This window comes from Lissotriton vulgaris, chromosome 10, assembly GCF_964263255.1.
Source record: "Lissotriton vulgaris chromosome 10, aLisVul1.2, whole genome shotgun sequence".
Classification (NCBI taxonomy): domain Eukaryota; kingdom Metazoa; phylum Chordata; class Amphibia; order Caudata; family Salamandridae; genus Lissotriton; species Lissotriton vulgaris.
The window spans coordinates 851,426,682-852,580,114 of record NC_141698.1 but is presented as its reverse complement, the minus strand read 5'-3'; the positions used below and the strand labels follow the sequence as shown (position 1 = coordinate 852,580,114).

Genomic DNA, 1,153,433 nt, shown 5'->3' with positions numbered 1-1,153,433 from the left:
TCAGTGATCCACAACAGTAATAAAACGTTGCACCGTGCCGCAATCGGTAAAGAGGGCTGTAAATCTCACTGTTAAGACCGGGCCGGTCTTACCTTGCCTCACGGTGCAGCACTCAATGCCAGGGGAAGGACAGAAATCAGCCTTAGCAGCACTGCTTCACACCTCCTGCAGCCACACCACAATACGTCCTCTTCAGCCGAAGGATCTGGACTAGTGAGCGCCGAGATATGTGCTCACGCGGACTCATGCAGTCAGTATTCAAAATGGCCGCTGCTTTAGACTTCTGGGACATGTAGTCCCCTTGAGGAAAAATAGGAAAAAAAACACACAAGGTCTACAAGGAAAAAACAAAGAGGCAACCATAAACACAGAGGAGGCACCAACGCCTATATCTCTTACCACAGAACAAATCTTTTACAACAGCAAGGAATACATTTAGGTAAAAACCATTCAGTGCACAGTGCAGCGTCACCATCAGCGGGACAGCAGGGCAGAGAAATGGGGCTTGCCACAAGGCAAGCGAGAGAATTGACGCCGAGAACATGACCACCATTTAGTTGTAGCGCCAGAGGGTGGGGTGGGCCCTGGACCGTGCACCGCCACGTTAACAACAATTCTGAAATTGCCAGTTTTAGAAACTTGTCATTTTCTTGTCCCAACCATTTGGTGCCTGTATCCTGGATAACATGACCTAGTTAGCAGTTGGTCTTTGTATATTGTTCCCAGACAGTGAGACAAAAGGGGAACAGGTGTTGGACCATGAGCCATCTCTTACTTAATAGGAGGGTGAAGCTGTCAACCACCACACTTGCATATCTCAAGGCCTTAGAAAACTCATAAAGGGTTTCACATTAGTCTTTTATACCCCAAGCTGGAGCCAGGGCAGGGAGGCAGGAAATTCCAAACCCCTCTGAGGGTTGGAATCCTCAAGAAAGTTCAACTGCTTCATCGCTGGCACCAGGTATAAATTGTGGACCCTCAGACCCAACTCTTCAGTACATATCTGGACCTGTGGAAGACTCCCAAGAAGGACTGCTTTCTACTCTTTTGCAAGATGGACTGCTTCTAAGCTGCTCTTCTGTCCTTCTGCACTGCTACCTGAGTGAGAAGAACCTAACCTGCATCTTAAACACAGGACTACCAGAGTGATTCCAAGGGCTAGTTGGCTGGACTCAGAGATAGGAAAGGCTCCTCCCACCTTCAACCCTGCACCTGGACGCTGCCTACTGTGAGTCTTGTCCTACAGGTAGTGCCATCCCACTCCTAGACCCTTGGAAGTGGGCCTGAAGGTTTCTGCAAGCCCAGCTTTGGTATTTTAGGCAGAACTGACACAGCAGTGCATTTCCTCACAGCCCCATATTGGAACCGCTGCTCCATGATGCAACCTCAACTCTGTACACATCAGTTCTTTGGAACCACTGGTGTGCAACAGCTCTTCACTGCAGGACCTCACATCACAGCCCCACAACTCATCGTACCGCCACTGTACACATATCGTGATATGGAGTAACACAATTATTGAAAGCATATTTTTTATATTATATTTAATTTATTATGTTAAATATTTTAAATGTAGTACTATGACAACTATTTTTAAATATATATTTTTAAATAAAACACTAATACAAAAAACATATAAAATTAAAAATGTAAACAAATTAAAATACAAAATATTTGAAACTAATATTAGCAAAAGTATTGGAGTCTGTAAATATTAGATATACTATTCCCACTCCAGTTTTAGTAACAGTAGGGGAATTGTTGGACTTCAAAGGGGTTTCCGTTATTATTCCTCTCCAAACAGTGCAACAGAAGGGTAAGTGTTGGATTTAGTAGGGGATAGATTTACTATTCCCACTCCAAACAGTCTAACAGTAGGGAAAGTGTTGGATTTTGGATTGGTTTCATTTTACTATTCCCACTCAAGTCTAAGCAACAGCAGGGAAAATGTTGAACTTTGGAGTGTTAAATTTCCTTTTCTCACTGTGTAAGCAACACTAGGGAAGGCATTAGATTTTGGACCGGTTGTATTTATTATTCCCACTCCAGTCAGCGTGACAGTTGGGAAAGTGGGGGACTTTGGAGGGGTAACATTTACTATTCCCACTCCCATCTGTGAAAAAGTAAGGAAAGTGTCGGACTTCTGAGAGTTAAGATTTACTATTTGCAACTTGACATTGTGTTCCAACACCTGCATTGCAGCCCGCAGCTCAGCAGAACCGTTGCTTTGTGATGCATCCTCAAAGCGGGATCTTGCATTGCTCCGCAACCAGGACTTTGTTCAGCTGGCCTAACTTGGTCCCTGTATCCGGCCTGTACTCCATTATGGTCGGTCTGAACTTGTGACTTAAGCACTAGTCTTACAAAAATCTTTAAAATGCATATCTGCTGTTCTGCTTAATTGATTTTTGTCATTTTGTTCTCAAATAATTTATTACATGTTACTCTATCTTTCTAAATTGTTGTGGGATTTTTATTGATTTGTGTTCCACTTTATTACTGTTTGAAGTGCTGCATAAATACTTTACACATTGCCGGTAAGTTAAGCCTAACTGTTTTTGTGCCAAACTATCAGAGATTTGAGTGCATGTTAATTTGGTGTTTGCTTGTGTTCGACCCTGACACAAATTGTGGTTTCAGTTCATCTTGGTGAATACAAATTCTCACATGAGTTGCTGTTTTTACCGTCTCTTCCCTGTTTTCCTGTTTGGTTCTGAGTTTTGTTTTTTAATTGAGGCACTGGCTTAATTTGCGTTCACAGGCTTCTGCTCCCAGCAGTGATTTCAGTTTAGACAAATGGATTTGCCCACTAGGGCTTGACATTGATGGGCGTTAACAATTTATAGTTTTGTTTGAATTATATGATTTTGGGAAGAAATATGAGATGGATCATTTTTTATATTATAAAGTATTTGTTATAATGATTTGCCCACTTATATAAATATTCTAAATCTGCACTCATAAATTTACTTTTACCCATGAATTTCATTGAGAAGGGTATTTCCAGACTCACTAAATATTTACATTGAATTTCTTGTTCAATTTTATTTACTGTAGAGACGCTGAAAGAAATGTATATTTGAAAAAAATAATGTGAAATACTCTATATTTTGTTCTTGTTTGATATATTGGACAAAAGAAAATATTTGCGATCTGTTTTTCATAGTATGTTGTTTATTTCTATAGTAGTACAGGTATTGTAAATGTGTCTTTTCTCGTTTTTTTGGGATTTAAGTATGTTAAGTTAGCTGAAATGCATTCTCTGTACTGCGGTCATGAATGAAGGGGATTTGCTAACTTGCTGTTTTGGAGTGTGGTGTCTTCCTTGATGGCACACACAGTAGGTTGGTGTTTAACCTATTTACATGACACTGATACTCTGTAATGTACCCTTTGTTGAGGCGAAACAGCCATTATTGTTAAAGGTTATAGCATAAAGTTACTTTATTGTTAAATTACAATGCCAGTTAAAATGTAGCATTTTAAACTCAAGAAACCATAGAAATTCAACAGTTATAGTTAACTCAAGTAATTATAACTTGCGCCCTCACCGTAAACAGTGATGTAATCAATGGTGTAATTTCAGTTGTCATCGGTGATGTTATTACTGATGCCATAGAACATGTCATGAATTTTGTGATATGTGAGTTCAAAAGCAGTGCATAGAAAGGGTGCAAGTTATAGTTACTTGAGTTATCTATAACTGGTGAGGTCAGTGATTTTTGAGTTTAAAATGGTATTTTTCAACTGATATTTTCACCTAACTACAATATCACTCTAACCTTTTTTTAGTGAATTTCTGAGTTATCTTTAAGGTGAAATAACATATTATTTTCATAATTATCTATAACATCACTTTAATCATTGGTTTTCTTCAGTAAAATTCCAGGGTTTTGTAACGCAATGTAAGATTTTATTACCATACCTAAGTTTGACACCTCCACCATCCACGACCCTCTGCCCACTCCCACGCGGACTGCCAAACCTCTGTTTACAGCAGGGGGTTGGCTGTAAGATAGTCTGTGGCCAGGCCATGCACCCATCACTTCTGGAGTGGCCAATGGCCCCAATGCCAACATACACTAACCTCTCCTTCTTTTTTTCCAGATCCTGTGGGACTTTTGTTAGAGCTAGGGGGCTGTTATGGTACTTGAAGGACTCCTTTGGCCGGTGCTGGCTCCCATAGGACTCCTGCATGATCATAGGACCTCCCCAAAAATGTTTGTTAAAACATTTGATCACAGCTGTGGTCCTTCTGCACCACAAGGTCCAGTGGGTCACGCTACCCCTACCCTAACCCCTTGTAGTGGATTTTATATTTATTTTCAGAACAGTCCCCGAGTCCTGTAATTGCAGGCACATTGTTTTTGTTCAGATTGCAGTCCCCGAGTCCTGTAATCTCAGGCGCACCATTTTTTTCTGATTACAGCCAGACAATCAGACGGCAAATTCCAGCTGGACTCAGAGTGAGGCAGGGATAAAAGCCCTCTCTCACCACTCAGTTTTTTTGAAGTTGCATGTCTGCTGGTCTATTGTGGCATGTCCATGATCCCAGCATCCCAGATATAAATAATTTGTTTACCTTAATTTCTTTAAAACTTCTTGACAAATCACAAGAAGCTCACTTTCTGCATAAAGTTCTAGCTTTTCACCAAATTTGGTGAAACTCTGTTCACCTGTTTTAGCTGTAACACTGTAAAAAAAACTTATGGAAATTGCATGCAGGATGCGATTTTTTTTAACTTCCCCATCCCCCTTTCTCTCAGCCTTCGGTTGATGGATCAACCCAAAACCTTCCAGGAAGGAACTGAGATGGATGCATTTTTGTTTGGAACGTTTTACGAAATTTTGTCAAACAATGCTAAAGATATTCCCTAAACAACATTTTCTTTTCTTATTGGTCCTAACTATATTTACTCTGTGGCGAATTCTAGTGGCTTCATTTACAGTACAGAAGAGTGGTCTCTTAGAGTATTGATGTAGAGTGTAGAGTGAAGTAGAGTGTTGTACAGTGGAGTGGAGTGCAGGGTTGTAAAGTGTGGTGTACTGCACAATACTTAATCCTACTCAATGCCATTGTATGATACTCTACTCTACACCGCTCCATTCTACCACACTTTACTCCACTCTGCAAAACTCCATTGCATAAGACTCTACTACACTCTGAGCTGCTATACCACACTCTGCTCCACTCTATGGCCCTACACTACACTAGAAAGTGTAGCAAAGAAGAGAGTTAGAAGTGAGAGCTCATTCACCTTCCCAGATCAATATCACTAATCAAGAAGGAATGAGTAAGCTACCAAGGGGAATATTTACAAAGAAGTGACAGAGCTCGGCGTTAGCCTTCTTGACTTAACGCCGTGCTCCGCCACTTCTGAAATGCAGGGCTGCACTGTATTTACAACAATAAGATGCAGCCCTGCATTTCCCCCTGCGCTGGAGCTAAATGTAGCTGCCTAGAGCCAATACATGCACCCTTGCACCATAGTGTAAGGGTGCCTGCGTTATGGGGAATGATATTTTATGTTCAGGAAAGTATCCCTTCCTGCAAATACACAATCTTAAATGGTGATTTGTAACTTCTATGTGTGCTGCTTTGTGCAGCACACATAAAGGTTGCAACTCGTCATTTTTAAAATGATTGTTTAGCGCAGGAAGGGAAACCTTCCTGCACATAAACAATCATGCATGACATTTTGCTGTTGTTATGTGAAAAAAAGAAAACATGTTATGTTATGTTATGTTACTGCCATTTGTATAGCGCAACACCTGCCCCAGCAAAGGGGCGTCCCAGAGCTGTCAGCAAAGCAACTAACAAGGAGGGAGAGGCAGAGACTACACAATGGGGAATAGATATGTTTTTTATGGCCTTCCTAAAAGCCAAATAATTAGTATGGCTTCGAAAGTGAGTGGGCAGTGAATTCCAAAGGCTGGATGCCTCCTGCCCGCACTCTCCGGAACCTTGGGACCCTCACCAGGTGCTGGCCAAGTGAATGGAGCTGGCGAGTGGGGACGTAGGAAAAGACTAGGTTGGCCAAAATACTAGGAGTGTTGAACCTTAGGGCCTTAAAAGTGATGCAAAGGGCCTTGAATTCAATTCTCCTAGCCACCTGCAGCAGTAACAAGGTGAGAGCGTGATTGGAGCGTGAGCCGGAAGTAAAATTTCTTCCTCTAGTACGTGACCGTCCCTCCACACAAACCAAAAAATCGTCTGTGGACCAGGGACTCCATGCAGGTAGGCAGTGTATAATGTAATTAAAAGCAAATAACAGCATTTTCAGGAGATCGGGTGAGAAATACAGTGCGCAAGTTTCCAATTTTAAAAAAGTGATACTGACAAAATGGCACAGACTGGTGAAAACAGGAGCCCTTTCCCAGGCGCTCCTCTCAATCAAAGTGTCTGTGTCTGCCTCTATCGCTCATTTCTCCTCGTTGTGCCCTGTTAAGCCCAGGTTTTCCCAGGTTTTTATTTTGGCGCTTTCCCATATTTACATCACTCATGTAAATATGGTGCAGTGGCCAAATCAATAGGTGTTGCGGCCGAATGCCCAACGCAACACCCATTGCCCACCCCTTTCACGCTAAGTACAGCGGTAAAGGATGCCTTATTTACAAGGCAGCGTTAAGCCACATTAAGCTGCTTAACAATGCCTTGTAAATAAGGCAAAGCCTGTATCGCCACCAAAAAAAATACGTTCTGGTCAGGATACAGGCTTGTAAATATGTCCCGAACTTCCTTAAAGATGTCTCTCACACAGAGTGTAAAAAATGTCTTTAGATTTTTTTTAAAGACCCCTTACCCACCAACCTGGTTGGTGGCATGCTTCATGATTGGTGTACCACCCGAGACACCTAGAGGCCGTGGGTGTGCTTCGCCTGATTAAAGTGGAGCTGGGTTTTTATGGGGGTGTTTTTTTACCTCAATTGAGATGAGGGAGTAAATTAAAATTGTCTTCTGGGTTGCCCACCACTTTGGTGTGTTTTTTAAAAAATAATTGTACCCTTAGAGAAGGATTAAAATCAGTGGTGGATTTGTGGTGAGGAATATGTAACCTCTCACATCCTTCATAAAGTTTGAATTGTTTCACCCATAATGTCTATGCTGCCCCAGGGAGTCAGTATGTCTTTCCTCAGGACCAAGATTGTATGTGCAGTAAGGCGTGCAATATTTTAACAGTGTGTCACTTACGGAATTCTGAATTACTCCATTTGAGTTTCTGTGCAAAATAAATGGAGAGAGGCACATCATTTTTTACTTTAGTAAACAATACAAACAAGCGTCAAAGGATACAAACTCTCTGTGTGCTGATGCCATCATGCAAATGGTCCCATTAAAAATGGAACCAACGGGGGGAGGAGCCTAGCACAGAACCAAGATGGCTGCGTGAGCAACCGGCTCCGTCAACCCCTTCCTCCAGCAGAAGCATCCTGATGCATATCCTGACTTCAGACACCACCACCTGATGGCTAAGTGGTAGGGGTGTCTCCCCTGTGACCCCTGTCCGCCTGTGACATTCAGGGCCGAAGTTACGCCGTCCGGAGATACGCGGCCTCCGCACACCTGAAGCCGGGAGCTAGAGTGAGAGCAGGACCCCCTGCCTGCGCCGCTGAGTACTGCGCCTTGGTAATCGCTGCATGGCCCTACAAAGAGGGGGTTATAAATTGGTAGAGCACACTGGATTTACCGCGGGGTTGGTATCTTGGTGAAAAATTATTTTCCCCTCAGCATTCAGGCCACGTGGTTGGACCAGAGAGGCAGCTACATCGGTATATCGGGTCAGTGGGAGGGGAGGACAGTTACTTTTATGTCCATTTATGTCCCGCCCGGCCTACAATCTGACACCTTTAGAAACCTGGGCACAATTTTCCTTACACTGCCATTGTGTCTCCTTGTGATAGGGGGTGACTTTAATGCAGGAGGGAATGGTGAGGTTGACAGACATCCGGTCCAAACGCTGTGACCGCCACAGAGGTGGCTCCCCGAATTCTTAGAAACAACAGGACTTGTCGATGGCTGGAGGATCAGTAACCCAAGTGGGGTACACTATACACATGTGTCCACCGCACACCACAGCCTGTCCAGAATAGACTATGTACTGTTACCGGGAGCTCAGGCTGCGACAGTTTGGGAGGTGCGACACCTGGAAAGGGGAATCTTCGACCACTCTCCTATTTGGCTATAGTTGGAAACCAGTCAAACGGATGTAGGTAGGATAGCCCTAATTAACGCATGGCGTTTGAAGAACCCCGCCACCAAGAAGGAAATTATTAAGATCTCGGAAAGATATTTCCAAGAAAACAGGGAAACTGTGGATTCAGCATAAACCCTGTGGGAGGCATAAAAAACTGTTATGCGGGGGGAGCTTTTGTTCCTGGTCGCGGGGAAAAAGAAGAAACGACAGGCAGAAATGGAGAGGGCAGAGGCGAAAGTAACGAGGTTAGAGGCAGATGTATCTAGGGCAGCTACTCCACAAGGTATACACCGGCTAAAGTTGTACCAGGACGAATATAGAGACCTCACTATAAACAGGGCTACAGGTCAGAACAATGAGACTCAAAGCAGGATTTATGAGCATGGAGGTAAAGCCGGCAAACTAATCTTGTGGCTTGAAAAGGGAGATTGGGCGTTGCGGCTGGTCCCGGAGTTGTAGGGAGAAAACTTCAACATGATCAAGGACCCGCAGGCCGTGGCGGATAAATTCTCGGATGGCGGGCACTTCCGCTCTCACTTATGGGTAGAGCAGTGCTTTTCAAGAGGATGGCCCTTCTCTGGTTCTTATACGCACTCCAGAACGCGATGGACCCTGTACCGGCATTCTATTTTAGGGAAATAGAGGCCCTCCAGAGACAGCTTCTTTGGGACGGCAAACCCCGTATAGCTTTCTCCAAGCTTACTCTCCCATGGTATGATGGAGGGATTGGGTTGCCGGACCTACGGAAATATTATTGGGCCTCACAGTTGGCGGCGGTGAATCACGTCATATACGGGCCCCCTATGGACCCGAGGTATGTGATGGACGGCTGGCAGGTGCCCGGGGGAGACTTCACTAAGGCACTATACGCCAGACCTCGTCGGTTTCCCCTGGCGGGACCTACGGCTCACGCAGTATTGTTGTGGCACACGGCCAATAGACATATCAAATGAAAAGTAAGGCTCACGCTCGCCACCCCATGAGGGAGCTCGGAGAGGCTGGGAAGTTTGTGGAAATCTAGGGGGTTCGACAAGTGGGAACTCATCGGGATCACGCAGATCAAAGATATCTGGGGAAAGTACACAATTCACACAATACCACCTTCATGACAGGAAGCACTACCGTTATCTTCAAATCAGACACGCTCTGCTCACACACATCCCTAGGAACACGACGCTCCCTGGTGCTTTCCCCCCTTGAAGACCGGGTGCTAGACGGTCACCTCCCAGAGAAGACGATCTCATTAATATATAAAAAACTCATTAATAATATGGAGGACCCGCTGGTAAATATTATGACACAATGGAGAGTAGATGGAGTGGAAATATATGACGAGGACTGGCAGGAGGTGGTCTCCTCTCCACGGGTGGTGGCATTACAGATGAGGCTCAGATAAGTGCAGCTAAAGATTCTCCATAGATTGCATGTCACTGGGCCTCGCCTGGTTTGACTGGGTAGAGCAGAGAGTGGGGGGTGCCGTAGGGGGTGCGGAGAACTTGGAACTTTCATGCATATCTTGTGGCAGTGTACGGAGGTGCAGGATTATTGGGTAAAGATACATGATGGCTTGCGGGATGTCCTGGGGGTGGAGTTACGGCCGGAGGCCCGCGGATGTATTTTAAATGTTTGGGAAGCCTACGGATTTGTGTGTGTATAAGAAACAAGGGGTAACGTTAGCATGTATGGTAGCCAAGCGTAATATCGCTCAGTTATGGGGAGCTAGACAGCCACCCCGGGTTGAAAAGTGGGCAGAGTATATGGATTGGTGCATGTTCAGAGAGAGGTCAGTTTATAGCACTAGAGGTAGTCCCCAAAAGTGGGGCAAGGTCTGGGTGGATTGGAACAGATACCGTGGAGACATCTGTACCCCCCCCCCCCCCCCCCCCCCGAGAGGCCTGAAAGAACTAGAGGCAGACGAGTCCCTGTGATCTCTTTATCAATATTTTGTATGTATCATTCTGAAGTACGGAAATGTATATGTGACAAATGTGTGATCGGTTGAAGTCACCTGATGGTCTTTTTTGTTGATTGGTTAATAAAAAGAATTAAAATGGAACCACTGTGCCATTGAATTAAATTGGCAGCATGCTGCTGTATGTTGTTCTGTATTACCTCTCAAGCAGACTATTCAAATGTGCAGGTAGTATCATACAAACTGAAACTTTCTGTGCAGTGCCTGGTGACTCAACATGCACTGCTATATGTCGGCAGGCGCGATGTCTATGGCATGCACAGCTTATAATAGCAAGGCTCATAAATAGAAATTAAACAGTGATGTACGCACACAATGCAGCATTGATTGGATCATGCATCATGTTATTTTTGCTTAGTGGCAGGTTAAAACAACATACACTGATATGTATCAGCAGGGCGATGTTTGTGGACTTTTAGTAATAAAGCTTGTGATGAATGTTTTTACAGTGACAATCACATACAATGCAATATATTCTAAAAACTGTGTTAACATACTTGTCGATAGGTGGACTCTTACTACCTGGATGCTCTGGAGGGGTGAGCCTGTGGCCACACACTGGATTAAAACACTGACTAGTGATCTCAATCAACGTTGAGGTATGGCCAGAAAAAAGATACTCCTGCTTAGCCCCCTCCATCACCGGTACTTACTTTGTCCTGCGTGTTCGCCTGTGTACAAACCTACATTGGTGACTCCAGAGGTCTGCATCTCACCTCGGCCCGCAGTTGCTGCCGACTATATAGTTGGAGTGCTGTGGCTTAGCCTCTCGTGTGCGTGGGCATGTCGGCAGCGTCCAGGAAGGCACCTGTTGGCATGTTTCACATGCATAGCGGCATGGCTATGGTTCGGTTGATGGCAGTGCCATGGAAAGAGAAAAATTCCCTACACTACACCATACAACCTTCTACTCTACTTTGTGCCTTTACACTCTATTGTACAACACTCCAATCCACTCTACAACACTTTCAAACACTCTATCACTAAAAATGACACTTAACCAACTCCAGTTTATGACAGTTTACTCGAGTCTATGTAGTGCCTCTCCACTCTACTGCACTACACGCCACTGTACTGTAGCACATGCCATTCCACTCAATGACACTTTACTCCATTGCATGCTGTGCTACTCCACTCTACTCCAGTCCACTCCACAACAATCTGTGACTCTACACTGTACAACACTCTCCTTCACTCCACTTAATGACACTCCACTCAATGACACTGGACTCCACGATCTGCAACACTTTTTTGTTAGACCAAAATATCATTAAAATGCAATTACATTTTTTAAACTGTAGTTATAGTTAGGAAAACGTTATTTATTCTTAGGTACAAACCAAACTTACATTTTACAAGCACTAGAAATTCTTAAGTTATAGTTATACCTTAAATTTATTATTAACACACCACACACCACCTTTAAATGATTATAACTTAATCCTATCCTATCCTATCCATACACAGTGTATTGAAATCGCAAGCCACACTACATTAACTAAATCTCGTGACTCTGCCATGCACTTTGCTCTCACAAATAAAAGTTATAGTATTGTGGCTACCGAGTTCAAATGTTTAAATGCACTGTCTTTCGAGGTGCTCTAGTTTGAATCATTTGAAAGTGTTGCGTAAATTAGAAAAAAGCTAAAGTCTTGTTTGTATAGTAAAGGTAAAGTTTCAAAGAAAGTTATGTTATGTCTCGTCTCTGGCAGCAACACAACGCTTGCACTCCAGGATGTGTTTAAACAGAGCTTTATTTGGCAACGCATTTCAACCGTGCTGTCTTTAGCACGGCCAACAACCAATTCTCATACACCGTCACCCTTAAGAGACATATAGTAAATCTTAGACATAGGAATCATGCTCCTGTGGCCTTTTGACTGGGTTTGAGTGTTTGATTGATTCAGATGCTCCGTCCATCACCACCCCCTTTTGTACCACTTTTGGCCGCCATAAGTGTGGCAGGGTATGCTCAGACGTGAGTCCCTTGCTCACTTTGCCACTGGATTCAAGCAAGCTGGGCTGAAGACGGCTGGAATGCCAGAAACCGGTCCTCGGAAGCTTGTTTCCGGTCCAGGGAAGACATGGCTTGGCAGTTCAGACTGATTTGCATATAGCCATGTCTGAACTGGGGTGGCAGAGTGGGCTAAAGAACGGTGATGGATTAAACCCAGATCTTTTGACTGGGTGTGAGTGTTTGATTGATTCAGATGCTCCTTCTGCTTTTACATTTTCTACAGTTACTTTCAGTTTAAATGCCATTACATTCACAATGGAAGGAAACAAAGAGATACAAGTTATATTCCCTGTTTATCACCACATTCAAGTACAATAGTAATTTACAAATATATATATATATATATATATATATATATATATATATATATATATATATATATATATATATATATATATATAATGAAATATGAACACAGTGACTTTTCTATTTTTAACCTCCTGAAAATGCTGCAATAATTTCCCAAAAATGATAACAGTGGTACAGGCCCTATAGCTTTGTAATTACAGAACAAAATACAATTAAATAATTGAAATATCAAAAATTATGTATTGCATAAAATGTAAAATAATAATGGTAATAGCAGCCAAGTGCCTGTTCCTTCGGTGACATCACAAACTAGCAACATAAAACAGACCACACATATCCTATGCATACACCCTCTATTACAGCCAAAAGGGTTCAAAAGTTTACACAAATATTCAAAGGTCATCCAATTAACCCTCAGAGTTGCACTAATGAAAGTATTTAAAAGATACATGCAAACAATCAGAAATTCACGTAAAAAGTCCATATCATCGTGCATCCAACAGTTCAAAGAAGTAACATCAATGATGTGTTAATCAATCAAATAATTGAAAACTTGCTGTTCTGTTTCGGATGCAATTCGGAGCCAATAGAGAACGTATTAATCTACAGAACTTGAAAAACAAAGAAGACATGAGAGAGTAGCTAAAAAGCAAAAAGAGAAAAGAAAGGGAAAAGGGAAGAGTGTGTAAAACTAAAAGTGGAGTTTTTTTTACAGAAAAGCAGACATTTGAGGTGAGAAACTTTAGAGTGTCGCTGGTGTTGAAGGTGCTCTATACAGGAGCTGCCTTCCACCTAAACTTGGGAATTCCCACAGTTCTCTCTTTCTTTTTTGCATAATTTATGCATCATTCTATGCCTGCAAGGTTATTGTTTTGACTTATACCGGGTAATCTCTTGTGTCTGGACAAAGCTAAACCTCTCTGAAGAGCTGTAATGCTGACTCCCGCCCTGCCATAGCAAACCCTGCTTTACTTCATTGACGCGAGAGCAGGAAAACCTGCTCTTGCTTCAATGAAGCAAAGCAGGATTGCTTTTGGGAAAGGGGAGCTGCATGTTAGCAGTTCCCCTTGCCCAAAAGCAATGCCGGTTCCCGCAGGAGGCGTGGAGCCAGGGCACCGTGGGGCATTGGGGCTCCCCCCACGGTCCCCGATGAAGAGGCCAGACCATGGAGGATGTAAATGTAAATGTGTAAATGTATGAAGCTTATATAGCGCATGACTTACCCTGGGGCATCTCCGCGCTTGCTTAGGGAACCCGTCCTGGTATTCCCCTGTGAGATAACCCTGGCAGGGTATCCACAAGGTGAAAGCCAGGCATCCCACCGCGAGGGGCCGATGTGGAGATTAAGCAAGCTATTGCCCAGAGTCGCAGAGTGTGAACCCGTGAGTCGAGAAGGCACAGGAGCGAGAATTATCGAGTCGGTGGAATTATTGAGCCCAAGACCCGCCGAGGCGGGGAATTGAACCCTGGTCCAGGGCCAAACTCAAGCTCCAGGTCTGCCGCCTCTAACCCCTGAGCCACACTTCTCCACTTGGATGGAGGTCCCCGGGGCCAGAAGTGGACAAGCGAAGATGATTAATAAAAACATTCAAGAATTGGGCATGCCCCGGGGGATGGATTCTTCGGGGCGAATATAAATTATTGGAAGTGGAACTTTTTTTTTTAGAATAGTTTGGAGTGGCGATCCTAACGCGGCGCTCAGCATGGCCCCCTAGTGTGAATGCACTAGGTGAGTGCCTCTTTAAAAGACCATTTGCATGGTAATTAGGCTTTGTTGTGTTTTCACCCCTTCTTAGAGCTCCTGCATGTCCACTCTGCCTCTGACTGGAAGAATTAGCCCCCCCAAAACTTTTATCAGCCTTCCTTGAAATTTGGCTCTAGTTGCGCTCCTGACTGGCATATGCCTGCTCTGCCACTCCGCTTACAGAATTCCGTACATTCTATCCACCATATGTCAATGATCCAGCTGTGGGGCTGGGAATATCTTGCAGACAGGATTCTGGGCCTTTTATTACAGGTGCTCCATGGACCGAGCAGCTCACTTTAGGGGATCTAGTGGAAGGGACTCTGGGGATCCAACAGTCAGAATTCCTTGATCCAGAGATCAATGACCTGGGAGGGTATCCGCTGAATGAGAATGCAGTATACCACAATGAGAATTCCAAGCTCCTGGGCTCGGTTTTCCAGGCATCCATGCGGTATTTACCCTAGCCAGTGGCCAGATTTTAGTGGGCAGGAGCCCAGGGTACTAGAGCAAAGGCTGTGGGGATCCTGTAGCAAAGAAGTCGGGTGCCTCAGGAACCGGGTCGGTGCCTACTCATGCTCCTTGGGTAGCGTCGCCTCTCGGGAGGCTTGGTTTGCAATCCTGATGCTCCGCTGGGATTGCCACTGGTTGGCAGCCAATTAGAGCCAAGCTTGTGCTCGGGGTTAGGCTCCGCTAGCACACGTACTTATCCAATCACTCCACCAACCCCCAAGCACTTATAAATTATCCATACACATTCTTCTTGCTGTACTCTAATCATCCAGTCTCTACCCATGTACTCATAGAATGACCCAGACAAAGCTACATAACCGAGGTCTTCCCCCCTGCCAGAGGCAACATGGTTGTGTGCGCAATCAACAGCACGATGTAATGTGGTAGGGCCCAGGGCCATCATGCATTCATAATGAACACACAGGCACAGTTGGATAGATAGTGGAACTTGCTACGAGCATGTGCACTCAGCCTCTTTTTATTACCAGGGTCACATGTCCAGTAACGTGTGTGCTGGATGTGTGTGGGGTGAGTGTAAGCCAGCCCTCTGGGAATGGTTGGTGCTGGAAACAACTAAATCAGTGGTCATCGGATCATACACAGACATTCAATCATAAAGGGTCCATGACTTGTTGTGCACTAAAGTTGGGGCACGAGATTTGAAATAACACACAAAAGATTCTATCATTAAGGGGCCATGACTTGTGGTGCACTGAGGTAGGGGCAGCAGATCTGAAATCATACACAAAAGATTCTATCATAAAGGGTCCTTGAGTTGTGGTGCATTGAGGTAGAGGCACCAGAGATGACCGTGCTCATGTGAAGAAATTGTTAATGCCTCTTCGAAATATTCCTGTTGCCTGAGGTGACATTGTTGCGCCCAGTGTCTACAGCACGAATCACAAAGGGTCCATGAGTTGTTATGTACAGAGATAGTGGCACCTGAAGAGCTTGGCGTGTGCACAGCCAGCGATGATGGCATGTCGTTGCAGGACAGGATTGGACTGGATATGTGTGAGACCTGTTGACCGCAGTGTATGCCGGAGGCAGCGGTCAGCAAGGGCCCTCAGCCATGTGGTGTTGACTTGTGGTGCACTGAGTTAGTGGCAACAGCGGCACTCAGCGTGTGCGCAGCCAGCGATGATCCGTGGTTCCGGCAGGCCGCACTGGAAGCAATGTCTTTTGCCTAGTGAATTCTGCCTCGATAAGGCCACGTGGTGGTGCATTGTGGTGCGCTGAGTTAGTGGCATCAGAAGCATTCAGCATGTGCGCAGCCAGCGATGATGCGTGGTGTAGGCGGCCGCATGGGAGCAATGACTATTGCCTACTGGACTGCGTCATCTGCAATTGCGACTTGATCTGAATTGTGAGCCCTGCTGCTCGCAGTCTAGATCGAAGGCAGTAGTCAGCACAGACATCGCGGAATGCTTTTTGTCACTTCCTCTTGACAAAAACCCGAGGACATAGAGTACAATTCACTCTGCAAATAATAAATCAAGACTGAATTTGAATTGTGAGCCCTGCTGACCGCAGTGTAGGTATATGGAACAAAAGATTAAATATGTGTGGAGTACATTGTCGAAATATGTAGGTTTCAGGGATGCTATAGTTAGCTGCCTACTGGTCTCTGAAATGAATGAATCAAGATTAAATTTGAATTGTTAGCCCTGCTGACCACAGTGTATGCCGTGGCTGCGGTCAGCAAGGGCCCACAGGCACGTGGCATTGAGCTGAGCTGCACAGTTAGTGGCACCTGAAGCAGTCAGCATGTGCGCAGCCAGCGAAGATGCGTGGTCCGGGCTGGCCGTACTGAGAGCAATGTCTTTTGCATAATAAATTCTGCCTTAATAAGGCTACGTGGTACAAAAGTGGGGTGGTGATGGACGGAGCATCTGAATCAATCAAACACTCACACCCAGTCAAAAGATCTGGGTTTAATCCATCACCGTTCTTTAGCCCACTCTGCCACACCAGTTCAGACATGGCTATATGCAAATTAGTCTGACCCTGTGCCTCATGGGAACAGTCTAGCCCGAACTGCCAAGCCATGTCTTCCCTGGACCGGAAACAAGCTTCCGAGGACCAGTTTCTGGCATTCCAGCCGTCTTCAGCCCGGCTTGCTTGAATCCAGTGGCAAAGTGAGCAAGGGACTCACGTCTGAGCATACCCTGCCACACTTATGGTGGCCAAAAGTGGTACAAAAGGGGGTGGTGATGGACGGAGCATCTGAATCAATCAAACACCCACACCAAGTCAAAAGATCTGGGTTTAATCCATCACCATTCTTTAGCCCACTCTGCCACCCCAGTTCAGACATGGCTATATGCAAATCAGTCTGACCCTGTGCCTCATGGGAACAGTCCAGCCCGAACTGCCAAGCCATGTCTTCCCTGGACCGGAAACAAGCTTCCGAGGACCGGTTTCTGGCATTCCAGCCGTCTTCAGCCCGGCTTGCTTGAATCCAGTGGCAAAGTGAGCAAGGGACTCACGTCTGAGCATACCCTGCCACACTTATGGCGGCCAAAAGTGGTACAAAAGGGGGTGGTGATTGACGGAGCATCTGAATCAATCAAACACTCATACCCAGTCAAAAGATCTGGGTTTAATCCATCACCGTTCTTTAGCCCACTCTGCCACCCCAGTTCAGACATGGCTATATGCAAATCAGTCTGACCCTGTGCCTCATGGGAACAGTCCAGCCCGAACTGCCAAGCCATGTCTTCCCTGAACCGGAAACAAATTTCCGAGGACCGGTTTCTGGCATTCCAGCCGTCTTCAGCCTGGCTTGCTTGAATCCAGTGGCAAAGTGAGCAAGGGACTCACGTCTGAGCATACCCTGCCACACTTATGGCGGCCAAAAGTGGTACAAAAGGGGGTGGTGATGGACGGAGCATCTGAATCAATAAAACACTCACACCCAGTCAAAAGATATGGGTTTTATCCATCACCGTTCTTTAGCCCACTCTGCCACCCCAGTTCAGACATGGCTATATGCAAATCAGTCTGACCCTGTGCCTCATGGGAACAGTCCAGCCCGAACTGCCAAGCCATGTCTTCCCTGGACTGGAAACAAGCTTCCGAGGACCGGTTTCTGGCATTCCAGTCGTCTTCAGCCCGGCTTGCTTGAATCCAGTGGCAAAGTGAGCAAGGGACTCACATCTGAGCATACCCTGCCACACTTATGGCGGCCAAAAGTGGTACAAAAGGGGGTGATGATGGACAGAGCATCTGAATCAATCAAACACTCACACCCAGTCAAAAGATCTGGGTTTAATCCATCACCGATCTTTAGCCGACTCTGCCACCCCAGTTCAGAAATGGCTATATGCAAATCAGTCTGACCCTGTGCCTCATGGGAACAGTCCAGCCCGAACTGCCAAGCCATGTCTTCCCTGGACCGGAAACAAGCTTCTGAGGACCGGTTTCTGGCATTCCAGCCGTCTTCAGCCCGGCTTGCTTGAATCCAGTGGCAAAGTCAGCAAGGGACTCACGTCTGAGCATACCCTGCCACACTTATGGCAGACAAAAGTGGTACAAAAGGGGGTGGTGATGGACGGAGCATCTGAATCAATCAAACACTCACACCCAGTCAAAAGATCTGGGTTTAATCCATCACCGTTCTTTAGCCCACTCTGCCACCCCAGTTCAGACATGGCTATATGCAAATCAGTCTGAACCTGTGCCTCATGGGAACAGTCCAGCCCAAACTGCCAAGCCATGTCTTCCCTGGACCGGAAACAAGCTTCCGAGGACCGGTTTCTGGCATTCCAGCCGTCTTCAGCCCGGCTTGCCTGAATCCAGTGGCAAAGTGAGCAAGGGACTCACGTCTGAGCATACCCTGCCACACTTATGGCGGCCAAAATTGGTACAAAAGGGGGTGGTGATGGACGGAGCATCTGAATCAATCAAACACTCACACCCAGTCAAAAGATCAGGGTTTAATCCATCACCGTTCTTTAGCCCACTCTGTCACCCCAGTTCAGACACGGCTATATGCAAATCTGTCTGACCCTGTGCCTCATGGGAACAGTCCAGCCCGAACTGCCAAGCCATGTCTTCCCTGGACTGGAAACAAGCTTCCGAGGACCGTTTTCTGGCATTCCAGCCGTCTTCAGCCCAGCTTGCTTGAATCCAGTGGCAAAGTGAGCAAGGGAATCACTTCTGAGCATACCCTGCCACACTTATGGCGGCCAAAAGTGGTACAAAAGGGGGTGGTGATGGACGGAGCATCTGAATCAATCAAACACTCTCACCCAGTCAAAAGATCTGGGTTTAATCCATCACCATTCTTTAGCCCACTCTGCCACCCCAGTTCAGACATGGCTATATGCAAATCAGTCTGACCCTGTGCCTCATGGGAACAGTCCAGCCCGAACTCCCAAGCCATGTCTTCCCTGGACCGGAAACAAGCTTCCGAGGACCGGTTTCTGGCATTCCAGCCGTCTTCAGCCCGGGTTGCTTGAATCCAGTGGCAAAGTGAGCAAGGGACTCACGTCTGAGCATACCCTGCCACACTTATGGCGGCCAAAAGTGGTACAAAAGGAAAGGGGGTGGTGATGGACGCAGCATCAAGACATGGCTTCGCAGTTCGGGCTGGACTGTTCCGATGAGGCACAGGGTCAGACTGATTTGCATATAGCCATGTCTGAACTGGGGTGGCAGAGTGGGCTAAAGAACGGTGATGGATTAAACCCAGCTCTTTTGACTGGGTGTGAGTGTTTGATTGATTCAGATGCTCCGTCCATCACCACCCCCTTTTGTACCGTTAATAGGGCTACGTGGCAGTGACTTGTGGTGCACTGAGTTAGTGGTACTTGAAGCACTCAGCGTGTGCACAGTGAGCGATGATGCTTGGTCCGGGCGGGCCGCACTGGTAGCAATGTCTGTTGCCTACTGGAATGTGTCAACTGCAATTGCGACTCGATTTGAATTGTGAGCCCTGCGGTCCGCAGTGTAGCCCGGAGGCAGTGGTCATCAAGGTTCCACAGCCACACGGTGTTTAGTTGAGCTGCACAGTTAGTTGCACCAGAAGCATTTGGCGTTTGTGCAGTCTGCAATGATGCGTGGTCCGGGCGGGCCACACTGGTAGCAATGTCTGTTGCCTACTGGACTGTGTCATCTGCAATCGTGACTCGATCTGAAATGTGAGCCCTGCTGTCCGCAGTGTACATAGAAGGCAGTAGTCTGTACAGACATAACTCTGCAGTGCTGTGCCGCTGGGGGGTTCACAGGGGACCTGGGTCGAGGAGGCAGGTGGTCACGGCGGCGGCCTCACGGCAGGGTGAGGGCCGCCGCTCTGGCAGACGTGTTGGCCTTTTTAGAAGTGAACCACGCCCAGAGCCCCTGCCTATTTATTCACACTCCTACGCTGAAGTAGCGTACTTTAGACCAGCCCACTCCGCTTCCAATTCTGCTTACAGAGGGGAGACACAGCTACATGACCGAGATCTTCCCCACTGCCTGAGGTAACATGGTTGCATCCACTGTCCACAACACTACAATCACCAGCAGTATATGTCCACATGGAGAGGTGTGTGCTCTGCAAAGTTAGGTCAGTCCAGGACATCACTGCTACATTCGGCATTGTGTGCATTCTTATTAATGGGTGACTTGCCTCCTTCGCACATACTTGTTCCCACCTCTACCAAGATTCAGCTATTCAGTGGCTTAGGGGCCATGCCGTTTTCAGAAGGTCTGCTGTCCTGTTCTGCGCTGCCTCAGTGGTAGCAGGGGATTGTCGGGTGGGTCCTGGGGGGGTTGTGGTGGGTGTTGTGGCCTTCTTGGGTGTCGGAGCTGCATAATCAGTAGCTCTATAACATGGGTTGGTCTTCAGATGTGGCTCTAGGCTGGGCTCCCTCTCATAATGTAGGTAGTCGTCCTGCTTTACACCAGTGAAAGGCAGATGTTAAATTCTTATTGCTAACGCAGCTTATCGCTTGTTTTTGGATCGCACCGCAGATTTGGCAGGTCGTTGAAAATATTGGGAAGTGGTGTTTTCGTGTTTTTTTTTACAGGAACGCCTACTCTGCATATCTTTATCGTTAGTAGTCGCTCTCATTCGTGACAGTTTTTTTTGCGGAAGCTATCGCTGGAAAACTGGCGATATCGGCAGTTTGCACCAGGTTGAGAATGAGATGATAATTCTTTTGCCACTTTTGCTCCGCTAAAGTGCTGATAACTCGGCGATAAGTCCTTGAGAATATGCCCCATCGTTTAAAAAAAAAATTGTCTGGATTCTCGCACCCAGCCACTTAAAAAAAATTATATTATTTTTTGGCCCTGGGGGGTTTTGTGGGATCCCCTGAGGAGGCCTAGGGAATCAGGGTGTTTGTACCCTGCCAACTTTTCTTGTTTTTTCATCTTTTGTCTTGTGATTTGCATGTAGCAACTACAAAGTCCTAATAAACACATGGGCTCATTTTAGAGTCCCCCTATAACCCAACTGTGGGGACTTATTTCTGAGTTATCGGCACTTAGCACTGCAAAATTGCTGAAAGAATTATCGCCCCATTCTCAAGTTGGTGCACACTGCCTCATTGCCTACAGGCTGACAGTACCAACATAGCAGACAATCAACATTCTTCTGCAGACAAAGCTACTTGCTGTGCTGTAGCTGGTACTTTCTAACTAACAACTGCCAGAGTCGGAGGAGTCACTCAGCCAGCCCTAAAAAAACTTCCTCACACGTCTTTGATGCACGTCCACAAAAGCAACATAGGGCCCCTGTATCCGCACCACCCGCTTGTCCTAATTCGTAGTATTCCTGCACAACCAAACCCAACTCCAGCGGTAGCTTGATGCCTCTGTGCTCCAGATCCAATATTGTAGTCACTGAAAAGGGGGTGCGCCAGGTCATGAAGTCTAGTAGTCAACAGTAGTGGAAAAACAGTACTTTATTAGAAAAACATAAATTAAGAATACAAAAACATCAAACAACGATTGACATTCCTAACGGGGAACATCATCAGGGCAACTTGTGGATCGAAATAACTGTAGATTGTCCTGGAAATTCCAAAACTCCGTATTCAGAAACCTGTTAGATAAATGAAGACAATGGTCAAGCATTAGTATGGTCACAAATTTAATATGGTACAATGTATTGCACTTGGACAAACCGGAATGCTTACAGGTATGATCAATCCTGCACAAAATGACTGTAACAGAAGTTCGTGTGGCCGTAACCTTCGTAGGAAAGAAAAGGAACATTACAACCACACAAACTTCTGTTACGGTCTCATTATGCAGGATTTATCATACCTGTAAGCATCACGGTTCTTTTCAGCTTGATACACCTGCATGTTAACTTCACCCACACTGCGCAGGAACAGCTGGAGACTAAGCAAGGTAACCACGCCATAGCAGGCTTCCGGCATGTGTTGGGGCAATTGACTGCACACATGTACTACTTGTGCCCTCTGCTGATACTGCACATGATCACCGCAACAGAAACCACACGCATTCCAACAATGTGCAGGCAAAATTGGATCACCGGGGCCTGTACACTAATGTTGTTGCAAACTTCTCAGAAAGTGTGCATGATTCCTACATCATTCGCAAGTATACCAGCCCTGGTCCGCAGACCAGTCCGCCAGGGCAGTGATGACTGCCCGACCCTGCGCACTCAGACCTCAATGCTAACCTGCCGCCACCGGCATGTCTCCAAGAGAGCCCACCATGTGCCAGAGCAACCTCCTCAGCTGCCGCTGGATTCCGTGGCACAGGCCCCCAATCCATCCTGCTGCACCGCGCCGAGGAGTCATGTCTGTACAGCCAGCTGCCTTTGGCATACACGTGGTCCAGCCGAGCTCACAATTCAAATTGGGTCTTGATTGCCAGGATGGTGTATCAAGGCCTACACTTCATCGCAGGCTGCAGACGCGCTCAGCTCTGGTGGTAGCAACTCAGTGCAGCTAAAGTCATCGCCCAGTGATGGGAGCCCCAATCGGTAAAAGTGCCATGGCTGCCATCCACTCTGTGTACCTCAAGTCATGGGCCCTTTATGATTGAATATCGTGGTACGGATGCTATCATGTTACCTCCGGCAGTGGGGAATATGACGAGGTAGGTCCCTAGGCCCTCATACATAAACAATAACCATATGGATACACCCAGATAGAGAGTGGAAATGGTGTTGAGCATGTGCGCCAGGCCCTTTTTATTGGCAGGGTTACATGTCCTGTGACACCTGTGCTGGATGGGTGTGGTGTGGTTGTAAACCAGCCCTAAGGGAGTGGCTGTGGCATGCTGACAACTAGACCTGTGATCAGCAGACCACTACCGGGAAGACCTGGGACATGTAGCGTTGTAGTTCCCTCCCTGTAAGCGTAATCAGAGTGGGCTGGCTGAAACATGCATTCTTCACTACTTTACCAATATGGTGGTTTGAATCGGCGCACCTACTGAGATAGGTGCAAGATGGGTGTGCGACTCCACTTTTTTCTCCAAAAAAACATATATATATTTTAATGTTTTAGAAAACAGAAAACATTATATTATTTTAATAACAAAAAAAATGTAAAAAACTATTTTTAGGATATTGAAGTTACAAAATATCACCCCAAAAAATCAAAATGACTGAAAAAAACATAGGTTTAATGACCATTATAATTCAAAATTAGCATTTAAAAAAGATTTGAAACTCTCCCAAAAAATATTGATATTGATATTCACAGGCACCTTATAGTTAGAAATTAGCATTTAAAAAACCATTGAAATTCACTGAAAAAAACATAGGTTTCAGGCATGGTATAGTTAGTTGGACATTTCACTTGTACAAAACCAGTGAAATTCGGCTGTTATAGTTAGCTGAGCTAACTATAACTTGCGCCCCTCAATGCACTGCTATTGACGTCACGTATTACATCATTCATAACATGGTCAGTGACATCACTGATGACATCACTGATGACATTTCAAATGAAATCAACAATGACATTTCAAATGACATCACTGATTACATTATCCAAGTGATAATCTGATGCACCTCCTTATACCCTAATATAACCTTTCATACGCCCACTCTAAAATACAGACTACATTTCCTGAAAATATAGACACACAAAAACGAGTTACTACATACCCACTCACTGATTCCTAGGTCTACACACAAACATCCACTCATTCACCCATTCAGTCACTCATACATGCAGTCATTCATCAATACAGCACTATCATATGCACTCATACACCTATACAGACACTCACACTGCCACTCATCCATAGAGTTACTCACACACCTAGTCAGTCACGCAAAGAATCAATCACACTTCCATTTACTCACCTATACAGTTATACACTCACACCACCTCACTTATTCATACAGATACTAAAATAAACTTACTCTCCTGTACAAGCACTGATACAAGCACGCACTCACCCATACAGCCACTCTTACAATCACTCACTCTCACAAATAGTCATGTACATACTCCAACACTCACATATACTGCCTTTCACATACGTAGTTATTCACACATGTACAACTAAGAGATCCATTTGCTCACCAACATACCCATACACACACTCACCCAGCCATACAGCCCGTCACACATGCAGTCTTGAACACATACACCTAGTGAATTACCCACTCATATATCTCTGCACACTGTCACACACTCCCCACCCACACAGACACTCAGGCACCCATACAGAGACTCAGAAAACCAATCAATAACCCATATAGACACTCATGTGGCTACTCACCAACCCATGCAGCCGCTTACACACCAACTAACAGACTGATGCAGACATTCACACAGTTTAGTCACTAATCCACGCATTTAGTAAGACACGTTTAATCACTCAATTATACAGTCAGTCACACATCTACTAAATCATCTATTCAGACACTCATACACCCACTCATTCTTCAATACAATTTGGCATATGTATAAAACATATTTAAACTTTAAAGAAACACACAGTCACTGGATAATGTCATTAGTGATGTCATTTGAGATGTCATGTCATCAGTAATGTCGCAAACATGTTATGAATGATGTAATATGTGATATCATCACCAGTGCATTGCGGGGGTGCGAGTTATAGTTAGCTCAGCTACCTATAACAGCCGAATTGCACTTGTTTTGTACGAGTGAAATGTCCAACTAACTACGAGATGCCTGAAACCAAAGCGCCTTGAGACCCTCCGGTTAAGTAGTGCGCTTTATAAATGTCTTTGATTGATTGATTGATTGGTATTTTCAGTGAATTTCAAAGGTTTTTTAAATGATAATTTCTAACTATAACGTGTCTGAACCTATGGTTTTTTCACTGAAAAAAACATAGGTTTCAGACACGTTATAGTCAGGAATTAGCATTTAATAAACCTTAGAAATTCAATAAAAAAACATAGGTTTCAGGGGCGTTACAGTAAGCTGGGCATTTCACTTGTACAAAACCATTGAAATTCCCAGCTAACTAAAACCTGCGTGCCCGCATTGCACTGCTGATGACGCCACATATTACATCACTCATGACATGGTCAGTGACATCACTCATGACATCTCAAATGACATCACTGATGACATCATCCAGTGAATGTGTGTTTTTCTGAAAATTAAATATGTTATATATGTACATCCGAAGGTCGATGGAAAAATAAATGGGTATATAAGTATCCAAATGGATGTTTTTTTTTGTAAAATTGATTGTATAACTGACTGATTAACTGCATCTTAGTGAATTCATGGGTTAGCGAGTAATGTTTAAATATGTAAATATCTGTATCAGTCTCTCACTTTTTGAATAAGTGGCTCATATGGGTTATTAGTTTGTTTTTCGAGTACCAGTATGAGTGTCTGAGTGTCTGTATGGTTCAATGGGGTATTACTTAGTGCATAGATGCATGAATGAGTGAGTCACTGTTTGTATGTGTTGAAGACAGTATGTGTGCAGGACTGTATGGGTGGATGAGTGTGTGTATGGGTGTGTTAGTGAGTGAAGGCCAGTCTCAATAGTGTCTTTATAAGTAACTCCATATATTTTAAACTAGTATATGTGATTATTGGTGTATAAAAGTAAGTATATGCGAGAGTGAGAGAGTGGAAGTGTTCCTCTATGAATAAGTATGTGTTTCTATAAGTGATTGTTTAAAAGAGTAAGTATGTGTAAGTTTCTGTAGAAGTAAGTGTGGTGGTGTGTGTTTAACTGTATATGCAAGTAAATGGATGTTTGATTCTTTATTAGCATGAGTGACTGTGGGTGAGTACCTCTAATGATGAGTGGCGGTGAGTGACAGGATATATAGGTATATGAGTACATATGATGAGTGAGTACGTGTATTAGTGACTATATAGGACTGTTGGTGAATGAGTGGATATGCATGTAGATCTTGGAATTACTGAATAGGTTGTTGTAACTGGTATTGGTATGTCCATTGGTTTAAAAATTTTAGTTTCTATTTTTGAATGTGTGTATCAACGGTTATATTAGGGTAAGAGCAGGTCTGCCACTCTATCACAAGGATGATGTCATCATTGATGTCATTTGAGATGTCATCAGTGATGTCATGAGTGATGGAATATGTGACGTCACCAGCAGTGCATTGCGGGCGCGCAAGTTATAGTTAGCGGAACTAACTATAACAGGGGAATTTCAATGGTTTTGTATGAGTTAAATGTCCAGCTAGCTATAACGCCCCTGAAACCTATGTTTTTTTCAGTTAATTTCAAAGGTTTTTTAAATAATAATTTCTAACTTTAACGTGACTGAAAGCTATGTTTTTGTAAGTGAATTTCAAAGATTTTTTAACCACTCCCATGCTCATGACAAGCTCAGCTCGTTGTGAGCCAATTTGGCCGTGTGCTCATGACGAGCTGAGCTCCTCATGACGAGCTGAGCTCGTCATGACCGTAGCACCGCACCCACGTGGTTATAATTCCCCTGCAGTGCTGGACGTTCCATTGGAACAGGGGTGGTCGTGATGAGCTCAGCTCGTGAAGAGCACTGGGGCGCTGTGTGCGACACCCTCCCCCAGCACAGCGGGGGAATTAGCCTCGCAGGCAAGGGGTTAAATGCTAGTTTCTAACTATGCCTACAGAGGTAGGACATGTGAAGAAAGAAGAAAAAAAATGCACAGAAAGAAAAAAAAGAAATGCAGAAAGAAGCAACTGAAGTTCTCAAAGACAAAGAAAAGTGTAGGAAGAAGGAAGATGTGCAGAAAGAACAAACAGAGGAGCAGAAAGAAGCCTTGTTGCAAAATCATCCTGTACCCTCAACTTTTTCAGACGGGTACTGGTGGTAACTGAGTCTGACCAACCAGTCCTAGAGCAGTGTTATGTTAAGAGACATTTAGAATACAGTTAAAACACCTACATACACTAGGGACACTATGCGTTGGGGTCCCCCTGTGATTAGCATGACCTCCTAAGTAAGTCCCTAGTATATAATAGGGCAGGGGGATTAAAACAACCTCTTAAAATTTGCCACGGGGTGCGTTTGCACACTGGTGAAGGGAGGGGGTCCTGAGATGATAGGTGTGCAAACAAGACCTGTGGGCGTTTTAAGTTGCGGAATAAAGTCCCCTTGAATCCTGAGGGTCCCTAGGGTCCAAGTAGCCCACTAGGTACCTCCAGTAAGCATCACAGAGCTGCGTTGCAGAGAGGCATAAAAAGGGGCACGGCCTGGACCACCTCTCTGAAAAGCAGCACAGTGGTGCTTACTGGAAGCACCTGGTACGCTAGTTGGTCCCCAGCGGCCCTCAGGATTGAAGGGGAATTATTTCCCCAACTTAAAACGCGCCTCAGGGCATGTTTGCACACGTCACCTTAGGCCCCATCCCCTCCCTTCACCACTGTGTAAACCTGCCCTGTGGCCCTTTTAGGTTGGAGATTAAGTCCCCTTGAATCCTGAGGGTACCTAGGGTCAAAGTAGCCCACTAGGTACCTCCAGTAAGCGCCACAGAGCTGCATTGCAGAGAGGTGTAAAAAGGGGCGTGACCTTTGAACACATCTCTGCAACGGAGCTCCCTGGCGCATACTGGTGGTACCTGGTGGGCTAGTTGGCCCCCAGGGACCCTCAGTATTGAAGGGGAATTAATTCCCCAACTTACATATTGCCAGGGGGTGTGTTTGCAAAGTGGTGAACGAAGAAGCGGCCCATTTCACCACTATTCAAATGCACCCTGTGGCTGGTTTAAGTTGGGAGATTAAGTCCCCTTGAATCCTGAGGTTTCTTAGGGTCCAACTAGCCCACTAGGTACCTCCAGTTAGCGCCACAGAGCTGCTTTGCAGAGAGGTGTAAAAAGGGGTACGGCCTGGACCACCTCTCTGCTACGCAGCACAATGGTGCTTACTGGACGCACCTGGTGGGCTAGTTGGCCCCCAGGGGCTCTCAGGATTGAAGGGGAATTATTTCCCCAACTTAAAACGCGCCACAGAGCGTGTTTGCACACGTCACCTCAGGCCCCGTCGACACTGTGTAAACGCACCCTGTGTCCGTTTTTAAGTTGGGAAATTAAGCCCCCTTAAATCCTAAGGGTCCCTAGGGTCAAACTAGCCCACTAGGTACCTCCATTAAGCGCCACAGAGCTGCGTTGCAGAGAGGTGTAAAAAGGGGCGTGGCCTCAGAACATCTCTGCAGCGCAGCTCCATAGTGCATACTGGAGGTACCTGGTGGGCTAGTTGGCCCTCACAAACCCTCAGTATTGAAGAGGAATTAATTCCCCAACTTACAACTCACCAGGGGGCACTTTTGCACGATGGTGAAGGAAGGGGGCGGGGCCTGAGGTGACATGTATGCAAATACGCCCTGTGGCGCGTTTTAAGTTGAGGAATTAATTCCTCTTCAATCCTGAGGGTCCCTGGGGGCCAACTAGCCCACCAGGTACCTCCAGTATGCGCCAGAGAGCTGCATTGCAGAGAGATGTTCAGAGGCCATGGCCCTTTTTACAACACTCTGCAAAGCAGTTCTGTGGCACTTACTGGAGGTATCTAGTGGGCCATGAGGGGGCGGGCCTTCAGCGCCATGCCGGGCTTTTTTAAGTTTTATTTTCAAGAAGGGGGGCTGTTGGCCCCTCCTTCTTTTCCTAATTTTTTTGCCCTGAGGACCCCATCCCCCAGGGCCTGCCGCCTAATTTATTTATTTAAAAAAAAATTTGGATGGGGGCCTTATTTGGCCCCAGGGACCCCATCCCCCGGGGTATGGCCTTTTTTTGTTGTTTTGGAGGGGAGCTGAGTTGCCCCCCTCCTCCGGTCACTTATGGCCCCGGGGACCCCATCTCCTGGGGCTGGCCTTTGATTTTGTGTTTTGAAATAACATTTTTGGAGAGAGGGCCGTGTGGCCCCCCTCCCGGGCCACTTGTAGCCCCAGGGACCCCATCCCCCGGGGCTGGCCCTCACCATTGGGAACCGTGGGGGGGGTCCCCAATCCCCCTACAGTCCCCCAGGCTGCCCACGTCTCTCGGGAGCCGGCATTGCTATTTCACATGGGGAGCTGCTAGGATGCAGCTCCCCGTATGGCAAACCGAAGCAGTTTGCTATGGCAGGGCGGGAGCCGCGAGGCTCCCACCCTGCCATAGCAAACAGCAGTGTCCTGGGGTTGGGCTCCCCGGGACGCTGCCGGAGCCGGCCCTGGAGTGTGCCGGTCCCCAGGACCATGACAGGGCTCCAGGAAGGGGGGCGCGCGGCCCCCCTCCCAACATTTCCATAGCCCCGAGGAGGTGGTGGTCCCTGGGGCTGGGTGGTCTGTCATGGACCCCGTATTTTAATATTTAGAGCCCCAGGGAGGTAGCGGTCCCCGGGGCATGCGGGGGCTCAAGCCCCCCACACAGATTTTTCCCAAAATTCTTTTTAAATACAAGCCCAGGGGGTGGCGGTCTCGGGGCTGCAGGGGGGCCATGAGCCCCCTGCAAATATATTCTTAAAGCCACGGGGGCCTTTGAGCCCCCCACCCATTTCTTCTTCAAGCCCCGGGGGTGGCGGTCCCTGGGGCTAGGGGGCTGTGAGCCCCCCGATTAATGTTATAAAGCCCTGGGGTGGCAGTCCCCAGGGCTTGGGGGGGGGGGCTTTTGAGCCCCCGCACATATTTTTTGAAAGCCCTGCGGGGTGGCAGTCCCCGGGATTCTGCCCACCCGGGGGCTAATTAATAACAAAGCGCAGGAGCCCGTGCTCCTTTTTTTTCTCTGCCAGATCTGCGCACCCTGAGCAGATTTTAAAAAAAAAGAAAAATGATATGTTGTGAATGTGATTAAATGGGTTAGTGGATGTATGGGAACCAATCTGTGCAACAGTGCATGTGTGTATGAGTGAATAGATACATCACTATATGAATATGTATCAGTGACTGATTGGAGGAATGCATTTCATTTATAGGTAAGTGATTGGGTGTATGAGTACATGTATGGATAAGTGCATGTATGGATTTCTGAATGGGTATACGATTGTGTGTATGGTTTAGTGTTTGAGTGCATCCTTGCATGTTTGGTTGAGTGAGTGACTAGATGAATATGTATATGGGAGGGTCATTGACTGCTTCACTACATGTATGTAAGACTAAATGGATGAATGATTGCATGTATGTGAGAGAGTGCGTACGTTAGTGTATGTATGTTTACGTAAATGATGCATGATTGCACGTATGTATTTTAATGGGTTGATACTTGCATGTATGTGTGACTGAATAGGTCCATCAGTGCATGTATTTCTCTGTAAATGGGTGCATAATTAAATGTATGGGACAGTGAATTGATGAATGATTGCATGTATGTGTGTTTAAATGAGTGGATGATTGTGTGTATGTATGCGTAAATGGGTGTAATTGTGTATGTATGGCTTAGTGAATGGGTGTGTGACTGTATGGATCGGTAACTGTATGGGTAGATGATTTTGTATTTCTCAGTTAAAAGGTGTGGATGATTGCATGTATGGGTGAGCGAATGAGTGCTTGAGTACATGTACTAGTGAGTGTATAGGTGGGTGATTATATGTATGTGTTTCTAAATGGGTGAATGATTCTATATATATATATGCATAAAATGGTGCATTAGTGAGATTATGGCCTAGGTGAATAGAAGAGTGTGTATGAAGTACCTGGGTGATTGGATATGTGTTTAAGTAGTGTTTTAGTGATTGGATGACTGCATTACTAATACCTGGATGATTACATGAGATCATAAGTTTTGCCTGAGTGAATGGATGGGTGCATCAGTAGTATTTGTGTGATTAAATGAGTATAACAGTAGTGTAAAGGAGACTGCATGAGAAGCTGAGTAGTGTCTATGTGACTGCATGAGTCCATAAGTAGTGCGTGGGTGCTTGAATGAGTGCATGAAAAGTATCTGAATGGTTGAATGAGTTCATGCGAAGTCCCACTCTTATTGTCTCAATGCATGAATACAGCTTTGGTGATTGCATGAGGGTATGGGTAGTACCTGAGTGATTGTATGAGTGCCTGAGTACTGCATGGGGAATTGGTGTCTGAGTAGTACCTTTTGATTGCATGAGTAGTGTGTGCATGCTTGGATGAGTTTATAAGTACTGCCTGGGTGGTTGGGTGAGTGCATATGTAGTCTATGCGTGAATGGAAGAGTGCATAGTTAGTGTCTGGGTGATTGGATGAGTGTGGTAGTAGTGTCTGGGTTATTGCATGAGTGGTGCTTGGCTGATTGGGTGAGTATATGAGTAGTGCTTGAGAAGTATTGTCTTAGTGATTGAATGAGTACTTGAGTATTGCCTGATTCACTGGTTGAGTGCATGAGTATTTATATAATTTATTTATTTATTTAGAAGTTTTGTATAGCGCTAGCTGGCCCTGAGGGTATCAGAGCGCTTCACATGATGTACAATTATGAGCATTATCAGCATAAACAGAATCCACAACTTACACCACCCCCTTTTGTACCACTTTGTTTGCCATAAGTTGGCAGGGTATGCACAGACTTGCTCACTTTGCCACGGGATTCAAGCAAGCCTGGCTGAAGACGGCTGAAATGCCAGAAGCCGCTCCTAGGAAGCTTGTTTCCGGTCCAGGGAAGGCATGGCTTGGCAGTTCGGGCTGGACTGTTCCCATGAGGCACAGGGTCAGACTGATTTATATATGGCCATGTCTGAACTGGGGTGGCAGAGTGGGCTAAAGAAGGGTGATGGATTAAACCCAGATCTGGTGACTGGGTGTGAGTGTTTGATTGGTTCAGATGCTCTGTCCATCACCACCCCCTTTTGTACCACTTTGTTCGCCATAAGTTGGCAGGATATGCTCAGACGTGAGTTCCTTGCTCACTTTGCCACTGGATTCAAGCAAGCCTGGCTGAAGATGGCTGAAATGCCAGAAACCTGTCCTAGGAAGCTTGTCTCCGGTCCAGGGAAGGCATGGCTTGGCAGTTCGGGCTGGACTGTTCCGATGAGGCACAGGGTCAGACTGATTTGCATATGGCCATGTCTGAACTGGGGTGGCAGAGTGGGCTAAAGAACGGTGATGGATTAAACCCAGATCTGTTGACTGGGTGTGAGTGTTTGATTGGTTCAGATGCTCCGTCCATAACCACTCCCTTTGTACCACACTTATTAGTATCATCATCTCTCCAGAGACCTCAATGAGTGCGTCAGTGCCTTTTAGGGGGTAAGATGACACATGTAAAGTAGCCTATAGGCACTAGACTAGCTCTATATCAGACTGCATGCTCCGTAAATATATGTAGAAGAAGTTGCATAGATGACTTTCTGCTTATTATACAGGGCAGAGGGGTATGAAGCTTTGTGTTTTAATGCTTTCATGAGGCCTGCTTAGAAAAGAGAGGTGGGGTTCTAGGACTGAAAGGTGAAGTATCTCTGTCACTATTTGCCCAGGGGTATGATGGACTGTTTAGTTGTCAAGTTAGGATCATCAGCTCACATTTATATACTAGTTTGATTAGAGAGACAGAGCTCGCAGTTCCAGGTCTCACCCAAAATGAAAGACTGTCTCTTATCATGTCACTGTTGTTAGTGACAGCATGTTTCCAAAAACTTGAATGACTATGTCAGTGCCTTTTAGTGGTGAGATGGCACATGTAAAGTAGCTTGTACCTACTACATCAGCCAGGAATGAAGCTGTGTGTTCAAGTCCTTCTTTGACATCTGCCTTGCTAAGACAGATGCATTTTGAGGAGTGAATGGTGAAGTACCTCTGACTATCATACTCTAGCGATATGACTGAATGTATAGTTTTTAAGTTAGAGTCATCAGCTGCACCACACGTCAGATCTTGTAGAAGTACAGACATTTCTGAGACATGGTATCAGTCAGATATTCAGATTTGACAGAATATTCTTTCAGTTTCAAAGACACATATCACTATCTACAGCTTACTTGGCAGAGATTAATACAATTAAGGAACATGTTTTAAACATCATATTTCTCTTTCAGTTTGTTTACAGAGACAGAACTCACAATGCCAGAGCTAAGCAAATTGAAAGGTTGTCTTTTTTGACGTGGCACTATTATTAGTTTCAGCATCTTTCCAGAAACCTTAATGATTGTGTTAGTGACTTTTAGGGGTGAGATGAGAGATCTAAAGTAGTTTGTAGTCACTAGACTACCTTTGTATCACAACGTATGGTCTTTAAATATATACACAAGAACCTGTATGGATCACTTGTTTATTATTCAGGGCAGTGGGGAATGAATCTGTATGCTCAAGTGCTTCCATGAAACCTTCTTAGCAAAGAGATTAGTAATTTTGAGATTGAATGATGAACTAGCTCTAACAGTATTTTTCTAGGGTAGGATAGACCATGTCGTTTTTGTGTTATGGTCATCAGTCACACCACATGTGTTAAACTACTTGTAAAATGACAAACATATCTGACACATGGTCCCAGCCGTATATTCAAACATGACAGAATACATTTTAATTTTCAAGCACACACATCACTATATGTGGCCCACTTGCAGTGTACCATTGCAAATAGTTATATGCCTAGGATTTAGGTAAACACACTTAGTAATATCTTTTAAAACTCCCATTTCTCTACCAGTTTCATTAAAGAGGTACAGCTTGCAGTAGGAGACATAACACAAAATGAAAGGCCAACTCCTATTGTTTTACTCTTATTAGTGTTAGCATCTTTCTGAAAACCTTAATGAGTATGTCAGTGTCTTTTAGGGGTGAGTTGACAAATATAAAGTAGCTTTTAGGTACTAGAGTACTTTTCTTTCACACTGATGAAAAGTCTGTACATGTTGAAGGTTGCCCAGTAGATGTGAAACATATTTCTAATAAATATAAAGTTAATTGCCAACAGTAGATCCTATATTTGTACCTTTCAAATAATTTGGATAGACAATCTAGTAAAGATATTTTTGGAATAGTATTGTCATAAACAAAACTAAAGTATTTTTCTATTTTGAAGTATACCTGTTATTTAGAAGAAAAACAAATAAGTACATTATGTTAAAAAAACATTAACATTACATTTTATTTTAAGACACATTGTATTATAATTAAATACCATTATCTGTTTCCCTTTTTTACTGTTCTCAGATTTCATATAACTTCTCCATACATGGTGGTTTGAACGTAGCATCATCATTGAACAGTGGGGAAAAAACAACCAAATGGATTATATTTTTTTTTAAAGTGCATAGTACATCATTATGAATATGTGTAACTATGCTTTATACTCCCTACAACTTCTTTATCACTTTTTTCATCTATATTAACTCTATTACTTACTTAACATAAATAGATTTTAAAACATAAACTATTACTATTATACCTGGTACTTTACTGACAATAAATATATATTCTACTTGCTTTTTAAAGTTAATCTTCAAAGATTTTTGCCCATTAGGCACAATAATAATGAAAACACTTATTTTGAATACTGGTAAAATTCAATCCATTGTTTTTAACTACATAATCCCCTATAGGCCAAATGAGGGGCATATTACCAACAACTAGCGATAATTATTGCTATGTTGGCTTAGCGGGAATATTCCTATCGCCGCCCTTCACCTTTTTTTATCGCTGAGATACCTTGCTATTATCAAGGTTTGTCTCAGAAGCGATAAAAAACGTGTGAAATGCGTGAATATCGCTGTCAAAACAGCGATATTCAGGCATTACCGTGACAATGCTCTTAGCCTTGTTATCCACCTCTCATTGGATAACATGGCTAAGAACTGGTCAGGGCAGGCGTTAGCTTTTGGAGATATTCGCGCATAGCGCGAATATTTCCAAAACTACGCCTGTGTTGATCATAGGCGATAGCGATTGCAGCGACTGTTTTCAGTCGCTGACATTTTTGCATGCCCACTTTGCATGTCATTAGCGATAATTATCGCTGACATGCAAAGCGGGGACCAAAATGCCCGCTATCGCCTACAAGCTGTCGCTAACTGGTGTTAGCGACAGCTTGGTAATAGGGCGATAAAATTATCGCCGCTTTAGCGGGAAAAAGTCCTGCTAAAGCGGCGATAATGGCCCTTGGTAATATGCCCCGATATTCTTAGTACTTTGGCTGCAGATGTAACATATAAGAATTAACTAGCTGAGAAGGCAATCTAGCTTTGAATTTCAGGTTGGTATCATTGCAATGTGTCCATCCGCTGACTCATTTTAAAAATCTTCAAAGATTTTTGCCCATTAGGCAAAACACTAATTTTGAATACTGGTAGAATTCAATCCATTCTGTTTTTAAACTACATAATCCCCTATAGGCCAAATGATATTCTTAGTACTTTGGCTGCAGACATAACATATAAGAATTAACTAGCTGAGAAGGCAATCTAGCTTTGAATTTCAGGTTGGTATCATTGCAATGTGTCCATCCGCTGACTCATTTTAAAAACACAGTATAGTGTCCAGATGGTATATTAGCTTCTTCATGAAAAAAATAGTCAGTATTGTGTACATTTTTCATGAAATAGATATTTGACCTGCTTTGAAGTTTGCAATTCCTGTTTGTAATTTTGTTCCATCTGATCTACAATGCTGTAACATTAAAATTTGATATTTTCCAAATCTTTGTATGTGCAATGTAGGCAAAATGTCTGATCTACAATATGAATAGGTCACATTTTGATTTGCTGTTATAATCAATTTGTTAAAAGGCCCTGTTTTGCAATCGATTCAGTGGTAGAAGTGAATAAACAATCTTCACACTTATGGTGGAGAAGTGTGGCTCAATGGTTAGAGCGGCAGACCCTGATGCAGAGGTCTGGCCCGGACCAAGGTTCAATTCCCGACGTGGCAGGGTCTTGGGCTCAATGTCCACGGACTCGATAATTCTCGCCTCGGTGCCTACTCTAATCATGGGTCCCCACTCTGCAACTCTGAGCAATAGCTTGCTTAATCGTCACAACGGCCCTAAAGCACTGGGATGCCTGGTTTCACCTTGGGGGTGCCCAGTAGGGATCATCTCACAGGGAAAGCAGGACGGGTTCCACAGCGGTATACAGCACCAAGATGCCTGTCAGGTGATAGTGCGCTTTACAAGTATACATACATTTACATACACATGGTCCGATTTGTAACTTAGTCCAAATAAGTTATCAATTTTTATTCCTTTGCCTTCTAATACTCCAAGCATGACCATTATAAAATCTTGTGCATTTTGGTGTATGCTGAGAGTAAGTATCACTGATCCACTAGATATATCCAAAAGATGTTGAATGCCAGATGCAATGTGTATTTTTTATCTCTCAGTAAGCAACTGTTGAAGTAAATGATGTAGTGCAGAACAGAATCTTTTTTCACGGTTTTCCATGATTTTATTAAGAAGACGTTGTAAATGAAAGATAACATTCAGAAACACATTAGCATAACAGTTGATACCTGAACAGTTTTCTAACTGGTTTCCATTTTTTTCTTTACGCCTTCAACTTTCTCGTCAATGTTTTTCTTGTCTTGAACTTCAGTTGAATGTTTCATATATTTTCGTTTTGGGCTAGTATACGTTTCTCATATTTAGGGTATTTGCCTAAATGTGGAGCATAAAGTCTTCTTAAGCGTTGTATTTCCTGCACAACTTGCATCAGCATTAAATTTTTTGGCTTAAGATTCTATCAAGTACAAATCGGACAATGTTCTTACTTGATAAAATGCAAAGTATGCAATTCCATCTTTAAGCACAGTACTTCCAATATTTACAAAAGCTCTGTCTATACCTAAACCTTGAGATTTTTGAATAGTTACTGCATATGCTAGAGACATACAATACTGTTGTCTTCGAACATACAAGTCCATTACAAGTGTAAAACGTACAACACAACACCCAATCTGTTTTACTTCAGTAATTTCACAAGCAAAAATTCTATTGCATCTCTATTTTGAAAATTTACAAAATCAACAACTTTTCCTATAGCCCCATTTACTAATCCTTCCTCTACATTCAAATTATGATGTAAAGTTACACAACAGTTTTTACATACATCTAAACATTCTTCTAATCCTGCTGTTTTAGATACAGACTTTTCCAAAGAATCCAATTTAGCTTGTAGTTCTTCAATTAGTAGAATTGTTACTCCCTGGTGTTCCATTTTGTCAATAGCTTTAATTTCCAGAAAGTGTTGTTTTTCCAGTTTCAGTAGTTGTTCATTAAAGTTAGAGCACACTTATACATTTGTTTTCTACGAGCATATTCTACACTAGTTCTGCTGGTGTTTTTTCAGATGTAAACAAATTCCTTATTAGCTGACTTTTTTAAGCTTGTTTACCATGTTTTGTCAACAGACAATTCTTATGTCTTTAAGAATATTTCTATATTCTTCATCAGCTGCTTATCGCATCATTTTAACAAGTTCTTTATAATAAAAGTTTAACTAAATATTTACATTTCCAATACTTCTCAAAGATTTCCTTGTCTCATCATGGGGAAGCTTTTTAAAAACGGGTTGTCCTTTAACAGGAGTAAGTTGTAGTAGATCTCCAAATACAATTAAATGCTTTCCTCCAAACAGCACATCATACTCTGTTTTTAAAATCTGTTGCATTCTTAAGTATACAACCTCAAGCATTAAGTTTGAGACCATTCTCACCTCATCAATGATTAAAAGTTTCAGTTTCTTCAGTACTCCTGAGACTTTATAATAAGCTTCTCCAAGTCGCTTCTGATATACAGTTTATTTTCATGTTCAACAAGAAGCATACGTAGTCGATGTAAAGTAATACCTTTAATGTTGTGCGTAGGAAGCCATGTTCTATTTGTTGTTTCACTTGCAAATATATTAATATTAAGTTGTTCTTCTAACTATTCAAAGTTAAAAATATCCAGTTGTGCTTGCTCCTTTGCAGTTTCTACCTCATTAATGGCTATTGCTGCTTCATTTTCAATAATTGGTTGTCCTAGTCAATGGATCAGAACTTTGAATGCTTTGTGAACTTTCTCTAGCAATTTCAGCGGCAGTCATTCCTTCTTGTTCAAGCTCCTCATTTATCATTTTTAAATCAGTAGGAAATACTATACACTGAATCGTATCCACTGGTGCATTGAACAAATCTTTGTAGCAGTCAAAATCTCCAAGTAATTCTGTTTCACTATGTCAAGGCTTGAACAGTTGCAGGAGTGCTAAATAGCAAGATTCTCTCTTAGGTGGAGTTTCGCAACTGAGTTTTTTGTGCTTAATAACATTTCCTTTGGCATGTTTCAATAAATATCCATCGCATTCAATTACTGCATATTTTTCTTCTTTTATATTTTCTGTTACATTCGTTTTAAACGTGTAGTGTTCAAATATTTCACACGAACATACGCTTTCGAGATGTGGATTCTTTTTTGGATAGTATGTATCCAACATATTGCTTTTGACAATATCAGTACTTTCTAGCTGATACTCTGCTAAGTATTGGATTTCGGGAAAAGATTTCAATACTCTGTTACATGTGGAGGATAGGCCTAGGCTTACCCAAACAATTCCTCTTGACTTTGAACACAATTGGCTGAGCTCAACTAATCCGAACATTTATAAGATCCAATCTCTCTATGGGAAAGCATCTTCAAGCTAAAGCTGTACAATTTCTTGCTGAGACTATTTTCTGCAGAGATTTCTTTCATTTTTGACTTCTCAGATTTTGTAATATACGTTGTCATATCACGAGCAACAGCAAATGAGTTGTCTGCAACTGCACGCACTAATGTGTTCTCTTGAAAATAGCTTTCTTCATTAAAGAAAGGCTCAGTACTGAAAGTGTGTTTCCATTCACCTGTAAAAGTTTTTACAAAACTTAGTTCTATTAACCAGCCTTTTTTATTGCTTTTTTCCTTCAAGAACACCACTGTTTTATCCAGTGTTTCAATATTAAGTTAAATAATTTCCATTTCAACTCAAAGGCTTTATCTACTGCATTTTCAATCTGTTGCTTTTGTTTATAAGTTGCTGACCTTCTCTTATATGGATTTAATTTTTTTAGTAAATGTTGAATGACTCTACTTCTAACATTCTTCTTCATGTACCTTTATAATGTTTCTGCCTTCTTTTTTTAATATATTTCTTTTTATTAAGTGAAGGCATCAATGATAAACGCATAGTACAGAGGAGACACTCTCCCACATAACATTACATCTTCCAGGAGGAGAGGGGGGACAGGGAACAAGGTACATAGTTGTCAAGAACTCACGGGGAAGAGGGAATATCAAACATAGAGTCTCCAGGAGGCATACAGATCTCCCCCCTATACCAGTTCCAAGGCCCCCATACTGATGCCCACTTTCGAGGCTGGCCTCTCGCCATATAAACAGTCTTTTCACGAAACATACATCAATCCATGTACTCTTTCCATCCCCTTAAGAGTAGGAGGCCACTCGGATCCTCACTGCTGAGCAATATTCCTTTTCGCTATCATATCACCAAGTGTTGTCCATTTAGTCTGTGCTAAATTAAGATCAGTAGGCTCTCAAATATTAAGGAGGCATCTCCTCGCCTCCGGCAACACCGTCACCCCCAAAACCTCTTTCATAGTATCATGCATCTTACACCAATATTCAATAATATACCGACATTCCCAAAGGATATGGAGGAACGTACCCACAAGACCACACTTCCGTATGCACAAACCTGTTTCAGATAGCCCCATCCGAACTAGGCGGGGCCCTGTGACTTAAACCCTGTGTAATATTTTCAACTGAACAAGCCTCAATCGTGCTGGGTTCGCAACTTCCTTCGGTGAGGACACAGCCGATTGCCAGTCCTCCTCGTCTAGTTCAATGCCGTCTCGCGTCCATTTATCCGTCTGCAAGGAGATCCGCTCTATGATTAATCAATTTTTTATAGATCAGATAGATAGTCTTCTCAGGCAAATGACCATCTAAAATTCTATCCTCAAGGGGTGAGGCCTCGGGTAGGTCTGCCTCCGCAGGCAGAGCCGTCTTCAACGCATGTCGGACCTGCGCATAGCGAAAATACTCAGTTCTCCTCAACTCAAATTCGTCCTGCAGTTCTTAACATAGGCTCCTATGGGGAAATGGGGTGTGTGTGTAAAACCATTCACCCTGCCGTGGGTACCCCAGGATGCCTGCCATACAGTCCAGAGATTTAGCGGGGGGCCCCTTAGGTACCTCCTTGGCCCCAACCTGGAGGCCACATGATGAAGGGGCCCTGATAGGGGCCCCCAAAGTTACTTTCTGCCACCTTTTCATGTCAGACAGGCCGACGTGGAAAGGCTTTTGGAAATCGACATCGTAATCCCGAGGAAGGAAATGCTGTCTATAGGGGTGTACAATGCGGTTCCGACTGACACAAATACTCCAAGAGCCGGTCGGAACCAATTCAGAACGAGCGTGAACATCATAATCGGGTGGGCAGATTATTTATTTTTTTGAGTTTTATATAACGCTGGCTAGACCCGGAGGTATCTGAGCGCTTTACATAAGGTTCCACAGAATTACAAAATTACATCAGTTAAAAGTTACATCAGTTACTAGAAAAATATTTCAAGAGCGTAGAAAACAAAAAAAATGGAGCTTAGAAGGGTAAAGGGGTGGGGTAAAGGGGTAGGAGGGAAATAGGTTGGATAGACAAAGGAGAGTCTGCCCAAAGTCCGGCTGGGTAGGTGATGGCTGAGGGGGAAGTCACAGCCTATCTCCTTGATAGCTATCAGGTAGCGCCAGCGGGCATCAGCCAAACAGCTAGGTCTCAACGGGAAAACAATTAAAGAGCAAAGAGGAGGGATAAATGGATCGTAAAGGGGAAAGTGGGTGGAGTTAAGCGGTAGGAGGGAGAATATGATGAGAATACGATGGAGAGACGAAGTAAGGTCTGCCCAAAGTCCAGCTGGGTAGGTGACGGCCAAAGGGGTAGTTGAAAAATGGATTGTAAACAGACAGAGGTGGTCGGATGGGCTCTGACACGGTCTAGGAGATTCCAACTGTCGGGTGGAGGCTTTCCACCCGACATCGTAATTGGCTCCTGAGTTCAGAAGGCCACCATTCAGGTGACCAAAGCTGCTGGGCCTTGCCAAACAGCATTTTTTCAGTTTTGGTTGGCATTTAGTTGGGGACAGTTCTCTGTAACCCAAGATGCAATAGCTATCAAACCTGCTGAGAAACAATCTTTAACATTATTATAACTTGATCTTGGTCCAGAGTTAATGTCAGCTGTTTGTCCTGAGGCACCCCTTTATCCAATTTCATGGTATGTGATTTATAAGCTCCAAAAGTAATAGTTTGAGTGCTGCCAATTAAAAAGGGAAACAGCCTTTACAACAAGGTTTTTACTTCATTGTGCCTTTACCAGGGATTTTTTTAAAAGTCTTTTTATTCAAAACATAGGCTCCTTTGACAATGACACAGTGCTTAACAATTGATGGCAGGTGGATATACAGGCGGCAAATAAATACATACAAGTCAATGTGAACCTCATGATTCTGCACAATCAAACCACAGTCCTTACTTAGCATTATATCAGCATCGAGGCAGTCTGGGTATCCATCACCTCCCCTCTGTAGCTTCTCCACGCGCCCCATATATTTTCCCATTTCCTAGGGCATCCCCTACTCTTGTATATCACTCTTTCAGCCCTTTGACACCAGTCCAGGTCGTGTTCCCATTCTTCCTCATTCGGCAGGATATCACTACCCCACAATCGGGCTATGTTTCGCTTGGCGACCATACTTGCTAATGCCAACCAGATCTTATCCCACTTAGGCCAGGTGGTGTCATTTGTCACTCCCAGGATATGCCACCGGGCCTCCATTGGCACCTCCGCCCCAATCACCTCAGACGTAATGGTTGCCAGGTTGGACCAGTACTCTCGGATCCTGGCACAGTCCCACAAAATATGGAAGAAGGAACCCTTCTCACCACAGCCTCGCAGACAGAATCGTGTGTCAGCATACCCAATACGATATTGTGTTGTACGGGGGTGTAGGAGCGGTGTAGGATGCGCAATTGAACCAACCTAAACCGTACGCGGATTGGCACCTCCCGGGGACTCTGCATTGCCTCCCGCCAGTCATCCTCCTCCAGTAGCCCCACATCAGACTCCCATTTTTCTCAGAGGGGCTCCAGGGGATCAGGGAGGTTGTTGATAAGTTTTTTATATGTGAGGGACATGGCCTTGTCTATCATCGGGTCCAACAACAATCTATGTTCTAACGGGGCACATTCCGGTAGCTGATCCCCCTTCTGGAGATGTCGGAGGACGGCATGCCGGACCTGCTGGAAGCGGAGAAACTCCCCCACCCCACCTGGAAGTCCTTTTGCAGAGTAGAGAACTCTAGCACATCCCCTCTTTTTCATAAATCCCCCAGTACATCAATGCCGATCAGACTCCACTTGTTAAGGCCCTTCAGTTTCGTCACTTCAGGAAGGTAGTCCCGGGCCCACAGTGGGGTTTGGGCCGTGAGTTTCGCCTTCCACCCCAATAGTTTTGTCGCCTTTTTCCGCGCTCCCATGACAGCTGACGTCTGGGGCAACAGAGGTGGGCCACGCCTGCCCTTGCGATAGAGCGCATCTAAGTAGGTGCCACCTCCCAAGACCATAGGGTCCACTCTAAAAGCTGGTTCGTCCATCGGAGCGAAAAACCATCCTTTATCAGGCATTTTTAAGCACGCATATTTTTACCACATGCCTGCCTTTACAATGCATGCCTTTACCATGCATTTAAGGTAAGTTGGGGGTCCCCCCTAACAAATACATTGTTTCTGTATATAAAAACAATGTGTGGTAATGACATGCGTTGTAAAAGCTTATTTGTGGTAAAAACATGCATGGTAAGAAATGCATGGTAAAGACATCCGATTTATTTACCTGGGTTGTACCACCGTACAAACATTAAAAAGTCCTTGAACCAAGATAATGCAATCCCATAAATTCCTTCCTCCTGCAATCTTAGCACCATTCTAGAATGAGAAACTGTATTGATTCAGCAGAGAGTTAGTATGATCCGTAGGAGATAAATTAGGCTTTTATTGGATGGAGGTAACTAATGCTGCTTTCCATGCTGAGAGAAATTTGACTGAGGAGATTAATAGATAATGAGCAAATGGCGGGGGCAAGCTGAATGGTCAGTGGTCATGTAAAATGGACAAATATCCAACGGAGGCCCTGATTAGTCATTGCTGATGCTTTTAGGATAGACTTCACCAGTAACTGACTTGAATTACTTTTAAAATGGGACAGTTGGTAATGAACAGGGAACAAAGCTCTGGTACTTCCTTTGACTCTTTAGGAATTAGTCAAACATGTCTACAGTACCCTCAGCAGCCAGTCCCCAGAGGCCCAGTTCCTGTATTACTCACTCCAGCAGTATGGCAGTGTTCAGCAGTGAAGCGAGTACCCTCTCCTCAGGTGCTCAGGAATCCGGATCATGTACACAAATTTAGGCCACTCAGAATGAACATAGTCGCACCCGACAGCGTAGGGCCTCTCTGTCAACCAGCACTGCCGGGTCGCTACAGTGATCGGAGCTGCTCCTGCTCAGCAGACACAAAGGTACGTTTCTCTTCCCCCTAGCAGAAAGAAGGGGGTAGCTGGTGTGATCTGTCGTGTACAGAGCACAGCGTGCAGGTTTGACCTGCTGGTCACAGCAGTATTCCCTCAGCCTGGGCGATGACCCAAACCCTTAGCCAAAGTGTTACCAGCAGCGCGTCCCAGTATACGGGGTTACTGCGTTACTCATGATCCGGGTGCAGACCCTCCTTATTCAATTGCTCACTTCAGCAGCCCGTTCTGGCATACAGGGTTGTCGGTTTCAGTGGTTACACATCCCACACTGCTGGACAAATCCAGTTCACCTGTGACCTCCTCAGGCATACAGGGTCATTGTGGCACAGTGGTGTGGCCAGGTGCTTCCCACACTGTGATTAAGATACAGCTCAGAACAAAATGCATTTGTGCAAAATATTGATTTAGAAATGTCAAGCTACGTAAATATTGAATTTTAAATATTGTGACATAAATATCGTGATGCAGAAATATCATTGACAAAAATATCTATTTATTTAGGTACTATCATTTTCAGGAACATCTGTGTTGTAATATTGTTTTCATTAATATAGTTGTAAAAAATACTGCTTTTTAATTATCTTTATTTGTTTTAGATCATATATTAGTTTTATATGGGAAATATTTTTTGTACAATTGTTCACAATATTTTTTAATAGAGTTTGACATGTCAAGTGATTTATAATGTTTGATTTAATTATTAGCAGTAGTTAATAGTGTCATAGTGGGTTGTGAGGTTTGTAGGGGGACTGGGTGGTAGGTTGATTAAGTATAATTAATAAATATTTATTTTTTATTTATTATTATTTATTTGATAATATGTCAATTGTGTAATTATATTTTTTACGTTATATTTTAGGCATGTGTTTGGTTTTAGGGATATAGGGTGAGAAGTTAATTAAGTAATAATTAATTGCTAATGTATTATCAATTATTTAATTCATTGTTAATTATGTAAATTGTGTAATTATATTTTTTAGGTTATATTTTGGGTGCAGGTTAGGTTTGTAGGGGTATAGGATTGAAAGTTTATTAAGTAATAATTGATTAATAACTAAATATTAGTTTATTATTAATTATTACATTTATTGTTGCCCACGTAAGTTGTGTAATTATTATATTTTTTAAGTTATATTTGAGGTGCAGATTCTTTGGTGTGTAGGTTTGTAGGGTGGCAAGGTAAGTAATAATTAATTAATTAATAATTATGAACATTGTTTCAGAAGAATATTTTTTACATTATATATTAAGTGTGGGCTGCTGTGTTTGTAGGAGCATAGGGTAGGACGTTATTTGAGTAATAATTAATTAATTAATAGTGAATTATTCCTGTATTCATAATTATTTGACTTATTATTAAATATGTTAATTGTGTAAAATTTCTTTACTTTAGGTATATTTTAAGTGTGGCCTGCTAGGTTTGTGGGGACGTTATTAAATGATAAAATAAAATAAAAATTATACTTTCGAATTGAAGTATTAAAATGTTTAACAATCGTGTAAATTGCTTAATTGTTTTTTTATTTTTTTAATATCATTTTCATATTAAACCTTTTATATTTCTGGTCAACTAATAGGGTTATTAAAATATGTTATGTGTTTGAAGTGAAGTACTTTCCATACTGCTGCACAGACTGGAGTTGGAATAGTACATTTTACCACTTGTGATAATAGATAACACATGACCTGCTTGCAGACTCACAAAGATGTTGGGATGATATAGGAAAGAGCAGCCTCTGTAGTCAGATCGGGGATAGCTCAGTGGGTTGGAACTATACGATTGAGATACAGATGTATACATATATTTTTCTTGAAGCCTAAAAAATGCCACAGTACAGATTGTAAACTTTAAGTTGTAACTTTTGACAGAAAGCGGCTAAAAGGGTAGTTAACGACTATTTTTCATATCTACAATGCAGCCCCAGTTATCCCTTGCCTATCAGACGTGAGTGCCGAACATCGCATCTGCATGGTCGCTATCATCCCCTGCAGATCAGCTACCCTCCATAACAGAAGTGTGATTAGAAGCAATCTAGTGCGTATACACCTGTCTGCCCTGACTCCTGACACTCCTTCCGACCCCTTCCTGAGTGGTCTATTAATTAACTGCCGATCGGCAGTAAAACATGCCGCCGATGTTGCTACTCTCATCCTGAACAAAAATTTTGACTTAGCAATTCTAACAGAATCATGGCTAAATGATTCCTCATCCCCATGCCTAGACCACTTAGTCCCTCCCAACTATAACATTGCTAGGCTGGACAGACAACATAGCAAGAAAGGAGGTGGCATCGCCTGCATCTATCGCTCTAACCTTTTGTCACGGAACTTCTGGCGGATACCACCGACTCCTGCGAATACCTCGCCCTCTCTATTTGCAGTAACTCCACCCAACTGTGCAACCTGCACACCTTTTACCACCCCCCTGGCATGAATGACTCCTTCACCTCAAGGAAATTCTCACAGCAAAGAGTTCCTCCAATGCTAAAAACATTTTCCTTAGCGATTTCAACCTGCACTGGAACGATCCCAAGGATCCTCATGTCAACGCCATTAAAAACCTTCTGGACGATCATGCCCTGACCCAATCTTGTTCAATCCCAACTCACTCGAAAGGGGCCACTCTTGACTGGATCATCTCTAAGGAAGCAACCGTCAAGCTTATCTCTATAGACCCCTGTGACTGGTCGGACCACCACACCATTGCCTTCCTACTACCTGGCACCCACAAGACAAGGGCACCACATCCGATGTTTTCTAAACCCTGGGTCAGAGACACCAAGAACCTGGACCACAAAGAACTCGAGGCTCGGTACAAATCTCACCTCCCCCCGGCATATCACAAAGGTCAGCGACCTCAACGACCACTATTCTGCAACTATGTCAAACATTCTGGATGAGCTAGCCCCACTAAGACTAAAAAGAACTCAAATCAAAGATAGAAACCCCTGGTTAACTGGATCCCTCACCAATGAGAGGAGATCTCTCCAGCAAGCCGAAAGAATCTAGAGAGAGCACCCCTCTGCCGCTCACCTAAAACTTCTCAGCCAGGCCAGAAATACATACAACAGGAACATCCTAAACTCCAAACAAGAATTCTTCAGATTGGAACTGGGGAACGCCCAGAACAGACCCCGCAAACTCATCGAACTGGTCAAACACAATTCCAACAAACTGGCCAAAAAATCTAAAGAAAACCCCAAGTCTCTAATATCATCCGAGGTATTCTCCTAGTTTTTTGCAGACAAAATCAAAGCCTTCCGCCTGATACTCTCCACCTCCCCTGACCTGCCGCCTCCCTCCATGCCACCCCAACAGGCTTCACCTAAGAATCAAGCACACTGGACAGACTTCACACTCTACGACGAAGACTCTGTCTCCAAAATCCTATCTACCTTAAACACGAACTACCATTTCAACGATCCACTCCACTCTAACTGCCTAGCTGCCATCGGCCAATCCATTATTCCTAGCTGGACTGCAATATTTAACACCTCTCTCCGGCAGGAATAAGTTCCTGACTCTCTGAAAGTGGGCCACGTCCTCCCCATTCTGAAAAAGCTGTCGCTGGATCCAGCCTCCCCTGACAACTTCCGACCTATTTCCAAAATCCCTCTCTTAGTTAAAGTGCTGGAGAAGTGTGTGCAACTGCAGCTAAGTCATCACATCAACAACTTCCACCTACTTGATGACTTCCAATCTGGATTCAGACCGGGACACAGCACTAAAACCACCATGCACCGCATCGTTGATGATGCCCTCCAAGCCCTTGACCAAGGCAAAACTTGTCTCCTAATCCTCCTAGATCTATCCTCTGCCTTCAACACGGTCAACCATGGGAAGCAACTCAAATGCCTAAAACTCAGGATGGTATTAGATGGTTCTGTCCTAGAATGGAATGGATCCTTCCTCCAAAACCGATCTCAGAGATTCCTAATTAATAGCAACCTGTCCGCTCCCCCTTCGGTCACGGTTGGAGTCCCTCAAGGATCAACGTTGTCCCCCACCCTCTTCAACCTTTATTGAGAACCGCTTGCCAAAGTCCTATGCACCGCAAATATCTTCTACCATATGTATGCTGCAACACTCAGATCCACATCAAAATCTCATCTCTCGAGGAGATTCTCTCCCTGAATGAGGCCCTGAAGCTCTCCTCCAATCAACTCAAACTCAACGCAAAGAAAACAGAAGTCTTTCTAATTTCCCCTCCAAAAACCGACCCTGAGATTCAGATATGGATTAAGGCCATTAATGTCCACCGACCATTGTGGACTCGGCCAAATCACTGGGAATAACTTTGGATTGCAACTTGAATATGCAGGACCACATCAACTCAATGGCCAAATCAGCCAGATTTCACCTGAGCTACCAATGGAAACTGAAACCCTTCCTTGACGCTCCCAACCTAAAACTAGCAGTCCAAGCACTAGTCATTTCTAGACTGGAATATGACTGTTCCACCTTCTCTGGTTTACCCAAGATCTTCCTAGCACCTTTAAAAGCCTGCATTAATGCGGCAGCCAGACTATTTACCGGCACAAGGAAATTTGATCACATTTCCCCACACCTGAAAGCGCTGAACTGGCTTCCTCTCGAGGCCTGAATACAGCTTAAGCTGGCATGCATCACACACAAGGCCTTATACTCAAACTCCCCTGCTTGTCTTGCACAGAAACCTGTGGTATCCGGAGGAATCACAAACTCACGGTCTGCCAGAGATCTCCTACTCCAGCCTGCATGCTTTAGAGAAAAAAAACGTATAATCGGGTGTTCGCTGGGGCTGCACCAAGAATATGGAGCTCCCTCCCACCCGCATCAGAAGAACCCGCTCTCTTGCACAAAGGAGGCCAAATACTTCCTTATGGGTAAATTCCTCCTCTAAACCCTTATCTTCAACTGCCACAGAGACCCTGATCAATTCACGGTTATTGCCTCCCTCCAATGACCTTACACCCCACCAAGAAACCTGGGGGCCTGTCTTCAGCAACTGTAATGTAAACCGTACATTCTATCCCTCCATCCCTCTTGTACTCAGCACCCGCCCCCCCCCCCCAATTTATGATATACTCTCATGATTCCATGCCTCTTGTACAACTATATGTCTCTGTAAAGCGCTCTGATACCCTAACAGGTCAAGCTCGCGCTCAGTTGGTGAGTAGCTCCATCAGTGTCTATATGGGTTATTAATTGGCCTTTTGAGTATCAGTATGAGTGTCTGTATGGTTCGGTTGGGGGTATTACATAGTGAACACATGCATGAATGAGTGACTCACTGTTTGTATGTGTCGAAGACAGCATGTGTGCTGGACTGTATGGGTGGATGAGTGTGTGTATGGGTGTGTTAGTGAGTGAATGACTGTCTCAGTAGTGTCTTTATGAGTTACTACATATGTTTTAAACTAGTATATGTGAGTATTGGTGTATATAAGTGAGTATATGTGAGAGTGAGAGATTTGAAAAGTTCCTGTATAAATTAGTATGTGTTTCTATAAGTGATAGCTTAAGTGAGTAAGTATGTGTACGTTTCTGTAGCAGTAAGTGTGGTGGTGTGCGTATAACTGTATATGCAATTTAATGGATGTTTGATACTCTGCATGTGTGACTATGTGTGTGAGTAACTCTATGGATGAGTGTCAGTGTGTAACAGGATGTATAGGTGTATGAGTACATATGATGAGTGAGTACATGTATGAGTGACTGTATAGGACTGTTGGTGAATGAGTGGATGTGTGTGTAGATCTTGGAATTACAGAATAGGTGTGTTGTAAGTGGTATTGGTGTGTCCATTGTTTTGAAAATGTTAGTTTCTATTTTTGAGTGTGTGTATGAAAGGTTATATTAGGGTGAGAGGAGGTCTGTCACTCTATCACAAGGATGATGTCATCAGTGATGTCATGTGTGATGTCACTGACCATGTAATGAGTAATGTAATATGTGACGTCATCAGCAGTGCATTGCGTGCATGCAAGTTATAGTTAGCTGAACTAACTATAACGGGGGAATTTCTATGGTTTTGTACGAGTTAAATGTCTAACTAACTATAACGCCCCTGAAATGTATGTTTTTTTCAGTGAATTTCTAAGGTTTTTTAAATGCTAATTCGTAACAATAACGTGCCTGAAACCTATGGTTTTTTCAGTTAATTTCAAAGGTACCCTCAACTTTTTCAGATGGGTACTGGTGGTAACTGACTCTGACTAACCAGTCCTAGAGCCAGTGCTTTGCTAAAAGACACTTAGAATACAGTTAAAACACCTACATATACTAGGGAACACTATGCATTGGGGCACCCCTGTGATTACCATGGCCTTTTCTGTAAGTCCCTAGTACATAATAGGGCAGGGGGATTGAAACTACCTCTTAAAACGCGCCACAGGGTGCGTTTGCACAATGGTGAAGTGAGGGGGTGGGGGGGCTGAGCTGATATGTGCAAACATGCCCTGTGGCCGTTTTAATTTGGGGAATAAAGTCCCCTTGAATCCTGAGTGTCCCTTGGATACATCTAGCCCACCATGTTAAAGATTGCAGGGATTTGTTAGGCTGAGCTGAAAGCCATTTTGTATTTCTGGCAGCCATCTTGTTTGCCATGTGCTGCTACGTGCTCGCCATGTGCTCTGTCCTCCCTCAGTGTTGACTGCTCTTGTAATCTGCCTTGAAACAAACTATATTTAGCATCTTCCACCTTTGCACATGCTCAGTTGAGCTTGCAGCTGTTCCTAGTCTGTAAATGTCAGGATGTGTTCATCAGAATTAGCAACTGTTAGCTCCTCCCACTTTGTTGAGCAAGCAGATCTTGTATACCCATATTAGGCATTTTGCATGCGTGCATGTGCCAGGACTGCCCCTTGGTCTTATGCTGACTATGTAACCCTAAGCATATATAGGGCCTCTGTTTTCTGTACTCCTTGGACTGCCTCATTCAGTTGCTAAGGCTTCTGTGTGATGTAGTCTCCCTCATCTGAGGTGAATAAATGCATTCCTTTTATATTTCAGCTTCTGTGCCAATATCTTCTTTGTTGGTTTAAAAGGACCAAGTATCAGTTAGACCCCTGAGAAGGTTTCTATGTTCTTCAACCAGGTATCTCCATTTAGCGCCATAGAGCTGCGTTGCAGAGAGGTGTAAAAAGGGGCACAGCCTGGACCATCTCTCTGCAACGCAGCGCAGTGGCGCTTTCTGGAAGCACCTGGTGGACTAGTTGGCCCCCAGTGGCCCTCAGGATTGAAGGGGAATTATTTCCCCATCTTAAAACAAGCCACATGGTGTGTTTGCACACGTCACCTCAGGCCCCATCCCCTCCCTTCACCACTGTGTACACGAACTCTGTAGCCGTTTTAATTTGTGAGATTAAGCCCCCTTGAATCCTGAGGGTCCCTAGGACCCAAGTAGCCCGCTAGGTACCTCCAGTAAGCTCCACAGTGCTGCGTTGCAGATAGGTATAAAAAGGGGCGTGGCCTCTGAACACATCTCTGCAACGCAGCTCCCTGTCGCATACTGGAGGTACCTGGTGGGCTAGTTGGCCCTCAGGGACCCTCAGTATTGAAGGGGAATTGATTCCCCAAATTACAACTCCCCAGGGGGTGTGTTTGCACAGTAGTGAATAAAGGGGGCGGGGCCTGAGGTGACATGTGTGCAAACAAGCCCTGTGGCACGTTTTAAGTTGGGGAATTAATTAATCTTCAATCCTGAGGGTCCCTGGGAGCCAAAGAGCCCACCAGGTACCTCCAGTATGCGCCAGGGAGCTGTGTTGTAGAGAGGTGTTCAGAGGCCAGGCCCCTTTTTACAACAATCTGCAACGCAGCTCTGTAGTGCTTATTAGAGTTACCTGGTGGGCTAGTTGGCCCCCAGAGGACCTCAGGATTGAAGAGGAATTAATTCCCCAACTTAAAACGGGCCACAGTGTGTGTTTGCACACGTCACGTCAGGCCCCTCCCCCTCTCTTCACTACTGTGCAAACATGCCCGTGGTGAGTTTTAAGTTAGGGGATTAAGTCCCCTTGAATCCTGAACGTCCCTGGGGTCCAACTAGCCTACCAGGTACCTCCAGTAAGTGCCAACGTAGCCCTGTAGCGCTTACTGGAGGTACCTGATGGGCTAGTTGGCCTCCAGGGACCCCTGTATTGAAGGGGAATTAATTCCTCAATTTGAAATGCGCCACAGGGCGCGTTTTCATAGTGGTGAAGGGAGGGGGCGGGCCTGACACACGATCGGGTCTTTTTTTATTTTTTGCTTTTTTAGAAGGGGGCTGTGTGGCCCCCCTTCTTTTTTCCTTTTTTGGGACTTGGGGACCCCCCCAGGGCCTGACCCCATTTTTAATAAATCTAAAAAAAAATTATGGGAAGGGGGCCGCGTGGCCACCCTCCCGTGGCTGATTCCGGTCCTGGGGAACCCGTCTCCCGAGGTATGGCTTTTTTTTTCATTTTTTAATGGAGGGGGCTGCATGGCCCCCCTCCACAGGCCTCTATTGGCCCGGGGACCCCATCCCCCGGGGCCGGCCTTTATTTATTTATTTATTTATTAAAAACATTTTGGGGGGCATGTGGCCCTCCTCCCGGGCCACTCCTGGCCCCGGGGACTCCATCCCCCCGGGGCCTGGCCACTCATTGGGGATCATGGGCGGAGTCCCAATGCCCCCACGGTCCCTGCCAGGTCCCCGCCTCCGGCAGAAGCCGGCATTGCTTTTCCACATGGGGAGCTGCTAACATGCAGCTCCCCGTGTGGAAAAGCAATCTGCTTTGGATTTTGGAAGAGAGAGCAGGTTTCCTGCTCTCTCTTCCAAAATCCAAAGCAAGTTTGCTATGGCAGGGAGCCTCGCGGCTCCCGTCCTGCCATAGCAAACAGCAGTGTCCTGGGGGTGGGCACCCCGAGACACTGCAGGAAAAGGCCCGGGGCTGGTGTTCGCCAGGGCCATCAAGGGCTCCAGGAGGGGGCCGTGTGGCCCCCTCCCTTCAATTTTACAAAACCCCAGGGAGGTGGTGGTCCCCGGGGCTCAGGGGTTCGTAACGGACCCCCGCATTTACATTCTTAGTGTCCCAGGGAGGTGGGGGTCCCTGGGACATGTGTGGGGGCTCGAGCCCCCCCACCCAGGTTTTTTTTTTTAAAGCACCTGGGGGTGGTTGTCCCCGGGGCTGCAGGGGGACCGTGTGCCCCCTACAAAAATTAAAGGAAAGCCCCCAGGGTGGCGGTCCCCAGAGCTTGGGGGAGGCCTAGGAGGCTCCCCCCACTCATTAAAAAGAAAGCCCAGGGGGTGGTGGTCCCCGGGACTGCAGGAGGACTGAGTGCCCTCCTGCACATTAATAATTGAAAGCCCCGGGGGTGGCGGTGCCCGGGGCTGCGAGGGTTCCTGCAGGCCCTCGCAAATATTTTTACCAATGACCCACCCGGGGGCTAAATATTGACAAAGGGCTGGAGCACGCGCTTCGCTGCGCGGATGCGTTGCGCATTTTGCCGTTTTAAAAGAAAATCTTTTTTGGGCCCTGGGGGTCCTCGTGGGACCTCCTAAGTAGGATTAGGGGGTTAGGGTGTTTATACCCTGCCCCCTTTTCTTTTATTTGGCGTTCGTTTTCCTGATTTCTTGTGCCTCGGTTCTAGCGAGACACAAGATGGCTGCCAACACTTCCTGATTTGGAGTGTTGACAGCCAATTAGAATAAAGCTCTTGCTCGGGAGGGTCCGCGGATCCTCCGTGCCTCTAAGTATCGAAACTTTTTTAATTTTGATTTTCTCAGCGACTTCTGAACAGATTTACACCATTTAGCAAAAAGGGATCTTTCTGAACCAAGGAATAAACATGGGGAAACATGTTTTGGGACCCCCCTTTTTTCTCTGCCCCCCCCCCCTCTTGATGAATCACCCTGAAATTTTCAAGATAGGAGCGTATCGGAGCGCCCCACGAGTTTTGAAAATTTCCCGAAGATTCGTCAACCGGCGCAAAAGTTATTGGGAATAGAATGTGCGATTTTCCTATGGATAATAGGTTCTAACTATAACTACCTACTGGCAACTGCCAGTAGGTAATAAATACATGTATATTAAACTCCAGTCCACCGGGATGCGCAATCAGCACTCTGGAACGGGTTGGGCTTGTAGCGTGGTAGCGGGTCCCCAAATAAATATCAGCTTGTACTTCTAAATGGAAGAAAAAGAAGATGCCAGACTCACAGGTGAATTCATCCAATTATTATAAGACAAAAGCGGGACGCGTTTCAGCTAACACCTTCCTCGACCACAATGTTTACCGGAAACATAGTGCCACTTTATTATACATTCACGCATGCGCATATGCATTTTTCATGATAATAGACAGCAGACTTAACTGTATTTAGCATAGACTGATGATGAGCGCCATTTTGGAGTGGGTTTTACATCAAATTCCACTCAGCGTCAATAAACACAAACAAAATTCATTTGTGAATTAAAATAATATCCAATCACATTGTCATGCATCATTTTACAAAATTAAATTAAATTTACGAGTACTGTAGCTGTCTAAATTCCATGGCTACTGTCGCATTCTATGTAATCTCGCTCTAAATGAGCATTCAATGTACATATGTGGCAACATGCAGTATGTAGCAAGTAATTACAACTCCTAACGATATATCTGCACACAACTAATTCTGCTCTGGATGAGCAATTATCCTAGATTCATTAGCAGTATCACAATCTCGCTCTGTATGAGATTACATTACTTCAACGTCACATATGTACCTATATGCTATATACAGCTTAAAATTACGCCTCATAACTACATATCTGATCTCATCATAATCTTGTCCTGAATGAGCAATTTACTAGAGCAAAACACATAACTAAAAGATGATTACAAATCTCAAATCATATTTATAAACTCAAGGATAGTGCCACTTACAGTATATCTTCCGTTCATGATTAATAACAGGCTTAAGGGAGGTTCTCAACTTACATGAATGGCCAGTTCTTCCTCTGTATTCAAACCCTGTGTGAACCTTGTCTGCAATTCAATGGTATATCTTGATTCTAATCTACGTAGGTGGAGTTCTCTATTTCCCCCTCTTTCATTATGTGGGACATGATCAATACAAAAGAATCGTAGGAGGTTCCTATTACTGGAGTGCGATTGGGAAAAAATGCCTTGCAATGGGATTCGTCGGACCCTTTCTCTCTATGGCTCGAGCATGTTCTAGAATGCGTTTCTTGGTGGAGTGGATTGTACTTCCTATATATAGGAGATTATATGGGCAAGATAGGAAATATACACAGTATGGAGTATTACAAGTGAGAAATGTATTTATTTTTCTCTCATTGTTAGACCCTGGTACTTTATGAGCTACTGTTTTGCTGCTATGTTTGCACGCCTTACATTTTGTACATGGGTAAAATCCAGTCAGATCACTTATACTTGGATTCTTTTTACAGCTATCCAGGTGACTTTGGGTTAGACTATCTCACAGTGATCTGCTTCTCCAAAATGTAATTTTAGGATAGTTAGACAGATTCTTCCCTATTACTGAGTCAGTTTTCAAAATATGCCAATTGCGTTTCACAATTTTGGAAATGTTTTGAACCTCATTAGTAAAAGTCATGATTAGTCTAAACTCTGGGTTGTCTGGATTAATTGAATCCCGTTTTCTGTCCTTCAATAGTAGCTTTCTAGGAATTCTATCAACTCTTTTCAGGGCTGATTGTAATGTGTTCCCTAAGTATCCTCGTTTTCTAAATCTTTGTAAAGCTTCTGATGCTTAATAAAGAGGGTCTATTTTCATATTCAGAACTATCTTATAAAGTGCATTGTAGTTTTAAAATATTAAGAGTATAATGCTAAATACTTTTTGGACTCCTGTTGATATTTTTGAATCCGCCGCAAAGTTACACACGGGTCCACACTGGGAGTCATAACGGATTTGGGAATCTTCCCCAAACACTACCTGATGGGGCTTCTTTACAGAAGTCCAATAAAGGTTAAGAAACACTGACCAATGAGAAGTGAAATAACAAAAGTAAACTATGAAGTGGATTTGCTAACCGTGTCAGTATCACTGAAAGCAAATTTGAAAAGGTTGCTATTAATGGTTGCTTTGGGTGAGATTGGGGTACCATTCTTATGGTAATATTTCACATTTTCTGTGGGGATAGGGTAGCTGATATTATCTAAAAAATATACAACCAACAAACTAATTTAACAAGTAAGTCAATAAGAGTGTAGTTTAAAAAATTAAGTTATTGAAAAGGTATGTGTGTGTACATGAGGTAGACGAAAGTTGTATGATGTAACCAAAAGTATTTAGAGTGTATATCGGGAACTGTGTTTTTCTAGGTTTGTGAACAGGTGTGTCAGCGTATCTGTGGGTCTGTGAGTGGGTGTATCAGTGTCTCTCTGGGTCTGAGAGTAGCTGAGTGAGTAGTCTTTTGAACATGTGTTGGGCCTGCAACTGTAGAGCCTGTGTGTGTGTTCCAGTTCTACTGTTTAATACAAAAAGAGCTGCTCCTCATATAATGACCTAAGTGCTAAGGTGTAATAGTAAGCAGAAACAATTCCCAACAGGTATCATGTATGCAATTTGAATTACAAACAAGGAAAAACAAGGAGTCACTGGAATTTTCATGTGACAACCCAGTGGCACTTGGTGCGAGGTGCTATATACAAATGGTGATAGTTAAGGTGCAAGTGCTAAAGTGAACAGCATGATCGGCGCATAAACTCAAGTATATACATCAAATAATGGCTCCACAAAAACAAGTTGTAATCACTTAAAACATGATCTGTTCTGTACAGTGCTGTTTAACTGTATTGCCATGTGAAAGACCTCTCCCTGTGTTCATTGGTGAATAATACTGCCTTTTTCAAAAAATTCCAGTGACTCCTTGTTTTCCTTGTTTGTAATGCAAATTGCATACATTATTTAAATTGCCCTTACATGATACCTGTTGGGAATTGTTTCTGCTTACATGACACACCCATCCCAACGTGGTTTATGGGTCCTCTCCTGTTGTTCTTACACAAGGTGTAATAGGGTTAGTTTGTGAGTGCAGGCATCTCACAAAAAGTGATCGACTGGTCTCACACACCACCTGGTGCCATGCTTCATCATTGACCAGTCCTCGCCCTCTAAAAACTTGGGGGGTCATTAGGAACGCTGTTTTCCCGCATCCTCCAGGCCGGCGTAAGCCACCGCCGGCCCGGAGGATGCGGGAAAGCCGCTGCTGAGCCACAAAAGACCCACCGCCATATTAGGATGGCGGTGGGTCTTGAAATCTGTCCGCAGCTCTTCCGCTGCGGTCGCCTTCTGACCGCGGCGGAAAAGCCTTAACATGGCTGGCAGTGTCTATCAGACACCGCCAGCCATATTAGGACGGTGTAGAATGTATGATTTTCCGCTGCGGCTTCTCCGCTGTGGAAAACCATACGGACCTTCACTTTGGGGGCCCGTTGCGGGCCCCCTGGGTGAAGGGGGGCTAGGGGGGTGCGCATTGGGGGTACCCATGGTACCCCCCTGCATTTGCGTGAACAAAGCAGCAGGCACCGCGCGGTGCCTGCCGCTTTGTGCACGCAAATGCGGTGCATGCATTTTTAACATTGCAGCGGGTGCAGCTTGAAAAAGATAGAGGATGTGACCGCCACCCTGGCGGTCACATCCTAATCTTCACGGAGGGAACGCCGTAGCCCATGCGGACGTTCCCTCCTACTCAAGAGTCGTGGACGGACTCAAGTGGAGAAGTGGAGAAGTGTGGCTCACGGGTTAGAGGAGGCATACCCTGAAGCAGAGGTCAGACCCGGGACCAGGGTTCAATTCTCAAAGCGGCAGGGTCTTGAGCCCAATTGTCCACGGACTCGATAATTCTCGCTTTGGTGCCCACTCTAATCATGGGTTCACACTCTGCAACTCTGGGCATTAGCTTGCTTAATCTCCACAAAGGCCCCCCCGCGGCGGGATGCCTGGCTTTCACCTTGGGGATGCCCAGTACGGGTTATCTCACAGGGAAAAGCCAGGACGGGTTCCAAAGGCAAGCGCCGAGATGCCCTAGGGTAAGTCGAGCGCTATATAAGAACACACATACATACATACATACATACATACTCAAGTCCGTCCGCGATCCTAATCGACCCCTTGGTTTGATAGAGGGTGGGCATACACCTGGAGACAGGGATGCATTTCTAAAGCTAAGTGGGGGCCCTTACAAAAAGTGAGGTTAAAAGGCCATTACAGATGCCATACTTTTTTTATGTAACTGGCAACTGTATGGTGTTTAAAATAAATGGTTGGTGTGTTGGGTATTTTATTGTCCCCCCACCGTGCTATAAGTGTTCAACATGTTTCTGCCTGCTGGCCCCTGGGGGGTCGTGGCATTCACCAGGTCCTATACTGCAAAAACGGGCTCCGCCCTTTCCGTGCTAAGCTGGTGAGGGTTCCACTAGGTGGGGTGAACACTTTCACACGCCACTGTGTGTGCGGCTAAAGTTAACGCCCTAACTGATGGGACCTACTAGCCCCATTGGAGAGTAAGGAGGGGAGACCCCTTTGGTCAAGCGTGTGAATGGAGAGTGCTCCCGCCTCTGCACCTACAACCGATCTCCTTGCTTCCTTGCTGTAGTTCTACTGCCAGGTCAAGTTGGGATTTAAAACTGCTTTCCAAGCTTTAAACTTCCTTTTTGCTATATACTAATGACCCCTCATATAGGGTGTAGGTAAGCCTTCGCGTGTTGTGCTCTGTGCTTAGAAGGTAAGACATGCATTTGAAGTCTCAGTGAGTCACATGTGTACTTGCAGACCCATAGGTACAGTTAAACATCAAAACTCCCATCCGTACTGCAACTCAGATATATATTTACAAAAGCAGTCATTCACCTAGCCAGTCAGAAAGACACAGAGGTATTTAGACATTCATTGACATGCTCATACAGTACTTATGTATCCAGCCGTAACAGAGCCAGTTGCATATACAGTTAGAAAACCAACACCTAATTATTCAATCAATGATTTGTAGAGCGCTGCTTATTACCCTTGAGGGTATCTAGACACTGTGCGAGGGGGGGGGGGTTACTGCTGAGAGTTGTCAGTCAAACATCAAGGTTTTTAGGCCATCTCTGAACTTCTGTACAGTGGATACAGTCCAGTGGTGGAGGTGAAGGCCATTCCAGGTTTTCGTGGCCAGGAAAGAGATGGTGTGGCTGCCGCTCCTTCTTTTGTGGAAGAGGAGTGTGTGGAAAAGGGAGAGGGAGGCAGAGATTAGTTGTCTGGCGAGTTGGTGGAAGTTCAGTCTGTGGTTTAGGTATGCTGGTCCTTTGTTGTGCAGAGCCTTGTAGGTGTGGGTCAGCAGTTTGAACTGGAGCCTTATTTGGATGGGTAGCCAATGGAGCGCTCCGAGGTGGGGGGTGTAGTGGGCTCTTCTCTGGATGTTGAGGATGAGCCTGGCTGCAGCATTTTTGATGGTTTGCAGTCTGCTCTGTAGTTGTGAGGTGATGCCCCCATAGAGAGAGTTTCCGTACTCCTGTTGGCTGGTGATTGTCACGCTCCCTGAGGCTTTCCTGTGGCCCATAAGAAAATCCTTCAGAGATGATATGAATCCCCTTACCCGTTCCTCTCCTTTTATCTGCTCAAGTGAATCTACAGAAACAAGAAAAACGTCTGGGGCCCGGGAGAGGAGATCCTGAATATCTGTAAACAGTATAATCCACATTTGACCTACAGGACAAAGAACAGGTCAGAACCTGAAGGAAATTACATAAGGGCCCACTCTTAGTCCCCAGGGTTACTACAAACACCTTAGAAGGTGTATCCTGTGCATGATAAACAAATACAAACCAGCACTCCTGCACATGGTAAACAAGTGTGAATGAGCGCTCCTGCATGCAATAACAAGTGTGAACAAGTACTCCTGTGCGTGGCAAACAAATGGAAACGCTCTTGTGCTTCATGAACAAATGGAAACAAGCGCTCGTGTGCTTCATGATCAAATGGAAACAAGCGTTTCTGCATGTGGTAAGCAAGAGTAAGCAAGCGCTCCTGCTCGTGGCAAACAAATGGAACAAGAGCTCCTATGCTTGATGAACAAATGGAAACAAGCGCTCCCGCGCGTGGCAAACAAATGGGAACAAGTGCTCCTCTGCTTAGTAAACAAGAGTAAACAAGCACTCCTGCACGTGGCAAGCAAGTGGGAACAAATGCTCCGTACATTTTGCTTGATACTGAATGTCCCTTCCTCACTCAGAATCTTTGAGAAGGAACGACACAGGATCAATGGGCTTCATTGAGAACGCAGAGCAGTAGAGAACGAGTATACTGACTGCACAAATGTCTGACATGAAGACATCCTTGCAATGTAGATGAAGATGTAGCGGCTTCCAAAATGCCGCCCGAGACTAAATAGACGTTCGTGTAATTAGGTGTAATACAAAGCAGGATCCGCTTCATAGTACGCTAGTGTAGTATCCTCTAATCCGGAAGTCCTAATTGATGCAGTATGAGGGAAAGACTAGACTGTTGACTCTCCTGAGGATATTCACACCATCATTCATACTGTACTTAGGAAGCGGCTGCGTTTGTACGCTGAACGACAGCAAGGTACCTGACAGTGATGAGGGCTTGGATTACTGTGCAGCTGGTATTGATAGGGAGCCATGGAGCATGCGGAGGGTGAGGAAGCAGGCTGAGGAAACAGCATTTGGTTCTTCATAGTGAGCTTGTTGTCGAGTATATTGCAGAGGTTTCTGGCGTGGTCCATGGGAGTGGGCTATGGGCCCAGTTCTGCTGCCCACCAGGAGTTGTCCCATGGGGAGGTGTTACTCCAGAAGATGAGAACCTGTGTTTTGTCAGTGTTGAGTTTGAGGCATTTATTTTGCATCCAGCTGGCTATGCTGGTCATTCACCTGTGGAAATTGGTTTTGGTGTTATTGGGTTTTGAGGATAGGGAGAGGACGATCTGAGTGTCGTCGGCATTTGATATCATGTTCATACCATTGCAATTGACTAGCATAGCCGGGAGCATGTATGTGTTGAACAGGTTTAGGCTCGGTGAGGACCCTTGGCGAACACCACAGATGATGTTCTTTGGGCCTGAGGTGTAAGGCGGGAGGAGGACACTCTGAGTTCTTCCAGTGAGAAAGGAAGCAGTCCATTTAAGGGCATTTCTTTGGATCCCCATCTGATGGAGTCCATGTAGGAGGGTGCAGTGTGACACAGTGTTGAAGGCTGGGGAGAGGTCAAGGAGGATTAGGGCTTTGGTCTCTCCTTGGTCTAGGAGAGATCAGATGTCATCTGTGGCTGCAATTAGGATGGTTTCTGTGCTGTGATTAGCACGGAATCCCAATTGGGATGGATCCAGGAGGTTGTTGATCTCTGGGTGGTTGGAGAGTTGTCTGTTTATTGCTGTCTTCAGGACTCCCAGCTGGAATTGACAGCAGGAAGATGGGCTGGTAGGTCTTGAGCTTCTCTGGGTCAGCTGTAGTTTTTTTTTTTTAAATCAGACTTTGCTTCTGCATATTTCCAGCCTACTTGGAAGGAGGCAGCATTATAGTTCCTTACACAACCAGTGACACACTCATAGAGGGACTGATACCCTTACTTAGGTATGTACTAAAGTACTGGTACTCCTAGTCAGCCATTCAGACTTGAAGTCCTTTAAACATGTGCTGGACCTGCTACTGCAGAGCCTGTGTGTGCAGTTTTACTGGCAGGTTGAGTTGGCATTTAACACTCCTTGTCAGGTTTAAATTTCCTAATACTACATACAAGTCTCCCTTAAGGTAGAGTCAGGCACGGCCGTTACAGGTAAGAGTGGTGACAGACAACGGAATATGGAAATGAAAAAAAAAAATCAATAAAACTACGTACTTTGCGCTCGCCACACCGCTGAGTTTTTAAAAATGTTTTATTTTCCCTATTCCGTTGTCTGGTGACTTTTTCTCCCCACCTCGCCCTGCCCCCCTGCTCTTACTTGTACCGTCCGCGCCTGGGTACAGTATATGTACGACATATGCTGGGTGTTTAAAAGGTAAGATATGTACTTTGAAGTTTTAGTGAGTTACACTTGCACTTTCAAATCCATTTGCGCAGTTATGCATCCAGTCTTCCACCTATACTGCGACTCAGATACCTCTTTGCAAAAGGACAGAGTCGCTGATACACCCAGTCAGACAGCAACAGAGGCACTTAGACATCCACCACCCTCTCACTCATCACTTATGTATCCAGCAGTAACAGAGCCAGTTACATGCCCCAACACTCACTAACAGTCAGTAAGCTATACATACAGCCACTTGCATACAGATGTACAGACCCATAGAGTTACTAAGAGAGCCACTCATATACCGATATAGCTACTTAGACATACAGTGACACATCCTTAGACGGACTGATACACCTACTCAGATATGTACTCGGGTACTGACAGAAGCAAGTCACCCATCCAGACAACTGCCCTACTACTGCAGAGCCTGTGTGTGCAGTTTTACTGCCAGGTTGAATTCCTATTTAAAACTGTTTCCTAAACTCCCCATTTTCTAGAAATAAGTCACCCCTATGGTAGGCCATAGTTAGTCCATAGGACAGGGTGCTATGTCCTTAAAAGGTAAGACATGTACTTTGAATAAAGTTTCAGTGAGCTTCACACTCACTTACAGATCCATACGCGTAGTTATACATCTAGTCTCTCCCCCATACTGCAACTCATACCTATTTACAAAAGGATGGAGCCATTCACACACCCAGACAGGCAGCAACAGAGGCATTTAGACATTCATTCACACACAACTAATGTATCCAGCAGTATAGGAGCCAGTTCTACAGACAGCTGCATACACCTACAGTCACTAATACACACATTAAGCAGCAATCCATGCAGCCAGTTTCATATACATACACAGATCCATAGAGATACTAAGCCAGCCAGTGACTAACATACATAGTTACTTACAGATCCAGTGACACACCTAAAGAGGGACTAATACACTTATTTAGGTATGAACTCAAGTAGTGACACTCTAAGTCAACTATATGGACAGGTAACCATTTAAACATGTCTCAGGCCTGCTGCTGCACAGCCTGGGGTGCCGTTTTACTGCCAGGTCAAGTAAACAGTTAAAATCACTTACAGCCTTAAACCCCATTTTTGTACATATAAGTCACTGCTAATATAGGGCGCGGGTAGACATACACTGATGCATAGACTGACACACCAAAATATACACTTGTGTATACACTGACATACCTAGGAACACACACATGCATACACTAACACAAACAGGGACACATTCATGCATACACTGATACACTCGGGCCCACTTTCATGCATACTCTAACAGAGGCAAGCACACACTAATGCATACACTAACACACCCATACACAGTCTAACCCATATACTGACACACCCAGGCACAAACCTATGCATATGCTGCCACTGAGACATTTACTGATGTACACACTAACACACCTGGTGACACACTGACCCATTCAGTAACTGCCACGCCATGGTAGACAGTGATGCCACACCCAGATACACTCTCATGCATACAGTAGTACATCGAGGCACACACTGATATAGACACATGCACACCTAAGAACACAATGATGGGTACACTGACATACTCAGGGACCTACTCATGCATACACTAACACACCTAATGGCACACTTATGCATAAACTCCCACACCCAGTCACACACTGATCCATACATTAATACTCCCAGGCACTCTCTCATGCATACAAAAACACAGCCACACACGGATGCATATGCTGAGACAGCCAGGTACACACTGATTTAAACATGATAAAAGGTAGCAGTCTTAAGGCCAGATATAAAACCGTTTTTTTGAGGTCGCAAACAAGAAATTGGTTCATCTGCAACCTCAAAATAGGTCTGTGTGATGTAAAAATCGGTATACAGGCATAATATCGACCACAAAAATATCGAGGTAGTTAAATATCGAGTTGAAAATATCGTGTAGACAGAATATCGATAAGACAAAATATAGACTACAAAAATATTGAATAGAAGGACAATAATATCGAATCAAAAATATAGAATGGACAGAATATCGAATGGACAGAATATAGACAACAGAAATATCGAGGGACAGAATATTGACAACAAAAATATCGAGGGACAGAATATAGACAACAAAAATATCGAATTTTAGGTAAGTAACTAAGTCAATTTATGGTATTTAATTTTTGCGTAATATAATTCTGGAGCGGGTTGTTGGTTTATAGGGGAGTAGGGTGGGAAGTAATTTAATTATAATTGTTTAAATATTTTGATTTATTGGTATTTATGTACAATTAAATGTTATTTAATTATTAATTGGCAATTAATTAAAATATAATTGGTAATTAATTTTTATTTATTGATTAATTGATAATTATGTGAATTTTATTTATTTTCTGGAGCGGGTTGTGGGTTTATAGGGGAATAGGGTGGGAAGTAATTTAATTATAATTAATTAAATATTTTAAATTATTGGTATTTATGTACAATTAATTGTTAATTAATTATTGATTGGAAGTTAATTAAAATATAATTGGTAATACATTAATTAAATATTTAAATTATTGGTATTTATGTACAATTAATTGTTAATTATTATTGATTGGAAATTAATTAAAATATAATTGGTAATTTAATTAATTATTGATTGGAAGTTAATTAAAATATAATTGGTAATTAATTTTTATTAATTGATTAATTGATAAATATGTGAATTGTATTTATTTATTTTCTGGAGCGGGTTGTGGGTTTATAGAGGAATAGGGTGGGAAGTAATTTAATTATATTTAATTAAATATTTTAATTTATTGGTATTGATGTACAATTAATTGTTAATTAATTATTGATTGACAATGAATTAAAAAATAATTGGTTATTAATTTGTAATAATTGATTATTTGATAATTATGTGAATTTTATTTATTTATTTTCTGGAGCGGGTTGTGGGTTTATAGGGGAATAGGGTGGAAAGTAATTTAATTATATTTAAATAAATATTTTAATTTATTGGTATTGATGTACAATTAATTGTTAATTAATCATTGATTGGCAATTAATTAAAAAATAATTGGTTATTATTTTGTATTAATTGATTATTTGAAAATTATGTGAATGTTATTTATTTATTTTCTGGAGCAGGTTGTGGGTTTATAGGGGAATAGGGTGGAAAGTAATTTAATTATAATTAAATAAATATATTAATTTGTGTTTATTTACAATTATTGTTTATTATTTTTAAATTGGCAATTAATTAAAATATAATTGGTAATTCATTTTTATTATTGATAATTATGTCAATTTTATTCATTTATTTTCTGGAGTGGGTTGTGGGTTTATAGGGGAATGGGGTGGGAAGTAATTTAATTATAAATAATGTAATATTTTTTTGTATTGGTATTTATTTAGATTTAATTACAATTTATTTTGTACTTAGTACTTATTTAATTTTAATTGGTAATTAATTTATATTAATTGATTAATTGATAATTATGTTAATTTTATGTATTTAATGTTTGTAGTGGGTTGTGGGTTTATAGGGGAATTGGGTGGGACGTCATTTAATTTAATATAATTGGTAATGAATTTTTATTATTTGATTAATTGATAAATATGTGAATTGTATTTATTTATTTTCTAGAGCGGGTTGTGGGTTTATAGGGGAATAGGGTAGGAAGTAATTTAATTATATTTAATTAAATATTTTAATTTATTGGTAACGATGTACAATTAATTGTTAATTACTATTGATTGGCAATTAATTAAACAATAATTGGTAATTAATTTGTATTAATTGATTATTTGATAATTATGTGAATTTTATTAATTTATTTTCTGGAGCGGGTTGCGGGTTTATAGGGTGGAAAGTAATTCAATTATAATTAAATAAATATATTAATTTATTTGTGTTTATTTACAATTATTGTTTATTATTTTTAAATTGGCAATTAATTAAAATATAATTGGTAATTCATTTTTATTATTGATAATTATGTCAATTTTATTCATTTATTTTCTGGAGTGGGTTGTGGGTTTATAGGGGAATGGGGTGGGAAGTAATTTCATTATAAATAATTTAATATTTTTTTGTATTGGTATTTATTTAGATTTTATTGCAATTTAATTTGTACTTGGTACTTATTTATTTGTAATTGGTAATTCATTTATATTAATTGATTAATTGATAATTATGTTAATTTTATGTATTTAATGTTTGTAGTGGGTTGTGGGTTTATAGGGGAATTGGGTGGGACATCATTTAATTGTAATTAATTAAATGTATTAATATATAAATTGGTTGTTAATTTAAATTAATTGTTAAATCTTTTTAAATGTTTTAAATATTTTGTATTAATAGGTAATTATTTTTTAGTAATTAAATAAATGTTATTGTTTTAAATTGAATAATTATTATAATATCTTAAATTGGGAATTAATTTTAATGAATTTGTAATTGGTATTAATATTTAATTTATTTTCAAATATATATGAAGTATTTACTTTCCCTACTGTTGCACTCACTGGAGTGGGAATAGTAATTTTTTCCCCTACACTATCCAACGCTTACTCTACTGTTGCACTCTCTGGAGTGGGAATAGTAATTTTAACTCCTACGCTTTCCAACGCTTTCTTTACTGTTGCACTCTCTGGAGTGGGAATAGTAATTTTTACCTCTATTCTATCCAACGCTTTGAATACTGTTGCACTCACTGAAGTGGGAATAGTAATTTTAATTTCTATGCTATCCAACGCTTTCCCTACTGTTACACTCTCTGGAGTGGGAATAGTAATTTTTACCCTCCCACTATCCAACGCTTTCCCTACTGTTGCACTCTCTGGAGTGGGAATAGTAATTTTTACCCTCCCACTATCCAACGCTTTCCCTACTGTTGCACTTTCTGGAGTTGGAATAGTAATTTTTACCTCTATGCTATCCAACGTTTTCCCTACCGTTGCACTCACTGGAGTGGGAATAGTCATTTTTACCCCTACGCTATCCAATGTTTTCCCTACTGTTGCACTCTCTGGAGTGAGAATAGTAAGTTTTACCCCTACGCTATCCAACGTTTTCCCTACTGTTGCACTCACTGGAGTGGGAATAGTAATTTCTACCCCAACGCTATCCAACGCTTTCCCTACTGTTGCACTCACTGGAGTTGGAATAGTAATTTTTACCCCTACGCTATCCAACGCTTTCCCTACTGTTGCATTCACTGGAGTGAGAATAGTAATTTTTACCTCTACGCTATCCAACGCTTTCCCTACAGTTGCACTCACTGGAGTGGGAATAGTAATTTTTACCCCTACGCTATCCAACACTTTCCCTACTGTTGCACTCTCTTGAGTGGGAATAGTAATATTTACCCTCCCACTATCCAATGCTTTCTCTACTGTTGCACTCTCTGGAGTTGGAATAGTAATTTTAACCCCTACGCTATCCAACACTTTCCCTACTGTTGCACTCACTGGAGTGGGAATAGTAATTTTTACGCCTACGGTATCTAACACTTTCCCTACTGTTGCACTCACTGGAGTGGGAATATTAATTTTTACCCCTACGCTATCCAACGCTTTCCCTACTGTTGCACTCTTTGGAGTGGGAATAGTAAATTTTACCCCTACGCTATCCCATGTTTTCCCTACTGTTGCGCTCTTTGGAGTTGGAATAGTAATTTTTACCTCCGCGCTATCCAATGTTTTCCCTACTGTTGCACTCACTGGAGTGGTTATATTAAATTTAACCCTCTCGCTATCCTACGGTAAAAATATTGTATATGTTTTGTTAATAATATGTCTATATAAATATATATATATATGTATTAAATTTTTTTGGTATTTTAAAGTTACATTAATTATTTAATAATTTTACATTTATTTAATGATTTCAAGTATGTTTAAATTAATTATATTTATTATTATATTACTTTTAAATTAATTTTAAGACATTTAAAAAATTCGATATTTTGACAGTCTATATTTTTTACAATTGATTTTTAGGAGTCGATATTTTTGTACTTACCTGTTTGTAGATAGGCAGTCGATATTCTGACATTCTACATTTTTACCTCAATATTTTGATAGGTCGAAATTTTGTCTGTCGATATTATGTCAGTGATCCGTAAAAACCTTATTTTGTGAGTTGTAACCAATTCAAAACTTGCAAAATAGGGTTTGCGACTCACTATTAGGAAGGAGCGTGCCAAGTGCGTCCCTTCCTAGTAGCACACCACACTTCTATGTACGATTGTTTTGCGACCGCAACACTCACAGTTTCCCATCTACTTCAAAAAGGTAATAAGTCACTTGCATACAGGAGCTCTTCCCCTTTGTGACTGTCAGCAAAAATATTTTTTAAGAGCAGTGGACCACTGCCTACTCTTAAACAAGCATTGGCATAGCCAATAGGTCTCGCCTTTGGGCCCTTATAAGTGTTTTGTTGTATGGCGTTTTAGATTCCGAATGGATTTTCCCGATTTGTGCCCTTATATAGGTACAATTCACGTTGCCCTTATATAGGCATCGAAATCAAGCCCTTATTTAGGCATAGCCTATGCTACCCAAATACAGGCATGGCTACATCCATCCTTTCACCAAACGTCACAACGATTTCTTGGAAAACCAGCTTAAGCCGTTAGGGAATTCCCCTTTATTGAATATTGATTTCTCCAAGAACTCAGTACACTTTACAATGAACAACTATTCCCCAGGGGTTCATTCATGACGTTCATATGCCCGACTTAACGTCAAACTATGGCATTCCTAAACACCTTCAAGGTATAAATATACCTTCACTTGCTATTGCAAATCCTAGACCCATCTAGTCTAATTCTATGTAAAAACATTTTCAATAGACCTTTCCAGTGTTCCTTTTATGAGGGCTAGAATATCAATTAATTTGTTCAAGGAAAGGGCAAAGTAACATTGCTAACAAAAAGAATTTCTTGGGAAATTGAAGCCGCTGTACAACCAGCCAGAGGGGGGTCTTCTCCCTGTGTCTGTTTGAGCCTCACAGGCAGGCTCTTGTTGTTTCCACAGTGAAGCTGCAAAACTCGCAACTGAGGAATCACTGCCCTGTTTGAGAAGAAAAAGTCTTTCAACGATCCTGTCCAGTGTCTCAGGCAGTACACCAGTTTTCTTCACTTCAATCTAACAGGCACCAGAGACACAGCACCTGTACCCTAAACTCAAGTCCTTCCCTAACTCCTGTATTGCTCTGCAGGCACACTTCTCTTTTGTTGGGGCCACTTATTGTATCCACTGTGCCCAGGAATCTCTTGATGAACAAACAAAGGTGCAAACTTTCATTCACTTTGGGACCAGGATTCAAAGGCCTGATGCTGGGATCTCTGAAGCAACCCTCGTTTCAAAAGGGGTCACCTCAAGCAAAAGCCTCCTTGCCGTTCTGGTCGGTCTGTGACTCTCAGCTGGGCATCAAAAACGTGATCCACGACTTCTCTTTTCTGATTTGTGATCCCGTCTTTCGCCCAAGACAGTGGCAGGGATACACACTTCACATCCCAGAGCTTCCGGTTTCACTGAGGTCCTAGTTTCCAGCAACGCCTGTGCTGGTTACCTTCACCTTGGCTTCCAGCTGGACTGGTGCTGACTCCCCAGGCTGGATCTGATGTTCGGGCCCCTCTGGCAATGGTTGTAAGGCAGCAAATATCTATTGGTGGACAGAACAAAAGGTCTTTAGACAAGGCACAGAAATAATTTATCAACAGAGAGGATAGTCTCAGAATACTTCCTAGTCTCGGGACGTCCCATATTTTAGCAAGGCCCCCAAGGCCCCCAAGAACCACTTCATATATCTGAGAATAAAAAAACTGGACCTATTACACTATTTGAAGCAGCTAAGGAAGTCTGTGTTCATTTACTAAATTCTGAGGAAAAGAGAAAAATAATACAGACATACTCTAAATCCTTAAATTTGTGTATTACTATATATATATATATACTATATATATTATTCATCTGAAGAACCTCAAGAAAAAAGGAAATGTTCTACACTTTTACTCATAGACTTTACATTACTTGTACAGGACTGCAGACACTTCTAACATTTTTTTTTCATAAAAGCACCTACATTGTACTCTTAGGACCATGCTCTCATATTATAGGTGCAGCAGGAAAATCTAAAAGCGCTAATTTAATAGGAATTCTTATTACATAAAGAACTACAAAAAAACTTCAACAGAGTGGGTACATACATTTCTCCAGCAAAACATGTTGTGACAAATTCCTATAAAACAATATTTTCTTCAAAAATGTTTGCTGAGGATCACATGGGCGTCTTTCCTGCATTCTACTTTTCACAATCCAGACTATGCAACATCAGCTCCAATAAGGACTGTCAGCTTATTTACACAGACTAGCTAACAATAATGGTGTTATCGCCTAAGAATTTTAAAACAAAAACTACCCACATCTAGGTCAAAAAAGGGAACAGAAATCTAGACCACTCATCCTTTCATAATGTTGTAAACGTATCTAGGGCTCTAGTGTAATTTTCCCGATTCATGCCCTCATATAGGTATAACTTATCATATCCTTATATAGGCATAAGAATCATAACCATATTTAGACACAGCCAATGTAGTCCAAATACGGCATGGCTACTTCCACTAAGCTCCTAGAGTACAACGAGTTCTTGAAGACAACCAGCCTTCAGCAGTACGGGACTTCTCCCTGCTTCAGTATTGATTTGTCCCAGAACTCCTGGAGTGTGTAAAAAACTTCAAGTTCTTAGTGACGTTATTATGTCCACCCTTACGTCAAACTCGGCACCATCCAGGTATAAATATGACCACATCTGCCCTAGCAAACACACAGTGGTTTGGAGCAGATCGACTAACTACTTGCCCGACGCCCTGCTGTGGCGAGTGCCCAAGGAAGCCGACCCTCCAGCTGACGCACTGATAAAGACGCTGTCTTTTCTCCTGCCGAGAAATCCAGCTCCAGTGTTTCCCTTCTACCCTTGCGGGTTACTGGGAGATCGAGTCCTGAGAGAGAGATACAAGAGCTCCTTCATTCTATAACCAAGGTAAGGAGCTGATTAGACCCTTAGAGAATTCTTGGATAGATTCTTGGCAGAAACTATTTAACTCAAGCTACACCTCACTTACTTCTTCCCTTGTACTAGACTTAGGTTAGGTACACCGGGGTAGGCGTATTTTAGATGCACCAGTTGAGTACTTTTAGTCATCATTTATCATTGTATGTATTTTATCTATTTTATGTATTTTATGGCTTAGAAACCATATAATGCTTTTACAGTATTATTTCATAATACTTATTTTACTGTACGCACTTTACTTCATAGCAAGTATTACGATTGTTGCAATTAACTTCTCTTGCATGAGAAAGAAGACTGCTCAATAAATTAAATTTTTATTGAAAATGCCCGTCCCTCTATTTCTCAGCAAAAACCCTGGTGAAACGAAGCATTCACGATTGACTGAGTGAAATAGCCATCTATTGTTTCCGCAACTCTGAAGATATATTTCTTATTCTTGGGGAACAAAGTGGTCATGTTATATCGTTGTCAGAAACTAATTCCTTCTTGTTTATTCAAGAAAGTTTCTAGTGACCTCTGAACCAGCTGGCATTCACAATTAAGTCTAACATATTCAATAGAGACCCAGTCGACCTAAGTCCTACGTCTAAACTATTGTTTATGTTATTCCAATACGCAGAGCCTATTGGGAATATAGGAACTACACTACAATAATTTCATCAGACAGGATGGGCAGTAACAAAGTATATTTATTTATTAATTTTATTAATGGTAATAATTTTTAAAACAGTAATACTGAATAGCCAATTAAATGTCCCATGCCTGTTTCCCAGACAGCTTAGACTGGCTCATACGAGAGTGAAAAAAAGAGAGAGAAAACATACATTTGCCTACCCTTAATTTGCAGAGGAGCTAACCTCCTTCCCCCATTTCGACAGTAGGAAACCTGAAACAGGTTTCACTTCTGTCGACACTATCTAACCCTATTTGTGGCAGTTGGGCACACATACTCTTGTAGGAAGTAAATATCACATGTAACTAGCTAGAAAACATTAATAAGCAACTACCAATTCCTTTAGCAATTGTAGTAGTTGTAACATGAGGGCGTATGAATACAAACTAAATCCCATGGCCTCCTTATCTCAGCCCTTGCACAGTAATCTTTAAGCTAAAAACCATTATTTGTATAGACATGGAAGAGCTATGCTCTTAATTAGAGCCCACAGATACCACTATATTTCCTTCTGTTCCTATGAGTGCACAAAAACTTGCTTTTGCCAAAAATAGTAAGCAAAACTCTTTCTCTATCTGCGCTGTAATCTTGTCTTTCAAAAATGTTCAGAAGTCGAAGTGTCAAAGCAAACCTTGCTCTGAGCCCTGCTAGGCTGCTAAATGCAGAACTCGACTTTTAACCCTTACCAGCTGTCCTATTTTGTGCAAGGCGTTTTCATGCAGCTTTACCAATTCAAAGCAACTATGACGATTCACAGCTGAAAGGCAGTCCTGTTCCGTCTGCTTGCCAATAATTGAAAGGTAGGGGGGCAAGATGGCGGCCGTGACCATGGCCGAGTGAGCAGGCTCCTGCTCTCTCCCTGCTTTACCTCTCCCCGTGTAGCGTGTTAAGAGAGCAGAAGTGTCCTCACAGCGTCTGCACAAGCGTGGATGATTTGGCTGTCCTGGTCTTGGCTCTGGGGAGTCCCACTCCCTTTTTGTCTGGCGGATCGTAAAACTTTCACGTCAAAGCAGCGATGCCTCCTAAAGCTGTCATTAAGGGTGGAAAGGCGCTGGGGCGCCGGCAATTCCAGGGAGTCCCCGCAAAACGGAACATGCAGGGGTTAGTCCTGACCCTGTGGGGCCCGCTCCGGGAAGGTGGCAGCGGGCGGGTTACAAGGGTCGGGCGACCCACTGAAAAAAAAAAGAGTGTTTTCACTCGCGGGAGGCAGACGGTCCCCGCGCTATTTAAAATACAGACTTGCAAGAACATGACTGTGCGAGACCCGGCAGCAGGAGACCAACCGAACGGGAAAACTGCAGCCCCCCACCGATCCCGGAGGCTCAAAATAAATCTTTAACTGCCACTTTCTCTGCAGACGAGCCTCTGCAAAGTAAGGCGTTAGGTCAGGTGGATAATGGGACAGAGCACAGGTCTGACTCAGGAGTGGCTGGGAATGGGAATCTTGTCATTGTTGATGTCAGCGGGGATAGTGGGATTCCTCAGTCGCTGAGTGTTTCAGATTCCGTAGTGATGGAGAATCTGGTTCCAGTGCAGAAACAAAGCATTGTGGGAAATGGAGTTTCCTCAACCCATGGCTAGCCAAAGGATGTAACTGAAGTGACTTCTCAGGAATCTGCCAGTCTGGAACCCACTTCCTTAATGTCTAAGGAAGAGGAGTCTGTGGACAATTTCTTTTCTCTATCAGACTATTCTAGCCTGTCGGGCAATGACAGTAATGGCAAAGACTGGGCCATTACTAGTGATGCTAGTAGTTTGCAATGGGAGAAGGAAGGCAGTGATATGGCTCAGACAATCAGACAAATACAGTTCGCAAAGCAAAAAGTACCAGACCCTTTCCCAGAGCAAGGTGAAGCCGGATCGTTCACTTGGGATTATTCTTTTTCAACCGAGCTGAATGGTAATGCCAACGAGGCAGTCTCAGGCGAGGTACTGACAACTATCAAGGATAGTAATCTTAATGGCTCTGCAGAAATCACGCTGTCAACAATATATCAGAGCATCATGGCTCAACGTGCAGAAACCAGAGCAGAGAGCTTTCGGACACAGAGGGCGTGTTGTGAACTGCAGAATTCGATGCGCCGGATGGCGAAGACATGCTCTGATTTTGCGGTAAGAATCAGAGAGGCTGAGACAAGGATTTCGCAATTAGAGGATGACCTAGCTGCACAGAAAGACCTGACGGAATCTATTCGAGCAGTGAAAGATGATACAGTCTGGAAATTAACGGACTTGGAAAATAGATCAAGGAGGAACAACCTACGGTTCCTGGGCATTCCCGAAGGCAAAGAAGCAGAAGATCCCCGGCAGTTTGTGATCGAACTGTTTGAAGAGGCATTTTCTGAGTTACAACAGTGGGATTCAAAAGTGAAAATTCAGAGGGCTATCCGATTTCCTTTTAACCAGCGTAAAAAAGCCGGTCAGGCAGATAATACGCCGCGGGCTATCCTTATTTGCCTGAATAATTTTCTGGCTAGGGAGGCTCTGTATGACTTGACGAGGCCTGACCGAAAACGAGCTGTGAAAGGCTGTGATTTCTTTGTAAGGCCTGACTTCTGTCAGGCCACTGTGGAACAGTGGTGGCTTCTGAGACAACTAATATCAGCCTTTCAGGCAAAGGGGGCACAAGCCTTTCTTCTTAATCCTGACAAATTAAAGGTGGTCTATCAGGGGCAGACCCATTATTTCTTGTCTGAGAATCTAGCAGAGGAATTGTTGCTTTCATTATAAGGTTGCAAGGACTTATACTTATATGATTTAAGTGAGGGTGTCTTTTCTTCTAGCAAGTCCTCTTTTTTTGTCAGTGTCTAATAGGCTATTACCAAAACTAGGGAATTTGTTGCAGAGTAGACAAACAGGACTAATAGCCTAGGAAGGAGGGAGAGGGGGCTAGTTCAGCAGGGAGGGTGGAGGTTCAGCTCAGCATCACTAGGGACTTCTAGTCCCCATGCCCTATGTGGTGGGTGGTGGGGGGAGCTCAAGGGAAGAGGGCGGTGTGGGGAGGGCTGGGCTTGTGTGAGGGGTGGTGGTGTAATGTTGTTGTTGGTTTCACTTCTGTCTATGTTCTCTCATGAGTATATCTGCTTAATGAAACTGGTAGCTATTGGCACGATTTGAAACCATGGTTTGCCTCTAATGTCTAGGCCTGATGAAGAATTTGATTCTCTACTAAAATGACAGGTAGCAGGAGAGGAATATCACTATGCTCATGGAATATTTGTGGATTAAATGACAGGAGAAAAGGGTTTTTTTTAGGTAAATGTGCACAGCTCATTCAGATAAATATTTTTAGTTTACAGAAAACCCACATTCATTGCAGTAAAAGTGGTTGGCTGAAGGAATTTGGGTTAGATCTTGTTGCATATACATGGCAAAGCACTACTATTAGGGGTGTGGCTGTATTCGCACAACCTTGTGTAAGAATATTTCAGAGAGTTAAGGAGGACCAATTTGGTCGCTGGGGGATTGTCGAATTTATAATCAATAGTGTCCCCTAATAGTGTCCCCTTTACAATCTGTTCAGCGTATAGATCTAATATGGACGATCCTGACATATTAAACTTCTTGAGTATGGAACTTGCACTGTGGCCACACCCATTAATTCTTTGCTGGGATTTTAATATTCATTTGGATAGTAATTTTGATCGGTTGAGCGACTCTCTATATCATGGACGGGAAACTCAGACTTTTATGGCCTTACGGGGTTGGTCAAAGAGCATGGGTTAGTCGGTCTATGGTACAGACATAAACTGATGGACATTGGGTATACTTTCTATTCTGCCCCCCACAACAAGATGGTCCGTTTGGATTATTTTTTCGTCTCACGTCAAAGAGCAGAGGAAATTAACATTAGTGTATCCCCCAGGATTATTTCAGACTATAATCCTGTAATGGTGGAACTTCCGTCTAGTGGGTTTATGGTGACTCCACGCCCCTGGACTTTTGAACGTAAACTACTGTTGGATCAGGCTTACTGTGACCATATGGCCAAGTTGGTGGGTGAATTCTTTGATTTCAACAGGAATTCAGCTTCAGGAATCGTGGTCTGGGATGCCTTTAAGGCGGGTCTGCATGGAGAGACCCGTAATTAATCTGGGTATCATCGGAAGGCACTTAAGAAACAGCTGAGTTGTTGAGCTGAACATCTTAGGCTGGTAGAGGTGCAATTGATGCTGAGGATTCGTGCTGGTCAGAATATCGAGGAATGCCAGCAGTCAGTTGATATCATCAAGGCTAAGATACACCAGCACTTCAGTGAGGAACTTGCCCTTAAGTACATCCAATATAGAACTGAGGCATATGAACTGGGGGAAAATACGGGAAGGGTTCTGGCTAAGCGATTACGGCAGAGGGAGGTCTCAAATAGAGTTGACAGAATACAAGATCAGTCTGGTAGAATTTATGATTCCTCAATAGGGGTCTTGAAAGTGTTTCACAACTTTTATCAACAACTGTATAATGAAGAAGTCAGGGGAGGAGAAGCGGGAAGTGGACAGCAGCCTTTAGAGGAGTTTTTTGAGGATCTTCAAACTTCTATAGTCACTTTAGACCAAAACACGTCTCTTGCGGCCCCAATTACATAGGACGAGATTGAGGCAGCTATAACCTCTCTTGCCACTCGTAAGGCTGGATTTTGGCATCCAGATTAGGCAGTGTCATCAAACCCTTGGTCTCTCCATGACAGCACGGGTTTATCCCGGGGATCGACATGACTGACCACGTTAGGATAGCTATCTCCCTTCTTGACTGGGCGCGGGCCACGGGGTCTCCGCTTGGGATGATCCTGTTGGACGCTGAGAAAGCGTTAGACAGGGTCTCCTGGCGGTTCCTGTGGTCCGTTCTCCGCTGGAAGGGGATGGCTAAGGAATTTATCCAGGCAATCCAGGTCCTTTATGTGTCACCGGTGGCGGGGGTTTGGATTTCAGGACAGGAGTCTGATGGGATTAATATTAGCAGGGGCACTAGGTAAGGTCGCCCTTGCTCTCCCCTTTTGTTTTCGTTATGTATCGACCCCTTTCTGCTGAAACTTGAACAATGTTGTGATATTCAGCCCATAAGGGTTAATGGTTTTGAATATAAGACATTGGCTTATGCCCATGATGTCGCCATGTCCACATCCGACATAAAATCGGCATACGCTGCAGTTATAGATCAGGCTGAGCACTATGGCATCCACGCAGGGTACAAGCTAAATACCGGTAAAACTCAGATTTTGTATTCCGGCATGGAGTCTTTTACGGATCTGCCGATTGTGCCAGCAGTGACTTATCTGGGGATTAAGCTTACTGTAGAGGTGTACCAAATTCCAGACATAAATATCGGTCCCATAATTGATACAACTAACCAGACGCTGGAAAGTTTAGATCATTTACATCTGTCTATGCATGGGCGTAGTAATGTCATTAAAATGATGGTATTGCCAAGAATATTATGCCTTTTCAGGACCATTCCTCTGGTGTTCCTGCTCCATGGTTTAAAAAGATCGAAAGGATGTGTTCCAGATTCATGTGGATCTATCACAGATCAAGGAAAGCGGCCAAGTGGCTGATATTCCCTAAAAAGCGCGGGATGGGGCCATCCCTAATTTTCTGTTTTATTACTGGCCGTGTATACTGCAACATATGGGGATACTTTTGGTTGGAGATAGGAGTCGGTGCTCAGAGGCATTTGCCCAACTATTTTTGAAATTGGTTTGGGGGGGCCTGGTCAAAATCCTAGAACCTAGTTATTACTAAAATAATTGATTTAAAATTCTGCAGGCGGCCTATATGGTTAGGTGGAAGGTGCGTAACAGTTTTAAAATTAACAATATTAATAGCTACACACCCTTTTCGGCTTCTAGGGTTTTACCTGTAATTTTCCAAGATCAAATCATACAAAGATGGAGCAACCTTGCGATTAGCACGGTGGGGGATCTGGGCCAGGAAGACCAATTAGCTTCTTTTTCTTTTTTGCAAGGGAAGTATTGACTTGATAAGCTGGATTTTAAAAAATATTTACAGATCTGTAGTTTCTTAGATAGCAAAAAACAATCCATGAATGGAGAATATGGGAAGATATTATTAGTGGAATCAATTTGTAGGAAATCCTGGATAAGGGGATATATCAGAGTCTGCTTGAATCCCTTCCTGATGATCTAGTTAATCAGAATGATAAATGGGAATGGAAATTTGGGAAGGAGGGAATCAGCATCGAAGAGTCACTTGAAGTAGCTAATCAGACTTTATCATCGGGTAGTCTCCGATGTCAAAATTTTTGTCTATTTTCCATTTGTATTATAAAACCGGCAAAGATAGCCAAATGGGGTGGGAGTGTGGGCGGCTCCTGTAATAGGTGCGGGCTGGTATTAACAGATACAGTTCACATGTATTTTTCTTGTCCAAGGTTAATGATATTTTATTGGTATCTGGAGTCCTTCCTGGTCCAAGTTTTAGGGCTCCCCATCTCTATCTCTCCAGACATGGTTATTATGGGGGTAGGGGTGAACAGGAGCTGCCTGCACGCTGTTACTGGGCTTGTCTTTATGGCAATAGCTGTAGCTAGATTCTGTATCACTTCTAACTGGATCAGCCCTGATACGCCTACTTTCTGTAATTGGCGCTCATAATTCTTAGGCATATATAATTTAGAGAGCTCAGTGTATTGATTAAAAGGACGAAGTAGACGAGAAAAGGGACACAAATTGTGGGCTCCTATAACAGACTGGCTTCGGTAATATGGGTATGTAAATATTTCAAATGGCCGAAATTCCTTTGATTTCAAAATGTAAATTGGTGAATATATCATAATTCCTTTTCTTTTTGCTGATCGAAGTCTCGCCGGATTATGTTTATCTGCTGGGTACTTTAGATATCTGTCTATGTGTTCAAATGCTGATCTACTTGAGATAATGTCAGGGCAGAATACTCCTTCTTTTGTGTATATATTAAGGAACCAGGCACAACAGGCCAATTTGTAATGAAATATGGATTTGGCAACTGGTTTTTAGTGCTTTTCTAGAAAAGAGTTACAATGTGTCACTCCGTAATGTGTTTTTTCTTTGGTATTTCTTTTTTCCATGTATGTAAACAACAACAACAATAAAATAAAAAATAAAAAAATAAATAATTGACAGGTAGGATAATAACTTCTGCTGTTTTTTTGATACTTAGTTTCATTCAGTTTCGTGCCCATGTGGGTTAAGATACATAGGGATGACAACGAGAAAAATAAAACTGCGCGTCCAGGAACATAAGAGCACGATTCGACGCAGTAAACAAGCCACTCGGCTTACATCCCACTTTCTCCAGGCCAAACACCAGGCAGACGACCTTGAGTGGGTTATCCTGGAACAACCACACATACCTAAACACATAACGGACTTCTCCCAGTTTTTACTCAGAAGGGAACAGAGATGGGTGTTCAAACTGAAGAGTGATACGGAGGGGCTTAATGATGAAATCCCGTGGTTACAACTCTAAGTACCATGTCTTTAGTTTTTCACCTCTGCAACACTACACATGGAATTCTTTAATTCTTTAGTCCTGGATACTTCAATGTAAAAAATTGTTCCTGTGTCCCAAATAAGAAAATAGAGAGTGAACCTACTCTGCTCTTTGCTCTTTGTACTCAGTTGGCCTCCACACCTCTGCTATATAAAATATGGTCTACACAGATTGATAATTGATGGGGTCTGTGTGGCGTTGTGAACACTTGAATATTCACATGTTTGCTCTGATTGTTGAGCATTTTGCTTTTAAACAACACCCAGGGAGCTTTCACATAACCAGCCGTTTACCGTTAGTACTAAACGGACACACAGTAGTTTTTATGACCGATCAGGCATGTGCCCTATTGAGCACTGTCCGGTATGTTTACGATTGATCTGGCGCTTTATGTCACTAATGCGACTTCACGTCTGATTGACCGGGAAGGTGCACAAAATGACCGTTTCCAACATACAGATCGACCAATTGAAAATCTACATCAGACGGTCCGATCACCGCAGGGATCAACACATGGGTAGGCTACATGTATTGAATACAGCGGTATCTGACGAACTCGTGGTTGCTTATATATTCGATACTGCCACACATGCTTAGGGTGTTGTTGTTAGTAAAATATATAAACAATGAATCCCGCCATTCTGACTGGCCCACTGTTATCGAATGGGTTTGGTGCTCTGACCCAGTCACCCAATCAGGGTGCAGCTATGTTCACAATGGCCACGGAAGGCGTTCGGTCCTCGTATAGCATAGGGTTTTCCCTCTACACAACATCAGTTGCATCATATGAGTAGGAAACGTACAACCGATCAGTCTGAGTGTGTCGGAATCCGCATGTTGGTGTGACCCGACGTTAATATTTGAGACAATACACGCAAACAAAACAATCGCGTCAATCCGATTGGCCCCATGCTAACCAATAGCGGTGCTCCTTGTATCAGGGCATCCAATCAGGGCTCAGTTCTTTCTATGGATGGTTACAGAAGCCAGCTGGGCTTTCTTCTTTTGTACTGCATTCCCTTATTGGACGCTATGGGAACGAACGGTTCTCTTTCACGTCCGCAGCCACGGTACTTCTTCCTGCTTGACACACGCTGTCCTCACCTCCCCCTCGGCTCACTATCCAGAGCGAGGCAACGACGGAGAGGTGAGGACACTGGTCTCTCGCTTGCTTTCCCCGTTTTTCCCTGATTCCCAATGGTTAAGAGGAGGCATAGCAACTAGGCAGTTCAGGACTCTGCCCTTTCTTTGCTGACAATCTGGACACCAGGGAGTCTCTTTGAGAATTGTGTTCTTTGCTTCACATCCTTGCAATTTATTTTTAAGGAAGCTCTGATCTGGGTGCAGGCGCTGGCCTTAAATCGCTGAGTGGGTGTCCTGATGGGAGGCACTGACCACATGGGTCCTTGTTCACAAGTGGGCAGATAAGGTGTTTGTTACTTGCCCTGTAATACATGTCTTGCCCTTATGAATAGAATAGGGTGCCCTCATGTCAAGGTGTGTTATCGCTATCCTTTACCCCCTGTTATTGCTACACTGTAGTGGCCATTATAGGCCAAACTTTTTCACAAGGATTACCGCAAGTCCTTTTTTTGATCTTTAAAATGAAACGTATGTTCCCTACCCCCTCTTTTCTTCTTTTCTTTTTAGTGCGTGGCCTCCTTCACTGTGAGCCAGTGCCAGGTGAGGTGAGGTTATTCCTCCCTACAATTTGGGTGAGTGGATTAACATAGGACTAATCAGTGTACTGTACACTTGATAGCTCCTTTAGTAATAGCAATAATGATTGCCATTTGTATCTTTTCAATTCTTTACATGCAGGAGAAGACACCCAACTCCCTAATATTGAGGAGTTGAAACCACTTATTAGTTTCCTTGACACAGTAAGTTGATGTTGCAGTAGTGCATCATAGGTCCTGAAGAAAGCCTATCTAGGCTGAAACATGTCGACCTAATAAGATTCATGGTGAATAGCAATTCCTTGCATGCTATTTTTCACTCTGCTTTTAACCATACCACCTTGATGGTCAGACCCAATAAAGTTTTTCCAATGACATCAAGGTAGGTATTTTTAGAACACTTGGATTTAAAGTTTTGTTTCCTTTCCTTTTTCACAACTTTCTGAGCACTGCAACTTAACCCTTTCAGTCTGCATCTCTGTTGGTTGAGGGTCAACATGATGGTCCAAGTTTTGCTAGCCTTAGGTTGTTCCTAAGGAAGGGCACACTGGATACCACAATTGTCAACCATACTACCCAGATGACGATGCTCCGCTACTGAGCGGGCTGATGGGGATTTTTCTAGCACCTTTGAGGCTATCCTTCTAATCTTTCATTTTCCTCTTCTCCTGCGGTTACACATCAATTAAAATTGTTATGACCTAAACATTAACCTGTTGGTTTTGTTTTACAGAGTGAACACTATTTAGGTTCCTGTATGCAGACTTCTGGTATCTCTCGTGTTGTTTATGGCATTTCAAGACAGTCAAAATCTATTGTTTTGATAATGTCGTGTTTAGTTCAGCAACAACCAATTCCCTCAGATGACATGAATGCCTTTTAATATCTAATACAATGTATCTAAGGAAAATGCTGTAACATTTTGTATTTTAGTCATAGTTATTGCAAAGCACACACTTTCGTTTTTCTTCCTCTGTATGAGGTGTATGTAAATCCTATTGAATCTGAATTCTAATTTTATCTGTAGCATTGTGGCAATTTGCACATATCTATAGCATATGTTACATAATTAATTTCTGGATTTTTTTTATTTAATATGTAATTAATTAAATGACATTTTGCATAACCAAATGATGACAAAAAAAACACATTGAGCTCATTCCCAAAATTTTCAGAAGGAGGTCATACAGTCAGAATACACTATACAGCGCGCTTAAGGCTAGCCATTCTCACACAAAAAGCGCAATCGCTACTTACTCACACAAGTACCACCGGTGTCAAATCATAAACCACATAGACATTTAAACACATAATTAACCCACAACTCAACACTTAGGACAGAACCAAGAGACAGCTCACAGACTGTACTGGAACCACACCATTTGTAAATATTAGTTGTAAGTCATATTTACAAGAAAAGCTCTCAAAAATAGCCCAAAAGACTGCACAAACACAGACCAAAGACTGTTCCATGTTCAAGAAGCCAAAATACACCAAATTCGCTAGTTTTGGCTGGCAGAACACCCCAAAGAAAACGCTCTGCATATCACCACTTTTACAAGTTAAAGTGCACAAATCAAGATCCTTTTTTATGCACAAATTTTAATTCCATGGGGTACTTAGTCAGGAAGGAAGAAATACATTTTTATACCTAAACCTATTTAGGTATCCCCTCTAGGGGAACCAGATGAGTTCAGTCAAGATTCACAATGGTACCTCCAAGAAAGCATCACATTCTACGATGTGTGCTAAGAACAGTCATGCCAAGAATATTGCAGCATATACAATATTATTCACCAAGTGGCACTTTACCTAATGTGTGCCGTTCTAGTTTTCACAATTTAGAGAAAAATCTCTTCATTACCTGCCTACATAAATTGCAATTTACATATAATCACACAAGTCACGATAATCACATTATTGGCCAATACAAGTCAAGCACATGTCAACGACCTTTCCAAGCACAAATCTTCAACCTCTCACTTAGAATACTCATGCCAAAAAGGTTCTCAGTCAGAAGCGGCTACCTCCTGGAGCGCCAGATCAGGGAAGACCAGAAATATACTGGGCTGTAGAGACAGAGAATCTCAGTGCGCAGGGTACCTCCTTAGTTGAGTCCTGTCCTCCTCAGTAGATTCCTGTCTCCTGTCAAGACCACTCCGTTGGATAGCCACTTTTCTGATGAGGTCCACGTTTCGGGCGCCATTTGAAGAAATACAAATCTTATAAGGGGTTCACTGATACACCAGGTCCTTTTAAACCAACAAAGAAGAAATTGGCATGGAAGCTGTAATATAAAAACAATGCATTTATTAACGTCAGATGAGGGAGATTGCGTCACACAGTACCCCCAGGCCATTGTAGGAGGCATTCTAAAGAGTACAGAGAACAGGGGCCTTATATATGCATAGGTTACATAGTCAGCATAAAACCAAGTGGAGGTCCTGGCACCTACAAGCATGGTTACTGACTAATATGGCTATTCAAAATGTGCTTGCTCATCAAAGTGGGAGGAGAGATAATCAGCAAGAATAACCTGACAGTTCTATACTAGAAGCAGGTGCATTCTATTAGCTAGGCCTTTCTGAGTATATGCAAGGCTCTAAAAGAGAGAGAAAGCACATGGCAAGCACATGGCTAACTAAAATGGCTGGCAAATACTAAATTGCTCATGCTAACAGCGATTCCTGCAATCTTTAACAAGCGCTAAATGATGTGCTAACAAGCACATTCACTGAAGTAAAGCGGCAACAAAATGTGCAGAAGAGCGTGCGTGCTCTCGTTACCAGGCGGCAGCAGAGACACATACACGCGGTGCACCACATGTTGATTCACACAGTGGGCCCTTCATCCTCCAATCCTGGTGTGCAGGTCCTATTCGCCCTCCAACCACTCCAGGCGTGTTCGACACAACACACATAATTGCCTGATACCCTCCCAGCGAGTGAGATCACCTTTGTAAAGAACAAGATCATACCTACGCGACATGCAGTCAAGCAGAAACGTCATGTTGAAAACAAACAAAAAAAACAGAAAAGAAAGGGGAGTCAGGAGCGAAGGGTTAAAGTCCTACAAATGTATCTCCTTTACAGCTACAGAGGGAAAGAAATGTGCGCTCAGAAGTCTTTATTCAGTCAGATGAAAGAGTGCTGTGCCTCCAAACCAGACAGGAGACCTGGCAAAGACTCCCTTCAAAGGGATTGTATTGTGTGAAGCTATTAAAACCTTTTAAAACCTATCTCTTCCCTCTTGTAAGAGACAGGGAGCTAGAGAAAGAGAGAGAGCGGGAGTGCTGCATGCGTGCGCGCAGTCTGCTCATTTTCAAGCACACACTCGAGCTTGTGGCGTGCCCCTGCTCGCTCCCTCAAGGTGGATGCTGCCACAAGCACGAGTGTGTGCTTGAAAATGACCAGAGCGATGGCTAAAGGTCTTCCTATGCAGGACATGCACACTGCATAGGCGAGACCTAAAAATGAAACAGAAACATTTCATTTTTAAATGCAGCCTGTTTGCCTTTAAGGAAAATAGGTTGCTTTAAAAAAAAAATATTTAAAAAGCAGTCACAGACATTGTGGTCTGCTGAACCCAGGGAGTCACCATCCATGTGAGTGCTGACCATTCCCGATAGGGTCGGAAATTGCGACCTGCCTCATGAATATTAATGGGATAAGTCATTTGCGACCACATTGAGAATTGCAAACAGTGTCTGAGACACTGTTGTTAATTCCATTTTGCGAGTGACAAATTGTGAGTCGCAAAACAACAGAATTTGTGACTCACAAAATGGAAGGCTCATACATCTGGCACCAAGAGTTGCTAAAAGATAGTAACATAACTGTTTATGTTGGTAATTAAATGGTTAAAATATGTAATTCAATAATATATAATGAAAAGCAAAATGTATTGATTTGTTTTTTTCTTTCCAGACAACATCTACTTCTACTTAGAAACAGAGAGTTATAATGCCGGTGAAGAAAGAAACAGAGGAAAGGATACTATCTTCTTACAACAGAGAAAGAAAAGGGACAATGTGGACAGTGTGCTTAAAGAGAAGAGAGCTGCTGATAAGATAACTAAAAAGTTTCTAAAAATAGTATGTGGAAAAATGCACAGTGAGCAAAACCATGCAAATAAAAAGCAAGGTTTCAAATCGGCTACGAAAGGAGATAAACTAAGTGACTTGAAGAGTAATACATTGTATAAGAAAGCAGATAGTTTAACAAAAAGACAGAGGGAATTTAAGGAAGTAATAGTCAGAATGATTCATAGAAAGGTAATTCAGAATTTGGTACAAACTATGTAAATGTAAATTGATACTTGTATAGCGCACTACTCACCCACCAGGGTCTCAAGGTGCTTGTACGAATACCGCTGTGGAACCCATCCTGGCTTTCCCTGCGAGGCGTCCACTCCTGGGCACCCGCAAGGTGGAGGCCAGGCATCCTTAGCGTTGTGGGGGCCATTGTGGAGATTAAGCAAGCTATTGCCCAGAGTTGCAGAGTGGGACTCCATGATTGGAATAGGCACCCAGGCGAGAATTATCAGGTCCGCGGAATTTTGAGCCCAAGACCCGCCGAGGTGGGGAATTGAACCCTGGTCCTGGGCTAGACCTCTGCATCAGGGTCTGCCGCTCTAACCATTGAGCCACACTTCTCCACCTACGAACCTACCCACCTACAAACTATGAGACAGTATAAAAGGAGAAGAGAATTAGTGAAACAAAAAAAAATATTGAGGTAGTAGTTGATAAGGCATTTGCTCCGACGATGAGACTGTTTATTTTGATTCTGAACAGTATGAGAAAACTGGCTAAAACTGTGATGCGTATGAAGAGAATAAGCCAAAAAAAGACTTGTAAAAAGAAGCAATTTTCTACAATTTTTAGAAGTGTATTAGTGCGTGCAGTTGAAATAACTGGTCAATGGTATGAAGTTAAAGATGGTAGTCCCATTGCAAAAAAGATATGGTTCTTAGGAATGTAGAGGAAGTTATAGCTCAGGAGGTACAATGAAGGCATAGACAGGCCTCTGCATACAAATGGAAGTGTAGCAGTATCTTCTGTGTTCAACAGGAATCATTTGACATATTAAGATTTTTCTTTATGTCAATTTCCAGGTAGAAGTGTCAAATGGAAAATTGAAATTTTGCAAGGATTAAATCCATGCCAACTGACTAATTTACAGAGACATTCACTGTCATGTCTGTCAATGAAAGTGTGCAGACGCACCTTTCATCACTTTAGAATGTTCGGTGTGTATCACTTTAAAATGCAAAATTTAGTTAGGAGACTTTACTTTGTAAAAACTCCTGCATTATGTTTAGTAGAAATTAATAGAGCTCTCTTTCATGGTACAGTAGCAGAGGTAGAAAAGGTTTGTGAAGATGTTCAGTTTTGTTTCTTTGGTCATGAATAGGAGGCTAGGGAAAAAGAGGAGTTGGTATGTGCAGCTGTAGAGCAACAAGACACAGGTATTACTGTTGATAACTTGGCACAAGAGATTGGAAAGTTCAACACAGTTTCTTCAGAGGACCCGAACTGTGTTTGCATTTGTTGTTGACACACTCACTACAAACGTCAAACTTGCAATATCCTTTTGTTCTCAAAAACTGAACAAGAGAACATAGATAAGTTGCAAGAATTTGCTGGATATTTATTTGTAGAGGAACCCTTTGATTTGTCAGCATGGAAAATTGTATGTAAGTATTGCTATAATAAGTTAGAAGATAACAAAATGCCAGCTAGAGCAATACATGACCCGTTAGAATTGGTATCAATTTCAGAACAACTTTGAACAATTAAATGTTTATGAATCAATTCTCATACAATATATACACCCATTCGAAAGCAATAGTTTGTATGGAGTCAAAGACCGGGAAGCTGCCACCAACAGAGCTACAGAAAGGCCTTTGAAGGAAGAGATATCTACTTACCTTTAGATTTTAAATGGAATATTGAAACTGTAGGGGTAGATATTGATGAACCTCTTAGCGTTCTAGTAAATGGTGTCCCTACAAAGAACAAAAACATCTGTCAGGAGTTAGTGGATGTTAATAAAGTAAACAAAGCAACATTTTACCTGGCAGAAAATAGTATTTATTATAACAATGTTGATGTTGTTTGAGATTTAACTCATATGGAAGATGAAACATTACCATCAAGTGGATAGATTGAAAAAGTGGATATATCCAAATCAGGAGAAATTTAAGAACACTATAGCATCCATCCATTTCATTGTAAAGAAGTTATTGATAATGCTATTGATTCCTTTTAAACGAAACAAGCAAAAGGAGCTCCCATGAGTGTGTGGGAGAAGGGTTTAGAGGCTTGCTGTTTTCACAACTTTTTCCCACTGGAGCAGATGGCCGGTATGATGACCGCCCCATACAAATACCTGCAGCTGAATGAAGATCAACCAGATTATATTCAGAAGATTCTAGATTTCACCAGTTTATTCCATACAAATTCCATCTTCTATTTGACAGTGACTTATCTGGACTATCAGATGCTGTAAACTTCATACTGAAGACAGGAGCTAACCAACAAAATCTTTCTGCAAAGGAATGTGTTGACAAAGTTCATGGGAAGTATGAGATATTGGAATATAACTTGGTTAATTTGATGGCATGCCGACGTGGCACCAATCAGTATTGAAATCGCTGTCATGGAGAATTGAAAAGTATGTTGCGAAACCTAGGTGCACTTACTTGGTTTGTGACATTGAGTTGTGCAGAGTATAAATGCAATTGAACTGACACTACAGAAGTGATTGCATTTTAGACTGTGTGGTTTACTGCGAAGTTTACATAGTAATAGGCCTGTAATACATTTTGCTTATGGCATTCAAGATCTAGTAGATATATGTAGTGGATAAGTACTATTTACTCACAACAGTCAACATGATGCACAGGAATGTATAGTGGTCATCCTTGGAGTTTTAGTAGAAGAAGAAATGAATATAGAGGACTTATTTGGACTGAGTTACACATGGAACCATGAGTGTGAAGATTGCTCTTTTATGTCTACCAATCAAATCAATTCTGAGCGATTTCTGTACTTAACACTTCCAGATTGCAAAACTCTATCTTTTGACAGATTGATCAGAATGGCTAATCAAAATGCAACCTGCCCAATTTGTAGATCAGATGTTATGTCTACATTGCATATATGAAGAAGTGGAAAATACAGTATGTTAATGCTACAGTGAGGCAGAGCCTTTGGATCTAAATTGGAAACATAAATTGGAAACTTCAAAGATTGACAAACATCAATTTCTGGAAGACGTTATATTACTTTGGCTATCGTCTTTCACAAAGGACTTAATATAACATCTGGACAATATTGTGTCTATTTAAAGAGTGAAACTGGATGGATGGAATGCAGTGACAGAAACCTTAAGTTTAAGCACAAACGTCTTTCAAACGACCAAATAATTACCTTTTGTTTCTTCAACCAAAGTTCGAAGGGGTCTTACTGTTTAAAAAGTAGTGCATGGTATTTTTTCTAAGTAGATTGTCAGTGTTTAAGACATTGTTCGGTCTACTATGGATGATGTTTTCAAAAGGGTATGCAAAACTCAAGTGTGATTTATATCTATTAATAGTAACGTACCACTTCTAATACTGATAGAGGTATTTTAAAGATATGTTTGTTGAGATTAGTTCAGTAACTGTAAGTGAAACAATGTATTCAAATATTGTAGTAAGTGAAATGCATAGTGTCACATATTTGTGATAATATATTGTGCAGTTCTGTTTTTTTCTACAATCTTTCTGATAGTTTTTTCCCCACTGTTCAAGGATGAACATTTATACAGCACATTATTTATGGAGTACAATTATAAAAGCTGATAACAGAAAAAGGGAAAATAAAATGCTTTACTATAATGTGAAATGATATTATTGCTGGATTTTTTTTATGTAATACTAACTTATATTTATGTTATTTTTTAACAGATGAATGACACCATCTATTGGAGTAAAGTAAATTCCGAATTATTCTTTCTGTGCAGTTCAAAAAATTCATTATCATGGTGTATGCCAAGGGAGAGACTCATACAGTCACCCACTCACTCAATCATACAGTCAGTAACACACCAACTCACTTACCAATACAGCTGCTACCACTCATACTCACTTACCCATAAAGATGCTCACACATCCACTTACTTATTCATTTAGATAGTAAAACACACATTCACACACCTATACAGTCACTGACACAAGCACTCACTGACCCTTACAAAAACTCATACAACCAATCTTTCATGTATACAATCACTTACACACCCAATCACTCTAGCATGAAACCACGGATACACCCAATTATTCACCCATGCAGCTGATTACACAGTTATTCACACACCTATACATTCACTGACACAGCCACTGACTCACCTACACAGACACCAACACAACCATTCTGTCACCTATACAGCTACTGGCACACACACCCAGTCTACAATACAGTCTCTGACACAGCCACTCACCCATCCATACAGGTACTCATATATATAGTCACTTACCCAAACAGCTACTCATACACTCACTCTCTCACCAGCACTAACTCTTACAGAGACACTCACTCATCCATTCAGCACTCATGCTGCAACTCACTCACCCATACATCTACTCATGTACCCCCTTACTCACTGATACAGACACTCACTAACTCACCCATATGCCTACTCACATACACTGACTCACCCATGCAGCCACTCACACAAGCACTCACTCACCCATATACCTAGTCACACATTGACTCACTCACCTATGTATCAACTTACATGTCCACTCACTCACTCATACATCTAGTGGAATCAAGTCAAAGATAAGTGTATTTTGACCATTTGGCCTTTAAACTATAAAAACATTGTATCGCAGAGTAAAAAATACAATTATTAAAATTCATAGAAGCCTAAAAACCAATTTCATAATATTTTCATAACATATTTTGTAATAACACATTATAAATCACGGTGAAAAAATTAAAAAAATAGCAATATAAAAGGATTAAAAACATGCAATTCTATCAATTTTTCATCCCTTAGACCACCCAATTTTAAATCATTGTTCCAACAGATATCTTTTGGCTGCTTGTAAAAATTTTGCCAAGGCGATTCAACTCTCTAAGGTCTGCATATCCGTAAGTAGCTCAATTGCTTGCAGCCTTGTTCTTAATCTATATTTTAAAAAGAGCGGTCTTAATATCAAGCACCGTGCTGATATCAATTTTGGACAATCCACTAAGAAATGGAGACTAGTATATTTAAAATTTGAGCCACACGTACAATTACCACAGTTGTCCAGTAGCATGTTTTTCCCTTTCTCATTTGTACGGGCGGGATTGATGCCTATTCTCACTTTTAATAATTCTAATCTCATCCTGTGGTCCTGGACAGTATCTAAGTATGGATACGAATTGTCATTATACCAGGTTTTGATCATAAATTGCACAGACTTTTTTTGCTTCAGATACTCCATATTTTTCATTTCCCAGATTTTTAAGGCACTCTTCCCTTCATCAATGCACAATAATTCTTGCTTCCAGGGTTTCACGAATGGAGTACAGTTTATTTCTAGTGGCTATTGCCCACTTCAATTCACTTTGTTGGATCTCCCTGCGACACCAGCTCGACACTTTCTCTCATACATCTAGTAACCCATGCACTCACTTATCTATATACCCACTGACACACCTACTCACTCACTCATACAGCAACTCACAGTCTTTCACTCACCCATACGCATACTGATACAATGACTTACTCACCCATACAGCCACTGACACACTCAGTCACTCACCCATTGAGCCACTCAGTCAACCACTTACTCACTCATGTTCCCACTCACCAACTAACACAGTAATGCACATACTCATATTCTTTACTTACACACACACACACTTACAGTTTATCTTTCGTTAAACCAAGAAAGGTGGTTTTAACTTGGACCTTTGTTTTTAGTGATTTGTCAGAACTTTATTTGAATTTTTTAACATTTTGCATTTTTTTGGTATTTTTTTACAAATAAAATGGCAACTAGAAAAGGTTTTAAAACAAAAAACATTAAAACTGGGGAAACAAGTGTCATTAAAAAAATGAAATTGAAATGGACACTTGTGTACTTTTGCTGCCTCCAAAACTATAGCAAAAGTTTTCCTCCTACATTTAGAACTTTCTTGCAGTCCAAACAAAAAGTGCTATTTCTTTGGAGTTCGGATTACTTCTCCGGAAGCCGTTGCTGGACCTCAGATAGAAGAGGGTCCCCAGGAGCAAATAGTGTTGCAGTTGAGCTAGATGGGTCCCCTGCGCTGCACTGCCTTTCTGCTTTGGCAAAGTAGTTAGAGTGGTTTGAGCATACTCATTGTCCCTTACGAATACTTCTAAGACATACCTTTGGAGACAGTATTGCCACATAAAGGAAACTTAACATGCTTTGCCACCACTTTCTTTTCCCCGGAGGGAAAGGTGAATAACTCCCAAGCAATTGATTGGCACTTTGCCGAGGGTTTCTCCTCCGAAGAACTGTGTTCATCAGGGTGTGGCTGCTGATCCTCACTGCCACCAAATGCCATTTTATTTGGAAATAAGTTTAAAAAAATCACCAAAATGAATTTCCAATATGAAAAGACCAGGTGCTTAAATGATAACCTTCAATCTCAGCATTGGAATTCTAAATAAAAGAAAAGGAGTTGGGGTCTTCCTTTCTAGAATAATGTAAAGTGTTTTATCCAATGAGATCCCTTTAGTCCGTAGTCATGTGATGGTCGCAAACATCAGCATATTTGCAACCGCCAAAGCATTCGCGATTTCTGGAAATTGAATAAAACCGTGTTGAACCATAAAATTACTTATGAAATTCAAACTTTATATTTTATATTAGTAAACTACTGACCACAAACATTAATTATAATATGTGTATATACGGTTTTTAGACTTTCTAAAAACACAATGATTTTATGAATAACCGTGCTACCGGAATATGCGTATTATGGCATTTTGCAAAGAATTTGGGGAAAAAATTAAACATAAAGAATTTGATAAAAAGGCCATCTGGGCACATCTGTTTCTTCCAAGATAGAAGATTCTAACTTCTTCGGCTTGGTGAGGCAAAGTAAGAGTTTTTTCTTGCAAAGGATGGATGTGAATACATCATTGACCTATCAGAGTGCAAAATGTTTTAACTCTGATGAGTAGGTTCTTTTTGGTTGTCTCCTTATGAGAGGAGAATACATGGTTCTCCCTTGTTTGTTTACAAGTATGCAAATATGGAAAATCCCCATAAAGCATTGTCCGCTTGTCCCTGCCCTGTTCATCGTAGTAGTATGGAAACATCTTCCCACTTTATGCCAGGATGATGTACTGCTAAGCAAGCAGCTCCTCAGTACATTTTCTTAATATTCTTTTGATGCCGATTTGATGACGACAACTCCTCCAAAAAAAGATGCACTTACTTTATGTAGTTGAGGGGAAGTACCTTTATTTGGGACGAAACACCTCCTTCTACTCTTGTTGTCTTCTCTTTAGGAGAATTCATGCAATCACATATTTCAGGATAAAGATGTATGTAGCACAGTCGCATTGCTGAAACACAAACAAGGTCTCAGCAGACATTTTATCCTGTTCCATTACACAGCTGTACACTAGAATATGCACTACACATTTACCCAAACAGGTAGCACTTCCTAATTAACCAGTAGAAAGTACTCCAGTTGGGTAGACATTTTGTGCAAAATTGTGGACTGATGTTGTAAAATGGAACAGGTAAGCTTCAATTCGTGCACAATCACTCATAAAGTTACCAATACACTTACACAGACACTGATACAGCCACTTGTATACCCATTCTGACACTGTCACATCTACTCACAGACCCACACAGCCACTCACAAACTCACTCAGCTACCCATACAGCCACCCACAAACCTACTGTTATAGGTTATAGTTGGAAACTAAAACTTAAACACCTTAAAAAATCACATAAAAAACAGAGGTTACAGGGACATAACATTTAGGAAATAGAATTAAAAAAAAACTTAGAAATAAACTGAAAAAAACAAAAGTTACAGGGACGCTATAGTTAGGAAAAATAACTAGAAAAACAGTAGAGTTTCATTGACAAAAAGCAAAGGTTACAGGGAGTTGAGCAAGAAAATTATTTTTTTTTAAACTTGAAATTCACTGAAAGAAATGACATCATATTTACGCTCCGATTGCACTCATATAAAACAAATGAAATTCAGCAGATACAGTTACCTGAGCTAATTATAACTTATGCCGGCAATGCACTGCTTATGACCTCATATATTACATCACTCATGACATGATCATAAGCTTAACTATAATGTCCCTGTACCAGTGTGTGTATATATATATATAAATATATATATACACATATTCATAATTCCAGTCATTGCCCTCCCATCCCAAAGAACCGTACTGCTCAAAACAGAATGTATTTATTCACTGACGTCTCTTCCATATGACACGTTTCAGCCATTACAAGCATCCTTAATCAAAAATGATTGCAGGCCATTTTCTTCCCCTTATATACAGTGCACAGCGCACTTGATTCATAAACATAAAAGAAATTCTGTGAATTACATTTTTTCCCTCAAATTCATTCCATGTTGTGCAGTAAATAATCAAATCGCAGTTCTAAGAAAATCTTTTGTTTTCCTCAATTCATGATTAACTATTTTGTGCCCAGTCTACATTCAACATGTCTTATTTTGACAAACCCATAAATTTGCAATTAATCATAGTTTAATTATAGCTTACCAGTCCATAGGACACACACAAAAGTACAAGCTCATTTAATTTCCTTGGATGTTAGTAATTACTACACAAACTGTAACTGTTACAATCATTCATACCCCTGTTGGCGAACCTAAATACGGTGCCAGTTCATTAACCTTACTATCAGGGGCTGATGGTTTGTAATCAAAATAATACTGTGAAAATTATAAAAATGTGTATGACTCTTTATCGACATTTAGACCTTTCGGAAACATGCTGTCAAGATTACGGAAATATTTATTTACAAGGAGGTAATAATTATGTTTTTTATGTTTTCAGTGAAAACCATAACTTTCAGTGCTTTTGAGAATTGCATTTATCTTCTAAGTACTTTTGTATTACTCATCTTTCAAATAATCAATGATTTTGTAGTGTTGTATGACCCAGTGTATGGCCTTCATTTCCACCCATTCAAACTATGACCAGGCCCTGCATTATGCAACGCTCCACTACACCAGTTGCAAATAACTTTGAGCCATGCACAGCAGGCTATGTGCCAGAGTCTATGGCCATCAACCACTTTACCCCAACCTGCTATGTTCAGCCTTTCGCTAGGCACAGCATGCTCTGGGCACAGAGTTGGATCTCTGGCAAGTCTCTGTTCCCATACCCTAACCCAAGCAAACCAGCTATACACAGGGTTGGGTTAGGCAGAGCAGGCTTTTAGCACAGGGCATAGTCTTTGGCAAGGTCTTGTGTCCTGGTCCCTTCACACTTACTCAAATACTCATGGCCTTTGACAGTGTATCATAAGTTCAACTCACACCAACTAAAACCTGGAGAGTGCCCGACTGTGAGCACCTCCAGAAACTGATACTGAGGAGAAGACAAACAATGGGAAATGGAGGAAAGCAACAAATGTTTAGGATAAGAGGCCAGGTGTGAACTTGGATGACAGTGAAACACCAGAGACACCTAGGGCAGGTTCCACCTACTATGATTCTATCTTGAAATTTTTGTATACTGCTTCTCACCCGGTAAGGCCTTTGTAGCAACCTTTAAGTGACATTGCTTTTGACTTTTGGAATGACCATGTATGCAGTTCTTATCCTTGCAATGCAATCTACATCTTCCCATTTATCCGAATTGACAAGTTCTTTCTCTAGGAAGACAAGTTGTGTGTATTACTCACTGCATATGGGCCCTGACAGCCCTCCCTCCCAAAAGTCCCCTTCCAAATTAGAAACATTTAGAACCAGGTTTATGAAGATGTCTGTGATGAAACGTGGCCACAAACAGAGGCACATGTGCAAATCAACAAATTCCCAGGATTGTCTTGGAGATATTTTACTCTTTCCAGGCTGCTAAATATTGAAGTTTACTGTGTTGTATACAGGAGTCAAGGTTGGACTCTACCTCATGCTGCTGGGGTCTGTTTAGAATCACATAAGAATGACGTTAATCAATGGACCCGGACAGAGCTGGTTTTACTATGGATTCATGCACCATTGCATGTACTCTCCAATGAGGTAGAAGGAGAGTCATAGAACTGAGGAATCCACCCATTTGAGAATTTTAAAGGGACTCTCCAACTTGGGACTAGACGTAGATGTTGAAACAGTTATGGACAGGCAGTTTGTGGAAAGCCAGACTTTGTCTCCAATCTTGTAAATAGGAATAGGTGAGTGATGCCTGTTAGTGAAATGTTTGTACCCTGCCTTGGCATGATGTAGGGGATGTTGATGGGCTGAGTGCCGAGCTAGTTTGATTCTGTCACAGTAGATATAGTTTAAATAGAAATAGATATGACTTGTGGCAAAATACATGGATGAAAGGCAATGTGCGGAACAAAAGTGAACAGCCGAAAGAGCTATGCAAGGAACTGTTGTATGCAAATTGAACTAGGGCTGCCCACAATGCTCAGTCTTCTTGAGTATATGCCTTAATAGAACCTTTCCATCTGCTATCCATGTATGTATAACAACTTGTTGATTTATATTTTACAATTCATATACTTCCTAAATAAATGTTTCGAAAATAGGTTGTAAACTGACTACCTCTTTCTGTGAATATTATTTGCAGGGGACTTTGGAGTTAAAATATATTGTCCCAAAAAAATCATGCAAGTTTAGGGGTTGTGGGAATCTTTCAGAGGGGTATGAAATGACCTAACTTTGTGTTATAATCTACTGCAGCTAACTACATATCATACCCTTGAGCATTTGGTAGAAATACATAGAATTAATGTTACACAGCTTTTGGGGCATTGGTAAAGTTTGTTAATGACCTGTAGGTTTCATGTGTTCTGACTTCACTTTGGCACAGACGTGCAATGTGATCTATAGCTTTTGATTTGTTATTGTATCTGGGCCATCAAATGTAATGATTTAAGAGTTTGCTCATCTTCTTGTTTCTATAATGGCCTGCCATAGGAGAAATGTGACAACACCATAATGTATTTAGTTTTAGCAATAGAACACAATGGTTCAGCACCCCACAAAAAACACAATGACAATAATAATCAGAACAATTATCAAGAAAATAAATTCAGTAGGATTTAAAGTTTTCTTTCTTGCTTTTATTCAAAATCTTCATGCAAAGCGTAGCCATGCATTTCGTCCGAAGGACTTCTTCAGGGTGAAAGATATTGAAGACGTTTGACGGTAGTTTTTCTCTCAAGACTTTTTTGTTCAGAGCTTCAAGTGTGCCTGACATTAATAGCCTTATTATAAAGGAAAATAGTCAATTCCTCCTATTCAGTGTACATCGTGGTAGATAGGCCATAAGAATGGTGCCATTAGTCACAACCGGTTCGTATGGTGTCCGTAATTATCTTGGTTTCGATCTGCACGACGTGTTTGTTCTCCCTCGGTCCCAGTCTCGAGTTTGTAGTTCCTATAATGTATTTAGTTTTAGCTCCTGTATAGAGATGAATGGAGCTCTGATGTGATAGAGAAGAGATCCTTATTTACTTCCGTCCATCGGCTTTACACTGATAAATACACTGGATTCTAATGTGGTTTGAGCTTCTGCTATCAATGGCAGAAATTGTTGTATTTCTTCTGATTGTGTTTATACAGTGCTGAGAATGTATGGGGATGTATAAGAGCTTACAGAGCCTTCCCATTATCTTGAATGAGCATCAACTCTTGTCATGTTGATGGTCTGACCGATAGGTCATGTTATATTTAAATCTTGTGAAAAATAAGGTCAATCTGGTGTGACAAGAATTTACACACTTCTTGGAGTGTAGTAAAAGTAGGTTTTTATGATCTGTCCAAACTGTGAACAGATTCTTGGTTCCCTCTGTTTTATGATGCTAAGGGAGAAGCCTTCTTCGATTGCTAGTTTAATTACTTTATGTAACCGATAATGTCCTTGAATAATATGGCATAGGGTGGAATGCCTAAATATTTGGATACCTTTTTTGACAAAATAACCAATCGTAGCACCAGAAGATGCATTTGTAAGGACTACTTTCAGTGACTGGAAATCCTTCTCTTGATCAACAGTCTGATGACATCTGACCTCATTCTTAGTTAGATGGACAATATGGTAGATAATCTATGGTGAGTCCTGCATAAAATGGTGATAAAAGTCAGAGAAGTCATCAAAGTATATTTACTTGAAATTGGTAGGTTAGGGCCTGTTTCACACTACCTTAACTTTTTCTCACCAACGTTGATACCAGCTGCATAAATATTGAAGACCAAAAATGTGATACTGGAAGTCTTATTTTTCAGCCTTATCTTATTACAATTGTTGTAGTATTTTTCAAACTTTCCTGTAGTGTTGCAGGTCTTCAGAACAAATCAAGATATCATTAAGTACAAAATTTACATAAAAGTATAGTAGATCCTGTAAAACTTTATTTAAATAGTCCTGAAAAGCTGTGGAAGCTTTACATTTTAAAAGGCATCGCCAGTAATTAAAAGCTGCAATATATTTTACTCAATGCAATATTCCTCTCATGACCCTCTGTAGAGGTTTATGGAGTTATTTATTTTTCGAAAGTTTTATAAATAGCAAACATGACCTTAAATTTACCAAGAGATTAGTTGAGCCACATTGCTTGGCTACAGCTATTATAGCAGATTCAGGATTGCTATGGTAGTCCATAAATGCTCTCTTTATACAGCCAGAAAAGTAAGTTCATTGAGTATCTTTCAAGCAGTAGTGCGTTCATGTTCTTCTTGAAAACTAGATCGAAGGGGTTTGTGCATTTATCCAGTGACAGAGTTCGATATCCAGGGTGTGCTACTAGAAAAGGAGTGACAGTAGGATCTTTCTTTCTTAATTTTGTACGGCTTTAGGAGTAGAGAGTTTGGGTTTCTCAGTGAGTGCCTGCCTTAGGATATTTCTGGGGTTCCATGGTGCAATGCTTTATGTATGATACAAGCTATTCTTAGGAACCAGCGTGCTTTGAAAAGTAGCTACTTGAGGGTGATAAGACATTGGGTGATGTTTATTAACAGGTGATCACATTTTGATTAGTGTCACGTACACCCTATTATGAAGAGATGTTATGATAAAGTTGTGTGTCATCTGTGTAAAGATGATATGCAGTGCTAGCCTAGTGAAAAATGAAAGTTATGGGTTCCATGTAGATTGAAGAGCATCAGACCTAGCATCGTGCACCAAGGGAACCCTTGATTGAATGGGGCAGGATTATATAGGAAGTGATGAGTGTACCAACCAGTCCAATCTCTGATTTAGGGAGCAAAATGTTGTGATTGACTGTATCAAAGGCCATGGAAAGTTCAAGGAGTATAATCAGACAGAATTCCCCTTTATCCAAAATGATTAAGGCATTGTCCATGATGTTGAGAATGAACCTTTCAAGAATGCAGACAGTTTTGAAAACTGATTAGAAATTGTCTAGGAGGTGGTGGTCCACAATATGTTTGTTAAGTTGTGACAGCACACAGTTTTCGAGGACTCTGGGCAGGTATGGCAGGTAGGTTACAGGCCACTGGGCGGAATTTGTTCATATCTTCTGGATCGGCGCTGCATTTTTTGAGTAGGGGTTGAACTTGACCTGTTTTCAGGCAGTCTATGACTACCCCTAGTAGTGATGCTTTGATTATTGTGGTCCAGAGGGGTGGATGATGGTAAGTCCAGAACTCTTGATTAAGGCTGCTAGTATGGAGTCCATAACATGTGTAGTAGGCTTTGTGTTTGCTGCAATTTGGATGCATTTGTCTTCTTTTAGAGGCCTAAAATTGTTCCAGGAGGCATTGTTTTAGGGTCATTTCTGTACAGAATCAACTATGTTCCTAGAACTGCCTCCAGGAATGGTTTTAACAAGTGTGGATGGGCAAGGAGGGTTATCCAAGTGCACGTTAGTCGGAGAAAGTTCTATCTTTTATAACTTGCCTATGAAGAAGTTGGTGAATTTCTCACAACTTTCTGTTAAGTAGACCGTGTCTTTTTCAGTTTTATGGGAAATCTGTTGCGTAAAGATAACAAAGTGTTTGCTGATTTTGCTACATCTAGACTTTGACTTTAATTGCATTCAGTTCTTGGTAGTCAACATATGGGTAGTAGTATTGATGAGGTTTAGTAACATAAAAATGTTTGTGTTATGATTTGATACCAGTAGCAATCACAGGGCTGATGTGGATGTAAATTGTCTGCTCCTCTCTTGCTAAAGACATATTCATATTCCTTGTATATCTGGGGTAAGAAGTAATTTTCAGATGATATTGATGTAGCCGTATATATTAAGAAGCACTTCAATTCTTGCATTTACTGGCTATACCAAGGGGAACCCAGGAATTCAAACAGCATTGTGAGAGTGACTGTATTTGCTGTTGACTGTCTTAGACATTTTTTTATTATAATATTCTCTCTAAATTGATAGCAAATGCTAGAGCATAACTTGCATCCAAGGCATTCTTTTCCACATGACCTGAAGCAGTTGCCATAACCTAAGGGTTTGTAGCCCACCATCAGTCTCCAGAGGTCAAATGTATTCGAGTGATTAATTTGATAACCTCAGGAGTAAACTATCTTTGGAATGCTGTATCCATAATGCATACTAAGGCTTAGGAATCAACTAACGCTAAAATATGAAATTCCCAATTCCTGGTGGTTAGAATTACTAGCAATTGAATTTTTTTTAAAACACTTTCCATATCCTTAGGGCCAAGCCTACATCTTTTGTGACAAGAGGAGGAGCTGCCTGTGTCCTCCCGCCCCAAGGACTTTTGGGCACCTGTTACGTCCTATTTGATGTCTAACCCTGATGTACTTTGAACGTCACATATCATGATCTAGGTTTTTCCTATCATCTTTGGATTGCCCCTGTATGGGAATGCGTTCTGTAACTGGCCTCCCTCTGGCAGGCGGACATTAAGACAATTTTTCTTGGGGCCTGCCTCTCTGTTATTGATCAGTGCTTTGGCATACAGACCACGTGCAGCTATGTTTAAGGGCAGAAGTGGCTCTATTACGGATAATGGCTGGGAGAGGGTTGGAGGTGGGGCGGGATGTTGGGTTTCTTTGGGACTGTAGGTACTGATTATGCAAATGTACTGTCTAAACGTCTACCATGTATGACCTGTTTGAAACCAATTAATAGATTTAAAAATAACATCTTTTGTGACAAATTTGGACAGTAATGAACAATCTGGCACCCCGTACAGCAATCCAAACAGCCGTCATTTGTGTCATCTTTACTTCCTTCCTTAGTGAGGGCTCTCTTTTCATTCAATCGGTGGGTGCGTGATATAAAAGGGGGAGGTAAACTTACATGAGCAGTCAGGTGATTCAAGGCGCAACACAGCTGTGTTGTCAGTGGAGCATAATTAATTAAGTCCTTCCATTTGAAAAGTCGCCTAAAGAGGAAAGGGTAGCCATCAGAGTTGCTGAAGGGCACCAAGCTGGGAGAGAAGGAATCTGTGGCAAGCTGAGGATTTACTTGGTGGAGAGACTGCCGGAGTCAGTCTAAAAAGGGAGGAGCTGGCTATGTTCCTTGCGTCCGTGAGAGGCGACTGAATGGAGACAGCTGAGTTAACGAGTACAATGTGCTATTAATAGGAACGCCGGCGCGTACGTGAGCATGCAGCAGCTCAGTGAAGCGAGGGTGTGAATAATTGGGTACGTGGGGACCTCGCTGGCTGCTGCAGGGTATTAACCCTTTAATAGTGTTATGGCATTCTTAGTAAGTTTAGGAAAAAAGAGGACAGGTTTGAGGAATTGAAGAGGACAGATCTAAGGAAATTGAAGAAGCAGATCTATGGGATGATATATTTGATTATTAGAACAAAAACACTTATGCCTAAAAGTACATTGTAAAAATAATAAAAAATGTAGGGATAATATTCTCAATATTTTTATATTGAAGGAATTCTATAAACTAACAATAATAATAAGCTGGTTAAATACAACGGAATAGTCTTAATCCCTTCGCTGCGGGGGTAATTCCCCTGCTGTGCTGGGGGCGGGGGGTGCGCACAGCGCCCCCATGCTCATGACGAGCTCAGCGCTCCTGTGCTCATGACGAGCTCAGCGCTCCTCTGCTCATGACGAGCTGAGCTCGTCACGGCTGCACCTGTTTTCGTGGAACGTGCAGCACAGCTGGGGAATTATCCCTGCGTGTGAGCGTTCCACGGCTCATGACGAGCTCAGCTCATCATGAGCACAGGAGCACCGTGCCTCATGACGAGCTGAGCTCGTCATGAGCATGCAAGGTGTTAATACTCAGCAAAACTACCAGTGATACAATGAGTGGCGTCCTAATTAGGCTATTATATACAAGGTGAGGGAGGCTATTTTGGTAAATAAACTTGTTAGCAGAGGCTGGTTTGGAGATATCTGTTATGTATCTCATATATATCCAGTGATTAAATGAAAGCATTCCATTCATCCATTGAGTTGAGTCCATGCTCAATGGTCCGGCAGTTGAAGATCCATTTACATTTCAGTCTATTGAGAACCTGTTGAAGATTACCGCCTCTGCAGTTGGGGCGTACACTTTCAATCATTAGCCATTTAAACTCCAGTTCAGAGTGTCCTTTTTCCAGGAAATATTCAACAAGAGGTGCTGTTGTAATCCTGCAGCAAATCTGGCTCTTGTGTTGCGAAATCCTGACTCTTATCTTCTGGGTGGTCTGTCCAATATATAGCATTTTACAAGGTAATTCAATGCAATAAATCACATTTTGTGAATTACAGTTGGAAAACAACTTTAGTGTGTGTTTTAATCCTCCATACTCAAACACGTTGGTGTTCATAGTGAAATCACATGCCAAACAGTTGTTAAATTTGTAGTGACCTTGCACAGGGGTAATTTAAGGTAGGATGGGAGAGAGTTGTGCTTATGTGTAGGTTTGTGAGCCCTAATCAAGTGATCTTTAATGTTACGGCCCCTTTTACAGGAAAATATGGGAGTTCCTGTTGTCAATTCAAGCGGTGCATGTACTGACCAGTGTTTTTTTTTATCATTTTGGTCAGTTTATTGCTCACTGGACAATATGTGGTGACACATGTGATTTTGAAGAGGGGTGTCTTTTATTTTGTTGGTGAAATATTCTCGGTGCGAGTACCATGCTCGTTTCATGTAGCGTTTGACTAAGCGTCTGGGGTAGCCCCTCTCAGTCAGTTTCTTACAGAGTATCTCTGCTTCTCTAAATAAATCTTCTTTGAATTTACAATTCATCCTGATTCTGAAAAACTGGCAATAAGATAGACCATCACTGAGTGCTCAGGGGTGTGAGCTACTGTACTGAAGTAGGGTATTGTGTTCAGTTGGCTTTCTGAACAGGGTTGTATATAGTGTTCCGTCTATACTTTTTACGGTAACGTCCAGATAGTCAATTTGGGTGTTATTGTGATTGTATGTGAATCTAAGGTGTGGCTAACTGCTATTGAGCTAAGAGCAGAAGTCTTGTAATTCTGTGCTGTCACCTACCCAAATTTGTGTGGGTATGGGTTGACTATGTTGAGAATAGTAGAGGTCTCTAAGTTATCAACAAACTGATTCGCAAAATTAGGGGCAAAAACAGCACCCATAGATGTACCTTTGCACTGCCTATATTATTTATCCTGGAAGAGGAAATATTTTTTAGCCAGAGCTATTACAAGAAGTGAGATAATGGAGTCTGTGGGAACTTGGTGAGGTGACTGACGTTGGTTAAGGTGATTTCTGATAACCTCAATCCCCTTGCCTTGGGGGTATTGGTGTATATAGATTCGATGTCAAAGGTAACCAGGAGTTCAGTCTGTGGGTCGAAAGGTTCTGATTCAATCAGATTTATGAAGTGTGTCGTATCCTTCACATATGTAGTAGGAGTCTGTACCAGGTCCCGTATGAAGTTGTCAATGTATTTGCCTAGGGATTCTAGGATAGAGCCACACCTTGATAGATAGGATGGGCCTGCCTGGTGGTATTTCCAAATTGTCATGTATTTTTTGGTAGCCTGTATAGAGCAGGGGTGCGTGGGGACTTATTGTTGAGAAATAGGAATTCACTTTTACTGATAAAACCCTCTTCTTCAGCTTTTTTAGTGACATTCAAGAAGAGGACACTAATCTCTTGGAGAAGGTTGCACGTGAGGTGCTCATAATGCTTGTGTTGTTTAGCGGACGGAAAATCTCATTGTCATAGGCTGTTTTATCCTGTATGGCTATCCCACCACCTTTGTCAGAGGGTTTTATAACAATTTCATCAAGGTCTATTAAGACTCTGTTTTTCTATCAGGCTGACATTTTATGGGGTAAACTTGTACACTTTTTGTATTTTGTCCAGGTCTTTAAGGACTAGATGTTCGAAGGTAAGTATTTCAGAGGGCATGGAACCACTCGGGGGTTGAATGTAGATTTGGGATGTAATCTGGTAGTGTCTGTGTTGTTCGAAGGTTCTTTATTGTGGAAGAAAGCATTTAGTCCCACTTTTCTAAAGGACTGGAAGATTTCAGTTGGGTTTCTCCGTTATCACAAAAGATAGGCCTCTGCTCAGTAGAGCAAAGTCCATAGATGCCAACTAGTGTTGGGACAGGTTAAAAATTGGGATTTCTTCTTCATTAGGTGTGGGTGTTAAAGGCAAAAGGTCTAGTGTCGGTACCCGCCTTGGTAGAACTTGTGTCTTGTTTGACGCTCCCCTGGTGGGAAGTTGTACCTGATTTTTCCCCTGCCTCTAACTCTTTCTCCTTCAAAGTGTAGGCCTCTCCCTAAAAAGTTAGGGTTGTTAGTTGAGGTGCTTGGACCTGCTCCGGGGTCAGAAACGTCAAAGTCCGCAGAGGAGTCAGAAAAATGTACGGGTTGTCTATTTTTAAATCTACCCCAAGTTCCCGCAGGGTTTTTCTGCTGTTCTTAGGTGGGTGTTGTGAAAAAATCTTCCTGTAAGTAAGGATAGGCTTTCTCCTCACTATAGTTTTTTTATGTCTTTAGACACTTTAATGGATTTTTTTTTATGCTCAAAGCTCTGGAAATCAAGTATGGAGCTCTCTAGTTTATCTAGGACTGTGTTTGCATCTGCCAGACTGTCTCGTTCTAGGATTGCCTTTTCTAGCTCAAGAATTTCTTCCAATTCTTTTTTGATGTGTTCAAGTGCGTTGTTAATAGCGAGCACCATCCAATGGCAGGAACACGTAGTTCCAATGTGTGAGAAACCGTTCCTAAATTTTTTATCCTATTGGGAAAATATCTGCTTACTAATACTCTGCAAGCATGCGCGCATGTAGTCTGTCCGTATGTGTTTCCTTTTCAGTATTTCTAGGACAGTCAATTTTTCAGTGGCCAAGTCCGTTGAGGTGGTGGTGTTAACAATGTAATCCTCAGTGTATGTTGGAATAACGGGTGCAGACATTATGTGTGTAAGAGGCCAGAATGAGTTTGGAATTAAAAAAGTGAGGAACAAAGATTAAACACATAAAGGATTCTTTAGAAAATAATTAAGAAAGTGGAAACCCTTGCTGTGTAGCCACTGGGTGTAAGACGTAGGGGAAAAACAAGGGTAACCCAATGTTAGAACCTGGGGGGGGGAATAATGTTTATGAAAACAATGGTTCAAAAAAATGGTGCAAGGCAGACGCAGGGGTTGCGCCAGAATGGGCAACAGTGCAACTAAGTAAGGGGAAGCAATTCATTCTGGAGAAATCATGGAAATGTGTGACCAGAGACACATTATGATCAGAGTAACAGTAGTTGTTTTTTTTCAATAGTATACAAGAAATAATACTAGTTCAGGTGCTAGTGACAACAAGCGTGAGGTGCTCAGTGAGGGTGACTTTTAAATATATACATTGCATTAACAACATACAAGTGAACTCCTTAGGAAATAATATATATAGAATATATGGAGTTCTCGTTGTAGGGGGTTGATGGTGTTTTGATCTCCGTTATTAAGAGATCATCTTCAGGACATAGCATATGTGAGCAATCCAAATCTATAAGATATGTCTACATAGTATTAGGGTGAAGTCCTGGTCATAGAATATTAATACAACATACTAGAGTAGGAATAGAAGTAGGGCTCCCCGAGAAACAGAAAATTACATTGGTTTACTTGTATGTTGACCTCTTGGTCAGAGACCTGCTCTCCCTGCAGCTCTGCCGTAACGTGCCACTGCTCCGATTTGCTGCTCTCTGTCGCTTTTGTGCCCGTTTCTGCCATGCGCCTGTTGCTGCTCTCTGTCTATCTTGTGCCCATGTCTGTCCTGTGCCTCTTTGCTGCTTTCTTTCTCTTTTTGTACCCATGTCTGCCCTTGTGCCTCTTGCTGCCTTCTGTCTATTTCTGCCCGTGTCTGCCCTTGTGCCTCTTTGCCGTTTTTGGCTCTGTTGGTGGCTCGATCTGCCCCTAATCCACCCTTCTGCTTTTCTGCCTTTTCTGTGCCTGCTCTGTCTCTGTTGCCTTTTTTCCTGTGTTTCCTCCCCCTTATGCCTGTTTTCTGCCCCCTCTCCTATTCCCCGCCACATCTGCCCCTGCGTCCCCTCCCCCTGCCTGTTCCCACTTCCCACCACCCAGCTGCGTTTCCCTCCCCCTCTCCTACCTAATGGCGGCCGCTGCAAAGCTGGACCCTGGTTCTTCGGCCATTCACCGCCACGACTCAGCTGCCCTCTTCGCACTCAAGCCCAGAAAGAACAACAACTGCCAGAGATCGATGCTGAACACCACCCATGGCCAGTTCTCCTGCCTACACTGCTGACAATCCTTCCCCATCAACAGCCCCCCACGACAACAGAACCCACGCTGGACTCCCGCACCACCGAAGCCTTGACGTGCATCCTCCTCAATGTGCGCTCCCTCCACAGACACGCCATGGAGATCTGGGACCTGCTTGACACCCTCTAACGAGACATTGCCTTTTTCACAGAAATGTGGACCAACACCACCTCTGCCCCCTACATCGCCACCGCCATCTTCGACGGATACAAGATCCAAAGAAAGGACCCCCACCAGCCAGGAGGAAGACTCGCCATTGCACACAAGAGCTCCCTCTGACTCTCCACCTCCGGCACGTGCAACCGCCTCTCCAACACAGAGCACCTCCACTTTCAGATCCAAACCAGCTCCAGAACCGCGCCATGCAGAACCCTCATCTACAGACCCCCCGGGCCTCGCGCCTCTTCAGCCACCACCATTGCCGACCTCGTTGCACCCCACGCCATTGCCTCCACGGACTACATTCTCATCAAAGACCTGAACTTCCACCTCGACAACCGCAGCGACCCCGACTCTTCCACCCTCCTTGACAACATCGCCAACCTCGGACTGAAATAGCTTATCACCACCTCCACCCACAGAGCTGGATAAACCCTCGACCCCATCTTCACAGGAGGTACAAACATCCACACCACGCAGCCCCTCTGGACATACCACCACTGTGTACACTTCACCTTCAACACCAATACTGCAACCAAACCTGCCCTCCGCACGCCACAAAGGAACTGGGGCAAGATCACAGAGGAACACCTTAACACCACCCTCCTCCATGACCCCCTCCATCGCCACGACCGACGCCAACTCTGCAGCCAAAGAACTAAACCGCTGGCTCTTCAGCTACGCTGACAAGCTCACACCACTCCATCACCCTGTCAAACAACGCAACTGGAAGGCCGCCTGGTTCACCATCAACCTCCAAGAAGCCAGGCACTCCTGCAGACGCCTCGAGAAACTCTGGCTAAACAGGAAAACCACTGCAGAACAGAACAACTACAGGAATGCCATGAATGAATACCACCAGCGCATAAGAGCCACCAAGCAAACCTTCATCAAGGACAAAATCCACACCAACGCAAGTAACGCTAAAGAACTCTTCAACGTCATACAGCAGTTCACCAAGCCCCCAAGCGAATCCACGGACATCACACGTTCCCAGGACCTCTGCAACCAGCTCAGCTCCTACTACATCTACCGGAAAATCAGGGCCCTCTATGACAACTTCAGCGTACAGACTCCGTACACCTCTCCCCCCCACTACTGACAACCAGCCAACAATCACCACCTGGAAACCTGCTCCTACCGAAGACACCACCACGACCATGAAGAACACCCACTCAGAAGCATCAACGGACCCCTGCCCACCACACATCTACCACAGAGCTGCCGCTGACATTGCACCCGAACTAGGCCAGACCATCAATGCCTCCCTCGAATCCGGCATCTTCCCCAACCACTGAAAGCGAGCTGAGGTCAAGCCCCTCCTCAAGAAACCCTCGGACGACCCGACAGACCTGAATAACTACGGCCCATCTCTCTCCTTCCCTAAGTCACAGAAAGATTCAACAACGCCCAGCTGACCACCTTCATCGAAGAGAACGTCATCCTCGACTCCTACCAGTCTGGATTTCTCAGCAACCACAGCACCGAGACCGTCCTCCTCGCTGCCACGATGACATCCGCATGCTACTCGACCAGAGCCACACTGCGGCCCTCATCCTACTAGACCTCTCCACAACCTTCATCACCATCTCATACTGCACTCTTGCAGCCAGACTCCATGACACCGCTATACGAGTAACCACGCTCGACTGGATCTGCTCCTTTCTCTCCGGCAGAACCCAAAGGATCAGACTCGTCCCCTTCTCTGCGAACCTACAGAGATCAACTGTGGAGTACCCCAAGGATCCTCGCTCAGCCCCACACTCTTAAACATCTACATCGCCCCCCTCGCCACCATCGTCAGCTAGCATGGGCTCAGCATAGTATCTTGCGCCAAAGACACCCACTCATCCTCTCCCTCATGAAGAACCCCGAAGACACAAGACTCAGCTGCTGCAAAGGAATGAAAGATGTCGCAGCATAGATGAGCAGCAGTTGCCAAAACTGAACTCGGAGAAGACTGAGGTCCTTGTCCTTGGACCCTCCCCCACTGCATGGGACAGCTCCTGGTGGCCCACTGCCCTTGGAACCCCACCCACCCCGACAGACCATACTCGGCACCTTGGCATCATTCAGACTCCTCCCTCACCATGACCCACCAGACCAATGCCGTCACCTCCACCTGCTTCAACTCCCTCTGCATCCTCTGCAAAACCTTCAAGTGGATCCCTCTGAATGCAGAAAGATCATCACCACACACTCATAACCAGCAGACTAGACTACTGTAACGCCCTCTAAGCCAGAATCAACAAAACCCTGCTACACAAGCTCCAAACCACCCAGAACACCGCAGACAGACTCGTCCTCAGAACCCCACGACACAAGCACATGACCCATCACCTACGAGACCTCCAATGGCTTGCAGTTGAAAAGAGAGTAACCTTCAAGCTACTCACCCATGCCTACAAATCCCTCCACAACATCAGACCCAATATCTGAACGAAAGGATCTCCTTCCACATTTCCAAAAGGAACCAGGGCACCCACAAACCACAAGTCACGGGGGTAGCTCCAAGATCTCCGTGGCCCCAGCTGGCTCCCCGCATGGTGACCAGCTGTCTTTGAATGCTCTATCTGGGTGTGAACAATATCAGTTTCTCAGCCCAGGAGAGTGTAGGCACCTGACTGGGTTCACTGGGTGCATAGCAGACATGTTTGTACCTCCTGTTTTCTCCCATCTAGTCGGATATTTAAAAATGCTCCTGCTGGGGTAGCAAACATATATTTTCCTGCCAGCGTTGGTGGGTGCAAGGAAACTACTGTGTCCCGGTGCTGAGTTTCCCAGGGCACAGTAACTGAATCAGCCCTAGTGTCCCTGAGGCCTTTAGAGGCTCAAGGAAGGAGACTGCGGAGACCCCTCCTTTTAAAGTTATGTTGCGGCCCATAGGGAAGGGGTCCTTGGACCTTTTTAAGACTCTCAGAGAGTGTCCCCCTCTCCTTTTTTCTCAATTGAGCACCAGGGGATAGGATCACCAGAGCCGCCATCGGTAAGGGAGGCCAACATGCCCCTCCCCTAAGTTAATATACCTGACCCCAGGGAAAGGGGAGCCCAGGGCCCAAAAGGGGCTCGGCGAGGGGCACTCGTCCCAAACATTTATACAAAAATGGTGGGCCACCATTTTCTTTTTTTTTGCTGCAATCCTGCAGGAGCCCCACTAAGTTGTGGCAAAAACAGATGATTTAGAAACAATTGGGCCCTTGAAGGGTCCCTCTGGGGCCCCCCATAGGACCTAGGGGGGCAGGTATCCCTATGCTGAAATAAAAAAAACAAAAATCAAATATGACAACAATGAAAATGAAAGTATGAATATATATGTAAATGATTGGTGACAAAGGAAGCTCCAATCAATAGATACAATTGACTCACTCAAGGGTTGTAAATTAAGAGCAATAATGAAATAAAAATATAAAAATGATGACTACAATGCCCAGAATTCCAGACAATTGCCCTCCGGGGGTATGATAAATAAACATAGAATTCAAAAGATCTAAATATCAGGAAATGTTTATTGAAAACAATAAGGATCATCTAGGATGAGCTTGAGACTGAATACTAATCAATTGAAACCTATCGAAGGGTGGTAAAGATACACTATTGAACAATGATTTTAAAAACAAGACTACAATACCCAGAATTCAGTGTGAGCACCTACTGAATGACACACCACAGAAACTAAAAAATGGAGTGAACCCAAGTAGTAACAAATGATTATTTTGAATCATGATAACTTTCTGGGAGATATTCCATCACTGAATGTCAGTTATCTGAAATAAATCATACAAGACTGAAGAGGACCATAAATTTGAATGAACCCGATCTATCATTTTATTTTGTGATGTTGCTATGTGCGCCATAAGTTGCTAAGGGTATGCCCAGATGTGGGTTCTTTGCTCGCTGCACCACTGGGTTCAAGCAAGCCTGGCTGATGAGGAGTAATACCGAAACCTGTCCCAGGATGCTTGTTTCCGGTCCAGGGAACACCTGGCTTGGCAGTTTGGGATGCCTTTGGGGAGCAGGATCAAGACTGATTTGCATATGGCTGGGTCCAAACTGGTGTGACGTGGTGAGCAAAATAGCTATGGATTAAACCCAGATCTGTGATTGGAGGCGAGTGTTTACAATTTTCAACACTCGTCCATCATTTTATTTTTGTGATCATGCTATCTGCGACCTAAAAGCATGCCCGGAGAGGGGGTTCCTTGCTTGCTGCACCACTGGATTCAAGCTAGCCCGGCTGATGAGGAGAGATACCCTGAAACCGGTCCCCAGATTCTTGTTCCAGTCCAGGGAGGGCCTGGCTTGGAAAGTCGGGCTGGACTGTTCCCATGGGGAGAAGGGTCAAGACTGATTTTCATGTGGCTGGGTCCAAACTGGGTTGACGTGGTGAGCAAAATAACAATGGATTACACCCAAATCTTTGACAGGGGGGGAGTGTTGCAATACTCTGTCCATCACTTTATTTAGTGGTGTTGATAACATGATCCAAACAGCATTACATCGCAAGAAAACTCCCACTGGCACAATACTCCATGGGAACAGTTTCCACAATAAAGTTTAAAATGGAGCATTCACTATGGGGAATTTTTAGGAATCAAGAGAATTTGCTACCTGGAAAAAGAAATGGCAAACCATAGCAGTGAAACTGTGAAAAGATTTCAAACTAGAAAATACCCAAAACAGGTGATCAGCGCAAAACTGGCCAAGACAAAACATCTGAACAGAGCACAAATGCTAGAAAGGTAAACAAAAATCAAAAGATGAGGGTCCCATACACTTATAACAACATACTCAGCTGAAGCAGAACAAATAGGCCAAATTCTAAGAAAACATTGGGGTCTATTGCAATGAGACCCGACAGCGGCAGAAATAATGTGAAACCAACCGAATATAACATTCAGGAGAGCGAGAAATCTTATAGACACACTTTTACATTCTCATTTTTTTTTAAAACAAGTCACATTGGCTCACACGACTAGGGTTTTGGAAATGCAATCAATTCAAGGTCTGTTAGATTGCAGTATAAAAACAAAAATTCACCACAGCAAATAAACAAAAATTGAAAAACAGACAAAACATTACATGCAAAAATCAGTATGGTGCATGCGTAATAGAGTGTCCCTGCGGTTTGAAATTTATAGGAGGTACTATCTGTGAATTAAAGAAACAAATACTGGAACATGATAGAGCCACTAGCCTCCCTGGACCGTAAATAAGCCTCCCAGAACCGGTTTGGGGGTTTTACCCCTCATCAGCCAGGCTAGCTTGATTCCAGTGGGGCAGTGAGCAAGGGACCCACATCTTGGCATACCCTTTTCCACTTAGTACGCACATAGCAACATCACTGTTAGAAATGGGGGTCTCTAGTTGGCAGAGGTATGCTCCTTTGTCAAAGTAGGTACCCTTCCTTCTAGTCAGGGTAAGGGAGTTACACACTTTAGATAGCCCCTGCTCACCCCCTAGGTAGCCTGTATTTGTATTTATTATTTATTAAGCGCAGCATTCATCCCAAGGGACATCACGGCTCTAGGAAAGCGTTATCCTGATATGGAAGTGATGATTATCTGGACAATTTAAAGGAGTGGAACCCCAGCCAAGATGACAGTGGGAATCTTTGGCTATGTTTTGGGGAACAGCCATGTTTTCATTTTCTTCCTGAAGGAAAAATATTTGTCTGTTAGGCGAGGGTCTAAGGGTAGTTCATTCCAGTGAACAGCCACCAGAATATAGAAGGCTCGACCTCCTCCTCTAACCTTCTTGATCCGTTTGTTTTTTGGCCATGGCATGATAGTGAGATCTCAGATTTCGTGTGGGTGTATAGAGTTCAATTTTATCTCTCAAAATTCGGGGGCCACTCTTACGTAGCGCTCTATGAGCATAACACAGGAGCTTGAGCTTGACCCTTTGGCATATGGGAAACCAATGCAGTTCCCTCAGACTTTCAGATGCCGAGCTGTATTTGCTTTTATTGCAGACCAGTTTAGCAGCAGCATTCTGGACCCCCTACAGTCGGGGAAAAAAGATACTCTGGCGTGCCCACTTAGAGCGCATTCCCACAGTCAAGTCTGCTAGAAAGTAGTGCCTGGGTAATAGCTTTCTACAGTTTAAGGGGATGCATGAAAAAAGTATTCGTAGTAGTTTCATCATATTGAGGCTTTTCCCGCACAGCACTCAAACTCGGTCTTGCATTTCTAGTGTATTATCAATGAGTATGCTCAAGTTTTTTGCAACTCACTTGGGTTCTTGGGCAGCTCCTAGCACCCAGGGCCACCAGGTATTGTCCCAGACTAGGTGTGCTCCACTGAAAAGCAGGATCTCAGACTTTTCAGCATTCAATTTCAAGCAGTGTTCAGTCATCCAGGTTGCTGTTTCTAAGAGACAGTTAATTAGATTATTTTTGGTATTCTCATGCCTTTCTTCAAAGGCAATTAGCAGCAGCGTATCATCTGCATAGGAGCAGATAATGAAGCCCCATTTCCAGCTAATCTCTGCTGGGGAGGAGACATAAGCATTAAACAGGTTGGGGCTCAGGGAGGCCCCCTACCGTACTCCGTATTTGATAGAAATTGAAGTGGAAGAGAAAGGGTCTATTTGGAATTTTTGTATTCTGTTGAATAGAAAAGAGGTGAACCACTGAAGAGCTTTCAAATGTATTCCTTTTTCATGTAAAATACGTAGCTGGTTGTCGTGGGAAGCAGTATCAAAAGCTGCTGTAAATACCAAAAAGATCAGTGCAGCAGTTTTACCTTGGTTCACCAAGGATCTGATGTTGTCTGATATTGCAAGTAAGGTGGCTTCTGTATTGTTATCAGCTCTAAAACCGGTCTGAGAAGGATCTAAAAGTTCATTTGTTTCTAGGAAATTGATCAGTTGTTTATTGACCAGTTTCTCCAATACTTTAAACAAGTATGGTAATTGAGAGATTGGTCGGTAGTTTGCAGAGTTATAGATTTCCAAGCATACTTGTTGTAATAGTGGAAATACCATGGTTTCCTTCCAGATACCTGGGAATGATGTCAAATCTAGAGGTTTACTGAAGAGACAAGTAACATGCGGGCTTAGGACCGATAGAAGCCGTGAGAAGATAAAGTGAGGGAAGAGTTTGAGCGGAGATCCTGTCATAGCTTTTGCAACCTGTTCTTCCAATATTGGGGCCAGGTTGCTTAAGTAAGCATGTGCTTTAAGGTGTGGTGCTAAGGTCTCCCAGTCTAATTTGTTAACAGTGGGTTGGCTATTGAAGGAGGAGTATATTTTAGAGACTTTATTAGTGGAGAAGTTTTTAATTAGCTCACAGTTGTCAGTAGAAGGAGTCATAGTATTGGACATACTAGTTGGTTTGCAGAGTTTCTTCACTATGCTATATATTTCTTTAGATGAATTACAGTTGTCTTCAATTCGTTTTGCATAGTAGTGTTTTTTTCTGCACTTTTGAGGGCATTGTGGTAGATTTTCAGATCCTCTTTGCAGATCTGTCTCTCATTGCTTTCTTTGGATAGCCTCCACTTATGTTCCAGGGATTTACATCTACTTTTTAATAGTTTTAATTCTAATGAATACCATTTCTCTGATTGTGACCTCCTGTTAGATTTACTTTCTAGTCATGGGGAGCACTGATTCAGTGCATTAGTGATCTCATTATGCAAGACCTCAGCCTCTGCCTGAGCAGAGAGCGTTCTGGCAATTCTTGGGTCATATGGGGAGAAGGGGGAAGCGAACAGATCTGGGTTGATAAGATTCAATGGTCTTTTTAACGTTGTTGATGGTGTGGTCACATGGGTTCACTTGATTGGTAGGTTAAGAGAAAAGGAGATTAAGGAGTGGTCAGTCCAGGACAGAGGTGTAAACTCTGAAGCGCTGATAGCCTCTATGTTGGAGAAACGAAGGTCCAGTGTATGCCCAGCCACGTGGATTGGCCCTTTGATCCATTGTTTTAGTTGCAGTATCTGCATATCACTTTCTACGTTTTTTACCACCGGGTCCATGGAGTGTTGAAAATGAACATTAAAATCGCTAATAACTAGAAAGTCTTTGTGTTTGAGGCAAGAGGGCAATAGTTGGGACAACAATTTGGTGGTAAAATCTGGCTTGTATCCAGGAGGATTGTAAATTACTGCTCCCCAGAGTAGTTTTTGCTCACCATTGGACACTGAAAAAGCCAAGATCTCATGTTCACCCAATGGGGCCTCAGGAACACAGATAAAGCTGTCGTTGAATAGGTTAGCTATACCCCTCCCTTCCGTCCCTTCCCATCCCGTTATGATAGCTTATATCCAACCGGTAGGGTGGTAGTAATATCAGGGGAATTGTTATCATCTAGCCAAGTTTCTGTATAAATGCTAGGTCGCGTTTTGTGTCGGGTAAGATGTTACAGATCTCGAGGCAATGTTTAAGCATTGACCTGGAGTTAAAACGAATGCAGATCATTAGAAGGCCATCCAAGCTGATAGCTTTCTTAGTATGCTGTTCAGATATTGCTTGGAAGACCCATTTACAGTGGAGGCATGAGAATGGACCGTTCGGGTCCCCAGGAGATGTTTTAACACAAGGTTCCATGTTATCATGCTACGGTTTGGCCAGTTTCAAAAGCAACTCTCTGGAACATTGGTGGTGAATCCTAGGTTTTCCTATAAAAGGGACAGGGTCCCCGGCCTCTGGTCCCGTTCGGGTGAAGACAGGCGCAGACTGGCTAGCCTTTGGGGCACCGTGCCACTGTCCCATTTTTGTTGGTCCCTGTGTTAAAACAACTAGAATGCTGCCCCTCCTCCAGCGCTACTTCCGGTAACTTTCGGTTTGCACTGAGGCTTGACTGTGCTTTTGCACCCTCCTAATTGTCCGAAATTCTGGCAAGCTCAATCAGATTCAATTTAGTTCAATTTTAAAAAAATACAATCACAGCCTTAAATTCTAAATCAATTTTAAAATGCAATAATGTGGGGAAATCAAGTGCTAGTCTATTGCTCTGTGGAAATGCAGAGTACAATTAAAGTGTAAGTGGGTTATTGGTGTACAAAGAAAAGGCAATCCTTATGGGTTCCGCGCCGCTGCCCCATTTTTGTAGTCCCCTGCATTATAGCAACTACAATGCTGCCCCTCCTCCAGCGATATCTCCGGTAACTTCCGGTTTGCGCTAATGCTTGACTGCGATTTCATGCCCTCCTAATCGTTCGAAATGCAGGTAAACTCAATCAGATTAAATTTAGTTCAATTAAAAAAATATATAATCAAAGCCTAAAATTAAAAAACGTTTTTTAAATGCAATAATGCGGGGAAAGCAGGTGCTAGCCTAAAGCTCAGAGGAAATGCAGAGCACAATTAAAGTGTAAGCGGGTTATTTGCGCACAAAGAATAGGCAATCCTATTGTCATGACCAGACAGGCCTATCCCAAAGGCAATGTGTAAAGTATTTGTACCCAAACCCACACTAACACAGTAAAATCACCACAAATAGACAACACATCAGCTTAGAAAAATAAAGTATCTTTATCTAAACCAAGCAAGACCATAATGACAAAAATACAACAAACATGTATCAAGATATCACTTTTAAAATGGTTACTCCAAAAATAGAAATCATAGCAACAAATAGTTCCACCTGGGGCTATTATGACGTTGTGACAGGCACAAATCCAGAGGACAGCGCCGACCACGAGGTGAACGGGTCTGGTACGTAGTCACACGGTCCCCCAAACAGCAGTTCCTTGGAAACAGAATCTATGGCCGATGCACGGCATTGTGGAGATGAGGCGTCAGTTGTTTAGGTGAATCTGGCTTCTTTCTGCCGTGAGAAGGCGAGACACCGAGTCCTGAGAAGGTGAGGCATCAAGTCCAGGCCTTGGTGCAGGTTTTCGGCATCACTGACAGTGGGGATGAGGGTGTCAGAGTTGTTCTTCTTGCTTTGCAGCACCAACCACACAATTCTCAGGGCCCAGGAACTGGAACTGACACGCTTTGCAATTCAGAAGTCCAAAGAGGAGTTCAGGTGCTGGTCAGTGGTTTGGTGTGAAGTCTTTGTGGCCCTGATACTTCAGAACAGGAGGCAGGCACACACAAACCCTTGGAGATTCTTCTCAAGCAGGTTCACAGCAATTTCCAGTCTTTGTTCTCTGTTTGACAGAAGCAGCAAATGCAGGCCAACCCAGCAAAGCAACACAGCAAAGGGGCAGTACTTCTTCTTTCAGCTCTCCAGCTCTTCTCCTTGGTAGAGGTTCCTCTTGAATCCAGAAGTAAAATAATACTCTGTGGTTTAAGGTCCAATACTTATACTGCATTTACTCTTTGTTCTCCTTGTGGCAAGGGTGTCTAAGCCCAGTCCAAACCAGTTTTGTCCTCACTGGCCCAGCTTCCCTACAGAAGGTGGAGACAGCCTTGTGCAAAGGAGACCCAGCCTATTCAGGTGGCCCTCGAGTTGCTTTCAACGTTCAACTGGACCTTTCACACATTATGTTTGCCTGGCCTTTTGATGATGAGGGTTGAAGTAGTGAATTGGTATAGGTATCATATGGTGAGCCTTATTGTAGATGGGAAGAGGTCAGAAAGACTAGAGTTACTGTCACAGGGCACACATGGAGGTCAACCGATATTTATTTATTTATTTATTTATTGTATTTAGGTTCTTGTATAGCGCAGGAATCGACCCAGAGGGTATCTCCGCGCTTATGGCCTTCCAAGATGCCAGATCGGAAATATAATCATAAGGAGGCCAAGATCTTATATGGCTGCAAACAGATGAGTTTTTAAAGCTTTCTTAAAGGCCTGTATGTTAGTAATTTGTCTTAAGGCAAAGGGCAGATTGTTCCACAGAATGGGGCCCTTATAGGACAGGGCACGGCCCCCTTGTCTTGCCTTCTTGATCCGAGGGACTTGTAACAATGATAGGTTACTAGAACGCAATGAACGAGTAGGGATATACAGCTGAAATAGTTCAGCCAGATATTTAGGGCCGAGTCCCTGAAGGCATCTATGAATTATACAGCACACTTTAAACTCGATTCGCTGGTGAATGGGCAACCAGTGTATACAAAAGAGGGCGTGAAGAGGACCTAGCCCTGTCATCTCACAAATCACATTATCCCAGGCACAACCCTCATGACAATACTATGTTTATTACACTGTTGTCTCACATGTATGCCTTGAAGCTTTGTAAGTCAAGACTAAATCCCACCACTCATGAGCTGCTACCAGTCTTTAGACTAGGCTTAAACTCCCATTGTGGTGCAAAACATCACTCTGCCATGACAAAATATTATTCTATCTTATGGCAGCCTTTGTGTTTTGCTTTTGAGTTGAACATCTATGAAACGTTTTTTAATAAAGTAAAAGGTCAACTTAAAACATGGCCACAGATACACGAGCAAGAAATGTCATAAGGCAGAGTCAATTGGAATTAGGGTTAACAATTTAAAGTTTAACATTTTGATAGTAGTTTACTCACTGTCACAATTTTTGTCGTTTTAGGTTTTTCAAAGGATGGAACCTGTATGCAGCAGACTGTACCTTCAGCTGCTCTTCATACTGATGGTGGTCATGGTTTACGGCCGATCTGGGTACCAAAAGGAAGCTCAAGCAAACTCGCATTTGGGCAGTTTAAGTGAAATTAATAACGAGTGTTGGGAGGCCGCTTCTCTGAAACTGGTTGAAGTGAAGAAACTCAGAATAGCAGAAACGGTTGATGGACTCTGGGACTTCATGATCTTTCTCAAAGATTCTAACAACCCCAAACACAATGACCTATTTGATGGACTAGCTCAACATTTCTGGGATATATATGTGCACTGTGTCCTTTCAAGAGCGCACGGACTGGGTCGAAGACAATTGATGCTGCCCAAAATTTCTTTTACATATTTCCCTAAGGCATCATCAGGTAAATGGCTAAAGAATAGAAAACATGCACTGAGAGTTTCATATCCTTTTCCACTGATCTAAACGATTCCATGCGTTAATTTCAATTTCGGTGGTTTAATATGCTTATAGTTAATGAGCATTTCTTTTTAAATAATTGTATATTTTAATATTTTCTCTTTATTTAATTTTGGTGCGTGCCACCAAGTATGAGCACGCTTCTTTGTACAAAAAAACAACAGAGAGAGTTAGGGCCAGATGTAGGTAGGCGTTTACCGGGTGGTAACGGCCGAATTCGGCCGTTACCGACCGGTAAAAGCAATTTGACATGTAGGTCCCTGTATTTTACAGACTCGGTAAATTTACCGATAGGTATATTTACCGAGTCTGTAAAATACCGAGTCGGTATTTTAACGGAATAGGGAAAATTGACATGTAGGTGGGACTCTTCTGAGTCCCACAAGCATTAAAAAATCGGTATTTTACCATCAAATACTACTTGATGGTAAAATACCGTTTCAGGTGTGCATGCACATGTGTGCATGCACACCTATGCCATATGACAGGCAGACCTGCCCTTAGGGCAGGTATGCCTGCCACATGGCACCCGAGCCTCTTTTGGGGGTGCCAGAGGGTGTCAAAGTGACACCCCCTGCACCCTTGTGGCTATCGGTATTTACCGATGTGGTAAATACCGACCGGTAAATGCCCGTTCATTCCTATGGGCTTCAAAGCCCATAGGAATGCATGGGCATTAACTGGTCGGTATTTACCGCATCGGTAAATACCGACTGTTTCCGATTCGGTAATTGCACATCTGCATTTACCTACATCTCGGTACTTTTATTTTCCGACCTCTGAAATACCGAGTCGGTATGACTCGGTATTTAAGAGGTCGGAAAATAAAATTTACCTACATCTGGCCCTTAGTGCGTACGTTCGTGTGTGTGTGTCTTAGGGGCATATTTAGCACAGAATGGAGAGGCGTGGCGTTAAGCAAACATTGCTAAAGCCAGACTTCTCCATTCTGAAAACACAGGCACGCGCCACATTCACAAGAATGCGGCGCACCCCTGAGTTCAGCTGCATAGCGCCAACGCAGGCACCCTTGCACCTTAGTTCAAGGGTGTCTGCGTTGGGAGAAATGAATGTTAATGTGCAGGAAGTTCTCCCTTCCTGCACATAAACAATCATTCATGGCGTTTTGTAACTAAATGCAGCACACATAGAACTTGCAAAACGTAATTTTTCTTTTTTTGTTTGTTTATGTGCAGGAAGGGTCACCTTCCTGCACACAAACAAACAAAGGCAATTTGCTGTTTCTATGTGTGCTGCACAAGACAGCAGACATGGAAACAGCAAAAACGAGGAGAAATGAAGCATTTTGCCTCGTTTTGTCTGTTTAAGGACCAGGTTTTCCCTGGTCTTAAATTTGGCCTTAATTTTGGCGCTGCATCCTATTTGTGCAACCCTTGTAAATAGGGGGCAACGTCAACATGAATGGGTGTTGTGGTGAAGCGCGCACCACAACCCCCATTGCTCTTCCTTTTCATGCTAAGTACAGCGTGAAAGGGGGCCTTATTTACAAGGCAGCGTTAAGCCACATTAACCCGTTGACCGCAGCGTGGCGCGTATTCGACCATGGTGCGGGCATTTTAATCAATGGGCGGGGTTGGGACAGCCCCGGCCGTCCTCCGCACACACCCACCGTCACGTGGGACAGCCTGGGTCTGTCCGCAGAACCGAACGGGTTAAGTGGCATAACTCTGCCTTGTAAATAAGGCAAAGCCCCTATCACCAACACAACGTCACTAAAACAGACATTGTATTGGCGATAGGGGCTTGTAAATATGCCCCTTTCTCTTTATTAGAGATTGCTTCAAAATCTAATCAATGACTTCAATATTTTCGTTCATTCCTTTGTCATGCTTTTTTTTCAGTGAACAAGCAAATAGAAATATAAAACATTGTTTACCTTTAAAAACATTATATTTGTGTTCAACCAGTCCTAAAGCTTGCGAAAAGTGCTATTGTTATGTGTCTTTTGTGCAATTCCATAAGGTAAAACAGGCTGTAAAATAATCTTGCCTTGCAAGGGTCGTACGTATACATGAATAAATCACAAAACGATATTGGTAGATTTTCTGTTGCTTTTGGTCAAAATCACAATATGTTTTTAACAGTTTCCCTGTTTCTTTTTAAAGGCTTTGAATTCACAAAACATCAGTTTTAAGGAGCCATCAAGACATCCTCAGGAAGTTAATATCCAGAGACAGGAAGGCTGCCAGCTTTTATAATGAACATTGCTTTCTGGACTTGTTTACGGAAACGATTCTATCCAACATTTATACCTTGTGAAGTAGTCCATAAACTGTGATAAGTTCAATAGTTATTACCTTTCCTCAAATGCATACCGAGGTTGCCTTTTTCACTGCAATTGTGATCCTATTTTGTGCATCTAATTTGAGTCAACATCAGTGTTCCTCAGGTAATTCTGTGACTTTGAATTGGAAACAAAAGATGGAATAATTTCTAGATAATGAAACCAACAGCTTAGACGTTGCAATCAATGATAGAAATCAGGCCTCTTTTATATTTCAAATATGAAATTCAGAAAGAATATTTTGGATGATGAGAACTTGCATATTGAACTTCTGTTGACAGTTCTGTGAACAAGTGCTAATGTCATCACATAGAGATGTTAATGTTGCATGAAAAACAACATTGTGCAATTTTTAATGTCTGTGTTTACCACTGCTTACTCTTGGTTATATAGCAATTAAAATATTTTTTCTATTGAAGGAAATAAATGTGTAGTATAATGGTTACAAATTCCACTTCATAATTCAGATTACCACTCGTACTTTGTATTAATAATTACATCATTCATGAGAAATAGGCATCTTTATCAAATTTATTTTGTTTTTTATTTTTTCTCCAAAGATTCGAATTATGGTCCTTGTCTGGGTGAACATTTATTGTTAGTCTTAACTGACTAAATGAGTTTGTTTATCAATTCTACAGGGACATGTGAAATATTATGCAAAAGCAAAAAAAGTGGTTGTCTGGTTCCGTATTCTTATAATGGCCACTTAAGAAACCTGCATGTAATACGTCAGTGAGTATAACAATTGAAAATTACTACCTGCACAAGACTACTATAGCGTACCATGAAGTAATTGCCATCGCAAAAAGCGCTCATCGGGCCTGATTCGCAAAGCCATTTAGAGCCTGCTAAACTTATGACAGCCAAAAATATCTCCATTTATGCCTGAGTGCTATCCACAAAAGGCACACATAGTTTTACTGCTACGATACTAATTTCCATGTAAGGAGTGAGGGGTGCAAGGCGTAGTTTGCCTTGAAAATTTGTGAACGCACACAAACTCATGAGCTTGGTGAAATACATAACCTCCTCTCCCATCTCTTTCCCATCCTGGGAACGGTCAGAGATTTACTGAGAGGTCATGAGGAATTCTCCTTCTAGGGTAGAGAGGGGAAGACAGTGTAAGGGAAGAGTTTTCTCCCTAGTGGAAAAAAAATGTATGCACATCAGGTGCCTTTCCCCAGTGTGGACGTAAGCCTGACATATATCTCTGAGTTGAGGAAACTCCAACAATATGCCTGGAAATCTTTGCTGAGCATAGATTTCCAGGAACACTAAAGGAAGACTCATTCTTGCAAATGATGGTGGTTACTAATTTGCCAAAAGAATATTAGTGTTAGGCAGGTGGTCAGATTATGTGAAAGGATGTATGTATTTTTGCAAAAAGTTGATTCATTACTATGGGTGGCTATGCCTTCATTTCCTTCAAGCGGTGCCCACCTATGCCGACAGTTTGGTTAGTAGCCGCACATGACATCTCACCATTGGGCCAAACGTCCAATGCATAGTTGGGGATCTTACCTTCTTTGAACAACCCTCTGATTTTTTTAAACTTTATAGTTGTGAGGAGACTGTCGCTGTCCATGTCACGGTCCTTGAGATTATTACATCTTATACACATCACAGGTCAACAAAAGTGGTCGATGTGACTAACTAGTATTTCAGACTAGTGAAATATTTTCTAACAAAGCATGATCGTTCTCAAAGGCATATTCCCATAGTAGCATGGAGACCAGTCTTGTGGACATGTGCAATTATTTTCCCACAATTTTGCTCCATCCACATTAGGACCTGCGGGTCTGAATTAACTACATCTACTATAGCCCTGATATCAGGAAAGCCCAGAATAAAAGCACCCAAAACTTTTTATCATATCATATGACTGTGCCCTTGATTAAAAGTTAAATATGCCAATTAGGGTTGGACAATCCTTTCATCATGTTTAGAAGGTAAGAGGAATTACAAACGTGGTTTATATGATAAAAAAGGCTATTTGTCTTTGTGATAGACTTACATTTGTAGGTAGTGAAGCATGTATCATATATTTTTTCTTATAAACCTGCATAAATATATAAATTATACAGAACAACTGTGTTTCTTCTAGTAAACACGAGCATAAGCCTGCCCCTCAACATTCATTGAAAACAATATATAGATTAAAAGTGGGGGTTTCCAATACAGTTCATAACATCCCAGTCCCAAGCCCATTTTTCGAAATCCCTCTGAAAAATATGTTTTTACTGTGTCCTTTCATCCCCATCTGTTCCCACCAACTAATTATATCGAAATCAAAAATCTCTTACACAAGTATTCTAACATCTCAAAAGTATTCTAAAATCTAGCAGAAGTACCCTGCATTCATAAGCCTAAAACACTAATTGCTTGTAGACAAATTATATATTCTCTCTGCATACTGACACTAGAGGTGAAGAGAGAAAGACGGAGAGAAAAGTGTGTGTGCGTGTGTGCGTCTTCTTGCAGGTAGCCTTTCACTTGACTTACTTTAGTTGTAACACTTTTGGTTCTAGTGCATAATTGTGTGGCTTTTTTTTCAAACTAGTGAAATTTAGCTCTGTTTACACCACCCCAGAAAACACCCTGGTATGCCTGCACTGGTAATGTATGCCAGCCACACAGTTGAAACAGCGATGGGAGAGGCCACATTTTACAACACATTCCTAGGATAAAATTCGCTTCTGCTTTTGACTCTAGAGTTGTATGTGAATTTGAACGTGGTACTTTGATGGGAGAGTCCAAACTAAACAAATTGTGATAGTACATTCTCTTTATTTGATTTCACGCTGGTATTATAGCTCAGTGCAGTAATGTGCCTGCTGCATAACTCTGTCTGTATTCTGCAACTTACTGACCTGATTGCTGGCTGAGCATTCTCTTGGCCATCATGAATGGCACCAGGTCTTGCCTTCATTGGTCCTCCAAGGGCATAAGGGGGCCAGCACCATTGACCATAGGGAGATCCATCCAGTGCTTAATCTGTAAAATATCAAGTTCAGGTGCTCAAATGTTTGTCGGAGGCTACACCTACTCATCTCCAGCTCCACCAATTTCTGCCACTGGTTCCACCCACTTACTCTATTAGCTCCACCCACATCCTCAACTGGCAATTTTAAAAGTCAGATGTAATACCCAATCGGAATTTAAGCAAGGGAGCCTTCCTCATAATAAGGTTTGGATCACACTAGTGGAATATTTTTTCTACTGAGCAAAATAGAGTACATTTTCACTATAACCTTGGCCTACAAATTACAAGCATCGCTCAAAGGTGTTGAGCAATCACAGACGTATAAAGCCCTGCTTGGGAGCATAATGTAGTGGATGCTATAATAAAGGGCGAGGATTCAGCTCAAAACGTATGATTTAGACAATCTTGATGCACAAATGGGTGCAATGTATGACACTTCTATGTTTCTAATCTCTCATCTTCATTGCCTGATTTTGCTCACTAGAAAGTGTCATTCATAGTCATTGATATGTCACTAATAATTACACTGAATTTACGGAAATTATGAAAATGACACTGATAGCAATCCGAAACCTTGGCAGCTATGCAGCGCTGTCAGTGTCACTGGGTGAAGGGTGCACTGCACTGCAACAAGAGCAGAAGACTTCACTACCTGGCAAATGAAACTCTCCACTGTGAGCCCTGCTGCCAAGAGAAGACCCAACACTTCCTTCCAGGCCTGGCTGTTCCCCATTTACTCATCCAGCATCTGCCTGCGAGGGAACCAAGCTGCTTCCTGCACCAGAGATTGCATCTTGCTACCAATGTCTATACTTGCTGTTAAAGGCCCCCTACCCGAGTTAAGGGCCCAACTCAAAGCCCTATAAGGGATAAAGGGCAACCCTTTAATAAGTGGTATTGACACATACATACACAGAAGGTTAATAAGCTGTTAGCATTTTGCCCAGTATTAATATGATATTCTAAACTGGAGCTAAAAGTCTTCCAAGGCAGTGCAAGCAGGCACCTCAATCCATCGGCCTATGGTATGGGCCCCAGGCATGCATAGGTAAATGCAGAGAATAAATTATTCGGCTGTAGCCAGAAAGTGGCTGTCTGTTGATGCCAAACTACACTCAACTGCTAAAGCCCCCAGGACCCTGCTATCTACAGAAACCTAAAGAAATGCCTCCATGCAAATGAGGAAAACCTTTTTTCTCTGTGCACCCTCTCTACGCAACTGCATGGAGATATCAGCGCAGGGCAAAGGAGCAGGCAGGGGCCACACTGTGTGCCTCATATGAGTTGGCGCACTAACTGTGGCCACCCCTTGAAACGGGAAAAAAGGAGGTACTGTGGATGCCCTAGACATACCTCTCCAGGAAGGTGTAGTGACAACAGGCCATGTTACCATTGCATTTTGAAAAGTGAAATAGCTACTTTAGTCAGCTGGTCAATTTTGTTCACTAATGTGCTGTCTCCATAGCAGTTTCAGTCAAGTGAGGTAGGGTATCAATCTTCTGAGGTGGAGGGTCCGACAGTGAGGGGAAAGTTTTGGCCCATTCATTTAAGGGTCTCTCAGGCTAACAGAAAGGAGTCTAAGAGACCAGTAAAACAAGAATGAAGCTGAATGAAGAGGTCGTTGACCATTATTAAGGCAGGTATTTAAGGCTAGTGGCATGCTAGTATCAGTCAAGTGAGTGTGGTGGAGGTCTCACAGGTGGCAGGAGGTGTATCAGTCTATTTAGGAGGGTTGCTCACTGTGACGATGAAAGAGACTGTCAGACCAATGTGAGTAGGTATTTTTTAGTAAAATGGTGTTTTAGACTAAAGGCCTGATGTCTTGGTTCACATAGTTACTTGGGGGGCTCACAACAAGTGACATACGATGCAAATACATTGCGGAATGGACTCAGAGGCTTTGTGTGTAATCTTAGAGTTGTGGATTAGATGAAGCTAGGTGGAGATCTCATAATATTGAGTTTCGAGTCCTATCTAGTCTGCAATTATGGAGAAATCACACCCCTTCAGGTTACGTGGCATCAGCCATGGCATTAGGACCCGGGTCTCCTTTGGGGCCGGGCTCACATCCTACCTTGCTCGCTCTCATGATTCTTTGGCCGGGGAATACATGAGGCACTTTATATGTCTGTGATACTGATAGGTGACTGACTTACAGTCCATTGAAATACTTCTAGACTCCTCAAACTTTCGCCGCTGTTGTAAGACCAACAGCAGAGGAACAGCTTTAAAACAAGCACGTAGGCAGGAAAATGTCATTCTGATGTTCATTATATCCGATATGGCCACTCCAAATCCTACATACAAATGAAAATGGAGCCGGTTGCACACAGTTTGGCGCCACACCCTTGTGGACTGAAGGCATAACACATTGATCAGTCTTTGTATCTGGTACTCGGTAGCATGTCATCGATATGGTAGCATTGGTAACCAAATGAGTATTAATTGGAGGCTGACAGAGGCTCATATGAGGAAATAGATGCATGTGATTTAGAGCTTCTTCACAGTAGACACAATTACCTTTCATTCAGCAGTCATGCCACTATTTAATTCTGGCACAGTTTCACTACTGGAACTTAATCTATACTCACATGGATGGTCAAGTAGTCATACAATAACTGCAAGAAGTGATGGTGAGCCAAGCATAGAGGGAGACCTCCACGGCCAGGAAAACCATATTCCGAGTACACCCTGGTACCCCTTGAATCGTAGTGAGTGGAGTACATAATACATTGAATCTCCTACACTCTTGCACAATGAACGAGTAAAGACTCGGGAATACGGGTTGGACTTCCAGCTCCTTGTCGCGCAAGTGCGGGCTGGGGGCGGATGGCCGAATGGTGACTGCGCAAGCTGCCTGTGCGAGGTGCGTGTCACTCCCGGTGTTGCAATGGTAAGTGGCAGCCCGCATTGGATTGGCCTTTCCGACTAGGCCATCGCACCATCATGACTGGAACTGCTGTTACGCCCACAAGAATTGCTTCAATAATACAGATCCATTTTGCCGTTTTGTGCGCTAGGGCCTAGGGCGATTGATAACGCATTCTCAGTGGGGTGGACACTGGACTTCGTGTGTCTATTTACTTTGGAGCAGCCCTAAGGGACCAGAATAGGACCACATTTCAGTGATTGCTCTTTATTTACTGATAATCATCCATTCCAATTTCAGTACATGAACTAGCGCCATCAAATTATGTTTTTGTAACGGCGTAAGAAAATTGTAATTTAAACAGAGTCACGAAGCTCGATAGCCCTGTACACAGACGCTGGTACAGTGCCACACCCAGTGGTCGAAGTGGGGGGAAAAAAGTAGGGGAACTGTGGGTGGAGAATCAGAGGGTGGGAATAACCCAAGGATTGGATCTGTGGGTGGAGCCAGAGGTGTGGCCAGAATGCGCAAACATCTCAATTATTAGTATCTGTTTGGCATTTTACTGCACATTTTAATCAACCAATGGATACACATGATTATTTAAGGTTATAATGAGTTATTGAAATTAAAATACATTCACAAAGTGGGATATGCTTCTAATCACAGAATGTCCCAAATACGATAAAATGTGAAAGCACAAGACATTTGTCTCCGAGCCATGGAGTTTCTGTCATCAGCACTTCTCCTTTTTCCACAACAGCATTTCAAACATGAATGGCAAAATATCCTAGTTTGCAAATGTATTCTATATAATTATGGCTCTGCCATATTTGCCTCATAATGCAATATCTGCTACATGATCTGACCATTTAAACTAATAAATTGTTTGTACCTCAAATGTATCAAAAGTTAATAAAAAAGGTGACGTGTTGCTGTGGAGTGGATGGCCTATGGCAAAGGATGACTGATAACCTTTCTCACTGCTGCATTTGTATGTTACACTGGTACTAATAGGGAAAAATCTTTCCAGCGACTGTTAGCATGAGTACACATGTCAAAATAATAAAATATCAGAAAATATACTGCATTAAGCTGCAGCCCTTTTTTATAGATAATTTAGTCAACAATGTGGCACAATTCTGTCCTCCTTTGCTGCATAATTAATTCCAGTGGACCGCAGGCAACACATGTTCAAAGCGCTTGTGAATGAAGTAGAGAGACTGTGAAGTTTGCGAACTTAGGCCCAGATGCATCAAGCTAAAATCCGCTCGCAAAGGGGCAGATTCTCAGAATCTGCCCCTTTGCGACCGGTATTTTTGCATTTGGGATTAATCATCCCAAATGCAAAAATCGCAATTTAAGAAATCGCAAAATTGCGATTACTTGCATTTAAGGAATCTCAAATTGAGATTCCTTAAATGCAATGCATTAAAGTTAAAAAAATAGCGATGGGAGGGTGGCCAAGATGGCGGAGTGAGTGGTCGCACTCTCTGCGAGCTCCCGTGATCCCGAACCCCTTTACTGCCTTTATTTGCAGATCACCCCCCAAAAGACGGGAGATATGTTGAGAGGTTGCGAGATCTCCCTGCGAGGACTCCAGTGGTGCTGTTAGCTCTCAGGGCTGCTGTCCTAGAGCTCGAGGAGTCTGCCCGGAGGTCGAGCCGGCGCTACGAGAAGACTGCAGGCCGCGACCACGAGGCCCGCACCGGCCCAGAGACGTCCTGTGGTGGAACAGCCAGCTGGGGTATTGAGGCAGGACTCGCTTCGGCGGATTCCAGCACCGCACGGAGGGGTGCATGTACCCGGTGCTCGGTAGCGATAGGCTGATACCCGGGGGACCCCGGGGCGGATCATCACGCAACACCAGGGACGAGGCCCAGCGGTAGGCCCTCCTGAAGCGAATTTTCACCGGTGGCAGAGATGCACTGGAGGTCCGGAGTGGGAGCCCCTGTGGCTGGCCGCGGCTTTGAGCGGTTGAGCACAGATGCCCGATGCCCAGAGGTGTGAGACGGGGACCCGGAGCGCTGACGCAGGATACTACGCGAGGCCGGGGATGAGGCCTAGCGGTGAACGTTTTTGAAACGAACTTCTTCCGGAGGCGGAGGTTGTCGCGGAGCTGGAGCGGAATCCCCGGCGGCAGGATACAGCGCCCGGTGGTGAAGCGCAGAGGCCCGGCGCCCAGAGGTGGGAGACCAGAACCCGGAGTGCCGCCGCAGACCACTACATGAGGCCGGGTTTGGGGCCTAGCGGCTGGCTCCTTTGAGGCAGACTCCCTCCGACGGCGGCAGCTGACCGAAAGACTGGAGTTGGAACTCTCGTAGCTGACTGCCGCGCCGACTGGGGAGGTGAGACCCGGGGGTAAGAGACCTGGCCCGGGTGTGCTGGCGTAGATCGCTATGCGAAGTCGGGGGTGAGGCCTAGCGGAGACCGCCCTTGTAGAGACCCCCTTCCAGCTTCGACGGCCCGTCGGAGGAACAGAGCAGATTCCAACACTGGTTGGAGGGACCGTGTGCCTGGCGTTCGGACGCGGCGGACCTTGGTACGGAGCACCGGCGCAGCCCCATACGCAATATTAAGGTTGCGGACTTGCTGCGGGCCGTGTTTGCGGCGCCCGGGGACCGGAGCAAGGATACCTACGGAGCTTGGAAGGCGACAGTGCGCTTCCTTGGGGTCCTCACCGGCGGCATGGACGGCAACAGAGGGAACAAGAAAGGGGACCGGACACTGCCTGAAATGTTGAACAGAGGCCCAGCGAGGCAGGATAGGGGGCAACAATCACCGGGCCACTCGAGCGGCTCCCAAGGGGCAGCAGGGGGGGAACCCCCAGTGACTAGATCTTTCCTCGAATCCCTCTTCGCTCAGGGAATATTTCCAAACACTAAAGCAGGTAGTCACAGGGGAAGTCCGGGAGGTGCGGAGAGAGGTCGATGGTCTTGGTGAGAGGGTGGCCACTATGGAGGAAGCGGGTTACTCCTGGGACGAAGAGATTGCACAACTGCAGCAGGAGGTGCTGCGTCTACGGGATCAGCAAATCGACCTCCAATAGCATAACGAAGACCCCGAAAACCGGACCCGTCGCAACAACATACGGGTCTGGGGAATTCCATGCGGAGACGAGGGCGAGGACGTTGCTGGGTATCTCAGAGAACTCTTCAGAGAGATACTGGGAGAGCGGGATGATTTCATCATCAGAATAGACAGGGCTCACAGGGTGGGCCCGGCTTGCAGGGCCTCTGCGCCCCCCTGACATCTTGGCTTTCCTGCCGGACTATCCCCTGAAGGAGCGGATTATTCGTGAGGCACGTCAGCAGCAGTCCCTGCGCTTCTGGGGGCACCAGGTTGCTCTATTCCAAGATCTTTCGATAATAACTCTCCAGAAGCGTAAGGGATTCAAAATCGCTACGGACTTCCTGAGGGAACACAACATGCAGTACTCATGGGGCCATCCTTTCCGCCTGATTTTTCGATGGAACGGGACTTTGCATCAGCTTCGCTCACTCCAAGACACCTGCGGGGACAGACAACGCGGCCCCCACCCCCCGCCGACGGCATGCTACCAGAGACGGTTGGCAGTCGATCCCAGCACGCAGATCTTCTGCTTCTTCTGCCCGTCCGGACTCACCCACTATCCGAGCAGACATGGCCAATGCAGTTCAAGAAGTGGCTAGAGACACAGCGCCTACTGAAGTCGCCCTGACGGCCTGAATCTACTCCGGGGGGAGATCGACATAGCCATTCAGACATTGCAGGTTTGGGGGATCGAGGCGGGGGGGGGGTGGCGGGGGTTTGGGCAGTGGCTGGACGTCCACTTGAGTAACTTTCCGCAGACTTGTCCGCTGAGGGCCGGACTGGGACAATGGAATCTTGGGAACAGTTTGGGAAACAGGGGAAGAGGGGAAGGGGTTGTTGGGGTAGTTCCAGTTGCGGGTTGGTGCTGGGGTCAATTGGGCAGTTGGGACGGAGGGAAGAGGGGAAGGAGGGACGGGGAAGGAATGGGGTGGGGTGGGTAGTTTGGGGGTTGTTTCTGGGAGGTGGAGGGGCTTGGGAATTGGGATGGGGAGGGGAGGGGATCCGAGAGTTGGGAAGGGGGGGAGGGTCGTCCAGTGCACTGTGCGGCTACTAGATATTCTGGCAATATTCATACAGCTTAGTTTGCCCGGACGGGGAGACTGCGCGATCACCTGCACTTTCTTCTCTGCCTTGCAGCTTCTGGTAATGTCATGGGCGCTCATACACTCCGCCTCATCCGAACGGGGCCTTCACGCTTTCTTCCACATCTTTCTCTATGCCTCCTGCAACTTTTAAGGTAGTGACCCTGAATGTCAGGGGTTTGAATAATCCGGTCAAGCGGCGGGCAGTGCTTTCTCTCCTGGAGAATACACGTGCGGACATATGTCTCCTTCAGGAGACGCACTTGCTCCCACAGGACACACACAGGCTGCGCTCCCATAAGTTCCTGTCCCAATTCTTCTCTTCCTGTGCCACTAAGACGGCGGGGGTGGCGATACTGGTGGCCAGACACTTTAAAGGAGAAATCCTCCACAAGTTCACTGAACAGAAAGGCAGACTGTTAGCATACCGGTTTAGGATTGGGGGTCTTACTTTTACGATCGGGTCCGTGTATAGCCCTAATGAACGGCAGGAACGTTTCCTGCAAGAGGTGATTGAAGATATTACCGTCTCACAAGATAGACACATTATTCTCGGGGGGATCTTAACATGGTTTTTGATTCTGCTATGGATAGGTCGGCGCAGCGCTCCCCGCAGGTCGGGGAGTTTTCGGCCAGCTGTAGGACGCAGCTGTCGGAGGTGGACCTCCTTGATCTTTGGCGACACATGCATCCCACAGACAGGGGGTATTCGTATTATTCCCACGTACACAAAACGTACCCGAGGCTAGACCACCTTGTGGTCACGTCTCCGGTGCAAGCGCTGGCCTCGGGGTCGGATATGGGAGTGTTGTCTCTGTCGGATCACGCCCCAGTCGATGCTACGTTGTGTCTGCCTCCGGCAGCTCATCCCCCAGAAAATGGCGCCTCCGCGACACCCTGCTGCACAGGAAGGTAGTGGTGGACCGCATCGAGGACGAGATCCGGGAATATCTGGCTCACAACGACAACTCTGATACCGCCCGGGCCACACAGTGGGCGGCCTTGAAAGCAGTCCTCCGGGGGAATTTCTGGCGATCTCCTCTGCCGAAAATAAAGAACGACAGGCCAAGAGGGAAGAACTCACCGACAGGGTCCGCGAGCTTGAACAGATACATCGCAGGAGAGGGGCCCCCAGAATTTGGCGGCAGCTCAAGGAAGCGAGGAAGCTCCTGGCGGCCCTGGACTTGGACCGAGCGGAATACGCTGCACTCCGGCTGCGCCATACCTTTTACACAGGGGGGACAGATGTGGCAAATTGCTGGCCAATAGGCTCCGAGTAGCGCGCCAGAGTCAGCTGGTGAAGGAGATCGCTGACCCTTCGGGGACGGTGGAGACGGAAGACGCTCAAATAGCAGACATATTCCGCAGGTTTTACGCAGACCTATATACTAGTGAGCCACCGGATGAGACGGCCATGGCCGCCTATTTGGATTCGGTCACCCTGCCCTCCCTGGATCCCTTGCAGGCGGAGCACTTAAATCGGGATATCAGGATAGAGGAGGTGATTTCTGCCATTGCCAGGCTTAAACATGGCAAAGCGCCAGGCCCGGATGGGTACACCACGCTCTTTTACAAAACGTTCTGCACGTCGCTGGCCCCTATCCTTACTCGTCTTTTCAACTCGTTTGCTGAACCGGGGGCAATCCCGCCGGATCTTCTCCAGGCCTCCATTACAGTTATCCCCAAGCCTGGGAAGGACCGGAAGCACTGCGGATCTTACAGACCGATATCTCCTGAATGTCGACTTAAAACTGTACACGGGGATCCTAGTCGCCCGACTAGCCCCTCACTTACCCGGTCTTATAGATCCTGATCAGGCTGGTTTTGTTCCGGGGAGGCAGACAGTTGACAACACGAAACGGATCGTCCACCTGCTAGAGAAGGCCTCCCGGATCCCAGGGGAAAGAATGATGCTGGCGGTGGACGCGGAGAAGGCGTTCGACCGGGTGCACTGGCCTTACCTGGAGCGAGTTCTGGTGATGGCAGGCATAGGGGATAAGTTCCACTCCATGATCCTTAATTGCTACAGTCGGCCAACTGCTGTGGTTCGTGTGAATGGGTATAATTCCAGAGACTTTAACATTGAGAGAGGTACTAGGCAGGGCTGCCCGCTATCACCCTTGCTCTTCGCCCTTTATATGGAGCCGTTTGCCCAACGGGTCCGCGACAATCCGGCGGTGACGGGGGTGCGGATGGGAGGTTTCACGCACGCTATAAGCCTCTACGCGGACGATGTCATCTTATCGCTTGATGAGCCCTGGACGGCCCTGCCGGCCTGCATTGAGGAGCTGGCTTCCTTTGGTGCGGTCGCGGGTTTTAAAATGAACATGGGAAAGTCGGTGGCTCTGAATATCTCCCTTGAGCCGGCCACCAGGGCCCACCTACAAAACCAATTCCCCATGCTTTGGTCATCAGAGGCGGTTCCTTACATGGGGATTCAGATAGCTCCCACTTTACCGGCCATGGTATCGGCCAACTACACAGCCCTGGGTATAAAGATCAAGGAAGAATTGAGCCGATGGAACCGCGGCACCCTCTCCTGGTTGGGTAGGATAGCCGCCGTCAAAATGACGGTCCTGCCTCAGGTGCTTTACTTGTTCCGGGCCCTACCGCTCCAGCCACCGGTCGGGTAGATCCCGCAACTACAGACGGACGTCTTGTGCTTTATCTGGCAGGAGAAAAAACCCAGAATGCGCAGGGCCCTCTCACTGTTGGCCCCGGGGCGGGAGGATTGGGAATACCTGACTTCCGTAAGTATTTCCAAGCAGCGCAGTTGCGTTACCTCGTGGAATGGAGTAGGTGGGAGTCCGACAAGCACTGGCTTTTCCAGGATCAGGCGGTGGCAGGCAGACCCCTGCAGGAAATCCCATTCCTGCGCCGGATTCACCGGCCCAAGAATTTGTACGCCACCTTTGTTACAAGAGTGCCCCTGCGGGTCTGGGACGCCGTTAACATCACGTACGGCCTCACCTCGTTCCCGTCGCCACTCACTCCGTTGGTGGATAATCCAGACTTTTCCCCGGGAATGGAAAGGGGAGCATTCACGCACTGGAGGCAGGCGGGGTGTAGAGCCCTGTGTCACATGTTCGCCAGGAATTTTCACTCCCTGAAACCGAGAGGCACCGCTACATGCAGGCTTGCCACTGGGCTCTTCAACCACAGGTGAGGGAAATGGCCGATAGGCACTTCCTACCGTACGAAAAATGGCTTCTGTCGCGTACGTCGGATTCGAAATTGATTACGGATCTTTATAGGTTACTACAACCGCCTTCTACGCACCTCTATAACCCGGGGAGAGAACGCTGGGAACGGGAGTTGGGTAGGACATTGAGTCCTAAAGAATGGGAGCACATATCCTATAGAGCGAGGCATTCTGCATACCACATGGGCCTCACTGACACACTGACTAAGGTCTCGACCTATTGGTACTACACACCGGAGCGGGTTCACGAATTGGACCGTAGCAGGGAGGATACATGTTGGCGGGGGTGCGGGCACCGGGGTACACTGACACACATTCTATGGGATTGCCCACTCCTGGAAACCTATTAGAGGGAAGTGCTAGATGAAATTGATTCCCATTTTGGCATTGAACTACCACGCTTTCCCGCATACACCCTGCTGGGGCTCCCGAATGGACTGATGTACCCACTTAGATCTCGTAAAGGTAGGCAGATAGCCATTGCAATAGAATCAGTGGTCCAAAACATCCTGAAACATTGGCGCACCGCCACGACACCCTCTATCACAGGCTGGCTCCATAGATTGTGGCATGTGTTGGGCATGGAGAAATTGTTGCTCACAGTGGCGGGGGATATAGAGCAATTTACTGAGATTTGTCAACCATTTCATTCCTTACTGCTCACAGAATTTAAAGAACTCACCTGTCCCAAATACCTCCGCCTACTGCGGCTCACGGCCCCAGCAGCGCCAGCCCTGTGAATTGATGAGAGATTCACTTTCCCTGTAAGAAGCGGCTTTGGTGAATACTTAGGATAAGGTCTGTGCACTGGACGAAGGGTGGGGAGGGGGAGGGGGGGTCAGGATCGGGGAGTTGGGAAGTTGGGGTTTTGGGGGGGTGTTTGCAATAGAAATGTCATTTCATACTGCGACAATGCATATCACTCCCTGCTGTGATGGACTAGCACACACGAACTGCACCTGATGGATCTTCGCCGGGGTTGAGGCTTTGCCCGCCCTAACAAGACGCTTCATGACGATGTATGTTTTTCCCTGTATGTTGTGCTGAATAAAATACTTTAAACCTAAAAAAATAGCGATTTCGCTAATAGGGGTCGCAAATTACCATGAAGTTGAACTTCATGGTAATTTGCAAAAACTTTGAAAGATGCACTAAAGTCCATTTTTCAAAGTTCCATTTTACGCACAAACATGCTCTTAGGGCATGTGTGTGTGCAAGATGTACCCATATGCAGATTTCAGGGGTGCAACAGGGTGTCCTTTTGACACCCTGGCACCCTAGAAATTGCAGTCTCAATTTGCGATTCACTAATTGAGAATCACAAATTGAGATTGTCTTCCCATTCATTCCTATGGGCCTTTCGGCCCATAGGAATGAATAGGGAGGTATTCCTTAATTGCGACCCGCAATTTGCGAGTCGCAATTAAGGAATTTAAAAAAATCGGATCACTGACATAATATCGAGGGACAAAATACAGACTGCTAAAAATATCGATGCCAAAATATCGACACACAAAATATCGAAATCCTATCTACAAACAGGTAAGTACAAAAATATCGACTCCAAAATATCATTTAAAAATATACACTTTGTAAAAATATCGAATTTCTTAAAAATAATGTCAAATTAAAGTTTTTTTTTTAAATAAATAGCTAAAATATACTTAATAATACTTAAATAACCTTAAAATTATTAAATAAAATAATTTAAGTTATAAAAAAAATAACATTTTATTTGTTAAAACATATATATATATATATATATATATATATATATATATATATATATATATATATATATATATATATATATATATATATATATATATATATATATATATATATATATATATATATATATATATATATATATATATATATTAACATAATATTATTTAAAAATATACAATATTATTACCGTAGGATAGCGGGAGTGTAAAAATTACTATTCCCACTCCAGAAAGTGCAACAGTAGGGAAAGCATTGGATAGTGTCGGGGTAAAAATTACTATTCCCACTCCAGTGAGTGCAACAGTAGGGAAATCGTTGGATAGCGTAGGGGTGAAAATTACTATTCCCACTCCAGTGAGTGCAACAGTAGGGAAAGCGTTGGATAGCGTAGGGGTAAAAATTAGTATTCCCACTCCAGAGAGTGCAACAGTAGCGAAAGCGTTGGATAGCGTAGGGGTAAAAATTACTATTCCTACTCCAGAGAGTGCAACAGTAGGGAAAGCGTTGGATAGCGTAGGGGTAAAAATTGCTATTCCCACTCCAGTGAGTGCAACAGTAGGAAAAGCAAATACTACATATATTATTTAAAAATATATAATATAATATCTATAACAAATTAATTAGTTACCTATTAATAATTAATCACAAATTAACAATTAATTAATTAGCAATTAAAAATTGATTAACAAATAATTCAAAATAAATACAAATAAATAAATTAAATTATTTAATTAATTATAATTAAATTACTTCCCACCCTATTCCTCTATAAACCCACAACCCGCTACATAAAGTAAATTAGTAAAAATTAACATAATTATCAATTACTCAATTAAATAAAATTAATTGGCAATTAAAATGTTATTGATTACCAAATAAAAATTAATTAACAATTAATTTAAAAAAATACCAATAAATACATTTACGTATTTAATTAATTATAATTAAATTACTTCCCACCCTATTCCCCTATAAACCCACAACCCGCTACAGAAAATAAATTAGTAAAATTAACATAATTATCAATTAATCAATTAAATAAAATTAATTGGCAATTAAAATGTAATTAATTACCAAATAAAAATTAATTAACAATTAATTCAAAATAAATACCAATAAATAAATTTACATATATTTAAGTAATTATAATTAAATTACTTCCCACCCTATTCCCCTATAAACCCACAACCCGCTACAGAATTAAATTACGCAAAAATTAAATAACATAAAATTCATTAATTAAAATAAATGATAACATAAATTAACACTTTTCACACATATAACATAAAAAACACTATAAAAAATTTGATATTATTAAAAATTCGATAATTTTAATAACCTATATTATATACTTCGATATTTTGACTTTCTATATTTTTTAAATTCAATATTACATTACTTACCTTAAAAACGATATTTTTGATGACTATATTCTGTCCATTCGATATTTTGTCCATTCTACATTTTGAAGCCGATATTTTGTCCATTCGATATTTTGAAGTCGATATTTTGTCTGTTTTCCTAAGAAATCTCTATTTTTTTAGTGATTTCTACATGCATAGCATTTTGTTATTCCTTATTAGCGAATCCTTATTTTTCGCTAATAAGGAATCGCAAAACGGATGCTTGATGCATCTCGGGGTTAGTTTGGTGTGCCTGCAAATCCTGCATTGCCAAACCCTGGTGAGTTGCAGCTACTACTGCTGAAACAAGGCCAATGGAGGTACCTATGTGTGAGGCAGACTGGCCTCAAGGGCTGGGCCTGCCTTAGCACTGGTGATGCCCTGTGCATTAATGTTTGTTAGTGCCCTCCAATGACCACCTCTGCCATGGATTCCCTCACTACCACCCTTCAACAGTGCCCCTTAAGCCTCCATAAGCACACTTTCTCTCAGATGCATTTAGTTTGATGTACAGTGCCACTCATATCATTGTAGGGTGTCAGAGCACTTTAAATCACACACATTGCATAGAGACAATCAATATGTGTGTAAATCACTGTATAGAAAATGTTACATAAGACTAAGGACTACAAGGTGTAGGAGTCACATGACAACCATATTAGTAGGCTGCATCGTTTAATAGCGATTGGTCTGGAGAAACGGAAAATCAGAATTTAAAACATAATACCATGGTTTGGGATTCTCTTTAATAATCAGAATTGATATCTGTCCAAAAGAACACTTTTTGCAACATTAGGATAATCAAAGACTGGGGGGACATAAAGCACTAATTTGTACCTTGCAGTTTGTATGCAGCTCTTAGATGACAGTTAATAGCTCACTGTTCTATGTTAGGATTTTAACTTATAAACTGCAAGTAACAAAAGGATCTCTCTAACAAAAGCAGTAGCCCACTGACCTATTTACATTATGTGCACTTTGTGATCTGCATGGCACACGTTCTTTGCAGCAGGCACATTAACCCTCTGAGCTACCTTTCCATGAGTCAAAACTACCACTAGACAAAATTCCAATCTCTCTATAGGAAGAGCATTAATCACCAGCGTCATCATGACATTTTTATTGTTGCCCAAAATTGCTGGAGGGCAGGAAGGAGGCATCAAGCTCTTTTAAAACCATAATATACCTGCAAACATAATGCCTCCACCCAAAGTCAGCACCCGCTGCCGTCACACTGGTTGCACCACCCTAGAGCTGGCTCTTCTCAAGGGTCCTGTGACCTCAGGGACAGAGTCACTGTTGTTCTAGGGTGTGCTGCTTCATAGGCCTGCCCGCAAGACTGGAGGGTTACTTCAGTATGGATTGTGGTGGACAAGCCTTGAAGGTTAACCTACACTTGTCATGCTAGGGTCCACCTGCTGGTGCTAAGACACCAGGGCTTCTAAGGTCTTACGGGCCCTTCTAAGGTCTAGCATGGGAATCTGCTCACTCAGAAGAGTGGACTGGTCATTAAGGCTGAACCTGGTTCCCCAGTTTCAAATTAAGCAGCTCTGGCCATAGTGCCACATCCTCTCCCCAACTGAACACCATACTGCCCCACTGAGAAAAACTCACACTGTATTTAACTACAACCCAATGGTTGCCGGCTATAAACACCTGGATGCAGCTCAATTTAAATTACGCACTAGACAAGAGCAATATGTGGCCTAGAAAAAAAATTAACAACATCCTGGAAAAAGCAAACACTCATAAGGAATGCAAAATGTAGCAAACCATGTAAAATGTAAGCAAGAACAACAAGGTTACCTTAAAAGTTAAGGACATGACTACAGGGCCCTGAATTGACCCAATTCAATGTCCATTACTTATATACTTACAAAACATAAGCAGTATGGTAAAAAAAAAAGCACATCCCTGGATGCAGAGCCGCAGTACACATTTTGTTTTCCATTCCACACATTACAGTACCTCCAGGATTGATGCACTAGTTGCAAGCCCAGGGAAAACAAAGACAAGAAAACAAAATTAGCGCTTCACTGGCAAACTCTGTACAAGTGGCGCCAATATGTTTGGGTGGGAATAAAATCAATCTGGCCAGTTTTCTACCACTCTGTCTTACTTTATTTAGTTATTTTTCATATCTTTAACCTTTTATTACCGATGCTGCACTTTGGAATTAAAATGTCAAAAAAATGCAACATTTCCTCCAAAGTGTTTTTCTCTTTTGGATCCATTTCACAGGGAAGCAAATAAAAGAAAGGAGAGAAAAGAGAGTGAGAACCGTGTCTTGAAGTCACGGTTTTCAGTAACAGAACAACTGCTAGACAGAAATAGCGGGAAGAAGGGGAGAACTAAAGGTTTGGGGGAAGGGGCAGCTGAAGCGGAAGTGGACACTGTTTTTGTCTTCTCTGGGCAAGAATAAAAATCAGAGTCCTGTTACTTCTCTGTCGCCCCGCCAAGAGGCTCATTCAGCAGCCCAAGCTATGCCACAGACTGGGGGCGAACAGTAACGATGACGCGTTTATGGCTACTACTGACTGCTTACTGTTAAATGAATACTGCTATTTAATAGTACTTACGGTTACGTATTGGACTGGGCCGGGCACACTGCCTTAGAGCCATAATGATAAAACCGGCCTGGGCTCTCTAGTGCTACTGGCTGCCGCCTACCCTCAACGTCGTCTTTCATTGTCTTGTGAGGCCCTCCCCCAACACTATTATATTCTACATGTTAATCGGCCACCAGGGAAAGTGGGAGGTGGAGTAGCCGCCATCATCCACAAGGACCACATATTTACCTCTATGTCACCTTTAAATCTCCCTGCTGCAGACAACATGATTGCCAAGCTTGACTCCTGCACAGGGCCATTGATCTGCATCCTGATATACAGACTTCCACAACACATGCCATCATTCCCTGTCTCACTGAGTGAGCAGCTGGCCAACCTGGCCACAGAATATGCAAAAATACTCTTAATAGGTGACCTCAACTACTGGCATAATGATGAACTCGGCGGACCCCATTCCACTGAGCTGACGGAATTACTCTCTAACCTTAATTTCACCCACCATATTTCCTCAGCTACACATATCAAAAGTCACATTTTGGACCAGGTATGGACAACTAATCTTGCGGTCTCTACACACATAATATCACCATGTATCAGATCCACCCACCATTTAATAACATTTCCAGTCTCAATTCCCATGGGCAGTAAGACCCCAGCAACCAAGGGGGGGCTTGATCAGGAAATGGAGCACCCTTAATAAACAAGATTTATTGGACAGCCTTATGAGCTCCACCCCTGCATCCAACCCAGACATGGATCTTGCTGAAGGCAACATCTCAGACTGGCTACTAGCAGCCAGCAACAAACATGCTCCTCTCAAAAAACTTAAACTCGCTCGCCGCTCTGAAACCCAGAAATGGTTTTCCCCTGACCTCAGAGCTCAAAAATTAGATCTACGTCAAAAAGAGAGGAAATGGAGACTCGAGTACCCCCGGGAAGGGAAACTCAGCTACCTAGCTGCCCGCAAAGACTACTAAAAAGCCATCATCTTAGCCAAATCCACGTATTTCTCGGCCAGAATCACAAATTCCAATAATAAGTCAAAGGATATCTTCACCATAGTGAATGAGCTATCCAATGCAGAAAGAACTCTACCTAAGCCTGTTGCGACCCAAGACTTATGCAATTCCCTAAACAATTATTTCCTAGATAAAATTGTTAGATCCAAAGCCAGTATCCCTAGCCCCTGTCCTTAGGAGGACCCACTGGCCTTTGTATCTAACTCCCACACCCTAGACATTTATAGATGCTCAGTCCTTGCAGGTCCCTAGCCAGGGTAAAATCTGGTTCGCCCAGGGACTGCTGTCCCCCGCACATCCTAAAGGACGTCTTCTCTCTTCTTCCTGTCCCCATCCTGACCTTCCTCAACAAATCTATGTCTCAGGGTAGGGTCCCTAAAGCTTTCAAGGATGCAGTTGTGGTCCCCCTTTTAAAAAAACCTGGAGCGGACCCCCAGAATCTCTCCAACTACAAGCCCATCTCCCTGCTCCCGTATCTGGCCAAGTTCCTCGAAGTTCATGTAACTACTTGTCTGTCTAACTTCATCGAGTAATCTGACCACTTGAACCCTCAACAAGCAGTGTTCCCCCCTGCCCACTCCACTGAGACTGTAATCTTTGCAGTACTGGACACCATGCGAGGAAATGCTGATAAAGGAATTCCTCAGGCCCTGGTCCTTCTGGACCTCTCTGCTGCGTTCAACACGGTGGATTATGCCATCTTAATGGACCATGTCGAACAGGCTGGCATCTGTGGCTCAGCCCGCAGTTGGATTGAGCCCTTCCTTAGCGGCCACACCCAAGCGGAACGCCTAGCCCCCTTCACTGCCTCTAAACTATCCACAACTTGTGGGGTCCCTCAGGGATCCTCACTCTCCCCCTTGTTGTTCAATCTGTATCTGCTACCCCTGATTCAGTCCCTGAAGGCACATAAAACTACCAGGTTCAATTATAAAATAACATGTAAATTGATACTTGTATAGCGCACTACTCACCCGCAAGGGTCTCAAGGCGCTTGTACGAATACCGCTGTGGAACCCATCCTGGCTTTCCCTGTGAGGCGTCCACTCCTGGGCACTCCCAAGGTGGAGGCCAGGCATCCTTAGCGTTGTGGGGGCCGTTGTGGAGATTAAGCAAGCTATTGCCCAGAGTTGCAAAGTGGGACTCCATGATTGGAATAGGCACCGAGGCGAAAATTATCAGGTCCGTGGAATCTTGAGCTCAAGACCCGCCGAGGCGGGGAATTGAACCCTGGTCCCGGGCTAGACCTCTGCATCAGGGTCTGCCGCTCTAATCACTGAGCCACACTTCTCCAGAATTATGCTGATGATCTCCAGCTGATCTTCACGATAGACAACTCCCCTGAGTCTATCCAGCAATTCCAGGGCACCATGCTTCATATCCGTCAGTGGATGGACCAAAACCATCTGAAGCTTAACCCCGGTAAGACCAAGATAATTCTGAATGGGAACAGCCAAACCCTCTGGGGGCAACACTACTGGCCCACAGAACTTGGTTCTCCCCCTACTCCATCTTCCTCTGTAAAAAGACTAGGGGTGACCATTAACGATGATCTATCCTTGGAAACCCAAGTAGGCACAGTAGTATCCACCTGCTTCTTCCAGCTGCGCAGGATTAGGAAGATCAGTTGCATGCTCACCCACTCGGCCCTGATTCAGGTTGTGATAGCCTTAGTACTATCTCACCTGGATTATGCAAACTCAATCTACCTGGGCCTACCACTCTTTCTCTGCAAACGCCTTCAGCTAGCCCAGAACCAGGCGGCTAGAATAATCCAACAGCAACCAAGATAGCTATCCGCCAGACCCCTGCTGAAAAAACTTCACTGGCTCCCCATCCCCCAACACACAGCATTCAAGACGGCCTGCATCATTTCAAGTTTTTTCACGATCGCAGTCCCAAATTCATCAAACGCCTTCTACCTAGGTACACCTCCTCCCGCACTCTTCGTTCCACCACTCTCCAACTCTTGGTCACCCCGTCTTTCACGCTACAACGGCAGGACGGTTGCAGGTTTGCAACTCTGGCCCCCAGACTTTGGAACTCCCTTCCATTAGAAATCTGATTCTGCAACAACCTCCTGAGCTTTAGGAAAATGCTCAAAACATGGCTGTTTGCACAGGCCCATGTGTAAGCCTTCCTAGGACCGGGAACACGCAAAAGCTAGCGCCAAGAAACCTCCCGGTGAACTTGTGCTCTACAAGAAATTATTTACATAACATAACATGATGGGGATGACTGCGGGTGTTCAGGGGCGTGGCAATGTTAATGAAATCTGAGCACATTGCCGCGCACACAGCTCCTACCCCTGAACAACCAAATACAGCCCAATGCCTCAATCTCAATGTCCTGCCCACCTGCAACAGCAACACTGAATTAAAGGCTGAGGCTGCCAATGCCATGATGTCATCATATTTGAATCTTCTGTTCTTGGCCGAATCAATGGCTCAGGCTCTCTCAGCCGCCGCAGCACTCTCTTCTTCACCAGAACTGTGGAGCAGAGTCGGACTCGGAAGCTATCAAAATACACTGCGCCGAGACAGTGAGTTATCTAATATTTATATATGTCACATCATCTGAGTTATACTTTTATGTGATATATATATGTGAATAATACTGCGTGCAGTAGACGCATAGACATGGCCCTGATCAATAAGTGCCGGTGCTAAGCACCGGAAAACACCGGCACAAATTAAGCACTGGATCCATCTATTCCTGGGGTGTCAAGTGCAGGCAAGGTCTTTAGTCCATTAGGTGGCTTCTTCAGCTGTCTGTGATTCTGGTATTGTCGCTGTCCGGGTCAAGAGTCTTGCTCTCTGTGTCTCACTATTGCACATGTTTACAAGTGGGGGTGGAAAGGTATGGGTGCAACATCATCTATCCAACCCTGTGTCAACCCTCCTGGACAGCAATGGTAACCTATTTAAAGGGCCTTTTGCTCAATAGGTACACACAATTTGATTTCACCATCAAATTGGATTTTGAAGACCTATAAAAATAAGTCATTGAGTTATTTCTCTAGCTGCTACCATTACAAATTTAGCATTTATTAAAACTACCAACATAGCCCAGCGTTTCCCTGTGGAAGCAGCCAGCTTTGCTACAGTACAAGTAGCTTTTGGGGATATTTTACTGAAAGGACATGTTCAACGTTGATTTCTATATGCCACAGTTTTAAATATCATGCACCCATCCTTCATGGGAGATAAGGTCTACCTAAAGGTGATTTGTTAATTTTAAAAGGAAGGTTTGGCCTTTCAAAAGGGGTTATTGTGGTAGGTCAAATTGAAGTTTAAATTCTGCACAGACAGGCTACAGTGGTAAACCTGAAGTCATGTTTAAAATGCCACTGCAGTAGATGTTACAATAGGTCCTGCAGTCCATTGGTGGCTGTTAGCATACAGGCCCTGGGTACACCATGCACCATATACAAGAGTTTTATAGCTAAGTTAAATATGCAAGTTAGGGATATGCTAATTTAACCGTGTTAAAAGGGGGGATCATTGGCAGTTTACTACTGGTTAGCAGGGGTAAAGTGTACAGAGTTCTACAGCCAGCAAGAACAGATAGGTTAAAATCAGGAGGTAGACCTCACAAAAGATGGCAATGTCCTACAGTGTTCATGTTGGTCTATTGAGTAATTGGTGTGTTAAGTGAGATGCAATACAGGTATTAGGACAGCTAGCCCTTGGAAGTGAGTTTTAGTAGGAGAGAACTGGAGATTGTGGTTGGATTGTGGTTTGCAAATTCTGTGTCATCTCATTCATATGGCCAAGCTTCAGCTTGATGTCAAGCAGTTTAATTTGGCGAATGAATAATAAATGTGTACTCCAGTCAGTAGTAAATGGATGCAATAGAGTGGAAGAACTGTCATTACACCTTTCAAGTGAATCATATCCATGGGTGGTCAAGTCCTTCTGTGGAGAGTCAGTTCATGAGATGATATTTCTGAGCATATTTACTAACATTTCATGCAATGCAGCACAGCAAGTGAAAGTTGCTAAGACGATACAGAGCAGAACAGCACCATATTTTCAAAGAAATGGCCCAGTTCTGCTCTCTCCTAGTACTGGAAAACCTTCTTCTGCCTAATGCCAAAGCAGGCACCTTTGCTTCATGGCACAAGGGTGCCTGCTTTGTGGTCAGGGTAGTGTTTTAGCAGGAAGGCTTATCTCTCTGCAAAAAAATAAAACTATCCTTTTAAGCTATTTCCTGTTCTGTATGTGTGCTACAGAATATTGCAGAATATGCCCCCACAATGACTAGGACCTAAAAGCTATTTTTGCTGTCACAAGGCTGACTGTCCCATAGAGACACACTGGGAAGGAATATTACATTTACGAATTCTATCTGTAACTTGGAAACACCTAGAAAGTTCATTCTTGGACTCTTTGTAATATTTATGAAAAGCCCAATTCACCAATAAAGTTGGGCGTTAATAAATAATACAGAAAAACTTACTTTTATAAAGTTATATTTTCTGTGCCTAAAGCTTCTGTAAGCTCTTGTACATTAGATTCCAACTGCAGCCCTGAATGAGCTGTGAAAACTATATCTGGAGGGTGGACAGAGACCTGGGTGTGGGGGAGGTATTTCTGTTTCCCCGGCAGGATAACCATTTGGGCGGTGTCCAGGAACATATTTAACTTCAGTGCCCCCGTCACATGCATATGTCAGATGTCATCTGCAGATGCCCCTTTTTTGTCCCCCTGTTAGCCAGCCAGGGAGTGGGATGCCCCAGAACTGGTTTAACAAGACCACAGAAGAGGGGTTGCTCATTTCACTGTACACACCTCTGGGGTGGGCACAAAGGGAGACGGGCATCACCAGCTTGGATTTAGGGAGAGAAGGGCACTGTGTGATTGTTTGCAGTAGGGCATACAGGAAATGCTGCAAACATGGCTAGGGTAACCCCCAAGAGCAGCCAGGAGACACCTCCAACCCACAAGTTGGCGCCAGGCATACATTTGGCATCCCAAGCACCTTCTTCAGAACACTACTGGACCTAAGGAAGTTCAGCATTGAAAGACTGTACTTTCTATCTCTTGTACCCATAACACAGAAGTGGACTCCAAGAGTCATAAAGCCAACCTCCTGTTTAAGCTAAAGAAACACAACAAGCTACAGGAGGCATTTCCTGCAACTGCCCAGCTGACCACTTCCAACTGGACCATACTGTCGGCCTCTGCTGGAATGAGTCTTGACCAGTTTGTGCTGTTCCTGGTATTATGGAACCCTTGGCTGGTCCTGGATGGATTTTCCTAGCACCCCTGAAAATCTAGGACTTAGAAACCTTTTAGCTCCAAAGACCTCTGGAGGACTGGGACAAACCCTCCAAGCGGATCCAATGATGGAGTGTTGCTGCAGTGCTGTTGATTCAGGTTTCTGTTGCTCTGAGCTTTTCTGCTATATCAAATCTTATTCAGCAGGACCCCACAGAGACAATATCTATCCTCGTGGAGTCCTCTTTGGCACCTGCAGTTTTGCCCCACTGGAGGAATTGGAGCGACAAAGGCGGGTTGCTGCAGTGCTGGTGATTCAGGTTTCTGTTACTCAGAGCTTTTCTGCTACAGCAAATCTTATTCAGCAGGACCCCACAGAGACAATATCTATCCTCGTGAAGCTCTCTTCGGCACCTGCAGGTTGGCCCACTGGAGGAATCGGAGCTCAGAAAAAGTTACTGTGTGACCAAATAAATCTTGACTTGGCGAAGGTGTCAGAAGTATCCAGCTGGCGAGGGACCTTCCTTGGGCGCAAAATTGTATTTTTTTCCGCTTGGAGCTTTCCCTCCAAAAACCATCAACTTCAATGGAACCTTGTGCAATGGCTATCTGACATCACTAAGCCTCTCTCGGCAACAGCCTGCTGCCTTGTCCCGATGAAGAGTTTGGACTTCCATTTTTGAGACTATGTCCAAAGGTAAACCTTCAAATCGGGTTGAACCTTGTTTATGCATCCGATTTACTTAGCGCATAATGCTGTTTTTTTTACTTTAAAAAATCATATCCCCAATTCCTCTTATTGGATTCCTGTCAATTTGGTGTCATTTTATTGAATAAAAGTTACTCTATTTTTCTAATCCAGTTTGGGATTTTTATTGTACTGTGTTTTGACTTTATTTTGGTGCTATAAAAGAACTTTACGCGATGCATCTAAATTAAGCCTGAACCCTCTGTGCCTTAACTACCAGGAGGTTAAGATCAAGTTAACATAGTGATTTTAGTGGTTTAACCTGATAAGGGTTGTGCTCGTTGTTTAAGGTGAGTAGTCAACCCCTTTAACTAGCAACCCAATTTCTTAAACACACCAACCCCAATTCTTTCAGGCATTCCTCCTTGCATGTTACCAATAACACACCCCAGAACTCTGATTCCAGACCCAGCACTGCCTCCTATTATAATAAACTCCAGAGCTCGATATTCTATTTACAACCAAACATTAATCTGCCCAAGCATCCTCAGAAGAATCAACTCCTCAACCTAATGGTGCATCACCTATACACACTGAATTGTCGGTCTGCAGTCATTAAGGCAAATTTCATATCTTCCATCCTCCAAACCACTATCCTACCAGTTGAAGACAAAATCGGCAACTTTGAGAGAATAGATAAAAAAAACTTTGGGACTGCATTTGTTCACCAAAAATGCCTTAAATGCAATTTGACTAACTGTCAATCAGACCTCTGCCGTTCCCCAAGGGGCTCGTTGTCGTCCTCCCTTCACCAAGCCCGGCCTCCAAGAGCTTGGTGCAGTGACTAATTGGCAGAAACTCGAGTTCACTACAAAATAAAACAATAAGCATACAAGCGTGCTTTAAAAACTTCAAAAATCCTATTCTAATAACCATATTTTCCAATCTGCAAATGTAGCAAAGTAACTATTCAGGATTGTTGCAGACTCTACCAATCCTAGGTATCTGCAGATTTCACTGACAGAAAACATGTTTTGTTCCCAGGGGCTTTCTCCCTCCTTCTTCACCATTAGTATCCATCCCCTTGTTAGGCCTATTTGACCATATGACTCCACAGGAATTCTTTGTACTTTGGCCTCATCAGGGCCTTTGGGCTATCCTTTGGACACCTCTGCCATCACAATTTTTTTTCCAGTGTATAGTGCAAACTTGACCCGAAAGTATTGGAGCGTTTTACATGAACAGCACTTACACTACACAAGGAACCATTCTTTTTTTAAGGCACGGGGAGATTAAGTGATTCGTCCAGAATCACAGGATGTTGTGCCTTTACACTTAGTAAAGTCTGTGGGAGTTATAGTATCCCCTCTCCTGACGCCTTTAAAAAGTGCTCTAAAGTTTGGAGCAGATCCCCTTGGGCTGGAAACTGCAGTTATTACAATTTTGCTAAAAGGTGAAGGCAAATTTTAGACTAATATCACTTCTTAACTTTTTAAGAAACAAAAACCCAGATTCAGTGGCAGGCACCACACAACAAAAGGGGGGCGACGGTGGGACAGGGAATTGAGGGTAAAAATAATATTAAAAAAAATAAATCTTACCTCTTGCTTGCCCGACGCTGACGGCCGACTCAGTGCTTCAGTCACAGCACTCTCTCTGATGCACAGGCTCCCCCCCCCCCAATCCAGAGACTGCTTTCATGCTATGAGAGCAGCACCAGGATTGGTATGAGCAGCCTGGCCTGCCGCTCAGAGACTCCCTGGGAGCCTGCAGCTTTTCTCCAACTCGGCTGTGAACATAACTGGGTTGGAGAAATAGAAGCGTGCATGTCTGTTTGGCCGCCCTGAGTCCACTGGCCAAACTTACATGCGTACTTCTAAGTGCCGGCCACTCCTGCCTTTCATGGCCTGACCCCACCCCGCACGAAAGCACCGTCAACCAGAGCCCATCACAGAAAAATACAATATTATTGTTTTAATATAATTTATTTATTTATTTTATTATCTTAGTCATAAATATGATACATCAATACCAAAACACATGAGAGCACAGATGATTAAACATAAATTGCACGAAAGAAACAGAGAATCGGATAGAAGCACAAAGCATCACTAATTACAGTTGCCACACGTAAAACAGAAAAAGCTAATTACATAAATATAAACACAAACACAGTTATCATGGGTGCAGCAAGTTATTAATCCCACTGTAAAGTAGACCACACCCTTTTAAATGTTAACCAAGAGCGCGGGCCTCTAGCTTTAGCTAGTGCTAGTTCCATTTCATAAGTTTCTCTCATTAAGACCCAAAATTCATTAATAGTCGGGCTCGCCCTTTGGATCCATGCTTGGACAATACATAAACTGGCACACACTATAATCATTGAAACGATTGCTCTTGAAATATACCGTGATCTATCATTACCCCTAATACTATTTCCTTCTCTGTGATCTGGTTATCATAAGCGACCAATGTTGTAAGCACCTGGGTTATATCAGTCCAAAATCGGCTCAACCTAGGACAAGTGACAAACATATGATGCAGGTCAACAGCATATTCTTGACATTTCGGGCAGTATGACCTAACAGACGATTGAATCATAGCCCACTTAGAAAAAACCTCTGTGTAATAAAGCATAAACGTAAAATTATATTGCTGAAGTTTCAGATTAACTGACGTCACTGCAGCATCTATAGTCTCCAAAGAATCCTGTACATCCTCCTTTGTTACGTCAAAAAAAACACAGAAAAAACACAGATAGTACCTCAGAGGGACTCGGCATGTCTAGTAAGCCTTGACCACGTATGAAATAGTCCCTTAATTGCAAATACTTAAAAAACATATTCTGTAACAACCCAAACTCTTCGTTTAAGGCTAGACACGATCAAAATACTTGTCCGTCATGCAGCTGACCAAGTTGTACTATGCCCTTACGCTGCCACCCTCTCCCAGCGTGATCATGAAATATACCGGGCACTATAGGATTCCCCCACAGCATTATGTATCTGTGCAACTCTGGCAATGTATACACTTTACAAATATCATGCCATATCCTGGTAATATCTTTAATTACCTTAAACCAGACCCGCTTGTAGTAATTGGGGTCAGCTGTTTTATACAATAAGAACCCCCGCAACTGGTTCTCAGTCTAGTTGCTACAATAGCCACACTGTGCCTGTGTCAGACCCTTTAGGTAAACTTTGAATTCGACCTACAAATACAGCCCAAAAATACAATTTAAAGTCTGGAAGCTTAGAGCCACCTTGTTTATGTGGTAATTTAATATACTGAATAGCTTTCCTTGCGCACCGATAGCCCCATATAAAGCTGCCTACGACACCATCTAAACGTTTCAAAAACATCCATTTCACCCTTAGTGGGATAGTGTGATATAAATAAAGACATTTTGGAAGAATATTCATTTTTACGACATTGCACCTCCCAAATATACTAAGTGGAAGCTGGTGCCAACTATGCAATTTCGCCACCACCTTTTTTAACAATGGTTCGTAGTTTAATGTGACAACATCATCAACTTGGCTGCTAAGGCAAACTCCAAGATATGTTGCCGTTTTAGTAATCCCTAATGTTGCTGGGGCTACTACTGGTTGAAAATTTAGAATTGTGTGGGTCTTGTTCAAATTTAATTTGTAGCCAGAAAAAGAGCCAAATCGCTGAGCTCTTGCGTATTTCTACTATAGCTTTCACTGGTTTGGAGGAGAAGATAGCAATATCGTCTGCATATGCAATTAGTTTTAATTCCAGACCATTAAAAGACACATGGAAAATCTAGCATTCGGCAGCAAGTGCTTTATAAAGGGCTCAATATAAAGAGCAAATATTAATGGGGACAGTGGACACCCCTGCCGCGTAACCCTTTGAACATTAAAGTAAGATGAAGAGAGACCATTGAGTTTAACTGCCTCTGTTGGGTTGCTATAAAGCTTCTGGACCGCCAAGATAAACCTTTGGCCGAGACCGATTGACGACATTGTCAGACATAGTGCTCCACATGGCACACGGTCAAAGGGCTTCTCGGTGTCCAACATTAACATCCCAATTTTCTGGTTTAATTGACTAGAGACATCGCATGCAGCTATAGCTGTATTATTGTGGGCAGCCGTGTCTCTACTAGGGACAAATCCATGTTGTTGCTCCGAGACTAAAAGATGAAAAACTGGAGCCAAACAGGAGGTGAGTATTTTTGAGAAAATCTTTGCGTCCGCATTAATCAGCGATATAGGCCAATATGAGCTCATTTCCTCTACAGACTTCCTCTTTTTTGGAAGACTATAATATTAGTAATATTCCATGAGAAAGGAGCATCCTCCGCTTGAAAGATTTTTTACATAATACAAGAAAGACAGTTGCCAATTCTTCTTTAAAGATTTTATAAAATTCCAACGGAATGGTGACTTCATCAATAGCCTTACCTGTTGGCAAAGCACTAACTGCTTCCTCAACTTCCCCGAGATCTACATCCTTTTGCAAAGGCTCTGAAAGCAATAGTTCAAGACTGGCATTGCAATTTCTTGTATACAGTCCGAAGCATTTTGCTGACAAAATGGTGTTAAATCGACATATAAGTTAGCATAAAAGAGCCTAAATTGTTCCACTATATCTATTGATCGAGTATAGTCTATACCGTCTACTCCCTTAATTAATTTTATATGTGATCTAGCCCTATGGTCAGCAATCTGACTAGCCAACAAACGACCAACCCTTTCCCCATATTCATATTGCTTGGATTTATACTTGTGATAGTTATTGGCTCCCTTGTCCCTCAACCTTCTCTTCGATTTGGCTCTTACTTCAATAACCTGTTGATAAATCTGTTGTTCACCTATGTCCCTTAATGCAATGGCTCTAGCATGTTGTTGCTCCAAATCTAAATAAAGCCTATGTTCCTGCTCCACCAGTTGAGCATCCTTCCGATTTTGTTTAATGAAATATTGCAACGTAGCCCCTCTTACATAAGCCTTCAAACAATCCCAAATTGCCGCAATAGATGCTCTCCCCCAATTAACCTCTATGTACTCCCCTAATGTTCTTCGCATAAATTCCACATAGTCTGAATTACTGAGGAGATGTCTAGGAAAAGAGAATTCCCTGACTGCTTCTTTAACCCCGGGTAGGAGCTGCACTGTTAACATCACTGGGTTATGAGCCGATGTAATTTTCGGACATACCTCTATGGATGCTTTTTCAAACGTAGTATTTTTAGTAAAAATCATGTCTAGTCTAGAATACTGTTTATGCGGTGACAAATAAAAAGTGTATCCTGGTACCGTTGGATATATTCTCCTCCAAGCATCCTCCAATTGATGCAGATAAAGAAGTTCTAAAATTGTCTGACCTAGTTCTACCCATTCTGACACGGGTTGAGGGACCAGTGGTGTTAATCTTCTTATATAAAATAAAAATTAAAGTTTCCCATGACAATTAGCTACCCTGCCCACTCCATTAATTCAGAACATAAGTAGTTAATAACCTCAGGGCAGTCAGTGTTGGGACCGTATACCATACATATCGTAGCCATATGCCCATAGATCAGCAGTTGGGCTATTGCCCACCTCCCTTTAGGGTCTGTCATGGTTCGAGACACAGTAACTATACAATTCCTAGACTTAAGTATAGCCACCCCTCGAACAGAGATCGACTGTGAAGTACTTACAAGTATGTCAAAGCCAAGCTGTTTTAACTGGGCTCTATCCTTATGAGCTAAATGAGTTTCATCAAGCCCTAATATATGAGGTTTAAACATATGCAGTTCCTCTATTAATAGCCAATGCTTCCCAGCCTGATTGAGCGCTGATACATTCCAGCACATATGCTTAAAGTCTGGCATTTAACAATACTTGTAAACTCAATACACTCACTTCCCCCTCATTACATGCCCCTTTCCCTTGTGCTCTACTAGTGTTAATTTAACTAAACTATAGCTATTTAAACCCCACCTTCCTTCCATTCTGCCCGCTTGACCAACAATGGAGGCCGACTACCATTCTCTGACCCTCCCCCTCCCTCCCAAACCCCCCCCCCAGTGCCTACGTAAAGGAATCGCCCCCTTTCCGGCTGTCCCAAAAAGACAGCTTATTGAAGACACTACCTTTACCCCTACGAGTCTCAAGACCCCACCACAACCCACCACTTCCTCACTAAGTATTTATACAGTAATAACAGAACAAAATATGAGCCAAAAATACAAAAGTATTTTTTGAAACCACTTTCCGTGGCTCCTCTCTACTGTCCTAAAAGTACAACATTTAAACAATACATCATTTTTTAACGGTAGACTGCCACTTTGATAGAGCTTGTTTAGCATACCTCTCATTAAAAAAAATGTAGACGGCTGTCGCTAATAATTTTTAAGCGAGCTGGCTCTTGCAAAAACACTTGTGAGCAAACATCTTTCAGAGGATCAGTTAATTGGTGCAGCCTCCAGCGCTTGTCCATACTTGATTTACATAAATCAGAGCGCGCAAATACAGACAAAGTATCCACCTTGACAAGGGCTGATGGGGCAATCCCGAGAGGAGGCAAGATGGCCGCCGAGACGCTGTAGAGGAAAGTCACGCCTGGCTCTTCACCTGATGGTGGTGTAATCGGTCTATACGGTGCTCAGCCCTTGGCTTGCTTTTTCATCTTATCAGCTCCATCTACCACAGTCAGTGCTCTAATGGATTATTAGACTAAATTGAGCCAAGCCGACATAGGGACAACACCGGAGAAAATACACAGGAGAGCTGACAGCTGTTGGACATTGGCTGCTGAACGTGATGTTTGGAGTGTCTACCTTTTGGCCTGTACAAGTAGAGGATTTTACTCAGCCAAAGGAAAAGACCCTATTTAAGATCATCTCCTCCTTAATAGTACGGTCTCTGCGGTCTGGACGGGCTCATTGGAGGAATCTGTTGAGGGTAATGGCTCCCAAGCTCTTGCGGTCCCCTAGGAAAACTCGCTAACGTGATGGATGGGGTAATGAAGAGGAGGAAGCACCCACAGATGATCCCGGTGCCCCCGCCTCTAACCTGAGAGGCAAAGCAAGGTCAAAAGCGCAGCAGAGACGGGAGGCTGTAAAGGAGATTAAAATGCGGAAGATTCGTGAAAAAGATGCGGAGAAGAAAAAGACGACGGCTTTGGTAAAGAAAAGTAACGAGGTGCAGACTGTTGCTGGTGAGGTGGCAGGGAGAGAGATAGCACTTCGACAAACCACAATAGTGGAGACATTCTCACCTGTACCGAGTGTCCAGCCAGCTCCGCATCTAGTGTTCTTGGTTCCAACATTGGCATCCCTGTGGGGAGAGAAGCGGCGTGGTACACTCACAGAAGTGGCTGAACCAACTGGAGTAACTGAGGGAGTGAACCGCGTGGTGGAGCTCGTCAATCAAACTGAAGTTACAGAGCCCTCGGGATCACCAGGCTTTTCTACAGCCATGGTAAGGGGTGGGCTGAGCAATTAAAGGAGAAAGAACTACTTAACAATGAAATCATAGTTAAAGAGACAAAGGCACCTTTTGAACTAGCCAGTGCCTGCGCTGACACAGACGTGAGTGATTTGAAAGGGCATTTTAATGTAAGATCAGCGCCAGAACTGATTCAAGAGAACGTAGTTGACGAAGAGACAGCCCTCGACCTAGTGAAATCAGGGGTCAAGAATCCTGTAAATGCAAATGCAAACGCAAATCATAGATCTGGCAAGAAAGTACCAGCTGGTTTAGGATCTATTCTGGCTTCCCCCAGCGAGGATGTTTTTTTCACAGGCAATGATGAGGCAGATGACGAGGATGAGAGCGAGAATAGTAGCTTGGACCTGGAGTCAGTCTCAAACTCAGAATTAGGAACATCAGCAGGCTCTGCAGTGGATACTGATTCAGAAATTACTGTGTCTGAATCAGATAGTACTTCAAGTTCCTCGGATAGCGATACAGAGCCTATTGAGTTGGCGCAGGAGACAGTCCAGAAGGCCACAAAAACGAGATTAAAGACCGCTGCCATAGAGATGAATAAAACAGTGGTGAACAGCAGACCCAAATGTAAGAGCAAAGTTAAAAATAATCCTAGACGTAAGACCCTGGCTAGAGCATCTCGGGGAGCTCCTGTGAAATCAGTTGTAAAGAAGCTTGACTGAGACAACACACTGGAGAGCTGTGCACCGTCTATGGGGGGGCCTGAGAACACAGATACGGGTACCCACAAGGCTAACTCTCAGGGGCCTTAGGGGGGTGCCTCTAACTTTGAAGTCCTTTTCTCTACCTTAAAGCAAATACAGGGTGAGGCTCGCGCTGAGAGTCAAAGGTGGGAATTGGGAAGTATAATGCATATACTAGACTTAAAAATAACCCTTCCTTACCTAGTGAGGTTTTCTCAGGAGCTGTATTTCGAGAATGGGAGAGGCGGGGGATAAGAAAGTTTGGAGATATGTTGTTCGGTCATGGTATATTACAATTTATGGAACTGCAAAATAGGCATACCTTGGACACAAAACATTTCTTTAAATACCTCCAAAGAAGAAGCTGTATATTGAATAAAAAAGGGGGATCATTGGGCTTTGAAAGAACTATAATGATGGACCTTATAGAAGGTGGCTTTGATTGTACTATCAAGAGGTTCTATTTAGAAATGACAAAACTAAAGAAAGATGATCTGGAGAAATGGATAGATAAATGGTCTATCGGTTTAGATATAGCCAGGGATATCTTTACTGAGTCACTAGAAATGGGGAGCAAAATGCTGTGTTCATCGTCTCTTCAGGCCCAACATTATAAGATATTATACCATTTATACTATACACCTGCAAAAATCGCTCAGTGGGGGGGCATATCTGGCACTACCTGTTTTAGATGTGGCAGCACAGATGCGGATCTGATACATATCTTTTCGGTCTGTCCCCATCCGGACAAGACGAAACAGGATATTGTGAATTTTTTCCAGAATGCATTATTAACAACAATAGAGTTAACCCCAGCTGTTATGTTGTTGGGGGTTAGTCCTGATGGACAGTTAAACTGTAAAAACGTTATATTTGTAGCAATGGCGATCTTCAGATTGTTAGTGGCTTCGGCTTGGCTTGATCCAAACCCTCCATCATACCATCAATGGCTGGGTAAAGTATTATCAATACAAAAACTGGAAACTGCCATATATGCTAGGAAGGGAAAAAAGGGTAAGAAACTGGGTATGCAAATCTGGGGTCCTTTTATTCGCTGGAAGTCAGGAACTGATTGTTGAAAGATGAAGAACTTGTCTAGTTGAATATTGGAATATGTATGTATGATTTTATGTTCTATGGTTTTGTATTTTACTGTGCCCTGCTCATGTTATAAAGAAAATGGGGGAAACATTTTTCAATAAAAATATTTTAAAAGACAAGGGCTGATGGACATGCTTTTAAATAAATTGCTTGGCGTAACAAATAATTACCCAGGTACACCAGATTGGGCGTGCAAAATAATACCTAGCTTGGTTGCCCGGCAAGGTGGACAAAGGCAATCTGTGCGCGCACTGAGCCTGGATGTCCATATCCCAATCCGCTAAGTCAGGAAAACCTTTCTGAAATTGACTGACAATGGAGGCCCTCGAGTCCGAACTTTCCCTTCCTTTCGGAATACCAAAAACCATAAGATTCTGACGCCGCTGCGGATTCTCGAGGTCTTCGATCTTGGCTTGCATAAACATTATTTGTGAGTCCTGCATTTTTGCAAAGTTTGCTGCATGCGTGTTAGCCTTTTCCACCGCTGCAGCACATCGTTGTAGGTCCATGACCTTCCAAGAAAGCTGAGTGACCTTAAGTGTGACATCTGTCAATGCTTGGTTAATCTCCCTACTGTCAGCCTTAGCCTGCTGATAGTACTCTTGGGCTTCTGCTCGCTAAACAGTTAGCACTTGCATAATGCTATCGAGGCCTTTGACGGTTGCTTGGCGGCCTTCTCTTCCACCCCTAACTATTTTCTCTACTGATGAGGGAAGTTATCCCGAAACCCGAGCCATGTCTCGGACGATATCCAAAAACCCGGGACATGTATCGGGTCTAGAGATCATCAGTTCAACAAGTACCTACTTGCACCCACTGGGGTGAACCACTCAAGAACTCCATGTACCAGAGTCCCTAGGGGCGATCCGGAGTAGGGGCTAGCGGTGTGCGGTCCATTGCGATTGTGTCTACAAATTGGCTCCCTTGAGCCGACGGGCTCCTGGACGACGCACCTGCCTGCCGGTTCGGGCATCGAGGCCTTTGACGGTTGCTTGGCGGCCTTCTCTTCCACCCCTAACTATTTTCTCTACTGATGAGGGAAGTTATCCCAAAACCCGAGCCATGTCTCGGGCGATATCCAAAAACCCGGGTCATGTATTGGGTCTAGAGATCATGAGTTCAACAAGTACCTACTTGCACCCACTGGGGTGAACCACTCAAGAACTCCATGTACCGGAGGAGGGGCTAGCAGTGTGCCGTCCATTGCGATTGTGTCTATAATGCTATACAATGACTGTTCTTCACTGTCAGCCAATTGCTGGTCTTTAGCAGAGATCCCTGATTCAGTCTTTGCAGTACTTGCCGTCGCCTCCTTTAGCCATCCCAGTGCATTGGCAACTTTCAGCTTAACTCCGCCACCTCGACCCTTACCTCCTTTGCCTGCCCCAGTAGCTTTAGGGCCTTTCACTTTAGCACCTTTCCCCCCAGTGGAGCATTAAATATAATTTTATTTTTATGTGGCTGAATGACAAATGGAGCGACGCTCATCCCCATTACAGAATAGCCGCCCCTGCCCAGATTCTCAAAACTGTCACAGAACTCAGCGCAGCACCCAGCACTGCGTTCCGGGACAGGGAGCGAGCAGGAGAGCGCCATATTCACAGAGATATGGCATCTCCTTTCCTCTCCCTATCACCGGCACTGATTGTTATTCTTTTAACATCTGCTTTACAGCTGCATTCATTATTGGTACTAAACCATTGCTACTAATGTTAGTAGATAGGGTTTAGCACAAAAAGCATGGGTGGTTGCATGGGAGCATCCATGTACACCCATGTAATACCCCTTGAAGCAAATTAATGCAAAGTAGTGTATTGCGCTGCTTTGTGTTTTTTTTCTATACAAACCAACGCTAATACCAATTAGTGTTGGCTTGTTAATCCCCAAATAGGTTCAGCGTCGGGTAAGCGTTAAAAAAGTAACATTAACCCGCTGCTAAACTTTTTTGAATCTGGCCCAAAGTGTTGTAGAAACACAGAACATTGTGAATCCTGACAAAGCTGGCGTTCATAAGGGTAACTAACCATGTAGTTGAGCCTGGGTGATTTAAAAATGATGGTGATTGTGGCGGTATAGGGCTACTGATTTTGCTTGAACCTTTGGTAGCTCATGACGCCATCACCTCCTTACCCAGTGACTGTACAGAATTAGTTGCTGTGGTAAAGCTTTATGGTGACTAACATTGGCCATGTCAAATAAAATGCAAATTGTCACATTGCCCAATTCTTCTTTATCATTCGTACAAAAACAGGGTGTTCCTCAACTAGCCATTCCATCACTGTTGTTTTTCAACATCTCCATGCAAACCCTTGTGTCTTCTGCACACTGTTGGTGTGCAGGTTTACATGTGTGCCAACAACAAGCAGTTACTGTTTAGTTTGTCTCATCGGAACTTCTCTAACCAAATCTTTGAACAGTCACTTCGCATAAGCTCTTTTTTGTGTGCTGGGCACTGGTAGATATCTGTTGACTTGTTCTGAGTTAGTACCAACTGTACTAACACTTACACTGATTGCGTGCAATCAGTAATTGATTAGTGGCACACTCAATGAAAACAAGAAGCCATCAGTTTAGCAACATTTGTTAGCAATCAAAAATAGTGATGGTAGAATAAAATGTGCAATTAAAATAAGTCAACACATAAATTATGCAAATAATAGCATTGACAAAACAAATGTAAAAAAATTGATACTTTCTCATCTTCCTGTGTCAGAAAGTTCTTGCAGCTTGAAGACCTGCACAGATGCCGGACGGGGATAGCAGGGAAAGTGACAAAGTGTTCGGTGCATGCTTCTGTCAAGTCTCAAACAAATGTGCATGAAACCAACTCTTATTAGAACAACTTGGCAGCTGTCCCTTTGAGAGCATTCAAGCCCTTTTATATGTAACACAGTCCATGTAGTCAGTGGCAGCAGGTGCTAATTGACAGTGGTGCGGTTTAAAGGTTTGTGTTGGAGTGCACAGTGGCAAACGAACGTAGCGAGCAAGCCCGAAAAACCTAGGGAGTTTTGGGGGTGTTCTCCCCCCTGGAAACATTTGAAAAAAGAGTGGGTAAATGGCACATTTTCAAGAAAATATGAGAAAGCAAGAATGTTAATAAAGGAATAGTGAAAGTGTAGCTATTACATTAATAAAGTGATGTCATGTAATAACAAAGGTAGTTGCTTATTCAGTATAGCCACTGAGCTTCATAACAGACTTCGAGATAACAATGCTGAGTACCTCATGGATTTTTTTATTTAATAAATAACTAAAAGGGTCACAAACTAGCAGCATTCAAGAAGAAATGTTAGAATTAACATATTGTACACTTTTTGTAGACAAAATCAGCATGTCTGTCTTTAATAGCTGCAAACTTCTCAACTGCAACTATTATGTAAGTGGTACAGACATAACGCAATCAGTGGTGTTTATTCCTGTGGTACAATAATAACATTTCTGATGGTAGGCTGGCATGCATATCTGAGAACCAAAAGCATACATCCTATGTGCCAATGCTCTTAGCTTCAGAAACATTTCTATCTAAAAGATAGAAATGTATGTTTTTGAAGCTAGGCCCTGCTGGCACGCATCACGGGGACATCTTAAGGGTTTTGGGGGCACTGGGCCAACCGTATTTAGGGGCCCTCGTCCACTGTCAGGAACAACTTTGAATATATGATCCAGTTTCTGCTGTTTCATGCCTTCTTTGACCAGGTCAGTGACATTGCACAGCCACCGGTCCAAAATTCTAAATGTGTTTACATCTGTAATATTCATGGAGAGTGATAACATGAGTTTTCAAAACATCAAGACAACAACAGCAACACAACAGCAGCTCACTGATATTAATGCAAACAATCTCTGTGACGCCCTCCCATTTCTTACATGTATGACGTACTCTTTTCATATAAAAGTAACTTTTTTAAGGATGTTATATGAAACGTAAATTAAACAACATTTATCTGCAAAATTTCTGTAAGCCTAGTCTCACAGATCACCCACTTTAACCCCTTCCATGCTGGCCCGATTCCGCCCCCGTGCGGTAAACAAACGAACAGGGGCGGGTCATGACGAACCCCAGCCGTCATCAGCACACGAGCACCGTAGTGCATGACGGCTGGGGTTCGTCACCAGCATGGAAGGGGTTAAAAATAAATGACAGGTAAATATTCAGGAAAAAATCTGTTTAAGTATCATTGAAGGACACGAGGGCAAGACTACAGAACTGAGCTCTCTGCGCACTTCGGAGAAGCTGAGGCATACAGGCTGCGTGCCAGCAGGGCCTTGAGTCAGAAACATTTCGATCTACAAGGAATGTTATGTTTCTGACGCTAGACCCTGCTGGCATGCAGCGTGTATACTTCTCAAATGCCAATTCCTGGTTGCATTTCAATCAAAAGCACAACAAACAACAAAAGTGCTACCACCATGGAACAATGATAAACTCCCCAGGTAAGGGCTTACTGCTTTTGCAACCTCTTTTACCACCAGCCTTACAAATTAGACCTTAATAAACTGGCTTGCAGATAGGCTCAAGGATCTGCTCATGCCTCCAGGCCCTCAGTCTGTTGTCGACCTCGCAGGTGGAAGACTGGTGCGGACCGAAATGTTTCTGAAGCTAGGCCCTGTCATGCACCTCTGAGCAGTATACACGCTGCTTGACAGCAGGGCATAGCGTCAGAAACATTTCTATTGTTATGTTTCTGGAGCTAGGCCCTGCTGGCACACAGGCTCATAAAGATTCATGTCTGCACCAGGTTGCCATCCCGGCGCCCTCTCTATAAACACTACCACTCTTTGAAGTGCACAGTCACTCTGCACTTCAAAGAGTGTTATTGTTTATTGAGCAGGAACGTGACCCAAAGGAAATTAAGAGCGCGGCCGTGGCTGGCATCACATGAGCGCGCTAGTTAGTACAGAGGACAAAGCACATCCTCATAGCAGGAGAACCAGGGTCGAGTCTCAGTATTGTTGAGAAAGTATATTAGGTTAGGAGTGGAACAGTGCTCTTTTTGCTACATGATGGAAAACCATCCTGCCCTTTCAGCCATTACATGCCCCATGTATGCAGGGAGTTTGCAACCTAGCTCAGTTTCAGGGTCATTTTTCTGCTCCGACACGCGACACCTGGTTTATTATTGTGGTTTAGTTTAAATACGATATAAGCCACCATTGAGCACACTTAATCGCCCGATTAATGTTGAGCCATTGGCGCTGAGTCGCCGGCGGTCTAGGCCGACCCCAGGAGACTCAGTGTCGATGGCTCAACATTTATCGTGCGACGTAGTCTGTGCAGTGCAGTCATGGCCGTAATGGCCAGAGCGGAGCTGCTGACTTTGGAGACACCAAAGTCAGCAGCACTGCTCTGGCCATTACAGCCATGACTGCACTGCTCATGCATGATATACATCATGATACAATGGCATTACAACAATGCAATAATGATGATATATGTTGGACTTGGCCCTTCTTGGCTAAAGTTCCCTAAACTTTTTGCCTTCTCCCGAGACCTTTTTTCTAACATGGTGTTGCCAACTTAGATACTTTGGGCACTTTGCCACTGCTGATCAGTGTCAAAGTGCAAGTGCTCCCTATATAAAGTGTAATGGTAATTGTTTGCTCATAATTGGTATATTTGTTTAACTAGTAAAGTGCAATATGTGTGCCAGGGCTAGTAATGCAAATGCAAATGCTTCTAGTGCGCCTGCAGCACTAATTGTGCCACCCACACAAGTAGCCTTAAAGAGAGAACACAGGCCTGCCACTGCAGTGCCTGTGTGCAGTTTGTTAAACTGCCTTGTTGTCTCCTGACAAGAGTGCCCACTTGCCAGGCCTTACCCTTCCCTTTTTATGCACATCAGACACCTCTATTATAGGTCCAGGGTACCCCCTGGACAGGGTGCAGTGTATGTGAAAGGTAGGACATGTACCGAGGTGTGTATCATGTCCTGACAGTGAAATACTCTCAATTTCGTTTTTCTCTGTTGAAAGAAAATTTTGCCCATAGAACAGAATGGGGAGGCTGTGTAATATGTTTCCAGCCTATCTTCCCATGGGCTTAAGATGGAGAGGTGAAGTTTAGTATGCCTGAACTCACAATTTAATACCCCATCTTTTTGTGATGGTGTTTTTTGCATTGTGTGTTTAGAAACCACACTTTTAGAAGGGTCTGTTTTTTGTGTTCTAACGTTTCTGTGTGTCTCTGCCTGGTTGTGGATTGACTGTCTGGATGTTAATGTGATAGGCTTTGGGGAATATCTTGACCCAGGGGAAGAGGTGAGACAGCAACAGGCTGGCCTGCATCTGGAGTGTAGGGGGGATGAGTAGCCCCTGGAGGATAAGAGGGCTGGGCTGTCGCCATAAAACAATGGCTCCATCTCCTGCTTAGTGATTGATGATCCAGACCCCCACTATCAATGGAAGAAGGTATCACTGGCAGGGAGACACCCAGAACTGGTTTGGACAGGGGGCAGTGAACCCCTGAACACAAAGACTTCAAAGACATTTAGGGGTATAACTATGAGAGCTGAAATCCCTGGACTTTGGACTGCTCAAGACTGAAAAAATTGAAACTACTTTGTGGTCAAGAGGAACCTCTCCCAAGGAAGAAACAGCTGGAGAGACTGAAGGAAAGGACTGACCATTGCTGTGTGTTCCGGGGCTGGCCTGCAGTTTGCTGATTTAGCCAAGGAGAGGCTAAGGGACTTTGCTTTCTGCTGGGTCCACGTGCTTGAAAGGACTTTGCTGTGTGCTGTGTCCTGAAGTAACGTGTCCCCAAGGGCCCGAGGAGAGCCGGCTCCCTGTTGTGGAAACTCAGGAACATAAAAGTTTCTAGAGGTGTCTCAGCAACGCTGTGTGCGCGTGCTTCGTACAGCCTGAGAATTTCGTGAGGATTGCCCTGTGATCATGTACACCCAGAGTCCAAGTGAGTCTCAGCGATGCTGTGTGCATATGCTTTGTGCAGCCTGAGACCTTCATGAGGTTTGCCTTGTGATCGTGGGTCCCCGGAGTCCAAGTGAGTCTCAGTGACACTGTGTGCGTGTGCTTTGTGCAGCCTGAGACCTTGGTGAGGATTGCCCTGTGATAGTGGGCACCCCGGAGCTTAAGTGGGTCTCAGGGACGCTGTGTGCGTGTGCCCTGTTGCAGCCTGAGATTTTTCTCATTGCCATCGGCCCGGACCGGCATCCCCAGAGGAGCTGTGCTTCTGGTCGAAGCCTGTCTTTGGTAAGGAGGGACCTCAAACCATCCCCATGTGGGGGGTCATGTTCCACTGCCCAAGATCAGCGAAGTCGCATCAGAGGCCCAAGTCGTGAGGAGAGGAGAGTGAGATTGCACCCCCCCCCAGGTAACGCTCAGCGAGCGTGCGTGTGTCGTGCCTGGGGTGAGGTGCGGGCTACGAGAGAAACGATCTGAGCCTTTTCTAATTTTGCAGCGCGAGCCTCCTCTGAAGTATTTATTGCAGCCAGTACTTGCCGAAGAGTGGTAGTACCGGGGCTGGAGTGTGAAGCTACACTTTGTTTTACACCGTACCCATGTTGGGGGCATATTTTGGCAGTAGCTGACCGCAAGTCAGCAGGAGTGGCATAGGGACCGTCCCGAGCACCGTGATCGGTGCCGGAACACATTATTTTGGTATTACGAACTGCCTGATTGTTGCATTACGCTTTGTATTATTTTGGTATAACAAACTGCCCGATTGTTGCATTACGCATTGCATTATTGTTGCATAACGAACAGCATTATTTTTACATCACGAAGTGCCTGATTCTTGCATTATGAACTGCATAGTATTGCATTAAGATTACAGTGGATCATCTAGAATAGCTCATTAATACTGCAAGACCTACAAGGGCTTGCTGGGCTAATAACCCGCCAGGTGAAATATTACACATATGCATATGTTGGATTTTTATCGTGTGGTCTCAACGTATATCTTTTTATATAAACATATACTTGTTTTTTTATGAAACTTCGTGTGGAGTCCATTTGTGGTGTCATCATTGGGTTACTGAGAGCGGGGTTGCAAATACTTTACACATATGCCTTGGAGATAAGCCTGGCTGCTCGTGCCAAGCAACCGTGGGGGTTAGCAGGGGCTATCTGAGAAGGTGTCCTTCCTTTCCCTGACTTAGAAGCAAGGGTCCCTATTTGGTCTAAGGTACCTACCTCAGCCAACTAGAGACCCCCAGTTCCAACAATATACAATACAACTAGTAGTCAGTTCTCACTCTGAATCCTCTTTTCCGAGTCCGACTACTCTAGAAGTCAATGCTCAGCCGTCATTAATATCAGGTTCAAGAAGACAGCAGCTCACATTGCCTGCAGGGCAGGCTACCAATAAAGTAGTGTGTGTGCAAGGCCTCTCAGGGCAACGAGGTCAGGTGAGGCGGAGCACTCTGGCTCTGAATGCGCCAGACTCTCTGTCTCACTCTCTTCATTGGGTGCAATCAGCAATGGCGGGCCCGCACGGAGGGGAGAGGGAGGAGAGAGATGCTGAGCTAGGGCAGCAATGACAAATCACAGCACAGCTTCACATAAAGCCATGCAGTGATTGGTGAATATGCTCCCCATGATCCTGGACATACCCAGTCACAGGCTCTGCGTTCTCTGGCTCTGCCTAGAGATGCTAATGCAGCCAATACAGGCTTGGATTGGCCCGAGCAGGAGAAATCTCCTCTCTTTAGGCGACCGGGGGTCTGCGGCTTCGATCCCGCCTCGGCTCCTACATTGTATAGGCAAGAGTGACGCAAACCCTGAAGACTACGCATGTCGGGCTGGCCAGGGAAAGGCACCCGGCCAGCCCGACATGGGCATTGCTGCTCTTGCTGAGTGCCTGAGTCCTGCTCCTCACCCTGGCAGGCAGGCAGACTACAGTGAGTGATGTCACTATGCCCACGGCTCAGACAGCTGACTCCTGCGGGCTGATATTTTATTAGGTAAGTTCTGTTGTTAGAATTGGGGGTCTCTGGTTGGCACAGGTAGGTACTTGTGACAAGCAGGGACCCTCTCCTCTAGTCAGGGCAAGGGAATTACCCTCTCAAAATAACCCCTGCTCAGCCTCTACGCGGTGTAGCACGCGCAGTCAAGGCTAGTTCAGAGGCGATGTAAGTTAAGCATTTGTGACCACATACAGTAATCCAGTGACAACACTACAAATGGACACCACCCAAGGTTTTATATAAAAAATAAGTATACTTTATATAGAAATATCACAAGACCAATAAACGACAAAAAGAATCCACAGTACTATTAAATTTCAAGAGTTCTGGTTAAAAAGGTGTAAATCAAAGTTCTGTGCGAGTCGGTAGCCTTGTCCGGCTACGACGTGCTGAAAGAACACACAGCCTGATTCATCAACGGGCCGTTTTGCGAGCCCCTAATAGCGAATCATAGCGATTCGCTATTAAGGACTAGCAAAATAGTAATCATGTAGGAATTGCATAATAAAATAAGATTCCTACTGATTCCTTATTTGTGATTAGCAAATTGCTAATCGCAAATAAGGAATAACTCGCCATTCATTCCTATGGGCCAAAAGGCCCATAGGAATGAATGGGGAGTATTCCTTATTTGCGAATAGCAATTAGCTAATCGCAAATAAGATTGCGATTTGAAGGGTGCCAGGGGTGTCCACAGGACACCCTGTAGCACCCCTCAAATGAAATTTCACACAGGTGTTGCACACACACATGTCCAAAGGACATGTGTGTGTGTAACATGCAACTCAGAAAAATGCATTTAAATGCATTTTTCTGAGTTTTAGCAATTTACCGCGAGGTCTGACCTCGCGGTAAATTGCGGCAAGAAATTGCGAATTCGCAAATTTAAATTGGATGTTGAATTGCATTTAAGGAATCTCTAATAGAGATTCCTTAAATGTAATTCCTCGCACATTTGCGACATCGCAATTAGCGATTTTTGCATTTGGGATGCTGAATCCCAAATGCAAAAATCGCTCTTGCAAAGGGCCGGATTCTCAGAATCCGGCCCCTTGCGAGCGCAATTTAGGTTCATGAATCGGGCGGACAGAGTCTAACAAATGCAGCGGATCACGACGGTCCGGGCCCACTCAAATGTCGACAGACTCAAACACAGTACCTTGTTCTTGATGTGCGAGCCGGTTCCGGGGATCATTGTGGTGTCCAAAAAGAAAGCGTTGCAGGTCACGGTGTCCCTTCCGTCGCGGTGCAGGCTACGGCTCATTGACGGTGTCGGTGAGCTCAGGGCGGACGTTGCTCGCTGCGGTGCTTCCAGCTTTACAGTGCGGCGTTCGAGCCGGAGTTCGGGAGCTGGCGTTGGTCAGTCCGGACAACGGTGCGAGTCGGGTGGTGCGTCACGAAGTGTGCGAGGCGGTGCCCAACTCTGATGGGGTCACAGGACTCGAAGTCCGCAGCAGTGATGCGTCGGGCAGACCAGTTCGAGTTGGTTTAGCGAGGCGTTGCACGTTGCGGTGTCCTTCCAGTCACGGTGCAGGCTACGGCTCGTTGACGGCATTGAGACAGAGTCGGTGAGCGCAGAGCTTGCGTTGTTCGAGGCGGACGCTGCTCAGTGCGGTGCCAACAGGACACCGGGCCGGTCGTGAGAGTCGGTCACAGCTCCCTGCCTCTGTAACTACTGGAACAGCAGCAATTCACAAATGCTGGTGAAGTCCACTGGTCCTGAGACTTCGGTCAGGGGGCAAGATCTCTTCCAAGCCCTTGGAGATCTTTTTTAGCACAAGTTGAAAGCAAAGGTAAAATCCACAAAGTCCTTTCTCCTCCCTAGGCAGCCAGGCAACCACTGCAGGCCAATCCCCCAAGCAGCATTTCAGCTTGGGAATAGTCTCTCCTCAGTTTCTTCAGGTTCCTTCTCCTCAGCAGAGGTTTCTTCTTGTTAGTTCCAGGAGTGATCTAATTTCATTGGATCAGGGTCCCAATACTTATACCCCAAAATCCTTTGTTCTCTGAGGGGAGAGGGGCCTGTGCCCAGTTCAAGCCAGTTCTGAAGCACTCTGTTTACCAGACTTCTCCTTCCCTTTCACAGCACAGGGCAGGCACATCAGACGCCCCACAGGAGGTGGAGCCAGCATTGTGGAATGCAAGTACAGTCCAGGAGCACTTTGTTGACAGTCTTCCTTCTCTTCTTTCAGTGTGCAGGGCAGAGACATCAGACGCACCACAGGGGGTGGAGCCAGCACTGTGGGGGGAGGGCACAGTCCTATTCAGGTCCTAGGTGCAACTCCTCCCTCCCATCTGGTTGCAGATCTCACTATTCACCACCGGGCTGCCCCAGCCTGTCTCCTCGAATTCCCCGGTCCTGTCACACCCAAACCCAGACAAGGAATACACAACCTAGCAGAGGCGGGCTCAAATGGTTAGGCAAGCAAATACCTACTTTCTAAAAGTGGTATTTGCAAACACAGAATATTAAAATAAACTTTACTAAAAGATGTATTTTATTATTCTGAGTCCAGGCATACTAAACTCGAATTTCTACCATGTTCTCTGAGTCTGCTAGGATTACAAACATGTAACAATCCAGCAGCCCATTCTCGCCTATGGAGAACAGGTAGCCTTGCAATAGTGAAAAACGAAAATGGCTGTAATTCACTATTAGGACATGCCACACACATCAGGGCTTGTCCTCCCTTATACTTACAATGCACCCTGCCCTTGGGCCTACCATAGTGGTGACTAATATGAAGAAAAGGGAAGGTTTAGAGACTGGCAAGTGGGTGCACTTGCCCAGTCAGCATGACAGTACCAGACTGCACGCAGGCTCTGCAATGGCAGACCTTAGACACTTTTTACAAGGCCGCTTCTGTGGGTGGCATAACCAGTGCTGCAAGCCCACTAGCAGCATTTGGATTTACACACCCTGGGCACACTCAGTGACCTGTACTAGGGTCTGACAAGTAAACCAAATATCCAATCATCAATTTACAGTAGTGAGCACTCGCACTGTGGCACTGGACAGCAGTGGCACTGTGCCCAAAGCATCTAACACCGTAAAAACACATGAGGCAACAGCAAAAATGGAAGGGAGACCCACGCCAATGGTGCCAGGTCTAACAGCTGCCAACACTTTACTTTTTCTTGTTCACACCATGGTGGACCCTGGGGCAAAATAATCTGTGGGGCGAGGCCCCACGCCCATATAAAGGAACTGCCAGGGCATGTAGGTGTTCACGAATATCCACTTTCTCAAGTATTCTCTCTAGCTAGGTTGTGACTGGCCCTTCCCAGGACTACATTATTCTGCAAATACAGACATGTTTTGGCTTCATGTTGTATGAGCAATGCCAGCATGTAGTATTTAAAGTGGATATTATGTAGCCACTAAGTTTCTTATCGAGGTTATGTTGTACCTCGTAAGTTGCTAAAAATGGGCGTCTTCGGGGGCTGTAGGTATCTTGACCTCAGGCCGCATTTGGAGTCGTCTCCGCTACTGGTGCTGGCTCTGCCCCTGGGGCGATTCCAAATGCCGCCTGAGGTCAAGATACCTACAACCCCGGAAGACGCCTATTTTTAGCAACTTACGAGGTACAACATAACCTCAATAAGAAACTTAGTGGCTACATAATATCCACTTTAAATACTACACAAATGGTGTAAGTATATCTATCTTTTATGTAGTCCTGACGAATGCTCCGTAGACCCGGCTGGGCAAGGAAGGGCGGAAACATGTTGACTGATGTTCATAAGTGGTATAATAAGATCTAGTTACACGATCCATAAGTATACCCAATCTTTTTACTAACAAGCTTCACCCCATTTATATTAAAATCCGTATCTAATGTAAGCTTGTTTTTTACTCTTACTTTTGTGGGCACTGATTTATCTCTGGACACTACTGCGCTGGCCAGAGGTTGCCTCAGGCTTGAGGCAGGCATACAGCACACTTAAGAAACCCGATGACGATGCCAGAACGCGAGTGAGGGCCGGAAAAAAGATACACCGCTTGAACAATCATACCACCGCGTTTATGAGGGTTTCTTAAGTAACTGAGGTAACACAGTTACAAGTGTCCATTCTATTTTTTGATTCTTTGTATACTGACAAGGGGAACTGAATGGACAGATATTCCTCCTCCCTACCTGTTGATTGTCATTATCATTCTTCTTCCTAGCAATAACTAAAGGAGATAACCATAAAGAAGACTCAATGGGTTCTATCACACCTTTGTTACACATCTTCTTAAGAATCTTTGCTAAGTCTTCACGTACACTAAAAGGTACATTCCTCAACTTGTGTTTCACGGGTGTGACATTACTCTGTACTTTATCTTGTGCTTGAACCCTATAATTCTACCCAGATGGTCATCAAATTCTGTGGGAAATACGCCAATCCACTTTAAACTATTTTCAACATTTTCATGTGAACTTTTATTTTCTTCACAATCAGTTACCAAAGAAACCTGAACATCTTTACCAGGTCTGCGAGCCATGCCGAAAAGTCCTTGATGGTACCACCCAAGGATGTTAAGACATTTTTTAGCAACATGCACTTTCCCGAAAATGGTTTGAGTTTTAAACTTGAGTTGACATTGAAAATACCCAGACAGTTCGATCTTTCTACCCTCATAAGTTAGAGGATTCCTGTCTGGTGGGAATAATTCTCTTTTTCCCCAGATTTCAGCAAACAACTAATCAGTCATCATTTTCATTCTGGCACCAGAATCAATAAGAAGTCTTAAAATGTTACGATCTACTTCAATGTCCTCATAAGGATCAACACAATTAGACTTATCATCCTGTACAACAACAACCATATTTCTCACTCCTCTCATACAACTTTTTTCTTCATCTGAACTATCCCACAAATCTCCATCTGGGGGTGTGTTGACTTTATCTCTGGGGGACTGGCAAACCTTTGTAAAATGCCCAATTTTCCCACATAACTTGCACTTTACATTTTTTGCTTGACAAGGCCGACCATTTGACCCATGATTAGGATAGCCACACCTAAAACAAATGGTTTTCTGTGAAAAAAAAAACATTTGTACTCTTTCTTTTTAGTATTTTTTTAAAACTATTTGTTTTGAAACTGTGTTCTCATTCACTACAGACACACCATTAGTGTCTTTTCGAGTAAGCTCCTTTAAAGCCTTTTGTGAAACTTCAATTCCTTTGACTATGTCAATAGTTTCTAATAAATTAGGATTTCTCATAGTGAGAAGTTTTTCCTGTATGTTCTTGTCCCAACAACGTACTGATTTGATCACAAATAAGTTGATCTGTAAAATTCTCAAATTCACATTCTGCAGCTAGCATACGTAAAAGAGCAACATAAGTATCAATAGTCTCAAAAAAATGCAGTACTTGATAAACCTTTCCTGTACCCTTTGTTTAAATAAACTTTACTTTAAAACACTTCTTTGGACTTCTTCGTTAAACAAATGAGTTGGCGTTCTAGTTGTTTTTCTTGCCTCCTTCATAGACACGTCAATAACATATGAAAACATGCTGGCAGAAAACTTAATGAACCCAGAGTGACGCCTGTAGAACGAAGGCGCTGAAAGGCTTTGCTGGGCTGTGCTGCCGTTAAATAGGGAGAACCCGAATGCAAGTCATAAGGTAAATTTTACTGGAATACAAACGCTTGACTATTTGTACTTCCGCGTTGTATTAATTCACTGCAGGGTGTCACACGAGCGAAGACAAACATAGTGTGCTCCCGCCTCATGTTCGTTTCTTTACTGTGCGGAGACATGCAGTGTTTCAGAATCTCCCACGAGCGGAGACACGCGCAATGCGCTCGGGCGTTGGTTATAAGGCAATAAGGCACGCGCAACCCTTTGAAATGCGATCAGAGAAAATCTTGTCAGTTTAAAATATTTCTTTATTATGGAAATATTTCACACATTTACCGCGATAACAAAATGACAGAATCTCTCCACACCAAAAGTTTTGCGTGTCAGTTTGCCATTTTCTCTTAACAGGCTCAGCTCCCGTAACCTTAAAATAGAAATGTGATAACATACATTGCCTCTTGCCCAATATCCCGAACTGCTTAGAGCAAAAGACCACTTGCAGCGCCACACTTTAAAAAGATAAATACTGGCCTTATCTTCGTGACAAACACGGTGTGTCTTTTTTTCTCTCCGTTGCTCATTAAAAAGTAGATAACTGATTGAGGATCTTTTGAAGCGTGAGCAGGACCCTGTGAGAATGCACGAGAGCATCCAACACGGCTACTACCCAACCGTTTCAGGTGTTGTTGACGCCATCAACAAAGCCATAGGTACCATCGAAACATATACAAATACTCATCTGTCGCTAGATAACGTCAGAAGGAAGGTGTTTCTTAAAACCCCAAGCCGCACCACAACGTTTAACTGCTCCGGTAAATTAAGAAGAGTTTTTGGACCAATACAGAATGCGAAAAGTCAGGTCGAGCAGGATCACATGTGCCCTGATTTTAACGGGGGGTTCTACATGCTCTATGTGTATAGCGATATTCTAGAGGCACAGTGGATCGGAGATAGTTCCTCGCTGTTGTTAAGATGGGTTCATGTACAGGGCGAAAATAATACAATGGTCAATATTCAATTCAACAAACCCGACTACGTAGCAGTTTCTAAAAATCATTTTGACACTATTTCAATTATGATCTTCGACGATCAGTCGCAGCCTGTGTCCTTTATATACAGGAAAGTTATTGTTCAGCTTCATTTAAGACCTTGACGCGCCAGAGGTTATTAAGCAGACGTCATGGTGGTGGTGAAAATATAGGGGGACCCTTCAATGTAGAGGGACTATTACCGAAACCAGGCTGGCTATGGCGGCCCCCGTACTTTCAAGGGTCATCGGTTATGTATGGGGCTGGTCTAGGAGGTTTCTTCCGCAGTCTGTTTAGAAGAGCTATGTCATTCTTGGGAAAAGGCTAAGAAATTGTAAAACCTCATGTTAAGGCGGCGGCTTCGAACATTGCCCATGATGTTGTTGGCTCTGTTACTTCAGTGGTTGCCGAACGCATGAACAAACAACCCCAACAAGGCGCTGGCTTAGTGTACAAGCCACGCACGAGTGTTAAAAGGAAGCACCGTGCATTGAGACGCAGAGGACCGCCGGCCCCCTATAAAAAAAAAGAGGAGTCCTTCAAAGCACGCTCAGAAAAGAAAAACCACAAGGCGGAAGAGAGCTTTGAAGAAGAAGAGATTCGCCTCTAAAGTAAATATTTTTTAAAGCGGCGCAAACTAAAGCATGGTCTTCATACATTGTGCATCGGGCGAGTGCGCCAAATCCGAGTTACACTTGTTTACTCTAAAGCCTACGCAGACAAGCATCGAAAACAGCTTCTTCATGGAGGTATCGCCTTTAGCCGCTTTGACGCCGTTGGCCCCTATAGAGTTTTATTTATTAGGGTCCACGGATATATATCTGGATCTCAACAACATGCTACTCCATCTTATGTGTAAAATTGTAAAAGCTGATGGGTCCGACATAGCAGCAGACGCTAAAGTGGCTAAGATAGCTTAACCCCTAGCAACCTTGTTTAATCAGACGGACATCACCCTGGGCGACCGTCTCATTACACAGAACGATAACATGTACGCCTACAGAGCCTACCTCAAGAGCATTCTAAATTACAGTAGCGCCGCCCTCGAGACACGCAGCTTTCATCTGGGCTCTTCTACAAGGACACATGCGAAAATTTTGAAGTCAAGGAGTTGGACGGTGAAAATCACGGCTTTGTTAAAAGAGCCAGTTTGGCGTCTTGCAGTCGCCAGTTTGTCCTCCTGGGCCGCATACATTCAGGCCTCTTCTTCCAAGATAAACTGCTCATCAACTGAAATGATCTTAAGATCAAGCTCACTGTTAACAAGGATTCATTCTATCTATTCAACGGGGATGCGGACCAGAACAAGTTGGACATACTGTCAGCAAGTCTGTTTGTAAAGGGGGTAAAAATGTCCCCGAGCGTCAGACTAGCTCACGCCGACGCTTTGCAAATATCAAACACGAAGTACGCTGTGGAAAGAGTGGCTCTGAAGGTATTCAGCATCCCTGCAGGTACATGGTTAACGCAGCAACAGAATTTATTTCTGGGACAACTACCCAAGCTTATCATCATCGGATTTGTGGACAATACCGCTTTTAGCAGCGTCTACGTCTCAAATCCCTTCAATTTTAAGCACTACAACATCAACTACGCTGCGCTGGTCCACGAGGGCACCGTGATCCTGAAAAACCCTACACACCCAGTTTTATAAACTCCAACTACATCAGGCAATACCAGGGGTTGGTTTTGATAACCGGGAAGCATCTACGGGACTGTGGGGTAGCCGTGACAAGAGAAGGCTATGGGACCGGTTACACGCTGTTCGCATTCGACCTGATTCCCGACATGGAAGACGTGATCACTACAACCTGGTCAAAAACGGAAATCTAAAAGCGGAAATATGATTTAGTAATCCCCTACCTACGAATGTGAACATGATCGTATTCTCTGTATTTGACAGCATCATTCAGATCAACCACGCCAGACAGACTTTGTTTGACTATCTTTAAACGTTTGTGAAATGGACACTGTGCAGATACAGGACTTTTTAGGCAGGCACAAATACGCTAGGAAATATTTTTTAGGTATTTTCCCTAGAGATGGGCTACCTGACGAAATAGGGTCGGAAAGACCACGCATTCTAGTCTTTAACACATATCTTCATTACAAGGGTGGAACACACTGGGTTGCCGTGTTTATAGATAGTGACAAGGTTACGGTGTTTGACAGTTCCCCGAACACAGTATCTATACACAACCCATATTCAAGTTTGTGAAAAAAGCAGCGGCAGGATAGAGTATACCAAGCTAAGGGTCCAGGATTCGCTAGCCATCACATGCGGGGAACACTGTATTTATTTTATCAGTAAAATGTCGGAGGGTACGTCGTTTAGAAATTTCTTAAATCTATATTCGAGTGACCTTGTTAACAATGACAGTATAGTTGTGAAATATGTAAAAGAAAACACAAGGGTCTCGGTCCGGCCTGTGAAAACAGAATATAGCGTCTGTCAAAATTGTAAGGGAATGTAATACCTGTATCTTTAATGGTGAACGTTTAAAATAAAGAAATGTTTTAAAACACACATTCATACTCTGTATTTCTATGCTGCCCCATACACCATAATTAAAATGTTTTAAAAAGATGAGCGAGAAGGGTTGAAAATTCATAAAAGTGTTTATTACAAACAGTTATGTAGGTTACAAATTACATTGACATCCATTACTAAAGAAATATATGAAGAAAAATCAGTTATACACGTAACGTAGGCACAGTTATTAAAAAAATCTGTAGAAACATTAAGGAATAATCCACGTATGGGTTTTGGACATGTGTCTTTTTTTGCCATACAGACGGCGCAAGTGGGTTGCTCCAAGAGGGGGATAGTAGTGGGACGTCAGAGGCGGCAGGCGATGGCGGGAGGGGCGTCTTTAAACTTTCAAGCATACGGCGGTGATCGTTATTAACAACGAGTGTGGAAGGGATGTTGAGTTCAGCAGCCGCTTGTAGAAACTGCTCCCAACCTCTAGGAGCATTTTGATGCATTAGGATCTTGGGGTGAGTGAGACCTTTGACCAGATCGTACATGTGTGATCCAACAACCGGCTGTCCCTTGTAGAGAAATTCACCTCATTCATTCCACGCTGTTAGGTCTTTAGAAGCGGCTAGTTTACTCATCAACATTTGCACTTCCCCCCTATGCCTCTGACTTATATTTTTTAGGGGGTCGTCAACAAAAATATCAGAGGGAGGGGTCTGGGTAGGCTGCGGCTGTTGGGGCTGCGTAGCATGCGGAGGCGTTACTGGCTGTTCAGAGTCCGCGGCATATAAAGTTAACTTGTTATTTTCGGTATCCCACTGTTTGTAGTAGCTTAGAAAAATGTTAAGGGTGCTGGTGTAAAGGGTAGCTTTGTCGTAAGGGTTTAGATCCGTCCGGTTCAAGATGCCTTTAATTTCAGCATCCAGTCGTAGAGTCTAATTTCGCCATATATCCCAGGCATTGCCCGCAGTAGAGCCCAGTTTCTCCAACTGTTGTCTAGGAACCAAATACATCTTCGAGGCATGCTCCAACACAGCCCTGAGAGGAGGCTTGTAATTACTGGTATAGCTATGCCCAGCAATGAGCCTATAAACCCCCCAGACTGTTTCACCAGCTTCTTGGTGATGAGTGAGGCCCTTTTAATACTGAGCTTCCTAATAAGGTGTTGCTTCTTCTTCAACACTTGTAACTGGCTCTTTGATATAGGGATGCTGCCTTTTAGGGTGTTTAGGGCTATTTCTAAAATGGCTGCCACTAAATCGTCAGAAGCAGCGCAGAGGAGGGCCTTTCTGTGCTGGGGACTGGCTGTTACCAACATTTTCAGGAGGGCCAAATTGCGACGTAAGCGGTCAGACATGGTCAACACCTGTGGGTTATAAGGCCTGGCTACAAATGTCTCTATAGGTCTTCAGTGCTGCTTTTTATAGGTTCGGGACTTAGTCTTTGGGGTGTAAGTGCCTGGGAGATCAGGAGGGAAAATATCAGCCCTTAGTCTGTAGTCTTCTAGAGTGTTATTTTATAAGTTGACCAGCAGGTAGCCATGGGGTTTTGATGTAGCGTCGTTAAAGGCCTCCATGAAGAAGTGTGTGTTTCCAGGGTACATCTGCTTAGCTATGACGGATATTTGTCATTTGTCACTGGGATTTTTAAATAAAACAAGGTATGAGGCGTTGAGTGCTATAGAGTGACTGTTCTTACCCTTTAAAACAAGTTCTGCACAATGTAGCATATGCTTAGATTTCGGTGATGTGAATATTGAATAAAAGCTCGCTCTAGCTTAGGATGGTCACCACCACGCATAAGGTCATCAACAATTACCATGTTTACAAGGGTCGGGGATAGAAGCTCATCATCGTTGAGATTCTCAGGTATACCTTCTATAAATCTGATATGAGGGAAGCTGCGGGACAGGTCGGTATAAAGATCTTGTCAGCACGAATAAAGCCACACGATGTTATTTGGTGTTTGGGATAAAGCACCTGCAGCATTTTCTAAGAGCTTTTTTATAAAGTAGATTTTACAGCAGTTTGAGGGTCCTGCTACACACAGGAGAACGGGTGCTGAAATCTGGTGTCCATTGTGCTGGTGGTGTCCTCTCTAATGCTCCTAATATCCTAATGGCAGTGTTTTATAGTCAGTTGTCAGGACCCTTTTGTCAAAAACAACGCGTAAGGTTTTATGTAAGGGCTGGGTTGTAATTTCCCACTTCTTTTTGGATCGGACTATGCAGGGCTGGTTACCAAGGATGTATGACGTTACAACGCATACCATCACAACGCATTTTTTACAACGCAACATCCATTACAACGCATTCCATTACAACGCATGCCATTACAACGAATTTTTAAAAACTACCTTTACAACGCATTTCATTTCAACGCATACTACCTTTACAACGCATACCATTACAACGCATACCATTACATTGCATGTATGGTAAGTATTGGATAGTGTAGGGATACAAATTACTATTCTACAGTTCTGCAGTTCATACGTCTTTATTTCGATATATTTCATCATAAAAGACATCATAAAACACTGTGTTCTAACCAGTTACAGCATATACCATAAAAAGTACATAAAAACTTAGTTGACCATTAATTCCAGAACACATCTCCTGGCAGGAATAAATTACACATTTAAAAAAAGACAAGAAAATTAATTGATTAAAATACATAAAACAGGATTAAATTGGCAATTAAAGATGTACCAACAAATGCATTACTATTAAAACTAAAACAATTCTAACTCCAGGGGGGTGCAACAGAAGGGTAAGTGTTGGATAGTGTAGGGGTAAAAATTACTATTCTAACTCCAGGTGGTGCAACAGTAGGGTAAGTGTTGGATAGTTTAGGGGTAAAAATTACTATTCTAATTCCAGGAGGTGCAACAGTAGGGTAAGTGTTGGATAGTGTAAGGGTACTATGCGATGTAATGGTATGCGTTGTAATGACTGCGTTGTAATGACATGCGTTGTAGTGGTATGCGTTGTAGTGTCATGCGTTGTAATGGTTGTGTTGTAATGTCATGCATTGTAATGGATGTTGCATTGTAAAAGTTTTGTTGTAATGGTAGTGCATTGTAAAAGTTGCGTTGTAAAGGTTGTTTCCCGTTACCAACTATGGTTTTATCATTTTCATGATCGGCCGCTGCAGAGTATTCATGCACCAGATCCTTCAGACTATCAAAATTAATTTTTATGGTGTTGCTGACGTTTAATGTTATACCTTTGATCTTCATAAACACTTTGTTGGTGTTCGTTTTGTACGAGTATGTCTTAGGCCCAGCTAAGGTATATTCTATTATGTGCTCATCCTTATCGAGTTTGCTGGTCAAATTACCTACATAATCCCCAAGAGGAGGATCTTCATCCCCTGGTTTACTCAGAAAAATCACAGAGTCTGTATCATGATACAGACCGCGGTCCTGGAGTTTATCCATAACACCGTAAAGCTCTAGACGGGCATGTGCAGTTGTGAAGCATGCTATGAAGATGTTTATGCTGTTACACGTTGTGGGATACTCTTTTGTGTATTTCCAGCACACAGCAGCGGTCTCGTCATCGATAAACTCGCAGCTGGACACCTCGTAACAAGGGGAAAAAAGGTACTTAAACAGTTTGTCAGGATCTGTTATTAAGGTCGTATTTGACATGTTTGTACGCTGTGCGAATTTTCCCCATACGGAGTTGAGACAGAGTTTGGCTAACTGTCGGCGGGCAGGGTTGACCTCTATCAAATGGGGCTGTAAACGTACACCCTCATGCGTGTAGTAGTCATCGATGTATTTCTGCTTTGCATCTTGACTAGTACACCAATCGGGATATCCAGAGGCCTCCTGTTTGTCTCTGAGAAACAAATTAATGTAGCATGAAAAGAGACGTGTCGTGGTCCTCTTAAAATGCCACACGTCTTGTACTCTGCCGCGTCTGTAGCCTTTGTCTAAGTCAGCTTGGACCTCGATGGGACAGCAGGTCCCTGTGAGCATCCTTTGTTCTTCGGTGTGACTGCAACCACCAACCTCTTTAAACACAGAGGATGTTCGACAGAGGGGGAACATCAGCTTACCATCAACTCTGTATGGTAACACTGGAAAGTAAATCTGCCTTGGAGGATAGATTTCACATTTGAATAGCCCAAAGTATTCGGAAAGGGGCTTAAAGTCTCTATATATGATGGTAGGGTGTTCTAAGGGGTATACCTTCATTTTGGTTACAAATGGGTACAGACTGGTGAAATCACAATAGTGTATTTTCTCACCTGCACCGGCGGCCCTGTACAGCTGTATGGCATTTGTACGCCCCCCGAACAAGGCATCGCGGGGTTCAAGAGGTTGTGGTAAATCACAACTCTGAAAGGAAGAGCAGAGCTTGGTGTTGGTTGTTAGCATATCTAACCACTCGTGCTCCCATAGGACCCACGGAGCCAAGCCACATTTTTTAACATACTGGGCCCTTATCAGAGTACATCTGTGTAAGTGTCTAAATTTGGCCCCATCAGTCTGTTAAACTCGTGGGGTTTGTAACACTGAGGACAGCCGTGGTAAAAACAGCCATTGTATTAAAAGGCCGTCGGCACTCCCTTAATTACAGCGTACCCATCCAGGTAATAGGGACCCAGGCGGTATTCACCACCCTGTAAGGCATGCTGAATATCTATGTCTTTCTTCTCAGAGACGTACATGAGCCATTGGATAGAAGGGGTTGAATAACATTTCTGTTTACTGTTATAGAGGTCTGGCGGCACTAGAGCGATACTTTCTGGTCTTAAAAACATGTGTTTGTAGATGTACATACACATGGAGGCCAATGTGATGTTTTGAAAAGGGTCTATGTTTCAACCGACTTTGTCATTTGAAGCGTCTTGGGTTTCAAGACGCTGACTTTCTTAGTCATTTGAGGCGTCTTGGGTTTCAAGACCTTGACTTTCTTAGACATAGACACCACAACATCTTTGAAGAGGTTGCAGGCCTGTCACAGGATCATTACATCGGCCTTGCAATAGGCTTTCAACTCGGTTTGAAAATAAAACTCCTTTTCACGGTTTTCAGAGTACCACTGTAGAAAGCTCTCTTTCTCAGCAGGCATCATATAATCAACCCCATAGCTGTCTGGAGGAGGCATGGGCCTCACATAATTCTGGTTTGCCCAGGTGTTAAAAAAGTGTAGAAAAAAACATTTACACCCTGGGAAACCAAAGGCTTTTGGCAGCTTGCTCAATTTCATGGGTAGGAAATTCAGGGTGTCTATGAATCTTATTTGTAACTGACCAGCCATTAACAACATCAGCTTGGAACCTTGAATGATGAGTTCTACTTGCACCTTTTCACCAATCATATTCTGTAAAATAAAGAATGAGTCATATGTTTTTGAGTTTTGGGCCAGCATGGTATACCCTTTGAATTTGGACTGAATGAATGTATTAAGGAAATCACCAACGCACGTTCGCCCCTCAAACTCCGAGCAGTCACCGGAAGTTAGATGGTGGGCGTAAATATAGTTAGGTTGGTGTACCTCCGTCTCTTTTGTGCACTCTATATCAAAAACAATGTAATCTTCGGTTTTGGTCTGTTGTCTGCCTTTAACCATGTAACAATGGTGTACAAATCCCGCCCTACATGGAATCTGACACCTTGGACATTTCATGCCTTTGCATTTGTGATATGTCGACACATACCAGCCTCACTCTTCGCAATCCATTTCAGGGCTGCATTTAACAGCTTTGCGGTGTATGCGCAAGCTGTCTTGCAAGCGACAAAACATCTTAATGTTGCGACACAACACCTTCAGGGCGTCGTCTACAATGCATCCATCCCTCTTTCACATCTTACAATGTATTTCACACTGATGATGTGCCTTAGTGTTGTATATATGGTCGCAATGTGTGCACACGCACTTGACTCCCAAAAAACTTTTAAGGTTCACGATACCGTAAAAGTGATTCTCATAGTGAAGGACATATACGGTCTTGTTTTTCACACGATCCCGGTTGTAAAGTACTTCCAAGAACCGTTGTGATAAAGAACTTTCACTGTAACGGCGAAATAGTTCTCGAAAAGACCTATGTCGCCAAATCTGACCATGCGGTATTTCAAGAACCTCATGGGCTTCAGCCGCTCTAGACATGATGACAGCGTCGGTGGTGTTGCAACTCATCAGCAACCCCACGATGCTGGCCGCAGAACAGGTGTTGGCTGCTCCGTTGTTAAAGTTGAGCAGCCAACGTTGTTTCTTACCAATGATCTTACTATATAGGACGCTCTTTAAAGGCCTGGAAACACCCTCCTCACAACCCCGTACAATGAAGGCTATGACTCTGAAAGTGCCATAGGCGACTAGTTCAGCCTTACTCTGTAAAAGCTTCAACAGGTTTTCCAAAAATTCCACAGCATCAATCACATCAAGGGCCCTTCGTTTGGTGAACAAAGGACTGTCAAGAGCCTGCCCCTGGAAGCGTAGCTGGAAAAAATCATTAGGACCCACATTGTGTTTCAACCTTTCAATGAGTGATTGCACAGCCTGCTGTATGACTAAAAGCCCATGCGTGGAGGACTTTATCTGGTGTAGGTTAATAAACCTAAACTCCTCGTAGTGTTCTGTAGCGTTAAATCTCTCTACAGTACGACTGTAGGTTCTGACGCTCTCTAAGAACACTGTCTCTGAATCCTCATCTTGAGGAATCTGACTTGCGGGGGAGTTTGCTGCTGTATCATTTTGCGTGGTGGTGACCATCCTGAGCTAGAGCGAGCTTTTATTCAATATTCACATCACCGAAATCTAAGCATATGCTACATTGTGCAGAACTTGTTTTAAAGGGTAAGAACAGTCACTCTATAGCACTCAACGCCTCATACCTTGTTTTATTTAAAAATCCCAGTGACAAACGGCAAATATCTGTCATAGCTAAGCTCTGGGGTCCTTTTAAGACGCCGTGAAGCGCATATTCTGGCTTTCTTTAATTTACTTATTAAAAGCCAGCGTTGCTTAGCGCTATTAGCCCACTTTTGTTTTTTGCGGGACCATATTTTTCTAGGCAGCCTACCCCCTCCTACCTGAACAGTATGGTTTGTGCCTGTAAGTGATGTGCTCATAGAGGCCTTTGCTACAGACCCAGCCCCCGGAACCTCTGTGTGTTCCTGGTATTGTCGTGTTGGTGCTTTACCCCGAGATCTCTCCAATTGCACCCCTGAGGTCTGTCCTCACCTGAACTTGTGTAATGATTGGTGCATTGTACCGGTGTATGTGATTCAGGCGGTGCTTGTGAAAATGTATGATCATGCTTGAGGGGTTCCATGTCCTTTTTACGTTTGAGGAAGCATAAGAAGCGCTGGGACTTTGTCAGAACCGTGTGGACCCTGCTGCTGTAGTTAGATTCACGCTTACTTTTATTAATACCCAAGGCTTGTTGGTTCTTTAAGGGCCTACGTCGGCAAAATCATGAGGGGATACTCCAAATGTCAGCCACTGTTGTTTGGCATGTTTGTATGATCACCCTTTAACACTGGTCAACCATTTGTAGTATCTTTCGCTGCGTCTCTAGCCCCGATTTGTCGCCGCTACCGCACACCCCTAGTTTTAAGGTTGCAGTGTTCACTTGTCATTTTAACATTCTGACCGCCAACTGTATGTCTTTCACATGGGCCCCTAGTACCTCTTTTGGGTTTACAGAATCGTATTGCGGCGGATTAGGGATGAATACAGTGCCCAGTTGTACACCTGTCTGCAACACCCCTGGACCCTCACTCGCCCCATCAGCAGCAACACCATTCTGTAACTGAGGGACAGGCGGGGTCATAGAAACAAGGTCCCAGTACGAACACCCCGGGGCGGCCATGAAAGGGTCCTCACTAAATACATCATCTAAACCCTGATTTGACCAGTCGTACCAACCCGTACTATTATCGCTGCATATTGTTGGTGGTGATGTGTGGTTTACAACGGACGCGGGGCTGGTTGGGTCATACGCTCCCAGAGGGGTGATAGGTGACATAAGGGTTGGGGAGTTTAAACGGCCATCAATACAATCGAGGTCCCTGTCGGCTAAGGAATTGTCGTGGTTGTGGGCGGGTTAGTGTCTAACAGCCATATACAAATCCCCATTGTGAGTGTTAGAAGGACCATTTTGCGCTGCTTCTGAGGGGCTATCAAGTTTGGCAACCATCCCTATCAAGGCCTTGAGTCCCCCACGGCTGCCTTTATAAGGGGGTCCTTAAGGCTGAGCATCAGACTCTGAGTTGCTAAGCCCAGCAGGCATGATTATAGCAGGTTTTAGGGTTTGGTCTAGGGGGGGCCCCTCTACAGACGCATCTAGTTTATTTAAAACTATAGAGGGCTTCAATGTATGGGTAGTGACCTGCGCTGTAAAGGGCTTGATTAAGCGATCTGCCTGCGCCCCTGGTTCTTCTTAAGATAGGATCTTGAGAGGCGACTCGCTTTAGGGGTTTGGGGCTGTACCAGATCTTCTACATCTGCCGACACAGCCGCTGGCCCCTTCAAGATCAAGGGTGTTGAGGTCTCATTCACAGATGTCACAATATTTTTTTAATGAAAAATCTAAAGGCATAGTTTGGGGTTCAAGGACCACTGGTTTCTTCTTGAGGTCTAAAGCCTCTGTTTGGGTCTCTGGGACCATAGGCATATTCTTGAGGTTTGAAGGCCCTGGTTGGGGTTCCTGGTCCCTCGGCTTCTTGTTAAGGGAGGATTTGTTTGAGAGTGGGCTCCCTTTTGAGGCATTGAGAGGGTTCGGATACGACGCATCGCTTTTACACTGAACAGGTGTAATGTTGTCTGGGCTTGTAAGAAGGTCTTCGCTGTTGTCGCCCTCCCGGTGTAGAATAGACATTCCTGTGGGATTGTTCAACATGTTGGAGGAGGGCTTAATCTGGCATTTCACAGCAGTGCCGGTTCTCTGTTGTATGTGCGTGTAGTATGTGCAGAGCTTGTCCTGGCGTACACGCCTACTCACACCTTTTGCTGCAGGCTCTGCATTCTGAACGGTCATTATGTCCCTTAACGGCTTCGCAGACCTCTTGACCTTACACGTATTTTCAGCGGTGTTCTTTTGAACGGCTCCTAGAATGTAAGATAAAAAATATATATTAGAAAAAATAAAGAACATGTATAAAGATGCTTACACTACCCATAGACACCCCCACCACAATAATTTCTACACGGCCCCTTTATACAATCCCTACTACACGACGGCAGCCCCCTCCTACCTGCTAGAATAAAACCCAGTGATCAGACAGAATGAATCCTTGTTACGCATGAGCTTGATCTTAAGATCAATTCCGTTGATGAGCAGTTTATCTTGGAAGAAGAGGTCTGAATGTATGCGGCCCAGGAGGTCAAACTGGGCCTGCCAGATGCAAAACTGGCTCTTTTCCCAAAGCCCTGATTTGACTTCAAAATGTTCGCATGTGTCCTTGTAGAAGAGCCCAGATGAAAGCTGCGTGTCGAGGGTGTCGCTACTGTAATCTAAAATTCTCTTGAGGTAGGCTCTGCAGTAAGCATGGGCGAATTTTGCGAATCTCGCGTTCGCGAATTTTGCGGATTTGCAAATTCGCAATCCGCAAAATCCGCGAATTCTCGCGAATTTGCGGATTTTTTTTTTTTGTGTTCGCAAGTGTTTCTGCCAGTTCGCGAGGATTTGGTACTAGTTCGCAATTGCGAACTTACTTGTCGGCTCGCAACGGTCGCAACTATGTTGTTTCTACGTCTGGTTCATCATCACAGCCTCCCAGCACCCTCTGTTTCACCACTGGCACCCTCTCTTTGACCCATGCCACCCTCTGTTACATCAATGCCACCCTCTGGTTCATCATCACTGTAGAAGATGGGGGGGAAAAGCAAGCCCACCTGCCCTGCTTGAACTGACATGAATTAATTTGGGGTTAGTTTATTAACAACACCTGCCCTGCCCCAACTGACAATAATGAATTAGGGGCTAATTAATGTGTCACTGAAAGAATTTGAAGTTCCAGCCTGGCACCTGCGTGTCTGCTCCTTTAGCTGTAAATCAGGACCTTTGTGGCATACAGTTAAGGTCAGAGCAGGGTCACACAATAGTTGCAAGCAGGCAACCGAATTCTGGAGGGCCCCCTCAGGAAGCACTACAGGGAATCGTTACAAATCATGAGGTTGACCTTTTGCACCTGCTCATTGCTTTTGCTTTTGCTAAAATGGTTTTTCGGTTTTTTCGCGCTATTCGCGGGGCGCGGCGTCGTGCAAAACCGACCGCGGAAGCCGCCAATTCGTGCGAATGAGCTTTTTATTTTTTTGCGGCTTGTTGTTTCGCAAGTTTTTTTGCAGTATTCGCGAGCCGCTTGCAGCGCAACATGCGAATTTACCCCAAGGTCGAGTACGGGCGCGGCCATTTTGTTTGCGTGACGTATTTCCGTTTCCGCCCGCTATGTATAATCTCGCGCAGTAGAGGTTCGCACGAGATCGCGAGGGAAATCTAGAGGGAAATCTAGAGGTTCGCACGAGATCGCGAGGGAAATCTCGCGCGAACTTACTTTCGCGCTCGTGAACGGGCGCCGGCCATCTTGTTTTTCATTCATTTCCTGTGTCTGGGCATGGTGTTTAATCCTCTTGGTATCTTTGCCATCCTTTGCTTGTTTTCAGGTTTTTTTACGATTTTGCTTCTTATCTATCCCTCTCTTTTCCTAGCTGTATATTTTTGTCTTTTCTGCTATTTTTCTTTACTTTTAAAGTACTTTTTTAAACTCTTTTCTTTTCTTCTTCCCTATCCTATTCTTTCTTAATTTTCTACTTCTTCCTACCTTACCTGCCCAGACCATGGTCAAGCCAGGCGCCGTGAAGCTGCCCAGGCACTTGAGGGCCGCAGCGGCGGCGGTGAGTAGTCCTGGACCCAGTGTCAGGACAACATGCGGGAGATTGAGGGGGGAGCAGGTGACACGACGGGAGATATTCAGCCCGGAGGAAGTGGGTGCGCTGGTCTACTTCGTCCAGCGCCGCCTGCCCAGGACCATCGCGGGAGGCGGCAGGATCGCGGCCGGCGGCTACAACATGCGGGAGCGCCGGAAGCGGTGGCAGAAGGTGTGCTGGGCCATATCCCACCTCTACGGGGTCCAGCGCACCTACAGCCAGGTCACCCATCGCTGGACGGACCTCCTGGACCGGGAGCGCGACCTGCTGGACCAGCTCGGCTTGGAGATCCCCGGGCTTGGTGAGTAGTAGTAGCCATTTCATCACTCACTACTATGATGTTTTCTCCTGCTCTGTGTTGTTGTATTGCAAATATTTGTTTTTTACATGGAGCAAGCCAATAATGCCGCTGATGACGATTACATTGTCGTTAAATTATATTTCAAAATCTTCTGTGCATTTCAGGTGCACTGCTCTCCTTCTCAGTGGCGTTGCTACTATGCTTATTTGTTTTCTATTTCGTGGTCTCATTGGCCTGAGTAACTATTATGTATGAGTGTACTTTACAGAACTGCGTAATGCTAGACACTAGGGGGCAGATTACATTTACAAGCCCCTTGCGCCACGTTTACGTTGCCTTGCGTGACGCAACAGCGGCGTAAACGTGCCGCATCCCTGCGAGTCATTTACAGCATGACGCATCTAGGGAGATGCGTCACGTTATACAGCCATGGGCCTGCACCACAATGGGTGCGTTCCTAGTACGCAGGGTGGGCGGTCCGGCGGCTGTGCGCCTCGCAAAATTGCCTGCGTGAAATCTACAAGATTTAACGCAGGCACTTCTGCGACGCTGCTACGTCAATTCAATTCCTTATGCCTGCTTGAAGCAGGCGAAAGGACTGACACAGCATGTTAAGTATTGGGTGGCCCTGAGCATTACTGGAGTTGCATTGCGTTGGCGACGTGACTCCAGCGATGCGCCGCTCTTACGTGACGAGATGCGTCACGCAAGTGCCTACCCTTGCGCCAGGGCGCGCCACATTGTAAATGAGGCGCATCTGCCGTGTCGCAAGGGATGTTTTGCGTGACGCATTTGATCTGGCGCATCTCTGGAGATGCGCCAGAACGCGTAAGTAAGTATGCCCCTAAGGGGCAGAATTGCAATTACCGTCGCATCCCTGCAAAGTAGCAGGGATGCGCCATTAATTGTGCGGCCCGCTACCACCACCAAACATGGTGCGCCGTATTTGCAATGCGGCGCACCATGGGCCCAAAACGTCACCGAAGCTTTACTGCTGGAGTTGCGTCGCAACGATGGCGCAGCTCTAGCAATGCTCTGGGGTACCCTATCTCCCCAATGCTGGGTCAAGCCGTACGTCTGCTTCAAGCAGGTGCAGGGTTTGTGTGACGCATCATTGTCCTAAAGGTGACTGATTGAAATTTTGTAGATTTCCCTCAGCCACTTTTAGGATGTGTTCCAGCGCAGGAATGCCCTCCCTTGCGCCGGAACGCCCCATGATGGCGCAGGGCTTTATAACGGGATGCATCTCCCAAATGCGTCACGTTGTTATATTATTATACGCCGCACCATGGCGCCCTTTTTTGTTTAGCTGCTGCGTCACAAAAGTCACGCAAGAACGGAGCAAAAGAGCCGCAAGGGGCTTAAATCTGCCCCTTCCTTTGTACCCCTGACAATAAGAAAAATAGTGGCGGTGGATTGATAGTTTGACTATTTAAATGACTGGTAATGTAGCAGGCAACTGTTAGTGTTGTCACTGATCTGACTGAAATCACAATGGAGTTTGTCTGTCACTTTGCGTCTTGCCTGCGGACTGCTGCCTGCCAGTCCTAGGTGAACCTTTCAGTACTTTGTTTAGTGAGTTACGTGACTTTCGAAGTCACAGGTCCGCAAATAAATGAAAACTAACCCTAATCAATATAATTTCGCGGAAATATTTTGTTATTGTTCTTTTGAAATGTTTGAGTTGGTTGACATTGACAAGCAACAATCATCCATGTTTTCTGTTCTTTCTTTCATGTTGTACGTCAGCTCCCCCCAGGGGCGAGAGGAGGACACAGGAGCAGCAGGCGGCGGATGCTGTTCAATAGGGCCAGGATCGGGCATGCGAGGGCTCCTTTGCTGGCCCCAGTAAGTTTTCATTTTAGACTAGTACCTATTTTTCCTAGCGTTCCTCATTTGACTTTTTTCAAAATTGTCTTTGATCTTCTTGTAGACTGTATCTAAATTCTTATCCTGCCTCTACTATGACTCCCTGTGGTATTACTAGATTATTCTTATTGGTCTGTCTGTGTAGCTAACTAAGATTGCACGGTTGGCGAAACTCCCATGATTCTAGTCATCAATAGCTCTATCAACTTAGTGCAGTCCTCTGGGATTGTCCATAATGTCTTTTGAAGTGTTCTATCTGGACTCATGCTTGCAAAAATTGCAAAACCTTTCGCTCAGTCACTCTAGTCTGGACCAAAAAACACAGATTGTATTTAAGTTTAAAAGCTTTATTAAAAGTAAACACATTTATTAAAATGAAGTCATAATAAAACTAAACGTTTAACTGATAATGGAAAAGTGGTTAGTGCTGACGATTAATTGAAGACATTTCTTGTGGTCGAGCCGAGCGCTCACCTGGTTTCAACTTGATCTTGTTGTTAGAAGTCCATCTTCTGTCTGTGTGGAGAAAAATGGTGCGTGTTAAAAAACCAGCCTTCGTCAGTTGTGCCAAAAAGTGCAGCAAGACAACCTTCCCTGGAAAAAGGGACATTTTTTTTAACTTTAAAGTAGACAGTCACAAATTACATTGTTTTCACATGTCTTCATTCCTAGACCAAAGACTAGTGAGTGCTTTATTCTAACATTCTTAAATGTACTTTGTAGGTGGAACATCTGGTGGCGGGGCCAGCGTGGAGGTGGTGGTGCTCGACACGGAGGCGGAGGGCAATTCTTCAGGGGAGGAGGCGGCGGCTGTGAGAGTTGAGACGGTGGTGGTGGCGGCCAGAGGTAAGCTCTTATATATTCCTTACTTATTGAGATTGAAGACTAGCTGGGAAGGCAAGAATATGAGATGCATGGCTGGGTGAATGATGAAGCAATGATGGGTGGAAGGACAACAGCCTGGGTGGGTGACACAGAACCTGTATGTGTCCATATACCCGGATCATGCTACTATCTGACTCTTAGATAGCATATGTGTATCTAGAGCAGGGGTACTCATAGTACGGCCCGCGGGCCGGTGGTGGCCCGGCAAGCCTTCCTTGGCGGTGCGCAGACCTTGCAGACAATCACTGCTCCCCCGGCCCCCACAGAGCAGAGGCTTTTTTGTATTTCACCTGTTAGCGCCCCTGCATCTCCACTCTGACAATCACTGCTCCCCCGGCCCCCACAGAGCAGAGTGGAGATGCAAGGCCACAAAGAGGTGAAATAGAACAAAGCCTCTGCTCTGTGGGGCCGGGCAAGCAGTGATTGTCAGGGTGGAGATGCAGGGGCGCTACAACAAACAAAGCCTCAATAATATGTTAATGGTCTTTTAAAGACCTGTTAAGTACTTTGGTGTTGTTGTCTGTGTGTGCGCGTTGAGGAAGCAGTCTCAACCCGGGCTGAAGGCTGACACAGATAGACACACACACAGTGAGATGACAGAGGGGGAGGGAGAGGGAGGGCAGGAGGGAGAGAGAGATGGAGAGGGAGGGCAGGAGGGAGAGCAGGAGGGAGAGAGATGTATGTAAATGCTGGGTCTGGTGGCTCAGTGGATGAAGGCATCTGCTGCAGGGACCTGTGTGCAACCTCATGGTCACAAGTTTTCGTTTTGCTTTAGCCCCGCCCCCTCTGACTCCGCCCCCACCAGTGTGGCCCTCGGCCACAAACTACACTGTAAATTTAGCCCCTGAGAGAAAGTTTGTGAGTACCCATGATCTAGAGAGAGTAGACGGTCAGTGGATGAACTAAGTGTAACTTTGAAGAGCATGTAACACTGCACCCGCACGTCCGTTCCAGTATAGGAAAGGCAAGGAAAAGAAGTTTTAATTTTGTCCAAATACTACCATCAATAGTAGCAGTAGTTTGTATTGCAAGCACAGCATAGATCCGGTTATTACGGTGGCCACTCCCTACCTCTCTTAATAAGTTTAGTAGTACTCAGTCATTCATGTTTGGATGTATCACTGGTCACTCAATAAAAAGCAAAGCACCTAAAGTCATCCCATATATAAGCAAAAACATCCCATGTGAAGTGATAGATAATCAGATTATTTCTCTTCTTCAATTTTCCATTTCTAGTACTCATTTCCACTGTAGGGTGAAAATTAAATTAATTAAGCAGTAGCCCTTGAGTTGTAACAGAGTATTCTCAGTGCCACCCGTAATAGAAAAGTAAGAGCTTCACCACCTGCATGTACTGGACGGGTACAGTAACGCAACGCAAGTCTAGGTCACTCCTCATGGCGTGCGTCTCTTTTTCTCGGGTGCAAGTTTACTGCGCTGGCATTATGCCGGCTTGCAGAAGATAACGTACCAATTTTCCTAAACAAGAGACAAGAAGAAGAATAAGACTGGTGTACTTTCATAGTCGACTCCAATGGAAGTCCATAGTGCTCGTAGAATTTGTTCCTTAAACTCCCACTAATGTTAGAGCAAGGATGAAGAAGTGTGAGGTTAGATAGATACTGGCCTCAATAGTTATGTAATGCGCTTGCAAGTTGCTAGTTGTAGTGCAACACAAATTTCTGCTGAATGATTGAGTTAATCTTAAAGAGCATTGGTTACAGACTATGTCTTTCTTTCTTCATATAGGTTCTCCTTCCAAACGAACAAGGAGGAAGGAGCTGGCTAGAGCGGCCCGGCAACGGAGGATCGATGCCACTGTGGCCGAATATCGGCGGCTGGTGGCCCTGGAGGACGAAGAAAGTGTGCAGTCGACCACAACAACTACGTCGTCTGCATCGGCCTCCGTGCCCCCACGGGCTGCCAGTGCCACCCAGCACAGTGGTCCACCCAGACTGAGCCGGGCTGCCAAAGCCAAACGCCACCGCCGAGTAGCAAGGACAACAGCTTCCTCTCACAGCCGTTGCACCTGCAAGGCATTGAAGGCACGCCTGCGCCGCAGTACCCTGATGGTGTCCCGCCTCCAGCAGGAGCTCCACCACTTTTCAAACGAGTTGGAGGGGCTCCGCGTAGAGCACACCTTGCTCCGCCAGGAGCATGATGCCCTGGCCCAAAAAGTAGACAGCATCCACCCATAGTGTCCCTTGCCCCTTTTTTTAGAGACTTTTGGGGGGTGGGAATTGGGAGTTGGGTTTTTGGGGACTTTTGAAGGACAATCGTTGGGGTTAGGGAGGGTCTTGCGGGAGATTATTTTGTTAGGGATATAAATATACTTTTTCAAACTTTATCTGAGCCCGTTTCTTACTGCTTGCCTGGTGGGTGGGGGTTTAACAGTGACTTTGTTTTCCTGAAAGTTTAGTTCCATTTTCTTCCTTTAAGTGTAAATGCCCAAATGTTTTCAACACTAAGTGCCTCTCACAGAGTAAGTGAAGTGAATCCAAGAGTCCTAGGACTTTAGTAGTACTACCGTCAGTCTCTCGTCTCTCCTACTAATAATCCATTATACCCCCAAACCACCAAACGCTTATCTTACCTGTAATTTGTGTTTGAAAGTAGGGCTAGACCCACGGCTGGCTCCACGGGAAACAGCGAATAAGGTTGGCAATCTTGGTCGGATAAAATTTCCTCATAGCGGTGGTACTAGTGGTGTGACACAGTGGCAGTTGCATGCCTATGAAAGAAAAGAAAATGAAATCTGGTTTGTCCTCCTGAGCAATTCAACGGTACAACTGAGAATATAGCAGGTGACAGAAGTACACTAGAACAGTGCCACATTGTAGCCTAACAAATGGTAAAGTATAACTACTAATTCGGTTGAAGTTCTTTGACATTAGCCATGGGTCTTTGTCAAGCAGAGTAAGAATATATCCTCGGATTTCTTCACCAGCCTGTTGCTATCACCTTATCCTCCCCAGCAAGTGTGTGGATTTATTGCTGTAATTTAGTCACACATCAATCAAAACCACACAGCCCGGGGGAAGAGGGTTAGGGTTTGAAAAATGGATGGGTACGGGGGTTTTTGGGAAAGGTTTTGGGAGACAAGAAAAAAAGCACAGCATGGACAAACAATTGTGAACATAAACAAATCTTTGGGTACAAACCTATCCATCAATCTTTGAAAGTGCATAAGGTCTCTGTAGCCAGATACCTGAGAGCCTTGCTGGTCACTATAAATCCATTCACAACAACACTCAATGGGGTTGGTCTGGAAGGTATAGTAGATAGAAAAGGAGAAATTGCTTTTTTTCTAGGTGTCCCCTCACTCACCAGGGTTGCCCCTTGGTGACATGCTTCATCATTGGGGCCATCCCAGTCCTCTACGGCCTGGGGCGTGCTGCGACTTGCGAATTACGTAGGAGCACTTACAAATGACTATGTGTGGTGCAGATGTGATAGTGGAGTGGACTAAGTGGTGTGTTAAGGGATCAATTTAGAAGCAGAGAGAGATCCAAGAAATGCAGTCACAGTCAGAGAAAAAGGCAAGGGATACTGTATCTATGTGGTTGTAGTTGTCCTGTTGGAAGTGGTAAGTAAGTTGCCTGCAGAAAAAAAATCCTCTTATTAGCGGCACTCCTCCATTGCAGCCGATGCTTCGTCCATCGATGTTGGTCACCAGAAGACACCCTGTAAAAAAAGCACAGCATAGACAAACAATTGAACATAAACAATTCTTTGGGTACAAACCTATCCATCAATCTTTGAAAGTGCATGCACTACTGCATGCATGTCAGTGAAAAGTAAGTAGTACTTTCGACAACTGCGGAAGAAAGAATGCGACAGTACAGGGCCTGTGTGGAATTATTGATAACGATATTCAACATAAGGTCTCTGTAGCCAGATACCCGAGAGCCTTGCTGGTCACTATAAATCCATTCACAACAACACTCAATGGGGTTGGTCTGGAAGGTATAGTAGATAGAAAAGGAGAAATTGCTTTTTTTCTATGTGTCCCCTCACTCACCAGGGTTGCCCCTTGGTGACATGCTTCATCATTGGGGCCATCCCAGTCCTCTACGGCCTGGGGCGTGCTGTGACTTGCGAATTACGTAGGAGCACTTACAAATGATTGTGTGTGGTGCAGATGTGATAGTGGAGTGGACTAAGTGATGTGTTAAGGGATCAATTTAGAAGCAGAGAGAGATCCAAGAAATGCAGTCACAGTCAGAGAAAAAGGCAAGGGATACTGTATCTATGTGGTTGTAGTTGTCCTGTTGGAAGTGGTAAGTAAGTTGCCTGCAGAAAAAAAATCCTCTTATTAGCGGCACTCTTCCATTGCAGCCGACGCTTCGTCCATCGATGTTGGTCACCAGAAGACACCCTGTAAAAAAAGCACAGCATAGACAAACAATTGAACATAAACAATTCTTTGGGTACAAACCTATCCATCAATCTTTGAAAGTGCATGCACTACTGCATGCATGTCAGTAAAAAGTAAGTAGTACTTTCGACAACTGTGGAAGAAAGAATGCGACAGTACAGGGCCTGTGTGGAATTATTGATAACGATATTCAACATAAGGTCTCTGTAGCCAGATACCCGAGAGCCTTGCTGGTCACTATAAATCCATTCACAACAACACTCAATGGGGTTGGTCTGGAAGGGTTAGTAGATAGAAAAGGAGAAATTGCTTTTTTTCTAGGTGTCCCCTCACTCACCAGGGTTGCCCCTTGGTGACATGCTTCATCATTGGGGCCATCCCAGTCCTCTACGGCCTGGGGCGTGCTGCGACTTGCGAATTACGTAGGAGCACTTACAAATGACTATTAGTGGTGCAGATGTGATAGTGGAGTGGACTAAGTGATGTGTTAAGGGATCAATTTAGAAGCAGAGAGAGATCCAATAAATGCAGTCACAGTCAGAGAAAAAGGCAAGGGATATTGTATCTATGTGGTTGTAGTTGTCCTGTTGGAAGTGGTAAGTAAGTTGCCTGCAGAAAAAAAATCCTCTTATTAGCGGCACTCCTCCATTGCAGCCGACGCTTCGTCCATCGATGTTGGTCACCAGAAGACACCCTGTCCACTGCCTGCCTGATGCTGAATTGTGGCTCGCTACTATGAAGCCTGACTCCATCCTTTTTTCCCCATTGCAGAGACTGAAACCCGGCCTGTAATTATGCAACGAAAAACAGGAAGTGATATAATATTACAACACCACTGATAAATAAATATAAGGTATGTAGGCTGTGGAGTGCAAAAAGTCACAATTTGATTTTCCTAGTAGACAGTACAATATTTTTGAAAGTGCGTACTCTGTCTGAGTCACCTTTTAAAGGATAAATAAGTATGGGCAAATTAATGTAGCGGATCTTTCCCCTCAAGCTAGGTGTACTGTAAACTGTGTTTTAGAACAAAATTAGATCTTCCTAGCAGTGCTCCCACCCAGACCCTTACTAAAGCCAGTCGCAAAAATTTAGAAGACCCCCAATCAAATCTCAAAAAACGAGGCCTAGCAGAAAACTGGTGACAAAACTTACTTTGAAAGTAAAAGTAGGCCGAAGTACCCCCTTCCTAATTACCCCTTACCCACCGTGGATTGCATTCAAACCACTTGCAAGCAACCAAGCAAAAGTAGCCATAGCCAGCATCGCTCCAAGACTCGAAATCCCCCCCACTCAAACACATGCAATAGAAATACTGCTAACCCTAACGAACCCTAAGTTAAGAATAGTGGCAAAGGCTTTCTTTAACTATGCCAAATCCCCCCTTTGCCACCATGGATTTTCTTCAAATGACTTGCAACCAAAATTACACATTCTCACGAGTGCTCTAAGACCCCAGAACTCAGTTGCAAAAATCTAGAACACCCCGAAACACATGCAATCCTGCTGCTAGGGCTAACCCTAACGAACCCTAAGTTACAAAAAGTGCCAAAAGGCTTTTCCGCGAGGATTTTGTCCCAACCACTTCTACCCGGTATTGGACCTTCCCAGGAATGCCCCAAGACCCGCCAACCCAACCCACTCGCCAAGAAGCATAACACCCCCAAACAGGCCAAAAGCAAAATCTCATACTTGCAATATTTCTCGGCCTTCGGTCCAAACGCGCTGCGTAGCTAGGCCATAAGTCGGGGTTGCCACGACGGATTTCCTGAAAAGCAAATGCAATCAAGATTAGAGTGTCCCAGCAGTGCTCCCAGACCACGAAACTCACCCACAAACAGACGGAACCCCCCCTAAGAGCACCTCAAAGGCAAGAAAGTCATCAAAAACACAAAAAAATTCCGCCTGGGATTTGGTCCAAAACACTTTTATCCGGTATTAGAGCTTCCCAGCAATGGCCCCAGAGCCGTCAACCCAGGAGAAAACGAGTAGAAGACCCCCAAACAGCCAAAGAGCAAAAGTACAAAAATGGGGACTTAGTCAATTTTTCACAAATTTCCCAAATCACTCCGCGCGCGCTCTGCAGCTAGGCCCTAACTCCCCTCTGCCACCATGGATTTGCTTCAAACCTCTTGCAAAGTAAAGTATATATAGCCAGCAGTGCGCCCAGACCCCGAAACCCACCCACAAACACCAGGAAGCCCCCCAAACAGGCCCCCGAAAACGCTACATTGAGCAAAATATCAGAAATAGCCAAAAATAAATCGGCCTGGATTTTGTCCCAACCACTTCTACCCGGTATTAGACCTTCCCAGGAATGCCCCAAGACCCGCCAACCCACCCGCCAAGAAGCATAACACCCCCAAACAGGCCAAAAGCAAAATCTCATACTTGCAATATTTCTCGGCCTTCGGTCCAAACGCGCTGCGTAGCTAGGCCATAAGTCGGGGTTGCCACGACGGATTTCCTGAAAAGCAAATGCAATCAAGATTAGAGTGTCCCAGCAGTGCTCCCAGACCCCGAAACTCACCCACAAACACCAGGAAGCCCCCCAAACAGGCCCCCGAAAACGCTACATTGAGCAAAATGTCAGAAATAGCCCAAAAAAAATCGGCCTGGATTTTGTCCCAACCACTTCTACCCGGTATTAGACCTTCCCAGGAATGCCCCAAGACACGCCAACCCACCCGCCAAGAAGCATAACACCCCCAAACAGGCCAAAAGCAAAATCTCATACTTGCAATATTTCTCGGCCTTCGGTCCAAACGCGCTGCGTAGCTAGGCCATAAGTCGGGGTTGCCACGACGGAACTCCTGAAAAGCAAATGCAATCAAGATTAGAGTGTCCCAGCAGTGCTCCCAGACCACGAAACTCACCCACAAACAGACGGAACCCCCCCAAAGAGCACCTCAAAGGCAAGCAAGTCATCAAAAACACAAAAAAATTTCCGCCTGGGATTTGGTCCAAAACACTTTTATCCGGTATTAGAGCTTCCCAGCAATGGCCCCAGAGCCGTCAACCCAGGAGAAAACGAGTAGAAGACCCCCAAACAGCCAAAGAGCAAAAGTACAAAAATGGGGACTTAGTCAATTTTTCACAAATTTCCCAAATCACTCCGCGCGCACTCTGCAGCTAGGCCCTAACTCCCCTCTGCCACCATGGATTTGCTTCAAACCTCTTGCAAAGTAAAGTATATATAGCCAGCAGTGCGCCCAGACCCCGAAACCCACCCACAAACACCAGGAAGCCCCCCAAACAGGCCCCCGAAAACGCTACATTGAGCAAAATGTCAGAAATAGCCAAAAAATAAATCGGCCTGGATTTTGTCCCAACCACTTCTACCCGGTATTAGACCTTCCCAGGAATGCCCCAAGACCCGCCAACCCACCTGCCAAGAAGCATAACACCCCCAAACAGGCCAAAAGCAAAATCTCATACTTGCAATATTTCTCGGCCTTCGGTCCAAACGCGCTGCGTAGCTAGGCCATAAGTCGGGGTTGCCACGACGGATTTCCTGAAAAGCAAATGCAATCAAGATTAGAGTGTCCCAGCAGTGCGCCCAGACCCCGAAACCCACCCACAAACACCAGGAAGCCCCCCAAACAGGCCCCCGAAAACGCTACATTGAGCAAAATGTCAGAAATAGCCAAACAAAAATCGGCCTGGATTTTGTCCCAACCACTTCTACCCGGTATTAGACCTTCCCAGAAATGCCCCAAGACACGCCAACCCACCCGCCAAGAAGCATAACACCCCCAAACAGGCCAAAAGCAAAATCTCATACTTGCAATATTTCTCGGCCTTCGGTCCAAACGCGCTGCGTAGCTACGCCATAAGTCGGGGTTGCCACGACGGATTTCCTGATGCAATCAAGATTAGAGTGTCCCAGCAGTGCTCCCAGACCCCGAAACTCACCCACAAACACCAGGAAGCCCCCCAAACAGGCCCCCGAAAACGCTACATTGAGCAAAATGTCAGAAATAGCCAAAAAAAAAAATCGGCCTGGATTTTGTCCCAACCACTTCTACCCGGTATTAGGCCTTCCCAGGAATGCCCCAAGACACGCCAACCCACCCGCCAAGAAGCATAACACCCCCAAACAGGCCAAAAGCAAAATCTCATACTTGCAATATTTCTCGGCCTTCGGTCCAAACGCGCTGCGTAGCTAGGCCATAAGTCGGGGTTGCCGCGACGGATTTCCTGAAAAGCAAATGCAATCAAGATTAGAGTGTCCCAGCAGTGCTCCCAGACCACGAAACTCACCCACAAACAGACGGAACCCCCCTAAGAGCACCTCAAAGGCAAGCAAGTCATCAAAAACACAAAAAAATTTCCGCCTGGGATTTGGTCCAAAACACTTTTATCCGGTATTAGAGCTTCCCAGCAATGGCCCCAGAGCCGTCAACTCACCTGCAAATAGGTACAACAACACCCCCACAAGTGCTAAGTCTTTCTTCATTGGGCGTAAACCAGCCCTCTGGTTTGATGGAAATAGGAGTCTGGAGGAGGAGGATAGAGGAGCATGTTCTTCTGAACTTGTGAACCTGAGGAATGCAGACTGCGGCAACTTCAAATCAATTAGCAAACCAGTGAAGACAGTTCTGCTGATGGGCTTGATTTTGTGATTATCTGATTAAAGTTTGAAATATATTAACTGTGCACAACAAAGAAAGACAGACACACAGGAATAAAAGTGAATAAGGACGAAAAAGAAAGTTATTGATTCGTTGTCTCATTTTCAGGGCTCGGTATCACGGTCCAGGAATAAGAATAAGGCTTCGTCATCATACTCTGCGAATTCAGGCAGGGTGAGCTCAGTGTCACCTGACAGAGTAGAAATTCCCTCATCTATGTTGCTGGCCACCTCCTCTTCATCCGGCACGCTTTCTCGTACTCTGAAATCTGGTGGTATGAGGTGCTGATTCATCTTGATCATTGTTAACCTCTCCACATTTTTGGACGAGAGGCGGCTCCGTTTGGGAGTTACAATGCCACCAGCAGCACTGAAAACCCGTTCAGAAGACACGCTTGCGAGTGGGCAAGACAAGTAGTTTAAAGCCAGGTTGGTGACCTGTGGCCACAATTCTTTTTTCCCATGCCAATACGCCAATGGGTCAGAATTAACATAGACCTCTGTTGAGTCATTCAGATAGTCCTTCACCATCGACTCAAGGTCCTCATCCAAGGTTCCTCCACTTTGCTTAGCTCTTGCTGTGCCTCTGACCTTTTGAGAACCAAACCCACGCAGAGCTAGCCAATCCTCTTCAGCCTCCAATGTTTCTGTTGTGTCTCGTGCAGATGATCCGGTTGCCGGTGTCTTTAACGGCTGAGAGGTCACTTGTGCCACAGCCACAGGTGCAGAAGTGGATTGTTTTGACTGGGGATGGCCTGCTGATGTACTGCCATTTCCTTCAATTTCCAGCCGTTCTCTTTCAAACCTCTTGGCTGACAAGGCTAGCCAACGTTTGTACTTTGGAACATGTTGATCATCAAAAGGAAAGAATGCTTGGCCTGCCAGCGCCTTTTTGTAGCGTGGATCCAGAATAGTAGCACAAATGTAATGCTCTTCTGAGTGGATCTTTTTAAGACGTTCATCACCTTGTAGGAGCTCTAATAATTTCTCAGCCAGAAGCAAAGAGTCTTGGTTTTTGTCATCTTTTTCAAACACAGAACACACCTCCTTCAGTTGGTCTTCCAGCATGTACAACAATGGGATAGCTTTTCCCAAATTAGAGTCCTCCTTGCTGACTGCACGCGTGAAGAACTCAAAAGGACGAAGCATGCGTGTCAGGCTTTGAACTATGTTCCATTGCGCCGCACCCATCCTCAGCTCCTCTGTACCCTCTGTAAGGAAATATTGATCGAGTTCCGTATACTGCTCATACAGACGCTGAAGCATGTAGAAGGTTGAGTTCCAACGTGTTACCACCTCCTGGATGAGTGCTTTCACTGGCATTTTACGTTGATATAGCAGGCTCCTCAGCTGCTTCCGGGCCTTAAAGAATGGCTGAAATGCTTGCACATTTTTCGGCAGGTGTCCAATACACTGTACGCTGCACTGCCTTTATTTCCCAAGAATTTTTGGACAACCAGGTTTATACAGTGCGCCAAACACGGCACTCTGAAATAGTAACCGTCCCTCATGGCCTTAACTATATTGGCGCCATTGTCCGTGGAAACAAAACAAACCTGGCGTTTTAGTGGGGACAGCCAGTTAAGGACCTTTGTGTTAAAGACATCCAAAATGTTTTCTGCTGTGTGACGTTTCTCCAAACCAAACATGGCTAGTGTTGCATGTTTCCGAGCAGCTTTAAAAACAATGTCCGCGTCAACACCTGCGTTTAGCTTTGCTTTAGCCCCTGAAAAAGAGACCCAGTGTGCAGTGATGCACATGTAATCAGCGCCTGCGCCACTGGTCCACATGTCTGTTGTCAGATGTATAGTGTGAACAGCACTCTTCTGCAAAGCTGCCCCAATCACCTTCAGAACATCTTCATGTAGTGCTGGAACCGCAACTCGGGCAAAATAGAACCGGCTAGGAACCTTCCATTTAGGGCAGAGCGCTGCCACTAATTCTATAAAACCAACCCCTTCTACAAAAGAAAAAGGGAGAAGGTCCAGAGCTAGCATTTTAGCCAGCTTAGTGTTATACAGACGCGTCAGTGGGTGGTTGCGTTCATATTGCGCTTCTGTAAACAACATCTTTTTAATGTTGCCCTGGACCAAGGATTTACGGGATGATGATGATATCTTCGACCCAGTTACGCTCGCTGATGAACTTTTCCGCATTGATGTCTCACTCTCTCCCACACTCTTAGTGTGCCTCACATGGGGTGTGCTGCTGACAGGGGTACTGGGTGTAAGTGAAGTGTTTGAATCGTCTTCTTCCTCCTCGTCATCATCAGAAGAAAAATCAACGTTTTCATTACGTGCTATTCCGGCTTGCTTAAACGCCTCTAGGTGCGGAAACCATTGGACAGGGTGCGCTCTCTTAAGATGACCTCTCTGGCCTCCGGTACCATAGTTAGAACCAAGCTTACCACGACCAACTCGAACCTTACAAATGCTACAAATGGCTATGTTTTCCATTTTTGGGCAAACACTAAAGAAGTCCCAAACTGGAGACTTGAAATGTCTTTGGGGGCCGGAGGAGGCGGCGATACTGGTGGTGGTGGTCCTGCTGCTAATGCCAGATGAAGTGGAGGATGTGGATTGCCGAACTTCAGTACGTTTTGCACTTTCACCACCACGAATTGAGGTCGAGGTGGGTACCTTCTTGCGAGGAAGAAATATGGAAGCGGTAGGTTTTGGTGTACTACTTAACTCCAAATCTAATGATTCCATTTCCATTGCCTCCTCGTCGACATCATCATCACGCTCAGCAGCTTCTCGGGATAGGGTCAAAATGTCTCTTTGCTGCATGCCCGGTGGAGCTGCAGTGACCTTTGTGATGACTGGCTCGTCGTCATCGTGAGAGGCTTCATCACCAGCAGTATCTGTCACTTCTTGTTGAGCCTCATCACACTCCATAGCTATGAGTTTTTCGACGACCTTCCTTTTACGCTTAGGTACCTTTGTCAGATCATGGTGTGCCTCACTCTCAGGCTGCGTTGATGGTACCCAATCGTCATCCAGATCATCAGTAGGAGGTGGGCTTGAAGAAGATGTAGACACCCCCCTTGATCTTTTCCTTGCTGGGGATATGGAATACAGTGAATGATCATCAGGAGGAGTGGCTTCCAATGATACCTCGGCTTCATTGTCGATTTCCTGATGTGCCCCTACTTCGGGAGGAACAACTATTGTGGGCACTTGTGAACCTCCATGCACCTTTGCTTGCGCATCTCCTTTTGCTGCCTCTCCTTCCACATGTACTTGGGCGTGTACTTGCACATGGTGTTGTTGTTGCGGCTGTGGTTGTTCAACACTTGTCAGATGAGTTACAACAACCTGTGTTGATTCAGGGACATTGCTGCTACTTTCTTGCGATGAGCCAACATCACTGGTCGATGGTGATTGGAGAAGTACACTGACTGCCTCTGAAGCACTCAAGGGCTTTGACTTAAGTTGGCGTGGTGGTGGAGGCACTGAACCCAATGGAGCAGGGGTGCTGCTCCCAGCTTGGTCCCCAGCAGATCCTGCTGCTGCAGGCGTACTTTTTTTTTTGCTCCCAAAAAACGTGGTGGGTGGCACACCAGCCTCCTTGGTAACTTGCTTCTTCTGCTCCTTACTAGCAACTTTCTTGCTAGAGGAGCTACGGAGACCTTTTTTTGGGGCCATCTTCTTCAGAGCAGGTCAGACAGCAGGCCGCAGTTGCACGAATTGTAGAGTTGTCTGAGGCCAGACGTGACGTCGCGTGACGTTATGCTGCACACACACACCGCTGCAGGACTTCTTCCTGGCACTGGTGGTTCTCTTGAGTCTTGTGCACCTAAAAACAATGGAAGACAGAGGAACATCAGTTCAGTTATACAGCACAAAAAAAATCGAAAAACACTGCAAAATCAGCACAATCCCATTCCATCCATGCCCTCCGTGATGTTTAAGTTCAAGACAACCCACAGAAAGACTAGGCCCATGCAAGACTCACTACCCCTGGGCATAAATGAAGGTTGAAAAGTAGGCAAAATGGTTGCAGGCCTAACAACAAAGCCTGCATTCAAAATGGCCACTTGCCTGCCAGCACATGGCCAGTGCCTGTAGCTGCACTCAAAATGGCCACCAGCCACATGGCCTGTCCCTCCCCATGAACACCCCCAAAAATCGAAAAACACTGCAAAATCAGCACAATCCCAATCCATCCATGCCCTCCATGATGTTTAAATTCAAGACAACCCACAGAAAGACTAGGCCCATGCAAGACTCACTACCCCTGGGCATAAATAAAGGTTGAAAAGTAGGCAAAATGGTTGTAGGCCTAACAACAAAAGTTAAAACAGAAAGATTCCCTTGGGTTGTGTATAGAAAAAGCTGGGAATTAGCTATAACACAGTGAAGTTTATATCACACACATGAAAAATATGAACAAAATTAAAATTTAAGAATGCATAGCAATTTATTGAAACATTAAAATAGCATACGGTACACTTCTAAATAGTATTCAAAAAGCAATTAAAAACAAATTTATAATTTTGTGACCTGCACAAAAATATAAGACAGACAAAACTAATTTGTAAAACAAAGGACTTGAATTTTACAGACCGTACATTCACCGTCAAGATTTCAAACGACCCTGGTGTTATAACCTTACAATCTTATATACATCGGGGAGGAGGACGTGAATTGTACATAAACTTGCGTCGACGCGTTTCGGTGGTTGTATGTTTACTGCCACCTTTATCAAGACTGTTATTTTCGTTGTCTGTCATACAGATGGATCTTCATCGGTCTCCTAAGATAAATATACATGAAATTAGTTCTCTAATCTTCAAAAACGAGGTAACTCTATTTCGTTGGCTGTTAATACTTGTTCTGTCATCTAATCAAAAAATACTCTGTGGCGAATGGTTATGTACACGCCTAATTTCTATAAATTCTTAAAAAAAAAAAAAAAAAAAAAAAAAAAAAGGCCTAACAACAAAGCCTGCATTCAAAATGGCCACTTGCCTGCCAGCACATGGCCAGTGCCTGTAGCTGCACTCAAAATGGCTACCAGCCACATGGCCTGTCCCTCCCCATGAACACCCCCAAAAATCGAAAAACACTGCAAAATCAGCACAATCCCATTCCATCCATGCCCTCCATGATGTTTAAGTTCAAGCCAGCCCACAGAAAGACTAGGCCCATGCTAGACTCAAATACCCCTGGTGGAAAGGCCACAAGTACAGGCCCAAAAAACGAAAATCACTGAAAAATCAGCACAATCCCAATCCATCCATGCCCTCCATGATGTTTAAATTCAAGACAACCCACAGAAAGACTAGGCCCATGCAAGACTCACTACCCCTGGGCATAAATAAAGGTTGAAAAGTAGGCAAAATGGTTGCAGGCCTAACAACAAAGCCTGCATTCAAAATGGCCACTTGCCTGCCAGCACATGGCCAGTGCCTGTAGCTGCACTCAAAATGGCCACCAGCCACATGGCCTGTCCCTCCCCATGAACACCCCCAAAAATCGAAAAACACTGCAAAATCAGCACAATCCCATTCCATCCATGCCCTCCATGATGTTTAAGTTCAAGACAGCCCACAGAGTGACTAGGCCCATGCTAGACTCAAATACCCCTGGTGAAAAGGCCACAAGTACAGGCCCAAAAAACGAAAATCACTGAAAAATCAGCACAATCCCAATCCATCCATGCCCTCCATGATGTTTAAATTCAAGACAACCCACAGAAAGACTAGGCCCATGCAAGACTCACTACCCCTGGGCATAAATAAATGTTGAAAAGTAGGCAAAATGGTTGCAGGCCTAACAACAAAGCCTGCATTCAAAATGGCCACTTGCCTGCCAGCACATGGCCAGTGCCTGTAGCTGCACTCAAAATGGCCACCAGCCACATGGCCTGTCCCTCCCCATGAACACCCCCAAAAATCGAAAAACACTGCAAAATCAGCACAATCCCATTCCATCCATGCCCTCCATGATGTTTAAGTTCAAGACAGCCCACAGAAAGACTAGGCCCATGCTAGACTCAAATACCCCTGGTGAAAAGGCCACAAGTACAGGTCCAAAAAACGAAAATCACTGAGAAATCTGCACAATCCCATTCCATCCATGCCCTCCATGATGTTTAAGTTCAAGACAGCCCACAGAAAGACTAGGCCCATGCTAGACTCAAATACCCCTGGTGAAAAGGCCACAAGTACAGGCCCAAAAAACGAAAATCACTGAGAAATCTGCACAATCCCAATCCATCCATGCCCTCCATGATGTTTAAATTCAAGACAACCCACAGAAAGACTATGCCCATGCAAGACTCACTACCCCTGGGCATAAATAAAGGTTGAAAAGTAGGCAAAATGGTTGCAGGCCTAACAACAAAGCCTGCATTCAAAATGGCCACTTGCCTGCCAGCACATGGCCAGTGCCTGTAGCTGCACTCAAAATGGCCACCAGCCACATGGCCTGTCCCTCCCCATGAACACCCCCAAAAATCGAAAAACACTGCAAAATCAGCACAATCCCATTCCATCCATGCCCTCCATGACGTTTAAGTTCAAGACAGCCCACAGAAAGACTAGGCCCATGCTAGACTCAAATACCCCTGGTGAAAAGGCCACAAGTACAGGCCCAAAAAACGAAAATGACTGAAAAATCAGCACAATCCCAATCCATCCATGCCCTCCATGATGTTTAAATTCAAGACAACCTACAGAAAGACTAGGCCCATGCTAGACTCAAATACCCCTGGTGAAAAGGCCACAAGTACAGCCCCAAAAAACGAAAATCACTGAAAAATCAGCACAATCCCAATCCATCCATGGCCTCCATGATGTTTAAGTTCAAGACAACCCACAGAAAGACTCAGTCCACCCACCACTGAGTACCCCTGGGCAAAAGGCCCCAAAACAGCCCAAAAATCGAAAATTCCAAAATTTTAGTTGCAGCAACTGTAATGCCCCAATCAAACTTACTTGTAAAATTTCTAATCCAACAGTGATCCAAAGAAAGTCAAAAAGGCCTCAAATCCAAATATCCAGCAGCATCCACAAAAAGTTATCCTTCCAGCTCCAGATCCAAATGAAAAGTGACCAGGAGATGGACAAAGCACTGGGAGGAGCCTGCTGAACAGGAACAGGAAGTTGAAGACTGTGGGGCACTTCCTTCCTCCCACCCCCCTCCCCAAAATGGACTCCTCGCTAAAAAAGTGCAGGCAAATGTCAACCTAAGGAGTTATTCAGATAAAAAATCATCATTTCAAGAAGGTTTATGCTGCTTGCTGGTGGATTTCTTGTGCAGAATTGCAAATTTTATATTTTCGCTTGTGCGAGATTCTTGCTGCTCGCCGCATCTCAAATCTCGCAATTGCGAAGTACCGCGAGACGTGATCTCGCCATACTCGCGTTGACAAACTATCGCTGGCAAGCCGCGATGACGTAATCGCGCTCGCCAATTCCCGCGGGATCACACAGCAAGATCCAAAATGGCGCAGCACTCGCAAACTATCGAGAAAAACAACCCGGCAAACGATGATAAACGCCGCGCGCCGCAAAAATTGTATCACCAACGCCGCGCGCCTCAAAAAAAATCCGCTGCGTGCGAATTTGCGGATTTTGCGGGAAATTCGCAAATCTCGCGGATTGCAGATTTCCCGAAAATCCGCAAAATCCGCGAGCGTAACGGATTTTCCGCCCATGCTTACTCTGCAGGCGTACATGTTATCGTTCTGTGTGATGAGACGGTCGCCAACGGTGATGTCCACCTGATTAAACAAGGTTGCTAGGGGGTAAGCTATCGTAGCCACTTTAGCGTCTGCTGCTATGTCGGAACCATCAGCTTTTACAATTTTACACATAAGATGGAGTAGCGTGTTGTTGAGATCCAGATACATATCCGTGGACCCTGAGGCTAAAGAGGCTGAAGAGGCTAAAGATGATACCTCCATGAAGAAGCTGTTTTCGATGCGTGTCTGCGTGGGCTTTAGAGTAAACAAGTCTAACTCAGATTTGGCGCACTCGCCCGATGCACAATGTACGAAGGCCATGCTTTAGTGTGCGCCGCTTTAAAAAATATTTACTTTAGAGGCGGATCTCTTCTTCTTCGAAGCTCTCTTCCGCCTTGGGCTTTTTCTTTTCTGAGCGCGCTTTGAAGAACTCCTCTTTTTTTTTTATAGGGGGGCTGGCGGTCCTCTGCTTCTTGATGCACGGCGTTTCCTTTTAACACTCGTGCACGGCTTGTACACTAAGTCAGCGCCTTCTTGCGGTTGTTTGTTCATGCGTTAGGCAACCGCCGAAGTAACAGAGCCAACAACATCATGGGCAATGTTCGAAGCCGCCGCCTTAACATGCGGTTTTACAATTTCAAGAATGGCATAGCTCTTCTAAACATACTGCGGAAGAAACCTCCTAGACCAGCCCCCTACATGACCGGTGACCCTTGAAAGTACGGTGGGCCGCCATAGCCAGCCTGGTTTCGGTAATAGTCCCTGTACATTGAAGGGTCCCCGTATGTTTTCACCACCACCATGACGTCTGCTTAATAACCTCTGGCGCGTCTCGGTCTTAAATGAAGCTTAACAATAACTTTCCCATATTTAAAGGACACATGCTGCGACTGATAGTCGAAGATCATAATTGAAATAGTGTCAAAATGATTTTTAGAAACTACTACGTAGTCGGGTATGTTGAATTGAATATTGACCATTGTATTATTTTCGCCCTGTACATGAACCCATCTTAACAACAGCGAGGAACTATCTCCGATCCACTGTGCCTCTACAATATCGCTATACACATAGAGCATGTAGAACCCCCTGTTAATATCAGGGCACATGTGATCCGGCCCGACCTGACTTTTCACATTCTGTACTGTTCTTAAAATTCTTCCTAATTTACCGGAGCAGTTCAACGTTTTGGTGCGGCTTGGGATTTTAAGAAACACCTTCCTTCTGACGTTATCTAGCGACAGATGAGTATTTGTATATGTTTCGATGGTACCTATGGCTTTGTTGATGGCGTCGACAACACTTGAAACGGTTAGGTAGTAGCCGTATGGGATGCTCTTGTGCATGCTCACAGGGTCCTGCTCACCCTTTATGTAAAACTTAGCCTCAGTCTGTGTAAATGTGTTCCAGGTTCTAGGGTATTGGATCTCGATAAGGGATACCTCCCAATCACCTTTCAGGCCCACAAGCTTAGCCAATTTCACTGTATAATTAGAAATTTGGTTGTCGGGGAACATGTCTTTAGAAGCGCTGGACGGCAGGGTGATATAAAAGGGCGCTGTCTCCATCTTAACAGCAGCTTTTTAGACAATCCTCAGCTCACACACCCTTCAGGGAGATAGCCAGCACCCAACTGTTAACTTTCTCCGGCCAGCCCCTCCATTTGACATATGCCTGACTATTAGCACCTCTACCTTTCCTTTTCAGAATCTTTTCCACCTTATACACCCTGTGCGGATCGTCGGGTATCCTTTGTAACTCTTCCTTGTAAAATACCCCAGACACCATTTCCCCATCGTAGTCCTTTAACCTGTAGATATACAAACCCTCTATAAGTTCCACACTTTCCACTATAAATATTTCATCGCTAAAAGTCTGTTGGTAACCCTTCGCGAAGACCCCTTTCAATTTTGAAATTCTTATGTGATCACCTTTTTTAAAAAGAGGCTTCTTCACCTTTGTAGCGAATTTACGCCTGTACACAGTTCTCCAAACAGTTAACGAATTAGTATGAGTTACCTCTACAGGTGCTTTGTTGATGGTCCGGTGATGACTGGCATTATATACAGCTAAAAATGCCTGTAGGTGTTGTGGGCCGTAAAATACCTCCACATCTTAGACTTTAAAGTTCTGTTAAACCGCTCTACAACAGCTGCTTTTACCTCTGTGTGTGTTACAAAATGTTGAAATCCGTGGTGCTTTAATAATTTCTAAAATGTATTGTTTAAGAATTCTTTACCGGCGTCTGTTTGTAGTTTTTGAGGAATTCGCCCCTTCTCGAAGATGGCTTTAAAAGCGGCTGTGATGCTAGCCCCAGTTTTATTGCGTAAAGCTTCTGCGTAGGCGTACTTGGACAGCACATCTATAACAGTTAAAATATAATGAGCTCCATTGTTATGTTTTGCTAAATCTTGAAGGCTGATGATGTCCGCCTGCCATTGGTAATCTAATTGCGCATTAACGATTTTAGGATGTCTCTTAAAACGTCTTCTGGCTGGTTTATGTAGGGAATATGCCTCCTCTCCTGATAACCAGTTTTTCACCAGGTCTCTGCTTACAGGTTCGTTTTCATCTACAGCTCTTCTATTTAGAGCTTCAGTGCTTCCCAAGCTGTCATCTCCCCTTGTATCATAATAAAGCTTTCTTAACAGGGCCCCCAACATGTTATCATCCGCTACACACCAGACAATGAATGACATTTGTTTTACATAGGTATCTTTTATTAAAAGTAAAGAAAAATTTTAACAAATCATAAACAGAGTATACTTTACATTTTCACAGTAAGAGGCGTAAGGACTTTTAACAGAGAGCCCCCTTGAGGTGTAACATTCTATTAATTTGTTCTAAATACACGCTATCATATAACGTTAAATAGGACATTGTTTACAACAGTTTTCCAGGGCCAAAGACCCTATTTTTCTATTTTTTTTATACAGATTACATATGCCTTGCTATAAGTCTTTCTATCATCTTTCTATTAAAAGCGGTGCCCATCCCCTGCATTCCCGGTAGTTTTAAGCTCGGGTCATATGTGTATCGGATCTCATTGAGTGCCGATGTCAAGATTCTCAACATATCAGGGTGGACAACTTTCTTTTCAGTATACAACCCGTACACCATCCTTAGCAGTTTATACACCTTGTATGGGTCTAACAAACTACAAATATATTGTATTGTTCTTGTTCTGTATGATTCACACAAATATTCGTGAGCCTCCTGCTGAGGATCGCTGATTTGATGGCTGTTACAAAGGCTGTAATACTTACGCTTGATACAGTTTAGTACCACCGATGCGGCGAAAGCCTTAACTTCCTGCCTTTCATAGTAGGACAAGCCGTCCTCTTCCTTTTCACACATGTCAGAGCCATCACGGTTTTGGCATATGGAACTTTCAGCCTGTTTTGAGCACAACAGAAATTACATTGTTCGCTTTTGCAGACCGCCATTCTGTCGCAAGCCTTTTTGGGGTTTCTCTCTAGGGTTCAAAAGAAGAAAGAATTACAATCCGTAAGTTGAAGAAAAAAAATACGTCTTTATGTAGCTGACTGTGCATAATATCTTCTTACTAACCTCCGCATTTTCGCCACTCTCTTCGGCGGCTCTGAAATCTTGAGAGTCGCTAATGTCCTGCGATGCCCCATCATCTTCGATGCTGTACCCAGCTGTTGCGACCTTCTCAGCAGCAGTATACTCCTGAAGGTCCATGTCTTCATAGACGGGTGTGTTAGGAGGTGCTACAGCTTTTTTAACATAGTTTATGAAGTAGGTGCATCCAACTGTTGTTGCTCTCTAGGGTCAAAAAGAAGAAAATATTGACAGTTCGTTAGTTTAACCTCTTCCGTGCTCATGACGAGCTCAGCTCGTCATGAGGCACGGTGCTTGTGTGCTCATGACGAGCTGAGCTCGTCATGAACAAGTCCACTAACATTAGGGCCCAGCACAGCAGGATAATCTCCCTAGCATCCAAGGTGTTAAGAAATAAAATAAACCATTATGTAATTGCCTGCTCATAACATTTTCTTTTTAAAAATGTTACTAACCTTCGCATTTCCATCGCCTTCTGCAGCAGCTCTGAAATCTTGAGAGTCGCTAATGTCCTGCAATGCACCATCATCTTCGACGCTTGTAGCCGGCTGTTGCAGAACGACCTTCTCAGCAGCCTTATCCTCCTGAAGGTCCATGTCTTCATAGATGGGCGTATTAGGAGGCGCTACAGCTTCTTCAGCTTCCTCCAGGTCCATTGAACTGAGGCCAGCAAGCACGCTGCCACTACATGAGCCCTCACTTTCGCTGCTGTCGCCCTTAATCGGGCATATGCAATCCTTGAGACTGAGTTCTTCCATAGGCCTACATATGCCGTTGCCAAAACCAGTAACGTTGCAACCCCTATCCTTAGGGGTTTCTTGTTTAGCATCCTCGTCCATTACCAGGGGTGTTAAACTGCAGTGATATCTATTAATAGTGGGCTGGGAGCCACCCATCACTGGTCTTTTCACAAACGGACTGTATCTCTTCATTTTGGCTGTGGGCACCTTTTCGTATTCAGACGTCTGCTTGCTGTACAACTCTTAAGGGTGCCTCATATGTATCCTTAACAGCCTCTAAAAGGGGCGTACACCTCTACACCATAACAGTGGCATACAGGCGTCATAGGACTCTGGTTCGCCCATGGCCACCAAAACAGCCCCACCCTTTGGCAGACCAACCCTTGGGTCAAATGGGCCCCTACATGCATCATAGGGGTTTGAGACCTGTCACTTTTAAGGACACATCTATGGGGCGTGGCACCTGTCACTTTTAAGGACACTGCAGGTGGGCGTGGCACCATGTCACTTTTTGTGACACAGACCTTTCACTTTTGGTGACACACACAGACCTGTCACTTTTGAGGACACAGACCAGTCACTTTTGGTGACACACACAGACCTTTCACTTTTGGGGACACAGACCTGTCACTTTTGGTGACACACACAGACCTGTCACTTTTGGGGACACGCATGACGAGTAAAGGTACCTGCTACTCCAGTGCATCACATTGTGTGACGCACCAGTGGCGCAGCCAGCTGAGTGATTTTTACAAGCACAGGTAAAGTCACCCTGCATGACTTTACCTATGCTTCTAAATATCACCCCTTTTCACACAACACTTTGTGTGTTAGCGGTGTGACATGGGTGCTGCTGTGGGTGTTCCCACGCAACACCCATGTCCACTGATGCATTTCCAGATTTACAAGAAATTAGCTACAGTGACAAAAAGAAAAGCATATCAATTTCACATATGAAATGTTAATATAATTTGTCACATAATAGGAGTCGACTTGTAATCAAATATTCCAAACACAAATCCAGCAAGAAATGAATTGAAATGAAATGGACTTATTTTCTGGTTTTCCCCCAATATATTTTACAGGAGATCTAACATAATTAAGATGAGCAATGTGTGCAAGCTCTTGGAGATTTTAACTATGCAGTCTCCTAAACTACGATAGTTCTATTACAAAAAGTGGTACTTAGAAGCACGTTTTCACTGGATACTTTACTTCGTTAAGTTGATAACAACATGAACAACTGAGGCTTTAGTTCAGCAGGCAGGACTGAAATCCAGTTATCCATTCGATGAAACTGTAGGTAAGTACCCAGATTCAGTACTGCCTTTATAGTAGGTGAACCAGATTTCGATGCCGGATGCATCTTGTTACTTAACTCCCTTTTAGGTCTAGCTAGAGAAAGCTTTAGCTGTACATGGAACTTATACTCAGCCTTAAGTTGTTGTGTCATTAGCTTTTGATCATCCCACATTACAGCTGTCGTATGGATTTTATTTTTGGTTGCAAATGCCAGGAGAGGTGGGACTCACTGAAGAGGATTTGGTGTTCACAGATGGCCCTGGTCCTTTTGTTGGCGGTGGCTTCTCGTTTCTCCCATTGCTCAGTTAACCAGTGGAGGCTGCCTTTCCATCCCTATCGCTGTGCGCAGTCATATAAGCAGGGCCGGCTTTAGCACTGGTGGCGCCCTGTGCAACATTGTCTCATGGCACCCCCCCCAATCAATCAATCAATCAATCATAGGCATTTATAGAGCGCTCTACTTACCCGGAGGGTCTCAAGGCGCTAACCTTGAGACCCCCAATGACCCCCTCTGCCATGGATTCCCTCACTAGCACCCTTTAAAATTGCCCCTCTAGTCTCCATAACCACTGTCTCAGTTTCAGATTAATTTAGTTTTATATCACCACTCATACCAGTGTGAGGTGTCGGAGCACCTTACATCACATGCACATTACAAAGAGACAATTAATCATGCACGTGTAAATCGGTGTGTAGGAAATGTTACATTAGACAGGACTTCAAGGTGTAGTGTAGGAGTGACATGCCATCAATACTGGTCGGCAATATAGTTTGAGTCCTTATTTAGGAAAAGCACAAATTCATAATTTAAAACGTAACATCATTGTTAGAGGTTCTCTTTAACAATAATTATTGTTTTCTACCCAAATTAACTGTTTTCACAAGATTAGGATGATGAAAGACTGAGCAAAAAAACATAAAGCTCTAACATACTTCGCAATTTGCATGCAACTCTTTGATGACACTTAATAACTCAATGTTCTATATTAGGATTTTGACTTATAAATGACAATTAACAAAAGGAGCTTTCTTTCAGAAGCAGTAACCCACTGACCTTTTTACATTATATGCATTTTTATCTGCATGGTACACGTAATTAGCAGCAGGCATTTTAACCCTCTAGGCTACCTTAGGACGAGTCAAAACTTCCACTAGGCAAACCTCTGGTCTCTTTCCAGCAAGACGATTCATCACCAGAGGCTCTTGACATTTTAATTGATGCCTGAAAATTGCTCGAGACCAGGAACGCTGCAGCAGGTGCTTCTAAAATAAGATACTTGAAAAAATGACAACTCCACCCCAAGTCAGCGCCCGGTGCGATGGCACCGATCGCACCGCCCTAGAGCCGACCCTTCACATAAGATAAGCATTGTTCTGGTAGCCCTACAACCAGCGCTAGTGCTACTGAGGAGCGTTGCTCCAGCTCCTGTACACAACTAGCTGAGGATACCTGCTGCAGCACTCTCAGAGGGGTGAAGGCAGCAGTGAGGCATAGGGAGGCACAAGCCACCTGGAGGAATGCAGGTCATCCAGCGTCGGACTAGGACAGAAAATAGACCCTTGGCACCACAAAAAAAGTTCCCCCAAGTAGTGAATTAGATAGTTAAACAAGCATTTGCAATGCAATAGGTCTCGCATTTTAGATACTTTGACCTATTGGTATTTTAATTGCAATGCCTTTTATTATTGCAGGTTTTTTAACACATACATAAATGGCATTGTCATTTTCAATGCCAATAGGGAATTAATAGAATGAATTGATATAATAGCAGTATTACTTGTTTACAGGAGTTCTGACAACTTTTGGGCCTGGTGCCACTGCGCCTGCTGCACCATTGCAGTTATACCCTAGTGGCTGTCTGTTTAGTAGTAAAATATAGCAATATTTGGTGTTTAGAGGAGTTATTATAACTGTTGGCCCCAGTGCTACTGCACCTGCTGCACCATTAAAATCATGTCCATGTTGCCTGTAAGGTAACTGCACTTGTGACTGCCTGTTTAGTAGCAACATATTGCAATATTTGGTGGTAAGAGGGGTTCCCAGAGCTTTGGGCCCCAGTGTCACTGCACCTGCTGCACCATTTAACTAATGCCTCTTTCAACTGCAAGGTAACTGCAATTTTGACTGCCTGTTTATTAGTAAAATATAGCAATATTAGGTGTTTATGTTACATATAATATATCTTGAAGATTCATAACTATGTAAAAACAAGTGCGATCATTACCCCGTTTAACAGTACACAATTAATCAACCTGAGAAAGATTAAAGGCGGAGATGGCCCACCAGATTTTGAATTTGCTTTCTGAAAAAGGAATGCTAATAATGGTGCTCAACTCACTGAGTCATTCTTGTAGTGAAAGTGCAAGAAACAACTACAAGAATCATGCACTGCACCACAGACCCACAATGGCAATTGCTTGTTCTCACCTGATTGCAATACAAATGATCCAAGCACTGGGTAGGTAAATGCACTCTCACTGGATAGCACAGACTGCAACCACCCTGAGTCAGAAAGCAAGCTAACTTTGTGTATAGTCAGTGGAAGAGTGGGGAGTGACCTCACAAGGAGCCTCGATGTATCTGCCTTAAAAAAAAGTTCAAAAGTTAAACAAGCATTGGCAAAGCCAAACAAATCTGAGTTTAATCATCAATCAATCACAACACTTGTAAAGCGCACTACTCATCCGTGGGTTTCTCAGGGCGCTCAAGTTTAATGTGCATACACATGTAACAGTATTTGTACATGCCTGCATTTGCTAGATTATTAAAGCCTGACATATTGGCTTTGGCAAAGTTATTTTGTGTGAAAAAAGGGGAAAGAAACATGGGGAAGATTTCATACAATTGCAAATTAGAGAATTAACATAGATGGAAATGTAATAGGAAGGGCACAAAGGGAAAGAACACTTAAGAGGAAAGAAAGGGAAAACCCAAGCACACTCCTGACTAATACATTACTGGAAGTCTAATGCACGAAAGAAAATACATATTTTTAGCATGCAATGCATGTATGATGTAAAACATTTAATGTATGATGATTCAGTGTACCTTTGAAATGTGGAATAGTCCCTCATGCATTACAAGACCAACGCTACATCGGAGGTGGAATACTAAACCGAACAACCAATAACATGAGGTGAGATGAAAATAGACCACACTACACATAAAGAATTATTATCAATTGTCTTATCAATTATTATAACTGCCCTATCAATGTAACCCAAAAAGGGATCAAGAAAGCGCCAGAAAGCACATTTTCCAAACATATTGACTAAAAACCTTCTGTATCCAAACCATGTAAAATGAGGTTCCATGACAAAATCAAGAAATTACTTATTTAAATTTGCCTCAGTATTCAACAACATACTTTTTCTGCAGCATGAAATACATGAGGCGTTTAACAGCATGAATTAGTAACACTGGATTAAACGTATTTACGTCACGTGAGAAGTGCGCCTATCAGTCACATCAGCTCCTTATGTAGGTATTTCTGGAGTGGGATTGTGCACAAAAGAGCCAAACCTAATAATAAAATCACAGAATGTGAAACACTTTTAAACAGGTACAGTACAGACAGGAAGTGGCGACCGAATTAATGTGTCTTGACTCAGGTTGGAGAAGGGTGCAGGCAGCATCTTCCCAGATAGGAGTGGGGGGACGGGGGGGGGGGAGCTGACGGAGACCAGGTTTACAGGGCACTACTAACTCAGATAAGAATTCAGTTGTGTGCCTCTGTCAGCTGAGTATTATTCTGAAGTCATTATTTCCAACATAATACTACAGTGTCTGGGCGGAGGGGAGGCAACAACGGCACTGGCCTAGTAGTAACGTTTGTTTACCATGTTGGAATTACCCTTAACCCCTTCGCTGCGGCGGGAATTCCGCCGCAGCGCTAAGGGGGCGGGCGGAAGAGCGGCGCTCGCATGCTCCGTCACGAGCCGCGGTTGAGCTGTGCTCGTGACGGAGCGGTTCCGTCATGGCCCGCCCCGCTCAATGGAACGTCCAGCGCAGGCGCGGAATTCGCGTCGAGCAGGCGCGCCGAGCGGGCCATGACGGAACCGCTCCGTCATGAGCACAGCTCAACCGAGGCTCATGACGGAGCGGCTCCGTCATGAGCATAGAACGGGTTAATTTCCACAACACAGGGAAAATCCATATATGTAAATTATAGATGCAAATCAATCAATCAATCAATCAATGCATTTGTAAAGTGCACTACATACCCGTGAGGATCTGAAGGCGCTAAGGGAGGGGGCGGTGGCGGGGGGGGGGGAATGCTGCTACTGTTCGAAGAGCCAGGTCTTGAGGAGTCTTCTGAAGGTCAGTAGGTCTTGGGTCTGCCGTAGGCGGATGGGGAGGGTGTTCCATGTCTTGGTGGCGAGGTGGGAGAATGATCTGCTGCCGGTGGTCACTCTACAGATGCGGGGGACAGTGGCGAGGGCGCGGTCTGTGGAGCAGAGCTGGCGGGTGGGGGTGTAGAAGCTGAGTCGGCTGTTGAGGTACGCTGGTCCGGTGTTGTGGAGTGTCTTGTGTGCTTGGGTGAGGAGTTTGAAGGTTATCCTCTTGTTGACAGGTAGCCAGTGCAGGTCTCTTAGGTGGGGTGTGATATGGCTGCAGCAAGGGATGTCAAGGATCAGGTGTGTGGAGGCGTTCTGGATACGTTGGAGCCGTTTCAGGAGCTTGGCTGAGGCTCCTGCGTAGAGGGCGTGTCCGTAGTCCAGCCTGCTGCTGACAAGGGCTTGGGTGACAGTCCTTCTTGTTTCGGTGGGGATCCACTTGTAGATCCTGCGGAGCATGCAGAGGGTGTTGAAGCAGGAGGAAGAGACGGTGTTGACCTGCTTCGTCATGGAGAGGGTGGAGTCGAGGATGACCCCTAGGTTGCATGCATGGTCGGTGGGTGTTAGGGCTATCCCTAGTGCAGTCGGCCACCAGGAGTCGTCCCAGGCTGAGGGCGTGAATCCGAGGATGAGGACCTCCGTCTTCTCCAAGTTCAGCTTCAGTCGGCTGTTCCTCATCCAATTGGCGACGGCCTTCATTCCGTCGTGGAGGTTGGTTTTGGCGTTGTGGAGGTCCTTGGTGAGGGAAAGGATCAGCTGGGTGTCGTCGGCGTAGGAGATGATGTTGTGCAGTCGGGCGATGAGGACAAGTGGTGCCATGTAGATGTTGAACAGCATTGGGCTGAGGGATGAGACCTGGGGTACGCCGCAGATGATCACGGTGGCTTCGGAGCGAAAGGGGGGGAGGCGGACGCTCTGTGTTCTTCCGGAGAGATAGGAGGTGGTCCAGTCCAGGGCCTTCTCTTGGATTCCGGCATTGTAGAGGCGTGTTCTTAGTGTGCGGTGACAGACATTGTCGAAGGCGGCTGATAGGTCCAGGAGGATGAGGGCCGCGGTTTTGCAGTTGTCCAGCAGGGTCCTATGTCATCGTTGGAGGCAATGAGGGCAGTTTCGGTTCTGTGGTTGCTGCGAAACCCGGACTGGGAAGGGTCAAGGATGCTGTTCTCCTCGAGGAAGCTGGTCAGTTGTTTGTTGGTGGCCTTCTCTATGACTTTCGCCGGGAACGAGAGCAGGGAGATGGCTGGAAGTTCTTGAGGTCCTTGGGGTCCGACTTGGGATTCTTGAGTAAGGCGTTGATCTTGGCTTGCTTCCAGCTCTCCGGGAAGGTCGCTATCTCAAAGGAGATGTTGATGGCTTTCCGGAGATGGGGTGCAATGGTGGTGCTGGCTTTGTTGAAGATGTGGTGTGGGCAAGGGTCTGACCCGGATCCGGAGTGGACGGTGTTCATGCTCTTGATGGTGTCATCTTCGTTGATGTTGGTCCAGGAGAGCAGGCGGTTGGTGCGGCTGGTGGGGGCAGGGGTCTCAGTGGCTGCCGGGGCAAATAAACCGTTTTAGTAGAAAACATGTTTTTGGAGCAATCAGTCCCAGACTGGCAAGCAACCTCAGCTGTAGCAAACTCTTGCACACCCTCTTCCAGATCATGAGGCATGACACTGTGCAGGGCCGGCCCTAGGCATGTGCAAAGTGTGCACCTGCACAGGGCCGCCAAACCCCAGGGGCCGCCACGACGAGGATCGGAAGGATCACTGGTGGCCCCCTGGCAGGATTTGGCAGCCTCCGGGCAATCAGCAATGGCAGCGTGAGCATTGTTGTTTTCAGACTAGTTTCACTTGCCCAGCCAGCCAGCAGTTGGGGTCCCAGGGCCGTCAATCTTAGCCCTACTAATTACCAATGACGTGACGGCCCTGGCCTGGGACAGCCCCCGCGCGCTGTGCGCAGTGCGCAACTGTGCACCTGCTGCTCTTAGCCGCTCAGTGACGCGTCACGGTGGTCACGCTCCCACCAGGGAGAGTACGTGACGTGAGTGAGCGGTGCGCCGTCATCGTGTGAGATTCATTGAGAATAAAGAACAATACCAACGCCACCCGATACTCAGACAGAGAACACCTGTCCGTCACTCCGGCACTATCTCGACTCTTCCCCGAGTCCGACCCTTCAAATTTGGAACGGTGAGAGTGCGGGAAGCAATAGCATAGAGAAAACATGGCGCAGAATCTAAGGACAACATTATGGCACCTGCTGCCTATCCTGCTTCTTTGCCACTGCGGAGGCGGGCAGAAGAAAAAAGAGGTAGACTGGAAATCACCAGCTGATTCTTTTTTTTTACATACATGCTCACGGCACAGTGTATAATGCATGGCACGTTTCCAAGTCGAACAGGCAGCTATAAGGATATATTGTAGGGGTGCTATTAATTTAAGCCGTAGATTTTATCAAGCAACTGTTATTTCATACCACATCCCAACATTGCATCTTGTATGATTAAACAAATTACTCATTTGATCACATAGTCATTCGTTTATCATACTAATGTCTGGGTCCAAGGAGTTTGCACACCAATTGCACATGGTTTCCTAGCATCCTGTTTCTCAAAATATATGGGTTGTTATTAGTTTGTTTCAACGTAGGGCTGTCAAATGAAAACTTGAGATTCACGGCGTATGTCCTGTATATGGCTTGCACAGTATTCTTCAAATATGTTAAGCAGTTTGCAAACACGATTTTGCATATCTCTTTGTTGTCACTTGTTGCCACTCACTCAGTCTAGTCCTGGTGTTTCATTTTTAAAGCTGCGCCCCGTTATATACATTTCGAACTATATTTTAATTTATTCTTCAAACATTGGAATGTGTAGACTACACACTGATGGAATGTATAAAACAATGACAATTGTGCATGAACATTTTGATTGTGTATACAGTACCTGGGTGTTGCCACATTCATTCTACAGGTGGCTAGAAAGAATCTTTTGTTTGGTTTGCTTCGTTATTGTGGGATAAGATTTCATGATTCATGAGAGCAAGCTATGTGTTTGCTATTTTATTAAGTCGACGATGGCTTGCTTGTCTTTCCTAGTCCTAGGCCAGTGCTCACATAAATCTGAAATTCTTTCATGTTGGATGCGAGTAGTTTTTCCTGTACTGTATTGTTTTCTTTGCATCGTACAAATTATGTTTTTGTTTTTTCATTCAATCAGTACTTCTCTTTCGAATTGAAAATATTATAAAAATAAAGGCACACACATTGTCTTTAATGATCTATAAACCCTGTGCCCGAATCACTAAGGTATTTTAGGCTACAGACACAATGTATCTCTGTAAATACCACCACATACACCTGCCAGAAACTCGCAAATGGGTTCTTGTCAGGCGCACATGGATTTACTGCAGTCGATTTCTGTACCACAAGTGCAGAGGAATCTGTAGTAGTAAAGCCCCGGCAAGGGGCAGGAAATAGGTATGGCAAAGCGCACCATGCCTTCTAAGTTCCAGAACACATATACACTTCTACAATTGTGGGCATTCACAAACTCAAGTCTGACACACACAGTTGGAATTTTAACACATGATGGCATACTGCAAATCTGTGTAAGATGAGATATTTACATCTTTATTTGAGATCTTTGAATGAAATGAGGGACTAGCGTAATTGTTGAATTCTGTGCTTTCCTAATGTAGCGCCGAAACATAGAGGTAATGAAAGAAGTCACTTGTCTATAACATTTTAATGACACTCAATGTTTTCAAATGAACAAATATGTACTTTCATGGATTACGTAGCAGGAGCGGCCTTAGGCATGTGCAAGCTGTACAGGGCCACCAAACCCCAGGGGCCACCACGCCAATATATATCCTTAATATAATAATCCTCTGAGGATGGATACATATTTGCGTGGCGGCCCCTGGCAGGGATTTGGCGGCCTCCGGCTCTGTTCCACTTCCAAACACCCTGCCCCCCTCCCCCCCCCTCTTCATTGGCCTCCGTGCTCCGCCCCGCCCGGACGCCCTCTTCCGGGGCCTCCTACCTATGCTCCCTGCCCAGGGCCACCACGAGCCCAGAGCCGCCCCTGCACTGTGCCACATTATGAATAAATTACCATTTTTTGTGCTTTACTAATACTGAAAACTAAGGTGATTATATGCACATTTTCATATTTTGCCATTTAAGGATACTGTGGTACAGAAGGAAAAGAGATCTACCTCAGAGAACACAACTTGGTCAAAAGCAGAGAGCCGGGATTCCAAGCCATATTTGCTTGTGTCAAAGTCTGCTAAGCAATAAGCGTCTTTTTAGTTCCTCGTTTGTGTTTGCTCCACAACAAACTCTTTGTCCTCTGATGAACATGTGCTTCTTGAACTTCCTTACTTCAGAGTCTGATGAAGGGGTGCCAATAGTTTAAACAGACTTACCCTTGTGCAGTGAGCCCGATGTCGACGTCCGTAGGGTCAAATAATGCATGTGAAGCATGCAGACCATTTTTATGAGTGTAATATAAGACAGGCTCTGCAAAATTTTAACTGAGGACGTCCTGTGAACCAGGAAGGGGTTGTTTACTTAAATTGTGATGCTGAGCCTTCAAACCATCCGCACCAGCCCTTCCTCCACCTTTCCACCTCTCTCCTACCTTCTCACACTGTCGGGCAGTCTGAGAGACAGTGGTGTAACAAAACGTTAAGGGACTCCCCATATACAATCACCCTAGCAGTCGCACATGCAGGCATAAGGATACTTCCTTGGGGTTGGTATGACAAAGCTGGCGACCTCTGAATGACCTTCTTTCAGCTTTCTCCCAAGATCAGATGGAAATTAATGAGGGTTTCAGACCATTCCCAGTATTGTAAACACCAACGTATGTGGTGTTAGCTGGTGTCCGTATGGCGTGCAGCTTCTGCTAGTGTGACATTATGGCGTTGTTGCTTTGTCCATGTTTGAGCGGGTACATACATGTATGATTCCAGTGTGTTGGTGGAAGTTTTCCTACGTAGCAATGTGCAAAGTTTACTTCCAAGGTAGATAGATGGTGGAGATCTTTGTTGAGCAGCACAATTCAAATAGATGTGAAGGGTCCCAAAGGTCACTTTCAGAAAACGTTATGAACATCCTGTGATTCTGGGCAAAACAACTAATATCCCCGGGTCTAAAAATTTTTCAAAAGAACATATCCTTGCAATGTACCTGGTGCTCGTCAGGGGCGTAACAAACGCCCCTGCAGCCCCCGCGGTGCGGGGGGGGGGGGGGGGGGCACTCTCTTCAGTAAATAAAGGGGGCCGGGCCCCCTCAGCTCTTCTGAGAGCTGTGAGAGAGGCTTGTGCCAAAGCAAGCCTCTCTCTCTCCAAAGCAGGTGCAGGCTGTCTGCAGCCTGCTCTGAGCCCCTCCCGCTGACTGAAGAAAAACAATGTAACAAGTTAACATTGTTTCTCTTCAGTCAGAGCAGAAAGAGGATGGGGTGGGGGCCCCAGAGAGGAGGAGGCAGCACAGACCACTGCTCAGAAGAACCCTGACAAGGGTGGGAGTGGAGGCCCCCAGCGAGAGCATTCTCCAGGGAAAAGCTCATATATGAGAAGGGATGAGGCAGCAAAATGGTGTCCTCAGGTAAGCACTCTTGTTAGAACGCACCATGGGCGTCCGCAGGGGGTGGGGGGGGGGGGGGGCCGAGAAGGGTGCAAGGCAGAGGGGAGAAGGGTGCAAGGTAGAGAAGATGCAAGGTAGAGAGGAGAAGGGTGCAGAGAAGAGAGGAGAAGGATGCAACGCGGAAGGGAGAAGGGTGCAAGGCGGAGGGAAGAATCGTGCAGGGGGAGGGGAGAATGGTGCAAGGGGGAGGGGAGAAGGGTGCAAGGTAGAAAGGAGAAGGGTGCAAGGTGGAGGGGAGAAGGGTGCAAGGCAGAGGGGAGAAGGGTGCAAGGCAGAGGGGAGAAGGGTACAAGGCAGAGAGGAGAATGGTGCAAGACGGAGGGGAAAAGGGTGCAAGGCAGAGAGGAGAAGGGTGCAAGGCAGAGAGGAGATGGGTGCAAGGCGTAAGGGAGAAGGGTGCAAGGCAGAGGGGAGAAGGGTGCAAGTTAGAGGGGAGAAGGGTGCAAGGTAGAGGGGAGAAGGGTGCAAGGCGGAGAGGAGAAGGATGCAAGGTAGAGAGGAGAAGGGTGCAAGGCAGAGGGAAGAAGGGTGCAAGGTAGAGGGGAGAAGGGTGCAAGGTAGAGGGGAGAAGGGTGCAAGGTAGAGGGGAGAAGGGTGCAAGGTAGAGGGGAGAAGGGCGCAAGGGAGAGAGGAGAAGGGTGCAAGGTAGAGGGGAGAAGGTTGGAAGGCAGAGAGGAGAAGGGTGCAAGGCGGAGGGGAGAAGGGCGCAAGGTAGAGGGGAGAAGGGCACAAGGTAGAGAGGGGAAGGGCGCAAGGTAGAGAGGAGAAGGGTGCAAGGCAGAGAGGAGATGGGTGCAAGGCAGAGAGGAGATGGGTGCAAGGCAGAGAGGAGATGGGTGGAAGGCAGAGAGGAGATGGGTGCAAGGCAGAGGGGAGAATGGTGCAAGGCAGAGGGGAGAATGATGCAAGGTAGAAAAGGGTGCAAGGCGGAAGGGGAGAAGGGTGCAGGTGGGAGGGGGAGAAGGATGTAAGGGGGATGGTGATGAAGTTAGAAATGTGCCCCCCCTTGATACATTTCTGCGGACGCCCATGACAACGCACACTACTTTGTGAGAGAGAGTCGGACAGAGTAGAGTGAGAGAGAGAGTGGAGTGAGAGAGAGAGTGGAGAGAGAGAGAGTGGAGAGAGAGAGAGAGAGTGGAGAGAGACAGTGGAGAGAGAGAGTAGAGAGAGAGAGTAGAGAGAGAGGGTGGAGAGAGTGGAGAAAGAGAAAGTGGAGGGAGAGTGGAGAGAGGGAGTGGAGGGAGATAGTGGAGAGAGAGAGTGAAGAGAGAGTGAAGAGAGAGTGGAGAGAGAGTGGAGGGAGAGAGTGGAGGGAGAGAGAGGAGGGAGAGTGGAGAGAGAGTAGAGAGAGAGTGGAGAGAGAGTGAGAGAGAGTGAGAGAGAGAGTGGAGGGAGAGTAGAGAAAGTGGAGAGAGTGGAGAGACAGTGGAGAGAGACAGTGGAGAGAGATAGTGGAGAGAGAGGAGATAGACAGTGGAGAGAGAGAGAGTGGAGAGAGTTTGGTGAGACAGTGGAGAGAGTGAGCGAGAGAGAGTGGAGAGAGAGAGAGTGGAGAGAGAGAGTGGAGAGAGAGTGGGGAGAGAGTGTAGAGAGAGAGAGTGGAGAGAGAGAGTGGGGAGAGAGAGTAGAGAGAGTGGAGCGAGAGTGGAGAGAGTGGAGAGAGAGTGGAGAGAGAGTGAAGAGAGAGAGGAGAGAGAGAGAGGAGAGAGAGAGGAGAGAGAGTGGAGAGAGAGAGTGAAGAGAGAGTGGAGAGAGAGAGAGAGAGAGAGTGGAGAGAGAGTAGAGAGAGAGAGAGTGGAGAGAGAGAGGAGAGAGAGTGGAGGAAGAGTGGAGGAAGAGTGGAGAGAGAGAGATAGAGAGTGGAGAGAGAGAGAGTGGAGAGAGAGTGGAGGGAGACAGTGGAGAGAGAGAGACAGTGGAGAGAGAGTGGAGAGAGTAGAGAGAGAGAGAGAGAGAGTAGAGAGAGAGAGAGAGAGAGAGAGAGAGAGAGAGAGAGAGAGAGGGAGAGAGAGACAGTGGAGAGAGAGACGTTGGAGAGAGAGTGGAGAGAGAGACAGTGGAGATAGAGTGGACAGAGTTGAGAGAGAGAATGGGGAGATATAGTGGAGAGAGAGTAGAGACTGACTGACTCAGAGACTGAATATTGACTGACCCAGAGACTGACTGGCTGAGAAACTGACTGAGAGAGAGAGAGAGAGAGAGAGAGTCTGACTGACTGAGAGAGACTGACAGACTTACAGAAAGAGAGAGATAGAGAGACTGACAGAGAGAGAGAGACCAACTGACTGACAGAGAGAGACTGACTGACTGAGAGAGACTGAATGACAGAGAGAGAGAGCGACCGACTGACTGAGAGAGAGAGAGAGAGAGAGAGAGAGAGAGAGAGAGAGAGAGAGAGAGAGAGACTGTGATGGAATTGGGGTCAAAGTGTGTATGAAGCTATGCAATGCCTCTAAAGATTTCTATTGTCTACTAATAAAAATGTATTATCAAAATGTGCTCTTTGTAGTTACATCTGCTTTTGAAATACAGCATTGTCTAATGTTTTATCACGGAAACGAGAAGGAGCAGTGGATGCACTTTTGTCAAAACTGAACGTTGAGTGGGCCCGATGTTGTATATCATGATAGGAGTATGCATCAGGAAACCCACCTAAACTTGGGCAAACTTCCCCGGCCTACTGATGGCAGGGACGCTGTAATGAATGGACCACCACCTATGATAGCCTGCTGGCAGACTAAGCCCAACCTTTGACTCCACCATCCAGTGTTACTTATAAAGGCTGGATTGGTGACAGTGGCGTAACAATTGCTCCTGCATTCCCTGCAGTATGGCGGTTCGCTGGCCTGAGAGCTCTAGACTGGCACAGAGGATGGGAGGGGGGCACCCTCCATGTAGTTTACAGGGGGGCCCCTCAAGTTTTGTTACGCCACTGGTGCTCGTGTAAAGTGTTCCAATGGAATCAGGTCTATGGCAGAATGGGGAGAGACAGGGAAAACACAACAGAAGATTGTCTGTGCTTGGCCCACTCGGAAACAGGAAGGGAAACAAGAAGGGAGAGCAAATTGATTCAAGGCTTTGTGGATGGTGGGGCATAGGGCTGAAAGCGAGGCTTTGAGCACGATGTGTTTCAAGCCTCATTTCATAATAAATGAAAGAAAAAAATGCATATTTGTGCATGCATGGCCAAGGACTTAGGTGCTCTTTAACAAATTCTTGCCATGTGAGACAGAATGTTTGAAACCAGTTAAAGTATTTATTGATATGAAAGTAAAATGTGTAATATTCACACTGATGCCCTCTATAAAATATAGATTGCGTAGTCACCAGCAGGGGGTAACTCATTACTACGCAACACAAGCGCAGCAAGACGTGTGCGCCTCGGAAATCAATCCCACAGCCAGGACCCTGCAAAAAAATTCCGCTAACATACATGCCAACATCTTAGGACAGGGACGTGGGGGAGTTAAAATAAAAAATGGGGAGAATGACAATTCCCCTTTAACTTCTATTGTAGAAAATGCAATTTCAGGCGGGAGACAGCTAAAAAAAGCCATTTTTGGCTTGAAAAATCAGTAGTATCCGGGTCTATTGGCATGTATGGCCGCTAACTCTGCGATTTCAAATGTAGAAAACCGCGCACATGCTATTCTCAGTTTGATGCTAAATTTGCAGGAATACCAGTATTGTCGGTTTTGGCAATGCAATTACCGAATCTAGTATTACTGCACCTAATCAGGCCTTTTGTAAATCTGAACACAGGTGTTGCAATCACCACAAGCCCGATCCTCCTTAAAGCAAAGCCCAAAACCAACCTAACATCCTACTAAAACATAGCCCAAATGTCATTCAACATCAATAATTGCTAAAAACTTCAAAAATATAACCAACAAAGTGGGAGGCATGGCGCAAGACATACCCCAAATACAACGGTGGCATTAAGAGTAGGTGGGAGGGAGGAAAACTGTATTTAAATATAATCAGCTATGATGCCAAAACAATACATAGGCAAACAGAAACAGAGCAGACCAAGAAAGAAGTTGTCCCTCAGACAACAGATAAAGAACTGTAGTGTGATGAGACAGTACTTAGTCCCTGTTGCATGGGTAGAAAGGAAGAGAAAAAGGAGGGATAAAGAGGCAGGACTGACCACTGGGAAGCAAGGATTTTTGAAGGACACTGACATAGACAAATGAAAAACAAAAGCAAGCAATGGGTGGAGTTGGAACTCCACAAAGCAACTACCACAGATTGCTAAGCAACAGCGCAAGCGCTGCCTAGGCTCAACCTAAAAAATGGCTCATGGTAGCAAACTGCGGCAGTTTTAAATTTGCAAAGAAATACTGCATATGAGTTTTGCAAGGTTTGGAACACTGCATGCGTTTGTGTTTGCTGCAGGCAATGAGCGTGGTAATATAAGGGAAGACAACAGGGAAAAACTGCCAAGCAGATCAGAAATAGGTCCACAGATAAAAAACCTGCTCACAAACTGACTTGTGAAACCAGCCCTTCGGCATAGCCTGATCTTCCTATAGGCCAGTCCGACTCAGAGTACATACCAGCAACAGCGCTGTCATAGAGTCCTCAGTCCCCAAGTTCCAAAAGCATGCCACTGATTCCACCGACATAATCATACACAAAAACAAGTAATGGCAAAGCCAATAGGTCTCGCCTTTATGAGTGCCAAGCTGTTGGCTTTGCCATTGTTTGTTTGTAAAGGATTGTTTAAAACATGCATTGGCTAGTCCAAAAAGTCTGGCACTGGCTCCCGTTGTTTGACTTTACCATTGAAGACTTGAGAGACACCAGTGGCTCGGTGGCAATGTTAGGAGAGGTACTGGTTCCTCATCAAATTAAACAAGCATTGTCTAAAATATATATATTTTTTTACTGTAAAAGCAGACATTGGCACAAATAGTCACTGGCATTCAAGACGACTACTTATTTACAGATGTGCACACTGTGCAAGAGCAGAATGAGGTAAGCCAATAGCTTACTTGGTCTGACCCTGTGCCCTGCTGTATGCTGTGTTGGGTGGAAACAAAACGTGAATGATACTGTTGCAGACCATGGGTTGAAGAGGGCTGACTGAAAGCACTTGTGAGTATGTTTAGTATACATATTCCAATAAAAAAGGTCTCAGCTCTCACCAGACCTAAATGCAAAGACATTATGGAAATAAATCCTGTGTGTGGTAGAAATAAACAAACCCAGTCTTCATTGTATGGCAACAAAGGACAGGGTTTTAGGTGTGAGGGAAATACTGGGCAAACTGCTCAGGTTAACGCACAGGAGAAATGCTGTAAAGCAAAAGGTGCATGCAGGTAAGGGGCAATTCCCTGTAACCCCTCAAAGTGTGCTTTGTGGACACACTACGATAAAATAGAAACAAAACCTGCTGCACACTTGTGTAAATGTTCAAGCAAAACAGATGTCTCAATGGACATAAAGTTCATTTATCATGGGCGAAGGATTGGACCACCAGTGTTTCAGTTCTTCTTTTATTGATCATAGAGAGCCAGCCGACACGTGTTTCGTCGCAAGAAAACACACTGTTTCCGCGACTCCTCAGGGCTGTAGGTAATAGATGTATAACCACAGGTCGCGGTGCCGGTGATAATTCCGACCCGGCTCCGCTCGAGACCGGGTTTTCAGTATCAGTCTGAATAAGACTTGTAGTTTCAAAAGTAATTTTCTCCAACTGGTATGCGGGGATTCTTTAATAAGTAGTAACGTTCAGTATTGAAATCCTCAGGGTGAGAAACACGGGAGAGTGTCTATGTCCGCGTGTTTAGACCGCGGGAAGTGTGGAAATTTTCACAGCAAAAAAGGGGTCCCCGTAGTGCGGGGAGTCAGTCAGCGCTGGTATCGCTCGGGTTCGCGTTCTGGTTCCGGGTGCAGTCTTCATTGTTGCTACTAAAACACAGGCAGCCTATTGAATATCACAGATTATTCAATTTTGCCATGAAGTTAGCAAAAAAAAGAACTGATTAATTAAACACATCATCCTGAAATTATGTAAAAACTAAATGTAGTAAGCATGTCACTAATGAATTAAGTATGTGTCAGAATATGCTATTCAATTAATCAATATATTCGGATTTATAGAGTGCAGTTAATCACCAGTGAGGGTATCCTGGCGCTGGGTTCTTGCTGGGCTAAGTCAAAAAGCAATGTCTTCAGTCCCTTCAGTTCCTTAAGAGATGATGCTGTTCGGAGGTGAAGGAAAAGGGTCATTCCAAGACTTGGTGAAATGGGAAGATGATCGTCCTCAACTGTAGCTTTAGCGGATGCGGGAAATGTGTGCAAGGGCGAGGGAGGCAGAGCGCAGGCATCTGGAGGCTTGGTGAAAGTTCCGGCGGTGATTGATGTATGCTCGTCCTTGGTTGTGGAGGGCTTTGTAAGCGTGTCATTATCTTGCAGTGGCGTCTTTTCTGGATAGGGAGCCAGTGGAGGTTCCTGAGGTGGGGAGGTGATGTGGGCCACTTTGCGGAGGTCGAGAATGAAGCTAGAGGCTGCGTTCTGGATCGTCTGTAGTTTCTTCAGCAGTTGGGTGGGTTCTTCCTTTATAGAGCGTGTTAATGTAGTCCCGCCACATGTTAAGGGTGTGGAAGCAGGTGGAGGTGGAGGTGCAGGTGCAGGTGCAGGTGCGTTGAACTGGCATTTCCTGGTGAGTTTGCTGTCCAGGATGATGCCGTGGTTCGGCCATGGTCTATCGTTGTGGGTCCTAGTTGATTCCACAGAGAGGGTTGTTCTCAAAGATCAGAACATCTGTCTTGTCCATGTTGAGTTTCAGGCAATTGGTCTTCATCCAGTTGGTGACATGCGTCATGCTGTTGTGGAAGATGGTCCTAGTGGTAGTGGGGTTGTCTCAGAGCATGAGGATGAGCTGGGTGTCATCTGCATAAGATACAATGTTGAGGCTATGGGTTCTGACGATGTTGGCTAGGGGCATTATGTAAGTGTTGAACAGTGTGGGGCTGAGGGAGGACTCTTCAAGGACGCTGTAGATGGTGCTCTTGGGTTCCGAGATGAAGAGTGGTAGGCAGATTCTCTGGGTTCGACCTGTGAGGAAGGATGCGATCCATTTGAGGGTGTCTCCCTGGATCCCCGATGTGGTGGAATCTCTCGATGAGTGTGTGGTGGGATACAGTGTCGAACACTGCTGAGAGGTGAAGGAGGATCAGGGCAGCTTTTTACCCCCGGTCAAGGAGAATTCTGATGTTGTCAGTGGCAGCGATCAGGACAGTCTTCATGCTGTGGTTGGAGTGGAAACCGGATTGGGAGGTGTCCAGCAGGTTGTTTGTCCCCAGGTGTTCGGTGAGTTGGCAGTTGATGGCCATCTTGAGGACTTTGGCGGGGAAGGGGAGCAGAGAGATAGGGTGGCAGTTTCAAGTTCACTGGGATCAGCAGAGAGTTTTTTTGAGGAGGGGTAGATGTCTGCGTGCTTCCATCCGTCGGGAAAGGTGGCCATGGTTATGGATGTGTTTCGAATGGCGGTGAGTTCACCACTGATTTCCTTGCGCCCGATGTTGAAGAAGTGGTGCCTGGCTGGGGTCAGTCGGTGCTCCAGAGTTTATGGAGGTCATAGTGGCTCTGGTGTTCTGGGTGGTGAGCTGCTCCCATGCGGTGAGCGGGTGGTTGTGCATGGCGTCAGTTGGTGTGAGAGGGTTGTAGAGGTCGTGGGGTTGGAGTTCGAAGTTACTGTAGATGGGTGATATCTTGTTGTGGTTGTAGTCCCCCAGGGTGTTGCAGAGTTTGCTACTTAATGTCAAGTCTAATAATCTTTATTCCGTTAATATTTCAAAACCATACAAGGTGACCTAAAACAATAAATAAAAACACCTATTAAAATTTTTCAATCAGGTATACTTTGCATACATATCAGGCAGAGTTTTCCGAATCCTCAAGGCACTATTTACAAAACTTAGCAAAAGCAAAACAAATAGGTATAGTTTGCAGGGATTGTAAGTATAAAAGATCAAATCTATATTGTTTAAAATGCATTACAAATTGTTTTAAAAACGGGCTCTAGGTAGATTATAAATCTTAAAAGCAAAAAAGCAAATGTGAATTTGTTTGTGCAGCTACCTTATTACACAGGCACAATCTATTGTCTTTAAACTGGCCTGATGTGGAATGTGCTACTATAAAACGTATTGTACCAAGACGAAAATTTATTTATTTATTTATTTATAGTGTTTTGTATAGCGCGAACAAGACCCGTGGGTATCAGAGCGCTTAACAAGGAGAGAATAACATATAGACATTATAAAAGCAGTACTGACAACAAGAGAATAATGAGGTAGAAAGCAATATACTGTATGGACGAGATTAAATAGATATATTCATAATGACTGTGCAATAAGCATTAAGTGGCGAGCAAGGTATGGTGTGTGTCATAGTAACATACCATGCTCGTTGAGGTAGGGTTGGTTATGAGGCGTCCCAGTGCATATCAAGGATAATAAGTATAAATAAATCAGGTGCGGTAAAAGATATAAAGTATGATTGTGACATATAGTTAAAGGTTTCACATATATGGCTAAATAAATCAAGTGAGAAAGAAGTTCTGTAGTGTGACTGTGAGATATAGTTAAAGTTCACACATATATGAGGTAGCAGCAAAGTGTCAAGTCTCGGTTTGTGCACGGCATCATTTCCTTATCCGCTAATGATCTTCCAAATTTTCCACGAAGAGGGCGATCCTTAGTTAGCTGAATTGCACATCCCAGTGATCGGTAGGTTTCTCTAAGTAGGGTATTTACTCATCAAGTGGCTCTTCAGTTCTCGTTTGAATGTAGCCGTCTTTTGAATCTTCCTGATGTTTGGAGGGAGTGAATTCCAGATTCTGGGGGCAGCTCCGGAGAATGCTCGGTTGTAGGTCTTTTTCTTGTGGAAAAAGGCTGGTCGTAATAGCAAATCTTTTGCGCTTCTAGTTGATCTGTTACCTCCTGAGAGCTTAAGTTTCTTGGCTAGGTATCTAGGCGTGTTGTAATGTACAGCTTTATGCGTAATACAGGCCATCTTCATTTGAATTCTAGCCTCGTAAGGTAGCCAGTTTAGTGCTTTCAGGTGAGGAGATATGTGATCGAATTTCGTCGTTCCCGTAATGAGTCTCACCGCTGCGTTGAGGCAGGCTTTTAGCGGTGCTGTGGATGATTTTGGCAAGCCCGCTAATGTGGTGCAGCCGTATTCAATCCTCGAGATGACTAGTGATTGGATAGCCAGTTTTAGGTCTGTCTCAGAGATAAAAGGTTTCAGTTTTCTTAAGTAATTCAAGTGGAAGCGGGCGCTCTTGGCCAACGAGTTAATATGGTTTTTCATGTTGAGATTCTTATCTAGTGTAATTCCTAGTGATTTGGCTGAATCAACTAGGGTCGGGGTGCAGTTTAGCGCTGTCACCAATTTAGTCCACTCTTTAACTTCAGATTGGCTCCTTGTTGGTGAGATTAGTAGGAATTCTGTTTTCTGGGCGTTTAGTTTCAGATGGTTCAATGTTAACCATCGCAAAGCGCTCTTTAGTGTCTTGTTCATTAAGTCAATGTCCTCAAGGGAGGCGATCTTTAAGTATAATTGCGTGTCATCCGCATACATGTGATAGGATACCTGAGATTTTTGGAGGATCTCCGTGAGAGGTTCTACATATAAGTTGAATAGATCTGGTGATAGCGTTGAGCCTTGTGGGACCCCGACTGCGTTGGGGCACGGGGACGAGATTGCTTGGTTAACCAGGAATCGCTGAGACCTGTTCTGTAGGAAAGAGTTGAACCATTTCAGCACGTTTCCAGACAGACCCATCCTGTCATGTAGTCTGGTCATTAGCATTTCGTGCTTTACCGTATCAAATGCTGATGATAGGTCTAGGAGGATCAGTAGGCAAGATTGATTTCGGTCTAGGGCTTGAAGGGCGTCATCGACAATGTGCAGGATCGCAGTTTCAGTACTGTGCCCTGTTCTGAAGCCTGATTGGCAATCATCTAGAAGCGAGAATTTAGCAATGTGTTGAAATGGGTTAAAATACAGCATTGGTGGTTATTTAGAACATGCAAAATATAAAACTGCAAGACATGTCTTGAAGAGATTAGAGTATAGGCTGCCACTGAGCTCCTAAAACCTTCACATTGTTCTCTAGCCTCGGGGTCCAGGTTTTCAGATTCTGCTTGAGTTCAAGTTTTGAAAGTTTGATAACAATAGGAAGAATACTCTCGTCAGTAGTGCCCAAAGTAAAAAAAACTAATAATTCCTGTGTTGGTCTAATAAGTTCCAACAAAGCAATTTTATGTGAGAAGTCAAGGGACAAACAGAAACCAATTAAGGCCCAATTCAAATTTAATTCTGGTTTTAGCCAAATTGAATCAATTAATCAATCAGTGAACTTGTAAAGCACGCTACTTACCCGTGAGGGTTCCATGACGCTGAGGGGGTGTGCTGCTACTGCTCGAAGAGCCAGGTCTTGAGGAGCCTTCTGAAGGTGAGCATGGCTTGGGTCTGCCACAGATGGGTGGGGAGAATGTTCCAGGTCTTGGTGGTGAGCAAGGAGAAGGATCTGTCGCTGAGGTTGTTCGTTAGATGCACTGGACGGCAGCAAGAGCGAGGCTGGTGGAGCGGAGCTGGCGGGTGGGGGTGTAAAAGTTGAGTCTGTTGTTCAGGTAGGCTGGTCCGGTGTTGTGGAGTGCTTTGTGTGCGTAGGTGAGGAGCTTGAAGGTGATCCTCTTGCTGACGGGGAACCAGTGCAGGTCTCTTAGGTGGGAGGTGATGTGGGTGCCGCGGGGGACGTGAGGATCAGTCAGGCGGAGGCGTTTTGGATGCGTTGTAGTCGTCGTAGGTGTTTGGCCGGGATTCCTGCGTAGAGTGCGTTGCCATAGTCCAACCTGCTGCTGACGAGGGCTTGGGTCACTGTTCTTCTTGTTTCGGTCGGAATCCACTTGTAGATCCTGCAAAGCATGCGGAGGGTGTTGTAGCAGGAGGAGGAGATGGCGTTGACCTGCTTTGACATGGAGAGGGAGGAATCGAGGGTGAATCCTAGGTTGCGTGCGTGGTCCGTGGGTGTTGGAGCTGTTTCCAGTGTGGATGTTAGAAAAAAGGTTGGAGTCCCTGTCTTTACCGTGGCAGACTAGAATTGCTGAACCATTTCTCTTAGGCGGGGTTTAAGTTCGGAAGTAAGAGTAATTCTCCCTACCTTTATAACAAATGCATAACACAAGCAAGGCAGAGTAGACAACTAGCACATAAACAATTCAACTCAAAAACAAATTAAGCAAGCAATTTTTATCAATTAAAAGTAATCATAAAATGTATTCTTCACCTTCCGATCAGGGTTACATTCTAAAACATAATAAAAACCACTTTTAAAAAATACCACCAACGGTGGTACAACAATAGATATATGTACAGTCAAAAGTGAAACAGTCGACGCGGCGTTTCGGTGCTTTTTCGATCTTGACACCTTCTTCAGGACATTTACAACATTTGACTCGGTATCTAAGAAATTAAAATAAAAGTATTTTAACACTTATTATCTACTCTTATTAATTTATGTTACACCTGCCTTGCTTTTTCTTTTATGTATCTACGATCTAGACATTGTTCGATATGTTAAACCCCTTAGTGTCAAAACAACAATCAAATCCACCATTAGAAAGCTAAACACAGTCGCTACAGAGGGTCTCATTAAATATTGAGATGAATACCTCCTTCCATTCCAAGAGTCTACTTGCTATATGAGTTCAGCACTCTATGTATGTAAATAAATTCTTAGTCATACCCGTGTTACTAATGGGGAGAGTATTTCAATTTCTTTCCACTGTATTATGGACTTCTCAGGAATATACTATTTCTCGGGCTATATAAAGATAAGCACATGATGTTTTTTAGTAGTCTATTATCCTATTGTAGTACCCTCTTAATAACTGTGGCCAATATCGTGTTTTTATTGGTTACCTTCAATGTAAATAGTAAGATATTCTGTGCGCACGAGGGGCCACCGTTGATAGTAGGAATAACTTCTCAGACTTTTTGAACCTAAATATACAAGAATTTGTCTGAGCCACATGCGTGTGTATTTTAAGAATTGATGCTTGTTGTCAACAAGTCACAGACATAATCTACTAACCTGCTATGATATCAGGTGAGTCTTATTAATTTGTAGATTTGATGAACTTTGATGATTCAAAACTTCTCTTAATAAATTGAAGAGGAAATCTGTGGATATATAACAAAGAATATGGAAAACACCCTCGAAAGATGTATCTTTATTTTAACGATGATTAATACAAGTCTATATACTCGTATATCATTTAGTATTATGAATCAAGATAATGTTTTGGTTAGCGACCTTTATCTAGAGAGCAATTTAACGAAGATTTATGAATGGAAAAGCTCGGGGTATGTCCATTACTGGAGCGATCATTGATTATTTATAAAATAGCTACTCCTCCCTTGGGGGCAATATTATAAAACTCTCACCGAAAATGTGTTCAATTCATTCAAATGTGTCAGGTCATGTACAGCACTAATCAGTAATAAAGTAAAAGTGCCTGCCCAAAGTCCATACTGCGGGGTCCTCGCCTACCTTTTGATGAAAATGCGGCCTCCCTGCTCCTCCGTGCTCTCGGCTTCGTGAAAATTCGAGGTCTATCATTCGTGCTTTGGGACAGCGTCTTTATACTGACGCTTCCCGAGATGACCCGGAAGTGGCAGATCACAGTTATATCTCCGAGCTTCACGCTACAACTTCTGATATTCAATATATACATCCATTTTTCGATGTTATTAAACATTGTGTTTCAGTGGTACATAAAGCGTATAAAAATTCGCTTTGTATAAAAAAACACTCTGCGTGACCCGGAAGTGAATAATATGGGTACGAAGCTCCGCAAATTCGGTGCTGGCGGTATATTATAATCTAAATGTTTTGTATGCCGCTTGATATCGATTAACAAATCAGGGTCTCTCTATTGTGATTACTGAAAACACGATTAGTTATACAATGTTAAAACAATACTGTTTGTCGTGTCGGCCATCTTGGATTGGGATGAATAAGAATCCTAGTAATATGAAATGAGCATTGTGTTACTGTGAGTGACCGAGTCGAATAGTTAATAACGCGGTCTATAGCGAGGCTACAGTTTATACCGAATCACGTTGCTTCCTCGCCATCATTTGGCTATATTGTGTGTCTGGTGGACATATATATATATTTTTTTTAAAACAACACATATACTCCCTAAAGGTTTAAACCATATACGTACATATTTGATTTAGAACAAAAATGCTGGCTGTCTCGTTCTGCGAGATTATGTTGATCTATATTTCCAATCCTTTATAATTGTTTCACACTTTGAAAAATTTCTGCTCATAACAGTACGTTATATGCATGATCAAACCTTACTATTTGCAATACGTCATTAAATATAAATATCAAATAATGCAGGGTCACAAACCACAATATTCATGAATTTCGAATAATACAGGTACAAAGATAACAACATTTTTAGTATAACTATAAGTTCCGACCAGGCAGAAAAACTTAACAATTCCTATATATTTTAATAACATCGGGAATTTAAACCTCAATGCATGTTGTGGTGGTTTCTCACATGCCTAGGGATGAACCTTACTGCAGAGATATGGCCAGGAAATGACTGGATCTTGTGTCTGAGTAGACAGGGCGTAACAGTTTTATATTGTGATCGGGCTAAAAAAGGATTAGAAGAACTCTGGGAAAAAAAAATATTTACAGTTGGTTTCCAGCTGGCAATGCCAACTATAGAATTAATCTTTCCCATTCTTCTCTATTGTTTAAACCTGTCCGAAAAGTATTAAATAAGGACATGTAAAACTGTTCTCTTTTCTATCTTTTGCTGTTCCAATTTCCACCTCTGGTACTATGTGATATTGCCTCGACCACACACCACTTAAGATCTTCTAGTTTGTGGTTGTGTGCTATCCAATGTTCTACTAGTGGGGCTGATTTCTTTTGTGTTCTGATAGCAGACTTATGTTCTGTTATCCTCGTTTTCACCTCTCTAGCTGTTTCTCCGATATATGCTTTGTTGCAGGGGCATTTTATCATATAAATCAGATCTTTGGTTTTACAGTTTACAAAATTCTTTATCTTATGTTCTATTCCATTATACGATATTGAGTTTCCTTTAATCATTGATGAGCAATTAGAGCACATATTGCAAGTAAAATTCCCCATAGGGAGAGGAGTCTTATTAATTGTGCCCAGGTTGTTACGGGTCTTTTCTTTAAAGGTATGGACCAGGCAGTTTTTGATTGTTCTATTTCGTCGAAAACTAAACATAGGTTTAGGGATATTTTCTCCTGGTCTGCTGTTCAGTAACGACCAATTGCGGTTTATGATGTTTTTTATTTTGTTGCTCGCTGCACTAAAGTTGGTTACAAAAATTAGTCTATTATTGGTTCTGTCATCTTTTGCTTTATCTTTTTCTTCAAAGAATGCATCTCTGTTATAATATTTTGCACGTTTGTACGCTCTTTTGATTAGTTTGTTAGGATATCCTCGATTTCTTAGTTTCTTTGATAAGGCATCTGCGTGTTTATTAAAATCTTGCATGTTGGTACAATTACGTCTAATACGCAAATATTGACCAAAAGGTATATAATCCTTTTGACTATTAGGGTGATTGCTTGTATAGTGTAACAGTGTATTCCGATCAGTTGGTTTGGTATAAAGATCAACACCTAAGGCTGCATTGTCTACTCTGAATCTGATGTCTAGGAATTCAATTGCTTCTTTATTATAATTGGAAGTGAATTTAAGGTTTTTATCCCCTAGGTTTAACCAGAGAATAAATTCATTAAGTAACTCTAAGGTGCCCATTCCAAATAAAAAAAATGTCGTCGATGTATCTCGACCAACATGTGATGTTTTCACTGAATGGTGCTATACTGTTAAAAATATGTTTGTCCTCAAAGGCTGCTACATATAAGCAGGCCAGACTAGGGGCACAGGTTGCCCCCATGCTGGTCCCTTTTATCTGTTTGAAAAAATCATTTTTAAATAAAAAAATATTATTTTTCAAAATAATTTCCGCACACTCCAGAATGAACGTTGCGTGTTGGTTTAAATCTTCAGCTCCATTTTTAAGTGTGGATGGCCACCAGGAGTCATCCCACACAAAGGGGGTGGGGCCTAGGATGAGGACCTCCGTCTTGCCCGAGTTCAGTTTCAGACGGCTGCTTCTCATCCACTCGGCGACGGCCTTCATTCCCTCGTGGAGGTTTGTTTTGGCGGTGTGCGGGTCCTTGGTGAGGGAGAGGATGAGCTGGGTGTTGTCGGCGTAGAAGATGATGTTCAGGTCGTGCTGGCGGGCCACTTGTGCGAGGGGGGCCATGTATACGTTGAGCAGGGTTGGGCTGAGGGATGAGCCCTGGGGTACGCCGCAGATGATGTGGGTGGCTTCGGATCGGAAGGGCGGGAGGCAGACTCTCTGGGTTCTACCGGAGAGGAAGGACTTGGTCCAGTCCAGGGCCTTCTTCTGGATTCTGGATTCTTGGAGGCGTGTTCTTAGTGTGCGGTGGCAGACTGTGTCGAAAGCGGCTGACAGGTCAATGAGGATGAGGGCTGAAGTTTCGCTGTTGTCTAGTTGGCGCCTGATGTCGTCTGTGGCGGCGATGAGGGCAATCTCTGTACTGTGGTTGTGTCTGAATCCGGACTGGGATGGGTCTAGGATGTTGTTGTCCTCGAGGTGGCAGGTCAGCTGTATGTTGGCGATTTTCTCAATGACTTTTGCCGGGAAGGGGAGCAGGGAGATGGGCCGGAAGTTCTCGAGGTCTTTGGTGTCCGCCTTGGGATTCTTGAGGAGAGCGTTGATTTTGGCGTGCTTCCAGCTTTCCGGAAATGTCCCTGTGTCGAAGGAGATGTTGATGACCTTCCGTAGTTAGGGTGCGATGGTTGCGTCAGCTTTGTTGAAAACGTGGTTGTGTAGGGGTCTGACAGAGATCCTGAGTGGATGGAGTTCATGACCTTGCGTGTCTCTTCGTCGTTGATGTGGGACCAGGAGGTCAGCTGGTTGGTGCAGATGGCGTTTGGGGTGGGGTCAGTTGCGGTTGGGGAGGATGAGGAGGTGAAGCTGTCGTGGATGTCGGCGATCTTACGATGGAAGAAGGTGGCCAGAGAGTCGCACAGATCTTGCGAGGGTGGGATGTCGTTGGTGTTGGCGCTGGGGTTGGAGAGTTCCTTCACAAAGTTCAAAAGTTCTTTGCTGTCGTGAGCGTTGTTGTCCAGTAGGGCTTTGAAGGACAATCTCTTGGCTGTCCTGATGAGGTGGTGATGTCAGGGGATGGCATCCTTGTGGGCTGCGTGGCTGTCTGGTGTACGGTTGTGGAGCCATTTCTTCTCCAGCTTCCGGCATGTGCGATTGGAGGTCCAGAGTTCTTCGGTGACCCAGGCAACTTTCTTGCTGGGGTGGTTGCTGGAGGGTTTCTTGATCGGGGCGAGGATGTTGGCTCAGTCGTCGATCCACTGTCTGAAGTTTCAGGCGGCGGCGTCTGTGTCGGTGGGGTCGATAGGGTGGGTTCTGGGCGAGGGTGGAGGTCAGCTGGTATTTGGTGACTTTGCTCCAGCAGCGGCGAGGCAACAGTTGGGTGCGATGGTGCGTGGTTGGTTTCTTGAAGGTGAAGTGGATGCATTGGTGGTTGGTCCAATGGAGTTCGGTGGTGTGGTTGAAGGTGATGTGGGTGCATGTGGAGAAGATGGGGTTGAGCGTGTTGCAGGTGGCGTGGGTGGGTTCGGTGACGAGTTGTCGGAGGCGGAGGTTGGCGAGTTTATCGATCAGTGTGGCGGAGTTGGCGTCGTTGTTGTTCTCGAGGTGGAAGTTCAGGTCCCCGAGGAGGGTGTAGTCCGTGGAGGCGAGTGCGTGGGAGCTGGCGAGGTCGGCGATGGAGTCGCTGAAGACGGCCCAGATTCCAGGGGGTCTGTAGAGGAGTGTTCCTCTGAGGGTGGTGTTGGGGTCGGTGTGGATCCGGAAGTGAAGGTGTTCGTGGGAGTTGAGGGAGTCGTCTGCGAAGGTGTGGACCGGAAGGGTGGACTTGTGAACGATTGCTATTCCTCCTCCAGTTCCGTTGGTGCGGTCTCTGCAGGAGATTTTGTAGCCGTCCGGGATGGCTATGGCGATGTCAGGTGCCGAGGAGTCATTCCACCAAGTCTCGGTCAGGAAGGCAACGTCTGGTGTGGTGGTGTCGAGCAGGTCCCTGAGCTCGATGGTGTGTTTGTGCACGGAGTTGGTGTTGAGGAGTATGCAGCGGAGGTGGTTGAGTCCGGTCCTTGGAGGTTTGGTGGTTCTGTTGCATGTGAAGTTGCAGGTCTCGGAGGAGAAGGGTCCGTGGGTGCGTTTCGGTGCGGACTGGAAGCAGCGGTGGTCTCGGCTGGTGTTGAGAGCATGGAGGATGTTGGCGTCGTATCGGAGTCTGGCATCGTGGCATGTGCGGAGTCTAGGGGTTCTGGCACTAAGCGAGGTCCAGGCGTGGACGGGCGCAGACGGGCTTGCCTTCGGCGTGCCTTGCGCGCGCCAGCAGCCGCCATTTAAGGCGGGGAGGGAGGGAGGAGCAGCTGGGAGGCGGGAGCAGGGTGGCGAGGGGGTGTGGCCTCAGGGGCAGTGGCGGAAAAAAGAGCGGGGTACAGAGGGCAAAGGGAGTGTGGGGGGGACGAGCAGAGCAAAAGGGTCTGAAAAATGGCACAAATAAGTACAGAGAGCACACAAAAATCAGGAGACAAGAATCAAATACAGATCTGACCCAAGGTCACGGCGGTGATCAGCGGCAGACAGCGGGCGTGAACTCGCGCACAGGAACAGGAGCAGTCAGACAACTGGTGGAGCTGTTCGGCAGCAGGGGGTGACCTGGCCTGCAAGCAGGGCAGAGGTCACTCCTGCTGTCGAGCAGCAGCCGCCATTTAAGGCAGGGAGGGAGAGAGGAGCAGCTGGGAGGCGGGAGTGAGGCGGCAAGGGGGCAAGGCCTCAGGGGCAGTGGCAGAAGAAAGAGCGGGTACAGAGGGCAAAGACTGGTTGAGGGGGGGACAAGCAGAGCAAAAAAGTCTGAAAAATGGCACAAATAAGTACAGAGAGCACAGAAAATCAGGAGACAAGAATCAAACACAGATCTGACCCAAGGTCACAGCGGTGATCAGCGGCGACAGCATTGTCCCATGCCTCTTCCCTAATAGTATGCTTGCACATTTTTAGGTCTCGGCTAGGCAGCGCAGTCGCGGTCTCATCGAGAGATGCTGTATACACTATAGTGGGGGAAGCTCCACCCACTTTCCGCCCATATTTTTGATTGGCTTTAATCATAAATGCTGCATTGTGATTGGTGTTTGACTTGTAAGTCCCTCCTCCTGATGCCTAAGTCGTCATTTTGCTCCTTCCGAGGCTATCAGCCCCTTTTCCTTAAAAAACGAATTTGTTCCTGTGGCTCACCCCCTCCACTTTCGCAGTACGTAACTTCTTGGGCTAACACCACCCCCCCTCGCACTCCCATTTGTGACTTTTTGCCCGCCTGCACTCCCATTTGAAATGCAAAGGAACTTGCGTAAATGCGATCTCTATTGCATTGCAAATGCTTGTTTTAAAAGTAGTGCGCGATGCCTTACATCATACGCATGCGCGCCACATGAACACTTTTCTGGTGCCCACTAGTTAAAAAGTGTACGTCAAGACAATTCAGTTAATTAAGCCAACTTTTTAGTTTACCGGACTTCAACACGCGACAGGTTAAAACATACATTTTTATTTCTGAAGTGGATGCCTTCATCGATGAGCCACCGGCTCCTCAGGCAGGCTGTAATGCTCGGAAGGGACGCGTCCCAGGCGGTTTAAGAATTCCGCCTATGAGCCAGGACGCAGCATCTCAACCAAGCGGAGAACGGCGTGCGCTGAAGCGATGCTACATTTAATGTAGACACCTGTACATGATGCCCGGATGTATGTTCGATGCCTCAGGTGGGCTGTTTGTCACCAGTGATAGATGCCAGGGGTGAAGGGTGGCCTGAGGCCATTGTGAGCGAGAGGGAAGGGCGTCGGTGACAGAAAATGCAGCGATTACAGATGCCAGCTCTGTGTCGGAGGGTCATGCAGCTCAGGGCGGGCCCGGGGATAGTATGTTGGAGCCCGTCAGCGCACAGAGGCCTTCATGTAATGATCTATCCATGGGAGAGGGACCCCACCCAGCTTGGGACATTGGACTAAACACCGGTGTATGGGCCATACACCGGTGTTTAGATCAGTGGTCGAAGTGGGGAATAAAAAGTAGGGGAATTGTGGGTGGAGAATCAGGGGGGGGAATAACCGAAGATTGGATCAGTGGGCGGAGTCAGGGGTGTGGCTAGAAATCACAAAAGATACCAATTTTTTATACATTTAGCATTTCACTGACCAGTTACCGCTTATAACGTTATTTAATTCAAACAACGGATAAACATGTTTTTTTGAGGTTTCATTCAGGAAAAAGCAAATACTCATAGGGAATACAGGGTTATGTAAAGCATGCGAAATATAAGCAGGAACAATGGCATGGGCGTAAATTCAGGATGGTGAGTGTAACATTCAGGACAAGGGATCAAAATTTAGGACAAGAATTCAGGACAGGAGGTCAAAATTCAGGACAAAAATTCGGGTAACAGGTATGCTTTGCAGACACATCAGTGGATGTCATGCAATAGTATATAAATAAATAGGCAATAAATAGGCAAGGAACATAAGTACATGTCACTTTTCCTACCCCGTCACCTCTCCTGCCCGGTCACCTCTCCTGCCCAGTCACCTCTCCTTTCCTGTTGCCTCTCCTGCCCAGTCACCTCTCCTTTCCTGTTGCCTCTCCTGCCCCGTCACTGCTCCTGCCCCGTTTCTGCTCCTGCCCGTTCACTACTCTTGCCCTGTCACTGCTCCTGTCCGGTCAGCACTCCTGCCCGATCACCGCTCCTGCCCCATTCACCGCTCAAGCCTCATTCACCGCGTTTGGCCGATCACTGCTCCTGCCCGATCACCGCTCCTGCCTCGTTCACCGCTCCTACCCATTCACTTCTCCTGCCTGTAACTGCTCCTGTCCCGTCACTGCTCCTTCCCCGTCACTTTTCCTGCCCCGTCACTTTTCCTGCCCCGTCACTTCTCCTGCCTGTTACTTCCCCTGCCCGGTCACCTCTCCTGCCTCGTCAGCTCTCCATCCCTGTTGCCTATCCTTCCCTGACACTTCTACCTGCCCCCTTCACTTCCCCTGCCCTGTCACTTCTCCTGCCCTATCACTTCTCCTGTCCTGTCACTTCTCCTGCCCCATCACTTCTCCTGGCCGGTCACCTTTCCTTCCCTGTCTCCTCTTCTGTCCCTTCATTGCTCCTGCCCAGTTGACTCTGTGTATAACATTGACAAATTTCACATGGTCGTAAGTTCCCCACAGTACTCTGTCTGGGGAAAGCACCTCTGTAATCACTAACTCAGCATGATATGCTATAGGCAGAAGGCAGTGAATTGTCTTTCGAAAAGGGATAATCAGCCTCAATCGGAATGGCAATGGGCGTGCCCACAGTCTGTGAGATCTCAGGGAGGGGCTGTTGCAGCCTCTGGAGTTCATCAGAGAAGTACAAGCTGCCCCTGGAAGCTGAAAGAAAAAGTTATCGTTTTTAAATTGGACTATTCTTGCCGTCCCGGGACGATTTTTTGAAAGAAAGAAGTAGGGGAACGGACTGAAATAATTTTTAAAAGTAGGGGCACGCCGTGCCCTTCCGATCCCGCCCACTTCTACCACTGGTTTAGATAAGAACATTCGTAGTCAGCCTGCTTCCTTTTGAGAAGCGCCGCACCATGAACGAATACACCCGCAGAGCACAGCTCTCCTAAATGTCCCACTGCGACCCTAGAAGCAGCGGTGAGAAATACAGTTACTATAAACGAACAAATGAATGAATGGCATTGTAGATCACAGCTCACTGTTACTTGGAATGAATGATCGAATGAATAGACCAGTAGAGGGCAGCTCTGCAAACTATCCTATTTCATGTATAGAAGAACTAATACGAGTTACTGCTACTTTGAATAGATGAATGAATGAATGGCTGAAGGAAGAGACTTGAAGAGCACAGCACTGCGAATATAGAGGCACTACTGACAAATACTGCTACTTTGAATGAATGAATGACTGAAGGAATGGATGGATGGAGATAGCTGTACAGCTCAACCCTGCCCAATGTCCCTAAGGAAGTATAAGACACCACTAAGAAGCACTACTATTTAAATGAATGAATGGATGCATGATTGATTGAAGGAATGAGTGACCGAAAGACTGGCCTGCCCCGTTGAACAGGTCGCAGTATTGCCGAAAATGTTGATACTGTGACTTAAGGAAGGGTTGAGTGATTGGAAGAATGAATGAATGTGACAATTACTGCAGGGCAGCCCTTCAGGCTGATTCCTTGCACGCACAGGTGCATTGCCAAGAAGTGTTTCTCCTCTACTGAATGGATGCCTCAGTGAATGGACGGCCGCTGTAGAGGCCTGTCACCTCGCAGCCCTAGTGAGAGGTGTAGCACTACCAATAAATGAATGAATGAACGAATGGGCTTGTACATCACATCTGCTTCATTTGCAAAATAGCAGAATTGTTCGAAAGTAGTGGCGCAGAGAATGAAAAAACTTGTATAGCACACCCCTATAAACCGTGGAACAGAAAGATCTATTTAAACATCTGTGGAGAACCCGTCGCCGCACTTTTTAACAGTGACCTGCAGACTGGAAGGAGAGCCTGCCATCTTTCACCAGGACCCAAACCTCCCCCACCCCCACCCCGGGCTGAGCTCTTCCCACGGGAGCCTGACAGGCTTTTAACACGGACGGGCTCATTTGTACCGGTGTCACTCGTTCAACACTGCGCTTTGATATTAGACGACCTGGCAAGGTATGACCGAAATGAAGCCAAGGATTTTATTGTAATGTTAATGGTTAACTATAGAAATATCACATTCTAATAGGCCGCGTGATAGATTTATGATTCATTCCTGATTGAAAGTGATGAAGTACATTGTCATGGAGCCAAGTGCGGCTTGAACTCGCTGGAGAATTAATTCTTCCAAAATGTATAGGTTTTAACTCTGGAAAGGTTCCAATCTTTTACTGAATGGTTCAGTATGTTGGTGTTTCTGTGTTTTTTCGCCAGCATATCCGTGTAAAAAATGACCACATGTATTCCGTCATACAGACGTCTTAAAGTGTTGTGCTGTTCAGTTTTTTCAGCAACGTGAAACATTTTCCTTTCCCCCCCTGCCTTAAAGCTCCGCTCGCTGCGTGTCTGTGCCACTAGACAATGCCTAACGAAATGCCTGCAGACTTTCGCAAGTATGGCGCCCTTTTGAGGCAGAAAAAGAAATAGAAGAGTGCACGCTGTCTTTCCAAAAACAATTCAATGTTTGTACATGTCAAGCATTGGAGAACTGGTGAGGGGACTGAATTGCAACCTCGAGCTTTAACAAGCATTGATAATGCAATAGGTCTCGCCTTTCATTTAGTTAAAGCCATTTCTTTGCTAATGGTATTGTATAGCAAAGCAAATGGCTTTAACTCAATGAAAGACGAGACCCATTGTATTTCTAATGCTTGTTAATACATGTATGTGATCTCATCTACATTGGATAATTGCTGTATGATCTTTCGGGTGGCCTTTAAATGTCTTCGTTAGTTTTTACTGTGCCTTCATACGTGTGGCGTCAAACCAACCCTTTATGCGATTACCCTTTAGAGTTGAGGCTGAATCAGTTTTACATTACTAGCAGAACAAATGGCCTCAAATGAATGTACTCCCTCACTTGGACAAGTCATCTGCTAAACAAATATAAAAGCTTCCCTTATTCTCTGCGATCAAATTAGAGAGATATTCCTTAGGATCAATTCCCGCCCATTTAATAAGAACCCCATTTGATCTAGATGCAATCACGTTGCTTACTATATGGAGATGAGTTTTCCCAGGGGTCCCCAAATTGAACAGCAGTTCAACTATAGTCTGGCTGTTCACACATACAGACGTAACGCCTGTTCTTGTGCCAGCACTTATTGCAGTATTATACCTCAAATTATACTCTGTTTTCTCTTATAACTGCACACTTGTCACTTTTCCTCTTGTGCACTTTTGACTACCTCATGTATTTTTGGTTGTTCACAATTTTTACTACCTCAAGTATTTTGTTTGCTCACAATTTTCACTATTACCTTTACTACCTCATGTATTTTTGGTTGCTCAGAATTTTTACTACCTCAAGTATTTTGTTTGCTCACAATTGTCATTATTACCTTTATTACCTCATGTATTTTTGGTTGCTCACAATTTTTACTACCTCATGTTTTTTTTGTTTGCTCACAATTGTCACTATTACCTTATGCAAGTAACGTATGTTTTAGTAATCTGCTCTTTTGTAATGTTTCTCATTATGTTTCATTTCTGTTCCTAATGTGAAGCGCTCTGACGCCTTCGGGTAAAGTCCGCGCTATATAAAAATGCATAAATAAATAAATAAATAAATAAATAAAAAGTGCGGCTTGAACCTCGTTGGAGAATAAATTCTTCCAAAATGTATACGTTTTAACTCTGGAAAGGTTCCAATCTTTTACTGAATGGTTCAGTATGTTGGTGTTTCTGTGTTTTTTCGCCAGCATATCCGTGTAAAAAATGACCACATGTATTCCGTCATACAGACGTCTTAAAGTGTTGTGCTGTTCAGTTTTTTCAGCAACGTGAAAACATTTTCCTTTCCCCCCCTGCCTTAAAGCTCCGCTCGCTGCGTGTCTGTGCCACTAGACAATGTCTAACGAAATGCTTGCAGACTTTCGCAAGTATGGCGCCCTTTTGAGGCAGAAAAAGAAATAGAAGAGTGCACGCTGTCTTTCCAAAAACAATTTAATTTTTGTACATGTCAAGCATTGGAGAACTGGTGAGGGGACTGAATTGCAACCTCGAGCTTTAACAAGCATTGATAATGCAATAGGTCTCGCCTTTCATTTAGTTAAAGCCATTTGCTTTGCTAATGGTATTGTATAGCAAAGCAAATGGCTTTAACTCAATGAAAGACGAGACCTATTGTATTTCTAATGCTTGTTAATACATGTATGTGATCTCATCTACATTGGATAATTGCTGTATGATCTTTCGGGTGGCCTTTAAATGTCTTCGTTAGTTTTTACTGTGCCTTTATACGTTATGTTATGTTATGTTATAAAATATTTTATTACGCGCTCTGCTACTACAGAGTATCCTGGCGCGATCGCGAGCGCGATACGTGTGGCGTCAAACCAACCCTTTATGCGATTACCCTTTAGAGTTGAGGCTGAATCAGTTTTACATTACTAGCAGAACAAATGGCTTCAAATGAATGTACTCCCTCACTTGGACAAGTCATCTGCTAAACAAATATAAAAGCTTCCCTTATTCTCTGCGATCAAATTAGAGAGATATTCCTTAGGATCAATTCCCGCCCATTTAATAAGAACCCCATTTGATCTAGATGCAATCACGTTGCTTACTATATGGAGATGAGTTTTCCCAGGGGTCCCCAAATTGAACAGCAGTTCAACTATATTCTGGCTGTTCACACATACAGACGTGACCTTAAAGTATCTTAAGAATGGTATTAGATTTTATGAAATGAATATATGGTCTACAACGCTTGTAGCTCCCATTCCTGTAAAAGTTAGTAGAGTCATCTCAGAGTTAGGACAAAAATCTCTATCAAACCTCAGATTAATAGTAAATAGTAGGGCAGTTAAAGCATCTCCATAAGATGGGTGAGAGAAATGAGTTTGTCCGTCTCCCATATCGTCTACAAAGCCACACAATGCCTTAGAATCCTTGGGGCGCAGGCGAGCATTAAAATCCCCAACCCAAAGAAGGAGCGTGGTATGCTTACTTGGAGCAATGTGTTTCACAAAAGCGGAATCTAAGGCATCCAACACATCCGCATTATTTTGATCAAAACAGTTATTATTATAATAATTAATATTAAATCATTTCCTGGAGTAATTTCTAAATAAAACAGATGAAAATGAGGAGTGTCATTAATACACCACCTTAGTTTTATTGCTAGGAGACTATAGAATAAAGTAACTCGTCCACCTTTGGCTCGTACACCTCTAGGAGGTTCAGCAGGCGTAAAATACATAGTGTACCCATTCACATGAAAGGTGTCAAAGGCCCACGTCTCCTGAAAGCAGATCATATTAAAAAGTGAACTAACAGCCAGCCAGTCAGGATTAGTTTGTTTAGTATATATTCCTGCCACATTCCAAGTAGCTGAATTAATGATGCCATCCTGAGTGCAGAAGTTATTATTGAGATGCCAATCCAGATCTGTAGCTTTAGCAAGTGGAGCAAAACGGTTAAACGGAGGAATCCGAGCTATTGGGTTTGTTGTCACCGATGGGGCCCCTAATGAAGGAAAGCATACCAGAGCTCTTAGGCATTAGAATCAGATGCTGACACAAGAACCTCAAGTGAAGAGGCAGGATAGAAGACTGGGACAAAAGGCCAGTACTGGCCGAATCTAATAAACAGGTCGACACCTGAGGGTGCCTACAGTTAACTAACGCACAGTCTTCACAATATGCCTTACGTCGTGGACCAACCCAAACTGATCTCCTGACTATTATCAACATGAGGGGCTCCTCGGCAGATTGAGCAATGGGTATAAAGTTTGATGCTGACAAAGATACTCCTTGTAAGCGTGAGTCACTAAGCCCAGTTTGAAATGTCACCAATTTATTACCCAGGCTTCTGAGCGCCACATCAGTGGCCCCTAAGCGTTCATATAATGATTGTCGAGTCTCTTCCAAAAGCGAGTTAATTCTCCACATAGCAGGTCTGTTCAAGCGTTTATATCAAACGAGAGCAACAGTGACACATCCTCTGGTGGCTGGGGTAAAGGATCTTGGGGCTTTCTGGCAGTAGCTTCCCTGAATTTTCTGCCGCTTTGGAGCAGCCGCAGAGTTTGAAGTAGAGGTCCCAAGCAGAGAACGGGGTTAATGGATGCCTTAGAGGGGCAACCACCCTGGATCTCAACTTCAGTAGTTAAGACATGAGGAGCAACTGAGACGGGAAGCACTCAAATTGATTGCGGTGGGGGGGGAATCAGTTGACAAAGACAGATGCCTTTCTATTTCTTTTGAAGTCACCCCAACAGCACAGTTTCCAAATCCCTCAATCGTTATATGTTTTATCTGATTTATATGCCTCCAGGAATCTTCCTTTTTGCCATTGAAGCTATGGGTAATTTTGAGACCAACAAGGGGAATCCAGCCCAGCCTAGTCTGCCCGCGGACAGGTGCAGACAGGCCTGATCTTGGCCTGGTCTTTGCTTGAGCCATCCTTGGGGGCGCTTCCTGTGCCGCGGGAGAAGTCAGAGCCCTATAAGTGCTGGAGCCGTGTTCCTCCTCCTCCTGCCCCCCACCACCAGCAGCAGTGAGCTGTGCGCCTTGTGATCCTTGGCTGCACAACACCCACAGGAGAAGTCAGAGTGCTCTAATCGCTGACTCAGGCCCTGTTGCTCCTCCTCCTGCCACCAGAAGCAGCGAGTTGTGGTCCTTTTTAGGTCTCGGCCTAGTGTACACTAGATGTGGCAATCATTCTGGGAGCAGATTCGTGGGCGTTTGTGTTTTTTTTAAGCCCCACCCCCTTTGTTTCGTCATTCAGAGGTGGGCCATTGTGGGCGTTTCCTTTTTTTTTTTTTTACACAGATGTTTTTACGTCAGTCTGTGCCAGCTCGGTCCAGGTCCCGGTCCCCTCTGAAGCCTCTCCTTTACATGTCATGTTTTTGTGACTCTGCTCTTTGACTGTTGAACCCTGCCAGGCCCCTGGATCCGTCTTCCAGGCTCGCCGTGGAGGCATTACTGTGTTTTGAACATATTCTCTTGCCTGTCTGCGCCTGCCTGTCTTCCAGGCTCGCCGTGCAGGCATTACTGTGTTTTGCACATGGCCTCTCACTTACATATTATATATCTAGGCTATTATTATAATTTTTAGAAAACTCAAGCGTCAATCTTAATTGGAACAACTTGAAATGTGTATACACGTTCGGCATTTTGACAAACACAGCGCTATCATGTAGTCCTTCTTTTATGCCCATGCTGGGGCCTTTTGCTCTCCCCTGAGAACTTCCTACACATAGAGCCGTTCACTGTAGACCAATCGATGCTCTTGTTCATTCGTCCACCGTCGGCGTCCAATGGATTCGCGTCTTGCTGAGCAGCCGTCCCCGTTAGCCGCACCCTGCAGTCTGGGCGGGGCTGTGTAAGATCAGAGGGGCGGGGTATGCGCGGGATCAGTGAGAGGCAGCGATGCAGCATCCCAGGTAGGGAGCCCCCGAAGACGGGCAGGTGTTGCCGAGGAGGACAGCTGCAGCCCCACGCCTCGGCCCACAGTGAGTGCTGTGTTACTCACGTGTTCACGCTGCCCTGGGTACTGCATGGCCACGGAGGGACGCTGCTGGTGCCATAGTTCCCTGGTGTGCATGGGGAGGCGGCGCCCGCTGCAGACACTGCGCCTTGTGCGTGTTTACGGGATGCTCCGCTGTGGATGGGGCACACAGTGCCAAAGCAGTGGCAAACGTGGGAGTGCTTCAGTAAAACCTCTTTCCTCCTTGGATTTGCTACGTAGGAGTGTGTTTATCAAACCGTTCATCCCTAAATGTGTCAGCACTGTATTTTTGCAGAAATACCGCAGCTGCGACCCTGTGAAAGAAACATGCCTTAGCTGGGCTTTCAAACCTGCCTTCATAGTCGAACAGTCCTGCTTATCTAAAGTACCCTTCTGTACCAGTTCACTTGGCTCTGTATAGGACCGTTTACTATGCCTATCTGCTTGTCAGACCTCCTCTAAGCAGGCCTGCTTATTTACTAACGTGGTCTTCTGTACATGTCTCCTACCTGATGCCTATGAATCTTCCTGACAAATCCTGATGCCTTATTGCCTGGGAGCCGGTGCTATGCTTGCAGTAATCTCCATTAAGTTTATATCTACATGGTGTTGTGATGGCTGCCTTTTCTATCAACTCAGCCTTTTTTCTCGTACCGCCGTCGCATGCAAAATAGTTCCTTGCTCCACCCTCCACTTCCTTGGACCTCCTCTGTCCCTCCCGTCCTAATTCTTCATGCCCTCTGTGTCACTGCCCCCTTCCGTTGGCTCTCCCTCCTCCCATCCAGTAATCCTGCCTGCCCTCTATGGCCTCGCCTCTCCTCCTCAGCCCCTCCTTCTCTGTGCCTCTTCAGACTGGGCCGTGCTGGCGCTGGTCCGGCCCCGGCTAGGGGTGTCCCTCTGCCCCCTGCCACAGCCTGGCCTCTTCCTTTTCTCAAACCTACCGCAGAGCGACACGTTTCCTGGTTATTGTGTGCTGGAGAGGTGAGCGGCGGGCGGGGCAGGAGAGTTGCCGAAGTTCGGGCAGGCTGGCCCTGGTTCCGAGGGAGGATAGCGGACAGTCTGTCGAGGCGGGTGACCGCCTGCGTTGAAGGATTGGCTCCGGCGTGAGGTACTGCAATCTGTAGTGTGATCCGGAGCTCCAGGTGAATGTATGACTGTACTGGAGTCTCGATATGCTCTGGAGTTAGACGAGTCTCAGAGAGGCGCCAACAAACTACTACTATCTGAAGTGTAAGTCTGCCTCGATGTGAAGTGTAGGTCTGCGTGTGCCCCTGTCTCTATGTCCCTTTTTTTTTTAAGGTCTGCGTGTGCCCCTGTCTATTTGAAGGTCTGCGTGTGCACCTGTCTATTTAAAGGTCTGCGTGTGACCCTGTCTGTGAAGTGGAGGTCTGCGTGTGCCCCTGTCTGTGAAGTGGAGGTCTGCGTTTGCCCCTGTCTGTGAAGTGGAGGTCTGCGTGTGCCCCTGTCTGTGAAGTGGAGGTCTGCGTGTGCCCCTGTCTGTGAAGTGGAGGTCTGCGTGTGCCCCTGTCTATTTGAAGGTCTGCGTGTGCCCCTGTCTGTGAAGTGTAGGTCTGCATGTGCCCCTGTCTCTATGTCCCTTTTTATTTGAAAGTCTGCGTGTGTCCCTTTCTATTTGAAGGTCTGTGTGTGCCCCTGTCTATTTGAAGGTCTGCGTGTGCCCCTGTTTATTTAAAGGTCTGCGTGTGCCCCTATCTGTGAAGTGGAGGTCTGCGTGTGCCCCTGTCTGTGAAGTGGAGGTCTGCGTGTGCCTCTGTCTGTGAAGTGGAGGTCTGCGTGTGTCCCTGTCTGTGAAGTTGAGGTCTGCATGTGCCCCTGTCCATTTGAAGGTCTGCATGTGCCCCTGTCTATTTGAAGGTCTGCGCTTGCCCCTGTCTATTTGAAGGTCTGCGTGTGCCCCTGTCTGTGAAGTGTAGGTCTGCGTGTGCCCCTGTCTCAATGTCCCTTTTTATTTGAAAGTCTGCGTGTGCCCTTTCTATTTGAAGGTCTGCCTGTGCCCCTGTCTATTTGAAGGTCTGCGTGTGCCCCTGTCTATTTAAGGGTCTGCGTGTGCCCCTGTCTGTGAAGTTGAGGTCTGCGTGTGCCCTTTCTATTTGAAGGTCTGCCTGTGCCCCTGTCTATTTGAAGGTCTGCGTGTGCCCCTGTCTATTTAAGGGTCTGCGTGTGCCCCTGTCTGTGAAGTGGAGGTCTGCGTGTGCCCCTGTCTGTGAAGTGGAGGTCTGCGTGTGCCCCTGTCTGTGAAGTGGAGGTCTGCGTGTGCCCCTGTCTGTGAAGTGGAGGTCTGTGTGTGCCCCTGTCTGTGAAGTGGAGGTCTGCATTGTGCCCCTGTCTGTGAAGTGGAGGTCTGCGTGCGCCCCTGTCTATTTGAAGGTCTGTGTGTGCCCCTGTCTGTGAGGTGGAGGTCTGCGTCCGTCCCGGAAGCACATTTTTGGGTGTTCTTTTTGCATTGTGAGGTGGAAACCATTTTTCTGTGTGTGTGTGCTCTGTGTGTGTGCGGTTCACGAATTGGCGTATTCACGAATTCGCAATCTGCAAAATCCGCGAACTGTCGTGAATTTGTGGATTTTTTCTTTTTTTTGTGTTCGCAAGGGTTTCTGCCAGTTCGCAAGGGTTTTGTACCAGTTCGCAATTGCGAACTTACTTGTCTGCAACGGTCGCGACTATGTTGTTTCTACGTCTGGTTCATCATCACAGGTTCACAGCACCCTCTGTTTCACCACTGCCACCCTCTGGTTCACCCATGCCACCCTCTGGTACATCACTGCCACCATCTGGTTCATCACTGTAGATTATGGGGGGGAAAAGCAAGCACACTTGCCCTGCTTCAACTGATATGAATTAATTTGGGGTTGATTAATGTGTCACTGAATTTAAACTTCCAGTCTGGCACCTGCTTCCTTATCTGTAATTTGCTTTCTGTTGCAGTGCAATTTTTTTTCACAGGACCTTTGTGGCCTACTTGTAGCTATTCTATGAGCCTGCTGTGAGGGTCAGAGCAGGGTCATAGAATAGTTGCAAGTAGGCAACTGAACTCTGGAGGGGCCCCTCGGGAAGCACTACAGGGAATGGTTACTAATGATGAGTTTGAACTTTTGCACCTGCTGAGTGCTTTCAGTTTTGCAAAACTCGTTTTTTTGCAATTTCGCGGGATTCATGGGGAGCGAATTTGCGCAAGAACGAATTCCGAAGCCGCGAACTTGTGCGAATATGCGATTTGTTTTTTTGCGGCGTGTTAGTTTGCAAGGTTTTGTGCGTTTTAGCGAGCCGCTTGTAGCGCAACGGCGCGAAGTTACCCTCACGGTCGTTCACGGGCGCGGCCATCTTGTTTGCATGACGTATTTCCATTTCCGGGTGCTATGTGTAATCTCGCAAAGTGCGCGGCTCGCTAGTACAAGTTCGCGTGTGATCGCGAGGGAAATCTCGCACGAACTTACCCACGCGGTCGTGAACGGGCACAGCCATCTTCTTTCTCATTCATTGCTATGGTTCTGGGCATGCTTTCTGTATCCTCTCTGAATCTCTGCCATCCTTTGCTTGTTTGAAGTTTTTTTTGATCTATTTTACTTATTATCTATCCCTCTATTTTTCTAGCTCTATATTTTTGTGTTTTCTGCTACTTTTGGTTCATTTTAAACTACTTTTTTAAACTCTTTTCTTTTCTTCTTCCCTATTCTATTTCTTATTTCTTATTTACCTTCCTTTCTGCCCAGACCATGGTAAAGGGAGCCGGGAAGCATCCTGAGAAGGGTCCCGCACCCCGTGCCCGGCTCCCTTGCGGCCTTTTTAGGGGGGAGACAGTCACAGCCCGGGAGATCTTCAGCGCGGAGGAGGTGGCCGCACTAGTTTTTTATGTTCAGCGCCGCCTCCCCAGGACCATCATGGCAGGTGGCAAGATCGCTAGTGGGTACGGGATCCGGGAGCGCCGGAAGCGGTGGGAGAAGGTGTCCGGGCCATGTACCAACACTCTCGGGTCCGGCGCATCTACAACCAGGCCACCCACCGTTGGACGGATCTCCTGGACCGGAAATGCGACTTGATCGACCTGCTCGGCCTCGAGATCCCCGGGCTTGGTGAGTAGAAGTAGCTATTTCTGCACTACTCTGTTTTCTCCTGCTCTGTGTGTTATTATATTGCAAATTGTTGTTTTTTACCAAGAGCAATACTGCTGCTGATTACATTGTAGGTAAATTATATTTCAAAATCTTCTGTGCATTTCAGGTGCACTGCTCTCCTTCTCAGTAGCGTTGCTACTATGCTTATTTGTTTTCATTTTGTGTTCATTTCATTGGCCTGAGAAATTATGTATGAGTGTAGTTTAAAGAACTGCGTAATGCTATACACTAAGGGTCAGATTTTTAAATACCGGCGCATCCCTGCAAAGTAGCAGGGATGCGCCAGTAATTGTGCGCCACGCCACCACCACCCAGGGTCCGCCGTATTTACAATGTTGCGCACCATGGGCCCAAAACGTCACCGAAGCATTACGCATCTGTGACGTATAGGCGGTGCATTGCTGGAGTTGCGTCGCAACGATGGCGCAGCTCCAGCAATGCTCTGGGGTGCCCTATCTCCCCAATGCTGCGTCAAGCCGTACGTCTGCTTCAAGCAGGCGCATGGTTTGAGTCACGCATCATTGACCTAAAAGTGACTGATTGAAATCTTGTAGATTTCCCTCAGCCACTTTTAGTATGCGTTCCTGCGCAGGAACGCCCCCTGATGGCGCAGGGCTTTACAACGTGATGCATCTCCCATATGCGTCACGTTGTTAATATACGCCGCACCATGGCGCCTCTTTTGTTCTGCCACTGCATCACAAAAGTCACGCAACAAGGGAGCAAAAGAGCCTCAAGGGGCTTCTAAATCTGCCCCTACAGACTCCAGTCCAGTCCTTCCTTTGTACACCTGGCAATAAGAAGAAATAGTGGTGGTGGATTGATAGTTTGAGTATTTTAATGACTGGTTAATGTAGTAGGAAACTTTTTAGTGTTGTCGCTGATCTGCAATCACGATGGACTTTGTCTGTCACTTCGCGTGCTGCGGACTGCTGCCTGCCAGTCCTAGGCGAACCTTTTTAGTAGTTTGTTTAGTGAGTTACATAACTTTCCAAGTCGACGGTCCGCAAATCAAGCAATACTAATATCGTAGTAGACCACATGAGATAGGTCAATATATCCTGTGGAATAGTTGTCTATTTGCTATTTCGCCAAAATATTTTGTTATTGTTCTTTTGAAATATTTGATTTGGTTGACAAATATCATCCATGTTTTCTGGTCTTTATTTCTTTCATGTTGTACATCAGCTCCCACCAGGGGCAAGAGGACATTGGAGGAGGCTGCTGCTGCTGCTGAACAAGGCCAGGATCGGTCAGGCAAGGGCTCCTTTGCTGGCCCCGGTAAGTTTTAATTTTAATATGGAGTACCTATTTTTTCCTAGCGTTCCTCATTCGATTTTCTCTAAATCGTCTTTGATCTTCTTGTAGACTGTATCTAAATTCTTATCCTGCCTCGACTATGACTCCCTGTGGTATTACTAGATTATTTTTATTAGTCTGTCTGTGTAACTAACTAAGATTGCACATTTGGCAAAAGGTGTAAAACGAAACTCCCATTCTAGTCAGCAATAGCTCTATGCACTGAGTGCAGTCCTCTGGGATTGTCCATAATGTCTTTTCAAGTCTTCTAAATGTTTATGCTTCTTTGACAATTACCAACAATAAAAAGGTGAATGACCACCAAGAAAGAATAAGATACTAGTACTTTACTTTTGGTTTGGATAGGAGGACAATCCATACTACTACTGTTGCAGGGACAAATCTGCACAAACAGAACTATGGACACTAAATAGTGCATTGTTTATCAATTATAATAGGCGCAGGTAGACTTTCCACATACCTCAGTGATATCAGTCTTTAAAGAACCCCCAATCTCCTTACTGACTAGATAGTGTGGCAGAGTCATTTAGCTCCCGAATTCATAGATGATTGATCCCCAATGATGATTATCCAACGCAGGACAAGAGTACGGAGTCAGAGTCCAGAATTGTCAGAGGCACGGACTCATGTTTGCAAATTGCAAAACCTTTTGCTCATTCACTCTTGACCAAAAACCACAGAGTCTATTTAAGTTTTAAAGCTTTATTAAAAGTACAAATATTTATTAAAATCAAGCTTGTCATAAAACATAAAGTACGGTTGATTAAAAATTGAAAAGTGCTTATAGTGATTTATTTCACACATTTATTGTGGGCGAGCCGAGCCCTCACCTGGTTTGAACTTCTTTTTGGTGCTAAATCGTTGGTCCCTCTGTCCTAGTGGTGATGATGAAGATTTCTTCTTAGAAGTGAAGCTTCTGTCTGTTATGAGAAAAATGGTGTGTGTTAAAAAGCAAGCATTCATCAGTTGTGCCAAAAAGTGCAGCAAGATAACACCCTTCCCTGGAAAAAGGGACATTTTTACTTTAGAGTAGACAGTCACAAATTATTAGATTGGTTTCTGTATTCACATTTCTTCATTCCTAGACAAAATACTAGTGAGAGGTGTATGTCTATGACATCTAACATTCTTACATGTACTTTGTAGGTGGAACATCTGGTGCTGGGCCCAGCGCGAAGGTGGAGGAGGAAAGCTTTGGGGAGGAGGCGGTGCAAGTGCCGGAACAAACTGCTGTACGGGTTGCCACGGTAGTGGCGGGCAGTGGTAAGCTCTTATATTCCTTACTTATTGAGATTGCAGACTGCATAGTGTGCTCCCCGTGAGAAAACATAAGGTTTGTCCAGATGAGAGACATGAAGAAGAATGATTGACATATAGTTTGAATGGATGGATGCCTGGATCATGGTACTATCTGACTCTTAGATAGCATATGTGTATCTAGAGAGAGTAGACGGTCACTGGATGAACTAAGTGTTACTTTGAAGAGCATGTAACCCCGCACCCGCACGTCCGTCCCAGTGTAGGAAAGGCAAGGAAAAGAAGTTGTAATTTTGTCCGAATACTACCATGAATAGTAGCAGTAGTTTGTATTGCAAGCACAGCATATATCTGGCTATTATGATGGCCACTCACTACCTCTGTTAATAAGTTTAGTAGAACTCGGTCATTCATGTGTGGATGTATCACTGTTCACTCAATAAAAAGCAAAGCACCTAAAGTCATCCCATATGTAAGCAAATACATACCATGTGCAGTGATAGATAATCAGATTATTTATCTTCTTCATTTTCCTTTTCTAGTATTCATTGGCACTGTAGGGTGAAAGTTAAATTAATTAAGCAGTAGCCCTTGTAACAGAGTATTATCAGTGCCACCCATAATAGAAAAGTAAGAGCATCACCAACTGCATGTACTGGACTGGTACAGTAACGCAAGTCTGTCTCATTCATCATGGCGGGCATCTGTTTTTCTCGGGTGCAAGTTGACTGCGCTGGCATTATGCCGGCTTGCAGAAGTTAACGTACCAATTTTGCTAAACAAGAGAGAAGAATAAGAATAAGACTGGTGTACTGTCATAGTCGACTCTAATGGAGTGAGTCCATAGTGCTCGTAGAATTGATTCCTTAAACTCCCACTAATGTTAGAGCAAGGATGAAGAAGTGGGAGGTTAGATAGATACTGGCCACAATAGTTATGTACTGCACTTGCAAGTTGCTAGTTCTACTGTGACACAACTTTCTGCTGCATTGGTTACAGACTATGGGGCCAGATGTAGGAGCCCTAATACCGGTCGGTAACGGCCGAATTCGGCCGTTACCGACCGGTATTAGGGTTTCCAGATGTAGGGGGCCTATATTTTACCGATTCTGTAAATTTACAGAATCGGTAAATTTACAGAATCGGTAAAATACCGATTCTGTATATTTACCGATTCGGAATATCCACATGTAGGTGGCACTCCTAAGAGTGCCACAGGCCCTTAAGAATCGGTATTTTACCACCCAATCCTATTGGGTGGTAAAATACAGAATTCAGGTGTGCATGCATGCACCTGTGCAATGTGACACACAGACATGCCCTTAGGGCATGTCTGTGTGCCACATGGCACACAAGTCCGGAATTGGGGTGCTAGAGGGTGTCAAAGTAACACCCCCTGCACCCTTGCAGGATTCGGTATTTACCGAATCCGTAAATACCGAATCTGTATTTCCCATTGATTCCTATGGGCTTCAAGGCCCATAGGAATCAATGGGAAATACAGAATCAGTATTTACAGAATCGGTAATTTTTTACCTACATCTGCCTCCTTCCAATTTACCAACTCTTAAATACCGAATCGGTATGAGTCGGTATTTAAGAGTCGGTAAATCGGATTTACCTACATCTGGCCCTGTGTCTTTTTCTTTCTTCATATAGATGCTCCTTCCAAACCAACACGGAAGGAGCTGGCTAGACGGGCCCGGCAACATAGACTGGAGGCCACTGTTGCCGAATATCGGCGGCTGGTGGCCCAGGAGGAGGAGGACACTCAGAGCACATCTACAATATCTACGGCGACACCTGCATCCTCCTCCGCGCTCCTTGGGTCAGCCAGTCAGCGCAGCAGGTCTCCAGCGGTACGGAGCCGGGGTACCGCAGCCACCCGCCACCGCCGAGCAGCAAAGAAATCAGCTGCCCCCCACAGCAGTTACAAAAAAAGGATGCACCGCCTTTCCCTGAGGGTTTCCTACCTCGAGCAGGAGCTCCTCAACACAAAAACCCTGCTCGAGACCCTCCGCAAGGAGCATGCCGACCTGGCCCGAAAAGTCAACAGCAGCCAGCAGTAGGAGGAGACTGTCCCTTGCCCCTTTTTTAAAGACTTCTGGGGGGTGGGATTTGGGAGTTGGGTTTTCTGGACTTTTCACGGACATTCGTTGGGGTTAGGGAGTGGGGGTGGGTTGGGTCTTGCGGGAGATTATTTTTGTTAGGGATATAAATATACTTTAAACTTTATCTTAGCATACGTGTTTTTTTTACTGCTTTTGAGGCTGGTGGGTGGGGGATTAACAGTAAGTTTGTTTTCCTGAAACTTAAGTGGCATCTTGATTCAAGTTGTGTAATTAATAGCCCAAAAGTTTTCAAAACTAAGTGCCTCTCATAGAGTAAGTGAATTCAATCAATAGTCCTAGGACTTTACTAGTACTAGCGTCAGTCTCTCGTCTCTCCTAATACTACATTATACTTCCTCCCCCCAAACGCTTATCTTACCTGTAATTTGTGTTTGGAAATAGGGTTAGGCACAGGGATGGCTGCACGGCAAATGGCGATTAAGGTTGGCAATCCTGGGCAGATGAAATGTCATCATTGCGGTGGTACTAGTGGTGTTACACAGTGGCAGTTGCAGCATCTGAAAAAAAAGAAAATGAAACCTTGTTTGTCCTTACCGTAGCATTAGAACGGTACAATCGAGAATATAGCAGCTGACAGTACACAGTGCCACAATGTGGCCTAACAAATGGTAAAGTATTGAAAGTATAACTAGTACTTGCGTTGAATTTCTTTGACATTGGCTACTACTACAAGAAATAGTACCGAAGGTGAAGGACACAGCAGCGTAATAATTTGCCACGTCTGGGAGGAGGATGTTCTTGATGACCAATCAAGTTGATGGCGCACATGAAAATCTGCTTTCATTTGCCAATAGTGACTCAGTGTCAAGCTGAGTAAGAATAGAATATATCCTCGGATTCCTTCACCAGCCTGTTGCTATGACCTTATCCTCCCCAGCAAGTGTGTGGAATTATTGCTGTCATTTAGTCACACATCAATCAAAACCACACAGCCCGGGGGAAGAGGGTTAGGGTTTGGAAAATGGATGGGAATGGGGGATTTTGGGAAAGTTTTGTTGGGAAAAGAAAAAAAAAGCACAGCATGGACAAACAATAATTGAAGATAAAGAAATCTTTGGGTACAAAGCTAACCATAAATCTTTTAAGCGTCATAAAGGAAGTGCATGCACTACTGCATGCATGGTTACTGAAAAGTAAGTAGTACTTTCGACAACCGTGAATGAAAGAATGCGACAGTACAGGGCTGCAGCGTTTTCACTGGCCTATCTCTGCACTCAGAGAAACACTTCTTATATTAAATTAGGTTTGAAAAATAGAATGAATTTAGAAGCAGAGATCAAAGAAATGCAGAGTCACACTCATAGAAGTTCACAGCAATAACATTACTTAAAAGATAATTAGAAAAGAACGGATGCTGTATCTGTATGTTGTTGTAGTCGTCCTGTTGAATTTGGTAAGTTGCATGCATCAAACCATTCCTCTTATTAGCGGGACTCCTCCATTCCAGCTGACGCTCCGTCCATCAATGTTGGTGACCAGAAGACACCCTGTCCACTGCCTGCCTGGCGGATGCTGAATTGCGGCTCGCTAATGTGAAGCCTGACTTCATCCTTTTTTTCCCATTGCACAGACCGAAACCCGGCCTGTAATTATTGATGGAAAAACAGAAAGTGATATTAGAACACCACTGACAAATAAATATAAGGTATGTACGCTGTGTAGTGCAAAAAGTCACACTTTGAGTTTCCTAATAGACAGTACAATATTTTTGAAAGTGCGTACTCGATCTCCTTTTGATGGATAAATAAGTATGGGCGAATTAATTTAGCAAATCTTTCCCCTCAAGCTAGGTGTACTGTAAACTGTGTTTTAGCACAAAATTAGACCTTCCCAGTAGTGCTCCCAGCCCCCTACTAAACCCAGTCGCAAAAATGTAGAAGACCCCCAATCAGATCTCAAAAAACGAGGCCTAGTAGAAAAATGGTGACAAAACGTACTTTGAAAGTAAAGTAGGCCAAAATCCCCCCTTACCCACCGTGGATTGTATTCAAACCACTTGCAAGCAAGCAAAAGTATCCATACCCAGCATCGCTCCAAGACTCGCAAACCCCCCCACAAACAGCCCCCCGCCCAAACACATGCAATACAATACCGCTAACCCTAACGAGCCCTAAGTTAAGAATAGTGGCAAACGCTTTCTTTAACTAGGCCAAATCCCCCCTTTCCCACCATGGATTTTCTTCAAATCACTTGCAACCAAAATTACACATTCTCATGAGTGCTCTAAGACCCCAGAACTCAGTTGCAAAAATCTAGAACACCCCAAAACACATGCAATCCTGCTGCTAGTGCTAACCCTAATGAACCCTAAGTTACAAAAAGTGCCAAAAGGCTTTTTAGCATAGTTTTCTCCAAACCACTTTTATCCGGTATTAGACCTTCCCAGCAATGCCCCAAGACCCGCCAACCCACCCGTAAAAAAAGCACAACATCCCCAAACAGGCAAAAAGCAAAAATGGAAAATCTCATACTTACAATATTTTTCGGCCTTCTGTCCAAACGCGCTGTGCAGCTAGGCCCTAACTCCCCTTTTCCACCATGGATTTCCTGAAAAACAAATGCAATCAAAATTAGACTGTGCCAGCAGTGCTCCAAGACCCCAAAACCCACCCACAAACACCCAGAACCCCCCAAACAGCACCTCAAAGACAAGCAAGTCAGCAAAAACGCAAAAAGAAATTCGCCTCCGATTTTGTCCAAACCACTTTTATCCGGTATTAGACCTTCCCAGCAATGGCCCCAGAGCCGTCAACCCAGGCAAAAAGAAGTAGAAGACCCCCAAACAGCCAAAAAGCAAAACTACAAAAATGGGGACAGTAATTTTCAGGCAAATTTCCAAAATCACTCAGCGCGCGCTCTGCAGCTAGGCCCTAACTCCCTTTTGCCACCATGGATTTGCTTCAAACCTCTTGCAATCAAAAGTATCCATACCCAGCAGTGCTCCCAGACCCCGAAACCCACCCACAACCACCAGGAAGCCCCCCAAACAGGCCCCCGAAAACGCTGAATTAAGCCAAATGTCAGAAAAAGCAAAAACGTTTTCCTCATGGATTTTGTCCAAACCACTTTTATCCGGTATTAGACCTTCCCAGCAATGGCCCCAGAGCCGTCAACCCAGGCAAAAACAAGTAGAAGATCCCCAAACAGCCAAAAAGCAAAACTACAAAAATGGGGACTTAGTAATTTTCAGGTAAATTTCCAAAATCACTCTGCGCGCGCTCTGCAGCTAGGCCCTAACTCCCCTTTGCCACCATGGATGTGCTTCAAACCACTTGCAATCAAAAGTATCCATACCCAGCGTTGCCCCAAGACCCCGAAACCCACCCACAAACACCAGGAAGCCCCCCAAACAGGCCCATGAAAACATGATAGTGAGCAAAAAGGCAAAAACTTTTTCAAGTCTGATTTTCGCCAAACCACTTTTATCCGGTATTAGATCTTCCCAGCAATGCCCCAAGACCCGCCAACCCACCCGCAAAAAAGCACAACACCCCCAAACAGGCAAAAAGCAAAAATGGAAAATCTCATACTTACAATATTTTTCGGCCTTCTGTCCAAACGCGCTGTGCAGCTAGGCCCTAACTCCCCTTTTCCACCATGGATTTCCTGAAAAACAAATGCAATCAAAATTAGACTGTGCCAGCAGTGCTCCCAGACCCCAAAACCCACCCACAAACACCCGGAACCTCCCCAAACAGAACCTCAAAGACAAGCAAGTCAGCAAAAACGCAAAAAAAAAATCGCCTCCGATTTTGCCCAAACCACCTTTATCTGGTATTAGACCTTCCCAGCAATGGCCCCAGAGCCAACAACCCAGGCGAAAACAAGTAGAAGACGACCCCAAAACAGCCAAAAAGCAAAACTACAAAAATGGGAACTTGGTAATTTTCAGGCAAATTTCCAAAATCACTCTGCAGCTACGCCCTAACTCCCCTTTGCCACCATGGATGTGCTTCAAACCACTTGCAATCAAAAGTATCTATACCCAGCATTGCTCCCAGACCCCCAAACCTACCCCCAAACACCAGGAACCCACCCAAAAAGGCCCCAGAAAACATGATAGTGAGCAAAAAGGCAAAAACTTTTTCAACTCTGATTTTCTCCAAACCACTTTTATCCGGTATTAGACCTTCCCAGCAATGCCCCCAGAGCCGTCAACTCACCCGCAAAGAAGTAGAACACCCCCACAAGTGCAGAGTCTTTCTTCATTGGGCGTAATCCAGCCATCTGCTTTGAGGGAAATAGGAGTCTGGAGGAGGAGGATAGAGGAGCATGTTTCCTCGTGAACTTGTGAACCTGAGGAATGCAGACTGCGGCACCTTCAAATCAATAAGCAAATAAGTGAAGACAGTTCTGCTGATGGGCTTGTTTTTGTGATTAGGTGATTAAAGTTTTTATTTATATTGACTTTGCAAAACAAAGAAAGACAGACACACAGGAATAAAAGTGAATAAGGACGAAAAATAAAGTTATTGATTCATTGGCTCATTTTCAGGGCTCGGTGTCAGGGAACAAGAGTTCGTCCTCATACTCTGCGAATTCAGGCGGGAGTAGGTCACCTAACAGAGAAGAAATTCCCTCATCTAAGTTGGTGTCCTCCTCGTTTTCTTTCGGCGTGTATTCTCGTACTTTGTAATCTGGTGGTATGAGGTGCTGATTCATCTTGATAATTGTTAACCTCTCCACATTTTTGGGCGAGAGGCGGGTCCTTTTGCAAGTTACAATGCCACCAGCAGCACTGAAAACACGTTCAGAAGACACGCTTGCGAGTGGGCAAAACAAGTAATTTATAGCCAGGTTGGAGATCTCTGGCCACAATTCTTTTTTCCCATGCCAATACGCCAATGGGTCATCATGAACATAGACCTCTGTTGAGTCATTCAGATAGTCCAGCACCATCGACTCAAGGTTCTCCATGGTTCCTCCACTTTGCTTACTTTTTGCTGGGACCTTTTTAGAAGCAAACCCAAGCTAAGTCAGCCAATCCTCTTCTTCACACAATGTTACTGTTGTGTCTGGTGCAGATGATCCGGTTGCTGGAGTCTTTAACGGCTGAGAGGGAAAATAACTCACTTCTGCCACAGGCACAGCCACAGGTGCAGAAGTGGATTCTTTTGACTCCGGATGGCCTGCTGATGCTGATGTACTGCCTTTTCCTTCAATTTCCTGCCGTTCTCTTTCAAACCTCATGGCTGACATAGCTGGCCAACGTTTGTACTTTGAAACTTCTGCGTCACCAAAAGGAAAGAATGCTCTGCCTGCCAGAGCCTTTTTGTAGCGTGGATCCAGAATAGTAGCACAAATGTAATGCTGTTCTGTGTGGATCTTTTGAAGACGTTCATCGCAAAGTAGGCGCTGTAATAATTTCTCTGCCAAATCAAAAGCTTCTTGCTTTTCTTCATCTTTTTCAAACGTAGAAGACACCGCCTTCAGTTGGTCCTCTAGCATGCACAACAATGGGTTAGCTTTTCCCAAATTACAGTCCTCCCTGCTGACTGCACGCGTGAAGACCTCAAAAGGACGAAGCATGTCTGTCAGGCTTTTAACTAGCTTCCATTGCTCCGCATGTATCCTCAGGTCCTTCATAGCTGTACCCTGTGTAAAGAAATACTGATCGACTACTGCACACTGCTCATACAGACGCTCAAGCATGTAGAAGGTTGAGTTCCAACGTGTTGCCACCTCCTGGATGAGAGCTTTCACTGGCAGTCGACCTTGATGTAGCAGGCCCCTCAGATGCTTCCGGGCCTTAAAAGAATGGCTGAAATGTGTGCACATTCTTCAGCAGGTGGTCAGTAACTCGCACACTGGAATTTCTTCACTCAATAATTTTTTAACAACCAGGTTTATACAGTGCGCCAAACACGGCACTCTGAAATAGTTACCCAGATCCATGGCCTTAACTACATTGGCACCATTATCCGTGGAAACATAACCAATCTTGCGTTTTATTGGGGACAGCCATTGAAAGACCTTTGTGTTAAACTCCTTCAAAATGTTTTCTCCTGTATGACTTGACTCCATGCCAAACATGGCTAGTGTTGCATCTTTCCGAGCAGCTTTAAAAATGTTGTCCGGGTCAACACCTGCCCTTAGCTTTGCTGTAACTCCTGAAAAAGAGACCCATTGTGCAGTGATGCACATGTAATCAGTGCCTGCGCCACTGGCCCACATGTCTGTTGTCAGATGTATAGTGTGAACAGCACTCTTCTGAAAAGCTGCCCCAATCACCTTCAGCACATCTTCATGTAGTGCTGGAACCGCAACTCTGGCAAAATAGAACCGGCTAGGAACCTTCCATTTAGGGCAGAGCCTTGCCACTAATTCAAGAAAACCAACCCCTTCCACAAAAGAAAAAGGGAGAAGGTCCAGAGCTAGCATTTTAGGCAGCTTAGTGTTATACAGACGCGTCATTGGGTGGTTGCGTTCAAATGGCGCATCTGAAAACAACATGCTTCTAATGTTGGGCTGGACCATGATTTTACGGGATGATGATGACTTCTTCGACCCAGTTACGCTCGGTGATGATGAACTTTTTCGCATTGGTGTCTCACTCTCTCCCACACTCTTAGTGTGGCTCACAGGGGGTGTGCTGCTGACAGGGGTACTGGGTGTAAGTGAAGTGTGTGACGCTTCTTCCTCCTCGTCATCATCAGATGAAAGATCAACTGATGCAGTTTGTTGACTTGCAATTCCGGCTTCCTTGATCTCCTTTAGGTGCGCATGCCATTTGACAGTGTGCTGTCTCTCAAGATGACCTCTCTGGCCTCCGGTACCATAGTTGGTATCAAGCTTACCACGACTAACTCCAAGCTTACAAAGGCTACAAATGGCTATGTTTTCCCTTGTTGTGCTAACACTAAAGAAGTCCCAAACTGCGGACTTCAAATGTCTGTGGGGGGCGGAGGAGACGATACTGGTCATGCTAATGCCAGATGAAGTGGAGGATGTGTGTTGCCGAACTTTACTACGTTGTGCACTTGCAGCACCACTAATTGAGGAAATGGAGGTCGAGGTGGATGGAGGTCCCTTCTGGCGAGAAAATATGGAAGCGGTAGGTGGTGGTGTACTAGTTAACTGTGGTGGTCCCATTGACTCGTCGTCAACATCACGCTCAGCAGCTTCTCGGGCTAGGGTCAAAATGTCTGTTTGCTGCATGCCCGCTGGGGCTACAGTGACGTTTATGATGACTGCGTCGTCGTCGTGAGAGTCTTCATCAGCAGGAGTATACGCGACTTCTTGTTCAGCGTTATCATCACACCCAATTGGTACGAGACTTCCGGGGACCTTCCTTTTACGCTTAGCTACCTTTGTCAGATCATGGTGTGCCTCACTCTCAGAAGACTGTGGTGGTTCCCAAGTAAGATCCATATCATCAGAAGGAAGGGGGCTTGAAGAAGATGTAGACACCATCCTTGATCTTTTCCTTGCTAGGGATGTGGAAGACAATGAATGATCAGGAGGAGTGGCTTCCTCAAATGATACCTCGGCTTGAATGTCGATTTCCTGATGTGCCCCTACTTCGGGAGGAACAACTATTGTGGGCACGTGTGCCACTCCATGCACCTCTGCTTGCGCATCTCCTTGCGCTGCCTCTCCTTTCCACATGTACTTGGGCTTGTACATGCACATGTGGTTGTTGTTGCGACTGTGGTTGTTGAACACTCGTCAGATCAGTTACAACAACCTGTGTTGATTGAGGGACATTGCTGCTACTTTCTTGCAATGAGCCAACATCACTGGTCGATGGTGATTGAACTATACTGGCGGCCTCTAAAGCACTCAAGGGCTTGGACTTAAGTTGCCGTGGTGGTGGTGGCACTGAGCCCAATGGAGCGGGGGTGCTGCTCCCGGCAGCTTGGTCCCCAGCAGACCCCGCTGCTGCTGCAGGCGTACTTATTCTTTTCCCAAAAAATGTGGCTGTCGGCACACCAGTCTTCTTGGTAAGTGGCGCCACTTGCTTCTTCTGCTCCTTACCCGCAACTTTCTTGCTAGAGGAGCTACGGGGAACATTTTTGGGGCCATCTTCTTCAGATGTCAGAACAGCAGGCCGCAGTTGCACGAGTTGCAGATTTGTCTTGTCTGTGGCCACATGTGACGTCGCGTGACGTTATGCTGCACACACCGCTGCAGGACTTCTTCCTGGCACTGGTGGTTCTCTTGTGCACCTAAAAGCAATGGAAGACAGAGGAACATCAGTTATGCAGCCAAAAATATCGAAAAACACACAAAAATCAGCACAATCCCATGCCATCCATGCCCACCATGATGTTTAAATTCAAGACACCCCACAGAAAGACTAGGCCCAATGGATGAAAGCTAGGCAAAATGGGTGCAGGCCTGAGAACACTGCCCCTTGCCCCCCAGCACATGGCCAGGGCCTGCCTGTACCAGCACTCACAATGGCCTCCAGCCACATGGCCAGTCCCCATCAACACCCCAAAAAATCGAAAAACACACAAAAATTAGCACAACCCCATGCCATCCATGCCCTCAATGATGTTTAAATTCAAGACACCCCACAGAAAGACTAGGCCCATGCACCACTCACTACCCCTGGCCAAAAGGCCCCAATAGCAGCCAAAAAAATCGAAAAACACACAAAAATCAGCACAATCCCATGCCATCTATGCCCTCAATGATGTTTAAATTCAAGACACCCCACAGAAAGACTAGGCCCATGCACCACTCACTACCCCTGGGCATAATGGATGAAAGCTAGGCAAAATGGGTGCAGGCCTGAGAACACTGCCTGCATTCAAAATGGCCCCTTGCCCCCCAGCACATGGCCAGGGCCTGCCTGTACCAGCACTCAAAATGGCCCCCACCCACATGGCCAGTCCCCATCAACACCCCAAAAAATCAAAAAACACACCAAAATCACCACAATCCAATGCCATCCATTCCCTCCATGATGTTTACATTAAAGGGACCCCACAGAAAGACTAGGCCCATGCACCACTTACTACCCCTGGGCAAAAGGCCCCAATAGCAGCCAAAAAAAAAAATCGAAAAACACACAAAAATCAGCACAATCCCATGCCATCCATGATGTTTAAATTCAAGACACCCCACAGAAAGACTAGGCCCATGCACCACTCACTACCCCTGGGCATAATGGATGAAAGTTAGGCAAAATGGTTGCAGGCCTGAGAACACTGCCTGCATTCAAAATGGCCCCTTGCCCCCCAGCACATGGCCAGGGCCTGCCTGTACCAGCACTCAAAATGGCCCGCACCCACATGGCCAGTCCCGATCAACACCCCAAAAAATCGAAAAACACACAAAAATCACCACAATCCAATGCCATCCATGCCCTCCATGATGTTTACATCAAAGAGACCCCACAGAAAGACTCAGTCCATGCACCACTCACTACCCCTGGCCAAAAGGCCCCAACAGCAGCCAAAAAAATCGAAAAACACATAAAAATCAGCACAATCCCATGCCATCCATGCCCTCCATGATGTTTACATTAAAGAGACCCCACAGAAAGACTCAGTCCATCCACCACTGAGTGCCCCTGGGCAAAAGGCCCCAACAACAGCCCAAAAATCGAAAATTCCAAAATTGTAGTTGCAGCAACGGTAATGCCCCAAACAAACTTACTTGTGAAATTTCTAATCCAAAAGTGAGCCAAAGAAAGTAAAAAACGCCTCAAATCCAAATATCCAGCAGCATCCACAAAAAGTAATCCTTCCAGGGTCAAGATCCAAATGAAAGTGACCAGCACATGAAGAAAGTACTGGGAGGAGCCTGCTGGACAGGAACAGGAAGTGCGAGAATGTGGGGCACTTCCTTCCTCCCCCCCACCCCCCAAAATGGACTCCTTGCAAAAAAAAGTGCAGGAAAATGTCAACCTGAGGAGTTATTCTGATAAAAATCCTCATTTTCAGAAGGTTTATGCTGCTTGCTGGTGGATTTCTTGTGCAGAATTGCAAATTTTGCAATTTCGCGAGTGCGAGATTGTTGCTGCCCGCTGCATCTACGTGGTTGCATTTGCGAGCTCTCGCGATGCGTGCTGTGCAAGGTGGCAAGCCGCGATGACGTAATCGCGGTCACCAAACTCCCGCGGGATCCCGCTGCAAGATCCAAAATGGCACAGCACACGCAAAATATGGAGAAAAACAACTCTGCAAACGCTGAATGACGGTAAGTGAACGCCGTGCGCCGCAATATTGTATCACCAAGCAAAAAAATCCGCTGCGTGCGAATTTGAGAATTTTCGGCAAATTTGCGAGAGTTCACGGATTGCGAATTTGCGGAAAATCTGCAAATTCCGCGAGTGGAACGGATTTTACGCCCACGCTTACTGTTGGTGCACACGCTCCTGGCTCATCCTATATGCCGCAGAGGAGGATGTCTACAGGAGGCAGAGGTTCCAAGGGCGCCCCTTAGGCGCAATTGGCCAAATTCACCTGGACCAAGGGAGGTGACGAAGGAGACTCACCAAGAATGAACAAAGATAACGCTGCGGTGTCACCATCCCCGATCAAGGAGCCCAAGCTCCATGACGTAATGGCGGCCATAGGAGGCATGCGCACGCCAATGGAGTCTGTCACAACTGAGGTTTCCCTGGTTCGTGCAGACTTCAAACAAAAAAGTGAAGGAACTCAAGGTGGTAACGGCGGCACTACAGGAGGATACTTCTGAACTGCAGCGACAGGTGTCTGACTTGGAGAAGAAACAGACCCGCATGGCGCAGCAGTTGAATGATTACGAAGGGAGAGCCTGTCGGAACAACATACGAATCCTCGGGGTTCCGGAAAAAACAGAGGGGCCTGCGGCGGACCTCTTTGTGGAAAGCTGTTCACGAAACATTTGAAACCGAAGGCTCTCTCCACTTATTTCTCCATTGAGCGAGCCCATAGAGTGCCCGGCGGTCGACCCAAGCCAGGGGCTCCACCTAGACCCCTAATTGCAAGAGTTTTTAATTTTCGAGACAGGGACGACATCTTACAGGCATCCAGAGCGGGTCCTCCGCTGAAGATAGACAACTATGAGGTCACCTTCTTTCCTGATTTTACAGCACGGGTTCAGGCACAGAGGCGCAGCTTCCAGGCGGTGAAACGGGAGCTCCGCAGCTGAGAGCTCTTCCCGGCCAAATTAAGAGTAGAAAGGGACGTTAAAACCCTGTTTTTTTGACTCTCCAGAAGCAACCTGGGAATGGCTGGAAGGGTGGACAAGGGTCGGCGACATGAGTGGTACCCGCCACGACAAGGCAGACCGGAAAAGAACCTGGTGACGCAGCAACTGAGAATGTGTTGGAGAACAGTGCACTGGACGAGCAGGAATGAGTGACATTAGTCATCGCCAGAAGGGTCCACTCCTGATGACACTCGCAAGTAATGGCCGGGGGGAGGAGCTGAAGGGTCGGGCGGGATCAGATGGGGGGCATATAATTTTAGGGGTGCCAGAACCCAGTGTTCCAGTAATGTAACAGGTCAGATTTATGGTTTAAACCCTTGCATGCTCGTGACGAGCTCAGATCGTCATGAGCTACAGTGCTCCGGTGCTCATGATGAGCTGAGCTCGTCATGGCCATTAGAACGCTCGCACGCTGAGATAATTCCCCTGCTGTGCTGAACGTTCTATTGAAACGGGTGTGGCCGTGACGAGCTCAGCTCGTCATGAGCACAGGAGCACTGTAGCTCATGACGAGCTGAGCTCGTCATGGGCACCGGGGCGCTGTGCGCGCCCCCCGCCCCCCAGCACAGCAGGAAAATTACCCCAGCAGCCAAGGGGTTAACTTAGACATGTTATGATAATGTTCTAAAGGCTGTGTCTTACAATACTAAGCACTGTTTTACTGAAGTCACTGTAGGTGCCACGGGTCCGGTGAGCGCGCTTCACCTCTGCAAGTTTAGCACGGGTAGGGAACATAAAGGCACTCTGCCATGTTCGGGGGTGGGCAGTTCGAGGTCCACGGGCAGGGGAGCAGGGTGGGGGGTGGAGGGGAGTTGGAAAGGGGTTTTTTAGGCAAAGCAATTTGATGTTACTGACTACTGTGAAAATGTACGAATTCAGATTACAGTGTTGGAGGGGGGAAGGGCTGGTTACACTTTGTTCTGAGCTTTAGTTCTGGGCTGTATTTCAAGGTTACGGACGTGCAAATGCGTGATAGTGTTGGGCTTTCGAGGATGTTTTGAAAGTGATGGCAAACGAGGTCTTGGGTGACAAGATAACAGATGATACCACCCCGGTCTTGGCCCCGGTGTCCCCTTTTACCCTGGTTACCTGGAATGTACGCAGTTTGGGAGATAAAATTAAGAGGGGATTGGTGTTGCAACATGTGCGTAGGGCAGCCCCAGCATTGGTATTGCTTCAAGAGACGCACTTGGTGGGGTCGACATGCAGGGCTCTGAATCGGTGGGGATACGCAATGGCAGTGCATTCTGAGTTTTCCTCTGGCTCCAGGAGGGTGGGAATCCTGATACGTAGACGCTTTCCTGTGATAGTACAGCAGGTATGGAAAGATGCACAAGGACAGTTTGCAGCTATTTCCTGCTTGTGGGAAGGAAAGAGGTTCAATGTGGTATCAGTGTACATTCCACCTGCCCTTCATTCAGTCGCCCTCCCCGCCCTCAGTGCTTTTCTACTGACGCTGACGGAGGGCGAGCTCATACTGGGTGGAGATTTTAATGCGGTTCTAGACGATGGACTTGACCGTCATCCCGGCAGGATGACAGGGCTGCATAAATCACGGCTGACTGGTTATGTAGAGGCTATGGGTCTTACGGATGAGTGGAGGTTTAAACACCCCGGGGATCGAGGCTATACCTTCTACTCCGGGGTACACAATAGTCTCTCACGTATTGATTATTTCTTTGTCTCTGCAGATAGCCTGTCCCATATAACTGAGGTAACGATAGGCCCGAGAGGTATCTCAGATCACTCTCCAGTCTCCATGGTATATTCCTCTTATGTGAAAGCCTGGAGGCGCATTTTCCCGATTTCGCCTCATTATTTACAAATTCCACAAATTAGAAAAGACCTGGTCACGGCTACGAAATGCTACTTCCAGGAAAATACCACTTCCATTGATTCGTCAGGGGTCCTGTGGGAGGCATACAAAACGGTGCTAAGGGGCCAGGCAATAGCCTTCATAATGGGTCATAAACGGACTGTGCAAGAAGACCTCAGAGTACTCGAGTACGACCTGGACGTTTTACAATCCAGACATGATCTTGATCCTACTGAGGAGGCTGCGCGCCAGTTGCGCCTCAAACAGGCTGAATTTACGGAGTACCAGCGGGTGCAGGTTAGACAGCGGCTTATGCGCACCCAACATATTATATACGAGGTTGGCGATAAGGCAGGGAGACTTTTGGCGTGGCTGGAAAAGAAAGACAGGGCCGAAAGGACGATAGCGCAGCTTCGCAATGCCGATGGTGAGGTAATCCCTATCCCTATGGATATAGTAGACACCTTGGCCAATTATTACGAGGCGGTTTACACCCCCTCCTCCTGTATGTCATCTGAAGAGGCACAGACTTACATTAAGGATATCCAAATGCCCTCCCTCTCGGACTCTGACGCCAAACTGTTGGAGTCGGACTTTATGACAGATGAGGTCCTGGGTGCAATTCATTCTTTGCAGTCAGGTAAGGCCGTGGGGCCGAACGGGGTCCCCATAGAACTCTACAAGCGCGTCTCTGATCTTACGGCTCCTCACCTGCTGCAAATGTTTGAAGGCAGCTTGGCTAAGGGGAAATTGCCCCAAGATCAATGGACGGCTACGATTATAGCCATACAAAACCTGGTAAGCCTCCGGACGAATGTACATCATATCGTCCTATTTCATTATTAAATGTGGAGGCGAAAATACTGCCCAAAATGAAAGCAGTACGATTAACCCCACACTTAGAGACGCTTATCCACCCGTATTAATCCGGATTTATGCCGAACAGGAACACTGCTCTCAATTTAAGACGAGTCCACGCAGTATTGGCGCAGATCCCGGCTCTGTCGGAACCGGCGGTGATCCTTTCTTTAGATGCACGAATGGCCTTCGACATGGTCGAGTGGCCGTATCTATTTGCGGACATTTAGGCTTTGGACCAAAGTTCTGTGCTTGGGTGAAACTCTTGTATACAAATCTGCTTGCACATGTTAAAGCCAACGGCCATATATCCAGGGACTTCCGGCTGGGCCGTGGTATGCGTCAGGGATGCCCCTTATCGCCACTACTTTTTACACTGATCTTGGAGCCGTTGGCAGCATGGATACAGTGAGAACTCATGATAAGGGGTCTCAGCTGGACCGAGTCCTGGGAGGACCGCATATCGCTATATGCCGATGACATCCTTCTTTACTTAACTCTTCTTAGGCGGTCACTCATATTTCTTCTTAACATTTGTGAGATTTTCGGGCGAGCCTCAGGATATACAATCAACTGGCCCAAGTCGGTGTTGTTTGTCCGTGACTTCCGGACGGTTGCCCCCTGGTGATCACTGATGGACCCTTTAAATATTTAGGGGTGTGGGTGACACCTAATCAGGAGATCTTTTATCACCGCAATCTACTGCCCCCACTTGAGCGATTCCGCACGGATGTGAGGCATTGGCACACCCTACCACTGCCCCTTTTAGGAAATGCGGCGCTATTTAAAATGATGACCTTACCGCGACTAGTGTATATCCTGGAAAATACTCCATTTCTCGTGCCTCCAAAATATTTTACGTCCATATACGCACTGATCTCTGGTCTCCTTTGGGGGGACAAACCGGCGCTTTTCCCGGCAAAAGTTGGTTCGGGGATGGTTCGATGGAGGCATAGCGCTCCCAGATATCCAATTGTATTATTGGGCAGCCCAACTAAAGACTATAAATCACTGGCTCCACGCTCCGCAGACTGAGCCAGCGTCAAGGCGGATAGATACGACCTAGGGGCGGAGGAGTGATAGCTGCGCTCTATGACACCAGAGGTGCGGCGGCCCTGCTGGGCCCTACGGCACACACAGTGAAGTTATGGTTCCTGGCTTCTGCTCGCCTTAAATGTAAGGACCAGATCACGCAGATGACTCCACTCTGGGCGTCGCGGCGCCTCGGCTGTCTCTGTAATAGTAAGGGATTTGAGGCCTAGGACCGGATAGGCATATCGACGGTTGGAGACCTCTACAGGCAGGGTGCCATCCTCACCTTTGACCAGCTAGCGGCCCAATTCAACTTGGTACAGGCGGAACGTTTCCGCTACCTACAAATCAGTCATGCCCTCAAGTCTGTGCTCCCGATTGATGGAAAGCTGCCAGAATCCACTCCTTTTAGAAGATAGACTGCTTACGGAGCATATGCTGAAAAAGGCGACCTCGTTAGTCTACCGTGAATTAGTCAACAATATGCCTGACCCCACGGTGAGACTAAGAGCGGCCTGGACAGCGGAGGTAGGTGAATTTGATGAGTCAGACTGGCAGGCCGCGCTCTCCTCTCGTCAGGAGGTTGCTGTGCCGTCGCGGCTCAGATTGATACAATTAAAAGTTCTACATCGAGTATATTATACTAGGGTCACACTACCCAGGATAGGAAGAATCACACATCAGTATTGTTTGAGAGGCTGTGGTGAGGTGGGGACATTTTACCATACTATCTGGGATTACCCACTGATTGTTTGTTTCTGGTCCAAGGTTATGCGGACTGTGTAGGAGAGTAGGGTCTGCTATCCTATGGTCACCCCAAATTTTTGCTTTTTGCTTCACTGGTTTATGACTTAATGTGGCTGTGGGCCTGCTAATCAGACCCACAGCCTGCTGTTCTCTCTCTAAATTACTGCCAATGCACTTTAGCTGCATTACGAATTGGAACTGGTTCACCTTATTGGCCCCTGTAAGAGTGTACACTAGGTACCCAGGGCATAGGTGTTTCCAAGGCCTACCAGGGGCTGCAGCACGTATTGTGCCACCCCTGGCCTGGCCTCCATATTTGACACAACTGGCTGATCACTCAGCTGGGGTAAGTTGGTGTAATCACCTCTTACTTAGGTACAGTATGCCTGTGCCTAACCCTAAACTGGACACATATGTTCCTATCAGCCACTCCTATGGAAGGCCTCATCAATCCTAGAGGCAGAGTGCTTGGAAATATGTGAGATGGTGCTCTAGCATGAGCTGAGCCTGTCTGCAGCTGTCGGGAACCACTCCCTAAGCTGTTCCGGGATATTGCCATACCATATACTCTTAAGTGCATTATAATCCTCGCGGTTAAATGCTATCTTTGGTTTGGCTTTATCAAAACATGTTGAGTAAGGTGTCATACGAATTGGAATACTATCCCCTCGACAGTTCTGTCGACGGGGATAGCATTCCACCCTTCTAGAGGGACACGACATGTGTGTAGCCTTAACCCCGGTTAAGGTTAACCAGAGCCTCAGCATCACAAAATGGATGCTGCCACCACAGACACAAGTCTGGCCTCCTGCTGCTGACCGAAACTCGGCAGATGGTGGCCTGGACAAAGGGTTTCCTGCCTTGGGAGGTGCGAGCACCACCCCAGACAGGGTTTTGTGTATTGGGTAGGACAGGGCTGAATAGAATCAGACATGCCCGGGGCACACAAGGTGTCCCCGTGCATAGGCCAGTCCAAACCGGTCCTGGGACTTTCCAGACCCAGGCCTGGCGAGGAGCTGGACAAAGGAAAGGGGGTGTAACCGCCCCCCTTCCTGGTTCCTCCCAGAGGAGGGACCTAGTAGGTGATCCACCCCTCAGATTGGGAATAAGAGTGGGAGCAGTGCCATTGCACAGCAGATCATCCTGAATCAACTTTAAACAAAGAAGAAGACTGGACTTCGACATTCTGCTGCTCAGAAGACTGAAGAGAATCTCCCTTGTGGCCTAGGTGTGGCCACCCTGTGAACACAGGCACCAACCAGCATCTCGACGTCTGCTTTGCCGCCGCCTCCCGCCGGAGCCTGAGCCCAGAGCCCAACAAGACTCAGACTCCCAGACCTCTCAGAGCCCGATCCACAGTCCCTGCAAAGAAGGGACCCGTGGAGGCACCGAGTGACGTGGGACCGGACATCTTGGAAGACACTCGAAAAGCTGACTGCGCAGCATCTGAGGCATCCTCGACATTGTGCTTTGGGGACTGAGAACCCCCACCATTGAGCAGCCCTTGCACCGAAGATCAGCCCCCCAGCATCTCCACGATCTGCGTGGGGCCCTTTTGCATTGTGCCACTCGACGCGCCATCCCGGCCACTAGCCACGTGGTCAGCGGCCATCTTGGCGACAAAACCGACAAACTACACAGCGGGTCTGGTTGCTCCAGACTTGCCCAAGCTCCTGTGAAAAGGAGCACTCACTCTGACCTTGCTGGTCCGAGTGTTAAGCATCTTTTGATTCCTGCATGGCTTGCATTAGCCAAGGCCTGTTTGCTCCGATCAGGTCGCCGACACCGCCAATAGCGAGAAGCCTGCGTGGGACAGCTCGTGACCGACTCCTGGACGTCCTCGACCCCCGGTGTCCATGTGGCTGCAGAGAGAAGCTACCTGACAACGCCTGTTTGCACCCGACATCGCCTGGTTCCAATCTGGTTCCACGGTAGTCACTGGCTAGTGACTTTGAACATTGTCCCCTCTGCTTTCAGGTCTTCACATCTTCAGATCCACCCTTGGATCCACCGGAACTCTTCACATCGAGCCGCCTGCAGCATCTTCAGCTCCAAGCACCATCGACCAGCGTGACGAAACCCGACACTACTTCGACCCTGTGCACCCGCTTCCTGTGGGTGAGGTAACTCAGCTCCGCCGGTGTTCCTACACTGGTACACATCTCAAGGGCCTGTGTCTTAAGTTTCAGCGTTCTAGGTCACTCGGAAGGTTCCTAACTATCTAACTTTGTACTTTTTACGCACCATAGACTTTACATTGGAAAGTGCGTGCACTTTGAACACTGCACCCGAGTCCCGCGGGCCTTTCCCGACTTAGTCACTGCTAGTCTCGAATAGCTCCAGCGATTCCCAAGGCCCTAGGCCTGTTCCCATTCCGATTGGTATCTCTTATACCACTTTCTTAGTATATGGTTTAGGTGGCCCCTAGGGCTCATCCATATTGTGCAACTTTTGTGTATTTTAAACTGTCTTGTGATTTAACGCTTGTGCTTCTGTGCTCATAAAGAGTCCAGGGGATTTTATAGTTAATAAATCAATATATATTTTCAATATATATCTGTGTGGTGTCCCTTTCATTTGGTATTCAAGCGGGTTGTGTATGGTATTACAGCTGGCTTCACATGCCTTTCAGAGTTTAGCCTAAGACTGCTTTGTCCACGTTACCCCTAGGATAACTGGTCTACAAGGTTGAATTACAACCAATCATCATAAGGGTTGCTTGGCATGGTACAAAGTGATCACTAGAATTAGTGAGCATTATATACCAGGCCAACTTCTCACATTGGTGAGCAGCGGATTGGGATCTGAGCTTGCTGTTGTTTTACCATTACAATCTTTGAGATTATCATTTGAAAGATCATACAGGTACCTGCTAGGTACATATAAAACAAGACTAGTATACATAAGTTCTACTGAACTTAGTTGTTGTAGAGCAAAGGGAGTAGCACACCCTGACTACAAATACTAGATAGGTTTAGTAGGTAAACACCAGTGTAGGTAGATTGCAACACATCCACCCACACTAGAGCAATGTCTGGAGCAGAGGGTTCCACTGGGAACATCCCTGTTGAGAGTGACCCTCCAAGGGCACCATCCAAATTTGCTATTTTTTCCTTTAAGGAATTAAGACAGCTTTGTGTCTTAAGGGGTCTGAGGACAGGGCCTTCCCCTACCACAGACCACCTTAGAGAGATCTTGGATCAGTCTGAGACTCTAAAGACCTCTAAGGCAGACCCCACAGGGAATGCTGAAGGAGGCCATCCTTCAGAGGATGACACTGTAGACACCCCTGCCCCTATCATCCTGGTAGATGAGGAAGCCCCCATCACTGGAGCTCCTCAAGTAGATGAGGAGGAAGAGGAAGAGGAAGAAGAGGAAGAGGGGGGAAGCAGTGAGTCAGATGATGACAGCAATAGTCAGGTGCTGGTCAGTAGACTGAACCAGGCTAACTTAAGCCTATTTGGGACTGAATCAGGTAACAACCCATTCAGAACCCCAGGTGGACTTAACCAGAAGCCTAGGAGGAGAAGGACTCACTCAGGTGACTCTAACAACTCCCATGCTTCTAGAGGTTCTCATGGTCACTCCAGAAGGGAGATGACTAGCCCTCAGAGAAGGGAACATGAGTCCAAAATGAGAGAGGCTGAGCTTAGGATCCAGAGACAAGAGTTAGAGGTTGCCCTGGCCCAAGAGAAACTTGCTAGAGCAAGACAGCCTAGAGAGAGTGGGGTAATAGAACCCACTGGTGGCAGCAATATCCACAAGGATAAAGACAGGTCTTTTGATAACAGAAACCTGAGTAAGATTGTGCCCCCCTACAAAGCTGGGGATGACATCCATAAATGGATAACTGCAATTAAGAGAGCCTGCAGAGTACATCAGATCCCTCAAGAGCAGTGGGCAGCAATCTTGTGGCTCTCCTTTGAAGGTAGAGGCCGAGACAGACTCCTCACAGTTAGTGATGGGGATTCTAGAAACTACCTGCTCCTGAAGAGTGCTCTGATTGATGGGTTAGGCTTAACCACTGAACAGTACAGGTTAATGTTCAGAGATACCCAGAAGACACAGACTCAGGACTGGTCTGAATTTGTTGAGTGTGCCACTAAGGCTCTGGAGGGATGGTTGCTGGGAAGCAAGGTTACAGACTATGAAGGATTGTATAATTTGCTGATGAGAGAACAAATTTTAAATAATTGTCAGAACCAGCAGTTGCATCAACATTTGGTTGACTCAGATTTCACCTCTCCCCAAGAATTGGGAAAGAGGGCAGATAAATGGGTAAGAACCAGAGTTAAGCAAAAGAAACAGAACCAGAACCAGGGTGGTGACCAGAAGAAAACAGACCAGAAGGGTGGGGAACAGAAAGCTAAAGACCAGAAGTCTTCAACAGGGCCCCAAAATGATACAGAGGGTGGGTCCCAAACTTCCAAGAAGAAGAAGAAAGAAGGTCAGAAGGAACCCTGGTGTAAAACTTGTAAAAACACCTCTCACTGGACAAGTGAGTGTAAAAAGGGTGGAGCCCCCAGCACTGCAGCCCCTAAGGCAACTGCACCCACTAGTACAGCTAGCAGTGCTGGTCCACAAACCAAGGGGGTAGTGGGTATCACCTTGGGAACTGAAGGAGATTCTGACCTAGTCAGAACCCTTACACAGGCTGTTCTGATTTGTGAAGGGGACATAGATTTGACCCCTGACATAAGTCCCAGTAACCTGGGCAAATACAGACAGACGCCTTTGATTAATAACAAAGTGGCTCAAGCTTACAGGGACACATGTGCCAGTGTCACAATGGTGACACCTAACTTTGTGGACCCTGGACAGTACATGCCAGGTGATAATTACCTGGTGACCAATGCCAGCAATGTCACTACTACACATAGTGTGGCACTTGTTAACTTTTCCTGGGGAGGGGTAACTGGCCTAAAAGAGTTGTGGTTAGTGCTGATCTCCCAGTGGAATGTTTGTTGGGCAATGACCTGGAGAACTCTCTATGGTCAGAAGTTGAGCACAGGACTCATGCAGAGATGTTAGGGATATCATCACATGTCCTTCCTGTGACCAGGTCACAGGCCAAAAAGTGCCTCTCTGAACCTCAGGTCTTGGATCCTGGAACAATGGACCAAGCACCTTCCAAGAAGAGGAACAGGAGGGTTAAGGCTGTGCCTTACCAACTGCCTGCAAGTGAGGATCAAGCTTCACAGGAAGTTGGTCTTGAGACCCCTGAAGGAACTGCCTCTGAAGAACTTGAACCTGATCAGGTTGAGTTTCTGGGGACAGGGGGACCTTCTAGGGCAGACTTGGGGCAGGCTCAGTTAACCTGTCCTTCTCTTGAACCCCTCAGACAGCAGGCTGCTGCTGAGGCTGCTGGGAATGCTCAAGGTGCCCATAAAGTGTATTGGGATGAAGGACTCCTTTACACAGAGGGTAGAGACCCCAAGCCTGGTGCCACCAGGAGGTTGGTTATACCTCTGCAATTTAGGGGTTTCCTTCTCACCTTAGCCCATGATACTCCTTTAGCAGGACACTTAGGCCAGAATAAGACCTGGGACAGGCTTGTCCCTCACTTTCACTGGCCCCACATGTCTGAAGACACCAAGGAGTTTTGTCGCTCCTGTGAAACCTGCCAAGCCAGTGGTAAAGCAGGTGGAACAACAAAGGCCCCCCTAATACCACTACCTGTGGTGGGGGTTCCCTTTGAAAGAGTGGGGATTGATATTGTAGGTCCAATGGATCCCCCTACAGCATCTGGGCACAGATTCATACTGGTGGTAGTGGATCATGCCACCAGGTACCCAGAGGCAATTCCACTTAGGACCACAACAGCTCCTGTTGTGGCCAGGGCCTTACTTGGAGTTTTCTCCAGAGTGGGGTTTCCTAAGGAGGTAATATCTGATAGAGGTGCCAACTTCATGTCAGGATATTTGACAGCTATGTGGAAGGAATGTGGTGTCAACTACAAGTTCACCACCCCTTATCATCCACAATGTAATGGGCTTGTTGAGAGATTTAACAAGACCCTAAAGGGCATGATTAAAGGATTACCTGAAAAGCTCAGGCGAAGATGGGACATCCTACTGCCCTGCCTTTTGTTTGCTTACAGAGAGGTCCCTCAAAAGGGGGTTGGCTTCAGCCCCTTTGAATTGTTGTTTGGGCACCCTGTAAGAGGACCCCTGTGTCTGGTGAAGGAAGGATGGGAGTTACCTCTCAAAAAGCCTAAGCAAGACATAGTGGACTATGTACTTGGTCTCCGCTCCAGGATGGCAGAGTACATGGAAAAGGCATCCAAAAACCTTGAGGCTAGCCAAGAATTACAGAAAGCTTGGCATGACCAAAAGGCTGTCCTTGTTGAGTTTCAGCCTGGACAGAAGGTATGGGTGTTGGACCCAGTGGCCCCAGCAGCACTCCAAGACAAATGGTCTGGACCCCATACAATTCTGGAGAAGAAGGGAGAGGTTACCTACTTGGTGGACCTAGGAACTCCCAGGAGCCCCCACAGGGTGCCCCATGTCAACAGATTGAAGGCATATGTCGACAGGGAAGACATGGGCTTGCTCATGGCTACAGATGAGGGACAGGAGGAAGAGAGTGACCCTCTCCCAGACCTGCTCACTCAGAACCCTGAGGATGGCTCAGTTGATGGTGTGGCCTTAGGTGGCAGCCTCACTGAACATCAGCAACATGACTGCAGACAAGTTCTACAGGCATACAGGCATATGTTCTCATTGGCACCCAGTCAGACTAACTGGTGTACCCATGTGGTGGACACTGGTGACAGTCTTCCTGTAAAGAGCAAGATTTACAGGCAACCTGACCACGTCAGGGACTGTATAAAGACTGAGGTGCAAAAGATGCTGGAATTAGGTGTTATTGAGCCTTCAGAGAGCCCCTGGGCTAGCCCAGTGGTTCTGGTCCCCAAACCTCACCCCAAAGATGGCAAGAGAGAGATGAGGTTCTGTGTGGATTACAGAGGACTCAATGCTGTCACCAGGACAGATGCACACCCTATTCCAAGGGCAGATGAGCTCATTGACAAGTTGGCTTCTGCCAAATATTTGAGCACATTTGACTTGACAGCTGGCTACTGGCAAATCAGGTTAGCTGAGGAGTCTAAAGCCAAGACAGCATTTTCTACCCCTAGTGGGCATTATCAATTTGTGGTAATGCCCTTTGGTTTGAAAAATGCACCTGCCACCTTCCAAAGGTTGGTGAATCAAGTCCTTACTGGGTTGGATGACTTTTGTGCAGCTTATCTGGATGATATTGCTGTCTTTAGCTCCACCTGGGAGGATCACCTGGTCCACCTGAAGGAAGTGCTTGAGGCTCTGCAAAAGGCAGGCCTCACTATCAAGGCAACAAAGTGCCATATAGGGCAGAGCAAGGTTGTATACCTGGGCCACCTTGTAGGTGGAGGCCAAGTTCAACCACTGGAGAGTAAGATCCAGACCATCAAGGACTGGTCCCCTCCAACTACCCAGACTCAGGTCAGAGCTTTCTTGGGCCTGACTGGGTACTACAGGAAGTTTGTTAAGAACTATGGGTCCATTGTGACTCCTCCTAATGATCTGACATCTAAGAAGATGCCCAAAAAGGTTCAGTGGACAGAAAACTGTCAAAAGGCATTTGATGACCTGAAGAAGGCCATGTGCTCTGCACCTATCCTGAAGAGTCCTGACTACTCAAGGGAGTTCATTGTCCAAACAGATGCTTCTGAGTTGGGAGTGGGAGCAGTGCTTTCACAGCTTAATGTAGATGGCCAGGACCAGCCCAATGCTTTTATTAGCAGAAGGCTGACCCCCAGAGAGAAACGTTGGTCAGCTATTGAGAGGGAGGCCTTTGCTGTGGTGTGGGCCCTGAAGAAGTTGAGACCATACTTATTTGGCACTCACTTCAAGATTCAGACCGACCATAAGCCCCTCTTATGGCTTAATCAGATGAAGGGTGAAAACCCCAAACTACTCAGGTGGTCCATTTCCCTACAGGGGAAGGACTTTACAGTGGAGCACCGCCCAGGGACTGACCATGGCAACGCAGAAGGTCTCTCCAGGTACTTCCACTTAGAACATGAAGACACAACTGGTCAAGGTTAGTCTAATGTCCCTGCGTTTGGGGGGGGGGGGGTTGTGTAGGAGAGTAGGGTCTGCTATCCTATGGTCACCCCAAATTTTTGCTTTTTGCTTCACTGGTTTATGACTTAATGTGGCTGTGGGCCTGCTAATCAGACCCACAGCCTGCTGTTCTCTCTCTAAATTACTGCCAATGCACTTTAGCTGCATTACGAATTGGAACTGGTTCACCTTATTGGCCCCTGTAAGAGTGTACCCTAGGTACCCAGGGCTTAGGTGTTTCCAAGGCCTACCAGGGGCTGCAGCACGTATTGTGCCACCCCTGGCCTGGCCTCCATATTTGACACAACTGGCTGATCACTCAGCTGGGGTAAGTTGGTGTAATCACCTCTTACTTAGGTACAGTATGCCTGTGCCTAACCCTAAACTGGACACATATGTTCCTATCAGCCACTCCTATGGAAGGCCTCATCAATCCTGGAGGCAGAGTGCTTGGAAATATGTGAGATGGTGCTCTAGCATGAGCTGAGCCTGTCTGCAGCTGTCGGGAACCACTCACTAAGCTGTTCCGGGATATTGCCATACCATATACTCTTAAGTGCATTATAATCCTCGCGGTTAAATGCTATCTTTGGTTTGGCTTTATCAAAACATGTCGAGTAAGGTGTCATACGAATTGGAATACTATCCCCTCGACAGTTCTGTCGACAGGGATAGCATTCCACCCTTCTAGAGGGTCACGACATGTGTGTAGCCTTAACCCCGGTTAAAGTTAACCAGAGCCTCAGCATCACAAAATGGATGCTGCCACCACAGACACGAGTCTGGCCTCCTGCTGCGGACCGAAACTTGGCAGATGGTGGCCTGGACAAAGGGTTTCCTGCCTTGGGAGGTGCGAGCACCACCCCAGACAGGGTTTTGTGTATTGGGTAGGACAGGGCTGAATAGAATCAGACATGCCGGGGCACACAAGGTGTCCCCGTGCATAGGCCAGTCCAAACCGGTCCTGGGACTTTCCATACCCAGGCCTGGCGAGGAGCTGGACAAAGGAAAGGGGGTGTAACCGCCCCCCTTCCTGGTTCCTCCCAGAGGAGGGACCTAGTAGGTGATCCACCCCTCAGATTGGGAATAAGAGTGGGAGCAGTGCCATTGCACAGCAGATCATCCTGAATCAACTTTAAACAAAGAAGAAGACTGGACTTCGACATTCTGCTGCTCAGAAGACTGAAGAGAATCTCCCTTGTGGCCTAGGAGTGGCCACCCTGTGAACACAGGCACCAACCAGCAACTCGACGTCTGCTTTGCCGCCGCCTCCCGCCGGAGCCGGAGCCCAGAGCCCGACAAGACCCAGACTCCCAGACCTCTCAGAGCCCGATCCACAGTCCCTGCAAAGAAGGGACCCGTGGAGGCACCGAGTGACGTGGGACCGGACATCTTGGAAGACACTCGAAAAGCTGACTGCGCAGCATCTGAGGCATCCTCGACGTTGTGCTTTGGGGACTGAGAACCCCCACCATCGAGCAGCCCTTGCACCGAAGATCAGCCCCCCCAGCATCTCCACGATCTGCGTGGGGCCCTTTTGCATTGTGCCACTCGACGCGCCATCCCGGCCACTAGCCACGTGGTCAGCGGCCATCTTGGCGACAAAACCGACAAACTACACAGCGGGTCTGGTTGCTCCAGACTTGCCCAAGCTACTGTGAAAAGGAGCACTCACTCTGACCTTGCTGGTCCGAGTGTTAAGCATCTTTTGATTCCTGCATGGCTTGCATTAGCCAAGGCCTGTTTGCTCCGATCAGGTCGCCGACACCGCCAACAGCGAGAAGCCTGCGTGGGACAGCTCGTGACCGACTCCTGGACGTCCTCGACCCCCGGTGTCCATGTGGCTGCAGAGAGAAGCTACCTGACAACGCCTGTTTGCACCCGACATCGCCTGGTTCCAATCTGGTTCCACGGTAGTCACTGGCTAGTGACTTTGAGCATTGTCCCCTCTGCTTTCAGGTCTTCACATCTTCAGATCCACCCTTGGATCCACCGGAACTCTTTACATCGAGCCGCCTGCAGCATCTTCAGCTCCAAGCACCATCGACCAGCGTGAGGAAACCCGACACTACTTCGACCCTATGCACCCGCTTCCTGTGGGTGAGGTAACTCAGCTCCGCCGGTGTTCCTACACTGGTACACATCTCAAGGGCCTGTGTCTTAAGTTTCAGCGTTCTAGGTCACTCGGAAGGTTCCTAACTATCTAACTTTGTACTTTTTACGCACCATAGACTTTACATTGGAAAGTGCGTGCACTTTGAACACTGCACCCGAGTCCCGCGGGCCTTTCCCGACTTAGTCACTGCTAGTCTCGAATAGCTCCAGCGATTCCCAAGGCCCTAGGCCTGTTCCCATTCCGATTGGTATCTCTTATACCACTTTCTTAGTATATGGTTTAGGTGGCCCCTAGGGCTCATCCATATTGTGCAACTTTTGTGTATTTTAAACTGTCTTGTGATTTAACGCTTGTGCTTCTGTGCTCATAAAGAGTCCAGGGGATTTTATAGTTAATAAATCAATATATATTTTCAATATATATCTGTGTGGTGTCCCTTTCATTTGGTATTCAAGGGGGTTGTGTATGGTATTACAGCTGGCTTTACATGCCTTTCAGAGTTTAGCCTAAGACTGCTTTGTCCACGTTACCACTAGGATAACTGGTCTACAAGGTTGAATTACAACCAATCATCATAAGGGTTGCTTGGCATGGTACAAAGTGATCACTAGAATTAGTGAGCATTATATACCAGGCCAACTTCTCACAGACTGTTTCACAAGTTGTTCACGTTTCGCTACTCCCTGAACCACGTCGCTGTTTGTTGAACATTTGGGAGCCTAATGATCTTAGTAACCCCCTACAATACTGGGCCACGCTTGGTATTATGTACGTTAAACGGAATGTGGCTAGGGCCTGGGGGTCTCCCGTGTTACCAGCGCTTAGTGCTTGGAGTACAGATCAGGATTCAGCGATGGTTGCCGAAAAGGCGGTATATCTGAATCGGAAGTGTCCGCGAAAGTGGGACAAAATTTGGGGAGCTTGGAATTAATATAGAGGGCATATTTGTGAACCACCTCAGATGGATAGTGATACTGATTCGGAATGAAGAGGAGAGAGGATGGGGTAGTCAGGAAGCGGGTTGTATATACTGAACTGATGTCATGACTGTATTACTGATATCTCTTTGACATAATATGCTGTGTCCACTATGTTTCGCATTTCTAATCCTGTATTACTGATGTATGCAATGAAAGCCTTGGAAATGTCCATTGTTTACTTTTACAACAATAAAAATTGTTATATAAAAAATAATAATAATAGAATCCACGAAAAGCTAACACTTCAAGAAAAAAGGGTTGTCGATACCCTCGTCCGGGCATAGTCAGGTCACACAATTGAGTAAACTGTGTGTTCAAATGAAAGTGGCAGCAAAAGTTCGGCATAGCACCTTAGCTTTTCGTGGATTCTATTTTGAACATCTATTTTATTTCTAAATGCGCCGCTTGGGACTGGTAGTCATTGGTGTTCCCAGTATCTCAATACATGTTTTGCCCTGATGAAATCTGTATGCATATACTGCTACTTAGACGAAACACGTGTTGGCTAGAACTCAAAAGGATGCTGTTTTGAATATTAAAAAAGAAGATTAACACCTATTTGGATTGTAATGTTTCATCTGGACTCGTAATTTGTACAATACGATTGTTCTAATCTGCTCGGGATACAACGTGTATATACATATCTTACGTTGTCTCAAAAATATTGAATTCCATATTTCAAGCTCTATAATAAGCATGGTTTGTTAGTCAATTAAGTTTCAAGCAGGATACTCTGCATATAATTAAAACGCTTGTTGCAAGTGATCTAGCTTAAAACTAACGAAGAGGGTAAGTGCACTCATTGAATAGACCATAACTGTCTTTTGCCTTCAGTAATTATTTTCCATTCAACTCCGAACTGAAACTGCCTTTTCACTTCTTTGCTGCATCCCAGGGAGCAGATATTCGACCTCCGGGAGAAGAGGTATCTCCTTTTTAGAGGTGAGTGCTGCAGCCACCCCTTGCCACGGCCATAAAGGCTGCCTTAGTCCTGCGTTTCGATGCCACATAGGGAACAAAGGACAAAAAAACAAACCCATCCTGATAAAGTCAGCTCTTATGTCAAACCGCTGCAAGTATATTAGCATTTCTGTGCTTTTACAGGCAACCTGAAAGAGGGTGCAACAACAAGTGCGTGGGGGAGGGGTTTGGATGTGAGGGGAGAAGCTGCTCTTGTGGTAGCTAGAGAGCCTCAAAACATATCCTCCCACAGAGTGCTGAAAGAAAAAGGGGGGGAAAAGTACAGAATTGTGCGAAACTATTTGTCTTCTCTCTGGCACTGGCAGGTACAGTTACCTATCTTAAAATATCTGTTTGCAGCTTGTAAAACTGAGGATTCATATTGTTAGAACGTGGGTTTTTGGGAGGGGTAGTGTTGGACTTGGCCCTTTCTGCAGGGTCTTCCCAGAATTTGTTGCCTTCCTCCTGTATTTTTTCTGACCTGTTGGTTTTAAAGCTCTGGGCACTTTATCACTGCCGATCAGTGGTAAAGTGCATGTGCTCGCTCTTGTAAACTTGGTAAGGTTGGTCTACACCTGTTTGGCATACTTAATTTACCTGTATGTCTCTTGTACAGTGGTATCCCATATACCCAGGGCCTGTAGATTAAATGCTACTGGTGGGCTTGCAGCGCTGTTTGCACCACCTACCGAAGTAGCCTTTCAAACCTGTCTCAGGCCTCTGCCACTGCAGGGCCTGCGTGCAGTTTACTGCCGCCAAGATGTGGCATATAAAGTGGTTGACACGTCTGCAACTCCCCTTTTACTACATATAAGTTACCCTAAGGTAACCCTAGATAGCCCGATGGGCAGGGTGCTGTATAGGTAAAAGGTAGGACATGTGCCTTAACTGTGTAGCATGTCCAGGTAGTGACAAACAGCCTATTTGGTTTCTCACTGTTGTGAGGCTGTCCCCTCGTAGGTTTGCATTGGGGATATCCTGATATGTGCTTCAGTGGTAATTCCTACGATGCTTGTTTCCAGTCCAGGGAGGACCTGGCCTAGTAGCATGGGCTGGACTGATGCCATTGGGCGCAGGGTCAAGACTGATTTGCAAATGGCTGGGTTCAAACTGGAATGGCATTGGGAGCAGTAAAAAACGATGGATTCATGCCCAGATCTCTGTACTGGGGTGAATGTATGACATTGTTCTGCATTTTGCCCATCAGTTATTCTTTTTGCAATTTTCAGTGGTATTTCCTGATATGAGAGGGGTAGCATGACCATGTTTGGTATGTTTGGAGTAGTAGCGAAAAATCCTGTTTATTGGTAAGAGCAGATTTATTATTACTATTTTAGAAATTCCACTTTTGGAAGTAAGCATTTCTATGTGCTTATGTGTCCTTGTGACCTGCCTGGATGTGTATTGACTGTCTGGTTCTGACTGACAGGGGAGAGGGGATGTGCATTCACTCCAGCCAGTCATAAGGGGGGTTGAGTTGTGGCCTGCCTTTCCTGGGTGACTCAGCGCTAGGCTGAACAGACATTGCGTGAATGTAGAGTAGCGGGAGGAGTTTTCCCTTGCACCTGAATAGGCTTGGTCCGCATTTGGAGTGGTGGGAGGAGTAGCATATGAATAGGGCTGTGCCTGTCTTCCACAATGCTGGCTCCACCCCCACCCCCCTGTAGTGTGTCTGGGGCCTTGGCTTTCAATGTGAATGGGGCTTTTGTGCACTTCAATGTAGTGTTTGATAAATACAGGGGCTGCTACCCCAGGATAGGAGGAAAAAGACACTGCATGGTCTGCTGTGTGCCAGGAGGAACCGCATTGCGACTAAACTATTCTGGGGGTGGGGTGATCTGCTGCCTGGAATAAAGACTCTCACTTCGCACCCGGGACCCTTGTGCTGGCCTGCCTGTCTGCACCTTGCTGGTGGACCCCAGTGCTCTCCTAGGGGGAATATAAGGCCCCTAATCCTTGAAAGGGAATAGTACGTGGTGAGCGCTTTTCAAATTGACAGTGCCCAAGTTCAAAGAGTGAGCTCACCCTGCCCTGAAACGAGGACAGGGTGCTGTGTGCTGCTGTGCAGCGTGCATTGGGCTTCAATTCCCTGGTGATGGAGCTGCGGGAGGGGAGAGCTACCCCAGGAGAGGCGTCCTCCCTCTTGCGATGTGTTGCTTGCATCTTTTCCGGGGTCCTGCAGCCGGGGCTCTGTTACATGGCCTGGGCAGCCCAGTAGCATAGAGACTGCATGGAATCCTGGGCTGGGAAGTCCTCTGCGTTGCCCGGTAACCTCAAGCGTTATTGGGGGTGGGGCCAGCTGAGGTGGAAGGCATCTCAGCTTCTGCATACCGGACGAGAAAGAAGCCTCCACGGAGGTCTCCGTCCGGCTGAGGCTGTTGGAAACACCAGACAGATGGTGTTGGGACGCAAGGCCCTGGGTGCTGGTATTTACTGCCATGGCAAAGTGAACTACTTCCTCGTATGCCCTGTGGATATCATGTAGTTGATGTTAGACTGTCAGGGCTGCACCCTATGTACCGTGATGATGATTTTCTAATGTGTGCCCTCTGCAAGTGTGTACCATAGTGCACTGCTGAGGTTGTTTATGTATAGTGTTATGCTAGGTAATCCTACCAGTAGCTACTGGGTTGTGCTAACTGTGATGTTTATGACCGTGGCCCGATTGGCCAAGTGATTTATGTAATCCCTGTGAAGTCATGACAAGTGCCTAGTGGCACAGTAATATATGTGATTGTGATCTAATGTGTTTTTATGGGATGTATGACATTACAACGCATGCTTTTACCACGCATGCCTTTACATCGCAACTTTTACAACGCATGCCTTTACAACTCATAGTGTTGAGGGGTGCTGGATAGTGAATAGTTTAATTTACTATTCCAACTCCAGTCCCCGTGGATAGTGGGGAGGTGTTGGATAGTAATTTAAATCTATTCCCTATCCTAGAGCACCCTCCAGCGCAATGCGTTGTAATGGTTTGTGTTGTAATAGTTGCGTCATAAAGGCACTGCGTGGTAAAAGTTGCCTTGTAAAGGATGTTTCCCGTTTTTATGGATAATACAAAGGATATTTTTATATAACCTTATTTGGCGTGCCTAGTGACTAGAGTGGTGGGTTGTGCCTGGTTAGGTGCATACCCTGGTCAACCAGAAACCCTATTTCTAACAGGTAGGTAGTTACCTAACACCAGCAATAGGCCACCAACACGGTACTGGGTTCTAAATAGGGTCTCTAAAAATGAGTCCCTTGCTCAACCCTTGTAGCTGACACCGATCAATAAGGCTTAACTTAGGAGACAGGCATGTAAAGCATTTAAACATACCATTACAGTTAATAAGTAGGATTCCACACACAATAAAAATTCCACACCAATTTATAACAATTGTGTAGGACTTGGCCTTTTTGGCTTAAGTTCCCTAAACTTTTTGCTTTCCCCCCAGACCATTTGCCTGACATAGAGTTGCCAATTTAGATGCTTTTGGTACTTTGCCACTGCTGATCAGTGTCAAAGTACAAGTGTTCCCTATATAAAATGGTTAGGTAATTGGTTGGCCATGATTGGTATGTTTGCCTTATTAGTAAAGTCCCTAGTGATGTGCACTGTGTGTGCCAGGGCTAGTAATGCAAGGTGCGCGGAGAAGGGAACTCAGGCCTGCAGTGTAGAGCCTGCGCACAGAATGCTAAGTTAGCATGTTGTCCTTACAAGTGCAACCACTTGTCAGGCCTGACTTTCCCTTTTACATACACATTGGGCACCCATTTGCTAGGTCCCAGGTAATCCCTGAGCAGGGTGCAGTGTAGGTAAAAGGCAGGACATATCGTAAGGTGTGTGTTATGTTCTGACAGTGAAAAACACTCCATTTTGTTTTTCACTGCAGAAAGGCCATCCTGACCGTAGGACAGAATGGGGAAGGTTGGGTGTTGTGTTTGTTAGCCTAGTTTCCCTGTAGGCTTATAATGGAGAGGTGAAGTTTAGTATGTATGAACTCACACTGTCATAACACATCTTTCTGTGAAGGTGGTTTTGTCACTGTGTTCAGAAACCACTCTTTTAGAAAGTGGCTGAGTTTTGTGTTCTAGGCATTTATGTGTGTCTTGAAATGTGGATTGTCTGCCTGGATCTGAAAGGTAAGAGGAGCTGGGAGAGGTCTTGACACAGGGAGGGGTTGAGATGGCACCAGGCTTCCCTGCATCTGGAGAGTAGCGGGAGGAGAAGCCCGGGAAGTGAAAAGGCCTGGGCTGTTGCTATAAACCAATAGACCCATATCCTGCTGAGTGATTAAGGATCCAGACCCCAGTATCAAAGGGAGAGAGGTTACACTGGGAGGGAGAGACCCAGAACTGATTTAGGGAGGGGTCAGGGACCCCTGAGCACGAACGAACTTCAAAGACATTAAGGGGTATAACTATGAGAGCTGAAACCCCTGCATGTTGGGAATGAAACAGAAATGGATTAAGACTGAAAAGGCTTGGACCCATTCTTTGGTCAAGAGGAACCTCTGCTAAAGAAGGAGCAACTGAAGAGACTGCTGGGGGAAGACCAATCCTTGCTTTGTGATCTGGGGCTGGTCTGCAGTTTGCTGTTCTAAATAAGGGAGGGGCTGTTGGGACTGTGCTTGGAGGCGCTGGGTTCACCAGCTTTAAGAAGATTGCGCTTTGTGCTGTGTCTTGTAACCCCAAGGGCCTGAGGTGAGCTGGCTCCCTGTTTCGAAATACAGGATCATAAAAGTTTCCAGTGAAGTCCCAAGCAAAGCGGCGTGCATGTGCTTTTGCAGCTTGAGACCCTCAGAAGTTGTGCCGTGTGATCGTGGGCACCCAGGAGTAAGATGAGTCTCAGACACGCAGTGTGCATGTCGTGGTGCAGGCCAAGGTATTGGTGAGGACCGCCTGGTCGTGGTGTGCACGGGGATATGAAGTAAGACTTGAACGCGCAGGGTGCATGTTGTGGTGCAGGCCAGGGCGTTGGTGAGGAGCGCCTGGTCGTTGTGTGCACCAAAAGAAGATGTGAGTCTCAGACGCGCAGCATGCATGTTGTGGTGCAGCCAGGGTGTTGGTTAGGAGCGATTGGCCATCTTGTGCACCGGGAGAAGAGGTGAGACTCGTACGCGCAGAGTGCGTGTCGTGGTTCAGCCAGGGCGTTGGTAAGGAGTGCCTGGTCATCGTGTGCACTGGTAGAAGAGGTGAGACTCGGACGTACGGAGTGAGTGTCGTGGTGCAGCAAGGGCGTTAGTGAAGAGCACCTGGACATCGTGTGCAACGAAAGACGAAGTGAGTCTCGGACCTGCAGCGTGCGTGTCGAGCTGCAGCCAGGGCGTTGGTGAGGCGGCCTGGTCATCGTGTGTACCGGGAGAAGAGGTGAGACTCTGATGCGTGGAGTGCGTGTTGTGGTGCAGCCAGGGCATTGGTGAGGAGCGCCTGGACATTGTGGGCATCGGGAGAAGAGGAGAGGTGCAAGCAGAGGCGCTGGTGAAGAGCGACGGGTCATCATGAGCACCACAGAAGAGTCGAGTCTCAGATGCGCAGTGTGCATGTCGGGGTGCAACCTGAGGCGCTGGTGGGGAGTGCTTGGGTCGGGTGTGCACCGCATTTGAAGTAAGATCTCCACAGTGCTAAGGGCGGGTCTCGGTGTTCCCTGAGAGCGCCAGAAGGAGGGCCAAGTCATTGGGCCTTCGGAGGAAAACAGCAGCGGCCCGGACCTGCAGCCTGGGAGGAGTTGAGCCGCTGGCCCAAGCTCGCCGCACCCCGTGATGGAGTTCTGGATCAAGGGCCAAGTGGCTGACGTCGGAGAGGAGAGTGGGGTCACACCCCCCCAGGTAATGTGGATCACCACCTGCGGTGGGGTGCGGGCCTGGAGGGACACTTTTTCGGCCTCTCGCTTCTGTCAGCTGCGCAAGCCTGTTGCTCCGGCTCGAGTCTTGGTCCGTGCTGACCCAAGGAGGGCCAGTATTGGGGCGGGAGTGGGAAGCAGTACTTTTGTATCATTATTGATCCATATTGGGGCACTGTAATGGAGCACCTAAACTGTTGTATTACACTTTGCATTATTGCTGCTAACGAACTATCGAACTGTCGTATGACGCCTGACCCCATTTGTGCCTGACGAACTACATGCTTGGTGCGCCACGCACTGCATTATTTTTATCCTTTGCAGATTACCTGATTGTAACGTGGCGCATTGCATTAATTCTTCATCGCACAGTATCTGATTATAACGTGGTGCAGTGCATTATTTCTTCATTGCACAGTACAGAATTGTATCGTGACGCATTACTTTGTTTCTTCATGGTACAGGGCATACTGGTAGTGATATGCATTGCATTATTCCTTCTATTGCAAAGTACATGACTGTGGCACTACGTATGGCATTGTTTCTCTGTTGCACAGAACAAGAGAATATTGTTACGCATTGCAGTATTGGATTTCTTTAGCAATGTGTGAGATTTTAGCAATACGACTGGCATAACCTTTTGGAAACAGTTAGAAGTGATCTTAACTGTTGGTTATAAGCGGTGGTTGGGATTAGAACCTACTAACACACCGGAAAGAATACTATCCATTCTTGTATGTTGATTTTGTAGCGTGTTGTCATACCGTATAACCTCTTATATAAAGTTTATACTAATTTTATAAAAAAACTTGTGTGGAGTCTATTTGTGGTGACCTCGTTGGATTGCTGTGAGCGTGGTTGTACATACTGTACACTCAATCTTTTGGAGATATCCCTGTCTGCTCTTACCAAGCTACTAATGCGATGAGCATGGCCATCTCAGACGGTGTCTATACTTAGCCTAACCTTGAAGCGAGGGATCGGGGGCTCCCGCCTCCCGCATTTGGTGGAAGCGGTAAGCGATAAGGACCCCCACTTCCAACAAATAGGAAATATTTTTCTCTTTAGAAAGACACCAAAATCCAAATGTAGGAAACCAGCATTAGGAATTTTTAAAGAATAAACACGTTCTAGTTCTTAGAAACCTATTGCTCCACTTCTGGACATCTGGTCCCGCTTGACCGGGAAAAAGTCAAAGTTTGAGGCCAACCGCTATGGGGCCCTGCTCGGATACCCCACACCGTAGGCCCCGGTCAAAATTTTACCTTACGACTTAGAAACTTTTCTGGACCTTTTTCTACCGGGACCCTTGATGCTCTTCACCAGTACGGATTTGGTGAGGGTTTGCTGGCTTGACTTTCCTGCGAGCTCCCAGTCAAACCATGGAAGTCGAACCTCCTGGGCTCTTCAGCAAGACAAACCTGGAATCCGGGCCAGGTCGCAGTTGAAGGTGGCTTGGCCCTTGCAGTCTAGTCAGTCCCCTTAGGGAGCTTTTCCCAAAAGTTTTCCACACTTCTGGAGGTCCTTCCAGAAGGTCTCCTGGTGAGTTCCAAGTGTCCAAAACACAAATCCAAGGGTCTAGAATCTCCTAGATGGTCCTTGGCAGGCCTGGACTTCAATTCCCACAATACACGTGGTCAACCCCTTAAACCTCCACTGGACGCACTCCAGGAGGGGGACTCTGGCTGGAGAAGGATCATTTAAGCTCTCTTAACCTGCCGCTGTAGGGAGTCCACTCCTTACCCCTTCTTGAAGCAAGGCAAAAGTCCTCAGAGCTGCAGTCCTAGACAGTGTAGCAGGCACAGTCTCCATCAGGCAGGCCCATAAGTGCAGATGAGGATTCCAGCAAGACAATCTTCTTTCTTATTTTAGCTTCAAGTAGCAGAACTGACAGGCTCTGCACCTATCACATATTTATTCAGTGTTCTCTGGGGTCAAGCGGGAGAGCACTCCTGTCCAATGAGGTGCAGGGCAACACCCCAAAGCATGACAACTTCCTCCAAAATGTGGCATTGTCTTGCCCCAGAAACTACCATTCTCTCAAAATTCACCATGGCTGAAATTCCAACAGAGCAGCAAGAGCTAACTAAACCAAACTCTGAGTATGGCTTAATTCCATAAATTCTCCCACTCGCATCTGTGAATTCCTTCTTTACGCCTCCCATCTGGCAGGGAGAGGCGGTGGCCCTGGCTGATAAGCTGGCTTGATCTGTTCTTCCTTTGATACTGATGCTTTAAGGCCCAGCCCCCTGCTCTGGCATTCCTTGTCTCCAAAGAGCTCCCTCCATCAGATAGCCTCTGCCTTGCCAGGCCACTTATCACCTAATCAAGGCAGCTTGGCTAATCCTCTCAGGGCTGACCAATCAGGGAAGAGGGCTAGAGGCTGGATTTTGGCTTACAGAAAAGAAAGTCTTATAACTTATTTTCTGTAGAAGTTATGATAAATTGAACAATGCCAAGTTACTGGATTTATCAATACCATTCTGTTCAATCCTTGAATGATAGTTCATACTTTCCTAGCAATAGATATGCATCCATAAAATAGTGCCATGTTAGCCTATGAGGCCAACTATCTTCAATGGGGGGAAATGAAATGTGCAATTTCATCCTCACAAGGGGTTTATTAAGCCTCTTTTATGAAACACCTAGGGAGCCCTAGAGGGTTCCCAATAGGCAAAAATATTTTTGTTATTACTTCAGAGTGCCCACAGCACCAAAGTTGACTTTGTCGTGAATTTCCTACACTGGGGGAAAATATAAAGGGCAGATTTCACTCACCAGGGGTAATAAAACATCTTTTATAGGGACCCTGCTTATAGTTACATGACCCCCACCCCTGGAACATCTAGGGGAGACTGATGGTACCCAATATGTAAAAATAAGGTAGATTATCACTTTTAAAGTGCCGTTACCACATACAAGTCGAGTGTGCAGTAAATTTACTTTTAAAAACAGTGCTGCAACATAGGGCTGAGTTTAAAATGAACTCAGACTCCCAGCAGTGCACACATACAAATGCAACAAAGGCTGCTGGCCTCTAAACTGCCTTGCCCTATTATCTACTAGGGTAGGTCATGCCAATTATAAGTGTACCTCATTTTATGTTTTTGTGATTAACATAGCACTGGCCCTGGGCCTGACTAGCAGAGCCCATTGCACAGTCAGATCCAACTACCACCAGTGTCAGTCAGCACAAAAAATGGGGGTGAACAGGCCAAAAATTGTTACTTCATAACACATATACACTGCAATATCCTGCCATTTAATCTTTGGCTCGGAAAATGTAAAGTTGTTTTTCTTCAAAGAAGTGCTTTCAGTTTTGAGATGACTAATAATACCTCACTGAGACCCACAAGGAATTCGGACAGAGACCCCACCTCATACTTTGTTTTTCACAATGGAGAAAGTGTGTATATTGATGTGCGATGCAAGAGAACATCTGTGTATTGCGCATGAACTAGTGTATCATGGAAGTGCAGGTGTAAGGACAAAAAAATGAGTGAAATAATTATTTTGTATTTATTTATTATCATTTTCAAAACAATACACAAGCGCAACAGCATGTGCCCATCAACAGTACTCTTACAGCATGCAAGAATCGAGTCGCTTAACACATCCATGTATGTCATATACAGTTATAGACCACAGTACCTGGGTTCCAATTATAAACTATTGAATTACACATTTCTGATTTATTCTTGATTCATGTCTGTTATCTGTATTTCAGTCCTCTAAGACCGGAGGTGTAATATGTTGATGGCTCAATGTCCTAATGTATCTGTACCCTCAGTAATCGTGGGGATTCTTTCGTTCTGCTCTCTAGGTGTAGCATGCTATCCGCCTAGTACATCTGGGTTTGTTAGCAAGTAGGTACGTAGAGGGTCTCAGACGTCTTGTGGCCTAGAGGATATGGGGAGTAGCTCCATGTAGGTTAATGTTTGTTCCTGCCAGAAGAGTAATGCGTGTACCCATTCCTTAAATTTAGGGAGGATAATCCTTTTCATCAGGGATATTTTCCCTGCGATGGAGAGGAGCAGAGCAATCCATCTAGTAACTGATTTTGCTAAGCATTCTATTGTTCTTCCATAGTTATCCCAAAGCAGTTCCCCTCTATCTCTAGAGACCATTATGCCCAGGTATTTAACCTCGTCAGAGCACCATTCAATGGGGTAGTCCAGGGAGTAGGGTTGCATCACGTTAGTGAGTGGAAAGATCTGGGACTTCTTCCAGTTGATTTTGACCCCGGATAGCACATCAAAGGTAATGAATTCCCTCAATATAGGATTGAGACTAGTCTGGGGTTCCTGTACATAGAGTGTAATATCATTGGCATATAGAGAAATCCAAATCTGTCTGGTGGGATATCGGAGGGCCCACTCCTGGTGGTGCAGCCTGAGCCTGGCTGCCAGCGACTCAATGGCCAGTGCGAATAACAAAGGAGAGAGTGGACACCCTTGTCTAGTGCCTCTTGTGATGGAGAAGAGGGCAGAGCGGACTCCATTTACTAACACTCTAACACGCTGATATAGAAGCCGTATCTAGGACAAAAAGCTTTGTGGCATTCCTATACTTTGGAGTATTTCAAAGAGGTAGCCCCATTCCACCGACTCAAAGGCCTTGGATGCATCTAGGAATACCGCAACAGCTGCAAGTTCAGGGTCAATGTCTTGTATAAATGTGACTAGAGTTCGGAGATTGTGGGAGGTGACCCGGCGAGGCACAAAGCCACCCTGATCAGGCAGCACTAGAGGACCCAGAAGGAGGCTGAGTCTGCTGGAAAGGTTTTTTTGCTAATATTTTCACACCGCAATTTATCATGGAAAGCGTATGGTAGGATTTGCAATTATTGGCTGTCTTACTGGGTTTAAGCATGTAGATAATGGCTGCTTCGCGCACCGTGGGAGGGAGGGACCCTTCCTCCAAAGCCGATTCGTATACTTTTTTAGGGATGGGAGTTAAATGTCGTACATAAATACAGGAGCCTTGCCTGATCTGAGCTGCATGATGGCGGCGCAAATGTTATCTTCCTCAATCTTTGCAGAGAGGAACTCTCTCTGCGTGTCTCCCAGCCAGTCAAGAGTGACTTGCTCCAAGTAATGCTGCAGTATGAGCGGGTGTTGTCTCTTGGTGGTATAAAGTGAGGCATAAAATGTCTGGAATGCGTGGAGGATCTCCGGAGTATCCCTAGCCACCTCCCCTCCCAGTGACTGGATTTCTAATATATAGTTTGAAAAACAGAGTTTACGGATCTGCTCGGCCAGCGCTGTACCAGCTCTCTCCCTCTCCATACATACGAGCTTAAAAATATTTACAGCTGAATAATAGGCACTCCCTATCTGCTGTTTCTCTATATTCAGTTATCTTATCCCTGAGTGTTGTTCGGGTGATTGTGGACAGCGAGTGGTCCATTTCTTCCTCCAGTTGCTTTATCTCTCTCTCTCCAGACGAGCATTGATCGTATGTCCTTCAGAGCCCCAGCCCCTTTAGCAATGTATATCCCTCTAATGGTGGTTTTGAACGCATCCCAGACTGTCGTCATTCGCTCGACCGTACCCAAATTGCATTGGAAATAGTTGTGGATTTCTTGGTCTGTTTTGGTACGGAATACTGAATGCAATAACATATCAGGATTTAAACGCCATGCCACATGCGGGGCTCAGTCCACTGGTGGGGTGAGTCACAGCACCACGGGAGAGTGGTCAGCGTAAGTGCCCGCAAGGTGTTCCATGTGTGTTAGCCATGTACCCAGCCCTCTGGAGACCACCCAGTAGTCCAGCCTCAACCATGTGACATGTGGCACTGTATAGCATGTACCTACGACCCCATTCTGGGTGCAAAAAGTGCCATGTGTCGATTAGGCAGTTCTCAGTGAAAATGTCCTGTACTAGACGATGGGCTTTGATATAGTGGTGTGGCTGTGATCTGACTAATGCTGGTTTGAGCATTATGTCAAAGTCTCCTCCCCAAATGACGTAGGTGGAACCAATGGAAATTATCTTGAGCCATAAGGTGGCAAAGAACAGCGGATCATCAATGTTGGGTGAGTAACAGTTGACTAATGTCACAGAGTGAGAAGCCATTTTACCCGACATAATGCAGAAACGTCCTTGAGGGTCTTGAAGTGCTCCCATATGTACATATGGTGTGTTCTTTTTAACTAGGATCACTGTGCCACGAGAGTAGGTAGAGAAGGACGCAAAGTATCTATGCTCTACCCACCTGGCAGCGAATCTCTGGGTCCATCTAGGATCAAGATGTGTTTCTTGCAGCATCGCTACATGTATGCCATGCCTATCTAGGTATGCCAGTATTAGATTAAATTTACGTGGGTTCCCTAGCCCCCTTACGTTCCAGGTCATGGATTTTGTCTTAATTTTTAAAAAAGGGGATAGAAACTACCTTAATTGTTACAGTATCATATCACTACTGGATAGCACTTTTAAGATGTTTGGTAGAATTTTAGTCTCTAAGCTGGGGAATTGGGCAGCTGAGTGCCAGTCTCAGTCAGAATTATAACTTGGGTTACGGGTAGGAGTAGGCACAGTTGAACAGAGCCTCAACCTTTACCTCATAGTTAGGAAGTATGTCAAACCCAGAGAGGTTTCATTCCTACTGCCTTCATAGACCTCTCTTGTGCATTTGACACAGTTCATCATCCCAAACTATGGAATATTATGAAAGGGATGGGGGCTGACACGACACAGATTGATTGATTTGCTGCAAAGAATGTATATGGATTCCTCAGCTCAGATCCACTATGGCACTAAGGGGGAATTTCCTCGAGTATTAGATTTAGTAGAGTATTCCACCAGGGATGTGTGTTGGCCCCCTTTTTTTGTTTTTATTGTACATAAATGGCCTAGATGGATAGCTGTGTGAAGTTGGCAAGTACTTACCCTATCTCAGCACCTGCGCAATGTCAGTTCTTTGATATACAGATGATGCGTCTTAAACCCCCCCTGCTGATGACGGAACCACTCAGTCATCAGCTGCGGTCACGCTGTGCTGATGACGGAGAGGTTCCGTCACGGCCCGCTCGGAACGCCTGCGCGGCGCGGATTCCGCGCCTGCGCTGAACGTTCCATTGAGCGGGGGGGCCGTGACAGAACCGCTCCGTCATGAGCACAGCGCAACCGCGGCTGGTGACAGAGCGGTTCCGTCACCAGCATGCGCCCGCCGCGCGGCCCCTCCGCCCCCTTAGCACTGCGGCGGAATAGCCGCCGCAGTGAAGGGGTTAAAAGCAAGGTGGGCCAATGGGCTTCAACTTTTACTTGATGCTTTTAGCTCTTTTATTACCAATTTAGGCTTACAAGAAACTAAGAAAAAAAATTGTAATGAGCTGCGGCCCAAAGAACTAGAAAACCAAGAACTTTTTATTAAATAGGGTTGAAGTAAAATATGTGCACAAGTTTACCTTGGTATCTCATTCTATTTTGCAATACATTGGGATCCACTTGGTAAAAGTAGGGTTCTCTATATGCAGAGATCTATTGAACCACCTTCCAATTTGCAAATATATAAGGCAGTGCCGGCTCGTTGTGTAGTACTTATTATTACTTAACAAAGGTCCTAGGCTTTAATAATGCTTTGCAGGAATAATTATCACAGGCTTGAAATAAGGACTGTGTGTTTTTCTTCTTCAGTGTCCAGCCGGACATAGAAGTATTTATTTTGAATGTAAAATAAGGTTATACATAGAATAAGGTGAAACAAGTCACACATTAATAACTGGGCACAAGCCTGTACCAAGTCAAGGAAAAACAATACATAGGGGAAAAAATAGTAAAGGAGAAAATAACAGGCAAAAGAGGAGAGAAGGGTGGCTTATAGTACAATAGAAACTTTAAATAAGCTCAAAACCCACAGTAACTGCAATAGAGAATACAAATCATTGAAAGAGCAGTACTGTACAAACAGTCGACGAGCGTTTCGATCCCTATCTCCAAAGATATAGTGGGATCATCTTCAGGACTATAATGAAGAATTGCCTGATTGGTCGATTTAAGCCTGTAGAATTTACACAGGAGGGGATCAAGGAGGGGAAACAAAAAGAAGAAAGGTTTCTCATGAATTATTTACATAGTTAAAAAGCTAGTCAGTAGCAACTCTGCACATACAGAGTGCAACGGGTGCACATGCAGTTATTTACTCCAAAGGGCACGGGTGGCAGTGTGCTCATATTTGGAGGGGAAGTGTGTGGACTTGCTGGCATTATGGTGCGTACCGCATTGTGCACAAGGATAACCGAATTTTACGATTGTGCTCAGTGACGAGGGGAGCAGTGCGTGTGCCAAGGCGTGATAAGGAAGTGTTAGGCAGATCCAATCGTGAACAATGGCTGTGAACTAACCGTGACGCTTGAATCGCGTTCCGGTTTCAAAGGACGGTGCGCCGTTGGCAAGAAGAGGAGTTGCACCGTAGCTGTCACGCATCAATTTGCGTTCAGGTTTCAATTAAACGATGCAGCTTATATTAGTTCCTATAAGGAAAGGAATCAGGATGTGAAAAATGGAAGCAGCCGATTACTTGGTGAAAGGAATTACAGGGTGTTAAGTTTACCGTAAAAGCCTAGCATTATTGCGTAGGCATCTTGAGCGATTATTGACACGGACACTCGGTTGGTCCTAACTAACCTGTAAAGAATTAAAGTGGAAGTTAAGTCATAGGTGGTGGAGCGTGAGCAAGAGTGAGGGCGGCGAGTGCGAGCTAATTATTACTGTGAAAGCCTGGCGTTATTGAGTAGACTTCATCGGCGAATGCTGGCAAGGACGCATGATTGGTCCTAATTACAATGAACCTGTGAAAAATCACAGTAGAAATTAGGTCATAGGTGGTGGTACGTGAGGGAGAGTGAAGGCGGCGAGTGCGAGTCTATTGTTACCTTAAAGTGATACTTATGGTATGGGCAGGACGCTAGATAGCGTGAACCTTTTCTGTGCGAGCCAGTAACAAGAAAGTGAGGGGCTTGCATGAGTCCTAAAAATTGTTATCAGACCCTTGCTGCACAAAGTCGGGCGAGTGAGCCGGGATAAGACTTACCGCAAGGTGCTCGTAGTGGGGCCGAAATTGGGTCCCGTCTGGAGGCGTGATGGCCGATTACACGGTGCCGGCGTGCAAAGCTGCCTGACGGCGCACCGTCCTTTGAAACCGGAACGCGATTCAAGCGTCACGGTTAGTTCACAGCCATTGTTCACGATCGGATCTGCCCAACACTTCCTTATCACGCCTTGGCACACGCACTGCTCCCCTCGTCACTGAGCACAATCGCAAAATTCGGTTATCCTTGTGCACAATGCGGTACGCACCATAATGCCAGCAAGTCCACACACTTCCCCTTCAAATATGAGCACACTGCCACCCGTGCCCTTTGGAGTAAATAACTGCATGTGCACCCGTTGCACTCTACATGTACAGAGTTGCTACTGACTAGCTTTTTAACTATGTAAATAATTCATGAGAAACCTTTCTTCTTTTTGTTTCCCTTCCTTGATCCACTCCTGTGTAAATTCTACAGGCTTAAATCGACCAATCAGGCAATTCTTCATTATAGTCCTGAAGATGATCCCACTATATCTTTGGAGATAGGGATCGAAACGTTCGTCGACTGTTTGTACAGTACTGCTCTTTCCATGATTTGTGTTCTCTATTGCAGTTACTGTGGGCTTTGAGCTTATTTAAAGTTTCTATTGTACTATAAGCCACCCTTCTCTCCTCTTTTGCCTGTTATTTTCTCCTTTACTATTTTTTCCCCCATGTATTGTTTTTCCTTGACTTGGTACAGGCTTGTGCCCAGTTATTAATGTGTGACTTGTTTCACCTTATTCTATGTATAACCTTATTTTAAATTCAAAATAAATACTTCTATGTCCGGCTGGACACTGAAGAAGAAAAACACACAGTCCTTATTTCAAGCCTGTGATAATTATTCCTGCAAAGCATTATTAAAGCCTAGGACCTTTGTTAAATAATAATAAGTACTACCCGTGATCCTTAGCCACCCTTACGGGTTCCCTTGTCACTTGATACCTACCCGGCTCGTTGTGTAGGGCGTTCCACCGGGAGGTGATGTGGGGCGGTGGAGGGGCAGGTTGGTGGGGTGTAAAATATGAGAAATGGACGATTACAGGTAAGTAACGTAAAAAATAAATAAAACAAATTTTGTTGCGCATGCTGCATCGAATTTGGCATTGCAGCGAGGGCAACGAAATTCGTTTTATTTATTTTTTACGTTACTTACCTGTAATCGTCCGTTTCCCGTATTTTACACCTCCCCACCCTGTCCCTCCCCCGCCCTACGCCACTGCCCGGTGGAACGCCCTACACTAGCCAGTACTGATATTAGGCCATAAAGATAGTAGGGAAATTCTTCACATTTATAATTCTAAATGTTTGGCAATTTGATACTGTAGTGCAGGGATGTAGGGGTACATCAGTGCCGAACAGTTGCAAAGGGTGGAAAACAAATTCCTGTGCAGGATGCTTGTGGTCTCTCAATACACCTCTAATGTACTGTGTCATTTGGAGGGTGGGCTGAAGCATCTGGAAGATAAAATCAAGTTCAGACCTCTCCTTTCATGGCTGAAGATTGGGCGAACACCAGAAGCAAGGCTCTCAAGAATGTTTATTTCTGACTGCTTAACATTAGATAATTTGGCTGCTATACCATTGCTGGCATATGTAAAGACAGCTTTTAGCAGCCTGGTACATTCAGAGTTCTTGTATAACCCTGAAAGCTTAAGGAATTAATCCAAGGCTGTGCTTAAGGAAGCTGTTATACAAGGCTCTTGTTTGATAGCGTTACCAAAATGTCCTTGTGATAATTTTTCAAAAAAGTCAATTTTATGCTTTATGCAATGCATAGGTCTTTTCGGCAACGCTTTTTAGTACCTATTTTTCAGGATGCAAATATTGCACACTGTCAGCCGCGCTTGTGTTCTAGCAGCAACTGAGTACACACAGGGTATATCAGGCGACACAGAACTTTATTAGATGAGCATTATCTGTTACAAAGAACAATGGATTAGTAAACAGAATCTAAATAGTCTTTTAACACCTTGGGTGCTAAGGGTTTTCCCGCTGGGTGCTGGATCTTCTCATTTCCCATTGTTCATGACAAAGCCAGCTCGTCATAAGCACAGCGCAGGTAATGCCCATGACGAGCAGGCTTTGTCATCAGCACTGAAGGGGTTAAAGGTTGTTTTAATTTTCACCCTAGTATATAGAATGATACTGTATGTAGGAAGGTAGATACCTGACTATGGTTACCCCCAACTTTTTTCCTGGTGTTTTGTTGGTTTTCCGACTTAGTTGGCCTGGGACCCTGCCAATCAGGACCCCAGGCCTACTGCTCTCTCTCTAAAATGGATTCCATGTACCTTAGGTACATTTCCAATTGGTACTGGGCCACCTTATCAGACCCTGTAACTCAGGGCATAGGTGTACCCAGGGCCTACCAGGGGCTGAAGCAGGTATTATGCCACTGATACATAGTGATCACTAGAATAGTGAGCACTGCATATCAGACCAACTTCTCACACTGTACTCCTTTTAACTGTAAAACTTGTATTGTGTATGATATTTATAAACTGTGTGTGCTTGTATGGTTTGTTTTTAAGCCGAATAAAGCTGATTTTCACTTGACATTTGCTTCTTCTTGGCGCTATTCCTACTTAAAACTTAAAAAATACATATCTCCAGTTCCCTTTATTGAATTTTTATCATTTTGCTTATTACATTTTAGGCTATTTTCTAATTCGTTTTGGGATTTTTATTGTTTTGCATTTCAATTTTATTATTGTTTTGGTACTCCATAAATACTTTACACATTGCCCTAAGTTAAGCCTGCCTGCTCTGTGCCACGGCTTCCAGGGGGTTGAGATCGGGTTAATTTAGTGACCTAGAGGGTTCACCCTGACTAGGATTGTCATTATTACTTGAGGTGGTGTAAGAAATTGGGTTACTGACTGAGAAGGTGGAGCCCTACTCAAGCAGGAACCACAATACTTGTCAGGGTGAAATCACAAGCATACCCCAAGTTAACCTGTGCTCAACCTTCTGGTAGCTTGGCACAGAGCAATAAGGCTTAACATATATGCAATGTGTAAAGTATTTATGAAGAACTTCAAAGACTAATAAAGTGAAAAACACAACACAAGACAAATCCCACACCAATTTCGTAAAATAGAGTACATTGTAATAAATTAAACAAGTCAAAAACGACAAAAATTCAATCAGTATACCCGTGAACATGCAAATTTTAAAGATTTAAGTAAAAATAGTGACAGAATGCACAAAGCGCCAACTGTGGATATCTGGTCGGGCTTGACCGGGACAAAGTCGCAAGTTCAGGCTGACTCCGATGGAGTGTGGGCCAGCTACAGGGACCCAGTTGGTCCCACTGAACAAGAGTACCTTAAATTGTGGTTGAGGAGCGTTGATAAGTCCCATGCTGAAGATGGGTATCGCTCCAGAAATTCCTAGGAGCTGCATAGCTGCAATGCGGGGTCCTTTGTCATCAGGGGTGTTGTAGATGGAGGGCTTGTGGTGTGAAGGCTTGTGTTGAGGAAATCCATGCAGCAGAGGCGATGCGTTGCTTGTGCTTGGGGTTGCACTGCGCCGCAGAGGAGATGCGTCGCATCAGCTGAAACCATAGCTAGGCTGCCAGAACATCTTCAGGCCCACTTCTACGTTTCCAGGACTGGAGTGGCACCACATAGCAGGGTAGGATGCACAGATTGCAGAGTCCAGGTGCTGAATTCAAGGTTCTAGTCAAGAGGCCAGCCAACTAGCCCTTGGAGTCACTCTAGGGTCCTGGGTTCAACAGATGCAGGTCAAGTCCTTCTCACACAGGCAAGAGGGCAGCAGGCCGCAGGTCAGCACAGCAGACCTTCAGAGCAGCATCCAGCAGAGTGGGCGTCCTTCCAGCAGCACAGCAGTCCTTTTTCCTGGCAGAGTCCACAGGTCCAGAAGTGTACTGATGAGTTGGGGTCTTAGGTCCAACGTTTATTTCTGGTTCTCACTTTGAAGTGGAGGAAGCATCTAGAGGTTTCCATACGTACTGAAGTGTCAGGCATCCCCTTCCTTCCCGTCCTGGCCCCAGCTTGCCTGGAGTCACGCTAGACCAGTGTCAAACCCTTTGTGAGAGTGCTCAGGCAGAGCCTTTGTGATGTACAAGTGTTGGAGGTGATAGATTCTCCCCCTTGTTAACTCCGAGTGTCTCATCCTGCCAACGCCTACCTTTCTCACAGTCTTGGAGCAATACACAAAGACCAACTGCCAGCTAAACCTAGTCTTGTGATCCAGGATCAGGCTGCAGGCACAAAATGGTTTGGACAAGAAAATTCCATCTTTATAAAAGTGGCATTTTCAGAAGTTTGATTAAAAATCCGACATAGCCATTAAAGAACGCTTTTAATTACAATTCTTTTTACACCAAACTCGACGTCTACCTACTCCCAATTGAAAGTTACAGCTTACTACATGTCATTGGCTAACTCAAATGGCGTTTTCACTACCAGGGCTTGTAAAGTTAAAAACACATGTCCTACATTTTAAATACACTGCACCCTGTCCTCTTGGCTGTTCAAGGCCTACCCAAGGTGTGAGTTATATGTATTAAAAAGGGAGGTTTAGGCCTGGGAAAATGCTTGCCAGGTCGAAATGGCAGTTTAAAACTGCACACACAGGTTGCAATGGCAGGCCTGAGACATGTTTAAAGAGCTACTTCAGTAGGTGGCACAACCAGTGCTGCAGGTCCACTACTAGCATTTAACTTACAGGTCCTGGGTACAGGCAGTACCACTTTACTAGGGACTTGCAAGTAAAGTAACTGTGCCAATTGGGTGTAAGCTAATTCTACCATGTTTTAAAGAGATAACACAAGCACGTTACCGCTGGTTAGCAGTGGTAACATGTGCAGAGTCCTAAAGCTAGCTAAACTGGAGGATTGAAGGTAAAAAGTTAGGGGAGAACCAGGTCTAACAGGTAGATATTTACCCCCCCCCCCCCCCAACAACTAATCCTCCAATTTCTTATATGTGGATGGATGCTGGACATTTTATAATCACCTACCTAAGTCACGTCTCATAAGCTTCATAATTTTATACTCCCCTCCAATATGGTCAAAATATTCTATCACATTCGGAAACTATCCCAACAACTAGTTATTCTTTGACCTACATGATAATTCCTTTTAAAATTACTACTTTCTACGTCCTTAAATCAGACTGTAGAGACTGCGATACACGACAGATGATTACCCCAGAACTTGACTGCAGCAACAATACTTACTCTGAATAAAACACAAGGTAAGCTCTCAATTAGACCTGTTACTCGTAGACGTGTGGTGTCAATGATGAACGAACTGCCCACTTCTCACTTTCCTTCTTTCACTCAACAGGCTTAATCTTCCTATTTGACAACACTTTACTTGGACCCGATCCTCTACAAGAGGTAAGCATAATTAGAAACTGCTCCAGGCCTCGGGGTAGTGCCACTCATGGCTGTACTGTCCATTTAAACACTAATTATTGTTTGCACAGTTTATACTTGCTCTCATGTTTTATCATCATTGCCCTCTCCTTTTCCGTCATCTCCCAGACCACAAACAAACTTGAGGTAGGCCCAATTTGTTCTAAGGACCAGCTTACTTTATTACTGTTATCACTAAGACCGACATTGAACCATCATTTATCTATATTTATCACCAGATTACCTGGATCTATTTACCACTAGGGGAAAGAGTTCTTGGTTATGTCTGACCTTGCCCTCTGGTTACAAAAGACACCCTTTTATGGATTTTATGCACTTGATAATTTCTCTATTTTTTTTCCATTACTTGTCTTATAGCAATGCAAACATAGAACCAAGCCAACACCTCCAAACTAGGAACCTCACAGGATGTTTTTAGTTTCAATTTTCGAGCTTCTACCTTTGACTGATAAGAATGGTGTACCAGGTAGGCAAGTAGTCCCTGGCCCTTTCTCTTTCTCCGCTGTACTACAGACTCTTTTTTTCCACTGACATATGCTTCTTCTTGACTCATGGAAACTCAGCTTAATATATTTGCGCTATATCAGCTATAATTGTAACTATCAATATTTGGAGACTCAATCACATAATCTCTATGTAATATTCTGCACATTATGTATACCCACCACAAACTCTCTACAGCATTCTATCACTAGGGAAATTTCCCCTGATTATCTTGGAAACCTATTTCTCAAAGGCCTCCACCCATGAAACTTCTGAATCTAAAACAACATATTCTAATCCATCGTAGGCTCAAAGACACTTCTAGATACCTATTCATCTTTAAATTGGATCCACCTTTTATACACAATGGACAATGAGCACAGTTTTGCAGTGTAGACTGCACAGAGTGAACAACACTTAGATTTTAAAAAATGATCACAGAATATTTTGGGAGATTTCACTAATTTGTTTGTTCATTACGTTTTCTTGTTCTTATGTCTCTACTTTCAATTACTGTTTTTATTTTCCCAATTTTCTGTATGCCTGATTTACTTGTTGTTCAAATTAATTGTTTGTTGCTACAAATAATCACACAGCCTTGAAAAAGTCCCAGGCATGTGCCCTGCATAAGGGGCGAAACACATATTGGCTGGCAGAATCTTCCATAAATAAAGTTTACCTAAATAAACCATTGAGCTAACAATGCAAAATATGAGCCTAACTGTGTTATTGAATACTGAAGATTTATCTACTTTGGAAACATTTCCCCATATATAATGTGCTGTCCGCCCTATTCCCCCGCAACTTAATCAATACCAGATAGTAAACTCAATCTCATTTTAAATTTCTGAAACATAATAATAAAACTTGTAGACTATGTGGATATCATAATAAATCCCTATGCCACATGATGTGTGTCTGTCCTACTGTCAGCAAAGCAAGAATAACGCTTCTAAAACCAATCTTAAAAGTCCTTAACATGCATACTTGTAGGCAGACTATTACTCGCTGGGCGGGGGGTAATCAAATATTCTAATTTGTCGAGGAGTAAAGTTTTTAATTTCCATTGACACACTCTTATGAAAAGCGGATTTTGATCCTGTGAATTTGGCTATTAATGAGTTGAAAAATCCTGCACATATCGAGATATAATGACATACTTTATTGTGAACCTGCGAACTTGATTGTTAATGAGTTGGACATTTTTTTATACATATCCTGACATAATGATGCACTTTATCGTGAAATTGTTTTAACTTACATTTGAACCTGTGAACATGATTAATAATGAGTTGGAAACATTTTTGTACATATTCTGACATAAGGATGCACTTTATCGTGAATTTGTTTTAACTTTACATTTTTAATAATTTTAAGTGTTTTATTTTATGGTTGTAAAAAACCTAATAAATAAAGAATTCTTCTTCTTACTATAATAATAATATTGACATTTTAATAGTTCAAATGTTTACTCCTCACATATTAAAGGCTGTTATGAAATTTAAGCATAAATACTAACCAGTGATCCTTACCTTTCCATCAGTGTCTCAATGTAGGTTCCTGAAGTGCTAGAACCAAAAAGGTACCTGGAATCCAAATCAGGTTAGAAAATGGCACACAGACTTAATTTCTTTATAAACAAATATCTCATGAATCACTGACTTGTTTGCTTATTCAGTGCATAATTATAAATAAAAAATGTCTGTACACTCATAATAAATTCAAATGTTTATTTCTGCAAACGTATAATAGGTGATTCAAAAAAAGAACGGTATATACAAAAATATAGGAGGAAGGTCTACAATACAATGCTTGCACATTGTGAACCAATGCTTTTACAAAGCACTCAGAATACTCTTTGTAAATTACTCTAAATGGATTAAGTGATTGCTATTTGTTGATACTTACAGCTTTGTTGTATATTCATCATAGTTTGCATTTTTTCATTTTAAAAATTAAAAAAAGATTTTCCATTCATCATAGTTCACATATTTCATTTAAAAAATAAAAAACATTTCTCATTTTTAATCTGTAGATAAATGACATCCCTTTGTAAAGAAGAAGTAAATATACAATCTTTCTAAACTCTGTGTTCTGGTTTCGGGGTAAGGCTTGCATAAAAGTTTCAACGTTCTGTTGGCCATGGATACAATAGTTCCCGTCGAAGTGAGGATATGTATGATCGATGCTAGTAGTATATTTATAAAGCAGTTAGGCCTTGCAGACTTCTAAAGATGCCCCTTAGCTGAACTGCTACAAATATGGCGTGTGTGGAATGTGTGTGCCAAGCGGGATAAATAATAGGGTGGAGAGAGGGTTACCATGTAAAAACTTTAGAAAACATATGAGAACTGCGTCTTTAGGTTACCTTAGGTGTGTCTGCTCACCTGTGCACTTGCAAAAACTGCCCTCGGACTATCGAATTTTGTTCAGGAGCTTTTTATAGCATTCAGGGAGAGGCAGTAGGAATCTGGAAGGTATCTGTCTTAAAACATCATTTTAAATGCAACTTCAATCTAAGCGCCAGCTTTGACTTCTTCTTGCCACTCCCTCGGCCCTCCCCCAAAGTCCAAACATCTATTTTGCACTTGGTGATTCCAACTGAATATTTAATCAAACCAGTTCATTTAAATCTAAAGACAGGTTAAGGTCCCGAAAGGGGGGTTGGTGTCTCTAGGTTCCAACATGTAATGATTACATTGCAATCAGTAGTGATCTTCCAAACAAGTCTATGCAGAGTGCACATCTCAATCATTTTTTCGTGGATTATCTCCCCTCCACCACCATCCCCCTCAGATGTACTACATTGTTTTTTAAACTAAAAAGACAGTTGTTTCCACTCACAATATGTTTTTTTTGTTTAAAGTTTAACGTTTTCATAATGTAAGATGTCTACAGAAACCGCGATCATGGAATTTGGAAAAGGCAATGCACCATGCCTTGAATATTAATAATGCCATTCCCTGTGTACGCAATACAAGGAATATTTCTATTTGAACCTCATTTTGAATTATTTACTCAGTAGAAAGGGGTATATTGAAATTCTTAAATGAAGAAAGGGGTACACCTTACTAAAGGAATCTTAGTTTGACATGCAGCATTTTTACAAATCTTATCTGAATATCTCCAGCAAAATGTCAAAATTTCCAACATCAAAAGTTAAAGGGGTTGGAGTGCTTAGGGGTTACTGTTGCATGTGTTGGTAGGTTTCCCAAGAGAGAACATTTCCACAAATCCTATACGTTTTAATTATATTTAAATACTAACGTGTAGAATCACATATCTCAATTGTATCCACCTCTAGTCATCAATTAATTATACAGCTATTTACAAATAAACTCCATTTATTTTACACAAACATGATCTACTTTAGTATGATTTGACATTTTAATGCCTTTAACATTTTGAAGCGCTCCTCCTCGAATAGGAACTCTCTTGAGAGCGAGTGTTGTGTCTGCCAGAGGTCCACCGGTGATTTCAGAAGGTGTGCTTTTAACAGTCACTCGCCGGCCATAAGCAATCTACAAAACAAAACAAATATGCATAGTTACCGTTCCACAATGGTTGTGCTGTGTGAATAAGAAGCATGCTTGAACCCAGTTTCGACAGATGGAGCAGGTATTTTGAGCGTTGTTTCAGGAATTCTATAGCTAACACGAAAACTAAATTCAAATATTTTTGATTGTGATGGATATGAGCGTAAGTTCAAAGGCAGAATATTTAAAAAAGGCATTGTTTTGAGAAACAACATGGTGGTGGCCAGATGTTGTGTGAGTACTACGTACGGGGGAGTGGGCTGTTGATTGCGCCAGTTTACCAGTAAACAGGGATGGGTTACATATGCAGGTAGGACAGAGCAGAGGAAGCTGTCTTCTTGCCTTTCTGCACACATCTAACGAATGAGTATAGGGGCAAAAACCTGATTGATACAATATGAACTGTCTAGAATTGGACAAAGCACTTGGGTGAGACTACTAACATATATGCGCAGCAAAAAGATGGCATAACACCTATAGTGACACTGGGACCTGGAAAGATATGCAAAAGCACAATCATAAAAAAAATAATCTAGTGTTCCATCAGGAAGCACAGTAGTGTGTAAAAACCACCCATACAAGTTTCAAAGTTGTGGGCATATAAACCATGTTACGGCACTAGACGAACAAGTTACCCTCTGTAAAACTTCTTTCTGGTAGGGACTCTTTCTAGCTACAGATTCCACACCTTCTGAATAACCCCAGGTGTCAGTCTGGCCCAGAACTTTTTCAACAATACCTGTGCATGCTGGTAGGTGGTGCCATGTGGCTCCACACCGATACTGTCCCGCTCCAGAATTGATGTGCAGAGGGTATAAGACACCATTTCCTCCTCCGTACTGACATCAATTGCTTTCGAGACTGTACATGTCCCCAGACGCAGAACACCAAAGCAAATTGGTGTGACCAGTGTGCAGACTCCTAGACTTGGGATCTTATTCATTGATTGCGGCCAGCCACAGAACAGGGAAGATGGGAGGGTAAATGAGGAATTTGCGTCTAGAGTATCTACCAGAAAGAACGTTGCTGAAGATAAGTAACTTATTCTTCTGATAGAGACTTCTAGCTCAGATTTATCACCTTTTGAATAGTTGCCAAAGCAGTACCTAATGGGAGGTGGGTTATGAATGTGCTCAAACTAGAAAGTCACGTAGAACTGAGTGGACAAAATCCCCTTCTCCACAGACCTGAATGTCCAGACAACAGTGCTTCATCAACATATGGAGGGGTGTCCATATAGCCACCTGGCAAATGTCTAGGACAGAGACTCTGCATACCAGCACAGTGGCAGCAGCTTTAGCCCCTGCAGAATGAGCATGTAATCTTTACAGAGTATGCTTTTTAGCCAATGCGTAGCAGGTCTTAATGCAGAGCATGATCCAGCAGGAGATGGTTCCCTTCTGCACAGCTCTGCCTTTTTTTGCTCCCATGAACCCCAAGAAAAGCTGATCATCTACCCTATGGTCTTTAATACAATCAATGTAGAAACTCAATGCTCTCCTGGGGTCCAAGCGATGGAGTCCGTCCTCCTTGTAAGAGCAGGGAGGGAGGTGGAGCATAGCAAGCCAGCAGGGTGATGCTTGTAGAAATAAAGCTAGAATCAGCAGAACCAGCTTTTGTGGGAAGAAACAGGTGGACACGGATAGCTTGAAGTTCCCCTACATGCTGGGCCAATGTTATGGTGATGAGAAATTCTCTTGAGGGTGAGGAGTAAGCATGAGCGGATTTTGCGGATTGGCAATCCGCGAATTTGCGGATTTGCAAACTCGCAATCCGCAAAATCCGCGAATTCCCGCGAATTTGCGGATTTTTTTTTTTTTTTGTGTTCGCCCGTGTTTCTGCCAGTTCGCGAGGGTTTTTACAATTTCGCAATTTGCGAACTTACCTGTCGGGTCGCAAGTTTTGCGAACTTGTTGTTTCTACGTGTCCAACCTGTTTGGGACACTCTTCTTCATCACTGCCACTCTCTGTCACCACTGCCACTCTCTGACTACTCATGCCACCCTCTGGCCCACCCATGCCACCCTCTGTTTCATCACCACACCCTCTGGTTGTCCAGTGTACATTATTTTTGGCAAAGCAAAGCACACCTTCCCTGCCTCAAGTGACCTGAATTAATTTGGGGCTGATTAATGTGTCACAGAATATTTTTTTAGCTGGCACCTGCTTCCTTAGTGCGCCCTGATTAGTGATCTTTTGCACTTGCTAAGTGCTTTCATTGTTGCAAAATTAGTTACAACACCTGCCCTGCCCCAACTGACAATAATGAATTAGGGGCTGATTAATGGATTTTAACTTCCAGCCTGGCTCCTGCTTGTCTCCCTTAGCTGTAATTCAGGACCTTTGTGGCATATGTGTAACTATTCTGAGGTTCAGAGCAGGGTCACATAATAGTTGCAACTGGCAACTGAACTCTGGAGGGGCCCCTCAGGAAGCACTACAGGAAATGGCTACTAATGATGAGCCTGAACTTTTGAACCTGGTAAGTAGTTACTTTCAGTTTTGCTAAAATCGTATTTCTGCAATTTCGCACTTATTCGCGGGGCGCGAACTCACGCGAACAGTGCGAGCAGTGCGAGCAAAATCCGCTGCTCGCGGATTTGCGGATTTTTCAGGAAATTCGCAAATCTCGCGGATTGCGGATTTCCCGAAAATCCGCAAAATCCGCGAGCGGAACGGATTTTCCGCCCATGCCTAGTGAGGAGCTGCTGTGAAGTGGCTCAAATAGAGTGCACGTTGGAAAGGTGAGGATCAAGCTAAGGTTCCCCATGGCATAATGAAAGGACCAGGAGGAAGCAAATGCTGCAACCATTTAAAAAGTCACATAACAACAAGAGACTTGAACAAAAAATGCTGATTCAGCATTTGCAAAAATGGTGAAAGAGCTGAAAGAAGCCCTTTAACTGTACCCAGAGTTAGAGACAAAACATACAATAAAATGCCAGCTAACATGGCCTGAAGGGGGTCAACTTACCAACTCGTGCACCAAGCTAGAAACAGATCCAAAGGACAGATGCAGCCAAGAGTCTCCTGGCTGCCAAGATAACATCAATTACTTGCGGAGGAAGGTCAAAGGTGTTCAGCTGTCGCACCTCAATCTCATGTGTGAAGGTGGGATTTCCGAAGGGTTGAGTGCAGAACTCTGCCCTGCTGCTGCAAAAGCAGGTCATCCCGAAGGGCCAGCCTAATCAGAAGACAGATGCACTAGCCCAGGAGTTCTGGATAACATACTCTCTGTGCCTAATCAGGGCCACTAGGATTATTTGGGCCCGGTCAGGTCTCATCTTCTCAAGGAATCAGTGGTATCGATGAGAAGGAATAGGAGGAGTCCCGAGTTGCAGGTCTCCGCATCTCCAAGCGAGAGACACCCCTTGGAAACTCCACTGTGCAGGAGTGCTGACATAGCGCAATCTTGGCGGTGGCAAACAGATCGAGCCAAGGTTTCCCTCACTTGCGCATGAGACCTTGTATGAGCCACTAGGCGCCAATTGCTGAGCTTGTCCACCCTGGCAGTCAATGATTCTGCTAGGTGAATCACCACAAAGAAGATTACTTGGTTGGCCAGCATTTCCATAAGCACAAGACATCCTGGCAGAGAGTTGGTGGCCCCACCCCACCGTTTGTTGCAGTACCACATGGCGGTGGTGTTGTCTGTGAGCATCTGTACTAGTTTCCCATTGATGGATGGAAGGAATGCTGAAAGCTTGAAATGGCGCTAGGACTACGGCTGAGACCAGAGACCTCTAACCTTCACCTCTCCCTGAAGACCACCTCTACCTAGAAGTGATGCATCGGTCATCACACTGGTTGGAGAAGGAATAAGGGTATGCAGCTGACCCAACCGCAGTCCAGTAAACACCAATGCAGATCTTTTGCAGTCCCCTTTAAAATCTGACGAGGTCAGAAAGGTCCCTCGGACGCTGGGCCTACTGAGGCTTCAGATCCCACTGCAGAGCCCGCATATGCCACCTGGAGTGATCAACCAGCAGGATACAGGAGGCCATCACTCCCAGCAGCCTCAGAGTCGACCTCCCTGAAATCCAGTTAATCCACTGTAATCCAGGACCAAGACTGATAGCAGTGGATTCTCTTCCCCAAGGGAAAGGCACGAAACCAAAATGTGACCAGGTGGCTCTGATGAAGAAGAGCATCTGAAAAGGATTTAGGTGTGACTTCTGCAAGTTGATAGGTAACGCCCAAGGATGACAGGAGGTTTGCCGTAGTCTGAAAGTGGTTGACAACTGCCAGGGACGAGCCTGCTTTCAACAGCTAGTCTTCAAGGTAGGGGAAGCCTGGCATGCCGAGCTCCAAAGATGTCCTTCCATCACCAGCATCACTTTTGTGAACACCTGAGTGGCGCTGGTGAGTGCAAAAAGGAGCACAGCAAACTAAAACCTGTCTCACCGTGAACTGCAGGTAACGCCGGTGGGCCGGTAGGATGGGTATATGAAAAGAGACATCCTGCAAGTCCAACGCTATAATCCAGTCTCCACAGTTTACGGTAGAGAAGTCCAGGGCCAATGTGAGCATCTTGAATTTTTCCTTCCAGAGAAATGTATTGAGAGGGTGCAGATCTAGGGCAGGCTAGAGACCGCCGTCCCGCTTAGGCACCACGAAGTAGCAGGAATAGCAACCACGTCCTAGTCGTGGAGCACATTTGCTTTCAATAGCCCTTTTGGCCAACAAGGCTTACCCGTCCTGTCGCAAAATAGAAGGAGAGTCCTCCATCATTCGCTTGGGAGATGGTGGAAAGTGCAGTAGTGTAGAAAGGAAGGGGAGGGCATAGCCCTTCCAAACAATTTGCAGGACCCACCTGTCTGATGTTATGGCCTGCAAGAGTAATTGGATCCTGCCTCCCACCGGATGGCTGTGCTCCACTAAGGGCACGCTAAAGGAGTTTTGATGGTGGGACTGCGGAGGGGGGGGTGAATTAACTGGTTGTATGTCGCACCTCTGCTGAAACCACAAAAGGAACTGGTGCAGCTGACGAGGTTGGGCAGATAAGCCCAGGGAGAATGCTGTAGCTCTGTTCTCTTTGAACTACTCGAGAGCAGAGTCCCTTAACAGGTGTGTCCCATTGAACGGCATGCCACGAGGGATGACTGGACATTGCCTGAGAAAACAGTGGCTCATAGCCAGGCCGGGTGGCAAACAAAAACACTGGTGCCAATGGCCTGCTCAATGAAACTGATGGTGTCAAAGCAAAATTGAATCATTAAGCATCTCAACTGTCCTGAATAGTCTGGGCAAGGATAGGTCAGAGATGTTTGGAGACACCTGGGAGTACTTAAGACACAGAGTTCAAAAGGGTTTGGGAATAGAGCTCAGCAGGGGGCTAGTGGATGAAAATACTCATTTGCAAAAGGTTTCAACCTGTTTTGACTCTCTGTCTGGGGAAGTAGTTGGGAATGTTGTTAATGTCTTACTTGCGTCAGAGACAGTCCGGACTTGGGACAGAGACATTGTAACAGACTTGGAGGGTCCAGCTGGCGCAGAGGTTGAACTCACCAGCATTATTCCAGGTGGAGGGCCTTTCAGCTGCCTGGGGCTTAAAGACGCATCAGAGGGAGTCGGCAACATGGCTGCACAAACTCTTTGATCTGTTGTACAGTGGTAGATGGCCCAGGAAACTCGGGTTGTGCTGAGACCAGTTGCGGAGCCAGCTCGGTAGTCAGTCGACTCCGGGAGCGAGATCTAGATACATGGTGCCAGCCCCCTGCCCTGCCGACTCAGGTAAATGTGAGTGGTGAGAAGGCACCGACTCCAACTTTTATTTCTCATGTTTATTTTTTTAACTTACCGGACGACTTGGATCGCAATGAAGTCCACCTAGTGAGCTGCTTTGGTGACTCCTGCAGCGGAAATGGGACCGGGACCAAACCTTGGACCGCAGCTGAGAGCGGTCTTAGCAAAGAGTCTTTTTTATGCTTGGAGATGTAAAGTTTCACCTCGCGGTCCCAGATGGCCTTCGGGCTCATCAACACAAGTCACTGCAGGTCTTGGAGTTGTGGCCCAACCCCAGACACCACAGGCACACATGATGGAGATCTGTCATAGACATGTGATTGCAACAGTTCCGACAGGGGATAAAACATTTCATTTTAGGAGGAGGCAAGCCTTGCATACTTTTGGAAATTTGGAAAAAATAAAATATCACTGAAAGTTCAGAGAAAACTCTGGATCTGCATCATGAGGTGCGGAAAGAAAGGAACTCATCTCAGTATGCAGGAGTGGTGCCTATATTGGCTCCGCACGTCATTTCCAGAGCGGATCAGTGTTGTTGGAGAGCCACACGGCTTCACCTACTGGCCTGCTGGGGTACTGCTGGAAAATTTCCAGCTCCAGTCTGAGGCCTAGGAGATAGTCAAACGGTGAGGACTCTGTGGCTAGAAGTCTCTATCATAACTGTCTATTGATAATCCAAAATTAATGAGTCCAAGTTATGAGTAGAATGCATTCACATATTAATGGCAATATCCAAGCTTTTGGCTTTGCTAATGTTTTTTGGTGATGCTGTTCTGTTTGAAGCAAAAAGAAAAAAGTGCTTGTTTGCCGATGGGTTACTACACATGCATGCATATGCATCATGAAGCCTTTATTTTACTTTTAATTTCGAGTTCCAACATGCAGGAAACCAAGCTACACAATCTGCCAGGTAGCAAACAGCAGTGATGGTCTTGCCCAAAAAGTTTTTAAAAATCGATATTTCTTTCAAAAACAAGACAAGTAGGAGTTGGGAGGTACAGAAGAGTGGGTGGTGAGTGAAAGCCAATGGCACGCATGAGCAAGAAGGCTGAGGGCTTCGGAGCAAGGGAGGAGCCAGGGGAGATTAAAAAAATAACAAAAAAGCAAAAAAATTAAAATACAGGGCAGGGAACGCAATCGACTATCTAAGGGCAGGGGGAGCAACACAGAAAGCATAGTATGGGAAGTTGCACATGGAGGAGAGAGCCAGACAACGCATGCTTGCCCATGGAGAGATTATAACAAAACAAAGAAATTGTCTCCTGTTGTGAAGTGTTGCAAGGTTACAAGTCTCCTGTTCAAAAGGTGGGTAATGAAGCTGTGTTCCAAGGATAGGACAAATGCATGAATAGGAAAGCAAATCATTGAGTAAGATGAAAGCAAAAAAAAAACAGACTGAAAAGAACAGGACTTTACAATAGACCGCTGAAAGCTACAATCTTTCTGTAGTGAAACCTAAATCTAAGTGTTAGAAATTGAGGTTTCTGTTTGGCAGAGTATACAACATGCCCAAGCACGAACCACAGTCGTAGTCAGGGTAAGCCACATACACAAGCTAAATTAACCTGTGCTCACCCTTTGGTAGCGTGCCACAAATCAGTCAGGCTTAACTTAAGAGGCAATATGTAAAGTGTTTGTGCACACCTTAATTACCATAACATGATGAAAACACCACAAAAAGACTCCACACCAGTTTAGCAAAATAGAGACTATTTATCGGATTAAAACTAGACCAAAGCGACAAAACTCTAATTAATAGGACTCGAGATATGAATTTTTAAAAATTAAAGCCAGAAAAAAGTGATTAGAAGTCACTAGCAGTCAAAAGTTAACTTTTGGTCACGAGGGACGGGTGCAAATCCAAAGTATAGGGTGACTGTGATGGACGGCAGGACGGCTACAGAATCTACGCAGGGCCAGCTGAAAAAGTATCTCATATGGAGGAAAGCACTGAATTTGAAGACTCGATCCGTCATTTCCGATCCATACAGTAGGGCCACTGTGTCGACGCCGAGCCTTGCAGATGGTGTCAAAGGATCGGTGCTGCATTGTAGTTCAGCCATGCAGGGATGTCCTCAGATCGGTGCTGTGTCGTCATTGAGTCTCGCAGTTGGGACCAATTTCATTGTCGATTCGGCACTTCATCAGCGTCGAAGAGTGATGCGCTGATTTTTCTCAGGCTGTTGGGTCGATGCACCACATTTAAAAAAAAAACTTCTGCCTAACCCACTTCCGATCCCTAGGACTGGAGGGGGGCACCTCAGCAAGGGTAGGACTCATAGATTGCAGAGTACAGCAGCATCAGCAGAGTTAAAAGAAATATTTTTGTACCTGAGATTTCACAAAACAAGAGGCACGCCAGTAAGCCCTAGGAAATGGGATGTAGAGAGCAGGTACTGTCCTTCTCACAGGTAAGAAGCAGCAGGTACCAGGACAACACACCAGAGCAAGTTGCAAAGGGGCAGTCCGACCTAAAGCACAGCAATCAATAGGCAGCTGGCAAGCACAGCAGAGCAAGTAGCAAAGTGGCAGTCCCCCCCTACAGCACAACAGCTCTGCTTCCAGGCAGCATTTCCTTGGTTCCAGTGCAGTTTTCATTTGGTGGTGTCAGAGTTCCAGTACTTATACCCAAATGTGCCTTTGAATTGGAAGAGACATCAAAGAGACCTTTGAAAATCACAAGGTCCATGCTTTTCCTGCCCTGGCACCAGACATAGTACAGGGAGGGTATGCAGCTCTTTGTGTGGGGACAGGCACTGCAATAGTCAGATGAAGGTGTCAGCTCCTTCCTCACACTCTACCTCACGAAGGCCCATCTGCCCTGGATGGGCTATCAGGATGAAAATGTCACACACCTTCTCCCTTTGTGTGACTGTCTATAGGGAATGCACAAGAGGCCTGCTGCCACTCAACCCAGACGTGTATTCAGAGACAGGCAGAGGCACGCAAAGGCACAGAATGGTTAAACTAAGAAAATGCCAATTTTCTAAAGGTGTAATTTTCAGACATACAACTTAACCCCTTCCCTGCTCCGCAAATTTCGCCACGGGGGTCTAGGGGTGGGCGTAGCGCTCCTGTACTTATGACGGCTCCCGGCGTCATGACCCCACCCACTCAATAATTCACCCGCACCGGCGGGGAATTAGTGCCACGTTGTTGGAGTGGCAGCGGCATGACGGCTCCACATCGTCATGAGCACACGCCGCCTGTGACTCATGACGGCGTGGAGCCGTCATGAGCACCCAACGGGTTAAAATCCGACTTCACCATTAATTGTGATTTTAAATTGTAAGTCCAGAGACACCAAACTCTAAATTTCGATCTGCTCCCAATTGGAAATTACACATAATAGCTGTTTAAGGCAATCTCAATGTTATCCAATGGGGAAGATAGGCCTTACAGTCGGATTTAAAAGTATTTCACTACCAGAACATGTACAAATTAAAAGTACATGTCCTACTAGTGAAGTGGTGTGGCTCACTGGTTAGAGGCGGCAGACCAGAGAGCAGAGGACGGCCCGGGACCAGGGTTCGATTCCCGGCGGGGCAGGTTTCTGGATCAGGGTCAGCGGACTCGATAATTCTCTCGCCTCGGTGCCCACTCTGATCAGCGATCACACTCGGCAACTCTGGGCATTAGCTTGCCTCATCTTCACTAACGGCCCCACCAGACTGCCGGGGATGCCTGGTCTCACCCTGGAGATACCCATTAAGGGACCATCTCTCAGGGAAGCCAGGAAGGGTTTCGCAGCGGTCGAAGCGCCTGGGACCCTACGGGTAAGTAGTGCGCTATATAAATGCCAATACACTTTTTAAATATACTGCACCCTTCCCATGGGCCTATCTAGGGCTTACTTTAGGGGTGACTTACATGAAATAAAAAGGAAGGTTTCGTCCCTGCAAGTGGGTTAACTTACCAGGTCCAAATGGCAGTTTAAAAAGGCACAGACAGGTCCTGCAATGGCAGACCTGCCTAAGCAATGTTTAAAGGGCTACTGAGTGGGTGTCACAATCAGTGCTTCAAGCCCACTGGCAGCATTTAATTTACAGGCCCTGGCTACATATAGCGCACTTTACCAGGGACTTATAGGTAAATTAAATATGCCAATTATGGATAAGCCAATTTTACCATGTTTAAAGTACAGGGCATATGTATAGTATTGGTAAAGTGTCCAGAATCTTAAAGCCAGCAAAAATGAAATCAGCAAAACAGGAGGTCAGGCAGCAAAAAGTCTGGGGAAACGACACCAAGGATGCCAGGTCTAACAGTAAGATAGAGCGAAAAGAAAGAAAGAAAAAAAATTGTGATAGAGAATGGAGGTATGTTGAGAAAAACAAAGGTTACTCATCAATACAACACAAGGGATTAATTAATTTGTTACCTCATAATGTCGCTCTCCAGCAGATGTAGATTTGCCCTAGAGTGAAATACTTTTTAGATTATTTCCCATCATCAGGATGAGAATTCCCATGCCTGCATTTCTTTTTACTTTTTACTTTTTGTACTGCTGGCAGTACATTAGCACATAACTTGTACCTATATTCACGTCACTTATCTATATCCTTTCCAGTTTTTTGTTCTTAAGTGAATCAGCGTCAACTGACTTTTAAGGCTGTTTGTGAATCTTTCTCCATATGGCTTCTTAACATCCAGAATCACATTTCTCATCACTGGAGGTTTTTTTAATAAATCCACATGCATTTGTTTCAAACCATGGAGAGGCTCTGGGCATTATGGCACCAGGGACATCAGTAGGTTCCTGATGGACTGGGGGACTTTTGCATCTGATTATGCACTTCTGTACAAGCAGCTGATTTTCTTGAGGGTGTGCACATTCATTTTCTTTGTTGCTCCGCAGAACACTTGTAAAGAGTATCTGCAAATTGAACTCTTGTGGTTACTATTCCTTTCGCAGAATAAGTGAGTCTTTGCCCAGCAACGACCTATTGGCTAGGGTTAAACCAAACTTTATTTAAAATCTGCTATCGCCAAGTTCATTGCTGAAATATTGCTTGGCTGTCATTGATGCACTTCTCTGTAAAGAGCCAAAGTTATTTATTGAGTCTAAGTTGTGCCTGGGCTATAATTACATATTGGGTTCACTGTCTCTTAGGTGCCCTTTCTGCGGACTGAGGCAGCGCACCAGATTACACACAGAAAGGTACTGTCAACAGAGCAGGTGCGTTTTTGCACTAAGAAGAGCGCATTAGTATAAGACAGGGCAACCACAGGCCTGTGTTTTTGTGGTGGCCAACAGGCCTCATATTGGAGGGGGAGAAGGGATCCCCACCAGTCAATCCACTCTCCTACAGGGGAATACCTGGCAGGTAGGTACTTGTGTATCCCTTCTCTCATAGCACCCCAATGGGGCATACTGACAGTGTGCCACCTTTGAGTGGCACAAATAAGTGTGCCCCATGATGACTTCCTCGCCATGGTGCCCGCAGGGGTAACACAGCCTGGGTGCATCATCAAAGGATTCCTTCATGACCACCCTGGCGCAAAATGTGCACCAGCAAGATCCAAATTATAAAAGGGGCAGCACAAGCATCTGTCACCCCTTCAAAAATACGAAAGAGCCGCAAAACACAGATGCAAACGCCCGTTGCATCAATGGAGCTTTCTGCTGAATGATTTAGATTTGAGAAAAAAACTGGTCTGTGATCAGTATGAATGACTCCTGAATTCACTCACTCTTCCGGCTAACATGATTGCGCCAGGATTCCACCTTTCAAGACTTCTAGATGCAGGAACGCACCAGATCAAAGGGTCTGCTCATTAGTCTCGACAGCACTACATTGACGTTTCAATTAGGAATCACTTCCTTACAGATGGAATCCTCCGTAATTACTTTTTTAATTGACTTTGACAACAGGAAAAAATAAGCATCTCCCCCTCTCCTTTTGTACTTCGCTATTCTCATGAAGGGAACTGAGGTAAAAGTAAGTTGCCGACTGGACCTCACTTCATGCATGATGTGAGGTCAGATGTCTTTCGGTGACCAATCAATTGTGGCATCTGATGTTAAACCTCTCCAATTTCTTCTGCTAGCACTTTGGTGTTTAACTACTCCATGCTTGGCATTATTCAGGGTTAAATTGAGACTGGGTTTCCAAACTGCAATTCTTCAGCAGCCAGCATGCAATGTTCCCTAGCTGAAGCCAGCCTGAATGGAAGGACTGGAAATGTTGCAGCTGAACCAAAAACAAACACATGTTATTTACTGTGGCACATCTGACTGGAGAATGAAAACGTGTCATGTAAATCTACAGACACGAGCCACCTTCTAAAGCACGCAATTCTGTACGACTTCATCAGATATTTGATGGACAGTTGCCTTGTTGTTGTTTTTTGTATTTAATGGCATATTAAATCAAGAAACAGAGATCCGGATTTCGTTTTAATCCTCACCCGTTGTTGGGAAATGGGAATTATGTTCAGTAGCATCATTTATCTATTTCCGTTTCTGGCACCCTTGCAACAACATACTTGAACAGTAGATTCTCCCCTGTCATCAAGATGTTTCCTTAGAGTTCAAGGGTGGGTTCGGAGCGGCAAGGTGGGCGCCGGCTGGAGAATGTAAATGTAAATGTGTGTCTCTTGTAAAGCGCACTGCTACCCGGAGGCGTCCTGGCGCTATAGACCGCTGGGGAACCCGTCCTGGCTTTCCCTGTGAGATGTTCCCTCCTGGGTATCTCCAAGGTGAAACCAGGCATTCCCGGCGTTTGTGGGGGGCCGTTGTGGAGATGAGGAAAGCTAATGCCCAGAGTTGCCGAGTGTGATCCCTGGTTAGAGTAGGCACCGAGGCGAGAATTATCGAGTCCGCTGACCCTGGTTCACGAGCCTGCCGCGTCGGTAATTGAACCCTGGTCCCGGGCCGTCCTCTGCTTCCAGGCCTGCCGCCTCTAACCAGTGAGTCACACCACTCCACTATGTAATGTAAGAGGGAAACTACTCAAGATTTTATGGCAAGGTACGGAGGCCAATTTAATGCAATCCTCCCATACTGGTCCAAAGTGATCTCCTCCTACTCCACACAACTGCAGGTCAGTTATATGGCTAATGCTGCTTTTCTCGAAGATCTTTTAAAAATAAATCTTAATAACGAGGAAACTGCCTTCATTCCCAAATCTGCACTGCTCTATTAATGGGCCTGGTCACTGAATCAGCCATGGGCAAACCCGTTTCTAAAATGTGATTCAAAGCATCTTTTCTGACATCTACAAGCTAAGCAAAGGGCTCCATCACACAGGCATCAAGTTAGCTTTCAACCAAATGCGTGTGTCTGACATTTGCTGATGTTATAGCATTAAGCTTCTTCAAAGCTACCAAAAATGGCTCTAGCACTGCTTCATTAACCTTTACTAATGGATCGGTAATAATTCCTGAGGGCAGCAATGTTTTTTGAGGTGTTGTTGATTCACTTCATTTTGTCAATTGCAGTTTTAAATTCTCCACAGTACATTTTTTAATGTTTCAGCATTTGTTATACTGTTCGAGTGAGGAAATCACCCACTCGCAATTCATCTAGATCACTTTCATTCTGTAAATCTATTGACAGGACCATCTGAACACAATCTTTTCTCCTGTTTGAAAAGCTGAGTGAAAACCAAAATTCCTTAAGGCTTGGAAATGTCTGAGAGACTGATCAATTCTCAGCAAGTGGCTCATTATATAGAGGGTGGAATCCTTTCCTTTACCAACTCACAAAATGAGGCCATCCACTGCACGTTTCACAAGTCTGTAAGAAATTGGGTTGTTGGTTGACTGGGGTGTAAGTCCTGGTCCTGGTCAAGCAACAACCACTGTTGCAAGGATTTTGCTCAGGAACAGAACTATGCTCGGGACCATAGAACATCGGCATGCAGGGTCTGACTCACCATATCACCTCAGTATCCATAAGCCTGAGTACGACCAGCCATGGTGCCTCACTTGCCCCCTTACCCATACTAGAGAAGCAAGGGGAATTGGCACCCCAGAACACAACTCTCTCAAATTTCTCAGGGATCGCAGTAACAGGACACACCTTTTTGCTCACTCACTCATACCTGTCCATAATAAGATAACCAAGAGACACGAAGGAGGTTTAGAATATACATTTTAACTTTCGTGTCCTAAAATGCAGTATTCGTACCACAATTAGAAAACAAATGTATACAAACATACTGTTAGCATGGTCAATAAACCACATATCATAAAAAGCCCTGTCATGTTATAAAACAGAGTAGCCTAAACCCCTCTCTCCTTCTACCAAAAGAACATGTTACTTACCTTCGGTAACAATACATTTGTAAGAGACATATATTAGTTATAGATTCCTTACCTTAGAATTAAGACCAGGCGTCAGACTGGATCGGAATTTTTTTTTTCAGCAGTACTCCTGTGCGTTGGTAGGTGGCGTTGGTCGACTCCGCGTTCGCCGCCAGTGTTGTGATCGCCGGGATGACATCACAGTATCTACTTAGATGCCGCCCCTGCGCGCTGACGTCAGTTCTTTAACACGACATTCCAAGGCAGAAACGCAAGATACTGACCACTGGTGCACAAAATTGGGCCCTGCAAGGGAGTCCCTAGCCCTAGAAGTCAGTTTGTAGAATGGGGAGAATGGGTGGTGCAGTAAGGAATCTATAACTAATTTATGTCTCTTACAGATATATCATTACCGAAGGTAAGTAACTTGTTCATCTGAAAGAGGCTAGTTATAGATTCCATACCTTAGAATACATACCCCAGCAATACCAACCCCGGGGAGGGTCTGTGAACTAAGTTCACACCAGAAAGTCATGCAGAACTGAACGGACAAAGAAGCCGTCTCTTCGGACTTGACTATCCAGGAAGTAATGCTTAGTGAACGTGTGCAGTGACGCCCATGCGGCTGCCTGGCAGATGTCACTGAGGGGGACTCCACGTCCCAAAGCAGTAGTGGCTGCCTTCGCCCCGGGGGAATGGGCATGCAGTCCTATCGGAGGATCCTTTTTTGCCAAGGAATAACAAATTTTAATGCACAGAACGACCCATCAAGAGATGGTCTGTTTTTGCACGGCCCGACCTTTCTTGGTGCCCACATAGCCAACAAAGAGCTGATTGTCTACCCGGAATTGTTTTGTGCGATCTAGATAAAATAATAATGCATGTTTTGGATCCAAACGGTGGAGTCTTTCCTCCTCCTTGGAAGGATGCAGGGGCAGGAAGAAGGTTGGCGAAGTGATGCTCTGTCCTATGTGGAAAGAGGTAACCACTTTGGGTAGAAAAGAAGGCCGAGTTTGAAGGACAACCTTGTCCGGATGGATAGAAAGGAAAGGAGGTTTAGAAGATAGCACCTGAAGCTTACTCACCCTGCGAGCAGAAGTGATGGCAACCAGAAAAGCAGTTTTAAGAGTCAAGAGTATGAGAGGACAAATATTTAGCACCTCAAAAGGAGCGCACATAAGGTAAGTTAAGATAAAATGTAAGTCCCGCTGGGGCATTACTAAAGGAATAGGAGGAAAAAGGTGAGTAATGACCTTAAGAAAGCCATTTACAATAGGAGATTTTAAAAGAGAAGGCTGATCAGGGTAGCGAAGAAAGGTAGAAATGTCCAAAAGATAGCCTTAAAGGGTGCCCAGAGAGAGCCCTGCTGGGCCAAAGAAAAAATTAAGAGGAGAACCTCTGAAAGAGGGGCAGAAAGGGGATCCGCAGCCTTTGCTGTGCACTATGCCACAAATTTGTTCCATCTACAGGCGCATACTGTTTTAGTTGAAGGACGCCTGGCTTACAAGATGACATTACAAACTTTGGGAGAGAGGTTGGAAGCTTTCAATTAACACCGCTCAATCTCCACACAAGGAGGTGGAGGCTGGACAGGTTTGGGTGGAGAACCGCCCACTGCTTCTGCGACAGAAGATCCTCCAGAAGAGGCAGTCTGATCGGAGGATTGATGGCATTGTTCAAGAGCTTGGGATACCAGTCTCTTCATGCCCAGTCCGGAGCCACAAGAATAACTTGGGCCCGGTCGCGATTGATCTTCTTCAGCACTCTGGGCAGAAGTGGTATAGGTGGAAAGGGGTATAGTAGACCGAAATTCCACTCACGAAGAAATGAGTTGCAGAGCAAGTGGCACATGGAAATTCCAATGTGCAGAACCGCTGACATTGCGTGTTCTCTTCGGTGGCAAACAGATCTAACCAAGAGCCTCCCTACTGTGGAAAGAGATCTTGCACCACCCCTGAGTGAAGACGCCATTCGTGAACCATCATGCACTGGCGGCAGAGTTCGTCCACCCTGGCGTTCAGAGACCCTACCAGGGCCATGCCCTGATGTTTGAACCATGTCCAAAGGCGAAGAACCTCTTGACATAGGGTCCATGACCCCACCCGGTTTGTTGCAGTACCACATGGCGGTGGTGTTGTCCGTGAACACCTGCACTACTCTTCCTCTCATGGAAGGAATGCCTTCAGTGCAAGACGAATCGCCCGTAGCTCCAGAAGGTTGATGTGGAGCCCGGACTCTGCCAGAGAACAAAGGCCTCTGATTTCCACCTCTCCCATGTGGCCGCCCCATCCCAGGAGTGATGCATCTGTCACCACTGTGAACTCTGGTTGAGGAAGGGAAAAGGATCTGCCATTTACCCAATTCTGATCCATTAGCCACCACTGCAATTGGTGTGCAGTGCCCTCCGGGATCTAGACGCATTCAGAAAGATTGCCCTAATGCTGCGCCCACTGGAACTTCAGGTCCCACTGCACAGCCTGCATATGCCACCTGGCATGATCCACCAGCAGGATGCAGGAGGCCATGAGGCCCAGCAGCCTCAGGGTCATTCTCCCGAAAATCAGGGATAGAGGCTGAACCATCTGTATCATAACCCGAATATCCAGCACTCGCTGCTCGGGAGGATAGACCCGAAACAATGCTGTGTCAAGAATTGCTCCTATGAATAAGAGTTCCTGAGAGGGAATCAGGTACGACTTCGGCAGGTTGATTGTTAACCCCAGTGAATGCAGGAGGTCTGCCATAGTCCAGAGGTGGGAGACGATAGCCTGGGGTGAGTCCGCCTTCAACAGCCAGTCGTCGAGTTAGGGAAGACTGGAACCCCCTGATCTGCGCAAATGAGCTGCGACCACTGCCATCACTTTTGTAAACACCCAAGGGTTGCTGGTAAGGCCAAAGGGGAGCATGGTAAACTGAAAACGCTTGTGGCTTACTATGAACCGCAGGTAGCGGCGGTGGGCAGGCAAGACGGGCTTGTGAAAATAAGCGTCCTGCAAGTCAAATGCTACCATCCAGTCTCCAGGGTCGAGGGCAGACAGGACCTGAGCCAATGTCAACATTTTGACTTCTCCTTCCGGAGGAAGCGGATGACGTCCCTGAGATCCAAGACAGGATGCAGGCCTTTGTCCTTCTTGGGTACCTGGAAGTGGTGGGAATAACAACCACGACCTACTTCTGGCACAGGGACTCGCTCAATGACTCCCTTGGCCAAGAGAGCCGTAACTTCCTGACAGAGAAGGGCCAAGTGATCCTCAACACATGCGATGGAGTGTTGGTGGCATGGAGGGAGGGATAGTCTTGAAGGTGAGGGAGTAGCTCCTTCTGACTACTATCTGCATAATCCACCTGTCCAACGTGATGTTTTGCCAGTGGGGGAGGTGATGGCAGGTACTCCCGCACACTGGCGACTGGTGGCCCTGAAAAGTCGGACTAGGAAGGTTTGGAGGCAGCTGTATGTGGGGGGATATTGGTGGACTGACCCGCCTACTGGCCCCCGGACCCACGACGCTGGGTCCCACGTCCCCGGCCACAAAGAGTCTGGGTGGCCTGTGTGGCCCTGTGGCTCCGGGTGGAACTTGGTGGGGCACCATTTCAATGGCTATGAAAGGGGCAAAAGGCTGGCTGCATGGGCGAGAAGTTGCTGCAAGGCCAAAGGACCTCGCCGTATCCCTAGAGTCCTTGAAGCGCGCGAGCGCATTATCTGACTTGTCACCAAACAGCCGACGGACATCAAAAAGCATGTCCAAAAGAGTAGATTGGATATCCCCGAAAATCCATAGGTCCTCAGCCAGGCGTAGCACCTCAGGGCTACCGATGTGGAAATCATCCTGCCCAGCGATTTGGCGGTATCCAGCCCACACCGGATGGTGAACTTCGCTGCGTCTTGACCCTCAGCAAAAGTGCGGGCGAGCACGGCCCGGGCCTCCTCCGGGCACTGTGGCAGCACTCTCGCAACCGTGTCCCACACCGAATGAGTGTAACGGCTCAAGAGTCATGCGTTGTTCACCGACCACAGTCCTACGCTGGCGGAAGAAAACATCTTCTTCCCAAATTGGCCCAGCTTCTTGGATTCCCTATCTTGAGGAGCTGTAGGGATAGTGCTTCCTTTGGAGGATGAGGCTTGGACCACCAGGCTCTCGGGGATAGGGTGTTGGGAGAGGACAAGCGGGTCACCCTGGGCCTGGTGGTGGCGTCAGGCAATCATCCTATCCACAGGAGCCCCTGTGCTGGGCTTGAACCAGGAGCCCAGAAGGACATCAGTGAGGGCCTCATTGAAAGGCAGCAATGGCTCCGAAGAGGCTGCTGCCGGCTGAAGCACGTTAGTCAGGAGGTTAGTCCTGACTGCCAATGTAGGGAGCTCAAGGCCCAAGGCCTCAGCCGTCCAACACAACACCACAGTGTAGGAGACTCCCTCCTCCGTGGCCACAGTAGGGGGAGAAAGAAAACCAAGGTATGGGGAGGTATCCAGCCCAGTGGTCTCACCCAACTCCTCTCTCCAGTCCAGCTCTTCAAGCTGGTCCTCCTGTGCTCCCCCCCAGCTGCACACAGCGCTGTTGTGTAGGCCTCGGTAGCGCCCCCCCCCCGATAACTCACCAAAAATGGCACTGGGAGTTCAGTCCTTAACCCATGTATCTCCCTGACAGGTCCGCCAGCAGGCGCCCGCCGCTGCGTGGCAGTCACAGTGGTCTGATATCAGACTAGCTTCTCAGGTGCAGTCTCCAGCAATGAGGGGCAACAGTGCCTCCACCCAAGAGTTGGCAGGTGTAGATAGGGAAGTCTTGGTCAGTGCTGCTGGCTCCTCACGACGCCAGCACAGCCCAGCCCTCACACAGCCCGGTCTTGATCAGAGTAAGGCTTTACCTTCCCTCCGGGCCCAGCGCCCTGCTTCCAACTCTCTCCTCAGCTCCAGGGAAGCGAGGCACCATGGCAGACAGATTCAGGTCAGTCCCATGAAGTGCCAACCACGTCTCGCCTCTAGTGATGTCGTTCACAAGGATAGCGCTGCTCCGACTCTCTCCTATATCCTCACTCAGGCCGCCATCTTGCGAGGCCTGCTGTATCTCAGCAGCAGCGTGTACAGGGCCCCAGCGAGTATCTGTTTATTGGCGGTGCCATTGCTCTCCTGCTGTCACGTTTCAGCAGCAGAGCACTCCAGGCATAACCAGGTAGCAAATTTGGGTTACGATCGTCCCATCCAGGCCACACTCAAGTGTGTCCATCTTGCTAGCCAGCTCTCTGGTCCCCCCAGTAGCTGGATCATTCACTCACAATCTTCTTTTCAACATACTGCAAATCACAGTCCTCACAATAAGGTAGAACCTAATCCCAGTTCAAGAAGACAATATTACAAAACAAGGGAGTAAAAGTTTGAATGGATCTGTAGAATGAAAACGGATAAGCAGCTTTTTCGGTTACTTTAAGGGTTCTGCCTCAGCCCTCCTTGTTTAAATCACCTACTGTGAAGAGATTTCTTAAAGAATTACAGCATATGTTTCCATTGAAGCTCTTTGTGATGCCACATTGGGAGTTAAATTTCGTTCTCACTTTTTCAATGTGCAAGCCTTCTGAGCCAATGCACGGTTATCCACGTCATCTGTTGACCCTGAAAATACTCAAACCTAAAATCTGTAATCCTGCTATTCTCATAACTGTAACCAAGCTTTCAACAGAGCATAGCCAGTTTGATCACATATGAAATGGAGCAACTCAAAACTTTGGGCCAAATATCATTGAGAGGGCACAATCTGGAATATCACTTGAGCAAATCAAAGAGGTACACTAAGCCATACCCCACAAAATGCATCAATAAGGCATCAAATCTAGCAAGCAGTTATTTAATATCTGAAGCCAAGCCTTGCATCCCACATGAAAGAATTCTTCCCTTAGCTAATATCTACCTCTAAAACATATTAAACATGTCTCTTTCAAAGGGAACTGTTCATGGAACCTGTAAAATAAAACTATCACATATCTCTGGAACAAACTAACTGCAAAACCATAAGGTATAGTGATTCACCATCTGATCTCCGGCAAAATCTTGGAAAGAGGTGGTTAGTCCAACATGTGGAACAAAACGAACTTCTACATGATATAAATGTTCTTGCAACCATCATAGATCTTTTTATCATCCTAAGTGAAGGAAACAAGGTACTCCTCAAACAATATATGCGTATCAATCATTCAATCAGGGTTGTTGAAGTGGAACTACTCACCCGTGAGGGTCTCAAGGCACTGGGGTGGCAGCTCAATTGAGGGTCATCCGAAGAGCCAGGTCATGAGGTCCTAATGGATGGGGACCAGCCAAAAAGCCAGGTCTTGAGGTCCTTCCTGAACTGAGACAGTGTGGGTGCTTGTCGGAGGTGGAGGGAGAGGTCGTTCAAGGCCTTTGTTTCGAGGTAGGTGAAGGACTTTCTTCCTGTTCTGGTCCTGTGGATGCGAGGGATGTTGGCCAGCGAGAGGTTGGCTGATCGGAGGTGTCTTTTGGGTGAGTGGAAAAAGAGGCGGCTGTTCAGGTATATTGGTCCGGGGTTGTGCGGGGCCTTGAATGAGTGGATGAGGAGTTTGAAGGTTATTCTTCTTTCGACTGGGAGCCAGTGGAGATCGCGGAGGTGTTGGGTGATGTGGCTGCGGCAGGGGATGTTGAGGATTAGTCTGGCTGCGGCGTTCTGGACAGTCTGGAATTTGCGCAGGGAATTCTTATTGATTCCGGCATAGAGCGCGTTGCCGTAGTCAAGTCTGCTACTGATGAGCGCGTGCATGATGGTTTTTGGGGATTCGGGTGGGATCCATCTGAAAGTCTTTCGAAGCATGCGGAGGGTGTTGAAGCAGGACTAACATAAAGCAATGATTTGGTGGTTCATTTTGAACGATGTGTACAGTATTATGGTGAGGTTTTGTGCGTGGTCCGTCGTGGTAGGGGGATTTCCTAGGCTGGGGGCCACCAGGAGTCGTCCCATGTGGTGGGGGTGGAACCCCGTCCCATGCGAAGCAGGTGGAGCCAAGGATGATGACTTCTGTTTTCGCGGAAGTGGGTTTCAGGCATGTGTTCTTCATCCAGGTGGCGACAGCTTTCATCCCTTCTTGGAAGTTGAGTTTGGTGATGTTGGGTTCATTGGTGAGAGAGAGGATGATCTGGGTGTTCTCGGCGTCGGTGATGATGCTGAGCCTGTGGTTTCGGACAATGGTTGCGAGTGGTGCCATGTAGATGTTGAAATGGGGGAGCCCTGGGGCACTCCACAGTTGGTCTCTGTCAGTTCCGAGAGGTAGGGTGGGAGTCTGACTCACTGGGTTCAGCTGGTGAGGTATGAGAATATCAAGTCAAGGGCCTTGTGTTTAATGCCGGGGTCTCGGAGTCTGGTGGCTAGGTTGCAGTGGGAGACAGTGTTGAAAGCAGCCGAGAGGTCCAGGAGGATGAGGGCTGCTGTTTTGCCCCGGTCGAGGAGGGAGGGGATGTTGTCGGTGGGTGCGACTATAGCGGTCTCAGTGCAGTGGTTGCTGCGGAATCTGGATTGGAAAATATCCAGGACATTGTTAGTTTCAATAAAATTTGCTAGCTGGGTGTTGCCTGCCTTATGGACCCCAATATAAATTTAGACAAATGGTATGCACTGCCCCCAACGGCACAAAATGTGGGAAGACTGCTTAGGTAGGGGCAGGGTTAACAGCATAACTGAATGTTACACCCAGTGCCAAGTATCCGCTAAGCATGGCTCCACACTCTGGAGATAGAGGATCCTGGACAAGGGATCTAATGCCTCTGCCCTCAAAGACCACGTGAAAAGGGCTTTGATCATGTACAGTGGGAGCTCAGGACACGGTGTATAGCTTTTGTCCACACTGTACACCCTGTCTCCTTGGTCTCAGTGTCAACATGGAAATGCACTATATCTATTATTTTATTTTTCAAAGTTCTTAAATTGTTTGGTGGAACGCCAGTAAAGGAACTCATTATATTTTTTGTGAATCATTTTGGGTTGTGCTCATTTTGTTAGCACCTTTCCTAATTCACAGCCCGTCCATTCACAGCTCATCAACCTCATACTGTCATCCAAGAATTAAGCATACTATTCTCTCCCTTATTTCCAAAGGGGTCAAAGTGTGCTCTCCCGGCCACTATGTGTGCTCCATAATGTTTTTGTCTTGACACAGGGTTCCTGAACCACTGACATCAGAAGATGAAACAAAACTTCCAATCTGAAACAGCCAGTCAGATTTTTGCTGTCTGTGACGTATGTAATCACTAACGTGGCCAGAAGGAAAACAATGTCTCCGCCAACTAGATTCATAAAAATGTTTAATTTGTGTTTCACAAACCAGAAGTTTGCATACAAGATAACTACTAAAAATATTTTAAAGAGGCGTGACTCAGCACCCACTCATTGTCATGGTTTCTAGTAAAAAGCAAGTCAATACAACGTATGCAGTTTAATCACATAATGCACAGACTCAAACATTAATGTTTTTAATAAAAATGTGGGTTGAGTGTGCGCTATATGATTCAGTTGTGATTGAACTGCATACTTTGAATTGACATGCATATTACTAGAACCGTGATAATGAGTGGGTGCTGAGTCACGCTTCTTTCAAATGTTGATGGAGTTTCTCCTGTTTGACAGAGTAAGATGACGGATCTTCCAGACTCGTGAACCCCGATATTTGAATACAACCATAACCTACTATAGAGATACGTGGGATTTCACTTTGCCTCAGTCTCTCCTTTGTAAATCACTATTGAAAATAGTTTGAAGCTCCATATATCGTGTAGAGCCATTACCCACAAATTCCTATCACTGAATGTTTTAGGCACACTGTCCCTGCCGTCCCAAAACACCAATGCTTCTCAGTTGATATCTGCTGGTTTTGTCTGCTGACCTACCCTCCTAGTGCTTACCTCAGACTAGTTACATCTGCATGCCCCACACCACCATTGCCTTTCTCACCAACACTGCAATACACACAGCACTACTGCCACAAACACAAGGCGCTATGTACACCCATCACAACACAGATCGCATACAGCAATTTATAGCTCAGACCTATTTGCTTTGCCAATGATTGTTCCTAAATTTCATGTAGTCACTTTCTTGTGAATTGCTATTTAAATGTTTAAACCATACTTACTGTTGTACGTAGACCTGGAATTTGAGTTGAATGGAATACTCCATTTCTGGGTCTGGCCTTGGGCCTAGACGATTCTATGGATTTCTCCTGAAGTCTTTTTGCCTTCTATTGAATAAAAGAGGAACACAATTACACTTTGAGATGAGTAGAGGGCATTAACAAATATGAAAAATATATTATTATGAAATTTATCCTATATGTGGCCATCCAAAACCCTTGCACATAGGTGCATACAGGCTCATGCAATATATTTACAAGGTTAAAATAACAGATATCATATCATCAAATAATCAATGCACGTATCACTTCACCTAGTTACTTAGATGTGCACACGAAAGGACCCTGAGGAGATGGGAAGTATTTCACAATTACTTGCAACAACACAGTTTTATGTACTATACATAGTTACCATTCACTCACTTTAGACATACCATCAACAGTTAAAACAGATGAACAAGTATGTCTAGAATACTAAACAAACAACATAATGCAGAAGCTCCAGATATGTTGAGGACCCCCTGAAGGTTTCAACACTGATTATGTTACTCAGGTTTTCTGTGGGACATAATCTGCTGGTAATTATTTACCAGACGTGGTACTAGTTTGCAGTAACTGACATCTTTATTTACATTTATCAGATATCAAACTTACAAATCTGAGGACATTTGGGTAAAATTATGCTGGACGGGGTGACATTTACACCCTGCAAGTGTCTTCTAATTGTGAATTTTGTGTAACCCTTCAATGTGTGACATAATTGGTAACTATTTGATGTATCACCCCCCTCGGGGTCTTTGAAACGTAAAACCTCAATAAAAAGATTTAAACAAAAACATTTGTTATTTACATTTATATCTGTTCACCCTGTTACGTACATACCAGGTATGATAGAACTTGCTAATCTGTTGTTTTTTTTTTATTAAGGAGGCTTCTGAACATTTATTCATCGTTTGACATTGCTAATACATTTTCACCTTCACCTTTTAGCTAGTTTAATATTCTCATTTCACATTTCAATATGGCCGCTGCCTTTGACACTAAATCACTTGTACCTTGTATTAGTCCTATTTCGTTTTCTTATCACAAGTCTCGCTCCACTGCGTTTATTTCTAATTGGCACTGGGAGCATGCCACACTAGAGAATTGAACACTTATGCAGAGAGACACGTTTTGCACGGTGTACGAGTAAGTATTGGAATATGGGATATGCCGAACGCCGGGCATGCCCTTCTCGCGTGCCTTGAGGCACCATTTGTTTTTCCACTTTGCTCCGGTTTACCATTAACGGGCACTCTTAAGTTTGTTTTTAGGTCTTGCCTGTGGTTGCAGCGCAAATCGCTGCTTGCTATGCGAGGGCTTCTTGTAATCGATACAATTTCAGAAGGGGACTTAAGCCACGCCATTCTTTTCCATTGGCTTGCGTCAGTGATTTTGTTAAACGCCGGCGCGCGATTGCCAATCGGGCTTTTGGGTTACCGCCTTGTCCACTTTTAGGACGGCCCATTTGGACAGCCCAACGCCATCTTTGTTCCTGTGACATATGAGGGTCGCGCGCGCTTGTTAACATATACGTCTATTTTCATTTGGTAGATACAGAGCAGCGCTGGGCTCACTCATAAAGCACACCGTTCACAGGAGGTATTGGAGGCCTGAGGGGGGAGCGGGCACCTTTGCCAGTGGACCCCGGCGGACTTGGGCGCACTGCTCTCCTCCCCTCATGCTGCATATGTTTGCTCACACTCTGTCCCCGTAGCTAGCCTTGTAGCCTGACGTGAGGCCGAACCAGAGCTCCATGTGGCGTGCACTGGGGTGGCGAGGGCTTTGCTGTTTGTAGCTGGGCCGGACTGTTGGATGTTTGTAGCTGGGGGGTGGGGGTGGGGTGGGGGGGGGATATTGCCGCTTCCGTCCCATCCAGCACCGTTGAACAGGTTAGTGACAGTGATGTGGTGTTGTGTGAGGGTGAGTGTGGCCGGAGGGCTGATTGTACCATATTATGCATCTCCTCGGCTGGCACTGGTGTCCAATGCCTGCCATATGCCTGTGTGGTGAGTAGCTGGTGCCAGCGACGGCTCTCGAGTTCCATCTTAGGTTGGGCAGGTTCTGTCCTGATGTGAGCTCTTGTAACACGCTGTGTACGTTTTCGTGGATATGGCTCTTGTCAGCATTACCCTACTTCTCAAGTATGTTGCCTGTCTGTGCTATGTCGGATGTGTATGTAGTGTTGTGCCTCATGTGTGCCCTTCAGGTTATGCATGTGGTGTGCAGTAGGCAATGCTTACATGCTACTGTGCTGGGCATGTGTGTGATTAGCATGACCATTCGTGTAGTGCTGGTCAAAAACTACATTTTCTGTTGATAAGTGTTTTTATCGTCCACTCAATGGCATTCATGTTAAAAGTCTGGGAAGGATGAAAGGCTGTGCTGGCCCCGTGTTATCGGAATCTTTGAGCTGGATGTCACACAGTGCCCTGCAGCAGATGCTCAACCCACTGAGCTGCATCACCAGCCTGTCAGCACTGTGCATTCGAGAGGCCCTCCTTGAGCCAACTTTTATGTAGTATCACAAAATCAATTGTCGAAAATATAAACACATCTTTTTATAAGTACGCTGGGCCTCAAAATGATAGGTGCGTTCCAAACTGCCCCAATGTTTACAGCTAAAACAGCGGATTCACAGACGGAGTTAAACCGTTGAAGATCAGAGAGTTGGGTGAAGGGCGAAATCTGGAGTTTTTGTCTCAGAGGCTTAAACAGCAGAGCGCACCCGACCCCCTACCCTCCAAGCATTTTATCCAGTCCAAATGACCACATTTCATCAAAGCGCCAGTAGTTAAAATGGGCGCCTCAGACATAATGTGGTGTTGACTCAAAATGGCTCACCTCCAATGAATATTCAGGACAGTGGAGACCAATTGGAAACAACTTTTCAAAAGAAGTGGTAATCAGTAGAACAGGAATACAAAAGATTATTTGTGGTTGCAAAACATATTCAAAGGATGTTATTGTTGTTGGCGTTCTTTACTTGCATGAGTAACATTATATAACATATATTACACAGAGACAATGCCCTATCTCATGGGTAGGAAAGCACTTTAAAAATATAACAATGCATTGAAGAGGTGTGGTGCAGCAGCCAGGCGACTGACGCCGGATGCTGGGGATCACGGTTCGATCCCCGGCACCGGCGGCAGTAGGGTGACCAACCGTCCGTAAATTTCACGGACAGTCCGTAATTTCGGCCGTCTGTCCATTGTCCGTGAAGCATTCTTTAACGGACGCCATTTGTCCGTAATTTTACCCTCGGGGACCGGTCGCACTACCTTTAAGCCGAACCGGCTCACCTTCCAAACACCTCCCTTCTTGACACTGATGCAAAGCTCAGATACCCCGCAGCATAGGAGAGGATCAGCGGGATGGCAACCCTCACACCTTCAGCCCTTGATGACCCGTTAAGAGGTGCTTGAAGGTGACTGAGAGGGAGGGGCTGCAGCTTCAGGAGCAGGGGCATCTATTCAGATGCAAACAGCCCTGAGTGCACCATGTTTCTGCGATTTAGGAGGGCTTCACACATTTCATTTCTGCCCAGGGCCCCAAACATCCTAGAACCGGCCCTGATTACACTGTGCAGCACTGGTTCTCTTCACAGAGCTTAATTACTGTCACTAAATTGTAATTAAACCTGGTTCTTCTAACATGCAGTCTTAAAGTAATAAAATTAGGTAATGGCACAATCGCACCCACACTAATTAACAAAGTATGGAGGACAATCAGTTCTCTTGGAGCATCTCCTGTAAGTACTGTACATCACAGCGGGGGTTGGGAAAACTAACATTTTGGAAAGAGCATGTCTTCTCGTTGTCTTGTCCAGGAGGGGGTGAGGAGCCCCCCCCACTGGAAGAGACCAAGATTATACTACAATACTGCATGCCCACCCCTGTGCCCACCCTGGTGGATCCTGTTCCCCCTCCTGTGATGGCTCCTGCCCCGCCCCAGTGATGGCTCCTGTGCCCCCACCTGCCCTCCACCTGTGGTGGCTCCTGTCCCCCCCACCTCCCGCCTGTGATGGCTCCTATCCCCCTCCTGTGGTGGATCCTGTCTCTGCCCTGGGTGGCTTCTGTCCCAGTCCTGGAATGGCTCCTGCAGCGAGGGTGAAGTTCTTGATGGGCCTCTTGTCAAAAAGGCTCTTCTCAAAATTAATATGAAAAGGTGGGCGAGTGAGTAAGTGAAGGGATGAGTCGATGGCTGGATGAATTAGTGAAAGGGTGAATGGATGAATGAAAGATTGAATAGATGGATAATGAGAGATGATGGATGGATTGATGAGTGAGTGGAAGGATGGAAGAGAGAAAAGGTAAATGGCTGGATGCATGGGTGGAAGGGTAGCTGGATGAGTAAAAGGGTGGATGGATGAGTGGAAGGATAGATGAGTTAAAAAATAGTGGATGATGAGTGAGTGAGTGGGTGGATGGATAAGTGAAATGATGGATGGATTGATGAATTGATAAATGCAAGGTTGAATGGATGGACAAATGAGTGAAAGTGTGAATGTAAGGATGGATGAGTGAGTGATAGGGAGGGTAGATGGACAAAAGGATGAATAGATGAGTGAAGGAGTGAAAGGATAAATGGATGAGTGAAAGTATGGATGAGTGATAGGGTCAATGGATGGATTCATGAGTGGATTAGTAGATGGATGGGTGGGTGGATGGATGGAAGTAAGGATTGCTAAGTGAAAGGGTCGATTGAGAGAGAAAGGGAGGATGGATGGATGACTGATAGAGTGGAAGGGTGGAAGGATGAGTGACTAGGTGGATGGATGAGTAAGTGAAAGGATGGCTGGATGGGTGAAAGAATAAATGGCTGGATGGATGAGTGAATGGATGGATGGATGGGGAGAAGAGTGGATGGATGAGTGTACAGATGGATAGGGTGAAAGGGCGGATGGATGGATAATGGATGGATGAGTGAAAGGATGGATGAGGGGATGGATGAGTGAAATGATAGATGGAAGGATACATGATGGATAGGTTTGCAAATTGTTGAATATGTTTGGATATGGCTGGGCATACTTCTATAATATTGCGCGACCTCTGATGTGTATGTAAAACGTATCCAATTGTCCTGAAGTTTTGTCCTGAATTTTGACCTCCTGTCCTGAATTTGTGTCCTGAATTTCGACCCTTTGTCCTGAATTTTTACACTCCCCGTCCTGAATTTGCACCAATGCCAGTTGGTCACCCTAGGCGGCAGGGGTCTGCCCAGCACCATGTGACTCTGGGCAATAGCTTGCTTAATCTTCCCAACGGCCCCCAGCGCCGGAAAACCTACTACGGGTAGCTGTGCGCTTTACAAATACAGGATTATTATTATATTATATTTAATCTAAATATTATGGATGCTGCCATGTTATAAATAAGAAAATCATATTTGTAAAGCGTACGTGCACAGCTAGATAATACTTATTTTATCAACTATGGAGGGGAAGGAGGCAGAGGCACAACAAGAGCCAAATTTCGGGGAGGGGGCTCATAAAAATTTTGAGGGGGCGGGCTGATTCTTCCAGCAATATGCAGAGTAGAGATGCAGGGGCTCTAAGAAGGGGTGTAAACATAACAAAGCCTTGTTAACGAGTAAATGGTCTTTTAAAGACATGTGAAGTACTCATATGTGTATGCCGGGGAAGCTGTCTCAGCCGGGCTGACACACACAACGGGGGGGGGGGGGGGTTGAAGCCCTTTGAGCCCAATGGGCGTTGCGCGCCTGGAAGGAGGAAAGGCCGAGTGGACACCCCCCACTCAAACTCGTGAGCAGGCGGTCAAACCCAGATCTCATCAGATTGCTGAGCAACCAGACCTTAAAGTGGGTTGTAAACGAGAAAGCATTTGCGTTTCTGATGAGAAAAGTGTGACTGCACACCACGTGCACATAATCAAAGTGAATTGGTAAGGTATTAACTTCTAAAGGAGCCAAGGAGAAGGTGTTATAAATGAAAATACATGTTTAGCTTTAGTTACAACCAAAACTGAAGCTGATATTTATTCATTATGCAAATTGATGTAAATACAAAATACCGTGAGAAAAAAATAAAAATCCTGCAATTGTTCGGAATTTTTTGGGGGGCTTGCAAAAGAAATTTGCATAATTACTGGAATTGCAGATTTAGACATTAGAATTTAAAAGGGGGTCTAAACATTTAACGCACAGTTGGGGTCTGGATCACAGCTGTCACAGAGGGGCACTGTGGGCACAACCAGTGTGGGGCTTGGGGGTCATGAACCTTTCAATACTTCTTATGTTCTGCTCCACATTTTAACCTCTGTATTCAGCAAGCAGCGACAAGCAAAGGCTAGCAACTTATGCAGGGGTTTAAATGGGCTGGGACTTGCAGTATTATAAAGCAGGTGCCGAACCGTGTCTCTATCGGGCTCTCCATTTTTGCCCTCAAGGTGAAAATAAAATCTTACCTCTGCAGCAGTGCCACCCTTCACTGCCTTTGATGTAACTTCAAAGAGACTCGTTAAAGTCCTACATTTGCATTTTGATACATGTAAAGTTGTTTTCCTATTGAAATGCAGAAACTTTATTAGCAAACAACTGAATTTACGAACTACGGCACTGGGGAAAATGACCCAGGTAAAAAAAAAAACAGAAACCAAATAAAACCTACAGTCTTGGAGCAGTGCACACAAAGGGGCAGTTCATATCAGGCCTTGCATCCTCCTTTCTATGAGGTTCTGACAGCTGCTCATAGTCATACACAATGCTCAGCATGTCACAAGAGTTAACACAACCAATAGTACTGCGCTCTAAGGTCTAGGAATCTTTTGTTTCCATAGGGCCCCATAATCTGTAATATTCTCTATCAGGGTGCTGACAGCATGAACATGAGCACGGTGTACACCTGTCGTGAGTCTGGAAGGGTCGGCCTCCTAATCCCAAAAGTGATGCATCTGTGACCGCTGTCAGCTCTGGATGCGGAAGATGAGGAGTCTGCCACTGACCCATTGCAATCTAGCAGCCAGCGCTGCAGATCTTTTACAGTCTCCTCCAAAACCTGTATGGAACCTAACAGGCTACCCTGTGGGCGCATGCAGGTGCGGGTGTTGTAATCTGGCATTGCCCATATGCCCACTCCTAAAGGGACAAACTAGTCTTCCTGCCCCACCCCCAGGGGAAGGCAGGGGAGTTTGCCTCCAATTTACCTCTGTGGGGGGCAAAAGCCCACTAGACACCAGGGAGCTCAACATGGCACCAAATCAAAGAAAAGAAGGGGCTCAGCCTACCCTGACATCGAGGCAGAAGTGGCAATAGTATCTTTTTTCCCCCTTCTAGGGCAGATAGAAAGTTTGTCCCATTTGGGAAGATTTCCCCAAATCTGCCCCCGGTAGAAAGCCCACCAGATAACAGGTATCTTGCCTTTGAGGCAAAAGAAAGGGGTATAGGGAGTGCACTCAGGCATTGTCCTCAACCCAAAAGGGAGAAATCAGTCTCCTCCAAGCCCCCCCCCCCAGAGGCAGACAGGGGTTTTCCCCTCAATTAGCCCCTGTGGGGAGTGGGGGGGGGGGGGGACGTCACACTCTGACATTAGGCCACACTCCCACCCCATAGGGCAAAAACCAGTCATTTGTTTCGGCCTCCCATGAGGGCAGATTAGGATTTTGCCCCCCATTTCCCTCCCAGTGGAGGAGTAGAAAGCTCACTGGAAGACAGGACTTTTTATTTTTAAGAAAATAATGGGGTGTGTCTGGCCCATCCTGACATTAGGCCCTACCCTGACCCCTAAAGCCTCACCAGTTTTTCTGCTCCCCTGTGGACAAAAAGACAGGCACGCAAGAGAACATGTGATTCTTTTTGGTGTTGTTTTTACATTTATCCAGGAGAGTGGAGCTTAATCCTAATATCATCCCACTTGCCATGGTGAATGGCTGCACTTTTGCCAGTGGCAAGAGCTGCTGACTCCGGAGCGCGGGACTCACGGTTCAATCCTCAGCGCCAGCAGCAGCTCAGCATCATGTGACTCTAGGCAATAGCTTACTTAATCTCCCCGACGGCTCCCAGTGCCTGGATAAGCTTAAGGGTGATAAGTTGCGCTTAACAAATATGGAATTATTAGTTGAGCTTGGGTAGGCAGCTACATGGAGAAAACTACCAGACCCACACATTTTAAAAACATCGTGGGGAGCTCAGCGTGGTATGCCTTGCAGGGTCCCATAATGTTTTCTTACCCACAATATTCTGCATGCCTCAAATACTGCCTAAAATCATGTATTTTCCTTTCATTTTTGAGATGTAAATTTCCAGAATACACAGGGATCTACAAAATTCCTACTGTCCAGCATTTCCTCATTTGCTCCGATAAAAACACTATCCTTCTTGTATGGGTGTACCTACAGTCTGCAATGGGAAAAGACCTAAAATGTAATGTGGAAACATTTCCTGTCCAAAAACTAACCTGCTCTGGCGATGGGGCTAGCTGCGTTTAATGGGCTTAGGCTTGGCCACCGCCTAGGGAAATCTACCAAACCCACATATTTCTGAGCTAGACATCTGGGGAAGTTGAGGGTGACGTATTTCATGTGGATCCCATGACCGTTTCTTCCCTCAATCCCCTGCAAACCTCAAACTTTGCCTAAGTAACATATTTCCTTGGAGCAAATCTTGGATTGACAGTGGGACCTTCTCACTACCAGCACCTAACCTACTATTAATCCAATAATAATTCCCCTTCCGTCTTTATAGGGGTTTGTGTGCACACCGAACAGCACCCACCGTCACAGTGCTGGTTCCCTCAGGAACTCGACAATTCAAACACAAAAGCACAGGTGCACCACACCACAACACACAATTCAAAATGGAACGATTATAAGTCCAAATCCAGTAAATAACGAAAGGAAGGTTCCTCAGTTTGATCTATTCCATTACGTAGTAGGGAAAACAGTACAGCCGACGTGTTTCGTCCCAGTATGGGACTTTTTCAGGGCTGTTAAATACAAACATATAGACATACATATATAAAAACCTCTACCACAATCCAAGACATCATGTACAAACATACAAAAGAAGACAGGATTTTTTGTGTTTATAAAAGTGATTAAAAAAGTTCCTAATGGACAGTTCCATTTGTTTACTATAATACATGAACAGACGGCTCGACACCTAGACATTTGTGATTTTTTATGATTTTTTATCTCAGTTTATCTATTTTTCAGTGTTGAGGCCCACAATTAGGAATGTGCATATGTAAATGTAAATGTAGTTGTACTTGTAAAGTGCACGGCTGCCTCAGCAACGGGGCGTCCCAGCGCTGCACTCATACCGCTGTGGAACCCTTCCTGGCTTTCCTGTGAGATGTCCACTCCTGGGCACCCCCAAGGTGAAGCCAGGCATCTAAGCGCTGCTGGGGCCGTTGTGGAGATTAAGCAAGCTATTGCCCAGAGTTACAGAGTGGGACCCATGATTAGACAAGGCACCGAGGCGAGAATTATCTGGTCCGGGGAAATTGAGTCCAAGAGCCACCGAGGCGGGAATTGAACCTGGTCCCGGGCCAGACCTCTGCATCAGGGTCTGCTGCTCTAACCATTGAGCCACACTTCTCCACTATCGAGGGGGCCATAGCCCCATGTAGCTTTTGGAAATACATGATCCCATTATCACATTTTGTATTACAGCTTTGTAATTCTCTTTATACTCCCTACACTAGAGGGAGGCTAGGGGTGAGTGTAAAACTATTTACAGTGTTTTCAAAAGAGGGGAAAGCAAGAGTATAGTTTATATACATAGCTAATGCGGAGAAAAGAAGAAACTTGTGTTAGTCGGAAGAGGAATGATACAAGTAGAGCGATGAGAGAGGAAATCAAGTTAGAGCCTAAATCTACCATATTGCCCAGGGCTCTCACAGGTGGGCAGCGGACATATTAAGAACCCCTTCTTAATATAATTCATACATTATGATAACCTAATTTATATCTAAGGTTTGCATAACAAAGAAAACGTGCATAAAATAACGCACAATTGTCCATCAGATTTGTACCTACCGATATATAAGGAATTCGATGCATCTGCATAAGTAAAGGAGGCTATGAGCAGTGCGCAGCGCAAAGGGTAGTAGAAACGTCTATCAAAATCTAGAATAAAAGTAGTCAGTTTGTCTCACAAGGATCCAAAATACTAAATATAATAGGTACTGGTGCAAGGTCCTATTTCTCCACACTTACATGTCAACGACGATATGAAGGCCCTCTAGAATGGAGTCACAGCTAGTCACAGAGGGTATGACACCCAACCTTCAGATATATGGTCAGGGCGAGATTTCCTCTACATGCTACACAAGAAAAGGTTCCAATCTATAAGAAAGATGATATGGGCCCGTTAGCTAGTCCCCAATAAGATGTAGCATTCAGAGAAAATTTAAATAAACAGTTAGAATCCACTCCTTGAGATTAAGGGTGTCTCCTCCACAGTGGGGAACACCTTTATGTTTTTAGGTCCCCTCACACACCAACAGGCCCCTTGGTGTCATGCTTCATCATCGGGGTCATCGTCGGGGTACGGCGTGCTGCGACCTACCGAGACGTGGGAGCACTTGTTAGACTATGTGTGGTGTTGGTGAGGGGATATTTTGAATAAATGTGAGTGTATTGTGGGGTTTGGGAAATAGTGATAGTTAAAATGAACCTGGCTCGTGGGGTGACTAAAAATTATTTAATAAGCCCCCGGGCTGGTGCTGTTACAAATGAGGGTGGGAGGTCACTACGCTGACAATGTGCGTTACCTCCTTTTTGTGTGCGTCGACATGTTTCGGTGCCAGAAGCACCTTCTTCAGGACGGGGTGCAGAAATCCCCACCTTACTCACGTTTCTCTAACTAATACCAGAATTTTCTAATAAAAGTGAGGAAAAATTACAGTGCAGGTAAAAGTAATGTACCTAGCAAAAAAAGACGTTGTCTATTGATCAACCTGTAAAGGAAAGAAGACACAACATTTTTTCTGGTGGTCTCTCTCTCCATATCCATAGGTAAAATGTCCAGTGGTTACAGGTGACATACTATAGCTGTATTCCAGTGCTTATAGTGGGCTAAACATATTTTACAAAAAACACACTAGACTCACTGACACACAACATAGAGCACACACACTTAATGAGGACATTTTTGATCAGATGTTTTCAAATCATTTCCTGGTCGTAACACTATTGTTGGTAAAGAGGGAAAGGACAAAGTTTGTGTTATATCCCTGCAAAGTGAGGTGGAAAAAATGTCAATTTCATGTCATTACATATTTACAACATACTGTTTTGGAGTTGTAGATAAACCTCATGAGCCAAAACGTCAGGATCTGGTGTGCTAACTAGCACCTGTTTGAGAAAGAAAGGCATATTCAGGTCTTGGTTTAACTTACATTCATGAAGTGGTGGCAGTGCTCACAATCATCAGACCTTTCTACTCACGATTTCTACGAGGAAATACCTCCTGATCGATCCCTACGTGGCTCCGGTGATAATGCCAGAAGGAATTTTGAAACCGGGGTTTTATACCTTTTCCCGGGTTGGAGTTAATTAGTTAATTGCATGACAAAGGTTTCCTTATGGCCATATATGGTCATTGTCGGCTTTAGTTAGTTAATTGCATGATTGTGGTTTCCTTATGGCCATATAAGGTCATTGTCGGTTTTAGTTAATTACATGATTGTGGTTTCCTTATGGCCATATATGGTCATTGTCGGTTCCTTGCTCGCGGTCATTGTTTTCTCACGTCTTTCCTTCACGCATGCGTCCATGCGGTGTGTTTTGTCCTGCTGCGCATGCGCTGTTATGGGTGTCTTTGTTACCCGTTATGTGCATGCGCTATCCTGCGCTTGTCTCATATCTCATGATGGTTAGTTATGGCAATACGAATGATGTTTTTCCTCCTAACGGACACAATGTGCATGGCGTTTCGTTGGAAAAAACGCCCACTTTGTTCATAATACTGCGTTTCATTGTTTCCTTGTTTTCTTTTGCCAAGGGGCAGAGAATACATATTACCAGGATGAGTGGATATATATTCTAGGGATGAATGAAAGATGCAGACCCCCGGGCATATTATGGTTCGTCTGGTAGATGCTCATGTGGGGAAAGTCTGGAAATCTTCATGAGACACTCTGTTTACATAAATTGTATTTACGCCGCGTTGAAGAGGACATTCATCTGGGCATCATCTAAGTTAACTGACCCCAGGGGATATTGTCATTTAGACCTGTAGTGTTAGTCCCCAGTCTAAAAACCCATCTTTGCTCTTTCTCAAAGAGTCCTTGTTCAGATGGGAGTTGTTCAACTACTGCCCACCTGATGTCATTCACACAATGTCCATTCTCAATGAAATGTGTGGCCATTTTTGTCGTCCTCTTCTTACAATTTACATTTGGCGAGGACGAAATTGATGAAATTCTGGCGGCAGCTAACGCCTTTGAAGGCCTCAGCAATACAGATCCAGGACCAAGCGTGGCAGACTGGGACGAGATGATGAATCTCAGAAAAACCCAGATAAGAGCAGCCCTTCATGGTCTCCTAATGACGGAATATCTGAGAAACAAAATTGCGCCACAGGGGCTTCTAGTTAAGAACAAACCTTTCATTTTCCAGACGGACAAAGTCTTTAAAAAGGAGTGGTCACTAATCTCGTGGCACTGTACACAGGATTGGTTAGTCCTAATCATAAAGACAGCAAAACGAATCACACAGGAACTAAAAATAGATATCCAAAAGATTGAGATTCAATTGAAAACCTACAGAAAACCTACTGAACTAAAGAAAAGTCTTGAGGAATTGAACCAAGAAATGTCGGATTTCGAAGCAACACTTAAACAGAGTAAGTTCAAAAAAATAGGGAAAGATAAAGACTGCTTTACTCCAGAAACTGCGTACCCCTATACGAAGGCTGACTATGTCGCCCGGAACGTCAACAGCGATGTTGACAGTGAAGGTTCAGACAGTGGATCGTCGGGATCAAGTACCGGCAGTAACCCCAAACACAGGGGCACACAAAGGTCATGAGGCCTAAATTACCCAAGACAAAGAGGATGGAGGGGTTACCAACCACAACCTTTCTACTCATAGTACGGGGGCCTGCTCCGTTTCCACCTTTTGCCTACGGCCCTCCACCTTCACCTAACCAAATGTACCAACAGTGGGGTAATGAATATGACAATGGTTTCTTTCAGAACCAGTCTTTCTTTCTCAAACAGGTGCTAGTTAGCTAACCCAGATCCTGACGTTTTGGCTCATGAGGTTTATCTACAACTCCAAAACAGTATGTTGTAAATATGTAATGGCATGCAATTGACATTTTTTCCTCCTCACTTTGCAGGGATATAACACAAACTTTGTCCTTTCCCTCTTTACCAACAATAGTGTTACGACCAGGAAATGATTTGAAAACATCTGATCAAAAATTTCCTCATTAAGTGTGTGTGCTCTATGTTGTGTGCCAGTGAGTCTAGTGTGTTTTTTGTAAAATATTTTTATCCCACTATAAGCACTGGAATACAGCTATAGTATGTCACCTGTAACCACTGGACATTTTACCTATGGATATGGAGAGAGAGACCACCAGAAACATTTTTTTTGTCTTCTTTCCTTTACAGGTTGATCAATAGACAACGTCTTTTTTGCTAGGTACATTACTTTTACGTGCACTGTAATTTTTCCTCACTTTTATTAGAAAATGCTGGTATTAGTTAGAGAAACGTGAGTAAGGTGGGGATTTGTGCACCCCGTCCTGAAGCAGGTGCTTCTGGCACCGAAACATGTCGACGCACACAAAAAGGAGGTAACGCACATTGTCAGCCTAGTGACCTCCCACCCTCATTTTTAACAGCACCAGCCCGGGGGCTTATTAAATAATTTTTAGTCACCCCACGAGCCAGGTTCTTTTTAACCATCACTATTTCCCAAACCCCACAATACACTCACATTTATTCAAAATACCCCCTCACCAACACCACACATAGTCTAACAAGTGCTCCCACGTCTCCATAGGTCGCAGCACGCCGTACCCCGTAGCGGGGTATGATGAACCCGATGATGAAGCATGACACCCAGGGGCCTGTTGGTGTGTGAGGGGACCTAAAAACATAAAGGTGTTCCCCACTCTGGAGGAGACACCCTTAATCTCAAGGAGTGGATTCTAACTTTTTGTTTAAATATGCCCAGGGAGAATGAATCCATTCTCATTTCTCTCTCTCCCCCCTCTGATTGTTAAAAGCATTCCGAGAAAAACCTATCATAATTGCATAGGGGTAGTTACTGCTAAAGCCAGGGGCAGAAGGGTAGTAGTAGTACAAGTTGATGGATGTCCCGTTGCCACACACTTACAATTAAAAAGTGTAAATAGGGTTCGTTACTGCTAAAGCCAGGGGCAGAAGGATAGCAGTAACACAAGTTGATAGAGGTCCCGTCGCTCCACACTTACAATTTAAAAAGCGTAAATGAAGTCGTCCAGTTTGAATTCACGGCTAGTTCCAAGGAGTATGATGATCGACGCACAGATATGAGGTTCAAAGGTGATATTGACTACGTTTTGTGGGAAGTTCAATTCCAATCTATAAGTAAAAAATATATATATATTTGAACCTATGAGCAAGGCACCATTAGGATATGTCACTTAATAAAATATGATTATATAAAGACTGTGGCTGCTCGTCATCTATTTGTCAGGAAAAGCCCTCACTTCTATTAAGACTATGCCATCTTACCTATAAACTGTTACAAATGATAGTTGCAATCCATCAATACGTTATTATTATTTATAGACTGTCGCTGCTCTTTATCTATCTGGAAATTGCGTCAGAAAAACTCTCGCTTCTATTATGACTGTGCCATCTTACCTAAAAACTGTTACAAATGGTAGGTGAAATCCATCAATACGTAGCTTTTTAAACAAGGCCCGATAATGTGAGGGAACTAGGATCTGTAAAAAGGAAAGGTGCCTTTGTCAGCAGACATCTCTAGGTATAAACGTCCAGTGTTAACACCTCCTAGACAGAACTTATGAGAAAACCTTTTTGTCCCTTCCAATTATAAAGTAAGGGAAAATAGGAGATTGTCATTTCAACCTAACCCCAACATTGAATACAGCGAAATTATGGACAGTGACACGATGTATCCATATTGTGCAAATTTATAAAGGATAATCCCCAACTCACACCCCTCCTACAGAGAGCATGTGATCGGTAAGTGCCGTCACATCCTACGTATTACAAAACGATCTCTCCCATTATTATTATTATTATCATATTCTTATATAGCGCCAGAATCGACCCCCGAAGGGGTATCTCCGCGCTTGCCTTGGGAACCTGTCCTGGTTTTTCCCTGTGAGATAGCCCCTACAGGGCATCCCCAAGGTGAAAGCCAGGCATCCCGCCGCGGGGGGGCCGTTGTGGAGATTAAGCAAGCTTAATGCCCAGAGTTGCAGAGTGTGAACACATGATTAGGTCAGGCACCGAAGCGAGAATTATCGAGTCCATGGACATTTGAGCTCAAGACCCTGCCGCGTCGGGAATTGAACCCTGGTCCCGGGTCTGACCTCTGCTTTAGGGTCTGCCTGCTCTAACCAGTGAGCCACACTTCTCCACTGAAGTCCAAGATCGAACAATTAACCCAGCGAACACTCAGGTGACCAAGGTATATAACCTCGGCGTATGTGCCATGCAGGGGGTTACGATAAAGATCAGATAGGCCACATAAGAACAACTAGGTTCAAAAGACGCGAAGAGTTGCATCCTGATGTCTCACTTACCGCAATGTAATAGTCACGATCGGCAAACAACGTCCAGATCTGTCACAACCACGGGACTCCTTCCACCACCGAGTAACCCCAGTTTCAACATTTGGGTTTAAATACCACGTGGGAGGCAGAAAAACTTGAACACCTGTGCAAAACAAGCGTGGTGTCCAAGTCATGTGACTCTTGCCACAAATTTGGCGGCCATCTTGTAATGTTTGGCATGCGAGTATTTGTCTAGAGATCTGGTATCTAGTACAATAGTACATCCTCCCATGTATGAATATGTGATGGTCCCATATGGGTAAAGAAATTGGGTACATTGCGAGGAGGTCGTAAAACGTCCGGGTCCTAGTAAAGTATGCAAGCTTCATACTTATAATGCCTTGATTCCCAAAGCGTCTAGAAGCCCGACAGTGCGATACAGAAAAAACCCCAGTTACTCCGAATATGCGACTGATGCTTCAATAAGACTTAGAAACAATAAAGGACACTCTGTAAAAATAATTGCCTCACAGCCCGCACGGTCTTTCAAAAATGGTAGAGCCGTGGCGGCCATCTTAACCTAGTCTGATGCCGAGTTTGAGCGTACTCCATATGTGGACAATGTAGACTAGACCAGTCATAGCCATAACAGCTAAATAGCTGACGGGGCTTGTGAAGTTTCAGGATCCCATGTGACAATGTACTTAACCACAGTACTAAGTATTCCTGGGCTCTTCTTAGGAATTTCTGTCCCATTCTGTTAATGCTTCATCCATTTGGAAAGTCCATCCGCTAGAAAAAGCAACATCATTAATCCAACGTTTGTATATTTAAGGGTAGATTTTAGTAAAGCTCTAATACATGACTGTCGGAACCCCACAAGTCTTACCTCTGCTTGTGTAGTGATTCCGCAGAGACAACAGGAGCCACCGTCCCTGTACCCACCTGACCCGCACGGGCAGTACCACCCTGTATGGATGAGATGGGATCAGGGAAGGAAGCCAGAAAGGAACGAAACGGCCAGGTCTGTGTGGAGCTTGGGTAGGGTCTTGGCGCCAACTGGAAGATAAAGAACATTACATCAGGGAAAGGCTACCCCTCCCACTTTCATTGCTGACAACTAAACACATACAGTAAGCCTGTTCCCCCACGAACTCACCAGCGTACTGCAGACCGATGTACCCAGGAACACATGGACGCTCCACGGGCAGATAACCATGGAATAGCGCTTCTGTGCGTAGGACAAAGTCAACTGGAGAACACAAAGAAGAGGTGTTCCTTCCGGGCTTCAGAAAAAAGAAAACAGCGCTCCTGCGCGATTAGCATATTAATGGAAAGTACTTAGGTTCACAATTAGAAATGAATCCTTCCAACGCTCTCAGTCCTGCAAGCGTGGATGGTTGATCACTGTACCCCAGCACGGTTATGGCGTTGCAACAATTAGCGCTCCAGCGCAGCGAGGGTCTAAAGAACTGCAGCGCTACCAGCGCGGCAGATGTGAATGATAACCAACGTTGCTGCGGGAACAGGCGAACACAACCAGAGAAGCGCTCCAGCGCGACGAAGGGTCAAAGGGCAGAATAGCGCTCACAGCGCGGCTTCGAGAAACAAGGAAAATGTCCAGACAAGCGCTCCAGCGCGGTGTGCTGTTAGGGATATGTCTGCGCTTCCAGCGCGGGTGTACAGAAAAGAAATACCAGCAGCGCTCCTGCGCTATCCGCACACTCCGTAGATTCTGCTTGAATCCGAAGCTCGGATCCGGCGGGAGAACGCGGAGATATGCGTTTTCCCCCGGAAGTGCTCTATCATGGCCTGTGCAACAAAGACTAGACCGGGACTCAACTTCCGCCGGAAGTGAGTATCCCGGTCTCCTGTATGTGTGTAGCGCCCCAAGGAAACGGGAATCGCCACAACACGACAATGACAATAGAGTTAATTCATAAGATATAGAATAGTGAGATGAACATGGAAAATAATAACAAAAAGTGGGAAGGGGCTCAAGATAGAAACAGTTGAAATAGGTTCATAATGTATAAATGATGTGAGAAAAGTACAGAAAATAATAATGGCATAATAGATGAAATGTAAGCCAGTATGTGAAGCATTGTAGTCTTGAAACACAGAGCAGGGATATGAAGGTAAATTTCGGCATCAGGAGGACATTGACAAGCTGGACCTATAAGGGGCGCAAGACCAGGACTTATAGAGCTCTTAGGGAATTAGTATTAGGGAATAGGCTGATTGATGTGTGGAATAGACTTCGACCTTGTGATCCTGGATTTACTTTTTTTTCTGTCCCGCATCAAAAGTTTGTGCGTTTAGACTATTTTTTTATCTCTTCAGATCTTATAGAGAAAGCTAACATTGACAAAATGCCACAAATCGTGTCGCACCATAACCCTGTTGTATTAGAAATACAATTACTCTCCCAAAATAAAGGTCTTAATAGACAATGGACGTTTCAAAGGAATTTACTGACAGACGAGGATTATTTGTCACATATGGTTAAAATCATCAACGAGTTTTTTTTATGCAATAATGAGACGGCGTCTGTCCAAATAGTCTGGGATACTTTTAAGTCTATTATAAGAGGAGAAACGATTAGTTATTCCAATTTTCAGCAGAAGAACAAACGGAATAAATTTAAGAAAGAATTGGATAAAGTGATGAAGGCAGAGTTAAAATATGCTGCCAGCATTAAATCTGGTCAAGATATTGAAGAAGCCCAACGCGCTTTAACTATAGAGCGTGCTGTAGCTTACTCCTATTAAGCTGATCAGGTAGCACTTAAATACCAACAGTATAAGACTGAATGCTTCAACAAAATCAGGGGCTGTCTGCAAGACGTGGCCAAATGGATGAATACCAACAAACTCAAAATGAACGCGAGCAAAACGGAGGTGCTATTCTTTGGAAACTCCAAACATCCCCCTCCGGATCTGTGGTGGCCAACGGAAATGGGCCCTGCCCCATCTCCCAGCTCCCATGCAAAAAATGTAGGAGTAAAATGGGATGAGAATTTGTCTTTCTTGCCGCATATACAACAGCTCACCGCAGGCTGCCTGCATAAACTAAAAAATTTGCGGAAATTTCTGCCTCTGCTACCTGTCGAGTGCCGGAAAACGGTTGTTCATGCAACAATCACTTCCCGACTCGATTACTCTAACGGCCTCTATCTTGGTCTACCTAAATATGCGGTGCAACGCCTACAAATCGTGCAGAATGCGGCTGCGAGATTAATAAAACGGATCCCTTTCAGGCAGCACATCTCTCCGCATCTGCACGAGCTGCATTGGCTACCAGTGGCAAGCAGAATTAAGTTCAAAGTGTTAACCCTGGCTTTTAGAGCGCTAAAAGGCACGTGTCCAAACTATCTGAAACTCCGACTCCCCCGCTACCACCAAAAACGTGAGCTGCGCTCCAACTCCCTACTCAAGCTAATTGTACCGCACGTAAGGAAAGCTAGACTTGGAGACAGGTCCTTTTCGGCCGGCACGGCGAAACTCTGGAATACCCTGCCCCCTGCCATCCAATCTGCCACGTCAGAAGCAAGCTTTAGGAAACTCCTAAAAACCTGGCTTTTTACGCAATAACTCTGCCCCCCCTCCTGACTACTTACTCTTGCTGTGGGACTCGTTAGCGCCGGGACACCTCCCCAGAGGTAGCTGTTCGCGCTCAATAAGTTTCTGTATTATTAATGCTACGAATTAAACGAACAAACTGGTAGGATGTTAGCACAAAGACTAAGACAGAAAGCTACTGTTATGTTATGTTATGAGTTTGTTGAAGCGCGACAGCTGCCCCAGAGTTTTGCTCCCAAGACTCTGAAGGAGCGACCCCCGACACTGCAAAGTTTCGTGCGGGGAACCACTACCAGATGTTGACCTAGGGAGCGCAGATTGCGCTGGGGGGTGTAGGGTAGTAGAAGCGGACGCAAGAGTACAGAGCCATCTGTTTTGAGGATTTTGAAGGCAGTGGTGAGGGCCTTAAATTGGATTCTAGCTTCACTGGGAGTCAGTGGAGTCTTTGTATGGTGGCTCTAGCAGAGCATCTTCTTGGAAGGCCGACTATGCCCCTGGCCGCAGAATTCTGAATTCGTTGAAGCCTTGTTGTCTCAGTTTTGTTAGCGCCTAACAGTAGGACGCTAGCATAGTCCAACCGGGAGAGAATGAGAGATTGGACTATGAGCTGACGTGTTTTGGGATCGAAGAAGCCGAGAATAGGGTTGAGGCTTCTCAGCAGGCCCACACACGTAGCTCCCACTCTTTTGGTGTGGGTTTGGTAGCTCAACGAGGAGTCCAGCCAAACTCCCAGGTTTTTTACCAAGGTTTTAGGGGGAGGGATGGGGCCCAGCAAGGAAGGCCACCAATGGTCGCTCCAACAGCTGGGGTTCTTACCAAGGAGCAGCACCTCAGTTTTTCCTGCGTTCAGTTGTAAGCAGTTACCCGTCATCCAATGGGCGACTGCGGCCAGTCCATCCCTGAATCTCGTGGCAGAGGTTGAGGGGGCCTCAGTGAGGGTAATCACCAGCTGTTACTGTTAATGATATTATAAAAGTTACTGATCAGGAAGGGGTAACCTAGGAATCTAAAGCTGGGATACTAAAGGCGTTCCGTGATTTTTATCAGACACTATATAATAAGTCAAATGATGGTACCAGTGTAATAAGTGATGCGTCAGAATATTTGTTAAACCTTAGTAATTCTGTACTCTCGGAAATGCATAAGGCTGTATTAGCCGCTCCCATTACATGGGAAGAGATCGAATCAGCTATTTTAGGTCTTGCCCTAGGGAAAGCGATGGCACCAGACAATATACCATTGGAATTTTATTGTACCTTTCGCCACATCCTTAAACCAGAATTACTTAAGATGTACCAGCAGGCATTTCTGGGGCACCCACCTGACTCCTGGTCCCTGGCTACAATAATTGTGTTTAAAAAAAAAAGGAAAGGATGGTTCCGAGCTAGGGTCATACAGACCAATTTCGCTCATAACTGCTGATAGCAAGATCTTTTCTAAGATTCTTGCTAATAGATTGAACGACCTTATGCCTGGCTTGGTCTCTAAGACTCAACATGGTTTTATTAAAAAAAGGGACACAACTGACCATGTTAGACGAATTATTACACTGCTAGACTGGGCGCAGGCCATGGGATCCCCGGTCGGGGTTGCCCTGTTGGATGCAGAAAAAGCATTCAACAGGGTCGACTGGAGGTTCCTGTGGTCTGTGTTGGCCTGGAAGGGGTTTCCTATAGAATACTTAAATGCCATACGGGCGCTATATATTAACCCCAAAGCTGCAATCCGGATTGCTAATGAGACCTCCGACCCCTTACCAATAACAAGGGGGACGAGACAAGGGTGTCCCTGTTCCCCCTTGCTGTTCGCACTATATATTGAGCCCTATTTGAATCACTTAGTAAAAGAAGTTGGTATTCCCCCCGTTAAGATTCATCAAATAGAACATAAAGTCCTTGCATATGCCGACGATGTTGCTGTGGTCACTTTTGACATCAAATCTGCACTACCTAAAATTATAAAACTAGCTCAGGAATTTGGTGAGCTGTCGGGATATAAACTCAATATTTTAAAAACTCAGCTAATCTATTCGACTGAGGGTAGACCGGATGGTATGGTGTTCTCGCCCGAAGCCACATAACTTGGTGTAACATTATCTGCCAAAGTAGAGGACATCGTGAGGCTTAACACAGACCCCATGCTAGACTCAGGTAATAGGACTTTGAAGAGACTGAACAACTTACATTTATCCCTGTATGGCCGTACTAACGTATTGAAAATGATAATATTCCCCAAATTCTTTTATTTGTTTCGTACTATACCTTTGTTGTTCCCTTCTATTTTTGTTTAGCAAATAGGACAGAATTGCCTCTAGGTTTCTCTGGGGTTACCGGAGAGCTAGAAGATCCCTTACATGGTGTACTCTACCTAGGATTAGGGGAGGCTGGGGGGTGCCGAATTTTCGACTATATTATTGGGCAGTCTCACTAAGATGTATGGGAATTTTAATCTTTCGAGGCTTTATAATGGATGAATCAATTAGCCTATCAATTTACGAAATGGCTCTGGGGGAGGAAGCACGACAATGTTTGATGAGAATAATAGAACCCAGTTATTATTATTATAGCCGCGTTTCAAATCTGGAATCATTTTAAAAAGAGATTTAATTGGTGCATAGATCTCAATTATTATACACCTCTCTTGAATAACCCAGTTTTGCCTGAAATTTTTAGAGGCCACATTATCCAGAGATGGCATCGCTCCAGAATACGTTTATTAGGTGACCTTTACCAGGATGGGCAATGTGCTACTTATTCTTATCCACAGCAAAAATGTAACCTTTTGAGAATAGATTTTTTAAAGTATTTGCAAATTCAGAGCTTTTTGGAGGCGAAAAATCTGTTAAAGTCAAATAAGATTGAAATGATTAGTGTGTTGGAATGCTGCAGGAAGAACAGTAGAACTGGTGTAATATATCACTTGATGCTAAATGGAGTGCAGGATGATTTAAATGTGTATACAGACAAATGGCAAAGAATAATAATAATAATAATAAAGCATTTATTGAGCGCCTGGCTACACAGAACTGTGTGTCCCCGCGCTAACTGCAAAATGCAAACCCATCGAGAGGAACTTGGTCCATAAGATGACAAAGGTTAGTGTTTAGGGAAGAGGTGGGTTTTTAGTTTGGCTCTGAATCTCATTTCGGAGGGCTCCATCCGCAAGTGGATTGGCAGAGCATTCCAGAACTTAGTGACCAGATAGCGGAAGGACTTTCCTCCCATTTTAGCTTTTGTGATGCGAGAGACTTTAAATAGCATCATGCCCGACGATCTCAGATCTCTCATTGGACGGTGAATGGCGATGAGACCTTTCAGATAGCTGGGGCCTTTATTTTGGGCAATGCGATGAGCATAGCAGAGAGTCTTAAATATAATTCTCTCTTTAATAGGGAGCCAGTGGAGTTTAGCAAGTGCGTTTTTAGTAGATGTTTTCCGAGGGAGACCGAGCACCAGTCGTGCTGCTGAATTCTGTATACATTGTAATTGGTGCAGTCCCTTCTGATTCAGGCCTAACAAGAGAACATTACCATAGTCCAAGTGAGGGGATATTAAAGCATGAACTATGGTTTTTCTCGCTTCGGTCGGCAAGAGGTCAAGTACTTTGCGAAGTACTTTTAAAGTGCCAAAGCATTTGCTTGTCACCTTATTCACATGGGCTTTGCCTGAGAGGTCGGAGTCCAGCATGACGCCTAGATTTTTCACCTTCTCCACGGGCGTGGGTAATTCCCCTAGTTCGCTAGGCCACCAAGCATGAGACCAAGCAGAGACAGCTTTTCCTACTATCAGTACCTCTGTTTTGTCTCCGTTTAAACGGAGGCAGTTAGTATTCATCCAAGTCGCTATCGCTGACATACAGTTAGAGAAGTTGGTAGCTAAATCTCTGCTGTCTGGAGTTAGTTTGAACACCAACTGAGTGTCGTCAGTGTAGCTGACAATGCCCACCCCAAATTCCTCCGCAATGTGTGCCAGGGGTTCCATATAGATGTTAAATAAAGTTGGGCTCAAACTAGAGCCCTGTGGAACCCCATGGCTAAGACTGCGAGGCGATGATTTAAAGGGTGGGCAATGAAGTTGGAACGTTCTGTCAGTAAGGTAGGACTGGAACCAGGTGAGAGCTAGGCCTTTTACTCCCATGTCTGAGAGTCGAGACAGCAGCGTTGAGTGCAGCACGGTATCAAACGCTGCACTTAGGTCCAGTAGGACCAACGCTGCTGTCTCTCCCACATCCACCATCTTCCGGATCGGTTCGGTTGAATACAAAACTGCTGATTCGGTTGAATGGCCTGATCTAAACCCTGACTGAGAGGGATGGAGGAGAGATTCTTTCTCCAGAAACTCCATGAGTTGTAGATTAGCCACCTTTTCTATGATTTTGGCACAGAAAGGGAGAAGCGAGATCGGCCTTAAATTTTGGAGCTGAGAGATTGGGATATTTGGTTTCAAAGAAGACTTGGAATTGAGAATGTTGATCTAGTTAGATCAATAGAGCTGGCTAGTAGGGTATTATTTAATGGACCACTTAAAAGCCAACACTTTATGTCTATCTTTGAGTTATATTATACCCCATCGAAGTTGGCTAAATGGAAAGCCAAAAATGGAGATAAGTGCAGCCGGTGTAACTACTTTACTGCAGATTCTATTCATGTGTTTTTTGCTTGTCCTAAATTAGCCCAATTTAGTATGGACGTACAATGTTTTTTAAATAAAATCTTAGGAACACCTATTGCATTATCTGCAGAATTGGTCATATTTGGAACCCAATCAGATCAAGTAGGCACAAAACCGATTGAAGAAGGCTTTCTGTTTATTTGCATGTCTGTATATCGATACTGTATAACCTCCCGCTGGCTAGATGTAGATCCTCCAGCTTTCCATCACTGGCAGTCCAAATTAATAAATATCTATCAACTTGAAAAGGCTGTTCATAAACTAAAGGGGCTGAAAAGAAAATCCTTTGGCCAAAAACTTTGGGCTCCAATTTGTAACTGGATGTAATTATATCATATCAATTTATATTATATTCTCGCTCTCTTGTTTTTTTTTCTGAATATATTGTTTCTGTTTTATTGATGAAACGATGCTCTGCTGGTGCTGTATACCTCTATTCATGATGAATTGTATTATGTATAACTATCTGCTGTCATGAAACTAATTTAAAAAAAGGAGGACATTGTACAAATATGAGCCCATATTTGTTAGCGCGGGGAGGAGAGGGGTGGGGTCATCGATATTTTTTTCATTACACAGTTCACAACTGATGAGGTAGGCTGAAGACAATGGTATTACTAATTATTTGGTTACAAACAAGTTAGCCATCCTTAAGTTACACATTGCATAGCTATTAGGTGCACTATACAGACATGATCCGACGTTCACCTAATTTCTTCTTAGCAGAGTATCCATATGAGCCAAAGTTGGGAAGGAAGCAACAGATTTCATAAGCAGATAAGAACACACACATTTGACCTGGTCAGATTATTGCAAGAAATAGTGCATTTCATTGTCACTATTGTGACCCAGTTCAACACTTCACAATCTACATATCCAACCTGCTTCTTTTCTTCTCAAGGTCAGTTCCCTATTCCCACCCCTTGGGTGGGCAGGTACATAATCTATTTCCATAAACCAGAAATCCTCATCCGCCGTGTGGTTTTCCTGCATATGAAAAGGAAGGGGGTATCTGAGGTCCCCATTGCGCCGTGCTCGTACATGCTCTTGTATTATCTTTAGAGCTCTTTTAGTGCTGCCCACATAGATTTTATCACATAGGTAGCCTAATATATACGTCACATATTTAGTATTGCAGTTTATTAGATGCTCAATAGAATATCTGCGTTTGGTGTTAAAACAGAAGTCTTTGGTTTTATTTCTACCTAGTTTGCACACATTGCACTCTCGGCATGTGTAAAATCCTGATGTTGTAGGGGTTACCCAGGTTGATTTTTTTGGGGTCCTGACATAACTGGGACACAACATGTTTCTTAAATTTTGGCCCCTTCTGTATATCTTAATCAAAATACGCATCATGTTGAAGGAGGCATTCCGGAGGTTTCCCTCCCAGTCCTCCAGTTGGTCTTATACAAAATGTGATAATGGGACCATGTCTTTCCAAAATCTATATGGGACTATGACTCCCTCGATATCCACATTCCTAATTGTGGGCCTGAACCCTGAAAAATAGATAAACTGAGATTAAAAAAATCATACAAAATCACAAATGTCTAGCTGTTTGTTCATGTATTATAGTAAACAAATAGGACTGTCCATTAGGAACTTTTTTAATCACTTTTATAAACAAAAAAATATCTGTCTTCTTTTGTATGTTTGTACATGATGTCTTGGATTGTGGTAGATGTTTTTATATATGTATGTCTATATGTTTGTATTTAACAGCCCTGAAGAAGGCCCATACTGGGACGAAACGCATTGGCTGTACTGTTTTCCCTACTACGTAATGGAGATCAAACTGAGGAACCTTCCTTTTGTTATTTACTGGATTTGGACTTATAATCGCTCCATTTCGAATTGTGTGTTGTGGTGAGGTTCACCCGTGCTTTTGTGTTTGAACATATTTCATTGCATTTCTGTGATGGAAACGTACAGATTAAGGAGGGATCCATAAACTTCCTACAACCTACCATTACCCCACTTGTCCCGATAAAAACTCTACCCCGGTTGTGTGACTGGACCTACTGACCGCAAAAGGAATGGATCAAACCAGGGTCAATGGAAGTCTCACACAGGAACTTCAATTGACGTAAGGAAAAAGCTTGTGGGATTCACCCAAGTAACACAACCTTGGAATCCCCTGGTTGTCTGGTTTTCATAAATGTCTATGATTGGTAGGTTTCCATGGGTGGAGGCCCAGCACGGCCCCAAATACAGCAGCTACCACTATCGCTGACCTCTCTACGTAGAGCTTTAGTGCCTTTTGTGTAGTGGTCCCTTGGCCCACCACACAAGTGGGTGTACCATTGTTATCTGGAAATGTGTTGGAACTCTGAGTGGTGAAAAATGTGTGGATCACCACAGATTCCGGACCTTACCTGCATTGATATGTGTTTTTTAAGTCAATGTTTGTGGTTTGCAAGGGATTTGGGGTAAAAGAAACTTGGTTAGAGCCACAAAAGTCACCCCTCCGTGGATTCCCCCAGGTGTCTAGTTTTCATAAATTTGCAGGCTTGCTAGGCATCCTATGTGCCAGCTGAGCTAGGGAACAAAATCCACAGCCACCCACTTTGCAAAAAAAAGAGTCAGTTTGAGTGGAAAATGTGATGTGTCAATGTTGCGTTTTGGGCCCTTTCCCATCGCAGGCACTAGGCCTACCCACATAAGTGAGGTACCATTTTTATTATGAGACTCGGGGTAATGCTGAGTGGAAGAACATTTGTGTTTCCTCGCAGATTCCAGAACTTCCATCACAGAAATGTGAGCAAAAATGTGTCTTTTTAGTCAAAGTTTGAGGTGTTCAAGGAATTCTGGGTAAGAAAACCTGGTGAGAGCCGGCTAAGCTGGGGGTCCTAAATTCAGAGCTACTGACACTACAAACAAAGGACATTTTTCAGTAGAAAATATGATGTGTCCATGTTGCATTTTAGCCCCTTTCCTGTTCCGGGCCTTATGCCTATATAGCCCGCTGTAGCCGGCTGTAGCCGGCTATACCGATTATTAGAACATTGGATTGTTGGGAGCTCCACTGCAGACTGCTTCTAAGGCCCGGCAAAGGCCCGCAGAGCAACATTCCAATGTTCTACAAAGGCTTCTCGAAGTTCGAGGGGATTTATATCCCCTCGAGCTTCGAGAACCCTTTGTTTAATTTGTTAGAACATTCTGCCCTCTAGTGGCAGAATGTTCTAATAGCCTTATAGCCCTTCGTAGCAGGGCTATACGGCTATTAAAGTCCCGCTGTTTCGTTAAAGTCCCTCGCCTTCGGCTCAGCCTTTAACAATTCAGCGGGCCTTTAATAGCCGGTATAGCCCGCTATGGCGGGCTATAAGGCTATATTAAAGGCCCGCTCCAGCTTGAACAAGGGAGCTGGACTTTATTAGTCGGTATAGCCCAGCTATGAAGGGCTATAAGAACATTCTGCCACTAGAGGGGAGAATGTTCTAACAAATAAAACAAAGGCCTCAGGGAGCGCGAGGGGATTGAAATCCCCTCAGGTTCCCTGAAGCCTTTGTACACTGCCATAGCTGTGAACAACGAAACATTGGAATGTTGGAGCTCCAGGTTTATACCAGCCATTATATGCCCGGATCTATTCAATTTTTTCAATGGAGCTACCAACATTCCAATGTTCTAATAGAACATTTGTTATTACCAATTGGATTTTGCTGCATTTGTGCCTTCCAAATGTAAGACAGTGTGTAAGAAAAAAGCATTTTGAAAAATGCCTTCTGAATCACGTTAGTATGGGTGCCAACAGATTCAGAGATGTACATATATCCGCTGTTCCTAAACTCCATATCTTGTGCCCATTTCAGAAATACATAGGTTTTCTTGATACCCATTTTTCTCTCTACATAGTTCACCATAGTAACTGGTCAGTACTCCGTACACAATGAAAAAACATTGTATGATGCAGCTCAGTTGTTGACTCTGGGCACCGTGAATTCTCGGAGAAGCTACAAACCCTATAAATTCCCACAGCTTGAAGGTTCTTGCAGATGTAATGCGATATTGCTTTCGTAAATGGACCATTGTGACAAAAGGCTACAGATGAAAACGTTATCACAAATGTATGTTTTTATCTACTAATTTTCAATATTTCTTTATTTCAATAGCTAGTTTATTTGAGAAAACCTTGAGGGATCTACACATATGACCCCTTGCTGAATTCAGAAATGTGTCTGCTTTTTAGAAATCAATAGCGTTCCTGGATCACCCATTGGTTACACACCGGTTTACCCTATAAACTGGAAGTAGGTTGAAAGCACAAAAATAGAAAAAATGCCAAAACTGTAGTAAAAAAGTTATTTTTTCAATCAGCGCTGCATGTTCTTGAAAGCAGGAAAGATCGTTACTTAAGAACAGCAAACGTATGTATGTAAATGTATTGCGATTTATATAGCGCACGTATCACCCGAAGGCATCAAGGCGCTTGCTTAGGGAACACGTCCTGGTATTCCCCTGTGAGATAGCCCGGAAGGGTATCCGCAAGGTGAAAGCCAGGCATCCCACCACGAGGGGCCGTTGTGGAGATTAAGCAAGCTATTGCCCAGAGTCGCAGAGTGTGAACCCGTGAATCGAGTAGGCACCGGAGCGAGAATTGTCGAGTTCATGGACATTTTAGGACTCAAGACCCCACCGAGCCGGGAATTGAACCCTGGTCCCGGGCTGACCTCTGCTTCCAGGTCTGCCTCCTCTAACCAGTGAGCCACACTTCTCCACACTTCTCCACTTCAAACTTTTCATTGATGCCATTTTTAGTGAAAAAAACACAGACACACTTTTGCAGTGCACTTTTTTCCTATTTTCCCAGAAAACTAAAAATGTTGCTATATTTTGCCCATTATCTCAGGGAATCCACAAATCGTGTGTGCCTTTAAACCCCCCCAGGATGTTGCAAAAATAGGATGTAAATTTGGCGCGGTTACCTTCTGTGGAAAAAAAGTTATGGAGCTCTAAGTGCGAAAGACCTTAACAGTGAAAAACGGATCAGCACTGGGGGTGGGGCAGCTCCAGCTGTTCAAGGGTTAATATTGTATTTGCCCTGTTGACTTATGTTAGGCTAGTAGGCACAAAACTCTTCAACAGATATTGGATGCACTCACTGATGCAGTGTCAGCCAAGCCAAGGCTTTTAGCCAACAACTTCTTTCCTTTGAGGGCCTGCAGTTTTGAGTTTCCCGTTATTTCCCAGTATTGACACTTGGTAACCGTGCACCTGAGGAAATAGAAATTTTCAGGTAGCCAATATGTCCCCCACTCGCACCCTATCCATGCACCCATGTTCCATGTATGTCGTGTAACTTCTGTTCTGTACATGCTAGACAGACGCAAATACATTTGCGTCCATCCTTAACATGTTAGCTATCCAGTCATGCAAAGAAATCCCGTTAATTAGACTTCTAGGCATACGGTGCCAACGTCGTTACATGATGCACTTCTGAATTTCGCACACGTTTTTCTCCATGTTTCCTGGCCCAGTCGAACAAGGCCCTTAAACGAGGCTTCTTTGCCTCATCTCTCCTGTCTCCGAAGCTGTGTGCATCCCTGACCCTTGCCTTACTTCCTGCCAGCGCAGCGGTGCCCGGCTCGGCCTGGACTACCTGCCAAATTCATGTTTTGCCTACAGATATCTGCTCAGCCTCCCCGAAAACACATTCCAGTCTAGTGAAATAGGTAAACATATTCCCGGCTACAGAGCAAAGGGCCCGGCCTTCCTGTCCTCCTTGCAAGTGATTTACTGAACCCGTTACCATGGTAGGCCCTTGGCTCCGCACATTGCACCAAGACACGTATGCACGCACCAGCATTCAGTATTGTACGGCCTCTGCCCGAGAGACCTTTTACTTCAGACACTACATCCTCTAAACATGAGATACCAGATATGCTATAGGTACAGGTTGCCCTGACACTCCAGACACCAGTCTCCTCCACTAGTGCTAAAGTCAAAGCCCCCAGTTGCACGTCATGCTAGTTGCGCGCGCATCCAGGTTAAGGGTTTCTGCTGATCCTGCAATTTTCCCTATGCATCCACCCACATGTGACGTTTCTTGTTACGTTTCTCTGACATGTACAGTGCACGCCCATGTGTACGCCTTTTTACACGCCTCCTATTACGCACATGTGTTCTTATCTCTCTCTTTTCACCTGTTACGCCTACTGTATTGGATTCAATTGTGCTACTTTACTATATATAATGTGTAATGCTAATAAACGTTGAATGTCCCTTCCCGAACCTTAGTGGTGACGGAACATGATATCCATCCTCGAGGATCATTGTCCATTAAAACCCGTATGACTCAGATACCACGGACTCTGCCTCTCATTTTAATGAGCTGTCTTGTATTGATAATTATACGGTAAAAATGCATAGGTAAATTTATTTACCACATAATTTGGCGCCCGAACAGGAACCCCCCCTTCCTCACTCGCCGGTGAAGTCACGCGGCCTTTGACCCCCTTCTACTGCCCCAACGGAAACCGTGCACGTTTGCGGGTTTTTCCTGCTATTCTTCCCTCGGGCCAACGAGGGAGACTGCGGTCCGGCGTCCAGACGAGGCGGTGAGGAATGTGGAGGATCCCGACCAGAGCCCTAGTCGAGAGAGCAAGGTCCGAGGTGTCCGGAGGCCCACCTGTTCCGAAGCGCATGCGTGGTAGCGTGATGCGTGTCAGTCAGATGTCGTAGCAGTCCAGTCCAGTCCAGTCCAGTTTCCGAGGCCTTCAGTTTCTTGCTTCCCGGTGAGTACCGTTGTTGGGAACGCATCTAGACGGGTTCATTAATTTGTGCCCGGTAAAGACAGATTTGGGTACACAGATCTGGTCCTGACGTGTTCACTTAGGTGGATACGGCCCGACGTGTCTCTTTATGAGACCGGTCTGTACTGTTTTAGCAGTGCATCCAGTTATTTCAGTCTTAATACCGAGAGTTTTTCAAATTATGTGTTTTCTATGTTCCAGGTAATTACAGTCCGACATGTTTTAATGTGTTTCAATGTTGTGGGGTGAATGATTGTTTACTGTTTATTACTGTGTTTATTGTGTCCACGTCCGAATCACTCTAGTCATGCCGCTGTTTTCAAAATTACGTCAGATAGGTACTAGAAAAGGGATACTCGAAGAAGCAGTTCCAGTCCCGCCTAGGGACACTCCAGGATATTTTATGTACCACAAACATGGCTTAGATGCTGTGTTGTATTTAGACTTATGGGTGGATTACACTAAGAATCTGGAAGAGAAGTTTAGATGGCCTGTCTCAGGGACATGGGATGCAGAATGCATCATGAGAGTAGAAGAAGCGTTATGGAAAAAGAAAGACAGACAATCTCAGAAAGATGCCATAGAATTGTGGCGTAAAGAATCGCATAGCAGAACAGAAAAAGCAATCAGAAAAGCAGAGAAGAGTAGAGATGAATCCGAAAAAGCTAAAGAAAAAGAGTTACTAGAAGAAGGAGAACAGGTCAGATTAGAACAATTAGACCGTCAAAGAAATGCACTCATTACAGGCATGTATCCAGTTCTTGCCGAGGGCCTGCCCAAAGCGACCCCGGAAGTACCCCGTAACTTGCCACCACCATTGGTTACGACTAAACTCCGTCACAAAAAGACCGCAGCAGACATTTTCCTTTCTTCCTATTTAGATGACGTAGCTCCAGCATACACCAATGTACCCGTAGTGCCCGTTAATAATGTACCACAGCATGTTCCGGCTGATCAAGCCACGACCCCTGCACGCCAAGACTCGCTTCCCGCACCTGTTGTCACTTCCCCTACTGATGCTGCTACTGGTCCCCCTATTATTGGTCCTCACAATCCTTTTGCGTCAGGTACAACCCAGAGTCAGTCCCCGTTACATGTACCTTTCCCACCCGCCATGACGTCAGGTCAAGCCCAAGCTTCTGTTTCAGGAGGTGCTTCAGGAGGTCACTTTCACACCCCGCCACAGTTACATAGAGTGACAATGAGAGAATTAGCAACACAGCGTACCACGAAAGCAATGACATATGAAACGCTTAAACAGTATCTTACAGATTGTAGATATGATCCAGTACCCGGTAAGAGAGGAGACATGATGTTAGCCTCGTTACGTCTACGACGTGTTACAGATTATTTGGTGATGTTACCAGGAATGACAGACTATCTAGACAGAATATATCATTTTGTTATGACAGGGGAAAAACCTGAATGTGTTCGTGAAGCCATGGCATATCAGAAAGTGGAGACACAGGGTCTACTATTACGATTCTTAATTAATTGTTTGATAAGGGAACAAGATCAGCCAGGTGTTGTTCAAGAAGAGATGGATGCCTTGATAAAATGGGGTCAAAATATTGCAGATGGCAAACATGATAAACAGAATTGTATAGATGCCATGTCCAGAAAGATCCGTAAAGAAATAGTAGCGATACATAACAGACGGAAAGCCGAAAAAGAAGCCGAGTGAGACAAGAATGACTCCTCGGAGGAGGAGGAAGAAGTAGAAACTTCAGCCGAGCCAGAGGATAAAATAGCGTAAGTAGGTAGAGTGAAACTCCCTAAACAGTATTCTCTTGATAGACCTTTTGACAGACCCATTCGTCTGGAGAACAAGAAACGTTTCCTTTCCCCGATACCAGAGCTATGTTCTCTTGAACATATATTCCAAGTCACTGATAAAATACTGAAAGAAAGAATAGGTTATCATGAACTTAATACCTTACGTGATCAAGAACTAGCCCGGTCAGCAGTCCAATGGGCCGGGGATGACAGTATATATAAAGATGATTTAGTAGTGCAAACATTTTTGAGCCTTACTCCAGAAGAACAGCGACTAGCTGGTATATACATGACCCAACATCTCATTACATTATATGAAAACCAGCAATCCGATCCAGGTCCGTTGTATAATTTATTGCAAGACTTACTCCTGAGAAGATGGAGAGGCCTAGGTACCGATTTAATTGACATCATTCTGGAACAACGTCACAAATACAGAACCTTCCTAACTCCACATCTTGTTTCCGTTCCACCCCCAGTAAGACAGCCATATCACCTAGACAGACAGAATCCCTTACGAGAAGTTCACCCAGTTATGGGTACAGGAGGTACGCTTGAACGCGTATTCGTATACACTCCTTTGACTAAAATGGAATTATTGGAAATGAAGAAAATTGTACCTTGTCACGATAAAGATCCTGCAGGGTTCCACCGTGAATTAAAAGACATGTTACTCATGGGCGATTACACGTATTCAGACATTCTTAAAATGCTAAAAGTATTGTTGCCAGCAGGGATTTACGAAAAACTGAAAGAAAAAGAATGGGAGGTGGGAGATAAAAAGATTATTTGGACTGAATTAGAAGACGAGGAAAATAGACGTACCCCAGGTATAGGTCTTGGGGAGAAAACGAAAGCATTACCAGGATTATTAGTACAGGTTTTGCCCAGATTATTGACAGTTAAAAAGGAAGACTGGGATGCAATCTCAGCCTGCAAACAGAAACAAGACGAAGACACTAGTGATTTTTATTCCCGATTTGAGAAATGTTTTATAATTAATAGTGGCCTGAAAACAAGTAGCGAATCATATCCACATCTTTTTGTGACTAAATTAGTTGAGAATTCCTTACCACAAGTTAAGAATAGAGTATTGAAAGTTGAAAGTACATGGCAAGCTAATACGCCTTCCCAAATGTTACAGATGTTACAGTACCACCAGAACAGAATTAGAGAGGAACACGATCATGAACTGAGACGTATGAAAGACACGAAAATGAAAGTACTAGTTGCCCAGTCTGTTCCAGCAGATGGTCAGAAGAGGGGTAACACACAGAACTCACAGACTAATCATTCTGCAGCTCCTGTTAAAGGGAATTGCAATTACTGCAAGCAGCCAGGTCACTTTATAAATGAATGTGCCGTTCTCAGACACAATATTGCTACAGGCAAAACGAAAGAAAGACCACGTCCGCCTAGAACAGAACACGTTCAACAGAATATTCCACAGAATCCGCAACCTCCTCCACAGCATGCACAGCAACAGACAGTAGCTGTACCCCAGCCCCAACCCATTGCCGCAACACAACACGTCACACAGCAAATGTACCAGTATGCGCAGTCTGATTATCCCGATTATCAGCAGTACACATGAAACAGCCTAGAGAGGGAGGTTGGCTTGCCCCTTATCGAGGTTCCTGTAGATCAAGATGGTCCCTATGTACATACTCAGGTATTAGGGAAAGACAGAAAATTTTTGATTGACACGGGGGCGAGCAGAACTACCATTCGTCATGACGAGGTCCCAGGGGCACCCCTCTCAGGCTCACAGAATGTTTCCCTTGGATTTTCAGGAAAGCCTATTGTTAACGAAGTATCAAAGCCAGTTCCCCTAGCAGTTGGTCCATTATCCCGTACTACAGATTTATTGCTTACAAAATCATGTCCTGAAAACTTGCTTGGTATCAAAACACTGAAAGCTCTAGGAGCTGTTATATGTTGTTCTCCGGAAGGAGTGAGATTATTCCTTCGTGACTTTAAGGGTCATTATGTGTTGAGAGATTTTGATGTAAGATTGAAAAATGTTCCACAACATTTATGGGCGCAAGGTCCAACTGATGTAGGTTGTATGCACATTACTCCTTATCGTGTCACACTCAAGCAAGGTGTTGTACTGCCCCGAATCCGACAATACAAATTGCTCCCCGAGGCTGTAGCAGCCTTACTGAAAATTATTGACGAACTCATTGCCCAGGGAGTGGTTGTAGAAACTGACTCCAATGTATGTAATTCTCCTATCATTCCGATTCTTAAACGAACTGACCCAAATGCCCCTCCAGTTTATCGTTTGGTGATCGATCTTCGAGAGCTGAACAAATGCATTGTACCACAGTACCCAGTGGTCCCAGACATTTCATCCCTATTGACTGCCATTGATTCCGAAGCTGCGTTCTTTACTGTAATTGATCTTAAGAACGCCTTCTTTAGCGTCCCCATTCATCCTGATAGCCAATACCTTTTCGGATTCTGTTTAAATGGCCGAAGCTTCAAATTTGCACGTGCGCCTCAGGGGTTCACGGAAAGTCCTAGTATTTACAGCCAAGCACTGAAAAGACAACTAGACAGTATTCACATGCCTACTGACACCACTCTGCTCCAGTATGTTGATGATCTACTGATCACAGCACGGACCGAACGTGACTGCGAGCGCGCGTCGCTGACAGTCTTGTATTTCCTAGCCGAAAAAGGGCACAAAGTGTCCCCTTCGAAGCTCCAATTCTGTGCCCAGCAAGTGGTATACCTTGGGCACTTGCTGTCCAAGAGGAGTAGACAGTTGACACCGGATCGTATCCAGTTAATTGCACATCTGCCACAACCCAAGACACAAAAGGAAGTACGGGCCTTCATTGGCCTCACTTCGTACTGCAGACAATGGATTCCCCAGTATGCATTTCTAGCCAAGCCACTCATACAGTTAACAACACAGGAGGCAGCGACTTCGACTGTCCTCCCTTGGACTCAGGAACATACACAAGCTTTTAATGACTTGAAGAAAGCATTATGCCAAGCACCAGTTTTAGCGACACCATGTTACAGCAAATCTTTTACACTTTTCGTCACAGAACGTGATGGCACTGCATTATCTGTTCTCACACAAGATCAAGCAGGACACCATAAGCCTTGTGCTTATTTTTCTAGTACATTGGATCCTGTAGCCCAGGCCTTGCCTGCGTGCTTGAAATCGGTTGCAGCCACAGCCCTAGCTATTAGACAAAGCGATTCAATAGTGTTAGGACATCCCTTGACAGTACAGGTTCCACATTCCGTGGAAGCTCTTCTAAACCGCACCCAGACTCAGCACTTGACCATAGCACGACTGACAGGTTATGAACTGACACTGTTCCAGCCACACATAGAAATCAGACGCTGCAACATACTTAATCCTGCCACATTGTTACCCTCGAGTACCCCAGATCCGACACCACATGACTGTGTTGAAGTCATTGATACAGTAACGAAGCCCCGACAAGACTTGACAGACATTGCATTGACCGACCCAGACCTGACACTTTATGTGGATGGTTCATGTATGAGAACAAGTACAGGAGAGTTACTGGCCGCCTACGCAGTGACCACTGAAACTGAAGTCATAGAAACACACCGTATTGACACACTATCTGCTCAAGCTGCAGAGCTTATTGCTCTGACCCAAGCCTGTATACTAGCCAAGAACAAGAAAGTTAACATATACACAGATTCACAGTATGCATTCGGAGTCGTTCACGACTTCGGAGTCCTTTGGGAAGAGAGAGGTTTCTTAACTTCCCACGGTACCAAGATCCAGCATGGCCCCCTCATTCAAGCCCTGTTAGAAGCAATACACTTGCCTATAGCCATAGCCATCATGAAGTGCAAAGCACATACCAAAGTCACTGACAGTATTTCCCAGGGTAACGACCTGGCAGATCGTACAGCCAAATTCACAGCTCAGACAGACATTCCGACTGACATTACAAAGGTTGACACACTTACACCGACACATTGCCTGACAGTTAAGGTTCCCATTCTAGATGTACTCGACATACAGACACATGCAACACCAGACGAAATCAAGAAATGGACTGAACAAGGAGGGATCCAGACAGATCAGGGATGGATGACGAAGGGACGAGCCACATGGTTCCTCTCCGACTCTATGGTTCAGGTCATTATCAACACAGCACATAGTCCAGCACACTTAGGAGAGAAAGCTATGTTAGACAGTTTACAGAATCTCTTGTATAACAAACATTTACGAGCAGCCGCAAAACAGAAAGTGCGTACTTGCATGATCTGTTGTCAGTTCAATCCAGGAAAAGGTGTCCCCGTGGAACAGGGTGGATTTCATCCTCCTGACCATCCTTTTGAAGTCCTCCAGATGGATTATATCCAGATGGACAGATGCCGAGGATTTAAGTATGTCCTCGTAGTCGTATGTGCTCTTTCCCGATGGACAGAAGCATATCCAGTCCCCGATTACACTGCTGTAACCACTGCCAAACAGCTGGTACGTGAGTTTTTCCCGTGGTACGGTTTGCCTCGTGTCGTGTACTCCGATAATGGTCAGCCATTCTCGTCCGAGCTCATGAAGCAGGTATCACTCCTGTTAGGTTACCAATGGAAGTTCAACTGTGTCCGACATCCCGAGGCAGCTGGTCTCGTGGAGAGACACAATCAGACTCTGAAAACCCGTCTTGCTAAAGTGTGTGCAGATAAAGGTGTAGATTGGATGGTAGCTTTGCCAGTTGCCCTCTTTTACATGCGAATGGTAGCTCATTCTAGGACAGGGCTATCCCCGTATGAGGTGGTCTTCGGTAGGCCTCCTAATATGTGGGGGACGCCTATGCCCCGTAAAATCACAGATGTTGACAGTTCTATGCTAACAGATTACTTGGCCGCATTGATGTCTGCACTACAATCTTGTCGTTCACAGGTCGCGGCAGCCTTCCCAGACAACACCGAGGTGAAACCGCATGAACTTGTTCCCGGTGACATCGTCGTGGTCCGCAATTTCGACAGATCAAGCCCTTTGGAGCCCCGCTGGAAGGAGCCCAAAATCGTTCTGATGACCACAAGGACCGCTATAAAAGTCGAAGGAAGGAAGGGCTGGCTCCATTCGAGCCACGTGAAGAAATTTTATGGACTTCCGCCAAAAACTGTTTCCCAGGACTGCCGCATTCCAGACATTGATATTAAACTCCCCCTGTTAGAGAAAACTCCTCAAGAAGAGTATAAATTAAAGTTGAGGTCTAGTAAGTCAGACAGTTTAATTGTTTAAGTCCCCCTCGGGTGAAGCGGTTAGACAGGTTTCTGACATGTATAGAATAGACCCCAGTAGTCAGAGAGATAGGCGTATCAAGAAAAGACAACAGTATTGTAACTCACAGACTAATCATTCTGCAGCTCCTGTTAAAGGGAATTGCAATTACTGCAAGCAGCCAGGTCACTTTATAAATGAATGTGCCGTTCTCAGACACAATATTGCTACAGGCAAAACGAAAGAAAGACCACGTCCGCCTAGAACAGAACACGTTCAACAGAATATTCCACAGAATCCGCAACCTCCTCCACAGCATGCACAGCAACAGACAGTAGCTGTACCCCAGCCCCAACCCATTGCCGCAACACAACACGTCACACAGCAAATGTACCAGTATGCGCAGTCTGATTATCCCGATTATCAGCAGTACACATGAAACAGCCTAGAGAGGGAGGTTGGCTTGCCCCTTATCGAGGTTCCTGTAGATCAAGATGGTCCCTATGTACATAGTCAGGTATTAGGGAAAGACAGAAAATTTTTGATTGACACGGGGGCGAGCAGAACTACCATTAGTCATGACGAGGTCCTAGGGGCACCCCTCTCAGGCTCACAGAATGTTTCCCTTGGATTTTCAGGAAAGCCTATTGTTAACGAAGTATCAAAGCCAGTTCCCCTTGCAGTTGGTCCATTATCCCGTACTACAGATTTATTGCTTACAAAATCATGTCCTGAAAACTTGCTTGGTATCAAAACACTGAAAGCTCTAGGAGCTGTTATATGTTGTTCTCCGGAAGGAGTGAGATTATTCCTTCGTGACTTTAAGGGTCATTGTGTGTTGAGAGATTTTGATGTAAGATTGAAAAATGTTCCACAACATTTATGGGCGCAAGGTCCAACTGATGTAGGTTGTATGCACATTACTCCTTATCGTGTCACACTCAAGCAAGGTGTTGTACTGCCCCGAATCCGACAATACAAATTGCCCCCCGAGGCTGTAGCAGCCTTACAGAAAATTATTGACGAACTCATTGCCCAGGGAGTGGTTGTAGAAACTGACTCCAATGTATGTAATTCTCCGATCATTCCGATTTTTAAACGAACTGACCCAAATGCCCCTCCAGTTTATCGTTTGGTGATCGATCTTCGAGAGCTGAACAAATGCATTGTACCACAGTACCCAGTGGTCCCAGACATTTCATCCCTATTGACTGCCATTGATTCCGAAGCTGCGTTCTTTACTGTAATTGATCTTAAGAACGCCTTCTTTAGCGTCCCCATTCATCCTGATAGCCAATACCTTTTCGGATTCTGTTTAAATGGCCGAAGCTTCAAATTTGCACGTGCGCCTCAGGGGTTCACGGAAAGTCCTAGTATTTACAGCCAAGCACTGAAAAGACAACTAGACAGTATTCCCATGCCTACTGACACCGCTCTGCTCCAGTATATTGATGATCTACTGATCACAGCACGGACCGAACGTGACTGCGAGCGCGCGTCGCTGACAGTCTTGTATTTCCTAGCCGAAAAAGGGCACAAAGTGTCCCCTTCGAAGCTCCAATTCTGTGCCCAGCAAGTGGTATACCTTGGGCACTTGCTGTCCAAGAGGACTAGACAGTTGACACCGGATCGTATCCAGTTAATTGCACATCTGCCACAACCCAAGACACAAAAGGAAGTACGGGCCTTCATTGGCCTCACTTCGTACTGCAGACAATGGATTCCCTAGTATGCATTTCTAGCCAAGCCACTCATACAGTTAACAACACAGGAGGCAGCGACTTCGACTGTCCTCCCTTGGACTCAGGAACATACACAAGCTTTTAATGACTTGAAGAAAGCATTATGCCAAGCACCAGTTTTAGCGACACCATGTTACAGCAAATCTTTTACACTTTTCGTCACAGAACGTGATGGCACTGCATTATCTGTTCTCACACAAGATCAAGCAGGACACCATAAGCCTTGTGCTTATTTTTCTAGTACATTGGATCCTGTAGCCCAGGCCTTGCCTGCGTGCTTGAAATCGGTTGCAGCCACAGCCCTAGCTATTAGACAAAGCGATTCAATAGTGTTAGGACATCCCTTGACAGTACAGGTTCCACATTCCGTGGAAGCTCTTCTAAACCGCACCCAGACTCAGCACTTGACCATAGCACGACTGACAGGTTATGAACTGACACTGTTCCAGCCACACATAGAAATCAGACGCTGCAACATACTTAATCCTGCCACATTGTTACCCTCGAGTACCCCAGATCCGACACCACATGACTGTGTTGAAGTCATTGATACAGTAACGAAGCCCCGACAAGACTTGACAGACATTGCATTGACCGACCCAGACCTGACACTTTATGTGGATGGTTCATGTATGAGAACAAGTACAGGAGAGTTACTGGCCGCCTACGCAGTGACCACTGAAACTGAAGTCATAGAAACACACCGTATTGACACACTATCTGCTCAAGCTGCAGAGCTTATTGCTCTGACCCAAGCCTGTATACTAGCCAAGAACAAGAAAGTTAACATATACACAGATTCACAGTATGCATTCGGAGTCGTTCAAGACTTCGGAGTCCTTTGGGAAGAGAGAGGTTTCTTAACTTCCCACGGTACCAAGATCCAGCATGGCCCCCTCATTCAAGCCCTGTTAGAAGCAATACACTTGCCTATAGCCATAGCCATCATGAAGTGCAAAGCACATACCAAAGTCACTGACAGTATTTCCCAGGGTAACGACCTGGCAGATCGTACAGCCAAATTCACAGCTCAGACAGACATTCCGACTGACATTACAAAGGTTGACACACTTACACCGACACATTGCCTGACAGTTAAGGTTCCCATTCTAGATGTACTCGACATACAGACACATGCAACACCAGACGAAATCAAGAAATGGACTGAACAAGGAGGGATCCAGACAGATCAGGGATGGATGACGAAGGGACGAGCCACATGGTTCCTCTCCGACTCTATGGTTCAGGTCATTATCAACACAGCACATAGTCCAGCACACTTAGGAGAGAAAGCTATGTTAGACAGTTTACAGAATCTCTGGTATAACAAACATTTACGAGCAGCCGCAAAACAGAAAGTGCGTACTTGCATGATCTGTTGTCAGTTCAATCCAGGAAAAGGTGTCCCCGTGGAACAGGGTGGATTTCATCCTCCTGACCATCCTTTTGAAGTCCTCCAGATGGATTATATCCAGATGGACAGATGCCGAGGATTTAAGTATGTCCTCGTAGTCGTATGTGCTCTTTCCCGATGGACAGAAGCATATCCAGTCCCCGATTACACTGCTGTAACCACTGCCAAACAGCTGGTACGTGAGTTTTTCCCGTGGTACGGTTTGCCTCGTGTCGTGTACTCCGATAATGGTCAGCCATTCTCGTCCGAGCTCATGAAGCAGGTATCACTCCTGTTAGGTTACCAATGGAAGTTCAACTGTGTCCGACATCCCGAGGCAGCTGGTCTCGTGGAGAGACACAATCAGACTCTGAAAACCCGTCTTGCTAAAGTGTGTGCAGATAAAGGTGTAGATTGGATGGTAGCTTTGCCAGTTGCCCTCTTTTACATGCGAATGGTAGCTCATTCTAGGACAGGGCTATCCCCGTATGAGGTGGTCTTCGGTAGGCCTCCTAATATGTGGGGGACGCCTATGCCCCGTAAAATCACAGATGTTGACAGTTCTATGCTAACAGATTACTTGGCCGCATTGATGTCTGCACTACAATCTTGTCGTTCACAGGTCGCGGCAGCCTTCCCAGACAACACCGAGGTGAAACCGCATGAACTTGTTCCCGGTGACATCGTCGTGGTCCGCAATTTCGACAGATCAAGCCCTTTGGAGCCCCGCTGGAAGGAGCCCAAAATCGTTCTGATGACCACAAGGACCGCTATAAAAGTCGAAGGAAGGAAGGGCTGGCTCCATTCGAGCCACGTGAAGAAATTTTATGGACTTCCGCCAAAAACTGTTTCCCAGGACTGCCGCATTCCAGACATTGATATTAAACTCCCCCTGTTAGAGAAAACTCCTCAAGAAGAGTATAAATTAAAGTTGAGGTCTAGTAAGTCAGACAGTTTAATTGTTTAAGTCCCCCTCGGGTGAAGCGGTTAGACAGGTTTCTGACATGTATAGAATAGACCCCAGTAGTCAGAGAGATAGGCGTATCAAGAAAAGACAACAGTATTGTAACTCACAGACTAATCATTCTGCAGCTCCTGTTAAAGGGAATTGCAATTACTGCAAGCAGCCAGGTCACTTTATAAATGAATGTGCCGTTCTCAGACACAATATTGCTACAGGCAAAACGAAAGAAAGACCACGTCCGCCTAGAACAGAACACGTTCAACAGAATATTCCACAGAATCCGCAACCTCCTCCACAGCATGCACAGCAACAGACAGTAGCTGTACCCCAGCCCCAACCCATTGCCGCAACACAACACGTCACACAGCAAATGTACCAGTATGCGCAGTCTGAATATCCCGATTATCAGCAGTACACATGAAACAGCCTAGAGAGGGAGGTTGGCTTGCCCCTTATCGAGGTTCCTGTAGATCAAGATGGTCCCTATGTACATAGTCAGGTATTAGGGAAAGACAGAAAATTTTTGATTGACACGGGGGCGAGCAGAACTACCATTAGTCATGACGAGGTCCCAGGGGCACCCCTCTCAGGCTCACAGAATGTTTCCCTTGGATTTTCAGGAAAGCCTATTGTTAACGAAGTATCAAAGCCAGTTCCCCTTGCAGTTGGTCCATTATCCCGTACTACAGATTTATTGCTTACAAAATCATGTCCTGAAAACTTGCTTGGTATCAAAACACTGAAAGCTCTAGGAGCTGTTATATGTTGTTCTCCGGAAGGAGTGAGATTATTCCTTCGTGACTTTAAGGGTCATTATGTGTTGAGAGATTTTGATGTAAGATTGAAAAATGTTCCACAACATTTATGGGCGCAAGGTCCAACTGATGTAGGTTGTATGCACATTACTCCTTATCGTGTCACACTCAAGCAAGGTGTTGTACTGCCCCGAATCCGACAATACAAATTGCCCCCCCGAGGCTGTAGCAGCCTTACAGAAAATTATTGACGAACTCATTGCCCAGGGAGTGGTTGTAGAAACTGACTCCAATGTATGTAATTCTCCGATCATTCCGATTCTTAAACGAACTGACCCAAATGCCCCTCCAGTTTATCGTTTGGTGATCGATCTTCGAGAGCTGAACAAATGCATTGTACCACAGTACCCAGTGGTCCCAGACATTTCATCCCTATTGACTGCCATTGATTCCGAAGCTGCGTTCTTTACTGTAATTGATCTTAAGAACGCCTTCTTTAGCGTCCCCATTCATCCTGATAGCCAATACCTTTTCGGATTCTGTTTAAATGGCCGAAGCTTCAAATTTGCACGTGCGCCTCAGGGGTTCACGGAAAGTCCTAGTATTTACAGCCAAGCACTGAAAAGACAACTAGACAGTATTCACATGCCTACTGACACCGCTCTGCTCCAGTATGTTGATGATCTACTGATCACAGCACGGACCGAACGTGACTGCGAGCGCGCGTCGCTGACAGTCTTGTATTTCCTAGCCGAAAAAGGGCACAAAGTGTCCCCTTCGAAGCTCCAATTCTGTGCCCAGCAAGTGGTATACCTTGGGCACTTGCTGTCCAAGAGGACTAGACAGTTGACACCGGATCGTATCCAGTTAATTGAACATCTGCCACAACCCAAGACACAAAAGGAAGTACGGGCCTTCATTGGCCTCACTTCGTACTGCAGACAATGGATTCCCCAGTATGCATTTCTAGCCAAGCCACTCATACAGTTAACAACACAGGAGGCAGCGACTTCGACTGTCCTCCCTTGGACTCAGAAACATACACAAGCTTTTAATGACTTGAAGAAAGCATTATGCCAAGCACCAGTTATAGCGACACCATGTTACAGCAAATCTTTTACACTTTTCGTCACAGAACGTGATGGCACTGCATTATCTGTTCTCACACAAGATCAAGCAGGACACCATAAGCCTTGTGCTTATTTTTCTAGTACATTGGATCCTGTAGCCCAGGCCTTGCCTGCGTGCTTGAAATCGGTTGCAGCCACAGCCCTAGCTATTAGACAAAGCGATTCAATAGTGGTAGGACATCCCTTGACAGTACAGGTTCCACATTCCGTGGAAGCTCTTCTAAACCGCACCCAGACTCAGCACTTGACCATAGCACGACTGACAGGTTATGAACTGACACTGTTCCAGCCACACATAGAAATCAGACGCTGCAACATACTTAATCCTGCCACATTGTTACCCTCGAGTACCCCAGATCCGACACCACATGACTGTGTTGAAGTCATTGATACAGTAACGAAGCCCCGACAAGACTTGACAGACATTGCATTGACCGACCCAGACCTGACACTTTATGTGGATGGTTCATGTATGAGAACAAGTACAGGAGAGTTAGTGGCCGCCTACGCAGTGACCACTGAAACTGAAGTCATAGAAACACACCGTATTGACACACTATCTGCTCAAGCTGCAGAGCTTATTGCTCTGACCCAAGCCTGTATACTAGCCAAGAACAAGAAAGTTAACATATACACAGATTCACAGCATGCATTCGGAGTCGTTCACGACTTCGGAGTCCTTTGGGAAGAGAGAGGTTTCTTAACTTCCCACGGTACCAAGATCCAGCATGGCCCCCTCATTCAAGCCCTGTTAGAAGCAATACACTTGCCTATAGCCATAGCCATCATGAAGTGCAAAGCACATACCAAAGTCACTGACAGTATTTCCCAGGGTAACGACCTGGCAGATCGTACAGCCAAATTCACAGCTCAGACAGACATTCCGACTGACATTACAAAGGTTGACACACTTACACCGACACATTGCCTGACAGTTAAGGTTCCCATTTTAGATGTACTCGACATACAGACACATGCAACACCAGACGAAATCAAGAAATGGACTGAACAAGGAGGGATCCAGACAGATCAGGGATGGATGACGAAGGGACGAGCCACATGGTTCCTCCCCGACTCTATGGTTCAGGTCATTATCAACACAGCACATAGTCCAGCACACTTAGGAGAGAAAGCTATGTTAGACAGTTTACAGAATCTCTGGTATAACAAACATTTACGAGCAGCCGCAAAACAGAAAGTGCATACTTGCATGATCTGTTGTCAGTTCAATCCAGGAAAAGGTGTCCCCGTGGAACAGGGTGGATTTCATCCTCCTGACCATCCTTTTGAAGTCCTCCAGATGGATTATATCCAGATGGACAGATGCCGAGGATTTAAGTATGTCCTCGTAGTCGTATGTGCTCTTTCCCGATGGACAGAAGCATATCCAGTCCCCGATTACACTGCTGTAACCACTGCCAAACAGCTGGTACGTGAGTTTTTCCCGTGGTACGGTTTGCCCCGTGTCGTGTACTCCGATAATGGTCAGCCATTCTCGTCCGAGCTCATGAAGCAGGTATCACTCCTGTTAGGTTACCAATGGAAGTTCCACTGTGTCCGACATCCCGAGGCAGCTGGTCTCGTGGAGAGACACAATCAGACTCTGAAAACCCGTCTTGCTAAAGTGTGTGCAGATAAAGGTGTAGATTGGATGGTAGCTTTACCAGTTGCCCTCTTTTACATGCGAATGGTAGCTCATTCTAGGACAGGGCTATCCCCGTATGAGGTGGTCTTCGGTAGGCCTCCTAATATGTGGGGGATGCCTATGCCCCGTAAAATCACAGATGTTGACAGTTCTATGCTAACAGATTACTTGGCCGCATTGATGTCTGCACTACAATCTTGTCGTTCACAGGTCGCGGCAGCCTTCCCAGACAACACCGAGGTGAAACCGCATGAACTTGTTCCCGGTGACATTGTCGTGGTCCGCAATTTCGACAGATCAAGCCCTTTGGAGCCCCGCTGGAAGGAGCCCAAAATCGTTCTGATGACCACAAGGACCGCTATAAAAGTCGAAGGAAGGAAGGGCTGGCTCCATTCGAGCCACGTGAAGAAATTTTATGGACTTCCGCCAAAAACTGTTTCCCAGGACTGCCGCATTCCAGACATTGATATTAAACTCCCCCTGTTAGAGAAAACGCTGCAAGAAGAGTATAAATTAAAGTTGAGGTCTAGTAAGTCAGACAGTTTAATTGTTTAAGTCCCCCTCGGGTGAAGCGTTTAGACAGGTTTCTGACATGTATAGAATAGACCCCAGTAGTCAGAGAGATAGGCGTATCAAGAAAAGACAACAGTATTGTAAAGTCTTGCACAGTAGATGCATAATTGCCTTGATCTCAATGTTTCTTCTGAGTCTTACGATTATATGCATTAGCCTAATGTTACACATTTTCTTTCCTCTTGATTCACTTGCACATGCTTCTTCTAATGACACTGTGGAGCACACTTTTAGTGACCTGCCCCCACATGAATTATCCTATCGTTTAGCCATGCGCAACAATACATTCATCCGTATGTTACATCATTCACATCAGACCAGCAATGCCACTAATTGCTGGGTATGTGGCCGACTCCCTCCCTATCAGAAATACAAGGGAGCTCTGCCCCTCTTTCCTTATCCGTTCTCACATAATGGTTCGTGTGGTGCATGGTTTACTTTCGTGTCTTCCCTAGTTAGTAAGTCCAAGGTTTCCCAAAGCAGTTGGATATGGGGGAACCTGAATACAGTCATGAATAAAATATGTTTCCCAGACCAAGAAGGTCTTCCCCAAAGGACAGGGACTGATCTAGAAAATGAAGTGTATGGATTAGGTAATTTTACGCTTAACCTCATGATCTTGAACGTGCAGTCTGAGACTAATTCGGATTTGCCGTCTATTACAGTTTTACCAGTAAGAGGTGAATTATGTGTCAGAAAGAATGGTTCAGTACATCTAGGACACAGTAATTGTAATACTGTTGTCGAATTCAGTGATAAAGGAAAGTCTACTTTCAAAGCTTCCCGCCATTCTTATTTCATATGTGGTCAGACAGCCTATGTACGTCTGCCTTTGGATTGGGATGGGACGTGCTATATTGCGTTCCTATTGCCACCTGTTTTTCTAGCCCCACCTGATTATCACAGAAATCCACATCTTGTACATGTAAGACATAGAAGGGAGATCAAGACTCCGATTGTCGACCAAACCGAAACTACATGGGAACAATATACAGATTTCAACAAAGGATTCTTTTTCTTTGTAGGTCCTGTCCAGAATAGTAAACTGATACGCAACTTAACTAGAACCTTGGAAGCAGTAGTGAACGAGACTGCATCTGCTTTAGGAAACCTGACCGAGGAACAGTCTGCTATGAGACTTGTTGTTCTTCAAAATCGCCTTGTCCTTGACGTCATCCTGGCCGATAGGGGCGGGGCTTGTAGAGTCATCGGATCCAGTTGTTGCGTGTTTATTCCAAATAACGCGTCATCCGTGTATAAGGCCATAACTCGGCTTCATGAAATAGCTCACCTGATACACCAGAATCCAGGCTCCTGGACTTGGTCCGGTTGGTTCTGGAGTGTAGTATCTGCCTGGGGATGGAAGTTGTTGTCATTCCTAGGAATAATATTGGTTATAGTATTCAGTTGTTGTCTCTGTCTGCAATGTGGGCCGGCGATTTGCGGCTTATGCGCCACAGCTTGTATTCCCCGTCCAAGTACACGTTCCCGTTCCCGAATCAAGAAAGATGAACAAATGATGCTTTATGAACAGATAGATGGTCTCATGAATATAGATATATCCTAAAGGGTGTAGTAGGGTCCAAGGAGGGAATGAGGAAATAGAAATTTTCAGGTAGCCAATATGTCCCCCACTCGCACCCTATCCATGCACCCATGTTCCATGTATGTCGTGTAACTTCTGTTCTGTACATGCTAGACAGACGCAAATACATTTGCGTCCATCCTTAACATGTTAGCTATCCAGTCATGCAAAGAAATCCCGTTAATTAGACTTCTAGGCATACGGTGCCAACGTCGTTACATGATGCACTTCTGAATTTCGCACACGTTTTTCTCCATGTTTCCTGGCCCAGTCGAACAAGGCCCTTAAACGAGGCTTCTTTGCCTCATCTCTCCTGTCTCCGAAGCTGTGTGCATCCCTGACCCTTGCCTTACTTCCTGCCAGCGCAGCGGTGCCCGGCTCGGCCTGGACTACCTGCCAAATTCATGTTTTGCCTACAGATATCTGCTCAGCCTCCCCGAAAACACATTCCAGTCTAGTGAAATAGGTAAACATATTCCCGGCTACAGAGCAAAGGGCCCGGCCTTCCTGTCCTCCTTGCAAGTGATTTACTGAACCCGTTACCATGGTAGGCCCTTGGCTCCGCACATTGCACCAAGACACGTATGCACGCACCAGCATTCAGTATTGTACGGCCTCTGCCCGAGAGACCTTTTACTTCAGACACTACATCCTCTAAACATGAGATACCAGATATGCTATAGGTACAGGTTGCCCTGACACTCCAGACACCAGTCTCCTCCACTAGTGCTAAAGTCAAAGCCCCCAGTTGCACGTCATGCTAGTTGCGCGCGCATCCAGGTTAAGGGTTTCTGCTGATCCTGCAATTTTCCCTATGCATCCACCCACATGTGACGTTTCTTGTTACGTTTCTCTGACATGTACAGTGCACGCCCATGTGTACGCCTTTTTACACGCCTCCTATTACGCACATGTGTTCTTATCTCTCTCTTTTCACCTGTTACGCCTACTGTATTGGATTCAATTGTGCTACTTTACTATATATAATGTGTAATGCTAATAAACGTTGAATGTCCCTTCCCGAACCTTAGTGGTGACGGAACATGATATCCATCCTCGAGGATCATTGTCCATTAAAACCCGTATGACTCAGATACCACGGACTCTGCCTCTCATTTTAATGAGCTGTCTTGTATTGATAATTATACGGTAAAAATGCATAGGTAAATTTATTTACCACACACCATACGGGGTGGGCATATACAATACTCTGTATGGAGGTGGGACGGTGGGGGGGGCACAAAGTGGGCGTGTGTGTTTGAAGTTTACTGTGTTTTCGATAAAGTCTTACATTTTGTCATTGGGTGTGAGCCACTGTAAGGAGAGGTATGTGGAATGTTATGGAGGTAGGTGCTGTGTATAAGCGTGGATACCAAGTGCTTACTCTGTGTAAATTAGGCTTTCTGGTGAAAAGTAAAGCATGTGGAAGATTGTTTTTCAGAGGTTCTGTACTTAAACTACAAACTTGAGATGGCCTATCTTTCTGTTGGGTCAATCACCAGGAGCTGGTTTCGGGTCACTGGAAGCAATGCCCAGCACGTACGCTAACGATGGCAGGTTTTCAACCCATATGTAGTAATGGACTGTTTTAAATGTCCCCAGATTGTTAACCTGCAAAGTAATGCTCATAAAGTGTATGTTAAATCGCAAAATCGAGGTATTCAAGAAGTATTCAAGCGATTAAATGTATGTACTCTGGTAAAGAAAAGAGTCTCACCTTTAAAACTTCAAAATTGGATGTTCTGGCTAAGAAATCCTCCCAAGATTTAACAGTCAATTCATTTTGTTTATGGTTAGCTTGCATCTGCAGGATGAAAGTGATATGTCTTATTGTCAGCTCAATAAAAGCCAAAAGTGAAAACAAAATGAAATAGGAAGCATACTAAACAATTACAATGCGAATTGAGATATTGAATGCAGTTTCAAATATGTGCATTGGTCCGTACCACAAGTACAATACCCCATTAATTGAAATCAGAACTTTAATTCAGTCAATCATCACAAATATCTTCCAATAAATGATTAATAAATTATTACTTAATTCTTTCATTGGCAGTTTCTCCATGTGCTCCATACCTAGATGGTTGACCATATTCACAATGATGTTGTTTAATCATGTTTTAGCTTCTTTGGTCCTCAACTAAGAGCACCCAGTAATTTCACATGGGTCTAGTAATGGGAACTATTGTGCCTGTCAGAATAATAATCATTTCGGGGCGGGGGAATTACCGGGATTTTAAAGGGCGTCATATAAAGAGAACTTTGTTTTGTAAAATAACCGGACACCAAGACACTGAACATTTCAAACTCTCACAGCATCAGAACTCTACAAACACACAAAAAATCAGGTCACTCACAGCATCACAACAGTCACATTATGCAGACATGTACAACATGAGGTAAATCACAGCACTGTCAACTCATAATATGCGGACTTTACAACAAATTAGTGCTTAATTGAAGCCTATGGCTGCAGGTGGGGCCCACTAGAACTCATTTGCTCATCAGACTTTTACATAGAGGAAGAGAGAGAAACACAAAAAGGGGGAAGATGGAGGTAGAGAAAAAGGTAAAACAAGAGGAAAAGAGAAAAACAAGTGAGTATAAGAACCCACAAGCGTGAGATAAAGGGGCAGGGAGTGCCTGGTGGTGTAGTTGAAGGAGGCATGTGGTGGAATCATGACTACGCAGCCCTGGCATTACGCATCCCAAACATTTAACAGCATCTTTTATAGCTGTCTGAGCAACATTTTGGGGCCGGCACTAATTATTTTACAAATTAAGCACTGATACTAGTCCATCTACAACATCAAATTCAGTGGGAGAAACAAAAAATTCTTAAACTCCAGTTTCAAACATCCCACCCCTTCACAAGTGTCATATTTGTAAGCACTTTTAAAACCTCTACTTGTAAGTTCTGACTCACTGTAATCTTTCACGACCTTTCAAAACGTCAACTTTGCAATAGGAAAGTTTACAAATAACTAAAAGTGTTGTATTCCACACCAAGCATGTCTCCTCCCAGTGTATTTAAGAAGTTATTCCAACATTGTTTTATATATATTGAAATGTGCCATTCTTTCTGTAAAATTAGTTTTCAGATGTGAAATTATTTTTTTAGCTGTTCCAGTTACATCAAATAACATTTTTGTAACGGCCACTTTAATATCACAGGGTCTGTAACAGAGCTGGTGCTTACATGTATTAGTAAAGATGGCACCCATGAAAGCACACAAGTCTCCCAATACGAGTTCAATTCTGCGCACTGGAATTTAGTTATTTCAAGTACTCGACATTTAACCGACTCCTAACTAAAAATCAAACAGCTAAAATGCGAGTCAATGGCATTCTGCCATACAAAGACAAACATGAATAGAGTACACACTCTCTCCCTTACTGTTGGCTTTGGTAATTGAGCCACTAAGGACTTGGATGAAAAAGGACACACTGGTTCAGGGCTTGGTTTGGGGCAACAGAACTGGGGACAAAGTGTCCTTACACACAAAAAATGCTCTACTGTTCATCTGACACCGTGGTAACTCAGGGAGAAGACTGATAACATTTTTTTAGGTCGAGCCTAAACAGCACTTGCGCTGTTCGCCAATCTGTTGTCTGTACCTTGTGGGGTCTGACTCCTCCCACACTTTGGATTGGCTTTTATGTGTGTAGTTTAAAGATCGTAACCTCCAAATGGCAGGTGCATGTCCCCCCTTTTCTGGCAAGTACACTCCCATGGAGTATCGCCTCGAGAGCGAGCAGGGATGCACACGCTGCATGTCACGGCAAGAGGGCTTTATTTTTTATTTTATTTTTTTACAGCCCTGCATAATATGCTTTTATTTTAGTTGTGTGGACGTGCCGCAGCACCAGGCCAGAAGTGCACTATAGATCGGGCTGACACAGGGGCAGGTCCCAGAGTCCGAGGAATCAGCACAGAACAAATCAGATACCCTATGTGTAACGTTGTTCAACATCCTGTGATTCTGGGCCAATCACGTAATCTCCCCGTGCCTAACAAAAAAAGAATGTGTTCTTGTGTAATGCAACTGGTTCTCATGTAAAGCCCTCTGATACCTTCGGGTCAAGTTCGCGCTAAATAAAACTCCGAAAAATAAAAAATAAAAAAATTGCAGTAACGAAACCACCCTCAATGGCATTCGTTTCGTTTTCACTAGCGCGCCTGTCATCAGATTTCAGATGTCTCACGATATCTAATATCCATACCCCGTTCACCATCGACTTCAAAGGGCGCTCTCACCCACTTCCCAAAGAAAAGTTTAGTTACTTCATTTGCAGCACGCTCAGAGCAGGCTGCTGGCTGTTTTGTACCTGCAAAAGCACGCGATTCTGGGCAAAAGAGCCCCACGCGCTTCTTATAACCAAGCACAAAACTTCACAGACCAGGCTGCAGCTGCCAAAAAAACATATCAGAAGTCGCTAAAGTCCATTCCCCCTATTCCTCCTTCTGTGAAGGCTGCAGGGTTATTATACCGCTACTTCTAATTCAGAATTAACATTGGCACTTGTGCTTCAATTGATTAAGTGTGATGTGAAGAAAAAAAACGCACAGTCTGCCAATATTGACCCGAATACATTGCCACCTTCTTTGCCATCACCTGGATAGCGTACCCTGTCTGCCCTCATGTCCAGTTTGGTTTACTGGTTTAAAGTGATTCCTTGCACGCATTATGTTTTAGATTTACCAGCTCACGGCTGATGGGCTCCTGCCAAAAAAAGGGTTTGTAAAGTGCTCCACTGCTCTCTGGAACTAGGCTCGTGGTAAATTAAATAACAGAATACAATGACTCTACATTTAATAATTTAGGAGTGAAAATGACCACATGGTATACAAAGTTATAACAAGTGTATCTTTGGAGATCAAATGGCAAACACAGTGGAAAAAGTTATCGAAATGTTTCGGTCATATTAGTGTAACTGAAAGAGAAGGCTCTCACAGCTCAATAACATCAACTGCATTGCAATTAATTTAAATCTGAAAGAAGAGGATGTGACCTGAATGTCAGAAGAAGAGAATTTAAAGTCTGACTAACTGGGTAGGTAAACGTGACCAAGTCCTTTTACTAAACCTGTCTACAGTGTCTGTCACTACCGACCAACAGCAGGCCTTGTTGAATGTCAAATATAATGTCTGCAATGGTGGCATTGGTTCAAGGCTTTCCTCTAAGAGCCTTTGACATTTCTAGTGTAGTTTTGCATCAACATATCCGTGTTTGAAATAATGCACTGCCATTTGCACCAACACATGAACAGACCAATGGCAAGATCTCACGTTTGCACTGGTCAGACAGTGCAAATGCCATTTTGTCCCTTGCCACAAAGTGCAAACCTACACGTTAAATTACATCAGCAGTGGTGCAATCAAGATCATCCAGCCCCCTAAACTTTAAGGGCTAGGGTTGCTGCCAGTCTTGTAGAAAATCCCTCTTAAAATATATTTTGAATTTCTATGATAAAAAATTGCTGACGGCAAAATCCTCTTGTTTCCTCCACGTGGTAGCAGTGACGCAAGACTGTTTCATGTCAACAGGACACAATGTTTACAGCCCTGGGATAACTTGTCACAACTCATTGCAGGCTAATCCAATTAGTTCCAAAGACTGCAACTCTGAGTGCATCAGGTTCTTAAATGCAACCCCAGCACTGAATGCATGGTGCTGTATCAACATGGGGCAATTTGGCAACTCCACCCAGTGGCGTGGTCAGCATTTTCATCACGTCTCCGCATGCCTTTGATGGGGCTGAAGCTATTAAGACTCGTGAGCGCTCTCCAGGAACGTCACTGGTCTTGTGGATGATTGCCAAGAAGTCCGCCTGAATGCTGCACAGAGGTGTGCAAAGTTCAAATATGATAATGGAGTATAAGTGCGAGGAGCGAAGCAAAGGAACTGAGCCAGACGGAGAGAAACCACTGTTTACGAGGTGATGTGTGGCGTGCTGGTGAAACCCCATTGTCACCAGAGTCTAATAGCTATAGTGCCATTTTAAAAAAACATTACGCATGTGGCCCTGGGAGCGCCCTTGCAAGCTGATGGGAAAATCTTTATTACTTTTGGCAATGTTTGTGTCCCCTGACCCTGCTTGCTACCCTACACACACTACTGTGACTGGCACCGGTTGCATGTTTCCTCACCATCGCCAGCACTCTAATCTTAATTCACTGCTGCTCACTGTAAAAAAAATGTTAAAAAGTCATTTTTAGGTTTTGCCTGGCCGTAGCACTGCGAAGCAGTGCTCGCCCAGGCGAAATCTTATGATCCTACAGCAGAGGTCTTCAAACTTTTGGATGCCGAGACCCCTGTCAACATTTTCAAGCGTAAGGACCCCCTCCTGACAAAAATTTCTAAACCCTGTGTGGGTGAGAAGAGCACCCAAGTGACTGCACGGTGAGCGATGCAACAGTGTGAGAGTAGGGTAAAAGGAGTGACTGCCGGGTGAGTGAGGTGACCATACGAATTTGGGTTCGGCTGGAAGTGCAGAGTGGGACGAATTAATGCATGGTTAGTGATGGCCTTGTTTGAGTGAGCTACAGATTGAGCAGTGAGGGGGGACAGGTGAGTGAAGTGTCACATGAGTGCAGGGTGAGTAGTGTGCTCATGTGACTGCAGGGTGAGGTAAAGGGTGAACAGTGCAAGCGCATTGTTAGTGCAGAGTGATCACAGTGAGTGCAGGGTGAGCCAGTGAATGTTGTGAGTGCATGGTGATCAGTGTGAGTGCATTGTGATCACTGTGAGTGCAGGGTGAGCGGGTGAATGGTGTGAGTGCATGGTGATCAGTATGAGTGCATTGTGATCACTGTTAGTGCATTTTGATCACTGTGAGTGCAGGGTGAGCATGTGATCGGTGTGAGTGCATGGTGATCAGTGGGAGTGCATGGTGATTAGTGTGAGTGCATTGTGATTGCTGTGAGTGCATGGTGATCAGTGTGAGTGCATTGTGATCAGTGTGAGTGCATTGTGATCACTGTGAGTGCAGGGTGAGCGTGTGATCGGTGTGAGTGCATTGTGATCAGTGTGAGTGCATTGTGATCACTGTGACTGCAGGGTGAGCGAGTGATCGGTGTGAGAGCATGGTGATCAGTGGGAGTGCATGGTGATCAGTGTGAGTGCATTGTGATTGCTGTGAGTGCATGGTGATCAGTGTGAGTGCATTGTGATCAGTGTGAGTGCATTGTGATCGCTGTGAGTGCAGGATGAGAGTGAAAGTGAAGGCAAGAATGAGGAGTGAGTTGTCTGAATGCAGGGCGTATTCCCAGAAACTTGAAGCGTAGGATTTCAGATATCAGTTAAACTATGTCTATAATGGCATGAATCAGGGATCGAGGGTGGAGGAAATAAATAATGTGCTGATACAGCTCATTATTTTGATGGCCCAGAAATAAGCAGTCACCTAAAGCTGTATTTTTAGCACTTATCTGTGAATACTTAGAACAGCAAATATAAATAGAAAGCACTTTTATTTGTGTTCTAGGGCTACCTCAATGATCCATGACTGATAATTAAAGAGAACAAAGACAGAAAAGTCACATAGCTAATTAATACATACTTTTTTATTTATAACTCTATTTAGTGTCAAGAGCAGGTCTCTGCAGGCTCTTTAAACAACACATGGCAGGAATTTTTCTTTTGGCTACCCAACTTTATATTTCTTTTCATTAAATGCATTCTCACACTACAGCAGTAAGTGTGAAAATACAAATGTAAGGAATAGGCAGAGTGGGGGACCAGGGGGTACTGGAACCATTAAAAAAACTAATCCTAGGTAACCAGTTAACAAGGCATGTAAATATGCAAATGGTCTTTAAAGACCTGTGAAAAGCTGGCTGGAGATAAGACTCCAGACACCTCCCAGCCGAGCCCCCAGCAGCGTGAGCTGCACTGCAGCAGCCCGGGCTGAGAGACACTACGGGGAAGGAGGGGGCTGAAGCTATGGGCCTTGGCATAAGTGTGAAGGGAATGCGCGACCCCCTTCCTATCACTTCATGGCCCCCCTGGGGGTCGCGCCCCACAGTTTGAAGACCCCTGTCCTACAGTATGGGGCTTTGTCCCGCCTCTGTCTTCCATTGGCTAGCTCCATAAATGGAGACTAGCCATTGGAAGACATTGGTTGTCAATCACTCTTTCTCTGTCCCGACGCAATTCGGGGGGGTTTCCGGGTCTTTTTTTAAGTCCCGCCCCTTTTTTCGTCATGCCGCATGCTCCCGCCCCCCCCCTCCTGCTGTCCGTGACTCCGTAGATGTTTTATGTTTGAGCAGCTCGTTTTTTTAATCTTCCACTTTGCATATTTAAAATGTTAGCATGTATACACCTGCTACCCAAACAACCCTACACCCAAACTCGCCGATCACCGAAAAGCTATTCAACTGGAAAACATATTGGTTGGTTTTACCAATACGTGTTTTCTAAAAAACATCACCGGTCACGTCTTGCTGCCTAAATTCCTCTTCTACTCCCATGTGTCTTCTCCCTTCAGCTACAGCGATCAAATGACAGTCCTCTTTCGATGTCTATGTCGCCCCCCCAAGGTTACCAGCTTGACATCACAATGTTGCCACAGCTGACGTTCCCTCTGTCGGTATGGCAACCACGTGACGTAGCTTTGAGTGACAGCTCTGGAACCGGTGTCTCCCTATCGGGAGTCAGTCAGTCTGCGTTCTGGAGCGGCTGGTACGCATTCCCTCCTCTTTTTCACGCTATGGCCGGAGAGTGGTGCCCAGACGCGGCTCCAGTTAGGTGCGCGCTCTCTCAGCGACTTCATCGAGCTCGCCACGTTTCGCTGGCTCCGCGGTGGCGGTTGCTAGACCCGAGCGCAGCAGCCAATCAGGTAAGCCGACCGGGGAGAGGTGCGAGGAGGAGTGCGCATGTGCGCTCGAACCGGCATTCTGCGGGTCACCACAGTTCGGGATCGGGAAGGGCGTTTGATATATAAAAGCCTTCGTTTTTTATTAGAAGTGGAAAACTCTTAAGATTTCATCCAAAATGCCAGCACTGTGCTTACCCAAGCAAATGATTAAACACCTATTTACTAATGGATTTAACAAGATGGGCAAAAGTAGATTTGCCCATGTAATGTTTTGAACATGATCTCGCTACATCTCCCAAACCTGTGCTCCTTCCTAAGAATCTGGGGCCAACTTGAGAAGGTCAGGATGTTAAATCTAGTTTTTTTTTTATTTCCTTACCGGCCAACCTCACGGCTCCCATTGGCAGTTTGGCCCCTCCCAGGAAGTTCAAAAAAGTAAAAGAAAAAAAAAGGCTGAAAGTAAAGAGGGAGGAGGGAAAAGTGTAGTTTTTAGGCCTAAAGCTCTTTTAGGGGTGAAGGGAGAATCATTATGAAGTTCACGCTTCTCCCTTTGCCTCCCCCCCCCCCTTCGAAATTATTACCCTCTTTCTAGCCCTGTGAAGTTGGCGGAGGCAAGAGGAGCCTGGAAAGGGACAGACGGGGGCGCCCCTACCCCCACCATGACGGTCTGTGTCTCTCATTTTACTTTCTCTTGTAAGAGCACCACTCTCCCAAAGCCAGGTAAACCAATCAAAAACTCCCCGTGGCCTACCTGCCCCATCCGGACTGCCCCCTCCAGGATCAGGTACAGTATACTGCACTCACTTGGTCTCCAGCTTTACCCTGAGCCGCCCAGCCGATCCTCTCTCTGCCTCTACTTCAGAGCTCCCAAGTTTATTTACGACCCTTTTTTTCTTTACCCGTTTCAAAAAGCACACTTCTCAATGTTGTGTTTTAGCTATGCAATTATGTTTAAATCCGGGGTCTTCAACCTGTTTGTGATAAGAGATAGTTATGTGAGAAGGAAATCATCAGTTTTCAAATAGTGACCACATCAGACTAGATTACATTGGTAGCCACCATATAAAAATCACTAGCAATGATCACACCAGTGAGTCGAGCAGGGTTGCCAGCAGTAACGTTAAAAAATATTTTGTCCATTTGTAAAGTTACTATATGGGCAACACATAACAACCATAGCTGCATTGCTCTGGCACAAACCTAATAGTTATGAGTCTCCCAAGTGCCATCATGTATCACTTTTAAATATATTTTGGAAATGTTGCAATTTTTCTTCAACCATTATCTTATGAGTTCTGAAAATACACATATTTGCCCTTCCAAATCACCACTTCTAAGTTTGGTATACATATTATTTCAACTAAGTAACAGCTTCTATTTTAGTAGGGTAGGCTGCACGCAGAATATCTACTAACAGGCTGCGGGAGAGCTTCCAGTAGCTAGCGAGTTACTCGTTGGAGAAGCCTAGATTAAAATATTAATCTAGCTTTCTACTGAGTCAGCTCTATGCTGTCTCTTTTCATCAACAGTGGATAGATACATTGCCCGTTAGAAAGACGGACTATTGCGATGTTTCCTCATTTAGTGTTTCTTGCCCCCTTTCTCTCAGTACTCACTGACTCTTGCCCGCCCCATCCCTTAATCATTTGCATCTCACATTCTTTTTTTCTCATATAACCTGCCTTTCCTTACATTCTGTTCAAATAACTTGTTCTCCTCCTACAACCTCCTGGCATTCCTTTTAACCCCCTCGTTTTCTCCTCTTCCTTTCCTACATATCACTTTTTTCCTCCCTATCCCATGTAGTATGTATTATTTCACCCCTCCTCTTCTATTGTAAATGTAGTAGTATTTGTATAGCGCCCGAAACGACCCCTGAAGGGGTATCTCAGGCGCTTGTAAGCATACCGCTGTGGAACCCTTCCTGGCTTTTCCCTGTGAAGTGCCCACTCCTGGGCACCCCCAAGGTGAAACCAGGCATCCTAGCGTTGTTGGGGCCGTTGTGGAGATTAAGCAAGCTATTGCCCAGAGTTGCAGAGTGGGGCCCATGATTAGAATAGGCACAGAGGCGAGAATTATCAGGTCCGCGGAAATTGAGCCCAAGACCCGCCGAGGCGGGAATTGAACCCTGGTCCCGGGCTAGACCTCTGCATTAGGGTCTTCCACTCTAACCATTGAGCCACACGTCTCAATTCGTATACCTTCTATAATCTACAGGCATTTATATAGGGGCTAACTGAACTAGATCGCTTCTTGGTGCTTGTATGATCTGTTCAGGTGCTCCAGTGACAGGTGAATAGATGGTTGGGTTTTGTGGCTTACCGTTTGCAATATTGAAGTTGCTGTGCTTTATATCTAGGGCCACTGCGTTAGACTTGGCTAAATTGTGCAGCTAGGAAAAACAAGTTATGATGCACATCTTTCCATCAAAATCAGCTCTACGGAACAGTGTAGTACATGTAATATTGGATATATAAACTACTCACTAGAATGTACATTAGCATTGAGCACATGTGACCTCAAGACATTTCTGAGTCTTTTGAAGACAGAGCCCTGGTTGGAATCACATCATCTTTGGGTATACTGTCTGCAATGTGATTAAGAATTTGTATTTGCTGGTTTTGAAAAACAATCAAGGCAGACAATAGTACTGCCTGCCCTGTTTGAATTGCATTTAACATTTTACAGTTTTTGTTTATTTCTGAAAATAAAAGCCAGTACATTAAGTAGGGGTGCTCGCACATGTGGTCAACATATTCACCTCTTAGACTGGCTAATTATTAGTAGGTTAAAGGTGACACATTCACATTTGTAAAGTGACTGGCGTGGCATTGTTTTACTAACTTTTGATTTGCTGGAGCTAGAAACGTTTTTGTCAAGATGTGGCAAGTATGCAACTGAAATATGTGGCAAGTTCATGTTTGTGTAGTCAGGACATAATGTTTCTACTTCTGAGGTTTCATTTAGCTATTTAAGGTATTCTGGAAGTTGTGTTCGTTTGAGTGACAGGCCGGATACCAATGGTTTGTTCAGAATAGCCAAGCACTGGAAACATGGCTGTGCTTGCTTTCCTGCCCCCTGGCTGTGCTTGCTTCCCTGCCCCCTGGCTGTGCTTGCTTCCCTGCCCCCTGGCTGTTCCTGCTTCCCTGCCCGTGCTTGCTTCCTTGCTCCCTGGCTGTGCTTGCTTCCCCGTCCCCTGGCTGTGCTTGCTCCCCCGCCCCCTGGTTCCCCTTCCCCTGGCTGTGCTTGCTCCCCTGCAACCTGGCTGTGCTTGCTTCCCTGCCACCTGGCTGTGCTTGCTTCCCTGCCCCCTCGCTGTGCTTGCTTCCCTGCATCCTCGCTGTGCTTGCTTCCCTGCCCCCTCGCTGTGCTTGCTTCCCTCCCCCCTGGCTGTGCTTGCTCCCCCGCCCCCTGGTTCCCCTTCCCCTGGCTGTGCTTGCTCCCCTGCAACCCGGCTGTGCTTGCTTCCCTGCCACCTGGCTGTGCTTGCTTCCCTGCCCCCTCGCTGTGCTTGCTTCCCTGCCCCCTCGCTGTGCTTGCTTCCCTGCCCCCTCGCTGTGCTTGCTTCCCTGCCCCCTCGCAGTGCTTGCTTCCCTGCCCCCTTGCTGTGCTTGCTTCCCTGCCCCCTCGCTGTACTTGCTTCCCTGCCCCCTCGCTGTGCTTGCTTCCCTGCCCCCTCGCTGTGCTTGCTTCCCTGCCCCCTCGCTGTGCTTGCTCTCCTGAGTGTGTGTGTGGCTCTGGGTGGGTGTGTGTGGCTCTGGGTGGGTGTGTGTGGCTCTAGGTGGGTGTGTGTGGCTCTGGGTGTGTGTGTGGCTCTGTGTGTGTGTGTGGCTCTGTGTGTGTGTGTGGCTCTGGGTGTGTGTGGCTCTGGGTGTGTGTGGCTCTGGGTGTGTGTGTGTGTGTGTGTGTGGCTCTGTGTGTGTGTGTGTGGCTGGCTCTGGGTGTGTGTGGCTGGCTCTGGGTGTGTGTGTGTGGCTCTGGGTGTGTGTGTGTGGTAGTAATTGCTGTCTGCTGAGCTCGTCCGTAGGGTACAGTAGGTCTCACATTTGCGAGAGATTAAGCTAATGGCAATGTAAATGACAATGCTATTTATTTATCTGTTTTCAAAACCAACACATAAATACAAATGTTGTCATTTATAATGCCAATAGCTCTAACTTTTCCAAAGACGAAACCGTTGCATTGTAAATGCTTGTTTTAAATGGAAGTATAACATTTTCCGCAAACACACTGTAAAATCGCTCTCTATATCTAGATTTTCTCATGAAAAACTAAATTTCTCATGTTATGCTCACGGTGCATGTGAATTCCCGTAACACAAATAATTTCTCTGTTGCACAGCAGTATCGCAGTCCAACAGTCTATTCTTTTTGTCGTGATTTGTGACTTCAGGACACAAGGCTAATGGCCTTCTTGGACTGATTTGAAACTCCCAGTTCTGTGTTGCAAATGGGTGGGGGAGGGGTGCATTTTCTCATTTCTACTCCATTTCACTAATCCCCCAGTTTTGCTAGCTTCAGAAGAAACTGTAAATATTATACTCCCATGAGTAACATGATACCGCAGGTCTTTAACTCTTTATGTTAAACATTACAATTTTTTTATTTTTAATAGAAGAAAAGCTTATTGCAACCCTAAAGGGAGAGCTACTATGTCTTTCAACTTTTACTATAAGCAATCTCAGGACTGCACTTGTCCTATGTTCTGAAAGGTGTTGTGACACGTTTGACTCCTATGTTCTTTTTTGGTGCATTGTGACTTAAGAGTGATGCCTTCCTGCACCCATCTGGGTGTCTGTGTCCAGTTGACTTATTTTCCTTGTGAATGCAATAGTACCTCTTCATTTCCTCCAGGACTCTTCTGCCAGTTCTCCTAGTTGCACGAGTTTGTGCGGCAGAAGTTATATAGCTGCATTTCTGCTGCCAGTTTACTGGCCTGTACTTAACATTGCTCACACGTTTCAGCAGTATCTGAGTGCTGAAGCTTTGTCTTTGTTCCCAGTGGTAATTCCTCATTCTTAGTCCTCTAGACAGTGCTGCAGCTGCTTCTCTGGTCCCAGTGGTAATTCCCTATTATTAGTCCTCTAGACAGTGCTACAGCTGCTTCTCTGGTCCCAGTGCTAATTCCTCATTCTTAGCCTTCTAGACAGTGCTACAGCTGCTTCTCTGGTGTCAGTGGTAGTTCCTCATTCTGAAGCCTCTAGACAGTGCTGCAACTGCTTCTCTGACTCCGTCGTTAATTCCTCATTCTAATAAGATCTCCAGACAGTGCAGCAGCTGTGTCTCTGTTCATACATCCACTGCACTCCAAACCAAAAGACATAGGCAAAAGACATTATCTTTACAACGCCAATAGCTCTGACTCTAAAACATGTAAGACCTATTGGATTGCAAATGCTTGTGTTACCTATGAGGAGGCATGTGGTCAACCGATCAAATGGGACAAATCCACTTTACTCCCTATCCAGGACGAAAGCAGGTAACAGCATGGCAATCTAAACCCAGGGTCCTGCTCATTGCTCCAAATACTTGGGTCTTTAGATCACGTTTCATCCCTTATTATTCTGGGTGCTCAGCATCACATCTCAGACTGCAAAATTATGGAAAGACTTCCAAAGATGGACTGCTTTGGCGATCAGTTTGATGGGCAGACTAGATCTATTCAAGATTACAGAATTACATAGACTGCTTCTGTATTTCTAAAAAGAATCCTCCATGGTGATCTCATAATAGCTCTCCAGTGACCTCCGAGATATCACCCGAACCTTCATTTGGGAAAACAAACTTTGCAGACTGGCATTTGATAAAAGCACCCAATTGGTTTACAATGGAGAATTGGCCATGGCAGACATCTGCATGTACAACCTGGTGGCCGACGTAACAGACACTGGCTATTCAGAGACAAGGGAACCTGCATTCTGACTTGGGCTAGCTCTCTTTAATGAATACGACCTCCTAAGCCTATTGTATCACTGACTGACTTTACCTATTAACAAAACAGCATTAAATTGATGGCACACAACATTAAAACACATTAATTAGACCGGTAGGCTAACTCAGAAAACCCAGCCTGAAATAAAGACACTACCTATCTTTAAATCATTGAAATTAATAGGAATCTCTAAATTCAGTGATATGTGGGAATCTACCCAAATTAAATCTTTTGCACAACACAGTAACCAATAAGACTCACACAAATCTCATTCCTATTGTTATTTATAGCTCAGACATGCATTAGTTACATTATATTGACTTGACTAAACATCCGGATTACAGCTTCTTTGATGACAAATTACCCATAGAAAGACTGGAACAGTGAGGATTTTCTCAAATATATCACCACCTTATAATGAACACCTCTTGCCATTTCAACCATCTACCACTAAAAGGTAAACCAGATGTATGACAATGAGATGTGGAATGGGCATAAGAAAAAACGGCGCAGTGAGAACTGACGATACTAGCCAAACTATGCTTGATATCACTCACATATTTTAATTTACGTTACGCCCCACAAAGACTCTGGAGCATGGACAAGCTCCCTGCACCAAAATGCGGCAGATGTGAGGAGATAGGAAGCTGTTTCATTCACTTATTCTGGGAATACCATATAATTCATAAATATTAAGGAAAAGTGACACACACTTTAGAAAAATGAATCCAGAGAGGAACAGAAATATCCCCCAAATCAATTCTACGAGGAATAATGGACAATGTAGACACTGCCGACCTACCGAGAAGTTGATAGGACTGGAAATCCAAATAGCTAAAAGGGACATTGCCAAATATTGGAGATCTAGAAAAAGCCCTCAATATCAGAATGGATGAGGGCCCATGGGTAAACCACTTCAATACCCCTTCTACATAAAGATATCCGCTTTAGCCCAATGTCACACTCCATAAACAGCCAGCACTACTGCTTAATTACCTTAACACATTACATATGATAAAGTCACAATCCATCCATTTAGAAGTTTTGTTTTTCCATCCTCAAATGACACATCATTAAGACACCAACAGCCATATTAATGTATTTTATCAATGATTGTGATCTGTTGTGTATATTGTGTTTATTCAAAGAAAAAAGCTAATAAAGTTTATATTTTGTAAACAATGTCGTTCTATTCCCAATTGTCATTCTATTCTCAATATCAGCAGATTTTCTCTCCAGTGCAGTGAATTATCCTGGAAGTCAAGTTCACAAATTTATTAATTCGGAGTCCGTTAGGGCCTGGCATCATTAGGATACCTACTTTATCACTTTATGGATAAACTTAATTGAATTGTTGCTACATGCATATGTTAGAAATGGGGGTCTCTAGTTAGCAATGGTTTGCACCGTTGTCCAAGTAGGGAACCTTCTTCCTAGTCATGGCAAGGGGGGTAAACTTCTAAAATAACCCCTGCACACCCCCTTGGTAGCTTGGCACAAGCAGACAGGCTTATCTCAGAGACAGTGTGTAAAGAACAAGTTATTTACCTTCGGTAACGCTTTTTCTGGTGGATAAAGTATCTGCCTGTGGATTCCTCACCTTATGATTATCATAAGGTGAGGAATCCACAAGGTGAGGAATCCACAGGCAGATGTTTCCATCAGAAGGAAAGCATATACGATAGTCCTGTAATAAATCCTAAAGGTCTTGTACCAAAGCAACAGGAAGGTGGACCATAGGTTCAGTAACTGATTCCACATATTGAATTTTTGCATGAGGAGGGTGATATTCTTGTCGATAATATCGCTCATATTCGTCTTCATCTTCATCTTCCTCTTCCTCTTGATATTTGACATGCAATTGGGAAGGACTATCAGCAGGCCCAAACATCTTATCATCATCAGATTCCTCCAAGAATGTTGAAGAAGGTAAAGGTGATACAATTGCTGGATTCTGCAAAATTTGCCTCGTTACAGGTGTCGTCGACAAGAACGTTGTTGATGGATATACCGGCGTAAGCTCTAAGGTAGATGGACGCCTACCACCAGGCGTGGGATATAGTGTCGTGAGCTACATCGACGGTAACGGCGTCTGCGTCGTTGACGAGGACATGATAGGAATGACTGCCAACCACAAACCAACCTAACGACGTGCTTGGAGGAGGTTAAGAGCTGGATGACAATGTCCTGCCTGAAACTCAACGATGATAAAACGGAGCTCATGCTCCTAGGCCCTGCAGCCCCCACCACCTTGGAGCTGTTATGGCCTCCGAGCATGGGTGCTCCCCCCACTCCCAGAGATAACATAAAAAGTCTGGGAGTGTGGCTGGACAAATCGTTGACTTTTAATACCCAGGCAACCAAGGTATCGGCAGTCTGCTTTGGCCTCCTTAGGACGATCAAAAAAATCCTTCCTCTTCTCCCTTTTGAGGCCAAGCAGATAGTGATTCAAGGCTTAATTCAATCTCGCCTGGACTTCAGCAACTCCCTGTACCTCGGGGCCCCGGAGTACAGTCTGCAAAAACTACAGCGGACACAAAACTGTGCAGCCCGCACATTGCTGGGACTCCCACGTAGAGTCTCGATTAGGCCTGGCCTAAGGACCCTACATTGGCTCCCTATTAGGGATAGAATTAAGTTTAAGACACTGTGTATTGCTCACCAAGCCTTTTGGAAAACTGGTCCAGAGATCAATCACGCCCTGATTCTATCCTATCAGCCTAATAAATCACTCCGCTCATCAAATGCCTTTTTGGCTAAAGTCCCTAGGATCTATAGAGCTAGATCAGGAGGCCGTTCTTTTGCCTATAACGCTTCCAGTTTATGGAATACTCTTCCATGTCATCTGAGAAGCAATTCCAATCTGGCGAGTTTTCGTAAACAGCTCAAGACCTTTCTGTTTAACTAACTCTGACCCTCCCTGGAAGACACTGTTCTAGTCCTAGCGCCTGGATGCCTCAGGGCAACTGTAGCGCTCAATAAAAACGCTTTTCATTTCATTTCATTTCATTTCATTTCATTTCAGGTAGCAATCGTCGTCACTGGAAATGTCGTTGACGGGACCATCGTCTAGTCCGTCGTCAATGATGTCGATTATTTCGACGATGAGGAAGTAGAAACTTACTTAGAAGATGGTGTTTGCATCGACGGTGATCCAGAAGTTAATTCCGTTGATGGTACAAGCTTATTTGAGACAAAAATGTTTATGGATTAGATAGAAGAATATTTTTCTTTCTTATGGCTTTTTTCCTCAGTAGGAAATGGAAGCTTTCCTTCTTGTGAGGTGCCTTCCTCTTCATGACGAGACCTTTTTGAAGTTTTGTTCTTTGAAACTTCAGGAGATTCAAGAGATCTCTCTCTCCTTTTGGGTGCTTCCTTAGAAGCCAGTCAGGTGGAGCTCTCCTCATCCTCAGAGAAAACGTCAGATTTTGATTTAAGTTTCTGTAACCAAATCAATATCCTTGAGGGTTTTTGTAGAGAAGGTTCTACAGATATTGCAGTCTTTTACCTTATGTTGAGGGTAAAGGCAGTAGATGCAGCTCTTATGTGGATCCTCAGCATGCAGCCTCTTCTTTCCACATGATCCACAGAACCTAAAGAGTCCTTTCTTTTAAGATTCCAACATATTTGATGAGAAAAGTGCTAGAAAGCTGGATAACAAGAGAAACCTGAGCAGAGGTCAGGGAGACTCCCTTTCACACAACGTGCAGTAGAAAATCTGAGGAACCTAGCCTCTCTTGGGATTGTTCTAGAGGGTGCAGTCGCCTTATTGGCTGTTGATTAAGTGCGGTTCGGATAGGCTATTGCATTGACTCTTTATAGCATGGTAGCCTATCACAGTTCTATCTAACATATATATATATATATATATATATATATATATATATATATATATATATATATATATATTATATATATATATATATATATATATATATATGTATATATATATATCACAACACGAGCTGTCTGTGCAGAGGGAGCACCTCAGAGTTGGTGCCAGAGTCGAGACCAGGACAGGGTCTCGTAAATATTCCACTCAAAGAAAAAATGTTCTGGCACTCCGCTTGGTAAATTGTATTAGTTTATTCCACACACTGTGATGGCCAAAGCTTGTGAGTCTATGAAAGATCCAATACTGGAGAGCAGTCAGATAAATGATTGGGTTGCTTGGGATAAATATCACTGGATGGTAGAGCACATAAGAAAGTCTAGAATGGTTTCTCAGACTGTGAAATAGTAAAGCATAAAATAGGTTAGCAAAGTATGGAAGAGGGCAGAATAAAAACATTCAGTGTAGGAGAGCAAAGGGTAAGGAGAGCACAAAACAGTAAAGTAGAACACTGAATGGGAGAGAATGTTTAAATCACGGGACAGAAGAGTGAGGGTGCAAAATCACTCAATGGAAGACCACTGGAGATCACTAGACTTAAGAGAGCATAGGCATGGGAATAGCGCATGACAGTAAAGCACAGAACTACAGAACATAGGATGCAGAGAGTAGGGGATGGGACTTGCTTTGTATATGTAATTATAGGATGAAGGGTGCAGTGTTTGGGAGCGAAGGCTGGCTGGGAAAGCAGTTGGTGAACACTAGATGGAGCAAAATGGGAGAAACCTTTGTATGAAATGCAAAATCAAAACAGATGGGCAATCACAGACACGTTCACAAAAGCAGGCACATACACCTAAAAAGCACCCCGACTTCATTTTGAACTGTGGAATCTTGTCTGTCCATTGTCCATACCCAGATGCAGCCCCCTCATTCTCAAACTCACTGTATGTTCTGGAATCTACAGTTGGTAAAAGCACAAGGCAGATAGGAACAACACACTAGCTTTTCTCCTGGTAGGCAGGCCCCAGAAAAGACAGTGTGACTGGCAGCGGTATATGTCCTGAAAACATTGATCTATTGTTATGCAGTGTATTACTAGAACTCCCATTCAGTACGGATCTTACATTATAGTGCTTTTGTTTACTAATTTATTGCTGCATGGTTACCCACTAATATATTGTAGGAAAATTACTGAATACTTGACAGTGACAGTGCTTTCATGCAGGACCATTGATGACTATCTACAGACTTCAGATGTCCCAGGTGTTGCAACAACTTAGGGTTATACACTGGATCTGAGCAATGGTCCACTGAGTATAAGGAAGGAGTTTGTCCTTGGGAGCAGCAGGCTGTGGCGACCACTGTCAGTACTGGAAAGAGCCCGCCTCAGAAGCCTTTTGGATGTCAGACGTGAACTATGGCACAGAAATGCCTACCTGAGCTTGATCTGTCTATAGAGACTAACGTGCAGCAGTGAAGGTGTTCAGCACCAAAGATGGCCTCAGATGCTGCTCTTGAGCTGTCATAATAAGTGCTGCTATGAAAGTCACTCTCCATATGCCGGAGCAAAGGAGTTTACTACTGTTTCCTGTGCATAGCCGTCACTGCATACAACTGCTCCCTGCAGTGCAAGTGTGCGGCACACAGATAAGGCATGCAGTAGCAGTCTTTTTTGTCTGTCCCATGTCGACTCAGAAGTAAACAGGCCAAATAACTTTACTCACACCACCTGACCAAACAGCTGTCCAGTGTGCTCATCCAAACTAAGTGACACCTGACAGAAGGCCAGTGATTGAAGAGGACTAACCCATTCCTCCATTTCTATGTTAGATGTTTGGTGGGCAGATCCACAATGCCAATTCAGTCCAAGTAAGCACTGTCTGATGAGGGTTGACGTTTAAGCTCAGCTATATATACTTACTACTATTATGTATTTTGTTTTGCAATTACGAAAGCCTGTTAGATATCTAAAGCTGTCACACTAGACCTAAAAAGACAATTGCATTCACCAAATAGGAATAGAGACAGCTACTGATGAAATGATGTAGAACATCTCAATCAACTTGAGTGGCCCATAAACGTTTGGGAACCAAAAGGGTTTATGCCCAACAAAAATTGACATGTTCACGGTGATAAGAAGAATTGCACACCTTAATTTAAAAGCTCTCTGGGCTGCTGGTTATGTTGAAACATTTTGTAAGGCTCACCTCAGCATATATTTGCTGTTCTTCTTGAAGATCCTGTTGTCGTTTGTTTTCAAGTATCATTGCTTGATGGGATGCTACCATCTTCCCACTATTTTCAAAGGCCTTCCCAATGACTTCCAAGGCTTCTTCATCTGGAGTAACAGGACGGAAACCTTCTTCCGCCAGTTCTGCACTTATTTCACTCCAAATTTCTCCAACCTTTGTGTACATTGAAAAATAAAATTCAACTCGTAAAGCTTGAAACACTCATTTATAAATATATGACAATTGCTTATTAAACTGTGAATCATTTATCTTCACGTTTATTTTTGTTATGGTATCTATAGACTTATATGAAAGCAGGTGGAAAAATTCAAAAGGATACTAGAATTTTTATCTTTGGAAATCCCAACAGCTGCCAGGCTGTGCCCCCAGGAACTGTCTTCTACATGGAATGTAACAACATCCTAGAACATAAGTGATTTTGCCATGCATGTGTCAAACGGGTCCCTTTACTGTGCTATAGGCTTTGATACCCCATAGTGCAAGCAGTGACGTATATTTAAATCGGTGTAGACTTTTTTGACCAACTTTTCAAACAGAATAAGCGAAACACCTTTAGGTTTAATATTATGACAGACTCCCTAGGGTTTTGTATGTAACAGACTCCCATTAATTTGTCATGTAGTCACCATAGGTCAATCATGATAGTGAACTGCCATGCAGGTCTATGATGCCTATCCACTAGTGGTATTGGCCGACAGTGAAAGTGGAGTTAGTCGAACAAGAAGCCACAATAGCCACATACAGGGCCGCTAATGTGGATTACAATGCTTTGGAAAGTTTATTTAGTGATATTGGTTTCAATATGGCGGGCAAAGGCAACATTCTGTCGTTGTGTTCTACCAAGTGATAAGTTTGGGTAATCAGTACCAGGGGCTTCGTCTGAAGACTGTTAAGGCATAAAGGGGGGGTTTAAATTGTTTAAAAATCAGCATTTTTGATGTATTAGAGTAAAGCAAAGTCATTTGTGTGAGTACACGGTTGAGCCAGTTATTTCAATTGAAATTAATAAAACAACAAAAGTTCAGTTAAGGGATGTTCTATATCTACTAAAATTCATTTGAGTACATCATTGCAAAAACAAAAGTGACTGAGAGCCAAAACATTAGTTGTCTTTGCTTTTTCCCCTAGATTATAGAGAGATATTTTATGGGGAATAAATCAGTAATTGGCTAGTGCCTAAATGCAACATTCAGGTTGAGAGACATTTATTAACCATTATGTTACCATTGGAGAATTGATAAAAAGGTTAAACAGAACTATTAATTGTGATAATGAAATTATACCAGTAAAAGGTATAATTACAAAATCTTGTGCGACTGATTAAGATTTTACCTGTAGCACCAAAGGTGAGCTGAAAAAGACCCAAAATAATAGAAGTATGGTAGCAAGGTTAAATGATAAAGAAGAGTTAAAAAGTATAAACATTCAGATTTACCCAATCAAGTGCAGAAAATATATTTTAATATAGTTTATTCGGATCTTCCTACAAAATATCTAGACTTGGAAGGAAAACATTATTGTAGAATGTGAGATTCACTAGTCTCATAGAACCGACCTTGGCGAAACCATATGAATCTAAACTGCAAAGTATATGTATAAACTTAACACAATCATACATTAGACAATTTATTTTCCGACAAGCAGCAGCGAAAAGTGGACAAAGACTGAATTTTTTTTTTCAAAACCATTTTTATTATGAGTTCAAGCAAGTTTCAGTACAGCCCTCCACAGTCAGGAGGAGACTGTCAACGACAGAAATGAAAAGACACAGCATTGACACAGCATTGAACCCAGCGTTATAGAACGAGATATTTCTAACTGCCCCTGCCCACCCAACCCCAAGAACACCAACCAACTCCTCCCGCAGCTACCCACCCCTTATCCCACCCTAACCCGGTGCACGTGATCACAGTTCAGCAACATGAGATGGCATACAAAGGTGGAGCCGGCCAGCAGCCTAAGGTGCGGGATCCACATCCAGCGGCAGTGCATCATCAACGTCCATGGGGGGGTCGAGGGACAGACCCCTGTAGTCCGCCCACCGTTTCCAAATTTTGTAATGTTTGCGGGGACACCCCCGGGCCTCGAAAACAGGCTGCTCCAGACCCATGAGGAAGTCCAGGCCCGCCTTCCAGGCACCGAGTGGGGGGGGCGCGCTCGCTCTTCCAGGCCTGCACCAGATCTCTCTTTGCTATCACAAGCCCCAGCAACAACAGATGGCGTTTGTAAATGTTGCCCCCAACGTTTTCTAGAACATGAAGTAGGCCCAACCTAGGGGTACGAGGCAGGTCCCACCCCAACACCTCGGACAAGCAGTCCCAAACCCCCGCCCAGAATCGAGTCAGTCTCTCACAGGACCACACAGTATGAACAAGCATTTACAATGCAATGGTTTTGCCTTTGTTAAAGTTAGAGCTATTGGCATTGCTCTTGACATTATTTTTATTTATGTTTTTTTAACATAAATAAATGGCATTGTCATTTACAATGCCAATAGCTTAATCTCTCGCAAATGCCACACACAAACACCCACAGAGAGCCCACCCCCACTCACACACAGCGCCCCCCCACACACACCCACACAGAGCCCTCCACACATACACCCACACAGAGCCCCCCCACACAGAGCCCCCCCACACAGAGAAGAAGTATGCTACATTTAATGCGAGTCACAGGGCTTCCTACAACATCATTGATGAGCCGTGAGACAGTAGTGACATTATAACACTCTGGCTTTAGATCTCATCCACAGAGGATACCAGACCCTTCTGGTGTGCATTAGTTATCATTCTGTGCAGTCTGTATTCGATCCATCAATCTCGGCGTCACTGGAGAGCGCGAGATACCCGGAAAAATAAACTGCGCGCGCATGACGCAGCCCCCACCTCCCAATCCTGACAGGAGCCGTTCAACACCCCCCTCGTACGCTGCGCGAGCCTCCGCAAGAGGCTGATGTGGCGTAAAACAATGCAGCATTGCAGCTCTGGTGACCCATAATAACCTCCTGGCTTGCAGGCTAGCGAGGCAGCTCAGCGGGTCAATGCGCCCACTTAAAAGAGGTCGGCGCAACCGGCATGCGAAAAATTCCAGGCCCAAGGGCCGACTCACTCATTATTTTTAATGTAGATGAAATAAGTAAACGCCCGATCAGTTTTACTGCTCGAGAGTTTGATTTTGGACTTGCTTTACAAAACCGGGGAAAGTGCGTCTATATTTATGATCGCTATTTATTGGGCGAAAAATTTTGTTTTGCTAATAAATCTGAAGCCATTTGACAGAAATATATAATTTTACAACAAACACAACCAAACTGTTGTTGTATACGCAGTCAAAGCGACCACGAGTAAGGTTACTACGCTTCAGAGCGCTGTGGAGGCAGGGTCAGAGACAAGGACCAAAAAAACCAAACAATTGAGTTAAATAGTATATTTTCTTGGTCTTTCTCTTAAACGTAACAGCATACAAAATAGAACACAAACACCATACGCGAGACAGGAATGTATGTTAAAGTAATCTGTGCGGATGTACTACTGTTCTAGTGGTAAAGCTTATTTGGTTAATGCGATCACTACAGAAGTCTGTCTGTGCAAACAGAGATTCACATCTTTATCTTGGTTTGTGTATATGTGTATTTATAGTGCTAGGATGTGCTAGGATGTCCCACCCTGCGCTAGAAAGCACAGTGAATATGCAAGTCAGAATTTAAAAAACGCATTACACAAAAAGATTCCATGTTAAAGTCAAAACAAGTGCTGTCAAATGTTTATTTAGTAAAAGGCAATCGTGCTGCAGCAAGTGCACACCTTTTTCATACGTTCCAATGGAAGGGTGCACTCCAGAAATGAGCTGCAACGTCTATACAGTGCTCTAAACAGAGTAACTGTCACCATGAAGCTTTAAGTGACTCCATCAATTAAAGCTCCTGCTGGCTCCCAAGCAGCCTTCAGATCTACTGATTGCTGAACCAATTGCACACATTTGCATTTCTTTCAGGTAGCAGGCACCATGGAGAGAGAAGGGCCTGCCTGGTCCTTAGCTGTCTGTCTACCTCATCTCCCTTTTCAGTACAAAAGAATCTCTCCTTTCCTTCTAGCCAGATGCAACTCAAGGCGGACATTGGCTAATAACCAAGATAAAAAAATCTTGGGAACGGTGGTTCATATAAATCCCACCCACTATACCCTCTGCTTGTTACGTACTGGTAAACATTTGTAGCTGGCTAAAGCATGCATGAAGTGTGCAATACCAAAAAAAACGTTCTCGCCTTAAATTCAAGACAGAAATATGGCTGCACAACATATCAACTGAGATAAAATTCCCAAATTTTAAAATGAATGGTTTGGGGAGGAAAATGGTAAAACTATCAATAAGCAGGTCACTGCCAACTCTGGTATTACCCACGGATGTACTTAAGCTTCCTATTTCCCACCCTTTGACAGAAGTGAACATCACTATACGCTTATGGTTTCTTCTTAACCACCTTTTAACAGAAGTGACCGTCACTATTGAATTAGTCCCTACACTGGATCTCTGTCGACCTCGCCATCTAAAAGATGTAATCTGGAGTCTGCCTCCTCACAGCTTGGTCACAACCATCCCTGGCATATATAAAAATAGTTCACATTTTCCAACTCAATCCACAGGTTACATTGGCTCATGCTACAATTGCCTGTGGGCGCTGGAACACTCAGTGGCACCTTTGCACTTCTACTTAATATAGACAACAACTCAGTGCTAGATAATATAAGCTTCATTGCTTTACTCTTCCAACAGACTACCGTATCAACATTTTGACTAGAGACTAGCCATCTTTCCAGCTGCAATAAAACATTAGCTGCTGTGGCACATCTTCCATACATCTGTAATGTTCAAGTCGGAAACCACAGAAAGTAAACATACTACAAGAATTTCTGCCATGGTGTGATGTGTTATGGACAATTTATTGTGTTCTAGGCTACAAACATCTATTCTTACACAATGACAGAGTTTGGATGCAGCTAGAGTGTCTTGGGCGGTACCATGTGCTGAACAGCTGGGGACCAGCAATAAATAACACTTTGTACATACATTAAAAAATAACGAATTAAAAAAGAGTTTCCATTTTTTGATTGACAGGCTTTAAGAACTTCAGGGCAGATCTATTTTTTCCCCTACATGTTAGATCTGAGTGATGGGGTAAAGAAGGTGCTAAGAATCCCGGGTCCTGAATACCTTTCCAAAGTATTGGCTGCATATGCTGTTTCTTTGCTAGTTAATTACCTATCCATCTTACAGTAGTGGGACAGCTTGCAGCACGGGATATAAATCATCATCCGTTGCATGAATTGTGTAAACAAATGTAACAATTATTGTACTTGACTTCATTATAATAACGGATTGTTTTCTTAGACGAAGAATACATTTTCAAGTTCCATAGTCAGTACAAAAATAACCATAATAAAACATTTTGCTACAAACCTCACATGTGATCTTACGCTTACAATCATATAACACTCACTGATTAAAACCAGACAGCTGTCCCCAAATAACATATTCCATACTACAGTCATGTTCTTAGTCTAGTGAATGAATGAATGAATGTAACATTTGTAAAGCATTCTGCACCAGAACATGGCAACCTGGCACAGAAAAACTAAAAAGTGATAGCAAATGGTCGTCATAGCGAAGTGGGTTTAAATGGAAGAGAATATGTGAGATTTTAGGTAAGTCAAGAAAAAAAAGTTATGATTTGCTGGCTGGGCAGCAAGAAGGGACGGCAATCTAAGCAGCAACAACAGAAGAAGGTCAGGCAACCAGAGTGTGATCGTTTCAATCTTGGTTAGTCAAAGGAGATGATTATTCATAGACTGAACAGCAAATTCAGAAATATAGAGAGTAAAAAGTCTCTATAGATTGGAGCATGGCTGTGAACAGCATTGCGGCAGCGACACAATGAGTTGAAGAGGAGTTTGTGAACAGGCTGCCAATGAAAAGCTTTCTTGTGAGGAGTAATGCGGGGACGGTGTCTTAGGCCATGTATCAGCCTGGCTGCTAGGTCTTGGATGCATTCGAGCCTAGATATGGCGTGCCTAGGAAGTTGCTTCAATGCCACCCTAGGTTCACAATGTCAGCAGCAGCAGTCATGTGTACTGTGACTAACCAATGAATCTATATGATCAGACATAACGCCATCCTCTCCAGTACAATACAACAAATTCCAGGCAGCAGAGATCAGTGGCGGCCGGCATAACTCGCGGGTGGCAAGGTAGGCGTGGGGTGGGGCGTCACACGGGGGGGAGGGTCGCACATGTTCAGAATAAAAAAAAAAAAGTACCTTGATGCAGGGTTTCGCATCTTCTCTGCTCCCATGTCTTCTCAGCTCCTGCTCTCTGGCCTCCGGATCCGACAGGAACGGAATAAGGCAGCCAGGCTCCCTCCTGCAACTCCGGCAGCCGAGGCAGCGGTAGGGGGGCGGGAACGGGGTCAAAGACACAGAGAGCGAGGCAGCGGTAGGGGGGCGGGAACGGGAGCCGAGGCAGCGGTAGGGGGGCGGGAACGGGGCCGGGGAGACACGGAGAGCGAGGCAGCGGTAGGGGGGAGGCGGGAACGGGGTCAGAGACACAGAGAGCGAGGCAGCGGTAGGGGGGCGGGAACGGGGTCAAAGACACAGAGAGCGAGGCAGCGGTAGGGGGGCGGGAACGGTAGCCGAGGCAGCGGTAGGGGGGCGGGAACAGGGCCGGGGAGACACGGAGAGCGGGAGGGGGTGGGAACAGGCAAAAAAAAAAAGCAAGCACTCACCTGGACTTCTAAATTCATACGGGTTGAACCTGTTGACTTCCACCACATGCTAATCTTCTACTAGCAAAAAGGCAGCAGCTTTCGCCGTGTTGCTTTCAGCGATAAGAACCCGAATGCATAATTGTGGGGAGAGTGTATTTTAATTCTATTGCAGGAAGTACATCTCATCTCAGAAATAAAGGCACAGTCTGAGGCCATGTGAAAGAAGGTTGCACCCAACACCAGTTGACATGTATCTGTAATGTTTGGTTTATATCTGGGTAACTTTGCGGGGTAAGTATGTCCTGTGCATGTAATTCATTTGTTTGTATTTGAACCTTGCATTTCTAGACACATTCATTTTGAGCTTTGCAAAGAAGCAATTTGAATCATGCTGGCACACCTTTTTAATCATTACATACTTTTAGTTTCAATTGGGATATGGAAAAATCTAAAAGCAGATAAGAGGTACTTCCCAATTTTTGACATTTATTCAGACATCGTTTGCATGTAAGCCACAGCTCTCCCAGAAATACTAAAGAGACATTGATGGTGGCAATAAATCAATCAATTTTCTTGTAAAGAACGACTACTCCACCGTTGGGGTCTCAAGGCAAGAAGACTGTTAGGGAGCCTTTAACAGAAGGGCGACCCAAAGTCTTTGAGGCTTGCTCCTATAGGCTAATAGAAGTTCCTTAATTTTTAAGTAGGTGCTAATTTTCTTAGCTTTCATAGGAGACAGAGGAAAATATTTCCTCTAAAAATTACAAGAAGAAGAACGGTCAAAAGCCTAGCTCTACTACCAAGATAACCATAGTTTCTAGTTCACGTTTCAGCGGGGTGGACGGGTACACCAAATTAATTAGGCCCCACATGTGGCCATACGGTTAGATCTGTACAATTTCGAAAGATTTGCAAGTGAACTTTTGGTGGTCAAGGTATGTCAGAATATCGAATACAGAAATACTGCCATCCGAGAATTATGACCTAAAAAACGTTTACAAAGAAAATGTCTCACTGGATGTACATTTTCCATTAACAGCTCCCTCAAGGCGATATTTTGGCAGACCATACTTTGGACATCATCATTTATGTCCGATGATATTCTGGTACCACCTGTATACCAGAACAGCAAGGGAAACCAAGCAGGCATTCACCCTCGATTGCGCTGGAATAGCACCAGCCCAGGGGGAGTTTGACATTTGGCTGCACTGTATTTATTTTTAATGCCCATTAATGAACACAAAACTCCTGACAGTTAAGACCAGTCCTTTCATCTCGGTGTCTTGTCGGAAGTCATATTAAAAGGCTCTAGGATTATCGCTATCATTTCCAGGTAGGGAAGGTGTGTTTTTTCAGCTTTACCACCAGACACTCAACAGGGAAAATAGAAATCCTAATGGAATAGTTCTCCCCTATTTGAATTCGTTGTAAGGGAAATCTGTCCTATATATAACAGTGCCAACATAGTGTCAATGCTTACTATGAATAAGATTGGAACAAAACCCATAGGTACCTCACTCTGGCGGGGGCTCCTTGCGACGGCGGCAATCTCCGGTCAATCTCCGGTCTCCCTCTTCGGCATGGGAGACCGGCAACACTCTGGCGGGGGCTCCTTGCGACGGCGGCGATCTCCGGTCTCCCTCTTCGGCATGGGAGACCGGCAACACTCTGGCGGGGGCTCCTTGCGACGGCGGCAATCTCCGGTCTCCCTCTTCTGCATGGGAGACCGGCAACGTCCTCTGCTTCTCCCGGGGCTCCCTCCAGGCCACGGGAGCCCCGAGTGGGCCGCCATACTTCTCCTGGGCTGCCGTCTTCCTTCTTCCCCCGGGCTGCAGGGGGGTGGGCACTTCCGGCCGGCCGCGCTAGGATTGGCCGGCCGGCTAGTCACTTCTGGGTCGCCGCGGGCAGCGCGGCGGCCCGTCTCTAGCTCAGGCAGGCGGGCGGCGAAGTTTTCCCGAGGAGTGGGCTCCCTCGCGGACCAGCAGTGACGTCCACGCAGCTTCACCAATCAGGAGCAGGAAGGCAGGTGCCGGCAATGCAGGACCAGATTCGGGGGCGTTCCCGGCTTTTGGCTGACGTCGCGTGACGTCGCCAAAAGCCAAAAAATCTCGGGAACGCCCCCGAATCTGGTCCGGCATTGACGGACAGGCCCATCGTCCAATGGCTAGGCTCCATTTATGGAGCTAGCCAATAAATGACGGGGGCCGTTCCTAACTCCACTACACTACTCAAGAGGTTTTCGCCTGCGCGAAAAAGATGCGCAGAAGCGCATCTTTTCGCCAGGCAAAACCTAAAAAGGGTGCCCCTTTCGGAACCACATCTCAGGCACTCCGGAGTTGCAATAAGGCCCGCCCACCATAGACGGTCTCTAGTGTAATAAGCTCGGTGGAGGTATTTGAACTGGATGAAGCGGAGGCGGACAGCTATAGCAGCAACACGGGGAGATTCAAGGGCCTCGCGCCAGTCGTCTTCATCCAGGGGACCAACATCATTCTCCCATGAGGCCTTCAGTGTCGAGAGTGAAGGGGAGCAGTGTGTGACCAGAGAACGGTATATCTGAGAGACCTTCTTGTCACCCAGGTCTCCCACAAAAAGTTTTGCCTCGATGGGACTGAAGTCAGGGAGTTGCTCCAAGCCCACCAGGCTAGGAGTAAGAGCGTGGCGAAATTGGAGGTAACGGAAGAACTGGGACCTGGGCATGCTAAATTCAGAACTGAGGTCCTGAAAGGACTTAAGGGTAGTACCAGAGAGGACATGGCCGAGAGACGAGATCCCGATCGCGTCCCAGCCGTCGAACCCGGACAAAGACGCCAACGCCGGTAGCAGGCCATTACGCCATAACGGAGTCTCAGCCGTCAGCCTACCCCACCAACCCATACGGTGCAGGGCCCGCCGCCAGACCGCGAAAACCACCTGGGTAACCCGTGGAAGCAGTCGCCTCCACCTGGCTGAATACAGCAAGGTGTGTAGGGAGGCGCGACCCATCAGAGAGTGCTCCAGGGCATAGGCCGGATCACTACGGTCCCCATACCACCACTCGTTAAGCACAAGGAGATGGGAGGCCTGATAGTAAGACAAAATATCCGCGGTCGCCAAGCCGCCGCAGTATGTAGAGAGGAAGCATGTGCGTAGTGCCACCATGGAGGCACCCCCAGCCCACAGAAACCGGCCCAGCACAGAGTCAACACTACGGAACCACTGCGGGTCAATCTTAAAGGGATGATTCTGCAGTTGGTAGAGGAGACGGGGCAAGGCCACCATCTTAAAGATGGCCGACCGGCCGTAGATGTTAAGAGGCATACGCGTCCATGTCTTGACGTCCATCTGGACCCGATCCCACACTGGCTGGATGTTCCGATCCCACGCCACTGTGGGCGAAGCAGAGAGGAAAACACCTAGGTACTTCACACCCTCCACAGCCACCTGAAGGGATGCAGCCCAAGGACAGTCCACCGCGCCACCCCCCAGTACCCATAGGGTCGACTTGCGCGGGTTAAGGAAGAGCCCCGACGCCCGACCAAACTCCTGCATCAGTTCTAGGACACGAGGGCCCATACGCTGCAGGTCGGTCATGAAGAACAGCACATCATCCGCATATAGAGCTATGCGGTCCGAATGATCCGCACCCCACACGAAGCCACGAAAGAGCACATCATGGCGTACCCTGGCGGCCAGCGGCTCCATGGCCAGCGCGAAGAGGTAAGGGGAGAGCAGACACCCTTGACACGTGCCCCTGGTCACCGGGAACCGAGCCGAAGCTGCCCCCGAGATACGCACCGAGGCAGTGACCTCGGTATAAAGCAGCCTGACATAGGAGATGAAGACCGGGCCGAGGTTCAAAAGCGGTAAAAGGGTAAAGAGAAAGGTCCAGCTGACCGAATCAAAGGCACTGTCGATATCGGCCATCAGTAGCGCCGCCTGATCCTCCGAAGACCCGATCGCTTCTATCGCAGCCTGTGCCCGCCGAATATTGTGCCTCGTTGCCCGGCGCGGCAGAAAACCTGCCTGATCTGAGTGAACAAGGGCTGAAATGTGTGGAAGCAAGCGGTTCGCGAGCACCTTGGCCAGGAGTTTGCCTTCGAAGTTAATAAGGGATATAGGGCGATAAGATTCATGGCGATCCGGGGGCCTACCCGGCTTCTGGAACACCACGATTTCGGCATGGCACCAATCCGGTGGGAGGCGGCCATGTTCTCGCGCCTGCTCCAGGGCCTGCAAGTAATGCGGCCCGAGCTGCAGATGGAATTTCTTATAGAATTCGCTGGGGAATCCGCTCGGCCCCGGCGCTTTGCCCACATTCAGTTGACCCAGCGCGTCACCCAGCTCCTCCGCCGTCAGGGGAAGGTCCAGGGCATCGCGCACCTCATCGGACACAGCAGATGGGGGAACCGACGCGAGATAATCCGCGATATCGGCAGGGGAGAGAGTCTCCCGGGAGGCATATTGACGCCCATAATAGTGCGCAAAGCCCGTTGCAAGAGTTGCCGGGTCCGTGATCGCCACTCCTGCGCCATCAACAAGTCCCGGCAGTGTAAGAGGCTGCAAATTCTGTTGGCAAAGCCTATGGACCATAGTGCAAGACTTGTCGCCCCACTGGTACACCCGGCTACGGGTGGCCAACCACGCCTGGCGAGCCTCGTCTAATAAGACCGAGGAGTAAGACTGCTGCGCCTGCAGGAGCAGCCGCAGCGCGACATCATCAGCTGCCTCTCTGTGGCGAGCCTCAAGTTCTTCTACCCGCGCTGCAGCAGCAACAATGCTTTCCAGCCGAGTCCGGCGAGCAGATGCACACCAAGCAATATCTATTCCCCGCAGGGTGGGCTTCATGGCCTCCCAGACTGTCACCGCGTCCATCCCCCCGGTAAGGTTGTCCTGCCAATAGTGGGCGATCGCGCCACGAAGATGCTGGGAGTAATCAGGGCGCTGCAGGTGCCACGTGGACATCCGCCATCTGAAAGGTTGGCGTGCTTTGCACAAATCAATTTGAACTGCCACAGGGGAATGATCAGATAGCCCGCGAGGCCGAATCGCCGCCCCCTTCACTCTATCAAGGAAGGCCCTCGGAACAAACACATAATCCAGGCGCGAAAGGGAGCCATGGACAGCCGAAACATAGGTGTACTCTCGCCGCTCCGCATGCAGGTGCCTCCACACATCTACCCAACCCAGACCATCAATCATAGCCCCCAACCGTGTAGGGGAGGGCACAAGCGCCACTCCGGGCCTCCTCTGCCGGTCCAAAGCCACGTCCACTACATCGTTCCAGTCACCACCAATCACAGCCAAGGAGTGGGGGAGTTCAGTCCATAAGGCAAACAACCGTTCAGCTAAAGTCCACTGCAGGGGGGGGGGGGGCATACACACAGCCAAACACCACAGGCTCCGCACCAACCTTCCCTTGAACAAATACAAAACGTCCCTGGGGGTCGAGCCATTGACGCTCGTGAGTGTACGCCAGCCGTCTATGAATAAGAATGGCCACCCCCCTGTAGCCCCTAGTAAACCCGGCATGGAACACTTGATGAAAGCCAAAGCGCTGCAGACTCAGGGCCTTAGTACCTAGCATGTGTGTTTCTTGAAGAAGGAGCACATCCGCCAGGTCCCTCTTAGCCCAGCGAAGCACCGCCCCCGTTTAATCTTGTCCAAAAGTCCCCGGACATTCCAGCTAAGAACATGCATGGAAGCGCCAGAAGGCGCTAAGTGAGGGACATCAGCCATTATCACGATGCACCCAGCCCCACAATCCCCGGCTCCCGGCCCAGGCCCCAGACCCCACAGTTGCAAAATTCACGAAGACCACGTGCACCCCAGAAAACAGGACCCCAAAACCCACAACCCCCGAAAAGCAGACCCCCCCCAACTAGCCACCCAACAGCCCAAGACCCCCTTCCCCCACCCCAATACCTCAAGAAACAATGAAGTGGATTGGTGTCACTACAACGCATGCTTTTACATCGCATGCCTTTACAACGCGGTTTTTACCACGCAGTCCATTACAACGCATAATGCTTTTAGGCGCTGGATAGTGAATTATTTAATTTACTATTCCAACTCCAGTCCCCGTGGATAGCAGGGAAGGTGTTGGATAGTAAATTAAATATATTCCCTATCCTAGAGCGCCCCCCAGCGCAATGCATTGTAATGGTTTGCGTTGTAATGGTTGCGATGTAATGGTAGTGCGTTGTAAAAAATGCGTTGTAAGTGATGTTCCCCAATGAAGTATCTGTCGCGGCATATGGTACTTCAGGCCCAAAACATAGCGCCGAAAGTCAGACATGCCAATGGATCCCAAACAACCCCCCTACCACCAACCAAGCACACTCCCAAAACCACCCAACAGGAGGAGGCAGCCCTTAGAACATGCCCCAACCCCCCCCCCCAGCATAAGGCACAATCAAAAACAGTGCATGATAAAGAGCATCAGATCACATGAGTCCCAAATAAAAGCCAAAGAGCCAGGTAATACTGCACCAAGTTATGTTCGTACCGCCGACTGGCAGGCGGTCGCCGCAGCGGACGGCCACAGAAGAAAAGCAGGGAGCAAAAAGTCGGTGAACAGTAGTCAGGGTCCCTTGCCAGAATGATCCGTCTCCGGCTGTGTGTCCCCCAAGAGGGGGTCTCGGGACAAGGACCTCCGCCTCGAGCGAGACTTGCGATGCCGCTTCCCATTGTTCGGTCGGTCGCTCCGTTCCTGAGAAGAAGTGCGTGAGGAACCGGAGTGCAGCCCCGGCTGGACATGTGGTCGAAGCCTGACTGTCTCGTCAGTCCAGGCGAAGACGGCCTCCGGGGAATCGAAAAAGTGGGTCTTCGAGTTGAAGATCACGCGGAGGCGGGCCGGGTAGAGCAGCGAGTATTGGATCTTCAGGCCCCGTAGCTTGGCCTTGGCCGCCAGAAAGGAATGTCTCTGCTGCTGGACCAGCTTGGTATAGTCCGGAAAGATCATAATTTTACAGTTATCAAACAGCAGGGTGTCTTTGAGCCGGGCCTCCCGGAGGATGACGTCCCTATCATGGTAGTTGAGGATCCGAGCAATGATCGGGCGAGGCCGCTCCCCAGCCGGCGGCTTTTGTGTCAAGGCGCGGTGGGCGCGCTCCACCACGAAGCAACGTGACAGGGCGTCCGGGGGTAGCCAGCTCTCCAGCCATCGGGATAGGAAAATATCCATAGGCCCCTTCTCGCAGTCCTCCGGAAAGCCGACAAAACGCAGATTGTTCCGCCGTGCCCGTCCTTCAGCATCCTCCACACGGAGCGCCAGGCCCTGCTGCGTCTGCTCCAGGTCGGCGACTCTCTTCTTCAGGGCGCCGACGTCGCCCTCCACCGTCGTGACCCTTGTCTCTGCCTCTGTGATGCGAGCGACCGCGTTGCGAAGGTCCTGGCGCAGCAGCATCACATTGGCGCCCACCGCGCCAATCTTCGCATCCAGCATATCACGAGATTGTGTGATGGCCGTCAGCAGTGCTGCATTGTCCGGGCCAGCAGTTTGACCCCCTCCGGCCGCCCCGGCACCACCCCCAGGGCCGGTGAACTTGTCGATGGGCCCCGTCGTGGCGGCAGTATGACCACCCCTGCCTCTTGTCATGGCCACCGCCGGGTTAGCCCGGTGATATGTACCCGCTACGGGGTCACCCCATGCGAATGGTCAGCGAGCAGGGTCCGGGGCATCCGCAGCACACCAATCCCTCGGGATCCGGTCGCCCCCAGCCCGTCAGGACACAGGCCAGAGCCACGGGAAAGGCACTCCACCAAGGCGCGGGTATCACAAGGCAGGGGTCCAGGGCGGAACCGCCGGATTGGCGCCTCCCGTCCGTCCGCCTCAGTTAGCACAGCAGATCCCTCGAGTTCGTTAGGGTAGGCCGACCAGGATAAACTTCGGGTCCGCACAGCCGATTCGTCGGGACACCACTCCGCGGGATGCGGCCAACGGGCCCTCCGTCCCACAGCTCCGGTGACTCCGCTCCAGCCTTGCGGCCTGAGACGTACGACGCCCGGCCGGCGTCCACGGTTATCCGGCGGGCGGGACAAAAATCGAGGTCCCGGCTCACCACGCGGCAAGTAGGCCCAACAGGCACGGTCTCCAATGGCCGCGTCGGCGGAGGTCCGAAGCTCCAACAACCACACCACCGTGTTCCGCCGGACTCCAGCAAACTCCTGCACCAGTAGAGACGAGGGAAGAGGGTTTAGGGCAAGGATAAATTAGCGGATAAGGATCGGGCCGGCAGGAGCTCTACAGAGCCGCGTCCGCCATCTTCGCCCTCGAAGCCACGCCCCAAGACTGAATTTTAATTAGTACAATATATCTACCACAACTGCCCAAACAGATGGAAAGTGAAAGCATGTTTTCTTAAATACCATCTGACAAACAAGGGTTTCTCAAACAGCAGTCAAAATTACAAATTATGAAGGGAATGACTGCACTAAGGAAGAAGGGGAAAGATATCCTGCCTAACAATACAAAAGTGGATGGAGAAGGAGAGTGGAATAAGTTTATATAGTTTAAAAAATGAATAATAAAGAGTAATAAACAATACTGATGGCATCTATCCCTTCTTGCGACAACCAGGAATAAGCAGCGCACATACTGGGAAAGGAGGGAGAGGGGCTAAAAGGTGTTGGATGATCGAGATGTAAAGAGAACTACAAACACACTGACCACCCATGGGACTGAAAGATGAGTATGGGCCTGCTGTAGCTAAACTTTGTTTGAAGACTGGTAATCTGTGTGTGTGGGTAGAAGTTAAGGATCCAGTGTGATGGGCAAGCCTTTATGATGCCCTCTTAGGGAACAGAATTCTGAAGTGTGGAAGGGGCGTGGTGAAACTTTACTTGAAATGGTGCCGTATAGACCACAGGAGAAGGTAATTATGCCTTGCAAGCGCTTTGTCTTAAATTACCTCCAGCATACTATCAAACTTCACCAAATAGTTAAGAACCGTTACCAGAGAACATGCAACATAGGGAATCATTGTTTAATAAAATAGATCTGTGACACATTCATCTAGTCCTTTGGCAATGAAAACTTGACAGAGGTCCTATATTGAGTAGGAACTCGCACAGCGTGGATAATCAATTGTGAAATTATAGTACTGATTTGTAGCGTGCAGTCGGATGATACACTGTCTAGCCCAACAGTGAATGCACGAGGCTAATGAATTGGGAGGTCCCCCTTCCGGGAGGAGAACAATCCGATGCACAGCGTAGAGACCGTGGTCTTATTCAATGAACCAAATAATCAAGAGTCTGTGAGTGTGTATTAACACTTTTAATCTTCAACAAGTGAATATTCAAGCATATTCAGCTATGTATCAACCAATCCAAAGTCTGTCATTCAAACATGGTAATCCATTAACACAAAATCCCCGATGCATTTCGGGCATAAGCCCTTTTTCAAGGGAATGCTCTACAAGAAAGCCACTGTCCGTGCAGTGCTTACAATAAAGAATACACACCTAAAATAAGCCAGACATTTAGGTTTTGCCAGTGTTTCTTTATTAAGCATTTAAGAGCCTCTTTACGATGTCAGATGCACCATAGCGGTCTGGAACGGCCCGACCATAAGTCAGTGGTTCCGACCTCACAATTTTGCGACCGTCCATAGGGCGGGCGGAAACCTCCATTTTACTATGGCATTTTGTGTGGCGGGCGGAATAGGCCTACAGAACAAGCTGCCACCGCAAAATGAATGTTTGGAAACATCCCTGCACTGTGTGACATGCACCTCATGGTGCGTGCCACATGGTGCAGGGATGTTTAGAGGGTAGGTGCCCCCCAGGCCCATAGAAGAGGCCCGAGGGATAAGGGGCCCTGCCAGGGGCCCCAAAGATACCTTCCACCTGTCTTTTCATGGCGGGGGGGACCGCCATGGAAGGGTAGGTGGAAACTGCCATCATAATTCTAACGGCAGAGCTGAGCATGGCTCTGCCGTCATTAGTGCATTATGGTGTCTTCCGACTGGCTCCTTGAGCCCGGCGGTAGTGCATTGCAGGTTTCACTCAGATAGTGGTAATTCTAATACGGCTGTTGTACTGAAACCTACGATGTCGGGCGGAATGCCTCAGACAGCTGGTCAGAGACTTTCCGCCCAACATCGTAATTTGGCCCAAATTGGAAAGAAGGACCCCAGTTGGCGTCTATTTCTGTAGAAATACACGTCATTCTCTTTTTTTCAGTGGCAAATTTGATTTTATGTTTTTTTCAGAAAGTACAAAATGCTTTTTATTGACATTGCACTCCCAGGGAAATCTTAAATGGTATAATATGGAGTGAATTTGGGCTTATGCATCACACTTTCACAGCCTCTACTATGAAAGTCAGACCTTTTCTTGAGTAACGGTGATAGGTTTGATCCAAGAGTGTACTTTAGTCCTTCAGGTTCAAGCCCTCCATTTGATTTTTCAAAGCAGCGCGAGCTTTTAACATATGAATATGAGATTTGCTTAAGATCTTTTCATTTCGGGATTAAAGGCTAGGTCAAATTACCTTGCCAAAACGAACATGGTGTACAAATCTGCTATTACTGAAATGAGCTCAGTTTAAAGAAGAGCATTACAATATATTTGCCTTGTGCCCCAATTAATGTGACACTAAATAACCGCCTTTGAGAACCGGTTTAAATGTTCTTAACCCTTATATTTCGAATGAGTACCAATACTGTAATTGGAGCAGTTTGTGATGTAACCATCACCCATTCATTAGTGCCTAGCCTTGTAAAGAAATAAAGAAAAGCAACCTGCTATCTGCTATCGGAGTTGAGGACATGGAGTCGTGGACCCGCCATATTGATAGATAATAAGCATGTCCTCCATTACAGAATGTAGTTCAAGACACCTGATTTCCACCTCAATAGATCTCTAGGGAATTCATCAAACGGCTATGGATTCCTTATCTTGTTCCGATACAGGTGCTCCACACATCACAACCTTGAAGAGCTCCTGCTCTGTATGCAAGTTTTCTCTGACCCAGAATAAGTATCAGGAAAGTAGCAGTGCAATGCTAGTGTCCTTGTGGTGAAAAACCATACCACAGGGAAGCAGAACGCCAAACGACTTAGGAAGAGGAATGCTCTAGTATGAGCTTAGGGTGGATGAGGAAAGGAAGAGTGCATTGGTAGAAAGGATCTGACAAGCAATTGGTCAATGGCTCAACTGAAGTTGCCCCCCTTTAGGTGCGGGATGCTTGTGCTGGTGGCAGACTGCTGTGGTAGAGTGGAAGAACCAGTGTCATCCATATATGGTGCATACAAAATTGTCCTACATAGTGGGCCCAAGTGGAAGATCATGCTTCGTTATGGAGACAGTGGATGATGAATGGATTCATAACCACATCGCTGCTGTGGTTATTTTTCCCCTGTGCTGAAAATTGCCAATTTGCTAGTGTCATGACGAGCTCAGCTCGTCATCAGCACAGCTCAACTGTGCCTCATGACGAGCTGAGCTCGTCATGAGCATGGAAGGGGATAAAGGGCACCTTTTTAATTGTGCTCATCTCAATATTTTTTATTCCATTGGGTGACCTCACTTTAGCAGATCTAAAATATAGTGAAACTCACATCTGTAGTTATATAGTACAGTTTCAAATGTTGCCAACTCAGCAGACAAGTTCTTCTACGTGACAGAAAGGTAATCAAAAGAGTATACACACAATAACACATAATTCAAGTATTTCTGTTTGTTGGAGCCAACAACATTAGTCCCACCAGCCTATGTTAGAGTTAACATGGGATGGCACATATAAACTGCTCTTTTAATTGATTGACAGAAATACATTTTGATGAATATAAACGTGTTATTTAGCCAGAATTGCAAAGGTCAAGTAGCATTGTTGTAGCAGATTCAAGGATTGTGGTTATTAAAAACATCCACATGCTTCCGGCAACTGTTCACAGAGCTGAAACAGTATGGAGCCCATGCGGGGTATCGGATAAACTGGCATAAGTCGGTCCTATACGACCCTCGGGGGCAGGAACAATGGACGGACCTGCCTGAGAGGCTGCAGACAACCAGTGAGGGATTTACGTACCTCGGAGTATATGTGACGCTGGATAGCGGCAGATCCTATGAACGGAATATGAAGCGGATAGTGCATAACTTTATAGAAGATGCGAACCGGTGGCGGCTGCTCCCTCTTGCTATCATAGGACGTTTAAAATGATAACGCTACCAAGGTTCCTGTACGCACTTCAAAACGAGTACTACCCCCTTCCCCGAAGAGTATTTGCGGAAATAAACACGGAACTGAGAACTTTTCTGTGGCTGGGGAAACAGCATTGACAACACTACAACGTCATCAGTATAGCAGAGGGATTTCACTCCCAAATATTGAGGCCTACTTTTTGGCAGAACACCTGGTCCCCGTTAACGACTGGCTCCACACCCCAGATGGCCACCCCACGTACGCCCTCGAGCGGTATGGCATGGCCACTCGACCCTGCACTTACTATATATATGGTGGGAGGGGGAGGGGGAGATTAGTCCCGGCTACTAGGCTTACCCTGGCGACGTGGAACAGAGCGACCAAGAGTATTGGTTGGGAGAAAAAGCCTACTGGGCAGACTCTGCTGTAGCACTGTGCCTGGCTGACAGAAGTGAGTAAATTAAGGGGGTTCCAGCAATGGGACGACATAGGGATTCAACACTGGGGGACGTGCTTGCCAAGGGGGAACTGAAGTCCTTCCAAGCACTGAGGAAGGAATTTGGTCTGCATCACACGCACTATTTTAAATATGCACAACTGCGACATGCGTGGCAGGCGGAAATGATCCAAATGGAAACACTTCCAGAATACGCGCCTCTGGAGGGCCGGCTTCTATAGGAACAAATCCCGGAAAGGGCGGTATCACTCACGTATAGAACATTCATGAATAACATAGCTGATGATCTGGGTATCCTCAGAAGGAAGTGGGAGAGCGAGGTGGGGGAAATGGATAATGTAGATTGGGATACAGTACTAATGCATCCAAGAGAGGTAGCTATTAAATCCAGGTTGAGACTTATCCAATACAATGTCCTTCATAGGACATACTACGACAGGGTACGGCTACACAAAATGGGCAGGGCTGAGGACACGAGCTGTTTGAGGTGTGGCCGTGCCGAAGGTGATTTCTACCATATCATCTGGTCCTGCCCGACAATTCAGATCTACTGGGAGGAGGTTTTATGTGAACTGTAAGAGGTGCTGGAGACCCCCCTGCAGTTAGACCCTAAACTAGTGCTGCTGGGTATGACAAACAATGTGGGTCTCACACGCCCCCTACTGATCTTCCTGGTCTTGGCCCTGATAGTAGCTAAGAGAGACGTGGCCAGGAAATGGGAGGGGTGGCCACACCGCCGCAGTTGGAAGAATGGAGAAGAGGGCTGGGTATTTACATGCCAGCTGAAAGGGTTACTTATAAGGCAAGAGGATGTCCTAAGAAATTCGGTAGAGTCTGGGGCAAATGGCGTCGATATCATGGACTAGATGGGGGGGCTCTGAAAGGGGACACAAGGGAAAGGTAGAGCCGTGGGAACAAGTGCATCGAATCGGGGGACGTCTGGGAAACAAATACTCGAGCCCAGGAAGAGCTCTAACGAGGCTATTTGTGTTGAAGGAGAGGGATTGGATTTTAATAGTGATGCTGGGTGAGTGGGGGTGGAAGGGATGGGTGTGATGACCGAAGATGACGTGATTGTAATGTTGTTCTATAACAAACTGGAAATAAAAATATTTTCAAAAAAATAATAATAATATTGACATGCATTGATACTTTGTTTATGGATGATCCTTGCATACAATTAAGTCACATCCATAATGACAAGTAGGTATCTGGTTTGCCTTTGAAGATTATATAATCTTGTCAGGTCCAGTGTGACTAGTTTGTATGCAATTGTCTCTAATTTAGGGATTCAAATTCGTCATCAGGGGAGCCCAATGTATCACCCTGTGGTGCAGGAATATATGAACGAATCAGGCAGTTACATTGGAGAATTTGTAAAACACGTGTGGATCTTCAGGAGGAAGTATTGAGATGGAGATACTGAATGCTCTTCACTGAGGAAACAATATTATCTTATTTTATTCTTCATCTCATCTTCCTTACTTGAGATATATTTATTTGTCTTTTATTGTTGTAGGTTTCTCTTCCTAATTTTCAAGACACATTTCCATTTTTTTTCAGGGTCAATATCAATACTGATCTTAGTTGGTAACCTTGGTCAAAACGTTGGTTTTCTCTTAATTCCTCGTGTAGTAGTGGAACTGATGGCTACGTCTGTTTCCATTGATACCCATTGGTTGTTCTCACTGTTAGTCTCATTATATGCAAGCAATGTCTTTATTTATATTAAGGACCCAAGGGAGACTATACCAACCATGCAGGAATCAAAAGTAAACTGTGGAATAGAGACACACCAAACAAGTTACCAGGACAACTCAGGTATTTGGCTTGCGGTGAGTTGCAGGGGTTACCCTTTGCATGAGATTCCAGCGTTTGGCATTCTGGGGAAGACTCTGTTACTTTACTAGTTAAGCATATAATTCCATTACTCCGCAGCAGATACCTACAGGCATTGTTATGCAAATTCAAAAGAACTCTGCTGAATTATGGTTGGGACTGATGCTATCACTTATGGGTAACATAGCCTCGCGCAGCAGCACTTTTTTTCGTAACGTTTTTTCTTTATTATCTCTCTTTCCAAATCGTAAATCATCTGGTGAGTGGACTGACTTTACCACATTAAAAACCATACATTAGCCATAACAACTCTTCATTTTTCTAGCTAGGGGAATGGAAGGCGGGTAAACGTCATTACTTACTGACTCATTGGAACATATCAAGATTCTGCATTAGAATGAGATGAGGGAAGAGACACACCATTTATTAAGACCGTGAAAGTGCGCCAACAATTATAAAACAGAGGTAAAATTGAACTGAAGCATCAAGGTACATGTTCTCCTCAATTCCCATCTGGACAGAGAAAGAGTTCCCACATTAGCCCAACAGGGGGACGTCTAGAGCTGAAAATAGGCAACATGAGGCACACTAGAGCTTTACTTTTGGAATACGCAGAATGCAGTAAATCAATTGCCAACCACACAAGAAATGCCATTAGTAGGTGTAGCTGGGAAATTACCCTGACCTTTCCTCAGGCAGCTTAAATGTTTCTGCCGATGACAGTTAAGCTAGATGGCACACAGAAAGCAGTCTCTACATGGTATCTGGCTAGAATGATAGCTAAACCCACAAGGGAGTTGGATATTAGAAACGTATGTGTCATTGACATAAGCTGTAATACGGATGCTCTAATGTTGGCAAGGACAACATATCAGAGAAGTTACATTTAAAAAAGGCTTTTCAATAAAAAAAAGAAATGACACGTCAGGCTGCTTGGAATGAACCATGACCATTCCTATGCTGCCATACATTTCTGTTCCCAAGCAAATTCTGTATAATTCGGTTCAAGTGTACCCACCAATCATAGAATATTGGCTTGACAATATTAAAGTACTGACTGGAATTATAAATCAGGGTGTGGAATGCAGTCCTGAGAAATGTCTTCTGGTTTCACATATCAATGAATAGCCACTGATAAGGAACTGTCAAATGCACTCACCGTCTTGTAACGCAAAGCACACAATACGAAACAGGGAGAGTTAACGTTAGCAACATAACTGTGGTAGTTAGAAGGTGTGTTGCAAGCTGAAGCTTTATTGTAAGCAATGAACCTAACTTTCATTGTGGTTACTGAGTTCATGTTTTGTACGGTTACTCAATAAGTACATAGTTTCTACCCTTCATTTTTTAATGAAAGTTGTAATAACTCTAAAGGCATGATGTAATATTTATGGTGCAGCATCCACTAGATCCAATCACATGAACGTTTTATAGAGTTTATTTCTCTAAGAAATGATATTCCTTATTAAATATAAACACACATATTGATTAAAACTAAATGAAGAAAATACTCACTTTAAAGTCAAGGTATCTACTTATGACGGAAAGTGTGACATAATCCTTGGCCTCCAACCCCGGCAAGTCTTCAAAACCTGTTTGCAAAGGTAATGAACAACAACAGAGGAGTGACTAAGTGAAAAGCTAATTAAACAAAATGTGCTCAAAAGAATTTATATTGTGGTGTCTATTTTTGTGTCTCTATACTGTACATATAAATGTGTGCACAAAACGTCATACACACACCCACATGCACAAGCATGAAGTACTTTGTCTCTATCTCCCCTTAAGGAACCAAAACCCCCTTTGAGGAGGACACCTCCCAAGGGAACTAATATCCCAAGTATTTTGCAGGAGGGAAGGAAAAATCTTTCTTTTTTATGAAGGACCCTCACTCATCACTAGTTGGTGACATGCTTCATCATTGGGTCCCCGCTGGGGTGGCCGAATACCCCCCCAGCATGCTACATCGCCTGATTACAGCGGAGCGGGATGTGGTGAGTGCAACAGTGCCCAAATTAGAATGTGAGTATAACTGTGTGCAGAATTTAAAAAATGCGAGATTGTAGCCTTTACAAAAGTCTTTAATAATGGCCAACCTGCATTGGATTAAAAACATAGTGGACGGACTACCAAGGTTCTGTGCTAGGGAACCTGAGTCCTTTAAATATAAAAAATGGTCAACATGTTTCTGCTGGTTTTAATGCAATTGCTCAGCATTCGTCAGGACATATCAAAAAAGTCCTCCGGTGGTGTACGTGTGCTAAGGCGCACCCTCCCGTGAGGCTCTACATGTGAAAAAATATCTTATTTGATGGTTTCACGGTCAGTAGCCGTGGTTATTCACTGCAATTTGCAGGAATATACAAAAAAATTAACGGGTGAAATAGACTCGCCCCTTCGGTGAGGACAGCGCGGGTTCACTTCACGTGGTGTCTCTTTAAGCACTTGCGACTCCCCGTGGTATACCTGCTCTCTCGACTGCTGTCTCCCAGAAAAGGTAATTCATCAATTGACAATAAAGCGATGAGTGAAAAGGAAAACACATAGGTATATACAAGCACCTTTGAAGTTGTATTCCGTGTTTTATAAAAATACATATTATTTTTCTTGTTTCTAAACAGACAAAGAAAACAGTAACTGTATAGTAGTGATGAATCATCTGACTCTGGCCTTTACAAGCACAAGGTCACCTATCATATAGCATGTCCTATCCAGTGGATACATATTATCCTATACATTGCTGATGTGAACATTTCCTTGTGCCAGAGTGGACCTGGAAAATGTAGGCAGTAGTACCTATCACGGGCATCATATCTGAGTTATGACTTTGGGCGTGGATGAGTGAGACTTTACTGTTGGTGAATATTCTTATTATAGAATAATTTTAAGGCATCGTTGTCATTTGGTCCACAAAGATAAATGACCAAACGGAAATACGTACACTACCGCCTAAAGTCATTCAAACAAGGCAGGCGGAAGGGAAAAAAATTACCAAAGACAAGTTTCTTGTTCTTCTCATGAATACGTCTGTACCACTCTTACAGCGGTTACTAAGAGGAGAAAGGCTGAGGAGAAAGAATAGCTTACAAACACAAGGAAGATTGTGGATATCCCAACAGGATTGTTCTGAGATGGAGTGTCAGAAAGTCAGGTAGCAGCTTGACTAATAACCTTCATGGGAACTTCTTTCAACAGGGCAGAAGTAGAAGCCTTCCCTCAAGCATAGCGAGCTATGAGCACTATCAGAGGCTCTTCAGAAGATATCTTGTAACCAGTTTTATCTACCACAACATCCACCATGATACTGTTTGTTTCCTGACCATTTAGACTGCACCTGGCTCTTCACAGATCTCTCTGCAGCCCCTCCCCCAGAAAACTTGAATAACATGATAGTGGTGCCCCTGGCCACATTAGGGCACCATCATGAACCAAAATATTTTCGAGTTAGCCCATGAAGTGCATTATGGGGCGCTCCTTCACAGTAACAGTGATTAACAATTGAGCAGCTCTAGCTGCTCATTTATTATTCTTTCAATTTTTTGGGGGGTGATTATGTTTTTTGTGGGTGTCCTAGTCGCATTAGGGACACTCAATGCTGCTTTTTGTTAGGGGGCACTGGCAAAGCCCCAGTCTGCCGTCAGCGCCCTGCATGCAGCCCCCAAGGTATGGGGCTGCTGCAGGAGCCAGCCACACATTTTGTTTGTGAGCGGGCGCCCCGTTTTTCAGTAATTGACTGCTGGAGAGGGGGGCACATGGCCAGCACCCATCCCAGGTGCCAGTGGGTATCGGTTCCATTGGTTTGCTCCCGCCCGACTGGAGCAGCTTTTGTTTCTGCTACCGCTAGGCGAGAGCAAAGCTATGTTACCCACCCGAGAGTGTGCCGGCAGAGATTTAGATATATACTTCCTGCCTGCACTCCCTTTTACAAGGAACAAGTCAGTATCCCGGGAGATGTGGTCACTGGGACACTAGCTCTCTTAGGGCCATATGGGATGGGATCCATGAGGCTGTCTTATGTCTCTTGTAGGGGCGGCCCAAGCCCACCTCACCAACTTACACATCAGGCCCCAGGGGATGGGGTCCCCAGGGCCATTTGATGACTCAGATAAGGGGTCACTATGCCCTCTCCCTAAAATAATGATATTAGCAGAGGGAGATGGGGACCCCAAGGACCTTTAAATGGCTAAGGGAATGGGGCTGCACACCCCTGCCCCAAAATAATGAAAGCAGCACTGGGGGTTAGGGTCCACTGGACCTTTTAATGGATTTCAAAATAAAAGTGTGAGAGCCCACCCTTTTAAAAAAAATATTTAAACAGTAATGTTTAAAAAAAATGTTTTAGCCCCCCTGGGTTCCCCTACCAAGCCTAAGGGGTCCCTACCTTGCACCCCACAGTTTTTTCTATTTCTTCAGGACATGCGGACTAAAATCCCTGAGTGCTAAAATGCCTGCCACAACATATTTGCTGATGATGTGGCAGCCAATCATGTCCTTATCTTTTAACCTGCCTTTTCTGTATTGCTGTTCAATTTTACCAAAGTACATGGGGAAAACACATTTTGGGATCTCCCTTGTTCTTGGCCCTTGCTTGATGGATAAGGCCAAAACTTTCCAGGAAGGAGCTGAGGTAGATGAATCTGTTTTTGAAAAGTCTCATTAAGATTTGTCAAACAGCGCCACAGAATACCTGGGAAACTTGGAGAGAGTCTACTCTCTTGACATTTGAGGCACTACATGGAGTATAGCCTGGCAAATGTAGAGCGGTACTGCTATCTACAGGTGGTACATACCCTTAGGGTACATGTATCAGGGGAGAAGCAACTAGCGGAGCCATCACAGTTAGAGGATATACTTTTTCTAGATCCTATGACGGATAAAGCCATCTCCCTTACAAAAAGATAATGAACAACGCACCTGACACTCTGGGCACCTTAAGAGACAAGTGGATGACTGACCTGGGAGAGCTAGAATATGATGAGTGGGGAGAGGCCCTGCAGGGCCAATGTGTCCTTGCAATACGAGTAGGGGTTTGAATTGATAGAATTCACTTTTCGATGCCCTAATTACCCTATGATGATGTGCGAGTTAGCATCATATGACTAACTAATGCAGTTCGTATATGCACTTATGCTGAATTTCTATTCTCACTCATTGCTTATATTCAAATGTATGTGTGACCATATTAGTTTCTTAGCTTAGCCTGTGTGCCACCATTTTGTGTAAACCCTCTGTGCCTGCGGGCCCTGCTCGCTCATATGCCCCTCCCGCAGGAATACAGAAATGTACTAAGACAGCAGTTTTCGTTTCTCAGCTTACTGTGGCCGAAACTAACAAGTCTCTTTATCAGTAATGTTCTCATGCCCAGAGACGCCGAAGCCTAGCTCCATGGCCTTGAGTAGAGATAATAATGTATCCCTTGCAGGTGCAGATGCCTGCTGTATGAGAGCATTGTACACTGGTCTGAGGCTCGGTGATTTTCCACAAGGGGCGTACCCCTCGTTACTGTATTGCATTATAATGTATTGCTGTGAGGCAGAGAGACAGTCCTCTCGTTCGCACTCCTAGGAGTGAGGTCGGACAGGGCCCTCTCATATGAGTGTTGTTTGGCCTAATAAAGACTTTTGTTTATTCTTCTCCACTGTCCGGCTGACTTCCTATATGGTAATTATAGGTGAGTGCGGTAAGTCACTCGGGTGGATTTGAGCCACGCTTATCAGATGGCGCCCGAATAGGGACCCCGCGATAAGGATCTTTCTCACCCGTAAGTGGGTAGCAGAAGACCGGGGACCCGCTGGTCGGCACGGTGGGCCCGGGTACCCATCTGATGCCGAGCTTGGTTCTCGCAGCGCTGCCCCACCCTGCTGATCGGGAGAGGTCCCGGTTCGGATCTTACGCCGGGGTCCAGAAGGCGGAACTTGAAGCTGACCGTGTTGGTCTTGGCAGCCGGAGGTGGAGAACGGTAGAGGTCGGTGCCGCCTACGGAAGGTGAGTGGTCCACCTGTGATTGTTGCAAGAACGGGAGTGTTCCGGGAGACTAGAGTGTCTCCGATGGTTTGAGGAGCCGGTGTGCTCCTGGGGCTAGTGTGCTCCGGGGAACTCAGAGTACGAGTTGGTGCTCTGACAGACTTGACGAGGTTGGGGATGCATTTAGAGGTAATTGTTTGTAGCGATCCGACCGAATGGTACTGTGGTGAAGGCGTGGCTCATTGTGGGTAGACTCCGGTACTTACCCTGAACTCCTAGTGTGGTGGTTCAGTGGAGGTGAGATCTGGGTTTCCCGCGGTAAAGCGCGCAGTGATCCATAGTGCCGCATGGGTGGCGGATCTGTTCCCCGTCCTCAGAACAGTTAGCGTACTGTTCGGTCTGCGGTAGAGTCCAGGTTCCCCAGGACTTGGTCGACGGGCCTTTTCCCATTTGGTAACACGTGTTTGAAGATATTGTATTTGTGTATGTGTGGGTTTTTCCGATGTATGTCTAGATGTGTGTGTGAACGAGCTCGAGTTTTGTGATTCAAGGTAACGTAGTTTGTGGAGAAGTGCTACTTTTACATCAAAGTAAAGATGCCGTGTTTTAGCAAGTTACGATGTTTTGGATGCTGTTGTCGACCCTCAGATACTAGACTGGCCGAGAGCCAACCTGCACCCCCTGAAGGGACACCGAGTTTTGATATGTATGTCAAACATGGACTGGTCCCGATTTTGTTTGGTACTTTGTGGCATCGGTACACTGCTGATAATGTGGATCTACAATGGCCTTTGACGGGTTCTTTTGATGAAGCTAAGTTGGATTATTTGCAAGACAAACTGTTTGCTAGGCGTAGCCGTCAGAGTATGTTTGATTCTTTGCGAGTGTGGCAGAAAGAGGCCAGGAAGCGCAAGCTGAGAGATGAGAAAGAGGCTTATAAAAAATCCACCCAGACTATGGCGCAGAAGGCGAGGGAACAGGTGGGGAATGAGAATGCGCTACGTATGGAGCGCGCAGATAGACTTTGTAGGTTGAAAGAAAATAAAAGTTATGTAGTGCGAGAGGACGACCCAGATGAGATGGAGGACATTTTGAATACCCGACCCCCTCCCCCTTATGCCCCACAGCCCTTGTACCCCTCTTTGCCACTTTCGGCCCCTAGTAGTGCCGTTCCGGGTCCTTCAGCAAGTGCCCCCCAACTATCCTCGCCCTCGACACCCCTCGTTTCTCTACTCCAGACCACTTCACCTGCACCCTCACCATTTTCTTTAGCACTCCCTACTGTTTCAGCTAGTACCACCCCCAGTCAGGAGATGCTAACGCCGAGTCGAGGCGCAGGTAGCGGATTACTCTCGCAGGTACGGAAGTTGCTTACGCGTTCTACGGTTGGTTTAGATGAAAAGAGTATGGTGGCTAATCAGGCATGTCAGTGGGCCAGGAATAATATTTATTCGTTCGAAGATATTTGGTCCACTATGAAAGATTTTGAGCCCTTGATGCAGCAGCACGCTTTGTGGCACATGTCCAATGTATTGATACCGCTATGGGAGCAGGGATATGGAGGTGTGGCTCCGGCGGTTTTACGGGATATACAGGCTGGAGCATATAGAACGAACACAGGGGTGAAAGAAGTGATGAGTAGTCTGCGTACGCTATTGCAATACAGGAATGAATTACCCTCTGCTGGTACACCCCACTTCCCAGGTCTCCACCCAATGCGCGAGGTGCACCCTATTTTTCACCCCGAGGTCCCCGAGTTGTTAGACCCGGTAACGAAGGCTGTTACCAGGAACAGAATTGATGCACATTTTCAGGAGCAATGGGTGTATACACCATGGAAGAGAAGTGAGGTGTTGTCATTGAAGGCCCAGCTACCGGATTCTAGAAAGAATCCGACTGCCTATTACAAAGAGCTTACGGAAGCGGCGTCTTCTACTGTGATGACGTTGGCTGATGTTGAATTGTTTTTCGGGCTTTTGGTCCCGGTTGATGTGTGGCGGCAAGTGAAAGGTGCGGATCATACGGAGGAGCTGGGAGGTACATGGCAGGAGTTGCAGGATTGGGATAAGGAGCGTAAGCCAGGAGAGAAGCCGAAGGCTGAAATATTAGCTTTGCCAGGGCGCATAATAAAGTATATGCACTCCCTCATCCCCCCGAAAAAGGTAGATTGGGACAAGTTGACGGCTTGTAAGCAGAAAAAGGATGAAGCGGTCTCAGATTTCTTTACGAGGTTTGAGGAGACGTTTATGGATTACAGTGGACAGGATGTGTCACAAGATGGCGGATTGCGGCTTTTTGTTAATAGGTTTGTTACAAACTTATTGCCCGAAATATCCGCTAGATTGCAAGCGTCGGAGAGTACATGGACAACGTCCTCTCCTTCAGGTATCCTCAGTATGGCACAGTATTATGAACACAGGGAAAATGAGAGTAAGGACAAGCAGGAAAAGAAGGCTAAGGATTTGAAGACGAGAGTTTTGTTACAGCAAGTGGCTAGAGGAAGGGGGAGAGGTGCAGCGCCGAGTCGGGGGGGCGGCTTTGGGAAAGGTGAGAGTAGGGAAAGGCTGGGACCGAATCAGTGCGCCAAGTGTAAGCAGGAAGGGCATTGGTGGCGAGATTGCCCACTGCTCCAGTCAGGTGCCGGCCCCGGACGAGGACGAGGACGAGGTAGTAGTGATTTTGGGAGACAGGCTGCGCGATCAGAAGGAGGCGGGAGACCGGGAGGCAATTACTTTGACAACGGGGCAGACAGACAACAGTCGCAGAGGGGCGGTGGTCAGTACTACAACGAGGATTACTCAGTGGACGATTTGACAGGGTTCTCCCACAACTAGGACAGCGTAGGACAGAGCATGGGACCAGTACTTATGGAAGTTGATCAGAGGGGACCTTATGTCGAAGCTGACTTAATGGGGTCTCAACAGAAATTTCTAGTGGATACGGGTGCAATGAAAAGTTCAGTGGCTCGTTCTCGGGTCCCAGGGGCGGCTCTGTCTGGCAAGAATAACATCTCCATGGGTTTTGCAGGAACTCCGGTGATTAGCCCCATTTCTAAACCTCTCACGTTGACGATTGGCCCTTTTACTGTTGATTCACCGTTTCTATTGACATCCAATTGTGGGGAAAATTTGTTGGGCCTAGATTTATTAAAAAGGTTGCACGCCACCATCTATTGTTCTCCAGACGGCGTGTACCTTACTCTGGGCCCGAACGTTGCTCGTCCATTCCAGTGTTTTTCGAAAGACGATCCATTACCACCTGAATTCCAAGGTATACCCGACAGCCTGTGGGCTGTCAATGATACGGAAGTAGGTAAAATGGACATTGCTCCGGTGACAATAAGAGTGAAGGTGGGAGCGAAATTGCCCCGAGTTCCACAGTACAGGATTCCTAGGGAGGGGGAGAAGGCCCTGTTGCAAATAATACAAGATTTAATACGGTCTGGTGTAGTGGAAGAGACTGATTCGAATATATGCAACAGCCCTATTTTACCTATCCTCAAAAGACGGTCACCCGAAGCTACTGATAATATTCCTGATGTTTATAGATTTGTGATTGATTTGCGACATGTAAATAGGGTAGTGGAGCCACAGTACCCGGTGGTCTCGGACATTACAACAATATTGACAATGATACCCCCTTCGGCTAAATATTTCTCTGTCCTAGATTTGAAAAATGCTTTCTTCAGTATACCAGTACATGAAGAGAGCAGATACCTCTTCGGATTCTCATTGGCTGGCCGAAGCTTCCGCTTTAAAAGAATTCCTCAGGGGTACACTGAGAGTCCGAGTATCTATAGTCAAGCGCTGAAGGCACAATTGGATGAGCTGGAACTTCCACCTGGCAACGTCATGTTGCAGTATGTGGATGATATCCTAATAGCATCGGATGACGAACAGGGTTGTCGGGATGCTACTGTGAAATTACTCCATCATTTGGCTGCGAGGGGGCATAAAGTGTCCCTTCCAAAATTTCAATACTGTCGAACGGAGGTCACCTATCTCGGTCACCTCCTTTCGAAAGTGGGGAGGAGATTGACGCCAGAGCGCATAAAGGCGATCACTAACATGCAGGTCCCTAACACGCAGCGAGAGGTGCGCGCGTTCTTAGGCATAACATCGTATTGTCGTCAGTGGATACCTAACTATGCGTTACTAACAAAACCCCTATTGTATCTGACTACCAAAGAAGTGCGCGAGCCCCTACCCTGGACCCCTGCATGTCAAGAAGCGTTTGAGTCACTAAAAACGTCTTTGTGTTCTGCGCCAGTTCTTGGAACACCTGATTACCAGAAGCCTTTTGTTCTTTACGTGCACGAGGCGGAAGGTTGCGCGTTGTCTGTCTTAACTCAGTGTTTTGGGGGGAAGCAGAGACCGTGTGCGTACTTCTCTGCAATGCTCGATAATGTGGCAAGAGCGCTGCCGAGCTGTCTGAGAGCCACGGCGGCTGCTGCGGTCTCTATAAGACAATCGGCAGGGCTCGTGCTGGGATCAGACCTCACAGTAATGGTACCGCATGCTGTGGACATTTTGCTGAACAGGACACAGACGCAGCATTTAACAAGTGCTCGTCTGACGGGTTACGAGATGACTCTTTTTGCACCCCATGTAACGATTAAAAGGTGTGCTACACTGAACCCCGCCACCTTGTTACCTATCCCTACAGACACAGATACAAAAGACGATGACATACATGACTGTCTGTACAGGACTGAAGAGGAGACAAAGGGGAGGGTGGATCTGACAGACAGGCCCTTGGAGGAACCAGATGGGGAATTGTATGTTGATGGATCCTGTTTTAAATTACCAGACGGTACATCGACAGCAGCATATGCAATAACAACATTACAGACGGTGGTGGAGACTTCTAGAATACCTTACAATTCTGCCCAGGCTGCTGAGATTATTGCCTTACTGAGAGCATGTGAGTTGAGTGAGGGGCTAGATGTGAACATTTACACTGATAGCCAATACGCCTTTGGCGTGGCTCATAATTATGGGCGACTTTGGGCAGAACGGGGATTTTTGACTTCCCATGGCCAACGAATACAACATGGTCCACTGATATTACGACTGCTAACGGCACTGACACTACCTAAAAGACTCGCTGTGATAAAATGTAGCGCACACAAGACAATAGTGGATGATGTGGGAAGAGGCAATGCTTTTGCTGATGAGACAGCAAAGGAAACTGCTAGAGAAAAATTACCACGGATGTTTGTGGCAGGGCCAGCTAGATGGGTCCCAGATGTTCATATGTTTGCAGACACTGTACAGAGTGTCAAGAACATACAAGGAAAAGCGACAGACGAGGAATTGAGAGCATGGAAGGATGGGCAGGGACGACTGGATGCGGATGAATGTTGGACAGACACGACAGACAAGAGACGATGGTTGCTACCGAATGCGTATGTTCTTCCAGTAGTGACGATGGCGCATGGGCCTGCCCATGTGAGCGCCAAGGGCATCTGTAAGCTGTTAGACCCGGTGTGGAGTAATAAAAATATCTCTAAAATGGCCATTAATTTGGTTCGTCAGTGCATGGTGTGTTTGAGACATAATCCTGGAAAAGGTACTCCCGTCCCAACTGGAAATTTCGCACCCCCCTCTTTCCCTTTCGAGGTGATCCAGATGGATTACATCGAAATGGAAAGGGTCAATAACTTGAAGTACGTCCTGGTAGTCGTATGTGCTTTTAGTAGGTGGGTGGAGGCGTACGCTACGAAGGATTGTACAGCCATTTCTACTGCTAAAATGTTGATAAAAGAGTATTTCTCCTGTAGGAGAGTAGGGTCTGCAATCCCATGATCACCCAGATTTTTTGCTTTTGTTTCACTGGTTTACGACTTTCTCTGGCTGTGGGCCTGCCAATCAGACCCACAGCCTGGCTGTTCTCTTTCTAAATTACGACATGTACCCTAGGTGCATTTACCAATTGGTACTGGGCCACCTTATCAGACCCCGTAACGCAGGGCATAGGTGTACCCAGGGCCGCCAGGGGCTGCAGCATGTATTATGCCACCACTGGCTGGCCTCCTAAATTTGACACAACTGGCTGCATGACAGCTGGGGCAAAGCCGTGTAACCACCCTTTGCTTTAGGTATAGTAGCCCTATATCTAACCGTACAATGGACGCCCGAGTTCCTATCAGTCACTCCTATGGCAGGCCTTGACAATCCTGAAGGCAGAGTGCGTGGGCTCGTGTGAACTAGGTTCTGGCCCGAGCCGAGCCCGGTTGCAGCTTGCGGAACAAAGATCCAATGGCTGTTCCATGATAACGTGTACCACATCGGTAACTTCGGTGTCGCGTTATCAAGACATGTCGAGTAAGGTGTCATACGAATCGGGATGCTGCCCCCTCACCAATTCTGGCGACGAGGTTAGCATTCCGCCCTTCTAGAGGGACACGACATGTACGTAACTGTGAACCCCGGTTAAAGTTAACTAAAGCCTCAGCTCCACAAAATGGACGCTGCCACCACAGACACGAGTCTGACCTCCTGCTGCTGGGAGTCCTTCCAGCGAGGAGCGCTTGGACAAAGGGTTTCCTGTCAAGGGCGGTGTTCGCACCGTCCCAGACAGGGTTTGTGTATTCTGGGTAGGTAGGGCTTTTGCGAGAAGGTGACTGCGGAGTGGCACCCCGGTGCTCACTACGCATCTGCCGGTCAGAACCAGTTCCAGGGGCGCCAGCCCTGGCCTGGGGAAAGTCCGGCAGGGGAGAGGGGTGTAACTACCCCCCTTCCTGGTCCCACCCTTAGGGCAGGACCTAGTCATGTACCCACCCCTTTCTTTAGGATAAAGGCCGGAGCGGGGACCCTTCCAAATTAGATCATCTTTGAATCAAGAACTACTTTCTACGAAAGGACATTCGAGACTCTTCTCAAGATTTCTCCCTTGTGACTAAGGAGTAGTCACCCTGCATCAGCGGGCACCATCTAAGAACTCTGCGGTTTGCTGCAAGTCCTTCCTCAAGGAATCCGACGGCCCAGCTCGACGAGAACCGGCTTCCCTGGCACCTCTGACCTCTACCCACGTCATCAGCCCAGCTGTGATCTGTGGGTGCGACGAAACCTCGAGGGACCGGCCATCATCAAAACCTGCACGCTCTTAACCAGCACGACCATCGAAGTAATTCCCTGGTGAGTGCTCTGGGGTCCGAGAAGCCCCGACCCTGAGCCGCTCCAGCACCGAAGTGCAGTCTCCCAGCATCTCCACGATCTGCGTGGGGCCCTTCTGCTCGCTGCTCAACACGTTGTCCGGTCACTAGCCGCTGGCTTGTGCCCTCCTGTGACGACATCCGACAACCAACGCTGCTGGTCTGGTTGCTCCAGACTGGCCTTTGCTTCTATCTTTGAGAGAAGCACCCCGGACCCTCCTGGTCCCCTCAAGACGCCATTTTAGGCCCACCACGCGGCCCTGAAATCTGCCAAGGCTTGTTGCCCCAATCCTGGGCCCAGCGACGCCGACAGCATCATCCTTCGTGGGACAGCTCGCACCTCCATCCGGGTCGCCGACAACGCCTCCTGGTCCGTGAGACTGCAGAGCCTAGCGTCGCCCACTCACCTAGTCGAGGTGAAGGCCAACCGGTGCCCTCCTGGTACCCTCTGACTACTGGCTAGTAGTACGAACTTGGTCCCCTCTGCTTTCAGGTGTCAACGATCTCTGATCCAGGCTTGGATCTCTACGAACTATTCATCACTGGTCGCCGGCCAGCAACTCCTTTTCTTCCGGCTCCTGGCTCGTCAGCGAAGACCCCGACGCCTGTAAGACTTGTGCAGCCGCAGCCCTCGTGGCTAGGTAACTCGGCATTTCGGTGCCTGCATAGCCTCTTTACTCTAGGGTCCTGAGTCCCTCGCTTCCGACTTGCCTTATCGGGTCCGCCCGAGACCTCTAAACTTTCCGTGTCCTCGGACACTTGTTTTAATTGTGCACTTGAAGTATTTTCCTAAGAGATTTGGTTTGTGCTTAGTACCCTGTCCTCATAAAGAGTACAGGGCTGTTGTGAATCTTAATAAATATCCTGTTTATTTTCATAACACTTGTGTGGTGTCCTTTCACTTGGTGTTCAAGGGGTACATGTGTGGTAAACAGCTGGCTTAACACGCCCTCTCGAGTCTTTAGCCTTAGACTGCTCGTATCCACGCTACTAGGATAGCTGGTCTATAGGTTGACTTACAACCAATCATCATAAGGGTCGTTTGGAACGATACATAGCGGTCGCTAGAATAGCGAACGCTGCATATCGGGCCAACTTCTCACATCTCCCGTTTCGGATTACCTAGGGTGATCTGGAGTGATAATGGTACGTCTTTTAATGCTGAATTAGTGAAACAAATATGCAAAGGGTTGCACATTTCGCAGAAGTTCCACTCAGCCTTGCATCCTCAGGCAGCAGGACTGGTGGAACGGTTTAACGGCACGCTCAAGCTAAAAATGGCCAAGATATGCGAGAGTACAGGTCTCCGTTGGCCAGACGCACTTCCCTTAGCTTTGCTTTCAACGAGAGTCACTGTAAATGCAAAGATGGGCGTCTCCCCCCATGAGGTGGTATTCGGCCGTCCGGCCAATATCTGGGGAGTGCCCAGACCTAAATGTTTCTCTGAAGTACCATACCCTCTGTTGACAGATTATCTGTATGCTTTGACTAAAGATCTTCGTTCTATTCATCAGCAGGTAGCAGACACTCTGAAGCCGTTGCCGGAGGGGCCTGGACACACCATCCACCCAGGGGACTGGGTTGTGGTGCGACGATACCAGCGGAAGTCTTGCCTGGAGCCAAGGTGGTCAGAGCCGCGTCAGGTGCTCCTCACCACGCGCACGGCGCTTCGGATCGACGGCAGGAAAGCGTGGACACACGCCTCACATGTAAAGCGAGTCCCGCTTCCGTTACCCTTTGACAAATGGGTCCAGGATGGCATCGCTGATCAAGAGCACGAGTCTATACCGAGGTATGCTCCTTTCTCGGATGCTTCACTGATTGGAGAAGAGCGTAGCGGAATAGAGAATTCAGTGAGCTCTACTACTCCCCTTGCTACTAGTGAAGAGACATCAGAAAGTCCAGCGTTTGCCACAGATACACCTGTTTTGTTCACGGATCCTGAAGTGCCAGGGAGCACTCGCTATAATTTGAGGCCCCGAACAAGAAATAACAAATAACAGTGCTGAAAATGATGGACTAGACATCGGAAGAAGGGCTTAGTGGATTTCCTGAATAAGAAGATTTAGTGGTAGGGATGGACTTATAAGAGCCCTGGTGTTTAGCCGAAGATTGTGTTCTCTGAGACTATAGAGTGGTGCGGGGCCCGAATTAAGTGCTCCCCTTGTTTCTGAATTGTTGAACAACATCGGTGGAATAAGGTATGGACGGTAAAAGCCTGCCTGTGAGGCTTTGAAGGACACAGGGAGAAGATCCCTTTTTAAGGGTTGAAGAACCCCTCTGGCCGGTTGAGGATTGTCTGGGACTATTTTTTTTAGTAGTAGTGTGATTTTTTATTTTTGATTTTTGGTACTAAGATTATTCAGAATGTATCCCTTTGGGCGGCCCATTCCTGATGAGGAGCAGCCCTTTGCAGCTCCCCCGAGACCTGAGCCTGATTCCCCCTGGTTGGCCCTTCCCCGAAAGGGAAAGATAGTGGTTATAATTATCATTCTGATTGCCTTTCTAGTGACTCTTGGAATATTGTTTTTCCTAGATAAAGCTTATCCCGTTCATGTATTCGCACCCACACCCACCGCTGTTCCAGAACATAATATGATTACTGTTGATTATGGTGAAAGAATGATGCGGAAAAATTACAAGGACAATGTTTTTATTAAGACTTTGCACCATGCACACGCCACTACCAACTTGACAGATTGTTGGGTTTGCGGGCTTTTACCTTCTGCTGCCTATAAGAAAGATAGATTCCTCGCTCTCCCTTTGACGCCAGTGAATAGTTGTGTGGGGTGGTATACTCTTATAGGTCTTGTTAAATATTTTCAGCAGCCAGATTCCCTGACTCCCCGCCTGCAGAATAGGGGGTGGAAAATGACAATGCGAGTACGCCCTCTGCCTTCATCTTCCCTTGGACGAATATATACTGATGGACGTTTTGATCAAACTTTTATAGAGACCTGTGAGAAAAAGTTGGGTCGATTCCTGACACCAAATGATACTGACAGACAGAGGGATAGTTTCCTGAAATTGAATGCCACTTTGTCCTACAGACACCCTCCGAAGAGTAACAACAGTTCCAAGTCTCTGATACCCTTGGCTGTGGTGGGTCCTTCTCCATTTTTCTGTATAGAGGGAAGGGGTCCCATAAAAGTTGGTAATAGCTCCTGCAATGTGACTGCTTCAATACGCTTGCCCGTTAGTCCCTCTTTGATTGCCCCACCCAGTATCTATTTCATTTGCGGTGATAGTGGATACTTATGGTTGCCTGAGGGTTGGGGTGGGGTGTGCTACCTGGCCTATATGATTCCCCCTGTGTATGTGGCTCCCTCCGATTACCACAAAACTCATCGTCGATTTCCCAGTCCTCAGGAGCAGCCACAAGAGCAGCGAAAAAGGAGGGAACTTCAGGTAGATGACGTCGATCAGACAGACACTTCGTACCAACAATGGACTGATTTTTCTAAGGGTTTGCTTCCTTTCTGGGGTCCGATATTTAACAGCAGGGCTATTAGACGACTGTCTAGGGTAATGGAAAAGGTGGTTCTGACTGAAGCCGACATTACGACTAATATATCTGTTGAAATTCAGGCTATGAGATTATTTACGATCCAGAACAGGATGGTTCTTGACGTCATACTGGCTGATAGGGGTGGGGCCTGTCGCGTCATCGGGACGTCTTGCTGTGTTTATATACCTGACTCCGCCCCGACTGTTAATTTGGCAGTACAGAAATTACATAGATTGGCGACTGAACTACATCAGGATAATGGGACATGGTCCCTACAAGGGTGGCTCTGGGGTGCCTTCTCTTCCTGGGGTTGGAAAATATTGATGGGTTTGGTCGGAGTGGTGAGTGTAATTCTGACTTGCTGCCTTTGCATATATTGCCTCCCTCCATGTTGTTCAATGTGTGCTGCAAATATGCGTCCTAAAAAGAAGTTACCTGGTCAATATACCACTTCTATGATTACTGAAATTCCTGCTGATGCAAGTTGGTTAATGTTTATTGCAGAAGATGTTCTAGACTAAAGATATAAAGTCCTGCCCCTAGAATGGATGTCGGCACTACCTTTTGCAAATAAATGAGGCTATAGTTAGCCAATGATGCTAAAAGGAGGGTCTGATAGAATTCACTTTTCGATGCCCTAATTACCCTATGATGATGTGCGAGTTAGCATCATATGACTAACTAATGCAGTTCGTATATGCACTTATGCTGAATTTCTATTCTCACTCATTGCTTATATTCAAATGTATGTGTGACCATATTAGTTTCTTAGCTTAGCCTGTGTGCCACCATTTTGTGTAAACCCTCTGTGCCTGCGGGCCCTGCTCGCTCATATGCCCCTCCCGCAGGAATACAGAAATGTACTAAGACAGCAGTTTTCGTTTCTCAGCTTACTGTGGCCGAAACTAACAAGTCTCTTTATCAGTAATGTTCTCATGGCCAGAGACGCCTAAGCCTAGCTCCATGGCCTTGAGTAGATATAATAATGTATCCCTTGCAGGTGCAGATGCCTGCTGTATGAGAGCATTGTACACTGGTCTGAGGCTCGGTGATTTTCCACAAGGGGCGTACCCCTCGTTACTGTATTGCATTATAATGTATTGCTGTGAGGCAGAGAGTCAGTCCTCTCGTTCGCACTCCTAGGAGTGAGGTCGGACAGGGCCCTCTCATATGAGTGTTGTTTGGCCTAATAAAGACTTTTGTTTATTCTTCTCCACTGTCCGGCTGACTTCCTATATGGTAATTATAGGTGAGTGCGGTAAGTCACTCGGGTGGATTTGAGCCACGCTTATCAGAATGGTACAGCTCTGTATATATTAGACAGATCCTATTACTCAAGAACACTGTTTTACATAATTGGGAGGAGAAACTTCTGTCACTACTTGAGATGATACGGGCAGGAGGACATCATTATTCACATTCAATGGACCTGCCCAGTTATCCAGAACTACTGGGAGGGAGTAACAAGAGTAATGCCCAGGGTCCTGAACATACACATGGAGCTTAGCTGGGCCAAATACTCAAAGTTATGGTTGGAGGTGGGGGCTAGGACGGCTAAACAGAATGTGGCATGAGCATGGGGTTACCCTGTACCTCCTGGGATTTCCGACTGGGAGAAGGACATAGGCGAGCGTCAACAGGCCGAGAAAGTGGTGCACCCGAGCAGGGGGTGCCCGTGAAAATGGCAGAATATCCTAGGTAGCCGGAGTGCCTTTCACAGACATGGATGCCACTAGACCCACATTGGACGGGGTTGTCATGATTGTTGCCCATGGTGAAATGGGGGGGGGGGCAACGAATATTTGTCTCTTCAGCTCCAGTTTCCTATAGAACGCTACTCTGAACTCATGTATGCATTTCATTATGCCTCTCTCCTGTAACTGACTGTAGTGTTCCGAAAAGGAATAAAAGCCTATTTAAAAAAGAAAATACTCCTTGTGAGCAGCCGGCACTCCGGCAACTGTTGAAATATTAAGATAATAGTTCCACTTTACAAAAATATTTTGAATATGTTGCAAATCAGTAGTATACTTCGAGAAGCAAATAAATAGTGATTGAGAAAAAAAGCATATAATTATATTTCATCGCTCTGTTGAATTCAGTATAACACATAATTGAATATAGCATATGGTGTAGTCAGGAAACGTGCAGTGACAAACTGCTAATTTAGAAGAGTATAAATCGGTGAGAATGCAAATATATATTTGTTGAATAGAATAATGAACTACAAAGAAAAATTATGAGGGGAAAATTTTACTCAGGGGTCAGAGCCAAAATAGTTCCTGATTTTTTGGGATTCATAGAGATGAATGCAGGGCCAGTATCAGGAAAGGAGTGGGATTTAATGCATCTGAGTAATCCTACAGCAGGTCAAATCAATGTCCTGTAAAAAATTGTAAAAGCTGATTACACTGTATGTTGCAGAGTGATCCCTTATTTGGTAGTCATCCCAATGTTTCACTTTTTGTTTTGGACTCACTTGCTAACAATCTTGAGCTCTAACACAGAGGCACTGCTATTCAGTGTCCCGTGTATGTGCTCTGACTTCTAAAACATATTGAAATTAGCTTAAAACCGGATTGGCACTTTTAACTTTCATATAAAGTCATTGTTTATGGTGCATGAATACAACCAAATATGGAAAATTAAATACCACGTGTGGAATGCAGCACACATTGGGCAGTCAACTACAGTGGCACTGAAAACATGGCTCCAGTCCTACCCTGGAGTACAATCTGCCAAAATAACAATTTTGGTAGGTAACAATCTCTCTTTTAAATACTAGTAAGACACCTCATAAGAACCTTGTAGATCACAAGGCAGGAGGCCTGGCATTTAAAGTGGACAATGCAGAACATTAGTGCTACCATATCTCTATAGTAACAAAGCCCCAAATGCCATTTTCAATGTGGCAGGCCTAGCAATCCTGTGTAGTAAACCCGAGTACAAATAATACTAGTAATAGTGCTACCAGAGAAACAGGACCAGCTGGAAAAACAATTAGGCTACTATTTTTAATGAACATAAAAAATATAATACAACGGTACAGTGAGATTTTAATAAATATTAAAGACAACTAACTTTTAGAAAGTTACCTTTTCCCTGTCTGAGCCTTCTGAGGGGAATTAAAATTACCCTCGGACAGCTCGCCAGCCTGTATTTAGTTAGCAGCAGGTGTGACAGAAGTGTGAACTTCCTCCCAGGAATTACACAATAGGTGGGTTTGATTGACAAGTCGACTTGAATGAGCAGCAATGACTCCTCTGAGCTCAGCAGAATATTCAGGGTGAGTGGATGTGGCAGATTTGTTGGCACAGCATTATCAAATCTTGACTGACATGTCTGTCTGATGCACATGTAAAACATGTGTACTCTTGAGAGGGTTGGACCACAAAGAGCTAACAATTATTGTGCATCTCTTGTCTGGTCACTGAGGAACCCTGTTTTCTTTTACTAGACTTGTCTCTTGTTTTGTCGCGGTCCCAGGGCCTGCTTCAAACTGGTTATTTCCCTATGAAACTTCCATACACACCCCAGCCCCCAGAGCCCAGGTTTACTGTGGCCGAAGACTTAGCCATCTTGGCATTGCCCTGGCCCATGGCATGTTGGGTCTGTCTGCGGTAAGGCAAACAGGTGCTATTGAAACATTGGGTAGGGTTTTCCCCAGGAACTTTTCATTTCAAATGATTTCATTAGGTATTTTCAATAGGAAAAAGCACAAAGAAGCAGCATAAAGTGTACAAAAATATAAAATTGATGTAATACATCAGCTGGAAAGATACATAACAGCTTCAACAGAATAATGAACAGGAAGTATTTTCACCAGTGGTATATTAAGAAGCGTACGATACAATGTACTAGATGATACAAGATACTGTACACTGATGGATAATCTTCGAATAAACTATGAAATAAAGAGGAGAGAAAAATAAGAGATGAGAGATATCCTCCAGGAATTTTTAATCCAATGGTTAGGGAGAACCCAGGAATAACCCGCACCCACTGCTACTGCCAGTCATAAATGTGACACCACAAGGCAACATCCTTAGAACAGTTGTTTGACCTGCAGAATATCAGAAAAGGACTAGACATACTGTCTGTGACATGAGATGAGCCCTGAAGGACTGCACATGCTCCTTCTTGTACCTGAAGTAGGCTGGCCTGCTCCCATTGGAGCAGGGTCAAGACTGATTTGCATATGGATGTGTCCAAACTGAGGTGGCATGGTGTGGAAAATAATGATGGACTGGGATGTGGGCCCGCGTAATTACCAGTGGCTGAGATTAATTCAAGCATTCCATCCATCACTTTTTGCATGTTTTTAGATATTGGTGGAAGCAAGAGTCACGTTTATGACATATTCTTTATCTTGTCCCTTATTGCTGACTTCAAAGTTTCATTAGCCATTACTACTATGAAGGAATCCAATGCTAGTTTGAGCTCTGGATAATGGAGAAACTTTCCCAGAGCCTATAGGTTGCCTGCAGCCCAGACATACAGGTCAGGTTGCTGAATCCCAATATGGCCGAACACTTGTTTCTGCTTTTGCAGTCCCGCCATGAGAAAGTATTGTTCTGACTGTCATTCTTGAATGTTGAATAGCAATATCTCTAGTTATTCCCACAAAAGAAGTGCCAAGTCAGAGGACTAGTGTGACAAAGGTGGGAATTGCTATAAACAACCCATAGGTAAGTCAATAAAATGATCAGTGCAATACGTTTTTATTTTAGTCAGCTATAAACAACCCATAAGTAAGTCAATAAAATTATCAGCGTAATACGCTTTTATTATAGTCTGCTCATTCAAACTGGGTGGAGTAACAGGTCTGTGAATGAAAGAGAAACCTGTCTTGGCAGGTTTGTCTGATGATTTAGTACAAAATCAGGTACTGTAACACATTCTAAATCCTTAGCTGTGTTTAGCTTCAAAAGATGTATTCTTGTATGTGCAACATCCATATGAGATTGTATGTAGCCATATCAATTGCTTTGCTTGGAAGAATGAGACTTACACCAGACAGCATACTCACCAAGTTATAACTATGGGAAGCCAGCACTAATTTAAAACCCTTTACTATAACCAACCAAGCCAGGTTCAGCATAATGTCACTCAGACTTCAAAGCACTCGATTTGTACTGGCCTTTGCAGTATCCGGTTAGTTGACAGCATTCCCAGATACTACGTGTGTTTTTTAATCTATTGAATTACAGAGCTGATTATTGTTCCTGAAATGTAGGTCGCATAAAGTGAAAGAATTGAAGCAGAACCCAACACCTCTGAATAGCTTAGAATGTTCTTCAGAATGACTTGCATAGTGTGGGCTCATATACCTAGATTGATCTCTACATCTTCCAGTGCTGTACATTATTATCCAATAGTAGTCACCAAATATAATGAAGAGGAGTCCCACTCCCAACAGAAAAAGGAACTAAGAAAGGGGCAACAGTACCTAGTGCCTCGATTAACTGGAAAGTGTGAGGTAAATAAATTACTTACCATTACACTATAAGGCTCCAGTGTTGCTGTACCTCACATATTCACATACTTGAAAAATCTCCTAACGATAAACTGTGAATTCCTAGTACATTTTAGACAACATTAGTACTACCTTGCATGCTTGCATGGTAGTAATACTAGCAGCACCACTAATAGGTCAACTTCCTGTAAAAGAGGTGGTGTGCCCTGCTATCTACTCCACCCACAGCTACTGAACTTAAGATTTTTATTGCATTACAGTATACAAAGCATAGAAGGAGCATGTAATAAAGAAGTGGGAGGGTTGGCTTCAGCCAATAAAAATGTCAATGTTGAAGACACAAAACTAAAAAAAGTAAATTTTTTGCTGTATTGAAACTTTCATAAGATCACATACTTGAATCATGAATAGAAAGCTGGAAAAGTTCAGCTCTGAAGGTGGAAAGTGGCTCGCCACATTGAACCTTGATTGACTATTCAAAGTGTACTGCTTGGAGAACCTATGTCCCATTCTCCACATTGCCTCTCACCAGCCTAAAGAAAGCTCCATCCTTTGCTAAATTTAAACATGGTCAAAAACAACTCCTGCTAGGCTCTGGAAACTAGTCAGCACAACTTGTTTAAACTCCAAAAGTAAGTCACTGAGATTAACTCAAGTTCTATACAAACTAAGCCTGCCCTTAGACTGTCACATCTCTCAAATACACCACACTATGCTACGTTTCCTACTTAATTCGCTGTATTGCAAATCGGATTTTACCTTGTTCGCATACATGGTACTGTTTTTCCTACTATGTGATCTATGCTTTTCTTCACATTCACTGCACACTTGCATAATGCAAAACAAAACTATGACACCCTGCACATTGGGTTCAGAAGTGTTATACGAGAAATCACAATGAAAAAAAGAAAATACATTCTGACAAAAGTGTTGCCGTTGCCGCCACCATCATTGTGAAGTGTACTGCCGCTCTTCCTGGAATGCGCTGAATGTACAGACATGGCAGTAACACACACAAGCAGATATTAATGTGCAGCACTCTGATTTGATTGTTCCAAAGCTGCAAATGACTGCCCTCTCTTCATAAATAGTCTTGTCCTGGACAAGTATAATGTTAACCATTTACTGATATTGAGAGAATATGAGATACTCTCCACAGCCAAATTTAGGATGTTTAAATCTTTAGGCAGGACAACATGATTACTGAGCTGGAAATCAGAAAGAACATTTGGAATAAGCTTTGGGTTAGGCTTTAGTTTATTTATTTTTAATAAACTGAGGTCTCGCTCTTTAATAGAGAATACATGAATCTCTCCCATTCATGTGGATAAGCATGTTCCTATAAATACTGAGTCTTGCATCAGAGCTAATTGTCGGAAAACCGATACTCCGCAGTATATTAACCTTTTTTGTACTCTTCAGTTCATTTCATTTGGTTCTTTATTCAGCATTTTCAGTTAACACCATAAAAGAACATTAAAAAAGTGCAGATATAAACAATTAAGAAAAAACAAAAAAACAACAAGAATAATTACATTGGGGGAAAAACAAGACCTGTTAAGTACACAATCCATATATAATACAGGTACTCGCCCCACCTTCATTCTGTCAGAGTGGCGGTGTATGCTCAGCAAATTCCTCTCGTGTCCCTCAATTTAACCGATTGTCTTAAAAAATTTGTCACAGCAAATAGAGTCAGATGATCTCTGGCCATTTGTAAGTATAAAAGAGCTTCTGTTGCATGTCTAAAATTGGCCTTTTTGAGCAGGTTTATTAAAAAACGACTCCTGGGAATTACATAAAATGAGCATAACAATACAAAGTGAAGGGTGTCCAGCGGAAATCGTTGATCGCAGCCGCAGGGACCCTTTGACTCAACTGAGTGATTTAGTAAAACCTGCCGGCTCAGCGAGCTGGTGATGTAAAAAGTTGAGCCTAAAACGCGTTAATAAAAATCTATCATGGGCATTGTGTATAAGGGCCAGGTAAGGCTCCATTCATATGCAGGACCTTACAAGGGCATGTGCCATCACTGATTGTTTGTTACTATCCCTCACTTCACGTGCAGTGTTTTTTTTGTGAAAAACATCTTCTTTACTCTAACCTGGTCCTGTTTTGTTATACAGGACGGTGTCAGAAACAGTTCCTTACACCCGATGCTTTTCAAACCTTCCTTGACGTATTCGAGCCAAGGCATAGTCATTCCCTTCTCCCTTCCCATACTGTCTGTAATAATCTGTTTCGTCAGACTGGCTTCTGGGTTGACCCAAATCTTTAACCATGCAATCAGTGGCCTACTCCCCACACTATCTACTAAAAAATCACAGCCCAGTTCATCATGGATAATAAGAGAGGAAACACACTGGGGGATTTTGAGGAGCCTTCTCATATATTTGTTTTCCTCGATTTGGAGTTTGGACACATCCACCATCCCCCACAGTTCCGCCCCATAGGCCACTTTTGAGTAACAGATCGAATTGTATAAAACCATCATCTCCTCTGGCGACTATTGCCCCAATCTAAGGCCAAAATTCACTATAGCCCCTGAGCTAGAGACTAGTTTGTTACATCGTTCCTCAATCAGTGGTTTAAAATGTAAGCCCTTATCAAATAAAATTCCCAGGTAAGAGAAGGTCTGAACCTTCGCTAAACTAAAAGTACCTATTTTATAGTTAAAAACTTTCCCCCCACTTTTTGGGCCCACTTCCATAACATACGATTTACACAGATTTGCAGTTAAGTCTAAACCGTTCATAAAGACCACAAACCCATCAATGAGACGCTGCAGTCAGAGTGGTGTGCGCGCCAGCAGGACCGCATCGTCTGCATAGAGCAGGACAGGGATCGCTCTGCTTCCTATTCTGGGTGAGTCCACATTTAATTTCGTTAGGGATCGTTCTAGGCCGTTAATGGACAGGGAAAACAAGAAAGGGGCCAGGATACACCCCTGTCTGACCCCACTAGTACAATGAAAAGGCTCGGTGTTATCTCCTTCCAAATTGTACCTCACTTTAGCCGATGTATTCCTGTGTAGGGCTCTCAAGATGTTAATCAGGTCAGTGTCTACCCCTAAATTGAACATTATGGCCCACAGCTTCTCCTGATTCACACAGTCGAAATTCGCGGCCATGTCCATAAATCCATACTAATATAATAAAGAGAGAGCCCAAACCTTTGAGGCGGGTAATCTCAGGAACCACAGCACCAATCACAACACCCAATACAGCGTTGGAAAGGGCAGTTGCAGCAGAAGGACATAGGCTATACAGACGCCCACCATATACATTTAAAAGGTAAAAGAACCGTGCCAGCAAAGTAGTCCCTTGTGGGCGTGTCTGCGTTGTGCTGTGGGCGTGTGCTGGGGGCGTGACAAACGCTGGGGGCGTGTGGTACGTTCCGCCCTTCATGCCATGTCTCATATTGTGTGCTAATCCCACCCTGCTCCCTTTAAATACCCCTGAACCCCATAATCATAACCCACCCTTACTCCTTAAAATATCCCAACACCCTTAAACACTAATCCATCTTAATCCTATAAATATACCCTGTACCCCAAAACCCAAACCTATCCCTAAACCCTAAAAATACCCCTATACCCCAAAACCCAAACCTAGCCCTAAAAATACCACTGTACCCCAAAATCCAAACCTACCCCTGAAACCTAAAATACCCCTGTACCCCGTAACCTAGCCCTGAACCCTTAAAATACCCCTGTACCCCCAAACCTACCCCTGAAACCTAAAAATACCCCTGTACCCCAAAACCCAAACCTAGCCCTGAACCCTAAAAATACCCCTGTACCCCAAAACCCATACCTATCCCTAAACCTACCCCTGTACCCCATAACCCAAAACTATATCTGAACCCTTAAAATACCCAAACACCCCAAAACATATACCTCAGTACCCCAAAGTAGTGAAGTAGTGTGGCTCACTGGTTAGAGGCGGCAGACCCGAGAGCAGAGGACGGCCCGGGACCAGGGTTCGATTCCCGGCGCGGCAGGTTTCTGGACCAGGGTCAGCGGACTCGATAATTCTCTCGCCTCGGTGCCCACTCTGATCAGCGATCATACTCGGCAACTCTGGGCATTAGCTTGCCTCATCTTCACTAACGGCCCCACCAGACCGCCGGGGATGCCTGGTCTCACCCTGGAGATACCCATTAAGGGACCATCTCTCAGGGAAGCCAGGAAGGGTTTCGCAGCGGTCGAAGCGCCTTGGGACCCTACGGGTAAGTAGTGCGCTATATAAATGCCTATACATTTACATACATTTACATATACATTTACATACAAAACATATATACCCATACGTACCATATCCAAACATAAAAAAACATGCTTTTACCATTCATGCATTTACAACAAATTTCGTTGTAAATGTATGCGTGGTAAAAGCATATAAAATGTAATGCCATGCGTTATAATGGCATTGTGGAGTCATGGTACTTTCGTAATGAAAGTATGCGGAGTGATGGTATGCGAAAAGAAAGTTGCGGAATAATGGGTGTTTACCCTCCCCCGGTAAGTACATTGGTGGCACGGCGGCCCACATCTCCAGCAACATACTTTTCACCACCCATTTGAAGAATGCACAGGTCTCTCTCATTGATGGCCAGCACCGACATACACTTTTAGATACACCTCCCGCCACAAGTTCTAGAATTGCGAACTTTAGAGCTGGGGAGCTACGTTCGAATCTCTGCATCAGCTCAACATACTGTGATTCCAGGCAAATCGCTTTGTCTCCCCGTGCCTACCACAAATGAATGTGTTCTTCTGTAATGAAATTGTGCTCATGCCATGTTGTCGAGTTCGCGCTATATAAAATTGCAAAGAAAAAATAAAGTAGGGAAACTCGAGTTTACACACTACTGAACGCGCACTCTTAAGTGCATCAGCAGTGCACTGTGAATCGGAGCGTTTCACAGGCCTGTCACAGATAAGAAATGCTATCAAAACGAAATCCTACAAAACAATATACTACTGGCCGGCAGCAATTCATACCCGGACAACGTCGGGACGGGCTGCTAGTTCTAAATAAACCTTTTCCTTGTTGGCCACGTGTATTTTGTCACCAGCAAGTATAGGTTCAGGCATTGATCAGTTGTAGATCTACAGGCCCGAAACCCATACTGTACTCCAGTGACTATGTGGTGTTCCTCTTCCCAGCTCATAAGGCGATTCAAAACTGCTCTGCCCAACAATACATGGTACTGTTTTTCCTACTATATGATCTGTGCTTTTCTTCACATTCACTGCACACTTGCATAATGCAAAAAAAAACTATGACACCCTGCACATTGGGTTCAGAAGTGTTATACGAGAAATCACAATGAAAAAAAGAAAATACATTCTGATAAAAGTGTTGCCGTTGCCGCCACCATCATTGTAAAGTGTACTGCCGCTCTTCCTGGAATGCGCCTGAATGTACAGTCATGGCAGTAACACACACAAGCAGATATTAATGTACAGCACTCTGATTTGCTTGTTCCAAAGCTGCAAATGACTGCTCTCTCTTCATAAATAGTCTTGTCCTGGACAAGTATAATGTTAACCATTTACTGATCTTGAGAGAATATGAGATACTCTCCACAGCCAAATTTAGGATGTTTAAATCTTTAGGCAGGACAACATGATTACTGAGCTGGAAATCAGAAAGCACATTTGGAATAAGCTTTGGGTTAGGCTTTAGTTTATTTATTTTTAATAAACTGAGGTCTCGCTCTTTAATAGAGAATACATGAATATCTCCCATTCATGTGGATAAGCATGTTCCTATAAATACTGAGTCTTGCATCAGAGCTAAGGAATACTATTCATTGTCGGAAAACCCGATACTCGGCTGTATATTGACTTTTTTTGTACTCTTCAGTTGTTAACCGAGTACACCATATTACTTTGTCAGCTGACTGGGTGTCGGCTTTTTTTAGCATATTGCTCATTAAGGGACCTCTTCAAGAAATGCACTACCTTGCTGCTTGCATTGGCTATATCAGTAATTTCCATAGAAGAGATATTTTTATTTACTATTTGCTCACAAGAGGAATAAAGTCTGCAGGTCAACAGAAAAGCCAAGGACCATGTTGTGTACATGTAAAGCTTGAAGCTTTTTAGATAATTATTCACGTTTGCCAGATACACTGGCGTAACGAAACTTGAGGGGGCCTGTTGCAAAGTACATGGAGAGACACCCATCCGTACTCACTCAGGAGCTCTCCGCCAGGGTACTGTGCTGAGGGGCCCCCCTGAAGCTCGGGGGCCCCCTGCACATCGGGAGTGTGGGGCCTTTGTTACGCCACTGGCAAGATAGCGTTTATCAGTCCTACAGCATGTTCAGAATTTCTCTTGATTATTGGGATGAAAATAAACCCTCCTAATCCAATCGTATTAATGGCTTACTGCAACTCTGCAGATTTGCAAGAAACCAGACACTAGAATGTACATGGCTGTGTCAATCTAGCTCTTAGTCCCCTTGTATCATTTCCATAAATGAATGCCTACTTGACCCACTTCCAGATGTAGACACAACAGCCTGGCGATTGTATCCTCTAGGGTGCAGCACTACGTCCCTTCTCGGGATCTTAGGTCTTCCCATCTGAATCTCCTAGTCATACCATCCTTTGAAGGCAAGAAAGATTTGTGGTCTTGGCCCCTCAATTCTGGAATTCTCTCCCTTCATCAGTTCACTGACCTCTTACGTTCAGTTCAGGAAACTTCTAAAGACCTGGCTCTTCCACCAGGCTTTTGTCTACATCACTTAAGCTGTAGTGTCCCTTGGACTCCAGGCCATGAAACCGTCTGGTGTACGTGTGCCTTAGAAGTTCCTTTAACATAACATAACAGACACTAATCGAGGCTGGCAAGATGACGACTGCTGAGCTCATTCACTCAGATGTTGAAATATGCTACTAGATGACATGCCAACAAAGAGAACTTGGTGAGCCCAAGCCTGTAAGAAAACCTCAGTGCTTCCACAAAGAGTGTGTGGGCATGTGCCAACCAGTGTAGTACTACACAGTGGTTGTGTTGTCAGTGAGAACCCGATTTGACTTGCCCCTCATCTATGGCAGAAACACCTTCAGGGCAAACTTTATGGTATGTAGTGCCAACAAATTTATTTTGTGCAGCTGCTTCAGATCTATACTTTCTGAGCCTGGGGATGATTCATTGGGTACCTCCATTACTACTGGTGGAGGAAAGAAGAAGGGCCTGCCACAAGTCAGATTACTGCCAGCCAACCACCTTTGTAGATCCCAAGAAGCTTCCTAGGAGATGGAGATCTTGTCTGAAAGATCCCATTGCTGTGCCCGTTTACAGCCTCAAGTGCCAATGGAAAGCCGGCATGTATCACCGAGTGATGACTACCAGTAGGACAGGGGAGGTTAATAGGCTAGAAGCCTCTAAATGATTGTTATTGTAAGAATAGCTGGCACCAAAACATTGAGATCATAGTATGAAATTCCTGAGCTCATTCAAGGTGTGGGACGGCTTTCACAATGATCATTGTTAGAACCGGCTGTCTCTAGTTGGCAGAGGTATGCACTTCTGACAAATAGGGACACTCCTTTTCTAGTCAGGGCAAGGGGATCAAACCCTTTGATAACCCCTGCTCACCCCCTTGGTAGCTTGGCAGAGCAGACAGGCTTATCTCAGAGGCTGTGTGTTAAGCATTTATGACCACATACAGTAATAAAGTGAATACACTACAAATGGACACGACACAGTAGTATTATAAAAATAATTATTTTTATATAAGGCTTAGCACAAGACCAAATAACGACAAAAATATACCACAATCTCAATAAATACTCTTGGAAGGAAAAATAATAGTTCAAGCGTAGTTTCTTCTTAGCACAAAGTCTTTAGTATCAAAAGCAACTCTTCTTCTTTAGAACACAGTTCTTGGCAACAATGTAACCCACACGGGAGTTACACGACGTCGAGGTAAAGTTAATCCAAAGGTTCGGCGTCGACCGCGAGGAGCGCTACGTCGAGCCCGGAGTCACACGGACCCCCAACAACACAGTATCTTAGGAAAATGAAGCACACGATGATCAGCGGCGTCGAGCAATCCGGCGTCGCAGCGTCGGTGTCGATCAGGCCTCAGTAGTCGTCAATGTCGATGATGCTGTTGCAAGAGTGAGCAGCGCTCACGGCGTCGAGAGGGCACGAAGTCGATGCGATCAGCAGCGGTGCAGACACGAGGTCCCTTGGAGCTGGAGCCAAAATCACTACTCACTGGCGTTGCTGCTGGCGTCGATCGGGCCCGGCGTCCGGCGTCGAGGAAGCGGGACACTAGAGCCGTTACTCACTATGTCGAGCTGGATTCGGCGACGTCCGTCGGCGTCGAGATTGCTGGTTCTTTCAGAGGTGCTGGTTTCACAGGTTCCAGCAAATAGCACTTGTAGCAGATGAAGTCCTTTAGCCCTGTGACTTCAGCAGGAGACTGGCACTCTTCAAGTCCTTGGAGATTTTCTTAGCAAGCGTGAGAGTACACACACAGTTCCTCTCTCCTGGTTCCTTGGAAAAAATAAAGAAGCACTGCAGGATTCCCCCCAGCAAACAGCACACTGGCAGAAGGGGTAGGCAAGTCCTTGGATCAGCAGGCTTCATGTCCTTGGTTTCAGGGTTCCTTGTCAGAAGTGATCTCAATTCTTGGTTCAGGGGTCCTTCTCTTATACCCCTTTTCGGCTTTGATCCCTTTGTCCATGCAGGGGAATTTCCCAACATCCTGGGTCTGTTGTGGGGGAAGCCAGGTAGAGGCACCTGGCCTATTCACTGAGCAGGGCTGGGTCCTCAGATGCCCAGCAGGAGGTGGAGCCAGCATTGTCACTGGCAGGAGCAGAGCTATCGGCCTCCTGGTAGGAGGTGGGTCTAGGATCGTCCATGGCAGGCACAGAGCCATCAGCCGCTTGGCAGGAGGTGGAGCCAGCACTGTATCAGGCAGGGCAGGCTATCAGCAACTACTCTCCCCCTACTCTCAACGCAAATGTCCCACTCATCCCACACTGACTCCTTCAGACCTCTGGAGCCACCCAGCTCCTGTCACACACACGCAAAACCAGCAGAAACCAGAAATGGTTAGACAAGAAAATAGACACTTTCTAAAAGTGCTATTTTCAAACCCAGAGTCCAAAAACCATCCACACCAACGGATGCGTAATTAAACCCCGAGTTCAGGGATACCAAACTCGACATTGCACCATGCTCCCCGAGCCAGCTAGGATCATAGCATTAATAATCCCAGCGGCCCATGCTAACTAATGGAGAGCAGGTTACCTCGCAATAGTGAAAAACGAAGATGGCTGTAATTCACTATTAGGACATGCCAACTTGGTCAGGCGTGTCCTACCTTATACTTACAACGCACCCTGCCCGTGGGCCTACCATAGGGGTGACTAACATGAAGTTAAGGGAAGGTTTAGGGACTGGCAAGTAGGTGTACTTGCGCAGTCAGCGTGACAGTACCAGACTGCATGTAGGTCTCGCAATGGCAGACCTTCAGACATACTTTTACGAGGCCGCTCTTGTGGGTGGCACAACACGTGCTGCAAGCCCACGAGCAGCATTTGTATTTACAAGCCCTGGCACTCCTGGTGCACTAGACTAGGGACTGACAGTAAACCAAATAAGCCAAACATGGAATTCAATTGATACATCAATTTTTACATAGGGAGCACTTGCACTGTGGCACTGATCAGCAGTGGCACAGCGCCCAAAGCATATACCAGCAAAACATCGTAAAACAGTGGAGGCAAACAGAAAAAATGGAGGAGAGACTCAAGCCAATGATGTCAGGTCTAACACGTGTCCCCTCCAGCTGAAATGTGGGGAGAACTACCCTTGACCTAGGGAGTCCTCATCACTAAGGCGGAAAAATCTGGACAGACCATCAGCATTGGCGTGATCTGTACCAGGGCGGTGTTCCACCGTAAAGTCCATCCCCTGTAGGGAAATGGACCACCTCAACAGTTTCGGATTCTCACCCCTCATTTGCATCAACCATCTGAGGGGCCTGTAGTCTGTCTGAACCCGGAAGTGAGTCCGAAACAGGTAGGGTCTTAGCTTCTTCAGCGCCCAAACGACAGCAAATGCTTGTCTCTCTATCGCACTCCACCTCGTTTCCCTGGGAAGTAACCTCCGACTGATGAAGGCTACAGGCAAGTCTCGGCCCTCTTCATTCACCTGAGCTAGAACAGCTCCCACGCCATGCTCTGAAGCGTCCGTCTGGACAATAAATTCCTTAGAAAAGTCGGGTGCCTGGAGTATAGGTGCTGTACACATTGCAGTTTTCAGGGTGTCGAAGGCCGTTTGACAGGCATCAGTCCAGATCACATTCCGTGGCTGCTTCCTGGAAGTCAGCGAAGTCAAGGGGTGCACAATGTTACCGTAGTCCTTGACAAACCTCCTGTAGTAACCCGTGGGACCTAAGAAGGCTCTCACCTGCGTTTGGGTTTTGGGCGGTGCCCAAGCCAGGATGGTCTCAATCTTGGGTTGCAGGGGGGCAACCTTGCCGCTCCCTACTTGGTGCCCCAAGTACACCACAGAACCCTGCCCAATCTGGCACTTACTGGCTTTGATTGTGAGGCCTGCTCTGCGCAGGGCCAACAACACTTCCTGGAGGTGGCGCAAGTGTTCCTCCCAGCGGGCGCTGAACACTGCGATGTCGTCCAGGTAGGCGGCACTGAAATCCTCCAGTCCAGCCAAGACCCGGTTGACTAACCTCTGGAAGGTGGCAGGGGCATTCGTCATCCCAAAGGGCATCACCCGGAACTGGTAGAGCCCATCTGGTGTGGAGAATGCGGACCTCTCCTTTGCCCCATCAGTTAAAGCGATCTGCCAGTACCCAGACGTCAGATCAAACGTGCTAAGGTACCGTGCAGCCCCCAACCGATCGATGAGCTCATCAGCTCTGGGGATGGGGTGCGCGTCAGTCTTGGTGACTGAATTGAGTCCTCGGTAATCAACGCAGAACCTAAGTTCTGGTGAAGCACCAGGCGCTGCAGCCTTCGGGACCAAGACCACTGGGCTGGCCCAAGGACTGCTAGAGGACTCAACCACCCCCAAGGCAAACATTTTGGAGACCTCCTCCTTAATGTACGCTCTGACCTTGTCAGTCACCCTGTAAGCCTTGTGCTTCACAGGAGGGCTGTCTCCGGTGTCAACATTATGGACACACCAATGAGTGACACCCGGAACCAAGGAAAACAGATCAGGAAATTGTCTCAACAGGTGGCGACAATCCTGCTTCTGCTCAAGGGTCAGTGTGTCAGAGAGGACAACACCATCCACTGACCCATCTTGCTCTTTAGCACACAGGAGGTCAGGAAGAGGCTCACTCTCCTCCTCCATTCCAGCATCTGTAGCTAGGAGCATGCCCACTTCGGACCTTTCTAAGTGGGGCTTCAAACGGTTGACATGCAGGACCCTCAAGGGGTTCCTGGGAGATTTCACGTCCACCAAGTAGGTGACATCGCTCTTCTTCTCCACAACCTTAAATGGTCCAGTCCACCTGTCCTTGAGCGCACAAGGTTCCACAGGGGACATGACCCAAACTTCCTGACCAGGCTGAAGCTCTACCAGAGTGGCATTCCGGTCATACCAACGCTTCATCTCCTCCTGGCTGGCCTCCAGATTTGCCTGAGCAAGATCTCTGAAGCGCCGAGTCTGGTTCCTAAAGGCCAGCATGTAACTGTATACATCCTGGGGAGGTTTCCTGGGAGATTGCTCCCAGCCTTCTTTGACCAGACTCAAAGGTCCTCTTACCGGGTGACCATACAAAAGCTCAAAGGGGCTGAACCCTAGAGACTTTTGCGGCACCTCTCGGTAAGCAAACAACAGGCATGGCAAGAGGACGTCCCATTTCCGCCTCATTGGTTCTTCAAGACCCATGATCATGCCTTTAAGGGTCCGGTTGCATCTCTCAACCAGCCCGTTACCTTGAGGGTGGTAAGGAGTGGTGAACTTTTACGTTACCCCACACTCCTTCCACAGAGACTTCATGTAATTGGAAATGAAGTTGGTGCCCCGGTCTGACACCACCTCTCTGGGGAACCCCATTCGGGAGAAAACACTCATCAGTGCCCGTCCCACCACGGGGGCCGTCACTGTTCGGAGAGGGATGGCTTCCGGGTACCGTGTGGCATGGTCCACCAAGACCAGGATAAACCTGTTGCCCAGGGCTGTCTTGGGGTCCAGGGGCCCAACAATGTCAATCCCCACCCGGTCAAAGGGGGTACTGACCACTGGAAAAGGTTGGAGGGGAGCCTTCTGCTTCCTTCCGCTTTTCCCACTTGCCTGGCAAGTGTGACAAGTCTTACAATGGATGTCTACATCCCTTCGCATCTGAGGCCAATAGAAATGGGTGACAAGCCTGTCATAGGTCTTGTCCTGCCCCAGATGTCCAGCTAACGGAACGTCATGAGCCAAACCCAGTAGGAAGGCTCTGAAGCGCTGGGGTACCACCAGCACACGGGCTGACCCAGGCTCAGCAGCCTTAGGCTCGCTATACAGGAGGTCGTTCTCCCAGTAAACAAAATGTGACCCTGACTGATCACCTGAGGTTTGGGCTGAGGCCTGCTGCCTCATACCCACAAGAGAAGGGCACACTTTCTGTTCGGCACAGAATTCTTCTCTGGAGGGACCACCATCCTGCTGCCAATGGGTCAGCTCGGGCAGGTCTCCCAATTCAGCAATTTGTTCCCCTGTGGGCTCCAGGGCATCCCCCTCAGGGTCTACCTCCTCCTGGACCACGGGAACTACGGGGGCCGGTTTCCCGCGCCTCCTGCCTCTTCTCTTTACAGCTGGGTCCTGGGCCGTACTTTCAGGCTCCGGGACCCCATCAACACCCTTACTCGCTGTCATCGATCGAGTGGTTGCACACACCCACTCTGGCACACCCAACATCCTCAAATGTGTCTCCCTCTCCACCTTAGCCCAAGGGGAGTCTTCCAAATCATTGCCCAGGAGACAATCGACAGGCATGGCGGGCCTAACAGCAACCTGAAGAGTACCTGAAACTCCCCCCCATTCAAAGGAAACTTGAGCTACCTCACACTCTTTCTGGGAGTTGTCAGCAGCTATCACGGGGTAGAATGCGTGGGAAACCACCTGCTCTCTGGACACCAAGTGACACCTGACAGCTGTCACACTCGCTCCGGTGTCTCTGAGAGCTTCCACTCTATGGCCATTAATGGTCACCCACTGCCTATATTTACTAATGTTACTAGGCAGAGTGGGTGGAGGAACCATTTGCATGTCTCCTAGCGAGACCAGGGACATTTCTGCGGGACCCCTCCCACCAGGGACAACCATCTCCTCCCCTCCCAGGGCTACACTCGCCAACTGACGGGGGGTGCACGCGGCGGTGCATTCGAATTCTTCATGGGACACTGGGGGTCATAATACCGGTGTCCCACCTGCCCACAAACGTAGCAGGTCAGGGGGCCCCTATGAACAGGTTTACCCGTCGGGGCCCCTGGCTTCTTTTCAGGGGGAGGCTGGGAACCCTTCCCTTGGTTCCCTTGGGGATTACTTTGGGGCCCTTTCTGGGACTCCTTCTGTTTACCCTTGTCCCCCCCCACTCTTCTGCTGGGGACCCTGCCCACCCTTGGCTGAGTCTCCCACTGGACCCTTGTGTACCCTGGTACTGACCCAGCGGTCCGCCTCCTCAGCAAGTTTTCTAGGGTTAGATATCTTGCTATCAATAAGGTGCTGGCGCAGCTCTGGAAAACAGTTATTAGACAAATGCTCCCAAGCAAACAAATCATAAAGAGCTTCATAACTTTCCACTTTGCTGCCCTTTACCCAACCATCCATGGCTCTGCAAAAATAAGACACATATTCAACCCACGTCATACCAGGCAACTTCTTACATTCTCTAAAAGCTTGTCTGTACTTCTCGGGGGTTAGGCCATACCGCAACATTAAAGCATCTTTCATATGAGCATACAACATCCTATCCTCAACAGGCATGTCTAACAGGGTATCTCTTCCCTCATTCACAAAGCGACCCCACAACCCCGCTCCCCAATCCTTCTCAGGGACCCGGTGGGCCAACAATGCTAACTCATATGCTTTAAACCATTGACCAATATCTTCATTCCTATGATAATCTTTGATGACATCTTTGGGAAAATAAAACCTACTTTCTGCAGGCCCAGATGGGTTGCTGCCACCAGAGGGATTCAATTCTAACTTCTTAGCTTGGATGTCCAACTCCCTCAACTTGGTATCACGCTCCAAAGCTAAATTCTCTCTTTCAAAATCCAACCTTTTGGTCTCCAAATCAGCTTCTCTCCTACCTCTTGCATTTTCTAACTCCAACTGCCCATTTATCTTTAGTCTTGCCATTTCCATGTTGTATGCTCGCTCTTTCGCCCTTTCTTCTCTTTCTTCAGGGGAAAGACCTTTGGAGGAAACACTGCTACCGGGAGAGGACACAGGCCCATTCACTGGCGCCTCCTCATCCCCTTCCCCTGGCGGTACCACCACCGCATCAGAGGGATCTCTGGACTCCAACCAGGCCTCCAGTGCTTTGAAAAATCCATCCTTTCTTGAGATGCCGGTGGTAGGAACTTTAAACTGCTTGCAAAAGTATTGCAGCTGCTTTTTCCCGTATCCCTTCATCTTCTCTCTATCAAATTCCTCCACAACAACGACAGGGGTAGTGACTCCGGTGTCACTCATGGTCAAAACTGGCAGTGTTCAAAAAATCAAGCTTCAGAAAAGCGGAGAACCAAAAATAGGATCCTACCAAGTAGATTGTGGCTGCGCTATGGTCTGCTTTCACTATGTAGTGCACACTAATCACTGCACATGGGTCATAAATGCAAGGTTCAAATCCTCATCGCTGCGTCCAATGTTAGAACCGGCTGTCTCTAGTTGGCAGAGGTATGCACTTCTGACAAATAGGGACACTCCTTTTCTAGTCGCGGCAAGGGGATCACACCCTTTGATAACCCCTGCTCAGCCCCTTGGTAGCTTGGGAGAGCAGACAGGCTTATCTCAGAGGCTGTGTGTTAAGCATTTATGACCACATACAGTAATAAAGTGAATACACTACAAATGGACACGACACAGTAGTATTATAAAAATAAGTATTTTTATATAAGGCTTAGCACAAGACCAAATAACGACAAAAATATACCACAATCTCAATAAATACTCTTGGAAGGAAAAATAATAGTTCAAGCGTAGTTTCTTCTTAGAACAAAGTCTTTAGTATCAAAAGCAACTCTTCATCTTTAGAACACAGTTCTTGGCAACAATGTAACCCACACAGGAGTTACACGACGTCGAGGTAAAGTTAATCCAAAGGTTTGGCGTCGACCGCGAGGAGCGCTACGTCGAGCCCGGAGTCACACGGACCCCCAACAACACAGTACCTTAGGAAAATGAAGCATACGATGATCAGCGGCGTCGAGCAATCCGGCGTCGCGTCGTCGGTGTCGATCAGGCCTCAGTAGTCGTCAATGTCGATGATGCTGTTGCAAGAGTGAGCAGCGCTCACGGCGTCGAGAGGGCACGAAATCGATGCGATCAGCAGCGGTGCAGACACGAGGTCCCTTGGAGCTGGAGCCGAACTCACTACTCACTGGCGTTGCTGCTGGCGTCGATCGGGCCCGGCGGCCGGCGGCGAGGAAGCGGGACACTGGAGCCGTTACTCACTATGTCGAGCTGGATTCGGCGACGTCCGTGGGCGTCGAGATTGCTGGTTCTTTCAGAGGTGCTGGTTTCACAGGTTCCAGCAAATAGCACTTGTAGCAGATGAAGTCCTTTAGCCCTGTGACTTCAGCAGGAGACTGGCACTCTTCCAGTCCTTGGAGATTTTCTTAGCAAGCGTGAGAGTACACACACAGTTCCTCTCTCCTGGTTCCTTGGCAAAAATAAAGAAGCACTGCAGGATTCCCCCCAGCAAACAGCACACTGGCAGAAGGGGTAGGCAAGTCCTTGGATCAGCAGGCTTCTTGTCCTTGGTTTCAGGGTTCCTTGTCAGAAGTGATCTCAATTCTTGGTTCAGGGGTCCTTCTCTTATACCCCTTTTCGGCTTTGATCCCTTTGTCCATGCAGGGGAATTTCCCAACATCCTGGGTCTGTTGTGGGTGGAGCCAGGTAGAGGCACCTGGCCTATTCACTGAGCAGGGCTGGGTCCTCAGACACCCAGCAGGAGGTGGAGCTAGCATTGTCACTGGCAGTAGCAGAGCTATCGGCCTCCTGGTAGGAGGTGGGGCTAGGATCGTCCATGGCAGGCACAGAGCCATCAGCCGCTTGGCAGGAGGTGGAGCCAGCATTGTATCAGGCAGGGCAGGCTATCAGCAACTACTCTCCCCCTACTCTCAACGCAAATGTCCCACTCATCCCACACTGACTCCTTCAGACCTCTGGAGCCACCCAGCTCCTGTCACACACACGCAAAACCAGCAGAAACCAGAAATGGTTAGACAAGAAAATAGACACTTTCTAAAAGTGCTATTTTCAAACCCAGAGTCCAAAAACCATCCACACCAACGGATGCGTAATTAAACCCCGAGTTCAGGGATACCAAACTCGACATTGCACCATGCTCCCCGAGCCAGCTAGGATCATAGCATTAATAATCCTGGCGGCCCATGCTAACTAATCGAGAGCAGGTTACCTTGCAATAGTGAAAACGAAGATGGCTGTAATTCACTATTAGGACATGCCAACTTGGTCAGGCGTGTCCTACCTTATACTTACAACACACCCTGCCCGTGGGCCTATCATAGGGGTGACTAACATGAAGTTAAGGGAAGGTTTAGGGACTGGCAAGAAGGTGTACTTGCGCAGTCAGCGTGACAGTACCAGACTGCACGTAGGTCTCGCAATGGCAGACCTTCAGACATACTTTTACGAGGCCGCTCTTGTGGGTGGCACAACATGTGCTGCAAGCCCACGAGCAGCATTTGTATTTACAAGCCCTGGCACTCCTGGTGCACTAGACTAGGGACTGACAGTAAACCAAATAAGCCAAACATGGAATTCAATTGATACATCAATTTTTACATAGGGAGCACTTGCACTGTGGCACTGATCAGCAGTGGCACCGTGCCCAAAGCATTGTCCAGCAAAACATCGTAAACAGTGGAGGCAAACAGAAAAAATGGAGGAGAGACTCAAGCCAATGATGTCAGGTCTAACAATCATATCCAAAGTGGCCCCAGCACTGGATTGTCTCTGCTTGGGTTAGAGGGGACTAGGTCCCCGATGGAGCATCCCAGGTTGAACCACAGTGCTCTGCAGATGACCAAAAATAGCTGAGATATGCCTACCTTTAAATGCCAATTGTCAAGATACAGAAACACATGCCCACAGCTGGCTAAGATTGGTTGCAACTACCATCAAGAACTTCATTAAGACCCGAGCGGTGGATGTAAGGACTGCAAATTGGTAGTGGGTCCACCCACTACAACATGCAGGTATTTCCTGTGGGACTATAGGAGCTGCACATGAAAGTGTGTGTCCTGCTAGTTCAAAGAATCCTCCAATCCTCACTATTCTAGCCCAACAAGACTTGAGCAAATTGCAATATTTTAATTTCTCCTTCAGGCGAACTAAGTTCAACACCCTTAGTTCTAGAAGCAGCCACAGACCCTGGCCCTTCTTGGGGCCTAATAAGTAACAGGCAACAGTACCCCTGTTCATATTCCGTCTCAGATACAAATTTGGTGTGCTTTTGGCAAGCAACGTCAATGCCTCTCATGAATCAGTGTGTACTCCACAAAGACCTCTTGAGGGATATGGGGAGGAACATCTTGAAAATGTAGTGCATAACCAAATTGAACATCCTGCTGAATCTAATTAACATAAGTAATCAAATTTAAGTGTAAGTGCTGGGTTTGACCTCCCACTGGACACCCATGCTTGCACAAGGACAAACTGAGGAGGATTTGGCTCAGTGCAAGGAGAGGAGGCCCGAAAGGTCTGCATGGGTGGTCCGATAAGCTGTGATGGTTATTGTTGAAGGAAAGGAAGGTCCCTGGATTAGCCTCAACACTTTCAATACTGATGGTGGGAATTGTCACTTCAAGAATCAGGTCATAATTTACCTATTCTTTCACTTAATTCACAACTTTCACCCCCTGGTCCTGAAGAAAGCTATTTGACCAAATAGTCTATCACAGCTGAAACATGTCGACCATTTTATTAGACCCTTAAGTGCGCTTGAATTCATAAACAGATTTCATAGCAGCACGAACTTTCTTTTAATAAAAGCTGGAATCCAGATTGAATAAACTTCCTAGCTCTGAGAGTCCAGACTTTTTTATCAAATCACTCATCACCACCTTGATCACTCCATTTCCACGATCACTACTGCCTTAAAACTTAAGGTAAAACCTCCTGGTGGAGGGTGCACACGAATGAACTGACCCTGTGATTACGCACGCACGTGTGATATAAGCGGGGACACCTCATATACCGCTAACGCAAGCAAGCCAAAAAACACACGTGTATGAGGGTCATTTTATTGGGAGACACCCAGTTACCAACCTGCAGACCTAAGTTTTTCGCAGGACAAGTGATCCTTTCCCCCATTGATGAAAAGCAATTTAACAGGAGTTTGAAAGGATCCTATCTCTTTCTCCCCACCCCAATTGATTACCTGTTTCAAGCAGCGCACAGCTGTAGGAGTTCAAAACAAAGAATTGAATACATTTTTCAATTTCTAAACAATCTTCCCTGCCTTGAGAATCCATCATGGCTGGAAGCTTCGGACTCAGTTACACCTCTGAAGACTTTAACGAGATACTTGCCAGACCACCACTACTCATGGAAGGTGACCTCACCCAGACTATCTTCAACAGCAGAATGGGATGAACTAAGTGAAGCCAAAAAAGAACAAGTACGCACGGCCGTGCATGGGATTATAATGACTGAATACCTTCGGGTTAATGCAGCACCTAGAGGACTCTGGGTAACAAATGCACCACGGATCTTTCTTAAAGATCTTGCTTTCAGGACAGACTGGTCCGCCATTTCCTGGAAATGTACCAGAGACTATCTAGTCCTAATAATAAAAACAGCCACAAGATTAACAAACGAATTGACTGTTAAAATCGAAATCCTTGAGACAAAACTAAACAATACTATAAACATAACCATTTACAAAACTCGTCTAGAGGAGATTAACAAAGAGATGAAGGAGAGCCAAGAATACCTAATCCAAACAAAATTACAAAAGCTAGCGAAAGAACTCAAACACTTTTCGCTGGAAAGAATCCACCCTTACAGCAGTAAGGATTATAAACCAAACGAACACACTTCAAATCTGGATTCGAGCAGTGCCTCATCCAATGACAGTTCAGACCAAAGTGGAGATGAACAGTCCAATCGAGGCAGAAACAATTTCCGAAACAAAAGAGGCCACAGAAGAGGCTACAACACCTCAGGACGCCCTCCATACTACCAGAACAGTGGACAAGGGATGCCCTTCCATCCATTCAATCCCATGTTCCAAGGATGGCCCAATCCTTATTTCCAGCTACCTCTAAACCACCAAATGCAGCCACAAAGTGGACACAATTTTCAACCAAGGATTCCTTTTTTAGGGAATGGCCGGAACAACCGTCGACCAAAACAAAAAGGAGTAACCTGGTCCGACCAGACCAGACAGGTCGAGACCAGGAGCGTAACCAAGGCGAAAACAGGTCCCAATCCAACGACCTCATCGTCAACCTGACCAGCAAAACCCTTACAAATGACCAAATAAATGTTCTCAACAAGGGTCTTGGATACGTACCGACCCCAAAGACAGATATCTTCAAAACAAAATGCGAAATAGCCAATTTCTGTCGTACTCTCAAACTGAAAGCTTTCTTCAAAGATGAAGCACCACCACCACAAGAAGGAGATACTACCCTCAGAAACAAATCCAATTTCTGTCCCTTGAATTCTCAAGTCCCCATCGAAATCTGCACCTTCGAACAGGCAATAATGAAAGAGCTTGACGATCTAAACCAACAACCACAGAAGGTTTTCCAAAACATCACAAAAGCGGAACAGATAGCTCTAACAGAACTAAGAAATGATAAAGAACTAGTGATCAAACCGGCAGATAAAGGGGGAGGGATAGTACTCCTCACCTCAGAGGGATATGACAAACAATGCACTGATTTACTGGCCGATACAAAATTCTATGAAATTCTTGATTCAGATCCCACTGCACGCCTACAAAGAACAATATCCCTAATGATTGAGGAAGCTGAGGCCAACAATTGGCTATCAAAAAAAGAAGCAGACTACCTAATCACCAAATTACCAACAATACCTTACTTCTACTCCCTCCCCAAGACTCACAAAGGGAGGATAGCACCCCCAGGACGACCAATCGTCTCAGGAATCAATTCACTCCTGGAGCCCCTGTCAGGATTTGCTGATCAATTTCTAAGACCCTTAGTCCAAAAAACCCCGACATATCTTAAAGATACAAGAGACCTTCTGAATTTACTCAAATCATTTGAATATTCTGAATATACTATGCTCTTGGTGGGGTTAGACGTAGAGAGCCTCTATACGAGCCTCCCTCAGCAAAAAACTCTGAACATTCTAGAAGATATTCTTTTCAGCATAGAGTGGTCTCATAAAACCCCGAGACACTTTGTGCTAGAATGTTGCAGACTGGCCTTAATGGAGAATTTTTTTATGTACAAAGACACTCTCTTTGTCCAACGCCATGGGACTTCGATGGGCAGCACATTTGCCCCCAGCGTGGCTGGATTGTACGTGAGCCACTTTGAGAACAGGTTCATCCAAAACACAACCAACCCTTTCCTGAAAAATATTGCCTTTTGGAAAAGGTATATAGACGATATCATACTGATCTGGAAAGGAGATGAACAGACCCTTAACTATTTTCATCGATGGCTAAATGAACAAGATGATTGCCTACAATTCACGTACACTGCCAATAAAAGAACACTAGACTTCCTGGACATAACCATCTTTGCGAAGAACAACTCCCTCCATACCAAAACTTTTTTCAAGCCAACAGCGAAAAACAGCTTACTCTCTTTCAAAAGCTTCCACCCACGACCCCTAAGGGAAAATCTCCCTTATAGCCAATTTCTTCGCCTCAGAAGAAACTGCAGTATCAAGAGTGACTACAAGGACCAAGCAAATGATCTTTGTGAAAAACTGTCAGTTCGCGAATATCCTAAGAAAATAATCCTCTCTTGCAAGAAACGTGCACAAAACCAACCGAGAGACGCATTATTGGAAACAAAAGAAGCAGGAACCTCAAAGATTTACTAGTACATACTAGACCGCCACCGAAAAAGAAAAAAGAACAACCGGGCTTATGGAACACTACCCCCATAACAGGACATTATCCCTGTGGCACCTGCCTAGCCTGCGAAACCACGAAACCTACAAAGGATCTACAGTTGCTACCAGATCTACTTTGGAAACTCAAAAGACACACCAACTGCAATACGAGTCATGTGATATACATGATAACATGTCCATGCCAGAAGAAGTACATAGGCATGACCTGTCGCAAGGCCAAACAACGGATGTATGAACATCACAGCAACGTGAACTGCAAAAGGACAACAACAAAAATGTCAACACATTTCAAAGAACTGGGACATACAGTCAAAGATCTGCAGTGGGTCATCTTAGAAACCCTAGAAACCATAGACAGAAATGCCTCAAAAATACTGTTCGAAAAGGAACAACGCTGGGTGCACAGACTCAGAACTGACACCCAAGGACTGAATGACTCTATCCCATGGCTCGCTCTTAACTAAATGAGTTTATCCCTTGGCTTGCTCCTAGCTAAATTCAAGTTCATTAACTTGGGTCACTACCCCACTCTTAATTCCCGGTCTATCAATCAGCTACTAGCTACACAATACCACTTTGTGACATTTGAAAATATCGATAGCCCATCTAGGCTGCTAACTTACATGGCACCATAAGCTCTACAAATTCCCCAACAATTTTTTAAAAAACACACATACCATTTTTATAACAATTTATAATTGGCAAAAACACACCTTTGGGAATCATAATAACTATCGCAATACCGAGTATTTCCTCTATTTCTACATCACTGCCCTTAAAAACATCCGCCTCGCCAACCGCCACCATTTCCGGGTGGACGGAGGCAGAGACAGCACATGCTGCGAGCGAGGACGCGATTGCAGAAGGTACCAGACGGAAGCTTCGACTCCTCGCCAGACGCAAAGCGCAAGTAAAACCCTTCCATACTAACAATTATTTCCCTCCTTCTAGCGCTACCGTCCAGTTCAAAAACCTCCCTCCCCTGATGAAGCTAATAGCTTTGAACCAAGAGGTAGGCACAATCCGATATTTAGTATAGCCACCCACGCCCACCCCTGACTACCAAGCCATAACAAACACGCCAAATACCGCGTGATAATGATGTCGCAATCACAAACGGCACCAAGAAACCTTTGACAATGTCACATCAGTAGCACCTCAGTGCCGAGCTACCAGCATGCCATATCACCATATGAGAGCTATTTATATACACCAATGACCGGCAAGAACTAAGAGCACCACAAAACAGTATAGCACAGTCACCTCACGCCGTTTTTTGATATGAGAATGGGTGAGTTGACGCCTGATATGAGAGTGATTCTGTGCGAAGTATTGCCATTTTACAGTTACTTAATTCAAAATCATTTGGTTTTGAATGTGTACAAATTTGTACTTTATCCATTTCCTTTAACCCCCCCCCCCCTTTTGTCTCCCCATTTGCCTTTTTTTTGTGTGCTTTCTTTTACAGGTACAATGAGACCTCTCATCACTTCAAGAATCAGGTCATAATTTACCTATTCTTTCACTTAATTCACAACTTTCACCCCCTGGTCCTGAAGAAAGCTATTTGACCAAATAGTCTATCACAGCTGAAACATGTCGACCATTTTATTAGACCCTTAAGTGCGCTTGAATTCATAAACAGATTCCATAGCAGCACAAACTTTCTTTTAATAAAAGCTGGAATCCAGATTGAATAAACTTCCTAGCTCTGAGAGTCCAGACTTTTTTATCAAATCACTCATCACCACCTTGATCACTCCATTTCCACGATCACTACTGCCTTAAAACTTAAGGTAAAACCTCCTGGTGGAGGGTGCACACGAATGAACTGACCCTGTGATTACGCACGCACGTGTGATATAAGCGGGGACACCTCATATACCGCTAATGCAAGCAAGCCAAAAAACACACGTGTATGAGGGTCATTTTATTGGGAGACACCCAGTTACCAACCTGCAGACCTAAGTTTTTCGCAGGACAAGTGATCCTTTCCCCCATTGATGAAAAGCAATTTAACAGGAGTTTGAAAGGATCCTATCTCTTTCTCCCCACCCCAATTGATTACCTGGGAATTGTCAGATGCCAATGATGGAATTTGAACCATGTACCTTTTAATCTTTAGGTAATTAGTTAAAACTTTCTCAGAGCTACATGCACTATTCATGAGTTATGCTATGTAACTGGCTACAGTATATCACACTCTCTTACTAGAGATGGAATTATACTCCTATTGGAAGTTCAGAAGGATAGTTTGGATCTTTATGTTTTGTGAAATGATATACTGATTCCTACCTTTAGCAATTTCGGTTTCTAGAGAGCACATTTTAACCTTATATCCCTATTATTCTCTTGTGCAATCGTAGAAATAGTGATGCTGCTAACACATAACTAAAATGCATCTCAGTTGTTGCATACAGTTGTGTTGGCAAGCTTGAAATATGTAAAGGTTTAGTAATCTCTGAACAAACTTTACTATTAAATGCCGGTCCCTTAATTTCTTTATGTTAACATGCAAACATTTTAATCAGTATGACTATGACAGCAAAAACTAAGGCTCAAACTAGTTACGTCTCTGTTTATAATATATATTCTTAAACAACTGAGAGGACAAAAATAGGCATTCTAATACTGAAAGTAAATGATGTGGTTTGGACTAAAAGTTGAACTCCTACCTAGTAGGATATTTGACAACTTAGTTCCTGATTGCAAAATGAGAAGACTGCAGGTGACTGAAATTTCAATTTCCGTCAGGCATATCCACATATATTTCCTCTTAATACAAGTTAAACCTAATGGAATAAGGAATAATGGAGTGGGCATGGTTTTCCATCCATAATGTAGCTTGTAACTCCCAGTTTTGTTTCATATAAGGGACGTATTACCAATCTGCTCTCTGTAGGTGATATATGTGTGCAAGAGGCAGGGGTGGGAGGTGGGAGAGGGACAGGTGGAGCTTGGGAGAGGGAAGGGAACGATGTTGCTTGGGAGGGGCGAAGCACACCATGTTCCACAAAGCCTTAGAAATGCACTAAGCTGGACCAGGGATAGGTGCCAGGCTTCATTGCAGCCCATTCTAAAAACAATTTTTACTGGCTGTCTTTTTTGGCTGGTAAAATCTGTTCCGGTATCCGACACCCAGGAAATACTGGTCCAGGAAAACCAGCCCAATTATTACTGAATGGCCAGGCATTCTACTTGCAATTGGGGCGTTCTTTGTAAACTGCTCTACTAATGACTTGTGCTTTAGGCATAGAGTAAACATGTGACAGTTACCCCCAATGACAATGTCGGTCATACCAGTAATGAGAACTTGCTAAGTGAGTGTTTTCCAAACTTTAGGGTTAGTAGCAATTAGATCATTTGTGTTAGTTAGACCAGTCAGCCTTAGGAAGGTCTTACCCCAAACATTTTCTCTTTACCCTCTGAGTTTGTTTTTACTGGCATTAGGACTCAGTGCACTTTACCACTGCTAGCCAGTGCTAAAGTGATTGTGATACCTTCCTAAAACATGGTAAAACTGGCTTACACCCGATTGACAGCTTAAATTCATTATAAATCCCTATTAATATGGTCTATCATATACCCAGGGCCTGTAAATTACATGCTACTAATAGACCTGCAGCACTTATTGTGCCACCAATTTATGTAGCCCTTTAAAATATGTCCCAGTCTGCCACTGCAGCCTAGATGCAGTTTTGAAGTACCAATTCAACTTGGTAAAATAACCCCCTTGCGAAGCCTTTAACTCCCCAATTATTACATATAAGTCACCCCAAAGGTAAGGTTAGGTAGCCCAAAGGGCAGGGTATACTCTAGCTAAAAGTTTGAGCATGTACTTTTTAGTTTTACATGTCATAGTAGTGAAAAAACTTTACATTTGTTTTTCACTACTGTGAGGCCTACCTTTCTAATATGATAACATTGGGTTGCCTTATTACATTTAATAAGTTCTAACGTTTGGTTTGGAACAGGTAAACATTTCATGTTTGGTGTCTGAAAAAATGTAATCTAAAACCGCCTATCATGGTAAAGTTGCATTTTAAGTTACAATTTAGAAAATGCCTCTTTTAGAAAGTTTTTACTCAATAAACTGGGTAACCCAATAAACAGTTGGCGGCTTGGACAACAAGAAATAAGTACCAGGTAACAATGCATTCAAGGGATTTCATTTAACATATTAAACTAAATGTATTCAAAACGAATTATAAGACCCCAAATTAATGGCCTCAGATGTACGAATTGTTGAAATCAATTAAAAAAATCAAATCACACACAAATGCATCAGAAAGAAAAGCAAAGAGAGAAAGGTGAGCAGCATGAAAGAGGTTAAGAGAAACAATCACAAAGAAGAGAAAAGGGAATGAGAGTAGGCAGAATAACAGAGAAAGAACGAGCATAGATAAAAAGAAAGGAAGAAAAAAAACATCTAAACAAATTAAAAAGAATAAATACAGTAGAAAAGGAGTACATGAAACAAACAGAGGAAGAAGTGAAAGCAGAGGAGGATACAGAAAAATGAAAGACAGAAAAAGATGAGACTGAAACAAGGAAAGAGGAAGTTGGAAATAAAAAAGAGCAAACTAAGAAAAAAAGGAGAGCAAGTGGAGCACAAATCAAGAAGAAAAGAGGTACAAAAAAGTGACTCAAGAAAGAAAATGAATAGTGAACGAAAAGGAAAAACAGAAAATGAGGGTAAGGAAAAAAAGAAGAAGAATGAAAGAGGGAAAGAAAAAGAAAGCAACAAAAAAGGAATGAGAGAAAATGGAGAGAACAAGAAAGAATAGAAGGAAGGAAAAAAAATTGAAAGAAATTTAAAAGAGAGATGAAATAAAAAGAAAGGAGACAAGGAAGAGAAATCGAGAAAAAAGTTGAGAAAGAAAGAAAAAATAAGAGGAAAAGAGAAAAAGTAGGGCGAAATTCAAAAGAAAAAGTGAGAAATTAGATTGAAAGAAAGCAGAAGAAAAACGAAGGAACTAATGAACCATACAAAGATGGACAGAAGAAAAGGAGAAAACGTAGCGGAAGAAGGAAAACAGTGAAGTAGCGAAAGAAAATGAAAGAAACCAGAAAGTGGTGTACTATTTTAAAGTGCATGCAATTATCATGTGCTAGCTACTCAGATATAGACTGGGAGCTACTGGTAGCTCATAATCGACCTGTTGGAAAAGCCATGAATTGTGTTTAGGAATGCAACTGTGTCCTTACCCAGCGCCGTAAAGTCTTGCATCTGCAGCGCCAATGCATCTGGCAAGAATGGAGCTTGTGCCATTGGCACTGGAAGGAAGGTGTCAAAGCCTGTGGAGACAGTTCCAGGGTCGGGTTTGGATGAGATACAGGCAAAGAGTCACCAGAAGTGAAATCAAATGGCTCCACCCTGCTCAGGGAGACTTGCATCTTTCAGAGCGTTTATTATGCTTCAGTTTTTTTGCTCTGGATGAATGCGAGGAAGAAGATCTGAACGGGGTCTCAAGCATCGAGGACTCCATCTGTCTTCACGGGCCTTGGCCCTAAACAACTTGAATTCATTTTCCTTGATGGCCTTAGGATAAAGACTGTAGCAGGTGTCGCAGGAACAGGAATCATGGTCTGATCACAAGCACCAGAAGCATACTGAGTGGGTATCTGTGATGGACATCTGTTTCTCGCAATCCTTAAAAGGCCAAAGGCCTAAACTTTAATGAGGTGACAAACAAGTTACTTACACCAGTAGGGTATTATCTGGTAGAGACAATATCTAGCTGCAGATTCCTTAACTTTGAATTTCCCAGGCATCAGACTGGATCCGGCAACTTTTGCGTGAGCAGTAACCCTACGCACCGTCGGGTGGCTCCGTTCGGCTGCGCGCCGCATTATCAGTACCTGATGTGACGTCGCTGTCACCTATATAGGCATCTGCCGGCGCACGGATGTCAGTTACTTTTCACTTTTGCCATGCCAGAAGCGCAGAGCCATGAAGCGTATCAAAGTAGGGCCCTGTAAAGGGAGCAACCCTATCCCTATAAATGAGTCCGCAGAGCAGGGAGGTTTGGGTGGGTGTTTAAGGAATCTGCATCTAGATTTTGTCTCTACCAGATAATGCGTTACCAAAGGTAAGTAACTTGTTCATCTAATAGTCTTATAGCTGCAGATTCCTTACCTTTGAATAGATACCTAAGCTATACTTCCTGGCAGTGGGCTGCAGACAAATTACTAGACTACACAGTGCTGCAGGACCGAACAGGCAAAATCCCCGTCCCTGCGGAATGGACAGTCCAGACAGTAGTGTTTAGCAAACCTGTCCACGAAGCCCACATTGCAGCCTGGCAGATGTCCAGGACTGGCATTCCACGAGCCAATGGCGAAGTCGCAGCCTTCCCACTGGTGGATTGGGCTCGTAAGCCCTCAGGAGGCTGCTTCTTAGCCAGGGCGTAGCAGATCTTAATACAGATAATGACCCAGCGCAAAATGGTTTGTTTCTGAACCGCCAGACCTTTTTTAGCTCCCACATAACCCACAAAGAGTTGGTCACCCACCCGGAACTCTTTTGTACGGTCAAGGTAGAAAGACAATGCTCTTTTTGGGTAGAGACAATGGAGACACTCCTCTTCTTTAGAGGGATGTGGAGGTGCAAAAAATGTGGGCAGTGTGACTGACTGACCCAGATGGAATGGGGTGGCATGGTGAGCAAAAGAAAGATGGATTTACCCCAGATCTCTTGACTGGGGGAGAATGTTTGATTTGTTCCGCGTTCTGTCCATCATTTGTGTGTCTTTTGCTTTCTCACTCTAAGTGCACCAGGCAATGCTGACGTGGGTCCTGGGCTCACTGTACCACTGGATTCAAGCTAGCCTAGCTGATGAGGGATTATACCCCAAACCAGCCCCAGGATTCTTGTTTTTGGTCCAGGGAGGACCTGGCATGGCAGTTCGGGCTGGACTGTTCCCATGAGGAGCACGGTGAAGACAGATTTGCATATGGCTGGGTCTAAACTGAGGTGGCATGGTGAGCAAAACAACTGTGAATTTAATCCAAATCTCTTGACTAGCGGTGAATGTTTGATTTGTTCCGCATTCTGTTCCTCATTTGTGTGTGTCTTTAGCCAGATGGAATGGGGTCACCACTTTACGAAGGAATGAGGCCAGGTTGCGAAGCACCACCTTATATCTGGGAATGTCATGAGATAGTGAGGCTTGCATGATAAAGCCTGCAGCTCACTCATCCTCCTGCCAGATGAAATAGCCACTAGGAAGGCTGTTTTAATTTGAAGCAACCAGAGGGGACAGTTATGTAGTGGCTAATTGGGAGCACACATGAAGAAAGTGAGAACTATGTGAGATCCCACAGGGGCATAATGCAGGGTGTAGGGTGAAACATATGTACAAGCCCATTCAGAAACCTATTTACACTAGGGGACTTGAATAACGAGAGTTGGTCAGGCAGCTGCAGGATAGTGGACCCTTGAGAGAGCCCAGAGCATAGCCCTGCTTTGCAAGGATAAGAATAAAGAGTAGAATACCAGCAAGAGAGGCAGAAAGAGGGTCAAAAGAACTTTCTGTACAATATCGTAGACATTTTTGACAATGGCAGGGGTATACTGTCTTGGTGGAGGGCCACCTGGCTGCCACGATAACCTTACAGACTTTGGGAGAAAGGCTGAAGCTATCAACTGTCACCGCTCAATCTCCACTCAAGTAGGCGGAGAGTTGACAGGTTTGTGTGGAGGACCCTCCCCTGCTTCTGCGACAGAAGATCCTCCCAAAGGGGCAGCCTGATCAGAGGATCGATGCTCATTCGAAGATTCTTGGGGAACAAGACTCTCCGTGCCCAGACTGAAGCAGCAAGAATGACTTGGGCTAGGTTGTTCTAGACCTACTTGAGAACTCTAGGAAGAAGTGGTATGGGCGGAAAGTCGTCCAGGAGGCCTGAGCACCACTTGCAATGAAAAGGGTCACCGAGCTGCCTTGAAAACACCAACACGCAATACTGCTGACACTGAGCATTCTCTTTGAAGGTGAAAATATGTAACGAAGGCTCTCCCCACTGTTGAAAGTGACTGAGCGCCATCTCCGACTGGAGGCACCATTCGTGATCCGCTGGGCATCGACAGCTGAGTTTGTCTGCACTGATGTCCAGAGAACATGCCAGATGTTGAACCATCAGGGCCATGCCCTACTCTTCCAGCCATGCCCAGAGGTGTACAGCCTCTTGATAAAGGGTCCAGGACCCTCCACCTGCCTGCTATTTACAGTACCACAGGGTGGTCATGTTGTCTGTGAACACTTGCACCAACTTCCCCTTGACAGAGGGAAGAAATGCTTTAAATGCTAGTAGGATCACCCGAAACTACAACAAGTAAATGTGGAGCCCGACTCCGCCAGAGACCAGAGTCCTCTGATCTCCACTTCTCCCATATGGCCTCACCATTCCAGGAGGGTGGCATCTGGTTGGGGAAGGGAGGGTGACCTGCCTCTGAGCCAATATCGGTTCATTAGCCACCACCACATGTCTTTTGCAGTTCCCTCCAAGATATGAACCATATCGGAGAGATTCCCTTTATGCTGTGCTCAATGGAACTTCAGGTCCCGATGCATGCCTTCTGGCGTGAATTACCAATAGGATGCAGAAGGCCATGAGTCCCGGCAGCCTCATTAATTTTCACCAAAATCCAAAATAGAGGCTGAAACATCAATATCATAACCTGACTATCATGGCCGCAACCACAGCCATCCCCTTGGTAAACACCCGAGGGGTGCTGGTAAGGCCAAAGGGGAGCAGGGTAAACTCGTGGCCTACTCTGAACTGCAGGTAACGCCTGTGGGCCGGAAGGATGGGAATGTGAAAATAAGCATCCGTCAAGTTCAACACTACCAGCCTTTCTCCTTGGTCTAGGGCAGACAAGACCTGGCCAATTTGAGCATCTTGAATTTCTCCTTTTTGAAGAAGGGATTGACGGTTTGAAGGTCTAGAATAGGACAAAGATCCTTGTTCTTTTTGGGTATCAGAATGTAGAAAGAATAATAATCACTGCCTGCTTCTGCCTCTCTATGGCTCACTCGACCAGGAGAGCCGTAACTTCCTCTCTTAGTAGAACAAGATGATCCTCCACAAGTCTTTCTTGAGATGGGGTAAAGGAGTAGGAAAAGATAGAAAGGGAAGGAAGTAACCATCCCAAATGATCTGCAAGACCCATTTGTCCGATGTTATGGACTACCAGTGAAGGAGACAATGTTGAATTCTCCCTCCAACTGGATATCCATGGCCTTCCAGAACCAAATCATGAAGGCTTTGAGCTTGTAGCTGCCGGGGTTGGTTGGCAGATGACTTCTGGCTACCATTCCCACGAGGTCGGAATGTACCATGTCCATGTCCTCGCACAATTTGGGAAGCCTGTGCAGGACGCTGGCTGGGATTTGGTTGATGCAGTTGAAAACCCCTTCCATTGCCATGAAAGGGGAAACAGACAGACTAGGGATGAGTTGTCACTGAGAAGCCCAAGGACCTGGCCGTAGCCCATGAATCCTTGAAATGCTCCAGCACTGAGTCTGTCTTCTCTCTGAAGAAATAATTCCCATTGAAGGGCATGTCCATGAGGTTGGCCTGGACATCCCCAGTGAAAGCCAGATGGTCTCAGCCAGGTGTGGCACTGCAAGGCCACCGACAACTAAATCGCTCTACCCAGCGAGTCAATCGTATCAAAAGCACACCTAATGGTGAACTTTGCTGTTTATCTCCCAACTTTCACTGCTTGGGAGAGCACGGCCTGTGCCTCCTCCAGGACCTGGGGCAGCACGTGCACATTTCCCAAAGGGTGTGCAAGAAATGGCCCAAAAGTCATGCTGTGTTCACCGACCATAATGCCAGGCTAGAGGAAGAAAGCATCTTCTTCCCAAGTGTTTCCAACCTCTTTTATTCCCTGTCCAGGGGGACGGAAGGGAATCCGCTGTGGAACATTGAGGCTTGGACCACCAATCTCTCGTGAGTAGGATGTTGACTGAGTAAACCTGGATCACCGGGTGCAGGGAGAAGGCAACTTGCTAAAATTCCTGTTCACAGGAGCCCCTGTGCTAGGCTTGGATCATGAATCTAGAAGGTCACTGCTAGTGCCTCATTAAAGGGCAAAATGGTTTTGGATGAGGAACCTTTAGGCTGACGAACTTCAGTCAAGAGATTAGTCGTGACTGGCACTGAAAGCAGCCCCTGGCCAAGGGCCTCTGCCCCCTTCTTTACCATCATGGCATAAGAAGCCCCCTCCTCCATAGTCATAGTAGGTGAAGAGAGTATACCCGTATCTGGAGAAGTGTCCAGACCACTGGCTTCCTCAAGCTCCTCATACAGTCCAATTTCTCACAAGGATTGTCTAACTATTGTTCTAAAGGGTCCTGAGACCCCCCTCCTACTCCTCTCCCATGCCTTAAACCTCTTCAAAATGTACAGACAGTGATCCATAGCCTGTAGGCTCAATCGTCAAAAATGTCAATCTGACTCCAAGTGGTCAGTTATCAGAATGGGTCTAGCGCTGCCAGTGAGCCCAGCAGTGCCGGGAGCATCGAATACAGAACAGGCTCCAGGGATGGTCGCGTTGGCAACACCACAGCCGATCTGGATCTGGGATCAGATCTATGGGACCTTACCGGCGCAGATGCCAGAGCCGTCTTTGTGGAAAAGGATGGGGCCTCCTTTCAATCCTGTCCGGTGCCAATGTCGTGCCACATGGAGCTGAACAAAGTCAACTGACGGCACCCAAGTGTACTGCTGACGCTAACATTTCCGGATCCAGTGTGACGCCGGGAAAATTCAAATGTAAGAAATCTGCTGCTAGAAACCTCTATCAGATATAGCACTGCACCACAGCAAGTACACATTTTTGTGAGGAAAGCCTAAGACTCCCACAAGGTATGGATCCACAACAGAGGAATGTAAAAAGGGAACTGATGTCATTGATCCATGGTGGGCACTCTATGGCTTCAGTGACGTCATCTGAATGTCACTTCCAGGGTCAAGACGAAGCCAGCGCTCTCTACCAGCATCGTAAGAGCTTTGAAGTTTCCAGATCCAGTCTGACACCTAAGAATATTCTGCAGAAGTATCCATCGAAGGCTGTACTTCATTAAGTTGTGGGAGTGATTTTATTTGTTTTCTGTATTATGTTTATCAGGAAGATTTGATGTAATTCTATGAATTTATCAAATTCATTTAATGAATGTCAACTCCTTACAGTAAAAATATTAGAAAATATCACTCCATGCAAGAATCTTCAGCATTTTTCTATATTTGACAATCTCAAATTATCACAGAAGGAAAGTAGATCGAGTTGATATGGACAGATTATTGTTGGTACTACATTCTGCTATAAACCCAAGGTTACCACAATGAAAGGTCTTACCATGGAAGCCATAAAGTAATACTCTATTTATGGAATTTTACCACTCAATAATTCATTACTTAATATGTGACACACATTACTTGTGATAATAGCAATTGAAACAATAACCCACTTACCTAATTTGCAAAATACAGAATATATTTTCGCCCTCATGTTTTCAGCAACATCCATGATAGCACTGCTTGGGCAATTTGCAGGCATTGGAATTACTCCCTGTTCATCTTGGAGAATGCCAACTAAAGGTTTCTTTGCATCTGCGCAAAAACATAAAATAAGGACTTTATTTCATAACACTTTGTTTCAACCAAAAAGATGAAGACTACATTTTAAATGTATTGTAAATTAAAGTACTTAAGCAAAGAACGGCCTACATAATCCTTGAACCCCACAATTATCACTTGTCAAAATATCATGACGTTTAAGATGTTCCATATGATATGCAAACAACATTATAAACAGTAGAGCAATTGATAAGGAAGCACAGTTCTAATGAAGCATTCTAACAGCTCCCTGAGTTAAGTTTAGTCACTGAAGGGTATTGTGAGAATTACATGAAATGAATGAGAGTGCAACGACCTCTCTTCCGGGTCTTCTTCCTGAAGTGAAGGAGGTGGTTTATGTATAACCGATGCTGGTGACCCAATAAGCTTTATCTCCAGTTAAGTTGTGGACGATGCCTGGGTCATAGCCTCGTTCCACTCAAGATGATAAGCTGGTACATACCTGTGCTTGCCCTAGGTTCTGGAAGGACCTATTGGTTTCTGTTTACAAGAGAACTTGTGATAACATATCAGTGCAACTTACAGTATTTTACATGGCAGAGAATTAATGTGCCTAAAATATGCAACCAATATGCCAATGAACAATGCACGGATCTCCGTTAGAGACCACATTTCCACTTCTGGGTTAGTGTTAAGAAACATATTTCTCCACAGAAAGCAGTAAATAAACTATTAGTTGAATCCCCACCCATTGCAGCTACTGCATTGAACATAATGGAGTGCTTCTTCCTACTAAATCTCACTTAATATAAACTTATCAATGAGCTTTGGACCTTTGTCAGAGAAGTTGAGTTTGAGAGGTCAATACCAGGGGTTAATGCTATATGCACACAGGCATTTCCCTCTGGTATAAGGTAGCCCCACATAAACCTACAAAAATAATGTTATTTGGTGAATAAAATTGTGAGGCAATGCACTGAGGATTGGTAAATTAATTCATAGATAAAGTTTTATGATTTGGATAAGGTAAAGCATGTAAGTGTTGTAAAACACAAAGGAAATACCACTGAAAGCATAAATTGGAGGAATCATGAAAAAAATCATAACAATTCTAACTAGTACTTTATGTTTGGAAAACTCACCTATAATCCTATTTTCATTGTGACGAACACCTAATAAATCCTCTTCTTGTCTCCAAAGTTGAACTAAAAGGTTGGCTGTAGTCTGGTTTTTATTTCCTCGCCAGGTGTTGAGGTGGGAAATTGTTTTTGGGTTGTCACAAAATTCTACCAGTATCCCAAGAATTACATTGTTCATGTTACTCTGGTTTAGCTTTGAAAGAAATAACAAAAAGAGAATTTTGTTAGCGGATCATTTGCCCTAATGGCCCTTTGTGAAATTTACAACAAAGAATCTTGAGAGATTTTTGTTAATCCGTAGCATTTCCATTTACCTAGAGATTCCAGATTTTGCCTGACATCTGTGGTTAATTATGCACGGGCTGTAATGGTGCTCTACGTTACCTGACAGCTGTTCAAAGCAACACATATGAATCGTGATTACAAATTTACATTGCTGCTAAAGTCTTTAGCTGAGTTTGAACAGATAAAACCAATATAAAGTAACAACCACTTGAATATTTTTAACTGGCAGTGACAGCTTTGAAGAGTGACTTGATTTTTGTGGCCATTCAATGAAACAAATCTACTCTTGTACATTCAAAGTGTATGTTTTTCATTAGTGTTAATACTATTGGTTTGGTTTCACATGATTTCTTGTTGTTTTGCGTTTGCTGTCTCTAATTTCTTGGGAGTACCAGGGTGTGAATGGCTCTGTTTTGTGAAGCACAGCTTAATTGATGTAAATGCATCCGGCCAGGCAGGTTTCCAGCCGGCTCATTCTATTGAAACTGTCATTGTGGCAGTACTAGATGCTCTCCGAGACCATGCTGATAGGGGTTCTCCCCGGGTATTGGTACTTTTAGATCTATCCGCCGCTTTTGACACAGTTGACCATGCAATCTTGGTCGATCGTGTCGAACTTGTGGGTGTCCGGCGGGCGGCCGCCTGCTGGCTCTCTTCCTTTTTGAATGATAGGTTTCAGGCGGTTCGTCAAGGGCCGTATCTCCCTCCCCCTAATAAAATCCCATGTGGGGTCCCGCAGGGTTCGGCACTGTCACCCCACTTATTTAACATCTATATTTTCCCTTTGATTTGATCTCTGAAGGAGAGAAATGTGACAGTTTTCAATTATGCAGATGACCTGCAGTTGGTCTTCGAGATAGATGGCTCTGATTGCTCAGTGGCGAATTTTCAGGGAACACTGTTGTATATACAACAGTGGATGGATTGCAATCATCTGAAACTGAACTCGGGAAAGACAGAGCTTGTCCTGACCGGGGACAGCCATAGATTTTGGGGTTCACATTATTGGCCTGTGGAGCTGGGTCCATCTCCTCTCCCATCCAGTTCGGCCAAAACTCTGGGATTTTCCCTTGATAAGGAACTCACATTGAAATCCCAGGTGGGCAATGTGATCTCGAAGTGCTTCCTTCAGATGCGCAAGATCAGGAAGATCCATCGTTTCTTCACTCAGGATGCTCTGATCCGGATTATAACTGCCACTGTTACATCTCATCTGGACTATGCGAACTCTGTGTACCTGGGTATGCCACTCTATCTGTTCAAGCGTTTGCAGTTGGTACATAATCAGGCAGCTCGGCTGGTTATTCGACAACCCAGATGGCAACCTATTAGACCTGCGCTCGAGAAACTACACTGGCTTCCTATTTCTCAGCGATGTGTTTTTAAAACAGGTTGCCTTGTGTTCAAGGCACTGTATGCTAAAAGCCCTGCATTTATTATTGATCTACTACCTAGATATGTTCCCAATCGGGCTCTTCGCTCAGCCCATCTTTTCCTGCTATCTGTTCCTAATTTCAAACGTCTCCGTCAAGGTGGCCGCCGCTTTGCGGTCCTGGCGCCAAAACTCTGGAACTCTTTTCCCTTGGCAATTCAGTCTTGTACTGACACCATGCAGTTTAGGAAGCTTCTCAGGACATGGTTGTTCCAGCAAGCATATAACATGGGATAGTGGATAGCTTGCGGTCTGTTCAGTCTGCTCTTAGCTTGCTCTGTTTTCTGGTCAGCGCCATGAAGCCACTCGGTGAAAGTGCACTCAATAAATAACCACTAACATTAACATGTTGGCTTTCAGGGCGGTGTTGAGTACATTTACGATTGTGTTGTCATTGGTTGTGGATTTGGTCGTAGTTGCAAAGATACATCATCAGTTTGTGATGAGTGTCAATAGAGAAAGATTTGATGTAGTAAAAATGTTTTTCACATTTATGTTTGCCCACAGTAGATGTGTTGTGTACGATGGAGGAAAATGTTGTTTGTTAAGTGGTCAGTCCACAGTGGAAGTGGGCAAGGCAATGGAATGAGAGCATGGAGAAGACCAGGTTTAAGGTGGTTTCTTGGGTGAGGGTTGGTCAGCTGATATGTTTATTAACGCTCAAGGTACTAAAGAAGGCACTGAACATTATGTTAATTTTATCAGTGGACGATTCACTGGGAAGGTAAAAGTCACCAAAAAAGATGTTGCTGTTACAAATGAAGAACTGATGATGGAGAAGTGTGTGAAGATTTTGATAAGCTCCAGTGGACTGTAGCTAAAATTGTATGTGACTATCTCAGAAGGTGGAGGGGGAAACAAGAGATGAGGAGGTCCTGGGAGGTAAGAGTTGTAGATTCCCAGCCATTGTAAAGCCAGGGAGCCATATGAGAGTTAAAGGTTAGTTCCTTTGACAGAGGTGCATGATTCCAGTATGTGTTGATGGTGTAGGTCAGCAGTGTACTGAATATTTTTATGAGGGCCTTGTATAGCACAAATCATCCCAAACAAGAGGTCACATAATGTTGTTAAATCTTAACTGTTATCTTGCATCTTGGACTGGACTCATTTAATGCTTTTTTTTGTGTCATAATTTAATGCTTTTAATATTGCAGGTACGCTGAGAACAGTAAAGTGTTCAGTGCCTTCCTAAGTTGTAAGTTATATTAAAATAACAGCTTTCCAGTGCTTGGTAACAGAAACAGATACATACCTGAACTTCACTTATCCGTTAAAATATTGTGTAGTCTGTTGATTTTAGACACTGTACACCTACCAACAGTAAATCCAGAAGGATGAAAATGCCTTCTTTTTCCAGAAAGTAGTCTTCTGCAGTGTAGCATCCTATAACACAGCACCTTCAAAAATAAACATGCTGTTACTATTCTGAAACAATATCGATAACTTCTTTATAAAGGACAACTCTAAGGTTTAGTGAGCATTGGCTTATCATTATGGGGCCGTATTACATAAAGTGCCCCAGGGGCGCAAGAGGGGTTTGTGCCCCTTTTGCGTGCCCCTGGGCACTTTGGTATTAGAGGAGGCTGCAGGCGCTTGTGCAGCCCCTTCTGTAATAGCTATAGAGCTGGCGCACATAAAGCACCAGCGCTATCTTCAAGGGGGCGTTCCCTCATTTGCATGGGGGCGTGCCCCACACAAACGAGGGAATCCCTTTGCCTCTGCGCCTGCGCCGTATTATTGATGTGGGCGCAGAGGCAAAGAAGCCCTCAGGAGGCGCACTGAGAGTGTGCCATCTATAGGGTGGCATACTGTCAGTGCTCCCCCTGATGGCAGCCCTCTAGTGAGGGGAAAGGAAGTCCCATGGACGCCCCTGATAACTGTGGAAATACGGAGCGTCTGTAAAGCAGCCGGTCTGTTTTTCACAGGAATGCGCTGCCCCCAGGGCAGCATGAGTTGGCGGCGGCCCTAGGGGTAGCGCATTCATGGTAGTAAGGAGCATTTTCACTATTTGCACCGGGAGCACCTTTTTCAAGATGCTCCAGGCGGAAACACTGAAATTGAGCATTTATCATAATACGGCCCATGGTTTCTTTCATGTGTATACTTTTTCAACATCACTGAAAGGGACTTCAGAATTGCTGTTAAAGCTCTCCTGTCCTCCTGCATCTGGATCGTGCAATGCCCTACTACAAGGCCTCCCACATTCCACAATGGCCTGACGAACGAGCATCATCCATGCCACAGCACATCTCATCAAGGGAATGAAGTAATGTGACCAAATTACCCCACTCTAATGGAGCGTAACTGACTCGCATGGTCACCCTGCGCCATCTTCAAAACCAGCTTCATTATCCCCTGCCTTTCTGGAGGACATGTTCACCACCTCCCAGATCTCAGCACAAAAGCAGCCAGGACACCATCACACTGTAGGTCAAGTACAAAAAAACACTTCTCAATTTGTGCATCCAGGATCTGGAACAAAATCGCTATCCATCAGACCCTCCAAAATCCTGCTCCAATTAAGGAATATGATGAGGGCACACCTCTTTAAGAACACTACATCACGAAAAGGTAATAATTCCTCTCCACTCTCAGAACAAGCTTTGCTGACAGTAATTCATTAGCTGTATTACTGCCCCTGGCCCTGTACACCTTCAGTGCCTCTTGGCTAAGTGTGTGCTATACAAACTCTTCATAGATAACCATTTACTGTCAGACATTGCAAGCTGATGGAATAACTGTGCCTCACAGTCCAACATGCAAAAGCAATAGTTGATGGACAGAATGCAGATCAATGTCATACATTCACCCCAGTACAGAGATCTGGGCCTAAATCCATCGTTTTTTTGCTCACCATGCCGTTCTAGTTTGAACCCAGCCATATGCAAATCAGTCTTGACCCTGTGCTCCATGTCAAACATTGCAAGCTGATGGAATAACTGTGCTTCACAGTCCAACATAGCACAGACATAATCCACGAGATGTTGGGGGGCATTTAGACAGTCCATCCAGGCCACTAGTTAAGCCTCCTCTGCTGCTTGCCCCTGTACACACATTCTTCAGTTCTCTATGCGAGACTGCTGGGCCGATTTGTAACGATTTTAAAATTTCCATTATCAGAGTTAATGCACTTCCTAAGAAAAACGGATGCATACATGCTGCTACCTTGCGTTAGAGGATGACGTTTAAAATGTTACTTTGTAGAGAAGGGGCGTCTTTCAAACATTAGGATCATATGCAATGCTTTGCCATCAATTTTAGGCTGAAATGAGAGCTACAGTACAAACACTGCACTGCGCTCATGAAAGATTCCAAGCGTTTTGCGTTTAGTTAAAATCTCCAATAATTTAGTAATTCACAAAATAAATCCCAGGGTAAAACGTACACACATCAAACCAGTGGATTTGAATGTTTAAGAACACAGCACATATAATGTATTCATTAAGAAATGTGGACACTTCCCAAACACTATCCAGAGTGTTGGGAAGAATACTTGCCAAACACTATCCAGAGTGAGAGTGCTGAGAATGTGGACACTTCCCAAACACTATCCAGAGTGTTGGGAAGAATACTTGCCAAACACTATCCAGAGTGAGAGTGCTGAGAATGTGGACACTTCCCAAACACTATCCAGAGTGTTGGGAAGAATACTTGCCAAACACTATCCAGAGTGAGAGTGCTGAGAATGTGGACACTTCCCAAACACTATCCAGAGTGTTGGGAAGAATACTTGCCAAACACTATCCAGAGTGAGAGTGCTGAGAATGTGGACACTTCCCAAACACTATCCAGAGTGTTGGGAAGAATACTTGCCAAACACTATCCAGAGTGAGAGTGCTGAGAATGTGGACACTTCCCAAACACTATCCAGAGTGTTGGGAAGAATACTTGCCAAACACTATCCAGAGTGAGAGTGCTGAGAATGTGGGCACTTGCCAAACACTATCCAAAGTGCCCAGAACGAGGACACTTGCCAAACACTATCCACAGTGCCGAGAATGAGGACTCTTACCAAACACAATCCAGAGTGTTGGGAAGAACACTTACCAAACACTATCCAGAGTGAGAGTGTTGAGAATGTGGACACTTGCCAAACACTATCCAGAGTGCCGAGAACGAGGACACTTGCCAAACGCTATCCAGAGTGCCGAGAACATGGACACTTTCCAAACACTATCCAGAGTGCTGAGAATGAGGACACTTTCCAAACACTATTCAGAGTGCTGAGAAGGATTAGTTACTTACCTGTAATCCTAGTTCTCTTCCAGGGGTATACTCATCAAAGTCATAAGCACTGAATAGTCCCGCCCTCGTGCGGGACCCCGGAGCAATAGCCAATAATATGCATATATCTACATATATATATATATATATATATACATACATATAAATACACAAATAATAACTATATATATATATATAGATAATATGCATTATACATATGCAGCCCAAAATAACCATACTAGGCTCAAAAGACTGCCCCCAAATGCCTGAAACAAATCTTTACATTTGTTAAATAAAGACATATAAATGACCTTATATGAAAATGCAAAGAAGAAAGCACTGCCTTTGTTGTCTTTGAAACACACCACCTTTATTTTCAAAGGTAAAACAGGTAGGACCATAGAGGCAGCTTTAGCCTAGATAGGCTGCATTGTAACAATAGGAAAAAAACTGGTGCCGTGCCTTTAAGACCTCTATGAGCCTCCAGGCTCCCATCATGCACCACAGGTGACAATTAGGTCAGTTTTTTTTGGACGGCGTATAACAGTGTAAACACAGCATGGGTAATGCGTAAAATAGCCAGTTCTGGTATTCGTCCGGGGAGGAGGGTGGGTGTGCTTATGACTTTGATGAGTATACCCCTGGAAGAGAACTAGGATTACAGGTAAGTAACTAATCCTTCTCTTCCAGGGGATACTCATCAGTAGTCATAAGCACTGAATAGAGTAGCAAGCCCATCCCATACCCTGCGGACGAACACCAGACCTTCTAGACAGCACACTCTTATGTGAATTACCCAAACAAATTTGTCAGTGACGCCTGACCAACTTGGGCATCAGCCTGAGCATCAGAATCAAGGCAGTAATGGCGGGCAAATGTGTGAACCGACCGCCACGTAGCTGCCTTACAAATTTCATGTACAGGAACATTTTTAAGCATTGCTATAGTAGCAGCCTTTCCTCTAGTGGAATGAGCTCTAGGTCTACCCGGGAGGTGCTTTCGTGACAACTGATAACATAACAAAATGCATGACACAATCCATCTAGAAATGGACCTCTTAGTAGCAGGAAAACCCGTATTTAGAGGACCGTAGTTCACAAATAGATGATCAGTCTTTCTGACACTCTTAGTTTTATCAAGGTAAAACTTCAAAACTCTTTTCAAATCCAAAGAGTGCAGAAGAGCTCGGAGTAGCAAAAAACGTAGGTAGTGTCACTGATTGATTTATGTGAAAATCCGAGATTACTTTAGGGAGAAATCTCGGATGAGTCCGAAGTACCACTCTATTCGCATGGAAAACGAAATAGGGTTCTGTTGCACAAAACGCCTGAATCTCGCTCACCCTGAGCGCAGAAGTGATAGCTACAAGGAAAGACACCTTCCACGACAGATGTTGAAGAGAAGCTTTATGTATAGGTTCGAATGGGGGACCCATCAATTTAGACAAAACCACATTAAGCTCCCAAGGGAGGATACACCTTCCTGAGACCCTCCAGGAAATCCTTCACAACTGGCATTTGAAAGAAAGAAACCTGAGTAGGGGACTTTCGATAAGCTGTTATTGCTGCCAGATGGACCTTAATAGATGAATACTGTAAACCTGCTTTGGCCAAAGAAAGTAAGTATGGTAACAGTACCTGTTCCTGACCTCGAATGGGGTCATGACCTTCAGCGGCACACCGCGTGAAAAATCGCTTCCACTTGAAAGCATATGTCTTTCGTGTAGAAGCTCTCCTTGCCTCCTTTAAGATGAACATACAGTCCTGAGAGAGACCTAGGTGACCATACTGGACGAACTCAGGTACCATACTGCTAGCTTCAGGGACGGCAGGTTGGGGTGGAACACCCTGCCGTTCTCTCTCGTCAGCAGATCCGGAAAGCAAGGAAGTCTCTTGTGCGGTATCTTGGAGAGATGCAGGAGATCCGGGTACCACCATTGGCGAGGCCAATCCGGAGCCACCAGACTCATGTCTGTCTTGGAATTGTACAGTTTCTTGATCACCAAGGGAATGAGTGGAATCGGTGGAAAAGCGTAGAGTAACGTCTCTGTCCAGTCTATCCACAGAGCATTCCCCTTGGATCCTCGTTGTGGGTACCTGGATGCGAAGACGCTGCATTTTGCGTTTTCGGCGTCTGCAAAGAGATCGATCTCTGGTAACCCCCATGTTTGAAAGACGTCTCTTATTACTTCGTCTTTTAAGACCCAGTCGTGCGCTTCTGCGAAGTGTCTGCTTAGTTCGTCTGCTTGTACGTTGAGGACACCGGGCAGATGGACAGCTGAAATTTTCATACCCCGAGCCAGAAGCCATTCCAGATTGCTTGCGCTTCCAGCGACAGAGGTCTGGATCTCGGTCCGCCCTGCTTGTTCAGATAGTACATTGTTGTTGTATTGTCCGTCTAAACAAGCAGAGAGGATGTCTTGAGCACAGGAAAGAAAGCCTTGAGAGCTAGATGGACAGCTCTGAGCTCCAACATGTTGATGTGATACAACTTTTCTTTCTCCGACCACACTCCTTGAACTTGAAGTGACTCTAGATGAGCGCCCCAACCCTGCAGGGACGCATCTGTCACCAGGGATCGTTTGGGCATGTGCTCCTGAAAAGGTACTCCCACAACCAGATGATTCCGCTGCATCCACCATTGAATGGAGATTCGCACCGACAGAGGCAATGATAGTTTGTCTTCCCATCGGTTTGAAAACTAGGACCACTGATCCTCCAGCGACTGTTGCAGAGGTCTCATGTGTAGCCTGGCATTTGGAACAAGGAAAATGCAAGACGCCATGGATCCTAGCAGAGACGAGATCTGTCTGGCCGTTGGTCGAAGAGTCTTTAACATTGTTTGGCACTTGAGGAGAATGGATGATAGTCTCTCCTCCGAAGGATACGCTTTTGCGTCCTTTGAATCCAGAAGTGCGCCCAGATAGTGGATCCTCTGTGTGGGATTGAGGATAGACTTCTTGAAGTTCACGTGCAGACCTAGTCTTCGCAGCTGATGAATACAGAACGTGAGATGTTGCTGAAGTAGAACTGGAGAGGCACTCTTTATCAGCCAATCGTCTAGATAGGGATAGACGAAAATATGCCTCTTTCTTAGGAAAGCCGCTACGAGTGCCATGCACTTTGAAAAGGTGCGAGGAGCTGACTTTAGCCGAAGGGCAAGACTGCGAACTGGTAATGATTGGTTTGAATGCAGAACCTTAGAAACTTCCGATGTTTTGGGGCAACGGGGATGTGAAAATACGCATCTTGAAGATCTATGGAGCACATCCAGTCCTTTTGATGCAAGAGTGGAATTATTTGGTGTAACGCCAGCATTCTGAACTTTTCTCGCCGAATGAACTGATTGAGGCGCCTGAGATCTAGTATGGGCCTGAACTCCCTGCTTGGACCTTTCTTTTGAACTAGAAAGTAACGGGAGTAAATTCCTTTTCGACGTTGTGTCCTTGGGACCTCTTCGATGGCTTTCTTTAGGAGTAACACTGACACTTCCTTTTTTAAAAGGTGAAGACGATGGAATACAGTCTTTTGAGGAAGAATTGAAGGTGGAGGAAACTTGAACCTGATTGCATATCCATTTTGCACAATATTCAGCACCCATGCGTCGTTTGTGATGTTTTTCCACTCCTCCAGGTAAAAAACGCACACTTCCCCCCACCGGAGTGGTCAACGGGCTCAGGGGAAGCAAACACTCACTGCTTTTGCTGTTGCTGCTTGTTTCCAGGAGCAGTCTGTCTGGAAATTCCGCCTCTTCCTCTACCAAGACGACGCTGAGAGAACTGAGATCTTCCTTGATTCTGTTGTGAAGACCATTGAGGGGTTTGAACCCTCTGCTGGCCCTGTCTCCGATCATAAGGACGGTATTTTTTCTTAAAATTGTCCTTCCTCTTTTCGAGACCTACAGCTCTCACAGTATCCAGCTCTGTCTTCATTTTTGACATTTCGTCGTCAGCATGAGACTCAAAGAGCGTTTTCCCATTAAAAGGCAGGTTTAAAATGCGGTGCTGGGCTTCAGGTTTAAGACCCGTAAGTCTTAGCCAAGCTGAACGTCTCGCGCAAAGACCATGAGCATAGCCATGCGTGGATAGATCGGAAGCATCCGCAGCTGCGCTAATCACCTGATTAGACACTAGCCCACCTTCATGAAGTATTTCCAGGAAGTCATTCTTGTCTTCTTTGGGAAGTTTTTCAGCGAACCGGGATAAGGAATCCCAAAGAGAACGGTCATAGCGACCCAACAAAGCGGAGGCGCTGGCAACCTTCATGTAGGAAGCAGAAGTGGCACACATTTTCTTTCCTACCGAATCCATAGTCTTGCTGTCCTTGTCTGGGGGAACAGACGAGGACGTCGATCCATTCTGATTTTTACGTGCCGCTGAGACGATGACCGAATCAGGTTGCGGCTCTGCTCTTAAAAATAACGGGTCAATGTCCGGAGCCCTGTACTTCTTTGCGATCCGTGAGGTAACCGCTCGCAAAGAAGCCGGTGTCAAGAACTTATGTTCGGCAGGCTCCAAGAGACCTGGAACCAGAGGAAGTAAAGGTCTCGATGAGAATCTTTGATGTAAAGTTTCGAAGATAACTGTAGTCTTCGCAGTAGAGACAGGCATCTCTATATTAAGTTTCGCTGCTCCCCGGCGAAGAACCTCATTAAAAGTGATTACGTCATCAATCGGCGATATCCTGCTTGGAGGAGTCGAAGATAACGTCGGTGAGTAATATCTCTTCGAATTCGTAGATCTTGTCGAGGGTCTCGTATCACGTCTCTTGGATGATCGGTGATGTGAAGACCTTGGAGAAGGTGAAGTCCGCCTTCTCATGGATGGAGACTTCCTCTGCGGAGTACGCTGCCGCCTTCCAGGAGACTGGGTCACTCGTAAAAGAGGTGACCTTGATCTTGACACGGGTCATTCCGACACCGGCGACCTGGACCTAGACTTTGGAAGATTGATTCTCCTTATCTTCCAGTCTCTAAGTTCTCCCAACCATCGTGGGGAGATGTTAGCCCCTGTAGGCGATGGCGCTCTTGAAGGCTCTGGAGAGATCTGTACTATATTCAGCCCAGGGAATGAAGATGAACTCCCAGAAACAGCCACAGAAACCTGAGATCGATCTTTAGAAACCGTTCTAGGTCGTTTAGCTGCAGGAGACGTGGAGCGTGGTCTCTTCGACGTCGATCTTTCCAAAGGTGATCTTCTCGGCGTCGACCTCTTCGGCGTCGACCTCTTCGGCGGCGTCCTCCTCGGCAGCGTCCTCCTCGGCAGCGTCCTCCTCGGCGGCGACCTCCTCGGCGGCGTCCTCCTCGGCGGCGAACTCCTCGGCGTCGACTTTCTCGACGGCGGTCTCCTCGACGTCGAGTGTCTCTTAGGTGATGGAGTCAAGCGCCTCGACGACAACGCTTTTTTTAGGTGTCGTGTGCCTTGACGCCAACTGGTCAGGGCTCTTCGACGTCGAAACCTCCAATGCCCGGTTCGACGTCGGTGTCATAGCGCCTCTCGATGGCGGCCTTGACTGTTCTTTTGAGCCTCTCGACGGTGAACGTCGACGTCGATGAGACGATGTTGAGTCCCGTCCTCTCGTAGTCGTAGGGGAGCCAGACTTGGATCGCCTACACTCATGACGTCTCTCACCTCTCATCGACGGCGAATCCTTCTTCGACGGCGACTTCGACGTCGACGGAAGACGTGACGCTGATTTCGACGATTTCGAACATACCGGAACTCTAGAAGAAGATCTGTCCCTCGAAGTCGACGGGGAACGATGTTTTCTCTTCTCCCCTCTTTCCTTATGTTCTTTCCGCTGAGAAGAAGGTTTCCTGGAGTGAAGTTCTTCTCTTCCACTCACGGTTTCACCTCTGTCATGCAGGAACTGAAGCCTGCTCTTCTCCCTCTCTCTTAAAGTTCTGTTTGTTAACTTGCTGCAATGGTAGCAAAGTTCTGGCTTGTGTGTAGATGGAAGACAAGCCACACAGACCGAATGAGGGTCTGATTTGGCCATTTTTTTTCCACAGGCCGGGCACTTACTAAATAAGGCAGGCATTGTGACTGGAAAAAAAAAGGTCAAAAAACCACAAAAATTGTTGAATTAGTCAGATAAAGACTAAAGATGTCGAGTAAAGACAAAAAATTGAAAGAACTACCAGAAAAAAGTGAAATAAAATCACCAACTGGCGAGCTCAATGCTCCAGGATCCTCACAGAAGGAGCCGGAAAAAAGAACTGACCTAACTATCACCTGTGGTGCATGATGGGAGCCTGGAGGCTCATAGAGGTCTTAAAGGCACGGCGCCAGTTTTTTTCCTATTGTTACAATGCAGCCTATCTAGGCTAAAGCTGCCTCTATGGTCCTGCCTGTTTTACCTTTGAAAATAAAGGTGCTGTGTTTCAAAGACAACAAAGGCAGTGCTTTCTTCTTTGCATTTTCATATAAGGTCATTTATATGTCTTTATTTAACAAATGTAAAGATTTGTTTCAGGCATTTGGGGGCAGTCTTTTGAGCCTAGTATGGTTATTTTGGGCTGCATATGTATAATGCATATTATCTATATATATATATAGTTATTATATGTGTATTTATATGTATGTATATATATATATATATATATATATGTAGATATATGCATATTATTGGCTATTGCTCCGGGGTCCCGCACGAGGCCGGGACTATTCAGTGCTTATGACTATTGATGAGTATCCCCTGGAAGAGAATGAGGACACTTTCCAAACACTATTCAGAGTGCCGAGAACGAGGACACTTGCCAAACACTATCCAGAGTGCCGAGAACAAGGACACTTGCCAAACACTATCCAAAGTGCCGAGAACGAGGACACTTGCCAAACACTATCCACAGTGCCGAGAACAAGGACACTTGCCGAACACTATCCAGAGTGCCGAGAACATGGACACTTTCCAAACACTATCCAGAGTGCTGAGAATGAGGACACTTTCCAAACACTATTCAGAGTGCCCAGAATGAGGACACTTGCCAAACACTATCCAGCATGTTGAGAAGGACACTTGCCAAACACTATCTAGAGTGAGAGCGCTGAGAATGTGGGCACTTGCCAAACACTATCCTGAGTTCCCAGAATGAGGACACTTGCAAAACACTATCCGGAGTGCCCAGAATGAGGACACTTTCCAAACACTATGCAGCATACCAATAATGAGGACACTTGCCAAACACTATCCAGAGTGCCGAGAATGAGGACACTTTCCAAACACTATCCAGCATACCAATAATGAGGACACTTGCCAAACACTATCCGGAGTGCCCAGAATGAGGACACTTTCCAAACACTATCTGGAGTGCCCAGAATGAGGACACTTGCCAAACACTATCCAGAGTGCCCAGAATGAGGACACTTGCCAAACACTATCCAGAGTGCCCAGAATGAGGACACTTTCCAAACACTATCCGGAGTGCCCAGAATGAGGACACTCGCCAAACACTATCCAGAGTGCCCAGAATGAGGACACTTGCCAAACACTATCCGGAGTGCCCAGAATGAGGACACTTTCCAAACACTATCCAGCATACCAATAATGAGGACACTTTCCAAACACTATCCAGAGTGCCTAGAAAGAAAGACACTTGTCAAACACTATCCAGAGTGCCGATAATGAGGTCACTTGCCAAACACAATCCAGCGTGCCGAGAAGTAGGACACTTACCAAACACTATCCATAGTTTCGAGAATGAGGACACTTGTCAAACACTATCCAGCATGCAGAGAACGAGGACACTTGTCAAACAATTTCCAGAGTGCTGATAATGAGGACACTTGCCAAACACTATCCAGCGTGCCGAGAACGAGGACACTTACCAAACACTATCCATAGTTTCGAGAATGAGGACACTTGCCAAACACTATCCAGCATGCAGAGAACGAGGACACTTGTCAAACAATTTCCAGAGTGCTGATAATGAGGCTACTTACCTAACACTATCCAGAGTGCCCAGAATGAGGACACCCCCCCCAAACACTTTGATAATGAGGACACTTCCCAAACACAAGCCAGAGTGCTGAGAATGAGGACACTTACCAAACACAATCCAGAGTGCTGCAAATGAGGACACTTCCCAAACACTACCCAGTGTGCTGATAATGAAGACACTTACCAAACACAATCCAGAGTGCTGAGAATGAGGACACTTACCAAACACTATCCAGAGTGCTGAGAATGAGTCTATTATGACCGATTCCGCTGTAGAACTTGTTGGGGTCCATCCTCAATAGCAGAAGAAGCAGGTCTACTCCTTCAGTACCAAATAGCTCCTATAGAGGAATACATGTTTTTGCATAACTCATTGTGGGGAGAAATTGCATTTAAAACTTACAGACATAAAACCACTGGTATCAAAACACATAAGTTATACCTTCAAACACTTAGGGCCTCATTGCAAGGTTCTCGGATTTGGGTTGTTCACTCTTTCCACACAATCCTAACACTGGATTTACCGTTAAGATTACTGGCCCACTAAAAGTAGATGACTACTCAAAATGGGGGCTATAACCTACTTGCAAGAAACATTCATCTGACAAGATGTTCAATTCAGCTTTAGAAAATGTGCGTATCATGGCGCACAAGTTCCACAAGAAGGGATTTCGATAGACTGGTGACTAATAAAAAAAGACTTGCTTCACTTTGTCTTTCACTAAAGAGAGGAAGAAGAACAAGGGTTCCTCCTGTACACCAAATACACATTTTCTAAAGAAAATCAAGTGAAGTACTAAATAGAATTTTGTGAGTCAGGGAGAGTACTTTAAACTGATTTTTTGTCCATTTACATAATAATCTCGTTTTTATTTTCTCAGTGGTTGGTAGATCGTAGATAAACCCCTCAATCTGCCCCTGAAACAGAGCTGGATCATGCACGTGCCCAAAGGAGACGGGTGGGGCCTCAGGGCTGGCACGGCAGGTTCCCCGCTCCATTTATATTTTCAAATGAAAGTTAAATTATCTCTGGTGCCTAGAAGGGGGTTACACCTAACCTGTTGGGCAGAATGAATGTAAACATGCCATCTTCCTTCCCAAGGGGCTGAAAGGACCGTTTCATTGTTCCCAGTTGATGGTTCAGCTTGTGCCGGGGAGGGAGAAACGCCCCCCATTCAAAAACACCCTGTTGATTTATTGTTTGATTCCTGCTCTGGGATGGTCTCCTCTAGCAATCCATGGGCAGGAATCCATTGAGGAGAAATAATGCTGAAAAGGTGAGCATCTCCCATTTCCAATGACACCTTATGCTTTGGGGGGGAAGACACCCCGTCCCATTAGCTAAGCTGTTACGTGCGGAGTCTGAGTCGATTGTAATTACTATATCTAAATTTGTATACTCAAGCTGGTGTAAAACAGCAAATATTATGAGTGAAATGTAATGGGATTGGTTGGAATGTCTTGTGATGTGCCCTGAATATACGCGTATACGGCTTACATTGTCTCTTGGTTTATTTAACCCCCTGGTTATTTGTGTTTTCCAGTAGGGGGTGCCACCTTGAATATATATATTACAGGCCACCTTGCTTTTTGGTCTAACACCCTTGCTCACTTTGACTACTTCTAGATGATGTTACTAATTAAGGCTCCCAACGTCTTAAGTACCTCCTGAAGTGCTATGTATTTTATTTTCTGCATTTTATTCAATAGTACTGTGTGTGTGTGCTTTATGGTCCCGTACTATGTACCAAAACTAGTCTTAAGGTGTATTGTGGTTAACGAATCTTTTTTTATGTATTATGTGTTGAACAGCTACATCTTATATCTGATTGGTTTTATGTGTGCTTTCATTGTTTATACCGAAATCAAGCTTATGGATTGATTGTTTTGGGGGCTGTGCTCTTATCAGATCCAATAATGCACTTAAATTACTCTGGTGGCTTCCACTATCACTGCCATTAATGCCAGTGGGCTATGCGTGCTGTGCATAATTGCTGAAAAAATACCAGTAGTCTAGCTTTGAGGGATGGAACAGAATTATGTCCCTGCTGTCTGCTGGCATTATCGTCTCACAACCAAACGACGACTTGTTATAGCAGAGTACCAATTATATTTTATTATTAAAAATGGTGATGCCAAAATGAGATCGCAATAGGAAAATTAGGAGCAGGATTTTATACAGCTGTAATAAATGGCACAGGAAGGCTTGTGAAACCCTGGTAAACCACACAGTTTATATCACAGTTATAAATATAAGAAATACCCAGCTGTAAGAGACATATGCAAATTATGGACACTTACAGCTCAACTTTGTAATGGAGCTCAATAGAGCCCTAGGGGGTGATAATGTCAGCTTGTAGCTTTACAGGGAACTATAGAAGTGCAGGTACTCCCTATTAAGAGTACCTGTTTGCTCCTGAGAAGTGCTGGTATTAACCTATTAAGTGTTTTGCCGCACTGCTGAGGAGTGTCGGTACTCTCCCTTTCAAATTAAAGCGCAGGTACTCTGTACCGGGCAGTACGTGCCCATTTAAAGAACTGCTTGTAGACACAACTATGCTGAATGAGACCATCCTGGATTTAAAGTGTCCTTATTATATTGGGCCCTACATTTTTAATAAATAGCAAATGCTGTTTAGATGAACTTTGCAACTACACCAAGTTATGTAAATATGTATTTTTCTTAAACCACCCGTGTAAAAAAACAAAAGGATACTTAAGTCTGTGCAGCAAACTGCACATTTGAATAAAAAATTGCTGCCATTTACATCAACTTCAACCCACAACTGGACCCGATAGTCCTCTCCAAGCCCCTTCCTATCTTATCCAAAAATCTAAAGCTATTTACATTACCCGTCATCACCTCAGAATAAACCACCACCACCATGAAGTCCATCCACTCAGAAGCTTCATGGGACACCTGCCCCCACCTGCATACTCCAGAGGACTGCAACCCATCAGCACCATGCTCACATTCATTCTGACTGCCTCCACCTCTTCTGTGGCCTTAGAAACATGCAACTGTGCTCCTTTTGATGAATACATCCTCTGCGGGCCCTTCCATGCTTGCCAACTACAGACTAATCTCCCTGCTACTATTCCCGGCCAAGATCTTAAAGAAAAACATCAAAACACACCTCACTGAATACCACAACAACCAGTAAATCCTCAACATCATTCAGTATGGTTTCAGATCCAATCACAGGTGGTAACCGTGGCAACTTATCGTTGCCACAGATGACATTCGCATGACTCAGAACGTAGGAGACATGGATGCTCTCATCCTCCTGGACCTCACCTCAGCATTGGACAGTCTTCCATCCCATTATCATTCAGCCCCTACATGATTGGAATCCAAGCGCAGGCACTTTCATAAATCTGCTCCTTCCTGACTGGAAAGACCCAGTCAGTTAGACAGCAAGCTCATCTATAGAGTTCTGCAAGGATTCTCCATGAGCCCAACCCTCTTTAACTCATGCATGATCCTCTAGCAAGCGTCATTCACTCTCATGACATCAACATCCTCTCCCACACTGAAGACACACAACTTATTCTCTCCCTCACAGGCCCAGTACCAGGATCAAGTTCAATGCCTGCATGAATAAAATCACCAACTTCATGAAGCACAACTGTCTAAAGCTGAACACTGACAAGACCAATATCAAGATCTTTGGTAAGAGCTCCGTGGGACTCCACCTGGTAACCAACAGAGTTAGGATTGGCACCCACGCCCACCACCCAAGCCAAGAAGCTCAGGATTATAATTGACAACAAACTCAATATGAGCACCCAATTCAACACCGTCACCGCCTCATGCTTCCATACTCCAAAAATGGTGAGGAATATTTTCAAATGGCTCCCAAACAGCATCCGGAAAACTGCCACACATGCCCATGTCACAAGCAACCAGGACAACGGCAATGCCCTCTATGCCAGGATCAACAAAAAAGCCAACAGAAGGCTGCAGACCATTCAGAATGTGCCGGCTGGAATCACCATCAACCTCCCACACTGCACTCATATCAAATCACACCTGAAGGAGCTCCAATGGCTCCCCGTAACACAAATGAGCACAATTCAAACTCCTGACCCACACTTTCAAGGCACTACATAACACAGTACCAGTATACCTCAACAATCTCATCTGCTTTCACAACTTTCCACACACCTCCAAAAGTCCGGATTACTACTTGCACACATCCAAGGCATACAGAAAACCAGAGGCGGGTATCAAGCCTTCTCCTACATTGCTTGTAAAGGGTCCTGCTGCTACACAAGGGCATCTTTCTAGGCTCACATCTTCTCAGGGCTAGGATACCCTCCAGAGTAAAAGAGTTCTCTACAAATCTGCATAGCATAACAAACAGCTCAATTAGCATGTTATACCTGGCCTCCTTGGTGTGGTTCCCCTAACCTTTTGCATTAAGACCTCCTGTTTTTGCTGACTTCCCTTTTGTTGGCCTTAGAATTCTGTGCACTTTAGAACTGCTAGCCAGTGCTAAAGGGTCTGTGCTCTTTCCCTACAAGATGGTAGAATTGGCTTAACCCCCCATTGGCACATTTAATGTACTTATAAGTCTGTAGTAAAGTGCACTACAGGTGCCCAGGGCCTGTAAATTAAATGCTACTAGTGCCCCTGAGGCACTGATTGTGCCACCCAAAATCGCCCTGTAAACATGTCTCAGGCCTGCCATTGCATAGCCTGAGTGAGCAGTTTTAAACTGCCATGCCGAGCTGCTTTTAATACATATAAGTCACCCATAGCGTAGACCCTGTACAGCCCAGAGAGGCTGGGTGCAATGCATTTAAAAAGCAGGACCGTGTACTTTTCAGTTTTACATGCCCTGGCAGTGAAAAACTCCTAAATTCATTTTTCTCTACTTCCAGGCCTATCTTTCCTATAGGATAACATTTGGATTGCCTTATAACATTTTATAAGTATAATTCCCAAATGGGAAGATTTAGGTGTATCATGTTTGGTGTCTCTTGAATCTTAATTTAAAATCTTAACTTATGGTGGAGTTTGAATTTTGAATTGCAATTCTGAAAATGCCTCTTTAAGAAAGTTGACACAAGGAAGTGATGGATGGAGCGCTGAAACTTTTCAGACACTCACCCCCAGTCACAGATCTGAGTTGAATCCATCATCGTTCTTTAGCTCACTTCGCCACCCCAGTTCATACACAGCTAAATGCAAGTCAGTCTTGACCCTGTGCCTCATGTAAATTGATACTTGTATAGCGCACTACTCACCCGCAAGGGTCTCAAGGCGCTTGTATGAATACCGCTGTGGAACCCATCCAGGCTTTTCCTGTGAGGCGTCCACTCCTGGGCACCCCCAAGGTGGAGGTCAGGCATCCTTAGCGTTGTGGGGGCCGTTGTGGAGATTAAGCAAGCTATTGCCCAGAGTTGCAGAGTGGGACTCCATGACTGGAATAGGCACCGAGGCGAGAATTATCAGGTCTGTGGAATTTTGAGCCCAAGACCCACCGAGGCGGGAATTGAACCCTGGTCCTGGACCAGACCTCCGCATCAGGGTCGGCCACTCTAACCATTGAGCCACACTTCTCCTCATGGGAACAGTCCAGCCTGAACTACCAAGCCATGTCTTCACTAGACCGGAAACAAGCATCCTGGGACAGGTTTCGGGCTAACACCCCTCATCAGCCAGGCTAGCTTGAATCCAGTGGCAAAGTGAGCAAGGGATACACGACTGGGTATACCCTGCCAAATTAGGGCGAAAAGAGCAAACACAAGGAGATGATGGATGGAGCGCTGAAACATTTCAGACACTCGCCCCAGTCACAAATCTGTGTTGAATCCATCATCGCTCTTTAGCTCACTTCGCCACTCAGGATGCTTGTTTCCTGTTCAGGGAAGACCTGGCTTGGCAGTTCAAGCTGAACTGCTTGTGTTTGCTTTGTTCGCTCCAAGTTGGCAGGGTATGCCCAGACGTGAGTCCCTTGCTCACTTTGCCACTGGATTCAAGCTAGCCTGGCTGATGACGGGTGTTGCCCAGAAACCAGTCCGAGGGTGCTTGTTTCCGTTTCAGGGAAGACCAGGCTTGGCAGTTCGGACTGGACTGTTCCCATGAGGCACAGGGTCAAGACTGACTTGCATATAGCTGGGTCTGAGCTGAGGAAGCGAAGTGAGCTAAAGAATGATGATGGATTCAACTCAGATCTGTGGCTGGGGGTGAGTGTCTGAAAAGTTTCAGCACTCCGTCCATCATCTCCTTGTGTTTACTTTCAGAAAGTTGTCATTTTATTGCCATAGGGCCTCATTATGAGTTTGGCGGTGTGAAAGTGGGACCGCCAAACCCATGTAAAAACTCCCCTGCTAGATTAGGATTTTTCTCCTGTCTGGTGGGTGGTTCTTTGGCGTTCCCAGGTCGGGGCTTATCAAATAGGCACTGCAATGGGAATCTCAATGGCAGTATCTCCACGGCAAGGACTGCTGCAGTCCTTGCCGTGGAAATACTGATGTGAATGCACACGGGGGGCACATGTTGTGCCCCCCTGTGTGTATCCATGTGGTATGAGGCACAAAAAGGCCCGGTAGGGCACCCTTTGTTTCCTCACCACCACACTTTTCAAACTGGGGTGGCGTGGGGAGGACAAGAATGATGGATTAAACCCAGATGTTTGTGACATGGGGTGAATATTTGTATTGTTCAGCATTCCGTTCATCATTTGTTCCTCACACTTTTCATGGTGGTCACAGCGCAATGAAAAGTGTGGCAGTCAGGAAACTTGTAATATGCTTTGCAGGGAAGCAGCGGCCCGCCAAGTATATTGCAGCCTCAATACCCCCGAACCGCCGCCAGGAATCTCTGTTCCCTGGCAGGTGCAGTGATCCTAGGATGGCCCGACCGCCCTGGTCATAATGGGGCAGTTGGAAGACCACCACCACTAAGCCCCTGCAAGTCTGGCAGAGTGTGGAACGCCAGACTCGCAATAAAGTGCATAGCCATTTGGTGTCTGCTGCCTGTCTCAGATCACATGACTGGGTATAGTTAGCAGATGGGCTTTGTGTATTCCACCTAGATAGCACCCCACAATGGGAGCTTAGGTGTGACTTGATGGGCCATCCTGGCAGAATGGGAGGGAGGAGTTAGGCCTCGCCTCATACCTGAATAGGCAGTCCACACACAAAGGGCTGCATAACCCCCTGTAGTGAGTGTGGAGCAAGGGCAGGAAGAGAGGACATCTATGCACTTCAAAGGCATGTCTTTAAATTCTCCCCCACATCAATGACACAACTGATATAATTACTGGACCTCAGACACCATCACGTCAGCACACTTCTGGACCTGTGGACACTCTGCAGGAAGAAAAACTACTGTGCTGGTGAAAGGACTGCCACTCTGCTGCGCTGCTACTCTGCTGGCCTCTTACTTTGCTGTACCGGCCTGCTACTTACTGGCCTCTTGCCTAGGTGAGAAGGACTGGACCTGCAGCTCATGAACCCAAAGTGACTCCAAGGACTAGTCAGCTGGCCTCCTGCTCTGAAGCTTCAGGGACATAATAGGCTTCCAAAATCCTTGCATCAGCACCAAACGCTGCTATCTGTGAGTCTACCAGGCCAAGTGGTTACACCCCAGCATTGGACCCTTAGAAGTAGGCCTACGGTGCTTACCAGCCAAACTGGTGCATTCCCTTTGCTTAGTAGTACATCCTCTAGCCAACCAATGTAACTCCTTGGCTGAGCGGCACATTCTCTGGCAGAAATGACGCATCACCACAGGTGCATGGATTAGATCTGGGGCAGAAGCCCGCTTCATCCCTGCAGCCCTAGAAACCAACCCATCGGTGACGGCACATCTTTGACCCAGGTCCTTGCATCTCTCGTAAATGGCAGCTCGATGATGCCAGCCTCCGCATCGGAGCCTTGCAGTTCTTTGGAACCGACACATTGCCAGCTGCATGTTGCATCCTCGATGCCCGGACATCGCATTGCAAGCCCCGTCAACGGGATCTTCGACATCGATGCAACAGGACCTCGCACCACAGCCTGGTCTCATCTTGGAACTGAAGCTTAGCTTTGACTGTGCGTCGCCTCGGATCCACACAATGCTCTGCAACTAGGATTAAAGTACTTTGTTTAGCTGGCCTTACTGGGTCCTTGTAGCCGGCCTGTACTCAATTGCAGTTCGCCTTAACGTGTGACTTTGTTCCTGTCCGGTGCGACCAGGTATTCCTTGTTGGCGCTTTGTGCTTTTTGGTGCTATTTTAACTTAAAACTCTAAAACACAATCTCTCCTTTTTTACTGACTGGAGTTTTGCCATTGTGTTATGCCTTGTGTCATTTATTAGAAATCACTTGGTATTCAGTATTCAAAGAATCTTTATTCGGTGATTAAAAAACACCATAAAAGCACACACATATATACATAGTAAAAAAGTCATTAAACATTTTCTAGATCCTTTGTACCGAGGGTTAACAAAACATAAAATACAAACAGTGAAACCGTGTATAACACTTAAAAGGGATAAAATTAGAAACATTTCAGTCTTCTCCCCTAGTGAGCCTTAAACGGACCGCTACCTTAATAAAATTCATGATACTACACTGTATTAAGGGTTCCGAAGCTTTCTGTAAAAATACTAGTGCCTCCCTAGCGTGAGCCAATTTGGCTTTTTTTAAGAGGTTTACAAGGAATCTGCGCCTGGGCATTGAGTAAAAGGGGCAGAGTAAGACAAAGTGAAGGGAGTCCTGCGGAGACCTGTTGTCGCAGCCGCAGGGCCCCTTCTGTTCAATTGATGTAGCAAATCCTGCTGGTGTTGCCAACATAAATGGGAGTAGGTTCTGTCTGAAACGGCACATCAAGAACCTATCCTGTGCGTTATACATGAGGTACAAGTATGGCTCCATACCCTCCACACTCTTCACTAGTAAATGGGCCCTCACTGTCTTTTTGCACCCTTCAGCCTCAGCTCTGCATAGGTTTTTCCGCTCTAGAAAAATTTTCCCTTCTTGCAGCTTATTCTGGGCTACGATAGTTGCAGGGTAAGTGAAGAGGTTCCCAAAGCCTAGCTCCTCTAGGGTGTTCTTCACATAATGGAGCCAGGGGATGCGCATACACTTGTCCCTCTCTAAACAATCCGATAAGATTTCTCTACTAAGAGTCGCATCAGGATTGACCCAGATTTTTAACCAGGCTACAATGGGCCTCAGTTTTACCAGGTCTTCTATATATGGCCTCCCTAACTCCCTGTGGGCAATCAATCCAGCAGTATTTTGGGGTGCCCTCAGAATAGATTTCAGATATTTGTTTTCTTCCCGTTGGATTCTGGTGGTATTAACAAAGCCCCATACTTCTGCCCCATAAATTACCTTGGAGCATGATACAGAGCTATACAAGTTCATCACCTGTTCCGGGGACCATCTTCCTAGCCTCCTGCCATAGCTAGCTATTGCCCCATTAGATGCAATCATTTTACCACAACGCTCCTCCACCAGGGAATCAAACTGTAAGGCACCATCAAATGTTACACCAAGATAGGGAAACGTTTTGACCTCTTCTACAATGTGACTCCCTATTGTATATGTGAATTTGGAGGTAGTTTTTTTCCCACCAGGAGCACATAGGATTTACCTAAATTAACAGAGAGGTCCAGGGCACCCATGAACTTAACAAATCCATCAATCAAGATTTGTAAGCTCCTGGGTGTACGTGCAATCAGTACCACGTCATCTGCATAAAGCAGAACAGGAATATGACACGACCCGACCCTTGGGCAATCTGCCTTCAGACCTAACAGAAACTGCTCCAAATTATTAATATAAAGGGAAAACAAAAAAGGAGCGAGAATGCAGCCTTGTCGGACTCCACTCATACAGGGAAAAGAGTTAGTCAGTCCCCCCTCCCTATTGAATCGGACCTTAGCCGTGGTGTCGCTGTGCAATTCCCTCAATATGTTAATTAGGCCACTCTCTATCCCCATACTAGACATCATGCCCCACAATTTCTCCCTATTGACGTGATCAAATGCCGCTGCGAAATCCATGAAACCCATGTAAATGGATTCATCACTAGCCATGGTGTATTTGGCAGTCAGCATATAAAGGTTCAGGCATTGGTCACTAGTGGACCTCCCTGTCCTAAATCCATATTGGGTGTCCGAGAAGATGTTATTTTCATCGGTCCACTCGGACAGTCTGTTAAGAATTGCCCTTCCCAGGAGTTTTGCTGACACGTCGATCAGGGAAATCGGGCGGTAGCACTTGGGGTCGACCCTGTTGCCCTTCTTAAAAATCGGCACAATTACCGCTTTGGACCAAGACGGGGGCAGGCCGCAGGTAATAGCAGTGTTAATGACCCTTGTCATTAGAGGAGCCCAAAGTTCAATGTTACTCAGAAACAGATCTGGGGGAATTCCGTCGGGCCCCGGGGCTTTATTATTTGTCAGGCCCTCAATCCCTGCAGTGATCTCCTTGATGGTGAATTCTACCGATGGAGCCTCAGTTGGAATAGCCGATAACTCTACAGTATTGCCAGGCTCATGGTTATACAGGCTCCTGTAGTGAGTAACCCACTGCTCTGGGAGGATATTAGCCCCTATATCCGGAGTGTCTTTTTCCTGGAAAGTTGGGTTATTAATTATTCTCCAGAAGCCCGCTAGATCCTTTCTTTCCCCTGCTTCTCTTAAATCTGCCCATGCTTCTGCCTGCAAGGCAAATTTCCTCCTCTTAATCTCTTTTTTATAATTTTCTCTGCACACCTTGACTTTATGGGGGACCCTTGGTTTGGATTTAAGGCAGCTTTTCAGCTCCCTCAGAGCTTTGGAGCAGTCTTTGTCGAACGATCGAGGGTTCCCGTGGTTCTTTAGTGGCACGCTAGTCTTTAATAGACCGTCGATCAGATTGGCGATCTGATCGAATGCTTCCAGTAGCCTCAATCCGTGGACTTCTGTGTCTAAACAGTCATTGATGGCCAGTTTGCCGGCGTCCACCAGGTCCTTGTAAAACTTTTCCCCATCAATTTTGGCCCACTTTAGTCTCCTGCCTTGATCTGTTGCCCTCTCAGTGATTGTGCGTTGGACTCTATTACTTGAGCCCACCCTGTACAGCAACTCCAAGACAAGAGGGTTATGGTCACTGAAACCACTCCATTCAATCCCTGCACTAGTTATCTTATTTATCAGAGATCTTGAGACCAGGATATAATCTATGAAGGATGAGCATCCTCTACCCTTAAATGTGGGAGGGAGTGTACCATCCTCCTGCGTCCCCATCATGTTAATAGTGTGTTCAAGGTCATACTTGAGTCGGAGCGTACTAAAAGCTAACCCTGTCGGCGTATGGGAAAAGTGCGGCCCCTTCTCCATGGGGCATTGGGACCAGTCTGTATTTATTTGGACCAGTGCCGGGCACAGATGGCAATTATAGTCTCCCATAACCAACAGCGCGTGTGGCTGCCCCTTTTTTTGGCCCGTTATTTCCTGGCCCAACCTGTGATCCAATTCAGCAGCAAGAGGGGTGTGGGTTCCCGCTGTCTCATTGTTGTAGATATTAACAACAACAAATCTAAGCCCCTTCCCAGAGAACCTAACTGCCTGGATCCTATGGGAGTTCCAGTCGAGGCAAATGCAACTGCCCGGAAGGCCCAGGTCTATATAAATAGATAATCCTCCCATGTCTCTCCCTGATCTTGATTTTTGGGCGGGTACAAAGAAACTCTTATACCCTTGCAAGTGGAAGTTATTCTCCGAAGCCCAGGTCTCCTGCAGACAAATTACATGGAATTTCCTAATATAGTCGAGCCACTCTTTGTTATTACATTTTCCAGCCAGACCAGCTATATTCCATGAAATAATTCTCAGTGCCTCACCCCCCTGCTCCACTCCCCCCTGGTGCCCCCTGTGTAACACACACCCTGGCTTTTCCGTGTCCGGCCCATGTGCCCCTCCTATACATACAATGTCTACAGCCATAGGTTCGTCCAGCACAGGCATCATGCCACAGCTCAGTGGCATTTGCTTTGCCGCAGGACTGTGCTCCTCCGGCTCTTCTTTCAAAACCCCTTTACCCCCTACTCCCCGTGCACCATTACCTATTTGTCAATCTACCCCCTCTAGGCTATCCAGACAATGAAACCGGTTAAATGTATGGAGGGGTGGCTCTGGGCGGCTGAATACTGGCCTGAGGTTAAACTTGTGACGGTCGCCCCTCCGACCAACCCAATCCCAGTTATCATAGGTTCGAGTCGTGCGTACAGGGGCAGGGATGGGGGGAAAGAAGAAAGACACATGGAGGGTTTGGATGGTTGACACCTGCGATCTATTCTTTCCCTGACATATGTGAGAGACAGTTCCAGCGTCCCTGAAGCTCACCAATATGCAATCCCCTATAATGGATTTGCGTGTTCTCCCCACCCAGGGCACCCTTCTAACCATTATGATTTCGTTACTTAAGTGTACTGGTAAGGGTCTATTCAGGTTTAGCCACTTAATAACCCTGCTTTTTAAGGCACAGAAATCCTCAGCTTCACCCACCTCTAGCGGGGGAACACCCGCCATGACGACAGTAAAATCATTTGCCTCTGGTGGTAAATTAGGTCTACGTGGCCTGGGGGGAAGCTTCATTAGTGGTGTTGGTGCGGCACTATCTATGAGCTGTGCTGGAGGAGCAGAGTTTACAGGGGGGGTAGGCCCTGCAGGATTAGATGACTTCTTTGGGGCAGGGTTATTCCTCTGGGATTGTGGTGGGGCAGCCGCAATCGCAACCTGTGACGGGGCTAGATGCGTAACGCTTTTTGGGGGCTGTTTCTGGGCTGTTGGAGTGGCAATGGGCTCAGTGGGCCTTCCTTGAGGGTTGACCGGGATTTTCATGCTGCTTAGTGTAGCCTCAAGAATGGTTAATCTAATTTCCACCTTTTTGATGCTTTCACTAATTGATAACAGTAGTGACCTAAGCAGGAATTCCAAGTTACCTAGCGGGGCGACAGAGAGGGGGGCATTAGCAATGTTATTTGCAGTCTCTTTAATCAAAGCGGGGGCCAGACCGTCCTGTGCAGCAGGTTTAGGATGTGAATCATCCACTGTTGTCACAGTCGGTATGGGGGGTTTAAATGACTTCCCAAACTCAGAATGGGGGGTTTTAGGTTTATTTTTTCCCTGGGCACACCTCGTCTTCCTCCTACGTTTGTTTGGGGGAGGCCCAAATACTCCTTGTACTGCAGCTGGCTTAGGTTTAGCTTTCCTAGGTTTCGGGGCTGGGGGAGGTTGAGAAATTAGATCAATGGTCACCCTACTTGGGCTTATGCAACTCACAGGGGTTAAGCTCGTGGGTGACGCTGAGGGGGTTTTTGTACAATCCCTCAGCAGAATTGGGACATCTTCTATTAGGGTCAACTCTTCGCTAGGCGTGGAGGGATATTCTGCAAGAGGTCTGTTTTTCAGGTTATCTATAGAGCGTCTCCGCTCAGCCCTGAGCCGGTTTAGAGTGCTCTCCTTGTCCACATCCCCCACGGCCCGAGGAAAGTAATTCTCTAAGGTCTTATTTTTAACTCCTCCCTGCCTCGTGGGGGTACTTTCCCTTGCCGGGGACGGCATGGCGTCTTAGGGTGTAATGATAACTATGGGGCACTTTATCAGTGTAATGGACCAGAAGCCTGATGACAAATGACAGAACCAAGAGAGTAGGCCCAGCCCAGCCTACTCCGGCCTATGACGGCCTTGGACGGTCCCGCCCTTGTCCCGGGCTTCTCCCGGCGCGCTCCCGCGAAGCGGCAACCCTAAGGACTGTTATGCGCTATGCAATTCTGTGATAGGCTGATAGGCGGGGGGCGTGGCCAGTGGGGAGAGCAGCCCAGGTGTTACGAGTTGGGCGCGCAGGGACTCCTGGAGACTGGAGTCCCTGCCAGAAAGCTTGCAGCCCCGCCGACACACTTGCCTGCCCCGCCCTTCCCTCAGCAATGTTCACACCACTCGGCAGCAATCCAGGGAGTTTCTCGAGCGCTGCGGGACCCGCGAAGCGGGTCTGGCGAGGCGCTAGGCGGCTCATTGACGAGCAGGACACAGCAATCCACGGTCCTCTATTGGGCAGAGGCAGAGGTTAGTTCCACGCAGTCCAAAAGGGTCCCAGTCAGCAATGGGACGAGTCCGCTTTTACTCCGTTGGCGGGGGGCGTGGCCAGCGGGGAGAGCAGCCCAGGTGTTACGAGTTGGGCGCCCAGGGACTCCTGGACACTGGAGTCCCTGCCAGAAAGCTTGCAGCCCCGCCGACACACTTGCCTGCCCTGCGCTTCCCTCAGCAATGTTCACACCACTCGGCAGCAATCCAGGGAGTTTCTCGAGTGCTGCGGGACCCGCGAAGCGGGTCCGGCGAGGCGCTAGGCAGCTCCTTGACGAGCAGGACACAGCAATCCACGGTCCTCTATTGGGCAGAGGCAGAGGTTAGTTCCACGCAGTCCACAAGGGTCCCAGTCAGCAATGGGACGAGTCCGCTTTTACTCCGTTGGCGGGGGGCGTGGCCAGCGGGGAGAGCAGCCCAGGTGTTACGAGTTGGGCGCGCAGGGACTCCTGGACACTGGAGTCCCTGCCAGAAAGCTCGCAGCCCCGCCGACACAATTGCCTGCCCCGCGCTTCCCTCAGCAATGTTCACACCACTCGGCAGCAATCCAGGGAGTTTCACGAGCGCTGCGGGACCCGCGAAGCGGGTCCGGCGAGGCGCTAGGCGGCTCCTTGACGAGCAGGACACAGCAATCCACGGTCCTCTATTGGGCAGAGACAGAGGTTAGTTCCACGCAGTCCAAAAGGGTCCCAGTCAGCAATGGGACGAGTCCGCTTTTACTCCGTTGGCGGGGGGAGTGGCCAGCGGGGAGAGCAGCCCAGGTGTTACGAGTTGGGCGCGCAGGGACTCCTGGACACTGGAGTCCCTGTCAGAAAGCTCGCAGCCCCGCCGACACACTTGCCTGCCCCGCGCTTCCCTCCGCAATGTTCACACCACTCGGCAGCAATCCAGGGAGTTTCTCGAGCGCTGCGGGACCCGCGAAGCGGGTCCGGCGAGGCGCTAGGCGGCTCCTTGACGAGCAGGACACAGCAATCCACGGTCCTCTATTGGGCAGAGGCAGAGGTTAGTTCCACACAGTCCAAAAGGGTCCCAGTCAGCAATGGGACGAGTCCGCTTTTACTCCGTTGGCGGGGGCGTGGCCAGCGGGGAGAGCAGCCCAGGTGTTACGAGTTGGGCGCGCAGGGACTCCTGGACACTGGAGTCCCTGCCAGAAAGCTCGCAGCCCCGCCGACACACTTGCCTGCCCCGCGCTTCCCTCAGCAATGTTCACACCACTCGGCAGCAATCCAGGGAGTTTCTCGAGCGCTGCGGGACCCGCGAAGCGGGTCCGGCGAGGCGCTAGGCGGCTCCTTGACGAGCAGGACACAGCAATCCACGGTCCTCTATTGGGCAGAGGCAGAGGTTAGTTCCACGCAGTCCAAAAGGGTCCCTTTCACTCTATTTTTGTAAATTTGGTGTGGGATGTCTTTGTGTGGTGTTGTCACTATTTTACTGTTTAAAATGTTGCACAAATACTTTACACATTGCCTCTAAGTTAAGCCTGACTGCTCTGTGCCAAGCTACCAGAGGGTTAATTTGAGGTTTGCTTGTGTCTTACCCTGACTAGGATTGTGGGCGTTGCTCGAACCGGGCTCACACCCCAGTCAAACAGTAACCCAATTTCTAACAGAGCCACTCATAAAATACGGACCAAACCACATAAAGAGCTATTCAGTATCCACAACAAGTGTAAGGAAAACAACAAAGGAGGATAGTGCATTACTCACCGTTTGCCGCAGAAATATGTGAGCAGTGCTCACTTTAGCTTTCCTTAGCCTCCTTCTACAATAGCTCCTTTGCTCACAGGTCTTGTGAGATTTATTTTTCTCTTGGATCCAAATGACCACTTTGATTGGCACAGGCATTTAAACCACACCAAGTCAAACAGGTGCACTTGCTAACAAGGCAGGTCCTCCCACTACAGGGAACCGCCATCTGCTGAGGCAGCAGATGTTTCCCTTTCCTCTTTCCCCATCTGCCTTTACTGTCATTTCAGAAGCCGGAGGAATTCCCAACACGCTGAGGTGGATCTGACTATGGCTTCATGGAGCTGCTGAAGCAGTTAACATGTACCTGACACCCTGCTTGGCATGTCTCACTTCTTCACAAAATGCACATAGGCCTTGTTGGCGCTAAGGCATGCCTTGGACGTCATGTTAGCTAATGCTAGAAGCAGGCTTTCTAACATATGCAAAGAATTTCATTTGAACTGGGGTTGCTGCAGCTTTGACCTAAAGCAGTTCAGAAATGCAGTGGCTGCTCTGATGCCATTTTCTACAGTCACTCGTGGATGGTGTAAGTCAGCAACTAATCACACGTTATGTGAGTTGCAACTGGTGTCATTTCTACACCACGTTAATGAGGCCTTATTTGAAAGTCAGGAATGCCAATTAGGGATAGCAAATTATTTGCATTGTTTGCGGGCCAGAATGAATTGCCTTCTCACTGTGGACTCCTAGAACCCAGAGTCAAACTATGCCAGCAAATGTAGCCCTATAAAAGTTTAATTGCTTTAGAGATCAATTAGAAAGTTGAATTTTCCTACATATTAAACCCCTTGACCCATCTACTTCAGTTTTTTTTTTGCTTGTTAACTACTCAAGTGCAGTGCATGAACCCTTCACGTCCACCACACTATCTCTCCGCACTGTGGAGCAGGTGAACAATTCATCCAATGCAGAGTGGGAATACATCTTTCTAGTGCAAGTATCAGAAGGTTTTACTTTAAAAAAGATATATAAATTCAGAGTAGCAAGCAAAGTTTTTCCTTTATGTCAAAGTCTTTTTTTGTGTTTCTGATTACAGTCACGCACAGTGTGCAGATATCACATGTAGAAGCTGAAAGCAGTCTGAGTAATGTCTCTGTGTTCTGTTTAGGGCCTTTACTTTCGCAGGCGATAGACTCAGCCACATGAGAGGGGAAACGTTTTTATCAGAAGTGTGGAAATGCTTGGTGTAGGAATTTAGCATATCCCTCCAGACTACAGAATTTGTCCTCATAGAAATTTGAGGATAATGCATGATTTTTTACCAAGGTTTGAGGTTTGGAAGGCATTCAGGGTAAGAAAAGATAGTGCTGTCCAACTCTCGGTGGCAACTGAGCACAGGTCCAAATACCGCACTTACCCAGAGCACCAGAAGAGGTCAATTCTTGAGTCGAAATTCTAATTTATGCATGTTGCATCTTGGGGAGTTTCCTGCTGCGGGCTATAAGCCCAGTCACACAAGTGAGGAATTGTTTTTATTGGGAGAAGAGTGGAAACACACAATAGGAGAACATTTGTTATTATCAAAGGAATTTGTCTCCCATTTTAAATTCCAAATATAAGTCAGTGTGCATGGTACACATTTTGCAATATACTCTCTGAATCACTTCATAGTATGGATAACTGCATATTCAGAGTTGTACAAAAACACTATTCCTTAACTCATTATCTAGGGCACAATTAAAAATGGACAGGCTTCCCTCATATCCATTCTTCAATCATTAGATTTTACCATATGAATTGATGCACGGTCAGTTCACAATGAAAAATCATTATAAGCTGCAGCTCAATTTTTGGCTCTGTGTATTGCAGATTTTTGGACAACAAATGAACAATTTATATCCCTGCAGCCAGAAGGGTCTGTTCGACGCAATTATATTTTACATTTGTAAATTGACCATTGGGGCAAAAAATGATAGATTAAAAGTTCTGACCTATTTTATTTTTTTCAGGGTTTTTTTCATTCTTTTTTAATTTTAACAATTCGTTTCTTTGTGAAAATAATGAGCAATCCACACACAACATGCCTTGCTGAATTTTGATTGTTTCAGTTTTCCAAAAAGATATAGCTTGCATCTGTTTCTTTCACAAACTCTCAGAAAATTAAAAAAATATGGTAAAAAATCAACAGTTTACTTTACAGCTTTGCTTGCTCCTAAAAGTTGGTAAAATGTTGGTCGATCTTAGCATAGGAAGCCTTTTGTTGGTGCCATTTTTTTGCCCAGCATTACCCCCCTCCCCCCACCCCCCCGAACCTCCTACCCTCCTCCAAACAAATCCCAAATGTTGCTATATTTTGGTTATATTCACGGTTCCCGCCAGGGAATCCAAACCCCTCAGTACTTTTAGAATCACCGACATGTGTGAAAAATGATTCAAATTTAGACAAAGTTACATAGGCATCTGCAATGGGTTGTAAAAGCATCAGCAGCTAAGCAGCTACATGTGTCTATTTTACTTCAATTGGGTGATTACGTTTATCTTTTTAATATTTCTTTAACTGTAACTGCATTTGGTTCTACAGCTACATATTACACCTAACACATCTGCTTGTGGGCTGCCTTGCTGCGTCATTTTAATCCATCCTAATGAAACTTGTTTACCCTTATGCGCCCGTCTGTAAGGCAAGCTCGGCGCTGAATCATAGGATCGAAACTGTGACCTCTTTTCCCCAAAGACTGTCAGGCTAGTTTGTCAGCCACTGAACTGGAGCTACTTGCAAAATCCAAACACCATAGTTAATCTATAAAGAAACCAATATGTTTCCCCTTTTTTAATGCGATGCATTGAAGACATGCTTGTAAATCAAATTATTTATGAACGTATAAAGGCGACCCTTTAAAGAAACCACTTTAACATATATTCCCAAGTACTGTGATAATTTTGACCTAATGAAGTAATTAGACAGGTAAGGATATACCCGCCTGGGGAATTGCTACGCACCGTGTATGTTACAAAGCACAAGGATTAGTTGCTCAGTGACTCAATCACAGGAGAAAACAATCCTTCCGGAAAGATGGTACCTCAAGATTCTAGTATTTAATTATTAGCCATATTATCAGCACAAGAGACTAACGTGTTTTATGTAATAGGAGCATGCATCTGGTACAAATCTGTTCGTAAACAAGGCTTCTGCACAAGGGTCCCTAAGCACTAATTTGTAGCATTTCTTGTGAGGTACATTTCTCCAGGATCTTATTAAACACATATGTTGTCCAATATATAAAACAACATGTGAATGTAAAAGATAATCCACTCCTCTATATTAAGATGAAGTATGGAAGATTTTGAAGTAAAGCTCTCTGAGGTTTGTTATTTACATTAAGTGACTTCTAATGAATGCAAGCATGTATTTCACAATGCTGCAGTTTTAATGTCTGTAGGTACTCAACAAACACTCTTGCTACAATGACATAATAAATGCATGTTAACAATGTAACCGAAATGAACAGTAGTCCATATCAGTATGACTTAAATAACCAAGTCTGACCTAAAACCACATACCTATTCTAGTAAACAAACGATTGCAATTTGCTGTTAAATATACTGGATAAAGTACCAAAAGCAATACACAAAAAGGATATTATAATTCAATGATATCTTTTCAGTGACCATACACTCTCAGAGAACACTTGAAAGGTCATAGAACAATAGCGGGACTTGCCAGATCTCTATTATTTATAGGACATGGGTGTATATTCCGCGGACCAGAAGATTCCTGCCAGAGAACGCACTATTGCACTAAAGTAGAGACATTGTGGAGCGACATCGGCGCTAACTGAGGAAAAGCAGAATGGAGTGACATAAAAGTTGTTTTTGTTATTGTATGTTGGTACAAAACTTCGTGCTTGTACGAAATTAACATTTTAAGTCCGTTTGCACCGTGGTCGATACTTATTTAGTTGGGAATTGAGCAAATGGCCTTTTCAACAGTGCAAACCATGGAGAAAAGAGGAATCTCACCTTGTAAAAAATTATTAGCACACAAGTCATTGTTATATGATTAGCAATACACCAACAAACCAATACTTAAAGAATTGCAAGGGTGCAAGTCTCTAGATTCTTTGGTTCTGTCTCATGGTGTGGGAAAAATAATTTTCCTTAATTCGGAATTACATATCAATTAAAATTGGCAAAATTGATTTATTATATTTTATTGCACATGTGGAAAGCTTCTGTACTGTGGATTGGGCCATTTTTTTGCGAAGGAGCTGCAAATAAATGGGGCCGTATTATATGAATACATCAAACCATCCCTGTCCGAACCAGATGCACCCTTATTGGTTGCACCAACTGCAGTCCGGGACAGTGTACGATCTTACAAAACAAGCATTGGCAAAGCCAATACATTTAGTCTCTGCAAAATCTATTGCTTTTCACAATGTTTTTTAGGCATGGTACACAACAGTTGTGCAGCATGTCTTAAAGTTAAATTAGAAAAGCACAATGACTTGGTCATCACTGTCAACGTCAATACTCGAAGCAATGTTGTACAGCAGACGCTGTTCAACATGTCTTCAAAAAACTTGATAAAACCAATAGATTTTGCAGAGACCATAAAAAGACTCTACACCAGTTTAGAATAATAGATACTATTTATCTGAGTAAAACAAAACCAAAATGCCAAAAATCCAATAAGTAGAACTTGAGATATGATTTTTTAGAGATTACATCCAAAAACAGTGCTTAGAAGTCAATAGCGCCAAAAGATTACTTGAGGTTGTGCCAGACTTGGGTAAATCCAAATTTCCAGGCCAACCACGATGGGGGCAGGCTGGCAACAGGACCCACCCTGGGCCCGCTGAATAGGTACCTTTGGATGAAGCAGGCATCGACGACTCAATGCACCGGTTCCTATTTGCTCAGTCGGGTCGATGCGTTGACATGGAGCCTCACAGTCGGCATCTCAGGATTAGCACTGGGTTGTCATAGAACCTTGCTGTCGGGACTTGAGTTGTCATCGAATCGGCACTGAGTCGGAGGGTACTGCGTCAGTTCCTAATGGCGCAACAGCGTCACAGCATCGATTTTTGCAGAGATAAGCTGCAGAACCTACTTCTGAGGCCCTTAATGGGAGGGCACACCCCAAACAAGGGTAGGCCTCAAAGATTGCAGCATCAGCAGAGTTGCAAGAAGTCTTTTGTGACCCTGAGGCTTCAGAGAAGAGGAGGCAAGCCAAAAAGCCCTTGGAAAAACATAGGTTCAACGATGTAGAGACCACGTCCAGTCCTTCTCATTCCTAGGCAAGAAGCAGTAGGCCAACACAGCAATGCAATTAGCAAAGTGGCAGTCTCTCCTACAGCACAGCAGCTCTTCTTCTAAGCAAAATGTCCTTGGCTCCAGCTTTAATTTGGTGGTGTAAGGGATCCAGTATGTATATCCAAATGTGCCTTTGAAGTTGGGAGACTTCAAAAAGGCCTTTGAAGATCACATGGCCCCTGCCTTTCCTGCCCTGGCTCCAGACTCACTACAGGGGAATAAGCAGCTCTTTGTTTGGAGACAGGCACAGACATATTCAGGTGCAAGTGTCAGCCCCCCTCCCTTTTAATCTACCTCAGGAAGGCCCATCAGCCTAGTGATGGGTCATCAGGATGCAAAAGTCCCACCTCAGCCCGCTTTGTGTGACAGTCTAGAGGGAATCCACAAAGCCAAGGAGTCACCCAACCCGACATGTGTTCAGAGACAGCCAGAGGCACAGAATGGTTAAAGTAAGAAAATGGCAACTTTCTAAAAGTGGCATTTTAAGACTTACAATTTTTACAATTACACCATAAGTTGTGATTTTAAATTGTGAGTCCATAGACACCGGACTCAAAATCTCCATCTTTTCCCAATTTGAAATTATACTCAAAGGATGTTGTAAGCCAATACAATGTTAAACTATGGGAGAGATAGGCATTGCAGCAGTGAAAAAACGAATTTAGCATTTTTCACTACCAGGACACGTGGAACTCAAAAGTACATTTCACCCTGCCAATAGGGTTGCTTAGGGTCTACCTTAGGATCTTCCATATGGGTGACTCATATGTAATAAGAGGGAAGGTTTGGGCCTGGCAATTAGGTCGAAATGGCAGTTTAAAACTGCACACACAGGCTCTGCAGTGGCAGGCCTGAGCCATGTTTAAAGGGCTACTAAGTGGGCGGCAAAATCAGACCTGCATGCCCACTAACAGCATTTAATCTACAGGCCCTGGGCTTATATAGTGCACATTACTAGGGACTTATAAGTAAATTAAATATGCCAATTGTGGATAAGCCAATGGTATCATTTTGAGTACAGAGCACATGCACTTTAGCACTGGTTAGCAGTGGTAAAGTGCCCAGAATCCAAAAGCCAGCAAAAAGGAAGTCCGCAAAACAGGAGGTCAGACGGCAAAAAGTCAGGGGAACCATGCCAAGGATGGCAGTTCTAACAGTGCCTGTAATGAGTGTGCTGCTTTGGAATACAACTGATGCACATGGTGCAAAGCCCTTTGATTCTTGCAGTCGAGCTCGCTCTATAAAAAACTTCAAAAATGATACTCAGCAAAAAATTTGCACTGTTTCTCAGCCATTAAAAAGAAATGTGTTTGGTTTTCTTCAGCAAAATAAAGTAATTGTAGTTTGTATTCATTAATAAAAAGGTAATTGTTTTCGTTTCGTTTCATAAGTCTTTATTTCGGTAAAATTAACCATAAAAGACATTACAAAATAAAACACACAGTTTAAAACACACAATATAGCATTAAAACCAACATAATTCATGATTTACATGATACATGGTGCTTCACTGACTATTCAATAATAAAAGTGATATAGATAATAATATTAATAGACTGTTAAACTAACTAGTGCTGTGCATATATTTCACTCTAATTAACCAGGACCAGCCTAAAAATTTGGCTACAGATATGGCCACCGGGAGAGTTGTTACCGTCCCTAGCAACCTTAGAGCTTCCCCTGCCCTTCTCGTCTTTTGCTTCCGACAAATCGGTTTTAGCCATTTATTCTGTGGGCTAACATATGCAGGGCATACAAAGAAGAAATGGCTCACAGTTTCCTTCTGTGCTTGACACCATGGACATGAATCCCCTGTACCCCCCATCCATTTCTGTGTAAACGACCTCAAGGGTAACGTTCCTGCTCTAAATTGATGGAAGAGTTTCCTGCCACTGCTCTTTGTTATAGCATCCCAATAATTCTCCAAGCTTGTATCCACTTTATGTCTCAATAATCTGCCAGAGAGGGTTATTGAGCTATGTTCCATGACCAGTCTGTTTCTATAAGCGGCCCAAAACTGGTCTTTGAGATCCTTCTTTCCAGGAAACACGCTGATCCTGGGATCGGACCATAGCTGAATAAGACCCATATCTACCAAAGTGGTTCTGACCGCTCTGAACCAAAGGAGATTGCCACTTCCTACTATTCGTCTGAGTTCTTCTATACCCTCAGCAAAGGAAGCCAATTCAGGGGTTACCCAAATTCTCCTCCATAGTAGGATTATTCTCAGTTTGGCTATTTCCTCTATTGGATAACAACCCAAGTCCAACATAAGAGGAAGCATGGGGGTCGATTGAGGGAGACCCACCAAGTTACGTAAACATTTATTTTGTATTTTCTCAAGTTGGGACAAATTAGCGTAACCCCATAGGTCCACTCCATAGGTAATTGCCGATCTAATCTTAATGTTGTAAATTTTGAGTGCTGGGCTCACTCTTTTAGTTAACGAAGATCTCTGCTCCTTAACCAGTGTCCCACTCAGCTGTGAAAATTTTAGTGACAATACGTCTAGCTGAGCAGACCATCTTAATCTGTGGTCCAAAACCACCCCCAGGTAAGTGTTCTCATATACCTGTTCTAAATTTACACCATTAAGACTAACTTGTCCTGTCATATAGCTACTTCTTTTCTATATATTGTGTTAAGTTAGCATGAGCTTATTAAATGTTTGCACGCCACTTTTCATTCTTGCTTCACTTTTGCACACAACACATAATTGCTGTTTTAGCTTTCAACCCAGTAGAGCTTCGTGATTTACTAGAGAAATAATATGTTATTGCTCTGATATCAGTTTTGTTCTGCACTCTGTCTGCACACCGAGTGCTGAAGGCTACACGGATAACTTAACCCTGTGTTATTGTAAGGTCTGATCTTCGCACCCTTATAGACATAATACACATGCTGTTGCCAAAATCGGGCTCTAGGTGAGTTTTATATTGTGATGCTGCACGCACAAAAACACACTTGATATGCTTCGCATGCAGAGAGCTGGTGGGAGGTGATGTGATCGTCCTGCCACTGAGATTTTCAGGTATGGGCCCGCCCTGCTAAAACCCAAATGAGACCTTCATAGATATATTATACTATGCTAAATAGGGAGAGTGTGAATTAGACATTGTTAATTTCTATTCATTTCAGCATAATTAGTATGCTCTCACCATTCGCCTTTTATGGACTGATAACTATGCTGATAACTTTGTTGCTTATACTATGTTTGTTAGTATTATACAAGATACTGCGTTTGAGAACCTTGCATTAGTAAATAAATATTTCAAACGTGCACGTGTCCTCTTTTACTCCTCGTTCTGGTTTGTGATGATTATATAACGAAAGAGTGTTCATGTGTTCCACGATTCCTGAGGTACTCTAAGTTCATGTTCTGGTCTGTCTAAGCATTGGGAGTTTGTTATGACCAATGAGACACTGTAGCTAGCTCGGTAAGGGGATTTTGGATACTGAGGTGAGTTTTGGGCCATCCTAATTCACAGAGTTTCCAGATCTCTATGCACAGTTCTGTAGGAGAACGGAATTCCTGCTACATGGCGCCCATACGTTGTTGGCCTTATATCATGACACTCGAGTAGTATATCATTCAATCCTTAACCCCTTCACTAACGTTTCCGGTAAACGGTAGTGTCGGAAAAACCTACCTATTTTTGAAATAGGTCTTTTCAAGCTTGAATCTTTCTAAAAACGGTTTCCTTGAATTACTACCCAGTTGTGCTACAAAGTTTACTTTGTTTTTTCTCTTTCCTGTGCTATCATGGCTGCCGTGGACATTACGCTGCATAGTCGCATTGCTGTGCGAGATCATTTGCGGGCCTACAATGTTCCGCTTGAAGGCTTGGCTGTGATTATGGTGGTGAGTGCGGAACACGCTTACCGGTACGAACTCTTTTATTCATGGGTGACATTTCCGGCAGTGGACGCAAATTCAGGCGTATTCCACACATACACTCCCACGGTTGTACCTAATGAGTATACTCCGTACAGAGCACAGGAAGTACCTATTGATGTTTGGCAGCATGGAGTTTGGTTTAGTGGCGCCCTACCCCATTCTTTAACGGCTCCGAGGTTAGGTCCTTTGTCCATTCCAGGCGCTAGTTGGCCTGTTTTGGCTGGATTTACTCCTCATCCTCTACACGGCAATTGTAATTTGGATGAGATCAGACGACTACATGTAGTCGCGATTGCTGTGATTAGAGCCTTAGTGCATTACACAAGTCGCAATCTTCCGGGTGGAGCCCTGGGGAGTGCGGCTCTTCCGGCAGGGCAGGGTGGTTTGAAAATCAGCCCCGTCATTATCAATGCCGTAATGGGCAGGAAGCCCCAGGAAAAGAATGATTTTCCTTTCTGGCTTGCCGAGAAATTTGACCAGCTGGAAGCTGTATTTCCTAATACGACTCCTGGTGAAAAACACCGGATTCTTACACTTAGTTTGCCGAAGGATTTGGCCCCTGAACTTGTTGACTGTGAGACATGGAGAAAGACTTTTGCGGCGGTCTATGGGCTGTGCTACGGCGCCCCGTCTATGTCCGTGCTGTCTTCGGTCCTTAAACGTGTTCAGGATGATCACGGACCGGAATCTGCAGTCGAGTTGGGTATGCGCCTGTGTGGCACCTTTGACGTAGTTTGCGATCTAATCCTTGCTAATGTCAAGGGAGATGCAGTGAACTTTCAGGTTGCTAACACGTTAGCGGCGCTTCCCGAGGCCGAGAAACCCCGACAGTTAGCGAGAATTATTGTGGCGGCTTACAAAACCGTGGGTCGATATTGTAAGGGCGTTAAGCCTTTTTCTGTTAAACATAAAAAGCAGCCCCAGGGACAAACTTCGGAGACGGAAGTTCAGCCCAAGTCCAAAAAACAAAATTGGCCTAAAAAACAACAGAAACAGGGAAAGCAACCGCAACAACAACAAACACAGGTTTCTCGCCTTCGTCTCCGTTACCTACGCAGTCGGAACGTGTATATGACTTGTGCGACCGCGCGACGATTAACACTCCTGATCGATTTCAGGCTTCTGACCAACGCTCTCCTCGTTTCTTTCAGGAATCATCGGCTCCGACGACCGGTGGTGGAGGGGGTGGCAGGGGGCGGGGTGGTCAGCAAGGACGTGATCAGCCCCGCCCGAGGAACGGTGCAGAAAAGCAGGAAGGCTCTACGCCTAGGAGACCACAGTTTGCCAAGAAGAAAGTCGCAGCCTTAACAGCGCATCGATATGCCCCAGATAGTGAGAACGCGGCTTCGGAATCTGACGTGGGCTCTGACCTTGCTGGACAGTGCGGCGGCGATTACCATAGTGAGAGAGGCGCTCCGTCCACTACTGAAGGTGACAGCGACTGATACTTATGTTGTCATTGAAACAGCTGACACAAGAGTTGCTCCCCCTGATAGACTTTTTGAAATTGTCCTGTTAATTGAAGGTGACATACAACGAACCATAAAAGGGGTATTTTGGGAAAATCTTTCGTCTACATATGACATTTTGCTTTCGGAAGCGAAGGCTTCCGTCGCGGCAATCCTTGAACAATTGGAATATCAAGGTGTAATTGAATCGTGTGTGTCACCAGTGAATAACCCTCTTTTTACTGTGAACAAGCCTGACGGTTCGTATCGTTTGGTTTTGGATTACCGGCATTTGAACTCGCATTGCCGTAACTGTGCAGTACAGAATACTCACGGCTCTGCTCTTGTTAATAGTCTTGTGCGTAAGCGGTTTAAGACCACGCTTGACATTTCTAATGGTTTCTATGCCCACCAATTGGATACTATGAGTTCCCAATGGACCAGTTTTACATGCGGCGGTGTCAAAAAACACTTTCGGCGTTTGCCTATGGGCTATAAGTATAGTCCTGGGATTTTCCCGCACGCATAGTCTCCCTTTTGGAGCAAATCGACCCGGATGCTTGTTCGTATGTGGATGATATACATCTCACAGACGACGAACTTTAGGAGCATCTGTGTTGAGTAAACGGAATTATTTGTACCTTTGCAAACTTAGGTTACAAGTTCAACTTTGCAAAATCGCACATTGCTGAGTATACAGTGTTGTTTCTGGGTTACGAGCTTAACAATGAAGGAAAGGGATTGTCTCCTCACTTCCTGGAAGAAATGCGCACAATTGCGCGCTCCAACAACACTGAAAAAATTACAATCTTTACTGGGCTTTTTGAATTTCGGGAGGACTTACATTCCGGAATATGCCCAGCGTATCAAGCCTTTGTATGCTTTGATACAACCATCTTTTTCCAAATCATGCTGGCTGCCTGAGCATTCGGCTATACTGCAGTCTTTGCAGGCTGATCTGCTCGCTTCTAAATTCATACTGACTCATGATAATCAGACCAACCTGGTGATAAGAATTATCCCTGGGACGGTAGGTTTCACGTACCTGACTTTTGATGAAGGAGACACAGTACCTATTGCTTACAACTCCCACTTGTACACTTTGGCTGAATTGCGCTTTTCCACTGTGGAGAAAGTTTTGACGGCTGTGCAGATGGCTATTCTTAGGGAATGTGCCCTGTCACAGGGAAAACGCATGTTGGTTGTTACCCCGTGTCCTGCCTTGGAGGCAGTCACAAAAGCCAGTGTACCTAATTCTAAAGCTTTGCACCCTCGGTGGATTCAATGGGCAGCGTCCTTGTCATCTCAGGATGTCACGTTTATTTTTTACGCCACTTTACGGTCGCAGGAGTACTTACAGTATGAATTTGTTCATCCAGCTCCTTTAGCAATGCGACCCCTGGAGGATTTCCATTGCATCATTTACACCGATGGTTCGGCGCAGGTTGCGCATGGCTCTAAACACGTCTACGTTTCCGCATGCGCCAATGTGGTCGGTGCCATGGTGAACGATGAGCTCAAGTCCAGTGTCGTGCACACGCAGACACTCGGAGACTGCACTGCACAATTGGCAGAGCTTCGTGCTTCAATGCTTGCATTGGAGTACGCAGATCCTAGGGTTACTACTCTTATCGTAAGTGATTCTTACTACTGTGTCCAGTCCTACAATGAGAACTTAATCTATTGGATTCAGAATGAATTTCGTGATTCCAGGGGTAGTACAATAAAACATAAAATTATCTGGGTCCTAGTGGCTGAGCTTAAAGAGCAGTTGCCACTTGTGTTTGTGATTCATACTCTCGGCCATCAGCGCGTGGGAGTCCACGCTGTCGGTAATTCGCTTGCTGATGATGCAGCGAAATCAGCAGTATCCAAATATTTAGTTACAGCAGTTACACGGTCCAAAAGCAAAATAGATGATGACATCTTGGCGGCTGTTGCTGCCACTGAGAAGGGAGGTAAATATCCTGCGGGGTTCCCTTCGAAGTACACATACCATTTAAGTCCCGATAAGGTTCCTTACGTGAAAATTCCTGATGTTGGCGAACGTTTAGTTCCCAACTCGGATCGCAGAGCTACTTTGGTTACAGCTGCTCATGAAGGTGCGGCGTCTGCGCGTGCGGGCGTCTCAGCCACTGTAACTCAGCTACAACAGAGGTTCTGGTGGCGGGGACTGTACAAACAGACGCGTGATTATGTCCTTCAATGTGGCATTTGCCAGCAGATCAAACGTTCGATTGCTGCGCGTCCGCCACAGACATAGTTGTACATTTCTAATAAACCACTAGGATGCGTTTATTTGGATCACTGCGGTCCTTTTTCTTCTGATACTGCGTATAAGTACATCTTAGTAGCAGTTGATTCATGCACACGCTTTGTGTGGGTTTGGCCCCATCGCAGCGCTGATTCACGGACTGTCATAAGAGATTTGCGTGTCTTTGTAGGGATTTTTGCCTGTGGTACCTTCCATTCGGATCAGGGTCCGGCTTTCGCCTCTAAGGCGTATAAGGATGCTATGGTTTCGTTGGAGGTCCAAGTCAAGTTTTCATCTCTGTACAGACCTGAGGGTAACAGTGTAGTGGAACGAATGAACCGTGACTTAAAGCAATCTTTGACAGCTCGAGTTATAGGCACTGGCAGAAACTGGCTGGCCCACCTCAATGGCATGCAGCGTGCTCTTAATAATCTCCCTAGAAGGTCTCTGGGTGGGCAGACCCCGTACGAAATGCTCTTTGGTATCAAGATGTACGTCCCTGACCTCGACGGTCTAGACTGCGTGGCTCAAGCCACGGCCTTTGACGTAGATGAACATTGTGCTGTTTTACAGGACATACAAAAGACCAGAGACAGTCTTGCAAAAGAACATTTGCCCTCCACATCGGATGATGCCTTGCAGATCCCGGTAGTTGGCTGGCTACCCAAAGTTGGTGAACTGGTTCGAGAGAAGATCGATAACAAGAAAGAATTTGGTCCTTCCTATCGAGCACCGGTCCCCGTTCTTGGAGTGAAGGGCACAAGAACAGTCATTTTACCACCACTTCCAGGTCGTAAGGAAAACAGGTTTATCTCATTTGACAATGTCAAGATACACAGGGTGGCCGATTCTTCATAGTATGACACCGGCTGTCTCATGTCCTTCGATTGGGAGAAATTCTGTTTCGGCCATTACTGCAGCTGCTGAGCCAGAAGTGGCCTCAGAGATGCCTGTCATTTCAAATCCTTTGCTAAACAATTTCCCAGTTAATAACAATGATGACCTCCATTATTCCTTTCCTGCTGATTTATCGATGCCTGATCTACAAACACGTTTGGCCACAGAATCTAGATTCTCATTTGACTCTGCTTCAGTGACTTCGACAAAACCCTCCAGTTGTGCAATCTATGTATCTTTATTCAAAAAACATTTTTTTGTTCCCCCTTGGACATATATTTGGCTAATGCTTTTTTCAGTATACCTTTTTATGTCATTTGGTTTTGTGTTTTATTTTTTTTGACTCATGGATGGACATTATGTTGAGGAGAGAACATGCATTCGGCATCTTAATGGAACGTTGGCCCCCTTATCCTCTTCAAATTCTGCACACAGACTGAAAAGAGACTTGAACTTTGTTAACATCACAGCATGGCCGGTTCCTGATGGGATTGTGTGGGATGCAGTTAAATTTCAAATTCATGGCCCAACTGAAGTGGTTAATGTCCCAAATGTACTTAGAGTGAACATGGGGGATGTGGTTAAACAAAACATACGTTCTAATGATTGGAATGTTCAGGCCGTAGAATCATTATTCACTGATTTAAAATATTATGCTGCCTTTGATGCTGAGGATTTATATTTAGAATCTGCTAATTATGGTGACTTATTTTGCTTTCAACATTATGGTAATCATTTTCTGCATAAATTAAATTCTAGAAGGAGTACTGTTAATTACACACAATGGGAACATTGCCCTGCACCATTACAAGGCAGCTCCAATACATTTTTGAAGAAGTACACATACTTTACCGACTTTAGTCAATCAAGTCCTGAGTCCTTTTATTTTAAGATGACACAGAAGCCCATGTCCAAAGTTAGACTTAACGATACTAAATTGTTGTATTCGAAGTCCTTCCTAGACAAGTTAGCTGTAGAAGGCTATGAGCTATGGAAGGAAACCATTGACCTTAAATCGGTTTGGGGTTCTAAAAGTTGGCAGGTACAAGGCACTGAGGCTTTGCACCGTGTATGTCTCCTCCCGAATCATATGTTGTTTTTGAATTCTACTATTTCTCAGACAACGTGCTTTGGATTGGCTACTTTAAAAAAGGTAAATACTCCTACTGTCCCTGATTTGGAAGAATATCCTGGTTGAGATAATTACACAAAATGTTCCATTAGAGAATTGCAGACATTACTAGGTAATGCATCATTTAATGTGTCAAGTTTTGATCCAAAGGGTTGGCTGCTATGGCACAGAGGTTCTGACTCTTGCCAGCATCGCTTTCTGGGTTTAACTGAAGGTTTTACACGAATCAGGCCTGATCCATGTTTTTATCCTGACCACTCTGTTACAACATATTCAGTTGGCAAATTATGTCAAAATTGTTTACAATATTCTACATTAGCTGCTGTTAAATTACATCTATCTAAGCTGACTGATGAGGTGGATATTAATGATTTCATTAAAGGCCCGGCAAGTGGTAGATCTAAACGTTGGATTTATGCTGCTTACAATGAAATTTGGAAGCTATCACAGATTGAAGCTAGTTAGCGCCTGAGAGCAATTGATCAAGCAAATTTAGAAAAGGTGCTTGCAGTTGTCAATAACAGTATTAACATGCTTTCTTCCCGCATATACATGTTGAACAACATTGTTTCTTCTGTAGTTGATATTGTAAATGATGAGGTGTCTGTTTTATACCATGGCCAAAATCAACTGCGTTCTGTGATGCAGTTTGCATGGACTCTGCAGACTCTCAAATCTGGCCGCGTGCCATGGAATTACATGAACGTTTCCTCCCTCTTTGCCCCATTTAATTTAACTGACAAACAGCGCATGCTTTCAATGCGAGATGCATCATTTTCCATGTTACACATTGAGAGGTTGGAATCTTTACCATTCTCTATTGCTGAGGCCGCTGATGCAACGTGGCTTTTCCACGGATTAATTACATTACCATTCGCGTTGTACAAATTCACTAGTTGTATGCGACATGTGGAAATAGGACGTTATGAACCGTTAGGAAGTGCCTTCCTCCATGAAGCATGGTCTCTTCCCTTCACATATAGGTGCCTGAAAGACGGCAAAGAAGTTTGTCTGAATGGAGAAGAATGCACAGAGTCCCCTGACCATTCATTAATATGCAGACACATTCAATTGCATGGTTCCTGCAACCAGGAGCGACCTAATCTGGCCTGTATTTTGAAAGGGACTCCTGTACCCGCAATAGTTCCCACGTTTACACTTTTGGCAAATGGTAGTTATTTGCTGTTGAATAACGAGGAGTGTTGTGGTCTTATTGTCGGTATCGCTTATGTGGTAACTGTATCTGAGCGTGTGGTGTGCTGCAAAAATGTAATGTATCCCCCTACGCATGGGAATTCAGATGTTTCCATCTGGCCGCGCATCCCAACCTTGAAAGCAGAGTTCAATGGTATGACTAGAATAAGAGCCCTTTTGTCTCAGAAAGAGGTTTCCCTGAGTTCGGCCCGAGAAACATTCGTCCTTCACATAGCTAACACACGCACAGAAGTGCAAGCGCTTTTAAATACTGATTTACCGTTACATTTCAGTGAGTTGGTTCATCAAATCTTTAATGCCTCCTCCACTTCCGGCCTGGCTCACTTTTTTAAATTAGTTTGCAGTGGTCTCGTGACTTCATTCGAAAAAATATTTGGGGTCATCCCTGCCTTTTTTCATTCTATTTTTTCGAGCTTGTTCCGAGGATTCCCTGTCTTGCTGGCTTTAGCTGCAGGCGTTTGTGATATTTTGCTTCATTACAAATGGCTGCCCATCCTGCATTAGGAGCAGAGGAGCCCCTCCTGTCACTGCTGCGCAACCGGATGCTTGATTACTATGGCACCCTGCCGCTTGCGACCTTAAGCACGGATTTTGGATTATCGTTTTGATTTTCCACTTTTCTCATGTGTCCAGCCTGTGTTTCATTGCCTGAGCTGCGATTTCCACTGGGCCCTTGATTTGTGTCTCTGCTTGGAGGTGTCTCCTGAAGTCGACTTTAATCATCTGATGAGCCCCGTAGTTGCTCACGAGTTGGTTTGTACTGGCGAAAGGATTATGGCCTTAGCAGCGATGCATGGACTAATGGGTCGTTGGGATATAATCGCAGCAGCGCATGAGTTCTTGGCAAGGAGCTTTCTTGAGAACCCACTGAGTTGTCCTCTGAGGCTAATAGAGGATCCAGTGACGGAGCAGCACGTATGTTCCTTCCCACTAATTAATTGGATGGCTGAACTGTTTTCGGATGATGACAGTGATTTCTTATTGGAGGCTGTGGCTGCATATTCGATACGATCGTAAGATGCCATGGAGTTTATTCTACATTTTCGGCAAGTGCTTTTTATATTTTTGGACAGTGCCACTCAATCATTGTGTGAACAATTTTTATATACGTCCCTGACCTATTGACTTATATTTTCAAAGGTTGGATCACTTACATTTGGCCACTATAGGCCTGCATTTATAAGTATGGAGAATAGATTGGTTCATTATTATTGAACTCTGTTTTCAGGTTAAGCCCCTTCCAGGTTCTGCCTTTAGATGATTTTTGACAGTGCTCTGATCATTGGGGGGGTGTCATATAGCTACTTCTTTTCTATATATTGTGTTAAGTTAGCATGAGCTTATTAAATGTTTGCATGCCGTTTTTCATTCTTGCTTCACTTTTGCACACAACACATAATTGTTGTTTTAGCTTTCAACCCAGTAGAGCTTCGTGATTTACTAGAGAAATAATATGTTATTGCTCTGATATCAGTTTTGTTCTGCACTCTGTCTGCACACCGAGTGCTGAAGGCTACGCGGATAACTTAACCCAGTGTTATTGTAAGGTCTGATCTTCGCACCCTTATAGACATAATACACATGCTGTTGCCAAAATCAGGCTCTAGGCGAGTTTTATATTGTGATGCTGCACGCACAAAAACACACTTGATATGCTTCGCATGCAGAGAGCTGGTGGGAGGTGATGTGATCGTCCTGTCACTGAGATTTTCAGGTATGGGCCCGCCCTGCTAAAACCCAAATGAGACCTTCATAGATATAATATACTATGCTAAATAGGGAGAGTGTGAATTAGACCTTGTTCATTTCTATTCATTTCAGCATAATTAGTATGCTCTCACCATTCGCCTTTTATGGACTGATAACTATGCTGATAACTTTGTTGCTTATAATATGTTTGTTAGTATTATACAAGATACTGCGTTTGAGAACCTTGCATTAGTAAATAAATATTTCAAACATGCATGTGTCCTCTTTTACTCCTCGTTCTGGTTTGTGATGATTATATATCAATTCAATTCAAATTCTTTTATTCGGTTAGACAATTAGTTAACCATAAAAAGTACATCATAATTTTAAAAATACATATTCACATAAGTAAGAAACAAATAATGTTATTACAATATTATAATACGATTTGAAAAAGCCTAAAACGTTACAGAAAGAATAACAGAAGGGAAAAATACACTTTCAGTCAACTACCTAGCACAATGTTTCAATGTGTTAGATCCTCATTCCTTATTGTTTTACGTGTTATTATACATGATTTCAGATACATTGCCAGGCTTTTAGCCTCGTGTTGTGAATTTGGCTGTTGCAATGCAAGAAGCGCTGGTCGACAGGTCCTCAACCCCATCTGACGCACCTTGCATTAGTAAATAAATATTTCAAACGTGCACGTGTCCTCTTTTACTCCTCGTTCTGGTTTGTGATGATTATATAACAAAAGAGTGTTCATGTGTTCCACGATTCCTGAGGTACTCTAAGTTCATGTTCTGGTCTGTCTAAGCATTGGGAGTTTGTTATGACCAATGAGACACTGTAGCTAGCTCGGTAAGGGGATTTTGGATACTGAGGTGAGTTTTAGGCCATCCTAATTCACCGAGGTTCCAGGTCTCTATGCACAGTTCTGTAGGAGAACGGAATTCCCGCTACAGTCCCAATCTTGGTCTATTTTTTGTAAAAACCATAAACTTGGTTTTGCTTGTATTTACTTGTAGGTCGTTAGCGTCACAAAATTCCACGAATTTACTGAGTGCCGATTGTAACCCTTTGGGGTTTTTGAGAGTAGAAGCGTATCATCCGCAAAAATTAAGAGCAGGACCTTCATACCTCCCAAACTAGGTGCGTCTGTAGGGGTATGCGAAAAATAATCAACAACTCTATTGATAAAGAGGAGAAAAAGGGTGGGGGCGAGGACACATCCTTCACGGACTCCTCGGGTCACTGGAAACTGTTTGGTGACTTGGCCCTGCATGCCCCAGCGGACCTGTGGATAATTCCTCTCGTGGAGTCTTACAATTAAATCCAACAGACCCATAGGCAGACCCATTTGTGCGAAAGCCTCCCACAATTTGGTTTTTGGTACCAAGTCGAAGGCGGACTTAAGGTCCACAAAGGCCGCATAAATCACGCCTTCATTTAGGACCACCACCTTCCAATAGATTAATAAGAATCTTAGGATCTGGTCTATTGTACTTACGCAAGGCCTAAAGCCAGCCTGCAGTGGTGATAGAATAGACTTTTCGTCCATCCACGCTATGATCTTAAATAGCACCATCCGAGAGATGATTTTTTGGATGGCGTCTATGAGACTGATTGGACGATAATTTATGGGTAGGGAGCGATCCCCCTTTTTAAAAATTGGAATGATTTCTGCCCCCTGCCAAGAGTCTGGTATCGGAGCTCCACCTGCCACCGCATTGGCAATTTTCAATATGTATGGGACCCAGGCTGCCTGATCTGATTTAAAGAGATCAGAGGGAATGCAATCTTTGCCGGGAGCTTTCCCACCTTTAGTCTGGTTTAAGGCCAACTCTACTTCTAAGCGGTCAAAGAGGGGGTCATGACTCAGGGTTCTGGGTAGGCCTCCCGTAAGCTTACAACAGAATCTACTTGAGGACCAGGATTGCTAAATTGTGCCCCAAAATGTGCAACCCATCCGTCTTCAGCTACATGGTTGGAGGGAAGCTGAGATTCATAAGAATTCCAGCACTTAAGGACATACCAGAACTTCAATTGATTGGAGGATTGGCTCGCCTCATAGAGATCCTGCCAGTGTTTGTCATCCCAGGCCGACTTGGCCTCTTTCAGGCAACTTTTATATTCTTGCCTGAATTTTCGTATGCCAGCACTATCTCGCGATTTAAGTGCAGCAAGTAAATCATTATGGGCTTTGCGACAGGATTGGTTGTACCACTTACCCCCTCCCAAGATTGTTCGGGTTTTTTTCCCAGAGTTGTTATTTGTTTTTGTAAACAACGATTTCAAAAAGAGGAAGAGGTTATCGTGTAGCCCGCATATTTCGGCTGTCTCAGTCGTTGACTCCATGGCGTTCAATACCTCCACCACTTTCCGTGAGATCAAGCTTAAAGTTACGGGTTCCTCAACAACTCTACTCCACTGTACCCTTCTGTATTCCACCTTGATAAGAAAGAAGTCAATCCTACTCGTCCTGTGTCCGTTATCAAAGGTGTGCTTCCCCTGTTTATCAGACGCAGTTCGCCCATTTACTTCTCTCAATCCCCGTTCAAGGCAGAATCCCAGCCAATGAAGGGCTGCTTCTGTCCCTTTCTTAATAGGAGGTAATTCTAAGGGCGGGATCTTCCATAGTTTGTCCTCTTCTGCCTGGAAGTCCATCTTTCTAGCCAAAAAAGGCTCAACGGTGCAATTAAAGTCACCTGCCAAAATAACAAAGGATTCCCTTTCAAATTGATTAAATATTAACTCCAGGTCATTGAATATACCAATCGGACTTCGACCACCTGGGATGCCCCTGGCATAAACATTTATAATAACTATCGTCTGGGAGCCTGGATTTGTGAGCTTAAGCACAAGAATATCAAGATTAGAAGTGGGTATCTTTGTAGTTTGATAGACCAGAGACTGTCTAAGCCAGACACATAATCCCCCTGAGGGTCTGCCCACTCCACCCCTACAGGCAGGCTTATAAAAGTTTAGAAACCCAGGTAGAAAAATAGGATCAATTGCCCAGGTCTCTTGAAATATCAAAATGTCTTGATTATTCACCAACTCCACCCACTCCTCAATTTGAAGCCTACTTCGCAGGCCGGCTATGTTCCATGAAATAAGTCTCAGTGAGGATGGATGGTTGGCCAAACCCAACACTGCGGAACCATTAACACCAGATGATAGAGGGTTTCCCCCCCCCCTTGGACTTAAAGAAGCCTGTGAAGGTACATCATCTGTCATGGAATGGAAACAGATCTTATCGTTTTTATCCACTCCACCAGCAACTAACACATCAGCTTTCTTTGTTCTATCTTGAATCCCTCTGTATGTGCTAGGCTCCTTCTTTCCATCCTCTAATACCAGCAAATCCTGGCTCCCAGCCTCATCTAATACCAAACTCTCACCCCATTCCCCTCCACTGGAGTCAAGCTTCTCATTCCCAATATTATAAGACATTACATTCTGTTCTTCTTCTAGAAGTGGTACTGAATCTGGGGTGTCAAAAATGCCCGTACAATCTCGAATGAGCTCTAATTCAATGGGTGGGAAATCCAGTCATTCATTTAGGTCCAACCCTGAAATAGGTTCATAAAGATTATACAAGGGATATTCCAGTACTCATTATGGTTGGTGTATTTGGTATGATTATTCGGTAGGGCGAAGCGTCTGGGGGGATATTGGCATACAGGAAAAGGGAAGGGAATGTTTGGATTATTAAAAGCGGATCTCCCAGGGACCCCGCCCCGCTTCGGACCCTTAAGGAAGTAGCTTCCATCATTGTTCCCCCCCTTACCCACCTGATTAACGCCTCATTCCAACAGGGAGTCGTGCCGCCGAGCTGGAAGGCGGCAGTTGTTAAAGCACTACTGAAGAAACCCTCCCTTGATCCCGAAAACCTGGCCAACTTTAGGCCAATCTCTCTTCTCCCAGGGATCAGCAAGATTGCTGAAAAACTGGCCAACAAGAAACTATCACAGTTCCTGGAGGACAACAACAGACTAAAAAGCTCACAGACAGGATTTCGTCCGGGGCAGGGCACGGACATCGCCCTCCTGGCAGCTGTAGAGGAGGCCAGAGCACTCTTAGACGAAGGAGGATCAGTGGCAGTGATTCTCCTCGACCTGAGTGCGGCCTTCGATACCGTCAACCACCAACTCCTCATCAAACGGCTCAAGAGAGTCGGTGTGGAAGGCTCCGCCCTATCCTGGCTCTCATCCTTTCTGGCCCAGCGCACCTTCCAGGTCTGGGAAAACAACACCTGCTCCTCCGAAACTCCCCTCCAATGTGGCGTGCCTCAGGGCTCCTCCCTGAGCCCCACGTTATTTAACATCTACATGTCCCCATTGGAGGAGGTTATCACCCCGTTCGGAGTGAGCGTCGTCAGCTATGCTGACGACATACAATTAGTTGTGTCATTATCCCATCCCAGCCAACGACCAGCAGACTTATTTAACTGCCTTACGCAGGTTCAACGCTGGATGAACAGTTCAGCCTTAAAACTGAACGGAGCAAAGACTGACGTTCTCCTCCTTGGCCAGAAAGGACTCACTCTCTCCCCCAACATCTGGCCAGGATGTCTAGGTCCCCCACCTGACCCTAAGCAAGAAGTAAAAAGCTTGGGAGTATGGCTCGATACAGAACTTTCGTTCACCACGCAGGCAAAAAAGTAGCCGGGACGTGCTTCGGGCTCTTGAAATCACTGAGGAAGATCCTGCCCCTCTTGCCCCCCAACTCGCAAAAATTGCTAATTCAAGGCCTAATTCTCTCTAGGCTTGATTATAGCAATGTGATTTACTTGGGCGCCCCCGAAGCAACAATGAACAAGCTTCAGAGAATTCAGAACGTCACCGCCCGGACTCTCACTAATACCCCTGCCATAGCCTCGGCCAAACCCGCACTAAAACTCCTCCACTGGCTCCCAATCAGGGAGCGGGTCAAATTTAAGGCCCTGTGCCTGGCTCACAAACTGCTACAAAATCAAGGCCCCCCTATTCTTAGACAATTGATCAAATCCTATAAATCCTCAAGATCCCTCCGTTCGGACAAGGAGAATCTCATCATCACTCCCAGATTTAAAAAGGCACGCTCAGGTGGCAGACGCTTTGCTGTTCACACCGCCCGCCTCTGGAATGCACTCCCCCGTGACCTGAGAATTGAACCACATTACCGACGCTTCAGGAAGCGGTTGAAAACCCACCTTTTTCCCTAAAAGAAACTTGCTCGTCCGGAACCCCGATTTCCAGCTCCCCCCTCCCCTCCCTTACCCCCCTCTTTTCCCGGCCCACTGACCTGTAGAGGTAGAGTTCTTAGCGCTGGGATACCTCCGGGTGACTACGCGCTCTATAAAAATTTTAATAATAATAATAATTATTAATGGGGCGAGGAAAAGGTGATAAGCAGTGAGCTAAATTCTGGGGATTAGAATATCTATTAGTCCTGGAGTGAATAGGGGGTCTAAACAAGGTCTCTGGGTAAAAGTAGCTAAAATTTCTTGTTGATATTCCACCCTCATTTTTACCTGGATACCAGTCGCTTATATATGTAACCACTCTGTGATCCTTAAAATTAACAATCACAACTTCACCTTCAATAGCTTTCGGTCGGGGACCCACCCAATTGCATCTTCTTACAGAGATTATATCTCTATTTAAATGGGCGGGAAGAGGCCTGTTGGATCTCAACCAGAAGATGATTTTATTTTTCAAATTGTCGTTGTGTTCAAAATTTCCATTGTGGATAGGGGGTACACCTGTTAAAAGGATCACAAAGTTAGCTGACTCTGGAGGTAAGTCTACTGTAGTCCTACGATTTGAGGTGGGTCTTTTAGTATTAGTTGCCCCCGAGGGCATAGTAGGTTTAATCGTTGGAGCGGGAGGTTTATTTGGAATCAACAGTTTCTTATCTTTGGGTGGCTTACGTACAACCGTCGGCTTACTAGGAATAGTTGGGGCAATTTTAGTATTAGCTGTTGGGATTCCTTTAGATTTATTTGAACTACTTGGATTCGATGTAGAAGAACTTATCTGGCAATTTATTCGAGATTGATCTCTGGGTTTCACAGGATCAGGAGTTGTACTCGAGTGGGCAGCTGCCAAGAGGCAATCCATTTTTTCCCCCAAAATTCTAACTCTCTCCATTAGAGGGAGCATATAAGCTTTAAGAAGCTGTTCAAATAATTCTATTGGCTCTTTCTTAGACAAAGTTAATAGTTCCCCAGGGAGAGGTGGTAATAGATGAGTACCTGGTAATACATCACTCACTAATGGACTAGCTGATTTAGTTATAGGGCCTAATGAGGGAGGAATATTAATCAGTAAATTTTCCCCTTTTCTTTTTACCCCACCTTTTTTTCTCTTTTTCCGGCGGGGAGTGAGGAGTCCTCCGTGGCTTCTTAGGATTAGTTTTAGCCTTGCTAGCAGTATGTGATGAAGTAATCTCAATAGGTTTGACAGTATCAATTGAGTGATTAGAAAGAGTTGAATGCAGTTGTGTAACAAAAATCGGGGGAGCAGAGGAGTTTAGATCAATTAGACTGTTAGAAACAATAGGAGGGCTAATTGTATTATTGTGACTAATGTTATCAAAAAGAACAGGGGTTGAACTATGATCTTGAAAGATACTAGGTATAGGTATAGGGTCGGTGCTGAATAGCTCAGCGTCTGCCTCTAACCTACCAGTACTGCCCAGTTCTTAAGTAATGGTTACATTTTGGGGAGTAATCAGTGGTTTCTTTATTAGCAATTCTAAAGAGCGACGACGCTCTGCACGTTTCTCCTCTAACAGAAGTTCTTTGTCAATATCTTTGTTTGCCCTCACAAAGTATTTATCCAGGGGACCAAGAATGGAAACCCCAACACTGGAGGGCAAGGAACTAAGCAAGTCTGAAGACATCTTTTACATTTAAGGTGTCCCAAAGAAGCAACAAGCCTTTAGCGGAGATGTACAAACTATAGATGTTAGAGACCAGGCCCAGCCCAGCCTCCTTCGGCCCCTGATGGTTCCGCCCTTGTCCCGTGCTTCTCCCGGGACGCTCCCGCGCAGCGGTGGTTTGAGCTTAGTCTTATTGGGATTGGTACACTCCGGGGGGCGGGGCTAGAAGGGAGAGCAGGCCAGGTGACTCCAATTGGCCGAGCAGGGACTCCTGGGTGATGGAGTCCCGCGCTGTAGCTCGCAGCCCTGCCTTGCCCGTAAATGCCCCAGCAAAGTCCGCTGCAATCACCAAGGTCCTCCACCAAAGTTCACCACTCGAAACGGGACCCGCGAAGCGGGTACCGCGAGTTGTAGCAGGAGACAGGACAGCCCAAACTAGCGGTCGGCAGCACAGCACAAAAGATCAAGTCACTTATTCCAAAAACTCACCATCCTCCTTTGCTTCAATTACAGGGTCGAAGATTCTCTTCAGTGGTACCCCGCCTCGCCTGAGTCCGGCCCGTGCATTTCTTTCTTAGATGCCATTGCAACACAAAGCTCCTCCCTAAGAGCCAGGAAAGACTCAACCAGCTCTTCCTTAATATTCGGGATTGTTTACTAGCACTGGGACATTGACAGCGAGCTGCCTCCGTCTATAAACTCAGAAATCCATAAGCATGTGCGAAAACTAAGAGCGTGAGACGCTGCACATGCAAATTGTTTTGTACAATAATGGAAAGAAAAAAAGTGTTAATTTATTAAAGAACCTACAGGCTTACAGAGGAGGGTAGGTCGGGGTAAACTTTCCCGTAGTGATCACTTACCTGCCCGTGGTCTACACAAAAACTTCTCTGCCAGTCCTAAAGGGCATCTATACTCCGAATTTCTGGTGGAATCTACCCCACTGCATCAACACATGTGCAGTATTGGATACTTAAGTAGACACCCATGAACTTAATTAGGGTCTACACACTTTTATAAGTGGAGGAGGATTTACTTTTAGGTCCTGGTGAAATGCCAATTGACCCTCCAGGCAAACAGGGCATGAAACATGTTGACCGCACAACAATTTCCATCTATTAGCTATTAAGGTCCATCGCGACCATGAAATAGCACCTCGTTTTTACTGTGCCAAGGAACCATTACTGTAATAATTAAAATAATTTTCAGGTTGCCATAGACTCTATTAATCACAATTCCCTTTTCACCGCCCTATACTTTTCTTTGACCTCTCACATGCATGAATCTTACGGCATATAAGGATCGAAAACATCTCTGATAAACAGCCCCCAGGCCCGTCAGGCATTGCAGAGCCGGCCTGACGAGGAGCTAGCTATGATAAAGCATGACACTATTAGATTTGTGAGGGCTCCATGATCTGACGATTCAGGTCCCCTGTGACTCTGATGATCAGACCAGGGATTCCATAGAACACAGGATTGAACATACCTCACAAAAGGAACTACCCCATTTGTCTGTTTATCCATTTATTAAAGAAACACTGCATTGTTTTCATTAATGAAATTAAACATGCAATGTATCTGATAACCGAAAATGTGAAAAGCACTGTTTCAGTTAAATGGACGCAGTAAGAAGTTGTATTCACTAGTGAAAAGGCACGTCCTGTCATATAAAGTGATAAAATGAGCAATTCCGGAAACAGAATGGCCTGCACTGTTTATTCAGCAACAGAAAAGAAAATAATACATCACTGGTCAGCAACATAGAGGAATGTGCACGGTTTGGTCCCCATAATAGAAAGACCGTGCTCCTTTGCATTCCAGGAACGGAAAAGTGTCCAAAAGATTGTTTTGAAATGCATGATACTCAGTTCACAATTTGACAATTTTGGTGGCTGGTTGAGCACCCAATCAATCTTGGCAAACTTCAATCTTATTCATCCTCTCAAAACAAAAATCTTTAAAAAAAAAAAAAAAAAATTTGATTACCTCCAGTAATGAGGTGCCCCGCGGGTTGCATAGGAGGTGGAAGAGGCCCCTGTGTGCTATTGTGGCGTGAGCACTGTGATGACCGCTGACGATGACCACTGACGCAGGGCACTAGGACCCTGTGGGTCACAGGGCAGTGACCAGGTCACTGGACATAACTTCCTGTGGACGGACAGGAAGGGGCATTAGGTGAGAGGACGAGGACGAGGACGGACGTGCCGAGGCCGGCTGAGCAGATAACCAAATAAAGAAGTATCTCTAACCTGCAACTGGTGTCCTGTGCTGTTCCTGATGATCGTGCACAACAATACATGACATCTGGCGACATGGTGGAGGAACATTGACAACACGCGACTGACGAAGTGCACGTGATCGTGAAGGAGCGACGCAAGTAGCTAGACGGGAGCCCACCCCGATCAGCGTCCTACGAGAGCTGCAAAGTGCGATAAGAAGAGCCCCCGGGAGCAGCGCCTGTGGCAAACAGAAGAGTGAGGTGATCGCGCTCGAAAATCGATCGCGAAGTCTCGCGAGAACGGGGCAAATCTTGGCGGCCATTTTGAGAACAGGCGGGAAAGCCAATAGAAAGGCAGCTACAACGCGTCGGCCATTTTAAGGCCAGGCACAAGCGAGATTTCGATTGCGAAATCTCGCGGGAACAGGGGCGGCCATTTTGTCAAGGACAAGAGAAGAAAAGAGCATAAAAAATAAAGGGCAGCCATTAGAAGGGCAGGCAAAACAAAAAAAAAGCCCAACAGAAACAGAAGGAAGGAGAAATATTGCCACAATAAGACAGAAGTGTCTAGAAAAAGATAACAATAATTAAGGAAGAATAAAGGGGCATAAGAAAAGAGAAATAAAAGAAGAAATATCTAAGAAAGAGAAAATAAGGACAAAGGAAGAATAAAGGAACACAAGAGAACAGAAATAAAACAAGTACAAAGACAAGAAAAGAAGAGAAAATGCCGGAAACAAAGCAAAGTGCACAATACCGCAGACCGATGCCTTTCAATGTATCAGAGCCATAAGTGGGCATACGTTGGGAAAAGTGGATCATGAAGTTTGAGCGATACATGGAGGCGACCGATGTGGTAGAAGGAAAGAAACTAGGGCTATTCCTAAACCTAGTGGGAGACGAGGTGGATGACCTCCTCATAACACTGCCAAAGAGTGAAACAGAAACATACGAAAAATTGATAAAATGTCTAACGACCAAGTTCAACCCCCAAAGAAACGTCGACTTTGAAAGATATTGTTTCAACATAGCATTTCAACAGCCAGAGGAATCAATGGACGATTTTGCAACAAGGCTGAGAAAACTAGTAGCACATTGCGAATTTGAAAAATATGACAATGAACAGGCCCTTCACCTAAGACTGATAGAAGGCTGTCGCGACACAGATTTTCGCACGAGACTACTAAAAGAACCTATCACCCTAGAAAAGATTCTAGATCTAGCGAGAGCAGAAGCAAGAGCAATGATGCAAGCGAGACAGATGGACCGAAGAGGAGAACAAATACACAGAATGTCGGACACAGGCAAGAAAGGGAACTGGAAAGGAGGACACAAGGAACAAGCGACAAAAAAACAAGGTTCCCAATGCTACAGATGCGGTCTGGAATTTCCACACAAAGGAACCTGCCCAGCATTCGGTCAAACATGCAGGAAATGCAACAGAAGCAACCACTTTGCCACCATGTGCCAAGGTGCGCAATTCAAAAATGAACGAGGAAGGCCCGGGAGACCAAGAACAGCAACAACCAGACATGTACGGCACATGGAAGCGACCGACAGGAGCTCGTCTGTGGAATCGGGAGAAGAAGATGAAGAAGAGGAAACAACAAGGAAAGTAGAACGCCTATACCTCATGACCACGGAAGAACGGCATGAAGAAGAGCACATCAGACTAATAGACAGGAAGTCAATAAAGAAGACGGATTGGGTGACCATTGACGTAGGACCCCACCAAACAGAGTTTGTACTGGATAGCGGAGCAACGTGTAACATCATGTGTGCTACGGAATATGATAAAATGAACCGCTGTGCACCCCGGGAATGATCTTGCCGCAGCGCCAACAAGATTATCAGCACTGTAAACAGGGCCGGCTTTAGGGCAGTGCGATTGGTGCGGCTGCACTGGGCATTGACCTGTGAAGGGGCGCTGACCTCAGTGGGGGGCGCTGTGTTTAGCAATAACTTATGATTGGAGTGATAGGGGGCACTTTTGCCTGAAGTATTGAGAGAATCCAAATAGGAGGTCATGGGGAATGAGGCGCCAAAATGATTGTCGCACCAGGCGCCACCAGCGCTAACTCCAGCCCTGACTGTAAACATCCCAGTAATGAGGAGCTGACCCTCCGAGGCCATGTGTCCCATCACACAGTCACCAAAAGAAACCCCTCAAAGTCCCATACCCAAGAGAGGTAGACTTCTCTAAAGCAGTCGAGAACAGCCCAAAACGAAACTGCTCACTCTGGACCCAGACTCTGAACCTGGGACAGGTTTCCGGAGCCAGCTCAAATTAAACAGTATGGAGTGGAAGCAAAGCAGCCTGGCCCACATATGTCCGGGTGGAGTACAGCACTGCTCGGCTTCACTCCATACGAGTAAAATGAATAAAAACAAGATGTCCTGTGCTGCTTTGGAACACATACTGGGAATGCATTTTAATTGTGGGTTCCAAAGGAATGTCATCCATCTTATATGTTGAGCTCCTCAAATCTTAATATAGAGCGGAGAATGCAGTGTGAGGGCTGGAGCGACCAACCTTGTGAAGCTGGGAAATAGGGTTTGAGTCTCGGCGAGAGGCTCAACATCCTGTGATTGTGAGCTTATCGTTTACACTTAATCTCTCCGTGCCTGTGAATGTGTTAGTCTGTAAAGGAACTGGTGCTCGTGTAAAGTGCTCCGACATGGATCGTGCAATATAAAATTGCACACAAAAAAAAATCAGTGGTAAGGGGGTGGTAAACAAACATAAGGGAATGTATGAAACAGCAGGAGGGGTGAGGCGATAGGGAGCACAACCAATGGGCAGTGAAAGATGGAGCACATGCACTGTATGGAGTGCAGCATGAAATAGAAAAAGTATTTAAAAATAATTCATTTATACCGAAAAAAGTAGAGCTATGCAAATAACATGCAGCCGCCAAACACGCTTGAGCAAGAAGAAATAAGTAGCCCCATATAAGGCAGGGAAAAAATTCTACGGGAGTAGTTGGTCCAAGCTCCACTGATAAGAGAACACATAAAACCAACAGACACCCTCCTCAACACAATGACATTCTCAAAGACAGGCAAACCACGATCACCCTAGATCTTGCACAACGTCTGCGACACATATGCATTCCAAGACTCCTGACATGTGAGGAGTACCCCAATACCAGCATACGCACACTATTCGGCCCCACATGAAACCCAGTCCTTCATGGATTATTGGTTCCTCTCCCTGATGCTAAGGCCTAGCCTGCACACGTTCGGGTCATTCTCCGGTATGACTCACAATACTTTTCCCATTTGGCGGTGTTGGATTCCACGGGCCCAGACACTGCAGGAACGAGGTACGACCAAATCCACTACCCTGACTCAAATGCCTCCCATGAAGTAGACAACCATGAGAGGACACCCGAGCCCAGGGCAGGGGACAGGAATTCAAATAAACGGGACGTCAAATAAAGCTTCACCCCTGAGATGGACTGGACAATGAGACTCGACCACCACCTCCACGCCTCTGTACCTACGAGACAATGTAAACACAATTACTACTGTGTCCAACTCCAAGGAATACCCCTTCTTCCCATAACCACACTCCACCATACAATAAGAAAAAAACCCTCCTTACTTGAGAGATGTACAGGATTAGCCTCAGGAGGTCTTTGGCAGCAGGTCGGATGAGTATTCCATTAACGTGAGAGCCTCCAATTCCATATAACGATAGGGGATAAAGGGATTACACTTCGAGGACAATGTCTGCCAAAAACGGGATTGTCAAGGGGAAAAAGCCATGAACCTCGGCATAAAAAACCCCAGCTGATGTCCTTGTAAGTGATTATAGTCCTAAAATCAAGGCGGGGGACACAACAAACAATCGAGTCCCTCTTCCGAGGTCTGCAGCTCCTCTGTTCTCAGCGCGACTGAAAGCGCCCAAGCAGCACACAATGAGACGGATAGCCTACAAAAAACGCGGAAGTAGAGGACGCTGCTTAGACTCCACGCAGCTAACACGCCGGCCGGCGTCTCTTGGGGAAGTATCCCTAACTGTCCGAGGAGCCGTGATACGAGGGGACCGGAGCCCCAGTTCCCTCGAGTTGCAAACAAAACACCACAGCTCAAAACTCAAAAACGAAGGAAAGTGGGAGTAAAGGAGGGAGGAGGGGGGCGGGGTGGGATTAAGGCTTCTCCTATCTCAACTAAGCTAAAGTGAAAAAACGGAACAACCAGGAAACGGGAAGGGCAAGGCAAAACCAGGACTAAAGATACAAAGGGGATTAAATTAAATAGGAACACGAGCCTGTGAACCAAACTTTCTTACAACGTGGATAACAAGACCCAGAACCTGGAACCCAAAGCTAAAAGATACCAAGCATTGAGCAAAGGTAAGGGCGTTTCCTAAATACCCTCAAAGCCAATCATGTGATGGTGGAGCATGGCCATAGAAGAGAGACTAGACCTCATTCCTAACAGGCGGTGGACTTGAGAGGCAATGGAGCTTCCCCATCATGGCGCTACAAGGTGAGCCCTTCCACTCCGAGCTGCGAAAGGTGGTGGTGGATTATTTCTAACCAATGAGGGCTCGAAGGACACACAGGATACCTTATGGGAGGCCTGTAAGGCATACTTTAGGGGCATCTGCATTTCAAAACACTCAGGGGTGCTACGCGATATGCACAGGAGCTTGTCTCGCCTGGAATGAGACCTGGCTGAGTTGAATGCTGTGGATGCTTGCCATCACGGCAACCCACAGTCTCCTAGATGCGCCACGCTGTTGACGGAATATCGTGATCTGGCTGAATGCGAGGTTCTAATCCTTGGGAAATATGCCAGGGCCCACAGATATGGGGATGTGTAGAGACCCGGAAGCACATTGGCCAGACTCTTACAACTGCCCAGCGGCTCTTCTTACATTCCAGAACTATACCCAATGGAGGAGTTGTCAGTGAGCTCTAATGCAGGTGTACTATTGGCATTACTTTAATATTACACACAGCTCTACACCTCCAGCATCTCTGATGAACCACAGCTCAGACAGCTTATCCCGAGGAGAGAGCCATGGGGTGGCTTACCACGCCCCAGAAACAGTGAACCCTTCTCCAGCAAATAAATCGTACAGCCCTTAGACTTGTTGGACGGCTCTAAAGCTCCTGGCCTTGACTGCTTTACTGGAGAATTTTATAAACATTTTAAGCACATTCTTGCACCACACTTGGTGGCCATGGATGCAAAATCCCTAGAGACTGTTGGCCTCCCCACAACACTGCTAGAGTTTGTAATAACTACTTCTCAACCTTGGCAAAGATCCCCATAAATGAGGCTATGCAGGCCCCTTTCACTCAAAGTTTGACAACAAGATCTTGGCAAAGTGCATTTCCAATCATCTTGCCTTCTAGATGGAGCAAATGATATCATCCGCACTTTCGGGATTCCACCCCCCTCCGATCTACCTCCTTCAACCTTCGTGCCATTTTTACTGTTCTGAACAGAATTGCCCCTGATGTCCCGGCTGCGGTTGCCCTTTCAGATGCAGAAAAGGCTGTTGACTCCCTGGAATGGCCCTTTCTCCATGCCAATCTCCACAAGCTAGGCTTTCCACATGGCTTTACCTCCCTGATAATACTTTTAAATACCGTCCCCCACGGCAACATTAGAGCCAATGGATCACTGACTCCACCCTTTCCCATCACTCATGGAATGAGACAGGAATGACCCCATCCCTGTTTTTTATAATTGCGATGAACCTCTTAGTCCGCCACCTGCAGGGAAAACCACATGCACAGTGGCAAACAGTTTGAATTGGGCCCCTCACTCATTTCTCTTTTCGTCGACAGCTTATTACTGTTTGTTCGGCATCTGGAAGTTAACTTGACCCAACTCCTCCGTGAAATAGTCTGCTATTTACCTAATAAATTTGTCTAATTAGAGCTTTTTCCACTCCCAAATGTCACCAAATCAGGTTATTGCAAATTCCCACTGTTCTGATGCGAAGGACCAGTGAAATACTGTGGCATACTCCTTTACAGAGACAAGGAACTTGTGATAAGGCTAAACTACGGCCCGCTGTTGACAAACTGATTACTCTGGTAGGTTAGCCTTCCACCTTCAATGGCTGGGCGAATCACCATTATTAAAATGGTGGTTCCCTCCCTCTTTCCCTGCCTTTTCCTGAATATTCCCATCCCACTCACCAAAGCTTTAGTTGCCACATTACTGGGTATTTTGTTGAAGCTTATTCGGGCTGGTAAGCACCCGCGAGAAGGTTGAGATACATTATTGCTTGTTTATAGATGGGCAGGTTTTGGCGTCCCACACCTGCACCTATACTCTCTAGCAGCCCAATGCCACTGTGCCCTCCCCTGGTTTCATGCGGATACATACATTACAAATTTTTATGTAGAGCATACATTACTCCCAGGGATCAACATCGGTTCTGCCACACCAAGTCCTCTGACTGCCCCAAATACCAACTTGCAGAAGAAGATTTCATACGCATGATGTGGACGTGTAGACATATCGTAAAGTATCTTTTCCCTATTAGCTCAGATGGCTGAGGTTGACCAGAGTCTGTACTCGCGGTGGCCTTATTGGGCTACATACATGATTTACCGTAGAGTACCCAAAGCTTCACAGCCTATGCCCTACTCCTTGCTAAATGCGAAATCACCTTACTCTGGGGCAGTAAACACCCCCCACAGCCAAGGCCTGGATCAGTAACCCCCTTCTCCAGGTCAAAGGATATATGCAACCCCTCCGCTACTACTTGCTGTCAGCAGATAATGCGCCCAGACCACATGCTCCGCAAACACTGCTACTCCCTAGCATGGCGCACACACTTCCAGGTCTGCTGCCCTATTCTTGACCACTTTCCCCTAGGCTACCCGGTGTCCCTTGTTTGCCAGGTGCACCACATATTAGGAACGTAACTTCCTGCCCTCACCAAGACGGATGGCATATGCGAGCCACCACCTCTGTTGCAGGATCAGTTTTATACACATACTGCTTCTCCCTGTGTAGAGAACTTTGTTGTGTATTTGTTCTAATGTATTGTTGTGTCCTCTCTACAGCACCGGAACTGGCATTCACACATACATCAATGCCTGAATGTCCTCTATTGAATACAGCGAAGTTTTCGGCTTTAACAGGGCTAGCATACGTACCCCCTTATGAGGTATGTTGGCACTGCAATATTCAACCAATATTTCTGTACATCATACTTCGTTTTGCTGTGCCCGACCATTTAGTGCTGTCAAGGTGCTGTCTATTGCATGTATATTTCACAAATGTTTAATAAATACATTTAAAAAAAAACAAAAAAATCAATATACCTTAAAAAAGACTAATACCTGACTCCCAAGCAATTCTTATAGCTTTGTGTGCGTGCAATAGTCTGAATTGTAAAAAAGGAGTGTGATAGTTAGTAGTTGTGTTGGTACTGTCATTAACAGAGCTGGCTGGGGCAATGGGTGGTGCAAGCTGCATTGGCCTACTGACCAGGACTTCAGGCACTTATTTTATCACAAACTATGCACGGACCATTGCCAACCATTAGAATGCCAAGATTGTATTTTAATCATGCTAAACCTCTTCCTTTTTGCTGTGATTCTTACATTATGCCAGGTAACACCACATGCCAGCCACTGTAAGAGAGCATTATTCCCTTTGCATAGGAGCTTCTGACGAACAATATTATAAGGAAGTAGAGATATTAAGGTGTGTCCAAGCTGCAATGCATAACCAAGCAATGTTGGAGCAGAAACCTCAAGAAGATAGCCAGGGTCGGCTTTAGGGCAGTGCGGCTGGTGCGGCCGCACTGGGTGCAGAACTGTGGAGGGGGGCGCTGCCCTCAATGGGGGCGCTGTTTTGAGTAATAAGTTATGATTGGAGAAATGAGGGGCACTTTTTCCTGGTGGTATAAGCAAATCCATGAAGGCGGTCATGGGGTGTGGAGGTGCCAAAAATTATTGTCGCACTGGCGCTACCAGCGCTAAAGCCAGCCCCAAAGATAGCCAAAGAGTGGCTTATGTATTGGAAATACCGGAATGGTGCTTACTAGACTTTGCACAAATAGAGGAGGTCACAGACATAACTGCCTGAATAGAAGCGAAAGTGGCTACTCTGGGTGATCTATTTGAAGGGGACGCTCTGCACACTTCCCAAATTTGAAAGAAGTAGGGTAGGTCCATTCCTAGTCTTTTGTCTGTAACTAGCAATTTTAAATGGGTCTGTGCCTGTGGTACGGAGGCGGCTATGACACACAATGTGGCAGTGCAGGTGTGGGAGAGCAGTGGGCATGCTTTATTCAGCATTAAGGACCATGACAGGAGGGCCTCTTCAGGCACTGAGAGACGCATGGGCTCATGATATAGGAGGAGTCTTGACTGACGCCGAGTGGAGAATGGTGTAATGGGTAGATAATAGCGTCTGTAGATAGCTGGTACTGTGTATTGAAACTGGGAATCGTTGTTGCATATTGTAAAACTCTTAATAAACACATAATAATAACATAATCTTAAAGAAGTTCCTGCAGCATAACATTTAATAAATATCAGGCGGAAAATAGTTGTTTTGTGTGGAAAATGTAGTCAGTTAACCCTTCATCCTCAAAAATTAAATCAGTTGTGAGCTACTGGCCATTAATGAAATCCTTGCTAAATATAGTTTGCAAGTAATCAAGGTTTAGCTACTTCCACCTCAAACGATTCCATTGACATACTGGTAACAAGCATATATCCATAAGAAATGAATGTTTGGTTATTCATCAGGCATCAAAGACCTAATTATATCAGTTAAAATGTGGTTTCAAACATCTACTATATAACAATTCTAAAGTGTACTGTATAACAATTCTAAAGTGTACTAACCTTTCTATGAAGATCGTTTTCACACACGGTAGACAAAATAAATAATATATCCGCCTGGATTTCCAATACTGTAACATCTTCTTTTTCCTTAGCACTTTGATCTATTCTTTTTAGAATTCCTACAATTTAGAAAAATCTATTACTATCCAAAACATCTTAATATTGGTCAATCTATTACTATCCAAAATATCTTAATATTGGTCAATTGAAGATTTTAAAGTTCTCCTTTAATAAGCATGCAAGCTTATAATTTACATTGTTGTACATGTGCAAATATAACATGATAACTTGTGCTATCATATAACTACTAATATTACTAATTATTATAACTTGTGCAATCATATAACTACTAATAGATGGGGCATAACAAACTGCAATGGCTCCACACAAACTCAATTGATTATCATGCGTATTTCAAGTTCATTTGCTTATACACATAACATTGTTATTGAAATTTGAATAGAAAGCATTGTAAATATAAAATAGTATCCAAAACGAGTCATTTGTGTTTAAGTTGTGTGAGCCAGCTAACAAAGATACTTCAAACCATTCTTACCAGAAACTATTCCTGAATAAATGACAATTCAAAGGTAAGGCAGAGTATTAACTTTAGTACAACCGATGCCCTGATTAGCCATTTGCACAGTGCCACTGGGCAGTGGGCGGATGACCACCCTATCCTAGTGTACTGTAACCCCATTATGCGAAAGGGGTGGAGCTGAGGGCTGTGCTCGGAGGATGGGTATTTTTTTGCACCAGGAGTAACAAGGGCTTCACTGTACCCACCGGGGTGGACCACATTTTTGTATTGACATGCCCCAAGTGAATACAATCCTCTCTGTGCCAGCGCAGGATTGGAATGTGCAATAATCAATCTATTGCAGAGAAAGGGAAAAAGAGTAAAGTACTCACTGAACACATCATACCTGTGCACCCTTATTCCTCCATCCTCAATATTTTTGGGAAATCACCTGCAAATATAGGGTATAAATTGTCTTTCCATAGCTTAAGTATCTGTCCCTTAAAACCTTGAAGCTCCAACGCTGCAGGCATCTCCTACCAGGTCCCACATAAACACAGTGGCCTAAGCGTCAAAGTAACCAGTCATACTCCCCATCCATACCAAAAGCATGAGGTCCAGAAAAACACAAAAAGGAGCTGGTTACTGGCCCATGGAGAGGAAGAAAGAATATACACTATCAATACAAGCGTTATTACAGTGAGTAATGTATATTTCAACTCTTTCTTCTGCACGTTTGCAACACATCACAAAGAATACCAAAAAAGAATAGCAAAGTGTACTGAGCATGCATAGAGGCTTAGACAAACACGGACAGATGAGGTTTAACCAAACATGGTGCCAGATGTACGGCAGTTTTTAGAGGGCACAACCCGAAAATCGGGCTGTTTGCGACATCTAAAAAGGGTTAGTAGCATGTACAAAGCCTTTTTTGCGAGTCGGTAACCTATTACCGGCTTGCAATATAGGGTTTGCGAGTCGCTATTAGGAAGGGGCGTGCCAAGAGTTTCTCTTCCTAATAGCAAGCCGCAGGGCGATGCACAATTGTTTTGCAACCACAAAACAGTTTCATATTGGTGGTAAGCCATGTCGCAAATGGGAATGGTCAATCACTTGGGATCCCTTATCCTTTGTGTTTGGCAGCAAAAATATTTTGTAATAGCAAGCTGTGGCCCTTAAAAAATGAAAATAAAACTTTAGTTTTTTTTCTTTTTAACGCATCCTGTTTTCCTTTAAGGAAAACATGCTGCATTTGAAAGAAAAAACGTGCTTTATTTAAATAGCATACAAAAACAACAATTGATGGACAGAATGCAGAACAATGTCATACATTCATTCACCCCAGTACAGAGATCTGGGCCTAAATCCATGGTTTTTTGCACTCCACACCACCCCAGTTCAGACATGGCCATATGCAAATCAGCCTTGACCCTGTGCCTCATGGGAACAGTCCAGCCCGAACTGCCAAGCCATGTCTTTCTTGGACCAGAATCAAGCATCCTAGGACCGGTTTCTGGCTATCAGCTGTCTTCAGCCAGGATAGCTTGTCTCCAGTGGTGTGGAGAGTATGGGACTCACGTCTGAAGTGGAAAGACTATGGGTACCGAAATCACATCTGTTTCCCGACCTGCATAAGAATACACGAGGACATGTATTGGTTCTCCAATGCCTCATTTTCTGGTGCTTCTCTTAATGCCACTGGTGCTCTGTGCAGACATTTCATTTAATTTAGCAATTGAAAAACAAAAGAAGACGGCCAGGGACAAATTATTGTCTGACACAAATGTGAAGTAATAGCACCTCTAAGGTTTGTTAATAAACCCTCACACACCAACCTGGTTGGTGTTATGCTTCATCATCGGGGTTCCAGCCAGGCGGCCGAATGCCACCTGGCTGTGCTTCAACACCTGAATTACAGTGGAGCAGGTTTTTTTGAGGTGATGTGATGTGTGACTAAGTGTGTGAATTTATCGTTAAAAAAAAGTAGATGAGTTCTTACAGTCACTATGTGCAGCTGTATGTATCATCAGGTGGTTGACATGTTTCAGCCCTTGGAAAAAATATCGGGCTTTCTTCAGTACCTCTCAAAATGCAGAGAGGACCGCCCAGCCTTTGCCCCGGGGACACGCGTATTAGGTGATACAGCATAAACTACAGATTTACCAAATATTTATCTGAGAGAGGCAACACAAAGTACCCCCCGCAACCTGGGACAAAGATTAGAAACCCTAATTCTGGATAAAAGTAACTTACAATTTCTAAGAGGACAACAAAACGGGCGGTCCTCTCTGCATGATACACATTCCTTTGCGTGAATGTAAATATGCAATATACGTGGTAATTTTTTATCACTCACTTTATTTTCACTTTATCACACGCATTTTGAGAGGTCCTGAAGAAAGCCCGATATTTTTTCCAAGGGCTGAAACAGTTCTATTAATAGTATTGGAGATGTTGCGAGTCTTATCTTTGTATGTATGAACCAAACAATTCCTACCATTAAACCTGGTGATAAGGGAGGGAGCATAGTTCTCATGAGGTCTGAAGACTATGAAAGAAGAATGTGCAGAAATCATCTTGAAAAACAATATTTTCTTGTTCAAAAACAACTTTTTTAAGCAGATAAAGGGGACCAGTATGGGGGCGACCTGCGCCCCAAGTCTAGCCTGCTTATATGTAGCGGCTTTTGAAGACAAGCACATTTTTAACAATATAGCACCTTTCAGTGAGAACATTACATGTTGGTCACGATACATCGATGACATTTTTTTCATTTGGTCAGGCACCATAGAGTTACTTAATGATTTTTTACTTTGGTTGAACTTGGGAGATAACAATCTCAAATTCACCTCTAATTTTAATAAACAGGCAATTGAATTTTTGGATATCAAAATCAGAGTGGAAAATGCGACATTAGGGGTTGATCTTTATACTAAACCAAGTGACCGTAATACATTGCTACATTATAAAAGTAATCACCCTAATAGTCAAAAGGACAACATACCTTTTGGACAATATCTGCGCATCAGACGCAATTGCACTAATCTACATGATTTTAATAAACATGCGGATGCCCTTTCAATGAAACTTAGGAATCGGGGATATCCTGACAAACTTATTAAACGCGCATACAAACGTGCGAAATACTACAATAGAGAGACACTTTTCAAGAAAGACACGGAAAAAGTAGATAAAACCAATGATAGACTTATCTTTGTGACTAACTATAGTGTAGCGAGAAATAAAATAAAAAATATTATAAACCGCAACTGGTCTTTATTAAATAATAGACCTGGTGAAAAAATCCCGAAACCAATGTTCAGTTTCCGTCGAAACAGAACAATTAGGAATTGTTTGGTTCATACATACAAAGATAAGACTCGCAACATCTCCAATACTATTAATAGAACTCCCCTCCCTACTGGAAATTTTACGTGCAATACATGCTCTAATTGTGCATCTATGATCAAAGGAAACTTGATATCCTATAATGGTATAACATACAATGTAAAAAATGTTGCTAATTGCAAAACTAAAGATCTAATTTACATAATAATATGCCCTTGTAATAAAGCCTACATAGGTGAAACAGCCAGAGAAATTAAAACAAGAATTACTGAACACAGGTCCGCCATTAGGACAAAAAAGAAATCTGCTCCACTAGTGGAACATTGGACAACACACAACCACAAATTAGAGGATCTGAAGTGGTGTGTGGTAGAGGTCATAATGCACAGTTCAAGAGGCGGTAATTTTAATAATAAAAGGAAAAAAGAGAACAATTCTTTATGTCCTTATTCGACACATATCGGACTGGTCTCAACAATAGAGAGGAGTGGGAAAGAATAATCCTATAATTGGAGTAGAACACTACCTGACAGTCCCCTCCTTATAAAAATAGGCTAGATATGAATATAATAGATATGCTAAAGATTGTGTGTCAGTCTAAAATCTGTACAAAGAACTATAGCTTGTTGTTTTTCTTCAAGCAAGACGGCATGTATATCTACATAGTTTAGGTAGGTTTTAAGCTTGTTTATTCTTAAGAATCTTATAGATTAATTAGGGATCTTTATACAACAATTAGGGCCAAGGTATCAATGAGCAATTGTAAATTCCAGCTACACATTGATTGTTGTGCTAGAACTGTCTAACCATAAAGGTTTCAGACAATAAATATAATATTGGTTTGTTCACTTTTTATGTAATTACTTTGTATGGAATTTCTCATCCAGGATAATGAAGATGTTACATTCAGCAAAATATACTGTATATAATGTATAATTGTCAAAAATGTAATAGAGCAGTATTGGTGTTCACCACGTAATGTATTGTGAGATGCTCGATAATATGTTGACATCAGGGTTAACAGGAAGAAATTGGGAGATTAAGCGAACTTAAAACGGCCAGAACTTATAACCATAATGTTTTCAGACAACAAATATAATATTGGTGTGTTCACTTTTTATGTAATTTCTCATCCAGGATAATGAAGATGTTACATTCAGCAAAATATACTGTATATAATGTATAATTGTTAAAAATGGAGTGGCATTGGTGTTCACTATGTAATGTATTGTGATATGCTTGATAATATGTTGACATCAGGGTTAACAGGAAGAAATCGGGAGATTGTCCGAACTTAGTTCTAGTTAAAACGGCCAATACTTTTTCTTTAGGCGCGTCCCAACTCAATATGACCGACACGCCCTATTCGACATGTTCCAACATAAAATGGCCGACACAAAACCAGGTTGTCTTAAACATTACATACATCGGTATGTGGATTTTATATCCATTATCTTAAACACATGTGTCTGTTTAATATCGCTATTGTCATTTTGGTATCTAGGCAAAATCGAGCAGTTTATTACCGGCCGGATTGTCAATTATACAGATGCACTTCCAGGTCAGATACTTGTAAATATGAATGAAACTCGGGTTCCCCCGGCCAAAAAAGACGTTATGATATATACAATTCCGGTAGGCAGAATTTAGTCATAAGTTGAAGATATTAGCGCCATAACTCCATTATACCATCTTTTGGTGTAACTCGTAACATTTACCACTTCCGGGGCGGCATAGGCGGCGGCAGCATAAAAAGCGGAGCCTTAGAGAGGCTCACTCTACTTCGAATCGCCATGAAGTCCTGATGCACGGAGGAGCAGGGAGGCCGAATTTTAAATCCAAGGTAGGCAAAATACTCGCCGAGATGAGGAGACCGTTTTTTCCCCCTCTGTTAAGATTTGAGTAGACCTAGGAATAAGGACCATTTCCACTCATTTGGGTAACTGGGTTAAAATGTAGTTGCAATTTTTCTCTCAGAACAGCCAATAAGGGTCGTTTTAAAAGCTGCAGTATGAAAATCTCTGATACCAAAATACTGCCATTTGCTTTATTGAAATATCTTTTCAATGAAGGTAAAATATAGACTACATGACACGCTGGTCCAGAGTCATGGTATCAAATGTATACCAATCACGGTAAATAGAACAAGCGTGTAGCCCCTAAGATTATTTTCGTAAAGTGGGATAATCATTAACAATGAGTCACCACTTTATAGAACTATAAAATCCATGCAAGATCCTAAACATAATCATTTCTATTGATATTAGACCACTTCGGTAAAGCAAGAAGGTGAAGACTGGCATAAAGAGATTGTCGCAGTTTGATCCATATTCTCAAGATCTTCTGTAAAAAAATATAAACAGGTCAGTAGCCTTGGTCATTTTCTTGACTAGGATGAATATGTAGCCCTCACGTATATATAATAAATAAATCTTGGAACTATATGACTGTTTTAGATTCTAAGAAAAAGATGACCCATCCCTGATATTTACGGTGGCTCCTCCGTTGCACACGTAGGCTTCACTCAATCAATTACGAAGGTAAACTCTGGCCACAAATGTGTAATAAATTTGTTTTCTTGATAATATTATAATAAGGCAAAACCACTAAATGGTACTCTATGCTTATCTTCAAACAGCCTGTGAAAGATTATTGTTGCAAGTAATCCAAACCTAGAGGGAAAGAAATTTAATCCTTTTTTACATCACAACAGGTAATATTTAATAATTACCAACAGCAGAATCATGCATAAAGAAAGTTCTTTATATTGAATAGTATGCACATAAATTAATCCAATGAGATTCTATTACCAAGCTCTAAATAAATTCTGTGTTTCTTCGATAAAGAAATGAATGTCTAGGGGTTCTTAGATAAGAAATGTATTTAAAAATATTAGGTATGTACCTTTTAAGCAAGGCAGTGGTAATGTAAGGTTGTTGGTTGTTTATATATATGAAATCATATAGTAAAATGTAATTTTTAATTTTATAGATATTGAGTCAATATTGTACAAAAGTCCTGAAGAAGGTGTGAAGACTTAGAAAACACCGAAACGCCGCGTCGACTGTTTCTGTTCACTTTTGACTCTATCATATAGTATTGTCTTACCACCGTTGGTGGTTCTTAAACCTAATGTTTTTATCATGTTTTAGATTGTAACCCGTGTCGGGAGGTAATAAATTGTTTTAATCTTTTTGCAACCAACAAAAATTGATTCTTTGAGTATACTTTCAGTTACCTTTGTGTGAATGTCTATTCTTTGCCTGCTTTAATAAGTTGCCATGAGTGAAATAATATAGGGAGTATTATCTATATACCTCCTACCCCTTCTAGCACTATTTTGTCTGGCCACTCCAGCCTACTACTGTTGAAACAGGGATTCTTGTTTTGCTGACACAAATACCCCCTTCCCTGCTAAATATACCAGGGGTAACTCTTTTTTTTGTATTCTGATGTCAATATCGTAGCCATTTTTGATAGTGAGCAAGTTACAACCATACCGGTCTTAAAGATTTCCATAGACAACATGCAGTCAGTAACGTCAATAGGATCTATTCTTTTTGAACTCCCTAGACCACCCTCGCATAGAGTCTTTTGGTGGAGGAGGTAAGGTCATAATAGTGTTCTTCTCACCCTGCTCCACACCTCCTTACTGCACTATCTGTGCTCCTCTGTGCGACCGTGTTTCTCCAGCTTTCCTCTCTGGTGAATGCTTTCCCAGTCCTTTCGTCTTCTTGACATAGCTTTACAAAAAATTACTTTACTTAGTGGAATGGCATGAAGAAAGGCGCACTGTACAAATAAAATGTTGGTGATTTATTGCTCATTTACTGCCACAGGAAGGATACTTCATAAATAGCGAAGGAATTCTCAATGAAATAACGAAGTGTAGGGTTACAAAGGAAATCGTAATGCATGACTAAGACTTCAAATTAAATTAGAAAAAACTCGAGGGGGGAGGGTGGCTAGCGCCCGAGGAAGATGGCAGCACTCCCGTGACTCGCCTGAGGTGACGGGGCTCTTTGAGGGATTTTCTGGCTTCATATGAGCTTCGAAGGTCGACAAAACTGCAGAAACCGGGGTTGGAATGTGAGCACCTCTAGATAGAGGTGTTTTCGTCTCTTTTATGGCAAGCTCTGGCCTGTTGGTGACCCTTTTGCTCACAGCTGAGGTATTTGTACCAGCTGCTTAATTGTTGCTCGCACGCTGAGGGAGCTGTTTTCCTTTCACGTGTGGCACCTTCACTGGCAGCACAGAATTAAAGATGCCTCACGAAGCTTAAAGATAAGTTTCTGCAGTGATTTATGGCCTCATTTCGCAATGTCTCCTCTGTGAATCCTATTACTTCCTGACTCACATATTGGAAATTATGTCTTTAGAGCAGTTTGCATGCTGAGGAGAATGTTTTCACTGTGCTGCTTCTTCAAAAAGAGTAATGCTTCATTCATTTACTGGCTTTACATTACTGACTATTTATGTTCAACATTAGAAGCTACACAGAAAAGTGAATTTGGACCTCAATTCCATGCTTTAGAACGGCATTTCAGCAATCTTGTTTCTGTGTGGCCAGTCAGTGTATGTGAAATCATATGTATTTCTTAATTGCCTCTCTCAGAGCCTGCAATGTTACAAGAATGTGCCACAAACTTATTTATTTAAAGTGGCTCTCTTGGCTATAATACCAAATTAAGCATGCTGTATGGTTTATTCAGTCATAGTCTCGCTTCTTATTGGTAAATTTATGTTTTGACATCCTGTCATGCGCCAAGTGCATGGAATTCCTATTACAGTGTATTCTGTCCATTATTATTAGATGAAATTGCGCATTTATGTTATACCTTGCAGTTTTGTATAACTTTTCTTGTATAGGTTTTAACTCTTACTAGTGCATGGGTAGTTTGAAGTAGTCATAATATACTTCTAAATGCGCTTACTCTCACTGATGCATTAATGGTATTAAGCTTACGCTTACATTGACACAACAATTTATTTCATTATTTGAGTCCACTGTTTTATATGCTTGTGGTACAGAGCTCTTTTTCTGCTTACTATAATTTGACATGTGATTACTGTTATTCTATGTTCATGAGACGCTTTCTTCTGGTTTATGGGCAGGGTATCTAAAAATCCATCTTTATCTATACCAGTACCTCAGAGATTTCTGATTCATACTAGTTCACGTTATAACTGCTTATCCATTGAGGACTCAGCCATTTCCTCGCCCAAAGGTGCATCGTCATCTCACACTGCTCTGGGGTCTAATATCACTAAAGCATCAACAAAAAGATTGAAAAAGGATCCTCCTTCTCCACCCAAACAATCCAATTCTGTCACAAAGGACTTGCTATTGGAGGAGATCAGAGCCTTGCGCCCATTTATGGAAGAGACCAATTCTACGCTTCAGATGCTTTCTGAAAAATGGTCAAATATGTACCAACGAGACACTACGTTAGAGCAGAAGTTTGACTACTTGTCTTCCTCTACCTCTAAAGTGGACTCCCTATGTTCACAGGTTTCCATACTTCACAAACAAATTGAGAATTTGGAAAATAGAAATAGGAGGAACAATCTTCATATTTATGGTCTTCCTGAGGGAACAGAAGGTTCGGACCTGCCCACCTTCTTCAAATCCTTTCTTCCAAATTTTCTTAAGTTACCTGAGAGCACTACTTTGAACATCTAGAGAGCTCATAGATTGGGTCCACCATCTCGTTTAACATCCTCTTCGCCAGCACAAAAGCCGAGAGGATTGATCTTGTATTTTCTTGAATACACTGAACTATTAAGGATTCTGTCAGCAGCCAGAGCAATTAATCGTATAACTTGGCCAGGAAGTTCTTTATTCTTTTGTCAAGATTACGCCAAACCGACTGCTGATCGACTAAAGAAGTTTTTAGCACTGAGGCCGCAAATACGTTCAATGGGTGCAAGCTATGGTCTTTTCCACCCTTGCTTGTTTAAAGTGACCATCAACAATAAAACCACTACCTACGAGGATCCAATAAAGCTGAAGAGTTTCCTTTATTCCTATCACGCTGACACAATGGAGACTAATTCCTCATTTAGTTCTAACTAGACTGTTTGCAGACTCTGTTATGGTTACAATATTTTCATGCTCTACATTGGTTTTTGATCCAATTATTATCTATTAATATGTACACAGCAGTTAACTTATATTGTTATTGCTCTCATTGTATTTACTCCTTCTTTTTCTTCTAACAGGTTGTATCTGTGTGCTTTTTCTTCCTTATGTTTGAAGTCTGTTCGCTCTGCCCTCCTTTCCATCCTCCCTTGTGGGTCCTGGATATGGCATTGTTCCGTGTGGCCTTCCATCCCTCCACCTCTCGTATGTCTTTGATTGTTTGTAAGTTCCTTTTTTTCTTCTCAATTATTCTTTTTCTTTTTCATGATATCTCTCCTTTTTTTCTTCTTTTTCTCTCTCTGAATACTTTATCTTCTTTCTTGCCCTTCTCATTTCTTTCCTCAACTTTGTATTTCTCTTCTTTCTCTCCGAGGCTGTTACTTCTTTCTCCTCTTTTTCCTTCTTGCTTTCCTTTCCTAATTCAATTATTTCCTTTCTTGTACAGTTGGTTTGATGGTAATCATACCCTAATTTACCTAAAATGTTCTTATTGGAAGTTTCTGTATATCCACAGTTTTAATTCATGCCTTTAAACATCATTTTTTGGAATGTCAGGGGTTTACACTGACCTATTAAACGTCAGAGGGTTTTGAAACATTTGGCTAAACTAGGGGCAGATGTTGCATGCATACAAGAATCTCACTTAACTTCTGACGAGTCTGCGAGACTCAAAAGAGCTTGGGTGTGTGAAGTTCTCTTCTGCCCGGGTGATGGCAAACGCAATGGAGTTATTATTCCCTCCCGTAACTCCCTCTCCGTTAAGATCCTATCACATTGCACGGACCAAGCGGGTAGATGGATATTTGTCAAATTTGTGGTTGATAAGGTTCCGGTCTCTTTATTGAACATCTATGTTATGTTATGTTATAGTTTGGCAGAGCGCAAACAGCTGCCCCAGCGAAGAGGCGTCCCGGCGCTAAAGAGCCACATACCCTAACCTGAGAATGAGAAGAGTGGGGGTAAAGGTGGTCTAGTGAGAGGGGAACAGGTGAGTTTTAATGGCCTTTCGGAAGGTGGGTAGCCTTTCCAAGGAGCGGATATTTAGCAGCCTCTATGCACCCACAATTGGCAACCCCTCATTCTAGACTTCTTTGACCCAACAAATCACACAATATTATGATGATATTTTGGACCCTTTTCTAGATCGCAACTCCTCAGTTCCCTTTACACCTCATAGATCTCATAAAACATTTACATGCACCATTAAACAACACAAACTCATAGATGCTTGGAGACTTTGCAATCCTACCTTAAGAGAATATTCCTTTTACTCACCAGTACATCATACTCAGCCACGTTTAGATTATATCTTTGTATCTCACAACATCTCTCAATCATTAATGAAAGCAGATATTGGCTCTATTCTGATATCTGATCATGCCCCTGTTACCATACACCTTGGTGTTTTACACAAGCCCAAACTGACTCACAAATGGCGTTTCAATAATGCCCTTCTTTTAGACCCAGTCTTCACATCATGCTTCACTTCTTTTTTCCACGAATATGTCACTATTAATCAAACGGACGGCATGTCCTTTCAGGTTATTTGGGATGCCTTTAAAGCTTCTGCTGGAGACTTTATTATTCGCTTTGTTTCTAACAATCGTAAAAAAGCACAGCAAACTACCAATATCTTACTAGCTAAAATTAGGAAACTAGAGCACTCCTATTATTCCTCCAAATCAAAGACTTGCTTGTCTGAACTCCTAAAACTCAAATTTCAATTTAATCAAGATACTACCAATAATGCTTCAAATTATTTACTTAAATCTAGAGCAAAATTCTATGGTGGACAGAATAAAGCCGGAAAATTGTTGGCTAATTATTTAAAAGTTAAACAAAATAAACTCGATATAGAATCTATCTTTAGTACCGATAACTCATTAAAATTTAAGGATGAAGAGATCTTAAATGAATTCCTTCAATTTTATAAAACATTGTATACATCTGAATCCCTCTCTTCTGAACACTCTATCTCTCAATTTCTCTCCAAAATTCACTATCCCTCTGATACACGCCCGGATCTTTCTCTTTTAGAATCTGACATTACACAGAAAAAACTCCATTGTGCCTTAAAATCTCTCAAAATGGATAAGGCCCCTGGTCCAGATGGTCTCACTATAGAATTTTTTACTCATTTTGCTTCTTTATTGAGTCCCAAATTGCATACCCTTATACTTACCTTTTTGCACTCTGGAGCTTCTGCTGGATCTTTTTCTGATGCTCTTATCTGCCTCATTCCTAAAGGTGGTAAAGATCCTCAACACTGTAAAAACTACCGACCCATTTCCCTAGTTAATATAGACTATAATATTTTTCTAAGACCTTTAGCATTACGATTGGAGTCTCACATGTCCGATCTGCTGGGGACTGAACAATCTGGCTTCATTAAAGGGAGACTTATTACGAACAACACACGTTTATTTTTTGATATCCTCTCCAAGGCTTCACACATTTCCCATTCTTTGGCAGCCATTACTTTGAATGCAGAAAAAGCATTCGACAGAGTGGAATGGCCTTATCTTTTTCGCACACTTCAGTGGCTTGGTTTTGGTCCAAAAATTAGGGCTCTAATTTCTTCTTTTTTATGGGGAAACAAGAAGTCTTGTATGTCCATTCACAAACTGATTCGTCCAAAATCGGAGGGAGGGACGAACATTTCCTGATTTCCTTCGCTATCATAAATCTTCATATTAACTAAATTGTCACGTTGGTTCTCTGACCCTTACCTGCCTTGTCCTCTTTGGACTACATTAGAACGATATTTCATTTCTCCTTTTTCCTTCCAGGAATATTCATCCTTTACACGCAAACCACAATCTGTTTCCACCCCATTCTTAAAGATACTTCCAAACTTCTTCCAACAACTCCTCTATTATCATTCCTTAATTCTCCTATATGGCATAATTTACACATTTTAATTAATAATAAACCTTTATTCTAGAAATCCTGGCGACAATGGGGGCTGATTTGGGTGAATCAATTATATAATCAGGATTTGATTATGTCCTCTTCACAAGCCCGCTCCATCTTTGGCTTCCCTTCATCTTTTTGTTCTAAATACTCTCTCTTAACAAAAGCTATTCAGTCCGCTCACCTCCTCTTACCAGTTCTCCTGAATCTGTTTGCACAGATAAATTACACTCCCTACTACTTCGTGAGTCTAAAGCTTCCACTATATATCATTTTTTACATAGTTTACCTATACCAAGGGACAAACCTAAGACATAATTACTGTGGGAAAAGGAATTTGATACCTCCTGGGCTGTAGACTTCTGAGAGAAAATTTGGCTTAAACTTAGGAAATCTTCTAGGGCCGCAAATACGACACAAACACTCTTTTTTATATATAAAGACTCCTATTCTCACCTCTTGCTCTCAATACATATCACTCTGATGTTTCACATAACTGCTGGTCTTGCTTACTACCACATGCTGATTTATTCCATTTGCTTTTTACATGCAAGTTTGTCCGAACCTTCTGGGAAAAAGTGTGGACACAACTTAGTTTGATTTTTCACTCCAACCATCCTTTCTCTATTTTACATATCGTTTTAGGTAGCTTATCTCCTATTTGGGACCGTTCTGATACTAATGTAAAGATAATTGACCTATTATTGGCAGTGGCCTTCCAACAAATAATGAAGAACTGGAAGGATTTTACTAAGCTTTCATACCAAGCACAGTGCTGTCTGCTACAATCATAGGCTAGACACTAAATTTGTGTACCCATCACATTTGGCATCCAAACGCTTTGACTTGTGGGCACCAGTTATATTATTCATTGATGATAGTGCTAAACACTCTGTTACCCCTACTCCTCTGCAGCAAGAAGTCACTAAACCTCCATGACTTCCTTTATGTTAATCTATAGTACTATTTGTAATTTTTTATATATAGTATAGCATATGATATGGTTATTTCGATTGTATTTGTAATCTTTGATTGTTTTGTTTTATATCCTGGATATTCTTCCAATCCAACTGGTACATTTCGTGCATTCTTATTATTTTCACAGTTTTTTATACTGAACACATTATTGTAATTCTTTATCCTAATAAACTTTTTTCTGAACTAAAAAAAAAATTAGAAAAAACTCTAAACTGAGTTGAAAATAAGGTGTTTTAAGACCCTAGTAGCACTTAGCGATCCTTCGCACCTGAGCCAGAAAGACAATTGAGTCTCTGTGCCAACATCATATTCAAGGCATAGTGGGACTGAGAATCTGTTGGATTCTTAAACGAAAAGTGTACTCTTTCCAGTCAGCTTCTTTGTGCTGCCTATCTTGCTACTAAAGTGAACACTGAAATAACACCTGTGTACATCATGGAACAGTCCTTGACAGTAAATAACAGAGAATGCACAATAGTATTGATTACATGGACAAAGGAAAGTTGGTGAAGCACATGTGGAGGTCCAGCCCAAATATATGTGAACATTAACTTTCTCACATTTATTAAATTGTGTTTCACATTGTGTTGTGTTGAAGGAAGAGTTAATGCGAAAACCAAAATAAACATACAAGAAGAAAGTGCGTGTGAACATGAGACGTTTAAAAATCATAAAATTCCACAAAGTAGGTCTCATGCTACCTGAAAGTGCCAGTGTACTCACATAGTTGATGAAGGAAAACTGACCAATGTAAGTGCAGTTTTAGTGTGCACCATGAATGCAAAAAAGACGTGATATTAAAGAAAGATATAAAGGAGAACTTACAAACAAAAAACAATTATACTTATGCACATTTCTTATCTTGTGTTTGACATAGAAATTGATGTAACTATATTGATGTTACAGTTTAAGACAGTTTAATTCTGAGAAATAGTGTAACTTGACTTATGTTTTACCCTGTAGTTGGCTAATTGCTCCCTGATCACAAAGATCCTGGTTCACAATTTCATCGCCAAGGGACACCATTGCCCGCAGCAGTCTAAGGCAATATCTCATCTGGGCACGCTTGTTCCCACGACCGCCTGTACCATGGAAACTGTTACCCTTTCCAAAGAAGTGATCTGTGAAAAGATAGATATTTATGTATAGCCTTCTAATTTTTTCTTCATTTATATAGCATCAAATGCAATGCTTTATTAATGGTATAAGTAACCATCTATTACCATTGCTAAAAACATGTACATTATCGTTTAGTGTGATATCGCTCAGACACATTCTTGAACAGTGCACAAATACATTATACAGTAATGTTACGATATCAGTACACAATGAAAAGTAACTTTTTGATGACTACCACACGCAGAATGCCTGATAAGGCACTTTCAAGCTTACACAGTCCACCCTGACTCAACAGAAGAGTCTTACCACTGACAAAATACACCTCATAGGTCTACTTTTTGTGCACAATCTTGAATCTTCTCTTTTACCCCCAATATAAACGATGCTGTTGTTCCCCAGTCAGGTTTGCACAGTATTATTAAATACAACTATAAAACAAAAAGGATCAGGAGCTGCTCACTTTCCTTTTGATCTATCTAAATGCTACTGCTCCTATGGGATGGTCCCTTTTTTGGGAGATAGCTCAGTCTATCATCAGCACAAGCTGAATAGACACTGTGAAACTGTACATGCTATTTATCTAAGTAATGTGTAGCACTAAGGCTGAAATCCTGAAAGAATTAGATGAACCTCTCCACATTCTTCATGAGGGTGGTTTATGCTTACTGGTACCCGGAGAGCTCTTAGGAAACCTCAACATGGCATAAACTGGAATACCTGTGACTATCATACTTTCAGAGATGGAATGTGTAGCAAAGGACCTGAGTTGGTTCACTTCTTTGCTGTCAGAACAATCTTGAAGTTGAGTTCGCTGAGGGCCCCGGGGCCACAACGGGCACAATGCTATTACAGAAGGGGCTGTAGATGCTTGGATTACCCCTGCTGTAATACTGATAGTGCTGGCCCACATTTAGCTTTAGCACTATCATGAGAGGGTATTCCCTCATTTGCATAGGGGTGTAGCCCTATGCAAATGAGGGAATCACTTTGCCTCTACACCTGTGCCATATTAGGGCTGGAGGTGCAGAGACAAACAGCTGGAGCACTGTTAGTATGCCCCCTGAGGGCAGCCCCCTAGTGGGCAGGTGCAGTTATTCACTGATCCCACCTGCAGGGGAAACTCTGCCCCCTCTTTAAAGTGCAGGTGGCTGCCACCTGCATTGTGAAACATGAGAATGCTTGTAAACAGGTGCTTCGTATGTAACTGAATGTGCTGCTCTAAGGGGACTTGCAAGTGTGCCCCTGACCTGGGCGCAGCACATTGATTGTAATAGGGCGCACTGTTCCTGTTTACACCCGGTGCACCTGCTTAAAGGTGTTCCGTGGCCAAATAGGCACTGTTAGAAATGAGGTTTCTGGTTGGCTAATGTATGCAAAGAAGCCAGGCAGAACCCACCACTCTAGTCAGGGTAAGGGAGTTGCACACATGGCCAGAGCAGTCAGGCTTATCCCAGAGGCAATGGGTAAATTGTTTGCGCAACACACACACCAGCAACACAATAAATACACCACGAAAGGGACTACACACCATGTTATATAAAAATATGAAGAATATTATACCTAGGTCATAGACCAAAACGACATATATCAGTAATTACTTTGCCAATTAGGCAATTTTCAAAACATCACAAGTGCAATAAAGAAACAACTGTTATGTTAAAAAACCTCATGAAAGAAAACATCACTGTGCATAGTATGCATTCGTATGGTATACAGTACTTGTTATCCTGACAACGCAACGCATTAAAGACATATCAGTATATTCAGGGCATGAAATGCAGCATGTAATGACCAAAACACCTAAATGACCAAATATCACCATACACATCTAGGTCACCACATAGATACAGGATACATGCTCTTCTCTTACATGTCAAGCGATAATTTAGGCACCAAAAGCAGGGCATAACAGCACCTGTGTGCCTGTTATATGGAGATACACACACTGCCCAATCCCGCTTAGGTCACTGTCGGTCCTCTCCTCTGTCAGGATCACAAAGCCAGGTAGCCACTCGCACATGTGGCCCACGTGAGGGAATAGAGAGTCGGGCTGGACACTCGCAGGGCAGATAAACAAAAGCGGACACTGGTGTACCTCACTCGAGTCTTCCCTCAACCAGGAAAAGCACAGGGAACTGTGAGCGCACCAGAGTGGAGTCTGCTTATGCCCCTGGAGTACTAGGGAGTACCCGGGGTTATAGGCGTGCTTCAAAATCAAGGTGTTCTGAGGCAGACAAGGCACTCAGGACGCACCATCTTTGGAGATAAGTTGTCCGCACCTCAGACTTTCGCCGGGTGCACCTAACACCTGCTAGTTCAAGGGCGATGCACCGCGCTCTAGAGTTAGAAAGATGAAGCGCCAGAATGTGTTTGTTTCAGGGATAAGAAACAAAGGAATAAAGTGCTCAACATGCGCTTCTCTCTAGGGCACAATCAAATTCTAAATGAATCGCTCTACAAGTGCTAATTGCAGGTGACTGGGGAGGCTGGACTCAGAGTCCCAAGAACACTTCTGGGCAGTCACTGGTCCCACGAGAACAACTGAGGGCACAAGAGCAGAGAGACAGGCAGCAGGCTAGCACACTAGTTCCTCAGCAAAGTGGTTCTCTAACAGCCAAGCAGGTCAGCACAACAAAGCAAAGTTCAAGTAGGGGTTTTCCTAGCAGTGAAGAAATCCTGAGGTGAAGTATGTAGTGCAAGCAGTGTCTGGTTACAAATCCCATGCAGTGTTTAAAAACATGGGGTCAGAGCCCCTGTCCTGGTAATGATACTCAAAATGACTTTGATGTGGACGTAATTTTAAGAGAAATGTTAGAAGCGCACAACACCCCCTTTCAAGCCCAGCCCTGGCTCCAGACATCAGTAGGGGGTAAACAAGCCTTTTGTGTGAGTGCAGGACACAGTCTATACAAATGTAAGTGCACCCGCCTCCCAATTTCTTAGCCCTGTAAGTCCATTTAGTATGTAGATGAATGCAGATGCAACCCTGTTACACCCAACCCCTTCCTGTGTGATGACTGCCTGGAAAGTATGCACAAAGCCCAGCTGTCACTATACCCTAGACGTGGATTAGATTCAGGCTGCAAAGCACAAGTTATGAGCACAGTGAAATGACGACTTTCTAAAATGGCATTTCTACTATAGTAATGAAAAATAAACATACCCCAATAAACAGGATATGTCACCACTATTCCAAACATACCAAACATGGCAGCACTACTCCTTTAAGATCTGGAATTACCACTCAAAACATATCAGGGATTCCCTAATGCTAACCTATGAGAGAAGCAGCACTCACAGTAGTGAAAAACGAAATAGGGTTTTTGTCACTACCAGGGCATGCCACACAATAAAGACACTTGTCCTACCTTTTTCTTACATAGCACCCTGCCCACAGGGCTGCCTAGGGCCTACCTAGGGGTGATCTATATGTGGTACAAGGTGAGTTGCAAGCTTGGCAAGTCAATTTAAATGCCAAATCACTGTGTCAGTAAAACTGCATACAGGCCCTGAAGTGGCAGTGGCCTGAGACAGGTTTGAAATTCTACTTCTGTGGATGGCGCAAGCAGTTCTACAGGCCCACTAGTAGCATTTATTTTGAGGCCTTGGGTATATGGGATACTATTGTACAAGTGACTTACAGATAAATTAAAAATGCATTTCGGTTCAATCCAATCATACCATGTTGAAGGAGAGAGCACGTGCACTTTAGCACTGAATGGCAGTGGCAACATGCCCAGAGTCCTACAGCCACCTAAAAACAGGTCAGAAAAAATACAGGAGGAAGGCAAAAGTTTGGGAATAACCCTGCAAAAAGGGCCAGGTCAAACAATGATAGAGCACCCATTACATAACACGGGCTCATATTTCCCCTTTCACATGTAAATTTGTGGATCATATTACCTTTGCTGTTGAACTACTACCTGAAGTCACCGGGGACCTTACTATCAGGGTTTCGTCAGTCTGTTTTTACTAAGTTGAAAGTAAAAATAATTCCTTCTTCTACACCCTATAGAATCACTGGTAAGTAAAGTACTGGAAATCTCAAACATTTCTATAGGCTACATGCACAGCCAATGAAGCTGTATTTTTTTTGCCATTCAGATATTGGAAATCAGAAGGCACTCCAATAAAATATAAGAGAAGTTATCAATAGTCATAATAATCTGCCATCTGTCTCTGCCATCACTCACCTTGGCCAACACACCATTCTAAAAACAAAAGAAGCCGAGTATTTCCTTGGCAAACCATGTAGTCTTCCACTAGCAAATGTGCCACAGTACCAAGAGTAGCAATTGCATGAAGCTGCAAATCCTCAAAATGGGCAGCAGACCAGTCGTGAACTCCGGGTTTTTCATTTGGCTTTACATAATGAAACAAAGCCAGTATCACTTTCCCGTCGCTCAGCATCTGCATTAAACAGGAAACAGCAAACAAACAATTATGATAAATGTAAAATCAGTTAGTCATTATACAATTTCTATCCATGTAAGCAGATCACAAACCTACAAAAACCATAATCTGAACAGGATCCAGCCAATTGTTCCATTTATAGGGAAATGTCATCATTGCCTTCCTCCTCCAAAAATCACCCACCTATCAACTTTAGCAATTCTTAGGAACTGATCCTAAGGGTCATGTTATACTGCGCTCCCTGCACAAATGTGTTTGCTAAGGGAACACAAGTATAAGTGGTACAATGTTACTGCATCCGATAATTACAAAGAGTGGCAAAGTTTGCTACTTTTGTTAAATAGTCAAACCTGCCGAATGTAACATGAAAATGGCCTAGTATTTAATGGGACTTGCTAATTTTAAGGTTTACTACAGTTTTTTTACAGGTTTTCAAAAAGTTGGAATAGGCAATAAACACTGAACTGAATAAAAACACTTTGGTGTCGGGTTTTGTTGGTTGTAATGAGACAAACTAACTGCTTCATTCTCATTAAGATAGTTTTAGGTCACAAAAGGGCACTGATTTGGTTTTATTTTAAGGCCTGAATGGCCATAGATGAGTAATATGAGAAATTAGGTTGTTGGTTGAACGGGGGTGAAAGACCCCTGTTCAAGGAACAGCCACAATCCCTGTCAGGGTGAACCACCAACGTCACTAGACTAACCTGTGCTTAACCCTCTGGTAGCTTGCCGCAAAAATAGGCTTAATTAGAAGCAATGTGTAAAGTATTTAAGCAGCTAACAAACAGGACCAAAGTGAAAGCATAACAAAAGAAAAAGAAAGTACATTAAAAAATATATATTTGATGCCAAAATTACCAAAATCCACTCAGTAGAACCGGAGTTCTGAATTTGTAAAGTTTTAGAAAAAAATAGTGCCTAAAAGATCCAAGCGACAACTGTGGACATCTAGTCGTGCGAAAATGGGTCAAAGTACAAAAAGGGGTCCGGCCCCAATAGAGCGCTGGTTGGATACAAGAAGTGGTTTGGGCACGGTCAGCACTTACTTTGTACCTATAAGATATTTTGAAGAAAATGTTCTAAGAAGGTAAATAAAGTTCAGCAGGGTAAGGCTGCAGGCGAAGTCTGAGGAGGGAGCGTTGTCGTCAGGGAGCCATTGGACTCTGACTTTTGGCCTGATTATGATCTTGGCAGACAGAGTTATTCAGTCACAAACGTGATGGATATCCAGTCCACCAAATTCCAATTCCATTATATCCTATGGAACTTGCAATTTGGTGGACGAGAGATCAGTCAAGTTTGTGATAGAGTAGCCCTGTCCGCCAAGATCATAATCAGGCCCTTAGTTTCTTTTTTGGTAGTTGAAAATCTACAGCAGACTGAAGCTAGAGGCTGTAGCGACAAGAGTTCCAGGAGGTCTGGTACTCATTCGCCAAGGGACCACTGAACAGGATTTTCTGCTTCGCAGAAGAACACTGTGGTGTTGTATTTCTATCTAGGACCCTAATTCGATATTCCCGATTCATGCCCTTATGTGGTTTTAATAAGTAGTACCCCTATAAAGGCATAAGAATCAGATCCATATTTAGTAATAGCCCATGCAGTCCAAAGCACGGCAAGGCTACTCCCATAGACTCCTAGAAAGCACAACACGTTCTTTAAACAAACCAAGCCTACAGCAGCCCGGGAATCCCCCTCCTGCTTTTGTTTTGATTTGCACAAGAACTCCTAGAGTCCAGCAAGAACTGTTAGTTCTTAATGACGTCTTATCTCCAACCTTACGTCAAACCCGACACCTTTCAGGTATAAATATACCAATGTTGCCTTAAGCACACACACGGTGGTGGGGAGCAGAGCGACGTTCTACTTTGTCCAATAGCCCTGCTGTTGCCGGAGCAGAAGACAGCCGCCCCTCCCTTTTTGACGCGCTGGAGAAGCTGCCTTTTCTCAAGCCGAGAAATCCAGCTCCGGTGTTCCCGAGTTACCCTCGCGGGTTGCTGGGAGATCGAGTCCTGAGAAGCGAGATACACGACCTCCTTCATTCTATAACCAAGGTACGGAGCTGATTAAAACCTTAGAAAGAATTCTTGATTCCGATACTCGGCAAAAACCTAACTTTAACTTAAAACTGCTACTTACTTACTCCTTCCCACGTATTAGGCTTAGGTCAGGTACACTGTGGTAGGCGTATCTTAGAAGCACTAGTTGAGTTCGTTTAGTCAATGTTTTTATGTATGTATATATTTTATATATTTTAAAGTATCATTTGGCTAAGAAACCATATCAATGCTTTTACAGTATTATTTCATAATACTACTTTTACTGTACGCACTTTACTTTATCATAAGTATTGCAATTGTGGCAATTCATTTCTCTTGCATGAGAAAGAAGACTGCTCAATAAAATAACACCTTTTATTAAAAACGCCCGTCTCTCTATTTCTCTGCACTCTGGTGAAACTAAGCATGCACGATTGACTGAGTGAAATAGCCGTCTATTGTTTTCACAAGACTCTAGAGATACACTCTTTATTCTGAGGGAGCAAAGTTGTCATGTTTATGCGGTTGTCAGAAACTGAATCCCTTCTTGTCTAATCAGTTCAAGTTCAAGTTCAGGAATTTGTATAGCGCACTACTCACCCAGAGGGTCTCAAGGGGCTTGAGGGAGGGTGGGTGCATTATTTATCGAATAGCCAGGTTTTTAGTTGCTTTCTGAAGGAGAGGTGGTTCTGTGTAAGTCGGAGGTGAGTGGGGAGAGAATTCCAGGTTTTGGCCGCTAAGTAGGAGAAGGATCTTCTGCCCATGGTGGATCTGTGGATGCGCGGAATTGCGGCGAGGGCTTGATTGGATGATCGTAGTTGGCGGGTGGGTGTGTAGAAGGACAGTCGTGTGTTGAGGCATTCGGGTCCTAGGTCGTAGAGGGCCTTGTGTGCGTGGGTGAGGAGACGGAACGTTATTCTCTTGTTGACGGGGTGCCAGTGTAGATCCCTCAGGTGACCGGAAATGTGAGCATGACGGGGAATGTCCAGTATGAGTCTGGCTGAGGCGTTTTGGATGCGTTGGAGTTTTTTCTGTAGTTTGGCTGTGGTCCCGGCGTAAAGGGTATTTCCATAATCCAGACGGCTGGTGACCAGTGCGTGGGTGACTGTCTTTCTTGTTTCGGTGGGGATCCAGCGGAAGATTTTTTTTGAGCATGCGTAGGATGTTGAAGCATGAAGATGAGACGGCGTTGATTTGTCTGGTCATCGAGAGGGAGGAGTCTAGGATGAAGCCCAGGTTACGTGCGTGATCTGTAGGTATGGGTGCTGTACCCAGTGCCGGTGGCCACCATGAGTCGTCCCAGTCAGAGGGGGATGATCCTAAGATGAGGACTTCCGTTTTGTCCGAGTTAAGTTTTAAACAGCTGTTTTTCATCCATTCGGCTACTTCTTTCATTCTTTCGTGTAGATTGGTTTTGGCTGTGTTTGGGTCTTTGGTGAGGGAGAGGATCAGCTGGGTGTTGTCTGCGTAGGAGATTATGTTGAGGTTGTGTTGGCGCGCGATGGATGCGAGGGGACTCATGTATACGTTGAAGAGGGTGGGGCTGAGTGAAGATCCTTGTGGTACACCACAGATGACTTCGGTGGCCTCTGATTTGAATGGGGGGAGGTGGACTCTCTGGGTTCTTCCGGCAAGGAACGAGATGATCCAATCCAAAGCTTTTCCTTGTATTCCGACGTTGTTGAGGCATTGTATGAGTGTGCTATGACATACTGTGTCGAAGGCGGCAGAGAGGTCGAGTAGGATGAGGGCAACTGTTTCTCCGTTGTCCAGTAGCGTTCGGATGTCGACTGTAGCTGAGATGAGGGTGGATTAAGTGCTGTGTTTGGCTCGGAAGCCGGACTGTGAAGGGTCGAGGGAATTGTTGGATTCGAGGAAGGCGGCGAGCTGACTATTGACAGCTTTCTCAATTACTTTGGCAGGGAATGGGAGGAGTGAGATGGGGCGATAGTTCTTAAGTTCAGAGGAGTCTGCTGTGGGTTTCTTCAGAAGGGCGCTGAGTTCTGCATGTTTCCAGCTTTCCGGGAAGGTAGCGGAGTTGAAGGAACAGTTGATGACATCGCGGAGATGGGGTGCGATGATGGAGTCTGCTTTGTTGAAGATGTGGTGGGGACATGGGTCGGTTGGCGAACCTGAGTGAATGGAGTTCATCAGGCGGATGGTGTCTTCAGTGGTGATTGGATTCCAGGCGAAAGGTTGTGAGAGTGCTGTTTTGGTTCGGAGGTGGGTGGAGTGGGCTGTTCATCGGACTGGTTTTCAAAGCTGTTATGTATGTCTGCGATTTTGTTGTGGAAGAAAGAGGATAAAGAGTCGCAGAGGTCTTGGGAGGGAGTGATGTCGTTTGTGCCGGCAGTGGGGTTGGTAAATTCTTTGACGATGTTGAATAGTTCCTTGCTGTTGTGGACGTTGTTGTCGAGTCGATCCTTGAATGCTGATTTCTTGGTGGAACGGATCAATTGGTGGTGTTTGCGGGTGGCGTCCTTAAAGGTGGTCAGGTTGTCAGAGGTTGGGTTTTTTCTCCAGGTTTTCTCGAGGGTACGACATAACTTTTTGGATTTTTTAAGGTCATCGTTGAACCAGGGGGTCTTTTTGCTACCTTGTTTGATCTGATGGTTTTTCAAGGGTGCTATTACGTCGGCGCTGTGGGTGATCCATTGTGTGAGTTTGGTGGCAGCTTGGTTTGGATCCGATGATATGGCAGGAGGGTTTTGGTTAAGCGATGTGAAGAGTTGGTCGGTGGTGATTTTGTTCCAGTTTCTTCGAGGAATAGGTTGTGGGGGGTTGTGGGTCGTGGTCTTTTTGTAGCTGAAGTGAACGCAGTTGTGGTCTGTCCAATGGAGAGCTGTGGTGTGATCGAAGGAAATGTGTGTGCTGGAGGTGAAGATAGGGTCGAGCGTGTGTCCGGCAAGGTGGGTGGGGGTGTCAACAAGTTGTTTGAGTCCGAGATTGGCCAGGTTGTCCAGAAGGGTGGTGGTGTTGCTGTCGTTTTTCTTTTCCAGGTGAAAGTTGAGTTCTCCCAGTAGAATGTAGTTCTCGGAGGTGAGGGCATGTGGGCAGATGAAGTCGGTGATGTCTTCGTTGAATTGTGTGCGGGTTCCTGGTGGTCTGTAGATGAGGGTGCCTCTGAGTGTGGTCCTGGTGTAGGTGTGGATCTGGAAATTAAGGTGTTCGGCGGTCGCGAGGTTGTCGTCGGAGCTGGTCGTGATTCGGATGGTGTTCTTATGAACGATGGTGATGCCTCCTCCTGTTTGGTTGGTGCGGTCTTTTCGGATGATTTTGTAAGCGTTCGGGATGGCTATGGCGATGTCGGGCGCTGAAGAAGTGTTCATCCAGGTTTCTGTAAGGAAGGCGACGTCCGGCGATGCAGTGTCGAGTAGGTCCTAGAGTTCAGTGGCGTGTCTGTGGACCGAGCGGGTGTTCAGCAGGATGCACTTCAGGTGGTTGGAGTTGGCACTGTGTTTGGAGGTAGTGGATTTGGTGTGGGTCCTGGTGCAGGCGAACTTGCAGGAGTGGCAGGCGAATGGACCATGGGTGTGTCCTGGGGCAGCTTCGCAGCATTGTGGTGTGCGTCTGGGGTTAAGGGCAAAGAGGGTTGCGGCGTCATACGTTATGCGGGAGGAGTGGGTTTTGCGAGGACCAGGGGGTCTGGCGCTGGACGCGGTCCAGGCGAGGACGGGCGTAGACGGGCTTACCTTTGGCGCACCTTCGGCGCGACCGCTGCGCGCATGGGCATCTGTCATATGTGGATAGTGGAAGGGGAGGGGCGAGGGAGGGTCAGCTGGGAGGCAGGGCGGAGCTAGGGGCCAGGAGGCACAGTCACAATATGGCAGCAAAAACAAACGTGAAAACAGGGCGAGTATGTATGTGCAAGCAGGCAAGGATCTTAACAACATTCAAAGCGGACTTTTTACAAAAGCGCTACAGTATTATGCCAGCACGAGCAAACATCAATGATTCAGGCACAAATTGCAATGCACGCTAAATAAGCAACAAGCGCTACGCTGAAAATGAGGCACTGAGCGCTGATCGAGGTAATTGGCAGAGAGCAGCAAAGCAGCTAAGCGCTACGATACCAGCTGGCCAGGGGAGCGACCGCTACTGCCAGATCAGGACGGTCAGGACGGTCACAGCGATGGGGCTGGCGAGATCTTCCTTTGCTATCAGTGGGAGGGAGGGTCAGCTGGGAGGCGGGAGCGGGGCGGAGCTACGGGCCGGGAGGCACAGTCACAAAATGGCAGCAAAAACAAACGTGAAAACGGGGCGAGTATGTATGTGCAAGCAGGCAAGGATCTTAACAACATTCAAAGCGGACTTTTACAAAAGCGCTACAGTATTACTATACGTTGGAGCTAACAAAACCGTTCTCCACAAACTACAGATGGTCCAAAATGCGGCAGCCCGCCTTGTACTGTGTCTGCCCCGTAAATCGTCAGCCTCAGCAGCTCTAAACACCCTCCATTGGCTGCCAATCTTGTTTAAACTTCTTTTAATCACCTTCAGGGCATTCCACCAACGAGGCCCAACCTATTTATGTAACGGGTTTAAAAGATACCATCCAGCGCGTTGTCTGAGATCTGCAAGCCAGAACTTACTTAAACCACCTCATTTCAAGCTGGCCACAAAGGGTGGCAAATCCCTTTTTGTACTTGGAACTAAAGCCTGGAACAAACTTCCTCTGTTCTTGCGGTCTTTCTCTCAAGAAGCCCCCTTCAGGAAGGCATTAAAAACTTGGATTTTCTCTTTGCCTGACGCCACTTGCAGGACCTTAGTGTAATGTGTGTGCAGAAATCAGGACACCTTTTTCCCTTCCAACTCCTCCATCTGAGTTGTGTGAGCGCCAAGATACTCCTTGGAGTGGAAGTTGCGCGGTAGAAATGTCCCTTACATTACATTACATTACATTACATTATTATGCCAGCACGTGCAAACATCAATGATTCAGGCACAAATTGCAATGCACGCTAAATAAGCAACAAGAGCTACGCTGAAAATGAGGCACTGAGCGCTGATCGAGGTAATTGGGAAGTTCACTCCTCCCTGTTCATTCGAGAAAGTTTCTAGTGACCTCTGAGCTAGCTGGCAAAACTAATTAAGTCTAACATAGTCAGTAGAGACCTAGATGACCTCAGTCCTACGTCTACACTGCTGTTTATGTTATTCCAATGCGCAGAGCCTATTGGGAAAATAGGAACTACAATACATGGCGCCCAACGTTTGGTAAGGCGATAATCTAACGCAAGACACTAGAGTAACTCAGTCGTGCTTTTCACATAGACACCTTTTTCCCGTAAAAACTCCAATAGACGCCTGGAGTGGGTGAAAGGTTAATATCCGCCGGAACTTAGTAGGATGAGAATCCTATGTATTAGTTCTTGGTTTAGTCAACATTGAAGGATACAGTGTTCCAAAATATTGTGCACCTAATCTTTGTTTCCTTGAAACTTGATCTGCAACAAAACTGTCTGTCAGTAAAATGGGAGAAAGTGAAGACGAAAGAGAGAAAGAAGCATTAGCAGCTCGATTCTTAGCGGAAGACTCAAGTTTTCAAGAAAATGACCCGAATGCTATACTCATTCCGGTCAATATAAGAAGAACTATAACTCTTAAACTTATATAGAATGGACTATCACCAAGAGGTGGTACAGTCATATTCGTGATAGAGGCACATGAATTTCGGCAGACAGAGGTATTCTATTCATGGATACATTTTCCAGCAGCACACGCTGTGACAAAAGACTTCCACTATTACAAAATAGAGGAACCTCCGGATATATACACTCCTTTCGAGGACCTTGAAATCCCACTAACATACCAAGAGCACCTGCTCTGGTTTAAAGGCGCACTAAAACATCAAAATCACATCACCAGGCATGGTCCACTAGGTAGACCAGGAGCCACGTGGCAGGTTCTAGCCAGCTACACACCACATCCAGACATTGAAAAAATGTTGAACGTGGAACTTTTAGCTCAGCTAAAAATCTTAATTAAAATGCATAGACAATTGGTCCAATATGTCATGCGGACTGCAACAGTCCAACCAGCAACTAACATCCCACAACTGACCGCTCATCAGGGGAACTCAAACAAGATTACACCACAGAACATACAATTGTGTCTTGGTAAAACACCCGCAAACCGGGAACAAATTCCATTCTGGTTAGCTCAAAAAATCACCCAGATAGAGGCAGTATTTCCTGATATCACCCCACCGGATAAACACAGAATTCTGACTATCTGCCTCCCAATGGGGATCGCACCACATGTGGAGGACTGTGACACTTGGGGTACAGTCTTTGCTTCTATCTACACAAAAACACATGGTGTTCCGTCTATTGCGGTTATACCAGATGTCCTAAGACAGATTCAAAATGAATACGGTCCAGAACCTGCTTTAACTCTGGGTATGAAATTACTGAAGGACTTTAAGCAGGTCTCAGCTATATTATTAGCCAACATAAAAGGAGAAGCAGCATGTGTGGCAATCCACCAGAAATTGAAGGAGACAGATATAACAGACCAACCATTTGAGCTTGCTAAAATCATAGAAAAATCCTATGAAGAACTAGGAAGAGATAGTTTAGGTGGTAAACCGGTAAAACCCCAACTAATTGAAAATCCTGAAAAAACCTATATTAAAAATAATCTAAATACTCCAAAAAAGAGCTGGGATGGTAATAAACAATCCACTCCCAGAGAAAAACAATTCCAGTCCAGAGGAAGGTCTCCCCAACGGAGGAATAAATCACCGGTTGGAAGAGACAAATCTCCGCAAAAGGAACCCTCGGAAAAAAGATATAACCTTAGAGATAGGGATAAAATAAGAAAACCTGACAGATATCAAGACATTGATACACGTCCCTCTCGATCCTTCTCACTCAATCTTTCTCGATCTTCCTCACAGAAATCGGAAAGAATAGGACAGTCAGAACACAAGGAAAAGCACGTCAAGTCCAAAGACAAAGAACCTGCTCATCAAAGTAAGAAAACACAATTTCCCAGAAAAAAGGTAGCAAGTATTAAAATTAAACATGCCAAGGATTCTGAGGACACAACTGAAAAACGGAGAGTGGGCCCAGACAATGCTAGACACCGCAGCAGAAGTGACCATAGCTCGCAAGATCCTGATGAATCTTCTGGAGACAGTGGACACGAATTAATACATTCAGGTGGAAACTGCAGACACACGAGTTAGTGTGCCCCATAAACTATATGAAATAACATTACGTATAGAGGGTGATAAAACTAGGAAAATAAAAGGTCTCTTTTGGGAGAAACTTTCTAAAGGCTATGACATCCTGTTAGCTGAAAAAGACTGGCCACCAGATTTTGTCAGGGAGTGCCCTCATGGCGAAGAAATGATTATGCCTGCCTTCTCAAATCATATTCCGATTCATAAAAAATACACATTTGCAAGAAAATGGGCAGTGGCCCAAGCCCCTGCATTATACAAAAAATCATGTAGGATGGGATGAGGACTCTCCTCCCCACAAAATCCAGTTAAAAAATCAACCGACTGCACAAAAACAGTACCCAGTTAAACAAGAAGCTAAAAAGCAAGTCAGGGAGATCTTAGATCAACTTGAATATCAAGGGGTGATTGAAACATGCACCTCACAAATGAACAATCCTTTGTTTCCTGTCTCCAAGCCAGACGATTCATATCATCTAGTTTTGGACTAAAGAAATTTAAACTCCTGCTGCAAAACTTTTGCAGTACAAAATTCACACAGTGCAGCACTAATGAACAACATCGTGTGCAAAAAATATAAAACGACATTAGATATCTCTAATGGATTCTTCTGTCAAAACATTGCACCTGAAAGCTGGTATTTGACCGCTTTCTCAACAATGGGGTCGCAAAAACAATTTTGCCGACTCCCACAGGGATTCAAGAACAGCCCAGGATTATTCTCAGCAAGGGTAACAGAGTTACTACAAATATATGACGATGAGGCATTATCATATGTCGATGACATCTATCTTACAGACGATGACCTGGAGACTCACTTAAAAAGAGTGAACACCATAATTCTTGGGTTCGCATCAGAAGGTTACAAATTCAACTTTAAAAAGTCAAGAATTGCCCATCTAACAGTCCTATTTTTAGGATATGAATTATCAAGTGAAGGCAAAAGCCTGGCAGACAACTTCTTAGAGAAGTGTGCAGTACTCCAAGCACCAAAAACGCTGAAAAATTTGCAATCAATACTAGGCTTCCTGAATTTCGAAAGAACATACATTTTAAATTATGCAGAGAGGGTTAAACCTCTCTATGAATTAATAAAACCTGATTTCAAACCCATACTTTGGACTCAAAAACACACAGAAATTTTGAGATTATTACAGACAGACATGTTAACTAAAACAAAATTGCAAACTCGCGACAACGTACGCAACCTTGTAATCCGAGTAATTCCAGGAAAATGCGGATTCACATACCTGACCTATAATGAGGGAGAAACGGTACCTATAGCTTACAAATCACACTTGTACACTCAAGCTGAAATGAAATTCAGCTCTACAGAAAAAATTCTGACAGCGGTTCAAACTGCTGTGGCAAAAGAAAGAGCCCTGGCACAAGGTAAACGAATAATAATCGTTACACCAATACCTGCCATAGAGGCAGTAACAAGGGCAAGCATTCCGAATACTAAAGCTCTACATCCAAGATGGATACAATGGGTTAATTCTCTTGCGGCAACAGACGTAGTATACGAATTCGATCGTAATTTAAAAACACAAGAATTTCTCCAATATGAATACGAATGTCCTCTGCCGACCAAAATCCTGCCTCTGGAACATTACGGCTGTATAATATATACAGACGGATCAGCACAACCCGCAGTTGGGGGTAAACATGCTTATAGTGCTGCGTGCGCGATCGTTAAAGGTCATTGGCACGAAGGAAAATTTAAACCATTGGTCACTAAAACCCAATCTCTAGGAGATTGTACAGCTCAGCGTGCTGAACTTCTGGCATTTAAGATGGCACTTGAAAATACCGATCACGAATTCCCCACACTAATAGTGTGTGATTCATATTACTGCGTCCAATCTTATAATGAATACTTGCAGAACTGGGTTCAAAACGGCTTCAAAGATGCAAAAGGTGGCACAATCCAGCATAAAACGCTTTGGGAACAAGTAGTTCTTTTACAGAAAGAACTACAAAAGACTCATGTGATACATACACTGAGTCATCAACGTGATGGCGTTCACGTTGCGGGGAATTCATTGGCTGATGAAGCCGCGAAGGCAGCTGTGCAAACGGCTTCCATAGCTGCTATCACCCGGTCAAAAACAAAAATAGACAGCGATATAATGTAAGCTGTCAGTGCTACAGTAAAAAATGGTTTAAAAAAACACTCCCGAAAGGCTTTCCACTCAATAATACATACGTAATTGATGCAAACTCCGTTCCTTTTGCTCGAATCCCTGGAGTGGGGGATAGAGTAATTCCAAACACGAACCGGAGAGTTTTCTTGATTGAAGACGCACACATGGGATTGGGTCTGAGGCACCAAGAGATCCTGAAATCTCTGATAGAATTACAATCAAATTATTGGTGGCCGGGAATGAGTGTAGATATCTACAATTTTGCAAAAAATTGTGAGGACTGCAACAGAGATCGCAGTTGTGAACAGGACCAGACAACAGTCCAGACACCACTATTAGACAGCATCAGGCTATCTATGCGCAGACGACCGACCGGACAAATGCGGTCCCATAATTATTAAGATTTGATTCACTAAAAATGTAGGCCCCAGCGCTCGGCTGACGCCAGAACTGTTATAAAAGATTTGCGAGTCTTTATCGACACATACGCAATTGGTATGCTACAGTCTGACCAGGGTCCTGCGTTTAGCTCTCGAGCTTACAAAGAGGCCATGACCAGCATGGGCATTGCATTGCGGTACTCTTCTCCCTTCCATCCTGAGGGAAATGCGGTAGTGGAAAGAAAAAACCGTGACATAAAGCAATCTATAACGGCGAGGGTATTAGGTTCGGGTGATGGGTGGGTCAAACATTTAATAAGTGACCAACGTAGTCTTAATAACATGGCAAGAGATTCTCTAAAAGGTTTCAGTCCGTATGAACTTTTGTTTGGTACTAGGATGATTATCCAGGATCTGGATCGTCATACTTCAGTGGTAGAAGAAAAATATTTTGATATCAAAGATCGTTTGGCTGTTTTACAGGACTTGAATGAAACAAGAAAGAGTCTAAGTAACATAAAGAGTAAGCCAACAACCACTGAAGAACCACCTGTCCCAGCAAGACCTGTCTGGATCCAAAAGATTGGGGATCTGGTCAGAGAAAAGATTGCAGTGAAGAAGGAATTTGGCCCTTCTTACAGAAAAGCAGTACCTGCGGAACAAGATCAGTAGTACTACCGCCACTTGCTGGTAAAAAAGAAAACAGAATTGTTTCAATCGACCTGGTGAAACCACAAACATGTGGCCGCTAATAAATAGCAGGCCCAGTGGACTCCCAAGAAATAGCAGAAGACCAAACTTTGCTACAATCCAAGAGGTTCAAACTGAGAGACTAATCACATTTGATAAACCAACAGTAAATAAAAAAGGACTATGCAACAAAGCCATGGAACTTGTGCCTCTTGAAACCCAAATTGCAACAATTCGTGAAGGTACACCAATCTACAACGATGTAGCTTCAGAATGTACAAACGTAACAAAAGAAAATGCAAAGATCAATGGAAACCCGGAAGCGATCCCACCAATTGACAGAACTGCATCTGGCTATTTTATCAACTTTGATGACTTTTCCGATGATCCAAGTGAACATGGGGACAAGCCAGCAACAAAAAGTTTCAAAGAGAAAACGACCGAGCTGTTTCACCAACTGAAAGAGACATATATGATGTTATGTTATGTTAGGGGGGTTCTTTTAGAGCGCACTGACACCGTGAGTTTCCTGGCGCTGATTGGGATTTCAGTGAGATAGCAGATAAAGATGAGCCAGATTGGGGAAAAAGCCAAGTTTTGAGAGATTTGCTAAAAAGAGTGAGTGAGTTAGCAGATTTGAGAGAGAGGGGAAAAGAGTTCCAAAGTGTAGGAGCAAGGTGTGAGAAGCTCCGACCTCCAACCCTCGCGAGTTTGAAGGAGGGGGTGGCAAGGAGATGAAGATGGGAAGATCTAAGATTGCGAGAGGGGCAGTATGGAGTGATGAGGGATTTCAGGAACCTAGGGGAGGGGCCGGTCAGGGATTTGAATACTATGCAGCCGATCTTAAAGGCTGCCCTGAGATTGACCGGGAGCCAGTGCAGTTTGGCAAGGAGAGGCTTGGCCGACTGCCATTTTGGAATCCTGAAGACCAGTCGTGCCGCTTGGTTCTGAGCGATCTGCAGCCTATAGAGCAAGGTTTTGGGCAGACCGTGATATAAGGAATTTGAGAAGTCCAAGCGGGAAAGGACCAAGGCCAGGGTGACTTGGAGCAGAACTTCGGGGGACAGGAGATAAGCGACCTTCCTAATCCTGCGAAGCTGGTGCATACAGGAGGAGACCACCGCCCCCACCTGGGCTTTGAGTGAGAGTTCGGAGTCGATGATAACTCCCAGACTCTTTACGGATGCCACAGGGGCAGGGGGGGGGCCAAGCCCTGTGGGCCAGAAGTGAGGACCCCAATGGATGGAGCTCTTGCCTGGAAGAAGGAGCTCCGTCTTTCCAGGGTTCATTTTGAGCTGGTTTTGACTCATCCAGAGGAGAATGTGAGACATGACAGCATGAAAGTTAGAGACAGCAGAGGGGGTAGAAAGAGGGAAGATGAGTTGTAGGTCGTCAGCGTAGTTGAAGACGGTGACGTCCCACTGCCTCAGAGAGAGAAGGAGGGGGCGAAGATAAAGATTGAAAAGAAGGGGGGACAGAGAAGAGCCTTGAGGGACACCGCAGGTGGAAGGTACTTTGGGTCCACGAAAGGTACCCAGACTGACCGACTGAGACCTGCCGGACAGAAAGGAGTGGACCCAGGCCAACGCCGGGCCCTGGAGGCCGGCTTGTTCGACACGGCGGATGAGAATGTTGTGATCCACCGTGTCGAACGCGGCCGACAGATCTAACAATACCAGGGCCTGGGGGGTGCCCTTGTCAGCATTGCCTCTCAGAGTGTCGAGCACGGCCAAGATGACTGCCTCCGTAGAGTGGCCGGGCCTGAAGCCGGCCTGATTGGCCTCCAGGAAGTTCGAGCTTTCGACAAACTGTGAGAGGGTGGCAGTGACATGGGCTTCCAGAATTTTGGAGAGGTAGGGGAGAAGGGAGATGGGTCGGTAGTTAGCTGGGACCGAAGGATCAGCCCCAGGCTTCTTCAATAGGGGCACAAGAACGGCCTCCTTGAGAGAGCCAGGCACCGTACCCGAGGAAAGAGAGGAATTCAGCAAAGGAAGGATACATTCGGGGAGGGACAGGCAGATGTTTCGTAAGATGGAAGGGGGACAACAATCATCCGGGGAACCGGACTTGACCCGAGTGGCTAGTTTCGCTAGGGTGGCGGAGTCAAGGATGGGAAAGTGTGAGAATGAGGAAGTATTGTGAGGGACGGGAGTGGTATCAGCGTCAGGAAGAGAGGCAGTGATGGAATCCTTAATCATAACGATTTTATCCACAAAGAAAGAACTGAGGGCGTTACAGGATTCCTGAGTAGGGGCCTGGGTGGGAAGAGTCCTGGTGTCAGTGGTAAGTTCCCCAATAACTTTAAAAATCTCCTTTGATTTAATAGGTGCGGAGAGGATTCTGTCAGTGATGTGTGCAGATTTGGCCGCGATAATAGCTTTCTTGTATTTATTGCGCGCGGCCAGGTGGATATCCCTACTCGTGGCACAATAGTCTCTTCTCCACCTGCGCTCGAGTTGGCGAAGTTCAAGATGTTGCTGTTTTAGGCTAGAATTGTACCACTTGTGGGAGTGACTATGCCGGGACCGAGGGAATTTAGTTAGAGGGGCCAGGACATCGCTGGCTGATACCAGCCAGTGGGAAATGTCATTGGCCAGCTTGCCAGTGCTGAGGTCAGGCATGAGGGGAGGACGCGATTTTGAAAGGAGGTCAAGAAAGCCCTGGGTGTCTACAGACTTCCATTTTCGCGCCATGCCGCCCTCTGAGGAAGGAACCCTGATATGGCCAGTGATGGTGAGGGTGGCCTCGACCAAGAAATGGTCGGACCAGATGCATGGAGTGATCACCGGGTGAGAGAGCTTGATCCCGTGGGTCCAGATGTGATCGAGGATGTGACCTCCGGTATGTGTGGGGGTATCTATATGTTGTTTTAGGTTGAGGGACGATAAGGCTTCGAAGAGCTCGGTGGCCTGGGGGCCAGCATCCTTATGCTGGAACCAATAATTAAAGTCCCCGAAGATAGCCACACGGGTGGAAGAAGTGGTGAGGTTGGCCAGCTGTTCAGCAAAGGAGGAGGGAAAGAGAGGCATGGGGTGGGGAGGACGATATAACACCACGAGCGTGATAGCACCCTCGTTCGTGCCCAAGTTGATCACAAGATTATCGACTGCTGGGAGAGTAAGCGAGGAAGTGGAAATGAGTTGTACATTTTTCCGGATTACTGCTGCCACGCCCCCTCCATGACGGCCGCCTGGTCGATTGGCGTTCAGCATGTAGTAATCAGAGGGCAGTGCCGCCAGAATGTCCGGAAGTGAGTCCTCCGATAACCATGTCTCCGAGAGTAGGAGTATATCGGGGTTCTCGGCAGTCAGTAAGAGGAAGATATCAGTCTGATGCCTGATAAGGGAACGGGTATTAAGATAGGATATGCGGATGTGTGACTCGGGAATAGCTGGTATGTCTGGCCCCAATAGAGGGGGGAAGCTTCCCTCAATTCCCAAAGAGGAGATGCGGGCCCAAATGGTAGGGTGAAGGGGGCAGGAGGGGGACTGCAGTGCTTTAAGTGCCGCAGCGGTGTACAATATGGGAGCAACAGCGTCCCTGGTCCCTGCGCCCGTCTGTGCACGGACGGGCACAGACGGGCGGGACTTAGGCGCGACTTCGGCGCGATGACGGCGCGCCCGCTGCGCCCGTCCGCTGCGCTCCCTGAAAGGATGGGATCTCACCATGGACTGAATTTTGGACTGTGTTAGGTGTACTTTTCCTCCTGCTTTGGCTCACCATGGTTTTATGTTTGGGTAGATTCATTGATGGAAAATATAGTACAATGGACACAGCAAGTCAGAACATCAACTTGGTCCTAAAGTCGCACAGAACCTCTCTCATCGAGAAAAGAGAACTATCATCAGTGAACATCACAGCCAATCCGATACCTGGGGGTATTGCATGGGACAGAACTGACTATGATATTTATGGCCCGATTGAGCTCTTGAAGTATCCACACCAGTTCAAGATTTCCTTAAGTGATTTTGTGAAACCAAGTTCCTTTTCTGATGATTGGGATTTTGAAAATATCAATAATATGATGTCAGATTTAATAATGTCAGCTAAATTTACAGAACATGATTATTTACAGGGTTCATCAAATTATGAAGAGTTATATTGTTACAATCACTATGGTCATCACTATTTGCATAAATCTGCACAACCTAGAAATGTTTTTACTTATAATCAATGGGAACATTGTCCGACGCCACCAAAAGGAATTTCGAAAACATTTTTTGAGAAATTTCCATACTTCTCAGGGTTTAACAAGAGTGATCCAGAAACGTTTTAATTTAAAATTTTAAATAAGACAGGAATGAAAAACATGATGACAAATACTAAATTGATTTATTCTGAAAACTTTTATGACAAAATGCCAACATTTGGTTTTGAATTTTGGAAAAACAACATTGAAAGAAAAACCATCTGGGGAACAAAAGACTGGCAGGTACAAGGTCTAGAATCATTATTTAGAGCCTGCATGATCCCAGAACAAATAATTTTCCTGAATGATACCATTCAACAAACTACCTGTCTTGGTTTAGCTAAGATAAAAGATTTAAACAAACCGTCTATTCCGAAGCCCATACCTGATGAATACAGGACTACTGATATGGAAATAGACGTATCCCATATTTTTCACCAAAACAGAACAAATCCTGATTGGAAAAAATGGTTGATCTGGCTCATAGACACAAACAACTGTCAAGATAGATTCCTGAACAAAAGACAGGGGTTCAAAATGACCAGGCCAGACCCAAGATATTCCCAGAGACAACATCCAGGGATAGTTACAACATACAGTGTAGGGAAACTATGCCTTGAGTGGCTACAAACATCCACATTGGCTGAAATTAAGCAACACTTGACTTTACTTAAAGAAGGTGCTGACTTGCGAGATTTCATAATGGGACCTCGCAAACAGCGTCAAAAACGTTTCATAGCGGCCGGTATATACGCTGCATACAACGAAGCTTGGAAAGCAATGCAAATTGAAACAGCAGAAAAAATACGAGAAATTGATTGTATAAATTTGGAGAAATCACTTTCTGTTGTGGACAATGGGTTAACGACTCTGTCTTCCAGAATATATTCACTGGACAGTATTGTATCATCTGCCTTTGATATAATAGAGCTAGACTTGCTAATGTTACAACATGGTCAGTCCCAATTGCGTTCTATTGTACAGCTTGGCTGGACATTGCAAAACCTACGTTCAGGCTACGTGTCATGGCGTCTAATCAACATAACGTCATTATTTTCTATCTTTAACCTTACTGATAAACAAATCAGTTTGACACAAAAAGGAGCAGATTATACGATTCTGAGCATTGAAAAACTTGAGAGATTACCATTGACAATGTCAGAGAGACCTGTCATTGAATGGATAATACACAGAACAATTACAATTCCAATAACAACTTTCCAGTTTAAATAATGCCAAGAATATATACCAGCAGGCCAGTATGAAAGGTTGGGTAAAGGTTACATCAAATCAACCTGGGATTTTCCTTACACACACAAATGTTATAGTGAAAGGAAAAAGGAGGTATTCCTTAGTGGTAATAATTGTAAAAAATCACTAAGCGGTACACTTCTGTGTCAAGGTATTAACTTGCATGGAGCCTGCGAAGGGTCTTCAAATAACCTTTCATGTCACCTGCAAGGCACTCCTGCAACACAGATAGAACCATTCTTCAGACAACTCTCCAACGGTAGCTACGTTATAATAACTGACCACAGCTGTTGTGGATTGGTGCCAGTAAAATGTTATCTCATAACTGTTACTTCCAGGGTCGTTTGCTGTATGCAAGTATTGTATCCAAACAGCAATCCAGACATGGAGGCGGCAATATGGCCTTATGTGAATATCTCTTCTATTCGAATTGATACTTTATGCAGAATGAAGTCTATTCTTTTACAGACAACTGTGCCTTTGACATCATCCAAAGAAACGTATGACCTGCAGAGATACATACCCTTTTATCGACAAATTGCCCCGTGCATTTCGTAGAAATGTTAAGTCAAATTTTAAACATGTCTGATACCAGTGGCATCGCACATGCATTTAAGACAATTTTTTCGGAACTGTTAACACCATTTGAAACAGTTCTGGGCATCTTCCCGAATTTTGTCCATTCTGTGTTTGGCGGCCTACCTTTAATTTTGGGACTCGTAGCAGGAATTTTAATTTTGCTCCTTCTGCTCCAATATGGCAAGCCAATCCACAGACAAGACTCCAGCACGATCCTAGCAATACGATACCGAGACTGTATCACTAAGGTCCTCGGATTGGCCCGGCTAAGAGATCTGAGTACAACTTGGTTTCTTTCATTCAGACCAATCTGGCAGGATTGCATCTTACCTGTGCTTCGATGTCTGCTATGTGGAGAAGAATGCGTGTTGGACGTTTGTCTTACACTACCATCAGCAGTACCAATGGATATCGATACTTTGCTTTGTCCTGTAACGACTCATGCAGCGTGTTGTCCCCAGCGGCTACCTATCCTTATGACCGCATTCGTTGAGACTTCACCACTACGAGTAGGTGGCTGTGAAGTACGAGAGGAAAGCAGCACCAAACAGGTACAACCTTCTGTGAGCATTGCTGATCCAAACATCGATGATAGCAATCACGCAGAGAACTGCACAATTTCAGCATTTTCAAACTTGGTCGAACTTTCACCTGATGTGGTAGACCAATTTTTTGCAAGCCTGTCTGATATGATGTTCTCCCCTGAACAACGAGAATAACTTTTTAGAACAACAAGCACACAGCGTTCCCTGAACTCTGAATTCGGCCTTCAGTTCCGTTAAACAAAGCAATTGAAAACATTTGGAACTAATTTTTCCTCTGAAAACGAAATTATTTTTCCTTTCGAATCAAAATATTTTTCCATTTTTCCCGGCACATGATACTTTGCTTAAAGTAGAACTATTCTTAGAGAACAGAGCTTCTATTTTTAGAAACATTAGAGACAATATTTTACCTCAGCCTCTAGCACATGTACAATAAATATGTGATGAAATGATCTCGACCTTCTCTTATGTATACAGAGCCATTTCATGTGTAATTTTCGCAATTCGTTCAGCTGATATATATTCATTTAACTGAATGATAACCTTGCTTGAAAACGTACAGTACCAATACTCATTTTCGTGTATAAACCATGCACCATTTCAAATGCAATTATGTATTTTGGGGTGGGTTGGAAAACACACATGCATCGTATGTTTACTATTGCTTATTTTTTTTAGTAATGATGGACATTAATCCGTGGAGTGGGTGTTGTATTTCTATCTAGGACCCTAATTCGATATTCCCGATTCATGCCCTTATGTGGTTTTAATAAATAGTACCCTTATAAAGGCATAAGAATCAGATCCATATTTAGTAATAGCCCATGCAGTCCAAAGCACGGCAAGGCTACTCCCATAGATTCCTAGAAAGCACAACGTGTTCTTTAAACAAACCAAGCCTCCAGCAGCCCGGGAATCCCCCTCCTGCTTTTGTTTTGATTTGCACAAGAACTCCTAGAGTCCAGCAAGAACTGTTAGTTCTTAATGATGTCTTATGTCCAACCTTACGTCAAACCCGACACCTTTCAGGTATAAATATACCAACGTTGCCTTAAGCACACACACGGTGGTGGGGAGCAGAGCGACGTTCTACTTTGTCCGATAGCCCAGCTGTTGCCGGAGCCGAAGGAAGCCGCCCCTCCCTTTTTGACACGCTGGAGAAGCTGCCTTTTCTCAAGCCGAGAAATCCAGCTCCGGTGTTCCCGAGTTACCCTCGCGGGTTGCTGGGAGATCGAGTCCTGAGAAGCGAGATACAAGACCTCCTTCATTCTATAACCAAGGTACGGAGCTGATTAAAACCTTAGAGAGAATTCTTGATTCCGATACTTGGCAAAAACCTAACTTTTACTTAAAACTGCTACTTACTTACTCCTTCCCACGTATTAGGCTTAGGTCAGGTACACTGAGGTAGGCGTATCTTAAAAGCACCAGTTGAGTTCGTTTAGTCAATGTTTTTATGTATGTATATATTTTATATATTTTAAAGTATCATATGGCTAAGAAACCATATCAATGCTTTTACAGTATTATTTCATAATACTACTTTTACTGTACGCACTTTACTTTATCATAAGTATTGCAATTGTGGCAATTCATTTCTCTTGCATGAGAAAGAAGACTGCTCAATAAAATAACACCTTTTATTGAAAACGCCCGTCTCTCTATTTCTCTGCACTCTGGTGAAACTAAGCATGCACGATTGACTGAGTGAAATATCCGTCTATTGTTTTCACACAACTCTAGAGATACACTCTTTATTCTGAGGGAGCAAAGTTGTCATGTTTATGCGGTTGTCAGAAACTGAATCCCTTCTTGTCTAATCAGGGAAGTTCACTCCTCCCTGTTCATTCGAGAAAGTTTCTAGTGACCTCTGAGCTAGCTGGCAAAACTAATTAAGTCTAACATAGTCAGTAGAGACCTAGATGACCTCAGTCCTACGTCTACACTGCTGTTTATGTTATTCCAATGCGCAGAGCCTATTGAGAAAATAGGAACTACACTACAGTGGGAGCTACTGCCAAATCAGGCCGACCAGTGATGCACCATGAGCAGATCGATGAGCAGGTTGGCCCCGGTCTTCCCTCAGTTCTCAGAGCAGGTTTTAGCCAAAAACATTCAAAGTCCCAAGTTTTGGATTTTGCCTATCTGGGCACTTTGAACACCACAACCAAGGGTCCAGGATTGGAGGGGCACCCCTTAGGGGTTCAGGACTACCCCTGAACCCCCAAGGACAGGGACACTCCTGACTACTCAGGCTGGGTCCAGGTGATGCTTCAAGATGGTGGGAGCCTTTTATGTCCTGAGGATTGGATCAGGAGGCCAACAAACTAGCCCTTGGAGTCACTCTGGTTCAAGTAAAGAAGCTGGGCAGGCCTCTGAGAGGTTAACACAAGCTTCAGGCAGCAAAGCAGTCTTGTGGAGTACATAGCAGGCCACAGCACCAAGCAGTCCTCTGAGTCCTTCCGCAGGTCCAGAACATTAACTGAATAGTGGCTCTGAGGGTCCTATTTTTATACCTGGTGCCTTCTTTGAAGTAGGAGAAGTTTCTAGAAATTTTCCTTTGAAGTGTTTGGAATTTCCTGACTCACCTGCCCTGGCTCCAAGATGGATGCAGGGACAATCCAGTGGTCACAAGTCCTTTGTGTGAAAGCAGAGAACATCCTATTCAGTTGCAAGTGGGCCCATGCCAAGCTCCGCTCCCCATACATACAGCCGGTGGCCCATTCAGGCATACCTTATTAAGGACAGGTCAGGACAGGTTGCAGGCATCAAATAGAAAAGGGTAGGAAAATGTCAACTTTCTAAAAGAGACATTTTCAAAATTGTAATTTAAAATTCAACTTTACCTTTAAAAATTATTTTTAATTACAATTTCATATATACCAAACACAAAATGCTCACCTGCTCCCAATCAAATGTTAACACTTATTAAATGTAATAAGAACACCCATTGATATCATATTAGACAAGTAGGCCTCAGAGTAGTGAAACAAATGTAGGGGTTTTTCACTAGCAGCTCATGTAAAACTTAAAGGTACATGTACAACCTTTTAACTACAATGCAACCTCCCTATGAGCTATCTAGGGACTACCTTAGGGGTGATTTATATGCAAAAAAATAGGAGTTTAAGACTAAGCAAGGGGGTTATATTGGCAAGTCGAATTGGTAGTTTAAAACTGCATTCAGGCTGCAATGGCAGGCCTGGAACATGTTTTAAGAGACTAATTAAGTGGGTGGCACAATAAGGGCCACAGGCCCACTAGTAAAATGTACATGGCTGTATGCATATACCACTCTACAAGGGACTTATACGTAAATTAAATGTTCCAATCAGGTGTAATCAAATTTTGCCATGTTTAGGGGAGTGAGCACAAGTGCTTAAGCACTAGTTAGCTGTGGTTAAGTCCACAGAGTCCTAAGGCCAATAAAAAACAAATTTCCTCAAATAAATGGAGGGAAAAAGGCAAAACCTTTGGGGGGAAACCGCCCTAAGGTTGACAGGTTTAACAGTGCCTCCCCCCTCCCCCCGGCTGAAAGTGGGGAGAACTATCCAACTCCCTGTGAGTTTTTATCACTAAGCTGGAACAACCTGGCCCAACAATTAGCATTGGAGTAATCTGATCCAGGCGGGGTTCCACTATGAAGAGTATTTCCTGTAGGGAGATGCACCACCTCAACAGTTTTGGATTCTCACCCCTCATCTGCATGAGCCATCTGAGGGGCATGTGGTCTGTATGAGCCCAGATGTGAGTCTCAAACAGGTATGGTCTTAGCTTCTTCAGTGCCAAGACCACAGCAAATGCTTCCCTCTCAACAGCACTCCATCTCTGTTCCCTAAGAAGTAGCCTCCTAGAGATGAAAGCTACAGGTTGGTCTGGGTCCTCCTCATTGAGCTGTGATAAGACTGTCCAGTGCCATGCTCAGAGGCATCTTTTTGTACAATGACCTCTTGGGAAATGTCAGGGGCCTTGAGCACAGGTGCTGCACACATGGCCTGTTTGAGGAAGTCAAAGGATTTCTGACCAGTTTCTGTCCAGATCATCTTCCTGGGCTGCTTCTTGACGTCACCTCATTCAAGGGGTCAACAATGGTGCCATGCATTTTGACAAACCTCCTGTAGTAACCAGTGAGGCCCAGGAAGGTCCAAAATTCTGTCTGAGTTTGGGGGCCTCCCAGGCCAGGATAGTTTATATTTTTGGCCTGGAGGGAATGCACTTTACCCCAGCCCATAAGGTGTCCCAAGTACACCACAGAACCCTGCCCTATCTGGCACTTACTGTCCTTGTAAGTCAGGGCGGCATGTTGCAGAGCCTGAGGTACTTCCTGCAGGTGATAGAGGTGGTCCTCCTAGCAATTACTGAGGACTTCTATACGATCCAAATAAGCAGCACAGAAGGCCTCTATTCCAGTTAAGGCCTGGTTCACCAACCCCTGGAAGATAACAAGGGCATTCTTCAGACCAAAAGGCATTACCTTAAAATGGTAGTGGCCATCTAATGTGTCAAAGGCTGACCTCTCCTTAGCTCCCTTAGTTAGGGCAATGTACCAGTACCCTGCAGTCAAGTCAAAGGTACTCACGAACTTGGCAGCCTATAATCTGCCAATGAGCTCATCAGCTCAGGGAGTTGGGTAAGCATAAGTTTTTGTGACTGAGTTGAACCCCCCCAGGTAGCCCACGCAGAATCTGGGTTCTGGCAAGGTACCCAGTAGGGACAGAAAGGAAGGCTTTGGTCCTGTCACTGACAGGCCTGGACCACTGAAATTCATTAAACAAAAACGCTGGCCAGACAGGTTTGATTCCACACAGTACCACACCTAGTATACAAATTGCTAGGTTGGAAGACTATTTGATTTAGTCAATTATACTTTATAAACACTCTTTTCAAAAGTTTGTTTCATATGTCATAGAAAAAAGACACAGTCATTGACAACTACAGACATTCAAAGGATATTCAAAAACATAATACAAAATGCACAAAATACATGTAACAAATTACTGTACATATCACATAGACAACTGTGCAATGCCTCAAATTAAATCATTATTAGGCACCAGTCCTTCATATTGTATATACATGCAGACAAGAGGACATTGAATTTATTGCGAACGCCTGCTTGTCTAAAAGAGCCATATAATATTCTGATCAGCGGGGTCTAATTCTAGGGGAATAAACAGGATGGATTTTGTGTTTTTTGTATTTATCCCTACGTTTGACGCTTTGTGCGAGGAAATGGATTCCAACAGATAGGAGTGAACAGTTCACCCTCCAATCAGGATTTTAACTGTGCTGCTCGCTCAAATAAAGTACGCAGTTGCGGCGTCATTCATCTCCGAAAAGTATCGCTTGGTAACCAGTCAGTAACACAGTGGTCAAAGAAAACCGAGCATTGAAGACAGTCCGGCATCCTCCCTCGTGTCTATATTGCCAACATATAAAGAATTTTCATTGGCTTTTTGACAACTTTCGACCTTTGAGGCCAGTGAAGTTTTCAACAGTGACAGCCACCCCCAGTCCGTGTCCTGAGGAGAACCTGTAAATAATACAGTGGTTCGAAACCCGTTGACTCCGAGCCTGAGATAAAAAAGAAGGGGCACACCTAGGGATAAACACAAAAAACACAAAATTCATCCTGTTTATTCCCCTAGAATTAGACCCCACTGATCAGAATAATCTCTGGCTCTTTTAGACAAGCAGGCTTTCGCAATACATTCAATGTCCGCTTGTCTGCATGTATATACAATATGAAGGACTGGTGCCTCATAACAAATTAATTTGAGGCATTGCACAGTTGTCTATGTGATATGTACAGTAATTTGTTGCATGTATTTTGTGCATTTTGTATTATGTTTCTGAATATCCTTTGAATGTCTGTAGTTGTCAATGACTGTCTTTTTTCTATGACATATGAAACAAACTTTTGAAAAGAGTGTTTATAAAGTATAATTGACTAAATCAAATAGTTGTCCAACCTAGCAATTTGTATACTAGGTGTGGTACTGTGTGGAATCAAACCTGTCTAGCTAGCATTTTTGTTTAATAATGTACCCAGTAGGGCAGCTATGGGTATATGCCCCACTTGGCTGGACATGGGACGACTGGAGTGCTCAATCATTCCCAATTCCAGCATCGTAGAGACTTCCTCCTTGATGGTGGCCTTCACTTTCCCAGACAGCCTCTATATTTTATTCGTGATAGGCAGACTGTCCCCAGTATCAATATCCTGGGTACACAGATGTGTAAGCCCAGCAATGAGGGAAAATTGTTCAGGGGTCAGGGTAGAGGAGAGGTTGACACCTCCCACTAACCCATCTTTTTCTTTAGAGGGCCAAGGAGAGGTTCACTTTTCTCCTCATCTGTCACCAGCAGCATGGCGACCTCAGACCCCTCATTGTGGAGTTTGAGACAATTGAGATGGAGTACGCTATTATGGGGAGCTTTCAGCTATTTCCTTGTTTTCCTACTGGTCTGGCAGATGTGACAAGCCCTGCAAAATGTATTTAAGGATATATTCACCCAGGGCCAATAGAAGTGAGAGAAAAGCCTGGCAAAGTGTTTGTCCTGCCCCAGATGTCCTGCCAGCGGAATGTCATGAGCCAGCCCCAGTAGGAAGGCCGTGTCTCTTGAGGGACTACCAACCAACATTTTGCCAGATGCACAGATGCCTTCAGCTCACTATTCAGGAGGTCAGCCCTCCGGTATATGAGGTGATCTCCAGAGGTATCACTAGCTGCCTGAGCTTCAGCCTGACGCTTCATTGTCTCCACGTTTGAGCACTCCTTCTGTGCCTTACAGAACTCCTCCCTGGTGAATCTACCCTCTACTAGCCATCCAACAAACTGAGCAGATCACCAAGAGAAGCAATACACTCCCCAGTAGGGTCTGGGCAGCCTCTACTGAAGCCCCATTCACCTGTACAGTGGGAGTTTCAGGGGCTGGCTAAAGAGATAATGCAGTGGTGACATGTCCTTTGTGTTAAATTAAAGCACATACTATTCAGTTGCAAGTGGGGCTGTGCCTAGCTCCACCCCACATTCTGCCAGCTGAAGGACCATTGAGGCACACCAAAACCCTCAATTGTGTGACTGCCTTGGAGGAATTCAATTCCAACTGACAACTACACCCAGTCATGAGACCTTGGACAGGCTGTAGTATCAAAACAGCAAAGAGCATGAAAATGCCAACTTTCTAAAAGAAGATTTTAATTTCAATTTTATAGATAGTAAACACAAAATGTGTACCTATTCCCAATCAAATGTTAGCACTTATTAAATGTGACAGGGCAACCAAATGCTACCCTATGGGACAGGTAGGGCTGCCAGTTGTGAAAAACATTGAACTCTGTGCACTTTACCTCTGCTAACCAGTGCTAAAGACTTTGTGATCACCCTAAAACATGGTGCAATTTGCCTACACCTGCCTGGCATTATTAAACTTGCTTATAAATCCGTAGTAAAGTGGTATACCATACACCCAGGGCTCATTAATTAAACGCTACCAGTGAGAGACGGTCAACGCATACCCTAATCCACGTGCAGAAACCTGGCACATCATTTTCGGAACCAACGCATCTCAGACCCGGCACTTTGTCTTCTGAACCAGCGCATCACCATTGTTGCGTGGAGGATATCACGTATCTCCTCGACTGCGGGATCGACACAACGCATTGCCTGGCTGCACCTTGCATCTTGCTGCTGCGACCAGGATCAATGTACTTTTCTTCAGCCAGCCTTGTGTGGCGCCTATATCCAGCTCACACTCCATCGCGGTCGGCCTAAACTCTTGACTTTGTCCCGGTCCAGCACAAACTAAAACCCCATAGAATATTGCTTCTAAGTTCTACTTCTATTTCTATTCTTAAAATATTCATATCTCGACTTACACTTATTGGATTTTTGTCTTTTTGGTCTTGTTTTATTTATAAAATCATAATCTGTTCTTCTAAACTGGTGTGGAGTCTTTTTGTAGTGTTTTCACTGTGTGACTGTTTGAAAGGTTGACAAATACTTTACACATTACCTCTTAAGTTGAATGTTAGAAATGGGATTTCTGGTTGGCTAGGGCAAGCACCTCAACCGGGCAGAAACCACCACTCTAGTCAGAGCAAGGGAGTTACACGCTGAAGATAACCCCTGTTCACCCCCTTGGTAGCTTGGCATGAGCAGTCAGGCTTATCCCAGAGGCAATGTGTAAAGCATTTGAGCAACACACACACAGCAGCAACACACTAGGCACACTACAAAAGAGACTCCACACAAGGTTATGTATAAAATAGCTTTTGTATTATCCAAAACACATTAGAATCATAATCACACATATACACTGTGCCAACTGGCACTAGGCAATATTCACAAGGAATTATATACAGGACAGGGCCAGTCAGGCCACTGTCAGAACCTTTAGAAAGCACTAGTAGCACACATAAAACAAAACCAGTGACTACTGGTAAAATACTGTACTTTAACATTATCTCTAGCAACATAAACGCCTTATGTTCGCATCTCAGTAGGCATAGAACACATTAGCATAAACACACTATGCATAAATACCATGGGCATAATCACATTTGGCAACCATCAGCATAAACAAATTATGCACACATTTGGCAGTGCACCACAGTAACACTAACTAGGTGCATACATCACCTTAGGGCTTTGCACCCTATCTACACCATAAAGCTGACCCCAGGCCAACTGGCCTTTCTAGGGGGCTCAAATGCCCTCTCTCCCAAATGTCAGGGCTTGTATTGGGGCCTTCACTGGCCCATTGGCTGCCAATGCAGCAAACACAAAGTGTATAATGCGCTGGGGCGTGGGGTGCTTCTCACCATCTCCTCATCCTGAAGCCAATAAAAATGCCCATGTGTGGTAGCTGCTCGCGCTCTCATGTTGCAGCTGTGAGAATGGGCCTTGGTACCACTGTGCCTCCTGAGTCCCCACTGGCACTCTACAGCAATTGTGCCCAGCGTGACAGCTGCCTGCGCTTGTGCGGTGCAGCTGTAATCAATGGGCCTGGCACCACTGTGCCTCTCCAGTCTTCACTCACTGGGGCCTGCTCGTCAGGCACCAGAGGTTACATCAAGGTAGGCGGGGAGGGGAGACTCCAACTCGTTCTCCCCCTCACAGAAAGTGACCCCTAAGGCAGCCTCACAACACAGGCGGAGGGGGGAAGAGCTTCGGGCTCACTCACCCGTTTTGAGCTGTCTCCAGTCCCTCTTTGGCCGGCTCCAGGCACCGACAATGTGCCTCAGCGGTCCCACTTCACTGGACCCTCCTTTACCGGGGAACCTGCGAGGCTCAGTCCTCGCCTCAGCAATACACAGGGCTCTCCTCTGTCGTACGGGAAGCTCCACCCATGGCTAGGCAACAGCCGCCTGGCTTCCGGCAGCACTGCTTCTTCCCACCTCTGTGGAGCCTGCGAGGCTCTGGCGTGACTTCTTTCTCGGCTGAGGGAGGCTTCGCCTCCATCCAGGCCAGATGCCTGACTTCCGGGCCGCGGCGGTGCCTTTCGGCGGCTCCTTTCTCCGTTGCAAAGTGCGGGGTGGGCTCCAGCCGTAAAACAAACACCAATGTGGGTGGGCTCCCACTGGTGAATACACTCAAATGCTGGTATGAGCACAAAAACAGTGGGCAATGCAGGGTAGGCTCCCGCCTCCAGTAGCCTAAATGCGGGGAAATTCCCTCTGAAGTTGGCACAGCTCCTGCGTTGCAAAAAGCACCAGCACTCTCCTTGAAAATGAAATATAGCGCCTATGAGGCGCAAAGACCACCACAGTTCCAGGGCAAAGGCTGGGCCCAGGAAGGCCAGCTCAAAGGGCCCTCCAGCAGGGAGGCAGTCCCTCGTGGCGGTTCCTCCTGGGGCCCAGCAGCAGCAGGTTCCCCCAGTAGCACAGGGAAGCACAAAAAACACACACACTACCTGGGGTCACAGCCCCAATAGTTATACAACCTTTTCCTTTGTCTGCCCTTGGCACAGGGCTTGGGGGAACCAGCCTGAACTGGTCGAGGGGGTTTTGGAGTACTCTGTTTACAGGGCTTCTCTTCCCCATTGTCAGGTGGGGGCTCAGTCATCAGACCACCACAGGCGGCCGGATCAAGCATTCACCCAGGCAGGCACAGACATATTCAGGGTCAGGGGACTACTCCTCCCACTACTCCAAATGCAGATCTCCCATTCAGCCTAGCGCTGACTCACCCTGCCCTCCCTGGAGCCACACACACCTCACCAGCCCCTGTCACTCCAAAGCCAGACATGCAATCCACATCAGGCAGGCAGACACATAGCACACAGAAATGCCAAATTCTAAAATTGGCATTTCTATAATAGTGATAATAAATCTGTGCACACCATTGCACAGCATTTATTATTACCATTCCAAATATACCAAACTTGACCACCCTGCTCCTCTCATTTCCGGAATTTCCACTGAAACACTTATCAGGGCATCCCCAATGCATTCCTATGAGAGGGCAGCCTCACAGCAGTGAAGAAACCAAAATGGCAGTTTGTCACTACCAGGAGATGTCACACACTTAAGGTACATGTCCTACCTTCTACCTACAATACACCCTGCCCATAGGGCTAGCTAGGGACTACCTTATGGGTGACTGACATGCAGTAAAAGGGGGGTCACTGAGATGGCACACACTTTAGGTGTCACGTCACAGCGGCAGTAACACTGCGCGCATAGGCCCTGCAATGACAGAGGCCTGAGACAGGGTTGAAAGGCTACTTTGGTGGGTGGCGCAATAAGAGCTGCAAGCCCACCAGTAGCATTTAATTTACTGGCCCCGGGTATCGGAGATACCACTTTACAAGGGACTTACGGGTAAATTAAATTTGCCAAACGGGTGTAGACCAATCTTATTATATTTACCACAGAGAGCACATGCACTTTACACTGGACAGCAGTGCTAAAGTGCCCAGAGTCCTAAAACCACCAACACCATGTCAGAAAAAAGGCTAGGAGAAAGGCATAAAATATTCAGGGATGACCCTGCAAAAAGGGCCAAGTCCAACATTGAGCATGCCTGCTCTGTGCCAAGCTGCCAGAGGGTGAGCACAGGTTAATGTCTGGTGTGCACCTGGCTTACCCTGACTAGGATTGTGGTTCCTGCTTGGCCAGCGTGCATATCTCTGCCAACCAGAAACCCAATTTCTAACACAAAGTATCCCAGATTAATTCCTTGAAATCTAGGACTGTCACAGTTTTCCAAGACTACGCCTATGTCACCACATTTACTCTTATGGACATTTCTGCATGAAGAACATCATTCAATAATGTGCATTACACAACTTTTTCCACCTGGAGAAAACGCTTTTCCCTACAAACCCATGATATTCGTGTTCCAACTGAAAAGACACTTACTCCTGACTCTAACTGTAATAGTTCACGGCTGTTTCCAGCATGCAAAATTGCCTGTACAATGTTTAGGTGTTCACTATATTATTTCTGCACCCATAAATGACACATTGGAATGTTATACACAGGGGTGCAAATTTATTGGTGAATCGAGATTACACAATTGATTCTAAAACTGGCCGATTTATTTAAATTCACATAGTTCCTGGAAGACCGCTAAAACTGCGTAATACAAAGTAAATAAGGTAAGGTGTTCTTTACTGTACCTGAATACAAGGCAGATCCCTAGAAAGGATCACAAGCATGTTGAACAACAATTTTTTCATCTCAAAGTCTTCATTGGTGTAGGAGAGTTTTATCGCTCGAACTAAAGGGTTGTGGCTCTTAACTGCAAAGAATAAGAGTAGAGTCAATCCAGTGTAAATGTAATATAACTTCAGTGTCATTGTAGTACAAAGTTCACTCAATCTCAGATTCCATTATTCACTTTAGTTTCGGATTGTATAAAATCTTCAATTTAAAACATCTGAGTAAATAAATCCCTCTAACACGGCTCATTTACGCAGACTTACAGGTTCAAGGAGAACTCGATGTTTTCACATTCGTCAGTTTTTTCTGCAATGACTGTTGCTTGAAAGTCGTATTTTAAGTGAGGTTTAAGACTCAAAGAGTGGAAGGCAGTGAAGCAATGGAGGCCCAAACTACGAGACAGGACTTACTAAAGTATACAGCAACAAAATGTAAATCGTGCTGCATGATGCGACATATTCAGAGACTGTATTATTTTGCTATTTTGACATTGTAGTACTCAATAACACTGCCTGAGCAAACGCTTTGCCTCATTAATGTAACAAATGAATTCAGCAATCCGCCTGTAAAAGTTAAACTTTCTGTAGGGTGGATTGCTGCCCAGCAACACATGTTTTTTTTTAGCAACCTTTGATATGTTTCAGGTAGAAACTATTATTTATGTGAATTCTGGAAATTATGCCATTTTTGCTGCAGTACATGGCAATTGTGGTAAATATATTGTAAAAGAAAAAATGCCACGGCGACAGGATGGAAGAATTCCAACAGCTCTGCGTTTACTTGATACAATGATAGCCAATAGCTAGAACAAAAGTCCATTGGTGGGAGCCAAATGAATTTCATTGCACCAGAGGAGACGACTTGCATGGCTGCTCATCCAATCCTTTCTAGGAGTCAGTAGCGGACACGTTCAAGGGGAAGCATGTATGCATATTAAAAAGGCAAAGGGTGTGCAATTTTAAGACTCTGTCCACATTGAGTATGCTAGATCTTGTGTAAATGCCTTCTAATTTTATGCAGATCACTGGTATTCCAACTGGTGATCCCTCTTAAATTTAAGACACACACATTATTAGGTCTTGTGTGCTGGCTTCACTTCCTTTCCGTGTGTTTGTACTTACTCTGGAGCTTGGCCCAAGTACTGCTTCTTTGCTCAGAGTCCTTCCACGGCTCGGACTTTTCGAGCTACTTTTTTCTTTGTTGTAGTGCTCCATAAAAGTGCAAGTGTATGCAGGTCGTCTCCCCCCGACCTGCTCTCCACATGGTTGCTTGTGCTCTCCTGTTCCATTCTTTGCCTCTTCTCACATTGTTCTTTCTTGCCTTGTCCCACCTGCATTTTTGGTGGTTGCTAGCCCTATCCCAACCATCCCCTCAAGTGCTGTTTGCTCCCCGTCCCTCCTACATAGCTGTTTGCTTGGCCCTTCCCTCCTGCCCCTCTACAGCATAATTGCTTTCTTACCCTGTCCCTTCCACCTACCCCGTGCGTTGTTACTTGCCTTCCCAGTCTCTCCCAGATAGAAGGGGATTGCACTGTCCATCATGCACCACTTTGACGTTGTGTTTGCTTGCCTCATCCCTATCGCTTGCCTTTGGAGTTATTGTTGCTTGCCCATATCTCTTACATACCCCTCGCATTCTTTTATTGCTTGCCCCATTACTCCGACATGCTTCCTGTGTTATTGTTGCTTGCCCCATCCCTCCCACCCCTCTCTCATTATTTTGCTGCTTGCCCTACCTGAAACGCTTCAACGTGTATTGAAAGAATACATAATGTTCTCTTCTGTTTTAGAGCAAGATAGATATGGTATGATAAACCGATGCCGGATATAAAAGTTCTTGCTAATATTAAATCATATGAGAGATACTGCTTTTTGGATGTGCGTATTTTCTTCCTAAAACCACAAATCCAGTTTTAGTGAGTCTGCTGCAGTGTGTGAAATATTCCATGCTGGTAAATCTTTTGTTAACAGGGGTCAGATGAGAACAGGCCTGCCTTCTGAGAAAGCGTCTGTACACAAAAGTTGGATACAGGAGTCAGGTGAGCACAGGCCTGCCTACTGAGAAACCGTCTGTTCACAAAAGCTGGATACAGGAGTCAGGTGAGCACAGGCCTGTCTTCTGAGAAAGCGCCTGTTCACACAAGTTGGACACAGGAGTCAGGTGAGCACAGGCAGGCCTGCCTTCTAAGAAAGCGGTAGGTCACAAGAGTTGGATACAGGACTCCATTTCATAAAATGCCCAAATTCATACATAATCAGATAAGCATAAATACACAAACATTTTAAAATTAAAATCTTATAATCCAATACGTTAAGACTCTAGGTAGAAGGCATCCACTAGTTAGATAAAAGCTTCTGTCTATGCCTCTACCTCAGTATCAAAAACTGTGAAACAGAAAAAACAATGCATTGATTGGTATTGCTTTTAGGAATCCTAGATGCAATCCTAAAACTCCCTGTCCCAAGGTTATTTCAGACAAGGCGAATCCACATGATTCTCACTACTTGATAGAAAAATATGACCTGTTCAGATGTTTCTTCAGCCTGGGGGCAGAATGGGCAAATGTAGTCACTGTCATTTGGGTTGTGATTCCATTTGGCTGTGAAAAAACGTTAAGGAAGGATCCCTAGGCAAAAGTTTACTTATAAAGTCTTTGAGAATGGGGCTTCGATATCATCCAAATCATTTTCAAACAGTAATCAGTATTAAAAGCTAAAACATAATCAGTGAGTGATCCTGCCCTTACTGAACATAAAACATGACTATCAGTATATTGCTAGTAGGCATTTATTAGCTCAGATTGAGAGACCAACCCAGCATTGCCATGAGGTGACCACAAATTAAAATACTCAATCTGACCCAAACAGGCCTTTATTGACAAAAAGCCAGGTTATTCTAAATGCCCCAGGTTGCTTAATAACCTCTTCAACAGCCATTCGAAAATAACAGAATTCAGGTGTAACCCACGACCTTCGTCAAAACAAAAGAGACATCAAGCCCACCAGATCATTAATCTATTTGAGGCCACAGTCAAGGCATAAGGGGCACGTGGATTGCTTAATGACAATCCAAGAAGATTTCTTGCAAAACGATTCACAATTATTTCTTTAATGGGAATCTTGAAAGCCCCAAAGTTCTCCACCATACAATGAAGCCCCCAATGCCTGGCTTTTATAAATCTCACGTGCGGGAGACACAAGGCAGAAAGACGAGGCTTGTGTGCTTTCAAAATACCACAACAAATCTTCTCTAGTTTGAGGCCTCAAACCCGAATATGGGGTGTCCAATCAAACCTCTCTGTGAGTGTAACTCCCAGGTATTCAAACACCACCTGTACTCTTTCCAAAGTTGATCCGTTTAATGTCGGATTGGCAAAGTTAGTTGGACATAGATTACAAACCATAAAATTGGTCTTGCCAAGGTTGATCTCTAGCCAATGTTGCCTGCAGAAACACCCAAAACCATCCAAATGTTTCTGTATCCCCTTTAGGGGATTTGGATAGTAGAAGGGTGTCATCTGCAAACAAGAGGGCTGGGATCTTGACCCCCGCGCCAGCCATGGAAAGTCTCCCACCCGTTGGTCCAATTGCAAGATCAGATCATTAATATACAAAAGAAAAATAGTTGGGGCTAGCACACACCCCTGTCTAACACCTCTGACAACCATTATGGGATCTGCCAATCCTCCCTGTGGTCCACACCTAACCCGGGCATGGTTATTCAGATGGAATCGAGCAAGGATTTCTAAAAGGTACCCTGTAACCCCTATCTCCCTTAGGGTCTTCCACAGCAAATCTCTAGGGACAAGGTTTAAGGCAGATCATTGATCCACAAAAATGATATACAATCTGATTCCACCCAACTAAATGTATTTCCAATATAGTAATTGCAGACATAACACCTGGTCCACAGTCCCTACACTGTCCCTAAAGCCAACTTACAATGGGGTCAAAATAATATGATTGGATACCCACTCATTTAACCAATTCAGAATAGGAGCGTAGTGTAGTTCCTATATTCCCAATAGGCTCTGCGCATTGGAATAATGTACACTATAGATTTGACATAGGACTGAGGTCAATATGTCTCTATCGAGTATATTAAACTTATTTGTGTGTGCCAGCTAACTCAGAGGTCACTAGAAACTTTCTCGAGTAAACAAGAAGGGATTAGTCTCTGACAACCGCATAAACATGACAACTTTGTTTCCCCTAGAACCGGAACAATATCTTCAGAGTCGTGGAAACAATAGATAACTATTTCACTCAGTCAATCATGCATGCTTTGTTTCTACAGAGTTGCATAGAAATAGAGAGACGGGCGTTTCAATAAAAGGGTTAATTGAACAGTCTTATTTCTCATGCAAGAGAGGTGAACTGCTACAATCGTTACACAGAATGTGAAGTATAATGCATACAGCGTAAACAGTTATATAAAATAATACTGTAATAACATTGTCTGTTGCTATGACATGTATAAAAATACATACATAAATAACACAGGCTAAAATACTCAACTGGTGCTTCTAAAATACACCTACCCCAGTGTACCTAACCTAGGTCTAGTATGAGGGAAGAAGTAGGTGCTGTCTTTAGCATAGGTTTAGTTTTGCCAAGAATTGCCAAAAGTTTCTCTAGTTTCTAATCAGCTCTATACCTTAGAATGAGAGAGGTTGGTATCTCTTTCCCGGGACTCGATTACCCAACACCCTGCAAGGGGATTCAGAAACACTGGAGCTGGATTCTCGGCAGGAGGAGGACAGCTTCCAGTCAGTGCTTCAGCTGGAGAGTTGGCTTCCTTCAGCACTTGCTGTAGCGAGCTGCGTCGTGCAAGTAGGTAGTCGAACTGCACTGAACCACACTGGGCTTTGCCATAGCAAGTGAAGGTATATTTATACCTTGAAGGTGTTTAGGAATGCCAGAATTGATGTAAAAGTCGGGCATATGAATGAACCCCTAAGGAATAGATGTTAATGCATAATAAATGAGTTCTTAGAGAAATCAATATCCAAGCAAGGGGAAGTCCCTAACGGCTTAAGAGGCTGGTTTTCCAAGAAATCATTGTGACATAGATAAACGGATGGAAGTAGCCATGCCTGTATTTGGGTAGCAAGGACTATGCCTAAATAAGGACTGGATTTCTATGCCTAAATAAGAGCAATGCAAATTGTACCTATATAGGGGCATAAATCGGGAAATTCATTCGGAATCTAAAATCGAACACAACACCCACTCCACTTTCTTATGTACGACTGTGAGGAGGAACTACAAGGGGCGGACCGGAAGTGGGAGAAGAGCAAGCTGACACCGTTCCCAATGGAAGCAGGCAGCGGTCTAGCAGCCGAGCGAGCCAAAAAGGAGGGCCAGTGACGTATGCGGAATGGGAACATCCAAAAAGGAGGACGGGAGAGGAACCAGTGTGCGTCAGCATCGGAGGAGGCGTGTGAGAGACGAGCGAGGAGTGGAGCGAGGAGAAGAAGAACAGCATCGGAGGAGGCGTGCAGGAGAAAAGCGAGGAGCGGAGCGAGGAGGAGGACAGCATCGGAGGAGGCATGCGGGAGACGAGTGAGGAATGGAGTAAGGCGGAGACCGGAGGAGGAGGCGGCGCTAAGGGATCAGCACAGCTGGACGCCAAAGAAGCACTGTACACCGCGAGCATACCCGGCGGTCTAGAGAAGGGAGAAGACGCCCTGGGTCCTGACGCCACGGGTCGTGGCCTGAGGCGAGTACCTCTAAGGGAGATCGTTCTGGTGGGGGCGGTGGGGAGTTCTAGGGAGATAGGGCACTCAGGTGTGTCAATAAAGAAGAATCCCCACACCAACCACCTTTATTACACTTTGGTCTTTGGTGAAGGTAGCACAACCCTGACGACTGAAAAAGCAGACATTGACACAACCATTCTTTTTTTCTTTCTTCTTTTCTTTCTCCCTTCTTTATCCGACGGCCACAAGAGAAAAAACAAGAGAGAGAGACCCAGAAGACCCTGACAGTCTCGGCCCAGACCTCGAGGAGAGGACCTATTGATTTATATATTCTTCTTGTTTGTATTGGTCCACATAACAAAATGTTGTGAAATAAAAAAAGTCAAATCAAATACACCCCTTTTCCCATTTTTGTGTTCCCTCATACCCACACGACCGCCCACGCGGCCACAACGACGTTACTAAATTCTAAACATGTTTAACATATGGAAAACATATCTACACACGAAGAGTGAAAAACCACCCGAAACACATAAAAATGCATTAAAAAAGGGTTGTACACATAATGGCTGCATAGTTGCTGTACACATTAAAGCAATGTTTCATTCTAAGCATATATTCGACATTTGAATGCTAACTGAATGAATCATGAAAATATACATTTATGAAATGGCTCGTAAATACAGAAGATACCATTTCATGTCAGGTTTACATAAAACTGTTTGTTTTGGGGACAATAGTCATATATTGTCTCTGGAAGTATTCAAAGAATTCTTGTTCTCTATTAATAGTTCGACTTTCGGCAGATTACTTGTACCAAACATGAAAAATACAAATTTGGAGAAATAAAATGTATCATAGGAAAAAGTTTTAAAGTTAGTCTCTTGTTATGAAAAATGAAGGTCAAATTCAAAATCTCTCGACACTGTGTGCCGAACTCAAATGTCAGTGCTAGTGCTGGGAGAAAACATGAAATCTTCTAATTCCATAAAAAAATCATTTATCATTGTAGGTGATAGTTGGATTACCTCGACCAGAAGACTAACCGCACACAGATGTGAAGCATCGCTGTCAGCATTGTTCGCATTAGCAATGTTCGAATCGGATGTTACCTGTGTGCCTGCAGTTTCCTCTCGTACCTAAGCATCAGCATTTTGCGTCTGTGAGATCTCAATGAATGCCGTCATCAGGATTGGTAGACGCTGGGGACAACACTGTACATGGGCCGTTACCGGGTCCAGCAAAGTATCAATATCCGTTGGCATAACTGATGGAAGTGTCAGACATATGTCAAGCACGCATTTTTCTCCGCATAGCAGGCAGCGTAGGACAGGTAAGATGCAATCTTGCCAGATTGTCTGAATGACAGAAACCATGTGGTATTTAATTCTCGTACACGAGATAATCCCAAAATTTGGACGATGCGCTCACGACACTTCAGCTCCACTAGAGCTCTCTCTATGGTTCTTAGAGTGACGCTGGTGACTTGTCTTGCCATATCGTAGCAGAAGGAGCAAAAATAGCATCCCTGCAACGAGTCCTAAAATGAGGGTCAGTCCGCCAAACACAGACTGCACGAAGTTTGGAAATATTCCGAGGACTGCTTGAAAAGGTGCTAACAGTCCGGAACATACGTTTTTAAATAGATGTACAATACCGCTCGTATCAGACATGTTTAAGATACGACTTAACATTTCCGAGGAATGTATAGGGCAGTTGGTAGTTACGAGGGCATGTATCTTGGCAGAAGTCCTTGCGACTTGTAGATCATATGTTTCTTTGGCCGAGGTCAGTGGCACAGTTTTTTGCAAAAGAATGGCTTTCATTCTGCTTAAAGTATAAATTCGTATAGAAGAGATGTTCAGTGAAGGCCATAACGGCGACTCCCTGTCTGTCTTGGTTTAAGGAAACAATACTTGCATACAGCAAGTGACCCTGGCTGTCACAGTTACTAGATATGGTATACCTGGCAACATGCCACAGCAGCTGTGGGCGTTCAACTTGAGGTAACTTTCATTTGAAAGTTGTCCCAAAATTGTTTCAATCACTGTAGCTGGTGAACCATACAGGTGGCAGGATAAATTGTTAGAAGAACCATCGCAGGCCCGAGTAAGTTTATACCCTGACAAAGGAGAGAACCGCTTAGTGCGTTTTCACAGTTTTTACCGCTACGAAACACTTCACGTCCACCACCCCAACATCTGTGTGTGTACGGTAATTCCCAGGATGTCTTGATGTATTCTTTACCAAACCTTTCATATGTGCCTGCTGGTATGTGTTTTAGGCAATACTGGAAATGGAAAATTGTAACAGGCAGAGAGATTGTTCCATGTATTATCCATTCAGTAGCTGGTTTCTCTGCTGCCGCAAATGGCAATCATTCCAGTTTTTCAATGCTCAGCACCGTATACTCTGCTCCCCTCTGTGCCAGTTGATCTGTTTATCAGCTAGATTGAATTCTGAAAACAGTGACGTGTTATTGATTAAATGCCAAGGCACATAGCCTGAACGAAGGTTTTGCAACGTCAAGCATAATAGCATAATAGAATGTAGTTGCGACTGACCACGTTGCAGCATGACCATGTCCTGTTCCATGATGTTTATGGCAGAAGACACTATGCTGTCCAATGAATATATCCTGGATGACAGAGTCGTTAACCCATTGTCAACTACAGAAAGAGTTTTCTCTAAGTTAATACAATCAATTTCTCGTATTCTTTCAGCAGTCTCTGCTTGCGTAATCTTCCATGCTTCATTATAAGCAGCATATATACCGGCATATATAAAACATTTATGACGCGGATTTTTTGGTCCTAGCAAGAATTCCCTAAGATCAGCACCATCTTTAAGTAAAGATAAGTATTGCTTTACATCCTTAAGTGTAGATCTATGTAGCCAATCAAGGCAGAGCTTCCCTACACTGTATGTTGTTACTGTTCCAGGATACTGTATTTGAACATATCTTGGGTCTGGCCCATTGAATGTGAACCCCTGTGTTTTGTTCAGGAATCGATCTTGACAGTTGTTTGTGTCTGTGGGCCAGATTAACCATTTTTTCCAATCTGGATCTGTTCTGTTGTGCAGCAAAATAGTATGTACGTCGACCTCCCCCTCTGAAGTGTTATTGCTATCAGGTATAGGTGTAGGTATGGATGGATTGTTCATGTGTTTGATCTTGGCTAACCCAAGACAATAAGTCTGTTGGACAGTGTCATTCAAAAACATACTTTGTTCAGGGATGATACAGGCTCTAAATAAAGCTTCTACCCCCTGCACTTGCCAATCTTTTGTACCCCGGACAGTTTTTGTCTCAATGTTGTCTTTCCAAAAGTCGAAACCTAGTCCAGACAATCGGGCATAAAAGGCTGCAGAATAAATCTGTTTGGTATTCGTTAACATACTTTTCATTCCTGTTTTGTTTACATTTTTAAAGTAAAACGATTCTGCATTGGATACATTGAACCCTGAAAAGTATGGAAATGTCATAGCAAATGGGATTGAGCTACCCTTTGGTGTCGTAGGACAATGTTCCCATTGGTTATTCATTAATACATTTCTAGGATTTGCAGATTTGTGCAAGAAATGATGGCCATAATGGTTATAACAATACATTTGTTCATAGTCTGATGAGCCTTCTAAATATTCATGATTTGTGAAAACTGCTGACATTTCTAGATCAGACATCATGTTATTAACCGTCTCGAAGTCCCAATCATCAGAAAATGTATTACGTGAAACAAAGTCACTTAATGAAATCCTGAACTGGTGTTGAACCCTCAACAGCTCCAACGGGCCAAAAATGTCATATTCTCTTTTGTCCCAAGCTATACCACCAGGTATAGGAACGGCTGTGATGTTCACTGATGACAAGTCTCTTTGTTCACAATTGGATGATTTGTGTGGCTTGAGGAGTAAGTAGATGTTCTTACTTGTATCAGCATACTCAGAGTTATTACCAGAGTCTACCAAAGCAAAAGAAAAAGTATTCCCAACACAATTCATGGTGAAACCAGATAAGTCTTTCCAGGTGATGAAAAAGGTCAGTTACTTGTTCTTGGAAAGTTTTTTTTGCTGGCGTTGTTTCCGGTTCGCTGGGATCCTCAGAAAACGTATCAAAGTCAATGAAATAGCCAGAGGTAGTTCTGTCAATTGTTGAGATTGCATCAGGATTTGTTGAAATCGCTGGAACTTCTTGATCGTTACTTCATTGTAGACAGGTGTTTCTTGACAAACTGCTATTTGGGTTTCAAGAGGTACAAGTTCCATAGCTTTGTTGCATAGTCCTTCTTTTTGAAATGCAGATTCCTCAAAGGTGATGAGTCTCTCAGTTTGAAACTCTTGGATAGTAGCTAGAGGAGTGTGTCTACTACTTGGTCGGAGTACACTTGGCCTACTGCTTAGTATCGGCCACATAGTGTGGTTTAATCAGGTCGATGGACACAAACCTGTTCTCCTTTTTACCAGCAAGGGGCAGTAGTAAAACTGTTCTTGATCCGTGGATTGCTAGAACAGGTCCTGGTTATCTGTAAGAAGGCCCAAATTCCTTCTTGTCCGCGATCTTTTCTCTGAATAGATCACCAAGCTTTGGGATCCAGACAAGCCTTCCTGGGACAGTCGTTTTTTCCCCAGTGGTGGTTGGCTTCAGGAACGCGTTGCTTTGTTTTGTTCTTAGTGCATTTAAGTCCTGTAAAACAGCCGAATGATCTTTGATATCAAATTTCTTTTGGTCCACCACTGATGTCTGACAATCAAGGTCCGCGACCAACATTCTTGTCCCAAAAAGGACCTCATATGGAGTGATACCCCCTAGAGAACTTCTTGGCAAGTTGTTATGACTACTTTGGACACTTATTAGATGTTTGACCCACCCGTCACCCGAACCTAATACCCTAGCTGTTATAGATTACTTTATGTCCCGTTTTTTTCTTTCCACAACCGAATTTCCCTCAGGATGGAATGGAGAAGAGTACCGCAATGCAACGCCCAAATTGGCCATGGCCTCCTTGTAAGCTCAAGAGCTAAACGCAGGACCCTGGTCAGAATGTAGCGTGCCGATTGCGTATGTGCCGATAAAGACTCGCAAATCTTTTATAACAATTTGAGCGTCAGCCGAGCACTGAGGCCCATCCAAATGAACCATGTCTTAATATTTATGGGACCGCCTTTGTCCACAGGGACGCCTGCGTGTAGAAAGTCTAATGCTGTCTAACAACGGTGTCTGTACTGGGCTGGCTATACTATAGTCAGGAATCTGGTGGCGTTCTGTGCTGCGATCTCTATTGCAGTCTTTGCAGTTAATTATAAATATGTGAATGTGTGCATTCATTCCTGGCCACCAGTATATCTGTTTTAACTCTAATATCGTTTTAGAGATCCCCTGATGTATCAGACCCTTTCCTAGATGTGCTTCGTAAATCAAAGCTACCCTACGTTTCCTGTTTGGAATTACTCTATCCCCCACTCCAGGGATTCGATCAAAAGGAACGCTGTTTGCATCAATTATATATGAGCATTTGAATGGAAATTTTTGAGGTAACGCTGCATCGCTGTCTTTGCATGTAGCATTGACAGCCAGCATTATTTCACTGTCTATTTTCGTTTTTGAACGAGTCATTGCAGCTACGGAAGCCGTTTGCACAGCCCCCTTTGTGGCTTCATCAGCCAATGAATTCCCTTCGACCTTAACGCCATCACGTTGATGACTCAGCGTATGTATCACATGATTGTTTTGTAGTCCTTCTCATAACTGAACTACTTGTTCCCAAAGCGTTTTATGCTTGAATGTGCCACCTTTTGTATCTTTGAAACCGTTTTGAAGCCAGTTTTGCAAGTATTCATTGTAAGATTAAACACAATAAAACAAATCACACACTATGAGTGTGGGGAATTCGCGATCAATATTCTCAAGTGCCATCTTGAATGCTTGTAGTTCAGCTCGCTGAGCTGTATAATCTCCTAAGGATTGAGTTTTAGTGACCATTGGTCTGAATTTGCCATCTTGCCAACGACCTTTAACGATCGCGCACGCCACACTATAGGCTTGTTTACCCCCGAAGCGGGTAGAGCTGATCCGTCAATATAAATTACACATTCATACTGGTCAAGGGAAGAATTTCAGAAGGCAGAGGACATTCTTGTTCGTATTGTAGAAATGCTTGTGTTTTTAAATAAGGATCAAAAACGTATTCAACTTCTGTTACAGAAAGTGAATTAACCCATTGTATCCATCTTGGATGTAAAGCTTTAGCAGTAGGAATGCTAGCTTTTGTCACTGCCTCTAAGGCAGGTACTAGAGTTAAAACCATAATGCGTTTCCCCTGTGCTAGGGCTCTTTCTTTTGCTACAGCAGTTTGAAAAGCTGTCAGAATTTTTTCTGTTGAAGTGAATTTCATTTCTGCTTGTGTATACAAATGCGATTTGTATGCAATTGGTATTTTTTCACCTTCTTTAAAAGTTAAGTAGGTGAATCCGCATTGACCCGGAATTATTCGGATCACTAAGTTGCGTACGTTTACTCCTGTTTGTAAATGTTTAGTTGCCAACATGTCTGTTTGCAATGAACACAAAATTTCTGTGTGTTTTTGTGTCCAATTTACGGTTTTAAAATCCGGTTTGATTAATTCGTAGAGAGGTTTAACCCTTTCTGCGTAATTTAGAATGTAAGTTCTTCCAAAATTCAGGAAACCTAGAATCGACTGTAAGTTTCTCAGCGTTTTTGGAGGTTGGAGCAGCACACATTTTTCTATAAAGTTAGTGTGGGGAACTCCGCCCCGGTCCCTGGTGGTATGAAGGTAAGAGCGAATCGTAGGGTATGGTTTGAATGCTTTATTAACTGTCTTCGGGGTTAAATGCTCGGTTTTATCCATGTACTGGGCAGCATCCCAGTTAAAGACCGGATGATTTGAGTCTTAGGTTGTAAGGATAACGGTTTGAAATAATAATCCAAACTTAAAGGGGGGGGATCAGAGAATTATGCTTCTTTAGGGAATAGTTCAGGTAAGTAGTAGCATTAAGAGTGGTTACAGCCTGCTTCCTCCTGGAGTCTTCTAGTCCCACGTTACTTCACGTCTGCGTAGTCTTTAACCGGCCTCCAGCAGGGCAGAAGAGAAAAGGAAAACACACAAAGAAAACAAGTGTCAGGGCTTCTGTATAAGGATGTAGGGTTGACGTGCCCTTCCCACACCGGTCCCTAACAGTGAGGTGCCTAAGTGAGGGGGGGGGGGGGGCAAAGGGCTATTAACGCTGTGAAGTGCTCAGGCGGCTTGTCCACCACCTCTTGATAGAAAACCCAGTCTCCCCCGTCACTTGCCTGTTGCCACGGTCCCTGGTGATCGTGGCTCGGTGAGATCCCGTCTCCTCTGGTTCCCTCACTCGCGTTGTCGTGGTTCTTTTGAGCGCTGTCCTCCTCCGGGCGATTCGCGGTCTTTGTCACGTCCTCCTCTCTGTCCTCGTTCTCGGCTTCCGGGTCTTCGTCACGGGATTCCGGCTCCGGTAGACGCGCCTCCTTCCCCGCGTAGCCGGCCATTTGAATCCCAGGGGCCGGATGGAGTCGTGGTTGTTGTCGCTTGTACTCCTGGTACGCCAACCTCGCTTCCGGCGTAGACCCGTCCGGCGACCATCTTCGGTTGGGTCGTGTCGGCGAAACTCTCACAGTTAGCTGCCAGGCTTTTGCCTTCACTTGATAATTCATATCTTAGGAAAAGGACGTTGAGATGGACAATTCTTGATTTCTTAAAATTGAATTTGTATCCCTCGGAGGCGAATCCAAGTATAATGGTGTTCACCCTGTTCAATGCCTATCCAAGTCATCATCTGTCAGATAAATGTCATCCACATATGACAATGCTTCATCATCATAAGTGTGTAGTAACTCTGTTACTCTTGCTGAGAATAACCCAGGACTATTCTTGAATCCCTGAGGGAGACGACAGAAGTGACGCTATGTCTCCATTATTGAGAAAGTGGTCAAATTCCTACTTTCTGGTGCAATGTTTTGACAAAAGAAACCATTCGAAATATCTAATGTAGTTTTATATTTTTTACGCATAATGTTATTCATTAATGGAGTACTGTGTGCATTCTGCACAGCACATGTTTTGCAACAAGAATTTAGATGTCTGTAATCCAGTACGAGACGATATGTATTGTCTGGTTTGGATACAGGAAACAAAGGATTGTTCATTGATGAGGTGCATGTTTCAATCACCCCTTGGTATTCAAGTTGATCTAATAGCTCCCTGGCCTCTTTTTTAGATTCTTGCTTAACTGGGTACTGCCTTTGTGCAGTTAGATGGTTTTTTAGTTGGATTTTATGGTGAGGCGAGTCCTCATTCCATCCACTTGATTTTTGTATAATGCTGGAACTTGGGCTGCTGCCCATTTCCTGGCATAAGTATATTTTAAATGTAGTGGAATATCGTTAGAGAAGGCTGGCATAATTATATCTTGCCATATGGGCACTCCTTGACAAATTCCGGTGGCCAGTCTTGTTCAGCTAGAAGAATGTCATAACCCTTATAAAGTTGCTCCCAAAAGAGTGCTCTCACTTTTCTAGGTATGTCTCCCTCCATTCAGAGTGTTTTTCCTTTTTAACTTATGTGGAGAACTAACCCTGGTATCTGCAGTTTCAACTTGAATGAATTCATTCAAGTCCACTGTCTCCAAAAGACCCTTCAGGTTCTTGCAAGCTATTGTGACTTCTGCTGCGCTGTCCAACATTGTCTGAGCCCATTCTCAGTTCTTGAGTTGTGTCCTCAAGATCCTCTGCATGTCTTTATTCGATTTTAGGTTTTAAAATCATAAAAGCGTACAGACAAATACTGCAATACAATTTAAAAAAAACAATTTAAAAATAAATCTCATAATGGCTTTAGATTGCACAGTTAAAGGATTCAACATGCTTTACACAACCTTTAGGTAACGTGGTAGGTCACAGTGTTCTGAAAGATTTAGTAGTAACGATACAAAGAATTGTTGTACGACGGTTTAGGACAATTAAAAGCCACTGAAAAACTACTGACATTACTTAAATGGGTTCCTCTACCCACTGGATTGTTATCAATGCCCCAGGGACTAGGGGAAAGCATGTAGGATGTGTTAGGGTAAAAGTCATGTAGATTCCAGGTAGAAATAAGTCCATCTCCAATTTGAGGTATCCATGTCTGCATGTAAGGCACAATGTGTCTACTCCTAAATCGAATTAGGATCAAATCCCCCAAGATGTCTTTTTTAAGGGGTCCAAGCCATCCCACCCTCCGGACACTTATTATTCGGCCATCAAGATGGTAAGGCAGAGGTCTGTTTTTAGAAAGCCAGAACTTGACCTTGTTCATAAGTTCGTGTTGTCTCTCGGCTTTGCCTTTTGTTAGTTCAGGGACTCCTGAGAGAACAATTACAAAAGGCGCTGCTTCTGGAGGTAAGTGTATATGGGAGGTGCGCACATGTTTAGGTGGAATGTGACGTGGTGTTGTCAATTTCAAGGGGGCTTTGGGATTGATAGACGACAAGGAGGTGGGGGTTGACAATTGAATAGGCACCGCTTCATCGGATGGGGTAGGTTTGTAAGGGCGGTTGTCGACGAACATTGAGTTGTTACGACGTGGGCTGAGGGTTTCAGGAGGGAATCAATGGAATTCTCCAACCCCGTGAGCTTGTTTCCCAGCGTAGTGATTTTGTCCATCAAGGGGTGTATTAAAGATTTGAACAAATGCTCAATCATAGTCAGAAGGGCCTGATGGGAGGATGGTGATAGATCGTCCAGGTTAACGACAGGTGGCAAAATAAAGGGAGAATTAATTAAAGGTGGGATTGGACTTAGAGAAGGTTTACCAGGTGTTTGAGATTTAGGAGAACTCCCGTTATCTTTGTCCCCAACGATCTTCCTTTTGGCAGGTGTAACCCTAGGAGGTATATTTTTGGTATCAGGAAGAGATTTCAGCTCCCTTGGACGTAGTGATGAGCTGCGGCATTTTAACGTGGGGGAGAGTGCTGCTGGAACGTACTTAACCTTGCACAGGCTGTTTAAGTCATCCAGCCATGGGAAACTGGATGGAGAAAGTGCAAAGATATAATCCGGGATTTTATCGGGCATATCCCCTGTTTTGGGCTTAGGCATGGTTACAGGAAATACAAGTCGGTAAATTACCTCGAAAGAGACAAAGGGGGTGGCCCGTCCCCGTCCTCCTCTGTCCGATGAGGGCCGTAGAGGGCCCGCCCTTTGCCCGGGCTTAGCCCGGCTGCTCCCGCGCGACTCGCGTCGCGAGAGGTTCTCCTGCCTTTTACCCGCGCCTCCAGGCGCTCCGCTGACGTCATAGGAACACTCATCTAGTACACAATAGACCACAGAGAGATCTCCCGATTGTCGACTATACTGAAACGGCATGGGAGCAATACACAGATTTCAATAAAGGTTTCTTTCCCTACTTAGGTGCTGTCTTTAATAGTAACCTGATACGAAAATTAACTAGAACGCTTGAAGCTGTAGTGAATGAAACTACTTCTGCTCTAGGTAACTTAACAGAGGAGCAGTCTGCTATGCGGATTGTTGTTCTTCAAAATCGTCTCGTCCTTGACGTCATCCTGGCCAATAGGGGCGGAGCCAATTATGTTTGTTAATTTTAAATAACCATACGGAATTTATGCGGTAAAGTTCAATAAGAATAACTCAGTCAAAATAAGAAGGCAGAATCCGTGGTATCTGAGGTTGTAAAAGGGTTTTATTCCTTAACAAAGGAATTGGCTCGAGCCAATGGTAGCATGACCCATCGCCACGAGGGTTCAGGGTGGGAATTGCAATGGACATGCACAATGATTTATTATCATGGAATCATATATATAGTCATTTCATACAGTAGCTTTGAATGCAGAAGGCGTAACAGCTGAGAGAAACGAGATAAGAACAGAAATACGTAACAGAAGGCGTGCACTAGGGCGTACACGGAGGTGTGTGCTGGAAACGTCACATAAAGGTGTCATAAGTGGGTGGATCCCTAGAAGGATCCTGCAGAGTCAGCAAAAACATGTGGCAGAGATGCGCGCGCAGCAGCATGACGTATGATTGACGTGGAAACTGGAGGGTGAAGGGGACTTGACATTTAGCCCTTCATGAGGAGACAGAAGTCTGGGATGTCAGAACAACCTAATCCCAAATCATATCTAATATCTTGTATTTGAGGAACTGTATTATCTAGAAGGAAAGGTCTCTCGGGCAGAGGCTATTCTATACTGACTGCTAGTGCGTGCATATGCGACTACGTGTCTACATGAGATGTGAGGGGCCATGGGCCTACCATGGTAACGGAAGCTATGAATTACTTGCATGGAGACAGTGAGGCCGGGCCCTTTTCTCTGCAGCTGGGGAAGGATGTTTACCTAAACTACTAGACAGGAATGTATTTTTCGAGGAGCGGAGCAGATAACATGAAGGTTGAATACGGTCTTGGCAGGCAAGGCTGGCCGAACCTGGCACAGCTCGCCGCGCAGGGAGTAAGTCAAGGGTCAGGAAGCAGCAGGCTGCGGCCTTTAGAGGCAGAAGGGAGAAAGAGGCTCGATGGCAGAAATCAGGGCCTAACTCGCCAGAGCTAGAAATCATAAAAGTGTACCACATAAAGACGTTGGCAAGGCACACTTAGGAACTGAATATCGGACCTATTCATGGTGCATCTGAAAGAGGACATGTTAACGTTGAACGCAAATGTATTTGCGTCTTCATGGCAGGTTGTGGAGGGAACTTACATGTACTAGAAGCATGTACATGGAGCCTTTGGGGTCTACGATAGGGGACACAATGGATCATAAAATTTATATTACCTCATTCCCTCCTTGTCCCCTACGGACCCTTCATGATATATCAATCCTCATTAATCTATCAATCTGTTCATGTAACATCATTTGCTCTTCTTTCTTCTTAGGGCGTTTCGAATGAGGACTCGAATGAGGGATACATGATGTGGCGCACAAGCCGCAAATTGCTGGCCCACATTGCAGACATAGGCAACAACTGAATACTATGAGAAGGCCAATACCTAGGAAGGATAGGACTTTCCATCCCCAGGCTGACAACGTTGTCCAGAACCAACCGGACCAAGTCCAGGTGCCTGGATTCTGATGTATCAGACTTGCAATCTTATGAAGACGTGTTATAGCTTTGTATACTGATGGCGCGTTTTCTGGAATGAAAACACAGCAGCTCGACCCGATGACCTTACAGGCTCCGCCCCTATCAGCCAGGATGACGTCAAGGACGAGACGATTTTGAAGAACAACAATCCGCATAGCAGACTGCTCCTCTGTTAAGTTACCTAGAGCAGAAGTAGTTTCATTCACTACAGCTTCAAGCGTTCTAGTTAATTTTCGTATCAGTTTACTATTAAAGACAGCACCTAAGTAGGGAAAGAAACCTTTATTGAAATCTGTGTATTGCTCCCATGCCGTTTCAGTATAGTCGACAATCGGGAGATCTCTCTGTGGTCTATTGTGTACTAGATGAGTGTTCCTATGATAGTCAGGAGGAGCTAGGAAAACAGGTGGCAGAAGGAATGCAATGTAACAGGTGCCATCCCAATCTAGAGGTAAGCGTAGATATGCGGTATGACCACAAACGAAGTAGGAATGACGTGAAGCTTTAAAGGTAGACTTGCCCTTATCACTGAATTCGATCACAGTAGTACATCTACTGTGACCCAGGTGTACTGAACCATTTTTTCTGACACATAATTCCCCTTTAACTGGGAGTACGGACATGGCGGGCAAGACTGGTTCTACTTCGGATTCAACACTGAGAATCATAAGGTTAAGTGTAAAGTTACCTAATCCATATACTTCGTTTTCTAGATCAGTTCCTGTCCTTTTGGGAAGACCCTCCTTGTCAGGGAAACATACTTTATGCAAAACAGTGTTCAGGTTTCCCCATACCCAGTTACCCTGGTAAACTACGGAGTCTGAATCCAAGGAATTAATCAAACTAAACCATGCACCACAGGACCCATTATGTGTGAACGGGTACGGAAAAAGAGGCAGAACTCCTTTGTATTTCTGATAGGGAGGGAGTCGGCCACATATCCAACAATTAGTAGCATTGCTGGTCTGATGGGAATGATGTAACATACTAATGAATGTATTGTTGCGCAGCGCAAGTCTGTAAGACAGTTCGTGTGGGGGCAGTTCGCTAAAAGAATGCTCGGCAGTGACGTTGAAGGAAGAATTTGCACGTTTGAATATAGGATAGTATATGTGTAGAAGCACACTTGCAGCAATAATCAGAAGGCTCAGAAAAAACATAACCAATAAAGTCACAATGCAGTGGCTGTGAAGAGATTTGCAATATTCACGTTTCTTGAGCTGTTTCTGTCTATCTCTCTCTCTATTGGGGTCTAGGGGATACATGTCAGAAAACACGTTCAACCGATTCACCTAGGGGAGAACTTAAACAATTAAACTGTCTGACTTGCTAGACCTTAATTTCATTTTATATTCCTGTTGTGGAGTTTTCTCTATCAGGGGAAGTTTAGAGTCACTAGAATCTGGACAGTCCTTAGAGGGGGAGGGTGAGTCAGTCTCTGGCAATGCACGAAATTTCTTCACGTGACTGGAGTGCAGCCACCCTTTGCGGCCCTCGACCTTGATTGCAGTCCTCGTGGTGAGAAGTACCAACTTCGGCGCCTGCCACCTGGGCTCCAACTGACTTTTCCTGTCAAAATTCCTTATAAGCACAGTATCTCCGGGAACGACGTCATGCGGTTTCACCTCGGTGTTGTCGGGAAAAGCTGCAGCGACCTGTGAACGACATGATTGTAGTGCAGACATCAAGGAGGCAAGGTAATCTGTCAACATATTACAATCGACATCGGTAATTTTTATGGGCAAAGGCGTCCCCCACATATTCGGTGGTCTACCGAAGACCACCTCATACGGGGATAGCCCTGTTCTGGAATGGGCTACCATCCTTATGTAAAAAAGGGCGACTGGCAAAGCTACGATCCAGTCGACACCCTTCTCCTTACAGATTTTTGCTAGACGAGTTTTCAGGGTCTGATTGTGTCTCTCTACAAGACCTGCTGCTTCAGGATGTCGGACACAGTGGAACTTCCATTGATAGCCTAGCAGGAGTGATACCTGCTTCATAAGCTCGGACGAGAATGGCTGACCGTTGTCTGAGTATACAACACGGGGCAAACCATATCGAGGGAAGAATTCACGAACCAGCTGCTTGGCAGTGGTCGGAGCAGTGTAATCTGGGACTGGATATGCTTCTGTCCAACGGGAAAGTGCACATACAACTACGAGGACATATTTGAAACCTCGACATCGTTCCATCTGAATATAATCCATCTGGAGAACTTCAAAAGGGTGATCGGGAGGATGAAAACCACCTTGTTCTACGGGAACACCTCTACCTGGGTTGAACTGACAACAAATCATGCAAGTACGCACTTTCTGTTTGGCTGCTGCTCGTAAGTGTTTATTGAACCAGAGGTGTTGAATACTGTCTAACATGGCTTTTTCTCCTAAATGTGCTGGACTGTGTACTGTATTAATGATAACCTGAACCATAGAGTCGGGGAGAAACCATATAGATTTTCCCTTCGTCATCCATCCTTGTTCTGTCTGGGTCCCTCCTAGTTCAATCCATTTCTTTATTTCATCTGGTGTAGCATGTGTCTGTATGTCAATTACATCTAGGGCTGGATCCTTAACTGTCATGCAAGGTGTCGGTGTCGAGACTATTGTCTTTGTCAGGTCAGTGGCATGAATCTGATTCTGAGCTGTATGTTTTGCGGTTCGGTCTGCCAGGTCGTTACCCTGGGAAACAGTATCTGTAACCTTTGTATGTGCTTTACACTTCATGATGGATATCGCTGTAGGCAGATGTATTGCATCTAACAGAGTTTGAATGAGGGGACCGTGTTGAATTTTGGCACCGTGAGAAGTCAAAAAACCTCTCTCTCGCCAGAGGACACCGAAATCGTGAACAACTCCGAATGCATAACGGGAATCTGTGTATATGTTAACTCTCTTGTTCTTAGCTTGAATACAGGCTTGTGTCAGAGCGATGAGCTCTGCTGCTTGTGCTGACAGGATGTCAATACGATTTGTTTCTATGACTTCAGTTTCTGTTGTGACTGCGTAGGCGGCCACTAATTCTCCTGTATTTGTTCTCATACATGAACCATCCACATAAAGTGTCAGGTCTGGATCTGGTAATGGAGTGTCTGTCAAGTCTTGTCTGGGTTTCGTCGTGATAGTAATGACTTCAATGCAATCATGTGCCAATGGGTCTGTTTCAGTTAATGGCAAAAGTGTAGCAGGATTCAATGTATTGCAACGTCTAATTTCTATGTGTGGCTGAAATAATGTCAATTCATAACCTGTCAATCTTGCTATAGTCAAGTGTTAAGTCTGTGTTCGATTTAGAAGAACTTCCACGGAGTGTGGAACTTGTACTGTCAATGGATGTCCTAACACTATTGAATCACTTTGTCTGTTTGCTAGAGCTGTTGCTGCCACTGATTTTAAGCACGCAGGCAGAGCCTGGGCTACTGGATCCAATGTACTAGAAAAGTAAGCACACGGTTTGTGTGAGCCTGCTTGATCCTGCGTGAGTACCGATAATGCAGTACCTTCACGTTCTGTGACAAAAAGTGTAAAAGGCTTGCTGTAACATGGTGTCGCTAAAACTGGTGCTTGACATAAGGCTTTCTTTAAGTCGTCAAAAGCTTGTGTATGTTCCTGAGTCCAAGGGAGGACAGTCGAAGACGCTGCCTCCTGAGTTGTTAACTGAATGAGTGGCTTTGCCAGGAATGCATACTGAGGGATCCATTGTCTGCAGTAAGAAGTGAGGCCTATAAAAGCCCGCACCTCCTTTTGTGTCTTGGGTGGTAACATGTTTGCAATTAACTGGATGCGATCGGGCGTTAGCTGCCTCCCCCATTTGGACAGCAAGTGGCCTAAGTAAATAACTTGCTGACACAGAATTGCAGCTTCGAAGGGGATACCTTGTGCCCCTTGTCAGCCAGGAAATGTAAAACCGTCAGTGACGCTAGTTCACATTCAGGTTCACTTCGGGCGGTGATCAGTAGGTCATCGACATACTGGAGTAGGGCAGTGTTTTCAGGCATGTCTATACTGTCTAGTTGTCTTTTCAGTGCTTGGCTATAGATGCTGGGGCTTTCTGTGAATCCTTGAGGTGCGCGTGCAAATTTGAAACTTCGTCCATTTAAACAGAATCCAAACAAGTATTGGCTTTCCGGATTGATTGGGACGCTAAAGAAGGCGTTCTTGAGGTCAATTACAGTAAAGAACGTTGCCTTAGAGTCAACGGCTGTCAATAGAGATGAGATATCTGGGACCACAGGGTACTGTGGTACAATGCATTTATTCAATTCGCGCAAATCAATAACCAATCGGTAAACTGGTGGTGCATTGGGATCTGTACGTTTAAGAATTGGAATGATAGGAGAATTACATAAATTCGAGTTGGTTTCCACAACCACTCCTTGTGCAATGAGCTCTTCAATGATTTTCAGTAAAGCCACTACAGCATCGGGGGGTAACTTGTATTGTCGAATTCGTGGTAAAACGACACCTGGCTTGAGTGTGACTCGATATGGTGTAATGTGCATACAACCTACATCAGTGGGGCCTTGCGCCCATAAATGTACAGGTACATTCTGTAATCGGGGATCAATATCTCTCAATACATAGTGACCTTTAAAGTCACGTAGAAACAACCGTACTCCTTCCGGAGAACAGCAAATAACAGCTCCTAGAGCTTTCAGAGTCTTGATACCTAACAGGTTTTCTGGACATGACTTTGTGAGCAGTAAATCTGTAGTACGTGTTAAAGGACCAACTGCAAGGGGAAGTGGTTGCGATACTTCATTAATAATAGGCTTGCCTGAAAAACCAAGGGAAACATTCTGTGAGCCTGAGAGGGGTGCCCCTGGGACCTCATCGTGACTTATCGTTGTTCGGCTTGCCCCTGTATCAATTAAAAACTTTCTGTCTTTCCCTAATACTTGACTGTGTACATAAGGACCCTCTTGATCTACAGGAACCTCGATAAGAGGCAAGCCAACTTCCCTCTCTAGGCTGTTTCATGTGTATCGCTGATAATCGGGGTAATCAGTCTGAGCATACTGGTACATCTGCTGTGATGCGTGTTGAGTTGCAGCAATCGGTTGGGGCTGTGGTACCGCTACTGTCTGTACTGTCTGTTGTGAGGCTTGCATAGGTTGGATATGCTGTGGTACTTGTTGTTGGACCTGGTCCTGTCTAGGAGGACGCGGTCTCTCTTTAGTTTTACCCGTAGCTAGATTATGTTTCAAAACTGCACAATCGTTTATATAGTGACCTGGCTGTTTACAATAGTTGCATGTCCCTTTAACGGGAACTGTTGTATTATTAGACTGTGTCGTGCCCTTTTTCTGACCGTCAGCTGGAACTGACTGAGCAACTAACATTTTCATTTTTGTGTCTTTCATTCGTCTCTGTTCGTGTTCGTGTTCCTCTCTAATTCTATTCTGGTGGTACTGTAACATTTGTAACATTTGTGAGGGTGTATTTGCTTGCCATGTGCTCTCGACTTTCTGTACACGATTCTTAACTTGGGGCAGGGAATTTTCGACTGGTTTCGTTACGAAAAGATGTGGATATGACTCGCTACTTGCTTTTAGGCCACTATTGATACCAAAACATTTCTCAAAACGGGAATAAAAATCGCTAGTGTCTTCATCGGGTTTCTGTTTACAGGCTGAGATAGCATCCCAGTCCTCCTTTTTAGTTGCTAATAAACGTGGCAATACTTGCACTAACAATCCTGGTAACGCTTTAACTTTGCTCCAAGCCCTAGGCCTGGAACTCGGGTGTTTTCTTCGTTTTCTAATGCAGCCCAATCAATCTTTGCATTTCCAACTTCCCATTCTTTTTCTTTGAGTTTCTCGTAAATACCAGCAGGCAGTAGTACTTTCAATATTTTCATAAGGTCAGGATAAGTGTAATCACCCATGAGTAACATGTCTTTTATTTCACGATGAAAACCTGCTGGATCTTTGTCATGGCTGGGCACTAATTTTTTCATTTCCAATAATTCTATTTTAGTTATGGGCGTGTACACAAACACGCGTCTGAGCGTATTATCGGCATTCTGGACCGGATGCACTTCTCGCAAGGGGTTCTGTCTGTCTATGTAATACGTTTTTCTGTCTATGGGTGGAGCTGCAACAAAACGTGTATTCAGAAAAGTATTGTACCTGTGTCGATGTTCTAGAATTACTTTAATTAAGTCAGTACCTAAACCTCTCCATTGTGGCGAGAGTAGTTCTATTAATATATCAGGTAAGGGACTTGGATCAGAATGTTGGCCCTTGAATAATGTAATGAGATGCTGAACCATGTATATACCAGCCAATTTCTGTTCGTCAGGGGAAAGGTTTAAAAAAGTCTGTACTAAACCATCATCACTATATGTATCAGGATCGTCAGTCCATTGTACGGCTGACCTGGCCAATTCTTGTTCATCCATGGAATTGAGTACATGGTACCCCATTCGTTCTTGTAGTATTCTGTCAGTGGCCTGGAATAGGTGTTCGGGGGTCTTTGGATTTGACATGGCAGTTCGAAAGACTCTTTTACTTTCTGGACGTACCGGACGCATTGAGTTATTATAGGGTCTTCCCTTACCTACATATGCTATCATTTCTCTAACTGGTAATTGTGCTTGTCCTCCTGTCTCTTCTGGTGCGTCCTCCTCCCCCGAGGATTCAAGTTTGTCTGAATCTACTTCTGGTGCTGGCTGTCTTCTTTCATGTATCTTTATTACTGCATTTCTGATCCTTCGGTACATATTTTCTATACAAGCCTGTTTATCATGATTCCCGTCTGCTATATTCTGACCCCATCTATGAAGTGCTTTCATTTCCTCCGGGTTTGCACCCGGCCTAACCTGTTCTCTTCTTAGGCAGTTTATGAAAAACGGTAATATCTTGCCTTGAGTATCGACTTTTTGGTAAGCCATGGCTTCGCCAATACTTTCAGGGCCTACCCCTGTTTAAACAAAATGATATATTCTATCTAGATGATCAACCATTCCAGGTAGTGTCAATAAAAAGTTTGTAACTCGTCGCAATCGTACTGATGCGAGCATCATTCTATCGTCATTCTTTTTACCGGGTACTGGATCATATCTACAATCTGCAAGACGTTCTTTGTATATATCAAAATCGGCTGCTTGAGGTGTACGTTGTTGTGCTAGATCCCTGTAAGTCCATCGATGTGTTGGTGGTGGGGTTTGAAAACCTATCGCCCCTCCTGACGCGCCTCCTGAGGCGCCGGATCCGAAGGGATTCGTGGAGTGTAAAGTAGGAGGAATGGGTGCGGGAAGAGATGGAAGGACAGCCGGAAGTGTTGGAACGGGAGGAGGAGTAACTTGTCGCGGAGGTGGGGGTTGACTATCTCGGGGTCGAGCGCCGCCAGTAGGGGGTGTGCGGGGCGGTGCGGTATTAACATATTCAGGGGCTACATCGTCTAGATAGGAAGAAAGGAAAATGTCCTTTGTGGTCTTGTGATATACTTTAGTCGGGAGCAAGGGAGGGGGCAGATCCTTCGGTATTTCCGGAGTGGCCTTAGGGAGACCCTCGGCCAGTAAAGGATACATACCATTCATAAGAGTGTTTCGCTTTCGGTCTACTTGTTCTGTTTTTACTCGTATCCCCTCCTCAACTAGTACGTTTTCTTGGGCCTTGTCTGAATCCTCTTTATGTTTCTCTACTTTTCTGAGTGCTTTCTCTGTACGTCTGTGCGATTCTTTACGCCATAGTTCAATGGCGTCTTTCTGAGACTGTCTGGCTTTCTTTTTCCATAATGCTTCTTCTACTCTCATGATGCACTCGGCATCCCATGTCCCAGTAGCGGGCCATCTTTGATTCTCTGCTAAATCGTTAGTATAGTCTACCCACAAATCGAGATATAATACAGCGTCTAGGCCGTGCTTGTGGTACATAAAGTGCCCTGGAGTGTCCCTAGGTGGAACGGGCACTGCTTCTTCTAGAATCCCTTTTCTGGTTCCTATCTGTCTTAGTTTGGAGAACAGCGGCATGTTTCAGCCGTGCTACTCTGGGCTTGATACTTACTCGACTTCGGACACAACTAATACAGTAAACACAATAATGCAGATCGAACAATCACTCATACCACGACATTAAAACATACTAAAACATTTCAGAGCGAACAATAATAATTAGAATAAAACTAGCTAATGGCATGATACTGGATGCACTGCTAAACAGTACAGATACACCGCTAAACAGTGCAGACAGGATATACTGCTAAACAGTACAGACACACCGCTAAACAGTGCAGACCAGGTCTGTGTACCCAAACCCGTCTTGACCGGCACAAATTAATGCGCTCGTCTAGATGCGTCCCCAGCAATGGTACTCACCGGGAAGCACGGAACGGAAGGCCTCGGAAACTTGACACTGGACTGGACTCGACTGGACTCGACTCGTGACGTAAGCACTTCGGAACTTCGGAACTGGTGGGCCTCCGGATACCTCGGACTCTGCTCTCTCAGCTAGGCTCTGGTCGGGATCCTCCGCACTCCTCACCGCCTCGTCTGGGTGTCGATCGCAGCCTCAGTCACCTCCGTTGGCCTGAGGGAGATACAGGAAATCCTGCGGGTACGCGTAGTTGTCCGTCAGCGCTGGGGCAGGGGGCCAAGCCTGCAACGCACCGCCGGCGCGTGAGGTGGGGGAGGGGTATCTATTCGGGCGCCAATTATGTGGTAAATTTTAATTACCTATACGGAATTTATGCGGTAAAGTTCAATAAGAATAACTCAGTCAAAATAAGAAGGCAGAATCCGTGGTATCTGAGGTTGTAAAAGGGTTTTATTCCTTAACAAAGGAATTGGCTCGAGCCAATGGTAGCATGACCCATCGCCACGAGGGTTCAGGGTGGGAATTGCAATGGACATGTACAATGATTTATTATCATGGAATCATATATATAGTCATTTCATACAGTAGCTTTGAATGCAGAAGGCGTAACAGCTGAGAGAAACGAGATAAGAACAGAAATACGTAACAGAAGGCGTGCACTAGGGCGTACACGGAGGTGTGTGCTGGAAATGTCACATAAAGGTGTCATAAGTGGGTGGATACCTAGAAGGATCCTGCAGAGTCAGCAAAAACATGTGGCAGAGATGTGCGCGCAGCAGCATGACGTATGATTGACGTGGAAACTGGAGGGTGAAGGGGACTTGACATTTAGCCCTTCATGAGGAGACAGAAGTCTGGGATGTCAGAACAACCTAATCCCAAATCATATCTAATATCTTGTATTTGAGGAACTGTATTATCTAGAAGGAAAGGTCTCTCGGGCAGAGGCTATTCTATACTGACTGCTAGTGCGTGCATATGCGACTACGTGTCTACATGAGATGTGAGGGGCCATGGGCCTACCATGTTAACGGAAGCTATGAATTACTTGCATGGAGACAGTGAGGCCGGGCCCTTTTCTCTGCAGCTGGGGAAGGATGTTTACCTAAACTACTAGACAGGAATGTATTTTTCGAGGAGCGGAGCAGATAACATGAAGGTTGAATTCGGTCTTGGCAGGCAAGGCTGGCCGAACCTGGCACAGCTCGCCGCGCAGGGAGTAAGTCAAGGGTCAGGAAGCAGCAGGCTGCGGCCTTTAGAGGCAGAAGGGAGAAAGAGGCTCGATGGCAGAAATCAGGGCCTAACTCGCCAGAGCTAGAAATCATAAAAGTGTACCACATAAAGACGTTGGCAAGGCACACTTAGGAACTGAATATCGGACCCATTCATGGTGCATCTGAAAGAGGACATGTTAACGTTGGACGCAAATGTATTTGCGTCTTCATGGCAGGTTGTGGAGGGAACTTACATGTACTAGAAGCATGTACATGGAGCCGTTGGGGTCTACGATAGGGGACACAATGGATCATAAAATTTATATTACCTCAGCCGGGGCACCTGGGGGATGTAGTCCCTTGCCCTCGCGGCGGTCAGGATGCTGGCACTAGTGTTTCTACAGCCGTTCCTCTCACGGCAACAGGATTGTGTGGCAGGTCCTCCCCAGGCCGTTCACCTCCCTGGTAGCAGGTTCCCCGACAGCGCTCGCCAACAGCGCTCGGCTCTCCTGCCTTTTACCCGCGCCTCCGGGCGCTCCGCTGACGTCACCTGACCGCCGGGGCACCTGGGGGATGTAGTCCCTTGCCCTCGCGGCGGTCAGGATGCTGGCGCTAGTGTTTCTACAGCCGTTCCCCTCACGGCAACAGGATTGTGTGGCAGGTCCTCCCCAGGGCGTTCACCTCCCTGGTAGCAGGTTCCCCGACAGCGCTCGCCAACAGCGCTCGGCTCTCCTGCCTTTTACCCGTGCCTCTGGGCGCTCCGCTGACGTCACCCGACCGCCGGGGCACCTGGGGGATGTAGTCTCTTGCCCTCGCGGCGGTCAGGATGCTGGCGCTAGTGTTTCTACAGCCGTTCCCCTCACGGCAACAGGATTGTGTGGCAGGTCCTCCCCAGGGCGTTCACCTCCCTGGTAGCAGGTTCCCCGACAGCGCTCCGCATGTCTGATTTTTAGACCTGCTATCTTCTTTTTGGTGAATTGAGGTTTCTTGTTTTTCTGAACGTGTTGATCGTCTTTGGACTTCACGCATTCTTCTTCGTTTTCTGACCGTCCTCTTCTTCCGGATTTCTGTGATGAAGGTACGAGAGGAACGTGTATCAGTGTCTTGATATCTATCAGGTTTTCTCAAATTATCCCTATTCCTGAGGTTATACCTCCTTTCAGAGGGCTCCTTCTGAGGAGACCTACCTCGAGAATGAGAACGCTTCTCTTTAGAAGTTTGTTTGCTATTTTCCCACTTCTTTTTAGGAGTAGTGGTGTTTTTAGTAAAGACCTTTTCAGGACTTTCAGACCGTTGGGGTTTAACTGTATAATTCTACTAATCTTTGTATATTACTCAGTAATTTATCGTCCGACATTGCTTCAATATCGGGGTCAGGGGTATAGCTGGCTAAAACCCGCCATGCAGCTCCTGGTCTACCTAGTGGACGAGCCTGGTAATGTCATTTAAATGTTTTAGGGCGCCTTTAAACCAGAGCTCATTTTCCTGGTATGTGAGTGGAATTTCAATATCCTCGAAAGGAATATATTCATCCGGTGGTTCATCTTCTTTATAGAAGTGAAATATATGTGTCACTGTATTTGCTTCTGGGAAGACTATCCATGAATAAAATACCTCTGTCTGGTGATATTCATGTGCCTCTATCACAAAAACTGCCCTACCACCTCTTGATGTTAGGCCATGTTTTATAAGTTTTATAGTGATGGCTTTCCTTAAATTTGGAGGAATGGCTATAGCATTCTCATCGGTTTCTTGTAAACATGTGAAGTTAAAAGCTGCAACGGCTGGATCAGCCGCAGCTCCACCGTTTTCGGCGTTGTTATCCCCGTTTAGAGACATTTTGTTTAATGAAATTTGCAGAGCAAGTTCTAAGGGAGCAAAGATAAGGTGCACAATATTTTGGAGCACTGTATCCTTCAACGTTGAACAAACCAAAAACTAATACATAGGATTTTTCATCCTACTCAGCTATGGCGGATATTGTCCTTCACCCACTCCAGACGTCTATTGGAGTATTATAAGTAAAGGGTCTCTGAGAAAGGCACAACTGAGTTACTTCAGTATCTAGCGTTAAATTAGTGTCTTACCAAACCGTTGGGTGCCATGTAGTGTAGTTCCTATATTCCCAATAGGCTCTGCGCATTGGAATAATATATACTATATATTTGACATAGGACTGAGGTCAATATGTCTCTATCAAGTACATTAAACTCAATTGTGTGTGCCAGCTAACTCAGAGGTCACTCAAAACTTTCTCGAGTAAACAAGAAGGGATTAGTCTCTGACAACCGCATAAACTTGACAACTTTGTTTCCCCTAGAACCGGAACAATATCTTCAGAGTCGTGGAAATAATAGATAACTATTTCACTCAGTCAATCGTGCATGCTTCGTTTTTACAGAGTTGCATAGAAATAGAGAGACGGGCGTTTCAATAAAAGGGTTTATTGAACAGTCTTATTTCTCATGCAAGAGAGGTGAACTGCTACAATCGTTACACAGAATGTGAAGTATAATGCGTACAGCGTAAACAGTAATATAAAATAATACTGTAATAACATTGTCTGTTACTATGACATGTATAAAAATACATACATAAATAACACAGGCTAAAATACTCAACTGGTGCTTCTAAAATACACCTACCCCAGTGTACCTAACCTAGGTCTAGTATGAGGGAAGAAGTAGGTGCTGTCTTTAGCATAGGTTTAGTTTTGCCAAGAATTGCAAAAGGTTTCTCTAGGTTCTAATCAGCTCCATACCTTAGAATGAGAGAGGTTGGTATCTCTTTCCCGAGACTTGATTTCCCAACACCCTGCAAGGGGAGTCAGAAACACTGGAGCTGGATTCTCGGCAGGAGGATGACAGCTTCTAGTCAGTGTGTCAGCTGGAGAGTTGGCTTCCTTCAGCACTTGCTGTAGCGAGCAACGTTGTGCAAGTAGGTAGTCGAACTGCACCGAACCACACCGTGCTTTGCCATAGCAAGTGAAGGTATATTTATACCTTGAAGGTGTTTAGGAATGCCAGCATTGATGTAAAAGTCAGGCATATGAACGTCATAAATAAACCCCTAAGGAATAGATGTTCATGCATAATTAATGAGTTCTTAGATAAATCAATATTCAAGCAAGGGGACGTCCCTAACGGCTTAAGAGTCTGGTTTTACAAGAAATCGTTGTGACGTAGATGAACGGATGGAAGTAGCCATGCCTGTATTTGGTTAGCATGGACTAAGCCTAAATAAGGGCTGGATTTCTATGCCTATATAAGGGCAATGCGAATTGTACCTATATAAGGGCATGAATCGAGCAATTCATTCAGAATCTAAAATCGAACACAACAGGAGGACTAAACAGTTTCTGTGCACTGTCCATGAGAATGATTGGCCTATTATTTGATGGCAGGGACCTGGAACCCTTTTTAACTATTGGAATACATTCTGCCCCGGCCCAAGTGGGGGCAGTGAACAGTGAAATAGACAGCAACATATGGACACCAAAGCTCCCTATAGGATTGAAGAGATTTCCAGGTACCTTATTCATACCGCAGAGCTTTAGTAGGTATGATCTTGGCAGTTCGGGCTGGATTGTTCCCATGAGGCACAGGGTGAGACTGATTTGCATATGGCCATGTCTGAACTGGGGTGGCAGAGAGGGCTAAAGAACGGTGATGGATTAAACCCAGATCTGTTGACTGGGTGTAATTGTTTGATTGGTTCAGATGCTCCGCCCATCACCACCCCCTTTTGTACCGCTTTGTTCGCCATAAGTTGGCAGGGTATGCTCAGACGTGAGTCCCTTGCTCACTTTGCCACTGGATTCAAGCAAGCCTGGCTGAAGATGGCTGGAATGCCAGAAACCGGTCCTAGGAAGCTTGTTTCCGGTCCAGGGAAGGCATGGCTTGGCAGTTCGGGCTGGACTGTTCCCATGAGGCACAGGGTCAGACTGATTTGCATATGGCCATGTCTGAACTGGGGTGGCAGAGTGGGCTAAAGAATGGTGATGGATTAAACCCAGATCTGTTGACTGGGTGTGAGTGCTTGATTGGTTCAGATGCTCCGTCCATCACCACCCCCTTTTGTACGTCCAAAAGATCCTGGGCACAAATGTCCTTTAGAGCGACAAGGTGCCACAAGGTTATGTTATGTTATGTTACATACATTTGTAATGCGCACTGCTGCCCCAGCTAAGGGGCGTCCAGGCGCATGGCAGGTAAAAATGCAACACCACAGGAAACACAACAGAAGGGAGGAAAGTGAATTTATTAAAACAAGAAGGTTTTTAAGGCTTTACGAAAGACTAAAAGATCATCTAGCAGTCGCAACTCTACAGGAAGGGAGTTCCAGAGCTCGGCTGCTCTGACCCGGAAGGAACGGCCACCGACCCGACACAGCCTGTATCGGGGAATCACAGTAAGTGCATGACCCATGGATCTCAGGGGCCGAGTAGGCACATACCAAGACAAAAGGTCCGCAAGAATAGGGGGACCTACCCCCCTCAGAATCTTGAACGCCATACACAGCACTTTAAACTGAATTCTGGCCCTGATAGGCAACCAGTGCAGTGATCTCAATGTGCTGGAGGCAGAACAAGTACGGGGTAGGCCAACAATAGCTCTCGCCGCAGCGTTCTGGACGCGTTGGAGGCGGGTAACCTCAGCCACATTGGACCCTACCAGAAGAGAGCTGGCATAGTCCAGGCGAGATAACACTGTAGCCTGGACTATCAGCTGCCTGGTGCGATGGTCAAAGAACTTCAAAACCGGGCGAAGCGACCGTAAGATACCAAAGCAACAGGCCGCGATTTTCTTCGTGTGGCCAACGTAGCTGAGGGAGGGATCCATCCATACTCCTAAGTTCTTTAATTCCGTGACCGGGAGGGGGGCCGGCCCCAGCTCCATAGGCCACCACCTGTCCCCCCCATAGCTCCGATCTCTTGCCTACGATCATGATCTCTGTTTTCTTAGCGTTGAGCTGGAGACAGTTGTTCTTCATCCAGCTTGCCACCGCCCTAAGTCCACTCTGAAACCTGGGGGCATCCCGGTCCGCATCCCCGCTGATCGTAACCGCTAGCTGAGTGTCGTCAGCATATGAGACCATAGTCATGCCCCATTGCTTGACGACCTCAGCCAGCGGTCTCACGTAGAGATTAAACAACGTGGGGCTCAGCGAGGATCCTTGCGGCACCCCCTGTTTCAAAGGATGGAATCGGGACTGGAACGGTGGGACTGCAACACTAAAGAAACGATCGTCTAGAAAAGACCGGAACCACTGGAGGGCAGGTCCACCCAGCCCAATCTCCTCCAGGCGATGCAACAGGATAGGATGCGAAACAGTATCAAACGCGGCGCTCAAGTCCAATAAGACGAGCGCTGCTGTCTGTCCCGCATCCATCACCGTGCGAAGGTGTTTAGCCATGGAGAGGAGGGCGGTCTCCATGCTGTGTCCAGCACGGAACCCATTCTGGGTGGGATCCAAGATGTTAGCATGGATAAGGTGAGCCGAAAGAACTTTGTTGACATGGGCCTCCAACACTTTGGTCGGCCACGGAAGTAAGGAGATGGGCCGGTAGTTTTCAGGTTTATCTGGATCCAGGGACGGCTTCTTCAAAATGGGAGAGACCACTGCCCGCTTCCAGCTAGCGGGTACCGTGCTTGATTCCAACGAGATGTTAATCAAGGAGTGAACCACGGCCCGTCCCACAAACGACTGCTCTCTAAAAAGAGTCGCTGTAAGCGGATCAGCGGGGGACCCTGATTTGACCTGCAGAGCCAGGAGGTCAAACCCCTCTGATGTCAGCGGGGGCAGCACGTGCAAGGTGGAAGCACCATAGATGTTGATCGGGGGCTCAACCGGAGGCCCTGTACAAGGGAACGTCCGATAGATGTTTTGGACCTTTTCCAAAAAAAAACAAGCGAGAGCCTCACAGTGAGTGGTGGAACCAGTCGTCGTAGTACAGGCACGCTTTGCCAAAAGATCCTTCATCACTTTAAAGATGGTTTTAGAGGGGTTGGAGCTGTTGCCGAATTCAGTAGCGTAGTAAGCTGCCCGAGCTTGGCAAACAGCCCGATGGTATACTTTGACGGAGGCGAGATAAATAGCTTTTTTCCCGCTATCGTACGCCTTCCGCCAAGCCCTCTCTGCTCGCCTACAACTACCCTTGAGTGTACGTAAGGCGCCATCGTACCACGGACTGGAGTCCCTGGAGCTGACTTTACAAGCGGTAAGTGGGATAAGGGCGTCAAGCGCCTTGGAGATCCAGGAGCAGAACTTCTCGTATCCTGAGTCAACCAGCATCGGAGGTTCTAAAGGCCTTCGGCGAGGACACGGTGTAAGTCCTCCAGCCGTAATTTACTCCATTGCCGCCTTGTAACCAGCTTTGCCGGGGGAACAGTAATCATTCCCGGCAAAGGGGTACAGATGGTAACCAAAGAGTGGTCCGTCCAGCCAAGAGGTGTGACGGCGGAGACAGCAGCGTCTGCCAAATTGGTGAAAAAAGGATCTAAGGTATGGCCGCCTGTATGAGTAGGCTGTCGAACCATTTGCACCAGTTGAAGGGCCTCCAGGTCAGCCAGAATACCGCTAACCGAGGGGGAGGTAAGGTTCTCAAAATGTAAGTTGAGGTCTCCCAAAATCGAGAAATTGGAGCAGCCTACCGCCAAGGAACTAACCATGTCGGGGAAGGCCGCTCTAAACGCCACATCACTCCCAGGGGGGCGATAAACCACCATCCCCGAGAGTGTGAAATGTGGGGTGACCGAGATCTTAAACACCGCACTTTCACATCCCGCAATGGTCAGACCAGACCAACTACCAGTGAGGCCAGGTCGCATGGCCAACGCAATACCCCCTCCCCTGGTAGATCGATTAAGGGTAAAAACCGAAAAATCAGAGGTCCAGAAATCCTTGCAGTTAATGGCACTCAGCAAAGACTCCCAATTGGTCGGCTACCATTTCCTTTTTGTATTATTAATCGTTCACTAATACAAAACCCTAGCCGTCTTAATATCTGCTCTAGATCCAATCTAGGAGCCAGATGTAGGTAATTCCTATTTACCGACTCTTAAATACCGAATTTTACCGATTTGGTATTTAAGAGTCGGTAAATAGGAACGGGGGAGATGTAAGTAATTTGAATTTAAGAATTACCGAATCCGTAGGATTCAATATTTACAGATTCGGTAAATACCGAATCGGTATTGTCCATTGATTCCTATGCCATGAAGCCCATAGAAATCAATGGGCAATACCGATTCGGTATTTACCGAATCGGTAAATACCGAATCCTGCAAGGGTGCAGGGGGTGTCACTTTGACACCCTCTAGCACCCCAATTCCGGACTTGTGTGCCATGTGGCACACAGACATGCCCTATGGGCATGTCTGTGTGTCACATTGCACAGGTGTGCATGCACAGATGTGCATGCACACCTGAATTCGGTATTTTACCACCCAATAGGATTGGGTGGTAAAATACTGATTCTTAAGGGCCTGTGGCACTCTTAGGAGTGCCACCTACATGTGGATTTACCGAATCGGTAAATATACCGATTCGGTGTTTGACCGATTCTGTAAATTTACTGATTCGGTAAATTTACAGAATCGGTAAAATATAGGCCCCCTACATCTGAAAACCCTAATACCGGTGGGTAACGGCCGAATTCGGCCGTTACCGACCGGTATTAGGGCTCCTACATCTGGCCCCTAATTTCACAAGAGAGAGTACTCTAGGCTATCCTACAAGATTAAGAATAATAACAACAGGCGACTTTCTTCTTCTTACGGATCGATTTGAACCAAGACATATCCCTAAGCGCCACAAACATACAATTGTGGATTTCACCCAGGATGGAATACTGTTCTATCTCAACTGTAATTCCCATTGCAAAAACTACAGCGTCCAGACCTGTAGTCACAATCTGAAACACTTTGCTCAGAGCTTCCTCTGAGGCTGCCATGGAGCACCACTTCAAACGGTGCCTATTATTAGCAGAGACCAACCTACTGTTAAGCGGCTCATACAAGGAACAGGGAAGAGAAAAGGCAATGGCATCCAGAGTCAAAGCCAGGGCATTATGATGAGTCGACATTGAAAGGGCCAACCTCTTTTCTATTCTTTGTGTGTTTTTTCTTCTACTTACTGATTTGGAGAAGTATTTCTATCAATGGTCACAAATGGCAGTCAAGGATTGTCACTTTACTGTTGTTCGAGATTAAACGGATTTCTTTTAGAACTATGAAAGTTTACCTGTAAGGATTGTATGTGTGGACCATTATGCTTAAACTTTTACTAAATTTAATATCATAAAATCTCTTTACAATTCATTAGAATTACAAGACTAATAATACCCAAGAAGCTTGACGCATAAAAATAAAATTTACTTCTACAATACTGTCCACATAATGTATGTTATGGGCAAGTGTTGCGCTGCATCATGCCTCTCTAAGAGTTATTCAGCCATTTCGTTACCCAGCCTCTTTTGTATATAAAAGGGGGCTCGGGAACGCTACTGGCAAAATATGTTTTGCGCAGTTCACATATGTTGACTTTCTCAGATAAGGCATAACATAAGTGACTATGAAGGCTTGAGGTGTTCATGGTTTAATCTCTGGATTTTGCTTGCATTTTATTAAACTTTTTTACGTATGTTTTTTACAGGAATTACACTTTAATAAAAGAAGGGGGCTACTTCAACGCCTCACACTTTGTGAAAGACCTGCCTTTTGGGTGACTTAATAATTTAATAAGTTATGGAAGAGTTTTCCTCTTCCCTAATGGGCTATTACTGCCACAAGGGGTGCTTTTGTGGAAGTATGTAGTTACATTCTGTCGGTCTTTCCAAAAGAGATGCTCTAACCTGATTATTACCTTTTGGTGGTCTTATATTGAGGATATATGTGTGTTAGAATAATGGAGCACCAATAGTTTTAAGGTGAGGGACATACATATGGGCATTGACTCGTCCTAGTGGTGTGACCATCTCTAAGGTGTTTCTCAGACGCTCTATTTAGATTTTTTGGCGGTAAATCCAAACATTTTTAACTGCAGTTAGTAAGTATGTGTAACTTTGGTGTTAGAAGTGTTTTTAAAAACTGAAACAGGAGCATTACCCTTAGCCCCTTTGAGTTAAAAAAGTGTAGATATAAGACGTTTTGTCTGGAATGGTGGGGTGGAGTTTGTATTTAGGACCCCCTTGAATTTGTTCCTGGTGAATAAAATTATTTTGTGCACATGTTGTAGCCTTTAATTATTTAAGGCACTTGAGGTCCCTGGTCTCTTTATTATAGGCTATGTAGGGTTTTATGTTTTTATTGCACTGTGCTGTTCACGGTGCAAAAATGTTTAATTAATGTATTTAGTTCTATGTTATATAATGTCATGTTTTATGTTTGTTTTTAGGCAATAATATTGGCCAGCTTTATTGTCATATGTGGAATAAAACAAGTTACTTACTTGTACAATGTGGTTCTCCAGTATTGATATCTTTTGTAGATTCACATGCTTGAAACTTCTCCGTCATCATGGTGGAAGTCCCACGGTAATACAAGAAATATCAATAATAAAATATCACCATAGACCTCCATAGAACAGAAAACTCACTTAAGTAACTTTTCAGCCTCATTTTATAACACCCAAATTTCAGTCAGTCACAGCACAGACCTCAGAGTTTCCTTCCCCACAGAGCCACTATACCTCAGATTTTGAGCACAAGTGTATAAGTATACAAAACTCTGAGGTAATTGGCGAGCCTAATCGGGGAGGAGAGAGGGTCGCATGTGAATATATAAAAGCTATCAATACTGGAGAACCCCTGTGTACAAGTAAGCAGCTTCTTTTTTTCTCCAGTATTGTATCTTTTATAGATTCACATGCTTGAATGCTAGTAAGTAGTATAAACACAATATGAGAAAAAGCACAATAATAGAAAAAGAAAAAGGTGGTGTGCAGGTGAACCATCCCACCACAACATAAACTTGTAGCATCAGAAATCAAAAAGAAGAGAATAATTAGCATATAAATTTACAATCATTGTGTAAAGAACTTAAAAGGGTCAAAGCCGCCTGCCTTAAGCAAAGAGACATCGATGTGCAGCTTGTCCAAAAGAGATATCTGCCCTCTTCAAACCATCAAGGCAGTAATGCTGCGTGAATGTGTGAGCGTTCGCTCACATTGTCCCCCTGCATATGTCAGGAAGAGATGCTCCTGCAAACAGGGCAGAGGAAGTTGCCGCTTTCATAGTTGAGTGAGCTTGTGTTTTCGCAGGAAGCGGGTGGCCAGCCTTTTCATGACAGAAGGTAATTGTTGAGGTGACCCAACAAGCAATGCTGGCCTCTGTCAAGGCTTGTCCTTTGCTCGGGGCAGAGAAAGAGATCAGTAGCTGAGAGGATTTCCGGAAGATCTTTGTTCTTTGTAGATAACATTTTAAACAACGTTTAATATCCAGTGAATGCAACACGCTTTCTGCTGCTGAGGATGGAGACTTCTGTAGTATTGTAGAACGCTCCTCTGAAGCCTCAAATCCCCAAATTCAGCATGGTGAGGAGCCAAGCCGACAGAAGAAAAAAGGGAATTTGTGGGTGAACCACTTGGCCCTGGTTCATGCAGAGAAGATCCTCCCTTGAGAAAAAGAGAATCAGCGAACACTCTAATTTGATATGCAGCTTGGTGTACCAGAATTGTCTTGCCCTACCTGGAGCAATGAGAATAAGACAACGAGGCTCTTGCTTCATTTTCTGAAGTACTCGAGAAATTAGTGGAAATGGGGGGAATGCGTAGGCGAACATCCCCATCCAAGGAAACTGGAAGGCATCTCACCACGAATTTGGAAGAGGATGTCTGCTTGTGAAAAAAGGACACTTTTGTTGAGGAATGTAGCGAACAGATCTAATGTTGGGTAACCGCAGGATTGAAAAACCACCTTCAAATTGTGGTCATTGAGCTCCCATTCGTGACACTGTTTAGAGGCCCTGCTGAGAGAGTCGGCCTTCTCGTTGTGAACACCCAACATGTGCTCCACTTGCAAGGAGATGTGGTTGACAAGGAGCCATTACCATATCTGTTGAGCAAGAAGGGAAAGTGCTCGAGATCTCGTGTCGCCTTGCTTTCTGAGGTAAAACATTGTTGTAGTATTGTCCATCCTGACGAGCACTAACTCACCCTTGATCCGAGGCAGAAAGGATTTCAGTCCCAGAAACATTGCCTTGAGGTCCAGAATGTTTATGTGCCACTCCAATTCCTGTTTGGATCACTTGCTGTTAACCTGTAAATCTTAAAGGTGAGCAACCCATCCGTCCATTGATGCATCTGAGGTCATCACTAGCTGTGGCACAGAATGAATGAAAGAGAGGCCTTGCAAAAGGTTTTCCTTGATCATCCACCAGGTCATTGCGGCTCTCATTGCTGCTGAAAGCTGAACCTTGTTGTTGAACGAGCCTTGAGACTGAATCCACTGCACATTGAGCTACTCCTGCAGCAGTCGCATGCGGAGCCGGCAATTAGAGATGAGCAGGATGCAAATGGACATCATCCCCAGCATTGACTTGTACTGCCTTTACAGAAACTAGCTTTTTTGTTGAAAGAAGCTTTGTCGTACCCAGAATACGTATTATTCTTTCTTGAGTAGGAAAGGCCTTGCCCAGATCTGTGTAGTAGACCAATGATTTTGCTGGGATAATGGATGATTTTTCCAGATTGATGCAAATACCTATAGACTGGAAGAGAGCCCAACAGGCTCTTGTTGAAATCTCTGCCGATTGAAAAGACAGTGCCCTTAGGAGCCAATCGTCCCGGTAAGGCAATACCTAGTGACCTGAACATCTTAAAAAGGCCGGTATCAATGCCATGCACTTGGTGAACACCCTGGGAGCAGATTTCAAACCCAATGGAAGCACTTTGACTTGGTAATGGCGCCCTGAAACTTTGAACCTTAGAAATTTTCAATGCTGAGGATGGATGGGAATATGAAAATAGGCGTCGAGGAGCTCGAGAGAAGCCAGGTAATCACCTTTTTCCATGAGAAGAATAAGAGAGAGAGCATCCTGAAACATTCTTTTTTAATGAACTTGTTAAGCATTCTGAGGTCCATGACCTCCCTCCATTTTCCATTTTTCTTTTTGATGAGGAAGAAGTGCGAATAAAAACCCCAATTTTGCTGGTTGAGGGGTACTTCCTCAATGGCCTGTTTGAGAAGAATTGACTTTATCTGCTTTTTGAGATCTGGAAGGTGACGGTGCAGAACGTTCCGCGGTGGAGCATTTGGAGGATGCTGAATGAATTCCAGTGTGTGGCCGTGCTGGAAGATATCTAGAACACATTTGTCTGAAGAAATGGAGTTCCATTTCCGAAAGGATGCGGAGAAGACATGAGCATAGTGAGGATCAATGGTAGCAGGGGCCTGATGAACTTCATTGTCCTCTTTTGGAGTCGTTGGACTTTCCAGCAGATTGCAGCCTCTTGCGCCCTGCCGGTCTCGAATAAGGCTGAGCAGTGCTGGATTGAAAAGACCGGTTGTATGGCTGGTAGGCCTTGCGAATATGGCTGGTACCACTGTTGAAATTGTGGACAGGATAAGTATTGCCCCCGCACTCTACCCTGCAAGGACTGAAAGCAGCGTTGCTAGGGATTGCCTGAGGCTTTGGCTGTGTCCGTGTCTGCCTTTATAGATTGTAGCGCCTTGTCTAAATGTTTCCCAAACAAGCACTCTCCATCAAAAGGCATGTCTAGGGCCTTGGCTTGGACCTCTGGATGAAAGGTGGTTGCCTTTAGCCATCCCTGGTGATGCAGAACTGCCGTTCCTGCCATCTGGCGAAACACAGTGAATGAAATGTCCATTGCTATTTCAATGAGCTCCAAAGAAGCCCTTTCCCCCTCTAATAGAATATCTTTAGCCTCTTTCTTTTTATTCGGGAGATACTCCAACAGAGTAGAGATGTCTGACCACATCTGCTGGTTATATCTCCCAAGAATGGCCATGGCATTAGAGGCTCTAATGGAGGTGGCCACCAATGCAGAGAACCTCTTGCCAATATTGTCGAGGCGGAGGCCCTTCTTGTCTGGTGGGCTGTGCACTGGGACCCTAGCTTCTTGGCTTTCTCTGTGCTGCTTGATTGATAACAGAGTCCGGCCTTGAGTGACCATTGAGGCATGCAGGCGAGTCATCAGGAGCCTTGAGTCTTCTGTCCAGTTTTGGAATGACAGCTGGGACGGAGGCAGATGTTTTCATTAGATTTAGCCCTTCTTGCCATAGAAAGTCAACTATAGGGATTGCCCTCGCTGAACGTTGAGTGCCTGGCTTAAAATCATGTAGGAAACATTCAGTTTGGTTAGCTGGTATTGGTAAATCAAAACGTTTGGAGGCACGCTCTAGAAGATCATGAAATCCCCCAATATCTGCAGGCTCGGAATCCGCAGCAGGAGGGGTGGGAGATGGTGGCATAGAGGCTATATAGTCATCCCATTCATCAAGGGCGTCTATGTCTGTTTGTATTTCCCCTTCTGTCTGACCATCCTCTGTGATAACTATAGAAGGAGGGTGGGTCTTTTCCCTGGTGGATTTGGGAGTACTTAAGTCCAGAGGAATGGTGGGAAATTCTTGGGGAGGTAAAGGGCTCTGAGGAGCATTTGCATCCAGAAAACGCCTGTAATAGTCATCAACCATATGACGGAGATCAGATACCAGAGACACTGGAACGTTTGTTGATGGTTCCCAAAACTGATGACGATTCTCCTCCCTATCATCATAAGGGTAACGTTCCTGGAAGGAATCCGGCCTCTGCATGACAGACGTGTATCTTGCCGCAAAAGTACATTCCCCTGCCAGTTAAGAAGATGGATCATTGTCCTCAATGTCCTTATCATCAGAATCTTGGCACTTGACCCTTAACTGCGATGGAGTGTATGCAGGGCCAAACATACTTTCATCCTCTGAATTTTGGAAGTCCAAAAGGCGAGCAGGAGATAAAGGGGATATCTTGGAGAAATTCGCAATCTGCCTGGGCTGAACGAGACTGATTTTGGCTTCCGTCGACGGTCTCATCAACAGGATTGACGACAGTGCAATCGCCGATGCGATCATCTGTGGCCCCATCGACGGTGTTCGAACGGCCTTTTTCTGTGGAGCTGTCGTCATTGGAGTCATCGACGGGCTGGTGGTCGACGGTGAAATTCTCATCGACGGTGAAGACCTCAGTGACGACGATGTTGTTACCGTTGCTGCCGTCGACGTAATGACTGTCGTCATCATAGTCGTCGTAGACGAAGCTGTCAACGGTGCAGGTACCTCAGGCTTTCTTGAGCAGAGTGGAATCTTCGTCGACGACGCCACCAATGGTAGAGAAGATTCGTCCCTGACAGGAGTCAGAGAAGCAGACCAAGGAGCTGAAAAAGGCTTTGAAGCCTCTGTCTGAGGTTTCTTGTGGTGTCTTGGTTCAGATTTGTCCTGGGAGTCCCCATGATGTGAGGAGGGACTGCCCTCCTTTCTTTTCCTTGAGGAAGAATGGGCCTTTTCGTCAGGTTCAGACTCCAAGTCTGAAGCAGCATTCCTCTTCTGCAGCTAGAGTAGCAGCATACCTTCCTGGTCTTTGAGGGTTATAGCTGGAAAAGTGCAGCGCTACTTGCATTCTCTGGCTTTGTGGTCAGGGTAGAGGCAATATAGGCACTCTTTGTGGGGGTCTTCAGAAGAAAACAAGTTACTTACCTGTAATTGTGGTTCCCCAGTATTGGTAACTTTCATAGATTCCCATGCTTTTGTATCATTCTCCGTCGTCGGAATGGGAGTCTCGGTAACAAAATAACGAAGCAGTAGGTACAAACGAGAAAGAAAAAGGCCTAGGCCTCATTCCCTTTTGTAGCATATCCGCCTCTTTTTGTAAAAGAGACCAAACTAAGCATCAGCCAATCAGAAGAGCCTTACCCCATAGAACCCTCCTGAAGGAACCTCAGACCTCAGATTTTCGTAGCCATTGTGTAACAGTCACCACATCTGCTGAAGGCTGAGCTTTCCCAGGGGAGGAGGGTGGGCGCATGGGAATCTATGAAAGTTACCAATACTGGGGAAGCACAGTAACAGGTAAGTAACTTGTTTTCTTGCCCAGTATTGGAACTTTCGTAGATTCCCATGCTTTTGTATAAGAGTAGCAAGTAGTAGCCATAAACACATTTTGTGGCATAAATATACATTGCAATAACCATCATTACATGAAAAACAAAATGTGCAGAATAAAAGGAAGGTGGGATAGAAAGGAAAGCTCACCAATTAGTGGAAGAGGTTCCTCATGACCGCCTGGCCCACGGCCGTCTCCTCCTGTTGCAAGAATTCCAAGCAGTAATGCTTTGTAAAGGTGTGCACGCTGTTCCAAGTCGCAGTCCTGCAAATGTCTTTGATGTGCACTCCCGCAAAGAGAGCTGTTGAAGAAGCCACCGATCTTGTGGAATGTGCTCTAACCTTGCTGGTCAGCGGCTTACCCGCTGCAGTATTGCAATTTAGAATGGCACTTGTAATCCACCTCGCAATATCTTGTTTTGAAAGAGGGAGGCCCTTGCAAGGACCACCAAAAGCAATGAACAATTGGGAGGATTTACGGAATTCCTTGGTGCGATCCAAATAACATTTTTAGCACAGTTGTGGAGAAGTGTGGCTCAGGGGTTAGAGGCGGCAGACCTGGAGCCTGAGTTCGGCCCGGGACCAGGGTTCAATTCCCCGCCTCGGCGGGTCTTGTGCTCAAAATTCCACGGACTCGTTAATTCTCGCTCCGGTGCCTACTCGATTCATGGGTTCACACTCTGCGACTCTGGGCAATAGCTTGCTTAATCTCCACAATGGCCCCTCGCGGTGGGATGCCTGGCTTTCACCTTGTGGATACCCTGCCAGGGTTATCTCACAGGGGAATACCAGGACGGGTTCCCTAAGCAAGCGCTGAGATGCCCCAGGGTAAGTCGTGCGCTATATAAGTTTCATTCATTCATTAAGTTTCATTCATTCATTCATTCATTCAGTTGTACATCCAGAGAATGCAGTGACTTCTCCGCTGGTGTAGCAGGGTGAGGAAAGAAAGCTTTAAGAATAACCGGCTCATTTAAGTGGAAGTCCGAGGGCACCTTGGGTATGAACTTTGGGTTAGTTCTCAAGATTACTGTATTCCTTTTGAATTGGAGAAACGGCTCTTGGGGTGTGAGAGCCTGCAACTCCCCAATGCGTCTTGCTGATGTAAGGGCAAGAAGGAGAGCCAATTTCCATGAAAGGAATTTCATGTCTGATCGATGTATTGGTTCAAATGGGCCGTTCATGAGCTGAGTGAGGACCAAATTCAATTGCCAAGTAGGAGGCGGAGGCCTCACCGGGGGATAGACATGGAACAATCCTTTGAGAAACTGTTTAATTATCCTGGAAGACCAAAGAGAAGGTCCAGACTCAGAACGTCTGTACCTAGAAATCGCTGCCAAATGAACTTTCATTGATGAATGAGCCAGCCCCGTCTTAGTCAAGGACAAAAGATAAGGCAGAAGTTGATTAGGTTGTGAAGAAAAAGGGTCAACACCCTCGTTCCTGCACCAAATGCAAAATCTCTTCCATTTGAGATGGTAAGTCTTGTTCATGGAAGGGGCTCTAGCCTGGGAGAGAACCTCTTTTATTTCATTTGAGATGGGAAGGTTTATAAATTCTCGCTGCTCAGGAGCCATGCTGTCAGGTGGAATGACTCTGGATCCAGATGCCAAATTTGTCCCTCAGACATTGTGAGAAGGTCTGGAATGGTTCGCAAGGGAAGAGGAGGAGACAGCGACAACAGATGGAGTTCCGTGAACCAGAACTTTCTCGGCCAAGCAGGGGCTATCAAGATCATCTTGCATGGCTCTACTTTGATCTTCCTGATAAGCCTCGGGATCCGTGGAATGGGGGGAAAGGCATAGACAAATGTCCCTGACCAGGCTATCGAAAGTGCATTCCCCAATGATCCTCAGTGGTGAAGCCTGCTTGCATAAGACTGCCATTTCTTGTTGGTCGGTGTGGAAAATAGATCTATTGCAGGTGCGCCCCACGGTTGGAAGACCTCGTCCAGAACCCGCTGGTTCAGTTCCCACTCGTGACTGACTGAGGATAACCTGCTTAGTCTGTCGGCATTCTCGTTTAAAATCCCTGGCAGGTGTTCTTCCTGCAGTGAAATCCCGTGAAGGATCGCCCATTCCCAGATTTCTTGAGCTTCCTGAGACAAAGGGAGAGACCTGGTTCACCCTTCCTTGTTTACGTAATGCATGGCCATGGTGTTGTCCGTCCGGATGAGAACCTTTGAACCTTTTAGGCGAGGGAGAAAAGCTTGAAGAGCTGGAACTCACTGCCTCTTGAGCTCAGAGCCTCCACCTCGTACCTATTGTTCCGGAAACAGCTCAAGGCACATCTTTTTGCAAAATTCCTCAACTAACTCCCCCTGCTTCTCCCCTCATGTTTAGCTCTCTGTCAGTCTAGCGCCATGAAACCGCTGGTGTACGTGCGCTCTATAAATATTTTTAAATAGAAATAGAAATAAATAGTTTGATTGCCCTGAGCTCCAGGAGATTGATGTGGAGCCGACGGTTCTGAGGAGACCAATGTCCGCTGACATGAAGGTCCTGCAGCACTGCTCCCCAACCATCCAACGACGCATCCGTCGTCACCACCTGAGGAGACGGATCGCTTACGAAGGATAGACCTTGGGAAAAAAATTTCCTGCTTTGTCCACCACAAGGCCGCTTTTTTTCATTGCCGAGGTGATGGTCACCCTGTCGTCGAACGACCTGTGAATCTGTTTTCATTGGATGTCCAGTTGCTCCTGAAGAGGACGCATCCTCAATCTGCAGTGTGGAATTAGAGGAATGCATGAAGAAATTACCCCCAGAAGAGATTTGTAGCGGCGTACTGAAAGACACCTTTTTCTTTGTAAGTCTAGCGCCATGGTCTGCAGTTTTTCCTGCCTCTCTAAGGTTGGGAAAGCTTTCTTGAGATTCGAGTCCAAGATGGCTACCAGGAAGCGTGCTTTCCTGGACGGGACCAGAGATGACTTCTCCTTGTTTAAAGTGAGACCTAAATTCAGAAAGAGGTTTGTACATGCGTCAACCGCTTCCCTCGCGGCCTCCCTGGAAGGAGCTTTCAGCAACCAATCGTCCAGGTAAGGGAAGACCTGAAAGTGATTCTTCCGTAGAAACGTTGCTACTGGTGCCAGCACCTTTGTGAAGATTCTCGGGGCTGAGCGAAGACCAAAGGGTAAAACCCTGAAAGTGGCTCTTGGCTACTGTAAATCGTAGAAACCTTCTGTATACTGGGTGAATCGGCACATGAAAGTACGCATCTTCGAGATCGAGCGTGGCTATGAAATCCCCTGGATTGATGAGACGTAGAATGTCTTGAAGAGAGACCATCCGGAAAGACAGGGAGATGAGATGGGTGTTGAGCTCCCTGAGATCTAAAATGGGGCGCCATTTCTCTAGCGTCTTCCTTACCAGGAAGAACCTGGAATAGAATCCTTCTCCTCTTTGGGCGGAGTGGACTGGCTCTATAGCACCTTTCAGGAGCATCTTCGAGCCGCAGAAGACGCAGATGTTTTGATGGAATGGCAGCAGGGGGCTTGGATGGTGGGATTTGCATGGATTCCAAAGTATGGCCCTTTCGAATGATGTTTAGCACCTATCGGTCTGATGTTATCTTGGACCAATTCTGAAGGTATTGTGACGCCCTGCCTCCTACTGATGATCTGCGGAGGTGGGCATAGTAAGAAGAGCCAGGAGGACGCTATTGTCTCTTGGACGCATCACGTCCTTGGTGAGCCTGCTTCCCTCTGTTATTAGGTCTTGAGAAATCCGAGGACTGGCCTTGCCTTTGTTGATAAGGTTGGCGGTACTGTTGCGAACCTGAGCCATATGATGAGTACCTTTGCTGCTGGTAAGAGCCTCTGTAGGTGGTGCTTTTGCCTCTGGAACCTCTAAAAGGAGCTTTACGGTACTGAAGCGTACCTAGAGACTTAGCAGTCTCAGTATCCTTTTTAATATCTTGGAGAGTGTCATCTATCAATTTTCCAAATATTGCCTCTCCATCAAAAGGTAGATCCAGGATCTTATTCTGGATTTCAGGTCTGAACCAAGTCGCCTTAAGCCATCCCTAGCAACGAAGGACTGCGGCCCCAGCCAAAGAACGAAAAGCTGTTGTGGCAATGTCCATGGCACAGTTTATGATTTCGATTGATATTGCTTCCCCTTCTTGCAAAATCTTTTTAGCTTCAGTCTTTGACTCTGGAGGAAGTTGATCCAAGTATGGCGAAACATCACACCATAGTTGGCGATCGTATCTGCCCAATATCGCCAAGGCATTTGCTGCCTGCACTAAAAGACTCGCCATTGAAGAGAACCTCTTCCCGGCGTTGTCTAACCTCCTGCCCTCTTTATCTGGAGGAGTTGTCAAAGGAGCTGAGGGGTTGCGTGACTTCCTTTGTGCCGCTTGTGACATTACCGAGTCCGGTCTTGGGTGCCCCGTCAAAGACGCCGGACCATCCTCAGGCGCATTGTATTTTTTGTTGAGGGCGGTAGTACAGGGACCACCGTCGCTGGATTTTTCATTGCCTTAAGGCCTTCCTCCCAAAGGCCTTCCTCCCGAAGATGCTGGACAATAGGGATAGATCTTCTTGTCTTCTTATAAGGTTCTTTAAAATCATATAATAAACATTCGGTGGCAAAAGAAGGCATTGATAGTTTGAATCTGCCAGCCGCTCTCTCCATTAGCTTATGAAACCCCCCTATATCCGCTGGCGGGGAGGGGAGTCCACCGGATCCGGACATGGAGATGCTGGGTTTGGGATGACATATTCATCCCATTCTACACCTTGACCAGGCCTGTCATCAAAGTTTTGATCCTCATCCGAGGAATCATCATGGGTGTCCAATGGTATTGAAGGCTCCTGTGGAACCATTGTCTGTGGCCGAGATGACACCTGGGCCGGCAATTTGGGAGCAGCCATTGCTGGAGCCGCAGGGACAGGCATGGCTTGCGCAGTCGGAACAGTAGCATGTTGTGAACATCTAGACTTGTAATCCTGCAGCATGTTGTGAAGGTCCTGCAAGAAAGATGATGGTACAGACGCCATGTCTTGTCTCGAGTACTGTTGTGGCTGGGCAGAATGATGATGATAACCACATTGCTGGTTGTACTCTCCGTCAGAATCAGTCTCTTGGCATTTAACCAGAAGCTGGGATGGACTGTTTGCATAGCCATATGAGTCCTGATCGTCATCCTCTGATTCATGCTCATCCTCCTCTAAAAGCAGAGCTGGAGTCAAGGGGGTAACTCTCCTAGGAGATGTCATGTCCGGTGTAATTCTCGTCATAGAAATCGTAATTCTTTCCTCCATCGTCGGCGGAATAGGCGTCGTCGACGAAAGAACACTCGACGACGAGATGGGCATCGTCGACGCTGTTGACGACGAGAACGTTGACGCTCCTGCCGTCGTCAATGTTGTCGTCGTCGAAGCCCTCGACGACACCGTAGGGTTTCGTCGTCACCACTGTCGACGAACAATTCGTCGTCGACATTTTCGTCGATGTCGCGGTCGTCGTCGACATCTTCGGCGACGTCGCTGTCGACATCTTCGGCGACGTCGCTGTCGACATCTTCGTCGACGTCGCTTTCACTGCCGTCGACGACTCCGTCGACGATCCCGTCGAGGTCGATTGTCCCGTGGACGAGCCCGTCGACGGTACCATTTTAAGCTTAGGCTTCAATTCCTTCGGACAGAAGTTCCAAGTCGTCGACGATGAAGGCTGTAATGGCAGAGTTTTTGGCTTTATTTAGCAGTGATATAGATCATTAATCTTGCTTGCATCTAGTATAGGTATTCTTAGCCTGTGTTGGCCCTTTTAAGCCCTTTTTTCCAGACCTAGAAGAGGATAGCTGCTTAATATGCCTTTATTCTTGACTTTAACCTGTCTATTGCCTATTGGCTTTGACATATTAGACACATTGGTATGGTTTATGTAGGTATTCTGACAGAGCTAAGGAGCATTTCACCCCTTTCAGGCCTACAGGCCTAGAGCTGGAGGGACTCCATCTTGATGAAGCTGAGAGGCTTTTCAGGGCAAAGGCAAAGTTTATAGTTAAGGCTGTTTTTCACTTGGAGAGAACCGGTCTGGGCCAGCCCTTATCGGTAGGCTGTATTATTCTCTGTGTAGAAGACACAACAAAAGGCCGGCCGGCTGGGTGTGTGTCCTTGATGCGAGGTGATGCAGAGACCTGGTGGGCGGCAGGCTGATGGCTGGAACTTTCCATGAGGAAACAGCATTCTATATCAGTGAAGTGCAGAGGCGGAGTCAGAGAGTCGAGCAGAGAGTCGAGCAGTGAGTCGAGCAGAGTGAGAGTCGAGTGAAGGTGGCGAAGCCAGAGGGTCGTGTTAAGGTGGAGGAGTGGAAAGCAGTGGAGTGGAGTTGGCAGAGAGAGAGGGTTCAAGCTGGAGAAGAGCTGAGTTAAATAGTGAGCTGGAACTGAAGGAAGCAGTCAGAAGCAGTTGCTCATCAGGAGGAGGTGTGAATAGCTGGAGTCTGAAGTAATGCCTTTTAGAAGAGACGGAGGAGAGATCGTGGACTAACTTATGGGAGCAGATGGAGTTAATTGGACATTGGCGCAGAGACAGAGTGAATAAGCTAGTGGAATGAACGGTGATCAGAGCGGCAGGAACTATTAAGATTGAAGCTGGAAGGTGGAGACAGTTCGTGAGGGGGAGAGGAGTCCAGTGCAGAGTGATCAGCGCAGAGGTGTACCCAAGAGTGCAGGAGAGAGAGAGAGTCTGAGATGAGCCAAGGCACAGACGAGAGAGGAACCCAGATGACAGCTAGAACAAGACTTCACACTAATCAGGTGATATTGTTTTCATCACATTAGTTTACTTTACACTTGCATCTTAATCTTGTCCTTATTCCCTAGGCTATTGTATGTTTAAATCTTTTCTCTTTCAGCGGTGTGTTCTACCTATAGTCTTTGTCAGTCACAGATCTGTGTAAATGTTTATATTGTTGTAATAAAATAACCCCCCAGTTTGTAACAAACTGGCGTGTATCTCTTGTATTCTTGTCCAATCCAGGTAAACAGCGCTCCTAGGTGTTTAGTGTTTGCATGAATGGATGAGTAATCCCAATCAGGTAAGTGGTGATCACATAAATAGGGAGTGAGTGGACCTATGATGCCAAGAATAGGAGACATATAATATTAATTGGCTAACTCCTAATATTGTAGTAGCAGACCCTCAGTGAAGAGACTTCCCAATATATATATATATATATATATAGGTGTTCATAGGAATGTGGTCGTCGTTGATATACGGCGTTAGTGAGAACACTGGGGAGGATTACCAGTGCCGATACCCACAGGATTGTGGCTTGAATAAGTGAGAGCGCTAGGAGGTTGAACTAGCGTGTAGTTTTGCAGGATTGCAAACAGTTTGGAAAAGGGAGCATTGGGTTCTGCAGGCCCATGTGTAGACGCACCGGATTGTGTGTCATATCTGCCCTAGGGTAGACCGGTCTGGGTCTGGGTGGCCGCAAGACCAACTGATGTGAATATAAGTGTGGTGTAGGGTATGGATATCCCTAGTAATCAGTGAGTATTCTTAGTATCCCTATAGATTTAGTGGTGTTTTTAATAATATGAGCTTGTATATTGCGAGTTCCCCATCTTCAGGTAGGTACCAGGTGCCTGGATAGTTGGTCCTGAGGAGGGATGTGATTACATTCTGGCTGGGTTGGAGGGGCCCCTAGGGGCTGATCCCACCTACTCAGAAAATCCAGCCATTACATTTTGGCGTAGTCGTCATCTTACGATACCTGTGTGATCTGGCCATGTGCTTAGATTGTTTCCCATGTGTTCTGAGGGAGTGCCCTGAGCGCCGGTTCCATCTGGCGTAATGTTGCAGTTTATGTAGCATGTGTGACCTATGGGCTTGAACAGTTGCAGCGTGAGGAGATTGCATTACATCATGGCATTTGGTTTATTCAGGGTGGAAGGAATGGTTTTCATCTTGGTGTTTAAACTGTCAGAGTTGAAGGATGGCATTACATGAGGAAGCCAGTTACATCTTTGTGATGGTCCAATTGTATAAATGTGTGTAAAAAATGCTTTTAAATTGCCCATTAAATTGCTTGCTGCATTTGCTTATGCTGTGCAATGTGAAATATGTTCATTGTAATATGATCTGTGGAGTTCTTTGAATATAGCTCCTTGTAAATATGACTTGTGAATAGCGCCATGTTAATGTGGCTTGTGAGGTGCAGGTTCTCATGTTGATCTACTGTGTTCCTTGTGCATTGCGCCTTGGATATATTGTTTGTGAAAAGCTTGTCTTGTAAATATGGCTTCTGAATAGCGCCATATTATTGTGGCTTGTGAGGTGCATGTTCTTATGTTGATCTGCTGTGTTCCTTGTGTATTGCGCCTTGGAAATATTGTTTGTGAAAAGTTTGTCTTGTAAATATGGCTTGTGAATAGCGCCATGTGGTCATGGCTTGGACAGGGCATGTTATCATTACGTTAGGCAGGAGAGAGCTGGATCTCTCTCGGGTGCTTGGAGATAACGTTTAGAAAATATGTGTACGTGTCATCTGTAAACGTGAAGAAATGTGCTCATGATTTTCCCATGTATCTGCAGACGTTGGGGAATGATTCTGCTTGAGCTGCCAAAGGGTTAATATCTTGAGTTGAGATGGCAGTCTTTATTTTTAACATGCTGTCAACATGCATGGTTATCTGACCTGACTATAAAAGTCAGTGGATTATTTGATGGTTTGATTTTGACTTTTTTTTTGGTTCCTTGGTCTGCCTATGTGCTTTGTCAGTTTCTTGACTGAAAGGTACCATCTTGTGCTTTGCGAAGGGTTCTGTTCATTTCACATTCTTTTTGGAATGCGTCTACGAATTTGTGTGGGTTTGCCTTGGAATTGTAAGTTATAAATCACCCAGTCGGATTGATAAAGGGTTTGCACGGAGAGAGAAAATGAGTGAAATGTTAAGGAGGTGGCCCGTTAGAATGCATGCTACGGGCTGTTTTCATTAATTATTTCTTTGAGGGTTTTCCCATCTAGATAGGAATGTGCTGGTTGCAATGATCACAGGTTGAGAATAATCAATCTTGCCCGACAGTGCATGGTAACATGTGCTTTTAATTAGTGAAAGGCAACCGTGTGCCTTTGAAAAAATATTAAATGTAACGTTATTATTTTCCCATATGTAATACACAACCTTTTTTATAAATGTGTCAGCAAAACCAGCCTTGGTTAGTTAACCAACTCAGTTAGATAATATTAGGCTGTGTAATAGTGTATGAATGTGGCCCTTTTATTAGGTTGCCCTAAATGGCTTACATGTTAAATTACATTGTAATGTACAATTATGTTGTTTTAAAATTATTTCTCTTTCAGCAGCTGACAATGGTCCATGTTAATTCGTTTTTTTTTTCAAATGCAGAATGTATAATCTTGTGTGCAAAACTTAGTTGCCCCTTTCTAAATAAGTGCCCATATTTTAAATGTCTTGGCTTTAGCTGAATTAGTTACACAAAAGTCTTTTTAGGAACTGGAGCTTTTAATTAGCAGTACACTGTAACTGAATTGTTTTTTTTTTAAATGCTGGCTTTCGTTAGTACAATCAGGCCTGGGAACAAGCAAGGAATTTGTTTGTCGACCTTGGCAGACCAGCTGGTTTGTGCAGACGAGTTTTTTTTCTTCCGCTGCAGGCTCCGAACAGGGCCCTGTTTCATTATGATTGGCTATAATCCAATTTTCTTCCGCGGACGGCTTGTTTATTTAAGGGCGGGGGACCTGGCTCTTCCTGGCTCTTGACGCAGGCGGCTTCATTGCCTGCTGATAAGGGACTCTTGCAGACTCTTGCCCTTGGAGTTAGTTAGTTGCAGTGGGCCTGGGCGGGCTTCTCTGACCCGGGAAATGGGAGGCTTGCAGTGCCCTGCTCCTGCTGTGAGATCATCATTTGGCAGTGATTCAAATAGCTTCACACTGTAGCCTGGCTCCCGCGTCTGAAGGGAGAAGGCTGGCTTAGAGAGGATTAGGGTATGATAGGCCCCACTGCATAAACTTAAAAATTAAATTTTGATTGCTTTTAATTAATTAGGATATTTTCTTTTCAATAATGAAAGGCACCCGGGGTGCTTTTTAAATAAAAAATTTATTTTTCAAGAATAATGATACTTGTTTTCTTGTCTCTAGGATTGCTGGGTTAAGGTTGTGCGTGGCCCCTCCCCCTTCCACTTCCTTTGTTGTTTTAGTTTTTTACTTTCATGTTTTTATTTTAGTTTATTATTTTTGGATGATGGAACCAGACCAGACCAGACCGGAAGGGTGATGGATGGCCGCATCGGAGGAAGTGTCCGGATACCGAAGATGCAGGGTGGTGGCCTACACTGAATAAACAAAATTGACTTTTTTTTTTCCAAATGGACTTGGTCACATAATTCCTTGGCCTGTATTTTTCTTGACATCACTACGAGCAGGCCCCACTTTTAAGAAAAAACACAAACATGTTTTCTTTGTGACAGAATTACACAAGGACTTGGTTACATAATTCCTTGGCCTGCATTGTTCCCATGTTTTTTTTTTGTTGTTGACATCACTACGAGCAGGCCCCACTTTTAAGAAAAAACACAAACATGTCACCTATTATAGTTTTTCTGTTTTCTTCAAAACAGTTTTGCCAATGAAGGACTTTTTTTTTTTGAATGGTGCTGCACACATGTGTTCCACAGTATGATGTAAAATCGCTGTTTCAGGCTTGGTGTTACACCAGCTATCTTGTAGAAATGGGGTTGTTTTTTACTGTTCTTACATTTTCACCTTGATTGATCAAAGGGTGGTTACCTTAGACTTTGTATTGTTCTGGGTGGTGTGTCTTTTAGTATGATTATGTATTAATGTTTGCCCAGACCTTGAAACAGTTTGTCATGTCTACTTCTCAGATTTCACCAAAATATTTTCTTAAGTTAACTATAGTAGGTAGGCCTCATTTAGGCCCATTGTTATTTTCATCCCACAAACAAGCCCCTACACCAATAGATTTCATGAGTCATCATTAGCTTAAGTTGCCTATAGTAGGTAGGGCTCATTTAGGCCCTTTGTTGTTTTCTCATTAGAAGTTGAAACACATTTAGTTCTTAAGTTGACTATAGTAGGTAGGCCTCATTTAGGCTTAAGTTGTCCGAAGTAGGTAGGCCCCTTGCTGTTTTCATTCAACACATAAGTCCCTACATCACTAGATTTCACCAGTTATCATTAGAAGTTGAGGCACATTTAGTTTGAGGATGCTTTGGTTAGTTTCTGTTGTTATCAGATCCAATCTCAGATATGTTTCAGCATTCAAGTCAAGGTTGCTTTGATTTGTTTTCAGTTCGTTGTTAGGTTTGTATTCCCTACCATTGAGTTTCAGGTGGGATTTCCTTAAGTTGTCATTCTTTTTAGGGAGTTTTTTAGTTTTTGATTTGTTGATAGATTGTGTTGATGTTTGTTTATCTGGATGTTATTGTTTATAAGATGTTCGCAAGATAAGGATCTAAGGGTGGATGGTAGAGTTTTTGGGCTCTATTTAGCAGTGATATAGATCATTAATCTTGCTCACATCTAGGATAGGTATTCTTAGCCTATGTTGGATAGATTATGTTGATGTTTGTTTAGATGGTTGTTGTTGTTTACTGATGCTCGCAAGATAAGGATCTAAGGGTGGAGTGTAATGGCAGAGTTTTTGGCTTTATTTAGCAGTGATATAGATCATTAATCTTGCTCGCATCTAGTATAGGTATTCTTAGCCTGTGCTGGCCCTTTTAAGCCCTTTTTTCCAGACCTAGAAGAGGATAGCTGCTTAATATGCCTTTATTCTTGACTTTAACCTGTCTATTGCCTATTGGCTTTGACATATTAGACACATTGGTATGGTTTATGTAGGTATTCTGACAGAGCTAAGGAGCATTTCACCCCTTTCAGGCCTACAGGCCTAGAGCTAGAGGGACTCCATCTTGATGAAGCTGAGAGGCTTTTCAGGGCAAAGGCAAAGTTTATAGTTAAGGCTGTTTTTTACTTGGAGAGAACCGGTCTGGGCCAGCCCTTATCGGTAGGCTGTATTATTCTCTGTGTAGAAGACACAACAAAAGGCCGGCCGGCTGGGTGTGTGTCCTTGATGCGAGGTGATGCAGAGACCTGGTGGGCGGCAGGCTGATGGCTGGAACTTTCCATGAGGAAACAGCATTCTATATCAGTGAAGTGCAGAGGCGGAGTCAGAGAGTCGAGCAGAGAGTCGAGCAGTGAGTCGAGCAGAGTGAGAGTCGAGTGAAGGTGGCGAAGCCAGAGGGTCGTGTTAAGGTGGAGGAGTGGAAAGCAGTGGAGTGGAGTTGGCAGAGAGAGAGGGTTCAAGCTGGAGAAGAGCTGAGTTAAATAGTGAGCTGGAACTGAAGGAAGCAGTCAGAAGCAGTTGCTCATCAGGAGGAGGTGTGAATAGCTGGAGTCTGAAGTAATGCCTTTTAGAAGAGACGGAGGAGAGATCGTGGACTAACTTATGGGAGCAGATGGAGTTAATTGGACATTGGCGCAGAGACAGAGTGAATAAGCTAGTGGAATGAACGGTGATCAGAGCGGCAGGAACTATTAAGATTGAAGCTGGAAGGTGGAGACAGTTCGTGAGGGGGAGAGGAGTCCAGTGCAGAGTGATCAGCGCAGAGGTGTACCCAAGAGTGCAGGAGAGAGAGAGAGTCTGAGATGAGCCAAGGCACAGACGAGAGAGGAACCCAGATGACAGCTAGAACAAGACTTCACACTAATCAGGTGATATTGTTTTCATCACATTAGTTTACTTTACACTTGCATCTTAATCTTGTCCTTATTCCCTAGGCTATTGTATGTTTAAATCTTTTCTCTTTCAGCGGTGTGTTCTACCTATAGTCTTTGTCAGTCACAGATCTGTGTAAATGTTTATATTGTTGTAATAAAATAACCCCCCAGTTTGTAACAAACTGGCGTGTATCTCTTGTATTCTTGTCCAATCCAGGTAAACAGCGCTCCTAGGTGTTTAGTGTTTGCATGAATGGATGAGTAATCCCAATCAGGTAAGTGGTGATCACATAAATAGGGAGTGAGTGGACCTATGATGCCAAGAATAGGAGACATATAATATTAATTGGCTAACTCCTAATATTGTAGTAGCAGACCCTTAGTGAAGAGACTTCCCAATATATATATATATATATATAGGTGTTCATAGGAATGTGGTCGTCGTTGATATACGGCGTTAGTGAGAACACTGGGGAGGATTACCAGTGCCGATACCCACAGGATTGTGGCTTGAATAAGTGAGAGCGCTAGGAGGTTGAACTAGCGTGTAGTTTTGCAGGATTGCAAACGGTTTGGAAAAGGGAGCATTGGGTTCTGCAGGCCCATGTGTAGACGCACCGGATTGTGTGTCATATCTGCCCTAGGGTAGACCGGTCTGGGTCTGGGTGGCCGCGAGACCAACTGATGTGAATATAAGTGTGGTGTAGGGTATGGATATCCCTAGTAATCAGTGAGTATTCTTAGTATCCCTATAGATTTAGTGGTGTTTTTAATAATATGAGCTTGTATATTGCGAGTTCCCCATCTTCAGGTAGGTACCAGGTGCCTGGATAGTTGGTCCTGAGGAGGGATGTGATTACGTTCTGGCTGGGTTGGAGGGGCCCCTAGGGGCTGATCCCACCTACTCAGAAAATCCAGCCATTACAAAGGCGTCGTCGACAACTTGGAACTTCTGTCAGACTTTCCAGAAGACTGAGAAGAGGGTTTTTTGAAGGCTGGATCAGTCTTCATCCCCGAAGAAGGCGTAGATGGTCCTACCCTCTCCTTTTCACCATGGTGAGGAGATTCGACTGGACCTTGGCTCTCAGACTCTCTTAGACTCCCTTGGGGTCTTTTTTGGAGACCCCCAGAGAGTCTGGAGAAGGAGAAGGGGAACCCCTACCCCCTTTGACTGTCCTTTTAGTTGATGACACTGATGAAGGGTCCTCACTGTCACTGGAGACTGTGTCTTTTCTGGACTTCAACTTCTGAAGCCAGGCATCACGATCCCGTAGGGTCTTGGTGGAAAAAGTGCGGCAGATCTTGCCGTCCGCAGCCTTATGATCAGGATAGAGGCAGTAGATGCAATCTTTATGCTTATCCTCAAAAAATAATCTTTTCTTGCCACAGGTGGAACATGGCTTGAAAAGGGCCTTCTTCTTTTTCTTATCAGACATCCTGGAAGGGACAGCTAACAATTTTGAAGAGAAATCCTGAAGAAAAACTTCTAAAAAAGTAGAGATTGAGCAGAGCTCAAAGGAGACTCCCTAAGCACAATGTGCGGTAGAAAATCTGAGGCTCTGAGGTTCCTTCAGGAGGGTTCTATGGGGTGAGGCTCTTCTGATTGGCTGATGCTTAGTTTGGTCTCTTTTACAAAAAGAGGTGGATATGCTACAAAAGGGAGTGAGGCCCAGGCCTTTTTCTTTCTCTTTTGTACCTACTGCTATGTTATTTTGTTACTGAGACTCCCATTCCGATGACGGGGAATGATACAAAAGCATGGGAATCTATGAAAGTTCCAATACTGTTAGCCGAGCAGTGGACGGTAGACGTAGGTGATTAGCCTTTCTCCACGACAGCAAACTAATACGTTGTACAGGTATGTATCACTTACAATGCAACTTTTACGTCGTAATGCTGTTACAACGCAGCTATTACAACGCAGGATCCATTAGATCGGATGCCATTACAACGCATGGCATTACATAGCAGATGGTATTACAACGCATACCATTACATCGTAAGTATTGGTAAGTATATAATTTTTTTAAATTTTATTTAATATTATATAATTGATTTAATTATTATTAATTATAAATAAAAATAAATAAAAATATGTATTTATGTTTTTAAATATTATAAATTAAATATATTAATTTAAGTAATTTTTTAAATAAGTATGAGTATAGGAGTATATGTTTTGGGGTACTGAGGTATATGTTTTGGGGTGTTTGGGTATTTTTAGGTTTTAGGGCAGGGTTTGGGTTTTGGGGTACAGGGGTGTTTTTAGGTTTTAGGGCAGGGTTTGGGTTTTGGGGTACAGGGGTGTTTTTAGGTTTTAGGGCAGGGTTTGGGTTTTGGGGTACAGGGGTGTTAGGTTTTAGGGCAGGGTTTGGGTTTTGGGGTACAGGGGTGTTTTTAGGTTTTAGGGCAGAGTTTGGGTTTTGGGGTACGGGGTGTTTTTAGGTTTTAGGGCAGGGTTTGGGTTTTGGGGTACAGGGGTGTTTTTAGGTTTTAGGGCAGGGTTTGGGTTTTGGGGTACAGGGGTGTTTTTAGGGTTCAGGGGTAGGTTTGTGTTTTGGGGTACAGGGGTGTTTTTAGGTTTTAGGGCAGGGTTTGGGTTTTAGGGTACAGGGGTGTTTTTAGGTTTTAGGGCAGGGTTTGGGTTTTGGGGTACAGGGGTGTTTTTAGGTTTTAGGGCAGGGTTTGGGTTTTGGGGTACAGGGGTGTTTTTAGGTTTTAGGGCAAGGTTTGGGTTTTGGGGTACAGGGGTGTTTTTAGGTTTTAGGGCAGGGTTTGGGTTTTGGGGTACAGGGGTGTTTTTAGGTTTTAGGGCAGGGTTTGGGTTTTGGGGTACAGGGGTGTTTTTAGGTTTTAGGGCAGGGTTTGGGTTTTGGGGTACAGGGGTGTTTTTAGGTTTTAGGGCAGGGTTTGGGTTTTGGGGTACAGGGGTGTTTTTAGGGTTCAGGGGTAGGTTTGTGTTTTGGGTTAATTAAATTATATTTACATTTTTTAAATTAATTAAAATATATTTAATAAATAAAATTAATTTTATTACATTAATTACATTTTTAAATTAAATTAATTAAATTAAATAAATTATTTCATTTAATTTAATTTAATTTCAATTATAAAAATATGTAATTTAAGTTAATTTTATTATTTTAATTAAAATAAATTATTTCCATTTTTTATTAAAATTACATGTATTAAATAGATATTATTTTATTAAATTAAATTAATGGCTATTTTAAAATGTATTTTAATTAAATTATTCATATTAAATTAATTAAATTAACTTAATAACATTTTTTTTAAAAAGGTATACTTACCTATATTTACGATGTAATGCCATGCGTTGTAATACCATCTGCTATGTAATGCCATGCGTTGTAATGGCATCCGATGTAATGGATCCTGCGTTGTAAAAATTCCCTTGTAACGGAATACGTTGTAAAAATCCGCGTTGTACTGACACCAATCCGTTGTACATCGTGAAAGCACCTACCCCCTGCCCGTTGAAGCCTAATAGGAGAATTCCTCTAGTTTTATTGACACCCTACATTTTTAGGAGTGTCTTCCCATTGGTAAATTTTACCACTGGAAGATAAAGGATTTAGGACAGGGTGAGTCTTTTAGGGGACCCACACCTCCCACTTCCTTTTTTTGGTCCTGATGAATACCGGGGATCACCCCTAATGGTTGAAACATGTTGACCAACACATAACTGAGATACGTAGGTCGTAACTCCCCTGCCAGTATCTCACCCTTCATTTTAACATTGTCCAGTTGCTTTTTCATTAAAACTCTTGTATAAAGTAGAAACCAGGACAATTTTTAACACTCTAACCTTTTTTTGTTTGCACCCACACTTCACAACCTGCTCCACTGCAACTCAGGTGTCGAAGCACTCCCAGGTGACGCTAGGCCACTTGGGTGGACCCCGATGATGAAGCAAGTCACCACTAGGTGGTGAGTGAGGGTTTTTTTAACAAGGAATATTGATTCCACGTTTGGAAAGCCTTCATCCTACTCATCGGGTAATACTCCTTCATTTGTTTTCTACCATGGGACTCATACCATGACGATGGGTAAGATTCAAGCATGTGAATCTATAAAAGATACAATACTGGAGAATATATACTTATTTTATAAAGCATGTTCATATCCAGATGAAGATGGCTTTCAAGAATCCTTCTCCACTGAAACTCGTGAACAAGCATTAAGGCACATTTCTTGCCAAGTTTAGGTATTGAAAAAACAAAGAAAAAGATATTTTCAACACCAATTGACATGTGATTGAAAGAGCCTGACATTAATATGTATATTTCATTATACTGAATTTAATTTTATAGTTTGTTCTTTTGTCCATATTGTGTATGGTATGTTGTTTTAGGTTTTGAAATACATGTGGTTATATTTTAATAAATATTATATTTTTTATATATTTCTGTAAAGTTTTATGTGTGTTTTAGAGGTTTGCACAGTTGGCGCTAAGTGTATAGGGTGAAGCATAATAGTCCCCAGGAGAAGCTTTTGGTTGTTTTAGTTGCTCTCACGTGCATTTATCTTATGGTGTGGGGTGGGAGGGAGGAAGAAAGAAAACAAAGAGACAGAGTGCCCACTCCTGTGGGTATTAAAAAGGCAGTCAAGGATTGAGAGTGCACTGTATCCAACTTTCAAGTATCGCTGTGCATTTACTGCCTTGTCGATTCTTTGCTGCTCTGGCTGATGTCTCCATTGGTTTCTTGGTGCAAGGTGGGGGAGCCAGCACCTGCACAGAGCTTCAGCAGCAGGCAAACATCTTGGTCGGCTCCTAGCTCCAGCTAATTAAATAAATAGATGTTCATTCACTAAAATATTTGAAAGTGTTTTTTTTTTGTATCACTCTTGTGGTTTGGAGACCGGAAGGTAGAGCATAATGAAAGTTTTATAGTAATTTGCCAAAACTTCTTCGCAGGTTTGGAAGGCCTTACTAATTGTTGTCATTCTCAGATTTGAAAGACTTAAGAAATTCCCTTTTTCCTTCTCCTATCGCTCAACAATATTTCCACTCTTGTGTTATGCTCAATAACTCTGTTACTGACTAGAGGCAAAGTGTATTTGGGAACAAACTGTGGGGTTTCCTCTAGACTTTTCTAGTTTAGATACACAGGTAAAACAACAGTTTTCCAGTACCCAGTTTACAACAAGGCTCATCAACAGCACTTCATACTATGCACTGTTCTCAGTTTACGAGATTTTACATTCATTAGTCTTACCTTCAGAAAATGTGGCGTATAGGATCAGCTCCTTAGCAAATCCACTTTCCTAAAATATAAATTTCACATTTTACATAGCTGAATTGTTAATATTCAAATTACCAGATAACAGTTATATTTTAGTGCCTAAACTGCATGATACTTTACAAAGGTTGATTCAATTCATAGTTTCGAAATTTACCCAAGCAGTCTAATGCCCCATTGTGAGGGCTTTCGTTGAACCACACATGCAAAATTTGCAAAAAATTATCCAAGTGGAAGTGATTGTAAGCAATAATGCCAATTGAAATCTGTCAAAGGTAAAAACAGCTTTACAGCCTTCCTGGTCTGTAAACATAATATCTTGCACTATCTCAACATCCCTAACAGGAAAGGTGTCTTTCGTTCGGGATGTGGAAAATTTGGGAAAATGCAGTAACTTTAGTAGGAACTGATGATCAGGAGACCTCTTTAAATGGGCATGCAGACAATTTGGGAACACTTTACTTTTACATGGAACAGACGGTCAGTTACAATGGCCCCTTAGTTTTTTGAAGTACAATGCTCACTCTCCTCTGGTCCCACAATCCCCCAACTGTTTACCCTGTAATTGAAGTTCACATAATAAAATTACTGTTCTTTTACTGGTGTCAATAATGTCGCAAGCTACTGAAACAGCCGAAGTACATCATACCAAGAAATGCAGTGTAGTACTTTTTTTTTTTTAATCTTCTGCTAGCAATCCTTTACACTTGCAACCAAGGGTAGGGAACAGAGAAAAGTAAGAGTACAGACTTAAAGGTAAGAGTACAAAACTGTCACCTTGAAATGAATGTTCACCTAACAATGTCTTGTAATTCAATTTATTAGGCAGCTAGTGATGATCTTTCAACAAGCGTTGTCAACCCCTTCGATGCTCATGACGAATGGTTCTGTCATTAGCTTCGGTGCCCCTGTGCTCATGATGGAACCATTCCGTCATGAGGACAAGAGCAGGAAATCCCTCTGCTGCAGACAGCAGAGGGATTTCCTTCTCTCCCCCAAAGCCTCGGGAGCTGGGGAAGAGCTTCCCCAGCTCCCCAGGCCCCCTCCCTGGTTTCTGTGCCATGACGATCAGCGCTGTCGTTATTGCACAGAGACCGAAACTGAAATGAGCTTTTGGTTCATTTCAGTTTCACTTTCTATGTGCTCAGGGGGCTAGCTCAGCCCCCCGGGCACGTAGAAAGACAGGAAAGGTATCATTGGAAAGGGGAGGATATCCCCAGGAGGGCCAATCTCAAGCAGGGATCCACCCACTAGACACCAGGGAGGGGGGAGCAGCCCCTTGTGCAAGGGCTTTTGCTCCGCCCACATTTTTTTGGTGTGATTTGGTCTTTTTGCCCCCCCCCCCGGGGGGGGGCAAAAAGCCCACTAGACGCCAGGGATATTTTTTTATGCAGCATAATTTATTAGGGTGGGGGCTGCCCATAAAGGGCAAGTCCATGCCCCCACTCCGCAAAATGTCCAGCCTTTCTGCCCCCCCCGGAGGGCAGTTAGGCCCCCAATCTGCCAATCTGCCGCCCGAGGGGGCAAAAAGGCCACTATACGCCAGGGATTTTTTAAATTATAATTTGTGGTGGGGGCTGCCTAACATGGGCATGCCCACGCCCCCACCGCCCCGCAAAAATACCAGCCTGCCTGCCCCCACTGGCAGGCCGATGGGGCAGTAGCCCTCAATCTGCCCTCCATGGGGGCAAATATTCCTCTAGACGCCAGGTATTTTTTTGGGCAGATTTTAATTAGGATGGGGGCTCCCAAACGGGTATGCCCATGTCCCCACCCCCTCCAACGCAAAAGGTACAGCCTTCCTTTCCCCCATGGGAGCAGATGGGGCAGTAGCCCCCAATCAGCCCCCCCGCAGGGGCAAAAGGCCCACTAGACGCCAGGGATTTTTGGGGCAAATTTTAATTAGGGTGGGGCATTGGCATGCCTGTTTTGGGAAGCCCCCACCCTAATTAAAATTTGCACAAAAATTCCCTGGAGTCTAGTGGACTTTCTGCCCCCCTGGGGGGCAAGTAACCCACTAGACACAAGGGATTTTTTGGGGGGCAAATTTGAATCAGGGTGGGGGATGCCCAAAACGGGCATGCCCATGCCCCCACCCCTCCTCACAAAAAATACAGCCTTCCTGCCCCCAATCTGCCCCCGTCGGGGGACAAAAAGCCCACTACACGCCATGGATTGTTTTACGCAAATTATAATTAGGGTGAGGTTGCCCAAAACGGACATGTCAATATTCCCACCCCACCCGCATCAATTACAGCCTTTCTGCCCCCCATGGGGGGGGGGAGATGGGGGCAGTAGCCCCCAATCTGCCGCCCCGGGGGGCAAAAAGACCACTAGACGCCAACGATTACGCTGGCTTTTTATATGCGTGGGGGTGGGGGCTGCCTAGAATGGGCATACAAATGCCCCCACCCCCCGAAAAAACAGCCACCGTGTTTCTGCCCCCCTTGGGGGCATATCAACGCAACCATTCCCGATATCCCCACCAGGGCAGCAGAAAGCCGACGAGGCACGGAGTTGTTTTTAGCATTATGCCTACCTGAGGATTTTGGGCCCTAGCGCAGCTGGCACATAGGGAAACCTAGGAAACCTGTACATTTTTGAAACCTAGACACCCAGGGGAAACCAGGATGGGGTGACTTGACTGGCTCTCATAAGGTTCTGTTACCCACAATCCCTTACAAACCTAAAAATGTGTTTAAAAAAACCCATTTTCCTCACATTTCTGTGGAGGAAAGTTCTGGGATCTGCGTGGATCCACAAAATTCCACCCACCCCACGTTCTCCAAAGTCTTCAGAGAAAAATGGTACCTCACTTGCAAAGGTAGGCCTAGTGCCCGCAAAAGGAAACGCCCAAAATGCAACGTGGACTTACCACATTTTCACAGTGAAAATTGACCCTTTTTTGCAAAGTGCCTAGCTGTAGATTTTAAACCCTAGCTCTGCCGGCACCTAGGGAAAACGAGCAAACCTATATATTTTTTAAACCTAGGGGAATCCAGGATGAGGTGACTTGACTGGCTTTCACAAGGTTCTGTTACCCAGAATCGGTTGCAAACCTAAAAATGTGTAAAAAAACACATTTTCCTCACATTTCTGTGGTGGAAAGTTATGGAATCTGCGAGGGTCCACAAAATTCCACGCACCCCGTGTTCCCCAAAGACGTCCGAGAAAAATGGTATCTCACTTGCGTGGGTAGGCTTAGTGCCCGGGACAGGCAAGGGCCAAAAACCTATTGAGGCAACATCAAAATTACCTATCACAAAACAACCACATTTTGCAAGGGGGTCCCATGAGTTTTTGGCCCCGGGATCGGCGGCCATCTAGGGAAACCTACCAAACCCAAACATTTCTGAAAAGTAGACACCCGGGGGAGTCCAGCAAGGTAGTGTTGCGTGGGTCCCCTAACGCTTTCCTATACAGAATCCCCTGCAAACCTCAAATTTAGCTGGAAAAAAATCACTTTTTTCTCAAATTTCTGTGTGGCAAAGTTCTGGAATGCACATGGATCCACAAATTTCTTCCCACCCAGCGTTCCCCCAGGTCTCCCGATAAAAATGATACCTCACTCGCTTGGGTGGGTCAAGTACCCGCAACAGGCAAGTGCCCAAAACCTATTGAGGCGTCATCAAAATTACCTATCACAAAACAACCTGGTTTTGCAAGGGGAGTCACCTGGGTTTTTTGCCCCGGACTCAGCAGTCATCATCGGAAACCTACCAAACCCACACATTTCTGAAAACTAGACACTCGGGGGAGTCCAGAAAGGTATGGCTTTGTGGGAAAGTTCTGGAATCTCTGTGGATCCACAAATTTCCTTCCACCCAGTGTCCCCCACCCTTGTCTCCCGATAAAAATGGTACCTCACTTGTGTGGGTAGGCAAAGTGGCTGAAACAGGATATGGCCCAAACCGTATTGTGCAGACTTCAAAATTACCTATAACAAATCTACCTGGCTGTTTTTTTCAACTAATTTCCAATTTTTCTTATATTTAACTGGTAGTTTCTATAAAGAAACCTTGAAGGATCTACGCAAATGACCCCTTGCTAAATTAGGAATTCTGTCCACTTTTCCAAAATGTATAGCTTTAACTGGAAGGAGGTTGAAAGCACAAAAAATAGCAAAAATAGGCAATGTCCCAGAAAAATGCCAAAACTGTGTAAAAAATGTTGGTTTTCTGACAAACCTCTGCTTGTCCCTGAAAGCTGGGAAGATGGTGATATCAGCACCACAACCCCTTTTTGTTATATAATTTGCAGGAAATAAAACAGAGGCTTTCATCTGTAGCCCTTTTTTCGCATTTGTCCCCCCCATAAACAAAATGTTGCTGTATTTTGGCTCATTTCTGGGTCCCCTCCAGGGGAATTCACAAACCCCTGGGTACCTTTAGAATCCCCATGATGTTGAAAAAAAAAGGACGCACTTTTGGCGTGGATACCTTATGTGGTCAAAAAGTTACAGGGGCCTAAGAGTGGACTACCCTAAATAGCCAAAAAAAGGCTTAGCACAGGGGGGAAAAGGCCTAGCAATGAAGGGGTTAAATATGAAAAACAATAACAATGTAATACGAATATAAATAAGCAACAAAAGACGTGGAGAACAGAGTCACCTGTTAGATGCATTTTCATCCTCTCAGGCATACCTTCAGTACAGGCCTCCAATCATCAAATCTAGTCAAGCTCGCAGGGGGAATGCTACAGCCATTCTAGCAGAACATTGCTGAGGAAATGCTTTCTTATGTTAGGAATTAGCTTTCGACTATGAGACTACACATCGGTCCCTTGTGAATCTGTGAAAAAATGCCTACATACTCCACTTTTTGGATGAAAATAATATTGTCTACTTTTAGTGTCCTGCTATGTGTTCTGATGCTTTCAGGTACAAACTACAATCGGCTATTAACAGAAAAAAGTACAGATTTTTTTTCTGACAGTCTCTTAATTATAGTTTTGTCTACAAGAAGCAAAACAAATCAGGAGAGATGTTCTTACCAGTGCAGTGTTCCAGGGGTTGGTCTATCTTAGAAATGGGATCTCTGGCTGGCCAAGGCTTGCGCCAAAGCCATTCAGAGACCACCACTCTAAGTCAGGGCAAGGGAGTTACATGCCAAGATAACCCCTGCTCACCCCCTTGGTAACGTGTCACGAGCAGTAAGGCTTATCCCGGAGGCAATGTAGGTTAAGTGTTTGCACACGCACCCAGCAACAACACCCAAGGCCCACCACAAAGGAAACTCCACACAAGGTTATATATAAAAATAGCCTTTGTATTATAGTAAACACATTAGATAAAAACACACACTTTACATTGTGCCAACAGGCACGGGCAGAATTTAAAAGGGGATATATGTACAGGACAGGGCCACATGGACCACTGTCAGGAAAAGGCACTTTTAGAACTAGAATACTTGTTAGAATTAGCACTTAGAACATAGAACAATAACCACTGTAGCACAAAAATACAATATGTAGAGCACACAACCAGTAAACACTGGTAACAGGTAAGTACCACCTACGCAACCCTAACCACCTTAGGAGAATGTCACACAGGGAACCAGGACCTCACTAGCAACACCTGTACTAGGAGAACAACCACCTAAGTATCACAATACATTTAGGGGGATAAGCAGAAAAGCATAACACATGATGCATAGAAACACATTCAGAGGTGCAGGTAAGAACAATTGTGCAGAAATCACATTAGCCACCACCTGTGACTGTCCCTGGCACCAGCGTGCCTCCTGGCTCTTCTTTTGGGGCTCAATGAAGCAATAATAGCCACCACAACGTGGGAGCCTCGCAGGTTCTAGAACCAAAATGCCAACAGGAATGTAGGAGCCTCTTGTGGGCTCTAAAGAAATAATGCGGGCTGGGAGCCTCGTGGGCTCTGCAGAACTGTGTGCCCAGTGTGGGGGGAGCGGCCCGCTGCCAGCCTGGGCCGCTCTACCCTCGAAAATGCCCCCGGAGCCTCTAGGCTCTAAAGAAACAAATGCTACACTTAGGAGCCTCGCAGGCTCGAAGTAATAATGCCCCCGTGGTTGGAGTCCCTCTCGGGGGGACTCGGAATGCGCCAATGCCCCCAAGACAACGCGATCACCAATGAGGGGGGGGGCGGGCACCGGCAATGTGCCCAGACGCGCCCCCTCTCCTTAAAGCAGCACCAGGGCCTTTGAACAGCTAAGGGACTCACCGGGGCTCTGCAGGTCTCCGCTCGACTCCTGGTCTCTGGGGCGGACACAGCGCTCTCCTCCTGCTCCGGTCTCCCTCGCACCGGCGGGTCGCTGTGCGGGAACTCCTGCTCCTCGGGGCTCCTGCGGTGTCCTGGTGCTTGGGCAGCCTCTCGGTAGCTTCCAGAGGAGGCGGGGTGGGCTTCCGGCCTCTTCCTGCTGTCCTGCAGTCCCGCCCCCGGCCTGCCTGACTTCCGGTTCGTGTGCCGGGCGGCGGGGACAATCTTGTGCACTATCCGGGGTAGGCTCCCGGGGATAGTGATAAAAAGGAATAAATAGCACGGCGTGGGCTCCCGTGCAGAGGCACCACACGCAGGGTGGGCACCTGCTCGTGATTCGGCAAAGGGGGGGGGGGAATCCCACACGCTCGGGATTTCCTCGCCCGTCTCCTCTGCGGCGCGCTGCTCCCCCACGGTAAAACAAAGCAGCCCCAAATGACAGGAGGAAGGAAGGGGGGGCAAATCCAGCGCTCCCAGGTGCTGCAGGGAGAAATCAAGCGCTTCCAGGTGCTACAGGGCAAAGTTCAGGCCCCAAAGTCCCTAAAGAAAAGCAAACAGTCCTTCAGGAGGTGGGGGGGGGGGGGGCAGGCTGGGCCCAGGATCCAGCTCACACGGTCCTCCTAGGCAGGGAGGCAATCCCCAGTGGCGGTCCTCCTGGCGCCCAGCAGCAGCAGGCCCCCCTCTAAAGTAAGATTAGAAAGAGAACCTTTTGCAAGGGGACACAGCCCCTTTTTATACATTACATCCCTTTGTCTGAGTGCAGGGTGGGGGAAAACCAGTTGCAGCTGGTTTTGGAGCACTCTGATGTGCTCAACCACCCTTTCCTTTCATTGGCCAGGCTAGGGACATTAGACGCACCACAGGGGGCGGAGCCAGCATTGTGTGGGGAAAGCCCAGCCCTATTCAGGTCCCAGGTGTACTCCTCCCTCACATCACTCATGCTAATCTCAACACTCACCACCGGGGCAGACCCATCATGACTCATGGAACCAGGCTCACCAGCCAGCTCCAGCCAATCACAAGCCAGACACAAATTACACAAACATGCCAACTTGTAGAAGTGGCACTTCCACACTAGACACAATCACGCCGCATACATCATTGCGCAGCATTTAATCACACGAGTCTGCACATACCAAACTCGAGCCTGCACTCCCCACACATCAGGAACTAACATGGTCACATACATTCCCCATGCATTCCTATGGGAGGGCAGGCCAACCTCACTACACACACTCAGAGTGCGCACGCAGTTTCCACTGGGACACAGTAAAAGTGCGCAGGAGACAAAAATCACTAGCACTATGTCATAATTAAAAGCAAAATATTTAGGGGTGAACCTGCCAGAAGAGCCAAGTCCAACAGTCTATATATACTTCATAGTGTACAATGTGTGAATAATTCCCTCCTAAGGGAGGAAGCAACTCATTATAGAGGAACAGGAAGCTGTTTTACAGAAACATGAAGAATATCTTAAATGTTGGGAAGATTGGTTGTTTCTTTCAAGTGTTCAAAATGAAAGCATGGCAGCAATTCCCTCGTGTCAATATATGATATATCTTATGGAACACATGGAGGATTTATCCACGAAGTATCTTCTGAAGGTATTTGATATGACCCATAGGTAATCCTAATTTAATCAAGAGATGGAACCACAAAATGTGGAGAATGCACTTAAGAGGTCTCAAAAACTTCTCAAGTACTGATAATGAATAACAAGCAGAAAGTGGAAACATGCTTTACACAGGTATTTTGAGTTTATACAATTAAATGCTTGTTCTGGGGAAGGCCAGTCAGCATTTTTTAATACAGTTCTTTGTGCATTACGAAAGACCTAAGGCTGTTGCCATATAGGCATCGACTTGAAGCTACGCCAATTATCCGCCCATCTTTTCAAATGGCTCCTGTTACTGTCTATTCTAAATGGTTGCTTGTGATTCGTGAATGGGCTTAGTAATCCCTCCTTACACTGCCTTTTCTGCTTCTGTAACCTCTCATGAGGACTGGCCCTATTGCTTGTGTTGTTATTCAGTATGTTTCACTTACAGTCTTTGAGCACTATTTTTTTAAATGAGTTTCTCCGAAGTGCTGTTGCAGGCACACATTTGACTTCACAGCTAACACTCAAGCATTTGTTTACTGCTTATCATCAGAGGCATTCTAGGGCGCCTGTTCTGTTCTGTACTCCTCCCTCTCGCCCCCCCACCCTGCTTGCTTTTTAATAATTATAATTGTTTTTTTTTTTTTATAATTATAATTGCGAAGATACTTTATCAGAGATGTGCTTGTTTCACGAGGACTGCGCTGGTTTCACTTTCATTGTTGTGTATTTTATCTGATCCTCCGTCCCAGTTTCGCTGCTCTCCTTCCTCCTCCCAATCAGTCAGCAGGCTCCAGCTTGGCCTGCCTCACAGCAGAGCAGCGGAGCCAGGCAGATGAGTAGGAGGGTTGTGCTGGAGCCTGCCAGAGCAGGGGGCACTCCTCACAGCACAACCTCCCTCTCAGCAGATATGAGCTCTTTCTATAAGCACAGTGTGCTTTCTCAAGCACCAAACTAGTTTTTCTTTCCTTGTTGTGTATTTTCCCAGCTCCTCCACCCCACTCTCTCTGCTCTCCCTCCAATTAGTCGTGGGGCTCCAGCTTATGCCTGCCTCACAGTGCAGCCAGGTGAAAAGAGAAGGAGGGATGTCCAGCTAATTTACAATGCCCTCGCCATAAGGCTGAAGGACTGGCAGCAGAGACCGGTGTCCCTGCCTCGCTCGATGCTGGGATTAGCATTTTTAACTTCCCTTGTTTACTCAGGCATACTTGCTCTATTTGGTAATTAAAGGTCCTTTTTTCACCAACACGGCCTGGTCCGGCTCACGTTCGTGGGTACCTAAAACATTTGCATAGCAGTCTACTACAGATCGCATGAAAGCGCTGCCCCCTGCAGAAATCTGTATATAACTTGAGGACACACTCCAAATAATGTATATTTCAGTAGGCTGCTGTCCTTGTCCTAAAAGGAACCTGCCTGTCCTAGTCACAAAAGTGTTCATCTTCTCTAGACATTCTGTCGCTGGCTGATGTGTAGGGTTTCCTTTCAGCCCCAGAACTGCAAGCCAGGTGCACCGAATATGATGCTGATTTTAGCCCTGTCTTGCTGACAGACAACCAGCCCGAGATGTGACCCCACAAGCCTCGCAGAGAACCGACCCTTACCCTCAGTCAACCTCTTCGGAGAAAAATGCTTCAGATCAGATGCCAGATTCACTGGCATCCTCAGTGAGCAGTGGTCACTGACTGTAACCTTATCTGCCTAGTTTCCCTGCGACCAAGACTTTAATAAGTAGAGATGGAAGATTTCCTTTCAAGGCTCTTTGTTTCTATCCTCTCCTCCATGCACATTGCTTCCTTTGAAGTAATGGATTGGCTGCTCAGCTAGCTAAAGGATAAGGAGCACCTCCTTACCCTGTAGAGTATTTGCCTCATTATGCCTCACTATCATCTTGTTGTTTTCAAATCAGAGCTCATGCAGTGTGGCAGGAAACAGAGAAGTTCTATTGAAAGTTGCTGGGATAGAACGGAAGTGAAGCGCTTCCACATTAGGAGATCCGCACAAGCGTGGTAATCTGCAAAGTGGCAAGAATTTGAATAGCAATGCTTAGAAAGCGTTGAGCGAAAGAGGAATCAGTTGAATGGGACATTTCATATAGCAGAGTGAGTATCTTATTGTTTGTGAAAACAAGTGACTGGGCTCTAATTCCAGTTTCATCAGGTAGCAAATCTGTGTGGTCATGGGCAAATGAGTATATCACCTTGTTCCACACCACCCTTATCTGTCAATGTTGAGAACGCCTGCAAACGCTCTAACTGCTGGCCATTAATTAACATAAAAATAAGCTTAGGAATCTGTGCATTCAAACAGTAGATAAAAACATTTGTATAGAAAAAAAGTCATTTTCAAATGGTTTTTTTGTTACCCTGCAGAGGTAGGTCAGGGATTTCTAACAGGGTGCAGGGTGAGTCGCCCACAGACATCTTTTCATCCTTCACAGCACCCAGGCCAGCACTTTTATAATACAGTCAACAAATTAAATTATACTCAACTCATTCTGTCACATTTTATCTAGTAAGAAATCTATACAAATAACACATGCCAAATAATCACTCCACTACAAACAAAAACCATAAGTAAAAAAACATTAGCATTTACAATGCCAATTGCTCTAACGTGTCCCAAAGCGAGACCTATTGCATTGCAAATGCTTGTTGGATTTAGTAGTGATACTTAAGTGCTAACGCGTCAAATGCTATGGGTGCTCAAACCTTGCTCAAACATGTAGAAAGTACGGTTGAGAATGAGGTATCCTTTTTCTGGCATAAACTAGGAAATCATGAGAAACTGATATCTTCACAGTGAGAGAAGCAAGGTTATCTAAAGCGATATCATGCAAGGATCACTTCAGCTCTATTGTCTGATCTTTGACAAATATGCTCCCGGAAGAAAGAAGAAAGAAAAAAAAATAACAGTTTGCACCACCTTGAATACAGTGCTGCTCCGAGAAACCAGAACCTACTCCATACTGGGGAATACAAGCCTATACTTTTCTTTTTATCAATTAATTATGCTTAATTTGAGCATTAGTTTCCGGTGCTCGGTACCGGCACTTAATCGACAGCTCCGGCTCTAGTGATAGTCCACCGCATAGTGGTGTTGTCTGTCAAATTTTGAAATAAGTACAACAACAGTGTGTAACACCTGGCCCTCACACCATTATTATAGCTGTGGGTGGCCTGGAATAGTTTGAATTGTCACACTTGTAGAAGTGTGATGGTGAGTACCTTTGTTTGGTTCTGTCATTGGCAGCGCTTGCAGGGGCAATGGGTGATGCAGGGCGCAGTGGACTCCGAGATGGACCTTGGTACTTACTTTTATTTATTTTTTTACAAATAAAGCACTCATTTGTATAGACAGTTTTCATGAAACTGCTGTGCATAAAATCAGGCATACAAAGGGAATACTTTGAGTAGCTACTGGTAAGATGTATTTCACTCAGTTTTACTTTTTCTCGTCCCACTCCTCACGCTATGACATTGAGTCATTTTTGAGGAACAGGCAATGATGCTAGCTTGATAAATCCGGCAACAATATTCAACTCTTAAAACATGTCGTAAGGACATGAAAACCTGACCTTTCATTATTTATGTATTTATAAGTTGTATATAGCGCTTGCTAGACCTGAAGGTATCCGAGTGCTTTACAAAATTGTGAACAGACAATACAGTAAATCAGGCACGTAAACACAAACGAGGCTAGGATTCAAAATAAAAAATAGCAACCATCTAGGAAAAACAAACACTACCAAAAAACAAGAGAAGCAATTCGAGAGGATCTAATAGACAGCATAAACAGATAAACAGCCGACTATGATCGTAGGGACTAGATCTGTACTTGCGATAATTGCCAAGGTCAATAATCTAGGAGTTTAAGTATTTGTTGAGGAGGAGTTGTTTCAGGTTTCTTTTGTAGCTAGGGAAGGAGGGGTTGCATCGAAGGTCACAAGGTAAAGAGTTCCATATGCTCTGAGCATTTACATTGAGCATTTTCATTGAGTGGTCAGTTTTATAATATCCAACAGCCCTGCAAGTACGAGTGATAACAATTGGGATAGGGTTACTATATAGTGACAAGACAAAACGTGACCTTGTTTCACCTAGGACTCTTTTCTACCTGTCACTGAGTCTGACACATTAGTAAAAAGTGTTTATCTTGCGTACTCCAAGACTACAACTCCCAGAATGCCCAACCATGGTGTAGTGGGATCCCTGATGAGATTAAGTAACCTTGTCATCCTGAAAATTAGCAGTGTTTAAGTTTACTTTTGGTAGAAATTCTCTGTGCGATCTCCGGCTAGTCGCCATGTCTTCTTTGCTCATAGTTAAAAAGATGAAGCTGATTGAGAAGCACGTTCAACACTGACTTACACGATGAAGAATTCAGATCGAGAACAACCTTGAACCGCCATTAAATTGCTGAATAGTAACATCGCCTATTTATGGCACTAGAAAGGGCAGAAACGCTGTAAGAGTAAACTAATTACTAATATCATTTAAATGGTTTGAACGGTGAGGTGATATTTAGACTCTATGTTGGGTCTGTATTTATAGCTGAAGCCAATTAAAAGTATGACACTGCAACCTGACTCATATGTTAAGCAGCGCAGACTGGGGTTGCCAGCTTTCAGTCAGTGGTGCTAACTAGCAACGCTGCTGCTTGACAGCCTGGGAGGCCTATAAATGCGTGATTTTGCATTTCAGTGCGGTGATGCGGACCACCACGCTGAAATGCGTTAGTCTAATGCCTGTGTTTGGTACTTGGCAGGGATGAGGATATCCAGCACCATTTACAGCAGACTGACCTCAAGCAGTTAGTCGTCTAGGTATGGGAAGACAAAGACCCCCCTACCTTCTCAGATGAGTTGCAACTACTGCCACAACCTTGGTGAAGGATGTTAGTCTGAACATGAGGGCCTTGTCCTGGTTGAGGGGACCATACTACAAAACACAGGTACCTCCTAAATTACTGCAAGATTGATATATGGAAATCTGCACAGACTGCAAGTCAGGAGACACCTTCCAGTGTTCTACTTCCATGCTAATGGAAGCTAAGCCAGGGAGAGCATGTTGAACTTTTACTTGAGCACGAACAAGATCAAGTTCCTGTGGTCTAAGTTTGGACAAAGACCACCATCCTTCTTGAGAGCGAGGAACGTCCGGGAATAGCCCTCAAGCCCAATTTCCAGCCCTGGGATCAACTCCACACCTCTTTTCTGCAGCAGGATGGCACGTCCTGTGGCAGAATCTGCAGGTGATCTTTTGACTGAAGGAACAAAGTGGGGGAATCTGGGAAAGACCATGTTGAAAGGGTAGTGCAACCCCAGTTCTACGATTTGTAGGGCCCATTGGTCCAACATTAAGGCCTTTCAGGCCCGTAGAAAGGAGGGTATCCCCCCACCACCACCCCGCCAACCAGCAGCATGTGCTCCTTCTACGGGAAGCGAAAGTGGCTTTCCCATTGGAACAAAGGAGGAATAGAGCTGGTGGGCTTGGCTAATGTTCCCCTTGCCTCTGTTCCTGAACTGAAAAGCACTGGTTCTGTTACTGGTCTGATTGGCCTAGTTGATTTTGCCAGACGTTTGAAACAGCACCATAAGCCTTGAAACTTCCAAAACTGGGGTTGGTGACTAAAGGCCCAACAATTGGGTCATCTCTCTACTGCCTCAATCCCTGCCACGGCAGAGTCAGTTTTGTCTCTAAAGAGATGTGTCCCATCAAACGACACATTCATTAATACCACCTGAACATCATTGGAAAATCAGGTCGATGTGAGCCATGCAAGCATTCGGTGTTACTGAGGAGCCCATGTCTCAGGCCATTGAGTTCACTGTGTCCTTGACTGACCTCATGATCTACATGGAGACATCTTGGACATCTTTAACCACCACCACAAATTTATTTTTGTGGTGGTCTAGCAGATTTGGCACCATTATAGCCAACTGAATTGCATTAAAGATCGTTTTTGCCTCGGCAGGCGGATGTGAAGATACTGGCTCTGCTCGTGGTGATCCAGGACAGTCTTGGCACCAGACGGTATTGAAGGGATTTCCTGATTAGGAACTGTGGGGTCAAATGTTACCTGTGCGGGACCTGCTGCCGAAAACACATACAGAGCTCCAAAAGGTCTAGTGGTGCCCCGATAAAAAAAGTCAGGCATCTCCATCACTGCATGGAGGAAGAAGGCTGTGTCGGAGTCAGACATAAGAATTTGAGAGTAAGCTGGCGCTTTTAGATGCAGCAGGGACCAAAGTTGGTGGTGCCACCTAAGTTCTGAGGATTTGAGGTTGACGCAGAACGCACTACTGGCATATGACAGCTATGAAAAGTTTCCAGATCCATTCTAGTGCCTTGGGATATTCAACAGCGGAGGGTTCTACAGGTGAAAGTATCCCCCAAAAACATCCATCCATCAAATGATGCAACAAATGGTCCCACTGAGTGAGAGATGTCACAGAGGAATGCATCCAGCGAATACTGCTACAATAGGTCTCTTCCAGTAAAAGACGTCACAATCTACTGTGTTCAGCACATCACAACAGATAGCATCTAGCAACTAGATTGCATTGTGTCTAGCAAATTAGAAATATCGAAGCCAAGACTAGAGGCAGACACATGCAAAGCTAGGATCATCATTGGTCAACACGTACATTTCTTTAGATCTGTCAATATTTTTAACATCGAAAGCCTGTTACTTACAATCATTGCTGTGCCAGGATTTTCAGCTACAAGTGTAGCTATCACAAGAAGGTCATTCCTTAGCTGATGGTCAAAATGGCGGTATCCCCTTTTCAGCAGTTTTCCGAAAGCTTCTTTCAAAGCACTACAAAAACATCAGAAATAATACAGTTAACTATTTTTTTCAGTTAAAGAATAGAAGAGTAAAATGGAAGCCTCATTAGATGCAGATCCAGTCATTAGGTGAAGATTCTTTTAAAAGACTCTTATCTGCTAAATCACTGTAGCTTTTTCTTTGATCCTAGTCTAACTAGCTAAGCTACCTGTATCAGTGGGCTTATTGATAATCCTTCAGCTCCTTATATTTCTCTTTTTTCTTTAGAAGTTCTTAGTTAAACATTTTAATTGTCGTACATGTATTAACTAACTCAAAGAACATTACTCAACAATCTTTGCCACCTTTCACTGTGAACCCGGATTTTTGATTATAGTACCTTTTGCATTTCTTTTCATATACATTTTCACAGCCATTTTAGGTTAGGCTGAAAACAGATGGCGGTCAAAGAACTAAAACTTGAAGTTTAGTGTTTAGACATGTATCTGTGCACTGACAGCATCCTTAAATCACACGCATTGGATTCACTGGAGGATGCCGACTGCACCACCATACTAAAACCATATGGGGTCTCTGTTATGAGGTACGTTTTGGATTTTCATTTCCTACCTCTGACCTGGAGCTGCCTGTTGACAGTGGTGATTGCTGAACTCTACCCACACATCCGGTTGCTAATATAGGCCAGGTAACAGCATAAATTGACTGATGCAAAACCTCTACTAGCTATACACCATTTAAAAAAATGTTCTGATGTGTATGCCGTTAATGGGGGGCTCCTACAAAAGAGAGTATCTATCATTTGTCAGAAGGCAGAGAAAGAGAGATGGCAGTCTCAGCTCTGATCTGGGGGAGAGGGAGAACTGGGAAGGCAATGCCAGAGGAATACAGAGAGGGTGTAACCTCAGCTGCTCCATTGAAGATGCAGCCACCGTTCCAATCAACTATTTGTGGGCCCCTTGCATTGATTTATAAATCTGGCACTCCTTCTGAGGAGTGCTTGTACAGTGCCATCAAAGTTCCAAGTTCCTGTGTCCTGCACAACCATCTGCAGCTTGGTGTAGACTTACACTACAATGGGGATTTTCTTAGCTAGAGAAGAAAACATCTTTGGCTTTATTAATGATAAAGAAAATATATTATGTGCTTCTATCTTTAATATGCCGAACCCTGAAGAGCAATAGATTACCATTATGGTAGGTCTGTGATGTCACTAAAGTCTTCAATACTAGCCTCTATGCCTCTAGCCCGCATCCTATAGTGAAATTAAGGTTCTCAGTAGGGTGATGACGATGGGGAAATCAGATAAATATTCTGTTGCAGATCGAAGAACTGAGCCGGGACTTCAACTACAATATGAATTAGGGATCGGAAAGAATGAGAAAGAAGAAGTGAACCACCTGCTCACCAATCTCTTTTATGCAAAGTATTGCCTTGGATACTATCTTTGTCCCAGCTCTAAAGATCCAATTCCATTCTTCTTAATCTTTCTGGTTCCCAGTCCTCAGCAAAGGAGCAGTCTAGGTTTGTGCAGGAGAGGCCCTGTTTACATTGTCCGAGCTGCAGGGCCCTGTAGTGAACTTGGGTTAGAACGTTAGCCTAGTTTGAGGAAGCCAGGGGAGAATGATACTGGACTGAGGCCTCTATCTTTCTTACCCTTACCCTTATTGAGGAAATGGATGTTACAGGTTTGTTATAGAAAAACTGCTGAGACAAAGGTTGTTTTCGGGACAAGACAAAATAGAGAAGAAGATGGGAGTTACAGCCACAGCAAGAAGTAGGTGTTGAGCCATGCAGTGTACGAGATGCAGCAATTTTCTCCACTCACAGCGGCGATGTGTCAGTTCGGAGTGTGATACGCTGGTTCCAAATGCCATGTGCTTCTGATGCTCCTGCAGCAAATGATGTGTTGATTCCATGGGTGATATGTTGGTTCCTGAGTGTGATGCGCAGGTTCTGATCCAAGGAACTGTGGCGATGTGTTGGTTACAAATGCCAATTTCCTGGCATCTGCGGTCTGGCGCACAAGCAATGTGGGGGATTGACCGCCTGGCTACGGCTCTCTGGGCAGGCCTTCCCCCAAGCTCTCCAGAGCTGTGCCTCCTCCCGCTCTCAGCAAGGGTGTCTCGTGGAGCGGCAGAGAGCGAGCCCACCAGATTTCACATACCTACTGCTGCCTCCAGAACAGCTGCCAGTACAGTCAGGCAGGAGAGTGTGCACTGTCCCAGGCCCCAACACGAGGCAAAAGTCACCATTTCAAGTCGTCATGGGCCGATGTCATGCTATCCGCAGCCCCGCACAGAATCAACACGGGGGCTTAACCGCCCGACCGTGCCTTTTGGGGTATCTCCCCTATATTTTCCAAAGCTGTCCCCCCGCCACTCTCTCCACAAACATATCCTAGGGGCAGCCAGCCAGCTCTCACACATGGGCCTCAGTCTTAAGCACGGCAACCCTTGCAGTCGGGCGCCAGGTCTCCCTCACCAGAAATGGGCACGTCTGGTGCAGCCTGAAAGCTGACAGGTGAATGAATGAATGAATGAATAACTTTATTGTGTGGTTACTTAAAACCATTACATTAAGACCAAAGTATAAAATTACAAAAGTTAAAACCGAAAATGTTTCTGCAAACAAGTATGTGTGAAGGGTTCCCAAAGTTCACAAGGGCACACGTGGTCGGGGACCTGGGAGGGCCACCCAGTGTCCCACGACAAAGTCTCTATTCCTGCGTGACCTTGGCTGCCATCAGCTCGGACCGAGTCTGTTGTATAAACTTTCCGAATGAGGCCATCTGTTTTACTATGCTCAAGGTGTATAGTTGATGGATTGCTTCCTTAGCTGTGCGTGACCCAGCGTCCCTAAGAATGGGCCTGAGGTAGAGGGTGCGGGGTGCACGTAGGGCAGGGCAGCAGAATAGTAAGTGGGCCAATGACTCACGTTTATAGTTACAGAGTCTGCATTCCCGAGCTCCCGTGCCTGCATTTCCCGGATGATATAGTTCTTGGAGCGGGAGGGGGTGCAGTCTGTAGGCAAGAATCTTGTGGAGGGCTGGGAGGCCCACGGCCTGCGTGAGATGGTTTTGAGGGTTATACACGGTGTGCAGCAAGCATAGGGATTCATGAAAGGCTGTTTTCGTGAGGGACTCCAGATCCAGGTCCCGAGAGCAGGCACGCACTTGCTTTTTTATTGTGTGTTTGATGGTCGTGTAGTTGACAAGTTCTGGATTCCACGACTCGATCGCAAGGTTAAGTTGCGCCATAGCTGATTCAATGGTAGCTGACCAGGGGTTCCCTGGTTCCATAAAGATGTGTTTCAAGACGGCCTTCAGTGTGTTGTCGCGTGCCGCTGTTGTGAGGTAGTAATATTTACTTAGGGCTGCCATCTCTTCCAGATTTTGTTGATTAAGGGAGAATTCCAGGCGAATTAGAGTGTTTCTTGTACATTTCGGTAAATGGTACAGTCTCTTGTATGCCCCACAATGAATTTTTTCCAACTCCTTATTCAGTTTGCCTGGGTACGCCTGTTGTGCGTAGTTAAGGGCCGGCATTAACTTGGCCTTGAGGACTCTTTGGATAGCAGTTGCTGATGGACTGTGTAAGAAGGCTTGTAGTTTACATAGGGCAAAGGTGATGGTCTTCCCTTTACCCTGAATTTTCTTTAAGTGGGTGCCACACAACCCCGATTCATGGAAGGAGACCCCTAGGTACATGTATTTCTGAATGCTGTCCAAAGTCAAATCAAAAATAACTTTATTCGGTTTTTAGAATAAAAAAACCATAAAAGTTCATAGAAATACATTTTTATACATTGATTCAGTTAATAAAAAACTGTTAAAATCAGAAATTTAAAAAAATGCAGTTTATAAAAGCACAGTGTTTAAAAATGACTAAACTTTTACTACTATTCTTTGTGCTCTATTCATTCATTTGGTTATCCAAAGTCAAATGGCCGAGGCTCCATTTTGCTCTTTTTTTTTTGGGGTAGTGCCCAAAGATGACTATTTTTGACTTGGTCGGGTTTGCTACCAGTCTGTTTTTGTTGTTATATATTGCCAGGGCGGTGAGTGCCTTTTGAAGTCCTATTTTTGTGTGATCCAGAATTACGAGGTCATCCGCGTACTGCATGAAATGTATTTTGGTTGCCCCGATCTTTGGCGTTGCTAAGGCGGCCCCCGACAGGGCTATCTCCATGTCTGCTGTGTATAAATTAAACAGCAGGGGCGCCAACACGCACCCTTGTTTTAAGCCACGGTTCGTGTCAATCTTGTCGGTTGCAGAGTCATTTGAAAGTTTAATTCTTACCCAGGTGTTTTGATACAGGGATTGTATCGCTCTTAGCAAAGAGGGGTCGATGTTCCAATGGACCAGCTTTCTCCATAGGATGTTGCGATCTACTCCATCGAACGCAGCTGAGTAATCGATGAAGCAGGCGAATATTGGGAGGCTTTTGTGCAGCCGTGCTCGGTTAACTAGGTAAGAAAGTGCTGTGATGTTGTCTACAGTCGATGACCCTGGTCTGAAGCCGGTTTGACAGAATGGCAGAAGATTTTCTTCGCTTGCCCAGTCTGTAAGGTCCATTTGACAAAAAACAACCTAGGCAACTTATATGGTGTGATCACAGACAAATGGCTACAACAAGTTAAGAAAATATATGTTATTTTATTCTCAGGTTATATTTAAAAAAGTGCATAACATACAATAGACAAGAGACATGAATCATCATATAAGTAAAAATACAATAAGTTTATACATTGGTAACCAAATACATGTAAGTTGTATTAAAAGAAAAAGCATATAAAAAGTGGCCGATAGGGTCTCTACGCGCGTTTCGGCGAGCCAGCGCCTTCTTCTGGAGTTGCCACACAAAGCTCTAAAACATTTTAGAAAAACATTGCATTAGTTATAAATCCTTAAAACAATATATAAACACACATAACATTATATATTTTAACATTGTAGCCAGTAAGTCTTGTATATTGATAATTTAATTTATATCTTTTCATTTCCTAGTGTGGTTCATAGGTCCAATCAGACACAGATGTTTTTTAACAAGCACCGGTTAGGATGGAATAGTGAATGAGCGTATGGATTTTTATGGGATATAGAGCTTCCATACTGCTGCTTCAGATTAAAGGGTCATCTAGATACTAATGGTATTTCAACATATCCATTTTATTATGAGGAGATATCAAATTTAGACATTTCATGTTGTTCCTATTCAATTTTTAACACCGTTAGCATACTTAAGACTTAAAGTTTTTTATGTTCTGTACAGGATATTCAATAGGATGATCTTTTAGAAAGTTGGTACTCACAGGTAAATTTCGGGTTTTCACATCAATAATTATTGAGATGTATAGCTGATGGTTATAGATATTTTCAAAATAGTGGGTCTCTTCTTGATGCTTTTATTCCAAAAAGAAAGAAAGACAAGGATAGATTTCTTTTTTAGTATATTTTACTAATTTTAATAGGTATGGTCTATTTTGAAATTTGTTATTAAGATTACCTTATATCAGATAGTACGAATTTTGTATTCCCGCCTGCCAAAAGGATGTTAAGGTCCTGTTTTTTAAAAGAATCTGGTATGTTGCAATTCCAGAGTTAGTTAAAAGATCTCCCTGCCTGTTGAATATGACATAATATGGGAGAAATCAGAATGATAAGTCCAACCGCATTTCTTAATCACACTCTCACTAGATTAAGTATAAGAACTAAGTTTTCCCATCTTACCCGAAAAAATACAGCAGGGCTCTTTAAAGCTGTAATTTTATTTGTACTGAGCGGAGAATCTCCCTGTTGAAATAGATCAATGTCTGCTATAAGTATTTTAATGGTTTATCAGGTTCTGAATAGTGCATTTTTATTCGAATCCTGAAGTAGCTTACCTTATAAGATAGTAAGAATTCTTTCCGTTGGTCAAAGATTAGAAAAACACCTTGGATACTGGTTGTTTTTTTTGATTAAAAGATCTCCCTGCCTAAAACGAGAATGATTCCAAAAAAGAGGAGATATATCACTTTCCTATCTTTTTGGTAGTCTAAAACATTTATTATGAACAATGGTTGTTGAGTCTTACCCGAATGATACGGCAAGGCTCCTTAAGGATTATTCTTACTTGTGGGTTGGTGAACACCCCTAAGATCTGAGGTGATTTTTAATAAAAGAGGTCTCTCTACCTAAACCGGAAGGTAATTCAAAAAAGAAAACTCAATATTTCGCCGTTTCGACTTTTAGATACCTCATTATTGGTCGAGAGTCTTACCTAAGTAAATCGGCAATGCTCTTTTAGGATAGAGGAAAGGACCGCCCTTTCTATAAAATAAGGAAACATATGGGTGTGAATTAGTCATTCAGAACCTGATAAACCATTAAAATACTTATAGCAGACATTGATCTATTTCAACAGGGAGATTCTCCGCTCAGTACAAATAAAATTACAGCTTTAAAGAGCCCTGCTGTATTTTTTCGGGTAAGATGGGAAAACTTAGTTCTTATACTTAATCTAGTGAGAGTGTGATTAAGAAATGCGGTTGGACTTATCATTCTGATTTCTCCCATATTATGTCATATTCAACAGGCAGGGAGATCTTTTAACTAACTCTGGAATTGCAACATACCAGATTCTTTTAAAAAACAGGACCTTAACATCCTTTTGGCAGGCGGGAATACAAAATTCGTACTATCTGATATAAGGTAATCTTAATAACAAATTTCAAAATAGACCATACCTATTAAAATTAGTAAAATATACTAAAAAAGAAATCTATCCTTGTCTTTCTTTCTTTTTGGAATAAAAGCATCAAGAAGAGACCCACTATTTTGAAAATATCTATAACCATCAGCTATACATCTCAATAATTATTGATGTGAAAACCCGAAATTTACCTGTGAGTACCAACTTTCTAAAAGATCATCCTATTGAATATCCTGTACAGAACATAAAAAACTTTAAGTCTTAAGTATGCTAACGGTGTTAAAAATTGAATAGGAACAACATGAAATGTCTAAATTTGATATCTCCTCATAATAAAATGGATATGTTGAAATACCATTAGTATCTAGATGACCCTTTAATCTGAAGCAGCAGTATGGAAGCTCTATATCCCATAAAAATCCATACGCTCATTCACTATTCCATCCTAACCGGTGCTTGTTAAAAAACATCTGTGTCTGATTGGACCTATGAACCACACTAGGAAATGAAAAGATATAAATTAAATTATCAATATACAAGACTTACTGGCTACAATGTTAAAATATATAATGTTATGTGTGTTTATATATTGTTTTAAGGATTTATAACTAATGCAATGTTTTTCTAAAATGTTTTAGAGCTTTGTGTGGCAACTCCAGAAGAAGGCGCTGGCTCGCCGAAACGCGCGTAGAGACCCTATCGGCCACTTTTTATATGCTTTTTCTTTTAATACAACTTACATGTATTTGGTTACCAATGTATAAACTTATTGTATTTTTACTTATATGATGATTCATGTCTCTTGTCTATTGTATGTTATGCACTTTTTTAAATATAACCTGAGAATAAAATAACATATTTTCTTAACTTGTTGTAGCCATTTGTTTGTGATCACACCATATAAGTTGCCTAGGTTGTTTTTTGTCAAATGGTTCTTTTTCCCTGGCCTAGGAACTTTTCTGTATCCGAATCCACAGGGGGTCCTCGTTAAATACTCAAGACAGTCTGTAAGGTCCTTCAAGATGGCACTGGCGTAGGCTTTACCCTCGATGTCCAACAGGGCGATCATGCGGTAGTTTGTTAGGTCCGATTTGCTCCCTTTCTTATGAATTGGGTGCAAGAGCGAGCCTCGCCATGAGTCAGGCACAGCCCCCGTTAGCCAGCAGTCAGAGAATAAGTAGGTCAGATTTTCGGACCAGAATTCAATATTTGATTTGAACAAGTGGCCTGGGAGACCGTTGGGGCCCTGAGGAAAATGAAATTTTACATGGCCAATGTGTCCCCTGCGTGTACCCCACGTTTAGTGTATGTGCATGTCATCCATTTCCCTTTATGGCCTGCAATAATAATGTCTCTGTATTTCCTTTCCCACATTAGGATGTCAGTTACCCAGCCTTCCATGAAAGAAACGTTAATTCTGCACTGAGGCCTATGTTGCCAATGTATTTGCATTGTGCACGTTTAAAAGTCGAGATGAACCCGTTTTGTGGCTCAGCCTGAGCCAGTTCCCGAATTAAGGTTGTTTTATGCCTCCAGACACTCTGAAAACTGCAGCTCAGCTACGTATCCCTGACCTCTCGCATACTTCTGGCTCAGCCGACAGGGGCCCAGCCCGGCCTGCCAAGACAGTATTTTGCACACAGTTATCTGCTTGCTCCACAGAAAACACATTCCTGCCTAGTGAAGAAGGTAAACAGAACCCGTCTGCAGAGATAGGGCCTAGCCTTTCTGTCTCCGTTTAAGTGATTTACAGAGCTTGCATCCATAGAAAGCCCATGGCCCCCACGCAATGCACGAAGAAATATATGCACACACCGGCTCTTGGTGATGAGCAACCTTTGCTTGAACGACCTTTGCTTCAGATAATACATCCCCGGATTCAAGATATCAGATAATACCAGACGAGCAGGTCCTCCTGACACTGAAGGCCTCTCTACTAGATCGAAAGTCAGCTTCCCCCAGCTTCCCCCCAGTTACACGTCAATTGCACGTCATGATCAAGTTGCGCACACAAGTAGGGTAAAGGTTCCAGCTGACCATGCAGACCCCCTTCATGTATCCACCCACTTATGACCTACTTATGACTCCTCAAGTGAACGCCCACATGTACGCCCTCTTGCACGCCCACATGCTCTTATCTCTCTCTTTCTCTTGCTCTGCCTGGAGCGCTCCTCCTTCTCTATGCAATGCAATGTATATTCTATGTATAAATATTGTACTCTGTGAATAAAGTTCAGAAGACCCTTCCTGAACCTTAGTGGTGATGGAACCCGATTCTCCCTTAACTCGAGTTATTGAAATAAAGCCCTTTTGAATCGGACACCAAGGACTCTGCCTCTCATTTTATGCATGGCCCTTTGTTTAAGTATAGAAATTATGACAGGGTAATATTTAATTTACCACATAAATCTGGCGCCCGAATAGGGACAAATCCCCTTCCCCACGCGCCGGTGATGTAGGTCCAGCCTTTGCCCCCTTCTACAGCCGTGACGGACTTCAAAGTGTACACGCCAGCGGGATTTCCTGCTTACTCACTCAGGCCCACGGAGGAGACGGACTGCGACCAGGCATCCACACGAGGCGGTGAGGATCGCGGATCATCCCAACCAGAGCCCAAGCCGTGAGAGAGCAAGGTCCGAGGTTTCCAGATGCCCACCTGTTCCGAGGCGCATGCGCAGCAGCAGTATCGAGTCCACGCAGTATCAAGTTTTCCGAGGCCTTCAAGTTCTGCTTCCCGGTGAGTACCACTATGGGGAACGCATAAAGTTCAAGACGGGTTCATTTATTTGAGCTCGGTAAAGACGTGTCCGTTCATACGGACACGGTAAAGACGTGTCTCTTTACGAGACCGGTAGAGACGGGTCCATTTCGGTGGGCACGGTAAAGACGTGTCCACGGTAAACGTGGGCACGGTAAAGACGTGTCTCTTTACGAGACCGGTTTGGCTGTACTGTATTCCAGTGCATAAAGTTAACTGTTTTTCAAGTTCACTGTTTTCCCCATGTATCAGTTAGAATGTATTTGTTTTAATGTTTTAGTGTTGTAGTGTGAATGATTGTTTCAGTCTGAGTATTTTCTTGTTTATTGTGTTGTTCATTAAGTTAGTTTCAACATGCCACTGTTTTCGAAATTACGTCAGATAGGGACCAGGAAAGGAATACTCGAAGAGTCAGTTCCCGTCCCACCTAGAGACACACCTGGTCATTATATGTATAATAAACACGCGCTAGATGCAATATTGTTTTTAGACTTATGGGTAGATTACACGAAGGATTTAGAGGAGAAGTACAGATTCTGAATGCATTATGAAAGTAGAGGAAGCGCTATGGAAAAGGAAAGTAAGACCGTCCCAGAAAGATGCCATTGAGTTATGGCGTAAAGAAGCACATAGGAGAGCTGAGAAAGAATTCCACCAAGCAGAGAGAAGTAAACAAGCAGCGGAAAAAGCCAAAGAAAAAGAACTGCGGGAAGAGGGGGAACGGGTCAAGGCAGAACAGGCAGATAGAGAAAGAAATGCCCTCGTTGCTGGTATTTATCCCGTCCTCTCAGAAGAACTAGCTAGAGTGACCCCCTCAGAAATACCCCGTAGGTCGCATACGCCACCACCAGTACCCTTTAGAGTACGTAGAACAAAGCCAACAGCCTCTGAAGCTTTTATTTCCTCCTATCTAGAAGAGCCCGCACCGGACTATGTAAACACAGAATTCCCTCCGCCCCCACCACAGGATCAGCTTTTACAGCTTCAACTTCCGCAGGTCGTGAAAGACGACTTAGGGCCAGGGGCCGTAGGGGGAGGGCCACCACGAACGCCACAAATGTAAATGTAAATGTAATTGAGCTTATATAGCGCACAGCTACCCGCAGTGGGTGTCCCGGCGCTTGCTTAAGGAACCCGTCCTGATATTCCCCTGTGTGATAGCCCCAGTGGGTATCCACAAGGTGAAAGTCAGGCATCCCGCCGCGAGGGGCCGTTGTGGAGATTAAGCAAGCTATTGCCCAGAGTCGCAGAGTGTGAACCCGTGAGTCGAGAAGGCACCGGAGCGAGAATTATCGAGTCCGTGGAATTTTTAGCCCAAGACCCGCCGAGGCGGGGAATTGAACCCTGGTCCAGGACCAATCTCAGCTACCGGGTCTGCCGCCTCTAACCCCTGAGCCACACTTCTCCACCAAATGACGTCAACACCATTCAAGTATTCTGTAGGTGTAACAATTCCACGTTGCATATACGATCCAGTACCAGGAGAAAGTTCAATGCTCGTGTTTTCACTAAGATTAAGACATGCCGTCGACTATTTGGTCACATTACCAGACATGAAGGAACACCTAGATAAAATATACCATTTCATTAGAACGGGGGAGGGACCTGAGTGTATAGAAAAGGCCATGGAACACAGGAAGGTGGAGGTCAAGAACTTCATTCTACGTTTTATGATTAATTGTCTGATCAGGGAACAAGACCAACCAGACAAAGATGTAAAGAAAGGTCTGATGAATTGGAGTGACAACATAGCTGCCGGTCGGCATGATAGACTGGGACAGACAGAAAGCATGTACAAGAAAATACGAAAGGAGATTTTAGAAATACACAGTGAAGTGTCTGACGGGCAGTTTGAGTCATCAACGGAAGAGTTAGAAGAGGAACAGGACAAAATGAATTATGTAGGCAAAGCACAACAGTTTGACAGGCCCAAGTGCCTCGACTACCGTAAACAGGGACAGGCTATAAAAGAAAGATATTCCCTTGAAAATCTATTCCAAGCTACTGAAAGGGCTTTGAAACGACGGATAGAGTGCGAATGATCCCACACCCCACACGAAAAGGAATTGGTCCGGTCAGCCGTCCAGTGGGTGTCCAATTCCAATATATATAGTAATGACATAGTGGCTCAGACTTTCTTGAGCCTTCCGCCGAACGAACAGCGTTTGGCTGGTATTTACATGGTTCAACATTTAATAACGTTGTACGAGAGTCAATATTCTGATCCCGGTCCATTGTATAAATTACTGGACGACATACTTCTAGAAAGATGGACAGGCTTGGGTACTGACTTAATTAATGTCATTCTGGACCAACGACATAAGTACTTAACTTCTCTGACCACATGCATGCTTCCTGCCCCACACCACGACAGAAAGAACTTATACATAGACAGACAGAATCCCCTACGAGAGGTACATCCCGTCAAAAATGCAGCGGGTGAGCTTCAACGAGTGTATGTTTACACACCCTTGACGAAATTAGAAATACTGGAAATGAAAAAGATGCTGCCCTGCCATGATAAAGACCCGGGGGGATTTCACCGTGAATTAAAAGACATTCTCCGCATCGGAGATTACACGTACACTGACATTCTGAAACTTTTGAAAGTACTGTTGCCTGCTGGTATTTACGAAAAGCTTAAGGAAAAAGACTGGGAGGTGGGAGAGAAAAAGATAAGTTGGACAGAATTGGAAATAGAGGATAAAGGCAGGCACCCGGGGGCTGGTCTTGGGGACAAAGCTAAAGCACTACCTGAACTCCTGATACAGGTTTTGCCGAGATTATTGATTACTAAAAAGGAAGACTGGGATGCTATTTCAGCCTGTAAACAGAAACAAGACGAGGACACAAGTAATTTCTATTCTAGATTCGAGAAATGTTTTTCTATTAATAGTGGCCTTAAGCCCAGTAGTGAGTCATATCCTCATCTTTTCGTGAGCAAATTAGTAGAGAATTCCTTACCCCAGATCAAGAATAGAGTACTGAAGGTTGAGAGTACTTGGCAAGCAAATAGCCCTTCCCAAATGTTGCAAATGCTACAATATCACCAGAACAGAATTAGAGAAGAACAGGATCACGAAAAGAGACGCATGAAAGAGACAAAAATGAAAATGCTGGTTGCCCAATCGGTACCAGCAAATGCGAACAAAAATGGCAAAAATACCACGACACCTGTCAAAGGGAACTGTAATTATTGCAAGCAACCAGGTCACTATGTAAATGAATGTGCTGTCCTGAAACACAATATAGCTACAGGCAAGACAAAAGAACGACCGCATCCTCCTAGGCAGAATAGCACCCCACAGAACACGCAACAGACCGTAGCAAATTTTCCACCTCCACCACCACCTGTTAATGCCCCGACACAAATGTATCAGTACACACAGTCAGACTATCCAGAATATCAAGCATACTCATGAAACAGCCTTGAGAGGGAAGTTGGCTTGCCCCTTATTGAGGTTCCTTTAGATCAAGAGGGTCCGTATGTACATAGTCGTGTATTGGGACAAGACAAAAAATTTCTGATTGACACAGGGGCGAGCAGAACTACCATCAGTCATGACGAGGTTCCAGGGGTACCCCTCTCAGGCTCACAGAATGTTTCCCTGGGATTTTCAGGAAAGCCTTTTGTTAACGAAGTATCGAAACCAGTTTCCTTAGGAGTAGGTCCATTGTCACGTACCACAGACTTGTTACTTACTAGATCATGTCCAGAAAACTTGCTTGGTATAAAGACATTGAAAGAACTAGGAGCAGTTATATGTTGTTCTCCGGAAGGAGTGCGATTGTTCTTACGTGATTTTAAGGGACACTATGTGTTGAAGGATTTTGACAACAGACTCCAGAATGTACCACAGCACCTATGGGCACAAGGTCCGACTGACGTAGGTTACATGCACATTACACCATACCGTGTCACTCTCAAAACAGGAGTAGTACTACCACGTGTCCGACAATACAAGTTACCACCTGACGCCGTAGTAGCCTTACTGAAAATTGTTGACGAACTCATTGCACAAGGAGTGGTAGTGGAGACTGACTCGAATGTGTGTAATTCACCTGTCATCCTTATTCTTAAACGAACAGACCCTAATGCACCACCCGTTTACAGACTAGTTGTTGACCTTCGAGAATTGAACAAATGTGTAGTTCCTCAATACCCAGTGGTCCCAGACATTTCTTCATTACTGACTGCTATTGATTCTGAGGCAACGTTCTTTACTGTTATTGACTTGAAAAATGCTTTCTTTAGTGTTCCAATTCATCCAGATAGTCAGTATCTTTTCGGATTCAGTTTAAATGGACGCAGCTTTAAATTTACGAGAGCTTCCCAAGGTTTTACAGAGAGTCCTAGCATTTACAGCCAAGCATTAAAAAGACAGCTGGACAGTATTCATATGCCTACCAACACTGCACTGCTCCAATACGTAGACGACATCCTAATTACAGCACGTTCAGAACCAGACTGCGAAAATGCATCACTGACAGTTTTACACTTTCTGGCAGACAAGGGCACAAAGTGTCCCCTTCGAAGTTACAATTCTGTGCACAGCAAGTGGTGTACCTTGGACACTTGCTGTCCAAGAGGGGTAGACAGCTGACACAAGAACGTATTCAGTTAATTGCTAACCTTTCACAGCCAAAGACACAAAAGGAAGTACGGGCCTTCATTGGCCTCACTTCATACTGCAGACAATGGATTCCCCAGTATGCCTATCTAGCCAAACCACTCATACAGTTGACAACACAGGAGGCAGCGTCTTTGACGGTCCTCCCTTGGACACATGAACATACCTTGGCATTTGAAGAATTAAGAAGAGCCTTATGTCAAGCACCAGTTTTCGCGATTACTTGTTACAGCAAACCCTTTACACTTTTTGTGACTGAACGGGATGGAACAGCATTATCTGTCCTCACACAAGATCAAGCAGGAAAGCACAAGCCTTGTGCTTATTTTTCTAGTACACTCGATCCAGTGGCCCAGGCTCTGCCTGCGTGCCTGAAATCAGTTGCAGCAACAGCCCTAGCCATAAGACAAAGTGACTCCATTGTGCTGGGACACCCCCTGACAGTCCAGGTACCGCATGCAGTGGAAGTTCTCTTGAACAGGACACAGACACAACACTTGACTGTAGCGAGACTGACAGGATATGAACTGACGTTATTTCAGCCACACATAGAGATCAGACTATGCAATATTCTCAACCCTGCTACACTTTTGCCCTCAAGTACAGTAGACACTGCACCACATGACTGTGTGGAAATAATGAATACAGTGACGAAACCAAGACAAGACCTGACAGACATTGCACTGACAGACCCTGACCTGACACTTTATGTAGATGGTTCATGCATGAGAACAAGTACTGGAGAGTTAGTGGCAGCATATGCCGTGACCACTGCTACTGAAGTCATAGAGACACAAAGAATAGACATACTATCAGCACAAGCAGCAGAGCTCATCGCTCTGACACAAGCCTGCATAAGAGCCAAGAACTTGAAAGTGAACATTTATACAGATTCACAGTATGCATTCGGTGTTGTTCATGATTTCGGAGTATTATGGAGGGAGAGAGGTTTCCTGACCTCCCATGGGGCTAAAATTCAGCACGGCGCGCTTATTCAGGCTCTGTTAGACACAATACATTTACCTACAGCCATAGCTATCATGAAATGCAAAGCACACACCAAAGTTACAGATACCATTTCCCAGGGTAATGACCTGGCAGACCGAACTGCTAAACTTACAGCCCAGACACCAACAGACACGACAAAGACCGAGGTACCATTACTGACAAAAAGTATGACAGTCAGGGATCCTTCTCAAGATGTACTCGACATACAGACACATGCCACTTCAGATGAAATAAAGAAATGGACTGAACAAGGTTGGATGACTAAGGGAAAAGGAACATGGTTTCTTCCTGATGCCATGGTACAAGTGATCATAAACACAGCACATAGTCCAGCACACTTGGGAGAGAAGGCAATGTTAGACAGCTTACAGAATATCTGGTTTAACAAGCATCTACGTGCAGCAGCGAAACAGAAAGAACGTACATGTATGATCTGTTGCCAGTTCAATCCAGGCAAAGGCATTCCGGTGGAACAAGGCGGATTTCATCCTCCTGACCATCCTTTTGAGGTCCTCCAGATGGAGTATATCCAAATGGACAGATGTAGAGGTTACAAGTATGTCCTTGTAGTTGTGTGTGCACTATCTAGATGGACAGAAGCGTACCCAGTCCCAGATTATACTGCTGTGACCACCGCCAGGCAATTGGTGCGTGAGTTTTTCCCCCGATGTGGATTGCCCCGTGTCGTGTACTCAGATAATGGTCAGCCTTTTTCTTCTGAATGAATGAAACAAGTGTCCCGTCTGTTAGGATACCAGTGGAAGTTTCATTGTGTACGACACCCTGAAGCAGCAGGACTTGTCGAGCGCCATAATCAGACACTTAAGACGAAATTAGCCAAGATTTGTGCCGAAAAAGGCGTGGATTGGATGGTAGCCCTGCCGGTTGCCCTCTTTTACATGCGTATGGTAGCTCATTCCAGAACAGGCCTATCGCCTTATGAAGTGGTTTTTGGCAGACCACCGAATATGTGGGGTACGCCTATGCCTAAGAAAATAACTGATGTTGACAGTAACATGCTGACAGATTAACTGGCTTCCTTGATGTCTGCACTACTCTCTTGACGTTAACAGGTTGCCACCGCCTTCCCAGACAACACCCAGGTCAAGGAACATGCCATCGTCCCTGGTGATCACGTCTATGTGAGGAACTTTGATCGATCAAGCACCCACGAGCCACGCTGAAAGACACCGAAATTAGTATTGCTCACCACGAGGACTGCCGTCAAGGTCGAAGGACGTAAAGGATGGCTTCCTGCCCAACATTGCAAGAAATTCTTTGGAGATTCTGGAACTTTGATAAAGACTAAAGACAGTACCGATAGTACAGACGCTAAGCCCCCTTTGCTAGAAAAGACTCCGCAGCAAGAATACAGGTCCAAGTTACGGTCTAGTAAGTCAGACAACGTTTAATTGTTTAAGTCCACTAGGTGGTGAATCGGTTAGACAAGTTCCTGACATGTATAAGATCGTAGACCAGAGAAGCAAAAAGAGCAAGATGAGAGAGAAATACTGCAAGATATTACGCAGTAACTCTGATTTTTATGTCTCTTCTGTGCATCACTATAATATGTATCAGCTTGACACTACATGTTTTCTTTCCTCCTATTGCCTCACATATACACTTTTCCATTAATGACACTGTAGAGCATACTTTCAGTGATCTGCCTCCCCATGAACTGTCATATCGACTAGCCCTGCGCAACAATACTTTTATTCGAATGTTGCACCGTTCTCATCAGACCAGCAATGCAACAGATTGCTGGGTATGTGGCCAACTTCCACCTTATCAAAAGACGAAGGGAGTACTGCCCTTCTTCCCTTTTCCGTTCTCGCACAATGGTTCGTGCGGAGCATGGTTTGCTTTAATGACATCACTAGACAGAAAGTCCACAGTTTACAAGGGCGACTGGATATGGGGAAATTTGAATAAAGTAATGAATGAGGCATGTTTTCCAGACGATGACGGTCTTCCCCAAAGGAAGGGGACCAATCTAGAAACTGAAGAATACGAGCAAGGAAATGCTTCCCTTAGCTTTATGATTCTGAATGTTCAGCCCAAGCAAAATACAGGTCCACCGACTATTACAGTCCTACCAGTTAAAGGTGATCTGTGCGCTAGAAAGAAAGGATCAGTACATTTGGGACACAGTGAATGTAATACTGTAGTCGAGTTTAATGATAAAGGAAAGTCCTCTTTCAAAACTTCCCGCCATTCCTATTTCATTTGCGGTCAGACAGCCTATGTACATCTGCCCTTAGACTGGGGTGGGACATGTTATATAGCATTTCTGCTGCCACCCGTCTTTCAAGCCCCATCCCATTATCATCGAGATTCACGACTAGAGCATGTTAGACACAGGAGGGAGATCGATTCCTCCGTGATTGATCAGACTGAGACAGCTTGGGAGCAATATACAGATTTCAATAGAGGTTTCTTTTTCTTCATAGGTCCCGTCCAAAACAGTAAACTTATACGCAGGTTAACAAGAACTCTAGAAGCAGTAGTGAACGAGACTGCATCTGCCCTGGCTAACTTGACCCAGGAGCAGTCTGCCATGAGACTTGTTGTTCTTCAGAATCGCCTTGTTCTTGACGTCATCTTGGCAGATAGGGGCGGGGCTTGTAGAGTGATCGGCTCCAGTTGTTGTGTGTTTATTCCAAATAACGCGCCATCTGTGTACGCAGCAATAACAAGGCTCCACAAGATAGCTCACGAGATACATCAAGACCCAGGCACATGGACTTGGTCCGGTTGGCTCTGGGGTGTAATATCGGCATGGGGATGGAAAGTGTTGTCGTTCCTAGGAATGATACTGCTTATGATATTCGGCTGCTGTCTCTGTCTGCAATGTGGCCCGGCGATTTGCGGCCTGTGTGCCACTGCCTGTATTCCCCATCCACGTATACAAAAGATAAAAGATGAACAAATGATGCTGTATGATCAGATATACGGTCTGATGAATATAGATGTGTCCTGAAGGGTACAGTAGGGGACAAGGAGGGAATGAGGAAAATGAAATTTTACATGGCCAATGTGTCCCCTGCGTGTACCCCACGTTTAGTGTATGTGCATGTCATCCATTTCCCTTTATGGCCTGCAATAATAATGCCTCTGTATTTCCTTTCCCACATTAGGATGTCAGTTACCCAGCCTTCCATGAAAGAAACGTTAATTCTGCACTGAGGCCTATGTTGCCAATGTATTTGCATTGTGCACGTTTAAAAGTCGAGATGAACCCGTTTTGTGGCTCAGCCTGAGCCAGTTCCCGAATTAAGGTTTTTTTATGCCTCCAGACACTCTGAAAACTGCAGCTCAGCTACGTATCCCTGACCTCTCGCATACTTCTGGCTCAGCGGACAGGGGCCCAGCCCGGCCTGCCAAGACAGTATTTTGCACACAGTTATCTGCTTGCTCCACAGAAAACACATTCCTGCCTAGTGAAGAAGGTAAACAGAACCCGTCTGCAGAGATAGGGCCTAGCCTTTCCGTCTCCGTTTAAGTGGTTTACAGAGCTTGCATCCATAGAAAGCCCATGGCCCCCACGCAATGCACGAAGAAATATATGCACACACCGGCTCTTGGTGATGAGCAACCTTTGCTCGAACGACCTTTGCTTCAGATAATACATCCCCGGATTCAAGATATCAGATAATACCAGACGAGCAGGTCGTCCTGACACTGAAGGCCTCTCTACTAGATCGAAAGTCAGCTTCCCCCAGCTTCCCCCCAGTTACACTTCAATTGCACGTCATGATCAAGTTGCGCATACAAGTAGGGTAAAGGTTCCAGCTGACCATGCAGACCCCCTTCATGTATCCACCCACTTATGACCCACTTATGACTCCTTAAGTGAACGCCCACATGTACGCCCTCTTGCACGCCCACATGCTCTTATCTCTCTCTTTCTCTTGCTCTGCCTGGAACGCTCCTCCTTCTCTATGCAATGCAATGTATATTCCATGTATAAATATTGTACTCTGTGAATAAAGTTCAGAAGACCCTTCCTGAACCTTAGTGGTGATGGAACCCGATTCTCCCTTAACTCGAGTTATTGAAATAAAGCCCTTTTGAATCGGACACCACGGACTCTGCCTCTCATTTTATGCATGGCCCTTTGTTTAAGTATAGAAATTATGACAGGGTAATATTTAATTTACCACAGCCCGGTGCGCCGTTTGCTCTGATTTTTTTAAATATTTTGGACACTAGAGTTTATTCCGGGGGGGGCGTATTAAGGCCGGGTTCACTCTTGGTGAGGGCATGTCGTGTGGCTGGGTGGTTGGTTCTTCTTCATTGTAGAGCGCTTTTACGTGTGAAACCCAGACTGATGCCTCAAGGGAGTTTTCTCTGTGGTTTGTGCTTTGACCAAGATGACTAATGTAACTCCAGAACTCTTGTGATTTCCCAGGGCTCAACAGCTCTTCCCACAGACAACCTAGCTTTATTGAGTGTAATGCATGCAATCAAAGCGTCCCGAGATAGAATTATGTTGGATTTTGTAACAGGGGTCTGGAAGCCGGCTCTCAAAGCATGTTGTTGGCCATCTTACCGGCTGGGCCCCTAAGCTACACTTAAAAGAAAAACAGACTGTCTTTTATTTAACGAGCTAGGCTAAAGGGCTGATCCCTCTGCCCTGTAAATACTTAGCACAGGAACGTTCAGTTAAGAAATGGCACAGCCAAAGACCATGCACGTTCAGCACTGTATGGGAAGCTACAGGTCATGCTCTATCCACACTTACCAGTATATGTGAAGAGGTTGTGTCCTGTCTCAGGCCATGCTCTTTGCACTGTACTTACAGTGCTGGTGTCATACTCGGCATCTCCTGTAAATGTGCACCGGTAGCTGTGCACCTTCTGCACAATGCCATAGTTGGAATATTTTTTGTGGCAGAAATCCTTGATGTGTCCTAATGACAATGCAAACTATAGTAACGGCATATTTCAAGGGCAATTTATTCAGCTCTCTAATTTGTCCAGCCTTAGGACCTCATTTAGAGTTTGGGAGTTCTGCCATAAATTGACGCAACTCCGGCCACTTCATAATCAAGAAACTGCCAGGTCGCCACCAGTTTCCACCAATGGAGCCTCAAGTGACTCTGAAGTTGAACACTTTGACCCGCGGACCAATGGACTCCCAGGCTGGGAGAACCAACAACGGCCCTGTAAAAGCTGTTGCATTTACATTTTTCTGGAACAAAGTTCTTCATTTCAAAAATACAAAAGAGAATGCCAAGCGGGCCAAAAGAAAAAGCCCACACAGCATGTGTTCAAGAGACTGTTCTGCCTTCAGGGCATCTGCACTGATGGATGGATTCAAGACACAGAGAAACCCACCATGCAGGTGGGGATCTCTAGTTATGGCGGACTGTCCTCTGACAGTGGAGTGATCTGGTGGGGTCAGTGGTCCCTTGGTAATTTTTAAATGATCATATTAATTTCCTCTTTAGCCTTCCTTCAAACAATCCACATCAGCTAACAGGTTGCTCTGGAGCTCTCTCTATTGGCTCCCTGTAGGCGAAGGGAAACATCACCTTTCAGGACTTAAGTGACCCCTCCAACTTTGGGTCCTGCTCTAGCATAACCTTCAGTAGGTAAATAGAATGAGCTCTGTTACAGGTGAAATACTGCTCACTCGGGTAAGTTTTATTTTCATCTGCTAGGTACTACAAAACCAAACTACAGGAGAGTGGGAAAAATGCAGGAGAAATGGATGAAAATATCACTGCTTGCCAAGGAATGGGGACTGCTCCCATGCAAATGAATTCTCGTCGGCCATCAATGGCTTTGCATGGACTTCAGAGGGCATAGATGTTCCATTCTTGGGAGTAAAGGAGTTGTAGCTTACACCTGGGAAACGTATTGCCCTCCTACGTCATCCAGCCTATTGAGTGTTATCACCCTGGAACTACCACATTGCCTCATGTGCAAAAGGAATGGTCAAAACAATTCCACACAGACTGACTTTGACATACTGAGGCATCTTGGTGACCAACGCAAGCAAATATATGGGTGTTTGTGCATATTATTTCAGACTGTGAGTTGCTACAGGTCGTTGAATTTTAGTATCAAAGAACAACTTAAAACAGTCAAAGATATAAAATAGGGAATTGGTGACATGTCTACTTGGCATGTTTATGTCGAGCCTAAGAACATGGCAGAGGCACGTTTATCATGCCAACATCTTTGAAAGTGATGCAACAGCACTATGACATCTGCAACTAAGATGTAATAAAGTGACAGGTAATTGAGCACACTATTAAACATAACTCGCTACTGCAGCATGGCGAAAATATTCAGCCCAAATTACTCAGGCCAATGGAAGGTATCCTCCACCACGAAACAATGACTCATAACAATGACATCCTAACTGCTCAGTATCTGATTAACCAGAGACTTACTGAATGCATTCCAGGTTACTCAGCTGATTGATAAGGTCTTCCTGTGAACCATTTTCTAACAAGTTCCATAGAATTTCTGATGATCTGAACAGAAGCTGCCCAGAGGAATCTGGGTCATTAAGGCGGGTGCAGATGGTGCTGGCTGCATGGGCTTTTATCATTAGGTTGCAGTTTTTTCCTAAAAGTTAAAAAATACTTCAGTTATTCATCTACAACCAGGACGTACCTCCATCCCAACAAAAGAAAAATAAGCACACACGCGCCGTCACATTTAGTACTGCATTAGGTCTTTCCATCGTATCATGCAGCAGTGCATTAGACCCATTAAATCACAAATGTATACTTACACCCCAACAAGGCAGCCTCAGCAGTATGTTTTCTCAAATCTTTAATTTTCAGAACTCACCATACCACATCAAACCCCCCCCCCCCCCCCCGCCCCTTCTCCCCGGAGAATGGCTGCAGGAAAAATACAAGCTGCTGCCTATAAGTCAACTTTGTTCTTCCAGTCTAAAATCTGTCCTCCAGATGCATTTTAAAAAACAGTCGTTGAAGCACAATGCTTACAAGGCTCAAACTGTAATGTCTATTTGAGTGTTCAGGGCATCAATTAACTTCAATATTATAGACTCATGCTTATGTTATTGTTCACATACACAATGCAGTTGGCTTTACATCAGTGCATTTATGTAAGGGCTATCATTCTCTCATGCTTTCTCATTTTCTTTGGTATGACCAATGGATCTTACATCAGTTCAATGCCATTTGACATACTGGGGCAATTTGCAAATTAAATTGACAGCTGTGCCCATGCTTGGAGATTGGATGAACTGATATGTCAAAAAAGGGCAACCAATAGTTTATTTCAGTTTTCTGAATAAGTAAAAATGCTGTGCGTGTTTTTTCATGGCAATACCCTCTCATGCTGATATTACCTTGGCACTCACATTCCAAATTTGTATGTGGTAAACTGATTGCATCGTCTCACTTCCCACATTTGCCAATTATTAGGAAATCAAAGACAATTCTCCGTTGAGAAATGCGTGCACGGGCAAATCCAGTTTCTTTCACCTTTTAAAAAATGCACATTTTGCAGAAATTCTTTGAAGACTCTAAATTTTTTAAGTCCTGTGAACCAGTGAATATACTTCACCTAGATTCAGGCTTGGTGAATGGAAACCAAATGAAATAAATGGTCTAGACTAGCAATGGAACCAGGCTAGTCTCATTCCTTTAGGTTTGATGGTGGAACAAGTGACATTTCCTTCTATTTTCATGTCTGACAGATTGTTTTTTGGCTTCCATGTAATGTCAGGGCCAACAGAAGACAGATCCAGTTGAACATAGGTCAAGAAGTCAGGAAACAAGCATTCTAGCTCAGCAAATGAGAGGAAACATGTAAGAAATTTGATTACCGGTTGGGAAGGAGGGGATGAACTGGTCAGGTTGAGGCACAAGCAAACCCCAAATTAACCTGTGCTCAACCCTCAGGTAGCTAGGCTAGAGCAGACAGGCTTAACTTAAACTAAATGTGTAAGGTATTTATGTAGCACTTCAAACAACAAAAGTGAAAACACAACACAGGAAAAATCCCATGCCATTTTAGAAAAATTGTGAAATATTTAATTTATAAATCAAGACCAAAATGACACACATTTAGTTAGTAGATCCGGAGATATGCAATGATAAAGATTTAAGTGAAAATAGCACCAATAAGCCAAAAGTTCCACTTGCAGCTATCTGGTCATGCAAGACTGGGAGAAAGCCATAAGTTCAAGCCGACCTGGACAGAGAGAAGGTCGTATTCAGGGACCAGGTTAGGCTTGCTGAAAAGTTATCTTCCCAGTACAACGCAAAGAGTCCTGTTCGCAGTGGACAGGGTCGCAAGGAGCAATGAATTGTCACGAGCGGTCTTTGATGTAGCACAAAGAACAGGCCTGGCTTTGACGATGGTCATCGCTGTAGCGCAAAGATCCTCATTTTGTTGTGAATGGTCAGGCTGGAGCATCATAGTGGTGCTCCTCGCGAGTGGTCGATGATGCAGCACGAAAGGTCTAGTTGTCGGAACTTCGAGTTGGTGGGCAGTGCAAGCAAAACACTTTTGGCATGAACAGACCCATTAGTGGTAGGGAAGAGCCAAAAAACCTCAATTCAGCTCCAATGAGGCCACATCAGGTATCCAGAAGCTGAGGGGCACCCTTTTTATGAATCAGGGCTGGCTCCAACTTGATCTGGTGCTGGTTCAGCTGGTTGGGAGGCTCCTTTGAAGTGGAAGACACGTCTAGAGGTTCCCTGCCTCTCTTGCCTAAATTCCAGACTAACTACACAAGGTATGCAGCCCTTTATGTGGAGGCAGGACATAACCTATTCAAGTGTAATTAGTGTTGTGCCGAGCTGCGCCCTCCCATCATGCCAGTGTGGCTCATCCAGGCACACTTAGCCTTCTATTGTGTGTGACTGTCTAGAAGGAATATACAAAGCCAAACTGTCAGCTACACCCAGCCATGTGACCCAGAGACAGGCTGTAGACACTAAATGTCTAAGGCAAGAAAAGGCCAACTTTCTAAAAGTAAAAAGAACAATTGATGGACAGAATGTAGAACAATGTCATACATTCACCCCAGTAGAGAGATCTTGGACTAAATCCATCGATTTTTTGCTCACCATGCCATTCCAGTTTGGACCCAGCCATATGCAAATCAGTCCCTGCGCCCAATGGGAACAGTCCAGCCCGAACTGTCAGGCCAGGTCCTCTCTGGACTGGAAACAAGCATCCTAGGACCAGTTTCGGGCTTTCAGCCCTCATCAGCCAAGATAGCTTGACTCCAGTGGCATGGAGAGACCCATGTCTGGGCATACCCGTCCTACTCGCGGTGACAAATGCAAAAAGAATAATTGATGGACAGAATGTAGAATAATGTCATACATTCACCCCAGTACAGAGATCTGGGCCTAAAGTCATCTTTTGTTTTGCCGACCATGCCATTCTAGTTTGGACCCAGCCATATGCAAATCAGTCTTGACCCTGCACCCAATAGGAACAGTCCAGCCCGAACTGCCAGGCCAGGTGCTCTATGGACTGGAAACAAGCATCCTAGGACCGGTTTCAGGCTTTCAGCCCTCATCAGCCAGGATAGCTTGACTCCAGTGGCATGGAGAGCACGGGAACCACGTCTGGGCATACCTGTCCCACTTCGGGGTGACAAATGAAAATAGAGCAATTCATGGACAGAATGTAGAACAATGTCATACATTCACTCCAGTACAGAGATGTGGGCCTAAATCCATTGCTTTTTTTGCTCACCATGGCATTCAAGTTTGGACCCAGCCACATGCAAATCAATCTTGACCCTGCGCCCAATGGGAACAGTCCAGTCCAAACTGCAAGGCCAGGTCCTCTCTGGACTGGAAACAAACATCCTAGGACCAGTTTCGGGCTTTCAGCCCTCATCACCCAGGATAGGTTTACTCCAGTGGCATGGAGAGCACGGAACCCTCGTCTGGGCATACCTGTCCCACTCGGGGTAACAAATGCAAAAATGATTGATGGACAAAATATAGAACAATGTCATACACTCACCCCAGTACAGAGATCTGGACCTAAATCCATCGTTTTTTTCTCACCATGCCATTCCAGTTTGGACCCAGCCATATGCAAATCAGTCTTGACCCTTTCTAAAAAGGGCATTTTCAAATTTGTAATTTAAAATCTGACTTAGCTATTAAAGAGGCTTTTCATTACAATTCCAAAGACACCAAACACGAACTGGTTGCCTGTCCACTTTTGGAAGTTAAAGCTTGTTAAATGTAACGAGGTACCTCCAATGCTATCCTATAGGAGAGGTAGGCTTTGCAGAAGTTCAAAACTAATGCTAAGAGTGGTTTACCACCAGGACATGTAAAACTTAAAAGTACATGTTCAACTTTCTAAATATACTGCACCCTGTCCTCTGGGTTGTCCACAGACTTACAAGTACATTGAATATTTGAATTGGGTATTAGCCAATTCTACCATATTTTAATAAGCGAGGACAAGCACTTTAGCATTGGTTAGAAGTGGTAAAGTGAGCAGAGTCTAAAGCCAACAAAAAGAAATTCAGCAAAAATGGGAGGAGTGAAGGGAAAAACTTTGGACATGCCCCAGCAGAAAGGCGCAAGCCAAACACAGGGGATACACCAGTATTTCCCTCAATACTGAAAATGTTATGCTTTTGGGTAAGCAATGTCTCCCTTGATGGTTACAGTACCATTGAAAACCAATCTCTCTTTCTGTATCACGTCCCTACAATTACGGGAAAACAGGGGAATCAGTTACCCTACATCTGGGGAGCCAGAACAGAAAAAACACGTACTCTGAACATTCTACACAGCAATTGTGTATCCTCCCATGAAAAAATACAGCATGGTCCAATTGGCATGTCCATTGAAAATGAGAATGCGAGTAAATCAAGTAAAAACCTTATGTGAATCAGTTGTCTTGAGGCAACAGAGGTGCACCATTGAATGATTGCGAAAGGTAGCAAAAATATTAGAAATAGCACTGCTGTAATTAGCTAGTGATTATCACACATAGGGCCTATCATCTAGAGTTGTACTGGCCCGATGCAGACCCGACCAACATTTTGTTGGGTCTGAGGCGTTTAAGTTGGTGCATATAATGGGGAATTTGTCAGAAAGAATGATTAAAATGCAGATGGCACATGTCATGAACCGTGAGGCATTTTGTGTTTTTCAGCTGTACTATCATAAGGAGAGGTGGTCTTGGGTCAGGCGCAGGTCGGTCGGAAGGGAGTTCCAGGTCTTGGCGGCCAGGTAGGAGAAGGACCTTCCTCCTGTAGTTGCTCTTCGGATGCGGGGGACGGCGGCGAGGGCGTGGTTGGCTGATCGGAGGTGGCGTTTGGGAGCGTAGAAGTTGACTCGGCTGTTGAGGTAGCTCGGGCCTTGGTCGTGTAGGGCTTTGTGTGCGTGGGTGAGGAGGCGGAAGGTGATTCTTTTGTTGACGGGGAGCCAGTGAAGGTCTCTCAGATGTCCGGAGATGTGGCTGGTTCGTGGGATGTCGAGGATGAGTCTGGCTGAGGCGTTCTGGATCCGCTGGAGTCTCTTCTGGAGCTTGGCGGTGGTACCGGCGTAGAGGGCGTTGCCGTAGTCCAGTCGGCTGGTGACGAGGGCCTGGGTGACGGTCTTCCTGGTCTCGGTGGGGATCCACCAGAAGATCCTCCGCAGCATGCGCAGGGTGTTGAAGCACGCCGAGGAGACGTTGCTGACTTGCCCGGTCATGGAGAGGGAGGAGTCCAGGATGAAGCCCAGGTTGCGTGCATGGTCTGTCGGTTTGGGTGCGGTGCCCAGGGCGGGAGGCCACCAGGAGTCGTCCCAGGCGGAGGGTGAGGGGCCCAGGATGAGGACCTCCGTCTTGTCCGAGTTCAGTTTCAGGCGGCTGGTCGTCATCCACTCGGCTACCTCTTTCATCCCTTCGTGCAGGTTGGCTCTGGCGGCGGTGGGGTCGTTAGTCAGGGAGAGGATCAGCTGGGTGTCGTCGGCGTAGGAGATTATGCTGAGGTTGTGTTTGCGTACGATGGCCGCGAGGGGGCTCATGTAGACGTTGAAGAGGGTGGGGCTCAGAGATGATCCTTGAGGGACGCCGCAGATGACTTCGGAGGCCTCTGACTTGTACGGTGGTAGGCGGACTCTCTGAGTTCTTCCGTCGAGGAAGGAGATGATCCATTCCAGCGCCTTGTCCTGGATTCCGATGTTGCTGAGGCGCCGTACTAGGGTGCGGTGGCAGACCGTGTCGAATGCCGCGGAGAGGTCTAGGAGGATGAGGGCCGCTGTTTCTCCATTGTCCATCAGGGCTCGGATGTCATCGGTGGCGGCGATGAGGGCGGTCTCGGTGCTGTGATTGGCTCGGAAGCCGGACTGTGAGGGGTCGAGGGATCCGTTCGTCTCGAGGAAGGCGGCCATCTGCTTGTTGACGGTCTTCTCGATGACTTTGGCTGGAAACGGGAGGAGCGAGATGGGGCGGTAGTTCTTGAGGTCGGTGGGGTCCGCTGTTGGTTTCTTGAGTAGAGCGCTGAGTTCGGCGTGTTTCCAGCTCTCAGGGAAGATGGTGGTGTCGAAGGATGTGTTGATGACAGCGTCGGCCTTGTTGAAGACGTGGTGAGGGCAGGGGTCGGTCGGTGATCCGGAGTGGATGGAGTTCATCGTGCGGATGGTGTCTTCGGTGCTGATCGGGGTCCAGGCGTGGAGGGTGGTGGTGGGGTGTGGTTGTTCGGTCATGGTGTGCGTTGGTTGGTTGTAGAAGCTGTTGTGTATGTCCGCGATCTTGTTGTGGAAGTATGAAGCGAGGGAGTTGCAGAGGTCTTGCGATGGGGTGATGTCGTTGTTTCCTGCGCTGGGGTTGGAAAGCTCTTTCACGATGTTGAAGAGTTCCTTGCAGTTGTGTGCGTTGTTGTCCAACCGGTCCTTGAATGCTGTTTTCTTGGCGGCGCGGATCAGCTGGTGGTGTTTCCGGGTGGCAAGTTTGAAGGAGGTCCTTTTGTCCGGTGTCGGTTTCTTTCTCCAGACTTTCTCGAGGGCTCTGCAGTTCTTCTTGGAGCTCTTGAGTTCGTCGGTGAACCATGGAGCCTTCTTGCTGCCGGGTCTGCTAGGCGGGGTCCTCAGTGGGGCGAGTTCGTCCGCGCAGTTGCTGATCCACTTCGTGAGGTTGTCGGCGGCCTGGCTGGGGTTCGCTGAGCTGGCAGGAGGGTGCTGGCTCAGGGAGGTGGCGAGCTGGTCTGCTGTGATCTTGTTCCAGCTTCTGTGGGCGGCCTGTTGCTGGTGTTGGTGGGTCGTTGTTCTCTTGAAGGTGAAGTGGACGCAGCTGTGGTCCGTCCAATGAAGCTCTGTGGCGTGGCTGAAGTCGATGTCTGTGCTGGAAGAGAAGACTGCGTCGAGTGTGTGTCCGGCGAGGTGGGTGGGGGTGGACACCAGTTGCTTGAGTCCCAGGTTGGCGAGGTTGTCGAGCAGGGTGCTGGTGTTGCGGTCGTTGCTGTTCTCTAGATGGAAGTTGAGGTCTCCCAGGAGGATGTAGTCAGCGGAGGGGAGGGCATGCGGGCTGACGAAGTCGGTGATGTCCTCGCTGAATTGTGTGCGTGGTCCAGGGGGTCGGTAGATCAGGGTGCCTCTGAGGGTGGTGTTCGGGTTGGTGTGGATCTGGAAATGCAGGTGTTCGGCGCTGGTCAGGGTGTTGTCGGTGCTGGTCGTGAGACGGATGGTGTTCCTGTGGATGATGGCGATGCCTCCTCCCATCTGGTTGGCGTTTCAGTCCCTCCGGACGATCTTGTAGCCCTCTGGGATAGCGATGGCGATGTCGGGAGCTGAGGAGGCGTTCATCCAGGTCTCCGTGAGGAAGGCAACGTCAGGGGCTGTGGCGTCTAGAAGGTTCCAGAGTTCGATGGCGTGTCTGTGGACGGAGCGGGTGTTGAGCAGAATGCACTTGAGGTGGGTGCTGCTGGTGTTCGACTTGGCGGGTGCTGGTGCGAGGCTGGTCCGGATGCAGGAGAACTTGCAGGCGTGGCAGCTGAAAGGTCCGTGGGTACGTCGTGGAGTGGCTTGGTGGCATTCTGGGAGTCGGCCGGTGTTGAGTGCGGTGAGGGTGGCGGCGGAGTACGTCAGGCGGGTCGGTCGGGGTCTTCGGGGTCCAGGGGTCCTGGCGCTGGACGCGATCCGGTCGCGGACGGGCGCAGACGGGCTTACCTTTGGCGCGCCTTCGGCGCACAATCGGCGCGCCCGCTGCGCGTGACCGCTGCGCGTTCGCACGGTCGCCATTTAAAGGCGAAGTTAATACATGCACTGAAGATGCAAAAAAGCAAAGCACAGATCCCTAATGCACTGGCATAGTGCAGAAAACAGGATCATGATACAAGCTCCGGACTTCACATTACGATACATAGCAGGTTAGCCATAGATGGTTGGCTGGCAAGATAGTTGAAAACAGAAAATTGGCATCACTAATTTGAGTAAAGGGTAATAAAACAAGTTCATTGCAGACATGAATCTAAATAAGGTAATGTTGTAATTACTGATTCTCCTTACCAGAGGAGCTGGAGAGAAGCTGGAGAGCTTTAAGTACCCATATCTTCATTTCAGGGTCATTTTCAAATAAAGATAGCGACAAAACTAGACTTTCTGCCAATCCTCCACGTTCTGCCATCTCTATCTTGAACCAGTTACTGGTTGGATGTAAACCTGTTATGTTATATGAGAAAACAGAACAATATTATACATTTCTCCCCTTATAGAATAGAATGAAACAGTGATCTTCGTAGATTGCCAAGAAAACAAGATGCAAGTAATAACTTAAAATAGTGACACACGTTTTCAATAGTTCGTGGCCTATTGATTTGAGTAGAGTATGACTCGACTGTTGCACAGTGACTGATGTGTGGAGAAGTAAAAGCAAAAGAAGCTAAGATGTACAACTCTCTATTACAGAGAAGGAAAAGTTACTTACCTGTAATCCTAGTTCTTTTCCAGGGGAATCCACATCAAAGTCATAAGCATGAGTAGTCTGCGCATGAACAGGATCCCAGAGCACTATGATAAATATATACAAAATATGTATATATGTACTGCTACAAAAAGCTTTTCAGTAGAAAAGTATGATTACATAGGAAACATAAATTGTTTTACAGCACATTAAAGGCTAAAAAATGCCAAATGTAAATTATTTAAAAAAACTTCCAATTAAAATAAATAGGTACTAGATTAAGAAAAGTAATCAGATTACAAATTTCACAAACGTTTTCAAATGCAAAGGAAGGGCATTGGAGATAGGCTGTTACTATGACTAAAGGCATCACACTTCCTCCGGTGTCCCATCATGACTCAGTGATGACAGTGAGGTCAGTTTATTTTTACAAATTTAATAGGATCCTGGATGAAAGCTTGGAGGTCATTTACTAATCTGGTGGAACAGCGGACCGCCTGCCAGTCTGTTCAAAGAGAACCCTTGTATGGCCAACACCACAGGGACAATGGGCTAGGGACAGTAATGGTATTTAATGTGGCACTACGTATGAATCAAGAGTCAAGTTATTAAGGCTCAGCGGGTGCGCACCAGGAAAAATGAAGAATCGATTTCCTGAGCACTCACACCCATCCAACAGAGACAGCAATATTGCTTTTTTGTGTTAACGAACGGGTTTTATGCTGCATGAATTATTTTTTGAGACCCTGCCACATTGCCAGAGGCACTACATGCATCATTCAATAGATACGTCATGTTTTAGCAGAGGAGGGTACTGAGTGGAGGGGAGACTAAGTTGGGTTTACAGTTCTTTCAGGTATGTCTTTGCAAAAATGATAGGAATGTTTAAGTTGTTGTGCACACAGCACATATGATACATCACCCATTAGTTGAAAATGGTTCTGGTTCACAAAGAGATCACAGTGAGTAGTGATATTATTGAGAAGTAAACCCTCCTGCATACCTAAACACACACAGAAGAATACAAAGGGATCATATATTACAACCATGGAACTCCTAAAAGGGAGACTCTCCTCTCTATGTTGCATCTCCATTGACCCCCCCAAACACGCACACTTTTCTGGAGCAAATAGGTCTATTTATATCGTAGCTCCCAGCCGGAAGGCTACTTATTGCAAAATGTAAAGCCCAATATGGGCTACAGACTTTACAATACATTACATTTCTGCACATCTAGTTGATGAATGGCGTAATGGCCCCCTAAGCAAATTAGGCATATACAAAATAGACATCGATATGGCGCCCATCATATTTCCTCTTTAGGGGGAATCATTCCACACCTTCTACCGGCAACAAAAACAGTAAAGAAAATATGGATGGATGCCTTGCAATGTTGAAATGACATATGCGTAGAAAAGTCTATGCCCATGATTTCCATAGGTGGGCTAATACTGGAATCTCTAAGCTGGAACACACGATTGCAGCAACTAGGTCCCCATTTGAGGTTCTTCAGTGAATTTATGACATGAATCAACATCAATTTTTCAAATAATCCCGAAGAATTAGCTACCATTGTAAGACGCAACTAGAATTCTAGTTAGTAAATATGAAGAAATAAACTTTACTAGTGACTTAACAAGTTTAAAGAATCTGTGTTGTCGGTCTCATTGTATCCCATAATGTATTGCATTGTAAATGTGTGATTTAGTTCACTATTGCTTTGCTATTCACAAACTAAGAGTGCAGTTTTACGTGTAGTAGCTTTACAGCTGTGGAAATCTCAGCAGATTAAAATATAGGACAGTCATAAAAACACTACACATCAAAAAAAAAGATTGCTTTATTTAGAAGCAAACACACACATGGAGGTCTGCTGACCAGTGCAGGCCACTAATCCTGTGATTTTTGCTATTCCCAATGGGTCGCATACTGAGACTTACCTCTTTAATTTTCATGTGGTAGTTCCATTTCCGACCCACTGGGAAATGCAAAATGTGTAAAGCACACTTTAGTACACTACAAATTGAGATAACCAAATTCCGATTTACAAAAATGTGTTATTTGGTAATTGCAAACACTAATGTTAGTAAAGCCGGCCCAGAATGCTAATCGATCTTGTGACAATATCGCTCTCATGGTTTTACAAATTTTCTATTGATCGAAAGGTTGCTTTACTCGTAATGACCTTAACTGCAGTTCCTGATGCCCACACTCAATGTTCTCTGCTCCAGATGCGTCAGACCCTAACCTAAGGGCAGAGACTTAGCCATATATGTTCGATACATTTTTAAACAGTTTTAAAACAAGAGGTATTTAAGTCACTGTTGTGTGTGTGGTTGTGTGTGTGGGTGGTTGTGTGTGTGGTTGTGTGTGTGTGTGTGGTTGTGGTTGTGTGTCGGTGCGGTTGGGGGTGTGTGTGTGTGGATGTGTGGTTGGGTGTGGTTGTGTGTGGTTGTGTGTGTGTTGTGTGTGTGTGGTTGTGTGTGTGGTTGTGTATGGGGTTGTGTGTGTGGTTATGGGTGTGTGGTTGTGTGTGTGTGTGTGTGGTTGTGTGTGTGTGATTGTGTGTGTGTGTGGTTGTGTGTGTGTGTAGATGTGTGTGGTTGTGTGTGGTTGTGTGTTTGGTTGTGTGTGGTTGTGTGTGCGTAGTTGTGTGTGTGGTTGTGTGGTTGGTTGTGTATGTGTGGGGTTGTGTGTGTGGATGTGTGTGTGGTTGTGTGTGGTTGTGTGTGTGGTTGTATGTGTGGTTGTGGTTGTGTGTGGTTGTGCATGTGTGTGGTTGTGTGTGTGGTTGCGTGTTTGTGTGTGAAGTTGTGTGTGTGGTTGTGTGTGTGTGGTTGTGTGTGTGGTTCTGTGTGTGGTTGTGTGTGTTGTATTTGAGGTTGTCTTTGTGGTTGTGTGTGTGGTTGTGTGTGTGTTGCTTGTGTGTGTGCTTGTGTTTGTGTGTGTGTGCTTGTGTGTGTGCTTGTGTTTGTGTGTGTGGTTGTGGTTGTGTGTGTGGTTGTATGTGTGTGTGTGTGGTTGTGTGTGTGGATGTGTGTGTGTGTGGTTGTGTGTAAGGTTGTGGTTAGGTGTTTATGTGTGTGTGTGTGGTTGTGTGTGAGTGTGGTTGTGGTTGTGTGTGGGTTGTGATTGTGTGTGGGTGTGGGTGTGGGTGTGTGTGTGTGGTTGTCGTTGTGTGTGTGTGGTTGTGTATGTGGTTGTGTGTGTGTGGTTGTGTATAGGGTCGTGTGTGGGGTTGTGTGTGTGTGGTTGTGTGTGGGGTTGTGTGGTTGTTGTGTGTGTGTGTTGCTGTGTGTGGGGTTGTGTGTATGTGTGTGGCTGTGTGTGTGTGTGGTTGTATGTGGTTGTATGTGTGGTTGTGTATGTGTGTGGTTGTGGTTGTGTGTGTGTGGTTGCGTGTGTGTGGTTGTGTGTATGGTTGTGTGTGTGACAGTAATACTAAAATCATCTCAAAACAAAGGAACACAAACACCGAGTTTGTTGAAAGAGAAAGAACATTGTAAGTCAAACGGGAGCAGCAAAGCATTAACACAACAACATGATGTTTGATGTTCTTTGAACGAGAACATCAAAGGAGCGCTGCTAAAGTGATCGCGGGCGAATGTGATCTCCGGCGTTTAATGAGTATGACAAGGTTTGCCATTTGGTGCCTCGGCTCCTAAACGTGTGCCCGTGCACACGCACTGTAGCTCTAGCCTGGCCAGGCTGGCCATGGTAGCATTTTTTGAACCCTCACTAAATGTCTCACCAGACCAGCGCATGCGCTGGTTCAGGCGAGACATAAAAAGAAAGCAAGTAGTTAGATTGAAACAAGCATTTGCAATGCAATAGGTCTCGCATTAGGAAAGTGTGAGCTATTGGTATTGTAAATGACAATTTTTTTAAATATTTGTTGGCTTTGAAAATGTATAAATTAATAGCATTGTTATTCACAAAGCCAATAGCTTACACTTTCCTAATGCGAGTCCTATTGGCTATGGAAATGCTTATTGGTAGCAAGCAAGGACAGTGCTGTTGTGGTGCTGAGTGATGATGTGGTTGGGCTAAGTGATGTGGTGGTGTCCCCGAGTGATGTGGTGGTGTCACTGAGTGATGTGGTGGTGTCTGTGAGTGAGGTGGTGGTGTCCCTGAGTGATATGGTGGTGTCTGTGAGTGATGTGGTGGTGCCCCTGAGTGATGTGGTGGAGTCCCTGAGTGATGTGGTGGTGCCCCTGAGTGATGTGGTGGTGTCCCTGAGTGATGTGATGGTGTCCCTGAGTGATGTGGTGGTGCCCCTGAGTGATGTGGTGGTGCCCCTGAGTGATGTGGTGGTGCCCCTGAGTCATGTGGTAGTGTTCCTGAGTGATGTGGTAGGGTTCCTGAGTGATGTGGTGGTGTCCCTGAGTCATGTGGTGGTGTCCCTGAGTCATGTGGTGGTGTCCCTGAGTGATGTGGTGGTGCCCCTGCGTGATGTGGTGGTGCCCCTGAGTGATGTGGTGGTGTCCCTGAGTGATGTGGTGGTGTCCCTGAGTGATGTGGTGGTGCCCCTGAGTGATGTGGTGGTGTCCCTGAGTGATGTGGTGCAGCAGCACAGAGACTGAAGCTAAGAACACGCAGGGTTGAGTGCTACAAAGCGCGTTCAGTTTATCAAAGCACAGAATGATGGAGCCAGGGAAAAGCAAGGGGAAACAGGAAAACACAGGGAGAGTGTCTAATGATAGAGGCAGCGAGGGATGGGGCTTGGACAGCAATCAAGTACGGGGTCAAGAAGGCACTGAATGGGAGAACACTGAAAACACCCAGGGCCAAGGAAGGAAGATGCAAGCACATGGGAGAGCAGGCGGAGACAAGCTCTCGGCATTGCTGTGGCGAGGGAGCGGGAGTGCATTCCATTAAAGTCTGATGCGGGGGCGGGGGAGCGGCAACCTTTGAAGTCTGATTGGGGGGGGAGCGGCAGCCTTTGAAGTCTGATGCGAGGCACAGACAAATGGTGGTGTGTGACAATGCTGGCGTTGTGCACGCGCATAGATCACATGATCTGTGTCTAATTCGCCGTTTTGGTAGACTGTTCTTTTCCCCTTACTATAATCTCGCCGGAGCAATGCGCAAGCGCAAGATTATAGTGGTTGTTGTTCCACTCCCTAAAAAGGGAGTGGAACAACAGAGACTAATTGAAGGGAAGGGAAGAGTATTAAATATATTGCATGTTGTTGTGCAAGTGTGCCAGGGGGAACAAGCAGACAAAAGAGAGAACAAAGGAAGACATGTTGAAAGGAAAGAAAGATAAACTTTAGTGTACAGTTAATAAAAACCATTACAAATGTATAAAATACCAGAATTTAAAAAGTAGAAGATGAACATTAGACAGCAAATAAACAGGTAATGAGTCGTAATTTTTTTTTTTTTTTAAATTAATCTCGTGCTTAAAAATTGCCATATCTGGGACAGGGAAAACATTCGTGTTTAATGTACGAGTTCATGATGGAAATTAGGACTTTACCAAGGCTCCTCTCTTTTTCTCGAAATTAATTATGTATTTCACTTCTCCACAAATAAGTTGAGGGTCCACAGAACACAGTGTTTGTATAATAGCGGACCGACAGGTACGTACTCCAATTTCATTGAACTTCACTCTTAGTCTGCTCCGACGTTCCAAATTCATGGCGGGCAGATGCAGATCAGATGAATTAAGTCTTGTTTTCTTGCTCCACACAATTCGCACCCTTTATTTACTTGTATCCGCCATTTTGGTTGATCAAAGTTTGTTGGAAGGTTACCCAGCCTCAATGTAAGATATCTCAATTTGATATGCGCTGAGAAGACAAGTTGTAGATATGCTGCCGGAACCAGCTTTTTATATGATTGTATTGTCATCCAGGCATGTTCATGATGACCCAAAGATGACTTATCGTTAATTAACGAATGCCTGCTGGCAGCCTTCTTTGCTGTTTGTTTGAACAATGATACCGGGAGCCAGGTTTCCCAACGTGGGGCCAATTCTGTAGTTTCTAAAGAGAGTTTGAGGAATTTGGCATTCTGGGAATTAGGACTATTATGAATTGCTTCCCACATGGCATGATAAATCTCTGTTTCCTGGTTCATCCAGACATCGTACCAAAATTTAACAGTCTCATATTTTTTTTGCAGAACTTGTGATTGCAGGCCAAATTCAAGTCGCACTTGTGCGGGTGATGCATTAATTGGCAAACCAAATACACGCATATAGATTTTTGTTTGTATTTTTTCTATGAGCTGTGCACTCCTCCCGTGATGTAATACGCTCCCGTAAGATATTGTTGGCAGTAACTTTGCTTTCATTACGTTTAAGAGCGGATTGAACATAGGGCCTCTAAGTTTAGTTGCTAAATTGCTGAAAGCGTGTAACAAGGCAATTCCCTTCTTTTCGATGGCGTTCAAATGCGTTGCAAAATTTGGGCGCTTGTCTAGTTGTACCCCCAAGTACTTATCGTTTTCCACCACTTCCAATTTGCTCTTATCTATTGCGAACACTGGTGGCGTTTTATGGCGGCGTGTTATAACCATGATCTTTTTCTTCTTACTGTTTATTTCTAATAAATTTGATTTTTTGTATCTGGTCTGTTCTTCCAGCAGACGTTGTAGACCAATTTTTGTCTGGCTGAATAAAACCACATCATCGGCATAGGAAATATGTGTAACACGCAGGTGACCTAGCCGTGGTGGATGAGCGTTGATCTGATCCAAGTCTGGTGTTAAATCAGCCATAAATAAATTGAAGAGATGGGGTGCCAACACGCAGCCTTGTTTTAGACCATCAAAGGTGCTGATCTTACGAGTTAGCCGTTGGCCGTTATCAATCTTTACCTGCATCCAGGTGTTGGTGTGCAGGTCGATGATTGGAATTAAGATTGAATCTGGCAGGCCCTGCTGCTTCAGTTTGTACCAAAGTAAACGCCTGCTAACACGGTCAAAGGCAGCCTTGAAGTCTACGAAACAGGCATAGAGTGCTTGGCGATTTTGTAAACTTTTTTCCGCGATTAGGCTCAAGGCCATTATGTTTGCCATCGCGCCTGTTCCGCGGCGAAACCCAGTCTGGTTTATCGGGATTTTTTTGTTGGTTTCAGACATGTTGAAAGGGAAAGAAAGTGCCTCCTCAAGTTGGCAGTGGAAAGATACAACTCATCCAGTCAGAACACTGTGAGGCTAAAATGCCCCACTGTGGGATAAACAAAAGAATAGGGAGACAAGCCATTGGATCAAGTGTAGAGAGAACCTCGATAGAGAACAGTGGCATCCGATCATGAACACAGGGTGACCCAAAGCCAACTACAAGGCAACTTGTCTGCCACAGCAGCCAAAACCTGAAATGGTTCTAGGAGGCACCTGCTTTATCAAACACTCTGAAGTGATCCACAGTATTTTGCCCACGGTTTTTAATTTTTTACAAATGTCCCCTTCCCTCTGACTTTTACCTTTTAAAGAGAAACGTAGAAAAGATAATCAAGTAAGCATATCCTTAGTAAACATATCCTATAATGTGAAGGGCATCATATTAAAAAATGATGAGAAATGTTAAAAATTGTCAGGACACGAAAGGCATGATCCAGAGTTGCAGCAACCAATAGCAGATGCTGTTTAGTGGCCATTTATGCAAATACCATGGTCTGTTTGTAATTAAATAGGACTTTGTACACAATCAAAAACAACTCAATTGTAGTGTGGCAGATAACATCAATTAGATAAGTGAGTTTTACCTTCAATAGGTTGTATTGCCGAGTCTGGACTGTAAAATCGAATAATAGTGGCACAGATCTGCATTCTCACCTGAGAACTTGGCACTCTCATCAGATATCCTACAAACATATGCAAAATATACGTTTGAGAATTGATATATTGCATTAGAAACATTTAAAACAATTCTTCATAAGAGATCTGGAACCCATAGTAAAATCCTTTGAGAAACGGAAAGGGAATAATAGTACTACCTTTCTCTAACATGATAGGACCAGATTTGCACCTACTCTTGGAAGATAATATATCCATTGATAACGAAGAGCTTGCAGAAATTGTAAGGATGCAAAGCCAAAACTAGTTAGCATTAATGTTTTGTAATAACATTGCAACATTAGTGTAGAAACCTCAGATGATACAAATCATCTAGATGGTAGTTCTCAGTATGAAACACAATGCCTACACAGCACAACCACTCCAATTTCTGACTGGGGCCCTTATTCCGAGCTGCATAACACTGGAGGCACAGTAAAATTCCCTGGGTTTTTACCATTACCATGTTGTAAATATGTGCCAGTACTGTGCAAATACAAGTTTAACACCATAAAAGAGGAATAATCATGCGAGTCAAACTTTTTCAGCTGTAAACTACATGAAATTCATATTTTTCAGACCACATTCAAATTTAAGGCACATCATTGCATCTTACAAACACGAGTAAACACAACATGTCCAAAAAACATAATACAAAAAAATTGAGCAGAGGTTGTAATTATTAATGTTGTTTGAACAATGAATCTCTTTTCTTACAATGTCCGGTGGGGTTATAAGTAACTGTATTTGAGTAGGTCTTCCAAGTTTTTTACGATTGCCTACAGTAGAGAATTAGATCAAATGTAAAGCTACCCAAGTGTATCAGACAACAGGTTTTGAACCTCTTAATGCTTTTGTGTTTTCCTCAGGACCCGGAAGGGTTGGTTCTCAATTTTTCTTAGGTTCAACTTGTTTGTTGACATTCATGAGGCATCTTAGGTCACATACTGAAGGTTTTCTGTGGGATTCTGTTATCTCAATCAGTTCTTTCTTAGACGTTTCCATCTGGGCGTTCGTCTCTCCAGCTACTATTCACTTGACTTTCAGCGGGTCTGGTTTCAAATGTGCAAGTGTAAGATGCAATAATGTGTCTTACATTAGAATGTACTCTGAAAGATGTGTTAAAGTGCACAGGAAATATCTACATAATACCCAAAACATTATTGAACATAAATAACATGGGCCAATGCAATTTAATCACTTGACCCCGGACAAAAGAGCAGATTGAATAATTTCAGTTTGGGTAATAGTTGATATATGCTTTTAGAAAGTTGGCATTTTCTTGCCTTAGCCATTTGGTGGCTGCAGCCTGTCTCTGGCCATGTGACTGGGGGCAATTGGCAGTTAGGCTTTGTGTATTCCTCCTAGACAGCCACACACAATGGTAGCTTAGGTGTGATTGAGCGGGTCATCACTGGCAGGATGGGAAGGAGGAGCTGTGCTGAGCCTCACTTACACCTAAATAGGTTGTGTCCTGTCTCCACATAAGGGGCTGCATACCCCCGTAGTTAGTCTGGAGTCAGGGAAGGGGAGGCAGGCATCTGTGCACTTCAAAGGCATACGTCTAGAAACTTCTCCCCACTTCAAAGGCACAACTGTGTATTAACAAAAAGAAGAACTCAGACACTACTACTTTAGTACAGTTCTGGACCTGTATATAATCTGACAGGAAGCAGAACTGCTGTGCTGCTGAAGGACTGCCACTAGGCTGGACTCCTGCTTTGCTTTGCTGACCTGCTGCCCTCTTACCTGGGTGAGAAGGACTGGACCTGCATCTCTCGAACACAAAACCCAAAGTGATTTCAAAGGCTAATGGGCTGGCCTCATTAACTGAAGCCTCAAGGAATTAACAGGCTTCCAACAACCTCGCACCTGCACTCTGCCATCTGTGTGTCTACCCTGCCAAGTGGTACCATCCCAGTCCTGGAAGTGGGCCTAAGGTGCTTGCCACCAGAACTAATGCTTCTCATCGGCTGAGCAATGCATCCCGAGCAGAACCAACGCATCACCACTGCTCCATGGATTGGACCAGTCACATAGACTAGCATCGCTCCTGCAGTCCTTGGAACCAATGCATAGCCCCAATGGCATGGGGCATCCACAGCCCAGATCCTTGCATCTCTCGTCGACAGCAGCCTCAATGACCTCAACAGACTCTGAATCGCAGCCTCGCAGCTCTTCGGTAATGAAGCATCACCAGCTACGCTCCAAATCCCTGACACAAGACTTCGTATTGAAAGTCCTGTCAATGGGATCCTTGGCAACTACACAACAGGAACTCGCACTGCAGCATTGTCGTATCTTAGAACTCCCACATTGCTTCGGCTGCACTGAGCATATTCAGCAAGGATCCAAGCAATGCTGTGCAACCAGGATATAAGGTATTCTGTTTGGGAGGGGCATATATGGCTCCACTGACGTCACATCCTAGGACGACGTCAGGGCCGCCCCCGGCCCGTAGAGGTGCTGCTACAGAAGGTTTTCCGGATCCAGTCTGATGCCTGGGGATATTATAAGTTAAGGAATCTGCAGCTAGATGACTCTATTAGATGTACTTTTTAGAAACAAAGCAATACCTCGTACACTCCAATCAAAGGAATTCCTGGAAGGTGGAACAATACACCAGATGAGATGACAGCCAAATCTGAAGTGAAGTCAGATGTAAAATTGCTACTTGGGAGTTGGAGTCATTTCAGGATTTAGTTGGCACAAACTAATTTACCTTAACGTCGGGTGAAGCATTCAGACTACTTGCATACTGCAACTACTGTAAGATTTTATGAACCTCCTGACTCCAATCAATCGCTGGGTTATGTTGGAGAATCACTATAGGTCTTATGGGTTATTGAGAGGGGGAGGGGAGGGGGGCTACGGTCTTTTCTTTCTCTGATTTCTGCCTGGACTCTTCAGACAGTGCCTTGGAAGTTGGCATTGGGCTGGACTTTGAATCTTTTAAGGCCATACAGGCAATCCAAGATCAGTTATTTGACATACAGGATTGACTTCCTGCACGAGCTCCCTCCCTTGAGAGGAATCCTTCTTTAATGTTTCGATAATGTTGTCTGTGATGAGCCTGTAGCTTACGGCTTAATTTTCAGCCATTCTAAATGAGGCCCACTTTGGTTCCACACTCTAGAGCAAGCATAGTGTGGGCTGAAGATGTCAATTGTTCTCACAACTGGGTCAGGACAGCTACAATCTCACGCTTAATAGATTTGAACAGCAACAGATTCTACTTTCCTTCACTGAAGCAGGCATCCTCTTCTCGCTGGAGGCCAGGTTCAGAGACGATCACCAAAACATTTTATAACCAACCATGGTTGCCTTCAGTGTCCAGAGGGCGATTTCTAATCTTTCTCCAGAGGAATACCTGGGACTAAAAAAAATGAGATTTGCACCAAAGCCTCGGTGTCTTCTATTTATGCACCACTAAAGGATTTTGACTGTAGCCTAGGTCCATTTGAAGCACTATCTACCAACATCGCTCTCAATCGAAAAAACATACATTGCCATCACACGCTTTTCTCTTCAGATCAGTACAATGAAAGTAATACTTAGGCAAGCATTGCATTCAATAAGCCATCACATGAAACAGTGAACGGTGTCTTTCTTTGACATCATCTTTTGCCTCTGCTGCAACATTTAAAACATGAAGGCCTCTCTTATTGGGGTGTTCTCTACGGTCCTTAAGAGTTGCTGGAGTTCTAAAATGCTAGCATCTGTGTCTTCAAATACAGATCCTCCTTACACACATTTGAAGTGATATTGTAGTTAAATGTATTGTTATGCATGGCTCTCATAGAGAGTCATTAGAGTGAATGACTGGTTTATAAATTCAGTAATTCCCAAGAGTGGGTCGCAGAACTTGTGAACCCCTGTTGCCAAGTCATAAGGGAATTCTAGGCTGCTATTATAAGGTGGCCTGAGTGGCGCTGGAAAGAAGGGAGCACAGCTTCTGGCGGAAAGGGAAGGCACAGAGAGTGGTAAGGGTGGGTGGTAGGAAGCCATGTATTTATTTTTAATTTGGGACAGGGAGGAGATGCCAAGTTATATATGGCCCCTCATTACTCCTTATTACTCCTCTGCCCCTGGGTAGCTGCTGAAAACAAGGGCAGACGATTCTTGGGGCCATACATAACATTATAGTTGGGGAAAAAGTGAATTACTGGTACTTTCTTCACTTCGGGATTCCGAGTGATATAGACAACTAGAGCTCCGTTCTCATTGTTTATAGAATGTCACTCAAAATACCTCAAAATAATCCTGGTAATTTGCTGTTTCCCATCTATACGTACATTATTGCAAATGACTAATTACCTCCAGCAACACTGTTTGCAAATGGAAGCATCTTACATAAAATACAAACATTAAAAAATGCCTTACCCAATTGTGCAATTGATTCTGAGACCACTTGGGCATATTTGATTTCATCTGAGGATTTCGCTTTTAAAAATGGCAGCCTGATAATACCAGAAGGTAAAAAATCAGTAACAATAACACAAATAGCACAATATATAATAAATATTAGTTTGAAGCAATAAATAGCCAAAAGTGATTAATACAGCCAACAAATGCTCAATGTTGTAAAATCAACAGGGCAAAATTCTATTGAAAACTATCAGAGTGAAAACAGAAGTTATGAACATGTTGTCACACTGAAGCTGTTGGGGCTAGAAGAGAAAACGATATATTTAGGTTTGATTTTATTTTTAACAATAGTATTGCGAATTTTGGGGGGGCAGTTAAATGTTTAGAAACAAATCTGTTAATGTTGAACACATAAATGAGGCAAGTTTCATTATAATAGTACATTATTCATCTTTAGTTTAGTTTTGTTCGCACAGATAATACGTGGTCTCCAAGCATATGAAAATATCAACGGTATGCATTATAAAAGGGAAGTTGTAAATAAGGCAAATGAACCAGGATGGTGGAGTAAAGGAGCTTTAGGGATCTGACTTTCAGGTGATCTCATCAGGCTGACCTGTACTTTCCATTCTTTGACATGTTCATGGCAGGAAGTGTCCCAATCAGCCATAGAGGCGTTGGGTTGGATGCCTGACTAAGAGTCAGCCACATTCACTGCAGTCCACTTCTACTTGAAGAAATTACAATGTAACTGTGGGTACGCGTTTTTCATCTTAATGAGGTCCAGAACATAGTATGAAGAAGAGAGAGACCGAATAATTCAGATTTCTGGAGTTCTTTAGCCACATTTACATTATTTTGATTTTTCTCATGTTTGGAAAGAATCACTCGGGTTCGGTCACCAACCATGAGGCATCATTCCCGACTTTCAGACAGCCCTCCCATCCATGCCCCTCCTCCCCATCTCTATTAACTACCAGGTGGGAACATAACCTTCCAGTTCAGCCCACTCACAGCCCTCCGTCCCCTCGTCACTCGGGACCCGTCCCTTGCCTTGAGGCAGCATTCCCGACACCCTTGAATCCCACTATAGATTATCCAGACAGCCCCTTCCACAAGATTCATCATGATCAGGACTCTCTTCCCTCATCAAACTACCATCAAGCGGGAGACCCTTCCCCCTTCATCAAGGACAATGCGACCCCCGGCACCCTTCCTCACCCCTTGGTCCCTCCTTGCCTGGTCCCTCCTCCTGAGGTTCCGTGACGGTTCCGTGACGGCTTGAACCCGTGTTTTCAAGTTTGTCGGAAATACATAATATTGGTATCAGTGAACCGCAAATGATCCATTTAGTATATCCTAGTGTTTTCGCTACGCTACGAGCAAGAGCACTCCTTCCATTGACATATTTCTGATATACCCACGGCATCCATCTTAGATCATGGCCGCCATTTTGTGTTTCCTTGCCCTCACATATGCAATAGCCTCTGATCACTTCATTCACTCCACTTTGATTAAGGACACGTAGCCGTAGCCGGAGATTCACCTCTTACATGACACGTGCACCTTAAACCAGATCACGCTGTAGCTGCATGATTCGACAAAGGCTGCCTCCTCTGCCCGAGGCCAGTCCTGCCAAACTGGTCTTCGTGTCCATTGTACCTGATCATGATTAGGCGGCCGAAGCTGGTAGCCTTGCCCATTTACAATCCACAAACATCCCTTATCCCGCTTTTCTATCTTCCACACCTGGCTCTGTTTCTTTCTTTCTGAATCTTTATTAGGGGGAGGTAACGAACTTTACGATGAGGCGGTCCGGGTCCTGAATGCAATATTGACAGGGAATTGTGACAAACTAGTGGGAACCCCTCTTTTCGCAATGTTTGGCCTCAGATATTATCGACGGTTCCTGTGTAACACCAAATATTTATTGTTTTAGACACAAGGGAATGTATTACATGTAAAGAATTTGCCCCTAGCATAAAAAACCGTATATAAGGAGCAGCTCTCTTTGTACAAATCGAACAGGCTCCTAGTCTCTGCCCGTGTGTAGATTCTGTGACTTCTGTGTCCCTGCAGTAATAAACCTTTGGTCTTTGACGCCACCATCGAGAAGCCCGTGTTTCTGTTCATTTGTGCACCAAGGCAGGTGGAACTCCGGGGTCTTCGGGTGTTGTACCCTGACACCTCTGGACGGAACCAAAAAGTCCAGAACTCCAATTGGCGCCCAACGTGGGGCGACGTCATTCGGTACCGGTCCAAAAGCCTGAAGAGTTCGAGAAGCTTCGTGTGAAGATTCCTGAGGGAGGCGCCCCACTTCATCGATCCCGGCATATCGCAAAAGTGGCCCTGAAGTTCTCTTCCACGAGGGTTTCCCGTTCAGGACGGCTGCAGTGGGCCGTTGCCTTGACCGTCGCCCTGTCTTGGACCCGAAGTGGTGCAGTCCTTAGTACGGCGAAACGTGACGGGTTTCTCCTTGGTGACGTCTTCAGTGACTCAGTTAAGTATTTAGTGATAGCTAGCTGGTTACTTTTGTGAGGATTGTTAAAAATCCTTGATCGGTTCTTGGTTTGGTTTGGTTTTGTCAGATTATCACTGGTTGTTCTAGTTACGATAATCTATTTGGTTTAGTTTTGGGTATCGATACATCAGTTCGTTTTGGTAGGCCTAAGTTCTTGGTTCGAGTGCACATATTTGTTCCGTGTTTTGTTTGTTTTGTGTTCCGGACTGAAAATGGTAAGTCGGAAAATGTTGTCTTGTTTTGGTTGCAACCGTGACTCACGATTGGAGGACTCTTGTCTGGTTCCTCCGATTGGGACTCCCCTATATGATTTATATTGCAAATATGGCGTGGGTCCTATAACTTATAATGAGATATGGGTCCGCTATTGTAAGAAGGATGGTGTCCTTAGTTGGCCACTGCATGGTAGTTTTGAACAAGAGATTCTCGACAACTTAGAAGAGAAATTGTTCAAAAAGAAAGCCCGGCCGGCAATGTTTGATTCCTTCCGTTATTGGCGGAAAGAATCCAAACAGAGAGAAATGAGAAGGTTGAAGAAAGAGCAGAAAGAACAAGAAGAGTTAACTCTAGAACAAGCGACTAAACAGTTGCAGGCTAACGAGTGTGAGAAGGTCATAGATGTAGCCATTAGAGAGCATAACTTAGCGATTGACAAGTGCTATCCTGCCTTGCCATCGAAAATGGCTAAGATACTGGAGGATTCTGAAAACGATCCTCTGCTATCTTATCTGTTACGGTCGCCTCCACCGTACGCACAAGGTGCTGCGGCCCAACTTATACCGAATGTTCAATTGCCGGTTGCTGGACAACCTGGTGTCCTTGTTCCTCAGAATCAAGTTCCTGTACTTCCCGTGGTGAATGTAAATGTTCCTACAGCTCCTCCTCTTCCCGCACTGCCAGCTCCTATACCTACCACTGTACCTACTGTTCCTCAAACTATTTTTCTCGATACTCCTACTGTTTCGTCATCTATTCCTACCTCTACTGCGTTCTCTATGTCTGCGAGTGTACTAACTCCACTTTCTGTTCGTCGAAGAATCACTGATTCGGTTACTAATATGCTGTCTCCTATATATAAAACTTTGATTAAGACTCCTACTCCTGACTCTGTTCAGAGACGGAGTCAGCTTCCAAGTACTGAGGAACGGGGAGTTTTAGATTCCACGGCTCTCAGATGGATTTCGAAGGGTAAAAGATATAGTACAAGAGATGTGCTAGACACATTTATGCAGTGGGGAGAACCAACGCAACGATACGTCTTTGATGAGATGTGCTCGTTGTTACGTGAAGAGATAGAAGAAGACGATGTCGAATCAGATTTGGAAGATTTAATTAAAGTGCAGAAGGAGTTTGCTGCTGGAATGATAGTGGGTGAGAATATAAAGCAAGCGATGGAACTTATTTTGAGTTTTAGGAATGATCCATCTCTTCGTTCACCGAGAGATTTAGAGAAAGGTAAAATGAAGCTAAGTCGCCAATATCCTATGAGGGAGGTTCCTCCAATTTGGCGCGAAGCTGTGCAAGCTGACGCACCGAATGGTGTTGTAGCTGCTCCAGCACAGTTCCAACGAGTGTGGATACACATTCCATGGAAGCGAGCAGAAGTGTTAGCAGTGAAACAGGCCTTGCCAGATCCGCGTAAGAATCCAGCCGGATATTACAAGGAATTAACACAGACAGTTGAGGCTTGTATAATGAACTTAGCCGACATTGATATGTTGTTTGGTAATGTAGTTCCGCAACCAGTGTGGGCTAAAATTCGTAGAGAGGATCATCAGGCTGCTTTAGGTGGTGATTGGGCAGCTATCACTGCAGCAGATAATCAACAAATAGGTGGTGCGAAACCTGAACCTTTGATCGCTAATCTGCCAGGTAGAATAATTGATCTAATGAAGACTCTGATGCCAGCATTGCGTGTTAATTGGGATAAATTATCCGCATGCAAGCAGAAGAAAGACGAAAGTGTCTCGGACTTCTTCACGAGGTTCGAAGAGACTTTTGTGGATCATAGTGGTCAGGACATGAGCACTGAAGGAGGACAAAGATTGTTTGTCGATAAATTTGTGCATAATTTGTTACCTGAATTATGCAATAAATTGAAAGACTCAGAAAGTGCGTGGGCTGTATCTACGACAGCGCAAATACTTGCGACTGCACAGTACTACGAAAATAGAGATAAAGAGGAAAAGGAAAAATCAGAAAAGAAAACGAAAGATTTAAAAACTAAAGTTCTTTTACAGCAGGCGTATCCGCCTCGCACGAATCAGACTAATATGCAACAGAATTCGTATCAAAAGACAGATTATAATTCGACCAGGCCTCAATACCAATGGAATCAGTGTGCGTACTGTAAGAAAGAGGGTCACTATAAAAATGATTGTCAGATTTTAGCGCAAAATAATGCGGCAGCAGCTCAGAGAGGTCGTGGTGGTTTTGTGCAGAATTCTAGAGGACGAGGACGAGGTGCTATGCCTCCACAAACGAATGATCGTCCTTCCAATCACTTTGATCAGAGAAATGGACAATCTGTTCAGCAAAATAGATCTCAGCAATATCTTGTTGAAGATTATTGTGAAGTAGAAGAGGGTTTTCAACAAAATGGGTACTAGGACAGCCATGGACAGAGAGAGGGAGTAGTATCAGTTCCAGTGGATCAGAGTGGGCCTTATGTCGCAGTAGCAACATCAGGTGTAGTCGAACCGTTTCTGTTGGATACTGGTGCCGCAAAAAGTTCTATCATGCATGCGAAACTCCCTGGCGCACCTTTGTCTGGCTCAACAAATGTTTCCGTAGGTTTTTCAGGCGCCCCTGTGTACAACCCGATATCTGGTCCTTTGTCTATTTCTGTTGGACCGTGCCAATTGAAAGCACCCCTGATTTTGACGACAGGTTGTAATGAAAATCTGCTTGGTTTAGATTTGTTAAAACGACTATATGCGACATTGTACTGTTCTCCGGAAGGAGTACAGCTTACATTGGGTAAAAATATCACCTCTCCGATGTACTTGTCAATGGACGCACTCCCGCCGGAGCTACGTTCACTCCCTGATTCTCTTTGGGCGACTGGTCCTAATGATGTAGGTCTCCTAGAAATTCCACCGTATGTAGTAACTTTGAAAGCAAATGTGAAATTTCCAAGAATTCCTCAGTATAAAATATCGAGTGAAGGTGAGCGTGCACTTTTATTGATTGTGCAAGACTTGATTAAGAAGGGTGTAGTTGAGGAAACTAGAGGAAATGTCTGTAACAGTCCTGTATTACCGATTCTGAAGCGAACTGATCCTACAAAGCCTCCAGTTTATAGGTTTGTCATAGACCTTAGAGAAGTTAATAAGATTGTAATTCCGCAGTTTCCTGTAGTGCCAGACATTACTGCCTTGCTAACATTGATTCCCGCTACAGCCAATTGGTTCTCAGTCATCGACTTGAAGAATGCCTTCTTTAGCATTCCGATAGCCGAAGAAAGTAGGGATATTTTCGGCTTCTGTTTAGGAGGTCGAAGTTTCAGATTTAAACGCGCTCCACAAGGCTATTGTGAAAGTCCATCCATTTACAGTCAAGCTTTAAAAAGTCAGTTAGATTCTTTTGTCCTTCCTCCAGGTTCTGCCCTAGTACAGTACGTAGACGATCTTTTAGTGGCTGCCGATGACAAGGAAACTTGCAAAGCAGCTACAATTTCACTATTGCATCATTTGTCTAATTTGAATCATAAGGTGTCACCTTCCAAAATGCAATACTGCTGCCAAGAAGTAACCTACCTAGGTCACCTCTTATCAAAGGAGGGAAGGAAGTTGACCCCAGAAAGAATAAAAGCAATTATGCAGATGAGTGTTCCACGCACACAGAGGGAAGTACGTGCCTTTCTAGGTATTACCTCCTACTGTAGGCAGTGGATTCCAAATTTTTCACTTTTAGCGAAGCCATTGGTAGCTTTGACTGGGAAAAATGTTCCGAGTCCGGTGCCATGGTCTGATGAATGTCAAGAGAGTTTTACTGAATTACGAAAAGCATTGTGTTCAGCTCCTGTATTGGGCACACCTGATTACAGTAAGCCATTCACGCTCTACGTTCACGAAAGAGAAGGTTGCGCGTTGAGTGTTCTGACGCAGAAGTTTGGTGATAAACAACGCCCTTGTGCGTATTTCTCATCAACATTAGATCCGGTAGCTAGAGCATTACCTAGTTGTTTGAGGGCTACAGCGGCAGCTGCGGCTTCCATTCGACAATCTGCTGGTTTGGTGATGAACAATATGCTAGTGGTCATGGTTCCTCATGCAGTGGATACACTCATGAACCGAACGAAGACACAACACCTTACTAGTGCGAGATTATCTGGTTACGAGCTGACGTTATTAGCGAGTCATATTCAGATCAAAAGATGCAATGTATTGAACCCAGCAACATTGTTGCCGACTGATCAAGAGTCGAGTGATTCTGAGCCACATGACTGTTATTTCAAAACGGAGGAAGAGACAAAAGGACGTATCGATTTGAAAGATACTCCCCTGTCCGGCCCAGATGGTACGCTGTATGTGGACGGGTCATGTTTTAAATTGGAGAATGGTGATGTGACTGCTGCCTACGCGGTAACGACTTTGAAGACGATTGTGGAGACTGCAAGAGTGAGTCAGAATTCTGCCCAAGCAGCAGAGTTAATAGCTCTTACGAGAGCGTGTGTTTTAGCTGAGGGAAAGAGAGTGAATGTGTTCACAGATAGTCAGTACGCATTTGGCGTGGCCCATAGTTTTGGCCGGTTGTGGAGAGAAAGAGGTTTCATTACGTCCCATGGGACTAAGATTCAACATGGTCAGCTAGTTAACGACTTGTTAGAATCTCTAACCTTGCCGACTGAAGTTGCGATTGTGAAGTGCAGTGCTCATAAAGCAATCACGGATGATGTTGGTCGTGGGAATGCCTTTGCTGATGAAACTGCTAAACAGACAGCTAGAGACACGATGAGTAGAATGTACGTTGCTACGTCTGCAAGATGGATTGCTGAGTCTGGGATGTGTGAGGACACTATGGAAAGTGTGAAAGAGATTCAGAAAGAAGCGACTGAGGAAGAGAAACGTGTATGGAGAGAAAGTACGGGCAAGTTGGACTCGAATGGATGTTGGATTGATTTGACAGAACAGCAGCGTTGGATGTTGCCTGATGCGTATGTGCTTGCAGTAGTGACGATGGCGCATGGAGTGGCGCACATAAGTTCTAAAGGGATATGTAAGATGTTAGCTCCGGTCTGGAAGAATGAGGGAATCAGTAAGTGTGCAGAGAGAGTGGTGAAAAATTGTATGGTGTGCTTGATGCATAATCCTGGCAAGGGAACTCCAACTCCAGCTGGTCATTTTGCTCCTCCTTCCTGTCCCTTTGAAGTAATTCAATTAGACTTCATTCACATGGAACGCTGCAACAATTTAAAATACGTCCTGGTGGTAGTTTGTGCTTTTTCCAGGTGGATAGAAGCATACCCACTAAAGGACAACACTGCTCTATCTACTGCCAAAATTCTTCTAAAAGAATTTTTCCCTAGGTACGGGATGCCACGGATTGTATGGTCAGATAACGGAAGTGAGTTTTTAGGGAAAGTTATGCAGAGTGTGTGTGCTGGTCTAGGATTGAAACAAAAATTTCATAGTGCGAACCATCCCCAGTCAGCTGGTTTAGTCGAGGGTTACAATGGCACCCTCAAGCTTAAAATAGCCAAAATACAAGCATCCACAGGTTTGGCTTGGCCAGACGCACTTCCCTTGGCTTTGTTATCAACGAGAGCAACAGTGCATTCTAGAATAGGGCTTTCTCCATATGAGATTGTGTTTGGCCGCCCGGCAAATGTCTGGGGTGTGCCAAGGCCTAAACAATTTTGCTCCATTGAATATCCTATGTTGATAGACTACCTTTACGACTTGACTGCTAAATTAAGTCTTATTCATCAACAGGTCTTTGATGCTTTGCCAAAACCTCCGGAGAGTCCAGGGCATCAGCTGAAACCCGGCGACCACGTGGTGGTCAGAAACTTCGCGAGGACAAAGAATCTTCAGCCTCGCTACATCGGCCCCTTCCAGGTCCTGCTGGCAACGAGGACAGCCGTACGTGTCGCTGGCCGAAAACACTGGATTCACGCTTCTCACGTAAAGCGTGCTCCGTTGCCGCTGCCTTACGACGACTGGGTGAAGAAGGGAATTGGTGCCTCCGAATCTGAAATCACTCCGAAATTTATCCCTTTCAGCGATGCCGATTTGATTACTGACACTTTGAAACTTGACTCTCCTCCTGAAAAGACTCCTTTGAACACTGAACATTTGTCTCCAGCATCAGAAGAAACTTTGCTATCTGCGAACTTAAACTCTGCAACAGCTGCTAGTGATACACTATTTTCCGATCAGACAGTACCAGCGAAGCAGAAATACAACCTTAGAAGCCATAAAAAGGACAAATAAAGCAGGCAACTGCATATTGTGATTTTGATATATTGAACCTTTTGCCTTCAGCCAGGAAGTTTGCTATTGTTTATTGTTTTTAAAATTGCCTTGCCGTCTGGGTAGCCGTAGGGTCGTGGCTGTGTGCCTAGTTTGAATTTGCAGGGGTCTGACACAAGGTCGATCTTTCTGTTGGTTCTGGGAACTCCCAGGGCTGATAGAGGCATTTTCATCTACGTACACATCATCAGTGGTCGCGAGCGGATTGTAGAAGATGGAGCTTCCTGCGCTGCAACGAAAGAATGTGATTTACGTTCGCAGAAACAGACTTAATAGAATTCTTCACAGCAAATGTTTCTTGATGCAATGTGCCGTTACATTTTTGATTGTTTTAGCAACATTGGTGGGTGGAATCGTCTTTAGCATAAGTTTGATTTTTGTGCCAGTTTCTACAGTACCTCCCCTTGATCCTGCTATTTCTACTGTTTCTTCTATACACTCTTTTCACTCGTTTCCGGAACATGAGCAAGCCAGACGCTCAGAATTCACCAACAACACTTTTGTACAGCTCTTGCACCAACACCAACTGGTAGTTAACACTACAGACTGCTGGGTGTGTGGCTTGATACCTCACACTATGGATAAAGGTATTCCCTATTTGGTTTTGCCTTACAGCTATAATGGATCATTTCAGGCCTTCCAAACCATCTTTGCTTATGCCCTTGAAACTTATCCTCCACGTCCACCACGTTCCACTAAATATAACTCTGCTAACAAAGCTTTAGTCCAGGGAATTATTGACATGGTCAAGGACGTCAATAATACTCCATCATACCCTAGAGACGAATTGCGAGTATATTTAAGTTGGAATACTTCAGAGTATCGCCTTAGTTTAGGAGAAAGCAAGCGTAAAAGCTCAACTCCAATCTGGGTCGTACCTCACCGAGGTCAGGTCTGTTTGCAAGGTAATGGGAGAAATCCGAGAGCTCAGCTAGGGAGGAGTGAGTGCGTAGAGACTTATGTGTTTCCGGCTAACTCTTCCCCTGCCTTTCTTACTGCTAGGGGTACCTATTTCATTTGTCGAGACAGAGCTTATACATGGTTGCCTGCCGACTTCTCAGGATCATGTTATATTGCTCGATTATTGCCTCCGACATACACTGCTTCACCTGATTACCACAGAACAAGAGTAGCGAGAGGTGTCTTCAGCAAGGAAGATACCGCTGGTCAGGAAGCCGGAGACTTCTTCAAAGGCTTCCTTCCGTTCTGGGGACCTATGGCCAATAGTAGAAACATACGTCAGCTAACACGGGTAGTTGAATCTACTATTACTGAAACTGCTGGTGCCCTTAGCAATCTGACAGCTGAGCTTCAGGCGGATAGGCTTATGACGTTGCAGAACCGTATGGTTCTAGACGTTATACTTGCAGATCGAGGTGGGGTATGCAGAATGATCCAATCGAGCTGCTGTGTCTTTATTCCTAATAATGCTCCAACAGTCTATGAGGCGATCTCTAAGTTGCACAAGATTTCAGACTCCATACATGTAGACAAGGGAAACTGGTCCTTCATGGAGTGGTTTTGGACTCTGATCTCAGCGTGGGGATGGAAGGTTCTAATGGTCATTGGTGTCATCCTAGTATTCCTATTCTCATGTTGTCTGATTATCCAGTGTGGTCCTGCTCTGTGTAGTCTTTGTGCTGCGACTTGTCTCAGAAAACCACCTGCGTTTGGAGAAAAGACACGAGAAAGGATGATGATACAACAACATGTCACTGACCTGATGAGCATAGAACTAGATTCTGACATAGACTGAGTAATTGCCTATGTAAGGGCAAAAGGAGGGTCTGAGGTTCCGTGACGGTTCCGTGACGGCTTGAACCCGTGTTTTCAAGTTTGTCGGAAATACATAATATTGGTATCAGTGAACCGCAAATGATCCATTTAGTATATCCTAGTGTTTTCGCTACGCTACGAGCAAGAGCACTCCTTCCATTGACATATTTCTGATATACCCACGGCATCCATCTTAGATCATGGCCGCCATTTTGTGTTTCCTTGCCCTCACATATGCAATAGCCTCTGATCACTTCATTCACTCCACTTTGATTAAGGACACGTAGCCGTAGCCGGAGATTCACCTCTTACATGACACGTGCACCTTAAACCAGATCACGCTGTAGCTGCATGATTCGACAAAGGCTGCCTCCTCTGCCCGAGGCCAGTCCTGCCAAACTGGTCTTCGTGTCCATTGTACCTGATCATGATTAGGCGGCCGAAGCTGGTAGCCTTGCCCATTTACAATCCACAAACATCCCTTATCCCGCTTTTCTATCTTCCACACCTGGCTCTGTTTCTTTCTTTCTGAATCTTTATTAGGGGGAGGTAACGAACTTTACGATGAGGCGGTCCGGGTCCTGAATGCAATATTGACAGGGAATTGTGACAAACTAGTGGGAACCCCTCTTTTCGCAATGTTTGGCCTCAGATATTATCGACGGTTCCTGTGTAACACCAAATATTTATTGTTTTAGACACAAGGGAATGTATTACATGTAAAGAATTTGCCCCTAGCATAAAAAACCGTATATAAGGAGCAGCTCTCTTTGTACAAATCGAACAGGCTCCTAGTCTCTGCCCGTGTGTAGATTCTGTGACTTCTGTGTCCCTGCAGTAATAAACCTTTGGTCTTTGACGCCACCATCGAGAAGCCCGTGTTTCTGTTCATTTGTGCACCAAGGCAGGTGGAACTCCGGGGTCTTCGGGTGTTGTACCCTGACACCTCTGGACGGAACCAAAAAGTCCAGAACTCCACTCCCTCACCCAAGGTCACTATGGCTACAGACACCCTTCCTCCCTCCATAGACAACACGACACATCGCCTCTCCCTACTAGAAACACAGTTGGAAATCCTGATTCAAGGCTTGAATGAAACTCTATCTATCCTAACCCTGTCCCGAAAGGCCTTCCAGCCACCCTTAAAGCTAGTTGGTCTCATCCAACCAAGCCTGGGTAAAGTATCACCCCCCACCGAGCCTCACGTCCCTCCCAGACCTAAAGTCGGGCCCCCAGTAAAGGGAAGAGCAGCTCCTTGGAAACACCTACAAGAGCAACCTCCTCTCTTTCCCCGCAGGGAACTATACACCCTGCGGCTTCCTTCGACACTCTGCTGAACTTATCCCCTAAATTCACGTTCCAAGTAATCACGGGATTCAGAAGCAAACATCCTCCTCCAAGAGCCACCAGACTTCCGTCCCACCTTGCCCTCCTTCCAAAAGTCCAACCGAACTAATTCAAAGAACAACCCAACAACTAGCGGAAGCCATACTCTCCCAAGACATAGACATAGCATTCTTAACAGAAACCTGGCTCAACAACCTCTCCTACCCTAACATGGAGATGTTAGTACCTCCTGGATTCACGATGATCAACAAGGACAGGCAAGAGAATAGAGGCGGGGGCATAGCAATCATCCACAAGAGCAACATCTCCATCACGGAAATCTCCTCTTGTGCTTACAGCTCCTTTGAATGCCTCTCAGTCAACATCAAAACTCAGGATACCAGACCCTGACTATGCCATCTTCTATACCACCCCCCAGGCAATTCTTCGGAATTCGGGGTTCACCTTTCTGACTTGATTGCCCACTGCGCACTAGACAACTCTAACAACATAATTCTGGGCGACATCAATCTAAGGTGGAATTAAACTAAGAACCCGCTGATTCAAACCTTAAATAACCTACTTCTAGCTAACAATTTGACCCAACACTGCTTAGAAGAAACACATCACATAGGAGCTATCCTTGACGCCATTATAGCCGAAAGCAAGGCTATCTCCATCGATCACATCCTCCCCGTGACTGGTCACACCATCACCTAGGCCTCTTTAACATCAACCATTCGATCCTGACTAATCCAATTCCCAAACGAGACCCTCCCAAATGGGTTAGGAACATAGTCCAAATTTCACGAGCGGACCTAGAAGAAAGAATCAGCTTGCTGCTCCCCTTCTCCACTGACCACGTCTCAACTAACGATCTCACTTCTCTTTACAACACTAATATGATGCTTACCCTGGATCAAATTGCTCCTTTGAAGCTAAAGAAAGCTAGGAACGTCCCCTCTAGAACATGGTTCACCACTGACATCAACGATGAAAGAAGAAAACTAAGAGCCGCAGAAAGAACATGGAGGAACAATCCCTCAACCCCCCATTGTGATCAACTCCAAGCAGCCGCAGGATATACAAAAATCACATCAAGAACAAAAAATCCGCTTTCTTCTGCTCGGCATTAGATCAAGCAAAAAAACGGAGCAAAGAACTTTTCAATATCATAAGGAATCAAACCTCCAAACACATACCTCCCTTAACTCAGGCATCTAAAGCTCGGTGCGACAGCTTCGCAACCTTTTTCAACGATAAAATCGTCAAGATCGACCACGCACTGGGCTTAAATCCTATCTCTCTCAATTAGATCAAAATGTCCAAAACCCTTGTCAACGCTTCCTTGAATTCTCCAAAACAGTGGTCATCTTTCACTCGCATCCAGAAAGCCGAGATAGTCAATCTAAAGGATTGCTATTGTGTGTGGTGTGTGAATCTGACCGTCCTGAGGCGGAAAGCCAGGACTTAGAGAGAGAAACTGCTGTTATTTTAATATCGCTATTGTCGTTTCTTAACTTGCACTTGCGATTATTTACTTGGTAAATATTTTATTGTTCTTCCACTCACCCACTGCTAAATACCGCTGTTCATAGCGGGTCTTTCTCCCTTCCGACGGACTGGTGCTGAGCTAATTCGGCCCACTCTGCCCTGATTCATTTCCGGACCGCCCCCACCGCAGCTGAGTAGGTGCTGCTTGGGGGTCCCGCCATCTTGGGTGAGGAGCAGGAGCAGGGCTAGCAGACTAGTGCTAGACCCCTCCCGCCCTCTCCAGTATAAAATGGTGCCCCCTCCTAGGAAGCGCAGCGGACAGGTGCAGCGGGCGCGCCGGCCGCGCGCCAAAGGCAGGCCCGTCTGCGCCCGTCCGCGCAGGGCCCGCGCCTAGGGCCAAAATCCCTGGCCGACTGGAATCGAATCTAAACTCAGTAAGTCGCCTCACTTATAACCGCAGCATGCTGTGGGCTTTGGGGGGAGAAGACAGAATATCAGAATGTGCTAGGTTGGAAATGGGCAGAGACATACAGACTACTCCACATCAATGTGCTAACTGTAAGCAAGTTCTTCTCCAGGTTCTATGGCAAACCAGTAAGACTATTGTTGACTCAGATAGAGTCACTGAAAGGAAAGAGCAGGCGGCAGTAAAATGCATGTTGCTAAACGCCAGGTCCCTGGTGAAACATAGCATTGAACTGGCTGACCTGATATTGGAGTCTAATGTAATGGTCGCATTTATAACTGAATCCTGGACGGATATAGTCTCTGGCCCAGACATTGTGAAAGCCACCCCCTCTAACTATGATTGCTTTGTGCAGAACAGAAAAAGGAAGAAAGGTGGTGGACTGGCTGTAATTTATCACAAATCAGTAAGAGGAAGTTTTAAGCCCACTACAATGGGCTTGGATGAAGCGCTTGCATTTAACCTCACCCTATCAGACCACCAAACCCTAAAAGGATGCTTACTCTATAGGCCCCCGGGGGCTAGGGCCTCTTTTTTCACTACTCTGGCCTGCTAGAAGAAGCAGTATGCGCTAAAACATTCACCCTGCTAGGTGATTTTAACTTTCATGGGGTGGAGTTATGTCAAAAAGTCACGGGCCCGACTCATAAGGCGGGACACACCCTAGATGGCATCTTCTCCAACCATCCTAACCTGGTGTTCACGGCAGTAGATCCTGTCCCCTGGTCGGATCATGCCGCAATCCACTACAGCATTACCCTAGTTCCTCTCGTCAGGCCCAGTAAGGTTATGAATCCACCCAGAACGATCAGGAAATGGAAAAATATAGACGGTGAGGCCCTTGAGAGCCTACTGAGATCCTCAATGACGCACTCCCCAGGAACTGTTGAGGAAGCGGCATCGACCTATACAAACTGGCTTGACTCGGCATGTATGCAATTAGCAATCCCAAAAACCTACCACTCTACGCGTGCTAGTCCATCGGCCCCATGGTTCTCTGAACAAATCAGGGATCACAAAGTGATATGTAAAAAATTGGAAAGACACTGGCGGAAAAACTATATGGAGGCTGACAAAAAGATACTCAATGCAGAGTTGGGAGTCTACAAAGAGATGATCAAATCGACCAAACGGGCCTTCTTTACAAACCGCATTGAGGAAGCTAGTAATTCCTCGAAAGAACTATTCCGCACAGTGTCATCCCTAGCAGCCCCCAAACCAGTGGAGGCTCTTCCGAGCCAGGAACTATGTGAAGAGATGGCCAAAATCTTTCAGGGTAAGGTCGAGAAGATTTTCTATTCCCTGGATCACTTAGTTAAGGTCAATCCTCCAGAGACTATTCCAGAGATCTCAGAGACTGACAGTCATACGGAAAGGTTACTTAACTTCTCCCCTATTACCGAGGAGGAGGTTAGGGACTGGCTACAGAGGATTAAATCAGGCTCTCCTTGTGATTCCAGCAGGACCCAGGTGGTGGCATTGGGGGACTTTGAGTCGGCCCCTTTTGTACTTCCTTGTGGAGTCCCTCAGGGCTCATCCCTGAGTCCGACTCTATTCAATGTGTACGTCTCCACCCTGGCGCCAGTTATAAGATCTTTCGGCTTTAACTTAACATCGTACGCAGACGACACGCAGATTGTAGTGTCACTGCTACCGGGCGGAGTGGAAGACACAGCCGAAAGGTTTAAGGACTGCATGCGCGAGGTCAGCAACTGGATGGCAGAAAACTGTCTTAAGTTGAACTCATCAAAGACTGAAGTCTTGCTGTTCGGAGCTAAAGACAATTTCTGGTCCCCAAGATGGTGGCCTGAGGAAATGGGAATAGCCCCCTCTCCAGTTTCAAAGGTCAAAAACCTGGGGGTACTGATGGACGATACCCTCTCCTTCAGACCACAAGTCAACGCCCTGTCCTCATCAACCCACTATGTCCTAAAAACAATACGAAAAGTTCTACCTTTTCTCCCTGATGAACACAGAAAGACAGTGGTAACGGGATTAGTGATATCCAGATTAGACTACTGTAATAGCCTGCTGCTAAATGCCCAACAGGGGCTGTTAAACAAACTTCAAATCTTGCAGAACGCAGCTGCCCGCCTGATCACGGGCACACCCAAATTTGCTTCGGTAGCACAAGATCTGGTAAAGCTACCTGTCAGTAGAGGTGTTCCACAAGGGTCTGTACTCTTCCCCCACCTCTTCAACATCTACATCGAACCCCTCACCTCTCTACTCAGAAAATCTAACATCCCCTTTCATCTATATGCTGACGACACGCAGCTCTATCTGGAAACTACCTCAATTGATGACATCCAGAGACTAAACAACACGCTCAAGGATGTCCGAGACTGGTTCACAACCAATCACTTGAAACTAAACCAATAGAAAACAGAAATACTACTCATCTCCAACAAAGATGATAACCCTCAAATCGAAGAATGGCTCAAAGCCATTGATGCCCTTAATGGTGACCTCTCCTTGGCAGACTTGGTGAAATCTCTAGGGATCACCCTAGACCCAAAACCTGACATGAAGAAACACATCTCAAGATCGGCTAAAAGTGCCTTTCTCAACTTAAAACTAATATACAAAATAAAACCCTTCCTCCCACCCAAGGACCTTCAACAAGCCACCCAAGCATTAGTCCTCTCCAGAATAGACTACGGGATCGCGACCTTGATGGAGTCAGCAAAAACCCACCTTGTTCCCCTGAAGACAACACTCAATGCAGCAGCAAGAATGGTCTCCGGAATTAAGAAATTTGAGCACATCTCTCCAGCCCTCAGAAAACTCAGATGGCTCTCAGTGGAGTTGCCAGCCAGCTTTAGAACAGCCTGCCTCACGCACAAAGCCCTGCATACAGGTAAATGAGAATACCTGGCCACTAAACTCAAAAGGGCAGGTCAGTCCAGAAACCTCAGGAGCTCCAGCTCTCTACTGCTCATCCCACCAAAAACTTGCATGCAAAAAACCACAGCCAAATCTTTTGCTGGAAACGCACCTAAAATCTGGAACTCCATCCCACCCCACATCAGAACAGTCCCCTCATTTTCAAAATTCAAGAGCCTACTCAAAGACCTCTTCCTCAACCGCACTTTTGGGAACTGACAGACCCTGGACAATCCCCCAACTGTCACCCCCTCTTTACTTAAATTCGAGTCGGACAACACGGTTGCAGCTCAAGAAATCCTATGTGTACAAACATTTTGATGGACAATTTTGTATGATTGAATATCAGACCCTACCCTCTGAAGCAGTGCAAGAAACCCTTCTATGTTTAATCTTTTTGATTCCTGATTATGTATGGCTGAATATCAGATCCTTACCCCAACGCGTCTTCCCTGCAACCATATGCCAGTTTCATGCTTGCCCTTACCCACATGTTCCCCCACTCTCCTGGATCTCATGTCTGCTCATTATTGTATATGATGTACAGGTTGTGAAGCGCTCTAATACCTTTTGGTCCAGCTAGCACTATACAAAACTACTAAAATAAATACAAAAATAAATATTTTGAGGGCCCATTCATTTGAAATAAATTGAACACTAGGCACACATTTTAAATTCTCAACTCTTGAGGCTTCCTTGATGCTGTCAATGCTGGCTCCTTTATAGAACTTGTATTTCTTAAATCGTGCTGTACGGCAGTCATGCAGTGGTATAATGTAGCAAAGAAAACATTGACAACACCAAATAGCTTTACTATTTGGCTTTTCTGTGTTTTTAAACCATGTTGTACAGCTGGTTGGATGCTGTAAAACATGGAGGAAAGTAACAACAACAAAAAAAGCACTCTCACGCGACCAGCGCTGACTGCGTCATAGCACTTTGTTTTTTACACTTTCAGCAATGCTACTCAGCAGGTGGGCTGCTGAACAACATGTCTAAAACACATTTCCACAACCAACAGATTCTTGCATAAGCGAGTCCTATTGGCTTTGCCAATGCTTGATCCCAAAAAAGCAAAATGGAGGCAAAGTGGATAGGAGGGGGAAGAAGGATGTGGCTCTATGGCTACAGCTGCCGACTTTGCAACTGGGGAACGAGGTTAAAGTCTCTCTGGCGGCTAAACATCCTGTCACTTTGGGTTCATTACTTCATTTCTCATCTACAAAAAAAATGTATGTAAACTTGTGTAATGTAACTGGTGCTCATGTAAAGTGTTCCAATAACTTCGATTTGGGTTGAGTTTGCATTATATCAATATGCCACAAAACCACTGTATAAAAACACAACAAATGTGAGCTTGTGTATTGTAGAACAAGTTACTTAACTTTGATAACTCCTTTACTGGTAGAGAGTCTATATAGTCACAGATTCCTTACCTTAGAATATTCCCCAGCAGACAGACCGGATCCATAATTTTTTCTGAGTAGTCCCTTTTGTGTTCCGGCAGGTGACACCGATTGGTTCTATGTTGACGTCATCCACGCCAGAAGTGACATGTGCAGTACCTATATAGTGCCAAAGCAGCGTGCAGACCTCAGTTTTGTGACTACTTTCCACGCCAGAAGCACTAAGCCATACTGAGGTAATGTGACTAGTGTGACAACGTGAATTCCTCAAGGACCATTTTAGAAGGAACCCACAGTTCGCAGAGCAGAGAGGATGGGAGACTCTGTAAGAAATCTGTGGCAAGATTCTAGTCTCTACAGATAAGGCATAACTGAAGGTGAGTAACTTGTTCATCTGAAAGAGACTTCTAGCAGAAGATTCCTTAACATTAGAATAGATACCCAAGCAATACCGCCAAAGAGGAGGGTCTGCAAACAGGTTACACTAAAAAGTCCTGGAGGACCGAACAGGCAAAATGCCGATCAAGTTGGACCCAACTGTCTAGGCGGTATTGCTTGGTAAACGCGTGCAGTAATGCCACCTGGCTGCCAGTCAGAAAACCAGAATGTGGACTCCACAAGCAGTGGTTGCAGCCTTGGCTCTGGTAGAATGAGCCTGCAAGCCTTCAGGAGGTTGCTTGGCCAATGCATAGCAGATCTTAATGAATAGTATAAACCAAATTGAGAGGGTTTTTTTCTGCACTGTGTTCCCTTATTTAGCTCGATGGATTTAGGCCCAGATCTTTGTTCTGTCCATCAACTGTGTTTTTTGCCCTTATTTAGCTTCAGCATGTCCAACAAAGAATTGATCGTCCACCCAGATATCTCTTGTGCGGTCAATGTAGCACAATAACACTTTTTTGGGATTCAGATGGTGAAGTCTCTCTTTTTTTCTTGGATTACTGATTAGTGAACAAAAGAGGTCTGCATCAAGATATTCTGACCGAAGTTGAAGGATGTTACCACTGTTGGCAGAAAAGAACCACAGGTACAATGGACCAATTTGTTCTGGAAAAAGGTAGTGTAGAAAAGTAGGATCAGCTTTCATGGTCACCCCCACTTTTTGCTGGTGTCATTATGTTTTTCTGACAAGTCTGATTGGGATCCTGCAACCAAGGAAGCCAGTCTCTGATCTTCTTCCCTAAATTGAACATGGTTAATACTTAGGTACACTCCAGATTGGCTACAGGTGTACCCACATAAGTCCCTAGTATATGGTACTAAAGTACCCAATGAATAGGTACACCTGGGTCCTCCCATGGGCTGAAGCATGTATTATGTCACCCATGAGAGACCACTCAAATTGTGACTCAAGTCCTGGCGTGGCAGCCTGTGCAAGCTGGTGCTACCACCACTTACAACAGATATATGTTTTCTTATAGCTGAGGTTACAACACTTAAACTTATGTCACCCCTAAGAAAGGCCTTTCAATCCTGAAGGCAGGGTGCTCAGTTCTATGTGTGAGGGTGCCCCAGCATAAGCGAGGCACCCCTACAATCTTCAACTCTACAACCTTCGGAGTCCATTCTCCTGGGTTGTAAGTGCATCAGCCATAATAACTTATAGAGTAGCCATGCGTCATTACGCAATGTTCATCTTTAAACTGGCTGCAACAAACCCTGTCATGCTTGGTGTCAAACATGTTGGAATCATACCCCCACACCGTAAATGTTTGAATCATACCCCACACAGTAAACGGTGTGGGAGGTATGATTCCATGCACTGTAAGGGAGAGGGGTCTACCACTGACCTAATCTGGGTTCAACAGCCACCACTGCAGGACGTTTGCAGTTCTCTCGAATATCTGGCCAAGGACAGAGAGATTTCCCTGATGCTGAGTCCATGGAACTTCAGGTCCCACTGGATGTGAGAGGCCAGGAGACTCATCAGCCTCGGAGTCAGTCTCACTGAAATTCAAGTCAGAGGCTGAAAACATACATTTCACACCCTGAATATTCGAGACTTTCTGCTCTGGAGCAAAGTGTACTGTGTCTCAAATGGCTCAGATTAAAGGGAGAGTCTGAGAGTCAGGTGAAACTTCAGGACATTGATAGAGAACCCCAGTGAATGCAGGCAGTTCAATATAGTCTGGAGTTGGGTGACGACTGTCTGGGGAGAGCTGACCTTCAGCAGCCAGTTGTTGATGTGGGGGAAGGCTGCAAACCCTGCACAGATGGGCTGCAACTACCGCCATCACCTTTGTGAAAACCCGAGGCATGCTGGTAAGTCCAAAAGGGAGCAAAGCAAACTGGAAATGCCCTTGACCTACCATGAAACACAGGTAACATCTGTGGGCTGGCAGGGCGATTATGTGGAAACATGCATTCTACAAATCAAGCGCTACCATCCAGTATACAGAACCTGAGCTAGAACTTATATTTTGAAATGTTCTTTTTTCAGGATCTAGTTGATAGTGTGTAGGTCTAGAATAGCATGAAGCCCGCCATCCTTTTTGAGCACCAGTAAGTAGCAGGCATATCAACCATGACACACGCGCCGGATGCCTCTTCGGAGGCAGCTGTGCGCTCTACAAGTGTCATGAATTGAATTGAATTGAAATCTGATGTTGGCATTCTCTTGTGGCACCTTTGGCCAAAGGAGCCTGTACTTCCTGTTGCAGAAGAGAAAGGAAGTCCTTCATCAATTGGTCTGAGAATGAGGGCAAAGCAGCAAGGTTTCTGTAAAAGGACCTATTTGTCCAATGTCAATGTTTGCCGTTGGGTCAGGAGATGATGGTTCCTGCCACAAACCAGCTTCCCATGATGTCGTATATTAAAGGAGCTTAAAGGCTCGACCAAAAAAGGACACAATCAATGGAAGAGAAACTGAAAAAAGGGGAGACTACAAGAAATTGTCAGGAGAAAGTAGATTCGTATTGCAAGTAGTCATATGAGCACTACATTACACTGTATGCATAAGTAACTCAATGGTGCGTGTGCACATATCGTGCTCATGACAGTGAACGGCGCTGTGACACAATATGGTGAAAACATTGTGCACGGCGCAAAAAAACAGAATATAATACAGAAGAATTGGAGGTCAACAACACAATGGAGATTATCGTTGATCGTACAAATCAGGGTAGGAGGTATGAAGCCTGTAACGTAGTGCTGATATAACTACTTGCAATAAGAATCTACTTTCTCCTGACAATTTCTTGTTGTCTCCCCTTTTTTCCATTTCTCTGCCATTGATTGTGTCCTTTTTAGGTCGAGCCTAGCGCAGCGTGCATGAGCCGCTCTGCGAGGCTTCTTGTAACTGCTCTGTGTGGGTCTGACTCCCCCACGCATTGGGTTGGCTTTTGTGTGTGTCTTTCAATAATGAAAGCATGAAAATGGCTAAAGGCAGTTGCATGTCCCACCTCTTTTGTAATGTTCACTCCCACAGCGTTTTGCATGCGGGAGCGAGAAGCGGCGCGCAGGTTGGCAACTGCATTCCTTGTGGGTCAGGTTACTATCTATTTGTTTTGCAAGCGTTAGCACATGAAAGCAGGATCTATTGACTTATTTTTTATAACGCATTGATACCTCCGGGCGAAAGTCCACTTTGTAATTCTTGTTTACTCATCTTTTAAAATGGAATGCAATCAGTTTCCCTGTCGATATTTATTTAAAAATACGAAAATATGGTATATTTACTGATTCTTCATGTCACTGCTGCCTGACCAGTAGCTGACAGAACTGGTACCATGGGTTGTAACAGTAATGAGGGGTGTGCTGTCCCTATATAGCTGCCAGTCTGCTCGTGTTTGTACTGCCATGCCAATCTTCCCAGGTGACTGTATATTTTTACATGTGTCTGTTTATATTGTTAAATCCTGACCGGCACCGAAGCTCAAGGGTGCATCTATCAGTCAAATAATTGTTCAAATTCAAAATTTATATATTTCTTCACCAAATGAAGAAGGATAAATCAGCAGACATGAGTGGAAATAATATGGTTAAACACAGACACTGATGTTAAAAATTAAATAATACAATACGATGTGCCCTAACTCTATTTATTCCCTGATTCTGTGGATGAAGTTACATTGCCATTATCCAGGATACAAGCCCCATTAGTCGGCTCAAGCTGACACCCCGGACTCCTACTCCCCAGCTCCTTACTGGTTTCATAGTGGCTCATAGCCGTGCTACATAGCCACCAGGCTGCTGTGTAACGTGGCTAAAAGACATTGGAAAAGCCAATACTTCTCACATATGCAAGACCTATTGGCTTTGCCAATGTTTGTTATGTATTTGTCTTCTAAATGACCACCGGTTGAGACATTGTTCCTTGTTTACAGATTTAGAAGGCAAACACATATCTAGGATAACTAGGTTCCTTTGCAGAGGGGCCTATACATAGCGTTTCAGGCAAGATAGCTATTTTGGTGTTGAATTCTACTGGTATAAAGCGATCTCCTTTTGTGTCTTCATAGACGTGCGGGTATCCAGAAAAAATACCACTGGTGAATACTCTTCATCTGCAGCTATGTCATTCATAACTTTTTGATATCTTACTAAGAACAAATAAATACACCATACAAAAAAGATAAATGTACTTACCCACATAATTTAACAATTTCAAATATAGGTTCCACAAACACTTCCTGTTCAACAACCTTTCCTGCACAGATGTTTAGAATTTTGAATAACTGTTCCAAATCCTTGAGAGGCTTATCATAGTCATTAAGTTAAGAAAGCTAGATGCCGAAAATGTGGATTATTCAAATGGCAATCCAAAGGAAAGATACATTGCAAACTTGTGCCATCCTTCGATAATTTCTAATGCGTACAATGTTATGTTAGCATCTTTATCAATGATATAGAGTATTGGACAATACATTTAAATGACTAAAATTCTGAGAGCACAAACATTTTTCATGCAAAAGAGGTGCAAAACAAGTGCTTTTTCTGTGTTTGTAAACTTTAATTCTATTTACAATTAGTTTCTTGCACTTTTATAATCCTATTATTTGCCAAGCCAAATGTGAAAAGACAACACAGAGAAACCAAAAGCAGTAAAGAAAGTTGATAACCTGTTGTTCATACGACTGACAGTACAGTTCTTTATAATGTTAAACAAATGGACAGATGCACTATTCCCTTTCGGAAACCAGGGAAGTGCAATTTACACAAGGATTGGTTTGCAAATAGGAATGAAATATGTGATGTAACCTATCTACTTATAGGTTGCTATGCAAATTATTATTATAAGCTCCCTAGTGAATATTAATCACTTTGGTTGCAATTTGCAACTCGCCATGAGTGGCTGCCAAAGCAGGGATGTAGACTGCAAGGTACTGCACACCCTCAATACCTGCTTTTGCTTTCCCAAATGTGAAGCATTTTCAGATCTTGCTAGTTCTTGAAATTCTATTGTGTAAGTAGAGTGGGCTTTGGGTCATCACACTGCTCATCATTTATTGGCCTTTTTCCCCACCTCTCTTGCTTGCGTCGTATTTGATGGTTTCCCTTCTACACCCTGAGTTTGCCCCTTTTCTGCAGCATAACTTCATTACCATCCTTTTCACTGGATGGATTACATCCTTTGTTAGCTCGTTTAAGGGGACAACTTATTTCTTTTTCTTTGAGCACCTCAAGGGAGTGCATGTCTTTTCTTGCTCTCCCTTCTTGTAATGTTTCCCCATTGCACTCTATGTCCATCCATCCTACCTCTTCCATAACTGCACAGCAACAGATATATTTTTGCTAGGTTGACCAAAGAGAAGACTTTATAATGCTGCAAATTTGTGTTATTGCCTTCCTTCACCATGAAGCATTAAAGCCTGGGCCATGGCACACAAAGGCAGCATTTATGCTGCTGGGGGGCATGGTGCGGCACCCATGCAGCCTGTATTTGAGATGGAAAAGAGACTGGGAATTTGTTTTTTTGTTCCAAAGGTCAATAAATCTGCTCCCTGGACTGCTGCTGGCACCAATTGGATGAACCATGTATTCCAATTCATAGTTACTTAGAAAATAAATAGCAAGTGTTTCCTTTCAATTCTGACTCAGTTAGCTGTCCTGTTCTTTAAAGGGCCTGTATCTAGTCCTTTGTGTTATTTTTAAGACGGATCAACTGTAATAGGCGTTTATAAATTCTCTTCAGTGTGAAAACAGAAAAATTAACATTGCTGTTTGAAAATGTTGAATTCAATGTTCAGCTTCAAGATATCTTAAGATCGGTGTTTGCTTTCCATTCAGTATTTGGATTTGTTTTCTTTTACTTTTTAATAATGCTTGGCAAACAAACATTGGAAAAGACAAAAGCTTAGCACTCACATTATAAATTCTTTGCCAATGCTAGTTTCCAAAAGCAGCCCATGTCCATTAGAGAGACAGGTGCTGCTGTAAGAAAAAAATCAGCATTTACAATGCAACGGTCTCGCCTTTGCCAAAGTTAGAGCTATTGGCATTGTAAATGACAAAATTTTTATTTATGTGTTGGTTTTGAAAACAGATAAATAAATGGCATTGTCATTTACAATGTCAATAGCTTAATCTCTTGCAAATGCGAGACCTATTGCATTTGCACCCACACACACACACAGAGAGCCACACACACAGAGCCCCCCCACACAGAGCCCCACCCACACACACAGAGCCCCCCACACACAGAGCCCCCCACACACACAGAGCCCCCCCACACACACAGAGCCCCCCCACACATACACAGAGCCCCCCCACACACACAGAGCCCCCATCACACAGAGTCCACCCACACACACAGAGCCCCCCCACACACACACAGAGCCCCTTCACACACACAGAGCCCACCCACACACACACAGAGCCCACCCACACACACACACAGCCCCCCATAGAAGTGTGGCTCACCGGTTAGAGGAGGCAGACCCAGAAGCAGAGGTCAGCCCGGGACCAGGGTTCAATTCCTGACGCGGCAGGGTTTGGAGCCCAAATGTCCACGGACCTGATAATTCTCGCTTCGGTGCCTACTTGAATCAGGGGTTCACGCTCTGCAACTCTGGGCAATAGCTTGCTCAATCTCCACTACGGCCCCCGCGGCGGGATGCCTGGCTTTCACCTTGGGGGTGCCCAGCTGGGCTATCCCACAGGGAAAAACCAGGACGGGTTCCCAAAGCAAGCGCCGAGATACCCTTTGTGGTGATACGGGCGCTATATAAGAAACTACATTTTTTTTTTACACACAGAGCCCCCCCATACACACAGAGGCCCCACACACACACAGAGCCCCCCACACACAGAGTCCCCCCCACACACACAGCCCCCCCACACACACACACACAGAGAGCCCCCACACACACAGAGCCCCCCCACACACACAGAGCCTCCCCACACACACACAGAGCCCCTCCCACACAGAGACCCCCACACACACACACTGTTTATCTGTGATTCAGTTCGTACCATCCTAAAATCCGCAAATAGTGACACCACTGTCAAGGAAGGAGGTCTGAAGAGGCAGGTAGGTACACGACTGGTCAAAGCCCGGGATTTGAAAGGGGACTAACAACCATAAGGTTCATCAGCACTGAGGTACAGAAAGAGACAGAGAGCACAAGGGGGAGGGGCAGGTCGGAAGGTGCACCCTTTCCTGCCCGGAAGTCAATCTCGCTCCCAGCTCACCTGCTCGGGGTATCCTTCTCGCTCACGGTGGCCAGCGGAGTCCTAGGAGACGTCATGTTTGCGGTGGACCCTGAGCGGGTCTCCGGTGCAGGGGTTGCAATACGGGCCCTGATTCAGTCCCTCATGGCGGTGCCGCCTCCCTCTCACCGCGGCCATCACTGCCGGCCTCTGCGCGCTGCTCCCACAGGAGTCCGCGCGCTCGACCTCCACCGGCACGCGACCAGGCTCGTGCACTGCCTGCAGCTCGAGCACACGCTCCTGTTGATACTACGGCCACCTCCTAGCCTCCCCAACATGGCACGGAAAGTGGGCGGGCGGGAGGGAGGAGGCACGGACAGTGGGCGGGCGGGAGGGAGGAGGCACGGACAGTGGGCGGGCGGGAGGGAGAAGGCACGGACAACGGGAGGGAGGGCGGGGGATAAACAAGGCCACGGACAGTGGGCGGGAGGGAGGAGGCACGGACAGTGGGCGGGCGGGAGGGAGGAGGCACGGACAGTGGGCGGGCGGGAGGAGGAGGCACGGACAACGGGAGGGAGGGCGGGGGATAAACAAGGCACAACAACGGGAAGGGGAGGATAGAGAACATGGACAACAGGGAGGAGGCGGGAACAAATGGATCGCTGACAACGGGGGGTGAGCGGGAGGATAGAAAACGCAGACAATGAGGGGTGTAACTCATCGGCGAGAGGGAGGGTGTGGGGGGCGGGACATAAAAAAAGAGACAGAAACACCCACGAATCGCGTCGTGACGGGGGAAAGAGTGATTGACAACCATCTCTTCCAATGGCTAACCTCCATTTATGGAGCTAGCCAATGGAAGAGAGAGGCGGGTTAAAGCCCCCTACTGGAGCTCAAAAGATTTCGCCTACGCGAACACTGCTGCGCAGTGGACGCCAGGCGAAACCTAAAAAGGCTTCCTTTTTTAGAGGATATTGGGCATAGGCTGTGGTCACCTGGGCCACTGTCTGGTCTTCCCAAAAGGCTACTAGTAAAAGATTTCCAAATGGTAAACTGTCCATTGGAACAGTTGCTCTTTCCGAATCAATTACCACCCAACTTCGGAGTCTGTAAGTGATTAAATGTTTGCAACTGCAACTGTGGTGCCTAGAAACTGATCCATCCCTTTCCAAACCACAAATCTGAGGGTGCACCCTTTTTAAGCCCCTCATATTTGCGACATAGAAAAGGTAGCTAAAGCCTTTTTACGAGACAAAATTTTCAGATTCAGACACGGTTTTTAGCACATGGCCAAATAACGTTTTGGTGTCACCCACCCTGTTATTTAACAAATTTAAGTGGTTTCATGCATCTAGCTCAAAGCTACAAAACTGACAATAGAGGCATTCAGCTCCGTTTCCAACCATTATATAAATCTTGCCTGAAGCTTGGGGCCCGTTATGAGTCTAGCCTCCAAGACCATTATTGACGATCTAGAGGGCAGCATCCAATAAAATACAATTGTAGGACTGTGCAAAGTTGTGTTTTCTAGAAATTGATTAGCAAGGCTTTGGATACTTAATAATGGCATAAGCAGAAGTAAAACATGTAGGGTCAAGATTTTCTAAGATTGGATTTGCAAAAAGCAGTCGCATATTGCACACTCAAATGTTGCCAATCCAATCTAATTTTGCAAACTGGCCTATGTACAAATTGATCATTTGTAAAGTAAGTAATTGAGTGAGTTGCATCCGACCTACCTAATTAATATTCATTAGGTAGAGTGGAAATTGCGACTCACTCCAATTGACTACAATCACAATCACAGGAATTTGTGGACTGAAAAAGCCAATAGGCCACCTTGCCTGTGATTGCTATTAAAATAAATGCTATTAAAATAAAGAAAACGTTTTTAAAAAAGCAACCCGTTTTCCTTAAAGGAAACAGGGCTGCTTTAAAAAAGATGGTTTTATTTCTAATTTCAGCCTACTCTGCCTAAAACTGTTACCCCAATTTTCAAAGCATTTCTGTCCAATACCTGGCATCCATTGCCATAGTGTGTGTACTATTTGTGGTATAAGAGGATTGCTGGCTGTCAAAATGATCAATTCTAAAGAAAGAGGTGTGCTTTATTAATATGGATAGGTGCGTTGTGGAAGAGATGTGCAACCTGATCAAAGCAGTGGGTGCTGTTCCAGTTGTGAACCTGCAAAGTGTACAAGGGAAGGTCTGCGGTGTAATCCGGTAAGACCTTTAGAACCTATGGCATAGCTCTGCTGCCTGAAATGTAAGGTGCTCTAAAATCAGTTCCCACATGGATAGCTTTATTGTTCTACTGTTGATCATTGTATCTTGAGGGACAGCACTGCTAGAAGGGAGCGGCTTGCATCTGTGACCATAGACATAGATCTGTTCTCCTACTGGTGGAATTGGAAGAGTTGTGTAGGCAAAGGGATATTACTAAAGTAACAGCATGTGGGATGTGTAAAACCTTACATATGGGTTCCCTGGAGTGAAACAATAGGGTATTTTACAGATGGCAACTTTAGTTTTTCCTACTTATGACAATTCCTTTCCCTAATGTGTAATTTCAGCCTACTCTATTTATTTTCAAGCAGCCCTTGGTCACTCACAGGTGCCTCTTTATTTTAAATATGAATGGTCTCCCTTTGGAGCTCGTGGGCTGTGGGGTTAGGTACTTCCCATGTGATGCTGTGTGTTTAGATGTCTTAGTCATCTCATCTATTCTCAAGCTCTGTAGTCCATCTATATATTTCCCTGCCGATGTCCTTCCAGTCTACACATCAATAAGAGCATTGAGTGAGCATGTCGTCACCTCTGCTCACCCACCCCGTCCAGACTGCCTCCTCCTGATGTATACATACAGTAGGAGCACACTGTGCAGGATGAGGGAAAGGTTCCAGCTGTATGAATTGAGAGTTTGCACACAGGTGTGCCTCTAGCCATATGAAAGAGTAGATGTTCCTAGTAGGAGAAGCGTGGTTATTTCCTTGCCATTGCAAACACGCATTTGTATCACTCGGTCTTTTGGGAGGAGGTTAGAGCTGGTCCACATAATCATTTTTACACCATTCATTGTTTGGTTTTTCATTGGTAAAATATGACATATTTCCTAATTTGGCAGCTATTTGATTCATCTACATCATATAAATATTTAAAAAATATTCAAAAGCTCTTTATGTCTGTCTTGCTATGTCTCTTAAACCGTGATGAGAAAACATCAAACAGTGAGAGCCAAAGACAAGTCTTTTTGACTAATGTGTTTATATAGAAAATGTATCACTCTCCTATGACAGTAGCGCTCTAAGAAGTGATCCACTTGAATTGTGAAATCCTTATGGAACTTTTTCAAAGTGCAATTGTTTAATCCCTTTGCGGCTAGGCTCCACCCCCTCATACTCTCCCCCTCTACCCTCCACTGTGCTAAGCTTTGGGGTAGTTCGCTCTTAGACCCCTGTAACTTTATGTCCATATAGGGTATCCATGTCAAATTTACATCCTTTTCTTCCACCACCCTGAAGATTCTAAAGGTACCCAGAATTTTTGTGGTTTCTCCTGGAGGGGACCCAGAAATTAGCCAAAATATTCTAAATTTTGTTTTTTGGGAAAAAATGGTGAAAAAGTGCTGCAGAAGAAAGTGTCTGTTTTTTTCCCTGCAAATAGTATCAACAAAGGGTTTATGGTGCTAAAATTGCCAGTTTTCAGTTTTTCAGGCATTTGTCAGAAAACCACATTTTCTACACAGTTTTAACATTTTACTGGGACATAGCCTATTTTTCCTATTTTTTGCACTTTCAACCTCCTTTCAGTTAGTGGTCGAAATGGGTGTAAAAGCAATAATGGATCTGTGTAGATCCTTCAAGGTTTTCCTATAGAAACTAACAGTTGAAATAAAAAGAAATTGAAATTGAGATTTTAAAAAACTGCCATTTGTGCCAATGTTTTCATCTGTAACCCCTTCTAAGTATAGCAGATTTTTTAAAGCAATATACCATTACGTCCGCTGGGCCCATCTGGTTGTAGTGATATATAGAACTTGTATGTTCACCAAGAACCACAGGTACCCAGAACCAATAACTGAGCTGAGGCCTTGCAATGGGTTTTCATTGGGTACTGGGTATATAGCAATTCATTTGGTAAAATATAAAGAGTGAAAAATAGGTATCAAGGGCACCTATGTATTTCGGAATTGGGGAAAAAGTATAGAGTTTAGAAGGAATAGTTATTAGCACATATTCAAAATTGTGGCCACCCATACTAGCATGTGAATCAGAGGACATCTTTTTAAAGTGACTTCTTTTTAACACATTGTCCTTTCTCATTGTGACTAGCTGTGGATTTTGGACCCTAGCTCAGCTGGCACCTAACAAACTTGTACATTTTGAAAAACTAGACACCCAGGGGAATCCAGGTTGAGGTGACATGTGTCGCTCTTACCAGGTTCTGTTATACAGAATCTCTTGTACACCTCAAACTATGTCAAATAAAACACATTTCCCTCCCATTTCTGTGATGGAAAGTTCTGGAATCTGCAGTGAGCCACAAACTTCCACCCGTCCAGCATTCCCCCAAGTCTCCCGATTAAAATGTTACCTCACTTGTGTGGGTAGGTCAAGTGCCTGAAACATGAAACATCACATTTCTCCAGTGAAAACAGAACTTTTTTAGGTCGAGCCTGGGCAGTGCATGTGCTGCTCTGCGAGGCATGCTGCATTCAGGTAGGGTCTTGAAGCTCCTTCCATGTCCCGACAATCTTTCCAATTGGCTCCGGTTACTGTCCTTTCTAAATCATTGCTTTTCATTCATGAATAGGTTTAGTAGACCCTCCTTGGAACCGACTTGTCTGCATTTGTGACCTCCCACGAGGACTTGAATTTTTACTTGTGCTGCTTTATCTAGGCTGTGAGCACTATTTGCTTCAGTGATTTGCCCCTATTCCACTCACTATGTGCTTTCCTACAAGTAGCACGCTGCCCTCATTTATTTTAATTACTGATGGTGGTAAGCTTTATCTATAGGAGCCGCGTTTCTTTATTTACTTACTTTAGCAGTGCGGTCCGCTTTAATTATAGCAGTCGTGTTTCTTTATTTAATTTGGCAGCGCGGTCTGCTTTAATTATAGCGGCCGCACTTCTTTATTTATTTAATTTGGCAGCACCGTCCGCTTTAACTTTAGCGGCTGTGCTACTCCACATTTTTTTTTTGCATTGAAAGCCCCCATATCATGCTTTGACATGCATAGTGGCCGCGGCCCTTTCTTTAGATGCTGCGGCTGTATACAGGTTACAGTGAGCTGCATCTAATTAAAGGGGCATGCTGACCATTAAATTAAAAGCATGGCATAGGAGGCTTTTACAGGAAGCTCAAAATCCTAATGAGCACATTCTGCAAGGGAATGGGCTGACTAATCGTCAGGAATAGCCTCATCAACCACAAGATCCAGGGCTATTTCACCACGGGCAAGTTTCACTTTTCAGGTAGCAGGATGGACATGTTCCTTTTGAGCAACATCAGCACGCTCAAACCTTTAAATTTCTCTTAGTGAAACTACCAGCAGCACCTTTAACTGACAACGATAGCACAGTAAGATAGACAGAAAGCCATCCGAAAGAAGAGGGGCTGAAACAGTGTCCTAGGCATGCCTCACTGCAGGGATGCTGGTAGCTGAAAGAAGGGCCAGATAAAATGTTAGCTGCTGGGCTGACACAGCACTTGCGTTCATGGCCAGAGAGGGCCAGGAACGCCACACATCCATAGCAGACATAGCCTAGAAGCTGAAATGCCTAGCTTCTATGGGGGGGGGGGGTTCATTGGAGTGTTGTCAAGGGTGATTTATGGTGATGGACAACCAGCTAATCACTCTGCGAAGCTGTGATTATTACATGGTAAGGATGATGCATGAGAATCAATTATTTATGGCCATCTAATGATCATGGCCATAACCTGTAATAAGTCCATGAGGCATTTCAATAATCGAGATTATCATGATGTTCTATGACCACCATATTGCTAATAAACTGCGGCTATTTACACAAAGAGCCTTCTTGTCAGCTTGCAGGAGGCAATGGGGGGAGGTGAAGGTGTAAAGTGGTGCAAAGCCCGGAGCGAATCGGGGTCGCTCACCTGCGGTGGGTTATGTCAGAAAGCATCCAAAATTCATTATATATCTTGAACCACGTGCCCTAACTCGGATATAAAAGAGCCAGAAATTACTGTATACTCCAGAGCCTACACTCATGAACCATGTAAGATTGTGTATTGGGCTTACTAGCTAGTGCCAAACACCCAAGATGCCTTCCCTTACGAACTAAAATTATGGGACAAAGCTTACAAAAACAGAGGAGGGGAATAATTAGCATAGACAATAAACAATGACATCCCTTCATTGCAGAAAGATTTCTCAACCATATCACATCATTCACTTTAATGGGAATGGTTATATTTTCGAGCCTCAGTTGAGATGCAAACTGTGCAATGAGTATTATACAGAAATGAAAGATAATTATATAATACGTGTAGAAGAAGTGAGTGTAGTCCATATTGTTTACAAACATGCTTAGGGGGCTTATAAATGCAGAATTCGAAAGAATTCAATAAAAACGAAGCACCCATAAACATTTCATTCATAAATAAGATTCTCATAACAGATTATTAAAAAGAAGAAAAGAGTGACAGTGAACTATAAAAGTAACTTAATTTCAGAAACACATAAAAAAAACTAATAAATTAATAACAGGCATGAAAAAGTCAATCATTCTAAATAATAAGCAAGGTACTTTCCGCAACATCAACTGAAAAGGATACAACTCCGTTCTGGTAATGTTTCACCATCTTCTTGAGTACTCTCAGATGTCTTTCAGTGAAATTGCACTGTGAAAAATACAGTATAACTATGTTGTGCATTCAAATTACTTTAAATATTTGCTCACATAAAATGTACCCAACACACCTAATGAAGAGAAATGTGGATTACGATTCCCCCGTAGGCTCTGCAATTTCAAACGATGTTTAAACATCGAACATGTTTGGTGTTCTCGGCCCCCTAACGTTGCAGTTCTATTCTCTGATCTTCAAGCTTTTTTCAACAAGGCGTTGCTTCAATAATGGTATAAGATATTCATATTAGAGGCTCTAGGGCCATAGCAGGATTGGTTGGCTCAGATATGTGGAGATTGAATTGAATGCAATAGGGATGGGAGACCTCTTTAGTAACCCAACAGCCTGTATTAAGGTCCCTAAACAGAAATAAATTAACCTTTTTTTGCTGAAGGCCAACCGAGACCACTAGGAAAAGAACAGACATTCCCAGGCACTTGCAGTCTATGATCAAATTCCACAAAGATCAGAGGAAGGCTACTGTTACCTTTCTTCCGTAACAGTAACCCCAACACAGATGTATTCTGCTGTGCTTCCGCCTGAGTTTAATTCCATTGATGTTGGGGTTCCCAGAGAAGAGGTACAAGCATGCAGATCTAGGGCCCTGTCCCTGTGATAACTGTTCACCACAGTCTGACCTACATTTGGTCTTTTTTTGTAAGTTTTATCTTAACGAAAGAAAAAGGTTCCTACTCCCTTTTCTAAGGCAGAAACATTTCTTGCAATGCAGAGTGGCACTGCATTTTCTGAAAGCTCTCTCAAACCCCAATGTCTGCTATTTTATAGCTTCCTTTTTATGGGCCTGTTGGAAGAATAGAAGGGCCAGGGGTTTGCTATGATGAATTAAGACTAATCTTCACAAATTAAATTGTACAGCCGGTTTTGGTTTTACTAACACATTTAAAAAGTTTAATAAGGTTTGAAAAATGATTCATGCTTTTTTACTTAATGAGTTTTAATGTGATTTAATCGATGAATTCGTGCTTTTATGATCTGTCTGTACATAGATCGAATAAAGAGTTAAAGTAAGTAGAACAAGATACCATTAAATTATAGTTTGCATAACTTTTATGAAGGCATGCGACATTCAAGGCTGACCGTTCAGCTTATGAGCGACTCAACATTTTATTCCTCAACATACAATAACAAAAGTGAATAAAAACATACAGTCATGGAAATACTTATTAATGGCTATCGGATAACGTCATCAAATAAGTTGCTCGTGGCCAGTACTTGCAGCCTCAAGTATACACATTAATGTAAATTGTTATCACTATTCAACTTTTCAAGAATCATTTTTATTGCTTCTTGTTAGAACTGGCTATTTCTGGTAGGCTAAGGCTGACGCCAAAGCCAGGCAGAAACCACCATTCTAGTCAGGGCAAGGAAGTCACACGCCAAGATAACCCCTGCTCGCCCCCTTGGTAGCTTGGCACGAGCAGTGAGGCTAAACTCGAGGCAATGTGTAAAGCATTTGCGCCAGCACACAACAGCAACAACATACTAGGCACACCACAAAAGGAACTCCACACAATGTTATTTATAAAATAACTTTTGTAATGTAAAAACACATCAGATAGTATCACACAATATACATGGTGCCAACTGGCACGGGCAATATTCACAAGGGATTATTTACAAGACAAGGCCACATGGGCCACTGTCATAATCAACACTTTTTAGTAATAGAAATACTGTCAGAAATTAGAATAAGAGGATATAAAATCACTGTAGCACAAAGTAACAGTTAGAAATCACAACCAGTATCTACTGGTAACAGGTAAGTACCACCTACGCAACCCTAAACACCTTAGGAGAATGTCACGCAGGGAACCAGGACCTTACTAGGACCACCTGTACTAAAAAGAACAACCACCTAAGTATCACACAGCATTTAGGGGTCTAGGAAAGAACACATTACCCATGATGCATAAATATACATTCAGAGGAGTAGTAAAGGGAAACACATGATGCATAAACCTACACATTCAGCGGTGTTAAGAATAAGGCACATGATGCAATAAAATACATTCAGAGGTGCAGCGCAAGAAGACACATGATGCCTAAAACATTCAGAGGTGCAGCGCAGGGAAAAAGAAGACACATAATGCATAAAAACATTCAGAGGTGCCAGAGCAATACAATAGCGCAAAAATCACATGATGTTTAAAAACATTCAGAGGTGCAGGAATAACACATGATGCAAGCAAACACATTCAGAGGTGCCCTAACCATACAATTGCGCAAAAACTCACATAAGCCACTACCTGTGGCAGTCCCTAGGCCAACTGGCCTTGTTGGGGATAAGACGCCCTGAATCTCAATGTCAGAGTGCACTGCCATGCAGCGCCAGTCTAAAGATAAGAAAGCCTATACGTAGCAGCTGGCACTAAGTGCTGCGCAGCTGTGAAGGCCTGGCACCACTGTGCCCTCTCTGTCCAACACAGGGACTCTCTCCTGAAATTGCGCCTAAACGGTGCAGCTGCCCACTAATTGCTGGGCGGCTGTAGATCAGAAAAACTGCGCCAGGGCTCTCATCAGCCCTCTGGGACAACCATGGCGCCAAACTGAGCCATCTGGCTCTGGGGACGTGGGGCCTCGGGGGAGCCTCGCAGGCTCTAAACACAAACTGCCCCCCTTGGAGCCTCTCGTGGCTCTCGAAACAATTGTGGGCGGGGAGCCTCGCAGGGCTCATCAAATATGCCACCAGGAGCCTCGGGGCTCCAATCCTCATACTGCCGCCTCGTTGGAGTCCCTCACGGGGGACTCGACACAAACAAATGCCCTCACGAGCCTCGCAGGCTCGTAAATCAAAATAGACGGGTTGAGCCTCTCTGGGCTCGAGAATCCCTGGGGCCTCGCAGGGGCCTCTCAGCGCTCCCACAAGGAGTATGCACCACTGGAGGGGGGGGCGGGCACCGGCAATGTGCCCCGACGCCCCCTCTCCTTCACACAGCCCCGGGCCCCACTCACCGGCTCACGGGACGGGGTCTGCTCCTCCTCCGAGGCTGCTTCCCGGGGCGGCGCTTCTCCTCTTCCACCGGGGCTCCCTCCTGGTCCTGGGAGCCCCGTGACATTCGGCGGCTGGTTCCTGGCGGGCCCGGGGCTCTCCCCAGCTCACGGGAGCCCCGGGCGGCCATCACTCCTTCTCGGGCTGCGGGGGCGGGACTTCCGGCCGGCCGCGCTGTCATTGGCCGGCTGGCCAAGCGCTTCTGGGTCGCCGCGGGCAGCGCGGCGGCCCGTCCAAGGCACTCGTAGGCGGGGAATCACTATCCGAGGAGTGGGCTCCCTCGTGATAAATTAACAGGCAAGGATAGCGGCCAGGCCGCGGGGCAAATGCGGCGTGGGCAGCCGCCAGAGCCAACCATAAAGCGAGGTGGGCACTCGCCGATCAAAGGAACACAGCAAATTCCGCAAATGCCGGGTGGGCACCGGCTTGACCACAAAAGCGCTCTCCAGTGCAATAAGCAAATATAAAGCGCTTCCAAGCGCCAGGGGTCGGGCACAGAGCGCTCCCAGCGCTAGGGAAAGACAAAGCGCTCCCCAAGAGCTAGACATCAAGCACAGCGCTCCCAGGTGCCCTCAGCAGGGCAGAGGTCCAGCAAAAGTCCAGGACAAATGTCAGCCCCAGGCTCCTCCAGTTAATCCAGGGCATCAGCAGTCCAGGGGCTGGGCAGGGTCCCCCCATCAGCCCAGGCAAGGCAGAGGGGTCCCCCAGAAGTCCTCCAGGCATCCAGGGGCTGGGCAGCGCCCGCCCCTGGTAGATTCAAGTCAGAAACAAGAACAAATTGGAAGGGGACACAGCCCCTTCTTATATACAGAAAAGTCTTTGAAGTCTTTGTGTAGGCAGTGTGAGAACCAGCTAGAACTGGTTATAGGGAAGTCCTGTCAGTATCAGGGACAGAGGTGACAGTCGCCCAGCGGGTGGTTGGAGCCAGCATTGTGGTCAGGCAGGCACAGCCCTTCACTATGGTTATAGGGAAGTCCTGTCAGTATCAGGGACAGAGGTGACAGTCGCCCAGCGGGTGGTTGGAGCCAGCATTGTGGTCAGGCAGGCACAGCCCTTCACTATCAGGTGCTATCTCCTCCCACTTCCCTGGCAGCAGATGCTGCCTTTCATCCATGGGCTGACTCAGACAACCTCCGGGGCTGGAGTCAATCCACAAGCAGGCCCAGGCACTCCTGGACCAGGCTCACCAGCCAATCACAAGCCAGACACAAATTACACAAATATGCCAACTTCTAAAATTGGCACTTCTAGACTAGACACAACCATGCCGCATATACCGTTTCGCAGCATTCAGTCTCACGAGTTCTCTCATACCAAACTCGCCCCTGCACTCCCCACACATCAGGACCTACCATGGGCATACATATTCCCCATTCATTCCTATGGGAGGGCAGGTCACTCACCACACATACACAGAGAGCTCAAGCACTTTACACTGTACCACAGTGAAAAAGTGCGCAGAGGCCTAAAATCACCACCACCAGGTTCCAGAAACAGGCTAGGAAAAAGCAAAAAGTCTCGGGGTGAACCTGCCAAACGGGCCGGGTCCAACACAACCCCCTTCCAGCCAAAACGCAGGGTAGACCAATCACTCCACTGATGGGCTTCCTTGCTTTGGGCGACAAAACACGGACACGGACCCGCACTGCAGGAACACCCTCCAGTTTTTCGGCACTCTGAACCCACATGGTTTCCTCCTAACAATAACTCTCTGACACAACTAGGATACCCCACTGGTACTCCCTAGTCATCCACGGCTAAGACCAGGCCCTAGGCCATCCAAATATCACAGGTCCTAACCAATCCACAGAGCGGGGGGCAGAAACCCTGGCACACAATAGCCATTCTCCACTCTTTCTCTCAGTGTAGCTACAACTACCACTGATCCAACAACCTAGGGTCCACACCCCCAGGCTGACCAGAGGTCACGGGCAAGAATGCCCCACCCTACCTCTACTTCTGGGTTCCCGCACCCTCACAGAGAAGCACTCACCAGAACACAATTCTCCTACCAGATCAGGACCTCACTCCATCACTGGTCTACCACCTGGAAACTATTTCACTTCTGAGGTACAAAGCACACAGCACAGTTCCTCTTCAAGCAGGTGGGGGGACACAGCACACAGCAAAGTCCCCTTTCCTTTACCTTAGTGGAAACAACAAACTGCAGGTGAGCCCCAGAACACACAGCAAGGGCAGCTCCCTCAGTCTCTTCAGCTGATCCACTTTGGCAGAGATTCCTCTTGACCTAGAAGTTTCCTAATCTCCCAACCTAAGATCTAAACCCTCAGGTTGCACCGGGGTCAGAAGTAAGGACACCGTCCCTCTGCACCCCCTTCCAGTTCCATGACTACAGGCCCAGTATGTCTCAGGCTAGACAGAGCACACGCCAGCGGCGTATCAGCGACACACTCTCCTCCAGTACTCCCTATCACAGGGTGATTCTCAGTATGTCCCAGGCTAGACAGAGCACACGCCAGCGGCGTATCAGTGACACACTTTCCTCTAGTCCTCCTCCCAGGTAAGGCCACAACCCCAACCTGGCTTTCCCCCCTCCTCGGGGAACGACCTCCAGAGGCCCCACAAATGGTCAAGCACTCTAGACGGTCACATGCTCAGCGAGCCAGGACTTCTGCACCCTCCACTTAGGAGCGGTACTGCTTAACACTAGGACCGCCGGAGTTCTGGTTACAGACACTCCCCGTCCTCTAGACACAGGAAGATCCTCCTCAAATGACCTGTAAGTACAGCTTATGCCCCTGCCTGGCGCTCCCTTAGGGAACCCTCCAGGCCCTGAGATAGGGTTTCGGGCCAACGTGGGACAAACCGTCCCACACTCACTCCGCCTCCACTGAGACAGGGCGTGAGCCCCTACACCCCTACCATACTACTGGGACATAGCTGGGTTACACATGAACCTCTTCCCCTTCACAGGATCATCAGATACACAAGCCACTCCTTTTAGAATCACTCCCTAATGCCTCTGCAAGACATCTAGCACACCGCCAGACATCCACCTTCTTGTCCAGTGCCTCTGCAGGACCTCCTGCACACTACCAGAGGTACACCTCACGTGCAAGCTCCTTAAAAAAAAACTCACACCAACTCCTCCAGTTCAAGACACCACTCATCCACACACTCCCCCTCCAGACTGGTGAGACAGTTCCTCACTGCCTCTGACTCACAACCTGTACCACTCTTACTGAGCACCAGGCACCATACTCTGGGAACTGGGAATGGGACTTCACACGCACTCGACACATTTAAGCTGTCACCACTGGATCCTACCATACTGGGGAATCCAGACACACACACTACACTCAGGTGATAACCACCCTCCTGAGCTAGTCATTTCTCCTCACACTCCCTCTCTTCCATCTACCCACACAGGGACAGGATTTGGGATTGGACACTGGACCCAGCAAGGGATTCCTAATCTATGAGAACCTCCCCCTCTACTGGCATCCCGCCCTGTCAATTTCTCTCATCTGCCACTAAACATAAAGCGCAGGAACACATTTGGAAATGACACTCTTGAGGAAAAAAATCAAAAACAATAATCCCAAACATGTGACTATCTGAAAAAAATTTGCTGAGTTTTGTAATGTAGCCAGTTGTCGCTGTGGCACTGCGCAAACACAAGTCCAAATCCGCACCGCTGACCAACAATGTTAGAACTGGCTATTTCTGGTAGGCTAAGGCTGACGCCAAAGCCAGGCAGAAACCACCATTCTAGTCAGGGCTAGGAAGTCACACGCCAAGATAACCCCTGCTCACCCCCTTGGTAGCTTGGCACGAGCAGTGAGGCTAAACTCGGAGGCAATGTGTAAAGCATTTGCGCCAGCACACAACAGCAACAACATACTAGGCACACCACAAAAGGAACTCCACAAAAGGTTATTTATAAAATAACTTTTGTATTGTAAAAACACATCAGATAGTAGCACACAATATACATGGTGCCAACTGGCACGGGCAATATTCACAAGGGATTATTTACAAGACAGGGCCACATGGGCCACTGTCATAATCAACAGTTTTTAGTAATAGAAATACTGTCAGAAATTAGAATAAGAGGATATAAAATCACTGTAGCACAAAGTAACAGTTAGAAATCACAACCAGTATCTACTGGTAACAGGTAAGTACCACCTACGCAACCCCAAAACACCTTAGGAGAATGTCACGCAGGGAACCAGGACCTTACTAGGACCACCTGTACTAAAAAGAACAACCACCTAAGTATCACACAGCATTTAGGGGTCTAGGAAAGAACACATTACCCATGATGCATAAATATACATTCAGAGGAGTAGTAAAGGGAAACACATGATGCATAAACCTACACATTCAGCGGTGTTAAGAATAAGGCACATGATGCAATAAAATAGATTCAGAGGTGCAGCGCAAGAAGACACATGATGCCTAAAACATTCAGAGGTGCAGCGCAGGGAAAAAGAAGACACACAATGCATAAAAACATTCAGAGGTGCCAGAGCAATACAATAGCGCAAAAATCACATGATGTTTAAAAACATTCAGAGGTGCAGGAATAACACATGATGCAAGCAAACACATTCAGAGGTGCCCTAACCATACAATTGCGCAAAAACTCAAATAAGCAACTACCTGTGGCAGTCCCTAGGCCAACTGGCCTTGTTGGGGCTAAGACGCCCTGAGTCTCAATGTCAGGGTGCGCTGCCATGCAGCGTCAGTCTCAAGAAAAGAAAGCCTAAACGTGGCAGCTGGCACTAAGTGCTGCGCAGCTGTGAAGGCCTGGCACCACTGTGCCCTCTCTGTCCCACACAGGGACTCTCTCCAGAAATTGCGCCTAAATGGTGCAGCTGCCCACTAATTGCTGGGCGGCTGTAGATCAGAAAAACTGCGCCAGGGCTCTCATCAGCCCTTTGGGACAACCATGGCGCCAAACTGAGCCATCTGGCTCTGGGGACGTGGAGCCTCGGGGGAGCCTCGCAGGCTCTAAACACAAACTGCCCCCCTTGGAGCCTCTTGTGGTTCTCGAAACAATTGTGGGCGGGGAGCCTCGCAGGGCTCATCAAATATGCCACCAGTAGCCTCGGGGCTCCAATTCTCATACTGCCGCCTCGTTGGAGTCCCTCACGGGGGACTCGACAAAAACAAATGCCCTCACGAGCCTCGCAGGCTCGTAAATCAAAATAGGCGGGTTGAGCCTCCCCGGGCCCCACTCACCGGCTCACGGGACGGGGTCTGCTCCTCCTCCGAGGCTGCTTCCCCGGGCGGCGCTTCTCTCCCTCCTGGTCCTGGGAGCCCCGCGACATTCGGCGGCTGGTTCCTGGCGGGCCACGGGAGCCCCGGGCGGCCATCACTCCTTCTCGGGCTGCGGGGGCGGGACTTCTGGCCGGCCGCGCTGTGATTGCCCGGCCGGCCAAGCACTTCCGGGTCGCCGCGGGCAGAGCGGCGGCCCGTCCAAGGCAGTCGTAGGCGGGGAATCACTATCCGAGGAGTGGGCTCCCTCGTGATAAATTAACAGGCAAGGATAGCGGCCAGGCCGCGGGGCAAATGCGGCGTGGGCAGCCGCCAGAGCCAACCATAAAGCGAGGTGGGCACTCTCCGATCAAAGGAACACAGCAAATTCCGCAAATGCCGGGTGGGCACCGGCTTGACCACAAAAGCGCTCTCCAGTGCAATAAGCAAAAATAAAGCACTTCCAAGCGCCAGGGGTCGGGCACAGGGCGCTCCCAGCGCTAGGGAAAGACACAGCGCTCCCCAAGCGCTAGACATCAAGCACAGCACTCCCAGGTGCCCTCAGCAGGGCAGAGGTCCAGCAAAAGTCCAGGACAAAGGTCAGCCCCAGGCTCCTCCGGTTAATCCAGGGCATCAGCAGTCCAGGGGCTGGGCAGGGTCCCACCATCAGCCCAGGCAAGGCAGAGGGGTCCCCCAGAAGTCCTCCAGGCATCCAGGGGCTGGGCAGCGCCCGCCCCTGGTAGATTCAAGTCAGAAACAAGAACAAATTGGAAGGGGACACAGCCCCTTCTTATACACAGAAAAGTATTTGAAGTCTTTGTGTAGGCAGTGTGAGAACCAGCTAGAACTGGTTATAGGGAAGTCCTGTCAGTATCAGGGACAGAGGTGACAGTCGCCCAGCGGGGGGTTGGAGCCAGCATTGTGGTCAGGCAGGCACAGCCCTTCACTATCAGGTGCTATCTCCTCCCACTTCCCTGGCAGCAGATGCTGCCTTTCATCCATGGGCTGACTCAGACAACCTCCTGGGCTCTCCAGCCCCTGTCATCCTCAAACCAGACAGTCAATCCACAAGCAGGCCCAGGCACTCCTGGACCAGGCTCACCAGCCAATCACACGCCAGACACAAATTACACAAATATGCCAACTTCTAAAAGTGTCACTTCTAGACTAGACACAACCATGCCGCATATACCATTTCGCAGCATTCAGTCTCACGAGTTCTCTCATACCAAACTCGCCCCTGCACTCCCCACACATCAGGAACTACCATGGGCATACATATTCCCCATTCATTCCTATGGGAGGGCAGGTCACTCACCACACATACACAGAGAGCGCAAGCACTTTACACTGTACCACAGTGAAAAAGTGCGCAGAGGCCTAAAATCACCACCACCAGGTTCCAGAAACAGGCTAGGAAAAAGCAAAAAGTCCTGGGTGAACCTGCCAAAAGGGCCAGGTCCAACACCTCTGGGAAAATATATGTCATGCATCATGCAAAAGGTTTGAGTAAACGTTCTAGCCGTTAGGTTTAAAGTGGAAAAAGACATGCGTTTTCAGCATTAAAAAATTCTTTAAGAGTATGGTTCAGTGTACTAAGAACTTGATAACAGAGTAGGGCAAAATAGCCGACCAATACATGCCACTGTGCTCCAGTGGCCATTTTAAATGAAGGCGCATGGTTGCATTTTCAGCATAGTAAATCATCTGGCTTTCTCGCTGAGAAAATAAATAATAATAATAATTATTATTATTATTGTTATTATTACTATATTATTATTATTATCTGGCTTTCTCCCTGAGAGAGTAAATACACATATATAAGCCATAATATTTGCTAATCCCTGTGTGAAAATAAATCTACAAATGCGCTCTAACCAATGCTAATACAGTGTTCATTAATCAATTGCAATTTTGTTAGTATACCTTACTGAAGCTCACTAAAGCTTAGCATTACTGCACATTTACAAGTAATCTACACAAACTGCTAATTTTATTAGGCTGTGTTGTATGTTCCACAATTTAGCTTGACCATCACAGTAAGCATTTACTCATTTAAAAAATGTCACTACGAAGGAAGGATTTCCAACAGGAGTAGAGTTAGACATTTATTGAAAATCTTGTGTAGAATTCTTCGATAAAGCTCTTTCTGGTGGATACTCTAACCGCAGATTCCTCACCATGTGAATACACTCGGGTCCTCGAATGGATCCAGAGATTTTTCTCAGCATTGCTCTGGTGCGCCATAATGCGGCCATGTGCAGCTCTGAGTACGACTTGTCCCATCATATTCTAGAAGTGATGCCGGAGCCACATATATGTACAAACCCTGTGAATTGACATCAGTTTGCTCCTTGACTCCACCTGTGCCATCAGACGCAGAGTTTATTAACTGATCAGATGTATTAGTGTGCAGATCTCTCATTTGGAATTTTTTTAAGAATGGTGAAAAGAATCCACTCCACAAAACGGGGAGAAGGAAGGCCAATGAGGAATCTGCAATTAGATAAGAGTATTCAACAGAAATAGCGTTACAGAAGGTAAATAACTTGTCCATCACATGATCTAACAGCAGATTCCTCACCATATGAATAGACACCAAAGCAATACCTCCTAAGGTAGTGGGTCTGTAGAATGGCTGGAAAATCCCATAGGAAGGAAATACTCTTACTGCTGGACCGGGCTATAAACCAGTAGTGCTTCGTGAATGTATGAAGTGATGGTCATGTCTCAGCCTGACTGATGTCTATAAAAAGGCACTCCGTGTACCTACACAGTAGTAGCAGCTATGGCTCTGGTCCAATGGGTATTTGGACAAAATATTGCGTTGTAAATATAGGGGCACAGTGATGTTGGAAAAAATATTGCAGTACAGAAATATGATGCAGAAATATTGTCAAGAATATCGATTTTTTTCAGGTAAGTAATATTGTTCACAATATTGTTGTTAATATTGTTTTCAATAACATGGTTGCAAAAAATATAATTTTTAAATAAAGTTTTAGTTCATATATTAATTTTGTGTTATTTTAGTTTGTATAATAGTTAATAATATTTTTTATTATAGTTTGCAATTTTGAGTGATTTATAATCTTTAATTTAATTGCTAATAATAATTTATAGTGTTGTAGCGGGTTGCTAGGTTTGTAGGGCGATAGGGTGGGAGTTAATTAAGTAATATTTAACAATCAATTACTTTTAATAATGTAATTGCTTACTAATGATGTAAATTGTGTAATAGTTGTATTTTTTAGTTATACTGTAGGCGGGGGTTTCTGGGTTTGTAGGGGTATAGGGTGGGAAGTCAATTGTTATAATTAATTAACAATCATTAATGTATTATTAATTATTTTATTAATAATTATGTAAATTGTGCAATAATTATATTATTTAGTTCTAGTTTTGGTGCAGGCTCCTGGATTTGTAGAGGTATAGGGCAGAAAAATAACAAATAATTAATAATTTATACATTATTGACCTGATAAATTATTTACATTATGTAATAACTTTACATTTTAGGTGTGAGCTGTTGGGATTTAGGGATTTAGGATGGGAAGTAAATGAAGTAATAATTAATTTTCAATTATTTATATTACAATTATGTTATTAATAATGTATGTACATTATACAATACTTATTTATTATACTTATAATTTAGTTCCGGGTTGCTAGGTGTATAGGGCTATAGGGTGGGATGTTAAGTTCATTAAGTAATAATTACCTATAAATTGCTAATTAGTTAGTTAATTGATTATCAATTATGTAAATTGTGTTAAACTTCTTTATTTTAGTTATGTTATATTTAAGTGTGGGTTGCTAGGTTTGTAAGGGTATAGTGAGGGAAGTTAATTGAGAAATAAAAATATATTTTTTGATACTTATTTATTGTACAAGTTACTTACCTTCGATACCATAATATCTGGTAGAGACAGTCTAGCCGCAGATTCCTTAACTTTTGAATTCTCCCCAGGCATCAGACTGGATCCGGACATTTTTCAGCAGTACCTCTGCGCACTAGGGGACGGTGCTGTACGTCTCCGTGATAACCTCAACTCCGATCATGACGTCAGTGGAGCCATACAGGTCCCCTCTGGCACGCGGAAGTCAGTTTCACCTGTGAAACCTTCTGCGCCAGAATGCGGTGCCACTATAGAAACTGATTGTGGAAACAGTGTGCCAAAAAGATAAAAAATCTTTGACAGAATAATAAAGAAGAAGTAAATCTAATCCCTTAGTTTGTCCACACTGGTGTTTAAAGATTGTGGGGAGCAGGGTCGGGAGAATGAGAGCCGCCACGACTTGGAGTCTATCTTTAACCGTTTTTATTCAGTTTGACAATATTGGGGTAGTCTCAAAAGGGGGTTCAAGAACACAATGTCCAGTAGGTTACACAACACAAGCTTGGAATCTCTCCGTTGGGGAATTTCCGGGGTCTTCGGTTCCTGTCTTGGCTCAACCAGAGATGGCCGCTGGTCCGGAGATACGCTCGGGAAAAGGAAAAGAAAAGCAGCCACGTTAGGGGCTGGGGTCGATATGTACAACAGGTGAGAGGAGGGTAGGGTAGTGAGGGATCACCAGGGTGCTACCACCATCTATAGCAGTCTATGAGTGTCAAGGTACGGCGATAGTGACCACCCTCAGGCTACCCCGTCCCACCCCGTGATTTAAACAATCCCTGAAAACGCCCTCGTACCTTGTGGAGCCACACTTCTCCCCTGGAAGTGTGGCGGGGCGGCTCGTGGTAACGTTGGCCTCCTGGCTTGTCGAATCTCTGCTCCAGGGGTCCCAGAAGCGGTTCCACGATAGTTCCTCCTTCTTCCTCCGTGGCGTCCTCCTCGTGCTTCGGCTGGCGTCCCAAAGGTTCTGCGCCGAGAATCCAAGACGGGGCTTCCTTAAACGCCCCCAGCTCGTCCGATTGGACAGTGGCAGATGACGTCCAGTCACCTGATTGGTCGACTGCTGGAGATGCCGGAGAACACGCCCCCAGCGATGTGGATAAGGGTCTTTACCACAGCAGAGATTCCTCAATCACCAATTCTCACAGATGACAGTCCAAACAAAAAGTAACACATCTGGAACCACCATCAGCTCTGGGTGGGAGAGGGTTCTACAGCCGGTCTAATTGTGGTCGAGCACCCACCCCTTCAGATCTACTGAAGTCTCCTACGACACCTGGATGGAACCAGTCAGGTTCCCTAGGTGCTGAGCCTATTAAGACGTTGGTTCCAATGCATAGCTAAAAGTTGCCATCTGGCACATTCACTAGAAGGATCCAGGAGGCCAGGAAGTCTCAGAGCCACTCTAACTGAGACTCAGGCCTGAGACAAAAACATCAGGCTTATAGGTCAAATATCCTCGTCTAGTTGATCTGGAGGTAAGGTTCAAAATTCAACTGTATCCAGAACGGCACAGATGAACAAAAGGCTCTGTGAAGAAGTTAGTTGATTGAGAACCCCAAAGTTGTCAAGTGGTTCGTTGTTATAACTGACTGTGGGGAATCTGCCTTCAACAACCAGTCATCGAGTAGGGGAAGACTGGTGTCCCCGATCGCCAACGAAGTGCTGAAACCACCACTATCACTTTTGTGAACACCTGAGAGGCACTGGTAAGGCCAAAGGTGAGCACATACACTGAAAATGCTCTGGGCTACCTTAAACATCAGGTGACACCTGTGGAACAGCAGGGCAGGAATGTGAAAATAGGCACTCCGAAGGTCCAGCCCCACCATCCGGTTTTCTGGAACCAGAGCAGATAGACCATCCAGTCCTCTGGATCCAGGGCCAATGTGAGCATGTTGTTGAATTTTGACTTTTTTCAGGACGATATTGAGAGGGCGAAGGTCTTCAGCAGCAGAAAATAGCAGGAGTAATATCCAGTCCCTTGTTCCGATGCTGGGACACTCTTTATGTCCAAAGGAGCATCAAACTCCTGCCACAAAATTGGCAAATGATATTCTGAAAGCTGCTTTGATGTAGGTGGAATCTGTGGCAGGTCTGAAAGGAATGATTGTGCATAACCTTGCTGTACCATTTGAAGTACACTCTTGCCACATGTGATACTCTACCACCTTTCAAGGTAATCATATCATGCCTTCAACAGGACGGGCATGTGCAAGCGAGGGTAAACTAAAATCATTTTGTGGTGGTAGTGCTGAGGACGAGGGCCCATGCCCCTGGGGGCATGGGCCTTGTGTCGAGATCCTTGATCCTGGACTCAAAAGGACTGGGTTGTCTGTTGCACCAAAACTATTAGGGATACTGCCAAGCCAGTGCAAAAAGGCAGAGGTAGCATGCAATAGCCCAGCTTTCCTTGAATCACTCCAGGTCTTATCTCCAAAGAGACAGGTTCCATCAACTGGCATGTTCATCAGAGATTCCTGAATGTCACTTCGAGAAGTAGGTGGATCTCAAACACGAGTGGCAAAGAAGAACCACACTGGTACCGACTGTCCTGCATAAGCAGTCAGTTGTATCCAGCCAAGAGTGGATGATGTACTTGGATGAATCTTGACAGTCTTAGATAATCTGCACAAAGTCAGGATGGGATTCTTCGGGAAATATTGACAAGAGCTCACTGACCATATCCCACAATGCCTAAGACTGCTGTTGGAAATGTGCCCTTTCTGCAGGTTCACCCCATGTTGTTTGCCTTCTGTTGCAGAAAACGATTTTGGTAGCCACAAGACTCTGCACAATATACTCCTGCTAACCAGCATTAAAGTGCTTGTGCTTGCCTCACTAAACCTTTTGGAATTTGCATACCTCTAATTGGCATATTTAATTGACTTGTAATTCCCTAATATATGATACCACATGTACCCAGGACCTGTAAATTAAATGCTATTAGTGAGCTGCCAAACTAATTGTGGCACCTAACAACGCAGCACTGTAAGCATGTCTGCTGCTCTTGCATGTGCAGCCTGTGTGTGCAGTTTAAATTCACCTTTTGCCAGGCCTAAACTTTCCTTTTTATTATTTATAAGTCACGACTTAGGTAGGCACTGTATGCCCATAGGACAGGATGCATGGTATTTAAAAAGTAGGACATGTATATTTAATGTTTTACAAGTCCTGGCAGTTAAAACCCTACAAAGTCGGACAAGGCTGGCTCTCCCATAGGCTAACACTGATTTGCACAATTACAATTAATAAGTGCTAAATTCAGCTTGGAAATAGCTAGAAAATTGGTTCAAGGACTCACTTTAATAATAATTTGAAATCCAACTAAAGGATCTAGTCGAATTTTATATTACTATTTTGTAAATTACACTTTTAGAAATCTGTCATTTTCCTGTCTAAAACCAGAAGGCTTTTGTGCCAGTGTCAAACTGTTACCTAACTGCTGATGGCTCCCCGATGGAGAGATGTGGACTGCTTCCAAACAGAGGAGAAAGCGCTCTTGGAGTGGGGGACTCCATACTTGACAGGATGGCCTGAGTGTTGTGTCAAGTCCCTTCCTGAGTTTCAAAGGTTGCCTACCTTATCACTGGAAGATGAAGCTCATACCTGGCCCTACCTCCCCAGTCAGGCTGACACCGAACTAAGTGGGACTAGAGGAATTTATCAGAACTGGGTAATTGGGGGGGGCAAAGCCTTGCCCTTAACCCACAGGCTGGCACTGGGCATAGCAATGGACACCACAAACCTCTCCTCCTAAACCTGTGAAGATCAGAAGAAGGACTTCTGTTTGGTCTGAAACCTGAAGCAAGACTGGGCGTGTTTGGTTTAAACCCAGGACCCGGAAGTCAGGGACACAACAAGCTTCCAGATGCCTCTCTCCTTGCAACTGCCCAGGTGACCAGTTCAAAATAGACTTGCCTTGGACTCTGCTTCTGGCCTCTGTTGGAGTGAATACTACCCCCAAGTAGTGCCTCCCAGGACCTGGTTCCTTAGCGGGCGTAATCATGTACTCTTCCTGTCTCCAAAACTGCAGGAAGTGAGACTTTTGCCAGCTTTCTATATGGGGAACCGACGGAGACCGGAATCGTTGTCAAAGATGCAGCCATCGACAGCGAACCACCAGTCGGTCTTAGCTTGCTGGTTTGCCTCACTGAAGGAAATCTGACTTGCGGAAAAGTATCCGAGTCCAAACCTAGAGGGCTCATCGGGGCTGATGGCAAGCAACATTCCATAGACGTCAAAGCCTCTCTGAGTAGGATGTCCACTTTTCCTCTAGAAAAGTGTCTAAGTCAGAGAGTAAACTTTCCACCAGGACAAACCTAACCCCAGTATCCAAACCACAATCCACTGCAGTCATACATAGCTTTTGACTTTGACCTATTCTAGCGCAACCAAAAAACCATGTTTGATGCTTTCTGTTTTTTTGCGCTATTTTTAATTCTAAGTTTTAAAATTCATATCTCAGATTTTGCTTATTGGATGTTTGCCATTTTATTTATTTAAAGTTACAATATTTTTGAAAACTGGTTTGGGATTTTCCTTGTATTGTGATTTCACTTTTTACTGTTTGAGTAATACATAAATTCTTTAGACATTGCAAAGTTAAGACTGATCAGACGGTTAAGCACAGGTTTGTTCAGTAAATTCAGAGGTTCACAGAGATTGCGATTATAATTTGAGGTTGGTCTCACCCCCCTCAACTACTACTCCAGTTTCAAACAAGCATCATTACATGAGGCAAATGACATTTACTGAACGAAGGATGAGACTAGCTGAGGAGAACATCCTCTTCCCCCGGGCATCCCCACATTTCGATTTCCTATTGCAAAGCATAGTAGAGGATGAATTAAGGTTGAGTCTACTTGTGAATGCCTGGACCACCAATCTTTCAGGCATTGGGTGTTGCATCAGAGAGGAAGGATCACCAAGGGCAGGTCTGTATCTTGTGCCTAGCAGGCAAAAGCCAGGCTTGGCCTAAGTACCTATTAGTGTGTCTGTTAGGGCTTCATTAAAAAAGGAAAACATGGCTCTGTGGAAGTCTGCCTATGTTGCTGGACTTCTGTCGGGATATTAGTCTTTGATTAAACAGACGAAAGTTGCAGGTGTATAAATTCAGGAACCCATCTGATTTACACAGCAAAATAAACTGATTCCTCTGTGGACGGGTCAGTGGCAGAGTTTAATCCAGCATCCGTCGAAGTGTCTAACCGATTGGCATCCTAAAGGTTCATTAAAAGACCTTCCTCATCATAATAAAGGGAAGCACCATGCATTATTCCCGTCATCTCCATCACCATGCTGACTATGTTTTTGACTGTGTTCTGAATCTGAAGCAAAAATTAATCTTGAGCAATCTACGTGAAGGTAGAGTTCCATTGGAGTCAGGATAAGGTTGGAGTGGCTGCACTGAAAGGATGTGGAGTGCACAACTTTGATCAAGGTTGTATCAGGATTGCTTCGGAGTCCGATAAGAATATGGATTCTTCCTCTGGCATCTGCAGCATTGTTGTCACAGTCGATGCATAAGAGACCGGCAAAGATTATGGTGCCAGATAGGAAGTGAGGGTAGACATCATACCTGAAATTGTGGCAGACCCTACAGCAGAGCCAAGAGGAGCAAACGGCGTCAAAGATGGATCCACCAACAGTAGCCTGTCTGGAGGCCTCCTTGGATCCTTAGAACTTGAAGGCACACCAGAGGGAAGCAGAAGGGTGCCAAAGATGCACAATAAGGTCTCACCCTGTGGTGGCATTGCCAATGGGCCTGGAAATGTGGGCTGCATTGGGTTAATCTGTCGAATTGGTTCCTCAGTAGGGGATGGAGATCAGGAGGTACCTTGTTTACACAATTTCTCCTGAGAAGAAAGACGGGAAGAGGGAGAGTCATTCTTTAACTTTGTATGTTTATTTTTTTATTGAACTTACCTGACGATTTTTAGTGTGATCTTTTGCAGGTACATCTTCGAGGATCTTGAGGATCTTCGAGAATGGGAATGGGTCAGTATCTTCGACTTTGATCCGGACTGGCCCTTATGCACCTTCAAATGGTGTTTGGGGACGTACAGCATGGCTTTGCATGTTTGGATCGTCTTGGGATTCATCAGCGCACAGTCCTCCCAAGACTTGGAGTAGTGCAATGAACCTAGGCACTAGAGGCATACCCAGTGGGGATCTGTCAAAGACATCTGTTTGTGACAGTCCCTACAAGTTTTAAACCCTGTAGCCTTCAGAGGGGACATACTTCCTTGCATACTGAGAGAATTCTTTGAGAAAAAAACTTGTCAACAAGATGAGAAAAGGTTGAGGAAGCGAGCACTGGATCCGTGTCCAAAGGTACTGAAAGAAAGAAATGGACATCAGCGCACAGAGGTGGTGCGTATATTTGGCACCAACATCACTTCTGGGGAGGTTGAAGTTGATGCAGAGCTGTGGCGCCTGGGTGTATTCACAAGATGTAGCCTACAGTTAGAAGTGTCCATCATTTCAATATCTTCTCACATTATTTCCGAAAGAAGAGCCTGGCCGCTGCTTATTAGTTGCCATTTGGAGGTTTCTGTCTTTCACATGTTCTTACTTCCGTTCACTTGCGTCTAGAAAGTTTATAAATGTTATACCAAAATGTATCGATTTTAGCACTGCATGTTCTAATTCACCAGGGGCACAGCTCAGGTGTGTTGATCAGACTCTGATAAGCCTTTGCCGCTTACCAGATATTTTTGTCAGTTGAGGAATTTGTCCAGACAAAAGCCAAGTAATTTTTTATTTTGAACTATCACTGACCTGTGATCTTCAATGGACATGTTGTTGAGCTATTATTGTATCGGGATGCTTGCTACATTTTGCAGGAACAAAGAGTAGGAATTGTTTTGAGAGAATGCAGTTTTAAGTGCGGTAGACTCACCACACTTTAAGTTCGTTAAGCGTGGAGGATACCCTTGGAATGCCATTTAGTGAGGTCATTTTCATGTAGCGATGTGAATCGTCCACATAAAAATGACATGGAATTTGTCTTTTATCCAGTAGTGTGGCTAGAGCTGTAGGTAGAAGTTATCAGTGTTGATGATAATATGGAGGGTTGAAGAACCCCTTATGTCTAGTCTTGTGGGATTGAAGAGAAACCTTGTCAATTTTAATTACAATCCTCCCTATGCACTGTACAGTAATACATCAATATTGGTGAACGTAGGTTTCAAAAACAATCTAGTACTTCAAGACAGATACAGCTGAGGACAACACCTGTCTTCTCATAGACAATATCACAAATTATAAGCCCTATTGCATCTGTCAATTCCGGATATATAATCAATAGTATAGTCCATCCAATTTGTTCTTGTAACAAAAATCCAACTCAGAGGTCTTCTCATCTGTTTATTTCAAGCCAATTTCCAAAAGAAAACCAATTCTTCCTTTTTGAGAAAAGAAGCAGCCAACACGTGTTTCGTCATGCACTATTCTGTGCCATATGACTTCCTCAGGGCTACAACTCAAAACAACAATAATGTACGCATCAATAAAATACAATATGTAACCAATATTAACATGATACTATAAACATTGTTCCATGTTAGATTCAAATTTGTTCTTAAATCTAGTGAACAAAAGGATGGGAGAATAGTTAAAGTACATAATCGAAGAACGTATCCTGAGAGTGAAGTCTGAGAAAATACAGCAAGTCACCGAGTAACAAATATCACCAAAGTCCACAACTCCACCAAGAAGAGGAAAATCTTTAAATGCACGCTTAAATCACCTCATACGCTGTATTCCCAAATTTTGCAGTATTAAGTTTAATCAAAATCCTAAGATTGTACCACTGTAAAGAGATAAAATGTTTGCTAAGTACTCATCCAATAAGAATATAGTCAGTTCAGTACATATATTTCGATAACCTATTCTTCATAGACCCTGGAGCATGCTAAACATGTTACCAGTTCAATATATTAAAAGAAAAATTGATCATAATTTCTTAATCGCAGAGAAAATGTAATATATAAATTATTATAAAGATTAGTGGCGTCGAACCGAGTCGTGGGTTCGAGACTAGGTAACAGAATATGTTCTTTTTTATTTAGTTTAAGAGAGGATAAAAATATATATATTTGTCCAAACTTCAAAATCAAATGCAGGGCACTTTGTTTAAAACTGAATGTAATATTAGTTATAAAGAAAAGAATATACTTAATAGATTTAATAGTGACTTGTTATAACTAACAATCAAAAACTGCCTAAATGAGATTTATCAGACCCACGGAATCGACCTAGAATTATGCTGAAATACCTCTTGCTCTCTAATTTATAGAATTATGGATCGCTTTTTATTTAATATCAATGGCACTATATTTAGCCAAAGAATCGATTAGACAACATTTATTTCGATAGCTGTTTACTTCCAAGATAGCGCTTACGAAGTTAGGCTTTAAATATCAGTGTGGTAATAGCGCCCGTGTAGTACACGAATATTCGACTAGGAAGCATGGACATGTCGGACTAGGTGAGAGTTATTTGGGAATACAGCCTATGAAGTGATTTAAGCGTTCATTTAAAGATTTTCCTCTTCTTGGTGGAGTTGTGCACTTTGCTGACTTTTCTTACTCAGTGACTTGCTGTATTTTCTCAGACTTCACTCTCAGGATACGTTTTTCGGTGATGTACTTTAACTATAACCCCATCCTTTTGTTCACTAGATTTAAGAACAAATTTGAATCTAATATGGAACAATGTTTATACTATCATGTTAATATTGGTTACATATTGTATTTTATTGATGTGTATATTATTGCTGTTTTTGGTTGCAGCCCTGAGGAAGTCATATGGCACAGAATAGTGCATGACAAAACACGTGTTGGCTGCTTCTTTTCGCAAAAAGAAAGAATTGGTTTTCGTTTGGAAATTGGCTTGAAATATACAGTTGAGAAGACCCCTGAGTTGGATTATTGTTACAAGAACCAATTGGATGGACTATGCTATTGATTATATTCGGAATTGACAGATGCAATACGACTTATAATTTGTCATATTATCTATGAGAAGACAGGTGTTGTCCTCAGTTGTATCTGTCTTGAAGTACTAGATTGTTTTTGAAACCTACGTTCACCAATATTGATGTATTACTGTACAGTGCTCAGGGAGGATTCTAATTATATTGTTTAGGACCTCATTTTTATGGAGTTCTGTGGGGTTGTCTGGTAGCCGACCCCTTTCCAACCCTTTGATGCACTCTATATACTTTTGATATATTGTTACTTCACCCATACTTACAGTAGAGCGCCCTGTCTGAACCTGGTTACCAGAAGTGTTGAGTCTTATTGTCAATTTTAATCTTTGGACTTTGTAGTGTAGATATGAGGTGGGCCAACTTAGCACATTACCATCAATGCCCATTCCATTCTTGTGTATCCTGAGAAATAACAGATGGTTTACTGAGTCGAATGCATCAGAAAGGTCAAGTAGGATCATGATTCATGCATCTACGGTGTCCAGAATCCTCACAGCATCATCAATGTTTTTCAGTATGGCTGATTCCATGATGCAGCCTTTTCAGATGATAGACTAGCGATCATCCAGCAGGCTATGGTCAAAAAGAAACTATTTTAGCTATGTCTCCATACACCTTTCCAGAAATTTCCAGAAACTGCAGGTTTAGAACTGGTCAGAAATTGTTCATATCCTCAGTGTGTATATCAGTGTACTTGTAAGAGGAGTGACGTGTCCCTTTTTGAGGAAATCTGGCATTATTCCTTATCAGAGGGAAGTTTTGAGAAGGTTGGTCTAGAACGGAGTTAAATAATACCCGATTTCCTTTACGATTGTTGGATTAATGGCACTGCAAAGTGAGAATATGGTTTATTTTTCATGATGACCTGCATGATTTCTATTTCAGACAGCTTTAAAGTCATACCAGGTGGAGGATCTTTTCTGCACTAGTGTAGGACAGTCCTCTTGGAAGGTTTGACAATGACAGTCCAATCTTTTTTACATTTTCCACAAAGAACTGTGTAGATAAATTCTATCTCCAATAAGTTGTTGAGATTCAGTTTATTGGAGGGTACCAACAGTTGTTTTACAGAGTTGAAAGGTTTTCAGGGTGATTATTGTTATGCTTGTCTCTTCTTCTGTTTAAGGCTGCTTTGGTGTGGCATATATGATTTTTGAACTTTTCATTCTCTTTTTAAGAATTTCAAAATTAAGAGCAGACGGGTTCTGTTTTCATAGTCAATCTGCTCATCTTGTCAATTAGTCATTTAATTCTTTTGAGCATCACTGGGCTGATCTTTTGATCTTTACTTTAAGGCTGCAATAGAGTCTACGATGCTGTAGCATGGAGTCTTTGCACCTGTATGGTAAGCATTTTAGTATATTTTTCAATGGGGATTGTTTAAGGTGTTCTGTGAACTGCTTGTTCAAGGCAATTGAGGTTGAAGATTTTGATGTCTCTGACTCAAAATTCGGGTTTTCTAGTTTGCTCACGTTTGCTGAACTTGGGTGAAATTATGTTGAATGGCATAACGTTGAAATTTGATCATTTCTTTCTATATAACTATGAGGTCTAGGATAGAACCTTTTGTGTATGTGTGTGATTAAGAGTTAAGCCACATTATTAATGTATATGAGTACATATACTCAACACTGCTTGGCAAGTCCCATCTGTAATGCAGGTTGAAATACCCAAGGAATGTATTATGATCAAAGTAGAACACTTTGTCAGTAATGAACTCTATAAGTTGATCTTCAAAGGTAAAGTTGTCTCCAAAAGTATGTTAAATAATGTTAATGATGGAGACACTTGACTCGTCCAATTTCATTTCTACTGATAAACATTGGAAAGCAGAGGAGAACAGGCTATGTTTCAGATTTTACAAGAGAGTTGCTCTCTGTGAACCAAAATATACACCAATCTTTAATGCAGTAAATTATTAATTTGTAGTGTCTACTTACAGACAACGGATCTTCTAAAAGTTTGACAATACGACTCAAGTCCAGAGATTTCAACAGAACATCCTAAAATAAAAAAAATCTGAATGTGAATATATTCCAAGACTGTCATACCCTAACATAAACTGATAACTATTACAAGGCATGCACACAAATGCTTCAGGTATTGACATTTCTCTAGGAAAACAAAAGCAAATTAAGATACAAATTAATGTAATTTGCCGTTGAACCTTATTCCTGATGCAAGAGTGATAGACGAGGATTATGATGTGATATGAATAACATGTTCACATTAATTTTAAACAGGTTAGTTGGGGTGTTTGACGGTCACTCTTTGGAAGATCATCAAGCAATGTATATTTTCTACCTCGCTCAGGTTATTACATTTTCATTGAGAAACTAACAAATATTGATCATTTAAATATATTTCTTTTTCGAAGACACTGAATAGATGATAAAAATATGTGGATGTAGAGAAAGGGATAAAGAAGATGAATAATAATTGGACATCAAAACTCATATTTTCTGCAATTTAGATAAGTGAGACAATCTCCTGTTGAGTCTCATTGAACTGGCAGCAACATTTGAGAATTTGAATCACTTCTCTCTGCTGAATAGAGCCAGGGGCCTTGTAAGCATGTCTAATGCAGCTAGTTATTGGCTGGCATCCCATCTTTATGAGAAGAAAGCCAAAATAGTATCAATGGTTGAAAGTGCAAAGTCTATAACAGTCGGACATAGGGCTCCAAAGGCTCATGGTTTCCCTCATTGCTATCTAGAGATACTCCTGCAATTGTATGAGCTCCTAGTAGATAGTAGGTTAAGCTTTCAGAACTATGTCTATGATATTCAAATTGTGTTACATCTTTCCCAAAATCTAGTTGTGGATAGAAGACTTCAATAAAATAAAAGGCTGAATTGACAAAAACTGCTTGAGCATGAACTCCTTAAAGAACGATCATTGCCTAAAATGGAAAATTCCCAAATATTCCTCTACAAGAGTTGGGAATTCAGGCTTTGCTATTATCAACAAGGTTAAGTCCTTAAAAGCTCTTTTTGATGCAAAAATGACAATGCTTGGCCATATTATTGTCATATTTGATTAAGTACTATATCCGTTAACCCTGCTTACCCACTGGACATAGCCAAATATCAGCCCTCACCAAAACTGACACTTCACAGTTGCACTTCTGCTAACTCACACCACCAAGTTACCATCACTCATACCCATCCACTGTACTACAGCAGTTCCCCATCATACCCACTCAACTGGCCAATCAATCCAAGTAAAATAAGCCCCCACCACTACACATTCACTTTCAATCCAACCCTTGTCCCTCCATCACATTGCCACCTCAGAGAACAGCCCCACCACCACTGTGCTACCACCTCAAAGTACCCAAACTACTACTCCCAAAAACTGCATGAACCCCCCTAGCACTGAACAACCACAAACCCTCAGCACACCAATACTATCCTATTACTATTCTATTGCTGAACTACAACAATGCCATTTCCATACCTTGGCACAAACAACCACAAGTGCATCTAAATACCACCCCCTCCTTTAAGACCCTTTGATTACACTTCCTACCTACATCAATACACTACCAACCATAGCACTGCTCTGAGCACACAGTTAAAAAAACGCCACCAATAAATACATTGCCACGGCAAGCATCTTACTACTTCCCTTCACAAGCTTTCCTGTCTTTTCAAAGCACAATACTATCACCCTTCAGTACTACAGTCCTACCCCATGACTGAACTACCACTTTACACTGCTGCACTACAAGAGCCAACACTAATCTATCATATTACTGCATTTCCCAACATTACCACCTCCTAACACTGTGTGACTAGCTCCTTCAATGTCCGATTATCAAAATCTCTCTCATACCACTTGCACCATTAAAATATCATCCTTAAGCTTAACACTATCTACGCTCATCTCCACTTTACTACCTACAACTCAATACCACCCCCTACCACTACTTCCCCCCACAGCACTTCACTACCATGGTGAGGCTCCACAAAACCAGCTCAATCCCTAGTCGTCCTTGGGGGTCAACAAGCTCTCCTGTTACCTCCAGTAAGACCTACTCACCTGGTTTGCTGAATGGTCGTCAGAGGCCACACTCCCTTTTTCCACCACTTAGCAAACGCGTCTCTTGGTGCACTGCTGCTAGGGGGAAGAAGTTCACTGTAGACTGAGGCCCTCAGGAGTAAACTGAAATTCATTCCCCAACCAGCATTGCACCAGGGGGTGTGTTTGCAAAGAAGTGGAGAAAGGGGGAGTGGCCTCCAAGTCCTCTCAACAACTGATGTCTGGGACTTAATGAAGGCCACCAGAGGAGTTCTTGGACCCCAAGGACCCTCAGCATCCAAGGGGACTTCATCCTCCAAACACCACTGCACTAGGAGGAGCGTTTGCAGAGTGGTGTTGAAGGGGGCGTGGTTCCTGCTTTTGTTTTGAGTATTCGCAAATGTGAAAACAAAAAAACAAACAAAAAGGTATTTTAAAGGGAAATAAGTTGTCTCTGAGAAGAGGCTTTGTGTTTATCGTGTGTAGATGATAACCACATAAAACAGGAAGCATTGTTTCAAGTTGAGGAACACCCTGTTGCTTTTGTCTGTGAAGTGAACTCCATCCCTTCTATATATACCCTCTGTTGAAAAGGGTGCTCTGACTTTCTGCTTTTGTCTCTCCTGGTTTTCCGCGGATCTATGTGCTAACCTTAGGACTTTGAGCGCGTTTAACACTGCAAATCAGTGCCAAAGCGCTGTACTGGTCATATACATACTGGTGATTGGATTTGAGTTAGCAGTAAGGCCCTTGTCTCAGGGTAAGACATATACCTAGGGTATGTAACTCAAATGCTCGTTTGTGGGCCTGCAACACTAGTTGTGCCACCCATGGAGGTAGCTCTTCAAACATGTCACAGGTTTGCCCTGGTGGGGCCTATGTGTACAGGTTACTGTTACTCGGCTTGGCATTTAAAAAGCTACTTGCCAAGGTTCTGCAGGTCTTTTGCTATATCGGAGTACTCCCTGGGGGCAGGGTGCGGTTTCAGGAAGAGGTAAGGCATGTAAGCTATATGCACTGGTAGTGAATTGCACCGGATGGTGTGTTCAGTACAGCAGAGCCTGCTTCCCGCATTGGGTTGATATGAGGGATCAGTGGAAAGGCTATTGAGCTGTATTTCCTACATGAAGAAGAGTGGCAGTATATTGTTTGATATTGATGAGTTGGTAATGGCAAATCGTCTCAGGTGGTGCAAGAGGATTCAATATTACTAATGTGGAAATACAACTTTGGGAATTGGGCATTTTGGTACTCATGGCTTTGTGTGCCTGCCAGTCTGTCTCCAATACAAACCTGGTTGCTAGGGGGACAGCTACATCTGTGCATTCCTGATAGGACAGCCATGAACTAAGGCTTAAGGGAAACTGCAGACCTCTTACTCTGAGGGGCCTACCTGGAACGGATAATAGGGTGAGGAATTGGCACTTGCATTCTAAGGGGCTCCACTATAGATATTAACAAGCCTCCCCGGATAGGTAGGATGTCAAACAGGAAACATTTTAGAGAGAGCCCGTGCATTTCAAAGGTGGCCTTTTGAACTGATCTTATCTTCAAAGGCTATTGTGGGTATAACTACTGGGGCTCTGGCCTCAGAAGTTAGAGACGTTTTTGGGGATTGGGACCATACTACGCTGGTTCGATGCTGGCACATCGACAAGAGGAACCATTGGGGCAGGAGGGACTGCAACTGGATTATCCACAGAGTTGTGGGGTCTAGGGCTTGTAGTGCTTAAGGAAGGGGACAACCACTTGGTGGATTTTGTATGGATGTTGCTGACCTTCAGCTTATTGTCAACTGTTGTGTCCCGGATCCCTAAACACTCTCCAAAGGCCGGTTGGCTGACCTGCTTTCCACGAGATCCAATTGACTTCTGGCAACTGCAGCTTGCACCTCTGCCAAGGGGGGACCTATTCTCCAAATTGGAAGCACGCCAGCTTCTAGTGTCACAGTTCTTGCGTACAGGGGGGATAGTAATCCAACACTCATGAAGGGGCGGCTGGGTGCTTGAGGACCTAATCTGGATGGACGAGAACACGTAACCATTTACTTCCGCTTTCGGTGGTCCCGACAACCTAATCAACGTGTAATGTTGGCTGGTGTGGTTTGAGTGGCTGAGGAGCTGAGTCACAAGGCGTAGTCAGAGCTTGTCATTTCTTAAACCATTACAACTGTAATGGTATGCGATATTGGGAATGTCGTGCTTTATGCTAATGTGTTAGCTGGAAAGTGGAGTACCTCTGACCACCCTGCATATATGTTTCTGTCGCTGTTGATGCGGGAGGGATTACTTGGATCGTGGATACCTCGGAGATGTACGCACCTGGGCTTATGTTGGGATAACGTGGTAAGTGAATACCTATATATATATATATATATATATATATATATATATATATATATATATATATAGTACATATATGTTTATGAAAGTTTTGCTGCTAATGGAAGAATTCGACAATTGCATATAAGTGTAAAGTTTATATCCAACTGTGTTTGTCGTTCTGATTTTGATGTATGTGTAATACAAAGACCAGTGTTTTATTACATGTGGTGTGGGGTCTTTTTGTAGCGTACACAGTGTATTACAAGGGCGGGGTAGTGCATACTTTATACTCTGACCCCATGGATAAGCCTGACTGCACTGTGTCGAGCTACCCAAGGGTGAACAGGACTGTATTGTACTCATCCTATATAGGACAGTGAATTCTGCCTGACTTCGATGTGTCCCAGCCAAAAACCGCCATTTGGTGATCAGGATAGGACTTGTGCTAGCACAATCCCTAGCAACACATTGTTTCGCTAAGACTCTGGTGGGCAATATAGTATTCTTGCCTTGGGTTATTTTCCCGTGGTTTGCCATTCAAGTTGGAAACCTTTCAGTGTTCACAACAGACATGTCTAAGTCTGGAGAGCCAGCAGGGGTACTTGCTGTGAGGGAGTTTGGGCAGGAATGGTAAACAGTGTGGTGAACCAGCTCAGGAGGTTCTGCACAGACCTGATATTTTCTTTTAAGGGCCGCCGGAGAAAGACAGAGCTGCAAAAGTAATTGAGGGCCTGGCTGGAGGACAGGAGTGCCACTGAGGGATTCAGAGAAGAGTGATGTTGTAGATAATGAGGGGCAGGGTCTGCCTCTTGGTGCTGTCCAGGATCAAGAGCTTCAAGGATGGGGAGCAGTGCCCTCTCGGGCAGGGAGCAGTGTCTTCTCTAATTGTCAGTCCCCAAAGAAAGTGAAGGACATCAGGCAGAAAGGGGGCTCAAGGTGGAGCCCGGAAGATTCCAATGGGAACGTAGAAAGGCAAAGAAAAAGCGTGTTATGAAGGTGAAGAAAGGTTGTTGGCTCCAGGGTTGAGCGCTACAGGGTCGGATTCACATACCAAGGGGGTCTGGCCCAGTTGGTGGAAGCATGTTAACTTGGACAAGCAAGATGGCTGGGCAGCACTAGGGAAGGGATCTAAAGTAGGTTGTTCTGGTGGTCCCTTACCTCGGGTGGGGGAGGTAAGCATGGGCAATTACCCATGGATTTGGGGGTTTGGGGCTCCCCTATCCCTCCTCAGAGGAGGGAGGGAGGGTACGGGTGGGCAGAGGTCCATGATGCTTCCTACGCAGCTCCAGGGTATGTTGTATTTCCAAAGCGAACAAGCGAGGAAGGAAGTACCAGGACGTTACCCACTGAAGGGTTATCCCTAGTGGAGGGTGAATGCGGGGAGGGCGGCCAACAAACGGGTTACCCCATTTAGGATTCAGGGGGTACCGCTCCTCAACAGGGGGTGTTGCACTTCCAAATGGGGGGCAAGGGGCACAAGAACCCATCCCTGGCCCCTGTGCAGCCTTGAGGTTTTGACTCTGGGCTGGAGGTCCAGGCTCAGGAGACCATCCCTGAGCTGGTGAGAGGGGGAGCGAATAATGGGTGCGGTGCACCCGGGATTATCAACCCCAATCTGGTTCTGGACACTGATGGCTGTTGGTGCCCTTTGCCAGGTTATGTACCAGTGAACTAGGGTTGTCTGATAATAAGTGGAACAGATCTACTGGGAAAAAGCTACTTGCAAAGGTTCTGCATGTCTCTCGATATATTGGAGTGCCAACTGGGGGCAGGGTGTGGTGTGGGGAAGAAGTAGGCCATGTGAGCTACATGCACTGGTCGTGAATGGCACTGGAGGCTGTGTTCGGTACGGTAGGGCCTGATTCCCTCATTGGATTGAAATGAGATTTCTGTGAAAAGGTTATTGAGCTACATTTCCTACGTGCAGAAGTGTCAGTATAGTGTTTGATATTGATGAGTTAGTAATGGCAAATCCTCTCTGTGGTGCAAGGGGATTTGACATTACTAATGTGGAAATACCACTTTGGGAAAGTGGGTATTTTGATGCTCATGTGTCTATCAGCCTGTATCCAATCTACATCTGGGTGCTGAGGGTACAGCTATATCTGTGCATTCCTTATAAGAGAGTCATAAACTAGGGGCTCAAGGGAAACTGAAGACTTGAGTCTGATGGACTTTCTTGGGACAGATAAGAGGGGGTAGAATTGGCACCTGCATTCCAAGGGACAGGGTCTTGTATTTTGATCAAGCCTCCCGGAGTCGGATGGAAGATAGGACAAGATTTAGAGCGGGCCAGTGCATTTGCAAGGCAGACTTTTGAACTGATATCATCTTCAAAGGCCATTGTGGGTACAACTACTGGGGATCTGTGCTCCGGAGTTAGAGACGCTTTTGGGGATTGGAACCATACTATGCTGGTTTGATGCTAAAACATCAGCAAAAGGAACCAATGAGGCAGAAGGGACTGCAACTGGATTATCCGCAGACCTGTGGTGGCCTGAGGCTTGTCAACCTCTAGGAAGAGGACTATCACTTGGTGGATTTTGCCTGGATGTTGTAGGTCTGCAGCTAATTGCCAACTGTTGTGGCCCTGGTCCCTAAGCATTCTACAAGGGAAGGATGGCTGGCCTCCGGTCCACAAGATACCAGGGACAGAACAGATCTCTCCATTTCCACAAGATCCTGAGGACTGCGAAGGGTGCGTCAGAAATGGGTGGAAGTGATGATCAGTTGGGACAAGGACCGTCCCGACGTGTGCAGCAATCACACTATGCCGGGGAATGTGCTCGTAATGATCAGTGGCCCACCTGGGGGTGCCATAGCGTGAGGAGTTCGAGGAGTGAGGGCGATGTTTGTTGAGTTCGAAGGACCCTTCTTACAACCAGAAACCTGTGCTGGTTTGAACTCCGTAGCGTGTGGTGTCCGAGGGGTGTTGGGGGAAGTTTGCCAAGTCCACTGGACCCAAGCAGGCGGCCTTGACTGTCTCCGACCTCAGATCACGAGGACTACAGTGTCTGATATCACAGCCTTAGTCTGAGGTCTCCAGATCCTTCTCCCAGGACCCACGCCATACCACAAGGCACTCCGTTTTTGAGAATATTGTGACTGGATCCTACAGTTGGCTGCCAGAAGCAACTGCAGCTCGCACCTCCACCGGTGGGGAAACATTTGCCAAATTAGTAGCGTGCCAGCTTCTAGTGTCACAGTCTTTTGCCTACATGGGGACAATGACCCACACTTGTGATGGTGCTGCTGGGTGCATGAGGACCTAATCTGGATGGACAAGAACACGTAACTGTTTCCTTCTGCTTTAGATGGACAATCTAATCAAAGTGTCGCCAGCGGGTACAACGTGCAACGCTGGCTGGTGTAGTTTGAGTGGCTGAGGGGCTAGGTCGTTAGGCATAGTCAGAGCCTGTGATTTATTAAACATTACAACTGTAAGAGGTATGAGATATTGGGCATGTCGAGCTTTAAGCTAATGTGTTAGCAGGAAAGTGGAATAACTCTGAACAGCCTGAATATACGTTTCTGTTGTTGTTGATGTGGGAGGGATTGCTTGGATCATGAATACCTCTGGTAAGTACGCACTTGGGTTTATGTTGCTTATGAGGCTGAGGGGTTAGCAGGGCAAGTGAATATGTAGGACTAGTACATACGTGCTTATGCCGTTCTGCTGCTAATGGAAAAGTTAAAGAATTGCATATAACTATAACGTATATAGCCAACTGTGTATGTTGTTTTCATTTCAATGTGTGTGCAATACAAAGACCAGTGTTTTATACATATGGTATGGAGTCTTTTTGCAGTGTACACAGTGTGTTGCAAGAGTGGGGGTAGTGCCAATACTTGACACTTTGGCCCTGAGGATAAGCCTGACTCCGCTGTGCCAAGCTACCAAAATTTATCGTACTCCTCCCATCTAGGACAGTGGATTTGGCCTGGTTTCGATGCGTTCCAGTCAGCCAGAAACCGCTGGTTCTAACAACCTCCATGTCAAAGTGCAAGTTGTAGTTCGAGCCCATCTTATGGTCTCTGAGGAATGCAGAGACAGTTTTATTGACATGTTTCCTGGCTTTGTATATCTGTGGACGGAACTCGTTTGACCACTTCCATTTCTGCCTTTGGCATATCTTGGAGAATGTGAAGGTAGTCCGACGGAAAAATACAATTAATTGAGCAAAGGTATCCTTCATTAGGATTCCCAGTCCTACTCCAATAAGTGTGCCTAGGTCATTGCCATCACAGTGTACAATCATGAGCTCAGGGTGTTAGCTATAGCAGTGCTTTCAACCAAAGGCAGCTATTGATGCAATTTTAACCATCTCTGGCCAATACAAGTTATGTCCACATTAGGCAAACCCAGGTCCCTGTTAATAGCACCCTTTCTAGCATACTCACTAGCCCAAACACAAAGCTTTTACCCACAATCCACACTCTAACAATTTTTGAAGGGAAGGACGAGTAGTATAAAGGAGAAGGCAGGAGCAAAATGAGACAGTTTTCAAAATGAAAGGCAGTTAAAAGGGAGGTCAGGTCCTGGTTTGAAAAAGGACATATTCGATTGGATAGTGCAAATATTCAGGTAGCTAAAATTAGGTAGTGATTTTTAAGGAAAAGTAAGTACAAGTGTGATTGGCTATGGTAAAAATAAAAAAATGTAATGCAATCTTGAGTTGCTTTTAATTGCAAACAGTCAACCACATCTGCTGCAATTGAGTTGGACAGTAATGTGCTGCTTCTATGTTGAAAATTTGTGACATACTGGTTCATGAGAGTGTTCTAAAGGGTATTGTTATGGAAACTCTGCTAAGAGTGTGGGAGGAAGGGCATTAATCAGACTGTAGTCTGTGAAAGCATCTGTGAGTATGTGTTTGAGTGTTTTTGTGGGTTTATGAATGGATGTGCCTGTGTCTCTGTGGGTGTGTGAGTGAGTATGTGTTTATCTGTCTGGGTCTGAGAGTAGGTTTGCGAGAAGTCCTTTCATCATGTGTTGTCCTGGAACTGTAGAGTGTGCACATGTTGTTTTACTGCATGGTCGAGTTGGTTTTAAAACTCCTTGCTGAGCTTAAACTACTGTTTTACTGAGTACTAGTTACCCCTTAGGTAGGGTGTAGGTAAGTCATAGGGCAGGATGCTATGTGCTTACAGGGTTAGACATTAACTTTATAATCTCAGTGAGTTACATGTGTACTTTGAGATTGCTATGCATAGTTAGATATGCAGTCTTTCACCCATATGCAAGTTATATACATATTTAGAAAACCAGAGTTATTCACCTACCCTGTGAGAGAGACTCGGAGGCATTTAGATGTTCAGTGACATGCTCATTCAGCACCTATATATGCAGCGGTAACGGAGGTACTTGCATACATATTTATAAAAGCCAGCACTCAGTAATAAAGGCAGTAAGTAATATATACAGCCACTTACATAGACATAAAGAGATTGTGACTTAGTTACTTTCACATCCAGTGACACAGCGATAGAGGAACTGATACACTTATTTAGATGTATACTAAAGTAGTAATACTCCAAGTCACTCATCAGATTAGTAGGCCTTTATACATTTGCTGTGGCTGCTACAGCAGATGCTGTGTGGGCAGTTCTACTGCCAGGTCAAGTTGACATTTAAAACTCCTTACCAAGGTTTACATTTCCCTTCTATTATATATAGGTCATCTAGCAGTAACAGAGCCAGTTACATACACAATTATAAACCCCAACCAACACTCAGTAATAGAGCCAGTAAGTAATATATATACAGTCTGTTACATACTCATATACTCCTAGAGAAACAAAGTCAGTTATCCATATAGCGTTATAGTTACTTGCACATGCAGTAACACACCCAGGGAGCGACTGGTTACACTTATTTAGAATTGTACAGAAGTACTGGCTCTCCTGATCGGCCATTTAGATAAGTAGCCCTTTAAGCATTTATGCCTGCTACTGCAGACTCTATTTGCACAGTTTTACTACCAGGTTGACTTAGTACTGAGAACCCCTCACAAAGCCTTAAACCTTCCTTCGACAATATATAGTTCACTCCCAAGGTAGAGTGTAGGTAGCCTATAGGGTAGGATGCTATGCCTTTAATAGGTAAGACATGTACTTTGAAGTTTCAGTGAGTCACATGCAAACTTCCAGACCCATATACCCAGCTAAACATGGAGTATCACCCATACTACAATTCACAAACATATTTGCAAAAGCAGTCAGTCAGACAAAGGAACTTTCACATTCAGTTACATGTCCATACAGCACTTATGAATCCAGGAGTAACAGAGCCAGTTGCACACATAATTATAAACCTCAACACTCAGGAATAGAGCTAATAAGTAATATATATATATATCTATACTACTATTATAAAGAGAGAAGAGAAACCTTTAGGCAAGGTAAACTCGGGAACCACAGCGCCAATCCACACACCCAATACATTGTTGTAATCCTCAGGGTGTGTAGATGGACATAGGCTGCATAAAATAAAAAAAAACGTAAATTAAAAAATTAAACTTTAAAAACAAAGTAGTCCCCAAAACTAGCGCCGGCCGCGACGTAGCGCTGACCGCGACCTACACCTGCGTGATGACGACAGGTGGGGAGGAGCGGCGGCGAGGAGTGGTGAGGAGTTGCGCGGAGGCTCAGGTAAGGCGAGGTGGTCCGGGCAATGTCGGGCGGGCGGGGGCCCGGGAGTGGCGGTGAGCGCGGCTGAGGTTAGGCAGAGGTGGGAGGCAGGCGGGCGGGAGGCAGGCGGGCGGGCAGGCGGGCGGGGGCGGTATAGGCAATGTCGGCGCGTGCGGGCGGGGGCCGGTATATGCAATGCTGGGGCGGGCGGGCGGGGGCCGGTATAGGCAATGTCGGGGCGGGCAGTAGCCCGGCCGGGACTAAACAAAAGCACAAAATGCTGCCCCAGCCCCCTTCTGCCCCCAGGCAATGCCGGGGCGGGCTGCTAGTATGTATATATATATATATATATATATATATATATATATATATATATATATATATGGACATTAGAGTAGGCGTTTTGACAAAGGAGAGGAAACATACTTTAGAAAGTAGACTTCTTCTCCTATAACAAAGCAGTACAGGTAATGCTAAATTTCATTGAAGAAGGGGAATCCATAGCCTGTTTAATGCCTATACTTCGAAAGTGCTCCAAGTTTAATGAACAATTACTAAAACTGGAGAAAAAATACATTTGGGAAATTACACCTATTGACAAAATAGAACCCCAGGGAGTAATGCAACTGCCAAGTGGAAAGCTACAAGCAACATTGAATTAATTGCAGAAATCTGTATCCAGGACTGCAGGATCAGAAAAGTGTTTAAGCGTGTGCAAAAACGGTAGAGTCATTTTGTGGCGTCATTTTAATGTTGAGGAAGGATTAGTAAATCGTGCGATGGATAAAGTTATTGATTTCATACATTTTACAAATAGGGATGACGTTGAATAATTAGGTATAACATTTGATCAGATTGATGGTGTGAAGGAGATTGTCCAATGTATTGTACGTCTTTTGCTCATGAAAGACTCATATGTCCGGCTGCAGCAGTTCCTAGCGTTTCTAGCACACGCTGTAACTATCCATAAATTTCATGGTTTAAGTGTAGACAAACAATGGTGGCTAGGGGGGCCGCTTGTCACACTTTCAAGTGTAGCTAAAACTGTCAAAGACTATCAGATTCACAGTTGCCCACCTCAAGAAATGGTTCGCCACCAGCTAGAACCACAAATAATTTAGCAAGAGACACAAAGATCTGAGCGGCAACAAGAGCAATTTATAATTAAATAACAGTATACACATCTTTAGAATCAAATTTTAAGAAAAGATTTTTTAGTGCAAACATCTAAGAAAGTTAAACACAATTTAGGTAGGCACCTAATGATTACATGTTAAGTTGTTAAATATTGAGTGTGGGATGCTAATGGACGGTAAATTACATACCTCACACCCTCAAACACAGTAAGATCATTTAGACAATAGCTTCACAAAGCAAGACAGTCAGAATACAATATATCCATAAAAAATGGTAATAATTAACAAAGGTAATCAGCAATGAAAGAAAAACAATACAGGTTGAGCAGATCCTTTTCGTAATTTCAACAAAAAATTTTTTTTTTATAAATGTTGACATGCAACATGTAACCTCCTCTTTAAAACATTTTTATGAAGAAAGAATGTCCTGATGTTAATTTGAACCCATTCCATCCTTTAACAATGGGAAGTTATATGACACTTTTTTTTTAAACATACTTTATTGACTTTTCCAAGTTATTACATTACAGAGACATTTTACATATCTTGTGCCGACATAAACATCACATTTCAAATACGTATGTCTACAGCAAATATCCACTGCGGCGCAAGTGCACATTAATAGGTTTCTGCATCACAAAATGACAATCCAAATTTAACAACAAAGCCTTGGCCGCTTCTAGTGTCTGTCTTCCAACATATTATTATATCGAACTGTTCCAATTCTCCCATCCCTCCACGGTCTCACGTGTACTCACTCTTGCTCGTGTGTGCATATTAATCAGTCTAGGCCTGACACATAGGCACGTATACATATCCATGATCACCTTGTGTGTACTTCATTAATTGGGTAAGGGTGGTCCTCTGGGCATTCAGTTATACAACTTGTATTGGGGCCTACACATCATCTATTGACTTTATGGCTTCTAGCAACGTATCCCATTCCAGTGCTATTGGTATTTTTCGTAAGCCCCTAAGTTCTTCCCTACGTAATGCGGCACTCTCAGCTGTACCCCAACGCAGCAATTCAGTGTGCCAAGTCAGTATGTCTGGGGGTTTCCGCGACTTCAATCTCATAGTAATATTCCGTATAGCTAACATAAGTGGTAGATCCACAAAACGGTATTGCACTTTATACTTGGATGTTTGCTTATGCAACCCCAAAATGCACTCCTCCACTGTGTTTTGTATCTCACGGTCCACTACTTCTCCTGTTCTGTGCTTGATGGCGTCCCAGTACCCCCTTAGTCTCGGACAGGCCCACAACATATGAAGTAGGCCCGCACCTTCTAGCAAGCATCTCAGACAATAGTGCTGCGTGTGAAGGAACATTCTATCTAGCCTGTGTGGAGTAAGGTAAGCCCTGTGTAAAACCATGGTCTGTATAAACTTGAATTTCGTGTTCCTCGATGTCTTCCTTGGGTGTTCCAGTACTTTTGACCATTCTTTATTGTTAAGGGTCTCTATCTACATCACCAGCCCATACAGTTCTCAGTGTGTCTATAGTGGCTGAGGTATGCGATCTAAGTCCTGTGTAAAGCCACCTAATAAGATGTCTGCCTCTTCCCATGTAATGTACCATTTTTACCAGGTCATTAGTTGAGGGTTCCTGTCTGCGCGGAGCCCAGTATGTTTTTATGTATTGTAACAGTGCAGTGTGTAATGTAATGATGATACTTGTAATGTAATGATGATACTTGTAAAGCGCACTGTTACCCCATCTCGGGGTGTCCTGGCGCTGAAGACCGCTGGGGAACCCGTCCTGGCTTTCCCTGTGAGATGGTCCCTTCTGGGTATCTCCAAGGTGAAACCAGGCATCCCCGGCGTCTGTGGGGGGCCGTTGTAGAGCTGAGGCAAGCTTAATGCCCAGAGTTGCCGAGTGTGACCCCTGGTTAGAGTAGGCACCGAGGCGAGAATTATCGAGTCCGTTGACCCTGGTCCACAACCCTGCCGCGTCGGAATTGAACCCTGTTCCCAGGCCGTTCTCTGCTTCCGGGTCCGCCGCCTCTAACCAGTGCGCCACACTGGTTAGAGGCAGTAGATATAAATGTGCTGGGGCCCCAGTTTTGTTGACAAAGGTGTCATGGTCAAGTAGAATCCCGAAGTTATATGACACTTACCATCCAAGAAGTAAAACTCTTCAGTCTCAGTGCTAAGTTCGGTTTGGTAAACAATTAAAAAGACCCAGAAGCTGCGAGTAAAGAAAGAATGTAATCACGTACACTGTCATAACCCAAAGGTGAACAGCAATGCACTATATAAAGTTGCCTGGTGAATGAAAGTTTACCACCTGCTTTGAAATAATGTCTCCCCAGTGCGATATTGGCAAGTAAAAAAAAAAAGAAATGTTTGTGGCATCCCTATGTAACTAGATTTCCTTCGGCATATAGGCATTCAAGAAATAAGGTGCTGAGAGCCTTCAGTGAAGAGCTCTAAACAATATAACATGAATAAGGGTAGAAAGAAAAAGTCACCAAAGTCCTGAGAAGAACCAAGAAATAAGAGCACAAGACAACACCACTAATTCACCCAATGTGAAAAAATGAGAAACATTAGTTGAAGAAAAACACTTTACCGCACACAAAGAATAATTAAAAACACAAGGCATAATAAAAGGTGTTTAAAGACTAAGCATCCATTACAGTTTGAGCATGTATGTATTGTATCTAATACCATAAAGGTCAAAAGAAGAAGGGATCATAAACGCAGAAAGAGTATGAGATAGGACCAAACAAACAGAAGTATTTCAGACAAGTTAGCAAATCCCATAGTTCAGGGTAGTTAGTAATTCCATATATCGTACCTGTGCAACAAGGGTATTTCGTATACACCTAGTGATGCAGAGCCGTAATCAGCATTGTAAGGTTAAAATTATGGAAAAGTAAAAAAAGTTTTTTGAAGAAGATATAATATCAGTGACTGGAATTTAACATATGAATGTTAAAATTATCTATAATATTGTCATAAGTGGACAATTAAGGATTATACTATAAGTTAAAAGAGCAGAACAGAAAGAAAAAAGGTCCATGCGAATACAACATCAGTTAACATCACATGTATTTTTTAAAAAATTGCATATAAGGAGTGTTCAAATGCGAGTAAGAGGATCCCACCCCTATCCGATAGTACACCATGCAACCTGTTCATATAGGAGCGTAATCTTGGCTTATAGGGGCTGTTTATACCACCCGAAAATACGTGTATAATCAATAGGATTAAAATAGGTACGAAATTAAGTGTCAGTAAAAGATTTCTGTAAAAAAAGTATTTCAAATATACGGGGTGCCTGCAGAGGAGCAAAGAGCATAGTATGGAGCATGATAGTACAGCCCCAGAAACTGAACCCACACACTCCCGCATCACATTTAGCATTAAAAGTGTAAGCTTAACAAATTAAGCTAAGATATAAGGAAACCCTGCACTCCCGCAAACAACGGGTAACGAAAGTTCAAGAAAACAAATAATAGCAAAAAGTCCCCAAACGAAGTCAAAAGACTTCTGGGTTTCAGCGTGTGTACCTTACCGGTGTCCGGTTCCGGCGTTGAGGCAAACTGGGATTCAATTGGGCAGCGTCAATTAGAACACGCCCAAGTCCTGCCTTAAAAACTCACTTTGTGGAAAACAACAAGAACGGCCCGAGGAGAACAGAGCCACGAGCTCATAGACAACCACCTCCAACTTCCGTCGGCCATATTGGATAAAATTCCATTTTGAATACTCAAACCTTTATTACTTAAACAGCGACAGAGACCAGTCATCAAAAGCATAGGAAAAACTAGAGCGGCACAAAAAAACAACAAAAAAAACAGAGTGGTCATAAAAAACAGATCATGCTTCAGATGGCCATATTGGATTGGATCTTTAAGTTTTGAATATATGTGACTTTATTAGTCACATAGTGTCAAAGACCAGTCCTAGAATCTAATAACTCAAGTTATAATCAGTTGTCATTTGACATAAAAAGAACAAATGTTGTCATTGCCACGATTGAAGGGTCACACAAAAAAATAAAACAACATGATGCCCGCAAACCAATTCGGTATAAAGAGTATATTAGTTCGCTAGAGGGAAAAAGTAATATTTATTCAATGTAAAAATGCAAATGGCAATTATGCTCGTAAAAAGAGCATGAAGAATCGTCAAATTCTATAGTGCCACATTAAAGGACAGTAGTCTCAAACCTATAATAGGGTCATGAATCCACAGATAGACAAAGATCAGACGAGTGAGGAATAAATATCACTCATCAATTTAGTGAAAGAAAAAGAGACAAAATAATGTCAGCAGAAGTTACAATAGCACATGTAGGTTGACACAAACCACATCATTCAGGCATGTCCGAAAATCTGGCAATATGCATATTTTCCCGTGAAACTCAGAATGAAAAAAATAGAATGTGCACGTAAAAAAGTCAGGGCCTGGACGTCATTCAAAATATGGACTCATTCAATCAAATAAAGGTGGACATAATGCTAAGATCTTGTCAGAATCATGTAAAGTACAACCAAAACACCCACTGTACACAGAAACGCTGAGTACATAGCGAGTCTTCAAGTCAAATCAAGATACTCAGATCATCAAAAAGATAAAACCTACCCTCCTGGAAAGAAATAAAAGCCCCATTAACAATGGAATAATATTGGTAGGTTGAAATGGCTTACAAAAAAAAACATGGTACAAGCAAATTGGTACAGACAGATTAAAGGAAAAGCAAAAACATTTATGTTTTGTACATTATGTTCAGCTTGGATATTATAGCAGAAATCCCCACATTTGGTGAAATTTCAACTCTAGCTGTAATATTAAGAATGTTTATCTGTAAGGTTCATCAAAGAAAATGATGGAACTCATGGACTTGATTGAGATCTTCTGATACAGTTCTTATACAGTTCTAAAACAGTTGCAGATCCATTTGGCCTCTAATTTGCGCAGAGATAGTTCTTTGTCACCTCTTCACTGATGTATAGGTGCCATCGCTATCCCATGAAACCTCAAATTAATTCTATTGTTTCCCGGGATACACTCATGCGGCACCAGGATATACGTTAGGTCACCATTGATACAGGCTCTGCGGTATTCCATGATGTGCATTTTGAGTGGGTGCATGGCATGCCCCACATAGATTTTCACGCACATGCATTTGATTACATAAATCACATGGCTAGTCTGACAATTGATATGTTGTCTGATTTAGTATTTCTTTTTCGAATTGTATTCAAACTCTGAGGTTTTCTGACCTAGATGGCATGCTTTACAGTTGTTGCACGATAAAAAAAACATTAGGGCATTGTAACCATGCTTCGTTTTTCTTTTTCTTACTTGGAGTATAGCTCGGGCAAATCATATCTTTAATGGTCCTACTCATTCTATAAGTTATGCTAGGTTTGTAGTTGATCAATTGACTTACACCAGGTACATTCTTAAGAAGTGCCCAATGCGCATTCATTATCTTGAAGGTATGATGATTTATCTTAGAATATGTGGTAATGAAGGAAAGTCGTTCTTTCTTGTTTTTATCTTTGACCTTCAAAGTCTTGCAACGATTAATTTTACCTGTTCTCTGAAATGCCTGTTGAAGTTTGTTCTCCTTATAGACCTTCTCCTTCAGTCTGGTGACAACCTGGCTGGCCTGTTCCTCAAAATGTCTGTCTTTGCTATAATTTCTGTGCATGCGTACGAGTTCTCCCTAAGGGATTGCTCGGTTTGTACAGAGCGGATGAGCACTTTGAAAGTGTCAAAGGCTGTTGACTGATGTTTTCTTACGGAAAAGAGTGCTGTGTATCTTAGACTCCTTTATGTAAAATTCCACATCTAGGAATTGTATCTTAGCCTGCGAAATCGTCATCGTGTACCTAACATTATATGGGTTATTGTTCAGTTATCTAAAGTAGTCTTGAAAAACATCTTCTGTACCTGTCCAGACTATAATTATATTGTCTATTTATCGACTCCAATAGTGGACATCCTTCCACCATTGGGCCACTGCAGTTGCCCATACTTGCCTGTGCTCCACCCAGCCCATGAAAAGATTTGCCTATGATGGGGCAAATTTTTAGCCCATTGCTGTCCCCTGGAGCTCTTGGAACCATGTGTCAATATACAAGAAAAAGTTGTTCGCGAGGATAAGCGTCACCATTTTTGGAAGCATGGTGTTATGTTCGTAGTACATAAGATGGGTGGCTGAGACATATGGATTCTTATCCAGGTTTTTATAGCAGGTGGTGTCATTCAGTTGTTTATATGCTTCTCTGTCATAATCTGTTCAATTCATCAGAACAAAGTTCTCTCCCTTATCTGCTTTACGAATGATCAATGAATCTTTTTTCGCAAGGCTAGAAAGTGATGATCTTTCCAATTTGGTCAGGTTGTCTGAAAAGTATTTTTAGGAGACACACAAAGCTTATCCTTCAAATACTGAAGATCTTTAGTGATCAACTGATGGAATGTATCAATATTGGTTAGATGTGCACCATGAGGGACAAACTTATTATGTGCTTGTAAACCACTATTCTGTGTATAGTCTTGTTCAATGCAGAGATCTTTGGCAACCTCGTCAATTGTGCAATTTGTATCATCACTAAGGGACATAAATAGAGTGATGTCCCTTAACTCTAAGACAGATAACTCAGACAGTTGAGGTCTATTCGTAATTTGCAATTTATTGTACATGTTCAAGTGGAAATGGCATTTCAGTTTCAGATTTCTCACAAACCTATAAACATTAACATGCAAGTCAGAAAAACAACCATTGTTAACTGGACAAAAGCTCAGACCTTTGTTCAAGGCAGACTTTTCAGAGTCAGTTAATACATGATTAGACAAATTAATCACAAGGTCAACATCCTGGGTAGGCAGTTATCAATGAAAAACTCAGCCACTGGATGGAAATTGATCTCCAGGTGACACAGAACTCAAATTCCTGCTAGTCACATGTCCCAGATTCCCATGCCTGTACCTCCTACCCAAGATCCACAAAAAAGAAGCATTTCCACTGGGTGGTCCCATTATTTCTGGGATCGGATCCTTGACAGAACATATGTCTCAATATGTAGATTAATTCCTGAAACCTTTGGTAGTGGAGCTTGCGTCATATATCAGGGACACAACGTACTTAACAAATTTGAGGATCTGGTATTGTACGGAACAATCTGGCTAATCACTTTGGACGTTGAGTCTTTATATACATGAATCAAGATGGAATATGGATGCATGGCGATGGATTTTTTCCTGTCTAAAAGCCGAGCTAACTACTACGAACGTAACACCATGCTTCTAGAAATGGTGACGCTTATCCTCACGAACAACTTTTTCCTGTATGATGACAAATGGTTCCAACAGCTCCAGGGAACAACGATGGGCTCAAAATTTGCCCCATCGTATGCAAATCTTTTCATGGGCTGGGTGGAGCACAGACATATATGGGCAACTGCAGCGGCCCAATGGTGGAAGGATGTCCACTATTGGGGTTGCTATATAAACGATATAATTATCGTCTGGACAGGTACAGAATATGGTTTTCAAGACTACTTTAGATACCTGAACAATAAGCCATATAATGTTAGGTACACAAGGACAATGCCACAGACTAAGGTACGATTCCTGGATGTGGAATTTTACATCAAGGGGTCTAAGGTACACAGCACTCTTTTCTATAAAAAAACATCAGTCAACAGCATTTTACACTTTCAAAGTGCGCATCCGCCCTGTACAAAACAAGCAATCCCTTATGGAGAACTCATACGCATGCGCAGAAATTGTAGCGAAGACAGGCATTCTGAGGAACAGGCAGCCAGGTTGTCACCAATCTGAAGGAGAGGGGCTATAAGGAGAACAACCTTAAACAGGCAGTTCAGAGAGCACATAAAATTAATCTTTGCAAGACTTTGAAGGTCAAAGATAAAAACAAGAAAGAGCAACTTTCCTTCATTACCACATGATATCTTCAAAATAATGAACAGGCATTGGGCACTTCTTAAGAATGTACCTGGCGTAAGTCAATTGATCAATGACAAACCTAGCATAACTTATAGAAGGAGTAGGACCATTAAAGATATGATTTGCCCGAGCCATACTCCAAGTAAGAAAAAGAAAAACGAAACATGGTTACAACGCCATATTGGTTGTTTCCCTTGCAACAACTATAAAGTATGCCATCTAAGACAGAAAACCTCAGAGTTTCAATACAACTCGAAAAAGAAATACAAAATCAGACAACATATCAATTGTCAGACTAGCCATGTAATTTATATAATCAAATGAGTTTGCTCGAACATCTATGGGGAAGTCCTCATGCAATGCAACAGGAGCTCGTGTAAAGCGCTCTGATACCCGATACCTCTGGGTCAAGTTTGCGCTATATGAAACTCCGTAAAATAAAAGAAAATGCCACCCGCCCACTTAAAATGTGCATCATGGAACACCGCGGAGCCTGTATCAATGGTGACCTAACATACTCCTTGGTGTCGCATGAGTGTATCCCGGGAAACAATAGAAATAACTTTGAGGCCAAAACGATCTGCAACTTAAGAACTGTATCAGAAGGTCTCAATCAAGAGCAAGAGTTCCATCATTTTCTGTGATGAATCTTAGATAAACATTCTTTATATTACAGCTTGAGTTGATATTTCACTAAATGTGGGGATTTCTGCTATAATATCCACGCAGAACATAATGTACAAAACATAAATGTTTTTGCTTTTCCTTTAATCTGTCTGTACCAATCTGCTTGTACCATGGTGTTTTTTTGTAAGCCATTCCATTCTGCCAATAATATTCCATTTTTAATGGGGTTTTTATTTATTTCCAGGAGGGTAGGTTCTATCTTTTTGACGATCTGAGTTTCTTGATTCGTTTAGATTAGTGTTGTAACTGTAGATAAAACAAATAAATAATTTATTGTAGTGAGTTCAATGCATAGTGTCACTGCGATAAACTGTGCAGTTCTTTTTGTTATTTAGAATCTATTGTTTTCCCCCATACAGTACATTATTTATAGAGTACAAGTATGAAAGCTAAAAACAGTAAAAAAGGGAACATTAAATAATTACCAATAGGTTATATACTGTTACAGCATAAGCACTCTTAACTGTTTTGTTTGTTGAATTTTGTAAAGGTAATACTAACTTACATTTATGTTATTTTTGTTTTTCAACAGTGGTCGCAGTGGTACGTTTTTAGAATTCTGAACATACTCGTTGTTCCATACAAATATTTGTTTCACATACCCCTGGAGAGAATTTTCATGCATAAGTGCACTTGACATGCTTTGCCACCACTTTTTTTTTGCCTGGAGGGGATAGTTGAAAACTCTAATGTAATTGATTGCTGCTTTGTTGGGGGTTACTCCTCCAAAGAACTGTGTTCAATGGGGTATGGCAACTTATCTTCACTGCCACCAGATGCCATTTTATTAGCAAATGGTGGAAATGGCACCATAATGTAATTTAAAAAAGAAAGAGAGCAGTTGCTGAAATGAGAAATGGGGTTTTACAGTCTTTATAATAGTTTTTCCCCACTGTTTAAGGGTGAAACCTTATACACTACATTGATTATGGGGTACAAGTACAAAAGCTGGGAACAGTTAAAAAGGTAAAAGGAATTTTTTTAGTACAATATGAAATACTATTACAGCATAAGAAATGTCTACCGTTTGGGTTTATAGTATGAACTTATGCATTGCAGAAACTAAATTATAATGGAATTTTGCAAAATGTAACACTAACTCATATGTATGTTCTTTATGTTTTCAAACAGATGGATGACACCATCTATTGGAGTAAAGTAATTTCCCGATTACTTCTTTCTGTGTAGTTCTACAAACTAACATTGTCAAAGTATACACCAAGGTACATTCTCATACAGCCACTGAGATATCCAGACACATACTGATAGAGCCATTCATACACTTAGTCACTCAACCATTTAGCCACTCACATACCCATTCTCTCACCATCTCAGTCAATAACACACCAAGGCCCTTAACAACACATGTACTACCACATGCACTCACTTACCCAAATAGATGCTCACATACCCATTCACTTACTCTTATAGGTACTAACTCATGCACTCTCTCACCCGTACAGTCACTCATATATCCACTAAGTAACCCATACAATTACTAACAGGCCCAATCACTCCCCCATGTAACCACTGACACATCAAATCACTCACTCATACAGCTACAAACAGATCCACTCACTCACCCAGTCACTCATACACCCACTTACTCACCTATATAACTAAAAACACAGCCAGTCACTTAACATTACAGCTATGACACACACACACACTCAGTATCTCATACGTGTACTGACACTCTCATTCACTCACCTATACAGGCACTCACACACCCGCTCACTTCCCTATATAGCTACTAATATACATACTCACTCACCCATACAGCAACTTACACACCCATTCACTCAGTGACACACCCACTCACTCACCCATACAGCTAATAACACATGCACTCACCCAATGATATAGCCATCCAGACATCTGCCCACTCCCACAACCATACAGCCACTCACACACACACACGCTCACTGACCCATAAGGCACTCACAGAACCATACAGCCACTGGCATACCCACTAATTCATCCATAGTCACTGTCACAGCCACTCACTCATCTATACAGCTACTAACCCACGCACTCACTCATCCGCAAGATACTCTTGCACCTTTTCATGCATCTGTACACCCACTCACTCACCAATACAGCCACTGTTGCACCCACTCATACAAACACAGTCATTCATGAACCCATACAGCCACTGTCATACCCACTCAATCACCCACATACCCACTCACTCAAACACTTACACATCCACTTACTCACTAATGCACCCACTCACTTACATAAATAAATCACTCACTCATACTCTTTCTTATACACACACTCATATAGTTTATCTTTTTTTAATCAAGAAATGTGTTTTTTTTTTTGTTTTCCAACATTTAGCGCTTCTTTACAAGCCAAACAAAATCTTCTGATTCTTCAGAGCTATGGGGAGTTCTGTGGGCGATGTTGTTCAACTTCAGTGGGAATAGGCTCCCCTGGTGTAATTGGTGTTGCACTTCATGTTGATGCATCTTAACGAGTGTGCTTACACTAGTCAAGTGGTCGTTGTGGTAGGTCTTCGATGGGTCAGCATTCTGGTTAAGCTGCAGGAGTATTTTTTAGATGTACACCAGGACAGGGTATTGTCACACAGAGAGCACTTCATATGCTTGGCCACTGTTTTCTTCTCCCCAGAGGAGATACTAAAAAAATACCAGGCGACGGTCTAGTGCTTCACTGGGTGTTTCGCTTCTGGAGAAATATGGTCCTTAGGCAGTGGCTCCTGTTCTCCGCTGCCACCAAACGTTTTATTATTTTGCCAAAAAAAAGTCCAAAATGATTTCCTGATGTTAGAAATAGCAGGTGCTGTAAGAACTACTCCCAATCTTAGCACTGGCAGTGTGAAGAAAAGCAAACTGAGTGGGAACTTTGTTTCTAGAATAATGAAAAGTGTCTTTCAAATGAAATCCCTTCCTTCCGTAGTCATGTGATATTTGCGAATGCCGACGTAGTAGCGAAAATTGGAAATAGAATAAAACAGTGCTGAACCATAAATTTACTTATGAAAATCTCACTTTACGTGTTATATTAGTGAACTACTGGCCTCAAATATTAATTACAATATCTGAATATATGTTTTTACACTTCATAAAAATAACGCAGTTTTCACAAATAACTGTAGTACCGGAATATACATATCACAATGAATTTGCAAATGTTAAAAAATTGGAAAAATAAAAAAACAGAGCGCCAAACTCTAATTAAACTCTTCACTTTGACAGATGAAGAGGACCTGATACCACTGGCCAAGGTAAGTGTGAGTGTCAATGCTAGGAGTGGTCAAAGTGGGTGGTTTGAAGGGGCACATTGCTACTTCTTGTTAAAAGATAACAGTCTCGGAATGGTTAACTGCAGAAGTGAAGTGCTTTACTTGCAATGTAAGTGCTTTCAGACAAAGGTAGGGGCAGACAACTATACATGCCTTCATGCAGGGGTGTCTGCTTGCATGAAAGAAATGTAAATGGGCACAAGTTGATAATCTGCAAATCTAAAGCCTGCTGACAAGCTAGTATTGGCCTTAATTGATGAAGAAGATCTACTCTTCATGGCTGCTATTGGAAAGGAGACAAAGGCTGAGAGGCAAATGTCTGCTTTTAAAGGATAGTTACAAAAAGAAATTGCACCATGTACAATCAGGAGGAATTGACTCGAATTGGCCTAAGGTGTGGATGATAGTATAAACCAAATTACTGTAAGGCACTGCAAGTTCTATCGCTGATCGCCAATGTTAGAAACTAGCAGCCAGATTCATCAAGCTGAAATCGGCTCGCAAAGGGCCAGATTCTGAGAATCTGGCCCTTTGCAAGCGCTATTTTTGCATTTGGGATTCATCATCCCATATGCAAAAATCGCAATTATAGAACTCGCTAAATTGCGAAAAATCGAATTTAAGGAATCGTAATTAGAGATTCCTTAAATGCTATTCATGAACCTTTTAAAAATTGCGAATTCGCAATATGGAGCCGCTATTTACAGCGCAGTGTAACTTCGTGGTAAATAGCGAAAACTTAGAAAAATGCACTTTAGTGCATTTTTCTAAGTTGTATGTTAAACACACACATGTCCTTTGGACATGTGTGTGCGCAACACCAGTGTACATTTTCATTTCAGGGGTGCTACAGGGTGTCCTTTGGACACCCTGGCACCCTTGAAATCGCTTCCTTACTTGCGATTCGCTAATTGCTAATCGCAAATAAATAATGACTCCCCATTCATTCCTATGGGCCTTTAGACCCATAGGAATGAATGGGAAAGTCTTTCCTTATTTGCGATTAGCAATTAGCGAATCGCAAATAAGGAAGCAGTAGAAATCGCAAAAAATATTGCGATTTCTACATGCATCCCGTTTTGCGAGTCTTTAATAGCGATTCCTTAAAAATCGCTATTAAGGACTCGCAAAACGGCACTTTGATGAATCTGGGGGTAGGTCTTTAGTTGGCATAGGTAGGCACCCTGTCCAAGTAGGGACCCCAATCCTAGTCAGGGTAAGTCAGATACACACCCTACATTAACCTGTATTCACCCTCTGTTAGCTTGGCACAAAGCAATCAGGCTTAACTTAAGAGGCATTGTATAAAGTATTTGTGCAACACTAACAACAGCGAGAACACCACGAAAAGAAAATAATCCACATCAGTTTAAAAACAACATGAAGCGTAACTTAATAAACAAAACAAGACCAAAATGACAAAAATCCAACAAGTAGATCCGGAGTTATGAATTGCTAAGGAATATCTGCAAATACAGTGCTTAAAAACAAAGCACAACTGGGGACATCTAGTCGTCCTTGACAGGAGTAAGTAAGTCTTTATTGCTTGATTAATTAAAATCTTAGCAGTTCATACAGCTATAAAACACATATATAACACAATTTCAAATTTCCCTAAAAACATTTCTAAGGGCCCAGGAAATGATTGGCACCACTTGGCAGGGCAGGACTCACAGCTGGCAGAGTTCACGGGCTGTAGAAGTGTGGCTGAAAGTCTTGGATGTCCCAGAGACTTCAGAAAGGAGGCAAGCCAGCAAGTCATTCAAGTCACTTTGGTTCTGGTGATGTAGAGATGCAGGTCTAGTTCTTCCTACTCCCAGGCAAAAAAGACAGCAGGCAGCAGGGCAGGCAAAACAAAGCAGGAGTCCAGAACAGTCAAGCAGAATCCAGTATGGTAACAGTTCTTTCAGCAGCATAGTAGTACTTCTTCCTGGCAGAATGTCCTCAGTCCAGAAGTGTACTGAGTTGGTGGTGTCAGTGATCCAATACTTATACCCACTTGTGCCTCTGAAGTGGGGGAAGACTTCAAAGCGAAGCCTTTGAAATGCACAAAGTCGCTGCCCTTCCTGACCTGGCTCCAGGCTCACAACAGGGAGATATGCAGCTCTTTGTACGGGGACAGACCCAGGCCATTCAGGGGCAAGTGTTAGCTCCTCCCTCCTATCCTGTCCAGGATGACCCATCAGTATGTTGATAGCCCATCAGCATTTGGATGGCCCATAAGGCACACCTAAGCTTCCTTTGCATATGGCTGTCTAGAGGGAATGGACAAAGCCAACCTGTCACCCACCCGAGATGTGTAGTCTTAGACAAGAAGAAGGCACAGAATGGTTAAAGTACGAAAAAGCCAATGCTGCTTAGAGCTGACCTCAAGGGTGAGGTATATGCACTGAAAAAGGAAGTTTGGGCCTGGCAAGAGTGGAAGAAGAAAATAGAGTTTTAAGGATACGAGCAGGGGCACAATTGGTAGGAGAGCCAGACTTGATTTTAGTGAGCAGAGCTAAGAAGGAATCCAGGGAAAGGGGCGGGAAAGAGGAAAAGGAAGAATTAGACACAGAGGGGGCAGAATGAAGTGGAGTAAAAGGAGTGATAGAAATGTTGGATTTAATTTTAACAATCTTCTCGATGAAGAAGTCGTTTAAAGAAGAGCAGAGGGCTTGGGAGGGAATAAAATTGGGGCAAGCACGATCAGAGGTGGCCAAGTTGTTAACCAAGGAGAAGATCTCTTTAGATTTGTTAGCAGAGAGGATTACTTGTTCGGAGAAGTACTTGGTCTTGGTCACAAGAATGGCTTTCTTATACTCTTTAAGAAGAGATTTGTATTTGGCCTTGAGGTCGGGGCAGTAGCTACGGCGCCAAAGGAGCTCAGAGCGTCTAAGTTCCAATTTGAGGACCTTAAGCTCAGAGTTAAACCAACGGTGAGCCTCGTGTGGACGAATGGACTTAACTAGCTTGAGAGGGGCTACTAGATTGCAGGCGGAAGATAACCAGTTGCCAACTGCAGCGGCCTGTAAGTCGAGGGAAATGCCATTGAGGTCGGGAGGGGAAGAAGCAAGGGAATGAGAGAGGGAGAGCAGATCAGCGCGATTCCAGCTACGTGTAAAAACATTCTTGGGACGAGGAGGTTTGTGAGGGGAACCAATATTGATAGTGAAGAAAATGAGAGAATGGTCGGACCAGGTACAAGGGAGGATGCTGGGGGGGGAAACTATGTCCTGGGAAGACCAGACTTGGTCCAAAATATGTCCAAGATTGTGAGTAGGGGTCGATACATGGGACTTGAGGTTGAGACATAAGAGAGTGGCCGTGAAGTCCTTGGACGCTAAGTCCTCCCTGGGGTCACCAGGCCAGTAATTAAAGTCGCCTAGTAGGAGAACAGAAGAGTTGTTAACTACGAGCGTAGCGAGGAGTTCCTGCAGGGAGGCCACAAACAGAAGCATACTCAGGGGGGGGGGGGCGATAGACAAGGACAACAGTAAGAGGCGCGGAAAGGTTAGTGGAGCGGGCGACCAGAAAATCCACCCCAGCTATAGAAGGTTGGGAGAGAAGCTGGAATTGAAGAGACCGCTGGCTTTTCCGAGACAAACAGAGCCAGGAAAAAATAGAGGAGAGCACAGACCAATATTTTCAGGACAATGCGGGAACGGTTGACTCGACCTGGACACTGTTGGAGGCATATAAGATGGTGGTGAGGGGAAATGTCCAAGCCATAGTTGGAGGGAAAAAGAAGGAGCAAAAAATCCAATACGACATGATAGAGAAAGTTATTCTACAACTGGAAAACAATGCCATGGGGAATAGTGAGGCAGCGGCACAGGCTAGGCAGCTGATCCGTATCAAACAACAAGAGATGAAAGATATAGTCGAGGAGGCAGACAAGACATATGCTAGAGTAACTCAGAGACAACTATATGAATTGGTGAGAAGGCTGACAAGCTGTTGGCATGGCTGGAAAAGAGAGACAAGGAACGGAACTGGCTCTTAGAGATACACACTCCACAACTGGAGATTAAAAAGACGGGTAAGGAAATAGTCTCGTCATTTGCAGACCACTATGATGCTGTGTACAAATCCAAATCTACTAGAACGAGGATGGAATGTGTGGAACTACTTAGAGATATTCCTGTCCCAAGCCTGTCTAATAAAGACAGGGAAGAAATGGATAAGGAACTCATGTCAGACGACATAGTAAGGGCTTTAAGAGATTTACAACGAGGTAAAGCAGCCGGTCCCAATGGCATACCCATAGAATTTTATAAGGGAGTGGTTTCGAAAGTGGCCCCGCAAATGCTAAATATGTACAATGAAGCTCTCAGTCAAGGCGAGCTACCAATAGATAAGAGACTAGCTACGATAGTAGTAACACCGAAACCGGGGAAGCTGCAGGTAGAATGTAGATCTTATCATCCAATATCTCTGCTAAACGTGGAAGCTAAGGTACTAGCAAAGGTGCTGGCAAATAGGCTTGCTACTGTTATCTCCTCTGTAATACACCCACACCAACCTGGGTTCACGCCCCATATGAGCACCAGGCTCAATCTGCGGAGACTATACGGGGTGATGCATACTACTCAGTTCAGTCCGAGCGAGGACGTTGTGCTATTGTCATTAGACGTATGCATGGCATTCAATAATATAGAATGGCCGTACCTGCAGGCAGTGTTGGAAAGGTTTGGATTCGTACCCGGTTTTTGAGCATGGGTGCGACTCGATAGCGAGGGTACAAGTGAATGGGGTGATCTCGAGATCAATCAAGCTACACAAAGGCACGAGGCAGGGATGCCTGCTTTCATCCATGCTGTTCGCACTAACCCTGGAGCCCCTAGTGGTCTCGGTCAGAATAGACCCATTAATCCGGGGAATAAGCGGGGTGGACATTGGGAAGAAATAATATCCCTATATGCCGACAACATATTGCTTTATATCACCAACCCTAGTTCATCAATACCATCATCATTACCACATGGGAGAGGGAGGATACCTAACTGAGCTGTACCACCGACATATAAGCGGCACATTGGTCACACACACAGAGGCGACAGTACACGTATGGGGGGAAGCCACCACATTCATAGGTTGGAAATATAAATTGACTGAACGAACGCTGCTATGGCACTCAAAATATCTACGGGAAGTGGGCCAACTAAAGGGATTCCGTAAATGGCAAATCATTGGGATAGAATATCTAGGGGACATATGGAGGGGCCAAACAATGTTAAGTTTTGCAGATCTCAAAGTGGAGTACCAAATGTCTGATAATAATAATAATAATAAGTCCATTTGTAAAGTGCAATGGTTACACTCATGCCAGTGTGTCCCCGCGCTGCGGTAAAATCAGCCAGAAATCAGAAGCCCCTCACCCAACTATACTTGGGGAAAGAAAAAGTTTTTAATTTTTTCCTGAAACATCTCTCCTGAGTCTCCATCCGGAGCTCTGTCGGGAGGGCATTCCATTGTTTTGCCGCCAGTAGTCGGAAAGACCGACCCCCCATCCTGGCCTTTTTGATAAGAAGTTCCTTCGGTATTTGCAACTAGAACATGCTCTAAAAAGACATCCCCGATGGCAGAATATAGTCCACTTGAAGATAGACTACTTATGCACCCATGTTAGAGAAAGTGGTCTTTTTAGTGTACAGAAAAAAAATTAATAACTCTCCTGACCCTAATAGCTCTTAGAGAAACCTGGACAAAAGATTTGGAGACATTGGACGATGAAGACTGGACAGAAGTAATATGGAGTCCGAGGGAGGTTGCGATTAGGGCACGCTTACGACTGATACAGTTACGCATACTCCATAGGTTGTATACTTCTGAAGTGCTTTTGCACCGGATAAGACGCAGCAACACTTACCAGTTTACACAGGGCTGTGGTGAAGTGGGTAGATTTTTCTGCATACTATGGGCATGCCCAAAGATACAACTATTTTGAAAAGAAGTAATACAGGTCATGTCGGAGGTAATAGATCAGGAGATACCTTGCGAGGTAAATGGCCTATCACCTGTGGGTCTGGAGATGAGAAATGGCCAAAACACTCCAAGATATGCCTCATGACAGCGGGCATAGTAGCCAAACTTAATATAGCAAGGGAGTGGGGTGCGAATCAACCACTGAGTGTTGTAAAATGGAAAGAAGATCTAGACTGGTGTTGCAATGCCGAAAAGGTGGTGTTCCAGGGTAGGGGCTGCCCAAAGAAATGGGAAAAAATATGGGGGAAATTAACACAATATGGAGGACTCTGAGTTATTGGTTAAGGAAATGGGTAAAGAAACAATGGGGGAAATATACACTGTAACACATTACACTATGTTAAGATAGGCATTATTTTTACGAATCTATATGGTATACAACAAGATACATGGATTTAAGGACGATAACAATGCAAATGTATGGAAATGTTTGTTGATTGACACACCGCCAGGCACTGGTTACTTACCTAGTAAAAAGAGTTTATAAAAAATGAAAATAGTGAATAACACACATGTGATCCAGCCAGAGGGGAAGGAAACTGAATTGGGTGCCAAGAATGGGGAGCAGAGATACCGCCCCCTAACGCTAGCGGACCTCATGGCAGCAATAAATGGCTCTCGAGATGAGCTGGTGGAAAAGATAGATTCTGTGGCTAACTGCGTCCACCTACTGTGCACAGATCTCAGGAAAGTTGCAGACAGGGTCACTGAAACTGAGGTTCGGTCTCAGAGCTCAAGCACAAAGTGAATGAGCTGAAAGAAACAGTTGTCAAAAGTATCTGAAATGCTGGAGGACAGGGTAGAGGATGCAGAAGGGAAGCCCAGGAGGAACAATCTTTGCTTTATAGGGTTTCCCAAGAAAGGAGAGGCACAGTCAGCTGAGCTCTTCGTGGAGGACCGGATTGGGAAAGTACTGCGGCCCAAAACGTTTTTCAAATTCTTCAACATTAAGAGGTCTCAGAGGGCGTTGGTTCCGTCATCACATCCGGGGAGCCCCCCAGTGCCATTATAGCACGCATATTTGATTTCAGGGACTACGCCATTATTTTGCAATATGTTCGGGTACAGGGCCTTCCACAATTTGAAGGGATTAACATCTCTGTCTTTCCAGACTACACCAAAAAAGTGCAAGACCTGAGTAAAATCTACATATCAGTAAAGAAGCACCTCGGAGGCTTGAAATATAGCTTGATGCTCCCTGCTAAACTACAGATTGTGCACAATGGAAAACACTCTTTTCCTATATACCTGAGGGTGCAAATGAGTGAGTGGTAGGGTTCATTGGCTGGGAACACACTCGGGGGGATGCCCTACGAGGTAGGTGCCAACAGAATTCAGTGCAGCAATCGGTGAGGCTGAGAGGTTGAACCATGTCTTCGACAAGCCAGGAATCCTCATGACTAACAGGGCGAATTGTGATATAGCTTGATGTTCCCTGCTAAACTACGGATTGTGCACAATGGAAAGCAATGTTTTCCTATATACCTGAGGGTGCAAGTGAGTGAGTGGTAGGGTTCATTGGCTGGGGACACGCTCGGGGGGGTGCCATACGAGATAGGCGCCAACAGAATTCAGTGCAGCAATCGGTGAGGCTGAGAGGTTCAACCATGTCTTCGACAAGCAAGGACTCCTTGTGACTAACAGGGCGAATTGTGATATGGCATGACGGAACCCTTGCTGATTCAGAGGTGGTACCAGAAACTGAAGAAGCATTCTTACGACCCAGGGACGACCCTGGGTCTGGCAGTTACAGTACAGACGCAGGTCTGACAAAACTCCTAGGACTACGATTTTTGAAGCTAATCTGGACTGAGGGAGTGGTTGCTGCTCTCCAAATCAATGTTGCCAAAGGTAAGGCCGTTATTATATATGGGGTAACCCAAAGAAAGTCCTAGGACCTGGGTATTGAGTGTTACAGATATGGTGGTCCTAGACGTGAACTTCCACACACAATATTTGATATTATTTCAAAGAAACTTTTTCAATTCTTATTCCACATGCGAAATTAATCCTGCAATGAAGAATTTTGGAAACAAAAAGGAAAAAACAATAGCCCAAAAACAAACAGATGTCCAGTATACACACAAAAGAATTGTTCAATCGTTTTAAAAGTAGAGGAGAGAAGATTCTACTGTTTATGCTCAATAAAATTCCTCCTCATGGTACAGTACATAAATATGCAGTTATTATGAAACAAAGGGGTTACCAAAAAAAAGGGTAAAGTGCATAGAGTGAGAAGTTCAGTGCTCGTGTGAAAGAGAGAAAGGACCGAGAGGTCGGAGGATGGTGAATTACACAATTGTCTTTGAGTCCAAGGCTAAGATAATCCTTGGTATGGTTAGACAGGAGCCTGCCCTCAATAGTTTTTGCAAAGAAATGTCAATCTTTTTGTCTTTGCGGCGATCAATTCGCTCGGAGCTTCGTATCTTCAGAGTGGGTGAGTGGGCAGGGGCATAGGAGATGCAGGCTCAATGCAGGGGAGATTGTCGACGTTTCGAGCCAAGGATACGAAGGGCAGTTTATATCCTCATGGACGGGTCTTCATCAGGACGGGAAGGTGAAGGGAAGGAGCTAAGTTACATTATATTCATGTAACCCCAGCAGTGTGGGCGGACACCTGTAACAAAAATGTAAGGGCTAAGTATTTCAAACCAACAACATGAAGGTTCTGTCTGAAAGACAGTACTCCAAAGGCACTCACCCTTTAATGGTGTGCCATTATGCGAAAAGATCAATTCGGTTTATGAAAGCCGTCCAAACGTGCTCTCGAGTACTGGAGAGAGAATGAAAACACATTGCCATCAGTGCTGTGTTTCCTCAAGTACAATTGGACATGAAAAACATAGACTGGACTGAGACAGTACTACACACAATGACATTACATAAAAAGCGCTTGAAAACGATGGTTGCACTCACCCTCGCTGTGTAGGGCGATGGATGGTAATTGATTAGTCGGTTGAACAGTATACACGCTGTGTCTGTAGGCAAGAGTGTATAGTTAGCTAACCGGATCAACAGTCCAAAAAGAGAAAGGATGAGTAGGAAAGCTCAAGGATGCTAATTGCCATAACATACCTCCTCAGTAGAACTGCGCGGCCTATCAGTGGGGCTCTGTCTGTTGGCGACTGCTGAGAGATGCTCAGTCGGCGCCAAATTAAGTAGTGGACGTGACGGCAACGTGCACGCCACTAGGACTCACGCTAGAGTCGGGACTGTTGCCTAGCAACATGCTTGGGTTGGAGAGAAGACAGACTCCAGGCGCATTAGAGGTTTAGAAAACATAGTAAACAAGGGAAACAACTGTATGTAAAAGAAATTAATTTACAGGGTATATGTTATACAGTACATAATTACAGGATGCAGGAAGAATTATATACATGTAGGTCACATATTTTCATACAGTTTCCTTTGACTGCCCGCAACACAAGTAAAACCAGCAAGTTTACATTAGCCATTGTACAGGGTAGCCATTTGCCTTGTTGTTTCCTCATACTCGTTCAGACCCCGGTTGACTGTGTCAAATATATGCATCCATTTGCATTCCCGGAGGCTAAGGGTACTTGCAAAATTCCCACCCCTTACATTCACTTGGACTTTCTCCAGAACCCACCAACGGATGCTTTCTGGCGGGTGACCGAAAGTCAGAAAATGTTCCACCAGGGGGGCGCCCTGTACCTTGCAGCGTATTCTGCTTACATGTTGCAGAATGCGAGCTTTAACCTTCTGTATGGTCTGGCCAACATATAGGAACCCACAAGGACATCGGATTGCATAAATAACACCGGCCGAGTTACAGTTGGTTTGTTGGCGCATGGTGTGGGTGTAGTTATTATGCGTACACTGTTTGATTTCCAGAGTCATGGGGCAGGCTTTACATGAGCCACATTTATAGTGGCCGATCACTGGTGGAGTATTCCAAAGGGTTGTTTGTGTGTTGCTGGGTTTGCTGTGCAGCAGGGATCGGACTACATAGTCCCTCACGCTTTTACCTTTCCTAAACGCATGCATTGGAGGGTCTGGGATCCCTATCTCATCTGCCACTAAGTGCCAGTGACCGTTAATGATTCTCTTACTGTCACTACTCCTGGTATTAAAGGTAGTAACACAGGTCATTCTGTTGTTAGTATCCTTCTCTCTCGATTTAGGTTCGAGGAGGAATTCCCTGTAGCAGAACCATGCTTTTTTGCGGGCCTTTTTGAGCAATCTGCGTGGATAGCCCCTGTCTGCCAGGCGTTCAATGAATATCGATGATTCATTGAAGAAATCAACCTTCCGGCTACAATTCCTACGCAACCTCAGAAACTGCCCGTAAGGTAGGTTATCCCTGAGGTTGCGAGGATGATGGCTTGAGTAGCGAAGCAGGGTGTTCCTTTCGCTAGGTTTTCTATAGAGTGTGGTACGCAGGTGTCCCTCATCTTCAACTATGCTGATGTCAAGAAAGTTAATCTTATTATCACTAAAGTCGAGTGAGAATTGGATGTCGTTGGATCGGCTGTTGAGCCAGATGTGAAAGTTTCTCAGATGTTCCTCACTGCCCTGCCATATCATCAACACATCGTCTATGTAACGACGCCATAGTACGATGTTGTCATGGAAAGGGTTGGTTTCATTTAGTACAAAGTTATGTTCATAGGAGTTCATGAAGATTATGGCCAGATCCGGGGCAAAACTTGCCCCCATGGCTACGCCCTTCGTTTGAACATAATAGTCTCCATCAAAGTAGAAGAAGTTCTTCTTCATGGCAATTTCTAGGAGATCCAGAATGAAAGTCGTCGGGACCTGGCAAGGTCTCGGCCTCTCATCCAGAACCCCTTTGATGACTTCAAGTGCAGCCTCTTGTGGGATGTTGGTGTAGAGTGAGGTTACATCCATTGTGACCAACAGGTTGTTAGTTCGGTCAAAGGGGTACTCATCCACCAGTTGTATCACCTGCATGGTATCTCTTAAGTAAGCCGTGGTTGCCTCAGCAATAGGTTTTATGAATATATCCACGTACTTACAGAGGGGTTCTAACACTGAACCACAGCCGGAAACGATCGGTCGTCCCCGGGGTTTGTCTAACCGTTTATGCACCTTGGGGAGCGTGTAGATCGTGGGTAGCCTAGGGTGGCTGTTGTTAAGATATTCATATTCATGTTTGGTTAGGAAGCCATCCTCTAAGGCCTTGCTAGTGATAGATTTTATGTCAGCGCTTATCTCTTTAGTTGGATCTGCCTGTAGTTTTTTGTAGTTGCCTTCCACCCCAAGCTGTGAGATTATCTCCGACTTGTAGTCATCCCTACTCTGTATGACGATCGCCCCACCCTTGTCAGCTGGTTTGATCACAATATCAGGGTTTTGTTTAAGGGTTTCCAGTGCCAGTCTCTCTTGCTTGCTGGTATTAAATTTTGTGTATTTCTTTTCAGCTAGCACCTGGTTGATATCTCTCATCACCACTTGCTCAAATGCCAGAATTTTATTTGACATCATTTGTGCTGGTGGCGTAAAGGTGGAGGGTGGCCGCAGACCGGTATTGCTGAATATCGGTTTGAAAGGGATTTTGTTGAAATGATGTTTCAATCTCACCTTTCTGAAAAACTGGTGCAACTCAGTTTTCAAATTGAATGTGTTGGGAAGGCTGGTGGGGACAAACGAGAGGCCCTTTTCAAGTATTTTTGACTCCTCTGGTTTCAGGGCATAGGTAGACAGATTTATTATCGAGCTGCTTTGTCTAGCTTCAGGTCGGAATGCTACCACCTGTAGTGTTTCTGCCGGGTTCTGATTTCCCCATGTTGTTCCGGTCTGAAGTGGACCTGTTTCTTAGTCATAGGAAACTGTATGAAAATATGTGACCTACATGTATATAATTCTTCCTGCATCCTGTAATTATGTACTGTATAACATATACCCTGTAAATTAATTTCTTTTACATACAGTTGTTTCCCTTGTTTACTATGTTTTCTAAACCTCTAATGCGCCTGGAGTCTGTCTTCTCTCCAACCCACGCATGTTGCTAGGCAACAGTCCCGACTCTAGCGTGAGTCCTAGTGGCGTGCACGTTGCCGTCACGTCCACTACTTAATTTGGCGCCGACTGAGCATCTCTCAGCAGTCGCCAACAGACAGAGCCCCACTGATAGGCCGCGCAGTTCTACTGAGGAGGTATGTTATGGCAATTAGCATCCTTGAGCTTTCCTACTCATCCTTTCTCTTTTTGGACTGTTGATCCGGTTAGCTAACTATACACTCTTGCCTACAGACACAGCGTGTATACTGTTCAACCGACTAATCAATTACCATCCATCGCCCTACACAGCGAGGGTGAGTGCAACCAGCGTTTTCAAGCGCTTTTTATGTAATGTCATTGTGTGTAGTACTGTCTCAGTCCAGTCTATGTTTTTCATGTCCAATTGTACTTGAGGAAACACAGCACTGATGGCAATGTGTTTTCATTCTCTCTCCAGTACTCGAGAGCACGTTTGGACGGCTTTCATAAACCGAATTGATCTTTTCGCATAATGGCACACCATTAAAGGGTGAGTGCCTTTGGAGTACTGTCTTTCAGACAGAACCTTCATGTTGTTGGTTTGAAATACTTAGCCCTTACATTTTTGTTACAGGTGTCCGCCCACACTGCTGGGGTTACATGAATATAATGTAACTTAGCTCCTTCCCTTCACCTTCCCGTCTTGATGAAGACTCGTCCATGAGGATATAAACTGCCCTTCGTATCCTTGGGTCGAAACGTCGACAATCTCCCCTGCATTGAGCCTGCATCTCCTATGCCCCTGCCCACTCACCCACTCTGAAGATACGAAGCTCCGAGCGAATTGATCGCCGCAAAGACAAAAAGATTGACATTTCTTTGCAAAAACTATTGAGGGCAGGCTCCTGTCTAACCATACCAAGGATTATCTTAGCCTTGGACTCAAAGACAATTGTGTAATTCACCATCCCCCGACCTCTCGGTCCTTTCTCTCTTTCACACGAGCACTGAACTTCTCACTCTATGCACTTTACCCTTTTTTTTGGTAACCCCTTTGTTTCATAATAACTGCATATTTATGTACTGTACCATGAGGAGGGATTTTATTGAGAATAAACAGTAGAGTCTTCTCTCCTCTACTTTAAAAACGATTGAACAATTCTTTTGTGTGTATACTGGACATCTGTTTGTTTTTGGGCTATTGTTTTTTACTTTTTGTTTCCAAAATTCTTCATTGCAGGATTAATTTCGCATGTGGAATAAGAATTGAAAAAGTTTCTTTGAAATAATATCAAATATTGTGTGTGGAAGTTCACGTCTAGGACCACCATATCTGTAACACGCCAAAGGTAAGGCGGCAAAAATGGTAAGAACATGGATTGCTTTGTTTTGATTTTTGCATTTATAGAGCGCAAGCTGTCACTCCAGAAGGAGCATCCTGGCGCTAGGCGGAGAGGAGGAGATGAAGCCATGGGGACAGTATATAAGGGATAGGCAGAATTCGCCTGGGGCCAAAAAGATCCACGCTTTCAGTGCCTTCCTAAAATGTATCCCAGTTTTTAACATCCATAGGTGCGTTGGCAAAAGGTTCCAGGCTTTAGTTCCTAATGCGGCTACTGTTTTACCTCCCTTGGTTTTGTACTTGAAGTTGGGAGGTTTGAGGAGGTTTGCTGATGATGATCTCAGAGTTCTGGATGTGGTGTATGGGGTGAATCTGGCTGAGAGATACGTTGGGCCTAGGTGTTGTGCGGCTCTGAAAGTGATTAAGAGAATCTTAAATAGTATTCTCTTGTGCAGTGGGAGCCAGTGGAGGGTTTTAAGTGCTGCGGATACGGAGGCCCTTCGTGGTAGTTTCAGGACTGGACGAGCTGCAGCGCGTTGTACCACCTGTAGTCTTTTCAGTGTTCGTTTGTTGGCTCCCGCCAGGAGGCTGTTGCAGTAATCCAGGCGCGAGAGGATCAGTGTAACAGCCACTGTTTCCCTGGCCATTAGGGGAATGAAGTCAAATAATTTTCTTAATGACTTAATGAGGTTAAAGCAGGTACCCACCACTGTCAGTGCATGTGGTCGAAAGGAGAGGGTAATCGAATTGTACTCCTAGGTTTTTTGCTACCTTAACAGTGGTGGATGATGATGTCATACCCTCTGCCAACCAAACATTCGGCTGAAAGGGATTGTCATTCCTCATTAGTAGAATCTCTGTTTTGTCAGTATTACACCTGAGGTGGTTGTTACTCATCCATTGAGTGACCTCGGCTAGGCAGAGTGTAAAATTGAGTTCAGTGTCAGTGGAATCTTTGTCTAGGATAGAATTAGTTGTGTGTCGTCTGTGTAGGACATAACTTCCATCCCGAATGAAGTTATCAGGGAAATTAGCGGGTTCATGTATATGTTGAACAAAAGCGGGCTAAGGGAAGAGCCCTGTGGCACTCCAGTTTAATGGGACTTCAGTATTGTTCAAGAGTTGTCCTTATGGGGTTTTTGAACTGCTCATTTATAATAACATCATTGTCCGGATTATGCCATGCAGGGGTGGGGGGTAGAGTGAGTCTTGCCCGAGTCAGTAGTGTGAATACGGCTGACGGAATTAAACTTAGTCATGATTGATAACACCACCAAGATAACGACTTGGATTTCTGCACAATAAACATAGGGAGATATGGTGGTTTGATGACGCCTGCTCCAAAACCCTAAGAAAGCTTCATGCAGCACTAAGATGTAACCCACGAAATACTACCTTGGTGAAATCACTTCGACAAACCTATAAATTGCAAGATTAGCTAGATTAAGTGTGCTGAAAGAGGAGGCATAGGAGAAATTACAGAGTACAGTAGAACTGAGAGACAGCAAAGACTTCTGGAGTACAGTCAATACCCCATTCCTAAAAGATGACATAGAGATTAGCCTAGATGTGTGTCACAGAGGCACTCATTTTGAAGAACGATTTGGGAATTCTGGAAAGGCATCTAACCCACCGATAGACCTATAAGTGTCTATCGCAGGAGACCTTATACCGTTTTAGCCAAGAAGAAATGAACCACGCACTGAGTCAGTGTAGTAAAATAAAAGCACCAAGACCTGATTGAGTCCCGATTGATTTCTTTTTAGATAATCAGGAACTCTGGGCCCCACTTCTTACTAATGTTTTTAACGTAATAGCATATGCGGGTGTTTTATCTTCCTGGAAAAAGACGGCCATAATCCCTATTTATAACAAAAAAGGGATAAAGCAAATTCCAAAACCTACAGACAGATATCCTTATTGGACAGCACAGTTAAACTAATGGGACGGCTACTTTTAAATAGATTGGAGGAATGGGCCTCTGAAAGGAATTTAATAATTCCCTTGCAACACAGCTTAGGAAAGGAAAGGGAACAACGGATCAGTGCTTTATTTGCGTTATACACCAATTCCATAGAGCAGGTCTTGGAGGGATCTACTAAGGATGTTCCACTTGTTAATTCACAACCCGTACCGATACTCCTCTATGCAGACGATGCAGTGCTGCTGGTACGTACTTTTCCTCAACAAAACAGTTGCCAGTACTGCCAATTAATTTGACCGATTTTTAATGACCAAAGATATTAAACATTTGTTGCATGACCACAGTAGAAGTAGTGACCGATTAAATCTTTTTTTTTTTTTTTTTAATTCATGGATCATTTTTATGTCACACTATATTTTAAATATTTTGTTTTTACAAAAGTGAGCAAGAGAGGAAAGAATTAGTTCTAAAACCACTGTGTAAAACAAACAAGTGACACAATAAGGCTCAATTTCAGTAAGGGATCATGTGCAGATGCAGATTCATTTACTCATTCCCATACACGTGGTGAAACTTTCACTCATCTTTGTCTAGCATTCAAAGTGAGGGATGCCTCTATTCAACACGTAACAAACAAATACAATACATAAGGGAAAACTAGGTGCAGATGTACTGCAAAGACTCATACAGGAGTATACAAACTTCATGGGGAACTTGGCCTTAAAAGTCAATGAGTCCAATTCGCTCGTTCTTGTGGCAGGCTTAAAGCTTAAGAAATATCCAATAATGTACATAGAGGGACGCAAGCTTGAGGTTGAAGACACTTAATTATTCCGGGGTCACATTTGATTGGGATAGAAATTGGCAAACTATGGCGGCTAATAGGGGGTTGCAAATGGAAAAACACATTGGAGGGCTTTTTAGCGTTATAAGAAAATTGGGGTTGTAGCTAATTGACACTATAAAAAAAGATCTATCAGGGAAAGGTAGTGTATGTTGCAACTTCTGGGACAGCTGTATGGGGTTTAACTGAAGTGTCTGAACTCCAAGCAATAGAGGATGGTGTTTTGAACAGATTGGGCTGTCTTCCACAAACCTGCTCTTCTTATAAGTGTCACTCTGGAGGAAAGAAACATTCAATCTAACTAGAGATATATTAAAAGACTGCCTGAAAGTAGATGGGGTATCCAAAATATGATGGTTAAAATATATTGAGTCCACTTTGAAATTCATTGGCCTTGGAAAATAGTTTAACTCCTTCGATGCTCATGACGAGCTAGACTCGTCATGGCACACAGATGTCGTGTGCTCATGTTGAGTACAGCTCGTCATGAAACATTGCCCTGGAAATCCCTCTGGTGCGGGCACCAGAGGGATTCTCTTTATGCCAAAAGAGCCTCGGGAGCTGGGGAAGAGCTTTCCCAGCTCCCGAGGCACCCCCCCCTGGTTTCCCTGAAATGACAATCAGCGCGCACGTCGCGCTGACGTCATTTCAGTGAAACCAAAAAAGAAATGAGCCAAGAGGCTCATTTCAGCTTCAGTTTCTAAGTGCTCAGGGGGCTATCTTAGCCCCCTGAGCACGTAGAAACTCAGGAGAGGTATCGTTGGAAAGGAGAGTCTCCCCTTTCCAATGGTACCCCTTCCTAGTGGATCCCTACTTGGGGATCGCCCCAGGAGGGCGATCCCTAAGCAGAGATCCACCCACAAGGGACCAGGGAGGGAGGGGCCCCTTGGGCAAGGGCCTTTGCTCGCCCCATACCATTTTTGGCAAAATTAGTCTTTCTGCACCCCCTCGGGGGTAGATGGGGGCAGTAGCCCCCAATCTGCCCCCCAGGGGGAGTAGAAAGCCCACTTGACACCAGGGATTTTTTTTGGGATATTTTTAGGGGTGGGGGCTGCCCAAAACGGGCATGCCGATGCTCCCAGCCCACCAGCCACAAAATTACAGTCTTTCTGCGCCCCCCCGGGGGCAGATTGGGCAGTAGTCCCCCAATCTGCCCCCCGGGGGGCAGAAAGCCCACTAAACCCCTGGGATTTTGTTTTTGAGACTTTTTTTTTAGGGTGGGGCTGCCCGAAACGGGCACGCCAATGCCCCAACCCCCGCCACCATTACAGCCTTTCTGCCCCCCTTTGGGGCAGAAAGCCCACTTGACACCAGGGATTTTCTGTGCGCACTTTTTTTTAGGGTGGGGTTGCCCGGAACGGGTATGCCAATGCCCTCACACCCGCCACCAGTACAGCCTTTCTGCCCCCCCTGGGGGGTAAAAAGCCCACTAGACACCAGGGTTAGTATGGGGCAAATCTGAATTAGGGTGGGGGCTGCTCACAATGGGCATGCCCATTCCCTCACCCGCTCCCCCGCAAGAATCACAGCTTTCCTGCCCCCCTCGGGGGCAGATGGGGCAGGAGCCCCCAATCTGCCCCCCGACGGGGCAAAAAGCCCACTAGACGCCAGGGATTTTTTGGGGCAAATGTATACTAAGGTGGGGGCATTGGCATGCCCGTTTTTGGCAACCTCTCAGGGGGGGAAGAAAGTCTTTTAGATGCCAGGGATTGTTTTGAGCAAATTTTCATTAAGGGTTGGGGCTGCCCAAAACGGGCCTGCCAATACCCCCACCCAAATTAAAGTTTTCCCAAAAAATCCCTGGTGTCTACTGGGCTTTTTGCTCCCCCCAGGGGGGCAGATTGGGGGCATGGACATGTCTGTTTTGGGCAGCCCCAACCCTAATTAAAATTTGCTCAAAAAAATATCTGGCGTCTGGTAGGCTTTCTGCTCCCCCTTGGGGGAAGATGGGGGCCTTAGCCCCTAATCTGCACCCCCCGGGGGGGCGGGGGGGCAAAAAGCCCACTAGTCGCCAGGGATTTTTTTAGGCAAATTTTAATTAGAGTGGGGCTGCCAAAAACGTGCATGCCAGTAGCCCCCAATCTGCCCCCCCGGGGGCTAAAAGACCCCTAGACGTCTGGGATTTTATGGGCAAATTTTAATTAGTGTGGGGGCTGCCCAAAACGGGCATGCCAATGCCCCCAACCCCACACGCAACAATTACAGTCATTTTTCTACCCCTGGGGGGGAAGATGGGGGCAGTAGCCCCCAATCTGCCCCCCGGGGGGCAAAAAAGCCCACTAGACGCCAACAATTACGCTGGCTTTTTTATGTGTGAGGGGCTACCCAGAATGGGCATACCAATGCCCCCACCCCCAAACAAATAGCCACAGTGTTTTTGACCCCCTTGGGGGCATATCAGGGCACCCCCCCCCACCCCCGATATCCCCCCAGGCGGCAGAAAGCAGACTAGGCACGGATTTCTTTTTAGCAATATGCCTACCTGTCGATTTTGGGCCCTAGCGCCTCCGGTACATAGAGAAACCTAGCAAACCTGTACATTTTTACAAACGAGACACCCAGGGGAATCCAGGGTGGGGTAACTTGACTGGCTCTCACCAGGTTCCTTTACCCGGAATCCCTTGCAAACCTAAAAATGTCAAAAAAACACATTTTCCCCACATTTCTGTGGTGGAAAGTTCTGGAATCTGCGTGGATCCACAAAATTCCACCCAGCCCGCGTTCTCCAAAATCTTCAAAGAAAAATAGTCCCTCACTTGCATGGGTAGGCCTAGTGCCTGCGACAGGAAACGGCCCAAAACGTAACGTCGACACACCACATTTTCACTGTGAAAACTGACCCTTTTATTGCAAATTGCCTAGCTGTAGATTTTGAATCCTACCTCTGCTGGCACCTAGGAAAACCTAGCAAACCTATACATTTGTGAAAACTAGACACCCAGTGGAATCCAGGATGGGGTGACTTGACTGGCTCTCACCAGGTTCTGTTACCCAGAATCCCTTGCAAACCTAAAAATGTGTTTAAAAAAACACACAATTTTCTCACATTTCTGTCGTGGAAAGTTCTAGAATCTGCATGGATCCACAAAATTCCACCCACCCCCCTTCGCAAAAAAAGGGTAAATTTTCATTGTGAAAATGTGGTGTGTTCACGTTGGGTTTTGAGCCATTTCCTGTCGTAGGCACTATGCCTACCCACACAAGTGAGGTACCATTTTTATTGGGAGACTTAGGGTAATTCAGATTTGTAAAGCAACTGTTATTACCTATTGTTTTTTGATGCATTTCTGTCTTCTAAATGGAAGACATTGTGTAAAAAAGAAGTCATTTTGAAAAATGACCGAAAATTCTCATGCTGGTATGAGTATTCCCAATTTGGAAAATGTGTACTGTTTCTAAACTCTATAATTTGTTCCCATTTCAGAAATACATAGGTGTCTTTCATACCAATTTTGCCATGTATACATTTTCACACAATAATTGCTATGTACCTGGTACATAATAAAAAGCCATTGCAAATTGCTGCTCATTTTTTGACTCTGGGTTAGTCAGGTACTTGGTGAACCTACAAGTCCTATATATACACACAACCAGGAAGGTCCAGCATATATAACGGTATATTGCTTTCAAAGAGCTTTCATAATTATAAGAAGTTACAGGTGAAAACGTTGACACAAAAGGCTATTTATTTTAACTAATATTCAATTTTTCCTATATTTAACTGTTGGTTTCTATAAAGAAACCTTGATGGATCTACACAAATGACCCCATGCTGCATTCAGCATTGTGTCTACTTTTCTAAAATGTGTAGCTTTCCAGGATCCATTATTGCTTTCACACCCATTTCTACGTTTAACTGGAAGGAGGTAGAAAGCACAAAAAATAGCAAAAATAGGCTATGTCCCAGAAAAATGCCAAAACTGTAAAAAATGTTGGTTTTCTGACAAAAGTCTGTCATTCCCTAAAAGCTGGGGTAATGGTGATTTCAGCCCCACAAACCCTTTTTTGATAACACTTGCAGGGAAAAATCCAGACGCTTTCATTTGCAGCCCGTTTTTCCCATTTAAAAAAAAAATGTTGCTGTATTTTGGCTAATTTCTGGGCCTTAGCGCGCACTACCCCAAATAGCCAAAAATAGGCTTAACACAGGGGGGGGAAGGCCTAGCAGCGAAGGGGTTAAAGAACCTAACTTATGTTTGACAACTTCAAAGAAAGAATTGAAAGGCAGACTGCTGGATAGACAGGGTAGCGACAGGTGGGATCGCAACTGTAATAAGGTTACTGTTAAACAATATTATTTAACACCTAGTATATACTATACTGTGCCTTCATATTTGACATTTGCTTCTAACGTTCAACAATGATATGTATTGCTGCGATTCCGACTGAAATATATCCCTCTAATGCTGGTATCTAGCCAAAACATATTCTATTGAGGCTTTGTCATCTGCCCATGTGATGGCCTGAACTTAATATTTTATTCTTCTGTAACTTATATACTGAGGAAAGGAAGAAATATATTTTACTGCTTATGTGTAAAATTCCTTTTAGACAATGTCACCCTGCTTTGTGCTATCACCAACTTTTACCTGATCCCTTTGTCTGTTATTTTGTGGCCTCTTTCCTTCTGTCTGCTATAAAAAGGAGAAGATTAACTTTGTAGGGTGGGTGCTCATAGACAGCAACAAGAGTGATCCTAAGATACGCCCATGAATTGCTTTTTTTATAATATGATTCATTTTATCGCTCTGTGTGATTGTAAATAGTTTGTATGCACTTGTATGTATCCTTTTTTTTATTAATAATGTTTTTAACATCATTGAATAACGTTTGTAGTATACCTTTTATGCCGTTTTTAAAGTTATTATGACTGACTGACTTGGAATGTCAGATGGTTGGGTTGTGTGGAAAAGAGACAAAGGGTCTATGCATATATGAGGGGCTATGGAAATAAAGGAGGCATACAGCAGGTAACGCACGTATGGGGGGACTGCATACATAAGAGATAGTGGTGTCACCTCTAATCTACCTCCTATTCTGGATTTTTGAAGGGCACTCTGATCTACGTGGCCCCGGGGGTACCATTCAATTACAAGAGTCACAAGAGTGAAGTGAAGCTTAGGTGTGCTATTCTGTTCTGAAGCCTGGAAGGAAGGGACATGTCTGATCAATGTTTACACATCAAACCCTGATTGCCCCCAGTTCTATGGAGGAATGTGAGCCTATGCCACTGAGCATCTAGCGGGTGACTTGGTTATGGCAGGTGACTGCAATTGCGTCTTAAACGGGGCCTTGGACTGAAATCCACCTAGGCTCCACACGAAGCCTGCACTGACGGGAGCCCTGAGGGACACACCTGAGAGGCTGAGATTAATGGACATCAGAGGTGCAAAACACTCAAAGGAGAGGCCTGCTCCGGTTACACACTGTCGGCTGGAACCTATAGCAGGATAGACTATTGTTTTGTCTTGGTACATTGTTTCAGAGTGTTCAGGATGTCACATACCTGACAAGGTATTTATCTAACCATTCCTCTTTGTTGATGGGAATAAACCTTGTGCGGGGTCGAATGGTCATACCACTGTGGAGGCTTAGAGCGGAGACTGTGATGGACCGCGTTTTTTGTCTATGGTTAGTGATACATTTACTCATATTCTGAGAACGGGGCAGCGTGAGAGGTTGAGCAATAGAATGGCTGGAACTGAAGGTTGTACTCCAAGGGGAATGTCTGAAGACCACGTATGGGGTCCAGAAACCAGTGGAGGGCAGTCTTGATAGACTTAAGCACAAAAAGTAGCTACCACAGGACCTGGGCAAACTCGCCTGAATGGCGATAACAGAAAAGAGAACTACTACTGCAGGATTAGAATAATTTTGACAAATTCGTATATAGTACCAACCGACAGACGCTACACATGAGTGGGGTGAGGGGGACAGGAGTGTTGCTGGTTCAGCGGATTAGGCAGCAGAGGTATCATACCCTGATGCTTTCTGTAAAGGATGGGAGCGGACAGTTAGTCTGTACACAAGTCTGTACACAACTGGTTATCAATACCGCGTTTGCAGCCCACCTCTGCAAAACCTATCAACCTCAGCCGGGAAGTGTTGAGGGTGGCAATATCTGATAGGAGAACAAATGAACAGGCTGACAGTGGAGGACAGAGAAAGCCTGGCAACGCCTATCACGAGATAATAGTGGCAATATGTAGTCTCAAAACTGCAAAGGCGCCGGTGGGTGGTGGGGTACTGCTGGCAGAATTTTATCAGAGATACGCAGGAACGCCTGCAGACAAGTTGTTGGAAGCCTTTGATCAGGCCGTCTCCAGAAGGTATCTGTCGAACTCGATGCGGGAATCCTTGGTGGTGAGATTGCCGAAACCATTTAAAGACCTGACTGAGACATCATCGTATCACCCATTATCGATGTTGAACATAGATTTAAAAATTCTTATTAGAGTAGTGGTGAAGCACCTGTTGGGCCATCTACCCTCATCAGACCAATGCAGGTTTATCCTGAAGAGGAATACACTTTACAACCTTAGATGGCTTGTGCAAATCTACCACACCCCGAAGGTGGCGGATGATGCCTTTGTTCTAACATTTCTAGATCTCTAACAGGCTTTCGATTCAGTAGATTGGGAATACTTATGGATGGTACTTGATAAGGTAGGCCTGGGTAGTGAGTATACTGGTTGGTTTAAGCTACTGTATCCTGAATCAAGGGCGAGAGTCAGAAGGCGGGGTAGTTGGTTACTGAAAGATTCCAGTTGCATAGAGGGACCAGACAGGGCTGTCCTATGTTGCCATTTCTATTTGTGCTGGCAATGGAGCCTATGGTGAGCATGCTTAGGTGGATGCTGGGTCCCTGGGGTATACAGGTGGGTGAGATGCAACATGTAATCTTTCTATATGAGGATGAGGCACTAGTGTATATTAGGCAGACAGAGTGTTCGGTGCCCACCCTTTTAAGGGCGATGCAGGAATTTATTGGTGTATCATGCTAAATCCTCACTCTTCCCACTGGGGATGCTAACAGGAAGCACCCTGGAAAGGCTACTGATAACGGGTCTTCCATGGGAGACTGTGAGCGTAACGTATTTGGAAATCAGGGTAGCACAAACGGAATTGGGATCGATAAACTTGAATATCGGAAGGGTGGTGGATGGCCTGGACTCGACCATCCGGGTTTGGAAGACACTGCCCTTGTACCTGATGGGCAGGGTTGCCATGACAAAAATGGTACTGCTGCCGCCATGCTTCCACACACTGCAGGGCTCGCTGCACGAGATCCCCCATTGATACTTTATGGAGATGGATAAGCTACTTAAGGAAATGCTGTGAGCCAGGAAGCGGTGAGGGTAGGGCTTCACACCCTCAAAGAACCTAGAACCGAGGATTTCTGGAGTTGCCAAATATGGAGGTGTACTATATGGCAGCCCACTTACAGCAAGCAGTACATTGGCTGGATCCAGATGACAACTGAGAGAAGCAGCTGTTAAAGGACTCCTGTGACACGGAGTCTCTGACAATATTGCTGATGAGGGGGGCGGGAGCGCCACTGAAATCACTATACGTGGTACGGGCTGACATCTAAACTATGGTATCGGGCAGTAAACAATTGGATTAGAGGGTGCCATATGCACCTGACATGCCAATCTGGGTGCTCCAGCCATTTGTGAAAATACCAGCCCTTATGGCAGAGGAAACGTGGGAAAAAGGGGAGACTGCAACACTCTGGGGGACCTATGCACTAATGGACGTTTCATCACAAGACAGGAAGCAATGGAGACATTTGAGTTGGGACAGGGACAGTACATTCAGTATGCAAAATTCTCTGCCACAGCACGTGAACTGTGGCCGGCCTTCCCAACAGAGCCACCGCAGTCACAAACCCTGGGCGTTCTCTTGGCCTTGGGAGAGGGGTAGGAGGCTGATATCCCATCTATATCGGGTAAGATTGCCCTGCGCCTCAGCTGAAAATACAAGAGAGACAGGAGGGGCATTGGCAGAACCACTTACGGAAGCAGACTGGGGCAAATCACGTGGACGTGTGAGGACAGTATCATTAAACATAAGCCTCAGGCTTATACAATTACATTCGTCAGGTGTACCTCACCCCAAAGACACTGCATTTCATATATCTCACAAGAGAGGCAAGTTGTTTGTGTTGTTGTGAAGGGGAGGGAGACTTTTTACACATTGCTTGGTTTGACAGATCTCTTGGCCCATAATGGCAGGCGATAGTGGAGAAGCTGAATGTGGCCATGGGGTGGAACCTTCAGCTTGACATCAAAGCGATAATGTTGGGCCTTCTCCCGAACTCGAAGGGCAGGAAACTGAGCATGAATTTACTGCTCTTAGGACTGGTACTAGTGAAATGGCGTATCACCATTCAGTAGTTGTCAAAGGAGCCCCCTGAGGGTGGGAGAGTGGCTAAGGAACATTGTGGTAAATAATTAAAATATTGATTTTAAATGTGCAAGCCTTCAAACTTATACCTGGCAGTTTAGGTGTAGTTGCTTGCATGTTGTAAATAGCACACTAACCTATTCTACCTTAATTATAACTTAAGACATTTGAGTTACACAGGAAATCCTTAACATACTATTTAACCCACTGCAGGTTATCATGTAGGGAAAGAGGTACATATGAAGCAGACCAGGGGCGATAACAGGACAATCTCCAAGCTTGGGCAACCATGTTGGACATCCTGTGGGCCCTTGGGCCCCCACCCCTGACTCCCTGCCATCTTGAAGAGATCAGGGTCGGACAGTACAGAGACAGACCATATTGACTGATTGAACCCACAGAGGGTGTGGGATGGGCTGGACTCCACTTGGTAGACTTGATTCACTGACAACCTCAGAGTGGAACATTAGGCATTACAGAATGAATGTTCGAGGTGACCCTCGATGTAGGTGGGTGTTTCTTTTTTCTTGGCAGATTTACAGAGGATGAAAGCAAGCGATCATGGCGAGCAGTTGGGGGGAGTTGGGAAGAGTAATCAGCTACCTGTCACTCTTGCAGATGAAACATGTGGAAACATGATGGTATTGTATGCTATGTTAACCCCTTCCATGCTGGTGACGAACCCCAGCCGTCATGCACTATGGTGCTCGTGTGCTGATGACGGCTGGGGTTCGTCACGGCCCGCCCCTGTTCGTCCGGCGGCCGCACACGGGGAAAATCGCGGCCGCACGGAAGGGGTTAACAAGCATTTGCAATGCAATTGGTCTCGCAATAAGAAAGTGTGAGCTATTGGTATTGTAAATGACAATTTATGTTGGCTTTAAAAATACATAAATTAATAGCATTGTTATTCACAAAGCCAATAGCTTACACTTTCCTAATGTGAGTCCTATTGGCTATGGGAATGCTTGTTGGTAGCAAGCAAGGACAGTGCTGATCATGTGGTTGGGCTGAGTGATGTGGTGGTATATTAGAGTGATGTGGTGGTGTATTAGAGTGATGTGGTGGTGTCCCGGAGTGATGTGGTGGTGTCCCGGAGTGATGTGGTGGTGTCCCAGAGTGATGTGGTGGTGTCCCAGAATGATGTGGTGGTGTCCCAGAATGATGTGGTGGTGTCCCAGAATGATGTGGTGGTGTCCCAGAATGATGTGGTGGTGTCCCTGAGTGATGTGGTGGTGTCCCTGAGTGAAGTGGTGGTGTCCCTGAGTGATGTGGTGGTGTCCCTGAGTGATGTGGTGGTGTCCCTGAGTGATGTGGTGGTGTCCCTGAGTGATGTGGTGGTGTTCCTGAGTGATGGAGGGTGGAGTTGGAGGGTGGAGTTGGAGGGTGGAGTTGAAGGATGGAGGGTGGAGTTGGGAGTTGGAGGGTGGAGTGGAGTTGGAGGGTGGAGTTGGAGTGTGGAGTTGGAGGGTGGAGTTGGAGGGTGGAGCTTGAGTTGGAGGGTGGAGTTGGAGTGTGGAGTTGGAGGGTGGAGTTGGAGGGTGGAGTTGGAGGGTGGAGTTGGAGGGTGGAGTTGGAGGGTGGAGTTGGAGGGTGGAGGATGGAGTTGGAGGGTGGAGTTGGAGTGTGGAGGGTGGAGTTGTAGGGTGGAGTTCAAGTTCAAGTTCAGGTAATTTATATAGCGCACTACTCACCCAGAGGGTCTCAAGGCACTTGGGGAGGCGGGTGCATTTACTTATCGAATATCCAAGTTTTTAGCTGCTTTCTGAAGGAGAGGTGGTTCTGAGTAAGGCGGAGGTGGGTGGGGAGAGAATTCCAGGTCTTGGCCGCTAAGTAGGAGAAGGATCTTCCCCCCATGGTGGATCTGTGGATGCGCGGAATTGCGGCAAGGGCTTGATTGGAAGATCGTAGTTGGCGGGTGGGGGTGTAGAAGGACAGTCTCGTGTTGAGGCATTCGGGATGCGTTGAAGTTTTTTCTGTAGTTTGGCTGTGGTTCCGGCGATGAGGGTGTTTCCGTAATCCAGTCGGCTGGTCACCAGTGCGTGGGTGACCGTCTTTCTTGTTTCAGTGGGGATCCAGCGGAAGACTTTTTTGAGCATGCGTAGGATGTTGAAGCAGGATGATGAGACGGCATTGGCTTGTCTGGTCATCGAGAGGGGAGGAGTCCAGGATGAAGCCCAGGTTGCGTGCGTGATCCGTTGGTGTGGGTGCGGTTCCCAGAGCTTGTGGCCACCAAGAGTCATCCCAGGCCAAGGGGGATGAGCCTAAGATGAGGACTTCCGTTTTGTCTGAGTTCATTTTTTAAGCGGCTGTTCTTCATCCACTCGGCTACTTCTTTCATTCCTTCGTGAAGGTTGGTTTTGGCGGTGTTCGGGTCTTTGGTGAGGGAGAGGATCAGCTGGGTGTCGTCTGCGTAGGAGATGATGTTGAGGTTGTGTTGGCGTGCGATGGATGCGAGGGGACTCATGTATACGTTGAAGAGGGTGGGACTGAGTGATGATCCTTGTGGTATGCCGCAGATGACTTCCGTGGCCTCTGATTTGAAGGGGGGGAGGCGGACTCTCTGGGTTCTTCCGGCAAGGAACGATATGATCCATTCCAATGCTTTTCCTTGTATTCCGACGTTGCTGAGTCGTTGTATGAGGGTGCTATGACAGACTGTGTAGAAGGCTGCGGAGAGGTCAAGTAAGATGAGGAAGTGTTCGGATGTCGTCTGTAGCAGCTATGAGGGCGGTTTCGGTGCTGTGTTTGGCTCGGAAGCCGGATTGTGAAGGGTCGAGGGATTTGTTGGATTCGAGGAAGGCGGCGAGTTGACTATTGACGGCTTTCTCAATGACTTTGGCGGGGAATGGGAGGAGCGAGATGGGGCGGTAGTTTTTAAGTTCGGTGGGGTCTGCTGTGGGTTTCTTCAGAAGGGCGCTGAGTTCGGCATGTTTCCAGATTTCCGGGAAGGTAGCGGAGTTGAAGGAGCAATTGATGACATCGCGGAGATGGGGTGCGATGATGGAGCCTGCTTTGTTAAAAATGTGGTGGGAACATGGGTCGGTTGGCGATCCTGAGTGGATGGAGTTCATCAGGCGGGTGGTGTCTTCGGTGGTGATTGGGTTCCAGGCGCAAAGGTTGTTAGAGGGCGGTGTTGGATCAGAAATGGGTGGAGTGGACAAGTCTTCAGACTGGTTTTCAAAGCGGTTATGTATTTCGGCGATTTTGTTGTGGAAGAATGAGGATAGAGCGTCGCAGAGGTCTTGGGAGGGAGTGATGTCGTTGGTGCCGGCTGTGGGGTTGGTAAATTCTTTGACGATGTTGAATAGTTCCTTGCTGTTTTGGGCATTGTTGTGAAGTCGATCCTTGAATGCTGATTTCTTGGTGGATCGGATTAGTTGGTGGTGTTTGCGGGTGGCGTTCTTGAAGGTGGCTAGGTTATCAGTGGTTGGGTTTTTTCTCCAGGTTTTCTCGAGAGTACGGCAGAACTTCTTGGATTTCTTAAGGTCATCGTTGAAAAAGGGGGATTTTTTGCTACCTTGCTTGATTAGAGGGTTTTTCAAGGGTGCGAGTTCGTCGGCGCTATGGGTGATCCATTGGGTGAGGTTAGTGGCTGCTTGGTTTGGGTCCGATGATTTGGTGGGGGCGTTTTGGTGAAGCGATGTGAAGAGTTGTTCGGTTGTGATTTTGTTCCAATTTCTTCGCGGAATAGGTTGTGGGCGGTTGTGGGTCGTGGACTTTTTGTAGTCGAAGTGAACGCAACTGTGGTCCGTCCAATGGAGAGCTGTGGTGTGATCGAAGGAGATGTGCTTGCTGGAGGTGAAGATAGGGTCGAGCGTGTGTCCGGCGTAGTGGGTGGGGGTGTCTACAAGTTGTTTGAGTCCTAGATTGGCCAGGTTATCCAGAAGAGTGGTGGTGTTGTTGTCGTTTTTCTTTTCCAGGTGGAAGTTGAGGTCTCCCAGTAGAATGTAATTCTCGGAGGGGAGGGCATGTGGGCTGATGAAGTCAGCGATGTCTTCGCTGAATTGTGTGCGGGGTCCTGGTGGTCTGTAGATGAGGGTGCCTCCGAGTGTGGTTTTGTGGTCGGTGTGAATTTGGAAGTGGAGGTGTTCGGCGGAAGCGAGGTTGTGGTCGGAACTGGTTGTGATACGGATGGTGTTCTTATGGACTATGGCGATGCCTCCTCCTGTTTGGCTGATGCGGTCCTTTCGAATGATCTTGTAGCCGTCCGGGATGGCTATGGCTATGGCGATGTCGGGCGCTGATGAGGCGTTCATCCATGTTTCTGTGAGGAAGGCGACGTCCGGCGATGTAGTGTCGAGTAGGTTCCCAAGTTCAATGGAGTGCCTGTGGGCTGAGTGGGTGTTGATCAGGATGCACTTTAGGTGGTTGGAGGGTGGAGTTGGAGTTGGTGGGTGGAGTTTGAGTTGGAGGGTGGAGTTGGAGTTGGAGGGTGGAGTTGGAGGGTGGAGGGTGAAGTTGGAGGCTGGAGTTAAAGGATGGAGGGTGGAGTTGGGAGTTGGAGGGTGGAGTTGGAGGGTGGAGTTGGAGTGTGGAGTTGGAGGGTGGAGTTGGAGTGTGGAGTTGGAGGGTGGAGTTGGAGGGTGGAGTTGGAGGGTGGAGGATGGAGTTGGAGTGTGGATTTGGAGGGTGGAGTTGGAGAGTGGAGGGTGGAGTTTGAGTTGGAGGGTGGAGTTTGAGTTGGAGGGTGGAGTTTGAGTTGGAGAGTGGAGTTGGAGGGTGGAGTTGGAGGGTGGAGTTGGAGGGTGGAGTTGGAGAGTGGAGTTGGAGAGTGGAGGGTGGAGTTTGAGTTGGTGGGTGGAGTTTGAGTTGGAGGGTGGAGTTGGAGGGTGGAGTTGGAGGGTGGAGTTGGAGGGTGAAGGGTGAAGTTGGAGGCTGGAGTTAAAGGATGGAGGGTGGAGTTGGGAGTTGGAGGGTGGAGTTGGAGTGTGGAGTTGGAGTGTGGAGTTGGAGGGTGGAGTTGGAGGGTGGAGTTGGAGGGTGGAGTTGGAGTGTGGAGTTGGAGGGTGGAGTTGGAGGGTGGAGTTGGAGGGTGGAGTTGGAGGGTGGAGTTGGAGGGTGGAGTTGGAGGGTGGAGGGTGGAGGGTGGAGTTGGAGTGTGGATTTGGAGGGTGGAGTTGGAGAGTGGAGGGTGGAGTTTGAGTTGGAGGGTGGAGTTTGAGTTGGAGGGTGGAGTTGGAGGGTGGAGTTGGAGGGTGGAGTTGGAGAGTGGAGGGTGGAGTTTGAGTTGGTGGGTGGAGTTTGAGTTGGAGGGTGGAGTTGGAGGGTGGAGTTGGAGGGTGGAGTTGGAGGGTGGAGTTGGAGGGTGGAGTTGGAGTGTGGAGTTGGAGGGTGGAGTTGGAGGGTGGAGTTGGAGGGTGGAGGGTGGAGTTGGAGTGTGGATTTGGAGGGTGGAGTTGGAGAGTGGAGGGTGGAGTTTGAGTTGGAGGGTGGAGTTTGAGTTGGAGGGTAGAGTTTGAGTTGGAGGGTAGAGTTTGAGTTGGAGGGTAGAGTTTGAGTTGAAGGGTAGAGTTTGAGTTGGAGGGTGGCGTTTCAGTTGGAGGGTGGAGTTGGAGTTGGAGGGTGGAGTTGGAGTTGGAGGGTGGAGTTGGAGTTGGAGGGTGGAGTTGGAGTTGGAGGGTGGAGTTGGAGTTGGAAGGTGGAGTTGGAGTTGGAAGGTGGAGTTTGAGTTGGAGGGTGGAGTTTGAGTTGGAGGGTGGAGTTTGAGTTGGAGGGTGGAGTTTGAGTAGGAGGGTGGGGTTGGAGGGTGGAGTTGGAGGGTGGGGTTGGAGGGTGGAGTTGGAGGGTGGAGTTGGAGGGTGGAGTTGGAGGGTGGGGTTGGAGGGTGGAGTTGGAGGGTGGAGTTGGAGGGTGGAGTTGAAGGGTGGAGTTGGAGGGTGGGGTTGGAGGGTGGGGTTGGAGGCTGGAGTTGGAGGGTGGAGTTGGAGGGTGGAGTTGGAGGGTGGAGTTGGAGGGTGGAGTTGGAAGGTGGAGTTGGAAGGTGGAGTTGGAGGGTGGAGTTGGAGGGTGGAGTTGGAGGGTGGAGTTGGAGGGTGGAGTTGGAGGGTGGAGTTGGAGGGTGGAGTTGGAGGGTGAAGTTGGAGGGTAAAGTTGGAGGGTGAAGTTGGAGGGTGGAGTTGGAGGGTGGAGTTGGAGGGTGGAGTTGGACGAAGTGTGAGTGAGTCCAGGGTAGGTGTCAGTGTTCATGAGATTGTGTTAGGCGAAGTGTGAGTGTGTCAAGGGGAAGTGTCAGTGTGCATGAGATTGTGTCTAGGCGGAGTGTGCCTCAGAGGAGTGTCTGTACATCAAAATGTTTCCAGGCGACGTGTGAGAGTTCATGAGACTGTCTGGGTGGGGGGGTGCACTGTGAGAGTGTCTAGGCAAAGTGTGAGTGCATGAGACGGTGAAGGTGGAGTGTGAGTGTGCACTGTGTGTAGGTGAAGTGTGCATCGGATTGTGTATGGACAGAGTGTGAGTGTGCACTGTGTGTGTAGGTGAAGAGTGCATTAGATTGTGTCTAGGCACAGTGTGAGTGTGCATTGTGTGTAGGTGAAGTGTGCATCAGATTGTGTCTAGGCACAGTGTGAGTGTGCATTGTGTGTGTAGGTGAAGTGTGCATCAGATTGTGTCTAGGCACAGTGTGAGTGTGCATTGTGTGTGTAGGTGAAGTGTGCATTAGATTGTGTATAGGCATAGTGTGAGTGTGCATGCGAATGATTGTGTCTAGGCAGAGTATGAGCGCATCAGATTCTGTCTAGGAGGCTTGTGAGTGTGCATGAGATTGTACCCAGGTGGCGTGTGAGTGCGCCCGAGAGGCAATCGCAGAGGTGCCTGGAGACTTCTATCTGCAAGTTTGGAGCCAGCGGGAAGGAATGCAGCTGATTAAACCCAGGCTGTCCGGCCTCGCCGGGTCTGGTGCTGTGTTTCAATGGGTGGGGGCCTTTGACCCGTTTTCTGAAACAAAGTCCATAGGTTTCGTATATTTTTCAGATCAAACGTATACATCCGAAAACAGACCCATGAGTGAAAAGTTATATTGTCAAGGACAGTACTGTTTCAAGTTTTGTGTGTAAACGTGCCTGCTATTTAGCCGATGCATCGGGGTTAGCATGGGCTGAAGGAAAGTTTTCGCGCTCACACAGATCGCATTGGCCTGCTGCTGTGTTTCAATGGGGGAGGGCCGTTGACCCGTTTTCTGAAACAAAGTCCATGGGTTTCGTAAATTTTGCAGATAAAACGTATACATCCGAAAACAGCCCCATGAGTGAAAAGTTATAGTGTCATGGACAGTACTGTTTCAAGTTTTGTGTGTAAACACGCCTGCTATTTAGCCGATGCATCGGGGTTAGCATGGGCTGAAGGAAAGTTTTCGCGCTCACACAGATCGCATTTTCAGAAGCAGCAGGTGTGAAATGAGAGGCACCTGAAATACAGTGCGTTTGTTTAATTTGGACATCTTTACATTTTGCTGCGGTATGGAGTGAAATGGTGCTGCCACAATGTAGTCTGATGCAAGTAGTTGGAGGACTGGGACCATAGAAATATCCAAGGAGGGATTATTTAAAACAAGCAGGAAACGAAGCATGCTGGCAGAGGAATCGGATGACAAGCTCTTGGCATTGCTGTGGGGGGCAGGGGAGAGCTAAAGTGTGAAGCAGGGGGCGGGGGAGCGGATCCCTTTGAAGCACAGCCTCGCGGCCGTGAAAGTGAAACAGCCTGAGGCCGAGCGCACGCTGGGGTAAGCTTCAGATGCCTGTGGGAGGGAGGCTGATGGCTCTGATGTGGACACGCTTTCCGCACGAGTGCACCACACGAACTGTAGGAAATCCGCAATGGTTTCAGACCTTGGTTTGGCCTCTATACTCTCGTCCTATTATCCCTTGCGGGATTATTAGGCGAGACCTAAAAAGCAATAAAAACTATATGAAAAATTCTTTAGACACCAAGTTTGACATTCCAATCTAGTACCAATTGAAAGTTATGACTTATTCAAGTCAAATAGTTTATTGTATATGATTACTTAAAATCGTTACAAGGTACATTTTTTAAAAAAGTATATTTATACTGCCTGAAATAATCCTGCGTGTGTGCCCGGTTCTTCTTTTGTGAGGGACCATGGACTGTGTATTACGGTGCGTTGCCACTACGCACCTGGGCGCCCCATCTTACAAGTTGTGCTGCAGTACAGGTGGCAAATAAACTTGGACTTTCTAACGGACTTGGAATACTGCAGCGCCGCCGCTCTCCGGCAACTGAATGCTCAAACTCAGATTTTCCAGGGAGCTAGGAGGCGGCGAGATGACGGATTGTGGAGGGCAACAGAAATGCCTGGACGAGGATGTGAGTGGTAGGAGTGAGAGGACGTCCCACTTGGGGGAGGGTACTTACCTTGTCCCGGATCTCCGCCATGAACACCTGAAGTTTTCTGCCCATCGTAGCAGAGCAGACATTCAAATCGGATTCCAGCAGCAACTATAAACTGGGAGGGCATCTGACGAAGGTATAATCCGAAATGCATCATGCCATTACCGATTCAAGCTGCTGCCTGAAATAATCCTGCGTGTGTACCCGGTTCTTCTTTTGTGAGGGACCATGGACTGTGTATTACGGTGCGTTGCCACTACGCACCTGGGCGCCCCATCTTACAAGTTGTGCTGCAGTACAGGTGGCAAATAAACTTGGACTTTCTAACGGACTTGGAATACTGCAGCGCCGCAGCTCTCCGGCAACTGAATGCTCCATCTCAGGTTTTCCAGGGAGCTAGGAGGCGGCGAGATGACGGATTGTGGAGGGCAACAGAAATGCCTGGACGAGGATGTGAGTGGTAGGAGTGAGAGGACCTCCCACTTGGGGGAGGGTACTTACCTTGTCCCGGATCTCCGCCATGAACACCTGAAGTTTTCTGCCCATCGTAGCAGAGCAGACATTCAAATCGGATTCCAGCAGCAACTATAAACTGGGAGGGCATCTGACGAAGGTATAATCCAAAATGCATCATGCCATTACCGATTAAAGCTGCTGCCTGAAATAATCCTGCGTGTGTGCCCGGTTCTTCTTTTGTGAGGGACCATGGACTGTGTGTATATTAAAATCTTTCAGAATTGCGCAAGTGTCTGAAAAAGTCCAGGATTACTTTCAGCTAGATCCTGTTCGAGATAAAATGTCCATTTTAAATTCCAAAGTTGACCATTTTTCTATGTTGTTCCCGTCAGCCTGTCGAGTATGTCTTTTTTTTTTTGCTTGTTTTTTGGGCTAGTAGGCCGTGTATGCGACGCCCCTGCCGTCCTTGATCATGCTTTATTCGTGGCCTCTAAACTGGCTTGCCTTAAAAGTTTCCTTACTTTTACTAGGTATTTGACACCCCGGCAAGCCAGAATAATTGAGGATCCTTCCAGCCAACATATCACTGGTTGCCTGCAAGTGCGAATATTCAATTCGTTAAAAATTGGTTTTAAAAGCCCCCTCCTTAGATCCTTAACTGCTGGGCAATCACACAGCAGGTGTGTTAGCATTTCATTACAGAAGCCGCATAGTCCACAGTGTGCAGCTTGATGGTTGCTTTGCCAGGGCGGTTGTAGAACTTTCGAATCATGCATGCACGAGCGGTATTTTGTGAAACTCTTTTTTAGCTCTGTACTGAAATGTGTTAATAAGTATGCCTGAGGCTTTGTTGATATGTAAAAGTTAACGCATGTCTGCATTTCAAGGTTGTTATTTTGTCTTCCAGGAAAGACTTCTTCTTTGACGTTTTATTTACCAATTTACCAAAAGCTACCCGCTCTAACTGGCTGTCCCATGTTGTTTGTATATCAAGTTCCGCTAATAATTTTCTCAAGTATGCTCCCATGAATGTGGGAAGTCTTGGTCCATCTGGATTTTGATTTCTTTCCAGCCAGTGTTGTTCAATGACCCCGGCTCAAATGCGCAGAATTTGTGGCATAGTTTCACGAAGACACTCATGCTCCGGAATTTCTGATTCTGAAGGCCGAACTCCAGCCGGACCTGAGCTGGAGCGGCAGACTTTGGTAAATTAAAAACAGCTTTGTAGACCTTTGTCTGAAGATCGTTTAGCAGATCCGCCTCTTTGCCCCTCCAAACTACTAGGTCGTATGACAATGTCGGTACAATTTGTGCTGCCATCACTTTTAGAAGATGTGCATAACTCGGGCAGCCCAGTTTTCTATTCAGGAGTCCGTACGCAAGGATTAATGATTGTGCTTTTGCTTTTAAGTCCATTTTAAGTTCTCTGTGTGTTGAGCCTCGCCCTAGTTTTAAACCGAGGTATTTGTAGGCCACTTGTTCTTCTATTGGAGTACCATTTAAACTTGTTTTCTTTGGGGTCAGCAAGATGTACAACCTTGGCTTTGTCTTTATTTATTTCCAAGCTGTCTCTGCCCAGATAGATGACTAAGTTGTTAATCACTCTTTGTAGCCCGATAGGGCTTTGGCTCAGTACCACGATATCGTCTTCATACTGTAGGAAGGGTATTGGCTCCTTGACTAGATTCGGCGGATGGCAGTTGGCTGATTGCATGCGTTTACTGATATCTGCCATAAATAAATTAAATAGGCATGGGGCAAGGACGCAGCCTTGTTTTAGCCCTTGCTCTGTGCCGATTCTGCTGGTGGTAAGTCCATCGCCTAGTTTCACTCTAGCCCAGGTTTCGCTGTGCAGGGTTATTATTGCATCCAGTAATTTGCTCGGCAGCCCCCAAGCCCTTAATTTTTCCCAGAGGCGATTTCTGCTTATTTTGTCGAATGCGGCTTTCAAATCCACAAAACATGCAAATAACCAACTTTTCTTTTTTCTTGCCTTTTCGGTTAGGAGTGCCAGTGAGGGCAGGTTTGTCAAGGTACCCATCCCTTGTCTAAAACCAGTTTGAAACTTTGGAATTATGGGGGGCGGAGCTTGCCAGCGCCGATGGCGGACGCTTGATCCCGGAGCCGCGCCATCGCCTAAATAATCCTTCAAAAATCCTGCTAACACAGAGCCTGAGGAGCAAAAGTGGAGCGTATACGCGACCGGAGCCCACTGCAGCCTGGTGTGAGCCATAGGGAAGAAGATACGATACACAGGACCGTCGGCGCCGAGAGAGAAGGGACCGTCACCCTGGGCCGCTCATCCCTGGCCTGAATTTGTACATCTGCCGGTGTGCGTGCCCTGAGGTGCGGCTGCCTGGTGTGGCGTCGACCCGGTAGGCGGCGAAGGACTGAGGGGGCCCAGGGGCAGCAATTGAGGCACAGGAGAGGTCCGGGTTAACTCTGCGCAGCCAGCATAGCCCTGCACGCTCGAAGGGAGAGGCTCCCATGGGCAGTTTAAAGGCATAAAATTGGACTTGGATTGTAGGCCCCGGGACCCGGAATACAGGAGTCCCTCTGCCCTCCCCCCCATTCAGCGGAATTGCGTGGTGTGCTGCTGCGGCTGCTGAACTCTCCGGACAGTCTTTAAGTGGCCCAGAGCCTATGTGGTGGCAACACACGATCTCTGGAGCTGGGTAGTGGGGCCCTTGGGAGCCTTGATACTGGCAGCAGCTTGATGAGCCCACAGAGGGACGGCGTGGCTGTTGTGGAAGAGGTGCCCTGGCAGCATTGAGTGATCGTATGCGGAGAGGGCGGTCTGCCTTGAGGGTGCCCTGGTGGAGTGACCCTTGTACCGGCCCAGAGGAGCAGCAGAGAGAAGCGCTATACACCCACAGCGAAGATAATCCCGGTCGAGTGGCCTGGCAGCGCCCAATAGGCCAGAGTCTGGTGCGAGAACCGGCTGGAGTAGCTGCTGCTGACTGGCCAGAGTGGTGTGTGGCTGACCACTCGGAGAGGTGTAGACTCGGCGCCGCGTGAGATCTGACCAGGAGTTGCTCAGGGACCCGATGGCAACATGGGCAAAGGAGATAAAACCCAAACGAAGCTATCCTTTGAACAACGCCGCACTAAGGCCCTAGAAGTGCAGGACATGGACACTACGCCACAGACCAGAGGGGCGGAAGGCTCGATTTACGCAGACATCAAAGCACTGCTGGTGACAATGGAAAAGGGCCTACAAGACAGCATGACGTCCCTGGGCTCTAAAATTGATGCACTCTCCTATCGCATGGACCGTATGTCAGAAAGAGTAGACAAACATGCGGAGCGCCTGGACATGGCGGAGAGGCGCATAACGGAAATGGAGGAAGCACAATCGGCGCAGGATAAAGATCGGAAGCTGCATGACAGACTACTGCAGATCATTCAGGATAAGTCGGAAGACTTGGAAGCCCGCTCCCGAAGATCGAACATACGCATCACGGGAGTGTCGGAAACTACCCAAACCGGGAAAATTGAGCTATTTGTTGAGATGCTGCTGACCACGCTGCTGGGAGCTGACGTGTTCTCGCCGATGTTCATTGTGGAGAGAGCACACCGCACGCTGGGCCCGCGCCCGCGACCGGGTGCTCCCCCGAGGCCGATCATAGCCAAGCTTCTGAATTAGAGAGATAGGGACACGGCCCTCCAGATAGCACGAGAAAAGAACACACTGCAATATGAAGGATCGGTCATTTCTCTGTATCCGGACTTCACAGCGAAGGTACAAGAGGAACGAAGACACTTTGCTCCATACAAGAAACAGCTTTGAGACCTTGGGCTGGACTATGCCATGCTATATCCAGCAAAGCTAAGAATTAATCGGCAGGGCCATTGTCGCATCTTTACGGACCCTAAAGACCTCCAAAAAGCATTGAAAGTTTGGACCAAGGAACGCAGAGGTAGTCCCAGGAGTCAGAACGACGACGAGGACCACAATAGCCAGCTGGAGAAGCAGGACTAGAAGTACCACACGGTCTTGGGGTTGAGCCCTGCGATGAGACTGGGCTGATTGCTGGGCGCCCAGGCCCGGACCTTGGGCTTGGCAATGACACATGAAGCTTCCGAACACCTGAGTGCTCATTATGCACGCCTCAATGGGGGAACTGCAGGAGACCAGAGGATACGACCTGTGGGTGAGACTGTTCCACATTATCTATTACTACCACACTTAGAATGTATGCACTTGACGAGCCACTACATGCAAATTGCATGCCGGTTTAGATTGATCACAAGGTCCTGCCCGGAGTGCCCTGGGCGGTAGGCGCATAGAACTGACGATATGTTATTGCAGTTTAATAACACCCAGATGGCTCACGTTAAAATGTTACTCCTAGGCGATGGCACGGGGTCAATGATTGCGCAGGCACCAACTGAAGTTAAGACTACTACACCTGGCAACCTCTGCCCTTGCGCTGTGTGCACTGTTGGTCCCTTTGGGGATTTCCTAAGTTTAATGGTAGTGTATGGGGGAGAGCATTGACATGCTAGGCCAAGTTGGGGTTGGTCAGCTGTGGGAGGGGTCTGGAGGGATCGGGGGGGGGGTTCAGAGACCGTGTTGGGGCTGGTCGACTTCGGGAGGGAGGAGGGTAGATAGACTAAGGGGAAGGGAAAACCATGCTCGTCTAGGAGAGGTAAGATGGGTTACACACAGCAACAGATGGTACTGTACTGTTTGAGTGAAGTTTGTTATGCAATTCTAGGGAATCTGTTCAATCTGACTTTGTACCCTGTGACTGTGACATGCACAGACATAAACTTGCACCACTTATGCCCAACTGAGTTGCGCTATGGCTGACACCACCACGGACGGGGAGACGACGCACACACCTAGACTAAAAGCTATTACCTGGAATGTTCGTGGCCTGAATGACCACCGCAAAGTCAGGAAGGTCCTCAGTTATTTACAGCCCCAACACATAGACGTTGCCCTGCTCCAGGAGACGCCTCTCCCTACACACAGTCATATGCTTAGAAGCAGAGGATTGGAGGGTAATATCTCAGTAGCGGAGTTTACTTCCAGTTCCAGAGGGGTTTTGACATGGGTGAACCACAAGTCCAAATTGCAGATACAAACACTGGAGAAGGATGCGGAAGGCAGATTCGCTATAACCAGATGTTACGGCCCTACCACATAGATTTCACGGTGGTCAACACCTATGGCCCCAACTTTGATTCACCAGACTTCTATAAGACCCTTGCTGCCAAGGTCAAATGCTATGACCAGGGAAACTTGCTACCATGGGGGGAGACTTCAACTTTACTATGGACCCGACCCTGGACAGATCATCCGGCCCTACTCGCAGACCTGCTGCCGCTGCACTGGAACTGCAGAGTGCAATAACTTGTATTGGCCTGGGGGATGTATGGCGCTCACGAAATCCTCAGCAGGGAGGGTACACGCACTACTCAGCATATCACAATGTCCACACTAGGATAGACTACTGGCTAGCCTCCCCCTCCCACTTTGACCGAATAAGAGACTGCAGGGTCCTGCCCAGAACACTATCCGATCACTCACCAGTGCTGCTGGAACTACGCATTCCAGGCAAAACTATACCGCCATTCACAAGGAGGTTCCTGCCTAACTCTTTAATGGACCCAGTGTCCAAGGGAGAACTGGCTGAGGCCATAGATATATTTTTCGAAAACAACATAGGCTCGGTGGAAAGCTTCCAGGTGGTCTGGGAGGCCTTTAAAGTCAATATCCGAGGAGTTGCGATGTCAAAACACTCGGGATTACTCAAGACCATTCGGCTGAGACTGGCGGACCTTGAGAAACAACTAGGGAGACTGGAGCACAGACAGCGTACCCTGGCAGATGACACTGTGAGTGACGAAATAAAGACTCAGCTCGCGGAATATCATGAAGAAGCAGACACATGAGCAAATATGCTACAGCTAGAGTGTATGGCGAGGGGGAACGGCCAAGTGCGGTACTAGCCAACCTCATGAAGGGAGCAAGATGATGCCGGCGAGTCACGGTGGTGAATACCGCCGCGGGAGAACAGATTACAGATGAAAAGGACATAGCTGAGGTCTTTAAAGGATACTACTTGGACCTATACTCTTCTAAGGGCGGCGACCTGGAAGAGGAAATTAATAACTACCTGGGCCACATAGACATCCCCACATTGACCAACACTGACAGGGAATTCCTTATGCATCCCATTGAAAAGGAGGAAATCCTAGAGGCGCTGGCTAGCATGCGATAGGGCAGTGCTCTGGGAGCCGACGGTCTCACGGTGGGCTTCTACAAAACTTTTAAGGATCAACTACTCCCGCACCTATCGACCCTTTTCGATGACATATGCGTGGAGGGCAGTATGCCGCATTCTATGAGGGAAGCACTCTTGGTCGCAATACTGAAGCCGGGAAAGCCACATGACGAGTGCAGCTCATATAGACCCTTATCACTGCTGAATGTTGATACCAAACTGTTTGCCAAGGTTCTGGCCACCCGGCTGGCGCTCCTCGCTGATGGTCTAGTCGCCTCGGAGCAGGCGGGATTTATCCCTGGTAATTGTAATTCGGAAGCTTGTAAAGCGCATGGTTACACTTACCAGTGTGTCCCCGCGCTGCACAACCGCTGAGGAACCCTTCCTGGCCTGTTACTGTAAGGCGTCCAACTCCTGGGCACCCCCAGGTGAAGCCAGGCATCCTTAGCGATTAGGGCCGGTGTGGAGACTAAGCAAGCTAATGCCCAGAGTTGCAGTGTGGGACCCCATGATTAGAGTAGGCACCTTGCCGAGAATTATCATGTCCGCGGACAATGAGCCCAATATCCTGCTGCGACGGGAATTGAAACCTGGTCCTGGGCCAGAACTCTTTATCAGGGTCTGCCGCTCTAATCAGTGAGCCACACTCCTCCAGTAGGAACCTAGTCTACAATATACGCACAGTCCTGGGTGCGATTCAACATGTGAGACAAGATAGAAAGGCACTGGCCGTATTCCTGGACATGGAGAAGGCCTTTGACTCTGTAGAGTGGCCTTTCATGCGTACAGTACTGCAGCGTATGGGGCTAGGGCAGCCATTCCTGCAGATGTTAGGGGCGCTATATCACGAGCCAAGGGTTCGACTCCGCATGGGAGTACTGGTCACGGACTCCTTCCCCATCAGTAGAGGAACTAGGCAGGGATGCCCCCTCTCGCCCCTCCTGTATGCCCTGGTGGCAGAACCACTGGCATGCGCCCTGCGGGAATATCACGGACACGAGGGCATAGGATTCCCGGGCTACAAAATCATAGTGTCGATGTACGCAGATGACACCCTGCTGTATATACGCGACCCTGATAACAACCTGTCATCAGTACTCAGGGAGGTGGTCCGATTTGGAGCACTCTCTGGCCTGAGGGCCAACTGGGCCAAGTCGCTGGCTTTTCCGCTGACGCCGATCACGCAACCAGCACCAATGGAATACACTCTCCAATGGACAACCGACTCGGTCCGCTATCTGAGGATTCAGTTGCATACGGACGCGGAAATTCTCTTTAGAGCCAACTATGGAACTGCTGTTAGCAAGCTAGAAGATGATGTGCTAGCCTGGAGCAAACTCCCTCTGTCCTTAATGGGACGCATATCAATAATGAAAATGGTTGTGCTCCCCAGATTTTTGTTTCTGTTCATGACTATACCAATGGTCCTTCCCAAATCATTTTTTGCACGGCTGCAGCAGCAGATGACTAAGCTGGTTTGGGCGGGCGGACAACCATGCGTCCAATGGACGACACTCACTTTGCCATATTCAATGGGGGGGCTTGGAGCCCCGGACCTGAAGGCATACTACCGGATAGCCCAGGCATCACATCTGCACACCTGGCTGCATGGGGACCGGAACATACCACATGTTCGCATGGAGACTCTTTTCGCAAGCCCTGACTCACTCCAACACACAATTTTCTGACCGCCCGATCGCAGAACGGGCATACTGGACTCCATAACAGCCACTAATCATGCATGGCACAGCCTCTTACAGATGCAAAATGGAGTATTGCTATATTCGCCGGAGCCAGTGGATTGGGCCAGATGGTTGCCCCCGCTTGAGGAAAAGGGAGTAGTCACTGCCTTACATAAACAGAACATAAAAACGGCGGAGTCTATTCATAGATGGAGTAACAAAGACATGGGAACAAGCACTGGGAACCTGCGACATGCCCCCACTTTTGACACGATTCCAATTTCACAGGGTCCCTGAGCTAACACATGTCATTAAAACTGCTTCTCCCCGGAAGCTGCTGTCCAACCTATACAAACTGACACAGGCAAGCACATGACAATAGTACACTAAGGCGCGATTAGCCTGGCAGATAGACTTAGACACTGTACTGGACGATGACACTTGGCGATACTGCTGCACTAACACTAAGAAAGTATCGCTCAACGGCCGACACAGGCTGGTCCACTTTAAATTCCTAAATCGGGTGCACTACACCCCAGCCCGACTCTGCAGGTATGGCCTAAGGGATTATGCTCGATGCGAGAGGTGTAGCGCCCCAGAAGCAGACTTCTTGCATCTAGCCTGGCAATGCCCTGGTGTTTGGGACTTTTGAGAAAAAATATTTGATAATCTTAGTGAGCTGACGGAGGTTGCAGTCACACCCGACCCCCTGGTGGCCTTGTTGGGGTACACTAAAAAACTGCTGAGGGCGATTAGACGACTAGTAGACATGGGCCTGCTTGTTGCCCGCCGAATGCTGGCTTGTTGCTGGATGAGAGACCCTCTGCCAACACCCAAACGCTGGGCGCATGACATGCTCTACTGCTGCACTCAATCTGAAAATTATAGCGAACTGCAGCCCCCCACTAGTAGGCCTAAGAACTTCTGGGGCTTGTACCAAATTTACTTAGCGAACAAAGAGGGCTCTGATGTGGCCGCACAAGACTAGGTTATGGTGTAGCACGCAGGCGAAAGTGGCTGGGATAGGACCCTAGGAGGTGCCTTTGTACTGCTGTTGCGAACTTTGCAGAACGTCTCAAATGAATGTACGATTTACAGATGTGATGAAGCGCCGCCTGCCCTGTTATGGGTTGTTGGCTGAATGGCTGTGTATACCCCTTTTTTAGAGGATGCAATATAACGGTATTTGTCAAAAAAGTCAGTAAGGTCAGATCGGGGGGAGGGGGGGTCTTTGAGTGGGACTGTTGTTAGATATTGATGTACTTAATGAAAACGCAATAAAGAAATTAAAAAAAAAAAAAAACTTTGGAATTATGGTTGTCTCGTCCATCCAATATTGAAGGTGATATCAGTCTGTAATGTTCTGGTTTATTATGGTCTCCCTGTTTGAATATTCAATCAATCAATCAATCAATGACATTTATAGAGCGCGCTACATACCCGTAGGGTCTCAAGGCGCTGGGGGGGGGTGCCGCTACTGCTCGAACAGCCAGGTCTTCAGCTTCTTCCTGAAGGAGAGGTGGTCTTGGGTCCGGCGCAGGTCGGTCGGGAGGGAGTTCCAGGTCTTGGCGGCCAGGTAGGAGAAGGACCTTCCTCCTGTAGACGCTCTTCGGATGCGGGGGACGTCGGCGAGGGCGTGGTTGGCTGATCGGAGGTGGCGTTTGGGAGCGTAGAAGTTGACTCGGCTGTTGAGGTAGCTCGGGCCTTGGTCGTGTAGGGCTTTGTGTGCGTGGGTGAGGAGGCGGGTGGATGATGTTCCCTTTTCAGGATTTGGGGACGTTGTTCTCACTGTAGATCAGATTAAATAATGGGGCGAGGTAATCAGCCCAAAAGTCTGGCGCGTGTTTGAATAGTTCATTGGGCAATCCGTTCGGGCCTGCCGCCCCCTCCGTTTTCAACCTTTTTATTATTCCTCTCAATTGTTTTTTGTCGATTAGATAATATTAGCCGTTGTTACTCTCTGCTTGATCGGTATATTCTACTACTTCCGGTTTTAAGTCCTGTAGGGTTTTTGCCATTGCGTGCTCATCATTCCTCGCACTGCTGTTCTTATGTACGTAATCCAGCCAGGTTTTTTCACCAATTCCCGCTTCTTGTTGTAATTTTCTACCCTTGGTCATGTTATTTATAATGCCCCAGAATTCCCTGCTGTTTGGCAAAGTGCTTTCCCACAGTAGCTGTGCCCAGATTTTTTCTTTATGTTCAGTCTTGGCGTCCCTCAGCATTTTCTTGTAATTCTTCTGTAGCTCTTTGTTCTTGTCTCTTTTCTTAGCCATTTTGACCGTCATGGCTTGAATTTGTGCCTCTTTTGCCATCTTTCTCTTTTCATCTCGTAGGGAGAGGTTAAACCATGGATCCTTTCTGATGTCTATTCTTTTTGTGTTTCTGTTAGTGGCCCAAAAACTTCGGGTAAGGAAGAGGCATAGATCTTCCCAAGTTGTTATTCGATTTTGTGATGTGCATGTTGATAAGCCTCCCCTCAGGTGACCAAATCTTGCGGATTTTACTGCTAGGATGTGATGTTCAATGTAACCAGATATTACAGTGGATTTCATTATCCACGTTTCTTGAAGGAGTATTATATCTTGTTGTTCGAGGAAGGACACAGTTTTGTGGTTATGACCCATGTTTTTAAATCCGTGGACGTTCCAGGAACAGATCTTTATCGTGTTCTGACTTCCATCCTTCAACTCACGGCCCTGCTCTTGAGCCTGAACAATCTGCCCGCACCATTCGTCGTTCGTTGGGGAGTTTAACTGTTCATTAGGTACACGTATTGCTTAGTGCTTTTGGCACCCAAGACCAGTCTGTGCCGTCAGCTGTAAGGTAATTTAACTGCATCACAGTTTTGTTGCCCTCTTTTGAATTTGTTGGCCCCGGTGGCATGGTGGATAGTGCTCCGTGAAAGCATGTTTTTTGCTTTTTCGCAGATGCATCTTCCAATTTTTGAAGAGGGGGTAAGGATACCTTGGGTGTTTGTGCGGCCTCAGTATGACTCCCCAGAGGTCGAAAGTTGTTCTGGTAGCATATATCCTGTCCACTAGATCCTTTGAGAACCAGGTAGTCAAGGTCTCTTCAATGTCTGGGTTTTCCGGGGAATTCTTAAATTCCACGGCTAAAAGGTCTTGCAAAGGTATTCCATTTAGTTCAAGAATTTCTTTGAACAACTTTAAAATATTCTCTCTGTTTAGTGTGTCTTGGCTTCCTTTTGTGCAATATTCTGGTACAAATGTCAACTTGGAAGTGTTCTCCCTCTGGTTATTTTCAGAGGAGCCGACACTTTCCGAACTTTCCTCCATTCCTGCCTGTATATTTTTGGTATTTGCAATTTCATTATCAATCTGTTTTTCTTGACTTCTTTGTTCTTTGCTGAACTGTTCCTGCAAAGTTTCGAGCTTTTTTACTTCTTTTAACCCTTGCTCCACTTTTCCAGCTTCTACATGTATTGCTGGCCCTTTTGGCTCGCTGTGCTTGTAGATAGAGGGCAACTTACATGATCTTCCTTTTCTATTTATTGTGATTTTGATTGAATTTTGGCTATGTTCTTTATTATCGGTCATCTCGTTCGTCTTGTTGCCTGGTGTTATTTCCCTGCTTTCCGATTGATATAGTTTTTTTGCACCCTTTTCCCTCCGGGCTGTATGCCATCCATTCTCTGGTCTGATACCTCTCTTATCTTCGGTTAAATCCTAGACTGAGCTTGCGGTGTATTTTCGGTCCCTTCTCTCTTTTCATTATTTAGAATTTGTTTTGGTTGTCTTGTTTTGTCCTCCTTTTCCCTGCTGTCAGCTTGTGTTCCATTTTCTGAACCTCCTTCCTCATTAGGTTCCTGCCATCTTTTTTCCGCACTTTATCCCTTTTCAGTGTATTGGGCCTGGTCTAATTGCCTTTTTGAACTTTCGGGGGTTGGTACGGGTACTGCAGTCGACCGATAGTTAGAGGTTATATGCAGCTTTGCTTTGCATTCTCTTTGGAAGTTTCAGCCAGAATTATTGGTGCATTTTGCTTTGTGTTAAGTCTGTTACAATCCGTTGTATGATTTGGTTGGGCTGCTCCCGGTACTGGATCTTCCAATATACCTACTATCAATGCTTTATTTTCTTTTATTTGTGTTTTTTGATTTGTAAAATTGGGGAAGTATTTCTCTAATTTTGTAGTTGATTGAATATTGTGTTTTGCCCTACCCTTTCTAGCACGTTTTCGATGTCTGGTGAGTTTTGTAATTTTTGAGGTATCAGTAGAGCTCTGTGTAACTTGGATTTGCTGGTCCCTTATTTCAGATTCCTCTGTTTCCACTTGTTCTGTTTCTCCTTTGTCAGTAACTTGTATTACGTTGGATGTGTACTTTCCTCTGAACGTGTCCTTTGCCTCGTCATCTCTTAGAGTTGCTCCTTTTTGTTTGAGATTTCTTGTTAATTGCACTGCCCCTAGGATATAACTTGATATGTCAGGCAGTTTTGCCAATGTATCTATTATTTTACCACAGCCACAATTGAGCTCCTGGTTGCAATTGTTTGGCTGTAGTTCTGGGGATCCCCTGCACTTTACCAGGGAAGTAATTGAGTCCAGCTTGGTGTTTATACCTGCAATGTGACCAGTTATTAGATTTATAAGGTCAATCTGGACTTCCATTTTATCTGACTGAAAGTTCAGAACCCAGCCCTTTTTGCTGGTACTATGGGACATGGCAAGCATGCTGACTCTGTAGTTGGTGCGTAAATGGCAGCCATTGGTTCCTTTAAAAAGAAACATTTCTGGATCCCGGTTTTATTACCAGGACTAAGGGATATTGTTTCCGACGTTAGTGCAAAGACTAGTCTCTCTCTCTGTCTATGGGCCTTGCTTTTTGTGCTCATTTCTGGCCCTTGCTCTATAACGTTTTTTGTCTTGCTTTTATTGTTTTTGTTTTTACCTTTGTTCGCCTGCCGAACTTTTAAAGATCTCATATTTCTTTATTGCAAGATTGAGTTGTTGGCTTGCTTCCCCTTAAGGGTGCCACTGGTGTCCTTTATTTAGTTGCAATAGGTGATGGACTTTAGCGTTGGGGTAAAACTGCGATTGCTAGACCAATTTTCGCAGATCTATCGCCCCGCTGGTGACCTTTGTTCAGTTGCAATAGGTGGTGGGATTAGTGTTGGTGCAACGCTGCAATTGTTGGACCAATTTCCACGGATCTACTGCGCCAGGCAGTGTAACTTCGGTACTGGCAGCCTTCTATGTGCGATTAAGTAGGTTCTTTCACTGCTCCCACTGCTTCTCCCTCTGCGTTCTGCCGCACTAAATACCCCCCTAGCCAAAACCCCCTAGCAATCGCCCAATCACCTCACCTCATCTCACCTTTGGAGAGGGAGGGTCGGTCTGGGGGGGCGCCGTCCGTTATTCGGTGTTATGCAGAGTTCGCTGTGTTTGCGACGTTTGCAGTGTTCTCTGCAGTGCTCTTACTCATTGTTTGCACGCTGCAGCTGCTCAGTCCTCGCACTAGTCTTCACTCCACTTTGCTCTGCTCAGAGCACTGTTTGCTCACTGCCGCTGCTCAGTCCTCTCACCAGTCCTCACTCCACTCTGCTCCACTTTGCTCTCCTCCAAGCACAGAGCGCTGAGCACAGAACACAGAGCGCTGACACCGGCAGTTTTTCACAAACTCCACAGCTTCCACTTCCCTCTGCTCCGGGCACAGAGCGCAGGGCGCAGAGCACAGAACGCTGACACCGGTGCTTTTCCACAACCTCCACGGCCTCCACTTCGCTCTGCTCAGAGCACAGAGCACAGGGCACAGAGCACAGAACACAGAGTGCTGCCACTTTTTCCACAGCCTCCCCCACAGCCTCCAAGGGCCGAGGGTCAGGTCGGAATCTCTTGCGGCACCAACGCGCCAGCAAGGCGAAGCAAGGCGAAGCAAGGCGGCTTCAGGCTTCAGGGCGGCTTCCAATCTCGGTCCGCGGTCCTCAGGTCCTGCCTCCACTGCCGCTCCCGCTGCTCTGTGTAGTCTCCCGCCGGTCTCACGCAAAACCCGTACTGGATTCGGTCACTCCGAGAAATTATGAAACTCAGAACTATACTGATAGACTGTGCAAGGAGACCTGCTCTTGTTTGACACCCTGAGTTATGACTTATTAAACGTAATAGGGGAACCCAATGATATCCCATGGGAGAGGTAGGCCTTGCAGCAGTGCAAACCAACGTAAGATTTTCATCACTAGGACATGTAAAACTCAGAAGTACATGTCCAAATACACTGCACCGTACCATAGGGGTGACCTATATGTATTAAAAAGGGAGGTTGGGCCTGGCTACTTAAGTGGGTTGCGCAATCAGTGCGGCAGCCCCATTAGTAGCATTTAATTTGCAGGCCTCAGGTACCACTTTACTAAGGATTTACAAGTAAATTAAATATGCTAATTTGGTCTAAGCCATTTTCACCATGTTTAGAGGAGAGAGCACAAGCACTTTAGCACTGGTGAGCAGAGGTAAAGTGTGCAGAAAGCCAACAAAACAGGTTCATAAAACAGAAGGGTGAAGGCAGAACATTTGGGGATGACCCTGCAGAAAGGGCCAGGTTCGACAATGCGACACCCACTGTGTGCATGGGAGCAGCAGACTACAAGGCAATGGGTAAGGTGGGCTTTTTTCTTCTATAGTGCAGCGGTCTGCAAATGCATCACTTCACAGACAATCAGTATTTCTTTTTTATGTGAATTGTGCTGTTGTTGAAACATCACTGCCATCAGATTCAGGACATTATCATGGGATACAAAGAGGCACTCAGGATGTCATTCATTATAATAAGTAGGAACCGCTCTTGACATGGAGAAACTGGGCCATAGCCCATGGCACCTGGGCACAGAGGGATGCCAAAATACACCAACATAACACTTTTGCTCAGTCCGAAGAGAAAGAAAGAACTGCTTTTGTTTTCGTTTGTCCTCCATTTGGACAGTGACCACCGGCTGTTGTGTACTGCTTGTCCTACTTCTTTATCATTCATTAGGATCGGAGAGGGCTGTCAAGGGGTGAGAAGGAGAAAGGAACACTTTGGCTGGGCTCAAAGTGGAATTAATCGTTTTCTGCTTCCTTGTTTTGCTGTGAAGGTATGAGTGGTGTTTGAGAAAGAAGCGTTATGAAATGTACTTGAGGTAATGCTCATACAATTGACACTGAGATATGAGTAATCTGTATATCAATTACAAAAGCTCCTTAGAGACAAGAGCTCAAATAAACCACTAAGTAATGCGGTTTCACTAATTTTCATCTTTATAAAGCTAGGAGACAATAGATTAATCCCACCACTCAAGGGTGCTGTGTTTTCTTTTAATAATTTTAATGCTTACTACTTTTTTTAACACACACTTTATTATACAGTAGTCATTGCAATCAAAAGTTACAACACAGATGGAGTTTTTCTTTTTTAACCTTATATCAAAATACAGTACATAATTATCGTGCAGTGTTACATACATATGCATCCAGTTTTACCTTTGGCGCATACCTTCAAGTCAGCAAATGACATCACAACATTATTTGTTTTTTAAAACACAAATATATGAAAAGATAGTTTATAAGTCAATCTCTACCAATACTGGCATGCTTTATTAGCCCAAGAAACATTAAGGTGCTTATTTGATAAGTGATGTTTCAAGTTATGGAATGCAAATAAACAAAATTAAGGCAGGATGAACTATATGAAATTATGTGGCTATGGTCTGAAAATGCTACAGAGATCACAAAATGCCTCATGTCAGGAATGGAAATTCATCGAATCATTAATTTACTGTGCATCATAGTACCGGCTTTTCTGGAATGTAAAGGATCAGCTATAACTGGAGGTAAAAGGCAACTGCGAAAAAAAAATCCCAGTATAGGATGAACCTCTTTTATCCATATTTCAGAAGAAAGAATACAATTAGCCAGTTGCTGCCTGTACTTTACCTACGTCTTAATAAAGCATTGCTGCTCCCTCTTCTGTACCTAACCTTTGTGTAAAACTAGATTGCACTGTTGCTGCCTGTGCTGTAGTGCTCTGTTCCTGACTGGTGTTTTTGGTTGTGCTACCATGTGTTCTTTGTGTGACTAAATGTAAAACCTCTGCTATCTTGTATACTGCAAAACATTAACTTTTTAGTGAGACGAGTACCCGCTGCATACTTACTGAAATGTTGGCCTCCTTGCTGAAATTGCAAATAGTTCTCAGCACTGTACTTTTTAAAGTGTAACGTGTTGCAGCAACATTCTGGTATTGATCCGACTATATAACCTCTGCTGAAAAGCTCTGGCAGTCTTGGTTCAAATTCAAAGCAGTCAGCTGAGAAGTTCTAATACTGTCCAATTACATTTACTGTATTATACTGTAACCATTATAGAGGAATTGCTACCCCATTGAGTGGTGTTGAAGCACTTACATGCGTAGCACTCTACACCATGTTTGATCCTATGTGGGAAATGTTAACATGCCGTGCATGATAACCACTGAGGTGTGGTTATCATGTTATGAGAGGCAGCGTTTAGCAGTGTGATGGATCAAGAACTGTAAGAGAGAGGCGCACGGTTTATGATTTTGATTAAGCTGGTAGCTTTCAACAGCTATGCAGGTACCTTTATTGTATTTATTATGATCAAAGACCACTTAGCTGGTTACTGCACAGGGTTGTCCATTCTGAGATATTTTGTTTCATATGTATGATACTGAGCAGGCATAGGTTGGATGGAGAAATGTTGGAGAGATCTACTGAGACAGGGTGAACACTCTGTGAGGGGAAGCCATTTGGGATCTGAGTTTCACTGTGCATGCAACAGAGTACTCCAAGAGCATGCAGTGTTGCTGTGCTGATCACCCTGGGATCCTTTATCTGCTGAGAGCCCACATCTGCAGGGACACAGATCAGCATAGGAACCTTTTACAGCCTCTTATGTCCTGAATCAGACTGCTACACATGCTGTGCAAGCTGTTGAGTGAGCAAGGAAATACCGGACCCTGCAGGAAGAGCCTGCAGTGACACTGGGTGAGCTTTTTGCTGCCTCAGAAAGGAGTGCTACTCATGGGATGTCTCCGAGCTGGAGAGGGATCTTCCAGTGCGAGGTGCTGGTTTGGCTGAGGTTCAGAGACCGCCCCCTGAGGCTTCGGGAGCAGAGACTAAGAGAATGTGCTGCACACAAGAGAGGCTGTGCAGCACAGACGTCCTTTGGTTGGTGCATTGCGGCTCTGGCCCAGTCTGGACTAAGAGGAAGTGAGGATAATGCTGATGGACAGAGGAATCAGGTGTGAGCAGTGGTAGAGGAGCGAGGGGGAGAGTGACACTTAACACCGACAGAGATTACCTGGATCCAGACTGAGGAGGGAGGGAGGGTGGGATGAAGGTGAGAGATCTGGGGCTATTTTTGCGCATATTTCCTCTGGCCAGTACATCAACATTGCTTCCTTATTCATCAAAATGGCCGACGCCTAGAAAAATAGTGCCAGAAGGAGGAGTGAACTGTCCAATGGGGGCGGACATCTTTGAATTGTGCCCTTGGCTTTCCCCTGAAATAAAACTGAAAGATAAATGGGGATAGAAAGACACACGTCTAGAGGGCAACCATCATAGCAGGGTAATTTTTGGCTGGCCACTGCAACAGAGAGGATGTGGTTCTTTCATCCAACCTGAGATATTGGCTTAGAAATAGGCTGCTTTCATTGTTACTCATATTCACTTGCTTCTTATTTATTGGCTTACCTTAATCTTCTTGTGGTTTGTCCTGGCCATGGAGAATAGCGTCTTTATCTCTCTTTTGGTTGGTTGCCTTGTAGCCTTGAAGTCTCTAGCCGAGGCAGCCATATTGTAATAAGCAAAAATGGATAACTACTCTTCTTGTTTCAAAGACCCTTATTACTACAGATTGAGGGGGGAAGTCGAAACCCCTACCCAAAACTGGCAATAGTCTGGTCCTATTTCCTAATAGACGAGATTCAACACTGGCTTCACTAACAAAGTAATAGGCCGGGCCAAATCAATGCAGATGCTTCTATTCTGTCCTCTTCAGGAACTAACTCACTCAGACTCAACTAACCATCTGACTCATCCAAAAATGGAGCAAAATTAATTAAACACAACATTCTAAGGAGCAACCCAGAAACTCATATTTGACTCCTATTTTTGCTTCTCAAATTAAGCCATTAAGACAAACTTGCTCTTCCACACACAGCAAAATGGAGAAATGAGTTGTACTCCCTCAAGGCAGTCATCACCACACAGAAGATCCTCCATGGTGCCAAACTCATAATATCACTGTCCCCGCCACTCATGATCATCTCAGTTTTAAAAAATGGCAAAATCCTTATCCAAGCAGAGGAACGATGACATGCAAGTAATTGAATCGCTTTTTAGTGACCTAATAAGGCAAATGGCAGCCCCCGTAAAACCTACTAGTTACCCATCTCATACTCTGCCTCCTAATCATCATCTTAAACCGACCAATTTCACTCTATGAATCACACCTAATGACAATCATAGCCCTGCAGTCCACACAATGCACATGCCCGCCACCAAATGCAGGGACTTCCCTTCTAGTAGAAAACCTATCTATAACAGCAGACTCACAACTCCCCGAGACAGAAAGCTTCACAGGCCAGGAAAAAGGAAAAATCACCTCTCAGAAGAGGAGATAAACACTCTGCGAATATACTATCAGGGCACACAGAAAACTGCCCTTAACACTACATAAACCAGTCGAATCGTCAAGCTAGCCAACTACAAAAATAAGAGATACAATCCTCTACAAGTAAACCCCAAACTGACCCCAACGAACACAACGTCTACCACAGTAACTCTCAAAACAGTAACTAACCTGAAACGCATGCTACACATTTGCAGATCAGCTGCTAAACATGCAACTTATATAGCAGATGTGATCTTAGACCATGTCCTGGATATTCTCTTTCTAACTGAAACCTGGCTTAACCCAATGGCAGGTCCATTACTGGACCTTCTCATTCCCCCAAATGTTGCCATCTTACATCTAGACCGCACATCGAAGCAGGGGGCGTGCCTCATTATAATTAACAGAAACTCCCTTATCTTAAACTCACTCTCTTTAGAAGATACATCGGTGTTTGAACTCTTGGGAGCTGAAATCAAGCTTGAAAAAAAAATACTTGCGAAAACACTCCTTTTATACCATCCACCGGGTAACAACACTGTCTTCTTGGAGCAACTTATGGTAACAATCACAATCAATGCTACTTAACTCTCCAATACAATATTACTAGAAGAATTCAACCTGAATTAGAACAATGACAAAGACGCAACAGTAGCTGTACTTAGTAACCTGCTCCGGGACCTTAACATTATTCCAGCATGCAGTGGATCAACCCACCACAAAAGTGCCACACTTGACCTCATCATTACTAAACCGATCAGTTAACATGCCAACTATCACCACAACAGAACAGTCAGACCATCATCAAATTCATTTTCAAATATCTGCTCAAGAAACTAAAATCAAGGGTCAAACGTGAAGGGAAAAAACATGGATACGGGATTACAATGGATAAATAGAACAGAACTGGTGGGCCTATGCCAATCCTCCTTGGAACCTCGGACTGACCAAACATCGGTTCATGAACTGACGCATATCTACAACAGTAGCCTGACCGACATAGCTCATAAGGCAGCTCCATTACATCTAAAAAGGCAAAAGATAAAACCTTCAGTACCATGGTTCAACCAAAACAAGCAATGAAAGAAGACAATTAAGACATGGAGGAAGGACCCACACATTACCGATCTCAAAGAGTTGAGAAGGCACACAATCTACATACAAAAAGGATATCTTGAATGCCAAAATAACTTAATAATAATAATACACATTTGTAAAGCGCGAACAATCACCTGTAAGGGTCTCTAGGCGCTGGGGGCCGTCGGGAAGATTAAGCAAGCTATTGCCCAGAGTCACATGGTGCTGGGCTAATCTGCGCCGGCACCGGGGATCGAACTGTGATCCCCAGATTCTGGAGTCAGTCGCCCTGGCCGCTGCGCCACACCTCTGAACTTCGATCAGAACTTAACCAGACAAAGAACAGAACAGGCCCAGAAAACTCTTTGATATAATAAAACAACAATCAGGAAAACTTGCAGAATCCGCAATTGCAAACAACTCGACAGACATATGATCAAGCCATCAGGAGGTGGAAGGGATTCCAGAAGTACCAAATCCCTAATACTAGAACCATATAGATAAAAAAGAAATAAAAACTCACAGCCAAACTTTTGCTTAATCGGATTATGGAACTCCCTACCACCCTCAATGAGAACAAATATCTCACTCAGGCCTTTCAAGAAGGAAGTTAAAGCCATACGACTTGATACACTTGTGTTATAATAGAACTATTTTGAAACTATCATTAACCCTATAGTATATTTGTTCTATTGTTTTTATGCCTAGCTCTTAAAATTCTATGTGCAGCGGATCTTAAGTAACAGTTGTTTTTACAGCACAGCAACCTTCATCAGCTCGCTCTTTGTATAGCACTACGATACCGAAATGGACATGCTTGTGCTTTATGAAACATAATAAATATATAAAATATATAAGAAAACAGTGTATCCTGGAAAAACCATGATGGCTATGACAACCTTTAAATGATAGCTGTACAGCTTGTAGTCATCAGCTGCCTTTACTGTGTCCTTAACAGTCATTAGTTACGTATAAGGAAATGGGCTTAAGGGCGAAGGAGATGGATAGGGGAAGGCCCTGGGATAATGCGGGTGCCAATTTGTTTTCAGCCAGGTGTGCTATTGGACTATTGACAACTCCTCTGGATAAGAGATAAACTGTGATTTTAAAATGTTGTTGTTTTTCTCAAGCTCTGAGTTCATGTAAAATAGATAGACTGGTATGCAGGGTTGAATGGGAACATCAGGTATGTGAGTGTGGTTACACTAACCACAACTTTTATGTAACACAGAATAGAAACAGTTTTGAGGGAAAAAATTTAAATATTTATGTTAAATGTGCAGGCCTTCAAACGTATACCTGACCGTTTAGGTGTAGTTGCTTGCATGTTGTAAATAGCACACTAACATATTCTACCTTAATTATAACTTAAGACATGTGGATTACACAAGAAATCCTTAACATACTATTTAACCCACTGCAGTATATCATTTAGAACGCATTATAGACAGTGCTCTATAGCAGACAATTCAACCTTTTAAGATATTTTATTACGATTAAAGCCGGTGACTACAGATGACAAGTTCCAGGCTCTCCAGCAATACCACTCGAACAACGTGCCTGCATTATACCCTCAAACTTTCTGGATATAGTGCTCTAAAACTCTAAACAGTCTTAAAGTCGATTCAGTTTGTAATAAGTTGTGCAAGCAAGAAAAGGTTTACTTTTTCCTTGTTACCAGTTTCTTTGTGGGGCATAGTTTGAAAAGCAATTGCATATGTACTGGCAATACCATGGACACTGCTCTCCTTCCTATCATCGTCCATCAACCCAACCCCATAACTCCACCCATTTCTACCCCCAGCGTTTCCCAATTTGTGGATGCCTGTAGCAGAATCGGTTCTACAGGTGTGTCAGCCCCCCACCCACAAAGGCCCACTCAGAAATTAGAGACAAGAATGTTTAAAGGGCTTTTTTAATACGGGAAACACTTTTGACCATTTATTTATTGTAGAGTGGGCCAGGTATATTGTATATGCATGCCACATTTTGTGGAATTTAATGCAAACAGTTTTGATAAATTGTGCTTTAAGATGATCTATAAAGAAAACCATGATAGAATATTGGTCAGAAACAGTCTTCATTCCATAAAGCGTTAAATCATTGATCAAGGTTAACTAAACCATATGTGTACATCATACAATAGTATCAGAAATTTAGTATGCTTTATTTAAATATTTTAAAAAAAAACATTATTTTTTCATGAACTCGTATGTGTGTTGGGGGAAGAAATGTTAAATTGTTAATAACCAACTGTTTCTATCATGGGTTTTATATCGGTGTGAAAAGTTGCAAAGCTTAATAGTTCATGCTTCTGCAGCCGTACATGGCTGGGAGGGGAGTATTTAGTACACTAGCTGCAACCTATCTGTTACCACAAGCAGGATACCTCCTCTTCTACATAACTGAAGTGCTGGGTTGAACTTCTTGCAGCAGTGAGAGCAAGTATTATTGTATGTACAGATAACAGCATTTAAATAGCAAATACCCCGTATATCTTTGTTTTTTTAATGTATGTTTTTTGCCTGCTGCCCCATTCATCCTCATGGCCCATCGGGCATGACCCCTGGCGATCAACTTTCCTGGACCAGGACCGGACATGTATATTTCCAGCACTGGGGATGTGAGGTTATGAGACTAGAATTCTATCCTACAGCATGGGGCTAGGAACCGTGGGGAACAGGGGGCCACCAGATGATTTTGCTGTAGGGGGATGCAGGAGACAATCTCCCCGACCCCCCCCCCCCCTCACCCCCCACACACACCCACTCCAATTATAAAGTGGAAGCAATTACACTGGGAGACAGAGCACGTCTTTCTGAAGCCATCCTGCAGATCGCCCTCTCAATGAGATGCTGTAATCTCAAGAGCATCTGTATTGGAGGGAGTGGGGGGATTTGAAAAACTGCGTTGATTGTTTCATCTGAGTTATGGAGGAGATGAGCTTTTCTCAATATTTGCTTGGTTTCTCACGCCTGATGAGCCAGAGATTAGGAGAAGGGAGGGGATGCTATTTTATGTCAATGTTCTTCTGGTTTGGCTGACTTGAAAAACAAATCGGTTTTAGGAAAGGCTCAACATCATAATTTGTAAAAACAAAGAGGTCTTGAAGCCCCCCCAGAGTTTGCTCCCACACATGCAGTGCTTTAAGGAGATTCTTGGCAAGTGCAGAATGTCTTCAGACAGACAGGTCTGTCACTATGTTTGATTTTCAGTGTCTGAGGACATAGGCCCCCATTAGGACGACGGGCGGACTTTGTCCGCCCGCCATCCCATCAGAAAAAGGGACTGCCCGCCATAAGGGCAAGGGTCCCATGAGGGGTATTAGGATGTGCCTGCCACAGTGGCGGGCACATCCTGCATTTTTAGCATTGTGGCGGGCAGTGCTCTCTGCACCGCCCGCCACAATGCTAAAAATACATTAATGCATTAGCATAGACAAAGCGGCAGGCACCGCGCAGTGCCTGCCGCTTCATTTATGCAAAGGCAGGAGGGTACCACAGGTACTCCCCCGTGTGCACCCCCCACCTCTCCTTCACCCGGGGGGCCCGCAGGGGGCCCCTAGAGTGAAGACCACATGCCTTTTCGTGGCGGCATCGCCGCCGCGGTAAGCCATCTCAGCAGGCCCATCATAATATGGCAGGCGGTGTCTGGTAGACACCGCCACCATATTAAACCTTTTCCGCCCCGGTCGCCTTGCAACCGGGGCGGAAAAGCGGCGGACGGTCTTTCCATCCGCCGTGGTCCCCCCGCCATCCTAATATGGCGGGGGGAATTCAGGTGCGGATGGCGGTGGATTGCCCCCACCAGGCTGGCGGTGGCTACCGCCAGCCTGGCGGGGAAAATCCGCCCGCCATCCTAATGGGCCCCCTAGTGTCCATAGGGAAAAGTATTTTTGACTTGCCTATATCTTGGGCGCCGTTTGATGAATCCTCACAAAATTTTCCAAAAGGAGTGTTGAGATGGGTCTTGTTGTGCATGGAAAGGTTAAGAGTGATCAGTCCAGCGGGAACCGACAAAAATAGGATGGGAGTCAAAAAATGTGTGCTGCTCATAGAGATTTTAGACATGACTACAGCTCGAGCTGATTAACGGAACTACACCAAATTTGGCAGAAATGTAGCTGTTGGTCCAGAAAGTGACCTTTTCGACAATTGGTGAATCCGTTCAGCATTTTTGGAGATATTAAGGGAAAAACACATTTGTAAATCTAGGGACGTGAATCCTCTGAGGACCCGAAAGTCCCTGTGCTGAAATCTGATAGGCTGCCAACACTTCAACCAGGAAGTGTTGGCAGCCATCTGGAGACTTGGTGCCGAGTCCCCAAAAAAGTTAGAAAAAAAAAAAGAAAAGGGGACACGGGTAGGAATATTCTGACCCCCTAGACCCGGACAAGAAAGCATTTTTTTTGTAAACATTTTGGGAATGAAATTGCGACAGAGTCGAAGATCTGTGGCAAAAAAAGATATATCTTTTTTTTTTTAAAACAAGCGTGGTCTCCCATGCATGTTTTAAAAAAATGCCCCTGGGTGGACTAGGTCCAGAGGGGCATGCAGAAAATGTTTTTTAAATTAAAGGAAGAGAGCCCACAGGCCCCCCTCCTAGGGCTATTTTTAGGTCAGGGGACCACCACCTCACAAGGGCTTTATTTAAAAACTTGGGAGGAGGGTTGCGTGGACCCTCCCCCTTCCACTCGGCTTGAGCCCTGGGGGCCACCACCTCCCCAGGGCTTTTTGAGAATAGTGGAGAGAGGCGGAGCGGACCCACTACAGGGGCTTTAATATGCGCCGGGGATCACCACCTGCCAAGGGCCAAATAACATTAAAACTTGGAAGGGGTGCACGGCCCCCCTCCCAGGCCATATATGGCCCCATGGAAACCACCTCCCTGGGCCGCCCTGTAAAAATGAAAAGAGGGGCGCCATGTGGGCCTCCTCCTGGAGCCTATAGTGGCCCCAGAGACCACAACCTCCCCAGGGCTTTTTGAGAATAGTGAAGGAAGACCGTGCGGACCCCACACAGGCTCTTTAACGCCTTAACCGCAGCGGCAATTCCGCTGTGGTGCGGGCGTTCTAAAGAGTGGGCAGGGCTGCGACGGCTGTTGGCCATTCGCAGCACCAGGGAGTGACCGTTGGGAGCACGGAACGGGTTAACATGCCCCGGAGACCACCACCAGGGCTAAATAAGTAGTTAGAGGGTGTTGCGCGGACTCCCAAGGCCCTGGGACCACCACCACCTCCCCTGGGCCGGCCTGTGAAAATAAAAAGAGGCGGACCATGTGGCCCCCTTCCAGTAGCCTCTAGTGGCTGTGGAGACAGCCACCCGCCAGCGCATGCTATGTCCCAGGGTGAACATCCCTGGGACATAGAAATTGCTTTTACTTGGTGGGAACTGATAGCTCCCGCCAAGCGAGAGTAAACACTAACTCCGCTCCCAGCAAGCAGGCACTATCAAACTGCTCCCGCTTGCTAGGAGGGGAGTTTTCATCAGTTTCCCTGCTTGCTGTCATGCGGGCAAGGAAACAGATGAAAGTTTGCTCATGCACAGAGGAAGCTGCATATTTAGCAGTTCGATGCATGTGGGGGCAATGTCGCATTGCCACACACGCATCGAGGCCGCAGGAGGCGGGGAGCCAGTGGGGACCATGGGGGCATTCCATCAAAGCACACTGGATGCCCTGGGTTGGGGCCCAGGGTACCCAGGCACACGTGTCCCAGGCAGACGTGTCCCGGAGGATGGGGTCCCGGGGGATGGGGTCCCTGGGGGCACAATCAGCCCGGAGAGGGGGGCCACACAGCCCCCTCCCCTATTAAGTCTTGTCCAGGCTCCGCGGGGATGGGGTCCCTGGGGCTGAAATCATCAAAGGGAGGGGGGGGCACTCGGCCTCCCTCCCTTTGTTAAAATATAAAAAGAGAGTCCATGGGTCTTGCTTGGAATTACACTCATAATGCAAATGCCCAAAATCATCTGCAAGTTCCACTCGTTTGGCCCTGCCCCGTTTTCCCTAACAGTGTGCAAAGTTCTTCCTGTGCTTCCCACATTGATGGACAGTTTATCAAAAGTCTCCCTGAGCGCATTTCCCGCTGATTTTGGTGACACTTTCTTGATGTAGAGGAATAAGAGGACATCTCCAGAAAAACAAAGAAGCAATAACTTCATATAGTTAAGAGGATGTACCCCTAGAAGGGTGTAGATTCACCTCTTTGCAGCCTCATCATCTTCTCTTAAAATGGATTCATGTTATAACAGATTTGTAGATGGAAACGCTGCAGGAACAATAACATTGCTGAAAAAACATGCATGGAAGGTCACTGGAGACATTTCCTCCGGGTCCATTACGCTGTAGAAGTGTAGAACATTAACAAAAAATCTACACAACGAGGTAGCATTAAATAATTAATCAGTAGAAAGTATGTAGTTGGTTAGACGTTTTCGGCAAAATTGTGGACTCTTCTTGGTTCCATTCCGGTGCTGATGCTCACTTCATAGAAATTAAACCTCAATGGGCAGAACATACAAATAGAAACATAGCAGATGCCCCAGATGAAGCTCCACTTCAGTAAAACATTAACAAACTTAACTTCTTGAGCTTGGCAAAGGCAGAGCAAGTGTTTCCTCTCGTATTCTACATTGAAAAATTACATGAAATCCTTAATAGAGGTGAAAGCATCGATCTATTGGAGCACAATCTGATCTGAGTGACTGTGATGAGTAGTTTGTTTCTTGCTGTCTCCTGGTGAGAGTAGAGTCTATGGTCTCCCTTTTAAATACTCTAAGTATGCAAATGCCTAAAATCCATAGCACCACTTACACACCCACTCACACACCCACACAGGCACCAACACACCCACTCATTGACCAAGATAGGCACTCACACACCCACTCACCAACTTATACAGCCACTCACACACACACTCTCAAAGGTTACTGGTTACCGTTAGGAAATAAAGTTTTAACAAACGTTGAAATCCACTGAAAGAAAACAAAATTTGGGGGGAATTATAGTTAAGAAATAGATTTTAAAAATATCTTAGAAATGTAATGCAAAAACCAAAGGTTACAGGGATGTTATAGTTCAGCTCATATTTCACTTGTACAAAATCATTGAAAATCAGCAGTTCTCATTACCTGAGCTAACTTTACCTTATGCTCCAGCAATGCGCTGCTTATGACCTTGTGTATTACATCACTCATGACATGGTCAGTGACATCACTGATAGCATCACCCACAGAACACTTCACACCCACAACCTCTCATACACCCACTCACGCACCCATACAACCACTCACACACCTACCCATTACTCATCCACAGAGCGACTCATACACAGCCACTCACTTACCTATATACCACCTCAAACAGCCACTCACTCACCTATACTGTCACTCACATAGCCACCCAACCCATACAGCCAATCACACACTCAGTCACTCACCAATACAGTTACTAACACAACTACTTACATACCCACTCATGCATCCATGCAAGCACTCAAACGTCTACCCACTCACCCAAACAGCCACTCAACAGTCACTCTCCAATACAGCCATCCCCACTCAATGAACCAAACACCCACTCAAACAGCCACTCACTCACCCATACCACCACTCATACACCCACTCAGCCACTCGTACACCCACTCACTCAACAATGCAGCTACTCTCACAGCCCATACAGCTACTCATACACCCACTTATTCACCCATACAGCCACTCACACAGCCACTCACTCACCAATGCAGCTACTCACACAGCCCATACAGCCACCCACCCACCCATACAGCCACTTTCTCACACAGCCACTGACAAACCCACTCACACTTAAGGATATACACAGTCACACAGCCACCCACATAATATATTTTGAAATAGTATCACTCATTAGTAGCACACAAGGTATTCTAATACATTTAACTTTTGAAGTACCTTAGTATATATTATAACACTCAAAAGCGTTTACGAAACACTCACAATCACTGGATTATGTAATCAGTGAGGTCATTTGAGATGTCATCGGTGATATCATTTGAGATGTCATCAGTGATGTCACCGACCATGTCATGAGTGATGTAATATGTGAGGGCATAAGCTGTGCATTGTGGCAGCATAAGTTATAGTTAGCTCATGTAACAATAACTGCAAAATTTCTATGGTTTTGTAAGAGTGAATCTGAGCCTAACTATAACTGTAGGGGGGAGGCAGGAGACGTTTAGAAGTAAGGTGAGTTTATTCCGAACAAAGAAGCCAACAGTACACTGCGACCGCTCGTAGAGGATCCCAACAGTGAATGATATAACTATTTGGAATACCTCGAACAACCGCTCACAGAACACCCGTGGCAGTACAATCGAATACAACCTCATATATAAACAAGACACGAGGGAGTCTCGAGCATGACATACACATTCCATTGGGAATCACCAGATCGTCCTGCAGGTGCTTGAAAAGTTGGTAAATTGTCCAAAAAAATTTGTGCAGCCAAACCCAAGCTACCATGTAAGAGTACAAATTTCCTCTGCGGGCTACAACCTCCAGCATTGATAGCCACGATGGGATTTTCAAACAGTATTAACCAAGGAAACAGTTTAATGAAGTGTTTTCCAGGACGAGTGAAAAAAGGCGGTGGTTGTGTGATTTGTTGTGAGGAAGCCATTATCTTGTGCTCTTAGGTTAATAATAGAAGTAAAAAATGTTATTAATTTAAGGTGTGAAAGAAGGGGATAATGACAAATAAAATTGTGACCAAACCACCAATGCTGGGGAACGTTTTTAAATCAAATTGTTGTGAGAATGTACGAGATAAACTCTGTAAATACCTTCAAATTGAAGATTGCAGTTCCTGGTAAAGCATTTAAAATAAAGTAAAGGAAGTGTTTGTCAGATCCCCGACGATCAGTAATCACTCTGGACACGATGGGGTAGGTGTACCACAGATTCTTCTTTATTACAAATGATTCTTAGTCTGCCATCACACGTCTGCCCTCATCCTCATCCTGCAGCATAATGCCCCTTTCCTGTCCACCCACAGGAAGTGGTGTCCGGTGACCTGGTCACTGCCCTGTGACCCACAGGGTCCTAGTGTCCAGCGTCTCTGCCCTGGTCATCACATCTCCCCCTTTGTTACAACAAATGCTTTTCCCCATGTACAAATCCTTACCCACACTGCAACTGCCTGTGCTGCAGTTCGGGAGAGAGATATAGATAAAGAGAGAGAGAGAGAGAGAGAGAGAGAGAGAGAGAGAGAGAGAGAGAGAGAGAGAGAGAGAGAGAGAGAGAGAGAGAGAGAGAGAGAGAGAGAGAGAGACTCTCTACATTTCTTCTAATAGTCTCTTTGTCTTTTTGCATTCTCTTCTTGGTCTCTGTTCTCCGCTCGGCTCTGGTCCTCCACCTTCTTCTTCGTGTGTTGTCACTTCTCCTTTTGTTCCTTGTTCTCTTTCCTTCACTTCCGCCGTTGTTATTGCTCTTTCTTCTTTTTCCATTTTTAGCTCCTTGAAATGCGAGCTGTTTCTTGTTACAATCCGATTGTCTGATGCCGCAGTCACCATTGACCCTTTTACTCCAGTTATTACCAGCGGCTCTTTTGAAAAAGGGCTGTCTGATTTTCTGTGCTGTGTTTGTTTCACTATTACAATGTCCCCTTCTTTTAGTTGGTGTTCCGCTGCATGTCTCTTTTTGTCAGCGTATTCTTTCATTTTTTTCTTCTCTTTGCTGTCTCTTTCTGCGATTTCTTGTCTGTTGGTGTCTGCTGTTGTTTCTCTCTGTGGTAGCCTCGTCTTGCTTGTTCTTCCTAGCACCAGTTCTGCTGGGCATTTGCCCGTGGTGCTGTGGGGGGTGTTCCTATAGTCTCGTAGCACCTGACACAGTGCTTGTCCAATGGAGATCTGTGTCACTTTTGCTCTTTGGATGGCCCTTTTGATGGTCCCCATGAATCTTTCTGCCATTCCGTTGGCTTGGGGCCACAGTGGTGTTATTTTCCTGTGTTTGATCCCCAGGTATTCCATGAACCTGCGGAATTCTTCTCCTGAAAATGGAGGGCCATTGTCTGTTTTCAGTGTTTGTGGTGAGCCCCAGGCAGCGAAGATGTCGTCCAGCACTGGTAAGGTGGCATTTGCTGATGTCGATGCCACTTCCCTTACTACTGGGAATCTTGAAAACTCGTCAATGACAACCAGCAGGTATCTTCCAGTCTCTAGTGGCCCATAGAAGTCTGCCGCTAATTCAGTCCATACTGCCAATGGTAATTCCGACATCCTCAGCGGTGTGGGTTTGCTAGGTTGTCCCGTTATTTGACAGGTGTGGCACTGTGCCACTTCTTCTTCTACCATGCTGTCTAGTCCTGGGAACCACACTCTTTCTCTCAGCATCTTCTTTGTCGCTACTATTCCTCTGTGTGACTCGTGTGCTATTTTGACTGTTCTTTTTCTTAGGCGAGGTGGTATTACAACCCTTGAACCTCTCATCAGAACTCCGTTTTCTGTCTCCGACAATTCTTCGCCTATCTTTTTGAACGCCAATAGTTCTTCTTTATCGACTCCTTCTTCTGTGATGGTGTTGTTATTAACGTGTCTCCACCTTTGCAGCCTCACCATTGTTCCTATTGTCTTCATTGTCGGATCTCTTTTTGTCTCCAGTTCCAGTTCTTCGCTTGTTATTGACGCTGGGGTGCTTTGTTTCACTATGAAGTTGAGGTATTCTTCTGCCATTGTGGTGCTATTACTCCGGCGAGGGAGCGGGTGTCGCGACATATAGTCTGCTGGATTTTGATCTTTTCCCGGCTTGTGTATTATCCTAAAGTTGTAGTCCATCAACCTTATTCCCCACCTTTCTATTCTCGGCGGTATTTTCGCTTTTGGGTTGCCATAGATGGTCACTAGCGCTTGGTGGTCTGTCACTATTGTGAACGGTTTTCCATAGATGAACATGTGGTAGTGCTCACATGCCCATACCACCGCCAGGCTCTCTTTCTCTGGTTGAGAGTAGGCTCTCTCAACATCTGACAAGCTTTTGCTTCCGTATGCTACTACTTGTCGAGGTGAGTCTTTTCCTGGTTTGTGTTGTGCTAGTATTGCACCCAAACCTACTGGGCTGGCGTCTACTGTTAGTTCTGTGCATAAGTTCGAGTCAAAATATGCTAAGTGGTCAACTGCTGTCACTGACGCTCTTATCTCTTCAAACGCTTTTGTGCACTCTGTGGTCCATTCAAATGGCTGCCCTTGTTTTGTCAGTTCTCTCAAGGGTGCGCTCACCGTTGCAAAGTCCTTTATGTACCTCGCGCAGTAGCTGGCAAGGCCAAGGAACGAGCGCACGTCAGCAACATCTTTAGGTTCATTCGCTTTTTCGAGCGTGTCAATTTTACTCTTGTCAGGTCTCATTCCTTTTTGTGAGAATATGTGTCCAAAGAACACCAGTTCTTCTCTCCCCAGCTCGCATTTCTTCTCGTTTACTGTCAGGCCCACCTCTACCAGCCGTGAACATACTGCCCTCAGTGCTGTGTCATGCTCCCCGTCCGACTTCCCAAAAACCAGGATGTCGTCGCTGTAATTTAGACTGTTCGTTATCGGTCTTATTATCTGCCTGATCGTTTCCTGGAATATTTCTGCTGCTGATGATATTCCAAAACTCAGTCTTTTGTAACGAAACAGTCCAAGGTGCGTTGAGAAGGTCGTTATGTATCTTGATTGCTCATCTAGTTCCAGTTGGTGGTATCCCTTGCACAGGTCTAGTTTTGAAAATTTTCTCATCCCTGTCAGGCAGCTTATCATGTCATCCAGATGTGGCCCTGGGTGCCTTTCTCTCTCGATGGCTGTATTCGGTATTCTCATGTCCACACAGATCCTTATCTGTGTCGTGTCTTTCTTCGGTACAGCCACTATTGGGGACACCCATGGCGTTGGTCCTTCTGCCGGCTCGATGATATCTTGGGCCAGTAGCGCCTTTATTTCCTCCTCTACTTGGGGTTGTAAATGTATTGGCACCCTTCGGTGGTGCTGTGCAACTGGTCTGACAGCCTCGTTTATGTGTAGTGTTATTTGTTTTCCTTCAAGTTTCCCTAGGCCGTCTGTTAGCTTCGGGAACTCCTGTAGTATGCTCTCTTTTTCTGACATGTGATACATCATTTTCAGTAGTCCCATTATTTTTGCTGTTACGTTGCTTAGCAGGCATGGTGCTGGAATGTCTCCTCGTAACACGTGTATTTCTTCTACGACAGTTTTGCCGTTGTGTGTCATGGTGTCCGTGAACTTTCCCATGTTGGTTACAGGATGTTGTGCGCCCCATGTGAATACTCTTACACTTGATGGTTGTAGTGGCGGCTTCTTCTTCATCTTGTCATATTCAGAGGCACACATGATGTTGCATGTAGCTCCGCTGTCCAGCACAAACTTTGTTTGGTGTGGCCCTACATCAATTGTTACCCAATCTGTCTTCTTTATTGACTTCCTGTCTATTAGCCTGATATGTTCTTCTCCATGTCCTTCATCCGTGGTCATGAGATATAGGCGTTCTACTTTGCTTGTTATCTCTTCCTCCTCTTCTTCTGATCCCCCCGACGAGCTCCTCTCCGTCGCATCCATGTGTCTTACATGTTTTGTTGTTGATTGTCTTGGTTTTCCTGGCCTGCCACGTTCACTTTTGAATTGGCCACCTTGGCACATGGTGGCAAAGTGGTTGCTTCTGTTACATTTTCTGCATGTCTGACCAAATGCTGGGCATGGTCCTCGGTGGGGAAAGTCCAGGCCGCATCTATAGCATTGGGAACTTTGTTTCTTCGGCGCCTGTTCCTTGTGTCCTCCTTTCCAGTTCCCTTTTCTGCCTGTGTCCGTAATTCGATGTATCTGTTCGCCCTTTCGATCCATCTGTTTTGATTGTACAATCGCTCTTGCTTCTGCCCTCGCTAGGTCAAGTATTTTCTCTAAGGTGATCGGTTCTTTCAGTAATCTTGTGCGAAATTCCGTGTCTCTGCAGCCTTCTATCATTTTGAGACGAAGTGCCTGTTCATTGTCATACTTTTCAAATTCGCAATATGCTACCAGCTTTCTTAGCCTCGTTGCGAAGTCATCCATTGACTCTTCTGGCTGCTGGTATGCCATGTGGAACGAATATCTCTCAAAATCAACATTTCTTTGCGGGTCAAACTTAGTCGTTAGACACTTTTTCAACTTGTCATACGTTTCTAATTCACTTTGTGGGAATGTTATAAGGAGGTCTTCCACCTCATCCCCCACTAAGTTTAGCAGTAAATCCAGCTTCTTCTCAGTTACAACATCAGTCGCCTTCAGGTATCGTTCAAATTTTGTGATCCACTTTTCCCATCGGATGCCCACCTGTGGCTCCGATACAACAAAAGGCACTGGTCTGCGGAATTGTGTATTCTGACTCTGCACTTTTGTGTCTGGCATTTTGACTCTTTTGACACTTATTGATTTGTTTGATACCTCGTATGTTCCTTCTTTGTTATTCTTATTCTTCTTTATGGATTCTTGTTCTTCTTTGTGGGGTGATACTTTGTCCCCCTTGTTATTGTTTCCTTTTCTCTATTATTTCTTATTTGGGACAGTCTTTCTTTCTTTTTATTCACTTTATTTCTCTTTGTTCCCTTTATTGTTGCCTTTGTCAGCGTTTATTTCTTCTTTACTTTACATTCGGCGCCTCTCCTTTTATTTTTCGATTTTGCCTGCCTTTAAAATGGCCGCCCAACTTTCCTCCTTTCTTATTGGCTCTTTCGCCTGACTTTAAAATGGCCGCCGAGACTCTCGCGAGAGCTCGCGCTGGCTCTGAGCTCCTTTAAACTTCGCGCGCTCTTCGCGCTAGCGCTTAGCGCTTACCAGCTTTCTTGCTCGTTTCTTTCACGGCGGTTGGGGTGGGCTCCCACGTCGCCGCTGAGTGCTGGACGGCGCGTCACTCTTCCCTCTTCTCCTTGGCTGCAACGCGATCCAGGGTGGGCTCCTGGCTTTAAATCGCGACTTCTATGTTTCTGCACGCAGGGACCGGATCCGCCTCGTCGCCAGTTGTCAGATCCCCGACGATCAGTAATCACTCTGGACACGATGGGGTAGGTGTACCACAGATTCTTCTTTATTACAAATGATTCTTAGTCTGCCATCACACGTCTGCCCTCATCCTCATCCTGCAGCATAATGCCCCTTTCCTGTCCACCCACAGGAAGTGGTGTCCGGTGACCTGGTCACTGCCCTGTGACCCACAGGGTCCTAGTGTCCAGCGTCTCTGCCCTGGTCATCACAGTGTTCATGTAGCATTAAGCCAATGCTCAAGGAACTGCTCCCCGGTGGATAATCCGAACCGAAATGGCGGCACGTACAATGTGCGTGATGACGTCTAAGCGGATCAGCCAAAGCAATGAGTACTGAATGTGCGCAAGAATGAGCTTGTGCGCAAGCGCGAGTCAGGGGAGGAATGCCATAAGAGGCAACTCCGAAACTCAGCGCACCACACTCTTGCAAGCATTGCACACCCTTACCAGAAGTGAAGCGTGGATGAATCAGCTTAGACCAGGGCCGGACAGTCCGTTGCGGGCACCGGGCAATCACCCGGTGCGCCGCAAGGGTGGGGGGCGGTTTTGGGCCCCTGAGGGACGTTTTTGTTACAGGGCAGTTTTTTCAGCATAGCTGCAAAATCGTCCCTTAACAAAATCAGCCGAACACCGGCCCCGGAAAAGGGCTTGGCTGCTCACAGAACACCCTTGGCAGTTCAATTGAATACAACCTCATGCATAAGCAAGACACGAGGGAGTCTCGAGCATGACCGCATGTGCACGCTCACAAGTACATATTCCAATAACGTTCCTGTAACCTTTGGTTTTTGCAGTGAATTTCTCCGTTTTTTTTTAGTCTATTTCCAAAATATAGCGTTCCTGTAACCTTTATTTTTTTAGTGAATTAAAAATATATATATAGTGTCAGTTTAATTTAGGTGTGAAAAGCGTATTTATTGAACTCCACATACCAAGACAAATTGAATAACTGATTACAAAGAATTGACCTTTGGTGTTAAATGTTAGAGAGACGGATGTAACACTACAGCCTCTGAATTGCAATCCTTAATATACATTCCGCCCTGTTACTTGATCAAATTGTGTGATCGACAGCACATTTGCTTTACTTCACTATATATAATTGGTGATAACCATCCAGTTCAAAAGTCAATTGAAGTAACTCAGTACATGATAATAGGTCTTCAAAAATCTCATATATGTGTTGTGCATGTTTAATATACAGTAATGCAATTATATGTACTTAATTTACCCACTGAGAAATGTTAAAATATATCTTTCAATTTTAAAATCGTTCACATATTTGTATTACATGCGTTGCTTGATGTACATCTTTTGATGGCCCGCTCGCAATTTGGTCTAGAGTCAGGCAAACCCCAGCTCGGCTATCCCCTGGGCTTCTTCCATGTTCACTCCATAAATGTAGGAACTCCCATGCCCTTATCTTAAAGTGAATTTTCAAACAGCAACGAAGACCATTATAAGCTAACGCTCAAATCCATAACCATTGGCAAACTGGGTCTCCTGAGACGGACGTCCCATTGCTAGCCCTTACCTCTCTTCCGTCCTGGTCGCTCACCACCTGCCGCATCACGGGAACAGGTTTTCTGGGGCTCAGGGAGTGGAGCGGTTTACCTCGTTGAGGCGGAGCCACCTCTGCTCGTGCCGCAGACATCCCTCTCTTGGAAATAAGTCAATCATCTGCCGGTAAAATACCTCCACGACGAAGACAGCGGATTCTTGCTTCAACCAGCACCCCCCGGGTCAATATTCCCGGACAGCCTCTCCAGCTCACAGCTACAGTACCAAGCTACAGCGTCTCCATGGAGACATGAAGCAATAGAAACAGAAGACGGAAAAGTCTAGCATTCTCCTAGTAGAGACGGCCATGGATCTAGAAAGGGGACATGAACGCGGCCAGTGACCCCTGCTAATAATGGCATCGATTTGTGCGGCTACTATCAAGTTTACCCTCATACCTAATAAAGGTAACTGAAATTGAGGCATCTTGATTAGAGCAACATTTGATATTTTATCATCTCTTAAATAGCAGTGTCGGAGCAAAGTTTGCTTGAGAGGATCTTTGATCGTGCCTTGCAAATTAAGTATCGTTGTTGACCATACACGCAATTCTGGAAATAGGAAAATGTACTCGGCAAAATTCACGCTGATTTATGCGGGTTTCACCAAAAGGCGTGAAAGGAACGGTTTATTTTTTTACAAATTCTAACCCTCATAACAATATGGAACTTAGTAAAAAATTGCATTTTGTTTACTACATTGTTCTCAGGCGCTGCTTTTTGGTGTTCGCTTGCAAAATCTTGTATAATTCAATAAGTAAAAAAAAAATCTTAAAAGGGGCTTACTGCCCGTCCATTACTTACCATTTGTTGGCTTGCTTGTCACTCCTTTTGTTGCTTTCAGTAGGTTAATGAGAGCAATTTCCTGTCTTACTTCGTCTTCCCTTGCATGTTCGTGTTTGCTGTGGAGCATGGACCAACTAAATGTTCCTTTTAAACTCTCTATCTGCTGGTATTCTTTGTTTAAACCACCTTCCCTACAGCAAAACTGGAGTGTCGCGTCACACCATTCTAAACTCCTTTATGACCCTTTTGGGAGTTTCCCTGTTGTCAAGCTCTTACTGTAGTAATTTTCTGTCATTATGCAGTTTTACATATCGCAAACACGCAGCAGGGGTTAGACATTCTAAAATGCATTAGTCACGCTTGTATAGCTCTTCTGCACCACCCCAAAAGGCACATATTGGACTTGGCCCTTTTTGCAGTGTCATCCCTGAACTTTTTGCCTTCCTCCTGTATTTTGTTCAACTTGTTTTTGTTGGTTTTATGACTCTGGGCACTTTACCACTGCTGATCAGTGCTAAATTGCATATGCTCTCCCTATGGTAAATTGATGTATAGATTAGTGACTTGATGATTGGCTGATTTGGTTTACTTGTCAGACCCTAGTACAGTGCACTGGGTGTGCCCAGGGCTTGTAAATCCAAATGCTGCTAGTGGGCTTGCAGCACTGGTAGTGCCACCCACAGAAGCAGCCTGTAAAAGTGTGTCTAAGGCCTGCCATTGCAGAGCCTGGGTGCAGTCTGGTACTGCCATCTTGACTGGGTATGTGCACCCACTTGCCAGTCCCTAAACCTTCCCTTTTCTTCATATCAGACACCCATATGGTAGGCCCAAGGGCAGGGTGCATTGTAAGTATAAGGTAGGACATGCCCAGGTGTGTGTGGCATGTTCTTATAGTGAATTGCAGCCATTTTAGTTTTTCACTATTACAAGGCTATCTGTTCTCTATAGGCCAGAATGGGCAGTTAGATTATTACATCTTATAATCCTAACTGATTTAGGGAACATGGTAGAAATTCGAGTTTAGTATGTCTGAACTCAGAATGATAAAATACATCTTTAGTGAAGTTGATTTTAACATTCTGTGTTTGAAAATACCACTTTTAGAAAATAGGTATTTTCTTGTCCAACTATCCAAGCCTGCCTCTGCTAGCTTGTGTATTCCTTGTCTGGAGTTTGAGTGACAGGGGCTGGGGGATTCTAGGAGACAGGGTGAGTCAGCCCAGTGGTGAATAGAGAGATCTGCATCTAGATGGGAGGGAGGAGTTGCACCTGGGACCAGAATAGGGCTGTGCCTTCCCTCCACAATGCAGGCTCCACCGGCTGTGGTGCATCTGATGTCTCTGTCCTGCACTGTGAAAGGAGAGAAGGAGTCATGTCAACAAAGTGCTCCACAACTGACCAGAACTGGTTTGGAATAGGCAAAGGCCCGCTGCCTCAGAGGACAAAGTATTGGGGGGTATAAGTATTGGGACCCTGATCCCAAGAAATTAGATCACTTTTGGACAACAAGAAGAAACCTTTGCTGAGGAGAGGAACCTGAAGAAACTGAGGAGAGACTATCCCTAAGCTGAAGCGCTGCTTGGGGGGATTGGCCTGCAGCGGTTGCCTGACTGCCAAAGAAAGGAGAAAGGACTTTGTATGCTTTATTCAACTTGTAAGGATCTCCAAGGGCTTGAGAAAAGAGATTGCCTCCTGCTGAAGTCTCAGGGACAGCAGACTTAACCACCAGCTCCCCAAGAGTTCTTTGGAAGTGCCTGCTGCTGTTTTGGGCCTTCTGAGGGACTGCGTGTCGCAAGGAGCTGGAAGCGCGACTCAAGAGGAAGAAGCGTGTTGCAGCCACTGCCGTCGCATCACGGAGATGACACCACTGTAGCTGTTGCATTGCACCACATCTCACGAAGCGTTCTGCAACCCGAAGAAGCATGTTGCCGTCGCAGCCGCTGCCGTCGCATCACGAAGATGACGCCGCTGTCGCATTGCACCGCATCACAAGAAACGTCTCGCAACCTCGAAGAAGCGTGTCGCTGTCGCTTCACAAAGATGATGCCGCTGTAGCTGTCGCATTGCACCGCCTCACAAGAAGTGCCTCGCATCCACGGAGAAGCGTGCCGCCGTCGGAGCCCCTGTCGTCGCATCACGGAACAAGGGTGTCGCCGCTGCAGCTGTGGTATCGAGCGGAAGCGTCTCGCATCCTCGGAGAAGTGTCACGGCCAAAGCCGCTGTCGTCGCATCACGGCAACAAGGGTGTCACCGCTGCATCTGATGCATCGAGTCGAGACTTCTCGCAACATCAGGGATGCGTGCTGCATCAAGAAGAAAACAACTTCTTTATTTCTTTGCACCAAAATATTAGCACATTGCAGCATTGCTAGCCGCATCGCCCCGGAAATGCAGTAAGGAATCAACACATCACCATCTTTGCAACACTTTAGTTGCCCTGCGTGTCGCATCTTAAGGTACATTGAATCAAAGTGTCGCATTTTAAGATCTAAAGAGAACTAAGCTAAACCTACCATTTTAAGTACAGTAATGTGGTCTTTTGTTAAATCTATATAAAGAATTTTTAATAGACAACTTGTGTGGTGTCCATCTGTAGTGTTGTCACTGGATTACTGTATGTGTTCACAAATGCTTTACACACTGCCTCTGAGATAAGCCTGTCTGCTCCTGCCAAGCTACCAAGGGGGTGAGCAGGTGTTATTTTACAAGTGTACCACCTTATCCTGACTAGAGGCAAGAGTCCCTATTTGTCACTAGTACATACCTGTGCCAACTAGAGACCCCCAAATCTAACAGCACATTAGCAAGGCAAAAGTGATGAATTTAAGCAGGCGGCGCATTCTGCCAGTAGCGCTGTGCTTCCCAGAGGAGAGCCTGTTGTGTGACAAAACAATGGCTTCTCTGTTGTTTAAGCCATTTATTGGTAATATACTGTTGTTACAACTTAAGCGTTGCTGGGGCTTGCTCCAATCAGAGCTCAGCCTCAAGTGTATTGTACGTAACATAAGGCGGTGCTCTCTTAGCACAGAATGAATTGTGAGAAGTGTTAAAAACAATTAAGTTCACTGCAGTGCTTGATTGGCGACCTGAAGCAGTCATTGAGACGGTGTGCAGCAGAGTTCTTTTTCTTTGCTAGGCCTACTGCTGCCCTGCCACCAGAACAGATATGTGAGACCGGTCTCGATAATGCCCGACCCATTGGTGCCTGCTGCTCTGTGCTGTTGAGCAGGTTGAACTCTCACACCACAACAGCAGTCAGTAAGGAAGAGCTAAAATATACCAATTGCACAGTGCTGTGTGGTTGTCGTGCTGGCGGGCTGCGTGTAGCAGGTATGACACATGGTTTCCACTCTCTCTAGTTGCTCTCGTCTCAGCTTACTGGACATATAGCCAGCATGGGCTGCTCAATATTAATGTTGCCAACCAAAAGTCAACCAGCTGTCCAGTCAAATGTGCTTGGGTCGGGGGTCCCTGTTCTTAGGTCACACTTAAAAAGCACCATCAACAGCTGGCTTCACATAGTCATCTGCCACTGGAGCCCTCCGACCAATGACACTTACTGGGACACTGTCTCTGTGAAGACTTTCTAGTCGACTGGGAATGAAACTAAATCAAGTCTGTTGCAGCCCTCCCCCAACGGATGCTAAACCAGAAGGTAGCTGAGAGAAAAGTTAGTCTCCATATGGCATCTACAAACTTGAAATTCCATGTTGTCAGCTACTCATCATATGCCGACTTCTGCACTAACATATAGCTGATATCAACCCAACCCTAAATATAACTACAACACTTCCATCAATGGTATGATCTGCATTTGGCTGCAGTCTTGTAGCCATCATGGAAAGATATAGGGATATGCGGGCCTGAATGGTGATTTACCCACTTTTCAGTTCAAAATAACATGTCAGATTTGTGTAATTTTATTGAATTGAACATTTTGCATGGCTGGGCCTTTTCAAGTTGGATATATTTTTTGCATGCTTTTCTTTGTACATTTCAGAACACGGCCTCTTTAGGTGTCACTGACTCCAAAAGCACATTATTTTACCCAGTTATTATATGCTTACAGCAGCCCTACCCAGTGCATGAATCACATAGCCAAGCTGTGCAGCCACCTTCTCAGAGGAGAGTATAGAGACTCAAAACGGCCTGCACTGCCTCATTCATCAGGGGAGCACCATCCAAACCAAGCGCAGTCCTGCAATCAGCCTCCCACACACACAAGCCCAGTGTTCCCCACCTCGCCTCTCTTTAAAGACACTCTCTGCTGCCTCAGTCTGAGTGTCACTTGTTTGCACAGTTGACTGTCACACAGGACTACCAACTGAGTGCATGGGATTCAGCATCAGAGTGTGGGTGGGCAGGGGCATGTGGCAAAACAAAAGGTCAAAATATTCTTATTCTTTCACAATTTTAGTTGGTGTTTCACCTTCAGATAATTTCATGTAAAATAACTGTATACACTCCTTAAATGAACGCTACAAATCATGGTACAAACAAAGTTAGGATTTTGTCTCAGTTAAACTTAAGTTTTGATTTTAAGTTAAACTTATGACCAAAACTTAAGTTTAACTGAAACAAAATCCTAACTTTTCTACTCCTAAATGTGCTTTGTGAATACCAAGAGTCGTAAAGTTAGGATTTTGTCTCGGATTACTTTTGTGAATCGGGCCCTAGCTTGTTAGTGTGATAAATCCTACGGAATTCGAGAGCTACATAAGACCTACCTGTCCATTTGTGTGGTAGCTGGATATAAACTGAGTAGCCACACACATATTAGATACCCTTTATACTCACCCATAAATTTGAAAACATTTTTCCCTTTACTAAATAATTATGCTCATACTTGCTCCATCCCAGTTTCTCAACTGTCTCATTTCCCTCTGGTTGCCGTATTCTACATAAAGATGCCTTCTTGGTGATATCAATGTTTAATCTTGGGGGTGGTTCCATTAAAATCTTTGCCCTTCCCACTGATGTGTTCTCTCCTCTTTCTGCATCTATCCTTATCCTTTTATTCAGTTCATCTACAAATGCCCTCTAATCTTGGTTAATTTTGCAGGTTACATCATTCATGCACTGATAAGTAATGCGCATGTTAGTTACAGGAGTAAAGAAGTTCATCATATACTCACACTGATCCCTTGATTTAGACTCTTTGTAAAGGCAAGACATATATTTAATAGCCCATAAATACAGATTTTCCCCAATGACAATCAGCACATTCTTCAATGGATCATTACAATTTGAATATAACAATGTAATGGTATCCTGCTGACAGAAAAGTTTCAAGAAAATGGAACAGGAGAAGGTATAGGCTAGATGCAAGTGAAAATATGCTACTGTCTCAGCTGCAAAAGATAAAAGATAAGAACAAACAAAGCAATCCTCTACTTCAATAATCTTTACATACTCAGCTAGCATTTGATAATGCGTATTAAAACTATACACACTCTCATGCTTATTCTCAGGTATGAGAGATTTGTCTACAGGTCCAAGGGTAAAAGTGGTTGAAACATGAGGGATAGCTCCTCCCAGCAAGTATACAGTAAATGGCCATCTAAACATGGAAGCATAAATAGCAACTGCCAAACTCACAAGCGAAATTTTGCAGCGTTCGTACACCATGTTGACTTAAAACAGCTCAAGGAATTCTCAAATAAAGGGTTAGTCCCCTAAACACTATCCTACTTTCTCTAATTTGTCTTGAAAATTACCGGGATTTTTATTCTGCGTCAACTGGAAACCTAAAGGAGCTATCGTCCTCCGACCACTAACCTAACTTTCTTTTAACGTTTGTCAGTAGTCAATGAGAATGTGCTCTTGTTGTGGCATGTCTTAGTCAATAGAAAGCTCGTTGAGGTCAGTCTGGCCAGCGTCAGAGTCAAACTTGATTTTTGTGAGATATGTCCAATCGGGGCCTGATTACTTCCGGTTGGTCTTTCTTGTGGTTTTAGGTCATTTTGTGCTGATCAAGCCTTGGCTTTCATCAACAGTGTCAATCTAGTCAACCTTTTCTTGTTCTTATAACTTACTGTGTTCCCTAATCATCTTTGGCCTCTTTTTAGGTATCAGTCTTTTTTGGGTGGTTGTATTTTTTTAGCCAAACTTCCTTGAAAGTGCTTGAGATCTCTGGCTCTGGGGAGGCTGATTCGCTTTCCAGAGTGGAGCTTCTTTGTCCCATCTGAATGTCTACTTCTTGCAAAAATTGCTGCAGCAGTTTCAGCCTTCCATAAATTTCCGCTGTCCCGGTGATTGTGTATTCTCAATCCAGTGGTTAGATCACAGTGGGCGCTGAAATGACAGCACTTTTATCCATCTCTTACCCAGGATGATATTGGTCAGATTAAGTCTCTGTTGACCGTCCGTCTAGTCTTCCTTTCCTTCTGAAGCCTCAGGCACCTCAAACCTGGGGCGACTCAAGGAATTAGTTGATGCTGGCTCATCTTCTTCCTCTTTGTACCTTGCCCTCTTTATATGGGAGGTGTGTATCCAATTCAGAAGTCCCGCACACTTGACAGCAGTGTTGGTGACCAGGAACACCTGGTAGGGCCCTCACTAGTGCTCATCCAAACAGGACCTGCAGACATACTTCTTGATGTGGATCCCATCACCACGGTTCAGGTCCTGCCCTGGGGAGCCTTGGGCAGCTGGAGTAGCGGCATCGACTTATGAGTTAAAACACAAATCAGACAATCCCTTGCAATACTTAAAGACCAGGTCATCTTGTGGAAATATGCTTTTCAATGAGCAAACCGGTGCAGGGGTCACCCTTCTCTGTTCACTGGTCCTTAGACCAAGAAAATAGAGATTGGCACTGAAGCTGGAATTCAAATAAGTTTATTAATCACTCATGAGTGGGACTACATCCACACAGCACTCTCAAGTGCTGCCTGAGGTAGTGCATTGAAGTCACAGAACACAGGCCTTATATACACCTTTTTCTGCACTGGTAAGCATGTGGATACAAATAGAAGGTACAGGCCTACACAGGAGTAGTTACCGAACATGGGAAGATGGGAAATACTTAGTCAGCAAAGTGGGAGGGGGAGCAGGAGTGCTTATGGCAGCAGAAGGGGATTGACAGTTGAGTCTGAGACCAGGTATTCCGACAGCTACAAACTCTTTAGCATGCATATTGCTTTTAGCTGAGTCAGGAAGTCAACTAAAATAGCAGCACATGCAGGGAAAAAGAATAACAGCAGAGGATGGGAGAATTACAAAGCCAGGGAAATGGATGCCATAACCAAGAGGGTTTCAGCTTATGCTAACAGAAAAGATTTCATATTTCCACAGTCAACCCTTTTAGCATATGCCGAAGACATCTTCTTATACTTTTGAGGGAGTACTGAAAACATCATACACATCTATTTGCATTAATTCAGTAAATTCTTGGTCCATTGCCAAGCGAGCATTTACATTTGTGACATTTTGTTTAGTCGGTATACATAAGGTACAAGTAGAAATACATAGGGAACAGAGCATTGGGCAACATTGAATACATCGGCAACAAGTAAAAAGAAGAGCAAGAATTATACATAGGGCTGACAATAGTTCCAACCCCATACAGTAAACAAGTTCCATAGCCATACAGTCAAAGTCCAAGTCCCTGAATCCTGATGGATTTCAGTGGCTTTTGTGTGCATCATGGAAATTGCATCGAAAACAGATGGGGCATGGTCAGGTATGTAAATGCAGAAGCTACTCCTGATGATGCAACACCACGTTCAGCCAGGATGACATCAAGGACCATTCGATTTTGGAGCGTCACAATTCTGCAAATTTGTAGTCCTTCTGTGTTATTTCCAAGCACCATTGCTGTCTGATTGGTTACAGCCTCTACAATACGTGTCAAGCGTCTGATTTTTCTGCTGTTTAAGGACGCACCAACAAAGAATAGTCCCAAATTAAAATCAATATACTGCTGTAGTGCAGTATGAGTTTGATCCACCTCATCATTGTTTACTGTCCTCTTGAAACGGCTCTTAGAAATGTCATTATACAGTTTATAGTCTTTATGATAGGCTGCTGGTGCCAAAAACACAGGTGGAAGCAAAAAAGACACGTAGCAGCTACCTGACCACCCAATAGGTAGGTGATAACAACCTTTAATTCCGCAAATGAAATAAGTATTATGTGAGGACAAAAAGCTGCTATTGTTCATTCCAGTATTATTCAACATCTTCGAACAGTCACTTTTCCCCACAGGTATACTGCCAATACTGCTCACGCAGAGATCCGCTCGAGCTCTAGGGACAGCAATAACAGGAGGCCCATTTCCCTTGGTTGTTCGAGTGTTAGGGAAAACATAGCGCGCAAAGGGATTTTCTTGACGATACTCCCCCATTTCCCATACTGTTCCATTAGTTTGTGGATCTCCTTCCTCATCAGGGTAACAACCCCTATTTAATTGAGCGTTTAGTCCTCCTACATCAGCATAAGTAATATTAGAAACTTCAGTAGCCCACAACAATGCAAACCAGTCTCGTCAGGAGCCATTATGTGAAAACGACAAGGGAATAAAAGGCCTTTTATTTTCTGATGAGCTGGCATCATTCCACATACCCAGCAGTTGGTAACATTTGAGCATTGTGTGTATGGTGCAACATCTGAATGAAAGTGTTATTGAGGTAGGACATTCTGTACTTCTGTTCATGATAAGGAAGAGTAAAGTAATAATGTTCAGTTGGAACAGGAGTAGTAGCAGTCAGCATATTTCGAACAAGAGCTACTTCCTCTACAATCCATGTTATTGCAGCAACAATAACAGTCAAAGTGAGTCCAGTAACAGTTATTTTTATTTTTCTACAAACTCTTGCAGCAGTTGGTTTCTACTCATTACGCATATTCATTTTGTTGACAAACAACAAAACAGATGGTGCCCTAAAGTCCTGGCAGACGTTGATTTCTTCACTGAGGTTGAGACGAGCAGTCACTAAAAGGCTACCCCCCTTTGTAGTCCAGCTTTAACCACCCATGACAGTGGCTCAAACAGTCATTTTCAGCAATGAAGTGTCTTACTACCTGGGTCGCAGCTGATATCGAGATGTACCAGGAATCGTGTGGCCCGGGAAGACTTCCTCAGATCCTTCAGGTGCCGGCTTGTCCTTTCTCAGTGACCAGGATATCGCAGTGATCTGCCAACGCAGCTGGGCTCACTAGGTCTTGCAACACCTTCTAGCAGTGTATCACATGAACCCAGTTCTTCCGATTCGTCATTCCAACTGCAGTCCTGGTAGCCAGAAGAATTTGCTCAGGGCCTCACCATCTTGGTGCTAGGGAGCTGGTTCTCTGGAAGGACTTTATTACCAACTCCACCTCATATGGTGTGAGGCCAGATCGTGTATGTGGTATTGATCTAATGGATTGCAATGTTAAGGGCAATGGATCAAGCCATTTCAAAGATGTGGGACCCTGTATTTTAGCCAATTTTAGTTTCAGGGTTCAATTGTAACGTTCCACTAGCCCTGCTGATTGTGGGCAAAAAGCAGCATGAAACTTCTGCTTAATTCCCAACCCTTTCATGAGATACTCAACAACTTGCCCAATAAAATGGGGTCCATTGTCACTCCACAAAACTCAGCAAATGCCGAATCGGGGAAAGAACTCCTTTAGGAGCACCTTTGCTGTAGTAAGAGCTGTATTATCTTTCGTAGCGTATGCCTTCACCCATTTACTAAAGGCAAAAACCACTACCAAGACATACTTTAGGTTGTTACAACGCTCAAACTGGATGCAATCCATTTGCAGGATCTCAAAAGGTGCAGTAGGTATTGCAAACCTTCCTGTTGGAGTTTGTGTTCCCTTTCCAGGATTACACTGGAGACAGATCAGACAGGACTGGACTATTTTCTTAGCCGTACCAACAATCTCTGGATGATCCTAAACTTGCATAAGTTGCTTTGCTATTGAGGATGCTCTAACATCTGCCAGCCCATGGGCTATGTGAATCATAGGGTGTAAATAGGCTATGGGTAACTTCCATTTGGTCATTTCTTTATTCCTCAGCCCTAGTCATCCAGTGCTCCCTCCTTGGACCATTGGTCTAATTCATTGACAGAGGCAGATTGTTGCATGTCCAGCACTTCTTGCCTGGCATCATACAAATGTTCAGCCTGTGATTTAAGTACATACATAGGTGTGGTACTTCGCTGCATTGCGGTCTCCCAAGCTGTGTTATCCGCAAAAGCATTGCCTGCTCCTATTTTACCGGTCACTTTCTTGTGTGTGCTACTTTTAACAATAGCCACTTTTTTGGGATAGGTCAAGGCAGTAAGGAGATTATGTACTAATTCCCCATGCACTATTTGTGTCCCATGTGAAGTGAGAAAGCCTCTTTCTTTCCATAGGTGCTCGAAGTTATGAGCCACACTGATGGCGTATTGGCTGTCAGTGTAAATGTTAACAAGCAAATCTGTACTAAGCTTGCATGCTCTTGTCAGTGCTATCAATTTATCTGCTTGAGCTGACTTCTGTGGAATACGGGCTGTCTCAAATACTGTCTGAAGTGTTGAAATTGCATAATAAGCAGATATCGTGCCATCAGGCAACTTCAAGCAGGACCCATCAAACCTTATCAACACTAGAAAAAGGTATATCTTGTAGGTCAACACAACCCTTTGTTTTTTCTTCAGTAAGAGATATACAGTCATGTAACTCTTGTGACTGAGTAGCTGGAAGTGGCAATAATGTAGCAGTATTCAAAGTCAAACATCTTTTCAGCGTGATATCAGAGGCCAAAAGAGTCACTTCATATTCTGTCAAGCGGGCACTAGTCAGATGCTGTATCTTTGTTTGATTTAGCAAGGCATCGACTGAATGAGGTACTAACACAAACAATCAATGTGACAAGACTATTCCCTTACTCTGACGTATGGACACAGCCACTGCTGCTACCGCTCGAAAACAACCAGGCAGTGTGCGGGCAACTGGATCAAGGACAGCTGAGAAATATGCACAAGGACGTTGTTTATCACAGTGTGTCTGTGTTAAAACCGAGAGGGCACAACCTTCCCTCTCATATACATGGAGTGTGAAAGTCTTAGTGTAGTCTGGAGTTCCTAATACTGGTGAAGAACAAAGAGCTCGACATAGCTGTTGAAAGGCATTCTGGCATTCAGTAGTCCATGGGAGAGGCATGTGAGTGTCGTTAGCCAAAAGGGCCAACAAGGGTTTAATAATGTATGAAAATCTAGGGATCCACTGCCTACAGAAAGAAATAAGGCCAATCAGTGCACGGGCATCCTTCTAGGAACGGGGCATAGGAGTGTCTAAAATGGTCTGTATGCAATCTAATGTGAGTGCACATCCCTCCTTAGATAGGAGGTGACCTAAATAGGTAACCTGCTGTCTACAAAATTGCAACTTCTTCCGAGAGACTTTGTGATGATGAGAGGCAAGAAATCATAACAAGGACAGTGTTCCTTCTTTACACTGTTCAGGGGGTATCAGCAGCCAACAAGATGTCCTCGACATATTGAATACGAGCCACCCCTTTCGGTATAGGAAAAGACTCAAGCTGCCTTTTCAATGACTGGCTATAAATGCTAGAACTCTTGGTTAACCCTTGTGGAGCTCTACAGAATCTGTATGATCTATTATTCAAAGTTAAGCCGAACAAATAACGGCTGTCAGAACGAATAGGTATTGAAAAAAATGCATTCTTTAAATCAATGACACTAAATGTAGTGGCAGAACATGCCTCAAAAGCAGAACCCGAACAGTCAACGCCCATGCCTTAGACCTATATTCTATGTCAACAACATGGAAGACCGCCCTAGACTCATTACATACAACTTCCTAACTTGGAATATTCGTGGCCTGGGAAACCCCGTTAAACGCCAACACATCCTTTCGTATTTGGACCACCACAATATTCATTGTGCGATTTTACAAGAAACACAATTCTGCCATACTGCCTCTATCTCGTTTGCATCCCATAGGGCAACCCATTCCTATTTCTCCTCATATTCCTCCTACGCCAGAGGCACAGCCATACTGGTAAAACAATCTCTCACCTACACCCCCAGAGGCTCCCACGAAGACCCCCAAGGCCACTACACCATCATCTAGGGCCGCTTGGCAGCTCTGTCCATAACCCTGGTCTCCTGCTATGGACCAAACACAGATGACCCAGAGTTCTTTCAGGTTCTCTGGGGTAAGATTTTGGACATCCGATCCAAACACTTGCTATGGAGTGGGGACTTCAATTTGACCTTAGATCCTGCAATGGACCGTTCGCACCCACAACCACATCACTATTCCAATACACACTACACTCTTAAAGCGATTGTTGAAGAACATGAACTGCTTGATGCCTGCCACCATTTACACCCGCAGCTCTGGGACAGATCTTGCTACACGACCGCCTGCTCCTCTTGGTCACAAATTGATGGTTGGCTCATTACCAAGGGCCTCACCCCCTGGCTGACACATTCATCATATCTCTCCAGCACATATTCTGATTATTCCCCTGCACTCGTCACAATGCCCCCCCCCCCCCATCGAGATTGCCTCGCCCTTTCTGTCCTGGTGCCTAAACCCACAAAATCTATTAGATCCAGTATTCCAACAGGAACTGGAACACAAAATTACTGATTTCTTCACACGGAATGAGGATTCGGTTGACCAATATTCCACAATATGGTAGGCTTTTAAAGAATATGCATTGCAAAAAGTGAGGGAATTTTGAAAGATCTCTGCTCCACGCACTGGAAACTGAGCTCACACAAATGGAACATATGACACAAGCAACCTCTACTCCAGAATTGCGGGTCCGGTTGAGAAGCTTAATTACTGAATATCAAGAAGCAACCGAGACAGAATGTAAATTTAGAGGGAAATATCACCAAGCTCGCCGATTTGGGGAGGAGACAGACCGGGGAAAGCACTCGCATCCCTGATTCGCCCCCCCAGATTCTTTAATGGAGTCCTGGAGATCGAAGATGCAGACGGTCAAATACACAGGAAAACTTCTGATATCGTAGATGCTTTTCGCAGTTTTTATAAAACCCTGCACAGGACAAATAGAACTCACCCGGTAGATTTCACCACCTTTTTTGAGGACACCGCAATAGCATGGCTGGGAGATGGACAAAGGGAATTCCTTCTAGCACACCATGTGGATGAAGAAATGATCTCTGCCATAATGCAATCAGGGAAGGCCCCAGTGCCGGATGGCCTCCCGGACGAATTTTACAAGACGTTCCGCCACTTACTTATTCCAGTACTACGACATGTCTTTGAAGAGGCCCAGGAAACAGGCATACTACCCACGATGATGCGTGAGGCGTGCATATTCTCCCTGCCCAAGCCAGGCAAACCATCCTCGCACTGTGACTCATATAGACCTCTTTGATTAATCAATGTCGATGCCAAAATTTTGGCAAAGATGATCGCCATTTGCATCAGCCCTCTCATGACTGCCCTGGTACTCCCAGACCAGTCGGGCTTTGTACCCAGCAGAGGCACATCTCACAACTTGCACACTTTATTTGTGGTCCTCCAGGACATTGAACTGTACTTGAATGCTGCTGCAGTATTTATCAACTCCACTAAAGCGTTTGATTCCTTAGAATGGGACTACCTTGCCTTCGTCCTGCAATGCATGGGGTTCCCTGTGCCATTTGGGGCCTGGATAGATCTAATATATACTGGCCTGCAGGCTATAGTCATGGTCAATGGTGTCCAATCCTCCCCTTTCAAGATCACTAGAGGCACCCACTAGGGGTGTCTCCTATCGCTCCTCCACATCGATTGAACCCCTGGCTGCCAAGGTCCGACAACATTTCTATGACCATGCGCTGAATATCCATAGAGGCAGATTTTAATTTCCCTATACGCTGACGATATTACATTATACCTGCGCAATCCAGACGAAAGCCTCAACCCCATTTTCAGGCTGCTCATCCTATTTGGCAGTAAAAGACGCACAAAGGCAATGAGAGAAATCAATTATAACCGCACTTGCTTTTATATCACTCCTAATTAGTTTGTACTACAGTCTGGCTCGTGCCCTCCTTTGTAAGTCCACTGCCCCAGAATTTAAGTTAAGACTATACACACAAATTGCACAAAGAGGCATGAAGAAATGGCATACAATATGCACCACAAAAGGACACAGATTAATGTGAGAAACTTGACTTCTTGAAAAAATCTTCTTTTATTCTTTGTTCTTACAGCCAATGCGTTTCACCCCAGCGGGCTTCATCACAGTTGTTTTTGATTTTGTGGATTTGAATTACAAATGATGTATTGTTTTTGACAGCCCTGATGAAGCCCGCTGGTGTGAAATGCGTTGGCTGTATGAACAAAGAATAAAAGAAGATTTTTTCAAGAAGTCAAGTTTCTCACATTAATCTGTGTCCTTTTGTTGTGCATATTGTATGCCATTTATTCGTGCCTCTTTGTGCAATTTGTGTGTATCATCCTATTTGGCCACCCCTCCGGAGTTAATATCAACTGGGGGAAATCCAAGATATTCCCCCTTACGGACGCTATCACACATTTCGAGCCGGACTATCCTCTCTCAAAAACTGATGCTATCCAACTATGGAAGAGCGCTTGACCTCCTCAGAGAAAAAAATCACCAGATGGATAGCATTGGCCGTCTCCATGGATGGCAGAGATTCCCTGATCAAAATGGTGGTACTTCCCAAATTGCTTTACCTCTTCACAAACATCCCCTATGCTCCTAGCCGCTATTTTTTTAAAGACATCAGAACCCAACTGATCCATCTTGCGTGGGGTGCAATACAGAACAGACTAAATTGGGACACCCTTACGCGACCCTTTGAGACCAGAGGATTTGAGATACCAGATCTAGAACTTTATTTCATCTGGGCCCAGGCCCATTTTGTGGCTTACTGGATAAATCCCCCCATACATGCCTCACCTTGCGATATGGGACGGATACATGACCCCCACACCATGTTCAGCATACTTGAGCACCCCGGCGGTTCCGGGGCGTTCCGGGGCGTCAGGCTTCCACCACTGTTCAATGCACAACTAGTGCCTGGAAAGACTTAGCATGTGGATACAAATAGAAGGCACAGGCCTACACAGGAATAGTTACCAACAAACATGGGCAGATGGGAAATGACATAATCAGCAAAGTGGGAGGGGGAGCAGGAGTGCTTATGGCTGCAGAAAGGGATTTACAGTTGAGTCTGAGACCAGGTGTCCTGGCAGCTACAAACTCTTTAGTATGCATATTGCTTTTAGCTGAGTCAGGAAGTCAACTAAAATAGACAGCACAGGCAGGTAAGAAGAAGAGAAGCAGAGGATTGGAGAATTACAAAGCCAGCAAAATGGATGCCATAACCAAGATGGTTTCAGCTTATGCTAACAGAAATTATTTCAGATTTCCACAATCTGTGATATTCACAAGGGCAGCTGCCGGACCAGAGGGTAGTCACATGGACCTCCGCATCAACACCTCATGAGGAAATGTAGGAAACCAACCTCTGTATATAACATACCAAATGGGGTACACTGTGCAGCCAGGTCAGAGAGACCCTTATTAGTTTGCAGAGACAAAAATAGAGAATACTAACGCTCTGTTTTGTGGCAGTGTGGGCGAGCAATTAGGCTTATCAGATGGTAGTGCTAAGCATTTGTTGTACTCAAAGAGGCAATACATAGAACACACACTCCAATTTGTGGAAAAATAGCAAGTCTTTTTATATATTTTTAGAACCAAGAACTTTAGTTAAAAGTAAGCATGTAATACATTGCTGTAATAAGCAAGGTAAGTACAAGAAATATACAGCTATGGTAAATTATGCATAATCTTATCATATGAAAAAAACAGAATGCAATAAATCACAGTGCAGTAGGACTTAGGGGTCCTCCTTCTAGAATTCGAATGTTAGGGAGCCGGGTCCAAAGTTCTACCAGCATTTTCTCAGGAGTGTCCCAGATTCGGCTAGGAGCAGGGTGCTGGGAGTTTAAGTGGCTAACGCGGTACGAAGATGGGGCCACCTACAAGACAGGCTGCACAGGGGGACAAGTCCAAGGGCACTCAAATGAGTGCAGATGTCCCAAGGGCCTAGGGACCACAGGAGCACAAAGGTTATTGAGATTTTACGGCCAGTGGGGCTGGATGCAGTACAAACAGGTGATCCAAACTCTTGTGCACAGAGTGCACCTCGAGGTAAGGGGTAAACAAATCAGAGGGGTTGGTGCAGGACAACTGGGCCACTCAGTGTGCAGGTCTCAGGGGTGCTGATGTCCCTCAACGGGTGCTTGGTTTTCAGGCAGGAGGGGTCCAGCTTCGACTCTTGTAGTCAGTCTTGAGTTGAAGAGCGTCCCGTACCCTGTGGTTGGTGGCTGCTTGGCTACCGAACATCCTGGTGCCTCCAAACATGGGGAGGAGGTATAGTTGATCCTTCAGAGCTGGTATACCTTCTTCCTGGCAGTTGTGGGGTTGGGGAGCTGCAAGTTAAGAGAACAGTGTCTGTATTGCAGGGGAGTAGATCCTCTACTCCAGAGGTCTTCAAACATTTTTGCTCTGAGCCCCCCTAAGCAACATTTTTGCGGTTGGGGCTCCCCCTAAGGCCGGACTGGCTACCGGGCAGTTGTGGTTCTGCCAAGCTGGGGGCTGATTTCGTTGATGCTCCTAACACACTCTGCCCTGCAAATTTAGCCCGATCTTATCAAACACTCCCACTGAGCGAGTAAAACCTTTAAACAAAAAGAGAATCACCGAGAGCTTAAAAATATTAACGTGGAATGTCGCAGGACTCAAAAAGCTGCTACTAAACCAAGCCGCGGTGAAATACTTGGAGGAAGCAGACATTATATGTATTCAGGGAACCTGGCTGACCCACCCGCTGTCACTAAGAGGATATGCAGAATACGGCAAAGCAGCAAAAAAGAACAACATATTTGGAAGACCCTCAGGGGGGACTTGTGTCTACATAAAACACTCGTTGAACATAGAATTCACGGAATTTCATAACCAACCAGACACCCTTCAGGCGGGCATTCTGAAAGTTCCCCACTCTACCAACGGCACTGCTCCAATACTACTAATCAACATTTACCATAACTTGCAGGAGAACACAGCTAACTCGCTCACACTTGCAAACCAACTAGAAACCTTACTGCTACGCCATTCATCATTAGACTGCATTATCCTCGGTGACTTTAACACTCACAACATAGGGGTCTCAACTGAGCAAAACCAACAGCGCGGGGCCGCCAAAGCACTGAATGCACTTTTAAAATCCTACAAACTGGCGACGGCGCACACAGTGCTCTTAAAGAACACCCCGGGAGCCTTGGTCGGTCCCACGTATAACACTCAAAAGACGATCGACTATATCATCCTAAGCGATAAACTGCAAGCCCAAATGACAAACTTCATTGTTCACCAACGCAATGACAGCGACCATGCCGCCCTAACAATCACTATGAACTTATCAGTGAAACCACGCTACAGGCCCGAATGCATCGGGGCAACGGACGGCCAAGAATTAATAAAGCTGCCTAGAAGAATTAAATGGGGACTGGTAGCCACCGAAACTTTTAACAACTGGGCAAATTCGTGGGCAGGTTGGCCTCCGCGCAAACACAGCCAGGACGCAATAGCAATATGGGACAGAATCACCGTGACTTTAGCTGCAAAACTCCGGGGACGCGGGGACAAACAAAGGACAACCCACTGGCATCCTCCGACGGCCTTTGGATTTAATGCAGAAATTAAAACAAGTGCAAAGGACTTAAACAAAAAACGAAAAGCCCTCAGTAAAAACCGCACAATCACAAACAAAATACAACTGCAGGAGGCCGCAAAGAGCCACTCCAAAAAAGTGTGGGCTGCAAAGCGTAACCACTGCGAGGCTCAGTGGCTGAAAATCTTCGATTTGTTGAGCCCCGGGAAATCACAAGAGTTCTGGAGTTACATAAGTCAACTCGGTCGTGGTACAAACCACAGAGAAAACTCCCTTGAGGCATCAGTCTGGGTCTCTCACGTAAAAGCGCTTTACAACGAAGAACGATCAATCACTCAGCTACACGACATGCCCACATTAAGAGAGAATCTGGTTTTAATCATCGATACCACACCCCCTCCCGGAAAATCTCTAGTGTCCAAAATATTTTAAAAAATTAGACCAAACGGCGCACCGGGCCCCAATGGCCTCCCAGGCCACCTGTGCAAATCAAACATTGAATTCTGGTCCGAAAATCTGACCTACCTATACACTGACTGCTGGCTAACGGGAGATGTGCCTGACTCATGGCGAGGCTCGCTCTTGCACCCAATCCACAAGAAAGGGACCAAATCGGATCCAACGAACTACCGCATGATCGCCCTCTTGGACACCGAGGGCAAAGCCTACGCCAGTGCCATCCTGACGGACCTCACAGACTGGGCAAGCGAAGAAAACCTCCTGCCATTCTGTCAAACCGGCTTCAAACCAGGGCCCTCGACTGTAGACAATATCACTGCACTTTCTTACCTAGCCAATCGAGCGCGGCTGCGCAAAAGTCTCCCATTATTTGCCTGCTTTATCGATTACTCAGCTGCGTTCGGTGGAGTAGATCGTACCATCCTATGGAGAAAGCTGGTCCATTGGAACATCGACCCCTCTTTGCTAAGAGCGATACAATCTTTGTATCAAAACACCTGGGTAAGAATTAAACTCTCAAGTGACTCTGCAACCGACAAGATTGACACAAACCGTGGCTTAAAACAAGGGTGCGTGTTGGCACCCCTGCTGTTTAATTTATACACAGCAGACATGGAGATAGCCCTGTCGGGGCCGCCTTAGCAACGCCAAAGATCGGGGCAACCAAAATTCATTTTATGCAATACGCGGATGACCTTGTAATCCTGGATCATACAAAAATAGGGCTTCAAAAGGCACTCACAGCCCTGGCAACACACAACAACAAAAATAGGCTGGTAGCAAACCCGACCAAGTCAAAAATAGTCATCTTTGGGCACTACCCCCAAAAAAAAAGAGCAAAATGGAGCCTCGGCCATTTGACCTTGGACAGCACACAGAAATACACGTACCTGGGGGTCTGCTTCCACGAATCGGGGTTGTGTGGCACCCACCTAAAGAAAATTCAGGGTAAAGGGAAGACCATCACCTTCGCCCTATGTAAACTACAAGCCTCTTTATACAGCCCATCATCAACGGCTATTCAAAGAGTCCTCAAGGCCAAGTTAATGCCGGCCCTCAATTACGCACAACTGGCGTTCCCAGGCAAACTGAACAAGGAGTTGGAAAAAATTCACCGTGGGGCATACAAGAGACTGTACCATTTACCAAAATGCACAAGAAACACTCTAATTCGCCTGGAATTCTCACTCAACCAACAGAATCTGGAAGAGATGGCAGCCCTAAGCAAATATTACTACCTTACAACAGCGGCACGTGACATCACACTGAAGGCCGTCTTGAAACATATCTTCATGGAACCCGGGAACCCCTGGTCAGCTATCATTGAATCAGCAACGACCCAACTTAACCTTTCGATCGAGTCGTGGAATCCAGACCTTGTCAACTACACGACCATCAAACACGTGATCAAAAAGCAAGTGCGTGCCTGCTCCCGGGACTTGGACCTTGAGTCTCCTGCGAAAAGAGCCTTTCATGAGTCCCTATGCTTGCCGCACACAGCGTATAACCCTCAAAACCATCTCACGCAGGCCGTGGGCCTCCCAGCCCTCCATAAGATTCTAGCCTACAGATTGCACCCCCTCCCACTCAAAGAACTATATCATCCGGGAAATGCTGGCACGGGAGTTCGGGAATGCGGACTCTGCAATTACAAACGTGAGTCATTGGCCCATTTACTATTCTGCTGCCCTGCCCTACGTGCACCCTGCACCCTCTACCTCAGGCCCATCCTCAGGGACGCGGGGTCACGCACAGTTAAGGAGGCAATCCATCAATTATACACCTTGAGTATAGTAAAACAGATGGCCTAGTTCGGAAAGTTTATACAACAGACCCGGTCCGAGCTGATGGCAGCCAAGGGCACACAGGAATAGAGACTTTGCTGCGGGACACTGGGTGGCCCCTCCAGGTCCCCGACTGCGTGTGCCCTTTGGAACCCTGGGAACCTTTCATAAATGCTTGCCTGCAGAAACATCTTCGGTTTTAACTTTTGTAATTTTATACTTTGGTTTTAATGTAATGGTTTTAAGTAACCACACAATAAAGTTATTCATTCATTCATTCATTCAGTTGTGGTGCTGCCGAGCTGGGGGCTGATTTCGTTGATGGGGACCTGCGTGTGCAAAACGAAATTCGTTTTGCTTTTTTTATTTCAAAGCGCACACAGGTCCCCATCAACGAAATAAGCCCCCACCACAGAGAAATTAACCCCCAGCTCGGCAGCACACAGAAACGCCCGGTAGCCAGTCCAGCCCTGGCTCCCCCTCCAAAACTTTATGGCAAGGATTGGTGGGGCAGGAGGGAGATGGTTACATGCAAGTGCCCGGTCTTATGAGTTGATTTCCGGAGTACTTTTACTATAGCTTATAAACTGCACTAAATATGAGACTTATAAAACAGCAAATGCATCAAACAAAAACATGCATTACCCCAACATACATATGCCCATAATTGGGGTGGTGTGAGCCTCGAACACTCTTGAACCCCAATGCAACTACACCTTTTGTGCTAATGATGACTGTAGTACTGAGTAGCAGGCTACTCCTCTGCATCTTTTTCCGCTTCCCCACCATGACAGACCATCACCTCGGCCCTAATGCTAGAAAGGAAAATAAGCTCTCATGCCCCTTTTTTAAAGGTAGATAATCCTAATTGTGATGCAGTGGGCCCCTCAAACCCCTGGGCCCTACCTAGTCCTGCTGCATCTGCTTCCTTAATGATAATCAGCAGGGGCCTCTTACAATCCTGGCAGCAGCGCCAGCATCACTAATGAATGAACCTTTTAAAAAACAATTAAAAAGGACTTATATTGTCCCGTTCTTTGGGGTATCTCTCAGAAAAAGCTGCATCTGGCCATTTGTAAACATAACAATTAGTCCCCATACACTGCTCCCTATTCTGGACCTTCTCTTTGACAATATCTATGAATCTCACTCCTTTCATCCGTCTCTTAGACCATTACTGTGACGCCACAGGGATCGAGAGGATTAGGGCTCTGTATCTGAATGTGATCCCGCTGACCTTCTACCTGCCACCTCATGGACTCAGCTTTCACACAAAAACTGCCCCTGAATGGTTAGTGCTGACTTTGAGGTGCCTCTGCCTGAAAGCGAAGGGTGTGGAGGTAGTGCAGAAAGTTAAAAAAGAAACCAATCGTTAATTGATTGAGTTGCTTAAAGCCAGGGCCACTGGAATTATGAGTTTCTGCAGTAGCAGCGTTTTCCACATAATTGAGTTTACCACATTTGCTACATAACCCACAATCTGCAGATTCCAACAAAAGAAACTTGATTCTAGCTCACACAGAACACAATTTACTTAAAACGTGGCAAAGTGTTCCAGAGCATTGGGAGGCCCTTTGCAAAGATTGACTGGAAATCTTGTAGGTGCTTACTGCTGTATTTAGGTGTTTTATAGATTTGACACATAATCCACCATCTGCCACATCATCTGCGGATATTACCAAAAACAAAAAAATGGTTCTAGGTCAAACGGTTCCAAAGTTAGTAAAAATGCTATGACACATAGTGCTGGGCGGCGGAAGGCACTTTACAAAGCTGGCCTGGTCTTCTTTCTGTTGCTTATAGTTATATTTCGGCATTAAACTGGTCCTAATGAGGTGCAATCAATGCCCAGACAGTGTTACCAAGTTTTAAAATGAAAAAAATAATGAAGCAATGCTATTAAATTAAGCATTTGCAATGCAATAGGTCTTGCATTAGGAAAGTTTGAGCTATTTGTATTGTAAATGACATATTTTGTATATATGTTTTGGTTTTGAAAATAGCTAAATTAATAGCTTTGTCATTCACAATGCCAATAGTTTTAACTTTCTTGAATGTGACACCTATAGCATTTGTAATGCAATATGTGTTGTATTTACGTGACTTAGATGTATTGATATTACAAATAACAATGGATTTTTTTAATGCTTTTGGTTGTGTTTCACGAGGATGAGCCTTGCTAGTCAGTGTCTTGGTTTTGAGCACAAGAAGGGATTGCTGCTTTCACTTGTCTCGATTCATGGTTGTCATATTATATTATGGGATGAAGAGTTATTAATTTTTTGTTTAAAAAACGTTATTAACATTTAAAATGCGCACCTCAAAGAGTGGGTAGTTCTAACATTCGGTAGGCATGTCATAGGTGCCTGAGAGCTACCGGGCCTAGTTCTATACTTGGTGAGCGCCTGCGCTTCTACAACCCCACTCAGCATTCAGGAAGGGGAACATCCAATATGTTGGTTGTTGCTTTTGTGTACATCTCCTTAACACTAACACAATCATGGTTAAAATAAACCTCATTGTCCCCTTCTGGAGTCGACAAGGAAGAGGCCTAACAGCTAGAGAGGTCGACCTCAAAGCTGGGGAACCAGGTCCTAGTCGCCGCAGGGACACTTGACATCCAGTGATTGTGGGCAAATCATGTGATCTTCCCCTGACTAACAAAATGAATGTGTCCGTCTGTAATGCAACTGGTGCTCATGTAAAGCACTCTGATACCTTTGTGTTGATTTTGCGCTATATAAAATTCCTTGCCAAAAAACCTCAGAAGCAGGGCTTAGTGTGTTACACCTCTTAATGGAACCATTTTCTGATGCAAAACCGAGACTCTCATAGTGAGTTAGGCAGCTATTTGGTTAGTTTTGAGATCTGGTATGGCTCATGAGAATCTCAATCTACAATTAAGGAGTAGTCCATCAAGAACCCTTCAGTCTGCTGTATGCTAAGGCTCACCAATACAATTGCTTTGAGGCAATGCTGCTGCCACTGGATCAACTGACAAATAATCAATGGAACGCTTAGTATTACCATGGCTTGTGTTAGTACAGATAGAACACACTCATCTGACAAAAGAGCACAAAGTCTTTCGGATTGTTTGGCATTCCAAGAGCAGGTGCAATTCAAAGTAAATTCTTGAGCTCCTCGAAGGTTTCCATGCTTCCGTCATCCTGTGGTACCAGATCATTGACATCAGTGTTTGTCAGTCTTATTAAAGGCTTCATCACAAAGGAAAAAAGATTGGCGTCCACTGTCCGTCCACTGTCGGTAGCCAACCATGCCCAAGAACATTCTCACTTCTCCTAGAGTAGTTGGGAACTTCATTTTAAAGACTGCTGCTATTTTTCATCAGACACTCACCTTACCCCCTTCTCTATCTGCTTTCCCAGTCCCTCTAACTGTATTGTAATTTCTCTGGTGAGACCTTATGCCCAATCTAAGCCAAATGGTTGAGTTAGCAACAGTGTCTTACTTGCAAGCTTCCTTGGTCATAAAGGTTATCGGAAGATCATAGATGTACTGTATTAATATCGAGCTACATGACAACTGCAGGAACTCCAGATCATTTTTAAGTATCCTATTGAAGTAAGATGGACTTTGTGTATAGCCTTGTGGAGCACAACACCACACCAGGGTTGTCTTTTGGAACCGGAATGTAAAGAGGAACTGGCTCTCTTCAGGTAATGGACCGAGAAGAAGTCTTGACAAAGGTCATTGACAATAAACCACTCAGTCTCTGGGAGAATTTGGAACAGAATCACAGTAGGGTTGGGTACCCCAGGATAGCATTGAACAACAATTTGGTTAATCGTTTGGAAGCCTTGTGCGATCTTACACTTTTTGTTTGCTTTCTGTAAGGCCATGATTGGAGTGTTACATAGACTCCCAATAATTTCCTTCAAGAGGACTTGTTCGATCATGCTGTTGATGACGGGGGTAATCTCTACAATAGCTTCTGGGCTCATTTTATATGGGCGAGTCTGTGACAAAACATCATTAGGTCGGAGGGTGATTTCTAGGGGCTTAGCATCTAAAATTCCAGACCTTTTTAACTGTTTCTCTCAAATTCACTGTTGAGTACTCAGTTATAACTGGACGAACTTCACAAATGGTTCCAGGGACCTCAATTTAAATTAAAAGCTGGCTGCTTGCATTTCAGTTTTGAGCCCATCCTGCGTGCAATAGATGATGCAGTTGAATTTGCAGAGAAGATCACGCACTACCTGGTTTACGCAGCTAGAATCACAAACCAAAACCTGGTTGTGTTCTTGGATATCTCCTATTTTTACTGGTACCGGGGGCTGTCATTTGGTTGGTACGCTGCTAATTTACAATGCCTACAACTTAGACTTGTTTTCTCTGAGAGGGGCAGGTTAGGGACCTAAGCTGTTAAACAAGATGCTCCTGGGTCGATTAGGAATGATATGGGATGTCTGTTCTCCTCTCTGTCCACATATGGTCCACTCTGATCCAAGTCCAGGACTGCACCAAACACACACTCCTCCTACTCCGTCAGGCACAGTGATTGGTCCTTGTTGAAGTCTAATGAAGTTTTGAACAGAGAGACTGGACCTCCTTGTGACATCATCTGATTTTGAGGTACCCTGTGGCCTGTTTGGGTATAAGGAATACCTCCTTGTATCTGCATTGGGTTGAAGGGATATGGCACTACCCCATGATGTAGGGACCTTTGGGGCATCCATAAGGGTCTAGGTATTGGGAGAATCTCTCCCTGGTCTCCTTGATGCACACCTTAGGAATCCATCACAATCCGGTCTAGATTGTAATGACACTCACTTAAAGTGTGACAACTTGTTACAAATATGACATGGAGAAACCTTCTTACGGCACTTATGCTGCTTTCTGACATATTGCCTCAACCTCTCCCTTCTCCTGGGACAGCCCCACTGTAGTTCAAGGGGACTCTGCATTACCACTACAAAACTGGGGTCTAACCTAGGTCCTAGGAGTGGAACCTTGAGTCCCTCAGCCCCTCCATTCTGCTTCAACTGAATTTAGGCTTTCATGTACTTCTCCTTAAGCCACTTTTGTTTTGCTTCCAACTGGTCACTGCAATATTTTGCAAACTGTAAGATCTTGTTGACTGGTTTTCTCTGCCAACAAAGGACAATGGGTGTGATTTGGTTGCCAATTAATGACCTTATTCCATATACAAAGGATGCAAGGAACCCTCCCATGTTATCCCCTGGCAGGTCACTCATCCCACTGTGTGCTCTACATACCTTCATCAATCTTTCAAAGTAAGTGCGCATCAACTCTTTTTGCTCTTGAGAGGCTCTGAAAAGCTTGGTCCAATTAGGACCTCATTGTACTTGGTTTTAAACATGGGTGAAGGGGCATTCGTCCCTGCCACCCAAGGCGGTTATTGTGCCAGCCAATCAACTGCCCCTTTACACTCTATCTACAGGTTTTTTGGATCACCACTTTGAATAACACATACTGTTCCATCTGGGTGTACAATTTATTGGGGTTCCCACTGAGGTTAGGAAGGGTGTTCGTAAAATGGAAACTGTCTGATCGTGACCATGGGAATTGTACATATGCAACATTATAATGGGGCGACATTTCACTCCAAACCACTGGCATAGCCAATTCCGCCTCTGCATCAATTCATTTATCCATTTTAATTTTGCTCATTTTTCTCCAAGAAATCATCCATACATTGTTCAATTCTAAGCTGTTCAAATACACATGCAAGGAATTGCAATTTTCAAAGATTCTCATGTTCAAGTTGGGCCATCCAAACCTCTAAGCAAGAACACTTACAAGCGCGAAGTTCCTCATAGCAGTTTATTAAAAACCCAATGCATTTCAAGCCACTTGGGCCCTTCGTCAGGGGTAACTCAAAATAACGATAAAACATGTATTATTGTTCCATTCCTCCGTGTTTATACAAAAAAAGTAGTTGATGTTAATTATGTTACTCTTTACAGTCACTAGCTTTCATTTAAATTAAGTACTCTAAATCGCAACATTTCCATGAACAACCCTTTTACTACTTCTAGCAGAACTCAACCATTTCCCTTTATTTAACTTCACGTGACTCAGTGTCTATCCATTTTGATCTCCCATCTCGTAAACACTTTCACTCCCCCTCCCAATGAACATATGCACCACCCTGCACCTCCCGTAAAGAATACTCCTTTGCCCCTCTTGCAATGACTCCTTCTTCACCTTCCCTTGATCCATCTCTCTTTTGCTTCACCTTGACCATCTCTTTCTTGGACTACAACTCTCTGAACTTTTTAGTATCACTCCATTCTCCAATATTTTTTATCAGTTCCCTCACGTGTGTCCTTAGTCCTCTCACCTTCAACAGTCGTAGGTTCTTCTTATTAATTGCCATCCTAGCATCTTCTGCAACGTTTCTCGCTGGCTTGTATAAATCCACATTCATCCGCTGCTCTCTCCATCCTTGCATGTGCCTCCCTTGCTGCATCCATCCTTATGTTAAGCAATTCATTTTTCACATAATGTCCCAGATAATCCATTCCCACATTCCCCTTTACAATTTCCTCAAATTCAGTTCTTAGCTGCATGAGGTTAATTTGTTGTGGGATTTACCCTGCACATGGTGAGCTAACTGATAGGGCCATGCTGGTTATCCTGCTGCCAATCCCTTCCATTGACATCCTTGTGGAGGAACTAATGCTATATTTGCAGGGCTCGGGGTTAGGTCCTGGAGTGTACTTGGGATAGTACTAATGAATGCCTCAGACAGGGAAAGGATTTAAACACTTGACGGGGTCTGAGCAAGTTTAGGCCAGCAGTTTCTGTATAGCTCGGGGGTACGTAGACTGTAGAAGGTTCTGCACCACTTTCTGTCTTGGTCGATATCGGAGCGGTACCACTTTGTGTAGCAGCTGCTGCCGTAAATGGGGGTGGTCATGTGCTAAGGAGCTTGTCTTTGAAGGCATCTTTAGCCTCACCGTCTCAGTCTTTTGCTTTGTTTTTTCCTTCTTTTCACTCTTGAGCAGGTGATAGGCTCCAACAATCTCAATGACTTGCTCTCTCTACTTTTTCTGCCTCTATTTGTCCTGGGTGCTTCTCCATTAGTGAGCCCTACTGCAGACTTTTAGTTCAAATTTCTTTCTTTTCACTTGCCAGTTGTTCCCAAAGGTATAAGGCTTCAAATTGTGTTGGCCCTGGTTGTGGTTTCAAATGGTAGATTCCTCTCCTTAAATTCTCTATTTGAGGGATGTGGAAATTCCCACTCAATGGAAATCTAAGTTCCATATCTTGGGACGTATTGTGCCATTGTCAAAGCCACATGCACATGTGTAACCCTTTCTATACCGCCATTTCTCTAGCTGGAGTACATTCGGGAGGAAACTTCTCTTCCTTATTTATGTCCCTTTGCTTTTTTGACAAGGAGTTACCCATTTTTTTGCAAAGACTTGTTTTGATCTCTCACTTTTTCTGCACCAACAAACCCACACTCTGTCTGCCAATACCAGCGCCTCTTTGTCAAAGGTTAACCTATCACAGTGTGGGTATGGCATCTCTAAGCCAATCCCGCCCAACACCTTGATGACACAATGCTCAGTCTCACCAACCAGCTTCTGAACCACTTTACAACTTTTTCACCATTTGCCTTTCGACTAAATAAAAGTTTCCATAACAATAGGAAAGCTACCTACTTTCATACAACCGTCTGTCCTTGACCTGCGAAAGTCACTATACTCAGAAGTTCCCTACCATGCACTAAGGAACGATATGCCACAGAGTTCAGTTAGTACATTTGTGCAAGAAAGATTGTCTCTATCTTGGCGTAATTGACAGCTCCTCACAGTACACCTCACCTAGCAGGCAAGTTCATCAGTTCAATGTTTCAACTTGAGATACCTCTCTTTAGTTCTATACTATAGGTGTCTAACCACCCAGACATCCCTTGTAAAAGTCCAAGAATATCATCAATGACTATTGCTGCAGCAATTCTAACAATCAAACCATATAATAATTGCTCTTGAAATTATTTCACTGCATTCAGTCACACCGTGCCTACTACAACTCACAACATGTACTGCTTTGCAACTATTCCATCTGCGCATTTTACATGCAATCCCTATTGATTCTCAGGTCGTCGTTCTTCTTTGACCACCTCGTCTCTCCAGGATCGGATTGGGACGGGATCAATATATATCTCGGGAAAACAGTCTGGACCATGAAGGTGCAGTTGTTGTCATGTAGCCAATTAATTTATGAATTGTGGATGGGCTCCAATCAGACCCATTCTCTGCTATCAGACCTGTTGCTGCACAGACTTATCTTAAAAATCCACTCAAGAGGCATGCCAATGGCTAGGAGCGGAGTAGTCCCAAAGAATAAGTTACTTACCTTTGGTAAAGCCTTATCTGGTAGAGACAGATCTAGCTGCAGATTCTGTATCTTAGAATTCTCCCCAGGCGCCAGACTGGACTTGGAATTTACAGCAGTAACTGTGCATCGGCAGAGGGCATCAACCAACTCAGTAGCGACGTCAACCTGTGGATAGGACATCGATGCAGTACATCTAAGCCCTCCCTTGATGCACTGACATCAGTTTCTTCTGTTACTATTTTGCACGCCAATAACGCTGAGCCCCTTATAAAACTGCCTATGGAAAGAGCGTGCCAAAAAAGAGAAACAGCGAAAGAAACCTTTGGATATGGAGATGTGGAAGTTATTTGATGTATGTTTTACAAAGCCAAGGAATGTTACTTGTAAACAAAGGAAAGGTAACCTAAACATGAGTTTGCTTTCTAAATTTTCCAAATGCAGTACATCTAATTTACCCTGTGACCCAAAGAAAACTCATATCTCAGGTACTGTGCATGCAGGAGACAGTGAAGAACACAGATGTGGATCAAGACCTGCCTGAGATATGTTCCTGCATGAGAAAGACTTCAGGGAATTAACATGTTGTGGGACAAAAAGTTAAAAATGAGACCAACATCATGTTCCTCTAAGGACCAATGAGGTCGGTCTGGCTTGCTGTAAACGTTTCTTTAGATAATCTAAAAAATAAACAAAAAATTGATTTTATCCTTAACATATAGTCCAGAGTTTGATATTCGTCATCAGATAAACCATACACCCTAAACTGTGAATTCTGTCATGATTTATTGATCTGCACTAATTTTGCATAACTGATTTTGCAGACTACATTTCCTAGCAAAACATACACAGATTTGGTATTGTCAGATTCCAGACAAGTATGGCAACATTTCATTGGTTAGTGCTATGGAATTTATATTTTTCCTTTTCTGAAATGCAACAAGATTGAGCAACGTTCGTTAAAGAAATTATATATCCACATTGTTCTTTATATCTTTAGGCTGCAATGAGATATTTATGTCGCATTTTCACAAATGCAAAGCACTGATTGTGCTAATAAAAGCAACATATTGGTTGCAGAGGTGAACCAAATAACCAAACAACACTCTGGGTTTGAGGAATATAATGCTGATTTAAAAAATAAAAAAAATAGGCCACAGAGTTTGGCACGGTTTTATATGGAAGATTCAGTTCAGATCTATACTTCTATGGTATCCATATCTAGTCTGCATTGTTGGTCTATACAGGGGTAGTGAAGGAGGTTAATTATAAATATTTCACTATATAATGTGAGAAGTAATTTTGCTTGTCTACTTTTATTGGGAGCTTTTCCTGTATATTGTATGATGCTTTTTATTTATGGAATTACTTTATGTATCTGCGAAAGACTAGTATTTGTAAACTGAAAGGATTACGTATTGTTCTGGCCTTAGCTGACGACAATAAAGAGATATAATAACATTTGCGTTGTGGGTATAAAAAACCTTAACCCCTTCCCTGCGGGGGTAATTCCCCCACGGTGCAGCATAGGGGGGGGGGGGGGGTAGGGGGGGGGTGCGGCGCCGCGGTGCGCGTGACGAGACCAGCTCGTCATGAGTCACGGTGAAGCTGTGCTCATGACGAGCTGGCCTTGTCACGACCCCGCCCACTGATTAATTTGCCCGCATAGGCGGGGAATAGATCGCGTGTGGGCAGAGCAGTGCAGTTATGACGAGACCAGCTTGTCATGAGCACAGCTCCACTGTGACTCATTACGAGCTAGTCTCGTCATGAGCACCGAAGATGTTACGACTAATAGAACACAAAGATTGTTTAATTAGGCAAATTGTTACCTCAAAATAATGCAATACAAACCTCTTTCTTTAGGACACACAGGCCATTGCTGAATATCCTCTGCAGATTACTTCTAATTTTATCCTTTGACATCTGAGGTAGGAACCTTGGGCTTTCCTGATCTAAGGAAAAATGTAGTTATAATTAGAACTAGGAAATTGCTAATGGATAATGTTTGGTATTTGAGCATGCAAGTTACATCTTTCTCTTCATGTCAATTAATGTATTCTTCTCCATCTCAAAGATAGAAAATACCCATACATATGGAAATGGAAAGACATTTTACAGATTAAAGTTTGATCGGGAACTGGTAAATGTATCTTGATGGAGGTTTAAAATACGGTAGCCTCAGATCTGAGAGGACAACTGTTTACAACCGATATCTGAAAAAGGCTTTATGCAGGTCTGAGGGGCAGTGCATGGAAAAATAGATATTTACATTTTTGCTTCATACATTACTTGTAAGAGTGTAGGTGGAAGTCGTAATATGCCAGAAGACATGCAGAGGAAGGCTAGCTTTCTCGTGTACTGATTAAATCTCCATTATGAGAATAGTTTTTAAAGTGTCAGGGAATAGCAACATACATATAGGATATTTTAACCAACACAATGTTTACAATATACGTTTACTGGAACACAATGCACCTTTCTATGATAAAAGTGAAGTTGCAGGAATTCTGCCATTTTGCCTAGAAAAGGTACATCTCAAATAGATAGTAAGGACTGAAATGTGCTGCCCCGTTCCTTAGTTCCATAAATGGCAAACAGAGAGCTACCTGATGGTGTTTTTGCTCCATTTGGATTTTAAGGTAGCAACTGGAAATGATTAGCTAACATCTTTGTAGAGAGAACTAGAACATAGTGACATAGGAATGAATAAAAGTATGATTGCAATAGAGAAGTTGAATTTTCCAATATACAATTACTGACTGAAAATGTGCTTTATTTAATTTCCTTCTGTTTGGTTCTTCTGAAATAAACTGATGTTCTTTAATTTTGCAGAGAAGAAAGATTTTGTGGATCGAAATCCACTCAGTTATAACCATCATAGGCTACATCAGTGTATCATTGATGTGTTTACATCGTCTTTCAGCGTATTTGTTTAGTCCAAGGCAACGATGGTTAAAACCTAAGTGTAAGGTGGGAAGAGGTATTAGTTTCACGTAAGTCACCCAAAAATGTGAAGTGTTACTTCTTCGTTTCTTTTACAGGTTTTAAGTTTTTAGCAGAAGACCAAAACCAGAATTCTCAAACCCCTAATTAACCTTTGCAATATATTCTATGTACTTGGCAATCTGTAAATCGGAGGAATCAGAATGTTTTTGACTCACATTTTGGGTAAATGTGAGTTTTTGTTACATCTATTTCATGGTGTGATCAAAGAGTGTTAGGGTGACAAGGCCCTTCTTTATTCCTTCTAGATTGAGGGCGCTGAGTTGTAAGTCCAGGGCCATCACAGGGTTACTGGGCTCCAATTGTGTAAGTGCACAAGTTACTTACCTTCGGTAACACTTTTTCTAATAGAGACTCTAACCACAGATTCCTCACCTCCTGAATATTCCCCAAGTGTCAGACTGGATCCGGAAACTTTTTTAGCATTACACCTTTTTGGGGGGAGGTGGTGCTGTGCGGTTTCCCACTAACGCCATTCCACTCTGGACATGACACATGGAGCCAATATTGGCTCCACTCCTGTGCGCTGATGTAAGTTTCTTTTGAAGCTGACTGTGCCTTCAGACACAGATACCCAACAGCATATTGGTCATGGGAGGCGCGAGAGGGCGCACTTGCAGCATGGCCGCGCTGCTGTGAGGCTCCTGCAGCCTGGAGAGTTGATCCGATCATTTATCCTCTTTTGTCGTCGCCTGTTCCTCTTTTGGCCCCGGATCCTTGGAGGTGAGGCCATGATGCGCACTCGGTCCTAGTTTTGTGGGATTTGGAGCTTCCTGGCCGGAGTTGTGCGTGACTGAAGTTGTCCCCGAGAGACGCACTGGAGGTGGCTCGCACGGCTGGCCGGCTCTCGATACTACGTGAGCCTGCGGCGTGACACGTGTTATGCAGGCCAAGACGCACGTATCCTGGAGAGGCTCCCCGGTGTGCTGCTCCGCTACGGGACCCGCTGCCGGACACTGGGCTCGGCGCTCCGATCCTGCCCAGGTACAGTGGGGGCTTTGATGCAGTGTGTGGTGCTCCTGGGCTGAAGGGAGGCATCGCTTCCACTGGACCGGCGGCCGTGACTGGAGGCGGCCGTCACACGGACGGGTGTGGCGGGGTTCTTTCACCTGCTCGTGTCCCCGTCTGCTTGCAAGCTTTCCCTGCCTGGTTTATGTGCTACCGGAGGTGAGCTGTGCTGTGGGCGCCCTCCGGATGCATTGCTGACTTAATGCCTCAGTGTATTTTGGCGCCATTGGAGACACCGGACCCGTGAGCGAGGGGGAGCAGCCATCGGCGGTGAGCGGACTACGCTGCATGTCCCATCGCTGGAGCTCATCTGGGTTTGTGCAGCGGGGATCTCTGCGCGCTGTGCCATTGCGCTGTGTTTAACCCTTACATTTACATTATTGACCCCTGTTGCCGCCTGCTCGCCTTACTATATCTGATATTGGGTGACTGGGCGCCACTGCTGAAGGCACTGCTGTGTACTGCACGTTGATTATGGCACTGACTGGGGAGAAGGATTGATGTGCTGCTTATCTACCTGTGGAGCTCTTTTGCTGGTGATACCGCACTGCGATTTACGTGGTGCAGGCGTGCATGTCCCCCACTGATATTTGGGCTGTGCCTGACCTTGGTGGTCCTGGAGTGTGCTGCGGCCTGTGTGACACATCTGAGCGGTGCTGGGACCTGGGAGCTGTGGCCTACTCTGAAGCAGCTGTGAACTGTGTCGTACCGGCTGAGGTACTGAGGACTCAGCTCGTGGATAGCGTTGCGGTGAGATTGGTGACTGCTTTGACTTTCCTTATTGCCCCCAGTGGATGCTGGGACGGACCGCGGGCACAGTGCCATGGGTAAGCTGGACAATAAACAACCTAAATTGTCCTTTGATTCGCTGGCGGCCAGGAGGGGTGCACGGCTTACACAAGATTCTGGGAGCTCTAAGTCCCCCCCACCTGTCACGGATGCGGCTCCGCCACCTGTTACCCCAGACTTTCAACAGATGATGCAGGAAATGAGGCAGGGGTTTGCCACCATCGTGGACAAAGTGGGTAAACTATCTTCGCGGATGGACGCAGTGGTGCAAAAACTGGATGTGCATGAGGAACGCATAACTGAGACGGAGCAGCGTATCTCGGACCACAAAGATACTGCCGCTGCACACACAATACAGCTGGCGAGAATAGATGATAATATCCTACGGGTGATAGCCGCAAAGAATGAGGAGTTGGAGGCCAGAAGTTGGCCCAACAATATACGCGTGGTAGGTGTACCGGAGACGACAAATGTGGGGAAAATGGAGACGTATGTGGAGAAAATCCTCCTTGGTGCGATTGGTGCAGAGGCGTTCTCTACCCAGTTTATTGTGGAGCGGGCGCACCGTTACCTTGGACCGAGGCCGGCCACGGGCACCCCACCGCGCCCTATCATTGCGCGCCTCCTGAACTATCGGGACCGGGACGCGGCTCTTATGGCAGCCCGTACTACCCGTACACTCTCCTATGACGGGGTCAACTTCACCATATACCAGGACTTCACGCCCGTGGTACAGGAGCAGCGGCGCAAATTTCTTGCTGTCAAGAAGAAACTTAGAGAGATGCAGGTGGACTATGCTCTGCTATATCCCGCGAAGCTAAGAGTGACGCATCAGGCGAAAAAGCATTTCTTTACAAATCCGCAACAAGTGGAAGATTTCGTGAAGCGCCTCAGACGGGAACGTGCTGCGGATCGGCGACGAGATGAGGACGGACAGGAGGACTTACATTCGGCGTTTGAAGCGGTTTGATCCTACCCACTGCATGGCTGTTAGCTGTGCTTTGTACTCTTTGGACTGGTGCTGTGATGGCCAGCGCGACTGACTTTTTGTGTTTTTTGGCTTGGTACTATTGGAACTTACTGTGCAGAATAGCGGACTCAGTCGACTGGTTGTTGCTGAGGGTCGTTGGAGGAACGTTGGTTGACGATGGTAATATACTCCAGGCACCCACCCCCCCCCTGTGCCTGGGCCATTCACACTATCTACGAGGGGGCTCATGGCGTGGTGTGAGGGGGTGGTCATGTGCACCTCTAGACTACACCCTGGAGGGTATACCCCACTCTTGTGGATGTTTCTAATGCAAATGTTTTGTTGGGTGGGTGGGGGAATGGGCGGGGGGAGGGCTAGCGGTCCTGGCAGGTTGGGGTTGGTCAGGTGGGAGGGGGGTGGATGCACTGCCTCTGCAATGCGATGGCTACTTGGGTTTGTGGTCTGGTGTACTGATGATTGTGATTATACTTTTCACATGCATGACTTTTTGGACCAAAGTCTTGGTTATCTTGGGTCTGCACGGGGTCTTGCCTATTTGGGCGAGCCTCGGGGCGGTCCCGTGCCTTTTGATCACTATTGGTATTGCCATGTGGGAGGAGGAGGGCAATGTAAGTGTTCCATTGGTGGGGACAATGCCAATGATCTTTGGATGACGTATATTGATTTTGCATTGTTACTGGTGCTGATCGCGCGTTTGGTTCGTGTGAGGTATTGGTTGGGGTTGGGTGGGGGTTGTCAGGTTCAGGGGAAGGAAGAAGTCGGGGATGCAGGTGGTGTGGATCTGGTGCGGGTGGGAGTATATACTGGTTTAGGGTCAGGTTGCTCCTTGCCGGGGAGGAGAGGTTATCGAATTGATGACTATGTTGCAGTACTCATTGTACATGAGTGATGCCAGATGCCGCACTAGATAGGATATCGATTTTGACCTGGAATGTACGTGGCCTTAATGATGCCAGGAAATGTAGGAATGTGCTGCAGTATCTAGATAGACATTCAATACAGATTGCTCTCCTGCAAGAAACACATTTGCGACAGACAGCTGATCCCACATTTGGTAGGCAATGGGCCACAGTTAGGAAATTTTCATCATACTCCTCATATGCACGTGGTGTTGTTGTGTTGATTAAAAAAACACTTTCTTTTCGGGAGTTGGGAGTGCGGGTGGATCCGGATGGGAGATATGTGTTGCTGTGGGGGAGGCTTGGGTTGGATACTGTACTGTTTGTGAACTGTTACGCACCAAATGTTGATACACCTGCCTTTTTTCTTATGCTTTGGGGTCACGTTTTGGCTGTGGAGGCCTCGCATATTGTGTGGGGCGGTGATTTTAACTTAGCGATGCGGGCGGTGAAGGATAGATCTGATGGGAGTCACCAATACAATACTCAAGCTAGAGATGTGTTGCGGGGCATTGTGGAGGAGGCAGGGTTGGTGGATAGCTGGAGATATGCTCATCCGGGTGGTAAAGAGGGCACGCACTTCACAGCACATGCTCGCACTTGGGTGCGTTTGGACTATATTTTTCTATCGAGGGGGCTTGTCGTGGGGATACATGAGGTAGAACATCTCCCCAGGACGTACTCCGATCACAGCCCGGTTAAGATTGCGCTGACGATACCAGGGCTCAATAAGCCGCGACCCCCCTGGAGGCTATTCCCTTCCGCCCTGTTGGATCCCATATTTAAGGCAGAGCTTAGGGAGGAAATTGAGGCGTTTTTCCCCAGGAATAGGGGGTCAGTGGATAGTGTGGAAATGATATGGGAGGCGTTTAAGGTAACGATCCGTGGTGTCACAATATCCAAGAGTTGTGGGGTGCTCAAGGCTATAGTCCGTACCATTTCAGGCTTAGAGGCCGATCTGAAGCAGCTAGAAAATAGAATGCTGACCAGCGCTGACCCGGAACTTAGACGTCAGTTTAGGGACAAACTATCAGACTATGAGGAAGAGGCGGCCAGGGAGGTGAAGCACAGAGGGAAATACTGGACTGCGAGGAAGTACTGTGAGGGTGAGAGACCAGGAAAGGTACTTGCTGCGCTCACGAGGCACCCCCGATTTAGTACAGACGTCTTGGAATTGGTCCTACAGGACGGTAGGCGTTGTCGGACCGCGAAGGAGATTCAGGGGGCATTTATGCAACACTATACACAGTTATACACTACACAACAAGCGGGTGAGGTTCGATACGGAGGGTTCCTAGATGATCTTGCTTTATGTTGGCTGTCGGACGATCATAGGGCGTTTCTTGGTAGACCCCTTGAGGTGGAGGAAATCAGAGACGCCATTATGTCCTTGAATAATGGAAAGGCAACGGGGTTGGATGGACTCCCTGCCGAGTTTTACAAATGCTATGTGGATATTATGGCTCCAGTTCTCAGGGAGGTATTTGAGGAGTCCCTGGAGGTGGGGATACGTCCGGGGTCCATGAGGGAGGTGGCAATCACTTCTTTGCTTAAACCTGGCAAGAGTCCACTGGACGTAGACTCCTATCCGGCCCCTATCCCTGCTAAACTGCAATGTCAAAATATTGGCGAAGGTCCTAGCAGCGCGACTCTCATTGCTTATGTCCACCATTGTGCTACCGGATCAGTCCGGTTTTATACCAGGTCGCGCAACCTCGCATAACCTTCGCACTTTATTCTCTCTGATCCCAACGATAGCCCCGGATCTCCCTGTGGCCGCAATTTTTCTAGACGCTACGACGGCGTTTGATTCGGTGGAGTGGAAATACCTTATAGACGTCTTATGTAGAATGGGCTTTCCCAGGATTTTTATTTCGTGGGTGAAACTGTTGTACACTCAGCCTGTGGCGAGGGTGATTGTGAATGGTGTCCTCTCCCCCCAACTCTCAATAACGAGAGGGACCAGACAGGGCTGTCCTCTTTCCCCCCTGTTATTTGCTATTGCCATAGAACCACTGGCCTGTAGAATTCGGCAATTGCATAAACACAGCGCGTTTAATTGTTATCAGCGCCAAATAGGGATTTCGCTGTATGCGGATGATGTCACGCTGTATGTGAGGGATCCGCAGGCGAATCTCAACGCGCTTCTGCGAGAGCTCATTGCATTCGGAGGTATATCTGGCATACATATTAATTGGCGAAAATCTCAATTTTTTCCTCTCACTGCAGCGGGTCACAGATTTCCGTTGGACTATCCCCTGGAGTGGTGCGACTCGGATCTTCGCTATTTGGGCATAGTGGTGTCCCTTGATAGGGAGGAAACGGTTAGGCTTAATTATGGCGTCGCTATTACCAAACTGGCAGACAATGTTACCAGATGGATGTCCTTGCCCTTGTCTATGGCGGGTAGAGCGTCATTAGTGAAAATGGTGGTATTGCCTCGCTTCTTATACTTATTTCAGAATATTCCCTATCACCCGGGCGCGTATTTTTTTAAGCGCCTCCGTTCGGAACTGCTCCGACTGTTCTGGGGAGGTAAACAACCGAGGTTGGCATGGTCTACTTTAATACTGCCCTACGATAAAGGGGGGTTTGACATCCCAGATTTTGAACTCTATTATATGAGCGCTCAAGCGCAATATGCCTATAATTGGATGCGTCCCACGCCATTTATGCCTCAATTAGCTGCTGAGCAATGGATTGCGCATCCCCTCCCGCTGGAGGGTATGGTGCTGGGGAACGTCGGTGATGTGGATACACAGCCTACCACGGTGACTTGCACGGTAGACGCCTGGTCACGAATTGCGAAGGCATTAGACCTAACTTTCCTTTACTCGCCGGCACTGCCTCTGGCCTATCATCCTGCACTATCCTTGCTACAGGAAATAGGGTTTCAGCGCATGTGTAAACGACTTGGTACGCTTACATGGGGGGATCTGTTTTGGGGGGATCTGTTTCGTGAGGGCAGTTTTCGTACCCGTGAACAATTTTTTGGTGGAGCGGCACCCTCTCCGTTGGAGGTGTTTTATTATGTCCGCTTTCGACAGGGCCTGCGAACACTGTTGCCTGGGTTCCTGAGGGAGCCGGGAGTGGCTCTACCGCTACACGCGATGCTAGTGTCGACGGTCGTCATCGGGTCTCCAAGCTGTACGGCACCATTAGGAAACAGAGGGGGGCACCGGCTAGTCGGGTGCGGGAACACTGGAACCTTGAACTTGGAGTTGAAATTTCTGATGAGAAATGGGCTTACTGTTGTGGCGTGACTGCCAATATCTCTTCTAGCTGCCGACTGAAGATCATTCACTATAAAATTATACAGCGTTGTTACTATACTCCGGCCAAGAAACTTAGATTCCACTTGGCAGAGGACGATAGATGTGTTCGGTGCCGGGCGGAGGGTGCTGATTTTCTCCACTTGGCATGGGAGTGCAGTGCCATATATGAGTACTGGGTACAGGTTCACGACGCACTGCAGGTCATGACGGAGAAGGCGGTGCAGTTTGATACCATAGTGATGCTACTAGGGTACACGAAGGAGGTGCCGGCACCTTATCGTAGATTTACAGATGTGACTTTACTATTGGCGAAACGGCGAGTGGCCTGTCGTTGGGGAAGAGGCAGGGCGCCGAAATTCAAGGAGTGGCTGGATGATGTAACATATTGTCAGGATCAGTACAATATATATGCTGATATGATGCCAGTGCAATCTAGGCCTAAAGATTTCTGGAGTCCACTGCAGGTTTATTTGCTGACTAGGGTTGTGCAGGATACTGACTCAGAGAGTGAAAGTCGAGTTGGAGTGGGTTAGAAGCGCACCACTTAACATACACCATGTCATACCGTTTACGATACGTACTCCATTATGGGGTGTGCTGACCCTGTGCCCTGCTGGAAAGGTGGTTGGCTAGGCATGGTTGGCTAGATATCACTGATGCGGAGGTTGGTTGATGGATGGTATGTCCTGGGTGATGTGGGTTCTCCAGAGCTGCATACTACAAGTAAGGGGGAAGCGCTAACTGCATCGGTGTGGTTCTTTGGCACTGTACTCTGCGGGATTACTGTCCACGGTATTGTGACTCCTCATTGAACTCTGTGATTTTATTGTACGCTACAACCAGGCGCAAATCTGATCTACTGTCATCATCTGTAACGCATTCTGAACGAGGCATGGAACAATGCTTATTAATATCTAATGCTGAAATGTACTTTTATTTGTATCTGCTTTACTCATGTACCGGATCTAATGTACATCGCTGCTATTACCTGACTTCTCTTTCAATAAAGGTTTAAAAAAAAAAAAAAACGCATATTGGTCATGATCAGTGTGCAGATTCCTAGACTTGGGATTTTATTCATGGATAGAGTTAAACTTACACAATGAGGAGAATTGGAAGGTCAGTGAGGAATCTGTGTTTATTTAGATTCTCAATCGGAAAGAGTGCTACAAAAAGGTAGGTAACTTGATCTTCCAATAGAAACTTCTAACACATTCCTCACCTTTTGAATGGATACAAAAACAGCACCTATTTGGAGGTGGGAGAGTGATTGGATATAAACCAGAAAGTCCTACAGGACCAAGTGGAAAAATGCCCCTCTTAGCGAATGTGGCTATCTAAACAGTAGTGGTTCATAAACGTATGGAGTAGTGACCCTGTAGTTGCCTGGCAGATGCCCAGGACATGAACTCTGCATGCAGTCCTTCCGCATGCTGCCTCTTGTCCACTGTGTAGCAGATCTTCATGCAGTGCACTATCCAGGCAGAAAGGGTAATTTTCTGCACAGCCTTGCCTTTTCTCACTCCAGCGAACCCCTCAAAGAGCTGATCATCCACCTGGTGTTCTCTGGTACGGTTGTTCTTTTGGGGTCCAAATGATGGAGTCTCTCCTCTTCCCTAGAGGGATGAGGCAAAGCATAGAATGCTGCTAAGATGCTGATTTGACTGACGTGGAACAGCATCACAACTTTTGAAAGGAACAAAGCTCGCACCAGGAGAACTAGTTTGTCTTGGAAGATGGTGAGATATGGCAAGTTGATACAGAGAGCTCGAAGCTCACTTACCAGCCGCGCCGATGTTATGGCGACAAGGAGCAGTGTCTTGGGAGGTGAGGAGCCACAGTGAACAGCTGTGAAGGTGCTCAAAGGAAGTGCACATCAAATATGTGAGGACTATGTTAAGGTTTAACTGTGGCATAAGAAAGGGAGAAGGAGGAAATAGATGTAAACCTATTAAAAAAAAACATCGCCACAGGTGATTTGAATGGCGAGGGCAGGCCAGGCAGCCGAAAAAAGGCCAAAAGGTACCCTTTAACTGTGTCCACGGCACAGCCTTCCCAGGAGAGGGGGAAAAACAACTAAATGTCAGATAACTTTGCCTGGACAGGAATTATGTCCCTAGTGTTGCACCAAGCCACAAATATGTCCCAATGACAGATGTATACAATTTTTGTCAATGGATGCTTGGCTGCCAAGGTGACATCAAATACCTGCGGAGGTAGATCAAAGGTTTTCAGTAGTCCCCGCTCAATCTCCAAGCATAAAGATGGAGACTGTGAAGGGCCTAGTACATAACCCTGCCAGAGAGGCAGCATAATCTGGGGACAGATGTTCATGCCCTGGAGCTCTGGATAACCTTCTTTACGTTCCCAAGCCAGGGGCACTCCGATAACTTTGGCCCAACCGGGATGAACTTCTTCAGAACTTGGAGCAGAGGAAGTAATGGTGGGAAGGCATACAGGAGCCCACAGTTCCACTCTAGGAGAAACACATCTCCGAGCAAGAGACGACTTGGAAACTCCAGTTTGCAGAACTCATGACAATGCGCAACCTCTGGGTTCAACTGCCATTTGTGATCGGCTAGGCATCGACGGATGATCTCATTCACTTTGGCATTCAAGGATTCTGCCAGGTGGTCTGTGACCAGGAAAATTCATTGATGGAGCAGCCACTCCCTGAGGAGCAGGTTCTCCTGGCACAGGGTCTGTGACCCACCCTGCCTTGTGTGCAGCAATACCACATGGCAGTGGTGTTGTTTGTAAGCACTGGGGCCAGCCTCCTTTTCATGGACAGAAAGAAGGCTTTCAGCACCAAGCAGATGGCCTTTGTCTCCAGAAGGTTGATATGGAGCCGGGACCCTAATGGAGACCAGAGGACTCTGATTTGTGGAGAAGTGTGGCTCAGGGGTTAGAGGCGGCAGACCCGGAATCTGAGATCGGTCCTGGACCAGGGTTCAATTCCCCGCCCCGGCGGATCTTGGGCTAAAATTCCACGGACTCGATAATTCTCGTCCCGGTGCCTCCTCAACTCTCGGGTTCACACTCTGCGACTCTGGGCAATAGCTTGCTTAATCGCCACAACGGCCCCTCGCGGCGGGATGCCTGACTTTCACCCTGTGGACACCCTGTCGGGGCTTCTCACAGGGGAATATCAGGACGGGTTCCCTAGGCAAGCGCCAGGATACCCTTGTGGTGACAGGTTGCGCTATATAAGTATACCTACATTTACATTTTACATTTACATTTCCACCCCTCCCCAGGTGGCTGCCCCAAACCAGGTGTGATGCATTGGTCACCAGTGTCAGCGCTGGGTAGGGAGGGGGAGTCTGTTGCTGAACTAATCACGGTCCAGCAGCAGCCAACAACTGCAGATTTCTTTGCATTCACCTCCAAAATCTTGATGTGATCAGAGGTTGCATTGATGTTGGACCTACAGAGACTTCCGATTCTACTACAGTGCCTGAATATGCCACCGGGCATGGTTGAACAGCAGGCTGCAGGTGGCTATCAATTCCAGTAGCCTCAGAGTTGACTTCACTAAAATTCCAGACAGGCTGAAAGATCAGGATCATAGCCCGAGTGTCCTAGATTCTCCTTTCCTGGGCAAAAGCACGAAATGGAAACTTGCCCAGAATGCCTCAGATGAAGGGGAGTGTCTTAAAATAGTAAGATGCAATTTCGGCACATTGATAATGAAACCAAACAATGACAGAAGGTTCATTGTAATCTGGGAGGTAGTTGATGACCATTTGGGCCAAGCCCAACTTCAACAGTCAGTCGTCAAGATAGGGGAAGACTGGAACTTCAGGCCTCCAAAGGTGTGCTGCTACCACCGCCATCATTTTCGTGAATACCGGAGAAGCGCTTATGAGACCAAGGAGATCACCAAGAACTGAAAAGTTTCCTGTCCTACCATGAACCGCAGGAAGTGCTGATGAGGTTGCAGGACAGGGATATGCAACTAGACATCCTTCAGATCCAATGCCATCATACATTGTCCAGGGTTGAGCGCACACAAGACCTGGGTCAAGGTGAGCATTCTCTTATTGTCCATTTGGAGGAAGGGTGCAGCTCTAAAAAAGAATGAAGGGCTCCGCCCTTGTTTGGCACCGGAATGTAGCTGAAATAACAATGAATAATGTTATATCTTTAAGCACTTCTGGCACAAGCACCCTCTGGACAGCCCTTTTATCCCAATGGCTGATTGGCTTGTTGAACCTGACCTCTGAGTTGGTGGACCACGGCCTCAGGTCACAAAACTGCTGGATACGTTGCTGAGGCTGAAGTTGCCACTGATAAGGTAAGGTGTGCACGCGCACCTCTGTCTCTCGAGCGCAGTTCCATGTGGAGCGCGCACTCACAGCACATGCGAGAGCGTTCGTGCCACCACTTTCAAAGGCGAGCAATGCAAAATTCAGGCATTTCCTGGTTGCGGAGGGAGGTGGAAGTGACCACCTTGATGAGAACATGAGGGAGTGGCAGGCAAGTGTGTCTCTTGCGACAGCCTGTGGGATTAAGGAGTACACTTGCTGTATTTCTTTTGTTTCTAGAGCATAGCTGCGGGGCAGATTGTGTGCTTTTGTTTAAGTATTCATGTTAATTAATTGCAGAGCCCATCACGAGCTGCGATTAACATGAATACTTTCACAAAAGCACACAATCTGCCCCGCAGTCACGTGGTAACAAAACAAATCCTGCAAGTCTACAAACAAGGCGTAAGCTTTCAGAATCACCTGAAAGCACACCCCGTGTTTTTTAACTTGTTGCATTTCTGAGTGCAGCTGTAGGATGATTGTGTGCCTTTGTTAAAGTTTTCATGTTAATTGCAACTCATAACAGGCATTGTGATTAACCTGAAAACTTTAACAAAGGCAAACAATCACCCCGCAGCTGTGCTCTATTAAGAAAATAAACGCAGCAAGTCTACAAACATGGTGGGTGCTTTCAGGTGATTCTGAAAGCACACGTCATGTTTGTAGACTTGCATCATTTCTTTTCTTAATAGAGTTGGGCTGCATGACTGTGTGATTGTATTAAAGTATTCATGTCAACTGCAGCTCATGACGGGCACTGCGATTAACATGAAGACTTTAACAAATGCCTTGGGAGCTATAATGCTGTTAAGATGGCCCTGCTTGAACCAGTCACCTGCTGCTATCTTGCGTGACATAAGGCACTAAGCATATGACCTTGTGCTTATTGTTAACACGAGATACCAGACAGGGGATTTTGCTATTTCACACACTACAGTCTGTGGGACTACAGAGCAGAAGGGTACAAAAAATAACATGATAAGATTACTATGAGGAGCTGTGCACAGAGTGCAACACAATACCACCCACATTAACAAGCTAACTCTCCACTTGTTGATTGCTGTGTTCAAGAGACCAAGAAATTAGACTTTTGCCCAACTGGTGTTACCTACATTAATGTTGATGCTTAAAGGGCGTTTGGCTGCAGTAAGAAATGAATAGTGTATATATTTGAATGTAAATTGTACAAGATGTAAGGAGTCCTCATGGACATGTTCGTTTCACCATTCATGCAGCTCCATTCATCAGCTGTTCTTTAAAGAGGGCATTCAGAGTTTAGATCAGGCCAGTGGCGCAGCTAGACACGTTTCAGGCTTCTCCAACAAGTAACTTGTAAGCTACTGGTAGTTCTCCAGCTATCTGAAAGTAGCTTTCCTGTGTGCAGCCCAGCCTAATAAATAAAGTTTTCATGTTAATTGCAGTTCATGGCGGAAGTTGCGATTAACATGAAAACTTTAACAAATGAGCACAATCACCCTGCAGACCAGCTCTATTAAGAACAGAAATGCTGCAACATAGCTGCCAAGGTTTCAAATTGCTATGTGGGACGTTTTCATAATTTCAGTGTAATTATGAACGACATCTGAACAGGCTTTAGTGTTGTTGGTTCCCGGTGCAACAATGTTTGGGGCCGCCCCAATGACCACCTTTCCCACAGATACCCTCATTACCACCCTCTAACAGTGCCCCTCAAGTCTCCATAACATCTAATTTATTTTGTTTAATAGCGCCACTCATACCAGTGTAAGGTGTTAAGCACTTTACATTGAATACACATTACACAGAGACACTAAATCATAGTGTGTAAATCAATATATAGGAAATGTTACATCAGACAGAGCACTACAAGTTGTAGGAGTCACAAGTCATCTATACTGGTAGACCGTATAGTTTAAAAGTACTTGGTCTGAAGAAGCACACACTGAGAATTTAAAACGCAACACCATGGTTGGGGTTGGCTTTACTAATAAGAATTGATTTCTACCCAAGTGAAACCTTTTTGCAACATTAGGATAATGAAATACTGGGGGGCGGGGGGGGTCTTAATGCTCTAATCTGTACCTTGCAGTTTGCATGCAGCTCTTTGAGGGTAGTTAATAGTTCACTGCTCTATATTTGGATTTCAACTTCTAAACTGCAAGTAACATAAGGGGCTCTCTGACAGAAGCAATAACACACTAACCTATTTACATTGCATGTAATTTGTGATCTGCATGGCTCACCTGTTTTTGCATCAGGCATTTTAACCTCCTGCGCTACTTTATGATGAATCAAAACTTCCACTAGACAAAACTTAGATCTCTATGCAGCAGGTCCATCAGTCTCCAGCGTTATCATGACGTTTTTATGATTGCATGAAAATTGCTGGAGGCAAGGAACACGGCAGCAGTTGCTTTTAAAACTGTACTGTACTTCAAAACACAGCACCCTTCTAAAGTCAGCGCCCGCTGCAGTGGCATCAATCGCACTGCCCTAGAGCCGGCCCTCCATTTGAACGACTGAGACTGATACTTTCTCGCAAAGCAATAAAGACGAAGGAAACATATAAATATCAGAAATAACACCCCTCCTCCTTTGGAATTCATAAGGACTATTTTAAAACAAAGAAAAGTTTGTTGTCATTACACATGCAATTTAGTATGTCATCAATGCTGAATAGCGGCACAGCAATTTGTTTTAAATGTACTGCTGAAAGCATGTTTTTTTTTAGCAGGAGTTAAAGATTCAAATATTGTTCAGTTGCAAAAGCTTGCTTTTATTTCAAGTGCAACAGTTTTTGAGAGGTTTAGCCTTTCCAAGACCAGCTCAATCACTAATGCCGTTCACCAAGCTGAACCCCTAGTAAAATGCGGGTCGTATTGTCCCTACTTGCCAAGTACTATTAATGCTGTAAATTAACTTGTCAAAACTCATAAATTACCAGACCTGAGCGGCTGACTCAATGAAGGAGCTTTTTCGCCCAGCATGGTGCTGGAGATAGTCACCACTTTTGATATCCTGCCTCTCTGTAGAGATGACTATTCAACCTCCTCTGCTCTCCCAATCGTCACGCATGAGAGCAGGCAGTGGTGCGTAAATAAACATAATTGCTGCTGTGCCTCACTACCGAGTTCCTGTTGGCAAATGGACTTATTTACATGATGGCGATGTCACGTGATGCGGCTGGTTCGGGCTGAGTGACTCAGCAGCAATATGCAGCCAGCCAAAGTCAAGCGGAGAAGCCAGTATAGATCCCAAGTTTTCCGGTAACTCATTGTGCAATTTAACTCAGTCACTAAATGTGCATGCTTATCTACGCCCACCTTAACATGTCCCAAATCCCTGAGAACTACCATGCAGGCATCAGTGTGGCCCTCTTGTCACACCACAACCAAATATTTTTGGCCCCTGGGAAAATATTTGCGAGTACCCATGCTCTATTGTAATTATGATTAAATGCATATGTGTGTGAATGAGATGCAGAGCTGTTAAAACATTGACATTGCAAAAGGTAAAGAAAATGCAGGTGAGTGGATAGTGTGGGGGGTGGTGTAGTGAAGGTGATACAAAAAAACTGAAGTGTTAGAGAAGTAACTTATTTTTAAATAGGAAGTCTTTATCATATTTTTTTCAATGCCACTTCCTGCATCATGTTCATGTGGGATCTTTTGATGACTTGTCCAGTCCTTCTTGTATATTTCCTAGTTCACTCAACTCAACCATTTGGGCAGTTTGAATGCTAAGGAAAAGCTGCATCACAGAAGGTGTAACAATAATACAGATTTATAGAACAGTTTAGCGAATTGGGTGCTAATAGGTCAGGTCAGATTAGCTTTATTCGATTTTTGATTTAAAATCATAAAAGCAGCAGCAAAACATAGATAAATACATCAAAATTTCATTACATATCAATTGTTAAAAAGCATGATTAAATTGATAAAACAAGTCAGCTAATCAATATAGAACAATTCCCTGTCAAGAGAAGCACCTATAAAAATAAGAAAGAATCGTACATTCAGTGCTATTTAGTGGAATAGGGATCTAGGGAAAATCATCAAGCAGTGGTCTGTAAAGGTTCGAATCTGTTAGCAGCTAGTAAGCTAGGGGCAATTAGATGCACAGAGTCCCCCGCCCCAAACGTTGTATTTCTTTACTGCTGTTCTTGGTAACTGAGTAGGTGGAATGCTCGGATAGAAGTCATGTAAATCCCAGATGCGAATTGGGCCATCCCCCTCTTTATACTTGCAGGATCGTAAATAAGGGACTATTTTCCTGTGCTTGAATCTGATTAGCACCAAGTCCTCTGGGATGGCTTTTGTCAAAGTGCCTAACCACCCCACCCTCCTAACGCTTAGAATCCACCATCTAAGTCAGGTGGCAGAGGTCTATTGGTCTGTAACCAAAACATAACCTTATTTAATAGGTCTTGACGTGTTTCAAGTTTTCCATGATTTAGTGGTGGGATCCCAGAGACAACAGTCACATAAGGGGCGGCTTCAGGGGGTAAATTAATTTGTGGCATTCTAACAGGTTCAGGTTTAGCCTCAATATGGTTTGTTAGTGAGTGCTTTGTAGGCAATTTAAAGCCTGTTGCAAAAGGTATGGTTTGTGAATGCGCATTCCTGCGGGAATTCAGCTTGGGTTTTTCCGGGACAGTGAGGGGAATTGGAGCGTCTGATAATACCGATTTGGTTCTTGATGGAATGTGCGTTTTGATTATCAGTTCAGTGCTAGATAAACTGTCCCCCAGATCGTTAATTTTGGCCACCAGTGGTGAAATGAGAGAGGTTAATAAATGCTCAAGCTGGGCCAATAAAGTTGGTTGAGGGGATGATGGGCGGTTTTCTATTTTTCCATGCTCCATATCCCCGACACAGTGATTGGGTTGGAGTGGGGATGAGAGGGACTGGAGCATAATTTTTGAGTTTTGGCTGGCTTCCCGTTTACAATGTCATCATCGTTCTTCCTTTTAGTGTTGAGCCCACCCGGTAGTGCATTGGCTGGAGATTGGGGTTTATTAGAGTAAAGGGGTGACATCTGCAGGGTGGCGTTTACATCGTCTGGATTGGTGGCTATGCTTATAGTGGGTGAAATGTCAGGGATATATTTAGTTCCGCACAGGGCATTCAACTCCTTCCAGATAGACATGGTATGATGCGAATCACCAAAGTAGGTCGATAGAAATGGTAAGGGGAATCCCAGTACCTCTTAGATGGAAATGTCAGGGGGTGGCTCGTCCCGTCCTCCTTGTGCCTCCGAGGGCCCGCCCTTTCCCCGGGCTTAGCCTGCGACGCGGGGGTTCGCGCTGGCCTTAAGCGCACCTCCGGGGGCGGGACAGGATGCGCGCCTTCCTAGGCGCAAGCGGTGCTGGGAAATGTAGTTCCCGATCTGCCGCCTCGCCGCGATGGTCGGGAAGCGGCAGGCAGCAGGGAGGCTGAAAGTCTGGTGGCAACAGGGGAGCAGCGCTCGGGCTGCGGCAGTCCAGAAACCCCAAAGGTGACCTCCCAGGTCAGTAGAGATGACAGGTCCCCATTGTACTTTCCTTGCTTAAAGTGGACATGCAGATCATTAATGGGACCTCCAAGGACTTCAGTAGGGTGGAATGTAAATCATCAGGGATTGTAACTCGTGGTGACCGCCAGATCACCACATTGGCAGAACGAGAGATGCAACTATCTCACTGAGCCATGCTGTTGATTGATGCAGTGTTAAGTTTAAAAAGTCGTACATTTAATTCCGGCATGGCTACCGTCAACACCGACCATAGTCTTTTCACAGCTTTCTTTTTTTCTGAAAGAAATCATCACTTATGCAGTCGCAAAGATGTTTTATACACCCGCAGTAAGACAAGCTTTAAGCACCGAGGTTATGTTCTTTTCTAGTGCGTTTCCCACTCCCGAATATTTAGTAGAAGGAATTCACACTATGGTTCTCAAATGTATTATTCAAACCCCAAATGCTCTTATCAACAGATTAAAAATACATCTTATCATTCCCAAGGATGATAAAGCGAAGGGGGGCCGCTGATACTGCCTGCTTCTACGGGAGGGCGTATTTATCAAGCGCGTGCGTGAAGACAAGCGTACACGTTTGGCCTAAAATGGAATCCCAGGTAACTATTTTGTTGTTTATCCTATTGTAGTCCTATTGTAAATCTTAGAGCCTTTGCTAACTATCTTGTCTTCAATTGCAGGTTTGCAGTCTGTAAGGTATTTTGATTTGAATGGTCAGGCGTGAGTACCCACAAAGACATGGTGATTCTGTTTACGTTACTTGTTGGATTTGGTGTTGCTGGGCAAATAGATTCACAATCTGCTCCCCTTTTCTTTTGCAGGTTTGTGAGATCATATTACCAATACAATTGCACGGCAGATGTAAGAACAGGCAGAACAAACAGGTAATTGTTTGGTAGAGTTAAACTGTGGTGTATCTGGTACATAGTAGTATAACATACATTACTCATGTTTTCCTCTGTTGCAGGTTTTGCAGACAGTACCCCACACATTTGAACGGGTATACCGGAGTACAAACAGAACAGGTAATTGTTAGGTAGAGCTAAACTGTGGTGCACCTTGTACATTCTAGTATAACAACATACTTTACTCAGGTTTTCTTCTGTTGTAGGTTTCACAGACAGTACCACACACTTGAATGGGCAAACACGAGTTCAAGCACAGCAGGCAATTGTTTTAGTAGTTTCCTTATGGTGCACATGGTATATTGCTTTATCACAGAGTGGTGTAACAATCTTTATTTATAATGCAGGATGTACGACAGTGCTACATATAAGCAGACCCCCCAGGATATAGCGGCATGGATTAGCAAATTTAGCGGCACAAATATGGAAATTTAGCGGCACAAATATGGAAATTTAGCGGCATTTTTGCGGCACTTTATTTTACTCATAATCATTCCTTTTTAGCCTGAAATCAATGGAAACTGTTTTAGCAGGGTATTCCACTTTACAATAGGCATGTTTAAAGGGTCTGCAGCTCTACGGAAGCACAGCTCAAGTCCTAACCTCATGGGAGGGAGCTGTATTTCTCCCTGGGATGTTCTAGTGCCCATGTGTGCACCGCTGCCTCCTGGATCCGTGAGGCAGGACACATCTTCCTCAGGCACCCTAGGGCGCAGAATCGTAGTGGCTGATCCAAATAAGTTAGACAGACTGCATAGAAAGGTCACCACCTCCTTACCTGGTTCAGTCCTCATAAGTTGACTTGAGCATGTACTTAACACCCTGGTACTGTTCCTTGTGCCGCTAAATTTGCTAATCCATGCCGCAATATCCTGGGGGGGGGTGGGTCTGACTAGAGGAGCGAATTGAAAGATCTGTAGAAACGTGAGCTGCAAAGCAAGCTGGTTTCAGTTCCCCCTGTGAAGGTGAAGACGCAATCATTAGCTCATCAGGAGGAGTGTTGTTATGGGAGTAAAAAATGTAAGGAATTCTGCCATGCATGGGATGTTACGCAGGAGTCACACGTTTGCCGCAGAAAAGGGGTCCATCATATATTAATTTGTCTTCAGCCTACCTTCTGTATTTTATCTGTTTCAGGCATGTAAGTTCAACTATAATTCTAAGCAAAATGTAGAAATTGAGTATTCATAGAACGTGTTGCTATTTCAAACTAGAAATCTTCTTCCTTGTGGGCTAAACCTACGCCTCTCAGCCGGTTAGTCACCTCAGACTTACCCTCTCACATCATTAGGCTCTTCAAAGTTTCCACAGGGTAGCTGGGGTAGTTTATGAGTGGTCTTTTTGGACTCTGCACTTTTTCATATTTAAACCTATAGCGCAAACTCAAAGGTATTGATTGGAGCTTTACCTGAGCGCCAATTACTTTACACAAAGACATATTCATGTTTTTAGTGTTTAAGTGATTTGCCCAGAATTACAGGATGAAGAACTAACGCCGAGACTCGAACCGAGTTCTCCAGTTCCAGAGTCAGCAGTTTTCACTGTAATGCCGCATCCTGTCACCTTGCCTCACTCACTACGAGCTGTGAAGTATGCAAGCAATGGTTTCCCTTGATTACAGTCACTGTACTCAAGGGTCTGCACCTTCCCCCTTTCATGTTTTGAATATAATTGGAGTCATCTCAAAGTATTTGACGTTTATGAGTCTCCAAACAATGAAAAATAACCATGCTCGTCGTGCACTGCCAATTCCTTAAATGCGATAAATATTGTGTCGCAGATCGTTTTATTTAAACCAACCTTAAATAATATTTTGCCAGGAAGCATGTGGAATTCTATGTCCGGCAGCGCCTCATGTATTCAGTGCGACTAACAAACACACACACACAGTGTGAACAAGAAGTATCAGGGAGGTGTCATAAAGTAATGGCCAAAAATATAATTCAAATCCCAGAACATGCGGTTGTGCTCAGAATTGACGAATTTAATAAACCCTTACAGTGTATGTGCGCATCTACCAGCTTAGGCTTTCACAGAAGTGGGCAGCTGCCTAGTTGAACAAATTTTGAACCGCCGAGAGATGGCTGCTGCGGCTTCTTCAAGATTAAATTCAGGTAAAACAATCCCCAGGTGATTTCTACCGAGCCAGCTGAGTGGGTTCCTAGCTCATCGAGGAAAACGGATTTGTTTCAGAAGCTGCCAGCAAAAACTGCACTAGGGCTGAGTACCAACACTGGTTACTAACGTGTGAGGTGCAGATTAATATTGTGGCCCAGCTCTCGGCAGTTTGCCCTTCTGAAGACGGGGACTTTTTTTTTTATCGAGGGTGGCAACTGCATGCTTTCGAGCTCGACTGGTTTAACAGACGCCCTGAAATAATCTGCAACCCCTGGCACTGCCCAGTGAACCCTCTTAACTGTCCCAGGGCTTGATATACCGTCAATAAATAAACAGAAGTTTGAGCACACATCGACAGGCAACGTGCAAACCTACAGCACGCGCTGGTGTAAGTATGAACCCCTGGCCAGCGCGACGGCTGTGTGCTGTGTTTAATTAACATTTGGCAGACGGAAATAATACAACTTTCCAACTTTTAGTTAAGTTCAGAGGTCATCGCGAGTTCTAACAATACTCGAACCTTGTCTGAATGAAAGGAGTACAGATGCTTTTATAGAGGGCACAGAAATAATGAGCTGGAGTGCCTAGTAAAAAAACAAAAGGGTTGCGTTTTCCAAATTTCGCGGGCCGTTTAGTAAAAATCGCGGACATTTTTCAAAACTGCCGATTTCGCGATTTTTTCGCAAATCGCGAAATCGCGATATCCTGGAGGGTCTGATATAAGTTTGGCAGGGAACAGAAAAATCCAGGTAATGACACTACATTTTGCTGGCGATGCCTCAGTTCTAAAATATTCAATCTCAAAGCTGTAACGTCTGCAAAGTGCAGTGCTTCACCACAAAGTAAGAAATGTTGCCTTATATTCAAGGAAGAGTGGATGAAAGAAATTGTGGAGGCTGAGACACAGAAATCACGAAGCAAGGTTTACGTGCAACTCAGAGAACTATTTCAATGCAGTCCAGAAGTGGGCTTGATTTGCAAAGCATGTGCCGAAGCCAAGATTGTTGGAGACCTTTCTACAGGGAAGAAATGGAGTGATGGCTGGACACTGGATTACATGAAACGCCATCAAATTAGCAACGTTTACAAGTCTGCCTTGGTGATATTGAGAAACAGAAGTGCTGCGGCCAGATTTGCTTATGGAGTGCGGGCAATACTGATAGAAACTGTCACCGTCAAAGCAAACAGAATGGAAGTGGATGAGCGAGAAGGATCCCTGCTCGAGGAGATAAAGATTCTCATCAACAACGTGTTGCTGCCAGTCAAGATGAATACCTCAATGTTGTCCTTCCAAGACACCCATGACCACCTAGTTTTGTATGTGAAGATACCAGACAGCTGGAGGAGCAAGAACCACACCTTTAAGTTCCTTGAGGACATCAATAGTGTGATTCACTATGAAGCTATGGCAGAAGTTCGTAACGATTTTTATCACACATTCATAATTGATGAGAGCACATATATTTCTGTTACAAAAATGATCATCCTGTACTTCAAGTTCTGACCTGTACATGAACAGAGCCCAAAATACTGTTTGAGGGCATAGTGAAGCTGACTAGTAGTAATGCTAAGGCCATCGTTGCTACTGTGAAACAATTCTATGCTGCCATTGAACTGGACCTTTTGAAAATGGTCATGTTGACATCCGATGGTGCATCTGTGATGCTGGGAAAGAATAATGGTGTTCCTACTCACCTTAAACTACCCATTCCTCATCTAGTTGAGCAACATTTTGTCGCCCATCGAGAAGATTTGGGAGTTGATGCCTGGAAGATGGTTCCAATGGATAAAGACATTATTGAAGACTGTCTACACTGTGTTCTCTAGATCTCCTGCAAGGAAGTCCAAGCTGGATGAAATCACATCGGTCCTAGAATAAGAAATGGTCTCTCTTCGACCACTGAATGAAGTCCAATGGCTTTCAAGGCATTTGCAGTTAGTGCACTAATTCGTAATTACAAGGCTGTTCTTACATACTATGATCATGAGAAAGTTGAGAATAATCTGGTTGCTAAATATTGTTACAAAAAGCGATCAGACTCAAACTACCATATTTCCGTTGCAGTACTTAATGACATTCTGCGTGAATTTGCATCTTTGTGCAAACTGTTCCAAAAAAGTTCTTTGACTACTGTTGAAGCTGTACAGTATGCAAGAGCAAAGATTGGCCAAATTAAGGAACAGTACTTGTGGAACACTGTCTTTTGGACAGTTTAGGAGATCTGATGGCGTTGTACAAGGAAGGACAAGAGTTTGACAGTGGACCTATCTTCTCTTTTGTTTCGCTTCTTTGTGAGCGCATGCAAAAAAGGTTTTGTGAAGAAGAACTGAAAGAATGGGCCGTTTTGAATCCCAGGCAATAGCAACACAATCACATTTTAATTTTGGGACTGAGAATGTACAAAGACTTGTTGAAAAGTATAAACATGTCTTGGTCCTGGATTATTGTAAAACACCAAAAGATATTATTCAACAATACAGAGAATATAAATATGTTGTGGCAGAACATGTAAAGGGTGGGTTATTTACCACCTTTCAAGACATGGTGATTTTCACTGTACGCAATACTGCTCAGTATAGTGTGGGGTCTCAGTTTGTTAACGTCTGCGTGAACTTTGAAGCATCTAGTGCAGATTGTGAACAAGGATTTAGCCTCACGAACACTATCAAGAGTAAATTCAGAAATTGACCAGAGGAGAAGCATTAGGATATGCTGATGAGGACAAAGACCTACCTCCTGAATGGGAAAGCTGACCTCGTTAAAAGTTTATCAGCACTGGAAAAATGGTAAGGATCGACATGAGAAGCAACTATGCCACCCATCTAGAGATGGCACTTGGCTTGTGTGAACGGCCCTCTCCCACTGTCCATGTTTGCATGGATGTCACCCATTTCACAAACTATCGCTCAGGCGAGAGATCCAGACATTACTCAGTACCTTGCATATCAAATTGTAAATATGGTATGTTATTGTGTAACTTATTGTGTATATGTGATCTTGTATAGGCTCTCAACCTTTCCCCACCCTATGAACAGTGCTCCAGTTTGGAATTTTTTGTATATTCTTGTAATGGTAACCCCGTTGGGAACCCTGTGCTTTTCTAAACTCGAAGTGTACTTGCCTGTGAAACTCATTCATGTCATGGGGTGTGTATCTAAATTGAAAACCTGCCTTAAGACCCTTCCTGTGACAATGTATGTGTAGAAATGCACCGTCTTTTCACTTTTTTCAGCAAATGTTAGAAGTAATATTTGGCACTGCCCCCACACGTGCGGTCTGATTACTGACGCACATAACCTTGGCTAGAGCGCACATAGACCTTACACTGCTGCTCAGATGTCCATCCTGTCCACAGTAGCTAGACATTGGTCTACTCTGCTAGACAGCTTCATTCTACAGAAGTGCACTTGCCACAGCTCATTACCAACTTGGCTTCTTCCTTCAAGGCTGATAAAGCAAGCTCTTCCAGCAGTTGTGAGGGAATAGACGCAACTAGGCGAGGCAAACTAAACAAATATTTTACTATTTTATAGAATTTGCAAGTAGAATTATCTGTGCTTGAGTTGAGGAGAAATAGGGAGTAATTCTAGGCTGCCATCACAGATTTTATGAGTTATGATTTCAGGATTACAGTCTGCATGCTAAGCAGCATTATACTCAGCTCACCAAAGCATTTCATGTGCTTTGCAGCACATGAAAAAACATTTAAAATACTGGCTTGGGAAGACAGAAAACCATATACTTGCTTTTTAAGAAAATTTTGTTTGGCTACTGATGAAAAAAAACATGTCAACAGATGGACTGGTCCTCGTTTAATTAACAAGCCACATACATATTTACAGTAGTTGTTTGTCCATCAGCTGCATGTTGTGATACTATACGATAGCTCCCATTTCATTATAAGGATCTACATGCACAGGTGTTATGAAAACAAGTTACTTACCTGTAACTTTGGTTCCCCAGTATTGGTAACTTTCATAGATTCCCATGCTTTGTATCATTCCCCGTCGTCGGACTGGGAGTCTCGGTAATAAAAAATATCATAGTAGTAGGTACAAAAGAGAAAGGAAAGGCCTAGGCCTCATTCCCTTTTGTAACATATCAGCCTCTTTTTGTAAAAGAGACCAAACTCTAGGCGTCAGCCAATCAGAAGAGCCTCACCCTTAGAACCTTCCTGAAGGAACCTCAGAGCCTCAGATTTTCGTAGCCGTAGTGTGCTAGACACCATACTTGCAGAAAGGCTGAGCTTTCCCCGGGGAGGTGGGTGGGCGCATGGGAATCTATGAAAGTTACCAATACTGGGGAACCAAAGTCACAGGTAAGTAACTTGTTTTCTTGCCCCAGTATTGGAACTTTCATAGATTCCCATGCTTTGTATCAGAATAGCAAGCAGTAAACACCATAAACACATTTTGTAAAGCAGTACATCATAACATTAGCAAGAAAAGTACAAAATGTGTCACCCATGGAAGGTGGGATAGGAAGGAAAGCTCACCCATCACTTGAAGAGGTTTCTCAGGACAGCCTGGCCCACAGCCGCGTCATCCTGCTGCAATGACTCTAAGCAATAATGCTTCGTGAACGTGTGCACGCTGCTCCAGGTAGCAGCCCTGCAGATGTCCTTGACATGTACCCCCGCAAAGAGGGCCGTAGAGGAAGCCACTGATCTCGTCGAGTGAGCACGGATCTTGCCCACTAGAGATTTCCCTGCTAACTTGTGGCAATGTAGAATGGCACTTGAAATCCATCTCGAGATCCCCTGTTTGGACACAGGGAGGCCCTTGTTTGGACCGCCGAAAGCAATGAATAATTGCGAAGATTTTCTAAAGTCTTTGGTGCTGTCTATGTAGAACTTTAGACAGCGTTGCAAATCCAGAGTGTGCAATGCTTTTTCTGCTGGAGGACTGGGTTCGGAAAAAATGTCTTTAGGATGACAGGCTCATTTAGGTGAAAGTCAGTGGGGACCTTGGGAATGAACCTTGGGTTCGTCCTTAAGATGGTAGTGTTCTTTTTGAATTGCAAAAACGGTTCTTGGATAGTTAGGGCTTGTAACTCCCCCACTCGCCTCGCTGATGTGAGGGCCAAGAGTAGAGCTAACTTCCATGACAAGAATTTTAGGTCTGAGCGGTGAATCGGCTCAAAAGGTCCCTTCATTAGGTGAGCCAGGACTAAGTTTAGATGCCATGTCGGAGGAGGATATCGTACTGGCGGATAGACTCTAAACAGGCCTTTGAGGAATTGCTTGACAATTCTTGCAGACCACAACGAAGGACCAGAATCAGATCTTCTGAATCTCGAAATCGCCGCTAAATGAACCTTGATAGTAGAATGGGACAGATTAGACTTAGCTAGCGAGAGTAGGTAAGGTAGGAGCTGATGAGGATTTGACGTGAAAGGATCAATCTTTTCTTTTTTGCACCAAATACAAAATCTTTTCCACTTCAATCTGTATGTTTTGTTTGTGGATGGAGCCCGTGCCTGAGAGAGGATGTCTTTGACCTCATTGGAAAGAGGGACATTCATGTATTCTCGCTGGTCAGGAGCCATGCAGTCAGGTGTAACAACCTTGGGTCTGGATGCCAAACTTGTCCTCCGGACATTGTCAGGAGATCCGGAACATCCTCTAGCTTTATCGGAGGTACTAGCGATAGCAGGTGAAGCTCGGTGTACCAGAATTGTCTTGGCCATGCCGGGGCTATCAGGATGAGCTTGCATGGTTCCGTCCTCATTTTCCTGATGAGTCGAGGAAGCAGGGGAATCGGTGGAAATGCATAGAGAAACCTCCCCGTCCAGGCTATCGATAGGGCATTGCCCAATGAGCCTTGGTGATGGAACCTGCTGGCGTAGGCTCGACACTTTCTGTTGGTGGGCGTTGCAAAAAGGTCCACCTCTGGTGTGCCCCATTTTTGAAAGAGTAGATCTAGAACTTGTTGTTTCAGCTCCCACTCGTGACTGACTGAGGCGAGCCTGCTCAGCCTGTCTGCGCCCTCGTTGAGCACTCCTGGTAAGGGCTCCGCCTTTAGAGAAATTCCGTGAAGAATTGTCCATTCCAGAATCTGTTGAGCCTCTCGCGACAAGGGGAGTGACCTCGTCCCTCCTTCCTTGTCCACATAATGCATAGCCGTGGTGTTGTCCGTCCTGACTAGCACCTGTGAACCCTGGAGACGCGGAAGAAAGGCTTGAAGGGCTAGCCTGATCGCTCTCAGCTACAACAGGTTGATGTGTAGCTTTTGGTCGCTTGGAGACCAATGGCCGCTGACCTGCAGGTCCTGCATCACTGCTCCCCATCCCCCCAATGACGCATCCGTCGTCAGTATGTGAGGCGATGGAACGCTTGCGAAGGATAGACCTTGGCATAAGTTTTGTTGATTCGACCACCAAAGCACTGCCTCCTTCATTTCCCGAGTGACCATTACTGTGTCGTCGAACGATCCGTGCACTTGTTGCCACTGGAGGTCCAGTTGCTCCTGCAGGGGGAGCCTGCATTGCGGGATCAGGGGAATACAGGATGACATCACCCCCAACAGCGACTTGTAGCTGCGTACAGAAAGACACTTTTTTCTGTGAAGGTTTCCTGCCAATCTTTGCAGTTTCTGTATCCTTTCCTGAGTAGGAAACATCTTTGAGAGCCGCGAATCCAACATCGCTCCCAGGAACCGCGCTGTCCGTGACGGCAGCAGCGTGGATTTTTCCCTGTTCAAGGTGAGACCCAGATTTTGGAACAGAGTGGTGCAAGCCTGCACCGCGTCCTGCGCTAATGCTCTGGTCGGGCCTTCAGTAACCAATCGTCCAGGTAAGGGAAGACCTGGAAGTGGTTTTTCTCTCAGAAATGCTGCTACAGGTGCCAGCACCTTCGTAAAAATCCTTGGAGCAGAGCGAAGGCCGAACGGCAAGACTCTGAACTGAAAATGGCTCTTGGCTACTGTGAAGCGTGGAACCTTCTGTGCGCTGGGTGAATTGGGACATGGAAGTACGCGTCCTCCAGATAGAGTGTGGCCATATAATCGCCCGGGTTGACCATCTTTAACACATCCTGTAGGGATACCATCCTGAAGGATAAGGAGATGAGATGGGCATTTAGCTCCCTGAGGTCCAGGATGGGACGCCATTTCTCCTGCGTTTTTCTCACTAGGAAGAACCTGGAGTAGAAACCCTGGCCCCGTTGATTGGAGGGGACCGTTTCTATCGCTCCTTTGCGGAGCATCTGTTGGATCTCTAGCCGTAGGAGATGCAGATGTTTTGATGGGATGGCTGATGGGGGTCTGGGTGGAGGGACTTCCGTAAACTCCAAGGTATGTCCTCGTTTGATGATGTTGAGCACCCAACGGTCCGATGTAATTTGGGACCAGTTCAGAAGGAATTTTGACACCCTGCCTCCAACTGATGATCTCTTGGAGGAGGGAGCAGTAGGCAGAGCCAGGAGGCCGCTATTGGCGTTTGGACGAGTCTTGTCCACGGGCAGCTTGCTTGCCTTTATTGTAAGGCCGTGAATAACCAGAGGACTGGCCCTGTCTCTGTTGGTAGGACTGGCGGCTTGGCTGGTATCCAGAGCTGTTCGAAGAATAGCGCTGTTGTTGGTATGCGCCCCTGTAAGTGCCACCTCTGCCTCTCGCGCCCCTAAAAGGAGTTTTGCGGTACTGGAGCGTTCCCAGTGACCTAGCCGTCTCCGTGTCTTTTTTGATGTCCTGAAGCGTGTCGTCGATCAATTTGCCGAAGAGTGCCTCGCCGTCAAAAGGTAGATCAAGAACCTTATTTTGGATTTCTGGCCTAAACCAAGTCGCTTTTAGCCACCCCTGGCGTCTTAACACTGCCGCTCCTGCCAAAGCCCTAAAGGACGTTGTGGCAATGTCCATGGCACAGTCTATGATCTCCATGGAGACCGCTTCACCTTCTTGCAAGGTCTTCTTGGCTTCCAGCCCTGATTCTGGTGGAAGTTGATCCAAATAGGGAGCTATATCGCACCACAACTGGCGATCATATTGTCCCAATATTGCCAAAGCATTGGCGGCGCGAACCAGAAGGCTAGCAATGGATGAAAATCTCTTGCCTGTGCTATCCAACCGCCGTCCATCTTTGTCAGGAGGGGCCGTCAAGGGAGCAGAAGGGTTCCGTGACTTCCTTTAAGCTGCCTGTGAAATTACAGAGTCCGGCTTGGGATGACCTGTCAGGGCAGCCGGTCCATCGTCCGGCGCTTTATACTTTTTGTCAAGGCGCGGCAGCACAGGGACCACCGTCGCTGGGTTTTTCATGGTCTTCAAACCCTCCTCCCATAGATGTTCCACAATCGGAATGGACCTCGCAGTCTTGCGATGTGTGTCTTTAAAATCGTACAAGAAACAGTCTGTGGTTTGTGCAGGCAATACCAACTTAAATCGGCCGGCTGCACGTTCCATCAGTTGGTGAAAACTGCCAATGTCAGCTGGAGGAGAATCACCTAGGTCCTGGTGTGGTGAAGCTGGATACGGGTGGATGTAGTCATTGTATTCATCCCCTTCCTGATCCGAGTCTTGATTATTACCGGATGACCCATCCGTATCATGATCATGATCCCCATCCGGATCATCTGTTGGCTCAGACATAGCCTGGGGCACTGGCCGCTGTAGTTGAGGAGGAGTCTGTACCGGGTGTACAGGTTGGACAACTGAAGAGTGGTCCTTCACTGGTGTTGACGGAGCAGACCTTCTCGGCGCTGGGCGCTCGGCTTTGGATTTAGAGTCTTGCAACATTTTGTGCAGGTCATGTAGGAAGGACGTCGGGACTGAAACCATGCCTTGTGATTCATATTCCCTTGGGAGGTCTGTTTGTGGGTAGTCACTTCCCCCTTGTTCATATGCCTCCTCCGAGTCCGTCTCTTGACTTTTAATGAGAAGCTGAGATGGGCTATTCGCATAATCAAAGCTATCCTGACCGTCTCCCTCAGAATCCTCCTGGTCCAGCAACATCGTGGGAGGTAATGAGGACACCCTCCTTGGGGATGTCATTTCAGGCGTGATCCTTGTGAGGGAAATCGTCACCCTTCTCTCTGCAGCCAGTATTGTTGGTTTTTCCGTCGACGCCGGTGAAATCCTCGTTGACGAGATAGGAAAAGAAGATGTCGTCGTCGACGCCACCGAAGACGAGCCCGCCGTCGATGTAGAAATTTTTGTCGTCGTCGAAGCACTCGTCGACGACATGACCGTCGTAGACACCGTCGTCGACGTCGTCACCGTCGACGTCGGTATTGCCGTCGTCGACGTCGGTATTGCCGTCGTCGACGTCGGTACTGCCGTCGTCGACGTCGTCGTCGGTATTGCCGTCGTCGACACCGCCGTCGACGACGATGGTTTCTTGGTCGACGATGTCGTCGGTATAGTTCCCGTCGACGCCGTAGTCGTCGAGTTCTTCTTTGACGACGACGGAGCTTTCGTCGTCGACGCTCCCGTCGACGAGCCCGTCGACGGGACCAATTGGATCTTGGGCTACATTTTCGTCGTCGACGGAGCCACCGTTGACAAAGTCTTCGTCATAGAGGACTTGGAACTCCTCTCTGAAGAGTGTGATGAGGGTTTCTTGAAGGCTGGGTCTGTCTTCTCACCCTTAGGAGGCGAAATCAGTTCCGCCTTGCCCGACCCACTGTGGTGGGGGGAACCTCCTAAACCCCGGCCATCAGACTCCCTGGGGGTCTTCTTTGAAGCCTTAGAGGAGCGCCCAGTAGAGGAAGATGGGGAACCGCTACCCCTTTTCACTGACCTTCTAGAAGAAGCACAGGACACCGATTCCTCCTCATCACTGGAAACTCCATGTTTCCTTTCTTTCTGCCTCTGCAACCATGTAAGAAGCCTTCCAGCCCGATCTCTCAAGGTCTTGGTGGAGAGAGTGCGGCAAATCTTACAGGCCTCTGCCTGTGATCTGGATACAGGCAGTAGATGCAATCCTTGTGTTTGTCTTCCACAAACAGCCTTTTCTTCCCACAGGTGGAACAGGGCTTGAAAAGGGCTTTTTTCTTCTCAACCTCAGACATTTTGATGAAGAAAGAGTTTCCTGAAGAAATCTGAAGGAAATTCTGAAGAAATATCTGTAGAAATGAGCTTTAAAGAGTAGAAATAGAGCAGAGCTCAATGGAGACTCCCTAGCACAACGTGCAGTAGAAAATCTGAGGCTCTGAGGTTCCTTCAGGAAGGTTCTCTGGGTGAGGCTCTTCTGATTGGCTGACGCCTAGAGTTTGGTCTCTTTTACAAAAAGAGGCTGATATGTTACAAAAGGGAATGAGGGCTAGGCCTTTCCTTTCTCTTTTGTACCTACTACTATGATATTCTTTATTACAGAGACTCCCAGTCCGACGACGGGGAATGATACAAAGCATGGGAATCTATGAAAGTTCCAATACTGGGGCAAATATGCTTACTGCTACACAAAAAACAACCATGCAGTAGTGTTCATTGACCAGAGTATAAATAGTGTTGGTTTTTTTCCTCAGCCAAACACCTTCTCGATAAATGTTTCTACTGATCGATATTGAGTTGCACATTTCTTAGAGCTCCTTACAGAATTGCTTCCTGCTTGCGGCATAGAAAAAAGCCATGCAGCAGTACTTCAAAAGAGAACAAAGAATGGCAAGGCCAATAGGTCAAGCTTTCCATTTCATTGCATTCACTAACTCATCCATCTGCTCACTAAGTCACTCATCATCCATGCAGCTGATCACTCATCGTTGCACTAATATACTCATTCATCCACTCATTAACTCATTCTTGCATTCACCCTTTATTCCACCAACAATACCACAGAGACAAATGCACTCGTTAGTGAAGAGACATTTCTGTTAGAAGACACTCCTGTTGGCTTTGGCAGTACATAACTATTTTCATCTTTACAAAACATCCATAAAGGATTAAACTTGAGCACTACTTTAAATATTATTTTATACCTTTAAACCATAAGATGGAATGGTTCATTTAAAATAAAAGTGTAATATTCTTCAACAATCAGCCTCACACAAAGAAAGTCACTTCACACAGTATTACACATGGACTACAAAATCTGCTACCACAAGAAAAACTGCGATGGAAACGCTGGAATGGTATGAATGTCGCCCAGCCTAACCATCTGCATTATTAAGTCATACTAATGGTAAATTGTGCGCTGTACACATGCCAATAACATAATAGAATGTGCTTGTATTGTCTTCGTCGCAACAGTGCTGCCAATATCGGATTTTATAACAATTTGTCATTATAATCCATCAGCGTGAGAAAGGGAAGGTATACATCACATGCAAACTATAGCCTATACCATTTCTGCTTTTTCATATTTCTCGGAGACATATTAAATACTTTGACCAACTTCAACAGCAGCTGCTTGGCACCTTTTAGATCTTACATTTTTAAAAAATTTGTATATTCCCCATTTGCAGCAATCTCAGAGTCTTCTCTGCGCTTCGAAGTGTTGGCTGCCCCAGAGCCCAATAAAAGATGCGGGAGCAGCTCCAAACACAGCCAAATGCTATCGTAGTAGAGCACTCACAAGTGTGCCCAGCTTCAACTCATGGGCAATGCTTGCACGCGTGTGTACAAACCGATGACCTCACAAAACAGGACGTGGAACCATGAATTCTGTGTACGCACAAATCTGTCACTTTAAGCCCAAAATCACCCACAAGCTCCTCAACTATTATGGGGCCATCACTGCTCTCCAGGGGCGGTGCTTGTGACAGGGCTGCCCTCTGTGCTGGTGGGGCACCGTGCCCCACATGTTGGGGGCTTTGAACATCCACTTCACCTGGTGTTTCCTTGGTGCTGGCTAGCTTAGGCATCCATTGCCCAGTGAACGGCAGTGGGCCCTGGGCCTCTGTTTTCTGCATTCTAGAGAAGCTGCCATTTCTGAGCCTGATCTAGGCCGAGCATGCCAAATGTCCTGCGATGCGATGGGGAGAGCAATGAGCACCATACAAGGTTAGCCCTGTTTGTAAGTAATGCAGAAATAGTAAGGATTTTACTAGTGTCCAAAGGGAGATGCTGAGTCTTTGCATTTTATGCAAGGAACATCTTGCGGCAGAGACGTCTCTGCAGGAAAATAAGCCCTAGAGGGCTGCTTTGGCTGCTAATCAACAATGCACAAAACGTAAGTGAAAATGTGAACATCCACAAAATGCCCTGGGGTGACCCAAAAGGCGAAATACACAGCAAAGAAGCCACTGGCATAAGGCAGCTAACTCAAAGTAGCTAAAGGCTCAAGGATGCAAACTCCAAAACCAGTTTGATGTCGAGCCTGCAGGCAGAGCGCACATGCACTGTCGCTATGGTGACGATCTATTGTGGGGTTTTTTTAAACTCAAAAGGGGTTTTTAGCCCGCCCATACTCACCATTTGTTGACAACATAATCACTCTCCTTTGTTGCTTTCCAATTTCGGGCGAACTTGCCTTACGTCACTTCCTGTGGCCTGCATGGGGCACCGCTCAAGTCCAGATTGATAAAACTTAGTGTCCCTTCACTTCTCCAGCTGCTTTACTAAATGCAAGTTATCAGGGGGCTGTAAACATGCTCAATTAGCTGGCACAGCTTTCCTCCCTTGAACACCCAGAGGCTGCGGTATTCCAGTCAAACTCCGTTCCGATGTCTGGGGTCGGCCCGCTCCTGTAGCCTGAGGCTACAGCCTCCTTCATAATGTGTGGGTTTGCCAGTGATCGGTGTGTGTTGGCCTCTCTTCCTCTAGAGCAGGGGTCCTCTGCAGACCCCCTAATGTGGCCTGGATGAGTTATTCACGTTTGGGTCTGGGGCTCTTAAGCGGACAACGCTCGTCTGTTGTCACAGATTCCTCATCAGTCTTATCTTCCCTCCGTTTGGTCTCTGCACCGGCTGGAAACTTGGAGCATTCATGTTGCCAAGCCCGCTTGTGTAGTGTCTGCATTTACGGTTTTCAAATTTTGAATGAACATTTTCTTGAAGGTTGAGCAGAATCCTATCATGGGGGGTAGTGTGAGAGAGACCCGGCCCTTTGTGTTATATGGTGTAAACTTATATGGTGTCGGCTTTCGTGTTTTACCTTTTTATTGAGATTTAACATGGTATGACGGGAGCCTCAATGATGATAGACGGGCAAGTCACACCGCTACTAAAAAAAAACAACAGCAGACCCCACTGATCTAAACAATTACCGCCCTATTACAAATATTCCCACTCTTGCTAAACTGTTGGAAAAATGCGTACAGCTACAACTGACTAAACACATAGATAAGTTTGATCTCCTCAACGCTCATCAATCAGGCTTCCGAGCAGGGCACAGTACCGAAACTGCCATGACTCATAGTTGATCCAAATCCTAGACCAAAACGATACCTGCCTCCTCATCCTTCTTGATCTCTCCTCAGCATTCGACACAGTTAAACATGAGAACCTATTCGAACTATTAAACACAAGAATGGGCATATCTGGGACTGGTCTCAAGGGGTCCACCTCCTTTCTACACAACCGGTCACAAAGATTCAAAAGCAACAACCTGATGTCCTCTCCGGTATCTGTATCGCTAGGCGTCCCTCAAGGATCCTCCCTCTCCCCAACACTCTTCAACCTAGTTATGGAACCTCTCACTACTTTGCTACAAACATCCAATGTTCACTTTCACATGTATGCCGACGACACCCAACTTTATCTCAAGGTACAATCTCCCAAGGACATCATGCTTCTGAACACCACGATCAGAAACACCCAATCCTGGCTTGCCGAGAATCACCTCAAACTCAATGCGCTGAAGACTGAGTTTCTCCTGATCTCACCTCCCGCAAAAATCTCTACGGCTCAAACATGGCTTAAGCACTTAACGGCTCTAAATGTACAACCTACCATAGTAGACTCAGCAAAATCTTTAGGCATAACACTTGACGCCAATCTCACCATGCAGCAGCACATCAGCAAGGCAACCAAAGGAGCGAACTTCCAAATCAATACCTTGAGAAAACTTAAACCCTGCCTTCCAGCCAAAGACTTCCAAACTGCAGTGCAATCTATAGTCATCCCGCACATAGAATACGGCAGCACCGCCCTCTGCGGGCTCCCCCTAACTACAACGGCACCCCTAAGAGCGTCCCTTAACGCTGCAGCAAGACTCATCACTGGCTCAAAAAACCACTCTCATATTTCCCCTGACTTTAAATCCCTGAACTGGCTACCTTTTGAAGCCAGAATACATCTGAAAACCGCCTGCATGACGCACAAGGCTGTACACATGAACTCACCCGCCTACCTCACTCAAAAGCTGACAATATCTGGTGGCTCTAGAACTACTAGAAGCACAAACAATCTTCTGCTGAAGCCTCGAAGATTTCGGAAGGAAAAAACCTATAAACGCTCCTTTTCAGGAATGGCACCCAGGATCTGGAACTCACTCCCTCCTGAAACCAGGCTCATCTCCTCCAACAAACTTTTTAAGAAAGAAGTAAAAGCAATCCTCATGGCTAAATACACATGATCTATTATTCTGTATTTCTCATGAATCCGCTCTGTACTACCTGCCTGACCCCTTGCTCTATTTGTATTATCGACTTATTTGATTGTATACGTTCCCTCTTTGTATATTTTTATATTGTTGACGCACCTGTCTGACTTTGCACACTCTACCTACACCACCTCAACTATCCCTACTCTTGTACTACTGATGCACCTGTGTGACTTTACACCATGCACACACCTACCTCAACTATGCCTACCTTTATGCTATCTCCAAAAGCATTTTAAGCACGCTTAAACAAGTATATGCTCCTTATTTTTGTACTTTTATACTATTGGCGCAACTGTTTGACTATGCACCTTGTACCGACACTACCTCACCTGTAACCTACCTCTTGTATTTTGACCTACCTATGTAACTATGCACCTTGTACCTAACTACCTCAACTATTACATTCTTTTACTCTATCACCCCCTTGTCCTTGTAAAGCGCTCTGATATCTGCAAAGATCTTGTTCGCGCTATATAAAACTTTCAAAATAAAATAAATAAACTAGAATGATACAGGCCTTCGCTCTTTGGTTCGTCCTATTATCACAGAAGATGTTACTAACAGTATGTCTTGTATGGTGCACTATGCAGTCTATGGGGATAAGGAACTTGACACTTTTGTCTTACCACTTTGAGGTGATGTGGGCTTATACGTTTTTTCATCTAGTCCTACTATACCTGTATTTCGAAACAGGAAAGTGAAAGATTTTGGTGAACAAAAAAACGGGAAATGTGGTTTCCCATTAACTTTTATTGAAGCCGAAGCAATTACACAGGAGACACTAAAAATAAAGCCATTTTTAGCTACAAACATCAAGTCCGATTACAGTCTGTTGGTATGTTAGTCAATTCGTGTCTGTCAAAATGGGCAATATGAATGATACATCTATAAGAGACATATATAAGTTATAGATTCCTTACCTTAGAATTATCCGCAGGCGTCAGAATAGACCTAGAGAATTTTTTCTTAGCAGTACCCCTGCGCGTCGGCAGGTGGCGTCCGTCGACTCAGCCTTCGTCATCAAGATCTCCAGGATGACGTGTCGGTATCTACTAAGACGGCGCCCCTGCGAGCTGACATCAGTTCTTTTACACAACATTCCACGCCAGAAGGTCAGAGCCATTCACCACAAGGACCACTGGTGCACAAAAATAGGACCCTGACAGGGAGTCCCTTACTCTAACAGTCAGTTCGCAGAACGGGCAGGATGGGTGGGGCGGTAAGGCATCTATAACTAATATATGTCTCTTACAGATATATTGTTACCGAAGGTAAGTAACTAGGTTCCTCTGAAAGAGACTATTAGTTATAGATTCCTTACCTTAGAATAGATACCCCAGCAATACCAACCCCGGAGGTGGGTTTGCAAACTAAGTTCACACCAGAAAGTCCTGGAGAAGTGCACGGCCAAAGAAGCCGTCTCTCCGGACTTGACTATCCAGGCAGTAATGTTTGGTGAATGTGTGCAGAGATGTCCACGTGGCTGCCTGGCAGATATCACAGAGGGGGACTCCACGTCCCAAACCAGTAGTGGCTGCCGTTGCCCTGGTGGAATTGACGCGCAGTCCTACCGGAGGCTCCTTTTTCGCCAAGGAGTAACAGATCCTAATGCAAATGACGACCATCAAGAGATGGTCTGTTTTTGCATGGCCCGACCTATCTTGGTGCCCACATAGCCAACACAGAGGTGATAGTCCATCCAAAATTGTTTTGTGCGATCCAAATAAAATGATAACGCACGTTTTGGACCTTGACATGGAGTCTCTCCTCCTCCTTTGAAGGATGCAGGGGTGGGAAGAAGGTGGGCAAAGTCATGGTCTGTCCTATGTGGAAAGAGGTACCCACTTTGGGAAAAAAAGAAGGTCTAGTTCAAAGGACAACCTTGTCCGGATAGACAGCAAGGAAAGGAAATTTCAAAGATAAGAGCCTGAAGCTCATTCACCCTGCGAGCACAAGTGAGGGCAGCCAGAAAAGCAGTCTTTAAGGTCAAGAGTCTGAGAGGACAATTATGTAGTGGCTCAAAAGGAGCATGCATAAGGTAAGTTAAGACCAGATTCAAGTCCCACTGGGGCATTATGAAAGGAACAGGAGGAAAGAGCTGAGTAATGCCCTTAAGAAACCTATTTACAATAGGGAACTTGAAAAGAGAAGGCTGATCAGAAGAGCGAAGAAAGGCCAAAATATAGCCTTCAAGTGTGCCCAGAGCAGAGCCCTGCTGTGCCAAAGATAGAATAAAGTGGAGAACCTCTGAAAGAGGGGCAGAAAGGGGATCCTCAGTCTTTGCTGTGCACCATGCCACAAATTTATTCCATCTACAGGCGTATACCGTTTTAGTGGAGGGATGCCCGACTGCCAAGATGACATTACAGACTTTGGGAGGAAGGTCGAAAGCTGTCAACTGACACCGCTCAATCTCCACGCAAGGAGGTGGAGGCTGGACAGGTTCGGGTGGAAGTCTGTACCCTGCTGCTGCAACAGAAGACCCTCCCGAAGAAGCAGTCTGATTGGAGGATTAATGGCCATGTTCAAGAGCTCAGGATACCAGACTCTTGGTGCCTAGTCCGGAGCCACAAGAATGACTTGGGCCCGGACACCCTTGATCTTCTTCAGCACTTTGGGTAGAAGTGGTATAGGCGGAAAGGCGTATAGAAGACAGCAATTCAACTTATGACAAAAAACGTTGCAAGCAAGTGCTGACTTGTAAATTCCAACGCGCAGAACTGCTGACATTGCACTTTCTCTTCGGTGGCAAACAGATCTAACCAAGGCTCTCCCCACTGCTGAAAGAGACCTTACACCACCTCCAAGTGAACCGCTGGTAAGACCAAAGTGGAGCACAGTAAACTGAAAATGCTCATGGCCTACTGTGAACCGTAGGTAATGCTTGTGGGCTGGCAGGATGAGAATGTGGAAGTAAGCGTCCTGCAAGTCCAATGCTACCATCCAGTCTCCATGGTCGAGGGCAGACAGGACCTGAGCCAATGTCAACATTTTGAACTTCTCCTTCTGGAGGAAGAGGTTGACGTCCCTGAGATCCAGGATAGGACGCAGGCCTTTGTCCTTCTTGGGCACCAGGAAGTACTGGGAGTAACAACCACAACCTACTTCTGGGACAGGGACTCGCTCAATAGCTCCCTTGGCCAGGAGAGCTGTAACTTCCTGACGGAGAGGGGCCAAGTGATCCTCTGACATGCGATGGAGTTTTGATCGCATGGAGGGAGGCGCAGTCTCGAAGGGGAGGGAGTAGCCCCTTCGGACTATCTGCAAAACCCACCTGTCCGATGTGATGTTGTGCCAGTGGGGAAGGTGATGGTAAATTCTTCCACCCACTGGCGGCCCTGAAAAGTCGGACTAGGAAGGTTTTTAGGCTGCTTCAGAGGGGGCACTGGTGGACTGGGCTACCCACTGGCCCCTGTACCCACAGCGCTGGGTCCCACAACCAGAGCCGTGCAGAGGCTGGGTAGCTTGCGCCAGCCTGTGACCATGGGCAGAACGTGGTGGGACATCCCTTCCTTAGCCACAAAAGGGGCGTAAGGCAGACTGATCGGGGCAAGAGTTAGCAGAAAGGCCCAAGGACCTGGCCGTAGCTCTAGAGTCCTTGAAGAGCTCAAGCACATAGTCCGCCTTGTCGCCAGACAGGCGACGTCCATCAAAGGACATGTCCAAAAGGGTGGATTGGACATCCCCCGAGAAGCTAGTGGAAGTCAGCCAGGCATAGCACCTCAGGGCTTCTGACGTATAAATCGTTCTACCCAGCGAGTCAGCGGTATCCAGCAAACATCGAACGGCGAACTTCGCTGTGAAAGCACGGAAAAGTACGGCTAGGGCCTCCTCCAGGCACTGCGACAGCACCTCCGCAACCGTGTCCCACACAGAGTGGATGTAAAGGCCATACAGACAAGTGGTGTTTACCAACCACAGTCCTAAGCTGGCAGAACAAAACATCTTCCTCCCAAGATGGTCCAGGTTCTTGGAATCCCTATCTGGGGGAGCAGTAGGGAATGTGCCTTTGGATGTGAAGGCTTGGACCACCAAGCTCTCGGGGGTAGGGTGTTGGGAGAGGATAAGTGGGTCACCAGGGCCGGGCGGTGGCGTCAGGCAATCATCCTATCCACAGGGGCCCCTGTGCTGGGCTTGGACCAAGTGCACAGAAGGATGTATACGAGGGCCTCATTGACCGGCAGCAGGGGTTCCGAAGAGGCCGCTGCGGGCTGAAGCACCTCAGGAGGTTAGTCCTGTCTGCCACCGAAGGAAACTCAAGGCCCAATGCTTCAGCCGCCCTATGCAACACCACAGCATAGGAGGCTCCCTCCTCCGTGGTCACGGAAGGGGAAGAAAGCATACCAAAGTCTGGGGAGGTATTCAGACCACTGGCCTCACCCAAGTCCTCTCTCAAGTCCGGCTATTCAAGCTGGTCTGCCACTGGGTCAACAGACCCCGCTCTGTCCTCATCACCCGCCTCTGGCTGCCACCCACGGTGAGAAGGAATGCCAGTGATACAAAAGTACCGCTTGGTGCTGGCTCTGTGTCCAAATCGAGGGGAAGGCTGGGGTTGACGCCGGCCGGGGACATAATTGGTGGCAGAGGCGTCGTCAGAGGGATCAGTGTCGTGAGGTCAACCGGCACCAATCCGGATCCAGGCCTCGATCCCCGGGGGCCCTGCAGCGTCTGGGCAGGAGCCTTAAAAGTGGAGGTTAAGGAACTGCTGAATGCCCATAGAGACACAGCTACTGATATGAGCAGTTCCTTAACCTCCACTTTACTCATCCCAAACCTCCTCCTACTTCTATGAGCTCCAAGAAAACCCACTTTCTAGACCCTTCCCCTTTTTATCCCTCCACTATCTTTTTCAGTATAGCTAACACTAACATGTCCACCGCTCAAAATATTTCCACTCTACTAATTCCCCACTAATCCTGTTGAGTTCTGGAGTAGTGTGCTACCTGTGGAAAATACGCTCATCACGGATAGCAATTGAAACATAAATAAAACCCTTCCTTCCTCTATCACTCCATTATCCTTTTTCAATCAAAATAGCAAACTCACATGCCCACCACTCTAATTAATTTCATATCTCCCTATATTAATTCACCACTAATCAATCCTTTTTGGGTTCCGCCCAGTTAATAATAATCCATTGGAACATGATGCCTGCACGATTGTTTCTTAAATTTTTATCTCACTGAGAGAAAGAATTTAGCTCCTTAAAGTAAAATTGTCTGTGGCATCTGTGTGCACAGTTTTGTTTGGTCTTACCCCAAACGTAATTTGTTGCCGATTTATTTTTTCAATTTGGAGTATATATGTGCATTAAAAACAATAATGCAAATCCTGTGCAAAAAAAGAGAGCTGATGACAATGGGCACTATTTGACATTGCAAAGTCATTTAAAGATGTAGTCTGGGCAAGCATGTATTCCAGAATCAGACTGCATGACCCACTGTATAGTATTTGTATAGCCATTCAATCCCTGGCGACCAGGATTCTATACTGAATGAATGAATGAGGATATTTATAGAGCGCAACGTTCACTCCGGGAAGCATCTTGGCACTGTCGGAAAGACTGGGCAGGGGCTGTAGTGAGGAATTAGAAGGACAAACTGGTGGGAGGATCAGATAAGTGATCGCACTAACTGGTCTGGGGTCGCAAAGATCCAGGTCTTTAGGAGTTTCTTGAACAGAGGTTCAGACTGAGTCAGTCTCAGATGGGTGGGCAAGGCATTCCATCCTTTTTATTCCCGGGACTGCCATTGACTTTCCTCCTCTAGATGAGAGGTGGAAGGCAGGAGGGTTCAGAAGATTTTCAGAGGATGATCGCAGAAGCCTACGGGTAATATATGGTTTGATTCTGTTTTTTTAGGTACGTGGGTCCTGAGTCATTGAGGGTTCTAAAAATTATTTCTAGGATTTTGAAGGGAATCCTTTTATGTATGGGCAGCCAGTGGAGGGTTTTGAGTGCTATTGCTGCAGGGGACCTCCTGGGTAGTCGTAATACCAGCCTGGCTGCCCCGTTCAGGACTGTCTGTAGTCTTTTCAGTACTACCTTATTTGTTCCTGCATACAGGCTGTTGCAGTAATCCAGGCGAGACAGAATTAGGGCTACTGCCACTGATTTTCTGTCAGAGGAAGCATGTCAAAACATTTTTGTGTTTTTATCATGTGGAAGCTCATGCCCGCTACTGAGAGCGCTTGCTGGTGGAAGGAAAGTGTATGAGTCTATTTTGTTAGGGGGTGGTGCTGTATTGGTCAGCCACCATTGTTTGGGCATGAAGATGTTGGATTTACCAAGCAGCCTAATCTCGGTTTTTTGGCTGTTGCATTTGAGGTGGTTTGTTTTCATCCAGTCCATGACTGCTGAAAGGCAGTTCTGGAATTTTACTTCAGCTGTTGTGGAATTTTTGTCAAGAGTGAGAATTAGCTGAGTGTTCTACGTATGAGATGGACTCGACATCAAAGAATGCAATCGGATTGAGTGATGGTCTCATGTAAAGTTTAAAAAGTGTTGGGCTCATGGCAAAGCCCTGGGGGACTCCAGAAAGCAGTTGTTTTTCAGTTGATTTAAAGTTGCCTAAGGTTATTATTTGTCTCCTGTTGTCCAGGAAAGGGTTAGCCAGGCCAGGGCTTTGTGAGAGATGCCACATTCTCCCGAGTAAGTCTGCCAGGAAGTCATGAGAGACTGTTTCAAACGTAGCTGATAGGTCCAACAGAATCAGTACTGCATTTTTACCTTAGTCTAAGCCACATTTTAAGGTTTCTGATGTATGGAGCGGCACTGATTCTGTTGAGTGTCCAGGCCTGAAACCCGATTGCTTGAGGTGGAGAATGTTAGCTTCTTGTAGATCGGTGTTTAGTTGCATATTGACTAGCTTCTCAGTAATTTTACTCAGACTTGGTAGCAGCGAAATAGGTCTGAAATTGGAGAGAGTCACTGGTTCTGGCAATTTTTTTTTGGAGGGGTTTGACCAAAGCTATTTTCCAGTTGTCCGGTACCTTAGATTGTTTAAGAGAGGAGTTAATTATACTGTTGATTATGGGTTTTATTATGTCAATGAGAGCATGTAGAATTTTAGGAGGGCAAGGATCAAGGAAGAGGGGGGGAGGGAGGGAGACCCTGATTTACATGCTCGAATGGCTTGTCGGGACTGTTCCAAGCTAATCTCCTTGAAACAGTTAAGCCCATTTTCATTTTCTAGGGCCCTTGTTTCTGTGGGCGGGGCATTGGTGGTCTTAAATTCTTTTTTTGGGATATTTTATTGTCAAAATATTCAGCTATCTGGTCACATAGGAATTGTGTCGCCGGGGTTTCGGGTTCTAATACTTTAGGGTCTGTAAAGGATTTTACGATGGTAAAGATCATTTTCTGGTCTGACTCTGCTTGGCTGATCAGGTTGGAGTAGTATTCTCTCTTTCCTATACTAATTTGTTAGTGATATTTTTTAAGGGCAGCTTTAAAGGTGGTGAGCTCTTCTTGTTTATAGTTTTTTCTCTTTGTACGTTCATTTTTTTTTGCACTGGTCTTGTAGCTCTTGTAAGCATAGGGTTGAACCATGGGGCAGAGTTTTTATTAGGGAGTCTTAATTGTGTGGGGTGAGAGGCGTCAGGGTATTAGCTACTGAGGTCATCCAGTCATTAAACATGTCAGAGTCAGTTGATGGGTCCTCTGTTAGGATAGGTCTATCTAATTCTGCTGTTACATACAGGTTAGGGTTAGTTAGCATTTTTCTCCAATTTTGTCCTGTTTTAGGATTGGGTTGACTGGAGTTTTTCCTGGGATGCTTAATGGGGCAGTCAATCCTAAACGGGAACAGATCGTGATCCGACCACGATATAGTGATCTTGGGGTCCACTTTAATAGTGGTTGAGTTGGTGCAGAGTCCATCCAATGTGTGACCTGCACAGTGTGTGGGCCCCTCAATCTGTTTCAGTCCCAGGGTGTCTCTCTGAAGTTCTTTGCACTTGGGGTATCAGCTGATTCTAAGTGGAGGTTAAAGTCGCCTAGAATGGATTAACTAACCACCAGTGAGCTCATGCTTTCCCCCAAGGAATCTAAAAAGTGAAAGCTGGGTCCGGGGGTCTGTAGATCAAGGCTCCCGCAAAGGAGCTTAGGCTATCTAGTTGGAGACAGAAACCAAGACTTCCTGCCTCTTTTAAATCTGTGATGTCAAAAGTGGAGCATTTCAAAGTGTTCCTGTATATTATTGCTAGCCCCCCTCCTCTTTGCTTGGCTTTATCTGCCCCATCCTGGGGATGGGGCTTGTACCACATCAGGGTTTGAATAGACTTTTAACCACGCTACTGCACCGCTAAACACTTATAAAGTCCCAAAGGCCACTGCACTTGAAACCTAAACATGTAGGTAAAAGACATGGTCATTTACAACGCCAATAACTAACTCCCGCAAATGTGCGACCTATTGCATTGCAAATGCTTGCTTATATATTATTTGTAGACTATTTTTGTGTTACGCACATGAGACTATTATGCATTGAAACTCCTTCTGTATAGGCATGTTAAGGAGTTAAGACTTCCTTTCCATTATTTCTACTCTGACATGTTTTGAAAAGTCAATTACTTTTTTATGAACCAGGTTAAAAAATAAAACCCACAATACAGAACACACATTTTTTAGAGATGTTTCAATAAATCCCTTGGATAAGAAGAAGTTAGACATGGCATGTTTTAATTTGCATACCGGTCCATCCAGGGTCTCACTTTCTCTGGGGAATAAAAAAATCTGCCATATATAAAGGACTGAGAGACTCTATTCATTGTAAGACTTTTAGGTGCATAGATCATGAACTCATCAAAAACTCTTGTGGGATTCTTTATTAAACACCACTTACTGTATCCAATTTTCTTTCTCCACCTCAACGCCTATTTAATAAATGCGTACAAAAATATATACATTTGCAAGTATGCAAAGAAGTACAGTGAAATATAGAAACAGTTAAAGCAAACAGTACAAAAATCAAGACATTTTATTTTTGGACGCACCACTTTTTGTTTAAATTACATTCACATGTACAACTTTACACTGACAAATAATTACATTTGAGGAGAACCCTGCCTAAGTAATGTGACAAACAGTAATCAAAAGAGCCAAATACACAATTGCATAAAGGTAGGATAAGCAGAAGCAATTCAGAAAGATGTTTGTGAAGGGAATACAACTGGTTATAAATTTCAACGATTTAAGACACCTTTAAATGTTTATCACCAAATTCTTATTTAAATATGTGTAGATTTATTTTTTCTCTCAGTGGACCAAGGCAGGGAACTTACAAGTAAAATAAAAGGCCATTGACTTTCATATCTGTGTCCACTGGCGGAAAATAAAACACAGCATATGTGACAGGCTAGTGCTGCAAAGTGATGTCATCAGAAAATCAGAAACCCATCTGGACACGGGGAGGAGGCAACAAAGTGATGTCATCAGAAAATCAGAAACCCATCTGGACACGGGGAGGAGGCAACAAAGTGATGTCATCAGAAAATCAGAAACCCATCTGGACACGGGGAGGAGGCAACACAGTGCATACCGTTGGTGTCCCAGGGCCTATGGTACTATTTTATTCCAATTAAACAAAAAAGTTATTGCTACTTTCTTTTACATTTTTCTTGTTAAGTGTTTTATTCTTTATGGCCTAAGAAAATGGTGCTATATACTATGTTAAATAGTACATCTTGTTTTGCCCAGTAACACTCCATTCATGAAAGTACAGGATTCTATTTTATGTATATAACACTGCACTACCGTTTTCAAAGGTCATGCCTCTTGTAAAGGTTTCTTAGATACTCTTCTTAGGCCATAACCATTTTAGATCAGCTCCATAGCTTTTTAATGCACTTAGGGACAAGCTGTATTAAAGAGCCAAATGGTAATGACATATGTTTCACTTGTGATATCCTCAGTATATGTATTATTAATACATTAGTTAATACAGCCACTCATACCCTCATTCAAATGCTAGGGACATATACTTCATGTTATTGCATACCCTACCAAACTGTGGTCCTTAGTTGATTAAAATAATGTTTGCAGTGTGGTCAAAAAAAACTGTATAGTTTATTAAGTATCATTTATCAAATGGGTGCTTAGAAGGCATCAGTTTGTGTAAACCGGGGCCATTCTGGGCTCTGAAACTATTTCCCAAAACATTTCTAACTCCTTCCCACACGGAACTGTTCAAATAGTTGCATTACCTTGTAACTGAATGATGATATGGATACAAGTCCTCAGTTTCAAACAAGAATCCATTGGCTTGTTACAAGTCTGGATATACTTGAACATTTACATGTTGACAATATACACGAAAAAATCAGCGCAGCTGACCAAAAACGTATCAGAAAATGTAACAGAACGTTCACCTTACTGATGAAATCAGCCTTCAAAATTATTTTAAAACTTTTTGGACAACATACTGTATAGAGATTCCCATTTTCATTGCAGATCCTGTGATAGTAATACTGTGGAAAACAGGAAAACTAAACAGTAATAACATTCCGTGATTTTTGGTCTAGGTACATATGCTTCTTAATGAAAAAGTTTTCACCATTATTAGATTTATGTCCTGCACTGCAGTTTAAATGTACACTGCTATTTGTTAAACGCACTTAATAAAAGTCAGTTTGAATCTCATGATATAGATTAACTTTTGCTATATGAAGTACAAAAAAAAGAATTTGAAAAAAAATCAAATATAAGAATTTGTTTAAGTGCTAAAAGTTGAACTCTAACAGAATGTTCATCAGTGCCACGTAGGACTGAAGTTAAACAAGCAAAAATATTTTAATATATTATTGAGACACTCCATGTCAAAATATTTAGCAGGATGTGGTAGAACGCTCAGGTTGGAATCTTATATGATTTTGGGAAGAGCCAACCATCAAATCCACGTTTCCTTCACAATAATGAAGTTCCTCATAATTGAGAAGATACACAGCTTTTGATGTACCAACACATTCCTTGATATGCAGCTAGACTGAGCGACTAGGTCACAGCCATTCAATAGTGAAGAAGCACACTTAAATGGTAACAAAACCAAATTGCCAACTATTGGAAACAATAGATGTCGCTTGCATGATGCCCTTTGCCCCAGCCCCACCTCAAGCTAACAGAACTGCCAGCCATTTGTCATGGTCAAATCTCTCGGGGTTCAGCCTGGTGAAGGCCTCTCCTTAAAAGCACACATCAGCATTGTCTCCTCATCCTACTAAAATCTGTTGACAGTGATGGAAAAATCCTTCCTTTCTTGCCTCATGAACTCCACTCAAGGGTGGTTTTTGGCTTTATGCCTCCTATATTGACTATTACAATTGTCATTATGTAGACCTGCTTGACTCCCAATTCCAGAAACTACAGAGGACTCAATAATAGCTGTAAGGAAAGTCTTCTGATAAGTTTGAGCATGTTTAATGCACAGACGGTACTCCACGTGCTTTCCATGAAGCAGGGGCCAACGTGGAGAGCTTCTATCTCACACATAGGGTTTATTATGGGTCGAGCTATTCGCAGCTTAGAGAGCAGCTTTCCTGGTAAAAGGGCCTCAAACCTTTACCCTCTAGTTCAGTTCTTGTAATGGAAGATCCTTAGATCAGTCTTGCATGCATCAGCAGACATTTACGAGGAAACATGGACCCCAAACTTTGGAATGAGCTCTCTTTGCATCATCCAGAATAATGCAGTTTTTAGAAATGCCCTCGTTGCTTTTCTGCTTTAATGATGACTGCATGTTAAGCCATGCTTATCTCTAAATTTGTTTTTCCTCCTAACCCATTACTTTTAAATTACTCCTTTTGTATCAGGGCCAAAATACCTACGTGGTGCTTGCATGTGCTCTAAAAGTAATAAATAAAATAGGTGTACATGTGTGCCCTTATTGTTTCTGTGTGTCTGAGTGAAACTTCCACTCCTACTGTATGATGTACTGGTTGTGTATCTGATGGAAAGCTGCACTGAATAAATTCTATATACATACGGCAACTATTACTGCTGCTGCCTGTACCATACTGTTCTTTGTGAGGGAGGGATGCTTCCAGCGTCCCATATCGTACCAGTTCTGTATCTGAGAGAAGCTTGCACTGCTGCTCTGCGTGAAACACATTTCAGTGAGCAATTATGAAGGCTGAGAAAAATTAATTACTTTGAATGCCCTTTCAGTAATAAATAAATGAAAAAAGAAAAGCCACAGTTCAACCGTCTCAAAAGAATTTTTAGTGTGCAATGATAAACTTGCACGAAATCCCCTAGTTTGTCTTTTGATTGAATTACAGGGCACTCCGTCCTCGATTATACATTTTTAAAAGCAGCCTCCAAATACACACCAACAATCTTATCCATTTCCCAAGCATTTACGATTAAACATCATATTGTATTTAGCATTTTGCACCCAACTATAAATGGATTACTTTACTTGTTCTGTTATTCAGTGATGGAAACCATGTGTTACAACAGAAACGAACAGAGGTTTTGCAGATTTGTCTTCAACTCGGAGCAGTATAAGCACCATTCAAACTGAATGACAAAGCATGGTTTTCTTGCTGCGACTAACAATTAGAAGATAATACACTGAGCATCGTCGCAAGTAAACACACCACTAATTTACACAGATTTCGATAGAATGTTAAAAAATGTTGAGCTACTAAAAGATATTCCCCTTCATTGTATGTAGACAATACATTGTTTATGCAAGGGTTGATTACGACAACTGGAAGGGTAGTGTGAGGCACAAAGGGACCAGAGGCTCTAACGTCTCTGCCAAAGCAAGGCGTGTGCTGCTTTGCTAACAAACTGCAAATCCTCATGGGATTGTCATGCATCTGGGCCTTCGTTAACAGTGAGATCAAACGTAGTAATTACTTTAAGGACAACAAGGGCTTGTGCATGCTGTGGGACTTTGGTGTGCTGCCCTAATTACTCGTCCAGCGACTGTGACATTATCTTACTAACTGTTAGACGGACCGGGAGGGTCGGCCGAGATTACGGGGAGAGGTCTCCGGGGAGAGCCGTCTCCAACGACTGTACAGACAAGTAACTTCCCCCCCACAGACGGACACCACACAAGGTTGAAGGTTAACGAGACTTTATATGCAATTCTTAGGTTACGATGATATGGTACAAGGAGGTCTGGACTCAGGGGTCCCCTCGGTTCTAGTCTCTGGCTTAGGAAAGGGGTAGCGGGACAGTCTTTGTTACCGATGAGTGGAAAATAGCTCTCAATCCTCGAGCTCGGCGTTCTAGATGATCGGGCCGCGGCGGAGCCAGGCAGGTCCCGAGATGGACGAAGGAAGGACGACGGTCCGCGGCGGAGCCTGCAGGTCCCGGTGAAGATGACGGTTACAACGGTCCGCGGCCACGCCAGCAGGTCCCGACGACGATGATGGATTTGAAGGTTGCGAAGGCTGTGGCAGCGCCAACAGGCAGGACGATGGTGCACAGGACAGAGCTATGGCAGCGCCAGTAGTCCGTCCAGGATGAGTTCCTCTTTACGTCTCTCGACTCCAAGATACAACTGCCTTCCTGCTCTGGAGCTGCCCCAGTTATAGGGCTGGCGTGCTTTGATGTCCGGACCCTCGCACTTGGAGGTCGGGAGGTCCGGGATGAGGGAGTCCAGACACCCAGCAGGGGGGTGGAGCCAGCGCCCGGGGAGGCGATGGGCGAGCGGCACTTGGCGGGGGAGAGCCATCGGCACCTCTTTCTCCCATTGACTTGCCAAGTAGCCCGCTCACCTCCTGGGTGGAGGGTGGTGCCGGAATGTCTGAGGCCGGGCTAGGCCCAGGGTTGAGGTCGATCGGGGGCCAGGCGGCCTCGTGGTGAAGTGTCCAAGATGGCGGCCCAGGCTGGGTGCGTGGGCCGGCAGTGGATCGGACCCACGAGGTTAACGTGCTCGAGGGCAGGGGTCCCGGAGGGGACGGAGGACGTGCAATGGTGGTGTGTGGTACTTGCGTGACCGGGCCTGGGCCTGGTTGGGCCGGGGGAGAGCGGCCCTTCATGTGGCCTGTCCAACATGCGTCCCCCCCAGCTGAAGGCGGGGAGAGTTACCCATCCTCTTGGGGACTCTCCTCGTCGAGGCGGAAAAACCGGGACAGGCCATCCGCGTTGGCGTGATCTGGCCCAGGCCGGTGTTCGACTGTGAAGTCCATACCTTGCAAGGAGATGGACCAGCGTAGCAACTTTGGGTTTTCCCCCCGCATATGCATCAGCCACTGCAGGGGTCGGTGGTCGGTCTGCACCCGAAAGTGGGTGCCAAAAAGGTAGGGCCGGAGCTTCTTGAGGGCCCATACCACAGCGAAGGCTTCCCTCTCTATGGTGCTCCAGCGTTGCTCCCGTGGTAGGAGTCTCCGGCTGATGAAGGCCACCGGTTGATCAAGGCCTTCGGTGTTCACTTGAGACAGGACCGCCCCAATGCCCTGGTCGGAGGCGTCCGTCTGGACGACGAACTCCCGGCTGTAGTCTGGGGCCTGGAGCACAGGAGCGGAACACATGGCGGCCTTCAACTGTTCGAATGCCGTTTGACACTCTGGGGTCCAGTTCACTTTCTTGGGCTGATTCTTTGACGTGAGTTCTGTGAGGGGCCCCACTATGGTACCATAGTCTTTCACGAACCTTCGGTAATAGCCCGTGAGGCCCAGGAAGGCTCGTACCTCGGTTTGGGTGATGGGGGGCTGCCAGTCCTGGATGGCGGCAATTTTCAGCTGTAGAGGGGCCACTAGGCCGCTTCCCACCTGGTGTCCGAGGTAGGTCACAGACCCTTGTCCAATTTGACACTTGCTGGCCTTGATCGTGAGGCCAGCTCGCTGAAGGGCTTGCAGCACGGCTCGGAGGTGGTGGAGGTGCTCGGTCCAATGGTGGCTGTAGACAGCGATGTCGTCTAGGTAGGCGGCGCTGAATCCTTCGAGCCCCGCCAGGACCTGATTGACGAGCCGTTGGAATGTTGCTGGGGCATTCTTCATGCCGAAGGGCATGACCGTGAAATGGTAATGGCCATCGGGGGTGGAGAAGGCAGAACGTTCTTGCGCTCGGGGTGTGAGGCCGATCTGCCAATAGCCTGCGGTCAGGTCGAAGATGCTGAGGTAGTGGGCAGCTCCCATTCGGTCGACCAGTTCATCTGCCCGGGGGATGGGATGTGCGTCCGTTCTGGTGACCGCATTCAAGCCCCGGTAGTCGACGCAGAACCGGAGTTCTGGTGTGGTGCCGGGGGCAGCTGCTTTGGGGACCAGTACGACAGGGCTGGCCCAGGGACTGTCTGAGGGCTCGATGACCCCGAGCGTGAGCATCTTGGCTACTTCGGTCTGGATGCAGGCCCGTACCCGATCTGGCACGCGGTATGCCCGGTGGCGGATAGGGGGGCTGTCCCCGGTGTCCACATCGTGCACACACCAGGAAGTGACACCTGGGGTGAGGGAGAACAGGCTGGCGAACGGGGACAGGAGGGCTTGACACTCTTGGCGTTGTTCTCTGGTGAGGGTCTCCGAGAGTCGGACCCCATCTACGGAGCCGTCTTGCTCCTGAGTCCGTAGGAGGTCAGGGAGAGGCTCGGAGTCTTCTTCAACCCCACTGTCTGTGGCCATCAGGAGGCTGAGCTCCGTTCGCACAAAGTGGGGCTTTAGTCTGTTAGCGTGGAGGACCCGGAGAGGGTTCCGGGAGGATTCCATGTCGATGAGATAGGTGGCAGGACCCTTGCGCTCGATTACTTTGAAGGGCCCCGTCCATTTGTCTTGTAGAGCGCATGGCTCCGTGGGGGACATTACCCATACCTGTTGGCCAGGTTCGAATTCAATGGACGAGGCATTCTGGTCATACCATTTTTTCATGTCCTCTTGACTGGCCTCTAGGTTGGCTTTCGCTAGTTCTCTGAACCGCCGGGTCTGGTTGCGGAGGGTGAGGAGGTACCGGAAGACATCTGGGGGGTTCTTTAACGGAGGCATCTCCCAGCCCTCTTTGACTAGGCTGAGCGGCCCCCGCACTGGGTGTCCATATAGCAGTTCAAATGGGCTGAAGCCTAGGGATTTCTGAGGGACCTCTCGGTAGGCGAAGAGGAGGCACGGCAGTAGCACATCCCACTGGCGACGGAGGGGCTCTTCCAACCCCCCGATCATCCCCTTTAGCGTGCGGTTGAACCGCTCAACAAGTCCGTTCCCTTGAGGGTGATAGGGGGTCGTGAATCGGTAGGTGACCCCGCACTGCTGCCAGAGGGATTTCATGTATTTAGAGATAAAGTTCGTGCCTCTGTCGCTGACGACTTCTCGGGGGAAGCCCACACGGGAGAAGATCCCCATCAGAGCCCGGCCGACTACCGGGGCTGTCACAGTCCGCAGAGGAACAGCCTCAGGATAGCGGGTGGCGTGGTCTACTAGTACCAAGATGAATCGATGGCCTTGTTTTGTGCGCGGGTCCAGGGGCCCCACAATGTCTATTCCGACCCTCTCAAATGGGGTAGTGACCACAGGGAAAGGTTGCAGGGGGGCCTTTAGTTTGCGGCCGCTCTTTCCACTGGCTTGGCACGTGGGGCAAGATCGGCAATGCTGGTGCACATCGTTCCTCATTTTCGGCCAGAAGAAGTGGGTCACTAGGCGACTGTAAGTTTTATCTTGTCCCAGGTGCCCTGCCAGGGGGACATCGTGGGCCAGGTTTAGCAGAAAGTCTCTAAAGCGGAGGGGCACCACTAATACTCTGTTGGCCCCCAGCTCGGCGATTCTTTGCTCGCTGTACAGCAGGTCATTGTCCCAGTAGACCCAATGAGTTCCGGAGGTATCCCCTGCGCTTTGGGCGAGCGCTTGCTGGCGGAGTCCCTCGAGGGAGGGACAGGTCTTCTGTTCTTGGCGAAATTGTTCTTGCGTGGGCCCCCCCTCTTGAGGCCACTGGTCGAGGTTAGCGAGGTCGGAGGGTTGAGCTGGTTCGGAGGGGATGTCATGGTCGGTGGTTTCGGCTGGGGCGACCGGAGGCGGTGGCGCCGGCCATTCGGGTTCTTCTGGGTGGTGGTTGGCACGGGCGGCCATGGACCGGGTGGTGACGCACGCCCAGTCTGGAACGCCTAACATCCCCAGGTGTTCTTTTCGCTCCACGGCTGCCCACGGAGAGCTTTCAAGGTCATTTCCAAGGAGGCAGTCTACGGGGGCGTCGTCTCGGACTGTTACTTTCAACATGCCGGAGACCCCTCCCCATTCGAAAGGGACGCAGGCCATCCGGCACAAACTTTCCGAGTTATCGGCTGATCGTACAGGGCAGAGAATGTTCGGTAAATACTGTTCTGGGGCCACCAGGTGACAGCGGACGGCTGTTACACTGGCCCCGGTGTCACGAAGGGCTTCGGCCCGGCGCCCATTGATGCTCACCCATTGGCTGTACTTCTGGGTGTTAGCGGGTAGGGGGACCCGCGGGACCATGTCTTTCCCCCCTAAGCATGCCAGAGCCATGGCGGCTGGCTCCCACTCTTGATGCTCTTGTTCGTATTCTTCCTGCTCCTCGGAGATCTGTTCTTCCCCTAGGGCCGCGGCGGCCACTTGGCGTGGTCTTGGGCTCTGGTACTGTGGGCAGTTTGGGTCGTTTGCGTAGTGGCCGACTCGTTGGCATCGGTGACACGTGACATTGGCTCTGTACCCCGGTCGCGCCGGGGTGCTGCCCCGGTTGGCCGGGGGGGTGGTGCTGGTTGCGGGGGCGGCCGGAGCGTTGTCTCTTCCTCGTCCTTGGCCCCCTCCTCCTCCTCTGGGTCGGTGCTGACCATTGTTGTTCCGGTTCTGTTCGTAGAACCCATTCCGGCCCACTCTGGTGATTTCCCACCGGTCAGCTTCCGCTGCGAGCTGCCGGGGATCTGTTAACTTGCTGTCGAGGAGGTGCTGGCGGAGTTCAATGAAGCAATTGTTCGACAGATGTTCCCATACCATCAGATTGAACAGTTGTTCGTAGGTCGTGACATTGCTTCCTCTGATCCAGCCCTCGAAGGCTCGGCTAAAGTAGGTTACGTAGTCCACCCAAGTGGTACCCGGGATGCGGGTGCAGTCTCGGAACCTCTGACGGTACATCTCGGGTGTGAGGCCATAGCGGGTGAGGAGGGCCGCTTTCATATGGTCATAGGAGGTCATCTGGTGGTCCGGGAGTTGTAGCAGGGTATCGCGGCCCTCATTGAGGAATCTCCCCCATAGACCGGCTCCCCAATCGCTTCTGTCGATCCGGTGTGCAGTCATAGCGATTTCATAGGCCTTAAACCATTGCTGGATGTCGTCTTCTCGGAAGTATTCTCGGACGACATCCTTGGGGATGTGTACCTTTTTCTCTGTGGCCCCTGAGGTGTGGGGTCGCTCGGGCACCCCTGCTTCTTTATTCTGCTTGCGCAGGTTGATCTCGGCTAGGTTCCGTTCGTGTTCGTATGCCAGTTTCTTTTCCTCGAGCTCCCTTTGTCTCTGTTTTTCTTCTCTTTCTTCTCGGAGACGCAGGTGCTCTAAGTTGATTTTTTGTTCGGCCAGCTTGAGTTCAATGTCCATCTTGAGTCGGGCCATTTCCAGCTCGTGTAGTCGGGTTCTTTCTCTTTCCTGGATCTCGTCTTGCGAGAGACCCGTTCTTTGCCCTTCAGGGGCCGTGGTTGTTTTTTCTGCGGTGCTTTGATCGGGGGTTCCGGCAGCCCCGGTCTCCGCCCAAGATTCTAGGGCATGCTTGAAATCATCTTTGGTGCTTAGTCCGGTGGTAGCGATACCCAGTTCGATGCAGAATTGTTTTAGTTCACGATGGCTGTACTCCTCTAGTTTCTCCATTTGGAACTTCTCGGTTGATCCGCTTTCTTTAGTTGTCATTGTGATTTCGTCGTGGGGTGAGCTACTCTCTGTACGTTATGCGGTGATTCGAATCGCGCCGCTGGCCACCAATGTTAGACGGACCGGGAGGGTCGGCCGAGATTACGGGGAGAGGTCTCCGGGGAGAGCCGTCTCCAACGACTGTACAGACAAGTAACTTCCCCCCCACAGACGGACACCACACAAGGTTGAAGGTTAACGAGACTTTATATGCAATTCTTAGGTTACGATGATATGGTACAAGGAGGTCTGGACTCAGGGGTCCCCTCGGTTCTAGTCTCTGGCTTAGGAAAGGGGTAGCGGGACAGTCTTTGTTACCGATGAGTGGAAAATAGCTCTCAATCCTCGAGCTCGGCGTTCTAGATGATCGGGCCGCGGCGGAGCCAGGCAGGTCCCGAGATGGACGAAGGAAGGACGACGGTCCGCGGCGGAGCCTGCAGGTCCCGGTGAAGATGACGGTTACAACGGTCCGCGGCCACGCCAGCAGGTCCCGACGACGATGATGGATTTGAAGGTTGCGAAGGCTGTGGCAGCGCCAACAGGCAGGACGATGGTGCACAGGACAGAGCTATGGCAGCGCCAGTAGTCCGTCCAGGATGAGTTCCTCTTTACGTCTCTCGACTCCAAGATACAACTGCCTTCCTGCTCTGGAGCTGCCCCAGTTATAGGGCTGGCGTGCTTTGATGTCCGGACCCTCGCACTTGGAGGTCGGGAGGTCCGGGATGAGGGAGTCCAGACACCCAGCAGGGGGGTGGAGCCAGCGCCCGGGGAGGCGATGGGCGAGCGGCACTTGGCGGGGGAGAGCCATCGGCACCTCTTTCCCCCATTGACTTGCCAAGTAGCCCGCTCACCTCCTGGGTGGAGGGTGGTGCCGGAATGTCTGAGGCCGGGCTAGGCCCAGGGTTGAGGTCGATCGGGGGCCAGGCGGCCTCGTGGTGAAGTGTCCAAGATGGCGGCCCAGGCTGGGTGCGTGGGCCGGCAGTGGATCGGACCCACGAGGTTAACGTGCTCGAGGGCAGGGGTCCCGGAGGGGACGGAGGACGTGCAATGGTGGTGTGTGGTACTTGCGTGACCGGGCTTGGGCCTGGTTGGGCCGGGGGAGAGCGGCCCTTCATGTGGCCTGTCCAACACTAACGAAAGTGAGTGCAGAGAGGGGACAGAAGGAGCAAGATTTCAGGGTCGGCTGTTGCTGGGGCATACTACTGCAAGGCAAGGTGGCCTATGGCCGGGGGGCGAGCTGGACCCAGGCCTGGGGCAGCAATGTTCCGAGGGACGCAGCAGGGAATTACCTGACAATGTCATTCAAACAGCAACTCATCAATCCCACTTTGTTTTAATCGGGTCCCGTTAAAGACTTTGTAAACTGCTCTTAATGTACTTCAGCATAATTGTTAGCACCCCATCAACCCCTTTCCTCCTCCCAACTCCATCAAACCTCCTGCCGTCACACCGCAACGACCACCACACCCAACCCCTACCCCACAATAAACACCAATTTTCTTTTCGCCTAAGGCACAGTCCCGGTCAATCAGATTTACGGCCGACCCTGCTCCTAGTTACGGTAGCTAATCCAGAACTAGAAACTGGGGACTTGCTTACTAGGCTTGCTCGAAATAATTTGGGTCTGGTATTACAAAAAGCACCAGGACGACTTTTGCGCACAAACAGTAGCATACTGAAAGCTGTAGTGTGCTACAATGCAAGCAAGAAATTAAGGCCCACCTCCTGGTGAGGTAGTGAAAGGCAGCCATAATTGGTGTATAAAGGCCTCTCACACTCATGATCCCCACATCTATGCCCCTGGTTCCAAATTTGCCTTTCATCAACTCTCAATGATTAAGTCTGCAGTGAGTAACCACAGTCTTAACTGTCAATAAAGGCTTGTCCTGTTTAAAGCCAAAACACCAATATAAACAAGGATTGGCAATGCCAATATGTGTGGCTTTTAAGGAATGTTGTATGGTAATGTGAAGCATTACAAGCAAATGGCATGAGAATGGACATGCATTTGTGTGGCAGCAAAGGACTGTATAATACAATTGGTGTAGGTTGAAAGGTCAGGCGACAGTTGCACGGTCAAGCCAGACCTAAAAATCCATGTAGGTTAATGATTGTCTGCGTTCCGTCTGTGTTGCTACCATGGAAACACACTATAAATTATCTAGTTATCTAAGACATTTTTAGAGGATTACAATGTTGTGTGTGTGCCCCTGAAAATTTAAGCTCAGGAAGCCAGATAAATGTACAAAATGATCACATCTATGTGGTGAGAAAGCACTTTTTTGTGCAAGCACACACTTCTGTCCAATCAAAACATGTGTTCCTGGCTCCGAACGTGTGGCCAGAGCCAAACCCCCATTCTAGTGATGTTCACATAATTCTCTGGCAACAGCTGCACTGTCAAACCAGACCATAATATTCACACAAGGCACAGAGAGAACACAAAACACATGGGTACAAAATGATAAGCTAAACAGAGTTTACAAGTAAGCAATAAGTACACAATATTACTTTGATGTTTGTTTCCAGGAGTAGATATAGATAACCCACTGCGGTTAAAGGCTGCAATGAGCCGGTGTTTCAAGCACATCTTCGCTGTGTTGGTGTATTTGTGTTTCAATCATCTCCAACAAAAAAGACTTACATAAAAGTATTGATTAGCAAATCAATATTAACAGGTACTGTCAATATGGGTTACAGCATCAAATGACTGTGATCCTTTCTGGTGAGAGCTGTGATGATGTACCATATGATTCTTCAATAAATTGGCTTTTCTCCCAACCTCGTCTGATCCTTCTCAGTCTCCAGCTCACACATGGAAGAAGTAAAATAATTTTACCCAGCACTACAACAAATGGTAGCACGAGAGCAAGGACAAAGTTTGGTGGGGTGTAAAACCTGTAGTATTCCTCTTCGAAGGCTCTTTTCCATCCATAAATCAATATGTGAAATGTGCCTATGAGAAGAGCGACATATCCAAGTGTGGACTTTGAAAGACAGAAAAAAAAAAAAGATGTTAAACAAGTAGAATTGAAAACACTTTACATAAGACATCATTCTTGATCGCATGCAAATGGTGCATTTTAAAAGACTAAGCAATGTAAAAAACACATAACTGCATCATAAAAATACACAGACTCGGGGTTTAGCCCAATGGCTCTTATGTATCAATGCATTTCTCCATAGACCCAGAATGGAGAAACTCCTTTGATACATCACGCCCTCTATTCATCTGCATGTCTATATATGAACATAATACTTATGTTGCGCTTTCTCCCACCATTCTGATATTTCCGAGGGCTGTAAATAGCTGATGTGACTAATAGCCAATTTAACAGTTGTCAGTTTAAGTGAGTTGGCCTTATGGCGATTCAAACTGATGACCTGCACATCAATCCATAGGGAGAGTGTTTAAATCAATGATCAATCCTGCCTGTTGAATGGGAATTTGCACATGGTGTGTTTCGGCACTCTTCACATTTCTACATGGCAAATAGAGCCTCAGTGCTAAATTGGTCCACATGGTCAATTTTGGTGTAAGTTTTCTCAAGCTGAAGCTTACACATGGCCGTCTCCTGGGGGGTGGGGGGATAAGCACAGAAGGGGATAAGGGGGCTTCATACTTTGCTCTTTTAACACAGGGAAATGCACATTTATTCATTTTGAAGATGGTACACTATCTCCTTTGGTGTGAGGCTTCTCCTCAACATAATTTTGTGGGAGGTAAGGCAGTTTTTCTTTCCTTTTCAGAATACGACATGTTCTCAGGAAAAGTCATTTAGCATATTTGAACTAAATGAAATAACTGCAGGCAAAGTAATTACCTGCAGTGTTTCTGGTTCAGAGTCAAACAAGCATGACTTTTCGGTATCTTGAAGGCTTTTTCAAGGTTTTGTAATAAACGCAATATTGGTATGAGGGTACCACAATATCGTGGACCTATGGTCATGCAACAAAAATGTAGCGTCTCAAACATCGTTTTTAAAACTAGTGCTCCATAGCTCCTCTGTAGAGTTAATATTAGAAAATCGACACCCTACGGAGCGATATTTTTGTAAATGATAGTTAGGCCACAATATGTGTCAGGCGATATTTTCAGCATGAGCAATGCTAATGTGCACCCAAACACAAGTTGCGAGCACACACACACACAGTACAGTATATGCAGCTACAGTATATAATAACATTAGCTGATCAAAAAGAAAAGAAATAGTAAATATTAAAAAGCATTGCAAAATAAACAGGGCATTAAATTGAATTAAACAAATATAATTTTACAATTAAAACCTTATCTTTAAACGGATAGCTAACAAATATTTCATTCTAGTATAAAAATACCCCATCAGTTTAATGTATTATCTTGGTTTTCAACAACAGAGGGAACATCAAGAGACATTTTTTCAAAAATCCTAGTTGGGTTGTTGCCAGAGGTGAGAATTAACTCAAGGGACTAACAGCTGTTATGTAATCTGTTCTCTGCATCTGTTTTCTCGAAGACTAAACCCCTGATTAAAAGAAAAAAAACATGATATATATATAAATATCCAAACACAAACAGCCCCAAGGAGAGGGCACTTTACATAGCGGGTGCCGGTGTAGAGAACGGGCTTGTCCTAATACTATCTCTCTCACCAAAGGTTCCTTTGTGGAAAGGAAAACACTGCACTCCAACAGGGTGTGATACTTAAATGATTTATTCTTGTGCAGTTACCACTGACCACCACCAACGCGTTTCAACCTAATAGGTCTTGCTCACCTTTCCACGAAGGAACCTTTGGGATATATATATATATATATATATATATATATATATATATATATATATATATACATATACACACACACACTATGCTTAAGACTTTGCTGTAGAAATGGCAAGACTGTCACTTTTTATCTCGGTGTGGATGGCACTGTGCTAATCATATGCTTTTTAAAGACTTTTATAGAGAAGCAGACAGCAGACATTTGAGGTGAGCAGATCTTGAGTGTCACGCTGGTGTTGAGAGTGCTCTATACAGGAGCTGCTTTCCACCTAAACTTGAGAACTACCCAGAGTTCTCTACTTCTTTTTTTGCATAATTTATGCGTCACTCTATGCCTGAAAGGGTATTGTTTTGATTTATACTGGGTGCTCCCTTGTGTCTGGACAAAGCTATACCTCTCTGAAGAGCTCAAATTAGAGCGAAACACTGTCAGGGATTGCTTTTACTCATTTTAGGTTGGCTTGGTTGGAATTTTACCAAATCTAAGCTGTAATACTGTGCCTGGAGTGCTAAATGGCTTTTGTCATTTTACAGACCAGCGTGGACAGCACTGTGCTAGTCCTATGTTTAAAGACTTTGCTGTAGAAATGGCACACAAGTTTGTCACTTTCTATCTCTGCATGGATGGCACTGTGCTAATCCTAAACTTTTTAGAAACACTATTGTCAGTATTGTCATCAGTGATGTCATTTGAGATCTCAGTGATGTCACTGACCATGCCATGAGTGATGTAATATGTGACGTCATTAGCAGTGCATTGTGGGGGCACGAGTCATAGTTACCTCAACTAACTATAATGGGCGAATTTCTCTGGTTTTGTACGATAGGCATGTCCAACTAACTAGAACATCCCTGAAACCTATAATTTCTTCAGTTCATTTCAAAAGGTTTTTTTAATGCTAATTTCTAACTATAACGTCCCTGAAAGCTATGGTTTTTTTCAGTATATTTCAAAGGTTTTGTAAATGCTAATTTCTAACTAAAATGTCCCTGCAACCTATGGTATTTTCCGTGAATTTACAAGGTTTTTTAAATGCTAATTTCTAACTATGCCTACATAGGTAGGACATATGCAGAAAGAGGAAGAAAGGCGCCGAAAGAACCAAGAGAAATGCAGAAAGAGGCAACAGAAGTACAGAAAGAGGCAAGTAAGGTGCAGAAAGAAGCAAGAGCAGTGCAGAAACAACCAACAGAGGTGCAAAACGATGCAAGGGGTGCAGAAAAAAGTAGGAGAGGTACAGAAAGAGGCAAGATAAGTACAGAAAGAGGCAGCACGGGTTTGGAAAAAAGGAAGAGAAGTCCAGAAAGAAGCAACAGGGGTGCTGAAAGCGGCCCGAAGGGTGCAGTAAGAGCAAGAGAATTACAGAAAAAAGCAACAGGTGCAGAAAAAGGCAGGAAAAGTGCAGAAAGAGGGAACAAGGGTGCACAATAGGCAACAGAGGTACAGAAAGGGAAGATAGACGCAGAAAGAGGCAGGAGGGGTACAGAAGGAGGCAAGAAAGAAGCAAAAGAGATGCAGAAAGACGCAAGAGTAGTGCAGAAAGAAAGAAGAGAAGTGAAGAAAGAGGCAAGAGAATTGCTGTAAGAAACAACAGAGGTATAGAAAGAAGCAAGAGAAGTGCAGAAAGAGGCAAGTAAGATGCAGAAAGAAGCAAGAGCAGTGCAGAAAGAACCAACAGAGGTGCAAAACGAGGCAAGAGGGTTGCAGAAAAAAGTAGGAGAGGTGCAGAAAGAGGCAAGACAAGTACAGAAAGAGGCAGGAGGCGCAAAGGGTGCAGAAAGAGCAAGAGAAGTAAAGAAAGGAGCAAGAGAAGTAAAGAAATAAGCAACAGAGGTACAGAAAGAGGTAAGAGAGGTGCAGAAAAAGGCAAGAAAGGTGCAGAAAGAGGGAACAAGGGTGCAAAAATAGGCAACAGAGGTACAGAAAGGGAAGAGGGACGAAGAAAGAGGCAAGAGGGGTACAGAAGGAGGCAAAAGGGATGCAGAAAGAAACACAAGAGGTACAGAAAGACGCAAGAGTAGTTCAGAAAGAAATAAGAGGCAAGAGAATTGCTGAAAGAAGCAACAGAGGTATAGAAAGAAGCAAGAGCAGTGCAGAAAGAGGCACGTAAGATGCAGACAGAAGCAAGAGCAGTGCAGAAAGTAAGATGCAGACAGAAGCAAGAGCAGTGCAGAAAGAACAGAGCTGCAACAAGCATTTACAATGCAATGGTCTCGGCATTATTAAAGGTAGAGCTATTGGCATTGCTCATGACATTTTTTTCTTTCTTTTTTTTAAAATCATAAATAAATGGCATTGTCATTATTCGTTAAATAAATGGCATTGTCATGTACAATGCCAATAGCTTAATCGCTTGCAAATGCATGACCTATTGCATTTACAAACACACAGAGCCACCCTCACACACATACAGAGCCACCCACACAGAGCCACCCACACAGTCATTCACATAGAGCCACCTATACAGAGCCACCCTCACACAGACAGAGCCACCCACACCTAGAGCCACCTACAAAAAAAGCTATCCACACGGAGTCACGCACACACACAGAGCCACAGACAGAGCCACGCACACACAGACAGAGCCACACGCACACACAGAGCCACACACAGACAGAGCCACGCGCACACACACACACAGACAGAGAGCCACGTACACACACAGACAGAGAGCCACGTACACACACAGAGAGCCACGTACACACACAGACAGAGAGCCACGTACACACACAGACAGAGAGCCACGCACACAGACAGAGCCACGCACACAGACAGAGCCACGCACACAGACAGAGCCACGCACACACAGACACAGAGCCACGCACACACAGACACAGAGCCACGCACACAGAGCCACGCACACAGACAGAGCCGCACACAGACAGAGCCACGCGCACACACACACACAGACAGACAGAGCCACGTACACACACAGACAGAGAGCCACGTACACACACAGACAGAGAGCCACGTACACACACAGACAGAGAGCCACGTACACACACAGACAGAGAGCCACGTACACACACAGACAGAGAGCCACGTACACACACAGACAGAGAGCCACGCACACAGAGCCACGCACACAGACAGAGCCACGCACACAGACAGAGCCACGCACACAGACAGAGCCACGCACACAGACAGAGCCACGCACACAGACAGAGCCACGCACACAGACAGAGCCACGCACACAGACAGAGCCACGCACACAGACAGAGCCACGCACACAGACAGAGCCACGCACACAGACAGAGCCACGCACACAGACAGAGCCACGCACACAGACAGAGCCACGCACACAGACAGAGCCACGCACACACAGACACAGAGCCACGCACACAGAGCCACGCACACAGACACAGAGCCGCACACACAGACACAGAGCCACGCACACACACAGAGCCACGCACAGACACAGAGCCACGCACAGACACAGAGCCACGCACACACACAGAGCCACGCACACACACAGAGCCACGCACACACACAGAGCCACGCACACACACAGAGCCACGCACACACACAGAGCCACGCACACACACAGAGCCACGCACACACACAGAGCCACGCACACACACAGAGCCACGCACACACACAGAGCCACGCACACACACAGAGCCACGCACACACACAGAGCCTCGCGCACACACAGAGCCTCGCGCACACACAGAGCCTCGCGCACACACAGAGCCTCGCGCACACACAGAGCCTCGCGCACACACAGAGCCTCGCGCACACACAGAGCCTCGCGCACACACAGAGCCTCGCGCACACACAGAGCCTCGCGCACACACAGAGCCTCGCGCACACACAGAGCCTCGCGCACACACAGAGCCTCGCGCACACACAGAGCCTCGCGCACACACAGAGCCTCGCGCACACACAGAGCCTCGCGCACACACAGAGCCTCGCGCACACACAGAGCCTCGCGCACACACAGAGCCTCGCGCACACACAGAGCCTCGCGCACACACAGAGCCTCGCGCACACACAGAGCCTCGCGCACACACAGAGCCTCGCGCACACACAGAGCCTCGCACACACACAGAGCCTCGCACACACACAGAGCCTCGCACACACACACAGAGCCTCGCACACACACACACAGAGCCTCGCACACACACAGAGCCTCGCACACACACAGAGCCTCGCACACACACAGAGCCTCGCACACACACAGACAGAGCCACGCACACACACAGACAGAGCCACGCACACACACAGACAAAGCCACGCACACACACAGACAGAGCCACGCACACACACAGACAGAGCCACGCACACACACAGACAGAGCCACGCACACACACAGACAGAGCCACGCACACACACACACACACAGAGCCACGCACACACACACACACACACAGAGCCACGCACACACGCACACACACACACAGAGCCGCACACACACACACAGAGCCACGCACACACAGAGCCACGCACACACACACACACACACAGACAGAGCCACGCACACACACAGACAGAGCCACGCACACACACAGACAGAGCCACACACACAGAGCCACGCACACACACAGACAGAGCCACGCACACACACAGACAGAGCCACGCACACACACAGACAGAGCCACGCACACACACAGACAGAGCCACGCACACACACAGACAGAGCCACGCACACACACAGACAGAGCCACGCACACACACAGACAGAGCCACGCACACACACACACACAGAGCCACGCACAGACAGAGCCACGCACACACACAGACAGAGCCACGCACACACACAGACAGAGCCACGCACACAAACACACAGAGCCATGCACACACACAGACAGAGCCACGCACACACACAGAGCCACGCACACACACAGACAGAGCCACGCACACACACAGACAGAGCCACGCACACACACAGACAGAGCCACGCACACACACAGACAGAGCCACGCACACACACAGAGCCACGCACACAGACAGAGCCACGCACACAGACAGAGCCACGCACACAGACAGAGCCACGCACACAGACAGAGCCACGCACACAGACAGAGCCACGCACACAGACAGAGCCACGCACACAGACAGAGCCACGCACACAGACAGAGCCACGCACACACACAGAGCCACGCACACACACAGAGCCACGCACACACACAGAGCCACGCACACACACAGAGCCACGCACACACAGAGCCTCGCGCACACACAGAGCCTCGCGCACACACAGAGCCTCGCGCACACACAGAGCCTCGCGCACACACAGAGCCTCGCGCACACACAGAGCCTCGCGCACACACAGAGCCTCGCGCACACACAGAGCCTCGCGCACACACAGAGCCTCGCGCACACACAGAGCCTCGCGCACACACAGAGCCTCGCGCACACACAGAGCCTCGCGCACACACAGAGCCTCGCGCACACACAGAGCCTCGCGCACACACAGAGCCTCGCGCACACACAGAGCCTCGCGCACACACAGAGCCTCGCGCACACACAGAGCCTCGCGCACACACAGAGCCTCGCGCACACACAGAGCCTCGCGCACACACAGAGCCTCGCGCACACACAGAGCCTCGCGCACACACAGAGCCTCGCACACACACAGAGCCTCGCACACACACAGAGCCTCGCACACACACACAGAGCCTCGCACACACACACAGAGCCTCGCACACACACAGAGCCTCGCACACACACAGAGCCTCGCACACACACAGAGCCTCGCACACACACAGACAGAGCCACGCACACACACAGACAGAGCCACGCACACACACAGACAAAGCCACGCACACACACAGACAGAGCCACGCACACACACAGACAGAGCCACGCACACACACAGACAGAGCCACGCACACACACACACACACAGAGCCACGCACACACACACACACACACAGAGCCACGCACACACGCACACACACACACAGAGCCGCACACACACACACAGAGCCACGCACACACAGAGCCACGCACACACACACACACACACAGACAGAGCCACGCACACACACAGACAGAGCCACGCACACACACAGACAGAGCCACACACACAGAGCCACGCACACACACAGACAGAGCCACGCACACACACAGACAGAGCCACGCACACACACAGACAGAGCCACGCACACACACAGACAGAGCCACGCACACACACAGACAGAGCCACGCACACACACAGACAGAGCCACGCACACACACAGACAGAGCCACGCACACACACACACACAGAGCCACGCACAGACAGAGCCACGCACACACACAGACAGAGCCACGCACACACACAGACAGAGCCACGCACACAAACACACAGAGCCATGCACACACACAGACAGAGCCACGCACACACACAGAGCCACGCACACACACAGACAGAGCCACGCACACACACAGACAGAGCCACGCACACACACAGACAGAGCCACGCACACACACAGACAGAGCCACGCACACACACAGACAGAGCCACGCACACACACAGACAGAGCCACGCACACACACAGACAGAGCCACACACACAGAGCCACACACACACAGAGCCACACACACACACAGACAGAGCCACGCACACACACAGAGCCACACACACACACACACACAGAGCCACACACACACACACACAGAGCCACACACACACACACACACACAGAGCCACGCACACACACACACACAGAGCCACGCACACACACACACACACACACACACACACACAGAGCCACGCACACACACAGAGCCACGCACAAAGACAGAGCCATGCACAAAGACAGAGCCATGCACAAAGACAGAGTCACGCACACACACAGAGCCACGCACACACACAGAGCCACGCACACACACACACACAGAGCCACGCACACACACACACACAGAGCCACGCACACACACACAGAGCCACGCACACACACACACACAGAGCCACGCACACACACACACAGAGCCACGCACACACACAGACAGAGCCACGCACACACACAGAGCCACGCACACACACAGACAGAGCCACGCACACACACAGACAGAGCCACGCACACACACAGACAGAGCCACGCACACACACAGACAGAGCCACGCACACACACAGACAGAGCCACGCACACACACAGACAGAGCCACGCACACACACAGACAGAGCCACGCACACACACACACACACAGCCACGCACACACACATACACACACACACACACAGCCACACACACACAGAGCCACGCACATACAGAGCCACGCACACACACAGACAGAGCCACGCACACAGACAGACAGAGCCACGCACACACACAGACAGAGCCACGCACACACACAGATAGAGCCACGCACACACACAGACAGAGCCACGCACACACACAGACAGAGCCACGCACACACACAGACAGAGCCACGCACACACAGACAGAGCTACGCACACACACAAACAGAGCCACGCACACACACAGACAGAGCCACGCACAAACACAGACAGAGCCACGCACACACACACACACACACACACACAGCCACGCACACACACACACACAGCCACACACACACAGAGCCACGCACATACAGAGCCACGCACACACACAGACAGAGCCACGCACACACACAGACAGAGCCACGCACACACACACACACACACACACACACAGCCACACACACAGAGCCACGCACATACAGAGCCACGCACACACACAGACAGAGCCACGCACACACACAGACAGAGCCACGCACACACACATACACACACACACACACAGCCACACACACAGAGCCACGCACATACAGAGCCACGCACACACACAGACAGAGCCACGCACACACACAGACAGAGCCACGCACACACACAGACAGAGCCACGCACACACACACACACACACACACACACAGCCACGCACATACAGACCCACGCACACACACAGACAGAGCCACGCACACACACAGACAGAGCCACGCACACACACAGACAGAGCCACGCACACACACAGACAGAGCCACGCACACACAGACAGAGCTACGCACACACACAAACAGAGCCACGCACACACACAGACAGAGCCACGCACAAACACAGACAGAGCCACGCACAAACACAGACAGAGCCACGCACACACACACACACACACACACACACACACACACACACACACACACACACACACAGCCACACACAGAGCCACGCACATACAGAGCCACGCACACACACAGACAGACCCACGCACACACAGACAGAGCCACGCACACACACACAGACAGAGCCACGCACACACACACAGACAGAGCCACGCACACACACACAGACAGAGCCACGCACACACACACACAGAGCCACACACACACACACACACAGAGCCACACACAGACAGAGCCACACACACACACAGACAGAGCCACACACACACACACACACAGAGCCACGCACACACACACACACACACACACACACAGAGCCACGCACAAAGACAGAGCCACGCACAAAGACAGAGCCACGCACAAAGACAGAGCCACGCACAAAGACAGAGTCACGCACACACACAGCCTCGCGCACACAGAGCTTCGCGCGCACACACAGCCTCGCGCGCACACACAGCCTCGCGCGCACACACAGCCTCGCGCGCGCACACACAGCCTCGCGCGCGCACACACACAGCCTCGCGCGCGCGCACACACAGCCTCGCGCGCGCACACACAGCCTCGCGCGCGCACACACAGCCTCGCGCGCGCACACACAGCCTCGCGCACACACACACAGCCTCGCGCGCGCACACACAGCCTCGCACACACAGCCTCGCACACACAGCCTCGCACACACAGCCTCGCACACACAGCCTCGCACGCACACACAGCCGCACGCGCACACACAGCCGCGCGCGCACACACACAGCCTCGCGCGCACACACAGCCTCGCGCGCGCACACACAGCCTCGCGCGCGCACACACAGCCTCGCGCGCGCACACACAGCCGCGCGCACACACAGCCTCGCGCGCGCACACACAGCCTCGCGCGCACACACAGCCTCGCGCGCGCACACACAGCCTCGCGCGCGCACACACAGCCTCGCGCGCGCACACACAGCCTCGCGCGCGCACACACAGCCTCGCGCGCGCACACACAGCCTCGCGCAAACACAGCCTCGCGCGCGCACACACAGCCTCGCGCGCGCACACACAGCCTCGCGCGCGCACACACAGCCTCGCGCGCGCACACACACACACACACACACACACAGCCTCGCGCGCGCACACACACACACACACACACACACAGCCTCGCGCGCGCACACACACAGCCTCGCGCGCGCACACACAGCCTCGCGCGCGCACACACACACACACAGCCTCGCGCGCACACACACACACACACAGCCTCGCGCGCACACACACACACACACACACACACACACACAGCCTCGCGCACACACACACACACAGCCTCGCGCACACACACACAGCCTCGCGCGCGCACACACACACACACACACAGCCTCGCGCACACACACACACACACACACAGCCTCGCGCACACACACACACACACACAGCCTCGCGCGCGCACACACACAGCCTCGCGCGCACACACACAGCCTCGCGCGCACACACACACACACAGCCTCGCGCACACACACACACACTCGCGCGCACACACACACAGCCTCGCGCGCACACACACACAGCCTCGCGCGCACACACACACAGCCTCGCGCGCACACACACACAGCCTCGCGCGCACACACACACAGCCTCGCGCGCACACACACACACAGCCACGCGCGCACACACACACAGCCTCGCGCACACACACACAGCCTCGCGCGCACACACACACACAGCCTCGCGCGCACACACACACAGCCTCGCGCGCACACACACACAGCCTCGCGCGCGCACACACACAGCCTCGCGCGCGCACACACACAGCCTCGCGCGCGCGCACACACACAGCCTCGCGCGCGCACACACAGCCTCGCGCGCGCGCACACACACAGCCTCGCGCGCGCACACACACAGCCTCGCGCGCGCACACACACAGCCTCGCGCACACACACACACAGCCTCGCGCGCACACACACACACAGCCTCGCGCGCACACACACACACAGCCTCGCGCGCACACACACACAGCCTCGCGCGCACACACACACAGCCTCGCGCGCACACACACACAGCCTCGCGCGCACACACACACACACAGCCTCGCGCGCACACACACACAGCCTCGCGCGCACACACACACAGCCTCGCGCGCACACACACACAGCCTCGCGCGCACACACACACAGCCTCGCGCGCACACACACACAGCCTCGCGCGCACACACACACAGCCTCGCGCGCACACACACACAGCCTCGCGCGCACACACACACAGCCTCGCGCGCACACACACACAGCCTCGCGCGCACACACACACAGCCTCGCGCGCACACACACACAGCCTCGCGCGCACACACACACAGCCTCGCGCGCACACACACACAGCCTCGCGCGCACACACACACACAGCCTCGCGCGCACACACACACACAGCCTCGCGCGCACACACACACACAGCCTCGCGCGCGCACACACACAGCCTCGCGCGCGCACACACACACACAGCCTCGCGCGCGCACACACACACACAGCCTCGCGCGCGCACACACACACACAGCCTCGCGCGCGCGCACACACACAGCCTCGCGCGCACACACACAGCCTCGCGCGCGCACACACACACACACACACACAGCCGCGCGCGCACACACACACACAGCCTCGCGCGCGCGCACACACAGCCTCGCGCGCGCGCGCACACACACACACAGCCTCGCGCGCACACACACAGCCTCGCGCGCACACACACAGCCTCGCGCACACACACACAGCCTCGCGCACACACACAGCCTCGCGCGCGCACACACACACAGCCTCGCGCGCGCACACACACACACAGCCTCGCGCGCGCACACACACACAGCCTCGCGCGCGCACACACACACAGCCTCGCGCGCACACACACACAGCCTCGCGCGCGCACACACACACACAGCCTCGCGCGCGCACACACACAGCCTCGCGCGCACACACACACACAGCCTCGCGCGCACACACACACAGCCTCGCGCGCACACACACACACACAGCCTCGCGCGCACACACACACACACAGCCTCGCGCACACACACACACAGCCTCGCGCACACACACACAGCCTCGCGCGCACACACACACAGCCTCGCGCGCACACACACACAGCCTCGCGCGCACACACACACACACAGCCTCGCGCGCGCACACACACACAGCCTCGCGCGCGCACACACACACAGCCTCGCGCGCGCACACACACACAGCCTCGCGCGCGCACACACACACACACAGCCTCGCGCGCACACACACACACACAGCCTCGCGCGCACACACACACACACAGCCTCGCGCACACACACACACACACAGCCTCGCGCGCACACACACACACAGCCTCGCGCGCACACACACACACAGCCTCGCGCGCACACACACACACAGCCTCGCGCGCACACACACACACAGCCTCGCGCGCACACACACACAGCCTCGCGCGCACACACACACAGCCTCGCGCACACACACACACAGCCTCGCGCGCACACACACACAGCCTCGCGCGCACACACACACACACACACACACAGCCACACACACACACACACACACACACACACACAGCCTCGCGCGCACACACACACACACAGCCTCGCGCGCGCGCACACACACACAGCCTCACACACACACAGCCTCGCGCGCGCACACACACACAGCCTCGCGCACACACACACACACACACACACACAGCCGCGCACACACACAGCCTCGCGCGCACACACACACACACAGCCTCGCGCGCACACACACACACAGCCTCGCGCGCACACACACACAGCCTCGCGCGCACACACACACAGCCTCGCGCGCACACACACACAGAGCCTCGCGCGCACACACACACACAGAGCCTCGCGCGCACACACACACACACAGAGCCTCGCGCGCACACACACACAGAGCCTCGCGCACACACACACAGAGCCTCGCGCACACACACACAGCCTCGCGCACACACACACAGCCTCGCGCACACACACACAGCCTCGCGCACACACACACAGCCTCGCGCGCACACACACAGCCTCGCACGCACACACACAGCCTCGCACACACACAGCCTCGCACACACACACAGCCTCGCACACACACACACAGCCTCGCACACACACACACAGTCTCGCACACACACACACAGCCTCGCACACACACACACAGCCTCGCACACACACACAGAGCCTCGCACACACACACAGAGCCTCGCACACACACACAGAGCCTCGCACACACACACAGAGCCTCGCACACACACACAGAGCCTCGCACACACACACAGAGCCTCGCACACACACACAGAGCCTCGCACACACACACACAGAGCCTCGCACACACACAGAGCCTCGCACACACACAGAGCCTCGCACACACACAGAGCCTCGCACACACACAGAGCCTCGCACACACACAGAGCCTCGCAAACACACAGAGCCACGCACACACACAGAGCCACGCACACACACAGAGCCACGCACACACACAGAGCCACGCACACACAGAGCCACACACACACACAGAGCCACGCACACACAGAGCCACGCACACACACAGAGCCACGCACACACACAGAGCCACGCACACACACAGAGCCACGCACACACACAGAGCCATGCACAAAGACAGCCACGCACACACACACAGAGCCACGCACACAGACAGAGCCACGCACACACACAGACAGAGCCACGCACACACACAGACAGAGCCACGCACACACACAGACAGAGCCACGCACACACACAGACAGAGCCACACACACACAGACAGAGCCACGCACACACACAGAGCCACGCACACACACAGAGCCACGCACACACACAGACAGAGCCACGCACACACACAGACAGAGCCGCACACACACAGACAGAGCCGCACACACACAGACAGAGCCGCACACACACACACACACACAGAGCCACGCACACACACACAGAGCCACGCACACACACACAGAGCCACGCACACACACACAGAGCCACGCACACACACAGAGCCACGCACACACACAGAGCCACGCACACACACAGAGCCACGCACACACACAGACAGAGCCATGCACACACACAGAGCCACGCACAGAGCCACGCACACACACAGAGCCACGCACACACACAGAGCCACGCACACACACAGAGCCACGCACACACACAGAGCCATGCACACAGACAGAGCCACGCACACACACACACAGAGCCACGCACACAGACAGAGCCACGCACACAGACAGAGCCACGCACACACAGACAGAGCCACGCACACACAGACAGAGCCACGCACACACAGACAGAGCCACGCACACACACACAGACAGAGCCACGCACACACACACAGACAGAGCCACGCACACACACAGACAGAGCCACGCACACACACACACACAGACAGAGCCACGCACACACACACAGACAGGGACACGAATAACTGAGCCAGTCTAGCTTTTCCCATTCAATTCAGTCAGTTGTAGGACTCCTTTAGCCGTGCATGCTACAAGTAACCGAATGCAAAGCCTGGTTATCGCTGACAAGGGTCTAGCAAACTTGGGAACTCAATTGGGTCCCCGACTGACATAGAAAGCAGCGGGGGACCCTATAAGCATCTACGACGAGTAGGCGTACGTGAGATGTCCTTCTGTCCTGACGGAATCCTGCTGTCCGTCTTCCCAAAGCTGGGGCCCGGTTAGGAACGCTGGCTAGCCTCAGTCATCTTTCCCGCGCCACTTCCATCGTTATTCGACGGACAAACATCCGCACTGCCATATTCCAGCCTTAAATGGAAGGATCCCTCGCTGGCGACGTGGATTTGACCTCAGACTCTGGACTCTGACCTCAGACTCTGGCCGTGAGGAGGCATGGGCTCGTGATACAGGGTGTGAGGAGGCATGGGCTTGTGATACAGGGTGTGAGGAGGCATGGGCTCGTGATACAGGGCGTGAGGAGGCATGGGCTCGTGATACAGGGCGTGAGGAGGCATGGATACAGGGTGTGAAGAGGCATGGGCTCAGGATACAGGGCGTGAGGAGGCATGGGCTCGTGATACAGGGCGTGAGGAGGCATGGGCTCTTGATACAGGGCGTGAGGAGGCATGGGTTCGTGATACAGGGCGTGTGGAGGCATGGGCTCGTGATACAGGGCGTGAGGAGGCATGCGCTCTTGATACAGGGCGTGAGGAGGCATGGGCTCGTGATACAGGGCGTGAGGAGGCATGGGCTCGTGATACAGGGCGTGAGGAGGCATGGGCTCGTGATACAGGGCGTGAGGAGGCATGGGCTCGTGATACAGGGCGTGAGGAGGCATGGGCTCTTGATACAGGGCGTAAGGAGGAATGGACTTGTGATACAGGGCGTGAGGAGGCATGGACACTTGATACAGGGTGTGAGGAGGCATGGACACTTGATACAGGGTGTGAGGAGGCATGTACTCGTGATACAGGGTGTGAGGAGGCACCCTGGCTTCCTGTTGCCACTTACCACAAGGCTCCCTGGCATAATTTATAGGAGGCAGAGACTCCCGTAACAATGCAAGACAGGCGAGAGAGCTCCCTGCTACAATGTGGTATGAGGAGGCAGCGACTCATGTTAAAATGTAAGATAGGGCACAGGGCTTCCCGCTACAATATGTTGAGGATGCAGGGACTCCTGTTGCTATGTACGATGAGGCGGGGACATCTGCAACAATATGGATGCATGGACTCCTATTACAACGTAAGGTGAGGAGACGGGGACTTCTGCTGCAATGTATGTTGAGGATTCGTGGACTCCTGTTGCAGTGAATGATGAGGGGGTAAGGACACGTGGTATAATGTGTTACGACGGTTCAGGGACACCTGCAGCCGTGTAGAATGAGGAGGCCCTGACAGGGGGACGGTTCTTCTGGTTACAATATATTATGAAGAGGCAGGGACTCTAGTTGCAATGCACGATGGGCGGGGGGCATCTGCAAGAATGTGTTATGAGGATATAGCTATTTCTGTTACAAAATACGACGAGGACGCTGCGGCCTCTGCTACAATGCATATATTTGCACTTGTATTTTTTTGTTGCATTGCACAATGAGGGGGCAGGACTTCGGTCAAGATGCGAGGAGAAGGGGTTGTCCTGTCAGTGTTTGGTCTTACCTGCCTGCCCTCATATTAGGTCGCGTTAGTGCGGTCTCCTTCCCGTGAGGCAAACAGTTCGAAATCACAGACTGAGACTGCTGGAATAATTATACCAGAAAGGGAGTGACAGTCTGACAAAGCTGGACACCCACAGTAATGGAGAGGGGATCTATTGGTGCATCAATGTACCAGCTGCAGGCAGAATTTCACAAAGTAAAGCACCCCATTCCTGACAGCTTCTGGCTCACGTAGGAACAACTAACGCATGAAGTGTAATTTTGCCACTCACACAGCACATCAGCACCGCTCTCATTACGAATCCTTCATGGCGTCTTTAGAAATTGCTACCGAGACACTAGGGCGCCCAACCCCCTCGCGCCCTCGCCCATCCGAGCAAGCAAATTAGAAGAGTAGAGCCAGAGCCAAGGCAAGGGTCTGCCTTCCATGGCTCCAAGAGACCTGCACATGAAAATAGTTGGCCTGGTGTAAATAATGCAAAGGAGAGCTGCGGGCGGAGGGAGGGAGGGAGGGGGGGGGAGCGGGACGAAGGAGAGCTGCGGGCGGAGGGCGGGACAAAGGAGAGCTGCGGGCGTAGGGAGGGGGGAGCGGGACGAAGGAGAGTTGCGGGCGGAGGGAGGAAGGGAAGCGGGACCAGGACGAAGGAGAGCTGCGGGTGGAGGGAGAGCGGGACGAAGGAGAGCTGCGGGCGGAGGGAGGGGGTGGGAGAGGGACCGGGACGAAGGAGAGCTGCGGGCGGAGGGAGGGGGAATGAGCAGAGCAGCTCTGGAAATCACCACCGTCTTTCTCCGAGGCAAAGCAGAAATGCCTCGGAGAAAGCATGGTCATTTTCGCATTCGGGGGCGTGTGTTTGGCTGTTCTGAGTGACGGGCGCCGTCACGGTCTAAAGAACAGCAAAACGTACGCCCCCAAATCCGAAAAAGACAGAGCCTATTCGGAGGGACGGCTCTCTCCTCCAATGGCTGGCCTCCGTTTAGGAAGCCAGCCAATGGGAGAGAGGCAAAAAGAGGCGGGACAAATAGTCCACACTAAACAACATTAAATCTCGGACTTCCGGTCTGCCTTCGGCAGATCAGATATTACCTCGACCTAAAAAGAAGCCAGAGAGGTGCAGAAAGAGGAAGACAAGTGCAGAAAGAGACAACAGGGGTGCAAAAAGAAACAACATGGGGCAGAAGGGAGCAAGATGTGCAAAAAGATGCAATAGAAGTACAGAAAGAGGCAAGAAAACTGCAGAAAGAGGCATGAGAGTTGCAGAAACAGGCAAAGGGGTGTAGAAAGAGGGCACAGGTGTGCAGACAGAGGCAAGAGAGGTGCAGAAAGAGGGAAGAGGGGTACAGAAAGAGGCAAGAGGGATGAAGAAATTTGCAAAAGAGGAGCAGAAAGAAGCAAGAGCAGTACAGAAAGAACCAACAGAGGTACAGAAAGAGGCAAGAGGGGGGCAGAAAGAGGTAGGAGAGGTGCACAATGATGTAAGATGAAGGCAGCCATGAGTCTAGCAATGAACGAGGGTGGCCTTGGAGCACAAGGCAAGAGCTTTTTAACTGCTGCTGCTTGTGTCCATCACACAAGTTTTACCTGAGCCCCAGGCTATACCATATTTAGGTGATTAAACTCCGCCTTAGGCCCGTAGACTGCAGGATGCGGTGGCTCCTGGTTTGGACAACTGCTTTTAATACAAATAAGTGCAGCAGCAAAGCCTCACTTACGACCTTTAACAAATAACTATAAAACATAGCAGTGCAAAGTAGAGACAATAGAGCAAAAGGCACTAGAATGATTCTCTGAAGTGCGCTCTCTCGCACCACATGGGGCACTCAGCACCACCCGCAAAAGCATGATTACCCGGCCTACAAGTGCAGGCTCCGAAGGAGGCTACACTTCACCAGCAAAACAGAACACATGAGTATCTTTCTGCCTCCCTGCAGTCTCCATTCCCAGACTTCCTCCCTTCAGTCGCTGCCTTCATTCTGCTGGGCGGTTACCTTTAAAAATAAAGACTGATGGAGGCAGTTTTTGCTCGGCCCCAACAGCCTTCATTTTTATTTTTTTATATGCAGACAGCGTTCACCATTCAGACATTTAAGGCAAAAGAGGAAGCGAAAGGGGCAGCCATCTTAAAATATATATTTTTTCTATAGTTGCATTGTAGCAGTTGAGAAAGAAAAAAAACAGAATTTTTAGTGATTTAGTAGACTATGTACTTTTAAAATATTTTAAGATAACTCTGCCCCTGTCCTAGATAAATCATTTAAAAATATATAATGCTTACATTTGGATGGGATGCCACAACTGTGTATGTTTTGCCCTTTTTTTCACATTCTACTTCTATAGTCAACAGTGGCCCTTAAAGTGTGCACTACACTTGTCAAGCTGGGGCTGACCGGCTACAACAGGCGAACTAAAGGGGCTGAACAACAGTCACAACTGCAGCAATTAATAACTTACTTGAGTCTCCTCTGCAAGTTTATCTGACCCTCTTTTACTGGGTGATGGATGGTCAGCCATTTGAGACAGTAAATATGGGGTATTTAAATGGTGTGCGATTCTATGCCCTTCCCCTCTGTGCCTTTTTAGTTCTCGCCTAGGCAGCGTCTGCGCTGTCTCTTTGAGACATGCTAAATTCAGGATATGTGCATTAAGCTCTGCCCACTTTCCGCCAATCTTTTTAATTGGCTCCTGTTGCTTTCCTTTGTAAATGGTGGCTTTTCATTGGTTAATAGGCTTAGTAGTCCCTCCTTAGTGTCGCCTTTTCTCTTATTATAACCTTCCATAAGGACTGTCCCGGTTACATGTCCAGTTACTCGTTATGTTATTTATTAGTTTCAGGGCATTTTTCTACTTTTTGCTTTGTTAAGCTCAGGAAGTGCATGCAGCCTCGTTTGCGCCCTCTCCTGGGTTGCAGCCGAGTCCTCCTCCTCTCCGTTTGCACCCTCTCTTCAGCTGCACCTGCCTCCTCCCTACTGCTTTTTCAAATGGAGGGCCAACAATATGCTTATGTTTAGGATGAACACATTTCAGCATTTGTGGCTTGCACTCTCGTTATGGGCGCTCTAGGTCCTGTCCTTGCTTTAACCCTCGCCCTTGCAGGGCGCACGTGAACGTTGGGAAGGACAACCGCGCCATGAAAACATCATGTGAACCACGGAATCCCAGCGCCATGCTGCGCTTTAACTTTTACTATTTCGCCCACACACCTCGCCAAACTCAACTTCCTTCACCGCTTAGCCAGCCTCGCCAGGCACTTTTTAAGGCCAGGAGTAGTAGGCCAGCCAGCTCAATTATGTGTTAGCCAAGACACCGCCATTATGGTTCCTCTTATTAGATCTGTATGCGTTGTAGTCTTTTTCCTCAGTTTACATCTTGAATACAACCTAGTCTTATTTCTGTCTGCACACCATATGAGTGGTAGCTTCCAACAGCCGTAGTATGCTTTAACACAGATTCACATAGTTCCACACATGCTTCCCCTTATATAAGGTAGATGCGGATTTCACTCATTTCCCATATTCGGTGCAGATGGCAGGCCGAGAGTAATGGCTCCGGAGTGTATGTAGAAAGCTGTTGTAGTCCATGGTTAAGTCCCTTCCTATCTAGAGAACCATTACACATGCTATTTATATTGATTTGTCACCTTCCGTGGGACGCTGTTTTATTAAGCTTAAACGTTCCTATATAGTGAAGCTTGTTTAAGTATTATTGACTTTGATCGATAAATAGCTGAGAAGCACAGTATGTAAATGTTTGAGCTGTGCAGATAGCTGTTATCTTTATGTATCTGCACTATTGGACCACACCACTAATTTCATTGCCAAATCTCTGCTAGTGCACACTTCTGCAGCCTCCCCCCACCCCCCAAATACGCCGCTCTTGCTGCTCTCTGGCATTTCTGTTTTAATACTGCTCCATGCAGCCCCTGAAAACTTGCTGCCCCCTGTTCCTTCCTCTTCAGGCAGGGCCACTGGAATTGTGTGGCAGGGGGTGACTCCAAACCTCATACATCCACTCCAAAGTAAAATTCAGACATTAGACATTGTCATTTACAAGGCCAACAGCTCTAACTCTTGCAAATGTGAGATCTATTGCATTGAAAAAGTTGTTCGACTTGGAGCCTTGTTGCATTCTTGCGGTCTCCTGTCCTCCTTGCATACATCTGTTTATTAGGTGCTGCAGAATTTCCACTATACTTCGGTTCTTGGGAAATATTCCTGGTTTGCCTGGGAGCTAGTCACAGACTACCTGCTCACCAATACTAGTGTATACTTACTCGACCGACTTCCAACGCTGGAGGTGTTGCCCTACTGTTATGTGTATTTGTAAAGCGCAATATCACCTGTGAGATTATTCTAGCGATCAGCAGGAGTGTGTGTGGGTGTAGTCAGGGGCCTGACTACTCGGCGGTGATGGATCCTGGTACTTCATGTTCCAATACAAGCCCAATGGCATTCTGCACAGTGGGTAAAACCAATGCCACTTATTGTGTGTAGTAAACAGAGGGCCTCCTCCTCTGCAGTAAAGGATCCGGGGTCTACGAGTCACCACACAAGGAAGATGTTTTGTCTCTACCTACCCAAGCAGTTCATGCTCATTTGGGGTGTACGGAGATCCCCTTGCTGCCAGATTCTGTATCGGCCTTTTTACCAATTATCATTTGGCAGACTTCAATAGGTCTAAACAGATTTTCTTAAACAACAATATGGCTTTTGGTAACAGGGAGGGAGTTGACATGGCCAATGACAAGAGACAGAATATGTTAAGTGCCAAGGGAAATCACTCTTTTCAGAACCTGATCCGTTGTGCTGTTGCTGGGAAAATCTGAAACCCCGAGACGTAAAAATGCACATATGGGCCATTGAGGCGGGTTTACAATGTTTCGGTTCTGTACACATCGTGATGGGAATTTAGTGGGGTGAAGTTGCAGATTTATACTGCAACCTCACCATTGAAATCTATTGTTGCTTGTACCACTTTTTGAGGCTGGGAAGCCTAGAATCTACTTGAGGATGGTGGGGCATGGCTAATCTGAGCATACCTTGGTAGCTTACAGCTGAATGGTGTCTTCTTGTACAAGACATTAATTAGCTGTCCATTTCACTAAAGGATACAGGAACACATGCACGCATGCACAAACTCTCTTGCCTTGGCCATGCATATCTTAATACTAGAGCAATCCTATCTGCCATAAATGTCACTGGAAAGGGTCCTGCAGCACTAAAGAACAAGTTACTTACCTTCGGTAACGCTTTTTCTGGTAGATACTATATCTGCCTGTGGATTCCTCACCTTGTGAATATCCCCCTTGCGTCAGCAACATTCGGAAATTTTTTCGTAGCCTCGCGCCGACGTGGATAGGACGTCACAGAGACACGGCTCTGCTCGCGACTCCGCTGACGTCACCGACGCCTATAACAGGCCCACGCCGGCGTGATGACATCAGTTCCGCCTTTTTTCCGTGCCATCGAGGCACACGGACGGACCAATGACAGTAGATATATACAAAGCATACACAGTATACAAAAGCAAGGCAAAACACACAGTGTAAAGCAAATGCAGGAAGCAAATGAAACATTTCCTTGACATCAAAATAAATATACATTACAGTACAATAACACTGGCATAGAAGAGTGGACAACGGGTAGGCGGGTGGGTCAGTGAGGAATCCACAGGCAGATATAGTATCTACCAGAAAAAGCGTTAACGAAGGTAAGTAACTTGTTCTTCTGATAGATACATCTGCTGTGTGGATTCCTCACCTTGTGAATAGAGTCCCACAGCAGTCCCCACTCCCGGAGGAGGGTGTCCACTCTTCTAAACCAGGAAATCCTGAAGGACAGAGCGCGCAAAGTGGCCGTCCCTCCTGACTTCCGTATCCAAGCAGTAATGCTTCGCGAAAGTATGGAGGGAAGACCAGGTTGCCGCCCTACAAATGTCCTCCACAGGAACACCTCTAGCCAAAGCAGAGGTAGAAGACTTAGCTCTAGTGGAATGAGCTCTAATACCCTCCGGAGGCTCCTTACCGGCCAAAGAGTAGCAGATCTTTATGCACAGAACGATCCATCTCGATAAAGTCCTTTTATGCACCGCTCTTCCCTTCTTGCAGCCAGCAAAGCCAATGAAGAGTTGATCGTCCAAGCGACAGTCTCTAGTTCTGTCCAAATAAAAAGACACCGCCCTCTTAGGGTCCAGACGGTGCAACCTCTCGTCCTCCTTGGAAGGGTGTGGGGGAGGATAAAAGGTAGGGAGGGTAATGGATTGACCAAGGTGGAAAGGAGTCACCACCTTAGGAAGAAAAGCAGCCCTGGTCCTTAGAACCATCCGATCAGCATGTATGGTCAGGAACGGGGGCTTGGAACTAAGAGCTTGAAGCTCACTCACCCTCCTTGCCGAGGTAATTGCAACTAGGAAAACTGCCTTAAAGGTTAAAAGCCTCATAGGACATTTATGAAGAGGCTCAAAGGGAGAGCCCATCAGAAAAGTCAGAACAAGATTCAAGTCCCACTGAGGTACAATAAAAGGGGTAGGAGGAAACTTATTTACAAAACCCTTCAAAAATCTCAAGACAACAGGAGACTTAAAAAGAGAGGGCTGATCAGGCAAACAAATAAATGCTGACAGTGCCGAAAGATAGCCCTTAACTGTGGCAACTGCCAGCCCCTGTTGAGCCAAAGAGAGAGCAAACCGGAGCACATCTGACAAATGGGCTCTCAACGGGTCAATATCATTCTCACCACACCAAACAAACCTAGACCATCTATAAGAATAGACAGTCTTAGTGGAGTCACGTCTAGCAGACAAAATGACATCCACCACATCAGGTGTGAGAGAATAGGAAATCAGGTTGCCCCGTTCAATCTCCAGGCATGAAGGTGCAATGTCTGGAGTTGGGGGTGTAGAACCTGCCCCTCCATCTGAGAGAGGAGGTCTGCCCTGAGAGGGAGACGGAGCGGCGGGTGAGAGGAGAGGTGGAGTAGATCTGTATACCACACCCTTCTTGGCCAATCCGGGGCGACCAATATAACTTGGGCCCGGTCTTGGTGAATTTTCCTCAGAACCCGAGGAATCAAGGGTATGGGAGGAAACGCGTAAAGGAGATGACTTCCCCCAACTCAACTGCAACGCGTCCCCCAAGGCTCCTTGCATCGGATACTGGAGACTGCAGAATGACGGGCAGTGAGCATTCTCGCGAGTGGCAAACAGGTCCACCCGAGGGGTCCCCCACGTCCGAAAGACGTGACGAACCACCTCTGGATCAAGCCTCCACTCGTGGTCGGCAGAGAACTGCCGGCTGAGACTGTCCGCACGTACGTTCAGAACTCCGGCCAGATTATTTGCCATCAGGCAAATCTGGTGGTCCTGAACCCAGGACCAGAGACGCAGAGCCTCTCTGCAGAGACAATGCGACCCCACTCCTCCCTGCTTGTTGATGTACCACATCGCGGTTGTGTTGTCCGTCAGGACTTGGATCGACTGACCGCGAAGGGAAGGGAGGAAGGCCTTGAGCGCCAAACGTATCGCCCGCAACTCTAGAAGGTTGATGTGAAGCAACCTTTACTCTGGAGACCAAAGACCCTTGACCTCCAGATCCCCCAGATGAGCACCCCACCCTAGAGTGGACGCATCCGTAATCACCGTGGCCACCGATGGAGGTAGATGGAAAGGCTTCCCTTGCGACAGGTTGCCTTCCACGCTCCACCAAGAAAGATCCGCTGCAGTTTCTCTGGAGATCTTCACCGACTCCCCGAGATCTCCGTTGTGCTGATACCACTGCCTGCGGAGACACCACTGGAGTGCCCTCATGTGCCAGCGTGCATGGTTGACCAGGAGAATGCAAGAAGCCATCAGACCGAGCAGGCGAAGGACCTTCAGGACTGGAACGACCGCTCCGGGGTAAAACAAAGGAATCATTTCCTGTATGTCGCGAATCCTTTGAGGAGGAGGGAATGCACGACAAACAGTAGTGTCCAGTACGGCACCTATGAACAGGTTGCGCTGGGAGGGCACCAGGTGAGACTTGGGTACATTTATCGAAAAACCCAACCTGAACAACAACTGAGTTGTCTCCTGCAGATGATGGAGCACCTTCTCCGACGACTCCGCTTTGATCAGCCAGTCGTCTAGATACGGGAACACAGGTATCCCCAATCTCCTGAGATGAGCTGCCACCACCACCATCACCTTGGTGAAGACTAGAGGCGCAGTAGTAAGACCAAACGGAAGGACCGCAAACTGGTAGTGCTGCGACCCAACCGTGAAACGGAGATACTTCCTGTGCGACTTCAGGATTGGGATGTGGAAATACGCATCCTGCAAGTCGAGCGACACCATCCAGTCTCCTTCCATCAACGCTTGAAGAACCTGAACAAGGGTGAGCATCTTGAATTTCTCCTGCTTGAGATAGAGATTCAAGATCCTGAGGTCCAGGATAGGACGAAGCCTGCCATCCTTCTTGGGGATCAGGAAATACCGGGAGTAGCATCCCTGACCCCTTTCCTGCTCTGGGACCACCTCTATCGCACCCTTTCGTAACAGAGTTAGAACCTGCTCCTGCAGAAGAGACAGATGTTCCTGGGTGCAAAAACCTTGACAAGGAGGGTAAACAGGGGGGAATTCCCGAAAGGGAAGAGCATACCCATTTTCTACAAGATTGAGAACCCAAAGATCTGACGTAACCGATTCCCAATCCTGTAGAAAATGGGTAAGCCGACCCCCAACCGGACCCACATGATCCTGAATAGCGGATCTAGGGCTGCTTTTCTGCGGCAGGGGGGTTGGAAGAGGTGGAGGAAGAGGAGGGCTGACGTCCACGAGGACGCGCTCTTTGTTTTCCCCTGTACGATCTGTACATAGAATTTTGCTGCTGCTGCTGTTGGCCTTGCCGGAAATTCCGAAAGGAGCGACCAAAGCCCCTGAACCTTCTGCCGGAAGAAGAGCCCCTGATCTGGAGGCCCAAGGACTTCGCTGTTGCCCTGCAATCCTTGAACCGCTCAAGAGCAGTATCCGCCTTTTTCCCAAAGAGACCTGAGCCATCAAAGGGGAGATCAAGCAGAGTCGCCTGAACATCAGCCGAAAAATCCGATGACTTCAACCAGGCAGATCTCCTTGTCGCAACAGCGGTGCCCATAATCCGAGCCACAGAGTCAGCAGTGTCCAGACCACTTTGAATTACCTGGCGGGCAGCCGCCTGAGTGTCATTAATCACCTCCTCAAAATCCTTTTGGTTTGCGTTAGGAATTTTAGGGGCCAGGATACGTAAGGAGTCCATCAGGGCATGAACATACCTCCCCATAAGGCATGTGGCATTAGTTGACTTTAAGGCCATACTAGCCGATGAAAAGGTCTTTTTTGCCACCTGGTCCTGTTTCTTTGCCTCCTTCTCCCAAGGAACCTGCGGAAAGGCACTAAGACTCTTCTTTGAACAGGCAGCCTGAATGACCAGGCTCTCCGGCGAAGGATGTGAAGAGAGAAAAGCCGGGTCCTGAGGGGCAGCCCTGTACCCCCTTGCAACACTCTTTGATACCGCAGGAGCAGACAAAGGTTTCTTCCAGACTTCCATAATAGGATCAGTCAAGGCATCATTGAATGGAAGTAAAGGCTCAACCACCGAATTTAGAGAATGCAAGACTTCTGTGAGGAGGTTAGACTTGAACTCCACTGTAGGCAGAGTCAATTGAAGAAGCTCAGCAGCTTTTCTCATAACCAGATGGTAAGGCTGGATATCCTTAGATGGAGCACCTGAGCCAGAGGGCAACTCCCACTCTGGAGAGAAATCAAGGGTCCCAGAATCCGCCAACTCCTCAAAACAGCTCTCCTCTAGTTCACCTTCTTCAACGTCAGACTGAGAGCCCATATAACTCTGCTCCTCCAGAAGGCGTTGTGCTTCTCTTCAGGATCTTTCCTTCACACGCCTCGCAGCCGGATCCACCAGCGGCTTCGACGGATTCGGGGCCGGCGCCGGTATCTAATCAGACGGCACAGAAGAATGCCCTCGAGGACGATCAGGAGCAGGCGACGCCGGAATCGGCGTCGACGACTTCGGCGGAGCCGGGAAATGCCAATGCCAATGGAAATGCCAATGCGGCGTCGGAGCCGGCATGTAGGGCATAAACGGAGCCGGAGGATAGGAGTGAGGAACTCCCAGGCTGAACGCCAACGGACCCGTGGGACCCGAAGGTGCACCAGAGGGGTACCATGCCCTTGAGAAGACACCATACATTGCGTTAAGAAACGCAGAAGGGTCCTGGCCTGGAGCAGGAAAGGGCGGCTGAAAACCATCAGGCCGGTCCTGAAGAGGGATTGGATTCGGCTCTTCGACAGGCGCGGAATCCACATCCTCCCGGGCCTCTTCCTCTTCACGGGCCGGGGACGGCGCCGGAGACGGACTCGGAACTGGAGAAGCTTTCGGAGCCGGAGATGGAGATCGCCCACGCGACTCAGATGGCGAGGCCTCACCTTCATGCTCGGAGACTTCGAGGGTAACCACCTTCGAATGTACCTTCTTCGGTGACCTCGACCTCGAGCCCGACTCCTTACCAGACCGACGTCGGGACTCATGTCTCCTCTTCTTGTGCTTCCTCTTCGACTTCGAAACATGACCCGAAGCCGACTTCGAAGAAGACCTCTCTCGAGAAGCAGATCTCGACCTCGCCCTGGACTTAGACCTCGCCCTTCGAGAACGAGACCTCGACGACTTCTCCTTTCCAGCTTTCACCTTCGCAACCAGAAGTTTGGCTTCTCTCTCCCTCAGGGCCTTCGGATTCATCTTCCGACATGAAGAACAATCCTCCACATCATGGTCGGAACTTAAGCACCAGATGCAGTCTTCATGGGGGTCGGTAATGGACATCATTTTACCGCACTCCCTGCAGGGCTTGAAGCCGGTCTTCTTAGATGACATCTTCGAAGAAACAGGATACAGAGATGCAGAGATGCAGAAATAACCAACAAAATGGCAACAATGTACCAGTAGGCTACAGAGATTCCCGATAACCGTTAGCGTCGACGACGCGGAAAAAAGGGAACTGATGTCATCACGCCGGCGTGGGCCTGTTATAGGCGTCGGTGACGTCAGCGGAGTCGCGAGCGGAGCCGTGTCTCTGTGACGTCCTATCCACGTCAGCGCGAGGCTACGAAAAAGAATTTCCGAATGTTGCTGACGCAAGGGGGATATTCACAAGGTGAGGAATCCACACGGCAGATGTATCTATCAGAACAACAATACTTTTCATGGCCAGGTTTTTCTCTCTTTTACAACGTTTCCCTAATAGTGAGTAACTGACTTTGGTCAAGGGAGTGGTCTGTACTATGTTGATGGTATACAGGACACCACTACCATAATTTCCTTTCCCATCTTGTTCTAACCCAAACTATGTATGAAGGAATACATGTCTACATATCTCAAAGTGCCAGTACTCATCTTGTTGGTCAATGAAATCCATAGTGACTTTTCCAATGTGCTTCCTTTTGAGTGCAGATTGTAGGACTCCTCTTCCATTTTGCCCTGTAGCAGAGTGAAGGTCTGGTAATCATCACCTGAGCTTGCCTCTGTACTAGGAACTTATTTACAGCAAGTCTTGTTGAGTGCAGTTGGGCTTTTTATCTATGCAGGTGGGTAATTATGCAATGTTAGGGCACAGAAGTGTCAAAAGATGCTGGGTACTGAGAGTTCTCATTTTAGACCAGCTTTCATGAGGCAGGATAACGTTGTGAATCTTGCACGTTTCACTTGTCTTACTGTGCATGAAGTTATGGATTGGTCTGCAAAGCTAGTGTCTGGTGATATTGTCAATGGCATCTATGGGTAGGATATTCCTTGCTGCGTCTAGATGCACTGGGAGATGGCAATAATGGAGCTGTATTCCGGCATATCTGAGGTGGCTGCTGTAATCAATGTCATTGCAGGACTGCAACTCTGTTATATGTCTTGATTTCCTCCAAGTGCTGCTGTTGGCACACCATGGCACTGTTGCATTCAGACACACTACTATCTTGGAATTAGATTATACAGTCTTCTTGTAGGTAATGCTGCAGGGGTCCTGCACTGCGTGATCTTGTCTGGTGTAGGTGGCATTGGCTCAGTTTGATAGGTGTTCTTATATCCCAGATTACACTTCATGGGACAGATCTACATTGGCTGCCTATTTTTCCCTGCTAGTTTGACATGGCCTAAATAAGCAAATTCTGCCTTCTCAAGGATTGAGGATTTTGCTTCATCTTGGTAGGTGTTGAGTTCTGTATGTGAATGCTTCGAGTTTACGGGTCAGTTTTCACAAGAGTCAGTTTGCACAAGCCACCCAGCTTGTGATGATGGCCCGTTTGCAGAGCTATGAAATATTGGCAGGCTGGGAGAGGAAGGTCCGTGCAATGTTCTGGGAGCAGTCCTGGTGCATCCAGATCAGCCACGGCATTGTCCCCTTCATGCTTGTCTGAGAGCTCGACAAGTGATAAGGAGGAGGCAAGCGACATGCAGCTAAGTGTTTCAATTACTTGCAGGTCCTGCTCAGCTCTCTTTGCAGCCCCGCCTTAGCCTCTGAATTCTCCACATGGAAGCGCCGGTCCAGCAATAGAAGCCTACTCGCAGGGATGCATTGTCACATCATCGCTGTTCACTTATAACACATGATTACAGATAACTTTACAGAAAGTAGCCTCCTGCACTTTTTTTTATTAGTATTCCTCAACATTTTCAGAGCAGTGTGGCGTTTCCCTTTACTACTTCCCCCAAAAATTACCCAAATTACACTATTAGAGCGACCCCACTTTTTTGACATAGCACCCAACACTTGACATGTTCTAAGCTATTCCAATTTCAATAGGTAATGGCTGTGTAATGGTATTAACTCTTCATTCTCGATTTGCACAATGGTAGCACCAAGCCATCGTTAATCTAACAATGTACCTTTTTTTCATTGGCATATCTTTTCAATGAATATCTAATTCTCATGTTGCTTACGTCATGGCAAATATAATCGTTGCAGAAGCTTATAGAATAATAATCTTCCCTTTATGCCTTGTTGAACTGAACTTTGCATAGTGTTGGGAAAGTAACTGAATCTGCCAAATCTTCTATTGCTCAACAATCACTGGGGAATGTGTGTAAAAGTAAGAGCCCCATTGTTATTTTCAATTTAAGGCAATGGAGGCATGGCACAAATTACACAATGTCAGAAAAGGAAGTGACTTGAGGACAAACTTTGCCCTGCGGGAAAGTAAATAGACATTTTATTTTTTAAACGTGAGCTCAGTGTATCAGTCAAAGTCACTGATTACACAGTCGAAAAGTGACATCTAGATTTTCACAATACACAAGATATAAAGACCAGACAGCTGAAAAAACAAGCATTTGCAATAGGTCTCGCATTTACGCGAGTTATTTTGTTTTTAAAATCTAAATAAAAGGCATTGTTATCTACAATGCCAAAAGCTTACACTATCGTAATTGCTAGACCTATTGCATTGCAAATGCTTGTTCAATACGCAGTAGTTCCTGAAATTCCCAACCATGATCTTCCATCATGGGACAGGTACTAAACTCCGCAAATAAGAAGAAAAAAAAAGACCAAAAAAAATAAAATAGATTGACGTTTCCAGGGCCCACTTAAGAAATGCATTCAGGTAGGACAGCTCGCTCACAATACCATATATATGCCCCTGAGGACTTGCAGAAACACACCTCAAAACACCAAAATCCTAGAACCGGAGGCAACATTATGCAACACACTCATCACTGGTAAACACCAAGTGCAATAAGCCCGCACTACTTTCTGCTAAAGCCAAGGGGAGACAGAGTGGGCATATGCGTGCAGTGTCCGGACAGCGCGGCACCAGGAGCGAGCAAAAGTGAAAAAGCTCTGGGAGATACAAGTGTATCTGACACCCTTAACATGCATCTGTTATTCATATTTTCGAAACATTTAGCAACTAACTTCGATATCGCCAATTAGCCCAGTGTCATGCATAACACCTCACACACTATCTTTTGAGAAGCATTCCTCTGCATGATGGGACGTGTAGAGTCCATGTTACCATGAACACAGATGAGTTGTTGGCAATATAGGATTCTAAATATGCCAGATAACCATACTGTGCGACACACAGGAACGCTCACCATATGTGGCAGAGAAACAATATTTTTTTCAAAAAAAGAAACAATCTTTTTTTTTTTTTAAAAGAGGGAGAATAAGTAGCAAGGTGCAAGTGGGGCAGCGAGAGACTCTACTATCCTTCTTTACCTTCTTGCGTCTCTTTCCACTCCCTCCCCCGCCTGCAGCTCCGGTCCCGGTTCCAGGCACTAAAATCGGGTTCTTCTTCAGAAAAAAACAATGACATGCTGCTTTGCTCGATGTAATGCACATGCGCAACTTACAAGTGCAAGGTTAAACCATGGCCTCGCCTACCTTCTACAAAAATATGCCTGGAGAGTGACATACATTAACTCCGTAAAATAAATGTAGTATCCAAGAGTACTGTCCCAGACGGATTGTAAAGAAAATAGTGTATTGTGACGCTTAAAAGAAGACGTTTACCTTCCTCTCTTGGTCATTAGTTTTATTCCTCGTTCTGTGCCGGAAACAAAACCTTCTGTCAAAACGGGATTGGTTTATGAAATATGAGAGTAACGTACCCCTTGGAACTTTACTTACCTACCTAGTATAAGTGCAGCCTCCTAAAGGGAGGGGCAGGAGATGTTCATACGCGTTCACAACTCCTGTACAAGCTGTCGCCGTGAAGCGCGCCATGCGCGCATTCTGCTCAAACGCCGAGAGCGCAGACAGGAGATGTGCGTAGGCGTGCACAACTCCGGTTCTCTGCATACGTGCACGTCCTGTCCCCCTTCCAACGAAAACCCGTCAACAATAGATCTCGCCAAGGCGAGCAGCTCATGCGCTGCGTCGCTAGGCGAGACCTAAAAATAGTACGTTTCAATAGGTTCAATGTGGAAAACCGTCAAGCAGTGTGTAATATATAAATCTGAAACACATGCTCTCCGTTTGGGCGCCTGTGTTGTTCTAGCAGGTTCGCCACTTTATTTAAACCGGATGAGGCATACTGCCGGCAGGAAAAATTTACCCATGGAAACAAATACAGGGATGGTGGATTTGTGAGACGGGATGCCCGTCGCAAAACTGTACATCGACGTAATGGGGCGCAGAGTAATCTGTCAAGTAACCCTGAGAATGCTATGCCATGAGTTGTTTCTCTGAATATTATGTCACAGACTAGACACCACGAGAACCGTGTACCACAAAATAGTGTCAGAACTCAATGCCCTAGATCAATCAGGCATATGATAATCAAAATCTTCTGCCACAGCAAAGCCAGCTCAACCTACCACAAATCTGCAGCTGTATCTGGCAATAGTTCAAGTGGACCACTACAAAGGGACGTACTGCTATCAATATTTTAATGAAATCTAATCAAGAGGATTAATAATTATATCCCGAAATGATTAAAATAATCTGTATTCTGTATAATTTTTATGGGTTTCAGTCTAGAGAGCCATGAAAGGCAAAAAATGATTAACTTGAATGTGGACCCAAGTAATTTCCTGTTGCTGAGGTTTAGGAATTTCACTCATAACCTTTTTGTTTTCCTCACTGCATGTTCTAAATGAGATGGGTAGTCCTAGGCACTGGTCTATAGTCCTTGTGCTATAGGAATCAAGCTACACATTACTGATGAGGCCTAAATTGCCCAATACCAGTAAGGTGCTGCTTGTGTTACAATATCGAGGGGAGCTTGCCTGGCAATTCGTGTTGGACTCTTCCTATTGGAGCAGAACCATGGCTGATTTGCAATCATTTGGCCCTTCTCCCCACCCGGCCCCAAAACCTGTAGCTGGGACCCCACACACAGTTGGAAGTTGTGTAAACGGGCTTCTAATACTTGCCCTTAGTTGTACAGTTTCATCCTCCATTTTAACACATATTCAGATTGAGATTCAGATGCCAGTCAAAGGGGAAAACCTTTTACTAGTCAAATGCAAAATCCCTTACAGAAAAATAAGGCAGAACAATCTAAACTGAGGGACGAAACCAGTATTTCACAGATGCCTCAGCATTAGTAATAATTGTTCAATAATTTTGTGTGGCCCCTGAAGGTACTCAAACATCTAGCCCCATGCTGGGTGCCACAATACCATTTTACAAGTACCCCTGTACACGGCCCCATAGGATCTCCTCAGCTCTCAGGTAAGAATAGGGAAGAACCAACTTACCAGCTTTGGCAGGAGAAACAAAGAGGGCTGTGGCCCGCGTATCTCTCAACCTGCATGTTAGAATTTAGGGCGGGCGGTGACCTCCGCTCCGCCAGCAAAGTTTGCAGAGTTTTGGAAACTCCACGCTACGCTGGGAACACAGTTTGTAAAAAAAAAAAAAAAAAAAAAACTATGATTCCATTGCATGCCAGAGTTTGCTCCATCCGCTTACCCCTAGCCAGGACAACATTAAGAGACACACATAAGCTATATGAATATAACTGATCACGAAAAACCACATCAAGACGATTTGCTGTCTAAGCATCACTTTTTATTTTTATCTATGAAGATTGAAGTGAGTGTCTTCCAATCATTTCACTCTCTAGTGTACGCTCTGTCAATTCAAGTGTCAGAATAGGAGCGCCGTTGTTTGCAGAATTCCGATTGGTTTAATGTTTGGGAGAGTGCAGCCAGATAATTTAATTGCTCAATGGAATCTTGCTTGGTTGTGTCTCTTAGTAGACGTAGGCAAGGTGTCAGTTTGAAAGGTTGTAAGTGTCTCAGAGTGCTGATTGACAGATTTCCTTCTCCAATAGAAATACGGTATACTGTGAGGCAGCCAATAGATGTGTTGTGAAGGAAGTGCGAAGGTTGAATGAGAATTGGGTTCAGTGCGAGTTACTGCTGGTGTGGTGACCCTTGAGAACTATTGCCAATATCTAATCACCCCCAACACCTGTGGCCGCCATGAGTGCCCCCGTATGCCGTACCCTCTTGTCTCGCAGTGTGTCATTAAGACAGTGGGTCTTTGGTGATCTCTACCGCCGCTGGATGGGCAGCGCAGGCTCCACCATGCCTCGGGAGGAACTGGAGTTGCTGGTGAAGCAGCACAAGGTGGTGGTTTTCATCAAGGGCACACCTGCCCAGTCTATGTGTGGATTCAGTAATGCCGTTAAACAGATTCTGCGCATGCACGGTGTACAGGAGAATGGAGCCCACAATGTTCTTGAGAATCAGGACTTGCGGCTGGGTGAGTGTTGAATGGGGGTACAAACTTAGTGCAGTGTGCCACTAGAGTTGTTGCTCTGTGGGTTTATGGTCCATTGTCCAATCGCAGTCCATTCTGCCTTGGCGCGCACATTATCCATGCCACTACTCCCCCTTATTGTTACTTCCACAGTGCCTGGGCTTTCCATCACTATGCATGTCCCACTGGAAAGTAACTGGGCACGCGAGCCGGCTAGGCAGACAGCCGTTGTGGAACCAGTGACAAGGAAGACATGGCATCAGAATGCTGAGCCTGTTAGCTTGCTGCTCTCTCTCTCACTCAGCTGAGCGGATCTCTGCGAAATTCCACTGAGTTTTTATGCAACTCCGCGTAATTCCGCAGAGTGCAACTCCGTGATGTCCGCCCACACTTGGTTAAAATGTGTAACAGGTAATGATCAGATCCTGCCAGGGACGGTCAGCAATGCGTGTATTTGGTGTGGGATACTAAATGCCTTTTCCCAAAGAATGCATACACACAAAAAACATTTTTAAAAGGCTTTATACATTAATTCCACATTTAGTGCAGGATATGTGAAAAACATTAATTGCATGTATAAGCGTTATGGTGATTGAAAAAAAAAAAGATGTAAAGAATATGAAAAACTGCCAACATGATTAATGACATTCACTTTTGATGCACTCTGAGACTGAATCAGTCAAATCAGTTCCCTTCCTCTTCAATTCTAGCATTCGAACCAAAATCTTGTGAATATCAGGCGTTTCCTAAATGGTGCACAACCATACCTGCTCATTATGTTCGTACTTTCCCATTGTGTTGCTTGCTCGTGGGCAAAGCTGCTCTTCATCTCTGCTTTGTCACTGTTCTGAAGACAGTGTTTGTCACGCAGAAGATTCTTCTGGAATGTCTGAAGCTAGTCTTTCTCTAAGAGGCTCGAGCACATTAATATTGTTCAGCATTAATATGAGAAAACGAAACGTGTGATCTGTGATGCAAGGTATGAAGAGAAACAAGTAAATTCTCTTGCACATTTGTCCAAGACTACTGTGTTTGTCACTAAATAACACATTGCATGAATACATGACATATGAACTGCTGATGCACCATCAACTTATAATAAAAACATTGCTATACAGTGAATATACAAATGAAAAAAGCGATCAACATTATGCACAGCAAAATATATGTAAATGATAATGAGCACATGAATAAATGTAGGTTATGAGGGGGCTGAAAAACAGAAATTAGCAAAGGAATATGACAGAGTACAAATGTGCTGAGATTGAAAGAGGCTACAATTACCATTTCGGAATAGTATCTGCACGTGTAAACCCATTACGAGTTAAACCACTTCTAAATAGAAATAAGTGTGTGGACATGGAGTTACCATGCACTCCCTTTTATGAGGGATTTAATTCCCACATTTGCAACCTGCTTTAAGGTAGTAAATGTTGCTATTGCTATAGCAGTCAATCCTCATATGATTTTACCAGCAGGAATAATATCCAGCTGGTAAACGACTGTGCCATACTCCCACACCTGGGAAAATGGTGTATAGGCCGAGTGTTCCATTCGTGGTAAGATGGAACCTTACCCAGCATTCCACTCCGCCCGACTCTTAATCAGGTCCTTCACATTTTAGGGTTAGGAAGTTGTTTCTCTGTAAATTAACATAATTTATTATTTTACGTTCTGATGGACAGTCTACTCTTCTTAAATGTCTTTTTGAAAACGGGGTGTTTTGGTTCACTTTCTCCCCCTTGCTACATCACTCAAGCCTGGTTGCTTTAGACCAAGTACAACGGTTCATAGAAATGGGAGAAAGTGCACAAAAAGCATGCATATTTCATGAAGGCACTAAGGAAGAACAGTCTTCGTATGGTAAAATGAGGAGAAAAAAAAAAAGATTTATGCATACCACAAATAGACAATCTCTTCAAATGCAAAGGTTTAGGTAACAAATGTATACACAAATGTATACACCAATACAGGTGATAAAAAAGTAACTGAATGAAGTTAACATGAGGGCTTGGAGAATCCGTTTTAGATTTCAAAATATTAGAAGGAGGGGGCACCAAGCTTTTCATGTAGGAATGTACAATGTTTTCACGGAGGACAAGTTGTGCTAGTCAGGAGTCTGCTCCTGACACACTCATCTTTCTGGTGGTCTGGCAGCATTTATATAGCATCAAAAAGACTATTAATGTTGTTTAGAAGGTCTGTGTTGGTAGTAAAGGATGTCAGAAATACTGTGCTTAAACTCAACACACTTAAAGAGCTCTATATAAGATAAAGTACCGCCTGTCGCAAATTAGAAGGACATTTCAAGTAAGCATGGGCGGAAAATCCGTTTCGCTCGCGGATTTTGCGGATTTTCGGTAAATTCACAATCCGCGAGATTCGCGAATCTCCCGCAAAATCCGCAAATCCGCGAGCAGCGGATTTCATGGCTTGCTCGCACTGTTCGCGTGAGTTCGCGGCTTCCCAGTACAACTTCGCGCCCCGCGAATAAGCACAAAATTGCAGAAATACGATCTTAGCAAAACTGAAACTACTTACCAGGTTCAAAAGTTCAGGCTCATCATTAGTAGCCATTTCCTGTAGTGCTTCCTGAGGGGCCCCTCCAGAGTTCAGTTGCCAGTTGCAACTATAATGTGACCCTGCTCTAAACCTCAGAATAGTTACACATATCCCACAAAGGTCCTGAATTACAGCTAAGGGAGACAAGCAGGAGCCAGGCTGGAGGTTCAAATCCATTAATCAGCCCCTAATTCATTATTGTCAGTTGGGGCAGGGCAGGTGTTGTAACTAATTTTGCAACAATGAAAGCACTTAGCAAGTGCAAAAGATCACTAATTAGGAAGCACTAAGGAAGCAGGTGCCAGCTAAAAAAATATTCTGTGACACATTAATCAGCCCCAAATTAATTCAGGTCACTTGAGGCAGGGAAGGTGTGCTTGCGTTGCCACAATAATGTACACTGACTGGACAACCAGAGGGTGCTGTGATGAAACAGAGGGTGGCATGGGTGGGCCAGAGGGTGGCATGAGTAGTCAGAGAGTGGCAGTGGTGACAGAGTGGCAGTGATGAAGAAGAGTGTCCCAAACAGGCTGGACACGTAGAAACAACAAGTTCGCGAAACTTGCGACCCGACAGGTAAGTTCGCGTTTTGCGAAATTGTACAAAACCCTCGCGAACTGGCAGAAACCCGAGCGAACACAAAAAAAAAATCCGCAAATTCGCGAGAATTCGCGGATTTTGCGGATTGAGAGTTCGCAAATCCGCAAAATTCGCGAACGCGAGATTCGCAAAATTCGCCCATGCTTAATTTCAAGTCACTGAGGAGTTCTTTGAAGGAGGCCAAAGACCTAGTGCCTGTAGAGCAGGGATCTCCCACCTTTCTAATAGCAAGAGCTACTTCTGGTTATTGAAAACTGTTGTGAGCTGCTGACTAATATAGGGATAAGATAAATGTACACAGAGGTCAAATAACTTAAAGAAAGAGCATAAACCATAAACGGCACAGGAGCTTTCTCGTAAAATGTTTACATTTGGGGTCTCTATGGATCAGCTTTGCCCCTTTGCTCTTGACAGCGAACGGGACAAAGAGAAAGAAATGCGTTACTTACCTGTAACAGCAGTTATCCAGTATTGGTGTCTTTCATAGATTCACATGCCTGAATCATTCCCCGTCGTCGAGACGGGAGCCTCCGGTAAATAAAAAAGTAATGTCCATAGACATACATAGAGAGAAAGGGTCCAAGGGTCTCCCCTTAGTAGCCTTTCCTTGTCCTTATGTAAAAAGGACCAAACTGACATAGTCAGCCAATCAGCTCCGACCTCCCTCTAGAACCTTCCTGGGAGAAGCCTCAGTCCCTCAGATTTTCGTACGCACCCAGCTAGGTTTGGCGTAATATAGTTCCGAGAGGGAGGTGAGTCCTTCCCGGGGAGGCGGGAGGGTTGCATGTGAATCTATGAAAGACACCAATACTGGATAACTGCTGTTACAGGTAAGTAACGCATTTCTTATCCAGTATTAGGGGTGTCTTTCATAGATTCACATGCCTGAATCAGAGTAGCTAGCAATCATAGTAGCACATTTGTAAAACAGAGTTGCTCTGCCGTCATAGTAGATAATGCATATAATATCATACAATAAAGAGACAGCTTAGACATAATATCATCAGAGCAATAATGTGCATACCTGGAAGGCGGGATGTAGGAAGGCTCACCTTACTGAAAGAGATGGCGAAGTACCGCCTGGCCCACTGCCGCATCCTTCTGGAGTTCGATATCCAGGCAGTAGTGTCTGGAGAAAGTATGCGGTGACTTCCAGGTCGCCGCCCTGCAGATGTCCAGGATTGGCACTCCTGCAAACAGCGCCGCTGACGTGGACATCGCCCTGGTGGAATGAGCAGTCACATGATCATTCAGAGGCCGGCCGGCCTTTTCGTGGCAGAAGGAAATCGCCGAGGAGATCCATCTGGATATGCTTTGCTTCGTGAGTGGTAGGCCCATTCTTGGCCTGCTGTATGCCACGAACAGCTGTGAGGATTTCCTTAGCTCCTTAGTCTTCTCCAGGTAGAACTTCAGGCACCTCATAAGGTCCAAAGAATGCAGTGACCTTTCCGCTGCTGTGGAAGGGTTGGCGAAGAAAGACCTAAGGACCAAAGGTTCGTTGAGATGGAAGTCCGACGGTACCTTTGGAATGAACTTAGGGTTTGGTCGCAGTATCACCCTATCATGTCTGAATTGTAGATAAGGTTCTTGAATGGACAAGGCTTGCAGCTCGCTAACCCTTCTGGCCGAAGTTAGAGCGAGCAAGAGCGCAGTTTTCCATGAAAGGTGTTGAAGCGATGCCCTGTGAATGGGTTCAAACGGGTGACGCATGAGCTGGTTGAGTACCAGGTTAAGCTGCCAGGTGGGGGGTACCTTCCGAGGCCTCGGGAAGGATCTGTATAGTCCTTTGAGGAATTGTTTGACTAGCCGACTAGACCACAGAGAAGGTCCTGTGACCGTTTTGGTGAACCTCGAGATTGCTGCCAGGTGGACTTTGATGGACGCATGCGCCAGTCCCGACTGGGCCAAATGCAGGAGGTATGGTAATATTTGTTCAGGTGTGATGGTGAGTGGCCGTAAGCCCTGTTCTGAGCACCATATGCAGAACCTCTTCCATTTGAGACAGTAGGTCTTGTTCCTACTGTCCGCTCTTGCTTTGGCTAGCACATCCTTGCAGTCTTGTGGGATATTCAGGCCACCGAATTCTCTGTGCTCAGGAGCCAGGCTGATAATTTGAGCGATTGGAGGTTCGGGTGTTGCACTTGCCCATTGGACATCGTCAGTAGGGCTGGGTGTTGGTTCAGTCGGATCGGTGATTTGATGGATAGACGAAGCAGATCCGAGAACCAGTGTTGCCTCGGCCAGGACGGGGCGATCAGGATCAGGGTGCATGGCTCCGCTTTCATTTTCCTCAGGAGCCGTGGAATCATCGGGAATGGAGTAAAGGCGTATGCAAAGACGCTGTACCATCCGATGGAGAACGCATTTCCTAGTGATCCTGGTTGGGGATGCCAACTTGCGTAGCACGGGCATTTTGCGTTCCTCCTGGTGGCAAAGAGGTCGATGTTTGGGACTCCCCAAAGAGAGAAGATGTGAGTGAGGGCGCTGTCCGATAGTTCCCACTCGTGGGAGAGGGATTTTTGCCTGCTCAGGGCATCCGCGATGGTATTGTCCCTTCCTGGAACATATTCCGCTTTGAGTTGGATGTCGTGTAGTACCAGCCAGTTCCAGATCGTCTGTGATTCGCGTGAGAGCGAGAGTGAACGCGTTCCCCCTTGTTTGTTCAAATAGTGCATCGTCGTGGTGTTGTCCGTCCTGACGAGCACTGGGGATTTCTGGATGCGGGGTAGGAAGGCTTGTAGAGCCAGAAACACTGCTCTCAGCTCCAAGAGGTTGATATGGAGCAATTGCTCTTGAGAGTCCCATTTGCCGCTGATCTGTAGGTCCTGGAGCACCGCGCCCCATCCCTCTAGGGAGGCGTCTGTTGTTATCACCAGCGGTGATGCTGGGAGGAGAAACGGTAAGCCCACCATCAGATTGTGACGACGTGTCCACCATTGTAGAGCTTTTGAAATCTTCGGTGTGATCCGAAGGATGTCTTCGAATGAGCCAGTGCTTTGGGTCCATTGGCTCGCGAGTGCCTCCTGCAAGGGCCGCATTCTGAGCCTGCAGTGCGGTATGAGGAGTATGCAGGAAGACATCATCCCCAGGAGGGAGGTGTAAGTCCGAACTTTCAGGTGCTTTTTCTTTGCCACAGCCGTGGCCAGAGATAAGATCCTGTCTGCTCTTTCTTTTGAGGGGAAGGCCTTCGTGCAGCCTGTGTCCAACATGGCCCCTAGGAAGGTAATTTTTGTTGCGGGCACCATGCATGATTTCTTGATATTGAGCGTCAATCCCAGATTTTGAAAGAGATTGGTGCAGGCGTTGGAGGACGTGACCGCGTCCCCAGGTGAGGGTGCTTTCACCAGCCAGTCGTCGAGGTAGGGGAAGATCTGGTGGCCCAGTTGGCGCAGGAATGCTGCCACAGGCGCAAGGCATTTCGTGAATATGCGCGGTGCGGACTTGAGGCCGAACAGCAGTACTTTGAACTGATAGTGACGGTCCGCCACCTCGAATCTTAGGAACTTCCGGTGAGTTTTGAGGATAGGGATGTGGTAGTATGCATCCTGGAGATCCAGTGACACCATGAAATCTCCTTTCTCTAGAATGCCCAGGATTTCCTGAATTGTCACCATCCTGAACGATTGGCTTCGTAGGAAGGTGTTGAGCCCCCGGAGATCCAGGATGGGTCTCCACTTGTTTTCTTTTTGTTGTACAAGAAAGAAGTGGGAGTAAAATCCTTTCCCCTTCGAGGATGCCGGAACCCTTTCGATTGCTCCTTTTTGTAGCATTGTCGAAAGCTCCTTTAGAAGCAGGCGTGGATGTTTGTGTGTCCGTCTGCGTGGAGGGGTATTGGGAGGGATGGAGGTGAACTCGAGAGAGTGGCCAAATCGAATAATTTGAAGAACCCACCGGTCCGTGGTGATGTACTGCCAATTGTGAAGGAAATGGGTCAGCTTTCCTCCAATTTGAAAGGACGGAGATGGTGTTCGGACTGGCTGGAGTAGGTGGTCACTGGCGGCCGCCAGCGCCCCTCTTGGTATTTTTACCTCTGTAGGACGATCTTCCGAATGAAGATTGTCTGCCCTGCTGTTGCTTGTTTTGGTACTGGCCTTTTTGATTGTACGAGAATGAGGACGAGGACCTGTTTTGATATGAGCCTCGATAGGAGGATTGACCCCTGGGCTTGTTGCCCCGAAAGGACTGGTTCCTGAACTGTAGAGAGCCCAGGGCCCTTGCCGTGTCTGTGTCCTTTTTAATGGCCTGTAGGGCCTCGTCGACCTGTACTCCAAACAGGTGCTGGCCGTCGAAGGGCATGTCTAGAACCTTTGCCTGAACTTCTTGGCGGAATGAAGTGGCTTTGAGCCATCCCTGGCGTCTCAGTACGGCCGCTCCCGCAAGTTGACGGAAGCCTGTCATGGCTGCGTCGATAGCACAGTCTATGAGTTCCGCTGCAGAAGATTGACCCTCCACGAGGAGCGCTTTCACCTCACCCTGGACGTCATCAGGTAGTTCCTTTATGTAAGGGGCAATGTCCTCCCATAATTGTCGATTGTAACGCCCCAGCAAGGCAATGGAGTTGGCCACCTTGATGGACATGGCCGATGTGGAAGTGAAGCGCTTGCCTATCGTGTCCAGTTTCCTGCCCTCTTTGTCCGGGGGAGCTGACAGTGGTGATGAAGGGTTGCGGGAGTTTTTCTGGGCCGCCTGCGTCACTACCGAGTCCGGTTTTGGGTGACCATTTAGGCAAGCCGCTGCAGTGAGTGGTGCCCTGTATTTTTTATCAAGGCGTGGGACCACCGCTGGCACAGAAGCAGGAGTGAGCATTAGCTTCTTTCCCTGTTCCCACAAAAAGTCTATGATTGGAACAGCGTTTGCAGATTTTTGAGGCTGTTCCTTGAAGTCGTGGAGGAAACAGTCCGTTTCCGTGGATTCCACCACCATGTGGAATCTCTTCGCCGCTCTCTCCACCAGCTTGTGGAAACCCGCAATGTCCACCGGTGGGGAGTCCGCTTGGCGTGGTTGTGGTGAAGCTGGGGATGATGTAATATATTCGTCCTCATCAGCCTGGTCCGAGTGGTCTGAGTGAACCTCCTGGACCTCTCCTTACTCCAGTTCTTCCTCTTCCTCTTCTTCGTCCGAAGAGACCACCACTTGAGGATGAACTTCTTGGTGGGATTGATGGTGGGGATGAGGGCGTTCCGGTGCGGACACCTGAACATGCACTGGAGGTGTCTGATCTCCCTTGTCCCCTGGTGCGGGACTCTCAGGTGCTTGACCGCCTCTGCTAGGCTCCGGAAAGCGCCGCTTGTAGTCTTGCACAAGAAGTTTCAAGTCATCCACCAGGGTCGCCGGCAGGCATATCATGGGGGTGACTTCGGTGTGGACACTGGCTTGGACCGAGTGTTCCTGATATGTGAATTCTTCCTGTTCCTCATCAGTGCTTTGGCATTTTATGTGAAGGTCTGTGAGTGAAGTAGCGGGATTCAGATGGTCATCCTCTTCGGATTCCTCGCTTTGGAAAATTTCTTGAGGTGGTTGTTTTTCCACCTTGCTAGGAGACGTTGTTTCCGGGGTAATTATTGACTTGCCCTGTTTGGTAGACTGAATGGTAGAGCTTGTAGTCGTCGAGGGGGCCGTCGACGGTGGTAGCATCATGTACGGCGTCTCCACCAGCTTTGATTTTTTCCATGTTTCGTTCGTCGTCGAATCGCCCGTCGACGGTGTCGTTGTCGAGTCCGTCGTCGACGGTGTCTTCGTCGACGGTGTCTTCGTCGACGTTGTCTCCGTCGACGGTGTCTCCGTCGACGGTGTCTTCGTCGACGGTGTCTTCGTCGACGGTGTCTTCGTCGACGGTGTCTTCGTCGACGGGCTCGTCGCCGACGAGCCTCTCGTCGACGTGGTCGTCGACGAGGTCTTCGTCGACGGAGGGGTGGACGAAGGGATCTTGGTCGTCGACGACTGCGCAGTCGTCGTCGTCATCGACGGTGCTTTCGTAGACGATGGTCTCGTCGACGAGTCCCTCGTCGACACTCTCGTCATCGACGGTTTTGACGACGATGGGCTCCTCGCTGTTGTCGGCGTCGTCGACGGTGTAGTCTTCGTTGTCGACATGGTCTTCGTCGACGACGATGATGTCAGGAGAATAATTGAAGAAACAGGCCTACCTGTAGATGAAGAGGAAGTAGTCATTGTCGTCGAAGCTGAGGGCGACGATGCTGATGTGGTAGACACTGTGGTTTTGACTGAAGTAGTCCTCTGGCTTTGTCTGGAGGACGGAGCAGGCATTTTGAAGGTTTTATCTTCCTTCGCAGACACTGAGGATGACGCCGATCTCGCCTCAGAAGACTTTTTGTGAGTCTTCGCAGGAGGAGTGTCTGAGGGGCCCGGGGAAGCGTCCCTTGGCCTCTTGCTCGAGACAGCAGAAGTTCTGGAAACGCTGCTCACAGAGGACTCCGGATTGTCCCTGTTCTTAAGCCTGTCCAACCAGATCAGAAGGCGACCTTCTCTGTCTCTCACAGTCTTTTTGGGAAAAGACCGACAGATTGCGCATTTCTCCGAATTATGATCCGGGTAAAGGCAATAAAGGCACAGGTCGTGTTTATCATCCACATGAATCCTTTTCTTGCTGCAGGAAGAGCAGGCACTGAACAGGGCTTTCTTCCCCGAGTCAGACATGGAAAAAGGCAGTATAAACACACACTTACTTCAGGGGTAGTGTGTTGAGGAAGTCCTTGAAGAGTTTTTAGGTTCAGAGAAAACTTCCAAGAGAGTTTGTTGATTTTTAGAATAATCCTGAGGAGAGCTCAGGCTGGAGACTCCCTAGCACAACGTGCGGTAGAAAATCTGAGGGACTGAGGCTCCTCCCAGGAAGGTTCTAGAGGGAGGTCGGAGCTGATTGGCTGACTATGTCAGTTTGGTCCTTTTTACATAAGGACAATGAAAGGCTACTAAGGGGAGACCCTTGGACCCTTTCTCTCTATGTATGTCTATGGACATTACTTTTTTATTTACCGGAGGCTCCCGTCTCGACGACGGGGAATGATTCAGGCATGTGAATCTATGAAAGACACCCCTAATACTGGATAATAGAGGAAGAGAGCGAGCGAGAAAGAATGCGAGAGGATAAAGGAGAGGAACAGAAGAAAAATAAAGACAAAGTAATAAGAGAAAGAGTGAAAGAAAAAAGAAAGGAGGGAAAGAATGAGGAAACAAAAATAAATAGCAAAAGAAGCACACAAAAAACAAGCATTGGCGTAGCCAATAGGTCTCACTTTTGGGACCTTATACGTATTCAGTTTTGCAGCAAACTATCCTTGGTGCAACAACATCAGCTGTTCATGGCTAAACCTTGTGTCTTATAAGTGTTAAGCCATGCAACAGTTGATGTTGCACCAAACATATTGTGCTGCATAACTAAATATGTATAAGGTCCCAAAAGCTAGACCTATTGGCTATGCCAATGCTTGTTGTATATAAGGCGGTGTCCCTGGGGTCTCCTCCTCTTAGTCTCCTTGGACCCTGGGAACCCACAAGAACGTTGGAAACAGAGGCATGTGGCACGGTGGGTCTAGGGAGGCCTGGCATAGGGTTGCAAGGAGTCTTGGCTCAGTGCAGTGTTCGTGTGATCTTTAGTGCTGAGGTTGACGGGTTCGATCCTTTTGTTGGTTAAAATAAATAAATAAATAAATACATAAATAACGTAATAAGTTTTAATTTTTGGAGGCGCGTACCTGGCCTTGCCTAGCGGTGTAGGAATCCTGAATTTGTTATGGGGGATATATGGGCAGCTGCGTGATATTCAGTAGGTTTATGGGATGGGGGCGTTGTCATCGTCGCCCCTGTTTCCTCTACTTCTTGAGGGAATACATGCGAGATTACAATGCGCACCGGGGTGGCATCATGGCTGTGTTCTGACGGGTTCGATCCTTTTGTTAGTAAACAAAAAAAATCTCAATAAGTTTGGTGGCGCGTCAGTGGCCTTGCCTAGCGGTGTAGGAAGCCTGAATTTATTGTGGGGGATATACGTGCAGCCGCGTGGTATTCAGCAGGTTTATGGGATGGGTGCGTGGTCAGTGTTGGCACGTCATAGTCGCCCCTGTGTCCTCTACTTCTTGATGGAATACATGCGAGATTACAATGCGCACCGGGGTACATTGTGGCTGGGTTCTGCACGTTGGCAGGAAGGTTTCTGTTCCCGCTGCCGACGTTGCATTTTTTAAAATAAATAAATAAAAAGGTGCTGTGAACAAACTTGTTCAATTTCACATTATTGTTTACACCTTGAGCATACTCGGTGTTCCAGGGGCAATCCTGTTAGGCAGTTGGGCGGTGCAGTGCCTTTGCCTGATGCTTCTGCCGCATGGTACAGGGCGGCCCGGTAGGTGGTGGGCATGGCCGGACGTGCGAGTCATTTTGTTGCCCCGGTATGGCGTCCCGCGGCAGCGGCCTTATTTCTTAGGCTGGTGACCCACTGGCTTTGGCAGTGAGAGGCTCAAGCAGGTGCAGAGAACTTATGGACCCAGATTGTGGTTTAATGTCCTCTGAGGCAGCGTGTGTCTGCATGGGCTAATTCTTGCGTATACCATGATGAGTGAGCAGTAAATGCACACCATTGAGGGGCCAAATCCTGTGCTTTATGGCAAATTAAACCCGCGGCTGTTTGCAGTCTCAATTTGCATGGTCCGTCTGATGCAATGGCCTGCTCGTTTCTAAAAGGGGCGGGGCTTTGGCTTCCGGCACTGTGTATCTTGTAGTTGGCCCGGTTTTATGAGGGTGGATTGCTTATCCCCTTGTTATGGTTCGGGGAATTGACCCTATCAAGTACTTGTTGCACATGGAGAAAGAATGGAGGCAGCACCAAGCGTGAAGTAAAACAGGACTACGTTGTATCAAAAAATACATTTTCTTTTATTTTTTCATTTTTAGGACAGCCAAAGCGTTTCGCTCCCCAACCATGGGAGCTTCGTCAGGGCAAAGATGTTGGTAGATCTTGATGCGACGCAATAACGTAGACAAGAAAACTGGCCAATAAAGTAGTAAAGATGCCAATATCAAGATTCCGATATTAGGATAAAGATGTAGACACACGTCACGGGCCTTTAGGTGGATAGCATCAGTAACCAAGGAGGTAATATTTCAATTGCATAACAGTATTGTCGACTTTATGAAGAGCGATGAGCATGTGTGCAGGCCTTGGTAAGCGGCTACCACAAGTGCTCCAAGCTTCGTTTTTCAGCAATGGCCCATGACGGATTTGGTCGACCAAATCCGTCATGGGCCATTGAAATATTACCTCCTTGGTTACTGATGCTATCCACCTAAAGGCCTGTGACGTGTGTCTACATCTTTATAGTCTACGTTATTGCGTCGCATCAAGATCTACCAACATCTTTGCCCTGACGAAGCTCCCATGGTTGGGGAGCGAAACGCGTTGGCTGTCCTAAAAATGAAAAAATAAAAGAAAATATATTTTTTGATGATACAACGTGGTCCTGTTTTACTTCACGCTTGGTGCTGCCTCCATTCTTTCTCTAAAGTCTTCATCTGGATTTCCAGTGGGACCAAACCGCAGCAGGTCCTGGAGGTTGTCAGCACAACAAAGACTGAAAATTTTGAGGGACGTTGGAAAATAGAGGTGCTGGTTGCTTGATCCGCTGTGGAACACTACTTGTTGCACATGCCAGTCTCGCCGAAGTGCAGAAGGGAGCAGAGTCCTTTAGTGTAAAGGGTATGCGTGCGACTATGGTTTCTGGTTTTAAAGATGTTTGATTCCTGTCATTGAAGAGTTTTTTCAACCTAAAAGACCACGATCACCTTTGGGGATTAGGGAGCCCGCCTACACTGGCTGAGCACATGATCTTTAATCCGCTCCCTGTTCTTGCACCTTCGCTGCCCTGGGCAAACCAGATATATACATGCCTACTTACAACCGCATGTCGGCTTGAACATGTAGGCCATTTCTGTGTGGAGTCCAATATTCTAAGTGCAACACAATCTACTTTATTATGGGAGGTAGAAAGCACAGTATTAATAAAGTGCTGTTCAATGCAACACCACGCAATGAATTGTTAGCGGACATCATTTGGAGTAGGTTCAGCAGAAATTATATGGTTTTATTTCCTAAAGAACCTTGATAATTGTTTTTGTTTGTTATAATACTTTGTGTATCTACGTCTGTTGGAATTCAAAATAGCTAGTTCATTCCATATTTTCCTGTAAACACATAATGTACTGCAAACTTTGACTTTCCCTGTCGCATGTTTATAACAAATACGCAAAATAATGTAGTTCTCCATTGCCGAATAATTCCAGCTGCCCATTCATTAATAATACTCTGGGATAGAAAAATCGATGAGGAAACTGAAAATCTTTAAACTCCACAGGACATCTTTTAGTGGCTGTATCACATTTACAACACAGATTAAATACACATGCAGTTGTTCAAATGTATTTTATTTATTAATTAATTAGTTGGGATTTAAGTCTATAATCGCGGCACCCGTGATTTACTTTTAACAATAAAAGTGAAGAGCGGGTGGCGCGATAAAAGCAAAGAAAGAGATGTTTTTTTCTATTTCTTAGCTATAATCGCAGCACCCGCGCTTTACTTTTAATGTTGAATGTAAAGCGCAGGTGCCACGATTTACACAACAGTAAAGATATGGACACGGACAAGGCTGAGCGAGAGGGTGCGCGGCTGTGAAAGTGAAAGCAGCTGCAGCAGCCACACGCTCAATGACCCGTGAAAAGACAGATGGCGGCAGCGAATGTGCACGCTCGCGTGAACGCATGCGCTAGGCCAGCCATGGCAGCATTTTTTGTAAATGTGTATTCAGAAGGGATTAAAGGAAATAGCACAAAGACAATGCAAGAAGAGTAAGGGGGAAGCAAAAAGGATGAACAAGTAGAAAGTACAAAAGGAGAATAAGAACAGATCTGAAAAATGAGGAGTGTGAAGTAAGACATCACCATTCTGCTGTGGGATGAGAGAGTCCAAGAATAGAACAGAAGAAACAGTCAAATAGGAGTCAGTTAAAATAAGAATATGAAATGAGAAGAGAGACTAAGACAAGAGCACAGAAAAAAAGAGAAGGAACTGCAGCAATGGGAATTGACAGTGTAAAGCTGGTGATACAGAAGACAATATCACTGAGGCGTGAAGATAAAGAGTGAAACAATCAAACAGAACAGAAAGTAGGCATGGGAGAGTGAGAGAAGTCTACAGAAGTAATACAAGCTATAAGTGAGCTAGAAGCTCAGAAATAAAAAGCATTGGCAAAGCTAATAGATCTCACTTTTTAATAGTTATCCGACCTTTTGACTTTGCCAGTGCTTGTTGTTGATGTCGTCTTGCATCAGCAAACGGCAACAAAAACGTTTTTTGTGCCAATGCAACATGCTTCTTGTGCCGATGTGGAACTGCATAGAAGGGAAAAGAAAGTGAGATCATGAAAACATGTGAATGAGTTACCACGCAGGCCTGCACATGTCATATGACTGTGACCATTTTATTTTGTGTTTTATCTGACTATAACAAGATGAGAGACACCAATCTTGGGGTGGTAAATAAAAAAGTATAAAATGTGTGCTATAGATATAGATATATAGATATATATTAAAGCTCCAAAGTTACCCACGTGGCGGGAGTGCACTCAGGAAACAGCAAATGCTATGTAGTTGCCACCAGTTCAGGAAATGCAGCCTGACGCGTTTCGAGTACAATCTCTTTTTCAAAGGCTGTTTGTCCACATCCCACGACTCAGCCACACCTTAAAGGACGATCAGCAGCTTTCTGATAGGCTGGCTTATCCCACAGGATTGTGGTCCTTGTAGTGTGGCATTCATTAACCCTGGATGGGTGTCGAGGAGTACAGAGTCACAAATGCATGCCCTGGATGGGCCTCCTGAGCCGGGGCATCTGGGTTCCAGCGCTGGTCTCTTTTCCCGCTTCGTTACTAGCGGTGGTGCACTCCCCGCGGCAGGGCATGCCGCGTACATATTAAAGCTCCAAAGTTACCCACGTGGCGGGAGTGCACTCAGGAAACAGCAAATGCTATGTAGTTGCCACCAGTTCAGGAAATGCAGCCTGACGCGTTTCGAGTACAATCTCTTTTTCAAAGGCTGTTTGTCCGCATCCCACGACTCAGCTACACCTTAAAGGACGATCAGCAGCTTTCTGATAGGCTGGGTTAATGAATGCCACACTACAAGGACCACAATCCTGTGGGATAAGCCAGCCTATCAGAAAGCTGCTGATCGTCCTTTAAGGTGTGGCTGAGTCGTGGGATGCGGACAAACAGCCTTTGAAAAAGAGATTGTACTCGAAACGCGTCAGGCTGCATTTCCTGAACTGGTGGCAACTACATAGCATTTGCTGTTTCCTGAGTGCACTCCCGCCACGTGGGTAACTTTGGAGCTTTAATATGTACGCGGCATGCCCTGCCGCAGGGAGTGCACCACCGCTAGTAACGAAGCGGGAAAAGAGACCAGCGCTGGAACCCAGATGCCCCGGCTCAGGAGGCCCCTCCAGGGCATGCATTTGTGACTCTGTACTCCTCGACACCCATCCAGGGTTAATGAATGCCACACTACAAGGACCACAATCCTGTGGGATAAGCCAGCCTATCAGAAAGCTGCTGATCGTCCTTTAAGGTGTGGCTGAGTCGTGGGATGCGGACAAACAGCCTTTGAAAAAGAGATTGTACTCGAAACGCGTCAGGCTGCATTTCCTGAACTGGTGGCAACTACATAGCATTTGCTGTTTCCTGAGTGCACTCCCGCCATGTGGGTAACTTTGGAGCTTTAATATATATATATATATATATATATATATATATATATATATATATATATATATATATCTCCACAGCCACGGCATAGGTAATTGCAGCTCACACCGTAACAACGCAGACACGGACCACCAAGATAAATGCTGGATATTTTTATTTGTTGCAACCCGCCATAACGTTTCACCTCCGGAGAGGCTTGTTCACATGACAATGTGGCTAAGGTAAGTTACAGTTTTTAAAGTGACAGTGTAGAATTTAAAGTGCATCACGTGACAGTATCTACAATGGAGATAAACGATATACTTCTTGACCATACGTTAAAGTTGCATAATTCATTTCATTAAAATGTTGTACATTTCATGGTTTAAACAAATCCATGATATTAAAAAATATAAATATATACAAAAAAATGAAGGAGAGAACTCTGGGTAGTTCCCACGTTTAGATGGAAGGCATCTCCTGTATAGAGCACCCTCAACACCAGCCACACTGTAAATTTGCTCACCTCAATATATTTTGTCATTTTACAGCTCGGCGTGGATAGCACTGTGCTAATCCAATGCTTAAAAACTTTGATAGAAAAGCAGACATGTGACATTTTTTGCATAATTTATGCGTCACTCTATGCCTGCAAGTGTATTGTTTAGACTTATACTCCGTGCTCCCTTGTGTCTGGCAAAGCTAAACCTCTCTGAAGAGCTGTAATGACAGCGAAACACATGTCAGGGGTTGCTTTTATTCATTTCAGGTTGGCTTGGATGGTATTTTACCAATCCAAAGCTGTAATATTGTGCCTGGAGTGGTAAATGTTTTTTTTCATTTTACAGCTCGGCGTGGATAGCACTGTGCTAATCCTATGCTTAATGACTTTGCTATACAAATGGCAAAAGACTTAGCACAGTGCTATCCACGCCGAGATAGAAATGGACTAATCCAATGCTTAAAAACTTTGAAAGAAAAGCAGACATTTGAGGTGAGCAAATTTAGAGTCGCTGATGTTGTGGATGCTCTATACAGGAGCTGCCTTCCACCTAACTTGGGAACTACCCAGAGTTCGCTCCTTTTTTGCATAATTTATGCGTCACTTTATGCCTGCAAGGGTATTGTTTTGAGATATAGATATATATATATATATAAATATATATATGGAAATTGAATTTGGGTGGGGGTGTTGAGGTAACTGGGAGTAACGTAGAAGCCAATAAAAAAACAGAGAAAAGTGGGGTTAAGAAACGGACAAGGTTTGAGTGTGTGTGGGGTGGGGAGTAGTCAACACCGTGGGTCTGATAATGATCTTGGCAGATGGGATACTTGTCACAACATGATGGATATCCCGTCCGCCATATAAGACGTTCAGTTATATCCTATGGAATACAGCGGACGGGATAAGCACCATGTTTGTGGCGGAGTATCCAGTCTGCCAAGATCGTACTCCGAGTTCATAGGGATTTGAGGGGGGAGAATATCAAACTAGAGAAAGCAGAAATCATTCTCCATGGCGTGCTGAAAGTAAAAGAAAAACTGTTTTCTAATACGGAGCTGTGGAAGGATACAAGTCATCCAATCTAAAGAATAGTGAAGAAGGTATGTTTCGGAAGAGTGACAAACACAAGAAGAGGAAGAAAAGCCCTTGAATAAGATACCAGAAAATGAAACCGACAAGAAATCAAAAGCAAAGGGCTGACCCAAAGTCCATTGTTAAGTACAGGCATTCGCCACAACAGGTCTTCAATAATAGCTAAATGAAGGGGATAAAGCGCATACAATAATGAAATGTAGGTGAGGAAATAAAGCAGAGAGAACTGAAAGATGAGAGAGCAGAAGCGAGGACGTTGCATAAAAGTTCAACATCAATACAAAATGTTGCATTATCTCCCGCGTAGGCATGTTTGAGTGCACAACTGCATTCTCTCTACCCCTAGACTACTGTAATGAGAAATGTACCCTAGAACACACAAGTTAAAAACGTATTGATGGCTCAGAGTCCGGATTGCCAGCCTCTTGCTTTCTTTTTTTTCTACGGACTAAGTGATTGCTATGGGAACCAGCGCTTGGCAGCTCATCAGCCTGTAGCGCGTGAAAGAAGTGAAGCAATGCACACGTGGGATCTACAGACTTGTTTCCAGGAGGGCAGCATTAACGTCAGAGCTTGTGAAAAGAGCACCTCTTGGTACCTCTTCACAAACAAAGTTAATCGCTTTCCCCCATTTCCTTCATAAAGGCAAGACATTGAATTGACTTACCGACTAACTAGTACAACCCTGATCTCACAGCCACACTCATTTGAAACATATTGCCTCAAAAAACAAAGGGCAGGCCCAAAACACTGAGTGAGTAAAGATTATTCAATCCTGTTCTAATACACCTGTATTCAACCCTATAGAGGCAATAGGGTGCCTAGTAACGCTAGAGTGCAACTATTGCAAAACCCACAGATGGAATACAGTATCCATTACATCCGTACACAATAAAGTCTCTATTCATCAAATGTCATTCTCTGCAGAATTAAAGATCTTCCATTTCAGCAGCAGATCTTGATATAACCTTCAGCTCCATGAGTTTCAGCCTATTATAAAAATAATCCTTTTTGGTTAATCTATTGCATTTGAGAAGATTCATTATGGGCCGGCCACATTCTGGGAAAGAGCAGAGTAGTCAGCGCAGAGAAGGGTAAAAGGGGACAAGTCTTTTGCTATTTTTGCGGCACCAGGGCTTTACTTTTAAGTAAAGTGCGGTTGCCGCAATTATAGCGAAAGTAAAGAAAATAGAAAAAAATCTATTTCTTTACTTTTGCTATAATCGCAGCATCCGCGCTTTACTTTTTAACATTAAAATTGAAGCACGGGTGCAGCGATCATAGCAAAAGTAAAGAAATAGATTTTTTATTCTATTTGTTTACTTTTGCTATAATCGCGGCACCTGCGCTTTATTTTAATGTTAAAAGTAAAGCACAGGTGCCACGATTATAGCAAAAGTAAAGACATGGACACTGACAGGGCTGAGCGAGTGGGCGCGCGGTTGCAAAAGTGAAAGCAGCTGTAGCGTCCACAACTTTAATGACCCTTGAAAGACAGATGGCAGCTGCACGCGTGAACGCAAGCGCTAGACCAGCTATGGCAGCATTTTTTTTAAGCCCTTACTAAAAGTCTCGCCAGATCAGTGCATGCGCCGAGTCAGGTGAGACCTAAAAAGGAGACGAGGGAAAGGTCAATTTGAGGGAAAATAAATGAGGAAGAAAAAAGAAACAGTGAAAGGAATGAAAGGATAAGAAAGCAAGAGGATAAGAAAGAAAGAAACATAAGAAATGGAAAATGGAAAAACCGAGAGAAAGAAAAAGTAGAAAAAAAATAATAAAGGATCCAAGATGGAGCCACAGAGAAAAGAGTGGGGTAAGAAATGAGAAAAAGAAAGGAAAAAGTACAATAGGTAAATACAACAATAAAAAGATGAGAAAAAAACAGCGACGGAAAGATAAAGAGATAAAACTGAAAGGAAAGAGGAAAAAGTGGGGACAGGAAGAAGAAGAGTATGGTTAAAGGAAAGGAAATACAGAGGGAGAAATCAAGATCGAGGGGAGCAAGAAAAAATAAATGGAGAAAGAAGAGGGAAAAAAGTAGTACTGAAAAAGCAAAAGGAAATATTTATTGAGAGAAGGAAGGAAAAAGGGTGATGAAAATTAGAGGGAAACGAAAACTAGAAAAAGAGGAGATAAAGAATTGGTGGGGGGAGGGATAGAATAAAAAAAACAAACAGGGGGAAAAAAGAGGTAGAAATGAGAAAGAAAAACGTTGAGAAAATAGAGTAAAATAAAGCCTAGAGCAAAAAGTAAAACTAACAAAACGGATAAAAAAGAAAGAGCGGAATAAAGTAGTGTGAAATGATAGAAAGAAATAAAAAAGGGCAGAAAAGACACAGAGGAAGGAGAGAAAGACATCAAAGCAAGGCAAAATTACAGAGAGGGCAGGAGAGGCAAGAAAGAAAGGAAAAATGAAGTACACTTTTCAGAAGAGGCACTGTCTGCTTTCAAGACCTCAGTTCAGTGTTTTAAACAGCAGCTAACTTATGTGGGCATGTTATCTTATGTTATGTTAGAAAAACGTATTCAGCGCACGGTTACCCTGAGGTGTCCTGGCGCTTGCTGCAGTCCTCCCACCTTTCGTAGATTGCTGCCAGAGTGGTGTTCAGGACAACCATGTTTTCAACGCCTTCCTAAAGGCCAATAGATCATTAAAATTTCTAGAAAGGGAGCTCGTTCCAAGCCTTAGCCGCACCAGCGGCAAAAAATCTGCCTCCCCATCTAACTTTTTTTGTAGGTGGTACTACTGCTAATTTCACACATGACTAGCGTAAAGATCTTTTAGGCACGTACCACTGAAATTGAGGTTTCAGATGGGCTAGGCCTGTGCCTTGAAGAGCTCGTAAAACTAAACCGAGTGTTTTAAAGAGGACCCATTCTTTTAACAGGCAGCCAATGAAATTTTTTGATTGCACTCGAAATCGATGCAAATTTCGAGATTCCAGTGAGCAATCTGGCTGCTGCATTTTGCAACATCTGAAGTTTTTTGCATACTGTGCTCCTGCATGTTTAAGTATAGACTATTACAATAGTCTAGTCTTGACATGATCAAGGCTGTGCCCACTGTGCGCTGGCTGTCTTCTGGCAGAAGAGGCTGATTTTTCCTCGTAGTCCTGAGTGAATATATGTTGTGGCAGAGACAGCAGCATTGACTTGACCGCACATGTCGAGGTGTTCATCTATTACCACTCCCAGGTTTTTAACTTTCCTGGAGGGTATTGGGAAAGTCCCGATTGAGTTTGGACACCAACTTGGGGTTCAGAAATTAACATTGTTCGCAAACAGGATGACTCAGTTTTGCAAGCATTCAGCTTTAAGCAGTTTTACGTCATCCCGCGTCTTATTGCCTCCATACAATCCTGGAGCCTCTCTCCAGTTGTCTTCTCCTGCCCTGGTCGAAGGGATACCACAATTTGAGTATCGTCGGCGTATGATGTAAGACATAATCTGAATGACTCTATCAGGGGGGCCGAGAGGATACATAAATATTAAAAAGTGTAGGGCTCAATGATGGCATCTGCCTCTATTCTCAAGCCTTCTGATAAGCATGTATCATCGGAGAACGGCTCAAAGACAGCCTGCTAGCTACTAGTAGCTCGTCATCCACCTGTTGGAGAACATTGCTTTAGCAGGTCATGGAAGTTTGAGGTGACTTCCAAATCCCTTTTACCATACAACAGAAGACTTTTTATTTCTTATAAAAGGATGACCACACCATCACTCTTACCACAAACTGCTAATTACGTGGTGTCATGCTACTTCATATGAAAGAGATAGTATTGTTGTAGACATGAAGTATAAAAGAGGAATCTACAGTGCAATTTCAAACTTGCTATTAAGCAGTTCGTAATTTGTTGCAAAAACATATCAAAAATAGTTAACTTGAAATCAGGTTAAAGAAATGACGTAATCTGAATAAGCATCAAGCAATATGCAGAGAGATCATTTCTTCTCTCTAATAAACGATGTCCAAAACCATGCTGCCATACAACTATCATTTATGCTACATATCTTAATAACAAAAATCCAATTTGTGTTGCTAACACTGCAACTGTAATTCTACGTGACCGCCTTTCACCTTGGCTGCTGCCTCTGCAGCAGGCATTATAACGTCACAACTTAACTGTAAAAAAGTTAATACACTTGAGCTGTTACATAACTTCCTTATTGCACATGACTTCAGACATCACAACTCACTTGTAGTAAGGAAATTAAAGACAGCTTTTTATACTGGGAATGCAGGCTTAAATTTATAACAAAAAGATAAAGCAAATTAGTACCCCGATACGCAACCGGATTAAGAAAATATGAGACATCTTTATCTTTTAATATCACAGCGCTCAGGAAAAAGCTTGCTGACTAATAAAAGCACAATTTCTCAAAATTGAATAACAGATAACACAAACTCATTTTGCAGCTTTATTTAAAACGACATTAAGAATTTCCTCGCAGGGCACATGTCTTGCATTCACAATATCAAACAAAACTAGGAGGAAGCCTGGTTCTGCCTTTGGTTGGTGAAAACCCTACACAGGCTCTGACTGCCAAACGTCTTGTCTGCATGTTGCTGTGTAGCGTTATATTATGAGCCACAAGACACGTAGTTGTGACATACTTCTCTGCTATTGTATTTGTGATCAACATTGCTTCAGCTGTGGCTTTATGTTTCAAACTGGCACAGTTAGGCTGCTACAAAAACATTCTAATGTAGTTCAATCATGACTAACATGTCACAACATATACGTAATGGCCATGTAAATAAACATAACTTAACACGTGTATTAGTAAAGCGCACACTCACCCAGAGGTATCTTGGCGCTGAATAACGAATAGTTTCTTACCTGTCGGTGTAGTTTTGCAGCTTGAAGATCTTTCTGGATTCATTATGCTGTGCATATTCTGCGGTCTTGTGGTTGGGTCCGGATTCGTAGTCTTTTCTTTGTTTTTTTTTTTTTTTCGTAGCCCAGGTGGGCGTCGGCGATACCCCTCCTCGGGTGCATTTCCGGTGACGTCGGCATGCTTCCTGCGGAAGCTCCCACTCCTGGGCGCCATCTTCGGATTCTTTTTTCCGTGTTTCTTTCGTCTCCGAAGTGATGACAATGTTCTATTTAGGTGAAACTTTTTAACCACTTTGTACTTAAAGTCCTTTCTACTTCCCTTTTTTTTTGACCACCTCTTCCCTCTCCAGCCTCCTCTTTCTGGCGGAGGTGGGTGGGTTCGCTAGTGAATCCCGAAAGATCTTCAAGCTGCAAAACTACACCGACAGGTAAGAAACTATTCGTTTTGCAGCGTGAATCTTTCTTGACTCACTATGCTGTGCATAGATTTTGTAGCGGTTTCTCATTTCTGTGGCGGCTGGGTGGAAGATGAGCGTTGGTTTTTGAATATGTGCTGGAGCACCTTTTGTCCGACTTGTGCTTCCTTGTTCATCTGAATATCCACGCAGTAGTGCTTCGTGAACGTGTGCACCGAAGCCCATGTTGCCGCCAGGCATATGTCTTGTATGGGTGTGTTAGCCAGGAAGGCTATTGTAGCACCCTTTTTCCTAGTGGAGTGGGCACGTGCCCACTCTGCTAGTTCTTGCCCTGCCCTTTTGTGGCAGAGTTGAATTGTGTGCGCGATCCATCGTGCAATAGTATTTTTGGTTACTGCCTTTCCCATTAAACTGTTGGCGAATGACACAAAGAACTGTTTTGTCTTCCTGTGTCCCTTTGTCCTCTCAATGTAGTGCATGACTGCCCTTCTGGCGTCTAGGGTGTGCAGAGCTCGCTCTGCGCTAGTGGTTGGTTTTTGGAAAAAACTCGGTATCTGTATGGACTGGTTCATGTGGAATTTGGACACCACCATTGGCATGAAGTGTGGGTCGGTCCTCATCACAACCCTGTCATTGTGTATTTGTATGTAGAGTTCCTGTAGCGTTAGTGCATGAAGCTCGCTTACTCTGCGTAAGGACGTTATTGCAACCAGGAAAGCTGTTTTCATAGTTAGCATTTTTAGTGAGGCCTTGTGAAGTGGTTCAAAGGGCTCCTTCATGAGTTCCGTTAGGACTATGTTCAAGTTCCATGCCGGTGGCGGCACACGCTTGGGTGGTGCGATCCTCTTCGCTCCTTCCAGGAACCTCTTCACAACCTGTGATGTGAAGAAACTCCTGCCCATCTCACCCCTTGTGTAGGCGACTATCGCTGCCAAGTGGACTCTCAAGGAGGACGAGCTGAGGTTCTTTTCCAGTAAGTGCGTCAGGTATTTTAGCACTGTGGAGTCCTTCATTTTTTTTGTGAAGCCTTTCTTTCCTGCACCACATCGTGAATCTTTACCACTTTGCCACATAGCACTTCCGTGTGCTGGGCCTTCGTGCCTCCCGAAGGACCCTGGGGGTGCTTTCTGGCAGTCTCAAATGAGCGAACTCCATGTCCTCAGCAGACATGCCACTAGGCTCAGGCTCTCTGGCTCTGGGTGCAGTACCTCTCCGTTGTGCATGGAGAGCAGGTCTTTTCTCCTGCCGAATCTGTGGGGTGCACTCTGTGTCATCTCCATGATCTGCGAGTACCATGTCAGCCTGGCCCACTGTGGCGCGACCAGTATCAGGGTCATGTTGCTCGCTCTGCACTTGCTCAGCACTCTGTGCATCAGTGGTATCGGGGGGAAAAGCGTAAGCAAATGTCCCGGACCAATCTATCCATAGGGCATTCCCAAGGGACCCCCCTTCGGGTTGTCTGGATGCGAAGTTTTGGCATTTTGCATTCTGGCGTGTTGCAAACAGGTCCACTGATGGCGTTCCCCACCTGTTGAACAACCACCTCGTCTCCTGAGCATTGAGCTCCCACTCGTGGGATGCCGATGTCTGTCTGCTGAGCCAGTCTGCTTGAATGTTCTCCTTCCCTGGTAGGTGTATGGATAGCAGGTCTATCCTGAGGGGGATAGCCCATCTCCATATCTCCTGCGCCAGTGTTGAAAGCGTGGTTGACAGTGTTCCACCCTGCTTGTTGATGTAGAACATCGCTGTGGTGTTGTTTGTCTGTAGTAACACCTTGTGCTTGTACAGCCTTGTTTGAAAGGCTTTCAGTGCAAGGAAGATTGTCTTCGATTCTAGGTAATTGATGTGCTTTGTCGCATCTGTTGGTGTCCACAGTCCCCTCACTTTGAGTTCCTCCATGTGAGCGCCCCATCCCTTCAGGGATGCGTCTGTGGTGATGGTCACTGTTGGTGTTGGGGGCGTTAGAGGCTTTCCCCTTGTTATGTTCTCCATGGTCCACCATGTCATCTTCTGCACTGCATGCGTCACAACCACTAGATCCTCCCAACTGCCTGAAGCCTGTGACCATTGTTCCTGGAGCCATTCTTGGATGGGTCTCATGCGAAGGCGTACATTCGGTACCAGGTGGATGCATGATGCCATCATCCCCAAGATCTTACTCGCAGTCCTCACTGTCCGAGCTTGTCCCCTCCGGTAGAGGCGAGTTTCCCTCACCAGAGTCCTTGCTCTCTTCTCGCTGGGGAACACCTTGCCCTGTAAGGTGTTTCTGTGCACCCAGGAACATCTTCACTTGTTCCGGCTCCATTGACGATTTCTTCCAATGGATGGAGAACCCCAGGTTTATTAGCGTGCTCGTCACTGTATGTGCGTGTTGCTTGCATTTCTGGTACGAGTTTGCTTTCACCAACCAGTCGTCCAGGTAAAGGTATACGTGTATCCCCTGCCTTCGTAGGTGCGCTGCGACTGCCGCGAGGCACTTTGTGAAGACCCCCGGTGCGGCTTTTAGCCCGAAGGCTAGTGTAGTGAACTGGAAGTGGCTTTCTCCGATCGTGAACCTGAGCATATGCTTGTGCTTTACGTTCATTGGGATGTGCAGGTAGGCGTCCTTGAGGTCTATCGTGACCATGAAGTCTCCGATCTGCAATTGCGGTAGCACCTCTTGCAGGGAGGTCATTTTGAATTTTTGTGTTCTTATGAATTTTTTCAGGAACCTCAGGTCCAGAATGGGTCTCATTGTCTCGTCTACCTTTGGTACGAGGAAGTACGTTGAGTATATTCCCGTGTTTCTCTCCTTGAAGGGAACCCGTTCTATGGCCTGCTTTTGTAGGAGTTCTTTTGCTTCTTCCTGAAGCCGCTCTAGCTGATTGTTTGGTAGTGGCTTTCTGTTTGGTTTCCTGCTTGTTGGCCTCCCTTCCAACTCTATGCAGTATCCGAATTGGATGATGTTGAGGATCCATTTGTCTGATGTGATTTCTCTCCATTTCTGGAGGTAGAATCTTAATCTTCCACCCACTGGTGTTATGTGGTGGTAGGTGTCCAGTTTGTCTTGACCCCTTTGTACGTGCTGCCCCCTGGGATCTTTTCTGTGGGCAGGCACACGGATCTTTTTGAAGTCATTTAGAGGCGGGCTGCTGGCCCCCTCTTTTATGCTGTCCTCGTCCATTTCCTCTCCCTCGAAAGGACTGGCCTCTTGATTGGTACCGCCAGGACTGCTTTTGCTGACTCTGTTGCGCCTGCGAGTCTGCCTGGTGCGTCTGTTGGAAAGCCTGGTGTGATGTACCTGGCTGGTTTCAACCCCTTCCGCCGGGCCTCCGTGACTGGGTGCCGCTTTTGTTGCCTCTGAACTGCAATGCTCCCATGGATCTTGCAGTTTCATTGTCCTTCTTTAGTTGACTGAGTTTGTCATCAACTGTTGTTCCGAACAGCGTCTCGCCGTTGAACAGTGTGTTCAAGATGCTGTGTTGCACCTCTGGTTTGAAGCCCGAGATTCTGAGCCAGGCGTGTCTTCTTTCAGTGACACCCATCATCATGAGCCTGCTGGAGGTGTCTGCTCCATCCAGGGCCGTCTTGAGGCAACAATTTGCGGCATTCTTCCTGTCTTCCACCAGTTTCTCAGCCTTCTGCCTGGCCTCCTGGGGCAGGTCTTTCACCAGCCGTCCCAGCTCCTCCATGATCTGGTACATGTGCCTGTTTATGAGGGCATTGGAATTAGCCATGCGCCATTGGGTCGCGGCATTCCGTTCAATCCTTCTGCCCACTAGGTCCATCCTTTTGCTCTCCTTATCAGGTGGTGGCCCAGAAGTAGTGGGCACATTAGCCCTCTTCCTTGCTGTGGCCGTGATGGAGTCAGCTGAGACCGTGCCCTGAATGTAGGCTGGGTCCTTTGAGGAATGCTTGTACTTCTTCTCCGTTCTGGGAGTGACTGCCTTGCATGTTGCGGGCTCCCTGAACGCTTCCATCCCCTGCGCCAAGACGCTTTCGAGCATTGGCAGAGACTGGCTCCTTGTTTGCGTGGGGAGTAATGTCTCGAGAAGAAAGTCCGCTTTCTGCTTCTCTTCGTCGAGCTTGAGCTTAAAAGCTGCTGCCGCAGACCTTATCACCGAGTTGTAGGCCCCGATGTCGTCCAGCGGCGATGGCCTCGAGGGATATGTGTCGACCGCCTCCTCCGGGCTTTCGGTGTCGACATCCAGGTAATCCTCCTCCTGCGGGTCAGAGGTGGCCCACTTGGCATCCATCCTGCTGTCCTCTTCTTCCCCATAGTTGTAACTCTCGTAGGGGTTCTCGTCATCTTCCTGGTCGTCGACCATTTCGACGCCAGGGTCATGTTCCTCGACGATTTCGTCTTCCTCCTCGACCAGTTCCAGCACGGGTGGCTTGGTCTTGTGGGGAATCGTGAAGGCTCTCATCTTGGCGTCAAAATCTTTCTTCCGCTGCAAGATGATTTCCATTTCGGCTTCGAGGCGCCTTCTTTTCTTCTCCATCTCGAGCCGCGTGGTCCGTGCCGGGTGGTTCGGCCCCTCTCTTCGGCGCTTGGCTCGGGGGCGAGATTTTCGGTGCCGGAGACTTGGACGGCGAACTGGGTTTCGGGTCCCTGGACGGCATCGGGCCTTAGGGTCTTTCTCCCTCGGCGTCGATCGGTCCCTTTCGGGGGCGATTTTCGACGACTTCTGCTGTTCAACAGCTCTCGGCGCCGGGGACTCCTTCTCAGAGGATCAGCTGGGCCTGTGAGTAGTCGCAGACGCCAGGTGTTTCTGCGTCAGCGCTTTCGGGGCCTTGCCCTCGTTTTTTCGAGACTCAGAGTCTCTCGTGTTCTTGGGGAACGACGAGTCTCCTACCTTATCAGATGTCTTCGTGTAATCGGTCTCTACGACCGTGTAGCTGTCTTCCGCGGCAGCGTTGTCCTCTTCCTCCGAGGACATCCCCAGCTCGTACAGCGATGGCGTCGGGGCTTTTCCTTGGAGGGTGGCGTGCGCTACCCTCTGGCTCTTTCTCACACGAAGGGTCTTCGGGGCGAAGGCGGAGCAGGCGTTGCAGTCCTCGCTTCTGTGGTCTACCGGTAGGCAAAGGTTGCAAACCGGGTGTTGGTCCTTCTGCGCGTACTTGTGGTGGCAGTTACGGCAGAACTTAAACGGCGTGTTGTCCATCATCGAGTGTTCAGGGCCTCCCTGGCCGGGTGGACGTCGACGATCGTCGAAGTTCTCGATGATTTCTCCTTCTTCGCTGGTCAGTGATCGGAGAAGTCTTCCGTAGTCTTCTGGTGAATTTCTTCTCCAATTTCAGTCTTTTCCTTGTACTTTTCTCCAAAAATGTCTGGAGCCCAACGGGAACGATCCAGACCCGAACGCGGAAAAAAGAATCTGAAGATGGCGCCCAGGAGTGGGAGCTTCCGCAAGAAGCATGCCGACGTCACCGGAAATGCACCCGAGGAGGGGTGACGCCGACGCCTACCTGGGCTACGAAAAAAAAAAACAAAGAAAAGACTACGAATCCAGACCCAACCACAAGACCGCGGAATATGCACAGCATAGTGAATCCAGAAAGATTCACGCTGCAAAACAGATAGTTTTTGTTACCCAACTCAACGGTACTCATTTTATCGACCTCAGATGGATGAAAGGCTGAGTGAACACGCCAGGATTTGAATCTGTGACCACGAGGTCGAACACAGGCTCCTGTAGTGGATGCATTAGTCCACTGAGCCACCAGATCCGGGATCAGGGCCTGGCTACTGTTGATAATTGGGAGGCATTTGATCTATTCCTCAGGTCCCAACAGGAGCATCATGAATTGAGAAGACAAATGAAGACCTGCCTCGTAGGTAAGATTCTGAAGTGGCCCTTTTTTCTGAATCATTAGTATCCAAACACCATTTTGACAAAGAATGTGCTCACTATAAAACACATCTTACTATTATATCTAGGAAACTGTGCATTCAAAAGGACAACAAGAGCACATTAATACAAAAAACCCTTTTGGGCGCCTGCACACTATCAAGATAGTCTGTTTTTTCTCAGTAACACAGTACAGTTGGTTGGTCAATAACACCTGAAATTTTAACAATCGAATGACTTTAGAAAGCCAATGTCAGTGACCAGCACCCACACTCAGGGTCTGCCGGTTTTTTATGGGCAATGGGGCTATGCCCCTTCCATTTTCTAAAGCATAAGCATTGTCTGTAAGATGGAGCAAAGACTGTCAGGCAGAGCATAAACGGCCCAATGCTTTACTTGCGTAGGCATCTAGCAGTCTAAAACAATCTTTGCCAGGCAGAAGATTTCACAGCAATGAGAGCAGAGACCTAATCAGTCAGGCGAATCTGTCAGGTCCTCCCCCTAATGACGAGGGGGAGCCTCACCAATACAGTGTGCCCTTGTGCATCAGAATTAATCCCTGAAGTGCCCAGAGCGGACTATCAATGACGTCTCCTCACAGAGTCAGCAACCTTCACTGACCCAACCTCACTCCTTGAGGAGATAGAGGAGGTCTTTCTCTCTTTGGCTGATCCATGGCCAGGTTAGCCAATGAGGGGAGGTGGCAGGATCGTATGGTCCTCCTTTCCCTCCCCAAACGGTCCAGCTCCTTCTGGTGATTTCCACACCTCCCCAAGTACCCCCCCCCCCCCAGTGGTTCTGCTGTCACTGCAGCGGCCTGGTAAGATTTATTTTTTATTTTTGGATGCATGTAAATATGTATTCATTGCTCCACGTGTGGATGGGTGTGTGCTTGTGAATGGTGGGTCCGAGTATGCACGCTCGTAAATGGATAGGTGCGAGTGTGCTTGAGGATGGGTGGGTGTGAATATGTGTGTTGTGCTTGTGAGTGGATGCCTGGAATTAAGTGTGCGTGTGTATGCCCGCCCCACTATTGGTGGGAATTATGAGCAGATGCTGCTCCCACTCTGTTTCAGCACTACTGTCCGCAGATGATAGTATAGCCTTTTATGTAACGAGGACTTCTAACCATTAAAACATACATACAGTGCAACATGCACACAACAATATTTTGAAAAAAACACAATAAAGAGTATTACTTGTTTGAAATCTACCTGAATAAAACTGAATTCCCTCCAGTTTAAAGCACTGCTCACTGAAGGGATGGAGGTTATTGCTAGCAGAGAAAGCAACCCAAGGCTCATGATTCCAAAGGAAATATACATTTCAATTCTCCATACTTCTTCTTCATTCCAGGAATTTTCAATATTTGCATGAACCTAGTGAGGAGAAAGCCATACAAAGAAACCATATTAAAGACTACATATGTAGTACATCTAAAGCAAAATTTCAAAAGCACACTTTCAGCATAAAACGTTTTGGGACGCCTTGTTCAAAGTTTTTTTTAGACAAATATCAAATTAACAGATTCCTAGAACTTGTGTTCTTATTTTACAGATCTTTCTTCCAATACTGCTACTAGACCTACATGAGATGATGTAGCAGCCTCAGTCAAAACTTGTACAGAATGAAAAAAATGCTTCGTTTGGTTCCATAAAAGAAAATATGCTCAATTCTGTGCCAAGCAAGCATCCCTGGAAGATACGCTTCGTAACTCAAACTAAATAAAATTCGGAAGCTACGTTTAAAGAATAAGATTTCTTAAAAAGTCATAATACAGATTTGTAGCAGCCGTGGAAATTACATATTTACAAACCGGAAGAAGATAACACAATGTGTTACACTTGTTTGTAAACATAGCAGACGTTACAGAACTGCAGTGATCAAATTATATTCACAAACTGTTAGTGTGCAGCAGTGCTCAAATTATACTCACAAAGTGCTAAGTGTGCAGCAGGTTGTAATAAATTGATCGATATATGGATTATATGCTTATGATGAAAAAGCTCTAGAAATAGAACTTGGAAATCATGAATTGTTTGCAGGCTATTGTAGTGATAGGTTCCCACAGATCTGTTATTCTGGTCACACATATAAATAGCAGAACAGACTACGCCTAATTTTCCACAGGACTTCTCTTACATCTATTGCAACAAACAGCATATTTGATGTTAGCTGGATTAAAGATTAATTCCCACAACCTGATACATTTAAGCCGTGCACAATGTTCCTGGATATAGCAAACTTCACCCCAACACCTGCCCTAAAGACCTATTTACTAATGTACGACTTTGCTGCCAACATTCCAACAAATACAAAACTTCAACGCAACATCAAACATAAAAGGAAGATACATTGGGCCTAATCTTGCCCACTTAAGGTTTGTATAATTGTGTCCAGCAGTCGTTCCTGTACATTTCAGCAAAAGAATGAATTCACTTGACAAACCTCCCCTACACTGGCAAAAAAAGATCCTAAAATGGACAAATTCCATTTTTGGAAAAAGTACAGAAATTTGCCAAATAAGGACTGGAGTTAAGTCATTAACAAGGGTTTCCCTATGCATGTGTCACCAAACCATCACTGTCGTCTGGGATATCACCAACGTCATTTGTAATGTCATCCGTGACACCATGGGCCCGATTTACAAACTCACTAAGGTAGTAAGGTTACATTAACAGCCATAAATGACTCCATGTTTAACCTCCCATGTAAGGGGGGAAAGTGGGAAAAACAGTGCATGGTTTACCTTGACAATTTGTAAATACCTCAAAGCTCATGAGTTTGTGCGCATTCATCAACTTCTCTGATTCATTCCCACGCACCCCGAATACATTTGTACCCAAGTTAAGGTCAGGAATAACTCCCCTTTCAGGTTAGAAAGTGTAATGATTACCCCGAAATATGGTGCGGGTAAATGGCAAGGCGTTTCTCCCTATGGAAAAATGTTTTCACATAGAGAAAAACGAAACCATAAACGAGCACTGGCAAAGCCGGTAGGTAATACTTATGGGAGAGCTTTTGGCTATGTCAATTTCTTTTAGCCATGTTGTGTGCAGCATGGCTGGCAGGAAAAAAAGCATGACGTTTCCACGAGGGGGTGTGATCTGGTTTCTTAGTATGGGAAAGTGCTCTGCCATCACAAAAAAATAATGTTTAACATGTCAGAGCTGAGGTTCTCCGTTTTGTCTTGGCATGAAGACAGCGACAAAAGGCCATGTAGAGCAGGGAGTACAGTGCAGTTAGCATCATCAATCTGGTTGACGTGACTTTTAGGCGCTGTTTTTCTGGGCTGGATTAGAGGTGGCAAGAAATACAAGCATTTACAATGCAATGGTCTCGGCATTGTTAAAGTTAGAGCTATTGGCATTGCTCATGACATATTTATTTATGGTACACACACACACACACACACACACACACACACACACACACACACCCCCCCCCCCCCTTTGGTCGTGAGAGATTGTCATCTCCAAAGACGAATAAAGGAAACTGAAAGAAAACAAACGCTTCTTCACGCTGCCAGATATTTCCATCTCCATTGATTGCAATGAAATGACCCCCAAAAACACTCGCTCTCACCCAACTTCAGAAGAATGGCAAATCAAACCGGCTATTGTACCCAAACAGTTAATATCGAGGTCTCCCCTTGTGCAGCTGGGAAAGGGGGGGATGAACCTAGTTTTGATTTTTAAGTGACAATAAACACACTCAAAAAACAATGCTTATCTCCCGGGTGGACCAGGTTAACCATTTTAAGAGTATTGTAGCGGGGCGGCCACAAATGCGCTTTCGCCCGTTATTGCAGGTAACTCTGTAAGCCATCTGGTGGTGTCTAATTATGCCTCACTGGGGCGTTAAATCGCTTGTTATTTCATTATAGCTGTGTGAAGGTTGCACGGAAAGCAGTAAAGAAAAAAAATAAGCAACTTGCTCACATTGATTTAAAAACAGATGTAAGGAGAAGGGAATTGTTTTATTCTAGAAAAATGAATGGTAGAATATTCCGCAGTGGGTGGTTACGCAGTGGGCCCGCACGCTTGATACCATTGCGTCAGGCCGGTGAACAACAGGTCAGAATCTTTTACTCTTAAACGTGACTATACCATTACATATCTAAACCGTAGCCTTGTGCGACTGACGCGAGCAGTCAATAGTTACAAAACATATGTCTGAGGGAATAACAGGAATGCATGAAGGCTGAGCTGCAAAAATAAACAAAGATTTGTGATGAGGCACAATGGCATGAATGAAATAGCTAATCACACAATGGAGTGCCGAGCTAAAAAAAACTTTGATTAAAGCCTGGTGGAAATTCCAGTTGCAACTGGTTACTTCTGGCTCCGGTTGCAGATGATTAGTTTTACACATTGAACCACATCACATGCATGTCCGCCAGGAGGACACTCTGGAGAGGCTACACGTCGCTGGGTTTGCCTTTGTTCTTACACTCAGATTGAACAGATGCTTTTGCACAATCGCTTCTTTCATGCACAATCCCTTCTTTCATGACTTCTTAAGGAAACCCACACAATACGGTTTATTAAAGGCTTCTTTTAGAGGGGAAAACGTAAAATGTGGCTCGCAGTTCCAATGTTTACAATGGAGGGGTAAAGTTTCAGAATGGACTGCGGGCGTCGAAGAGCTGAATAGCCCAATTACAGCTACGCGAAAAGGGGACATTATTGTTTTAAAATCGACTGCCTTTTCGCTCTTTCACTTTCTTGTTACCCCAAAATGTGGGTTTGTTGGTTAGTGCCTGGAGAGAGGCTTCTATCTTGTCTAAGCTAGGAAAGGGGAACAGCACCCGGACCGTTCCCCGAAGCCCTCTTGTAAAACCCGCCCCGTCTCCCTTCGTGGTTCTGTTCGTAAATTGAGCCTGCTTTGCAGAGCACACCAGAAAGGACCAGCCATTACGGAAATTTGATGACGACTAGCTAGTTCGTACCCCCAACGCTCGCCCTTTCCTTGTGACAGAGTTTCTGTGGACGTTGGCGAAATGTTGGATACATTAGGTAGGGATGTACACCGGATGCGCCCTCTTCTGAAAGGCACATCCGGAGAAGACATCTGCGCGATTGTACAAGCGAGTGTTTTAGAAGGAATTTGCATAATTCCTTCTTTAGACCAATTCATATGGGTGTGGAGGCGCCCATCACGCAGCACAGAGGGAAAAGGTTAAATTAAGTGTAGGGGGATGAGGTGAGGGCCATGACATCACCCCGTGCTGGCAAAGGAGAATCACCTAACTAGCTCCGAGCCGCCCTGGGCCGCGCCTGATAAGGGGGTGATTGATTGCAACTGTTTCACAGGCCGACCACCAGCTATCGGACACTGAGCAGTGCCCACGCTGCGCCACAACAACAGCACGAGGCAACTATCAGAAGACAAGTAACATTAGACGGCCACTGGTAGAAGAGTCCAAAGTACGGTCACGGTGCGGGAAGTCAGCGGGGCAAAGATATTTGAAATGGGCCCATAGAGCAGAACAATGGGGTGCGGGGGAGGCTTCAGAGGGGACCGAACTGGCACAGACTGACGAAAAAAACTGTCCTGGAAACAAAACAAAAAAAGTAAACACCCACAATGGGCCCACCTCTGCATGACGTAAAAAAGGGGCGGGGCTTAAAAAAGACAGAAACGCCCACGAATCTGCTCCAGCCCCGAGTGACACACATCTCTTCCAATGGCTAGCCTCCATTTACGAAGCTAGCCAATGGAAGAGAGAGGCGGGTTAAAGCCCCACTGTTGAAGTCATTAAATCTTCGGCTCCGCCCCCACTGCTTCGCAGTGCGACGGTAGCCTCGACCTAAAAATGGGAGGGGGTGGACGATACAAGCAAAACCCGGGGAGGGGTAGACCAGACCAGCAACAATGGAGGTAGAGGTTGAGGGGCAGGGCAAGCAAAAATGCAGAGAGGGGTGCGCAAGTAAAAAGGAAAACGTACTTCTAAAGTGGCAAGCAATTGAATGACGGTGGGCAAGGGTAGTATTACATGGGCCACGCTCCAGGGTAGGGACAAACACATGAAAATAAGTGAAGCCAGCACTTGCAGACCAAAGAGAAGCCAGAAAATGACGACAATCAAGCCAGCCAATGGTAACAATGGGCGGACTCCAATCAACTTAAGTAAAGAAGATGCCTTGCATGAGCTGTCTTAGGCAAGACCTAAGTATATGGCTTGGGGTGTGGCAGTGGGGGAGGGGGAATGTCAGGCAAAGGTTCTGCCAAACATACTGAAGAGCATAAAACAACCAAAATATTTGTGTTCAGCCTGAGTGGAAAACAGCCTTTACAACGCAGTCTTTACCTCACAGAGCCTTTACCCAAAGTATTTGCACACAGGTAAGTATTTTTACCTTCATTGCGCAGTGCTTTACAATTTTATTGTTTTTAGATAACATTTTTATGTTATTTAAAAAAATTTGATTTTAGGGTTTAGAGATGGGCAAAAGTAAAGAGGGGTGAGAGTGAATCGAGAGATGGGGGTGGGTAGAGGTAAAGGGAGGTGAGGGTGACTTGAGGGTTCAAAGGTAGGTAGAAGCAATTGAGGTTGACCTTTGGGTTCAGGGGTGCGTACAGGTATACAGTGATGAGGAATACTTGAGGGATTAGTGCTGGATATATGTAAAGAGAGGTGAGGGTGACTTGAGAGCTATAGGGTGGGAAAAGGGAGGTGAGGCCGACTTAAGAGATCAAGGGTGGACAGCGTTAAGGGAGGGGAGTGTGACGAGAGCTCAGGGATGGGTAGATGTAAGGGGAGGTAAGCTGACTTGAGGGTTCAGGGGTGGGTATCGATAAAGGGAGGTCAGGGTTACTGGAGGGTTCAAGGTTGGAATAAGAAAGTGGGATGTTGGTTGACTGGGGTCCAATATTTATACTCATTTGAGCCTTTAAAGTCTAGAGAAGCTTCTCGAGGGTCCCTTTGAAGTACCCAGGCATACTGCCTTCCCTGTCCTGGCTCCAGACCAACTACATGGGGTATGCAGCCCTTTTGTGTGGAAGCAGGACACAGCCTATTTATGAGTACTTAGAGCTGTGCCCAGCCCCACCCTCCCACCCTGCCAGCGATGGCTCATCCAGGCACACCAAAGCTCTTTGCTGTGTGACTGTCTAGGAGGAATACACAGCCAACTGCCAAATTGCCCAAGTCATGTTACCCAGAGAGGCTGCAGGCACTAAATAACTATGGCAAGAAAATGCCAACTTTGGGTGGAATTGTGTGGATACACGCAGATTGTATTTTTTTGACAAAGTTTGAGGTTTGTTAGAGATTCTGGGTAACAGAACATGGTGAGAGCCAGACAAGTCACCCCCCTCCTAGATTGCCCTGGGTGTCTAGTTTTAAAAAATGTATAGGTTTGCGACGTTTCCCTAGGTGCCGGCACAGCTAATGTTCCAAATCTACAGCTAGGCGCTTTGCAAAAATGTTGTGTGTCCACATTGCGTTTTGGGCCATTTCCGGTTGCGGGAACCAGGCCTGCCCACACAAGTGTGGTACCATTGTTATTGGAAGACTTTGGGGAATTCAGGTTTGGAGGAATATTGTGGATCCACGCAGATTCCAGAACTTTTCATCACAGAAAAACTAAGTTTGAGGTTTGAAAGGGACTCTGGGTAACGGAACCTGGTGAGAGGCACACAAGTCAGTCCATCCTGGATTACACTTGGTGTGTAGTTTTTAAAAAATGTACAGGTTTGCTAGTTTTCCCTATGTGCTGGCTGCTTTAGGGCTCAAAATCCACAGGTAGGCACACTTCTAAAAAAAAGTCTGTTCCTAGTGGGCTTTCTGCCACCCTGGTGGGGGTGGGGGACCGGGGTGGGGTTTTTTCCCCTTATATTCCCCCAAGGGGGCGGGGGGGGGGGGGCAGAAAGACTGGCTATTTTTTTCGGGGTTGGGCATTGGTATGCCCAATCTGGGCAAGCCACACATAAAAAAGCCAGCATTATCGCTGGTGCTTGTGGGCTCTCTGCTGCACCCTGGGGGTAGATCAGGGGCTACTGCCCCATCTGTCTCCTTGGTGGGCAGAATCTACTGCCCCCATCTGCCCTGGGGGCACAAAGACTGTTGGATTTTTTTTGGGGGGTGGGGGGGGGGGAATGGAGGCATTGGCCTGGGCATCCCACACCTCTAAATCAGATTTTTTTTAACTCCCTGGCTTCTAGAGGGATTTCCCCCCCCCATCCCCCCGGGGGGCAAATTGGGGACCACTGCTTCCGCCAAAGACTGGAATTTCTCTGGAGGGGAGGGCATTGCCATGCCCATTTTAGGCAGCCTCCACCCCAACATCGATAAAAAAAAATAATCCCTGGTTTCTAATGGGTTTTTTGCCTCCCCCGGGGGGGTGGAGGGGGGGGGGCAGAAAGACTGTATTGCTGCTTCCCCTCAATGGTTTCTAGTGGTTTCTAGTGGGTGGATTCCTGCTTGGGGATTGCTCTCCTAGGCACCGAGGCGAGAATTATCAGGCCTGTGGAATGTTTGAGCCCAAGACCCGCCGAGGCGGGGAATTGAACCCTGGTCCCGGGCTAGACCTCTGCATCAGGGTCTGCCGCTCTAACCATTGAGCCACACTTCTCCACTGTTAGACAAGCGTGAGCCAATAAAGTAAGTGGAATTACGGAAGGACCGATTTCCTTGGTTTCCTGAAATAGTTAGCGGAGAGAAAAGAAAGTGTTGAAAATCAAGTTGATTAAAGCGATTCAGGATTTCTTTAAAAAGGATAGAAGTGGAGAAGTGATTGCCTCACTGAATGGCAGTAGAGGTTCAATTACAGAAAAAGGTTAATGAAGTGCTTCTGTTAAAATGTTCGACTTAAACTCAATAGTGGGAAGCTGAAGATCCAAATGTTCTGCTGCCTTTTTGATCACTGTGTGATATGGAACCACATCCTTGGAAGGAGTATCAGATGCAGGTGAAAGTTCCCACTCTGGAGAGATATCAAGGTCACTTGCTTCCTTCAACTCAGCAAAATATTCATCTGAGTCCTGAAACTCACCTTCCTCCATCTCCTCTTCTATAACCCTCTGGGCTTCTCTCGTAGATCTTATTCTAGGTGCAGGCGTCAAAGGAGCCAAGACCGACTCCGTCGGATTTGGAACCGGTGTCATGCAGGGATCAGACAGCGCCGCCTGCGCCGAACGAGGTCGAATAGAAGGCGCCGGAGAAGATGGAAGCGGCGTCGATGTCCTAGGCGCTGGGAAAAGCCAAGACGGCGCTACCGGAAGAAAAGGCATTAAAGGGGCCTGGGCTTAGGCATGAGGAATCCCCAAATGAAAAGCTAATGGACCCATGAGACCCGAAGGTGCACCAGAGGGGTACATACCCCGGTTGAAGACTCCGTACATAGCATTGAGATAATGCGACGGATCTTGCCCCTGACCTGGAAAAGGAGGATAGGTCCCCAGGACTGAATACGAGGCAAGAGTTACCGTGTTCAGGCCAGCCAGCACCGACAGCGAAACCAATGGAGTCGCCTGCTCATCCGGCACAGGAATCTCTTCTTCTGGAACCGGAGAATGAACCGAAGTCGGTGAGGGAACCGTCGTCGGAGATTGAGGTAGAGATCGAGGTGGAGAAGCTGCAGGCGAAGCCGATTTTTCAGGAGAAGCTGGATTCGAGGGAGAATGAGAAACGAAGTCCTTATGGCGGCGTCGAGATGGAGAGGTCGACTTCGGGCCGCTTCATTATCAGAATGGTGTCTTGATGAATGCCTCTTCTTCTTGTGATTCTTAGGTCTCGAAGCATGCCCCAGCGTTGACTTCGAGCCCGAGCTCGACCTGGAGCGCAACCTCAACCTTCTCCTACTTCTTTTTTCCTTTCTCATCTTCGCCATGAAGAGCTTCGCATCCCTCTATTTCAGTGCCTTCGGATTCATTTTCCTGCAGTAAGCACATCCCTCGACGATGTGATCCGACGATAAACATCAAGCATAGTCCTCGTGTGGATCAGTAATGGACATATATACTCCGCACTCCCTCCAAGGCTTGAACCCGGACTTCCTCGATGACATCCTTAAAAGGAAACAAGAAGCAGTACAGGAACACAGCCAGAAACACAAAGTAACAAGCGTAACAGAGAGTCCTAGAAAAACCGTTAGCGTCGATGGCGCGGAAAAAAGGAAACTGACGTCATCACACCGACGAGGCTCTCTTATGGCTCCAGTGAAGTCAGCGGAGTCACGAGCGAGCCGGGCTTCTGTGATGTCGTCCTCGTTGGTATAGAGAGCTACAAAAAAATTCAAATTGCTGCTGGCGCAGGGGATATTCACAAGGTGAGGAATCCACTGGCAGATGTATCCATCAGAAAGCATAGGCAAATGGAGTTGACTAGTTAATTAAAAGGGCATTGCACATCGAATGAGATTCTGGCACCCTGGATGCAAATTCTCAGCATTTTTTGTTTTGCGTCGTGGCGAATACATGTAATGTTGGTGCACCCCATTCTGCGATGATGTCCTGCATTACCTTGCAAATGACAATCCATTTGTGATTTTCTTTATAATAACAACTGAGGAAATTAGTTTGAACATTTGAATTCCTGGTATGTGAAAGGCTGTAAGAGACAATCCTCTTTTGGCGAAGTGTCACATTGCTTGAAGCTGAAGTGGTAGCTGGCTTGGTTTTGTTCCCCCTTGTTTGTTAATGTAATACATTGTCGTGGTTTGAATCAACAGATCCTTGGAGGTGAGAGATGGTAGGCAAGCCTTGAGAGCTAGGTGCACTGCTTTTAGTTCTAACAGTTTTATGTGGTAAGACCTTCTGTGACCACAGGCCCTGAACTGTGAGGTGGTTAATAAGTGCGCCCCATCCAAGAGTGAAAAAACAGGGGATTTTTACCTAAGCCTCTGCGAATGAATTCAAACACTGAATGTTCTTCAGATAAACACAACTTTGTTTACCCAGACAATCGATTTTGTCTTTGATTTATGACCATTTATCTTATCTTTTTGTACACAGAAAAAGAAGAATGCCATCAACCTCACATATAGCCATATGTGAATTACATTACAAATGTGTGAATATTTACAAAAAGTGAATAAAACACAAAATATGTGAAAACATTTGAATCACAAAGTGCTCATAATTATACCAAAACATGGACAATGAATTAACCTTCAAATTTGAGAAAAACACATTTATCAGTCCTAAGGCTCAAGGGTGAACGCTTTTGGCATGTGACCCCTGGCAAATTAAGCTGACTAAATCAGGAAAGCTAAACAGTTCAAATACATCAATAGTTTCAAATTCAAATCTTAAATGCACAATGAATGTCGAAAATAGAAAGCCGACTCATTTCGAATCCTGTTTGCTGATTCACAGGATTCTCATCATTGCAGTATAATTCTAGTCCATGAACACTATTTCTAAAACAAAAGGAAAAGTTTGTTTTAATTAAAATACTCCTCAAGCCATTTCTTATGTTAAATAACATGGCGGGAGGCGGCATACCTTTGGTGGGAATTATCCAGAGTTGCATTTATTTCATGGAAGAAGATGTTCTATGCTGTGGGCCCGCGCTGCAACAGAGCGAAGTATTGGTCAAACTAGTACGTTCGAAAGGCATCAAAGCTAGTTTAGAGCACAGGAAACTTTGTTACCTTAAAATATCTTAGTCCGGCGGCAAGGCTGCCTGGTCCGGGTTGTACTTGTTGTGATCCGAGTTGTTTACCTGTGGGTTTAATTGATGCCAATGAATAGCGGGATCTCTACAGCTTAAGTGTCAAAGTTTCTGGCAGGCACTAGAAGGACTTACTTTTCTTTTTTTACGGTTGCGCATACAATCCTCTCCGGGTTTCTGCAATTTTTACTGTCAGAAAAAAAGGGAGGAGAAGGTCACTACGCTGGCCAAATCTGTGCGTATTGAATGCAAGGGGGGTGAACATATGACGGCGCCAAAGCTTACCGGCGGTATTCGAATTACGGCGTCTCTCGTTCACACTGCTGCACGGCCCGCTCTCGATGTGGGTGTCCGCGGCTGTGCCTGAATTGCATACATCTAAAGTATTGTTGTCAGTTGACCAATCAGGATCATGCCTGTCCCGATTGCGTTCTGGTGCCTTATGGGAATTGTAGTTCCCAAGCTGGACCCTATCTCTTACTCTCTATTTATTTCACTAAGAGTGTTCAAGCCTTTGTTGACACTGTCAAATTTTAAAATGAGATAAGCTTCTTTGCGTAGCAGCATGTTCTCAACCTCGGACTGGTGTTTAGCGTCTATTTTTGCCAGTACTGTCCACTTCAACTCAGTTTCACTATGCTTCTTTTCCACAAAATGGTCAACCATTGGTGCGGACAGCACTCTCTTTTTTATTCGGGAACGATGTTGGGTTATTCTGACATTGACTGCCTGGCTCGTTTTGCCAATATACACTCTGTCGCACGGACAGACCACAACATAGACAACATCTTTTGTCTTACAATTTGTAAATACCTGGTGTTTCCACTGTATGCCATTATGGGTAAACACACTGCCTTCAATAGTAGTTGTACAGGAAACACAATTACCACATTTATGGTGCCCACATATTGGTTTTAAGTTCCACTGTGTTATTAAATCACTTTTCTGTGGCGGGATGTAACTGTCCGCTTTGATGAGCTGTTGTCCTATGCTCGTATTCTTACTCATTGCGAAAATTGGTTTGGCTATGGGATACTCCAAAGTTTCTAGTAGATGCCAATTTTTTAAAATGATGCGTTTGAAATGGTTAGTATGTTGACTGAAAGTGGTCACACACACCAGTTTATCCGATTCACATTTTTCCTTTACCTTGAGTAAAGTTTCTCTCTGAGTGAATCTGGCTCTATTTTTTGAGTGTTTTAAAAGTTTTTTGGGGTACCCACGTTTCGCCATTTCGCTGCAAAAGGATGTTGCATGAAAATCAAAATCAGATACATTCGTACAATTTCGTCTGATCCTGAGCAGCTGCCCATAAGGTAAGCTTTCCTTCAAACTTTGTGGATGTGAGCTGTGGTAGTGGAGAATTGTGTTTCGATCCGTTTCCTTTTTGTGCAAGGAGGCCGTCAGCTTTGCTTCACTTCCAAGAGTGAAGCATAAGAGACAATTGTTTGTGAAGGATGTTCCTTCAGAAAAGGAACTCCTACTTGCAGATTGTGAGGTTTGGACCACCAGGTCAGAAATTGCAGTGCACTAATATATTCATCTTCCCATGTCCCATTTTTTGTGACCATTGGTCCCCTAGACAATACAGAAGAGGTCCAATGAAGATTCTTGCACTTAGGACTATAATTATGCAGGATCCCATGGACTGTAGGAGAGATGCGATTTGACAAAAAGTTTGTTTGACTTGTTGAATTAGGTCTATTTTATCTGTTTTTGATAATACTCTCTTCTCCTAAAGATACACCTTTTCTCTTGGAGTATCTATTTTTGCGCCTAAAAAAAATGAGGCACTGAACTGGTGGCGAGATCGATTTATTAACAAGCCTAGTCGGGACAGTAATTTTTTTGAGTTTTAAAGTCTTTTTTCCCCTTCCACATAGAATCTGCCTTTATTAGCCAATAGTTGAGATAGGGATATACAAATATTCTTTTTTTCATGTGAGTTGCAACTACTGTCATACATTTTGAGAATGTACGAGGAGCTGAATTTAGACTGAGTGAAAAAACAACATATTGATAGTGTTCATTACCTACCAGAAACATTGGATATTTTCTGTGAGGACGGGAAACTGAAATGTGAATATACAAATCCTGTAAATCTATTGCACATAACCAGTCACCTTTACTTATGTGAGGATAGATTTGATGAAGGCCCACTATCCAGATTTTTTCTTTTTTGATAAAATTGTTAAGGAATCGGAGGTCCAGCATCCGTTGATAAACTTTGGGATGGCTTTTCTTTTGGCCCAGAAAATACCTAGTGTATATACCTTTCTAGCTTGAAGGAATCTTCTCTATTGCCCGGTTTTGTAATAGTAAATACGTTTTGTGTTGTAGATTGATTAGACGACCAGCTGAAAAAGGCCATGGTCAGACAGATAGTGGAGTGTTTGAAGTGGATTAACTATCTTTTTTGTATGGTGTTAAACACCAGTCTGTCCGTGGATATGTTTTTCCACTCTTCCTGGAAAAAGCCACCCCTCCTGTCAGGATTGCAAGTATTAGTACTTTAGTAAGGCAAGGGATGAGAAGGGGTGGGGTCTGTAAGAAAAGCAAAGTGTGTTTCAGATGTCCAGTGATCAATCATTGGAAAACAACAGCCAGTTTGAGTGTAGGAAAGGTTTTTCAAGATGGCCGTCGTTTTAGTTCAAGGATATGATGCATCTGGTGTTATCACGTTCTTAGAATTTCTTTGTCCAGCATTGTTGAAATTCTAAGCTGTGCACTTCAGTTTGATCTTGAAAGGAAATCAACGTCTCAACGGGCATCTCCTTAGCTTTAGTGCAAGTTACATGAAAGTAAAGCGTTTCCCTTTATATTTCCGTCTGGGGACAGTTCCTGGAAGGTGGAGAAGTGATTGTGAACTGTGCATTATCATTACAAGGTTCACAGAGATATCTTCACTGAAGGTGATAGGTTGGAGCAGAATTCTGGATCTGAACAGCAATTACTCAACCTCCACGTCTCCAGCTACTCCATCTATTGGGCGGAACAAGATATTGAATGGCATCCAGCAACTCAGGCTCTTCGATGCAGCTGTCATTCCTTCAGGAAGGTCACTTGAGTTTGGCCTTTATTTTTCCGATCCCGAATACTAATATGCGGTCATCATCCCGTGTGAGCTAAGCATTTTTCAAAAGTACTTTTAGTGCAAGTTTAAAATCGAAATACTCAGAAAGTTAAATGGATAATTTAATGACTCTCTAAGGGCAAAGTCTAACTCAAAGAATTTTTGCAAAGTTTGCTACATGACGACGGTTTCCCTTTATAGATACCTTTGGGGCGTCTTCCCTATCTTTTCCTTCTCAATCTTCCTATCCATGTTCCTTTTTTCGTTTAATGGCCAACTCAGTTCTGAAAAATTCTATGGAATTACAACTAAGAGACTATAATCACAAAAGAAATCCACAGCTACAAAACTGACTACAGATCGAAAGATATAGAAAGGACGCATGTAAAAAGATCAGATTGCAAAGGAAAAGTAGTTACAATGCTACAGATATTTGAACTATTTTTGAGTCTATCAGCAGAATCATTAAAACACTAAATATGAAATTGTAAATAGTTAATTACCAGAAGAGAGGAAATAACGCCAATAAGCTAGGTATGATAATATCAGTTAAACATATAGATAAAAATGTAATTCTTTGAGAATAGCAATTATAATGTTGTTATAATTTAGGCTTTAGGTATTCCCTCATGTTGAAGACAGCAATAGTACACAGAAGACACAGTGAAACAGACGAAGCCAGTTAGAGGGACTCCAGCTGTCAGACAGGAGTGGTCTCTTCTCTATCCTGTTCCCCTTTCCCCCTTGCTGGTGACATTACACTGTATTCAGGCTGGTGGCACTGATAGATGGGCACTGGGAGCCTGCATCAGTTCTGTCCCTGTGGAGAATCCACGGTCCTGGCAGCTACCCTACCTTATTGGTAAACTTTTGAACGGATGTCAGATTTTCATTGTTTATTGTGGGAGTCATTTATTCTCTTGTACTGAGAAGATTTTGTTGCAGCCGTTCTTTTTTGGCATCTCCTCTGATATGCTCTGTGTGAATGTTTCTGCTTGTGCAAAGGCTGTTATGGGTATCTAGGGGTTTGAACTCTAGGATAATAGAATTGCCTGTCTTTTGGTTTATATCAGGGGTCTCCAAACCGGTCCTGGAGGGCCGGATCCAAGCCAGATTTTTTGGATATCCCCATTGAGATACATGTAGTAATTTTAAAAATCTGGCATGGATCCGGCCCTCCAGGACCGGTTTGGAGACCCCTGGTTTATATTGTTGCTTGTAAAATATTTTCTGCTCTTCGAGACCAACAGCTTTAAGTATTTCAGCTTCATTTTTCATCCTGAACATTTCTTCCACAGTGTGTTGCGCGAATAGTAATCAATCAATGAATTGTAAACTCACTACTTACCTGTGAGGGTCTCAAGGAACTGGGAAGGGGGGGGTGGGGGGGTGAAGTGATGTACCTGAAAAGTGAAAAAGTGCAATTTTTAACTAGGCATCAGATTTTAGGGAGGCTATATGAAGCAAATATCATCTTCCCAGGAAAATTCCATAACAGAATGAAGTCACAGAGAATCCACTGAATCAACTGCAACACTAATAGGTTGATTCAAAATTAATGAGCCTTCCTTAATCATTTCCCAAAAATCTTGCTGTCTGTGAGTGGGAATATCAGATACAAAAGATTTCATGCCATCCCATATCTCTGTGATATGTACCAAGAAGAGCTGCTGCATTGGTATTCATTAAATGGGTGGAGGCTGTACTGTAGATATTTTTCTCTATTGCGGCCATTCTTTAGCTCTCCCTGTCCGGTGGAGCTATGGAGCGAAACACGTTTACGTCTAACTGCCATAACTATAATGATTGAATCTGGTTTGTGATACATTAAAAAAAAAGGTGATCTTGCTGTGGTGGCTTATATTTCTTAAGCAATCTTGGTATAACAGCTTTAACAGAAGCCAAGTTGAATTTAATTATTCTTGTTCAAGAATGACAAAACTGTTGGTTGAGGAGTGTTAATGTTCAGTTTGGTTGGACCTCTTACCAAAGCTTCTTGGAAAATAAGGATATCATCCACTAGAGATACTCTAGATCAGTGGTTTCCAAACTTTTGACTCCTGAGGATCCCCACTGAATCACTACTGGAAGCCAGGGACCACCAAACAATTTGAATTTCTTTTTAAAAACGCCTTTTGAAGCAAAGGCAATTTCAAGAGGGAGACAGCCTGAATTTGGCCTATTGGCATGGACATGTATGCATACAGCAGTGTATTATTTAGTGGTACAAGTCTCCTGCTCTCAGCCATAGCACCACCTCTACATTATCATTCCAGAGCCTTGGAGGGGTGACCCTTCCTTACAGCAACAGGTTGAATGATTGCGAATTATTAGCATTTTTACCTATTCACAGTTTAAGAAGGCCTAAAATATTATACAATTATGAAGCATTTTATACTAAAGACAAGCCCCAAGGAGCAACAAATATTGTGAAAATTCTAACAAGATAGTGCACAAAGCGATGAGTCCAGTGTACAGAGCAAATTCAAGGTCTATATTAGGAGTTCATCATGGAAGGGCAAGAGATGGCAGGAAGTTATCTGCACAGGAGGCATATTGTTTCAGCGAGATCATGGAACAAGGCTATGCCAATTACCATAAACCCCTGTTAGACATAACCTTTAGTCACAGACAGCAGAACAACATTTTACCACCAAGGGGTGAACAGTGCAATTAAGGCATATTTCAGAGAGGCCTCGCGTGGCGCCTGACATGATCCTCTCCTGTTAGGATGCCCACTGCCCAGTCCCTTACCAACAACAAACTTCAAAGGCTACACAGAATAAGAGCTTGATGATTCGGAATATGAAAGCTTGACAGCACAGATAATTCACCCAAGGGCTTGTGGAAAGTGAGCAATCAGACAGCAGGACGAAAATCCTACTGCTGATCCTGGCTGCATCTATTTTTACCTGCCTGCCAAGTAACGGTAACCTATACACATGTGCCTTTCAACGCTTTATTGCTTTTATTGTATTGCCTGTATTTTCATTGTTGTGTCTGTGACTGCCGTTGTCGGTCTTCCCCTGCTGCCTGTACCTGGTCCGTGCCCCTTTTTCTTCCCTCTGTTCCCCTCGCTGTCCCCGTGCTCTCTCTGCCCGGTCTTTCCTTCTGTACCCCTCGCAGCCCTGTGTCTCTGCCCGGTTTTCCCTTCTGTTCTTAGCTGCACCTATATTTCTGTATTCTGTATTTTGCCTCTGTGCCACACGTTTTTTCTGCCCTTTGTTCTACTCATTTTTCCCCTCGTATTTTGTGCCTTTCTGTCCTCTGTTCCACTCATTTTTTGCGCCTTTCTGCCCTCTGTTCCACTAGTTTTTCCCGCGTTTTTTGTGCCTTTCTGCCCTCTGCTCCACTCGTTTTTCCCTCGTTTTGTGCCCTTCTGCCCTCTGTTCCACTCGTTTCCCTCGTTTTTCATGCCCTTCTGCCCTCTGTTCCACTCGTTTTTGTGCCCTTCTGCGCCACTTGTTTTTCCTTGTTTTTGTGCCCCTTTTGCCTTCTGTTCCACTCGTATCCCCAGCTGCTGTGTCCCCTGCGGGCCACCCCCCTGACTGCCCACTGCCCATTCGCTGCCCCCGCCTCCCGATTGTATTGTTGTGGTCGCGCCGCCCCTGCGCCAACATTCATAGCTCTTGTGTACTGTGAGGACGCATGGGCGTTTCATTTTTCACTACGACAGGCACTAGAGTCCTGCAGACCCCCGGGGAATGTCTCATGGACCCCCTGGGGGTATGCGGACCACAGTTTGGGAAACGCTGCTCTAGATGGTGACTGAGGTGGAGAGGTTGGTGTATAAGAGAAACGCGGATGGCGATTTTTAATGTGAAGTGGACAGACCCCTTTTGTTAGCGGGCATTCTAGGTGGTGTTGTCGGAACAGGTGAAGCGTTCTATTTTCTGATGGGAGACATGAAAATTGTTTTGGAAGCTTTTCTGTCTGGTGAAAGAACTAAGGGCTTAAATGGTTTGAGGCCTCTTAGACTTCTGGATGATGCTTTGTGGGGGAAGTGGCGTATCTGAGTCACTGAATCATCAGATGCTTGAGAAGCTTCAAAAGGGGCAGAAGGAGAGCCAGACCTCTCTGGGGATGAAGAAAGCCTAACCCGAGAAATCCTTGAAGTCGAAATAAATAGAACTGATGTCGTACAAGTCTTCTAGGCTGTTAATGGAGTTTGTGGTGGTGAAAGATGACTTTTTGACATTGTATGTTGGGATTTTGATGTCGATCGAGTGTGTGATGGTAGCGGAGTTGGTGCCATTGTGTTCTTCAGCATCAATGACCGTGATAGTCTGGACGTCGATTTGTATGCTAAACGGTGACAACAAAGTTCCAACATAAACCCTTCTTCATAGGATCAGCATGCCAATGCTGAACGTATTGACAGCAATGTTGGTGGTCGCGATGCCGACAAGCTGTGTCAATTGGAGGGTCATCGATGACTATGTCTGGGAGGAGATCTTTTATCAGCAGATCTTCCTTTGTGGGAGTTTTTTTGCCAGATTTGTAGGTTTCTTCAGAAGGACAAGACTAAGCTCTTTCTAATCTTCTCCTCTTTTTCTCTTTCTCTGCTCTAATGTCCTCATGCCTCTTAATCTGATGCCCTCCCTTTCCTCAAGACTCCTTTTTGACATTTTATTACAAACGTCACATCTTTTGCCTGATGTGATGGTGAAACTCACACCACACATACTTTGTATGCATATGAGCTTGCCTTCTTTTTTCCACATACGGGGCAGTTGGCAAAAAGAGGTGGCTTTCTGACTGGAAAAAAAGTGTTGGCTCAATGTAAAAGTAGCTTTACTCAACTAAAGGAATGTTAAAACGTTTAGTAAAACAATGGCTTGAAAAATGCCTTAGCTAAAAACAATTGTTTCGAAGGTGCCAAGAAAACACGGAGGTGTTTAGAGATCCTGCCTGAAGGATCCAGAAAAAAAGAACCGACTATCACAGGCAAACTGCCACTAAAACGCACTGTAGATAGGGGTACTTCTCAGTTTCTTAAAGGAGCAGGCTCCTTTTCCTTCTCTGTCAGTGTAAGCCTACCTAAAAGCTTTTTCTCTTCATGCTCTTTATATTAAAAGGCAGCTTTACTCCATGACAAATGATGGACAATCGAAAAGCTACTCTCTGACTTCAGCTATTTTCTCAAACATTCGGAAAGAAAATGAGATCTCCCACAGACTACACTGAGAATCCATGGGAAATTAGCTTGAAAGAGGAACATTCTCCAATGAGAATTTCTACAAAGATTATATACATTAAAAAGGTTTTACGGGGTCCACATGAGCAGCAGAGAATTATTCAACATTTATGACTATTAATAAAGATCCTACAATGCCCAACCATGGATACATTTTCAGCAATGGTTCCTCCTGTAAGGATTGCCTGAAACACAGTAAGAATATGAAAACATGCTCTAGTTGATTGAAATATTTACAACAAGGGGTGGTGAGGGACAGAGTCTCTGAATTAAGCAGAAAGCTCTCACCCAGTCAAGAGATCAGGGCTCGATCCAACACCGTTTTTTAGCTCACTGCACCATCCCAGTTTCAGAACCTGGCTGTATGCAAATTAGTCTGTTCCTGTCCCAGTGCATGATGGGAACAGGGCAAACCAAACTACAAAAGCCAATTCTTACACTGGGAAGGAAACAAGCTCCCGGGGACCGGTTTCTGGCATTACAGCCGTCTTCGGCCCGGTTTGCTTGAATCCTGATGGTGCAATGAGCAAGGGTCTCACATCTGAGAATACCCTTCCACGCTTAGGGTGGACAAAAATATTTACAACAAGGGGTGGTGAGGGACAGAGTCTCTGAATTAAGCAGAAAGCTCTCACCCAGTCAAGAGATCAGGGCTAGATCCAACACCGTTTTTTAGCTCACTGCACCATCCCAGTTTCAGAACCTGGCTGTATGCAAATTAGTCTGTTCCTGTCCCAGTGCATGATGGGAACAGGGCAAACCAAACTACAAAAGCCAATTCTTACACTGGGAAGGAAACAAGCTCCCGGGGACCGGTTTCTGGCATTACAGCCGTCTTCGGCCCGGTTTGCTTGAATCCTGATGGTGCAATGAGCAAGGGTCTCACATCTGAGAATACCCTTCCACGCTTAGGGTGGACAAAAATATTTACAACAAGGGGTGGTGAGGGACAGAGTCTCTGAATTAAGCAGAAAGCTCTCACCCAGTCAAGAGATCAGGGCTAGATCCAACACCGTTTTTTAGCTCACTGCACCATCCCAGTTTCAGAACCTGGCTGTATGCAAATTAGTCTGTTCCTGTCCCAGTGCATGATGGGAACAGGGCAAACCAAACTACAAAAGCCAATTCTTACACTGGGAAGGAAACAAGCTCCCGGGGACCGGTTTCTGGCATTACAGCCGTCTTCGGCCCGGTTTGCTTGAATCCTGATGGTGCAATGAGCAAGGGTCTCACATCTGAGAATACCCTTCCACGCTTAGGGTGGACAAAAATATTTACAACAAGGGGTGGTGAGGGACAGAGTCTCTGAATTAAGCAGAAAACTCTCACCCAGTCAAGAGATCAGGGCTAGATCCAACACCGTTTTTTAGCTCACTGCACCATCCCAGTTTCAGAACCTGGCTGTATGCAAATTAGTCTGTTCCTGTCCCAGTGCATGATGGGAACAGGGCAAACCAAACTACAAAAGCCAATTGATTGAGAGACTGGCACATGCCAGAGCTATTGCCCTTTCTAATATTATAAATGAAATTATTGCAAAGCAAAGTATGGTTATAGAGAACAGAATGGCTCTGGATCTTACCCTTGCAAAGAAGGAAGGGGTATGTGTGTAAGGGAATAAACGCGGAGGAGCGTCGGCCCCCTGGATCAGAGCCAGCAAATGAAAAATAAAATTATATTTTAATATGGTTTTATTTTTCAGCAGATGACTGAGCCAGCGTGTGTAGCGCGGAACTGGGGTCACACAGAGGAGTGGTTGTGTACTTCTAAGTGCGCATGTCTGTTTAGCTGAACGTTTTAGGCCAGCCAAACAGACTTACGCAGTTAGGTTTCTCCAACCCAGCTGTTTTCTACAGCCGGGTGAAGGAACATGGCAGACTGCCTGCGCAGATCGTCTAAGCAGCCTGCTCAGGTCAATCCTGGCAGCTGTTCTCATGGTATGCGAGCAGCGTCTTGTTTGGTTGGGCAGTCTGTTCTAGGGAATGTAGAGAGCAGCAGGAGAAGCATGAGGCGGCCGCAGGATCAGGTACTTTTTAAATGTATTTTTTTTATTACAACCACTGCACCGCTGCTGCCCAGCCGTCCCCCCTCCCCCCCCTCCACCCCCCAGCAGCGCATTGGAACCAGCTGTGACTGGAAAAGCACGGGACGGACTTCAGATCTGATATTTCAAAGGTCTTGTGAGAAGAACATGACATAGGTAGTCCGGTTTCTTGGGAGAATGTAGGGGGTGGATGGGAAAATGAATATTAAGCCTCATTAGTATAGTAGCTGTTATTTCTGTTCTGTTATGAACTTGTGCTGGGCCCAGTCTCTCTTCAAAGTGCTTGGAACTTGGGAGGGGTTGCTGGCACTTCAAGGTGTATGAGGAAAGGTTAGGAGAAATGAAGGCAGACTAAGTTAGGCAGTATGAATATCAAAGAGGGCAAGATGATTAAATGACATTGAGTGATGAATGGCGAGGAGTAGGGAAAATGAGTCACTATGCCGCAATTAAGAAACCTGGCTGACTCCATGTTTATTTGTGTCTACACCATCACATGACACTACTATGTTTAGTGGCAGAAGAGAGAAAATGACAGGGCGGGACGCCAGTAGAGGGGGAGGTTCCCATAGATAAGGAATCCCTTGCAGGGTCCAGTGCCAAATCCCTGTTCCTGTCCCCAGGGGAGTGGGTAGATGGAAGAGAGGGAGTGTGGAGGGGAAATGGCTTGCTCGGGAGGGTGGTGTAGTGTGTGTGTCTGGATTCCCCAGTATGGTGGGATCCAGTGGTGGCAGCTAAAATGTGTCCAGTGCTTAAAGTCCCAATCCCAAATCCCAGAGTATGGTGCCTGGTGCTCAGTAAGAGTGGTACAGGTTGAGAGTCAGGGGCAGTGAGGAACTGTCTCACCGGTCTGGAGGGGGAGTGTGTGGATGAGTGGTGTGTTTAACTGGAGGAGTTGGTGTGAGTTTTTTTGGTAAATAAAAGGAGCTTGCACGGGAGGTGTACCTCTGGTGGTGTGCAGGAGGTCCTGCAGAGGCACTGGACAAGAAGGTGGATGTCTGGCGGCGTGCTAGATGTCTTGCAGAGGCATTAGGAAGTGATTTTAAAAGGAGTGGCTTGTGTATCTGATGATCCTGTGTAGGGGAAGAGGTTCATGTGTAGCCCAGCTAGGTCCCAGTAGGATGGTAGGGGTGTAGGGGCTCAGGTCCGGTCTCAGTAGAGGCGGAGTGAGTGTGGGACGGTATGTCCCATGTTGGCCCGAAACCCTGTCTCAGGGCCTGGAGGGTTCCTTAAGGGAGCGCCAGGTCAGGGGCCTAAGCTGTACTTACAGGTCATCTGAGGAGGATCTTCCTGTGTCTAGAGGACGGAGAGTGTCTGTAACCAGAACTCCGGCGGTCCTGGTGTTGGGCAGTACCGCTCCTAAGTGGAGGGTGCAGAAGTCCTGGTTCGCTGGGCATTTGACTGTCTAGAGTGCTTGACCATTTGTGGGGCCTCTGGAGGTCGTTCCCCGAAAAAGGGGGGGGTGTGGGGGGGGGGCAAGTTCAGGTTCAGCCTGACCTGGAGGGAAGGGCATCTGTAATCAGTGTCCTGACTGGTTTGGCTTCCAGGGGTACCGCTCCAAGGTGGGAGGGTGCAGAACTCTGGAAGGGGGTGCAGAGGGAGGGCGTCCTTACCTCTGACCCCGGTGCAACCTGAGGATTTAGATCCTAGGTTGGGAGATTAGGAAACTTCCAGGTCAAGAAGGAATCTCTGCCAAAGTAGATCAGCTGAAGAGACGGAGGGGGCTGCCCTTGCTGTGTGTTCTGGGGCTCACCAGCAGTTTGTTGTTTTCACTAAGGTAGAGGAAAGGGGACTTTGCTGTGTGCTGTGTCCCCCCATCTGCTTGAACAGGGACTGTGTTGTGTGCTTTGTACCTCCGAAGTGAAATAGTTTCCAAGTTCCAGGTTGTAGACCAGTGATGGAGAGAGGTCCTGATCTGGTGGGAGAGATGTGTTCTGGTGGGTGCTTCCCGTGGAGGGTGTAGAACCACAGAAGTAGAGGTAGGGTGGGGCATTCTTGTCCGTGACCACTGGTCAGCCTGAGGGTATGGTCCCTAGGTTGAAAGACCAGTGGTAGTTGTAGCTACACTGAGAGGGAGAGTGGGGACTGGCTATTGTGTGCCAGGGGTTACTGCCCCCCACTCTGTGAAGTAGTCAGGACCTGTGACATCTGGAGGGCCTAGGGCCTGGTCTTTGCTGTGGACGACTAGCGAGTGCCAGTGGGGTATCCTAGTTGGGCCAGAGAGCTCTTGTTGAGAGAAATCCATGTGGGTTCAGAGTGGCGTAGAACCGGAGGGTGTCCCTGCCGTGCGGGCCCGTGTCCGTGTTTTGTCGCCCACAGCAGGGAAGCCCATCAAGGGAATGATTGGTCTACCCTGCGTTTTGGCTGGAAGGGGGTTGTGTTGGACCTGGCCCTTTTGGCAGGTTGACCCCAAAACTTTTTGCTTTTTCCTGGCCTATTTCTGTAACCTGGTGTTAGTGATTTTAGGTCTCTGCGCACTTTTTCACTGTGGTCCAGTGTAAAGTGTGTGCGCTGTGTGTGTGGTGAGAGTGACCTGCCCTCCCATAGGAAAGCATGGGGAATATGTGTGGCCATGGTAGTTCCGGATGTGTGGGGAGTGCAGGGTCAAGTTTGGTATGTGCGAATTCGTGAGATTGAATGCTGCGCAATGATGTATGCGGCATGATTGTGTTTAGTGTGGAAGTGCCACTTCTAGAAGTTGGCGTGTTTGTGTAATTTGTGTCTGGCGTGTGATTGGCTGGAGCTGGCTGGTGAGCCTGGCTCCAGGAGTCAGGATGAGTCTGCCCCGGTGGTGAATGGAGAGATTAGTATGCTGATGTGAGGGAGGGGTACACTTGGGACCTGAATAGGGCTGGTCCTTCCCTCCGCAATGCTCGCTCCACCCGCTGTGGTGCGTCTGATGTTCCTAGCCAGGCCAGTGAAAGGGAGTTCCCCATAACCAGTTGTAGCTGGTTCTCCCTTGCCTGCACCTTTTACAACAAAGGATGTGGTTGCTGTTGTGTGCGTGCGCAAATGCTTTACACATTGCCTACGGGATAAGCCTGTCTGCTCGTGCCAAGCTACCAAGGGGGGGAGCAGGGGTTATCTTGGCGTGTGACTCCCTTGCCCTGACTAGAATGGTGGTTTCTGCCTGGCTTTGGCGCAAGCCTTAGCGAAACAAAAATCCCAGTTCTAACAATGGAGAAACTCTACCTCCACAACAAACCTCAAGCAGTTGAGGAAGACAAGAAGTGCGTACCATAAACATATGCGTTGCGCCTAAACCAATCACTTTAAATCACAACTTGACAATGGCAATAACAGACCGAAAAAACTCTTGAAATCATCAAACAATAAGCAAACCACTCAACCAACCAGTTCTCTTCACCTAACTACTCACTTCCAAGTGGTGAGGAGTTCTCTACACACTTCAGAGACAAAACAAGAAATATTGAGCTAGAAGTGCAACAAACCATTACAAATACACATTTATCAACCCAACCAACTCCCTTCTCCATGTTTACCCTTGGTGAGTTCCCTCTCTCAGGATACAGGGATTATACTCCACAAAATATTGCGGCGTGGAATACCTTTTCACTACTTAATGATGACAAACTATTATAACCTCCCAGAAACCTTCAAATCATTTCAATGATCTGTTGCCCGCCAAGTGCTTCAAAAAGCTTAGATCCTTTGTGCTCCCACTCTGGTCTAAGATTGTCCACAAATCTCTCCTGCAGGGTCTGATTCCTGACCACCCCATTTTTCTGAATCGAATTAGGATAAGTCACCCCCATCCGGAAGAAGCCTAATGCAGTATTATCTAATCCGAACAACTTTCAGCCATGACCGTAGCCAAGTTACTTGAAAAATGTGTTCACAAACAACTCTGTAATCCCATAGAGCAGTTTCAATTTATGGACCAATTCAAATCGGGTTTCAGATCCAGACACAGTCCAGAAACTGCCCTAACACACATCGTCGATTACGCCTTGAGATTACTTGACCAGAACGACCTCTGCCTTCTTATATTTCTCGATCTCTCATCGTATTCAACCGCACTCTCCCCCATGCTTTTTATTTTTAACCTACTCATGGAAACAGTCACCGAAATTCTGAACTGCGCAAACATACAATATCACACGTATGCAGACGACACTCAATTAATTATACTCAAGAATGTCATCACCGGATGACATCAAAACTCTTAATACTGCTCTTCTGAAAACCCAACATTGGCTAACTCATAATCACCTTATGCTAAAAGTGCTGAAAGCGGAATTCCTCTTGATTGCTTCACAAAATCACTCTGCCCCCATTGAAGACTGGCTCAAACTACTAATAGGGCTCAATTGTGCTCCTCATGTTGTAGATTCCGCTAAATCATTAGGCATAACCCTGGACAAACACCTGAATAAACAAAATCACATCAGTGCAACCACAAGAGGAGCCAATTAACTTAACAAATTAAGGAAACTCAAACCTTTCCAGTCAACGGATGACATGCAGTTAGCAGTACAATCCCTAGTATTCTCCTACCTTGACTAAGGCATAGCAACCTTGGTGGGCTACCTAAAGCCGGACTGGTTCACCTTAGAGCTACGTTTAACTCAGCGGCCAGACTCCTCATGGGATCACGAAAACAAGATCACATCACACCAAATCTAGCTCAACTTAATTGGTTCACTCTTAAAACAAGGATCCAGTTCAAGCTAGCCTGCCTGCAACTATAGACTTGAAGTCACCAAACTAACTTTTAGCTCTTGCTTTACCGTTTGGATCTACCTCTTATCCACGTTTTGCTTTGTTTTCTTATATCTAGGATGATTGATGATCACTATGTCTGCTTAACTTCTTTTATGGTTTGCTTACATGTACAGGACTCTGATACTCTGTCGGTTCATATCCGTGCTATACAAAACTTTTCAAATAAATAAAATATTGAACCACACTAAATACTGTAACTGTACTCTGTATGATAATGACTATATACATTTTACCTAAATGAGGAAAGAGACATCTTACCTGTTGATAAGCCATATTGAGGAATAAGTATCTCTCCGACCTCCTCATTGGTAAACAAAGGCTGTAAACAACATGGACCACAGCAAAAAAAAAACTAAGTAATCCAAGCTGTTTCCGACACTGTAGCCAATTTTCCAGCCAAGGAGGGAACCGTCTATATTTCGTATGATGGAAGAGCTGGTAGGCAGCTGCTAATAATCCTGCCAGGTACACCAAGGAAAGAAGGGTAATAGCAACAATTGGCAAAGTCTTGTTCACAATCTCAATAGGAATTTTGTAGAAGTCGCTCTGCTGGTTTCTCACATAGGGATGAATGACATCTCGGATGAAAGAATAAATGAAGAAAAAAGTAGCAAGACTCACAGCCACTACCACTGGACCTTTCCACAGGGTGAATAGCCTCAAAGGTACATTTTCTATGTCTCTTGCAGAAGATAATGTCCCCAGATCTATGGGGATGAAGTTCAGTTGGCGTGCTAACTCGATAACCTGATGGCGAGCTTGTTGATCATTGCTGCAAATATACACCTGTTTAAAAAACAGAAATATGTCACGACTAGTACTCCACAACATCATTTGGAACAGCTCAGAGTTAGAAGGATTTACAGTTTAAAATAATTAAGGTAGCATGTAAACTTTAATAACTGCCTCATGCAAAAATGAACATGCTGGAACACTCATCTTTTCCAAATGCAATTCAGTACACTGAGAGCATTACATATCATAAATTAATTCATAAATATATTGATACAGAGGCAAACAAAACAAAGCATGAAAATATGACCACAAACATTTCATATGCAACAGACAGACTACTTTTTTTTTAATGACCTTTCGAGTCATTTCTAGATTGCTTTAAAGGAAACTGCTATGACACCTAAAGCCAATTAACTTCTGAGCTTATATGGACTCAAGACATCCATGTACCCAAATGACCACTATATAAGAGAATTGTACTAACATCATGCTTGCTAATACCATAAAAAACGCTTAAATCATTCATCCCAAAGACTGTTGGAGTTCTCCTGCACTTGTCGTTCTGGATGCCTCACACTATAGATTCACTTAGGCTGCAGTAGCTGCTAACCGTCAGCAAAGTATCATTTTTTACTACTGGACTGCTACTTGTATCATGATTGTAACCTGTACTTTTGTCACTAATGATACAAGATTCTACAGTTTAAAGGTTAAAAGTCATCATACAACTTTATTTGGCTTAAAAATTTCAAAACAAAGAAAATACAAAAATAACAATCCAGCCGTTAGGTGGCTAATCACGTTCTAGGAGTAACGTGCCAAATATAGGTTAAAACTAAATGATTGACTTCTGCTGAATTAAAATTTTGCAAAACAAAAGCAAAAAAACACAGCACTTGTCTACATAGTCTGATCATAAACTTAGTCAAATTTGGTTTAATAAAATTAATTCTGGGGGCCTGAAAAAACTAAAAAAAAAAAAAAAGAAAAACAATAAGGAGCATTAGTTTTACAGGGGTAACAAATCAGTAGCGGGTGACAGATATAAAGACCAGCAGTCCCTGGGACAGCATCAGACTCCACCTCCAATCCCCCTGCTACTCAAGCATGAGAGCAGCGTGGGGATTGGCCCGAGCGGGCTGGATTAATGCTCGCTCATGCACAAGGAGTTTGTGCCGTTTCTCCAACCCATCTGTACAAAACAGCCTGGTTGGAGAAACCGAAGAGTGCATGTCAGTTTGACCGGCCTGAAATGGACGGCCACACTGACATGGGCACTTAAAAGTGCAGATTTACAACTTTCCCCCCTCCCTCCCATGGTTCAGCCCAACCATTCCTCCCTGAACAAGCTGGTTCAGAGCCAGCAGCTGAAAAATACAACAATAGTAAAATATAATTTTGAAGGTTAAGCTGCTTGGTCTGAGCCAGTGTGACGATCCTCCTCCACCATAGACGAGGGGCCGCCCTGGTAATAATCCAAATACATAGACCAATCATTACAGCATGGAAATAATACAATGGGGTGGACCAGCTTTAATCTAACATGAGTAAAAATAAATCTCTGTTGTCTATCATGAATAAACACCAAATTGTCTTTCAGATCTGATAGTGAACAATACCACCTATACACGACTTTTTGACTAGCAGCAAGACTTTTTCCACTTCCAAATGCTGTAAACATAAGTGATTAAGTTCAACCTTACCAACTTTAGCTAATGTTATTGAACAGTCAAAAAGATGTGGGCACTCATGTTTATTACACAATGCCCTGATGTAGCTACGACATGGAATATGGAGCACACGATCTAGGGCCAGACAGTCCGAGGTGATCTGTTGGCTCAATATGGCCTCCTGCTTGGTCTAAACGCTGTAACAGAGGAGCAGGGGTTGAAGCCTGATTTGGTCTTCTACGAATGGCACACCTAATTTGCTGTAACACAGAATAGAAGCGCAACTTGATGAACTGACAACAGCCTCCTTAAACGGACATTTTGTGTCACTTGAAGCTTCGTGACTGGAGCAGGCCCTAAAATTCCACATCCAAATATGGCTGCCGATATACACTTGGTATGATCGATAGTGCACATTTCCTTCAGAGGAATTGTCCCCAATTAATGCGAAAATTGCATTAATGGACTTTGTCAACGGAGGATTCCTAAGAGTAATATGTTGCTTTCATGAGCATCCTGTATCAAAAAGTACCCCTAGAAAGGTGGTAATCTGTTTAAGAGTGGCATTCTCTGCACAGAACCGACACTGGTATAGATACTTCTTTCCAGAAATCACGACAAAAAGGTTGACCCAGGTTAACCTTCTGCTATCGGACATCCACAAATGAAACCGAAGTATTTAACAAAGCTTGCAGTGCCCTATGAGTATTAGCCATCAGGACATCATTGCCGGCATAAATTAGAAGTGGGACAGGGCCCAATCTGCAGCATATCGCAGCTGTTCTCCAGCAACACACTCTAAATACAGTCTGTAGCGACTTGTACAGCATATGATAGGTTAAGTATAAGGGGAGTGCAGTATATAATGTTCTTTCAATGTATTGACCCTGTTGGACTGCAACTATCCAGCATTGTGCAGCAGATTAACACCTAAAGCCCATCTTCACAGCGTGTAAGTGTACATCACATTGATCCATGTAGCTTAAGCGGAGAGAGGGGAGGGGGTCAAATCAAGCCCAACAAACAAAGGAGAAGTTCTTTAGTACATGACACAGTTAAAGAATGATTATACAAAGCAGAGCCTCAGAAATTGAGACATATCCATTAGGACTATTTGTATGTTGGCAATACTGTTGCATATCCTGGTGTCTAGGGTCAAGGTCTCCACTGTTTGGATTCCTAACCCACGGGTGCAAGGACTTAGTTCAGTGCACCACCACGGAGTAAGAAAGTCCAGGTTATTGCAGCCCCACACAGTCCACTGATCATTCCTGTCGGCATAGTGTTTGTGCTTTCTGTGTTACTAACAGCCCCATACAGGGTTCAGGGATACAGTGGTAATTCAAACCCAATTTCGTTCTTAGAATAGCACACTCAAGCATAGCACTAAGAAAAGACTGAGTCACATGTACTAAAACATTTTCTCATAGACGGAGAATGAGTAAAACTCTTTGATACATCCGGCCCTATATATTTAAAAATGTTTAATTCAACTGTTTTATTCTATTGCTGAATACATGAATAATAACCATAGAATGCAATTTAAACATTGCTTGTGCATGTTGATAGCAGTGAGTATAAAATAAACAGTTTGGAATGTTCCTAGCAGCCTACCACCCTAAAGCTACTTCTATGGGCTACACTATGAGAACCTGGAATAACCAGCCTCTACAGTTTCTCGGGTTCTGTGACCCGCATACCTATTCACAGAGGATCTGTGTTCAACAGCCTTCACCAGGGACAGAGAGAGCTCCTTCAGAAGGAAAACACACAATCAGTTAAGTTCAAGCCCTCTGTAGTATCCTGATGTTATGAATTGCCTCTCAAATGTTTCCCTGTCCCTGGCTGCTCAGCCTGTGTGAGTGTTCTAGATGGAATGTTTTGTGTCGGCTATGAGTGGAATGCTTGGGTGACTGAATCAGGAATGATAATTGATGGATGGGGCTGAGCAGCTAGCAGGCTGCTCCCGTGGGGTTGCTGGACTTGTTCTACCTATTTACCAGCCTATTTGCTACTTGAATAAACCTACATTGTCTACATATCTCTAGTGTGGTCCCTGATTACTACACTTCTTTTTGGTGACGAGTTGAGGACGTCCCCAAGCTCTACAGTGGTACAAGTGGACATAAAAATACTTCAGGATGCCTCCTACATCATGATGGGAAGGAGCCGACTAAAGCAAGCCACAGGAACAAGACGAAACAAACAAGAGTTACATGGGGACACACAACTGTGTCACTCTAAAGACATTATGCTACAAGGACAATATATGAAACTGGTACAGCCACAGCACGCAAAGTCGCACCACCGGTGTCCATCACATCGGACAGCCCCCACACAAGCGTGCTGTACAACAAGATACTTCATGGGCGCTGCGCAGAGTGAGCTTTTGAGTACAGTAAGTCTATATCTTCACTACAATGACGTTGCCCAGAGCGTGTGCCTGTTCATTGCCTGCGTTGGAACTGAGCCAGGAGACATGTTTGAGGCTGCGCTGTCGTCAAATCAGTGTTAGTAGCTGGAAGTACGATGTCAGGTGATAAGACGTGTTTGAGGCCAAACAGCTGCGGTGTCCACAAACCTCAACATACAGTACGCCAGTACTTATGATGCAAAGAAAGTGTTTGGAAGAGCGATTACTAGTGACAGAGCAGGTTTGCACCATATGACACTCCTGAGCAGACTTGGGACATGTCTGGAAGTGAACTTTTCCCACTTAGCGACAATGTTTTGAGAGCGTAGGTAAATTTTTGTCTAGCATTGTTGGGTTAGGCTGAGACCTCGAGTCTTCAGCGCCCAACCGCAGTTTTGAATTAAAAAAAAAAAGAAAAGAAAAACTTAAGCGCCTGTGTGCGCTCACCTTTGTTTAGCACTTTTACCACATGCAGTCTCTTCTCTGTTCTTCCTCACATTGCGTCGCATTCTACAGTATGACGTGCCCGTTCCCTCAGCTACGTTGATGCCTTCTGGCGTTTAGGTGACGCCGCTGCCATGAGCCTCCCAGTGCTACGTGACACAGCGCACCGCCATTTCGGTGCTGACACCAGTGGCGGTGCGTCCATTAAGGGCGCTGGGGCGTTGCCCCACAAGCCGCCCGCACCCGCAGCTCCCTCGGCGCCTTTGAATTTAAATAAGCTCTCAGGTTAATCAAGTTCAAAGGCGCTGAGGTTGAACTGACAATCATGTCAGTCAGCATGACGTCGGACCGCCCACCCCTTCAGAGTCTGAAGGGGTGGGCGGTCTGGCGTCATGTTGAGTGACATGATTGTCACAAGTGCGCATGAGTGGGGACGGAGTGCACATTTTTGCGCCGTGCCCACTCATGCGCAATGGTGTCTACTGTGGGTGGCGCATGCCCTTTAGAAGAGCGAGGGTTGAGCAAAGGCTCAAACTCGGTCTCCTAATGGGCAGAGCGTAACACTGCCCTAAGTAAATTCCAGCGCTCCTGGCAGCGCCAGGATTGGCTGAGAGATGTTGCCAGCAATGACGGAGACACGGCTGTTCCTGTAGGCGCCAACGGGACCCCGGAGCAGAGGCAGCGCGGACCGGGTACGTTTTTTTTTTTTATTTTTAAACTCCTCTCGGCCCCCACCCGACTCCCCCCGGCCTCAGCGCGACCCCCTCCCCCCCCGCCCCCCCACCCGAGTTTCGCGAGCCGGGACTGTCACTCTCTCGTGAAAAGAATGTAAACACTCTTCCCGCCCATCCACAGAAGTGCAGGTACTATTCCTTCCTAATTAGAGAACTGCAGGCACTCAGTAAAAGCGAGTACGTGCCCATTCAGAGCTCTGTGGCTGAAAGTATCATCATGAACAAGTCCCATCCACTAACGTACAATGTTCAAATCACCGACCGTAATTGCCTTGTAATGCCTAGCTAGCTCGCGCCCTCTTTTAAAAGTACCGGATTTTCTTCCTCTGTGCTGCTGTGCACTTGTGGGCCTGTGCGATAAGGCCTGTGCGCAGCATCTTATCTTTGTCGGAGAGGCACTGAATAAATAATACAAGCGCGGACCCTGTAAGTTTGTTTTAATTTTATTTTTTAACCTCCCCCCCAACGCGACCTACCCCGCACCCCCCACCAACCCCCGCGAGTACAGGAGCAGGCACTGCCTTGTACTGATAGACAGCAAACCCAGACCAGCAGCACCTTGTGAAATCGCTACCGAGGCGGTATCAGCGTCTCAGACACCACCAGCTCCATGAACGTATGTCTCCTGTCTTCCTTACTCCCTCACCTCTCCAGTTCAATTCTTTCATTTGACATTGTTTATATTCTATCACAACAAAACATGGAGTCATAAAGGCTGCCTTGTATTCAGTGTGGCGCAAGAAAGGTTTTCTTTATCTCGCTTTTTCTGATATAATTCAAGGCACTAGCAAGCAAACAGTGCACACATGATCTGTGGAATGCGATGGCTGGCTGGTGAGCGATCCAGTTCGTTGGAAGGTTATCAGGCAGCAGGATTGAAGGTTCAGGTTTCTCTGCAGGTACTTTGATTTCATTCTGGGATGTAGGAATCGCTCATGTCTGTGTGTGAGGCAGAGCAAGTGCTGTTTGCGGCGTCAATAGGATGGACGGGGTTTCCATTCAGTTTTTAACCACTCTGTGCTTTAATGGTGAGCAACATTCAGCATTGAGTGTCAGGAGGAAGAGTTAATTTTCACGTAGCCAAATAATAATTGTCATGGGCATCACAGAACTGAAATGATTAATTACATTCCTGCTCCAATTTAGATGTCAACAGTTTACAGACCATGCAAGGTTGATATTGGGCTTGTGTATTTTTTATTAGCTTCTGAAATTGGTTACATTTTTGGAAGATTGCTTCGAACAGAAAATTTCTAGCACAGAAATATTTTCCGCTCAAACCAGTCTCCTACTCTCCTGTCAGTATTGCTTGTGTGTTATTGAATATATATTAGGTGTGACTTCATATGAAAATTTCACTCGAGATACAGCAGACCATATTTTCTGCAATTTGAGTCATTTTGTGTATTTGTTAAATTTCAAGGAAGTAAATTCAGATTTCTGATTTGCAAGTGAAATGGAAAAAGAACTGGGTCAAACACATTAAGTCATTTATTAAACCCTGTGCTGTCCATGCCCGCTGATTGGCTGCTGCAAGTGTTGCCTTTTAGAAATATAATTTTCACATATCCATATAAAATACATGCATATTACTAACATTCCTTAAATTTACAAAATGTCTGTCTTGCTACACATCTCTATGTTACGGTTTTCATATGTACATGTGGGTAAAGAGGGAGGGGTGCTTGAATTTGCAGAGTTGAGGTGTGCTGCAAGATCAGACTCTGATAAGGAGTTGGTTACAGATGCCTCAGGCTGTGCCTGTCGCACCTTCTTGTCTCCCTAGTGCCTGACGTGCAAAGCCTTCAGTTCCATGGACTGTGCTGCAGTTTGTCTCTCAGTCCTTTCTCTAGGACTGGATTTTCACCCCCAAGTCAAGGGAGGGTATTTCTTTTGTACATTTATCTCTTGAGTTATCCCCCATTTCGTTTTTTCTTCTCTGCCCCCCAGCAGTACATCTTTATCCTTTTGTATCTCTTCGGACATTTTCCCTGGCCTTGGCCCTAAGGAGTGAACCCACTTCCCGGCGCTCAAGAGAGGTTCAATGCTGATTGTGCTTCTCAGAGGGAGCAGAGGAAGACTTCAATGATGCAACAATCTTAAAGTCCCTGTAATGTTCCCTCTGTTACTGAAGCTAATACTAGAGCAGGAGATAACCCCACCTGTGGCCATTGTCTGAGATGGATTGGATTGCTCAGAGAAGCATTCAGTCATGCAATTAAGTGATCCAAAAATCTCAGGGGCACCAGTCTGAATGTCATTTTCAGTCTCACCCCCAGCACGTTTGATAGCTCCATTAAATCTTCTATTTTGTGAGCTTTGACACTGTCCTCTCTATACCAAGGCCTTGCACCCTTTTCCTGTTAACTCTTATAAGTGTAATCTTATTGACATAGAATTGTGCCCCCTTTGCCATAAAACGATTATCACTATTTCCAGTAGTACGCCCACTTTTTATTGAGCATTCCTCTGGCACTATATTTCCTTCTCAGCGTGTTCTATGCACTGGGTACTCAACTGACAATTTTGTCCTGCGCCTCCCAGAGCACTCATATTTGTGTCAGTAGATACTGTTTCATCCATTTCTGCAACATCTGTGGTCCAGCTGGCAAGTTTGAGATCTCCATTTCGGAGAGGGTACTGAACTTCATCTCTATAATGTAACCCTGATTAGAGTTTCTGGTAGAGCCATTTCCCTATCTCCTCGCAAGCTGTCCTACCAAGGGTAGGCAAGTCTGTGCGTCAACCTTTCCATGACCAGTTCCATGAGCGGGTAGCATCAGGTCCATGGTTTTTACCTTTCAACATCCATTCGAAAGCCCAGCTCTCCTCCTTTCACAGTCTTTACTTCTATATTAGTCATACTGCCCAGACTAGTCATCCTTTGAGTAATTCTCCTTTCCTGTTTTCCTCTTCCTCTCCCCTTTCTTGTTTTCACCATCTCTAATGTGATTGATCCTGTGCTAGCACTGACCAGAGTGACTGAAAAGCCAGGAAGCCTCAGGAGTTTCCCTTCTGAGTGTCTGACGGCAGTCAGGGCTAGCAAGGCTCTCCATTTTGGACGTCAACTGATGTTTTATCACAAGTATCCCTGTCTTGCATTTCACCACTGCTGGCCCTCAACTTTACCTGCTCCCCTGGTTCTGCCTCAGCCGGTGGCCTCCTTCCCTCCTCTAGCACCTTCTGGTTTGCTTGAAAATGCACCATTTGGCCACACTTTTTTCAAAATTTTCTCGGGGGAGAACCCCCGAATCCCCCCCCCCGTAAGTGGTTCAAGCTCACTAAAGAATGACAATTCTTTTCTGCCCCACCACTTTCAAATGTCACCAGCCGCCACTGGCTGACACACAATGCGGATTCTCGCTTTGGGTCTCTTTCTCTTCGCCAATGAAGTCTACACCTGCACGTCGTGTCAAGATGGAAGGATGTTAAGGACTCCTTATAGTATCTTCGGCGCGTTCCTGATGGGCTCTCTGCAGTCTGTGAAGGGACTCGCTCTTTTGTAAAACTCTTCTGGCTGGAAGTACTTTTCAAATCTTTTCAGTGTGTTTTTAGCTGTTCTTTCATCCAGTTTCACTCATTCAGTTTGCCATGATCTGCCATTCACGTCCATTTTAAAAGTACGGAGTTTCAATAAAGTTAACTGAAGCTTGATGACTGACAGAAACGTCTGAGAGAGGAATGCTCAGCAAGGCGCTTCATCGCTTACTGTTCCCCAGCTGTTCTCTGTATCGAATGAAACATACGTTTCTTTATTTGGGCATAAAACTTTGCTAGCTGAATGCTCTGAGGCGGAGCAGCATTTGGACACTTTCATGAGAGTCTTTGCTCACAAGTGTTGCCTACGATCCAGTTAAATGGCTGTTACAGATTCACTTTTGCTTTCTGACAATGCTCCTACAAGCCTTATATGGGGATTTGTCATACTTATTGATACAGTGTTAAGCAGTGTTATTTTTGAAAATGTGCATTGAATTTCTGTTTGTATAGTGTTCACACTATCCCTTACATGAAGGGTGGCCGTGGGGGTACGTTTTTTGTTTTTTTTCCTCCCTTAACTACATTTTTTGACCCCGTTTTGGGGGATGATGATTGCGTTTTGTTGCAGGGGTGGTCCCTGCGTGCATAAGATACCTTGTGCTGCACAGATATTTGTTGCTGGGGTGCGTCTCTGCGTGCATAAGACACTTTGTGCGAGTTTTTGTTGCAGGGGTGGGTCCCTGCGTGCATAGGATGCCTTGCTTTGCACTGGGTTTGAACTTTAGACTTGCTGGTTGTCCTCCTTGGTCTGCAGTGGCAGGACATTGGGTAATAGTCCCTCTAGTCCTCATTCACAAGTAAGTTGTCTCCTTCTTAGGGTGGGGGCAGGATGTCGGGCACTAGTCCCTTCTGTCCACATATGCTTCACTCCTTACATTGGAGATGATACATTTGTACGTTTTCTCATTTTTTTCTTCATAAGAGGAGGGGGATGGGTATTATTGTTTATCCGTCTTTCTCTCTAGTCTTCTGTTCCTTTCCCTCTAGTGATGCGTGTTTCCCACCATCCCTGAATCTGTGCTCTAGATTAGTTTTATTCCCCTTGCGATGTTGTTTTTCCCTATGTACTGTTGCTTTAATTTTATGTATACAGTTTTATGCTGTTTTTATCTTTTATGCTTTGTTTACGTTACATCATTCTTCTGTTCATTAGGGAAGAGGAATGCAGTATCCTGATGTTAAGGATTGCCTTTCCCATGTTTCCCTGTCCCTGGCTGCTCAGTCTGTGTGAGTGTTCTGAATGAAATGTTTGGCGTGTGGGCTATGAGTGGAATAAAATGCTTGGGTGACTGAATCAGGAATTACAGTTGATGGATGGGGCTGAGCAGCTAGCAGGTTGCTCCTGGTGGGGTTGCTGTGACTTATACCTGGACTTGTTCTACCTGTTTACCTGCCCGTCTGCTACCTGAATAAACGTACATTGTCTACATATCTCTACCGTGGTCCCTGATTACTACACCCTCATCACTGGATCGACTCATAAGTGTATATGCACAGCAGTCTGCCAGGCTCTCACGTAATAAACTGGTGCGAAGTCCTCTCCAATTCAGTGGTAAAATGAAGAGGTTTATATAGAATATGGACCACTGACTTGACCTACATTGCAAAACCTAGTAGCAACTTTCCAAATCTGAGATGCAAGAAGAAAATATATCAACTTGGACTACATGTTTATCTTATATGACTGTTAAACCTTGAAACTTAAACATTGTGAGTTAGTGGCATATTTGTGTTGTCTGATGGTATAAAAAATCGTTTGTTTAGAGGAAAAAACACTTTCATAAGTTCTGCGAAAGATAATGACATTATGAATGTGGACCAAAGGCAGACAAGCGAATTCAACACTTTCAAGATAAAGCCCGACTGGGAGTTCACGACATACCCAGCTTGTTTGTATATGGGTTACTAAATACCCATAGATCACATCATTCTAGGGATAAAATATATTATGATTTTAGGGGTAAAATACATTTTTGTGCCATATGACTAGGCTACATAAAACTGAGTAAAATCTAAGATCTTAAAAAAATTAAATGTAAAATTTCACATCTAAAAAAAGTTTTAAAAAAATCAAAATAAATGCCTGCACGTTTAAGCTTCATGTAGATGAAACAGCATGACATGATGCATTATAAACTGCATGAATACTTTCCATAGTAAAGTGCATTCAAATAAGGAGCTCCATTATTGAGGGCTGTATATGCCTGTAAATCATACGTTTTACAGTAAGTGTTCGAGAACCACGAATGATCACACCATTCATTGAAACTTAACACATATAGCAATTGCAATGTCAGAGTTGGTCCCTTAGCCCGAGACAGAATCCTTTCCCAACCCATGCCCTCAGGTACAGAATAAGCTGTAATGTTTTTTTCAAGTACAAAGTGTCAATTTAGTAGCAGCAAAACAGTCAGCATCAAAAGCCACATAATGAAGAGGAATCCTCCAGTAGCAATCTAAACATAGGTATTTAATACCACCATGGTCCTATCACAAAACCGTTGATAAGCAAATAGAAACCAATGGTGTAGAGAGACTGGGGAGTGTGCTGAAAAGTCATCTGTGTAGAACTCAGATCCATTCTCATAAAGTGCTATTTCTGAAAAGGTATCCCTTCGCTTGATGTTGCCTAATGCACAATTTCATATAAAACCATGGCGTTAATTGGAACATTTGCAACTGTAAAAATTCCATTATCAGATCCTTCCATGGAATCTGTTTGGTATGAAGCTTGAGAGACTCTTACAACCCTTCGGTCACGGTTTGTGGAATCTGTGGGGTCGCTAACTACCTAGGGGTAAAAATATTATCTAAAACCAGATATATAATTCCTATAAACTATGATGCGTTATTAAGAATAACCGTTTTGCTATTAAAAAAATGGCATAAACTTCCTTTAAATATCATTAGTAGAATCAATCTGATTAAAATGAAAATCCTTCTGAAATTCCTTTATTTATTTCGATCTATATCACTGGCACTTAATAACTCCTTTTTTTAAAAACTTGACGCAATTTTTAGTTGTTTCATCTGGGGATACAAGAAAGTGCGTAGGTCCCTGTCAGCACTTAAAGGCTCCTTAGCTACGGGGGGGGACTTAATTTTCCTGATTTCAAGCTGTACTTCTGGGCCACTTTTAATCGGTCGTCTTCGTTCCTTGCTTAATTCGGATACACATTTTTTTTTCCATATGATTATGCTGAACTCCGATTCTAGAATGTTTTTGTTAAGATTGAATGACCCAAACTTACAAAAGGGTCCAATTTAAGACCGACTGAGACACAGCCAAGATTTGGTTCAATATTTTGTCTTTTTGTAAAACATATTTTTTTCATCCCAAACTACGGCTTTGGGGAAACCCAGGACTTCCCGGGATCTTTAACGACAGACGGGCAAACAAATGGTCCACCTACGGAATTTCTACTCTTGGGGATCTCTATGGCTCTAATGGCTTTTTAGATTTCGCTGTACTTAAAAACTTTTATAACTTGACCGAGGAAATGAGGTTTAAATATATTCAAATCCATTACTTTTTAGTTCATAGGATGAAAATCTCCGGAATCTCAGATTGACATCTGGGATTGTTTTTACTCGTCAAAGACGAAATCATTCATTAGCACAGGATATAGCAGCTTGATTTCGTATGAAAAAAAAATGATTGCTTAAAATTAGCCGAGAGATGGAGTTCTAAGCTGAGCCGGACCATAAACTCTGAACAAATAGCTCATTCTTTCTCAAAAATTAACAATTTGGTGCAATCATCGAGACTGCAACAATTCAAAACCACGTGTATGTTATATCATACCCCTGAAGTGATTCTTAAGTGGTCAGCAAACGTTTTCTATAGTGACCGCACCAAATGTCCCAAATGTGACATCATTGGGGCTAATCTGGAACATATGCTATTTTCTTGTCCGTCGTTAAGGGAGTTTTGGTCTGCCAATGATAGGGTGCCTAAAATGAAATTGGCAATGCCTCCCTCACTTTCGGCTTTAACTGTACTTTTAGATATTCACGATGTTACCCTTCCTCAACAGGCCTTAACCACCATCTTACTATCCTGTGCCAAATTAGCCATCGCTTGGATCTCTTCACAACCACCACATATCATGGAGTGGTGGTCTCTGGTTAATGAAATTCACGGCATGGAGGCAGCTTTGGCCCGACTCAGAGGTGCTGGGTCTCTTTTAAAATGTAATAAAATCTGGGGTAATTTTATCTAAAAGTTTCTTTGGTTTATATGAAAGGCTTAATTTAAAATGTTAATGAGGTATGTTTCTTTCTCTGTTTATTCAGTATATGTCAAAAAGGAAAAGCTGTACTTTTATACAGTGTTAAAAACTAATTTATTTTTTGTTTGTTCCTGTCTGAACTGGTTTATTCTAGTTGTTTTTGTTCCATTTTCGTGCTGCTAATAAAAATCTTTAAAAAAAAAAAAAAAAGAAGCTTGAGACACTGGCTCGAATATCCCCACATTGGAACTCAAGCAGTCGATGTTACTGCACTCTTCAAGGGGCTTCTCATTAATAGTAGAGTGAGGTTGTGAGGCTCTACTCTGAAGTCTCCTTGGTGTCCAAGAGTATCTGCTGTACAGGATCGGCCATATGGTGCTTCCCAATGTAGTCAATGGACACTAGTCTGTTTTTCTGGCAACCAGCTAGTAGACGCAGCATTATCAATTGTGTGCCTTTTACCCTTTGATCTGGGGTAGGTGGTCTATAGGATGGTTCAAACACTTATGGAGGGATCTTCTCGCTGTAAAATCACCTACTTGGGGAGTCCACCCAACAGCAGCTGGCAATACATTTTCTTTGTCAGTGGCGGTTTCAAAATGCTTCAAATGACACCACGTGTCTGACCTCTTGGACATTTTGAAAAATAGTTAATGGTAGTCTAGGTCAAATTCTTTTTCTTCTGCCACGTTCTCAGGATTATTTACATCAGGTACAAACTTAGCTACCCCAAAGAGTATTTTGTATTGACTGTTGCTACCCTCTACTCTTCTAGGTAACGCATTAATGCTCTCTGAACCTCATAGAGGAGTTGGTACCAACTAAATTTTTAATGACCACCCTAGCAGTCAGAGCTTGTTTAGTTATGGCATTAGCTTGCTCGATGAATCCATGGCTCTTCAATCGAAATGGGTTGCAGAATTGCAGACATAATCTGAGAGAAGATATTGTACTCCTGCAATCCTTTGAGGCAAACGCAGAACCATTGTCTGAATAAAAGATATGAACTGCTCCCAAGCACTGCAAGTCAGTTAGGACTGCTTGAGCACCAGCATTTCTTTTTGGCCAAACCCACAGGAATCCAGAACATGAATAGATTGCTATCAATATGTATTTATATCGATTAATGGTCCTAATATAAATTCTAAAGGGTAGGTTGGAGATGGTGAGGGGGGGGGGGGGGGGGGGAGGGGGTCTGCTCTGGTCGCCTAAAAGTAGAAGCTTTAATCTGCTGACAAATATTACATTCTCACACTTAATCTTTGGCTTGCTTTGGTAAACCAGCCACAATAAGCGTAGCTGTAGCACTGTAACTGTGGCACTCATGCCAGGATGGGAAGACGCTAGACCTTCATGGGCTGCTTTAACAATCTAATCAGACAGCTTACTTGTTATTGCCCTAATTACCACTTGGGTATGGAAGCCACTGTAATTTGATCCGAATTGAGGATGTAGGATTATCAAAAAGGAAAGCAGACTGGAAGCATTTCAATCTTTACTATCGGTTGTATCGCTGTTAGTATATGTGTCAAATTCCGCTTGAGATCTGATTAGGACTGGTAATTTAGCAGTATGCACAACAGCCTTCATGGCAGTTTCAGCTACACAGTTCCATTTGGCCTGAATCCAGTCACAATGAAGGCCTAAAGTGTGCCTCATGAACCAGTAGAATCTTGTCTTGTAAGACATCTACCTATCCATAGAGTTGTTTATTTTTAATAGCTTTCCCTTTTGAATCTGTTCAAGTGCCATGTTTTAAATCAGCATTGTAACCTTGCAATCAGTAGGAGAAATCAGACACTATTATTGAGGAAACTGACAGATCAGCTTCTGCGGTGCAAACACCAAGACATGAACTTCTTAGCAGGTTGTGCTGTGCTGTCACCTAATAATTTGTTGTCTTTAACTACACCTTGCACTTCTGCGCAGGCTGCAGAGAACCTTTGTCTACTACCATTCGTAGGATGTGCAGAGCCCTCTGTTAAAAACATGTTCAGGTATGACTCATGGATAATACTTGAGGAGTTGGAGATATATTTTGTTCATATCAGAGAAATTCTTATGTCTGGAGAGTCCGATCATAGTCAAACTTTACTTCAACTGCACTTAGCAAAGAGGCCCATTGCACCATCTTGGTTTAGATCAACAGCATTAGGAATGCCTGCCTTAGTGGCCGCTTCTAGAGTGCATGCGAGGGAGAAACCACAATTATTCGCTTTATTAGTAAAAAATGCTTCTACAGTAGATTAGAAGTGTGACTTGTAAGCTATGGGAATTGTCTGAACCCTAATTGTAGATTACATATGTATAACCCGAGGTGCTTGGTACAATATTTAGTACTAGGTTAGTCTTGTTATACTTACTCTGTAAATATTGTGTCTCTAGCATGTCTGCCTGTAGCGCACACAAGATAACAGTGTTTGTTTGTCTATTGTTTTGGAGAAAAGGACTTTGCTTACTCAGCATAATGTGGCAAGTAAGTTCGCCCAAAGTTAAGAACTCCCAATCGGGATTGTAACTTCTTAATGTGTCTGGGGGCTGCAAGGTAGCACATTTCTGAATGAAATCTTGTGCAAGTCTCTCGCCTTGGATAATTCATACCCAGGAAAAATAAGTCAGGTCAACACTTTTAGATTTTTTAAAGTTAATTTTGTAATCATGTGATGTCAGTATTGTCACAATACAGTCCACTCTGGTCTGGTGTGTATTTAAGTCATAATCTGTAAGGTAAAATTTGTTGATGTAAGATCGTGCCTCTGGAACTGGTTGTAAGACCTCAATAATATGTTACGATAACAAACCAGGGCTATCCTTTTACCCCATGGTTATCTCTTAAAGGAATATTTAATTCCATTGAAGATAAAGGCAGTTAGAGATTACTTTTCAGGCACTATGTTTTGATTAAAAACCCCATTGGAAATGTCAAGGGTTGTTTTGTATTTATTCATACCAGGTTAGTCATTAAACCCCTGCTGGGACCACTTTCAACTCTGTATGCCCGTGTGTGAGAGTTCAGATTTCCATAGTTTAAAACTATCCTATATGATCAGTCTGGCATTTAAGTGGGGAAAAAGGAGTTTTCAAATATGAATTACATGGCACTTTAATACCTGGATATTGAAGGAGATTTAATATTGCTTCTACATCGTGCTTCGTAACATAGTTTCATAGGATATAGACCCTACATTTGGGGCTCACTGGGTAAAGGAATAAAATGTGGAATACATAGCTTATCTCACCGAGCTTGGTTTCTGTAGAAGGTTGAGGTTTGTTTTACAGCCGACTCTTTTGCATAAATTTACCCGATATCCTCAGGTACTATGGAGTAATACTAATATTGCTTCCTCTTATTGGGGTGCTTCCCTAATGAAGACCGGGGGTCAAATGACCTCTGCTAGTACACTATTATAGGCTTCAGATAAATGAGGCCAGAAGACTACTTTAATTGTGCTCAGTATATCCCCCTCAATATGTATATTTAAACTATTAACCCTATCTGGAGAATTTAAGTGTTTATATGTAGTCTTAACCTGCATTTGTTCATCAGTTGGCCTAGTCCACAGAACCTCCTGGAGAGCCTGATGAACTATTGTCACCTGCAGCACTGTGTAGCAGTGCTCTTGCCCAAATCCTATTCCGCAGACATAGCCGTAGCGGACATGGCATGCTTCTTAGAGTCTTGCCACTTTAAAAAAAAAAAGTCTTAAGGGTTAGAATCGAAGTTTGCCTAGCTTAGTAACGGTAAGTTTGAATTCTATTAAGGACACGGAGGCAAGGATTATGCTTTTCTTCCTTCGCTTTATTCCAATACCAAACAAGCATTGGAAATGCAATAGGTCTCGCATTAGAAAAGTTGGAGCTATTGGTCTTGTAAATGAATTTTTTTTGTGTTGATTTTTGAAATAGCCAAATTGATAGCTTTGTCATTCACAACGCCAATAGTTTTAACTTTTGTGAATGTGACACCTATAGCATTTGTAATGCAACATGTTTTGTATTTACGTGACTTTGATGGCAGCTCTTGTTGTTATGCCACATCTCTATAGAGCAGGAGAGTGCAGCAGGAGAGAGAAGCACAGCAATGCAATATGTCTCGCATTTATAGAGCTCCTAATCCAATTACTTTACTTAGTATCTAGTGCGTTTCTAGTGAGGATTATGACTTTAAAACCACCCCCCCCCCCACATACGACAACCCCCAAAGTAGACCAACCTCTTTGTCTAGAAATGTCGAAAGCTCAACAGGGAAGAGGACATGTGACTAATTTAGTTCTGAACCTTGGCCACCTCACCAATGTGCATAGTCTTGTTAAAATCGTGAATTATTGGGTTTTGAATATTTGTTATAATTTTTATTTTATGCATGCTGTTTGCATAATGTTCACTAATAATATCCTGGTTTGAGCAGAAAATGTCTTGAGGGAATACAGTCAGTCTGCCTTTGCTGTATGTGGGGCGCTAGCAATATCCACCGCATCACTTCAACTATCTTGCATGACCTTTGTATCCAGTGGAACACTTCATGTAAAATGTTAATAGATAGCAACCTTGAGAAGAGTTTTTTTTTATTCTGATCTACAAGTTAACAATAAAACCACATACATTAGTTCCTTTTGATTGTAAAGTACCCTTGTGTATTTGTGAAATGGGGTGGAGGAAGCAAACTCATTACCCTGCAAGCTGAGCGTCCTCCCATCGCACACCCATCTGTGGCTTGAGTGGTGTGAGGGTGAGGGGTGTGTGATGTGAGCGTGAGGGGTGTGAGCGTGAGGGGGGTGTGAGCGTGAGGGGGGTGTGAGCGTGAGTGAGGGTGAGTGAGGGTGAGTGAGGGAGTGTGAGTGTGTGACGGTGTGTGAGGGTGAGGGTGTGTGAGGGTGAGTTAGGGAGTGTGAGAGTTAGGGTGTGTGAGGGTGAGGGGATGAGGGTGGGGTGTGTGAGGGTGAGGGGTGTTGATGGTGAGAGGTTGCGAGGGTGGGTGAGTGTGAGGGTGTGTGAGGGTGAGGGTGTGAGGTGTAGTGAGGGTGAGAGTGGTGTGAGGGGAGCGAGGGTGTGTGAGGGGGAGGGGGTGAGAGTGAGTGAGGGTGAGGGTGAGTGAGGGGGTGTGAGGCTGAGAGTGTGTGAGGTGTAGTGAGGGTGAGAGTGTTGTGAGTGGTGTGAGGGGAGCGAGGGTGGGTGAGGGTGTGTGAGGGTGAGGGGGTGTGAGGCTGAGGGTGTGTGACGGTATGTGAGGGTGAGGGTGTGTGAGGGTGAGTGAGGGGGTGTTAGGCTGAGGGTGGGTGAGGGTGAGAGTGTGAGTGAGTGTGAGGGGGAGTGAGGGAGGGTGAGAGGGGGTGTGAGGGTGTGTGAGGGTGTGGGTGTGTGACGGTGGGTGAGGGCGTGTGAGGGAGTGTGAGGGTGTGTGAGTGGGTGAGGGTGAGAGTTAGGGTGTGTGAGGGTGAGGGTGTGAGGGTGACTGAGGGTGAGGGTGTGAGGGTGACTGAGGGTGTGTGAGGCTGAGGGGATGAGGGTAAGGGTGTGTGAGGCTGAGGGGTGTTGATGGTGAGAGGGGGTGAGGGTGTGAGGTGTATTGAGTGTGAGAGTGTTGTGATGGGTGTATGGGTGTGAGGGGAGCGAGGGTGGGTGAGGGGATGTGAGGGTGGGTGAGGGGGTGTGAGGGTGAAGGGGTGTGAGGGTGAGTGAGGGGGTGTGAGGCTGAGGGTGTGTGACGGTGTGTGAGGGTGAGTGAGGGTGAGTGAGGGTGAGTGAGGGTGAGTGAGGGGGTGTGAGGGGGTGTGAGGGGTGGGTGTGTGACGGTGTGTGAGGGTGAGGGTGTGTGAGGGAGTCTGAGGGTGTGTGAGTGGGTGAGGGTGAGAGTAAGGGTGTGTGAGGGTGACTGAGGGTGTGTGATGGTGAAGGGATGAGGGTAAGGGTGTGTGAGGGCGAGGGGTGTTGATGGTGAGAGGGTACGAGGGTGAGGGGGTGAGTGTGTGTGAGGGTATGTGAGGGTGAGGGTGTGAGGTGTAGTGAGCGTGAGATTGTTGTGAGGGGTGTGAGGGGAGCGAGGGTGTGTGAGGGTGAGGGTGTGTGAGGCTGAGGGTGTGTGACAGTGTGTGAGGGTGAGTGAGGGTGAGTGAGGGCGTGTTAGGCTGAGGGTGTGTGACGGTGTGGGAGGGTGAGTGAGGGTGGGTGTGTGACTGTGTGTGAGGGAGTCCGAGGGTGTGTGAGTGGGTGAGGGTGAGAGTTAGGGTGGGTGAGGGTGTGAGGGTGACTGAGGGTGTTTGAGGGTGAGGGGATGAGGGTAAGGGTGTGTGAGGGTGAGGGGTGTTGATGGTGAGAGGGGGGGAGGGGGGTGAGTGTGGGTGAGGGTGTGTTTTTTAATATGTGTTGTATTAAATAAAATGTGATAGAGCTTCCCTTTTGAATTGTCCTGCCTTATGTGTATGTTTTTATGTAATTAAACTGTGTGTGTGTGTTTTTTAATATGTGTTGTGTTATGTGTGTGTTTTGTGTCTGTTGACACTACATACGTCAGCCTTCTAGGTTTTTTTTCTGTTGTCACTGATTACTTTTGATTGACGTTTATTTGTAGCCAATCGGAGAGCTACGTTTTTGACGTAGCGTTCCGATTTGCTTTCGTCGACGGTGGAATTCCCCAGAAGATCGAGAATCGTGGTGCGCGGAAGGCGTGTGCTTGTTCCTGTTCTGTTGCTGCGTCGTTTGACAGGTAAGATTTTATTTCTAAGTGATTTTTTATCTAATTTAATGTAGTATCCATAGTATGTATAAATCAATTAATGTTTATGAGTGTATTTATATAAATAGTGAAATTTTTTGTTAGCGATTGTACTATTTTTTAGTTATTTATTTAAATAAAATTTAATTCATTTTTTTATCATTGATATGTAGTGTATATGTTACCAACAACTCTAATTTAATGTTTTTTTTTGCTGGTGTTTGTTATTTGACGTACATGAATTGTTTTTTGAACTTCGAAGGGCTATTTCGTTTCAAGTATATTTATGTATGTTGTGTTTGCATTCTTTTGTTCCTGTGATGCTGATCTTGCTGGATTATATGTTATTGAGCTCTTCGATTTATTAAAGGATACTTCTCTTCATATGCTGATTTCATTCTTCATTTCAATGTATTAAGAGGATGTACAGTGATTTAACGTGTTTATTATAATTTTTTTTACAAACTGTTATTTTGTAATTGTATGTTTTAATGTTAGTGATATTTTTTATTTAGGGTATGTAATTATTTTGTTATTGTTGTGTAACAGTTTATTTTAATCCTTATTGATGGGATGTATTTCAGAGATAGTGTAGTGAAGACATTTTTTATGCAGTGTAACTGTATTTTCTTTCTGCACTTTCTAGAAAGTTATTGTTAAAAGCCAGTTATAAATGCTCTGGCCCTTGTTAAGTAAGCTTTGTTCCGTGTACCTTTGCATGTTAATGTTCCCGGTCTATAACCAGCTTTCCTAACAATGTGCAAGTTCATCCATCTTGTGACTGATGATTAGTGGAGCGTGTATTGTTTAAAATCATTTCTCTTTGGATTAGAGCGTTTATTATTGTACTCAAGTTGTTGCTTGTAGACAGCTGTGTCAATGACGTGAAACTTAACTAGCGGTTTCTTTTCTTTCGTATTTTGAATACTTAAATGCATTGTTTAGATTTCTTTTGTTACTTTGAGTGGAATACTTTCTTGTAGTTTTGGAAGAATTGCAATTAGGCTGTGAAGTCTCGTGCTTTTGTGATTACGCACTTTGTGTTTTTGATTTATTCTGGCATTGTTTAATGGTTTATTTTCCCTTACTTTAGTAAGTGCTTTATGTTGTGAATTTGTTTCCTTTAGATGGCTTTGTCCACTTTTAAATTGTTGTATTATTTGCTGTGTATTCAGATGTTTCCCTATTTTGTGTGCATTTGTTTTTTGTTAAAGAAATGTTTTATTTTACAATCCCTTTCTGCATTTTTGTGTATTAATTGCTGCACTGTCCTTGCGTTGCATTAAGTTTTAATTTTTGAATAGCTACAAGTGTGTAATCCGATTTTTACGTATTAAAATAAATGTTGCCTAACGCTATTTATGTGTGGAGTTGGAGGGTGGAGCTGTAGTTGGAGGGTAGAGTTGTAGGGTGGTATTGTAGTTATAGGGTGTAGTTGGAGGGTGGACTTGGACGGTGTGAGTGTGAGGGTGAGTGGATGTGATGGTCTGGGGGTTTGAGGGTGTGTGATGGTGGGCGAGTGATTGAGGGTGAACTCTTAGTACCTGCAGCCAAAGCCGCAGTGCTACGCCGATGACCTACTGCATTTGGTAGTTAGTGAATATAGCATGGAGACTGAAAAAAACTAATAATAGGTGGGATGCCTGCAACTCGAGCGAGCATAGGGAGGAGGGGGTGGTCTGCCTACTAAGTGTAATGCGTGTGGCAACAGCGGGAGAGCGCGGCGCGCGCTTGAGAGGGAGGGGTGGGATGCCTGGTCAGTTTAATAGCTTTGCTCTGTTTGTAGTGGTTGTGCAGGGAGAGAGAGGGAAGGTGCTGGCGGCTGGGGAGGGGGAGGAGAAATGCGAGCCTGAGTTCTGTGCGACGATACCTTTCTTCCTTCACCTCTTTCAAGACCTCCAAACACTTAAAGGCTTGTACTGGTTAGAGACTGTTGACCCAAGGATATGTTGCTTTAGTTTGTGAATTCGTACAATAGAAATAGAAGAAATATTTAGTGAAGCCAAGAAAGGAGTGTCTGATGGTAAAATAAAATGTCAGATTGGATTGAGAAACAAGCTAAGCTTATCAAACTCTTAGTACCTGCAGCCAAAGCCACAGTGCTACGTCGATGACCTACTGCATTCGGTGGTTAGTGAATATAGTATGGAGACTGAAAAAAACTAATAATAGGTGGGATGCCTGCAACTCGAGCGAGCATAGGGAGGAGGGGGTGGTTTGCCTACTAAGTGTAATGCGTGTGGCAACAGAGGGAGAGCGCGGCGCGTGCTGGGGAGGGAGGGGGTGGGATGCCTGGTCAGTTTAATAGCTTTGCTCTGTTGGTAGTGGTTGTGCAAGGAGGGAGAGGGGAGGTGCTGGCGGCTGGGGAGGGGGAGGAGAAATGCGAGCCTGGCTATGTGCAGGGAGAGAGAGGGGAGGTGCTGGCCTCTGGGGAGGGGGAGGAGAAATGCGAGCCTGGCTGTGTGCGGAGAGAGCGAGGGGAGGTGCTGGCGGCTGGGGGTGGTGATAGCCGTGGGAGGGAGCATTGCCGCTTTCATGTGCACGCGCTTTTAATGTCAATGCGCTTGCGCATTGAGCTTAAATTTGGCGGGCACTGCAAGGAATCGCAAGTTGGTTAAAGTCTGTTTAAGCCCCTATAGTCTCGCAAGCTCAATGCGCATGCGCATTGACAGGCGAGACCTAAAAACACAGCAGTCAGAAAAGCAATAAAATGACTTTCTTACAACAGGTAGAAAAAACGTCATTTGCTCTCATAAGTAATGAAAAAAACACAGTCAATAAACAACAAATCCCACCAGTCCGAGGGATAGCATCCTAACAGAGTCCTTCTACACTGTCCATAACTCATAGAAAGCTCAACCATCTTGTGAAGACCTCCTCTTTCTTCGCGCAAGTTACGCCTTCACTTCATTGGTCCTGCTTGGCTCCATCATATCCTGCAATGTTAGGACAGCCAGTGATTGTATTTCAGGTCACCTTCTCAAAGTCAACACCACATCTTTCAAGAACAGTAGTATGCAGACAAGTATTTCACTGGAAAAATTAAACCAGTTTACTTGCGTAAGTACGGGTGGGTTCGCACAAAGTGTGCAACGGAAGGAATGATCCTCGCCTCCGTGTAGAGTTGTCCGCAAGTTCTTTCGGAAGAATTCCACTCGGTCTCTGATGATGAATAACCTTAAATATTTAAATATCACCCTGTTACTACCATTGGGAATCACCAGCCTTAGCATTCTTAAAAGAGGCCACCCAGAGAGTGGGTATAGCACCAACTTCTCCCAGTTAATGTGGAAGCCAGAGTATGCCCTGAACATGTGAAGCAATCGGTCAGCTCTTGTCAGTTATGTACAGTAGGACATTGTCGGTGTACAAAACATATGCTCAAGTGTTGTCCCAGTTGAGCCCATGCACCAATGGGTTGCTCCTTACACAGCAAGCAAATGTGGGCACACTGTCCGAACCCGCCTTCCGTGCGAAACAGCTCAGAGAACATTCTGTTTACCTGTACTCACATAAGGGGTTCTGTATTTAGGAGGTTCACCCAGGACAAGTGAGGTCCAAAGCTCATGATCTTTAGTACCACCTGAAAGTACGCCCATTCCCGTGTATCAAATGCCTTGGCAGCATCCAGTGAGAGGAACGCTATGAACTCCTGCAGATCTATAGTATAAGCCATACAGCCGTACAGTCTTCTGAGGTGGAGGAGTGTGGCAGTTGAGCATGAAGCCAGTTTGATCTGGATTCCCTGAGTCGGTGGGCCAGTATTTTAGCTACTATTTTCGTCTCGATTGAGAAGCGATAATGATCGATAGGATTTGCACTCCGCCTGCTGGACCTTTTTGGGGATCAGCACAATCGTTGTCATATGGCAGGGCCACCATGTCACGTGCACCCTCAAATATAGCAGGCAGATGAGTTGTGAGCCTACTTGCCATATTCTTGCAGAATTCTGCCATAAACCTGTTAGGGCAGTCAGCTTTGCTGGGTGGCAGTGCTTTGCTGGCATCGCCTACTTCCTGCTCAGTCAGGGGTGGGGGCATAGAGTTTTGATCTATCAGCACGTCAGATTTTGTGTAAATTCGCCAGGAGAAATGAAAATACAGGTGGGGGGGGAGGGGGGGGGGCGGAAGTCTGAAAAATACTTGGTGTCCCATTTTAACTGGCAAATTAATTTCTGCTCTCCAATACAGGGGAAAAAAATAATAAAACAGTGAACGGAAATACACCAAACTTGGCATGAAACTAGAATTTTAGCCAGTGAAGACTTAGTTTATAATCTTACAAAAACGTTAAGTAGGCAGAGGTTAAAAGTTAGAGAGATCCTGAAATCTGAAAAGGTGAAATTTCAATATTTCTATACCTTTAGCACTGTGACAAATGTGTATGAAATTTGGCAGTCCCCTAGTATGTTTAGCTTACTCAAGAGTATTTTTTAATTGATGTAGATTCATCAAGTAGTGGTGGGCACAATTAAAACTGTAGTGGTCAATAGAGCATTCATTTGCTAACAACTGTGGCATGTTTTGAGGATCCTGTATGATGTCCGGCAGGCAGCATATTTAGTCTTCTGTAGGTATGGCAAGATTCATGCAGATCCGTCAAGGGGGCAAAGTAAAATGCATGTAGTCAGGATGTGGGATATGTTCCTCCCAGAAGATTTGGATGGTTGCCCAGGGTCAACAGCAGGAAACAGTGAACTGTTGCTTAAAAATTCCAGGGGGTGGTGCATCATGACTGTACACACAAAAGTTAAGACAGATGACCCTTGATGTTAAATGTCTTCAAGAGACTCATGTTGTGTAAGGGAGGAAATTCACCAGGATGAAGGAAAGGGCATATTTCTATCCAAGTAGCAGCTGTGGTAACTGGTTTGTAGAATAGGCAATTTAGGTCTTTGATTCTAATGATTTGCGAGGAAGATGGATGACTGAGGGTGTAAAATGTCACAATACTATGTTTGTGATCTAATCCATTAAGGGTTGCTTTCAAAACTGTTGGATGCTTTAAAAACAAAAACGACAATCTTATACTGGAGAACGGTTGGCTATCAAATTCTGACAACGTCACTGGAGATGCAGATTGTGTTTTGGATGCCAGACAATGGACGTACCCCATGATAAAACAGAGGTCCTGTATGTGCAGATTATGAAAAAGTTATATGAGCTTTAATGGCCCTACTTGACTAACGGAATGCTTGGTATGTGGGAACACATAAAAGATACACGTTCTCACTGGATTGTTTGCCATGAATACCCAAGAACTAACGTAAATTTGAATGTCCTCCTGAATGGCACCCCAATGACACACAATTTTTTTTTACTTTCCACCAGATCAACTAGGCCAACCATTACGTTGCTCTTGGAGCTAGTATATGACAAATACCGGGAGATTGTGGGATTTTCAACCTCTAATACAGGTAGCGTAGCACATGTCACTATGTGCATTGCCATGAAAATGTTCACAAGTTCCAAAATGAGTCTGTGAGATAGTCAGTATGAAGCAGAATTGCATGCTGGGGTACGAACCAGCCACTGTAATAGGAACATCCGGTATGAGTGGAGGAGAAGCTAGGGGCTCTACCAACATTACTCTTTAGGGGGACTTTAACCTGCATTTTGATGACCCCAACAAGGCTGGTGCCTCAGATCTAATACAGGACTTATTAGCTATTCAGCTAACACAAAAAGTTAAAGGTCCCACACATAAGAAAGGCCATACCGTAGACCCGGTCTTTACCAAAATTAGACTTAATAATAATAATAAATTTCTTTATTCGGTTTGTTCACAGTGGAAAAAAACCATAAAAGAACACAGAATGACATACATTATGAAAATATACATATTACAAACATTTCAGGTAAAATTCATTTCATAATTTAAAAAGGAAGAATTATTCAGAAAGTGCGAGGTGCCGGTTATGATAGATATAGCATAGATTTTAAAGGTTTTTCCTATGTTTCATAATGCACTTTAGGAAACTGCTAACAAAATAACAGACATTCACTGTCTCCAGCATTTGCAATCTTAAAAGAGCAGGTCGACACTGTCTCAATCCCCATGATTTAAGTATCGGTAAAAGCCAGGTCTTTCTGTGGGCTTGATGATATTTACAAAGCAGGATCACATGCAAATTCGACTGCACTGATAAGCCGTCACAGGGGCAAGGCGGCAGTATAGCGTCCCAACAGTTTTGTGACGGAAAAGTGACCATTCTAAAAAAGATGTTTAGCCTGAATCTCGTAATTAGCATTCTCTCGTAAGTTGATAACTGCAATTCAAGGTACGGGTGAATGACAAAGGCTGCTTGGATCATGTTTGCATGGATCACTGCCGTTTTTGTGGAATTGGATGCAAGTCTTAACAGTTCAAGGTGACTTAGTGCTTTCTGTTTAAGATCTTTTTTTGAGATGTCTGTAATGGAAGCCGGATCTAAATAATAATTCTCAAGGCCTAGATCATTAAAAAAATTCCTGACATATAAAAGCCACTTTATTTTTGCAGAGTTATCCATACTCATTGAGTCTGCAATGATAGCTTGTGACAAGGCATTTTTGTTTGACGCCCAAATTCGGCGCCACAACATCAGGGGTTCTATTTTGATTAGATCCTCCAAGTGAGGAATAGCTAGTTCTAGGTGCATTGCGTAAGTTGAGGTACCTTTGGGGGTGGCTAACAAAAATCTTAGAAAGGTGTTTTCCACCTTCTGAATGGGGTTGATATCTGTATACCCCCAAACTCCTGCACCATATGTTGCAATTGCCTGGCATTTGGCTTTGTAGATCTTAAGGAGTTCTACTGGTGGTCTTTTGCCTAATCTCTGAGAGAAAGATATTACTGCAGCAATTGATCTCCTAAATTGAAGAGCCCTAGTGTTTACTGCTTGCTTCCAGCTAAGTTGATCGTCTACCATGACCCCCAAATAGGGATAATGGGGGGTACATTCTAGCTTTTGGTTGTTCAGCAGGATGGGATAAGTTTTTTTTTGACCTCTGCCAACTGTCATGACGAACGTTTTTTTTACGTTCACCTTTAAATCTATGTTACCCATAAAGGACGTGTATCTGCTCACTGCTTTCTGGAGTTCTCTGGGGGTTCGTGCTAAAATAACCGCGTCGTCCGCGTAGAGCAGGGCGGGGATCAGGCGGCGATTTATGCGTGGGAGGTCCTGAGCCCCCCTCAACATCTCCTCCTCCAGACCGTTAGTGTAGAGGGAGAAGAGGAAGGGGGCCAGGACACATCCCTGCCTGACCCCACGCCCTACACTAAACGGGGACGTCAACTCTCCATTTACACCAAAGCGTACTCGGGCTGTAGCCCCGGTATAGAGCTCTCTGAGAAAATCTAACAGGGGTGGATCTACTCCCAATTGAGCTAAGACCTTCCACAGCTTTGTGTGTGACACGCAGTCAAAAGCTGCGGAAAGGTCTACAAAGACCATGTATATTTTAGTAGGAGTGGCCTGTGTATATTTCCCCATTATCAAGGTAAGGTTGAGGACCTGCTCCAAGGTACCAAAACCTTCTCGGAAGCCGAATTGGATATCTGAGATTATGCCCCGATCCTCAGTCCACTGCTGGAGACGCTCGAGTATCACTCTCCCCACTACTTTTCCGAGCGAGTCCAGCAGTGAGATGGGTCGGTAGCATTTTACGTCTTGCCGGTCCCCCTTTTTAAAGATGGGGACCATTATTGACTTTGTCCAAGAGGTTAAAATTCCCTCACTCGCTGCGGCTGTACATACTCTGGTTAAAATGGGGGCCCATAGATCTTGATTACTTTTAAAAAGGTCCACCGGGACCCCATCGGGTCCTGGGGCCTTACCTGATTTGCTGCTCTGCAGGGCGTCTATAAGATCTGAGATATCAAAGGGAACCAGGATAGGGTAATTCACATTGAGGGGTGGGGATTCTGTTGGTAGGGTATTTTTAAAAATTTCCTCGAAGTGGGAGACCCATGTGTTTTCGTCGATTGCGACTTCTATTTTAGGGGTATCCTTTTCTGTGAAGTATGGGGTTCTAAGTGTGCGCCAGAATAGTTCACTATTTTTTGAAACAGCGCCTTGATGGAGATCATCCCATAATTTTTGTTTGAGTTGGGCCATTCTCAGCTTTCTTTCCCCTGTGTATTGGCGCCTCAGGAACTGAATCTGGGCCGCATCACGTGGGTTGTTTTTAAGTGCAGTTTTTAACTTTGATAGGGCCGCTGTGCAGTTATGGTTAAACCACTTTGGATTAGTAACACGGTCTAGTTTAGGTTTTGAAGTGAGTAGGTCCTTTATGACATCTAGTATTAAGTTAAAGTTCCTAAGGACTTCCTTGTTACTAGTTGCGAGATCCAGGCATTTCAGTATATTTGGATAGGACCGAGTTATTAATTTTTTCATTATGTCAGTTGGGTTAATTTTGGCCCATTTAATAGTTAGTCCATTACGTTTCCCAACCTGGATCCTATTCTGATTAAGAGTGGTCGCCATCTCCAATTTGTGGGAGGCATTAGCTGGCACAGATATTGTTATTGTTAAAGTTGCATGATCGCTGAGGGGAGTATCTATGACCTCAAACTCTTTAAGTTTGGTCATTAGGTTTTGGGAGAGAAATATAAAATCTACTGTGGTCTTATGTCCTCTACCCACATAGGTCGGAACAAATTCATTAGGGTCTGCTTTTAGGTGGTTGGCAATCTGAAGATCCAGATCTGATAGGGCGATGTTAATTATATTTCCTAGTTTGGTGTGAGCGAGATGAGCTAGTGGGGCGTTGAATTCATCCACAATCCCGCAACACAGTAAGTTAGGGACTGTACAGGGGTGGAGATGGAGAGTCTGTGAGATAGTCAGTATGAAGCAGAATTGCATGCTGGGGTACGAACCAGCCACTGTAATAGGAACATCCGGTATGAGTGGAGGAGAAGCTAGGGGCTCTACCAACATTACTCTTTAGGGGGACTTTAACCTGCATTTTGATGACCCCAACAAGGCTGGTGCCTCAGATCTAATACAGGACTTATTAGCTATTCAGCTAACACAAAAAGTTAAAGGTCCCACACATAAGAAAGGCCATACCGTAGACCCGGTCTTTACCAAAATTAGACTTAATCCTATTTCAGCCTCATAAAAATACCTTCATTGGATAGAGTCCTCGCTAGACACAGTTATTCCTGTTAAACCCTGCTATAAAATGAGAGACAAAATGTCTCCGTGGTACTCTCCCGAGCTTCGTTCACTTAAGCAAGCCTGCAAAAGATTGGAGAGGAAATGGAGGAATCAATACAAAGGACTGAGTACAAATAAATACAGAGAATCTATATAACTCTACCAAACGGATATAAAAAGAGCACAGGCCCTTTACTATGAAGGTATTAACTCAGCAGCTAATACTCCTTATCGCGTCACGAAGAACCTCCTAGAGCTCCCTGGTTCAGGAACATCTTCCGAGGTCTCCATAGAACGTGGTAACAAACACGCTGAATTTTTTTGTAAAGAAAAATAAAAAAATATATACTGTATTCCCCCGCTCACCATGTCCTAGTGACCTTCTACTAACTGACAAGCCCCCACTTCACACGGAGCACGTATACTGGAGGAACTTCCAACTATGAATTTGGATACTTTGTCAGAAATTTTTTCCAAAATAAAATCATGCTGCCCCCTTGATCCGGCTCCTCCCCACTTCCTTTATAAAGCCAAAGACGTGATACTCCCAGTGATTCTGGAGGTGATAAATCGGTCTAGTTCCACCGGCGTAGTCCCATTATCCTGGAAACATGCCATGGTGAAGGCAGTACTCAAAAATCCGAGCTTAACCCCAGATGATTTAGGTAACTATCGTCCCCACTCTCTGCTTCCTAGGATTGCCAAAATCTTGGAAAAGTATGTCAACACGACCCTCTCTGATTTCTTAGAAACCTGTGGTCTCCTGCATTATTCCCAGATTGGTTTCCGCCCTCAATGTGGAACCGAAACTGCCCTTCTTGCTGTGGTAGAAGCATCTAAGACAATCCTTGATCAGGGAGGAGCAGTAGCTATTATCCTCCTTGATCTAAGTTCGGCATTTGACACGTCAATTTTGACATTAACAGACTTAGGAGGGTTGGTACTTCAGGTAGTGTTATTACCAGGTCTTACTTAGACAGTAAAACATTCCAGGTTTTCTCAGGGGAGTCCACTCAAGGAGCCTATCACTCAGCTGTGGAGTCCCCCAGGGCTCGTCTCTGAGCCCCACACTAATCAATGTTTACATAAGACCACTTGCTGATATTATTTTGCCTTACGGGAATAAAATTGTCACGTATGCTGACGATACGCAATTGGTAATTGCCCTCAACGATTTTTGGAACTTCCCCTCTGATCTTGAATCCTGTCTGGAGAAAGTAGCTACCTGGATGGAACACTCCTGTCTCAGGCTCAATGGAGGAAAAACTGAACTTATACTCTTGGGCAACGCCATTATCATGGCTCCTAAACAGACATGGCCAAATTTGCCTTGGGCCTGCCCCAAACCCTAACACTAAGATGAAAAGCCTGGGCGTCTGGCTGGACAACTCCTTTAAATTTGACCACCAAGCAGTGAAACTGGCAGGAGCCTGCTTCATCACTCTCGGAACGTTCTCGCTCTCCTTCCTATGGGGGCAAGGAGAATCCTGGTCCAGACTTTGGTCCTCTCTCATTTGGACTATGGCAATTCTCTTTACCTAGGAGCATCTAAAGCAACGATATGGAAACTCAAAGTCACACTGAACTGCCCTGTGCGGCTGTTCCTCAGATTCCTAAAAGTTAGTCGGCTAAGCTGGCTCTGAAGGCCCTACACTGGTTGCCAATTCTGGAAAAAGTACAAATCAAATGGGGGAAGGGCTAGTAATGAATAGCTTCCTCATCACCCTCTACAGCCCTAGGAAATGCCGTCACTCTGCTAATCTTAATCTTGCAGTCAATACCAAAATTAAGAGGGTAAGAAGTGGAGGAAGAGCCTTCTCTTACAATGTAGGTAGACTCTGGAACACCCTGCCCCAACACCTATGCTTGGAACCTCGCCATCGAAAACTACTTAAAACATGGTTATTTCAACATCTCACCCTATAATTTTCTCAGTCCTCCTTTTGTTCAGCCGCTAGCGCTGGGATGCCTTAGGGTAGCTATGTGCTTAATAAATTCTGAAGTAAATGTAAATAAAATATTAACCATCATGGCATGATCTGTTGCCTTACAAAATCGCTTTCCAAATATAAGTAATCTTCATAAAGAAGCTTTTGAATTAAGGGACAAAATAGGGAATGTATACATTGAGTTCTGACTCTCTTTAACCCTACTACATGTTTTTCCTTTCTACACACCTGTTTCTTTTTTTTTTTTAAATCACTGCTGTGAGTGAATCTCATTTAACGAGTCTGATTCACTGTAAGCTTTAACAAAATGGTTATGACTGCTAACCATCAGTGCGTGCCTTTTAAATTAGGGCCTGCTAATGCCCAGCTAGTGTAAGAGTCTCTGGGCTGGTTATATGTGATCACATGTGCACATGCATGTGCGATCTGAGTGAATAGGACTACCTTCTAACTCAGCCTTATATTTGCACACAGATAGCCTGTAGTAGATAATGCCTATAATAAATTGCTTCTGGCTTGTGTAAGGTTTATAGTTTAATTGGTCAGTAGTACTTTACTGTATTCACATTGTATGTAAAAACTGCACTGTGTCGATTTGGAGGGAAGTTTAAAATGGGCTTCCCTATTGCAACGAAGGGCCAGAGTGGTAATATATCAATTTGGTCATATTTTTAGACCTTCCCATATTTGGGGTTTTGGTCATAATTATCGGAGTAAGACCTTAAATAGACTCAGGCACCTTGAAGTGATTAAAAATTTTCCTGGGAAAGGAAGATGGTGGAGGCAGCCTCTGTACAAGTTAATTACATTCACACTGCCTGACAAGCATGGGCATGCCCATCTGCAGAGAAACAAAGGGAGAAAGCCAGACCTCTGGTATCGCTCATGGGGGTGGTGCCTTGTTTGACATTTTGAGAGTAAATGATCAGGATGCCGTATTTTACTGTATTGCATTTATATAGCATTTACTACTCTAGAGTTGAGGTTGAGTTTTAGATTCATCGTAGCCTTCTGATAGCTGAGTGTGGAATGCTGGGATACATTCCACTGTGTTTGTTAGGGGCAGAGCTTAAGGCTCTCCGAGAGCAGTGAACACTAACCACGTGAAGTTGCCATCTTGAAAAGTCCCAAAATGCTGAGCAGAAGGGATGGGGCAGATGAAGTGATGAGTCAATTTTGGAGGTGCTCACTATCTGGGACTATCTACCCCCACTTAAAAACTCCTGCATAAAGGAGACTCAAAAAGGGACTGGACGCTGTACAACCTAAGAATCGAAGTATCCCTCATGGATGAATCAATTTGTACAAATATGATTTTGACTCTGTGGAGCTATGCCTCCAAAGCCAGTGGCTCTGGCATCCTCATCCCCCCTAAGAAACTGAAGAGGTTGTGGACTTGCTAGGGACTCTAGAGGAGAGGGTTCGCCAGAACGTGTGTGAACTGGTCATAGGGCAAGGGAACAAAACCTAAAGGGGTACTCTTCCTGGGCACACAGGTACCCTGGAAAAAGCCAAGTGTTTGTGGGCCTGGTGAGTACAGGCACGGAGGGCCATCTGTCTAAAAAGCTGCTGAAGAAAATGCTGCATCAAGGAGACATAGCAGGAACCTAGACAAAGGGCTTGGACCTGCAAATCCAGCACTGCTGTAAAGAGGCAGCTGGGTGGTGGAACTGCAGGAGAAGCTGCAAATAGGCCATGGTGAGAAACAAAAAGGGCAGACTTTTAGCATTTAAATACAGGAAGATCAGTAAAAAAATATTTTAAAAAAACCTTGTTTCAGAAACATTTGAAAAGATTAGAAACCACAAGACCAACCCCAGGCACAAAATGCTGCTAATCCAGTCAAATCTCCCTTTGTGGGGGAACTGCCCAGCGGGCCCCCAGTAGTGACATGTCCGCAAATCCTTTTACAACACTTCCCGATGTGCACATTAGACTCTGGAAAGAAAAGCTCCAAATGGACCAAAGAGGCTAGTTGCACCTTTGGGAAGAACAGAACCCCAGTAACGCAACAAGTAATCAACCCTCTCCAAACCACTCCCAATCCCTTTGATTAGCCCCAGGGAAGACCTGGGTCATTGCCAAGGACTCTACTTCAGTGAGGCTACTGAGAGGGGTGGGCGTGGCTAGCAGCCCAAGATGTTGGTCGCATAAGCTACTTGCTCCGGGCACGGAATATAAATCCGTTCATTTCCCCATGATACCGGCCCTCCCGGAAGCGGGACAAGGTGCCAGGTTGCTGCCGATGTCGGACTGGGCGTAAGAGTGCGGCCAAGATGAGTGCAGAAGTGGGTGCAGAGCTCTCCCTGAGAGTACCGGGCCTGCCGCTACTGGTGAGACCTGAAACACCGCAAGTTTGCTCTGCACAGTGGCTGGCGCCGCCCCATGGGCACAAAAGACCAAGGGAGTGCCCCAGACATCGTCTGAGTGGAACGACAAAGGGCTGTGGACTGAATGCAGAGGCCCCGAACAGCACCGGCACGGTGAGAGTCTTCCCCCTTAGCGGGGGGCTGTGAATGGGCAAGGTGGGCGGGACCTGCGGCACGGGGAATTGCGTACGGATCCGTGAGGCCCAGAGCGGCACCATCGTGTAACTCAGTTCGACTAAACACCCCGGGAGCACCTTGTTGGAAGCGAGGCAGTACTGCAGCTCTGGGCTCATGGACCCCCATGATGAGTGCTGCTGACTGCCCCCCCCCCCACCCCCCCCCCCCCCCCCCAGAGAACCAGCCAGTGGCTGCAGGGGCTGTGGAGACTTGGCGAGTGCCTGCTGGGGCCATCCTACACAATACTGGAGCCTCTTAGAATCCTTTCTTTTCCACTCCCCCCTATACCCCCTCCCCCAGTGTATAGACAAGGGGATAGATTGGACTTTACCCGGGCTGTCATAGTTGGAGTACTTGAAGGCAATCCTGAGCCCGGAACCGCTAGAAACATCTCAGAGTATTGGACCTTCCCGAGTGGGTCCACAGCCTAAAACGTTCATTGAGGATTGGCTCAAGAACAAAGTTGCTCCGACAGGCCCATCAGATATTTTTACGGTGGAACGTGCCTATCGGGTTCCCACTAGAAAACCCATTCCTTAATGCAAATCCCTGACCAATTCTTGCCAAGATACTGAACTATAGAGACCGAGACCACTTGCTACAAGCAGCTTGTGACAATGGCTCGATACAGTTCAACAACACGAAAGTTTCAATTTTGCCAGACTACACTTTAAAGGTCCAACGTAAGCGCTCCTCATTTATGGAGGTAAAGGCTTATATCCATGCCGCTGGCCTTTTGTTCGCTCCCAATTTTCAGCCAAGTTAAAAGTCATTCACAACCAACGCTCCTTTTTTGACACGCTGGAGGGTGCATGGGACTAGCTAGACAGGAACTTCCCCAAAACTTGGGGCACTGAGCGTCGTGAAAGATCACAGCAGAAATCACAGAGACTGCCACACAGACGCAGTTGTCTTGGAGGGCAGGCAGGAGGCCCTCTGATCGGCATCTGCTTTGAAGTCTGCCTGCCAGCCTATCAGCTCCAGTCCCTCGGAGGAGGTGACCTCGGACTCTGAGGTGGGGGGGTAGTATGGCGCTGTTTCAGGATCCACGCAGCTAAGTTATGACCCGCCGGGCTGAAAATATTCTGTGACGGCTAGGGAGGTACACTAATTTCAGTGGATGTATGCTGTCCCAGCGTTTGTATCAAGCCAGCCGGTGGGGTTGCGACCTGGTTCCTGTAAAACACTCTGCTATTGTTATGCTTGCCTAGGGACACAACAGCAAGTCAAGATGTCAACTCTCGTGGCCCGGCTCATCCGGGGCTGAACCACCTACTGCATATGGCCTACACGTCTTCCACATCAGTAGCCTACCCCACAAGCGAAAGCACTTGTTATTGTACAGTTCACTATGTTAATGTTTAGCATTCAGTTTGGTCGACCGAATTTGACTTGTTTGACCGAGTATTGGGATCATGTTGATTTATTTAACTTGCTGCTGGTCTGCTCGCTAATACTCTGAGGGAGGGGACTGAGGCCTGGAGGGGGGCTGATGGTATCCATGCCTTTCATAAATGGCATCTACTGTTATCTCCTGGAACATACGGGGTATGGGCTGGATCCACAAGAAGCACAGGATATTGGCTCAATTGCACCGACGCCATGCCTAAATAGTATAGCTACAAGAAACGCATTTAATGCCCTCCGAAACTTGTAATTACAAAGAAAATTGAGGGGTCAACTGTATGTGGCTGCCTATTCCGCCTTCTCGCGTGGGGCAGCAACATGGGTTTGTGCTGGGGTCCCATTCTCTCTGACTGATAGTAAAATCGATGACCAAGGTAGATATGTGTTATTACAGGGCTCTTTGGATGGTAGGTGAGTGGTACTGCGGTCTATATATGCACCTCACATAGATCAGGAAGCTTTTCTGTCCCGCCTGTCAAAAGCGCTTTCGGGATGAACGCAATATCCATGGTTGTTGGGTGGGGATTTTAATGTGGTCCTTGATGTAGGATTGGATTGTCCTCACCCACCATTACCGGGAACAGTAACGATATTGCAGGCTAAGATCCTGTCTCAGTGGGTAGACGGGTCAAACTTACTATATGTATGGATACTCCAACACAACAACATGCATGAATACGCCTAGATCGATTTCTCTGCACACCGGATCTACTCTCCTCTATATCACATAGCGCTTACTTAGGGAAGACTATCTCAGACCATAACCCGCTTGAATTAACAATTAACTGGGGCCGGGTTCCCTCTCAGATTCAGACGTGGCGCTTACAACCTTTATTATTAGAAGACCTAGTATAGAGACACCATAGCTACGTTGGTACTCGCTCGTAATAAAACGCTGGGCTCGGATGGGTTACCCATCGAGTTCTACTCCATATTTGCTTCTCGATTGGCTCCCAACTATTGCAGTTATAGAATACTTCACTTGAGGAGGGAGTCCTACCGTCCAAAACTAGGGAGGCGATAGAGACATCCTTAATAAAACCTGAGAAACCCCCAATGGACCTCTCTTCCTATAGACCCCTATCTATTCTAAACACAGAATACAAGCATCATGGGTACTTCCCCTTCTTCCTGGGCTAATACATACCGACCAGTGTGGCTTCATACCCAGACGTAGTACTTCCCTAAATATTCGTCGCTTCTTCACTTTAATGCATGCGGCTCAGGATCCCTTTCCACGTGTAGCTGTCTTTCTTTAGGTATTCGACAAGCTTTTAATACTCTTAGCTGGTCCTATATGCTTGCAACACTTACTACGTTTGGGATCCCTCCCAATTTTTGTCAATGGGTGAAGCTACTCTACACCAGGCCAACACCACAAGCAAAAACAGGTTCCAACATCCCCCGCATATCATATCTTTCATGGGACGCGCCAAGGCTGCCCCATCTCAACACTATTTTTTTAATTGCATTGGTGCCCCTTGCTCAACATTTACACCAAGTAATGAGGGCATTTGGTATACCGGTTGCCACGGCTATCCACTCAGTGTCACTTTATGCCGATGACATGTTGTTATATTTTAAAGACATGCAATTAGATTAGCATCATATAGCTACCCCGATGACTCAATTTGGGTTCATATAGGGTCTACACCTAAATGCCTCAAAATCTATAGCATTATCCTTTTATAATAATTGCAAACTGCCCTATCTACAGTTTGGTCCAATACAACTTAAGGTGGAACTGGTCACATTTAAGTACCTTGGTATCCAACTATATAGAACTACTGTCAATGCATTAGAGGGAAATTTGATCCGTACAATCACCTCCTTAAAATCGCAGGTGTTTTTTTTTTGGACTAACCTGCCAATAACTACAGCAGGCAGGCTAGAAGTGGCCAAGATTGCCATGTTGCCTAGGCTCCTGTATCAATTTGTGAATCTGCCAGTGGTGATTCCAGCATGGATCGTCAAGACCTTAGACTCTTAACTGACAAATTTGAAATGGGATCCGGGGAGTCATAGGATAGCCACCATTAAAATGCAGTTGCCTAGTTCTAAAAGTGAATTTGGGGCCCCAGACTTCAAGGAATATTGTATAGTCGGACAGTTGCAGTGGCTGGCTTATAGCCTAGCAGGCCATAATTTGTTGGAAATTAGATACTATACTGCGCAGCTAAGGCTTGGATCGTTGCAGTCATTGCTTTGCCCGAATCCAGGAGAATGAGGGATGCCCCCTTCCTTCTCCAGACGGCGGTCCACTATTAGAAACTAGCGCTGAAATATACCAAAGTATCTAACCCATATGTTCCAAATGTTCCCCTCTGTGGCTTGCCAACCCAGCGGGGAGTTCTATCTGCCAATAGGTTGAAGCAGTGGGAGGAAGTTGGAGTTGAGACAGTGGGCTCCCTGTTCACGAATGGAATCTTGATGCCCCACAGCGAGTTTGTGCAAACTCATGCAGTACCTAATACGCTGTTTTGACCAACGCTGCTATAGCGCATTTTATATACCTGCACTGGCTAGTGGAGCAAGAGACCCCCACCTTTTGACTATTACAAGCATTCCACATAATGGCTTATGGAAGCCATTTGGTCAGATGGTTGCACCGTGGATTGAGGGAACACTCAGACGTCCCACTGGTATCTCTTCGCCAGAAGTGGGAGAGAGACATAGCCAGGGAGCTCACGGACAGGGAGTTGGTAGTGGTTCTAGAATATCCCAAATGAATCTCTCGTAATGTCCGATTTAAATTCATACAACTTTTAATATTGCACAGGGCATACTTAACGCCACATAAGATACAGGCAATGTATCCGACTGCTTCCTCAGACTGTCCTCAATGTCATTTGCCTTATGCCGATATCATTCATATGTTCTGGGCATGCCCCTCTTTGCAAGGGTATTGGCGTTAAGTTACAGCAGGCCTAGCCCAAAAATCTGAACGCTTCTGATTAAAGACCCCCGACTACAGGTCACCCGCGGGGAGATCGGGCGCAAAATGTTAACAAGCTTGCATACCACACCTGGGGAGACTTGTATGCCATGGGGCAGTTCCGCACACCACATCAATTCTTTGGGGAACACTCACCCACAATAATGGACACATTCCTGTATACCCGGCTCAGGCAAAAAGTCCGTGCTGTTACCCCCAAATTCCCGGACCTGACACCCTTGCACCCTTTCACGCTCTCCTGCAGAAGGATGCCCCGCAGCACGTTGTGTCACTGCTTTACAAGCAGGTGCAGCACGCGCCACTGACTACCACACTGCGGGCACGCACGGACTGGGACGGAGATCTTGACGTGCCACTGACGGACGAACAGTGGGAGGTCAGTTGCACTCAAACAAATGCAGTAACGGCCAATGCTAGGTTAGGCTTGGTGCATTTAAAATGTTTACATCGCTTATACTATACCACTGATAAACTACACAAGTTCCGCCTCCGAGATGATGATCGCTGCTACTGTTGTGGGAGGGAGGGATCGGAGTTTTTACACCTGGCATGGACCTGTCCCGACGTTGCCAAGTACTGGACTGAAGTTTTTGGGGGCCTGTCGGACATGTTGGGGGTGGAGATAACACCGTGCCCGCTAGTGGCGCGGTTAGGCCTCACGCACAATTCAATTAAGTTATATAGCGCGCTACATACCCAGAGGGTCTCAAGGCGCTAGGAGAAGGGTGGGGAATTACTGGTCGAATATCCAGGTTTTAAGTTGCTTTCTGAATGCTAGGTGGTTCTGAGTGAGGCGAAGGTGAATGGGAAGTGAGTTCCAGGTTTTAGCCGCCAGGTAGGAGAAGGATCTTCCTCCCATGGTGGTTTTGTTGATGGGAGGTACAGCAGCAAGGGCTTGGTTGGAGGAGCGTAGCTGGCGGGAGGGGGTGTAGAAGGAGAGTCGTGTGTTGAGGCATTCGGGTCCAAGTTCATAAAGTGCTTTGTGTGCGTGGGTTAGGAGGCGGAATGTTATCCTCTTATTGACGGGGAGCCAGTGGAGGTTTTTCAAGTGACCAGAAATGTGGTCGGTACGCGGGATGTCTAGTATGAGTCTGGCTGATGCGTTCTGGATGCGTGGAGTTTTTCTGAAGTTTTGCGGTGGTACCGGCGTATAGGGTGTTTCCGTAGTCCAGGCGGCTTGTAACTAGTGCGTGGGTGACCGTTTTTCTAGTTTCGGTGGGGATCCAGCGAAATGTTTTTTGAGCATGCGAGGAATGTTGAAGCAAGATGATGAAATGGTGTTGACTTGTCTAGTCATCGAGAGTGAGGAGTCCAGAATGACGCCCAGGTTCCGTGCGTGGTCTGTCGGGATGGGTGCTTTTCCAAGGGACTCTGGCCACCAAGAGTCGTCCCAGGCAGAGGGGGAGGTACCTAAGATAAGGACTTCTGTTTTGTCGGAATTCAGTTTCAGACGGCTGTGCTTCATCCACTCGGCTACTTCTTTCATTCCTTCATGTAGGTTGGTTTTGGCGGTGTTAGGGTCTTTGGTGAGTGATAGGATAAGTTGAGTGTCATCAGCGTAGGAGATGATGTTGAGGTTGTGTTGGCGTGCGATGGCCGCGAGGGGGCTCATGTATACGTTGAAGAGGGTGGGACTGAGTGAGGATCCTTGTGGCACGCCGCAAATGACTTCAGTGGCCTCTGACTTGAATGGTGGGAGGCGGACTCTCTGGGTTCTTCCGGCAAGGAACGAGGTGATCCATTCCAGTGCTTTTCCCTGGATTCCGATGTTTCTGAGGCGTTGTATCAGGGTGCTATGACAGACTGTGTCGAAGGCTGCGGAGAGGTCGAGGAGGATGAGGGCGACTGGGTCTTCATTGTCCAGTAGCGTTAGAATGTCGTCTGTTGCTGCGATGAGTGCGGTCTCAGTGCTGTGTTTGGCTCGGAAGCCAGACTGTGAGGAGTCGAGGGATTTGTTGGTTTCGCGGAAGGCGGCGATTTGGTTGTTTACAGCTTTCTCGATGACTTTGGCCGGGAATGGAAGGAGCGAGATGGGGCGGTAGTTTTTGAGTTCGGTGGGGTCAGCTGTGGGTTTTTTCAGAAGGGCGCTGAGTTCGGCATGTTTCCAGCTTTCCGGGAAGGTGGCGGAGTTGAGGGAGCAGTTGATGACGTCTCGGAGGTGTGGTGCTATGATGGAATCTGCTTTGTTGAAGATGTGGTGAGGGCATGGGTCTGTGGGGGATCCTGAGTGGATGGAGTTCATCAGGCGGATGGTGTCCTCAGTGGAGATTGGGTTCCATTCATTAAGGATGTTCAAGGGGGGTGAAGGTACGGCAGAGGGTTGGGTGGGTTGGTTGTCGAAGCTGTTGTGGATGTCTGCGATTTTGTCGTGGAAGAACAAAGCTAGGGAGTCGCAAAGGGTTTGAGAGGGAGTGATGTCGTTGGAGTTGGCGGTGGGGTTGGTAAACTCTTTGACGATGTTGAATAATTCCTTGCTGTTGTGGGCGTTGTTGTCTAGAGGGTCTTTGAATGCGGCTTTCTTGGCAGTCCGGATCAGTTGGTGGTGTATGCGGGTGGCGTTTTTGAAGGCGTCCCTAGTGCTGGTGTTTGGGTCTTTTTTCCAGGCCTTCTCAAGGGAGCGGCAGAGTTTCTTGGATTTCTTAAGATCATCGTTGAACCAGGGGGCGTTTTTGTTGCCTAGTTTGATTTCACGTTTTTTCAGGGGTGCTAGGTTGACGGCACTGTTGGTTAGCCATTGAGTGAGGTTAATGGCTGCTTGGTTGGGGTTCGAAGAGTGGGCAGGGGGGTTTTGAAGCAGTGATGAGGAGATCTGGTCAATGGTGATTTTGTTCCAGTTTCTTCGCAGAGTAGGTTGAGGATGGTTGTGGTCTTATTGTACATAAAGTGAACGCAGCTGTGGTCCGTCCAATGGAGAGCTGTGGTGTGACTGAAGGAGATATGTTTGCTGGAGGTGAAGATAGGGTTGAGTGTGTGACCTGCGTAGTGAGTGGGGGTATTAACAAGTTGTTTGAGTCCGAGGTTGGCGAGATTGTCCAGAAGGGCGGTGGTGTTGCTGTCGTTGCTTTTTTCCAGGTGAAAATTGAGGTCTCCCAATAGAATGTAGTCCTCGGAGGGGAGGGCGTGTGGGGTGATAAAGTCCGTGATGTCTTCACTGAATTGTGCTCGGGGTCCTGGTGGCCTGTAGAGGAGGGTGCCTCTGAGAGTGGTCTTGGGGTCGGTGTGGATCTGGAAGTGAAGGCGTTCGGCGCTAGCGAGGTTGACGTCTGAGCTGGTTGAGATGCGGATAGAATTCTTGTGGACGATAGCGATGCCTCCTCCTGTATGGTGGGTGCGGTCTTTTCGGATGATCTTGTAGCCTTCCGGGATGGCAATGGTGATGTCTGGGGCTGAGGAGGCGTTCATCCATGTTTCAGTCAGGAAGGCGACGTCCGGAGAGATGGTGTCTAGTAGATTCCAGAGGTCGATGGCGTGTCTGTGGACCGAGCGAGTGTTGAGCAGGATGCATTTTAGGTGGTTGGTGTCAGGTCTCTGTTTGGTGTTAGTGGATGAGGAGTTGGTCTTGGTGCCGTCAAACTTGCAGGAGTTGCATGTGAAGGGTCCATGAGTGTGTCCAGGGGCGGCTTGGGCGCAGGAGTGGAGTCGTCCAGGGTTAAGGGCTAGGAGGGTGGCGGTGTCGTACGTAATGCGGGAGGAGTGCGGATTGCGGGGGCCAGGGGTCTGGCGCTGGGCGCGGGCTTGGCGCGGACGGGCGTAGACGGGCTTACCTTTGGCGCGCATGGGGCGCGACCGCTGCGCGTGAACGCTGCACGCAAATGCATCAGTCATATGTGGATAGTGGGAGGGGAGGGGCGAGGGGGGGTCAGCTGGGAGGCGGTAGCGGGGTGGAGCTACGGGAGAGGACACAACAAACAAAATGGATGCAAAAATGGAGGCAAAGCGGGTCACAGCCGAAGCAGGCAGAGATCTGGCCACTGATAGCGTTACACCAAGCTAAAAGCAGGCGATGCGGACAGATAATGAATAGCCAAACACTGTATGCCAAATTATGCTTTCTAATGATTCTGACGATGCAGCGCTAATATAAATAACAAGCTGTATGCAGAATGTACTTTCTACTGATTCTGACGAAGCAGCGCTAATATAAATAACAAGCGTCAGCTGCCTCGATAATGCAGCGCAAATTAGCACAATAGCACAGAGCAGAGCTACGATACTAGGCACTGCGAGGAGTCAGGGAGCGAGGAGGAACTATACAACTACTATACACGACTATACACAAAAAGTTTCTGGAGCGGAGTCTGCTCTTGGCAAAACAACAGGTGGCGTGCAGATGGGGTCAGGGACGCGCCCCCAAATTTAAGTCCTAGATATTGACCATGACGAAGTGTCAAGACCAACTGCACACTTATGCAGAACAACTGCCACATAAGTCATGCCCAAAAGATGTCTGGGGACCACTCACAACCTACCCTCTAAGGCAGCAAGAGGATGAGGCGGAGGGATCGGGGGAGGCAGAGGGCACACCTGCTGGAGATACCAAGGCAGCTCACTAATCTTGTTAGGTCACGCCTTCATGCACACTGATGTAGATTGGACACGGCCCACACTGACTGCCTATTCTGGGGGTGCCACCTCATACACTGGAATGGACTAGACTGATCAGAGGGTCGATGAAAAAACCTGAAAGGTGCGGTTAGAAAGAAAAGACATAAGCCAATTCAGGGCCGCCCCGGTGACACCAGAAGATTGGAGGGCCTTTATGAGTATGGTGGGGGAGACCGTGTCAAAGGCCGCGCTTAGATCAAGCTATACCAGGGCCATTGTTTCACCTGCATCCAGGTTCTGTCGAAGCATTTCTGTAACACCTAAGAGTGTGGACTCAGTAGAATAACCGGTCCTAAAACCGGACTGGGAAGGAAGCAAGAGCCCATTAGTTTCGATGAACTTAGATAAATGGACATTGATGTGTCTCCAAAATGTTTGAGAGAGCAGGAAGCCGCGAGATTGGACGATAATTTGAGGGAAGCGGGGGTCAGAGTTAGTTTTTTTAATAATGGGACAACCACTGCATGTTTCCAGTCTGAAGGGACAAGGGACTCCATTAGGGATGCAATAAGAAGTTCGAGGATGTAACGAAGTGATGGTTTTTCGATCTGCTGTAGTACCGTAATGGGTTGTAAATCGCAGTGGGATCCCGATTTAATTTTACTAAGATGTTGTATAAGTGTCACCATGTGCAAGGGTGGCCAGGTATCAAGTCACATCACCCCCTTCCTGAAAAATCTCCCTTGACTGCCTGTGGCACAAGGGTCCATCTTTAACACTGGATGTATTATCTTTAAAACGCTCAACGAAAATAGCCCTGCATTCTTCACCTACCAAATCAAGAACTACATCCCTAAACGCTCTCTGCCTCCATGTTTATGAACTACCTCATGGTGCCCAAATTCAAAAAGAAGATAATGAGTGGCTCCAGTTTCTCTGTCCTCGCTCCCAACATATGGAATTCCCACCTTCTCGAGATCACAACAGTCCCATGTTACTCTATTTTCAGGAAGCTCCTAAAAACCTGGCTATTTAAACAAGCATACGATGAACACCCCTCCAAGAGTATTATCCTACATGATGCGCTCAGTGCCAAGAAACAGTCTGGTGAAGTGCGCTCTACAAATTCTGGTTACATTACATTACTAACCCTATTATGTTCCAATAAGAAGTGCCGGAAGTTCTAGCCTCGCTCACAATTCTCAACCTTAACATTAAGTTAATTGTGCCAACATTTATCATCACTTCTACGTTAGGGATACTCAACTGTATCTGAAACTCTTCCCTAAAGATCTTGAGTTTTTGGCTAAACTTTTCAAGGACCTTTAAACATGGTTGCCCCTTCACTACCTAAAGCATTGCCCAAGTAATAGAGTTCCTCCTGCTGCCCCACATAACTCTTGTATGCTGAGTCGAACACTATTTATCTCACTGTTGAGCGCTAACTCTTCAATAGTGGAGCATGCTACATCCCTGGGCTTCCACATGGAAAAAAAAACATAACCTGCAAGTAAACATCAAGGGAGCACAATTACAACTCAGACTCCTTTTGTTCCAGATCCCAATGTTAGGATAAGTATCAAATCACTAATGCTGTTCTGAACAGTCCAAGTCAACACCCAAAACACAGGTATTTCCAAACTGCTTATAGCTCCACTAAGCAGCAGCCCAGACTGGACACTGGAGCAGGACTTTCAACTTCTTACCTGTTCTGGTCCCCACACAGTTCATCTCTGTAGCAGTGAGGAACATCTATAAATCAGGCTGTGTTACACATAAAGCTGTATGTTCCAAACTCTGAATATTCAACTCACCCCATGTGATTATAAAGCATTCTGTCACCAATGAGGTCTTGCACGTGATATTATAATACTGCTAATAAACAAAACAAATACTGTTCCTTTAATAGCAATATAAACACAGGATCATATTTAGATAACAAAAAAGTGCTTACCTGCCTGCTGGCATCTTTCGGCCCCAATTGAAGGTCCCATGCAGAAATTACATTGAATCCTTTCACTACTGAGCAATCAGGAAACAGTGACGCCAGATATTCAGCATTTGATTCAGGGTACTGGTTAAGTCTCATATTGTTACTTACATCTATTAATATTTTCCCAACAAGCAGATGTTTCAGGTCCCATAAAGAAGTATAGTTTACTCTGTGTATAGCAACAAACAGAATGCTTGATTTTGTTACAGCGTCTTCGTGATGCGTCACATCAACCACATGTGGAAAAAACTCTGAGGCACGTTTAGGGTCTCTGCTTCCAAGAACAACGTGGTATCCACATCGAATCAGTCTAATGGATAACGATTTGGCAAAGTCTCCACTTCCTAGTATGCCAATGGTCATCTTTTTGGTCCCCTTTATGCCATTGACAGAGTTTGGCAAGAATGATTTGTCAAGGTTGTTAGGACTTCCCATCATAGAGATTGATTCCATGGTTCCTATCATAATTTGAAAGGGTATGAAAAAGAGAGAAATCAATGACTTCATTGTAAATAATGTACATTACTGTAATTAATTAAATCTAACTAGTCAGTTGGTGGACTGAATAAGTTAAAGTATAGCTCTAGAGCACTGAAATAATCATGCCAGGACTGGAAAACCGATGGTAAGTCTACGTGCTATTAACTGTACAAATCGGGACCAGACAAATCAAACTAGTCTGGCTCAAAATCTGGCATTTTCAATGAAATAGAATGCCCACATAAGTTATAAAGTGGTTAAAATGCCCACTGTACTAAGGACTGGTTTATCCATTAAACCAGTGGCAAGAGCAGCAAATGTTAAAGCAGATTGTACCAGCTCAACTACCGCCCCACCCTACCCAAGAAGCATGGGCTTTCAGCAATAAAAGTATTATTCACCAAAGTAATTTATTTTTCAAAATCCACAAGCACATTGTAAGGTCACCACAGCAATGATACTACATGTTTGCTACTGAAGATTTCCTCTGCCAAAATTACATACTGTTTACACCCAAAATTGTGAAAACACACCTTTAGATAGAGATCTTTAAGATCATTCACCAAATACATTAGGAACTCCAAAATGACAGTAAAACAGACTAAGGGCTGGATTTAGATTTCGGAGGACAGGTCACAATGGTGACGGATATTCCGTCTGCCAAAATATAAATCCCATAGGATGGGATACCTATCAATGTTGTGACGTAGTAACCCATCCGCCGAAGTTTAAATCAGGCCCTAAATTCAATTGATACTCTTCAAAGAAACACCCAGAAGATAACCTTTCTTAATTAGTACTACAGTTATACATCCTATCATAACAATGGTGTTTAAAGCATTACTCTGTAATAGATTTCAAATTGTATAGCTTCACCATATTCTTTCATCATTATATCTAGCTACTCTTAAAGAAAATGTTTTCATTATGTTAATTAGCCTCTAGCAATTTGTGTTTCTTTTAGAAAATTCTTCATCAGGTTTTTGAGGTTCTGATACAACTGCAAGATCGTTCATAATATCAGCTTCAATACTATTGGGAAATTTGAACACATTTTTTAAGCATATCTTCCTATAATTATACAATAGTGTAGGTTCCTCTTATAATACTATTTATGGCACAAATTAATCACATATACATGTTATTTACAGAGATAACATTTCTATATAAGAATGCTCTTATAAAGCTCAAAATATAACATGCAATTCTTGTTGCATGGCATTAAGTTTTATCACGGATGACCTCCAGAACTTACTCTCAAGGTGCTGGACCTCCTTTGGCTAAAAATTAAGATATAGCTATTCTACCATTAAAACCAAATAATAAAGTGACCTAAAAGTTGTTTTAGAGTGTTTTCTGAAAAGTGCACTGTAGTGTCCATTAAGGAAAGTAACATAAGGACTTCCAAACGAATGGCGCTTTTAGGCTGTTCAGCCGCATGCGGGTCCACTGAATATGGACCCATATGTAGTAAAATTCTAAAACTATTCCAAAAAAATGTAAAGACCAAGACTACCTCTACTATATTCCTCTTCAGAAACCATTCACACCGACAGCACATGCTCCCAAAATGGCACCTTCATGCTAAAGATCTTTCTATTCCAAGTACATCATTTCCCTATATCTTCAATGGTTCTGTAGACCGCAAGATGTTAACTACATGTCATCAGTGTACAATAAAAAAATAAATTCAGGACTGGACACCAAGGAAGGAGAAGCACATATGTATGGATTATTGTGTGTTCCATATCTGCTAAGCAAAGATTAACTAGACATGGTTCAAGGGCATAGCAATTCGTCAGACCATTACGGAATAGGATTTTGCTACATGAGTATTTTTTAGAGAATTTTGCAGTCAGACCAATCCGTTAGGGTGACGTTCAATCAAAGTTTTCACAATCCTTTATCGACGTCACAACAGTACAGCGTATTCAGTGCCTGCTCCTACTAATGCAGGTAAATGGAAAGGAGAAATTCATAAGCATTATCCCTTCTACAATATTTTTTGTCAAATATGGTAGTACATGTTCCTGCCGAAACATTAAATAGAAGTGCATTAATCACATTTGATACTACATCATGTTTGCTTTCGATTACCCATTGTCCTAAGTGCCCTAACCATATAATCGTGCAGCTTTATACTTTTTCAGTAAGAACTGTGCGTTTGTTACACAACATAAAACGTTAGGATGGTGCGAGTTTGTTTCCCTCCATATCCTCAGGTTATGTTGGCCTATAGCCCTGCTAGCTCGCAGTGCACCTTGCAGGGTAACAAATGTGTGTGCAATCTCAGAACAAGACAATCCTGACTCCCCAAGAAATCGTGGTAACAGATCTAAAACCATTTCGTTCAGACTCTCATGCATACCCAAAGGAAATATGCATGAAATGCAACCACTGCAGTTTCAATATTTATGGAAGCAGTGAGATTCTGGAGTGAAATACGTGCGCTGCACTCAATAATAGAACAAAACATATTACCCTAATTAGCAATACGGGAGTGGTGGAGAGAATGAATAAATCCACCATTGTGCTAAAACAATGAATATATGCTGGCAGATAGTAGCGTAATATAGGATAGTGAAGAGTAGTGTTCTCCTTCCCAACGCTTCCTAACCTGGTTTGGCCTCGGGTGGGTGATCTGCCAAGAATCCCTGGGGTGATCTAACTCCCCATTACCTGCGGGCAATTGTCATCAGGCTGTCCGTCTTGGTGTAGAGCGGGACATCCCTTGTGGAGATGACAGGGATCAGCGGAGCTGAATTAACAGGATGCCACAGCCTCAAAGTGTCAGCACAGTGCTACACTGATTTTAATAAGGAAGGGAATTTGCATATATAATAAACAGTGCCCATGTTGGCATGTTGAGATCTTGGTGAGGCCGCAATTGTTTGTTAGCTAGACAGCGTTGTCAACTACTAGGCAACAATAAACTATGAAAATTGTGCTGTGAACTCTACAGATTGCACTCAGTATTCAAGGTGTCACGATAGTGTGCCTTCGAAGATAAAATGTAAGCAAATGCAGTTTAGGGAAATCCTATCTTGCACTGACACGTACACAAAATGTTTGTCATAAGTCACTGTGCTGCAGAAAGAAGGCAACTTAAGAAAAGTGAGCATAAAGATGCTGCTGTTTCTAGTAGGCCAAGTGATGCCAACTCTTGGCACTGAAGGTGAAATAAAGCTATCAATACGGAACGTAAATAATGCAAAAACTCATGCGCTGTAAAATATAAAAACCTTTAAAAGCAAAAAACAGTCTCTGATCCTTTAACACAGTAAGTATAATGAAAGTCACATCATTTTTTTAAAGCAATTCAGTAAAAGCATATTGAAAACAATTTTAACATAAAAAAACGAATTAAACCATTTGTCCCATGACTCGAAACAGCCGCATTGTTTAAATGTTCTGAAAAGTAAATTAAACATTGCTGCTCCTGGCTACCGCAGATGATGTTCCCACAGGCACCTTTCGAATCAGATTCATTAGGCATATACGTTTCCATCCAGCCCCCTCAGCTGCCGCTAAAGGAGGAGTAGCCAGTGCCAAATCCGCATAAGTCGAGCCAAGAACCTGTCTACCAGGAGGAAAAGCATCCCAGGATGGCTTGTAAAATGCATTTAGGAGCAACGGTAGGCGCCATGGACAACAGCACAGATGGACCATTAGCAGGTCGATCAGTAGGGCAATGCTCAGGTGACTGCACCAACTGCATCCCCAAGCGTACATCTAAAGCACAATAGAAAGAGAATAGAAGACAGGAATATGGGCTGCACATATTGTAGGCACACAGGCTGAAAAGGCAAGAAGCAATCATTATTTAGATCCTAAAGTAAGGGTGCGCCAAAACACTATCATGCTTTCACAACACAGGAGCACATTGTAAGGGTCAGATACATTTGGCCTCGTGATGGGACCTCCATTGCGGAGTAGAAAAATAAAAGCACAGTCCCAACGATCGGGAGCAGGACCAGCGGAAGACCTTCAAAAATGCTTCAAGCACGGAGTGTATGAATGATGGAATAACTACGAAGAATGACTGGAAGGTACTAACCAAACTAGAGCCATGGATCTTTAAAAAGTGTGCTACTTCCGTTGTATTAGACATATTAAAAATGTGGTGCACCATCTCCACAAAATTGTGTGGGGAAATTAGTGTGAAGTAGCGACTGTATCTCAGAAGGGATCTTGCAACTTGAAGATCAAACGTCTCCCTTGCAGATGTTAAGTCCACATCTTTCTGGAACAAAGCAGCTTTCAGTCTGCTTAAGGCATCAAAGCACACACTGAAAAGTTTAATTGAAGGCCACAGCATTGCCCCCCTAACTGTACAGGCAGGCGGAAACAATACTTCGGTACAACAGGTCACGACCGCAGAAACCTTCACCAGATAAGCAATTCTCGGTTTCATGCCACACCAACTCCGATCATTCAAAATAAAATAACTCCCATTAGAGAGCAACCATAACGTCAAACGGATCACAAAGGTTGGAGAACCCTTCAGATAGAAAGGCAAATTACCTATGGCTGCGTTACATACGGCGTGCAGAGACATTCCCTACACACTAACGAACTTCCTAAAGTACTCTTGCAGTCTATGCCGCTAAGAAAAACTTCAGTTTTGCCATTCCTACATCGATGCCTAAAAGGTAAAATCCATGACTAGTGCACGCACCCTTCCCTTAGCGCTTCATAAGTGCCCGACTTGATGGTGTTGTGAACAGTACTAAAGATGGAATGTCAATATTTGCAGAGAAATAGAGCTGTGGATTATCGAATCCGCAAAAGGTGTTTCAGCAACAGTGAACTGTTTTTTTTTACCTCTTTATGTGTAACATCATGTATGTTGCATCCTTCCAGGCCATTATTTTCTGTTGCTTTGTAAAATTGTAAGGTAAAGACAGATTTGTGGCAATAAGGTATCGCCACGGTACGCGACCAGAGCAAAGAGTATGGAGTGTCCAACTCAGTAACATATTAGCCCAAAGCGGTGATTGCTCATGTTGTTGAGTAGACATATCATCTTGTATGATGTCTATTGCCAATGAAACCATGTTATTCAGAATGTATATTCTAGTAAACAAAGTGGTCATACTATTATCAACTACCGCCAAAGCCCTTTCTAAATTTGCCCTGTCAATCTCGCGCAATCTCTCAGTGACTTCTTGCAGTCAAACCTTCCAAACTTCATTGTACAGTGCATACAAGAAGCGCTTTTCACATGGTTTACGAGGACATAAGAGAAAGTCCTGTAACCCATGTCATCAGACAGAAGGGACAAGTGTTGTTTCACTTGAGACAATGTTGAGGTCCTTAGCTAATCAAGGCACAACTTCCCAAAACGGTATGTGACTACCACCCTGGAGTGTTGTGTCTGCGCGTAACGTGGGTCTGGTCTATTGATCTTAAAACCTTTTGTGTCATCCACAAAACGTGTCTGACATCTATTAGTGTCTAAGGGCCACACTAACCATTACCCGTGAATGGTAACCAATAAACTGTCCATGCCATTGCAAAGCACGGTGTCCATTGTTTCTAATGTATAATTTGTGATCTGATGCCAGTCCAAAAAACGTGCATATGTGGGAATTCTTGGTGTGTTTAAATCCTTCCTCTTAGCAAGGCCAAGACATGATGTTTTTTGCACAGTCTTGTTCCAGAAAATCATTTGGTGGGGTACAAGGTATTCTCTAAACAAGGGTTTGTCTCCCTGAACCTGCCAATCCTTCCCCAAACTGATTTCACATTTTCCACGTCCCTCCAAAAGTCAAACCCTTGTGTGGACAACTGGGAAAGAAAGGATGCAGAATATATATGAGCTTGGTATCTGTGAGCATATTTTTCTTATGTAGTGCTAGTATGAGAGCATAAAATATTAAGAACCTGGGTCTGTTCAATCGTGACCTGAAAAATATGTGCGCTTCTGTGTAAACACAGTGGTGGTAAAGAGCAGTGTTCCCACTGTGTATTATTAAAGGCAGCACGTGGAGTTCTTGCTTTATGCAAATTAGTATGACCATAATGTTGAAAACAGAACATTTCCTCATAACCTCATAAGTGCTGCGCCCAGTCCATCGGCCGACGGCACCACTGCCTCGGGAGTGCTGCCGTCGGCCGTTGGACGTTCCAACTGCACCTGCAAAATGGAACGTTCAGCACTGGAGCTGGACGTTCCATAGCTGCTAAGGTGTTAATTAGCATTACAAATAAACAGTTAATCGGAATTATAAACACTTGAATGCTCTATATCTTCTAGCGTCTCTTGCATTGTAATAATGTTCAAATCAGAGATAGAACTAGGAGTGATAAAGTCATTCAATCATAACTTGAACAAATGTGGAATTTGTAAAACTTCAGTATGCCCAAATATATCATACAATACCCTATCCTAAACAATTCCATCAGGAACTGGCACAAGTGATGTTCACCAGGGAAAAGTCTCTTCACACTTTCTGTAATGGAGAATGGGGCATTAAAACCAAGTTCACATGCTCACCAGCAGAGAGTTCTGGGACATAGTGTCCATTCAGAATTAGGAAAAAGACTGTCATCACAAAACCAATCCAAAAGGAACAGGAAAGGTTGTAATCCAAAGTTAGAACCTTAAAGTAACAAAGTAAGCCTTCTTCAAAAGTAAAGTACACGCAGCCTGCCTTGGAGAGGTGGAAGAGGAGGTGAACCCAATGCATCCAAAAAGAAGTCATCCTCGTTGATTAAGAAGCCTGTGGCAGTTCGATCTATTTTTGGCAGCTCTGGAAGTTCTATAGAACTAGGAGTTTGCTTGGACTGTGGTACACTGATGTAGGCACAATCTGTTTTAGTTTGTAGAACAGAAATCTGTGTTTCTGTACAAGTTGTTTGTATGGTATTTGCTGGTGCAGTGGGTAGAAAAGATACTTCGTTACAATTATCTCCAGCCGAGGAGTAGAGTCTTCATCAGAGATCAGAGCTTCCAACAAGAGCTTCTGTATGGCAGAGAGAGAAGACCGGTAACTACCCATGAGCCCGCAGGGTCAACTGTGTAGACCCAGCCAGATGGTTTTATGAGATCTATTGACACAAGTCTCTTGATTTTGTAGCCAGTGAGTGGCAGTAAAAGCACAATTCTGTTACCGTTAAACAGCCAGGACAGGTACATGCGCTTGTAAGATGACCCAAATTCTTTTTTGTCCGTTTTTTCCTGGACCAGGATCCATATCTTAGGGATCCACCCAGGAATCCCTGGCATTTTCTTCACTCCTCCAGAGGTGGTGTGTTTTACTTGGACGTTGCTTTGTGCATCCTGGAAGCTGTTGAGTTCCTGTAAAAATATCAAAACTTGATTTTTTAGGTCTCGCCTGTCGATGCGCATCGAGCAAGCGAGACTATGGGGGCTTATCCACTCTTTGTCCAACTTGCAAGGAATCGTGGCGATTCCTTGCAGTGCCCGTGACTTTTAAGCTCAATGCGCATGCGCATTGAGCTTAAAAGCGCGTGCACATGCCCCCAGCCGTATTTTCCCTCAAGGCGCACTCCTCCCACACCCCCGCTCCGCCCCCCCCCCTGCCCGCCGTGTCGCATTTCTCCTCCCCCTCCCCTGCCTTCCCTCCGTCTTGTCTCTTCACTTCGCCGTGCCTACCCTTCTCCTCCCCCCTCCTCCTCCTACTCTCCTCCCCCCTCCTCCTCCTACTCTCCTCCCCACTCTCTCTCTCTCTCCCAGCACTCTTCTACAGTCTTTCCGCTGCAACCTTGTTTCTAAATATTATGTTTTTTGTATGGAGACCAGCGCAAATAGTACGTGTTGTTGTCAACATATTGGAACTTAACCGCCTATTACTGCATTTTATATAAGTTGTTTCTTCTACAACCCTGACTTTTTTAGGTGCGCGTCACTTCTCTTCGTTGGACAATATGTAAAAGGACATGCAGAGACCATTGATTCCTATGTACTAGACATTGGGTTCAAATGTTGCGGGTTGTGCCCCAGTTTTTTGTATTTATCAATGAGAAAGGAGGCATTAAAATTGTGTAGTGTGCACGGCGCTTGGAAATGTGAAAGGCATTGGCAGCAACACAACCATTGTTTACAAAACATACTTAAAATACGCGAGCGCACGCGCGTAGCATGCATTGGAAATACAGGGTACGCAAACACGCTCTGAGGTAGGCACACCAAGACAACAACACACGAACGCTAACTGGACACGGGCGCACCCCACCAACACTTGAACTGCACAGAAGCGCAGGCACGCTAACGGACACATAATCGGAAATAAAGACACCAGCGCTCTTCACACAAACACACACTCACACTAACATCACACACGTCAGCATCTCACGACACGGCAGTCACGCAGTCCTACACCACAGAACAGCGTGCACACTCCACACAACCAAACACAAACTCACTAGCACAAAAAAAACTACATGTTCGTAAACCACCCGCTCCTCAGGTTGCCCCGTCCGCCTTGATCTCGGAGCCGATCCTTCTCCTTCCCTCCCCCGATTATGTTTCTCCTTCGTGTCGCCCCGGTGTTTACCTTCTTAGGCTCGCCGTCACCGGTCAGTCTTGCCTGCAGCTTCTCTACCGTTTCCAGCACCCCCATGGCCGCCATCTTTAACTCTGGCAGGGCCGTAACAGGAAGTGACTTCCAATAATCCCACCCCCAACGCTCTGACCAAGGGCGCCATCTTTCTTATGGGCATGCGATTATGACCCAGAAGTAGAAGTGTCAGCTGACCCTGTTTGTTTTGGGCATTTACCAAGGGATGACTATTTCCGACACCGGAAAAGCCGCCATTTTATCCGAAGCAGAAAATCAGAATGCCTGCGCGGTTCAGTCTGGCATTAAAAGAGACACTTGTGTTGTTTAATCTAAACAAGAGTAAAAGCCATGATCGGAGCGCACCTCTTCACCTTCTTAGAAGTACTTAAGAGGCACCTTCGTACCCCCTCCCTACCCTACCCCCAAAAAAGCTTGCTGATGTTAGTGCCGATGCCCTGTCTGCAGTTCAGAGCCTCAGAAAAGCTTTGCCCTATGCGCTGCGAGCCACAATGAACTAGCTGTGGTCATTTTAACGACCCCCACGTGAGTCATACTTGAGCCTATTTTAGATTTAAGACTCTTGGAGCGGTGGAAACATTCCTTCCAAACTAGTGACCACACCCTCACCCCCTCACCCTCAACCCCAACCCCTCACACCCTCAACCCTTCACCCTCAACCTCTCACTCACCCTCAACACCTCAGCCTCACCCTCAACCCCTCACACACTCACCCACACTCACCCACACTCACCCACACTCACCCACACTCACCCACACTCACCCACACTCACCCTCCCTCAACCCCTCACCCTCCCTCAACCCCTCACCCTCACCCTCAAACCTTCACCCTCAACCCCTCACTCACCCTCACTCTCACTCACCCTCACTCAGCCTCAACTACTCTCACTCACCCTCAACCCCTCACCCTAACTCACCCTCAACACCTCACTCACCCTCACCCTCAACACCTCACCCTCAACCCCTCACCCTCAACCCCTCACCCTCACTCTCCCTCACTCACTCTCAACCCCTCACCCTCACTCACCCTCAACCCCTCACCCTAACTCACCCTCACTCACCCTCAACACCTCACTCACCCTCAACACCTCACCCTCACTCACCCTCAACCCCTCACTCACCCTCAACCCCTCACCCTAACTCACCCTCACTCACCCTCAACACCTCACTCACCCTCAACACCTCACCCTCAACCTCAACCCCTCACCCTCACTCACCCTCACCCTCACTCACCCTCACTCTCACTCTCTCACCCTCAACCCCTCACCCTCAACCCCTCACCCTCACTCACCCTCAAGCCCTCACCCTCACTTACCCTCAACCCCTCACCCTCACACAGTTCAATAGGTCTCAGACCATTTCAGTTAGAGCTTTAAGAAATGTTTATGGCTTTTTTTCTTTGTAATTCTTTAGCATTGGCTACAGGAAACAAAAATGCTAAACATTTACAAAAAAAAACCCATAAACAATTCTAAAAGCACTAACTCTAATGGTGCGAGACCTATTGCATTTCCAATGCTTGTTTCAAAATGTGTTTCTGCCACCACTGCGCTGGGACCATCGAGGTCTCGTACTTGAACATGATCTCATAGGGAGTTAGACCACCCAGGAATTTTCTAGGGAGATTGTTTAGCGCTCTTTGGACCCCATATAGTTGATGGACCCAACTGCAACCTGAGCCTCGTATTTTTGCTGTTACAGACTGCTTAAAGTCCAGTTTTTTCCTCTCCACAACCCAATTTCCCTCTAGGTGGTATGGGGTAAAACACTGCACAGAAAAACCTATCTTAAGTGTGGCGCACACTTAACCTCACACGGAAATTATTTAACTGTATGGTGACAGGAATTTCAAAGCTTCTCAAGGATGTCAAATCTTCCAATGTACAAGGCAACACAATTATTCAACAACTAAAACAACTTGAGTATTTGGCAAAACGAGAAGTAAATCAAAAACTGCACGCGTCAACTCTGGTGCAGTATCACAGAGTGAAAAGAATTCCACAAGGTTTGAGAATGTCAATTAAACCGATGCTTTACAGATTTCACCTTAACAAGGAGTTTATGGAGAGGTGGTACTCCATTCTTAATAAATGCTCCCTGGATTTGATTCTTTTATTGATTGAGGAATTGGCTAAGGTAATCCATGAACTTTCAAATGAAATAGAAGAAATAAAACATAATTTGGAAGCACGAATGGATAAAGAGGATTGGGAAAAGTCACTCAATGAGATTAATGCAAAACTTGATAAATACTCTAAAGAGTTGCAGGAAGTTCAAACGGGACACGTTGGATTTCAAACTCAACGAGGTTTACACGTGGGCTGAGGTTTAAGCTCAAAGGAAAGTATATCCCAAGAAAAAAGCACCTACAACAGAGGAAAGTCTAGTTTCTGACACAGATCTGAATACTAATAGACCGTCAGCTCAAACCCAAATTGTGGAAGTTCTGTCATCAACTGATTCAACTACAACAGATGTTTCAAGAGCAGGAGGAACAAGTCAGTCTTTTTTAGCCAAGGGAGGGGATTCAGGCCAACCACCAGGGAAACAACAACCATCAAAAAAATCCGCAGAGGACACCCAAGGAGCTCGCACAAGAAGCAAGAGACTAACAGTCTTAAACGTCTCCAGAACACAATTGACTAAAGATGAAGTAAGAGTCTTAAATAAAGGCTTGGGATTTGTTCCCACATATGACACAAATAAATTGGAGTGAAATCGCTTTTTGTAGATTCATGCGAGTACTGAAACAAACATTTTTTCACAAATGTAGTTCCACCCCAGCCTGATAAAGAGGAACCAGAATTTTTGGAATTCAGACCCAAATCAAAATTTCAAGCACCAGTGTCACACAAAATCTTAGACGCTTTTGAAAATGCTGTTAAAAATGATTTAGACCGTCTGAATTTGAGCAAATCAAAAAGGAAGAATCTATCAGTATATGACAGAAACACAGTGAAAGGACTTCAAGAAAACACCAATATACTGATTCAAAAGGCTGATAAAGGAGGAGCCATTATAGTAATGGACAGGATCATGTATAAACAAAAAGTTGATGAACATGTGGCAGACAGATCTACTTATTTTGAACTAGAAAAATAGCTCTGCAAGACATCTTGACACATGCATTTGAATCAGGTCACATCTCAACAACTACCAAGTCTTTTCTATCCGTCCAGTATCCGAGGAGACCACGCCTCTATATGCTCCCCAAGGTGCATAAGAATCTACGAGATCCCCCATGCGTCCAATTGTGAACGGGTGTGGTACCATTTTTTTACCACTCGGTCAGTACATTGACAAATTTCTCCAGCCATTCGTTCAACAATGGCCCTCATACATAAAAGATACCAATGATTTTCTTATGAAGTTGCAGGAAATCAAGATTACCAAACAGATGCTCCTGTGCACAATCGACGTTAAGTCGTTGTGCACATCTATCCCTCATCAATCCTGTCTGGAAGCCGGTCTGGAAGCCGTGGAACGGGCTTTGTTACAACAACCATCAATAAAGGCAGATAAAGTTTTCATACTGGAATTATTACACTTTTGCTTATACCACAATTACTTCCAATGGTCCACCAAGTTTTTTCTCCAACAGAATGGAACTTCAATGGGATTTGCGGGGGCCCCTGCCTATGCAAACACTTTTATGGCGAAATTCGAGGCAGATTTTGTTTACAGTAACAATCTATGGAAAGAACAAGCGATCATATATCGCAGATTTATAGATGATATCTTTGTATTATGGTCTGGATCTAAGGAGAGCCTAGAAACAGAAATTGGAAAACTCAACCAGTGTATAGATCAAATTGAATTTACGCATACCATCAACGATAAAGAATTACCATTTTTGGATGTCATGATCAACATTCAAGATTTAAAAGTGAGGACGACAGTTTTCAGAAAAGACACTGATGTAAATAATTCTCTATCATTTGACAGTTTTCATCCACTAAACCTAAAGAACAATTTACCTGTGTCTCAGTACATGAGAATTAAGAGAATTTGTTCGACAAAAGAGGATTTAGAAGAAAATCTGACTTTGCAACAAAAGAGATACAAGGAAAGAGGATATCCGGATGATGTATTGGACAAAGCCAAGAAAAGGATACAGACGTACAGCAGAGAAAACCTTCTGAAGCAAAAATCCCCAAAAAAATCGAGTGAAAGACATGTTTTTGTCTCCAAATTTTCTACCTTGTCACAGAAAATCAAGATCATCATAAACAGACATTGGGAACTACTGCAAAACGAAACTGACTTAATGGCATTTTTTCCAGCAAGCCTATTTTTGCCTTCACTAGATCTAATAAAAACATGAAGGAGTTTTGATGACACCACTAAGACAAGCAGAAGTAAGCCATAAAGGAATGAAAAAATGCCATAATTGTGTGCATTGTTCAAATGTAATTGAAGGTAAACTGTTGCGCCATCCGCGAACAGGACGAGAAATCACTTTACATTATGATGATGATTGCAATTCTAAAAATCTTATTTACTACATAAAGTGTCCCTGTGGGAAATTATACACAGGGAAAACAGAAAGGAAATTAAAAACCAGAATTTCTGAACATAAAAGCACGATTAGGAATAAAAACTATAAAAAGTAATTTAGCTAAACACTGGATTGACAATAATCACAACATATCCCAGTTCAGGTTTTCCATACTGTAGACAGTGAAAATTTACGAGGGGGTTGATCTAACCAGATCCCTCCTCCAGAGAGATATATTGGACCAGAACCCTTGAAACACAAGAGCCAATGGGTCTTAATGAAAAAATAGATCTTATGGGTTTTCTATGAACTTTTCGCTTTGGATCTGCTATAAAGATTGATGCCTGTACTTTGTAAATATGAATCAGATTGGTCATCACGATGCACTGAGTCTTTGAATCTTTGTTTAATCCTTTACCTTTCACTTTGTTTCTCACATTCTACTAATCCTTTTGGTTTTCTTTTGACTACTGAGCTCTAGATACAGTGTTCCTGGTAGACACCCCTCTTCAAGATGGCGCTCGTGATCTAACCGGAGTATTGACTTAGTCTGTTTTCAGTGTTAGTTTTTAGTTTGGGAAGTGAGATTCTTGGAGCCCTCAGTACAAACAAGGTATTAAATAGATGACGTTCGCTGTTTTCTGACCTTTGAGTCGTTGAAATTTAGCTTTTTTCTTTAGTATGAACCTTTGTAGAATGACCACTGCTTCGCGTTTGAGATTACTCGGAGTTCCGATTAGTCCTTTTTTAGTTGCGGATTACAGTTGATATACGAGTGTTATCGCGTTTTTTTAAATGAGGTGGCTGCCGTTTAGTGCAGCTTCTGTGCAAAGCGAGGGCGAGTCATAGAACCGAAGTTAATATCCTATAGAGGTAAGAGAGTTTTTGGTACACGCAGGTGGTTTGAATGGTAACTTTGGAACCGTGAGCGTTTCCATGACTTTGGCAGTAAGTTCGGTTTTTTTCATCTGTCTGCAGAAGTCTGAATAGCGGTTTCTGAGAGCGTGATGACTCTTGAGAGAAGGTTCCCCTTACAGAATAATTCACAGTTTGCATAAAGGTAAGATGGTGGCCAAGGCTCACACCGTCGACATTAGAGGCATCAGTGGTGCACGCCCGGATGATTCTGGACTGATCTCGTTTATGTTTCAGGACACTGAATGTTTTGGTTCTAAGATTAGTGAGTATAGTTGATGTTTCAGTTTGACGCACAAGTGGTGGGTAAAAGGGTTCTTTCTTCGTTTTTCCATAATTCTTCCTGAGCACCAGTTTGCCAAGTACCTTGAGAAGCTTTGAAATTCCTGTCACCATACAGTTGAATAATTTCCGTTTTAATTTCAGTTTACAGGCCCCTGATAAAGAGCTCTATGAGCTCGAAATGCATTGGGCACAGAGAAGAGTCAACTATTAATGATGTTCCACATGCAATTATGATTATGTTCAAACTGTATTAGATATTTTGTGATTCAACACAATTATGCTGATGTTAAATCCATATGAATGTTAATATTGTGAAGTTCTTGAAGTAAATCTGAATGGTTTCAATTCAATGAAAAAAGATGGATTATTATTTTTGTAAATATTTGGAGAAGGTAAAGTGTTCTTTTTGAACCACAATAGCAACAGTGCACTGAGGTTAAGTGTGCGCCACACTTAAGATAGGTTTTTCTGTGCAGGCACGGTGAGGACAAACGTGCCACCTTGGTTGCACGCTTATGTCAAACATCTGAAATTTTAAATTAAACTTTAGTAAAATAATTGAATTATTTCCCATAAATCATAGGTGTGCTTCTCTTATCCACTAACATAAAATACTGCACAGCCATACCTTATCTTCCAATGATGTCTTAAGCCTTAGAGGCAAACACCGGCCTCTGGTCAGAATAATATGTGCTAAATGCGTATGTCCCAATAAAGACTTGCAAGTCCTTTATAGTCGTACGTGTGTCAGCCGATTGCTGTGGCCGGACCCATAGGAACCAACAGCAGGAACCCACTGCACCAAAGATGCATTTGTAAGCCGTATGTGCTTGTAAGGGGCTGCAGTCTTCCCAATAAATACATACAAGCAGTTTAAAAGAAAAAAAAATCAATAGTGGTGTCTGTGGGGCGTGCTATGGTAGAACCCTTCATCTGCCGACATGCGTCACATTTATGGACAAAGTCTCACGCCTGTTTGTATAGACCTGTCCACCAATATTGCTGCTACAATAATGACATTGTAGCCACCACCTCTGCGTGTGCAGATGCCAATCCCTCATGTGCTGCTAGGATTAAGCGTAACCTGTGATCTGAGTTTGGTATTACCATGCCCCCCATGCTGGGAAAAGTGGCAAATGATGTTTTGCACATTTAACTGGTGTGAGTGCTTTATGGCAAAGCCTTTCAGCAGGTGGGTGCCGTCGCGTACAGTGTCAACAGCCATTATTTTGTGTTGATCTATTCTAATACTGGAACGAGTTATTGCAGTGAATGCAACAGTTGGCATTGTTGCTTTAGCAACTTCATCAGCCATTGAATTCCCTGCAATGTGAACGCCTACATGTTGGTGACCCACGATATGAATCACATGAGTCCATAACAAGCATGCTTTCACCTTAGCCACATGTCCCCAAAGCATTTTATGCAGGTTTATGTATATATGTAAGAAGGAAGGGGTATCCCCGACTAGAGTTCCTAATTCGGGATGGGTATGGTATTGGAAGAAAAGTAATTAGGAACTAGTTTTAGATAGAGGACAAAGACGGACTAGTGACAGCAAAAACTATAAGTGAACAGAATGCATGGTACAAAATTGTGGCTTTTATTTTATTCAATCATCATTGTGATAAAAAGCATTATTACTTTATTACAAATAATTATTATGTGCATGCCTCCACTATACATGTGACTTTTAATCTACATATATATACATATTATTGTATCCTATACACATTTCAAATTGAATGATTTTAACTTGAGAGCTGTGCGGAAGCTTGTTTTAGCACATTTGTATATAAAAACATGGCTAAGAATGACATCAAAGTTTATGTAACCTTTAGAATCTCTGATCCATTCTAGCTTGAGTAGTGCAAGTATTCATTGTATAATTGAACATAATAATACGAATTGCACACAATTAGTGTGGGGAATCCAGGATCCGTATTATCCAGGGCCAGAATCAAAGCTCCGAGTTCTGCCAGCTGCGGAGTGCAGTAACCTAGTGACTGTGTGTAGGTCTTTTCAGGGTGGAATTCTCCATCCTGTGCGCAGTTGCAGTGAGAGAGTTAGCCCATTGTATCCATTGTGGATGTAAGGCTTTTGCATTAGGACTACTGGCCTTTGTCGCAGCCTACAAGGCAGGTACTGGGGTGATGACAATTATTACCCCCACCGAGTTAATGCTCTCGCTCGCTCTCTCTCACCACAGCAGATGTACAGCAGACAGTGTTGTTTCTGTTGGTGCAAAACGCAATTGATACTCCGTGGCCTTCAATGAACGTAACATAAGTGTACTCTGATGACCCAGCAATTATCTTATCACCAGGTTGTGGGGATGTGACGGTTCAGAAGGAGGGACACTGAGACCAGATCGAGGTAATGAGGGTTTTATTAGAATAAAAGTCTTCTTCTTGCGTTGAGTGAGTCGTTCCCTGGCTAAGGCAGCGGGATCCAAGGCGTCAGCTAGAGTGTGGGACCTGCGTGGGCTTGCACGTCTTCGATCCCTCTCAGTGGCGACCCGGACGTCTTCTCTTGCGGTGTTCCAGCGCCACATGCGCAGAAAGAGAGACCCTTAGTGAGGAGTCCTATCTGTTTCTTTTCCCAGGGGAAAACCAGGGGGAAGTGAGGACACCGGTGTTTCTATAGTACAGAAGGCTATGTACAAAACGGACGATGCACGTGAGGGAGATAGGTGAGGAGAGGAAGGGAGGAGGGAACTTGGGAGCAAAGGGACGGTAAGTCAGGGAGAACGATATATACAAATTTACACGGAAGCGTCCCGCCTCCCCAGCCACTCCGACACACGGTGACGCACTTGGGTGAGCCACACTCCTCCGTGAGTGTGGCTGGGCGCTGAGAGGTATTGTTGGCCTCCTGGCTCTGCTTCTCGCTTCGTCTCGTTTTCCTCCACGACCGCTGGGCTCCTTCTCACTCAGTCTCGTTCTTCGCTCTTCTCCTCCGAGGTGCCGGGACACACTGCTTCCCCTACTTCCTGCTTTTTCACTGGTTCCATTGGTTGCACGTCATCAGGGGGCGTGACTGCGTCTTCAAAGCTGACTGGTCGGCACAGCGACTCCACTGGGGAACGGCCCTCTTCATCAAAGCCGGCCCCGTAAAAGGAACATGCCTCTCCACTTGCCGCAGGTTGACTCCACCAGCTGTCGGACTCAGTCTCCCATGGGTCATGAGATGGCGAAAGAGAGGTGGGAGGCGTGTCAGTAGTCCACCATCCTTTCAACGGGGCAGTGTTCGATTCCCAACCTGCCTCCCGGCTACAGGGGCTTACACGTGTAAGTGGTGCAAAGCGTCAATGTCACCTTGGACTGAACGTAAAATCTGTGTGTGTGTTCAGTTGTCATATGTGTACTTGAAAAGTCTGAATTAATCCAGTTGTAAAATGGTTTAACCTGTTCTGATTAATCTGGTATGCAATTCTGCCAAAATTTAGGAATTCCAATATGGATTAAATATTCTTCAATGTGTTTGGTGGTTGCAAACGTGCACACTTCTCTAAGAAGAGCATCGCAAGGCTTTCGCCTTCACCTGACAGCTCATATCCCTGAAACAAGACACTGAGATGGTGTTAGAACTGGCTATTTCTGGTAGGCTAAGGCTGACGCCAAAGCCAGGCAGAAACCACCATTCTAGTCAGGGCAAGGAAGTCACACGCCAAGATAACCCCTGCTCAACCCCTTGGTAGCTTGGCTCAAGCAGTAAGGCTAAACTCGGAGTCAATGTGTAAAGCATTTGCGCCAGCGCACAACAGCAACAACATACTAGGCACACCACAAAAGAGACTCCACACAAGGTTATTATAAAAATAACTTTTGTATTGTAAAAACATATCAGATAAAATCACACATATACATTGTGCCAACTGGCACGGGCAATATTCACAGGGATTATGTACACCAGACAGGGCCACATGGGCGCCTGTCAGAATCAGATATAGTACTTCTAGATAAAATGTAGAATATAAAATCACTTCCAGAATAAAGAATAAATGTAACATAAAATAATAATCACAGATAACAACCAGTAACCACTGGTAACAGGAACCAGGACCTTACTAGGACCACCTGTACTAAGAAAGAAGAACCACCTAAGTATCACACAGCATTTAGGGGTCTAAGAAAGAATACATTACTCATGATGCAATAAACCTACATTCAGAGGAGTAGAAAAGACAACCACCTAAGTATCACTCAGCGTTTAGGGGTCTAGGAAAAGAGCACATTACCCATGATGCAATAACCTACATTCAGAGGAGTAATAAAGAAAACACATGATGCCTAAAGCATTCAGAGGTGTTAAGAATAAAGCACATGATGCAATAAAATACATTCAGGGGTGCAGCGCAAGAAGACACATGATGACTAAACATTCAGAGGTGCAGCGCATGGAAAGAAAGACACATAATGCATAAACCTACACATTCAGAGGTGCATAAGAAATCAATAGCGCAAAAACTCACATTAGCAATGACTATTAAAAAGCATAGAAATCACATTGCGCCAACACTGCATAAGCCACTACCTGTGGCAGTCCCTAGGCCAACTGGCCTTGTGGGGCAAGGATGCCCTGAATCCAATGTCAGAGCGCGCTGCCATGCAGCGCCAGTCACAAAGTACCAAAAAGCCTAAACGTGGCAGCTGCCCACAAAGTGCTGGGCAGCTGGGATCAGAAAGCTGTGGCAGGGCTCTCAGTAGCCCCTAGAACAAATCTGCGCCACCTGAGCCACACAGGCTCTAAAACAATGATGCCCCCCACGTTGGAGCCTCACAGGCTCTGAAACACAATATGGCCCCTCTGAGTCACACAGGCTCTCTAACGTTGGGGCGTCCCGCTGCCAATCGGGGCCGCCCTGACCAGCAACAACAAAAGGACCCTCGAGCCTCACCGGGCTCGTGAATCAAGAAATGGCCCCCTAGAGCCTCTCATGGCTCTATACACGTTGGGGCGACCCACTGCCAACCGGGGCTGCCCTTGAAGCCCTCGTGGCTTGACTCGCGTTGGGGCGACCCACTGTCAACTGGGGCCGCCCTTGAAGCCCTCGTGGCTTCATATGCACAAGGAGCGCGAGCTCGCGCTACTGGGGAGGGGCGGACACCGACAATGTGTCCCGGCGCCCCCTCCCTTTCTCGTGCCCCACTCACCGGACTCGGGTGCGGGGCTCCTTCAGAACACACAGGAGCCCGGCCTTAGGAAGACGCCTCTCTCTCTACCCGGCCATCCACCAACCGTGGGGGCGGCCCACTGGCATCGGGGCCGCCCGGAGAGGAAGCACTGGCCAGGTCTCCCGCCTCCTCCCTTCACTCACCGGGACTCGGGGCGGGCTGGTGCTGGCATCTCTCCTTCGCTCTCCTCTTCGGCGCTTCACTGGCGGTGGGGACGGGCACCGACAATGTGCCCCGCGCCCCCTCCGCTTTTTCCTCACGGCGGGCTGGTGCCTGCGGGCCTCTCCCACAGCCATGGGAGCCCGGCACCGGCCGCCATCTCTCTTCTCCTCTCTCTGCTGCGGGGGCGGGACTTCCGGCCGGCCGCGCTGAGATTGGCCGGCCAGTCACTTCCGGGTCGCCGCGGGCAGCGCGGCGGCCCTTCTAGACAGGGAGGCGGGCAGGCAAACTTTCCCGAGGAGTGGGCTCCCTTGTGGAAAGTAAAATATCGCGGCAAGGTCCCTGGCAGGGTAGACACTTGCCAGAGGGCAATAAACCAAAATAAGCGAGGTGAGGCACTCGCAGGATAGATCATCCAAACACGGGCAACATCGCAGGGTAGGCACCTGCCAAGTCTCACGCATCGGGCGTAAGACGCTAAAAACGCCCGTAATATTGCAAGGAGCGCTCTCAAGGCGCTAGGGGCATAGACAAGCCCACAGGAACGACCCCTGCATCAAGAAGGGTCCCAGGGACACAGCATGTCCATCAATAAAGTCCCCCCTGGAACAAAGGGGGCAGAGTCCATTCAGCCCCCAGCAAGGGCAGCACACAGCAAGTCCCAGCAATAAGTCCTTCAGGAGTCCAGTAAGCAGGGGGACAGTCAGGACGAGTCCCCCATCAGTCCATCAGGTGTCCAGGAGCTGGGCAGGGCCCAGGGATTCCCCTGGGCCCCAGCAGCAGCATGCCCCTGGCAGATTCAAGTTAGAAACAAGAACATTTTGGAAGGGGACACAGCCCCTTCTTATACACAGAAAAGTCTTTTGAAGTCCTTTGAAGCAGGCAGTGTGAGAACCAGCCAGAACTGGTTAAAGGGAAGTCCCTTCAGTATCAGGGACAGAGGTGACAGTCGTCCAGCGGGAGGTGGAGCCAGCTTTGTAGTGAGGCAGGCACAGCCCTTCACTATCAGGTGCCATCTCCTCCCACTTCCCGGGCAACAGATGCTGCCTTTCATCCATGGGCTGACTTCAGACAACCTCCTGGGCTCTCTAGCCCCCGTCATCCTCAAACCAGACAGTCAATCCACAAGCAGGCCCAGGCACTCTGGGCCATGCTCACCAGCCAATCACACGCCAGCACCAACTTACACAAATATGCCAACTTCCAAAAGTAGTACTTCTAGACTAGACACAGTCATGCCACATATATCATTTTGCAGCATTCATTCTCACGAGTTCATACATACCAAACTCGCCCCTGCACATCAGGAACTACCATGGGCATACATATTCCCCATTCATTCCTATGGGAGGGCAGGTCACTCACCACACATACAGAGAGCTCAAGCACTTTACACTGTACCACAGTGAAAAAGTGCGCAGAGGCCTAAAATCCCCAACACTAGGTGTAGCTGTATTTAAATGTCTAATTTAAGAATGATGAGGTTTCATTACTGGAAACAAGGGATTATTCATAGGAGACATGCAACTTTCTATTACACCTTGATATTCCAGTTGCGTGAGAACTTGTCTAACTTGCTTTTTGGCATCAGTCTTAATGGGGCACTGTATTTAAGAATGTGGAGTTCTCCTCATGGGTGCTAAGTGATATAGAGAACTGTTGTCCTAGTCTACCTTGGTTACAGTATAACACAGGACCCAGCGCTAACGCCCACTCCTTGGAGTATGAATGTTTAACTGATTCGGGAGGAGGTCGAAGTAGGCAGGTATAATAACAGTTTCTCCCTTTGGGCAATCCATCACAAATTCAGGTGGCCAATCCTTTTTGGCCACACAAATATCGAAGTCGAAAGACAAGTTCTTCCAAAAGAGAACTTTCATTGGGTGTTGTATATTCCCTTCGATCTGAAGCTCCATTTCATATAAACAATGTGAAACGCGCACTCTCTTATCTGATGTTTCCACCGGGATTAAGTCCCTCAATGCTACTGCCACCAGACCATCCATAAGGTTCTGGCGAACTATTGTGACTTCTGTAGTGCAGTACAGCATGGTGAGCGCCCGCTCCCTGTTAAGAAGCAGTGTCCTCAATATCCGTGGCATGCTTCAATTTGATGCTGCCACTTTCTTCTTTCTGAATGGAGGCTTGCACTGTTTAGGTTTGTCTTCCTTTCCTATGATGTAGCGAGATGAGCACTGGGAGTCCTTCAGATTCATGCCCACCTCTGTTCTGCGATCTGACCATCCACCTGTCTTCGTGCCTTTTTCGGATGATTCAAGAAAGAAACGAGATGAGCGTGTATCCTTATCCCAATACTTGTAAGTTGTTTTTAATATTTTCACAGTTAAGCAGATTATAGCGCTTTTCAGTGGCTTCCTCTTGAGGCGACACGCCCGTGGCTTAGTCTTTTCTTTATTTTTATTATCCCCGTTCTTGTTAGGCACTTGCTTTGAATTATCCTTTTCAGAAGTACTCGTAATTTGTGGTTTAATAGGTCTGGCTCCCGAATTATCTCTACCCACTGTTTCATTAGTTTCTTTGATAATTTTTGGTAATTTGGGCTCCTGTTGTCCTGGACTCCAATCCCTTAGGCGCTGGCGTATAGCCAGTGCTGCTGCTTCCTCCCGAATATTACTTAACATTATGGTACCCTGCAGCGAAATTGCCCATCAGTTTCAACCTCCAGTCCAGGGCTGGGGCTGCCCGTGTTAATTCTGGATCTGTTTTAGCACTTCTGGAAAAACAGCTAATGAGGGTGTACCATGAGTTCTGGTATATACTTCAGCGACGATTGTGCTCCAAGTGGCACAGTCCTGCACATGGGGAGCCATCCACATCGGCAAGCATATGGGAAGAATCCTGTGTTTTTCCTGGGCTCCCGTATGAGGAAACATTGCTTCAAGATGACTTGTTTTCTGAGCAATTCATAACAGAATTCAATCCTGCCTAATGGGAACTTTCCCCATGACTGCATTGTTTGTTGGATAATGCCCGGTATAGCAAATTGTGGTTGTGCAGCTTGAACAGCCCACAAAGGATTTAAAGGCATTGATTGCATAACTAACTGTTACAGGCTTCTATATATTCTGACTAAAGTATTAAATATCGTTCGTACCTGTGCTGCTGTTACATTAACAATATTTGGATGTCGTGTGTAGCCGGTTAAGACTGGCCTTGTTGCTCACTCATTGCTAAGGGGACCATAACTACAACTTTCTCCATGATGTAGCAGGGTGTTAACACCTATCTCATGGACCTTCCATGTCTGCTGCATCTTCGGAAACTGCGTCCATGTGCCCGATTGAAGGGGGGCTTGTGCAGTGCACTTGACTTGAGGATTTCGGGTCCATCTCTTACATGCAGTTTTGTCAGGTCTTCTCTCCGGTGACCTTGGATCAGCGCGTCGCTGAATTTCTTTTCAGGATTCTTGATATGGGTTTTTAATTTCTCCACCTGCCCTGTGATGCTTCCCTTTGGTCTACAGGGAGGGGACATGCCCAATTGCTTGCCTGGTGCAGCATGGTCTTGTTGCAGCTGTTGCTTTGGTGTCTTGAGTATAATGCCATGGGATGGGGGCAAGGAGCAGCCATAAGAGCCTGCTCCTGATCCAGTGTTTGGGACCCTCTAGAATGGTGGTCATGGATGGGAACCATCCAAAGGCAAAATACAGCCAGTGTTCCTTCTGTCATTTTCCCTTCCGGTAGTCAGCAATTCCAGGGTAAGGCTCCTTCTTTTCCTCAAGTAATTTTTTTTTTAATTCTTCCATAAGATTTATGAAGAATCAAGAAGTTGATTGCCACACCCTGTTCTGCTCTGCCTAAGGGTGTCCGTGCCTGCTTCCTACCTCAATCTACAACCCCGATTCTTCATTGCCAGGAGATTTTATTTTGCTAAAGTGGCTTTTTTCCTTCTAAATTGACTTTTCGGAGGCAGCAGCTTCTTTGGCATGATTTCAGACCATGGAAAGACAAAAGACCTGAGTTGCCTTTACCGTGGGCAAGCCAAATAGCAGGTTTAGTATCCGTTGCTTCCTTCACTTAACACTGCCTCTCCCCTGAACATCTAGTGTAATCAATGAGACAAAGAAAAAGATCTAGGACTAAGGTGACTGCTGGACAGTGGTGCTCTGATCTGTAGCATTAGTGGTAGGAGTCAGACTAAGTCCAGCCAAGGTGCAGATGAGGATGAGCAGGCCTCTCCCATGTACCATTCCAAGACATGACAGAGTACAAGCTATCCAGCACCAAGTGGTTTGTGAAGACAGCAAGTTAAACCCTTGTCTAGGGATGCCAAGGTTTAGAGGTACACAGGCTCATTAGTAAACCTGTCCACTCACTGCACTTGGCTGGGGAGGAGTTAATAGAATACTTCCTGGGCAAGTGAGGGGGCATTTGCAGCCTACAACTCATGAAACCTCCTAATACTGCATTACATTCTAGCAGTAAAATGCAAACCCACCCCATCAACACTCCAATGTCTCTCGAGCACCATCCAAACTACTGCAACGTCAATGCTATCAGCTTTGCATCCTTTATCCTCAAAATGCAAACTTTAGCAACCACACTTGCAATACCTTGTATTGCATAACCCCTTCCTTAATACATGCCCTGCCAACACTACCCTTCAACCCAACTCATCTGCTTGCCTCCCAAATCTCCCATGGAACGTATTCCTATAGTTAAGGCTTCTAACACGTTTTTCACAACTTGCAACCATTTTAGCCACCAAATTAGCAACATTCTAGCTCTTACTGTTGTGGTTCTGATTCACTACATTTAGTGGAAGCATGTTCTGTAACAGTTTGAAGGGGAGAGGCACACATGTTCAGTTTTTCTTTATTTAAAATACACAGAACTACAGTAATGTTTGAATAATGTTCTCCGTTATATGTTTTTTTCTGAACAGATAAAAATGTGTACAATTAGCTATTTGAAGTGTATTCACAATTAATTTGTATGAGATGACTGGTGGTAACAGTATGCACCTTTTAGAATAACTGGCAAAGTTAGTGGGGGAAGACCCTCCTTGTGGTACAAAAGTAGGTCAACAAAAAGCTCTGAAGGTTAACTTCCATATTTCGACCAGTTAATACACATGACCAATGGAAATATCTACCCCTTAATGATGGGAGATTCCAAACTCAGCTAAACTGAAGTTACACAATTAAGCAATGTTTACTTGTTACCAAATGAAACCTATGCAGCGCCTTCTGCTTAACGATTCTCATGGTTCTCCACTTAACCGTGATTACGCCGGTGATTAGCACCGTTTGAGCAGAGGGCGTGGAGGGTCCGAGCCAGACACTTCCGGCAGATACCAGCAGCGCTCTAGTTGTTGGGACGCTGGGGGGGATATAAGGCACTGGATTCTGGAGCCTCGTGTGGTAAGTGGGCAGTGGCAGTGTCCCTACCGCTTTTACTGAAGCTCATTAGCGAATAATACTCGCATGCTGACCTAGCGCGTGAGCTCTTTTTAAACTTTTAAAACTTTCTTCTCCTCACCTGGCACTGTGGTGAGCCAGCGCGTGCAAGCCGCTTTGCACTGTGTGTTTGTTCTGATATCCACATTTTGCTCGGCTGAGCTCCTCAAAGCAGACAAGCAGGTGCTGCTGCCTAGCAACGGAGTGCTGGACTCGCCTCTCCCTCCCGCCTCGTTCTGACGCCGGTGAGTAGCACCGTTTGAGCAGAGGGCGTGGAGGGTCCGAGCCAGACACTTCCGGCAGATACCAGCAGCGCTCTAGTTGTTGGGACGCTGGGGGGGGATATAAGGCGGATGTGTTGTAGGCAGCGCAGCGGACGAGCGCAGCGGGCGCGACTCAGGCGCGCCGGAGTTGCGCCTGAGTTAAGCCAGTCTGCGCCCGTCCGCGACCGACAGCGGCCCAGGGCCAGTCCCCCTGCCCCTCCTTTACAACATATTAGCTGGAGTCGAGATGATCTTCTCCTCCGCAGCGAGCATTCTGGACCTTGCTCACACAGTATGGAGGCAGGAAACAACGTGGGCTGCAACCACTGTAACTTCACCTTCAACACAGGGAAGGCTCAAATCAGAGGCCAACACGCTCTGGTATGTGGCCTGCTGAACGTACGCTCCCTACGTAAACACTGTCTTGACATTCATGACCTCCTCAGCGGGAAGCAATGGGATCTGCTTTTCCTCACGGAAACTTGGCTAGACCAAGACTCCATGCCGGAGATCATTGAAGCCATCCCAGAGGGCTACTGTCTGCAAAGATTAGATAGAATACGGGGGAGAGGGGGTGGCATAGCCATCGTTGCTAAACAGGACTATCAATGTCAGCTAGAGCGTACAACTATTGACGATAGTGAAGCAGGTGCTTTTTCTATCTCAATAAATGGCAACTTCACCCTGAAAGGCCTTCTGATTTATCGCCCTCTTGGCTCTACTACAGCCTTCATTGAGAAGCTAGTGGAAGGTGTCACAGAGGCCGCGTTACGCACGGATAAATACCTAGTCTTAGGTGACCTTAACTTGCATCTAGATACCCCTACGGACAAGGTGGCGAGTGATTTCTGTCAAACAATGGCAGGTTTGCAGTTTGAACAGAAGGTACAGCACCCCACCCATAAGCTGGGCTACCTCCTTGACCCGGTTTTCGCAAACTGGAACCAAGTGGATGCCCAAATTCCGATCCCCATCCCATGGTCTGACCATTTCCTCATCCCATTTACCATCGGCATGCAGGGAGCACGCCCCACCGACCCTCCCGCTGGCAAACACCCTAGGCGGAGATGGGTGGCGGTCTCCCAAGCTAAATTCAATCTGGCGCTAACTGAGAAGGGTCATCCTGGGGGCGATGGGGTAGATGAAATTAACTCTAACTTAGACCAACGAATCACGGAGGCCCTGGACCTGGTGGCACCACTTGGTGTGGCAAAAATGGGGGGCCGAGCTCAGAGATCGGCTCCTTGGTATAACGAGGACATGCGGATGGCCAAAGCAGCGTGTAAACGCGCTGAAAGGCAATGGAGGATTGCCTACTCGACCTCCGCCAAAACAGAGTACGCAGACTGTAGGCGCAACTACCACAAACTGATAAGAAAGGGCAAATCATTGTACTACTGCAACAAGATTGAAGAAGCTGAGCAGTCCACCAAGGAACTCTTCTCAATCTATAAATCTATTGCAGTAGGGAAACCCGCTGTGGTGCCTAAGAAACTTTGCACGACGGAGGGCTGTGACCGCATTGCAGAGTTCTTTGCAAACAAGGTTATTAACATCTACAATTCCTTTCCTCAGAGGACAGACAACGTTCCTCGACATCCGGAAGCCACTAAAACTAAAGGGGAACAATGATTAACCACCTTCGTCACCCCTCCAACTGAGGAACTTCTCCGCATCTGCGGGTCGATAAAATCCGGCTCCCCAAGAGACCCGACCACTCCCAGTCGGTTGAAGGGCAGCCTGCAAGCACTTGAACCCTATGTTCGCCATCTACTAGATACCTCCTTCAAGTCCCAGGCTGTCCCCAATGCTTGGAAGCAAGCAGTGGTACTTCCTCTGCAGAAGAAAGCCAATGTCAGTTTCGAAAAACTTGACAATCTTCGCCCTACTTCCCTCCTGCCCTACATGGCAAAAGTGGCGGATAAAATAGCCAATGTACAACTTATGCAGTTCGTGGAGGTAGCTTCGCTACTCCATGACTCGCAATTTGGCTTCCGCCCCCGTCATTCAACGGAATCGGCACTTCTCGTGGCGGTTGAAGCGCTATGACAGGGTGTGGACGAGGGCCAAACAATGGCATTGATTTTACTCGATCTAAGCGCGGCATTCGACACTGTAGCACATTCCACCTTGCTACAGTGTCTGGATGAAGGCGGGGTCACAGGAGCAACGCTTGGCTGGATCGGGTCCTTCCTGTCTGACAGGTGTTTTCAGGTCAGACTGGGTGAATGCTACTCGAGGGAGATTGAGTTGGGCCAGGGCGTGCCTCAGGGCTCGTCCCTGAGCCCAACCCTATTTAATATCTACGTCTCCCCCCTAGCGGCCATCGTGGAGGGACACGGTCTTCGCCTGGTGTCCTACGCCGATGACACACAGTTGGTCATCTCCGTATCGCGTGCACCCGGCCTCGCAGCGGACATCTTCAGGAATTGCATGCAAGACCTCGCAACCTGGATGTCCGCAAACTGTTTAAAGCTGAACGGTAGCAAGACTGAGGTGCTCGTGGTGGGGGGAGGGCTGTCTGCTTGGTCGTCGGCGTGGTGGCCGCCCTGTCTGGGTGAAGTCCCCGTTCCTTGCCGTGAGGCCAGGAACCTTGGCGTGTGGCTGGATAAGGACCTTGCCTTTGGTCCCCAGGTCAGCCGGGTGGCGGGGGTGTGCTTCGGTGTCCTGAGAGCCTTAAGGAAAGTGTTAGACCTTCTCCCCATCTCTGCTCGAAGGGCGCTGGTGCACGCCCTCGTCACCTCGCGACTTGACTATGGGAACCTGCTTTATCTGGGGGCCACGGGCAAGGTCATGGGCCGCCTGCAAGTGCTTCAAAATGCTGCAGCGCGGCTTGTACTTAGGCTCCCTAGGAGGTCATCCTCCAAACCAGCTTTGCGGGCCCTCCACTGGCTTCCCGTGGAGAAGAGAGTGGAGTTCACGGGCCCTCTCTACATGCCATCGCATTTTGAGCGGTAAAGCTCCTGCCCCGCTCCAGAGTCTGGTAACCCACTATGAGCCTACACGCAGTCTACGGTCCTCGCAGACTGGGCTGCTAAAGGTCCCCAGAGTATGGAAGGCACGCATGGGAGGCAGATCCTTTAGATACCTCGCTCCCAGGTGCTGGAATGCCCTTCCTTTACAACTGCGACTAGAACCATCTGAAATCCTGTTTAGGAAAAAGCTCAAAACCTACCTTTTCAGCAGGTAGCCTTCTGTGGGAGGGGGGGGGCAGCCACTTCACTCATCACAGCGCGGGGACACGCCAGTGGCGTAACCAGGCGCTTTACAAATGCCCAATAAATAAAAATAAATAAATAAATAAACCATGGGATAGTACAGATTTTGACTAGGTCAAATTCCAAACACATGATCCAAGTAAATTTCCACATTTAGCAAATGTGAACATGTACACTGGTAGACTGGGTGTGTTGGGCACGGCGCACAGCTCAGGATATGGGGTGAAGTTGAGAGTAGGTTAGCGAGGGTAATCAATTTAAGGTGCTCCTACAGGTGACGTAACTGTTCAAGTGCGTCCTAAAGGATTGAGGGGTTGAGTGCGCTACTGAGATGTAGACGCATCCCTGTGGTGGGCACACTTATGTGGTGCTGCGTGTGGAAGACAACGCAGTGAATTCCAACTGTGGTTCAAATAAAGTTCAAATAGTTTGGAGTTTCAAAATTTATTTAGAGTTTTTCATTGGAATGTCTTTCATATTTTCTTCATATGAGTCATCAGACAATCGATTTCAATATCATCAAAAACTGAAATGGCTCCAATGCATTTCGGACTGGAAGTCCTTTTTCAAGGAGCACTGCAACAGAGAATATGCAAGGGGTACGAATCAATGGTGGTACATGTGAAACGAATGTAACAATACAGTAATAAACGTTGCGTTTGGTGTCTTGGTGTTTTAACCTCATGCGCCCTTAAAGCAACGGTTAAGGATGGAAAATAGCGATATAGTTCCACCAAAGATAGCAAAGTGAATCGAGTTGTGGTAAAAGAAAGCTGTGAGGAGGTTTAAGAAGAACCGTGAACAGGATAAAAATGGAGATTGGTGAAAATAGAAAACTCCCAAGGCAGTTGATAATCGTGTGTCCAAAAGGCGGGGGAAAGTGAAAAAATGAAAAAATGGTGTGTCCGAAGGACGGGTGAAAGTGAAATTCTCAAATAAAGTGTCAGAAAGGTGAAAGAGAACTGCTCGAAGAAGTTCGAGGCTTACGTGAACATCTTCAGCGCTCCAGGAAGTCCTGAAAGGAATAACGAGGAACTTTAGTTTAAGTTAAAAAGAACGGAGGATGAAAATGACGGCTGTCCGGGCGGTGGGGTGGGATAAAGACTTACTTGGTCAGGCGGTAGAGCGGACATGTAAGGGTGAGGTTCCAGGTACGGGAAACTCCGCGGAGTGAATGCGGAGTTTTGGGATGGAGGGTGGTGGGAATAGAAGAGGGACAATGAGGGGAAGTGAAAACGAAAACGGCGCGGCCATCTTAGAGAAGGGAAAGTGTAGAGAAGGGAGAGTGTAAAGCTGAAGAGTAAGAGTGAAGACAAAGGTAAACATGCGGCCAGTACAACAGAGTTATAATGCATCAATAAACGGCCAATAGTGGCATCATAAAAAACAGCTCAGTTCAGTACGGTCATTGAGACCAAATGGTTTCTGCGATTGCAGTCTGTACATCCATGCAGTTTCTCTTTGCAAAAGAGTCTTGTTATTGTCTCTCCCTTCAGTTTTAGGGACAATTTCAAGAACCATGTACTTAAGTTGGGCCACATTGTGATTGGCCTCATTAAAGTGAACAGCAACGTTGGATTTGATATTTTTAGTCCTTATGTTGGACTTGTGTTCGTTCAGACGGGTCTTGATTTTTCGACTGGTTTTGCCCACGTAGGTTTTTCCACATGGGCACTTGAGAAGATAGATCAAGTTAGAGGAGTCGCATGTGGCGTCCACATTTAGTTTGATGTTAAACCCCCTCGTGGGGTGGTTGAGGATGTTACCTTTAATTATGTTGTTGCAGTTGCTGCAATGGTGGCATGGGCGTGTACCAGTGTGATGAACCGGGGTGGGTTCGATTGTGCACTTGGACAAGATTTCTTTGAAATTCATGGGACGGGTGTAAGCAAAAATGGGTGGATCCTTGAAGAGGTTCCCAAAATCAGGTTCCGATGCTAGGATACCCCAGTGTTTCAATATGATTTTCTTGTAGCTCTTGCTTGAAGTGGAGTATCTAGAGACAAGTACCATTCTCTGATTGTCGGTTTTAGGCAGACTCCGTAGAGCTTCTGTTCGGGATGTGGTTGAGGTTCGTTCAATGGCTTCCTTGAGGATTGTATCCGGGTAACCTCTGTTGCGAAATCTTGATGCCATGGATAGGATTTGGTTAGTTCTGGTGTCTGGGTCGGAGACAATCCGGGTGACTCTTAGCATCTGGCTGTAGGGCAAATGTCTTTTTAAAGAGTTCTGATGAAAGCTGCTGAAAAGGAGAGCGTTATTGCGATCGGTAACTTTGCGGAATAGATCTGTTTGAATTCCCTGAGGGGTTATTTTGATGAGGACATCAAGAAATGCTATTTCCTGATCGTTGATGTTCCAGGTAAAGTTTATACGATCGTCTTTGGTGTTAAGGTCTGTTAGAGCGAGTTCTAAATTCTCTTGAGAGTCCTTCCAGATAAAGAAAAGATCGTCAATGTAACGAACGTAAAGTTTGAGGTTGTCCATCCAGTGTGTGTTCTTGTAGATGTGATTGAGTTCGAAATTGCCCATGTACAGATTAGCGTAGGTGGGAGCCGCACAATTGCCCATAGCCATTCCGGACATTTGTAGATACCATTTCTCATCATGTTTGTAATCGACGAACGCAAGATACGCAAGTTCCGTCGGGACACCTTGGACTATAAATTAGGAGAGGTGTACACGTGGGCAGACGTTTATGCCCAACGTCGCAGAAACAAACCTTTCAACCCTAACACCGACACCTCATCCTCAGAGAGTGACAGTACCAACCGTCCACCTAAGAGAACTCCAACTGGAGCATCGACATCTGCCCCTCCACTCAGTGAAACACCCTTGACACATAACATTGATTTGGTCTCCACGGAGCCTTTTTTAGAGGGAGGCCCAGACAAAACCGCAGACCCAGACGGGGCAAAAGGGCAGGAAAAAGACAACGCAGATACCCAACAACCTCTGAAGGCCAAACAGAAGACCAGGAAACATCGCTAGTGATCAATATCTCAAACGTCCACCTTACGGATCACGAAACGAGAACGCTTCAAAAAGGCATGTCATTTGTTCCCACCAGCAACACTAACCTACTCGAGTTAGACGTGAGCACATTTAAGCTCACAAGAAAATTAAGATTAAAACACTTTTTTGAAAACATCATTGATCCTCCAACAGACCCTAAACCTGACCAGCTAATGGGCTTACAACCCTCCAGTACTTTTGTACCTCCCATAAGCCACAAAAGCATTGACACTTTTGAGACCCTTGTGAAACAGGACATCTCCAAAATCAATTTCCGCAAGAAGACTCGTAAGAATATAACCAACAAAGACATGGATACCCTTAAAAACATCGCTAGGAATCCGTCTATTAAATGTCTGAAAGCGGATAAAGGGGGCGCCCTCGTCATCCTTAATACGGAATTATACAACCAGAGAACGACAGAACATGTCACGGATCCGAACGTCTACTTACCTTTGGACGGTAATCCCACCAACGAGTACAGAATGGAACTACTCATGATAGTAGACAAAGCTGCTGCAGATGGAATCATTGATGAAAGAACAAAGAAATACCTGACTACGGACCACCCAAGGAGCCCATCTATCACCATGCTGCCTAAAATACACAAGAATCTGATGGATCCCCCATTTCGTCCAATTGTCTCTACCAGAGGTTCAATTCATGAACCTACTGGCAAATTCATTGATCGGTACCTGCAACCTATGGTCTCAAGCTTACCCAGCTACATCAAAGACACTACAGAGTTTTTGAATAAACTGTCCACTATGCAATTCCTTGAACATGAGAAATTAATCTTATGCACAGCCGACGTAAGTAGTCTATACACCTCCATCCCCCATGAAGGTGGCATAAATGCTGTGGAACATGCCTTACTCCAATCTGAAACTAGCGACGCTTTAAAACCCTTCATTCTCGAACTGATGATTTATACGCTGTATCACAGTTATTTCAAACATGATGAGAAACGGTATCTACAAATGTCCGGAATGGCTATGGGCAATTGTGCGGCTCCCACCTACGCTAATCTGTACATGGGCAATTTCGAGCTCAATCACATCTACAAGAACACACACTGGATGGACAACCTCAAACTTTACGTTCGTTACATTGACGATCTTTTCTTTATCTGGAAGGACTCTCAAGAGAATTTAGAACTCGCTCTAACAGACCTTAACACCAAAGACGATCGTATAAACTTTACCTGGAACATCAACGATCAGTAAATAGCATTTCTTGATGTCCTCATCAAAATAACCCCTCAGGGAATTCAAACAGATCTAGTCCGCAAAGTTACCGATCGCAATAACGCTCTCCTTTTCAGCAGCTTTCATCAGAACTCTTTAAAAAGACATTTGCCCTACAGCCAGATGCTAAGAGTCACCCGGATTGTCTCCGACCCAGACACCAGAACTAACCAAATCCTATCCATGGCATCAAGATTTCGCAACAGAGGTTACCCGGATACAATCCTCAAGGAAGCCATTGAACGAACCTCAACCACATCCTGAACAGAAGCTCTACGGAGTCTGCCTAAAACCGACAATCAGAGAATGGTACTTGTCTCTAGATACTCCACTCCAAGCAAGAGCTACAAGAAAATCATATTGAAACACTGGCGTATCCTAGCATCGGAACCTGATTTTGGGAACCTCTTCAAAGATCCCCCCATTTTTGCTTACACCCGTCCCATGAATTTCAAAGAAATCTTGTCCAAGTGCACAATCGAACCCACCCCGGTTCATCACACTGGTACACGCCCATGCCACCATTGCAGCAACTGCAACAACATAATTAAAGGTAACATCCTCAACCACCCCATGAGGGGGTTTAACATCAAACTAAATGTGGACGCCACATGCGACCCCTCTAACTTGATCTATCTTCTCAAGTGCCCATGTGGAAAAACCTACGTGGGCAAAACCAGTCGAAAAATCAAGACCCGTCTAAACGAACACAAGTCCAACATAAGGACTAAAAATATCAAATCCAACGTTGCTGTTCACTTTAATGAGGCCAATCACAATGTGGCCCAACTTAAGTACATGGTTCTTGAAATTGTCCCTAAAACTGAAGGGAGACACAATAACAAGACTCTTTTGCAAAGAGAAACTGCATGGATGTACAGACTGCAACCGCAGAAACCCTTTGGTCTCAATGACCGGACTGAACTGAGCTGTTTTTTATGATGCCACTATTGGCCGTTTATTGATGCATTATAACTCTGTTGTACTGGCCGCATGTTTACCTTTGTCTTCACTCTTACTCTTCAGCTTTACACTCTCCCTTCTCTACACTTTCCCTTCTCTAAGATTGCCGCGCCATTTTCGTTTTCACTTCCCCTCATTGTCCCTCTTCTATTCCCACCACCCTCCATCCCAAAACTCCGCATTCACTCCGCGGAGTTTCCCGTACCTGGAACCTCACCCTTACATGTCCGCTCTACCACCTGACCAAGTAAGTCTTTATCCCACCCCACCGCCGGGACAGCCGTCATTTACATCCTCCGTTCTTTTTAACTTAAACTAAAGTTCCTCGTTATTCCTTTCAGGACTTCCTGGAACGCTGCAGATGTTCACGTAAGCCTCGAACTTCTTCGAGCAGTTCCCTTTCACCTTTCTGACACTTTATTTGAGAATTTCACTTTCACCCGTCCTTCGGACACACCATTTTTTCACTTTCCCCCGCCTTTTGGACACACGATTATCAACTGCCTTGGGAGTTTTCTATTTTCACTGATCTCCATTTTTATCCTGTTCACGGTTCTTCTTAAACCTCCTCACAGCTTTCTTTTACCACAACTCGATTCACTTGGCTATCTTTGGTGGAACTATATCGCTATTTTCCATCCTTAACCGTTGCTTTAAGGGCGCATGAGGTTAAAACACCTAGACACCAAACGCAACGTTTATTACTGTATTGTTACATTCGTTTCACATGTACCACCATTGATTCGTACCCCTTGTATATTCTCTGTTGCAGTGCTCCTTGAAAAAGGACTTCCAGTCCGAAATGCATTGGAGCCGTTTCAGTTTTTGACGATATTGAAATCGATTGTCTGATGACTCATATGAAGAAAATATGAAAGACATTCCAATGAAAAACTCTAAATAAATTTTGAAACTCCAAACTATTTGAACTTTATTTGAACCACAGTTGGAGTTCACTGCGTTGTCTTCCACACGCAGCACCACATAAGTGCGCCCACCACAGGGATGCGTCTACATCTCAGTAGCGCACTCAACCCCTCAACATGTACACTGGCCCAGAAAAGTGTTATACCTAATCACTGTGAAGCTCATCATGCCATTCTTCAAGTTACCAATCAGGTCACTATAAAGCTTGACAAACGACAACCAGGAATTTCATACCCGTTTACTTTAACATTGCCCCCAAGCCACTATAATGTTCCACTCCTAAACTGTGAAATACCACACCAGGTCACTGCAAGTTTCCATACTTCGTTCCTGAGACACTAAATGCCCGGTCACTTGAAGGTAAAACACATCTCTAACGTAGATGCTCTACAACTAGCCAATATAAACCACAACTACCGACATTGCCAGAATGGGTCAATTTTCAAGGCGAAATATTAATGCGTCACGTTCCCTTTTGGGGCCTTTTCTGTCTCCTATAACAGGCCCAGCCACACAAGCGGAGTACAGTTTTTATTGTGAGAAGTGTAGAAATACTGAATATTAGAACATTTGTAACTATCAATTGAATTTCTCTCAATTTTTGTCTTCCAAATATAAGCAAGAGTGCAAAAAAGGATACATTGTGCAAAAAATGCCTTCAGAGTCACACGACAGTATGGGTAAACCCAAATTTCGAGATCTACAAACAACCACTATAGCAAAACTCAGTATTTCGGGTACATGTAAAAAATCCATACCTATTGTTGGTCAGGTGGAGGAAGAAAGATGGTGCCAGTGTAAGAGACCCTGGCTGTCTCTCCAGCTGCTCGGCGCTGGAGTACAGAATCAGCTAGGAGTGTAATACGGCTCCATAGATAATATAAAGATTACTTATCTGGAGCCCAGAATCAGCTTTGACTCGGCGGCCCAGGCACTTTCGGCTGTCTGCGCAGCTTTTACGGCACTGCGATCCTCTCTGGTAGCCGGTGTTGGTGTCTCTCGCTCCACTATTTCCAGATTGCATACAGAGCTTGCTGATTGGCTGAGGAGACTCACGGCCCGATTTTGCACCAAATTTGGAATGTCATCCAAAATGGCTCATCCTTGCCGTGTTTAGGGCACTGAGGGGATGCAGAGGGGACCGGGGGCTGCTACTGCTGCTTCTGCTGTTGGCCCAAACAAACCGCAGGGGAGTAAAACCGGCATCAACCACAGGAACCAAGGCTGCTATGAAGGGGAGGCAGGTGCCAGAGGCGGTCCTTGGCAAGAATACTGCGAGTGGAGATAAGGAGGTAACATGGGGGAAAGGCGGACATACCTTCACAACAGGCTATTGCACGTTTCTCCCCCCACCACGGATGCTGGGACTGGAGGATTGTAGTTGATCGCCAGCAATGTGGTAGGAGGGGAAGGAGGTAATCAACCAAATACACACTACCCCTCCATATAAGGTGGGGGGAGGGTTTGTGGTCTAGTAGTTCGGTACCTTTGGCGGAGGGGATCCCTGGGGTAGATCCCCTGAGCCATGCTGATCCGGAGGCTGTACACCTGGAAGATCTGATCCATTTGCCCCCACAGAATGAAGAGGAACAGAATGATACCACAGTTGAGGCAGGGGGCAGGTCATGGAACATAGAAAGGTTGAGCTGGTGGAGCAGTACCCCCAGCCCTACACAGGGGGGCAAATGAAAACAAAGGACTTAGAAGAGGGTGCCACAGGGTCAAGTCCCCAGAAGACTCTCTGGAGTTAGTAAACAAAATATTTTCCCTGACTGATGGTTCCAACACAAACCCTGCTAAATCTGAGGGGGAAAGTGCCTCACTGTCCTCCAGCTCTGGCCCTAGGAGCCAATATGATAGGTTTGACACGGTGGACTGGAGGAGAAAAAAACATCAGGCGCAGTAAGGAGGCGGACAGACGAAGGAAGCCATAAAGAAACATTTAAACTTAGACCTAAAATGGAACTACTAAGCCACGCAAAAACCACATGCAGAGCCTGTCAAGGTGACCAAAAGGGGTTAAACTGGGCATGACTAAGGAACCAACCTTGAAGCTGATATACAAGTCAATTAAAGAACATCAGGAAGAGACATATCCGTATGGTAAAAAAAAACAACAAAAAAAAAACATATGGCGACAAAAAAACTCCAAGGGGCGGTCAGAAAAGTGGTCAAAGCCTGTACCGAAATCAAAGATAGACTAACTTCATCAGCAGAGCAAACTGCTGGACTGTAAAATGATGTTGTTAGAAGCCAGAATCAGATAGAAGCTCAAGGTTCGCAAATTGTGGATATGCAGTGGAAACTCGAGCTCTATGAAAATCGGCTCCGTCATAACAATTTGAGAATCTTAGGTATTGAAGAAGGGATAGAAGGGGGCAATATCAGAACTTATGTTCTGAAGTGGATTCAGACGGCCTTCCCAGAGCTTCAGCAGTGGGGCAAGGACATTGACATCGAGCGGGTTCACCGCTACCCGGTTATGCTTAAACCCCCCCCCCCGAAATTCGAAAGTAGAATTTGACTAAGAACTCCTGACCAATTTGAGCTTACAATTTGTGACTTATGGGCCTTGGGGGGGGGGGGGGGGGGGGGGGGGGCAATATTTAATGTAGCTATCAGTGCTACTGCTTATTGATGTATAAAATATTGTTTTAATTAAGCTGGGGCACTGAGTGGCGGGGGAAGGCAATGGCACAGTCTCCTTCACTCAGACTCTTTATTTTGGGTCGGTCCGCTTTACTATATGAGTGGGAGTGTGGGAAGGCGGGCGTGGGAGGAAGATGGGGTGAGGAGGGTTTCTTGGGGGAGTGGGGTGCAAAGAGAATTTGGAGATTCTATGATAGCGCAGTGAAGACTTCCTGAGAATATGGGGCTAGGGTACCCAACGGCGGGGGGAAAGCAAGATCTGAAGACAGCACTAGGGAACCATGGCTAATTTATGAATTATGACAATAATGGTTTGTGGCTTAAATGACCCTGCCAAACGGCGGAAGGTGGCAGAGGACCTATAAATATTGTGGTCCGATATTGTTTGCTTCCGTCAAACTGTAGTGCTAGAGGCACTTCTATGGTTTGAAACCACATGATGACCTTTGACTACAATTATTTTAATTGACTTTTGGCGTTTTACTTTACCCTAGCCTGAATAGAAGTCCTGATTATGCCTTTCTTCCCTTGAAGATTTCTTCTGTGTAATCTTGCAGTCTTAAAGTGGGAGCTGTCACAGAGTAGAACAGCTTGCCAAGAACAGAACGTGCGGGATGTGCATATAATAGCATAAGGGAGAGAGACCAGGAATGTACTTTTTTGTCATGAAGTGCACTGTTATGAGCAGTGGTGATCAAATGTGCATTGTGTTGTACATTGTAGATGAAGTACATGATGCTATAGGCACTGGTGCACAAATGTGCATTGTGTTGTACATTGGGAAGTATTATGAAGTTTGTACTATTGGCTTTGACATGCCCTCATGTCATCTTGAATTCTGGCTGTCTTGCTTGAGCTTTTTGCGTGCACAGGCAGGCCCCCAGAGTGCTCAAGTTGTTTGGGTTATTCACGTTCAAGCTTGCTTTGTTTTTGGAGAGGAGATTGTTGAATGTACCGCCAGAGGCTTTCGTAAGCTTCAGTAAGATAAAGGCTGGAACAAGTGAGAATGCAGAGGAAACATGGGAACTCCTTTTGCCTTTGGAATGCTTGCATGGAAGGTGGCTAGTTCCAGTAAGTCCCCTTGGCGCAGAGGGAAGGTTTCTCTGAACATTCTAGCGTGTTTTGAGATTATAAAGCAGGGACTTGTCGACTTCGGGACCGGGATTGTTTGAGCCTGAACGGTGGACACATCTTCAGTGCAGCAGTTCCCCGCTTTGCTAAGTCTCTTATCCCAAGTTGTGAATCCCCCAGTCTAGAGTGGGTCAAGATGAAGTTTGCAGACGGTGATGTATCTTGTTTTTGATTAGTGCCACTGTGATGCGTGGCTGTTTATCCCGTTTCCTGTGGCTATAATCATATTGACTTTGTGATGTGTGAGTGAGTGAGTGAGTGAGTGAGTGAGTGAATATGTGCACATTCAAGGTAATCATCTGATGAATTTAGTGTATATATATATATCTTTCCAATTTCTTGCAGGACGTCCAGTATTATTTGCTGCTTCTGTTTATTTTTATCCATGCATATACATTTGAATGTTATTCATTTGACATCTGGGAAGCCTTCCTGTTAGAGCATTGCATAAATAATACCCCAAGCCTTATTCTGAAAAGAGAGTCTTTGATGTGCTTCATTTTATAAAGTGAAATCCCTTTCTAGGTAGTGTTGTGTAATGTTCATTGCTTCATCGTGCTTGCGCCACCGTGTGGGAGAGCAGTATTTAGGAGTGTGAAGCAAGACATAAACACATATCGAGGGGGTCAAATAAAAGGGTGCTTCAGAAATTAGGGTATAATCTTCTGGCCTACACCACGCAGGATATAAGAAGGATGGGTATTCTAATCCGAAATAAAGACATTTTATGCAAAAAGGCAGCCGACTGATCAATATGGCCGGTGGGCCATAGCTGAACTACATAATGCCACACTCTTTTACTATATGCTCTATATATGTTCTAACAGGGAATGACCCAGAGTTATTTGAGTTCTTAAATCAGGAGCTGGCCATTTGGCCAATTATAATATGCAGAGATATGAATAGTAATGGGATCTGGGGTTAAGGAGTTAACAGCACAGGACGATACACAGGCTGAAAACCAAAGGTTTATATAGCCCATATTCACCTGATTCATGGCAACTGGTTAATAGATGTCTGGCATCACCGCATGTCATCAGATTCAGGAAGTACATATTTTTCGGCGCCACATAAGGACAGTTGCTCGCCTTGATTACTTTCTGGTCTCTCAAAGTATAATAGGGGAGTGTAGTAATGAAAGGTACCCTTGAGTAATGTCAGACTGTAACCCCCTGGCATTAGGGATAACACTCATTGAAAGGGGGGGGGGGCACTTACAACAAAGTTGGACATTTGAAAGGGGTCTATTGGCTAATGAGGGCTATTTCACTCACATGAAGAAATGGATAGAGAAATATATGGAGAGGAACAGAGGTATCGCCAAAGATGGGTATGGTGTGGGATGCCTTTAAGGCTAGTATACGGGGGAGACAATGAGTTTTAGTCTGCACCTTAGTAAAAGGCAACACCAGCAGCAGAATGATCTGTATAAAAAACTAAGGACTATAGAAGAAGAATTAAGGGTCGCAATTGAAGCTGCAGTACCCATAGAGAACATAGGGGATAAGCTTGCCCTGGCTAAAGCAGCTAGAGGTGAGGCAACGACTGAGAAAGTAACAGAGAAGTATATGATGTGGCAGGTAGAATGTTATGAGTATAGCAAACGAGTTGGGCATACATTGGTGGCGCGCACTAGGCAAAAATCGGTACACAGCGAGATAGCGGCAATTAAAAACGAAAGAGGGAACCTGGTAACGACTGCCAATGGATTCCGGGAGGAATTCCGTAGGTTTTATAAAAAACTATATGATGCTGAGAGGGATGGTGATGACAATAGAATCAGGGAATATCCAGGCCCAGAGTGTAAGGAGAAATTCTCTCAGGAGGACAGTGAAACTCTGGAGGCTCCTTTTACGTCTGAAGAAATATTTAGAGCACTTAGTGAACTCTCGCCGGGATATTCCTTTGGAGTTTTACAGAGTGTTCTGGGCAGCTCATGGGCCAAACTTAATTAGCACACTTGTGCAGGCTCATATGGGAGAGCCCCCGCCAGAGTCACCGGCTCAGGCCAGTATTGTGTTTTTTCAGAAAAAAGGGAAGCAGGCCACCAACCCTGGTCACTGTCATGAATAATGATGCAAAATTATATTTCAAGGTCTTAGCAAATCGACTGAGTCCAGTTATTGGGCAAGTCATTTTGCCTCAGCAGCACCCTTTTATACTAGGTAGGAGGACTACGGATCATGTTAGAAGGGTTATTACGCTCTTCGATGCAGCCCTGATCGCAGGAGACCCTATGGTACTTATATTATTAGAAGCAGAAAAAGCATTCAATAGGGTCACCTGGGATTATCGGTGGGCCATTCTTAAATAGCTCGGGCTGGCAGGGGGTTCATTGAGGCCTTGCAGGTGATTTATGTAGCACCAACAGCCAAAATATTAATAATGGGTGGGCAGATAAAAAGGAAGGACTAGGCAGGGTTGCCCGTGATGTCCCCTATTGTTCGCATACTACATTGGCCCATCCAATACGGAAAATTGAGGTGAACTCAGACATCAAGCTTATTTACTCCCATAGGTTTGAAACTAAGATTTGGCCTATGCGGATGACTTAGCGATCGTTACACCATTTCCAGAGACCGCAATAATGGAATTTGTGAAAAAAGCAAGGGCTTTTGAGAAGATCACAGGGTATTTGCTCAATCACTATAAAACTCAAATTGTAATTAATGGGCATCTGAACACAGCTGATCCCCGGGTAGTACAATTGGCAATTTATTTAGGGATAAAGAGATCCCCCAATGTAGATCAAATCGTGGAACTGAATCCAGCACCCACTATACAGAAAGGGCCACATGACTTTCATAGAATGGTAATTTACACCTTTCAATTGTTGGCCGATGCAATATCTTAGAATTGCTTTTCCTCCCCCAAAGTCCTCTATTTGGTTAGATCTATAGCCCTGACATTTGATAAATCTTGGTTTAAGAAGTTGGATGGAACGGTTAATAGGTTCATATGAGCACACGAAAAGACCAGGTAGGCGCTAAAATATATGTCTCTTCCCTAGGGAGAGGGCTGGCTGGCCCGTCCCCAACTTCAACCTACACTATTTGGCGGCAGCCCTTCAATATATGTGTGGGCTTATTAGGGGAAACCTGTTGGATCCCTGGAACAGGGTGAGGGTACCTGATATTTATGAACTACTGGTAGGGAAAGAAGCCAAAAACGTATTTCTGAAGTTTTGTGAACCCAGCTGTTATACGAAGGTATGGTTTAAGACCCTTTTGGACGCTTTCGATTATGGGGGACATTGAAGAGAACGATGGGGATAGGAAGAATGAATTATTATACTCCACTCTATTTGAATGCCTCATTTCCGTCTGTTTTTCATGACAGATCAATAAAACAATCGATGGATTTAGCGGCGGAGATGGTTTGGGATTTTTTTAGTGTAGTTGGATTTAAGGCATTTATCGAGATATGAGATAGTAATGGGATTTGCCAGAAGGATTTTTAAAAATATTTACAGATAAGTAGCTTTTTGGTTAAGGCAGTTGGTCCAAAAGGGAAAGTTAAAATTGTTATTATGGACATGGCATGGGATAAAGAGGACTGTACTATCAGCCGGATTTATAATGAGTTGAGCAACCTGCGATCAGACGAACTTGAGAGGCAAGCAGATAAATGGAACCACAGACTTGGTACAGAGAGGTCGGGTTTCTGGAATCCCTGAATATGGGTCATTCAATACTGTGTTTGTCAGGGCTGCAGGCACAGCATTATAACACAATGTTAGATCTATATTATACGCCTGCTAAATTGGGTGGCTCAGTGGGTATCATTTGCCCTCGCTGTCAAACCCCTGGGGAGGACGTGGTACACATGTTCTCTACATATCCACAACTTGAAATCTTGAAGAGAGACATAGAGACATTTCTGTAGCTTTCCCTGAAGGTGAAAGTAGTGTTAACACCTGAGTTAATGGTGCTGGGAGTTAGCAGTCGGGAGCAGATGGAGCTCATCAGTATTTTACATTTCTGGCCACGGCGGTGGCCAGAATATGTATTTTCACAGGCTGGCTGGACATGGTGGCCCCCTCATATTCTCAACGGCTCGCCCTTCTTCTATCCCTTTTGAACCTTGAAAAAGAGATCTATAAACAATAAGGCAGGAGGGTTAAAAGATAGGGTAAAACTATTTGGGATCCGATTTATTAATGGCAGAGTGAGGATGGAGGGGGGTGGAACATTGATGTAGTATAGACATGTCTTATTGTATTGTTTTCCCAATAGTGCTTAATTGTTTACGCTTTTATCTGTGTTTCAACCTTGAATCTCCTTGTGGTATGTATTTATTCAAGACAGACTAATGACTTTACCAATGCTTGTTGTTGTGTGTAAGAAAATCTTGCAAGAGGAATACATTTTAGTCCATGGCCTGGACATCAGATAGAAATCTACAATCCTTGAGTATGCCAGGTGAGTTTTGATATTTCCAGGTAAGAGCAGAAATGAGGGAAAACAAAGACTGTGCAAGAGTGGGAATCAGCCATTGTTCTTAAATTTCTCAACTTATTTCACTCTAGGTCATGGTATTCGAAGCACTGAGCTTTCTGCTGCACAAACTGTAAACATGTGTTCAATGCATTATAATTTTGAGAGGTTGATCAGGATCAGTTGGCCAGTTACAAAAAAAGATATCATACCCAAGCATTAGCCTTTGGTATAATAGGAACCCTTGATATAATATGCCAGAGATTTATTTTTGAATAAATGTATGCGTTGCTACAGCAGCTGAAGGAGGCCTGTCCTAAATCAGAGTTCACTAAAAGAAACTTACGAGACATCTTCCAAAACACATTTCAAGGACATCACCCTAGGAATCTGTTTCAGATTAAACTTGAAGAAACGGGAATCAGAGGAAAGATAATAGTGGGTTGTTCTCGCATGCAGTTAGTAGAAGGCTTTCAGGCTACAAATTAGTTAAACGCACCTCTAAGTAACTGTTCCTTGGCTCAAAGTCACCAGACGTATTTACACAGTGCACGAGTCTCAAATGGTAACGACTGTAGTCTACCAACGCCTTTGATGGGAACTTTAAAGTACATTCAGGATCATATACTGAGAGGTATTTAGTTCACAGTTTTTACTTGCGATTGGCTGTAATAGAGAGAGAACTGCTCATTATCAAGACATGCTGCAACACAAAAAGGGATTGTCTGCCTCGCTACCCTCGGTCTGTGATCTAGAACTGCATCTTCCTTAGGTCAATGCCCCCACGGCACACCAACTAGCCAAATAAAAGAAAGTGTATCGCAATTGTAAACAAACGGTCTTCACTTTTCAAGCACTCACACTTGTGGTGGCATCCATCTTGGGGAAGCGAGGACCGGCCATGTTTGTAATTAACGGGGCCACGCCGCTACCGGCCATATGTTTGTAATTAACATGGCCACGCCGCTGCTCGCTCCCGCAAGGTGGATGCCGCCACTAGTGCAGGGCTTGAAAAGTACAGATCAATGTAAAAATTGAGAAGGATTTTTTTTTCTATTAACAAAATGTGCCAGTTCTTAAAAGATGGGGAAATGGTTTTATCATAGCAAACATTTTGTTGATGCTAATAAGAAAAATAAGTATGCACAACAAGTTTCCTCATTCACAAAAATAAATAAAATGTTTCTACATTGTGTTTATTTTTTTTGGTTCCCTCGGGAATCCCCGCCATATGGGGAAAAGGGGCTTAAATTTGGCCTACCCAGGTCAAACAGGATTACTTTAGAAGCCATCCCAGAGTCATTGGATGATCATCCAACTACCTTAGAAGTCATTTACACGTCATCAGACATCATCAAGCTCTTGAAGTCATCAGCAAGCTGCAGAAGCTCAGCCTGATGATTTGAGGATGACTTTAAAATGAGTACCTGATGACTCTAGTAGGCGTCATTATTCGTGATGATTTAACCACATCGCTGCGGCGGCTATTCCTAAGTGGGCGGGGCGGCCGCTCGGTGACCGCATGCTGATGCCGGAACCGCTCCGTCATCAGCCGCGGTTGGGCTGTGCTCATGACGGAGCGGTTCCGTCATGGCCCCGCCCGCTCAATAGAACGCGCCGCGCAGGCGCGGCGGCAGGGCCATGACGGAACCGCTCCGTCATCAGCACAGCGCCACTGCAGCTGATGACGGAGCGGTTCCGTCATCAGCATAGAAAGGGTTAAGGAGGACTTGAAAACGAGTATCTACTGACTTCAGAAGGTGTCATTCCTGATGATCTGCGGATGACTTGTAAATGACTCTCCGATAACTTTACAAGATGACATTGTTCCTGATGACTTTGGGGTGATTTGAAAACAAGCATCTGAATACTTCAAAGGTTATATTGTGTTTTCAATAAGATGTTTTTGCGTCTGGTGATTAACAGGAATTGTTTGTCTATTTAAAGAGCACGCCCACCACTTTGGTTTCACTTTTCCAGAAAAATGCAAACTGTTGGATGATTGCACAATGAATTGCAGATAAACGTCTGACCTCCTGCAGCTGGGAGCCCCAAAACCCAAACACCCTGAACCCCCAAATTAACCCTTGCACCCCAAAACCCAAACACACCCTGAACCCCAATATTAACCCTGGCACCCCAAAACCCAAACACACCCTGAACCCCCAAATTAACCCTTGCACCCCAAAACCCAAAAACACCCTAAACCCTAAAATTAACCCTGGCACCCCAAAACCCAAACACACCCTGAACCCTAAAATTAACCCTAGCACCCCAAAACCCAAACACACCCTGATACCCCAAATTAACCCTTGCACCCCAAACCCAAACACACCCTAAACCCTAAAATTAACCCTGCACCCCAAAACCCAAACACACCCTGAACCCCAAATTAACCCTTGCACCCCAAACCCAAACACACCCTAAACCCTAAAATTAACCCTGGCACCCCAAAACCCAAACACACCCTGAACCCCCAAATTAACCCTTGCACCCCAAACACACCCTAAACCCTAAAATTAACCCTGGCACCCCAAATCCCAAACACACCCTGAACCCCCAAATTAACCCTTACACACCAAACCCAAACACACCCTAAACCCTAATATTAACCCGTGTACCCTAAAACCCAAACACCCTAAACCCTAACATTGACCCTGGCACCCCAAAACCCAAACACAACCTGAACCCCGAAATTAACCGAAATTAACCCTTGCACACCAAACACAAACACACCCTAAACCCTAATATTAACCCTTGTACCCTAAACGCAAACACACCCTAAACCCTCAAATTAAGCCTCGCACCCCAAACCCAAACATGCTCTAAACCCTTAAATTACACCTGGCCCCCCAAAACACAAACCCACCCTCAACCCTAAAATGACCATGTACGCCCTAAAATCCAGAAGCCCAACAAACCCCCAAACTTTTTATGAATGCGGAATGCTGGGAGGCGCTGCTGTGATATGATACTTTTTTTTACCCCAGGCAGCACTTCCTTCATAGAGTATTTCCATAAACACATAGTTTAGTGGAATCCGATTGTTAGACTCATTAAACAACTGCGGACAGACCTGCTCATGGCCAGATGAATAGGTCTTGCAAAGGAAAACAAGCTTTGTCGTCATGGTGACTGCCGAATTCACTCCATCACAATACTAAAATACATTTTTAAAAAGCGCAGCTGCCTCGAACGCAATACCAAAATCACCTACTGTAAACCATCAGTCTGCCGGCTGGCTGGGAATCGAACCGCAGATCCTCAATGGAGAGCAGCTCTCTCACCTTTTCATATACCGGAAGCCGGTGGATTCATCTAGCAAAAGCCTACGCACATCCAGGAGCGCCGGAAGTGACGTCATTGTTCTGCGGCAAGAACGAAAGACTGCAGTGAGTGCAATGGCCATTAAAGGGACAGGTGGATTCAGACGCAGCTCCCTGCATGTGTGTGCTTCGTACGTGTTATAATTAATGCCTGCGTTGCAATGTGTGTGTATTATGTGTGTTTGATGTTTGTCTGTATCAGCCTGCCTGCTTGTTTAATATGCACCTTTTGTGTTTGAGCATGTGTATTTTTTTGTGTATGTGTGACGTAGTGCGTGCCTGTGTAAGTTGTGGAAAATTGCAAAAAGCCTAACTTTTACAGCAAGTTCTTCGCCGTAAGAAAAAAAATAAATTACTGCCCGTATATTGTAGGTCCCATGTTGGTTCCAAGTGCACCTGCGTGTATTCAAGATTCTCGACCAAATGGAACAGTTTTCGATCTACTGAAAAGTTGTCAATCAAAGAAGGCTAAACACATTTATTTATGTGAATATTGTATATTGTTGAGCATTACTTGTGTCCTTGCAACTTGTAGTGAGCTTTCATTACTAAATGAATGTGTGCTCTATTGTTGAATCCTGGTCACGTTCCCCAAGCTGTGTTGTGTGCAAAGCAGCACATCTTCTAAAACAATGGCAGTTTTCATGGATGCGTTTCAAAGCATAAGGATAAATGCTTCAAATAATTTAGCCGTTGTAATGCTGGTTCCTTATTTTGTTTGCTATTTGTGTAATTGAAAGGCCTGGTTGCCTGTGGCGATTGAGGTTTACGCCCTATTTAGGAAACGTAGTCCGACACATTCCAACATCTTGCAATATCTACTTTCGCAAAACAGGCTATCATTCTGGTTTCGTTCCATGTGCATGCAATGTTTTTAACTCGTTTGTATATAATATATATTATTGAGACAGGGCCAATTACGTATTCCCTGTTTGCGCTAATTTACCTTGACCGCTAAGATCTCTAAACAAGCCTTTGGGAACTTATAAGTGTTTAGCCAAAGATATTGACTTTACCTATGTCTTCAAACTGTGCTGGACAGATGATTGCAGCGTGCTGCAAGTTATAATAAAGAAGTGTCAGAAGCATTTTTATTAACTTAGATATAACCAAAAAAGCATTATGTACAACTAAACGAGCATATTAAAAAAGTATTAAAAATAATGTCTTGAGTTTTTTTTGTCCTTTCAATACTGGCAACTTGTATCTGCCTGTCCTCATGGTTGGTTGCTTCTGTTTTTTAGGTCTCGCGACCTATCGATGTGCGCAAGCGCATCGAGCGGAGCGAGAATTCAAGTGGCGAAAACATCTTCAAAGCAAAGGGCTTTCAGCCCCGCGGTTTTCATGAAGTTCACGTGAACATGCACGCGCATCGCATGCAAGCCCAGCCCAGCCTCTCGCATTCCCAGGCTCTCCCACCCCCATCCGGCATCAGGCTTCCCCTCCCCTAGCAGCACTCCTCCCACACCAGCACCTCCCCTCTCTCGCCCCGCAAACACAGCCTTGCCCTTGCAGCACTCCTCCCACACCAGCACCTCCCCCCTCCCACACCAGCACCTCCCCTCTCTCTCCCTGCAACAGCACTCCTCCCACAACACAGCCTTGCCCTAGCAGCACTCCTCCCACACCAGCACCTCCCCCCTCCCACACCAGCACCTCCCCTCTCTCTCCCTGCAACAGCACTCCTCCCACACCACAAGGAGGATTCAGCAGCCGCTCTCACCAGCTTGTGGCTCTTGCAGGCAGTCTCCTCTAATCAGGCCCGGCCGATGCACCACGCTCCTGATTCACCCGGGCCTCATGTTGTCTGCTGCCACGCTCCTGATTCACCCGGGCCTCATGTTGTCTGCCGCAGAGAGCTATCAGCACTTTGCAGGCAGTCTCCTCTAATCAGGCCCGGCCGATGCACCACGCTCCTGATTCAGCCGTATTGCAGGCCTCACCCGGCCCTCATGTTGTCTGCCGCAGAGAGCTATCGGCACTCCGCATGTTCCACCCAATGCAGGGCGGCAGCAGATCCAGATCACCAGGGCGAGCCAGTCATCTCATCCCCAGTCGCCAGCAAACCGGTGGAGTTTCCGGGGTGCCGCACCAGGGGGCGCCCTCTCAGCCAGGCACTCAGAGTGAAGGCCAAGAGCCGGGTCGGCACTCCCAGGTTTGTGTGTGACCCCAGCCGCCGCCTCCCAAGCCACACCACACCGAGGATACAGCAGCCGCTCTCACCAGCTTGTTGATCTAACTGCCACAACGTGACGGGCTCTCATCTTTCAATAGTGTGACAGAGTGCTAGTCCCTGTGCTGTCAACCACATGCTTACTATGACACAGAGCCTGGTATAGGGGTTAGAGTGCTGACAGAGTGCGTATGCACTGCGGACTGGGCTTTTAACCCCCACCTCTCCACCAGAGCGCTGTGTATCACCTTTCTAAACACAACCTGACCTGTGCATGTCTGACGGGCTGAGCCTGCCCCCAGGCATGCCTGAGCCTTGTCCTCGACCTCTCTGATGACTGAAGTTATGAGGTAGTTTATAGCCAGAGCCACTGCAATTAGTAACTGAAAGACGACCATTTAACGGCCTTCCACGGTCCACGAACACATCACCATATTTTTTAACCGTTTAAGCTGGATGTTTCTTTTGGGTTAATATCTGCAGACTACGCAGCAGATGATGGATTGTGGTGCAAATTTGGCAAATCCATAATTATGCAGGAAAAGGCACTGCCGCAGAATCGAATAATTCCAGTGGCCCTGCTTATAGCTAGAACGCTGCACCCTTCAGAACTTCAGAGGTATGGAGGGAAAGGTGGCGAGGTGCTGCCTGAACACACTCATTGTTAAAACACTCCCAAACGCCACTTGCTTTGTCTGGCGACTTTCATCTGGGGAACTGCTTTCATGAATTGAGCAAGCTGTTGTACTGGAGTTTATACTCACTTATACTTAGAGTGGTGCACAGTTGCACAACGCCAACGTGCACATGTCAACAGTCATGAGAGTCAATAATATAAAATTGGCCAAGGAGGATTCCGTTGTAAGTTCAACTTTTATTGTGTACTTTATTGAGTTATATATTTACTGTTTATGTTGTGTTGTGGTATTCAGTAGCACACAGCTGCATGTGAGTCATGTGAGTCGTGTGACTACAAAAGCGGGTCACGTGAGTCGTGTGACTACAAAAGCGGGTCACGTGACCACACAAGCACGCGCATCTCTCCCTAATCCGCCTGCCTCCGCTCGCTCGCATTCCCGCCCCCCCACCATTTGCCAGCATACACTCTCCAATCGCTTCGCACACGGCCATCTGTTCCCCAGCTCCAGCACCTCCCCTCTCTCTCCTGGCACACAGCCTTACTTAAAGGGGCTTTGGTTACTCCCCTGCTTCGTACCATCCCCTCTGTCTCCAAATGCACCTCTTTCACCGAATCCTTTCTCTCCTACTCTCTCCACCCGCCCCCCTCCCCCATCCCACCCCTTCAAACCACCTCACCCTCCTCTAATTCCATTACCCGACTGGCCTCTGTCACCGCTCCCCCTCCCCCTCCCCCTTGCCTTCTCTCTCTTTGTTCTCTAATCACTCTCCCTTAACCACTCCCTTCTTTCATCCATCCTTCTTGCCTCTCGCCCCCTCCCCCCCGCCAGCCTCCTTCCGCTGCCCTCCCCGGGGACGCCTTGCTCTTGTTCTGGGTGTAGTCATTTGCTTCTACGCAGTTTGCTTCAACAAGCTTGGTAGAGCGTCAGCGCAGCCTGCTCTTCAACGATGATTTATGTGGGTTGTGAGAAAGTATTGAATCAACAAAACTATATAAGTAATTTAGTTCCCCGATTTGTGATAGTTTTGTAGCATGCCCTGCATGGTCAATTAGCTATCTCCAAGTGCAGCTTTTTACTTCCTTTGCCGCAGCACAGTTTATTTCCCGGAAGTGAATCCCTTTTCCGCAATGACTTTTTCCACAAGTGCAGTGACTATACTAATGCCGCCGGTTTTCGATGCACCAGGGCAGCGGCATCACTTGGGCGTCCGGCTGGTGTTCGTGGTGGCTCCGTGGCGGCTGCAGCCTGCTGGTGTAATCTGATGCGGCTGAGTAACATGTAGTGGCAAGCTGATCAGGGCAGACACCGCTGCTCAGCAGAGCTCGTTCATCATTTTAATCAGGGTTAAAACAAGCACTGGCGTTACCAATAGGTTTCGCATTTGGAAAGTTTGAGCTATTGGTTTTGTAAATGAAATTTTATATTTATATATCGTTATTGGCATTGTCAATAACAATATATAAATATAAAATGTCATTTACAAAACCAATAGCTCCAACTTTCCTACTGCGAGACCTATTGGCAACGCCAGTGCTTGTTTGTTATGGGGGGCATAAATAACAGGAGGGTGAAAGTCAGTCAGAGTGAGTGAGAGAGTCAGTCAGTCAGTCAGTGAGAGTGAGAAAGATTGTCAGTAAGAGAGTGAGAGTGAGTCAGTGAGACTGAGTCAGTCAGTGAGAGTGAATGAGAGGAGAGTGAGTCAGTCAGTAAGTGAAAGAGAGTGAGTCACTGAGATAGTCAGTCAGTGAGAGTGAGTCAGTCTTTTAGCGAGAGTCAGTCTTTTAGCCAGTCAGTCAGTCAGTGAGAGTGTCAGTCAGTGAAAAGAGTCAGACAGTGAGAGAGAGCCAGTCAGTGAGAGAGAGCCAGTCAGTGAGAGAGAGTCAGTCAGTGAGAGAGAGTCAGTCAGTGGGAGAGTGAGTCTGTGAGAGTGAGTCTGAGTGAATCTGTGAGTACGTCTGTGAGAGTAAGTTTGTGAGAGGGAGTGAGAGTGTGAGTATCTGTGAGAGTCTGAGCGAGTGTCTGTGAGAGTGAGTGTCTGCGAGAGTGAGTGTCTGTGAGAGTGTCTGAGTGTGAGTCTGTGAGAGAGTGTCAGAGTCTGTGAGAGTGTGAGAGATTCTGTGAGAGTGTGTGTGATTCTGTGAGAGTCTGTGAGATTCTGTGAGAGTCTGTATGAGAGTGTCTGTGGGAGAGTGTCTGTGAGTCTTTGAGAACGTGTATGTGAGAGAGTCTGAGAGTGTCTGTGAGTGTGTCTATGAGAGTGACTGAGAGAGTGTCTGTGAGAGAGAGTCGGTGAGAGACTGTGAGAGAGTGTCTGTGAGAGAGAGCCTGTGAGAGAGTGTCTTTGAGTGTCTGTGAGACAGTGTCTGTGAGAGTCTATGAGAGAGTGTCTGTGAGAGACGGTCAGAGACTGTGAGAGAGTGCCTGTGAGAGTCTGTGACAGAGCATCTGTGAGAGTGTCTGAGAGTCTGTGAGAGTGTCTTTGAGAGTCTGTGAGAGAGTGTCTGTGAGAGTCTGTGAGACAGTATCTGTGAGACAGTGTCTCTGAGAGTCTATGAGAGAGTGTCTGTGAGAGAGTGTCTGTGAGAGACGGTCAGAGACTGTGAGAGATTGTGAGAGAGTGATTGTGAAAGTCTATGAGAAAGTGTCTGGGAGAGTCTGTGAGAGAGTGTCTGTGAGAGTCTGTGTGAGTGTCTGTGTGAGAGTATCTGTGAGAGAATGTCTGTGAGAGTGTGTCTGTGAGAGAGTGTCTGTGAGTGTCAGAGAGAGTCTGAGAGTGTCTGTGAGCGAGTGTCTGTGAGAGAGTCTGAGAGAGACCTAAAAAAACGGAGGGCGCTGTGCATTGGGCAGGAGCCAAGGAATTGGTTGACTGGCACTGAGCCGCCTGCGGGGCAGCTGGAAAGCTAATATGGGGCAGGAGGGTGTTGGGGCACAAAAAAATCAGCCCAGATAAGAGGCAGGATAAAGGGGCAGGGAAACTGATACTGGCAGAAGGTATGGGGACTCTGGAACGGGCACTGAGCTGAACGACGGGGAGCAGACACTGAAGATGGACAGGGCTAGTAATTGGATAGGGCAGGGCGTAATGCAAGTCACTGCAATCCTTGTGGTGCGGCTCTCCCCACCCCTCTTCGGGGGGCCCCCAAATCCGTTAGGGGGGCATTCAGCCCAAAAGGGTAATGAATATCTGTGAGATAATAGAGACTCTGGCTTCATTCACGTTTGGGGGTGGGGGAGGGCATATTCTACGTCACGGCACTGGAAAGAGAAATGGCACCTGGTAGTTGCATGGGAACGGGCATTGTACAAGGTAAAGGAACTGAAAATGGACAGGGGGTAAGGGAGAGGAAACTGACTTGAGGCAGGGGGCGGATCTGGGAAGTAGGAAGGTAAATGCGCACTGGGAGGGAAGGGGCAGCAGGATGTGCAGCGGGGAAGAGGCAGCTGGTTGACCACTGGGGGGAGGGGGGGGGAAGGGGTTCAGGGGCAAGAGGATGGACACTGTGGGAGGGCCATGAATTAGGGTGGGTGGATGAGCCACGAAGATGAATGGGCAGTGTTAAGAAAAAAACAAAGTATTTTAGAGATATGCTGGTGTAGGTGCTGACATCCGTACACATTTGATATTTTAACACAATAAGCACTACCCACCACACTACATATTTCGCTTCACTGCTACTTGTCCAGGACGTTAATATGCAGATGGACTGAAGAAGTCTCCTGGTCTCCGCGTAGCAGCAGAAGCGTCTCTGATGCTAGCATGACCCCTTAGCAGGTTTTAATATATATTTTTTAAATACAACTTTATCAGGTTTGCTCTTTGCAAAGCTTTGATGTTTAAAATTGATGTTTAAAAACACGGTGCAATAATCCCTGTAACTATTAGCACAATGTTTGTTCAGTGAATTATATGTTATGTACATGAGAACATGTGTATATCCATACCTATATATGGTTTGGTACTTGTATTGCACACAATGCAATAGTAAAAACAATCCATAATTCACAAGGGACAATGAAGCAAGGAAAATATATCACAGTTGCGCTGGATAACGGACATTCCACATAAGTTGAGGAAGGGGGTTGGGGGGGGGGGGGGAGTTGGTGAAAGAATTCTCTCTCTTGGGTTTCCTTTTATTTGGGCCGGCTTTTGACCCGGGTGGGCTGGTCACAGGCCCAGGGCACCAATTTTCTGAGGGGCGTAAGGAGATGTCTGTGCACCTTGCTCCAGTGCTGCATACGCTGTTTTTATCACCCCTTCAGCCTGATTTCTTGCCCTCCCTTCTCCTCTCACCCACTTCTGCCACACACTATGAACCCCCCTCAGACAAATTACTTGGCACAAGCGTGAGATGCCAATCTGTGCGCAATCCAGGTAATTGGGGTTGGTGCAGAGATGTGCTCAGAGGCCAGTCACTATTCTGATACAATCAGAATACTGACTGGCCTCTGAATACAAACTAGGTCGCAGGGAGACTGCTGCAGAGAGGGCACTGCTCGCACGTGCTTTAGGCTGGCCTGATGGTCTACAGTCTCTAGACTGAGATGGCAGTGTCAGCGAAGGGTAGTAATGGTTGATCGGAGTGCACGGATGAGATGATGGGAGTTGATGTCCGAATTGGTGACGTGCATTGCGACTGGAGGCTCCGTTTGCAATTGTAGGCAGGTACGTTTTACCGGTTAAACTCACCTTGAAGGTCTCCGGCTTAAAGCTTAATAGTTTGAGTTGACCCTGCAGTACCCAGAACGGAAATTACAACACTGCCCTACCCTTTCAATTGGAATATCAACAAAAATGCACACTTCCAGTCATTTTCCAGACCACAGGAACTCAATTTCACCGAGGCCCATGATGCATGTTTCCTGCAAATGCTCGCGCTCTCTTCCTAGCAGCATCAGCGGACAGCTTTCAGGAGTGCCAGAGAAGTTATGGCGGCCATATGTTTCCGCACAGCAGCGGGGAACTTTAATTGACGTCGGAAACGTACAGGCCGAGAGCAGCCCTGCACTCGCTTCTATCATGATGGCTATTGGCTGTCACAGGACCCCCCTTGCATAATACAGCCTAATGAATCCATGTCTTGCAGATGGGGATAAATTAATCTTCCCGGTATTTGCTGTTGACTTTAAAAACACGCACTGTTTACTGACCAGCACCGCGGGCGGAAACAGGATACTGAATCCCGCCCCTCCAGGACTCCCTGACCTGCCTCATGGTTGCCAAGACAATATTTCTAAAAATATTGTCGTGCTACCGTAAGGCAGGTCATGGAGTCCTGGAGAGGCGGGATCCAGAGCAGACAAATCTGCTAAACAGGAGCATTTTCCAATGGCAGGCCTCCGTTTCCAGAGGCCTGCCAATGGAAAAAAGGGGTGTGGCTTCACGCCATACTGAAATCCCCTGCTCATAATATCTCTTTGCCTGCAGCAGGGCATACCCTGCAATGCAGGCTTCAACCTAAAAATGAAGCAGGTCTTGTTACATCTGCCACTATCGATCCCAGCCATATATTATCCAGTTACAACCTGACCTACTGCTAAAGTACTGAGGCAGAGGGATCGAGCCCTGAGATAAATCACATTAATATTTCCTATTCTCTCTCTCTCTCTCTCTCCCTCTCCTCTCCTCTCCTCTCCTCTCCTCTCCTCCTCTCCTCTCCTCTCCTCTCCTCTCCTCTCCTCTCCTCTCCTCTCCTCTCCTCTCCTCTCCTCTCCTCTCCTCTCCTCTCCTCTCCTCTCCTCTCCTCTCCTCTCCTCTCCCCTCTCTCTCTCTCTCTCTCCTTCTCTCTCTCCTCTCTCTCTCTCTCTCCCCTCTCTCTCTCTCTCCTCTCTCTGCTCGCCTTCTCTCTCTCTCTCTCCTCGCCTTCTCTCTCTCTCTCCTTCCCTCTCTCTCCTTCTCTCTCTCTCTCCTTCTCTCTCTCTCCTTCTCTCTCTCTCTCCTTCTCTCTCTCGCTTTCTCTTTCTCTCTCTCTCCTCTCTCTCTCTCCTTGCGCGCTCTCTCTCTCTCTTTCGCGCTCTCTCCCTTCTCGCTTCTAGCATTCAACTGCCTCGGATCATGTGTTAAATATTTATAAGGTGAAAGCACGCACGTTTTATGCCCCTTTCTTTTGCCTTCTGCTCCTCTCGCTTTTCCCTCGTTTATTGTGCCTTTCTGCCCTCTGTTTCACTTTTTTTTTGTGCCTTTCTGTCCTCCCTTCCACTCGTTTTACCCTCATTTTTTGTGCCTTTCTGCCTTCTGTTCCACTCGTTTTTTGTGCCTTTCTGCCCTCTGTTCCACTTGTTTTTCCCTTGTATTTTGTGCCTTTCTGCCCTCTGTTCCACTTGTTTTTCCCTCATTTTTTGTGCCTTTCTGCCCTCTGTTCCACTTGTTTTTCCCTCATTTTTTGTGCCTTTCGGCCCTCTGTTCCACTCGTTTTTCCCTCGTTTTTGTGCCCTTCTGCCCTCTGTTCCACTCGTTTTTTGTCCCTTTCTGCACACTGTTCCACTCGTTTTTCCCTCGTTTTTTGTGCCCTTCTGCCTTCTGTTCCACTCGTTTTTTGTGCTTTTCTGCCCCCTGTCCCACTCGTTTTTCCCTCGTTTTTTCTGCCCTTCAGCCCTCTGTTCCACTCGTTTTTTTCTGCCCTTCTGCACCACTCGTTTTTTGTTGTTTTTGTGCCCCTTTTGCCTTCTGTTCCACTCGTTTCCTCAGCCGCTGTGCCCCCTGCAACCCCGCCCCCTGACTACCCACTCCCCATTCGCTTCCCCCGCCTCCCGATTATATTGTTGTGGTCTTGCCGCCCTTGTGCCAACATTCACAGCTCTTGTGTGCTGTGAGGACGCATGGGTGTTTTATTTTTCACTACAACGACAGGCACTCGAGTCCTGCGTACCCCCTGGGAATGTCTCATGGACCCCTGGGGGTCCGCGGACCACAGTTTGGAACACGCTGGTTTAGGACACAATATGAGACCAAGCTGTTGTTTCTTTTATGGTGTGTGGTAAAGTGTCTGGCTACAGGGTACTGTCTGTCATTGTTTTTTATTGCCCTTAGGTGTTCCAATACACGTTTCTTAGCTGGGTGTATGGTGCTTCCGATGTAATATTTGTTGCATGGGCATTTCTGGGCATAAACTACATATTCAGTGTTAAATGAAAAGTGTTTCTGTACCTTAAAGGGTTTACAATGTGAGGAGAGTTTCACCTCCTTGACATTGCTGCTGTATTTGCATGTTTTGCACCTGCCGCAGATGTATAACCACTAGACTGTGTTTCTTCTAGTGTTGGGGGGATTGAGTGTGTTACACACAATGTCTTTAAGAGATTTGGCCTTGCGATAGGTAGTCCTCAATCTCTGGTGTCAGGTCTTTGTCTGTTTTAAGGACATCCCAGAATTTTTTAAGGGCTTGATTCACTTCCAAGGACTGTTTATTAAACCCTGTTATGAAACTGACTTTTTCTGTACTTTCAGTGTCTCTTATTGGCACTGGTTTCTCCAACAATAGCTCTTTTCTGTCTCGTCTGTCTACTTCGACCAGAGCATTATCTATGCATGTTTTTGTGTATCCCCTTTCTCGAAATCTCTCAACCATGATGTCTTTTTCGATATCAAAGTCTTCCTGTGTACTACAATTCCTTTTAGCCCGTAAGAGTTCACCCAATGGGATGCTCTAACCAGACTCGCAGGATGACAACTATGTGCGTGCAATAGACTGTTACCCCCAGTTTCTTTCCTGTACAATGTGTTGTTTTTGACATTGATTTTCAAGTCCAGAAATTCGAATGTCTCTCTATCAATGTGGCTAGTGAAGGAAAGGTTAAATGTGTTAATGTTCAGTGTATTAACAAACTCTTTGGCATTTTGTTCACTCCCTTCCCATATGCAAAAAAAATATTTTTTGTAACGTACCCAAGTTCTTATGTTGCTTTTAAATTGGTCCAGGGGTCTGACTACTTGCTCCTCCCACCAGCCCAGGTATAACCCTGCAAAACTGGGGGCGAAGCAAGTACCCATTGCGGTTCCAAGGGTTTGACGGTAAGTGACACCATCAAACACAAAGTAATTCTGGGTAAGACATGTTTGTATCATTTCCAGAAGCATTTCTGCATGAAATAGAAAGGAAACTGATCTGGTCCTCAAAAATATCTGCATGCCCGGATGCCCATTTCATGCGGGATACTCGTGTATAAGCTGTTGACATCAAGTGTCATCAGCAAACAGCCTGGGTTCCAATCAATTTGATCAATTATCCCTAAAAAGTAACCCAAATCTTTTAGGTAAGAGGGTAGAGTCTGTACCAATGGTTGTAGATACAAATCAACACACCTAGAGGTGTTCTCCAGGCAACTACCCCTAGAAGAGACTATGGGTCTTCCTGGGGGATTGGTCAGATTTTAATGTAATTTTGGAAGACGGGAAAGGGCTGGTATTTTGGGATGTTTGCATTTCAAAAAGTTAAATTCTTTTACTTCTAACAAACCCCCATCTTTCCACACCCCCAACTGTTCCTGGTGTTTGGCTGTTTCATACTCTTGCCTAGTGCTCTTTTCGTATTTACTCCTGTCATTCAATTGTGAGAGCCCTTCAGTTAAATTCATTTCTTTAGAGAGCACCACAATGTTCCCCCCTTTGTCTGATTTTTTTATAACAATTTGCTTGTCATTTTTAGGCTAAGTATAGCTGACATTTGGGTTGTAGATAAATTGGTTCTTCCATATCTGTTCTTTTTGGATATTTTGTCAACTTCTTTGATGACCCCCTTCTCGAACACATCAATCGCTTCATTCGCAATTTGGGGCAAAAAAATGGATTTTGGCTTAAAGCCACTGTCATGGTTGAGGTCTACTCGTATATTTTCATTGATAAGATTCAAGATGGGATCATCAATAGTATTGGGATCACACCCTAAGTGATGGAGCAAATGCAACATCTCAGTATCACATATCTGTATGATGCTAGGTTGGTTTGGAGGGTCTGTCTCTTTTTCTTTTTCTTTTACTCTAGTGGCAAACCATTTCTTTAATCTAAGCTTACGAGTGAACTGGAATAAATCAATCCTACTCTGCGTGTAGCCAAAGTTAGCTGTGGGGCAGAAAGAGAGACCATATGACAGTACCTCAACTTCGGCCTCGCTGAGCTTCCGCTTTGAGAGGTTGACAACAGTCATGGTGTTCTTCATTTTCTTTTCTGTTGTCCCCTTGTCCTTGTTCCCACAGGGCTCGATATCTCCTCTCTAATGGAGGCGTTTGGTCTTCCTTCTACTCTGCTGCCTCTTCCACGTCCTCGTTGTCCCCTGCACCTGGTTTGCTCTGTGTAGCCAACCAGCCTTGGGCTACCAGTGAGAATTCCTTTAAAAGTTTCTCTTTTGGGCTTAGATGGTTGGCACTTGGCTCTTGGCCCACTTCAGCATTTGTTTGCACTTCACTGGCCTGGTGTTCACTTGTTGATGCTTCGCTCCTTCTGGAATGTAAATCTTCCACTGGGGCTCTTGCGGTGCTGTGCTCCTTTGCAGATGTTGTGGCTTTTGTCCGTAGGTGGTCATACTTTTTTGCGAAAGTTAGGATTTGTCCCTTTTCGTAGTCAATAAAGTCTCGCACAAATTTCCTTTGTTTTTTCTCTATGATGTCTTTTTTAATTTTTTCCAATCTCAGGTCCATCTTGGCCATATCAGCTTCAAATTCCTCCTTCTCACATGTGGCTTTCAGTTTTTCAGTGAGCTCTTTGATTTCCTCTGCTATTTTTTCACAGTCTTTTTTGGCATATTTGACCAAGAGCTGTAGCATTATTGTTAGAACCGGCTGTCTCTAGTTGGCAGAGGTATACACTTCTGGCAAATAGGGACACACCTTTTCTAGTCAGGGCAAGGGAATCACACTCTTTGATAACCCCTGCTCACCCCCTTGGTAGCTTGGCAGAGCAGACAGGCTTATCTCAGAGGCTGTGTGTTAAGCATTTATGACCATATACAGTAATACAGTGAATACACTACAAATGGACACAACACAGTAGTATTATAAAAATAAGGATTTTTATATAAGGCTTAGCACAAGACCAAATAACGACAAAAATATACCACAGTCTTAATAAATACTCTTGGAAGGAAAAATAATAGTTCAAGTGTAGTTTCTTCTTAGCACAAAGTCTTTAGTATCAAAAGCAACTCTTCTTCTTTAAAACACAGTTCTTGGCAACAATGTAACCCACACGGGAGTCACACTACGTCGAGGCAAAGTTAATCCAAAGGGTTCGGCGTCGACCGCGAGGAGCGCTACGTCGAGCCCGGAGTCGCACAGACCCCCACAACACAGTACCTTGGAAAAGCGAAGCACACGATGATCAGCGGCGTCGAGATGTCCGGCGTCACGTCTTCGGCGTCGATCTGGCCTCGGAGTCTGGGCGACCTGCAGCGGCGTCGACAGATGTCAGGCAGGAGCAGTGCTCACGAGGCGAAGCAGGATACGGCGTCGTCGTCGATGTCGATGATGATGTTGCAAGAGTGAGCAGCGCTCACGGCGTCGAGAGAGCACGAAGTCGATGCGATCAGCAGCGGTGCAGACACAAGGTCACTTGGAGCTGGAGCCGAACTCACTACTCACTGGCGTTGCTGCTGGCGTCGATCGGGCCCGGCGGCCGGCGTCGAGGAAGCGGGATACTGGAGCCGTTACTCACGATGTCGAGCTGGATTCGGCGACAACCGTCGGCGTCGAGATTGCTGGTTTCTTTCAGAGATGCTGGATTCTCAAGTTCCAGCAACAAGCACTTTTAGCAGACGAAGTCCTTTAGCCCTGTGACTTCAACAGGAGGCTGGCACTCTTCCAGCCCTTGGAGATTTTCTTTAGCAAAGCTTGAGAGTACACGCCCAGTTCCTCTCTCCTGGTTCCATGGCAAAAAAATAAAGAAGCACTGCAGGATTCCCCCAACAAACAGCACACTGGCAGAAGGGGTAGGCAAGTCCTTGGATCAGCAGGCTTCTTGTCCTTGGTTCAGGTTTCCTTGTCAGAAGTGATCTAAATTCTTGGTTCAGGGGTCCTTCTCTTATACCCCTTTTTGGCTTTGATCCCTTTGTCCATGCAGGGGAATTTCCCCACATCCTGGGTCTGTTGTGGGTGTAGCCAAGCAGAGACACCTGGCCTATTCACTGTGCAGGGCTGGGTCCTCAGACGCCCAGCAGGAGGTGGAGCCAGCATTGTCACTGGCAGGAGCAGAGCTATCGGCCTCCTGGTAGGAGGTGGGGCCAGGATCGTCCATGGCAGGCACAGAGCCATCAGTCGCCTGGCAGGAGGTGGAGCCAGCATTGTATCAGGAACTACTCTCCCCCTACTCTCAATGCAAATGTCCCACTCATCCCACACTGACTCATTCAGACTTCTGGAGCCACCCCGCTCCTGTCACACACACACCAAACCAGCAGAAACCAGAAATAGTTAGACAAGAAAATAGCCACTTTCTAAAAGTGCTATTTTCAAACCAAGAGTCCAAAAACCATCCACACAAACGGATGCGTGATTAAACCCCGAGTTCAGGGATACCAAACTTGACATTGCACCATGCTCCCCGAGCCAGCTAGGATTATAGCATTAATAATCCTGGCAGCCCATTCTAACTAATGGAGAGCAGGTTACCTCGCAATAGTGAAAAACGAATATGGCTGTAATTCACTATTAGGACATGCCAACTTAGTCAGGCCTGTCCTACCTTATACTTACAATGCACCCTGCCCGTGGGCCTACCATAGGGGTGACTAACATGAAGTTAAGGGAAGGTTTAGGGACTGGCAAGTAGGTGTACTTGCGCAGTCAGCGTGACAGTACTAGACTGCACGTAGGTCTAGCAATGGCAGACCTTTAGACATACTTTTACTAGGCCGCTCTTGTGGGTGGCACAACATGTGCTGCAAGCCCACAAGCAGCATTTGTATTTACAAGCCCTGGCACTCCTGGTGCATTAGACTAGGGACTGACAGTAAACCAAATAAGCCAAACATGGAATTCAATCAATACAGCAATTTTACATAGGGAGCACTTGCACTGTGGCACTGATCAGCAGTGGCACAGTGCCCAAAGCGATATACCAGCAAAAAACATCGTAAACAGAGGAGGCAAACAGAAAAAAAATGGAGGAGAGACTCAAGCCAATGATGCCAGGTCTAACAATTATCATGGAACATGGGTGGTTGTTGTTAGCCCACTCCTCCACTAAATCCGGATCTGGTTCACTAAATGTGGGTGTGGTATAAATTCTCAGGCCCATTGGCATACGACCTGCTTCCACATATTTATGTAAAGTGGTTGCTTCCCACCATTTATTTTGTTCCATTTTTAAAAGCTTCCACAGTCTGTCCCACATTTCTTTTTTGTCCAGTGTACCCTCACTACTGCCGAGTATCCCTGCTCTGTTATAATCCTGTCCTGAGTTCGTGTTAGTAAACATTTTGTTTGCCGCCTCGCTTCGTTTCAAATTTCTCGACTAGGCCATCTTTGTGAAAGATTTTCTTAAAGCGCTAATGCCTCCCGCACACCCTGGCGGAGACAGGGGTAACCGATACTTCTCGGTCTTCCCCCGTTCCACTCGCCCCTTTATCCAGGTCAGAGAAGGAAAAGCGTAGCTCACTCACCAATCGACGCGTCGAACCGGAGTCCCGCTGGCAATCCTCAGACCATTGGAGCTTCTCAATTTCCGGTGATCTTGGTGAAGGCTTTCCTGCTTTTTCCATTCAAAGTTCGCTTGTTGACAAAGGGCGGGCAGGGGGTTTCTCACAAGTAAATTCCACCTTAGTTGCTGCGCAGAAACCCCAGCCACTTGGGGTGGCGGATACTCAGACGGGGTCGCGAACCCCAAATATCCAAAACTAATCGTTAATGCAGTTTGAAGAAAAATGATGTCCGAGCCACTTAATCCTTTTCAGCGTGTTTTATTTTCACAGCCTGGTCACTCGATGCGTTTCGGAGGGAGACCTCCTTGGTCACGAGTAAGAGTGCACGTAAATCACCCAAGTTTATACATGATCATGTGACACATTGTCATAATGAACAGTGAAAACAGACTCCTTGTGCAATACATCGTAATGGAGCTAAAATGCACTTCGTTCTGTAATACATTTAGATGCTGCGCGTTGTGCTCTTTTAAATCCAATGTGCAACAAAAATACATTTCTAGCATCAACATTTGGTTTTAAACATTTGGTATTAAACTGTGCTTCATAATAAATAACATAACGTTTATGTCACGCGTATTCTGGCTGTATGCCAAGAAAAACATTCGGCTGTACACCGCATGATTATCAAAAAGCGCCAGTGGGCTTAACCACAGTCTAAATATAGTGCGATCTGTCCTAAAATGCATTTAAATACGGCACGCAGTGCTGATCTAAATAATATATGCAATTAATACATTTTCTTAGCACCAATCTTTAGTTCAGATAGTGCCGCTTGGTATGCACATAAGGTTTTTCGCACACAACAATCAAATCGTCCCTGTGAGCTTAACCACATTTAAACACAATAATTGAGCAGGGGCAGCAATCTATCAAACAGTATATTTGAAGGTGAAACAAAATACTTTGCTTTCGCGATGTAAACCATCAACAGAAAATGCCCTGCATATTTTGCTCATTTGAGGCATTCAGCAGGCGTACAGCCCCAGTGGGCAGATACGTCAGTCTCTGTGAGAACAGGTCCAGCCAATTCAGTCTTCAGTGCCTACAAGACCCACAAATTAACTCTGACTCATTCGAGTCGCCCATTGGAGGGCTCATATTTTTAAGTGGGAGGCATGGCCTCTATGCACAAATGACTGTCGCGCCTCTGAAGAATGCAATGAGCACGAAACGCATCAGGCGTGAATCGACAGGCATGCTGTAAACTGGATCTGCCCGCCGATCCGGCTTTTATCATGAAGGTCGCTGTAGTGGATGTCAGAGTGCGTCACCACAGGTAAGAACCTTATATCTTTGATATATATATATATATATATCTTTGATATATATATATATATATATATATATATATATATATATATATATATATATATATATATATATATATATATATAACCTACTGGCGATAGCCAGTAGGTAGATATTGTTAGGACCTAGCTACCATAGGAAATCCGCAACATTCTATTGGGAATAACTTTGGCGCCGGTTGAGGAATTTGCGTTTAATTTTCCAAAATTTTTGCCAGCTCCGCTGCGCTCCTTCCCTGAAAGTTTCGGGGGGATTCGTGAAGTGGGGGCTGAGAAAAAAGGGGGGTCCCAAAACGTGTTTTCCCCATGTTAATTTCCATAGGACATTCTGACAAGTCACCAGCCTGAACCGCTGAACGGAATTACACCAAACTTGGCAAAATTGTAGGAACTGATACGCAGAAGTGCCTTTGCTATATTTGGTGAAAATTGCTCCAGTAGTTTTTATGAAAATTAACTTCAAAAACACATATATCTGGGCGGAGCCTAACCACACATCTCATCGTGAGATCTGATTGGCTGTCAGCACTTCATCCAAGAAGTGTTGGCAGCCATCTTGGGACCAATATACATAATAGCACCTCATTAAAAAGCATTGTAGTTAATAGAGGGTTTTAGGACTTTAGTTACATTATAAATCATTTGTTGATGGTACCATACTCATTTTAGGAAGTATGGTGTGTTCTAAGGTGATTTTGATGGAGCAAGTATTCGCATGCTACGTGACTTGCTTGTATTCATGAACCTCGAATAACGTTAACTTCGTAACCAACAATGTTTGTCTTATTAATATTATACTTTTACACTACAAGGGGGTGTCCCAGTGACGCTTGCCTATGTGTTTACTAATCCTAACTACGCTTGCATATTACATGGTCGCTGCTTTGCGGGAATACAGTCTGCGCATGCGTCGGTCATACCCATGTGATGTGACGCACTCGCAGTTCTGGTGGGAAACTGTTGCTCATGCGCAGTACAGCTAAAATGGCCGCTTTGTTTTCTCACATGCTTTTCGCTTGCAACGCTGCTTTAGCAAAGCTGTGTGTTCAGCTTAACTCCTAATGCTATAGTTATTATAAAGTAAGGGGTGTAGTATAGCCAATCATGGCATACAGTGTAATCATTTTTTCTGTGTTTCTAAATTGTTTTCGCTTACTTTTCATGTGCTGTACTCTTTGGGCCGGGGAGACGCTAAACACTCCATCTTTGAAGCCCGTGTGGTACCAATCACGTGATGGGGGAAAACAGAGTCATGCCGCAGTGGAACTCAGCCAGCTGGCTGCCGAAGCTAAGATGCTCCTGGGAACCTGAACCATGCCCCAGCGAGGAATGGCTGATTCGTACCTGCACTTGTTACATTTGTAATGTTTTACTGTGTACCCTATTGTCTTCTAAAACTCTCATGCCATGGGAACTGGAATGTAAGGGGTGGGTTCGAGAAATGAATATTAAGTCTGAGAAAGGCCAAAATTTAGGTTAAATGATGATCTAATCTCCTCCTTTGTCCAATCAGAATTTAAGGAACTGTGCACTTGCAACATTGGTGGGTGGTACACTGACCCGAAAACAGTATAACTAGCCTAGGTTTAGCTAGAGAATTTGTCCGACTTGTTCGAATAGCTGACCTGTCACTGACCCAACGAACTCTATAGGTGATTGATACAGAGAGCTGCGGAGCACTCTGTCTGTAATTTCCACAAACTCAATCGGAGTTTGGAAACCTTAAGTGCTGGCGAAGCACTTTGCTGGGAGATTCGAGAACCTAATTGGGGTTATTGGCAGATACCTTGCAGAGAGGGAGTAGCGCAGGCGTTGCATCCGAAGCTGCAGGTGTTGGTCGTACCCTTTGGTGAGCCCAGTCCTGATCCAAATCCTGGGGTTATCCTGTCCTGACTGTTCATGAGCTGTACCTGCTCGCCTACTGGCAACCTTAGTCCTTGAGGGTCCTTTCCCGCCTTTCTCAACTGACCCGTGGCCAGGGTTAGTCCTCATTCTGTCCTAGGTAAATATAATCTGTGTGGGTGTTTGTCTATCTAAACCTTTTCCTCTCCCGTCTCAGATAAAGCATAAGTACATTTGTCCTTTCCCCTGTCTCTCTAAAAATAGATTTCATGCAAACTTGTCTATTAGCATGTTACAATTTTCTCCCTACCCTTAGAAAATTCTGAATCATATGCATATATAGTTGTTCCATTCTAACCCTCCCGTGAGGGAAAAAGAACATCTGAGCAAATCAAATAAAGTTTCGTTTCTTATAGATAGTTAGTGATAACTGAAAGTCTGCTATGAATAGTATGTTCCCTTTTCTTACCCGCCTTTAGTGACGTTGTGAAAGTCCGTTAGACTAAAATAGCGTTTTCCTTATTTTGTCCCTTCCCTTTATTTTTCGATTTCTAGATGATTCTTGCTATTATTCATAGCTATACTATATTCTTAATTCTAGTAATAGATAGTTTGATCTGTGTAAATCTCATTCTCATAGCATTGGACGATGAAGAATAATTAGATAAAGGTGTTGAAAACTTCTTGCGTTTGTGGTTATTACAAAAGTATAAACATTTATTCGAATGTGCATGGAATTGTGTTTTCTACCTAATCCCACAGCTAGCTCCTGATCCATTGTGATCTTAGGTACCTGTTTCAAGGATTGGTAAGTCAGGTACACAGAGGTAAATTAGAAAGGAACAAGGGTTACTAATAGTAGTGTGTAGGTTTACCTGATTAATGAAATATTGTGATAAACACATTATGGGCCCAAGTGTGCATATTTGGTAAAATACGAGTCAGGTGACCTGCGCGCTCTATCAGTAATTTTCAGAATAATGGTTAGGACTCGTTAAGATAGGTAGATAAGTTACTTGCTGATAAACTGTGAAAAATTAAAAGTGCTGCTAAAAATTTTATTGCTGCTAAAAATATTTTTTCTGCAAAACCGATCGAATGTATAAATATTGCTTATGAAATGTTATGAAAACTTTAAATAATTTAATGAAATGCTGCTATTTTGATTATATGTAATTAACAATTCGTTAGTGATCGGTATATGTTTGTCTGCAATCTCCGGAGACAGAATAGCGGGTGGTGAGGAGAATCCACCTCGCAGTGAGGTCAGTGGCTCGAGGAAGATGCATGGTTAGGCAGAACTGGAAGCGCTAATTAGGGTTTTTCTGTATGAATAGTTGAATAAATGATAGCAACGACGCTAATGAAACTTCAATTGTGATATAACCTAGTAAGGGTCACATGAGGAAGGAGTAGTAGGTTCGTCGGAGCTTGAGTGATAGCAAAGGAGTTCGCTAGTGAAACTTTAGACTTAGTATATATCCCGGAAAGAGTGGATGAGTCAAAGAAGTAGCAGGTTTTCTAATGCTTGTGTGAAGGGTAGGCAGGAGGGTCTATCCGCAGTATATGAAAAGTAGACAACAGAGGTTTACTTGCAGTGAAAAACATCTTTCTTTCTAGACACTCGAGTACAGTGGCGAATGTTATACGTTGTAAATTAAACCAAGCACTTGCACTTTAAGAAAGAAATCAAGTTTCCGTTACCTTGTGAAGGAGGGAGTCAGTCGCAGAGCTGCGCTGATGTCACTCTGTGCCGCGCTGGTATTGGTCGAAACAGCGGGTGTGTAACGAAGCTGGTATGGTAAAGGAGGGGTGAGACCGCGTCTCGCGAAAAAGGCCGCGCACCCATTGCTCGAAATTATTTGCAATCACAGTGTTGATTGGTTGTTGGAAATTGAAAGGCGTACTAGCATTGGAAGAGGATTGTAAACAAGAGAACGTAATCCACACGCAAACTAGGCTTTACGTAGTATATGTGGTATCCCGAGTTTTTACCTGATCCGCAATACTTAGGTTTTGGCAAGGATCAGATGCTAAGAGGGAGACCTTATATTATGTACGGAAGCAAGAGAAAGATGACCCTCGTAAACAAGGTTAAAAATTACTTCAAGAAGGATAAGCCCATCAAAACTAGAGAGGGCATAATCATTCCACCACCTAATACTCCTGCATCATTCATGTTATTTGACAAAGGGTATCATACCTGTGTATGGTTGGAAAATTGGGTTGAGTATACCAAGGATGACGGAGTCTTAGCATTTCCTCTAGATGGTATCTTTAACGGTAGAATTTTGTATAATTTGAGGACCCGAATGAATGACTTACATCCCAGACCAAGGTTGACGCAATATGAGGCACTTGAAGAATGGGAGATTGAGGCCTTTGAGCGAGATAGACCTAGAATTGACAAGGAAAAAAGCAAATTGTATCCTAAAATGCATGGAGAGGCAAAAGAGAAAAAGATGAAGCAGTGGAGACAGAATATGATGATAGAAGGACTGTTCCCTGTACGTGCTGTAGAGGAACCCGTAGGAGGAAAAAGGACAGAGAAAACCAGACACTTAATGACTATGGGAGATTCAGAAGATGAATACCTGGATGATTTATAAATGAAAAATCCACCGCCATATGATGAGGAGTCTAAGTTCTTGAGTTCGAAAAATCCATTCTTTAGACCTTCCAGTAATAGAAGGGCCAGTGCAACTGATACAACAGGTCCAGGTTATAGACCTAGTAGTAATGAGGGGTCAAACATGCCTGATTCGACTGTTCCATGTTATAGGCCGACTTGTGGGGAGGGACCAAGTATGACAATTCCAACTGCCCCGAATCTTTACCCTCCTTTAATTCCACAAGTAGTACATGAAACCTCAATGGAAAAGGTTTTACAGGAACGCGAAAGAGAAGCTCTAGTTAAGCAGAGAAATGAACTCATTCAGAAAATATCCCAGTTAAATTCAAGTCCTGAAGCTCTGTCAATTCCAGTAACTATTGGCCCAGTTGTTCCTCTTTATGGGGATAGGCAGGCTAGTCCAAAAACTCGGGTTATTACCCCAGCTGTAGTGCAGCCAAGAAAAGAGCCTTTAATAGTTAATGACCAGGCAAGTGAATGCGAGTCTGTAATTTCCCTAATGGATTTGCCAATAAGAGAACCTGAAGGCAGTGCACAGAGAATGAGAACTCAGACTAGTGCAAGAGAAGTTCTGATAGAGTCATCTGCAGGTACTCGAAGTGCCACGGTAGTGACTCCGGAAGAACTAGAACGATGGACCCAAGAATTGGAAAAGGTAACTCCTCAGCCCAAACCATTAGATATTTACAAGCTAAGAATAGAATTGGAAGAACTAATGGCTGGGAACGTGGGACTAGACAGGCTGAACACCCTTAATGAGGAAGAGTTGTTGTTCATCTGTAAGACCATTACCAGAAACACCAGAGCGTTCCATGAGAAACTAATGGAGACAGCTTCTAATATGGGAATAGATGTCAGCAGATCCAAAGTATTGCAAAGGCCCTACAGAGCAGAATTTTCTGACAAAGATTTAGAAAACATGAACGTGTCAGGGAAAAAGGTGCAGATAAGAGAATTGCTTAACCTGTTGCAGAAGTGGAGAGATTTAGAAAAATGGAAAGCCAGGTGGGCAAAGAAAAAAGAAGACAGCAGGTCTAGACAGGTGACTTCTGAGTATATCCTAAAAGAAGCAGACAAGGCAGAAACTTTGTATCCTATGAGAGAAGTACCCGGTGGAAAATATGTACATGTTCCTTGGTCCCGACAGGATATTGTGTCATTTACAAATGATTTCCCCAAATTACGAGAAAAGCCTGTGGAGTGGTACAGACAGGTTGAGAGATTTATAAAAGTTCAAAAATGTCTCCTGAAAGATCTAGATGGGTTCCTTTACATTGTAGTTCCCGTAGATTTATGGACAAAATGTAAAATTGCTGTTGATTGGGCAAGTGAAGAGTATGCCAGAGACACTAGAACAGGAGCTCCCTCAGCAGAGGTGATGAGAAAGTATGACCAAGTAATACTGTATTTAAAAGGAAAAGTGCCTGGCAAAGAAACTGATTGGACCCGCATAGATAGAACTACCCAAAATCGTGATGAAACTGTACATTCATATTATGAACGACTGTTACAAGTGTTCAAAACGTACAGTGGAATAGATAATATTGAGATGAAGGACATGACCCATTTCATTTATCGATTCGTGTTAGGATTAAGACCTGAAATTTCACAATGGATTAAAGACAATAAAATCTGTTGGCAAGCAAAACCTATAGATGAGGTCCTGAAATACGCCAAGTATTGTGAAGATGAGATGGAGAATAAACGAAAAGCATTAAAGGAAAAGGTCATGTGGGCACAAGTGAAACTGGCAGAGCAACAAGAAAACCAGTTAAGCAAAATGAATACTGATACTCAGAACCAAAACCCTGGGGGTGGAGGGAAGCCCCGAGTCAAAATGAGCCGAGAGGAGGCCAAAAAGAAGTTCCCCTGTCACGGGTGCGGACAGATAGGGCACTGGAGAGACGAGTGTCCAGCAGTACAGAATGGTAGTGTGTCCCATAATGATTCGAATCCACATGTGCAGAAAGAGGGGCCCGAAAGACAGAGCAACAGGTAAAGCCGAATCAGTTGCCTCGTGCACCTAGGCCAAACTATAGAAGCAGAGCATAGCAGGGTGAGGAAATAGAGGTATGGGAAGGACAGGAGGATAGATATGCAGCAACTTCGCAATTCCTGTTGAATGATACATTCCTCTGTGATGAGCCTTACTGACGGTGCCTGAGTGGGGAGGACGAGGAGTGCGTGCTTGGCGCCTCCTTGCCGGTAGACCAGTCTGGACCATACATTGAAGGAAAAGTTGAAGGAAATGATTTCCCTTTTTTGTTGGACACTGGTGCTACTCGTTCTACTGTGAGAACAGCAGACTTTCCAAACCTACCCCTCTCGGGAGAAGCGATCCAAGTAGTGAGTGCTTCTAATCAATTAATTAGTACCCCAGTTACAGAACCCATGGAAATCACTATAGGGAACTTCAAAGAAATGCACAGATTTGTTGTCTGTGATACCAGTCTGAGGAAAATGAAATTTTATATGGCCAGTATGTGTCCCCTGCGCTACCCCAACGTTTAGTGTATGTGCATGACATCCATGCATTTTCCCTCTATGGCCGAAATGATGACGCCTATGCATTTGCGTCCAACGTTACCATGTCAGTTACCAGGCCCTCCATGAAAGAAACGATAATTCTGCTTTAAGGCCTATGTTGCCAATGTAATTGCATTGTGCACGTTTTTAAAGTCAAGATGAACCCATTCTGTGGCTCAGCTCGAGCCCGGATCCGAATTAAGGTTTTTCCTGCCTCCAGACACTCTGAGGGCTGCAGCTCCGCATCCCTGACCTCTCGCATACTTTCATCCAGCCAAGGAGGCCCCGCACGAGGGTGCCAAGACAGTATTTTGCACACAGTTATCTGCCTGCCCTACAGAATCACATTCCTGCTTAGTGAAGAAAGGTAAACAGAGCCCGTTTGCAGAGATAGGTCCCAGTCTTTCTGTCTCCATTTCAGTGATTTACAGAGCTCGCATCCATAGAAAGCCCATAGCCCCCATGTAATGAACCAAGAAATGTATGCCCACACTGGCTCTTGCAGATGAGCAACCTTTGCTTGAGTGACCTTTACTTCAGATAAAACATCCCCGGACTTAAGATATCAGATATTACTAGATGTACAGGTCGTTCTGACACCGAAGACCTCTCTAATAGCACAAAAGTCAGCTTCCCGCAGTCCCCCCCAGTTACACGTCAATCACACGTCATGACCAAGTGCGCACACAAGTAGGGCAAAGGTTCCAGCTGGCCATGCAACCCCCTCCATGTATCCACCCACCTATGACTCACTTATGACTCCTCAAGTGAACGCCCACATGTACGCCCACATGTTTCTTATCTCTCTTTTTCTCTTGCTCTGCCTGGAGCGCTCCTCCTTCTCTATGTACGAGATTCAATGTATACATATTGTACTCTGTGAATAAAGTTCAGAAGACCCTTGCTGAACCTTAGTGGTGATGGAACAGATTCTCCGCTAACCCGGGTTATTGAAATAAAGCCCCTTTGAATCGGACACCACGGACTCTACCTCTCATTTAATGCATGAACTTTCCTTTAAGTATAGAAATTATGAAAGGGTAATATTTATTTACCACAAGTCCTGTAAACTTACTAGGACGAGATTTGCTGTGCAAAATTAACTGTACCATCTTTTCCACACCAAAAGGTGTCGAGATACAAACCCCAGATGAAGACGGAATTTACAAATTAATGTTAATAAGGCCTGACTCAGAAATTAAAAGACTGACAATACAGGACTTACCTGAAGAACTCCAACAGACAGTGAAACCAGAAGTGTCGGATTTCACTGGGAAAGATGTAGGATTAATGGCAAATGTAGACCCAATTAAAATAGCCATAAAAGAAGATGCAGTTTACCCGGACATCAAACAGTATAAAGTGAGTGCAGAAGTAAAAGCAGGGGTTGCCATTGAAATAAAAAGATTGTTGGAAGCAAACATCATACAGGAGGTAATGAGCAGTCCTTGTAATTCGCCCATAATTGGAATCAAGAAACCGAGTGGTAAGTACAAGGTAGTGCAGGACCTGCGCAAGGTAAACAAAATTGTCGTCCCTTGCTGTCCTATTGTACCAAACCCTGCAGTGAATTTTTACCAAATTCCATGGAATGCTGAATGGTTTACCGTCATTGACTTATGTCATGCATTCTTTTCAATTCCATTACATCCAGACAGCAAATTTCTTTTCTCATTTGAATTCGACAGTCATGTCTACGTCTGGAATCGTGTCCCTCAGGGGTACACAGAGAGTCCTTCAATTTTCAATCAGATTCTGAAAAAGTGCCTTGAATCTTTGGTCTTACCTGGAGAATCAGTTCTGGTCCAGTACATAGATGACCTCTTAGTGGCATCCAAGAGTCGGAAAGACTGTGTTGTTGACACCATTGCCTTACTGAACCATTTAGGTGAAGGAGGGCATAAGGTATCACCAGACAAACTACAGTTCTATACCTCTTCAGTGAAATATCTGGGGCACCAGATAGAGAGGGGTATCAGGAAGGTTACCACAGAAAGAATTAGAATAATTCGAAACATGGAATTACCAAATACTCAGAAAGAAATCAGGATGTTTCTTGGAGTGGTAGGATATTGCAGACAGTGGATTGTGGGATTTGCAGTTCTAGCAAAACCATTGATAAAAATGACAAAGAAAGGAGCAAAAGACCCAGTAGAATGGGATGAGGAAAGCATGTCTGCTTTTACAAAATTACGAGACTGTCTGTGTACAGCTCCCGCGGGGAACATCACTTACAACGCAACTTTTACCACGCAGTGCCTTTACGACGCAACTTTTAAAACGCAAACCATTACAACGCATTGTGCTGGGGGGCGCTCTAGGATAGGGAATAGGTTTAATTTACTGTCCAACACCTTCCCTACTATCCACGGGGACTGGAGTTGGAATAGTAAATTAAACTATTCACTATCCAGCGCCCCAAAGCACTATGCGTTGTAATGGTATGTGTTGTAAAACCCGCGTTGTAAAAGCATGCGATGTAAAAGCATGCGCTGTAATGTCGTACATCCAGCTCCCGCATTAGGAATGCCTGACTACTCGAAAGATTTTGCACTGTTTTGTGACACTCGAGACAATTGTGCACTTTCGGTCCTAACTCAAATGCATGGTTTGACTAGACGACCAGTAGCATATTTTTCTGCTACTTTGGATCCAGTGGCTGCTGGATTACCTGGATGCCTGAAAGCTGTAGCTGCAACTTGCATGAGTCTTGAACAGAGTGAATCCATTGTTATGGGACATCCTGTAACTGTGTATGTTCCACATGCAGTTGTGATCTTACTGACCAGAACCAAAACACAGTATCTTACACCTAGTCTGCTGACTAAATATGAAAGAATTCTAGTGGGTGCAGCAAATGTAACCATTACTCGATGTAACATACTGAATCCAGCTACCCTATTACCCAATTCATTGATTGCAGAAGCAAAGGGAGAGGTCGAGCATAATTGCATCGATCTGACTGAGTTTAGTACTAAACCACGCCCAGGCCTCAAGGAAATGCCCCTGCCTATAGAAGATTACGAGCTGTTTGTAGATGGCTCATGTCTGAGACATGAGAATGGTGGCCTAAGTGCTG

The 1,153,433-nt window shown here is 45.4% G+C and overlaps 3 protein-coding genes and 1 pseudogene across 5 annotated transcripts in view; 1 reads left to right on the top strand and 3 right to left on the bottom strand.

Annotated features, from left to right (window-relative positions):
• The window catches only part of FAM237B (family with sequence similarity 237 member B), a 332,680-nt gene extending 212,564 nt beyond the window's left edge, over positions 1–120,116 (top strand). Inside the window, exons 2-3 of the mRNA XM_086939983.1 lie at positions 116,988–117,393; positions 119,576–120,116. Of these exons, the coding sequence (XP_086796109.1) occupies positions 117,000–117,393; positions 119,576–119,604 (423 nt within the window). The 5' untranslated portion in view covers positions 116,988–116,999 and the 3' untranslated portion in view covers positions 119,605–120,116. The remainder of the gene's footprint in view (positions 1–116,987; positions 117,394–119,575) is intronic.
• Positions 120,117–305,628: 185,512 nt separating this feature from the next.
• CFAP69 (cilia and flagella associated protein 69) lies at positions 305,629–857,637 on the bottom strand. The gene is made up of 23 exons (XM_086941791.1): positions 857,360–857,637; positions 764,856–764,918; positions 741,714–741,779; positions 731,907–732,016; positions 708,984–709,060; positions 704,531–704,629; positions 696,422–696,574; positions 688,352–688,529; positions 666,765–666,888; positions 652,217–652,265; positions 591,765–591,886; positions 560,905–561,121; positions 556,549–556,713; positions 541,692–541,810; positions 490,369–490,487; positions 479,301–479,382; positions 476,272–476,461; positions 475,025–475,162; positions 421,651–421,727; positions 398,907–399,104; positions 379,831–379,917; positions 330,565–330,669; positions 305,629–307,434 (listed from the first exon to the last, which is right to left on the bottom strand). Exons 1-23 carry the CDS (start codon positions 857,477–857,479, stop codon positions 307,258–307,260), a joined length of 2,835 nt encoding a protein of 944 aa, XP_086797917.1. The 5' UTR covers positions 857,480–857,637; the 3' UTR covers positions 305,629–307,257.
• An 85,974-nt stretch (positions 857,638–943,611) lies between these two features.
• STEAP2 (STEAP2 metalloreductase) lies at positions 943,612–1,126,592 on the bottom strand. Of its 2 annotated transcripts, XR_015300714.1 has the most exons (6): positions 1,126,496–1,126,581; positions 1,079,912–1,080,408; positions 1,035,182–1,035,709; positions 1,009,458–1,009,622; positions 980,418–980,617; positions 945,336–945,463 (listed from the first exon to the last, which is right to left on the bottom strand). XR_015300714.1 is itself a non-coding variant. In XM_086941790.1 (5 exons), exons 1-5 carry the CDS (start codon positions 1,126,503–1,126,505, stop codon positions 945,179–945,181), a joined length of 1,485 nt encoding a protein of 494 aa, XP_086797916.1. In that variant the 5' UTR covers positions 1,126,506–1,126,592; the 3' UTR covers positions 943,612–945,178. The 2 variants fall into 2 exon arrangements, 1 of the variants encoding a protein (XP_086797916.1); XM_086941790.1 differs by lacking the exon at positions 980,418–980,617 and having other exon boundaries at positions 943,612–945,463; positions 1,126,496–1,126,592.
• LOC147688889 (uncharacterized) lies at positions 1,000,688–1,005,788 on the bottom strand (annotated as a pseudogene). The gene is made up of 2 exons (XR_015300732.1): positions 1,003,941–1,005,788; positions 1,000,688–1,000,765 (listed from the first exon to the last, which is right to left on the bottom strand). The product of XR_015300732.1 is annotated as an uncharacterized LOC147688889 (transcript).
• Positions 1,126,593–1,153,433: the final 26,841 nt, after the last annotated feature.

Coding starts and splice junctions, on each gene's coding strand:
- CFAP69 (XM_086941791.1), bottom strand. CDS start 857,479: ATGTCTGCGGCACGAGCAGAGGTGGCTCCGCCTCAACGAGGTAAACCG. Junction 709,061..731,906: donor GAAATTGTTAAATTATGTGG/GTAAGTACATTT, acceptor TGGTATTATCAG/GCTGCCATTTTTAAAAGCGA. Junction 421,728..475,024: donor TTCTGTATTTTGCAAATTAG/GTAAGTGGGTTA, acceptor CTTTGCAAACAG/GTTTTGAAGACTTGCCGGGG.
- STEAP2 (XM_086941790.1), bottom strand. Junction 1,035,710..1,079,911: donor CGAAAGATGCCAGCAGGCAG/GTAAGCACTTTT, acceptor TTTTTTAAACAG/GTGTATATTTGCAGCAATGA. Junction 945,464..1,009,457: donor GGGAATTCAGTTTTATTCAG/GTAGATTTCAAA, acceptor TGTCTTTCAAAG/TCCACACTTGGATATGTCGC.